The sequence below is a fragment of the Zonotrichia leucophrys genome, chromosome 5 (assembly GCF_028769735.1).
Source record: "Zonotrichia leucophrys gambelii isolate GWCS_2022_RI chromosome 5, RI_Zleu_2.0, whole genome shotgun sequence".
In the NCBI taxonomy this organism is placed as follows: Eukaryota; Metazoa; Chordata; class Aves; order Passeriformes; family Passerellidae; genus Zonotrichia; species Zonotrichia leucophrys.
This window is the reverse complement of record NC_088175.1, coordinates 15,610,780-16,651,188: the sequence shown is the minus strand read 5'-3', so window position 1 is coordinate 16,651,188 and position 1,040,409 is coordinate 15,610,780. Positions and strand designations below refer to the sequence as shown.

General features: G+C 40.3%; 1 protein-coding gene and 3 long non-coding RNA genes across 12 annotated transcripts; 2 read left to right on the top strand and 2 right to left on the bottom strand.

Annotated features, from left to right (window-relative positions):
- Positions 1-41,510: 41,510 nt before the first annotated feature.
- Positions 41,511-45,386, bottom strand: LOC135448321 (uncharacterized). Its single transcript, XR_010440422.1, has 3 exons — positions 45,308-45,386; positions 43,584-43,753; positions 41,511-43,053 (listed from the first exon to the last, which is right to left on the bottom strand). It is a non-coding gene; the product is annotated as an uncharacterized LOC135448321 (long non-coding RNA).
- Positions 45,387-68,237: 22,851 nt separating this feature from the next.
- On the top strand, positions 68,238-1,033,111 carry NRXN3 (neurexin 3). Of its 9 annotated transcripts, XM_064715475.1 has the most exons (22): positions 68,238-68,468; positions 119,757-120,999; positions 152,358-152,375; positions 162,513-162,542; positions 164,853-164,864; positions 326,640-326,941; positions 333,485-333,646; positions 365,937-366,375; positions 371,356-371,739; positions 407,015-407,218; positions 414,784-414,810; positions 490,232-490,351; positions 496,576-496,957; positions 498,337-498,527; positions 499,010-499,183; positions 515,107-515,226; positions 789,935-790,116; positions 897,327-897,498; positions 919,224-919,313; positions 925,544-925,851; positions 995,009-995,084; positions 1,029,520-1,033,111. In XM_064715475.1, exons 2-22 carry the CDS (start codon positions 120,291-120,293, stop codon positions 1,030,443-1,030,445), a joined length of 5,028 nt encoding a protein of 1,675 aa, XP_064571545.1. In that variant the 5' UTR covers positions 68,238-68,468; positions 119,757-120,290; the 3' UTR covers positions 1,030,446-1,033,111. The 9 variants fall into 9 exon arrangements, with proteins under 9 accessions (XP_064571545.1, XP_064571541.1, XP_064571540.1 ...); XM_064715471.1 differs by lacking the exons at positions 68,238-68,468; positions 119,757-120,999; positions 152,358-152,375; positions 162,513-162,542 and adding exons at positions 506,598-506,624; positions 924,202-924,258 and having other exon boundaries at positions 164,848-164,864; XM_064715470.1 differs by lacking the exons at positions 68,238-68,468; positions 119,757-120,999; positions 152,358-152,375; positions 162,513-162,542; positions 164,853-164,864 and adding exons at positions 172,451-172,515; positions 506,598-506,624; positions 924,202-924,258.
- LOC135449035 (uncharacterized) lies at positions 720,621-726,084 on the top strand. Its single transcript, XR_010440622.1, has 2 exons — positions 720,621-720,687; positions 725,331-726,084. It is a non-coding gene; the product is annotated as an uncharacterized LOC135449035 (long non-coding RNA).
- A 1,422-nt stretch (positions 1,033,112-1,034,533) lies between the features above and the next one.
- Positions 1,034,534-1,036,838, bottom strand: LOC135449158 (uncharacterized). Its single transcript, XR_010440666.1, has 3 exons — positions 1,036,729-1,036,838; positions 1,035,977-1,036,010; positions 1,034,534-1,035,322 (listed from the first exon to the last, which is right to left on the bottom strand). It is a non-coding gene; the product is annotated as an uncharacterized LOC135449158 (long non-coding RNA).
- Positions 1,036,839-1,040,409: the final 3,571 nt, after the last annotated feature.

Here is a 1,040,409-nt window from a genome sequence, read left to right as displayed (position 1 = left end):
CTTTATGTGAGATGTAATTGAGATACTGGGATACAGCTCTGCTGCTTATAAGAATTCCTTTAGCTAGGAAAGGTGGATGGAGGTGGCTGCTTACATCATCTCAGCTTTTCTCAAACTATCTTGGTGAAAGGGGATGTGAAGGACAGGATGGGAATGTTCATGTACTGTCAGAAAGCTTGCTAAGCTGAGGGTTACACCAAACTGTCTGAGAGCAAGCCACAAGAAGGCCATTCACTCTCCCAGTTTCCATACAATTTTCCAACTTGCACAGGTGTGAGACCCCACCTTGAAGTGAGTTTATTTGCTTGGGAAGGGGAGCAGGGGACAGAGTGCAGGTAAGTGTGTGTGTGTGTGCATGTGTGTGTGAGTCCCTGGCAAATCAATCATCTTGGTGGCTGTGCAGGAAAGGGAAGGAAAGTAATCCAGAAAAGGTACCTGGCTGCTGGTGGGCTTGGGCATGTGGGTTAGGGGCTGCAGATGTGCAGACAGTGGCTGTGGACATGCACAAGCATGTAGGCAGAACTGGCCGGCTCAGGACTGCCAAGAAGTGGTGTGTGATTGGCAGGGTTCTGGACAAGGTATTGCTGAATGTGGGTTTTAGGTCTCTTTGGGTAGTCAGTCACCTGATCCTGGCATTAGCTCTCTGAGCCCTTCCTGCTTTGGGGGCGGCAGCAAGGAGTGATGTGCTCTCTGATCTTTGCTAAGATCAAAAGAGAAACCCAGTGTGACCAAATGTCCTTGCAAAGCTCGTCTCCAACCCCTGCAATGACAGGTCAGAGATCCCCTTGACTTCTGGGTGATATCATGGCATCAGGGAATGGAGTGGTGGTAACTGCAGGATGAGACTCCTGAGTTGACAAAGAGTCACTGGGGCCCTGGAATACTGATGCTGCAGCCTGTACATGACTAATCTTGGTTCATGTGAGCAGTCTGGCTGAATCTGTGCCTTGCTCAGGTACTTACAGCTGGTAGGCTGGCCAGCATGGGTGGACCTGACTTTTTCTTATCACAAGTAGAGCTCCTTTCAGAAAGCTGGCCTGGTGTGCCTTGTTGAAGTCCCAGAAACCCTCTAGTAATGGTCACCAATTTCACAGCCTCACCTTGTAGCTGCCTCTGCAAATGCCTTTGCCTGTTCGTGGCTGGATATACTGACCAGAGCACTGTTTGGGTTTTGCATCTGTCGGTAAAGCTCGTCCCACATTTAGGCCCTCATTTCTAGAGGATCCCATGTTGTGGAGAGGCTCCCTGTAGCTGTCATTTACATTGGCTGTCAAGATCACAGCTGCCCTCAGCCATGCATGTTCTTTCACTCTTCAAAATCCCACCACATGACTGCTAGTTCTGCTACCTGAGGAGAGTCCTGACTCTAAAAGTAGTAGGGAACCAGCAGCCCCTCAGACTGTTTCTGGCATTGTGCAGCAGGCAGAGAACAGGGTATATTTGGCAGGGCTTTGTCTGTTGTAATTAGTCTCTGCTGGGAAGCTCTGTGTTGCAATGTTAGCAGAGGGACTCCTCCATCAGTTGTGCTCAGCTCTCACTCTTCCCACAGTCAATCAATGAAGGTTTGTCTTAAGAAAGAACAAGCAAACACATGGTGTTTGACCCTGTAACATTCCTGCCTTGTCTTTTTGCTGAAAGCTCTCAGAGGTGAATGTGTTAACAGGATTTTGAAAAGACAGTTTCTCATCCCAATTTGCAGTTGCCAAACATGAGTAACCTGGACCAGGTCTGTACACGTGGCCTCTCGTTCCCACTGCATTTAATGGTGTTTTCACCACCAGCAAACACAGATTCTGCTGCTTTGCTTACAGGCAGCACATGGGCTGCTGTCTGCCCAGCTTCAGCTATGAGTGAACTGAAGTTTGGTGCAGACCCTAAATGTTAGCCTTGCAGCTCACCCACTCTTCCTCAGGACTAACATGGGGGTTAGAGCTGTGGCCAGAGGTGCAAAACTGATGGGCATCTTTCAGCTCCTGCAATATGAAGTATTTTGTTGTAGCCTTATGGCATCACCAATCCTGATGCTGTCAGTGCTCTCAGATGTGTTGGGAAACCAGTAGATATTTAATCTGGCATTTAGATGTGCCATCATTACATCTGCTGGAGGTGGAAAATGGGGCAGTCAGGGAAAATGAAGTTGCTGTGCAAAACTTCCAAGAATCTCGGGTATGAAGCGAACGTGCTTTTGCACATCCAGCTGAAGGAAAGCAAGAGAGAGCATTAGTCCAGGCTGGGCAGCGTAGCCTTTGCCTAGCCCATCTAGTGAATGCTAATGATGTCAGGTGGGTGGCATTTAGATTTGCAGATCAAGGCTGCATGGTGCTGTCTGCCATCTTGCAGAGGTGTACAAACCTCATGCAGTTGCAGTGTAGAAGCTTCAGAATTATTCACATGCTGCTTCCCACAGCATATGTCTTATGAACTGTGACTTGAGTGCAGCTTGGCCAGTGTCAAAGTCATTCCCAATGACTCCCTCTTCCAGAGCATCACTTGGCAGGGCTCTTCCCCCACCTCCACTGTGCATCCCTGCATCCCCCTCTACTATTCCATCTGCCCCTGTACCCTGCATCCAGAGGGGTGTGGGCAGCCTGCTGGGTCCTGGAGCATGCAAGAAGCTGTCACACACAGTGGGCTGGGCCACAATGCCCAGCATTCAGATGGGAGCAGAGAGAGGGATGAAAAAAGGAAAGGAGAGGGAAGGGAAAGGGAAGGACTGGCTGTCAATCAGCCCCGCTGAGGTGCCTGCAGGATGTGGGTCATCCTTCTTCCTACGCCATCTGCTCAGGTGCTGGCCAGGACTGTAAAAGACCTGGACAGTAAGAGACTGTAATTTAATTAATTAATTATCTGCCTGAGAAAAATTACCATTTTCAAAAATCATACAGGTGATGGTGACATACCTCACATGTTACTCTATGAGGTACCACTAGAACTAGGAAAACCTACTAGTGGACTAGCAGCCCTGCAGGAAGGGGTTACAGGGGACCCCATGTGAACATGAACTGACAGTGGAAATCATGTCCAGGGCTAATTGTTCTCCTCTTCTGCTTGGTGCTACTGAGTCCACACCTGAAACTATGTCCTCTTTGTTCTCTCGGTTGAAGACAGATGTTGGAGAACTGTATTTGGTCTGCTGGAGGGCACATGACATGGTCAGGACCTATTCCTATAGCCTATAAGGGAGATGGACTTGTTCAGTCCTGGAAGGAAGAAGTAAAGGGATGAACTGATAATGGCTGGAGGCTCTGAAAGAGCCAATCTTCTGGCAGTACCAATGAGTAAACAAGGGCTGATGGCCACAAGTCAGAGTTTGCAAAGTTACCAATGAACTTCACCAGGAGGGTGGTGCAAAGCCAGGACATCTCACCCAGAAAGGGTCTCCATCCTGGCTGGCCAGCAGAGTGGCTCAGCTGGTCTGCTGGCTGGAGTCTCCCTCAGGGCAGAAGAGGAGTGAGATGCCCAGTGGGCCCTCCCAGCCAGCCTGTTGGTGAAGCCATGGCATGGAGCTGGCTCACATGGCCATTGAGTCAGTGCTGTGGGATGAGGTTGGATCTGAGTTTCAGCTTTTTCAGCTCTCCTTCTGTGTCACTGTCTGTGCTCAGACATGAGATAACATCCCTGACCAAGTCTTGTCTTTGCTTTGAAGTCCAGGCTTACCAACTGGTTTTGTTTGGTTCGGCTGTGGAGCTGTGGGTGAGCGAATGCCAGCCTACATTACTTGCCTTGCAGTTTTTATCAGCCAGCTGCCTCTTGTGTCCTTCTTTCTTGGGCAAAACCTGCATGTCCAGTGCCTTCTGGAAGGCAGTGGGTGCCTTCACAGGACCCTGTTGTGGCTAATGCAGACTTTAAATAGAATTTAAACCCGGAGGGAGTAAATTATATGCACATCCAGCAGAAGGCTTCCTGAGTGGGAAGGATGCTCAGTGTTCTCTGTATGATGGTAATCAGGTCCCATCAAGACAGTTTGAAGTTTCCCTGACAGGTATTTGAAGCTACACCTGTTGGGGTAGTGATCAGTGCCTCTGTTCCCTGCAGGGAACATGGCTGTGTGTCCATCCACAGCAGTGCCTGAGGGAGCCCTGGGCAGGACATTGACCATACTCTTATCCACACACCTTCTGCTGACCCTGTGCAGCTCATGGTGACCTTGTCAAATGCTACCAACCTTTTTGGGCTGACTTGTGTGACCCAGAGAGCATAATTCTGTGCCATTCTCCATGTCACTCCAGATCAGCCACGATGTCAGAACTCGGGATGCTCTGTGCACAGCTTCCCGTTTGAGCTGCTTACTGTAACCAGGTACTCATGACTTCTGGTGGTCTGGTAAAGACTGTTCACCTAGACTGCATGAACAGTCGAGTAGGGAGGAGGCATGGCATTTTACTATTCTATTGTTTTGTTTTACTTTCTTTTTATTTCCATTTGATTCAGAGTCTTATATGCTGAGGCTACTTTTCCATACTCTGATACATATGAGTATAAAAAACACTCATAAGGTCTCTTCCTGTAACTGAAGCTCTGCTAAGAAGGTCACAGGACTTGGGCCTGACCTAGCAGGACAAGTCTTCATGTAAAATGCACATTAGCTGGTGATGGTTTGCAGGCTTGCAGCTTCAGGCTCAGCACTGATGTACACAAGCAAGCATCTCCCCAGGGTGGCTGTACCATGAGCCCTTTCTCTCCTTTCAACCCTCAGCCTAGCAGTACATCTAGCTTCAATGAAGCAAAGATGGAAGAGGTTACTAAATGGTAGCTAATAAATAAAGTGACATGCATGAAGCCTGGTAATATCATATTGCTCTTAATGAAAATGTGGCAAAAACAAAAGTCATGGGGGGGCATTGTTATTGCTGTCTTGTACTTCACCAAGGCCATCATGCTGATAAGGCTAAAAGGAAAACTTGGCAATATGAGATGCATACATCACAGGGCAGTGAGTCCCATGGCAGCCTGCACTGCACCCAGTATGTGCTGGGACTGCAGTAGCTTCTCTGTGTCATCAGTTTAACTGGAGCAGGGCAAGCCTGTAACTGTAGTATCTGTGAGGAAAAGGTCAGTAGGCAAATAGCTGTTCTGCAACAGCTGGTTTGGAGACCTAAGCAATGAGGTGATGCGAACTGAGAACTTTACTTTGGGGTATCAATGAGCCTAAAGCACATTGGTGTGGACTGGGGAGAGCAGCAGAGGAAGACAAAGGGAGGAACACAGACAGATGTGGTGCAGGAGTCAGCTAAGTGTGGTACCGCTGATAACTTTGCACAACAGGCTGAACAGTTTTAGGGGAGAAGAGTCTTACCCTGGAAAAACCATACTTGGCTGTTCAATTATGTTCCCAGGGAATGAGAGTTCCTGAAGCTAGTGAATGTGATGGAGAGCTGCTCAGGCTGTGTCAGGTTGCCTTTGCAGCCCTTGCTGGCTGAGGGCTGTTTCCTGCAGTTTGCTCTTCAGTCTTCATCCTGCCCAGGTTATGTGGTTGATGGAACTCCTTCATTTTTGAGACTGCTCCATAGTCTTACTCAAGGGAGCTGTGTCCAAGGTCTTCTTCCCATGGTTTCCTTTGGTTGCTGCGTTTGCTGTCTCTGCCAGGCAGTGGCTGCACAAAAAACGGATCCTGTAGGGGTGTCTCCATGGGAGGGGTACAGGGTTGCAAAGCTGCTTGGGTGCTCCTGTGACATGGGCATTGGCAGCACCCAAATTTTGCTATGGGAGCAGGTGCTCCTATGGCCCCTACCCTGGAGCCTTCTGCAAAATCTGGGCTGGGGAGTCCTACCCTGATGACATGGATGGCTCTGGGTGCACTGCATAATCTCTCTCCACAGCCTGTCTTCTGCTGGGAGTGGGGAAGGATTATTTGCCATACTGTGCTGTGGGGGAAAAAAAATCACAACTACACGAGTAGCACAGAGCTGCCTGGTACCACTGCAGTTGCCTTCTTCACTGGCTCAGGGGCCTGCAGATGTCAGAGTATGGCTGCTGAAATGAAATGCTCTTAAACCTGGGACATAAATCATGTGCACAGTGCTGTGTGAAGGCTGCCCCTGGCATTTAGCTTGGCCTTGTTGCATCAGTACCATAGCAGGGATGGTCTTTTGCACAGAGATCCTGCTGGGCTGGGTCATGATCTGTGTCTGTGCAAATGCATCTATGGCAGTGGTGGCTCAGCAGAGCCAGACACAGCTCTCTGCCTTTTTCCCTTTCTTGTTGCTTTCCCTCTGGGCTGAGCTCCCATGCTGCCTTGCCTTAGCTGCAGCCAGCACAGTCTCTGGCCACTGGGGGAGGTTTCAGGAGAAGATGGAGCACCCCCTGGGAGAGAGGTGCTTTGTATTGCAGTGGCACACCTTGGCAGAGCACAAGAAAGATGTAAAAAAAAAGCCTTGGGAATAGCCCAAAGCAAACTGCTGTCAGGCAGTGGCACAGTGGTGTCATGTGACACCAGGGTGACTCCCAGCTTACACCAGGATGATTCGCAGGCCCCTCCAGGACATTGCCAGGGCATGAGTGTTGGCAGGGAGCACAATATGACCAAGTTGCCTTCTGACCTCTCAATTGAGGCATGGGGATGGGGTAGCAAAGGTAGGGGAATAGGGAGAGAGGCTGACCAAACTGCCCTCCTCTGGAAATCAGCAACACTTTTGTCTCCTTCAGGGCTGCTGGTCATGAAAACTAACAATGTAACAAATGCCAAGTGTTGGGGCTATCTCTGGACAGCTCAGGCCATATTGTTTACTCACACTCCCCACCCCTCACATATCCCTATATCCACTGTTATTGTCTTGCTGCTTTTCTCACAAGCTCCCATCAGGCCAGCAGTGTCACAGCTGCAGCAGACACAGGGACCCATTGCCATCCACACAGCCTTGGGCCCCTCACAGGTACCTGCCAGGATGGGACACACCGTGACCCACTGGAGCCAGCCTCACGGAGGTAGGGCCCCATCAGCTGCCATCAGCCAGTCCAGGGCATGCCCCTCTTCCCCATAAAGCAGGGTTTTGGTGCTGGCTGCCACTGGGGACACCCAGCTGCTCTCTCTCAGGTAGTGACAAAGGCAATTACCTCACCGCTGAGCTCCCCGGCTGGCTGCCGAGACACTTACCTGAAATTAGCCATGGCCAGTGCGTCGCAGAGGTGAATGCGGTTGTGATTATGAATGCACTTCTTGTTTGTCTTTTCAGTGCCGAAATCCTGTCAGCGAGGAGAAGCGATAATAACATGCTATTAAGTTCTTTCTGGATAATGTAATTCAGGAGTCAGGAGGCAGTTTGGTCATTTATGCCTTTGAAAAGCTCAGAATAATTTTCAGTGTCATTATCTTCCATTTTAAAGAGACCGTTTCAAACATCAATACCAAGAGCTCTTCTCCTCACTGCCTCCCCCTGCTTATGTGGTTTTCTTACACTTTTTGTTCCTGTTTTCTCTGAGCTTTTAGGGATCTGGGCTTTGTTTCCAGTCATTCGTTCCCCCTAAACAGACCACACCCAACCCTCTCTTTCACCCTTTCTCTTTTTATCATAGGTTTTGGAACTCGCTGCTATTTTATTCAGCATCTTTTAAGTTGTGGCTGGTGACACATCCCTTTGTGAGGTGGGGGAGCACTGCTTGGGCCTCAGGTGCAGTGAGAGGAGGGCGATGTGATGTGGATTCAGGTCTGCAGGACTGTGAGTGTTTGAAGCAGTGTCCCCCCAGGGCTAATGAGAGGTGGGCAGAGCTGCCATGAGAGTCTGGCTGCCCTTGGGAACGGTGACTGTCTGGAGGCACTGTGCATGCTGCAAGTTTTGGTTGCCTTGGGATGCCCAGGAGCAAGTCCTACTGCCCAGGCCACGGCACAGGCTCGGGGCTGGGGAGCCCATGCATCCTCTCCACTCTGCTACCAACCACTCCCTCACCGTCTTTCCAGGCACAGCCATAGCCAATGACTTATATACAGAGCTTGAGCCTCATATTTTTTGCTCATGCTTTTGTCAAATGTGTGCTTCAGAGTAAGCAGTTAATGGATACTTTTGCCCTGAAATAGCCCCCAGGATAGGGAGTTGAGAGGCTCCTTAGCAGATGCAACTTCAACACCAGCTTACGCTGCAGGCATGAAAACAGACAGATGTCTCTGAGTGAATGCAGCAAAAATTATTATCCAGAACTGGGGCAGGAAAACAATCTAGCTCCTCTCCAGCATGCACAGAGCATGGCTGAAGAAGAGAATTTTATTCATTAAGTTAACTGGCAATGATCCCTGAAATGTCAGCCTTGGCCTGAAGTTTGTCTCTAAGCTTGGAAAGCATCCTAGCCCTTCTGTTTTTAAAAGAGGATGGTATACGGCTCCTTCCATTTTTTATGTGCTGTCTCTGCCAAAGTTTTGGTGCAAATAGGGGGGATAATGCCCTTCCATTTGCTGCCTACTTCCTTCAGAGGGGAAATGGGATCTCCCAAGCAGAGTAGAGAAAATCCACAGGGAGCATGCAAGAGTCACATCCATCATTAAGCCTGCTTCGTATTGTTCAGCAACTTCTGAAGGCACTGTTGGGCACTCCTGTGCCAGCAGAGTCAGCGGTGGAGTCAGGCTGTGACCTGGCATGAGCTTCTTTGCAGAGAGGGTGTGGGAAGACTTGCATAGAGAGCAGACTCATTGGCCTCGCTCTGCCTAGAGGATGTGGGAGCATTAGCAGCACAGCGTGGCTTCATTAGGAAGCTGGCCCAGCGTTGTTAGCATAGAGGATACAGTCTCCTTGGGACAGATGTAAAGAGGGATGAGAATGCTCTTTCTTTTGTGAGAGGTGGAGGGGCCTTTCAAACACTTTGGCAGTCCCAGCCATGAATGCACAGTTCAGGGCTGGCCGATGATGCCAGGAAGAGAACCCTCATGATAGACTGGGTGCAATGGATGCATCTGCTCCCAGATGCTGTGCCTAGTGTCTGCAGAGAGGCCACAGAAACAGAGATCTGCTGCTGATCCAACCATTATGGGCTGTGCTTGCTTCCATTGCCTGCTGACTCCCTGCTCCATGTCTAGCTGCAAGTGCCCTTCTGAGTGCAGAGGCAAATTAAATGTGGTTTTTTCTATGGCCTGCAGTAGTTGTGGGATTTCTTCTACGAAGGTTTGCTGGTACTTGGTATTTTAGCTTGCACTGCAGTCTCTCGCAGTGGGGGTTCTCAGAGAGTCCTCTCTCCCCTCTCCACCTACCTATTTTCATTACATTTAAAAGACTTATAATTATCTCTGGGATCTATATGCCTCTCTTGGTTGAAACTGGAGAAAGGTTTGAATAGATGCTTGTCAGTAGGAAACTTGTAAAGGTTCAGGCAGCCCAGTCCCTCCTCTCAGGGCAGCTTGATGGGATAAGCTGTCTGCCCCTAAAAAAATTACTAATAAGGGAAACACAAAGGAAAAAAGAGAGAAAAAATGGTGAAAAGTAGAGGAAAATGGATGTCTTAAATGGCTTGTTATATCAGCTAGATGCCCATTCACTCTGCCAGCAGCCTGGACAGCTTAGCCCCACTCCCATCAAAATAACACTATTCAGGTTCCATAAGTCATCTGAAAACTACCTGGCTCCTAGCAAGGAGAATTTGTAATGGAGATCACTGCAGTGTGAGAGCAGGTAAGTTTTCTCCTGACAGCTAATTCATTCCTGTGCTCCTCTTCCAGCCATCTTCTGGGATTTGAGGCTGTGGAGCTGGTAGTATGAGCGTGCATATGTGTGCTGACTTCTGTGTGTGCACATGCTGGCTGGAACACTGAACTCCAGCCTGTGCTGGTTTGCTCCCGGTGCGCCGCCTTCTCCACGCTCCGCCGGCTGTGCGGTCAGAGACCTCCCAGCACCAGTGCCAAAGGACTGCAACAGACCCCTGGGTGGCAGCGGGCCATTTGCTTGATGGATTATCCACTCCAAGCATGAGACAGTAATCTTCAGAGGAGCAGGCACAGAGAAAGGGGCAGAGTTAATCACTTTGAGCATGGACAACAGTTGGAGAAGGAGAGGGTGAGCAATTCTAAGAGAAAACAGTGTGGTTTGGAGGGGAAGAAGAAGCAAAAGGGAAATTAAAAGCATGCAGCAAAAAGTCAAGGGCTCTTGCTTGGTCAGGAGAGACAGAAGATGACTGGGTTTATTACAGCAGGGTGGGACTTAGCCTCCACCAGCACCCTCATTTTGTCATTGATTTCTCACATGTTCAGTGGAAAACAGCTGCCCACCGATCTCTCCATAGTGGGACACTGCATCCTCTGCCCATAAATACACAAACTGCACAGTTACAAATGGGAGAGGTTGGGGAGCAGAGTGGTGTTTAATCTCTGACCTCATTGCCTGTATTGGGATAGCAATAAGAAGTGCTCAGGCAGGTATATTATGCCTTATAGATTCAAACAACAGATTCTGCTTGAGACTATATTAAGAAGTGGGGAATTTAGATTACAAAGGCAGCTCTATGTTACTGCAACATTCACATGGAGGTGTTTTTGAACTCCATACTACATTACTCCAGGGAAGCCATTCTGGGGCTCACACCAAACCAGTTGTATGCTGTGCTGAGGGTTTTTCACTTTTCTGATCTACAGTGAGGATATTAGCCACTATTTCCAAATCTTAATGGGTTATCTCTAGGCTTCTAGCAGCCTACACGGCATCGCTCATTTCACAGAAGGGCTTTGATATACAGGGATTGAAAGCATTGCAAGTCCTGAGTATTAATGCTTAGTTAAAAATTGAATAACCAATGTCAAGAGACAGGATACGTTTATATTGTCATGGCATGTGCCAATGGATGATCCCACTACATGCAGTCTTTCAATTTGTTTTTCTTTTGTTTGGCCACAGAAGGATGTGATATGGCACAGAGATTTTGCAAGGTTTGGGACACAGTCAAGACACCTAAAGTGAGAGCCTTGTAAGCACCACTGTTTTGTTGTGGGTTTTTATCGATGTCAGTTCAAACAAAAATCTAGACCAATCCTGGACTGAAGTCCCTGAGAATACTTACAGGCTGTTCACCACCTCTGCTCCAGGGCTACAGGAATAAAGCAAATGTGTACACTATTCCCAGACACAAATCTTCTAGTTCTCTTTTGCTGGAAGGATAAACCACATGCTCTAAATCTGGCATTACACAGACTAAAGGACAATGGATGGAAAAAAGTAATTAAAAATATTAGCAGTATTTACAATTGAAAACCACAATTTGTAATATGAGACTGGAATCTTAATGGCCAGATTAGACCAATGCTCCATTTAGTCCAGTCTGCAACCTCTAGTAGTTCTTTCTGGCTGGTGCAGAGGGCGGTGGAAAAGCCACAAAAATGGGCAACACTTAGAACTTGCCAAGTAGAGCAGTTTCTTCCTACTTTATACTTCTATTTATAACAGGGCTAAACTTATAACAAGAAAGTTTGTATCTCTTAGATACATTTATGAATATATATGTAGGTATTTACATATATTGCAGCTGTGCCTGAGTACCTTGAAACTGTTATAAGCAATGCAGGGCATAGTAACAAACCAACTGACTGTGTCTTTCTGGGCCCAGCCATTCCTTGTGATAAAACAGTGGCAAAGACTGAGTCACTTGGTGACAGTGGTCACCAAGTTGTCCTGTCCAAGCCTTCCTAGTCATATGAATCACTTGGCTCTACCACCAGATAATCTTAGGCACTTAAGTTGTGTGGGCTGGAGTTGAATCACCAAGACCATATGAGGCATCTCAGTTCCCAAGATCAGTTCAGTTGCTCCAGTCCACTGCATGATAATTCCAGAGCCAAGCCTGCCTTCCTTCCTCCCTTCCTACCTCCTTCTCAAAATCTACCTCTGTGTATAATAAGAGGCTAACTTAAACTGATTTCCATGCCAAGTGCATCAGTTGTTTTAGAAAGTAATTTGGGCTTGGAGAGCCTCTTCTGTCCCCTCCCACTAACTGGCCTGATGTTTGGGATGTTGGGGAGCCAGAGAAAAGATCCTGCTGGTCCCTGTGGAAGAAGGAATCAGTTGATGGGAAGAACTTCTGTCTGTCATGGCTTTTGGAGAGAAAGTCAAAAGTGCAGGCTGCAAGGGTGTTGTCTGAAGAATCTGAAGGGGGAGGAGTTGAGGGCCTTGAATTGGAGTGAATGGACAAAGGAGATGAAGGTGGAGGACTCTTCAACTATAAAATCCCAGACTTTGTATATGGGGTTGTGGAGGGGTAGAATGTAAGAAAATAAAGATAGTGCAGAAGGTAGTCTCACACCTGAGGAGTTGCAGCTGCACTAATCACCAAAGATTAGGAAGAGGCCTGCCCTTGATAGGCCACAGCTGTGTCCAATAAGAAGATGAGTGCTACAAAAGAGTGGGTTAGTTGGGTGAGGAGAGAGGTGGACTTTGTTGGCTGTGCTGTGAACAGGAAGGAGTTAGTGCTGTGAAGAGATGCCCATGAGAAATCACCAAGAAGGTGTGGAACTTTTGCAATAAGAAGACATCATGGGGTGGAGAGAGGCTGATCTCTATTGGTCATCATGTGGGCCTGCAGTGCTGGGGAAATGTGGAGGCTGTGGAGAAACAACATCTTGTGGGGCCATCTGTAGTTCTAAGCTGAAAGAAGAAAAGAAAACTCTCAATGTGATTCAGGGAACAGCCTTGCAGATGCACCACAGCCCACCTTGGAGGGACCCTCCTTGGGATAGTGGAACATTTGTTGTCGTGGCCTCTCTGGCTCCTCCTGAAGCTGCCAGCAAGGAGGATACCTGGGGAAAGTGTGATAGCTCCTGAGCTGTGTTTCAGCCTTGGGAATCCCCAGCACTGTGGTTACCATGCTGTATTGAGTGCATGTTTTTTGTAAATACCTATTTTGCAGTTTTTCTCTGCAAATGGAATTACTCAACAGTACTCATTGCTTCAGCTGAGCAAGTTTTTAATAGATACAATACAAGGGAAAAAGAGCATCTTGGTGCCAAGCACTTGTTAAAGGGTCTTAAAACCCCCAGCCACAGCACATTCTCTGGTGCAACATGACTCAGTGTCTTTGGCTGACGTCTTTGGTGACATCGTTGATGACTAAAGGTTTTTCCCAAGCAGCAGAAAGTTTAACCCTGATTTATAACAAGGGCTGATATATCAATACCAGCAGTATTTTTCTTTTGCTGTTGTCAGGGTGTGGCACAGAAGGAGAAGAGTGAGTATACCTCTTCCTGCTGGGCTGAGGGTAAGAGATACGTGCTGTGTACTAGAAGCTGTCCTGCAGTTCTGACTGGGCCAAAAGAGAAGGCCAGCCATATTCAACTCAAAATAATCAGGAGATCACTAAAGATTCTAATCAGGCAGAAATATTTTTCCATCAACTCATTACAAATGATAATGAGTTTGCATTATCCAGAGGTTGCAGCTCTGGATTTTGGTTGTGTCTTCTCTTGCTGACGTTAATGAGTGCATCTATTGAAGGCTTTGGTAACTTATTTGGTGTTACATGTGGGCAGTGTGAGGAAGGAAGGGAAGAACCCAGAGCAGGGAGGGTCCCAAGGAGCAGGGTTGTTTTGTCTGGTGACCTGGAGAAAGGCGAATATTTTTCTGCTTCTTTGTCTGGGGAAAAAAACCAAGGCAAGGGTGGCTAGTGGAAGTGCTGCTCCTGGGGATGGTGGTGGCTTTTGAATATGATAGTGTATCTCTTCTTGAATTTCTTTGTGAGCCCGACAATGAGTACACCAGGAGACTTTCATCCTGTCTTGTATGTGCATTTTGGCCTGGGATGGTGTCATCACAGCTGAGGACAAATGAGAAAGTGTGAGAAAAGCAAAGCAGTGCAGAGACTTTTGGATAGAGCTGTGTTCTGTGGTGGTCTCTGCCAGCCTATATTCCTTGTCACCCCATGTCACCGACGAGAATTTTGATTGAGTGCATCAATGCATTGCTTACACAGACAAAAACCATTGTTGCCTGTTGGCTCAGTAGCACCTCTGTTTTCCTCCCTTGTTGTCTACAGAATTTGGCCATGTGAGGAGAAGTTTGCAGTAGAAACATCTCTAGGAGACTCAAAACATAAACCATGTTTTACTAAGCAGTAAAACTGAGACTTTTGCTGAGACTAGTACTAGGTCTTATTGACTGACCAAAGGTACCAAGTCTACCCTGAGAGGCTCCTCTTAAATATGAAGGTCTGTGGCAGGCTGTATTTGGTTTGAAGGTAACCCATACTCTTGTTAATCCCCCTTGTGTCAGCTACTCAATAACCTACCTCACAGATTCCTCTGTGTCTGTGGAGCCATTTATCTGCTGAGACAAATATCCTCCTCTCCTACCATCAGTGGCAAAGGTCATCAAAGTGGAAGCAAAGAGCTTCTGTGAAGTGATAGGAATCTGTGGCAAAATAGGTATTGGATATATAGTTCTGTAAATTCACAGATGTCAAGGTGCTAAATAACAATGTTTGGCTTTGCAGACCCTACAAAGCAATATTGACTTTTAAATCCTTTTGTCTCATCCGCAAGGACTTTCTGGAAACTTGAGGAATGAACAATGTCAGAGGAGCAATATCCAAGATGGAAGGAATATAAGCAAGGCTCTGAGGCTGCTATCCAAGAAGAGTTTGTAAATAGCTAGAAATTTAAGAGGGTAAGCTAGAAATGCATCCTTGAGCTCTGTGTCTGGCTCTCCCTTCTTGCAGAGTCAGGGAATGAACCTGAGAAGCATCTGTTGGATTCTGTTAACATGTTGTGGTGCATCTCTTTGGGCTCTGTTACCCTCCCAATAGCTTTTGTTGAAGGGTGGATAGCTATGTCTAGTTGACAGGTGTGACTGAAGGTCCATTCTTTCCCTGTTACACAATTTAATGTCTTCATGTCACGAAGACAAAAGCCGCAATAGGAGTTTAAATGACACTATTCCTCCTCTAGGTGCTGGCTAGCAGCAAAAGCTCTCAAGGAAAAACATGCTTGGAGTCTGTATGGGGTCATTAAATCAGATTTACTTTAATTTGGACAGAAGAACATAAAGTACAAAAATTAAAACACACAAATAATTAGCGTCTGAAGTTGCAGGAAGCAATTCATTCAGTAATTCCACTGTGAGCTTGCTGGGCTTAAGGTTCTGGGGTGTGTTCTTAGGTTTTTGCTTCTGGCACTCAGCTGCTATCTCTATGCTACATTGCTTCACACCTGGATTGACCTGCCTTTATAGTGCGTCCTTGACATCCAGTCAAGGTGGTTTTGAAGCAGAAACAGTCCTATTGAAATGTTGTTGAGAAATCTGAGGCTCTTTTTCTAGTGCTATTAATAGTGGGTTTGTATCCTCCTCTAATGTGGCTGTGCTTTCATGCTCCCATCTGAGCCCCTCCAAGGATTCCTGGATGTGTCTGCCAGAGATCCTTGTTCCTAGTACTAGGTGTACATGTTGGAGCAAATGCAGGGAAGGGCCACTCACAGGGCTGCTATCCAGTCTGAATGTGGTGAAGTACCTGAAGACTAAGGACCAAACCAGACTTTGTGGTGGCAGTGCTGCTGCTTGCCCTCTTTCTCTGGCTAGAGATCCTGTGAATGGTGCCATATCTCCACAAGAATGCAAGGAAGCAGCAAGCTTGGTGTGATGACTATGAAGGCCTCATGCTCATGATGGGATTTAGTCAGGAGACTTTTAGATTCTTGTGTGAATTCCTCTCTGTGTGATCCAGACGGTATCCAAGGAGTGTCACAGCCAAACCATGATGAAGTGGCTACAGAGTACAGCAACTGGCAATTAATTGGGAGTCTGTATTGCAGTTATTTAATATCTTCATTTATTACATAGATGAAGGAATCAAGTGCACCCTTAGCAAATCTGCAGGTGACAGCAAGCTGAGTGGTGTGGTTGACACACCTGAAGGATGAGTTGCCATCCAGAGGGATCTGGATAAACTCAAGAAGTGGGGCCATGGGAACTTCATGAGGTTTAACAAGGTCAAGTACAAGGTGCTGTACTTGGGTTGGCGCAACCTCTGGTATCAACACATGCTGGGGTTGAACAGAATGGGAACAGCTCTGCTGGGAAGGACTTGGGGGTACTGGTGGATGAGAGGTTGGATATGACCCAGGTTCTTGAGCCCAGAGAGACAGTTTGTATCCTGGGCTGCATCCAAAGCAGCGTGGCCAGCAGGGTCAGAAAGGGGATTCTGTCCCTCTGCTCTGGGTGAGAGCCCACCTGCAGTGCTGTGTACAGCTCTGGGGTCCCCAACACAGAGGCTCTAACATGGACCTGTTGGAGTACATCCAGTGAAGGGCCAAGTTCTTTACAGGGATGAAGCACCTTCCTTATGAGGAAAGGCTGAGAGAACTGAATTGATTCAGCCTGGAGTAGAAAAGGCATCAGGGTGACCCAATTGCAGCCTTCCAGTACTTAAAGTGAACCTACAAAACAGATGGGGAAGGACTTTTGACAAGATGCTGTAGTGATAGTGTAGGAGTGACGGTGGGTAGGATGGTGGGGACGAACAGAGATGAGAGATCTCTGAAGCCAGGCTGTGGAACTTGTGGTTTACTGCAAAGGGCCTGGGTGCAGGGGCCCTGCTTGGAGCTGCCAGACACAGCTCAGAGCAGGCCCCAAAGAGGAGCCTGAAAGAGAGAGAGAGAGCGAGGAATAAGAGGATGAAGTTCCTGTTACAATACAATAAATCTTCTTCTGTGTTGAATATTCTAATTTTCACTAGCCAATCTAGTACAAGATACAAATCCTATAGCGTTTACATACAGCCTATAAGAATCATTACCATACTGTGCTACATTTTAAACCCTAAAAACTACTCTTTGAACCCCTTCTGCCAAGCTTGTAGAGTCTGCTCTGACCCTTGGACCTGTCTGCAAGCAGAGGGTCTTGTTTCATCAAAAGGGGATTACCTTCAGCCGGCCATACTATTGTTTTCCAGTTGTTCAGTAACTTAGGTTTGGTGTGTCAAAGCTTGCTTTCATTTCAGTCTTGCTTATAGTTTCCGTATTCTCAAAATCTTTTGCTAGGCAATCATATTTATAAGGCTTTCCTGTTTCATATTCCCCAACAGATAGGGCAGGTGGGGAATGGCTTCAAACTGAAAGAGAAGTAGATTTAGATACTAGGAAAGAGAGTAGATTTAGATACTAGGAAAAATGCATTACTATAAGGGTGGTGAGACACTGGAATAGGTTGCCAAAATAAGTAGTGGATGCCCCATCCCTGGAAGTGTTCAAGGCCAGGTTGCATGAGGCTCTGAGTGACCTCGTCTAGTGGAAGGGGCCCCTGTCCATGGTAGGAGAGTTGGAACTAGGTGATCTTCAGGGTCCTTTGCAGCCCAAACCATTCTGTGATTCTATGAATTCCAGCAGGCAGGCTGTGGAAAGGAGCACGATGAGTAATTATGTACTGTGTTGCAACACAGCTAGACAGGGAAGTTTAAATGCCTCTTTCCAGCTATTGCCTGATTGCTGCTGTGTTAACAGGAGCAAGGATCCTCTCTCTTTTGGCATTCAGACTCTGCATGTTCAGTACATTTGTAGCAGGGACTTCAGCTTTCAGCTAATTTTGCTGCTACTTTTGCAATCTTCTACCTTTGCTGTCATCTTGATCCCTCTTTTCTAAATCACTGCCATGCCTGCTATCCATCCATCTATCACAGACCCTTGCCGCCTGCTTCAGAATTTTAACACCCATTGGGGTGTTAAAAAGCAAACACATTTCTTGGCATGTGCAGTTTTTGTAGTAACAGATGCAACAAGTGAAAGCCTTAGAAAAGGCATATTGGCTAAGTTTTATTAATGCATCTATTAATTCGTTGGCTTTACAGACCTACATTGAAGCAAAGGGCCTAAATCAAATGCTTCAAATGCATAAAGATCTTCAGGCTCAGAACTTTGAAACAGCTACTACTGCAGGGTTTTTTAGGTTGTTGTTGTTTTGGGGCTTTTTTTCTGTATGCTTTAGGATGCTAACCAAAAGGGACTTGAGCAAAAAAGTAGGGCTTCATTCTGGACTATAACCTTCTCCCACCAATGTACTTGGTGTTTCTTTTACATCTGTATCAGGTGGGAAAAGTGGGGGGGGGGGAATGGATCAAGTTGGTAAGATAACCTGGCTCTTGGTTTCTCCATCAAGATCTTCTGTTTCCTGAGGTATTACTGTCACCTCTTCCAGCATAAGTCACTGACTGAGGGTAGTGCATGTCCACCAAATAATCTGTGAGTGGCTGCCCATCTCAGTGTCCTCACCCATCAGCTGAGCCACCTGCCCACCCTTTACTTCAGATGTAGATTCTGTGGAGGGGACAAGCAACCTAGAATTGACCTGCTTATTGGGTTCTAGGGCCCAGATCTGGAAAGAAAGACCAGATAAATATTACAAAAAGTGAAAGAACAGCCACTGAACAGTTAGCATAGAGCCTGGAGCTTGGCACTGGGCTGGGATGGTGGAGGCAGGGAAGAATTGGTACAGTTTTGAACATTGTAAATCCATCTTAACACAAGTCTAAGAAAGTGAAGTTGGATTGGGTTTTTTTCCTTGTGAACTAATGGAGAATGCTAAGCCTTAGAGAGTGCCAAGATCATATAGTGTGGAAGTAAACACCTATTTTTGTTACAAAAAGTTTGAACTGTTCATCCTAGCCTTCTAGTCTCCTGGCAACAGTGAAGAACAGACCATGCTGGGACCTCTATTTTAATCAACCTAATTGTAGGTCCTCTCCCTCCTCCCCCAGCAATCAGCCTCCTGGGAGATAGAAAGCCCTTTTGTACACATCACCTAAAGGACTTGGAGACCCTTTAGTTTGTCATGCTGCAGTTACATGTTTTGCAGTGCAGTATTCATTTCATATTTCTTGCCTGGAAACAAGGCATTAACTCTGGGGGGTTTGCATTTTCCTGTCTGTTACATTAAAATTAATTTTTTGCTTTCACTTCACCAAAAAATATTCTAGTTGGATATTAACTGCAAATAGAAATACTATATAGTTCCAACATGTTTCCCTGACTACCTCTTTTCTTGCCCATGATGTTTAGAAGGCCTTTCTACGTCCTGCTTCTGTCCAGAGAAGTTCTCTCTATGCAGACATGCAAAAGAAGAAATATTTTGTGTATAAAGCATACAGTGAAACATTTACTCTGGTAATAAGAAATATCAGTTATTTTCAGTCTTCTTAAATACTTCTAGTACGTTATCAAGGCTTATCCTAACCTTCTCAACCTCCTGGACTTCTGCGGCCCCTGGGTTGCATTTCCAGCATGGTCAATGAGAGAAAGAAGCCTTGGTACTGAAGTGTCATCACACAGTGGGAAATTCTGGCATCTGGGATGATACTGTGAACAAACTCAGAAGTGTGTGGCTACACAGCACAATTGGTGTAATGGCTGGTGTGAAAGTGTTTCAGCGCAGTGTAATTAAATTGCTGCACTTAGTGCAAAGGAACTAGGCTGTCCCTTTGCCTCTCATTATTTTGGCAGTAAAAGGCAAACCCAGTAGTTTTGTATTTTTCTCCTCAAAACTGTATCCACAGTACTGGGTGACAAAACCCATCTGCTCTCCTTTGCTGCCTGGCAGCAATATAACACTGGTCCCAGTGTCAGCTGGCAGGGCACATCATAACTTCCTTTTCTTGCTTTCGCTTCTTCTTCAGAGCACCTGCAAACAATTAGGGAGCCATTTCTGCCCATTTTTTTCCTGGTTACACTTTTCCCCCTCTGTGTTCAAAGGATTGACCTCAAATCTATCCTCATCAGACAGATGACCTGAAGTGCATGCTTCTAGCCACAGCTTTTCCAGGGTCACTGCTGGAAAGCCTCCCAGGCATGAAAAGAGGTTTCTGTTTCCACAGCTGCAGATCCTGCAGTGCCCCTTGTACACATAAAACCTGCCCAAGAAGTGGGTAGGACCCACATCAGGCAGAGTGGTTGTTGGGGGTTCATGGTGCCTGTGTCCATGTGGGCATCCTGCTGTGCAGGGAACACTGGGTGCCCAGGAAGCTCTCCTGCCTTTTTGCAAATGAACTCTCAAGCACTGGGCAGTATCTTGAGGCAATTTGGCAGGCACTGGGGGAGGCTGATGCAATTCTTTCTTTATTCCCCACTCTGTTCTAGTGCTGTAACCCAGCAAAGGCCTATCTATCAGTACTGGGAGCAGCATGCAGTCCTTACATGGTTGCTAAATAAAACTCCGTGTTCTGCTCAATGGTGCCTCAATTTCTGTTGTATTGTTGTTGCAGGAATCATACTTTCTTTTTTCATTTGTATCCTTGCTCTCCCTACCACTTTTTCTTTTGAAAAAATCCACGGAGTGATTAGATTTGCAAATGAATGGGCAGGGAAGTGACAACAGAAGTGAGCTGGAGCTGAGGAGCACAGGTATAACTACTGTAATTAACTCAAGCAGCAGGGGCACAGCCTGTGTTGGGAGCATCGCTGGGAGTTGCCGTGGGCGAGAGATGGGAGAGGAAGAATGGGCAGAGATTGTCTGCCCCAGGGGGCCCCCTTCCCCTCTGAGTGCATTGATAAAAGTGTAGTTGTGCCCTATCCCTGTGGCGTGTCCACTTAGGCTGCAGGGACCCACATCTCACTGGATGAGGTGCACATGGGCTCCTTCTGTCTTGTACCAAAATTACTCAATGTCCCGCTTGGGCAGCCACTTAAGAATATGCCCTTGTTTCCTCTAAGTCTCCAGGAGGTGGGGACACCCAGTGTGCCAGAGTAGTAGCCTCCTGCCAGACAGACAGAGCAGCAGGGAAGAAAAACCCCTCAGCCACAGCTGAGCCTTTTCAGGAGGAGCTGGGACAACTGGGGCCAGCTGACAGCTTGTCTCAGAAGCTCTTCAGCAGGAAAATATATTACTGACTGACTTTGCTAGATGCTGGTCTGTGACTTTATGGTTGATCTAAGAAATGGCCTCAAAGATCTTCATTGCTGGCAGACTGAATAGGAAGCATGACCTTCTCAATTTGGAGAGAATCACTGTGGGACCATGAGGAGACATATGTATGGCATGGGAGACAGTGTTTCATGCAGTCCTGATCATAATACCAGGAAAGTTTTATGATCACTAAAGAAGGAAGCAGAATGCCTTTGTCTGCCCTCATTCCACTAGTTACAGTCCTGTGGTCACTTTCCTCCTCTTGGTAGTAAACACTTCCATAACCTGTGTCATGTTCCTCCAGGAGCACTGCAGGCCATGATGCTCCCAGCACAGGCTCCCTGCCCATTTCCATGAGCACTCTGCCCCACAGCAGAACATTGTGACACGTCTGCCTGCACCACAGATCCTGCAACAGCTCTAGCTCTTGGCAGAAGGACTTCTCTTTTTGTAAAGAGATGGGGGGCTGACTTCAAATACAGGTGTTACAAACACTAGTTGCTGTTGGTCCTATTCTTGGAGTCTGAGACTGACAGTGATTTTAGGGTTTTATAATCTTTCTAGATGTGACTGTAATTTGTTGGGTGGGTGCAGTAGATTTAGGGTGTGAGAAGTTCACACAGGAAGACATAAACAAAACAACCTCCCAAAACTCTGTATTTTTGGAATATGCACAGACCAGTGAGCCTGGGATGTAAACAGTTTTCCTAGCTGGGGCTATGGAGTAAGGGAGAGGCAACCATGGAGGTCTGAGGCTCTGTAGTCACCCCTAGAACATTTACAGAGGCTTGTTGAAAGAGGACTATAGTTTTGTTGCTGAAAGATTAATGTTTCAGGCTCGGCCCCTCATAGCATTGAGAGCACATAAATATGTGTCTGGCATATTTAGAAAAGAGATTTGCTGAAGCTGGATATGGAATGGTGGGTGTGTTTTGCTGCACTGTAAAAACTTCAAAACTCTCCCTTTTCATTGTGGAAAATATCTGATGTGAGAGTTGGGGAATGCAGAGTTCTGTGAACAGCTTCAGTTTAAACTTGCTACTACTGATCAAAAAAGCTATAGGAAATAGGATTGGAAGGGGCTTTGAGAGATCATCTCCTCTGTCTCCTTGCCCACGGCATATCCAGCTGCACCTCCTTTGCCTTTGTCAATATTTTGACTGAGCTCTGAGCAATTTATTCCAGTGCTTCCCTATTCTTAACAGATTAACCCAAATCTTCCATGCTGAAGTTGAATTTATTGCCTCTTATTCACCGTGGGCATGGAAAACTGATTACCTTTTTCCTTGTAGCAGCTGTTCAGATGTTTGAAAACTGTTATGGTGTGCTTCCCCAGTTATCATTTCTTTATCTGGACATTCTCAGTCTGTTCTGTCTACTCTTGTTGGCCACGCATGCTAAACATTTGTCCATTCCCCTTCTCTCCCAGGCTCTCTCCAACTGGCCTCTGTCTCAGAGTGGAACACGTAACACTGATTCCTTCAGGGAAAAATCTACATCACAGGTCTGTCAGACTGACATTAGAATCCCAATATGATACTTGTTTGTCCTGTGGTGGTGAGACTTGTTTTTTATTGCTTTTCAGACTGTGATGTGCAGTAACTTCCAGACTCCTTTTTGTAGAATTGCCACCTGGACAGCTGTTCTTTTTTCTGTATAAATAAAGTCGATTATTTCTGCTTAAGTCCAATTACATGTATATGTCCTGGTTGAATTTTATCTTGTGTTCTCAGATCATTTGTCCAATTTGATGTGATTATCTGGTATTCTATTTCTGTCCTCTGGTGTATTCAGTCCCACTCAGCTTGATGTCATTAGAAGATTTAATAAGTATATACTCTTTTTTCCATTATCCAAGTCATTAATGGAAACACTGACTAGTGCTGGACCCTCCAATGAATACCTGTAAGATCCACTCAATACACCTTTCATTTGGCAATTTATTAATGATAACTATTTTAAAGAAATGTTTTTCTAACTGAATGTTATTATCCCTCAGTACATTTTCCTAGACAATCTTCTCTTGAATGTCTTGAGTCGCATGTCAAAATGTTGAGACATTGCACTTGCTGCCTCCCAAGCCCTGTTACTCTGTTGGAAGGGGAGACTAGATCTCTGTGACTAGAGATCCTCATTGTTTCTTATGCTGCTCTTTAGGGATAATTTAGGTTCAAGGTGCTTCTGTTCAAAGGATACAGTTCAGCACTTTAAACTAATGGCTGTCAGCAGCTTCATGTGTACTCATAAAATCCACTTCATACTTGGAGGTGGTTACCTACTACTAGTGGTATTTATACTGAAGTGAAGGCTGAGTCCCAGAAAACTGATGATTGGTCACATAAAGAAGGTTGAAACTAAGAACTGACCCAAGGAAACTTGCTCCTAGATCCTGGTCCAAGAACGTAACTGAAGTAAGCCAGGTTACAATGGGCAGCACAACCCTGCAGCAGCATCAGTAGCTTTCCTCAGAGATGCAGGCACCAAGCAGGGCTGGCTATGACAACCGAGCCCCCTCAGGCTGTGGATGCTCCCAGCTTGGGTCTTCAGCTGGGCTGGGCACTGGGCTGCCTAACAGGCACCATGCTGGGGCAGTGCTTAAAAGAAACAGAGCAAGCATAGTCCCACGTTCCCTAAAGAAATAACTTGTGTCCTAATCCAGGAGTGAGGATGGATTGTGTGTCCCAGTTGCTCAGAGGTGTCCTGGGATGAGAGTTTGGGCAGGCACCTTGCTCCAGGCATGTCCCTTTTCCTTGTGCACATCCTGCTGCTGTCTTTGGTGGCTTGTGGTCCCATTCACTGTGCCTTGTTTAAGGGGAATGAAGGCACTTTCTCCCAGCCTCAGGTGAGGAGTGGCACTGGTATCCTGCCTGCTGGCTCTCTGGGCTGAGCTGGGTGCACTGCCAAGCGCCTCAGCTACGCACTATCTGGACTCTGTTCCTCGACATGTTCTGCAAACGGGCATTTAAATGCTCTGTGTTCAGCAGACAACTGTCAGGGAATATCAAATTCCAATTGTCTGCCTCTCTTGTTGCTTGGATAATTGGATGGTAAAAAGAAGAATACTGATTCCCCCACCACAGCAATGGGTAATACCATCTCAGTATTTTTAGTAAGCAAATGTGCCAAAATTTAGAAGCTACTAAATATAGAAAGTCTCTGTCATTTTTCTCCTCTTTTTTTTGGGTCTTTTCTTGAAATCTCCCATGTACTTTGGAAAGAAATGAAGCAATCAACAGCAATACACATTTTTTCCCAGAGTGGGGAAAATTTTTTGTTCTGACCCATTAATTCCCAGCTGTATTTCAACATCACACTGAGTGATGTTAGCATTACTGAAGGGACTCTTTCTAAAGTTCTAAAATTAAAGTTTTTAGTTTCTCAGCTCTGCCAAGGAAATACTCACCTGCCACTGCACTGTGCTGTGAATGGGTGAGAACTGGATGAAAAACTCAGGAGAAAGGGAAGAAAACCAGTAAAAATCACAGCAACCAACTTGCTGAATGCTCTCTTAGTCATTCTGGGGTTTGCCTTCTTTCTGCCTGTTCCTTGTCCATATTCATTTTTAAAGCCCTGATGCTGAAGTCAAGTCTACATGTATATGTGTAAGATCAAGGGGCACAGACTGGAGCTTTTCAGGGCATTAACCCCTAATTATCTGCTTGAAAAAAAATCATATTACACTTCTAGAAATAATTTTAAAAATAAGGGCTGATCCAAATCTGTAATAAAATGGTATGACTCATCAAAATGTCATCAAATTACATTAAAAATTGCTTCTTGAAGTGACTTTAGGCCAAATAAATATATTTAGGCCATATAAATATACATAGTATATGTAGATCTATACTAGATCTACATATACTATGTAGATGCTACTGGAGCATGTAAGAGTGTCAGCAGAATTGGGATGCATGTTTGCTGGTACAGTAGGCCAAGTGACCAGAGTGGATCTAGTTTGCTTGTGGCTTATGCTGTTAGAAACTGAGAGTGAAGTAGAAAACAGGTGTTCTGCTATAAAAGGGAGAGCATCTGACCCTGCATCCCAAAGACCTGCTTCCACATGACTTCTGTTTTTTTTCTTAGATGTTTCTGATGTTGACATGTTGCTTAATTTAGCCATAGCCCTTAAGGCAAGGCTGGGGAATGGTATTTGAAAAGCATAAAGGTTGCTCTTTTTGGAGCTACCTGCTTGTAGAAAAGGAATATCTAGAGGTGCTTAAACAGAACATGATTTCCCAGCTTGCTAGAGAAGTTGGAGCTGGATTCAGCCTTGCTTCCCTTTTGTCCTGAAAATCTCTTCCCAGATGGGCATAGGCCTAGCAGCAGAAATCACAATATTACACTGGGAAAAGTGGAAAGCAGCAGAGCCTTCTGTCCCTCTCTGGTGTGCAGCAGCCTGGCCACACACAGCCTCTTGGGCCATACTTCTGCCACAGTTTCTTGGTGCAATCCAAGTCAGTGCAAGGCCCTGCTGCCTGGGAAGATCTACACAGCACTCTGTACAGATCCTCTGTAGGATGTAGCAATCCTCTAGCAGTGTGTGTGGGGACTCAGACTTGCAGGGCAGGGAGAGTTTCTTCAAAGATGATTGCTGAGCACTTGGGTTTACACTTGTTCTTAGCAGGATCAGCTCACTGCCATCTCTGATGTACACCTCAGAGAAGGGGACATCTCCAGGGCATGAGCTCAAAATTAGAAGGTGAGCAAGTATGAGCACGCATGGGGCATGGGGATCCAGCTTACTCAAATTCTTGTGGTTTTGTACAATTGCTGGCTGAAAAGATATTTTTCAGAGTTAGAGTTTGAACTTCGTGACGCATTCAGCAAAGCACTCTTCTGTATGAGTTCTCTGCTGGTATTGAATTCACATTTCACATCTCTTAATAGAAATTTGGTTTCTCTTCTGTTGTTGGTTTGCCTGTTTTCATGAGTCTTCTCAGATAGAGATGTACCCATGTCATAGATTTATTTAGCTGAAATTTGTCCACAAATTGAAAAGCTCTGGGGAGGTGGGGGAGGCAGGAGGAATGGCATGCTGCTGCAGGTACACACAGTGTCTATGTGTGAACCAGCCTCCCTACAAGCAGCCTGGTGCATTTAGCAGCAAGTCCCAAGCAGGCTCTTCCTCACTCTTGCTGTTAGTACCCAGGGGGTTCTTACAGCCTGCCTGCTTGGAAAGCCTTGGGGACAGAATCTTCTTCCTTTCATGCAACTCTTGCAGGAACTCCTGTCTTGACATACTTCCACAACCTCCACATACCCCTTTCCCTAGCCAGAGTTCTCTGCCCTTCCCCTCATTGCTTTCATCTCTCTCTTCAAAAAACCCTTGTTCTTCTTTCCCTCTCTGCCTCTCTTGCCACTCTTCCACCCCTCTTACAAAAAGCTGCCTTGGGGAACAGCAGAGAGAGTTAAATCTGCAAGGTCTCATGGCTGGGGAAGCTTTGGTGGCCTCATGCATGGTAAAGTGCCTTTTTGGCATGCAGAGCTGTGAGAAACCATCGTCTCCCTATTTGCTCCTCGGGCTCTGTGCCAGTGGGCGAGCATTTGCAAAGCAAAATTACAGAGCTCTCTGGGTAATGATGTGCCCGTTCGTTCTGTACAGCAGGTGGCTGGAGGCTGAATCCACGCCACTCCCTCCCAGCTCAGTTCCCATGCACACTGGGAAGAGATGGCAATTCCTCCCTTACAGCTGCTCCCAGGGAAGAGGCCAGGGGAGTCACCCTCCCAGCAGAAGGATGCCATGGGGGAAAATCTCTTTCTGCAAGGAGCCACAGTGGGCTCTGACCAGAAAGGCTGGATTCAAATGCCAGGCTTGTGCATGGGCAGAGAGGAGATGGCATCTTTACTCTGATCATACAACGTGGCAGTGCAAGGGACCAGCACCATCTCCCAACCTGCCAATTCTCCTCAGGGCATCAGGGTCAGATGCATCAGGCATGTCCCTTCTAAAACCTCTGTTCCTCTGTCTGAAAAACTCTGATCCTGTGAGTCATAGACTGGCTTCAGGGACCCACCAAACTGCTGTCATGGGGAGGAGTTGGGAGGCTATTTCAACCTTCCTGCAAAGCTCTGGGATAGCCCACGGTGCTCACTTCTGATCCCAACTGCTCACCCTCTTGCATTAAGCCAGGATGGATAAGGCCTTGAGCAACCTGGACTAGTGGGAGGCATCCCTGCCCATGGCAGGGGGAAGTTGGGACTAGATGATAATTAAGGTCCATTTCATCCCCTTAACATTCTATGGTTTATCTGTATTTCTCCTCTGCCATATGCTTACTCAAAGAAAGCTAAGCAGGTCTGTACAGAGTCCACAAGGCTACCAGCGAACATGCTAATCCTGAGTGTGATACATCCATGTGATTTTCCCCTTGTCCCTTCCCTTCATACTGCTGCAGAAGGCTTCCTGTACCAGCGCCATCCTGCTTTCTCCTCCTGTCCTGCAAAATCCTTCTTGGAGCAATCAGCCTGTAGGATTCCCTTTCACTGTGTTGGGAAGTACAGTCTTTTTACATCAAAAGGAAGGAAGGAGTGTCAGGCCACAGACAAAGATGAGCAGAAGATTCATAGGCATGTCATATCCACTTTCTTTTGGTTGATGGGGAATAAAATCAGAGAATTCGGAGGTTGAAGCTATTTATCTTTTACATGTTAAGAAGGAGGGGTGATAAGAACTCAACCTGTATCTCTGTGCCCATTTTATCCTCTGTAACTCTTAGCACTCTCTCCTTCCAGAAGGAAGCCTGTTAGGAGTCTCTTATCTGCATTTATCTTGCAAAATAAATATTTAATAAACAAAGACAAATACTGTTAAAGGGCATTCTGAGACATTAACTTAGTCCCCTAAGCAGTAGAACAAACAAAGCAACTTCATTAGCAGTAATATTGCATAATGCCCCAGTGTCTTGCTTTGGGTGGAAAAGCTGGGCTTGTTCAGGTAAGCCAGGATCTCTGGGGACGAGGATGGACTAAATTACATGCACAAGGATGGAGGCTCTTCCACAACACAAAAGTGAATCCCTCCTTCTTGGGGAGTTCAGCTTAGTCCAGTAGTAAAGCCTGTGTGGTCACAGAAATGACATACAAAGCTGGGAGAGTCACAGATTCCTATTCCTGTTGCAACTCCTAAAGGCAGTCAGAGCATCCAGAGGAAAAGATGTGAATGCTGCTGTCCCGGTGTGGTTGCCTCTGGGGCCCCATGTTATTTCTTACACTTTCTGGCTTCTGTGTGAAAACAAAACCCAGTGAGCAATAACTTCACAACAGCAGACAGAGGAAGACAGGGTGAAATGGAGGATAACAGAAATGTGGATTGTAGTGAAAGGGGAAGTGAAGGGAAAAAAAGACCATATGGAGGGGATGAGTCCAGGGGATAGAAATCTGAATTATGGCCTCTTCCCAGCCCTCCAGATCTTAGTTCTTTTCAATGCAATGTGGGTCCTGAAAAAAATTATCTATGATAGAGCACATCTTTATATATAAAGATTGATACATGAAGTACTTGAAAATTTGTTATAATCTGATAAAATGTTACATGTATTGCAATATTTTTCCTGTCTCTTGTATATTCTCCCTTGTGATCTTAAAGCACATTGCAAGCTTTCCATTCATTAAGTTTCCCAGCGTCTTTGTAGGGCAGGCTTATCTCTGGACTACAGATAGCAAAATTTAAACTAAAAGTTCAAAATGCTAAGCTGAGAAAATGACCCACCATCCCAGGCCCCAGCAATGCTGGTTAATTTGAAGCCTGTCCATCAACACAGTCACCCATACAGCTGGGTGTGCTGCACAGGAGGGACAGTGACTTGTGCAGAGCCCATGGAACAGCTGAGCAAGAGGAGGTTCTGCTACCTTGTATTTTTGCTGGCACCTCTTGGGAAAGCTTCATCCACTGGCATGCGGCTGACTCCAGCACAGATGCAGCCATGTGAGCAGTCCCCAGAGGGAGTTGTTAAGTGCTTAGGACACAGCCACTCTGGGCTTTGAAGTCTGTGGCTGTGCTCAGGGCAGGTCCCTCATCACCAGGGCTGCCCAAACGAGCTCTGGCTCCTCCAGCCTTTCTCCAGTCCATTTCTTCCTGTCATCTCTGCATCACTCAGTCCAGAAATAAATGCTGCTGCCAGGGATTGGGCGCCTACATGTGCTGCCTTGTTGGTGGCAGCCTTGGCCAGTGCTCATTTTGCTCTTAGCACTATCACCCTGTGGAGAAAATATTGCAGCACTGGTGTAGAGAGGTCTGTCTCCCTCGACACGTGGTGTACCTCCAGCAGATGAAAATTTGGTACTTTCATCACAAGAAAAGGCAAAGCTGGGGATGGGCAATTCAGTCTCTTTAGACCTTTCCCCTGTCTGTGTTTCTTTTTCAAGAGTGGTGGTTTCTCTGCCTGTCTTTGCTGCTGGACAGCCCTGTCACAGCCTGTTAAATCAGCGGCATCTCTCAGCACTACCCTGGTGCTCCCTCCTGCCAGCAACCTGTGTGTGCCTAAGCTGGGAAAGGACTCAGGGTACTCATGCCTGTCCTGGGTATGAGTACCCTCCTGACTAGCTTGGCAAGACTGGGCCAGCAGTGGTGGTTTGGTGGTGACCCCTGTGGACATTGAGTGGTTGCTTTGTGGTCCTGTTCCTGGGACACTTCATCTCAGAGACTGCCACCTACAAGAAGGTGCCCTCTTGCCTGACCTATTCCCTTCATTGCTAAGCTATTAGTAGAGAGCAGCAAAGTGGGGCTTGCTGCAATGTTGCTCCAAGACACAAGAGCTTCCTCCTCCCAGGCAGCTCCTACTGCTGACTCAGGACTTGGGTCATTTCTGTGCCCAAAGAGAGAAGGCAGGATTGGGTTTTGATCTTGGATGCAGCTGCACTAAGCCAGAAACACTGGTCTGGTAAACCAGAGCTGGCAGAGGCCCTTAGGGCTATCAAAGCAATGCAATTTTACCAATATCAAATCCTCCTGAAAATGAAACATGTTCCCACCCCTGGGAGGATCCACTGTGGAGCCAAGTAAGTCTGGCTTGGAAATGTGTACTCAGTTTCGATCTTAGTCCTCTCCTCTGACTGCTCTGCAGTACACACTCCTGAAAGTGATTCTTCTCAATCCCTTGCACTTGTGCTACTGACTAAGGAGCAGGAGATGCTGCCAGAGTTCACACTGAGTGCCACAGGGATCTAAAATAAATACTGCCATATAATAGATTTTTATCCACTGCCTTGCTGTAATCCCCATCTGAATCCCTTCCAAATTGCAGTCAGGCATCTGTTTGTACAAGTCAAACATTGATTCAGCTGCTCTCAAAAGGGATTCAGGAGGTACAGACTGGAGGGAGTGCTAGCCAGGGTGCTGGAACAATGGGATTTATTTGTTACGAGCTGAAGGGTTAAACTCTTCCCACAGCACCTAGCACCAGAATATTTCTCCTTTCCACACAGGAGGAGGAGGTACTCACATAGGAGGAGGTATGCACAGAAAGGATTATTGCTGAAGAAGTGAGCCTGGCACCTTGAGCAGCACTTCTGCCCAGCTTGGAAGGGCTTCAGAGGGCAGGATCACAGTTGCCCATGGCTGGCTTGTAGGGCCTACAGGCTGGGAGACCTTGCAGTGTTAGATAGTCATCTGCTCCTCTGGGGTTGGAGCAAACTGCAGTTTTCTCAGCATCCCAGATGGTGTGCATGTTGAGCTTTGCTTCCTGCGCTGTATCTGAAGTTTCAAATAGTCCCCGTTGAAACTCTTGGCAAGGATTGCTTTTCCAAGAGGTGGTTGGTATCAGAAGCATGGCCTGGTGTCCAGCACATGGGGTTTCTTTAGCTCATCTCAGCACCTGTGTGATGGGAAGGACCCCAGAAAAAGTTCTGGTATCGTGGCCAGTGGCTACCAGCACCACCCTGCTCACACTTTCTGGCTTTCCTAATGTATGCAATGTTTTTTAGGGATAGATCTTTCAAGTCCTCACTGTTCTATTTTTGCTTAATTTCATGCCCGCTCTATGGGCTTCAGCATTGTGCTTTTCTCTTTGTCCATCACTTCCCTGGTATCAGTGGGGTTAAAGCACTAAAGGGCTGTCACAGACATGGAAAACCTTGGTCCTTGGTATTCCGAGAGTTTCAGGCTCATACAGGGGAACCGGTGCTCTGGTTCAGGCCAGCTTCTCATACCAGCCTTCCAGCTTCCAGAACATCACATTAATGCCTACCAGTCAGGATCAGGACTGTTTTGCTCTACCAGTGGTTACTTCTGCAGTGTTCAGCTCTTGCAGACTTCTATCCCTATGCCATGCTAGACAGCATGGGAGGAAATCCAGCAGAGCCAGTTGCAGATTGAGTAAGCATAGTTCACCTCCAGAGATGGGGAGAGGCTGGAAGGAAGTGTTACGGTGGATTAGAAGTCATTGCAGTAGAGACCAGTTATTTGCCTGTGCTTTGTACAGTGCTGAGCCCAGAACTAAGTCTTCAGTGAGTACTTTTACAAATCCTCTGTCCTTTCTGCTTGATCTTACAAGGGTTCTGCTGATGCTGGATTAGCCATGCAGCATCTCCAGCAGGTTAAGAGCTTGCTGGAGGCAAGCTCTCCATAGTTCTCAAGGTTCATGCATGATTTGTGAGCCCAAAGGTCTTGGGAACCAAACTGAACCATGCTGAACCATGCTGTCTTAGGCACTAGTTCTAGGTACTTCAGCTTCCATTCAGCAGCCATTGCTGCTGCCTGCAGCAGGGCAAAAACAGAAATAAGCAGGAGGAAAGGATGCAAAGTCCACGAGTGACTGCTGAGTGTTGTTTTAGAGGTGGGGGCTAGGTAACTGGCAATGATGGTCTGCTGGAGCAGGGGAAAATTTCCCCTGGCAGTTGATCACCAGAAGATGAACCAGAAAAGTTCAGTCTAACCAAAACGGATCTGAGCAAAATCTCGAGTTTAGCCTAAGAAGAGTATTAAACTATCAGTGAAATGGCTTAAGAGTTTCCGTGTGGGGTATTTAGGTTCATTTCCACAGTTGCAGCAACCAAGCAGGATTATGGTGTGAGCCAGAGTGGCTGCAGCTTAAGGGCTTGGGCAACCATGTGTAAGGGAACAAGGGGATTGCTGGCAGCCTTTGTCTCTTACTTGACTTGGAACTTTGCAGATCAAGTCAAAATTCATTGAGGGAGAGGAAACAATTTAATCACCTGATTCACAGAGAATCCTCCTGCAACCACACTGGCCACAGACTGAGGTCATCTCAGGCTGGGGAGGGAGAAGAATGGGGCTGCCCACTCTCCAGGAGAGTGAGAGCAAGAGGCTTAAGGCTCCTCAGTGCGAGAGAAAGTAACGGAGTGCCCTGCAGCTCACAGCCCTGCTTGAAAATGATGGAGGCTGACAGATCTGGGATTAATCTAAAGGTTTCAGCTCTCTGAGCACTGAGTGGAAATTCGCCTGGAAACCACAGCACAGGAGCTCAACATGATGAAAGCACTAACTGGAAGGGGGAGGCAGAGGCAAGTGTGGGTCAGATAGCTCGCCCCACCTGATTATGCACAAAAGCTAAAGCCCTCGTCTCTTGCTCTCTCTGCCATGTGTCTGGGCAGAGAGGGAAGGTATTTAGTGCTAATAAGAGCATTAAGAAATAGGCCAGTTTTATTCTGTACGTTAGGCAGGCTCTGCTGCGGGTGCAACTTTGCATTGCTAATTAGATTCAAAGGCAAAGCTATACTCTCAGAGCTCAGCACTCCTGATTGTACCTGCTCCTGCTCTCGGAGGAGCCAGGTCGGGCAGCCTGCACAAATACTGCAAGCTGTGCTTTTCCCTATGCAGGTATTTGGGGGTGCTATGCTGCTAGTGTGGGATGCAAAGACAGAATGGGAGGCTGACTAAGAGCTGGAGCCAAGGTGTGCTCTGCTGGTGCAAACTTGGACTTCTCTTGCTCATCTTGTCTAGCAGCGTATGTGCAAGGCTATATCTTGCTCTGTCTATAGCTTTCCTCTGAGACTAGGACACTGACCTAGTCCTGCATATGGAAGGCCAGGATTTATCTGATTTCACATCCATTAGAACTGCTGCTTTAGCCCATAAAATTATGGGGACACACCAACTTTTTTCCTACTACAGTGCAGTTTGCAAAGAAGGATGCATATGTCCCCCTTGCCCTCAGAGACCAATAACCTTCAATTGAAGCTGATGGAACTCTTTTCTCAGTGCAAGGAAATCACAAATTCTGTACATTCTGTACTACGTGAGTCTCCAAGTATTAGCATAGCTGTCACACTTAGCCATGTCTGCACGTTCATGCCTTCATATCCAATTCCAATACAACACTGCCATCACCCCTGTTGCTCACATCAAAGGATTGAATGCATCACAGTGCACAGTTTTAACTCCTTTCAGTTTAGCTTGCTCTATAAATACATAACCCACAGTGAGTAGGCATGTGTAATATATCCCTGTGTATGGTTCTGCTTAGTGCTGTGGATGGGGCTGCTGATCTGATTATTTTGAAGTTACTGGGCTACATCTGCTGTAGGTATAAATTGGTACAGCACAGTGGTGTTGTCAGTTTATGCTAGATGAAGATCTGGCCTATAATGTTAATCTATAATAGAAACTTGCTTGTGCTCCTGAAAAGAGGAGATATTTTCAGCGTATAACCAAGTTGGCATTCTTATCCAAGCTTCTACATGGTATAATTTTAATTCCAGAATTATAAGTGTTATTAAATTATTAAATAATGCACCAGTGGAAGGTTAGTTTAAGGTTGTGCTTTTTATCTATTTCAAATGATATTGTTGAACTGAAATCAGCATGGTGATATGTCCCAGCACAAAAACTGGATATTGACCAGAGATGAATGAACACAGGCACAGTTTCAGACCAACCAGCCAAATCTGAACATGTCCTCTTCTAAGAAAGAAGTTTAGGAGAAATAATATTCAGCTCCATGATCCTCATACCCAGTCATTATCACAGACATTATGATGGTCTCTCCCTGCTTATATTTTAGAAAAGCTCTAAGCCTGAATTGCAATACAGTCGTTGCTAATTCAGAGTAAGTGTGTTACTCTGCAGCTGGTATCTGTTTGCCCATCTGATGTATGAATAGCAATAGATTTGGATTTTTTCTCTAAACATGGTGTGATAGTGAGTATGAGATCATTGCCAATTCTCCATGAGGAATTATGCTTGGTTTGGCTAGAAGAGTGATGCAGATTGGCCACCCTATTAATGGGTGAAGCACACAGACCTCTCCAAGCTGGGGAGTTGTTTTTCCATGCACATCTTCCTCTGTATTTAGTCTCAGAAACTAAAACAACTTATAGCAAGTAGAGGAAATAAGTGCTCCAGTTCTGAGTCCTGTACTAGATGAATTTCCAATAAATGTATGCTAATGCTCATGCTGGGTTTCCTTTATTACCTTCTTTTTGTTCTTTTCTATTAGATCTACCCTCCTATAGCACCTTACCTCTTCTTCTGAGAGACTGCCAATATTTGGAGATTATTGACTTTTTGTTCTACTATTATATGATTATTATATATAATAATAGAATTATAGAATATCCTGAGTTGGAAGAAGCCCACAGGGATCATCCAACTCCTGGCCTTGTACAGGCCAGACCCAAGAGAAACACAAGTACCAAGAGTGTTGTCCAAACACTCCTTGCACTCTGGCAGCCTTGGTGCTGTCACGACTTCATGTCAGTCCCTTGGGTCCTGTCAGTGGTCAGCAGAGAGAAGAGATCAGTCCTTGCATCTCTGCTTTCCTTCACGAGGAAGCTGTAACTGCAATGAGGTCTCCTCTTGGTCTCCTCTTCCCCAGGCTAAGCAGACCAAGTGACCTCAATCACTCCTCAGAAGGCTTCCCCTCCAGACTCTTCACCATCTTCTTAGGCCTCCTTCGGATACTCTCTAATGTCCTTCTTATATCTGGTGCCCAAAACTGCACACAGGACTCGAGGTGAGGCCACATCAGTGCAGAGCAGAGCAGTTTCTTAATGGTAATATGAATTGCTATCATAAACATACATACACCAAACACAGCTTTACAGCTACTCCAAGCTCTTTTTAACTTTTCTGAAGTCTGTTCTAGGCTGTTAATCTCATTTTAGGACTGAGGTGTGGGGAGAAGCCCTTTTCCCCACCAAGCTGACAGCAAGTCTGCTGCTTTGAGATCTTAGGGGACAAATCACCAGGTAAGCTCTACACACTGTTGGTAACATCAGAGAAGTAACTCTGTGAAACAGCACTGTGGTTTGTGTTTATTCTCCAGCTGCATTAAGGCACTTTGTTTACAAGTGATGACAAAGTTGTTCTCTGCTGCAAGCTGAGCCTGAAGGCAGGAGGCCAGTGTGTGATGGAAAAGATGGAGTTTCTGAGAATGAGGCATTCCCTTTGCTTTCTCATAGCACAGTTTTGAGGAGGAAATTCTTTGGCTTGGTGTGTAAGTACCAGAGACAGAATCAGTGATGCTAGGAAGAATTCAGGGGTGGAAGATAGGTAAATGGGCTTGGATGAATCAATAACAAACTTGAATCTTTGATCAAAACATGAAGTGACATGCCTGCCTCCTTCCCCTCCCTGCTGCTGTCTGTTCCTGACTTAGATAAAGCTCGGGCAAGTTGGGGAGTTAACAAATCTTTTTTAGTAAGTGACTTTGCATCTCTACACAATCTCCACATATGGGGATATATTGTGCAAGTCCCTAGGATGATGTAACATGACAAGTGAGGAGACAAAAGATATATGAACCTCGTGCAAAAGACCATGTGCAATTTCTGTGTTTGTGGAGCAAGCTGTACTGCAGACAGGCTCTCCAGGAGGGGAATGTTAGAGCTCAGCTTTGTCTGGGTTCTGTTTTCTTCTGTGCTTGTTGAACATTAGGTTGGAAAAAAGCTAAGCTGCTGATACTTGAGTTTTGGTGCTCTCCCTCACCCCACTGCTGCTGTTTCAATTCTGGCCTTCCTTGCTTAGCTTCTTCTGTGCATCTCACCATGGGTGGTTGGAGCACACTGCTGCTTCCCTGCTCTCTGCCAAGCCTGATGCTCTATGGCATGACTTCTGGTGCTGCCACTTCCAGGTGGATATGGAGATAACCAGCAATGTGTTGGCTCTTTCTCAGCCAGTCCCTGCCAGGGAGACAAAAGCAGCACTTAGAACAAACATTATCTTTTGCAGTACACGAAGCTGCGATAAGTTGGGATGGTACTCGTGAGAAAAACAGCAATGTGTGTTGAAAGCAAAAAGGACTGTCACCTCAGACCCTGGCCAGCTGAGTGTCTGCTTGCTGGCATGAGATCACTGCTGAATTTTGAAGACATGTTTTTCCACACAGATTTGAGAGCTGCTAATGCCATGACTTTGCATCATCAGTGTGGCAGAAATGAATCTGTGACATTGCAAGGAAATGAAAACAGAGAAGAAAGCAGTGGAGCCTAGCCCAGTATCCCCAACTTTTGAAAGCAGGCTTCAGTTCCTGTAAGGACCTGCTTCCAATTCAAACTCCCATAAGCTTACATCTTTCTCTGAGGCAAAGTTTGGAAAATGTTCCACTGAGGCACTTTAATACAGAGGTGCTGCTTACAAAGTGGATTGCTCCAACAGGTAATACGTTGGCATGATTTTGGTCACTCTGTATGCTACAGTCTCTGCACATTCTACAGCATAGAAGCCTTTGGTTTTGTGTTAAAGTGTTGGTTTATGGCCCATTTTATATCACTGTATCCTGCCCCAAGCCGGGGTTGCAGCCTTGCAGTGGTGTAAGTATAGCTGGTCATGCCTTGGGACAGGGGGATGGATTATATAACCCTTGAAGTCTCCCTTCCAGACCTATTTTCTGTGATTGCAATGCACATGAACCTTGGAGAAAAAACTGCAGTGCCATGGCACTTTTCCCACCAACTCTTCATTTGATGACTCCTTTCTAGACACAAATCCTTCACCATTCTTTCCCCTGATCTGCAGCTCTCTAATCCTCCATAAGTGACTCTGTAAATACAAAACCATTTCCATGGGAATAACTGATGCCTTTTCCCCTAGCATCAGTTTAGCTGTGTCCCCTGCCCCATGGTGAGGCACCCTGCAGCCAGAAGAAGATGCTCCAGAAGCAGTGTCAGCTTTTTTTCTGCCACTGAGTTGTTTGTTCCAGCCCCTCTTCCCCAGTTGCTGCCAACAAGGTAGCAATTATGCTCCCATCGATCCCTCCTCTCCAGGAATCACCCTGTGCACACTGGCACACTGTCACAATCAATAGCCCAGCCCTTATGCAGAGACAGCAAGGGGGCCAAAGAGGCAATTTGCTCACTGGACAGGTTATGATGAAATAATATTGTGTCAGGAGGTGAAGTGGCAGAGTGGCTGGCACTAAATATTTCCCTCTGTATTGCCGCAGGGAAAGCTAGGGCTTGACGAGATTTAAAGTCAGGCTCAATACCTGCTGCTTAGACCTTGCTGGAGATAAAGTGTAACTGAAAGAATGTGGTGAAACGATTGTTTAGGAGACAAAATTGATGTGGACCCTTAAACCTATCACTTCAAAATCGTTCTTGCTAGGACTGAGAGGAGGAGATTAAATACCTTTCATTTTTGACCTCTAGCTGATAGGTATTAAACACATACAGGGTTCATTGTGGATAAAACTCATGGCTTCCAACAGCCAAGCTCAATCAATTAGCTCATTGGTAAAAGACAAATATTGCTGGCAAAAAAAAGGAATTTCATGCCTTGACAGTCACTGCTGTCATCCCATCTTGGAGGCATATTACAAATTAGGCAATCAAAGGTATCACTTTCAGCCAATTTTTAACAGGCAAAGTAGAAATATTTCTCTGAAATATTTTTATTTTGTTTTCAGTAGCCTCTTGATGTTGTAACTGAAATGAAATAAGAGCTTTATGCCTGTTACTCCCTGGTTCAAAGCTCATGCCTGACACATGGTAGTCATCTCTCCTGAGTGAAGTATACTACAGTCTTCAGCTTTGCTGGGCATAAGCAGAGGACACTGTGGGTGCTGCTTAGCTCAGGGGCCTTGGTGACCACATTACCCATGGACATGCACTGCTCTTCTCTCAACATACACCAAATACTTAGAAATACATACAATTACTTACAAACACAAGGCTGATTTCTGTCATGGAATCTGTGTTAATTTGCACAGGATCACTGTGGAGCACAGTTAATCTGGGAGCTGCAGAGTCAGCAGCAGTCATCCAGGGGCCCTGGGAGAAGCCTGCATTTAGACTGGCCACAGCCTGCTTTTCAACACACAGGGGTCCATCTCTGTAGTGCTGTGCCTGACAGTACTGCCCCAGGGAAACCATGGAGCTGGAGCAGCAGGAGACCTCAAGGGTTAAAACTCTGTTAAAACATTCGTTAGTGTATGCATGGAAGCCAGTGATAACAAAGTATTCAGTCAAATGTGGGTTCATAGGAAAAGAAAGCTTAGTGTTTAGACCTGGGAAACTGCCTGAAGACTGCTGCTGCTCCCAGCTATGCCTCGCACATGCTTTGCCACCCCAGATGCATCATTTAGGCCAGATTTTTCAGAAGTGCCCAGTTATTTGGAGTGCTTCATTAGTGTTAACCCAAGTGTGGAGCACCTGCAGATGCCCCTCCATCAGCAGGACCTAGCATGCCTCTGCACATCTGTTCATCTAGTCAGCCAGCATTTTGGCATCTTGCAGTTGTAAGAGAGGCTTTCTGCTTTTAGCATCTCTCAGTTTTCACCTCTGTGAAATGGAGGCAATGCTGCAGGAGATGAACTGCTTATGGGAAGCCCACATGGCAGCATGTAAATTTTGGGTAACTTGGCACTCCTAAGAAAACCTGGGTCTTAAGTGCCATCACAGGCTGCTCACCCCAGCTAAGCCCTTGGAGTTTCCTGCAGCCATCCCATGGTTTCTGTGGGGCAGTGCTCTCAGGCACTGCACACTACAGAGATGGACCCCAGTGCTGCCACTGATAAGGCCCCTGTGTGTTGAAAAGCAGGCTGTGGCCAGTCCAAATGCAGGCTGCTCCCAGGGCCCCTGGATGACTGCTGCTGACTCTGCAGCTCCCAGATTAACTGTGCTCCACAGTGATCCTGTGCAAACGCAATACAGGGCCCTTTGTGAATAAAAGGGGGCAGCAATGCTTGAGCCAGGCCTGGCAAAGTAAGGACCAATTCCCTGGCAAGCAGAGAGCATCTGGCTTCCCCCAGCCCTGCAGAAGCAAAGGGCAAGGCATGACCCACCCTCTCTGTGCTGTACAGCTCCCATATCTGCCAGATGAATGGTGCTGGTTTGTCACCACAGAAAGGAAAACCTAGCCATGTGCAAGCCCAGCATCTGCTTGGCGGGGGCTGCCCTGCTTGGCCCTTGCCAGCAGGAGGCTCAGGGCTCAGCCCTGTTTGCTGCACCGCCTGCCACACTCCCTGGGCTTTGCAATGGTGCTGGCTGCAGTGCAGGAGGGGTCAGGGGTGCATGTGCCTCCCGCCAGCAGGCTCAGAACTGCTGCATCACAGCCTAAAGTGAAGATTTAGTGGCTGTGTAGGGATGTGAGCAGGGACTGGCAAGCTGAGGCCAGTGGGCTCTGCCAGGGCACGTCACCTGCCTGTCCCCAGGGGTTAGGAGAAGCTGGGCAGAGAGGGCTGGTACCTGACAGGTGTTTGGCTGCATTTCCAAGGGTTTACCATGAGAATTTAGATGATGCCTGCCTCTTTCTGTGCGGTTTTCTACCTGGAAATGCATTTAACAAGACATTTGAAGATTTCTTTATTTTTTGTCCATTGCAGTGCAAATGGATCTGACTCAAATCCTTAAATGCCAACACTTTTTTGGTACTGATTTATCTCTGCATATGACAGTAATGCCCCCCACTTTCCAAGATACCGTGGTTAAGTTAAGCCATGGCATAGCCCTGCCTGAAGGCAAGGGGCAAAAGGAATGCGTTCCTGTGCAAGGCAGGAAAGCTCTGCCCCAAGGATGGGGCAGCATCAGCCCCCAGGACACAGGGGCATTGTGGGGCGCAGGTCTCCCCTTGTTGAGCTGACGAGTCCACGCCTCTTATCTGTATTTGTGTAGTGATGAGGGCTTTCCACTAGAGAGAGACATGAGTACACACAGAAAACCTGTTTGCTATTTGTATCACACAGTTCACCTGGCCAACATGGTCCAAAAAGGAATGGCTGGAGCTGATCATGAAATGAGGTTTTCTGCCTTCTGAAATTTTTACTTATCTTTTTTGACTGACACTTGTATTTTAGATGGGATTTGGCAAAGAAAATCCTGATAGTTTTTTTTTTTTTTTTGGTCTTGATTTAAAACAACCCATTTTTATCCTTTGGAGTTTACAGAAGAGGCCAGAATATATTGAAATATTGGACAGTCTTACAATAAAAAAATAAAGAAACTTGCCAAAAATAGTTTTTTTTTAGCAATACATTTTTTTGAGAAAATGTTCAGCTGGTTGCTGTTTATCTGACATGAAACTGGATATTACCCAGAAAAATTTGGTAACTCCAATGTACCTTTTTTTCTCTATAGACAAAACCAAATTCAGTGACCTCTGAAATATGCCCATCTTGTGGAAGGACCGTGATGATATTGAACACAAGACACTTAAGAGCAGAAGTAAAGCATAACTTTCTTAGCTGAAAATCCTAGGGAAATAGAAACGTGGCCAATGACAGTGGTGTTAATACTTCTTTATGTGTCACGCAGTAACGCATGTAGGCAGCCAGGCCTGTGCTTTGCACACCAGGGGAAGCTGCTCCTCCCAGCTGTTTCTCACTAAAGACCCACAGAGCCAGCAGAACCCATCCCTCTGAGTGTGGCTTTGGACCAGCACCCATCTGAAGGAAAGAGCACTGTTGAGTGAGGTGTCTTTATCATTAATATATGTTACAGTGTTGGTTTTCCTCTGGGGCCACCTGCAGCTCTGAGTGCAGAGGGTGCCTGGCACCTAAAGCTGCTTTGCCTGGGATTTGTGCTGAGCATACAACTCCGGGTGGCAATGCTGTGAGTCACACAATTTCTTCTATTTTTGGATCCTGTGTTTGAATGCTTTCCCCTGTGGTATATGGGTGGTTGGAGGAAACACACACATGCAGGCTTCACATACTGCAAATAGAAAGTCTGCATTTAAAGGCCTCCTATTGCTTACTTGCAGATCCTGCCAAACTTCAGCCTGCTAGTCTTGATAAACACATTCTCCTGGGGTGTTGCTCACTGGGAACAGATGGTCCCATGGGGAACAGATGGCCTCAGAGCTGGGAACTTCCAGGAGCTTCTGTGGGAGATGGGATCCCATCCTTTATCTCAAAGGCCCATCCTAAAGGCACAGTGACAGCATTCTCCTCTAGCATGTTTCTCATCCCATGAGAAATCTCCTTTCATTACCATCAGGTGAGAGTGAGTCCTTGAAGAAGGGGATTCCAATGCACAGGCAGTGTCCAACTTTCTGAAGGAATAGAAGAAATCTGAGGAGGGAAATAGGTAAAACATATAGACTCAAAGACTATGAAGTAATGGCCTTACTTTTTGGTGCCTCCCAAATGGCTCTTTGCCTGCAGAGGAGTGTCTTGCACTGCCGAGGGTAAGATCATCACATACCTCCATCATGACTGGAGTCTGGGGTGTAAATCCATTGCTTTAGGTCTCTTGTGAGCTAACGTGGATTTGAACAAGTCACTGTTCAATATTCACTCTTGAATTACAGTCCCAGTTTTGCTCTATCTTATAATCTTGGGAAGCAGAGGTGCTGGATTTAACTGATCCCTTCACCATCAACAGCCATTCCTGGAAATGAATCACTGCCTCAGATTGTTTCCCTGATGTTTTTGAAAGAACACCTGATATCTTAAAGAGATCTCTTTTCCTTTTGTGTTTATCTAACCCGGAGCTGTTATGACTGCAGTAGCTCCTGGATTCATGACACCAGGGGCAGAAAGCCTGTCTGAATCCGGCCCAAGGCACCCCTCTCCTAGTTGTCTGTAGCATTTCTTGAGGGATGTGGCCTAGACCCAAGAAAATTGTTAAGCTCCCAGTTCATTCTCAATTTTCCCTTTTAAAACTGGCTCTCAGCTACTGCAGTTTTCTCACAACTTGCAACCCTTTGTTGCAAAAAAACACCAAGGGTTTTTTTTGCTCCAGTTTGAAGGCCAGTCTTTCTGGGGGAAATAATCCCACACATAGGGGAATAACTAAAGAGATACTGTAGTTGGGAAATTCTACCTCAAGATCATGTTTTGTTGTATATCACTTCCTCCCTCTGTAACACCACTCTGGCCTCCTAACAAACATCTCTTTCCACTTGTTTATGGACTTCCATTCTATTTCAGAAATTTGGTCAATGTAGAAGCCTTTAGACAGAAAACGTAGACTAAAAGCTGTTCTAACCCAATGTTTCTTGCCTCTTCTTTGAAAGCCCAGTGCACATTAAATGAAACTTATATGCTCCTTGAAGCTGCCTGTGTTATTATTGAAACTGATGCACATTCACTCCAACCAATCTATTTTTGTTTGAACCACTTACTCTGTATGAAACCAAGCATAATAACTACAGTCAATATAGATATATTTGTTTTTATTTAAACTCCTAAGCGTGCTAAAAGCAAAAAATGCTTTTCTCCCTGAAAACCAATATATATGTATAATAGGCAGAAAACCTATGTATCAGTCAAAGCAGGAGCTGCCGGTGGCGCAGGGGCCGCTCCTGACATCGCTGGCACTGCCACCAGCGGCGGCGGGGACCAGGGCTAGGAGGACTCTGTGGGGGACAGCAGCTTCACCTGGGAGCCTGGCAGCTTTCCCTTCCCGGAAGGGGAAGAGCGGCTGTCCCGGCGCTGCGGGCTGGGGCGCGGGCGGGCGCGGCCGCTGTGGGAGGCCCGCGCAGGACCAGGGCCTGGCCGCGGGGCCGGAGGGCCCTGGGAGCCTGCGGCACCTCCGCCGCGGCATTTCTGGAAAGGGGAGCCTGTGGCACCTCCGCCGCGGCATTTCTGGAAAGGGGAGCCTGTGGCACCTCCGCCGCGGCATTTCTGGAAAGGGGAGCCTGTGGCACCTCCGCCGCGGCATTTCTGGAAAGGGGAGCCTGTGGCACCTCCGCCGCGGCATTTCTGGAAAGGCCGGCAAGTGCCATGCTCAGGGACCAAGGATGCCAGAGCAGCAGGGGAGACCGAGGAGAGTCCGAGGCCGCGTTGGAGCAGAGCAGCAGCTGAGCCGGGTCTGGCGGGCTGGGTTTGGCTGGGCTGGCAGCTGCAGTTGGAGGAGACAAAGGCACTGACCCCGTTTTCCTGCATTGTTCTTGCACTCAGGGGCAGTCAGAGGAATGGCGCATAACGTGAGGAGGGCACTGGGGGAAAAAAGTAGGGAATAGAATCTTTGCAGAGGCAAGGACTGCTTTCCCTGTGTGCCCATGTATTTGTCTCAGTACCAGAATCGATAGTCAGAACCTTGCTCATTGACAGTAAATTAAATTGGTTGAAACGCCCCCAAATCAGTAATCAGATTTTGCCCATGACCTCAAAATACCTCCATGACAGAAGTGAACGCTTTTTTTGGATGGAATTTTACCCCCAAAAGTTAACATGTAAGTTAACAGATATCTTCCTTCTGTGCTCTCGGGATCCACTCATCTGCTTTCGTTCATCAGGCAACTTGTCACTTTTCATCACAACATCAATATGCAGGAGAAGGAGAACTTCAGGAATTATCAAAATGGCTTATCAAGGTTGGAGGTGCAGTTCAAGGTGATTTATATCTGTCCTGGTTGTCTTCGAAATGCAAGGTCATACTACCTTTTCTGACCATACACATCATCAACTACTACTTGTGCAAAGTACAAGTAACTGCTTTCTTCCCATCCTTCCTCTGCAGCCTTACCTTATGTCAAAGCTAGGAAATGCTAGGATCTGAATAATCATGGCTGAGTCTTCCGTGTTTTGCAGCTCCTCCTAGAGCTCCCAGACCATCACCTGTGTTTTCCTATGCTCACATCCATCTTTTCTGTTAGAGGAGTTCCCTCTTCTTGTGACAGCTTTAAGACAACTCTTCTACAAAGATTCAAAAGCTTCAGTTTAGTTATTCTGTTCCCATGCTCCTAGGCAGTCAGTGCTCATTACCAGAACCCCATTAAACACACTGAGTTGCGAATGGCTTGTTTCCAATCACATGGAGTTATATCCAGCATGCCACTAGACCTGCTCTGAACTCCACAAAAGGAAGATCTCACACCACAGGGGGAACGTAGAGCATGAGTTGGTATGCAGAGCTGATTGATCCAGGAGCATCTATTTGGGCAAGCTTCAGACCCCAGTACCTCCCAGTTAATCCATTTAGCACTGTGTTTGCATGTTTGCTGAGGCATTCAACGGGGCTTTATAGAGAAAAGGATTTCTCCATAATGAGTGGAAACAAACAAGATCAAAAGGCAGAGATAAGCAAACAGACAGGATTTCAAACCTAACCTGCATTTAACAGAGTGGCTGTCAATATTAATAACATAAAAGCAGCAGTGAAGTGTGGCTGACACACACCAGGTAGAGAATGCTTTGAGACATCTGAAAATCCCATCAGAAATTGCAAAGGCAAATGTAATTAGCATGTCAGAAATTGTCTTAATTCCTTGGGTTTATATTGTCTTGAGAAGCTGGCAAGGATCCTCTGCACATACTTTGTGCAGACACAGCTTTGTCCTTTTCCAGTCCTTTTACCCCTTTTTGGCAGTCTATAAATGGAGGTAATGGGGTGATGCTAACACAGGAGATTCCTGCCTGTGGCATAAGGCACTTTCTCAGTGTATTCAGGATTCAAGACTTGTTGAAATTGCAGACTCTCCTTGTCAATTCTGCATGCTGGAAGAATTCAATTTTGCTCTGACTAAACATGCAGGTCAGAGGACAGAGGCATTATCAGAATGGTGTGGAGGCCTGTGCCTGGGCTTGCTGATGCGGGCTGGGAGAGCAGAATTGTGTGGGGGACAGAGCAGAGAGGCCACTGTGAGATACTGAAATGGGCAATGACTCAAACATTTTTTAAGTCACAGAAGAACTTTGCCTATTGTACCAAACTGTGCAAAGAAGCAACTGCTGATCTATGACCACTGAAACCCATGCCCCCAAATATGCCTTCTGATGGGAATTTGGATCATGAGTTAAGTCACCTGATGGGACAAGTAAACAAGGCTGGGGGAAGAGGATACATCCACAAGGAAATCCAAGCTCAGCAGCTGTTCTGTAAATCAGCTCTGGCTAGATTTGGCACAGGGAGGCCATGTATTTGCTGAGGGTTTGCATGCTCCCCCTCAGCTGAGGGAGAAGAAGAGAGTTTTTGGGTGTGTGATGGTGTAACTTCTATTCAGGATAAGACAGAGGAGCTGAACACCCACCATCAGAAGCTACAAACAGATAAGAAAGAGACCCTGTGGAGAATCCTCCCTTGCACACATGGGCTCAGTTGTAAAACTTCCTGTCCTGCCCCTGGAAAGGTCACACTCAGACAGGGCACTTGTGAGAGGCAGCTGTCATGGTTTGAAAGGTGTCATAAATCACCAAGGACCCCCAAGGTGTTGTATTCCATATTGCTATTATATTTCTAGAGCCCCATACCTTCTGGGTGGTTGTCTCACAAACAGCTCATCACAGCAGCATCATTCCTACTTCTTCATCAGAGCCCCTCCAAGGCTCTCCCTGACTGGCCAACCCACCCCCTTTTATCCCAGTTATCTTCATTAGCCACAGCTGCTACCCAATTAAGAACATCACAGCTGCAGCCCATTTAGAACAACTAGGATTGGGGCAAGGCCACTTATGCAATACATATATTTTACTAGGACTCCTACTGTACCAAAGTGCCCCCAGACTCATTTCTGAGGCATTACACCAGAGGACTGCATATTATCCAAAGTGTTGCAACAGATCCAGAGCTGGTTGCAAAAGACAGTGTAAAAGTTCCCCCTGCAGGGTAAGTGCTGGGGCATTCCCACATATACCTGGACTAGATTAACTCATAGAACTCTGTGTTTTGTGGCACCCATACCACTGGGAAGACTGAACAAGAGGACCAACAGGATGCCACTGGGCCCACAGAGTGGTGATACTTTTTACTTACTCTATCTCTCCCTCTTTCTCCACTTTTCCCCCTTTTCTATTTCTTTCTATCTGTCTACCTCACATTTATTGTTAAATAAAATCCTTAATATTGACTTTGGCAGGTGGTCTTGTTTGCTTTAATTTGGGCAGAGGGATCTCTGTAATAATTTCAAAAAATGGATCTTAAAAGCAAGCAATGCCTTTAGTCAAAACCAAGGGTGGCTGAATTGACTGTGGGCGTGCACTGCCTTTATAGGACCAGACCTAAATGTAGATACAGTACAATAAGGAATAAAAAACCAACAGGTAGAGGGACAGATTGGAGAAATCAGGTGTAAAGGAAATGCAGGAGCTGAAAGTGCAGTTTAATGTATCTACAAGTGCACATTTAGCAGGCAGTGGCTGATGACAACAGGGATTTGGGGGCACCACAGTAAATTTCCAAAGCCATTTGCTCAGCAGATTAGTGCATAACCCAGAAATTAATAGCCAAAAAGCGTGGTTTATGTTGAAGCTGGCAAACAGGTACAAAATCACAGTAAATAAATGCAGAATGAGTGCACTCTCATGTCTGAATAAACATAGCTGGTGGAATTGTGGCAGGGCTACAGTGCACTCAGCTACATTTTTTTGATGGGACTTTGGCAATGGAGGGGGAGCCTCTGCTGGAATATTTGGCAGGATTTGAAGCTGTGGTGGTGGGAGTACCTGTGAGCTCAGGGTGCAGAGCATGCTGCTTTTAGTGTCAGTCAGGCCACTGGCCCTATACAAGGTGGGTCAGGACCACAAGTGTCAGCTGTAAAGAGACATGATTTGATTTAATGAACCCATCCAGGCAACCAAAAGGCTAATATGATTCCTAAAATACAAACACTACAGGAAAATCTATTAACTGTGGCTAAAATAAAAGCCTAGCTGGAAGTGAATCACAGCCCCAGCTGTCACAGAGCAGTGGTTCCTGGCTGCTAAGTCATGAGCACAGGACACAGAACACAAGTGAATGGGCATTGCTAATCCCAAGACTCCTGACTAGTTCTGAAGAATATTTGCTATTTCTAGTTGGGTTTATGTGTCAGTGTTGGCACTGCTGACAGCATTTCTTTCCAGAGCTGGTAAAGAAAAGGTGTGACAGCACTGCAACACCAAGCCAGGTGGAGAAGCAAGGTGAGTGAACAATGCCGTTTGGAGAAGGGAGAAGACAGCTGTGACAATAGCTGAAGTAGAATGAAAGGGCTGAGGCTGTCATACAAACAGATGCAAAGCATTGCTTGATTTCTAAATGAATCCCAGCTGTAGAAAAACTGTTCCTGAGCCAACAGGTTGCTGCTGTAGCCTGGATCCACAGTCAAGGAGGGCTGGTGAGAGCAGTGGGCAAATCCAGGTTTTCCGTGGAATACCTGTGTGGAGATCAAGACAAGCTCTGGGTGAGTAAGGCCAGAAAGAATGAGGATGGAATCAAAAAAAGAAAATGGGATGAGAGCAAGAGACTACAGACCATCTTTCCAGGTGATGTCTTGGTTTGAATTATCCGTGACCACACTGGCATTGAAATATCAAGTGAATTGCTGCTCTTGCTTCCCTGGGGGCATAGTCAGAGCTGAAATAACTCAGCAGCCCCGGGCTGGTGGATTTGTTTTTATTTCAAAACATAATAATATTATTTCTCTCCTCCTACTGCCCTTTTTTCTCAAGTGTTTAGAATTGGTATTTCTGCTATAACTAGGTCAGGGAACCTAAGTAGGTCAGGGTGACTCTCTAAATGTGGCAGATCTAGAAGCAAAGCTGGAGAGGGAAGACCTGACTGTGTGTATAAACAAAAGGTGGCAAGCTGGGCCTGGTGGGAGGGATGATCCCTCAGGAAAGTGGTGAGAGCTGAGAAATGCCAGTGTGGGAACTGAGACAGGAAAGTGAGCTGTGGGGCAGGGAACAGAGTCCGAGGGAACAAGAAGGTTTGGGAATGGAGTACAGGCTGATGGGAGAAGTAGGGAAGAGAATGGGATTGCAGGTGTAGATGTGAAGAGAGCAGAGAAAGGGTGAAAGGGTTAGAGAGGGGCTAAGGCTGAGGAAGGAAAGAGCAAGAGATGTGTAGGTGGGAGCAGATTAGAAGGACTGGGAATGGGATTACATGGAGGACAGAAAGTGGCAAAATGTGGGGAAAAGGCTTAGATGGTGAAGTGTATCTGAGAGGGAAAGAGTGTGAAGGGCACAACAGGGGTGATGGTTTTAACTAGAGAGTGGAAAACGAGAGATCAGGGAGAGAAGGATGTGGTATTCATGTAGTGTGAAGCTGCCAATCCCAGCAAAGGTGTGGTGAAGCTGTCATTGTGTCCTTTGCCTCCTCTCTGGGAAGGGTGAGCACCCTGACAGCAAAATTACAGAAGAGAAGGGGCCTGTGACTGTGCTTGTGCTTCTCAGTTGCACCTCATTTTGCAGGGGCATTGCAGACTTTGATGTCAAAGCTCTGACTCCCATCCAAGGTTTGGTGTTCTTCCGCTGCAGTCATCAAAATTTGCTTCCCTCAAAAGCAAAGATGATGAACTTGCAGCAATGGGAAGAGATGTTTCAATCAAAGGGAGAAACCCCCAGGGTTTGAAAGTTAATAATTTTAATGTGTCTAATTTTGTGTCTTAGTCACCCAATGCCTTGCACGTTTGGGGTTGCCGGGTTGAAAAAGATGCACGTGACCCTGTGGGACCCCTCAAACTATTGTTCCATGAAAATGTGACTTCATTTCCCCCTCTGCAGCATCTCCCTTCTTCTTTTATCACATTTTAAGTATATTCACGGGTGTAAAATCTGTGCCTCCATGCAGGCTGCTGTGGGAGGGCATTGTGGGTCTGCTTCACCCCCTTGGGAACTCTCCTTTCTGAGCTGAGTAGGACACTGCACTGCTCACTGCCTGGAGGGCTCTCAGCAGCTCCATCTGCATTCAGCCCTGCCCCCACAGCCCCTCTCCTGCTGATGGTGGTGCTGCCCCATCCCACAGCTCCTCTCCTGCTGATGGTGGTGCTGTGCCATCCCACAGCTCCTCTCCTGCTGGTGGTGGTGCTGCCCCGTTCCCGTGTGGGTGGTGCTGCTCCGAGGAGAGGGTGGCAGCCTGGAGGGAGAGCTGTCCTGCTTCATTGTCAGCCCTGGCTGTGAGATCCACTGGGGTAATGTTGGCAGTGGGGCAGCCAGAGCTCTCATCTGAGGCTTGTGTGCAGAGATCTGCTGTACCTTAGCCCTTGTCAATGGTCCTTAGTCCCACAGTTGCCCTGTTAATACTGAAAGTGATTTTAATTTTCATCTTCCATGAAAGTTAGTGGTCCTGACCTAGCTGCTGCTCAAATGTTACAGGGTTTAGCTTTTTCTGTTTGTTTTGGATAGCTATTACATGGTGCCCTACTGAAATTTGCTTCTTAGGGCTAAGAGCAGTGGATTTGGAAGAGAAAGAAGGACATAAAAGAAATATTTGTTAAGGAGGGGGTGAGTCTCCTAGTGATATCAGCCTGGCAACCCTTCCCTTTTTCATTAGCAGAGATTTGGCTGTGAAGGGGGTGTGCAGCTTTGGTTCTAGCAGCCAAATCCATGATCAGCTTTGGGCCATTGGCAGTTCTGGAGTATTAGATCTATAAAGTTATCTCTGCTAGGCACTGTAAACTGATGTAATCAGTTTACATCAGTGGGCGGTGGTTAGACAGACCTGATAGGGATACAGTGTTGTCCTGCTGAGATATTAATAAAAAATGTTCAAGATTATTCTTATGTACCAGCATATACATCCTCCAAGAACAGGGCAAGAAAGGCTTTAGGACATTGACTCTAATTTTTTTCTTTATTGTTTGGGTTGTTTTTAAAACCAAAATTGCTATGTGAATGCAGGAGCAAGACAGGGCAGCAGCATTGTCTCTTCACTGGCAATAGAGCAGATTTGTCTATGGATACTCTGCAATATTGCCATAGCAGTAGAGGGCAAAGTTGGGTTCTTATACAGAACAGTTGAATGTCTCAACTGGGAATGTTCTTTAGGATGAATTCAGCCTTTGGATAATCCTTACTTGTTGTAATTCCAAAAGTGCAATTTGGTGACACACTATAGTGACCAGCTTAAGAGTAATGTTTTTCCTTAAGCAAAAACTTAAAAAAAAGTTGAGAAACATAAAAACATATTAGGTTGTTTTTTCTCCCCAGTTATTTCAGAGGTCTTTTTTCATGGTGAAATTTTTCCTCAGTACTTTAATTTACTACAAAAAATTGAGTACAGTTATTAACTCCCTTTGGGCTATAATTTATAGCCATTTCATCTTTTTCTCTACTCCAAGTACTACTTCTGACCATGAATACTTATATTACTTTAAAAAAATGCAAAACAAATATGAACTTATTTTGATGGTGAAATGTGCCTTGAAAGAAAATATTATAGTTAGAATACTTCCAAATATTTTGTTTGATAAAACACCATGGAATTAAGTGGAAACTTGACTGCAATATGGAAAGCTGAGCTAAGTGAAGCAGGGAATTTATGTCATAAATTTCTAATTGAATTTTTTGAATACAAACACAAATTTTACGAAATCAGTAGCAACTTTTCAGAACTGTGATGAAAGCATCTGATTTCTTACTATTACCTCTATTATTATAAGTATTATTATGGTTGTCAGAGGTAAGCTTTACCCATCTGCTTTCTTCTGGGCACACATTAAGAACAAAGACCACTCTGGGACTTCACAGAGAGTTCAGAGAGCACCAAAGCAGTGCAGCAACATGCATTAGACATGAGGAGGAATCATCACAGAGCTGGGATTAGTGATGAGCAGAGCCACTACAATCCATTGTGGTACTGATACCTCTTAAAATGAAGCACCAAGAGTTGAAGAATTACAGAATACTGTTATGGTTTGCCTGGTTGTTATGAAATCAAAGATTTCTGGGGCAGGTATCCAGCTGCTTCAGGTCTCTGCCTGAATGACTTTTCTCCTCTCTCAGCTCTCCACCACTTTTATGTGCTCCTCTCTTAGTACCTTCAGAAGTGCCTCCCTGCCCTGCCACCCAGTGTCACTTCCGTAACAGCTCAGCTCTGTGCTGCTTCCCAGCCATCTTCCTCATACCTTGCTGGCTTCTTAAGGAGGCTTTATGGCCTACAGGACCCCTACATTTCCCCTGCAGAGACAATTTTGTGTCCTAGCTTCAAAATACAGCAGATGGGGGACCCATGTACTAGTTAAGATCATAGAATGGTTTGGGTCAGACAGGGCCTTGAAGATCATCACATTCCAACCCCTGCCATGGGCAGAGATACCTTCCAATAAATCAGGTTGCTCAAAGTCCTGTCCAATCTGGCCTTGAACACTTCCAAACATGGGGCATCCACAACTTCTCTGGGCAACCAGTTCCAGTGCTTCATTTCCTTTTGAAAGCCTGAGAGCTAAAAGCTTTTTAGGGAGAGATATGAAGGAAACCTGTTATACATACTGGGGAAGTCTGATCATATATATCTGCTGGAAGCATCTGCAAAGGAAAGAAGAGAAGGAAAAGAGTGTGTTTAGTAGAAGTTTGGGGAGGGATAGAATGTAAGAAAACAAGGATACTGCAGAAGGTAGTCTCACACCTGAGGAGTTGCAGCTGTACTAATCACCAAAGATTAGGAACAGGCCTGCCCTTAATAGGCCACAGCTGTGTTCAATAAGACGAAGAGTGCTACAAAAGAGTGGGTTAGCTGGGTGAGGAGAGAGTTGCAGTTTGTTGGCCGTGCTGTGAAGAGAGATGGAGTTTGTTGGTTGTGCTGTGAGGAGCTGCCCATGAGAAGTCACCAAGAAGGTATGGGAGCTTTGCAATAAGAAGACAACAGAAGTTTGTGTAGCAAGTAAGATGTGAAGGCGCAAATAAATAGTCCTTAAACTATTGACACTACCTGTAGCCACTACCAAAGCCTTTAATCTATTAACAAGTTTTATGTTAAATTACAAAGATAAGTCCATGGTTGCATTTAATGATTTTTACACGTTAAATATGGTGTTGATGTCAGCTTTTGCCCTGGACTAGTAGCATGCCCAAGAGAAGGCTATGGGGTATATTTGCCTTACACAAGATGTTGAAAAGGCCTTTAATGACTTTTCAGGTAGATTCTGTGTTGCTTTCCTCTTTGCTTGATCTTTAATACTTACCTAATTCTTTGAAATGTATCAAATTCTTCCTACAGATAAACAACATATAAGATGAGTTAGTAGCAATGACACACACATTCCTACAGAGGGTCTTATGGTATGCTGGACACCTGATCTTCACTGTGCCACTAGGGCAGAAAGATTTTGTGTTCTGGGCCTTGACCTGCAGCTCTGGAGATCTGCATTTAATTTTCAGTTCTGCCACATACTTCCCAAGTGACCTTGTGCGAGTCATTTATTCTCTCAGCATTTAATTATCACCCTTTTGCAGATGAGAAGTTGACACTTCTCTGCCTTCCAGAGAGTAATGTGAGGATAAATTCATCAACCTTCATGTTCTGCTGTGAACAATGGGAGTTCACTGAGGCAAAGCAAAGTCCAATGAGGAGATGAGACAGCATAGGGAAGCCAAAGCAAGGATGAAGCCCATTTTAACTAGCTAGAAAGCTGTCCTGTATGAAGACAATGCATGATGTCTTGCAGGGATTTACATCAATCCTCTGAGTGTGCAGGGCTCTGACCTCAGTATCCTAGCCTTCACTGCAGTGACAAACTGGAGGGTGGGGGGAACAGGAGGTTCCTAGGTCTCTTTTAGTAAGTAGTCATCAGATGGCTCATTCGCTTATGTCACTTTGGTGTGATGCTCCTGCCTTTCCATTTCTGTAGCTAGCCTGAGTCAAGCATGGAAAATGGCCATTTACTGAGATTACAGAATGTGGGCTGTGTCACAAATAGGAGGAAAAGGTGCAAAGTATAAAAATGCTCTCTTGGAGAGAAAATGTTCCATGTCAGTCTGTGTTGTCATTGTGATTTATTGTTCTAGAACAGTTGAACATTTCTGTTCTCACTGCCAAAGGACTTCAACTGCATGGGGCATTTCCAGCGTTCCCTAAGGAGATGGCTTTCATTTTTACAGGTGACAGCTGTGGGTCTGGATCACATAAACATATATCTTGACCTTGGAGTGAAGCTATTAAAAAAGTAATGCAATTCAGAGGAGAATTGCTGTTGAGGTGTTGGAGTCAGCTGCCTACATGTCCCTGACTGTGGTTAGTCACTGAGCGCACACCATAGACACAAAATGGTCCAGACAGTGCCTCCCTTGTTTGGTTACAGCTGGAGACTTCCAAGCAGAGGACTAGCTGCCCCTTCCTTTGGTAGCTCTTCCTGCAACTAATTCTAACCTTTTGACTGGTATTTTGCAGCTGTTGCTCTGCCAATGTTCAGAAGGCTGGATTTCAAGTGCCTTTCTCATCTTGCTCCTTCAAGAGCAGGTGAGCATTGAGCATCCTTCTGTGCAGCCAGAGCATCAGCTCAACCTTGCAGTCATTTGGGATGCCAAGTTACATGGCAGTTGGCCTCTTTTCAGGTATGGATGAAGGCAATTGCTTGCCCCCAGTATAGCTAAATACTATCAGATGGCTCTGGTCTAATTTTTGGTTTATTCTCCACAGCTTTTATTAAAACTAAATGGAGCTTCAGGTTTTTAGCACTTTGGAATGTCATGTTACAAGACAGACCTCTTCTCTGTTAATGGAGGTTACTTACTGTGTAGATGGAAAACATTTATAACAAGTAGCCTTCATTATTTTATTAGTTTTTTCAGATACTGAAAATCTACCTTTCCCACTTGCTGCTTGATATTAGATTTAAAAAAAAAAAAACCCAAAAACCACAAAACCTTGGTAATTAATTTAACTTCAGAATGAAGTTCTCTTGTTTTGCAGCTTCCAGGGAATACAGGTAGTCTGTTTGGATGTGTGCATTTTGGGATCTTTTGGAAGCCTTCTGCCTGTGGATCTCTTGGTTTTATAAGATGATGCTGTATCTTGGCTAGCAGAGTCCAAGATGCCAAGTTAAGAGAATAGAGACTTGGGGAACCAGATTTTTGAATATTCAAGTGGCTAATGGTAATCCCTTTCAGTTTGAATAAGGTGCTTGGATATCTTTAGGATGTAAGATCTAGTTGGGGAAGCAATTTCATGTGGGTGGGTTTTTTGTTTGCTTGTTTGGGGGTTTTTTGTTTGTTTGGTTGGTTTTTTGTGTGTTTTTTTCTTGTTTCCTTTCTGTCCCAATGGCATTAAAAAAATCTCCTTTACAGCATTTCTAATGTTAGGAGGAATTCCAGGAAAATCAAGCAGCCTGTGAGAAGTAGATGCTGCCTTTGCTGCTTTTGGCTTTATCCTGGCTTCTCTGGAGTAATGTTGTAGGGGTATAAAACATGTTTCCTGTTAGGAAAAAATGTGCTGTAAAGAAGGAAGCCTAAGTAAATATACAATAAAGAGATGTATAAAAGTGTCTTCGAGAGACAATTCATGGCTTTGTTAGTATCACAAGGAGATTTTTTTGGGGGTTTTTAAAGGCCCTTGCTGTAGTACAGGGAATGACTCTAATGCCAAACTCTAAACCCCATGCTGAAAACAAACAGCCAGCATGTTCTCAGCCTTTTCAGCATCTGTTAAATAAGGCAGTATAAAGAGCTGTGCTGTGGATATTAGAGGCTTGGCACACTCCTAGTATAGCTGTCACTGGGAAAAGGTATTTATAAAATGTGCTATGGAGCAGATATGGTATTGCTGCTAATAGTGAAGCAGCCCCAGCAAAATGCCTTTGGAAGTCACATGAGGTATGATAATGCAACAAGACTTTTCATCAAAAAATTGCAGGGTGGGGAATGAGCAAAACCTTCCTCTTCCTGCAGTGTGTCAGGTCATATGGGTGTCTACAGATGATCCTTAGGCACACGTAACAGAACTTGGCAACAGGAAGTGAAGGGAAGTCACATGCTTAGCAGAAACTTCAAGGGCACACTCAGGAGACAGAATGTAATTACTCAATTTGGATTTTAGCCATGACAGTGAGTTAACCCTCAGAGCAAGTATGGGTTTATTTATCTCTCTTCCCCATCCTGAGAGCTCCTAAGATTAGAGGTAGGCACTTAGGACCCTTTATTTAATTTTTTGGATAAGCTTTTTCTATGACTTGCTTTCTTGTAATACCTGAGCCTTAAAAGCATTAATTAATTTAGTCTAATCTGTGACTCTGAGAAGTATTTTCCTAGCTGCCTTTTCACAGCTAGAAATGGTCCCAGAGAAATATAAGGTTGGGGCAGTTTGGTTTGTTCCTTGCATTGGGGATTGCAGTTTTATTTGCTGTCCTTTTTCACAAGGGAAGGGCATAAATATCCAGGTTAGAAAACAATGGGTAATTTAATGAGCCTCAAAAGACCTAGTGGAAAACAGGACATTTCCCCTCACTGCTGTCTTTACTCATGATGAGTGCAGAATGAGGGGCCAATTGCTGTATATTTCATGAAGAAAATATCAAGTTTGTTCCTGCATATTGTATGTTAGGCAGCTGGCCTGTCCCCTCTTCCTCCTGGCTGCCAGTAGAATTCCCTGATCAGGTAAGGTTTCCTGTTATGTGAGCCCTACCAGCCGAGTGCACATGAAAAACTTGTGCTTCCTTTCATTAAAGTGTTGCTTTTGATCAAAGAGATGAAATGTGCTGGTTTGGGCTGGGGTAAATGATCTGCACAGCAGCTGGTATGAAGCTGTGTTTTGGATTTGTGCTGAACACAGGGTTGATAATAGAGAGATGTTGATGATAGATAAATGTTTTTGTTATTGCTGAGCAGCATTTACACTGAGCCAAAGCCTTTTCTGCTTTCTGTCCTGCAAAGCTGGTGAGGAAGTTGGGGATGCAGGGGATTCTTGGGGGAGACTCAGCCAGGACAGGTGACCCAAACTGACCAAAAGGATATTCCAGACCATGTGGCATCATGCTCAGTATAGAGAGTGGGGGAAGCAGGAGGAGGGAAGGGATGTTTGGAGTGATGGAGTTTGTCTTCCCAAGTCACTGTTACATGTGATGCGGCCCTGCTGTCCTGGAGATGCTGAACACCTGCCTGCCATGGGAAGCAGTGAATCGATTCCTTGTTTTGCTTTGCTTACATATGTGGCTTTTGTTTAACCCACTTAAACTGTCTTTATCTCAACACAAAAGTTTTCCAGCTTTTACCATTCTGATTCTCTGCCCAGTCCTGCTGGTGGGGAAGTAAGTGGCTGTGTGGTGGCTGGTTGCTGGCTGGGGCTGAACCATTACAGATGTGTTTTCCCCCAGTTTTTTAGAGTATTCAGAACAGCTGCACAGTTGCTCTGAGGCTTGCTGCTGGCCAAGGCCCCTGTCAGCATAAAAATAACTAGATAGGTGGTGACCCAGAATAAAAAGATAAAGGCAGGTAAGCTGCAGAGAGGTTACCCTCCAAGTAATATTTATCTTGTAATCCATAATCTGTAGCTATTCCTCTTGCCTTTCCCTATCATAGGAATAGACGGTGTGCTTTAAGTCAGGTCATGCTTCAGGGTGCAGAAATCTGAGTTCAGAGTGCTCCACAGACGACTTCTGCACACTGAGAGGTTTAGACACATTGCATGCACAGACATCTCCATGACTAAAACACAAGGAAAGGCACTCATGCTGTGAGATCACAGATCCCTTGTGACCTGAGCTGCCTCTCTTCAGGAAACCATCAGGCTGGTAAGCAAGGGCAGCGAGATCTAGACTGGAAGCTCGGGTTTGTGTTGAAATAGTCCAAGGACAAGCTGCAATGATTGGCACTGCAGCCGGGCAGCCCAGCCAGATCCTCACGTCTGGCTAGCTCCGTTCGCGGCGAGGGCACAGGGGAGAGCCCGCCCGGGCGGGTGTGACCAAGGGGAGGGCCCAGGTGAGGGCCCTGCCACCCAGGCGAGAGCCGAGGTGAGGGCCCGTGCGGCCCAGGCTAGAGCCCGCCCGGGGCAGCACCCGCGGGTTTCAGCACCCTGGAGAGCGGCACCGGCCGCGGGCCCCGCGGCGCGATCGCCCTCCGGCCGCCGCGGGATAACGAGCGGGTTATTTCGAGGCGCTTGCTGCTTTTATAAAGTCTTTGTATGCCAAGCACTTCCCAAACACTTACTCGTCTGGAGAGAATTGTAAAAAAAAAAAAAAAAAAAGAAAATCGAAGTTTTTTCACAAGAGCACTCAGCAAAATGGCAGGTTTAGCAGTCAGTACTTGGGCAGCACTTTTCATGCAAGGGTTTCCACGCACTTTGTGAATATTAATGAAGTCAGCTGCACAATCAATCATTATAATATAGGTAGGCTTTATTATCCTTGTCTAGCTGGGCAAACTGAGGCAGGCAAGGATAATGTGGTTTGTCTCAGACAATATTGAACCCAGGAAATAAAAATGATGACCTTTATGCTCCCACTAATACAAAACCATGCGGCATCTATAGCCCTTCTGTTTTGGTTTTAAGAGATGTGTTTCCTTCTTCAAACTACAATTCTTCACTTAACTGACCTAGATTGCCAAGCTCATGGCAGATGACTTTCCAGCTAGCCTAATTATAGCAATTCTCACCTATTGCTCTTCTGTTTAAGAATTGCTGCTGTTTTCAAAAAGAAAGAGTCACTAGCCTTATTTCAAATGCACACCAGTCCATGTGTGGTGCTGGGTTTGCTGTTCCTGAAAATGTTATTTGGAAGCAAAAACTTGCCCCTTTGATGCTTAGAAATAGATAAATATGTGTGCTATTTTGCACTCAATTGTCAGGCATGTACCATGGTGTTTTGTTGTTTCCCTGGACAGGTGGAGACAGAGCAGTTAGGCACTGACGGCTTCTGTCTGGTGAGCTGGCTCTTGATTGACTGATTAGCTTCTTTGTATGGCAGGCACTTCTCTCAGCTCTGTCATTAAAGATGCATCATAACCCCTTGCAAAAGGGTTTCTTTTTTTCCTAACACAGAGGGAGAAGAAAAGAGTAATTCTGAATGTTTTACAGTAGGAAAACTTTTGTTAATATTGAAAATCTTTAAAGATGGGATTTACCCAGATTTCTGTCTTCGAGATTTTGAACCACCTCCCCCCCTGTCCCCCAACCTAAAAAAATTGCTGTTAGGGCAATAACTCATCTATCTCCTCAAGATTTTTCATGTACAGTCTTTCATTACTTTTGTTTATAGTAGGTCTCTTTAGTGTTAAATAGCTAACCTTTGTAAAAGATATGGGAGGTGGTTGGAGAGCAGCTTTTCATTTTAAAATTGCATGAGGGATGAAGAAGGAGATTGGCTTATAGACATGGCTGCAGGTGTCTGGACTGTCAAGTTCCATCTCTCAGTCATTTCAGCTTGACACCAAACCATGGTTTCTTCCAGAGGTAGGAGACAGGACCTGGGAGATGACCTCAATTCTCTGTCAGTGCTGGTATCTGATGTAGCTTCTTTCTTTTTTGCTGTTGATAATGCTGTGAAAGTCCTTTATCTAATATGCTTTCTGCCTGGAGAAGTGATACTGGTACATGTAAGTGTGAACTTAAATTGATATGCCTGTATAAATTCATTGTTTCTTTATAAGATAACTTTTCACAAGTCAGGTTGCATCATTTTGGAGAGAGCTTAAACCAAGGAAAACAAGAAAAGGCGCCTCCTATTCTGAAGCCAGCATTTACACAGAGGATTGTAACACTTCCTTGTTTAAAAGACTTCTGAAGTTACACTTATATGCCCAATAAAACTCTATCTTGCACAAAGCATAGAATAATTTACTTCTGATGCAGCAGCACTTTTTGCATGATTCTTGCAGATATTGTGATGAAATCAGAGATGACATGACCCTTTCTGCAGTGATGATCAGTAATACCACAAGCAGGTTGAGCTATAGTTCTCAGATTGTGCCTGGCAAAAAGGGACAAGATAATCAATGTCTTCTGTCTGCAGGCCAGTGTCTCAAAGTCAGCTGTGGTTTGTAGCTGCATGGGGTAGGATGGAGTCATCTCTTATGCATTTGCCTGTGCATGGGGTGATCATAAGCCCACTGCATATCATCACTGTGGCTCCTTGCATCTAGTGGAGCACAGTGTTTTCCAGGCACTGCAGTTCATGTTTGACTGACACTTGCCTGTGTCTGGGTTATGACAGTCCCATTGACTTAACCCCTGGAGCCTCTTGCTGAGACAGCATTGGGCTAAGCAAAACTTTGTTAATTAGAGCCTGTTGGAAACCTTGTTTATTAGCATAGTAATATGAAATGTCACAACTGCAGACCCAGTGGGTCTTCTATTTCTTCCTTCAGCTGAAGGATTAGTTCCTATAGGAGGATTCTGTCTTCTGTGTGCTCTAGGCGAATGCTGGGAGGTACTGCCTCATCTTTTAACCAGGTACACCAATTCCTTTATTGCAGTTCAAATGCTGATCCTGGATTTGATGGGTAGAAAGCTTCAGTGCCTCCAGCTCTGAGTGCAGGTACCAAACAACATTTAGCCCAGCAGGAATCTGATTGATTGTCAGAGAAATGTAATGGTCATTTCATTGGAAGCCTGCATAAGGATTCATTCATCTTTCTGTGCGATGTGAATCAGGTCTATGAAGGCGTTGACACATCAGCATATGGATCTTTGTTGGCTTCTACACGTGGTCTAAATCTAGGAGATTTGAAGTTGTGTTTTTGGATCATAGAACAAGTCCTGTCCCTTTAGAGGTCTACAGAGTTCTCCATTCAGAGCTAGACATAGCACATGTCCAGCCTGGGATGAAGTGTTATGTTTGGTTTAGTAGAAGTGTGGAAAACTGAGTAAAACAGTAATTCACTGGAGCGAAAAATGGCTCCCTTTTAATTGTAAGTCTTGTTGACTGGCTTCTAAGAATGTTTTATTAAGTCATCTTCAGTCAGGAGGGTATTGATGACAATGGACAGTTATCGGGCTGTATTTGTGGTGGTGTGAGAGGTACACTGTGGGAGGGCTGTGAAGGCCACTCTATTTTTGGGATATAAAATTGCAGTGCAAGGAGGAATGGATGGCACCTCGCTGTGAAATAATATAATTCAAACCTGTTGCTGTACAGTAGTGCCCTTTGAACGGGCAGTGACATGGCAGCCTTGTCTAAAGGCAGCTGCCCAACCTTTCCTCGTCCATGTTCAGTGCAGAGTTTTAGCTCTGTTAGAAATTGTTTGCATGCAGCAGATCTCATTCTCTCTCAGTTGCATTGGTGCAGTGCTTGTCAACCTGGAGAGGAAAGAAAAACCTGTTAGCAGGAGCTTTTTGTTGTTTACTGTGTATTTACATATTGCCTTCAGTCTTTTTTCCCCCTAAAATTTGAATATTTGATGTCAGTTCATTTATTTTTATGACAAATTTCTTTTTTTACTTCAGAAGCAGAAAGCAATGTAGATTTCAGAATCATGAGGGCATCTGTTCTCTTATTAGTGCTTTCCCCCGCATTCACTTCCAGCCCATACACAGAGATGCGTGACTCTGTTTTTTGTTTTTGTTTTTTTTTTCTTTTTCTTTCTTTTATTTTTTTTAAAGCTACCTGGGTCATTCATTATAATGTGCCTATCTGGGTGTTATGTCAAAGACAGATCATCTATGAGGTCTTAACCACTGCTAAATGATAAATAAAGACCTTTGCATGCAGTTGATTCCCAAGGGTCAGAGCCTCTCTTCCGTGGGGTGTACCCTCAGACAAGATTGTTGCTTTTTTCTTAACGTGCAAAATACCATCATGCAGATTAATCATGAATCAGTTACTTTGGAGGTGTAATATAGCAACCAATGCTTCTTTTTTCTCTTGTGAGATGCCATCTGCCCCTCCCCATGTGGGTTTCTTTCCCCTTAGTAAGGAGATGATGTTGTGCTGCCTTTCAATGCCTTCATATTGGGTCATGTCTCAGAGACTTCAAAAGGATCTATGAGTACTTCCAGAACTGACTAAGTCTCTTCTTCTGACGGTCATGGATCATGTCTATTCTAGATTCTTTTACACTTACTACTACAAGTTCAGGTCCAATTTGGTTGCTAGAATGAAGGAGTTTAATTCCCTGGGATGTGTAGTCAGTGGTCACAGCTAGTTTTGCTAGGAGCCTTACAAAGATTGGAAGGAAAGGAAGAGTGAAAAACCTGCATCAGGAAAAGGAAGCATAAGAGTTGGGCCATCAAACCATAACAGACTATCATGAGTTTAATTTGAGCAGGAAATATATAGATGTAATGGCCCTCAGTTTATGTCAGTGGTGAAATTTATGAGGCTCTCAAAAGGCATCAGAAGGGGGAGGCAGTGAGTGTTGTATGGCATAGGAGAGCTTAACTGAGGTGACAGTGGCACCAGTAAATAGATCATGGGGAATAATCTTGTTCTGATTGTGAGTGCAATGGAAGAACTATCACCTTAGATGATCTTTCTCACCTCTAAGTCTCATGTGGGTACAACACTTTGAAGTGCTGAGAATATCCATCAATATCCATTGAAGTCTGTGATAACTAAAGGTATAGATCATTCTGCAGTGAATGGTATTTCTTCTCTAGGTTTGAAGCATCCCTCTCTGTTTTCTGCTTCAAACACAGCTCACTTTTCTGCATGTTTCAGCACTCAACATATTTTGCTTGCTTTACTCTCTGCCTCACAGCTGCTGCATTAAATCTACCCATGGACACTTAAAAGATGCTATGGAAATGTATTGCTTGCCTTCAGCGATAGCGGTGGTTGGCCAGCACATTGCTCCCCTAGCCCATCAGCCCCAGCACTGTGGTGCTTGTGTTTGCTGGACTGTTCCTTCTGAGTGCAAGGAGGTGAACACATGTTCAGTATTAATCTTCATTTCAATGAAGTTGTTTTAGTTCATGCTTTATTGCAGCACTTTGTAATAATGCATCTGTAATGGCAGCCCTTGGGGCAGCAGTCGCATGTGGCAGGCTGAGTGCCTGAACTGCTCCTGAGAATGACTCCAATCATACAGAATGAGGCACTCCCTGGTGCACCATCTGAATTTATAATACCAATTTATATAGTGCCCTAAAGCAAGGTTTGTATTTGCTCTGGGACACAGGGGCCAGGCTATAGAAGGGGAACTGCTCTCAAATATTTTTTTGCTGTCCCTTTTTTTGAATATATGCATTTGTCTAGCTTTTCAACTTTCCTGTCTTAAAGCCTAGATTGAGCCCAGGAAATGCAAGAATATGCCTTAATACAGAGTGATGAGTGCCGAACCTGTAACTGGGCAACACATGCCTGCTGTCAGCCTCACAGCATCGGTCGAACCTTTCACCAGGTGTGGAGGGGAGACATGCAGGAGGGCAGAGCCCTGGCTGCTGGTTCATTATAGAGTTCCTTTGTGCCTGGGAGCCAGTGTTGGCTTAACCTCCCTTGAGAAAAAAAGTTATGAGATCCAAGGTGGTGAGTGTTGGATTTTCCTAGATAGGTACTCAGTAGGATTTTCAGAAAGTGCTTAAGTAGCACGGATACCTAATGCCTATTAATTTAGAAGAAGAGGCATATAGTGCTTTAAAAGTCAAAAGCAATGCTTTAGGCTTGCCCTGGAGATATGCCATGCCTGTCACCAAACAGAAGCTAAAAGGCTTTTGTCAAAAATAGTGTTTGCTAAGTGAGAAGAAGGTATGTTTTGCTCTTTTTGGCTCCTTGAAGAATTTGTTGAAGCTACAAAATTCCCAGTCCCCACTCTTATAGCAGTAGGAAGAGAATTTCCCCCCTTTGCCCCAGTTTTATTGGAGTCCTATTTGGGGTGTCTCATCTCACCTCAAATCTTCACATTATAGATTCATGCCAAAAGAGGACATTTATTGGCATCTGATTGTGAATGAGAAGTGCTTTCCCCTACAGTTAGAACGATGTTTGAATGCATTCTGTTTGTCTGCCATGTCAGCAGAGAAAATAACAGCTGTTCGATTTTTGTCATGTTTATCCAAAATAGTGCATAAGGTTTTAAAATGAGATAACTGAACCATTGGAAAGGCACTAGTTGCAGCAGTTGTTCCTTATCCTGAGAGCTTCCCAGCCGATTAGTTACTCATAACTTGATGCTTGCAAACACCTTTCAGGGGCTCATGGGATAAAAGAAATTTTGCAGGGCAATCCACACTTAACTCAGTCATGAGATGGATGCTGCAGTCAGTCTGAGGGGTCTGCTTTTTGAGAGAAAGAGTGGGTAGTCTGCTTGTCATGCCCCAATGCTGTTATTCTGCACTGATGTCTGTATTCCACATGCTCTTGTTGGCCAGGAAGGGTTTCTGTTTTGTGTGAATAAGTGGCCAGCTACAGGTAAGTGTTTGACATGAGACTGTTAGGGGTTGGTTCTAAAGACTGCAGTGCCAGATACAAATTCCCAAACTGTGTGTTTCCAACATTGTCTGGAGTGTGCCTATCTAGTACCAATGATCTAGAGCAATCAAGGTGCATGCTTCAGGGTGACTGAATGGGTCAAAGGCAAAAGGGAAATACTATTTAATCTTCCTTGAGGAGCTGCTGACTTTCTTCAAGGAGTAGCTCCTGTGAATGCATTAGATTAGCATTTTGTTAAAGAGAGGCTTATCTTTCGCTCATGTTAAATCCAGCTTTTCTGATTGCATGTCTCTCTAGCTCTTCCTCTTTTAGTTCTCATCAATTCCTATTCTTACCCAACCCTGTTGATGGACACGCATGTATGACATGATATTTTTTGCCAGAGAAGCACACTGTGATGTCATTGGCTAATTTTCATGGCTCCATCTGACGATTCAGAAAGGAGGAGTGGAGGCAGAGTTCAAGTGGAAAGTGTAGTAAGCAATAAAGTTCTACTGAGTCTTTCTGCAGGCCAGGGGCTGGATAACATTATAGAAACTGGAGTGACCCCATGGAGTTATAAGATACAAGAAGCAAGAAAGGATTGAGTTCAAAACTGGTGGAAATACTTTTTGGAAGGCTGTGCTTTAACTCTGAACTGTGGCTGTGGTTTTGGCCATTTTACTGGATGCCCATAGGAAGGGATTCTCATTCTTTTGGCCTGCACTGAGTCAGGGTCACAGCTGGCTTGTTGGCAATGGGAGACGGCAATGGATGTCCTGTCTTAGGATGAGATGTAGGTACATGTCTAATATCTGGTAGGGGATGTCACAAAGCCAATGTGACAACCATGGAATTTTATATTGCTGGCTTGAAGAATGTACAGCTTTTCTTTTATTCTCCCTTGTGGAACTGAGCATGCACCCACATCTGTCTCATCTGTTGTTGCTAATGCTTATGTGTAAATACAGACATACAATGCATCCTCTTACAATGATCATCTTAAAGATGGTGGAAAAGTGTATGAAACTTGGAGAAGGGCTTGCATAATTTCTTTCCCGAAATCAGTTGATGCAATGAAATATACTTTTTTCCCCTATATGATTTGGCTGGAATTTGCTCGTGCAGCATTTGCACACACACCACTTATTTAATCTCTCTCAGGCACTGTTCCCACAAGGAATCCTTTCACCTGAATGGGTTCATCCTTGCATTCTTAGCTACACACATCAAAGTTTTTTTTGTTCATTCATACACTTCCACACACTCAAAGTTGTGTCCTGTATAGTTTCTGTCCCCTATACATTCAAACAAAATGGTGCTCAGAAAATTGCTTCCTATATATAGTGTGTACAGTTTCTATTAAATAAATGGAACAGAACATGCTTTGAGGAGGAAAAAGCCTGTGCATCAAGAATAAATGGCAGTGTCCTGCAAGTGGTCTGACTAACTTTGGAGGTTGAACCTCCAGCTGGAGTTAAAAATGGTGTTTGCAGAAGAGCTTAGAACTAATCCTCTGAAATGATGGCAAAGGGAGTTCTGACCAAGCACTGTCATGATTACTTTCCCCCATCTCTGTTATTTCTTATTATTGTAATGAGTTTTGCTCTCTCAAGTAGAATAAGGTCACCAGTGAGATAAGATCAGCTTTGTTTGGCACAACCTAAGAAGATCTGATCACAATTTGGACTGCAGCTTGTAAATTCACCTTGGGTCTTAACTTCTGGGCAAAAAGACACTAAAAATGCTAACATGGCCAAAAGGAAAAAAAAAAAGCCAGAGATAAATTGCATTCTTGCCATGTTGCACAGATTTCCCTGCCACTGTTTCAATGGCAAATTCCCCTTGAGCCTCATTTCCATTAAACTGTGCCATACAAACATTTAATTTCAAAGATTTGGTGAATGCCATTTAGAGAATCTAAGGAGGAATACCAGGAGATTATAGTCTATGTGTCAATATTGCAGTGCAGCCCCTTTTCCTATTCCCTGCTGTCACATTTAGGGCGTTTGTTTAGAATGAATCTTCTAGATGTTGTGCAACATTTGGACATCCTGGCATGATGGATGATGCCTCTAACTTCTGTCTCCAGGGCCTTTTCTAGGAGGATCCAGTCTGATCCCTCTCTCTCATCACCCCTGCTCAGCAGGAAAGGGAGGAACCAGGAACTGCTGATAGTGGCACAAGCATTTTCTGTGGCATCAGGGGGATGGGTTCCCCCTGTGAGCCAGCTCTCTGCTCGGGCAAGACCTAAGCAAAAGCTGTGTGTGATGCCTGCTACAGCTGTGCCCGAGTTAGCAAGCCCGGGTCTCAGAGCACAATAAGTTCCTTGAAGATGAGCAGTCCCACGTAGCAATGTATTGGAATTGCACTGACTGAATTGCCCCAGTTTATGGCAGCATTTTGTCTTTTAGTTATAAAAAGCCCATTGACTTGGTAAAAACTTTTGGAAATTTATTCTAAAGGGAACAAACAAAAGAAGATGAATGGCATTTCTATGAACGTGTGTTCTTGCCTTTGCCTCTTCTCTCTGGTGGGGTTGGGAGGGAATTGTCAGGTGCCTAGGTCTATAAATCTATGTCACTGCTAATTTTTAAGGCCCTTTGGAAAGGAAGTTGGCTATTTTCTTAATGAAGACACTGAAAAAGTCTTATGTATCTAATTATCTTCTAGATGGGGACAAAACACTTTATCTAGAGCATGTTATATGTTCTGAAAAGTCTCACCACAATGCCAGTGACATATACTGGAGAGATAAGTAGTATTTGAGGGTTCTAGTACAAACCTCACTGTAAGGATCATGTTTTTTTTTCATCTCCATACAATTTATTTGCAAGCTGCATGGCTAGAATGAGACATGAGAAAGAAAGAAAGAATTAGGGGAGTTAAAGAGAAAAACCCACTCTCTTGTTGATCAGTTATAGCATTGCTTGCTGGACAAAGAACTTCTCATTTTGCACTGCTTTCCTCTTGTCTCTGTTTTTCTCCACACCCCAGCAAAGATGTACCTTGCAACCTTAAGAAAACTTCCCGTCTAATATTTTCTCACTATACTGTGCCTATTTATAAAATGATGTCTGCTATTTTGGTGCCTAACTGTAACAATTTTTCAGAAGTATAGGTCTCTGTGTCCGAGTTAGGCACTGTAAGATTTTTTTCCAAAGTAGTTGTTATCCTCCTTGGTCCCATGTTGGACTCTGAACAGAAGTTTCTCAGATAGATGAAGTTTTCTATCCCTTTTTCTAATTTTAGGCATTTCATATATAGGTGTCCTAGGCTTTTCTTTTTCCAGTTGAAAGGACAGGATGAAAACTAGCTTATTTTCCCCAAATCATTTTGGACTCACTTTACTCTTAGTGATGAAGCTGGTTAAAGGTTGCTAGTTTGTTTTTTCTCACAAAGGACATTCTGTTTTCTGTCTGCTAAATCAAAGTGGTTAAATTTGGAATTGGAAGTGGAGATGGTGCTGTTGTCACTGATTTTTACATGGAAGACGCTCTGTTGATAGGCAGCCAGATCAAAATATGATGCAAGCATGTGTGTGCATGGTCTTAGAAGACCTTGGACAGGGCAGGGGTAGAGGTGGTGCAGTTTCAGAAGATTGTCTCAACAAATCCTTACTTTGATAAACTGCGAGCTACAAAATGCTAGATTGCCAGAACTACCAGCAAGTGAAGAAATGTATGAGAAGCCAGATTTTATTGTCAGATGCACTTTTTAACTAGTTAACTACTGAAGTAAATGAAGTAATACCTGATTTTCTTCACAGTAATTGAGACCAGGATCTAATCCCATGCCCTAAGGAGGGATTGATAGTTCTTACTGCAATGCTGTCTGTAGAAAACAGGTTAAAAACAATCAACAATAACCTGTCTCTGCACAAACATATAAAGGGATAAAATCTTGCTCTTTAGATGCTGATTTTTGGTTAGGAAGATGCCTCTTTGCTGGACCATTTTCACCTTGCTGAAATAAGTCTCTATCATCTTCTCTGTGCATGTATATGAATTTGTTAGGGTGTGTGAAGGACTGTATTTTCCAGAGAAACTTCCCAAGAGGCTCCTAATACTACTTGTAACTATTATTTAGTGTTTCTGTGTGGCTATTATCCACCTCTGACGCAGCTGCCTTTCAATAGCAGGAAGGTGATCAATACACGCTGTATAAAATAAAAATTATTTATTTATTGAGTACTGCAGGTAGGCTGCCTGCTATGCAAAACAGAAAAAGACAAAAAACTTTGGATATGTGATCAGAGGGGGAAGGAAAGACAAATAGCCTTGCAGTCTGTCCCTAAGGCAAATGCATTTCTAAGTGTTTGGTGTTGCAGTATGAACATCATACACAAATTTTACAAGACCATATAGTCTGGAGAGAGGGGCCAGAAAGTTTGATTCCTCACTTTTGGGTTTGTGTGCACATCGTGCATAATGTTCCTGTCTGCTAGTCTTCTTTGAGGTGGACTTTTAGCATGATAACATATTAAAAATCTTTACTTACGTGCTCCCCACAGTACATTTACTGTTGTAAGTACTAATAGTGATAAAATGATAAATAACAATATCTAGGATGTACACTCTAAATGATTGAAATACTGGCCCCAACATAATCGATGATGTCTATCAGTGGCTGTTGTCTCTACTTTTAGAAGTGAGAAAATGAGTGGATAAAAAGTTTGAGATATTTGTACACGGAAACTTTAGTGGCTGATTTAACTGAAATGGGCAGTGTATAAATTGACTAGAAATAGACGGTAGGTTTGGGTCAAACTCTGAGCTAGAAGGGAAAATTCTTTGTGAACTTTAAGGGTTTTTGGGGTACTCATGAAAGTGATCGTCTGAGGAAGACGCTTCCTCTGCTCTGACGGCTGGTCCCCGGTAGCAAACTGAAGGAAAGAACAAGCCGCGTCTGCCCGGCTTCGCCTTGCTGGGACCAGAGGGGCAGAAATCCGCCCTCGCTGCGCCGGCCCGGCGAAGGAGCGCTCGGGGAGCAGGAGGCTGACGGGCCGAGAAGCCGCCGAGGCTCTCTGCTGGGAGGAGGCGGCGGAAGCGTGGGAGGCGAAGCCCGGCGGTGCGCTGCTGCCCGTGCCCGGGGCCGTGCCCGCTGCCGGGGCCGGGCGGGCCGTGCCGGGGGCCGGGGCGCGGACCCGCGGTCTCTTTAAAAGCCGGGGCCGGTGGGGCGGGCGCGGCGGCAGCAGGGGGCGGCGGCGGCGGCGTGCGCGGGGCTCGGGCTGCTCCGGCACCGCGGCGCGCTCAGCCCTGCGCAGCTCCGCCCGCGGCCGCCCGCGGCTCTCCCGGCACGGCACGACTCGGCACGGCCAGCCCAGCCCAGCGTCCCCGGGACCCCCGCAGCCCCCGCGGCTGGGGCCACGCTGGAGCCCCCAGCCCCGCAGCGCAGGCGAGCCGCGAGTTGGCGCGGCGGCCGGCGCCCGCCCGGCTGCGGAGGTGAGAGGGGCGGCGGGCGGGGGGCGGCTCGGCTCGGCACGGCGCGGATCGGAGGGAGCTGCCCGCCCGGCGAGTGCTGGGCGCCGCCGCTCCGGAGCTCCGCGGGTGGGCTTCTCCTCACCCTTACCACGACAAGTGTTTCGGATCGCTTTATCCCTCTCCCGTTCTTCGCTGCCCCGGCGGGGCTGGGCGCTGCCCGCCCGCGCGGAGTGGGCGCGCTCCGACCCTCGGGACGCTCCGGCTCCTTCGGTCGGACTTTTCGGGAGATCGCAGTTCCCGCGGCGGGGCATTTTGCAATGGAAAATTGGTGTGGGGGGGCTTTCGAAAAAGAAGACACTACGCTGAGTTACAGCAGGGAGACCCTTAGAGTGAGCCGGCTGTTTGACTAAAGCTCAAGGATTTTTTTTTTTTTTTAATACTAACGAGAAAAGAAGAGAGGCTGAAAAGGAAAGTTTTTTTCTTTAATATTTTTTTGTCTCTTCCAAGTCTTCGGATCTATTACGGTAGCGCCTTTCTTCCCCGCCTTCCATTTGTTTGTATTAATGATTTAGTAGCCGTCTTGCCTGAAAACTTCCACCGTGAGTGACTGCCGTGGGTTTTCAGGCAGTCAGTGACCTTAAAGGTTGGTTCAGTGCTTTTTTTCGTGTAAAATATATGTGAAATAACGGCTTTATATTTTTTTTCTTACCGGGATTTTTTCTGTAAGAAAAAAATTATACCTGCTTTATAATTTAAAAGAAAACACCATTGAGTCAGGGAGTGATGTAATTCTCCTACCTAAGGGCACCGACTCTGGTGCTTTGCAGGTGACTTGTCTTTTGCTTACTCTTTAATTTATTTTAATGGTAATTTTTTGTGGCTACGAAATAACGTATTTAACAATGCAGTTTTAAGAAGGTATTTTGTTCAAATTGAACACTTCAAATTTTTTTTCTTCCTGATTTTTACCCCTCCTCCCTCGAAAGAAAACAATAAAAAAGATTAGGCATGAGATCAGCGGCAGAAAAACCAAAGGATTGGGGAGGCAGAACCAGGGCTAAAAACATTGAATCGTTTATAAAAAGCACACTTTCAGCTTTTTGCTTTTCCAAGCTCTCCTTCCACCTTTCTGTGGTCAAACTGTTCAACACTTCGTTGCAAATAGTTTTAAGAAATTATTTTGGTTTTTTTTAAATATTATTTGTCCCTCCTGTATTTTTGCTACCCGTAATTGTTCTGAGATAAGCACACAGCTCTCCTAAAAAGGTGAATATTGAAATGACCGCTCACCAATACCTCCTTATTGAAAATTTTGAGGGGCTATTTTTTGAGGGGGCGAACTCTTAACTAGACCAGTGCAAAGTCTAAGAGAAACGTTGAGTAGGTGGGGGAAAATTTGATCACAAAAGGTTTTGTTTGCCGTGATGATACGGTCAGTTATTAATTGTAGCGTTAACCAGAAAGGTGTTACGTCTGTCACTGGTTTCATTTGAAATGGTCATCAGTGTTACGTTTAGCAAGTTTATATAAGGGTTAGTAGTATTTTGGGGGGAGGAGGTTGCAGAGATTATCGCTCGTGGGTTTGCGACTGAACGCACCTTATCAGCTGAATGAACTGGATTACTGTATAGACATAATTTTCATTTCTCTATCAGTTTCTTTTCAGTATTCGGCACTTTCTTAAACCTTTATCTCTCGCTAGCAAAGTGTCTGGTTTTCGGGAGTAGGGAGGTGCAGCTGGGGACACTGGAAGTTTGGGGATAATGTGAGCAACAGGACTGTATTTATTTATTTAAAAAAAAAAAAACCAAACCCCAAAGTTAGGAGGTGAGGATTCTCTTTCTGGAGCATTCGGGCACCTTCTGGTGGGGTATGTCTCTAGGCTTTTAATTATTTATTTCGCTTTTGTCCTTTCAAAAATGAAGTAGAGCGAAACCAAAATGAAACAAAGTAAAATTAGAGTAAGTGTTGAAAAATAAATAAATAAAGCAAGGGAACGGCTGGAAGCCCAGTGCTTGATTTCATCAACCTGGTGGCGATGGCTTCTCGATAGAAGCGATATCTGCCGATATCACCCCTGTTCATGGCTGTAGCCTGGCCTCATTTTACGCTGCGTTTCCACTGAACATGTTGACGTGCTGCTGCTTATATAAGGGCAAGAACAAATTCAAGCAGATTAGTGCTTGGGATTTTGAGATCGGCTACCCAGATCGCGCTGTGGGTTTTTTCCTTTCCTTGGGGGAGCTGATGGGGAAGGCTGGAGAACGACGGGAGGGGATGAAATCGGAATGTGTGGTTGGGAGAAGATGGGGGTGATGCGGGGAGCAGCTTATTCGCATAATGTCTGCGCTGCGTCCCTTTTTCCTTTTCTTTTTATAAAACCCATTATCTCTAAAAACACATTATTCTTCAGCCGGGTCTAAAAAAAAATAGTGGGAGGGGTTATCATAGCGAGGGGGTTTGGTATGGGAGTCATTAGACCCACTGCTGCAAAACCAAGATACAGAAATCCATCTGCACCAACATTTCGGAGGGAGGGAGGGCGTACAGAGGGGGGAAGGGATGGATTGTCTATCTTGGATTAGCGAAGTGGAGCTTTGTATTCTTCATTTTCCTCCCCATTTTCTGCCATTTTCCCCCATCCCCCCCATCCGCACACCCGCTTTTCCTCCTCCCAGCCCCCACTCCCCCGAAGGTTTCTCATCCCTTGACGAGAAAATTCTGTGTTACATCCTGATGGCTCTGCGGCTTTTTTTTAGTGCATCACAACAGTGGCACGATGACCTTTACTTCATGCCACACGGATTTGGGCTCCCGACAGGAATGTGGCCGCAGCTTGGGCACACGCGTACACCCATGGTCATGCACCTTGGGTAGTCGGTGATTTAATTTCAATTTTTGCGTGTGCATCTTTGTGTGTCTGTGCGGTTGGTAAACACTGGCAGAGGGTGAGGAACGCAGTAATTGCCAAAGGCACGTCCATCCATTTCGCCAGCCCCTCTTGCTGTTCTCTTTTCCTGGACATTGTGTCACACATCATGAGATTTTGTGCCGGGGAGGGGTGTGCCCTGTGTGGATGGCAGGGGCCTGGGGGTTGGAGGGAGTGTATGTGTACTGGGGAGGGAGAAATTGTGTGGGGGAAAATGGACCTGACGATGCTAATAACATTATTTTGGTCAAATGAACGTCTGGTGATAATGATGCAGTGTAACCATCCGTGAAATACATGCTTGCGACACACTGGAATAAAGGTTACTCCAGGGAGCTCCGTCACAGCCAGGCATGCTCCAGGGAGTGTGCTGTCCCCTTGATAGGGGAAACAAAATTCATAAGCATCCCAGGTCCCCTCCCTTTCCAATGCCTCCTTGCATGTCCGAGCTGGAGGGCATTGCGATCGAGAGAGGGGGTGGGCTGCACGGAACCAGGGCTGAACAAAGCATTCCCGCCTCATCCTCCCATGCCATCCTCTCTTGCCCTCTTTGAGCTTATCCGTACTGTTGATCCAGACAATACAGGAATATCGCCATTTCCATGCAGTCCCTGCTGGAGCCTGGAGGGTGGTGAATTGAGAGGCGGAGAAAAGCTCCTTGTGTTTCTGTTGTAGGATGTGCAGGAGAGCCATGGCTTTTCAGGTCTGAGTGGAGCAGGGAAAAGGCTGGGGAAGCATAGGGAGATAAGAGTCTCTCTCTCCATCCACTGTTCCCCTCCTTTGTTCCCCCAGCTAGAACACGACAAGCCTCAGTGGGTGGCTGTGGTGACTGGCATGTGGGGATGAGGCAGCTGAGGCACTGAGAGGGAAGCTTTTCCTGCATTTCAGGATGTTCAGGACCCTCTCCAAGGCTCACAGAACTGCTCAGCACCCTCCTTTTCTGGGTGTGAAGGACTGACTTCCGTCTTTGGCCATGGGCTGCTCCCACCCAGGGCGAGGGAAGCTGCGGCAGGAAGGTGCTTCTGTGGTTCTGCCAGCTGCTACTCCTCATTTTCTCTGTGTGGCTGTGCCTGCTGCAAGGTCTCCATTTCTGGATCTTTCCATTTCGTGAAACAATAGCAAAAGTTGAATAAATAGATCTGTCCAGAGCTACTGGTGTTTGCCTTTTGCTTTTCTCCTTTCTCTGACCTTGAGGTGCAGTCATAATCTACAGGCAGGAACGTGGAGGCAGGGGTGTGTCCAATGCCTCACATGGTTACTCTAGGTGATGCCTGGAGAGATTCCTCTGCTCCCCTGGTTTGTGCTCACCAGAGCCAATCTTGTTTCAGCTGCCCAGCTTCACCAGTAGTTACATTCTGAGCTCTCACTGCTGTCCCTCTTACCTCAATTACTTTGGAAGTGGTTGTGCTGCAGCTCCTGTGCTTGTAGGAATCTTACCATCATACAGTAGCCTCAGCTGGAGTCCAACTCCTGGCTCTGCACAAAACACACCAAGAATCACACCATGTGCCTGAGGGTATTGTCCAAATGCTTCTGGAACTCTGTCAGGCGTGGTGCTGTGACCACTTCCCTGGGGAGGAGCCTCTTCCATTGCCCAACCACCCTCTGGGGGAAGAACATTCTCCTAACATCCAAACTAAACCTCCCCTGATTCAGCTTCAGGCCATTTCATTGAGTCCTGTCACTGGTCACCGGAGAGAAGAGATCAGTGCCTGCCCTTCCACTTCCCCTCGTGAGGAGGTTGCAGACTCTGATGAGGTATTCCCTGTCTCCTGCAGACTGAATAGTCCAAGTGACCCCAGCTGTTTCTCATAAGGCTTGTCCTCTAGGCCCTTCACCATCTTTGTAGCCCTCCTTTCAATGCTCTCTCACACCTTTTTATCCTTGTTACACTGGGCTGTTACATGGCTGCTCTCTAAGACAATCTGAGCAACAGGCAGAATGTGTTGCAGGGCCTGTGTTCCTGCTCCCATCCTGTGCAGACTGCCTCCCTGATGCCCTGAAGGGCAAAGGTGGGCCCAAGGGTTTATGGTTCCTCCCTTTCCCCAGTGATTCGAACCCAAGGAAGAACATTGACATAGTGCTGGAATTTACCCTGATCCTGAATGTTTTGCATCCTTGAAGCAAGAGGAGAACTCAGCTCCTGCCAAGCATTCAGAGAGTGAGAGATGGTGCCAGGGGTAATTTTTTTTTTTTTTTTTTTTTGTATGTGTTAGGATTGGATTGAAGCCCTCAACCTAGAGGACACCTTTGGGCTGTACAAAATGTTTGGGCTCTGTCTGGGTTATTCCTGGGAAGGTAGAGTTTAGTTCCCTTTTTCTTGTATCAGCAGTGGTATTTTGGTGGATTTACTGAACTTCTTTTTCTGCAGCCTCCTCCAGGGCTCTTAAGAGTATTTTTCTTGACAAGCAGAGTGTATTTCTCCCCCTCCACCCCAGTCTGTTTTCTTTTGCCCTCTCCTTTAGCCCTGTGCTGTGGGCACGTGCAAGTGGATGTCAGGATACTGGCTGAGCTGTGATAGGCTGTGTCAATGGTAAGGACACACAGTGATCTGTCCAAGAACAAACTGAAAGAGTCAGAAGCTTTATGATGACCAAAAGCCAGCATAAGACATGACCTCTGATGCAGGTGACAAGGGGCTTAATTTAAAAACAAAATGCATCCAGCTTTATCTGCCCCTGTCCCCCACCAGCATGAAGAGAAGACAGGCTTTATTTTTGGACAATTGTCCAAGCTGAAGCAAGAAATTACCCAAAATTTGGTTAAGCTTTGGCAGTTTGTATCCGCTCTCATCTCTCCCTCATCCCCCTTTTCTATGTAATAGCAGTCTGTCAGTCTAGCAGAGCTGGTTTGGTCATACAGCAAGTGGTGGGGGAAATACTTCTAATTTTGAAACCAAGAGAGAAGAGTATCATCTTGAAACCAGTACACTACATAATCTTGGTTCAGGTTGTTTGCTTTTTCTTTTCTTTTCTTTTGTTTCTCCTCACTTGGGCATAGATGATGGCAATTCATGTGTAAAGGACTCTGAGAATCAGAAGTGGTGTTTTGATTTCTCACTGCCGTCCAAACAGTCAGATGAAGACACTTTCATAGATGGCATGGGAGAAATTTGTTCTTCCTTTCAACTTGTTGTGGGCAATGGGTGGCACTTCTAGTGCTCTGTTTATACCCTTTTGTGAATTTTTTTTTCAATGGAAAAACCATGAAAAACCATTTGGTTGGGCTAACTTGAGTATGGTTTTACTGAAGTCTAGTAGGGATAAAATGCAGTGTTTCTGTAGTGATGTTCTTGAAAAGTTCAGCATTAAGACTCCTACTGGAAATACACTAGTGATGTTGGAAGATCCTGTGTTCTCCCTTAAGGGAAGGTGGGAACACAATTTCTCTCGTTACCATTCACAGAAAACAGTGTTCTCTGAGCACCGTGGACAGCTCTTGTGAACTGTGCACTGCACAGCCAGCTTGTCAAAGTGCTCTGTCTGGGCTAAAGCCTTCAGCCTCTTTAGACTCTGGGCTGCTGAGTATCACTATGTGGCTTTTCAGCGGGTGGTGGAGGTTTGCTTCCAGCTGTCAGAAGTTCAGCTCTGTCTGAAATATGGTCTCTTGCAACAGGGTGGATTAGCCCTTCATCTGCTTTGCTTCCCCTTGTCTTAGAGCTCTCTTCTTGTTTCTCACGGCCATGTGCCTGAGTTCTCTCCTAGGCACACTCCCCTGCTTGTTTTTGTCTGCTGGCAGAAGGACCGAGCTGGGGTGGTGGGAAGGGTATATCAGGGATTTTGGGGCTGTCATTGTATCTGTAGTCTCTCACTGGCGTGCTGTCCTTTCCAAATTCCTTTTCTCTGCCCTTGATGGTGAGGGATGGCTTATTTCAAACACAATCTGCTTGTGTCATTCCTAGTCCTGCCGCTTGTCATCCATCACATCATGGGAACTAATTAACACTAGTAGCTTTGGATCCTGGAATGACAGTGCTGGGATGGTAGACTCCTTCAAAGATCCTGATGTCTCCCTTCATAGCTAGGGCAGCTCAGCCCAGGAGTTCATGGACTCTGCTGTCCTTTGCCAGCTGCACCAGCCCTGTAGTGTGGCTGCCTGTGTGTGTAGCAGGGAGGGTGCTCAAGCCCTGGGCCTGCCTTATAATGCCCTTGACAGTGCTGCAGCATCCCCTGCATCCAAGTACCTCCCAGCAGCAGGATGAGAGCCAAGGAATGGGATAGAATAATAATTGATGAGGATAGGGGGAGGTATGATGTAAACTTTTTGAAGCTGCCGGTACCATCTCCGCTGCCTTTGGCTACATCCAGCTGTGCGTAGTTCCAGGATCTGCTTGTGGGTTTGACCCTCTGAGAATCCCCTGCTCATGGCACAGCACATCGTCCTGTTTCTGCTGTGCCTGCTGTGTTGATGGGATGGTCATCAGGGGAATCAGTGTGCTGCCCTGGGGATGGCAGGATTAAAGATGAGGCCTCAGTCACACTGTGAGGCTGCACAGAGAGCACTTGCTCCCCTTCTCCCTCTACTCTGCCTTTTCTGCTGTTGTGGACCCCTTCTAAGAAAGGAAAGAGTCCTGTGGGGATGGAAGGAAAGGTAACTAAGCAAGAAGATGATGTTTGCTGGCAGCTGAAGGAGGATGAGGAGAGGAATAACTTTCCAGTGGGGTAATTGTCTAATGGGACTGGCTGCATCTGCAGAGCAGGGTAGTGCTGGCTTTGTTTCAGTCTGCTCTTGCATCCCGGTTTTTTTTTCCAATAATGTGTTAATTAAACATTGATTTCAGGGGGAAAAGGAATCTGCTTGAATTGCAGAAACTAAATGGAGTGTGGAGGAATGGGATCTGGTGAGGGATGTGTGGAAGGACCTTCTGTCCTGTCTTCATGACTAGTCATGGAGGGAAGCAATGCAAAGGTTGTAGAAAAATCTGTTCACCTTAAGCTTAGAGTTCTTCATTCATCTTAAGTGTGAATCTTCTTCCTTCTGTAACTGCACAATTTTCAACTGATATGAATTAAGGAATTACCAGGTAGACAACAGTATTTCTTACAAAATATTTCACTTTTATTAAAAAGCAAAATGGAAGAGAGATTCTTTTCAAGGTGTTAGAGAGGCTTTCTGTCCAGTTGATATTCTTCTAATTTTCTACTCTTATAGTTGCTGTTGTACATACAAGTGAATCAAGTTGTGGTGCAAGTTAAGCCACAAGTTGTAATGCTCTTGTTACTCACAAATACCATTTACTACATGTGGATGTCAGTCAGTGAACGTATAAGGTTGTAGATTGTGATGTGCACTTTTTGATACTTTCTTTTCTGGTCCTTGGACCATTAGAAGGTGGGAAAAGATTATGATTTGTCCTTTCCTTGCTTGGTTGAACTCTCTTCTGTTCATTAGTCTGGAAGAACCAATGGAAGTCTGTGCTGTCCTCCTTTTGTACTCCCATATGTTGGCAATGTATAGAGAAGATAAGAGTCCTTGCTTTAGTCTAAGATCTTATCTGGAATAAAATTCTCTGCTGATGTGAGCAATATATTCTTAACAGCATTAAACAGTTTGATTTGAGTTTTTTTGGCCACTGTGCTTTCCGTCTTCACTAGTTGTGGGAAGTGATGGAAAGGAGGGAATAACCTGTCTGACCTTTCTGAGCGTTGCATAAGTCGGAATTAAAGTGATTTCACAAAGATCTCAATCAGTTCATGCAGTAAGTGAAACAGCAGCATTGTCCTGAGAAGGAACCTGTCCTAACTGTTAAATTCCTTTCTGCACCATCTGCAGTACCAAAGTACAGAAGGATCTGCTATAGCATCAGGAGACATTTGAAAAATAATAGATTAGGCCACAGAGCACTGTTTTCTAGGAAGATTTTTGACCTGCTGATGGCTGGTGAAAACCACAGAATGGTTAAATCTGGAAGGGACTCTCAAGGTCATCTGATCCAACCCCTTGCTCAAGCAGGGCCACCCAGCAATTATGACCATGTCTAGATGGCTTTTTAGTATCTTTAAGGAGGGAGACTCTACAACTTCCCTGGGCAACCTGTGCCAGGGCTCAGTTACTCTCCCAGTAAAAAAGGGTTTCCTGATGTTCAGGCAGGACCTTCTGTGTTTTAGTCTGTGCTCGTTGCCTCTGGCCCTGTCACTGGGCAGCACTGAAAAAAGCCTGGCTGTGTTACCTTTACAGCCTGCCTTCAGGTAATTACGTACATTGATCAGACACTGCCCACCCCACAGACTCTTTAGAGTATTTTCTCCTCCAGTCTTAGCTTTCCTAGCTTTTCCTAGTATGAGAGACACTCATCATCTTCTTCATGGCCCTGTTATGTCTGCCTCCCTCTTGTACTGGGGAGTCCACAGCTGCACACAGAGTACTCCACGTTTGGCCTCACCAGTGCTGAGCAGGGGGAAGGATCCCCTTCCTCACCTGCTGAAAACATTCTTAATGCAGCCCACAATATCATTAGCTGCCTTTTGTGCAAGGGCATGTTGGCTGATATTCAATGTGGTGTCCACCAGGAGCTCAGGTCCTTTTCTGTAAGGATTTTCAATCAGGTGTTCCTCAGCATGTTCTGATCCATGACCCATGAACTTCATTACAGTGGTATGGAGTGTCAGCAGAGCAGGCAGGATGGTCCTTAAGTACTAACTTAAGAAGCAGAAGTCTGGAATTCTTTCCCAGAGTGTGTTTAACCAGTTTTTCATAACAGTCATCACTTTTGCCATTCACCGAAAATTCAAAATTATAATTTGTAAAACACTGAGTTCCTTGAAAGGAAAGCTTCATATATCTGATAACAGAATAGAATAGAATAGAATAGAATAGAATAGAATAGAATAGAATAGAATAGAATAGAATAGAATAGTTCCAGTTCAAACTAGTCCAGCACTTCAGGACAGTAAACATTGAGGGCATTGTGCAAGTGTTGCTGAGAGTCACAGGGCATTGACCACCCGTGTAGGAAGCCTGGTCCAGTGTTTGGTCACTCTCTCTCTGTAAAGAAGTGTTGCCTAATATCTGGTCTGAACCTCACCTGCAGCATTTTTAAGTCATTCTCTCATGTCCTGTCACTGAATACCAGGGAAAAGAGCTCAGCACCTCCCTGCAGTTCCCCTCCTCAGGAAGCTGTAGATAGCAGTGGGCTTGCCTCTCAATCCTCTTTTTTTCCTAACTAAATAAACCCAGAGTGCTTAGCCCCTCCTCAAAGGACGTGTCCTAGCATTTCAGCAGCTTTGTTATCCTCCTCTGGACACATTCATTTAACATCCTTTTTAATTCTTGGGTGAGAGAAATTCTGGTAATTTATTGTTCTCTTATGATGGCTGGTTACATGCTACATTTTTTTGTAGACCACAAAGAAAACAAATTTTAAATTATTGATTATTTTTGAATGGGGACAAAGAGAGTGCAGAAGTCCTGTGAGGAGACTAAGGCCAACCTTCCCGAGGGACTCAGAATGCCTGTTAATTCATTGATATCCCGGTAATAAAATCTGCCAGTTTGTCTGGTCAGCTCAAGCAGCATTGGTAAAGAGGGTATGATATAATATAATTTCAGGTATATGCATTAAAAATACCTGCTGTATATCTGGGAATCAAATGCTAAGAACTTTATGGAGAAAATACAAAGAAACATTGATCCTTGATGTAATTTCATATAGGTCATTAATCAAATACATTTTAAGGGTGTATCTAATACCAGTGGACCAGAAGTCATAATTTTGTTGAGCCGGGTCTTAAAGATGTAGTTCAAATAATTAAATAATTAGTTTTTAAAAAGTGCCCCTTCTCTTCCTTGTTGGATGATATGGGCTAATGAGTTGCTAGCAGGTCTGTTTGGTACTAGCTTGGGTCATAGAGTGGTGTGGTGCCTAGGATGTTGCTGTACTTTTTTGACAGCAGATTGTAATTTCATTGAGTAAATGTATTTTATGAGGCTAGAGGGAGCTGCTGTTAATTTCTGAAGACCACTGTGTGTCAATGCATTGAGTTTGCATGGCCAGGTCTTCGTAGCTGGGGGTCACGAGGTGGCTTCTATGAGAAGCTGCCAGAAACTTCATGTCCAGCAGAAGCAATGCTAGCTGGCTCCCAGATGGATGTTCTGCTGGCTAAGGCCAAGCCAAAGAATCACAGTAACACCTTTGTGATATTGTACTTGAGCAGCAAAGAAAATTTTGCACAGTTGTGGCCAGAGAAAAATGGAAGGAGAATATGTGACAGTAGCAACTCTGCAGACACCCAGGTCAGCGAAGAAGGCAGCGCAGGAGGACTCTGGGTGCCAGAGCTGAGATCCCCCTGCAGCCCATGGTGAAGACCATGGCGAGGCAGGATGTGCTCCTGCAGCCTTTGGAAATCCATTGGGGAGCAGAGATCCACCTGCAGCCCATGGAGGGAGCTCCTCAGTGGAGCAGGGGGATGCCTGAAAGAAGGTTGTGATGCCTTGGAAAACCTGTGCTGGGACAGGCTCCTGGCAGGGACCTGCAGATCCACGGAGAGAGGAGCTCACACTGGAGCAGGTTTGCTGACAGGACTTGTGATCCCATGGGTGCCCACACTGGAGCAGCCTGTTCTTGAAGGGCTGAACCCCATGGAGAGGGATCTGTTTTGGAGCAGTTAGTGCAGAACTGTAACCCATGAGAAGAACTCATGCTGGAGGAATTAATGGAAGACTGTTTTCTATGGAAAGGACCCCAGACTAGAGCAGGAAAAGAACTCTTCTCTTTGAGGAGGGAGTAGCAGCAGAATCAACATGTGATGAACTGCTCATAATCTCCATTCCCGATTTCCCTGCACTGCTGATGGGGAGAAGGTAAAGAATTGAGAATAAGTTAAGGTCAGGAAAGAGGGATGGATATGGGGAAGGTGTTTTTAGGTTTTGCTTCTCATTGTCCTGCTTTGATTTTGATTGGTAATAAGTTAAATTAATTACCCAAATTCAAGTCTGTTTTGCCTGTGACAGTAATTGATGAGTGATCTCTTAACTCATGAGCCTTTCTTTATATTTTGTCTCCCTGTCCAGTTGCAGAGGGGAGTGGTAGAACGGCTTTGGTGAGTACCTGTCATCCAGCCAGGGTCAACCTGCCAGAATCAGGTAGAATGCAGAGTGAAAAAGGAGCAGTGAATTGCTGAGCTTCTGATAAGACAGTAACTCTTTTTAAGAAGTTTGAACACAGCAGTTCTTCCTTTCATGCTCTCTTTGTTGTCAATGTGTAACATGAGGTTGGAAGTTGATCTGCTTTCTTGGCACAACATAGGTAATTTACCAATTAAACTAGAAAGTGGTCTAAATTTGATAAGAAGCAATTTATTAAAGACAAATGAAAAGTACTGTACTTGGAAAGATCTACTCAAATGCCTGTATGTAAAATGGGGGATAACAAGCCAGGCAACAGAACTGCAGAAAAGGATCTGGGAGGCACTACTGTGAGTCAGAGACTGAATATGAGTCAACAGTGTGGTGATGTTGCAAAAAAGCAAATCCCATTTCAGGGTATATTTAACAGGAGAGTCACGTGTAGCACACAGGCTGTAGTTTCTCTACGCTAGCAGCCACTGCTGAAGCCATAGCAGAGCATTGCATCCAGGAGAGCAGGAAAACCAGAAACAGTGGAAGGAGATGAGGAGAGAGCAGCCAGAGTGGCCAACGCTGTCTGCAAGGAGAGGATTGGCTGGGTTGGTTTAGACTAGAGAGAAGATTGACGAGGGAAAAGCCATCCAATATTTAAAAGCTTGTTTTAAGAAGACAGTGATTAATTGTTCTCTGTGTCCACTGGGGATAGGACAAGAAGTAATCAGCTTAATTTGTAGCAAGGAAGATGTGGAGGTAAGTGCTAGGAAAAGCTTTATGAGTATTTGGAAAGTTAAGCAGGAAAACAGTGTCCTGAGGGAGGCTGTAGTGCCCTCATCACAGGAAGTTTTAAGAGCAGATGAGACAGGAGACACATAATTTTAACTGGGTTGTTTTATTATAGTTTTGACAGGTTTAGAAGGGAATGGGCTGCCTGAACTCCTGATGTCTGGTCCCAAGAGCTCTTGCAGTGCCTGAGAGGCAGGCTTGTCCCCTCGCTGGCAGTTGTGGTGGGAGCGTGGGGAAGCAGAGCCAGGGTGAATCACTCCCTCTGCAGATTGCCCTACAGCACCCTCCATGCCCCTGGCATAATCCAGTTTTACACTGCACATCCCAAAAAGACCTGAGGGAGCCTGTGTGTTCAGTAGTGTTACATTAGCATCCAGCACTGTAAGCCTTTCTATTTCTGCAGATAAACAAGCAGAGGACTGGCCCAACTGCCTGCATCTTCATAACTAGGAATTGGAAGTTATTGGAGACTTTTATCCTGGTTATTGTTTAATTTACAGTGGGAAGATTTGGTGAAATTATTTGGAGATGGAAAAAAAGGCTTACACTTCTGCTTTCACCTATCAAAACCCACTGCAGATTTGTATGGTGTGTTACAGTTACAAGATAATTTTTCTGTGCTCTTCCATCAAAAGAAATAGACAAGGGCAAAGGATTTTCCTCACTGCAACATATTTCTTCCAGTGTTCTCAAGCAGAGTTGTGTGGATGAGGCATTGCAGGAGGTGTCTTTGCAGACAGTGGATTTGAGAAGAGAGAGCCTAATGCTTGATTCAGTAGACATATACTTTGGTACTTTGGTACTTGTGAGAGGGGCTCATGGCACTTTAAGAGAGGAGGATGTTTCTTGGTGAATGGGGCTTTTCTTCCCCAAGAGTTCAGCAGAACCTTTCAGCTACTAGCAAGCAGTCCAAGACATACTATGTGGCATATTGCTTTTATCTTTTTCTGAATCTTAGATTTACACTAACAGCCTGTCTGGATCCAGTTGGGCCTAGGAGTGAATTTGAGCGTCTCCAGTGCAGCGGGCCATTTTCCCTAGTGAGCCTCAAGGAAGGAAGATTTTCCTTTTAGTTTCAAAGAACACCTGGGAATATATGCTTGTTAAAGTTGTACAGTGTTGTGCTTGGCCACAGTCTGTGTGCACGGTTTATAATGTAACTGTTTTCCACCATCTTACATAAACTTATAACTGCAGGCTTTTGCCATTCTTCAGAGGAGTAGAGGATGAAGATACTATGCTCTTCTTCTTGGCACTAGAAATGAGTCAGGGTTGACACACAAAAGTAGGAGGCAACAGTTTGTGTGTAGGAAGCTTGTTCTGTCCAAAGAAAATCTATGGGTTATGTGCAGGGTGTTAGTCCTGCTACACTGCAAGGCTGGTATCTTCTGCTGAAACTGAGTTCACACACACTCACCTTTTGGAGCATATGGAGAGCTCAGCAGATCAGCCCTCGAGGGATGACTGGTGAAATGGTTGAAGGTAGGTTGGGATGTAATTATTTGTTTATGAGGCCCCATATTGCACCAAGTTATAATTGTTTATGAACACTGCTGTGAAGTCAGGAGGGAAACATTCCAACCCAAGGAGATACTAAGATATAACCTAATTATTGTTGTTATTTTTATTCCTGCCTATTGTGGTAGCACCTACACAATGCTTGTTCAAACACAAGGCAAAAAATGTTCCCTGCCCCAAAGAGCTAGTAAGATAAGGATGAGACAGGAGACAACAGATGGACACAGACAACTGGGGGAGTACAGAAAACCCAAAGATTGGTCAGCAGGATGGGTGGTATGATAGCATGTTGACAGCTTAGCTGTTGTCAAGCTTTCTGTAGGCATGTGGCAAAGAATTATAACAATAATTCAAACTGCGTCCTTTGCTTTGGTGGTGTTGTGTGTGCATCTTCCATCTGTTTAAATAAAACAGCTTAATTCTCACTCAATGTAGCTTTTTCTGTCCCAAAACTTCCCATCTTTCATCTGGTAAAGATAGACACACTGGTCCAACAATGAAGTGTCCATTGCAGTTTTCTAAGGAAACAGTAGTTTATTATTGTGGAAAGAGAATGAAACTAAACATGGGATTTTGCTGCCCTGCATTTTGAAGGACACGGGAAAAAGACTGATGGATCTCAGCAGGATGAATATTCAAAGTAAGTGGCATAATGCAGGAGGTTTGTTGGCTGAAGTGATGTCTTACCAAAGTGTTGCAACATCTATCTAATGCCATCCACAGGTAACCTAAATGTTTTCTTTTTGCCACTGGTTTCTTGTTCCATTCAGCTTTGGGCCCACAGATTTCTTAGTCATGCTTTTGCTAGCAGGGTGCATTAAGAAGCCGTTCTTGATGCCTTTCACATTTTATGAATTTTCATGCCATTTCAAGCTTTTCTAATTTTCATTCTGACATGCTGAGGCAGAGTTTCTGTATTCTTCCTGAGAAGCACACCCCCACTTTCACCTTTCATTCTCATCCTTTTGTGTTTGAGTGCTGTCAGGAGTTTCCCATTCAGCTGCCTGCTTCCTTCCACACCCACTTGGTTTCCCACAAATTGAATTGAACCGTTCTTGCGCTTTGAGGAGTTTGTTCTTTAAGATCTTTAATGTCTCCTGGGTCCCTTTGCTAGATTATCCCATGTAAGAGCTCAGTGAATGATTTCTTAAAGCTCTCCAGTGATTATTCTGTCACTGTAATTGTGCTGGAAAAAGGGTTCTGTTTGTAAACTGATTCGTTATGTCATTTCAGATTTGGTTGTTCTTCTCTGTAATTTTTGTTTCCCTATAATATGGTAAACAGTTTATACCTCTTCTCTCTATTTCCATTGAAGTCTTTCCTGTCTTGCTTCTGGTGGTTTGACCCTGGCTGGATGCCAGGTATCCACCAAAGCTGCTCTGCCACTCCCCTGCTCAGCTGGACAGGAAGAGAAAATATAACAAATGGTCCATGAGTTGAGACAAGGGCAGGGAGAGATCACTCACCAAATACTGTCATGGGCAAGAGACTTGACTTGAGGAAGGCAGTTGAAAATATTACCAATCAAAATCAGAGTAGAATAATGAGAAATAAAAAAATCCTAAAAGCACCTTCCTGCAGCCCTCTTTCCTTCACAGCCTTAGCTTCATTCCTGATTCTCTACCTCCTCCTGCTATCAGCAGTGCAGGAAGATGGGGAATGGGGGTTACAGGCAGTTCATCCCGTGCTGTTTCTGTTGCTGTCCTCAGGAAGAGGAGTCCTTCCCTTGCTCTAGTGTGGGCTCCCTTCCACAGGCCACAGTTCTTCACGAACTTTTCCAATGTAAGTCCTCTCCTCAGGCCACAGTTCTTCACAAGCTGCTCCAACATAGACCCCTTTCCAGAGGATGTGGCCTTCAGGAAGAGACTGCTTCAGTGTGGGTCCCCACAAGGTCACAGTCATGCCAGCAGCCTGTTTCCCAAGGGGTCACAACCTTCTTTAGGTATTCACCTGCTCCAGTGTGGGTCCCCTCCATGGGACCTCTGCACCCCCGTGAATTTCTATGGACTGCAGGGGCAAATCCTGCCTCACCATGGTCTTCACTGTGGGCTGTGGGGGGATCTCAGCTCTGGTGCTTAGAGCACCTCCTGCCCTTCCTTCCCCACTGACCTTGGTGCTCTGCACAGTTCTTCCTGTCATGTAGTCCCACTCCTCTCTTCCCTGACCGCAGTTAATTCTGTGCAGAAACATTTTCTTCTTCATAAATTGGTTATCACAGAGGTGTCACTGCCTTCACTTATGGGCTCAGCCTTGGCCAGCAGACGGTTTGTCTTGGAGCTGACTGATATTGGTTCTCCTGAACATGGGAGAAGCTTCTGGAAGTTCTCAGCGGATCCACCCCTGCAGTCCCCCAGTTACCAGAACCTTGTTATGTGAACACAGCTTTATAGCCTCTTTTCACTGGACTCTGTCTAGATATTTTCATGTGTTTTATTTTATGGTTGTTCTGTGTTTTTTTTCTCCCCTGACACCTCCCTTCTTTATACTGTCAGAGGTAATCAAATGGAAAGGGCAGGAGGCACAAACTTTCTTTTTCATCCTGCCATTGAGTTATTTCATGACAAAAGCAAATTGCTATCTCTTTTTCTTATCTCTGAAAAAGGTCTCAAATTCAATAGATGGGTTTTAAATTATTTTTGTTGAAGATCATAGACAACAGACCAAATTATTTAATCACATTTGGTGCACTCTTCATCTTAGAATTGGTTTGAGATAGTATTCCAAACTTTTCTCAGTTAATGGTTGTCAGACATATCAGCAGATGCTGCCAACCCACAGCATTCTGTGTTGTGCACCATGTACCTTTGTCCTCTGACTTGTAATAGCATTGCAGGTAAAAACCCACCTGGGATACTGTGGACTAACGATAGATTAATTGCCAAGACCCTAATGATCACATGCCTAGCAACAGAATTAATCAAGTTACATATTCCATGTAATAGTGTTGCCATCTCTTTATGGAGATTCTTTGCATTGCTTAAAAGAATAAAGACATAGATTCCTTATTTCAATTCTTTCCTGCTCAGCCCTCTCATGACTAAAAGAATGGGCATCCATCAATACTGCAGTCCCCCAGATTCTATGGAGAAAAACCCACCTTAAAATTCTAATTGTACAGAGAGGAGTCTAGTTGTAGTGACAATTATTCTATTGAATTATATTACTGTATTATCCAGTCATACACAAGAATATTGTTGTGTGATGCTGCCTAAATGCAGAACGAAGGGTTTTCATCCTAAGTGATTTGTGTCTCTAAAGCATGCCCCTCTGCGGCCTCTAATAAAGATAACTTTCTATAATTGATTGAGCCTCAAGTACTGCACCCAGACAGAATGTCCCTGAAGGCTAACCTGCAGCAATAAGTGAGTCAGATGAGTATTTGTTAGACTACTTAGCAGCACACTGTATTATACCAAATTCCTGTGGGCCTTCCCAGTTTGGGTAGGTGTTGCACGGGCCAGAGAGCTTCGTTTAGCAAAGGTTCTAGAACAAAAATTACTTGTACCTCCAGACAACTCTCTTTTGGAATGAGTAGGGTTGGAGAGGATTTTGCTCAGTGCTGTGGAAGCTATGACAATGAGTTTAAAGGTGCTATCTGGGCATGCATGCAATATCAAAAATACTGGTTGAATCCCTTAGTTCATCTTGTCTGTATATTGTGCTTTCCCTTGTACTCTGTTTCCAGCACTAGATGGTAACAGTGAATAGTGGCAGTAAATGCTGTGCACCTGCATATCTGTTTGTAAGATCTGGCCTTAGAGTAGCCTTGCAGAGAGAGGAGTGAAGATGGGCGAGGCAGCCTTTGCTTTACATCTCTGCTGAAGTTTACTGCACACTACTTATTCTAATGCCATTGGTGTTGTGTCTAATCTGAAACGTGAGCAGACATAAGGCTTAGTAAATTGATGACCTCACTGTCTTGCCATCTTTGTCTCTGGATAACTAGATGTCTAAGAGGCTCAGGCAGTGATAAAGCTGGAAAACTCAAGCTCACCTAAATAAAGCTTGCCTTTTGTGTGGCTTAGTATGCTTAATTTCTTCCCTACAGTCCTGGCTTCAAATCCTGGTGATACCATTAATGAAAAAGGCATGTGAAGGTCTTCAGTTACTCCCTGCTTGTTGTATATCTCTGTGACAGAAGTAGCCAAGCAAATCTGGGGTATGGCGAGTGTAGAAGAATCAAGAAGATTGTGAGGAAGTGTTGTGCTAGAACAGGCTTGCAGGCTGTTTGGCACACAGCTTTCCTCTGCTTTTCCAAAAGTCAAGCAGGCACGTGCTCAGCCCTTGCAAAGTTTGCACATGTGCATGCTCTGATTGCACACCCTCCCTGAACTCTCTGCCAAGATAGCACTTGATGGCTCCTACTTGGATAATATCTGCTGGCTTCTGCCTGCACCCAGCACAGCTGAAGCCCTTTGTGGTGCAGGTGCTCATGCTGGCTGTGGTGGTGTTTTCATAAGGCTCAAACTTTTATTCTTCACCTCGTTCCTTTGAACTCTGCCCACTCCTCTGTGAATACTAACACCAGCCTATAAATTATCCAGCAGAGCTCTGGCACTTGAGCAGTCTGTGTTTTCAGTGGCGTGCATGCATAATCGATCTGGGAGACTGCCTCTGCTTTTACTCAGGCATTTGCAGAGACCTTAGACTTTCAGGGTTTTCAATCACTGCTGCCTGTATGTTTATTCACTTCTCTGACTGCCTTTTCCTCTGTCACCTGCACACATACCCTTGTGCATCTGCCTGGGTGTATGTAGTGTGTCATGTCACAGTGTAACCTGTCAGAGGTTTGGGGGTGATGTTATGTGCAACCTTCCTGTAAGGTGTGAAAGCAACAGGTCACTGCAAACAACTTTCATGTGGAGTATTGTGCATCAAGATTTGAAAGGCTCTGTCCTGACTCACTACTTGGGGGTTGAGGGTGTGTGTGTTTTGGTCCCATGATGTGCCTTATGGAGCAGCCTAGTGAGCAGATGCTACTGTCCTTTTTTCTTTCATGTTTCCAGGTGAAACTCTTAGCATCATAGGTGCTGACCCTCTGACTCATTGCTCTTAGCTACTCTAAGTAGCTGGAAAGTTGCCTTTCTTTGAGTCAGTTTCCTGCTGACTGTAGAGTTTGAACTCTAAAGAGTTAAATGGTTGCTCTAGTATTTGGCTGATGGGGCAGACTTCTCTTGCCTTGGAGCTTCTCTGTGTCTTTGCTTAGCTCTGTCCACAGCCAAAGTAGCTCAGTTCAATCTTTTTTCTCTTAAGTTTCTTTTTTTCTCTTATGATAAGTTGCCCAGAATGGTCAGCACAAACCTTTGTCTAAACTGCAAGTGGAGTCAGCCTTGGTTATCAAGGTTTCATTTATCTCTTCCAATCAGTTCATATAAACCACCTTCTAAACACACATCATCGTGTGCCCCTGTGAAAAGGTTTGGCTATTGCATCCTATAAGAGTGGTCAGTTCCCAGTAAAAGATTTTAGAGAAGGAGGGGACAGGGTATAGGTTTGATGTCCTTGTGATTGGGAACTGACAGTGCTAGGACTCCAAGGAACAAATGAGGAAAATAAGTAAAAAAGGAATCTAATAAATGATTTAACTGTACTGTAGATGTGGTTGGCACTGACAGGATAGATGACAGCCTGGTAGCAAAAGAATCCAAAGGAAGTAGCTGGAGAACAGGTAGGAAAAAGGAAGTTTTAAAAGCAAGAAATAAAAACAAGGAAAAAAGTACGAAGCTTTTGGTGAGGCAAAAGTATATAGGGAAGTAGAAGAGGCTGGGAGGGAGAAGGACTAGAGAAAAAGTTTTTGAATGAAGAGAGCAGAAGGCAGCTTTCTGATTTATGAAGTGTAGCTCTAACAGAGCTTCATGTGTGTGCTGACCCTGCTGAGATCTGCACAAGAACCTGTCCAACTTCACACAGAGAGGAAGAGGGGAGAGCCAGGAGGCAACACTGGAAGGGATGTCTGGAAGGAACAAGGTTGAAGAGGAGACAGTCTCTGGGAAGGGAAAGAATATCAGACAGTGGGTTGGACATAGGGGAAGTGTGGGGAAATGCAGAAGGGAAAAATTAAGTGATAAGACTCCTTTTGAGGAGGAACAAAATCCCCAAAGAAATGCAATGCTTTTAATATTTTTATTCTTTGATGTGAAAACAACCCCCAAAACATTCAATATGCCTTCCTCCTAGGTGTGTGACTGGGGAGGTGGGTTGGAGAATGAATCATAGATGTCTCATCATTCTAGGGTAGAGTGTGTGAAAAAGACTGTAACCAGTATTGACACTGTCTGTTGAACACTGAATATGCTTTTGTGCCTGATGGGAAATGTGTGTTTATTTGAGGCAGAGCATTTTCAGAGTGTGAGTGTTGTTTAAGGACTGTGCAGCAGCTTCATTTGACTTAGGTGACAAGAAAAAGTGTTTTCTTTGGGTTCACTTGCTAATATTTGAGTTTCTGCAGTTACATTTCCACATGTATTTTTCCTTCCCTAATTCTATGGATGTAATCCAAAGGAGATCTGACTGCTTGCAAGAGAAACAGTCAAACTGGCTTGATGCAAACTACTGTCACACGCATGGAGTAAGCACTTAGGTGAAAGGCATTTTCCCTTCTAATCCTTCAGTTGGATTAATCTTAGGTGTTGCCTGCAACAATGGCAAATAAAAAAGTACTCAAATAGAATAATGATTTTTTAAAAATTGGTAGTATCCTTTAATGGAATATAATTTGCCAATGCCAGTTTATTTTTTGATCCAAGACAAATAGCAAGCAAGCTTTGTAATTTTTTGTTAATTTCAAGTGTGCTTAAAATCAGTGTAAGATCTGTTAAAAAATAAGTGCAAGTTTCTGAATTTTAAAGCTTTCTAGGAAAGAAGATGCCAGTCTTTAATTGCCTTGATCCTACTTACTTTTTAAAAAATTATATATAATTGTGTGTGTATATATATATATATATATGCATGCATATGCAGACATCTGTGCTCAAGGTGAAAAGGTTTGAAGAATTGTATCATTTTGGACCACTTAAATTCTTGAATAGGCTAATAATTCATATTCATAATGAGAAGAAACACATGGCTCAGTTATGTAGATCATTGAAGGAAATGAAAAACACAGAAAAAGCATTGAGAAGAAATGAGGAGGGTGCAGGTTTGTATAAGATAAGGAGATAATGTTCCCTTCACCTTTTCTTTAAATCCTACAGACCAAGTTCCTAGGGAGGAGTCAATGTGCACCTTGTGAGGGGAAGGACAAAGCATGGATACATTAATTGATAGAAGAAATGATACTGTAGGGACAGCATGGCTGCTGCATCTCCTCTTGGTTCATTTCCTTCTCCAGGGGAAACAGGGGACTTGGCAAGAAGATTTATGCAGACTCTTGCCACATTTTTCTTGATGACACTGCTTTTCAAAATCTGTAACTACATTTTCTTTGATTAAAACTAGGAATTAAAATCCCACCTTCTATTGAATGACCAGCCTGAGCCTGGGATTTGACTCTGGGTATCCTCATCTCTCCTTGGCTTCTCTGGATGGAGAACTAGAGTCTTGTGTTTGCCTTGAAGAGCTCAGCTTTCTCTGCTTGGTGCGACAGTGGAAGGTCTCTTGGGGAGCTGATGTTGGCTGGTCCCGCCTGCTGTCTGTAACAAGGTGTTGGAGGATTTCTTTTTGGGAGTTGGTATGGGAGTGAGGCCCAGCAGCTCTGCTGAGGATTGAAAGGGAAGCGCAAATGTGTATGATGCAATTTCTTAGTCTGTACAAGAATTCTGTAAATTTGAAATATGAGGTGTCCCTGTGATTCTTCCTTTTCCTGATGAGGAAGGAGAGGAGGTTCAGAATGCAAGGAAACACTGTATGTGCAGACTGAAACTTGGAAGAGACCAGTGAGTCTGTATGTCCAAAGAAATGAGGCCTACAGGGCCACGAAATGTGTTGTCAAAGCAAGACTAGAAGAAGATTTGAGAGCCTACTGCCTTCTTCAGATGGGTGAGCTTTGTCACATTGGGTGGGTTTTTTCTGTGCAAAGTAGTTGATGAGCTCCCCAGCCTCTCCCTAACTACTGAGATCTGTTTGTTGATAATAATTAGCACTCTGCTGTCCTATTTGTCTCTGATTTAGTGCACATGATTCTGTTTCTTCCATAAGGCATTTCGTTCTGCATGGACTAAAACCAATGTGAAGTGATAAGGGCAGTAGGTGTCTCTTCTGAGGACAGCAGACATTCCCTGTATTCATGTTGGGGAGGGCTCATGCTGAGTTATTGGTTCACACATCAAGGCTTAAAGAATGAACAACTGATCACCCCAGAAGACAAGGAACAGGGCATGTGTTCTTGCCATCAGTGCAGCTGCTTTTGCATTGATAATGGTTAGATGAGGGTGGACTTCAGCTAAGCATGCCTCCTGTTTCTTTGAGATAGATGGGAGACACTTCAAGTTAGTGTGAGCTCTCTCTTCAGCTGTTGAAATATACCGTGGTGAATTATATACATGCAAGATGTACGAAGTGAACTAGATACTTCTTGTCATATTGTTGTCTGGTTTCCATGTTTCTCTCTTTTGCCAAAGGCTTTCTTTTGCTGGGGGCTGTGCTGCTTGTAGCTTCTTCTCCTCATCTGAGGCTCAAATGTCACTTGGTTCCTTAGCACTGCACCAAGACAAAGACATACTGCTTTACTGGGGACTGTGGTATGACACTTACTGGGAATAATGGTGCTAGACTGTGTGAGAGGAGAATATATGATCCTCCCTCCAGTTCTTGTGAGATATATCAGCTAAAGGAGTATATGGAGAAACCAGCAGAACCTTCACAGTAAAAGCCACACTAGAGCAAACCACTGTGAAAGCAGAAAGAAGCTTATTCCATACTATCTGTTGGGGTTTTTCACATCCCCGTGTCATCCTTTCAGTCTTCCAGCCCTTCAAGGTTTCACCTGGTGCCACCTGGTCTTTCTGCTGTGGGCACAGTGTACACATAAGTATACAGGGTCACCCCAGGAGACCTGCATTAAGACTGAACCCAAGTCCAAGGCATAGCACATTTGATGAACTGTGCTTTTCCCTAAGGGTCTTTTTTCCTCACATAACAAAATAGCTGTCACAGATGGGTGTGACTGATGATATCCACTCAGGAGGAGCAAATGCTGTGAAGACAAACAGTTTGGCATGGATGGAAGTGTTTTGGGATGAAGCCAAACAGTGAAATAGAAATGCTTCAGGTTGTGTCTGCTATCAATTAAGGTCCTGGGAGCTGTGGATCAGCACAGCTTCCTTTGAATTGTCCTTGATTTTCATTACGATGTTGTAGCTGATTTATTAATTTTGTTATGACCATTATGGGTGCCACCTTGCTCTGTCTGCCTTCACTGGGTATCCCTGATTTCTCAGCCTTTATAGTTGAATTGAGCACTGCCTTCTTTCTCAGACTGACCTGGCAGTGCTTACATACAATGAGTAGAGATGGGTGGAGCAGTGATGGGGAAATTGGGCAGCATGAGCCACTCCTGAGTAGAGGGAAGAGTGTGTTTCCTTGGGCTAAGCTTCTGTTTTGCCTTTTTCCTTACTGCTCACTGCTTTCTCGACGGTTCTCTATGGTGTCATCTCCTTTAATCCTTGTGCAGCAAAGGTTAATGTTAATCCTGTGTATGAGGGAAGGAGTCCCTGCTGGTACAGGAAAAGAATTATTTAATAAAAAAGTAATCATTGATCAGTGGCTCCAATCTGTCAAAGGTCACTTATTGATCCACCTTTCACTGTGAGTCAGGCCCTCTGTTTTAATGACCTAATTCCCAGGTAAGTCTCTCTGTTATTTGGCAGAAGTGATGCTAAGAAGCCCTTCTTCTCACAGAATGTCACTTCTGGCATGTCTTGCCAGGGGGTTGGAAAAGACCTGAAGTGATCTCTGGGGTCCATGCTTTAACATACTCCCAGTCCTGCTAATTTCATACATTTTCTATCTCAAGAAAACCCAAAGTTGCGAGGGTCATGGAGGTTAGATGTTCTCTTGCTGCTGGGGAAATCTTTTCAGGCCAGAACTGAAGTACAGTAACAGGGGCAATGCAAAGGCAGGTAAGATATTTGTGAAGCTGTAATTATTTCTTTTGCTCTAATTTAGTTTGGAAGAAGTAAAGGCAAATATAAAATAAAACTTCAAATACCGAATTTTGTTACAAATTTCTGGCAGGCATTTCTTTTTCTTCTGGCCCTCTAATATGAGCTGTGGGAGGGCACACAATGATTTGTAAAGATGTCACATTTCTGAGTGGTTACAGAGAAATTGGAAGAGCGGCATGTCGTCCAGTCACTGTGAAGGATAGCATTCACCAGCACTTCTAGTGTGACTTACCAGTAAAAACCTCTTGAGATGTAAAAATCCTATGGGCTCAACTAGGTCTGATGCTTGTAGGAAGATAAGTTTTATGTAATTCTTTGCAAATCCCATGCAGATGCAGGTTACAAAAAGCTGCTGCACCTGGATGGGAGCATTCCCACTTGCCATGTCTCTCACTAGGTACCCTATTCCCATACAGAACAGAAATACATAATCCTTTCTTTTTTGCATAGAGTCTTTTTATAGGCATACTAAAAGTAGCATTAAAAATATAGGACTTAATATATCCTTTGCTGCAAGGGCTGCTACATGTAATATTCATATTGTTCTAGAGTGCATGAAAACAGGTGAGCTGTGTAGCTCAGAAAGGCTGCTGCCTGCTGTGCATGTCTGAATGGAAAGAGCAAGAGGAACCCAGGCCAGAAGGGCTGTGGCATAAATTGACAGCCTTGGAAACTGAGATGACATTTCATGACATGATGTTGTAAAGTTAATAGAGTTAACCAGGTTTTATGTCTTTATCTACAATCTCAGTTTCTGAAATGGGATGCAGAGGCTTGATCTGAACCAGAACAGGAACATGCTGGACTGGAGAAGGAAAGTGTGAGTTTCTGTGGCAGTTTGCATCTGCAGTGGTGTAGACATCATTGAGGCTTTGTCATGTGCTCCAATCTGAAAAAAACACAGAGGAGTTCTGTGTCTTTCAGAAATGCCCAGGTTAAACTTCAGGAAAAAAAGAGCAGCTCAAAATTCAATCTTCAGGACTTGTTGGTGTCTTTGATTACAAAATATCCTATCTTAGGTATTAAATAAAAGATCTGGGATAAAGAGTACTTTCCAGCTTTACTGAAGCCAATAAAATTGCTTCTGACTTCAGTAGGCTGAAAATTGCACTTCTGAATTATTTCCCCTAATTCTTTGGATAACATTAGTCACCATCTTCTCCCAGCAAAATGTAGGCTCTCTACACTAGAACTGTGTGCCTCTGAGAACCACAGTAGCTGAGGAGCCTCTATCTTTGTCTGCACCTGTGACTTCTGGCCTTTCTTGCAGTCTTGATGAAGTAATGAACATCTTTACTTTGTTTCTTTGCACCATCTTGGCTGCTTTGCTCTCAGAGTCTGATATTTAGCTCCCAAAGCATTTCTTCTTGAATGTCACATATCTCATGGGAGTTTCCCAGGACATGTTATGTATTGGTACCCTCTGGAGACACAGGCAAGGCCAGTTTGTAAAGCAGGATTTCACCATATGCTGGAAATGGAGGTCACTCATTTTCTACTTGTTTTCTCTTGTGGGAGCAGGTATGTTTGGCACCTCTCTGATATTCCACAGGAACCAAGTTCTCAAAGACTTGGTAGTGTGTGTGTCTATCTGGAGTGTCTTCAAACAGATGTGTAGAGTTAAAGAAAGGCTATAAAATTTCCCTGTGGATTTCTCTGCAAGCTGCTGGAGCGATTAATGAATAGCAGCAGGGTGCTATGTGGGTGTTTGCTCCAAGGCTGTCTCTGATTATACAGGACAGGGACTTGCACTTTTTCACACAGAAAAAAACTGAAACAGTAGTATTTTTCTTGGGGAATTTTTTTTCCCCAATAGAATGAACATGCTGACTTATGGAAGAGGAGTGCTGTTCCTCACTGGTGCGTGGGTATCAGATGAAGCCTGTACTACTGAACTACTCAGTGCTGTGGTTCACTGAAGACTACATGGGTAAAGAAAGATTTTGGAGGAGGAGGTTTTGCTCTGGCCTCTCTCAGGGTGCATTATTTTCAATGGTTATTGATGGTCTTGTAACTCTCAAGTGACAGTGCAGAGTGGAGTCATGAAGTGAGTTGCAAAAGGCTATCAATAACTTGGAAATAATGTACCAAAAGCTGGTCCTCTTAAAGTCAGTTAAAAGCAAACCCTGGTTTTAGTCTTTGTGTTGATAGAGTTTGAGATTGGATTAGGTGTTCACTTGAGGTCCTGGCATGAGCAGGGTGGCTGCCTATGCTATGGAAAACAGCTGCTCTGGAAGAGGGCAGAGGGCAGGCCTGGGAATGGAAAAGGAGCTTGGTTCTTTTTATTAAGACAGTTGAGGGGAGGAGGAAGGAGGAAGTGAATTCCAAGGCTTGCAGCACAGAGAGCACAGAAATATGGACATGAAGTAGTTTGTGGGGCATGTAATATGAGGGAGCATTTAGTCTGCTCCATTTTTACTGCTGGTAAAACCCAGCTCTGGGTTTCAGCATCTCCTCTAGTGGTGGAGGACAGTGTTTATCCTCACTGCATCTGATTCAGGCCAAGAGGTAATTCCTGTGCGGTTGCCTCAGAAGTACCACCAGCTATCAGCACAGTAGGAGATAGTGCTGCAATAATAGTTAGGCAGGCCAGGGAAAGAGGAAAAAACTGCAACCTTTTTTTTCTTTTTTTTTTACTTGACAGAAGTGGTAGATAGTGTATAGCTATATAATATAGCCATTGGCAAAGCAGGTGAAGAATAGGATTCACTCTTTTATCTTTTGAGAAGTTTTGATCATGGAATTTCTGTGTTACCTCTGGAGAACTTAATGACACACAGCTCAGCATGGCTAAACTGGATAGAGTTAACTATGTCCAGTTTATTTTGAAAGATGACTGTTGCCTTTAAATTAAGTAGAACAACCCATCAATGACATACATTTTAAATTTTTATTTTTTAGAGCTTTTATATGCATTAAAAAAAGCTCTCAAACCAATTGCAGTGCATCTTTAAAATGTCCTGGCCTGTATCATGACCCTTGATCATGAAGTGTCAAGCTTAATGGCTTTATCCATCTGTAAAACAGAAGCTGTGTTGGTTTAGCCCCTTTCCTGAGGAGTTAAATTTTGCAACACACAGTCAATTGCTTTAAATTAATCCAGTTGGTAGATAATCACCATCCTTGTGGACACTATTAGTTTATGATGAATATAAGGTAACCTCGTTTGACTTAAGCCTTTCTTGTTATGAGCTGAATTTAATTGCATTGTTTTCTATTGACCAAGGACACAGACCCATGAGCCCCTCAGCTCATGGGTGCTGCCTCCATATGCCACAGTGCCTTAACTGTGTCCATGCCCCTGATATGTTACCTGCACCTCACAGTCCTCCATCCAGCACTCTCTGTTCCAGTGTTTTTCCTAGCTTATACAAAGAGATTTTTGCATCAGAGACTTAGTACAAACAGGCTGTGATTGACCTTTTAAACCAAACAAGCTTGCATGTTTCCAATATGAAGAGACAGCAGACAAGCCTTTGGCTTGAGGCAGAAAATGGAGAAGAAAGGGAGGGATAATATCAGAAGAGTAGGAATAAAGAACACAGCCTTGCTATGTGGAGCAGAGGAAAAAACACAGTTTCTGCTTGCTTTGTCAGTATGTCTGACATGTTGCAAGACACTTTGTAGTGGGAGTTTCTGCTCTGTGGAGGAAGGAGAAGGAATGTGCCTGTGTATATTTATAGACCATAAATATTTGTTTTGTGCAGGTTTAAGATACTCTCATCTGAACATCCTCCTAGTTCTTCTCAGACTGACTTGGCATCTGTTCAGTCACACAGAGGACTTGTGTGCATGTAAATTCTGCCTCTAAGAGTCAGCACTCTCTTGCACTCTCTTTGGTTACCTCTAGGCAAGAAAGGTTTGAATTTCATCTGGGAGTTCAAAAAGGAAGATACTCTGAATTAATATCACATATGTGTTCTGGCCACTGCCCATTCTGATTATTTTGCTCACTTTGCCCACATTAGAGACTGCACTTCTCTGGGGGCATTTTCTAGAGGAAGCTCAACTACCTCTCAACTCACTCAACTTGAAGAAGCTCAACTCGCTCTTTTCTTGTATTTTAGGGGATTCAATGTATTTTGTCCCTGGAGTGGGTGGGGCTGATCCGTTGAAGGGAGTTCTGGGCAGAGCACTCCCTTACCAACATGAAGAGGGCAGTTGGTAGGGCAGACCATAGCTGCAGGAGGTGAAATGTGGGTGATTAATGCAGGGATTGTGCCTTGCCTGTTCCTGTGAAGAGCTTCTAAAAGTCACACCTATGATTATGCATGGTTATTCTTTGAAAGTTGTCAATAAGACTGCAAATATATAGTCTGTTAATGCTTTCTTAGCATAAGTGCTTCTTCCCCCTTAATGCTATGTTAAACTATGTTTACTATATTTACTTTGCACTTTTGACTTCTAGTTTTGTATTTTTCATCTAGGGACTGACATGTCTTCAGGTCATGTCAAATGATGACAAATGCAGAAACTGGTGCTGTGAAGGTGTCTCTGGGCTCTTACCTAATACAGATCAGATATTTTGGAGTTTACAGTTTACCACTGCACGAGTCCTAGGTCAGGATTCTGTTTCTTGGTGTCTTTGTTTCCACTGACATAGGATGAGATTTGGATTTAGGATGAGAGCAATGTGGATAAACACAGTGATATTTAGTTGTTGCTGAGCAGTGCTCACTCTAGGTCAGGAACTTCGCAGCTTCTTATACTGCCCCAGTAGTGACTAGGCCAGCGGTACACAAGGTGCTGTGAGGGTAAGAAGCTGGGACAGCTGACCCAAACTGGTCAAACAAATATTCCATACCAGATGGTGTCATGCTGGACAATAAAACCGTGTGGAGTTGGCTGGCAGGGTGTTGGTCTGCTGCCTAGGGACTGTCTGGGCATCAGCCAGTGCCTGATGAACAATTGCATATGCATCACTTGTTTTTATATTCTTTTGTCATCATTATTATTTTTGCCTTCCTTCCTATTCTGTCCTAATAAACTGTCTTTATCACAACCCAGGAGTTTTACCTTTTTTTGTGATTGTCTCCCCCATCTCACTGTGGGGTACTGAGCAAAAGGGTGTGTGGTATTTAGCTGCCTGCTGTTTTAAACCACAACAGTCCTTTTTGGTGCCCTATGTGTGATACTGAGGGTTGAAATAAAGACAGAGCTGACCAGAGCATGTGTCATGGTTTGAGCCTGCACAGAGCAGTGCCCCCATGAAACCACGACCCTGTCAAACACGACAGCATGTTAAAACAAACTCATTATATTAGTTTAATAGTCACTGATTCATGGATACTGAGGTGGGGGGGGGGGGGGGGGGCTACAGCAGTGAAAGCAGAGCAACTGACAGGACAGAACAAACCCCTTTGGGTTGCTGGGTTGTGGCAGGATGTTGCTCCCTAGGGAGAGAACCTGGTTGTGAAAGTATGTCACGGAGATGCCCATGGCCCCAGAGTCAGACCAGTGAAGAATATCAGAACAATGGGCACATGGATAAGGCTGCTAAGACTGAAATAGCTTAGATAGACCTGGACTGCCAACACAAGGGTGAATTATTTCCAGCTTGGTGGGTCTGTGACACCCCACCAGGTCACCAAGGAAGAGATGCAGCTTGTGATTGAGGGGACACTATATGGACACTATAGCACAGGTTATTCATGAAGGTGAAATGTGTGCTATGATCAAGCAGGCCAAGTTGTTAAAGCCTCTGTGGTGTGGTGAATGATGTTCAAAATATAAATATGGGGAGGCAACTGATTATATCACACTCTCACAAACCCATCACGGTAAGCTCTGTGTCCTTACAATTGTGCAAATGGCCACCAGTTGGCTGGAAACACAACCTGTGCCACATGCCACCACCCAAAAGAGCTTTGTGCCTTGAAATGCAAGTCTTATGGTGACATGACACATTAGAAAGAATTGAGTCAGACAATGGGACTCATTTTCAAAGCAGCCTCATGGAGCCATGGGCCAAAGTGTGTGCTGTTGATTGGGTAGTCACATTTCCTATCATGCAGCAGCCTATGGGGAAATCAAATGATACAATGGACTGTTAAAGGCTACACTGAAAGTAATGGGTGGTGGGATCTTCAAACATTGCAGTATACATTTAGCAAAAGCCGTGTGGCTAGTTAACACAAGAGCATCTGCCCCTCCCATAGTGGGGAGGAGTGAGTGAACAGCTGTGGGGTGCTTAGCTGTCTGCTGGGTAAAACTGCAACACCTGCCCGGGAGAAGACTTGAGATCTGAGTCAGCTGTCAGGTTCTAAGCGCTGAGTAAATGTGAGTAGAATTTCAGGTTTTCTCTTGATGTTCTATCATTTTTACCTTGCCTTGTGATCCATGAATTTTGAGGCCAGAAGTGGCCATTATGATGATCTCCTCCACTTGCCTGTGTAATGGAAACTGTGTGAGCTACAGCATATGCTCATATATTGAAACTGTTTTGGAGACTTGAAACATTTTTGGGAACAGTACACTGGGGACAGTTTCTCTCCCTTACCATCTTTCAGCCTTGTCTTAAATACTTTCTGATATTTACTGGCTCTTTAGAACTCAGACTGTGCATTTTTTTGTGCTTGTGTTACAATGTTTACCTTCATCAGGGTAGGAACATAGACTGCAGAGGACATCCTGAGCCCTGTGGCATGCAGCTGTGTGTCCTCTACAGAAAATAATCCCCAGTATTTTTTTTATGTTTGCCAGTTTTCTGGGTGGATGACCATTTCAGAACTTCAGTCTGCTGGTTGTTAGAAGTGGTATTTTAATTCCCAGTGTATGTGTACTTACAGCCAGTTTGGCACCTTTCTTCTGGTGTCAGTATTGTTCTTCAGATTAAATAAATCTCCTTTTTTTCCTGTCTTTAAAGTATTTATAGTCAGTAGTCATTTCTCTTTGCCTTCCTCTTGTTAGGCTAAAAGTGCTATGTTGTCTTAGTCTTTTCTTGTGAAATAGGCTCAGGGTTTCCTGGTTCATCCTCAGAGGCTTTCTGAAGACTTGGTTTCCTCCATCATGAGCAGAGGTGGTCAGAATAGTATAGAGCAGATCTAACCAGTGTGATGTGCTTAGGACCTCTGCTCTAAGACAGCTCATCACCAGCTTTGTGTGCAGATCCACCTGTTTGGACGGACAGCACATTTTAAATGTCTGCGCAAACTGTGTTAGCTCATGTGATGTTTGTGAAGAAAAAGGATCTCTCTTTTCATGGCATGGATGATGGATATTGGTCCTTGTGGCAATCTGGACTCAACTTCTGCTCCAGAGGCATTGGAGATTGGAATTTCCTCATGCCTATAGCTGGTGATAAAGATGTAAACTGGCCAAGTCAGATTTAATTCAGGAGCCAGCATTCTGAATGTAATTCTGAAGCCAGCATATCTGCTGCTTCCTATTAGTGCATCTATGTTAAGCATCTACTTAATTTAATTTCATGGCCAAATTGATTTATGAGGTCAAATAACCAGATAGACAATACAAATAGTGCAAAATAGGTCCTCCTTTAGTGTAGTTGAGGGTAACACTTTTCTTGATAGTATGTGTATCTGAACACATCTGTTTTCTGAGAACATGGTATAGTTATGTGTAATACTTCACATATGAACCTAAGTATGCCTTAAGTAAGGATAGAAATGAGATGGCTACCTATACGTGCACTTGTAGTGTGAGATTACATATACATATCAAACTGTTTCAATATTTTGTTGATGATTAGGAATGAATATTGTGAGAATGAATATTACGGAAATTCTCATAATCTAAGGGGAAAATTGGTAACCTGCTACACCACTTATACACACACAAGTCTATGGGGCTGGATTGATCTGCCCAAGGGTACTAAAGGAGCTGGCTGAAGTGCTTATCAGGCTGCTTTCCATCATTTTGTAAGCAGTCTTGGCTAACTGGGGAAGTTCCAGTTGACTGGAGGTTGGCAAACGTGATGCCCATTTACAAGGAGGGCCAGAAGGAGGATCCAGGGAAATTATAGTCCTCTCAGCCTGACCTTGGTGCCAGGGAAGATTATGGAGCAGATAATTTTGGGTGTTATCATGTGGCATGTGCAGGACAACCAGGGGATCAGGCCAGCCAGCAGGGATTTAGGAAAGGCAGAGTCCTGCTTTATCAACCTGATCTGTGACAAAGTGGCCCGCTTCATGGATGAGGGGAAGGCTGTGGGTTTTGGCTGTCTGGACTTCAGTAAAGTCTTTGACAGTGTTTCCTAGAGCAGATTTTCTCCAGCAGTCTCCCGGAGAAGCTGGCTGCTCATGGCTTGTATGGATGTACTCTTCCTTGAGTAAAAACACTGGACAGCCAGGCCTACAGCATGTTGGTGAATGGTGGTGGATACAGCTTGTGCATCCAGGTCACTGGTGAGGCTTCCCAGGCCTCAGTCCTGGCCCCAGTCCTGCTTACTGTCTTTATTGATGATCTGGATGAGGGGATCGAGTGGACCCTCAGTAAGTTTGCAGACGATAACAAGCTGGGCAGGAATGTTAATTTCATGCAGGAAGGGTCTGCAGTGGGATCTGGACAGGCTGGATTGATGGGCTGAGGCCAATGGCATGAGGTTCAACAAGGCCAAGTGTCAGGTCACTTGGGTTCACAATAACCCCACATAGAGCTACAGGCTGGGAGAAGAGTGATTTGAAAGCTACTTGGCAGAAAAGGACCTGGGGGTGCTGGTAGAACATGAGCCAGGGTGTGCCCAGGTGGTCACAAAGGCAGATGGCATCCTGGCCTGGATCAGCAACAGGATACAAGACTGGGGCAGTGGATAGCAAGACTAGAGCAGTGATCATCTGCCCTGTACTTGGCTCTAATGAGGCCACACCTTAAGTGCTATGTCCAGTTTTGGGCACCTTGCAACAGGAAAGATGTTGGAGTGCTAGAGCATGTCCAGAGAAGGGCAGCAGGGCTAGTGAAGGGTCTGGAACACTGGTTTAGGAGGGGCAGCTGAGGGAGCTGGAGCCTGGAGAAGGAGAGGCTCAGGGGAGACCCATCACTCTTTACAACTACCTGGAAGGAGGCTGTAGCAAGGGAGGGGTCAGCCTCTTCTCTCCAGTAACAAGGGAGAGGATGAGAGGAAATGGCCTCAAGTTGTGCCAGGGGAAGTTTAGATTGGATATTAGAAAGAAAGTCTTTACAGAAAGGGTTGTCAAGCGTTGGAACAGGTTGTTCAGGGAAGGTGGTTGAGTCACCATCCCTGGAGGTATTTATAAGAGATGTAGATGTGGCACTTAGGGACATGCTTTAGTGGTGGACTTAGCAGTGCTGAGTCAGTGCTTCAACTCGGTGATCTTGGAGGCCTTTTTCAACCTAAATGATTCTGTGGTTCTTTATTCTATAGCCCTATTATTTTTTGCATGCCACCTCATAGTGTGATAATATAACAGTTTAAGTACCCAAAGTTTGGAAATTGAGAATTTCTCTTTCCATAGCACTAATAAACTCTCTTTTCCATGTGATGTGTTCAAGCCACAATTAAGATAAAATCCACAGGAAAACACAAAATTCTATGTCTGTTCTTGGGGCTACATCATGGTTATGATGGGAACTGGATGATCATAATCTTTGAATTTTGCATGATTAAATATTCAGTAAATACATTTGCACTGTATATTGCACAACTGTAAAAGAAAGGGTCTGCAAGAAAAAAAAAAAAATTTATAGCATGCTGTCGTTGCATTTCTTAATATTGTGATGGTTTTCTTGTTCGAGTTTGAATCTTTGATGAATGAAGAGGTGCCAGGGCAACCATGATGTGAGGCTTACCCCTCAGCAAATCTTGCATTTTGTCTTTTATCCTAAGAAGAAGAGGGCCTTTTACACTAGAGGGTTTTCCATTTGAGCAGGTAAAAGTATATAACATGAACGGGTGGTTAGGAGCTGAAATAGATTAATTTGGACTAGAAATCAAGTGCCCATTTTTAACAACTATGATAATTAGGCCCTGAAAAAAATGTTCTAGGAGTTGTTATGAACTCTCCATTAATAGAAATCTTTAGGCCAGGAGTGGATTTTTTTTGCCCTGCTTCAAACAGAAATTAATTCAGAGAAGTTCTCAAACTAGATGACCTCCAGGGATGGTTCTTGTCTATGTAATTTGTGAATCCTCCTTAAGTCATATTTCAACCTCAGTTATACAAAAAGGGTATTTTTTGTGGTTGACAGACACAGGAAAGTGTTTGCTCCGCATGGTCCCTGTATGACACTGGAATCACAAAAATTGTCTCTCTTGCATTCTAGGCATAAAATAGATGTATATTTATCCTTATATGGGCTTAGAGAATTGAGACACTTGTGTGCAGGGAAGCTTGGGATCTATCAGGCTGTTTCCATCTGAGTTACACTGGCTGTTTTTCCTTAAATATTTGGGAGTAGGATTTGGACACACTTGTCTCCAGTGTTGAATAGAAGTGTATCATTGACCAGAATGGGGTAGGGTGGAGGTAGATTGGGTCACTGCATCTTTTGACTGTCCATGTTACTGGCATGTGTCTGTGGAGCACAGTGAGAGGATGAACCTGGATGACACAACTGCTCTTCACTTCTTCCTTTAGCTGCAAAAGCTTCTGTTCCGCAGTGTTGGGCTGACTGCAAACAGAAATGCAAGGGAAAAAAAAGAGTCCTTCTGTTTCTGAGTGTGTTTTACTAGGTGACTTAAGATCTTTAACTGCCACTTCTCATAAGTCCTTTGTATCTGGGGGTATAATGGAAGCCAAATATTGAAGTGGTGCTAATGCTGAAGATGAGAGGGCAGTAAATAGGCATGAAAGCTATAGAAAATTCTTCTGACAAGTTCATCTCTTCCCTGTCTCTGGGAAGGTGGCATAGACACTGAAAGTCATCATTAAAATATGTGCACAAAGAATTCATGGTAATTGATCCTTTGACATGGGCACTGGCAAACTTCCACCAGAACATGGCAGGGCAGGGCTAGTTTATATTTCTGCCCCATCACCAACATGTGGTTCTCTCTCATTCCCTTTCCTGCCTGCTGGATGAGTAAAGGAAGTTCTTAGTCCCTTCTGGCTTGGGAGTTGCCCTCCCAGCTGCACACTGCACAGCATGCTCAGCCTGCCACCATGCACCATCAGCTTTTCAGGAGCTAATTGGATAAACTCTACTCTAGAGCCCATTGAACTTGCCTGTAACAGCGCTTAATTAAAGTGCACAAAGTTTGAAGAGATAGCAAGTTAAGGCTTAATGCAATAACGAAATGGCACTATTCCACCATCTGCTTCCTTCAAGACGTTAATTGCTTCCACATATTTGTTTGTTTTAATTAGGAAAGAACCTTGATTAAAATGGAATGAGAAGGGGTAAGAGTGGAGGAAAGAAAGGCTGGAAGGAGAGGAAGATGGAGTGCAGGAGAGTGAGAAAGGAATGAAAGATGAAGGTTTGACCATGCTGCTGAGTGCTGATCAGCAGCTGTGAAATAGCTGCCTGATATTTTGGCACTTGTGGACACAGCTTGGACAAGCAACATGGTGTTGTGCCACTGAGAAACTCAGTCATAAAAGATGAAAGGAATAAGTGAAAAAAGCAAAAGCATCTTCCGTGGAGCAATCTGTGTTACAACTACATCTTACCCACTTTTGCAGAATCTTCCCTGGTTGTTCACTGCAGTGCTTTGTTTTTTCAGTCTCAAGTACTAACCCACATGGAAAGAAAAGTAAACAGACTTCTCCCATGGTGTGTGCTTTCCTCTTCCTTGAAGTACTATCCTTCTGCATTAAGCTCATCTTGGAAAGTCTTCAGTTTCTTATGAGCAGTTCCAGAGAAAAGCACTTTCTAATGATTGATAACCATGTCTGCTTGAAGATGTCAGAATTTTCTGAATTGATGACTGATAAAAGAAAACTTAACAAATAATTTAAAAGCTCATTTCCCCATATTCCTATGTAGGGGCATTGGCTGAAATTTCAGAGATAGGAGGTTAGAAACTTTTAATTTGATTAATCTGACTTACCATTGTCTATTCTTATTCTATTTCTTTGTGTCTGTTTTTTCTCCTTCACTTTCCCCCTTTTTACCCTCTTGAGAGTGAAGTCTGATTTCCCAAGCAAGTATCACTGTAATTAAAATCAAACACAGCTTTTAAAAAAGGGAATCAACTAATTTATTTTCTGAGCCATTGGTATTTTGGCCAGATTTTGATAATGGAAAATCACGAACCCAGGAGCATGAAATGGGGTTATTGTAGTCACTGAAATAATAAAATGTTTAATAACCTGATGAGTAAAAATGGTTGTTTTACAGGAGACTATAGGCCTTGTATTATTCTATTCTATTCTTTACATTCCTTCCCCATCCTGCTCTCTGACAGAGGCTGCAGCTTTGACATACCCAAATCTACTGTCATTTTTTTATATCCCACTTTGGATTTTTTTCTGAAAATCTCTTTCGCTAGTGGAATGTAGTTCCATTCCCCTTCGGCAAGTTTAAGAAAGCTCATGGTCAAAGAAAAATCTTTTATTCACCTAATCTCTTACCCAAAAATAGAAAAAAAACTCTTCAACCCCAAACCCTCACATGATTACCTTGAACAGATTGGTGAATGTTTTGATAACTGTGGAAAATGTGTACTCAAAGAGTTATTATCCAGTAAGTATGGATAAATATTTTGGGAGGTTTAGTACAAGGATGGGAGCATGGCTTTTCACCTGTGGATCTCTGGTCCACAATCAGGTGCTTTAATTTTGTCCTTACAATCCAGTGTGATTGTTCCCTTGGGGCAGGATAGGAGACTCACTGGATCAATTCTAATCGCATTGCTTAGTGTTATGCACTAAGCAAAACACTCCTCCAAGATGTAAGCTATAAAAGAACCAGAAGAGAATCCAGGTTAGTAGGGACTTCAGAGTAAACTGAGTGGTATGCTGGGTTACTTTGGTGTTTTGTTTTCTTTTTTTACCATCTCCTATTTTTAAATTAACTTGCTTTCTTTTTGCACTATAAACCCCACCAATATCCCAGTTCAGTATGATACAGCTTCTTGGCTTCATGCAGTTCTGGTGATCCCACCTAGAAACATGGAAAACATTCCCCAGACTCCAAGTGGTATCCATGTGAAGAGATGGAAGGGCTCCCTTTCCTCAGCTCATGAGAAGAGGGCTAGGGCAGGGAGTGCTGTAAAAGCCACAGTCCTCTGGAGAAGCGGTCTGGATGTGGCCTCCAGTTTGGGTTATAGCCAAGGCTGAAGTGGAGAGGAGATGGATGGCTTGGCTAAAACTGTGTGAATGTGTCTTTAGGTGTTGAGAAGTGGGATGTAAAATGACTGAACAGGAAGCAGACTTCCAGTCCACAGTGGGCAGTAGGAGATGGCGCTGGAGGAAGATTCTGGGGAGGAGGAAAGGAAGGAGCACACACTAGAACCTCTTAATGCAAATTTACATTACAGTTGCAGTAAGACAGGCTGATTTCAATGTCCAGGGTCTTGTGTTTTGATTGTGAAACTACTGAATGAGGATGTGCAGTGGGTGGGGTGGCTGGACTTAGGAAAAAGACCAGCTGTCTTCTACAGCAGAATTTTCTCAGCCTACTGTTGCAAAGTCTGTTGGGGATTAATGTCTCAGGAGGAAAAAGGGAATTTCCTGTGGGATTCTTAGCTATGATGAGTGTGAAGATTAAGGGAAGTTTGTTCTTGAAGTCTGTGAAATCAACTGAATCAGTGGGGTGTCTTTTTATTTTTTTCCCCAGCAGTGCTGCTTAAATAATTTTTTCTGACTTGATTGTTATTACCTACCTAAATACCAAATATTCTGCTGAACACTACCATTCCCTCCCTCCTCTGCTCAATCATGCGTTCCTGCCTCCATGGTTTTGTTACCTCAGACTTTATTTTCATCTTCATGAAACAGCCTGCAGTCCTGTGGCTTAAAATCAACTAGTTGTGTAGTGAATGGCAGGTGTAGATAGTACAGTTGCAATCTTAATCTCTCCCACTAGTCAGAGAAAGCTATTGGGAATAGATATTTTAGGAGATATACTCTGAATGTCTCTAATTCTGTTGCCCTGGACGAGCAGTGTTTGCTATAGCGAAGCTGTAAAGGATTCTCTTGGGAGGCATCTGACAGAAAGCCAAGAGTGAGCTGTAGTCCAAGACAACAGACTGGCTCAGTGCTGCAGAGTAACTGTACACCTTTATTGACATGTATTTTTTAACAGGTGACTACTTCTACCCTGTATTTGTGAGGTAGTAATCAGAAGACCCATGGACTCATGGGTTTTCCATATCCTCTTCCCTTTTCATTTAATTCTGTAGGAAATCCTACATTAGGGATTCTGCAAAAGCAGCTTACAGTGATGTATGTCTTCCCTTTCCTGTAAACTATAGAGACACTTTTACTTTTTGCTGTAGCGGAGATTGCACATGTTTGAAAACCAACTACTTTGAAAGCAGCTTTTCATTTTTTTAAACGATGTTCATAATTAAGTGAATCTAAAACGCCATATTTTTTCAAAACAGACTTTGTAGATACCTCCCTTCATTTAGATCTTAATTAAATGCATAGATGGACTTTCTTCTGTTAGATTAATGTCTTTTTAACTTGCTTAATTTTTGACTTTTAAAAGCCCCAGAAAAGTGGAGGAAGCAAGTTGAAATAGCTGTACTTAGCAGATCTTTAGCACTGAGCAATGCTGCATACAAGCAGCCTGTCTGGATTTATGTCTTTCTCTTCCTCTGAGCCTTTCAGATAGTTTAAGATGACCAGGCCAAAAATGGAGTTAAACGTACCCATTTTTTCCCCACATGATTGACTGCCTGTTTCTGGAGCCCCAGAGATGAGTTCTCCCTTAGGGAGTTTTGGGGGGAGGAAAAGAGGGGCTGCAGTTCTCCTGACTGAGCAGTACATGGACTGTGGGCCATGACTGCCATTTAAAACACAGAGCAGCCATTGTACAGATTCATTAGGTTGGTATTTAAATGGGGAGGTGAGTGCCCCAGTTGGCTATGCTGTATCACGGGAGGGAGGTTCTGTATGGCTGGGCAAGGAGCCCCAGGGAGGTGCAGACCATGTCAGCTCTCTGTGACTGAGCTGCTCTGCTCTGCCAAAGCTGTCTGCTGCAGGGGAGTGAGGGGGCAGCTGCAGGTAGGTCAGGAGTTGAGGCAGATGAAGGCTTCCCCACTCCCCCATCACTGCCCTGCCTTTCTCTCTGCCTGCCGAGTAAACCTGTGCCTCTTTGGCACTGATACATCAGGAATAATGGAAGAAAATATGCTGTGTTTTATAGATACATCTTCCCTTGCTTAATTCAAGAGCAGTCTCTTAATGCCATAAAAGAAGATAGATTGCTCTTCTGTTAGCTTGCCTTTTGAGTGTTTTGAGCGCTTCACAATGACTAATTAAACTTTACAATGTGGCTGCTGTAGTCCTAGCTATATCTCCAGAAAGAGCACTTTCCCTAAGGCCAAACAAGTCATGAGCCTCTTTATTTTGACTCTTGCATGTACTCTGACTGCAAGAACATGAAGTTCATTGCATCAATCTTACTAGCGAGCAGCAAAATATTGGCAGCTAAAAACTAGGTGCTATAGATAAAATGAGTTAAAGTCATGTGTGATGAAGTTACATGGGGAGAGGTTTGGCCTAGAATCTGGCAACTGGCAGGTTGCAGGAACCATCTGTTGCCGATGGTATCAAGTAATCATTTTCATTAGTTACTTCTAAATCTCAGTAACTCAACGTAATTTGGAAGCAGAAATTCTGCCAGGTTATTACAAGCACATCAGGTATCTTCCATGTAAGTGTTGATTAGAAAAGCTTTTCCCCGTTTCTCCCAGACTTATTTTTGTACTCTTGACAGGTGTGGGGTGGGAGACTGGAGTGCTCAGTCTACCCAGGAATGAGTGCTCTCACTAGTGAGGTTTTTTTTCTACCCACATGTTTTAGCTACATCCTAGGCAGAGTGTCTCCTTAGGTATAGAGAGGAGTTGTACTGTTTTGTCTTTCCTTGCTTCCCTTACCAGTGGACCACAGAAAAATCACTGTGAGGGTTTGTGGTGTTTAATTTAGAAAGTGGGGCTAATCTTGCAGCATTTCCCTCACTGGCTTCCAGTTTGCCATCAGCTACCAAAACCTGTATGTGGAAAAAGGAGGTGAAAATTGGGACCAAAAAGGAGCAAGACCTATCACTGCCTCATCACTTATCTCTGGAGTTATGCACAAGTTCCCCAACATGTGAGCTGAGTGCAGGGCTTGGTATGAAAGGGAAAAAGTGGGTGCTGTTAGCAAGAACTGCTCATAATGTTTTTGTCAAAATAATGGCTTTTCAGACTGTGAAAACAATGTTAGCAGAAAGGATGTATTATTCAGAATGTTCAGATTTTTTTTTTTGTTGAGAGGGAAGGTAATACATTTAAAATTGATTTGAAATGAAAAGTTATGCAGTTGCTAGGAATGAAGCTATTTATATAGCAGTCTCAGTTTTCCCACTTCTATACTCCTTCCCTATTCTATACTTCTTTCCCAGAAGAAATAAAAATAAACTGCAAATAATGACTGGAAGTTACTATATCCAAAGCCAGGTAAATTAGAATGTTTCATTTTTAAATTAAAAATAGAAAACTCAATTAAATCCCCTCAATATAACAAATGTTATTTTCATTTTCACTAGTGGCTTTCATAACAAACAATTATCCTTTGTCAGCTGTATTGCTAACCATAGAGAGATTCATATTAAGTATGGCAAAGCAGAAAATACGTCCCATGCAGCTATGGAATACCATATAGTGATATTCCCAGAGCCACTCTTGCATCTGTAACCTTAGAAATTCTGGTCTGGGGAGTTGCAGGAATTCAGGTATTTTCCTTGCTCTCTCTTTTCTTCTTTGTAGTTTTTTTTCCTTTCCTATTTTTAAAGTATGTGAGTTTGAATCCTGGCTTGAGCAGGTTGAGTTGGGATTTTGAATTCGCAGACCAGTCACTCAGAATGTCAATTGTCTTCCAGGGCACTGCACTGTGAGTCCCAAGGCTGGAAGCTCTTTAAAATACCATCTGACTTTTAAAGGAACATTTGCAAGAATATATATATATTTTTTTCCCTCCTTTTTAAGCCTCTCTAAATCTACCAAGTGTGATTGATTTATCAATATGTAGCCAGTAATGATTAGATAAAGAGGTGTGTCTCTTCCAGTGGTGTTAAAATGCTCCATTGGAAAATTTGAACTAATTTCTAAAGGCATTAATTTCCATAGTGCTGCTAGTTAGCTTTTTCCCTGAGCTCACTTGAGGTATTAAGCTGGCTGACAGACTTTGCTTCCTGGGTCTGTGGCCCTGCACATTCCTGCATTTGGGGCTTTAAAATAGAGAGAAGATAGAAGAGTGCTGTGCAGTGCCCCTAGCCTGTTTCTCAGGTGTTTGAAGGGTTATCCTCTGTTACACTATTTCCTAGTGGTTTTATTCAAGTTAATTTTAAAATAAAATGCAGTTTTGCTCTTCCACCCTTCTGCAGTCATGCCCAAGTACTTTTGAAAGCCCAGGACTGTCCAGCCTCTGGACTTCTTGTTTTAGCTAGTGTCTGCCTCTCTGTTGCTCTGTATGATGATTCCTCTTGTGCTTTGCCACATGGATGCATCCCCAGCCTTTTTGACATCTTCTGTGTTGCTTACTCCAGGAAATGTAATTTCATTATTAGGTGGTTCCACTGAAATAGGCAGATGAATCCTTTACACTTGAATTTTGCAAAAATCCTTTTGTTTTGCACATATTAATGTTTGGTTCTACATTTCAGAGCAGGAAGTTTCTGAGGAAAAGACAACTAGAGAGAAAATTTGTAGGGCAAAACAGTTTGAAGCATAGAAAGGCAGGAAGATGTAAATGAATTAAAAAACAAAAATGAGAACTCTGTTCTGTGTGTGACTTGTCCCACTGTCTGGGCCCATAGGACTCCTAAGATTACCTGTTCAACAGCCTTCCTTTCAAAAGACATTGTGCTGGAAGCATTGTGTTTCTGCTTTGAGGGTCCCTAGGGCTCCAGAGCCTAGGTAGCCTTCACAAGGCTGTTTCAGTCCTTGGCTGTGAGGCCACTGCTGTGGCAGAGTGGCAGGTTTGTTGTTCCAGCCCGGCCTGCAGGCAGTCTGGGTTAGGTGGAGGATTGCTTGGTGCACTCTGATAGATCACCATGCAGTGCTGCAGGCACAGGCCAGGCTGAAATGACTCCATGCAAGCAGAGTGTGTTTAGTGTATTTCTTACCTGTGCCATAATTGCTGGTCAGTTTAGAAACTGACACCTATCATGAAAAATTACAAGTAATTTCCCTGATGATCTGGAAAGTTTTCAATATCCTTAGCTATTTGAAGTGTTATCCTTTTCCAGCCAAGACAGTGACACTTAAAGATTTTTGCAACAAGTCTGTGTTGGCAAAGATTTCCACTTCCATTTCCCCAGCATGCTAGAACTGAGAAACCTCTCTATGCATAGCTTCTCATCATGCTCACCCAATTACTCTGAGGTAGAAGTGGGGAGAGGGATGGGGTGGAATGAATTTTGGCAGGAATTTGTGTATTAGAGGATGAAAACAACAGTTAGCTGGAACAATGCATTGATTTCCCATGGCAGAGGATTCCCAGCCTGCTGTTGTATGTACACCCACGAAAAGCAACATGTTTTCGGGGCTAATGGTATGAGAGGAGTGTGGTTCAGAAAGCAGACATCCCTCACAGTGGCTGAGACTTGTAGAGCACTTAGCAGGGTGGCAGTGGCAGCTGCCTGTGTGGGTCAGCATCAGGCACTGGGAGCTGGGTGCTTACAGACCAGCCACACTTCAGTTCCTGTGTTTAACTGGGCTCCCTGAAAGGCCTTTGGTCCACAAATGGAACCTTGGCTGCTTAAAGGGCTTAGGAACTGAGGGCATTGCCTGCACTCAGGACAGCTTCTCACATCTGTGTGCTGTGTTTAGGTGTTTGTGTTTGCTTTGTGGGAAGCTGAGTAGAAATTTTTGCATGAGATTCCTAAGTTGCAATAAAACTTCAGAGAACTGAGTTCACTTATTAGAGAGTGCTAACATGTTACATAATGGAAAAAAAATCCACTGTAGATTTCAAGATGTCCATGGGTCCTTTATTTCCTTTTTAAGTGGATGTGCTTATTTTCCTGTGGACCAGCAGACTAAGAGAATGATCTAAATTAATTCCTGGCCATACTAATGACAGGGAAATCTGGCCACGTTCAGTGTCCCCTCTATACATGCTATGTTTTTAGTACAGTAACAAATTGGATTGCACCTGCCTTCTGTCTTTATAATATACTGTCACAACATTTAAAAACATGCAGATTGCTCTGACTTACTGGAAATAGGTCCAGGAGTATAAAATATGTTGAGAATGTGTGAATTGACTGTGATCTGTAAGTGAAACAAAAAGTGAGTTAAAATTTTGTTCTTACTATAGTCATTCTGATAGTCCTTTTAAGCTTTTATTTTTCCATTTTTTAAAAGAAAGTGTTATACATCAGCTGGAATATAAAGGCATTTTAGTGCTAGCTCAAGTACATAAAATCACAATTATTAATGTGTACATGTGTAGTGCCTCATAACTCTGCTCTTGACTATGTTGTGCTAGATTCTGTCAGACAGAACAGAAAATGCTCTTGCTCCTGAAGAACTTAAAATGCATATGCAAGGAAGATGCAGATGGGATGACAGACAGCTAGGAAAAGCAATGTATTAGTAGGGTTACTTAGTATGCTGGCCATTTGTTTTATTTTGTTGTTGATTTTGTGCTTTGTATCTTTTTCTAAAATCAGGTAACTGAGAAAGCAGTGGATCAGTGACTTTTTTCCTCTTGTTCAAAGTCAGGAGTCCCCCCTACACTCCAGTTGTGTGTCCCCTTTGAGGAGTGTCTAATGCTGGCCTGTGTCTGTAGTATCAATACACTTTGGGGGGAAAGTAAGCCCATTCTACGCTGTTAATCTTAGGAAAATCTTGGAAGCAGCCTTATTTTCAGGAATTAGTGACGTGCTCAAACTTTGGTTTTTGGTAATGATAAGCACATTTTCAAGAGATTTAATTTTTATTAAATGAAAATGGAAATACTATGTATGCATGCATTAAAACAAAATGGAAATACTTTATACTTCTGGAAGAAGTATTGCTTTATCAATAATGCCAGCACTGTGGTACTACCAAATTCCCCACTAACATTCCCTGCTGAGATGTGTATAGCTACTGACTGCATTTGGTGTATTAGGGTCTGGTAGAATAAACAATGCTACAGATCTGTCCGAGCTTTTTGATGGCAGGAAGGAGAGGACGCGGGGGATGGAGACAGACCATCTACAGGAGGAGTAAAATAAATGATAATGATTCAGAGCTCTCCAACTGTTGAGCTTCAAAGTCTGCAGAAAAGCAGGTATTCTTTGTTCTCTTTTCACGATGGTGGAATTGAGGCAAGGCCAGTGTTCCCAGTGCAGCTGCCATGGGAATTACAATAAAGGCTGTTGAGTTTTGCAGAAATCGCTCTCCTGGTTAGTACCAGCTCAGAGATGGGGGAGTCTGGTTTCTCTTTCGTGGCAGAACAGAGCAATAACTGCTCAGCTGCTGCCAACGCTTCCTTTTAGCTACTCCTTGTTAGTGGAGAGTTTGTGGTAATGGGGGTAATTAACACACTGGGAGTCATTTCTGTGTCCTGGAAGGGAACAGAAAGCCATCAGAGCAGCCCCAGACATGATTGCTCTGCAGGGTTATTTTCCCTCTCTCTTTCTTTCTTTTCCATTGTGCTTGGGTTTTGATTTTTCTTCTTTGTGTTAAGAAAGCTGGAGAGCTGAAATGGTCTGTAAATTGCATTCATGCTGAGCCCGGCCTAGGTAGGCTAGTTAAAGGTCACTCTCATGGACTAGATGGCCTCCTCTGTGGGGTGGTGAGAGTGTTTAAGAAGGGAGTCACAATGTCCCTTGTGGCTTTTTTAACCCTTCTTTTTCCAGGATAGATTTGTAGAGCTCTGGTTCTGAGTTGAGTTTGTTTAAATAGGCCCAGGAGGTAAAAATGTGAAGGGTGGTTATGATAAAACAGTAACTCTTTCAGCAGTCAGATGACTTTCCTGCCCGAGAAGTCAGAAGTGGGGCTGTGCTGCCATGGTCTTATGCTGTTTATTGAACTGAGCATTTTGTTGGTTTGCTCATATCCCTTCTGAGGCTGCTGGTGGCATTTCAGTGGTATGACTTGCTAGTGCAGGTGAGTTCAGCTCTCCCATGCATAGGTGCCTGGTTTGGGTGTTACACAGTGTTTCTGGAGCTGAGCTCCAAGGTTAGCCTTATCATAAGCAGTCATTCTTGCCTTCCCCGGGGAAGAACTCAGAATGGGGAGAAGGGCAGTGGGCTTAAACTGATTGCAAATCACATGCCCAGGTACCAGGAAACCAACCAACCACCTACCTACAGGTTACAATTGATGGTGAATGCATGTGCATGGGCATATACTAATCCACTACAGGGAAGCAAGACAAACTAATTTAGCTTTATAGTCTATTTTTTTTCTAACTTTAAGAGGACACTCTTAAATTATAACTCTGTACCTCTGTTCTCTTGCTTTCTGCTTGATACAGTTTGTTTGCAGCTGTCTCCTAGGGAGCTCAGTGCTGAGTTTAGATAAGAATTAAGTAACTCAATATCAGTTTTCAAGAATGGAAAAGTTAAGCTTGCAAGATATATCAGTAGTGTGAAGTACCAAAGAACATGGTACCAAAGAACGATTTCTGCTTGGGCTTGGAGTAGGGCAAAGGCATGTGTGGTTTCACAGTGATGTAAGAGACTGGCATCAATTCTATTTCCCTGAAAACCATGCAGAAGAGGTCAACAGGTGCTCCATGTCACCCTCAGTCCCTAATTTTAAGATACTGGTCTTCATATGCCCATATCTCTAGATCCAGGATAAAACCTGAGATATCACTGCTTCTCTCATTAGAGCCAGCCAGCCTGTAATGTAAACGCTGCATCCCATGAAGTTCTGCCAAGTTCAGCACAACCTAGGTGTGTTCAACTCTTTGCAAAGCAAAGCTCCCATTTTGGACCTCACTTCCAGCCTCTTCACTGGGCAGAGCCCATCTTGCCTTACCTGTGACCCCTCTGAGCTGTATACTGCCACTGAAATCTCCCTTGGTAAAACAATAATAGAATTGAAATATAATAGAAGCTCTCTGTCTCTGTCTTCATCCTACTTCTTTCAGCTCAGCTTCCCTGACACCACTCCAGTGTCCTCTCCATCCCAGCAAGGCTATGAGGCAGTGTCCAGATTTATTACTGAGATGCAAATGCTACTAGAGGAATTAAAAACTAAATTAGCCCCTGCAGTTTTCTCTAGTCTCATGAATTTCAAACCCTCCATGTCCCCTCTCAGTTCTCTGTAAACATCCCTGCATGCATCCTTGCTGAGGACCTTGTGTGATGGGAAGATTTCTGTGCTCCACTGTAGCAACTCACAGTTTTCACATCTGCATTTTTTATTGGAAGAGTTATATTTTTTTTTTTTTTTATTTTATGCTTTGACCCTTTGTCTTTTGCCACAATTAAGCTGGGGATAGATCAGGCAGAAAGATTTCAAAGCATTAGCCAAAAGGAGCCTGTTGTTTCAAAGTGGATGAGTGAATAAATACTATGAATTCCTCATTTCTCTCTGCTAGCAAGCTGGACTTTTAATATCAATTATTGAGGGTAAATTTTACTGTATCCTTTTGAGCAGCATATGTCATAGAGCTGTAATGATTTAATTGCTGTACTTTTTGCCAATTGAGGGAAGACACGTGGATGCAGAGCCAAATTAGGATCCTACTTACTCCTTCCTAAAACTGCTGCTTCATTAGGGCTTGAGGAATAAAGAAAACAATTAGATTTTGCTTGTTTTAGAGTGAAGGAAAGGACAAAAGTGAGTTCACGTGGGGTATTAAATACATGGATCTTAGGTGACCAATGTATATTTTTCCTTCTGCACAAACTGTGGCATAGTGAATAGTTCTGGTTGTGGAAGAGGATCTAAGACTGGTGGACTGTAAACTTTTCCCAACAGTGTGTCAGTAGGATTTTGTCCAGCATCCTGAAGTGGAATAACAGGACTTACACAGGCTTGCACTGGGCTGCTGAGGCAGGGGTTTGCAAGAGAAGCCAGCCTGTCTTTGAATTAATCTAACTCTGTTCTTTTTTCTGCTGAAAATTACACTTTCAAATACAAGTAAGTCCATCCCCAAGCAATAAGCAGCCAGAGAGGAAGGTAGTGGAGGAGGGAGGACAGGGAGTGACAAACCCATCTCCTGCAACCTTTCTGTGCAGTTGGGTAAATAAGCTGCAGAGCAACAGCTTCTCACCCCCTTTCCTAAGCAGGTGCATTTCAAGACATTTGCAAAGATATTAACCCAGCATAGAGAGTGTGCCAGTCAGTAATTATGGAAATTAGTTGGCAATTAGATAATGTCACTCACTCTCCGCATACAGCTGATAAGTGGTTGAGAGCCACTTCAAAGCAAGGGCTAGACCCCCTCCGTGGGCTGCTGAGCAGATGGCTCTGACCTGGCATTAATGGGCTGCTGTCAGGCTTGGGCAAGTGTGCAGTGGTTTGGCAGCGCTCGCCTTGGGGCTGCCTCCCTTCCCTGGCCAGGGAACTTGTGCAGCTCTGTCAGCCCTGTGAGTGGGACGTTTCAGTGGTGCCAGTGGGTGTTTCCTGCAGTGGGTTTGGCATGTGAGAGATGCTGAGCTGTCTGCTCACTGTGAAGGTTCCTCAGATCTCAGGTGGGCCAGGGAGGCGGTACAAGCTGTTGGAAGTGCAGTGGAGATAACTTGCTTGCTGCTGTCCATCATGAAGACCCTTTTTGTGCAGGATGTGGTCATGTTGTGACAATGGGATTTCTCAGAGATAAAATATGTAAGACAATACTCTGTGATTCTGTAGCTTTTGTCCCAAACTGTAATGTATTGCTATGGTAGCAGTGTGCTGTATGAGGCTGGTAGGGTAGTATTTATGCTAAAAATAAAATGGTAAGAGCAGAAAATTATTCATTGTCAGCATGTCTTGGAGAATCAGAATTGGTGTGTCAGGATTTACTCTCTCAAGGTTGGGATTGAGATCCTGCCTCCTGCTATAAAGGGTACAGGGTCTTCGGAGCTCTTCATGAAGACCCTGCTGCTGTGGTAGGATTTGCTCTCACAGACTTAACTGTGTGAGACGTGAATCTGGAGTAATGGGAAGCACCGTGAGTCAGGACTGACGTGCGCTGACAGAGCTCTGGGGGAGTCACAGATGGCCCTCGCCTGCTAGTGGCTGGGTGTGGGCAGCCTTCCCAAAATCTGAGCTGTAGTGTCTAAATGGCAATGAAGCACCCAGCAATGACACCTATATTTCATGGCTTTTGCATTGTCTTCCTCTTCTGAAACAGAGCTGGCACTGTCTTCTTTCAAAACAGCTAGAAGGGGATTACCTCGGCTTCTCTCAATCAAAACAGAAAGAAGAATTGCCATGGCTTCCCTCAGTCAAGACTGCTGTTCTTGTTTAACCATTTCTGTCTAATTTCCCTTGTTGGCTATGCCTTTTGTCCTGCCCTAATGAACTTGTATCATTACAGAAATTTGCACCACAGAGGTAGCCTACTCCTATTATTGTACCTTTGAAATATCCCAAGGATTGAAGTGATCCACAGAGGCTGGGATTTGTCTCTGTAAAACAGGGTTTCAGCATCCTGGGATTGGGAGAGATTGATACGCTTTTCAGACAGGAATTTGAACTGTGTGTGGACATAGGCATCTCATCTGTGGTTATCTATAGTGTTCACACCTGCTGCTGTGACTTACAGCATCTTTCACTGCTTATCGAAGTGTTGGTCTTCTAAAATGGGGAGAGAAGAGTATAAGACTGAGGCTGCTTTTGTTGCAGATGGCGCAACCTACTCTGCCCAGGACAATTTAAAGGTGGGGTGTGAGCCCTGCTGCATTGGGGTCTCTGTGGATGGTTGCTGCCATGCTGGGCTTGTCACCCTTCTCAGCTCAGGCTGAGCACAGAGCCGTCTGATGGAGTAGTGAATTTTGCCATGGTGGTAGTAAATGGTCCAGGAAGCTGTGAGCTGCTGGAAGCAGATCACTGGCTAATTTACACACATTATGATGTTCCTATTTCCATCTCATCAGCAATTCCAGGCTTGGGTCATCACTTTCTCTCTTACCTTTCTCTCACTCTATTCTTCTCTATAAATCATGGGCTATTTTAGTGGATCCACTAGGGAGCACAGAGAAGAAAGGTAAATGGACAAGAACCACATAATTTTTTTCCCAATCCATTTTTCAGAACCCCCCAGAACCCCCATGAACTTAACTTAGCCAACACAACCCCATGAACAATTACAGTCCCAGTTATGATTATTGGGAAGACAAACAAATTGAGGAATTTGATTCTGTGTTTAATTCTTCATTTTACACCTCTCCTAACACCTCCTTTTCCCACCTTCCATTTTTCTCAGCCAAGCTGTTAACAATTAAATGGAATTATCTTCTCTCTGGTTTTGACTTGATTTTATTTGTGTTTATAGCAGTTTAGCTAACATGCAGCTGCAGGAAACAAGCCTGGTTTCCACTGGGCACTGAAAGCTCACATTTCTCTCCAACTTGCGTGTTTTCTTTTAATTGATCCCTTTTGTTTTCTAAGTGACTTGTGTTTTATGCTGGCTAAATTTGTCAGACTGACAGCTCTGGAGACTTATGGCTTCTGCAGGTCCCTGGGGCAGGTGAGGATGTGCCTGTGTAAACTCTCCTCTCTGTTTCTTAGTGATTCTCCTCCAGCTCAACCTCTGTCCCTACCAAACAGAAGCTTTCCAGCACTGCCCACTTGTGCAGTGCCTGTGTGCCTTCTCCTTTACAGCAAGATGGATGATGGGGTTGCAGTGCATCTGCTGTGAGCAACTCTCATGGTCCACAGCACTAAACACTTTTCCCAAGCAAATACTGCCCCACAATATTTGTGTTCCAGATTGTGGAAGCTGTGTTTATGCTAACTTCTGTGAGGCTGAAGGCTTTGATTCTCATCACTTCCCTTCCTGCTTTGTATCAATGCTAATGTTAGCCATTCCCAGAGCTGTTCTTGTGTCCAACCCATCTTTGTGAACAAACACCTGTGTTAATAGAAAACTTACTTTCTTCTTGGGTAGAATTTTCAAAGAATGTGCCTTGCTTTGTACTGCCTTTACTTGTCACTTAAAACATCCTCCTACACCAGGCATACAGTCACCCACATGCAAGTATGCAGAAGTGACTTAATTCCTGGTGTGAACAGATGTAACTCATTCAAGGCAGTTGGAATTCTTTGTTCTTAATTAGGGGTGAATTTGGCCTTTTTGCCAAACCACTAGACCAGGGTAAGTGGTTGACTGCTTAGACAGTTCTTATCATCTAAGCTACAAGTTTGCTATCATCTAAGCTGCAGGTTGCCATAAATAATTTGCATAACACATGTTTCCAGGTTGCAGAGGTCCGTGGTAGAGTCTCTGAAGAATGCAAGACATGTAAAGTAAAAGCAGCTATTGTGTGACAGGCCGACAGCAGGGTTGTATTCTCTAATCCTTTCTTGGTGTGCTAGGAAGCATAACGTAAGCGATGGAATAGGAAGTTTGGTTAGTGGTGGAAAGCTCCGCCACCATTTCCCAGTAAAGTCAATGAGATTGCATCCATCAAAGGAGTTAAATAATTTGGTGTATTTTTATATTGCTCGTTGTTATGTGTGCAGATGACTTGATGAGTTCTCTATTTTGGCCTCTTATTTTTGAGGACGTAGATGTCCTTGCAAGGTCTTTTGAGATCTGTACAGCCAATTGCAAGCATGGAGAAGTGTCCAGAGTACCAATAAATGTAAATAACTTATTGGACAAGATGCTAATAAGCTTCATAGTAAAGATATTGTGAGTAATAAGATTAACTTTTCCCTTTCTTTTTTTTGTCTTGACCCCACAGGTCCTGCAAGCTCCGTGAGTGCCAAGCAGTGAATTATGGGCTGGGTATCCACCAGTGCATCATGAAGATTGACTTTATTTTTGCCCTCTTGAAGTTCATGTGCTTTATGAATTCACTCTCTCTTCTATCTCACTGCCATCTCCGTCAATATTGTCACCACTTCTAGAAAACAAGAATTTGAGGCTTGGGGTTTGGCTCTCCCTTTCCTTCCTCCTGGAACACCAGTGACACCTTTGTGCTCTACCAAAAAAAGTCACTGTAAGTTATTTTGCCCTTCAGAGAAGTATACCATCTGGAGAAGTTGCTTCATGTACCCTGTACTTCTGAGATAGAAGCCTCTGGTTCCTAAGGATAATTGAGATCTTTCCTTGGGAGGAAACACTTCCTCTTGGCCACTTTCAACTTATTCTCCTGTTCTCTGTCACTCCCTCTGCTCCTCTTCCTTTTGGATTTAACATTTGGTGTTGACTGCTGAGGTTCTCCCAGTAGTGTGGCTTCTTTTTTTCTCCTAGGGAAGAGCAGATTTTTGAAACAATGGGCTTCACTCTGCATTCTATCTACTTCACCTTGAAGGTGAGTTTGCTGCTGGGCTCCTTGCTGGGTCTCTGTTTGGGTCTGGAGTTCATGGGCATCCCCAACCAGTGGGCCCGCTACCTCCGCTGGGATGCCAGCACTAGGAGCGAACTCAGCTTCCAGTTCAAGACCAATGTCTCTGCTGGGCTGCTTCTCTATTTTGATGATGGTGGTGTCTGTGACTTCCTCTGCGTGTCCCTGGTTGATGGGCGCGTCCAGCTGCAGTTCAGTGTGGACTGTGCGGAGACGACAGTGGTCACAGACAAGCAGGTGAACGACAGCAGCTGGCACTTCCTGATGGTCAGCCGCAACCACCTGCGGACCGTGCTGGTGCTGGACGGCGAGGCCAAGCCTGGGGAGGTGCGTCCGCAGCGCCAGCACATGAACATCGTCAGTGACCTCTTCATTGGGGGAGTCCCACTGGACATCCGTCCTGCTGCCTTGACTCTTGATGGTGTTCTCAGTGAGCCTCCATTTCAAGGATATATCCTGGATCTTAAATATGGCAATTCTGAGCCGCAGCTCCTGGGCAGTCAAGGGGTCAGACTGGAAATGGAAGGACTTTGCTCAGAAAACCCCTGTGAAAATGGTGGCACTTGCTTCCTTCTGGATGGCGAGCCACACTGTGACTGCTCAGCCACTGGATATGCTGGCAAGCTGTGTTCTGAAGGTAAGAGAGTACTTCCCTGCTTCTCATTGACCTTTACACAATCCAGAGTTAATTTGTTGTTTAGCAGAGCTATGACAGAGTTTTTATTCCTGCTGATTGTTGTCAAAGGAATGCAAGTTCTACCATTCTTTTTCCAAATACAAGTAAATAGGAGTAGATAAAGAGTATGAGCAACTGCAAGAAAGTATCTTTCTGAAAGGATGCTGCACTTGTAGTATGGAGAGATTTTCATCAGCAACTTATTAATAAGGGTAGAGAACATAAATTGGTAAATAAAACTAAGAAGTATCTTAGGTTGGTGTTGGTAAAATAAATGGCTGGCTTTTTTCAGTAGTCCCTGAGAACTGAGTGAAGTGTCAGCAAATAGGAGCCATATATATAAATAAAAATCACTAACATAACTAATTGAAAGGACATTGTATACTTTTTTGATGTTAGCTGTTGCTAGCCTGTGGAAGCCCCATGCTTCCCTTCAATTGCTTGCACACTAATCACTGAATGGCACCTTGATTTTTTTAGCATCCTTGATTAAATTGCTTAAATTTCTTTTAAAATTGATTTTAGTATGGCAAAGGGAAGAGGGATTTGAATGTTTCCTCATTGTTTGGTACTCTCTTTTTGAATTTGAGTTTGAGAGTTTTAAGTCATGCCAACTACATGATGAAGTGTATTTCAGATTTTTCCTTTGGTGTTTAGCAATGTGATGGTAATTGATTTTGTATGTGCAGGAGACTTAAGTCAACTGAAAATCCCTGTGTGAATTTGAGAATCTCATCATAACATTATTTATGCCATTTGGCTTTAAACACCACAGTTTGAGCTTGAACCAAAGATGAAACCTGGACAAGAAGGGTCCAATCTCAAGGAAAAAAGCCCCAACCTGAAATTTTGTCAAAATGGAAATATTTACAATAATATATTTTCACGACTACTATTTGTTCACTTCTTTTGGCAATGAAACTAGATTAACCAGAGTTTAGCCTGTGCAATGTAAAATGTGGTGAAAACAGTCCTTATACAGTTGCTATCTAATTAAAAAGCCCCACAGCTTCACATCACAATCTGCATTTATATGGAGAAGCAAACATGTTTTTATAGGAAGGGAAGGTTTGGAAAATAAACATAGCATCCATATGTGCATTAATTTTAGAGTGATTTTAATAATAACGGAAAATTTGGCTTTATATCCAAATAATACAGTAGCAGTACATTAGCCTTAGACAGGATGTGTGAGTCTGTGAAATGCTGAACCCAGAACTCTTCCTGGCTATTTGGTCCGACCTGATTAGTCCAAACCATTAATGAGCCAGAGCTATTGAGCCATGAGTTACGTGGGGCTGGGCAGAATTCTGTGTTCAACACTGTGACCGGGCAGTTCAGGAGCTGGGCCAGCTTTGATCCTCATACACTTAGGGAGCAAACACACCTCAGGTCTGAATGCTGTGGTGACAGAAAATTACAAGTGCCACACAGGCATGAGGACCCTGAAACATAAAGATGCCAGGCTCTGTCTGCTGCTGGGCTAATGGATCCAGACTCCTTGGGGAGCTGCTCAAGACATCAACAGTGTATGGTTTTCAGTGAACCTCTTGAGGAAGTACCGTAAATGAGCAGGAATTCCATGTACCTGTGGGGCAGTTGTAAGATCTCTAACCAGGGCTTGGGGGGTGGACTTTCTGCATTTCCTGGGTGGGTGGAACAATCTGAAATACATCTTCTAATGAATCCAGGGATATTTTTGTTGTAGACACCAAGGATAAAGCAATGCTATTGTTACTGTTTGAAGCCGTGAGTCACCATTGGTGTTTGTTTTCTGTAGTGATTCATCAGTTTCCAGCCCAACCTGCTGTTAAGGGTGAGCAAAGAAGTTTGTCACAATGTGCCTTCTTAAACAAACACCTTTAACTCACTGTTAGCTGGGGTCTTTTCACTCTCAGAGAAGATGCTGTGTGGAGAACTTTTCCAGTGGATCAAATGTAGAGATTTCCACAGTCATTACCTTGTTTGGTTCTTCTTGTTTTCTCATGTATTACTAAATGGTGTATATTTTGTTTATGTTAGAATTTTATAATCAGCCTTGTTTTCAGCTTCCTTTGTGCTGCAGCAGTGGTGAGTTCTGTGTGTTAAATACTGCCATTGAAAAATATGTTACAGTGTCTGTGCAGATGAGTGGGAAAACCAAAAGAAAAGGCTGTTTAGTAAGTGGAAACAAGCAGACAAAGAAAAGTGGCAAGAAAAAAAACAGGAAGCAAATTAAGTATAGCTACCTTTTTGTCTGACTTTGAAAAGCACAAGATGTTGTCTTTCAATTCTGCAAGTGTGGCAGAATCTCCACTGATAAACAGTAGGATGTGGCAGGAATGGCAGAACTGGTTACAGGCTCTTCCTGCTTGCGGCTTGATTGGCCATTAAACAACTTGTATTTTCTTTGTTTGCTTTTTTTCCCCCAAGAGACTGAAATGTTTATTGTCAGAATTGTTCCCTTTTGTTCTTGTACGTTTATCATGCCTCTGAATATATGCAGAAGTAACATGGTTGTTTTATTCCCAGTCTCACTTTTGAAAAAGATTGGTCTCTCAGCTGGATACAACAACTCCCTTTTTGGGGAGGGAGCCTTCACTCCATTACAATATTTACTAATCTGTAGTCTATGTGCATATTTTCATTTCATCATCAGAGCTGGCTCTTTTACTGGGAACTGATGGATCCGATCAATAACGAGTTCTGTTTGAACAGCTAAATGTAATGTGTACCTTTTTAATAATGAGTTCTCTTGACAGTGTCCAGGCCATTACTTGGCTATTGACTGATTCCTATGTCTGCAGATGGTAAACCCATAGCAAACTCATTTATTTTGTGGCCAGAGATAGAAGAAGTAAACCGAGAGTGGAAGCTGCTGTTCTGTACTATGATGGAATGAAGCTCCATTTACAGTATTATAGGCTATTGTAACTCCAAGTGCAGTTCCAGTTATGATGGATGTCAACAGACAACAACCATTCCATACTGAGATGAAACTGTGAATCCTGTCCAGAATGTGTCCCCAGTGTGCAAAACAAATGTAGGCACTTCATGTGCACCCAGAGTTGGTAGGATTGTGTACATCAAGGCAGTCACATGCCCAGATGGTAGCTGAGCAGGTACAGTTTCTGTGTCTGAGTTTAGACAGTGGGAGTGGAAATATGTGCACTTTGGGAAGTTTGACTGTTTTGAATAAAATGTGAGACAATTTTAATTGCAGTCGGAGTAAACCGGTTCACTGAATCTGACAGCTCTGTAGGGTACAAAGGATAGCTGATTTGAGTAGCTATTAGTTTGTATGTTTCTGGGCAATGGTGATATTAGACATGAAAGCTGAACTCAGAGACATCTTCGCCTCTTATAAACCTCATCAGTCTCTGTGGAATCAGGATGCTGCCAAGAGAATGAGGTTCCTGTAGAATTTGATAATCACAGATACATTCAAATATCTGGAGAAAAACCCCAAGAAAACCCTTCCCCATGCATATTTTGCAAGCTGAGGTGCTGTAGAAGCCAGATGGGGTTATTCATATCTGCTCATTCAGGACCACGCTGTCAGTTTGCAAGGAATTTTCTCTTTCTCTGACACTGATGTGTAGAGAGTGAGCTCACAAATGTGGACAGTGTGAATGCAACACTGTTTGTACAAGTGTATTTTGGGCTAAACCCTCACCCTTCTTCCAAGACTCCTTCTGGACTTTGTGAGGAAAGGTGAACAGAAGATGTGCTTAGAAATGCATTAACTCTGCTTGTAGTTGCAGAAACCAAGACGTTGATCACCAACTTCACAAAGCACCATGCTGAAGCCTTTGTGTTGCCTGCAGGGGCTGTTTCTAAACGAAGGCTGAATACGGGCTTGATTGCAGCTCTTCCCTTGATTACAGAGCAAGATTTCCTGGGGATGCTGCCTGCTGAATGACAGAGGAGCCCATTGCTCTGTAATTATCACACTTGTAACTGCATCGGGAACAGATTTTTCTATAGCCCCTCAGATTCGTTTAAAGTGACAAGTTACTGCAGGATTTATTCTCCTCCTGCCCCTTCAGAGCAGCCCAGCCTTGGCTGTATCTGAAGGCACTGCCCAGCCTCACTTGCAGTCCCTGTATCTCCCAGTCTTCGTAAGACCAAAGAATAGTTTGGCACTTTGCCACGAGCCTGATGCTTGCACTTAATTTGCATATACATTTACATACATCTTGCAATCAGAAACAAATGAACATGACCATAATATTTGCTTCTACTTGCATGTTCCTTGATAGATGAATATAAATTGGTTGTTGAATTCACCAGCAATAAACAGTTGCAGACCCTCCATTTGGTCTTGTGCTCTGCTGTTCTGGAGGACAGCAGGCAGTTCTGGCTCATGCTTTGGATGGGCTCAGATTTTCACTCACCAGTGCAAAACTCTAGAATGATCGCCCCCAAGGTCTGTGGAGTAAATATTGCAAGGGGCAAATCTGCTGGTTTATGTCACTTCTTATGTCGCAGCACTGGTCACTGGGCAGAAAGCTGGTAAGAACTTTGCCCATAGTTCATTTTGCAGCACTTCCGGTTTCCCCCATCTCTTTTGCTTGCTCATTCTTCCTGGTTTACGTTTGTTTTGTTGTATTTAAAATCATAATATTTTTTCCAGTCTGGTTGCAATTTTTTTTATGCAATGCCAGATGAGCACCAGAGAAAGATGATGTGTTCAGGTATTAATGTTTATAAAGCATTTTGAAACTTCAAGGTGGAGTTTAGGCACCATTTGTTATTCTTAATGATAAATATTAAAACTGAGCAGGAGCCACAGGATTTGAATTTAGATCCTACATACTCTTTCACAGAAGATGCCAAGGACCCCTCTCACTAAGTGTGGACTAAGCAAACCCTTCCCAGAGCTAGCTGGATTTGTTTTGTAGCCTCCTCTGCTTTAAAAGCAGGGGAGCTGCAGGACGACTGTGGGACCCTGTATATGGTGAGTGCCACTGATTCAAATAGTCTGGCTGCAATACGGGCTGCAGAATATGCTGACAGCTATGTTCTTGTAGTTTCCCTCTCTTGTATTATAGATCACTATGGGGCTACAATCCTTTTCTGCTGGATTGCAGGTCAGCTACAGACCTTGGGTAAAAGAGATGTTAAACCCCTCAGTTAGGCCAAGCTTGGACATTTCCTCTGATGAAGTGAAGCAGGTGGTGGTTGGGTACAAAGGAGATTGCTGCTTGGTGTAAGGTGGAACTGATGAAGAGTGACAATAATTTGTGGGCACAGGGAAGAGTGAACTCAGGGGGAAAAAGTCTCAGGATGAAAATGTTCTTTTATAAAATGTTATAGAAGTTTAAACCATGGCTCATATACACTGTTTATAGTAGCTGCTCCATATTGGTTTTACCTGCCTGATAGAATAAAAGAAGAGTTCTTAGTTCTTGCCAAGGCAATGTGATGACCAAGCTTCTGGAGGACTAAATCTAGATGGAATTTGGATACCAGCATTCTCTGTAAACCCACAGACCAACCTGCTGGCTCCTGCTCTGTCCCAAAGTGTGCTCAGCCTGGATCTAAACTGGAATTTTTGGGCATTACTAAATAAACATTGAAATTAAAGTAACTGGTAATGATTATGTGAAGGTGAGCGAAGTCAGAAATTTCTCTTTCCAATGTAGGGGTTTCCAACTTGATTTCTGAAGAAGGTTTATTTTCCTTTGGTTTTGCCATAAAAAAATAAAAGTGGGGGGAAGAATTGATTTATTATTACTGGGCAGGCTTCTGCTGAGCTAGGCAGCTTGTCATGGAGGTCAATCACCAGTAAATGCAGCCCCAAGCAAGACAGCACGTGCTGTACCTTTTGCTTTCATCCTTATTCTGGTACGAAGGTGTGCAGGGCATTTGCCACAAGGTAATTTTTGTTATGTTTTGGTGAAAAGTGGAGGGCAATAATCCTCCCAGATACTTTGAGGATGCTGGAAATGGTGCCACAAAGCTCCAGGGAGAGGATCGGAGGAGGAGCACATCTGTCCAGTGAACTCTGTCACTACTCAAAGAAGATGAGCCTCTGCACATCAACATCAGCACTGAGTGCTCCCTGGTGCAGGAGAAGGTGGTAATCCCTGTGATGAAATGGTAGAATGCCCACCTGTCCTTGGCTACCTTCTAATTTCACTTCTGATTTTAATTGTTTCTTTGCTGACCAACTTTGAACTTGATGGACAGAAAAGCTTTTTTCTCTCCCTATGGAAAGCAAGGGAGCTGCCATGTTATTGCTGTCCAGAAACAGCAGTGTGACTTCTGGTGTATGTGTGTGTCTCTTGCTCAATCCTTCATTGCAGACAGGTTCACTGCCGTTGTAAACCCACCCTGCAGAGCAAAGCAGATGCCCTTTCTCCATCTGTAAACAGGTCCAGGAGCTGACAACTGGGTGCAAAACAGCCCAAGGGCTGAGAGAAGTAGATGTGGGGGGGTAGGAAGGACTCTGGATGTCAGAATCTACTTGAAGCAGGACTCATTTGTATTTGAATGTGTTTGCTGTGAAATGGGGCTGAGACCTGAGTACGCTGGATTCACATTCTGTGCTACTGACACCTTTGCCAGTTATGCTGTGTCAGCTCTCCAGGCCCTGCCTGCATGTACGCTTGTTCACCTCATTATTCTGAAAAGAGACCAAGGTATAACGCATAAAGGAAGTGGAGCAGGGCAGCAGAACTTGAATGGTCTGGTCATAAGAGTGTTGGCACCTAAGAGGCTGATTTCCATTTCTGCTACAGTCTTTTTGCGTCCCTGGAGTGATTTGCTGGCAGACTGAAGGACTCAAGACTGAATCAATTGACCTTTCTTTGCAGAGGATATGTACCTGGTTACCCCCTGTGTCTCAGTTTCTATATCTGAAATATGTAGCCAGTGGGGCTTCCTATACTCCAGGTGTTAAGAATCCCATATGCTTCTGTATGACAGTGATAGAGACATATAAATATCTTAGCATGACAAGTAAATGATGATAATGCACGAACACCCAGTAGAATGACCTGGTTTGATAATCAGTTTTTTAGCTAGGACCTGCAGTTAGAAATTAAGGTGGGTTTTTTTGTTAAGTGGCCATCTTTGAGGAGTGCTCCTCATCTTTCTTTTCAACAGAAATCTCCCAGTTTCCTGCTGCTCTGTGCAGTGTCACACTGTGAGTAGGCAGACCTTTCCCAGGCCAGGTTGCAGTTGTGCTGGTAAAGACAGAACCTGAGCAGCAGTGCAGCCTCTTCCCTGTTGGTGACATGGAGCAGATGCTGCACTGCAGGGTGCTGATACAAGCAATATGAGAAAGAGAGGTGGTTTTTGGTTTTTTTTTTGGGTGTATCTGACCCATGTGCTCCACTGACCTGCCCCAAATGTCCTCTGCTGTGAACCTCAGATGCTGATCAGATGCTTTTCCTTGTGCTGTGGCCCTCCTCTGCCTACCTGTCTGCATTGGCTCTCTCCCTGCTGGTTTCAACCTGCCCCTTTCACCCTCCATTCTCAAGACTCGCCTCCACCTTGTGCTCAGGGGAAGCAAGGAGAGCACAAAAGGCCACCCAAGCAGAATGGCATCGCTTGCCCTTCCTCTGTTCCTCTATGCATAAAAAGCAGGATAGCAAAGAAAGCCCACTGGATTATTTCCGAGTGTTTAATTAGCGCAAAACTGGCCAGTGTTTTGTGGTTCTAAGGCACTGAAAGGGTGTGTAAAAACTTTGCTTTTCCTGTTAGCTCTCATCAAAGCTCTGACTGCTTATTAGATAAAGCAGGTATATTTGTCTGCAGTTTGCAATGTAGGGCAAGGAGGAAAGGTATGCTTGACTCAGAGGATTTTGTTCTGAGGTGTGATCTTCCTCCTCTTACTCATGGAATTTGACCAGTTAAGTAACCTGATTGAATATAATGGATTGAATTTGGCTCTGAGTATTTGGCAAGAGATCTTTATCACAAAAGGAAGAAGCAATTCCTTGGTAGATATAGGAATTTGAGCTGTAGGTTAAAACCAGGCTTCAATCTCTAATAGTGCTGGCAGGCTCCATAGTTTGCTTGGCTGTTGTATTTATTCAGAAGCCTTTCTTGGGCTCTGTAGTCTCTTGGGTGGATTTTCATTTCTTTGCAGTTTGTTGCCTTAGTACTTGAGAAAAATGACACTGCCTGAGATTTCCGAACCTCTTGTGTGTCTTCACAGGCTTGTGTTTGATTTTCTGGTTATTCCTGCTGCATCCATCTTGCAAGTCTGGCTTTCAGGGTTGGAGAGCCTCTCAGTACCTTTCTCCTCAAGGTAATGCAGGAGAAATCCTTGGAACTAAAGGCACATTTCTCCAGTCAGGCTGGTCAGGAACAAGAGTTGAGGAATGGCTAGCTATGAAGAGAGTGGCTAGTGTTGTGATCTGCAAATTTCATAGTTCAGTTGTGTTTGCAGCTGAACTCCTTAAGAGTATTTCTGTATATGGTTAAAATTTCTTATATTTCTCAAAGACTTTTTTTAAATGGGGAAGAAGTGTGTGGAGTCATTCCTTAATAAATTACTGATTAAAAAAATAAAAGGAAAAAGAAAAAGATGACGTTTGTGAAGAGGAAAGGTGACTAAATTTCTTGTCTAGGACTACCTAAAAGAAAAAACTGGTAAAGTAACCAGAATTTCTGTATTTTCACTTCTGTCTTTAGCCTTTTACTCTGTGTCTTCTCTGTAACTTGGTGTGGTAGGAGGCAGGGGGCTGTGCAAAAGTAACTACCCTGCATGAAGCCTACCAGACCTCTGGTGTAATGGGAACTCTGTGTAGGTCCTTGTAATTCACATAGCTTTGACTTCAAGGAAGATAACAGGAGATCAGTGAACCTGAAAGATTATGGATGGATATTATTGCCATTGTGAAGCAGTAGCATTGCTATATCCCTCAGCATAACCAGAGCTAGAGGTAGGTTTATATTAGTGTCAAAGGTGGGGCAAAACTCATACAGCCATATCTAGCTGAAAATTTGGCAGATTAGGTACTGGTAGCTGTGTGATCCCAGAGCTTGAAATATGATGATATTGTTATAAGTTTATTGTGTAGAAGACCTTTTGAGTAAATATTGGATGCTGCAGAAAATGGCAAAATCCTCTTTCTTCAGAGTTCCTCTAGTGGGCACTGTATTGTTGGAGATCTGACTTCTTTTCTTCATTGAAAAAAAAGTAGGGCTGAAGTGATCAATTTGTAATTTCGCTTGCTGGCTGCCTCCTCCTAAATTTTCTTTCCCTTCATTACTTAAGCTGAAATGCTCAATTGTGTCTCAGCTGCATCAATGAACACATCTACAACAAATTCCAAAGTCTGTTGGTTTTGAACAGACATGAGGTTTATATACCTATACACATTATCTTTGCTTTGCATCTGACACAGAAATATATCTTTAAGGCAGCCTGGTGTTTGCCTGCCCTATGTTGTGGCATGTTTGAATGAAAGACATGTGAAGTTGCATTTTGACCAGCTAAGACACATCAGAATCAGACAGACTGGAAATGTTTTCCTTGTGAAAAATGGTTGTTTCATTCAGATCAAAATATTTAGAAAAAGAAAAAAAACCCAACTGATTTGGATGACAATCTGCAGAAAAAAGCAATGTGTTTTTAATTTGCAGAATTTCTGAATCCTGATTTTTTAAAAGAAATACTCTATGTCTATTACACATAACAATATAGTTTATTTTAAAATTTACCAACATGATTAGCCCAAATATGGATCTACTACTGATGAACTGTAGTATATCACAAAAGTGCTGAAGTGTTTTAAGGAAGGGGCATTTACTCCCACAGTGACGAAATGGAACTAATGGAAACCCATGGATTCAACCCCACCATGCTCCTGTGGGAACTGTTAGATTCAGAAGAGCAGGCAAGAGGAGACCTAGGGATAGGTTAAACTTAATCAGAGAGGAGAACAGATTTCCAGCTTGCAGACAGCAAGTGGAGCCTGGAGCACAAATACAGCAATGACCAGATTGGTGCCCTTTGAAGCCTCCCAGGAGAGAAGAGTGGTGTGAAGCACTGTTATCCTTTCACTTTGTTGGAAGTGACAGCTCCATAGGTACTGCTGTCTGTCAAGAGCTCCACTAAAAGAAAGGCTCGAGGAATAATTATGAGTGGAAAGGACTCTAGTGGGCTCTTTCCCATTTGACTTCTAATATGTATCACTGAACAGTGACAGTGAAGGCAGCAAGGCTGAGTTTATTAATGAAGCACCACAGCTGCTGATGTGAGAGCCTGAGATTGTCAGCAGATTGTTTTTTAGCTTTTTAGCATGTTGGTTGAACCTAAGTAGTTTGCAATGCAGCCAAACCTAAGGACTGGGCAGCAGGCATTCCCAAAGAAGAGCTTAACAAATATCTCTTTGTGCAAGAAATGCTCTCTGAAATGCAGCTAGCCCAAGCTGAAATTTGGGCTGGATAAACAAGACTCTGCCTATGAAAATCACCTGGGATCTGCACCAGAATGGCATGACAGTCATTCTTGAGCTCTGGGATGTTTTCCCTGTCATTGCTGCTGCCAGTGTGGTGACTCCCATTTTGCCTGAGGCAAAAGATAGCTAAACTGAAGCACTAAGTAACAGATCCTCTGTCCCGGGAGAACAATTGGGTGTGATTTCAGAACTCATTTGTCAGTGGTGTTTAATTATAGCCTTGCTACCACTTACAGTGGAGGTCACTGCTATATTGTAGGTCTGTTTAGTGCTCCCTCTGGTTTTAAAAATCTATGAATCTATATCATGCTATTTTGGGGCATTTGTAGCAGTCTCCACTAGTTTTCTTCCAGAGCTGAAATTGCTTAAGTTTCCTCCTAGTTAATTGACAAAATGCTGTTGTTGGAAAGCTGACTAAAACAATTTAAGCCACTTTTCAGGTCTGGGAGTGAAACAAAATGTAGGTTATATCTTATTTAGTGTCTCTCCTTACAGTTGCCCAGCTGTTTTTTCCTTCTGCACAGCTCTGCTGCAATGTGGGCATGTGAATTATTTGAACTTGCAGATACTGTGTCACCAATGAGCTGTTCTGTAGTGAAAATATAAAATGTAAGGATCATTATGTAAAATGTTTTCTTGCACATCTGGTCCCATAAATAATACCCAAAATTAACTTCATATACCAACTACTCTTTATTCAAGCAAAGTTTTCATTCATCTGATGGAAGATGTCCTTAACTAAGAACTAAACACAAATCTACTTAGATTTGTTGATCTTGTCAAGTTACTTTTAAGTCCATATTGAAAAATGATTCAGGCATCTTGAAGCCTTGTGACTGATCTTGAATTCAAAATAGTAGTTTTGATCATTTTACCTTCATATTGTATTTATTTCTGCCCTTTTTCACCTCTAAAGATTTGGCCCAAAGATCACATTCTTCCATGAGATTCTATCCTTGCCTGCGTTTGCCTTTAATAATTTTAATGATCTGATACTGAATGGAAACCAAGACTAATCAAATGTTCTTCTTTTAAAAGAGAAGTGGAGAAGGAAAATTAATTGCAAAAATCCTGCTTAAATGTGATCTTAAAGTTGTGAATTTCAGAATTAAATGGTAGTACCTGCTGCAATCAAAATGCCACATGGCATCCATTCAAATGTGCTTCAGGCATCCTGCACTTGAATTGTGTGCAAGGCAGGAAAATAAAAGAGCTAAAACGCTGTCAGGTTAATAATAAATTGTGCATACATGTGGCACATTTCATCAGAGTATTCCTAAGCATCTCACAACTACTGATAAATCAGTCATCCTTCACATCACTCTGCTGCACTGTGGAATGCATGCTATCTCCATTTTACTGATGGCAAAACTGAGAGGCAAGCAGAATGAGAATTATTGAAGGGTATCAAGTCAGAAGCTGCCTGAGGTGAAATTGGAATCCAGAATGCTAAATCCTAAGTATTAAACGATGTAGTAGTTTATCTAGTTTTATCCAAGTGTGCTAGAAAACCCACAAAATACTGTGGTATACATTGAATATGAAGCTAAAACCAGAGCATTGGATTTTAGGGATTCTTGTAAAATTTCAGTTGAAATTCAAAGAATTTCAACTCTTTTTATTCTTTTTGGTGGATTGGATTGTCCATAACCCAGGGGTTCTGCCTTTGGGGCTGTTGTCTCATAACTTTGCCCGCTGAAACCATCTTGAACCAGCTTGTTCTGTACCTCGTGCCAGTAGGCAGCACTGCTTGGGCTATGCTTTATGGATTCCCCTGTTTAGTGCTTTTTTCAAATTAGTAATAAGGAAAAATAGACTTGTAGCAATAAAAATTTTAGCTGGTTTTGCCTGTCTGTGGTTTATGTGTGCTCTGATACAACTTTTCAAGACAGGATCCAGTTCCTCTAAATGTTTCCAGTAGAGAAAGGGTTTATGATTTCACTTAAAATACCAAAATGTAAGACTAATTTCAAATATTTGAATACGTGACTGAACATACCCTTGGACAGAAGGTGATAGGAGACAGTATGGCTTTACATTTCCCCTCCCTTCTGAATTTATTCAAACCTGCGAAGGTTAGGCTCTCCTGTAACCTTCTGTTTCTGTCCGGCCTTCATTGTCCATAGAAACAGTAAGTTTCACTGGCAAGTTTGTTCCAGAGTGGAGTGGTTCCAATGAACCACTGAAGGCAGGACTCTGTTGTGCTGAACTTCCAGCTGAGTAGAACTGATTCTGTAGAAGGTTGTTCATATGTGATGAAGAAAGAAGAGTTTTCAATTTGACTTTTTTGTTTTGTTGGTTATTTTCATAGACTCATTTAGGTTGGAAAAGACATCTATGATCATCAAGTCCAACCACTAACATGCCAGTAAGTGCTACATCTACTTCAAGTGATGGTGACTCAACCACTTTCCTCAGCAGCCTGTTTCAGTGCTTGGCACTGAAAACTCTTTCTGTAAAGAAATTTTTTCCTAATATCCAACCTGAATGTCCCCTGGCACAGCTTGAGACTCTGTCCTCTCATCCTATCAATTGTTACTTGAGAGAAGAGGCCAGTTCTCCCCTTGGCCAAATCTACTTTCAGGTAGTAGTAGAGAGGGATAAGGTCTCACCTGAGCTTCCTCTTCTACAAGCTTTTTCTCTCCCACAGCTCCCTCAGCTGCTTCTCCAAAGACTTGCTCTGCAGACCTTCAGCAGCTCTTTTCTCTGGACATGCTCCAGCACCTCAATGTCTTTGTTGTAGTGAGTGTGGACTTGAGTCGTGGCCTCAACAGTGCCCAGTACAGGCGGACAACCACTGCCCTGCTCCTGCTGGCCACACTATTGCTGATAGAGGCTGGGGTGCTGCTGAACTTGTTGGCCACCTGAGCACATGCAGGCTCATGTTCAGCTGCTGTTGACCAGCACCCCCAGGTCCTTTTCCTCTGGGCTGCTTTCCAGTCACTCTTCCTCCAGCCTGCAGTGAGGAATGGAGTTGTTGAGATGCAGATGCAGGACCTGAGACTTGGCCTTTTTGAACCTCATACCATTGGCCTCAGCCCATCAATCCACCCCATCCAGATTCCCCTGCAGATCCTTCCTGCCCTCCAGCAGGTCAACAACCCGACCAAACTTGGTGTCTTCTGCAAAGTAAGGCTGCACTTGATCGCCTCATCCAGATCATTGATAAAAATATTTAACACAACTGGTCCAAATACAGAGCTTGGTGAACACCACTTGTCACTGGCCACCAGCTGGATGTAACTCCATTCACTCCCACTCTTGGAGCTTGGCCATCCAGGTTTTTACCTAGCAAAGGGTACACCTGTCCAAGACAGGAGCAGAGAGAAAGTCCCATGGAAAAAGGGATTCCTGAAAAGACCTTTCCTTTTATTAGCTTTACTCACTTTGAGCAGCTTAAATTTTTTTAAGAGTTCTTTTTCCTGTGTTTGTTGCCCAAAAATCTCTTCTTTAGACACTAAAAATGGTTCCAGTATGCCCCATTTCTAATGTTACCCTTGAAAACAAAGTTGCCTTGCAAAGAACAGTTACCCGAGTGAGCAGCAAGTTCAGTGTGGAATGTAGATGGTGGCAGATGGGGCATGATGACATTGTGCTTATGTTGGAAACAATAACATAATGAGAAAACATGACTAGATGCTCTTTAGCCCAAAAGTGCTCTCTTATTTTCTATGTCATTGTGATTAACTGCATTTAACCATGCTGTCCTCCAGCAGTACTCTATTTTACTGCATAGCATGCAGGAGTATGAGTAGGACTCTTCTCTTCAGGGTAACTAACAATTCTGACTGGCATTTATTGTGGAAGCTGTTTAAATTAAATTGTTTGAAGCTCTAAGCATGTATGAATTATTTTAGTGCAATGCACAACAAATTAATTGTTGGTGCTGTGAAGAACCACATCAGTGGAATTCCTTTATGTCTGTAATAAAACTCATCATCAGAACTAGGCCAGAAGGAAACAGATCTAAACAAATGGGCAATCCCAAGATCAGGAGTGACATTTGTTGGTAGCGCTGTCAAACTGGATCCCAAGATATGCACACAGAAGCGAGTGGCCAGTCCAGACTCAGATGTATTTGTACAGCTATTATCTCCATGATGGATGCTTGGAAAATGATGTGCAGACCTGTGACTATGCGGATCTTTTCCATAAATCTTTCTGGCAGTCTTTTCTAAGCCAAATCACACCTAAACATCAACACTCCAGCTGTTCCTTTCTCAGAGCAGAAATATGAGCTGATTTTTTGTATGAGCAGCTTATGGTTCTGTTGCTTTTCACAGCTTTTCCTCCATTCTAATTGACCCTGGCTCTTTTTGCCTTATCACTCTAGTGGGAGAGGGAAAGAAGGAGTATGTGCTCTGACTTTGGCATTGATCATTGTTGTTCTTGCCCCCAACCCTGAAGTGGTAGATGGAGGAGGCTGCTTCCAGGGCGGGAGGTGCAGTCAGAGAGATGACGGATGATGTGAGGAGAAAGCAGAACTGTCAAGATGATCATGGCTAACAGGGGAAGAGCCTCCTGGCTGCGACTGGCCAGGCTGGCTTTTGCATACTGGCACTGGGAGGCAAAGCTGTCTTTCTGAGGCAAAGCTGGGGGCTGGGATTTGCAACTGGAGAAAAAGAGAGCGAGTCAGCAAGGGAAAACCCAGTCCTGCTGTGTGGTTGTAGCAGGAAAGCTGTCCAAGCATGGAAAACTGATCAGCTCTCAAGACACTCAGTTGGAAGGGAAAGCTGCACTTCCATGTTTACATTCTAGTATTTGTCTTCAGATGGGTCAAATGTCCACATCTTTGACACTCTCTTCCATGAACATAATTTAAATCTCCCTCCTTTTGACATCTGATTCCCGTGTTGTAATTTGCCATCTGATGCTAGAGAACTAGAGACACACTCTTCATACCTTCCTAGCTCTTGACAAATGTGTCAAATTTGCCTTTGCCAAAGAAAAGAATGCAGTGATGCGTGAATCTTCTTTTTTTTTTTTTCCTCTCATTCCTCTGCTCTTGGCTTTGAGGAGTGAAGTCTTCTAGGTCTTTAGATGTCATATGGATCCTATTTGGCCTACACATTCCTCATAAATGAAATTAGAGGAGATGCAGGAACTTTGGGTCTCCCTTTCTTTTAATAGGATGATGGAAAGATGGTGTGATCTTCTTTCATTTCCCTCCAGGCCTTAGGACAGAGAACTAGATAATGGAACGTTGCTAATGCACTCAAACGAAACTAATTTCTGAGAAAATACTTATCTCTCTTATCTCCAAGGCCATCTGTCTGAACTGACTCCTCCTGACTCCTCTGGATTCAAAGACCTGCCAGTTTTAAGAGTTGTGTATTTTCCAGGGTTAATCATTACAGGGGATGAACACAAAAGGTTTCTCTTTTGTGTGGAATTTCAGAAAAGAGCAGATGCCTGACTTGTCATTTTCCACAAAACTGTAAATTGCAAGATACAAGGTAAAAGCTCCATCTGCTGGAGCAGTTTTTGAAGGTCCTGTTGGAGACAAGCTCTGGGCTCCTGCTCCCAAATGAGGTGGCTTCATTCAGTGCCTAGTGTAGCACACAGGAAAGCAAAGACTCATGTGGAAACTATAGCAGGCAGAAAACAGCCAGGGCTGATGTCACTCATGGGCTGACACAGCAGCACCAAGGCTGTCTTGGTCATCATTGGTAGTGGAGCCAAGTCCTGTATTTTCTAAGATGATTGCAAAGGTCCTGCCTCAGACCTTGAGAGAAATAGCCAGTAGTTGGCCAGTATCCAGCCAACCAGTGATACTCTGTGTGCCATGAGGCTGGGCACTGCTGAGGGATCTGAAGTCAGTAAGAAGGTGGTCATTGCATTTGAGACAATGGAAAATGTCTTTCCATACTGGTATGGAGAAAGACTGTGAAGAGTAAAATCTAGTGAGAAAGCACTGCTAATGCTCACATGAGACTTCATAGCTGTAATTCAGAACTGGACTGAATGTTCTGAAATATCAAAAGGCCCAACTTGTCCTTTCTAGGGTTTTGCATTTTATCATTGAATTGCAGTGAATGCAATTCTCAGGTCAATAGATTAAACTTTCTTCCCAACCTGAAGTTCAGTCAGATATTGGTGGATGAGAGTTGTCTTCTTCCCTGATAATACAGCCCACACACATTATTCACCTGCAAATTTTCAGTGGTGATTAGGAGTACTTTCAGAGTTTAGTGAATAAATCTTTGGAAACAGACTCACCCTCCTTTGTAAATTCAGTATGGCTCTAGCTACTCGACCAGTTTAATCTTTTACATCTTTCCCCCCCTTCCTTTTCAGGGTGTCACTCCTAAGAAAGCTTGCCCCAATAGAAGTGGGTGTTGCTTTTTTTGTGAGTCATTCAAGAGACTATGTAGGAGTGAAGAAGTGGCTTTTGCTCATGCTCCATTATGCCAAATAATAAGGGAGGTTGTTTCCCTCTTGTGGGTCTGAACGAACCCAGCAGACATATACATACTGTCTTCTGTCTGAGGTACAGACTCGTGAAGGGGGTCTTTGACCTCACCAAGCTTAAGTCTGTGGGATATACCTTGGAGTGATCCTGTTGACCTCAGTGTTCCTCATATAAGGCCTACTAGTTTTTTTTTTTCCTTACTCTTCATGTTACTTTAAGGGGTTCAGCATTTGGAGTAAGAGAGTGATCCACTTCCCTGGTAGACAGAAGCTACAACAGCTTCTCTTTCACTCATAACAAGCTATCAAGTTCATGGACATTATGGGTGATTGGCAATATCCCCTCTTGGATAGCTACTTTTTCTCTAGGGTTTAAGTTGTATTACGCTGTTGAGAAGGAATTGGTGCTTCTCAAATGATGGTGTGCAGAACTGGTGCTATTTGTTAGAGTTCACCTCTGGCCTTCTAGAACTTGACCACGGTCAATATATTCAATATATTCTAGGCACCATAAAACAATGGGATCAGATGTTTTTACCTCAAAGTCTTATGGCTAATCCTGGAGAAAAAGAATATTCCTTATTGTCCTCACTGCAGTGACAATGGCCATGACTACTCCATGGGCAATAGGAACAGGGCAATATCACTGTAAGGCACAGATAGACATTTGAGCTGTCTGCAGTGGTGAGTGGTGTGCTCTGGGAAGGAGATGAAGCTACAATAACATCCTGGATTAGAAAGTACTCAGGGCTGATCTACACAGCCTGCCACAGTTCTGTTGTGGCATGGCTGATAAGCAAGATGTCGTTAAAATGCTACATGACATGAGTAGCCAGGAAGATGCACTCAATTGTTCTCTCACTGGAAAGTCATCAGTATCTGGATCAAATATTAATCCTGTTGCTCTATACCTCCAAGCTGGCAAGCTTCCTCACCAGACTTTTGATCCCAGCAGCTGGTGGCTGCTGAAAAAAGTCCTTATAAATCTCCTTCTGTACATTTTCCTAATACAAATATTCCATGACCGACTTGTTACAAGGGAAGATATCAAGTGCTTCATCTGCTTCTCTATGTACTGCATGTGCCAGGTTTCTATTGCCCTATTTTTGCAACTGTGGAGTTTTTTATTACATCCCTATGTGTGCTGCCTAATATCCAGGGTTAGGTGGTACAAGGCAATGATTTACCTGCTCATCTTTTACCAAATGAAAGTGTTTGGATTGTCACACTGGTCTAGATGTCTCAATGCCCCCCACTCCCCCTTCTTTCCTTCTTCCATTTTATATGAATGTGTACCAGATTTTATCAGCTCTCTTTAAATGTATGTCCTGTTTTGCATATCCAGGCTCACTTCACCAGGTGTTGCAAGGTCTTCCATGTTTGAATACAGTAAAAACCTGACTAGTTAAAGTCCTGAGCAATCTGGTCTACTTTGACCTAAGGGGATTGGGCAGTCAGAACTGATGGTCATCAGTGTCCCTTCAAGCCTCAACTACTTTGTAATTCTATGAACTCAAAAGACCATACTAGTACCTGTTTCTACATCATGTTATGAGGTGACAATACAGATTGATCAAAATTTTAAATATTGTTTTTTCTTTGAAAACCCAGCTATGTCACATGCCATTTCAGGAATACTGTCCTACAATCACTCCTTGATGGACATAAAATATTTTCTTCTACCATCCTGGAAGGCTACTGCTTTCCAGCAATTTCTAGTGGGATCCATATTCCTGAAGAGGAGAGAAGAGATATTACCCTTTTTGTAATTAGAAGGCATAGAAAAGAAGCTACTATCCCTCTTCCAAATCCCTCAGCAACTGTGCTTATGACTATCACTGAAATCCAAAGATGAATTGCATCTCTTTTCTCTAATTGCTATTGTTTTATTTCAGGGCAGTGTTTTCCTAGTGAAGGAAGTTTTTATTAGCTCTTTAAGTGTGGGACTGATTACTCACCTGGCAGTGAATGAGGCTTTTTAAGATATAATCAGAGCAAGCTGAATGGCTTTTCCTGGTTCATGCTGCAGTTACAAACCCTGAATTGCTCAGGGAATAAAAAGGGGCTGTGGCTCTCTTTGAACTCATCAGACATGGAAGTACAGACACTCAGGAATAGTCTCATGTATGCTGCAGATTGTAAGACCTTCCTTTTCCATGATTTTAGTGCATGAGCACATAGAGCTGCATTCTGGCTGGTGAGTAATAACAGTTCCTGGAGGAGAGGTACTGGCTTTTACTCATGTAACAAGCATCTGGTGAAAATTTTCTGCAAAGGGATGGCATTTAGAAATAAGAGACTAAAATCCATTCTTTTTGTGCTTGAGACCCACCTGAGGTAACAGTGCTAGTGTCTGTCACTGTGTTTGGCACCCTTCTTGGTGGGAAGGGGGGTTGTTCTCTCACAGTTGAGACAGTGCTCAACACATTTGTGTACTGTTGGAAGCCAGTTATTGATAGTGGATTGTCTGGATTCAGAAATCAGCCAGCAGATGAATTGAGGGGTCTATTCATCTGTTTCTACTTAGGTTATGGAAAGACTGCTAGTTGGGAATAACTTTGAATCTTTATTGACTTACAGTGGATTGAAGTGGTGGCTTGGAAGCTTCATACTGTTCAGCAGTGTCTTTTATATAAAAAATCTGAGATAATGAGCATGGAAGCTATTTATTGCATGCACTCTTTTTCACAGATTTAAAAAGAGTAGAAATTTTTAACCATTATTTTTTTCAGTACACCTGATATACAAAAAAACCCTGATTTTTTTCAGTACACCTGACCCAGTACAAAAAGATGTACACCTTTTTCTTACACCCTCTGTTTTCTGTTTTTCTGCATATGAGCTTATATCTATTACGTTAACACATTAATCAAATGAAAAAAACAAACAATTTTTTTCCTGTGTTTGAATGCTGTTAATTTTAGGGGCCTGGGCCTAGTCCATTCAATGAAGAGAGACATCTGCTGAATTCAGTGGGTATGAGGTCCTGTGATTATGCACTTGGGCCTGCATCTGCATAGATTCTGCATTAGGCTGCAGGTCTACATTTAGACAATCACACAAGAAAATTTAGCATTTTGAAAGATGCAGAATGCAGCTGTTTCCTGTCATTATGTTTCACATTTACTGAAGTCAGCAGTTATTCTTTTCCAAGCAGTGCCTTTCAACAATAAACAAGGCAAATGCCTCCAATAGAACCTCCTGATGACTTCTGTTTAATTTAAATATATATATTGTAGCAGCAAATACAGCAATAACATGGAATATAAAAGCCATTAACACATACTCTAAAAATTATATGTAAGTGTAGAAAAGAGAGGAAAAGAAGATGCATTTCTTCTGATTACTCATTGCTGTATTTAGGATGATTTTTGTACGTTGGAGGAGCATGCACTATATATTTTATAGTGTAATAAATGGAGTTCTCACTTTTCAGGCACACTGGAACGCCATCCTAATTGGAATTGGAGTGAGCAAATCAATAATTGATACTTACACCAAAACCAGAGGCATTCTTAGTGCATTATAGACCACAAGTAAATTTCAAGACAATGGTTTTAAACAATTCAGGGAGATGAGTGTTTAAAACAGGAGACTTTGAGTGGTTCCTTGGTGAAGAGGCCTGCTGAAGCACAAATCTTAGCACCTGATGGCACCAAGTGACTGACCAGAACTGTGCCTGCCTTTTTTGACGAGTCCCTCCCTTAGTGCTTGGAAGCAGCTGTGTGTGAGATAGTGTTCAGGGATTTTGCTGGATCTAAATAAAAAGGCTTAAAACCAAATGGTGTAATAAAACAGACATGGTAATAAAATATAATAAAAAGAAGAATATGGGTAGTAAGTATTTTTTTTGTCACTTCAGAGGCTTGGAGTCCTGCTTTCATGCTCCATCAAATGGACCTTGGATATCATCCACCTTGAATGGATTTTCCTCCTCCTTCCCATGCTGTAGTACCTTTTATTTTGTGTAGCAAATGGAATCATTTACCTTTTCCTGATGGGTTAGGGTTTTGTTTCCGTTGTAACATCCCATGGCACAGGGAACTCCAGCAAGCTTTTGCAGTGACTGCTGCTGCTGTTGTGTGGGCTTCTGAAGCCCCAAGTACAAGGATCAACACAACAGACATGGTCTGCTCGAGTTCACTAACTCCTTGAATATGATATTTTCTGCAAGGCACCCAATACAGAACTGAATTCCAAATTAATGCTGTCTAAATCCTGTAACAAACCTAGATTTTATTTTTTATTAGCTATAATCAGTATTGAGAAATAAAGTAGGAGTTTTATCCCGCTGCTTGCTCTGTTTTTCAAGAACAGATGTATATCCTCAGGAATGCTGGTGAGGTGTGTAACATTAAATCATCTGGATTTGGTGGTGAAATGCTAATAATTATACTTAGACCTTCCAACAAAGAGGTACCATGACACTGACAATATAATAACTGGGCTACTGGACAAAGCCTGCTGGAGGTCCCTTTTAAGGCAGAAAAAGTCACCTCTTGATTTTTCTGGGAAGTCTTGCAGATGGATGTAATATGGCATTTGGGCCTTGGGATGCCGTGATGCAGCACAAAGAGCGTTGGCACATGGCACTAGTACGTGTAACCAGGTAAATGAAGATTCCTTGCCCTCCAAGCCTGCACGAGCTGCTGCTCCTCCTTCAGAGTTCAGGCTGTCCTCTGAGGGCAGTGATACAGGATGTCCTCCCTGCCATGGCCTGAGCCCCCAGCCTGCTGTGAGCAGGGAAGGGCCCAGGCATCCCAGGGCTCAGCCAGTGGCACAGTGCCTGTCTCTCTTCCTGCCTCGTGTAGGATTGAGAACTGGGGATAGGGAGTTTTACCCAAAAGGTTTTGCCTTTTGTTCTACAGCTTCTAATGCTTTCTAGAGTAGGCTGGACAGGAATAAGCAATGTTGACAGTGAGAGTCAGGTGAGTTTGAAGAAGGGATCCCTTTCTTCTCTCTCCACCCTTGCTTGACTGGGCTAGTCACAGCATTCTGTGCCTCCAGCTCCACCTTTTCAGATTGCTCTGAGAGGAATATTAACACCCTCTAATAACTCTGTCAGACATATCAAGGGATTTGTTTTACTAATTCCAAGACTGGGTACAGAAAATGGATTATAACTTGGATCATTCCATAGGCTTAACAAACCTTTCTCTGTTTACTTATGGTTTTTCCCCCCCAAATCTCCTTGGGTTAACTCCTTTTTCTGTTCATTGTGTTACTATTTATTGAATATTCTCATTGATGTATATGTCATAGGAAATATGGCCAAAGTTCATTTCCATCCGTCATTTTTTAGATTATAAAAGAACAGAGGCAGCACAATTTACAATGGATTTGGCAGTAGTAAATGCCTTTTGTAGCTGTCATGGTGATGTTCTGAGAACAGGACAAATATGAAAATCCTTAGCATGTGTGCAGGCTCTTCCTCAATGGGAGGAGACCTCCCCTCCTGTGGGATATGGTGGGCAATGCCTCAGTTTCCAGTCTCTGTGTCAGCCTTGCAGGTGATGTGGACAAGGGTCAAACACCATGGGCCTGGTTGCAGTGTTTTGAGCAGATTGCAGACTGCCAGCAGTGAAACTAGTTTTAGCTTCTTGGGTCATATGGCTAGTTCAATTTTTCATGTAAGTTCACAAGACTACTTAAAAAATACTCCTGTATCCCTAAGATCTCCTGTGTGTCACCTCCAGCTTACAAGAATAAGTATTACTATGACATGATGTGGCCCCTGAAATGTCACATTAATTGATTTAATTCTTGTTAAAGTCAAGGGAAAATTTGGCTTGTAATGGGAAGATAGTTTCAATTGTAATTAAAACATGAGGAAGCAACTGCCCATGGGGATGTTGCAAATAGTTTTTGAAAGGCTTTTCAAAGAGCGTGAGACTTTTCACCATGAATGGAAATCTGAATGAGGATAGGAGTTTCCAGCCATAAGTATGTTCTGGATACAGAGATGGAAGAGTGGAGCAGATACAGAGATGCCTAGGTAATGATATAGAAGTGTGACATAGAAGTATGCCTGTATGGTAGGTTCTGGTTTCATCCAAGCTGGGAAGTAAAGAGAAATCATCTTCCTCTCTTTACCTAAGAAAATTGAAAAACATCTTTCTATGTGACCATGCCACTGTTGTTAATATAAGAATGCCTAACAAATATTGTGGCTAAAGGATGGAAAGTCATTTAGTCCCTTTTTTTTTCCCCTGCAAGTGGCCACTTAGGTAGAAAATCTTTGTGATTTCCAACGTGTAGCACAATGAACCATATGGTGATTTTTGAAGTTTGCATGGAACATTGAAGGACAAATGGTGTGCTCATGGAGGAGGCAGTGTGGAGTGTGTGCCTAACCTGGGCACATGCCATCAGAAATGTCCTTGTTGTTCTGTAACATACTTTGTTCTCTGCACACAGGGGCTATAGCTTGTTCTTGGCCCAAGCATTTCAAGTGATTTTAAGGCAGATAAATGCTCTTTATAGGACTGCAGGCATGATACTGCTAAGAGAAAGAAGAAGGAGCCTGGATCTGCACCAGCCTCTGGTGAGGTACAAGGACTCCTGGAGCAGTAGGGTGATCTTAGTCTGATTTGTCTAAACACAGCCTGCATTTCTTACTCATAAACTGTCAGTCTGTGCTTCTGATGAGAAAAATAACTTTCTTCTCATTGGAGTTTTGGTCATATTGGTACTTAGGAGAGGGAAGGACTTTTGATGGGTTTAGACCTGTGCTAAAATATACTAGTTATGCAAATGGCCTGGTACAACTAACTTCAGGATAAACATCAAAACTGGTGTTGGTGTAGGTAACATTGGTGCCTTTTCACGACAAGTGAAGTACAGTTGCCATCTGCAGAGGATGTTGATAGGCCAACACTTTTCAATTTAGAAAAGAAGTGGCTAAAGCAGGAGGTGAAGGTCGATATTTATAATCAGGAATGCTGTGGTGATGCTGAATACAAAGTGCTTATTCATGTATTTTATAAAGCAACAGTTTGGAGATGCCCAGTTGCAGGTTTTAAATAAAGAAAGAAAACCAGTTTCACATGTTTCAGAACAGACCTGACAAGTTCAAGGAGGGAGAAGTCCATCAAGGAATGATCAGCATTTTGATCATGATGCAACCTCCACCAGTCTCATTGCTGGAAGCTGTTGATAATGGTACTGTGATTTTTCTTGGTCCCTTTGACTCTTTGCTGAGTACCTGAGCATTGATGCTGTCAGAGGCTTGACTTTGGTGTCTGGCCTGCTCCATTAGTGAAGCTGCTGGCTTAGGATGCCTGGCAGTTTTTACTGATGGGATCGTCTGGGTAGAGTGTCTTTTGAATTAGAATAATAAAATCATAGAAAATGGAATTGAAAAAGGTCACAAGGGCCAACTACTCTTTCCAAGACAAGATCAGGTGAATCTGAAAAATTAATGAGAAATACTTGTCTAATCTTCAATGCTTGGCAATTTCTTAATAGTCTTCAATGCTTTTGGCAAGCTCTCAGTGGCCAAAATAGTCCAGACCCTCACTACCCTGTTCCTACCAAATTTCTCTGACATTAAGCCAAACCTTCTCTTTCATCATCATAAGTTTCTTCTCATTCCCTCTGTGGTGAATATGAAGACCACTTTTTTCTGCTTGCATCTGCCCTTCAGAATTTATATAGTTATGTATCTTTGTGTTCCTCACAAAACTGAGAACATAACTGGTGGATGTAGATGCATGAGGGTGTTGTGCAAAGTAGCAGGGAGCAAATCCTCTATTTTGTCCAGTGCCCAAACACCTAGGATGAAACATAGAGAAGTTTCCTCTTGGAGTGCTCAGGCACTAGGCAGCTTAAGTAAAAATCAACAGATTGTTTGGAGGGCACTGAGTAATTAAATTCCAGTTGGATTTTTGCTAGTAGTGGTCTACTATTGACTTTCCCCCAGCAATGTAGCCTGAGCCCTGAGGAATGTATGTGAGCATAGTTGTTAGGATGTGTGGGAGAGGATGGTACTGTCACTGAAAACTGTGAAATCAGCAAGCAACTTTTTCTAAGAATAGTAATGATACAGAGTTAATTAGAGGGATTATTAGGAATTTGTTTTACTGGAACTGAGTAACTCTGTGCATTGGTTTCTGAAAGCAGCAAGCATACTTAATCAGTCCATACCATGTTGGAATGAAAGCCCTTTTCTATATGGCCACATAACAGTAGCAAAGCCATAGTGGTTTGCAAATACCTTCCCAGGTGGCTTGAGCACACACTCTGCCTGAGTATTTTGGTTCCCTGAGGGAAAAAGCTTGGCCCCCTAAGGTAAAGGCTCCACTCAAATTTCCTGTGCTTTAGAAGGTGATGTACTTGGACACAGGTCAGCTGAGCTCACATTTGACCCCAAGCAGATGGGATGCTGCCCACAACATTAGCGTGTACAGTATGGAGAAAAGGATTGGCAGCCTCAAATCACTGTAATTCACATAAGATCTGAAACCAGATAACTTTTGAAATCAAATCTCTTCACCTCATTTAAATTATGAGTGCTTTAAAATCACACAGCACTTTTAGTAGAATCAGCGAAGTTTCATTCTGCCTCTTTAAGTAATTCTTGTTGTTCTAATTCTGACATGCTAAACTGCTGTATGGTGTTCCTATAAGCTGTTAAACATCTGTCTCTTTCACTTCAGAGCTGGCTGCTTTTCAGTACTGGATGAATGAGTCCTATATTCACAGCTAATAAGTGCTTTGGGATCCCAAGTATTAGCTGTGCAAAGGCACAGTACCACAAATGTATGCAATTCTATGCAATGTATCAAGTGAATACTATTCCCAAGAGGCTGGCAGCCTAAGAGATCCCACAGGACAAAGAACACAGAGAAATGTAATTGATTGTAATGAACTTGTTTGTGTATGTGTCACCACTTATCTCTACTGAATAAAATCAGAAGTGTTCAACACTCCATTAACACAAATTACAGGGTCCTATTCTTCTGGAGTGAGACAATAAGGCCTACACCTGCTAGTACTGTGAAGTTCTTTATGATCCCAGTGTGTTGCTCAGTGACAGACATCACAGGCTGGAGTGGTCTTGGATTTGTTTCAGTATCCTAAACATTTAGCAACTTAAATATTTAGGGAATTAATCCCATGAAAGGACACCAGGGATGCATCCTACTACCAGTGTAAAACAAAAGATGTTAAGCAAATATGAAGGATGAAAATCATGACACTCTTAAAGTAATTTTCAAGTCCTTTATGGATTCAATGGAGCCAAGATTTTAGCTTTTGTTAACCATAAATACAACAGTCTTCAAAGTGTCTGTGTCCAGTGTGAGCACTGTACCCAGGGATGTGCTAATACTTGAAGCTATCTCATTACTGAGCCCATCTTTACCCAAGCAGATTGTTGTTATAAGGTGTTTATACAATGGAGATGCTTTGTTTTGGAGTTGCTGTAACCCTCCCTGATGGTTTTGAACCACTGTGTTCTGAAGAGAAAGAAGAAGATTTTGTAGGAGGTCTGAAGTAGGACCATGTGTTTATCTGTGCCTTAACAGACCAAGTTAGGATAGAATGAGACCAAATGAGACTTGCCAAATCAGCATGTGAAATTAACTCTTTGTTTGATGAAGTATCAAATCAGTGAGGAATTTGCTTTTGCCAGTTTGAGGTGTTTCCAGCTGAATCAAAATGCAGCTTTTCATATTGTTAAAATGTTCCATCAGAGCTCACTTAGGAGGTAATCACCCAGTTCTGAGTCACTGGGTGACATCTTTTACTACCACACTTCAGGAGTTCAGGCTGGCTCATCACACATCTTTTGAATCATTTCACTGACTGCCATAGATGCATCACTCTATGGTCTGAATGGTTTATGTTTATGTATATATGTATAGATACACTCCCACACACATATATATATATACACACACACGTATATATATATGTGTGTGTGTATATGTATGTATATATATAAAATATGTCAAATTAAGTGCCTGAGTTCTCAACCAGTCATGCTTCTGTCAGATTCTACCCATACCCATTTCTGTATTTGCAGAATGATAAGAGCCAAATCTAACTTTAGAAAAGCTATTTCAGGTGTCAATATCTGAATAATCTTCAGAATATGGTAATTTTTGTGTCTAAAAGCTGGATTTCCTCTCATTTGGGAGTGGGTTTCCCATGACAAAAAATACCTCTTAAGTTTTATGGCTTTTGCCTTCTTCCTCTCTCCAGTTTCTGCCTGCTCCCCAGTCCTCTCTGTACACTGCTGTTCAGAGTGAGAGTAATAGGAGAATGCTGAAGAGCAATGCTGGAGAACTTTAGTGCCATTCACTTCTAGGTGCTTATTTCCACTTAACCTAGGATGCCTCTGCCTGCCAGGTTGTTTATGACTGGTGAATTCAGTCAGTAGCTCACAGTTCAGCTGCCAGAAGACAGGTGTCCACAGCGCATCAAAGCAGGGGCCAAGATTGAATGGATTTCAGAGATGGAAGTGAAAGTAGGTCTCTTCACTCGTCAGGGTGATGAGTATTGGTAGGGCTTGTGCCTTCAAAAAGTTTGTATTGTCCTTGTCTTCCAGCTGGAGAGAGAAGTGTGCAGTCATGATGCCTTCCCTTTTTTGCTAAACTTTGTGTTAAAAATGTTAGAGTGAAAAATACCTCAGATGTTTCCTGTTCAGGCATGGAAATGATCTGAGCTATAATAACATTTGCTTTGTTCCCCCTGCTCCCCTTCATCCTCCACCCCACCCAGATAGATGGCTGGGGCTGCACCAGACAAAGGCAGCAGCCCTGCTGATCCCTCTTTCAACACAGCTATTATCACCAAAGAACAAAAGCAAACACTGCTGGCTTGTGGCTCAGCCCTTTACAAAGGAGCAATAAATGGACTCCTGTGTATAGGATAAAGCAAGATCTGCCTTGTCTTACGTGGAGAGGCAGACCTTTCTGTGTTTGCACTGCTCTGAGCTGAAGGAAGTGGAGAAACCTCCATCTACAGTCCCATGGTCACTGAATTTTTTGGTTGGCCATGAGTTCTGCATGCCCCCTCTTTCATTGGAATGCTCTGCCTCCTCAGTGCCTGTGGCAGGGAGGAGATCTAATGGTGCAGGAAGGTAGTGCTAATGGAAGAGGGAGAGAGTGGGGACATGTTTTAAACAGTCCTATTGTAAAAAAAACAGAAAAACATCAAGAGAATTTGAAAGAATATCTCAGATGACAGGGTCTGAACGGGAGTCATCTCAGGTCTCCAAATCTGGTCACACTAGCTATATGCCATCTGTCATTTACCTTTCTTGAGGCATTAGATGTCTCCTAATTGTAGAGCCACCAGCCATAAGGTATGGTGGGTCCCTTTTGTCAATATATGCAACCACAGTTTTAATTGTGAAAACCAAAGTGGAATAACACTCCACACTGCAAAGTGGGGTGGTGTTTCCTATGGGGACTTTATTGAATATTTAAAAACTTTTTTTTCACCCAGGTGAAAAAAATTGATTGGGCACTGGAACAGGCTCCCCAGGGAAGTGGTCACAACACCAAGCCTGACAGAGCTCAAGGAGCATTTGGACAAAGCTCTCAGGCACATGGTGTGATTCTTGGGCATGGTGCTGCGCAGGGACAGAAATTGGACCTGATGATCCCTGTGGGTCACTTCTAACCCAGTGTATTTTGTGCTTTGTGAGTCTGTGACTTGCATGGCAGTTTCACTTGTATGCCACAGTGGTATTTATTGTAGGGTCTTTTGTGACAACTGACTGGCTCTGTGTAATTTTTTTTGTCTTTGCAAAGAAAGCAGTGCTTTCTCTTGTTGTTTAAAACTAAAAAGCAAGTAGTTTCACCATTTGGAAATCAGCATTTGCCAGCAGATACCACATGGGGGGGTGTCTGCAATACAAGAAATTCCTTCTGCATTTAGTATGGGAAGTAAGACTGATGACCTGGGCTGCCATGTAGGTAAGTACTGTGGAAGTGTCACAGAGATGCAAACAGTGACTTCAGTGGTGCAACTAGTGTATAGAGAAATCTTTTTGGGTGGAAACTTTACAAAAAAAGGTACAGCAAAAAACCCTAAGAGTTAAATCAGTCAGGATGGGGCATGCCTGCTCTTAGGGACATTGGCACTGAAAAAAAGACAGGTAAAAAGAAATCCCCTTGCTGTTACTTGCCATTGAGTAACTAAATTTTAGAGATGCTTATGTTAGCTTTTAGCACTTCATCATTTCCCTGGTTAACACCTTCATGACCTGTTTAATTCTCAGACAGTTAAGTAAATATTATTTCAAGCAGTGTATCAGTTACAGCCCACTGCCTCTTCTCTTACTTGCTTAGTGTGTTTATCCCTTGCTAACCCGTGGCCAGCTCTTTCCTTTGCCCCTTCTATCTGCTGACAGTTTTTATTTCCCAACCACCCCCCAGATTTCCTGCTGGAGCACAGACACCCTGGTGAGGCTGCCTGCTGTTCCAGGCCCCCAAGGGTACCCTGGACTGCAGCAGTGCCTGCTCCATGGTCAGGTGGGCAGGGAGGCTCAGGGATGGGTCAAGGACTTTTTACCTGCTTAGGATACCATTCAAAGTGGATGCTGGATTATCAGAAACATTTGCAGTATCTTATGGTAATCACTTCTACCTCTGATCATCTCTAACTGCCACTGGTATTTCCCCAAGCAGCACATCAACTTAAGACTGCTCCTGGACTTGTAAATTCTTTGTCATCATGTTCACATCCTGGAGTGGTGTTTAAGAGTCTCCTCCTTCCTTCTGCCCCTGCTATCACCTTCTTTTGCTTTCCGTCCTCAGTGCATGCATTGCTACCTGACACTTGCTTTCTTTTCCTACCTAAAAGTAATTACTTTCAGGTGAACTTTCAGTGCTTAGTGTCCTTCTAGGCCTGCCTAGACACTGGTTCTTAGGTGTAATTATGGGCTAAAAGAGGAAAGGCAGCAAATAATCCACATCAGATCTGCCATATATGTTTAGTAAAAGCTATGGAATTTAAATAAATTGATGCAACAGTCCCTCCCCTCTTTGTGCATTGTTTTATTTGGGTTGTTACCTCCTTAGAAAAGGACAGCTTGATATATGTATGATGCTATACAGAGACTTTTCCTCAAATGGTTTTGGAGTCATTAAAAAGTGATAAGCAGGAAGCAGCATGCAAGGGAATCACTCACCACTGAATGGCAAAGTGTCTCAGGAGAACAAGTGGCACCAGTTTCACAGGAACACAGTGGGTTTGGACAGGAAGGTGGAATACTGATGGAAATTGGAGGGCACACTGGGAGAAGGAGAATGTAGCCTTAGACCTTGGTGTGAAGCCAGTGCACTCAGTATGTCATGCTCCTGGATTTGTGGCAGAAGTAGTCTGGGATCTGCAGTCCAAATCATTACTGTATTTCTTGGAAGCCTTACTGCAAAGGTGATAACTCCACCAGCCCAACTCCTGGACAAGGATACAAGTTCCAGGGGAGAATGTCATCCATGGACTTCTATGGACCTGGCCTCTCTGTTTCTTTTCCACAGCAAGTTTTTTTTTTTTTTTTATTTTTTTTGAGGGCTTTCTTGTAAGGAAGATATCAATCTAATCCTATGAGATTTCATGGGATCCTCCCTCTTGGTATTATTATAAGTGTAGCTTATTCAGAGGAAGACTAAACTTGGGATGCTAAAAAAGTTATGAGAAGCATTTGGTTAAAGTACTTTCTTTGGGATTGGTGGGCTCTGCCCAAAACAGACAGTACATTCAAATATATACCTTCCCTGTTATCAATGCTATGAATTACAGAGTCTTGCTCCTCCCTTTTTAAATGACTTATTTTGAAATTTATGTGATTGATTCTGAAAAGTGGTCTTATACCACAGAGAGAAAAGGTACCAAATTACACTTTTCCTGAATTTAGCATCTTGAGAAAGACAATATGTACAGAGCTCTGGCACACTTCCTTCTCCCCCACCTCTACTACTGTCTGCAATGAAGGATGTTTTTTGGAAGATGGTAGGCAGAAAGAATGAAAAGGAATGGGCTCTCTTCTAAACTTTGGGACTATGTTGTATGTCTTACACCTGGTCATAAATTCACATGGCCCCTTATAAAAGGGGAGCAGGTTATTTCTGTTTTTCTGGAAACTTGCTTGAATTTATGTGCTATAGAAGCCTTCTGCAGGCAGGTTGGTTTTTGTTTCTCTCTTTTGCTTTTGTGTGTGTGAAAAACATAGAATATTTTAATTAATATTCTTGCAGGAACTGATGTGGCTTGGTTCTATCTGATTCCAGGAACTCTCTCTCCGGACAGATATGGTGCTGGATTCACTTTTACATGCACAGTGGAGAGGGAGCCAGTGCCTCCTCCCTTGCATGGCAGCGTGCTTGGATGCAGATGGGTGGCCTTCAAACAAACCTAATTACTTCTGGTTTTGCATGAAATTGATTTCCATGCAAGGATGCTGAGTTGCTGTGTGCATCTCTAATGGCTTTTTTTCTCTTCTCTTTCTTTCTCTTTCTTTTCTCCCTTCTGCTTGCCATGAACACACCTCGACAGATGTCAATCATATTCCAGGTAAGTGTTACTTTTGCTGAGCTGAAAGGCTGCTCCTCAAGGAGTGGTGGTAAGTTCCCAAGGCAGGTCTCATCCTGCTCCCTGCTGGACATCACAAGGTCTGGACTGCACAGGCTTTGCTGAAAGAAGGCCTTCATCATAGCAAAGGTCACAAACTTCCCTCTCCAGAGACTACATTGTGTTGGTCAGTTAAAGGGATGCTTTCTTAATGAAATTACATTGAGAATTGTTGCTTGTATTACTAGTTGAACCTGGCATTGAAAACTGCATTATATACCATTTATTTCTGCTACATCTCTGTGTAGTCTGGCATAAAATCTAGTTTAGTAATTTTCTTTCTCCTACTGCAGTCTACTCCATTTGCTACTCCCACTGATAACATGTTGAATTTCAGTTCTACTAACAAAAGGGGTTTTTGTTGTTGTTTTATTTTACATTTTTATAAACCAGTGAGTATATTTCTGGCTGAATCTGAATGTGTGATCTTATTTAGATATCAAAATTTCATTCCCACTAAAGCACAAATGATTTAAAAGGAAAAATGATTGAGTGTTTCACATGCTTGTTTATATGCGCAGTTCTCCCACAACAGCATATGTTACCACAGAGAACTCCAAACCTCCCTCCTCAGATTGCTGCTCATTGTTGAGAGGATCAGGGTCCTTCAACTTCAGCTACAAGTGTTAGATGGAGTAGGCTACTTTACTCTAGTCCACATTTTGTTGCCAATGAAACTTTAGAAATGAATTTTTTCTTCACACTTGGGCAGTTCCACCTGCTTTATCATTATGTTAAATGGAAATGAGAGCCCAAGAAAGCACCTATCATTGCCCTCACTGGAATGGGATAGTGGGCAAGTCAAAGCTCTTTTACTTCTCAGCTTCCTGTATAACTTTTGCTAAACCTAACCTGGAACGAGTTATCTGGATCTGGAATGTGTTCTCTGTTCAATTTGCTTATTTTCTACACTTGGATAATCAGATCTTGTGCATCATTTCAGAGAGATGCAGGGAGGGCCTGTCACTTGGGTATTTTCCTGGCATATTTAGCCTTTTGGCTTCTCTTATCAGCCACCTTTTTGCTCTGCTGAGACTTTCTGCATTCTGTGTGCATCTCACCCAACAGCAGGGGGAACAGAAGTGGCCGAATGGCAAATGTCACCTGGCACCCTTTGGAAAGAAAGGCTCTGTTAACTTTGATGTACAATCTTTTCAGTTATCTATGAGGCTGAAACTGTACCAGCTCTGCCCCAGTCTGAGGTGTCCAGGAACTCCTGTTTCCTCTTGTCTTGGCAGGATCTTACAGGACACACACCAAAGGTTTTGAGTTACAGTTCTCTCCACAGCATCCTGAAGATGTTGATGTGTGTGGCAGAGGAGGATGAGTGAGTTGGGAAAGCATGGCCTTGCTATGCTCTACCAGTAGGACACATGATATTATGCCAGTAATGAGCATATAATAATAATATATATCAATTAATATCAGGGACATCTCCCGGTGTACAGGAGCTGAGAGCATCACTGGTAGGAGCCCAAGCAGAGGTGGCACATTCAGTACAGGACTGTCCTGCTGTTAGTGTGGGCACCATGGAGCAGTAAATCCTTCTGCTCTATGACTGTCCTCTTCTGCCCTATTGCCCTGTAGTCTCATGATTTATATGCTTGGATGTGCATTTTTTGTTCTTGCCATTGCTCATACACATGTTGTTGTTTTCAGAACTGGTATGTGCTTTCTCATGTGGCATTTTAGTCACATGTGGATTTCTAGTGACATATGAAAGCTTTTTCATGTGTTCTGTCAATCATCTGTATATTTCCACTCTGACAGTTACCCATACCTCATTACAAGGCTCTGTCACTGTTCACTCCTGGGCAGTCTCATATCTCTGCTCCTCTCACCCTCGGGGGGGCACAGCACTGCTGTGGGATTGTGCAGTGACATGGACCTCCAGGGGGGTTTGGCTCTGCACTTCTCCTCTGCCAAGCTATGCAGACACTTTCTACCTATTTGGCCATCCAGCTATCTATATTGCAAGGACAGAGCCTCAGGCCCCTATCTAAATGGTTACTTTAACCATCTACTGTTTGAAAGACAAATTAGGGATTTTATGTGCTTGTGGTAACTACCCACAGGCAGCAGAAGGGCTGTAAAGAGCCCATTGATTAAATAAGTATTCATTATTGTTGAATAGACTGGTTCGAACTAATTCCCCACTAAGAGGAGGTAGCTGTGAATAGGCTGGGGCTGGCAGCAGTGGGCACCACAGGGTTCTGCTGGGTGCAGTTGCTCCAAGGTGCAAAGAGGTTGTTTATTTTTAAAGTAAACAGAAATGTGTACCATAAGCCTTTCCTGGCTGTGAAGTCTCTGCTTGTGCAGAAGGACACTCCAGCAACAGGGGCTCATTGCCATATTCTTCTCAAGAGCCAACTTGATCCCATCTGGCTTATTTCACATATAAAAGAAGTTTGTCAGATGTCAGCCCACCTTTCCTGCAAGTGTAATAAAACACCACCACCACGTTTTGAACAGTGCCACAGAGCTGGGATTGTTGCTGTCTGCACTCGGCTGGGTCACTGACTCAGTGTCATGTAGAGGAGAAATACCTTCTTTCACTACTTCAGTTTTCCCTTTGGGGTTATAGCTACAGCCTCACCTCTCGTTCACAACCTGGTATGAACTGCTGGGGCTGAATATTATGGGGTTTAAGAGCCTTAGTACAGAGGTTAAGTGCCTGGCTGGGAAGGGGCATGCAGCACAGACCAGAATGAATGCCTCTGTCACTTCTGCATAGTATCTGCTTCTTTCTTTGCACCTTCTATTCTTTACCAGTGGTATAGATTCTGCAAGATAAGTAGTTGGAAAAAGGCCAGTAGATCAAAGAGAAAGTTATACGCTTCTGTCTCTCCCTCGCTCTCTTTTTTTTTTTTTTTTTTTTTTTTTTTTTTTTTTAGTGGAAGAATATATCCAGGAGACAGAACTAAATATGGTTCCTTGATATTATGGGGGCTGTTACTGATACCTAGGTAGGGTGGTGTCAGAGTTTAAACAGTGCTTTTCCTATTCATATCATGCTTATTCCTATTGCAGGAGAGATTTTAAAGAGGAGGAGGCTAAGAGATTAAGTTCTGGACATTTAGCTGTTATGATTTTACTGCTGACTAGTATTTGCATATAATTGAATGGACAAAACCAAGTAGACATTGCCTGGGTAGTTCCCAGAGGAAAAATTAGTCCTGTTTACCTGAACAAATCCTTCATAAAGACACAGATATCATTGAAAGCATAAGCATATTTGCATATTTTTGATCCAGGTCTTTAATCTTCCAAATGCCTTCTTTACATGCTTCTTTCCCTTCTTCATCTCAGGTCTGCTGTTATTGTTGGTCTCCCTTATTCCATGTCATAGGGTCATGTAAGCAGTACCTGTATGCTGGCTTCTGCTTCCTTAAAGAAGAACTCTGGTTTTGGGCCATGAAAATGATGGGTTTCAGCCCATCTGAAGTTTCCTGTTTGCAGAAGGTACTAGGTCAGAGTCAGAATCCATCTGTGCCATACTGTTAGTGCCACTCATTGGGAGTTTGAGGCCAGTATATATCAGCTTAGGTTCTTCATAGGTGTCACCAATTATTTTGATTCTTGCATGCTCTTTGCACAGGTACTGTCCCCTAATGTGATTTTCTTACACTGGAATGTGAATGTTTTTGGTTGCATGCAAACCCATTTGCAAAAATATGGCAGTAGTAATCACTGGGGTGAGAGCAAGAATTCCTCTATCCTGGAAGTGTCTTTTTATGAAAGTAGATGCTTTGGAGGAATTTTAAGAAACTGTGATAGCATATTTCTTGTCTCAATACATTGGTGTTTCCTGGTAATTACTATTTTAAGGACTTTCTGACCTATGTTGCATCCAGATTGTGTTCTAAAGTTGCTGATGGGCATATTTTTTCTGGATATATCCAGTCTTTGTTTTTCTTAATCCACTTGTATTTTTTAACTCCACTGTATCCTGTGATAACAAGTCTCATTGTTTAATTATTGAAATGTGGAAAGTACTTTATTTCAGTTGTTTCTACACCTGTTACTTGAGAATTTCATTCAGTGACTTCTTTTTTTTTTTGTTTCCCACAAATAAAGAAAAATCTATTTCCTGTTCACCTGCTTTGTCTCAATTGGGGTTTTATCTCAATCATATGTATTGTCAGAGATATCTTCGCTAAGCTGAAGAATTGTATTCCACGTCTAACAGGTATTTTCCCAACTTTTGCACCTACTTGATCAGATGCTCTGATTTGCAGTGATGCACATTTTGTGGATTGGATAAAATTCATTCACTCTCAGGTCTTGCACATGCACTCTCACATTCTCTTGTGCATGTGGCCATCTTTGCGAACACTCTCATGTTTGTTTTCATACACCACCATGTTTTTAGCCCTTCCTATGCAAACACTTACAGGAGAATACTGTTTTTGCTGGGAGTGAGAGAGGATAGTATGTTTTTTTCACTATTGCTTCCATAGACTTGGAGTAAACAATTTTCTCTTTGGTTTCTGTCTCATGTTCTTATTCCTTTGATCACTCAAAGTAGATGCCATTCACCCTGACTCACTGCCCCTGATAGTGACAAAACCTATCCTGGAATTACATAGCAGAGGGAGCAAAGGGGATGGGAAAGAGGAGCTAGCACAGCTGTTGTGTGTAATTGGATTGGAAGTGGGCCTGCGGCTACAATAACAAACTGCACTCCCGGCTGGGCTCGCTGCTGGGGCCTGAGAGCAGCCCCTTGGCTGTTGTGTGTGTATTGCTTGAGCCAAACAGAGCTGACCTCCCCAGCCTGTGCTGCTGCTGTGCTGGCTTAAAAGGAAAATGTCCCATGTACAGCAGCAGCCCAGAAATCATGTTACCCTCTTGGCAGAGCTGACCTGTCTAGCAGGTAAAAGGTCTGAACTAGGCTGCTGAATGATTTTGCTTCTTTATCCATTCTTCACATCCCTTGAGATAAGAGTATTGCTGCTTCCTCTGAGTCCCATCGTTTGGCTCTGCTGGAATGTCCTCTTTTTTGATACCTGGGGATTCTTATGGAATTTTCCTTGGAGTTTTAGTTTTTGAGAACCTCAAGATACCTATTTTATGAAGGCCATGTAGAAGACAAAGATCTTGTCAACTCTGTTCCCTAATAGAAAAGGGAACTAACAATAGAGCTGGGGTATGAGGTTCAGAGTAGAGAAAAGCCTATTTCTTAAGGAGCTGCTAATTTTAGGATATTCAGAAAGGAGAGGAAAACAACAGACTCCAGTACTCATCTGGGTGCTCTTCTCTATAGTGGATGTCATTTTGTTTCTGGAGGAGTCCCTGGTTTGTATGATTTCTTTCTTCATCTTTGGCATAAAGGATTTTGTGCATGTCCTGGACTAGAGGATTTGATGTCCTATCTCAGACATACATTGCAGCTGGCCCTGCTGTTGTCTGAATGGGTCATGCAGCCTGACACCCTGAAAAAAAATCCTCTCTGGGCAAACTTGCCCCAGGGGCGATCTGGGTTGCTGCTGCCTGGCAGTCTCTTTTCCCACTCATTAAGAGCTTTTGGGCTAATAATTTGGTAGCATCATTAAAAGGGAAATACTGAGGCTGCCTGCCATAACAGAGCAATTCAGCAGTGCGTGCACACCCACGCACACGTGCACACCCCCAGATCATGGGCCCAGTAGCACAGGACAAGCTATAATTAACTAGATGAACAAGTCTATCTTCCTTTGTTGCTGCAATCACTTGTCACTCTCAGCTGTGTTTTGTGCTATCCTCACTTTCTTATGTTTTGTAGCTTTATTTTCCATTTTAAGTGCTAAGTAGTAATGGGGTGGGACGGAGCAGGATTCAAACTGTTCCTAAGGTTTCCCATATTTTCTCCTCCGCACTGAAAATTGCCCCTAGAAAACCCTTAAAGATGAGGACTGCTGTTTAACTGCATTGCTCTTTCATATCCCCTAGCAAAGTTGCCCCTAGAAAACCCTTAAAGATGAGGACTGCTGTTTAACTGCATTGCTCTTTCATATCATTGTACTCTGAAGCTACTTTTAAAAATGTCCTTCTGGCTTCCTAAGTATCCAGTGTTAGCCCTTGGTACTTTGTACAATTAGAGCCACTTAATTTTACTATTTTGATATAGAAAGCAGATGGTTTACAATTTTTTTTAAAGTAGTTTGTAATGTTTGAAATCAAGGGAGCTTAATTTTAAACTTTAAGAAAATAATACTGATTGGGTAGTAGGTTAAAGAAATGTTAAAAAACCTCCCAGACCGAAATAGGAAAAGTCAGTTGTGGCAGGCATAAATCATGGCCAGAGAGCAGAGTTTGGGTCTGTCTGCCCTCAGCAATGGACATATTATTTTAATAACAAACTGATGTTCTGAAGAAACAGACTGCTTTCTCTTCACATTACTGCTGAATGTTCAAAGAAGCTGGGCCTCGAGAGGCTGAGTACAAGCAGATGTTTATCTAAAAAACCTGTCAAGAGTTTTCTTCTGAAGCCATGCGCTTGTCCTTACTGCCACTCATGTTTGAAGTTCAGGAATAGAAAGTCACCATATTCTTGACTTGGACATAAAATTTCTTTACAGGCAGATAAGCCATTTATTCTGAGGTTTTCCTAAACCTTTTCCAGACTACTTACTACACATCAATTTTGTTGGGCAGCAGTTCTGTCCAGCCAGTAAATTATTATAAAGACGACTAAATTGGTTTAGAAAAAACATGAAACCCCTTGGCTACTAGAGCTCATGCAGATTTTTATCAGCCTTTTCCAAGTTCTGCTCTGGCTGGCTTTCCTTATAGCTGAGGCTATAATCAAAGTTTCTTGTTGAAAAAATCCAAGATTCAAAGGAAAACATGTTTCACCTGGGTTTAGGTGGAAAATCAGATTTTCTTATAGGATTGTTTTGAAATGGGATGCCTATTGGCACAAACATTCTGAAGGTAGAATATGTGAATAATCGGGCCCTAATGAGTTCATTTGTATCCTGAGCCTGCTGAAAAATTGGCTTGTCTTTTATGACTGCTGCCCAAATAGCATGGTGATAGGTGTCCCCATTGATCTGGAAAAAGCTGGTCTAGTTTGCAGGTCTGAACAATTTGTGCAGCTCTTGCATTGGTTTGTTGGATGCCACATTAGTTTCTTACAGTCCAATAGCAAGTGTTACTGCTTTCCACCTCGAGGTGGCTTTGACTTTTATGATTTGAAAATTGTTTTAGTATCCTGTCGTGTCTTGAAACTGATGTAAAGGTGAGACAATATGTCAGTTCACATTTTCCACGTCGATTTTACTCTGACTGATTTGAGGCCTTTGTTACACATGTTGCAAATGTCACAGATTTTATATCTCAGTGGTTGAAGGTTTTGGTTGTTAATGACATTTACTTGGAGATAAATACACTCATTTTCACTCTTTCTTAAAATGCAAAGTAGGAATATTTTCAGATCAGAAAAGCTAATATTTTATTTCATTATTTTATCTAGTAATGAATCTGGAATTCTGTTGGTATTCTTTGTGAAAATAAGGGTCTCTGTCTATGGACAATGTATGATACAATACTGGTTTTTTGTTCTGTCTCCAAGTCCACCCTCCTTTTTCTTCCTATTTTAGAAAAGGAAAAAAAAATAGCCATTTAGGGGGGGAGGGCATTATTTTTCATTAATCTCCCTGCTTTCATGGTCGAGTTGGGACTAGAAGATACAAGAGGTATCTTCTAGCAAGAGGTACATACAGTACCGGTTCCACGGCTGCTGTGGTATTTCACATCTATGAAGAAGCAGAAAATGCCAGAATATTTCTTAGGGATACTTTCTTCTACAGGTATTTGAACCAAGGCCAAATTAGGGACCACAACACTGTGTTTCTTTGGGGGTGTGCTCACTCCTCAGCTCAGGCAGAGGGCTTGTGGGGATGCATCTGGCTGATGTGCCTGACAGACAGGGTACGTGGCATTGGCCTTCTGGGGATAAGGACACAAAGGGGTGTTGACTTTCCTGACCTTTTGAGATTTTTAAGGCTCCTCTGTGGCTGGTGGAGAGAAAATGGATCTTTTTCTGGAGTGATTTATGGTGTTTAATGTAGACTCTTGCTTTGAACTTTCTCTGGGGGTTTCTCTTTGTGTCCAAGTGGACAAACTCCCTGCCATCCCCAGTAGCTGCACCTGTTGTTGCTGGGCCTCTTAGGTGTGACCTTCCTTTCCCACAGTGTACAAGGCCTCAGGATCCCCATTTCCACCTTGGATCTGATGTCCCCTCCCTGTTCAGCCAGCTTCTGCTGCATGTCATACTGACACCTTCTAGCCCTTTCACTTTTTTTGGCATTGGTACAGGGATTCTGTGCATTAAGGGTCCCTAACAATTATACTTTTGTCTTCCTGCCTTTTATGGTGACTTTCAAGTGTCCCTTTGATCAGACCTAAGATTTGCCTGTCAAGAATGATGGGGTCAGTAGCCATAAATAGAGACAAAAATTCAACCCACTCTCCTAGCAGAGCAAATGATTCACTGAATTATATCTTGTAAATTAAACCAGAAGTGTCCTACAGTATCAAATCTGCTAGGTTTATTTATAGCTAAAAGACCAAAAAGAATCTAAACCTATGTTATGTTTCTGATTATTTTTCTAAATCCACAATAATCTTCAAGAACATTAAGGTATTTGCATTCCTTAGACTGTACAATTATTAATCCCCTTATCTGGCTTGAAGTTCTCTGTGGGTGAACATACTCTTAGGATGATCTGGATTTTAGATTTCTTCAGCCAACGCAAAGGAAAACCATAAAAGAGAAAGGAATAAACAAATTCAAACTCAGCATGCTGCTTGTTGAAAATTCTCATTCTAATAAATTCATTTGACCTCTCAGCCTCCGTGAAATTAAAAAGTGACAGCCCTGTTTGATTAAGAAACTGACTTAAAATATGGGTGTGGGGTGCGTATGCGCATTGAAGGCCCTGCCATATTAAGTGCTATGAGAGGTAGGAGATGTGAGAAGGAATCAAGCTAAGGGAACTTGGTCAGGGAACCAAGTATGAAAGGGGTCCCTCATGGCTTGAGTGTGTAGGACTTGATTTTTGTTATGTTACTTCTGTGATGTCTTGTGTCACAAAATTGATTAATGGGTCACTTCATGCTTAAATGTCTTGGGCTTGGATATATACACAGAAATACCTAAACAATATTTGTATGAATACAGTACAGTAAACCTATTTGAAAATTGACCTAGACATAGAATTAGATTGGAACAAACAAGGTTTGTGCCAGAAAGAATTATCAGAGAGTGGAGCAGCCCAAGTAAACACTAAAGCCTCATCTGCAGAGCTGACAATGACTGTCTCTACTTAGAGGAACTGTGCTGCCTTCTGGCTTTACCTTCAGAAATGAAACAGAAGAGTAGCTTTGGCTATAGAGCCATAAAGTAGCACACTGTCTGAGGAAACTGAAGTTCTTCCCAGAAAGGGTGTGGAGGTGTATTTAAATAGGTTACAGGTGTTTTTTTTTTTAATCCTTGCTATGTCTGGTGTACTGGTGTCTAATTAGTAAGTGTGAGCAGTGTTGATAGGCTCCTAAAAATACATTATGAAGCCACATGTTCAATAATGATAGCTTTGTGTGTTTGTATGCATTTAGACCAGAGGATTCATCTGAAGCAGGTGTGGTGTGATCATGGCATCCCTTTTACTGACCACTGCAATCTTGAATTTAAAGTCTTTAGCTGAGGAGAAGTTATTTCTGTATATCTCTCCAGAGGAACGGCAGCTCACTGCAGACTGTCATTGCAGACCTTGGCTTCCATAGCCCATTTAGCTATAGTGGTGTGCAGTGCCTCTGGAGCCACCCCCAGGGATGTGCTGAACCTCAGACACAATTCTGTAGTGAGCAGCAGGTTTTTTCTACCAGTGGCAGATGCTTTCCTGCTCAGTGTGGGAAGCAGTGCCTGCTAATGTTTGTGCCCTGTGTGCTACAACCATACTTGGTCTAGTTCAAGTATGCGAGCTCCAATCCTGACAGGTATTGGACTGTGACCAGTGTGCATGGATATTACTGCTTCTTTTTCAGTTTTGTTCTTTTTCTCTTACTTCCTCTCTCTGTCTCTCTCTCTCTCTCTCTCAGGCCTCTCACACCTGATGATGGGTGAACAAGGTAAGTCCTTCCACTTTTTCTTTGTTTCTATCACTGATCATGAAGAAGCTTTGTCCCTGCTGCATTTCTGGGCTGGGCTTTGCATAACAAAAGCAACTAAACTTATACAGTGCCAGTCAAGCCATTTGCATTTTTGCCTCTGTGTCCCATGAGCTAAGGCTTCTTGTCAATCTGGGACTCAGTGGCCCAGGAGGGAGCATGAAATGGTTCCATGGAAGGTAAAAATTTATGCATCCCTCTTCCATGCAGCCCACCAACTACTTTATCTTGCCATTTCTTTCTTCTTGTGCCAGCTGTAATAACTCCCACTTCTGCTTACTAAATGTAGACCTCAACGTTGGTCTTTATTTTAAGAGTAAAATTATTACAAAAAGTATATTAATAACCCTTGTGGCATGATCCTAACTCATTATAAATCCTGAGGAAATTTGCATATAATGGCCTGCAAGTCCTGTGTCTGCAATTTAGATTACTCAAATACATACAGAACAAAATGGTTGAGAAGAACAACAGGGCTAACCCCATATTGAGCTACAAATGGGATCTAGGCCCAGATCAAAGATCACATTTTAATATTTCAGCCTGCACAGAGGTACAGATCTATAGTCTGTGACAGGATGTAATAATTAGTCCCATTTTGCACTGTGAAGATGTGGAGTAAGAAGCTGGTGAGAGCAGGCAAAGCAAGGAGAATTGTGATTCTGTTTGTCTCTGACAGTGCCAGTGTCTTACTGACACGGGTGCACAGGAGTGAGCAGCACTCCCGATGCCTTCTGCTCTTGTGAATGCAGAAGTGAAACAACTTAAGACTTAATGCAAGGTGTGTGCAAGTGGTAGTGGTATACTAAGGATAACCAGACCAAATGTTTGGCCTAGGGGAAGAAAATGTAAGTTTTGACTCTAAAGCCCGATGAGGCTTTCTTAGACTAGATGTATGCAAAATCTTTTTTGCCATTAAGTAAGCATTTATCTGAGGATAGACAGTCCAAGGAATAAGATAGTGCATAGTGCCATTGTAGGCTAAAGATTCATTATGTATCTCAGTGAAATGTAGAAAGACTTGAGACATAATCAGCTTTTATTTTATTTTTCAAGACAGATATCTGCTCTGAGGTCATGAAAGGTTAGGTAACAACCAGAAGTGAAGTAGAGGCTTACTAAACAGTTTCTGTACTGCATAACATCCTTGTATAGTAGGAATAGTAGGAAAATCGGGCTCTTTATAGATGTGTGTCAAGACCATGGTGTTTGGCATGTGGAGCATTTCACTAAACTCTGGAAAGCATTGAGCTCCTTCTGTGTCCCCACTTACTGTTCAGCTGGGCTCATGGCTCAGAGGTTGTGCTTACTGAAGGATCATCCAGCAGACAGGTCCCTTCAGCATGACCTAGTTGAGTTTCAGGATTCAGTTGAGTATGGCAAGCTGTTTTGGCAGAGGAAGGCATGTTGGAAAGTGATCAGAACAGCTGATGGCCACTTTCATTCTGAAAACCACTGAACATTTCTTTGTAGTAGTCTGTGATTTAGCACTGGATTGTGTAAACAGTTGCACTTGGACATTTAAATTACAAGTTGCAACCCAGCTGGCTCATGAAGACTTATATGACCTATTCAGGCCAGTCATCAGCACTTTCTATACTCCCTTATCTGGCAAAAATGTAAAAAGTATTGGCTTCTGGCAACTTCAGCCACCCTTGTTTATCTATAACACATCAGGGAACAGTGGCTTCTCTTTTCTTGCCAGCAAACTCACAGATATTGCCTTTTGATAAATATTTACTGTCTATAAAAATATTATGGATATAAAAATATGTAAATGTATATGTGTGAGTAAATATGCAATGTCAACATTATGTACAAATACATTAGCTCTGCTAGGTGAGATGTGTTTAGCAAATATATTACCATGAGATTTATTTTTTTCCTGTCCTAGTCTGTTGTTGCCTTTGCTGTTTTGAATTTGACGTGGATTGAGGCATATCACTGGCGTGGTATTGCATGAGCAGTTTGCATTTCTCAGTAGAAAATCAAATTAAAGCTTAACCAGGCAGCTGCTGATTGTACTGTCAGTGGTTTAAGCTTTGCGCTTTAGTTGTGGTGTGTCTCTTGTTTTTCCCTTGACATTGTGTTTTGTTGGGTTTGGCTGCTAGATAAATTTGCTTGTTTCCTTGTTTTTCTAAGTATGGCTGGTGATGTATTTTTCTGGGTTTTTTATGTTTCCTCCTTTTCTTCTCTTCTCTTTTGCCTCCTCCGTGGTGGACACCTCTCTTGTTCCTCCTCTTAACTGGATGCACACCTTCCTGTCTGTAGGTAGAAGTAAAGGTAGAGATCACATTCTTTCTAACACTTCTTTGCTTGTAAAATGTTTCTTGATGGGCAAAGTGTATTTTTATGAATGCGTTTCATATTGGAACTTAATATTTTAATTTTAAAAGTCTCTTAACAATCTTTTGTATTGAATTATGGAGGAAATATTTATTAAGATTAATGTTTTGAGGCCTGCTAAGAGATGTTATTTTCTCCCTATTCACACTAAATGTGGGCTCTATAGTGTCGGGCCATGTGTAGTTGGTGATGCTGGGGTGCAAAAGGTTCAGCCAAGGACAGAGCCACAGGCCAGTGGGCTCATCCTGCTGACACTTGCTCTAGGGTGGTGCTGCTGCTGGTAGTTTTTCTACTGGTGTTAGTGGCAGCAGAACCTGGGCATGTCCAGTACCACCCAACAATGGAGGTTTTGTGAGCTGTTGTTTCTTCCCCTGGCTCTGCTTCCCATCATTCCTGTTAGTGCAAAGGTGTTTTTCAAAGAGAAATTGAGTTGCAGAAAAGCTGCAGAGGAAGCAGAAATAATCAGCACTGCTAAGCAGAGAGGTGCATTTTCTTTGCAGCCCAGTAAAGCACAGGGCATGCTAGTCTGCTCTGGGGCTCCAACTTGCTCTTCAGCAGCTCACACCTCAGCTTAGGCATGTTGTGGGCAGTCATCCATCCCTTATCAAAACTGCCAAAAAGGCAAAATGCTGCAAACTTGCTATGGGCCTTTAGTTGGACTGGAAGGAAAAGTAAAGATTGATTGTTAAGTTAGAAACATGGCTTGAGAAAAATCTTGGTTTTGATCCTATTTTCCAATGAGAAAGATTAAAAGGTTTTGTTATGCTGAGGCTTACTCTGTTCCAATGAATATACTACTGAAAAATCTGATATATTTATTACCATGATTTGAACATGTTGGATGATGTTGCTTGTGTCCATGCCAGTAAGACACTGGGGAATGAAATGACTAGTTGTGCAGCTATGAATTTGGGAGGGATATGAGCTCAGAGGATTTGTTCATAATAACTTTCCTTGGAGGCACATGCACTCTCTGCTCAATAGTTACTACTTCTGAATTCTAGGGAGCACAAAGGCATATTAAACACCTTAATTTGTATGATTCCTTTTTCTGATGCCCAGCTTTCTTCTAACAATATTGTATTGTTGAATTCCCTGTGATGGACTACATTATGTAATCAATATTATTTGTTCTATTTTGAGGTTGGAAAAAATATTCCAATAATTAATTTCATAGTTTTTCTATTCTCTCCAAACTTGGGTGATGGAGCGTAATACCTAAGCTGTACTCAGAGCTATCTTCTCAGTAAGAGGTGAACATCAGAACATATTAATCACATATGTAGATTGTGAAAAAAGTATGAGAACCTGAAGCTCTAAGCAGACCATATAAAATGTCAGTGCCTCAACAAAGCTGCCAATAATTCAGTTAGCTGATATATGGCTTAGTGTGGTTTAAGGGTCAGTGTAGATCAGGGCAAATCTTGTGTGATGTTAGTTCATGTTCTTTTCTTGGGTGGTATTTATGCTTCAGGCCAGCCTGTGTAGGACTAAGCTGAAAGTCTTCTCCAAGGCAAATCTTCTAACTGAGCTGGTAGGCATGAAGATTATAACTTATAGTCCACAGTTAATTAATATGTACTGAAACTTAATTTATTGTGTCATTGAGTGACAATATCATTTCACTTCCCAGCTATCTGTAGTTTTTAGCTCTAGTTATAGCAAGTGACTTTGTCAGAGAACCATCAGTCTGTGTGAAAAATGGCATTCCTTTCAGAGGGCTCAGACTGTAATTTTGAACCCACACATGGCCTTCAGCTCACAGAGAAAGTGGCACCAGATGCCTTTAGTGCTTGCATGGAAGGTTCATATTTTTTTGGCATTCTTGTAGTTTTTAGTAAAAACTGGCAACAACTCTGTCTCATGTCATGTATATAGCCAAAGGATATGATGTATTTGATTTAATTTTGGATATGATGTATTTGATTTCATAAAACTTCTTTACAGCATATAGCGATCTGTGACCTTGCATTCATCATTTAAAGCAAGTGCTTGATTAGTTGTTTCCACTGTAGTAAATAGGCTTTTTCTACATCTATCCTTTTAAAAAAGTTCAGGAAATTTAATTTTTTTTTTAAATAAGTTCCTGGAAAATTGAAGAAGATGAAGTGTAGGTGTTCTGGGGTAATGGCTGGAGTAGTTGAGATACAGACAAGCACCTGGATATTACCTGCATTTTAACCTGAGCTGAGGTTTCAGGTTAAATGCATTGAGTTCTTATTTGAGGTATGGAACTGGTCATGGAGGTGAGGTAAATATGTGATGAGCAAGGACTTTTGTTTAGTTTGGCAAGAATTTCTGAATATGACTGCTCTTCTGGAGAGGCACTGGCAATTAAGGAACAATTATATTAAGTTTACTTCCCTAATGCTTCCCCACAAGTAAATGATATCAAAGGAAATGACAAATATCCAACTTTAATTTGCTACTGGAGTTAATGTGTTATCACCTTCTTACATATAATTTGTTCTCTTGAACATCTTTGTTAAGGAAATGGTGATTTGCCGTTTTGTTACCTTCCACCATGTAGGTTATATTTTACCATCACTCTTGGTTTGGATCTGACTTCTACTGAGGCTCATATCGCCTTTGAAAAATGTCTGTATTCTTGGTGGGAATCTGCTATTTTTAGTGAATTAAGTCCTTGGTCTTCTTGAAGGCAATAGCGAGTGGGCCAATAACCCAAAGAACTGAAGATTCCCTCTCTGACACAGGGAATGACCAGGGAGGTGGTTTCTGGGTGTGCATGGGACACCCTGTAGCAGCTGTGCAGTCTGCAGACTGCTGGCTCTTCTCCAAGGCATGTGGCTCCTTCCTTCCTTCCTTCCTTCCTTCCTTCCTTCCTTCCTTCCTTCCTTCCTTCCTTCCTTCCTTCCTTCCTTCCTCTTCCTTCCTTCCTTCCTTCCTTCCTTCCTTCCTTCCTTCCTTCCTTCCTCCTCCTTCCCCCCCTCCCTTCCTTCCGCCCCTTCCCTCCCTTCCCCCCTTCCGCCCCTTCCGCCCCCCTTCCGCCACTTCCTTTCTTGTGCTCAGTGTGAACTACACAGCTGCCTTCTCAGTTCCAGTATGAAGTAGGTTTCTTCTTAATTGTCAGAGAGAAGTGAAACAGTGGGATCTTTTAAAATGCATGTTGTGTGGACCAAAGGCTACTGCCAATTCTGCCATTTAATAATCAGCATTGCAAAATCAGATTATCTGCTGTGGTCCTACCTGCTCTTAACTGAAGTAGGTCTTTCAAGTCTTGGAAGGTTTAGCATTGCTCTCAAAGAATGAGGTTCTTATTTCATTGAGATGTTCAATAATACTGACCTGAAGGTAATGGCACAGGAAAAATAAAATAGCACTTGTGGGCTCGAATAGAAGGAAATGACTGGACCTTACTGATCAGGAAAATATTTTCAAGTTCTTTTTCACCAGTAATACCATTAAGATTTGTATTGGCTTGCTTCAGAAATAGCGTAGCCAGCAGGACCAGGGCAGTGGTCATCCCCTGTACTTGGGGAGGCTGCACCTTGGGTGCTGTGTCCAGTTCTGGGCTCCTCATTACAAGCAAGACATTGAGGTGTTGAGGTGCAGAGAAGGGCAGCAGAGCTGGAGAAGGCTTCAGGGCACAAATCTGATGAGGAGCAGCTGAGGGAGCTGGGGGTATTTAGTCTGGGGAAAAAAGGCTCGGGGAGACCTCCTTGCCCCCTACAACTACCTGAAAGGCCAGCCCAGCAAGGTTGAGGTCAGCCTCTTCGTCCCAGTAAGAAGAGATGGAATGAAGGGAAATGACCTCAGTTTGCACCAGGGATGGATTTAGATGGGATATTAGTAAAAATTTCTTTATGGAAAGAGTTGTCAAACATGGGAATGGGCTGCCCAGTGCAGTGGTTGACTTGCCAGTCCTGGAGCTGTTTAAAAGATGTGTAGATGGGGTATTCATGGACACAGTTTAGTGATGGACTTGGCAGTGCTGGGAGTTGGACTTGATGACCTTAAATGTCTTTTCCAGTCTAAATGGTTCTATGGTTGTATGTGAAAAAGTCCAGCTGAATGGCCAAGAGTTTATGCAAATGTTGAAGTGAAACACCAGTAACAAATTAAATCGTTTGTGCTCTCTAAATGTCTAATTATACAAGGGGAAAAACAACACTACATTTGTCTTGCCAGCCTTGGCAGTGGTTTTTAGGCTCTGCTTTGCCCTATAAAGTATCTTGATATTTGGATTTTAAATGTGAATATTGCATGGTTTTGGTTTCTACAATTAAAAGTATTAATGAAAGGACTCTAAAATATGTGTGGTAGTGGGTTTGTTTTCCTTTGGTGAGAAAAAAAATTTACATTTTTATAAGGATGGTGACTTTCAGTTCTAACTTTACTCTTAATGACTACTTAAAAAAATCAAGCATTTTATTTTATGATTAGCAAATAACAAATATGCAAAGCCTCTTCAATAGAATCAAAGCCCCTTGAATGAAGATGTTATTCTTCTGGAATAAATTTTTTTTGTAAGTGAATTTTTGCTGCTGGTTTCATATTTTGTTTAGGGAAGAAAGAAATATTTTAATGTAATTTGTTGAAGTCTCTAATTAGAGGTGATTGATAGTTGATGATTTCAAATGGAAAGTATTTGGTGGCATTTCTGCAAAGCATTCATCCTATTTCTTTATATTCCAGTGGTCATGACATTTTCTAAATTTTGGGGAATGAAGTCACTTAAATGTTCAATATCAGCTAATGCAAAGGAATAGATGTCTTATTCTTCTTTTTATACCTCTTTGTGTAATACATTTATGAACACAAACATAATAGGACTGGTAAATTACTTTTTGTGCTTATGAGCATGTGAGTTTACAAATATTGTGTATGCATAAGATATTAAATAATGCTTTAAGTATTTTGTAGTTTATAGGTAATTAATTTTTTTATATGTTTTCTTTCTGCCTTGTTTTAAAAAGGTCTTTCTGATGTGTGAATAAGCAGCTGATTCTTTGCTGGCTTTCATTTTTATTAAGAATAATGATTCCTGTGAGAGTTAAAGGCATTGTGGTTGTGTTGTGTGTAAACAGGAGCTAAAATATTGAATATTGTCGTCTTAGGCTGTATTGTAGTCTCCTGTTTTCAACGAAGCTCAGGTTTCTCTCTACCCAGAGAGAGTATTTAATTGATATAATTGAAAGTCTTTTACCCCCCCCCACCCCCCGTTTTTTCATTTGAGGCATTTGGTGGCATGTAGAGATGCAGAGGCAGCAAAACAGGCCGTGTGCTTTGTAAAAGGCAGGCTAATAGCACTTTTGATGGATTTCTGATTTTTAAAGTGCTGTATGTTTCATTAAAATTTACATGTAAAGTAAGGGCAAGTGCAGTGACATGAAAGCTAATGCAAGTTGTGCATCTTGACATAATAACAATCACAAGAAACTGGAGATCCCAGATGGCAGCTTGGCCTTTGCCATCCATTTAATAAGCTACTAACTGCTAATTATTGCACTGTTATGGGCAAGTTAATTTACTGTTGACTCTTAAAGAGACATTGTGCATTTTCCTGACATTTAGGTTTTTCAGTTTAGATTTGAAAGTGTTTCTCCTCTGCAGATTGAAGCCCTTCCAATGGATGGTAACAAAGAGACAAAGAAACAGAACAGGAAATGGAACATAATAATCTGTGGGGGTTTTTTGATAATAGCAGAATACAGGGTTGTGGTGGTTTGGGCCTTTCTAGGGCATGGGTTTTTAGCTGAAAATAACACTGGCTTGTATATTAAATATAAGATTTAAGTTTTGCATTTAACAGCAGATGCAGAGTTAGTATTGTTAAAAATAAATAGAGCATCTTTCCCTTAAATAATTGAAGCTTGAGATTGATTCTGAAAATAAGAGAAACTAGAAACAGAAAATCAAAATTCCAGGTTTATTTCTTTTGCCAGAGAGGATTTGAAGGCAAAATTTCAACCTACAAATCTGAAAGCTAAAATGTCCACTGCATTTTTTGAAAAATTCTTCACTTTAATGTTACTTACCTGGTTGTCATATTACAGGGAAGGAATGTTACCTATAAAACCTAAAAATTTTTAGAGTGGTCTTTTTTTTTTTTTTTTTCCAGTTGAAATGGACATTCAGTAATGAGACCAGTCAGGGAGAAGTTTTGATCTAAGAACCTATTTAAGAATGAAGGAACAGCTGCTGTTTAAATGGACTCTAATTCTCACAGTTAATGCTGTTTTGTGAGTGCATGATTGTCTCTGATAACGTTTGGGAGGAGTGTGGTGGGTAATAGCTTATTTCCTGGGCTTTATGGTAATGCAGCAAAATGATGATAATGCCAGCAGGAACTAAAATAGACCCTGTCACACACATCAGACAGTTGCAAAAATAGGAAACCCCGTGAAAGAGGGGAGTTTCCTGCTTTAAGGCTCCTTGTGGCCTTCTGTGGACTAGAGAGATAACGTTATGGTATTGAACAGTTTAGAAAATATGTGCTGTGTAAGCTGGATCTTGTACATTAAAAATAAGAGCTTACAAACAGCAGCCTTATTTGTTGTGCTTTACCAGCTGGTAAATATTTTGACTAGAGATCAGGGAATAACATGCCATGCAAATGGTTGTAAAACTGTATTACTGTGAAGAAGGTCATGTGTGTCAGTTACTAATTCATGCCTAATGGTGTGTGATTTTGCCCACATCAGTATTGTGGGTTTTGAGTCTGATTTTGGCAAAGCATATCTTCCTGTGAAATGCAGAACTCTTCATTTATTTGGCTGTACTCATGCTTTCATGGAGCTAGAGCTCCTTCTTATGCTGGCTTTCATTTCCTCATTTGTTTCAAGAGCCTTGATAGTTTGGAGTGCATGTATAGAAATCAGTGCTGATAGGCTATGAAATAAGGGAGGATAATAGAAAATACCACTGCAGAGAGCAAGGAATCAGGTGTGAACCCAGCCATCACAGGTTGTGGCATATACATTTTTTTTGAAAGCATTTTTGTTTTGAAATTTTGGTTCCTGATAACCTACCCTGCAAGTTGCTGTGCTGAGTCTACTGCATTCCCTAAACAGCTGGAGAACCCTATAGAAATTAATGGTGTTTTGCACTTGGGAATGTGTTGTGTACCTGGAGGGATAAAGTCCCCAGAGCCTGTTATAGAAGATTTTCTGTGAGATACTGGTCTCATACTAGATGAGCTTATTATACTGAGAGGTTTGATGCAATGATATTAAGAGCCACATTCTTCACTGTTTTGGAAGCACTTTATTGTGGTATACCTGATACTGAGGCAGAGGAAATGCACTAATGTAAAAGAAATAGTGCAGGGAGGAATCTGACTCTAAAACTGTTCCAACACTATCCTGAGGGACTCTGGATAATTCTCATTAAATTATGGCCTTACTTCTCTTGTTAAACACTGCAAAGCATTTAATAGAAATGGTTCTTTACCAGCATTGCTTTGTGGGGAAAGGCTTTAAACAGAACTGGTACTTTTAGGATTTGTGTACACAGTTGTCACCATTAAAAAGTCAGTAGCATTTGCCAAGCAGTACCACACAGTGGTGCCTGAGAAATCACCTCCTCTCCTACAGTAGAGCAAGAAGATGGTATGTAATATTTGTAGGTAAGTGTTTACAATTTGATTTTGTCAATTGCATGCATTTTAATCAAGCTTTTCTCTCATATCAATCAGTTTGATTGGGGAACTGCTAATGGGTCAGATTATTTCTAAAACAACACATGATTCCTTTTAATTTACCAAATTCTTTTTATTGAAGACTTAAAAAAAATCAGTATTTGCTCTAAAATACCATATCTTTGTGATTTTTCATTGTTAGTAGTAGTAAGAAAAATGTATAATATGTTAAAATAGTTGTATTTTAAAGGGATCTGGGGTCTTATTATGTATAGTGAATTGTATTAAGCCAGCATTATGAAGCATACACCTTTATTCCCTTAATTACTGGTATATTAATAATGACCAGGTTGATGATGAATGTTCTGATCACCAGCTGGGATCAGATAATTACATTTGATTATGTAAAGAGTTAGTTGCTATAAGCCTTGAAATATTAAAACTTGGCTAGAATAAATATCACTGAAGAACCTTTGTCTTTTACATGTGTATTCAGCTGCCTGCTCTCTGAGCAATTCTCGGTTCACTCGCTAATGTTGGGAAGCAAACTGTGAACAGTTATTTTCCAACCCTCTGAATGTTGATAAAAGGATCTTGCATGGCTGCTGTCTTGTCCTGTGAGGGGAGAGCACATTGCTGCATCGCAGCACGGGGATTACAGGCTCTCGTTTAGCTCTGCATTAAAGATGTTGCAAGCTTTTGTAAAACCCAGGGCAGCCCTAGCATCGCTGTGCATTTGCATTTCCCAGCTCTCACAAAGGGCACACACCTTTCAGGCACCGGTGCCTTGCAGGACTGGCCAACTCCATCATCCAAATAACACATTTATCTGACCATTTTCATATTTATTTTGGCTAGTCTTACTCTGCAGACAGTCTCAGAGAAGTCTGTAGGCATGTGTGCAAGCTGCATTCTACATGTGTTTTTTATCTTTCGGTTTTCCAAACTATTTTTTCCCTTGAATTTTTTCACTTCGTAAATATCCATTGATTTTTCACCCCGTTGTTAAACTGCTGAAAAAAACCATAACTTTGTTACTTGTCTCATGAAATAGTGTTACAAAGAAAGCTTTATGTCACTGATCATTGGCAGTTTGAACAGAATATCATTTTTGCCACACTGTGACAGACCATTTGTGCCAGATTGTGGAAAAAATCTTTACCTAAAGTTGGAAAAATCAGAATGTTCAGATTGTAAGTTTCTCTTTAGAAATTACTTGCTATACTTAAAGTACTCTATTCCAGTCTGGGCATTTAAATTTATCAGTAAATTTTATATTAAGATATTATTCTAGAGACATTATTACACTAGAGACAAGATATTGTACTATACACACTAGTAATTTTTCTTTGCCACATTCTTGTACTTTATTTGTTCTGTCTGTTGACTCTGTCTTTAAAACAGATATATTTTAAGAGAAATCTGTGGACACAATTTCCTGCTATGCTGCACTGTACATCCATAATGGTATGAAAGTATTATGTGGTGGATGCACTTATTGTATTATCAGGCAGAATGAGAGAATGAGAGTTCTATGAGAGTTCCCTTTGATTTCCCAAATGCTGTTTTTTTGGTGTTGGGGAAGAGAAGAGTGGAGAGAGAATCTCTGATTTTCTTTCTTTTTGTCTTCTAAGGTACTTTTATTTAAACCAGTGCAGTTTTCTTACTAATTTTCTCCTTCAGGTGTTTGCTATCAATCTGCTGGGTTAAACTTTGTGCTATTCCATCAGGCAAGTTTTGTAAATGTTGATCAGTGCATGAAATCAGTTCTTAAATGGTTGCAAAATTGCCTTCCTTCAGACTGTTTTGATCACAAGGGCTTTCAAGTGTCAAAGTCATTTGGAGAACTAGATAGATAAAATGCATGAGCACTAAGCTTTTTCCAGGATAGAATAAATAAATGTATTTTCTACTGTGTGCTCTGCCTTTGGTAGTGATTTGTTAAAAGGGAAAAAAAAGAAAGGCAATGATATTAAATATTTACAAGAGTGATTTAGTTGTGTAATCTTGTGCTATGCATCCCTGTTTAATAGTGAAATCAGCTACTGCTGAAGTAAATGCCATTAAACTGGTAGTGCTGTGAAGGTCACTGCATATACAATGTCAAAGCAATTTATAGAGAATAATGATTTTTGTCAGCTTTCCAATGTACCAACGTCCCTTCTTTTTGTCTTCCAAAAATAACTGAAAATAAATTTATTTCAGAAATCATTTTGTCTTTGACTCTCCTCCCATCTGACTGATTTTGGAGCTTGAAACCTCTTTACAAGTTTTCACATTGATGAGCTCAGTGGATAAACACTGATTCCCTTCTTTCTGGCCTTGAGCTTTTTACAGCTCTATTTGCTGGGATTTCCAGTTGGCCATTTCTCAGCAGTTCATCTGAAGAGATACTGAATTATGGCCTCCACTCTAATGAGTGATTGCTTTTCTTCCCTTGTGCTATTTCCAGCCATATCTATCTGTGAATCTCATGAAAACGCTTTTTTTGTGTGTGTGCTGATTGTTTGTCATCAGCAGAGCACATGTAGCATGTTGACAGTTCGCCTCCTGAAGTGGTGTCTTATAAATACTCGGAGTACATTCCTGCTCAGCATCATGCTTACTGAAGAGGCCTCAGAAGTGAGAGCTGTGTTCCTGGCTCTGCAGCTGACTTTCCCTGTGAATTTTTGGGGTCTTTGTGCCTCTGCAGCAATGGAGTGAGGACAGAAGCCATTCACCACTGCACAAGGAGCTGCTGCATTGACACCTAGAGCGTGTCCTGAAAACAATACACAGCCAGTACAGAGCATTATCATTCAGCTTCACATCCGTCCAGCAAGAAGGTTAATTATTTGTTTTCCTTGTTTTACAGTTGAATGAGCAGAACCACACAGAGATGGAGAGAGCTGGAGAAGAACAGGCAATAAATGCCAGAGTTCTCTTGTCCTTTCCTGTTTCTCTAAGCACCAGTGCAATCTATTTTATAAACCACCACATAACTTGCCTCCTATACCAAGGACTCTCCCAATTAGATTCCACTTGCTAAAGCAATACTCTAAAAAGATTAAAACTGTATTTACCTGTTGATAAACATGTACATGACCACAGACATAGCAGTCATATTTTACAAAGGGAAATGACACATATTCTCTGTAAAAAATTCTACAGAAGGAAATAACCTATCCTAATGCAAAGGTGCCCTGAGTGTGCTGTGTAAGGATTTTGTTGGGAAAGTAAATGTGAGCACACAGAGACAATGAGGCTTTCTCTTCGAAGGCATGAAATTTAAGGGCAAGTGGAAAAGAATTAAGACACTTAAATTGTTCAAGGAGTGGAAATGTTTTTTCAGTGAAAGGAAGTGCATCAGCAATGGAAAGAGGGAAGGAAAGCAGGAGGAAGAGTAGTAGAAACATGCATACTCTTATCTGGGAGTCCCAGCTAAAGTGGTGGAAGAGGAATCTGGTGTGACTATTGGTCTTCTGGACAGAATAGGATGGAAAGATATTTTTTGCTGAGTATTAGGCAACCAGATATTAAAATTGGTAGCCTATTTTGGTATTTGATTTTTGTGATGTTTCATTCCACAATGCAGTAGGAGAAGACTAAAGCTTCTATTTACTGAGATAGCTTTTTATGGCCTTCTCCTCCAGGCCCATTAGCAGACCTTTCATCTGTTGTGAAAGAGGCTAGTTCAGCAGGGTGTCTGGAATGGATATGTGTGTGCATGGTTAAATCAGGCCTTGTGATTTCCTTTAGACTCTTTTATCTGGTTCTTTGTCTCTTTTTATGCAAGTCTATGATTAGCATTGAGTTCTTCCCAGAATGCTGGCAATTATCTCACAGGTGAAAGGATTAAGAAAAAGCAGTGGGAATTACATTGGGATTAAATAAGACTGCCTTTGGAGTGTTTGTGGATATGGTTTCTTTTTTTTTTTCTTCTTTTTTTTTTTCTTTTTTTTTTTTTTTTCTAAAAGCAGAAAGAAAGAAGAGAAGCCAGCTCAGCCTTCAGGTCTCTCTAGGGAGGAAAATAATACCTTTGAATATGGAAAAGTAGCATCTCAGCTTGGGAGGAGGTCATGCTGAAAAAGGAAAGGTAGTGTTAAGGCACAAGATTTACAGTCTTCAGTTCAGTTCTTGGTTGCTCTGATTTTGCTTCAGGCTGTTCTGATTGCCCACAGTGAACCTTAGCTTGTCCATGTGTGAAATGGAAGTGGTGATAAGTTTCTTGTCTAATGTTGCATGAAACTAAATTAATTACTCTGTAAGTGTACTAGGTTTTTGGGTAGTAAGTACAAAAGAAAAGGATTCTCTGTATTCTTATGCCCCACGGTGTGGTCACAAATGGTTTCAGATGTTTTGAGTAATTTCTGTCCTTCTATTACTTCTCCCTCTGTGTAATGGGCAGACACAATGCTGGTAGAAAATGGGGGCCCAGCCCCCTTTTGGGGTGAAAAGAGAAACTGCCCCATGGGATTGGCATGCCCAGACTGTGGGGGCAACACAGTTTTGCAAGGCTGGGTGATGCTGCACTTTACCTGCAAACTGGCCTGGAGTTTGGCTTGTGTTTCCAGGGCCTGGCAAGTCACCCCTGATGGGAGCCTGGACTTTGGGCAGGAGCCCTAGGCTAAGAGTTGAGTTCATCTTTAGCTTTGCTGTTCACATCTTCTGATTCTGGCACTGCACGGGTTTACAGTGAAGCGCTGCCTGTAGATCCTGAGAGAAACTCTGCTGTGGTGTTGAGGAAGCAAATAGCGCTGGAAAACAGAAGATCTTCAACCAGATCAGGTTGCTCAGAGCCTCATTCAAACTGACCTTGAATGTTTCCGGGGTGGAGCATCCAACACCTTTCTGGGCAGCCTGTTCCAGTGTTTCATCACCCTCATTGTGAAAAATTTCTTCCTCATATCTAAATCAAATCTACCCTACTTTAATTTAAAACCATTACTCCCTGTCCTGTCAATACAGGCCCTACTAAATTGTCTGTCCCTGAGACTAATTAGCTGCAGCTTGTACTGTTTGAAGGAACATAGTTTCCAGGAAAGAAATGGATGTTCTCTTTGCAACAGAAGTATGTTCTCTATTTCTACGCAGGCTAGTTGAAGCCAGAGACAGGCAAGTTAATATTGGTTGGGCTGCCTTCCCACCTTGGGGCTGTATCTTACCTCTGAACCTGCTGCTTGCTCTCCTCTGCAGTCTGCAGATTTTGGAAGTCACTGCTGGCTGCTCCCCAAGCAGCAGCCATGACTGACAGACACCTAACATATCATCTTAGTGTGAGATCTTCTGCACAGACGAGACCCAGGCAGAGACTTTTTTTGTCCTACCCTTGCTACTGCTCTCACTCTGTGTTTTAGCACTGTGTGTGCTGCCCCCATTCACTCAAATCTTTCAACTCTCTTCTTAGGGACCACAGTCACAACAATGGCTGTGATTGTATGGTCTTTCCCCTTCTATGGTACATGTACCAAAAAAGAGCCAGTTAATATTTGTTGTCATGGCTTTTGTGACAAGGATCAGACATATCCTGACTTTACTCTTATTGTGGTTCTGAGTTGGAGCAGTTCTGCCCTACTGTAAGTTGACAGTCAGGCATCACTAAGATGGGGTATAAGTGGAAATGAGGATATGGTGCCCTGTTGAGTCCACACAAAGAATTTGGGTGGAGTTATTGCATGGGCATTGCTGAATGTTTTTTTGAGAGCTCTGATATTTTTTTATTAAACCTTCACATAATTCATTTAATGCTTCTCTTTCTCTCTTATAATGCATTTGTTGCCTTTGATTGGAGTTTCTTTGGCTCATGGGTCACCTTGGGGACAGGAACAGTGAGTTCCCAGAGCTTTGACCATGTAGAATATGAATTTTCAGAAGTTATGAATAAAACTTTTCCATGATAAATCCAGTATTCTCCTTCAGCAGTTCCATGATGATGATTGCCTAAGCTTCTGTTCTCTTTTTATCTGGTGGTCATTATTTCTCTTGTATATTTTATTCTGATTTTATTCTCAGTGTGTCAGTTTGCTTTACCTTGTTTGTATTGATGGATAGCTATGATTAAAAAAATCTATTTTGTTCCAAGTACATTTTTATCAGAATAACTGTCAGTATCTTTCCATCTATTCCAAACACATTTTAAAGTGTCTCCTTATGTTACCCTGCCTGTGTGACTAGACTTGGAGCTGTAGTACAGCTGTTTTATTTTGTCCTACAACATTACCACTCAAGCCCCAATTGTGCCTTGCTTTGACTTGCCATGCAGTGCTGGGTCCTGCTGGTGCCCTGGTCTAGGCCACTGATGCCATCCTGCTGCTCAGGCTCAACATTAGGTTAGTGCACACCACTCTGGACCTTCAGCAAGTAGAGGGACAGTTAGCAGCACTCTGGACTTCAGCAAGTTATGGGGTAGCAGAGCTAGAAACAAGATACACTGGCAGAGCTGTGAGCAGGAGGTACTGTGTAGTCACTCAGAGCACTTAGTATTTTCCATTTAACAGAAGACAGTGAAGGACAGAGACTACCTGATTTTCCACAGAGATAGGGTGAACTACTAAGTCTGGGAACAGAGCCCAGAGACTCAGATTCCTGTTGGCACAGAGCTGTTGAACACTCTAGGTACAGCAAGTCACATCAAAGCCCCATTTAGAAGTTGGCCTAAGCAATGATATTGTTCTTAGGCAATGTAGAATTTGCTACTGTTGCATTTCCCTAGTCTTTCATAGGCATATAATAATGAAAAAGTCCCTACTGCATTTGAGACGCTGGCTTGCCAGGAAATGGGGAGATTAACTTCATTGTACATAAAGATTTCACTTGGTTAAGAGAGTGCTTTGAAGAAAGGAAGGAAACACTGAAACAAGAAGATTGATTCATGAGTCTCTTATTACAAGATTATCTGTCTTTTTATTGAGCAGTATATTTATTACATGGCCGGTCTCCAGTTACAGGCCAGTGACTCCCTAGGTTCAGGTGTTTACCTGGTGGTGGCTGGGATGCCACATGAACGGCTGTAAACAGAGCCAGTTATTCAATCCACTCCTAAAGAGGTTTGATTGTAGATCCCAGTTTTCCCAGGGTGTGATATCCAAGCCAAAGCAGGCAGGAGGCTGTTCTGCTATCTGGCAGAGCTCTCTGCTGGTGCCCCTGCTGGAAATGTTTAGAAATGTTCATATGAATTTGGGGATGGAGCAGGGAGTGTCAGAGTCTCGAATCCATTCCTAGGACCTCTTGCTGTCATGTGTTGGCATGGTGGGCTGCTTAGAGCAGGAAAGTGAAAATTCCTCTTGTTCTATCACAAGGCATTGGGGATTCGTATTTCCCCCTTTCTAACTCTTTCCCTGCCACCTTTCAGGCATTACTTCAAAGAAAAAATTTAAGTACACCTTTCCTATAATGATTTCTATTGTGTGAGGCTGTGAAGTCTATGAGATACCTTTGTGCTGTATGGGATGATAATAAAGTACATAAAAATTAGCCAAGCCCACAGACAGTGGGATCATCAGTCTTTTGTTCTGTGAGGCTGTTAAACCTTTCTGGATTTTTCTAGAAGTTGTGGTACATGGTGTGTATGCCTTAATTGTACTACAATAGCATAATGATCATAATACAACCTCTAGTTGTTGTCTGCTTGTGTTGTTCTGGTCTTTATATTACACTCTTAGGAGAATCAAAAACTATGGCAGCTTTTCAACAGTTAGATTCTGTGCATGGCTTAATTTGAGTTGTTCCCCAAACAAAGAATTATCAAATAAATTAACTTTCAAACTGTTTCTTAAAAGCATTATCAGCCTTTAATAAAATAATGGAAACAATATTAAAAATAATGACTTTGTAACTATAAGGAATAACAGAACCATGAGCAATTATCAGTAGCATTTAATAAACAAAACTCATAAAGGACATTTGATTGCTTTTGGACTCAGTTACAAAATTAGTGGATGAACAGAAGATAATGATTGTTTAAACTCAAATGTGTTATTTGACAAAATTCCCTACTTTAAAAAAACCTCACAATTAAAATTTGGCTTTAACATGAGTTTTCTAAAATAAATTAGTAATTCAAAATGCAACAGCATTTTCATGAACTGAGAATGCCAGAAAATTTGGAAGTTACTGTCATTTCTGTCCAGGGCTTTCCTTAGTGATCACAAAGAGGGGAAGAAATGACATATTAATGAAATGTGTAGATTTGAGTAGAATGGGAAGAATTGCAATCATCAGTGTGGACAGGCAACATTTATGCTGTTTTCTAAGTGCCATGACATCCTTCATGAAGCAGTAGGTGGATAATTAATCTGTAAAGAGACCTGATAAACTGCACCTAGGCAAAACTTTTAAGGACCTTAAATACTGTAAGGTGGACATATGTCAAGCAAATTTTAAGTATGTTAAAGGGTTGATGATTAAGATTGTGCATGACTTGATTAAGAGGGAGCAGACAAAGGCCTTGTATGTATGCTAGGTCTTCATGCTGAGAAAGTGGCAAGATATGAAAGCTATCTCCAAACACATATGGAGCATAAATACACAGGAGAAGTAGGAATTATCCTGGGGTTATCTCAGAGAAATTATGTAGAAAGGTTACTGTTCAATTGGTTAAAGGTCTTCTAGGTCCAGTAGCAAGAGAGAACATCTTAGCAATGAGCACTACAGCAACAGCTTATAGAGTATTTTAGCAAGTGAAAAGGTGCAAGCCACTGACTTCTGACAATTTTATTGAAAGTAAGCCATTCTGGGGAGTCTTTCTCTTCCACACCTAGTGAACATGAGATGGCAACTTAGAGGACGATAACTTAAATTTTTTTCCTTTCTCCAAACCTCAGCTGTATCACAATATAGGTATATAGATTTCCATAATTTTCCAGAGGTTCTTCATCTGCTCCATGTTGAGATCCTGTGTGTGTGTTGCTCTAGGTGACATGTGTATCTCTAAGGGAGCAATAAGCTGTTGTTGTATCAGCTAGCAATTAAAAAATAGTCCACAAAATGCAAACAAAATACTTTCATAAAGGAAACTGGATGGTTTGCCATAACTACATTAGTGCTAATGCACTACCAGGTCTCTTTTTTCTTTTTCTGTGTGTTGATTTTGTTCTTCAGTCACTCCATCTCTTCTAGCTTAATTACCCTCCCCAGACTAGAGGCTGCTGCTGCCTTTTGGCTTCATTACCAGCTTTCATTTTCATTAAGAACTTCGTGCTAATGGACTGTTATAAAACAGAGTCATCACTGGCAGGTGTTGCCAAACGACTCTCAGCATGATGGCATTTCTGTGCAGTGGAGCAAACAGTCTGGACATTGGATTCATGGAGCATCCAAGGGCTTGCAATGGCAGGCGAAGAGAGATAAGTTCGGTGGATCAGTACAAAGAAGCTCTTAAATATTTACAATGATAAAAAGGAACAATGATGGAAAAAGAGCATTATGACCAAGTGACCTTGTTCTGAGACCCCCAAAAGTGCCAGCAGCTCTTCTGGTTGCCAATATCAAAGAACTGCTTTCTGAAGAGCTCTCTAGTAGTTGCAAAAAACTAATCCTTATACTCTTTTGGTTTAGAAAGGAATGAATATCTGAAAGCCTCCTCACTGATGAAGTGAAATCATATATCAGAATAAACTTTGTGGATCATGTCATCCAGTGTTACTAATGGGAATGCATATTTCTGCTGTAGTGATACTGGTCATGGCTGCCTTTGCGTGTCTTCTGACCTGTTCAGTGGTTATTACCAACACTCCTCAGGAAAAAGGACTTCCTGTATTGTCCTTCAAGAAGCCGATTGTTCCAAGTAACTAGAGACATGCCCCAGAATAAATATTATCAGATTTTGTCTCTTAAGAGGGGAATAAGAGTGATTTACCACTGATGAACTGTAATAAAAAAATAATAATTCTGTGTTGATCTGAAGTCTGTTAACTTTTGTTATTGTTTCCAGAAGACCATAAAAGCTGCCTAAGTAGGTACCGCAGCAAGTACTGAGCAGGGGGACATGACGGGTCCACTTGCAAATAAGCAAATGGTATGTATTGCATATTCTTTCCAGGCCACTTTTGGATTTGATTATGCTTCCCATTTGTTCTTTTCATTCTTACCAAATGCAAGCTTCACATCAGCCAAGTGGTATATGTATGCTTAAACACAGAGTGACAGCATGGCATCACTTGCCTAGAACAGTGATTTTCTTCTATCAGTTATTTTTTGTCTGTTCTCAAGACACTGTTCCCCTGCAATAGGGTCTTTTTTTGCAGATGGATTTATCTCACAGTGTAATCAAAGAACTCTTGATCTGACTGGCTGCAGGGTATGCATTTTGGCCAAGTGTAGGAAGGTGTGTTTTTCTCTAGTTCTTGACCTTTTGGCCATCATTGGGCTACTTCTGATAGAGAACGGCTTTTCACAGGCTAGTGCAGTTAGTCTGCAGCTGTTCCTAGAAGAGAGCAGTGTTTATAGTGACATGTGATACCCAGCCAAATGCAGTTGCTCTTCCTTAAGCAGAATTTTTAATGATTGGATGGCAGACAGGATTTTTCTTATTGCTTACAATGCCACTGTCTCCTTAAAATTCATTCTCTCCTTCAATGGATGGGTTCAGACAAGACACAAGGAAAATGTGTTCCACTGGGAGACCTGGATCATAAGGCTGAGGAAGAAGACTTCTGGAGTGTGCAGGGGGCCCAATAATGTTTTAGTAGAGAGGGGTTTTGCAGCACAATGTGGCCATGGGAGTATACTGACAGGAGTAACCAAAGAACCAGATCTTGGACGCTGTGGAAGGAGAGACCTTTTTCCCAGGGATGTTGCTGGGAGTGGGCATGGTGTACTGCAGCCCAGAAGATTATGAGACTGCATGTTCAAAGTGGGAGGCAGGAGGGAGAAAAGGCCACCAAAAAAGGTAGGGTGGATAACTTGAAATTTTTACTTTCCCTAGTCTGTCCTGTGTCCTTGCTTTTCATTTTGTCCACCCCAAAAATATATTTGGCTTAATTTTGAGTAAAGTATTTGTGATGCTTCACCCACATATACAAGCATGGACTGATGTACCTTTAAGCTCTGATCACATCAGGATCCTATAACTTTAAGGAAACTTTTGTAGTGACTACAGGGTGTACATGCTGGCTCTCAAGCACCATTGCTGCAGGTGAGAATATTTGACTTCAGGCTCTGCTGGTCTTTTATGACTCTTGTCTTTGCAGCAGTGAATAATGCCAGGAAATTCCTGGACACTCAAGTTCCCTTGTGGAGGTACAACTACTGGACTTCCCTTTGGCATTTAATCCTGTCTGAGAGAGGGTTTATTAGTAATAATAAAACAAGACACCATTAATGCTGTGTTGTCATGTTTTAGGCTTAAGGGGTTGCAGCTAAAGTTTCATTTTGCATCTTTTATATGAGCAAATCTCATGGGAAATTTTAGTGTTTTAGAGTAAGGGGAAATTGCTCCTGGTTTGAAAGGATAATGTAAATAGGTATAAATCTTTCTCTTCTTTCCTCTGGTAATTCTGTCTAGGTCACACTGTAGAGCTTTTCCAGTACATGCTTAGCTGTGACCTTGTGTTTCTTCTGTGATTTTTCTTGTACTTACATAGATGTTGTGTATATCTGGAGGATTCCACTTGTAAGTGATCAAAGTTAAACCTGTGCAGAAACTGGAGCTCAAATCGCTTCAAAGTGGATTAGGCTAAATAATGAGAATACATCACTGGAGAATAATCTTATAGTGAATAGCAGGCAGTTTGGGGCAGAACATAAGTTGTTGTAACCTGATAAGACATGGGGAAAGGTGTTAAAGAGCATTCTAATAGTGAATATAATTTATTAATACTGTTGCGTTTATGTTCTGTCTTTTTTCCATTTTTTTTTTCTTCTGTCAGGCTCTGTAGTGCTAGGAAGAATGTTGTGCTAGGAAGTTTCTCAGTACAGATCAGTCTGTTCTCCTGATCCTGGCTCTTCTATTATGTTTCTGTTGGAGTAGTAGAAAAGTGAGAGGCTGCTACTCCTTACTCTCCCAATGGCACTTCCAATCTGTGAGTCAGATTTGTCAGTATTGGCTGTGTTCCCACAATTACTGTGTGGGCTAGGGAATGATTAGTGTCTTGTCTTCCAAGGGGAAGAGGAGGAAGAGGGTCCCGTAGGGAATTAGTAGCAGAGGAGGGTATAAATCTGAGATATTCTTGAGATATTTTTGGGCATTAATACCATACATACTCTAAACATGAAATTTAAGTATTCATCAAGAATGGGGTAGAGTTTTGTCTGATAAATTTTAAAGAGCCCTATGGTAGGCAGAGCCATTATCTTCCTCCAGAAGGTGATTTACTTGTTATTGCTGAGCTGTGACTCAGGCCTTTCCTTCTGAAGGGATAAATCATTCCTCACAGAGTAAATGTCACACGGAGATGTATCGGTGACTCCAGAAAAAGCTGCCCTTTAACAGCTTCCTGGTAACATTTCCCTTGCAGTGCTTGGGTAAATGCAATGACAAAATAAAGGGAGCATCTATCCCCTTCTTCTGTCCCTCTTCATCACAGTCTGTCAGTCCCACCTTGGGGCTGTTGCATCTTAAAGGGAATGACTCAGACCATTGGCACAGCAGATAATGCCAAGCCAAAAGGAGACTGGGCATGGATAAATCTCAGGTCTTGGGACAGGAGCTGACTGGGGCCTCCCTGTGTAATCCCAGAGGCCACACTCTGTGGTGGGGTGTATCAAGACAACTGTCTTGGAGTCAGGGAACTAAGGATAATCAATATCAAAGAAGAGTCTTCTTGATAAATGAATGGTGTAGGAAGCAGGTAGTTCAGAGAAGGTTGGAAGGTCAGAAAGTGGAAGGCCACAAGTACTGATGAATCTTATATTTAGGTTTATGATTGTGAGACAACAGAGACATTATGTCTTCAAAAACGATGGAATTATTTATTAATAACCAAAAGAGGTGTTGACAGCAGGTCAAGGGAGGTTATTCTTTCCCTCTATTTGGTCCTGATGTGACCCCACCTGGAGAACCGCATCCAGTTCTGGGGTCCCGCACACAGAAGGGACATGGACATGTTGAAGAAAGTCCAGAGGAAGCCACTGAGATGTTTAGAGGGATGAAGCACCTTTCCTTTGAAGAAATTCTGAGAGAATTGGAATGGTTGAGCGTGGAGAGGAGAAGGCTTTGGGGTGACCTAATTGCAGCTTTCTAATACCTGACGGGAGCCTACGAGAAAGATGGAGAGGGATGTTTTACAAGGGCATGTAGTGATAGGACAAGGAAGAATGGTTTCAAACTGAGAGTAGGTTTAGGTCGGATATTAGGAAAAAAATTCTTTACTGTTAGGGTGGTGAGGCACTGGAACAGTGGTTGCCCAGAGAAATGGTGGATGCCCCATCTCTGGAAATGTTCAAAGGTTGGATGGGTTTTGGAGCAACCTGGTCTATTGGAAGGTGTCCTTGTCCATGGCAGAGAGGTTGAACTAAATGGTCTTTAAGGTCCTGCCCAGCCTAAGCCATTCTATAATTCTTGGATGTACCATCCTCATCACTGTAGTAATTCTTGATTTTTTAATGGCAGCAGATTTATATGGAAGGATCTGTTTAGCTGGGGAGTTGAAAATTGTGTCTTTACATTTTCTCATGTAGGTCATCACTATGAATAGTTACCTTAGCTGGCAATGACTGATTACTCTTTTCTTCTGACAGCAAAATTAGGTGGTGGATTTCAGTCCTGCTGTGAAAAGGAAGGGATGGGTGGTCTCATTAGAGGTCCTTGCCTCTGGTTACTTCAAAGGAGCTCAGGCACTGCATGGCTGACTGTTTCTCCTTAATTTCTTTAGATCTCCGAGAAAGCAAGTGTAGGAGTATTAAATACAGGCAAGTTCCAGCTAAAGGATGCAACTTCAGTTATTTTCTCTGAAATCTGCAAAAATAAGCAACTGAAGGCTTAATATTAAGAATGAGCATCTGTAGGTGAGTTGTGCAAATATGTTGACAGGTACTCTGGTGACAGACATTGCTGCAGAATGACTTCATCTGTACAGAGGCTTTGACTTATCTTTCAAGGAGCAGACCAAAACTGGATCACATGAAGCTGTAGAGTAATGTAAATAAGCTAAGGCCAAATATGGTGAGCATATTAATACGCTTAGTGAGATTGATCATCAGTAGGATTTTGCAAGAAGAAGGGAGAATGGAGAATTCAGAGCTGTGAGAAAATGCTGCTGAATTACTGTCCAAAGAAAAGAGACTTTCTTGATTTACTGATAAGAGGAACAAGGCTTCCTATGGGTGTGAGTACTGCCACACAACTCTTGAGTTAAAAGTGTTTTAATAGAATTAAAAGTAGTCATATGAGTATATTGTCAGACTACACTTCATTTTCCAAAAACTGAAGAAATTTCTAATTGTGATATTAAACACCTTTCTTAACAGCAAATGGAGTGTACAGCCAAAATGCTGCAGGCATAGCAGCTGGAACAACAACTTGGATACAGAAATGTTTTTAATTGGAGCATGCCCCAAAGTGCCCCTTTTAAACACTGCAAGACCAACCCTACAAGAAATGGAAGAATGGACCTTGACACCATCCCTTCAAAATATTCTTTCCTTGAATCTGAATGCTGTCTTCTAGCTTTGTGCAGGTCTATTGATTTCAGCTGGTAACTTCTAGAATTGAATATTACACCCTGTATTTTCAGAATTTCTCAGAGTTTTGATACTAGAGACTCAGCAGTGAAAGAGAACAGTGAGCAATTTTTCTCAGGAACTTTGAATAATAGCTCTTTAAGGTCATGTTATTGCTGCAGTATTTCCACGGTTCAAAATTTCTCTCATCTTTAAAATGCTTCATGATGTCCCAGCTGAATTAGTAGGCCTATTAGAGGCCTATATCTGTTTCCTCTGCTGAGATAGCTTAGTTTTTCCCTTTCTCTTTTTCCAGAGCTGGAACTACTGTCATAAGTGTTTCCCTGATCATCACCAGTGGTTGGAACAGCCCTAAGTGTTTCAACTTCCTATTTCCTTACTCTTCGGCTGTTTTATTTTATTGCTCAAAACTTTGAAGAAAAGTAGATGTGGTGTAAAAGAGAGAACAGAAAGTTTTGTTGCATTTGTACAATGTTAGACACAGTCTCCTCTTCTTGCTCTCATTGGTAAGAATCCAGAAAAAAACCAGAACCATTTTATAAGTAAGCTAGATACTAAACTTAGTTTGTAAAGAGGAATGTGAATCAGGAGTTAAGGATCTGTGAAAGCACCTCATCCATTTCCCTGCTGGTGCTTTGTATGGCATGAAGTTAAAATAGCAGTGTCCTTATGATACATTTTCTGCTGGTGTATGCCCCATGTGAAGAAAAAATACTTCAGTGTGTGTGCATATGCGTGGGCAGCTGGCTCATTTGTTCCTCAGGTATTCATTGGAGATTGCTGTCATTGTTCCTCATTTTATTAGCTTTTGCCAAGTACTTCCACTTTTACTAAGGACTGCAGGGTTTATGGCAGTGATATTTTTCACAGTGTCAGAGATAAAATATCAGGCTAATCACAGAGTCTCTGGTAATATAAGTTGCAAAGGAGAAGCAGTCTTGTTTCGAAGAAGTCCTGCTCGGGAGTGTTAAGTTTCCTGTTGGATAAGCAGCCTGGAGAATTTGGTACACTTGATGTTCTCCAGGAAGAAAAATAATTTGTCTTGAATGATGGGGCAGATAGGGGACAGGTCTAATATCAGTTATTATTTTTCTTCCTAAACAATAACTCAGGTTCTCTCATATTTAGGGTTTTAACTTAAAAGGAGCTAAGCAACCTGAACTCCACTGGTGTCAGAAAGAGTTTGAGGTGTTTGGTCTCCTGTTGAATGAAACCACTGCAAACAAATGCTTTCCAAACAGACTTCTTCCCATGCAAGGGGGAGGTAGGGAAAGGAAACAAAGACTAAACTGTTCTCCCTACTCCACTTCCTTTCCCTTTTTGTTATTTCTAATCTTTTTTCCCCCACAATGAAAAAAATCTCCTCCCTTTGGCCTCATGTGGAGCATGATCTCCCAAAGGGAAGTGAAGAAGGTAAAGGGATGGTAATATATTTGTTTTTTTGGGGGAAAAAACACTGATTCTACCCTAAAGTAAGGCATGTCCCCAGTGTTAGAGGTAGGCTGCTGGACAAAATCTGTTTGGAGGAACAGAGGTCTAGGTTGATTTCTGCTAGGACATCTGAGTGTCGCATCCGACCCTGTCTCAGTTATTCCAAGGTCTTACAACTTGATTATTCTGAAGACTTGCGTAGGATAACATACATATCTTTGGGATAGCATATAAATACATAGCATACAATATCTAGCATGTGCTTTGTACACATGCACATTCTGGGACACTTGGAGAAGCTGCTGTCAGTCACTGTTAGGATGAAATTAGTCTAGAACCTCAAGTCTGATACTCCAGGAAAAATAGTGTTTGAATGCACAAAAAATAAAGGGAAGAGTGTCTTTTGGCAGCATAGAAGTGATTGCAACCTAATGGGCTGGTCACCTTTCTTTAGAAACAATGATGACTTTGACAGGGAGAAGAAGAGACAATGCATTGCAGAAGGCAGTCTGAAGAGCAGTCTGTCTCATTTTGGCAGGAGCACAGGCTCTGAGTTTTTAGAATGTTAGAACAATAATGAAATTAGGTCACAGATTCTACTAATTCAGCCCTGATCAGCTTCCCCATTTCTAGTAACAATTAAATGCTTATCTCTTCCTTTCTTATACATTAAATTAATCAGCCATGAGCTAAAAAGTAATACAGTGCTTTGGCTTAAGACCCACCACATTTTCCTTGTAGCTTGCACCTCTGCTGGCTCAGTACATGTGCAGAGCACCAAGAATATCGGTACCAAAAGCCAGTGTAGTGTTTCTGAACAAATGTAATATTATAGTACTAAATTGAGCCATTTCAGTGAGTGGTCACTAGAGGAGGGGGGGATGTTTTGGTATAATATTCAGCTAGGGAAATTATAATGATGTGTTAAGCCTGGTGCTATCCATCTGCTCAGTGAGAGACAATCCTTGAGATAAAACATGTAAACCCACAGAGCAAACAGGCGTTAGAGGAGGAGAAAGACAGGTCATTAAGAGATACAGAAAATGAAGGGACTTGTCTGTCCCAGTGTATATCCCAACCACTTCTTAACCTTGTCTCAGAATCACTGAAAAAATATCTGCTGAAGTCATATAGATGTGAGGGTAAATGTGTTTCAGGACTAAGCTTTTCTAGTGCATGGCTGTATATTCTGGCATAGGCAAGCATATTGGCACACAATTTGCTAATCTAAGTCATCCAGATGTGAGAATTTTCTTCAGGATGGTTAATAGATCTTGACACTTGATGCTCAGGAGTTTAATTTGACTTTTGTTAGTGTAGCACCACACCTGAGGTAAGGTGACCACACTGCTTCTTGGCAGAACTAGCTCACATCTAACCAGCTTGCGACTTGGGGTTGCCTCTTGATGACCAGGTAAATGTGTCCTCAGTTTCTGTTAGTTTTGTTCCCCTTTGTGAGGCTGAACTCACCATTTGAGAGTACTTGGGTGTAGATGTTAGATCAAGACTTGCAAGAGTAATAGTACCAGATCTTTCACTTTCTGTATAGCTTTGGGCATGCCTTACAACCCACCCTCTTGATTTTTTGCATTTTTTGGTCTGTGAAGTTCACCTGATACATGCACTCTGGGATGCTTTGAGGATTGATTTGCTTGCAAAACTCACTATGCAGTGCTATGAAGATCTGTATGTAAAGAAGAACAGTTAGAAAATTGTTTTCTTGGTGAAGCACCTTGGTCCTTCAAAACACCAACATGTTTTGAGGCATCTTGATAGTTTTAAATTACAGTATTTGTTATTTTTTGTCATTCTTTTCCTAAAGAAAGGCCTTCACTAGAAATTCAGGGTGTGAAGTATTGCAATTAAGATGTATCAAAATATTGTTATGACATCCAGGCCTGGAAGCTGCAGGTCAGATCACAGACCTTCTGCCAGAGATAAGTGTGGGGCTCAAAAGTAAAGCCAAAAAGGCCATGTTGAAAAAGGCCCACTATTTTATTTACTGTGTCTTTACACAGCACAGAGATTTCTGCTGCATATCTGAGTCAAGCTTGAATTTTCCTTGCCCCAGGACACAGCCTCTCCTTGCTATTAGTGTAGTCTATCTCATTTAAAATGCTTTTGGGAAGTCTTCAGACTGCATACACTCCTATGCATCTAAGGAAAAAAAACTACTATAACTTTGAATGCTATAAAATTAATGACAAAGATGAAAACATGTACTACTAGTAAGTCTTGAAGTGTACTACTCAGGAGTGTGGGCAAGGGAAGATTACCCAGTTTTATCTGCCTTTGTAATATTTTCCTTTCAAATTTTTGTGCCTTATAACTGCTGTGAAGATGTAGTTTTGCTTAGTGCTTTTTCCTGAATGGAAAGGACATTACTACGCCCTTTGACAGTATGTTGCTATTTGTACTCCCAGGCCAAGGAAGCAGTTACTTCCACCTGTGAAATATGGAGTTAGGCTGATGGAACTGCTGTTTGAATGAGAGGAAACTTGGCCTTTGAGTTTTCCAGGGGAGAAAAGGTGGGGAAAAAAGCTTCTTTTCCATGTGTAACATATATAGGTCTGTTGGAAGTACTTGCTGAAGTGTTGATTTGTAAGCAATGCACTGAGTTGGATTTGAGGATAAAAGAAATTTGAAATGCTAAATGCAGGATAGAGTCAACTGTGGCTGGAGGGTGTCAGCTGAGGTTGGGCACAAACCCACACATGTTAGAGGTACCCTGGCTGCCATCACTGGGCAAGAACAAGGACTCTGCTGGTAGGCAGGGGTGATGGATGGCCCCAGGGAGTACATGTAACAGAAGTAGTTATGTGATATAGGGTGCACACTGCAAGCAATTACAATTTGAATAAGTTATCAATGGAAGGAGCTAGGGGACTGGAAAGCAGCTTTATTAACCCCCTGAAGCTATGTTCACAGCGTTTTAAAAAGTTTATGTATTGCTGTGAATTGCAATCATGGTGACAAATGCCAGTGCCCAGAGAGTTTGTGATCACAGCCTCTTTAGCAGGCAGGGCTTTACCAGAACAATTCAGAGCAACAATCCAAATATATTCAAAATAAAATGAATAAGGAAGATGAAGTGTAAAACCCTGGACAAGGACAAACCTTGCAATAAATCCTGCCTCAGGTTTTCTTACTGTGTTCTTTGGCTTTGCTGTCTCATGAAACAAACATTCCTGGTGCTATCTATCCCTTTCTGGGATATGATGTGGTCATACAATTCTAAGCTGAATGAACAGGGGAAAAAAGCTGGGGGAAAAGATTACTGACAAAATACTGGTCCAAATCAGGGCTACATATTCAGGAGAAGCAACAGGGAAACATCAACCATAAGTAAAACAGTAATGATGGCTTTGCACCACCTTTGTGCTTCCAGGTTTTAAAACACCTCATGGTGGAGGGGTGGCAAGACTGCCTTGTGTATTTTGATCTAGCAGCTCAGAGCTGCCCAATTTGGGGGGTCTGTTGATTATGGTTTGACCTAGGAGCCATGCCCTCTCTTTTCATCTGCACCTCCTTTGGTGTATCACTTGCTGCAGCTTGTGAAAAGGCATCAGAGTGACACATGCATTATTGATATTTCCCAGGGTTCTCTATTGTAAGAAGTCCATAGCAAGGCCAAAGTAGAGCTTATCAAAACATTCAGCAAAATATATTTTTAACGTATTTCTTTAATGAAATATAGTTTCTCTCAAGGGAAGGTGAGCAAACCAGAAAAAAAATTCTAATTTTGGATGTCTAAATTCAAATGCTTAGTTTTATTTTTCTAGTAGCAGCCTCAAAAAGCCACTTGGTACATTTTGGTGATGAAAAAATTTCTCTGAAGTTTTGACCTTTCTCAAAATCTCAAACAATAAAATAAAGGCAGAAAAATCACTGTCTTTATAACGAGATCATATTCTAAAATAGCAGAATCTGCCCTGATGATTTAGTAGGATCATAGAATAGCCCAGGCTGGAAGGGATCTTGAAAGATCATCTGATCTTTGTCAGGCTTTTTCCTTTCCCAGTTTTACTCAAAACTAATGTCCACTGCCACAGCTAAATGTACCATGACTGGTGGTTGACTATTTCAAAGGAGGCCCTTTTTACTTTTAATCTTTAAAAATCCAGTGATATTTTTTCTGGAAGTCTTGGAGTTCTCACCCCAGAGTCTTAATTCCAAACTCAGGTGATTCACTTCCAGTTCTGCATTTCCCTTGCTGTTTGAATTGATTACAGTGTAGTCTGTATGCCCGTTTTATATAATCTGTAGGGTGCATTTAAGCAGCCTCTATACTGTAAAAATGGTGTCTGCGTATCTGGGATGGGAACAATGTTTTAATAGTTTTAAAGTAACATGCTTGGAGACTCCTGGCATGGAAGTTGATAGGTAAACACAGTTCTGTGTAATTATTGCCTAGTAGCAAAACCTTATCAAACTTATCTAAGTTTAGGCTTATATAATCTCAAGATTTGTTTATCTCTGTTTCCTCACTTTCCTGAATCTCTTTTTCTCTCTTTGGCGCCTTGAATAGTTATGCTTGCAAAGAGTGTGGGTGAGAACCTTAAATGATACATTTTTTGAGTTGTAAAATAGTATATTTACGTTTATTTGGAATCTGGTTTCTTTTTCTTGCTGTCTAAGGGGAAGAGGTAAAGAAATAACTCCTTCATCTTCCTTCTTTTCCTTTCCCAAGCAGCTCCCAGGAGTCACTGCACAAAGTGTGCCTGGGGGAGACACCGGCCTGTTTGCATACCAACACAGGAAGATTTTTCTCTGTCATAATTTCTATCTTGCTGTGGACAGACTAGATCTGAATTTATCCTTCTGTAAAAGAGATATGTCAATAGCTACCTTATGGGGATTTTTATATTTGTTACCATGTATTGTTTCTACAACACTGTGGCTGTTTAACCTGCTTTTCTTACAATTAGAAAATACAATCAGTGACTTGAAACATTCAGATCTGCTGATATGACTTACAGATAAGATACCGTATTTGTTTTCAATGACATTAAGCAGTGTGTATGAATGTAAAGCTTCATTTTTCCCATTCATGAACACATTGGTGTGGATTTCTGCTGCTGAGGCGGTGCCTGTAGTGCTCTGCCGGCTCCCTCGGCGCTCGGAGGCCGCGGCTGCCGGCCCGGGGGGACGGCGCTGCCGTGAGACACATTTGCAGGGCGGCATTGCGTGCCAGGCTCGGTCTGTGCCACTGGCTGAGCAAACACTGAGCAGCACTTCTTGCCTGAAAATGGCTTCGGAGGCCTCTGAGACTCCGGAGCCCAGGGCAGAGCAGGCAAGCCGCCCGTGTGGCGGCGACACCTCCCGAGAGAGCCGCCTCACGTCCCGCAGCAGGAGGGGAGGAGGCGCCGCAGTTCGGCTCTGGGGGCGGTCAGCGGGCAGAGGACAAAGCTGCGGCCCATGCATTAACTGAGAACAAGTTCATTTAGATTAAAAAAAATGTTAATGAGCACTGAGAGCCTATGAGGGACCGCCTGCCTGGAATGAGCATTTACCATATGGTGCCTTTGGAAGCTAATACTGATTCTTATTATTTTAAACAATTACAAACATTGCAGGTGTTTTGTAATAATATCTGTTGTCTAATTAGAACACTCTCAAAACTGGCTTGTTCTGCCTGCTAACAAATATTGATTTGAGCAGCTGAGTTTGTCTTGTATGAGTGATGTGATCGTGCTAGCTGCCATTTTGTGTCTCTTTTGCTGAGTAATGAATCCAGGAAGAAGAGACTGGAACTGAGGAGATGTCCTGATTCACCTCGAGGTGTAATTAGCCTTGCTAGGGGGACCTACAGCTTGCACCAGAATTTTCCATTGCATTGACATACTTAGGAAGTTTTTCTGGTGGTGGTCTTTTGGACATTGAAAAAAAAAAAAAGAAAAAAAATAGTGAAATTCTTTGCAGAAACGCTAAGCAGAAATATTTGTATAGGAATGGGCTACTTGAGTTTGTACATTTCTGTTGTTGCTGACACAGAGTTATTATTTCTGTCACTGCTAATGCACAGTCATTCCTTGGAAAGTACTGGATAAACTTCATGATCAGATAGCCCTGGTGAAGGCCACTGACAGGGCAATGAAAGTGCCTTTCTTCCCTTTTGTAGTTGATGCTGATACCAAAATTGTCCAGATAGAAACTTTCTAACACGGTTTTGAGTATTAGAAGGCAGGCATTCTTTATTACAGTGTGCTGGTCACTCAGAGGATCCTTCTTCTAGTCTAGTGGCTCAAGCATTGGGTAAACAGAGTGTTTATCACGCACACTGATTATATATTCATTAGCTATCCCCCATACTTGATGTATTTGTATAACTTTATTTTACATAGTTGCACCTTTTATTGGAAGTCCTTATGTGGCTCTTCGGGGGTCTGTCTTCTGTGTCTGGTGTCCTTAGGTGGCTCTTGCTTGACCTGTGCTTTGGAGTAAGCACAATATTTTTGTTTTGAATAATTTCTGCTTTGTGGGCCTTGCAGAGCTGAGCTGGCATCCTGCTTGCATTCGCATTTTGCATGACTTCTATTTGCCCAGGTTACATCCTTTATCTGCTTCTCCAAGGCTGTGCTCTTCTGTTCTACTGTCCTTATCAGAGTAAAATGCTGTTCTGTTCTACTGTCCTTATCAATACTGCTTCTGACAACGTGAATTTAAAGGATCAACATAGACTAGAAGAAAGGCTTAAAAGACTAGTTGATAAACTGGACTTTTTTTAAAAATGAAATTTAAGTGTGTAAATGTGAGACAGGTGTTGGAATAACCTGAAGAGACTCCTTTATCTATTTTCATTTAGTAAATTTGCTGTATGTTAATGTGGCAGTTTCCTTCCATAAATAAGATCATGCTTATATTTAAAAAAGGGAAAGAATACAGGTACTGTGAGCCCTTTGACTTCTTGACCTCTTTAGTCCATAAGGAGTTAGAAATGCAGATTTCCTACATCTTAAAAAGATTTCTGATAAAGGTGAATGTAGCTGACCATTAGTGTTTGTGGGCTTCTGAAACTTCATCATGAAAATTCTAACCTTGAATGTCAAACATAAATAGGTAATGCATCTAAAGATAAGAGGGTAGGGACATCATTTGGTTGTGACCTTTCTTTTTCTACAGATTTATGTATTTCAATGATTATTATAGTATGAGAAAGCAGTGTAGACTGTTGTTGCTTTTTGAGGTCTTGGAGTGTAATAGACATATATTCTCCCCACACCTTACTTTGAGAGGCTCATTTTCACAGCTTGGTAGAACATATACAAAACAATGATTGATGTTCATATTTTCAGAGCTGCCAAGTGTTGTTCATATGCCTGCTTTGATACATGCATTTTTGATGGGTCGTTCATGGTTTCCTCTGTGTCAGAGAAGATACCAAGACAAAAAAATGAGGCACTGTTCCATAAATTACCAGGTTGCCTAGGGTTTGGGGCATTGTCCAGACTTGTCTATACTGCTTTTCTTATCAAATTTTGATAACCATTTCTGAGTCCCTAATAACCATCATTATATTTATGGTGTGGGGAAAAACTAGGTGCAACGCTGCTGACTTGCAGACAACAGAAAGGAATTTTGTTCTCTGATAAAAACAGATCAGGAATTCATTTACTTTACCAGTTTCCATTTTGAAGAAGGAAAGCTCTGTGTATTGAGACAACCTTCAGGGACGATTGCCTGTGTACTGGGACATGTAATATCTCATGGTGATAGACAGAAGGGTGCACTGAGACCCAAGTCAGTCAGGGCTGACTTGCCAACAGTAGTAGAAAAGTTGGTGTCCTGGCAGCAGTTGCTGGTGTTTCATGTGTTTTGTGCAGTTCAACAGTAACTGGAGTAGTTACAGAGAAAGAGGAGTGGTAATCTCAAGGATATATGTTTAAATTAAGTTGTGGCACCTGATAAGGGAGAAAAGTAAATCATGTTTTCCTTCTTGGTTAGGGTAAATGCTTATTTTTATTTAAGTTTTAGTGGTTTCATTAATGAAACGGGGTTAGGCAATTGATTGGAGGGAGTTTGAAGAATGAGGAAGATTTTTTTCTCAGTCCTAGAGAGCAGAACAACATGCCTTAAGCTCCAAGAAATTTGAAACAGTGTTTGAAAGTGAACTTACCTCTCTGAACAAGCAGCCTCATTCCCCAGGTGCCTGATGTTGGGACACCTAAGAGAGCAGAGGCTGCAGGGCATTGCTATTGGTGCCATTCAACTCCATGTCGTCGTTTCAATCCAGATTGGGTGAATAGGAAATAAAGGCTGGTTCTCACTGATGAATGCTTGCTGACATCCTTTAAGATAGTCATCAGTGTTTCAGTTCTTAGTTTTGAGCTGCAGATTCATTAGTTTTTTTCAGACTGCTGGGGCCAAGATGAGCCTGCAAAAATACTGAACTGTTCATGTTTTCCTGAAATTACATCATGTTTGCTCCTACTATTTAAAGACTTCTGGGAGAATGGAATGAGTTTGAAATAGCATTTGTAGCTACTATACCACTTAATTTACTGCCTTGGCTAAATCAGACAGTATTTTTAAATTTTATGTTTATAGTTACATTGAGCTTGTTAGCAAAATAATTATTTCATTCATGTAATGCGAATTCCTTAATACTTCTTATAGAGCTGTACAAAACTTAATAGCTGTATCTGCTGTAGAAGTTTTGTGTTCTGTGTCTTTTCCCTCTTATTGCAGCAAGGACGACAAATTCTGTTTTTCTGAGAAATAAACAACCTAATCAGAACTTAGTTTGAAGTTTGCTTCAGACTTGTCCCAAGGTTGGGAAAGTAAAAATGCTTTTCTTCTATTATTCTGAGTCTTTGTGTGCATGGATCCTAGCCCAAAAGGCTTTTCATGTGGTATTTTTGTACTGAATTGATATAGTGAGTTCAGGGAATTCTCCTTCTATTTTATTCAGGACTATTCGCAGGAAATTCCCAACCTGATTTTTGCACAGTGTGGAGGATTTCAGCTGAACAAGTGGAAAAAAATTACCTTTTTCTCACTTATTTTGTTGCTTCAAAAGTGTTAGTCTTGTTTCAGAACAGGGAAATTTAAAACTGTCACTTGATTATTTCCCACATTGTTTTAATGACTGTCATTAAAGCATTGTAGTTGAGAGGTCCAAATATGACTCTATCATGAAGCCCTAAAAGATACCTACTTCTCAAGTTTGGCAGTGGCATGCTACTTAATATATATGTGAAATTATGTAGGTGAAAATGTTGGACAGTGTTTTATGCCCTGAACTGACTCTGAGAATGTATAGATAGAACCAGAGACTGCTCTTCTTTTTGCTTGGGTGTAAGGGTGATGCTAATTTTTCCTTGGTTTGGGACATGGAGGAAAGGAGAGTGAAAATCGAAGTGCAGGTGTATTTAAAAGTTGAAATATGAAAAAGCCAGATTTTTTTTTGTTTATTTTATTTTAGTGGTTTCCATTGAAAAAAATTGATTTTATATATATAAATTCTTAGGTTTTACTCTTGACCCAGACGGTCAAGAGCACTTTTTGAGCTGCTATTTGGGCTTAGATGCAGAACCAGGCAAGGCACTTTGAGCTGGTGGCTTCAAAGAGGCAAAAGCATTTCCAGATATGTGGTCTGATAGGAGTCACTGTGAGGTGAACCTGACAGTGACTCTTGTGAAGGGAGAGTTTCAGACCATAAATGTAGAGTACAACATTTCTGTATTCCTATGTAACGAACAAGGAGGAGCTTTTGCTGTGGATAATGATTTTTTTGTAAAAACTGTAAGAAATGTGAGAAGCATGAGAAAAATGATTGCCCATGAGCCACCACTTTCATTGCTGCAAGACAAAAGCCAACTGTGAAAGGGATCAGCACTGTAAAATGAAGCTTTTCTCACAGTAGCACTATTGGAACATTACATAAGAATACTTAGGAGTATTCTCTTGCCCAATACAAGATGTAAATGTGGAAGAGCACCCAGTGGAAAGATGTGGACACATTCTGGTCCTGTGTTTGTGGGTGCATGATATAAATATCTGTCTATCTCTCTCTCTCTATATATATATATGTATGTATCTCTATCTATCTATCTATCTATCTATCTATCTATCTATCTATCTATCTATCTATCTATCTTTCTATCTATCTTTCTATCTTTCTATCTTTCTATCTTTCTATCTTTCTATCCTATCTCTATCCCCTTTGCTTTGGCTTCTGAGACACAATCCTCTTCATATCCTTGTCATCTTCCTCCATTTTCCCTTCTCTTCCTTTGTTGCTTAACTAAAGTCTATAAGAAAGTGTCTGTAAAAATAAGCTCCCAGTTGAAAAAACTTATCAATTAATGCCTTTCATATCTCTCCCCTAAATCCCAAATTAGGGGAGCCTTGTCTGTCTTGGTTCAGATTAGGTTTCAGTTCTGGACATGTGATAAACCCCTATCATGATGTCTGTTATGGTGTGAGACTTTGCTATGGAAGAACAGGTTTAAATTTTTTTCAAAGAAGAGAGGGATGAATGACCATATTTTGGTTGAGAGGCAGCAAATGGGCTTTGATGGAGTGGGGCTGCTGCAGGCAGGGCTTGCCAGGGGTGCCAGGGCCATGTGAGGGCTTCCTGCATTGGCACTGCCCTGACAGTGTGGCTGCATTTCAGTCTGCTTTGGAGCCACAGACTTTTACAGAACACTCAGCTCAAAGTGGGGAATTAGTGTCATGGGGGCTGTTTTCTTTATGGGAAAAGACTTGGTTGGATGGAGAAGCCAATAAAGATGTTAATATATTTTCTCAGTGCATAACCCACATATTTCAGCTCCCTGGATGGGGTCTTTATTTCTGAAGTGAATAGCTGAGGAACACTTCCAGGAGGTTGAGAAAGTGCAAGGTTTTCTGGAAGGTGAGATATTTGATTTTTAAAATCTAATATTAACTTTTTAGGGCATGACTGTGGCTGGGTGAATAAAAAGGCATTAGTTTTGCAGACAGGAGGATTTTCCCCTGCCTGAGCTGTGGAGTCTATTGATACAGCACTCAGCTGTAATGCTGTCAAGGGACATTTACCACTGTAACTTGTCTACTGTTACTTTGACGTTGATATTCAACCTTTTGTTTTAATGTTGTTAATATTAGTATTTTTATGTGGACTAGGCACTGGTGACCTGTCTGTGATGAACATAACTGGAGATTTAAGCCTTTCTGTCTAGAGTTCATCAGAGGTGTAGCCTCCATTCCCTGCCAACCTCTGCTGTTCCCCACTGTGAGGAGCAGAGGCTCCACTGCTGTTGCTAAGAGTTGCAGGCTGATTCTGCATCTGAATTCTACAGATATTTCTGTAGAATATTCCCTGCTTATTATTGGAGAAAATGAAGTGTCACCCTGTAAAACTACCTTGTAGTTTTCCCCTGCCTTCCCTATGTACTCACCATATTTATTGCAAGTGATTTCTAAAATTTCTGGACCTGTTAGTTTGTACTGAAGTCATTACAATGGCTATACCCTGGTATACTCAGCTGAGGAGGCTGGAGATTTTCTCATGAAATGGAAAATGACTGCTTATTACATAGCATGGTTTCTGTGCCCACAGTTAAAGCGGTAGAAGGTATCTTTGCTAAGGATTGAGAGTCAACAATAGAAATATGTTTGGTTAAGAATGCCAAGTGACCTAGATCTTATTGGGTTGTCCCACCCTCCCAAAAAAAAAAAGGTGTATTAGCTCAGTCATGTGCTACCTGGACTGACTCCTGCCGCTGGGCAGGGCTTAAGACCCCTGGTGATGGGGCTGTGCTGTCTGGAGCAGGAACACACCACTGAATGTGGCTACCAGAGCTGTGAAAAGAGATTTTCTTCCTTTTTGGCTGATTTGTAGTGTGGGAGGGCAACTGTAGCTGGGACTTGTAGGTGGTTAGGTTGAGGGTATATAAATCTCTTAGCTAAGATTACACAGAATTCAAGAAGTTCTCCCAGATTTAAGTTGAGTTTTGGACAGTAGGGTCCTGTTAAGGTTGGGCACTGGTACTGCGGTTCTCTTTTGTTTTTCAGGCTTCCTCAGGCTGGAGACTGCAGGTGTGTTGGAGCTCTGAGTACACTAATAACCCCTAATAGTCCTGATGAGCCCACACCTGTGGCCCAGGAATTCTATTTAAACTCAGCATTGGAGCATCAATCTTTTTTTTCTGAGCTGTGATGGAGAAGGGTTGCTGGTTTTTGATTAGCTGCAGCAATGCCAATGCCTAGCCATAGAATAGTGTCATCTGGATTTTGGCTTGTGGCCTTTGACTACCTGGCTTGATTTTTGGCCCAGCTTCATCACCATGGTTATGCCTGGCAATTGCAAGACCTCATCTTTGCTCTTAATGTATGGATTTCTTTCCCAGTTTGGCTTTGGAACTGCCTCGTCATAATGATACTGCTTTAAGATCTGGACTCTTGGTTGGATGTGGCTGCTGTTTCCAGGTTTGTCTTCCTTGTGTACCTTGGGACAGACCCTGGCCAGTAAGGCTCTGGTCTTGCTGGTCACATTATTCCCCTCAGTTCCCACTGCTGAGGAAAGGCAGTCCTGTAGTGTCCCCTGATACTGAATGAGAACCAGCAGGAATCCCTGATTTACTGTTAAATTAATTATCTTTAGGTTTCTTGGGATAAGGTGGGAGTTATGATTCAGAGAAGGTGGGATTTAGAGTTGAGACCTATAAGGCTTTCCTGAGCAATGGGAATGTGATGAATCTGCAGGGTTTGAAGCTGCAAATAGCATTACAGACTTGTGTAATGCCCAGGCTGGAGTGAAGAAGTGCTGTGGAGGACCTGTCTGCTCCCTTCCCCAAAGGGCTGTACAGGGTGTTTGGAGACTTTGGTCTGAAGGGTTTCAGGGTAGAATCAGTTGCCTGCATTTATTGTCTGGGTATTCTTATATTTAGGAGACCCCAGGACAAATCTTAAGGAAAAGACCAGGAGTGTAGAAGTCCAGCCAGGCTATCTGCCACACTATCTTTTAATTATTTAAATTCCAGACTGGATTTAAGCTTGAGGCCAGGAAGTATTGTTAGAGTACCTAGGTCAATTATGTTCAATTATGTTCTGTTGTGTGTAAGTAACTAAGGTGAGGTGTCTTGGCTCCTGAACTCTTTTCCTGCTGTAGTTACCTACTAAGTAACAAAACTAGGGAATTGAAGTATAGCTGGTATTTGATCAGAAGTTTCTTTTCTCAGACTTTCGTGAATTCCTTCTCTCTAGATGGAAAACTAATGGTTTGGTAGATCTGTCACTGTTGTTTTTATACTGCACATTTGTCTAGTGAGGTGGAGATTATTGTGGATAGCTGGAAGTTACTGTTCCCAATACATATATATATGTAAGAAAAGAATAAAGTACTAATAGAGGAACTGGTAATATTGCTGCTGTATTGCAATGGAGACTTCCTGTCTAAGAATCTGACTATAATAAACTGATTTATTTTATGGTACTGGATGGGGGCTATACTTGAATTGGTAACTATGTGATAAAAAGCATAAGAATAATGTAACTGGCTACTGAGTTGGATAGTCCAAAGACTGAATTTCCTAGCTGAATCTACTTGAGCATCCATCTTATTTTTTGACCCTCTCTGGAGTAGAAGAGATCTATCTGAGCTGCACAAGGGTAGAAGGACAAGCAAGCTGAATTTGGCTCATCCACAGCAGCTTCAGCATTTTTCTTCCTGTCATCAGTATGCTTGGCCCTCCTGCTGTTAGCAGTACTTGATCTGTACATATACAGTCTCCCAGGGAAACTATTGTGAAGATCTTATTTACTCTTATAGAGACTGAAAGCACATCAAATGTATCACTGGCCTTTGCTCATTTAGTGGGAGGCAGCAGTCACTCTGTCCATTTCTTATTGATGGGTGAGAGGGCTTGCTTGCAGAACAGAAACATGTAATCACAGATTTGTCCCCAGATCTACAAAGACAAGCGTAGATAGAACTTCTGTAATGAATGAAATTAATATGATGTACATCTCCTAATTCTTGTTGATTTTCATTTTTTATTTCATACTATTATCTCTTTGTTTACTAGCACAGTAACTCTACAACCTGTGTGAGTCTCTGCTGTTAGATATAATTATGGATGTTTAGTGTGTTAAAAAAGTGTATAAATTGCCATTGTTTAACTATAGACAGTTTGTATACATAAATTCTCAGAGCACAGTTCAGTTACTACATTAATATTTGGTATCTATATGTCTTTATTAATTTTTTCCATCCAGTGTATTATGTGGTCTTTTTAGAACTGACATGAGTCACAGTCTTGGAATAGCAGCAGCAAGATTTGTCCCAGTAAAAACTTTCATTGTTTCCTGAGCAGGATTTGTAGTAATTGAGGATTCAAAATGCAGTAGTCATGGGTAGTGTTTGAATGGGAAGCAGACAAGGAGTTACTTTTTAATGTTTTTCAGAAGTGTTGCTTCTCTGAATGGCCAATGTGAACAGACTATGTATTGCCTGAATACAAAATTCAGCAGTGAAATTCCTTTTTCAGAGAGGGACAAAATCATTTGGTTACTTTTTAATGTGCAGAATAAGATAACAAAAATAGTTAATGGAGAAGGAGTCTACATTGTGTTTCCTCTTGGAAGATCACTCAAGATAAATACTATTCATTTGACAATCCAGTTTTGAAAGAATTGCAGTGCAAGAGAATGTGAGAAAGAATGTGCAGGAATCTGAAAATGAGATAGTCGTCAGTTCCTGCAGAACTGGCTGAATAGGAGTGATAAGAGAAAGGAAGGGACTACCTACCTATATTGAATTGCCTGTGTGAAAAACTAAAGAAAGCAAGCTAGCTGTCCTTGATAGAATCAAGACTGACAGCTTGCAGAGACAGAATGATGTTCGTTGCTTAATGTTTGTAGCCTAAAAAAATTCAATATATTTCTGAAATTTGTCTGCATTAAATTTGGTTATACTTTTTTGGGGGGTTGTTTTGTTATTTCTGAATGAAATTGAATTAATCAGTGAAAATCTTTAAAGTGGTGACAGCTAGAGAAGATTTGCAGGTGTGACTATAGAGCTGGATGGACATGCCTGAGCATCTGCTCTCTTCCAGCCACTTGCAATTCAGTCATAGCTGAAGTTCAGAGGGTTTGGGATTTTTAACTTGATTTTTAGGTGTGGTGTTCTTGGGCTGGGAAAATGGGCATAGAAGTCTCTTGAGAATTATGTTTGAAAGTTTCGTGGGCAAATTCTCTGGAAAGTGCCTTGTAAGACCTGATTCCAAAGGAGAGTCCCCAGATTGCTACATTTCCATCTCCATACTGAATTAAATTTAATTTCCTAGTCATAAGGTCTTGGTACCATTCTCAGGCTCTGAATGTAGCTTGAGATTGCCAACAATGATGGTAGAGTGAGTCTCTGATGTAAGCAAGTAGGAGAAATCAGGAAGAGAGACTTAGTGAAGTAGCTAGGGATAGATTTAGAAGTGAAGAAAAGGAGAACATGGATGGACAGGAAAAGAAATGAAGTGATCAGGTGAGAGAATGAAAAAGATTCAAGAACAGGAATATAGAGAAATGTACACTATTATTTTGCAGTGAAGACAAGTTAGAATTTAATAGGGCCAGAAGTAGAACAGAAGCAGGAGTAGTTGTAAATTTACTAAATGGAAAGCCGAATGATATTATAATTGTGTATAGTTCTAGTTTGTTTCACTTTAATTAGAAGAATGACTTGAGATAAGGCTTGTCAGAATTATTCTGTATTAGTAGATCCTCTTGGCCCTGGATTATGCTTTAGTATATAAATAGGAGAGAAAGACTCTTTGTTCTTCTGCTCCTTTAAGGAAAAGCAATTTGATGAGTTCAACAGGGACTGTGTGTCACTAGCCTTTCTGGAGGTGGGAATCCAAAGTATGGGAAGATTAAAGACAGCTGTCAAAAATAACTACTGGCTTGCATCTTTACTGTGATGTGACTAGTGGAGGTGGTTTTGTTTGGTTTGTTTTTCTTTTTTGTGCAGTAACCAAGAAATCATGCTTCCCCTCTCACTTGCTGGATTACATGCATAATTTAATAAATACCTCTAAGGTTCAGGACTAATGTGGTTTAAATCAGAAGTATAAGTTAAGCCATTTTGAGAATAGTAAAAAATTTAGATATTGCACTTAGCTACTTGCCTGTTGTCCCAGCCAGCTATGGTAGAGTTTGGAGCTGAACAGAGAAATCCCAGCTCCTTTTCCTCTGCTTTGACTTCTCTATGCATTTTGATCTGCTTGCATTATTGCAATAGAGAAAGTCTTGGGAGGAGCATATACTGGGGGGCACTGATTTACTTTGTATGTCTGCAACCCTTCTTTAATTGTCCTTGGGCATGGAAAGTTTGTACAGTTCTTTTTGATAAAGCATGCAAACAACCCTTTCTGCCTCCCCTGTCTTGGCCTTTTTGAGATCAAAAAGAAAAATTAGTTGAGTGGGAGAGAATACAGTCATATTCTGGTCAAAAATAATAGAACTGGAAGCTAAAAAAATATTTATTTTCTGGTAACTTTGAGTATTCAGTTGCTTTAACAACACATTGAGATATGGCATATTTAACTTCACATGCTTTTAAAGAACTTTGATCCATGACCAGAAAATTTCATCAGGATTAATAACAAATAAAACTGAAAATACACAGTTATTATGTTCCTAGCAGCCCACAGCTTATGTAAAACCTAGGAAATTGAGGGTATTTGTTCTGTGCCCAGATGGAGATGACTCTGTGCCAGAGGAAAACCATCTCTTTTGTGGAAGCCCCCATCTCTTTGTTTTGGCTAACTGGGGAAAAATGTGACTGCCTAAATCTGAGTGACTTCTGGATTTCATCCCACTGTGAAATTCTGCTGATTTGAGAGCAGGACCTCCAGCCCTGCTGCCAGCTGGACCCGGCTGAAAGCTTCATATGCTGGCTGCTGTGTTGGAAGGGCAGTTACCACTGTGGAGAGGTAGGACATATTACAAGAACACAAATCAAGACATGGTGTCTCATACCTTTAACACAGAATTTGTGCTCTTGTACTAGTAAAACTGCCTTGCTAATAATCTTATGTGAATTGTTTTAACCTGGCCTGCCTTGATTTCATCAGTTGAAAATTTAGCTGATGTTTTTTTTAGATCTTTGGAGATGCTAACCTTACAAAAGCTACCCAAAGAAAACCAAGAGAATGATGCCTGCCTATATCTGCAAGTTGGTTGAAGGGGATGCTTTCAAAAGAATGGGACTGCTTGTCTCATATGAGCAGTGGTTGAACCTAAAATTATTCATTTTAGGTCAGCACTGTTGGCCTTCCCCCTGTTGACCACTGTAGCAGAAAGAGCTGCTGTGAAGAAGCACATCCCACAATCTGAACTTGCCTTCCTGACTCCTCACTGTCAAAACGTGCTATTGTCAGCTGCTAAAGCATAGTTGGTTTCCTTGCATTTTCTTTGATGGATTTGCTTAGTTCAGAAGTTTGTGACACATGGAAAATATTTGGACAGAATAAAAGAGTGGATTTATATAAAAATAAATAGCACAGAACAACATCTGTATGTGTGATCTCCTTTTTTTTTAATATTTAAAAGAAATTAATTTTTTCTCAAAACTTCTGTGACATGTTAAATCACCTTTTTAGTGCAGTGATATTTAGAATTCTCTATCCTCAGAAGCAGTGTGTTTATTTTCAAGTTTTCTTGAGGTCTTAAATTTTGTTCTGAAGCTTATAGGTAAGTATTACTAATCTGAATTTTTATTTAATTTTCTTTAGAAAGAAATACATTTAAATTTGCATAGTTTAAACCATAATGCAATGAAATATTATGAAGAATGAGGCAAGATTTGATTAAGACAATTTTGTTTATTGTTAAAGTGAATATAATTCAGTGCCCATTTGCAACATTACCTTGGCTTGCCTTTGGGCTGGGCTCTTATTACACACAGAAAAAAGTCTTTAGTTATTGTACTTCTTCCTGTATTTGGATAATCTAACAGGGAAGATTAGCAAAAAAAAAAAAAAGAAAAAAAAGAGTAGATTCTGTACATTCTGTGCCATTATTCTCAGTGTTACGGATTTCTTATGCTTGTTGGTTCACTGGTCTGGCACTTCTATTATGCAACATTTTATATAAATATTTTACAAGCTGAGACTGTTTGAATTTTTGTTTGTCTTGGCCTGAAGACCATCTTAGGTTATGTAAACAGTGCAGTGAAATGTTTTAAGTTAAGAATACTTGGCCGTGATGTTATGTTGGCCAGTATATTATCTATGTAGTTTTCCAAATGCTATGTGAATGCTGGTGTTTTGGTGGTGGTGTGTTTGTTTGTTTGGTTTTTTGCTTTTAAAAATTTTTTTTTGGATAAGCATTAGGGTTAGGGTTAAACACTTTCAGTTGCAAGAATTGTTACCAATCCTGTTTTAAATTTGGGCAGTCCTTTCACAATCAGACAGTGCTTTTAGAAGATAAATTGTCTACTATTTTTTTTCCTTCACAAATTAATGCTATCTCCAGTTGAATTGATAAGGTTTGGGGTGGGTGGGGAAAGGAACGGCTACACTCACATAGTAAGTACATGTATCCTGCAGTTATTTTACCTGTTTCAGTGAGTCAGATGTATTCCTGACACAAAGAAACTGTTAATGGTGAGAACGCCAATGTCAAGGATTGCTAAAGTTGTGCTGCCCTGCTGCCTCTGGCTCTTCTAGCCAGTGCCCACCTGGCCGGCCTCTCGCTTCTAGCACCTGCACGAGCTACAACAGAAGATCAGAAACGTTTTTTCTTTAACATCTGGGCATTTTAGATTAAATACTTTTTGGTACTGCAAGTACATGTGAGCGTGTCATGTGTGGATGAGAGATCAGTTCTGCACATCACCAGACTGAGAAAGATATTCCATAAGGAGCAGAAAGCAGGAATTAGAAATAAACCTGATACCCACAGGAAGAATCTGGGGGTGGGATGTATGATATTTGGATGGGGGGGTGTGGCTGTGCTTCTCTTGTCTTTGCCTTTTTGATGGAAATCACACACCTTTTTTCTTTTGGAATTGGTTAGGATGCAAATCCCGTTTTTACTGAAGATGAACTAGTAAAGTTGCTGCTTTGCATGCTTGTCAATGAAAGAAATGAACAGAAACTGAAAAGAAGCCAGTGTAGGCAGCTGGGTCTTGGTAATATGCTATTAAAGGTAGTGCCATGCAATTTCCTATTCCCTTGTTTCACATTTTGTTGCTGCCACCTTTGCCACAAAGTCCATGACTAATACAAATTGGTCCTTCCTTTTGTGATACATCCTCTACATTAGTGCCATTCCTGCCTCTGGTGAGATGCCAAGGCCTGACTTGCCAGGCCGTGGAGTGTGCTGGGACCAGCTTTTCCATAACCATTATGAGTTCAGCCTGCCTTCTTGGGCACAGCAAGAAAGATGGTCAAATCCTATGTTTGGGTAAATCGCTTAATAGCTCTCCATTCCGTCTGTAATTCATTTTAGGGTTACATGCATTTTATTTTAAAATCCTCCCGCTATTTCTTTCTTTAACTAGCAAAACAGCTGCAGAGCTTTCATATAATCTGGTCATTGTGTGATCACAAGCCAAGCAAGATCTCTGTTTTATCTAGAACTGTTTTTCTGCATGATGAAATCTTCCCTTGTGCTATCAAAATCTCTCCTGATATCAGCTCTCTTTTAAATTTATTTTCCTGCTTTTTTTGGTGTGCAGACCAGTAATTGCATCTTCAGATCCAGAGATATTTTAAAGATTTAGAATTTAAGGAAGTACAGGATTTGGGTCATATGTATGTTGCTTATATACTTCTCATTATTTGAGAAGAACAGAACAACTGATGGATCAATAATTTGGAAAAGCTTTGGAAGAATTTTTTTTTTCTCTTTCCCTATGCTAAGATTACTAGAAACAGAAGAGAAGTGAAAAAAAAGAGAGGGGGAGAGGGGAGGGCAATATTCAGGCAAAGCATTCCATTCTGATACTCAAATATAATACAGTGGCAGTGGATTCATGGGGTTATGACCACTGTCTCTGTCTTCCTCCAGTTTGCTTTCCAACCATCGTACATTTGCCTTTTTTAAACGAGTCATTTTTTATCAGAAATTGAGATTTTCTTAATCTTGAAGAAAAATATGATTATCCTACTTTTTCCTGCCTAGATCAAAGGAGAGGAGAAAAGACGATGTAGAGACCGTGTTTCATATAAAATATTTTAAAGAGGAAAGTGTTGTGGTTGCAGTACAAGAGATCTGTGAACCAGATGTAAGACCCTTCACTCAAACTGACTTCAGTCCACCTCCCATCTGAGGGAACTCAACAACTCTGAAGCATTGGCAGTGGAGATATGCAAAATTTATATTCCAGCCTGACTCTTGTTTAAGCACGTGTCTGGCTGTGAGGAATTAGAATGTGGTTTATAATCTCTTAAAGTCACAGAGTCCAATTTGAAGCAAGGCCCAGAGCAGCTCTGTGGTCACAAAATGGTCATGTAATGATTTTTGTCTTCTAAGAAGTGGATTATGTTTATACATGTGCACATAGGTGCTGAATGGGCTCCTGGATTTATTTGGTTTATTGTACACACTCTGTGCTGAGTTTTTGCACAGTATCAGACCCCAGGCTGCCATCTGGGTGAGACCATGAGATTTGAGCATGACCAGCAGCACTGACATAGCAACATTGCTCAGAGGAAAGTTATTGCCATCCAGGGCATTGTTGGGCTGGGAGGAGGGAGTGTATCATCTGTCCATCATGTGAATTAGGTGACTTGAGACTTTTGGATTGACTCTTCCTATAGTTGTATGTTCCATCAAGAACCTGATTGAGAAGCTTGTTCATGACTGGTTAATTGCCTGCTGATTTGGCCACCTCTTTGGGTGCTGCTGAATCCTCTCACTGGTATTCCCTCTTCCAAAGCATTTGTCTTAGCCTGTCAGAGCTCTGAGATCAGTCTAATGTCCACTATATAAAAGAAATGAGGAACTGCCTCATTTCATGAGGAACAAAATAACTTTGTTTCAGTTACTTTGGTTTCCCTCCAAGTAACTTAATCTTCTCATCTCAAGCTTCCTTACAGGTGAGAAGATCCTCCTCCTAATATTTCTTTTAAGCAATTGTCTTATATCTAAGGTCATGTCAGCTGATAAGTAAGACCAGTTTTACTAAATAGTGCCTCTGCTTAGTGGAGACTGCAGGGATGCACTTGGGGTATGCTGTAACAAAGGAAATGCTCACTGAATTTTTTAGTCTGCAGGATGAGACTGGTGCCTTGTTCTAGCCTTGGATGGATTTGATGGATGCTGGAGGTCTGGGGGAATGCAATTGTGTGCCAGTGTACCAAACCAGCAAATCCTATTAATTGTTCTCTTTTACTTTGGTTCTTTCCTTACTCATAGCCAGGCTTTCCGCTTCTTCTAGGAATATTTGCTTTGCATGAATGAAATCAAGGTCATAGTAGGAAAAAGTAAGCACATGTCTGATTTTTCTTGGTTTTATGGTGTGACTCATTGACTTAATTTGACCACAGTGTATTGCTCAAGATGGTTCTCTATGCAAAAAGATTCCTCCCTTCCCTGTGCTGCTTGGGGGAAGACAGATGCTTCTTACTGCTGTGGATGCAAACAGGAGACAGATAGTAAGGCTGAGCTTCCCATTCACACAGTTATAACTTCTCTGCTTGTGGGCTTCCTGATCCTGTGTCTGGCCTTCAGCAGTGGAATTTCCACTCTATTCTGTAAAATGACTTCCCATTGCACTAGGTCTTTCTGTAGCAAAGGTATGCTTATTTTGAAAGTTGGTGGGGTTTTTTTTTGGTTTATTTGTTGTTTGGTTGTTTTTTTTTTTTCCCCTCTGCTAGCAGGAATACTAGTTATAAGTGACACAAAAGCCTACCAATTTTTGTAGCCTTGTTTTTTGGAAGAGCTGGATGCAACATGTTTGTTTTGGTTTTAAGGAGACTCTTTTTAGAATGGAAGTGTGACGGTTTGGTTGTGATTGTGGGCCTTGAAACACATAAATCTTTGATTATCTTTGATTATCTTTGTAAAAAAACAAAGTTAAAAAATGACAGTTATGGTGTTGAAAAAATCTGTATGTTTGGCATGTAACTGAAATATATACATATAGCTTTAAAATATCCTCTGTAATATTAAGAAAATAATCTGCAGACTTGCATTTTCATTTAAGGACCAAATGACATATGTTTTAAGCCTCCATGAGGGTTTTTTGGTGCATGTCAGACATGATGACATGCAAGCAAGATGTTTTAAATTGAGATCTTTAAGAAGACTTTGGCTTTCAGGTGTGCTCTCTGAGGAAATTTTACTAGTAGCCTTCTTCTGACTCTCAGGATATTTCAAAAAAATTCACATTATAATACTGTGGCTGGTTGGTTTCCTTTTGGAGCTCTACACAGGCTAAATTTACAACTTTTCTGTGATTAAAGATTAGTATTGCTCAGTGTTTGTATTTCAGCTTTTTTCCTTTAAAAATATATTCAGAGGCATAATGTTCTCTGTTTTGGCAGAGATCCTTTTTAAAATAACTTCTAAAGTTTGCTCTCTTATTTTTTCTCCTTACCTCTTGTGGGCACTTAAACCTGGAGATGTTTTCCAGCTGTCAGGTCTGGATGTGACCACAGGGTGCTTGCTGACTCTGCACTGGGCTGAGGCCAGGATGAGCAGCCTTCTCCATGTGTTTGCTTTCTGCCAAGCAAAAACTCATAGGAATACAGTGCTCCAGGGAGGGACTAAGGCTGTTTATGTGTACGTATTAATGCAGAGTTCTCAAACATCATGCGTTTTCATCTATGCGCTTGTGTAAAGATGCGTGTATGTATCTATAAATACAGGTCTATAGATGTAGAGGGAGAGAATATAGGAAAATAAAGATAATGTAGAAAGTAATCTTACCCCTAAGGAGTTGCAGCTGGGCCAATTATCAAAGATTAGGAACAGGCCTGGCTTTAACAGGCCACAGCTGTACCAATAGAAGAAGAGTGCTATAAAAGAGTGGGGTGGCTGGTTGAGAAGGGAACTGGAATTGGTTTCCTACTTTGTGAAGAAGAAAAAGTGCTCTGAGGAGCTGTCCATGAGAAAACACCAAGAAGGTATGAAACTTTTAGGACACAACAGTATGGAACCCTTGCAGTAAGATGACAACATACAGACTCATAGAATTGTTTAGATTGTAAAAGACCTTCAAGATCATTTAGTTCAGCTGTTAGCCTTTTTCAATATAGATACACACAAAAGCTAATGTTTTTCTTTGTTTTCCTTCTCAAATCAATTATAGCTTTTTAGCAACACAGGATTGTCCACAAGGAGGGAAGCTTAAAGCAACAGAAAATAGAAAGGGTAAGGAGAAGGAAAAGGATAGAGGAAAAAGTAAAATGCTTGGAGAAATGTATATATAATTTTTTCTCTTTGACTTGAAAAGAAATGGGAGCCAAGTTCATACCAGTACTTTTGTGGCTTGGAATTACATGGATATTGCCCTTCCAACATATTTTCATTTATTGCTTCATTTCAGTACTTTTCATAAAATGCAACCCCCTTCATGAAAGGACCCCCTTTTCATAAAAATGCAACTTACCTCATATCTAGGTTAGCATATTTAGTCATGTGAACAGTGTCAGTAGGTGTAGGAAATCAGAGAGAAGACTGGAGCAAGAAATGTTGTGGAGAACAAGTTGTTGAAAGTGTGAGTTAGTGGGAGAATGGAGATTAATCTCTCCTGAAGATAGATGTCCTCTTAATTCCATACCCAGCTCTGGAGGTTGATGGCATCCTGGATTTAGAGGCTCTATAAGGTTGTCTCCTTTCTTTTCCCTAAGACTCGACTGATCAAGATATTTTGGGATATTTTAGGCTTTTATGTAAATCAAGTAAAATCTATTCTATGATTTTTATTCATATTGAATTAGCTCACTGACTTCTCATGAAGGCAAATGATTTTTGTGCTGTGTATTTCCTCATTGGCTCCTCTTTATCTCTCTCAGCAAGAGGCAGTGCTGAAGATCCCCACAGTAATTCAATGCTTCCCTTTCTCTCCATTCCTCTCATGTTGTATTGGTAGCTACCTCAATGCAAGAGAAAGCAGACAGGTAGCTGCAAATGGTCGATGCAGGCAGCATAAGTCAATAAGACAGTCAGGGAGTGAGATTGAGGAAGGCAGCTCTAGATTTCTTTGTCTATTTCTTGTGAATTTTTCAGAATTGTGCGATTCACTCTTGTCAGATACTATTTTGAGCCAAGCAGAGATTAACACATTCTCATAGTGAATGAGAAAAGCTGTCTACATTCTTGTTTTTTTCCTTGGTTTTTAGCAGATCCTTTAGTGATATGGTATGAATGGGAGATGGCAGAAATGGGAGAGATGATCTTTGCTCTTCCTACATTGAGGTGCTCCACTGCAAGACTGTGAAACACGGAAAGCCAAACAGGCATCCTAAGCATGGGGAGAACATTTGGGTGAATCTGAAAATTAGGTAATGGTAGCAGAAATGCCTGGATGAAGAAGCATTAATCTGACCATCAGTTAGAATTGTCATGTTTATACTGATTGAATAGAATGTATATTGAAAAGGAGTCGATAAAAGTTTGTTTGATGCCTTTGAAAGCAAGCCTAGAGAAAAGCACGGGTTGGCAACTTACAAGAGCCTATCTTGTCCTAGCCCTGACATGAGCTGGAGTAACTTTATGAACCTTTTCTGGCCTTAATTCCCAGCCGTCTAGTAATATTGCCTGTTTTAACTTGCTAAAGGTTACCTGAGAACTTGTTTTCCTGAAAGTGTTTGATTTGGATCAGATTTGTTTCTGTTGTGCAGAAGCTTTGTTGATCTGTCTGGTCTAATTTCCTGTGTGTGGGAGCAATTGTTTTTGTTAACTTGCTTTACAGAAAGCGAGGAGGAGATGAAGAGAAATCAAGGTTTCATTTTTGCTTTGTCAGTGTTGAAATCTTAGAAATGAGAAGTCAGCCTTTTATGTCATATTTACACAGGAGCAATAAAATAAGCTGGAGCTGGGGAAGGTCTGTTCAGCCATCCTCAGGGCAGGAGGCCCAAAAGCTTTTTCTTGGAATACAGGGCCTGTAGGGGCAGGCAGTGCCAAAGAGCAGTAGGGTAACACAGTTGTGTGGGAGAATTGGCTCATTGCTTTGCTCCTGCCCAATTGGATTACCTGCTTACTCATCCGTTCTCCTGAGCAGATGTCAGAGCAAGGAGGTGAGAGGAATTCATTAATACTGCAGGAGGTCAGTAAGCTTGCACAGTAGAAGCTGAAAGGAGTAAGAGATCCTCTGTGTGAGTATGTACAGGCACGTGCCAGTCTCTGCCCTCCCCTGGGCCCAGTGGAATTTGCTTTAAGAAGCAATTACAGCAAGCCTGCTCCATCCATGGATAGTACCGGCGTTATTCCTCCTCTGCTCTGGGATCGTGTGGCTGACAGCTTGCATTGCCCCAAGAGCTTGACAAGAGCACAGGGAGCCAGAGGCAGTGCGTATCCTGTAGGCACCTCAAAGGCGCTTATTTTGGAGTTGCAAGACAAGCAGTTGCTTGTAGAGAACACAAGTGTTAATCCTCCCAGTGGGAAGGGAGGAAGCTGTATTCCTGTAGGAACTGAAATCCACTACAGCTAATGCAAAGAGGCACCTGCTATAAGGAGGAACACTCTTCCTCTGCTGCTCTGTGTCAGAGCAGCAAGGATGTGAAAGCTCTGTACAGCTAGGCAAAATCTGATTTTTACAGAGAGTTGGTGTGGAGGTTTGGAAGGGAGTGTTCACCTCTGTGGCTGCCTGAACTGGTTCATTTTAACCACTCACAAGATGAATTGGGTTATCGTTTGTCTGAGACCAAATGTGTTGCCTTTTCCTTTTTGTATGTGTCCTAGTGGCATGGTCTCTGGGAAGAAGACAGCATTGTTAGTTCACTCTTCTTAGACCTTTGTGTGGTACTGCCAGTTTCTTATTTACAATGGCAACAGAATGAAAAATTTGTTTTGACTGTTTTCCAATGGATTTCAGCCCAGAAGTTTACAAGTGAGCCATCTCTTTCTGGAGGAAGAGCTATGAATAGAGTGTATGTATTGCACTCCTACAGGAATTGGTTTCCCTTTGCCAGATCACCAGAGGATATGGAACTGTTAGATACTGTGGGCAAAAAAAGTCTGTTGGGAGACCTTTAAGAGATTCTAAATAGTTCAAAAAGCTGTTTCAATAGAATTGCTGAAGGCTTGGAAGAATGTAATGAGTTGCAATAATAGGAAACGGAGCATAGCACTATACATTTAAATACTAAAAAGCCCTTTGCAAGCTGTGGGACCCTTTACATTACTAAGGAGTCAGGAGCTTATCTGAGACAGCAAAGAAATAACTGGCAAAGCCAATGCGATTGGGCTGGAGGGGCTGGTACAGAGAATATCAGATAAGTGGTCAAATAAGTCTTCTCCAATTATTTGCATGGGTCTGGGAGTTAGCTGAAGTGCTCCACTGAATTACTCAGAGCATTTTGATTTTACAGTGTTGATTCCAGTGCTCAGGTATGGGGATACAAACACGTGCTGCTGAGGCTGTCAGTTGACTCAGTGTATGTGTGTTTGTCAAGAGGCAAGGGTCAGATAGAGCAACAAACAGGGAACTAAGTAGCTGTTGAGTTGAATGCAATATATGCCACACTCATGCCCATTACCCCTCGAAAAAGCCAGCCCAACTGGGTTCAAAACAGATTTAGCTGAGGTGGAAGACTACAGCAATGCCACAGTCTGTTTCCTGTCCCAGTTTGATATCTCCACAAGATGTCTCCATGTACAAGTCCCATCCTTTTCAGAGATTATTTAGAGTTCTCTATTGTATTCTAGTGCAGGCAGTAGTAGGATACTACTTTCATGGTAGCCAGTGAGAGAAATTTGCTATATGTTGAGAAATGAGGTGTTTAGACCCCTTCTGAGGCATCAGTAGCTCAACAAGGCAAAACATTCTTCAGGAGCTGTCAAGAGGGTAATTTAGCCCCTCTTTTTCTCCCCTTCCCCAGTAACATTCATTTACCACGTGTCAAATCCAAATAGCACTCCAATTCTTTTAAATCACTGCTAATAGATATTTTAGGTGGTAATGTTGTATTTTATTGAGGAAGGGCCTCTTCACAGTACTTGTTAATGTATGTTCTCGGTTTTGGTGTTGTTGCTAAACCTGGGATAGCTGTATAGATGTGACCATCCTGTTGGTCCATGCTGGCCTTGTGTTTCCCAGCATGAGGAGTGCAATGCCTGAGAAGTAACCTGAGGACTGGAGCCTTTCGTTACACTGCCTAGGGGACCAGATGGAGTAGCTGATGAGAAGTTTAAATGGTGAAGCGTGGGCAGCTTGGCTAGGCATTGGCTGAGGGTGGGTATGTGAATTTGGCCAGGTATTTGAAGGGCACTGGCACCAACTAACCTGTCATAGCTTATAGACAAAGCTCCTTGTCAGGAAGCCTATTGTGAATTCGGGAGAGCAGATGTGCTGTTGTCTGTGTTCCCTGTAGGAACACAAGAGCAGAAAGAGACACTGCTGCTTTCTGTGAGGTAAAGTTTTGCACAATTTAAAAGCAGGGTTAATTTTGTGGCTGTCTTCTATACACAAGATGCTCAGCAGTTTTCGTGTCTCTGGCAAAGTTTTATGGACAGAGAGGACTTTTTTGAAGGAAAGGGATGCTATATTAAGTGAGATAGGAGAGGATGAATTAGACCAGTACAGAGAAAATGGGTGGTGGTGAGGAAGAAACCCAGCCCAAAGCAGCTACTCTTCCATGCAGTAATGCTTGTGTTGCAGTATGGTTGGTCAAATTGCCCATATTTCTAAGGGCTCATCTTGGGCTTCAAGTGTCATTGCCTTGTACTTGGTGTAGCTTCCTTTCCTAGAGTTCGGTGCTTGCAAACCAGAGGCTTGCAGAAGGAGTGGCACAGCTGAGACTGTGCTCAGCCCTGGTGCAGCTGAGTGAAATGTGCAGCCCATCCTGCAGTGGGTGGTGGGTCATTGCTCCACGTGGCAGCTGGATCTCACAGACAAGCTTTTCTTAGGTCTGACTGCCTGCACGACAGTCTGTACTAGAGAACAAGCATCTTGTCCAAAATAAATGTGACTCCTTTAATCGCTGTAAGCTGTGCCCAGCACCTGCCTCTTGCTTCTTGAAGGACTCTCCTGGGGTTCTGTGCAGCCCCTGTGCAGGGCTGCATGCTGACAGTTGCACCCAAAATAAGAGGGCATTGCCTGTGAAGGAGCCCTTTCAGGTCATCTGAGTTTAAGAACTAGGAGGGAAGTAAGCCCAGAAAAACTAGCGTATTTTGAAGTTCTCAGGAAGGGATTGGAAGAAGGTTGCCATTGTACAGAGTCAAGGAGGGTGAAAAATTCCTTCCACTGCTGTATTTGAATTCCTTTAAGCTTCAGACTTCTTTCTTGTATTGAAATAAGGTGGATGTGATAATGCTACTTCCTTTTGTGTTTATTGGTTCACAATTTATCAGTGCATCATAGCTATTAGATGAACCCCCACTCACCAGTGGAGACCTGAGAATTCTCTGCAGCCCCCTGAGATGTTAAACGAAGTAGGAAGTTACTTCTAGAGCTGAACTAAGGGAGTGCAGTCTCGGGACTCCACAGTTGAACAGCTGTTACGAAGACCAACTATTGAACTGAATGATAAAATAGTAAAGTCTGATCCTTGGAGAACTTGTGTGCCTGGGAGTTTAGCCCCAGGAGCAATTTAATCTTTTACTGCTACATCAAGGAAGGATATTGGAGACTGGCACAAGGGAAAAATCAGCGCTAGGGAAGAAATCAATTTATTATTGAATAAATGAAGATACTGCAGTACTCGTTGCAAGATACCATGATTGTTCTTGAGCATTTTTCATTGTGAAGGATCCCCAAAGTACTTTCAGAATTGTGCAGACAGGAGGATTTATTTAGCTTGCAACTGATGTTTGTCATTTAACAGCACGCTAATTCAACTTGCATCGTTAAGTACAGGAATGAAGAAAAATTTCCCATCTGATTGTAACTTCAAAGGAGACACTTACTGATGTTGGAAAGTAGCCAAGATAAGTGACTTTGTTGCTCATGAGATCTTTAAAAAGCATGTTGGGAAAACATTCACTTTGTCTGTTTCAGGTATGTCCTCTCCAGGGATGCTGCAGCCTCTAGTAATTATAATCACCATAGTTTACCATCAGAGAACTGATACCATGTTGCCCTGTTTACTGCAGCAGGACATTTCCATGCAAAAGTATTAGATTATTACAGATTCAGAGACAAATGCTTCTAGAAACTTGCAGTTCTTTTCATGTCAATCAGAGCTCTGGTGGTTATCCATCCCGGAATAACATAAACATCTGCAGGTCTGTTGGTCTAGCCAATATTTCCAACACTGTTTTGAGAGGAAATTGGGTGAAGCAAGATATTTTCCTATTTTAAGTGTTACCTTGTATTCCATTTAAGTGTAATGTGAATGAGAGAGATAATGTGTCAAAAAGGAAACCTGGAATACCAAAAATATGTGGCATTTGTGACACACAAATCTGGCAAGTATGGTAGTTGGTAGACAGATCTGATGAGGGTGATCTTTGGGGGCAGAGTTTCCCACTGATCAGTTGTTTATGAGGATAGATCTGTTAGTGATTTGGCACCACTTTGGTGCTGCTGAAATTTACAGCTGAAGCTTGAGGGGAGAATGATTCGTCTATGGTCCCAAGGAGGGTCCCTATTTGAAACCACTCTGTTGTCTCTGACTGCTCTTAGGGGTAGCTTCCACTAGACCATGTTACCAAAAACCCCATACAAAGAGTCCTTGAACCCTTCCAGGAGTGTGGCATCCATCACTTCCCTGAGCAACCTCTTCCTGTGCTTCACTACATTCTAAGTAAAGAACTTCTTCATAACATCTAACCTAAATTCCTTAATCTCTCCTCTTCTAGCTTAAAACTGTAGCTGGTTGTCCTGTCACTCTATGCTAGTGTAAAAACCTGCTCTCTCTTTTTATAAGCCCCTTTTATGTACTGGAAGGCTCCCTGGAGACTCCTCTAACATGAAGGTGCTCTAGCCCTTGGATCATCTTTGTGCCCCTCCTGGAATTCCTCTAAGACTCCACATCCTTCTGATGCTGGGGCTCCAGAGGTGGATGCAGAACTCCAGGTAGAGCAGAGGGACAGGCTTGGCTGGCCATGCTGCTCTTGATGCAGCCCAGGATGTGGTTGTGCAGGGGGGATAGAAAACAGCCCAGCAGAAAAGGACCTGGGGGTGCTGGTGGACAGCTGCTGAGCACCAGCCAGCATGTGCCCAGGTGGCCAAAAAGGCCAATGTCACCTCGGCCTGTGAGGAAATAGTGTGGCCAGCAGGACAAGGGCACTGATTGTCCCCCTCTGCTCTGCACCTCATGGACACCATACTGGACACTGAAATGTGTCCAGTTCTGGATCTCTCAATTCAGGAAGGACATTGAGGTGCTGGACTGAGTCCACTGAAAGACAACAGAGCTGATAAAGAGTCTACAGGGTAGGATTTTTAAAATAGGCAGTGGCTCTTCTGTGGGTTCTTCTAATCTGTTGGTTATGAGAAATACTATGTATGAGCAAAAAAATAACCTTGGTGATTGTTTTTTTTTTCTTTTTTATGTGTTTACTTGAAGCACTGAGACACATCATGATTTAGATAGGCTCGAAGGATAGAGGTCTTCTGTATTCTTGGTTATCTGCTCTGTGGCCATCTAAGCTGACCATGTTCTAAGACAACTTTTTACTAAAAAACCTTCATCTTACTTTCAACCCCAAATTGGGGAATGAATCCTAAGGAATTTATAAATTAAGTTAGAAAAGTTCTTTGATTATTGCTTTGATTTGTTTCTGAAGGAAATTAATTTGTGGAAGCATTTGTTGAAGGTAGGGAACATTACCAGTCATTTGTCACTTAAAGAAATAGGTTGGTTAGTCTCTCTGCTGTTGAAACTTTTCCACAGGTGAGAAAAAACTTATTTTGCTCCTTGAAAACAGCTATTTCAGCTATAAAGACACATTGTACTTTATTTTCAAGATGATATTTATTCTGCAGAATGAATAAATGTAGGTAAGATAAAAAGTGAGAATGGGATGACATGGAAAATAAACCTGACAATGTTGTGAAAGGAATAATATCTTAGCCTTGAGATCAAGATGTGGTGGCAGGAAGAGTTATGATTTAAAAACCCTTTGCTTGGGTGTGATTAAAATGTTGCCAATAATTAACATTTTGCCCCATTTTCCTTTGTACTTCGATTTAGAGAGAACTTGGTTCATGCATCTTTCGGTTGCTTGTTCTCACTTCTGGTAAAAGTTTCAGATATGTGAGTAGTAAAGTCTCCCATCTCCTCTTCTCTGCCCTTGTCTCATGGGTTTTTCTGTGGGAAAGTGAATGTACTATATGACTTTTGAAAAAGAGTGGGATTCACTGTTACCAAAGGTAACCTGAGCTCAAGATAACCTGACATAAGCGTGCTCTAGTGGCTACACACAATGGTGGCATATATTTTGTAAATATCTGTAGATATGTGGATTCTGTTTTTGAGTTGTGCCTCATTTTTGCATTAAAAAAGCATCCAAAAATGTTTTTACTCTTTCTATACATAAACTCATGTTGGATGATTACTCAAAAGCAATTTTTCCCCAGAGAGTTTCATTAGTATGAAAAATAAAGACTTCTCTACACTAGCTATTATTTCATGTCTTCAGAGCATTTAGAGGGATTCTGCATGCATTTCTGAGCAAAATTATGCGGAGAAGAACTTGAAAGAAGATTTTTTTATTTACCAGAATTTTTCACTTTAATAAAGTTTTCCAAGAGAAGAGAGAAATCCTGTTACTGTTACTTTTTAAAGCAAGCCTTGACAAGGCATTAGTAGAGCAAATATTGGTGAGAATGGAGTCCTCTGCTTGAAAACTAGAGCTGAGTAAGGATTTCCATGGTTGTTTCTGCACCTTTTGATCTAAATGCTTATTTGAGTCTCCCTTTCTCCTGTCCAAATGTTATCTGGCAAACTTATAGGATCCAGAACTATTCATGTTAAGTGAAGTGACCCTTGCTTATCCTCACCACACTGGCAGGCATAAGCATCACAGAAAATGGTTTCTAGCCTGCATCCTAAAGAAGTGGAAATGTGAAAAGCAGGTGTCTGGCACCATGACTGTCACAGCCAATACTTAAGGATATGCCCAGCCAGAAATTAGGCAAACAGCTTAGGCAGAAATGCTGCTTATGTACTGCTGTCACTATAGTTCACTGGGAGTCTGGACCTTGTTTAGCTGTTGGTTTGGGTACAGAAGGTCATGCTACATAGCCAGGTGTCTTACTACAACAGAGGCAGCAGGGTTTGGTGCAGCTTCCTAGATGGGTCTTCGCTGCACTGGTAGTGTAGGGTGCAGAGATTTTCTTTCCCCTGAGCCCAGGGATTTTTGTCCTTCCATATGAATCGGTGCTATCCAAACTGAGGGCCAGTGTTTAGGTAGTGAGAGGCTGCTGTCCACATAGTCCAGGTGGTAGCAGTAGTAGCAGTAAAGTGAAAGAAGGTGGTAGCAGTAGTAGCAGTAAAGGGAAAGAAAAGCAGTGACTTTGGGTTTTTATTTTGAGTAGTTTTGAGAAAAGGAGTTTTTTTAAAAAAATTGATCCAATAGATGTGACTTGGAGTCCCAAGGCTGGCAGGGTTTGTTCACATCTCTCTAGCTAACTTGCAGTGTATCTTGAGACAAGCTTTTCCTACATCTTTCTGTTTCTATATCACTTTCACTAGAACAGAGATAACGGTTGTATAAGATGCTTAGGCCATTCAGTTTTGCAGTCACGTCACTGATTTTCCCCCCAGTGCAACTGCTAAAAGCATTAGGCTTACATTAGAATCAGACTCAAGTAATGCTCTGATGATTCAGGCCATTAAGGTTTTAACCTTTCTGTAAAAAACTAAATATGGTGATTATCTGGCACTTGGATCTGGACACTGAATAAAATGTGAATGTAACATCCTGGCAGTGCTGCTGTTTCCTTCAGAGAAGGGAGATGCAAGGATGGTGCTTGTGATTTGATTTGTAGCCTTGAATTATACGCCTTTGTGAACCCACATTACAGAAACTTCTTAAAAATAGTAATCTGTTCATTGCTACTCTTGCTTGGTTTTGGCTTATGTTATTGCAAGCTTATGTAGCTTGGTGTACCAAATTGATTGTTTGGATTTTCTGAATGCTGTAAATGTCATGGCTTTATCACTGTCTAGGACACAGGCTGTGTCCATGATGATGCATTAGAATCTTAATTACAGGTCTGTATGCTTTACCTTTAGAAAAGCTGTGCTCAGTGTGCTGAGAAGCATGTTTCCAAGTGAAGATTGTCTGTGTCTTTGTTTGTGAGGGCAACAAATGGAATAGCACTTCCCCGTGTGCCCAGTGATGTAGTGGTTCAGTCTATGCCCATAAATTATGTTTCAAATTAATTTATCTTAAAACGCTTTCTCTGAATAATGTTTTTGAGGATTTTTAGTCATAAGATTAAAAGGGGCATCCTTCAGATGCAGGAGGATGTTATCTCATTTGTGCACAGGCTGCAGGAGGTGGTGTGGCTCCGGAGATAAAGCTGTCAGCTATTCCCCAAGGCCCATATTGTTTGGACTCCCTTGTTGCAGCGTGCTGGGGGTTTAGAACCTGGCAGTGATGCACCGGGGGCTGGAGGATGGCAGTGCCCCGTGGGCAGCAGGAGCAAGGGCAAGGGAATGGGGCAGGAAGGGATCAGGAACCTGGACAAGGAGAGCCAGGAAGAGCTGCTGCTGTCTGAGGGGCCTGGCACTCTTTCGCAGTGCTGCTCCAGAAAGGGCTCACGGCTTGTTTGTGACATAGTGCAGGGTCCCGCTGTTACACTGCTGGTGGTTTTGGTAAATCACACGAAATGCTGGGTGGGCGTGTGTCAATTAATGAATTAAAGCCTTTTGTGCTCGGGAGAGTGTAAATGCATGTGTAGGGTGTGTCGCTGTTTGGTTTGCTACCATTTCCACCTGCGGGAGGCTCAGAGTGTAAGGAGAGGGTTTCCTGTGAAACACCTATTGCTTTGTAATCTGACTAATGGCTCCTGGGAAGAGAAGTCCTCTAGTGGGGGCTCTCGGAAAAGCTGGGCTACGTGCATCAAGTCCTGAGCGTCTTAGAGAGCTAAAAAAAGAAAACAAAAAAAAAAATGTAGTAGCGCTTCCTCTGATGTGTGGGTGGCAGAGGCACGTACTTTTGGATACGATCCTGAATTCTCCTCCCTGCTGTTTCTGTGAAGTCTTAACTCACTGTTATGTGGCACTGGAACAGCAAGCAAGCCTCATGGTGCAATTGCTGTTGCTATTTTTTTTTAAATTTTATCTTTCTTATAAAAAGCTACAATATTTTCTGCCTAGAAACCCCTTTTGCATTTACTTCATTGCGTTAAATTCTTTTGTTTTCTACACTGCAGCAGGAATAACCAGTGCACAGGCATTGCTGCTCGCGGGTGCTTTGCATGGGGGTCAGCACTGAGAAGTGAAAAAGGTTTCTGGTGCTTTGCAGTCAGCTTGATCCTGTAAAGCAGCTTTCCTGGACCAGTTGTCTAGAAAGGGCAGGGAATGTTTTCCACCTTTGTGCAAATAGGCTTCTGACTGATAATTTTTCCATCTTTCTCTGGAGCAGGGCAGATTAGATTCAGTTAGAGATAGCCTGCAGGCTGCAGCAAGCCTCTCAGCACTCCCATTGTTACTGCATTATCCCAGATGCCTGATTTCATGTCCCCTTCACGATGTCAGGATTAAAGCAACGGCCAGATTCAGGGAGAGAAAATGCAATTTTTTCTGGTCAGATTGTCAGGCTTTGGTTCATTTTTTTTATCACGTTCCAGTGTGGAAACAGGCATGGTTTGTTTCAGGAGATTATAGGAGACTTCTCTTTTATATGGTCTGTGTGAGAGAGGTGGGGCACCTGGGGGGTGGGGGGATCCTGAATCTCCACTGGTCTTCCATATTACAGTGACAAGCTTTAGTTTTTTGGAAGTGGTTTGCTGTGAGGTTTTGAAGGTGTTCTGTGGCCTGAGTAGCTTGGGCATGAGTGGAATTTGCTGTGAAGCTTTGGCCATACACTTACTGAAATGTGTGGTTGGGTGTTTTGCAGAACCTACTCAATGACCCAGGTGTTTCCAAACCTATGCTCCAGTATTCCTAAAACAAGGAGGATTGTTCATATTTTTCTTAAGGTTACCTTGTTTTAGAGTTACTAGTTCCAGGTTTGTCTCTTCTAATTTTTCAGTGTTTTAAATGAAGGAAAATATTCATTCAAAATCATCCCTGATGGAATGAATAATGAGAATTTAACCTTTTTATTTTGCTGTGTTCACAAGGTTGTGGTATCTGAGCTAGTTTGAGATAATTCAAAGCCTAGGTTTGCCTTCTACTTTCCATCCTTCTGACTTGCTCTGAAATTGTTTCTGAATTTGTATTTGACCATTGTGTGAAATGGATGCTGGGGCTGGCATGCATGTGTACACTTGTATGTATATGGATGGGCTTGGGGGAGAGGGTGACACACAGTAACAGCTTGTGGTGACAGGATTTGTGGAGTCTGACTGTGCTACCCTTGTGTTCCTGTGTTGTTGACCTCTGATAATGATGCAGCCCCCAGCCCTCTCTGCATGAAGACATGCATTTTGTTTTCAATTGCCACCCTTCTGAAGTTTTTCTGAGTATTTGTACTGTCTGTCAGGAATGATTTTTCTACAATATTTGCTATGCTGTCAATGGCATAAAATATTCAAAGCCTAGTGTCTGTTGCTTCTGAGGGACAAGACACTAGTGGGACAGGCTCTCTGTAGGAGGGGAGAGCTGCAGATACACTGATCAAGGCAGTACTGGTCACTGCAGGCTTGGGAAATTGTCTTGTAGACACTTGGGCAGACATTGATGTTGAATGGAGGTGACAGTGGGGCATAATTATGTGGACTGTAATCAGTGGTGAATTTTGGGATGATCCTTTGCCTCACAGACTGTATATTTAATGGCTGAGGGCCTTGCTCAGGAGGCTTACAGCTTTGTTGAGCCTTGGAGATGGCCCTTCTCCTTGGACCTGGAGAGACAGGACTCAGGCCTATGGAAACTTGTCACTGCCATGGTATCTGGCTGGCATCATTAGTTACAGGAAATCCAGAGTGTGATGTGAGAGCTGGGAAATGTGAGGTGGGCCTGGCAGAGTTGAGTACTTAAGCCCACCAACCTCCACCTGAGAGTATGTGCCTGTGTGCACATTGCTCTTTCTGCTGCAGCTTTATGTAACGCATTTGCAGGACCTCATTTTCCAGTAGATTGAAAGCAAAGCCACTGTTGATTTTCTCCAAAAAGATCTATTTGAAAGTGCAATTGCCTGGAATTACATGGTGGCAGTGAGAGGCCAGACCTTGCTGTAAATAACTTTCTTCTCAGCCAAACACATCAAGCTCTGCTGTCTACTGCTTTTTCTCTTTAGATGATTTCAGTTGAAAGGAGGGGTGGGTTTTTTTTTTCTTTCTTTGTTTTTTGTTTTTTTTTTTTAATGCTTTGTTTTTTTCTTGTCAGGAACTGATTCTCATTTTTCTATCTCTCTTGCCGAATGATGTGATTATGGTGGACAGGGCAGCTCCCCATTCACAGTAAAATTCCTGTGTCTTTTTATAGCACAAGGCTATATTAGGACTGATGTACCTTTGCCAGGGAACGTGGCTTTGCTGCTGCCCTCTGATGTGCTGGTGCTTTGTCTGTCACAACCGTACCAGAGGGCAAGAGCCGCACATTGGCTTTGGTTGTGATTATCACCTACAAGCCAGTGAATGAAGGCATTGTAGCAATGTGTGCTTGTGTTATTAACTGTGAGCATAACACTGTTCACACCACTGTCCACCATCAGTTTTTCAGTTTAATCTGAGCTGTGAAGTGGCTGCTCTATCTGTGGAACATGGCCCTAACAAATCTTTATACTGAAACTGATATTCCCTACCAAAGAACCAGCAGCAGTAGTTGATGTGTCTTTGTCTTTGAAGGCATTAGTCTCCAAGAGTGGATCTTCAGCCTGCCTCAGAGGGCAGCTCTGTGTTCTCCCTGTTGTGTTGGCTGAAGGGGAGTAGAGCTGTTTCTACTGTACAGTAAAGCATGGTCAATTTTGGCTTTTCAAAATATTACTTTTATGGGAAATGTAATATCTTGTAACAGAGAACTTAATCTCTAACCTGCACTAGAAATCAGTATGGCAAAGAAAGAGGGTGGAAGGAGTGTGAAAGAAGTGGCACAGGTAGGACCAAGTATTGATTTAGAGGGTAAGTGAAGCATGATTCAGTGGCTGTGTGTGGCAGTGGGGAGGCTCTGCCTGTAGGGATGGGACAGAAATAGTTGTGAGAGCAGTCCAGAGAGAGGAGAGTGGGAAGTTATTTGCAAGGGAGTATCATGATGTTGGTAAACTGAAGATTTTAAGTATCTAATTGTCTTGTTTCTCCCTTTAGCAATGGAGCATAGCCTGCATACCCTTTCTAGTTCAATATTCTTTTTCCATCATATCTCCTTATTTTCACTGCTTGCTTTTTTGGCTTGCTTTTTTTAAAGCTAGCTAATTCTTAGTACTTACTAATTCCTTATTCCTGCGATTTCCTTATCTTTCTCAGTATTTTTCTTTCTTACCCCCTAAGTTGTGGTATCCAGAGTTAAAGTGTTTGAGATAATGCTTGCCACAGATCAGTAGTGAGAAGGGATTTTGTGCACCTTGGTCACTTATGTATGCATCATACGTTGGCTTTTACTTTCTACTTTATTTCACTGCAGGTTCTTCTTCACTTTGCCCCCTCCTAGACCTTGTGTTACGTTCCAGTGTCTGTTTTTCAACAGAAAGCAAGCAACTAGACTGTGAACCTGGTATACAGTCTCTCTGAAGCTCAGTGTTTGTGTTCCTTGCTCACACAAAAATGCTGCTGGTGCTGGGAAGGTGGCATTGCTATCATCCTGTGCAGACATGGTGGCTTACCTGAGTGTAGAAGCAGAGGTTCAAGCAAATTGCCATTTCTGTTCTGTACAAAAAAGTGTCAGGGCACAGAGCCAACTAGACCTGGCTTCATCAGGAAGGTGAGTCACTGAGTTTCCAAAAATAGCAGGTTAGAGAGAGAGGAGACGCAGATGCTGGTGAGGTGGGAGGAGGCAGTGGTGCTTCCAGGATGTGAATAGTTCAGAACGCGTGTCGGCCTCTGCTGTGCTTGCACTTTGCTTTCCCCATGAATCACCTTGATCTCCACCTGCTGCTTACTGCCTTGGGAGCCCCAGAGGATGAGGGTTCATGCAGAGGAATAAATAGTGGAAAACTGATTTCCTGTCCTGGGTGGTGCCCCAGCCTCCTGAGCTTTGGTCCCTTGGGAATCCTTTGCCAGTAGTGGTGGGAAGTCTGGCAGTGACACCATCTGGCATCAGACAAAGCAAGGGTTGGCTTTGTCAATTGGTTTGTTGTTTTTTTTATATACATGCAGTTTAATAAAATTTCCAAATAAACTGCAACAGACAAAGCTTCCCCCTTGAGCTCTTGCCCAGTAAAAGATGGAACCAGTTTTTCCTCTATGCCTGTGCATTTGATTTGAGGGACAGGTATGCAGATGGTTTTGCAGCTCCCTGTTAAAGCAAGCTGAGGATGTTCTGGTCTGTTCTGCAGCTAAACGTCTCTTGTAAACAGCCAAGCACATGTGTTTAAGAATACCTTCTTTAGTTTCTTTCCTGTTACAATCCTTGTTTCTCTATGGCTTTTGTTGGGAGTGGCGTTATTACCAGCAACCTCCATCCCTTTTGCAGGGATGTGGCAATTTTGCTGCTCTTGTGAACCTGAAAGGCCAAGTGTGCTGGAGTAATCAGATTTCCCAATTCCTCTCAGTGCTCAAGAAGACTGATGCCAAGTCTCCTGACAGGGCACTTTTGACACAGGACTACAGAGAAGATCTGGCTATGTGGAGGGCCTGTGGCACTGGGCTGCAAGGGAGGAATGTGCTTTGCAGTAGCACGTCACTCAGTAGTGTGGTCCTTGCTTACAGGGCAGTGTTGTGGCCTTGCCTCTCCGTGCTGACCCCATGAGCTGCCTTGCAGGTCTGTTGACCTAATCCAGACTGAATATTCTTACTTGTATGAGGATTGAGTCAAGTGAAGTAGAATCTAGTTCAGACAATTTTGTTGTGGTGGATCCAAGTTTTTCCCTTGTTCCATCACTGAAAATTGTTTCAGAAAAGCTGCTTAACTAAAGTTTTGAATGCCTGCTTTGATGATTAGGATTAATGTCTTTCCCCTTCTATTAACCCGCTCTGATAGAACATGGTCCTATTCTTTCTGTTCCTTCCTGTACACTTCCATTAAATACCTTAATGATGCATTATTGAAAAACAACTAAGAGTAGATGTCAAAATGGAGCTCCTAGTTAGCACTCTAGAAAATACCAGCCATTGGATGTTTAAACTGTACCTTCCCTTATGTGCAAACTGTGTAAGTTTTGCCATTTTTGTAGCTCACCTGCCTCCAGCTAAGCCAAGAGCAAAGGAATAGACTACACCACATGGATTCTGGGAAGTTGATTTTTTTTTAAATCTCTTCTTCTTTATAATCTTCTGTGCTACTAATAACATGGGCTGATTTTTGGTTTTAATATCTGATTTCTATCTTGACTGCATTCCCTTAACCTTTCCTCAGAGATTGTATTTTCTAAACCTTTGATGGATTTTGCTGCCCTCCTGCTGATGTTTTTCATTTATTGGAGGAGAATAAAATAATAATTATAATAATAAAACCCACTGTTTTGCTGGAGGCAATTCACTGGTTGAGGTTTTCATGTGAATGCAGCCCTTTTAATCCTAGGAAACAGGATTCTCCTCCTAATCTCTAATCCCTGAGTACTTTAGCTATTAATCTTGAGAAGCGTTTTCCCCTCCCCATCTGAGATTAACCTGAGAGTGGTTACCCATGGTTACTGGCCTCTTTTTTCCTTTTGCTTTCCCATGTGGCTTGGAGACTAAGGGAGGTGAGTGACAAATTCTGGCCCTTTCATCCATCTGCATTCACTTGCTGCGCCTTTGGACACCCTCTTTCATCTCGTAGGTTTTCTGGATCCTTGTTCAGCAGTAAAAATATAGACACATCCTTGCTTGGCAGCTTCCAACCAATCATAGACAAGGGCATCTGAATCTGGTTTTCTTTCAGTGGAAGAGGGAGATACCTTCTTTAGGCTTCATGAAAGAAAAAATTAAAATAATCTAATTGTGTGAGATGAAGGAAGCCTCGAGGTGTTTGTCTCCTTTCAGTCCTTTTTTTAGACAATAGTTTTCTTCCCCTACCTTATCAACTGTATCCTAGAATGCATCCAAAGAAGTGTGTCCAGCAGGCTGAGGGAGATGATTCTCCCCCTCTACTCTCCTCTTGAAGAGCCCTCCTGGGGTTCTGCATCCACCTCTGGGGCCCCCAGCATGGAAAGGATGTGGCCCTACTGGAATGAGTCCAGAGGAGGGCCACAAAAATGATCAGAAAACTGGAGTACCTCTTCTAAGAAAAAGCTGAGAGAGCTGGGATTGTTCAGCTTGTAAAACAGAAGGGTCCAGAGTGACCCTATAGCACTTTCCAGTACTGAAGGGGACCTACAAATAAACTGGAGAGAACTTCTTACAAGGACATGTAGCAATAGGGCAAATGGAAATGGCTTTGAACTGAAAGGATAAATGTAGATTAGATATTAGGAAGGAATTCTTTAAGGGTGGTGAGGCACTGGAACAGGTTGCCCAGAGGAATTGAGAGTGCCCCAACCCTGAAAGTGTTCAATACCTGTCTAGTTGGAGCTCTGAGCAACCTGATCTACTGGAAGGTCCCCTATCCCTGGCATGAGGGTTACAGCTTGATGATCTTTAAGGTCCTTTCACACCTACACCGTTCTATGATTCTGTGATTTCTTTTAGGGAGTTGTAAAGTGAATTTTGGTTTCTGCTAACATTTTTTTTCTTTCTGAATGTGTCACATTGTTAATTTTTTTCCTGCATGTTACTTGCAGTGTTTGAGTGTGCTTTGCTGTTTTGCTTTTAGGGCTGTGCACATAGAGCTAGCCTGTCAGCCTGGGATTCCTGCTGCAGCTTGGGACTCCTGGGATGCATGTTTCTATTCTCCTGCATAGGCTGGAGTCCTGGACACTGCTCCCAGATTTGTATACTTGGAGGTGTTGGATGGGCTGCCCATTGCTCATTTACAGGTGTTCATGTGCTGAGCTGCATGTTATGGGTTGTATTCCTATTGTGGTGGATCCAGGAGTATTTGGTCTACTATATCTCCTCCTCTATTCATACATTCTGTCCCCACCTGACTGTTCCTTACACTGTATTTTGGGGAGAGCAATTTCTGAATATATTCTAACACTCAAATCTGCTCCTAGGGCCAAACTTGCTGGCTCTGCAAGACAGCAGTTTTGTGAGCAGACATCCAGTGTGTCTTCCCAAGAGCCTCCTAGGTGTCAGCATGGGTGCAGACAGCCTTCACAAAGGCCATGGGCAGTTGTCAAGACAGCAGTCCTGTGCTGGAGTGAGGGAGTGCTTGATTATGACTGCTGGTGGAGCTGCTGAAACAGCATGCCAAGCCCTAGGGGAGAAGGATGCAAGCCATTAACTGAGGACACTGTTCTGTAGTTCACCATTGGTAAATATCGGCTGATATTTCAGCTTGCAATTTTTTTTTTAACTGAGATTTTTCAAATTATTTCTGGTTTTACTTTCTTTACCCATTAATTCACTGTGTAACAAAAGTCTTAGGTTCCTGAGTTCTTGTTTGCCCTTCTGATTAGTATAGCTGCTAAACACAGAATTTAGTACAAATGCTTCTGAAAGGTTTATGGGGAATTTCTGTTGCCATATGCTGCTAGGAGAGAAAAGGAAGGTTCCTGTTTTTTGCTAGCTGTACAGGAAAGCAAAGGGAAGAGTGAATGCAGGAGAATGGGGTAACTTCTGAGGAAGAATCCTAGCTTTGGCATCATGGATAGCTGGGCGTTTTTGGGGAAAATCCAAGAGATCAGAAGAGATGAGTGTATTTCTTCACTACAGGGATGGAGTCAAGTTTTAAACTCATTGTGATTCTGGTTTTAGTGATTTTGCTTAGAATCACTGAGTGATATAACTGTGCATTTTCCCCAAGTTCTTGTGTCCCTTCTTATCTTCTTGTTCCAGGTAAACATAACAAATTAACTGCATATTTTAAAGTAAGAATTCAAGCTTTTCCTCTATGGCACACATAGATCCAAAGTGTTTTATAAGGTATTTATGCAGGATTCTCTTCATACCTGAAAGAACACGTCACCACCAAGTGGAAAGAACACACTGTGCTCTACAGCAGTATGGAGGGGAAAGAAGCTTTTGTTCATTGTAAATGCTTGAGGACCTTTGTGCTTAAGCAGAAGTGCAGAATCCATTTTGTGTTACATCATGATGGTCTCTAGCAAGGTTTGGAGGTGATTGGTGGCAACTTCTCAGGAGATGTGCTCTTTCCTGAGTCATCCCAGTTTTGTCCTGCTGATACAAACACTATCTTTAGAGGCCTCCTGTTTGACTCACTGTTTTGTCCCCTGAATAATTTTACTCTGTTAAAAGGTAATGACAAAATATGGCCCTTCTAATATTAAGGATGATTGTAATTTGTTTTTGATGACTGGGAATGATGATGGAATCAATGCTTGTATAAGCAAGCAGGTTTGTCTCGTGGTCATCTTTTGAGGATAGACAGATTGTCATGTCAAACTTTCCCTAATTTCATTGCTGCTTCTTTTCTCTCTGGTGGTCTGGAACAGGAAACTCCTCTGTTTAGCTTGCTCCTCACTAAGACTCTGTGTGTGCATCTCCTGGTGTGATAAGAACACAGAACCCCAGCAATCCCCTGTGACTGTCACAGGGATAGTGGAATATGGGAAGCCCTCTGTATGGGAATATGGGAAGCCCTGTATGGGCTGCTTTTTACTTCCCTCTGTGGGAAGTCAGGTGGTTTCTTTTACTGCCTGTTTGAGAGAAGCTGTGCAGCCCAGTGCTGTCCAGCACAGCAAGGCACTGTGACAGAGTATGGAGGTGTCATCTGTGCTGGGGCAGGTATGTGAGGTTAGAGCTGTAACTTGCGTTTGTCAGCAGGCAGAAGAGGAACAATGTATGCTGCCCAAAGATGTAGAATTACTTTGAGTCAAAATGGAGTGGTTTCCTATTTCCTTTATTTTTGAATTGACTATACTTTCTAGTTCTAAGACCTATTCCTGAAAAAAATGAACTGTGGACTGTGGTGGGACTTCTGCTCTTTCCTGCCACTGACATGGAGTTTCTGTCCAGCTGTGACTCTTGAAAGGTCCTTTGATCACGAAGAAGTACTAGCAATAATAGTACAGGCATATGGCTTAAGAAAAATGCTGTTTCTTGTCAGCACTTTTGGCATCAGACACCCAGATTTCTTCCTCTGTCTCTCCCTATTTTTTGCATTGGCTTTTCCCTCTACTGCTGTTCCAAATAATGTAAGGGTGTTTTTGGTAAATGTGTGTGACAATAAATTTGAAGATGTTAGGTATGGAATATCCCATACACATAATTTTTATGTGTTTGGGTGTATATATATATATATTTGAATGCATATACATGTATATGTATAGCAGCACACCTGAAATCTGTCTGCATCATGCATGGATGTGTTGGTGGGGGAAAGTCTTAGGCCTGGGAGAGAAGCAGGAGAGCTTCAATATCAGAAAGGGTCCAAGGCTAGCTTGGCTGCCCCTGCTTCCAGTTGGGAGCTAAGGTAGGTGTCAATGACAGGTACTCGTGGGGCTTCCTCAGCATTACCTTCGCTCAGAGGTCACACATTACAAACTCTTGCTCTTCCAGATTTCGGGTGGCAATCATCCATATGAACGCCAATTCTGAAAGTTTTATTCTTGTTTTCCCTCCTGTCTCAGTTGGCTTTGGCAGGCAGGTACAGGTAGTTTACCTTTATGACAGTGTTGGGACCAAACAGAATGTAGCAAGGGCTGTGTGTGACACTCCAGCGAGCTGTCAGTGTTTAGCAGTGATTAACTTTTTTTAAAGACCCTTTATCTGCTGGTGATTTTAATTTTTTCCCTTTTATTGCTTTGCTTCTTATTGATTTAAAGAGGAAAAAAAGAGCTAAAGCCTTGTTTGATAATAGAATATTGATGAGAAAGCTGGGGAAAGAGAGTGAGATGGTGGAAGTCTTTGTTCCTGTTTGACAAAAGATGGAGAATACAGGAGAAGAAATGTAAATGTGTATAGGGAGGGAGTAGAGGGGACAGAAGAAAGAGTTATTTAAAATCACATCTAGGAAATCATTCTTCCTGTCTACGTGGCCACAGAGAGATCAATTTTCAATTTTGGTTTCCTTGCCTTTTGTGATTTGAGACAATTGCATGCTGATGGAGAATGGGGGCTCTGGCTGCAAGTGTTTGTTTAAAACAAATTGTTGGTAGGTGTTTTTTTCAGATGAACTGCTTTCTGGATCAATTTAGCATGCTGCAAGGTGAAAGAGGAGAGAACCACAAGGCCCTGCTGTCTCTAGAGAGCATTTACACCAGTGCAGCTGTGACTACATGCATGCTTTTACTTTTTGGTTTAGTGAGGTGCAAGGAGCAAATTGAGCAGGCCCTTGTTTCATAGATCCATGAATTGTCACAGGATGTGTTGAGTATGAAAGAGCAAATGTACCAGAGGCAATTGAATGGCTTGATTTTAAGCAGAGTCTGTAATTTGTACATCTGAAGGGTCTTGGATTAACAGTACACCACATCTTGTCTCTGTAGTTTAGTGTATGGCAATACAGAATCAGCTGCTATTGATAATCAAACCTGTAGACCAAAGACCCCACTGTGTAAATCAGTATAATTCATTTCATTGAGCACATACAGGTGAAGATTTGGCTCTAACATGTAAATCGTTGCTTGACACAAATGCTGATCCTGATCAATTTCTAGAGAAAGTTTTCTGTTTAAAAACCACAACTAGTTCTGTTGAAATTGAGAATGAGGGATAACTGTGTTTCTTGACAAATGAAATTTTTTTGTTAATAATTTTTTATCTGACAAAAATCTAAAACCCCATGGAAAAACCTTGTAAAAATTGTAGTTTTCTCATCACAATGTGGAGAAGTAGCTTAATAGGAGGCTGAGTTTACAACACAAAATTGTATAGTCTAATAATGTATTCTTTTCAGCACTTTTAATGAAAGCTCTTATTGTAACTGAAATTGAGTGGAGCTGTTTTAGAATAAAATAACTGAACATTTTTAGGTCAATATTCTAATTTTTTCATGTGTAGTCTGGGCAAGCAGTTCCTCCTAGTAGTCAGGAAAACTGCCAGCACAAGTCACTTCTGAGCTATTTGACTGTCTTTTGCATGCAGAGTTGTAATAATTTTTCAGGGGCAGCCTTGAAAAGTTTGGGTCTAATTTCAGATACAAAAGTCAGAGTTGACTCTACATTGCTATTGGTTTATGTAATCCTGTTTTTCAAGACAAATTTAGGCAAGAAGCAGAAAAACCACCTCCTGATAATGTTTCTATAAATCAGTCCCTTCAGCTTATTCATCTTTCATATTGCTCATTTCTGAACCCTCGCTTTTGACGTCACATTATCTAATTGGCACATACTTAATGATTGCATTGTGTGAGTGTGGAGAGCTGTCTCTGTCCTGAAGGACTGCTATATTTATGGCCACAGAGTAGGGCTAAGTCTGGCCAGTGTGAGATTCTGTGGGGCTGGGGTGCTGGGAGACAGCACAGCGGCTCTGTGCCCCTGGCAGGGCCTGGGAAAGCCAGACTGCCACTCCTGGGGCAGAATTCAGGGCACACGAGCAGACTAAGTGAGGTACTGCCACAACTGCTGCCAGCCCTTGCCAGCAGTTGTGTGCTCCCCAGCATCTGCTCCAGCGTGTCTGGCAGCTATGACAGAAGCAGGCTGGTTTTGCAGGGCTTGTGCCTGTCTCTTCATTCTTTCCCTTCTCTTCCCTTGGGCAGGAACTGCTCAGCAACTTTTTCTCTGTAGTGGAAGACTTAGATTGGTTCCTGTTACTGCTGTCCATAGGTCTCAGAGATTGGTCAGTCTTTTTGTGCCTATTATCAGAAACATGCCATCTGTACCCAAAACATTACTGAGAGTAAAGCTGTATGCAGAAAAGACCATCTTTTTGTTCCACTCTGTTTGGTGCCTAGCCTGACAGGATATGGGCCTCAAAATGTGATAAATGACATGTATCCCTCATCCTTTTGTTTTTAATGTCCAGGAGAGTTTGGTGAATTCTTGATGAAAATGTATTTAGCATCTGCCATGGGCTAGGTACAGGTTCTTCAAATCCAATTATTTGCATCTCTGTCAACACATGTCAGTCTTTATTTATAACTCCTCTTGATGCTTTGAGTTCAGTGGTATGTGTGTTTCTGCCAGTGTGATACGACCCTGAGCATTTCCTTTCTGTCCTGGTGTGAGGGGCTCACAGAGCTCTGCTGTTGCTTGTCAGTGCTATGCAATAGTGAAAAGAGAAGGAAATACAGTTATTTGTCAGTTATACCATTGTTAATGTCTGTTACAGGTAAAAGACAGTGGAGAAACAGATTTAGGGATGTGATAATAGATAGCATAGTAAGTAACTTCTAAAGGTGCTAGGAGTAAAATCTTGGCTCCATTCACCTCAATGACAAAAAAAATTTCTGAATTCATTAGTTTTGGGATTTTACCCAACCATTATGAAAGGGCATAGGCAAAGTACATGAGACTTACATTTTCAAGTTCACTTTTTTTGGCAAGTCAGTGATAAGGGTGAAGGGAATTTACTGTTTCAAAATGACAGAGGTAGGATCTGTAGTTCTGTTAAGGCCACCTTTCTACAATATGTAATGACCTGGCCAAAAATGTTCAAATACCTGCAGCTGTTTTGACTGCTTTGGTGTCTTAACCTTCTCCTGTCTCTGAATTGCTTTTGGCTGTGTGCCTTCTCCCCAGCTGATGAGGGTGTTCTTGTCTGATTAGGAGGAAAGGTGTTCGACATGGTTGAATTACTCCTTTTTTGAGACTGTCCTTTGTCCATGATAATTTGCAAGTTCTGACTGCCCCTGTTTGTTTCTCTCCCCTTTTCTTACATTTTCATATCTTTCTTGTGTTGATTTTTCTTAGAATAAAGTGATTTCAGTGCTGAGCTTGAGATCAGAATTTTGCCAGGAGAACTGCACAACTAGTTGAAACTGGTACTGGCCATGAACTTGGCCAGTATATGGTTTGCTGTTGGGAACTTACCAGGTATTTTTCCTGAGTAGCAATGCATTTTTGGTCAGCAGCTGCATAGGGAACGTCTAAGAAGAGATTATGATGGTGATTCAGGAGACTGGTTTGAGTTACTTTATAAATTTTCAAGCAATTTGGGACAGTTTTGGGAGTTAATAATTCTCAACTTGTTCTGCTATCTGTGAGAAATCTCTGAGGTCTTGATTACAGCTCACACCTTGTGAGCTCCAGAACATTGTTTTGAAATTGACAGAGTAATGAGATGTGGAAGTTTCACTGATGTGTAGAGACAGCACAGACAGTAAAGATGCAGCTGAAACTGAGCTCATATATCCCACCACTGGCTCTGCTATTGGTTTGGAGCAGTGAATGGGTCACTTTGGGCATGGTTTCCAGTAGCAGTCACTGATTCTGTTTGGGTGTGTTTCTGGCCTTCAGCTTAAGACATACTTAACGTGTTCCCTGCCCACCTGTGCCTCCCCTGTCCCCAGTGTATTGAGCACCAGGAGTTGTAATTAAAGCCAAGACAGAACACAATGAATTGGCATCAGAAATTGCCAGAGAGAGAGTAGGAATATATCTGACAGCAGTAGGTGTGCTACATGGAGGAGCTGTGTAAGCTGTTTGCAAGGGAGGATAATTTTAAGAGTAAATCTATGAGTAGAGGTAATCACATTGCCAGTGAGTTTTTCCATTATTCCAGTTGATTAATGTCCATAATGAGGATGAAATAATGAAGGGAAAACAAGCCACTATATGGAAAATGCATCAGTCTGGTATGCACTGTCCTCTGTATTTCTGCAGCATCCTGCTTTATATTTTAGTTACATGTTGTTTGGAACAACATGTCTTTTTATTCATTGTTTGTGCAATGCCTGACTTACAGCTGTGTGTATTGGTCATGTCCTAATAGGAAAGGTGGCTGAGTGTGCCCCTCCACCAGGGACACTGCCAGGTGTGTATTGGCAGCACAGTGTGCTCAGTTCTTTTCTCTATAATGGGATAAATGCTCTGGGATGGGGGAGACCTGAGCTGACAGGGCCCATTCTTATCATACTGTTTCTTTAGGGATATGAGGTATTTAAGTGAGACATTTAGCACGTGGTTGGTCTGCCATTCCCATGTTTCATTCTCACTGTCAGCATGTACTGGCTGAGAGCTTGACTGTTCCTCCAAATTTATTTTTTTCTCCTAGCTGAGCTTACTCATTTTCTTGGCCCTATTTTAAGGAAGTAGTGGCTTGCAGGGAATATCGGTCCCTCATTCAGAGGCTTTCACAATACCAGTGACAGCACCAAGTTGGCAGGCAGAGGGGAGGATTCTGTGCTATGACCTTCAGAATGGCTGACTGCAGTGGGTGTGACACATTTCTCCCCTTGCAGTGTCCACTTGCCTCCCTTCCATGATGTTCCCTAATCTACTGAGGCTTGAGAGCTGAGGCTGCTTCTTGCTGTGGGAGTCTCAGGAGAGCAGCACTGAGGTGGAACTGCTGAGCCTGAGCTGGGAGGAAAATGAAGACAGGGAATGGAGTCACAGCGTGCAAAGCAGGCGCCACTGCTGCTGTTCACTTGCTGGAAAGTAAATAAAGGAGAAAAACAAGGGTAATTGCTTTATGAGAGAAGATAAGAGGGAAAGGACAAATGGAAAAAAACATAGTATGGGCAGAAAAGCTGGAATTGAGACAGGGTAGGAAGGCAGAGAAAAGGTGTAGAAAATAGGAATGAAAGGGACCATCATCTCTTTTTTGGCAGACAAGGACCAAAGAAATTTTCAAGAGCTTTTGCAGTAGCTGTCAGACGTGCTGTTGTCCCATTTATCTGGTAGCCATTTTCCTCTCCTGTATTGCAAAGCTGCCCTTTTGATCCTGCATACCTGGGATAAATCCACACTAACATCTGCTTAAGAAGTCTTACCAACATAATCTGCTGTGCCAGTATAATATGTTCTGTAGAAAACTTAACAACTGCGAGAAGATCTAGTTATGAGAGTCCATGGCTGATGCTCTGATTTGACTAAGTGGGAAAAGCGTGGCAGTTTTGTGTCCTCATGGTTCAGCTTTTTCTTGATGGGTATTTTCTGGAGGGGTCAGGGAATTCCGTCTTAAGCCAGTTCCTGCCTTTAGTTCTTGTATTATAACCATTTGCTCTACAGACAAGAAGTACATTTTCCTTAGTACTGAACTGTGGAGCTAAGAAATGGTCAGCCAAAAGGATTTTCATCTTGTGTATATTGTAGCAGAAAAAGGGCAGATCAATGCACATGGGTCAGCTATTTTGTGGGATGGCCCCAAAAAGAGGGACATGAATTTTCTCAGCTATCATGTGCTAGACAACTAGGTTTGTATTTCTATGTGTGAGGCTCAGCTGGAGATGTTTAACCTTTATGCTCCTTTTTTGGATGAATAGCTACTTATGTTCTGATTCTCACTTCTCTATTGCTGAATTTGTGAGAAGGACTGTCATATCTTAAACCATTGGCTGATTAATTCTTTCTTTATAAATATGAAGAATAAGTTCACATGTACAATGCCTTTCCTACAGGTTAAATCCCAAAGACAGTGTTGTGTCAATTCAAAGTGTTGGACATAGTGCAGCAAATTTCAGAAATTTGAAGGAAATTGATATTTTTGGTAGATTAGTCATTAATGAGGACTTCAGTACTTGTGAACTTTATTCCCAGTTTCTCTACAGACTTGCTGTCAGATCTCAGACTAGAAGTAGTCAATGACTTTGGCTATTAAGTTTGGGCTTGATCTTTGTTTCCTACATGGCTTTAATGCTTCTTTTTAATACATTGAGAATGCTGTGAAAATTGAGTTCCAGCTGTCTTATATTGGACAGCTCTAAAAGAAAGCAGCTAAAGTAAGGAATACATGAGAAAAATTGATTGAAGGTGCTCTGTGCTTGGTTTTCTCATCTGTTTGGTGAAAGGAATGACTCTTCAGCTGAATTAATTGTTTTTCAGATGTTTTAAGAAGAGTAGGTAGATTGGCAGAGGGATAGCTGCTGTTAGAACTGGGCACATTGTTTAGTGTGAGAAGACATTTGGATGTGGCTTGTGGAGGGCAGAATAGGCTTTACTCTTGCCAGATAGCAGTGACTCTTCAAAATATCATCAAAGAGTGAAAAAGGCATAGATTGGCTGTTATATAAAAGTCAAGAAAGTGAAAAATAGTGTGTCTAAAGAAAATTCAAGCATACCATTATCTTCCCCTGAGAGAAAGGGACCTAGTGACTGGTAGGTGGCGGGGACTAGATTTGGTTCTTGGTTTCTCAGTTGATACAGTGAATCTGTAACTCAAGACTCTTCTTCATGTGCATATCTCTTTTCTCACTCATTTGGCATGGCAGAAAGAAGTACATGTCGGTAAGTCTGTGTTTCTTTGCTCTGTGATAATAGCAAATTAAAGTATTTATTATTTCTTCAGTTAGGTGTCTCATCCTGACTGACAAGCAAGGCATCATTGTGTCTGCTGAGGACATTTTGGGCCCCTCTTTTCTACCTGTGTGATATAGTGAAATTTGGGTTAACAGTTTTCAAAGTTTGTATTATTTTTGTCTTTTGTTTCTTGTCAAAATTTTAAGATATACACATTGCACTTGGGCTGTTTTGTGAAGATTTAGTTTGATTAGGTAATGGTGACTTCAGCTCTGAGGTAGTTGTGTCTAGATTTCAGTTGCTGACTTGTGATATCTTCTGTCAGCATCACATGGTTACTTCTCTCACCCACCTCAATACTGAGACATGCTGGAGAACTAAAAACACAGTTACCAAATTTCATAAAAGAATACTAACGTAGCAAAGAGATCATAAATAATACTGCCATAGAATAATAACAGAGTAGCAGCTTGCGGAAGGCATGAGAACAAGTGAGTTAAAAGTGGATTTCAGAAAAAAAAAAATTAGTTTTCTTCCTAATAAAGAATTTTAAAGTGGGATCAATTACCTGGTGCTTCTTTTTTTTTAATTTTTTTTTTTTTAATTTACTGGCCTTGCTGGTATGGGTTAAACTGTCAGTGAGTAAGGGGGGAGCAGGAGGGTAGAGGCCGTGCTTCTCTGAGTTACTTGCTAAGCCTCTTAAAACATTTATTCCTTTCCTCATGATCATTAATAGATTCACTATTTTGACAACGAGATGGGTGCCCAGACTTTTCTCTAGCCAGTTATTCCTTTTTCATCTGTAATAAAGTGTTTTAATAAAAATCATTTTCTGGTGTAAGGGGAAGCCTGTGAGAAGCAACAGACCTAAGCTTGGGCAGGGGATGCAAAGTGAAGAGTGGAGGGTGAGAGAGGCATTGTGACTTAGTAGATGCACCAATTAGATTTTCTTTGCTAAGAGGAAAGGCAACCTCTGGTAGCTGCCCTGTATTTCTATGAGAATGGACTTGCTTTTCATGACTTGCTTGTCAGATAAAATGAATGTGTATGTGTATGTGGGGAGAGGCTGAAATTAATTACTGTCAGTAAATGAAGCATATGGAAGCTTGTCTTGATGTTACAGTGGCTGTGAATTAGTGCAGAAAACACAGTGGAGAAGCAAACAGTGGAACACTGTATTTGGATCAGAGCTTGCTGTGTGCTGGCTTGTTAATGTTCCCCCACACCCAAACCTACTTTCTTGGGTATATTGAAGGTCTCTAATTACACTTGTGTTTCTTTTGTACTCCTCCTGGGATTCATAAGAGAGGGCATCACAGTCCAGATCATCATTGCTGTTTGCAGTGACAGTTTCCCAGCTGGGTGAGAGATGTCCCAACATAAATGGTTTGATAGAGAATTTGAAGTACATGCTCAGTTTCACAGCTCTGCAGAAAATAAAAATTCCCAGCAATGTTGTTGGCATTTTTATTGTAACATACACTTACTGAAACCTTCTGTGTCTCAAAAAGGGAGCAGGAGATAAATAAGGAAAAATAAAAGCTTAGCTTCCTCCTGTTGGAGTCAATGTCTGAGCTGCTGCTCGTTTCAGGGAAGTAGAAGAGATGCTAATGGAGTAAAGATTATTAATTTCCGAGAGCTGCTTGGCAGCTATGGACCACCTGAAATCCTTGTCTACTTTAATGTAAGTCGTGCAGTCTTAGCAAAACTGCAGGCTTGAATGTTGCACCTGGAGCGACTGTTTGTCCCAGTTAGGAAAATGCTTAACTTATGTAAGCCTGCAGAGATCTTGAGTAAACATTATGCATTGGCAGGTCTTAGTAAAATTTCCTTAACAGATGCATTTTGTCCCCAAAGAGCAGAATTAATGTCTCTGTTATACTGTGGTTATTGCCATTAAGTGTTGCTGGCTTATATCAATTCCTTGTGGAATCTGGTAGGTAAACATACTTCCTTGGGGAAGCATGTCCCAGTTAAGTGGATTACAGAGCAAGTTATATCCAGTCTAATGCAGCAGTGAACCTGAAGCGGCTTCTGCTGATGCATTTATAGGGTTTCAGCCTCATGTCTTCTGAACTGAAAAGTCATGAGCTACACTGATCTAGTGGGGATTGTTTCACTCAAAGGTGTCAGCAGTTGTAAAACAGGTACAGAAGTAAACTTGGATATATGGATTGTTAAAACAATCCAACAAAATTTTGATTTATCTCTTGTATTTTGGATAACTTAAGGTCAGGCACTGTTCTGATCATAAATTTTGACATTTCAGAAGTGAGGGCTTAGCTGTTACTGAGTCTTGAAAAATGCATCTGCCAGAAGTCAAGGGTGATACCAATTTCTATGTACAACTTTTGATAAAGTATTGGAAGAAGGATGTCTTCCCATAATTGCTTTCAGCCTGGGTATAAAACTGAGCTCTTTGACTTAAATATCACATTTTTAATAGTGATTGTTAGATTTTCTGTCTTGGTAATTTCTGCACCTTTATCACCTCCCTTAGTGCTTCTCTGCCTATGTTCTCCACTCCATGCAGAACCCTTCTCTCCCGTGCTCTGAACTCTTGTATATTGTAACTGATCAGCTGCCATTTCTCAAAGTAGGTGAAGGTTGCATTCTATGATATGGAAGATTTACATTGATTTCAAAATGCCTCAGAATACACAGGAGTGGATGGAGTTGTAGATTTAATCCTTTTTCCTCGCTGTCAGTGTTAGATGCAGGATGCACTATTCACAGCTGCTGCTCAGCACTGTGTGCCTGGGCTCGAAGAGCTCAACAGTCCTCAGCAAGTGCTCGCAGGATGATCCTGCAATCAAACCTCACCATCTTCCTTCTTGTACAAACAGATTTGTGGGTGGAAGGGAAGGAGGGGCAAGTTCCTTAAAACACTCTTTGTCTCATGGCTTTATGTTGATTTTTGCTTCTGATCATGAGGAGGAAATTATGCATGGACCTCTGAAACACACAAGCTTCTGCCATGGGAAAATGTAAGGGAGGCGTGGGTGTTGTGTGAGAAGATGTGGAGGAGAGAAGCTGATCTTCCTCAAACTTCGAAACTGGACACGTTTATTGTATTGGAATCCTAGGTGGGGGTAATTAGGGTTGTAAAGCGTGAGGAAGTAGGAGGCTGGTGGTGCAGGTTTACAGATCTTACATGAATAGGATGCTGCCATGGTTTAGAATGATATTATCCAGCTTAGTACACCCACTGAAAAGACCACAAACCCCCTGAATGGGAGACAGAAAAGGCAGAGATCATGGGTTGAGATAAAAACAACTTAATGAAAACAGCAATGAGATAAGAAAATGAACAGTACCAGCAACAATATTAATAACTAAAGTATACAAAAAAAGAGCAGTTCACACACAAAAAAAAAATGCTCATCGAGCCAGAGACAATGAACAAGAGTGGACAGGTTCCCCACTGGAAAAATCACTTCCTTCCTCCCCAAAGCCAGATAGTTCCTCACCTCTGTCCCTGGTAGTTGGTGTGAGGTGGTATAGAGTGAATTCCTAGACATGCACACCCAGCTCCAGGTTCTGTCTTCCCACACCTACAGCAAAAATAGCTCTCCTGGACAGGACCAGGACAGATGCCTCTTGTAAACCAGTATTAGGAACCTAAGTATTAAAGAAATATTAGATTAAGGGCCCTTTTGTAAACAAACCACTCAGACCTCGTTTATTGCAGTATAATTTGTGCCATCCATGACAGGAAGACCTGGCTCCAGCAGGTGTTTTTTCATGTCACTGCTGCCTCTGCACACCAGGGGTCTGGATGAGATTTGAAGCCGCTCTGGATGTGTGGAATGGGGGCATTGGTGATTCATCTCCTGTGGTGCGGTATTCTCCACCTCAGAGAGAGTGGTATTTTTTTGGTCATTTAAGCATGTTACCTTTGAGGAGAAAGTTTCTTCTACATGACAGTGTTTTAAACTGTGAGCTCTGAGGGAGGTTTTGTATATATCCTCAAGTATAGAGAGAGTATTGTAGGTGACAATAAAAATCACTAACCAGGATCAGGTGCTTACTTATCACTTGGTTACCAACTCTGATGCAGCTAGAGGAAGAGCTTCTTCCCTACTCTGACCCAAACTTCTACATCTCTGCACTGGGCACAATAGTGCTAGTTGGCCTACCACAGGAGGTGGAAGAATCTATACTAGATTTTGAACCAAATAAGTGTGAAATACTGTGACTTGTCTGGAAATACTCCATTTGATTCAAGACACACAACGTCGAGCTGCATATCTTTAGATGATGACTGCTCAGAAACTAAATGGAGTGTGATACACTGCTGTGAGATGATAAATGCCATGAATTCCTGGGTAGGTGAGGATAGGTATATGAAAGGGGGATAAACTTGCTGATAAAAGTTATGTCTGGAAGTCTTGATGGGGGAGGTTATTGGATGAGTATGAGTGAATATATTTATCTTTAGCTGAAGCTAAAGGAGCTCTCCCACTTAAAGGAAGACAAACCACAACATATTCTAGAATAAACTGGTGAATAACAGGTTCCTGATGTACTTGAAAGTAGTATGGGAAGGGACTGCTCCTGCTCTAGTGGCATTCCTTACTGTCCCAGATGCTGCTTCAAGCTCCTCATATAATTCCTTCCTCAAAGTCCTATCCTTTTGGGGACAGCAGTGGTTATGCAGCATTGGTTTTGGCTCATCCCATAGCATGAGTCCACTCTTTTACTGTCCTCATGTGAATTTATAAACGTCTTCATAAAGCATCTTTCCTAGAGTCTTTATACCTTTCCTACATTCTTTCTGCATTAGTAACATTTAGTCTGGTAATCATGTCCATGTTGCATCAAGAGAGCAGAAGTTTATTACAATGTTTTCTGGTCTTTGATGGTCTGTTTTATTTATGGGTTCTGTGTATTTCCTCTGCCTTAACAAATCCAATAAATTGAACTATATGCTTAATTGACTTAAAACTTAATATTCCAAATAAACCTTAAAGACAGAAATCGAAAGGTTACATAGATGGTAGCGAAAACTCGAGCAGTTCTACACAGAATGTACTCGTTGAGATGATGCATTTTGGGGGAAAAAAGAACAAAAAACTTTTGTAGAGTAAGGCCTGCAATGGGAAGTTCAGGATGAACAATGTCTGCAGCTTGATCTGAATATGCTTTGAGCATCCCAAGTGCTTGAGTCTCAAGCTTAGCTCAGTGTAAATCCAAAAATCCTTTTTCTCTGCAAAGAGCTTGAGCCAGACTTCCCCTGGAGGAGGGATATTCTGGATGCAATGCTTTAATACTTTCTTTTTTAGTAGGAGACCTGAGGTACTGACATAAGGAAAGGGGTGTTAATGATACTTTTCTTAATCTCCTGAAAGCATTGCTTAAGGTTTCCTTTCACTCTTGGAGCGACATGCATTCCCCTCTTTTCTTATCCACTTCAGCAGTTTTTGAGGAGCAAATTGCTCAGGTACTATATCTCTTTTGAAATGTTTGCAAACAAACCCCAAATCATATGAGCATCTTGTAGTTTCATGATTTGTTGTTCTTTTTCAGCTGATTGTTGTCTGAATTCAGAAGAGTTTTCTGGGCACTTGGCCTGACTCAGTTTTGCATCCAAATTGGGTGAAATTCTTAGCTGCTTTGTTCTGGTTTGAAACTTGGCTGGTGCAACAGAGTTTTGCTGTGAGTGCTGGAGCCCATGTTGTGTTTTGACTGTAAGGAATTAGTCTGATTAAGCTGATTCTTTATTCATGCAAACACACAGAATTGCCACAGCTCCTACCAATCAATTACTAGTTTGTGTGTCTGCCCATTACCACTCTGTTAGTGTGTGAGTGGTACAGGCTTTGTTATCCCATCCCTTGAGTGTCACTGCCTACAGCAGTGCCCTGCTCTGCAGCTTCTGCCACTGCTTTATCCAGATAAAATTGACAGTGCAAGCTCTTTGACAAGGCAAAGTGGAGCTTCTTTCTTCTTCTCTACTTTCTTTTCTTGCCTGCTCTCCCTCTAGTGTGTGCAGGTACATAAAACAGCACATCCTTCTGTCATGCTATTAATGCTGTAGTAGCCACTGGTTTGACCCAGCAAACTCTTCATTTTGGAGGCTGTGGCACCCTTCTCAGATGTTTTGTGGACAGCAGTGCCAAGCTCTCAGGGTGTGTTTGAAAACGAATAGAGCTTTGAAATATAGCAGCCAAAGCTTTCTGTGTTCCAAGCAACATTTCACCTCCCTTCCTCCCCACTGCAAACAAATTGTATTGACAGACAAAAGCAGGATTATGGTGAGGAGATTTGCAAGACAACAGGATTATGGAAGCTAAAACAAGCAAACATTGTGATTATGTTAGGGGATGGGCAGGATGGAGTTGCAGGAGGAAAGGGACAACACAGAAGCAGTAACTCAGGCTGTAATGCTGGTCTGCCACAGTGGTGGTGAGGCAGCAGGGAAGAGGATTTAAGGTAATTTACGACAAAAGCAAGCAAAGTAATTTCTCCCTGTAAACTCCAGTGGATGGAAACCTAGTACATTTGCATTACACTTGTCAGTTTTTGCTTTTCAGGAGTGTGGAGACAAAGAAATAGAGCGAAGGGAGAAGGGGAGGTTGGCCTAAACCTGTGAGTCCTGAAAAACCCCTGCTCACTCAGGCAGGATAGGCACCAGCTGTCAGCTGATCTGAGTAGAGATCAGCTGTGACCTAATTATTGGCCTCTTAAACCTGCATTATTCCTTTCATTTTCCAGCTCATTGACGTTGTATAGAGAGAGGGTGAAAGAAAGTAGAAAAAAGAGTTATTGATAATCTACTTCCTATGTGTCTGCCACTCAACCAGGGTCATGGCTGGATGGCCTCCATCAAGGAGAATGAGGATGGGCTTTTAACCCTTCTGCTCCCCTGTGGGATGAAGACAGCTTTGTGCATTTGGGAGAATAGAAGCTTGAAACAATTTAAAATCAAACATTGGTGTGCTCTGGGTCAGAAAGACTTGGTAGTTCTTGTTTGCACTGAGAAGCAGTGAAGTGAGCAGCTGGTAACCTATGAGATGAAAGAATGAACAGAAAATTCTCACCAGCCTGTTAGCACAGGGGCAGGCAGAGGCACTTCTAACAGGTTTATAACCCCGCCAGTTTGGAAGGCAGGATGCATGCACGTTTTGCAGTAATCACTAGACAAAGCAGAGGCATGAATTGGCTTTTCTAAGGTTGACACGGGTGTATGAGAATGCTTTGCCTGGGTAGCAGGAAAGTACCAACCCTCTCAGAGTGATCTTGGATGCAAATAACATACCAACTCACAATCCTTCAGTGTGTCTGGTCGCTGCTAAGAATAGCAGTCCTGCTTTACCCATCCAGAACATGTTACCCATTGTTACTACCTGCCTTGAGAGTAGTTAAAGCAACCAGTTGGAAAATTTGGAGAAGCCTGGATATTGGTGGCGAAGATGGTATCAGGCTGGGTGTGTGGCACAGCATGGTGGCAGTGGAAAAACAGCAAAGCTCTGCTTTCTGGCAGTGGAGATTTGGCCTGGGAAAGGCAGACATCATGGCTCTGGCAGGCCAGTGCAGAAGGTGAGAGAGATTGTAAGAGAAGAACAGACTGTGTGAAATGATCAATTTTTCTGTACAAACCTACTTTCCAGCTGCCAAATCTGTTTCTCTCCCTCCAATAACTGATAATCCCCACCAATCAAGTTATCTTCTTGATGATTCAGGCATCTCTCTCCTGTTTGCTGATTTGTCACCAACCCAGTCCTTCAAGCTTTTAAACCCTTCTGCAGTGCCTTCTAGTTAACAGGTTTTCTAAGTCTGAACTTGCCAAGATCCATGGACAAATGGTTGTTTGATGCTTTATTCCACAGTATAGGTGCCCTGTGCTTTCTGCTATTTCTGCCATTGAAACCTTCTGCCAAAGAAGGGAAGATAGAGCGATTAGAACTCCCCTATTGTATTATAGGCTCTAATCAAACCAAATTGTTGAGACTGGCTGTAAATTGCTGGGATAATTGACCTTCAGTCATTTGAAATACACTTCTGGGAGTGAAATACGTTTTACTTTCTCTTCCTGCCCTCCCCCCGCCCTGTTTGAAGCCTCTTGCAGCCTTTCCAAAGCGTCTTCTGACAAATTTTAATCAATAACCTAGTCAGTGGTAAGCCTGAGCCTATCACATCTATTACCTTGATGACAGGGGTACTGGAAGCCCTTATTCCTCTGCTTTTGACATCAAAGCAAGCATCATGGAAAGAAAGAAAAAAAACAAACCAGAGGGATTAGAGTTCAAGTTAAATGGGCATGGTTTTAAAGACTGAGCACTTTGAAGCCTGATCAAATCTATTAGTTATTTATTATTGAATGAGTACAGATTGCTTCTTTGGGGCTGTATGAGGAACACAGCATCTATAGCCACTGCCTCTGGAGCCTCAGCTTTTAGGCCAGAGTTACACACTGGATGTCAGGAGTGTGCTCAACATGCAAATGTCACAAACTAACCACCTGGGAGGGAGCCTGTGGCATCAACACTTACTTTTTCTGTCAATATATACGCATCATTATTTACTGTGTCCTTTTTCGTGGTGTTTCTGTTGCAACTGTTGCCTATTGCTCTTGCCTTAATGAAATTGTAAATTTCTTTCATACCTTGGATCTCTGAACAAAAATTATTTTAAAAAGCCCCAAAATAACAAAAGGCCCTTTTATCAGGGATGTAGTGGGATGTATGGTCTCATTGCTTAGCGAGTAAATAAAAAATTACAGCAGTTAGTTCCTGAGCTTTTTATTGTTAACTGGAATTTTTTGTTTGTAACAACAAAGTCATTGGTGGTGTTGGTTATCTTTCTCAGGGTGTTTTCAAACTAAATGACATTAAACAGTTGTGGGACCTTGGCTAAATGAGTTCCCAGTCTTGTGCCTCACTTTCATGGATAAAGGTTTATAAAACTGGATTAAGATCATGGTGGTTAAGTGCTGTGAGATTTTCAGAGTATGCACCTTGACCTCTGCATCCTTTTTGGCTTTGAAATATACTGAAGGATAATCTAGAAAGATCCTAACTGCAGATCTACTGAAAAAAATTTTTCCCATTCCTATTTTGTGACTTGCACTTTTTTTGGATTTATGTGAATTATGTCTTCATATGAAGCAAGGAAAGCTATGGATAATGACGCCGCTAAAAAGCATTCTGGGGTTCCTAAATTAAAGATGCAGTTTAAGTACCAAAACAGTAATGTTATTGTAACACCTGCTGGAGAAACAGGCAGCCCTGAGCAAGTTCATGTCTTGCTGGGTTGGCCAGTGTTTTGCAGCATGGTGAACAGTGTTGCACACTTGGGAATACTTGCATGGCTCTCATGGAGCCAGCCAGCCAGACTGGTCATGTGTGACATGGACCCCTCAAGTTAGGACACTGGCTTGTGACTACAGAACGAAATGAGATTTGGCCATGATCCTCAACCTGCAGCATAAGCTTAGAGAGATTGCCGGCAGTACCCTATGGAAAGGAGAAGGCTTGGAAGTGGGATGTAGCAGCTACAGCTTGTAAGGCTGCAGTGCACAGACCTGGTCCTAAAGCAGTGCAGTGCCCTAAAGGGCGAACAGCATAACGAGGTCTCTGGAGCCTGTTGCATAGGAGGGGCTATTTATCAATGCCAGCTGCAAGCAGCACCAACCTCTAATACAATGGAATGCTGCTGCAGGCTAGTCTATACATTTATAAGCATGTTAATAAATCATCATAAAAATAAATCCTGTTTATTGCCATTATAAATTTACATGGAGCAGTTGTTATCTGTACATCCCTTTCTGGCCATTTCCTTGTCCTCTCATCACCACTGACAGGGATCAGACACCACAGATCAGTATGGGAGAATGGGGGTGCACAACAGGTAAGGGCTCTAGAGATTAAGACAAGAGGCCGAACTGATGCCCTGGTTTGTCAGTTCACCCATGGGATCAACATGGAATAGTTGGTTACCAGTATCTTGTAATCAGGGACCCTGCCCATCCCGGACTTTTGCAAAAGCCAGAGGGAATGGACCAGGACATCACCACCCTGTTTCTGTTTTAGGGAGTGCTGGGACAGAGGCCTGTAACAAGACCATTGTGCCCTGTGGAGAACATGGGGCAAGCAAAACGGTATGGCATTTCTGCTTCTGATCTCTTGCAAAGAGTCTGCCAGCCAAGCTGCAGGGTTGCCATAGGAGAAGATTAAAACATGCTTCTAGATGATCCTGCAGGATGACGTTTCCCTGGTTGAGTTGCTCAGCCCCATGGCTGTGCTTTTGGGTCATTTTCCACAGCCCTGCACGCAGTCCCACCAGGACTGACAGGTCTGCCATGTGCTGTGATAGCTCCCTCAGTGCCCTGAGTTGCTCTGGTTGGTGCAGCAGTCTTAATGTGCTGGCTAGGTGTGTGGTATTGTTGCAAGGACTGGTCACTTCTGAAGTGCTTGGTAAGCTTTGAAGAGGGTACTGGGTTGCTTTCTGAATTGCTGGTTTCTTTCTAAAACTTCCGGATTCTCCTAAAATTTCAGGCCTTGAGAGGTCAGAGGTGTGAGTTGTTAGAGGTCTGAGTTGTGACTGGCTGCTTGGAAAAAAAGGTAAGAGAACTTGTTGTGTGAAATTTCCTGGTAGTTTTTTAGCTGATTCTAAGCCTGGTAACTTTGGCTAATGGATTTTTGTTAGGTTTTGAGGCTGTGACCGGCATAACAAAGGTTTTTCACTGGCTTTAGCAGCACTTTGTCATTTGTTTCCTCATACTGTTGTTATTTTATGAGAGAAGCTGCCTGGGAGTTACAAGTCTCCCAAAGAATCCAGCTGTGATTTATGAAATGGCCATCAACAGTTATTATGCCAGCCACTGCATACGTTCATTCTAATAAATTTCCTGCATCTTCTATAGCAGCTTGTTTTACTCCCATTTATTGATACTGTGGTTTTAACAAAAGCAGCACATCAATTACAATAATTGTATTCAGCATGGCTGGAGCTATGGTCTGAGGACAGGTGTGGATCCAGGATGGGGTATTAAAGGCTACTGAAAGGACCTAGGGACAAGAGAGCAGATGTGGAGTTGATACCCACATCTGATTTGATTCCCTTGGTGCTATATAACACTGTTGTTTTAATATCTTTCTAGGAAAGAGGTGAGGTCATTGCAGATGTGGCCCAAAGGATCTTTCCTGCTGGGCTATGCCAGCTCTAAATGATTTTCAAATATGATATAGAAGTCAGTGTTTTGCACTATTTTTAATTGCCTCTTTTCTTGTTTTAGCTTTAAAAGGTTTTCAGTGATTGAAGCAGTAAATATGGATTTAATGGGTGGACTGTTCACTAGATGACTGCATCCAAAGGGTTGCAGTCAAGATATAGATATCCAAATACAGATCAGTAAGAAGTGGTGTCCCTTTGGGGTCTGTATTGGGACTGGTACTGTTCAATATTCTTACTGTGTGACAGTCTCTCCATGGCTGACACAGGTAAGACTGATGTAGTTCCTATTTCCTCAGCCCTGAGTTCTTTCTTATTCAGTCCTTCAGCTGTAAGAGCTAAGTACTTTTCCCAGATCCCTGTGCTGCTTACCTGGCACTTAGCTCTATCTAGTTAGATCACACTTAATTTTTGCATAGCTCAGCCTTGGTGTAGAATTGCAGGGTCCCTGTAGTAGATCTGTATGTGGAAGTGAGCATGGAGTAATAGAAGGCTGTAAACAGGATTTTGATTCACTGGTGGAGGTGTGAGAGGGTGAGAACTAGAGAAGCAGAAGATGCTATGGGAGGTTAAAAACATTATGCTTACATGTAGTCATGCTTAAGTATATGTACATACATCCAAAGTTGTTTTTGATATTAAGATTATGAATACCTTTGGCTTGGGTTAGCCCTGCTCTACAGTGAATCCAAGTATTCTGTTTTCCAGTGATACTGTTATTCCTCCAGGTAAATGAATTAATAGGGCTCTCCATAATATTCCTTTGTGGATTAGATGCCCAACACTACAACCACAGCCCTGCTGCTTTTATTCTTCATTCTTGGATTTATTCCCGGTTTTGTCTATGAAATGATCATTTAGTACATGAGCAATATGCTTATTTCCCCTTATGGTTATTGCATTTTCTGTTCATAAATCAGGAATTAATTTGTCTTCTTTGGGTCCCTTGGTGCCTTTTTGCTTAATAGCCAAGTGTGTTTGTTCTGTGTAATATAATGAAAAATAAGAGTAGTAGATCGTGAAAAGTGATATCCCCAACAACCTCTCATCCTTCCCAGAACCTGGGGGACCCTCTTTTCTCTTTTTTTTTTCCCATCCTGGGGACCCAGTTGCATCTGTCATTAGCTGATAAGAGACTCCTGTGCTCTTGGGTAGTTCAGAGATAGGCCGGGGCTGGAGGGGAGGAGGGCTTAGTTGTCTGTCACCTGGGAGCGATCTGCAGCCCTGGCACTAAATTGTTCTGTGACCTTCACCTCCTTGCATAGCAGAATAATTGAAATCAGATAGAAAATAACTGATCCAGTAAGTCTGTTTCACTGCCAGTCCAGTTCCAAACTGCTGCACTGTAATGCATATGCATATTACTTTGCTGAGTTTGAGATGTCTTAAATGCTTTTCTTTATGTGGGGCTTAGTGCAAGTGTGTCTTGGGAAGATTATGGCAAGTGTGTACTGCATGAGCAGTGTAAAGGGCACAGTTCTTTCATCCCCAGTACTGTTTGTTTTGGAGGCTACCAGCTGGAGATGCTCCTGCTGCATGAAGCACACTCTCTTTTCTCTGTTGAGCAAAGTGACTCTCCATGCAGCATTTGTGTCCCTGGTTCATCCAGGGCACAGAAAGCTAGACTCTAAGCTCACTTTTGTGGGTCTTGCTCCTTTATCCTCACTGCTGTTACTTTAGAGAGAAGAATTCAGCCCCAGCCCTGTAAATCCTGGATACTCTCCAGCAAGGTAGGGCAGAGAAGAAGAAAAAAATCACGAATTCTAAAGCTTTCTGTTTGAGGCTTCTCTTCTCGGTGGGGAACACTTCTCTTCAGGAATGAAGGAAAGTGCATATCTACACAAGGAGGGAAGGCACCCAGAACCAGGATGCTCAGGAATGGTGATGGTAAGTGTGGTTTGGGGTGCAAATGCTTGAATTGCTGACAGATAAATCTCCCATGCACTGCTTCAGAGCTGTGGAAAAATCATTGCTGTTGTCCTCACTCCTGCAGGGGTTTTCCCTCCTCGTGAAAATATTCAGCCCATTGGAGAACTATTATTTTTGCAAGAGGGTAAAAGATGGGGAGAGACCTTCTGACTTTTTCCTGCTGGGTTCTTGTGCTGATACATAAGCCCTGGCAGATGAGAGGCCAGCAGGAATCCTTTTTGTGTGTGAGGCTGGATTTGCCAGAGAACATTTAATGCTGGGCATGCAAGGCTGGTTTCTTTGTTTTCAGGGCATGTTTGATATTTGTTTCCTGCTGTGTCATCTTCAGCCCCTTTCAGAGGGCTTTGAATTTGCCAGTTTGTAGAATGCCCGGTGGGCTACAGGAACTAAATGGTTAACCCCAGTCTGGGTTATCCTTGCTAGCCAGAGAGGAAGGAAAAGCAGTAGCCTAAAACATTAGGAAACAGAAATTTCCATTTAAGTAGGCTTCACCCTGTGTCACCTTTCCCCTGAAACAGACGGCTGTTGCAGTATTGTCTGTGCAATGCTGGGACTGGGGAGGGTGGAGGGAGAAGGCTGCAGAGGAACAGAGCTGTGCTTTCCCCTCTTGCCTGGAGGGCATTATTGTCTAATAGGCAGTTTAGTCAGATGTTTACTAGATGAGAGTCAGGGGAACTTGAGATCTCTAGGGACAATTCATGCAAAGCTGGAGACTACAAAAATGCCCCTGAGCGAGTGAGTTTCTAGCAATAACACTGTCACTTTTACTGGGAAATTAAAAATTAAAAGGGAAATAAATCATGCTTCTTAAATATACCCTGCTATTTGTCCCTCTTGGCTTTATAGGCAGTTTAAAGAAAAACACTAAAAGACAAAGGCTACACAAAGAGCCTTTCAACAATATTTGTTTAAGATATGTGTTTTATTAGCTGTGGACACCTGTCCTTTGTTCCAGCTTCATTCAGTTGTTGATCTCTTTTCTGTAGTAGTTCAAAATATTGTTTTGCCTTAGCATCCAGAGTTAAGGCAATATATCCAACACTTAATCTTTTTATATCTGTGTATACGTGTAAACATAATTGTTTCTTTAATACAAACTCAAAGAAGCTCACAGAATGAGATACCTCCATGACTTTGGATGTACTCTTCACCTGAAACTCAGAACATGGCTTTCGAGGTAATATTTATAGCTAGCATTAGGTAGCCCTGGTAATATGTGAATTCAGCTTTCTGAAATGTGAGTCTGATTAAGTCAGTCTTTGCATTAGGTTTTGCACATGTAGGACACAAATTGCATGATCTGTCTCGAAGCAATGAAGGTTGGAGCAGTTTTCAAAATAGTTATTGAACATACATCTATTATGTACAGAGAGGCCTCACTATGTTTAGGCAGACAAGAAAACTGGAAAGTGATTTGGCTTAAAAACATGGTAGTATTTGTTCAGGAAATGGTAATGGGTTTGTAAGAAAATATCTTGTACAGAGAGGAGATGAAAAAGCGCAAATGAAAAGATCATACTGATCCTGTGAGTTGTTCATAGAAATGCCCTGTTGTAATACAGCCCTCAAATTTCCCTGCTGCAGCTGATGTTTGAGTGAAGTCTCTTTTGCTGGTGGGGTGTGCTGGGTGGGAGCTTGGCTTGGGCTGCCTTGGCCAGTGTGTTACTGGCCCTTGGGGAGTGGGCATGGGGTGCTGCACAGGGATCAGGCTGCTGGAGAGAGCACTGGCTGTGTGGGCTGAGGTGTGCAGGCTGGGCTGGGGAGCATGGGTAGGAAAGCTCCAGGGCTGTCAGGGTCTCTGAACTGTGTGAGGATGCAGCTCTGGGGTGGCAGGTGACAGCTTCATTTCTAGGATACCTGCCCTGTGAAGGAAGGGTGCTTATGTCCTGCATGGGGTTGGGTGATGGGCTCTGTACTTCACTCAAGATGCATTTGCAGAACTGCATGCAGAAAGCTTCCTGACTGCTTGTTATCTGCAATCACCTTACTTAGTTTTAGGAGCTGCTTGCTTTCCTGGGTGACATAGAAGCTCCCCCATATATCCTGTGTTATGTTTCCAGGCCTCAGACTGAGCCACTTTTCCAGCTTACAGCTACTTCATTGTCAATTAACAGCTTGATGCTGCAGGAGCATGACAATGAGGATAATTCCAATTGTGACAGTGACCAAACATGTCAGCTTGGAGAGGGTCAGGAGGACACAGAACAGTTCCTCTCTCTCCAGCCCATGTCATACAGCAGTGCACGAAGTGCTGTTGTCTCTCAGCTTCTCTTAGGATAACACAATTATCCTATCCTTACAGCCTTACTTAGGGAACTTTAATTTACTGGCAGGGAAAGTGCTGATGCTACAGGCTGGTTTTCTTTTGTGTTAGGAGGAAAATACCTTATTTAATAAGAAGTTACTTTTGTTATAAATAAACCTGTCACACTCGAATGAGCAGTGCTATCACTAAATCCCTGCTCTAGTTGCCTTCTGGAGTCAAAGTGTTGATCACAAGTACAGGGTGGCAGGATTCAGGGGTATTAGTGGTAAAAATTTTTTCCAGAATTTTATGTGGCTATGCCCTGAAAGATCTTTCTGTCAAACCTTAAAAGAAGGTGGCCAAACTGGTGTAGTGGTCACTTGTGACTGTGAGAGCTATACCTGCTGTCTTTGCTTCACTCTGATTGTATAATAATCCTGTTAGGTTAGAAAAACCTCTGAGATCAGGTCCAGTGTATGACCAAACACCACCTTGTCCACTAGACCATGGTGCTGAGTGCCATGTCCAGTCTGTCCTTAATGTTGTGTCTTATTTCCATAATGTTACGTCAGCAGTAATAAGCTAGAGTATTCAAACTCTGAGTGCCACTGCTGGGAAGGAGGTTATGTCATTATTCCCATGTTGAAAAGGAGATGTTAAAGTCAACGTGACAAGTTCAGGCAAGCATTTAGGGGTAGCTGTCAGACATGGGACACAATGCAGACCACCTTCTTCCTAGATATTTAGGATCCTTTGTTTTTGTGCTTTTGTGATAATAACTTAGAAATTATCTATGGCAACAGGTGGTGCAATTGTTAATTTTCAGTCTTGATGCAGGGAGTAATGATAAATAGGCTGTCACTGTTCTGTAACTGGGAGGAGCTCTGTGTCTGTGTAGAATAGGCTTTGTTGTGACTGTGTGTTCTTCCTGGTGCCTGACTATACCTAACCCTGTGCCTAAAACAATTTTTTTTCTGCCTTAGAACAAATTATGACCATAAACAGGGTCATAATTTATAGAGGTCACCATTGCATAGGGCAGATAGACTGAGAGAGTTCACACCTTTGAAGGAGCTGGGTGGAATTGGCCCTGCCTGGCTGTGAGGGAGACAGGAAAGAAGTAAGCCTCATATCTACAGAGAAGCATCATCTGAGTGCTACCACGTGTTGGAACTTCCAAAGAGGTCCAAAGAAGCTGGGCACCGTATAGAAAGCATCCATATAGAAATTTGGGCCAAGATCTGCAAGTTCAATGGTACATTTCCCTAGGTGAAAAAGATGTGTTTTTTCTGGTCTGCACTTTGTGTACAGATTTCTGTACCTTAGCTTTGGCTAGCTCTGAGTTGTGTGTAATATGCTATTTTTAATTATTGAGATCAGTCATGGTGTGACTTGGCTTGTCAAATACTTATGGAGGAAATTATTTGATTTTTAAAAAAATCTAGGAAGATAGTTCTGCGTGGTTTTTGTTTACTTGAAAGGAAAACTAAACAAAAGGAATGAAAGAGTAGAAAATATCTTATCTTGTTTATAAGCAAATAAACATAATAGCAGAACACTGTGAATAGGAAAACAGTTTCTCTCCATCTGTCATCTCCATCATCTGAGGACAATAGATGACTTCAGAGAAAAAAAAAAGGTATCTTGTGCCAGTAAGCATGATTAGTACCGTGGGTAAATGTTTAAAATACAAGGCTGAAGCTACAGAAAAGGTTCTCATCTTGTTCCATTGCAGATATGTATGACCTAGGGGAGACCCACTGTCACATCATGTACCTCAACTTCCCAGTCTCTAAGGAAGGATGTTTGCTAGAGTGTAAGAGAAGCTTCTGAGACTTACATATGTTTTTAAATTATTTTGAAATCATGGGATGGAAAAGGTATAGAAGCAGAGATTTTTACTTGTAAAAGAGGAGAAAATATTATAAAAGAAATACAAGGAGGTAATTTCTCAAACTTACTGTGGAAGGATGCTATCATAGTACAAATTGAGATAGTACTGTCACAGCGTTTAGAAATGTGTGATGAGTATATGTGTGGCAGCTTTGGTCATAGAAAGTTAATTTCAGGTCCTAACAAGCGTGAGGCAATTCCATTACAAATACAATTGAATGCTGGTAAATTTTATCTCTTTGTCTGCAAGAAATGGTCTGTATCAAACAGGCTAGTTCAGGGAGGATGATGAAGCTCTGACCTTTTGGGCCTTATCATATATGCAGACTAAAGTTCTGTGGAATGGAAAAGTTTCTTTACTAATGAATAACAAAAAAGGTTTGTTTGTATTTCTGTTGTGACCAATACAAACCATCTCTTGTCTGTTTTAATCAGAACAGTAAAAATCTTACTTGGAACATCTGAAAATTTTGTGTAGGGCAAGCTTTCACTAAACAGGGCCAGGCTGCAGAAGCATTTTGTCTGGAGTGAACACATGTACTATCCGAGTGCTTTGTTCTGTGTTCAGCGCTGCACGGTCAGGATATTTAATTCATTTGCTTGCTTATTTTAGTGCAATCGTACTGTGGTTTACTTTTCCTTTCCTATGTTAGTATTGCCCTCTGCTGGAGGAAATCAAAACTGCCCACCTGTGCTTCAGGCCTGAGGCTGTCGGCAGAAATCATCATCGGCCTTCCCTCCTCTCTGGGGCCTTGGGCTGACAGCAGGGAGGAGCCATCCCTACCGCCGACATCAGGAGCGCTGCTCAGGGTATCCACATCTGAGCTCCTGAATGGCAGCGTGACAACCTAAACATTTCCTGGGTGTTGGTAGCTCAGGCTATATGTGAGGAGCTGTACTCCTGCATTCTCCTGTGTGGTGAGCAGAGAAACTTGGAGCTGATTAGTGCAAGGTTTGGCAAGTGAGGCTGCTGGGGCTGACTCAGAGGCCCAGGATGAAAGAGCTCCTCTGTGGCCAAGTCTGAGATCTGCTGGGAGCAGGGCAAACTGATGAGGCCGCTGTTATCTTCCACAGCAGCCTTGCTTTTGGGACCTTGTCAGGTACTTTGGAGTGAGATGTTGCAGTCTCTAGGGAGAACTAGCATTGGGCATATGTAGCTTACACCTGAATTGCTTGGATGATCACTTCTAAGTCACCCCTAGCCTAATGTAAAATCTGACACTCCTGACTCCCCCTCAGGAGTGCTAGCCCCCATGCCTAGCACTGGATTGAGGCATTTTTGCTTACAGGCCAAACTCAAATGTTCCAGTCTGCAGTGGAGGCAACAAAATTATTCTGGCCTGAGGGGCTTCAGGCATCAAGAAAAGAAAGAAAGGAGATAATAAGGGAGGATCAGCTCCACAGAGTTCAACATAGAAAGATGAACCAAAATTAACAACTGGCTGGTAGAAGTCTGTATTCCCAAATTCTAGCACACATATTTTTGTAGACATGCATGTTTGGTGTTTTCCCTTAGAAGTTTGCTTTGTAGATGTTCACTGGACCTCATGCCTTAATAAGCTTTGTCACAGCCCACAGCTGTAAGGGATGAGGAACATGGGAGGAGTCCAGAGGAAAATCCAGAGGCTCCATGTATTTGGTGAAAACACACTGAGGTACACTGCTCTGCAAGGTGAAATCTCATCATGGTCCCTCAGCACTTGCTGTGTCCAGGTTTTCTTTCTTTGATGTTTCAGTTTTAGCAGTCTTGGTGCTCATAGTGATGTCTCCTCCAGGCTGTCTGGTTTGGGAACAGAGGGTGACATGGAAAGGCTTTGTATCATTGCATGTGGTGTCTGTGCAAGGAACCTGCACAGAGTTTATCGAGTGCCTCTGTGGGCAGCAGCCATGATATCTATATTTAGTAAACTGCTGCCTGCTCACTGCTGGCCAAATGCTGGTATCTGGGAGCTTTTTCAGATCTATTGCTAGGAAATGTGCTTTGTTATACAAAAGTGCAGAAGGCTTACCTGTGTTAGTTTAGAATACAGTGCTTATTTTGTCAAATCATTAAGTTTTTAGAACAACAAGACAATATACCTAATTATTTTCATTTAAAAATAGTTTTCTGTCATTTTGGTGCTTGGTAGCCTGAAGATTTGGCTACTGTGTATTACCAGTGCCCCCTCTCGGATAAGACCAGGTTTGTTCTCAGCTGCCTGGCCCCTCCAATGCTTCCCCTGAAGCACAACCATGCCAAGCCATGGCTTGTGAGAAAGCTCAGCTCCTGCTTTCTCTGACTGTTGCCAGGTGACCCTACCACACAATGAAAAAATCACAGGAAAGAGTCCAGATTGTTTTGATCAAGAGAGAATTTTCATAAATGCAAGTGCTTGGGATTTTTTTGTCCTGTACAGAGGGGGCAGGTCAAGTGTTTGCTGTATTTATTCTGCTTTTGCTGCTCACAAACTAGATAATAAAAAAGCTGAATAATGCTTCATGTGATACAAAAACCTAGAAGTATCATACTTCTTAACTCTCTAATGAATAAGAAACTTTCCTGTGATAGAAAATACTCTGTAAAATGTGCTGTGAGCCTGCTCCCTGTACAGGCACAGAAACCCAAGCGCAAGGAGAGGAATTGGCTTAGCCAGAATATTCCAGCAAATTTGCAGGAACTGTCTTGAGTGCCTGCTTTACTGTTCTGTGCCCTTTAGATTGAGTTCTACTGCTTCAGTTCAGTACAAACTACTAAGCAGAGTGGTAACAGATTGTGGGATCTGGTTGGGATTTTGTCAAAGGTTTGAGTTTGTAAGACACCGTTCTCATACACAATTACCATGTAATTTGCAGCCTATTACAGATCTGTCTTTGCCTGTGCCAAAGGAGTACTTGTCCCTATGTGTTTATTATGTCCTTCTCTGTTTTCTGTTGCCTCTGCGTAGGAAGTACTTATTTATTAGGGTTGGGTTGCTTTTCATCAGGAATAGCTCCTGTCCTGCCATGACAGCTGTTGAGCTGAAGTATTCTTTTCCCTTGATAGGTGCCCAGATTGGATCATTTGCTGTTTGTTGTGTTTGGACAAATTTTATTTCTTGCATGTCTTACTGTTCAGTAAATTGCAGCCACAGATTTCTGTCTTTAACGGGGCAATAAAGAATCCTTCACTCTCCGCAAGCCTATCTCCCATTATGGTCTCCTGTGGAAAATCTTTGGAGTTTATATGTGCATCATGCCTCAGAGGGAGCTATCAAACAAGACTTGGGGCTTTCTGGGAAGGGATTTATTAACCTGACTGATGTGAGTGAAGGCCGCAGGATACTGAGAGACTTAACCACTGCGGGGGGAGAGACTCTGAGATAAGAACTGCTTATGGAAGGACAGTTTAGCAACAGGGTGATAAAGCTGCAACCATTTCACTCCCCTGTGAGTAATGGAACAGCAAAAAATTTTTGTAGGAAAGTTCAGTTATTATTATGGACTAGGCTTCAGGATAGATTCTGGGGGTTTTGCTTCAGGAGAATGGTTTATGGTTCACTAAGTTATTTAGAGCTGTTCATCAAAGTGTTCCCCTTGAGCTGTAAATAAGCCCTCCATCTGACAACTGCAAAGTGATAGTACTGGGGACAGATCAGGATGTCCTGGGGAATCCCTAGCATGCTTGCCAGCCTTAGATGAGATCTGTGTATATAGATCCACATGCATAACTTTCTCCTAATAATGTGGGCTCTTTTCAATGTGCATTTTGTAATATCTGATCCACCAGCAGATGGGAGTCTTGTCAGCACAGCTCCTTCCACAGTGGTTAAAAGCAGATGAGTTCAGATGGGTCTCATGGATCCTTACTTCCCCTTCATCATGGCAGGTCACTGGAGACAGTGTTCTTAGTGTTTGCCAATTACTGTCTTGTTCTCTCTTCTAAGTTTATTAAGTTCGGGAGTCCCTCTGTTAAACACATTGTTCTTTATTATTTTATTTTTCATTTTTTAAACATTTTTTATTTTCTGTTCTCTTTTATTTTTTTTTTAATTTACTTCCCACTGCATCCAGAAAGAGACAAGCTTCCTGGAGGATATAAACCAGATTATCAGCAGAGATGTAGATAAGATACTGCACTACTTCATCTCTGAGGTGCTGGCCTTCACAGGTCAAATATTAGTTCCTTAAATGCAAGTTCATACTTGCCATGGTGTATGCATCACTAAGTAGTTCAGCAGTTGGTGGATGTTTCAGGTGTCTAAACTGCTCTGCTAGCAGGGATATTTAAGTTGAAGCATGAGGAGTGTATAGGCCAGCTTAATTATCAAAGGCTCAAAGAGTGGGTCAGGTTTGTGTACATTGGCAAAGCGGTTTCCAGAGTTCTAAGTTCAAAATTAAATGGCCTTTTGCTTTCAGATCTCATTTAATTTCCTCTAATTGGTCCCTCATCAGCTGCCCTAGCAGGACATATCTTCTCAAATTCTGTGTACATCGACTATTGTAGTTTTTTGTTGAGGGCATCATGGCGTTCCTGCATTGTAAAACTCTGCTGTCTACCTTTGACTTTAACACAATCTCATTCTTAATGAAAGACCATCTAATTTATATTTTTGCACTGGAAGGAATAACTTCTTGGGTAGGTAGCTATAATATATCCCTGTATAACAGCTGAATTTACTTGCAGTGCATCCAGCAAGTTTTTGCACTCTATCAGATTGTGATTGATTTGCTATCCTTGTTTCTCCTTATTTCCCCTTTTTCATCAGAATGAGAGACTGAAACAAGGCTGCAGAATGGACAACTGTCCATTCAGATGTTGTAAGAGTTAGACAGGAGAAATCTTCTCTGTTGTCAGCCTGTCATTTGTGATAGTAACACTGCTGTTTTGTACAGTCCTTGGAGTGCTGTATGGATGTGTGTGACAGTGTTACGGCTAGTGAGGAAACTTGGGTCATCTTGGGGAGGCGACACGTGTACAGCAGGGGTTGGGTCTTCTCCTTTCTCAGCATGTTGGAAGAGAAGTATGTGTCTGGCTGAGGGCTCTGTTTGTGACGGGCAGGATTTCCCTTGGCCTCAGCCAGGTGTCCAGTCTGTCATGGCAAATTCTCTGAAGGCTGGTGTGAGGGATTGGAGGGGCAAGCTCGCCAGGGTTTGCAGGCATGCAGCCACACAGCCCTGTTGCTGGGACTGAAAAGAAAACCCACCAAGCTGGTGGGGCTGGTTAGTGAAAACCGGGATGCCTGATTTTTCTTTGTTCTGTGGAGGAAGGCCAAACACCAGGAGCTGTCATGAAGAGGAGAGCAAGCAGAGGTCATGTGCAAAGCTGAGGTGAGGCGTGTATATTTTCAGTCATTGTGGTAAACAGTTGAATTCCTTCTGATAAGGGATAGGCATGGGCCAAGTCTGCTGATTGCAGAAACATCCTGATGGGTGTTTTACCACTTTTCTCATTTGGCACCAAAGTTGGAGAACTTTGGTGAAGAAAGGGAGGTGGTGATTTATGACTTCTACTGAACATGGAATTAAAGATCTATTTATATTTGCTTACAAACACAAAACACACACAATAACCAGGCTTTGGGAGAGGAGGTTGATAAGACAGTGATCTGGAGCCTATGCCGTGAGGAAAACTCTGTGTGACCTGAACTGCAAGATCAGTCTGGAAAGCTTCAGGAGAGGTCATGAGGAGTTCAGAGACAATACCCAGAGCTAAGTATAGTGTGTCAAAATGCAATTGATCTCTAGAAGATGGAACCCTCCCATTCCAGAGCCTATGGCTTAGTATGTAGGAGGTTTGCCACCTGTGACATTAGCTAGAGGTGCTTTACCATGGGTGTGCGTATTTATGTTCATGGAGTCAATGTGGGTTGACTTGATGATTCATTTCAATAATGAGGGCTTCTAGACTGGCTGGGGTTTTTGTAGGCCCTGTAAAACTGTTGGTGACATGATTTACTTAAAGTGGAATTGGGTGAATTGTTATATAGTGCCTCAAATTATTTGATTAAATCAGATGTTTTTACAGCACAATGAATTACATACAAACTCTAAGTGGATTCATAAATTGTTTGGAAAAGATTGTTTATTTCAGCCTATAGCATATGCACAGTTCTTTACTTAAACTCTTGCTTTCCATAGTGTGGCTGGTCCTGTGAATAGCATGATATTTCCTGCTGTGCTTTTGGATGCCTGTGGCTTTATATTGACAACTTAAGCAAATGTCAAACATGTATACTTTGTGGATACATTTCATAGCTTCCTTCTGCTGGTCCTCAGTACATAGTGATCTTTTCGCAACACTTAGATCTGTAAACACTCTTAGAAGATAATTGGAAAAATCCTGTGGATAGATGCTTTCAGTACAGCCCAAACTGGGTGGATACAAGGTTGGGAGTAAAGAGCAGTATTGTGTAACTTGATGAAGGTTATTCAGTGGATGCTAGTGGGCTCTTCAGCCATAACTAAATTACTTGAAAGAGATCTGAAGGTAGTGTAACACACAGGTGATGCTGTCATGTAAACAGCAGGTTTTTGGACAGTAGAATGTTTGGAAAGCAGTTATATTCTTGGCCTCATCCATTTAGGGCCTGCATTCTCCCTGGTATCTGGCATTGCTGCTTGCCACCCACCTAAGATCAACTTTTATCAGGACCTGAGGTTTTTGCTATGTCCTTGGCCAGCTTCATAGTCTGCTGCTCCTAGCCTAAGAGGATCCTGCCACATTCTAGAAACTTCTACTTGACTTCACGCAAATCTGTCACATGATGTTAATAACCTCTCAGGAACATAAAATGATTGAGAGGGAGATTGGGAAGCAGAAGAGGAGGGAGAGAGCAAATAAGGACGTGGGGCATTGTTAGTGGTAGGGGAAGTTGAGATACTTGTTCCTGATTATGTTTAAAGAGGAATCATGAGTCTGATGATCTTTGTATTCTCAAGGCTTCTAATCCGCTTGCCCTAATCCTCTTACAGCATCTGCTCTATTGGACTTTTATCTGATCTCTCTGTCTCAAACAATCTGTTGAAGCTCCCCATGTTGAGTCACTTGTGCCCCTTCCCCAGAGAGACATTTTGGTATCTTCTTCCTCAATTGGGGTCAATGGATTCTGTTTATTCTGGGGTCCTTGAGGCTAGTCTGGAGTAATTTAAGCCATAATTTGGGTACATCTTTCAGTCGTCTGGATTTGGTGTAGCTGGCAACTGTGACACCCCTAGTTCTCTGCTGTACAGCAATATTTACAATGGCGGTAAACCAAATTTTTGAGATTTGAAATTGCAAAGAATGAGCTGTAAGTTATATTCATTTGGGATTTTTTTTAATGGTGACTAAAACAAAAAGAAAATCTGGAGAAGATTGGTTTTTGGCTTCTCTGTTTATTAAACCACATGATATAACTAGAGTGATCAAACTACCCTATTTCCTAAATTCAAGTTCTCTTCCACAGAGTGTTCATGTATGACTAGTAAAACACAATATCATCATGTCAAAAACTGAATTTCTGTGTTTTGAGCTGGAGAGCTTTTGAGAAGAAATTCCAACAACATCTGTAGTGAATCCTTCCAAAGAAAACAGGGACATGTCATAACTTGTAGAAATTGTTTTCTTAGTGCAGAGTAAAGAGTTACTAGCAGAATGATGAAGATTTTTGGCTGCAATTATATCTTATGAAGTATTGAAAGCTTGGTCTCAGTTATTGGTTAAGCTCCAGACAGGCAGGAACAGCTGAGATGAATATGTGCAACTTGAATAGAAAGAGAGCTGTCTTTTTGATCTTTGAGCATTGAGAACATGTCCCATATCCTTTTGTGGGAGAAGCTAATGCCATGGAACAAACAAAATGGAATCTGTTTTGCCTCCCATAATGCTCTTTTCCCTGGGCTCTTGCAAGACCAACCAGTATTTCTGTGAAGTAGGAAGGGAAGCATTTTAGGTGTATTTGGTGATCCTAAAAGAAAGTGGACTGCCCCATCTGGGAATTCTCGTTTATCTCTTTAAAGTGGCATGAGGACAAAAACAATGATCAGTTCTGCTAATGACACTAGCTTTTTTGATTTCCAGTGCACAAAACTAAGTAGGCAACAGCAAAAGGATAATTGGGGTAGTAAAATTTTCCAGGACCTTGATTTGTTGTTGTTGTGGTCGTGGTGGTTTGATTTTATTTTTTTTTTTCCTGAGCCTGGCATGCACTGAGGCAGAATCTTTGTAGTTGATCAAAGCATAAAAAAACCACTCAGATATTGCTATTTTTGAGGACAAAAGGCTCACACGCCCAAAAACCACACAAACTGTGGGACACAGATTCTGCTGGCTCTCAATAGTTTCTCCTTCTGGTCCCGCTGCCTCCCTACCAGGGTGCCAATCCACTGACTTAATGAAGGCTAACGGAATAATTAATCACACGCACCCGCAGCACAGCAGTTCATGAGACCTGAGTAAATGTGACAGCTGCTCTGAGGGAGAAAGGAGGAAAAAGCCCACAATGATGACAAGGAGGAAAACAAGATCTTTGGCAAAAAGAAGCAGTCAGTGCAAAGAGGTGGGCTGGGAGGCTTTATGAGCAAGGCAGAAAGCAGTCTCGCTCAGCTGTCCTGTTTTAAAGTGTCTCCAGATATTTGCTTTTCTCTTTCTACCTTTGGCCTCTACTTTCTTCAAATTATGCTTGAGTACTTTTCCTCACTTCACTTTCTCTTGGACCCATTCCTTTTTTTCTTTTTTTGTTTTTTAATTAATCAGTGATTGTGATGTTTGGTATTTTTCAAGTAGTTCATGGCATTCTGGGCCTTTTAGGTCTTATGGACAGAGCAGGAAGACTTTGCTAACCAGTGCCTAATTATACTTTGTGGGGAGTGGAGTGTAGCTAGTTTAGTTTGGAGCTGGTAAAAAGGCTAACTTCTGCTTCCTGATACATGGATGGTGGAAATGCTGAACTTTGTTTTTGTCTCTGAATCTTTTTCTCACAATACTCTTATTACTTTTGCTTGAAATCCTTCTGTTGTCTTTTGTATCCTTTGTGCATCTCGGCCTCTCTTTGAGGACAGTGATAATGGAAAATTTCTTCTTGGTACAGCACAGAGGCCTGTGGTGTGATCTAAGTAGCCCTTTGAGATCTGATGTGGAGGATTATTTGCTAGAGCCATGGAAATAGTGGCAAGCTTTAGAGTTGGAACTAGAACAGGAAGAGCTAATTGGTACTGTAAAAAATTTGCAAGGCTTTCTTGTTTCTCCTCTTCTCTCTACAAGGCAGTTTTGTATCTTCCTGAATTAAAACCACAGGAGTTGTGTTACTTGTGGCACATCAATATCCATGGCAAGTAGGTGATCCAGATACTTTTGCACTCAAGAAGCACTTAAGTATCTTAGGTCAGAAACAGGGAGGCACGAAGATGCCAGAAGAGTTTGTCTCTGATGGCCAGAATAGGGGTTGAAAGGTATTGCCTGTATTTCTGTTTTTGCTTGTGTCTATATGATTTTGAGCATATAGCTTAATTTAATCTCAGCTTGGGATAAGGAGGGAGACTCTCTATTGCAGGTTAGCCTTACACATAGGGTTGTTCTGGGAATTCCATGTAATGCTGTATCAAGGAACAACTTTTGTTCTCTCTGCTCTAGGGTGAGAGCCAGTGAGACACTGGAAGGTGCATTGTGATCTGGAGAATTTGGGCACTGACACAAGTTGTACATGTTCTTGCTTTTTATCAAGGGATATCTAGAATCTTGGGTGTGTGCACCCCTGTCTTTGGAATTACGTCCTGGAATTCTTCTGAGTGCAGGGGGATAGAATATAGGAAAATACAGATAGTGTAGAAAGTAATCTTACCCCTAAGGATTTGCAGCTGGGCCAATTATCAAAGATTAGGAACAGGCCTGGTTTTAACAGGCCACAGCTGTAACCAGTGAGAAGAAGAGTGCTATAAAAGAGTGGGGTGGCTGGTTGAGAAGGGAACTGGAGTCAGCTGGCTGCTTTGTGAAGAAGAGAGAGTCAGTGCTCTGAGGAGAGATGTCCATGAGGAAACACCAAGAAGGTATGAAACTTTTGCAATAAGGAGACAACAGCATGGAACCCCTGCAATAAGATGACAACATGTGAGGTCATATAAAATTACTTGGGAGCTTTGGGATAAACATCAGCAAATAAGACTTTGAACTATATCCACAAAAGAAAATTACGTGACTGTGTGCCATCTAACTGCTTCTCAGGTGCTCAAACCCTCAGCAGATCTTCCAAGTCCTTTTATTTTTATTTTTCCCCACTACTGACTTATTTTGGAGGTCATTAGGCTGCTGTTTTCTATTTTCTGAAGTGCCTAAAACTCCGTGCAGGGTTTTTTCTCTTGACAGTGCTGCTCAGCACCAGTGTGTAGCTTGTGTCTGTTGGGATCCATAATCTTGGCACTAATTGTTCTCAGGAGTACAGTCCCAGCCTGCTCATGAAAATGATGGGAGCCACCCTTTTTGTCTGGCTGCAGCACATAGCCTGCCTATGGGAGCCACTGTTTATGTTGCATTTCTCAGGCTGCTGCAGCCAGCAGATAATTTTGCAGTAGAAGGTATAACTCTTGTTGCCTGTTTCTGAAGACTCTCTTTTGTGCTTGAAGTAATTAAATAGTCATGATGTTACAGAGCAAAGTAGGAGCAAACAAGCATAAAAGCATAAACATGGATATGCAGTTTAGTGTTTAGGATACTCACTGGGCAGGAACATAGTTTTCTCCTAACAGAGAGGAATCTGTTAATGTCTGAATGCAGCAGATTGACTCTTTCACACTCAACTCTGTGTATCCATGAAGGAGTTACTGCCTAACTCTGAGTTGCAGTTTCCAGTACATGGCAGAGAGGTGAAGAGTAAGGGTTTGACACACAGAGTTGTCCAGATCTGTCACTTGCACTTGGTGAGAACACTGATTGTTTGGCAGAATGGTTGAAAGAGAGACTGCTTACACTTAGTGAATGTAACTGTACATCTGATTTGTCAGCGTTTGCTCAGTGATCCTGTTTCAGGAATTCTCAGGGAGTGTAAGAACTTGAGGGTCTTTATATGGAAAGATATGTGCTGCTCTTAAATATTTACTGCATGATACCTGTTCTGAGAAGGAGGATTCAATTATTTTTTTTCTTTTTTTTTTTTTGCAAGGTGTTACTATTTCTGTTTGTTTCAGTTGTGTCAGTAATTTGCTAAAATTTTTGCAGTGATAATTGAATTAGAGGGTTAAGGTGAAGGAAGTAGTTTGCTGATCTCCTCAGCACATCTGCAGCCCTCTTAATTAAATTAGAGCTGCACTGTACAAATATTTAACTAATTTTAATTTCCTTTGGAGTTCCTTTGGTTCTCAAATAGTTTGCAGCACCTGATTATTCTTTTTATTCTTCTATGTATTTGAGGTAGAGGGGAAGTGAAAAAAAACCCCAACCAAATCTTGTCTCTGAAATGTAATCAAATGGAAGACTCGTGAATTTTGCCTTTGTGCCTATGCTCTTCCTAAATTAATTTCTCTCAGGTCCTCTGTTATGGTATGAAAGGAGGTCTGGCTCTGTGGTTCCAAGGATGCTTTTTCCCATTCTGCTGTTTTTGAATCCTGATGCTGGTGAGAACCAGCTTGGTGGAGGATGAATAATGTGCTGCTTAGAGAAGCAGGAGTAGCTTTGTGGATGGCACACAGAAGTATAATGATACAGGCCAGAGGAGTGGGGCACAGGAACAAGCAAGGACATGCTAATGAGGAGATGTGGGCAAAAATAAATACAGGCCACATACCAGAGAAATTATTGAGAGCTCCTGTATGACAAATCATCAGTTGTAGAGGGATTTCTGACTAAAGCAGTGCTGTGGGTGGTCAGTGAAATAGATGAGGCTGTTTCTGTCCTGATGCCTTTTATTTTTTTTTTTTTGCTGATCACTTGTTCAACCGTTGTCTCAGTTTCCCCAGGTATGACATGGTGAAAGCAGCTCATGGTGCCTGCTCTTGGAACTGGAGGGTTTGGGTTCAGGGGAGTGTAGACACAGAAGACAACTGTTCTTTGTGTAGTGCCCTCGATGATGTGTTGTTTCCTTGAGGCTCTGCCATACCTGGCTGGGTTGAGGTGGTTCCTGAAGCATTGTATTAGTGGGCTTCCCAGCCCAAGACCTGCCAAACAGCCTGCAGGTCCCTTTGTCCTCTGTCCCTGTGTGTTACCAGGCTCTCCAGTTCACTCAGCAGGCCCCTATCACTTTGCTCTGGGGTTAGCACTGATCACCTGTCAAAGGCCATGGGCTCCAGCATCCTGATCTGCAGGGACAGCATAGAAACAAGGTGATGGGCAGGAGAGTTGTCATGATTTGGGGATCATCCAGCATAACTGGGGAACTATTCTGGGCTTCTCCTTCCTTAATGCACCAGGTTCACTGTGGTGCATCATTGTGATTTCTGTGTAAAGGGAAACTTGCTTGGCTATTATTTCTTTTTTAGCATAGCAATGTTTTCAGCTATGAAGGCAAAACAAAGCTAGAGGTTTTGGGGTAAATTTGCCACAGAAAATGCAAGTTTTAGGATATTGGAAAGCCTGGAGATAGTCCAATGGCAGCCATCCTCGCTGATGACCAGGGAGCACTTTAGTGCCTAGAGGACAGTGGCTGTGGAGGGGATGCAGCCTGCCAGGCTTGTCTGGAGAGCTGTTGTTGCTGCTGCTAAGGATCCATTGGAGGGATGTGGATATGGCATTTCATTGTCAGAAATAAGCACTATATTATGTCACATACTATTTCTGTTTTTTTCCAGTCCTAATGATGATCCAACCCATCCTTGGGATATTGCGATCCTCCTTTGTATTAACAGAAACTCCTTCCTGAATGCCAATAAATTACTTTAGCGCATTCCTGTCCTGTGCCTAGTCAGATTAATATGAGTCTTAAGTGAGATGTGGTCTAAAATTGAATACTGTGCAATGTTCTTGCAGATTCCTTCCAACTCAAGAGCTCTCCTGCAAAGCCAGTCTGTTGTCATCACTGTTTTAACAAGGTTCTTACTTAGCATTGGTTCCTCTGCAAATTTCTGTCCTTTTTGATTTAACTAGGAATGACTATGATTATGAGAGAATAGATGTATTTGAATATCTTTTTAACAGCTATGCTCATTGCTTTTTCAGGGTTTGGCATTGCCTTTTAGTTCATTTCAGGACAAACATGGAGTGGCTGAATCTCAGAAGGGTCTTTAGGAATGCACATGGGAATTGTATATGCCTGTAACTGTGCCTCTGCCTGTTTGGGGAGGAAAAAGAGAAGGGAAAGTGGCAGATTTAGTGTTTGAGGGCATGTCTACATCACTGCTTGTGTAAATTAGTGAGCTGGAGTTTGTCATACTATGTATAAGTGAAATTATGTGCAAATGTGAGAGTAAACCTGTCAATATAGGATTTGGTGGTTTTCTGATAAGTTCATGTGAATGTGCAGCTGTTTGTGGAAAAATGCCAGCACATGTAGACATATGCTTATGATGGGAGACTTAGAGGTATGTTATTTCATGCATTTGTGAATCATCCATCAGTTTAAATTTCTACACAGACAAGAAAGAACTTCATTTGGTTTCTTTTTATCTTAATTTTTGTGACCAGCTGGTACAGCCGTGAAAACAGTGGTTGGCCAGGCTGAGTATTTATACAGCTTAATGAGAATGGCTCCAACAAGACCACCCACCTTAAAATTCTCTCCAGCTCTCTGCTTCCTATCTCCATTAAATAGCAAAGATCTTTCCGGCTTTGAGGCTAAGGGAATGAGGAAGTGCTGCCTGCCTAGTTACAGAAGCATTGCATTTCCTTCAACGTGACAAATGGTACAGTATCCCACACTGAGCTGATTGGAGCAGAAGATGCTCCCAATCTCTTCCTGCAATAGCCTTGTCTGTTTTCAGCCACAGGCTCTTACAGACCTCGTGTTGTAATGTTCCTGTCAGTTTACTCTGAAAGTCAGAGTCAGTGTTTGCCATTTCACTTGCCCAGGTCAGGACAAAGAGTTGCAGCGCTCCCATTTGGGCTTCCTGCTTCAGCTGAGGAATTGCATCAGGCTTTGCTCAAAGAGGAGAGTAGGTGATGGTAACTGTCCATCATAAGATGAACATGGGTTGCCATAATGACTCAGAACATGTTTCTGTTCTCCAACAGCATCCAAAAGTGCATGTCTGTGAGAGAGAATAGAAGCCAGGCACACTGCATTACATGGTCTGTGATGATTTCTGCCCAACATGGTCTGTGATGATTTCTGCCCAACACTGTCTCCAGCCTCCAGCTGAGCGTGGGAGGGAAAAGGTCCCATATTGGCCTCCTTTTTCAACACAGTTGAATCTGGGGGATGCAATGTCAGGAGAGCCTATCTTATTTTGTGCTTGCTATCCTAAAAGCCACTGGCAATTTGCTGAGGAAAAGGAAGAACATCTTTTCATACAGCCTTTGGTGGTGTTTGCTGTCTGAGAGATTCTTCACAAGGGGCAAACATGGGAAACAAGCATGAACACTATCTGTGTGCCATTAAAGTCTTAGTTCCTCCAGCATGTGATAGAGCTGTGCCAGGAGCAGTAGACACCCATGAACAGAGGCTGTTTTGTAGAAGTCAGATGTGAAAGCTGAAGCACTGGTGTCAGGAGTGAACCTGGATCTCCATGGGGCAGCTTGAGGACTTCCTTCAATCTGTATTTTACGTGTGAGAGTGAACTCTGTTTGCAGAGCTGATTAGTGTAGAGGGGTGTGCTCATGGCAGTGATCAAAGCTTGGAGACAGATGATTTTAGGTGGTGAACAAGGGAGGGTTCATCTCTGAATGCTGGTATTTGGGCTGGGTACTCTGGGGCAAGAGTATTTAGGAAGGTTGAGCTAAAGAAGGGCTGTTTGTTTCTCTGCCTTGTGAACTCAGTCACTCTTGGCTGTCTGTCTTACAGCTTTCAAAATACAGAGACTGCTTAAACTGATTTACAGCTGTACATCAAGTGATATCATGAGGCCTATGAGAAGTCTGAGCCTGTTTTCATTACCTGCTATATGGTTTGGTTCTTGCAAAAGCTGCTGGGACTTGGTGTAACTAATACATTGATGGGCTTGACAACAGAGTCTCTTTTGGCGGTCTTGTGCATGTGTGAATTAGGGAAGCAGCTTGAGGAATTTCTTGTAACAAACTGAATGGCACCGTAACGAACCAAACAGAAGGCAGTACAGGATAAATCAGTTTTAGCAGGCCTTTTACTCTAGCAGGGAAGAGCTACCCATTGTGAATGGAGGAAGACTGTAGGTCATATCAGTGACAGCTGAATGCTGTCCTACTGCTGAGGGGATAAATTGATGTGAATAACAGAGGATTCAAAACTATTATAGGATTTTCTTTTTTTGAAATGCGGTCTGCTGCATTTTTACTCTCCCTTGCTTTATGAGAAAGTGAGGAAGTGCCTAGAAGAATGTCAGACACAGGTTAGCAGTAGACAAATAGAGGATGAAATTATATCTTCTGGATGTTTCTCTGTCTACTAAGAATACAGAGCAATCTTACACATGCAAAATTTTATAGCAGCAATAATCATTTACTTTGATACTTACTGTTATGTTAATTTTATTGCATCAGATTTCCCAAGATTTAATGCTGGATGCTGTTTCAAAATGGGATTCTTCTCTGGAAATTATACATTAGATTAACTTGAAATAAAGTTGAGAATCTTCCTTAGTATGAATGTCAAAACCTTTATTTCTTGAAAACATTGCTTAGGCTGTATGGTCATCTGTCTTATCTATTTCGGAATCTGAAATTTTCATTTCATATGGATAACCAATCAAAAATAAGTCATTTTGGTCCTCAACCGATTTCTCTGAAAAGACAGACAACTGTTACTGCAAACCCAGACAGCTGACACATGGGTTTCTGGTGGGCTCAAAGAGTCTTTGGTAGGCATCTTGCCTTAGTTGTTTCATTAATCATGTTTCCAAACATGGTTTTGAAAAAGTGTTTCTGAATGCATCAGATAACAGCATTTACCAAAACTTCGTCTTTCAAAATATGTACTTTTTCATTGTTTTTTTTTTTTGTGTTAGATAATTTATTGTTTTGGTTTTTTTTAAGAGGAAAGGTATGAATAACTGCTTTTGTTGCAAGTAAACCATAGCAGCTCTTATGCAGCACCTGTTTTTCAGGTGAATGAACAAATGCTGTGAACTGATCAGTGTCAGATCTTAAATTATTAATCTAACAGTTAGAGAAAGCATAAGGCAACTCTCAAGATAGAGTCAATACACTGTGAAGATTTTGAGGCTGTTGCAGTGCAGCCAGTAACGTGGGATGCTGTTAAGATGAGTAACAAGCAGCGTTCAGGATGTAAACAAACAGGCCTGCCTTATGCACATGATGTTGTCTAAATCAACATTAGCTTTCCTAAACTAGGCAGACATTCACAGTCCTTCCTGCTTTTCTTTTTGCAGCAGTGGGGATTGTTTAATTGAAGCAAATTAAAGCAAAATTATTTCTAAAATGTACCAGGAAGGTGGTGAGCTGGAAGAAAAGGGGAATTTGGAGCATGTTGGTGTGGCGAGGAAGCAGTGGTGCAGATAATGGAGAAGCACATCAAAGTCTCCCCTTGGCTTATCCTCTGTGTGTTGCTTGGTGGGCTTATCAGCAGGCATTTTCTTAAATGGGTTTCTTTAGATCCCAGGTAAACCAAAAACTGGAGGTTACATCCTTAATTATTGGATCACTGGTGCTAGTGCTATTTTGTCCTTACTCCTGAAATTCATGACTTTCGGTATTGAGTCAATAGCAGAGGCTAACAGCCTGTCCTTTAGGTTTTGTTTAGGTGAGCAAAAGACTGCTCTGATTTGAAAATCACTGTTACCTTTCCAAATTTGGTCTGGTAGTCTGAAGAAGTCTTTCCTTCCCTTCTCTTTGGGCCTTTCTGCCACAAGCATTTTGTGGAAATATGCACAAAGAGAAACAGAAGAGTTTTTTCCTTTCTTATTCCACAGGTAAGAGAATGTCTGCTTCAGCCCTGGCTGCTCTGCGGGGGACTTTTGGAATGAGTGGGGTTTTGAAGAAGCTACAACTGTTCATACTGCCCTAATTAAACAGTGCTTGCTCTGAACTCATTACACTTTTCTGCCCTATTTGCAAAAAAGTTCTTACAGCTGCTCTGTGGAAAGCTCTCTCTAGCTTCAGTTTATACTGGAAACCTTTTTAATTTCCAGTGCTGATGTTTTGGTGACCCAGCAAGGCTGGGAGGAACAGGCACTGGGATAGGGAGTGCTGTTCATGCATTCTTTTTGATCAGTAGTTTCCGTGGTTCGGTTTGAGGGCAGGCACACAGTGACTATGTGGGGTGATGGGCATGGATGTAGGTTGGAGCAGTGAGGAGTCAGAGAAATAATGTTTTATAAAATTTTTAATCTACAATTGCAAAGGGCCTATGAGATCATTCCAGCCTCTGGCCTTCTATATACATCATGAGCTATAGATTTTTACAGACTTACCCTTGCACGGAGTCAAACCATCCCTGTGCATTTAACACATTTGTACCCATTTTATTTGCAAATGAGACTTGTTTGTCTTAAAATAATTAGAGGTTGTTTACCTGGTGAGATACTCTTTACTAGTTCTTGATTTAAAAGGGAAGCCTTACTTTTTGAGTTAAGAGTTTTATGTACAAGGTGTTGTAGCCACCAAAATGTGTTTAGGTGGGAGTGGTTCCTGTGCAACTGGTACGTGGCAATGGATGTTACCAGCACCAAGTGGGGAAGGATGGGCAAAGAGAGGCTCTCAAGCCCAGTCTGCCTAGGTTTTCTTTCTGCAAAAGCATTACAGCCATGGCCCAGCACAGTAGGAGGGGGAGGGTGCCTGTGGGGGCTCACCACTGCAGATGCTTTGTAACATTCAGCTCATTGTTCTGTCTGAATAGAGCAAATAAGGCAGTCAGGCTAATTTGAAAAGATGCTCGATTAGGCATGGAGTGTTTAATATTCTCCCTTGGTCCTTAGCTGCTGTAGAACCTCCATTTTGCCTTCCCAGAGCTCCAAATGGAGCCTGCTGCTTTCCCTTTGCAGAAATCCTGAGCTAAGGCTGATATTTGGTTCCAGAGAGGCTGAAACAGTTATGTTACACAAGCAAGTTCTCTGGTGAACCCTCCTGCAAAGTGCTCGTGTCCCCAGGACAGCCTGAGCTGCAGCAGGATGTGTCTGTGGGCAGAGGGCAGCCAGGGAGCCCACAAGAACTGTCAGCATCTGGCATCAAGCAAGCTGGAGGCAATGGTTTGTCAATGAATGTGTCAATTAATTGTGGTGGGGCCTTGGTGTATTACCCATTCCAGTTAAGTGGCCTTGCTGAATAAACAAGGATTATCACTCAGGGTTTTCAGCAGCCTCTGCAGTTTTGCAGCTGCTGAATAGTTTGCTTAATTCAGTGCAGGCTGGTATTGGGAATTCAAAATGCCAGGCTGGTCATCTCCTCTGGTGTCCAGACATGCCTGCTCCCAGCTGCAGTGGCTGTCAGTCCTCCTGTGCTGTCTGTCCCAGCACAGCTGCAGCCCCTGGTACAGCTCCTGTCACTTCAGTGCTGTGTGCTCCTCTGTGAACAGCAACAGCCATTGCTGTGCAGGAGGGCTCTGCAGCGTTTAATGTTTGCTTTGAGATCTGTAGGAGTACCTAGAAGCCTCCCTCTATCTAGTCATAAATACTGCCAGAGATAAGTGTTCTAGTGAATATGTAAGTCTGGTTTTGTAAGACCTAGAAAGCTTGCTGTTCTGCACAGCAAGCATCCTTCTTCAGCTGTTCTTTTTACTTCTTTTATAAAATCTTGCTAAACTACACCATATTTCACATTTAAGTACATCATGCTGAGCAGAGTAGAGGTAGAGGAAGAAAAACTGAATTTTGAAGTAGCTTTATTTTTCCTGGTAATTGATAAATAAAATTTCTGACATGCTTGAGATTTCACCTTTTTGATGTGACAATTGTTACCACCAGTGAAGTAAATAGTTCCCAGTAAGGGGAATAATGTGTTATTGCATATGGCCTATTGGCCAAGTACATAGTGGAAGATGTTTTTACTATCCCTTTTTATTGATAGCTCAGAGCTTTGATCAGTTCTGGAAATTTCCTTGTAGTCTGTTCTATCCAGAACATTTTACTGTGCTGTTGCATTTCTTGCGGCATTGCTGTTTTTCCCTGTTGAAAGAACTCAATTATTTTTCCAAATTCTGCTCATTTGTTGTGTTTCTTTCTTTTTTTAATTGAACACAAATATATGTTCTACATCACCCATGATGGTCCCTGTGAATAGGACACATGAAAAGCTCTAAGGTGAATATAGATAGTATCTTCCATTAGGTATTTGGTGTATTGAAAAATGGAGCTGTCTGAAATGGATATTGCTGCAGATGCACCCACAAACAGGCCTGCACACCAAGGAGGACTTCTGGTCTTTATTTTAAATAGTGATATATGCCAACATTGGCAGCTCCATTTATTTCTCTTTTGTAAGTAAAGCCTATCTAATCATTTTGTGCAAATTTAATAATTATGTGTAATGACTGAATTAGGACTATAATTTAAGGAAAAGACTCAATTCTTCACAATGTTTGTCTTATCATTTAATTGAAAAGTAACTTTTTTCCTCCCTCTTACATAGACTAAATGAGTCCTATGTACTATCTCAGTCTCTTTGAAGTTGAGTGTCCTGTAGACATTCCAATTGTTAATATTTATAAGGGATGTGGGAGTGAGTTAGATGAGGTTAGGAGGTGCTGCTCTTTTGTAAGGAGGCAGTCATGATGATAGCTGCATTTTCAGAGTGTAGGAGCATCTGGAGCTTTGCTTGTTGTTGACATTGGAAAATTGTATGGACTTCTGAGTTTGGGCACTCAGTCTTTAAAAATATTGGTACTGTGTCTGTTCCTCTGTTATGTTTCTTTAAAATATCCTCTCTGTAAAAGGTTTATACAATTATTGTATTTGCATAACTCTCAGGTAGTCTGACTTGATTAGAACTACAAAGCATTTTTTTTTTTTGTATACTACCTACTGAAAGGGCTGGGCTTTTACTCATCGTTTGTACTACGTTATTATGAAAAAGTATCATGAAATGTTATTTATAGAGGAGAAACCTGAAAAATCCTTTCTACCTTCCTGCTGAGGTGTTCTTTGGGTGCTGGGGACACAGACCCAGCTGGAGCCACCTCATGAGGGAACCTGTGTTCAGTCCTGGACAGAGTTGTAACTACTTGAATGGGTCTGGATATTCTTTCTTTTAAGCAGAAAAAAGTGCTTGTGTCTGAAAGCTGCTGTCCTTTCAGAGGGAGATTTTTCTTCATTTTATGCATTCATTCTTGTGTTGTACTTTTGGATATCCTGCTGTCTTCATTCCATGCTCTGCATTCCTCTACCCCAGATTCTGACAACTCTTCCTCCTTTGTAGCCTGGAGTCCTCCTTTGAACATCACCCCATCATTTTTCTCCCTTTGCTGCCATGGTGTTTTGTCTCCACTGTTAACTTCTGCACACTGCTCTCATCCTATAAAATCAGACCTTCCATCTGGCTTATTATTCCAGGCAGGGAAGTCAGCAAAACCTGAAACAAAACAACAAAATGCAGCACTGCCTTCCCAGAGGGAAGTGATGACATGCATGTTCACAATGCTGCACAAGCTTTTTGGCCTTTCAGAAGAGGCTCCAAAGGAACATATCATTTTTTTAGCAGTTTTGGCTCTTGTTGTATGATATTACTCAGGGGCAGGCTCTAACATTCACCTCAGGGTTTCTCTGAAGTTTCTAACACTGGCTAGAGACTTTGTCCCCTGATGGCCAGTGTGCTCATTACTGGAAGCCATTTGGTCCAGTTTGTCCAGCTGCACTGCTCATAGTTCACCTCAGTTTGACAGTGCTCATTAGACCCTTACAGATCTGAGAAAGATTTATTGGGAGGAAATAGGATTAGAAACCCTGTAATGGCCCACAGTAGAGTTATTAGTTGTCTTCTAACTTCAGCTGTTTGGAGCACTGTAAAGACTTTGGTGACTTAGGGAGAAGCTGTCTGACAATACATCAATCACTGTGTTTTCTCCAGCAGTAAGACTAAGGACTGCTCCCATGAGCCTCTGTTTTATAGAAAAAAACTGAGTCACAGAATCACAGCTGATCATTTTTCATATTTTTTAGTATTATTTAGGCAGGAAAAGCAACAGAGAGGTTAAATGGCTTGTCTGTCATCATATGTGTCTTTAGACAAGCCAGGAATAAAAACCACATTTCCTAGTACCCAGTCCTGGGCTTTAGAGGAAGGCCATGGTTGTACAACTGCTTGTCAGACATCCTTTGGGACACTAGCATGCTCTATTGAGCACATTGCATGACTCTCTTCTTTTCAACAGTCTCTGAAGTTTTTAACTGATCTCAACTGTTCACTAATTTCAGCAAGCTTTGGCTCAGACACTGCTGAGATTAGAATGCTGGCGAAAAAGGTGATTGTGTGGTGGGAACGATGTAGAGGCAGAGGGTAGGAGGAGGAAGACCCTGTTTGGCCACAGACTTTGCAAAGAAGTGTGGGAGAATGATACATAATGAACAACCAAAAGTTCTCTTGTAAATCATCTTCCTGTAGATAGGAGGATAATGGGTAGAAGGCTGCTGAGTATTGAGGAAGCAAATCTTGCTAAGCTTAGCAGTCATAGTCATGAGCTGGTGTTTAGCAGCTGCTTGTGGGTGATGTAGGGAAGCATCTTGGACAGTTTGTGTCCTTGTGTTGTTTTACCAGCTGCTGCCCCTACCTCCTGCTGAAAGGTTGGTTGTACCTGAGTTTATTTTAGGACCAAGCCAAATTGGGTGTCACAGACAGCACAGTGACTATGTATTGCAGAGCGTAGATGAAAGCAAGGGCTGGGCATGTGTTTCATCGCCTTTTCTGTTCTTGAACAAATACTCCCCATCTCCAATAAGGAGCTAAGACATTCCCTAGTCTTAGTGTGGTAATATGCTAATAGGCACAGCTCAGTATGCAAAAGCAAACCCACAGGCTTAACCCAGGGCAAAAAAAGATATCCAGCAATAAAAAAACCCACTCTGGAGTGGAAGAAGAGCCTGGATAGCAATAGGAATTCTGAAGTTGCTGGTTAAGGCCTGGCATCCAGGGCTGGGTCTGTTCTGCTTCACCGGCCACAGTGGCCACAATACAGTGTATTTGTTCTGACTGGCAGCACCATGTAATTGCATTTGTGCTCAGTGACTATCAGTGTTTCCAATGTGTTTTTCTGAAAGGTCATCTCATGCCAGAAGAGACTTAATGCCATGTCCATCTCAGATCTGTTGATTCTGTCTTGATGCTTAGCCTTTCGGTTGGAGAGACTAGAAAACCAATCCTACCACTTCATCCCTTAAATAACAATGTGGTTCAACCTCATAGTGGTGCTAACTTGTGAATACTAGTTATATTTAAGCTTCTGGCTGTGAGAGACGAACATTCCGTATATTTTAATGGGGAGGCTAATTCACACAGAAATGTGCTTGCTTTGAATCTTATACCATGTAATTAAAAAAATTAAGAACCACTGAATCACCCAGTCAAAAAAAAAACCCCAACAAAAAATCACTAATCCAGTCAATTGTTTCTTAGTGTTACCTTGGGACTTCCCCTGGCTCTTTTCTGTCCGACGTTGTGGGACTTCCACGCTCGTGTCATGCCTGGTAGTCCCCTAGTTTCCCTCCTTCCTCTGTTGTACTGTTTCTATTAGTCGTATCCCAGAGCAATTCACTGAATACACTAAAAGTTAATTTGCTGGGGAGTGCTTTGTGTAGACCTAAAATGGCTCTGCACAGCTGGGAGAATATCCAATATTCCGTAAAGGCAGTGAAAAAGCTGATATTAGTCAGACACACTGAAAGAAGTCTCTTTAAAAATGATTAGGAGAGTGGAGTAGAGAGATGTGGGAACAGGGACAATTCCTGGGTAATGGAAGTTAATCTAATCCCCTGTTGGTTTAGGCTGTCTTCGTATAGAGGGATGGTCACTTCTTCAATGAAGTGCAAGTTGGGAGGCAAGAGGAAGCTGCAGGAAGTACCCTGGAGAGAGCATTTTAATTGTCCAGGCTGTTTCTGAAGCCATAGCAGTTGAAAACGGAGTCACTGGGGAGGATTTCAGTTAGTAAGAGGGGGAAAAAAAGGACATAACTGTGATTAATTCTCTCTTTTGCCCTTCCTTTTCCCTTCCTTTTCTTCCATCATCCATTAGCACTTCCAAAGGAAAAAAAAAAAAGAAGAACTGCTGGAAGCTACTGAGAAATAAACTGGACAGGTTTACGCTGCACAGTGCATGTTTGCCCCTCTCAAACCTTCCCCTAATTCCCTACACAGTTAGCAGAGAGATGGAGTTCAACAAGACCAAGTGCAGGGTCCTGCATGTGGGTTGGGAGCTCAGGCACAAATACAGGCTGGGCAAAATATGGATTGAGAGCAGCCCTGAGGAAAAAAATTCTGGGGTGTTGGTTGACAGGAATCTCAACATGACCCAGCCAAGTGTACTTGCACCCCAGAAAGCCAGTTGTATCCTGGATTGCGTTAAAAGAAGCCTGACCAGCAGGACAAGGGACGTGATTCTGCCCTTCTACTTCCCTCTGGGGAGACCCCACCTGGAGAACTGCATCCAGCTCTGAGGTCCCCAGCAAAGGAGGGACATAGACCTGTTGGAGAGATTCCAGAGGAGAACCACCAATATGATTAGAGGGATCGAGCACCTCTCCTGTGAGAAAACTCAGAGAGAGTTGGGATTGTACACCTGGAAAGTAAATGGTTCTAGGAACAGCGTTTTGTGGCCTGAAGGGAGCCTACTAGAGAGCTGGAGAGGGACTTTTTACAAAGGCGTGTAGGGATGGGTCAAGGGGGAATGGCTGTGCACTGAAAGATGGTGGGTTTAGTATCAGAAGAAATTCTTTACTATGGGGATGGTGAGGCACTGGAGCAGGTTGTCCAGAGAAGCTAGATAGCCCATCCCTGGTGGTGTTCAAGGCCAAGTTGGATGGGGCTCTGAGCAATTTGGTCTAGTGCAAGGTGTCCCTGCCCATGGCAGGGGGTTGGAACTAGATGATCTTTAAGGTCCCTTCTGGCCCAGACCATTCAATAATTAAAATTAGGAGATATTAATCTCACTAACCCACTGAAGTGTCAGCCTGATACAGCTGCTGAGATCATCCCAATGTGAAATGATCTTACAAGATGCCAAGTCAAGTAGGGGCTGCAAAAAGTAAATTTTATTTCAAACTGGTACCTAAAACATGTTTTTTTTTCTCCATGATTCTCTGGAAGGACCTGTTTGTGGACACATTCAAAACCATTCATAAAATAACAGACATTTTAGTGAACTGGCAAGAGGCAATTTTTGAATTAAAAAAAAAATTGTTCCTTGTTCCTGTTGTATGCCTACTCTGGAGTCAGTTTAGGATTCTGTCAACCTACTAAGGTATCTGAACCCCAGCCTCATCCCTTCCTTCTTTTCCAGTTGTAAAACTACACTTGGGTCTCAGATTTCTAACACGCGTCCTAGTACTTCTGCTTCTTTAGGTGAGCTCACCCGGACAAACGACTTCAGAAGTATTTTCTTGCTGACTTGACTGATAGCACTGCACTCATTTTGTTTCTGTCCTGTGTCCAATTTCCTGTGTAATCAATGTAATTCCTGCATTTGGCTCTTGACCTGAATGTCTCTGGAGAGAGATTTTCCATTCTTGCAGTGTGGTCCATGTGGTGCCAGTTGATGGTGGCAGAAGTTGCTTCTGAAGGAGCGCTGGTGTTGGCATGGTACCTAAGAGGCATCTCAAACATCCCAGTGTTATACTGTGACACATGGAGAACCCCTGCCTTCAGCCTCCTTTCCTGGTTTTCATGTGCTGGCAACGCATCCAAATGCTTCAAACCACAGAGCACAGACTGATTATTTTGGTTTTTTTTTGTTATATTTCTGTTTCAGGAGTACTTAAGTTTGTAGTGTGAAGAAGGGCAGAAGAGCAGGGATTCTGGTTGGGCTGGGCTTCATTCAGATAAGGTGGCCACCTGCTTTGAATAGTAACTTCTAATGGAATCTTATAACCCATGTCACTGAAGTGTAAGAAAACAAAATGTTGGGCAGTTGTTTACTGGTACAAGTCCTTAAATGACCGGGTAGGTGTTTATGAAAAGAATGGCACATGTTGGATATCTGACATTGCAATCTGGTCTGCATGTAGATGTTTTGCATATCTTCTTGGGATATAGCTAAAGCATTCTCAAGAAAAACCTCCCTTGATTTGGGACCCTATTGAATATGAGGCAGGGCTGCTTTATAGGTGATAGTTCTCATCTAAGCAATCTTTCTATCATGCTTATTTAAAACACTGATAAGGGTTGATGAGCCTTCTGAGCATTTATCTTCTGTGTTCTGTTGTGTATCAAGCTTTCCTCCTGGAAGCACTAATCAAGGGTCCAGAGTTTACTAATTCAGTGTATTGGGTTTTAGTGATAAAATTGCTCCAGGAGTTGACAAAGGGAGTTAATGGAAGAGAAATACAGTGTGTGCTACAATATGGAAAAGAATGACACCCTACACAGCAAGTCTGATTTTAAGACAGAGGGAGAATAGAACTATTGTTTGCCTATCAGGAGTGACTAGAATAGCTCCAGGAAAACAGGGCTGCTGAGTCTCCTTGGCTGCACCGTGGGCCTTTCCACATGGTGTATTGTTCAACGAAGAGGAACCTCCTCCTTTGGCCCATCCTATTTCAGGGAAGCAAGGAGATACCACCTGGTACTATATGAAAACAAGTGTTGATTGATAACTTGAAATGAAAAATCTAATTTTTAAATTTAAAAATATCTTCTCTCAGGCTAGGATTTCTCATTTTGCTCAAGATGAGTGATCAGTCTATTGGCATGAACAGTCTAATGGCTCAGAAACTTCACAGCATGTTGCCTAACATCTATTTCAAACCCATCTTTTTAACCAGGGCTGTTCCTTCAACAAGACTGGGATGTTTCACTGAGCACTACAATGTGCTTGGTTCTGATATGCATCCCAATCTTTGCCTTGCTATCCTGGCATAGGAAAAAAATTCATAGTTGAAAAAGCTAATTGGTGCTCTTTTAATGAACTGTAACTTTCTAATTAAGTCCTTGCTTGAAGTGTTATGGATGCAAACTGTGTATTTATGGAATCTGCTGGATTTATATCCCTTGCTGCTTGTCCACAACGCCAGATCAGATGACTCAAAGGCACCAGTGCTCCTTCTGACTAAGGCAGCAAAGGATTGAGCAGTCAAACATATCTTAATATCCCTTGTGTGCCAAGGATTTTTTTGTAAGCTCTGTATTCTGGCATTATCCCTGGATTCCATTCCAGTTGAGGAGGAGTTTACTGGCTCTTCTACTCAGAAGCCAGTAGGCACAGGGTGCACATGCTGCCATGCAGGGCTAGGCAGGAGGAGAGCCTGGTTTCCAGCATCTTGTGTGCTGGAATTCAAAATGTTCATGTGTCAAGGAAGAAACAAGATTTTGCACGGAAGGAACGGGAAGAGGGAAGACATGCTGCTTCATGCAGGGCTGCGTGATTTGCAGGAGGAAATAACTACATGAAATTGTAGCAACCTTTATATTTTTGTGGGGGTGGTATTACTGGTGACATCAGGGAAGGGGTTAATTGCTTGCTGTGTCTGTCAGTTGGGGAGGGGCAGGGGGTGAGTAGGAGAAAACTTCAGTTCTGTGAAAGTGGCTTTCTGCTTTGAGGCAGCAACAGTGATATTTTATGTCTTGTTTGGTGTCTCCCGCTTTTAAATGTCAGTCTCTGCAGCCAGTCTTATCTCCTGTAGCACATTTCAATTAGGTATTCCAAATCGTGCTCTGTTCTTCCAGGACAAATATGCCAGAGGTGATATTTACTGTTGCAGCAGCATTTTAAATACTTCCTGCCTTTTTTTTTTTAACCACATGAATTGCAGTTGCATCCTTATAATAAGAATTGCATTAATAATAATAATTTAATAGTAACAGCAGAGAAAAAAATTCTGTGGCCACCACTGGCAACTAAGTGATTTTACTGAAGAGGTTTTCTTTTCCTGTGTTTTAGTTCAGCTTTATAAACTATGAATGATGTAGTCACCATGCATTGGTGGAGTTTGCAGTCCTGAGTCAGGTAAGGAATACAGCTCTTCAGGCAGATTGCCAGTGGCATCCCCTTGGAGACTGCCCTTAGGGGAGGGAGTGGAAAAGAGCTGGTAGGTAGGTCTTTAAGGAAGTCTTCCTTAGAGTGCAGGAGGTAGCAATTTCCAGGAGCACAAAATCAGACAAGAAAGGCAATAGACTCCCATGGCTGAGTAGGGAACTGCTGGTCAAACAAAAGGGAGGGAAGCAAATGTACAGACAGTGGAGACAAGGACAGGTAACCTGGGAAGAGATGAAGTTCAGTTGTGTAGGGAGGAGGTAAGGAAGGCCAAGATGAAGCTTGAACTAAACCTGGCAGGGGACTCAAAGAATAACAAGAAAAGCTTCTGTGTGTAAGTTAGCCAGAATCATGGTAGATAACATGTTTGAATGATTGCATCCAGAAGGTGGTGGTCAGTCATTCAGAGTCCTGGTGGACATCAGCGGTGAGTGGTGTGATTGCCACACCCTGAAGGACAGGATGTCAGTCAGAGGGACCTGGAAAAACTTGAGAAATGGGCCTAATACAGATCCCATGGGAATCTCATGAGTTTTAAAAAGACCAGTGCAAGGTGCTGTACCTGGGTCAGGGCAACCCCTGGTATCAGCAGAGGCTGGGGATGAACAGATGGAGAGCAGCCCTGGTGAGAAGGACTTGGGAGTGCTGCTGGATGAGAGGCTGGACATGAGCCAGCAATGTGCAGTCCCAGCCCAAAAAGCCAACTGTGTCCTGAGCTGCATCCAAAGCAGTGTGGGCAGCAGGGCCAGGGAGGGGATTCTGCCCCTCCCTTCTGGTGAAACTCTACCTGGAGAACTGCATCCAGCTCTGGGGTCCCCAGCACAGGAGGGACATGAACCTGTTGGAGAGAGTCCAGAGGAGGGCCACCAAGTTGATCAGAGGGATGAAGCAGCTCTCCTATAGGGAAACGCTGAAAGAGTGGGGATTTTATGCCCTGAAGAAAAGGAAGCTTCTGTGATGACCTTATTGTCGCCTTTGAGTTCCTAAAAGGAGTCTACAAGGAGGATGGGGAAGGACTTTTTGCAAGGGCATGTGGTGACAGAACAAAGGGGAGTGGCTTCAAAATGAAAGAAGGTAGATTGAGGTTGGATATTAGAAAGAAAGGATGAGGGTGGTGAGACTGAAATAGGTTGCCCAGAGAAGTTGTGGATACCCCATCCCTGGAAGCGTTCAAGCAAGGGGCTCTGAGCAACCTGATCTAGTGAAAGGTGTCCCTGTCCATATCAGAGGATTGGAACTAGATGATATTTAAGATCCCTTCCAACCTGAGCCATTTTATGCTTCTGTGGCTCTCTGATGTCTTCACTGAAGCACTCCATTACACTGCCATGAAAAAGACAATGTAAATGTCAATTTATGTTTCCAGTTCTGTGCAGAGGGTACTCTGTAATGGAGTTAAGCAGAAATGGGGATACTGAATTTTTGAGTACCTAGGAGCCAGGGTGTGAAGATGCACGAAGGTGGTGGTGAATTTGGGCATTTAATTACCAAGAAAAGATATGCATAACCAAGATGCTCTCCCAGGTATTGTCATACTAGTTTTTTTCTTTTCTATTGTCTGGCTGGCATTGTCAGTTGCTTCCACAGATTATCTATTGTAAATACTGCAGACAATGAGGTGCGAAGCAAGATTGTCGTTCCATTAAATTTGTTTGAAATTTCAGAAATGTTCCTATTTAGCATTGTCGCAAAGGAGAAGTTAGAGACAAGCAGACATGCTTACCTGAAGTAGTGAGAGACAGACATAAACTCTATTCCTTAGAAAAGCAAATTGATTGTAATCCATCTCATATAGAGCATTGATATCTTGCCTAGTTTAGGGAACAGATTTGGCCTCAGTCGTCACTGTACTGAATAAGCAATCTGAGTTTTTGACTTCAGATTTTTGGTGAGATTTGGTGTTGCATTTAACAGGATCTGAAGTTTAATTAGTTTATGGCAGCCTTGTAATTGCTAGATCCTCTACAGAGGAGGGAGGTAGAGATTTATGGTGAAACCTACAACAAGTAACTTTTGGCAAGAGTCTATATGAAACACTATCTTAATTTTTCTCTCTGGTTAAGAAGCTATTAAATACTTCATTTTGCCAGGGCAAATCTGTGAGAGTTCCATCCTAAAATGCAGCTACAGAGCATTAATAGCATTGTACTTGTAGTACTTGCCAAGAAGATTTTTCTAATGCAAGAACTTGGCCTACTATATGCATCCTGAGTACCCATGCTGTGCATCTGCTAAATTCAAGTTCTTGTTTCAAGTTCTCAGAGCTTCCTCACAGAAAATGGTAGAATCCACCAAGCTGTGGTGTTATAACTAGACAAACTGAGAAATGACTGATAGTAGCTTCTCATAGTGAGGGATGGGTCAAACATAGTCCTGAAGAGCTGATAATTCTTTTGCCTTCCTGAGCTGCTGTTTGGGCTCATTGAGGAAACTGGGGAACTCTTGATTTTGCAACATGCTAAGCTGAGCTGTTCACAATGGGTGAAGAGAAACTGATGTATGGTAATATCAGCTCAGTCTGTTTGAGCTGAGAGTTTGGCAACTCTCAGACTGTCTATTTAGGTCCAAATTAGGCAAGATGGAGAAGGAGAAAACAGGGCAGAGCTATGTGGTCTGTCGTGATACTTACTCTCTAAACACAGCAGATGCATGTTTGTGCCACTAACATTGTCTTTTCACCATCCCGATCAAATCATGTGGAGAACATATTCAATGTTGTATTAAATGCATATTTTTAAGTGGGTGTCATTAGTATAGGTTTCCCAAAGACTATTTTATAATTTTCTAAGATATATTAAACAGCTATTTAAATGCATTCCTGCATTGGTGACTCAGGTGGTTGTTTCAAAAAAATCACCTAATGGGTACGGTTGGAATGGACAGCAGTGAGGTCATCTGGTCCTACCTCTCTGCTCAAGCTTGGTCATCCTAGAGCATTGGACACATTGCACAGGATTGTGTCCAGAGAGTTCTTGAGTATCTCCAGTGACAGAGATTCCACACCCTCTCTGGGCAACCTGTTCTAGTGCCTAGTCACTCACACAGTAAAGAAATTGTTCCTCATGTTTGGGTGGAATTTACAGTGCATCAGTTTCTGCCTGTTGCCTCTTGTTCTAGTGCTTGGCACCACTAAGAAAAGCCTGGATCCTTCCTCTTGGCACCCTCTCTTCAGATACTTGTGTGCAATGACAAGGTCCCCTCTCAGTTGTCTCTTCTCGAGGCCAAAGAGGTCCAATTCCCCCAGCCTTTCCTTGTGAGAGGGATGCTCTAATTCCTTAATCATTTTTGTTGCCCCCCACTGGACTTGCTCCCGGAGTTCTAAGTCTCTCTTGTACTGAGGAGCCCAGAACTGGGCGCAACACTGCAGCTGTGGCCTCACCAGGGCTGAGTAGAGATGAACGATCACCTCTCGTGGCTTGCTGGTGATGCTCTGGATTATTAACAGGTTCAGCTTCTCTAGACTTTGCCTCCTACCCTCTTCAGGTTAAATAGAATTTATTTCTTGGTCACATCCACTGAAGCCTTGAAAAAATAGTTTTTCTTCATACTTGCAAAAGAGAGAGATTTGAAAACAACTGCATGAGCAAGGACTGTGTGATCTAAATGCTGGTACTGGTGATATGAGATTAATCTTTATGCTTTAGGTTTTTTCCATTATAAAATGTAAGTTAATATCCCCATTTCTTTCATAAAATGCCATGAGGCCTTTGGATGCAGAATAGTGCTGACAGTTTTGTTTCCATGGACATATCTATTTCTCACAAGTAGCATAGAAACTTTTGCAAAAGGCACGTGAACTAGCTGTGCAGAGCATTTTAGCTATTGCTCTCTCTTAATTTGGGTCTGCTTCATAGGCTAGCAGCCCCTGCATTTTCCAGCTAGTTGTAGGCTGGGTTTTCAAACAAGCTGCGGTGATAAAACCTGCTTTTTTCAGTCTCTTTGTTCACTTGTCAGTCCTAGTTTGTATAACACTGAGTTTGGAGGGAAGAAAAAGGTAATTGCACTTCATATCTGCCATTTCTCCTGACACAGAGCTGTAGTTGCTAAATTCCACTGAAGGTGGATTGCTTTATTGCATAGTGTTTCAAATTTATGTATAAATTTCTTTCCTGGTTTCCAGATGGAAACCTTTGCATTCATAGAAGGTACTATTTGTAGTCTTTCTCTCATCATACTGAAGACACTGGTTGTGCCCAATCTATGATGCTGAGTAGATTCCTGGCACAGTAAATACTTGGGCAGATTTCCAATGGAATGCCAACATGCTGTGCAGTGTGAATGCTGAACTCTCTAACCTTAACCTGGGCCTTTTGCAGCATTGCAAGAGCAAATGTCACAGCATTAATTAGCAAACCCAAATCCCAGCCACTAGCTGTGAAGAAAAATAAAGCTGTCTCTGTCAGGCTTTGGTAGACATAACGGTTCAGATGCTGCCACGGGCCTCTGGGATTTTTATAATGAAACTACTTTCCCTTTCCAGGCTTCAAAAATAATTCTTCCAGTCTCTAAGTGAGATGATTAATCAGAGTTTGTGATTATGTGCTAAAAAAGTTTGAGATTGGATAAGATGTGCAATATGTTTGTGCTGAAATTTGTTAAGTCCCATACAGCTTTTTGTAAAAGCAGAAATGGAATGTCCAGTGCCCTGCACTAACCTGAATTTTTAATAAAGCTTTTCTTTAAAGTTGCCATTGTCTCAAGAGAACGTGGATTTTTTTCTCCTCATGTCCCCCAGTGATGAACTGACCCACAGGACATTTCATAGCATTTCTGTAATCGTGGGCAATGTTTCAGCTAAGGGAGCATAGCAGAAAGAGTGGAACTAAGTTATAAAGTACAAAATAGAAGCATAAGGGAGATGCTCTGTGTTAAAACAAGAATTTCCAGTGGTTAGCTTGGTTTTGGACAAATCTTCAAGGGTTGGGTCCATTACTCAATAGTTAAAATGTCTTCACTTAGATTACTATGCAGGAAATAGTGTTATCTAGCTCTTCCTGGGGGATTTTATTATTTTTCTTGCCAATTTTCCCAGATTTGTTCATCCTGAAACAAAAATTAGGACACTTAGTTCTTGTCCACAGAACCTGAAAGATCTGAAGCCATACTTCTCTTCGGTGAAGCTCAAGTCCCTTAATTCCTGTTGCATATCTCTACAAACATGGAAATAACATTATAGTGAGGAAGCAGGTAACTTATTTTGTATTCAGTGGAAAACCATGCACTTAGGACTACCTACCTCAGTGGATTGGGCTCTATATTGAGATTCTCTATGATGGCCAAAATAGCAGTGTATGGTATTTCTAAAGGGTGCAAAAGTTACTGACTGCCTTCAGGGATGTATGTGGTTATGCTCCTAAAAGAGGCTGGTACCCTGACCAGCAGCATGGAAGATCCATGCCCTTGCCTGTAGCTTCAAAGGAAAAGTTACAGTGTCCACTGTAATTCATTGCATGATTGTTTGAGAGAGATGCAAGGACTGTCTGTGCAGAGGGGAGTGGAAGGATCATGGCTGTGAAGGGCAGGGGAGTACAAGTACCAGGGAGTTACAAACAAGTGCCAAGCAGAGCTATTAGCATTACCTGTTATAGTTTTTTTTCTTTTTTTGCCTCTGTTCCTTGTCTTTGTTGAATTTATTCCTAGGGTCTTGAGAAGTAGTGCTCCTAGAACTTTCTGGAGGACAGTGCTCATTGTTTTCACCAAGTTAACTTTTCCCCCTGTTCAAGTGCAAACCCACAAATGAACCAAAGAGTGGGACAGAACCCAGAGATGGTGCTGAATCATCCATCAGCTTCTTTCAGCATGTCAAAAGCTCACACCTAAGTTCAATATGAGACAAAGCAGTAAAAAGATTCATGGTTGACCCATGATTTATGTTTTGGTTGAAAAAGCTACAAAACCAGATTGTCATGGAAAGTGTGAAATAATCTCTTAAAAATACATATATTTTGACTAATAATGTAGTTTCTGCACTGTAGAGTGGCATGATAATGCCCCTAGAGCAGCAGGTATTTGGTGGCTTCCGATCTTGGTGCTCTCTCTAGACTGGCAGCTAGACTTCATCCATCTCTCTGCTGACTCTGACTGCTGACTCCAAGTTTCACTGCCAGGGGGACACAGTGTGATGTATCATGAAATACACACTTCAGAAATCCATTGTTAAGACTGAATTTTAAGGGTCTGACTTCCAGTGATTTTCTCTGGTAACAATTGGTGATGTAAATATGTCGGTATAATAATTCTTACCAAAAAGTAATTTTCTAAAACTTAAAAATTCTATTTTCTGACAGGCTGTGTGTGCACCGTTAAGTATTCTAAATCCACATAACTTCAGCTACCCTTATGTATTCTCAAACTCTTTTCTACTATCTCTGCAAGATAATTGACCACTGAATGAATGTAAAACTCTGGAAATTAATTTTCAGGAATGCATAGGGATATTGATATGGAGAGATGTGGTATATAGAACTTGCTGAGTGTGGTCCATAGTGCTTTCTGATGCTACTTTATTGGGGCATAGATTACTGGTGGGCCAAGCACCAGTAATCAAGATTTCATCCAGGAATACAGGAGTGGATGATTTCAGCGAGTTATAAAGAGGATACAGAAGACCTAAGAAAACAAGCCAAAACCCCCAAACTACCATCACCACCAAAATTAAAAAAAAATCCCCAATGACAACAAAACCCAAACCAACCCCAAGCCCCACCCCCCCCATAAACCCCCATGAAACAAACAGAAAAACCCAACAACCCTAAACTCCCAACCCAACTTGAACTCCCAATCCCCTCTCCCCCAAAAGTCCCTAAGCAAAATTAAAATCCACTCACCTTTGGCTATATAGGCCACTGTTGAATTAGTGGATTTGCTCTTTCTCCATGATGATCTCTGCTGGGTAATAGATCAAGCTTATTTTCCTATACAAGCGTAAATGTTTTTCAAGGGAGGTGGAGCAATTAGCTGCTGATCTAGGAAAAGAAATGGTGTATCATCCTCTCTGTTCATCAGGTCCTGCCTGAATTTATGGGAGCAGCCCTGCCTGATCAATGTTAGCAGATAACAGAATCTCGAGGTTCTGGCCTGTAATTTTTATGAGATTATGATTATTTTTTTTTTAAGGGATGAGCTTGTCGATTGGGGAATTACTAGGTAACTTTTGTTCAAATTTTCCTTTAAGTAAGTATTGATGTTATAGGAAAAGCTGTAAGGATAAAGGCAGGGCTCTTGCAGAAAAAGGGAGGGGGATCTGTTGTGGGGCATGGTTGAGCTGAGCTCAAGTGCAGAAAAGGTAATTGATAGTTCAGACCCTCCCAGTGCAGCAAAAAAAGCCAAATATATTAACTTCTGTGCTGCTTGTTGTTATCTGTCTCTGTTCTCGCTTTGCATAGTAATTAACTAGGAGAGCCTTCTCTGTGAGCCTGGAAGTAACAGGGAGCCAAAACAGGTGCACTGCTGTGACCTGGCATTCTCATTTGTCATATGGAGGAATACAGAATAAATGCCAGTAGCGAAGGTAACATTCATGACGGAAAAATGTTGGTTTTCAATTTGGTATCAATGTGACACTTCCCAGACTGCTGTCAAAATTAGTATATTAGCAATGCTGCTACAATTGACATGTAAAAGGGCATTTGAAGATGGTTGTTCTTGCTCCACTCAGCTTTGACAGACAACTCCATTGACAGTTGTTTTTTCTAACTTAGTAGTTCTGCACATGTTTTAGAGGGTTAATGTGTATTTTCTAGAAATGTGTAAACATAATTTAATAAGTACATGCTGTGACTGCAACAGTTTCTGTTATTGCCTAAGTGCCTGGCTTTATTTTATGTGCTGCTGGGCCTCTGGGCTTCAGTATTACTCTGTGGTAGTGAATGCCACAGGTTATTATGCATTGTGTAAAAACATCCCAGTTTTCTTGTTCCTGCAATGTGAAGGTGTGACAGATGCTATAGGATGCTTCATTGTTTGTGCTTCTGCCTTACCCTTTATTTTGGTTAAATCAAGGATTTTCTGTGTGCAAGTTCTCTCTTCTGTCTCATTATTTTATTCCCCACTCCTACCCCTCCCTGCCACCCTGTGCTCCTAAGAATCCTCTGTTTCTGCTGATGCCTTCTTAAATTGAATGACCATATGCAGTCATACTCTGAAGAAAACTGTTCTGTGAGTTAATGGGATTATGGTAGGGATGTGTGCATGTGCGTATACTGCAGTGGCTGTACATAGAACCTTTGTCGTGCATGAAAGATTTTTAACACTTCTTCAGGGTGAAAGCCTTCATGTACTCTTGTACTGACAACGTGAATGGACTAGATTGATATTAATTTATTCAACCTGATGCATAAAAGATGAAGTATCACAAAGATCTAGATGTTTTATTATCAGAAGACCTGACTATTCAGAAAGATTCTTGTTTGTGAGAGGAAAAAGGAAAAGAAATTGCTGAGTCTCAGGTGGCATATATTAGAAATCTGTCAGACTTTGCTCACAGGCCTTGTGTTAGAGGAAATGGCACTGCCATGGAGATTATGACTGCAGAGCATGGGCAAAACTGTGTGTAAAAGCCTTAACCTGGCCTTACTAAGTGAGATGGACCAGAAATACCACAGATGGGTGACACAAGGAAAGGGGGCTCTTTTGCTTCCCCTTTTTTTGTCTGAAGCACTTGCTCTCTCCTGCATGGTCACTGACATGCTGCTTCCACAATGGAAAGGCAGCCAAACAGCTCAGTGAAGACAAAGAGACAAAGCACCTGCTGCACTGAGGGGATGTTGAATGCCTGCAGCAGAAACGGGCGCGTTCCACGTGTGCACACGCACACTGAGGTGCTCTTTCACCTTGCAGCCAAGCTGTACAGATTTGGGGTATAAAGCAATCCTGAACTGTGTATTCCTTCCTACAAAATGTCCATGGTATGGCTATCCTGCCTTTAGAGCCGAGCTCAGCGTGCATGTTAAAACGTGTTTATTTTTGTGCTGTGCTGGGCTTTGACTCCCTACAGTCTGGTGCTCTGGGTTGTGCACATGTAGGGGATTAACAGGCAACATGATTGATTTGTACACAGGAACTATAGGAGTACATACACCCCCACAAACACAATGACTCAATGTATAATTTAATGCAGCTTCAAAATTTGATAACCCTTTTAAATAATAAGTGTGTTTTATCTACTAAATCACATTACACTCTCCCAGCAGATGCGGTATGAGACCAGCATACATAAGCTGTTGCAGGCTTGATATATATTGTATGTAATCATATTAATTATTTATAACTTGCCTCTACCTACAGATGTGTGTGCAATGAATTTCCATTGCAGTGAAAGATACTTAATACAGGAAACATGATATTATTATTTAATCCTTCCTGTGAAGGACCAAGCTGTGTGTAGGGACAGTCATTAAGGCCCATTCTGGGACACAAAGATTTGCCTTTTTCTGGCTAATTTCTGCTTTAACTTTCGGACAAATAGCTATTTTGGTATCCTTTTGCTTCACGTGTGAATACTTTCACTGACCTTCAATAGCCCATAGATAGTGTAAATTGTATGAAACTAGATGAATAAATATTTTAAAGTGCATGCAATATTCCAGTTGGAAGGTGCTGTTGAAAGACAGGCACCTTCAGATTAAAAATGACTTCGCCTTCAGCCCTATAATCTGTCATGTGAGACTAGTTAGTTTATTCCTTTTCACCTCCTCTAAAGGTGGTGGCTTTTTTAAATAAAAATTTTAGTGCTCTAAGTGTTCTTTTATGTCTAGATGAATATTTGAAACTATGGATTTTTCTCTGGCAATCAAAATGTCAGGAGAAGTTAACTTGCATATATAGTGGAAAGGATGGGAAAGCACAAGTGATTAATACCTGCATTTCTCTGGTAAGATTTACTGGCCTTTATTTAAGGAGGAGGGCAGGGTGCAATTTAGGTGGTAAAATCAGCAGCATCCTATGGTGCACTGGGTAAAGATGATACCAGCAGGAGGTTTTTGATCAGTGGCACAGTCAGCCATTAGACAATTTCTTCTTTTTGTTAGAGAAATGTGGTTCTAATGGGTTTTGGATGACTGTTTAAATCTGACATGCAGTTTTAATTGCATTAGCATGCCACATGCATCAGGTACAGGCTTCTGGGAAACTGCAAACTTAGGCGGTAGAGATTTCTGAGTTCTAAACAAATATATAGGCTGGGTTAAAAGTTCTGATGAAAAATTTTAGTGGTTGTAATTAAAAGAATCTCAGAGAGAATAACACATTTGGAAATGGGCAGTACAGACGGAGGTTTGCTGCCTGTGGCAGCTGGAAAGGAGAAACCCAATGATAGCCCTTTTTGGAGGGAAAAGATTCAGAAAATGACTTTCTATCTGAGATGAAGATGGTTTGGATAGGCACTGTTTACCATCCTTTCAGCTCCCCTTCTCTCATTGTTTCTGGAGTATTTCCTTCTTGATAATGTTATCACTCAGCTTTTCAAAATAAATGCCCCAATTAAAACTCACCAGCAGTTATGTGTGCTGAAATGCAGGTAACTGCCTGTCAGTCACTCTCTAATGGCAGGCAAAAATTGCACATAGATGTTTTTTGCAGCATTTAACTTGTTATCAGCTACTTAATACAACTTGCTGCAAATGTCTAGAGAGAATAACATAATTTAGGTAAGGCAAGAATGTATCTTCTACCCTTCAACAGAAAAATTATCCACAATCTGCACATCACTTCTGCCACTTTGTCTCATGCAGAAAAACCCACTATAACAGCTTCTTCTTTCTCGTTTCAGTTCTTCAATAATATCAATAGTTGGTGCTATAAAACTGCGAAGTCCTAGCTGATGCTTGTGTTTCGTTGTAGTTCCTGATGGAGTAGAGCTGCAAATATCACATGTCCACTATTCCACTATCCTTGTGCTGCTGATTATTAGGGAGGTCTGTTTTTTTTTGTTTTTTTTTGTAAGCAGGGTCACGGAATTGTCCTTTTCAAGCCGGTGGGTGTTATTTCCAAACATTTCCCAAATGCTCAGAGTGTGTAGTATTGGTGAAATACACACAAATTTAAATGATGAGCTCTTTAGCAGCTGTAATTTTCTTAATATACACTTTTCTCAGAATACTCAGAAAATACCAGGAATCAACTTTTACAAGGGAGGATGACAACTGATTATCCCAGAAGGAGACTCTTCAACCAAATGAGTCCAGAAAAATAAGATCCACAAATGTTGAGATTTGGACTTACTTGAGATTATTGTTTCTATAGTATGCATCATGTTAAGATCTGACTGTGCTTTGCAATCCAAATACCTGGTTATAAATTTTTGTGGATTTCATAAATATTTTCTTTCTTCTTGCCACTTGTGTTTTTCTAGGTTCTCTTAGACATCAACTTCTTAAGTGTGTATTAGTATTTAGGTAGCTATATATAATAGAGGTGCATGTGTCATACTGGTCACTGATCTGTGTGAAGCTCTGATACCTGCATTCATGGCTTTTGGGCAGCAATTCAATATTTTTATACCAATTGCTTGACATTCTTTGCCTTGTTACACTTGCTTTGTTATCCCTTTGACCTCTGGGCAAATGTTTCCAAGGTATTTGTTGATGGAAATCTCTTATTTTCCATCAATTAAGGGAAGAGAAGAAGATACTTCTGAAGCAGATGTACTCAAACCCACATATTTGTTAATTTGACTGTGTTTTTCATGGCACTTTTCCAACTCTGCTTTTTGGATGACAGTCATTCTTTGTGCCAGCACTGCTGAACTCTGATATTAGGGCACTTTCTCTGTTATGACATGGAGCAGCAGTTGGCACAGCTTCATTTCAAGACACATGTTCTTTCCAGGAATACTCTGGCTGCCGACATGTGTGTTGCTAAACACTTGGCACACAGGGAATGTTATAATGTACCAGATTTACTCACAGAGGCAGCAAGGCAGCCATATGTCACAACACAGTGTGGGTTATGAGTAAAATCTTCATAGTTGATTAATAATCCTGTGTGAAACTACTTGGAAATCTTGTTCTCTCCTCCAGCATGGGCTGCTAATCAGAACAGCTTCTAGTGACCCAGAAGCAGGCTGAGATAACCATGAGAGCCCCCGGATGCTGCACTGAGTTTGCAGCTCAGTGCCATACGATGGCTTTGTTTAAAAACAGCTTTTCTGATAGATGGAGGTCAGAGCAATTCTGTCAGCTGAGCTTTCCTCTGGCCGTTTTGGAGCTTGTTTCAACTAAAAGTTGTTCTTTGCAGAGTTCAGAGTTCAGTCTTGGGGTCCCAGCTGGTTCCCAACACAGCTGTGACTCTTAAAACTCCTGCATCTTGCAACTCATTGGTATTGCTTGCATTTTCTGACCACCTTTAAAACCAGCAGGAGAACCAGTCCTAGATGTCTGCAGTGCTTTAAACAGTACGTGTGCACTGCAAATGTGTGGAGTCATCATTGCTCAGGGATTGCTGTGTGCTGAATACTTTATGAAGTTTTATAACAGTGTCTTTATTTTTTAAAAGAGTACAATAGAAATATTCACTGTAACTTTGGCAGAAAATCCTTTGGGTAAAATAACATCTGTAAGAAATGCAGGCCCTCTAAGACTCCTGCAGTGATAATACTTGGCTGTTTCTGAAACAGGGTTGCTTAGGATGGATTCTCATGTACTAGGCTGGATGTTTGAATTTTCCAAGGGCAAATGAGTGGGGTTTGTTTCTTGCAATCTTAGCTTTGTATCCACATATAGTGAATTAGGAGGCCTTGGCCTGTCTGAAACCCTGTTGTTTGTGTTCCTGTTTGAAATTGTTCCCCTGAAATGCTTCTCCTAAGACAGGAGGGTCAACTTATTCCTGATTATTGTAATAGAGCTGTGAAAACAAGAAAACCTATTTATCTGGACATTATGCTATTCAGTGTGTAAATGTTGCTCTGCTCTTTATTTCGTGAAATTTTGAAGCCAGAAGATACTCGTGTCAGGCTCTTGCCTGCCCTTTATTAAATGGTGCTGTTTTTATTTGCATTGCCACAAATGCCAACTGCTATCCATATCTGATTTTCTGGACTCCCCCATGTTTGCCATGCACATCTCTGGATGGTGAGACAGACTTGCAGTTGCCAGAGTGCATCTGTAATAAAGGTACTTCTGACTACTTTTCTCTGTAAGAAATAAAATGCTAGACCTTCTCCCTTTGTGTTGCATAATTTCTTAGGGTTATTCTCATTTTTAGATGTTAGAACAGCTGAAGGAAAAGGGGCCCTTTGCTGGGCACAATCATACAGCAGGGGAAAAGTGGTCGGAGCACAGGCAGGCAGCGGCTGGTATGTTGCAAATACGTTTAAAAACTGCTTCACTGCTTTCATCAGGAAAGGATCTAGTTTGTGTAAAGGAAGATGTCAACAGGTTTGGGGTTTTTTTTTTTGTCACCCAAATGTAGGCAGAAAATGTAGTCCTTGCCTCCTACTAATCTGTAAGGTAGCACTGTTCTGCATAATTAGTGACTTTGAGGAAGCAGACTCACGTACAGTGTACTTTCTGCAGGGCTGCCATTTTCCTTTCCCTTCAGCTGCACAAGAGAAATCAGCTTGAGGGAGCATTGTCCAATTGCCTGAGCTCGCCCAGGGCCCAAGTCTCTGGCAGTGTGGGACTGTGACACGCAGCTAAGCAATTTTCATTCTATCCAAGAGAGGGCACATTAACAAGGTAATTATAGCACATTACTTCAGCAGGGACACATCAATTTTAATCCTTGAAGCATCCTAGTGAAGTAGATAAGTGAGTACTATTAGGCCTATTTTACAAAAGGAGAGACTAAATTAACAGCTGAAATAATTTTTCCATGGCAAAAGCTGCAGTCTCCCTGAAGGGCAGGGACCTGGGGAGAGGGGTCAGGTTCACAGACCCCATCAGGTAACCATTCCCTCTTGACCTTGGAGATCTCTCCATTAATTTGAAGCTCCACCACTCCATCTGGAGCAGAGGGAATGGAGAAACTGAATGCTTTCATTAAATTTTCCTCCATCCTTTTGCTGCTGGCAAATTAATTGTAATGTTATTGAAATATGTTAATTTGAAATTATTGGTTAATCTCTTTTAGCAAATAAACCTTGGTTTGTAAGAGGTCATCAGAAATACACTGGATTTATGCTGTTGTTAGGGAACTGTGTATGTTTTTAACTAAAAACAACTGAAAAATCAAAAATGCTTCTCTTCTCATTGTTGAATATTTAATTAATAAATGAAAGAGCCTCTACAATGCAGAGCTGTGATTTACCCAAAGGTGAAAGGCAGACATTGTAAGAGACCAGTTTTCATTGCTGTTGATTAGATGTTCAGTTTAAGTTGGTCTTCATTCATGTTTAAACATTTGCCCCCAAAATACTTATTTCATTAACTGTCAGCAGAATATTTCTGAGGATAAATCTCATATAGGGAGATGCTTGCTGTGTATTTCTTGCCCTTTAGTTTTCCATATCATCAGGGCCAAGTGTGAACACATATTTATCTTATGTTACAAGTCACACAGCCTTGTATCACTAACCAATTGTCTGATAGACAAGCTGGAGACTGTTATTTCTCAGCCAGCTGATAGCATAATCTTGAAAAACTATGCTTGTTACTGGGTTTCATATTTTCTTATTTATGGTTGTGTAGCAGTATTTGCCATTGTTATCCCTGTGTTTGGTTCACTTAGGAACTAAACTTACTGTAGCTGCAAGGTATCACTAGGGGATGTACCTTTCCCTGGGCCAGACTGAACACATGCTTCTGCCACAGTCCTAGACTTAGCACCCCATTTGACATTTAAATAGCAGGTTCTCTATGAAATTGGAACTTATATGAAACAAGCTGGGGAAGTGTCAGATCAGTTCTAAATGACTCAAGCCCTTACCAAAACTTTTGTCTTTGGTGCTTGGGCGTTGGTTGTTACTAAAACGGGGAGTGCAGACTGACTGTGGGGGTGGGATTCCTTCCCACCCCTTCAGCACACAAAGGGGACTATTTGAGGAGTCATGATCTTTTACTGTCCTGGTCCTGACAACACCTTTTCTGGAGCTGCAGAGACATTTCAGCCCCCAGAAGGGCCCTTCAGACCCTTGTTCTCTTGCACTGGGTGACTTGCAAGGCTGTGGGTGTGTTTGCTGCAGCTACAGGAGCAGAGTGAAGGGTCAGCCATGGGGCAGTGCCCTGAGCAGGAGCCTTGGCCCTTTGCACCACACATGCTTAGCTCTGCATGGTGGTATAGGACATCGTCTGTGAAGCCCTACATACCCTCCACCCCAAATTTTTGTCTATGAGGTCAGTAGGGGCTCATCATGCTGGATGTCAGAAGCCCTTTACTATTAGGCAGTTGTGTCTTTCTTTTTATTTTTTTTTGAGGAACTCTATATTTCTTTGTTGTTTTCTTGAATAGTTGTTTAAAGGACTCAAATTTGTTTTTGGGTGTAATTAGGTCAGAAGAGGCTCATTTACTCAGACTAAAGACTGGAATGGGAGAGGGTTACTGAAAACTCTTGATTGTTCTGGCTGTGTGTGACACTTGCTCTTCTTTCTGGAATTAAGACCTCAACAAGTATGTGTGTGCTTTCTAAAGAGTTTTTGTTTAATACTAGGCAAAACTAAGTGCCAATATTATTGCTTTGTAATGCTATGGGCAATTTATCTCAGAAGACTTTTAAATGGCTCAATATCAGAGTCTTAATTTTTAGAAAAAGAGGATCAGGTGATTTAACCATGTCTGTACATCAGCTTCATGTGAGATTTAAGATGAGATGACAGACATCTTGTGAAAACTCAGATGTCTGAAATTTGGATTCATGACTCAAGCCTTTAGAGCTCGGCTCTAAGTGTTGGGTTGTCTGTCTTCAGCAGTTGCGTATCAGATTGAAAGTGTCTTCCCAGTTTCTCTTTGAGCATTTAATTTGGATATACCTACTTTTTGTTCCAATACATTTGAACCTCTGAGGATGCCAAGGATAATGCTTTTACAATTTGCAAGTATATTTGCTTTATGTACTGTAAATAAATAATGTGTTTTTTTAATCTATTTTAATCCATGCCTATTTTTTCTCTTTCATGATAAGCATATAGAAGTCTCATCTTGTTGGAATTTGCAAGTACTGAAATAATGAATGCTGAGAATATTTTATTTTCCAGGTCTTTGGTTTCAGTGCAGCCCCTGCTGTGCTATTAATATAGCACTTTAGCCAACTATAAAAATCAAAACAAATGCATATGAAACCATGTAAGATTCTGTTCCTCTGCTCTCTCTCATGGAAATTAAAATACCTGCAGCAAAACAGAATCACACCTGAGAGTCTAAGTTTGAATTAAACCCCAGAGCCTTTGGCTGCTCTAATATCCTGGTTATGTAAAATGCAGTTTAAATGGAGGGAAGTGCTTTTCCTTGTGTTGTGGTGACAGTTCTAGACCTGATCTGAACCTGAAACTGCCAACAGTTTTGGGAGGGGATGAAGTTACGTGACAAGTCAGCTTGAAAACAAATGTTCTTTTAAGATTTAGAGGAGTTAAAGGACAAAAGGAGAGGTGTAAGATGGTTTGGCTATCCCTGGGCTCTAATGAATGTAACTAGTGCATATTAGAAGGGTATTTTAAAGCTGCTAGCTGGAATAGCTGCATCATTTCATGTTTGTTGGGACAGCAGGTCTGGATTTGCTGTGGATGGTACCAGTTGGCATCTAAAGATCCTTTGCTGTGTCAGATCACCATGGGGGCTGACAGCTGGCGACTGCAAGCCCTTGGACTGACTGGACTGGGTCCTTGTGAGCCAGAGCGTGTCCCACTGGCTCTGGAGAGACACTGTGCAGGTGGGGGAGAGAGCAGGGAGGGAGGGGGTGATCCCCAGCCCAGTGTCTTGATGTGCTCAGGACCCTGACTTGTCCTTGTTAGACATTCTTTTATTACCAAGACAGACTCCTGCATGTTTTTGGAAGTTGGAAATATCCAAGATAGGCCACTGTACCCAAAAGGAGTTGCTTTTGTGAGGGCCACTATCTTTATAGTGATTGAATTGGATTCTGCAGAGAGGAGCTTCCTCTATCCATAAGCCCTCGCAGACAGGTACTTTTGGCAAGTCCCCATTGCAAGCCTGTCCTCTCCTGCCATAACAGAAGATATGCTTTGTGCCCCAGTCTCTGCGCTCCCTGGATTATGCTCTGACTGGTTTTGCACCACAGGGGCTCAGAGTTGCTTGATGGGTTCTTCAGATCCCAGAGGCAGGTTAGGATGTGATGCTTCATGATAAGGCACTAAATGCTTTGTCTTCTATGTTTGTACTAAACATGGTGGAAATTGCAAACTTGTATCGAAATGATGGGTTCTTTTCACAGTGTGCTTTTCTGGAAAGTATTGCAGTACTTCCCTCTGCTTAGTTACATCTTGCCCTTGCCTTTATATTGTCTTCTAGTGGGGTTCCAAATTTTGTCTTTGTTTTACGCTGCCGCTCACAAGTGTGTTTAAGGTCCCACCCAACGAAACTAGTGTTAGGATGTCACAAGTATAAGATTCCTAGAAATTGAAATGGCCCTTTTTTTCTTGTAGAATACATTCAATTGTACATATTTCCCAAAGGCAGATGAAAGAAAAAGTATTTTGTAGCAATTGGGAAGGGGAGGGGGATGGAGAATTGACTTATCTTGTCTCTTTATCACTTTGCCTGTTAAATGTAATTATTCTTGCTCTTATGGGGCTTCTAAACAGTCACAATTAGGAATTATGCTAATAAAGTCTGTTGTGACATGGAAATACACTTCATTGCTTATACTCCTCATGACAATGTTTTCGTGTTCTGCAAAACACAGTATCCCCTCCTGGGGCAATGTGGAGTGGAAAGGAGAGACTTCAGTGCCAAAAGATTGCATCTGGAGGACTCAACCTTCTTTCCCAGCTGTGCAGTTGAATGACTTGACCTACAAACAGGCAAGGCATAAGGAGCGCTCAGCATCAGGGATGCTGAGGTTTGAAATCTGTTCTTGAATAGTCAAAACTGAGGCCATGTTTTTATAGAAAGCTGTCTGTGATGCTGGGCTCTGACCTTCTCACATTTCTGCCCCTTGGACCTGTATTTTTCTGAATTGAGCTGTTCCAAGCTTCTGTTGGAGTACTGAAATACTCAAAGTTGGATCCTGTTTTGATACACAAAAAAGCAGACCTGCTGTTAGCAGAATGGTGTGCACCATTCCTTCACCAGTAGTAGGAATCAGCTTTAGGAATACCATCACCAGGAGCACTATCCCCTTAATGCCAGAACTAAAGGGGCACCTTTGGGGCAGTCTTTGTGCCACTGAGGGTTTGATCCTCAGGTATGTTGCTTTGTGCTACATGAATGCAAATAATTAGAGCCAAACATGACATACCTATTTTTCAGTGACCGAATTGAGAGAGTAGGCTGTAGGAAGAAAACTGATGGCTATTGTTCTTTGGAAAGAAAGAGTGGGGAAAATAAAGATGCAAAGACATCAAAAGATAGATACATCTTTCTTTCTTTCCTTGAAATTTAAGTGCTAGTTTTGTCTACCTGAAAGCTTTCCACAAAGAATCCCTGAGTTAGAAATCAATATTTTTGATTAGAAACTGTTACTGAAGAAATATAATCTGTCTGTAGTATCTAGCAGTTGGGTTTCCTTTACATCTTTGTTGTCATTTTTTTGTTTCTCAGTTAAGTGGAGTTGTGGGGTGTGGGGAATGTGGTCAGAGGAATAAATTTTAAATTCCCTTGCTCTTCTGAATGTATTGCTTAACTCAAATGGGACAGTTTAGGCAGGTTCTGGAACCAGTTTATCTGTGCTATATAAACTAATTTCAATCGCAGTTGGCACAATTCTAGAAACTCCTTGAAATGACCACAGAATTGTTTATGAGAACTCTGCAGGATAATTTCCCCCTTGCTTTCCCATTTGTCTCAAAAACTGCTCTGTTATTGCTCTTGTCATACTCTTTGCTGACCAGAGATTACATTAAAACAAAATCTCATAGTATTAGAGCATATTTCTTTCTTCTCTTTAGCTTCCCTGACTCATTGAACTCAAAACCAGTGTCATTGACCTAACAGATTAAACAGTTCATTAGCATTCATATTTTCAATCGTGTATATCAGATGTTTGTTTCCACTACTGTAAGCAAGATTCTCTTGGACTACAAAGATGACTTTGATCAGACACTCTGAACGGAGGCATCTCCCAGAGAAAAATGATCCTGCAAATCCAATGTCAGTCTGGTACTCTGTGGTGCTTAAGATAGCTCCATATTAAAAAGCAAAAGGTTATGAAAGTGGATAAAAGCTAAAGAAAGGAATAGCATGTAAGCAATTCAGGCAGAACTTTTTTCATCAATGTGAGACAGTTGAAAATTTTAAAGAAATCAGTGGTCAGCAAGATAAGAAAAGGTTCATGAGCAGTTCTGTGCAACTGTTGTAGAGAAAGGGAGCAGATATCAGTTGGGAGAAAGATCAACAGCATTGTGCCATTTAAATGTTGCTTGAGGAGTTTCTTTAGAATCTGCTTTTAAAAGTTTTGTCAAGTTCCAGAAGGCCAAAGGGGGAAAACATCAGAGTAGGGGGTAGTGATGAGAAAATGACAAGATATGGGTACATTGGAACTATGAGATGAGGACCTACCTATTAATATGCAGTGATGCACTTGGATCCTTTGTTTTTACTGTCTCTTAGCATGGAGCAGGGAGAGCTGGGGAGAGCTATTTCACTTGAGAAATAGTGACTTTTAAATGGCTTCTATAAAGCAAATAATTGAACAAAGGAAGAAGACTGTTCCACAGACAGACACTGAAATTGTCTGTACTAGCAGGTTGCTGGAAGACAGTGCAGTGGATCATTGGAAGGTACTGCAGTTTTTACAATTATTAAAACAGTAGTTTCCTACTTGAGTGAGTGTTGAGACGTTTGTTAGGTGATGCTGGACAGCATGAACAAATAAATGAGGAGATTGAAAGTAACGCATTGGGAAAGCGGGGGGTATGGAAAAGAGGGTGCTCTAAGCTAAAAGGAAGCAGCAAATTACAATTTTAAACGTTAAGACTACTCAGTGTTGCTGTGTTTCTTGGTGTTACTTATGTATCAGTATATCTTCAGTTTTACCTGCGCTGAGATTAAACAGCGAGAGATCGGTCACTCCACTGCAAACCAGAGTTGGGCCTGGGCACCTTTGTGTCTTCTGCTTGCAACTTCCTAGCAAAGACATTTGACTTGGTTGCTTTTCAGACTGGGGATTTGGGGCAAAGGGACAGGATGGGAGGAGGTATAAGGTTTGGACTTTGAGAAACATAATCTGAGGATGGACTGGGAAGCTGCAAATCAGAATTCAAAGCAAATGTAGATATCACTTAAAGACCAAACAGCAGCTTGCTGTTAAAACATTCAGCTGTGAAAAGCTGAATGCTCTCAGTGTCTGACAACATATCTGCATCATGAATTCACCTTTCAGGAGTAAATGTCCTCTGGGCATTTTTAGCCTTAATAATAAGCATTGCACATCAAACAATTCCTTTCAGTGTTGTGACAGTTTATGTAGAGGTGAGGCTTTCTGCAAGTTCAGAGTGTAGCAGCAGAATATTCCCATTTACTGCTAGGGAATTTTGAGACCCCAAAAGTGCTCTTGGTATGTATCTTAAGGCTGTGATTTACTTCTCAGGCATCCTATTATCCTTGTCAGCTTGAGTGGGATTATTAGTCCTCTTTTTGTATTTATCTGTTTAGCAGGATGAATCTCAGCAGATCTATGGCTCAAGTATTCAGTGGCTTACAGAGGAAATGTGACTCCATCTTTCTGTGTGTCCATTCAAGCTGCATGATAAGCAGAATTGTACAAGTCAGCCCTCTGACAGAGAGTTAGGATGGACAGGGCTAGGACATGTCAACAAGACCCTTATCCTTGCAGTTTTGGACTGCACAAAGTACTGTCTGGCTGTGGCAAAGCTGGATTGCCTAGTTGTCTCTACTAATCAGCTAAACATGTGTGGAAATGTTTCCTGGCACTGAGACTGACCATTGCAGGATGGTCTGTCTGTGCTCATAAACATGCAGAACAAGATGGTTGTATGACAAATGGGCATTGGGAATAGTCATGGGCATATCCTAACCCCTAAGTTGTGCTCAGAATAATTTGTAAGACTGCTAGTAAAATGAGAAAATTATATTGGAGAGAGTTCTAATAGTTTAGAATTGCAAACTGCCATGTTCCAAACTCCAGGAGTACACCCTGGCTCCATTTCATTTGTTGGTGTTGGTATATAGTCTATTAGTTTGACTTTCACCATGTCAGTCTCTCCAATGTTCCTAAAACCTTTTACAAGCAATTCAGAAAAACAAGGCCCTCAAGCAGAGATAAATAGCTTATAGTGATGTAAGTAAACTGAAAGTGCTCTTGGAACTGACTGCTTAGTTTGAGTGCTGTGGGTGGTCAACACTTGAAGCAGAAGTTTCTCATACTGGGAATTGAGATGCCACTGGAGAACAGATGGGCTCTCCCAGCCACTGCAGGTATGCTGACTGTGGGTCTAAAGCCAGCAGTGTTAGAGATGAAATCTATGCTAGATGCAGGGTTTGAAGTTGCCACCATCGAGTAAATGGTGCATGGAGACCACTAAATGGGCCTTGCTGGGTTCAGGGTGTCCCCAGCAGGCTGCATGGGTCTGGATAGCACAGTCCCCTCCGGGATGGACTGTCCAAGTCCCCAAGCAGTTCTCAGCCGCAGGCAACCTTAGCAAGCTTAAGTGAGATCAGCTCTTCAGTGACCACCAGCTCATTGTGATTTCAGCTCTTAGCTTGCTAGGTGCATAGGCAGGCAGACATAGGGAGAGAGAGGAGGAGGCTATTTGTAGTTCTGCAGTGGTGTCTTTATTGAATCTTCTGAGATGCCCAGCTCTTCTACCAGAACCGGGCTAAAACAGCCCTTTATATAGGGTACAGGAGGATCAGAAATGGTCCAATGGCAAGGGTTAAGAGAAAGTGACCTATAGGGTTACAGAGACATAAGCAGGGGTCCAAAGGCGGAATAGGGGCTTCTGGCCTATTCACCATGACTTGGCATTTCCTATCTTTAGGCCTCTAATCGCCACAGGGCCCTTGCAGGCCTGTGGCCTGCTACAGACCACAGTGCATCTCTCCTCTAAAGAAGCTTTGTGTTAAGAAGTTAAGAAAAGGAAATGAAATCTCTTTGATTTGATTCCAGTTTTCTGTGTAGATGTCTCCCATCCACTTCCCTGTAGGGAATATCCTTATATTTGAAGCAGGAAAACGGTGAGTGAAGTTATCTAGATTTCAGCACCCACTGCTGTGGCAGCAGCTTCCTGCATAAATCTTATTGGGAAAGAGGGGTGCATCCCCTCTTTATGTTCTTGATTCATATTTTAGCAATATTAATGCTCATCAATTTGCTACATGGTCTTTAAGAGGCTTAATTAATCATTACTTCTAATAGTCTTAGAGATGTTGCTGCAGAGATACCAGACAGAAGGGGAGGATTGCTGCCATTATGAGGCAGAGGGTGCAGGGAAAGAAAGGCAGAGGGATGAAGGAGCAATTGCTAGAATCCGTGAAAGTCACAGCAATGTCTGTATGCTCGGCTGTGGGCCCCTCTGCATATTAAGAGGGTTTTTGAAATGGCTGTCTCAGTGGTGCCTGGGTACAGGAGACCTGCCCTCCCCTTGCTTGTGTCCCTTCACTGTTTGTCTTGGTCCTTTGCTCCCACTGCTCTGCAGCGCTCCTGCCTCCCCCTCGTGCGCATGCACCCCTCTGCTCGCAGCCAGGTTCATCAAAAAAAACCAAGTGTGTCTCCATGGTAACAGAGACAGCTGAAAAATGGCAGCTAAATGCAGCTGCCCCTCATTTAATATCGACTCTGGCACTGACAGAACAGATAATGGGCAATAACACACCATTATGCTGCGGGGAAATGAAATGCTTCAGCAGACGCCTGTCATGCTGCAGGGATTTATTTGTTACTGTACCAGCAGAGATTTCTCTCCCCTTCTGTCTATCACTTTCTCTCATTCCCTTTTCTTTTTCTCCTTCTTTCCCTCGTCTGCCTGTTTTCTCCACTAATCCCTTTTGCTTTCCTCTATTTCTTTGTATTCCTTCTTTCTTATTGTTCTCCTTTCCCCACCTCTTTCCTCTCTTGCTTTCTCTATCACGTTCTCTAGTTTTATTGTTCTTGGTGTTGAAAATTGCTGTGTCTGAAGCCGAAGGGTTTTGTGAAGCTCCAAGCTTTCTGCACCTTTCAGACTTCCCATGTTCTTCCTAGTTCTTCTCCCTTTTGTCTGTGCACATGTCAGCATGACTCTACTAAGGATGAAGTTTTCTGGATGAGCCTTCTACCAACACATTTATGTGGACTGTGTTTTAATTTGGCAAATAAAGCACAATGTAATGGAAATTTTTGATGGAAATATAGAGCAAAGCTCTAGTAGAAGGGATGTACTGTTTCTTGTGGTGCCACAGCTGGTGACCACAGCATGCCCAGAGGTTGGGTAGTTTGAATCTAGGTTGTAAAGCATGTTTGTTTCTAAATGATTCCTAATGTTGTGACTCTTCCACATCTTAATTATTCACAGTTAGTTTCACTTAGTAACTGCTCTGGGTTTAGTTTCCCTAAATATCCTGCTTGTGTAAATCTGAGATGAGAACAAGGGGCACTGATGATGGCAAGTGATCCTGTCTCAGGATTTTAAGACCCTTCCCTCTGTAGATAACACTTTGAAGTAAACAATTATCTTTCAGGTACCTACCTTTAAGCTGGAAGAAATTGAGACCTGAGAAACTCCTTGCTTGGATTCAAAGGCTGCTCTGACCTCAGTAGAAGAGCCCTCTGTGGATGCAGTTCATGCAGGCGAAGGCATGCTCTTCTCAGTACAGACTATCTCCTCCACCTTTTCTTGCAAAGAGCCATGAAATCCTCATAGACATAGAGTCGTGTGGGTGTAGCTGCATCCATGGCAGTGACCTTCACAGATTGGCAGGGTTTAGACATGCATTTGATGGGTAGAGCAGAGGAACTATCATCTTCTCCCACAAAATCTACACCATGATGTGGCAGAGCTCTGGCAGCTGCACAGTCCCTAGTTACTGTAGCTAACACTGTAGCTGTGTCCAGAATCACTTCACATCAATCCCAGTCTCATGTCACTGTCCTGGAAAACATGTCTGATGCAGAACCTGTTTGACTTGACTTGCTTGTACCTATGACTTCATTAACCTAGTTATGTAAAGAGCTCATTTGAATATATATATAAATGTATAATACATATATATTTTATATATATACATGCACATATCCATATACTTTATAAATTCTTAGTGTATCTGGGCCCTTATGAAAAGAAAACATATGAATAAAGTTGTATTTTCTGCCAGTGTAAAGACATCTTCACTCAATGATTTTGTCACACAATGATTTTGTCATTGTTGAAATGATTTCAGCGGATATATTGGGTGGATTTTTTGTACACCCAAACAGCGTGTGCCATTAAATCATAAGGTAGGACTAGGCTAAAATTCTCTAAGTGATGTATTATACACATGGTGCCATATGGACCTAGAATAGGATCATTATTCTTTTCCCTAAGTGTGATGGAGTGAGCAAATCTAGCTAAGCAGATTTTTAGAAAGCAAATTTTGGAAGGACTCATTGCAATACAGCTTTAGAGACAGCTTTACCAGTCTTATGGACCCCTTGTTATTCTATCACAGCTTTGTTGTTCTAACCCAGTCTTTGATAAAATACATTGATCATGACTGGCAAACCATCTACATTTTTGGTACTTGGATAATTTTTGATTTAAAATTCCAGGGTTGTGGAGTAAGTGCCCATTGCTTGAATCCTAGCAGTTTCCTAGAAATATTTATACCACTGGATAAAATCTGTACCATGACTCCTAAGTTTTCCAAGTTCATCAGCCCCCACTGTGATTTGTGACAAATCAGGGCAGAGGGAATCTTTAATACAATAGCAGGTAAGATAATAAATGCTAGGGGAAAATAGATAATGAGAAAGAAGGAAAGATCCTTTTGGCTTATATCCTGATACACCCTCATATCTCAGCAGAGGAGCTTATTTAAGCAGAGTATTTCTAAAACATCAGCATACATCCTAAGTACCTGATTTTATTTACTTCTTCACTGCAAATGTAGAGCATGCTCCTCAGGAGTCCTCTTAGGACTCACAGATTAAATAGGCAACTTTGAGAGAGACTGCATAGCATTCATCCTCACTGATACTTTGGTTATGCTCCAGTAGACTTTGGGAGCAGCCCTTAGGCAGCTATAGGTTTCCCAGTTTTTCACTATTTTTTCCAGTGTTTTTAAAATTAATGCCTGCTATAAGATATTGAAACACTAGGAAGGTGATTTCTGCTTTAGGTTTCAAAGAAAGCAAATTGGAGTCCAAAAATCCTTAGTTATATAATTCTACCACTTCTCTGAACCAGAAGATTTTTATGTATAAAGGCTATTCAGAGCTCTCTCTGCACAGTTGAAATGACTGTGAACTGACCCCCATTTCAATTGCATGCCCTGCCAGCTTCTTGAGCCATGGTGCTTATTAATGAAATAAGCAAACATGGAAGTGTCTTAAGGGTTGTTTTTTTCCTGTTGTTTTTTCCTTTTTTTTCCCCCACTCTCCCAACAAATCTGCAATCATTAAGTGCCATCATGAGAGAGGAATCGTCTTGTTAAAAAGAAAAGCTCTGATTTTTAAAAATTTTTCATTTATGAAGAATCCCATCAGGAGCAGGCTGTGATTAATACACATAATTGAAACAAATTGCAGCTAACTGCAGAAAAGTGTCTCCCAGCTGCTGACAGAAGGAAATTGCTGACAGCCTTTTCCCATTCAATGAAGAAAAGAGAGAGAAGGAGAAGGGAATCCTGCCCAGCCCATATGGGCGCTGTGTGCGCATGCACGTTTGAAAGCACCAGGGCTTGTATGTCGTGGTGTGTGAATGTGCATGTGCAGACAGCCACACGTGCAGCTGCAAACCCTGCTTTGCATGTGTTGGTAAGGACTGTACGTGTGTGCATGTGGGATCCCTCATGGCTGCCTGCCCTGCTGAGCCCCCAAGTGCAGTGTGACAGCAATGTCAGGGTAGGGAGAGCTGCTCTGGAGGGGAACAGAGGGGAGGCTCCCGCTGTGTGCGTGCTGGCATGCGTGAAGTCCTGTGTGCACATGTGGAACAACAGAGACTCTCTTCTACAGGGAGCCCTTCCTCTGGCTTGATATTTAGGAGGATAAAGCAAGCTCAGTTTTGGCTTTTAAAATGTCTTCCATCACTAAAGGTTCTTCTGTCCCTTTCTCCTCCCCCCCCCTTTTTTTTTTTCATGCTCTCTATCTGTCATTAGCCAGCCTAAACAAAAACCACTTAGACTGTGGAGATGAGTCTGAAGCTGAGAGAGCCATCTTTGATTGAAATGCCATACAGATGGCTAATGGGTGTGTATAAGAGCTTTGCCTGGCTCAAAAAGTTGCTCTGGAGAGGAATTTAGTATCAATAGTTCATTCAGTTGCTGGCTTCTGCTGAGACAATAAGTGTCTGGGTTATGCCGATTGTTTTGTGATACGTATTTATCACGTATGTGCCATGTATAGCTTGGCCATCCGGTGATGCGCTCCCACACAGCCATGTGACTGCTTCGAAGTAACGCACCTGGTGCACTGGGTGGGCCACAGAAACACTAGTCAGCAGAAGGCAAAGCTGGAGACCTCTAGGACACTGTTAGTAAGGTCTGACAAACTGACTGGCAAAATCTGCTGTGAGGTGGATGCTCTAATACTAGCTGGATGTATTTTCTTGTGGTCATCTGTTGATTTTATAATCTGAGCTTTTATTCATCACTGTGTTAAGGGCATTTTAACTTTTTTAGAAGCAAGCAGGAACATCAAGTAGGAGTTTTTTCCAATGTATCTGCGTTTAAAGCTGATTGCTGCGGTGTGATGCCAGTTGGTAAAAAAAAAAACAACCTTCTCATTGTAATTTTTCCCCTGAAATAAAGCCGTGAAATCTGTTTGTCATCACGTGCATATTATAAGTGTTGTTAAAATAACTTGAACTGGTCCCAATCTGTTATTCCCTCTCCCTCTGTGCTAGTGTTCAGTGTAAACACATCAATATGAAGCAGTTAACAAACAAACATTCCTTTATCAGAGGTGTATGTCGATCCCAGTGGAAGCCTAACACCTCAGGCAGGCAGATGCAGCAGTGGGAAAATAACTGATAAACTCTGATGTTACAGGTTATAGATTGTGTTTATGAGGTAGTGGTTCATAGTAGATGCAACCAGGGAGGTGAAGGAGGGCTGGAGCCATTGACATTTGGAGTTCAACCCAGGAAATGGTGCATTAGTCTCTAGCAATATTCAGGGAATTTTGGAAGAGTCCAAGAAGGGTTCAGTGAAAAACCTACATGCAGAAAGAATTTAAAATAATAGCAGGTGGGTGGTGCTGGTAGAGAGATTGCTGGCTTAGATTATTACTGTAATAACAAATTACTCCAAAGCAATCTAGACTGTATTTGCCTATTAAAAAGAAACACATGTACTCTTTTAATTCTAAGGGAAAGCCAGTTAGTGCATTCACACTGAGGCATGAGCTGCCTTGTGTTTACTGAAGGGTAAGGTGATGCATGCGGGCAGATGCCATGAAGGAATTGATGTGATGTATTCCACATGCTTGCTCAGTGCACAGACAGGAGTGCCCCGCCCTCCCAGCCAGGGTTGCTCCTTGATGTGCAGAAGCCAAGTTTCCCATTGCTGCAATGTCCTTCTGCCCCTTTAAAACTCCCCTTGCAGCTAAGAAAGGTCATGTCCCAACTGTGTTTCAGTCCTCAGTGGTTATGGAATGTTGATGCAGAGCTGTACATACAGGGTATGTTCTACTCTGGGAAGAGTAATCGCTACAGCCAGTAGACAGAGCTCTCTTTTATAGAGGTGAAAAAGCAGGCACAGGTGGGGTCTGGAGGTTTGTAAGCCTGCAAGGCTGTAACCACCTGAAGGATCAGCAGGGCTGACCACAGCTTGTTCTGACTGGTACTTGCATGACTATCAGAAATTGTAGCTGGTGGGAAATTACAGTTTCTGTCAAGGATCATTTCTGTCTTTTGGAGCTGAACAGCTTCAGTTCTGCCAGATGAAACAATTTTAGCACATATATATATATAAACCACCCACAACTAAAGGAACTTTGTGGAGTTGCAGCAGTTCTTGTAAGAGCTTGAAAATGAGTTCTTAATTTACCCCCACTGAGAAACAGAATTTTGGGGCCAACAATCTTGTTTTACTAGATGCTATGAAATATTGAGGTTGTCGGATCTCAAGATTTCAGTCCTGAGATGCTGAGCCTCCGAGACCAGCTTGGGGGTCTCGGGACTCCTGGAATGTTGCCAGAAGTGTCTGGTGGCAGGACTTTAACCCTGCACAGGAGACGACAAGGATGAGGGCTTCACCGGGTGAATGGTGAAGGGATTAGTTAATTAGAGAGTGAGACACAAGGTTTAGGATTTATGTACAGGGGGGTTTAGAGGAGTAAGATGGAGGAATTGGGGTGTGTCCTGTCCTTCTTCTTCTTCCTCCTCTCCTCCATCTTCTTTGGCCACGGTGGCACCTTTCTATTGGTTATTACTAAGAGTACACCGAGTTATAAGAATAGATGGTATTGGGGAAAAATGATAAATATTGTATACGTCACAAAGGGTATAAAGATAGGTGCCTGCCCGGGAGGGAGAGACAGTGTGCCCATGGCTGACTGCTGAGCAGATCTCTGCTGGCTGAAAGAACATCTTTTAGATAAACAATTAATAAACATAAAACCAGAAAGAAGAACTGAAGCCTCTTCTCGTCCTTCGATACGCGGGCTGCCCCAAGGCCACCTCCGGGCCTTTCCAGGCCCCTCAAACAGCCGAGATAAACCGGACAGAGGTCAGCACTAACATTTGTCTGCTGCTGTCTCTGCAGCTTGAGAACTTTTTTAAACTAGCATTCATTGTGAAGGCCATTCAATAAGACATTCACAGGTGAGGAGGGCGCAACTGTGCCTTATGGTTTTTACCTCATGGTATGGTCAAGCCAAGTAGATCACAGAAGTTCAGAATCTGCTCATCTATAGGACAAAGAAACAACGAAGTGGTGCTCCAAGAAAGTGTAAAGGCAACAGCAGGAACAATTGTGATGCTCTGTGGGCTGCAGATGGTAACGCTTAATGCTGCAAATTGTCAGATAATTGTAAAAAAGCTTTCAGTCCTGCTATATACTAAATGCAATGAGTTCTCTTCCTCCTTTGTCTTCCCAGACTAGTTAAGTTATGCATTTCTCTTTTGTTCAGTCCCTTTGTGGGATTGATGTATAGCGGCAAGCAAGAAAAAATTGCGTAAAATCAGGAAAAAAGTATTTACTGAAGTTTATTTACTTCTTTGTGTCTAGTTATCTGTGTGTAATGATAAAACTGCATGTATATCTATATCTAGATAGATCAACTATATGAATTAATTTAATGTTATATAATTTAATCCCTCTTATTTTTTTAGTTCTGCAGAGCCAACAGAGTTGTGAGAAAATGTTATACCTTGTTCTGACATATGCTTTAACAGAAAAGCTCTTAAAATTACAATGTGAAGGCCAAATTTTGCCAACAGTCCTTTTTCAGCAGCCCCATAATAGATCATGGCGTTATGAAGGTATGTGTAGAACTTGTTTTGACAAAATTCTGTTTCTAGAGGCAGCATGAAAAAAGATTTCAGCTTTTCTGTGATTCTACAGAGTAGTGGTAGATATAGAAGTTACAGGGGAAAAAAACTCCAACACTTATTTTTTGTTGGAATGAACATGTTTGACCAGAGAGCTGTCAAGAGACAAGTAATCTGGAGGCTCTTGAGGTTACCAACTGGCAGAGTCCTCTTTCAGAATTGTCTTGTATTTTAAGCACAGTGATGTTTTTCACGTGGCAAGGGCTTCAATGATCCTTCATGCTGGCCACATGCATGGGATGCACAAGGGTTTGCTGGTTTGCTCTATGGGTCGTGACCAAAACTGCCATCCTAACTTCCCAAAATCTCTGACCAGCTTTCAGTTCCAAAATGACAGGACTGTGGTGTCAGTGGGTTAATGGAGTTGTTAATGTGTGGGGAAAAGGGGGACAGCACTTCAGTGAAACAGGAGTTGAAAAATATTAATAAAATATACAAATACCCTTGGTGTTTAGATTAGAATGAGAATCTTTGCTATTAAAAAGAAACCAAGTCCCAAACCCCAAAACCACAGATGTCAAGACCTCCAGGCCGAACTCATCTCCAGGAAAATAATGGCAGCACCTCTCTGAACTGAAGGAGAAACACAGGTTTTTCAACAGTAGTTGTAGCACAAGGGCAGTGTCACATCTCCTGCAGAGAGATTTGAAAAGTAATTTTTATAGCAGTTGGGCTTTGCTTGTAAGAGTAAGAATTACATCAGTTCTGACCTTCTAGCAACAGGCTTAGGAAAAATAACACGAACACGGATACCAGCATGATCGCTGTCTTACATCCAGCAGTATACCCTCACTGATTGCCATGAAATTGCTCCTTATTTTTATCAAGGCCAGTGAGTTCAGAGTTTGGCTTATAGTACTGAAGAGAAACACTGGTTCGACTGTTTTTTTAAAAAATTGTTTTTAGTTGATATACAGTCTTGATAATGTGTACAAGGCTTTAATAAGATTGTGCTACCCAGTAGTTTGAACTAATGAAAGCAGCTGGGCTCATTTTTGGTGCTGTCACATCAAGATATGAAATTCATTTCATTGATGATATGAAGTTACTAATTTTAGATGAGCTGATAGAATAGCTGTTATCTATTATTCCAAATAGCATAGATAATTTCAGAAATTTATGAAAACAGATGAGCAGATAAGTATTTAAAGATAATTACAGTATATACTAAGCATCAATTTTTATTGCATTGAAATAAATAGATATAATATCTATATATGAAAAGACCACATGGAAATAGCTAAGAAAGGATTACAATCTTGACATAATTTTTTCACTTGAATTCAAAAAGCCTCTACTATGATGAAATATTTATTCTTGAAATATTTTTCGATTTGTTGAGCTTTGAAGAGATCTTATGTACTTCCAGTGATTAACTGGAGTACTTATGCCTGAATACCTTTTCTGTTCATCAGCATCACTACCAGCCAGTCATGCTAAACTGACACACATTTTGCACTGCTGTTGAGCTTCCCCCACTCTCTGACCTTAAATTACTTCTGTACCTTTTAAACCACTACTGTGTCAGTCTTGTCTGGGTTGCATGCCAAATTTTCAAAAGATGCTTAGTTTTCCACAGGTGTCTAGGTGAATTAGATGCTGAATCCAGATGACTTCTGTGGAGCTTCTGGCAAACTTTTTTTCTGTGAGTTTTCCTCAGTGTCATCTAGCTCCTATTTTAAATATGTAAGGAGTTGTTAAAATGAAAGAACATGTTTCTTTTGGAGGTTATGCTTTTGCATTAAACAATAGTAAAAAACCAAAATGTGATAATGGTGGGCTGTGCTCCTTTTTCATATACAGGGAGACTACTACACAAAAGATTTTTGCAAATCAGGATGTGAAATCTGTGTGCCGAGGATCTACTCCTGAAATCTGAGATACATGAGTCTTGATCTTCAAGCATGTTGGTGTCATGTACCTACTGCAGAAAATTCTGATAGTGAAGAGAGATTTCAGAAAATGCAATGTTTATGCTTTGCCCAAGTCTCATGCTGAGTTGGCAGCAGAGCTGAGAACATGCAGGTTTTTCTGACCCTTTCTTGAGCAACAAATCCCTTGAGCAACTGGCTTAGACAGTCCACTTTAGGTGTTTGTGCCATCCAAAAGATGCAACCTCCTGCTTACCTGGAACTGGAGTTGCACTCATCATGGGATGAACCTCCTTGTCATTATTGAAGGGACTATTTGAAAATGTTTTTATTTCTGGTGTTTCTGATTGAGGCAATATTCAGTTTAGGTTTGTTAGTAAATATGTTATTGTGTGTTTTCTTAGGAACTACTCCCATAACAGCATAAGTACAGGAGGTCAGGCTGATGCTTATCTTCACCTCCTCTACTCTGTATGCTTTTGTTTTATAGTAAGGAACTTTCCTCTTTCTATCGGTTTTGGATGTATTTATTTGGACATGTATTTATTTGTGCATGGGCTTAATGTCATGTACATCACAGAAATGTTCCGTGTTCTCTAGGCTTTTGCTTCTTGTTTTACATGACCCTTGCTTTTACACATAACTTTGCTACAGCCAAGTTGTAAAGATGGTAATAAAGTGTGTGCGTGGCAAAATAAGGTGAAATGAAACCCTTATAGATGCCTTTTGTCATTTTTATGTGCATCACTCTCTTCCCTCTGATGTAGGGCTGTCTATAGTGATCTAGAGTCTTCCCTCAGCTTTGTGTTTTCAGCATTGTGTTAATTGTTTGTAGTGTATGGGTTTTTCAGCTGCGTGCAGTGAGAAAGGTCAGCTGTCAGAAACGGGCCTGTCCACAACTGATAAGACATTCGAGAGATTGGATTTGACTCATTAAGCACCTTCCCTGTAGACATGGAGTCTGCTCTGCCGCAGAAAAAAAAACTAAATCAGGAATGAAAAAAGCCCAGGATGAAGTTGGAGCATGCGCCAGAAGCCCTGGCACACCCTCCCTCTCAGCCCATGCACAGAGCCGGTTCCGTACGCTCCCACCATGCTTGCATCCTCGGGCACCGTGGGACATCTGTGTTTGTGCCCTGAGATTGGGTGTATTCACTGCAGTACTCAGGCCTGGCCAGGACACACACTCTGTGTACATCATGTGTGTGTGCCCTGCAGTTACATGGCGAAAATGCATTTCATTCCTGCCCTCAGACGTGTACTGCAAGTTGTATAAGGATTTTAATTATCCCACATTTTGCATGTATGCAAGTGCATCCACTTCTACCTGATTCTCTTTTTTGCTCTTGTAAATCTCTTGACAGTAAGGTCGCTTCCGTTCATGCTGTAACAAAGGGCATACCTCCTCTTCAGATCTGTTGTGTTTGTTCAGCTGTACTTTGTCTGCCTTTCCACAGAAATATGCTGTGTAGGCAACTGTCCTTCCTATGGTACGTATGTGTCCGTCGCCCTGGTAAACACATGTGGAACTTGCTGCTGTGTACAATAGCAGAAGCCTAGCGTGTTTCTCATTGCATACAAATGCACACGTTTTTACCCCTAAATAATTACTGGCCAAAGCTGCTCTGCCAGCTTGTAAGTCTCTCGCCTGTGGCTTTGTTTGAGTAGAATTGTTCTGCCTCAAATTGGGTTTGGATACTGCTACTTCCAAAAATGGTCGTAATGATGTCTCACAACGAGCCTAAATGAGGGGCAGCAGTAGTGTTTGGCAGTGTGTTTGGCTATCCTGGCAGCACTGGGGTTCCACATGTGCCCACTCTCCAGCAGCACAGCAGCCGTGGGAAGCTGACATTACCGCAGTCTCCGTGGTACCACTGGTGCTGCTCTGCCCCGCTCTCCTCTCTCTTCCACTGCACTTCTGCTTTTCACCTTCCTTTGCATTTCCCCTTTCCCATGGGCACGGCTTTCAGTACTGCTCAGTGGTACTGAAAAGGATAATTTTGTGGATCATTATTGTGTTATTACAGTGATTAGCGGTAACTATTTTTCTACTCCCACTTCCCGCTGGAAGGATGCCCAAGGGGCTCCCTGCTCAGCAGCAAGCGCGACGCTTGCTGGAAGGCTGCTGCCAGCACAGACCCACGGGCATGCAGCAGCACAGGCTCACCTCTGGCACTGCTGCCTCTCTCCCTTCTGCCCTTTTCTTTGTGAGCTTCCAGCAGTGCTCTAAAGTAGTGCTGTTCAACAGAAGCAGGAATTTTGCCTCCTGTCGGGCTCCTTACCTGTGCTTTTGCTCTGAATGCCCTTTCAACTTCCTCTCGGTGTTGGTCTAAATAATTCTGTTTATTCCTGCATCAGTCTTAGAAGACTCTCTCTGACAGCATTAATGTTTTTTCTCCCGAGCAGGACTAATCATACCACACATGTAGGGAAGACTGTGATAGTTACCTAATGTTCTTCTCTCCAATGATATGACTTTTTGCTAAGGTCAGAAAATTGTGGAGAGACCTTGTCTTCAGTGTGGAAAGGAACAAAAATGCCAAGTGCACACTGTTTTAATAGCTGAATGTTAGTGCTCTTGAATCTGCAGCCAGTAATAAACAGGTCTAAATGCTTAGACTCAAGATTAATAATAAGTGTTTGACTTCTGATTTTTAATAGGCTTGAAGAGTAAAGGTAGTGTGAAATTGGGAATTGCAGATGGGGGATACAGATTGCTGCTGAAGAACAGTAAATCTCTCTTAGTGAGTGAATATAATGTTGCTTGTTGGCCTGCAAGTTGCTTCAGTTTTTCAGTTTGTTGTTTTATTTTCGTTTTTTGGTCTGTGTAAATTAACAGCAGTTTTGGTCAAGAATACATAGATGAAAAGCTGGTGAATTTAGAGCTCAGCTGAATGCTTCCACACTCTTACCTGTACTGTCATGTGTGCTCTGCACAGAAGCGTAGATGGGCTAGGTAGCAACCTAGCAGTAGAGACACCTCTGTGAGAGCAGGGCTGGTGAATATTAGACCTGGAACTTTATGGTCATGGTACTGTGAACATTCAGCATGTGAGGAAACATTTCTACAGGGTGATGTGTTCAGTGACTGGCGTCCTTATGCTTTAGAGTGATGCAGCAGGAAAAAAAGAAAGCTATAAAAATTGCAGAGTGAAATCAAAACATAAGAAAAAGTAAATACAGCAGCAGTGGGAATTGCCCTCACCCATGCTTAGCATTGAGGAATCCAGAGGAGGTCTTATGCTCAGCAAATCATCATCGTATCTCTTGACAAAATTTGTAGCAATACTTTGCTTTTTCTCTACCTTCTGGAACTAGGAGTGAGAGTAGCAAAATTGTTCAGAGAAATGAAAAGAGAAAGTATACATTGTTCAACCAAAAGAAATTGTTAATTTATATGACTATAAAAAATTCTTTCAGGCAAATTATTTTAAAAATTGATTTATTCAGCATAGTTCATTTCAAAATAAACGTGTTTCATGCTTTCATTTTAAAATGGAGCTGTATGTTTTTTTTAAGAACTATATTTTTCAGGGTGTGTAAACCAAAATTTTTAAGCTTCATTTTGGGTTAAGGAAGACATTGTCACAGAATTATTTTTTAGTCCCTATGGTCAGCTGATCAGAACATAAAGAACAAATACAGCTGTAAGTACATAGAGCCATGGGCAGACCAATACTTGGAGTTTATAATTTCTTTGACAGAGAATGCAACATCACACACTGATACTAGTACAGTTGGTATTTAGCAAACACTGGAAAATATGTGGAGAAGAGGGTTCTCAGGACACTTTGCACACTGCACAGACTCTGGCTTGGTAGAGGGTGTCTGCCCACAGATGTGGAACATTTGTTGGTTTTCAGAGTTTTATTAAACTCATACAGTGTTCTTTTCCCATAGGTCTGAAGGACTTAACCTATGTTTTCGTTATCTTTATAGTACAGATGGAGACAGCCAAGGTTAATTAAGTGCCTCAGGTTGCACAGTGAATCAGTGACAGAGTTGAGGATAAAAGCTGTGGTTCTGACTTCTACGCCTTGCCTTTGTCATTTAGATCAATTTTAATGAACAATTTAAAGAAATGGTGTTATCAGACATATGCTATAATCTTTTGTAGACATGTCATTTATTCATTTTCATTATTGTAGTATTAATACTGTTGTCATCAAAACATTTTAGCAAAAAAGGTTTTTATGGCTGTGTTTTTCAGCTATTTTGTGTGCATTATTGGAGGAGTTCAGACACTTCTGTTTTCTTGCTTTTCTATTAAAAAAAGACAATATGTGGCTTAGAGAGTGAGTAGGGAACCTGTGGATCATATAATTGGCAAAACTAGGTTAAAAAATCTGCCTGTGCTCAATATGTGGACTAACTAGGAGATTTTGTGTGGTATAACTGATTTATGTTTTTTTCCTCTCAGAAGAGATTTTATCAGATGACTGTAATATACTGTTGAGTGAAAAGGAGATTCCCAGCACTGACAAGCAAAATAGCTTTTCATTTGGGTGAATATTTATTTATTTAGGTAATAAGATCCCTAACTGTATATTTAATAGGTGCTTCATAAATATAGGGCAGTTGTACTTCTAACAGGCTACTAGTTCTGCCATGTTTATGTGACAGTGATATATGGAAACTCCTTTATACATTTAGTATGTGTCAACTATTTTGAGGAGCAGGAGCCTAGGGAAAATTTCTCCTTTCTTTGGGCTAAAGATTCAGGCACTGTTATGCCTCTTCCTCCCCTTTGCATTCAGTCTTTGCTGTGTAGTGGTCCAAATTCATCAGGTGAAATAAATCACTCTGCAGGGCTGGTTCTGGACCTCTTAGGGATGGTTTGCGGTTCCACGGGTCAGAGCCTCGTCTGTGTTGGAGCCAGCCCAAAGAGCATCATCCAAGGACACAGGTAGACAAAAGCAGAGGTGGAACATGCAGTTCCAGAGCTCTCATGCAGTATCTTCAGATAAAGCAGTTCTTCCTCTTGTTTTCATTAAGAGCTTAGCTGCACAGGGAAATAATAGATTAGCCAGGTTTGACAAAAACCCCTGAACGTTCATTGTATTGCCAAGTCTCCTTGATCTCTTCTGGGCTTAAACTTGATGACCTTTTAACAAGCATTCTGCTTTAGACTTGAAGGGTAATGGGTAAAGTAGCAGATAAGAGAGTAGAGGGCATGATTCAGGCTAGGCACTTGATGTTCTCTGGTGGAACATTAATTCTTCCTTTGCTCTTACTGGTGAGGTGAGAGAGCTTTTTGCATAAGATTAGAGCTCTTACTCTACGTGTAAAATTTGAATTTGGCATTGAAAGAGGATGGGCTGTTGAGTGCATCTCACCTTTGCTTTGGGCCAAAGCCTTTGCTGTGGAATCTTTGCATGTCTTAACAGGATGGGAATTGTTGTTTTGCATTGATTCTTCTCCACACTGTTTCTGATGAGGTAATGCTGATTCCTCCCCACTTCCAAGTTACAAGTTATGTATATGGAGTAAATGAGCATGAGGAGCCTGTGAAAACAATAAATGACACCTATTTCTGAAAAATGTACCATTTCCCAGAATGGTTTAAACTTAGTAAGCATTTAAAAGACTATTCTTTTTACTATAGGACTCCAGCTCAGCACTTAATTTTATCTGTTGTAACATCATTCTGTGATTTTACAGACAATTTTTTTTCCAACAACAAAAATTCTCTTTCTTCTGAAAAATGATTCCTATAATTTCCTTGAGTTTAGAAGTCATATTCTTTTTCCAAGATCTAATCAATGCAATCAGTTCAATCATCTCATTATGACATAAATATGACTTATATGTTCTTACTTGACAGTTTGTAATATAAATGCAGTTTGTAATATAAATGCAATTTGGAATATAAATGCAGGCTATGATATGGCTCTCACAGCTTCCACATATCAGTATCGCTGTTGGTGGTGCTTGTAAGATGCTTCGTGCACTGAAGAATGTATTGTACACTATTTTTAATGTATTTAAATAAATAATGTCTGTAAATGAGAGAGCCTGACGAGTGGCATTACTGATCTGTTCAAGTGATATGAAGAATGGTTGGTTAGAAAAAACCAATTACTTGTATGTATTATTTTTCCTGTTCAAAGGCTGGAAAGGAGGAATGCAGCAGAAGGATAAATAAAGGCTGCAGTAATCTGCTTTTAGCTGCTACTGGATTCTGTCACCATGTCTTTAAAATAACAGCTTAATTTTTTACTAAACTACTAAGCATGGAGGTTTGTTTTAATGACATCGATCTGGGCAAGGTGCTTTAACCACTTCTGAGGCCTTTCCTTAGTTTTAACATTCAGTCATGTAATGTTGACTGTAAACCAAACCCCAGTGAGACAGGGACTGCCTCACAGGACATCTGTAATGCAGTGAAGAGGGGTGAGCAGCTGACCCTTGGTTTTAGGAGAGCTACTTGAGGTTTGCTTCAGGAGACCTCATGAAAGTCACTGCCCATTTTATATGTTTCTAAATATTTAATTGTGTCTGGGGACAAAATTGCTGTTACATGAGATGCTGCTTTTCTTGAGTGTTAAACTTCACATCCCTGAGTGAAATGAGTGCTTCTAGAGTTTGCTGCTTTCAGCTTTGCAGTCATGAAGTATTTATTTTCAAGCATCATTCCAAATTTTGGAGGCTGCTTTCTTCACACCATAACTAGGATGATATCCTGAAAGGACTAGAGAAAAACAGGAGGTTGATTTCCCTCCACAAATATATGAGAACCTCTGGAATGAGCCCAGGATGGAAAGATAGGAGCTCCTAAACTCAAATTCTTTCTCAAACATTGATTTTCTTGGTGGTTCTAAGTAAACCCATTAAAATGTCTGTGCATTGGTTTCCTCATCTATAAATCAAAATGCCAAGTTTTTCACCTCTTAGTGAGACTGGGAGTTCTGGATATTCTTCATAGAAGGAGCTTTGACAGGAACAGTAACAACATTGCACATAAAAACTGAAGCTAAAATTGCCATCTGGCTTTCCTGAAGAGGCAATATAAGTATTCATTGTATGGGAAGATCCTGGGCTCTGTACCTCCCCAGGGACCTGAGACTCAGCAAGTGCTGGGGTTTCTTCAGGGATGGAAGAGCCAGGAGCTTGGCTTAGGTATTTGTGTGATGTGCCTTTGTTTCTGTTCTGCACTCAGCCTCTGGTATGTGCTGATGGCTGGTTTGGGCTTTAAACAGATAGAAGTCTGAGACTTAGAAAACTGGCTTTGCAGTGTGGTGGTGATGATAACTGCGAAATGTGCTGGCTGTGTCTGCTAGGGATTGGTCAGGAAAGGGTAACATTCGCCCATTAAGGTGATCCATGACTCCATTAATTCAAGGAAAATATCTGTGCTAGTTGGAAAATTCTGAGTTTTGCTTCTATTCAGGTGATTTTTTTGCATCTTGAATATGTGAAAGTTTAAGTCCAAGTGTGGAATTTTGTACAAATCTTGGATTTTTGAAAATCCCAGAATTTTATGTGAATGAATTAGCAAGTAAATAATGGATTTAAATAAATATTAACAAGAGGAATGGAAGATTTGATTCCTTAAATGTGCTGACAGATTCTGATTTTTGTGTATCTATTTAGTATTAACTGAGTTAAAAATTAAATCGTGCGAATCATACAAAAATCAATAGGTTTCGAACATATCCCACATGTTTTAAGTAAATGTTAATTTATGCAGTTGCATTGCCACCCTTGAATAACTAGATAATCAATTAAATGAAATATCAGTGCCTATATACAGAGTTTCACATAACAGAAAAATGAGGGTTTGATCTATTGCTTCATGTAACATGAACCAAGGATCCCTGATAACTTTGAGTTGGATCCTAAGGTTAGTTTGTGTGCTGCTCTGCAGAAGCTGCTTGGTACACTACCACTATTTAAGGAATACAGAAGATATAAATATCGCAGTGCAATCTGTGGAACCTTCAAAACTGTGCAGCACAAGGGTCGTGAGCTAACCAGTAACAAGTGGTTCACTGCTCTGTGGTCTTCCAAGTGTCACCAGACCATGTCTGAAAGCAGAAATACTGGGAGACCTGTGGCCTACTCGGGGCTTTTTATCCTCATTCATTGTGGAAAGAACCTGTATCCCTTTCCCCCCTCCATGCTCTCTGGAAATTTTCAGGTGCTTTTTGACCACAGCTATGGTGTATGTTAGAGCATGCTAACATTTGGGACAGTAGGAGAGGCCATGCTTGGTAAGAAGCCTTTCATGTGGCCTGACTGAAGCTGCTGTAGCTCGGGGGATGCATGGCCAGGCTCTTTAGCGCACGTACCAGGCTCTGACTGCTGAAACCTTTCATGAGACTCCAAAACACATGGCCACTGGTAAACTGTTGAGGAGTCAGCAATTTGGAAAATACAGTCTTACAGAGTGTGTTACCTTGGGAGCTGTCCTTATGAGATGTATCATGGACAGGAATGAATTTTGATTTCACAGTGAACCCCAGATATTTTATTAAGTGGTGATGTGCAAATTTGAATGTCTGTCCAGAGCAGCCACAGGAGGAAGAAAAACCCCATAATAACACAGAAATTGCCGACATTCTTCTAAGAACAGGAAGGATACAAAGGTGGATAAAGTACAGAATCCCATCTATGACAAGGGCTAGCTGCACATGACTGGAGGAGACAGGCAGATGATATAGCTGAATGCACCCTATATTAAAACCAGTGGTACAAGTAGGAGTAATATCCCTTTGAACTTACTCAGCTCTGTGTTGATTAGTCTTTAGTGGTTGCCTTAAATTACTGTTAAGATTTCTAATCTCCTCTTTGGCTTCCTCTTTGTATTGAGTGGATCAGTGAGATTTCATCTAATTGGTTGAGGAAGTGTAAATGAGCCCTATTACTATGTCTTGTACTGAGTGAACAATCAGCCCGAGTGTCCTCCTTCACAAATGTGTGTTCAGTGCTTTGCACATCTTCAGCTGCAGGGAAAAGGCTCACTCACAATGATTGTGTTTGACTCCTGCCCTCAGACACTGGCTATTTGTTGGGAATTACCTGCAGGTACATGGAGCATGTGTCTAACTTGCTTGAAACACCTTCTCTTCTGATGGATCAGGAGTGACCAGGCAGGGGAATTGTCAGTGTTGGGAGAGGGTTGTTAAGTGCTTGGCTCTGACTTCCAGAACTGCAGTCAGTAGCAGCCCTCTGTGCTTAGGCTGGTTTAACACTGATACAAGCATAAACACTTATTGGTGGTAGTTAAATGTATTCAGAATATGCTCAAAAAGCTAAATAATTTGGAAGGGACCTCCAGAGGCTGTGTAATCCAACCATTAGCTCAGGGAAGGTCCAGTTAGTTCAGACAGCTCAGGACTCTGCCTAATCAAGTTTTTAGTACTTCTAAGGGTGGAGATTTCAGTCTCTCTGGGCCGTTCCTACTATTTGACCATCCTCAAGATGAAACATTTTTTCTGTTTAGAAGGAGAATTTTTTGTATTCAACTGCATCTGTTGCCTCTCATCCTTCTACACAACTCTGAGAAGAATTTGAACCTGTTTTGTTTGTGTTCTTCCATTAAGTCATTAAAGAGATCAGTAAGGTTTCCCTTGAGTTGTCTCTCCTTGAGAAAGAATGAACCCAGTTCCCTCAGCCTCTCCACACACATAAACTACCCCAGTACCTTGAGTATAGTAGCTCTTTGCTGGACTGACTCCAGTATTTTGAAGTAATTCTCATATAAGGGATATGGTAACTTATGAGATCCAGCACTCCTGATGGAGTGCTGGACAGGGCACTCCTGGTGTGATCTCATAAGTTTCCATTAGGGAAAGAATCACTTCCCTTGGCCTGCTGACTGGATTCTTGCTAATGCAGCCAAGGATGCAGCTGGCCTGTGCTGGAAGGGCAGGAGCTGCTGACGTGTGCTCAGCTTGTCTGCTGGGACCACAAGTCTTCTTCTGAAAAGCTGCTTTTGAGCCAGTTGGCTCCCAATGAGTGCTGCTGTATGAAGCAATTTGGGTGGCTGTTTGCTTGCAGGAGTATCTGGACACATGGCTTGCTTACTGAAGTGCAAACACACATTGCTTTTGCAAGAGTCTTTGCTTAAATCAGACCTTTCACTTGAAAATGTTATATGTACAAGTTGCAATACTATACTGTTTTTTCACCATTATTTTATGCTGTGAGAACACAGATTTTACCATGTAGTTAGTCTCCAAGAATGGCTATGGTAATGAGTATTTTCCCTTCAGTCTTGTACTAATAAATTCTGGCTAATCCTTATTAAGACTACTAAATGGTACAAAATGGAGCAGAAAAGTACTAATAATACCAATGAAAATAGCACCAACATTTGCCTTATGCAGTGATTTGTAAGCAATGATAGCTTGACTGCTTGTGCTATCTACTGCTCAGCCTTGCTTTCACAGCTGGGAGTCAGAAAGGTGCTGCAATATGGAGTGGGGGGTGGGATCTATACAGCCTCCATTGCAAGTACCATTTCCTTCCAGCTGGCACTAACCAGCCCTCCTCCAAGCCTTCCTATCACTCTTCTGGATTTCTTCCACGGGATAAAATCAGGGTATGCAGCTGGCTCAAGTCACATAAGCACAATACTGCAGCAGAACTGGCTTTGAGTGACTGAGAACGCAGGTACTGGGAAGCAGACCTCTAGCTCACACAAAGGATGTTCATGGTATTCAAACACTGCTTCCAGTTGCTGAGAAATAAGTGCAGTGGCTTTCGTTACTGAACATATTTCTTTTCTTTGTGAAGAAATATTAAATGTCATGTGGTGAGAATAATTCCCCCACGTTTATTTTTGCTGTTTGAAAAAGATGTGCTAATCTAGTACAGATTTCCTGGAAAAGGTGATAATACAGGCAAAGTTCTCAGATGTGTTTATTAGCGACATTACTTATATCTATGGACCAAATGTTTTATGTGGACTTCCCTCATGCTCTCAGAGAAGGAATCTGTAGGACCCCTCATGTGGGTCTCTTGTTTGCTTGGTCTTTCATTCAGTTGAAAGAAAGGGGCAGCTCTGTTAGGATTACCTTCTGGTGTCTTTCTTAAATTTCCTGTCAGGTTAATTAAAGTTCAGATGGCAGTAGTGCTGAATCTGAATACTGATCTTTATGAAATGCTGGGTTTTTTTAATTGACACATATGTGGTGGTTGTATTGTGAATAATAGAGCTTTCCATCCTTCTCCTAAAAAGGATGTGAAATGTCTTATAACAATCCTTAAATGTGCTTTTCCTAGACACCACTGCATACTGTTGAATGGTCCCTATGGAGACAGTGCTGCAGTAAAACTGAAAACACAGCACTGAAATTCATCGCTACTGACGACCCTGCAGTTAATTCTCTTGGTAGCCATATTACAAAAAGAGCTCCACAGTTATTAGCATACCTTGATATTTAGCTCTAGAGCTGACACTGCCATGGGATGCCTAAACTTCGTGATGACCTTAAATCTCTTCTTGGCTGAGTGCTGAACAGACCTTTTGTTTCCCTTCTTTGCAGCGCGAGATGAGAACATGGCCACTTTCCGTGGCTCCGAGTACCTCTGCTATGACCTGTCGCAAAACCCCATCCAGAGCAGCAGCGATGAGATCACGCTCTCCTTCAAGACCTGGCAGCGCAACGGGCTCATCCTGCACACGGGCAAGTCAGCCGACTACGTCAACCTGGCCCTGAAGGACGGTGCCGTGTCCTTGGTCATCAACCTGGGGTCTGGGGCCTTTGAGGCCATTGTGGAGCCGGTCAATGGCAAGTTCAATGACAACGCGTGGCACGACGTTAAGGTGACACGCAACCTGCGGCAGGTAATGGTGAAGGGGAGAAAGCGCTGGGGAGAGTTTTGTTTTGTTGGGATAGGCAGATGGGAGAGGGTAATGGAGAAATGGGGAAGCTCAGTGCTATTGCTACAGTTTCTCCACCTATTCTGGATCTTGGTGCCTAAAGGACAGTGAAAAAAACATTAGTTGATGGGAATTTATCCCTCCGGCAATATCTTCGTTTCCATTTTATTAATTTTCTATTTTTTTCCCAGTTTGATTTAATAATAAAAACTTGTGACATAACTTTACTTTCATCTCCCTTTTCCTTTTTTCTGTTCTCCCTTTTAAATTTTATTATTTCCTTAATTATTATTCAATCTTATCAGTAATATTCTTGTTGCATTTAATTACTGTGGGAATAGAGTCTATTGCCAACAGCCAACGCTCTACACCTCTCTCCTTTTTCTCTCAGTTTTGTTAATTGGTTTAACCATTGCCATGATGTCACAGTTCTAATTCTGAAAGTCTTTTGTTTTTCTTTTCCTTTTCTTTTGTGTGTGCATATGAGTGTGCAGGTGTGCAGGCTGGTGGGTATGTGTGTAACTATTTTAAATTTATAGCTTTGGAATTAATTGGCTGGAGTCTCTCTGGGTCTTCTTGATTCTCTCGTCTTCTTTTCTTCTTTTTGATTTTTTCCCCTTCTTTCTATAATGAGATTCTACTTTATTTCTTGTCTCTGCCTTGAGACTCTTCTGTTTGCTGTGAGGACTGGAAAAGCTGAAGGATCAAAAAACCCCATGCAAACTCAGATCAATCCAGCACCCTACAATTCCACTTTGGAAAAGTTTTTCTGATTTTACCACTGTAATTTTGCACATCTACATGCTGCTTTTCCTAGCAGACAACTATATCAGGTGACGTATTTGATAGTAGGCTAGTCTTAAAATCCTGAAGCCTTTCTCATGAAATATAAATTCATACATAAATAGATAAGATAAAATTAAGTAACTTTGCTCTGAAAGCTGGTAAATATATCAAGTCACTAAGGGCTATCTGCTGCATAATAAATGAGGTTTACATGGTGAATAGGAGCTATTTGATGTCTTGCTGATTGGTAGAGGAGCAGAAGTAGCTTGTAAACTAAGATTTAAAATTAAATTAAAAATCAGTTTGTGAATACAATGTAACCTGTTTATTTTCTCATTAATGCCAATAGTAGCACAAATAAATAGCTTTATATAAGTTTCTACAATGTAATTTGTTGGTAGGATTTTACACTAGCTAAGAGCAAGGTTTCTGTGAGTATAGGATAATCAGTGCCAGGAATCAGAATAAGTCTCTACTAGTAGAGATCAGTGGATAATTTTTCTGTTATCAGGAGTTCATGTCTTTTCAACATTTGGGCTTGAGGCTGAAGATTTTTATTTGTATTTCCCATGTAAATCCCTGTATTTCTACATGCTTAGGATAGCTGGGTCTGAAAAAAATAATCCGTCATCAAACTTTGATGAGACTACAGAATTCTTGCCTATGAAGAAATCAATCTGTTTTCAATAGTTTATATACAGATGAAAATTTCACTTTTTATGCAGTGGATGGGTCTTAATGATCCTACTTTGTTTAACCTTTCCCATCAGTACAGCAGAGGGAGATACACTAACTGGTCTAGGTTTGTCAGTCTTGAAAGGTCAGAATATATGGCTTTATTTGACGTGATTTTTAAAATTCATTTTTAGGTAGTTTCAGAACAGCTGGTCCTTGAATATTTCAGTAGAGTTTATTGGCCATTTTAGTTAATTGTATTTTTATTTTTCATTTGAAATAAATTTCAGCGGGCAAATGTGCCAGAAGCAAAATTAATCCTTGCTTCATGCCAGGATTGGTTTGGATCTTGAAGATGCAGAAGGTGAAGGGTCACAAACAAAACTGTGGATGGGAAGCTGTCACATTCTTTTTCTTAATATTTTAGCTAGTGATTTTTTAATTGGTCTACAGAAGTGGACCAAGAAAATGGAAATCTGTCTATGGCTTTTCATATTGGATGAGTCCAGGGCAGTGTTTTGGTGATTATTAGAAAGTAGGTAGTCCCTTGCCAATTAGGCAGTACTGTAAAATCTTAAGCCTCCTGATCTATTCACTGTGAATGTTTCTAAGTGATCCTGAATTCTTAAAGGGTCCAACTTGACTGGGCAAGAGAGAAGATGTTTTAATAAGATGGATGGGCTCTTTGCAAAGAAAGGCCTGTCTTCAAATCAAGTTACATTTAAGTAGCAGAAGTGATTTGGGGTCCATTTCTATAGTTAAATATGACAGAATACAGTTCAACCAATAAATATCAATAAGGATGGAGTTTTTTTTAGTCATCTTTTCCCTGGATACTTGCATTTTAACTTTTGATCTGTCTCAAAATCAAGACATTGACCCAGAACCTAAAGCTGCCCAGATATGGGAACTGATGAGGCCTTGAGGCAGAGTAGTCATGATAGTCCTAAAAGTTGTCATTCAATATAATTTTGTATCACTTAAATAATATTGTATGAAAAAGATTTTCGGTTCTATGTGTTTCCTGACATAAATTCACCTGTAATGTTGCAGTATAATATAGTTTACTAGAACGTCTTGTTTCCAGCTGTGCTCATGTTTCCTGAAAAAAACCCATTCCAAAACCAAACATAAAACCCCAATAAAATATATTGCCTCTGAATGTTGAAGCTTTATAAGAAAATCAGTAGCCTCCTTGTAATTGCTTGAAAATATTGCACTGGAGGTAGATATATTTCTCTTTAACATGAACTTTAAAAGCAATAATTTAGACATTCCAAGAATATTATCTAAATCTAAGCAATTCCAGCTAAATGGACTATCAGCAGCTTCAGGATGCCATTTAATCTTTTCCTCTGTTTTTTTGGGGGCTAAGAGAAAGGGGAGAGGAGGATTTGCATAATTTTTTGGCTGTTTCTAGAATTAGAGTAGAACTTTAAATAGTTGGACTTTTGCCTACTGGTTTTTGGAATTGTTAAATATTTTGTAGCTAAGCTGGGAGAGTACTAAGGGCTGCTTTTTTTTAGATCAAATGACTATCACAGCAGTTAATCTCCTTAGAGACAAACCAAGTGAATCCACAGATTCCCTTGAGTAGTGATTGTTAATGTCAAAGCAAATCTCCTTGTTTATTTATCTTATTATTTCAGTTAAAACTAAGCCCTCTTTCTGCCTTGTGAGAAACCTTTACTTAGCAATAGGATCACGGCTGAATTTTGCCCTAGCTTTCAGAGTGTGTTTGGGGCAGTGTGGTCTTGTGGGAGGACAAGCAGAGGAAACTGAAGGTCAGACTTGCTGTGTCTGTCTTCAGGTCTGCTGCTGACACTCCATCTCGTTTCTAGCCTGCTCTTCTCCCTGTCCCATACTTCAACTTCCTTGTTTTTAAAAATAATTTGCTAACACAACAATTTGCTCTATGACTTCCTTGGTGAAGAATTCAGGAGTTTGTGCTCATTATTTCCAAGTACAGACTATTATTATGATTTCATTCCCATTGGCAAATAACCTTGGGACCTCATGCTCAGTGCCACAAAGTCTTCAAAAACCTATTTCCTTAGTCAGTGCACAACTCTGAAGCCTGCAAGCAGACGGTTTTTACATGAGACAGTGTAGATCTTGCTTGTGTAATTTAGAATAATTCTTGCCAACTTCAATCACAGGGACTTGGAGTCTGCATAGGCTGCCCTTCCCTATAAACACTAAAGCTAGTCACAGTGCAAAATCTACTATGAAGATCTTTAGCTCCTTAACTGCTAAAACACAAAGCAAAGGGCAGGTTCTAACAGTTGACATCTGCATGCTTGGGACAGGGTAAAAAAGTTCTGCTGAACCAAACTGGCAGGTAAATTCTCCTAACTCCTGTGTAATAGAGATGCAGTGAAACAGGAGGGATGCTAAGTCCTGTCAATATTCAGTCTTCAGCCTGCACACAAGGGACACAATTCTTTCTACACAATTTCTTGACACGTTTCTTCCTACAGTAGGAGAGGTTCAATTCCTGTGTCTTGGATGACAGAAGTGAGCTACAGGCAAACAGCCAAGCACAGGCACTGTTATGTGCTTCTCCTGAAAGTCACAAACTCAGCTGCTGTAAAGAAACCTGCAGACTGGGAAACTTGGAAGGAAGACACAGAGTCTTGGACTCATCTTCAGCTGTATCCTCCAGCCAAAGGAAATACTGGCCTTGTGATATTCTGCAGCACTTGAGGGTAGTGAAGCTTGGAAGAGGAGCTGGTGTGGTGGTGGGTGGAAGAAGGGAATCATGGCTGGGTTTGTGCTGAAGGGGCAAACTGTGTATTCTGTGTGTATATCTCTGAGCATAAGGTTCTTGTTTGAGGGAAGCACCTTGATGAGCATTTGAAGAGTAAGTATTGCACTATTTTAACTTTGCTTCAGGTCTGGATAATGTGTATGAGGGTTGAAGTTAATGACTAATACCAGGGTGGGAAGAGTAGGCGGCCCTCTGTTTCTTTACAGTCTAAAAGGCATGGTTCCCCATAGAGTCCTGGTCATATTGTCCTCTTCCTCACTTTGTGTGTCTCAGGTGCCCCACGCCTTTTTTTGAAAAACTAACACTAGATCATTCATGCAATGTGTCATTTTTACTAACCAACTAATGTACTAACACCCTAACGACTCATCTTTGCTTTTAGTTATTTTAATTAACAATCGTTCTGTTCACGATTTTTTAATTTCCTTTCTTCCCCCTTTTCCGCAAAGCACTCAGGCATTGGACACGCTATGGTAAACAAACTACATTGTCTGGTAGATATCATTCTTATTGTCTCTTTTTTTGGGTTTGCCGTGTGTTACCTGCCTTTTCCTCCCCCTACCTGCTCTTTTCCCCCCTCCTTTATACTTACCACTTCCTTTAATTTTATTCTAATTTCATTGAAAACACATTGTTTTCCCTCTTCTTTTTTTTTTTTTTTCATTTCTTCTTTTTGAATAGAAAAATGAGTATCAAAAGCAACTAACACAACTCTTCTGGAAATAGGGTTTGGACATTTCTTTCATTGTTTTCTTCACCTCTGTCTTCAGTTCTTTTTCTTTTTGGTGATAAATTGTTGGGTTTTTTTGTCCCTTGTTTTTGACTTCAGATTTCTTTCTTTTGCTTTTGTTTTCATTTGGCTTTTTTTCTTGGCTTTTAGTTTAGTATGGTTTTTTACTCTGAAGGTTTCTAGATCAGAACCATTGCAGGGCCTCTAGTCCATGGTGGTGAAGGCTCTCTTTTTCTCTCACCCTTTTGTTGTGACAATGGCTATTATGGGCAAACTGGCCAGAGTTGTCCTCTTTCTCATGATTTTCCCCCACTTCCCTCCCTCTGCTTTTTCTCCTCCTTCTCCCTCTTGCTCTCTCTCTCACTTTCTCTCTCTCTCTGACCTCTACCTGCGTGGCCAACAGGAGCTCAGCCGGTTGTTTGTTTCAGTACACACTCTGCATGGCATGTCCACGTCTGGTGACTCGCCCGTCTCCTCCTGGCCTCGATCTATTTTCCTCCATCTTCCCTTGCAACCACTAACAACATCAAGCAAAACACATCAAATTCACTTCCTCCTCTCCCACCCTTTCCTTCTGTCACCCTTCACCCTCCATGTGTTTGTGGTTAGAGATTTTGGGGACATTTCTGTTTAGTTTTGAGTTTTTTTGTTATTATAGAATTCGTTTGGTATTTTTATTTTTGATTGCATGTGAGTGTGAAATGGTCATTTCTCCCTTTTTCTTCTCCTTCTCTCTCTCTATTTTGCTTTTTTCCTGTCGTCTTTCTGGACCTCAGATATATTGGCATGACAGGTCAAAGTGCAGTGTGTGCACGCCTTGTAGCTCTTTCTTTCTTGCTTTCTTTCTCATGTCCACTTCTATGACATTTGTTGGTGTGCAATTGATTTATTTTGATTTATTTTATTTTGATTTATTTTCTTCTTATATTTTGGTTATGGGTTAATTTAAAAGTAGTTTTCTTAGTTTTTTTTCTTTCTGTTTTTTTTGTTTGTTTGTGGTGGGTGGTGGGTGTGTGTCTCTCCAGGTACATGGCATGCACATCCATAATGTATTGAAAGTGAGTTCCCTCTTCCCCTATCCCTGAATGCATGACTGTCAGTGTGCTGTGAGCAAAAGAAACTTAAAAAATAAAAAATACCAACCTCGTCTTCATTAGTGTTTTTTTTTTACTAACAACCATAACTAACTGTAATCATTAAAATAAATTCTAATTAATCATAAAATCAGCTAATATGAGAAATGTCTTTCAAGGACAGTTATATTTTCTGGCCTGAATAGATGGAAAGCATCTGGATGGATAGGCTGCTGGGTAAGCCTGAGAGTGCTGATGCACCAGAAAGGGAAGAAGCAGATGCTGAAGCATTTCTCTGTGGGAAAATCAGACCAGAAAATAGAGCTCAACTGAACTAAAAAAAAAAAAGCATACCAAATCTCAACAAAATCCTTACTAAAACTGGCATAAAATTATAGGGGAGGTAAGTTGTTCAGTTCTGGATTGTAAGGTCATTGCTGGGATTTTCTTTGTCCATTGTGTCCCTCAAACAGGTGACAATCTCTGTGGATGGCATCCTTACCACCACGGGCTACACACAGGAGGACTACACCATGCTGGGCTCAGATGACTTCTTTTACGTGGGAGGGAGCCCCAGTACTGCTGATTTACCTGGGTCTCCAGTAAGCAATAACTTCATGGGCTGCCTCAAAGAGGTAACTATTTGAAATTAATTCTTGTCTCTGTGCTTTTGATTTGCTAAAGTCATCACTCTTTTCTGCCTTACACAATTAATTCTTTCCCTGATGCCTAATTTTATACTGATAACTGCAACAGCTCTGTAAAGATAAACTTGTCATTTAGTTGGTCAGAAGGCTGGAAATCTCATGAACTTAAGGGAAAAAAATCATACTTCTAGTGCTTGGATAATAGAAAAAATACCCATGGTAGTAGAAGAGGTTTCTTCTCTAAGCTGTTTGAACTTCAGAAGAAAGCATTACTATCTTCTAGGCACCATTTATGATGGCAATAGCCATCATAAAAAGACAAATGGCCTTTGATTGCTAAGTGGCATTTTGAGATGAAAAAAATCATAATCAGAAGCATATTTAGAATACTTTTTAAGGTCCTGGATTTCACCTGGGAGTATAGTTAGATCTGAATTTTCCGGGAAGATACAGCAATAGAATAAAACAGCAAAATGAAAGTAGAAGGTAGCATAAAAAGTGTAAATTTTGCAAGGAGAATGCAGCATGAGGGTGTGTCAGGGAGGTGTGCCAATCACATGGCATGTGGACGTGAAGTGTACCGTGTGTTATATCATCATTATTGAGAGATGCCTCTCCCTGAATTAAAGTGCAAACAAAACCATATGCTGAAGTCAATAGTATGGATTTTATTGAACAATGAAATGTGAGGTAGAGAGATGAAAAGCAGTAGAAAAGAGAGAAAAAGAGAGACAGACTAAACAGAAGATAGTCACCACCCATGTCATAGTGGTGTCCCATTGGTCCTTCTTCACCTAGGCTTCTCAGTGGTGGGGGGCCTGAGGTCCCTCAAAACTTTTCACTGTTTATATATGTTTTCAAACAAAGGAGTTAATGCTCATTGGTTGCACACATCTTTCATTCTGTTGGTTAAATAATTCCCTTGCTTCCAATGGTAATTAGTCCCATGCCCAGTCTTTCTGTTTTTGCAGTTGGTGGATTTCTTGAGTTGGTGGGTTGTGAGTCAGCAGTCAGAATCTCCCCCTGGTGGAATTACCTTTTACCCAGTCCAAGCTGATTCAGCATAGTTGCTTCCCTTATGGCCCATAATTTCTACATTCTTTATGTCCATTATGAGTTATACATTCTGCTCTCACAGCTTTGTTTACATCCCCCTAGGCTTGAGATAACAATTGGAAAATAGAATCACCTCTATCTTATCTCAAGTTCCTGGTCATGGTGGCTTAATTTACAGTCCAAGGTCCCGGTATCCATGGAGGCATATTTGGGGAAGGGATTGGGAGGTGGGGGTGGGGTCCCTCAGTGGTCATAGATGCCATTTGTCCCATAACTTGGGATCTTTGGGATCTTTGTTTGACCAGTGATATACAAAATTTTCCACAGTGGGAAGTTTTGTCGGGATGCATTACCCAGGATGTGCTGACCAGATCTCACCTCTGCCTGGAGTTAGCACTATCCTGTCACTCCATTCTGTGCTCATCTCATGGCAAAGTCATTCTGTGGCCTTAACAGTATTTGAGACAGACAGCTGTGATCTTTAGGTCCTTAAACTAGGTTGCTAAGTTGCTGCACTTGAGTGGCTGCATTGGTCAGAAAGAGCTAGCTGGTTCTGAAAACTGTTGTCATGCTTTGGCTGGCTGTACTTTCCACATAGCATTGAGAAAATTCAAACATGGGTAATAGAGATTGGACTGCCCGGATAGCAGCAGGAACCAAAAAAGTGATCCTTGATAAAAAAAACCTTAAACAAAACAAAAGATAAGTTCTGTCCAAATCCCAAACTTGGTACAGTTTAGTTTTGATTTTGGCTTGCAGTCACCTTTTGTCTTCTTTCTTCTCTCTTCTAATGCAATTTGTGATTATCACTGTGATTAATGGGGATACGGATATTGTTGTCTCCACAAAGTGTTATAAAAGGCTTACATAGGAGTCATGGAAGCAGCAGTGCTGAGCTAGATGTCGTTCTGTGGCTGTAATTGCCTTGACAAGTCATCATCCTACTGATGCTCAACTCATGGTGTCAGGGTTTGTATGTTATGTGTTATCTTCCTCTTCTCTGGTAAGGAAGAGTTGTTAGGGTCTGAAGCTGCTCTCCTGCCTGACCTCTGGATGAAAGGGGTACACACATGCTAGAGAAGAGTTTGTGAGCATCTTATATAGGAAATGAAACTTTGCTGATTGAATACAAACTGCCATACAGAGATCAGATCCTTCTGGTTACATTTATAGAGCCTTGGGTCTGATTTTCCTGGGCGCTGAGCATCCCACTTTGATTGAAATCAGGAGGAGATACAGCCTCTTAGTGTCTCTTTAAATCAGGATCTAAATTTTATTAATGGATGCTCTGAACATAACACTTAGCAGAGGCCATTTTTATGTGTGCTTTAAGTCAAGCCAATGGAGCAAAAAAGCAGTGACAAGAAAATCTTCAGCAGCTTTATTATTTATATAATCATTTGTATTCTGTTAGCTTGCACAATGTGCTAAGAGCTGCCAACATAGTCATCCCAGGCTCATAATGTTCTGTGAGAAGGAAAACCCAGGGAACCGCTTAAGCATGAGGAAGAAAACAGATAATCAAAATGTGCTTTGTAATCTTCACTTGACTAGGCAATGATAGGAGATGTGTATGAACAGATGTCTTGACTTGATGGTTGCTTTAGAGCTATGGTCTGCTAAAAACCAACCCACTTATAGTAGTGGTCCAGTAATGCTTTCAATGAGCTTTGATCCTGGAGGAGCAGAACTGGGTTAGTGCAGTGCTTGTGTGCTTATGATGTGTCTGGTCCCAGAACTGGCTGCAGGGAACTTTACTTGGCTTTCTGTGTAGCTTGTCTGTAGGGGGATAGAATATATGAAAATAAAGATAGTGTAGAAAGTAATCTTACTCTTCAGGAGTTGCAGCTGGGCCACTTATCAAAGATTAGGAACAGGCCTGGCTTTAACAGGCCACAGCTGTAGCCAATGAGAAGAAGAATGCTATAAAAGAGTGGGGTGGCTGGTTGAGAAGGGAACTGAAATCAGTTGGCCACTTGGTGAAGAAGAGAGAGTCAGTGCTCTGATGAGCTGCCTATGAGAAACACTAAGAAGGTATGAAACTTTTGTGATAGGAGACCAGGGTATGGAACCCCTGCAATAGCATTTGTCAGCATATTTCATAAATCTCTCCCCCTAGCTTATGGTTCAAACTTACATTTCTTTTCTCCATAGCCAAAAAGGATGCTCAGTCTCTCAATACCCAGTACTGGAGGAGCTTGGATTTTTAACGAAAATTTCCTAAGCTAAGCAAATTAGTTGAAGTGGTAGGTTAGACTATTACAAAATATTGTTCCTTTGAGTTTATGCTTTCTAGTAGAGCAAAGCTCTTCTTTCATAGTTAACTCCTAACTAAGTAATTGCTGATACTAGAGACACAACACACCCCTGAGTGGATTGCTGTTTTTAGTGGTGGAGAATGTCCTGCCAAGCCCTGTGCTGTTCTCTTGAAGGTGTTACAGCAGAATGGTCTCTGCATTCATTCAAGACTGGCTCTAGGCATGTGTTACTTTCCTAGGAAGGTAAATGGATTTTTGCAAAATTTGAGGTGAAACTTTCAGCCTTTCCTCTGTAAGTTCTTCTATTTCCTCTAGACTGCATCAGTCTGAGAGTACACTGATGGGGCTAAGAAGGCTCCTTGAGTGGCTTGTTGCCTTCCCACTTCCTCTGAGAGGACATGCATGTGCTGAAGTGGCAGGGGGCAGAGTGCCTGGTGACCTTCTCTGCCCCTTTGTAGCAGGAAGGGATTTCCCCACTCAGCCCAGACTGGTGCCAGGAGGAGGGGCAGCTCTGGCAGGGTAGGTACTTCATGTAAGCAGAGTGTAAGCCTTGGCTAGAGGGAAATGTAGTGTCTAAGAATGTGTTCCTGGCAAGGAACTAAGAGTCTCGGGGCTCCTCTGCCGTACTATCTATATAATATTTCATAAAAGTAATCTAAATACCTAATTATCTAGCTAATGTTTTCTTTAGGTCAGACAATTTCTGACCTAATGGTACCTCCTTTTACCATAGAATAGATCCCCTCATGTCTCTTCTTTCCTTTGGGGCTATAGGTTTTGACTGAACAGATTCCACTAAGTTGGTAGCAGCAATATACCTAAATCATAAATACAAGTATTTAATGTGTAGTTCAGGTTGGGATTTTTCCTCTATTTTTATCAGAGTGAAAGAGTTCCCTATGTGTGGTGAACCATGTTTGTTTTGCACTTCTCCATAGCCATCCTGGCAGTGTTGCAGTTACCTGACACTGTAATGAGGCAAGGAGACTGGAAAATAGTCATACAGGGTATGCAAATAGGGTAGTGCACATACATGAAGTACAGACATTGCATGGAATGTAAGTTTTTTTTGCATTGAATATAGTTGCATAGAATCTAAGGTTTTTTGGACCTTCATTCTTAAGATGAATCGTTCTAGAGAAAATCTTGGAAGCTGGCATATTTCCCATCATGGATGAAACAGATAGAGATGGGATAGGAGAAGATACAGGAACACATCTTGAGACAATTGAGCAGAAATAATTTTAATGGGTGTCAAGGAAGGAAGGTGTAACAGTGCTTTAACAGATAGTGATTTTTAAAAAGGGAGAAGCACTGACTGAAGGTGGAAAGGGAAGAGACTACAATAATGGGTTGAATGGAACTTCCATGGCCAGAAAGGGTTAGGACAAGAAAGGTAACAAGAAACAGCTGTGTTTTGTGTGTAATCAGGGCCTTTAGGGAGGAATTTTTAGTAATCAAGGATGGAGATGGAAAGTGGCAGGGTAGGAATTTAGCTGTGTGGGCAAAGGGGGGAAATTGGTATTTCAATATCCAGTTGCTAGGGAAGGCAGAGAATCAGAATATTTCCTGGGGTTAGGGAGCCAGACACTGAGATTTGATTTACTTGGAGCAGGACTTAAATGGTACAGATGGAGATGCTTTAGAGGAGCCTAAGGTGGTCCCTATAGAATGGATATTGATGAGAGAATTTATGAAATCTTCACATTTTTCTATCAATGCTTTATTAAAATCTCAATTCTGAAAAATGTTGATTGGTAGTAACAGCTTGATGGAAGCACTGAGGCTTGCATATGGGTGGAATATGGCAGAAATTATTACAGGGGTCAGGCACCATCTGTCTGTGATGGGAGAAAGCTGTGAAAGCTTAGATGATTTCTGTCTGCAATTTAACTTCTAGGAGCCAGATTTCAAAATGGTCCATGAGTGTGCCCAGTTGCTGTATGTAAATCTCAGATACTATCTGCAAGCCACATCTTTTTCAGGACTATTTGATGTGTAGTGATGATGTGGTTTCTGTTTGGGGATGAATTTTTCTGACTGCAGTGTCACACTTGGGAGAAGGCTGCAGGTGCAGAGGGAAGGCAGCCTAAAACTGGAGGCAGAGGAAAACAGGCAGACAGACAAAGTTGTAGTTGTAAAAGCCCCTCCCTAAGCCTAAAGGCCTTTGGGTGCTCAAGATTCCCTTCCACAAGAGACTTGAAAGAATCCCAGGAATGCCTAAGAGGAGAATCAGGAATCAACAGTGTAGGGATTGCACTGAGGTACAGTGGAGGAAGTTACTACATGAATGGTACTAATTGCCCACATAAGTTAATCCAATACTGCTACTCCAAACTGTGTTTGGGCCTGCCTACTTCTATCTGTATTATTTAATAAATTTAACATTTGAAAAAGAAAGGGAGAGGCAAATGGCACTATGTAGGAGCAGACAAAGCACAACCAAAGGTTGAATATTATTCTACTCCTCAAAATATTACTTCTTCTTGTCTTGGTCTCTCACTAATACTCTCTGCCAGAGCCTTCAAAATAGACTGGATGATGATTATGACCCTGATTCCTAAGATTCCAGATCTAGAGGTCTGTAAAGTTGTTGGTTGCCTCTGAAACTTCCAGTTGCATTGCTGCTGCTGTGGGGGATCAGTATCCTGTTGCAGCTGTACAGTGTGTGTCTTGGGAGTCAGGAATGTCAGTCATTTTCTCTGTGCATCTGCAGAGCATCCAACACAAAGCCTTCATCAGGTTTTCAAGTACCACTGTTGTAGCAACACAAAACACTGGAGATGCAGGCCAGCATTTTGAGTGGCTGCTGATGACATTCTTAAGCTAATAAGAAAAAATCCCCAATTATTTCTGGAAAGATTTAATTTGGAGGTGGGAATGGAGGCATTTGAAAACTGCGAGCAATGCAATAGGAGGCAAGATGCTGAGAGAATTCTGAGTGGACCAATAGATGGGGAGGGAAATACGGTAGTGTCTTTTCATTGGGTAAGGCTTATAAGCTTAGGTCCTGGCCTGGTTTGCATTTGATATTTCTCTATTAGCTGCAGCTTTGCTTTAGCTAAGGGGTTATTCAAATCCTCTGTTCCTTATGCAGCTTAGCTCTTGCCTACTCCACCAAAGTGAAGTCTCTGATAGTGTTTTTGACTTGCTTCATGCATGACACTGAAAGAACTTGGTTACCTTAGCTCATGTGCATCTGTAACAACAACTTTGCTGGCATAATGATATTAAATGAGTGTTTGTTGCAAAATAACATTAGCTAAGCCCAGTTATTGATCAATCTCTTTCATCAAATGTTTCTAGATACATAGAAAAGTGGAAGAGTAATGTACTCATGACTGTAGAAAGTTTAGTCATTATCTCATGGATCCATGAAAAGTATTCCATTTAAGGAGGAAAACAATTTTAAATGGCTTAATGAAATTCATCTTTAGTGAATGGAGTAGGAAAACGAAGTGCTAGAATAATTTTTCAATCAGTAAAACATGGGAAGTCCAAAGACAGGAATTGAGTTTTTAGCTTTGGGACAAAAGATGGAGGAGATGTTATTTTATAAACCATGTACTGAAAAAAGCTCTAGGCTTCTAAAATTCTTTCTTTAATGCAATTCATGTAGCAAAGCTGTAGAGTCCTACAGCCATAATGAATCTAGAAGTAAAAACTTTGTTTGTTGGTTTTATAGTTATATTTGCAAATTAAAGTAATATAGGTTCTTATTAAGGTCACATTTATTACATTGTAGTATTTTGTTCTCTGGAGCTCCTATCAGTCAGCAAACAGCATCTTGTAGGCATTCTAGGTCAGCCTGAGTGCACATTTTTTTGAGGATTAATTTCAAGGATAATTCACATGTCAACAGTTCAGTGGCATAGAAACTGCCACTCCTAAACTTACTGCACTGTTAGAAATTTTACGCAAGTAATTAATAGCCAAAGTCTGAATAATATGATATGTATGTAGGTTGAGCAGACCTTCTAAAGCAAGCATTGATGATCAAACATAGAAACTGGATCTTTCTATGCATGAGGTGTAAGAGGTTTCTTTTTGCAGGGCTGTTTGAACTATGTACTTGCAAGCTAAAGAGAATCTATGGAACTAAAGCAACTGTCTAACTGAGTTCACCTGTCTTCAGCTGCCACTGGAACAGGTGCCTAGGGAGGAAACTAGCAGCAGAGGTTGGTGTTGCCACTGGGCAGTGTAGTGGTGTCACACCAGTAGGGGAGCACTCCACTGAATCCTGACTGAGCAGTCTGCATGTGACTCTCGCTCTTGGTGTTGTGGCTGTCTGTGCTTGCTTTGCAGTAGGATCATCAGGATCAGGCTTTCTTTGCTGCATAATGAACCTAACTCCTGCTGAGCTTCTGTGGCTGCAAGGGGTGTGCCATGTGCTGTGGTTCGGAAAATGAGCGTGTTTACAGGTGTAGAACTATATTTATATCAACAAATTCAGAAAATGTAATGGGGATTGGAGCAATATAGGCTGTGTTTGGTGCATATAATAAAGTTAGTTGGTAACTATTCAATATTAAAACAAAAATACTTACAAAAAATTGTGGTCTAATCTCTACCCATTGAAGGATGAGCAAACTAAGGATATATTGATGGACAAACATAGCTGAGTCCAAAGTCATCAGGAGAGCAGTGATGATACTCTAGTGATTACTCTGATAAGGATTTCTGGCTGTCTTTCTCATATGCTGTTAGCCAAACATGGTCCCATCCTCATGGATGCTGTGACCTTAACTTAGCTGTCCAAAGTCTGATGTGCTCATCTTGGACTGAAAGTAAATAAGCCTCTTTTGCTTTACCTGGCTTTGTCATTCACTGAGATCAGTAAACTCTTGGTTTGGATGAATACTGAAAATAAATAGGAGATATGTTTTTATTTCTTGCTTGTTATGTTGCACTCAAGAGATGACTAAGGATCCATCCTTATCCTGTCAGACAGAAATACAAATAGGAGTAGTTTTGGAGAGTCAGGACAGACATATGCCAATAAAGATAAAATTACATGAGAGAAGTTGAAAGACTCTTCTATTTTATATACACATGTGTATCAAACAGGCATTTTCAGCTACTTGACAAGTGTCCCCTCTTTGGGAGTAGCAAACTCACCCTGAAAGTTGGAGTATTGCTATGAAATTTGTATTGTGGGCAGTGGGGAATGACTGAGCTGCTGTTATCCACTGCAAAAATCCAGGCTGCTCAGCTGTGCCAGCAAGGGAGGCAGGAAAAGATGATGAAGTTTGAATGTTGAGTGAGTGGGCTGAACAACTCCGCCCAGGTCTGCCACTCCTCTGTAGCAGTGAGCCAGCTGTCAAGTGTGAGGAGCACAGGAGTGGGCAGGCAGCTAATGGGCAGCATTTGTTATTTGAACTGCATGGAAAAGGCAGCAGGCTTGGTATAATACAAGCAGGTTTTGTATACTCTCTGATATGCTCTCTCTTCTAGTTCTTTGTCATTGCTGCTCTCTGGCTTTGGTCTACTGTTGCACTGAATATTTGTGCTTTAGTATTGTTTTAGCTCCATCCTTTTTGCAAGCTGCACAGGCAGGATTCATTTAGTTGGAATTAACAGTGTATGTATCTAGATTCCTAAGCAAATCAATGGGATTAATATAGATATGTAGAAGGACACAATTTTAGCTCTGAATTGCTACTTAACAGGGTTTAATGCTCTTTAAGCTATGGTTCCATAAGTGGAAGTGTTAGAAATGGTAACATCAGAGCTCAAAGGTGAATTAGGGTCAGCTCCTGACCTCTGCTTCTTGTAGCCATCTAAACATAGATGTAGTAAATGGGAGTTATTTGAGTAAGTGTTAAGGGAATATCAGGAGGATTGTGACATTGCATATGGTGGCCACTGGTGACTTCACATTGCCACAATGTGGGGAATATTCAAGTGCTCCTATTTTCTAAGCATAAATCTTAGCAGTTCAACACTTAATTTATCAGGGTGAGCACCAGTTATCTGTGAGCTGCATGGGGCTGGTGACACACAACTGAATAGTAGCAACTGCATCCAGGAAAGCAGCAATGTGTAGTGTGCAAGTCACTAACCTCCTCTGTCCCAAATGGAAGAGACTTAGAGCTGGCATCCCATTTTCAGCACCCTGAGAGGTAATTGTGAGTGATGCCTGCAAAGCATTCTTACTGTATCAGCATTAGCAAGCAGAGAGAACACAGAGGTTTGGGAACGGTGGCAGAGATGAAAAATGGCATTTGGAAATGGGGCTTGAGAATGGCATAATCATTCCTGTTAAATCTGTGCCTTTCTTTCTGATTATTAGCCATTTTAAGTGAAATGGGTTTTGCATCTAGAACAAGTCTCTGAACAGATGATTAATGGTTTTATCTGTAATAACTTTACATTTTATAGAACCCTGCTAGGAGTCCGCATCTGGTGTGCCAAGCTATTTAAAGCTGTGTTAATTCTGTTAATTGCTCTACGTTTATTTGGATTGCTGGCACCTGCGGGCTTTAGGATAATGGGGGTGGGGGTGTGTGTACATTCTCTCTCTCTCTTTCTGGCTGAGAAAAATTGAGAGGACTATTTCCTCAGCTAGGAACAGGACCTTGGCAGAACATCCTGGCTGGATTGGTTGTCCTTGAGATTTCCCTTTTTCACTCCAGCTGAATGCAGGGAGATGCCAGCCAGAGGCAAGATGCTCCCCTGATTGGGGCAGGAGGTGGGCGGAGAATCTGCTTTTGCATGCACTCACCAATGTGAGTCAGCAGCAGCAACAGGGAATGGTTTTGCAGAAGGCTGGTCAAGTCCATACCATTCTGATTCTGCTTCTCAGCTGCCTTCCAGTGTTCCTTTTCCAGTTTGTTTTTGTCTGTGAAGTGTTGCAGTGGGTTTCAAGCCCTGAACAGATGTGAAGATAAGTATGCTGATGCTTTCTGAACTTCCATCAGAGAAAGGATCTGACTGTGGAATGCAAGACATTTGAGGTGACTAAAACGTTGCTATGAAACACTAGGAGGGCAGAACAGTTTTCATGTTTGCAGCTGGACTGGACAAACCACTGCAACAATCTGAAACAGGCTCTGATGACAAAATTTTTCCCCATCTCTGACAAGATTACTGTATGAGCAGCAAAATGGGGAAGCAAAGTGCTTCACTAATGTTAACTGCTGACTTAAAAGTTCAGCAGAGCCTGAGAGGTTTGGTACTTGGAGGTTTTAGGTACTATGAGCTCAATATCTGAGTGGATAGAGGAGGTTATTCTGGTTATGTAGAGGCCGGTTCTCTCACACCTCTGACACGGGTTTCTAGCATGTGTTTCAGCTTCAGTGATGCTAGGACAACCTCCCAGCAAATAGACAATTAACTAAGATCAGTTCACACTCTATTACTTGTTTTATGGCTGTCTTCAAAACAACAGTTTTTCTTGAGAAGACCAGTGAGATGCTAAAGTGAAATCAGTTCTCCTCGTGCTGCCCATATAACCATGTGTGTATTTCTGCAGCTGCCCTATATAATCCCTTATGGTGACTAAATGGAATGTTGGTTGTAGCCTCCCAAAGGAGGGGGACTGCCATACCACCCTTCTCAAAGATGTAAAGGATTGTAAGGAAAACCACATATAGAAAGTAAAAGTTTTCTCAAGACTTCGATAAGCTAGGATCCTTCTGATGACTTACAACTTGTATGGGACAAGGCCTTTGTGTTTGTTAGCTCTCTCAAGTAGTTGATATTACTGGGGATACCCACTTTATTTATTTTGTCCAGATAGTGTCTAAACAGTCAATTGCAGTACTGAAACTGGTTACAAAGCGAAGCTCTAAGAAAGTAGGATTCATATTTAGAGTTCATATTTAAGAATGGATTCCTCCTCTGCAGCTTCAGTGTTCAGCTAACAAGATAAGCTGTCAGCTGAACACTTTCCTCTATTTCCCTGATTTATATTTCAGGGCTGATTTGTCTTAAAGTAGCCTCATCTAAGATAATGAGAACACTGAATGCCTCCATTCTCTTTTGGTTTGTTGTGCTTGCTTCTCCCTCCTTGTCTGAGCCTAGTTCCTGCTCATAACTGACACTAGTATGCCACATAGATATGCAGTGCTGTCACTTCCTCTTGCTTCTCAGTTTTTTACTTACTGTGTATTTCTCATATGTTCTCTAATTAGCATATGCTTAGCTTTTCTGGCTTCAGGCTAGTTTTCATGTTTACAACCTCTGTGACACATTTTGTTAGAACTTCACAAATCACATATCATAGGAGAAATTAATTATGCATGTAACTTATTAGGTTAATAACTTTCATCTTATTGTGAGCTTCACTTAAAGTTATGCATTAATAATTCAAGGGACAGCTTTGACATCAAGTGTGTTTTCTAAAGCACTCTATCCCTTCTTATGAGTTTTGTGTCTGTGTGAAAACCACAGATGGTTTTTAAAAACTTGATTCCAGCTGTTTCCACATTTCTCCTGGAGGCTGGATTTGCCTGTGCATCCAGCAGAGGAAGGCAATTAAATGTTGGTCTCGTCTTAGGTTTTGCAACTGGAGTTTAAGGGAAAAACTTGGTATGTATGAGGGCACCTTTTGGTAAGAATCATTGAATGGTTTGAATTGGAAGAGACCTTTAAAGGTCATCTAATCTAACCCCCCTGCAATGAACAGACTTCTTTTACTAGCTCAGGCTGTTCCGAGCCCCATGCAGCCTGACTTTGAATATTTACAGGGATCATCCCACGTCTCTTGAAGGCCTGTGCCAGTGCCTCACCACCCTCATAATCAAATATTTCTTTTTTATATCTAATCTAAATTTACCCTCTTCTAGTGTAAGACCATAAGCCTTTGCCCTATTGCAACAGGCTCTGCAAAAAAATTTGTCTTTTAAAAGCTCTCCTTATGTACTGAAAGGCTGCAATGAAGTTTCTGCAGAGCCTTCTCTTCTTCAGGCTGAACAGTTTGAACTCTCTCAGGCTGTCCTGATAGGAAAGGTGCTTTTGCCCTCTGCTCATCTTTGTGGCTCTCCTCTGCATCTACTCCAGGGCTTTCAGCTGGCCTTGTTAAACATCATGAGGTTCCCAGGAGCCCACTTCTTGAGCCTGTGCAGGTCCCTCTGGATGGCATCCCATTCTTCAAGGTGTGTCAGCTGCACCACTCAGCTTGGTGTCATCTCCAAACTTGCGGGAGGTGCACTGTCTATGTCATTGATGAAGGTACTGAACAGTCCCAGTCCCACTATTCACTGATCTCCATTTGGGCATTGAGGCATTGACCACAGCCCTTTGGGTGCAACCATAAAACCAATTCCTCATCTATCAAATCTGTATTTCTCTAATTTAGAGAAGGGCTTGATGTGAAAAGCCATGTCAAAGGCCTAGATCTGAAAGCTGCCTCCTCAAACAGCCATCTAACCCATCAGCTCTGTGACAATACTCCCCTTAAAACCATTCCACAGACTCCAGTTCTTTGGAAGTGCAGCAGACAATCTGTGACGGTGGTGCCAAGGACTTAAGAATACTGGCATTGTATTTGAGCTGTTGCAGCATCTTCCTTGGTTTTATTGAGGCCACAATAGTTGTATGGTCAGGAGAGTTTTGGCAAATGTAGTTAGCTTTCACAAGTCTTCTAGTGATGTGTCCTGCCAAAAGGCTCTTCAGGAACTGAAAAAGCAATGGCAGATAAAGATCTGGGCACAGAGGAAGAACTGGTTGGAAGGTAAAAACCAGAATGGAATAAACAGAATGCACTAAATAGTTCCCGTGGGAGGGCCAAAGTGGAAAGTCATCTGGGATCCATGCCAAGGTCTGAAGATTCATTAGTGGTATTTAGTGGAAAGAAATGTGGATGGAGACAGCATACATTTTACTGAGAATGAAAATTTTTGCGTGAGGATTATGTGCAGAACTGCAGAGCATGAGCTACTAATACTGAATGTCTGGACAAATAAATAGCAGATTAAATTATATGTGTGTAAACACAAATTGAGGTGTTTATATTGGGAGGGAGAGAAAAGAATCAATATTATGCATATGCAATGATGGACTTTGAGTTGTTTCTGATGTTTTATTAAATAATTATTTTAAAACATTTGCTCAGTGATCAATATTGGGCAAATAAGCACATCTAATATTATGCATTTCTAGGAAGGGAATAAGAACAAAACAGAAAATATAATGATGTCACTAAATATACCCACACTGGACAGTGTTATCCTGTTGCTTTAATTTCAGAAAGGGGAGAAGGGCAACAAAGATCATTAAAGGTCATTAGAAAGACTTCTATACAAGAGCTGTCAGTACAGCCTGGGGCTCTTTGTAACTGAACTGATGGAAAAAGGATATGGGAGTGGGGAATCATAGTGTATTTTCTGTTTCTTTTTGAATACAGGGATTAAGTGTAAATTCAAAAGACAGAGGTAGGGCAAACTTCAGAACAATCAAAAAGAAATATGATGGCAATTAAAGTAATGGAAATCTTTGCATTGGGATGTTACAGTGCCTGGAGAAATCACAGAAGAAAAAATATTGATGGTGTATGAGATACAAAGACACAAGTTTGTCTCTGCAGACCCTCACAGGCCCCAGATGAGTGGAATCTGAAATGGTTTTATGGGTGGGTATTGCCACACAGATGCTCTGCTTGACTTGCTTGAGTATTTGAGGAGGTGGTTTTCAGATACAGGATACTGATCCAATTTAATTTGGAGAATTTTGTGTTCAAGTATTTCCTGGTACAGCTACGCCATTCCTAGGCTCCCTGCAGTATTTCAAAGTTGATATTCCATTTGCTTTGCCTTCTATTAACTACCACAACCTATCAGAGGCCATAGTACACATGATCTCCCTTCACTGCAAGTATTGCACAGCAAGGTTATGTTGCTGAAGGCCTGTGCACAGCTGAGGGGGAAGGCAGCAGAGAATCAGTTTGTGTGAAATTTGGCACACAGGTTTGTGCAGCAATGTGTAGGTGTGGAAGTGTCATGTGTTGGAAGAGCTGGAGGAACAGGCGCACAAGGGTTAAGAAAGGTTGGAGTGCCCCATGTTGGCAGGAGGTGTAATGATGTCCCTTTGAATGAAAACTGGTTTTCATATGTGTAGTCAGCCTACATTTGTGGAGGTTGCTTTAAATGAAAAGCAAAACAAGGAGGGCTAGATGAATCCCAGATGTTTGCAGGGAAGTGGCCTGCAAAACAATTCATTGGAAATGAGGATATTAAAGGCAGTTTTACAGCTCTGCTTGTTGAGCTGCATTGTAAAAAGATTTGTCTGTCATTAAAGATGATTTTTCTATGTATGGATTTGGGAATTCTGTAAAGGTTTGGAGGGAGATTTCCAATAGGAAAATTTCCCCAGATCACTACAGGCTGTGGTAGCTGCAGACAGCTCTCAAGGCTTAACTTGGATTTGGGGATTTTTCCATCCATGACTAATGGTCAGACAGTGATCATTTGTATTTTTTTCCCTGTGGCTGTAACTGTGGAAGTAACTGTTAAGAAGGTTTATTACTGCCCAACTGGACTCCTTTTCTGAGCACTGAATTCATCTGGAGTTGTCTTTTACAGAAGACTTAAAACCCAAGGAGCGTTTTCTGCTTCCTCAGGAAGGTGGAGACTGGTGGCGTGTAAAAAAGGGATAATAAGTGTTTACCCTACTGGGAAAAACTCCAGAGAATAATAGGTAGTAGAAATCTGTCAGGTCACCTTGTCCATCTTCTCCTGCCAGGAGTGCCATTATTCCCTTCAGTGTATTAACTTGGAAACATTTCTACAAAGAGTTATTCTCCGTGGGACTGTGACTGTCATTTTCTGGGTTCTGTTTACTGCTGCTAAAGATGTCTTAAGGACAAGTAAACCCTTCTCTTTGCACCTTGATTTCTTTGCTTTTTGGATACTGGGGACTTAACAGCAAACATATATGAAAATAAAAAGTGACTACATTGAAAAGAATTATTTGGAGAATTACATGTAGTAGCACGATTTAAAGACTTTTTCAACTAAGAAATCATATGAAAACCTGGCCAAAGTTATTTAATGGATAAGTGGCAGGATCAGGAATAAAAACCAGGAGGCATAACACCTGATGTGTTGCTTAATTCAGCAGAATAAAAATGCCTGCTACTTAAACTGTGTCCATGCTTGTATTTTCTCTTCCTAATTGAGTGATTTGTGGCATGTAAACATTTCAAAATGTCAGAGAATTTTGAGGCCCCAAATCCCCTCCATACCCAGGTAGCTCAGCCTTCATCCCCACTTATGTGTGGATTCAGAGTGGTCATAAACAACAAACGTAAAGCCTCACTTTCTTATGTGTCCCCCACATTAAATGTAATAGTTTGGACCTCTTTAAGTTGTTGTGCTGGTTAACCACCTCCTACTACAAAAGCAATTGGGTCTTTAATCCGTTTGGAATTTGTCTGACAATGGCCCCTAAATGTGGATTCTTTTGATGCAGTTTTCTACTGAAACAAAGATGGTTCAGAAATCTGTTGTCTTTCCTTTATCTGCTGTAATCAAGTCTTTATTCATCTTTCGAAAAACTAAACCAATGGAGCTCCTTGTGTTTTACTCTAAGGCATTTATTCTAGTTTTCAAATTATGTTCAAGCTGCTTGATACAGTCTTTGCAATTCTTTAGAGTCCTTTAACAAAATGTAGACATTGGAATTATATCTAAAGTTGCAGTGCATATGGTATCAATGCTGCATATTGCTTATTCTGTTCCTTTGTCCTGGGACTGTATGGCCCTTTTGCCCATAGTGTTTTACTGGAAGCTTGCATTTTCTCCTCTGATGTTTTCTGAATTGTTTTCAAAAGTGCAGCTTCCCCTTCGTGGTTCTGTAGTTCATGGTCTGTCTTTCATGTTTGTAAGGTTCTATATTTGAGTATTCAAATGTTTTAAAAGCTGCTTGGAATGAAAGGGCCTGGGTTTTCATGCTCTGTGAATAACTCTGTGTGACTGACATGTCAGTAAGGTTGTTCAGTGGTCTGCCAAACCTGGTGTTAGCTTCAAGCATCAGCTTCAGTGCTTTCTATATTTACTTCTAGGTAATTGACAAAATATTTAATACTATTGCACCAAACATAGATTCTTATGGTGCATTAGAAATGCCTCTTATCAGTTATGCTGCCCCACTGACAAATACTTTGTGAGACTTGTTAGCTGAGGAATGATGATACATCTGTCTGTCTATCTATCTATCATTACATCCTGTTTTGTTCTTGTATGCTGTTTATTTGAGCAGAGCTGTCTTCTGGTGTTCAGTTAAATACTTTAAAAAATGTTTCATCTCTTCTTTCACCATTGTCATTAGAATTATATCCAGTTTATTTGACAGAAGCTCCTTTCACACAGGAAGGTCTAATGACAGTAAGTATTGCATTCCTCTCCTTTAATGTTTTTATTAAGCACTTCAGATAGAAGCTGTTGCGCTCTTTCCTCCAGGGTTGATGTTTCCTCCAGGCTAAACCCTTCTACAGTTATACATCTTGTCCTGTTTGGCTTTTTAAAACATTCACAGAACATTATTGTTCTTTTATTCTTCTGTTATCTTTCTGTTATTCCAAGATTAAAAATAAAACCCACTGGATAATAAATCTCCTCATTCAGCTCTTTTAAGAAATTGAAACAAGTGACCCAAGTCTGTGAAATTAAAAATAAAGCATATTTATTCCTGGTAGCTGATCAACATCCTCTTTTATTCTCATGGATTGCAAAATACTTTGTCATCTTGTGATATAAACACGTAGGTTCTTAATGTATTTATATCTGACGGAGGAAAAATATTGCATGCTTAATAAATTATATAAGCTGAACCTTTTAAATAAACAATTGCCATCTTGGTTTTATGATATACTTTTGTATCAAGATACAGCATTTTAACCATTAGTGCATCCTATAGTGATTTAAAGACTTAATTTTTTTGTTGGATCACTAGGACATGTTGCACATTACTTCCAACCTGAATAGTTGTGATTTGGCTGTATCATTATGCTTTTATCTCCTAAACTAAAGCAGATCTCTTCTGTCAGATAGAGATCCCTGTAGCATGTAGATTTGGATCAGCTTATAAGCTACCTTTGGGTAAAATAGATGGAATTCAATGGATAGCTCACCCAGTACAGTATAAGATTAAGGTTTTTTTGTGTTCTTTGATAGTTTTAAACATTTTTTAAAGCATAGGCAAGATAACAGGCCACAGTATTACAAAATGGTTTCATTAGTACTGTATATTTAATCAGTCTTTTGTTTGTACTTTCTTGATAGTTTCCTACTTTGACACTAAAGAATCCCAATTAGTCCTCTTCAGAACTGCTTTACAAAGGCATTTCATGTTCAATTGGTTATGCACCAAGGCATGCATGCTCTTTTCATAGTCACTATTTGGAAGGCTTAGATATGGTTCCATTGTGTGAGAGTTGCTTAGAGTCTTTGATCCTAAATCTATAATCTAGCAATGACCTGAACTGAAATAATGTGTCTGAGTATATATTATTATATGCCTGTCAAAGTGATAAGTAATCTGAGTTTTAGATATGTCGTTGTTCTTTTCCAAAAGCCAGCTTAGGTGGCATGACTATTTTGAAGTACCTGGAGGTTGCTCTGTGGTTGTAGCTCAGTTGAGGTAGGACAGAGTGTTTCTGGGCAGTGTCACTTTCCTCAGGGTGCTGCCCCAGTCTGTCTCTCTCTGGCACCTGGAAAGCCTTATTATTAACACTTTTTCCATAAAGTTAGAGGAAACCTCAAAGGAAAATATACCTGTTTGTGTGTTTCCTCTTCTTGGCCTTTTTTTTTTTTTTTTTTTTTTTGGTGTGAGAGATCAATTGAAATAGGCCTGCAGTCCTAAATTTTTGGTAATTGATAGATGAGGATGATTCTTATATTTCTCCATGTCAGTAGAAACTGTCACTTGCAGTTTGCTACCTGCCACTTGCTACCTCCTCACTTCCCTGTCTATACCAGTGTCTTCAACATGTAATAATCAATAGCAATTGTAGTAATAGTAGCAATAATGTAATAGTAATGTTCATTTTGTGTCATAGATTATATGTTCAGTTTGGCAAAATGAAACTTGGTTTTAGAAGGCAGTGACTGTGCATCTTATACCTCTTACAGGAACATGCAAGCCAAGTTTGTAGGATGTGATTAACATGAGGGGGTTTATTTTCTTGCTTCAAACTAATTTTAGGGTTTGAATTTCAGGGTTTAGTACGTCTGCATAAACAAGGAAGAAAATGGCAAGAGGGTGATGATCTGCCTTTAAGAGGCATGTTAGCTATGTAGGACAAAACAAATTTGTAGCGCAGTGCAGAAACAACAGTTAAGAACTTTTTTCTGGCTTCTGAACTTCTATGGCTTTGTGAGAGACTAGTAGAATCTGGAACAGATTTCTGCAAGCCATCTTTCCTTTTAGAAGCTTTTGGGAAATAATTATTAGCCTTAGTAATACCTGTTGACAGACCTGAATGCAAATGATGGGTTTGCAGTGAGAGGTATCAGGCTTGTGGATGCCAGAACAGTGTGACGTTCTTGTGCTTTGAAGGGCAAAGAAACTGTGTTATAAAACCATAGAGACCTTATTGACAGAGTGACTGAGGAGTTAGAGAAACAACTTGCCTCTTTTGTTTACATTGCTCCCAAAGCAAAATGGAGAAGTATGGGGTAGCTGAAAAATGCAACCCTTTCCAAGTGTATTGCTGTAGGGAAAGAAAGAGGAAAAAGAGAGTATAGTAAAGTATAAAAACCAGCAGCACTTTCAGTGTGCCACAACCATCACCACCAATTCTCTCCTTTTGAGAGCCTTATATGTGAAGGACCTGAGCCAAGCAGAACAATGACTGCCTGGGAATGGCAGGGACGCTGATGCTGGGAAGCATTATGGGCTGAACATATGTTCTCTAACATTGTACTTTTCAGCATTTTCCTCTTAATATTCTGCACATGGGGCTTTTTTATGTGGTTGTTACAGGTTTTTTTTTTGTTTTGGGTGTGTGGTTTTTTTTTGTTTTGTTTTTTTTTTTTTTCCTTAATTGTGTATTTGGAATAATACAATAGCCAGGGCTGACATTGAGTTATTTGGAATTGGAACAGAACTGTAGGCAATAATGTGCCAAATCCAGTACAGCTTACATTAGAAATACTTCACTTAAAAGCCCCTGTTGTCATTTTCTTTGCCTCCTCCCTTTTCTGTGCTTCTTTCAGGTTTGACCATGCCAGTGTGAAAGAAAAAGAAATGTATGAAGGAGCATGGTTAGGTCCTGCAAAGTCTCATTGAGCACACAGTCCAATGTCATGTACAGCAAAGTTAGTTGCATCTTCTGAACTGATATCTTATTTCTGGATATACTGGAGGGTGTAGAAAGGCTGAATTTTCAGTTGAAAGGATTCTAGTGTAATCTCACCTCCACCAGTCTTTTCTCTAATGGTAACTCCATCCTTGTGTGGTGTTTTTCATGCTTTAACCCCCGCCAGCAGCCAAGAACCATGCAGCCACCAGCAGTGGTCAGGGAGAGAATCAGAAGGGCAAAACTAAGAACACTTGTAGGTTGAGATAAAGACAATTTAATAGGAAAAGCAAAAGCCACACATGTAAGCAAAGCAAAACAAGGAATCGATTCACTGCTTCCCATGGCAGACAGGTGTTCACCATCTCCAGGCCAGCAGGGCCCCATCACCTGTAACAGTGACTTGGGAAGACAAACTCCATCACCCCAAACATCCCTCCCCTCCTCCTGCTTCCCCCACTTTCTATACTGAACATGATGCCACGTGGTCTGGAATATCCCTTTGATCGGTTGGTGTCATCTGTCCCCGCTGAGTCTCCCCCCAGCTTCCTCACCAGTGTGGCAGTACGGAAAGCAGAAAAGGCCTTGGCTCTGTGCAAGCCCTGCCCAGCAATAACAAAAACATCTCTAAACTACCATTGCTGTGTTCAGCAAAAATGCAAAACACAGTTCCATACCAACCACTGTGAAGAAAAGTAACTCTATCTCAGCCCCAACGAGCACAGTTGTTCAATAATAAGAGATGCTCTTGCTTTGTGAGCTACATTCAGGGGAAGAGGATAGCAGTTACCAGGACGCCAAGCAGTTTGTTGGTCATACAGCTGCATAAGAGTAGACTGTGAGGATCTGCATGCAGATGATGTGCATTCTTATAATGCCTCTTTTACTGTCCTGGATAAACATGGGCTGGCCATCAGTTAGTGGGTGGGAGCAATAGTATGGTGCATCATTTGTCTGCCTCGGGTTTCTATTACTTTCTCCTTTTTGTCTCTATTATTATTATTTTTATTATTATTATTATGCTCTTATCTCAGCCTACAGGTTTTTACCTTTTATTTACAATTCTCTTCCCCATCCCATGTGGTACTTTATTGCTGGCTAGGGTTAAATCACAACAGCATAGCCTAAAAATCACAAGTGAAGAGATGAGTACACATGTATGCACAAACAGTAGAGTGCATGCAGGTACTGCTTAAAAATGCATACAAACCCATATATAAGCCTGTAGTGCAGATCTATACATAAATACATATGCTTTCTTGTGCATCTCTGTACAGTATATGAATATGTAAATATATCTAAGTACACCTAGGCAAAAAATATAGCATGTAGGGTGATTACATGTCCAAACATTCAACCTGTCCTGCACTGAGGAATAAATATGTCCTTGCTTCCAGGAATCTCTTTTCAAGCTTTGTGACTATGTCAGCCATTTTCTCTTATTTCCTTTTTTCCCCCCTTCAGCTGCCAGTAAAACACACAGACAAGTTTTCTTGATATATTAGCAAAAGAATGGCTGACTGATTTCTATGTATTTTGCTATTTTTGACAGCGCTTGCTCAGTGGAGAATAAAACTGCTATAGAGGAGAAACAGTGGGTTCTTTGAGTACTAGGCAGACAGACCAATCATTTCTGTATTCTGGTCAACGTGGTCTGGGTAATAATAAGAGCAGAGCCTTCTTCTAAACCCCTTCCTCCAAATGAGTCATCTCCAGAAATGGAAGTTCACCATGCTCTGAAACTGCTGCTGTCACAGTAGTACCTCAGTGCTCTGTAAAGGTTGGAAAGGTTATTGGGACTTAAACCTCTAAAGTGCATGGGAAGTCCACTTAAACGGAAAGGTTTAGGCAAATTCTTGCCAATGTGGCTAAAGCAGATTTTGTTTTCTGCCTGTTAGTGTTTGAGCAATGTTGCTCAATGTTGCTCTGTTGCTCTGCTTAAGATCTGGTATAGATAATTCTTAAGCAGTAAGACAGTATTGAACTAAACAGAAAATCTAAGTCAATTAGTCTTGTATCAAGGAAGCTTTCTTAGATGTGAGATCAGTCTTCCTTGAGCTCCACAAAGAGGAGACGGGAACCCCATGCTTGGGTGCATTAACATGGCACTGTAGGAAAACTAAGCCGAGGGAAAGGTTTATTATTGTTCAGTATTTCTATTATAGAATTCAAACACTGAAAGAGATTAGTAGTGTTACCAAAATATTTTCTCCAGCTTAGGCACAAGGTAGTAGCTAGGAAGAAGGAATATTCTTTCATGCCATCTATGGACTTGTATGAATTCAGTTCCCTCTTTCACTTTGTCAAAATCAGGGATAGAGGCCCTTAATGAAGGAATGGAAAATAGTACAATATTAAATAAACTAATGCAAAGACACTAATATTCACTGAGTAACTTAAACTGCTTTGTAGGGATTTCTCATAGAAAGTCTTTCTACAATGGCGTGATCTTTTTGTTTCCAGCTCCCTTTGTGCTGGGAACCAGCTAATCAGGTGTCTTTTATGCCTGGTGTTTAGTGCTGACTCCATTTCTGATCTCCCCTTTCTGAAGGGCTCTCTCTTGCTGATTGCAGCAGCCCACCTACTTTGGGAAGGAAGCGTAATCTGGTGCTGAATTGGGTGCTGAGGTTCTCATCTGTCTCCCATTTCTACTTCTCATTTCAGTGCTTCCACTGGAAAATGTCACCTGTGTTTGCTTTTGTTTCTGCTTCCATGTGCTTTCCCTCAAGTTCTCTCACTGTGGCAGCAGCTCTCACTGTGCTGAATGCTCCCCTATCCCCCCCAGGAGCTGCTGGACTTGCACTCCATGGGCAGAGCTTCCAGGTCAAAGCAAGGGATGAAGGTGAAGTTTTGTCAATAGCCTTGGTGAACCCTGGTTGTGCCACTGGGCTCTTTGCATGTATTAATACTCTTCCCCAGGAAACCCGTAAAGGTGGTGGGCACGGGAGAGTTTTTAAAGTAAGGGTTTCTCTGAAGGCCAGATAAAACCAGATGAACAGCTGTGAGGGAACTGTCCTACTCAAGCCTCTCTTTATTGGTGTATTGTTCTCACTGTTGTGCTGTGTGCTAAAGCTGTGGCTGGTGCAGCTGGGTGGCTTCTGGATGAACAGATGAGCTAGACCTTTTGGCATTGTGGTAACTAGGGCTCAGTCCCAAACAGAAGACAGTATTGTATTTAAAAAAAAAAAATTCCCCCTGTTCCTTTTATTAGTGTTGGAAGCTTAGAGATGAAGGTCATAGATGAGAGAGTTTTAGATGTGCATGAGAGAAAGATATAGAAGAGCTTCTGGTTCTTTTTCTCACACCAGGTTGGGGGTTATAAGATGACAGTATTTTTCTCTTGATGATGCTTCTTTCAGTTGGGGAATTAACTACATTCCCTGCCCTCTACAGCAAATATTCAAGCAAATAGTGAGCTCATGATGTCGCTGTTTTCACACAACATAAGGCCCAGTGCAGATAAACCTTTGGAGAACCCTACCCGTGGAGGATTTGAACTTTGTTCCATGCTATAGAATTTCAAGAGAGATGAGAGGAGAGATCCTGGAGAGATGTCAGTGTTTACAAGTTTTTGCACAGAGCAAAAAGAGGGGTATTAAAAATGAAGTTTAAAATCCCATAGTATTTTGGGCTAGGCATATTGAGACAGTATCATCCTGCAATGGGAGTTCTTCAGCAGGCCCAGAGTGTCTTTGGTCCCTCACAGGAGGAGAGCCTAGCTGGAGGGATGCCTCCTTCTTTGGCTGACACTGCAGGTGGTGGGAGATGTCAGTGCCCCTGAGACCTTTGTGCTAAGGCTGAGGGAGGGACACATGCTGGGATGCAGCACTCTCAGCTTTAAGCTACAAACAGTGACACCATCCTGCTGCAGTGGCACCACTTTCAGGCTTAGTCTGTACAGTACTAAATCCACTAAATGCTTCCTCTGTGGCTGTAAGCTCATTGTTACTCGAACTGTGCTCACTTTCGAGCATGTGCTCTCCCATATGTAATGGTAAATATTTTCAGTTTGTTTTTTGCTGGGCAAGTGACAAAAGCATAGAAGACGCTGCTGTGGTTGGCACAATTTGCTGAGCAGTTGCTTTGCTTTCATTGGAAACCTCAGCAGAGAGACTCCTGGCATATGGAGACTGGACTTGGTTCTTGCACCTTCCAGAGGTATTCTAGTGAAGCAGGCTCGAGGCATATTGGCTAGGGAAGGTAGGTTGTGGGGAAAAACTCCTTATCTGTGAGTGAGGAATATCTATTCAGTATTCTCACAGAAGACTTTACACATTAGTGTTCTCATTAAAATATATTTTACCACTGAAGTGAAAAGCTGAGTGAAATTAAGAGTTTCTGTTCCAAAGGAGTTTCCTCCAGCTGACATTTGTTTTCACTGTTGCTGGTAAGATGAATTTTTTAAAAATGTAAATCCATGAAATCTTCAGAACTGGGTGCATGTGTAACATTCTGGTATTTTCTGAATCAAGTTATTTCATGTTGATTGAGCTGACCCCAAATAATCCGGAGCCAGTTTAACACAAACTATATTTTCCAGTGCAGTTCATGTGACCCATAGGGCCCTTGTGTCCATTCTCCCAGAAGGACCAGAATATTGGTTAGGCTGCTTTCTGGCAAAACCAGTCATGTATCTCTGCTGATATCAGGTGGGACACTAACACTGTGTCTGTCAAAGTATTTTCTTAGGGAGTGGAGTCCAGAGGTAAAAATGGGGACCACTACTGAAAGGAAATGCAATGCCTGAAAAATACTGGTTTATCTTTTGGTTAAGTTCATGCAAAAACTTTTCTGTAAAGTTCAATAAAACAAAACTTGCCATTTTTTGTTTGTTATAGATTGGAGTGAAGCATTCCATTACTAATTCTCTGTAAGGGAAATGGAATTCTCTGTTAAAAAGTTATCCTGATGGAAGCATTCACCCAGCCATACTAAACAGATTTATTTCCTTGTGATGGGTCTTTTGTACTTGCACAATCTTAGGTGGATTGAAAATACAAAGAAATCACTAAATGGAGTGTTATTTGCTAAGTCATTGTCTGATAGACTTTTCAGTGTAATAAGGCTCAAGCCTTAAATGATCAATGGGGCCATCCTAAAATAATTCCTCTCAGCCTTTGATATGAAATTCTTAAGACACTTGACAGTAATCATTTCCTCACTTAATCATCACTGAACCAAGCTTGACAGATTTAGCTTGTGCTTGCTAGACAAATCTGAGATTTCAGGATACGTTTGGGAGGAGCAAAATATTTTGTAACTGGCTAATGTCTGTATAAGCTGACTACAGGACTGAATGTAATTTAAGTCAACTCCTGCATACTGGTAAAGAAGCTACTGTGATAATAATTTTTTTTTATTTTAAATGTTTTTTTATTTAAAATTGTAATTTTTTAATTTAACTCTCAAGCCTTCATTTGCTAGAGAGGTGAATTGTAAATTTAGGGTCTTCAAATTTGTGATGTGTCAATATTCTGTTATTAAGGTTTATTAATATAAGGTTTATTTTTCCTTCCTGTGCTTGAACACTATGGGAAAGTGTTTGGATACATAATAGACAGTAATTTGCTTTTTCACATGTTCCTCTACTCTCCTGTTCCCCCCCAACACAGAATCATAGAAAATACAACTAGAATGGACCATTAGAGGTTATCTAATCCTTTGCACTTCCACTGTCCCGAAAAAAAAAACAATGACATCTATGTGAGTTTTGACAGCAATATTTTGCCTGAAATTCAAGGTCTCCAGTAAGTGTTGCTCTTCAGACAACCTCTTCCAGTGCTTCACTGTTCTTAAATTAAAAAAGCCTTTCTCTATCACTTTTCTTACTGTAATTTTTTGCCAATTATTTCTTGTCCTTTTCAGCATGGGTACAAAGAAGACATTGTTCCTTTCTGCTTTGTAGTAGACCTTTTCTATTTGAAAACTTTATAGTGTCTACTTTCAAAATTCTATTTTCCAGACCCCTGATTATTTCAATTGCTGTAGTCAGGACTCTTTCCAATAGTTGCACTCCTTTCTTGAAGTGCAATTCTCCAAAGTGAACATGAGCTCCAGTAGAGTTCAGCACTATCTTTTTCTTTTTCTCCCTACATTCCAGCATGCATCTTTCAACCCATCCAATGAATGATTTTCTATGTGTAGCTAACTGTTTATTTCCTCTATTTTGTTTTACTTCTGCACTAGGCTCAGTATAAAACAGAATTTCTTCACTGTTGTATATGGATCCATATTTTTAAACTACAGACATATCTTCTCTATGTCCTTACATATAGAAATACATCTATGGTACAAATTACTTTTTAGGGATAGAATGAGGCATATCTGTGTCTGTGGCACAAGTGAGGAACATCACAGCTGGCTGTCTTGGCTTCCCTTGTCCTGCAGGTTTTTTCTCCTCTGTTACTAGGCCAAATGGAGGTTGACTAGAACCTAAATAGAGGAAAGTTCAGTTTGTGCCTCTCAATCCACAGTGAAGTGCTCTAAAGACTTTGCTATGACTTAAAGGTGAACTATGTTACTGTCAAATACCAGACAGTTAATTGTTTTTACCTTTGTATTAACAATAATCAGCTAGATTTTTAGAAACAGAATGAGAATTCTAAATCTAATTTCTTAGGGTATTTTTTAGCTTTAGCAGTAAAGACAAACACTGAGTGAACACATATTCTTTGTTAAAAATAATTCAGATGAAATCTAGACTTGCATTGCTCTAGTCAACATTGCACAAGTTGTATTTGAGTCTTGACTGTTTAGTTTTAGTTACTTTTCATCCATATTCAATTAATTGCTTTACACAATAGGTAAATTTATCTCTTTCAGTGTGTGGGTAAAGGTGATAGTGTTTATTACCTGAATACAATTGTCATCCTAGTGGAACATCAAGTATGTGTATACTAGGTATCCACAGTTCACACAGTGCTGTTTAAGTGTAGGAGCTTTAGTTACCCATTGCTGAAGACTTGGTCACTTGATACACAGTCTGTCCCAGACACAGAGTGCTGCTAATCCAGTGTAGTTTTTTCTACTTGCTTGTCAGGGAGGGCTAGGAAAACACAGGTTTAATAAACCAATGGATAAACTGTACATTTTTTTTTTCCCTGTAGGACCTTGCTTGGTTATTTGTAGATGCCTTTAAAGAAGTTTTAGGCACTAGCCTGAATATCTAGCAGTTATCCTTTGTGAGAATTGATATGGGCAGTTGGTGAAGGGGTGCAGCCTGGGACAGAAAAAAGCAATATCCAGGGTGCAATAGGTGAACAATTTGGCTGGCCTTCAGAGGTGCTCTTCCTAGCTAGCTAAACATATGCAGTGTTCAGGTTATTACTCTTTTTTGTGATAGTTCATGATGGTAGTCATCTAATTTGCCAGGCTATTGAAAGCCATTCCCCTTTGGAGCATGCTTGTGTCCAGCCTGTACTGAAAATCATGTTTCCCGCTTAATAACACCCACTTGGAGAGGAATTTTTATATTGGCTACTGGCCAAACTTAGCACATAATTTTCCCTCCTTTTTTGTTGCTCCCTCTCTATCTGCAGCTTCACTTGATTGCAGAGAGATGCTTTTCATCATTGTGAAAAGCCATCTGATTAGAGCTGTCATTAACCCATGAGTGAAACTTATAAGAAGTTTAGCTGGAGAAATTCCTTGAATGCTTCAGAATTGCAGAGTTGCCATTTTAAAGAAACCTCAAAACTAGATTGCAAATTTGTTTTAGCTCTTGTTAAAACAAGCTCTTCTTTCTCAGCAGATTTATAGGAAACGTGATTTAATGTATATATTTTTTCCCTCAGAATGTTTTAGATGTCATGAAATCCTACTGCTGATTATTAGGACAGTGTGTATCTGCCCCTTCCTGACCATCCATTTATATTAGTCTAATTCATTAGACAGAGGCATTGAATGGTCAACATTCCTTGGTTAAAGTGTATTTAGAAACAGTCCCCATGGAAAAGGAAAAAAACATTGTTTTCATTATTCTTATTTCATTTTTGCAATATAAAGGGATTTTAAAGTTGGAGGAATGAAGGTTACTTTTTAAACGTTCTGTGCATAGCTTTTGCTAATAATTTTCTTCCCCTTTTTCTTTTCCACCTTTATTCCTGAAATAAAGGTGGCTATGTCTGTATCAGGAGTAATGTCTTGACTCCCTTGGACCTTCTCTGATATACATATCAGACCTGGGATGAATTCAAGCTTATGTTAGCTTTAACAGGCAAGACTGGCATTGTTCAGAAGGCACCTGACGTAAATGGAAAGTCTCTGGGCACTGCTTTCATTGCTCTGCTTACTTCTGATTTGCTTTTGAAGCCATGTGTGGCCCTAGTAGGCTGTCCTCGAGAGGAGCAGCATTCTGAGACAGTCATGACCTCATTTGAATTTAGAGCAGTGGGTTTCAATAGGTATTTTGGCATATACTGAGGAGCCTTCAAGTTACTTCAGAGGTTGCTCGTAAAATGAGACTACAAGATAGGAAGTGCTATGCAGATGGCAGATTCTACTGCTAGCAGAAATCTTGTTCATTGAAACATGCAGATGTATCTTCTCTGTCTTGCAGCAGGTGACTCTAAGAAACTATTTCTTGAAACTTATATATTTGAGTTGTAGAATCAGGCTTTTTTGTCCAAGGCTTTTTGCTTGCCTTCCTTTTTAGTGGTATGTTTTAAGGTAGGATCCCAAACATGTAGAAATATAAAAAAAGCTTCACTGAACACACTGATGACAGGTCAGACCAGAACTGATGATAGCATCTCCTCCTTTACCAGGCAGATTTAGCAGTTGGGAAGAAGTGCATCATCTGTCCTGCAAACTGCACTGAAGCCTCTGTTGGTTTCATTAAAACACAAAGATTCATAGGTTATGAGGCCAGAAAGAGCCATTATGATAATCTAGGCTGATTTGCTGTATAATTAATTCCTGTCTCACTATGTCTTTTAGAGAAAACAAGATAGTATTTTAATTTAAAATTTGCCAGCAGCAGAGGACACACTATAACCTGTAGTAAATTATTTCAGTAGCAAATTACTCTCATGTAAAAATGAGTCATAATATTTTAAAATGTGAATTTCTCTAACTTCAATGTCTAGCCCCCAGATTTCATTGTCCCTTTGTCACATGCATTGAAGACCCCTCTCTTGCCAAATTCCATTTTCTGCACAGGTACTTGTAGATTGCAATCAAATCACATTTTAACCTCTGCCTATTAAACAGACTGAATTTGAATGTTCTCCACTATGGGACATGCATACCAGTCATTTAATTTTATTCCCTCCTTAATCTTGAACCTTTGGTTTGACAATTGAACTGTTATTATCAGAAGCTGCTGTAGCATTTCTCCATTCCTGCCAAGGATTCACATTGATTTTACACCCAACCATTATTTCTATTCTTTTATTGTTATGAGAGTTCTGGTGCATTTGATTATACATCATGATGTTGATGTCCAAATATGTCTGTCAATAATGTTTCAAGTCACCTATGGAAACACTTGCACTTCTTCCATAAAGGTGCTTTTATTAGATTTCTCAAGCTAGGTATTTTGTTCTGGGTTTTTTTTAAAAGAAAATAATTTAGAGCCTCTTTTGACTAACAGAGATTCAGATTGGGGTGGATATGTTTATTTGTAAAGACTGAATTCAGAGCTCTTGTGTCTATTCAGCAGCCTTCCTCATCTCCTCCCCAGGTCTTCCTTTTTACTTGCTTTCTTAGTCTCTTTATCCTTGGCCACAGATTCTTCATTGTTAGTCACTTTTTTGATTACAACTAACTTTATGTAATTTTTTTCTGGTTCTTTTGAAAGCATTCTGTTACAAGGATTCTCCAGCTGTGGTACTTGTATGATTAATGAAACACAAAGCAGTCAGCATCACACCTCAGATAAACTCAGAGGCAAACCTTCTGCATTTCCCCGGAAAAGATGAGACCTATTACTCAAGTATCAAATACATCAAAGAGGGACTATATACACATACAGTAACTTGCACGTGGCTCAGCTATGTGTGGGAGCTGCTTGTGTGCATATGACATTCCCCCTACCAGCAACCCACAGAGATTGCTGAAAACAGCTCAGAGTCATGGCTAGATACAACCCAGCACCACCCATCAATCAGTGTCTGCTCCTCTCATGTATGGGAAGACTGGGTCAAGATGCAGTTTAGAGGAGTGTTGGTTTGACCAGTTGTTAGTGGTATCTTATAAGGGCAATTCTCCTTCCTTAGAATCATTAAAGCCACAGCTCGTTCAGGCCTGGCATTCTCTTGCCCACCAAAGCAGCTCCATGCTGTGGGGGAACCAAAATGCAACGGTGCACCAGAATTGTAAGCCCTCATGGGCCTGGAGAATGGTCAATCCATGCACCCTGGATGGTGTCTTCAATAGTGGAGGGTGCAGGTGGTGTTTAGGTAGAGCACAGGACTATGGTTACTGTCAGTGGTGCATTCCCTGACGTTCCTGCACCACCCATTGTTGTTGGTTTACAATTGCTAGAAGATGCACTCCTTCCTTTTTCCTTCAGTATCAGTTTGTGGACTTGCTGTCCATTGTTACTTCTGGTTCTTTTTGTGTCTTCTGTTGTACCCTACTTCCATGACCTCCCCTGGCAGCAAGTACCAGAAGTTCACTACCCTCTGTGTAAATAAATACTTCTAAAAATCCATTTTATGCTGATTTCATACAAGTTTCAGCAAGTGCCTCTAACTCTGTTATTACTGGGTTTGGCAAAGAGCAGTTCCACATTAACCTTCTCCATCTTCTGTAAACTTCAATCATATTTTTCTCAGTCCTCTCCAAATATGAGCTTGGCCTTTTCAACCTATCCTCATAAAGCATCCTGTTCCATCCTTTTAGTTGGTCTATTTATTTCCTCTTTCTCCTTGAGAAGCAGAGACAGGACTTCATGCAGTGCTCGGAACTAAAGTCTGACTGAGCTGCACCTCATTGTCTGGGAAGAGAGGAGGCTCTAATGCACCCCCTTGCTGTGTCAGTGGAAGGAGGTGTATGGTCTCTCTAATGAGAGCATTTGACATGATTAATCTGTAGAATAAAACTACTACAGTCCCATAAATTGAAAATGAATTTTATCCCTGTTGCAGATATTAATAGCCTTGATGTTTCTGATGCCTGTGTGAGGGCAGAGCACATTATTAGGAATTGGACCCAGTTACTGTGGGTCAATACTGTCCTCTGCTGGGAAGATCTAGAGCTTTGTGCCATTTCTCCAAATGGGATTTAACAGCTGGCTTCGCCTTTCACTCAGTGTTTTGCTTTTGCAACAGGAAAATCTGACTGCACTTGGGAAATTCTCCTTTAATGCTTAGAGAATGCTGGAATTTTTGCCAGCTATGAATGTATCGAATCATGATTTAATTTATTTTTTTTAATCTAGAAGTGACCTAATTTATAAGCTTATCCCTCATTCTTTCTCTCATTTGCCTTTTAATATTTACTGCATACGCATTTCTCTGACTTTCCTGTCCTAATAGTAGAAGAAGTAACAATGAATATCTCCTTTCCCTTCTATTTCGGTAACAAACTGCTGACAACTCATCCTGGTAAGATTTTGAAAGCAGAAATCAAATATGTATATATAAATGCTATATGTGACAGACACAAAGTATTTTAGAATAATAACTCTTTAGAAGAAATTAGTCTTCAGTAGTATCACTGAACAAGAATTCAATAAAAATTGTGCTAGTAGCAGAAGCAGTTTTACTTGCTGTACATGCCAGCTCTGCATTTAGCAAGTGTGGAAGGTGATTGAGAGGAAGTACAGTTTACAAGTGTTTCAATTTTGTGCCTTCTCCAGCTCCTGCCTATGTGAGGATGACATGGGCCAGAGAAGAGTTTGCTTTCCAGGAATTCATTCTGAACCTGAGAGAAAGAGGAGAGTAGGAGGTCTGGACTCCTGAGTAAGCGAGGCATGCTCAGGAGTGCTTGTCTGTTTTGAGACTCTTCTCTTGGCTAATTTCAATCCATGTAGCAGGAATAGACCCCAGAGTTCTGGTCCTTAACTCAGAGAATGTGAAAGTCCAGGCGCTGAAAACGTACAGGTTTTTATGTGTTAGCACAAAAAATTGTTGGTTTCTTGGAAGTAAGGGCAAGTTGTAGAGATATTACCATGGCAAGCTTGTGTCAGTAGTGATCTAAAATTTCTTGCTCAGAGAAATTTTAAGTCTTTGTTATCTTTTTTTTTTCAGGACCCACAGGGCAGTCACTAACAGTTCACAGCAACTTGCTGAAATTCTTTTGCATCTCTCTCCTGGTAGTTAAGAAGGCTATAGGAATAATAGAGAAATGACAGTGGTACTGAGTTCCCTGCTGTAGCTAGTAGAGATGGACATGGAAGTTATACTTTGTTACGTATTTTGTATGGGATTTATGCAAATATAACAGCATGATACCAAACACACACTGCATTTTATGTACAGAAGCTTTTACAGCCAAGCGGGCCTGTAGTAGAGTTAATTGTTCTCACTGCCCTTCAGTTAAATATTGTCTTCTGACTGCTTATCTGATCTAAAGTCGTTGCAAAGTACCCGTTGCTATCATTTCTATACACTCTTCTGGTTCAACTTGCTCCCTCTGTCAGGATGTCAGATTCTTGCACTCTCTCCTTTCCTCTCCCCACTGCCTTTTGGGAAAAGTTTATCTCCCATGGCTGAAAGTAATTGGGGTGTTTGTATTGTATGCAGGATTGATGTATGATACTTTTCCTTGTGTCTGGCAGGTTGTTTATAAGAATAATGACATTCGTCTGGAGCTGTCTCGCTTGGCACGGATTGGTGATACTAAGATGAAGATCTATGGAGAAGTGAAATTCATATGTGAAAATGTGGCTACACTGGACCCCATCAGCTTCGAGACACCTGAGGCCTATATTAGTCTGCCTAAATGGAATACCAAGAGGATGGGCTCCATCTCATTTGATTTCCGAACCACTGAACCCAATGGACTGATCCTTTTCACCCATGGCAAGCCTCAGGAGAGGAAAGATACAAGAAGCCAAAAAAATACAAAGGTAGACTTTTTTGCAGTTGAGCTTCTAGATGGAAACCTCTACTTGCTGCTGGACATGGGCTCTGGGACCATTAAAGTCAAGGCCACCCAGAAGAAAGCCAATGATGGAGAATGGTATCATGTGGATATTCAACGAGATGGAAGATCGGGTAGAGTTATAACTTTTTCTTAAATAGATTCATATTTCAGATTCAGACCTTGGGCTATGTATTAATTCTCAGAACATTCAAAACCTGTTAAATATGAGTCACCTCCTTAAGAGAGCATAGTGTTATTCCAGTGGTATTTATCCAGCAAGGCAAAGATGTGAATGGTTTTTGTTAAATGTTTTCATTAAATGTGTAGGGAGAATTTTGAATAGCACATCACAGAGGTTATCAATTAATATTTTATTTACAATCCTCAGATATTCTGGACATATATTCGCAATTGCATGCGTAGTTAGGGTGATGATTTCTTTGTGGGCCATGGTAAGGTTTAAGGTCCTTCAGTACCATTGTTCTCAGTTTGAGAACTTCTTCCTGATCTACCTTGGGATTCAGCATTTGAGATCTTGTTAAGAGAAAAATAAGAGTAATGGGCACAATCAGTAACAAAATTATGGCAACAGATGAACATTTTCATCCTGTTCTGTTTCCCTTAGTATCCTGTAGTTTTAAGCTAGGTTTCATTACTCTTTTGAATGACAGATTCTAATCTTAAAATCTGAGGCAGCATTCAGTGGATGTTTCTTTCTTTCTTCACAGCTTCTCATTTTCAAATATGGGGTTTAGTATTCTAAAAATACATTTACCATGCAATTGCCAAGAGATATTTTTATTGTTTCCAGTGCTGAATATCAAGCTAACATTTTCATGATCTACTCTGAAATTGTGGAGGAAAAAAAAGCTCAGTTACTGTAGCTTCATCTAGAGAATAACAATTGTACTTCAATTTTTTCTGAGCAGTTGGTATCTCAAAGCCTTCACTTCAAAAGGAATTTTGCTTACATTTGCCAGTGGATTTGGGATTTGTCTGGTGATCTCCAGATGATAGTTTTAGGTCCCTAATTTTATGTTTCCAGTTGCTGAACACCATCAGTATAGGGAATGCAGTGCTAGAATTTGCTTCCCTTGAGTTTTTAGAAGAGCTGACTTTGAGATACCATGCAAGGCCTAGCTGTTTGAACAGGTTTTTGCCTGAAGCTATTTTTTCCTTTGATGATGTGAGTAGTTTCTTTGTATTTGGCATGGTGCTCTGCTTGGACTTAATATGTGTGGTTCTATGCTGCTATCTCCTAAAGACATCGATAGGAGCATTTTACAAAGGAAGCCATAAATAAATAAATGGAGCTTTGATTTCTTTAGAATTGCTAAAATTTAATTAACTTCCAGGGGTAAACTCAATTAGCTGTGTTTCATACTGACTTCAGTTTTGCTTGCTCCCTTGGGAACTGTGTCATCCCTGAAGAAGCAGCTGCAGAGGGAGAAGAGACAGAAATGACAGAGGCTCTGTGCAAAGAATGTTTGCAAAGCCCTACCAAGAAGGACACATGTTAATTTGGACACATTCATGGGAGGGTGTGGCAGACACATTGCTACTTGATGGATGACACTGTAGGGTTGACTTGTTTTCCCTTGGCAGGGAGGTTTATGATATTCTGGACACTGATTAGAGGTAACAGATTTTGAAACAGTTCTCTCAACAAGAAAAAATGTGTTTGTATGATGTCTTGTTCTTTTTTTTCCTTTTGTTTTTTCTTTTTATTTTGTTGTGTTCTCTGTTCACAATGAGTACTTAATTAATGATCCCAATGACCAACGTCTTGTGTCCTGAGAAATGCCAGGGTACTGGCATTATTTTCTTCACATTTCTTCACATACTTTCAGTCACTATTATCCAAGGACACTTTGGATAAGTGTGAGAAAGGAGTTCAAGAGCTCTTCTTGTTAAGTCCTTGGATTTTCTTCCACATGTGGACCGGATAATGGTTACACCCTGAAGATTTTCTCCTCTCTGTATAGATGATTACAATTTGGAAACTGAAAAATTAATTTATTTAAGCGGGGCTAAAAACACCCTTTTGAGTTTAATGAGTGAGTAACTTGAAACTTCTGATTCTCATTACTAAAGCAGCAAGGCCTATGTTAGGGGTCATCTCTCTCTGTTTTATTCCCATTTCTATAACAGTCCAAAACTTCAGGTTCTGCTGATCTAAAATAGCTTAAAAATCCAAATTTTCACTATTACAGTGCACTAAAGCAGGGAAGCTTGGCAGTCATGCTCAGATAACCTCTGGCATCTCTAGTCCCCTTAGGCCTTGTGTATACTTTGGTCTGTGTTGTCTGCCAGAGCAGCAAAACCTGGTTTTATCTTTGTACTCTGACAGAAGCTGGCAGCATGGACATGGACACCTAACCTTTCTGTCCTTTCTTAAAGTTCCTGTAACCTTTCTGTCCTTTCAGAAAGCCCCCAGCAGGTTCACAAAACGTGTCACAGTTTCTAGCTGGGGAACAGTGAGCATTTTATGCAGGATGATGTTTGTAGGTAGTCATCAGCTACAAGACATACATGACTTGCCACCTGAGTCGGCACTAAAAATCTTACTAGATGGTTTGGTTTACAGTTGTGTCAGTGCACTGTTTGGTGTGCCTGTTCTGCCCTCAGGGAGTGTTTTGATCTGTTCTTCAGTCCAGCACCAAGAGGAGACGGCACTGAAGAGGAGATGCTTAGATGCTTCTGATTTCTCAAGATGGACTTGGATCTACTCCAAGCAGAGTTAAAAACAGGGGATTCTAGAGGGGGGGAAAAAAAAGATGTCAGCTTATGGAAGTCTTCCTTTCTAGGATCAATACAGGATTTCTCCATCTCAGCAGCTTGATCTTAAACACACTGTTCATCCAAACTACTGCCATCTCCTTGCAGGAGTTATTGCAGGGTACAAAACACTCAGAAATTTAGATTGCTGTCTAGCCTATTTCTTGTTCACCATCTTTCTCCAGGTTTTGCATGCCATATTATCCATTATTTCTTGTCCTTTGGGGGTTTCTTTATCTTTGTGGGATTTTTGTTCGTTCTCTCCACAGTAGCATCTGTCTAGAGCTCAGCCCTCTGGTGTTTTGGCTCTAAGCTTTAGAGTGATATGTACTCTACAGGCTGCTTTTGACAAATAGCAGTGGAGATTATGGAAAGAGAGTTGTGTTCCCATGGCTCCATGTCTCTTGTGTGACAGTATGTGTATTGTCACATTTTCTCTTTCCTTATTTTATAAAAGAGAAAATGCCTGTGGTGCTCCAGCTTGTTGATACAAAATGATTCATCAAATAACTGTGGTTCTCTTTGAGCCTTTAATTTGTAATGCCTCTGTTGCTTCTGACACTCTGCTGCCTCCAATATTATTCCTCAATTATTGTGGAAAATCACACAGATGGAATATCTTGTGTCTGTGTCACATATGCACTTCTCTAAGAAGATACCTCTTACAACTGAAGAAAAGGTGTATGTACATAACTGTACTTTCTTACAGAGACAATAGAGTTAACTCTATTAACTCTCCTTCCTTATTGTAGGGGTGTCTGATAAAAATCCAATGATGTGGAATTAATCTTAAAGCTTGGATAGTGTCTCTGAAGACAGACTGTCTTAATGACAAGGCAATTCAATGTGATGATTTATAGCTAGGGAGAGCGAATTGCTGATTTTTAGATGAGTGTCTGGTGGGCAGATATCCCTATCACAGAAACTGCTGAATGCTCTTCAGAAGAGTACACTGTTCTGGAATGTGAGAGATGTGCATTATGTTCCCTGTTTTTCTTTGGATGCACTGTCCGACCTTAAACAAGTCACTTTGCTTTTCTGTACCTGTTTTAAATATTCTGATTATATTTCTGTATTATATGTTCTGATTATTTTATGTGCTGGGGCAATTTCTTGAAATATATGAGAATGCCCTCAATGCAGTATGCCCACATTTGATTTGGAACATATGGAAATTATCACAGTTTTAATAATAACTGTTGTTCACATATAAGTTTGTCTCTCTCAATTTTCCTGTATAAAATGGAAACTAGAAAACTTTCTTTGTAAAGCGATACAATATTTTATTTTGTGACAAACTTCTGGAGATTTCTATTTCAGTTTAGACTTTCTTCAGGATCGTGTACAGTTGAGCTTTGAATGCCTTCTGTCTGGTAAACCTCTCTGAGGTTCTCTTTCTGTGTTTGACCATTTTCTGTGGAGTTGGAGATTCCCTTATGTTGTGACTTAGGAAAGGTACTCTCCCATTCAGTGGTCCTGTTGAGACTCTGCAAATCACATTGCTCTCTTGCTTACCCTGGCCATGCCGCTCCCAGCTACTGCAAAGAATTCCCTCTGTTCTGGCTGGAACCAGGACACCCTACTGGAGCTTGTGTCTCTTGCCACTACGAGTTCACAGTGCTAATTCTTGTTCAAGCTTCTGTTTGTCTGCCATATCTCCCAGTCCTTTTCTGCAGAGTTGCTCCTTAGCCAGCTGGTCATTAGCCTCTACTTATGTGTGAGACTTTTGTGATTCAGGTCTTGTAGGACTTTGTATTTATTGGTTTTGATTTACAGCAAACATTGTTATCAGTCCTGTGCTCCACCTTGCAATGGTTTCTCTAAATGGTAACCCAGTGCTTCCTCCAATGCATCAGCCATTCTCTCCATGTCATTTACAAACGTGTCTATGTTGGTCCAGGTTTGGAGGGATTGGTGAAGTGTTTTCTGAAAGAGCTGTATAGTGGGGTATTTTGCATATCTTTTTTCTCTCCAGTCTTTATGCCATCGAACTCCTGTGTGTTCTCAATAAGTTTTTGCTTTGCTGGATGAATACCATTGAATAATGCTCAAATTTTAAATGCTCTTATTTATCTGTTGAATTATTATGCTTCTGACTTTCTAATGCAATTTGGATATAGACACGTGAACAGTTGCTGCACAGAAGTACTTAGGACCTGTGGATCAGGAGGAGAGGGAGCTGTGAGAAAGACACTGTTAAAATGCCATTTGGGTAGGAAAGAATCTTCACTCTCCTGTGCTGAACTTTAAACCTCACTCAGTTATTGGGAAAAAATGAACTGAACTGAGTCTGTAGTTGAAAGTGTTGATGTCTCCTTATCTTCCTCTTTTAGGTACCATATCAGTGAACAGCCGACGCACACCATTCACCGCTAGCGGGGAGAGTGAGATCCTGGATCTGGAAGGTGACATGTACCTGGGTGGGCTGCCAGAGAACCGGGCAGGACTCATCCTTCCCACAGAGCTCTGGACAGCAATGCTGAACTATGGCTACGTGGGCTGTATCCGAGACTTGTTCATTGACGGCCGAAGCAAGAACATCCGGCAGCTGGCAGAGGCGCAGAATGCCGCCGGGGTCAAGTCCTCCTGCTCCCGCCTCAGCACCAAGCAGTGTGACAGCTACCCCTGCAAGAACAATGCAGTCTGCAAGGATGGCTGGAACCGCTTCATTTGTGACTGCACTGGCACTGGCTACTGGGGTAGAACATGCGAGCGAGGTAAGTTGTGTGTTCTGACTTCAGGTACACAAAGCTGACAACAAGAACAAAATCCAGTGTTTCCATAACACTATTCCCTGCCCTTGTTGGTCTTCCTAATGGTAAGTTCCAGTCCCCACAGTCAAAAAACTTTCTTCTCTGATTTGTTTCCTTCCAGTCTTTTCCACCCTCATTTCATGAACTTACTTGGCCACTTCCCTCCCTAAGCCTTCTGAAGATCCTGTCTTCAGGTTCCAGAGTTTCTTTAGCTAAGTATGGTTTGTCTCCTGAGGTGGAAAATGCAACTGCATATGAGAAGTCTCAAACAAATTACTGGAAACTGTACCAAGTGTGAAATCTAGTTATGTAGCTCTTTCCTGCATGAGATGAATCCCAGTTCTATCTGGGCTTCCTGTTTTTTTGTCTAGTAGAATTTCCTTGATGGCTGTTTATGAGTAAAGTCAGCTAATGGGATAGTGTTACAAGCAGTGTGTCTCCAAGTCCATCTCTGTTAAGGCAAATCTGGAAGAGATTCATGGGAGAGTCTCTGCATCTTGTTGATACTCTTACAGATTGTGATTTAAAGACGATTTGGAGATATGAAGCCCAGGTGATGCTCGTGTAGGCAGGCACATTTTCTATGTGTTATAGATCACATGCAAAGGATTTACCAATGGAAGATACTTGAACTATGTATTTCTCAAGTACATAGGTGGTTCCATTAACTGTTGTTATCTTTTTAATGTTGCTGGCACCATCAGAAAGAAGTAGATGAGTGGTTTTACAGAAAAAGATGGGGCTCAGATCAGTTCCAAAGCACTCCCAACTCCCAAGAAGGTGTTTTCTTACATATTATTTTTATATTTCTGTTAATATTTGGCCATTAGCATTGCATTCAGGCTAAACTGCATTCACAGTACACCCAAGAAATAACAGTAAACCATTAACAGTCTTAGGACTTTCAGTCCCTTCTTTATATCACCTCACTTGGCACCATGGTGACAGCATGTGTCTTAGAACTCAAAATTCAGATATTTTTGAACTTGCGCTATAAATATTTGAGCAACACCTTTCCCATTTAGTGCATTTTTAAACATTAATCATAGTAGCATGCCAGTTATGAGGAAAAACATGAAATTTAGCTACATTGCATAAAATATTAGGCATAATTGAGGTTTGGAATTTATTCACTCTACAGAGGATTTTCTTCACTGCAGAAATTTTTTGTCAATGACCAAAATCCTTCCTATATGGTGTGGTGGTTTGACCAAAAAATGTCATGGTTTGAGCCTGGCACAGAGCCAGTGCCCCCATGAAAATGCCCTCACCCTGGTGTCTGCTGTGAGATGTGACCAGGAATAAGCAAAACAGGCTCCAGCTTAAACATAAAGAACACTTTATTACCTAAACTACAGGAAAATAGGGAAAAACTATAAGGAAAAGGAAAAAAAAATGGAAAACCTTACAAAAAAACCACTTTCCTCCTCCCCACTACCTGAATTTCCCAATCCGATACATTCTCCCAAATCACCAACTGCCCAGCCTGGCACCACACTTTAGTATACTCAAACTTCAGTTCATGAAGAGGAGAGGAGTCCTTCTTGTTCCATAGGCTTCCCCTGGAAACACGCTGAAACCTCTGTGCTTCCAATGTCACTTGGCACCGCCCGGAAAGTCCTTTTGCCGCTTGTGACATCTTCCTTCCATGCCCAGTGCTCTCACCACCGTGCATGGACCAGAGCTGCTTTTAGGGTTGTCTTTCAAGGATGCCTTGTCTCACTCCAAAAAGGCACAGTCTCTGCTTTGGGACATCTGTCCCCCCCATATTTTTCCAACCCCCTGGGGCCGAGGGGTCCCCACGATGAACCCTCCTGGTTCTGAGGCACTGCCTCCCCCTAAGTGCAGTCTCTGTGTCACAGGAACAAACTGAGTCCATGGCCACAAGAAAAGTCCAGCCAAAAGGCCACTCCAAGCATCTCTCTCTTCACTCAGCCAGTCTTCTCTACGTCCTTCGGGCCAGGTCCTTGTTTCATCTTATCTCTTATCTCCCTTAGTCAGCTCCGAGGAGGATCAGCATTCTTGCAAGGCCCCAGTCATGAAAGAAAGGGGTTAAAAATTTCAGTCTCTGCCTGTCTCAGAACGACGATACTCCCACACGCGCTGCTGCTGCGGCCGGCCGGGCTGCACCCTTCTCCCCCTTTCTCCTCCTGGGCCGGCTGCTATCACATTCGGTGTCGCCGGCTCTCCTCTCTCCCTCCTTGGGGGGGCGATGGCTGCCCGAGGGCTGACTCCCTGGGCTCTTCCACCCTTCCATCCTCGAGGGCCTTCTCACCCCCCATCTCTGTCCAGGCCCCAGGCCTACCGCATGGCAGCCCCTCCCCCGCCCAGCAGCAGCGGCTGGACAGGGGAGGGTGATCTGACCTCTTCGCCTCGACGTCCCAAGAGAGCCTCCCAGGGCCAGAGCTCTGCTTTTTAACCCCTGTGTATTCTCGGAGGTGTGTCCAAACCCCACTGGCTACACCAGGTGTCAGTATCAAACTCCGAACATCCATTGGTTTGACCACAGCATCCCAGAATTCCCACTTCTTCCTGGTCAAACCACCACATATGGATAGGATTTTTAGGTTTTGAAGTACAAGATCCGTGATTTTTTATAAAACTGCTCACCACCAGTAATTCATTGCATGCTGCCCTAAGCAGCAATAGTAGTTAATTGCCAGTGGGCCTTAAAACAGCTGAAGCATCAACACTGCCATCCATGCTGGGAAAATGTAAGATTGGATGAAAATGTAAGATTCATGGGCATCAGCTATGCCAATGTCAGCTCAGCCGTTCTCTCTTTTGAATACATAGGATTTGAAAATTCTGGGAAACTTCAGATAGAAGTTTCCTCGGCCCTAGCCTTGGAATTGTTTTTGCCAGTTGTTGTGTGATTAGGTTTTATACAAACATGATAAAAGGAAGCATTACCATAAATGTATCGTTCCCCCAAAAATTGCATGTGTTTGCCCTTGGTCTCTATTTAGTATTAGGAGTGACCAGCTCTGTGATTCAGGGCTTTGTGCAGTCTGTCTCATGTCCATCTCCTAGGCCTGGCTCTCAGAAGAGAATCCAAAGCTAACAGTGACATAAAGAACAGGGTTCATGTCATGAACCTTTATATAGCGATGTTGTTAGCTTTTACTATTTTTATTGTCAGTGAAAATAAATCAGTAGGTTAAAGGCATGTAAGCATTTTAATTTGGGAGAAATGAATATCAAGTCAGGCCTGAGATCTGTAACTTGACTGTGCTCTGGTGTGCATCAGTCTGAATTAGGGAGATACATTTATGAATTAATGTCTAGCACAGGAACTTGAGGTCATAATAAATATATTTCAGAATCTGAGTGTATTTAAGGTGAACAAAATTGTGATGAAACAGTTCAGGACAGTAAAAAAGATGTATGCAAATATTCTAATCCTGAGAAACTAATTTTGTCTGTAACTACAAACAATAGATGCACTGGACTAAACCACTGCTTTAGTCCAGTGCCAGGCAAAACATGGCACTATAATCCCTGATGCTCCTTGGCAATGTAAGAAGGAGCTCACAGGGAATAAATATTTGAGACTGGGTAAGTGAAAAAATTTGTACAAGTTGAAGTACATTTGAGTCCAGAATATTTATGTGGTGTTACGTAGGAGCTTCATACTGCTCTGATATAAATGCTTAACATCGACAGCTGCCTTAGTGCCCACTGATTTTGCCTCCGTAAACAAAAAGCATTGCAGGCTACCAATGATGCTTTTCATTCTCCTGGTCTGACATCCAAGGATTACTTGAAGTCCTGATTACATCTGGTCTGTGATTCTAACACTGTTGGAAGGAGAAAGGTTGAGATGGAGCCTGGGAAGGGAATCAAAGTGAAGGATGCTGCCATGCCACAGTGCCACTGCTGTGTAATGACTGATGAGCTGCCACAGGACTGGGGGGCAGCTCGGCTGGTGCACAAGGGTAGGAATGAAGAAGGAGGAGCAGGCTAGATCTTCTAATATGGGACAGCTGCTGTGATTAATTTGCCATCCCAAACTGAGGGATGGCAAACTTTTCCAGTTTGCCTTCCCTCACTGTTTTCTTACACTTCTGTCCTGCTAAAAGAGAAATGTAACTCCTGCAGCCCAAGATGTATGATCAAGGGTTAAGGGGCAGGAGATTCTAGAATAAAGAATCTCCTGTGCGTGGTGACTATCAGGAAAATCAGTCTTTATCACAAAGCACATACTTAACATTAGTGAAAGTACTAAAAATAGGAAGGACATATGTACAACTCTTGGAAGAGAAGCAGATAATTAATTTGTTGTTGATGGTAAAGTCTACCTCCCACTTTCCAGGTATAGGATTTTTACATTTATAATGCTGTATTTCTCATAAATTTTGTACTTTGTGATATGAAGGACATTATACATTTAAAAGGGACTAAAAAGGACATTAATTGTGTCAGCTAGAAAAGAAGTCAGAGTTCCTTTTATTCATGGTGAAACAATACAAATACATAGTATTCAATATGTCACTTCTATATAAAGCCTGTGGGGGTTTTCCTGTCAATGAAATAATACCTCTGTGTATTCAGCCAGTTACACTGGATGCAACATAGACTTTGGTTACAGGGCTCTGCTCAAGGCAGTGCTTTTGTGCAGATAAACATTGCTCTAACTGGAGTTTGACAGGGAAGAGAACAGAAAACTGCTGCCGAGGCCTCAAATTCATTCTTACAATTCCAGTATCTAGTCATTATTTTGGTATTGGCAGTGATGTAAGCAGTCAAAGGTGCTAGTGGTCTGAAAGTGCCATAGTTTCTTATAGTAATGTGGTTTCTCCTTGGGTTATTGAAATTTCATGGAAGAGATGGGGCAAGACATGGAAAAGACCAGATTGTGCTTTCATGGGCCCTAAGGGCTCAGTGCCAGGCTGTGAGGCTGAGCAAAGGCAGCAGCAAATGCTGGCAGTTATCTTGATATGCTCCCCATTTCACTTTCCACCAGAGACTGTGATGACCAGGTAACACACTGCTATTTTCTTAAATCCTTGCTTCTCATCCTCTGTCACCTTTCCATAAAGGTTCTCTACTTAGCAGTCTAACTCAGTGTGACTGTGTTGCAAATGTAGTAAAGAAAGGCAAGGAAAAGAGAAGAAGCTGATAGACAGGACACAATTCCCCTTGCAAGTGATGCTCTGACTGCGTTGCAATGTGGTAATGATCTCACCTCCCCTGCTCCCTGAGCTCTCTTGCACTGCTGTTAAATATGGTGAAGAGAAAGATTTAATCATGCCAGAAAGACTCCTAAACTTAATTTAGTTTTGGATAGCTCTTAAATGAATCACAGGCACAGTGAAGTGGATTTATGATGAAAGTTATAATTGCAAGTGCATGCTGAGACTTTTTACTGAGTTTGGTAGTTTTGGGTTGTGGTGTGCTGGGCATTAGGGAAAAAAACCCCAAACCTTTGTGCTTACTGGAATAAATTCCAATATTGCCAGATGGAACGTGCCTGGGCTCATCTGGCTCTTGCTGCTTGCCCAAGGGTGGCAGCTGAGGTGATTTCACCTCAGAGACACCTTTGGCTAGCTGGATGTTGCAGCTGGATGCTTGGGACGAGTCCAGGCAAGTAGGAGCTCAGGTTTACCTCTGGTGGAAAGGCTTTAGGTGATGGTGAAGGAAAAAGGAGATGGGTCCTGCTGGAGAGTTTTGATCCAGAGTTTTATTCCTAGCACACAGACCTCTGAATGCAGCAACAGCTCCAACAGAATCAAGGACTGCATGGTTGCTGGGTCTTTTAAGCCTGGGGGAAGGGGGAGAGAAGGGATAGGCATGCCACCAACCAGGTAGGAAGGCGGAAGTCTCAGGGGACAAGTGACACCTGGATAGCCCAATGTCCCCAGGGCTGAGAAGCATCTTTTGAACTTTGCTGATCAGATGATGCCCTTGCTAGAGAGTTAAGATTGATGGACATCCCTTGGCAAAGGGGAGGGGAAGGGACAGGTTGTTGGCACATCTGAGGGAGGAGCTGGGATAGCTGAAACAGGGTAATAGATCACACTGCAACAGGTGCTTGTACTGTTGGTAGTACTGAAACATTCTTGCATCCTAGAGTTTTAAAAAGAGTAGAGTACCAGTGAACAGTGTCTGCAGTGCAGCCTCTCTCTTCTGGAGTACCTGATTTCAACAGATCTGCTGTTCTGCTGGTCAGTTTGAAAAAAAAAGGGTCTAAAATATCTGAAATCCCATGGGAATGCTTCCCAAATGCTTTCTAACCATCAGATGCTGGGCTAACTTTGAGGTAATTGACAAAAAGATTCCTCCAATGTGATGGATGCCATGCTTCCTTCTGTTACATGTGAGCTGCCTGTCCAAACTGAGCCTAAGAAGAGTTAGGGTGAGTTGCAGGTCGTGTCAGCAAGGGCTGGAGGACTGTTGCAGGCATGCAGGAGGGTGGGAAGTGTGGATTTGTGCAGCAGTTGTGAAGGGTCTTTGGTGGGTCCTTTTAAGTACTTCATGTCTTTACCCTTTGCCTTGTAATTTGTTAGTGTTTGAATTCAGTTGCATCAGGTCATTACAGCTCCCTGTTAATTGCACTTAAGATGTTAGAGGTAGGAGCTGGTATCTGGCTCATGAAGGATGATGTACTACTTAGCTGGGATTTCAAAGTACCCTGGACTTCTCTGAAAAGGACCTCAAAGCCCTGGCATTAACTAAGCAGGAGGAGGGGAATGTGAGTTCTGTTCAAATTAGCTGTTTTCTATAGCTACAATGAAAATGCTTTGGGCTCGAAAGGATGCATGAGGTCTGTTTGATGGGTCTTGAAAATTCTCTGCACCCTTTCCTTCTACTGAAACATTGTGAGAGTGGCTGCAGAAGACAAGAGCCCAGGAAGGACACTGAGCAAAAACAACTGAAAATCAGATAATTTTAGGCCAATACGAATCGAATGTTGTTGATCAGTCACTTTTTAACATTTTCTCCTACTTAAATGATTTGACTGCAGTTTGCTTGGATTTTTTTAAAATAATTATATAATACTGGAAAAGGCAGGCTGGTTTGAGACTTTGATCATTTAAGAGTGAAATAAAGGACATTGAGGTTTAGATTTTAAACCTGAGAAAGTATTTGCTCAGATTTGGACCCAACCTGAGTCCTTTCCAGGGAAAGGGGGGAAAAAAAGGCTTGTTCCAGCCATCTCCTTTGCTGAGCTGCATTCGATGTTTATTGCAGAAAGACAGAAATATTCCATTCTGGTTCTTCTCCCAGGGGCTGGAACCAGTGCTTGTTTCTCTTGGCTCACAGATGGACAGCTAACATCCTGAGCAAAGCAGCCTTGTCCTGTGTTTTGTGGTAAACTCTCTGTGAGCAGCAGCACATCTGCTGTTAACAACGGTGGTGTTGAGCATAGGGCTGCACATTTCATTATCTGCCAAGTACCTTTGCAGCAGTGTTTACTAAGAACAGTTTAATGACAATACACTTCTTCCCATTATGTATGCAATGAAGGGAGATGTTGTAAAATTACTGGTAATAAGAAATACTACAGAACCATTTACTATGCAGGAAAAGTGCTGTGGACTTTGCTGTCTCAAGCACAGGTAGCAGGTTAGATTTCTTTTTAATTTTAGTGAAGATGTTTGATGATAATCACATCTTAAAAGGTTTGTTTAAAGCAACTCATAAGTGTTGATGCTTTTTGGACTGTCCAGACCTTCTGAGTATGCAGTGAAATGCTAGATAACTGCTGAGAATAGATTTTCCTATAGGACTGATGGTTCCCAGGAGAGATGGACACATTAGGAGAAAAGTCTTTGCTGCAATGTTTTTAATTATTTTAATTCTTGTTTGATCTTGAGCAGTCAAAGACTTAAGAAAATAAAAACATCAGAATAATTCTTTTGATTTCATTATATAAAGTAGGATGTTAGAAAATAGGTCTGTTCTAGACCTCATCTGTTCACTGACTTACTAGTACCAGAAAGGTCCCTATTGTAGTTTCCCAAATTGTTGCCAAACTGCAGAAAAAAATTCCATCTAAACTTAGCAAAAAAATTCCATACAATCCCTTCAACACCCATCTCAATTTGTTTCTCACTAATTTTATGGTAAAATTTCCATTAAACATGATCTGAAGAATGTTGGCTTTCCTAAGAGCATTTTATGTGAGAAGTTTATTTTCTCACTTGCCATCAATCCATTTGTAACACTTTGTGGCTGATTCCTTTGTGGCTGGCCCAGACAGTTACTACTGTGGAAGATGCTGTTTACAGTCCTGCTCAAGAAACACCTGGCTTTATGTGATTAGCTCCCTTGTATCTCTGCTTAGAAACTGACTGACCAGAAGGCAACTGTTTGTTGCATAAGTGCTGGATTATTCTGCTTATTAGGCTTTTATGTATCCTCCATCTTGTAATTCTTTTCTTATCTTCTATGGGATACTTCTGTGCTAACATTCAAGCAATTCCCAAGATGCTCATTAGATCTTGTGCTGACTCCAATAAGGATGGTGGGCCAAGGTGGGCTTGTAAGGGAGGAGAAACAATGTAAAGGAGTAATTTAAAAGTCTGTCACTTTTGTGGATTTACATTATGATCCTTACCACTCATTATAATTTTTTGTCCATAGATACATACATTCAGTCAAAAGCCACTCTGAACGTATGTGCTTTCCAGGACCAGTAAATGCATTTGTTGCACTCTAATGCCTTTGTGGTATCCATGGTACAGAAGAGTGTGCAGTTAATTCTGCAGTCAGGGTGATTACATCTGCTTGTGAAAAGACCATTTCATGGGTTTTATGCAGTTGAACTTTAGCTTCGAAGAGTCTCATTGATGTGACAATCTCCAACAGCATCTGTTGAGCAGCTGGAAAATCTGAGACCGTATAAAAACCGACTGATTGTCTCTCCTGTATCGTATAATGTTACGGGTATGATTTTTTAATCCATATGTTCCTCCTGTTTCTTCATCCTGATTCCATCATCGTATGCTTTTGATATTTAAGGCCACTATTGACTTCCGTGCTGCATGTGAATTTGTTACACTCCAGGTGCTCTTCATCTCATCTGAATATGTTAGTTGTTGGCACAGAAGAAGATAATTTCTGCTGTTTTCTTCTAAACTTCTCTACTTCTGGCTCTTTATTGCTGAGTGTAACTTTCATAAGGTCCTTCCAGTTCAAGAAATATGCTTACCCAAAGCTGTATGATTTTGTGTACTGTCAACTCTTGTAAAGAACACTAGAACAACAACAACAAAAAGAGATGTTGATGGGTAGGTAAGAACATTTGATTAATGCTTACAGAACATGATACTTTTATTAGTATAAGCCTCTTCTACAGGGCCAGTATTATAGTGATGTTTTTGTTTCTCTCGTGGTTTATAAATGACAGTTCAGAACAATGGTTTCTCCTTAATGTAAGCCACAAAATAAGTCAAGGCACAAAATGTTGTTCAGATAACTCAGATTGAAAGACAACTTGTCACAGCAGGTCAGTTTTGCCTGAATATCACAGTGTCATGGCTTAACCCCAGCCAGCAACCGAGCCCCAGGCAGCCACTCACTCCACCACCAGCAGGATCAGGGAGATAATCAGACTCATGGGTTGAGATAAAAGCAATTTAATAGGAAAAGCAAAAGCCGCGCATACAGGCAAAGTGGAACAAGGAATGTGTTTACCACTTGCCATGTCAGGCAGGTGTTCAGCCATCTCCAGGAGAGCAGGGCCCCATCACCTGTAACAGTGACTTGAGAAGGTAAGCGCCATCACTCCAAATCTGTCTTCCTCCCACTTTCTGTTCTGAGCATGATGATGCATGGTCTGGAATGTCCCTTTGGCCAGTTGGGGCCACCTGTCCTGGCTGTGTCTCCTCCCGGCTTCTTGTGCACGCTCGGCCCCCTCACTGGTGTGGCAGGACAGAGAGCAGAAAAGGTCTTGGCTCTGTGTAAGCCCTGCTCAGCAATAACAAAAACATCTATGTGTGGTAAAGACTGTTTTCAGTACCATTCCAAAGCATAGTTCCACACTACTCACTGTGAAGAAAATTAGCTCTACCCCAGCAAAAACTAGAACATAGGGGTAGGCAGGTTTACTAAAAACTTAGATCATATGAAGAGGTAATTTATCATGAAGGAAGGAAAATACATTTTTACCTTTTCATTATATCTTTTCTGCGTTACTCCCTGCAAGACACGTGAATGGTGTGTTATGATTCTCCCCCACAAAGGCAAGAATAACACAGGTTCTTATTAATAGACCCTCTTGGGTGGATTACAGTGAAAGGACACTGAATGGTCAGTGCTTGAAAATATGCATGTAGCAGTTTTGGTTATTATTATCTGTAGTAATATACCAGCATGAAAGCATAAAAATATTACTTAAGAAAATGAATAGGGAAAAGAAAGCAAGAGAAAGAAAGGATTAGAGTAAAAAGATACATTATCACCATCTGTAAATTCTTTTTTTTTTTTGAAATAATGATCTTGATCCATCTTGATCTGTTAGGATATTGGGGAAGACACCAACAAAACACAAAGTCCAATGGGTTAAAGTAAAGGACACCCTGATTTCATGAGAATACTCAGGTACCTCCTCTGGGAGGAGGAGGTTACAATCCTCTGGTGGAAGGCCACAGAAATGAGTCTGGGGATGCTTTGAGGGTTTTTGATGGTTTATGTTCCCTTCTGAGCTGTCTCTGACATCAATAGGTCTAAGTGTCTATGTGACCCTCCCCTGGAGGAGGGGTTGGGATGTGTGAGGGAGAGCAATTTGGCATGATGAAAGACACCATCCTGTCTCCACAAGGTCTGCCTCTGGTCAGCCTCAAAGCCTAGTTTGCAGCTGCCAGGCAGAGACAGTTCACCCTCTCCATCTTATGCAGATTAGGCATTACACAGCCAAAAGCTCCCCTCCTTCCTCTAGGGGTGCCAGCCTGCCTCAGCAAAGCACCGTGGCACCTCCCCAAATGGGCAAATGTTTTGAGTTAGTAATCATTATTAGTCAAGTCTCACAGTATGTCGCTTGCATGATCCAGAATGAACTGAGTATGAATATGCACCACATCTGTTGTGATTTGTCCAGAGGCTAACTGTTGACACTGGATTCAAGAATTGCTTCAGACTACCTCTGTCTTTGAGTCTCTTACAGCTTAGTGGCTGAACTCAGTCCCTGTGGCTTTATGCCCCACTTCCTTTCCATACCCTCCAATCAGACCAGTTTGTGTTTCTGCTGAGACTACCAATTGTCCATACAATTAAAGGGAATATCTTGATGGGAGAGGCCAGGATGAAGTAGATTCATTTGTCATGAAAAATTATTTCCAATATTTAAAATTACTATATAGACCTTGGAGATGTTATCTGTGAAATTAGCTTTCTCTATCTCCCTGCTTTGCCTAGTCAAAGCCATCATGCTTAAAGGCAGGCACTGGCACAGTGCATTTTCTGTCTCATTTCTTTTCCTCTATTCATCTCAGGGGGAGAGCAAAGACTTGGCATTCATGATGCTCCCTTAATTGACTCTTTCTGCATGTGGAGATAGGCAGTCATCCCTTGGACACTTTGATTGATTGGATGAGGCTATTATGTGATATGGAAAGGATATGCAGCAGCACAGCCATCACCACAAGCATAGAAAGATCTTATTTGGTGGTGTATATTGGCTGCCCCCAGTCTGCTTGGTTTGTCTGTCTTGTCTCAAATGCAGCTATCTCACAGAGCAGCCCACAGGGTGGTCCTCGTGAATCCACTGCCTTTAGGTACCAGACTCCAAGGCATGGCCCTCCAGAGGGAAACCCTTCTCACTCTCACTGCTAAGGCATCTGAGAATGTGTAAAGGAAAGATAATAGTAATCATTTTTATTTCTTCCTAGAATCCTTTTTTTTTTTCCTGGGTAATCGAGAACAAGAGGTTAAAATTGGAAGATAAGGTGCAGAAAAGGGAAACTGCATCCTGCTGAATCAAATCCTAATACGAGTTTCAGAGCGACTTTCTGCTCAGTGATGATTATAGGCAGTGAGTTGGTAATAGATAAAAGATAAAACTTAGGAGATATCCATCACATTGAGGCAAAACTCCTCCCACTAAAAGGATGCAGTAGCAGAGAGGGTGTACAAGAAAATCAGCTCCATAATAAGTGCTGTTGGTCTCATGATGCTTCCATTTTTTTATATTGTACAGTTTTTGACTTCTGAAGTTCTGCCTGTTAGGGTGAGGTCCTCTTGTGGTCAGCCTGGGCCCTTTGGGTTACCTACCACACTAATCTTGTGTTCTTGTGAGCAACAGAATTTTTCCATTTCTGAACAAGGAGCAATTGTAATTCTTCATGTTGTGGTACTGCTGAAGGGAGTGAAAGGACAGGGAAGGTTGAAGGAGATTACTGTTGGAAGTTGTATCAAAGCACCAGAGTTTAGGATGCAAACAGAGTCATGCGGAATTAGTTCAGTCTGACTGCCCCAATACCCACAGGCCCTATTTCAAACTGCTGAGAAAGAAAAAAATATGGTATTTTAAACAGTGATTTTTTTTTTTTTATCCACTACCTTTCATTAAATCAGTAAAATGGAAAATAACAATGCGGCCCCTCAGTTGAAAAGCATGTTACATTGACAGCTCTTGGAGCCCTGGGCTTGTACTTAGAATGAGAAATATATAGAGTACCTCTCCTTTATATACCTTAGTCATCTCTTGGAGAAGTATTTGCATTAGAGATTAGGAAATAGGTCAGTCTTTCTGACTTGTCTGGTCTTTGGTAGAGCTACAATGTAGAAAGGTGAAAGGAGGAACTCTTCTTCTCTAGCTCTGATTTCCTTTCCTTTGTGTGTGAAACTGCTGAAGAGAGAGACCCATGAGGCAGCTTAGTGCACCCAGCCTGGGGAGCAGAGCAAGGCTGGAACCAAGCAGAACAAAATGGAGATTGTGCTGTGTGTATCATCTGCCACGTCAGGACAAGATCTCCCCCTGAGCAAGTGACTGGCAAAAAGCATGAGTTTGCTAAAGAATGGGAAGGAAGCAAGAATGCAGAAGTAGTCTCAAATATTTTATAGTTCTGTAATTTTTTTTTAATCTCTCTGTTGAGAATCTTTGTGACAAAAAAGGAAAAAAATAGATCAAAGGAAAGGTTTTTGGCATACTAAGGAATTTCAAAATATCTAGAACCTCTGCACGAATCTTATTGTACTGATTCTGGTTCCTAGAAGTGGAAGCCTAATAGTTCAGTACCCAGTCACACAAATGTTCAGGTTTCCACCATTTTATTACCATTTTTTCAGTGAAGATTTTTTCTGTTGCAGTCTGATTTTTTGATGCAAGCCCCACAAATCACTGCTACCCCATTTCTGCTGGTTAGCTCTCATGCCCAATTTGTGCAAATTTCCTTTTTTCTACATTTGCATTTGATTGTTCTGTCCTCCTGGAGGACTGACTAATGATGAATTTTAACCTTTCTTTCCCTGCCAAGTATTACTGGAGTATGATTTAGCACTGCATCCAAAGTACTTGCCTCAAAGTTGTAGTTTTAATAATTCCATCTTTTCTTCACGTTTTAAACATGGGATTGGTCATCTGAGGGTATGAATAAAGTAAGGCACAGGTAACAGTTGGCGGTTCACTTTTCACTGGTCCCAGTGTGATGCTGGAAGCACCATTATGGTATGAAGGAGCTGCCTTTAGCCTCCTTGGTGAAGGAGGTGGAGATGGTCCAGAATTCATCAGGGTGGAGATTGACTCCTGTTTCAGGCTGTTGCCTGCCTTTTACTGAGGTGACATCATGGTTCTGTATCTTGTTCAAATTCTTGTATGCCATTCCCCTAAGCCTGCCAGATTCCTTCTGCCAGATTCCAGTTTGATCAAATTTCACATTCCTGTTTGGTGCAGAAGAACTAAGAATATCCTAAAAGATTTCTTGAGATGTAGGAAAAGGGGACAAGAAAAGAAATGAAATAGAGCTTTTTTGAACAAAAGGATGGTATTTTGGGGGGGGAGGAGAGGTGGGAGTCATTTTACAGCCTGCAAGTTTTTTGGGTAAAGTAATTATGGAAAATAAGAAGGATTAAAGTAATTAGAAACAGAAATGATTTATCATGACATTTTTAAATGCCTCACTGTTTTCACTTTATCTTTTAATTTTTGTATTTAAGTCAAAGCACTTGGGCTGCTTGAAAAAATAATCAAAACATAAAGGGAGACTACAAATGGCCATGTCGAAGAGTAATGAATCCAGCAGACAGAAGGACTTGTGTCCAAATAAAAAAAGCAGAAAAGTGCAGGCTGGAATTGGTATTGACTGTGCAATGTGCACAGTGCTAATGGACCTGCAGAAGAAACAGGAACATTGCAGCCATAAAGTGAAAACCTGGCCCACTGTGAATACAGATGAGATTGGGAAAAACAGTGCTTTTATGGGGCTGCTTTTGCACACATGGCCTCTTGAGCTCACCTGTTTATAAAGTCAGAGTGACAGGATGTAGATTAGCAATCAGTATCCTCATTTAGCCATTTCTCCCTGACTGATTTACACTGCTGTGATTTCTTTTTTCTTTTGTCTTTTCCTTTTGGCTGGTGACAATTTGCTGAGCCCATCAATTCTTTTACACTGTTGTTTTTTCTAGAAGCTGTAAAAATCAAAACGCAGATCACTTACCTTTCTTTGTGTCTCTATGTGTGTGTTGCCTACAGTTCCTACCCTAGTCTGTGCCACCAGCCAAGGCTCAGTCAATAAATCTTCAAGGAGAAGCAGCTTTGAAACAGCTGCCATGTCCCTTTTGCTGTGAATTGGTTTTCCTAGACACCTTCCACTCAGATTATGGAGAGATGCTTGATCTGTGTGCTCCATTAAAGTGTTGGTCAATAAAATCCTATTTAACTGGGTGGCACCCATAACTTTCTTTTCCCATGTCAATCCCTTGGAAGGCAGTGTCCTGTTAGGCACTGAAGAGATTGTGCATGTCAGGAACTGTTGTTCAGCATCTCTTTGGGTGCCTGCAGGTAACTGTGCTTTTTTCTGCTTCAGCATTGCTTCTGGATTACCCACTTGAGCAGTTTCCTGGTGAAGGCTGCCTAGGGGAGCTTCAGGACAGGAAGGAAGAACACTCAGAAACAGCCAGGAGTGGGGGTCCTGGCATTAGGCTGTTTGTGTTTGGAAATGAGATGTTTCCTGTTCTGGCAGTGAACTGTAATCCATTTGAAACATGGGTTGGCAGTGAACTTTAGGCTGTTCTCTGCCATAGTGTTGTGGGACCTGCCAAATCTCACAGTATTACCTCTCTCTCTGTAGAAGCCAGGGACAGAGGCTTGGGTGAATTTTCGTACCTCTGCATACAGATAATTCATGGAGGACCCTTCAAACTTAAAATAAGCGGACAAGGTCATAGCTGGGAGAAAGCCAGGAAGTTGTGGGCATCCCTACCTGTCTTTGGTCTATTAGAATATGCTAAATAAGTCCACATTAAACTGTTAATAAGGATGCAGATTGATAATCCTATACAAAAAAGTTGCATTTTTTCCCATATGCAGAGTATTTGAGATTGACATCATCATAATTTTATATTTTGGGAAACTGTGATATAGAACTATTAAGGCACCTACAGTAAGATTCAAGATTACAAATGTAATTAGCCACAGACCCTGACTCTGAGAAAATTTCATTTACTGGGGTTTAAGTGTCTGAATCTAAGATATTGCCTAATTTAGTCATTAGACTCTTAGGGCACTAAGCTACTCTTTCCACCTTGAAAAAGCTATCTGATATCTCTAAAATAATACTTGCTGATCTCTGCAGACATGATAATATAGTCCTGGGATATTTGGTTTGCAGTTTCTAGAGATAAATATTTATTGTTATAGGATAGAGATAATTGATATCAGAGTCAGAATTCCTCCATCTCTTCCTCCCCTTTTTCCCACTCAGAAGAGCACTCATGAATCAATTTGGCCTTTCAGCGTGCAGTAATGAAAAGCTGATTACCATACAGCTCCCCATGGGTCAGCCTCTCTCTTGCCCAGCTTTGCTTGCTCAACTATCACTCCCTGTGTGTCTGATCAGAATCCAGGGGTGTCCAACTGACTAAAACATGAAAGAAGTTAGTAGATGTGCTAATAATGCAAATTGAAGTTGCATAAGCCTTAACTTAAGGAACAAGTAAAGATTAAAAAACTGTTATCTGACAGTGGGAGCTAAAAACCAGTGATTTCCCATGGACCAGGGTAAAAGCACAAGAAATGCTGTTACTGAGAAATCTTTGCAAAGCTGCCCTGCAGATGCTGTTCAGAAGCTGTGTTGTGGGCACAGAGCATCCTGTGCTATGTTGTGTGTAGTCCTGTTTGCTTTGCAGGACCATCTGCTGCCTGCTGCAGTGGCAGTACCTGCAGATGAATAGGAAGTTGTGTCACGTCAGTTCAGCATCTCTGCCAGGCTGGAGAGTGTGAGTCTCATCAGGGCTTCTCACAAAACAGGCCTTGACATATATAGGACTTCACTGATCTGGTGCTTCACAAAAGTATACAATGTAGACATGCCTTGGAATTCTATTTCTGGATTATATAAATATAGGCAAGTTCATTTTTCTGTGCCTTATGTTCCCCAGCTGCAAAAAAACCTCCCCAAAAAGCCAGATACTTAGGACTTTTCAAAATCATAAAAAGGTTGCAATGTGGAAAAATTCATGAATCACTAAGAACTTCGGATTCTAGGATGAAAAAAGCTGAAGACCAGCAAAATCTATAATTTTTTCTAATATTAACCTTCTGTTTCATAGTTTTTCTTAATCTTAATGGACATCCTGCCGTGAGAACAGGTAGAAACCTAACCTAATGAATGAGACTTATTTTTGTGCTTACTAATTTTCCCATTATAACTACTTGACACAGAGTATTTTATTCTTCATCAGTGCAGAAATGGGGGCCACTCTTGGTGTTGTGTGTTAATAATTTGAGTTCATCTCCCCAGAAGAACAACATTGCCTAGACCAGCAATGTGTATTAAAAATCTGTAAAGGTCAGCTATTTTCTATTGACAGCTATTTTCTATTGAAGTAGCAGAAACTTTGTCTTCTCTACTTTTCTACACCTGCAGTGCTATTGCAATCCTTGTGTGGTTGTTGAGACACAGTGATGTATTTTTTTGAGATACACAAGCAACCTTTTATAGATAAAATGTAGTAGTACTTGAGCCACTCATGAGGAAAAAACTTTCTTGTTCCTTTGGCATTGAAAAGGTAAAATTATTCATTGCCCTTTATAAGGCACTAAACAAATGATGAAATTTTGTATAGTGTGTCAGTGATTGGCTGGATGTATTTAACTCGATGGTGGTATGAGATTTACAGAGCACACAAGAAAGGAGCCTTAAATAGTTTTACCCATTGACCTTTGCCAAGATAATAAAGCCTAAATATCAACTCCTCAGCACTTAAATTGTGTACTAATGAAGTGCCATTGGGTACTCAGCTACACTTGTGCTAGTTAGAACTATTCCTAGTCACACAAGTAGAAACGTATGTTGAAGAAATAAAAGTATAAAAGGTGTAAAGAAAGCACTGTTATGCAGCATAGAGTAAAATCCAACAATGTGAAGGAAATTGGCAAAATAAGTTGAAATATAATCAGGAGGCTGAAGGCAGGAATTGTGGAGAAAGTTTAGAAGAGTTCAGTACATATTGATTGGTAAATGATAACCTGAGGAGAGAATGGCGAATCAGCTCTGGAGGGAGGACTGCCTTCACAAGGAAGGAATTTGTTTAAGGAAGTTCACAGGACAGGAATATTGGGTTAAATTAAGAAAGGAAAATGGTGAATATCATAGTATCAAAACGATGAGCTGGGGTTTTTTGGTTTGTTTCATTTTTTTTCCTTCATTTTGCTGTAGCAGGAATCGTACAAAAGGGTGGAAATCCCATCTGTTAGGCACTGGAAACTAGGATGGCTAAAATGGCAGAGCAAGGCCAGGCTGCTCTCCACTTCTATGCAATATGCTCAGTATGAGGGCAGGAAGGGGAGGAGCTCCATGATCTAGCCAGCTCTTCTGCCTGAATCAATCTGGGAAATGTATGCCCAGAATCAAAACCTGGAAATGTCTTCCAACTTCAAAAGACCCGTTTTCCTCACTAAACTCTGTTAATGACTGGATGTGTTTTCCTAATTAGTGAAAACAAATGAATTTATACAGTATGAATGACAAATGAATTTATACAGTATGCAAGACACTGATTACTGAAGTATGTTTTGTTTGATTCTTAATGTAATTGCTTGTTATGTACAACTCGTACTGAACCAGGAAGGGTACAACAGTTAATGGTGTAAAGACAACATTTTGATATTTCAGCTTCTTTGCTAGGTCTCAAAGAATTGTGGAACAAACTCTATGTTTGGGCAAACCAGAAACAATTTCTGTGGTGCGTGTTACAGTATCAGATGAGAACAGACTGTTGCTCAGAGGGTTTTGTCAAATGCACTGTAGGGAAAAGCTGCTGCCAAAAAACCTTCAGATCCCAAGTTCAAATCTCAGTTAGATGAGGTCTTCACAAACTCATGTGAGAAAGAGAAGCATGGAATGTTGTTTCCAGTTTGCTGGTGGGGAGAGCCTACTGTAAGGTTCATTCTTTCCAGCCAGTGCATAAGCAGAAGCGTGTTAGTATGCTGCTAAGTGTTCATCTTGGTTGCAGATGAAAGAAAGAGGCTTTTCTGACTGACAGGCTCTCTTCCAAAATATTATTCATCTGCATAAACCCCGAAACACCAACAAAAACATAGTCCACTATTTATTTCACTTGCATTTAGTCCTGCTCTGTCGCAGACTTTGTTTGATCTTTGGCAAATCAATTAGGTTTTGATGAATAAAAGCAGTAAATCCTGACAAACTCCAGTGTTGCCCCCTGTAGTGCTTAGGGGCCCATCAGCTCTTAGAGTAAAATCCAAATCTGTAAGTGAGGTGCTCAGGTGTGAAGCAGCCATTAAGTCAGGATGTGCTCAGGGCAGCCAGGGGGTGGGGGAACAGGGACAGGCTTCAGACAGCCAGTGGTGCATGCCAGGAGGATGTGCCAGTCCCCTCTGCTGGGTGCAGCCTTGCTCTTGCTGCATCCTTGAGATTGATGCCCACAGAAATATGAAATTTGCATTCTAAAAACCCGCTTCAAGATTGAGATGCCACATAGCTGTGTGTGGTCATACAGCCTCCAGTGTGTTGTGAGGCCTTGGGTGCTCTGCCTACTTGCATTGCTTTTACTTCCCCCTCTTCCCACTCAACAGAGGCTTCTCTGATGCCAGACTCTATATTGCTTGCAATTCTATGCCTTCATCTCTCCACATGTCAGATTGCTTACAGGATGTCCACTGCCCTGTCTCTTGGTTTGCAGGTGACTGTTTGCTGAGATTCCTGTGTTCTTTGTGTTAGCAACTTTGTATGTTGTGCAGGAAGTTTTAGTGCAATGTTTGAAAGCTGTGGAAGCTTGGGAGCTTCTCACACTGGCAATCTATCACTGAGGGGTTTTTTTTAATTACATTGGTGGTGTTCTGTTGAGCTGTGTCAGGAGTGGGTGAGAAAAGCACTGTGATTTCCTCTTCCAGATGCAGATGAAATTAGGGAAGTATGACAGTCCCACAGCAATCCCGCTGGTTTTGGTGCCTTTGTTGGAGCACAGCTGTGCCCAGCAGCTGGTCTGGAATCAGAGAACCAGGAAATTTGCACAGTTAGCAGATATAAATAGAGAATCTGTAACTATGAGAGATGCTTAACTCTGCAGTAAATAAATTCTAGTCCAAAAAAACAGGCCAATTGAAATCTTAAAAAACTGTCTTGTGCCTCAATTCTTCCCCTTTTGAGTCTCTCTCTATCTGCAGAAATTGAAAGAAAAACAGGTGCTGTATCTATAGAGTCTTACCATCTATGTTTCAAGTGATGTCAAGATCAGTCCCTTTTCCGTTACAGATTTAGATTATTTTTAGGCTTGTGGATTATTTTCCAGTTTCCAGAGGAATTATTGACCTCTTCATTATTTTGGCTTGTTTGATATTCTGAGAATTTTTTGGGGTTTGTCTGATGACAAGTACAGGTGGCTCTTGGATCACCCAGAAAAGGGAGGGCAGCAGCCCAGCTGTGGTGGACAGTGAGTTGTGTCCCTGCACAGTCCTGACTTTGCAGGGTGACAGTGGATGAGCTGTCTTCTATTTCTGTCTCAGTTTCTGCTGTGAAAGTAGGCCAGTTCAAAAGACATTTCTGAGTGCATCTTAATGCTTTGAAATCATGTGGAGGATTTCAAATAACAGGATTTGAGGACAGGAAAACCATCCTATGAGGAGACCTACTCTTTTTCCTCTTTGATCAGAGTATGTCAGCTGCTTATTTTTAAAAACAGCTATTTGTGGTTGTATTGTGGTATAGAGCTGTGTCTTATACTTTCCAGGTGTACATTAGGAAAAGCTTCTTTTGAAATAGCCCTTGCTGATCCAGAACTTGTGCAGATGGGAGTGGAAACCTGGGACCTTGTCCAGCAAGTGACAGTGAGAGCTGGTGGCAGTGACACTACACAGAAAACTGACTGGGATTTGCTGTGTGTCTCTGCTTTCTCTTCTACCCCAGGGAGGAGCCACACTGCTGTCCCTTGAAAAAAACACATAGCAAGCACTTCTCAGCACTAGTGGCACAGGTGAGGAGACAATTACAGCCTCCTTCACCATCTAATGGCCTCAAGCAGCCCTGACATCTGCCCCTCACTGTGCCCCCAGAGTGTCTGAGCAAGTGCACCAGTCCCTGGGACCCATGGCCTCTGCATCCCCATCGCCTGCTCTGCTTACCTAGCAACTGGTGGCTCACTTGATTTGCTAAGTTCCTGCTAGCAACCCTTTTGGGGAAAAGCTTGACACTGTGTTTGTCTTCAAACAGACTTGAAATACATACTGAAGTGTATTAACTCCTTAATAGTCACAGCTTTTCCACCTCTGGGCTTCCCCTGTACCCTTGCAGCCCTTCAGGAGCCCTCAGGAGAAAGCAGAGCATGATGTTCACTGCAGATGTTGTACTGAACATTCAGGATCATGATTAAGCCCAAGTGTAAGAGCCTGTGATTCACTTTATATTGAAAATAGAAATGTTTCTCTTTCTGCTAAAGAGGCCACATGTCTGCTTTTGTGGGTGAAGAGCTTAACATCCCTTTTCTCCAGTGATATGGGGAATGATGGCTCATGTATTAAGCTCTGTGGTTCTAAACTCTTGAATGACTTGGAGAGAGTTTTATGAAGGAACCATTTTTTCTCTGTGTATCCTAGGAACTTGTCTTTCATCACGAGTCTGACAGTTTCACTGGCCCTCACTTGCACATTAAAAGGGGGAGCAAATTGAGGTGTCTTTGGTGATAGTATGGAATTAGATGTCAGTAACCTGTCAGAAGTGGATTCCAAATGTGTCTGTGCCTGACATACAGTACCTTCAATACAAGGGTTCATTAGGTTCTGTTCTTCCCTTGGTGACATCTTTTTAATATATTTGGCTTACTTTGTAGTGATTGCTTAAGTGAGAATCTAAAACATGTTGTTGAAGAGAGGTAAATGACATTCCTTCCTACTTTCAGATCACATAAGGAAAATCAAAAAGTGACTTGTTGAATAGGTCTCAGGAGTCCTAATTTGTGTCCTTCTGCTTTAGATATTAGGCCAGGTTGGATGGGGCTCTGAGCAAGCTGATCTAGTGGAAGGTGCCCCTCCCCATGGTAAGAGGTTGGAACTAGATGATCTTTAAGGTCCCTTCCAAACCAAACCATTCTATGATTCTACAATTATTAGTGGATCAGTGGAAGCATAATAAAGAGGTACTATTAATTATAGTTTAAGCAAAGTGGAAAGGCAAATTCTGACTTGTCTGAACTAGCTTCCTTTGGTTTAGGTGCACAGCAAGGCCAAAAACTCTGCCCATACCTGAGTCACAAGGAAAGTGATTTGGAGCCTGTACCACCAAATCATGAAGTAAATGATGGATGACTGACAGTGATTTGGTTCTGGAATAGCTGAAATATCCAGTAAATCTATATCACTAGAGTAATTTAGATGGTTTAACTCAGCATTTCTGCATGTGTTCAATGTTGGTGGGTTTTTCATCAGAAATTAAGATGACCTTATCAGTCCTCAAAAGATCCAAGCCTGAACTTTGGCATTATTATATTTTTTGTTGTGCAGTCTCTTATGTGTGGCACAAAACTGGAAATCAAATCTGGCATTTTGAGTCAGTAATCACATCCCTGATGAAAATGTGTTTTGTCACTTAAAACATACACTTTTGCTTCACCAGCAGCTAGTGCTGGAGGAAGCAGCATATAATTAAATGTTGCTGAAAGAGGTGATTGTCAATCCGAATCCAAGAACTGCAGGTCAAAGCAGGATTTATTTCCTTGTGTGCTGTCTACTCTGCCTACTTCAAAGTTACAGTTTCACCATTAGATGGCAGTTTTAACACCCTAGTTCACAGAATCATGGAATATCCTGAGCTGTAAGGGACCCTCAAGGATCATCAAGTTTAACACCTAGCCCTGCTAAGGATACCCCCAAAAACCATCCTATGTGTCTGAGAGTATTGTCCAAATGTCTCTTGAGTTCTGGTTGCTCAGTGCTTGACTTTGTTTGGAAGAATGAGGGCTTTGCCTGTCCTCCTCTGGTTATGTATTTTTCTGCTGTATTCCTCCCTTTGTGGAATTTGGTCTGGCCAGCACAGGAGGATGTTTATGCAGTGTAAAGAAGTGATGTGCTGTGTAAGGCCAAGTGCTGTGGCTGTAACTGTGTGTTCCCCAGGGGAAAGGGTGCAATGTGGCTCAATACAACCCTTGTTGCTTTGATATTCTGCAGAATCTTGTTCTGACTTGATAAAATTGCTGTTACAAATGAGTCAGCCCTCAACTGTCGTTGAAGATTATGGCATTGTGTATTTGGAAGCACTGTGCATGTTCTGATAGTGTTGTTCTAATGCTGGATGGAAATTGAAAGAAAAACAGGTTTAAAAAATATAATTAAATTTTATTTCAGTTTACAGGAAGTAATTTTCTGATGTGCTTTGTTTATTTCCTGGTGCAGGTCGCTTGCTGTTTTTCATGTTCTTTGTACTGGCAGTAACAGGAGAAAGAAAAATATGAAAGATATGAAAAAAAGAAATACCATATTCTGATGCCATGAGCAGTAGGAGGGGAAAATCTGACAGGTGAAGTACATGCAGATAGTTGGGTTTAGATTATTTTTTGCAATGTACTCAGTTTGAAACCAAAGGTGTCCCCATAGGCAGCTGTTACAATCAGGCTCAAACAGATCCTGTTTTACAAAATATTTTTTGTCAAAATAATTTCTGAAATTGTACAGGATCCCTAAGAATGTAGAAACTTCCAGACTCTGAGTTCTTCTGTTTCCTTATATTGGCTTTAATTCAACTTTACATCCCTTGTGGGAAGGCTTCTGGACGTTGTCCCAAATATTTTTCAAATCAGAGACCATCTGGGACACCAAGGCTTTATAGCAGTTTCACAGGAGGTTCCACTATCATGCTTCAGCCACAGGTAGCAGCTCTTGGGTCCCCCATTCCACTCTGTCCTTGTGGAACTTGGAGTGCTTCTTATCTTCTGGGCTGGACTGTGCGACTCCTCTCTAAATGTGGGCAGATGTGTGGAGCACATCTGTGTGGCTGTTCCTAACTCCTCCTGCTTGCCAGGGCAGCAGCCAGACTCTTCTCCCTGCAGCTGAAGGCTGCATTTGCAGAGTTGGAGCCCAGATTTCTCAACCCCTTCCAGTGGGTGCAGACTGCAGACAGCCCAAGAGAAGGAGCTAGCAACAAGTGGAAAAAACTGAAAGAATGCCTTCAGATGTAACTACTTTTTTTCCTTTCCCCCCAATTTTGATTAGTAATGATTAATGGCTTTTATCTCTATAGAGAAATACCATTTGAGAGTAGGACATGTCAGACTCTCTCCCCCACTACTTTTTTGTCCTTGTATAATGAGAGAAGAGAAAATTTTCATCCTTGAAATAAACACAATTTGCTGGTATAGCCAGTTCTGGTCAGGCTTTCTGAGAGCCTGGAAAACCTCATGATGGATTTGCCACAGCTTTTATGCAAAGTTAATCTGATAGCCACGCTCCCATCTACTTATACCATGCTTTGTTAAATTGTGTTGGACTCTGTTCTAATAATTTCACTTCCTCTGATACACTTTGGAGATTTGGCCAAATAATACATGGGAAAACATTCTCCATTCCTCCAAAGATGTATCTGAACTGGCCATTGCCGAAATTTACCTTGTCTTCCATCTTTGTTCTGATTATTTTCCTTCTTTTTGTTACCTAGGTAACTCTTACTAGGTATCTGTTTCATATTCATATCAACAAGAGCTAATTGCTGTAAAAGTATTGTGCATCTAATAGCCTTTATGGGTAATTTTCAGCAAATAGGGAGTGATTAACTGCCCTGACCTTACATGTGATCCCAGTTATCTAAATGGGATGAGTTTTGCAATTTAGTCTCCAATTCCATCTCTTCTGCACTTAGGGGCCTGGGAGACATTTAAGGTGAAAGCAAACTATTTTTCCACTGTACAGAGTGTTAAGACTGTGGCTGTTATGTTTTTATCAAACACCTAAGTTTTTATTAGGATTCAGAATCCAGTCTTAGAGATTGCACTTTCTGTCTGCCACCCAGATTAGCAAATATGTCATATTTGTGATGAGTAGCTTTATTTCTCCCTTTGTCCCAGACATCCTCAGAGCACAGGCAGCCCTGCAGGTCATTCTAAACAGTGATTTTTGGATGTGGAAAACCTGGTCTTAGTTTAAAATGACAAAATTAATATTTTTCTCTGTGTAAGGAATTTCTGAACTCTGGTCTTTAGGAAAAAATGGTTGATCTTTGAATTTATTACCCCACCCATGTGACAGATATCAACTGTACCATCCTTTATGCTTTTCTGAACAGTACCAGGACTAACATTGATGTGGGTGGGGTGCTATTGCTCTGTGAGTATTTCAGGTTCTCAGTCTCATAAACAGATTGTTCAAAAACCTGGAGAACCTGGGAAGACCACAGTGAAGTGAAGCTTTTTATTACTGCCCACTCATGGCAGAGTTCCTTCCCAGGAAGTTCATTCTGCAGGTGTGCTGCCTAGCATTGAGTGAAGGTGTATGGAAAGTGATGTCAATCAGGAGGTGCAGTCACTGATAAACAGATATTGAATTTTACTTTTGAGGCAGTTTACAGGTCTGAGGGGACCCTCTTCCCTAATAGGCTATGTTTAATCTACTGCTGGCAATCCAGAGAGTAAATGTCCCTATGGACTCTATTAGAGTGGACAGAAGTGCTTTAGATAGGATAAATAGCCAGTTGTTCACCATTAGACCTCTCCTGACTTGGAGTTTTTCATTATGTCTAGTATAAAGAGAACAATAAATTCTTACATCTTATCTGTAATGGATGCAAGTGTCTTGATATGGGGTGACAATGTGACAGCTTTCCAATTTCAGTTAGGAGCAGGAGAGATCCAGGCATTTCAGTAGAAGTGATAGCAACCACAGAAGGCGATCTGAAAATCTGCTGCGCATAAATGACATTTTCAGTCTAAGATACCTGGTGATTTCAAGATTTGGTTGATCTTGTTTTGAATAGGAATAGTCTCTGGCCTCAGCAGGAAATCCATGATAGAAGCAGCTGAAGAAAATCCAGTTCTGCTTCACTGTGACCTCATGCTGGTGCTTTCGGAGTATGACACTCTTCCCTGCATTCTGACTGCCACCCTGAATTTCTAAGAGAATAAAATGGGCTGCACAATGGTGAATGCGAAAGTTTTAGGATCACAGCTGCTGTCATAATTTATACATCTACAGTTCTTTTGACTGGAGAATCCTATCAGTTGCCAATGCTGACTAAATCTTCTCAGCTTCAACATGAAGCAGGATTTATTATCATTTACAATTCCCATCAAGATGACTGGAGGCTCTTGGAGCTCAGAGAAGAAGAAAAAGTTTAATGGAACGCTCTTCTCCATCAATCCAAATCTTTGAGTTTTGAACTAAGGGCTTGTACTGGCTACTGGTATTTGGAAATGCATTAATTAAATGCCAGTTTAGGCAGTTGGACCAGTACACAGTCCGGCACTGTAGATCCTGCAATACAGCACCTAGCATTTGAGATAGGCTTGTGGCAGTTTAATAATTGTGTGATAATTATAACCAGTGTTAAGGACTATGAATTTTTAATTGGGTCCTTACCAAAAGATACTGGTTTTGTAAGACAGAAACTGCACTTGGTCATGTTTGGAGTCAGAGAAGGACAGCTCATGGACATTTCTGTAGTTGTCCAAACACTGAAATTCTGTGTAATTTGGGTCATCATTAGTACATAAACATCTTACATATCCATGCCAATTTTTTTTTCTTCCTTTTTTATCTGAAATTAATTTTATTCTATAAACAGTCATCTACGAGTACTGGAGTTGTAAAGTGGAATTTGATCTGGGATACAATAGTTTTCAAAAGGCAGTGTGTGTTACTTGAAAGTAGAACTAAATTTCTTTTATCTGCTAGTGAAATTTACAGGCATGAACATGTACATCTAGCTTGAGCCTTCATGATCCTGGCAATATCAACTGCCATTCCATGCCAGCAACTAGTTTCTGCTTCTCTTTGCCTTTTTGTCCTGGTTCCAATAATTGAACAGTGGTTGCAATTAGCTGGGTGAACAGATCTGGCTGCTGCATCTCTGCTGATGACTTCATTAGGAATGGACAGGGTCTGTGGGATGCCTGGAAATCTGTCACCATTTCAGCACTGTCTGAGCATTGATCTCAGATGGAGACCACTCTCAGATTAGTGGTTTTGAGATGTTTTTAAGGGAGACAGCAGACCTGTGATAGGAGAAGAAAAGGCTCTGAAGGAACCTTCCTCCAGATCCTAGAATTATAAACTCAGCTTAGTTTATCTTGTATTTTAAGCTTGGAAGTTGTAGGCTGGAACCCCAAATTACACATTATTCTGTGTTTTTCCACAGCATGTATTACTGTTGTTACCCTCCGAATTGCTACCTGCTCTGTTGTGTTGCGCTTCCCTTCAAAGATGACCTGTTTTCCATCCTTTGCAAGTGTGACATTCTTGTTTCCCCAAAGCTGCCTGCCTTGTATGAATTTAATAAATAGTTACTGAGTTCCTTTGCTTACTTATTTTCAGCACATCAGTGTCTCACTTCTGGCCCTTCCTAAATCACTGATTGGTTTGAAGAATTTTTGCTTTTTCAAAACCACTATGATATGGACAATTTTGAACTATTGTTATTAGACCAATGTTTTCCATTTGCTCCCTGTTCTGTTAAAGTACTTCTAGGAATTTACAAATTTCAGGGATTTGGGGCTGTCAGATGAGGAAAAGAAAATTAAATTGAGGGTTGTCTAATGCTGTGAACCTTCCTTAAACCAACAGCCAGAGGCAATACTAGTTAGTTTTTCTTTGCCATATTTGAAAAACAGAACTGAGAAGAGGTTGTTTATGGATTTTAAAAAGGTTATGAATGTAGTTTACATTACAGCCATGCTTTTCAAAAATGGTAGACGGATGACCACAGAATAAAAAAATCATCAAGGTTGAAAGAGACCTTCAAGATCATCTGTCCAACTGTCAACCCAGCAGCACCATAATCACCCCTAAGCCACATTCCCAGGTGCCACATCCAGATGCCCCTTGAACACTTCCAGAGATGGTGACTCTGGAACCCTTTTCCATCTCAAATCAGTGGCAGTTTGCAGGTGTAAGGTGATGTTTGTGAAAAGGTGCAATATCCAGTGAAATCAGGGCATTCTGGCACTTGACACTGAATATCCATGGTTGAAAGAGATCTCTGGAAGTTGTCCCCCCCACCTTCTTCAAGGGAGACCAACTTGAAGATTGGGGTTTCTGCAGGTGTTCTGCTGAGTGTGTGGCAACCTTCGTTGTATAATTTTTTTTCTTATCATTTTCTTGATTTTCCCTTGCTGCAGATTGTGTCTGCTACCTCTTTTTTTCACTTTATGCTGAGGTAAACCAAACATTTTTGCTGTAATCTCCCTTTATCATTGCACATTATTTAGCAGGTAGTGATCAAAGGCTTCATGTAGCTTGCATGAAGAGGACTCAAAGATGTTTGAACTAAACAGAAGTGGTGTCACTTTCTAAAGTGCTACTATTTAATGCAAACTCTCATTTTAGTATCGTGTTTCCCCATTACGCTCCTTTACATTGAGGAGCAATTTTTCTTGTACCCTCAGCCTTCTTGCCAGAGATTTCTTCCCAAATAGTTGTACACAGCTCTGTAAATGTTAGAGTGACATTTGGAGTAGATTTGAAAAGCACATGTGTTCCTTCTTGGTTCTCCTGAGTCTCTGCCAAGCTTCAGCATGGCAATATAACCTCACTCCTCCCCTCCCAGGGCTAGCAATAACATTTACAAGCTACAGTTTCCTCTGTCTGCAAATATTTCCACTGTGGTACTCAGTGCTCTTACAGCTCCTCCCTAGGCCAGTTCTTCGTGATTGCAGCCCAGAGAAAGGAGAAGCAAAGTTTATTTGCCTTTTATTATGGAGTTCAGGAATTTACTTTTTTGGTAACTCCCCACCTGCCAGCACCCCTTAATTAACTCATACTCTTTTTGTGTGTGTGACACACACAGGAGTGTAGGAAGGGCATAGCAAGCCTGGTGCTGATAGAATCTGGTACATATCGCTTTGTAGGGAAGACACAGGTTAATCTGGGAAGTTGGAGAGTTGATTAAATACAGAAGTTAAGCAAATCTAGAATCTGGATGACAAATGTTAGAGAGGTTTACTAATGGAGAGAGATTTGGGAGCCATGTCCCTAATATGTCTTCCCTAGGTCAGTTTAAAATTTGGAAAGTCTTCATTTGAAGATTTTGTTGTAGACAGGCAAAAATATTGTGGGATTTTACCTTACATTGGTAGAAGCCTCAGAGTTTTACTCGTTCCTTGGGATTTAGTCTACTTTAAGGTGAAAATTCTCAGGACGGTTTTACAGGATTTTGGAAAAATATTAAAGCAGAAGAGCGTGGTGTTAATTTTGGACTCAAAAAAGAAAATTGATGCTGTTCTAAAAAGGAAAATCAGAATTACTTTTGTTCATAACCAAAGTAATTTCAAAGTCTAAACTCTATGAATTAAGATTTTTTTTTTGTTTTTGTCTGAAGGACATTATAGTACATGCACTGTGTGCTTAGGGCTCTTTATTTGCCTTCTTTACCTAGTTTTTTTATGTTTTCAATTTTGTGGATACTTAGTCAATAATATTATCTGCAGGCTTTGGTTATGTGTTTGGGAAGACTTCAGAGGGGTAGAAGGTACTGGAACAGGGGGAGACAGTGGTATAGAAATAAAATTGGTGAATAGACTATTTATTTTCTTCTGACTTTCTAAATAAATAAATAGATGTGGTTTGCACTTCAGGTTTCTTCAGTAATTTTCAGGCCCAGAAATTAAATGTTTTAATTAATGTTATGAAATAAACTTTGCAAGGTTTTGAAAAAAATGTTTGGTGAAGAATATTTATCTGGATGTCATCTGGCCTATGTAAACATCTACTAGCAATTTTTGTCTATAGCAGGGGCCTTATAAGTGACAATTATTACTACTGCTCCACCAGTATTCTTGCATCCCTGAGAATGTGATGAATGCCTTGGAGCTTGCTCTATTATGTTTCCCATTTACTGTTCATTTGGAACTATTTTGTGCACAGCGCAGTGATAAGGATGTTTTATGTAATTACTCTAAGTGCTTGTTTGGTCTTAACTGACATATGCTATTCAAATTGGAAGACTTGAATTTAAGAAAATAGTATATACAGTAGAAAGAAGCCAGAGATGAGAAGCAGGAGTGGCAGGTTTTAGAAAATAAAAGCTAGGAGAAGCTGAGTAGAAATGAGTTTACTTAGTCTAAAATAGAGTGAGGGAGCTGGAATAATGTTATACTGAGTTTCAGGATACAAAGATCCTTTTGTAAAGCGGCCATGTACCCCCTTGGGAGTGGAGAAGGAAGGTGTCATCTTAATTTGAAGCAAAGAAGAACTTGGATTGATGTTGAAAAAATACTTTGGTCTTTCAGAGAGATTAAGTACCAGCAAAACCAGTCTGATTTCTTTACTTTTCTGTAGCTGTACGTGTCCAAGATTTTTACTGTTTTATTTTCATGAGTTTCCTTTGGATGACAACTCATAGTAATACTACTGACATCTTGTCAGTTTGAAATCTCTAAAGCAGAATAGTTTTGTCCTTACTGGCACAGTAAACCCTATCATTGTCTAAATATTAGTGATATTTATTGTTTGCATGGTATTTTGCTAGACTAACAAATAGCATTCTTATTTCTAACGCAATGCTTCAGTTTAGGAAGGTTTTTAATGATGGTTTTGTGTTTTCTGTTATTTTCCCTCTCAGTGCTAGTGAATTACCTTTACATCCCTTCAAACTGGTTTCCTGTTTGGTGGGCTAAGTTCAAAGTAAAGTCTGATGACAGTGAGATGGGAAACATCCAGAGAAAATTCAATTTACTGCAGAAGGTGTCATAGCACATTTAGAAGACATGGACTTTTCTTAAGGGTCAATGAGAAGCAGTCCCAGAGCACAGTACCACCAGGCAGCCCCAGCCCTGACGGGCCACTGGGGCTCCCCCCTGCTCCTGGTCCAGCACCCCATGGCAGTCCCCATGCCCCCTCCCGCCCAGTGATGCTGTGACAGAACAGTCCCCAGGCCCCACTGAGTGCTGGCCCTGGGTGTGCCAAGCCTGGCCCTGGTTCAGCCCTGGCACTCTGGCCCTGCCTGGCAATCACCCTGAACCCTGGCCAGCAGATTGACTTCCTGGCCTGAGCATGGACCTGCCTCATCACCATCAGGTTCCCTGGCTCTCGGCTGGAGCTGGCTCTCATCTGTCCCTCTCACCTTCCTGTGTGTGTGGGACAGCCCCGGGCAGCAAGGCCCTGGCACAGGGAACTCCACGGCTTCTGACACCCATCCTGCTGGATGATATGTAAGGTCCTAACTTCTTGTGAGCACTTAAAGTTCCCATCTTATCTTTTCCACCAAAACAGGAGCATTTTCTCCTGGGTTGTCATGAGATTCAGTCTGAGTGATTACATTCAGGCTTCCCAAATCACTTGTCAGGCTTCTTTTGTTAAAACTCATCTGTATGGAATCCACTCAGGAAAGAAGATTTATTGCTCTTTTAAAAAAAATATTGTTTTTGTTTTGTTTTAATGTATAATTTTGGTTTTAAGAAAATCTATTTTTTATTTGGTGCCTTGTGTCTGCTAGTGGATATGTGAGGGCAGGAGGTGAGCTGTGCAATCAATGCCTGCAGGAAAGTGTTTGGTTTGTGAATACAAAGCTTAGGCACTTTAGGGCTATTTGAATTCACAAGAATGTGGAAATCTTTGGTCTAAGCATTTTGGTCTTGTAAATGCAGCTGGGGAAAATGTCCTGTGCCCTGAAGTCCTGTCACTGGGGACTTCAACTTTCATGAAGTGTGGATATTTTTAATTATTTTTGCACTGTCACCTTTCTGAAAATTTCAGTAAAAAACTACACTGTATTGTAGTCTGGGAGGCATAGGAAGAACAAAACACTACAGAAAAACTAAAAGGGAGGAGAAAGAAAAGAGGTGAGGAATGGAGATTAATACAGGAGAGTGGTTTGAAAGCAGGAGAAAAAGCATGAAGAGGGCTTGAATAATTTTCTGTCTGTATGCTAAGAATATGCCTGTTCCATCTCCCTAGGAGGTTTATGCAGAGCCTTGTGTGGAAGCAGCAATAAATTGCTCCTTTGGATGCTAAGTGTAAAATTAAAACTGGCAGGGTCTGAGAGCACAAGACTGGGAAGCTAATTGCTCCTAATAACATACTGATTTTCACAGATTTCTGGCATTGTGTCAGAGCAGTTTTGAACCTGCACCTGGTTTCTTCCTTTTCCCATCTCCAAGCTAATGGCAATGGAGCTTCTGGCACTGGGATCACAAATAAATGCCACTCAATGTTTTTGTCTCTACAAATCTGTGGGGGTCTCAAACATGATTTCACATATTGCTCCTATGCATCCAATATAATAGCTGCCCTAAAAGTAGAAGGGTGGCAGAAATGTGCATGTATATAAAACTTGGATAACTGTGCTGCTGCCTGTATTTATGGTGCTGAACAAAGCATTACAGTCCCATTGCTGCAGGTGGCTGAGGACACTTGAATGGATGCCTGTATTCAGGCAGAAGTTGCCAGCACAGGTGTCTGGGAGGCTCAGGTCATGCACTTGTTGCCAGGTTACATCCAACCCTGAGCAGATTTGCTGTATGTGCTGCTCAACTGTAACATGCTTTTCTCAAGCTTTGAGGACTGACTGTCAGGAAAAGGAAATAGGTTTTACTTGTAAGACTGCTACTAGGCAATACCCTTCTCTGAAGGGGTGTTTTCATAGCTGGAGGGAATATTCTGCTTGCAAGATGTGCTGAAAAGCTCTCAGATACTGCAGACTGTGAAGGTTTGCAAAGTGAGAATGAAATGTCTTTTTTGGAATACATCAAGTTCATAGGGCACACACAAGAACAGAACATTGTCTCCTGGGGTTGTGTAAAGCCTGTTTCAACTGTTTAAAGATATTTAATTTTATCTGTTTAATTGTTAAGAGGTTTCATCACATTGTGTTTGTAGCAGACTGGCTGGAGAAGGGACAGTAATACCTGATTTAGGCTGCTGTGGGATGTCAGCTGAAACACTGTTGAGAGTTTTATGTCATCTTCAGCAAGATGAATTTTATGCAAACAATTTTAAGTATTCTTCAGGTCCTCCTTACATAAGTATAATACTAAGGGTTGGGATTTCTAGTCTAAGAACAGTAACTGTCTGGCAGTGGGATCAGTAAAGCTGAAAGATGCAAGTTCTTACTGAAGTGAAGAGACTGATTATTACCATGCTTTTGGTTTGTTCTAGTCACTGCAGAAAACTCATATTTTCAAAGCACCCAATGCATGGCACTGTGGAGATGGAAGCAAGAGAGCTGGGACACTTGTGTCAGCTACTCCCACTCGCAGTCTCCATATCTTCCAACCCCCTTCTCCCAGCTATTCATGTGCCAGGGCCAGCAACTGTTTCATGCAAGGCACATCTGAGCTGAAGGCGTCAAAAGAGCCATTTCATGCCTGACTGCATTTTCTAATACAATCTGAAGAGAGAGAGAGGAAAGAGAGCAGGAAAGGTTTGTGTGTACATAGGCATTGCCTTTGAGTGTATGTATAATATACAGTACGTTTAGTTCCAGCTTGCAGCTGTGGGTGGCAAGTGAGTGCTGCAAACGTGAGGGGGAAGAGAATTGCACTTTGAAAAGAAGAAAGTATTCTTCCACCTTGGAAAAGAAGTTTTCTTTCCTTCTCTGTTTCTTGGCCAAGTGAAGATGTGGGACCCCAGGGGAGCACTGGCAGCTGGTACCAGAGATGTGTGTAGTGTAATGGCTGAGTGGGTGATGTGTGTAGAAAGCTTTCTCTGTACAGATCATGACAATGTGTGATGAATGCAGCTAAGAAAACTGATGAGTAGGGATGTTGCTCATCTTAGTGGTGCACCCAAACATCCACCCAAACATATTAAGAAAAGTTTTCTTAATATGTTTGTATGTTCTGTGACTGCAGATGTGCTGCATACCAGCTTATTAATATGGTGGTTTGCTGCACCAGCACAACTTAGTGATTCCCACTAAATGTTTTTGAACCATATACAGGTCTTCTCTGTCACTTTATCAGCTTAATAGTTATATATTTATTTATCACCTCATTTATATATTTATTGCATTGCATTAACAGTTCTGTTACTGGCCATTTTGGAACTTGCCATGGGTATTTTATGGCATGGACATTTGGCTGTTCCTCAGTTTCCCACCCATTTACCCTACTGCAGCATCTGACATTTAGACATTGAGAGGATGTAAGGTTTGGCTCTGCCAAGATTGCTGTTTCCTGGTGGAAGTTCTGCTCTCATTGGCTGGGAAAAATGGGACTAAGGAAAACATGAGGAGAACATCTGCATTCCAAATACATGTTTTCCAGTTGGTTAAATTAGATGGGCTGGGTGGTGGTGCCTGGAGAGAATCCCAGTCAATCATTTGAGAAAGCTCCAGCTGAACTGAACTGGATGAGGTACTGGTATGAGAGCTTTAGAGCAATCCATCCATGTTTCTAGGAAGCTGAACCAGTCTATTTTTTTTCTTTTAAACTCTGGGATTTTGATATGTAGTTTTATGGTAGAAGCCCTATATGGAGCAATGTCTACAGCTCTGCCTTTCATAGGGGTTGGCTGTGGGGAATAGAAATGCTCTGATTCATGTATTAATGTATTTATGTAGATTAGTAAAGTTTGCAGATAAAATGCTTTTGAGCATATTCCGTGAAGAAACAATGATTGCTATGCTGTAGTGCTTGCAGCAGTTCTAACACAAGGCTTTAATTCTACCCCTTAGAGGAGAATATCACTTTCTGCAGGCAAGATCCTGAACAAATAGAAAATGCTAAATTTAACTCTTTTCCTCAGCTGAAATTCCAATTTTCTTTGACATCTTCAGAGATGATAGAAAAATATAACTTCTTTCTTCACTCCTTTCCCCTCCTACTGGCTTTCATTGTGCCTCTATCTTCTAACTTTTCCTGCATTTGAATGGCACTTGCAATGGAGTTTAGTTTGTTCCTTTCTTCATTTGCATTGGTTGTGTCAGCAGAGCTCTACCAACACTGGTTGTTATTAAGTAGTGGAAAAATATAAAATCAAAAAATGGAACAAATCTGATTTAGAAAAGACCTATTAGGAAATTCACTTTATACAGTTGTTTGTCTTTAAACTGATATAAATGAAATGAAGTTCCTCTCTAGATAAGAACAAGAGTACCAGAAATTAGAACTCTAGTTGCTCTAGTCATTACTGCTAGTCCTGGGAAGGCTGGACTTCAGTGCACTGAAGGAGATGTGAAAAACAAAGGCTTTGCTAGCTTATAATCACAAAGGGGCTCTGTCCTAACATGCTTGGCCTTGGGAATTATGTGTCCATAGGTACTGCTGTCAGCAGTTGCAGTGAACACCACATCTTTCTTTGCTGTTCATATTTGCCTGGCAGGGTTTCTGGGTGCAGTTAAATGTTGCATTTTTCCCCAGTTACATACCTTTCTGGGGCAAGTGCTATGGATTCTGTAAACACAGTGCTCTGTGGTAGATGTGAGGGCTCTTCAGAGGTGTAACTTCTCATTTTTTGCAATTGTTTGCTGATTCCTTGCAGAGGCCTCTATATTGAGCTATGATGGCAGCATGTACATGAAGATCATCATGCCAATGGTCATGCACACAGAAGCTGAGGATGTGTCCTTCCGTTTCATGTCCCAGCGTGCCTACGGGCTGTTGATGGCGACCACGTCCCGGGACTCTGCTGACACTCTGCGCCTCGAGCTGGATGGAGGCCGGGTCAAACTCATGGTCAATTTAGGTATCGTATGAACACCTCCCACTGCCCTCCTCACTATTAATTTGGGCTTGTGATTAGTGTTTTCTAAAAAATGATTTCATTATTTTCTGTTGGTTTGATTGGATTGGATTGATTTCTAAAATAACTGCTGAAACTTTTATAATTATAGTCTCTTGCGGAGAGAAATTCTCCTCTGCATTGCTGCATGAAGATTTGCTGTCAGTTCTTTGTTAATGGACAGTGTTGTTTTTTTTAAGTCTTTAAGTTTTTAAGTTTCCTTTCTTGGTCTGGGACTGGTGAGCTCTGTGTGAAACATGCTACTTGGTCCATCTTTTGATCAGTTACATCTCTCATTCACCCAGCATCACTCAAAACAGTCAGAGACAAGCATGGAAAGGAATAAAAATTGGTATGTTGGCAGGCAGAAGTCCTGTGAGCCCCCTGCCCTTTGCATAATTTGTCAGCATTTGATATAGCTTGCTATATTTTATACATCTGATAAAAAAGGCTGGTCTTTTTGCTGTGTCTTTATAAAAAAGAAATTAACAGCAATAAAAGTGCATCCCCCTCATCCCAAAGGGCTGTGTTCTGTCTCCTTAGAGTTACACTTTCCTAGAAAATAATTTAAAAAGACCATTAGAAACAAGTCCAACAATAACAACAATACAAAAACAATTGGGAGTGAATGTGCTATTGGATTAGCCTAAATTAGTTTTCTTGCCAGTCTTTATGTATGCTAGAGAATGACAGATTTTTAAAGAATGTAGATAGATGAGTTGAAGCTTTGTTTCACTTTCCAGTGATGTAGCTTGTTGCTTCATGTGAATTTAAGAATATAAACAAAAAGAGATCTGACTCAAAGAGGCAAAACTAACATAATAGTGCATAATCTTATCCCTCTTAATGTGTAGGTTATTTCATATGAAGGTTTGTGTATGGTCTGTGAAAACTTCTGTCAACTTTTAAAGTTCTAAGGCCCACTAGAACAAGTTTCACATTATTTTAGCTAACAGTATCACCATATTCAGAGCCCTGCTGTGGCTACCAGGAGCAAACCATGTAGCAGCTTTATTTGTAAAACGTTTTGTCCTCTGGAATTAGCTTTCTTTTTAAATTTGCATCTAATAGTTGGGGTTTTTTTGGCTTTGAAATTGTAACGCAGTCCCTATTATTTACTTTTTGAATAAGAAAATGAAGAAGATGCATCAAACAAGTTCATATTTCTTAAATGAAAAGTGTCCATCTAAAAGTCTATAGAATCTCTTGCCTTCTAGTAAATAAAACCTAAAAACCAACCAAAAAAAACCCCCCATGTATTTGCATATTTGCTCTACTTAGCTTGACTGAAGAAGCATAAAGAACTATTGAGTCTGTAGCTGCATAAGAGCACTTGCTGTGCTATCCAGACTGGCCTATAGGACAGATGGAATAGATGAACCTCAGCTGTGTCAGTAACTCCTCAATTAAAGAGAAACAGCACTCTGATGGTAGCCATCTCTGCCTATATTAACTCTAAGTGAAGGAAAATTTCATACATTTGCAGCGTTTCTCTGGAGAGCAGCTCAGAAAATCTGTTGCTGAGCCTCCTTACATGTGCAATGAGAATCTTCTACAAAACCCCAGAGCATTTGTCTATCTATATGTGTTTGCATTTTCTTCTTATCTACTTAGTTGCTAATAATCAAGAAAAATAAGATTCTATTTCCCCTGTTTAATTTCTTGAGAATTATGGCTATTTTTTTTTCTCAGAAAATAAAATTAATCACTGAAAGATTGGTAGTGGCATGCTTCTGTTGGAGAAGTGATGGGGCAACTGAGTATCTGCCTAACTCTACAATATGCTCCTGTAGCCCAGTTCTTTTACTTTTCAAGCCCTAGTTCCTCTACTTGTCGAAAGGAGAATTCTTTGCACCCTGAAGATGTGAGTATGCTTGGTGCTGACTAGCTATGTCCTAGTATTTTAGTAAGGACTGCTTTTATCAGCTTTGATATTCCCACATGAAAAGTACTACAGCATGAAAATTGCCAGACTTCATAAAAAACTGTCACTTTTTCTTCTGAGAAAGATACCACTTGTTTGATTCTGTTAGATCTTCCTAAAAACGAATGAGAATTAGGGGAATTTGCTCATTTTGGGTGTTTGCAGCCTCCTAGACTTAGACCCTGAATAGTGGATATGAGGAGGAGATATTTATATCACCCTGAAGATACTTATTTTTTAAAGTTTACTTTTTCCTTTCTAGTTTTCATTGTATCGTGCTGGCATTTTCCCTGAGGACCTGTCAACATTTTAAGTCTGATTGGCATTGGTCACTTTTGGCACTCACTGGGATTTGTTATGCCATCACTTAGCCTAGAGGTGGACTGTTCAACTCTGTCTGGCTCCTAAAATATGTGGCTAAAGATTTGACAGATGGTCTACACATGTTGGGAAAAGATGTGTTGTTGACAGCCTAATGCAGGGACAACATCTTTAAACAAACCCCTGTGTAAACTAAAGGCTGATTCTGTGTAGTAGCAGGGACTGAAGCAATGTATATGCCACATTTTGTCAGCTTTTCAGCTGTAAAGTTTTGTGAGGTTGAATCTTCCCTGAAGTGACTATAGGCTGGGTCAATGGAAACCTGTCAGCACTCTCCTGTGTCTAACTCAACAGAGGGGTAGTTTAGAGTTTTGGAACCCAGACTGACCTTCACCTCTCCTTTATTCAGATTTATAAAACTGTCAGAAAATGTCCTTGAAACAGGACTTTCCTTCTGCCAAAACAGCAGTTACCTTGCTGTTGAAGAACAGAATTTGAGGAAGAATCACCTTACCAGAGCCATTCATTTCCAGTTGTTTACTCTAAGTCACAATAACTCTATACGGAGACTACTCATAGCCCAAATGTCACAAACAAGAACTAAATCTTTACCTGACTTTGCCAAAATCTCCTTACCAGTGAGAAACAGTCATCAGCACTACCTCTGAAGATCTGAGTGTGCTTGGTGCTGACTAGCTGTATATCAATATCCCCTGAGCATCTAACCCATGATAGATATGTGTGAAAAAGGACTGTTTTGAGGGGTGCATTATTTAATTGTGCTTTTCTTATGCCATTTAATACTACTACTAAGAGCTTTCTCTTTCTTCTCTTTTGTGATCTGTTCCATTTGATTACTTATTACCATTTGTGTCTTTATTAAGGTCTTCCCTACTTTTTTTTTTTTCTTTTTCTTTTCCCTTTTTTGTTTTTTTTTGTTGACTCTTCTGTGTGTTTCAGTTGTAAAGCTTTCCCATACCCATCAGCCATGGTAAATCAAAAGATGGTATTCGACCCTTCAAAGGCCTGAAGCCTGCGGCCCGCACGGCAAACAGCCCTGAGAACAGAGCATACGGAGCAGCCTGCAGGGGCTGGCATATCCCTCTCACCCCTCCAACCAGGGTCCAAACCAGCCAGGAGAGAGAGATGCAGTGGGCATGGGCAGCTGGGGGCTTGCTCTGGAACGTGGGAGGGAAAGGAAGAGCAGCAATGAATGATTCTTTAAGGAAAGGGACAAGGAAGTTGCTTCAGACCTTTCCAGTGGGGGTGCCTGAGACATTGCAAATTTTCATGTTGACTGCTGTCAACATGAGTTGACTCAGTAATTTGAGTTTTTTGTTGTGTGAAGAATAGAAATCCAAATGTGATACATATCTCTGTTGAGAAGGATTTTGAAGAAATGGGTCTGGAGTGGAAGGAGAGAGAGAGATATTAGGCAAATCATAACTTGGAACATGCCTGGGAATTATTTTTGATGCTGAGATGATGTGCAGAAAGGGAAAGAAATGGCTGGTCTGATAGGGAGAGCCACATTCACATTTTTCCTCCCATTTACAAGTGGCAGGGTTATAATGTTATACTGACTTTTATTAAAGACTGTTTTAGGGTTTTTTTTCTTCCTGGCCTGGCATATCTTCAGGTCACTGGTGACAAGGATAAGTATTTCCTTCCTCCTCTCATTTAAGGAGGTATAATCTTCTCTCTCACCTATCTTTTACTAAGATAAATCCTGAAGGTGCCAGAGCCACATTTGCCTATCCAAAAGGGAAAGTTTATTTTGTCATTTCTACATAAAAATACTGCAAATAGGAGATAGGCAAGGAGCCTTAATATAATGTAGGGTAAGTGTGCACAGGACTTTATCTGGTTTTCCTATGGGAAATAAACTCAGTGTGAGCTTAGAAAAAGTTGTGCCCTGATTATCTTTTTTGTCCTATTCTTGCCCTAAAGTACTCTTCCACAACCACATATGGCTGGCTGCTCATCCAAAGGAAAAACCATTTTGTCCTCACACAGTAAAGGTAACTTTGTTTTTTTATTCAAGGATTCAACAGCCTGAAGCCTTAGCAGCATCAAGTAAATATTACTATTTTCAGACAAAATGATACAAATGATAAGATTTCAGATCCCTGTTTGCTGCTAAAGATACCTCCATTCAAACAATGGATCCTTTGTGTTAGCTAACTGCAGCCGAGTTATTTAACCTTTTTAAAGGAGAATGTCTCTGGCCCATTTTTCAGGTGATGTGCTCTGGAAAACCTTTCATCTGAGCACTAAGAAACTTCTGGTGTACATTAGTGAATTAATGAAATTAATTCAGGAGGTCTTCCCAGCTAATCCTGCTCCCCATGCAGTAACAGACTCTATTTTCACTTGCCTACTACCCATCACATTCCTCATCCTATTGCTGAACTGGCAGGTAACTGGATTTACAGCTATTCAGGCATACTCATTTCCAAAACTTATCTCAGAAGTAAATACTGATTACAGGGCTGAGTGCCCCAGGTGATGATTGCCAGAAGTCTTATTGCCCTGGTTCTGTGCAGGAGGAATCCCAAGGAGTTTTAAAAATTATTCCCGAATTAGCCAGATGCTGCTGTTCAGAGCACAAACACCAAACTACTCCTGCCTCCTCACTTCCAGGACAAACCTCTGCTTTGGATTTGTACTCTTTTACTAGTTTAGAGGAACATTAGGGTTTTCTTCCTTATCAAAAACTCATTTAAGAGAGAGAGAACAACTTCATGTGTTAATAGTTGGAAAATTTTTGGACTGCTTTGGGCAAGGCTCAAAATTAAGGCAACAAGAAACCCCTATGCACGTTCTTGGATGGTGGTGCTGGGGTAACAGTGCAAACAGATACCTTCTCTTAGCTGCCCTGCAGGATCCACAGCAAACCAGTGAGATGAAACGTGCATGGGGAGCTGCTTCCTTTGGAGTGCACCTGGGTGTTTCTGTCTGGCTCCCAATTGCATGGCATTGCAGACTTTGTGCTCACAGTCTGGAGACGTAGTATTGCCATGTCAGAGCACTTCTCAGGGCAGTCCTGGACTCTCATCCTTTGAAATAGGAATCTTGCAGCCAAGATAAGGTCTACACTGGTTTTCAGTTTGAAACATCTATCCCTTTATCTTGAATAGTGTTTCAGCCTGAGGGCAAGCCCTAGGACAAATAGTTTTTTGGTATCACTAAAAAAAACCAAAAAAAATTCTGCAGACATCAATAGCTCAAGAGTGATTTTAGTCTCTTTGATGAATGTTGCTGAGGACCAGCCATGTATGTTTCCCTTTCCAGCACACTTGCTCTTTAGTCTGTAAGATATTCCCATGTTCCAGCTATAGCAACTACCTTGACCTCACTTGCCTGTGGTGAGACTTGGGTCTCTCTTGCTGTCACTCTCTATCAGGTCAGAGAGGGAAGTTCCCCTGCATGTACTTCAGAGCTCCCTTTACCCCACCCAACTCCTGTAAGGGGTATGGCCACCACTGTATGGTGATCGTAGCAGTTGCTCCAGGGCTGTTTGCTCCCACTTTTCTGTTGCGGTTGACGACACATGACAAACCTAATCGCACAAAACCAAACCCAGATTTTCTCAGGAGAAGTTCTGCTTGAAAACAGACTCTCTCTGGCTATGTTACTCGTGATTGGTATGTCCCTGCTCATTACAACTCTTTATTTATTATTTATAGACTTTTGTTCTTTCCCCTCCTTCATTTTTTAAGAACTGGATTTAGCTACTGAAATAATTTTCCTACATCTGTCTGAGCAAACATAAAATTGGTCCAGTTAAGAAGCAAACTGCATTATATCTCTCAGCCATTCTATATAATCTCCCTTGCTGGGCCATATCTCTGTAATAAATACAACCATTCCTGGTGATCAAAGCTCTAGTTGTGCAGACAACATGTCCACTGCATTGTGTTATTACTCACAGCCTTGATTTCCTGCAAGAAAGCCAGCATAGCCCAAGACATGTAATAGCACTGATATGAAAGCTCTTGCCCATGTTAGACATCACAGCAGTGGATGTTCACAAGGCTGTAAATAGGCATTTATAAATGAAAGATCCTCTTATGGATCATATCCTGAGATATGCTGAGCATTAGTGTGTTAAAAGAGAGAAGCAATGCTCAGAAGCCCTCTAGCTCAGGCTCTCCAACCTCAACTTGCTTTCTTTGTGGTGACTCCTCTGTTACCATTTATCAGATTCCACAAGCATAACTCTATTTTTCTCTCCTTGTACCTCTCTTTGTCCCTCCCTTGCCTGTGGCCTCTGAATGAAGCAGGGCAGCAAAGGTTCCCAGATCTGCCATTTCAGTGCTCGTTTCATCTTCTCCCTGAACGTTACGAAACCCCACTCAGCCTTGGCGTTCAGGCAGCAAGATGAGCCTGGGCTCTGAGGAGCTGGCAGGGCTGGGGACCTTTGAAAGGCTTCCCCATTCTCCCTGCCAAGCCCGACAAAAAGTATTCCCAACCTCCAGAAGTAGCTGAAATCTGGGCTGGGCGTTCGTGCGGTTAGCTGTTTGCAAGTGGCCATTTTATGATAGGACACAACTGGGCAGTATGTTAACCCTTTCCTCACCTGAGCAGACAGCGTCAAATGTGTCTGTGCACATATTGAAAAGTGTTTTGGGCTGGCTTTGGGGGAATTAGAAGAGGGTCTGTCTTTGGTAGAGCTGGAAAGGGTTAAATATTGCAACAAAAAATCTCATCGGCTGATTTTATAGGTATTCTCTGTTGACAGATGGTGTATTTATGCAATAACAATACAAATTAATTTAAAAGAAACCAAGTGTAAAGGTTCACTTTGAGCTTCAAGCTTCTTAGAGAAATTGCTAAAGGTTTCCAAAAAGCAAAATGACACTTGAGTATGACTTGTGTCTTGAGGGAGACTTTAATGCCTTAATTATAACTTTTTAAATTGTAATTCATATCAAGTCATGGTCTGGAGTGGAAGATTCTCTTAGATTTGTAGGTTTCTATAAAAAGAAAAGAACTTCCTGTAGCAACATGTGGCTATGTATGTATATTGGTATATTTCTCTATACATATATGTATATATATATGTGTATATATATATATATTTATGTAACAGATATTTACATTGAATATACTGTACATATACACCCACTCCTGAACTTGTACAGACTGTGTATAAGTATAAAATGGCCACATCTCTTTGCGTGTGTCTGTCCCCGGAAGGGTGGACTGATTGTTTTTGGATGTCTGCAGCTGTTACCTTGAAGGATGCAATTTCATCTTTCATTTATTTTTCCCCATCTAGACTGTATCAGGATAAACTGTAACGCCAGTAAGTTTTCCCTCAAGTTTCATTTTGTTCTCTTTCTATATATATTAAAATAACTTTATTTTCTTTGCTGTTTTATAAGCTGTTTTTCTTTTATTTTTTTCTTTTTTTTCTTTTCTTTAAAAGAATCTTTTGAAATTGAAGGGCTTGGGTGGGATATGAAGCTGGAGAGGGAGGAGGGAAGACTTTAAGGTGATTGTATGTGGAAAATTTTATATTAGGTTTCTCCAAGGAGGAGATGAGTTGTTATTTCATAGCTTTGCAGAAGAGCGCCTCAGGAACCTGATGAGCTGATATTATATTTCACTGGTAACCTATTGTCTTTATGAAAACTTTAAGGAACAACGTAAGAATAACAACAGGTACTGTATGCACTTCTCCACTACAAAAAGGCAGGCATATTTAAAAACAAAGAAAACAAGCTTCAAACTCTTGCTTTATTACAGACTGGTGACAACTTAACAGGATATTTATTCAAAGTTATTTTATTTGTGTATAGAGTAAAGAAAACTTAGATTTTACATTTAGAGTATATTACATATACTTTATATATATATGTATATGGCATTTGCAATTCTTAGGTTTCTGTAAGAAATTCCATCTGAACCTGTGAGTCATCTAAAATTCCTTTCAATATATAGAAGTAGGGATGAAGGATTATAAAATTTCTGTGAGAAATAATAGTGAAAGATCATATCCATTTCTAGACTGACTGAGCAAACCAAATCTTTTCTGTTCTACTTTGAAGAGCTGATCAAACTTGATGTAGGCCTCAAAGTAAAAAGCACTCCCCAAACACTGGAGCTGCTTAGCTCTCAAGTGTGCTTTGAGCTTATCTTGTTACCAGGGCCTGAATGTCCTCTGTGTTAGATTTTATGTAGAAGTATTTATGAAGGGCAAATGCCAGCTGACTGAGACCCTACTTTGCATGAAAGTGTGAACAATTTGTTTTTTGGACTTGGGAAGTGGTCCCTGGGAGCCTGTAGCTGGGGAGAAGCCCTGATATGCCATAGAAGCTTGTTCATGATAATTTACTTTATTTCAACTATTAAATTGTTATCTCAGCCCATGTGTTTTACCATTTTCTGATTTTTCTCCTCATCCCACTGATGGGAGGAAGGGTGTAAACAAGCAGCTGTACGGTGCGTAGTTATCGTATGGGATTAAACTGCTACAAGTGGGATTAGTCAGTGTATGACTCAAATCTTGAAAGGTCTTGTTGAATTCCTTTTGCTCTTCGAAATTTTCACGCTAAATTTCAAGATAGAATGTGCAATAGGAAGAAGTGTCTTGAATATGGTAGCTGAGATTGCCAGATTTTACACAGCAGTGGTGAGGGCATTTACATAAAAATAGGATCTTTTACTTCATAAGAGTTCATATGCTCTTGCTGCTTAGCCATCTGTAACTCCATCAAAACACTTGCCCATAGTTCTTCTTTATGTTTGTTATTTGAGGATCCATTTCCTCTGGTACTGGACAGCAATCTAATGTCAACATCAACTTTTGATGACAGCTGCCTGTTAAAGTTTAGCTTTGGAAGACTATCTTCGGGTAGGAAGTCAGCTTTGGTAGCAAGTAGCAATCGTCTGGGTTTTATGCAAATAAATAGCTAGCACTAACTGGAAGAAATATTAAAAAAAAAAAAGGAAAAAAAGAGAGGAAAAAGAGAATCATATAATGAAAGCAGTGGAAAGACTGTTAGAATTCCATGTTTTTGTTAGTTTCCCCATAAGCATCAAAACATCTTGAATCATTTTGCTGCCATGCATTTTTAATAGTTGAGCCTGTTGCATTTTTAAATACAGTCTTCCCCTGAAGGTTTAGATTTATTTCTTTATTTAAAACACATTGGATCTTCCTAATTTATTTTTTATGATGCTTTGCTGAAAACAAATGTCTCTACTCTTAGTCCCTCCAATACATTGGTTTTTTTGTTGCCTGTTGCAATAACCCAGGTCATCTGTCCTGTTTCCTACAAGGGAACCTGCTGGGGATTGGTGAAAACTGTACCCTTGAATGAATAAAATATGGTTAGGCAGAAGCAGACCAAATATCACTGTAAGCATTCCTGCAGGCACACTGACATTTACTTGTGCAGAGGGAGTTATCCACATACAGATATGTCTGCTGGGCTCTCTTGAAATGGACAGAATTGTTTTAAAGTAGCTTAACAAATGGGCTTCCCAACAGTTGAAGAGTTTCAGGTCAAGCAGTCGCCACTGGTAACTGAATAGAAGGGACCCAGTGAATGGTTTTAAAGGTAAACAGAGCTGTACTTTTTGAGTTTTGTGGAACATGTAGCTTAAGAGCCCGCTATTTCAAACACTGAAGCTCATACTGTTTGAGAGGAGTCTTGCATATTGTCCCAGGTAAGCATTTATACTTACTCTTAATTTTCATTAAAAAGATTGAGGGCTTTTTCTCTTATGTATCTTTGGACTATTTTATATCTGGTGGAAAATATTGTTTTCCATAGTTTCATCTTACCTTCTCTCTCTGTTTCATAATTGTTGTATTTCAGCTTTTTACTGTCTCTGTGCTTATTTTAATACTCATCTCACCCTTTCCTTTCACTCTTGAAGATACCTAAACTGAGCTTTTCTGTTTCTGCACATTTAGAAGACCCAACAATGCTTTTGCTCACACATATGGAGCTGTGTAGTAACTCTCTTTTCCTTTGAGTGAGAAATCAGCACAACCAAAAGTAGAATGAGGATCTCCAAACAAACTCTGTGAATAAACTGCATTGAATGATTCCTCAACATAATGCAGACATAATGGATAGCACAATTTTGTTGGTTGGATTCATGGGGAGAATAGGTATATTAATATAAATCTCTTGGATTTTTGGCTACATGTATTTTATTTATTTAAAATAGGATTTACTAGGAAAATGGTCCCTCTCCTGTAAACTGTTTATTGAAATGCGTTGTTCACTTTGAAGAAAGTTGAAGTTGTGATTATTTTATAGTTTGCATCATGTCTGGTGCTCTGATTTTCCTTCATTTTTTCAAAGGTATCTATTCCTTAATTTCCTTATTCTATATCCAGTGGCCCCACTTCATATCAGATTAGATGTGGAGAGTTTTCAGCATTCTACTCAGTATTAAGTGTGGAGGGCATAGCTGTGTGTGCTATAGATTTGTTAGATTTTGGAGATGTTCTCACTCTGTATTCTTTTTTGGATACTACTCTTGGTCTAGTTCTCTCTCCTCACAAGCCTTTTATGTGGTGTGTCATTATTCAGTCACATACTTTGATGCTAATACTGTGAGAGATCTGCCAAAAGTAGCTCCTTGGGACAGTGAACACTTCTGTCTTATTGCTTGTTATTTCATAATAAGGCGTTTTCTTCTCACTAAAGTTTGCCAGACAAGCCATCATCTATTTTCATGTCACTTTTGATGCCTCCAAAAGTTCCATATCTTCTTCTCTTACCTGCTGCTAAAAGCATAAATAAAGGGGAAAAAAAATCAGTCTAATCACTACTGCACAGTTGATTCTGTGTCTCTGTGAGACTCACATTTAACATGTTGTTTGAAATGCAATAATTTTTGACAATAATGACAACTAGAATATGTTTGGTTCTCCTGTTTCAGTTGCCATGCTTACTGTGTTTAGTGCCTTATTCAGTGCAGTGTTAATGATTCATTTTATTAAGTGCCACTGTAACAGCATAAAATTTGAATCTATGATGTGTAACTTTCTGGGAGAGATTTAAAGTTCTCTGTTTTCTCTATCATCGTAAGTAAATAGGAAGCTGTGCTAACTCTAATCAAAATATTGTAAAACCAAGTGCACTTACCCGATTCCTAGTTATATTGCTGTCATTTTAATAAAATCTTAATAGTACTCTAACAAGAAAACATTCTTTTGAAAGTGAAGCAATATGATTAAACATCCACATCATATTTGTGACTGTAGTGTCTCCTAGCTCCATTTAAACATAATCAGGAAGAAATGAATACTTATGCAGCCTGAAAAGTGTCAAGTTGATAGTATGTCATATTGTAGTGGTGAAAGCAAAGCTGGTGTCTGTCTGTAGCATCTGCACAGCTCAGCTGAGAATGATTCCACTTTTGAGCAGTCTCACACTTGGGATGCTGGTCTGGCTTTGTGCTGCTGCTGCAGGAGAAAAGGGAGCAAGCCTGTCTTTAGAAGGCTTCTTCTCTCAGGGGATCAAAAGCAATCCTCCCAGATGTTTTGTCAGGCAGCAAGTTAAAAATTCTGTTAGAGGAGAACCTGCTAGATCCGACAACCCAAGAGAGGTGAGGCTACTGCCACTGTTTGCTCCAGGTTCTGCTTGTGGCCAGCTGAAGATGTGTTCTTGGCAGGCCCATTGCTAGAGCTCACACGCTTGCTTGCAGACCCGCATCCTTTCCACTCTCTGGCACCATGAACATCTGGGCCTGTTGAGCCCATGGTCTGACTCCAGTTGCAGCACTCATAGCCTCATACACCCTCATGCACAGAGAATAAAAGGCTCTCACCCAGGAAAGACATAGATAGGAATTTATTAAGAAGACAGGATAGGCTGTTTTGATCAGATAAAAATACTCATCAGCAACTGTTTACATGCCCAGCCCTTTTTATACCCTTACCCCTGTATTTATTTTCCCACTATTGCTCCTCGCAAAATCACCTGAATTTCTCTCTTTTTGTACTTTTGGTTTCTCCCCTAAAGATCCCATAGTAAGTCTGTCTGACCCCAAACTGCTTTTCCCACCATTGCGTATGTCCCACCCTTTGCAGCAATCCCCTTAATCCAAAAGGTGATATCAAGAGTTGATCCAGCTGTCATGTAGTGATGAGTGTCATGCTTGGGCACTGGAAGCAGTGGCTCTGCTGGAACAGCCCTGGGACAGACCTGGAAAGGTTTTCATTGCTCAGGAGTCCATGATTTGTGCTCCCACCTGCTGCTGTGCCCCATACTCCTCTGGGCTTGAGCGTATGGGGCTCTGGTGGGCTGATGGCCCTGGATACAACCCGGACAGATATTATTTGTGCTCCCCGTCCTGTTGCGGTCTCTCTGAGCTCCTTTATGGATGTGGAGATGAGCTTTATTTCATAATGCAACAAATTCCTCTTCCCTGTGGCAACTACTAAAAAGTGACCTCTTTTGTCTCACTTTATTGATTCAAGCCCATTCCAAGTCTCCGGTGGCAAAAATACCCTCTTGACTTAATTTGTAGTTTAGGAATGGTATTCTTCAATTTAGTACTCCCACTGAAAAGAAAATCATGAGCTGCACCCCTTACCCTCCCCTTCAGTGGGAGACAAAAGGCAGGGATAAGTTAAGAACCATTTATTGGAATCATCCATGAGATAAGAAAATGAACAGCAACAATACCAATAATGACAAATGTACAAAGAAAGGATGATTTACATGCAAAATGCCCACCAAGCCTGGGACAGTGAAAACAATGGCAGGCAGACCCTCCACCCACCACACTTTCCCATGACCAGGAAGGAATTCTCTTTTTTTCCCAAAAGACAGAGAAAGAGGGTCCCTTTCCCTGTCCTGGCAATGACATGAAATGGTATTGAATGGTATTAGGACCCTGGCCATGCCCACACAGCTCCAGGCTCCCCATCCTCATGGCTGCTGCAAAAAATTAACCCTGTCCTTAAACTAAAGCAGGACACGTTTTCTAACTCAGAGGTTGTTTGGTACCCCTACAAAGTGCAGCAGTGCTTCTGAGCTTGTTTTACAAGGATAGCAGAGGAATCCATGCAATTATCAGTTGCAGTGGAGAGGATAAATCCCTTTTTAGGCTGGGTTCCACATGGACATCTTCCATCTGGGTGAGAGGAAACATAAAGAACATATGAGAAACTGGTCCACTTCAAGGATGTCTAGACAATATGTCTTTTGTAGATTACATTGTGTAATTAGTTGCCAGAATATCCACTTTTTTTTTTTTTTTTTTTAATTCCAAGAACATTGGCACAAAAACTCATGCCCTCTGGATCTAGGAGAAAGTGAGTATTTTATATATTATTAATTTTGTTTGAGAACAGCTCAGAGAGAGCATCTGTAATGAGGCTTTAAATAGTTATAAAGAAAAAGACAAAAATCGATCAGCACAAGCATTGCTTGCTATGGTGGATGCTACCTGTTCTGTAAATTTAAGGCCAAATCAGTGAGCTTTAAGGATCAGTGGATGTTGGATAAGGAGTGACTGCTCAAGAGGTAATAGTGATTGCCATTATTGGGGGCAGAACATTGGGTTTAATGAGCACAGGCTTTTCACAGTGTCCTTAATCCTCCTCATGCAGACAGTACCATGGAGATTAAGGTTTTGCTGTGGCACAATTGATTTGAGCAATCCTAAACTGCAGTTTGCTATGTCACAAGGTCCCTCTATCCCAGAATATTTCTGCAGGGGCCACGGATGTAGGCTACAAACACAAGTCTGTGTTTGCTAGAATTCAGCTAGGCCCAGCTGTTTGTTAAGAGCAGTCAGCCTTCATCTTCCAGCTAATACTGTCCTTTTGAAAGTCTCACTTCTGGGTCTTCAGTTCCAGTATGCAGAGAGAGATAGGTCATCAGTATGGAGGGATGGCAATGATGAAAGCAGAGCTTGGCAGAATGTGTTCTGCATTGTTCTTACCTAAATTGCTCTGATGAGACCAAACAAGAAAGAAAACTAACCTTGGAAACTCAGCAGTTATCTGTAAGGAATCAATGACCCACTTTTGGAAAATAGCTCTTCTGGTTTACTGGCTGTCATTCCTACCCCAGCAGCTTTTCCTGATTCCTTTTGATTTTGAAAAGGTTGTGTTTGTTGTACATTTATATATATATAATTTTCAATTCCTTTAGCCTCTCACCCCTTCTGTGGGATTATAGCTAAAAAAAAGAACACCTTTAAAGGTCAAAGCAAATTATATTAATCATCCTGTCAGTCACTAAAATAGATACCCATTACTTAATGTTAGAAATGCTAATTAAGTATTGGGATCCTGGATGCTATAACAAAGATAATGAAATATGAAAAGTTTGAGGTGGGTTTTTTTAAAATATATTTATTTTTATTTTATTTTTAGAGGAAAAAGATACTGTTGGTGAAGCTTGAAGTAACTGAAGAAGAAAGCTTGTTATGCTAGGTTTTGTGTAAAGGTACATTGAATAACTAATTGTGGACAGCAACATTTTTCTCTTATTCACCAGCTGTTATATTATCAGCTTCCTTTCTCATGTCTGGGGAAAACAGTCTTATTTCCTTTCTTCCTTTTCTATTGCAATATTTGCAGGATCTCAGCCAGGATGCCTGAGGGAAAAAAAAAAAAAAGGCTTTGATAGAAAAATGTGTAAGCACTTCAATTTGTTATTTTGGCCACTTTCCTTGTATAAATTGATTTGTTTTCTTTTCAGATCAGCTGTCATCACTTGTACTTTCCTCAGTGTTTTGGTTTAACCCCTGTAGGTGGTTAAGAAGCACACAGTTGCTCTCTCACTCTCTGCCTGCCTGTGTATTATCCACACTGTTTTGCTTTCAAATCCAAAACATGGCACCATGAGTGTTGCTCTGAAGAAAATTAACTCCCTCTCAGCCAGAGCCAGTACACTCAGAAGGAGAACATACCCTTGAAAGCTTGTGAATATTTTTATATAGAACTTAAAAAGGCAATGCTTTTGCTGCCATACAGTGAGTTAGATGGCTAAAGGTAGACTGAAACAATGTCATTTATGGTGTCCAGCCATCAAGTATTTGGTAATTTCTTTTTCCATTTCACTTACTTTCTTTTTCTACACAAGGCACTACATTTGAGCTAATTTGGTGTGCAAGAGGTAGCACTAGGGAGCTGTGTAGGAGTATGAAAGATATTATTTCCAGGATTAAGATGTCAGGCTATTGATTATCTTAAAATCAAATAGTGACTGCATTAGGACTTCAGTATTAGCTACTCTTTCCATGAATGGTGAGAAGGTTGATAATAGAGAACAATTGCCTTTCCACAGCTGAGAGGTTTTTTCCAGGTTTAACAATCCTCACCCATCCCACCTCTTTCAGCAGTGACTGCTACTGTCCTGCCACTGTGAGCCATCACATTGCCTGTATTTTCCACTGCCAGGCTGGTTTGTCTGGCAAAGGGCACTGCTCCTAGAAAATTTCTCTCTGGGAGCAGAGAACTGCAGTTGTGCACAGGAGTAAGAAGTTCACTTAAAAAATATCCATTGGTGCTTCTATGCTTAAATATTGTTTGCTAAGAAGTGAGCTGGGGAAGGTGAGCTGCAGATTTGTGGTCTCTGGAAGAAGCAGCTTAGAAATGTTCACTGTTAGTGCAGGGACAAAATGAATAATGGAGAACAAGAACCCTTTTCCTCCCAGAGAGGGCCTTGCTTGGTCAAGCTGGTGCACACTGGGCTATGATGCATATGGCAAGCTTGCATTGCTGCTGCATCTCTGGAAATGTGCTCTTAGCAAAACTTTCAGCAGTAATATTTTTTAATGTCTTGTCATCTGTTCCTTTAAAAAAAGAAAAAAAGGTGATTCTTGAGATTTCAGGGCCAAGAAGACAGTAGTTGCCTTCTTCCTTCTTTTGCGCAAAGGGGGTACAATATTTGGAAGCCTTGATAGCAGAAGAAAGCTGACCAAGATGCCACAGATGTGTCTGTCTGATCAGTGGTGAAGATTCATTCTGTCACCATAAATCATTTTCTACCTAGTGGAAAATGCAATATGCTGAGCATTTTCATTCTGAATGTGAAAAATTAGAAAGCCTGAGAGAAGTTCTCAAGTAATTTTCCCAGTAAAATTTCCTTTCCATTTGTGTCACTTCGGTTGACTGCTGTATTAAACAGTCATGTGAGCTCACTTCATTATGGAAAAATAATTTCTTCCTTTTGGTGGATTTCCCAGTGTCCAGGCCTGACTATGAACTGGAAATCAAATCACCAGGTAGAGTTTTAATCATCTAAGGATAGTTTTTTTTTTTTTTTTTGCTCATGAAATTTTAGTACAGAATCACCAGAAATCTTAAAACAAAATAGAGAAGTTATTATGCTAATTACATGTTAATGAAAGAGTGGGTTCAGATAAGGATTTAATTGTTTATTAATGAACTGCTAGCATGATGACATAATTCGGATTAATGTGTTTTCTCTTCCCCTTTTTCTTGTAGCAGAATCTTATTTGAAGTTATTCAGCCCACTGTTTTGAACTGGTAGGGAAAAGAAGAAATGTAACTGGTGTTGCTTTTGACTTACAAGAGCATCTTTCAGGTTTCAAGCTGTTGCTACTTTACCAGGCTGTTAAACAAAGCACTTAAACAACTTAAAGTTGCAGTATTCCATCTAGCATGGTTCTCCTCCTGAATTTTTGGAGTTCAGTTCTTAGCTTCAAGAGAAGGGACAGAATTTGCCAAATTGTTCTGCTGCAAGCAAAACCACAAGCCTTTTTTTACCTGAGTTGGGGAAAGATGTCATAAGTTTGATATTTCATGGTCCCAGACCTAAATCTATTTTCATTTATTCAAATGGGAGTTCCAGATACTGAACAGATTCCCTACATTGCAGTTAACATGTGTAGATTTTATAATGGAACAGGTTCTAATTTGAAAAAAGTGGATTTGCACATTCAGTGCAAGAGAAAAAACTGCTTGGTGCAAATGTTGCTGGAATTTCATAAATCCTTTTTAAATACAGAAATTATATAAAAATGTTTAAATGCAAAGAGGCCCCTGGTAAGAGCTATAAATATGTGAGAGGTTTTTTCCTTGCAGGCTAGTAAGGAGTGCTTGCTTAGTGGGGTAGTGAATGAAGCCAGGAGTTTATAAGGGCTCTTCCAGATTAAATACTCATTGCTGCTGATATGTAGCCAGTTCTGCTGTGAAAGATTGCATCAGAGATCATGGAGCAACTCTGAACTTTAATGCAAGATGGTAGAAGTATATTTGTAGAGGGCCACAGAGATTTTTAGAGTTTAGTACTCAGCTGCCCAAACCATACACTAGTACTTACCTTTATACTGTGACTTTTATTGCATATACCTCAAACACATTGTTACTGTAGTCTGCTCTGCCATCAAATTGCAGTATCTCATGAAAATACAGATCATAGTCCTAGAATTGCCAAAATATTGATGCCAAAAATGTGGATAATATATTTTTTTTTTTTGTGATGGACAGAAACTAGCCTCATTTAGTTCTGTGCTTTCTTATATTAGAAAGGATGAAAGATGGTTACTTGCAATTTATTATATTATAATATTTTCCTGCTTAGGCTAATTTTAGATTAAAGGAAACTTGCTTCCTAAATTATCATTGCCACTGAAAGCAGCACCACTAAAATCGACCATTTCTTGTTGTAATAAAGGTTTATACTATTTCACTCACTACTCACATGTTGACTTAATTCAAGCATAATAAAATGCAACAGAGAAGGTGGAGCAGCATAAAAACATTTAAAAATGCAGAGCCTTTTTTTCTCTTTCTGTCTCTCTCTCTTTTTTCTGTAGCACAACAGTATTTTTCAGGGAATGCTGTATCCAGCAGGGCTGTATGGAAGGAATCATGTCTGTATGTGCTTATGCTGGCAATGTCAGTACCCAGTTCAAGCAAACTTTCCTGACTCTTGTGTATTCCATGTGTGTCTTAGAGAGGGGGCTGAGCACCATCTCGTGGTGCAGCTGAAGATTTTGTAGTCTCCTCTCAGTTCATGTGCTGAGAAACTTAAATACATCTCCAAAGTGATGGGATCATTTTGTGTTTGCCATGTTATTGTTTTCTACCTGTGAAAGGGTTGAAGGTATGTTCACAGTGCTTTGTAGAAAGCAGCAGAGATGAAGATTCTGTTCACGGCAGAGCTGTGTGAGACTTGAATGCAAACAGGTGCTTGACAGTAGCACTGGGCTTCCAAATCTTTTGTGCTCTATAGGAAGCAAGTAATGGACAAAGCATGGACTGTACCATAGCCCAGCACTGATCAGCACAGCAAACAACTGCGTGCTCTGCTTCCTTGGAGTTACTTCTTTTTGCCTCAGATGAAAAAAAACTGATGCCCTGCAGCTGAAACTTTGTGCCTTAAACACTATAAACCCAAAAATGGAGACTGAAGGGGCTGCCAGGCCACAGCAGAAACTACTGTTCTGTGTCTCTGACAGCTGCACCAAATCAGGTTATCCTGACTTCAGTATTCTTTCCTAGAGATCACATTCACATACTGTGGATACTGTACTGCATTTAAAACATTTGTTTCTGCCATTTGCATCTGATTCCAAAAGTAGGGTTCAGGAAAGCTGATGATATCTAACATCAGGCTTGATGTAATAAGTATGCATGGATAAGTATGTACAGAACATCCTTAATAACATATATCAGTGGGGCTACCTGTAGAAATGTTTAACACCTCCTGAAATTGGAAATTTTGTAGAATACTTATGGAGCTGAAGTGTTTTATAATAATTCATACAGAAATGTGGATAATCCTTCATACTAGGAACAGCCAAGTGTGGATGTGGGGCAGCTAGGCTAAGAAGGTACAGAAAATATTTATTAAACTCAGTCATATTGTCATAGCTGATATTCAGCCATTCCTAACTAGGCATGAATTCAGAAAGGAGTTTCCTTGATTAGGCTGTAGAAACCCAGGGCAGCTTCCATACATGGAAGACATGATGTTACTTTAAAGCCAAATCCTCAGCTGAAGCAGCCAGAACCTCTCTGAGAATTCTGAGTAGGAGCAATTAAAGTTGAAGTCCATTTTAAGCTAATATTGGAACTGCATCTGATGTTCATTTCATAAAAAACCCCCTCTGACTTTAAATTTCCACAAGATCTTGTGCTTTTCTTTACTATAAATTCAGTCTGATGCTTTTTGAGTTGAGCCAAGATAAACTTGAAAAATATGTGTGTTTCACCATTGCACAAAGAGTGACTCTTGCATGGGAGCTATTGAAAAACAGGATAAAGAACTTGGGCTCTGAAATTTGTTTAGGGAGACAAAGGGCTGGAGAATGTTTCCTTTCAAATTGCAAAGTGTCAATGTGGAAGGTGCAGTGTGGGAAAATGTTACTGTGAATGAGAGCCAGCCACCTCCCTCACTATGGGTAATAGAAAAGTGAAAAGTAAAAGATACTTTCCTGTTTCAGGTAAATTTTGTTGCATCATAAAAAAATATTTCTTCCTTATTTTGAGAGAGGTACTTTTCTTTGCCCTTCCAAGCAAAGCCTTTTTGTCCAATTCACTCAAATGGAGTTAAAATACAAATCTATTCCTCTTCCTTGCATCACTTTTTATAGTTTTCAAATTTCAATTATTTCTGTACTGTAAGAGGAAAAGAGCCAGCTTTCTGTCATTCTGATTGCTGAAACTATGGTTTTCAGTAGTCTATTAGGAGGTTATTAAGATGTTTTTCTACTTTAGCTCTATTTTGCAGAGGTATTGAATGTAGTCAACTGCTGTTAAATTTCACAGGATTTCAGCAATTGTGAAGAATCAGACCTTAAGGCCTTAAGAGATCTACTCCTAAATACTATGGGGAAATTTTCAGAACTGAAATGATGACACATGAGAGGTTCTGTATATTTTTCCTGTTGTGAAAGAAATTAAGAAAATCTGAGTTCTTGAACAGATAGATATGTGTTCATGTTAGGAGAGCTGCCTAATTCAAACACCATGATCTGAATGATTTAGATCTGAGAAGGCTGAGGATCTCAGTCACTCAGCTTTGAATGCAAAGCTGTGTGTTTTAATGTATTTACCTCTGGGGACCTGTTTTATGTTGAGACTCCATGGGTAAACATGAACACGTTTTCATGTAAGATTTCTGCGTTTGGTTTTTCTTAGCTTAATCTGAAAATGGGCAAAAGCATTGCTTTATTTTGGCATCTTTTTTGATCACACTACTGAAAGAATATTTGATTCTGTTTCATAGTAATTTAAGATTTGAGCCTAAAATTCTGAAGAGTTCTTCAGCATTTTTTTTATTTTTAGAGTATTATACTGATGCTGATGATTTAATACTTATGAGGCTGCAATAATGGCGGAATTACTGTCACCATGGAATTAGTGAAGGACAAACTGTGCAGAAGCAGTAGCAGTGATATTATGGGCTTTCAAACCTGCCCTAATATGGTACCATTCTTCAAGCACCTCTGACAGTGATGGACAGCTTTGTTGCAGCCATTCAACCCTGGTGCGACACTACAAGTTTTAGTAGAGAGGAAAATATGAGCAAAAAGAAAGATTATGCATTCTTACTCGCTCTTGTTTCCTTACTGCACCAATAGTATATGGAGGGATCCAACTTTTGCGAGAAGGAGATGTGATTGAATTTCTTGCCAGTGCACTTTTTGGAAAGCTGCAGGCTGCATGCTGGTTTAAAGAAAAGTGCTTAGCTGCTAACTACAAGTATACCTCAAACTGATCAGTTAGGGATAAAATGCTACCCATGAAATGTGAACACTTAATTGCATCACTACTGGAATAAACCTCACATTCAGTCTCATGTGACAATAGTTTCAGACCTTTTGCTTCTAAATAGCAGTCAGTCTTCTGAAACTGTAGTAGATCCAGTGTAAATCCTGTTCACATTTTGCAAGGGCAGAGGAAAATCTAGGAAGAAATCTCCCAAGAGCATTGAAACCACATTTTAAAATCAGCACTTTGTGAAGAAAATTATCTGAAGTACTAACAAAACCACTGGTGTACAATTTCTCTGCAAACACAGAGGTGAAACAATCTCAAACTCTAATTTCTGAGCATCAGAGACTGTAGGGAAGTTTGAGTCAGTTCTTACTGAGTGTAGAAAATCTTGCAGTGGAAGATCAGGTGGTTAGTGTTGTACATTGCTCTGCTTACTGTTAGTTTATCAGAATACTATTAGTCAACAGGCCATAATGGTTCATTTTGCTGTGGAACTGTTAATCTAGAGAGACAGATGTTTCTAAATCACTTCAATCACCAGTCCACTGCCCCAGTTCTCTTCCTGTTTGGTTGGTCCAAACTTCAAACTTACTTTCTTTGAGTACTGAGAATTCTGTCTATAGCTTCTGGGATTTCCATAGTAGCTAGAGACAGGGCCTAGCATCCCTATTCCTACCTCACTTCCACAGCCTTCTGCAGAGGCCAGCTCTTGTATGTTCACAGGCAAGAGAGACCAGAATACTTATATTTGAAAAAGATGAGGCAGTTTTGGTAGGTGAATTAATTTACATTCATAACCTTATTGCTACCTAATATCAGAGAATACCAGTATGTTGACATAGTAGACAGGTAGCCTGTCCTTTGATAAAAACATCCTTTTGGTGCCTTCACATCACAGGATAGTACTACTTCTGGTTTGATATTAAGTGCTTCAGGTCTGTAGGAAGAAAAACCTAGTTTTGATTCTTGCTGATAGGAATAATACCTATTTATGGATAGCCATAGATTTTTACAGGATGTCTTAGAGACAGAATCTCTTCTGAAGATTTTATTGTCCAAATGTGTTCAAGGATAAAAGGCATAGAGGGAGTGTATGGGCATTCATATTTAGACTAATGATTAAATTAAGCAGTATTTAGTTTGTTGACACTGATCTCTCTTTAGTCAGTGAAGAGGACTAAGATCTTCCAGAGAATGGGTTGAAGCTGGAAGCTAACTCAGCCTCCTCCAGTGGGCAATTTGGAGCCACCTGCACGTCCTGGTAATTGTCAGGAGCATTGCCTGATAGAGGCTTCTTAAATCAACATCACCTCAGAGTCCCCAGATAGTAATAGTAATAATAATCATCATCATCATTGTCTCTACATAACTCTGCAGTATCAAGACTCTGGGCAAATAATTTATTTATCAGAATTTAATCTTTTCAGTGGTGTGCAGATAATAATAGTGACCTTCTTGCCAGAAGGCTTCAAGAACTGAAGTTATGAATGTCTGTAAAGGCTTTAATATCATAAGTACAAAGGTATTGTGCAAACATATTTAGTGCCTATGAGAAAGAATTGAGAATTTCTGTTTATTACCCATGACATTACAGTAATAAGTGGGAGTAAGAGGAAATGTTTTTCAAAATGTTAAAGGCCAGATTGTCCGGCTGGTTCATTTTGGTGGAATCACAGCAAGCAAATTTTTTTCTTTTATGTGTGGTAATTAGTTTCCTGAAAAAAATCAAATCCATGGCATATGTTTAATTTTAGATGTAGTTATTTAGATAGATATACCATCAATTCCATGAAAAATGCCACACCAATGGAAGTAAAAAAGCCAGATTAAACTGCAATAAAGAAAACTAACTTAAATTAGCAGGAAGATATGGAAATATTTACAAAAATAAGTGTGTGCAATGTTCTATCCATACATGATCAAATCTTACAGTGAAATTTTAAAGTGTTATTAGCAGTTGTTTCTCTTCTGTGCTTTGATTTTTCTGAATTTGTTGAGAAAAGCACATTGAAGGAGATAACTGTGTTTCCTACACCAGTGCCTTCATCTCCAGAAACAGTGTGAAATGATGAATCTGATCCTTAAACAACAATGAAACAAATGCTCAGTCTCCTGCATCAACAATAACTGGACTGCTGTAAATGTGGTTAGTATGTAAGGGTTTATAGGCTTGGTATTTATGCACTGTACTTCAGATTCAGTTGTAATTTCCATAAAAAAGACAGAATAATTAGGCCAGAATGATGTGGTTGACATTAAGAAATTATACTGGCTTGCACATAATTGCATATCTCTCTCTGCATAGCTGCAGTATCTGCAGACTGGGTACAGGTTACCTGCTTTATGACACTCTCCATATATGATGTTTTGCTTCTTTCATTACTATATACCAGAACTAGATAGCTACCTTAGAGACATGGCCTTAGTTGCTGTGGGAAGAAATGCTAAAGATAAAATTTGCTTGTGTGCTGAAAAATTATTAATTCTTTAGATAAAGGCAGAGATGATGCTGCCTCTGTCCCATGGCAGTATGATCTACTTACCCTGTTAATGTTATGATGGTTTTATGTCAGTGTGGTTTCCCTTTGGCTCGTGCACTGGGAAATGTCATTGCAGGTGTGACTGAAGCTGTGCCTGTAGACTTGGCTTTCTCTTTGCAGTCATGGAAATGTCTAGAGATGTGGCTCCTGTGATTTACCTTGGTAAGTGGCAGGAGGTCAGGAAACACTGCTGGCATTAAACTTCACAGCTTTGATGAAATTGTTGTTTTGGAATCTGAGATGAAACTGAAGTGGATTGTTTCTGAAATTTTTTTCTAATTATGCAATTATGTCATAGACATCTTCATGTAGTACAGGAGTGTTCATGTGATTATCAGCTCTATACATATGATCAGAATTTTTCTGTTTTTATCTGTGTTTCCTGGCATTTAATTTCATATAAACTTACGGAGAGAGAGATGTATGTACATACAAGGCCTAGTGACACACATGATTGGAATATGATTCAGTTTCCTACTGACATAAGAAGGCAGTATTCCTTTTGAATTTGAGTCAGAGCAGAAAGACAAGTATTATCAGGAAAAGAATTTTAATGTGCATCCCATATAAAAGAATGAAATAAGTTCTTGGATGATGTTTGAAAAAATGTGGAATGTTTGCTAGGTAAACAAGGCATGGAGGAAATGCAGAGGAAGAACAGTTTTTATTGGAAGAGACTAAATTATATGTGAGGGGATAGAAAGAAATTGAAAAGAGACTAGTTTTAAATAACAAGAGAGGGTGAAAGATCCAAAAATAATGAAAGACATGGTAGTTTTGACAAGGTCGATTTTAGATGTCTAAAAGTAGAGTGCAGTCATTTTTTCACTGTGGGAAAGCATGAGAAATATATGAGAAGGGAGGGTCATCTGTTCATGAGAAGAGAATATTAATTTTATTTTTTTTAAGTGAACAACTATTCTCAAGTCAGAGCAGAGAGGTAATGAGGGCTTGCACTTCTGAGCTGGGTGTATAATATGTAACATGTGGCAAATTGGCTTCCAAATTCTTTCAGCTTGGTCTTAACCTGTTTGTTTTGGAGCCCTCATATACCTTGAAAATAATTGTTCTCTGCCCTTCTATAAATAACACCAAACAATGCCAGAGCTCTGACAGCTGCTGCTTTGATCTGAACATACAAAGCAATGTCCAAGCCTTGGAATATAAAAGAGGAAATCATGCTCAAAACTACAGTGTGTGTGTGCATGTAATCTTTTGTTATAGATTGGAGCCATTTTTCTTTGCCTCCTGACTTCTGGGAGAGCCTCTGTCTTTAGAATTTCTCAGCTGCAATTGCTGAACACTCTTGCACAGTGTATGTTTACTGAGTGCATCTATCAATTGGCCTATGGGCCTTAATGGTTCTGCATGGTTTTGTGTCTTTACAGAATCTATTTATCTTGCCAGTCAGTCATTTTTTCTCTCACTCTGTCCAATCTTTTTATGTTTTTATTGATTTGTTCATGCCAAGGGTATAGAAGAAAGAAACCCTTTTAACTGCTTTGTAAATAGCTAGAACAAGCCAGCTGAGCTTGCATGTCCTATCTTTTCAAGGCAGATCTAAGATTGTGTTTCTACTTTCACCAAAACCACTGTCAAAAATGTGAGTGCTAAGACAGAGATTTTCAACAGGAGCAAGTATTTTTTTTGCTGAGATAAAAATAAGCACCAGGTTTAAAAATCTATGCCTAGCATTGCTTGCTAAATTTTTCTTTCTCCATGGCACTCTGCATCTTCCATGACTTTACCTGCTTTTTCATGAGGGAAAGATATAAATGAGAGTGTCAGTGAAGTTTAATTTCTACAGCTGTGTGGCAGCTTGAGACAAAAGTTGGGGTGCTGATGCAGGCAACTAAATGCTGGTACAGGATGTACATGAAGTCACATGAAAAGACAAGGGCTTTGGATTTCCAGTAAAAATAAGAGGAAATGTGACTCCACCAGCTGAATTATCCAGGATCCTTGCTGTCCTCCATGCTCTGTCATCAGCAGCACAATGACTGCTGGTGTCCAGTGCCCTTTCCCCAAGCCTTTGCTTTCAGTCATTTCAAAGGAGATTTTGCTCTTCAGTACTAACAAGAAATGATTTGGTTTGCTTAACAGAAGAGACTTAGGAGTCCATTTAATTTTTCTGTTTTTTCCAATGTTATTCTTTCACTGGCCATAGGGCTGTCACACTCCTGCAGAGGGAGCCAGCACTCACACCCAAGCTCAGGCTGCCAGCTGAGCCCTGTGTGTTCAGAAATTCCACTCTCTCTATGCTCTACACTTCCACTTTTCAAGCAGGTTTACTCTGGACCAGTAAGACCATCAAAACTGTGCCTGCTGGAGTGTGGTTCTGTCCACTATTTTTTGTTACTGGAGTGTTCTGGAGGATTTTAATTGTGGGAATTACAGACTTTATGAACAGAATTGTCTGCTCCATCTTTATGACCTTCTAAAGACAAATCTGACGTGTGAGACAGAAGACTGTCCTTGATGTTTTTTCAGATAGGCTCAGATTTTTTAAATTGATATATAACTTTTGACATATGGATTTAAAAAGTCAAGAAGAAAGAATGTGGAAGTATCCTGTCATGCAAAAGCTCTTCTCTCCAGCCTCCCCACAAAGAGAATTAGTTCCCTCAAAAATACTACATCTATACTACATTTGATCCTACTCTCAAATTCCTGATTTTTGAGTCATGAGAGATTAATCCTATGAATTTGAATAATTTTGATCCAAAAGGGGTCCAGTTGGGAAAGTACAATTTTGCTGCTAATTGATTTTGTGTTGATATTTCTTCCAAGCCAAGAATTCTCAAGGGTTTTTTGGACAGAAAGTTTCAGAGCAGGTAGTGCTAAATTGAACCAATTGTCTACCTTCTGCAGAGCAAAAGCCCACAAGCATCTCCTTCCCACTTGACAGATCTAGCATTTCTTTCTTCCCTCATTATAATAGTTCATCTGGTGACAATTCTTGGCACTCTGTTGCTTGCTAAACACTGAACTGTGATATCTGCTAGCATCTTCCCCTTTATAGTAACATGGAAAAAATAATCTACAGGCTGAACTACTGCTGCTAAGAAATACTTATTCTCAGAAGGAATCAGGCTGTTTGTTTTATACTGACACTGAATATTTAAATTACAGCCATCTAATCTATCATTTGCAGCGCCTAGAGGATGTTGAATAAATTAAAAATAAAATACAAAAATATTCCACCTAGAGAGGGGATCTGACAGGGAATCAGCATTTTCCAAAATGTGGGGTTGGTTTTCCAGCTCCCATCTTTGTCAGGAGATTTTCTGTGTTCAATACTCCTAAAGCTATATATGTCAAAAACTAAATACCAGTTTTGATAATCTAAGCTTGTCTGAAGAAGCACTGAGGACAGTCTGCTGTGTCACACTGCAGACTTGACCGTGTCACTGCTTTAGAGGGTCATACAAATTGAGTAGACAATTTTGCTTGTAAGCCTGTACTTCAGTATTTCAGTGTTAGTCACAAACTGAGAAGGACTGGGAAGGATGTGAATCACTGCTAGTGGGATTCTATGACAAGTATTGCTACAAAGAGGCCTTGAAGGTTTGGTAATTGAATTGTTAACTGTCACCCTGATGGGAATATGTGACTAATAGCAAACCTCAAATTCAGATGTTATGCTCATATATTAATTTAAATGCTTAGTTGAAGACTTATTATTAGTTTGATTTGAAAATCATGGAAACAGCAATCAGTGTGGTACAAGCTCCTCACTGGAGAAAGTAAGGTGCCCTATATGAAGTGCTGGGACAATGATCACAGAAGTCATAGAATCCACATTAGTACACACAGTTCATGAACAACAAATTTAAGTACTCCACAGAGTCACACATCTTCTGCAAAACACATTGAATTGTCTATGATAATCTGTTTTCAAGAGTTCAGATTTACCAGTACATCTTTAGGTATTATCATTTGCCTTACATCATGCATTTTGAGGCCTGAAGATGCCATTATGATCTATCCTGACCTCCCATATGACTCAGAACTGATTTCTGATCTACGAAACATCTGGGTTGAAATATTTTTTATCTGGATGCATCTCCATTCAGTACATTTGTCTTAAAATTTGTATCTTCACTAAGGATTTACAAATCCGTTTAAATCATAAGGGGCATTTGCCAATTATACGTGAAATATACGTAGTAAAGCCATGAATTTAGTCAAATTTATTAAAATCCTTTGTATGCACCTTTTTTCAGAACCAATATTCACTGAACCTCATTGCCAGTGCTCAAAGTTAGGCTCATCCTATTTGGCATTATTTGGATCCTCTGGTAGTATTACTGGAATGGCAGTGCCCTGAATTGTAACACTTTGGTGGTTTGATACATCAGTCATTTGACATCAGACAGTGCCTTTTGATAGACCATCTCAGTGCCTTTTTTTTTTTTTAACTGGAGTTTGCAAAAAGCTGTGCAGTCTTCAGCTCGGACCAGCCTGTCCCATACTATGTGCATCCTCAGCAGATAGAGGCTGATGGGAGCTGCAGTCCTTCCTGAGGTTCTTCATAAAACTTTGGGCCTGCTGCAGGAATATGGGAGTTGGTTTCCACCTAAGATATTGTCAAGGTATGAGGAAAGTAACTTGAATCTAGTTGGAATCCCCCGAGAGAGCTGGAAACCAGTGCTGGTTTAGCTCTTCTGAGTGAATGTCAGGGGATATAGGGGATATGTCTTGACATCAGGGTGGGACAGATGGAACCTGGTACCATTTTTGCATGGCTAGACCATGCAGAGAATACTCTCACTCAATAGTGATAGGGACAGAAGCTATGTAGGCATTTCCTTTCCCAAAGGTGTGACCCAAGCAGCTGGGAAAGTGAGATTGAAGTCCTGTGATTGCCCAGTAAAGGCCTTCCCCTCATGACATGGCACCCTTCTTCTGTCCCCAGCCATCCAGGGCTGGCTTTTCTTTGGAGGTGACTGGCTATGTGTCTTGTGGGAGCTTCTACCAGTCTCTGCATTGTGATATTCTGTCTTCTCCCCCTTACCTTTGACAGCAGTAATACCTCCCCACTGTCTAGCACGAGCCATTGCCTCTGCTTTTACAGACTGAGGCCTTTTCTTCCAGGTCTGTTGGCTCATTGTATCTCTGCTATTAAAAGCCCAAGAAAATACTACATTTGAAAAGTCTTCTCTCCTGATAAGTAACAGATGGAGTGGGGCAGCAGGTGCAGTCACTGAAGTGCTGGAGCTCAGCTGCTGTGGGGCCATTTGAGGCACTTGGGGAGGTGCTGGGGGCTGCAGCGGGGCAGAGCTGTGCTGGGGCGGCTGCCCTGGGTCTGCCTCCTCCTGGCCTCTGCTCTCTTCACCAGGAGCGAGAGATGTGGGCAGGCTCTGTAGAGCTGCAGGTCGTGGGGCTGGAGGAGGGTCTGTGGGCTTGGCTTTGCTGGGAATGTGTGGGGTTTTTCTCCTGTGTGCAGTTCTTTCCCCCTTCTTTTTTTTTCTGTGCAGAATTTAAACTGTAGTAAAAGTAAGTATGTGAGGAGGGTGTGCTGATGATTTCTGGTTTGGAGAGAATAAATCACCTGCCTTAGTTAAAATTTTCCCTTTTTTGCCTTCTAGACTGGAAATTTTGCTGTCCATTGTGTGTTTACAGAAAGGTTGGGACAGGCCTAAAGCACATGCTGGGGACAGAAGGGGTTTCCAAGAGGAGTGACAAAACAGGGAGTGCAAGTGGGGCTTTAAAGCCTTCTTGTATTCAGAGCTTTAGCCTATGCTAATCTTTCCTGCCATGCAACTTTTAAGAAACATTTAATAACCTAGGATGCTAGATGGGTGAAACCTGGTGTTTGCTTTTATTGTCTAAGGCTACTTACTTTCATTAAGCTCCAGTGCTGCACTTCTGAGACTTTTTTGTGGCTGCTTATCCTGAATATAACTGAATTTACTCTTCCAGCCCTCTCAATTGAACTTATAAAAAGTCCTAGCCAGTATAAGGCTCTCCAGGTCTCTCCTACTTTCCTGGCTGAATGTTTCATTGCTATCTGCTCTCTCATTTATATAACTTTCACTTAGCAGAGAGGATTTTCTCCACATTGATGTGGGAGGGCTGCACAGCTGGTCTTGTGCTCAGAGCTCTGCATTCCTTATGCCTCAGGGTGCAGACTGGCACCACTGGAACTGTCCCAGCACAAATGAAACTTTCTGATTTACTTGAGTGAGGCACACAGATGAAACAATATTTTTCTTTGTATTACCTGAAATGGTATATTTCAGAGGGCTGTTTTAGAAGAGGCAGCCCTACCTCAGAACATGAAGTCTAAACTGCCTCTTCCTCCTTCCTTTTCATTTATTACTCATTTCATTAGGACAGACAGTAGCCTGAGAGACTCCTGTGCCAAGTTATCAGTAGAAGTATTTTTTTTAACCAGCCCTGCTGACTCACAGTGTTTCTGGAGAAATGCATTTTTCCTTTCTCTGCTGTTCCCATCTAAGTAGCATGTGTATATGGGGATGAAGAGTCTAGGGAAATGGTTCTTGAAAGTGGGAAAGGTGGTTGAACACAAAGGAGATGAATGCAGGAAAACAAGGAGGGAAAAGGAATGAGAAGGTGACCAAGAAGCAGGTAAAGCTATATTTAACATAGGGAGGGAAGAAAACTAACAGAATAAAATTTGTAAGCTGTGAACATTGTAAAATATTGCTAAATAGAAAAGGTCAATATTACTGGATCTGTTCAGCTTTCTAAAAGGGAGAGAAAATGAAACACTGATTTCATCCATCTCTGGGGGGAAGTGCCCCCCTTTTCAGTGTGTAAACAGCATTTGTGGCTGTGAACCCACCTTCATAAATTGCAAAGGCAGCAGGAATCCTTATGACTGTGGCCTGAACTCTGGTATGTCATAGGCCATCACACTTCAGAATTGCTTTCTCTTTGCTTTAAAGCTTATCCTGAAGGAAATAAGATAACCTGGTTTCAGAAAGATCTCCTTGAGTTTAAAAACATGTCTTAAATGGGAACCCCAGTGTGAATCTGTTTGCTGCCAAAGGTAACTGTACTTACCCTCACCTTTTCCTGATGGTAAGCTGCTGTTCTTGCCCATTACTGCAAATAATGGGCTCCATAATTAGATTCTGTTTTGGGAGTTCTTCCTGTAGAGCTTTACTGAGCCCTTACCATCAGGGAGAAAGGGTTCTTTCTTTTCTGCAGGTACTGTGACTAGAGCAGCCTAATGGAATACATGATAGTTTGGATCTGGAAGTCAAAACTAAAGTACTTTCTGTAGCTCTCCTGAGTATTTAGTGGGAATATCTTGCAGTTTCTGAATTGTTGTATTGAGACTGGTGATCTAGTTGTTAACTGGACCTGTATCCCAGCTATTTTTGAGGTTTTTTTGATAATGTTATTAAGGTTTTAATCCATAGGCATGAGGTAGTTGAAGCTTGATAGCATTTGAGGAAAATCTTCCTGCAGAGGAATATATTGTATGTGCATTGGTAGCTAGCTGTTAAGCATTTGGGCCATCAGTTTCCCTGGATCACTTTCTGACTTGGAAGCTGAAGAATTTCTCTCTGGACAAAACGAGATAACAGGCAGTGTTGGATTTGTCAGTATTGAGTTCTGAACCAAATATATCTGGGCTATGTATGATCCTTTCTTATTATATTGAAGGAATATATTTGTCAAAATGATTTGCATCTTCCTTTACTTTATGTGGCTGGGACATGTAAGGGTCATGGAGTACCATGTTATTTGAGACTGATTGTGCATAGTGAAATATATGAAAGTCCTCGTGGCTTTCTGTGTGGTGCTTAAATGTGGTGTGATAGAGTTACAGAGCATGGTCCTTTTTGGGTTGAGGGGAAGGAAATAGAAATTGAGAGATTGAGTGCAAGCAATTGAAAAAGAAAACTATAGGAATTAATGTGGATTTGTTTAAAACAAAAAAAAAAGGCACCACAAAATCAAACAATCACAATAAAAAAATAGTTCACCATAAACTTGGCTGTGGTGAATAAGTTTAAATTCTGAAAGATTTATTTAATTAAAAAACATTCCCTTACGGAGTGTGAGTGATGAATATCTGAAATGGCCACTGGTAGTGCAAAGAAAGGAGTAGTCATCAGCAAATTCCTTACTCTGTATTTGGAAAAGTGCCAGTTGTTATCTCAGAATAGTCTGGTGGCAGTGATCATAGAGTATCCTGCATGTGTAATGTGTACTGTATTCATGGGTCTTAAGCCTCTGAGACCTGAATATTTATTCCAAAAATATTTTTAAAGGTGAAACAATTGATGTGTAAAATATCTGTTCTGATTTCTAGTGATGCCTAGACAATGGAAAATAAAGGGCAGTGTCAGTTAATAACTGTGGCAGTGACACCCTTGAGGAAGGGGAGAGATGGCACTGTGGATGATGTGTGCCGTACATGCACCCCTTTATTTCATCAAGAGCATGGAAGAGGTAATGGGTGTAATGTTATGAGCAGATAAAGGACACAGCTGTTAAAATTACCATGAAGAGACAAATACTGATGTGGGAAAATCAATCAGCCTAGATTTTTTTTTAATAGCTGGTGAGGTGGGCTCATTTAGGTAATTGATTTCTTAATACAGCCTGTGGCAAATTCCTGCTTCTAGTAACAAAGACTTTGGAAGCAGTAGCTCTGAAAAGGGAGCTGGGAAACTTTTTAGCCAGTTAAGTATGTGCTCCCTCTAATTCTTAGCTGGGAAAACTGGGCTGTACAAGTAGAGGAATATTCATGCATTGGAATTGCCTTGGATGTGACATTGGCGACCATTAACAAAGTAAGGATTTAAGGTTTTGTCCTTTGCATCAAAAGTAGCATTTCATAGTAAACTTGGAAGTTTTGAGAAGGAGGCTATAAAAATGATGTGATAGCTTACTTCCTAAGGATGTGTATTTTAGAGTGTCATAACTTGAGTAGAGAGACGAGGAAACTCACTCTAGAGTTTATAGAAGTGAAGGTCAAGAGGGGAATTGAAGACAGCCTACAGATACTTGTTCAGGGAAGAGATCTCTGATTGTAGACTGCTCCTTAATCTTTTTGGAGCAGAAAATGTGTAATGAGGATTGATGACTAAAGTGAAAGCTAGGCAAATTGAGACTTAAAATAAGGAACCCATCTCTAAGTGTGGGTAATTAATCACTGGAACAATTTTTTAAGTTGGATGGAAGATTTTCCATCACCTGACATCTCTAAATCAGGGCTCAATATCTCTCTAAAAGATAAGCTCTAGTTCAAACTGAAGTTATGGTCTGAGTGTTGAAATTACTGGCTATAATGCTGTGGCCTGCACTGTGCAGGAGGTCAGTGCATATGATCATAGTACTTATTCTGCCCAGAAAAATGTATTAATCCATTCCTGGCTCTCCTGCAACTGACCTTGTTCAAAGTTGGTGATTTTGTGTGTAAATGAATGAGTGGTATCTACCTCCCTGAAGTTACAAGACCTTAATTAATAATAGAAGCTGTGAAGGCTGCAGAAATACCGTCAGGAAACATATGGAACTAGAAATTGTGGTCTCTTTGCTGGTATGGCTGTATATATAGCTTCCCTGAAGTGAGAGAAAATTGTGTGAGAACTTTTCTTCTGGTCTGCCCCTGCCCAAAAATGCCAGGAGCTTCTGTAGCAAAGACTATTTGAAGGGAAGGTGGGAACATGGCATCACTTGGTGGTACACCTGCTGCTTGCTGCTCTCTCTGAACTAGATACTTGCCAGCTCTAATTGCAATTTAGCGGCATTAATGATAGATGTGAGTGCTGTTATGGCTTTGCTAAAAAGAAGCTTGCATTTAGATATGAAAGGGCAGGTCAGCCTAAGTCTGTGTTCAGTCACTTTTGACTTTCTTATCACTTCAGTGGTGTAGCTATAATGGTAAGCACCTGGAAATCAGAAATTTTCTGTCAGGGTTCAGGGTTTGCTGACAGAAAGAAAGGTTGTAATTCTTTTTGATGATGGTATTAAACTATAATTTGTGATCTTTGAGTAATAGTGAATGAATAAGTGAATCCTGGGCTCTGAGTGGTGTGCCCTTCTGATGTTTAAACACCACTCATGTCTCGCAAGAAGCGAATCTTCTTGTCAGGAAGTGCTTTAAGTGTCACCCTGTAATATTCAAGATAATTCTGATGAGGCAGAGAGGTCTCTAAAGACTCAGTCACAGAACTCATGCTTCTGTAATTGCTGCTGGTTCTTTCTCTGAAATTTCACTCACATTTTATCAGGTGTAGAAAATGACCGTTAGTTTTAGGTAGTACCTTTCTGTATTGTGCAGGTCCAGAATGTCCATGGGAGATGGTTTCCATGATGCTGGAAAAAAAGAGCATAGTATTTTGACTTTTAGCAGGTGTATAATATATACAATCATTATATTTCTCTGTACATTATACATAGCAGAAACAAGCCTTTCACCAAGTTGAGAAATAGTTCAGTTTATATCTGCAAATCAAAACCTAGTCCCACCTGTGCCAAAAAATACATTACCTGCACAGGAAAGACAGTTTTGTGTGTAGAAGAGAGAAACCTATATCTGTTTGCTGCTGTAAGTCCTGACTTCCATTTTGGAGCCTCTGTGGTCCATCCTCTCCAGGGCATGGCCCTTTGTAGAACTGGCACTTATTTCAGTATTGAAGGCACTGATGTCCAACACTTACTGACCAGTACTGCTGCCACCCGTGCGTTTTGCTGTGGGCTACTGTGAGGTCTAAGGCCTAAATGAGGTCAAAAGGGTACAGTACAGAACTAAATTAATTTCAATTTTCTTTAATTGAGATTGCTTAAAATAAGAGAGTTCTTGCTGAAGGTGCAGGACTGACAGAACTGTGTGTTTGTATTGTGCTTACTCTTAGGGCAGTTTGGATGTGTGCAGGAGGGACAGAAGTTTTCCATACTGCTGGGCTGCTTTCTTTCTTGAACTGCAGGAGTGTTTGTAGAGGAGTGAGACTCTCATGATACTTTCATGTCTTGCCCCCCTTCTGAGACGATGGAGAAAGAATCCATCATAACCATGGGGCTACTACCAAACTGAGTGGGCAGATGCAAAAGTTAAAATAGTTTTTCCTCAGGACATTTGGCTAAAGGTGAAGCACATTGGATTTTATTTTTAGAGCAGAACTTGCCTAAAATAAAGGTTGGAATGATGGATTTTTTTGACATGTTTTATTGCTTTGACTATTAGGCCTAACTTATCCTTTCTCTACAATGTTGTCAACACTCTACTAGCTTTATTTTATGCTTAACGTTTTTGAAATTTCCAATTTTTTTTTTGTCAGAGCATTTGGACAAAGCTTTCTTTTGCTGGAATTTATCTAAACCAGATGGGACTTTTCTCCTGTCAGCACCCCGATAATTAGTAACTGAACAATTCTTTGTGGTGACATCTTGTAGTTTTGCAGGTAGCACACTTTCTTCCTTCATTTGAGGTACCCCTCTTCCAAGAGGCAATCTAGGTCAGCTGTTAATAAGTGCAAGTGGTCCTCAATCTTCTCAGTGTTCTCTGGGGTATGGCACTACCTCTTCAAGCCTCTGCCTGATTAGCCATTTATTTTCCTATTGATACCAGAAACTTCTCACAAAAATTGGATGATACCTTTCTGGTATAGACTGAGGATGCAGCTACAGTGTTCTGGTGTGACAGACAGTGCAAAACTGAACAGACATTAGATGAGAGCTTTTATGTAAAAATGTACTTCTCCAGCAGGTGACTAATGTCTGAATGACCATATGAATGAAAATGAAGCTAATAGATGTCCTAGGCTGAAGGAATAAACAGCTGCTCCAGGTCTGATATAGAGGAAGCAATCATTTTCAACTGGAGCAAAATAATTAATAACCAAAACCAATCAGGTGAACAACTGAGGAGTAGGATGAGCTTATAAGAAGTCCATTTTCTCCCCAATCTTATTGTATTGTTTGCAATAAATTTGGTACTTAAAGCCAGTTTTTCTTTATATGAAAATTGAAGTCTTGATATTCTGCTGCACCTTCCCACCAAATACGTAGTTTAGCCAGCTTGGTTTATTGAGTGTCTTACACGTGTTGAGTTTGCATTTCTGGGGAATAAAAGCTATTAGAGGGTAAAAACTCTCAACTTTCCTTTTATAAACAGCTGTTCATTACAGTCACATTTCTAGGTTTTTGTAATGTTCACTTTCAGTGCTTTTTCATTGCTATCCTGTAATGCCTTTACTGGGTGATCTAGCTGGTACTGTAAGTGCTTGAAGTCTATTTCCTTTTGAACTCAACTAGTACTAGTGAGAATGAGCACTTTTTAAGGTATTGACTTCAGCAGGTGTGACTGGGGGACTGTCTCAATTTGAACATTTAAGTGAAGCCAGGTAATTGGCCTTTTCATCTACACTTTAGTTGTTTTCAATTTTTGTCCTTCCCACCAGTCTCCTCCAAAACTGCTTACATTATCATGTGGTGCAACTTCTTTTGGCACTTGGAACTTCTTTGTCATAATGATTTGTGCTAGGTAATTCTCATTGTTGTTTTGCAGTGTTCCTATTCAGCCTTTGATCTTTATATTTCTAATACTTACCACTATTTGGCACTTCAGAGTGTGCAAAGCACTCCACTGCTGGGCAGTGCTAACACAATTAAACAGATACTGTCTTTGCTTGCCACCACCCACTGCCTGTCTGCTGCAGAACATGTGACAGCTTTTACTCTTTTACTCTAGTGTGACATGCAGGTCCTCTTATCTGCCCTTCCTTTTTTTACGAATTAAATTAATCTCAGTTGGAACTTTTCTTGACCTTTAGTCTCAGGATTAATTTCTGTTCTTTTGTCTCATTCTTCATTCTAATCCAACTGAATGTATCTTCCTATAGCTGAAAGTCACTGGCTTTGGTTTCAGCTTTCACCAATAGATAGTTTCTTATACTTGGTAATTTTGTATTTTTTCCCCTTTGTTCCTGCTTTTTCCCTTTACTTCAAAGTGTGTCCCCGTGCAGAGCTGTTCATTTAGCTCAGCAGACTGATGTGCGTGATCTTTTGAATGGCTTCCATAGACTGGGCACAGCTTTCTCATTATATCATGTATTCTTCTGAGCATTCATGTGGCTGGCAGTTCTCATTGTTAGTAAACAATCCACAAGTATTACTTGTTGTTTCCTAAACCTATTTCCTAGATGCTTAAACACTGTCCTTGTTTCTGTGGAAAAATGGAGTTTTGGATAGCTCTTTCCTCTTTCTGAAAAGCAGAGTCATTTTGGGAGAACTCAGAATTACACTCTGAGAGGAATACACATTGATGGTTGGGGAAAAAGGTCAGGAAACAAAGCAGCTGAGTTCAGTTTAGCTCAGGCAGTATTTTATTATTTACATGCACCTTAACACTTTTCAGTTTCCCATGTCATAAAATGAAGACGGTTACCTTTTTTTAGTGTTTTTTGAATTTTTCTAAGAGAAGGCTTTATAAAGTTAGAAATTTTTATTGATGTTTTGAGTGTTAGTAAATAACTGAGAGTGGAAATTAACTGAAACTAATCTTTGCTTCTAAGCATATTTATAATTTTAAAGCTGAGATGAATGCTACTGATGTGAGATTTCATGGTGACAGGGAGGAGATAGTTCTCTTCAAAGCACTTTGATTTTTCTTTTATGCAGTCTTCCCTGAAGTGTTTCAGTAACACGTGATGGATGCACTCTGTTACAAATACTGCTGTATGTCTCTGTGGGTGGATTACTTTTACAGCAATAAATATTTTCACTGAAAAGACAAATGGTGGAAAGGATCATCCTGTCCTGTATCCATGAGGAGACACTCCCCTGCTGGACACTGGATTTTTGGTTGTTTGTGTGAAGGTGTATAAACACCAACATGGGTTCTTAACAGCATAGAGAGGTATCCTGCACTGATCTTGCTGAAGAAGAGATGAAGCGCTTCTGTAGGCTTAGGGATTCACTCAGGTTGTGTTTGTAGTGCAGAAAGCAAGGAGTACTGCTTTGTTAGTCAATGTCTGGTCTGAAGCTGGTCTTAACATAGGAACTTTTAGAGAGTTACTTACTCAGGAAAACTTTGTGACAACGAAGTGAAAAAAGGCAGGGGATTTGAGATTATTGTTTTTATGATATTTTGGATGGTTTATGAGAAACAAAAGCCAAGATGCACTCCATTCTTGTTTTTATGTGTATTCAGCCATAACTAGTAGTAGAAGAACAGGCTGTCTGTGTCTGCTGTAGTTTTACTTACAGCCTTACTACTTTTTCTGATTGCCTGTTTCATTCATATCACAAAATTCTAAGAAAAGTTTAAAATTATGAACATCTAAGTATATATAGCCTAGAAATTTTGACTTAGGATTTCCTGAACTTACACACAAGAGACCCTGTAGATGCTGTTGATTGTGTTTTTATGGTTTTGTCTGTGGCCCATCAAACCTCTAATAACAGAAGACAGCAGCATGCTTATGCAGGGTAGATTCACTTTCTGTATTGGGTTTTTTAAAATTATACTGCTTTTATATTAGACAGCAGTCAGCATTGGCAGTTTGCTTTTCCACAGCAGTATACTGTAATTTTAGGGACCCTGTATAGTGCTGCTTCATGTGTCTTTGCCCATTTCTTATGTCAGTGTAAGATTGTAATGCTCAACATATGGAACATCTTCTGGTGGTTGAAGATGCTGCTCATAAATTATTTGTCTCACTACCCAAAACATTTTTGAAAGCTTTAAAAAAAAAACACAAAGTGTTTTCTGGTGGGGTTTTTTGGGGTGGTTTTTTTTTTTGGGAAAAATTTAGGAGTTAGTTTTACTATGTTGTCCTTACATTTTTACATAGTTCTAATTTACAAATTTGCTATTAACAGAGCATGTATGTATGAGCCACAGCTTCTCCGTTTTATATTACTCTGCTTGTAAACTGCTAGGAACAAACAATTTGATTTAAAAATGATAGAAATTGATCTTTGAGTTAGAATGTCACAGTTCTAAGACTTCCATGCTAAGCCTTGAGAATTGCCAAGGATGTGGATTTCAGTGACACAATAAGGTGAGGACACTGCTGAACATCAGGAAGACCCCTTGAAACAAAATTATGAAAAGCTTGACAAAGCATTAGAAAATTAATCCATATTTTTCTTATTTTTCCTGGCTGTAGAACATTGGATTTTTTGAGGAAATGATATGCCTCTGCCTAATATTCTTAAACAGCAGGTTCAATGCATATGCAAACTGCATCTGCTTTAAAATAAACAGAGCTTCTACTACAAATATGCACTTGATAACCAAGACTGTAATGCATGGAGATCAGGTTATTTCACTAGTATGAATTGCTCTCATGAGAAGTTAAATCAGAAGCAGGTGGAAATGCTGGTTTGACTTTTGATATTGTCCTGATCTTAGCTGGGATAGAGTCAGTTTTCTTCCTAGTACCTGGAGCAGAGCTGTGTTTTAGATGTGGTATGAGAACGGTGTCAGTAATGCATTGATAGTTTTAGTTGTTGCTGTGCAGGGTTTAGTTGTTACTGTTGTTTCTGTTAAGGACTTCTCAGTTTCCTGGTCTCTGCCAGCGAGGCAATGCACAAGAAGCCAGGACATGTTCAGAACAGCTGACCTGAGCTGCCCAAAGGAATATTCCATTATATGGATCATCACACTCAGTATTTAAACTGGGGAGACTTGGCTGTGAGGGACCAGATGCTGCTGGGGGTGCCTGGCTGGGCATCAGTCAGTGGGTGGTGAGCGGTGGGTTAGGATTGTGAGCCCGAATGTCATTGGGGTTTTGGTCCTCTCTATCTTTTCCCTCTTATCATAGTATTTTACTTTGCTCAATTATTAGGCTGCTCTTACCTCCATCCACACACTTTACCTTTTTCTGACTCTCTGCTCCTCCCACAAAGTGAGGACAGGAGTCAGCAAGCAGCTTGTGGCACTTGATTGTTGGCTGGGATTTAACTGCAACAGGAGTTACCTGCTCCAGTGCTGGATAGATAAATTGGATTTTGACTATATTAGAAAAGGTCTGAAGTATATCTTAGGCTGAATAGTAAGTAGGAAAATGAGCTATCCTTAGACTGTAGAGTTAAAAGTACTTTAAAATTGTCTGGGATATAGGTCATGAGGTCATCTTGGAAGACAAGCATTTTTTAATCTGCGGAAATCCAGATTGTTACGATCCTTCTGCAGAAGAAAATGTGCTTTTCTGACTATTTTTGGAGGAAGACATGCTTTATTTAAAGCTCCATTATTTTGTCAGTTCTAATTAGCTTATCTTGCAATTGATCCAGAAACACTATAGCAGCTAAATTAAGGTACAGTTTAAGTTAAGTGTTAAATCATGTAAATTCTGTATGTCCCCCAGTCGCTATCCTTGATTTGTTACACTCCACTCCTTACAGTTTTTCATGATTTTCTTGGTGTTATTTCAATAGCCATATGCAGGTAACAAGAGACCAGAACCTGCAAAGGTTTTTAGAGGCATGTGGCCTTGTTCCCTTCTTTCTAAACACCAGGTACTGTGCTTGTGGAGCAAAAATCAGTGCCCAACTGGTGTAGCTTCAACATCACTTGGGCTTCCTCTGTCTGTGCTTAACAGAAGGGCTGCTTTACAAATGAACAGAGAACACACTATTTGATTATCTGTTGACATGCCATCTGATATATGAAAGTTATCTCATCTTGTGTGCTGTCCCCATAAATTGCTAACACAGAGAACAAGAATTAAGCATTAATTACTGAAAGCTAGTAAGATGCATCTCAGGTTGGGCTATGCAGAGAAATAAAATACCCAGTTGTTTTAATCTTTAAAAAGTACTTATGAGACACCTCCCATCTGTCAACAGTTGTGGTTCTGGATACAGCCACAGCATCCTTCTGCCTTGTCTGGAGTACTGGTAAAAGCTGTGCCAAAGTAAAATGTCCTGGGGGTGGTAGGGTTGGGGGTTTTTTTGGAGTTTTTTTATTACACTCTGGGCCAGTAGGCTTTTTCCCACTGCCATTTGTTTATTTTATTTTGAATCCAAAAATATTTTCAAATGGAGAGTCAAAAAGAAATCTCTTGAGAAATGGTTGTTAGAAAGTTTCTATGTATGGGAGAATAGATAGCTTTGGAACCTTCTTTCTTTGTGTATGGAGGATGCTGTCTCCTCTCTACATTTTTCCATGCTTATTATAGGATATCCTATTGATATCAATTCTCCACCTGGGCTCATCATTTAACCTGTTGAGTTTCATTATCCAGAGTGATGCATTTATTATATGCATATATATAAATATATGGGAGATGGGTGGCTTTTCCCCGTGATGTTCTTCATTGGATGCTTTAACTGTATTTATAAGATACTTTTTTTTTCCACATGGTGTCACAGTTTCCCCACAGATCTGCATGTGACTAGAGACACATTAGACTGCAGAGCTACTTTCCTCTTCCCAACCTGTAGCACCAGTTCAAAGTCCATGTATGTGGCAGATACTTGGGATTCAAGTATTTGTTAGTAAAATTTGTTGTCATTTAGGTTTTTTGGAGTCTTTCTAACAACAGTCTCCTCTGAGAGGAAATCTTCAGTATGTTGTTATTCATTGCTTCCCTTATGGTTTTGCTGATGCTAATGCATACTCAAGGAAGGAGAGTTTTCTGTGATTCACATTCGCTGATGTGTTTTTCCCTTGCTCTGATCCGTCAAAGATCTGCAGGTGAAAGATTTGGTTCTTTTGAAAGAAAGAAGAAAAATACAACTATGCATATTTTCCCTAGTGGTTTCTTTTTGTCTTCATCTTTAATCACATAAACATTCATTACCTGTTTGTGTGTCATCTCCGCTCTGATCTGAACCCATTTAACCAAAAGGAACTGGCAAAGTTTTAATTTTTTCAGTGTCTGCCTGGGGTTTAAATTATGCATTTTGAAGTCTAAAACTTTGAAGTAGTTGTGTTCTTTATACCTACAAGTTAAAAGGATCCAGCAGGGAATGTTGTATTCTTGTTTTAGGATTTCAAAAGCTCTGTTTACTTTTAACATGCTTGGGTTTACAGCACAACACTATGTAGTGGAGAAATGCATACAAGTAATTACGTCAATTACCATCAGCTCTTTGCAATTCTTCTGTGATGCTATGTGATTTAAATGTCATTATGTGTCTGGAAAAGGATGGGAAATTGTTGTTGTTAGCTTCTGTTTGCTGCTAACAGCTGTTTTCATGACTGGTTTTGCTCATAAACAGGTGTTTAGAACATTCCTTTGACTAAGTGATACAGCTTGCGCTGCTGTGAATTAAATTGTCCTGCTTGTCTATGTAGCTTGGATTTCTTTTGTTTTCACTTTGTTAAAGAAAAGAAAAATATAAAAGCAGAAAGGCTCCCAACATCTGAGGTTTTGGTAAGTCATGCTTGAAGACACTGGAAGTTTATGATGAGAAAGAATACGTCCTTGAAGAAAGAGATGTTTTGCTATGGGTATCTGTGGGCTTGGCCTCACAATTAAATGTCACTTTATGCTGGTTCCTGTTTATTCCTGTTAAAGGATCTTTCTGGTACTTTCTCTGCTTTGGTTAGAAGTCCTGTTCCTGGTGCATTTTTATGCCTGAAGCATATCTATGGTAGGTGATGCAGGATTGGACACATGCACCTAAAGTAAGTATGTGTTCAGTAATATTCCATGGTGAAAACTTTGTATAAAATGCTTTTGAAAAGTATCATCAGATGGTGCTTCTGAAAACGGTAAGGTGAATTCCTCCCCTGCCCCCCATTCTCATTCCTAACATCTAAAAGCAAAGAAGATGCATTTTTTGGAATTTGTGGACTTGACAATACGTAGAGGCGAATGAAAGCCTCAGAAGATCTTGGTGAGTCCTGGCTTTAAGCCATTTTCTGTATGTATTTTGTTCAAAAAATTATTGATCTCCATTCCTTGATAGTTAATCAGGGACTAGAAGAGCAGAGTTTTCAACTGAATTGGTCAGCGTAATTTCATATATGATCCAGAATGCTTAACTTCTGTTACCAAAAAACCCCAGCCAGGATCTGCTCAGCCATCTAAAACATGCAAACGCCATCTTCAGCACTCAGGTTGATGCCTGAATGGTGGGGACCATCTCCTGCTTCAGTTTCATGTGTTGTGCCATTTATTTCTGACACAGCTATTGTCGACATGTTTCTGATGCATTGAAAATAATTGGTATTTCATGAGAGAGAGAGACAGTATTGTCTCAACTAATAGATTAAGGATTAACAGATAGAGGTTTAAAGGGAAGCTGGAGAAGGGTTTGGAAAGAACCTGGGCCATATTTTTGTCTCAATTCACTGCCTAATCCATATGACCATTTTAAAAAATTGTAATTTGAGCAAAAATAGCAGTTCACCATTACCTCATGATCACGCAGTGAAAGCCTCTGCCGTTCTCTGAAGACTTACCAGAAACCCAATTAGAATATTTACCTCTAAGGTAGGCAACCCAGCTTCCCCCGCTACACCAGCCTTGGAGTTTCACAGGCTTCTCTTCAGAAATGTTTATTTTATGTGGAATAACTTTTACCTCTGAGTCAAAGTGTGTGTGAAAAACCTGCAGAAATGGAAGGGAGGCTTTGGTTGAAGGAATATTTTTGCCATGACATGGAGTGTGGTGGAGACACACAGAAGTTGTACAGAACCAAGTCACATTCCCTGTCAATGTAGCTAAGTTATAGGGTTATACAGACATTGCTTATTATTTTTTGAAGTGGTTTTGTGTCTGCTTGGTTGGTGATACATTGACGATCTGTACACTGCATAGCTTTGGGGGATGTACATCTATCTGGAACATTCATCTTCTCATATATGACTGCATTGGTATTGTCTATGATTTTACTAGGCATACCATATCCTTTTCATTAGACAGTGTTTGGGTGTTTAAACAATTATTTTCTTCCAGATATAAGAGGAGACTCCCCTGTGCACTCTTTTGTTGCCTCTTGTTTGGTTTAAATTTCATTTGGGAGAAAAAAAGAAATTCCTTGTTCTTATTTATTATTATATTTTAATGTTTTATCTTTTTAATTGCTAGTAACAAAACCAGAAATCTCTGGAGCTGTTCATTAATTTGACATGAGAATAACAGCAAAACAATACAGCTAAATTAATATTTGTACAAGCCAGTTAAACTTAGCAGTGGCAGTGTAGTACATGGAGATTTCAGTCTCTGGTACATCAGTAAATAACCTACTGGAGTTATCTGGATTTTAGCCTGTGCACACATGTTCTGTAAGATGAGGAAGTAGGCTCAAATTTATGTCTTACCTTTGATAGTTTGGATGTTGTTAAAGCCATGTCCTTGTTCTTGCCCTAGGATCCCAGAGACTTGGAAATTGCTCCTCCTGAGATGTGTAAAAGACTTGCAAACTTTGTTTCTAATAGCTCAGCTCTTTTTTGTGAGAAGAATGATAGTATAAAGTCCATCCTTGACTCCTCAGGATGGGTAATATGTACCCATTTAGGCAGAGTTCTGTTTACCAGTCCCATTGTCACCAGAGTAGCTTTTGATGGCACCCATGCATGAGGTGATCCCTGAACTCAAGGTGAACTCTTTTGTAAGTAATTGTCAACAAAATACTGTTCTTGGAAAACTGGATGAAGAATCTGTGTGGCAGGCAGGAGAATTTATTGCATCTTAATGCTTTTTAGAAGTGAGCTCTCCTATGGAGTAGAGAACTCATATCTTCAGATTAGACTTCAAAAAAGAGATGGGGAAGTTGAAAGTGCAAAGACTGAAATGCAATAAGTTTGTGCTTGTTTTCAGACTGGTGCTGATAAAAATGAAACTTTAATTTGCATTTTGACTGGCTAAAGGAATTAACATCAAAACAATCAAAAGAAATCAACCCTTCCTAAATAAATATAGGAAATTCTCTAGAATTTCTATAAAACCTGTGGTTTTATAAGTCTTTTTCACCTTATTTCAAGTATGTAGGTATATTGAAATTCACTGTGACTCCTTCCAAGCCAGGTTTTCAGAATGGAAACCTGCATATTTTTACCCATTTAAGTATTTACAGCTCTTCCTACTGTAGGTGTATCTTGTCTGACTGGGTAGTCTGGGAGCATGGCAGAGATGGTTAAAAATTTGTATTTCTTGTAAGTTACAGGGCTACTGGTGATGCTGCTGCTGACTGCTTCCCATTCAGCTGTGGAGGCATGGGTTGTTTCATCCTACCAGTGCTAAAATCCATTGTGCTGTCATCAAGTTAAATTTCATCAGGGGGATCTGGAGTTCTGGCCTAGATGAAAAGTGTTATCTTTCAGCTGTGGCCAGACCTCTTGGGCACCAGTGGATCTCATCTGCTGGAAGCCTGTTCTTGGGGTAATTCTTTCCCAGACTGAAGTATGGATAGGAGGACCCCATTCATCTCTCCTTGGGTTCCCCCTCTCAAAAGCAATAATCAACATCAGTGGTGTCCTTGGATCATCCCCCACCATGAGATGCTTTCCCAAAGCCCAGTTCTCACTGGTTCAGCAGCAATATTTCTCACCAGTGCTTTACTGTGAGAAGAGCTGCTGGCTGGGGGAGCAGAGGAGGAGTGCAGGCTGCCTCCAGCCTCTCCAAACCATTGGGTTGGGATGGCTGAATAGGGATGGGATTCAACTGACTCTGGGGTCATGTACAGTGACACTTTAAATCTCCTTTGGTAGTAGCCTGGCCTGTAGTTGGCACTCCAGGGAAGGAAATCTTTCCTGGTCATATTTGCCAGTGCTGTGTGCGTGTCTGGGCTAATGCTAGTGTGTTTTAGGTGGTGCAGATGTATGAGCTTAGGCAGCAGTATGTTGTGCTAAGTAAAACTTTATGAGCCTGGCAAGACTAGGGCAGACAGGAGATAAATAAATAGGGCTATAGCTGCTGGTGAGAAGAGCATGTGCTTGTCGAGCATTCTTCAGAAATCTAAGTAGTAATAGCACCTCAAAATTTTAATGATGTTTTTAGTACGATTTGATAGGTTGTATGGTGATATACATCTGACTGTCCTCTGATTCAATAGCAAACTGTGTAGCTTGAGAAGGCAAACATGGCTCTGTTCAACTGGCATTTGTCGAGGATGGGAATGTTAAGTGGTACCCCTTATTTCCAAATTTTCAGTTTTTTCATTTTCAGCTACCCTTATATGTGACAGTCTTTACTTGCTATGCCATGCTCTAGTATTGCTTTATGCTTCACTTAGGAGTTAAATGCAGTTTAGTAGTATGTGAAACAATTTGTGTACTTAACCAGTGGAGTATAAATATTTTGGAATTCATTTAATGTCTAGTGATATCTGTTCACGGTTAATATAGTTGTTAATTTTGATGGAAATAAAGCTTTTACCTAGATTTGTGGCTTTTGTTTCAAGTAATTGAGTTTGTAGTGAGCTTCTCATCTAAATGGACACTTTTCTGGAAGAGGAATGACATGCTGTGGGATGAGCTGGTCAGGAAGTCCTCCCTGCACTCTGCTGCTGAAGAATCTGATGTCTGGGAGGGCAAGCTGTCACAGGCAACCCTGAATGCAGGCTGGGAACTGAGAACTTAGTCAGAAATTATCTTGTGATTTACAGCAGGAATATGTCTCTTCATGTGCCTCTGACATAGAATGAGACAGGTTATGGAAGAAAGGAAACTGAACAATAGACTGAAAAGCAGTAATGTTAAAATATTACTTAAATTTCAAATGCCCTATTTCCTGCATATGTTGATGCTGCATAGTTGCCAACAGGAATTTAAGGGGTTTTTACTGCCTCACTTCAATGTTTATTTTTCTTTTCCCCTCCATTTCAAAGCACTCTAGGGTCTTCTGTTAATTTTCTCCTTTTTGAGTGGAAATAAAGCCCAAGAAAGGCTCTTTATTCTCTGCCCTTTATTTCCCTGGAGGATAAGGAAATAGAAGGAAAAAAATATTAGTTGGGGCTGGAGTAATCAAAATTGTTCTTTGGGAAAGCTTTACAGGTTTCAGCTTAAACATGAGAGGAGAAAAGACAGGAAAAAAAATCTTCTTCAAGACTCTATCTAGTTAATTGTATGCAGCATTTCAGACTTTGATTCCAAAACTTGCAGGGTTTGAGAGATGCAAGGCATTTAAAACATAATATTACTTCTTAAATCTTTAGCGCTAGTTTCTTTGCTCTAGTTAGCTGCACACTGACTTTGTTCAAGTTAATTGCATCCAGCTGCTTGGAATACTTATTGAGCAAAGGATTCTCTAATTTTAGAGCTATATGAACTTTGCTTCTACAAATACGTGGTTCTCAGTTCCTGAAAAATTCAAGATTGCCCTTCTAGGTAAAAAAAGAACTTTTGTGTGTGGAACTGTGTGAAGATAAGATGCGAGAAATAATTTTTCAAATTTTAAAGTTCTATTTTTTAGCAGAAACAAAGGAAGGACCAAAATACTTAAAATAATAAATGAGAGAGGAAATGTAGTTTTATGAAACTAATAGGACCCTAAGAAAATCCTGTTAGAAATGGAGGGATAGAAAATGCAAAATTACTACAAGAAAATACTTTTCCAACAATTGATAAACTGTTGTAATCATTCAGATTGATGCTTTCCAAACCTCAATAAGTTCTCAGTTTTCTGTATAGATGGTTAGATTCTATCTTGCTGTTTGTCATAGAGGTTTGAGGGGAGCTTTATGGCCCAATTTCATAGTCAACCTCTAACAACACAAAATTTGTGAAGAAATGTGGTGCAGAGAACAGTGTCCCACTCTTGTTCTTCTTTATATCTGTGCCATTGCCTCTGGCAACAGACACGGTTGAAAATAGAGAAAAGTGGATTAAGTGGATTAGAGCTTGTTTGTTTTTTAGCTGCAAGTTCCCTGTAAGATATAGACTCTCACTGTACTTAAGATTCGATTGTAGTTTGTTACTCACTGTGTGTATGTTTCCCAGTGAGGCATTTCCTTCTGTTTGGTGGTAGAAGGTTTCCTCTTTTTCATCTTTAGTATTCTATGCTTCTAAATATATATACCTATTTAAGTACAATTTAAGTGCAATAGGAAAATTCTTTCTGAGACTGTAATTTTTTTCTCCTTTTTTTTTTTTTTCTCTTTTCACAAGCAAGTGATAAATGGTTGGTAACCAGGCTGTACTCCTAGGAGAAATCAAAAATATATCAGCTAGATATGGTGTGAGTGGCAGACAATGACAGAGCTACTCAGTCATGAATGGTGATAAGATGCCTGGATTGCTCTTCTGTTACTTCAAGAGAAAAAGAACCTAAATCATGGAACTAGAACTGAAAGGCAGCAGATTTAACAGTAATTGATAAAATAAAATACTTTTGACATGTTTTGTAACTAGGCAGTGAAACTCATTACTGCAAGATAGCATCAAGGAAAAGAGCTTAACTGCAGTTATTTAATAGAAAATTCATCTGGATAAAAGTACATCTAGGATTAGGTTATAATTTTCTTTTCATAGATTGGAATATACATAGGGGACATATGAGACTTGCACTCATTTGGTTTTTATTTCAGTCTTTCCATCCTAGGGTCTTGGGAGATACTTCTCACATCCAGAGATTCCCCTCTTGATGATCAGACTCCTCTGTGATTGCTTACTGCTATTTTCCTTTGTACCTGCACTGGGATTCTGTTGTGGCTGTTTGTAGGCACAGGGAACTGTGAGCAGACAAACCAGATCAAGAGAGGGGTCCACTATTGAAGGTTTTTTCAGTGTTGTTCACCTTTCTTCCCTTAACTGCTTAAAGCCAGCTCTGTCTGAAATTTTTTGTCAGAAAATCTTTCAGCTTTTGAGAAGAGTCGCCCGTGTTTCAAGCACTATTGATTACATTTTTTGCAGTTTGGAGAATGTTTTGCTATGAAAGCAATGCATGGGGAATAAAGACATTGCTGCCTTCTTGCACTGTGTGTCTTTTCCACTTTAGGTCACTAGAGAAGACATGTGCAAACTGCAAGTGAGGCCACGTAACCATTGGCAAAGCTGCCATGAACCAAAGAATGCTGTTTGCAAACCTTTCTGACAGCACCAACTTGTTAAGCAAAGTCATCTTATTTTAGAGCTCTCTCTGCTTCTCGTGCTTCTGTTTCTTTGCAGTCCACAATAGCAGAAAGACCCTTGCTCAGTTCTGTGTTTTTCTCCAGCACCCACTAATAAAGAACATACTGAAAGGGGATGAAGCTCTGGTTCTCAAAAGTGTTACTACACTGCATCCTGGTCTTTTAAGAGTAGATAATTTTTTTTTCTGGAGCCATTTATCATTGTTAATATTATGAAAAATTCTTTTTGATTTAGGCAAAGGACTGTAAACCTGCATCTTTTTGCAAGACAAGCAAAGCTATAAAATCAGGCAGATCATTAGGTTTTAATCCTCAAAGGTTATTGATATTTGGCTGGCAGTGAAATTGAAGAGAGTTTGTAAATTTGTTTGAATTGGCCTACTGATGTTTAATTTTTGTAGGACATGAAAATTTGGTAGTTTTTCCTCAAGCTTGGAATATATTAAGTAAATACTGCAACTAAAGAATTGATTCAAAGCAATTTCAAATGTTATGTTCAGCCTTGAGCTTTCTAGATTTCAGTTTACTCATCTACTAAGATTTTTAATTTGGATTTACCTCAGTGAAAAGGTTATCCCCAGAAACAAACAGTTAAGGCTTGAGTTCCTTTATATGGGGATCAGTAACTGTGGGGATTTTATGCATAAACTAGAATGTGCAGAGAACATCTTACCTTGTGCCTCCTCTATTTCTCCGTATCCAGTCAATCTGCTGAGATTTATGGTTAAGAATTCACGGGACCATTTAGAAAAATGAAACAAGAAAGCAAACCAACTAAATAGGTTGCCTGAATATAAATTTGGTTGATTTACAACGTTTCTGCAACTCCCGCTTATGATCCTGTGCCGTGCGTAGCTTTGGTGGGTGGTGAGCTCCATCTAGTGACACAGCGCCCGGGCTTAGCGCTGCTGCCGGGAGCGCTGAGCACGATGGAGGCACCGCCTGTCTGTCTGTCTGTCTGTCCCGCTGGGCATCGGCTGTTTGCCACTCCCTGCGGCTCTAAAACACACGTAAAGGGCGCTGCCAGGGCATTCACAGGAGAAAAGCGTAGGAAAAAGTGAAATAATTCTCTGAAGGCTATGTATACATATATATGTGTGTGTGTGCATATATATATGAATGTGTATATATATGTACAAATATTTAGATAGATATATAATATATTTAGATATTATGTGTGCCTTAAAAAAATACTTTTCTTAAGAGATAAAAATAATCTATGTTGAGTTTTAATTTAGCTTCATATTTATGTCTATATATCATCTATACAAAAATTAGTACTGATCATTACTTGCAAGTTCAGAATCACTTGGAGCTTTTCCCTCTAGTTTGCTGTACTGTTGTTTAGCTGTTGTAATGATCTTCAACAGAAACTGAAATTCACCTTTCATAGTAGCCGTTCAGGGGTTTTACTGTTGCAAGGCTGCAAGCACCACACTGTGTAAATATCAGAGAGGTCTAATGCTTTCATGTGCACACTCTCTTGGGCAGCTCTACTGTGAGTTCTGTACATTATTCATAATTAATAGAGCATATCTTTTAGCTCATTAACTGAAACCTGTACTCGCAGAGCAGAAATATGAGGTCTGTGCTGGCTGCTGCTCCCACAGAGGGGAAGCTTATTATGTGAGAATAATGTGGGCTGACTTCACTGTGCCTCTTAGCAGGAATACAGAATGCCAGGTTAGTTTACAAAGATGTTCCTGCACGTTGGTTATGTTAGGAACTAAGCTAGCAGAAGAGTCCTGCTCCTTTCCCAGGTAAGGAGCTGGGGCTCCACAATGCTGAGCCTTCAGACAGAGGAAAGCTGTGGAGCCCCAGCTGTGGCAGGATGCCTTTCTGTACCTCACCCCCTGGGGAAGCACACAGGCTGCTTAGAAAATGCCTTGCAGATTAGTTGGAGAAGCTGTGTGGCTGTGTGCAAGGTGATCTCCTTGTAGCAGTTGCTGTGGGAATAGTAGGGGTAGCAAAGCTCAGTCACTTCTGAGTGGCAAAGACCCTCCCAGCCCCTGTGGATATACATTCCCTGAGGTTCCCAAGCTAGATTTAAACTAGCTCAACTCAGGGTAGCTTGGATATTGCTGACACACTGTCATGGTTTGAGACATTGACAGGAAGTAGTTTTTTTGGGGGGGATAAAAAACATGGGATAAAAGACATGGTAGTGGGCAGCAGGGACTTAGTGTTGGCTCCAGAATGGTCCTGAGATGCAAGGCAGGCGCTATGCAGGGTTTTGGTCTCTGGCAAACAGCCTACTGCTCAGTATTACCAGCACCTGTGGCAATGGTCATGACCCTGATGTGATGATTAGAACACGAACTGTAGTCTCAACATAGCCTCAAAAGTGAGAGAGGAAAACTTTTGATAAGGAAAACTGAACTTTCTGTTGTAAGAAATGTACAGCCCATCATGCAGTGTAACAGTCACTCCCTAGGCATTCTGCATGGAACTGACATCAGAGATCAGACAGTAGAGGTGTATACAGTTAAATAATTCTTTAGAATGTATCAATCAAACACAATTTTTCCTCCTTCTCTTTTATTTCACTTTCATTACAATAGTGTGTAGAAGAGAGTTTATTTATAACCCATACACCATCTGCTATAAGAGAAGAATCCAGCTATCCTGTTCAAGTTGACAATTTTAATGTTGTCCTTTAATGCAATTTCTACAATATTCCTTGGAGGTAAAAACAGAGGTGTTCTCTTGCAGAAGGGCAGCAGAAAGTCCTTTTAAATTCTGTGTTTACTAACTCACTTTAACAGAGAACATGTACAAACACCCACCCAAATCTGTACAATTCTTCTTTGTCTGTTAAAAGAGGAAGAAGGCTTCCCTAAACTGTCTTAACATCTTGCCACATTTTTTGCATAAACCAAATATTTTAACTGTTTTCCCTCACACATACTTATGTTTGACTGTGGAGTATATTTTATGTTATCACTTTTTTTTGCTAAGCTTTAGATTTCAACTTTCTTCATTTCATCATCTTGTCTTATTGCCTCTTTTTTCTGCTTTTGAATTTGTCAGATTCGTCTATTTATAGGTACTAGCAACCATTCATAATACATGCTGCTACTTTTCTTTTTTGGTATGTTTCTGACTGAGCCAGTAGCTTGTGAAAGGGAATATTTCTTGTGCAATTCTGCTGAAATCATAGACTTTTAACGTGCTTATTGATGTCATATCGGGCCAATGGAAGTTGTGCATCCAAGTCTCTTGCAGCTTCGTGGGGAGGTGTGGAGAGCTTCTGTTATGCAGCACATTTGCTTGAGAGCAAAAGGAGGGGTTACAAGTCCTTGAGCAGTAACAGGGCTGTGCCCTCACCGGGATTGTGGAGGCGTGGTGGGATGGTTTACAGGATGAAGGGCTATAATCAAGAGAGACAGCATTTCAAGGAGGACAGGCTGGGAAGGTGAGGAGAGCGAGAATTGCCCTTGCTGTGAGAGCAGCTGTATGCATGGGGTGCTTCTTTGAGACCAGCCAGGACTCAGGCAGGAGTTTGGGGGTGAAGATGTGGGTGGTGTTGGAGTAGGTGTCTGTGATTGAAAATAGAGCTTAGACTGCCTTCAAACAGCTGGAAGAAGAATTTCATTCACAGGCCCTGGTTCTTGGGCAATATGTAACCACTGTATTTTTTTAAGAGGACAACTGTATGGCTCAAAGAGATTTCTTGAGTATGTTCATGACAATTTCCTGATACAGATGATCAGGGAGGCAGCGAGGAAGTGTCCTCGCTGGACTTGGTACTTGCAAACAAGGCAGAAGTGGCCACAGTTTGAAGGTTGAAGGCAGACTTGGCTGCACTGACCATGAACTGGTGCAGTTCAGGATCCTAAGTGGAGGGAGTAGAAGAAAAAGCAGGACACATCCCTAAACTTGAGTAAAGCGCACTTCACCCACTTCATGATTTACCTAGAAGAATCCCATGGGATACAGCCCTGAAAAGAGGGCTGTAGGAGAGCTGATGGAGATGCTAAGCTGTCCTTCCAAGCTTAAGCAAGATCTGTCCCAACAAGTAGGAAATGGAGCAAAACCAAGCAGGAGGCTTGCACAGGTTAGCAGACACCTCCTAAGTGATCTCAGGATTTGAGGAAGTAGCAGGGGAAGGAAGAAGAGCTCAAGAGAGTCAGGACTTAAGGGGGACTAAAGAAGCAAAGCTTTTCTCAGCAGTGCCCAGAAATTTAAAAAGTAGAAAATTTCCATGAGAACATCAGATGAAAAACATTTTTTTTTTCCTCGCTGAGAGGTTGTTTAAAGAATGGAAGCAGAGAGCTTGTGGAGTCTTCACGTTTAGAGATATCTAAAACCTGACTGGACATCCTCCTGAGCAACCTGGTGAGGGTCACATTGATTGAGGCACAGCTATTGGACTAGATGAGTTCAAGAGGTCCCTCCTGACCGAAATGTTTTTGTGAAAAGGTGTTCCACAGAAATGGGTACAGAGGAACAAACTAATGCTCCTCCCCAGTGCTGTCACTCCTTGTCTGTACATCTGAGGGGTTATGGTTGGTAGGGGTCAAACTTGTGCTGGAACTACTGCACATTTTTTGTGGTGCTACTTCCCTGGAATTTTTATTTAATCTTGCTGTTAGTAGTCCTGGTTTTGTCCTTTCACAACTTTTTAAATTAGTGCTTTCTCTTTGAAATTATATTGAGTTTTAAGAAGCTATTTCGTTTGATCTTATCTAAATTTACTCTTGTGTAGTTTTAAGGCTATTAGCTTTTTTGTTATGTTAATGTACTTAATCAGTCTCTAATTAAGGTTTGTTTATTTCAAAGTTCCTTACTAAGCCACTTTTGGAATTTGGAAAAGAAAAGCTGTGGAATATATCCTTTAGAAATTAAAGGTGTGCCAGCCTTCCAGGGCCACCTTCTTCCTCCCACAGTGCACCTTCTGACAAATGGAATGAGGCCTGAGAAAGAGACAGAAACACTTTTTCTTATGTGAAGATATTTCCCTTTTGCAGCTTCCTAAGATCAGAGCTTGGATGCATATAGACTGTGGTGAGAAAACCAAAAGAAATGCTGAGAGCAATAAGCCACTAATACATCTAAATTCTTAAAAAATACACAAAATTGGCTGGGCATTGTGTATTTGCTGCTTTTTATAGGTATGGTGAAAATGGTTGAGCAGTGGCAGAGGAAGGAAATGGGAGTTTAGGTATGAAAAGTGGAGGTAATGATTTCATTATCTGTGCATTTTTGTTTTGTAGATATTTTTTAATGCAGTGTTTAGTTTTCCTCATACTTGAAAGAACGGTCTGAAAGGCATTTTAGTAATGCAGACTGATCTCAATTTAATATTGATGTGGCTTGGACTATTCTGGTTTTTTGTTTGTTTGTTTTTATTTTAAGGTTCCAGTGCCTCACTAACTTAATTTTGCTTTCTAAATGTATGAATAGATAAGTGCTTTGAGGGTAAAGCAGAGGCAACAAGTCTTGGCATAATGGTAAACTGGAGTTATTGACAGAAATCTGAGATTGTCCACATTGTACAGAGTCTGAATAGTCTGAAGAAAACCGTGTATGCAGGTTATAAAAAGCAGACAAAAGGACTGGATGGCAAGGACTGTCCTAGCCTCCTGCAAGTTTCATTTTTATGCGAGGATGAATAGACATCTTATACAATCAATGTTTGCTTTGGAAGGCTGAAGAGGAAAAGAAGTAATTGCCTGTATATAGAGGTTTCATGACTGCTTAAAGAAGACTTCAATTATGAAGCCTAATGGGAACAGGTTCAAACTGACTGTTGAATGCAATAATTGAGGTACTGGTTAGAGAAATGCCTAATAAAGGGTTGGGGCTACTTTTTTTTCCCTCTTTTTATGTTCACCACTTTTCAGGAATATGTACCCTTTTTGTGATGGCAAGTGGAAAGAAAATGCTTAGGTTGGATTAAACAAAGGAAAATGAGTGTAGTTTTTGGATAAACAACTTGAACTTTGGAAAGGAGGCCTGTGCAGACTTTTCAAATGCTGAGCTAGCTAAAGACAGATTTTTATGGTAGATGCATTAAGTGATATTGGTTCATAGGAAAGACATTTTGTTATCTATATGAAAATGTAAGCAGCTTGCAGATTTGTAGGGGAAAAGTGAAAATTGTATTTGTGCTGGTACACATTGTGCTGTGATGAGTTTTTTACTTGCACTGGATAGCTTGGATCAGGTGAAGCATTTGTTTATTTCTCTTTCTCTTCACCTATCAAAATTTTACTTTTTTCATTATTTTGAGTACTTTTGGTTAGTTGTTTATTTATTTATTTCAGTGTTTTACTTAATTTGATGAATAGTGTGAAGGTGATGGCTTGTTCAAAGTAATGAAACCTGCTGCTGGTGTTTTATCCACTGGCCTCCTCCAATGGGATCCTAAAATGCTGATGAATATAATTTTGTTGTCTCTAAGCAGTGCTGTTGCTCCCATTGTTGGTGATATTCCACTACTTGATTGAATTTGCCTGTTCTCTGTAGACTGCTTAGGGGATTGGAAGGAGTAACTGTATTTGAGTAGTTTGGGGATTTAGAAAGCTGTCATGAATACTTAGAACAGAGCTTTTATAAAATACTCCCGAAGAAAATTGAAGAGTGAGAGCAGGAGGTTACGAAATACTGATGAAGAGCTACTGTCTGACGTGATGAAATGCATCTTGGTAGCATTGGAGTAAAGGAGAGAGCAGTTGCACAGATGGTCAATTAGGAAACAATTTCCACTGGTAACTACTGAAATCAGTTGATATTGATGGTAATAAAGCTTGAGTCTCACAACAGTGCTTGTTTTTTGTGTGTCTGCCATATTGTTATATTAGGCTGGTCATATTTTGATTTTCTGTATTCTTCTAAAGTGCACTTTATATGGCTGGTTGTTGGGAAGCAGATTGTGCAACCACTCAGTGTAATTTCAGTGCTGAAGTTGGGGAGGGAAAAGGCAAGATGAAGTCTCTGCCAGCTTTCTGCAGGACGTTTCATAGCTGACAAATGAGTATGTACATAATTCATTCTAGTGAAAATGTTGTACCCAGGTTAAGTGAGCATGAAATGCATGTGTGGAAATAACACTCATGTTTCTCCATGCATGTGAGCCTCATACATGGCACCTTGTTCAGTGAGTTTATTTTTCTAGAAGTTCTCTATTGGCAAGTGAAACAACAAAATAGTTAATACATCAAATGTTGATGTCTTCTAGGTCCTTTTCTTATGTTCCCGAGGTGTCAGCAGCTTCTAGAAGCTATTAGCAAACTTTCTGAAATCTTAAGGAGATGGTGTAAAATGATGTAGAGCTCTCAGAAGTTGCTAAAAACTGATATTACTTACAAAGTGATCTTTAAAATAAATGCCTATGAATCTCTCAGCAGGGAAGTATTCTGTTTGAGTAGCAAAAATGCTGGTGTGAACAATCTGATTGATCTATGGTGAGATAATGTATTTTGGAAACTACTGTGAATGTTTAAGCAGCTTCAAAACTTGCTTCTAGATTTTATGATGTCTAATCTGCTGAAGTTTTATTTTATCAGTGTTTGCAGCAGGTACTAGCCCACAGAAAATCTCAACACAGGTATAAGCTTCCACCCCCAGAAAACTGAAGTACAGTTGAATGCCTGTTGAAATTGCAGTAAGAATACAAAAAGTAGATGTGTATATGTGTGTACAAGCACACACTGCTTGCTGCACTTTTATGTAGAATTTACTGTCTGAAGGGAGCAAGAAGCTTCCAACAGAGTTGAGAATCTAGGTATGGTGTTAAGTTATGCACAGAGTCTCGGATAAAATGTTGCCTGTGGGCTGTTCAGGCAAAGTGCTTTTTGTGATTTACACATCAGAAGTGCTATTTGTAGGTCTATTAAGGATGTCACAGAGGAAATCAGCTGTAAATGACAAGAAAGATGTAGTCTGCAGTGTGACTGACTGTTCTGTTGTGATGTGACCCATCTGAGTGGTTGCTTTATTTACCAAAATATCTTTGCACCTTATCCTCATCTAGTTACCTTCAGATATATGATGACAATATCTTGTAAAAGGTAGATTTTTTTTTTTGTTTTGGTCATCTATAGGTCATTATTCCCAAGTAACTGGCATTCTTTCACCTGATAAGGAGTTACTTGATGTTTAGTGATAATGGTGGTAATATTATGCAAAATAGATTGTATTCCTGTTTTGAAGATTGTGGTCTACTTGCATACAGACAAACATTGAACTTAAGTTTGATCTGAAAGTAGTTAAGGGTCATCCATCAATAGTTCTTATATAGATTGAGAAACAGAATGTCTTTACATTTAAGTAAGGCCACTGTGCAATGCTAGAGAAGTAATAGCATAAAATATTTCCTTGCAATGCATGGAAGCTAGTCTGGGACAGTTCCCTTTTCTGTCAGTCATAAGCTAATTAAAAATGCTTCTAAAAATTCTCATGTTGGACTGCTGTTGATAATAACCACTGATACTATTCCCCCTGCTTGTTCATTGTGTTTTTTCTTTCTCTTTTTACTTTCTGGTTATTCTCTCTGCAAGCAAAGCTTGTAAGCTGTGTTGCTTTTGTGTGTGATGCCTGGCTTCTCCTGCTCACAGACCCTACTGCAGGAAACCAGTCAGTGAAGCCTGCAATCCCACCTCAGAATCTAGCATAGGTGGGCTGGGGAAAAGCACAGGGCACTGAAATGGGACATGGGAGTTCAACTGAGTTCTACTTTGTAGAGGTGGTGTTAACTCAGAGGGGAGATGGTCAAGTGTAGCTGAAAATTGTATTTATAAATAGGAAGAAAGATAGTCAGATGACTCAAGAAGTCTAGTATTTAGTGATAACACAAGTTATCGTTCCCATCAAAAAAGAATGATGTGAGGTTTCAAAAGTGTGTTAACATGTTCTCTATCGAGAAGTAGGAAGATTTTCCTTATTAAAGTAAAAATTTATACCAGAAACTTGTGTGAAAGCCAATTTTCATTAAGAAAGAGGTTACAAAGCCTTTTAGTTACGAATAGGTAGTCACCAATTTGACATTTTTGTAGCAGTTCAGTTAGACTGTCAAGATATTAGGACACTTCTTCTGCTTTATACTCTGAGTAAGGAAAATTGTTAGCTGTCAATGGAAAGAGGTTGCTTTTCCTTTTTTCTGTCATTATATGTTACGCTGGCAGACAGGAGTTAAGTGGAGAAGTGATTCTGTGTTGATCTTTTTAAAGCAGAATCGTAGAGTGGTAGATATTTGTGGTAATTGGCTACAACTTCTCCCTCTAATTGCGTAGCTTTCTAAACAAAAGGGGGAACCAATGGCAAAAATTCTGACTGGTTTGGTTTGGTTTGAATGTAATTTATACTAATTTATTGATAGGAATTGCATGTTGCTGTTTTCTGCTATAGCTCAGTTTGCTCAAATCAACATTTAAACATATTCTAAATGAAATATTCAACTTCAGGCGCATTGCTTATTTGAGCTGACATTTGAAAATTTTCCCTTGGGAAAAACTGTGTTTCCAGTATTTCCACCCATCATATCAAACATCAGTGTGAGCTGTCAAAGTAGAAGTAGCACTACAGCAGGGTAATTTTTCTTTGAAAAGAAAAATCATGTAATGTTATTGTTTGACACTATCTGATGTCATGGATACTGTGGGTGGGTATCATGATGCCTTGGAAAATCCTGGATTATGTGGGACAATGATTGGCACTCAGTAGCTGAGCTGAAGGCAGGCGCTCAGACACTCTAGGCTGGACACTCCACACCCATGTGTGTGAGCATACTCCAATACAAGTTTCTTACTGAAGAAACCTGTTTGATAAAGGAAGCCTACAACTTGTCTTGGTTTAGACTTCCAAATGCTGCCACAAAAAAGAAAAGAAAAAGTTCATTTTACAGTGTAATCAGAAATTGTGATGTGGATTTGTGGTGATAGGACTTACCTAGTTGTGCCTTAGTGAGATGGTGCAAGGAATTAGCATCTCTGGTCCACATTATGTAGCTGTGGAAGGATGATATAGGCTGTGGGCTTTGCTTTTCTTTCATTATTTACAGAACAGCCCAAAGACAATAACTGTTGAACATGCAGTCAATATGCAGTCTTTTTATTAAAAAAAAAAAAAAAGCTACTGCTTCTGTTTTGAAATTTAAATAAAATCAATTAATAATCTTATCTCCTTTCAATCATGGTATACAAGTTGATGCTAACTCCTTTGGGGTCCTTAAGCAGCTCAATAGTAATTTTGATAATACTACATTCTATCATTGCTACTATTTGTAGTATTGCTGCAACTCTATGAACAGCAGAAAGTTAATCAAAGAGACAGTAATGTTAATTAACTTGGTATATTCCATATACTATATTTGTGAATAGTCTCTCCAGTATTGCAGTTTCAGTGATGAACTGGGGAGTTGCCTTAGAACTCAGCTAATTTACAGGTAAGCAAAGAGGTTTTATTGCTTATTCACACAGGGAAGCTCCATGTACAAGTAGCCCACATTCTTCAAAGATTTGTTTGTATTCTGCCATTCTGCCTTCCCAATCTAAACCAGTCTTGGCATGTCCCTGCTGTTTTCTTTCTCCTTGAAGAGTTTATATGCACTGAATGAATGTTGGAATAGACTGTTCAAAGAATGGCCATCCAGGGGTTGGTGAGATTGTGTGCAAATGCACACAGATATTCCTTTAATCTTTCTATTAAATTGTCAATGTGTTATTACCAAACAAACATTAGGATTGATAGGAATAAAGACTTTATTCCTTTGGGAAGGAAGTTTATAACACTTAAAGGGCTTCCCTTCCCTTACATTTTATCCCGAAATAGCTTGGGCTTTTAGCAAAAATTGCTTTCTTTTACAAAAAACAAAAACCAAAAAAATTTGCTTATGATTTTGAAACTTACTTGTCACTTCTCTGATATGACAGGCTATGAGGATTTATACAATCATCTAAGGGTCTTCTGATGTTTTATGAGGGTAACCTGCAAAAGGAATTTCTGGCTTTGCTGCTACAAGAAATTTAAGAAAAAAAACCCCGAAAGAAAACCAAAGGAAAAAACACATTTCAAGTATAGGATAGTCTAACTTCCTCCACCTTATATGGTACATTATATGGTATATAATATAGTTATTTATGTAGCAACTTCTTCTATTTTGAAAACAAAAACTATAAGTGATCCATGTTATCCTCCTTTTTGGAGGCTTTTCTCCTGGGACTCTCATTTCTTCATGTGTAGGAAAGCAGTGGGACTTTATCACAGTTTACTTCTGTTCGTAATTGCTTTCCAATTCGTGAATTCATTCTCATTCTCTCAGGAAGTTGACAGATACATTTCTGTTGTGCTTATTTTCTCAAAACAGTTACAACTTACAGTCATGACTTGAGGCTGTTACATTTCTTATACTTAAGTGTTATAGTTACATTTTATTCACTGACTGTGTTTCAAAGGCCTTTAGAAAGAGCTCTTCAGTGTCCCGTAATGCCTCAATTATATTTTCATCTGTTTTTCAGCTTGCAGGCAATCCTTGGAATTGATCAAACCAGGCCCAAACTAGCAGTTATGAACCGTCTCTTTCTGACAGTCTCTACTGTTACTCTCACACTTCTTTGCTTGCTTCTCTGTTTCTAAGGCTATGAGGGGTTTTCAGAACCTCTCAATTTCCTCACATTTTATTCAGAAGGCCTAAAAATATTTCCATCCATTGTGTGGAATAAGTGTTGTAGAAGCAGAGACTAACATGTCAAACTCCCTATTTCCTATGAGTGGTGCTGGTAAATGTGTTGGGATGGGAGGTTGTGTTGTGATTGTTGTTTGTTGGTTTTATTTTGTTTTTTATTATACCACCAATTTAGCTTAAACCAGCCACTTTTCCTCCAAAAAGTATACAATGGTACCAGGTAGTGTTATTAGGTACCATGGAGGGCAGTCTTACATCTGATGATGAAGCTTGGGCTGCATTCAATACCCTTGTGAGCTGGATACTTGCTCAGTGTGCAGTTGAATGTGTTACTTTTTATCAGAGATGTCTCATGAGAATTCCAGGGATAGGGAAGCTGACAGGTAAATGAGATTTGCAGGACAAAGTGCTGAAGAGCCCTCAAAGAGTGAACGTGAGAGTTGCATGGAGACTTGTGTAAAGCCCAGAGATTTGTATTGCTCAGGCTCTTCAATCCTATTGACTTTTGAGGCAGTGCATGTAATGAAGCACCTGCTGTGAAGGAGTCCTGGGTCCAAAGATGTGAACATGAAGCAGCTTCCTTTGCACAATGCTTTTTTCATTTTTTTCTTCATCACTAGGGTCTCTCTTTGAGGTGTCTCTTTCTGACAGTAATTTTTTTTTGGGAAGTGAGGCAGTTGCCTTCAAGTCCTGAAAGGAATGCTGTCATGTGAGTGTCAAAACCCCTCACTTTCAGCTTCCATTATAGTGTGGTTGTCCTTTTGGATTTGGAGCTCCATGGAAAAATGTTCTGTTGCAGTGCGGAGGAGTGATGACTCCTTTTTCTACTTTTCTTGGGCATTTTAGCATCTCTAGTACAATACTGTAGTCCATTCTGGATGCAGTTCTGTGCCATGTAGATGATAAGCTGCAAGACCTAGAAGAGCTGATGTTGAACAGGTATTTGGAAAGATCGATATTAAATAGAAGACCAGATGAGCTTTGCACAAAATCCTAAATAGTCCCTACTTAGCATCTCAAAATGTAAAATACAAAGAAACTTGTCACTCAGTCAGCTTCATGACATTCCCAAGGTGTCTGCCTGACTTGAAAGCTTTGGATGCTGAAGAGTGTTTGGAATTAAAATCAGCTTATTCGTTAAATTTCAAACACCATTTTATTGTGACTCCTCTTCAATAATATGGTAGCAGTCCAACACTTAATTTCAATGTTTATATTGTTGGTTTTATGTTAATTTTGTAGCTGTCCCACAGAGTAACCTCTTATTTAGTCTCCTAAAGTGCAATCCAGTTTTTGTTGTTATTATTCTACCTCCATATATAATAATTCAGTACTCTAAAGGAAGCCTCTCATTCGCTTCTTAGTGAAGTAAATTAAGCAATCATACTATCTGTTCTTCATAAGTTATCTGTGCCATGGTGAGTCCACTTACATTCTGAAGTTCATTCAATATGGTTTCCATGTGACAAATATAAAATATAGCAATAGTGGACTGTTTAATAGTGGGAAAAAAATCATTGCTATTTTTTCCCTGATTATTTTTATTGCATAGATCTTTGTGGCCCAAGAAAGCATCTACATTTCTGTTAGAGAAGCCATAGGAATCTGCAATGAACATCACTACCAGGACAGATGAGTTCTGGGCAAGGTATTTCCTGCATGGTTCTCGGTGGCATTGTACCACAGTGACTGTGGTTGCTGTGTCATTTCATCATGTTTATGAGAGATATATGGAGGCCAATTAAGCCTGAATGCAACTTCACTGAAATTGGAGCTTGATTCCAACTCCAATACAGTTTTTTTGCTTAGCCTGCTGTGAAGAGGCCAACTGTGTTTCAGGAGAGTTCAGTAAAATGACTTATGTTCTACAAAGGCTGAAGATGGATTCATGACTGGGTAGTTTGTGGAAAAAGAGCAGGAGTTATAGGTGATTTAAATGTATTTTTCATCTAACACTTTTGTGAAAGTTACCATCTGAGCAGAAACTGTAGTTGCTTTACTTCTGTTGAGTTTCCTCAAGTGTGTATCTAGGAAAACAAGTCGGTCTGTCTACAATTTTCATATAAATATCCATGTACCTAAAACCATGCAAGTATTGTTAAATGCAGCAATTAATACAGGATTACAACTACATGTTAGTCTTCTCTGTACAACCTTCTCTTTCATTCCTCATTTCAGTAAAATATGCATGCTTGTGATAATGCAGATTGTGAATATTTAGCTGTTCTTTGGCTGCTCCTGTTCATGTGAGAAGGTTACAGTGACTTGGCTGTACTTAGATGTGTTATGTGAGCGCGAGGGCGGTATTTCCATCTGAGAGCTGATTGAACATTGAGCTGTGCTTTGTAGACCTGCCTTGAAATGCCCAGGATGCTGTTTGCCATACTCCTTTGTTGTTTGGTGCTCTGAAATATTTTCTGTAGAAGAAAAGCTGGAAGTTACTTGCAAATGCTATTTTCAGCATAAAGGCCTGCAGTTTATTTTTCTTTCTCAGCTTTGTGCTTTAAAAAAGCAATTCTCTACATCTTTGTGTTTGTCTTTTTTTTTTTCCCTCTTCAAAGATCATGTTTGGACCATGTATCTAGCAAACAATTATTTTTAGCAGTCTTTCAGTTGCTTTATTCCCTAGGGTCTTTTCAAATTATGTAGTCTTTTTTCCTGTCACCTATTCTGTACCTCTTTTGTACCTCAAAGCCTATCTTTATTGTTTCTTACAGTGATTTTTCCTGCTGGGCATGTTCTCCTTTGTTCTAGTTTAATATTTCATTCTACACCACTTTCTGTTTCAACATATCATCTCATCTTTTATCTGTCCATATGCTAACTTATTGTGTCTCTCCTGATTTGCAGCTTCTCATTAGTCTTACAGATTATTGTTTTAAAAAAACATTTTAGTGTGCAGGCCTTGGGTGGCTGGGAGTTCTGTGCTAGCCAGGACAAGTAGTTCCTCTATGTGCATGGTGTTGTACCTGGCTTAGGGCAAACCCCAGTATCAACAGAGTTTGAGGATGAACAGATCAAGATCAGCCCTACCAAGGACTTGGAGGTGCTGGTGAGTGAGAGGCTGGACATGGTCCAGCAATGTGTGCTCACAGCCCAGAAAGCCAAACTGGGCTGCATCCAAAGCAGTGTGGCCAGCAGGGCCACTCTGTTCTGCTCTCTAGAGACCCTAGTCTTATTAGAGTTCTGTGTCCAACTCTTAGAGAGCCATGCACTTGTTGGGAGCAAGTCCACAGGAGGGTCATGGAGGTGGTTACAGGGCTGGAACACCTCTCTTGTGAGAAAAGGTTGAGAGAATTGGGTCTGTTCACTCTAAAGAAGAGAAGGCTTAGGGGGGATCTAATTGTGGCCTTCCAGTGCCTGAAGGAGCCTGGGGATGGGAAGGGACTTTTTACAAGGGCACATACTGATAGGACAAGGGAGAATGGCTTTAAGCTGAAACACAATAGATATATATTGGATATTAGGAAGAAATTCTTTACTGTGAGTGTGGTAAAACAGTGGAATAGGTTGACCAGGAAAGCTGTGGTCAAGGAGGTATTCAAGGCCAGGCTGGGTGGAGCTCTGAGCAACCTGGTCTTGTGGAAGGTGTCCCTGCCCATGCCAGGGAGGTTGGAACTAGATGATTTTTATGGCCCCTTCCAACCAAACCATTCTATGATTCTGGGAGACAAGAGAAGAGAATTTTGAATGATTTAACTCTAAAAGGATATCCTGAGCCATTCTGCTGGGGTGCTATGTGAAGTGGGTTTAATTAGGTCAGTCTGCAGAGCCTTACCCAAGAAAGTTTTGAATATCAGTAAAAAACTCACCAACTTGTGATTTTCACCCTTATGTCATCAAAAGACTATTCAAAACCTTAGAGACAGATACCAAAGTTCTCTCTCTTGACAACATTACTGTCAGCTGCTATGGTGTGAGATCAAGTGCTACACGCACTCAGCTTTGTGAGAAGTGGCAGAGCCTGGCAAGCAGAATCCTCCACAGCATTTGGATGAGTACCTGTGGAATTGGAGATAAGCAACTGAGAGAACATGCCTTGCAGCTCCAGTAAAATTATACAGTTTTGCTGTCTCATAAGGAACTCATCACATTTATACAACAGTTATGTAAGAGTACCTTGCTATTACTATTAGAGAAAAATCTAATCAAAGTAGAACATAATGGTAATACAAGAGATAAAATTTAGAGGACTGGATGTAAACATCACATAAAAATGATGAAAGGATGCTGGGAGCTGTCAAGGAGTGTACCTTGAAACAGTGTTGACAGTCACAGTTCTAGAATCAACTGAAAATTTTGTGCTTTGGCTGTTCTGTGAGAAAGTCTTTGGTAATAGCACACAATACTGCTCTTATGTTTGTTGGGATTAAACATAGCAGTGGCAAGCCTTGCTCTTCTAAAGTTATGCAACATTGTTAGGACAAAAAGTGTGATATACCAAAAGTGAAAAGGTATTAAATGAAAGTGAAGACATCAGAAGAAAAATGTCTGAAACAAACAAAACCAAAAAAACCCCAAAAGCAGAACAAAAAAATAATCAAAGGGTCTTTGGTTATCTTTCTCAGTGAAGGGAAGTGTTTCAGGCATTTGTAGATCTGCAAATCAGGAGGCTTATTGACATGGTTATTCAAACCATAAATGAGTTAAAAATACTGCATTTCCTACTATTTGTGCTATATTTCTTGTAAATGTTGAAAGTGAATTGTTGTGAATTTTGGTCAAAGTAGACAGTTTCACTAATTTTCTCTTTGCAAGTCTTCATCTGTGTGTAGTCAGTCATGGAATGACAACTTGACTTGTCCAAATTGCAAGCATTTTTCTTTATCAGTGATTTTATGCAATCTCTAAGTACACTGCTAAGTGTTTTTAGTTAATGTGAACTGTGAACAATAATGCCTGATCATATGTGTCAGTCTTACCAGACTTATTTGCTATGATTGAATGAATTTCCCAATTGTTATGCAAGCATCACAGTTACATAGTTTAGCATACAAGTCTTGACAGAACTCTCCAGGTTTTACAAAAGTTTTCAGTTTGTTGGTGTGTTAGGTAGAAGCAGCTTTCATTCCTGTGCCCTGACACAAGCAGATGCTAAGCAAAGGAGATCTGCTTGAATTTTAGCAAGCTGGGGAGGATGCTTGAAGAAGAGCCACCTTCTTAATAGATAGATTTGGCTGTTACAAACTTTATATTCGGCTTGTAACTTCTCAGTTCCTCCTGGCTTCCCATGTAGTGCATATAAATAACCTATGTTTAGTCAAAATGTTGAAGGCTTTCTATTTGCTCTGGGTCATTTCAGCTGTAACTCGTACCAGTGGCTCCTTCAGGTTGCAGAATTGTCTCTGAACTTTGTAGTGGTACCTATCTCCCTTTACTTTCCAAGTGCTATCCTCAAACTTCTGCAGCTGTTAGATCCTGGCTTTTTAAGACTGCATCTCTTCCCTTAGGACATTGTGGCAGCTGATGACAGTGAAGGTGTCTGAGATTCTACTTCTGGGCTTGAATGCAAGGGATCTGTGGACACAGGATCTTCTGGCAACTGGGGTTTCATTTTTTCTCCTTGTCATATCACTAATTTCTGAGTTCTTTTGACAAGCAGATTCATCTTTGATAACTTATTCTGCAAGCAGACTTTCTCTGGGTGAAGAAGAGAGGCATTGGGTGGGGTAGCAGAAGGCTTTTCATTTTTCAGATAATTTTCTAGTTGATTGAGAAGTTCTAATACAAGTTTATATTGTACTACTTCTCTTTCCTTATGAAACTTTGAACTGCTTATGAATACAAGATGTTTGGGCTGTGTTTGCTGCTGACCAGACACTACTTTTAATTTCTGTCAGGGAGAACTTCCATTTTCTATAGAGGCTAATGTAAGGCTGGGTGGCTGACGACAGCTCTAGTAAGTAGCTGAAGAAGGTTTAATAAGAAGCACAGCAACCGAAGGAAGATCAGATGTCTTGAGTACTATTTGGTACCAGCTCACTTGTGTTGCTTGTAGAGTAGGCTGTTCTAGAAATTACTTTCATAAAAACTTTCTTGTGTTTCCTACCTAATTCGAGTGAAGTCCTGACAAGATTGGTACTCCTGGATCACAAAGATATATCGATGGGGTTAATTTAGTTCCAGCAATACATAAGCTGAGGACAAACTGGCTCTTGCAAATATACATGGCCTCCCCAGAGCTGCATGTGTGCACGAAATTTATGTTTACACTGTTGCAAGTAGTTGCTTTCCTAGGCAGGCTTTCTTAGCATGGTAAAACTTGTTATTCCTCAGGAATCTTGCAGGGAAAGAGTCAGATATACAGAAAGTGACACAGAGTCAATGAGAGAAATAATTTTGAACCAGATTTTTCCTTGTTTTCCACAACGACTGGCAGGGATTAGAGGAGAAATCAAGAAAGAGATAATTCAGATCAGCTGGAAACTCCCAACATGTTTATGAGTTATTTCTTTGCCATGATAGTTACAATGTTGCCTAAACATACCTTGAGGTTACCAGCCATTATCTGTGGAGAAAAATAACACTGATGGCACTAGAGAAATAAGCTACTTGTGCTTAGACTGATAAACAGCCATTTGCTTTTGATAAACACCCATTACAGAGAGGCATAATATTTTGCAAGATGTATCTAAATATTGCTGTAATGTAGGAAAAAACTGTTAATCTGTTATATCCAGAGAAGTATGAGTGTGAGGACTTCAGACTCTTCTGTTCCTCAGGTCTGTAAAGCTTCTGTAAAAAAAAGAGAAATTCCTCTCATTTAGTCTATGGCTATTTAAGTGTAAAGCTCTTTGAGGTCATTTCTTCTTATATCTGTTATATATCTGTTGTGACAGGACAGTGTAAGGTGTCAGCTGGAAATAACTCTGGGTGTTTGTTCAGTTTTGCAAGTTTGAATACGTTTTGAATGTTCCCAAGGGCTCTTGCAGTCTATTTGTAAAGTTGAGGTTTTTTCCTCTAAGCCTTTAGAAATACATCTTTTCCCTGTTATTATTTGATGCATTTAATTCTTTTGACAGGATAGGTGAGTGGAGAAAGTGGAAAGAAAATGGTAAAATCATTTGAAATTACAAGGTAATTGAATGATTCTGATAGTTGTTGACATGGAATATAATTGATGGTGATTAATTTCTTAGAATTGGTATACTTAGGTGGTAGCTAGAAAGCAGTTTAAGCTGTTTAAGTGGCTAATATTAAGCTGATTCCTCTTGTATATAGGACTGGCTCAGTGTCATTCCACATGAAAGTGTTAGTAAAATCAGAGATTCTTATCCATATATTTTCAAGGTATTGCTTTGTCCTTGTTACTGTCGGCATTCTTTCCAAGAAATTCTGGACCTGTTTTTCCACTGTAAGACTACCTATGGTTAAGTTTCAAAGATATCAAAGTTGTTCTAAATGCAAATATTGTTCCCAAATTTTTTCTAATACTTTAAAGGTTTATAATGAAATTAAAGCCTCTATGAGCCTTGCTGATCTGTAGTCATTTGTTGAGGTGCTTTACTGTTTCAGTCTGGTCTCTGTCATTTCTGAATGAGAGAGGCTGCAAGGCCGGACTTTTCTGGCCTGTTGTGGTTCTGTGTGTTGCCCATATGGACAGAAGACATGCAAACACCAGAGAAGGAGGGGATGGAAGAGAAATTTTCAGCATCAGCACATTGGAAAAATAAAATTTTTTGATTTGTATCTCCCCACCATGCCTTCCTACACACATACACATGCTTCCTTTGCTTCAGAGTGGTGGCTAGCAGAAACCTTTGTATGGATGAAATCCAGACTGCCAGCCTCATGATACACTACAAAGGCCAGTGACAAAAGGTGGTACCAGTCCTATTCCAAGAATTAGTTTAGCTGTAGACCTTGCTCTCCTGAAACTGGATGTTAACTGAATATATGATGCATGCAAAGCAGGGGTTCTGGCCTAAAGCCAGAGAAGTGTTTATGTAATATTAGTGGCAATTTTGCAACCAGACAGAAAGAATTATCTTTCCTTTAATGCATGTAAATTCTGGGCATAACAAAATAAATGCCTCCTATGCTAGCTGTGGTTATTTGCATAAATCATGTTATGTTAATGAAGGGGTTCACACTGTCAGGAAGGAAATTGAAAACTGCCACAAACAAAACCTTGGTAAGGAGATTCAGGCATTTTTCTGCACAGTCTTGCAGTCTGACATTAAAACTCATTCCCAGTGTTTGTTCGGGGTGAGAGGGCTGCAGGAGAAATGTGTCTGCATGCTTTTTTTTTTTTTTTTTTTTTTAGTTTTCCAGAGGAAAGCTGTCAGATCAGGTGCATGGGCAATACAGTCCATTTCCCCCTCTCTGGGAGCACATGGAGAAGTGGAGGTGTCCAGGCTTTCTCCTGCTGAGAGGCCCTGGGGATTGCTCTGTTCATGCCTAATGACTGAGACTGAGGAGGGCTTGAACTGAGTCACTGCTGTGATGAGAGGCACCCAGAGAGAATGGGGCTGCCTTGGAATGGTTGCCTGTTCAGGGCAGATTTGATTTCCTCCTCTGTGCTGCTTTGCTGTGGTGTCAGTGACTGGGGCTGTAGGAGCCATCTCTGCCGTGAACACAGATGAGGAGCGTGGGAAGCATTTTTGACAAATCTCTCTCTATGAACATAAAAAGAATCAAAATCATTTTGATAAGGGCAAACTTCCAACTGATAATTATATGCAAAATCTGCCTGTTTCCTTAGGGATCATTCTGTAAGGGATCATACTGTAAGCATCTCTACTGTCTTAAGAGTGCAGTCTAAAAGAATAACTTGGATGTAAAAGGCAGCTGCCATTAGTGTGTTCAGAGCATTGCTGCTCATGGTAAAGCAGAAGTGCTGGTCAGCTTGAGTTCACAGACCTGAGTTTATAGATACAGACTTGGGGTCAGTTGTTTTCATGTCTGATGCTAATAGTTTTTTCTGTGTTGGTCAGTGCTTTATATTAATAAATATATGCAAAGAGGGACATTAGTTTATAGGCCTTGCCTGAGGTTATTAATTTTATATGCAGTTTTTTCTGAATAGAGGTTTTTCTCACAAATATTTTGTTTTTTCCAGGAGTAGTATTGCTGCCAGTACAACTAGATTAAGTGTTTTCATTTGAACAGTTTATTAGCTGAAATATGCAGATTTATGTTGACTGCACCTATTTTTCAATTTAGTTTGAACTTGGCAAGCATTTATGAAAAAATAAATGGGAAACATTAAAATATTATGACATTTATTATAAAAATATTTTGACTTTTCATTTTGCACAATGCCTCAATGTTTAACTTATTCAAAAATTATTTATATTCTCAGTCAGTGAAACCAAAAACATCTGGTTGCCAGTGAAATAAAATGTTTTCATAGAAAAACTTAGGTTGGAAAGTGGTCTCTGGAGGTCTGTGGTCTAACTCCCTGCATAAAACAAGGGCAGCTTTAAAAAATATGTTTGTCACTTTGGGACCTCCTTCTGTGACTGCAGCCTTTCAAATGTGATTGAAGGTGTTCTTTCATGGCTGGCTCCCTCAGTACATTTGGATGCAGCCTTTCTTGTCCCATGAATTTATTTATATATGTCAGAAACTTTGGAGGCCTGACCTTACCATTGAATGCCAGAGCAAAGAAGGCATAGTGTGAGTACTTCAGCCCTATTTAAATTTTAAAAAATCTCCATGCAGAACATTATTTGGGTTGCTTTCACAGGGCAATTTTTGGTCCAAAAACCGAGGATGTTTTCTGATTTGCATGAAATTATTTTCTCTTTCTTCTGCTAATGTTGCCAATTTGTTCAGTGAATCAAAACTGCCTCCTGTTATTTTATTTCCTGGATGTCAAATGTGATCTGTGCTGTGGCAGCATTTCCATGGTCCAGTTCTTGTTCTGCAAACATGTGTTTGTACATAGGATTAATATTCACCTTAATGGCGTAATCTGACATACGTGCTATTTCTGTTCTAGCAGTGAGCATTCTTCAGCAGATAATCAGATGTGGCTTGCAGAAGAGAAAGGTGACAGAAAAGGTGCATTTTTCCATTGCATTTATTTAAATGTTGAAGGGATATTTCTTTGTGCTGGTGAGAGAGCAGACATTCTTTGCATTATTTTTGATTATGTGGCTATTGCTTATATTTGACTATAAATATAAAAGAGTAATTTTGCTGATACAGATGGTTGTCCTAGATTGGTGTTCTGGTAGAAATAGTCTTTTAATTGTTCTTTTCATGAAACCATGTGTGTCTATTTGACACCTCATTAAAGGCAGCATTGGTATAAAACTAGAAGCTGTTTTGCTGTGTGATACTAGTGATGTTGAATTAGAAGTTCCTTAATACCAACTCATCTCAGTAGTACTTGACACATTTTTTTCCACTCTGTACCTGTGTGAAATTGCGACAGTGACGTTAAGGGATATTGAAGGTGACCCAGTTGCCTGCAGGGTTGTACATGTGGCCTGGTTTCTAGGTAAAACTTCAGCTGCCAATTTGCTATTAAGCATGCTTTGCATTAAGCCAATGTTTAGCAACTTTTAAAACTGGACTTGAGAGTGAATGAGAGATGACACATCTATAAACACATCCCTTCCTATAAAATTGCTCTAACATTTGTTGAGATTTTGAACTTATATATCAGTTCATCTGATTTTCCAGACTGATGTGCTTTATAGCTTCCTTTCAGCACCTCTGAAAATCAAGCTGCCATTGAATTTGTGCACATGCATTTGTTGAAACTGAACTGCTGTCAGTTGGAGATACTGTTAATTAGTCTTTGCAATTAAAAAGGGTCAGAACTAATTTACATCTCTTTCTTAAATAAAAAAGAGTAAATCAAAGAGGAAGTGAAGGGAACCCTGAGGCCTCTTCCTAGCAGGAGTGCAGCCCAGAGGTGGGGTTGTTGAACTATTGAGTGACAAACCCAGGCTGGTGACTGGGGATAATTGCTTGTCACTCAAGAAATTCAGGTTTCCAACAAGCCATCCAGTTCTTTGGATGGAAATGCTTCACTTGATAAAAGCTCACAAACCAATAAGAGGGAGTAGTTTACAACCAGTAGTCTAAAGCATCAAGTAGAAATACAGGCTAAACAAATTTAAAAAAAAGCAGAACAAACAAACCAAAAGAAAAAAAAAAAACAATGCCAAACTTGACCTGTGGTCCTAGTGTTACCCAGTGCATTGTTTTAGAAGACCTTAGTGACATCAGGCTAATGTGACACTTGCAGATAAAAATATTTTTATGAAAACCTGACTTCTGAAGAACCAGTACTTTAAAGATTTAGAAACAGGAGTCTTCTGAGGTCTAATTCTCATTCTCCAGGCTTGACTATTGCTTTGAATATTCCATCAAACTCTTGCTTCACTACATCATTAATGTTCTTGAGGGTGTGATGAGCTAAATGATGGCATTTGTTTCTCCTGACTGATTCTGCAGTGATTCTTAATATATCATCCTGAAATGCCTTATCCTTTTGTATTTTAAAACAAAGCAAAAAACCCAACACCTCCACCCAACCAAAACCCTTCTTGAGAGGAGTACTTATTCCCCTTGAAATTGTGGGAACTGTAGAGAGCTTAAAACTCATGTGCTGTACAGTTGTGCCAGTCATTTGTATCATAGCCTGTATTAGAAGTCTTGTGCTGTCCTGGGAACCAAGTTTCCTCAACTGATTGACCCATGGGACTTGATGGTCTCTTCTGCTTATTGTGGTGTTTATCTTGCACTGACTGTAGAATGTGAAGATCCACATTTTAAATAGAATCTGTAAATGTTCTGCTGCTGTGATACTATTAAAATTATGTTTGCTGGTGGTCTGGACTGTATAAATGCTGGTAGTTATGCAGCATTTGTTCAGCATAGAATCTAAATGCTTTCTAAACAAGCACAGATTCATTCTCAAAGTGCTCCTGTGAACAATAGAAATTAGAAAAATATTGGTTTGATGAGCATTGCAGCACACCAGCTGTTCATGAGCTAGAAATACAGACATTGTGAGAAGTAATATATTGGGAGAGAGGTGTGTAAAATCTACCCATCCTTGTAAAAATTGCTACCTCCTTTTTTAACAGGCAGCTGGAGAAGGAGAAAAAGTTGTGTTTAGGTTTTGTGGGTTTGAGGGTTTTTTTGAGTCTTTGAAAAGTCAGCACACAAATTAACCTTTTCTGAAAGGAAAAGGATGTCTTTTCAAACTTGCAATGGAAAACCAACCATGCTTATCACTAAGCTTTCCATGAGACATGGAAAGAGTTAGATGTTATAGAGAGATGTTTCTGACCAGCTTATGCCATTAATCAAATTCTGCAGTTTTTACAACTTAGCCAGAGGTCAGCAGATATACTATTACTTGGTAGTCAAGAAACCTTATTGCTTAAATTGTCTTTGAAAGAGCTTGAACTAATATGTAATCCCAACACACCTAGAAATTTCTTTTAAAAAATTTCCTGCTATTTCAAATGTGATGCACAAAGACTGATAAACCTTGATTGTAACCAAGAGGGCTGATGAAGATGCACAGGCATCAGCTGAGCTCAGGGTCCATAAAGTCACCACTTTCCTTCCTTGTGTTCAGCTTGTGGTTTGTACACCGATGTTGCTGGCAGAGCTCCAGCCTTTTTGAAGTGATCATTTACTTTTCCCTGTCTTGGGCACCAAAAGAAGATCCCCAAATGCTGGTGGTACCTTTCCGGGAGTAAGTATGCTTTCTGTGGAAGAGATCTGCTTTGTTTCTCTTTTCTCTTTCTCCTGGTATGTTGCTGCTTAAGGATGACTCCTTACAATTAATTAGCTGGTGTACTCCTATCTAATTTTAACAGTATTAGGATTACATGTAGATGTTATATGAAGCATAGAGGATTTTTGTGAAGCTATACATATGAAATGGAGTGAGTCAAGAGGTATGGCATCCCCTTGAGAAGAGGGATGGCATCAGTTTGGATCTGACACTGTTTGCTATTGGGAGCACTGAGGACACGCAGATATGGATATGTTTAAAGTTATGTGCTTAACTTTATAATTCCTTCTTCTTCTCCCAGGGCATTTTTTTCCTTTACATGCTCCTTAGCTGACATGAAAGCTGTGACTTTTTAAATCTGAATTTCAAAGGAGTTCTCGATATTTGCCTCAGATGTCATCTTTATCTGTAAATCCTCTACTATCCTTCAGTCTGCACATCTGATCCCTCAGCTTTCCAGAAGCCTGTGATCCTTCCTTGATAGCTCCTTAAGCTAAATAAGGAGGCTCTTGCCTGTAGGTCTACATACCACTTGTCTTTCTCATCTGGGTTTCTCGGTTTAGGTAGAAAGGAAGCAATCAGTGCAATCAGGAGAGTGGAGATTGGTGGTGTCTGTAAGGCACCTGAGGAAGATTTTCATCAGTGGATACTGATCTTGTTGCTATCACTGAGGTGGGTTTCTGCTATCAGGGTCCCAGTTCTTTTGGGAGAATGCATTATGACTACTGCTAAAGGTTTTTGGAGATAGAAGGGTAATGTGTCATTAAACAAATTATTTACAGCTAGACAAGAGGGTCCAAGCTTTTGCTGGCAACACAGCTCTTTGCACATTCTGCCTCCTAAAAATTTGAGATTGCATTGGTGTTGTAGTGACCTGGAGAAATAAAAAATTCTACAAATACTGAGAAGAAAATCAGAAGCTTAGAGGATGGCAGCTCTTAAATTGCAGTTCAAGAAGAGAAAGGATAAGGGGGCATTTTGAGAGAGTCTTCTATGTCTCTACCCTTTGTATAGGTAGATTCAGTAGGACTTCCCCATGAAATGTTTTTATTGGATTGCACTTGTTTTCTGCTATGTAACCTGGAAATGTGGTTTATCTAAATAGGTAAAAAACATACCAATGCTGCTGTTATTAAATATCAGGACAAATTTCAGTCACAATAGTGTTGTCTGTGTTGCTATATGGTCACTGTCTTGTGCTAACCATTCCTATTTAAGAAATGAGAAAATACTCAAAGACTCTTCAAAAAAGTAACAGCAGCTGAGGTCTCTATTCTGTTCCCTGTGAAAGCCGCTCTTTGAGGTGGGTAAGCTTTTAAATGCCTTTAGCTTTAAACACTCCAGTCTGCACTCCTGATCCCTCAGCTTTCCAGAAGCATTTGATCCTTCCTCAATAACTCCTTAAGTGAAATAAAAAGACTTTTCCATATTAGGTCCAGGTTCCACTTACCATCCTTCTCTCAGTAGTTTCTCACTTCAGGCAGAGAGGACCAATGTGCATTACTAGTTATGGACATATTGCTTGCCTGTAATATCTGAAGACAAAGGGTCTCCACTCGCAAATTTTGGTTGCTGTTTGTACTTATTAATAGTATGATTTTTGTGCACTTTGATGTTCCTCCAATCAATACACTTGGGGGTCCGTATAGGCTTATACGTACTGGTTAATATGCACGTTAAAAAACTCCAAAGATCCTAAAAAAGTGACACCCTTCAGAATGGAGGTAGTAAAAAGAGAGCTAAAGCTAAAGGGCATATACAGTGTTTTGTACCCCCTGCAGGAGACTGGAATCCTGCTGGCTCTGTGATCTGTTAGTCATAGTTTGTATGATGCTGTTATGCTCTTAGAGGGAGGCTGAAGCTGGTTCATGTCATACTCCTAGGAGCAATGAAGGTGTAACTCTCTGTGCCTTTGTAACACCTCAGGCACCCTGGTGCCACAGGCAGAGGTACTTTAATTGAGAGAAGCGTTTAGGTTCTTTGAACATGTGATGATGTTATTCTTTGCCCTCCATATCTGGGTAAAGAAGTGTTGGTACAAGGACTGGCTTCTGTTCTAATGCTATGCTGTTGGTGAGGACTGTGCAGCGTGTTCTAAAGATCATTAAAAAAGAAAAAAAACCCCAACCTTTATTGCAATATTTGGGACTGGAGCTTCAAGGAGCTTTTTGTTTCTCTGACTCAGCTTTGTTTCTCTGTTCAACTGCTACATGTGCCTTTGGGAAGAGGAGACCTTTTCTTTGGTATTATTTTCTGTGTTCTGAAAGAGGGGGACAAAGATGCTGTCCTGTTGTTAAGAAGTGTTCTCAGATCCTTTTCTGAAAGACACGTGCAATTACCATAAGGTGCTGTATTGCCATGTACTGTGTGATTTATCCATCTTTCTGATCTCCTTGCTTTGCAGATTTAGATGAGAAGTTCCTACTGTACTTTTAAAAGGCACAAAACGTCCCCTCTACATTAGGAATGATATAATTCCAAAATTCAAATAATCCTTTCAAATTAAGTGATAGAGGCAAGTAGAGCATGGGAACACTCACTAAATGGGATGATAGGAGCTTTTCCAGCCCTTTCCTTCCTGTTACTTAGTAACATAGCAAAAGCAAAGACCTTTGAGAAGGGGTGTGAGGGAAAGGGGTCAATTCTTGATTTAAATACTCGTATATTTGATTAATATTTTTTTTCTCTCCAAGTGGTTTGAATCTCATCCAGGCACTTAACAGTCAAATTATTTCATTGCTGCTACATGTGTCTCTGTCTAATGCATGTGGCTCACTCCAGTTGTCTCAGCTTCATCACCAGTGTCTTTTTCTCACTATCATCATGATTAATTTACTTGCTTTGTAGCATTTATGGAGAGATTTGGAACTAAACAAGCAGAGAAACTTTAGTGGTCTTACTGTTGGTAACGTATTCTATCTATGCTTCAAGTAAGGTACATGAATAGGATTAGTGTGAAGCTGTTTGGGTTTGGTATTTCTGTTATTTTATCTATATAGGAAGAAAGAGAAGAATTAAATCTCCAGCTTTTTCACTCCTCCATCTTGCTTTGATTTTACTGCATCACTAATAAAAAAAATGCTAATAAAATGTTAAGCTTCCTTTAAATAGAATGTCTTCTCCTCTTTATTACTATTGTGGTGTGCTAAAGTCTATGAATAATTGTTGCTGTAATGGTTACTTTGAAACTCTCTCTTATGGTAAAACTTCATGTAATTTCTGCATATACTCATTTCTTGGGTGGCAAATTGCACCCATTCAACAAATATACCTGAAAGCAATGGGTAGTTGCTATTTTGGAGGTGAAACTGGATTGAAGTTCTAGAGTTATTTTATTAATTGCTGGAGTGGAGTAGTCTTCAAAGCAAAATATATCAGCGGGTGAAACTCTGGAAAGCAGCATAGAGTACTGTAACTCCTTTGTACTCACGTAGCACAGTCTGAGCAGCGGCTTCAGCGAATGTGGCTTCCCTCTAGTGGTGCTCCCTGCTCCCGTGCTGCTCCTGGGATTGCCTGGCTGTCCCACTTACACCAGGAGTAGTCTTGAGCTTTGCTCTGTGAAAATTTAATGTGTACAAATAATTCCTTAGACAAGTTGTAGATGAGTGACAATATAGCAGCTTTTGTACTCCTTGGTATAGCAACACTGAAGCTTTTGTGGCCCTGATCTGTTAGGGACAGCAGTTTAAGGCGTTAGGCAAATGTGAAGTGGTTCATATGACAGCCTTATCTGAAAACAAACATAGAGTCAGTGTGACTGAAATCACTTTGAAGTTAATTTAATTAAACTCTTGTAGTTCTTAATTTTAAAAGCATGATTACTTGAGGTTATTTTACATACTTACGTGTCCTTTTTTGACCTCCTCCCTGATTGTGAATATAAAATAAAATCCCTTTCATTAAAAGTGGAAAAAACTCACTCAATAAAAATGGGAAACCATCTAGTACCATTAAAAATTAAGATTATCTTGAATAGATAATGATGCTTGATTTTTTTTTTTTACAGTGGATTTTTTTTTTCATTTAGCTTCAAGTTGAAATATTTTGGATGTTTTCTAAGTCAGAATAAAACTATTTTTGGATGAAATGAAATACCCTTTCATTAAAATTTCTATTTAAACCCTTTTGAGGGGATCAGGTTTCTATTAAGATGAACATTTTTCTGTTAAGAAATTATTTTGCTTTTGATACACAATGTAGTGTCTAAGGCATTAAAATTCAGCAGCAGTTAAATTGAAGTAAACAAGGAGCAGAACCTACTAACTTTGATGGAAAAACCTCCATATAAATACAGTACAGTTGTGCCATGTGTGACCTGTACGATATATGCAATCAAAATATTTCCCTGTTCTTAATCACAAGTTACAGTCATGTCACCTGAAAGACATGCAACTTAATTTCTGCACTAAGCTTTGTTTCAGAGTCTTATGAAAAAGCTGCAGCTGTGTTGAATGCTGCCTGAATCTCTGCTGAACCTTATTACAGCTATTGGCCAGGGTGTCTGCAGTGCAAATCACAGTTATTCAGTATGGTGATATTTGTATTTATAGCAAAAGCAAGGAACTATGTTGTGCTTTGTTAGGTTTGGTTTTGGTTGGCTTTTTTTTTTTCTTTTTAATAAGGGGTTTAAAAATTAAAATAGATTGTATACAAAATAATTAAACCTGGCTTAATTTTTTCATGTTTATTTGGAGATGGGGGTATGTTTGAGAGATTTAGTAGGGTGATCTTGCTAGTTTTCAGTTAGTTGCTGAGCTAATTCCCTGCACTTGATTAATCTGGGTGTTTCAGGGAATTGTCATTTGCACTTGTGAGGCTAATTGACTCTGTGGGTGTTTAAAGGACTTTGTGTATATGCTTTTTACTGCTGAATGGATGTCAATAATTAAATTTTGCTTCTGGGTAGGCTGATGTAAATCATCTCAACTTTATTGACTTTTCACAGTAAAGCCACTGTGTAAAGCTGTAAACATAAAAGTTTTTAGCATGCCTCACAGGAAGGTTGTTTCTTAAGTGCATGCTATGTTTGTTTAAACTTGTGGGGTAGTACATGGACATGATCCTGCTCCTTGAGGAAATGGAAAGACTGCTGCAGGTAAGGTCCCCAGTGGAGATACTGAGTATCTATAGGGGGAGTGCAACTGCTTATTCCTTGTTGGCAGCCAACATTTTCTTGAAAAGAGGAATTCTAAAGCCTGTATATGAGCAAAACAAGTGTGTGTGTATGAAAATATAGGTTGATTTGACAGGGTTATCTAAATAAATGTCTGCAAGGTACAGTCTGGGGTTGCCACTTGTTTTTTAGCAATTAACAATGCTCCTGGTGTTGAACAGCAAATCCGGGTCAAAGAAAAGACCGTCCTAAAACACTTTGTCCATACTAGTGCTGCCTGAAAGAAACAACAAAATTTATGCTTCTGGTTTATATTTAACTAAGACTGAGAATTACTGAAGATTTTCAGAGCAGCTCCCAGCTCTGCTTTTGAGCCATTCTTGTGTTTTGATATTTGACCTGTGCTTTGTAAGAACTTACTGCACATCAGGAAGCCACAAAGGTGTGTGAAAAATTGCCAGCATCTTTTTCCTTGCATCTATTTCTTCCTTTTTTGAGGTCTTGTGATTCATTGTCGTGTTTCACAAATCGCTGTGTGCCCATTTTATACAGCAAACCACAACTTCTCGGGTCATTATTTAAAGGGGGAAGTAAAAACAACCAATGCTCCTCCTCCATCACAAAAGGAAAAAAAAGGGGGATGGGGGCCAGAGAAACTTCCCCTTCCCAGCCCCTCCTTTCCTTGGAATGCTAATGGCATTCTGACAGGATGTTGTCCTGTATAAAAGAGACACAAAGATTCATCTTTCCACTGAAAAAATCTGAAATGGTAGCTAAGGATTTTAGTGAAAAATTAAAAGCAGAGAAAACCTTATCATTACCCAGGGTCTTCTTTGAAAAGCATTAGTATCACTGTAGAATTATTTATCATTGTAATTGTGCGGAGGGAAGCACCTTGTCCATTCTCACCAATATGGCAATGTCCCTTCTGTACAGCTCTTGAGGTGCTCGGCAGAACTTCAGTGTTCCACTTCTGTAGTGTTGGATAGGATATGCAGTGATAAAGATAGCCTGGTTTCATGCGAGACCATTTAATCTTATAAATGGATCAGATGATGACAGCCTGCACCAAAGTAAAAGCACACTTCGATCCACCTGTGAGAAACTGCAGAGGGGATTAAACCTCTTTCTCCTTTATCTCACAGAGGAAATTTCTGTGTGCTGTTAGCCACTGAGGGTGAATAAGCAGTGCATTTTCGGCGGTATTGTCAGAACTGCATTCCTCTGACCAGTTGTTTGTTCTGAACCAAATGACTTCTTGGGGAGCACATGGAAAGCAACTCAGCATTTTTAGAAGGCACGATCTGCTTTTTTGATTCTTTATACTTTGGCATGCGTATTCTTGGAACTTTTATATAGGTTATTTGAGCCAAGCTATTAATTAGCAGCAGCGCACCTTTGATACAGAGATCATGTTTGGGACACTTTGGGCAGATTGGATGGAGTTCTTCCATGTTTGAAAGCATATACTATTTTTTTTTTCATGAACAGTATGCCTAAAAGTCGGAGGATTCATGGGAGAATGAGGAGGAGTCACTGTGGCTGAATCAAGTTAAATTTGCTCAAGAAGCCAGAACTGCAGCTGAACTCATGTCCAGAATTTGTGGATGCTGAGAGACAGATATTTTTGCTTCTGATTAGGTAGTATTTGTCACTGCAAAGCATAAAAGGGATATATGCTAGCCTGCCTCATTTGAGTTGGAAAATGAAACGTGGTGATCAATTCCATATGATACACAGACCCTCAGACAGGATTAGGAAAGGGATGGAATAACCAAGATGATCAGAGACACCAACACGAGTGAGGGTCTGCCAGCTTAACTGTTATATTATTGCAGTAGTACAAACTTTCTTGTTCTGTTTACTGTTGTGTTGTCCTTTACTCTTTTCATGCATAAAAAGAAATAGATTGTTGAAATTACCTAATGCCTAGTGACCCAAAGTATTATAACTAGAAAATGTTTCCAGATGAACCATTCATTGCTGCAAGAGTTTCTTCTTTGCCTTTTCTTGTCTTTTGTCATAAAAGAATGTTATACAAAGGGAACATAAAAATCTCTAGATTTCTTTCTCTGTCCATTTGATCTTTTGTTTTGCTTCCTCCTATGTCTGTTGTCTTTTTTGAAGGATGATGTAGGTGCAGATAGCTTGAAAGGAGGAAAAAACATAAAACTGCAAAACATAGGACTACAGAAATGCCTGGCAGGAGATTGTTCTTAGGGACAGTGTTGTGGTGCAGGAACACGTGGCCCATTTCCTTTCTATTCTCCCCAGCATAAGAAACTGTTGGATTAGGAATCTTCAAGGCCTTGTTTAAATGTCTCTATTGTAATGGCACATGTAGTAATCATGCTCAATGAAATCAATTTTGGTATCCAGTTGTGAAAGTCCTTGCATACACAGTTCTTGGACCTACTTATAATTCAATGGGAGCTTATGCAAAGAGCGCAATTTATTTGCACACTCTCAGTGGAGAAATGGGGACACAATTTTGCTGTTTTTCAGGTCAGCCCTCCGCTGCATAAATGTCTTGAAAACATTTGAAAATAAACCAGTTTGAATAGAGTAAAATAAATTTTTTTAGTGTTTTCTTTTAAGATCAGATATGTTTGGTTGGAAAAACTTATCTGAATGCTCTTAAGCATGCTCAAGTATCGAATTTTTGTTTGGGTAGCCCTACTAAAAGAAGCCAATGCCCATTTTTGCAAAAGGGAGGGTGGTAAGTGACGAAAAGTATTAACACTTTTTTTGGTTTCTACTGATCAAATATATAATTGGCTGAGGAAGACATGGACTTAAATAATAAAGTAATTCATACCTGCAGTGCTTAATTTCAAATTTTTAGGCTAACCTATTAACCAAGTACTTCTAAGTTGACAACCTTATTCATTTGGAAGATGTGGGAGTGCTGCAACTTTCTATTCATTTATTTGTGAATTGGTTAAGCTACATTTTCTAAGAATACATTTGTATAACTTCTGTTGGTGTTGCAGAAGTTTTGAAAGTGTTACAGTGGCCATCAAGACAAGCCAAACCCTAGACTGTTTTAGCTGATCCCTGTTTTGTCAGGCTAGGGTTGAAAAATGGGGACTAGAAGAACAGCAACTGAGTTACTCAACCATGCCAAACACAGAGCATTGCATTGTCAATGGGCAGACTCCTGCACACCTGACTGTTTCTCTTGGCTGAGCCCTCCAGAGCTCTAATGGATATGTGGGAAAAATTGGGTTTTTAGAAAGCATTTGCCACCCCTCCCCCCTTTCCCCTGCTTCCAGATGGCATTATATAAACACACAGTTCCAGGTGACCTCCTTCATCTTCCTACCTGGGAAGTGCCTGTATAGAACTACAGTAACTGATGCTGTATATTTTGATGTAGACAATAATTTTGCTGTCTATCCAGAGAGACCTATAATTTTGTGAATTCTGCTTTGGGATAAAATGTACTTACTGATGTATATGTAGCATAACTTTCTTGGATTCTTGTTTTGCTTGTCTAGCTGGATTTACACGTGTGGTATGTGACTTTGGTACATGGATGAGGGACAGCAGAAGTTATGGGTTTCTCCTGCTAAGTAAATATTCTCTGTAACTTCAATATGTGACTCCCCATCCTTTTAATACAAGAATGACATCTATCTTTCAAGTCACTGGAAAACATTTTTTTCATCTTAGTTTTTGATAAAATTGGCTGGCAATGGTCTTTATTTGAAAAAGGTATTAATCTTCTTTTTTATTAGCATGAACTGCATGATTTTTTCAAAAAGAGTAATGGAATATTTATTTTGCTTTGGTCTTCTTCTGGAGAATTCCTGTACTACAGATAGAATCCTAGCTGAATGAGACACCATTTTCTTTACCCATGTTCCTTCTTTGGTGAGAAGAATTTACAGTAATGCTGCTCATTAGGCACTGTGCATCCTGGGGCTGTGGACTGTCTGACACGAGTTTTACCAGTGCTGTATGATGAGCTGTAGCAGTGCCTCATTTTCCCTACCCCACCTCTGTTAATGTGTTCAATGTCTCTCATTGGGGTTTTTTCCTTGGGTCTTCCTTTTCCCAGTTTGGGCAGTGGGTCCAGACCAGTGTGCAACAAGTTTGGCTATGCTAATTCTACATTTTCTGGTATACCTGGATCAAAACCCCCCACTTTAATACTGTACTGAAATGAGGATAGATGCTTTTAATTTAGCACGCACCATTATTCAATTTCACTTACCATTTGACATGAGTGAGATGTTCCGGTCCTGTAATCTGAACAATTAATTTTTTAACTAATTGCCTGTCAACTGTGATGGGTGAGCAAAACCAGACAAATATGGGTAGCACTAGTGCTGTTTCCCCAGGAGCATTGTTTGCAAGGGCAACTATGGTATAACCTTTTGGAGAAGACATGGCTCCTCTTTCTCTTTTGGCTGTAATCCAAGGGGTGAAGTAAGCACCTCAAATCTAGGCTGCTTTGCCAAAGAACCTTAAAGCAATCAACAAGGTTGGTGAATGGTTTTCTTTGAGATTCTAATTTTAAAAAAAAATATTTATAAAGGTGGGGTACGAAGTTCTTTGACGTTTTTTTATTGCTTTCTTGGGGGGTTTGTGGAGTTTTTGTTTTTGGGTTTTATTTGAAACTGAAACCAACCTGGTGTTTGATACTGAAGTGTTGAAAGACCAGTGTGTTTAACTTTGAAAAGAATCCCAAGTACCTTGGGGATGTTGTAAATCTAGATTCTTAGGAGAGCAAAATGCAACTGTAATGGATCCCCTTTGAGACATTTCAGTCATCAATTTGTTTTCCTATAACTGTAGTGTGCTGTGCAGTGTGATGTTTGGAAATTAGTACCACAGCACAAGAGAGATTTCTACCTGGTTTTAATGTGTGTGACTTTAGGGCTCTGTGGAGGGAGGCACCTGACTGAGTGGAAGGGTTGTGATTCCCTGAGCTGGGAAGGTGTAGGTGTGAGGGTTGATTGGAGGCTGTCATATACCTGTACACTCTACTGGTCTGTATCACACCAAGTTGATTTTCATGACTTTTCCCATTGAGAAAGTACTAAAGCAATTGTGGGTCTGGCTTTAACTGCTGCACCTATCACCCTTCCCAGGCAAGGGACCTGAAACTCTTTATGCTGGGCAGAAGCTCAACGACAATGAGTGGCACACTGTCCGGGTGGTGCGGCGAGGAAAGAGCCTCAAGCTGATCGTGGATGATGATGTTGCTGAGGGTAAGTGTGATGCATCAGTGTTTTTTGATCACTGTGTCTCTGTTCCTAGTCTTTGCCATTATGCTCCTTCTCCCTGTTCTTCTGGGTATGTCTCCCCCCCACCCCTTCCTGTTAGCACTTGTGTATTATTATTGTTACGGTGTTGAAAATGAGTGTTCAGGTCTGAGAGACTCAGCCAGCACCAGAAACTTCTGTGACAACTGTAATGACCTGAGATATGGGTTTAGGAGACAGATAAGCTTGTACTTATCTCAGACTGTAGAGGGTTCAGCAGAACTTTCTCTTGGTCCAGGCAGACTGAACACACTCCATTCCTGAGTTGCACGTGTGGTGGTTTCCAATGCTCTGGAATCAAGGCCAAGGCTCTCTGGACCATTCCTCTGCACAAACTTTTCCTTGATGATAAACCTGCATGAAGTATGAGTGTTACAGAGCACAGATTTTCTCTGCTGCTCATTTTTGGTTATTCTTCCATTTTTAAATTTTTTTTTTTTTTTTTTTTGTAGTTTGGGCATTATAGGTTATTTTCTTTATGTTTTTTTAGTTTCCCGAGTTCTTGTGTGCATGGTTCAGAGCCATCCAGAAGAAAAAGCAAGCAAAGAAATTTATTCTCAGCTTTGGTTTAGAGTTTAGGGAGGATCCTGACTCGGCAAAGTGTGTCAGTCCTTTTTTTTTTAAATTATTTTATTTTTAAAATAATTTTCTGAATTTTCAGACAGCTTTTTGAGCTCCTACTTCTTGTTGCAGAAAAATGTAGTTGAAGGGAGGAAAGAAAAGATCAGTCAGGAAAGTTGGTTTGTCCCAAGTTAAGATTTGCATTGAAATGATCAAAGTGCTTCAGATTGATCCTTTTGTAATTGCAGAATTTTAAGAGATTATACTTTTCAAGTCCATTTCCCCATGACTGCAAGAGCCAGAATCCTATTTTTCTATTCTTTTGAAGATGTTAAATTCTCATATTTGTATATAACTTTAGGAACTGGGCTTTTGAGAAAAACATCAGTAGTCTGGAGGCTGATGATAATAAAACAACAACAACAAAAACTAAAACAAAAAAACCCCAAACCAAAACAAAACCAGGAACCCTGGATGCAAAACTGATGCAGGCATAATTGTTAGTTTACACCCATGCTGGTTTGCCAAAAAGCTGAAATCCTCTTTTCTGAGTAGCTTCTACTCAGAATGCAACTAGGAGTAATGGCTGCCACACAGTGCCAGAACACTGTAACCTATCTCTGAAAAAAAGTATTTTCCTTCTGTAGGAATGTGAATTATTTTAAATATTGTGGTCATTTAGATAATTTGGAAAGCCAGGAGTCAGAATCTTAAATATGCTCAAAGAAGTTGGCTTACAGGAAAATGGTTTGAAATAAGTTTTCTCTCTGAAGTAAATATGTACTGTCCCATATAGACTGTGATTTTGCAAGAGAGAACAAGAAACATGCAAGAAAAATCATTCCCTCTCCTCATTGAAATTCAGCCTTGGTAGTGGCTTGGTCAAAATCAGCTCACAGGAAAAATGAATTTTGTTTAGGAGGGAACTTAAAAGAAACACTTCATCCCGATTATTTCTAAATTTGAGAACAATTGTTCTGGATGTACTTTTTTAGGAAGCACCACGGGGTGGCACTCTCTGCATTACCGAACCGATCCCCCAAAGCCATCTGTTCTTGAAGTCTTTTTCACGAAGCAGTTTATAAATAATAATGATACAATCCTGTACTAAAATAGGATACGCATATGTACATGTATATGAATTACATAATTAAAGATGCATTGCAGCTAAAAATATCTGTTAAAAGAATGCCATAATGGCAAAGTCAGAAGTCGGAAAAGCCAGAGTTAAGATTTTTTGTGCAATCTGCATCCCACTTCCTTGGGCAGAGATAACAGTCTTCAGTGGTGTGGTCACATAGATTTTTCCACAGGATTCTTGCTGTCTTAGGCATAGATCAGAAATCTAAATTAGGCCTCCAGTAAAAATAAACAGCCTATCTGATTTCTGTTTTCTTATTGCTTGTTTGGAACAATGCACGCCAGCTGAATTTTGCTCTAAATTTAGATTTTCAAAAAATTTTTAGTTTTTTTATTTTGTGTGTGTGTGTTGTAGGCTACTCATCAACATGTTTATACAGAACTAAAAAGTTTAACTGGATTTATTCTCATGTCTATGTTACGTGAAGAGAGTGGGCATCCTTTTTCCCATTTTACAGGTTTGGGAACAACCAGATTATAGTTGGATGTATTTGGTACAAATTTGCTGTGTTCTTCTAGTCATTTTCATCAGAAAGATTCAGCATGTCTGTAAATTACATCCTGTAAATTAGTTGAACCCTGCCCCTTGGAGAATTAGATATAGAACAATTAATGACCACCTATGAAACATTTGTAATGAAGTGTCTGACTTGGTTTCCTGTAGAACATCCAAGGCAGAGACAGAATCCAATTCTGGGCAGCATTTTACTGTTTTATGCAAAGGTTCACAAAACCTTTGTCCCACATTCCTCCTGACCTCAGAACAGATGTCAGAACATCAGTGGTAAATGAGACACAAATACAGCAGACATATTCCTCTCTGTGGCATCTTCCTAGCACCCAAATACCACAGTGGAGGCTGGAATTTTTTCTGTCTGCTACCACTTGAAATAGAGAGCTTCTGATTGCTGTAGTAGCTACAGTACTCTATAGAGCACAGTGGGGAACTAGAGGTGAACTCTGCAGGTGGGGCTGATAGCTAATGAGATCAGAAAATACTGGATTGCACTCCATGATTTCCTGGGAAATTACATCTCTGTCCTGATTCTGATCTTGTATTGCCATGTCCTTTGCAGCTTTTCACTGAACTACTCCTGACTTTCTACAGTACTGCCTCTAGCACTTTTTTTTTTTTTTTTATTAAGCCAGCCCCAGTTTTCTTATTTTTCACCTTTTCTGAGATTCTGGGCTCACCTTCTCCAAACTTGCTCACTCCATTTTTAACGCCCCCAATATTTGGGCTCCCTATCCCAGTGTGCTCTGGATTCCCCAGTTCTTGGCTTTTTTCTTCTACTCAGGCCACAATTGCCTCCTATTTTTTTAAGTGTAAAAGAAAAAGGCAGGAGTTTTCTTGCCTTTGAGAACTGACATATCTTAATTTTATTGTTCTAATTTTTTGAAGTAAAAAAAACCAGGCTGTTTTTTAAAGTGACTTTTATAATTTTAAGAAAATACAATTCTGGTTTGGAAAAAATCATAAATTTTATAACACTGAAATTGAAACTCTGAGGATCACAGTAGCGGAAGTGAGAAAGCTGTCTAAACAAATTTCCCCATGTACTGTTTCAGTTTCTGGAAACTTCAATTTTTCAAACTAAAATAATATTATTTCTGGTAAAGAACTGTTTCAGGATTTAAAAACATTTGCATTGGTTCTGACACTTGAATTTTTAAATAGTCAGAAATTTGTGACTGCCTTCAGCTGCTTCTAAGTTTGATCAGCTGTGTCTGCTTGGACTGAAGTTTTCCATGGTCTTTGTATAATTGTATAGATATTTAGATCCACTGGTAAAATTTGGAATAAGTAAAAAAGGTGAATTGGTTTATATAATATTTTTTCTTCATATTTGAAGTAGATAGCTGAAAAAAAATTCTAATAACAATTGTGCTTGCTTGCTGTCTTTGAATAAAACGTGTTTTCACATTTGGACAAAGTATAAACTGAAAACCTGCAGTTTGTACGTGACCGCATGAGGGGAGTTAGAAATATTTCAGAGTTTCCAGAATGTCTAAGCAAGATAATGACCATCATTTCATGTAAACTGACTCTATACACTACAAGCCAGGATGTATCATCCATGTGTCTTTAAAAGCGTGTTCAGGTTTTGTTCCATCCCCAACAGAGAAAAAAAAGCCAAAGTCACAACTCGTAGGAAAAGTCTTGAAAGGCCTAATGGTTTTTTGTTTGTCAGTTTTTTTTGTTTTTTGTCTTTTAATGCCTGGAAGTTGTTATGGTGAGAGATGTTAGGAGAGTTCAGAAGATAGCACAGAATATGAGAAAGCTTTTAAGCCCCAGTTGATATAACCTAGGGGAATTGGAGGAATTTGTTCTGGGTTCAGCTGTGGTGATTGGTATGATTCCTAGGTATACCCCAATGACTGACAAATATCTCTTGCAGTGACTGGTTGAGAGTTTTGTAGATATGCTTGCTGACCAGCAGATGCAGTGAAGTCAGATACTGTTGCAAAATTTTGTCTGTCTATAGCATACTGGAAATATTTATTCTTGTCTTTATCCAGTTGTCAAATTTCACAAAGCTAGTATGAGTTTAAATATCTTTGTTCCCTCTGGATTTTAAACCTGGTGAATTTTACCAGCATGTTAAAATCTTATGAGAGGGACCAATGGGTAGTGTGGCTGTATTCTTTGGAAAACCTGCTAAAAGAGAGGACTGTGCACTGATTATAATCATGGACAAAACACACTTCACTTGGAGAGAATTAATTTAATTTACTGCCAATTAAAAATAGAGTTGAATGGTGAGAAACAAAGACAAAAAGTAGAACAGTGTCTGCCACTCTCTTTTACTGGATTTGCTCCTCCCTGCTCTCCCACCTGCCCCCACTAGGCAGAGAAGGGGACTGGGGAATGGTGGCTGTGCTCAGCCTGTAACAGATCCTCTCTGATGCTCCTTCCTCCTCACACTTCTGTCCTGCTCCAGTGTGGGTCCTGGCCATGGAACGCAGTCCTTCATGAAGTGCTCCAGTATGAGGGTGTCTCCATGTGCTTTCAGGAAAACCTTCTCCAGTGTAGGCTTTCCAGGGGCTGCAGTTCCTTCAGGAAATATCCACCTGCTCTAGCACAAGAGTCCTCCATGAGTTGCAGTGTAAATGTCTGCAACACTGTAATCTTCTTTGTGGATGGTGGATGATTTCTACTCTGGCACCTGGAATGCCTCCTCCCTCTTTTCAATTCTTGATGTTCATAGGGGTTTGAGTTGGTTTGGCTTTTTTTTTTTTCCCCCCCCTTTGTTTCTTGTGAGTAGCATTATGTCCTTTCTCACACATTTTCTCCCAGGTACCACCATCTTATCCAAGGGGCTCGGCTGTGCCCTGTGGTGGATGGGTTGGAGCCATTTGGAACTGGCCATTTCAGGCACGGGATGGTCCCAACCTTTCCTCACTAAGGCTGCCCTGCAGCTACCCCCCAGCCAACACCATGCTCCATAAACCCAATGAGAACTGCAGAAAATTTTGTGAGAAAAAATAATGGCCTACATGTAGCAGAATTTGAATGGTAGTTGTACAGTGAACGATAGGAAAACAACCAAATTCTTAGTATTTCATTCATTCCTTTTTACTATGTGGATCAAGGCTCATGTCAAAAAACACTGTGCACATGTGACCAAATAGTGAGAACTACCTTAATGAAGAACTATGGAGAGCTAAAATAAGATTGGCTGAAAGGGTTTTCATGCTGATGTTGCCCAACTTTTCTTTATAGCATACTGTTGTATTTCATCCGTCTGTATGGGTTCTGTGTCAGCACTGGTGCCTAGCACACTTAGTGAAACATTTAAATATGCTGTATGAGGAGTCTGACAGTAGTATTTGGCATACTTGGATGTTTTGAGAGGTTAAAATCTTGTCATGATGTGGTAAATAGCCCAAGTGGTAGGTTGATGATTTAAATAGATGGAGGGCTTTTTACCTGTTGCATTTTGTGTGTTTCCCTCCTGCCATGATCTTAAAAGAGAAATAACATTAGGCCAAGGAGAGAACAAAGGAATAAATATCAGCAATTTTATGACTGTTCTCACTTCTCTCATTGCTCCTATTTATATTAATCTATGTTTAACAAGTGTTTTCAGGAGATGCACTTGGAAAAATTGTTTCAGAAGTGTTCGAGTTGTTTGGCAGATGGTCTGCTGCATCAAATAGATCACCGTCAGCTTTAAGGGAGATGCCTGGTCCTCTTCACAGACAATAAAGTCTGTGAAGCACAGGGAAAAGGACAGAGCTTGCTGCCCATGGCCCTTTAGAGGCCTGTCTTTTCTGCCAGGTTTTGGCAACTGCTAGACTCACACATCTCCACCAAGCCTTCACCAAGATTCTGTACATCGTTTCTTATGCAAGCTACTGAACAGTGATTGGATAGGATTTAGTTCTGCTAAATCAGTCTGGAAACTGGAGTTTCTATATAACTTATTACTGATCCCCAGTATTTCTCCTTGCTTCTGTCCTTCAAGGCACAATGGTTGGTGATCACACCCGCTTGGAGTTCCACAACATTGAGACAGGGATCATGACAGAGAAGCGCTACATCTCCGTCATCCCCTCCAGCTTCATCGGGCACCTGCAGAGCCTCATGTTCAATGGGATGCTCTACATTGACCTGTGCAAGAACGGCGACATTGACTACTGCGAGCTGAAGGCACGCTTTGGCCTCCGCAACATTATAGCTGACCCTGTCACGTTCAAGACTAAGAGCAGCTACTTGAGCTTGGCCACCTTGCAGGCTTATACATCCATGCACCTCTTCTTTCAGTTCAAGACCACCTCAGCTGATGGTTTCATCCTCTTTAACAGTGGTGATGGCAATGACTTTATCGCAGTTGAACTAGTCAAGGGGTAAGTGGCTTTCTGTTTTCTACCAGCTTATTTATAGATAAATTACTTATAGGTGTAAGCATTTAAAGCTTACATGAAGAGAAGTTCATCTGATACTCATGTTTTGTCTGTTTGCTGAGCTGTAAGACGAAGTGTTTAAACAAAAACACTGAAGCTTAAGACTCCTGATTTTATCACTGACTTCCTCCTATGGCTGTGGGAGGGACATTTTTACAGTGCGCAACATTAGTATTTTAAGTCATTGGGACATAGTTAGACAAATATTTTGTCCTTTCAACCTTGCAGATTAGCACAGAAGAGGAGATGTGTGAGGGCTCTGTATGTCTCTTCTTCCCCACTCCCTCTCCCTTTTCTTTTTCCATTCTAATACCTGTTTTTCTGCCATCTCCAGTGAAGGAAAAAGAAAAAGCACATGGGCTGCTGAATTTGTACTTCTGCTGGTGATGCTTGATAAAAAGCGAACTCAGCTTGCTTTTGAGCTGCTGTATTCTTTTCAGAAGACCTATAGCTCATTAAAAAAAAAAAATCCTTGTTAGCTGAACAAATTTTGATCTCTGATGATTTAGTCACGGTAGACATGTTTTCCACAGTTTACCAGTCCTGTTTATTTCAGTTCAGTCTGTTTTTGGTTTTGGCTTTACACGTACTTCTTTAAGTGGGACATTGAGTAATAAAAAAAGCAACAGTCACGATCTCCTGGTGCTCTGTTGAGAGCAGAATTTTGTTGTCTTTTTTTTTTTTTTTTCTTTTCTTAGTAGAATACTTCTCTTCCATCCTCAGGTGGATTTCTCTGTTCGAACTATATAAATAATTCAGGGTAACACTCCCATGACTTCAGTCTTTGTTAGTATCTCTATTTTTGCCAAAAGCTTTACTAATTGTTTTTCAGCTGTTTGAATAAGTCTAGGATCTCATGAGAATTTTAGTACAATTTTTCAAGTGAGTTTCCTAATTAACTTCTTATGGGAGTTATTCAAAACTCAGAATTAACCTAGGGAATATATGCCCCAAATAGGCATATCTAGTGTTACTCCCCAGTACATTTATCAATATTACCAATTAAAAAAAAAATTATATGCACAGACAGTGTTTTTGTGGATCTGAGAGAAATTTGTGAAAAAGAGGAATGTTTTGTGATTAGAATCTGATTATTTGAAATGTTGTCATCTCAAAATACTAATCTTTACACTTTGGTGGAAAGGAAACAACTATATTCTTTCAAAGCAGTGGCTAATATTTTGGATTATTAGAACTTTCTAACCCTGAGATATTTCCCTTCATGACTTGTTAAAGTTAATTTACCAGCTCTGGCTAGAATACGGCTCAGTAATGCTGGAGTTCTTCCAGAATATTAACCAGTTTTTGCTTTATTTGTGCAGGTATATACACTATGTGTTTGACCTTGGAAATGGACCTAATGTTATCAAAGGCAACAGTGATCGTCCTCTGAATGACAACCAGTGGCACAATGTCGTCATTACCAGAGATAACAGTAACACACACAGCTTGAAAGTGGACACTAAGGTGGTCACTCAGGTTATCAACGGTGCCAAAAATCTGGATCTTAAAGGTAAATTCTATAAGATTGACAAATTCCCGCTTTTGTTCTTGCAAGGCTGTGAACAGGAGAAAGCTTGGAGTAACCATGCATTATAGGAGAGTAATCTGGACTTTGCACATTTTGGCTTTCAAATTCATTTATCTTTTTGGTTTAACAACTTTATGTAGCCAAATAGTTTGTCATATTTTGCTTTTTCAGAAATTGTCATTTTTTACTTTTCCCTAGTTAGGTAGCAATGAGAACTAAGACTATTTAGGGGATTTTGTGATGGGTTCTTTGGTTTTGTTTTTTAGTTGGTTGTTCAGTTTTTGGGTTTGTTTTGGTATTTTGTATTAAGGGAATCAGAAATGACTTCTTGCACAATATGTTGCTCTCTTTTTAACTTTTTTCTGAATGTGTGATCACTGCTTTATTTGCATTTGGTGGCAAGAAAAGTCACTCTAGAAGGTGTGTAACCTCCTCCTCCTTGTGGTTACCCCTCTCTGCTCCAGGTGATCTCTACATTGCTGGCCTGGCTCAAGGCATGTATAGCAACCTCCCAAAGCTTGTGGCCTCTCGTGATGGATTTCAGGGCTGCCTGGCATCTGTAGACCTGAATGGGCGTCTGCCTGACCTTATCAACGATGCTCTGCACCGCAGTGGGCAGATTGAGCGTGGCTGTGAAGGTATGACTGATTTCAGAGAGGTTCCCTTCTCCAGCACTCACTTCACATTTCTTTGTTGCACTCTGTGCACTACTTGTTTACTTTACTGTCCATTTCATTTGTTTGTTTCCATGGCAATATTCTTTATTACACTTTTGTCTACCAAATGCAGCTTATGGATTGCCAGTTTTTGTGAGTGGCTTAGCAGCTCTTTGCCTCTGTGCTCTTTCCCCTGTGAGTTGGTACCTTTACTAGTGGGAAGGGATGGTACTAAGGGATGAACTACTACTTACTAGTGGTTTTTTCAGAGTGGTTTATTAGCATTGCAGTAGCCTTTAAATACTTTGGAAGATGTTCTGAGCATTCAGTTAATTTCTGCTTCAGAGCAGCCTTTCTTGGGATTCACAGAAGTAAGTATTTGGAAGAATAGGTAGAGACAGGGGAAATGGAAGGTAGAAGGAGCTGAATGATAAAGATTGGACTGAAAGAGGAGTTAATTTTTGATGAGGTGTACCTCTAGGGAAAGCACTGGAAGCATTGCCTCTTCTGCCTGGGAAATATTTCTCTTCAGTTGTCTGTCTTTTCCAGCCAGTTTAGAACTCAGTGGGATGAGTTACTTTTTGCAGCATTATAAACTGTAGTGATTTCTTGAAGCCTCTTTAAATAATTTGCTGTTCCTGTAAGCTCCCATTAGTTAAAAGAATATTGACATCAGCATCACTGACTCAGTACAATGCATATGCCTTCAATTCCCAAAGCACTTGGGATACTTACCACCCAGAAAATTTTGCTGTCTGGGTTAAATGACAATCACCATTATGTCTAGAATCACTCAGTACCACCAGTCTGCTGTGTTGGCTACCAGTCACTACAGGAAGATAGCTTTGTCTGTGAAGCTTGTATGTTCGTTTGCTAAAACAAGATGTATGTCCCAAACTGATCCTTCAACAATTTCACAACATGAAAAGACTCCTTGATCATCTTTCCCTACTGTGTCAAGATTACAAGATACATCATGACGAAGCCCTCCTGCTTGTCAAGACTGTTCTGTCTTAAGATTGAATGTATCATCCGAGAGAGAACTTTGACTACCAAATTGACCATCCAGTCAGGTCTGATCCCTTGTTTGTGTCTCAGTATTCTGGCTGGCTGGGAGCTCCTGTGCCCCAGCCCTCCTTCTATGCTCCCACAATGGTATGCTGGTTTGTAAGAATTTTGTGTCTTCTCACAGGAGCTCACTCCATGTCAACTCCCATCTCATAGCATTGGTGGGCAGTTGTAGGCTGTGGAGGGATAGAATGTAAGAAAATAAAGATAGTGCAGAAGGTAGTATCACACCTGAGGAGTTGCAGCTGCACTAATCACCGCAGATTAGGAACAGGCCTGCCCTTAGTAGGCCACAGCTGTGTCCAATAAGAAGCAGAGTGCTACAAAAGAGTGGGTTAGCTGGGTGAGGAGAGAGATGGGGGTTGTTGGCTGTGCTGTGAAGATGAAGGAGTCAGTGCTGTGAGGAGCTGTCCATGAGCAATCACTGAGAAGGTATGGAGCTTTTGCAATAAGATGACAACAGTAGGCTGTTTTTAGTCTGTCTTTCTCTCTTTTTCTTAATAGTGTCTGTTAACCACTTTGTTCCTTGTGGAAATGAGCACAGTGTGGAGAACTTGTGTCTTTGCCTGTTTGGGGCAGAGCCAGCAAAAGAAGTACCCCTTTTCTGTATTGTTGTTTAAAAGGTTCAAGGAAAAAATGCATCTGAGGTTTATGAAAAAGTCTGTTCTATTTGTATAGATGCACTGAAAGCTCTTTAGTATTAGTGGTTTTTTTGATAATTCTTTTTTTAAATTTTTTTAAAATTATTGCAACCCACTGGCTCTTTAGCTGGCATGTGAACTCTACTAGCCCTCCTCATCCAGAGAACCACCCAGTCAGACCATCCTGTTGTTCTGTGTGTGGCTCAGGGGCACAGCCATGAGGCTTGCCCTGAAGAGTGTCCCATTAGAGCTGTGGTGTTTCCTTCTCCTGTACCCAGTGCAGTTCTTTGATGTGGTGTTGTATTGCTGAGGTTGTGTAACATCAGTGCTGCTCTCAAACCACTTTGTGTGCCAGCGTGGTACCAGTACAACTGCTGCCTGAATGTGGAGGTTGCTTTGGTTTCCTGAAAGCAAGTTCCCCTTCTCTTCTAAAGTCCTTCAAACAGGACTCAGAATTGGAAAGAGGCCTAAAAATTTGGGGGATAAGGTCAGTGACGGTCATCATTCTGCCTTTGCAAGAGCTTGATCTTGGAAAGCTGTGCCCTTGCTACCTTCCCAAATGGTCTGTGTTCAGTACCAAGGAAACTGCTGAAGAGGAAAGTGTTCTTTTTTGCCAGCATATTCAGGATTAGTAAAAACTTGAGAATTTGGTTACTGTAAAGCTGTTACGTTTGTTGTTGGTTATTTTTTTCCTTAATTTTTGAATTATAACAATCCTCAAAGCCTCATCTTAGATCTGTCTTGCTGCCTGCTGGGGCCTATTCTTACAGTTGCCAGTGAAAGTCACAGTTATCTCCCATTCTCTAAGGAAAGAAAAACTCTAAGGTTGTTCAGTCCTTTTTTATGTCTCGCTAGTTTGTTTCCATCTTACGTAACTTTGGGTGCAGTCTTAATGTTTTTAAGGGCAGAAGTCCCAAGTAGTCCTCGCTGCCTCATGATGTTTAAATACATTTTTAATGCAGGCTTTTTCTTGGAGTAGTCATGCTGTGTGTTGATTTGCTGGACATCTCTGTATCATGAGGGGCAGAGGGACCACATATGTGATGGGAACATGCATGCTTAAAGAAATGTTTTTCCATTCCCACAATGAATCTTGTCTTCCAAAGGTCATGTGAAAAGTATTTCTGATAATGCTTGTCTTTTGTTGACACGTTGCTTTCAGATGCAGAGATTACCATGTGGCAGCTGTTTTCTTAGAAACTGTCAGTTTCATCTCAGGACAAAATCAAAGAATATTTAGAAGAAGAAGACCTTGAGAGCAGTAGAATGACATGTAGGTCAGCAGAGAGCACTATCCTGGCTAAGATGCTCCAGTACTGCTGCAAAGGGGTGACATTGTTGCATCCTGTTTGTGTTTTTTATCTCTGTTCATGCATTTCAGTACCCTGTTTCGTACCACAAATTAAGGTGCACAAGTTTTGATAGGAAAATAGTATTCCTTATTGTCTTGTCTTGCCTCCTTTTATTCAATTTGAGCAAGCCATTGAACTTCCTTGACCACGTTGTTCCTCTTGTGTGCTTAAGTAATGATTCAGCCTCCCTGTGCCCCAAAGCACACACTTACCACAGAATTATCTGTGTTCCAGTGATGAGTAAGGCTTCTACTTGAACAGGAAGTGCTTTCAATAATTTGTATTTATAGGACATATTTTTCTTTGGAACCTACCAAAACATTCTTAGTAATATATATATGTCACTCTTGAGATGCAGGCATCCTTGAGACTGAAATTGGCTGATGTTTAGCAGTGTATAGTAGTGCTAAAAAAAGTCACTTCAAGACTTGAAGCAATAATTATTTTACCTCCGATATTCTACTGGTTCTATCGCTATAATTTCTTTAAATTATATATGGTGGGATTTGTTTAGGCTAGCACAACTAAATAACCTCTTCATAGTTTTTGTTAGGTGGCATATCAGCTCCCTTTTGCACCATGCAGCTTTCCTGTGTGCTGTAGAAGCTTATGGTTTCAGCTTTTGAAGTGTTCAATCGCCTGTGTGTTTGACAAGATACCTACCACACTGACATGTTTTGTGTTTGAGTGTATCCTGTAGTACCATTGCTTTTGGCAAAGGATTTTGAGGGGGATTATCTGGAAGAAGAGAACCCAAGAGTGTGAAATGTCAAATGATTTTATGAAGTTAAAGGTTCATATCACACACACCTTTTTTTCTTTTGCAATTGCTGCATTCCTCATTTTTCAGGACTGACAGGCAGCTCTTCATGGATCTTGACAGTCTGGTCAGATCTGTAGTGGCAGCTTGTGTTTCCCTGGAAGGGATGTTGCAAAGCCAGAAACCACCTTGCTGCCTGGGCTATGCTCAGGTGTGCTACACACAGCTCTGAGGAGAAAAAATCTTGGCGAGAATGACGTGACACCAATATATTTGTTCATTTTTCAGTTTCTTGATCTCTTGTGCTCACTGCAGCTTTCACCATTATCTCTGACCTAACAAAAGGGCCCTTTCTTTTACCACCACCTCAAAAAGGGCATTGGTGAGAGGGCCTGAGAAAAGCTACCAAAAGTGGGAAAGAGGTAAAGACTTAAATGGTCCTTGTGTCAGTGTTGTATCAGGGTATTAAACACACTGAAGAGACAAAATGACTTTTCAGAAAGGTCTTCAAATGGAATGGCCTCTTCTAGTGGAAGCTTGAAGGCAAGTCTGCCACCTACTTTCGGCCTTGCTTTCCCCACCCATGAAATTAATCTTCCAGGTGTTCTTGTATTTGTGATTCGAGTATGAAATTCATCTATGTCTTGCAAACCACTTTTAAAATGTGGATGGAGGCTCTTGGACGTGAGCAAAACATTAGAAACTGAAGAAAAGTCTTGTATCAGGACACAGTCTCCAGTCTGTAGCTCAACAGCCTATGAAGGGTGGTTGGAAACTTTTTACTCCTGAGTTTGAGCAGTACAGACTATTCTACATCAAACATACACAGTTTGAGAGAGAAGATGTCTGCACTATGGTACATATGAAAAGTTGGTAGATGGAAGAAGTTGTATCAGGTGACCTAATCTCCCTTCTTTAAACAATTTAAACTTCACCTCAGCTTTCTCTCACTTTGTGACTTTTAAAATGAGGTCTTATTGCTGAACTCCTCATTCCTGGTCTTATTACTAGCTAAATGGATCCATTTATTCCATCCATGAAAATCTAGACTGAGTGATTCAGTGTTTTTTTTTTTCCTCACTGGTCCTTCAATAAGTTAATCAGATGTCCAATCTTTTGTGCAGTTTGAAGAGGATGTCCTCAATATTGATGAGTACTTTCTGCCTTTGAGGCATTTTTTCATCTCTTTATTAATTTGCCACATGTTCTCACATGTTTTCCTTTCTTTTAATTGGACATCGTTATATTGCTTCCCATGGGCACTAGAGCTATCTGAAATTCAGCTGCATGTTCTACCCCATTGTGTGCCCAGCCAAAAAACCCTAAGAGTAGTATCTAAAGAACATTTTATTTCTTCTGTAAGGAAGTTTTCTATGTGCTTTAGTGATGTTGCTTCTACCTCACCTGTTCCACTAACAGCTTCTCACAAAGGCGACTGATTATTATTAAACTGGCTGACACTAGTCCAGATGTTTTGGGACTTTTTTTTTTGGTCCTAATTTAATCTTCTTTCCATATCCCACAGTAAAATCATAATCTTTTGCTACTTTCCATTAAATAGTATAGTTAACCTTTGGAATTCACTGGTGCATGAAAAGCATGAATGACACATACAGGCTGGATAATCAGAAACACATTTTGCATACTAAGCAGTATGTGGAAAACAGAAAATCTAATCTCATGCTTAAAATCTCACAGCAGGGTAATGTCAAAAAGGATTTCACCCTTCATCTGCTCAGCAGAGAAAATTCAAATCTGGTCATACTTCACTTTCTCTCTGGAATCAAAGGTTGTCCATTGAAGAGTGGCGCATTAATTTGCTCCATGATGGTTTGACATCTTTCCTTTTCCTTGCTTTTGTATTCTATTCTCATAATGCTGCTGGATTTATGGAACAAATATGAGCTTCTTCTCTCAGCTACAAAGAAAATGAGGTGCAGGGAAGTAGGAAAAGTACTTGTTTGTTATAGAGAAATTACTTTGTTAGAATAAGTGTTGAAAATTATACACGGACAAGTGCATCCTTTTCTTTCTATGCCTTCCTCCTTTCTTTTGAAATTTGTTTAAGGAAAATGGGATTTTATAGCTTTATGTAGTAAAGCAGCTTCAAAAGTGGAGAGAAAATTCTAACTATCTCAAAAGGGAGGATAATTGCTATCTTGAGTCATTCAGAGGCTGTGAAACAGCAAAGATTTAAAATGTTAAAATTCTTAGGAAGCACAGGAAATGGCATCTGCATGTGTCAGTTCTAATTTATTGGGTTGTAAATGTAAAAGAAGACAGTGGGGAAAGGAGAACTACCAATCTTTCTTCAGTATCAGCTGTGATATTAGACCTTTTTAAGAACAGGTTAAGATGGTAAGTATGCACTTGTTAAATAACCATCTTTTTAGCAATGAAGTTGATGATTTGGTGTTTTGTTGTTCCTATTGTGCTGTGTAATAGAAATATTTAACCTTCAGAGGCAGGGGATTCATGAGCTGCTGCCTGTGCTCTCATCTTTGTCCTCTATTTTTTCCATTCTGAAAGAGAATACTTAGAATCAAGGTATAATACACCAAAAATCTATGTGGCTTCCTTGTAACTGACTCCATTAAAAGAAAAAACTGCAAACCAACCACACAAAATAAACAAAAATGAAACAAAAAGCCCAAACAACAACAACAACAAAAATGAAAGAAACCCTGTGCCTACATGGAAGAGCATCAGTGCAAGTATTGCTTTGCTTTTGATGCTCTTCAGTCTTCAGAAAGTGTATTTGGATCTTTAGACAGTCAGACTTAGTAGACCTATGATTTTTTTTTTCCATGTGGACTATGATTTGACCACAGATAACAAGATCATTCTAACCTAGATGAAATAATGAACTGGTACTCTTTGTTTTTTGATTGCTCCAATGACTCATTAAGACTATATGGGTCTAAAGCCTGAGCTGTCTGCTTGCCTGTTGATGTAAGTTTTTTTTAAGAACGTGTTGAAATCTATGAGCAGGTGACAGCTTGTGAGGGGGCAAGGTGCTACTGTCGCTTATATCCAGTGTTGAGTTCACTTCTTTGCATGAACAGAAATTTTTGTCTTATAGAATTATCAGTCCTCTATGGTTTTCTGGCAATAAATCCACTTTGGACAAAAAGCCAAATAAACTAAATGCATGCTTGATGGAGGTACTGAAAGTCAAATAGATTTTTTTTTTTGCTTAAATGGATTCTATGTATTTCTCAAACAAGACAAAATCTGTCTAAAATTATTGTTAATGCTGGGAGATGGGTTGAAGAATGTGATGTTTTTTCTTGTCTTTGTATTATCTATAAACTTTGTGGTTTTGTGTTTACATGAATGAAATGCATTTCTTCTCTATTTGGTTTTGTTATCTGTTGGTTGTATTAATGTAGTCACTGTCCCTCTGTTGCTTATGTTGTCATTTCTGTGTTTTGATTATGCATATTGGCTGTGATAGTTATACCAGTTGCTTTTATTTATTTATTCAAAGTGATGTTGCCCTGCTATATCTGCTTTTATACTAACCTGTTGTTTATTGTCTTTGCTTTTTTTTTTTTTTTTTTTTGCTAACAAAGTTGAGTTGACCAAAGCTGACCTGCAAGGTAGTGAAGGTTGTTCTTCTCCATTACTTGTTTCAATGAAAGATGCTTTTGTGTAACATTTAGTGCCTTTTACTGGGTGCAGTCACACCTCTAAGACAGGAACAGAATGGCAAACCCCAGCATATGTGGAGGAGGATTCTGAGTTGAAGAAGAACATGGCAAACAATGGAGCTGCTTCTGTTGACCTGGGGGATTTGACTGTATCAATCTCTGAATAGCCATGAAAGCACCAGCTGATTTCCTGGAAAGCCTAATGATCACGCGAATACCTGCTGTGCATCAAGACGTAGAAAGCCCTCAGAGCTTTAAAAAACAGAAAGTTAAATTAGTTTCTTTAGTAGTGATCTTAAGGAGGGAGATCAGGAGGTAAAAACTGTGGTGTTTTGATTTTTTGTTTTTATGTAGATTTTGAAAAAAAGCCCCAAAAACATAGAAATAACTTTCTGGAATTTCAATTTTGAAATAAAAAAAAAAAACCCAAAACCAAAAATCTCTAAACTACAAGCTCCTTCAATATTTAAAATGGTTTTTTACAAGCCATAGTCAGGGTAGGAAAGGTTCCATTTTTGAGGGTCAGCACAGTATCACAACCAGAGAGGAGCACATGGGAGCAGCTTTTAACACTGAGGAGGACGAGAAGTTCCCTTGTCCCTGTCTCAGCCGTCAGTGCTGCCAACATTGTGCTGGTTCTGTGCCACAAAGCTCCTTCCTCAGTGGCTGTTGCCGCACCTGATGTCACAGCCCTCCCCCTAAAGAGATTTTCTGGCACGTCTTCAGGCCCTGGTGGTAGAGTGCCTGTCCAAGAAGCTGGGGCTGAGTCATCCCCCCTGCAGGTGTGTCCTTTTCCAGGAGCTGTGCCACCAGGCCAAGGGGTTATTTGAGAAAGGCACTTGGTTCAGTAGCATTTGTGAGAATAAGAAGGAAACCAGTTATTCTCAGAGCCCCTGTAAACTTTTTTCCTGGGACTTAAGTAAGGACATGTGCCTATTAGAGATTAATAGGTCTTTGATACTAGTATAAACAGATGTTTTCCATGGTGTTGAAAGTGAATCCTTTAAATATGATAATGAAAATGTACTTCCCAATTCATCTGTAAAGACTGCAATATAGAGTACAAATTAATGTATTCTGGAATGCCACGAAATTCAAAAAATTGGTACTCCTTTTTAATGGGAAAGGAGATAATGGTTTCAGGTATAAAGGGAAGTCAGAGGAATTGAACAATGTGTCTCTGTTAGCAGTCCTGAAGCCACAGATAGCCTCTGTTATGGGATCATCTTAGTCACCTTGAAATTTTATGTCTAAGCCACTTAATGTCTAAGGTTCTGTTGTGAGGCAAAACATAGAATATTCCTGTTTCACTCTCTGAGATAGAGACTTCCTGAGATTTTACATATCTCTGGAATTAAGATTTTGTAGCTTTAATCACATGATCCGTAAACTCCTTTTCTATTCACTGTGTTTACTGTGAAGACGTGGTGATATTGCTGACGTCATCTAATGTAATACCTGCCATTTTCAAATTAAAATATTCTTGTTCTGTATTCCAGGTATAGGCAGGTATATCTTTCCTTCAGGATATCGTCTCTGTTTTTTAAGTAGAGTTTGGTGTTCTGTGGCTCAGTAGAAAAGGATAAAAATAAATTTGGACGAATAAGGATGTTTTAACAGTTTATTGCTGTAGCAGTTGCTGACAGGAGCATATTAAGAGATACCCTCTTACCCAGCAGGTAATGATACTGACAGTCTGAGATAATTTTAGCAAGTGAATCCATATGAGACATTGAATCTGAAATATTTGACAGCCTTGAGGTAGACAGAAGTTAATGCAATGTATTTTGCCTTATGCGTGTGGAGCCTCTGACTGCAGCTATGTTTTGTTGGCATCTCTGACCCGTTCCCAACTGTAACATTTGAAGTGCTCTGTCTTACAGAGGTGAGTGATATAGAGAGGTGCTGCCCCTAGGGGATTTCTAAAGTTTATGTTAATAAGAGGTAAAAGATGTGATTGGAAAAAATAGGAAATATATGTGGACTGAGACTGATGTGATAAGAAAAAAAACATTCTGGAAGTACACTGGAGTATAAATAACTTTAGGATTAATATGTTGTCTGCTATCCACTGAAATTGTAGCAATGATTTTAGGACTTACATTAGACATCAGCAAGTATTGTGTCTCTCTTGCCACAGCCACTGTTGTTCTCTGTAGTCAGCTATGTGTCCATCAGAATTCATGCTCAGGAATTCCTGAGCTTAATTATTGATGTTATTGAAGTGGATGCATCATGCACAGGAAGTCCTGGAAGAAAGAGATCTATTGTTTTGATTTTTCCTGAGTTCTCAGAACCAAAGGCATAATACACCTGTGAAGATTTTTCCATCTCAATTTCATGCTCAATTTTTTTACAGAGGTTTTAACCCTGTTGGAGTATTTGCCCTTCAGATAGAGACATTGAAGCCTAAGGGGAAGCATTTGACTTGAGTGCATAAAGTGGATTATTGGCTTTCCAGGAAACCAACCTTTGCTAAATAGGTTTGGCTATTTCAGTATAGGCCATGATGCCTTGTGCTTAAGGGCTGGAACTTGATGACCCTCATGGGTCCCTTCCAAAGCAGACTATTCTGTGACTCTTTTATATTGCTGTGATTTGCAGTGAGGAAGGATGTTTTCCCAATGTACTCTGGTTTTTTTTCTTGTTCATGTACCGCCCTTTCAATTTTCCTTTATGCTTTTAGTTTCTGTGTCTGAATGTCCAAATGCTGTTTCCTTCCTCTGCTTTGTTTGTATCTCCCTGTCCCTCGTTGCATTCTGTGTGCAGACATACTCCCTTTTATGCAGTTGATTTCTTGTTCTCTGGTTGGGATTTTTATTCTTTAAGCCTTTTTTGGTTCTTTCCTCACCAGCATGTGTATAAGGACATTGCTTATGACCTTTTAGGTTACCTAGAAATGGCAAGTGGAAGAGTGGCAAGGGAGAGGGTGACAGGTATATGCCTGGTATATGCCAGCTTTCTCTGAGGGGAAGGAAATTCCAGCACTTTGCAGATCCATTTCTGTGATTTGCCATTGCTTCTAGATTCTCTTCTTCTGTAACCTTGAGATAGATGTGCTTTCTGTGGGAGAAAGCACATTTGTGCATGTTTTTTTTGTTTTAACTAGTCCCAGTTCCTGAAGTTTTCAGACCAGCCACTTATTTGGAACAAAAGGACTCGGCAGCATGACTTATATCAGGTGGATGAAGCATTCAGGCTCTGTTGAGGCACTGAAAAAAATGGCTACAGTTCACAGAGGACAGAAGAATGCTGGCTTTTGAGTTATTTCTGACAATAAGTAACTTTAAATATGGAACCTGACAGATGCCTAACCTTATTTAGGTGATGAAAGGGATGATGAGTTCTTAACAAAGTATGAAACTGAGAGCTTGAAGAGCTGGCCTTGCAATCGTTGAAAATCTGTTTGGTTTTTGGTTCTGGTTTGCTATATTAGTCCGTGATATTCCTGCTTTCTGCTATCTGTGACTCAAAATACAAAATCTAGCTTTGTGAATCATGCACTGAGCCCTCACTGTAATTTAGTTTCTTGGATTAGTGCAAAGTAAATGCTGACATACCACCAATAGGTATTTGGCAGTAACAGTATACATGGTATGGTCTGTCCCAGAAACTGATGGTTCCATGAGATTCACCCTTAATTTGCTTACTTTTTAAAGAGGAAAAATCTTGTTTTCCAAATTATGCTAACACTGGAAAACTATTGGGCATAACTTTGTTTCCTCCTTAACCTGCAAGGAGGAGTGAGTCCTGGAACAGGTTTATTTTCTACCTGGTACATATGGTTTCCAAGACCTGATGCCTTTCTGAGCTGAACTGCTACTGCAGAGTGAATTAAAAAAGGCTGATGCTCTCTGGTTATGAAAGAGGAATGCTGACAGAAGTAGAGTGTAGATTTATGAAAGGTGTAAATTGATTGTAATGTCTGACTTTACAGTAGAGATATTTCAGTGCTGCATGACATTTGTAATTTAGGAACTACAGGACTAAAAAAGCACCTTATTCTGCAAAGGCTTTAAAGATGCCTTGTGTGTGTTACTTTCCTATTGCTTTGTACCATTTCTCAAGATAAAGGAGAAGAGATGAGAGCATTTAGGGAGGTGAAGAATGAAAATAGAACCATACTGTTATTGAACTTCCCCTGTTGCTCATCTTCATCTTATTGAGACAATAAGGTTAACACAAATGGTTGATTCCCTTCCAAAAGAGTGAATTTTTGATGTGTGGAGGAAGGTATTATGTGCAATGGTTTATTATTAATATTTATCTTAATATTTATTGCAAGTTATGATCAAAGCATGAAGCAGTTGTGTTATAATCCTGCAGCTGCTGTATAAACTGATTCCACTTGTAACTTGAAAGAACAGTAAACACAATGCTGTCTTTTATTTCTCAAGTTCCTTTTCCTGTTAAGAGCTTTCAAAAGATACAGAAGGAATGACTTTTTTTGCCAGTGAAACGTAGAAGTTTTAGCAACATGCAGCAGTAGAATTTTTTTAATTTCAGGGCAAAGAGAAACATACCATACAACTGATTTTAGGAAAGAGGGCAGAAAAACCAATTTGTCTAAGCAGAATACACATAAAAAATCAGGCTATTATACTCTTCAAGGGTGATTTTCTTCAAATACTTATTAGAAAAATTAGCAAACAATACATCTGGATAGGTGTAGAAAAGTGTAGTACTGGTCTCCCTCGCAGGGAGGGAAACCCAACAAATGTCAGATCCTGCAAGTCCTTGGATACTGAGCTGTTCCAGTAAAAATTGGAGATCCGGATATAAAGATACAAAGGATATTGTTGAAGAATCCTGGTTTGTTATTTCATGTTCCAAAGGAGAGGCCTCTCTTGGTAGGCTTAGCCTGGACAGGAAGAGACACAGCAAGCCATGCTTCTGCTAGTGGCATTGCTTTTCTGGGGACTTCTCCACTTCTACTTGATATCTACTGCCCACTTACTCCTCTTTCCACTGTGCGTGTGGCACGAAGAAGGCAATGCACCAAGCTCAGTTACAGACAGACAGTAAAATCAGAGCTATCTCAGATTATTATGTGAAGACTAAGTCTGAAACTTTGCTTTTAAATACTTTGTCTGCTCTTAGTGTTGCCAGAGGAATGAGATTAAAAATAGACCTGGGTCCTGATGGCACTGGTAATTTAGAAACAATTCTACTGCTTTATATGAAAGTTGTTTGTCATCTTCTTTCCTTGTTCGTTAGCACTAAAGGGCATGTGCGTGGTAGCACAATCTTCATGTTTTATAATCCTTCCTGTGCTTCTGTCACTTTGCTCCCTAATCCAAAATCCTAATTCCCTGTGACATCCCTATTAGTTGCTCTGAAGAAGATTCTGTTGCCACAGAGGATTATGACATCAGGCCATGACTGTTAGCAGCAGGAGTAGATGAACTCTGTGAGACAACGAGCCTTTTATGATTCAAATGGCCCATAGTACTAAGAAGTGAGGCCAAGTACCCAGCATCTGTGCTGTGCTGTCACGACTGACTCTAAAGATGGCAGATCAGGCTTCAAGCTTCCTTGTGGTATTGTCAGGCTTTCAAAATTCCTCATCATTGTAGTTTTTTTCCCTTTTTCCTTCCCCCCCCCACCCTGGCTGCTGAAAGTGCTGCTCCCATCTTCACAGTTGATTTCTGCTAAATACAATTCAGATACCATAATGCAGGCCATGAATTCAAGTACTTTGCTCTCTGGGCTCAATCATATGAAGACTTCAAGCCAAGGTACTGGGCCTCATGCAGTCTTATTCCTTGACTAGAGTCTTTTCTCTTGCAGCATCTAGACAAAGGATATGTCCATTGTCAAGTTTAGTTAGCGAGTAAAGTGTTCTCAGAAAATGTAGGAAAACTGGAGAATTGTTTTTGAAAATGGTGTTCTGCTCTGCTTCTCTGTAATGGTCTTTATAGTTGAGGCTGTAGCAAGTTTGCATAGAGTCACAGCTGCCTTCTGGTTTAATTTTTAAAATATAGGCATAGATAGCTTTCTTGTTAATACCTCTAGCAGTATTGGCGTTCATGATTGAAGTTAGAGGTTAGATAGTGGGGTGGTAATGTGCAGGAGAGGTAATCTGTTCCTCATTCCTTTTCCTCAGATAATTTAGACATTTTAGGGAAAATGACAACTAACATTCTATTTCAGATTGTTAAATGTTATCCCTTCTTTTTCTTGGCCAGAGTAAGGCTGCAGCAAGTATCAGACCACAAACTGATGCACAGGTATATATATTTATATCCATGATTTTTACAAGAGTAAAGGCAGGAGGAAGGCCTGTACATACATGTGCCTGCCCGCCCACACTGGAAAGTCTGTCAGCTCTGTTCTAATCTAGAAGTGATCTGTTAATTTCACACTGTGCCACTGAGACCACTGGGATTCATATGGCTGCAAATGAGAGTCAGGTGGGTGGGAAGAAGAGGTGGAGGGGAGGAGAAGAGTGTTGAAAAATGCTGCTCAACTTTATTTCAGCATGGCAACAAGGGGTTTTCGTGCTGTGGCTGCTGCTGTCACTTCTTTTCAATAGGTGAACCTTCCTTTAGGGATTTTGTTGTCATCCTCTATTAACTGCACTTATGCTTCTACCTAGAGGTTTTGGGGTTTGTTTGTTTGGTTTCTTATAGCAGTGTAATAAATTCTGGAAGAAGCTCAGGTTTTTGTTAACATTCAGTCAAACTCTGCTTACTTAGTCACATGTTCATAGCAGTGTAATGAATTCTGGAAGAAGCTCTGGTTTTTGTTAACATTCAGTCAAACTCTGCTTCCTTAGTCACATGTTCATTCTCATTACAGGAGAGATGTAAAGAAATGCAGATAGCTGAAAAACTACTGAAATTCATCCATTCTGTTCTTTCAGTGAGGAAAGGTGGTCTGGTGGGGAGAGCCGAAACTCTGCACCAAAGCTTTAAGGGTCCATTCCTGGCTTGGTCTTTGAATTGTTTGGAACATTGTGACCTGACATGGGACATCCAGTTAGATGTGGGTTCTATGAGGACTTGTAAATACAGAAGCGCCCTGGTCTGTAATCTCAGTATCAAAGATGCTGAATAATGGTGGGATTTAGTGAAATCACTATGGATGGTATCTGATGGAGGTTGAAGGGTTTCATTTTATGTTAAAATATTTTAAAATGCTGTTTCTGCTTTTCTGTTCTATCTAATCTATAAAATAGAGATTGTGGTGTTGATGTGATGAAGAAATGAGGAAAGGACTGAGTCTTGTGGAGTTGCTGTTGCTAGCAAAGACTGAAGAAAGATGCTGGAATGGGTTAAACAGTTATTTCTTTGTTCTTATGGTATTCTCCTAGACCAAAAGTGGCTAATGAACTTATCTCAGGCAGCCTAGCCAATTGGTACTTTATTATCTGCTTTATTTCTTTCATTTCTTCTTTTCCAACACATACAGGATATAGCATAGTAGGTATGTCAAACGTATATGTACATTTTATTTAAAAACCTGCACAACAGGAGTGACATATCTTTGTCTAGAATGCTGAATATAAAATACTTACCCAGGAGGTAACTTGTAAACTCATATTCTTGTGATCTGTGACTTGGAGCTTCATGCCTGCTCTCAGATGATTCAGAATCCAGCTACCTCCTTGTGGATTACAGCAGCTGTAATTCAGAGTCTCTCTGATCTGAAGATTACTTTTTCCCTATTTCTTGGAGTTTGTCTTTGCAAGGCTTACCTGAGTAGGATAGCAACTGTTAGCTGCAAATCACATAACAATGAAAGGCTGTTCTGATAGTGGTGGCTGCTTCCTTCTCTGCTTCCACCAAAAGCATGGAAAGCAGTCAAAAAAGAGAAGTGTTGTGGATAAATGTCATGCACTTCTGAGGACTTTATTAGCATGTTTCCAGAGGAACCAATATAATAGGTAGAGTGTTTGGGTTTTGTTTGGCTGACTTTTATTAACCTATAAAGGCAAGTTGTAGCCAGCTGAGGCTTCAAAACTTCAGTTTGAATCTACATTGTCAGTGTTCTTTGGGTATGATGAGGCATTTTTCAGGGACCTATTAATTAGCTTTCATTTCTGTAAGGGGATCAAACTTCTAGGGAAGCACAACAACCTGACCATGCTTGTTGGCCTGGCATCACCCCTGTTTCACTGTAAAATTGTTTGAGCAAGTTGGGAACGTATGAGTTGGGCCTGCCTAAGAGGGAATATGTTGCTGTTCCCTCTTCCTTGCTCTCTCTGTGTTACAGTTTGATGTTTTGTTGTGAGGTGAACACTGTCTTTGTGCTCTTTTTACCTGAGTTTCTTGCACGTCCAGCAATGGAGCAATGTTTGGTTAAGTGCTTTCTCTCTTCTGCATGAGGATCCTGATGGTCATGATAGTGATGAATTGAAGATATTGTGGGCCTGACCCAGTGATTCTTTCAGCTTTATTTCACTCTTTTCTTGTCATCCTTTCTCCAGGGCCGAGCACTACCTGCCAGGAAGATTCCTGTGCGAATCAGGGCATCTGTAATCAGCAATGGGAAGGCTTCACCTGTGACTGCTCCATGACTTCATATTCTGGGAGCCAGTGCAATGATCGTAAGTAGACTTTTCAGTGCATTGGTGACCTGTGAGTTCTGATACATGAGAGTACAGAAAACACATGATTCATTGTTCTTTCAATTGCAATACAACTTTCTCTGTGTCAAATCCAAATTTTTTTTCTTGGAAATTTCTTTAAACCTACAGCAGGTTATATTTTTTTTCACCTTAAAATGAAAATATGCAATTTAGCATGTATGGGTTTTGTTTGGCTGGTTTTCGTGTGTTTTTTTTTTCTCTGCTTCTTTTTGAATGCTAACTTTACCAGTCCAATGGTGATAATTGATGTTGATGGAATTCCTGGTTTAGAGAAACCAGGAATGACTTTGCAGATATTGTATGTAATATTTTCATAGGTAAAAATGTCTAGGTTTTGTGTACTGAATTATGCTTTGAGATTTTCATTCAAACTTTGGTGAAAAAGGCATGGAATGCATGTAAAATGAGTAGTGTTCTAGATAGTAGTGTTCTAGTCTTCTACTGAAATAATAGCTATATGCTGAAATGCTGAGTAATGTTTCTGAGAATGTTTACTTAAAACCAGCAATCAGTTAAATACACAGCAGAACCATTGTGCTTCTTGGTATTGATTTGCTTAATCTCAAAACATTGAATGTTCTTGGCCAAGTACTACTAGAATCTCTGGTAAAATAATTCAACAAACCCCTTAAGTCTGCCTTTAGGGGACAGCTAATCAGCTTTTTGACATTCCCTCTGCTCATCATGGTTTGGCCTTTGCTCCTGCCTGGAGGGAGCAGATCACTTCAACTTTACTGTCTGCCTGCTTTTTTTGTTTGAGGTGACTGCCCCCTTCTCCCTGGCTTGCTCCAAGGCAGAGAACAAAGGAATACATCATGAGTGCTGTAGTAAGTGTAAGAGTAGGCTTCAATAATTTGGTTCACTGACTGTGTAAATTTTAAACACAGAAAAAACTGCTTTTCATTAAGGTATTTGTGGTAGACTTAATTAGTGATATCAACAAGGTCCATGGCAATATTGGTGCCACAGCACTGTCATATCTGCAACCTTGCCTTAAAAGTTTGAGACATGATTGAATTGATGGCACATGTGACAGGTTGTGTAGCACATGGTGACAATCAGTCTCTGCTGAAGGCCAAAATGCCTGCTTTTCTGAGTCATTCATAGTATGTAGTGTTGTCTGTGTTGGTCTCCCATTTCTTCCAGCATATTTCTCTCAAACAGATATTGGGAAGGCCTACCAGCATTCATGCTTTGACAGGGGCTGTATAAACAAGATGCTACTGACACAGACTGTAATGCTATGTGTGGTTTTGGACTGCTTTTGAATTCAGAATGTTTCCTTTCGGTCCAGAAGAAACATTTCATGTTGGAGTCACAAGATCTGGTGCCAATTTTCTGCATCTTTATTTTGGTTTGCTTTTATCAATTGGACACCCACTTTGCCACTTTCAAGTTACTTGTTCAGTCAATCAGTTTAGACTTGCTAAGGGTGGCACACAAATGTGTGAAAGAAACACTGCTTTGAATTCTGTTGGGTTGCATTTAAATACATATCCAGGAAATCTCTTAGGTTATTGATACTGTGGGGTTTGTTTCTAATGTGTTTGGCTTCACAACTCCAGAACATTGCTGTTCCCTTGTTAAGCTGCTGCTAATGGCTCAGAGCACGCCCAGAAGCATCAGCAAGAATCAGGTTCCTGTGTCTGTAATTGGGGATTTCTTGCTGATTTTTAGAGCTGGCAGCTGGAAATAATGCTGAGAAGGGAGCTTGAAATGAGTGGGGGAGCTGTGGACAGTGTAGGAGCCAGCCTTCAGTTATCAGGCCTGGCTGGTAATTTACAAATGCAGGTAGAAGGATGTGGGCTTCAAAGTGATCTGGAAAGGTAAGTCGTGTGGAGTCCTTCTGGAACATGACAAGACTTCATCCTGGACCTTCAAAAAGTGCGTATGACTTTTTTTGTGGGTTTTATTTGTTTGTTTGATTTTGTCTTTGCCATGTATCATGATACTGGAAATAGACTTCTACTCCTGACTTCCTGGTACAGTAAGGATACGTTGTGGGTGCGAAGTTGAGAAGGCGAAAGTCCTGGTCAGTCCTACCTTTTAGATGTGGTTGCTAATCCAAGTACAGGCACCTATCAATTGAAGCAAGTACTTAGTGCAAGTAATGGCAGGGGGAGATAGCTTCTGTGTAACCTGAGGCCTTTTATTTAGAAATGCATCAGGCTCTTTGGTGAAACTTTTTTTTTTGGCCACAGCAGTCCATTCTATTAATTTAGTAGATGGCTGAATTTCTACCTTATGAGCAATTGGTCAAAATGGTCTCCCACAGGTGTAAAATATGGAGTATTGAAGTAAATGGAACAGGTAGAGTTTTACCCAATGAAAATGATAGCAAAAGGCTGACTTACTTTACATATTTTGTGGTTTTATTTAGGTTAATCAAGTCAATTGTCCACACTGGAAATTTTCATTTTTGTGTGTTTGATGAACAATATATCTGTGCCTCTGAGACTGATAAATGGGAAGTATGGTGTTCTCTTCAATTATTGTTAATTGCCTAGATTATCCCTAATTAACTATTGGTAGATGTGATTTATGTTTGCTTTTTTTATTATTTGCTAGAGCAAACTTTGCAAAGATATTCAGTCTTAGCAATGCTGAGTAAAGCTTGGTGCACCAATATGTTTTTCCGTTTAAAGTTTTGTCCCAGGACTAGGCCATTAAACCTCCTAATTCAGATGCAAATGGCTTGGAACTGCTGTTTCTGAAGGATGAAGAGGAAGCACCTGTAATTCCCCTTCACCCTTCAGAGGTGACAGAGATGCATTTTGTAAACCTATAGACATGTTTAGCCATTCACCAGTATTGCTTAACAAGACTAGAATTTAAATTCCTAATGGAAATGATGATATAGCCTTTTAGCTGTTTGTCTGTAGCTCTGTTTTAGATGTTCTTGAATTTGTAGTAATCAAGATGCTTCAGAATAAGGAATTAATGGGAGCTATGGGGGCATAAATTCAATTTTAATATGCTTCATTCTGACTAGTACAACTGTACTGATGTTTAAAAAAACCAAACTCAGGAATAACCCACAGACACCCCCCTCTCCTCAAGTTATTTGAGATGGTCCATTGTACAAAAGTGAATTTAAAGGTTTGCCCTTCACACTGGCCAGTACTAGCACCTGCAATGAAAGGTAGAAATAGAAGCAATAATGCTATTCAGGATATACTGGTTCTATTTTCCATGTCATTTAAAATATATCTTCAAATTTTTGAAGTTGTTCCATAGTCTTCCATCTTTATAGATGTTTTAATCATTTCAGCATCACATTCAGTGTGGGCTTTCAACCTATTTTAAGAATCTACATGCTACTCTAAGATGTAGGAAGTTAGTGTACTGCAGTTAATATTAGAAATATAATGCCTGCTTGGCATGCCAAGCTTTTGCTTAGACTGTTCAAATGCACAACTTCAAGCATGTAAGGTAGCAGAAGTAAAGTTAACCCACGATGTTAGTGAAATGTCTTGTATCTGGGTCAACTCCATCCTGCTAATGTTAACCATATGTGATGAAAACATGGTAGCTGGGCATTCCAGCCTACCTGAGAAGTGACCTGTATTTAAACTATTTCTATGAACAGCTTTATAGATTCTTTGATTAATTCACATTCTTGTGTATCTGATGAAACAATAACCTTTTCTGCACAAGAGAGAATGCCAATGCTACCTCTTATGCAATCTAGCAAATGCAAATGGTATATCCCTGTCAAACTAGATAATAGAAAATGCTGCTTTTTACTCAGTGCTTCATGCACATGAGTAACACTGAGGGTCAAGCTTTCCAAGAACAAATGCCAGGGTGACACAAGTATGTATTAGTGGAGGTGTTTGCCTGTGAAAAATCAATGATTTGCAGCAATGACTTGTGCAAGCAGAGTATAAATCACCCTTTCAAACAGGTTTTATGTTGTTGTTGAAACAGTTAAATCCATCTGCTGACTAGTGATTGTCTTTTTAAAGGGGTTACTTATTCATTTCTTTATAAACTTTGGGTTGTAATATTCTGGTTTAAAACACCTGGTTTAAAAATAACTTTTCCTTTTGATCGGTAAAGAGAAAAAGCAGCCCAAGCTTTTTGCCCTCTTGTGTTGGTATCTTCAAATGCCTCCAGTCTCCATGCTTTTCAAGGATCCTGCTTCTAAAGTAACCTTCCAATGAGGTTGCTTGGCTGAGTGATGTTTGTTTTTATCTGGGAGAGAAGTAGTATACAAGGCTGTTGGGTTTTTTTTTGGCGCAAGTTGTATTTTTTCCACAATCCCTTTGCAAATAACCTATATGCTTTTACTGTTTTTATGTGAATCACATTTGGAGGAGGGAAGGATTAGAGGGAAAGAGAGTTATGGTGACTTTGTTCCATTGTTCATTAATTTAGTGCCATCACAAGAAGAGCTTTTGATAACTTCAGTTATGTAATCAGAGTGAGGCTTACTAGCCAAAATAGTTTTTTTACTTGACATAAAAGGAGGGATATCAAAATTAGCAAGAAATGTCTAAGACCAATACTTTAGAGTACAGCACTGAGTATTTTTGAATGATTAAGAAAGATTGAAGCTGGTCTTAGCCCCACATGTGTGAGATACCAAGGTTGTCAGACCAGGCCCATTCCTCTTCATTAACGCCCTTCTTTTTTGAACCCTACAAAGTAATTGAATGAGTATGAAAGTGTATTGATGCTTCTGGAGCATAGTCTGTAAACTAGGTTGGAGTGGCAGAACTGTTTTCCCTCACACCTGCTTAAATAGCATAGCAGAATAGTCATTAGAAGAGACTACTAGCAGAGCAAATGGATTAGAAGAGACTACTAGCAGAGCAAATGGTTAACTAAGTAACCCTTCCTTTATGGTGATGGCTTTATTCTGATGTGCTCATGAGCCATTTGCACCCCAAACTTACTTTGAGAGTCACTGAGCAGTTACAGCTCGTGCTCTACATTGCAGGATTCAGAGCCCCTGTTGGGAGATGAGTCCTATTCCCTCTGTCCCAGTATTTTGTGTTTTTCACTATCTGAGCCAGTTCTTGTCCAGAATTCATGACCTCCTTTAATGTCAATGCCAAAAACTCAGCTTGATTTACTTACAGAAACACTCTTATTGTTCATGTTTAATTATCACCCATTTGTTTCTAATGTGCCCAGCTTACTCACTTACTGAGTCAGAGAGCAAGAGGTTGCTAGTGTGTAAAAAATAAATCTGCATAGACTTCATTAGTCTATGCATGGCTAAACCAGTCAGCTGTTTAAATATCAGCATGCTTGGGGGTTTGCCTTTGATACTACAGAGACATCCATCCTACATGAAGCAAGAGTCACCTCTGATTTATCTTGAGTGAATCATACTCCATTACAACAGGTCAGACACTGCCTACCTCTTAGTTCTCTCCTCATGTTTTGTTCTTGCTTACTTAGTGGTCTTTCCTTTATTATGGCTAGTGTTTTCTGGCTGATGGCTCATTTTCAGTTTCTAACTTAAGCCTTTGGTGTCTTCTGACAGTGAATGACCATATCCTCTGAGAACAGGGATAAAAAAGAAGGGAAATGCAACTCTGTATTTTAGCACATGATGTAAATTGTACCAGTGATTTGATTAGTGAACCCTGCTCTCATCCTTCTTAGCACTGTTTAATTTGCCCTGCAGGTCCAAGAAAGGTAACATCTTTAGGGCAAGGAACTGGTGCTACTTTTTATTAAAGCACCATGCACTTTTCTGATGCTTAGTAATAGCCCACTACATAATAGCCTTGGCTCTTCAGTGATCTAAGAATGCTCATTCTTTTCAGTGTACTGAAAGGCATTTTCCCTCCCCTGAGTAACAGCTGTTAAACATCAGATCAGACTGCAGATCAAGAACTTGTTTGCCCCATGTTCCCTTCGGGAGTCATCTGGAACGGGCAGTGCTGTCAACATTAGAGGGAGAAATTTGTCTGCCCCTGTTTTGGGGGAGAAAGAAGGAATTTGAGTGACGGGTGTTTTTTGGAATTGCTTCTTCTGCACCTTTCAGCTTCTCAAGGTGCCCTGACATAAAAGTGTTTCCTTTTTTTAATAGTGAAAGCTAGCCAGCTTTATCCTTTTGTGATCCCCAAAATGCAGCTAGGTCTCTAGTGAGTAATTTAATTACGATTGCTTCAACAGCTTGGCAGAAGGAGCATTTAGAATGAGAGCTGTAATCAGTCATTGATATCTGTGCACACCTGGCTGCTGTCAGCACATAAGCTATGGTCCAGCCGTGCTACAGACTTCAATAGCATGGAAGGAGAGAGACTTTTTGCAGGTGGGAGTGATTACAGCCTCTGTTATCAGCCTTTGAACAGTTCAAGCAGTTAATTCCCTTCCTGGTGTTGTTCAGCAGCTATGCCATTTTCATAAGCATGTCACAGAAGACTCTTGCCCTAATTTTGTTCCTTGTGATTTCTACTCCCTTTGACAGTATTTTTCTTTAACTTGATGCTCTTTGGTAGTCATGACAATAATTTTCACTTTTCATCTTAAAAGTAGCTGAGCAAGTGGTGCTGTGTCCGATGTATTTTGCCCCATGAGAAATTTAGCCTCAGAAGCTGTTCCTTCAGTAATGGCACACCCAGGGTGTAATCACTGATAAGACACTGATATAAGCTGGCAGCAGAAACAGAAATGTTGTACAGCAGAATAGGAGTCTCTGTTCTGTCACCCCAAGCTCCATTTGTTGATGATGATCCGTAAGCACATCTTTTGATGAATGTAAGATAATAAATTGTGTTCCAAATTGTCAACTGCAACAATGATTTGATTAATTTTTAATTTAGCGTTTTCTTTGTCATATCCTGCACATGTTCATATTTGTTTTGAGAAGCAGTAAATGGAAAAACTCAGAAAAATACAAAAAGTCTTCAACCATCAATTTTACTCTTTAAAGATTCTTTTTTTCTTATCATAGCTTCTTCACAGAAGATAGGACAGAATTGAATTTGGAAGATGATGAAAAATATATGTAGAGTTGGATTTTATAGGGAAGAATCACCCTGTGCTTGAGGACTTTTATATTGAATGGATTTTTTTTCCCACACACAATGCTATCAAACTTCTGTCCTCAATTGTATTGTTCAAATGCTTTTGATAATCTCACACCTACTATGGTTTCATCAGCATGAGATATTTTGAGTGCCATATGGTATGCAGATAGTACCTGTTCTTGCACAGAGAAGGAAAAAAATAAACTTGAAAAATCTGTTTGGTCTTTCAGCTGTTGCAATTGATCTGCAGCAGGATACCCAGTCACTAGTCCAGGTGAACACCCAGCTGTCTTTGATCATTCCCTCCAACCTCCTATGAATCTGTTGTAAGTTGTACTGTGGATTATGAAAATATGATTTCTATGTTGGGCTTACTGTCCTGGATGGAAGCTCTGACTTGCAGTAATCCTTAATCTGTTTTGTTTTGTCCCACCTGGGCTTTGTGTGCTCTCCCATCTTTGCAGCACTCAGCTGAGTTATATATGTGTGCTTTTAAGCCATTGATGTGAATCTGATGAGTGAGAAGTGGGGTGTAATGGTGTTAATGGGGTGGGGTAAGGTTCACTTGGTGCTTTCCAGACAGCATAGAGCTCTTTGCCATAGCACACACACTATATTGCCTCCTTATTCCTCTAGGGTTCTCAAGGTGATTATTGCTTTTTTCCCAGGCTGTCTACATAGAGAACACTTTACCAAGAGGAGCCTACATTATTGGGTGAGAACAAATAGATGAGGATTGAAGTAAATGTTTTCTATTTTACAGCCTAGACTTTGTTTGCAGTAACATTTATAAATATAAATAATTATTTTAATTCAATGAGGTAACTTCTGATTTATGCCGATAGTTGCAGATCAGAATGTTATGGGATTCTCAGTCCCCATATCAAATGTGCCTAATTGTTTTGTTTTTGAGATTCATATATAGTGTTTTTACATACCTTAGACTAAAAGCTACCTTTAAGATTACAGTCATTAGGTGGGCAAATCTATGTCATAAAATATTTACAGTGTGGGTAGTTGAGAGAATGCCAGCATGCAGACAGAGGTAGTACTGGAATTTTTAAACTTTTTTTCTTGTTTCTGATTTTTGGGCCTGCAAGTCTGGGGCTACCTAAGGGAGTAAGCTGGGGTCAGTAGGGATCAAGAGACATATCTTTTATGTTTATTTGTTGTTTTGCAATGGAAATTGTTAACAGAAAAACAAAGGCAGGAGGAGTCAGAGGTCTTGAAGGAGATTCTTTGTTCACTATCCGAGCTGCCTAATGTACTAATTATTTCCTGTCATTGTCAGAAGGCTGCTATTGATCTCCAGTGGAGTTTAGCTGCAATAGGGACATAGCTTTATTATGTTGCAATCTTGTTACCCAGGAGCTGGTATATAATCTCAGCTGTAGAACATTGGGGATTAGATGAAAAACCTTAATTACAGTTATCTTAATAATGATCCCTGAGGGGCAGATTGAAATTGGCTGCTTTGGGTACCTGTGAAACAAGCTTTGCACAGGGGAGCACATTTTGGTGGATTTAATTTATCTTTGTGGAGGTGTTTCATTGTGTGCTGACATCTGAGGCCTTGGCAAATGCTGGGAGAGGAGTCTGGGACTTCAGTTGCCTTTTGCTGTCCTTAGAGATTTTGGGACACAAAATAACTTCTCTGATTGTGGGAGGAATTAGGCTTTTTGGTAAGAAACCTTTTTAGTAGGAAACCCCAAGAATAATCGTATAACTTGAATTCTGTTGGAATGTAAGTGTTAACTGAAACCCCAGTTAGCTAACAGCTGTCTGCAGATTAAAAAGCTTTCCAATCTGTGAATGTTAGTTCATTTCAAAGTCTTGGTGCATACAGAGCTGGTGAAAATTTTTCATGGGCGGTAGTTTAATTGATGAAAACTGCACGCTTAGGGCAAGAAAAACTTTGCATATTTCAGTGAAAGTCTTGGAATAGCTTTGAACAGAAAATATGAAGGAATAAAAAAGCAAAATGTGGTTGGTTTCATTATTTTCAAAACAAAACTCAGGATTTATTGACTGCATCATAAGGATGAATTCATTGTGAAAGTTAGCAGAAAATGCCTAAAATCCTGAGAAAGAAGACAACTAATCTTGGTTTAAAAGCATTGACCCGAGTTAGTTCATCCTCCTCTGCCTAGGTTTATTATTTAATAAACTACTGGCTGTGACTTCCTGAGGCTCCTCATGACCTCTGCGTTGGAGATAAGCAGCATGGGCTTGTGGTGGGTTCCCTAGTCTAGGATGTGCCTTTCTCTATATTGCCAGCAGTGCTTGAGAGCATGGTCTTGAGCAGGATGGGGAAAGAGACGTGAAATTGACTCCATCCCTACGAAAGCAGAGTTTGATCTTTGTAGCTTTTCGTCAGGTGTCTCTAGCCCTCATGTGAGAGTAGTTGTGCTCATGCCTATTAAGTAACTGTCTCAGAAAACATAACTGACCTTTAGACCAGAATGTCTTGACTAGACTCTGCCTTTAATAATATAACTACCAAATAAAAGCATATTTTTCTCCCTGAGAGACTCCAACATTTATTTTGAAGGAAGTGTGGTTGGGGCTCTATTCTTCCTCTTGTCTCTGGTCTGAAACCTATTTGCAGTGCTTGACCACAGCAAAACTGGTGTCAGGTTTGCTGGCTTCCCATAACCATCTGTCATATTTATTGTCTTTCTTTTTTTTTCTTTTTCAGATTGTACTAAATGACCTTCTGTCTGTTACATTTCTGCCCTCTGATCTCAGGCAAATGATGAAGATAGATAGCATCATCACAGGCCATCCATCATACAATTTATAGGTCCCACAGAAGCATCTGTGTCTTTAACAGTTCATCCGTCACAGATAGTTTCATGGCTCAACACCACAAAATGCTGAAGAGAGGGCTAATATTGGTTATTTCTTTTTCATACTCAAGACTTCAGCCATCAGGTGTCTTTCACTTGGATATGCAGACTGTCACAAAAAGTGTGTGTGCTCCAGGGTTTGTGTTATGGATCCAAGCCAACTGCATGTTACAGAAGGCAGCACTATTGCTGATATCAGCAGGCTCATTTTCCTGTTTTGCTGTTGTAACACTGGATTGGTTGTGTTACCAGTGCAGAATGACCTGAGCAGACCTGGCTCTGTGCAAATGAGCCCAAGTTCTCAGAAGCAGTGACTGTGAATCTGATTGCCAGCAAGTAGTTGTAGGCACTCCTGCTGTTTGAGTGACTGTACATGTGTGTGAGAGGCAGAGATACCAGTATCTGTCTGGAGTTCAATGGGCATAGCATTTTACGGAAACATGTAAAGTTACCCAATAGGGCATGATTTTGATGTCTTGTAACTGTAGTGTCAGCTCTGCAGAATATGCATTTGATACATGGGTTACCATGCACAGATAACTGAAATACCTGAGTGAACTATTGCTGAGTTGTGCACATTTGTGTAGTACATTGAGCTAGGCAGGGCATCCTGTTAATCCTACATGCCACATGATGCTGAGGCATATAGTGCTGCAGCATGGAGATTATCCTGGGAATTTATCTTGTTATAGTTTCTTGAATGCTAGAAACTGAGATCAGTCAGACTTATCTATGCTTCATATTGTTTAACACAAATCATAGCAGTTAAGTGTTTGTACTGTCAGAAAAAAAAACCAAACAAACAACCCCAAAACCTAAACCACCAGCCTATTCTCTTTCTTTTGTCTCCGTTTTTTGCACTTGTTACCAGTGGCGTTTGTCCTATTTGGAAGAGGTTAGAGGCTTAAATCCCTTACCCCTTCATGCTGAAATAGAGATGCTTCTGATGGACACTTGAAACATAAATTTGAGTTTTGTCTTAAGGGAGGCATCCTTGTGGAGATCTCCACTTGGCTGTGGAATTGCTACTGGTGGCTCATATGCATGGAATATAGATAGTTCAAGTCATTTAAACTTAAAGTAGGTACACCAGAGAACATGCTTAGCCCAAATATCACATTTGAGAGACCTGTACTAAAATAACTATGGGAGCTATATGAAATGAATAGACAATATACATAGTGCTTTCTGGTTTTAAACCACTTTCATCCTGGAGGCCAGGATGAACTAAGAATAAATTTTGAATTATTTGCTGAAGTGGAGTTGGGTATAACACAATAATTGAGACAGAGCTGAAAATAAGAGCAACTACATCCCTTCTGCACAGAGACCCCTGTATTTGCCTAGCTCCTTTAGAAGTGAGGACACAAGTGTTGCACAAGTGAATTTCTGCCTGTCATAAGGTAAAAACTAATCAGGTCTTCATGATTTCAAAGTAATGCCTGAAAGCCTTATTTATTGCCACTAAGATGTGAACCTGTTGGGTGACTTCAGCTGTTCCTTCTCAGACACTCTGCTAGCATACCTCCATATTTGGGACCAAATACTGGAAAGGGTGGAATAGCTGCTTCTCTGAGTTGCCTTCTTTTTCTAAATGGAAAAGGGCTTTTTCTTTTCCAGTACTAAATAGAGAGAATAGGTTGTTATTCCTGGCAAATTTAGCATTTGTAGACTTGTTTTCTTTGCCCACCTTAAGTACATGAGATTCAGACTTGTAAGAAAAGGGTGCTCACAGCTGTGCTAGGCCTGCTGGCAAATAAAATTCAGTACAGATGGTTGTCTGCCCACACTCTATTTATGAAGAGGCCTGCAGTGTTTATGTTAACGGTGATGAGTTTGAGAGATAAAAATAGGGAGTTGTTTGTTGTTCATTTGTTCTTTATAGATCTGCAGTGAACTTTTTTTATAAAGCACAAATTCGATAGAGAGATTTGTTAACCTTCTAGAAGAGCAGCCTGTCAAAAAGCCAAGCTGCAGATGGCTCAAGTACTGGAATCATTCCTTGGTTTTTATACTTGTTTCATTTACTCCACGAGATGGTGCTGTGTACCCACAGACCCCAGGAATCCTTTGCTTGAGTTTTCCCAGGTTGTTGGTGGATATTTGGATTATGAAAACTTGAAATGAAGTTAGAAATAATCTCTATCTTCCAGCTGTCTTTTTCTCCTCTGCAAATTAATCTCAAAAAGAGGTTTTCCAAAATCACCTAAGGCTTTGTACAGTCCTCTACAGATTATGTCTTCCTTGATATTTATTGAGTCCTGCAGCTTTGCCATGACTTGAGGGATTAGGAAACCTTCTGGAGGCTGCTTCCAGATGCCATAGTTTCAGGGCAGACATACTAAAAAGAAAACCCTCAGTGTGTGGCCGTTACTTGTGAATAGCTTGCTGAGTCAGGAAGATGTCTGCATGTTGCAGGGGTCTGCCTAGTTCCACATTTATTTATTTATTTATTAAAGTCTTGTGTAAAATGTTCCAGGGCTTCAGCCCTGGAAACTTGAATTATGTGGTCTTGTCACTTGAAATAACTAGCAGTTCTGCTGTTCTCATTCTCCTACCATATGCGTTCCTATTTATGGTTTTGGGAGTTTTGTTTTTTATTTCTCCTGTTTTCAGTTAGATTTGGAGTGAAAGGCCCCTCCATCCGTTGTGTCCCTGGAGTCTGCCATTTTAGCTTCCTGATTATCACTTATATCTTTGTGTCTTGTAGATGTGTGTCCAGTGTCTTCACAGCTCTGCCTCTCATTCCTTCATGCTTCTGTAAAGTACAGTCTGACCTCACTTATCCTCCCACTTTTGTTCTAGCAGTTTTCAAAAGCTTGAACCTGCACTTTCCTGCTTTTATGCTGACTGAGAGCCAATTCCTGATTTATAATATCTAGTCTCAAATCCCCATAAGTGCTGTGGAGGTGATTAGTAGAGAAGAGGCACAAAATCTTTACATGCCTAAATGAGGCTGAGACCCTCCCCACTTTTTAACTCTTTATGACTAGTCCTGATTAATGTGGGGTGACTGCAGTTTTGGGGCAAGTCAGAAACAGTGTTCCATTTCAAATAGCTAAATGCATTTCAGCAGGACTCCTAATGCACATCTTACAATTTTCACAGTTGTTACTTTTCACTTATCTTGGGAACCTTAGGACCTAATTGATGACATCATTGTGTGAGGATTGTTTCTTACTCCCTTACCTCAGGACATGTTTTGGATATAAGCAGCAGTTTTTGCCATCAGCCGTTAATCCCCAAGAGCTGTGGCATGGAAATTCCATGTCATGCATGTTCTCCAGGGCAAGAAAATCTTCTTATCTGGATACCTCTAGCAAGTTTTTTAAGATGCTAGTAAATGTTCCAATGCTCAAAGCTCATCTCTGATTTCTCATTCAAATTTTAATTCCCAGATAGAGCTTCAGAAGTGCTTCTGTGTATCATCAGATATACAGCAGAAGGATTTTTAACTTGAGAAGTTGTGTTTCTCATCACTTCTCAATCAGTGTCCTGTCTCTGCTACCATGAAAATTTACCAAACAACAAAAGCTAGGCTTCACTGATAGGTTTTTGTCTTTGAGTCCTCCCCAGGACTCTGGGGTTATCTTACCTTGATGTAGTAGTCATGGCACCAAAGTTTAGGGGATTGAGAAATATGATCAAGATGCTATGAATAACAGTGTGAAGGTGTTTTCTCCATATAATGTGTTACTTGTTTTGCCTTCCTCAAAAGCATGCATGTTAGCAAATAATTCTTCTTGCTGTTCCAGTTAAGTGATCTGTGTTTACTGCATATAGATTATACTGAGCTTTGGGGTCTAGACTGGATCACAATGCACCAGTCACTTGAGAGCATTTTGGATAAGAATGCAACGGCATGGGTTAGGTAGACTAGATCAAAGCAGGACCTGTTCTGTGTGGGAAATAGCCGATGCTACTCTCATTAGTTTGATGAGTACAGCTTTTGCCCTGACTCGCCTTGTCATTGCTGTTATAATGCAGATTTCTGACTTCTGTGTTGGTGTCTTCTCTCTGACTTGGGATTTGCTGTTTGAGTGGGAGAAATGGCTCTCCAACTTTGCCATGTGTTTTTTTCTGAAGGCAGCCCAGGACTTGTGCAGAGCAGCAGCTGTGAATTGACAGAGCTTGCAGTAAAACAGCAGGAGAACACATCGGAGCAGAAGGGGTTGAACTCTCCAGAGACAGAATTTTTAAACTAGGAAGCATGGAGCAAATTTTCCCTTGCTCCTTGTTTGCTTGTGGTTTTTTTGTTAATTTCTTTGTTTTGTTTTTTAATGACTCCAAGTTTCCTTTGCCATTTGTTGCTCCTGTCTTATATATCTTTTCAATCTGGGAACTGCTAGCTACAGAAGGTAGTGAGACAGTTTGATGTCAAAGAGAGCTTCCTCTTCAAAAGGCAGTTGGAAGATGTCAGGGAAGATGAGCTAGTTTGGGATCAGTTATGTATCTTCCTCTGGTTTGGATATGGCTCTGTCTCTGAGAAAATAACAGCTGTTCTGCTGTGATGACCACTACATAACTTACTTTGTGGGATGTTTTGGAGAACTGGAAGATCTTGAAAAGTTCTCATGGAAAAGCTTCAACATCAGAACAGTTCTCTTTCTTTTGACTCTAATTAAGGCTTGTGGTCAGAGAAGCGAGGTCAAAAGCTGAATAAGATTTTTATATTCCCAAGGTAGGTGAAAACTGTTGAATAAATGCTGAAAGCTGTAATTTTTTAATTGGGAATCCAACAGGAAATTTTGATTGAACCACTGTTCATGATCTCTAGCGTTTACCAATTAGAGCTTTTGACTGGATGTTTTGGTAGTGGTAGTTCTCTCAGAAAACAAAAGTTGAGATCAGATGTTCTCAGAAACCTGTAAAACTTGTGAACCTGATAATGGAAGTATCTCTTCCTAATTTTCCTAATTGTAATAGGAAAGTCCTTGGTAGCAGTTATCCTATTATTTCCCTTACTCAACAGTACAATACAAACTAGCAAGCAGAATGACCAGCTGCAGCAATATGCAAAGACACTTATGGATAACTCTGAATCCATCTGAGAGTTACATTCTATTTCACACACCAAGGAAAAGGAAAAATCTTCTGAAGGTGAATGACTGTCTCCCTGAAGAAGCAGGGCACAGCAAGGCCCACACTCCTTCTGTGCCTGGGACCTTCTGGCTTGGGCAGTAAATCTGTCTTCTCCTTTTTGGTCTGTGAAACCATCTATGGCAGAGACTGCTGGAACTGTCTGAGGGCACCCAGGCTCTGTCTCTTCATGTGATGCTAGTGCTGGTCTTTGTTTAACTGCAGCCATTCCATGTGGAAGATGTAGAGCTTTTTCCCTGCAGTTTGTATGGAGCAAATTTTTTCTTTGTTAGTGCCCATGGGGTGTTGTGGACATCTTCACCTGGACTGGTACAATCCATGAGTGAGTGTCTTTGCTGTATCTATTCATATGTTCATTGGACTACACTGGTTTCGATCATAAATAGGTATGATAGTAGGTCCTTTTGAGTCTCTGCACATTGCCTGACAAGTATGACTGTGTAGACACAGCTTGAGAACCTGCAAATATTTATTTCAACTTAGCTGGGCATAAAATGCAAGTTTATCACTTGTTCTTAAAACAAGCATGTTTAATGTTGGCTAGTTCATCTCAAGACACACATTAATAATCCTTAAGAAAAAAGAAGAAAAAATAAAGTTTATTCTAGTAAAACAAGGGGTTAAGTATTTAGAAAATAATTTGAAAGCAATTTTGGGACAGGAGCTTTTGAAAAGCTAATTTCTAAGCTTTTTTCAAAATCCTTTCAAAAAGCAATTTCATAGTCCTAAATTAGGTTTCTTATTCTCCTGTGCCTAATGTTAGTCTTACATACACTGCAGATTTGCAAAGTGATCACTGAGATCAAATTTTAAACTCTGCCTGCCACTTCAGCTGTCTGCATGGGTTTCCTTTTGTATTTTTTCTCAATTTGTCCCTTAGCTGTCAGAGTTGGTGGCAGTTCAAGTAGGCAGCTGTGGAGGATCACCATCTGAATGTTTTCTTCGCTGTTCATTTTCCAAGCAGAAGATTCTTTTGCTACTATTGTCTGCCTTTCTGCTTCAGAAGAAATTAACATAAAATGTTTCACTTGAACATTTATCGATGAAGATTAGTGAGAAGCAGAAATTGTTTAAGTAAGGTTAAGTTTAGACTGCATGGAAACGTCCTCCTACTTTGCAAACTAAGTGGAGCACTCACTGATGACAGGTTGCTCTAGAGCTATAAAGAGCCTAAATTTGATCATGACTAAACTCAGCTAAAAAAATTGTTTACTATCTTCTGCCGTGCACGTTACCAGGTTCAGGGGATCCTATTTCAGCTTTGACATCATGCGACCTATTCTTAAATGCATAAATTGGGTTTGTAAGATATGTCAAATGATGAAAGGGAGAATATTTGTGTGATCTGGGCAAGAACTCTAAAGGACCTTAATTGCTGAAGAGGTCCAGAAAGGAAGGTGACCTGGAGCCATGGATGGATGGATGGATAGATAGATAGACAGACAGGAAAGAGGCAATATCTTTGTCTCACAACTGAAGTATTTCTCATTTTTCTGGGAGTATCTCTGGATAAGGAGAAAGGATTTTCACTGTTTACATACAGGAAATTTAATGGTCATGGGCAGTGGTAATGAAGGAAAACAATTCTAGGAAAAACCTTCCAAGTTAAAAAAAAAAACAACCAGCCAAAACAAAAGAAAAAACCAAACCAAGAACAGAACTAAACAAAAACCTGTTTTTTGTAGTAATTACACATTGTTGTGTAGTCAATCAGAATGCAAAAGTTTTAGTAATGTCTCCTCTCCTCCTACCAACCATCCCTTTGCCTCACTTCACAAAAGAAATTATTCTTTCTCTGAGTAAGGACTTAGTAATGGAATGAATTGGTGTCATGAAGGTTAGTTCTAGATATCTACAGCAGCAGGTGTAGCTATGCAGGGTTAGGCCTTGTTGATGCAACAAACCCTTTGGCTCTATGTTCACGTGCATTCTGACTTCACTGCAGATAAATTATTTTTGTTGATCAACATTGAAAAGCAATGGATAGTCTGAATGTAGAGAAAGAGATATCACTACTCCATTGCCTAGGCTGTTCCTGAGGCTTTGGAATTATAAAATAATGCTGAAGGTTTGTTTCGTTCTGCGTAGGTTGGGACTGTTCCTCTCTTGTTTCCTTCAGCTGCTTATTCACATTTCATTGAGACAAGGTTTTTGATTTCTTGGAAAGGCAACATCATATACAGAGTGATGCACTTCCTTCTCAGGGAAGGAAGATGTAGGCCTCTCTTCTAAAACAGAAATCTCAGCTGTTGTCTGGGAGTGTTTCCCTTTCCTACTTCCGACATGGGCATCTCTGTCCCTGAGCAACCTTGGAGAGTCACTGTTGGTCTTGATTTTGCAGTCTTCTTCTTCCCATCAGGAGAGCACCTTACTGCTGATCAAGTGCCAGGCATTTGCTGTACTATTTGGTTAATGTGATGGATGCCTCTTTCTCTGCCTCCTCGCTGTTTGGAGCTAAAACGTGGGATTGTAAGATAGGAGGTGATTAACCTTTCCTAATGGGACTGTGCTGCAAGCAGGATCTCACCCACCGCATCTTCATTAGCCTCCACCAAAGCCTGCATTACCTTAGATTAGGTAATTGGTCATTTATAACACAGGAGAAGGAGGGGAGGAAGAGCTTATGAAAAAGTGTCAACTAGATTAAGGGCATTAAAATTTAATTCCTGTTATCCAAGAATTCTGGAAGGCAGCATTTAATCAGGCGTGCAGTTGACAACCTCCCATCATCAGAGGATTCAGTCACAGTGAACGTGGTCCTAGTCTGTGGAAGGAGATGTACAGTGGTAATGGTTATGGCCTCTGCACGGAACAGTTTCTAGGGTTATTTGTATAAATTTTGGAGCCCTTGTAATTTGCCCAAGGGGACAGAGCTTGCAGCTGAAAACCGCATACTGTCTTACATCAGTCAGCTGAAGATTTTCTGAAGAAGCAGTGAAGTTTGTGTTCTCCAAAACTACCTCATGTGTTTCCTCACTTTATCAGGACCAATTGGCAGATAACTTATCCATGGCCTATTTCTGGCCTCTTTTCTCAGTATGCCAGAGAATATCTCCTCAGGGTCTAGGGCTTTCCAAGCACCTTTGCCTGAAATGTTTAGAATATCTTCAACTGCCCTGATAATACGGACTGTAGAAATGGCTGTCAAGAGGCAGTTGCTGGACAGTCTTTGTGGCAAATTCCTATTTTTTGAGAGGTTTTTTTTGGGTTTTATTTGATCCTAAAATCATGATACATGTTGTATGTGGTATAAACACGATGTAGCCATAACTAAGGAATGAAGCAAACAGGTTAAACCCTATAATTCTGCAGGACTTCTCAGGAAGTTTCTTTCCTCCCATGATTTATCACTCTTGGCACATGCATGTGTTGAAAAGATCAAATATTTACCATTGTGTATGGGTCAAAAGACTTGACTGTGTCCTGCTCATAGAAAGCAGAAACACAATGCTCCATCCTTGTATTTTATGGAAAACCTTAATAAAAATAAATAAATTTTAAAAAATTGGTCTTTTGATAAAGATATTGTATGGTCAGACAACAAAACTACATCTTTCAATGACTGATGGTCACCAGGAGGGCTGTCTGGCATGGAGCAGCGTGTTGAGAAATTTTTCTGTACCCATTAGCCCCTGGAATTTTTAAAGAGTTTTGTTTTACAAGCTTTAAAGGAAATGGCTTGTTCTGTCTGTGCTTGCCCTCTGTCTGTGGCTTTCATAATAAGGTAATGTAAAAGTTCAGCTCAGGCTTTCTTCATAAGTTTGGCTGCTCCTGAAGTCCTTCCCTTAGAAGCTATCTTGTTTTACCCTTCAGCAGGGTCCAGCCAGAATGGTTCTTCATGTAGCTGTTCTGGGAGGTCAAGGTATTTCAGAACTGTGCTTCTGATATGCTGGTGCTGCTGTGAGTGGATTTTAGTGTGAAATGCAGAGAAGCAGGAGGCTGCAAGGAACCTCAGGAGTCCTTACCTCCAGTACTGTGCTTTGGTAGGGAACCATATTTCATAATACCTTTCAGAAATGCATGAAGCTTTATCCCTCATTTAGTGTAGCTTTTTGCCCCTGTTCCCTGTAAAGGCTTTTAAAAAGCTTCATTGCTCTGCTGATTAGAAACCTTTGTCTAATTTTCAGTCTAAATTTATTCTTTGGCAGTTTATAACCATCTGTTCTTGTACCAGTATTGTCCTTAGTTAAATAGTCATTTTCACTCCTCAGCTATTTCTACCCCTGGGTGTTTGTGCACAGTAAATGTATCTCCTCTCAACATTTATTTAGATGGTCTGAACAAGCCAAGATTTTTTAATATACTTTTTCCCAGACAGGCTTGTCTGTCCCCTGATAGCCTTCCTCTGCATCTGTTTTAGTTATTTTTCCTTGACCAGTATTGTACATGCATTAGCATTTATTTGTGTTCAGAAAGCCCAGACCTGGATTTTTGAACGTTCTGGTCTTTTTTTAACTGGGTATTATGTGGATGTGTGACTCTTATCTGAATTATGCTACTGGTTTTCCTTGCAAGCTTTACCTCCTTTGACGCTTGGTAAATAGGAATAAATAATGGTGGCAATGTCTGTGTGCAGTGCTGGCACAAGACTAAAGGAAGACTTGTTTGTAAGTGTTGGGGTACGTCCTCTCCTCTCAGCACTGTTTCAGGCAGCTGAAGAAAACTTCTATAGACCAGGTGTCCTTTTCAGAGGTGCTTTGTGGTGCCTGGCTGGTCTGGCAGAGTTGTTCCTTAGTAAGCAAACCTTGGTGAGCCTTGGCACATTCATTTACACTGTAGACTCACTCTTACCTTACACAGACACCTGCCCCATAGGGATATTTGAACTAGTCAAACTCCCCAGATGGGAAATGAAGAACAACAGAATCCTTCAGGGCCTGAATCATCTCTTTCTAAAATGGAGATCTGTTAAGTTTTTTACTGTCTGTTGCTCATGAACATTTTTGTAAATAGGATTGTGCATTCAGTTAGTTGATTAAACCCACATTTGTAGCTCATATTAGCAAAATGGAGCTGATAGCAGTTGTATGTGGTAAGGATGAGCTTAAAGGACTGTCAGGCCATTCAGGGGTTTTCAAACTGCATAACGATAGGTGGGTAAAAGCAGAAGATAAATGATATTCTGGCTGAATGATTGCCTGTGGGAAGATCTTGTTTCTGTCAGCTACTAAGAGATTATTCTGAGTCTCTCTAATGGAAGCTGAGGGCATGTCTTAAGGAAAAAGGGCAAAAAGAAGTAGAAGGAAGAATAAAAACCTACAACAGCTCAAAGGGTTGGAGGACTCCAAGGTGGACATAGTGCCAGAGTATGTGCTCTTTTGGCGTCCTGGTGAAATCCAGGGTTTAATTTTATTTTCTATAAAACAAGTAGCTACTTCCCTTTTCTTTAAAATCTATTTTCCTGTACTTCTCTAAAATGGACCAAGTGATTATCACTTTTCTTGGCAAGTTTGCTAGCAAGCCAAGGCAGAACAGATTCAGCAGATTAGGGGCGCTTGTCTCTTTTCTGAAAGAGCGTACAGAGGAGAAACCTGACATATGGAGGGTGCCTCAGAAGTTTGCTCTAATGCTGAATTTATTGCATGGAAACAGGTTTGCAACATGAGCCAGTTCTTCTCAGCAGCACAGAAAGATTTTGGGTTTTTTGTAAGTTACTGAGGAGAGACAGGTAAAGGAAACAAGCTAGGAGATAAGCTAATGTGCCCTATACCATTTCACAGAAACAGAATAAGGTCACTTATGAGCCACTTCATTTAAAAGATGGGAAGTCTCTTAAAGGACCCTCATGTGTTGAACAGATAATGTGGATGCTAATGAAAAGGAAGAGTGGTTAGGAAGTACCTGTTAGCCAATCTACTGCTTCTTGGTATAAATGAGTAATATTTGGGGGTGATGTGTAAAAGTAAGCAACATGTGGCATGACTGTAAATGGTTCCCAAGTCTTTAAAATCCTGAACAAATAAAGAAAGCAAGAAACATTGGGCTGTTGAAGGAGAAGAGGGCCTAAATGAGCAGGCATGCTGCTTGATTTCTTTGATTATTTATTTCTCTCTAGTCTGCCCAACTGAGACTCACATCAAGTGATAAGATAATTATTTCTGGAGTGTAGAAATCTTCCTGCCTAGGAGGAAAAAAATCTTCAGAATAACCTAGTCCATAGAACAGGAGAAAGAATGTGAATGCTATAGAGTATGAGAGATCTGAAGGCCTTTATGGTGTTGTCTAATGCCAAAAATGGCAGTATGACCTCAATCTAAAGAACAGGATGCCATTTCTTATATATAATGCTTTTGAGATATTGGGAAGCTGTTTGCAGAATTACACTGTATAGATGTATAACCCTTTATAAAGTAATTCTAACATTTTTACACTTCATGTTCGGTTTTTATAGACTGTGATAAATAAGTACGAGTGTACAAGTATACAAGAAAAAGGGAAAGACCTAACAATAAGTCTTAGTGAATGTCAATAATCATGTTTTATTAATATATAAGCGTTCCCACATCCTTGCTGTAATCCCAAAGCAGCAAAATGATCTTTTTGCCTGCAATGTACTACCTTTATCAAGTTCCTTTTTCCTTACTGCTTGGCTGTTAATAACTATGTGGCTTTCCCCTTACTGTTACATGAGATCTAGGATTCAAAATGGATGAGTCTTGTTTTTCAGCCCAATTTGAATTAAAAGCAGTGGCAGACAAATGCCACTGGTGAACAAAAAAAGTCAGAGTGATTTATTTTCAATGCTATTGTCATAGCATCTCTTGGTACAAAGAATGATGCTTTTCAGCTGCAGTTATAGCACTGGCTTTTCCCCTTTAGCAGTCTTTTTTGTGTTATTTTGTTGTTCTTGGAGGATTTAAATCTTACTATTGGAGCCATGTGACATTTTTTGCCTTCCTGTGCAAGGGGAGCTGGTAATCAGCAGTTGCGTTCTGCTCCGGCACACCAGGCTATTGCTCTCTCTGCTGTCTTTCTCACTGTGCAGTTTTCCACTAAAGGAATGACATTCCCAAGTCACTTTGCCCTGCTGAAGTTTGGGGTCACTGCATGCACTCTGGGGCCTGACTCTTCCTCCCTCTGGAGCTCTCATTATCATTTACAAGGCATGGACACTAGAATTTAGTAAAAAAGGAGCAGATGTATTCGTTTTCAGAGGCATAAAGTACAAGAAGTAAAGTGTTGTAAAGTCTCCATGAATCTTTCAGTGACATGGGATCCCTGGCACCTGTGCTCCTGTAGCACCTTTCATTTCAAAGTCCTTTTTCTATTAGCTGCATACCAAGATAATGCTCCACACCTTTGAGATAGACTTTGATGGATTTTCAACAGCATATAATGCTGTCACTCACAGCATTTAAAAAAAAAATGGATGAAGGAAAATTCCACACCATGCTAAAAGGGGAAGAGTCCAAGGGGGCCAAATGTATTTGGTCATGCTATAATTGCATATGCCCTCCTTTTTTTGCCAGAGTTCTGAAGGGTTAAGGAGACATTTGCTGTTGTATAACCAAGACATGTTTTAAAGCTTTTCCACCCAGAAGTCCGGTGAGCTGGTGTGAGCAGCATGTGACAGAAATGTACACAAACATCAGAAGATGGATACAGTAATGGGGTGATGCATCTCCAGTGCTTGCTGATCAGTGAACAATTCACCATGTTACCAGGACCACTTGTGTTCATGTAAAGCATCCTGGAGGGAACGGAGTTTGCCTGGAATATATGCTTCCTCTCTAACTGAGCAACAGAATAGTTTCTTGACTCTATGTTTCAGCACCTCTCTTCAGAGGTTGTCTGATTTTTGGTAAAATCTTCATAAAATTAGTTTGCATTAAAAATCTTAGGGAACAAGAGACTTTATTAAAACTGGTGAAACAATAAAAGCAAATCAATATATTAGCTAACAGAGATTTAACTGTTTCTCATAAGCTAAAAAAGTTTTTCAATATTTGCATAAGGTAAATACTTTCTTGAGTTCCATGAAATTATTCTCCTAGCTTTTCTGACCAGCTTCAATCTCTATGTAGATAAAAGTCCACTTTTTAGGATTTTGAAGTCTCATGTGTTTCTAGTTTTAAGTCCAGAAATGTCTCCTTTGACAAGGGACCTCTGCTCTTCTTTTCTACATACTTTTTTCAAGTTAATAATGAAAAATAAGACTTTTATCCCTAATAGACACAGGGTACAGTCATATACTTGCAATACTCATCACCCAGGTATTTAACTACCACCTCACAGATCATGTTCTGATTTGGATACACTTGATTTGAGCCTGTTTTCTTGTTAAATCTGCTACTGAAACCCTCTGTAGCTCCTTCTAGTAGTTTGGAGTTTTTTGGGTTTGGTTGTTTGTTTTTTTTAATGCCTTTTTTGTAACAAAATATAAATATTGGTAATTTCCAGAGTTCTTCCCCTCAAGACTCAAGCTTCTTTCTGTAATCTGTTATGACACCTTAACCTATGCTGGTGGCAGAGGACTACACAAGCAAGTAGTAAAAGAATCTCTACTGCAGAGATGTTAAAATATCCTGCACAATTTTAACTCTCTTGAGCTGTTGAGCTGCTGTAGGATCATGTGGTCTTGAGAGGTTGATTGACTTGTAAGAGGCCAGGGAAGTAGTTCTGTAAGGTGGCAGTCAATCTGGGATGGGCAGGTGGGTGCTGATGGGGCAACAGAACTGTGCTGCGGGGCTGGGATTGAAAGATTAAGGGATGTACAGGGGAGCAAAATGTAAAGCATGACTTTGGGGGGAAGAGGAAAGGATTTCTGAATCTAAGTGACAGCACTGGAGTGCAAAACACTTGGTTATGCTTTATAAAATTAAAACAAGGGGTGGATAAGAACATATGAACTGGCAGCAGATTGTGGTTTATGGTAATGACAGTCCCAGAGGAATGTCTTTCTCTTGGTGACATTGAACTAAATTGCATTACTCAAGATGTGTACTAAGGATGGGTAATGAGATGTATGCACTGGAAAGAAGAGGCTGCTGCTTTTATGATGGTGTGAAATGGCTGGGATGAGAGTCTGAGTGTGCCTGCACGTGCACATCTGGGAGTGGGTGCAGAGGAGGAGGGCAGATGCCAGGGCAGGGTGGGCTGAATGATTTCTGTTTGAAAGCTCTGTAGTTGAACTTGTTACAAGAAAGGGTCTTAGGTCGTAACCATTGACCTAAACTTTGCTCCAAACTGAAATTAGGCCTTAAATGCCTAAAACTTTACCTTTAGCTGAACTGAGATGCTTATTAAAATTTTTTATGCTGATGTTTTGTGCTTTGAACTAAATTTGTATGTATGTGGAAAACCTCTGGAAAACTGTTTTTGTGAGGTTGTTGATGAGGAAATCATTGGTAAAGTTCTTAGTCTGTGTGTCCAGGCTGGAACTGATTGGCTGTGTCTTAAACCTAAAGCATCCCCCTATCATAACTGCTCCAAAGTCTTGTGTGTCTGAAAGAAAGGAAATGCTGGTGAGTGGAGAGCACCCATATCTCTCCTTTCCCCAGTATGCCAGGGTAAGAAAACATGTACCAGATCTTTCAGAATTGATCCATTGTTTATCTAATTCTCTCACCCTATTGCTGTAACTTTTAATACACTGTTGAACAAAATGTCATAATTTTGCTTTTGTTGGGAAAGTGTTTGAATATTTTCTTTATAGTAGCTTATAAGGTTTTTTGGATGATTTGTGACTTAGAAATCACAAAAAAGTGGATAACAGGATACTCATAATATCAAATCTGTGTTTACATGTAATCAGACTGGTTCTTAGCTGACCAGCATAAATCCTCTGCTAGGGAAAAGGCCAGGGCTCTGACTTCACTGGTGTAAACTCTCTCTACTCTGCATTTCTCTCTGTAGACAGAAGTTGTAGCTATGTAGCCATTTGCGTCCAGGGACTGACCTGCCATGACAAAGCTCCTTAGACCTGGCTCTTTGAGTGCAGAGTGGTGCTGTAGAACTGGTATCCATACCACTGAAAAGGGAGAGGGAAGCAGTGAAGACCCAGGAGCTTTGCAGATGTGGTATCTGCTAATCAAATAAACACGTGCAGTGGTGAGGCCTCCAGTTACAGCAGGGAGGAAAGGAGTTAGTATGTACCTACAGTTCTGGATCTTGGCATTTCAAGTGCTTTGTGCAAAGATGTCTCTACTGGGCTGGGCCATCTGGCTACCTCTGTACCCTGTCAGTGAAGGACTCTTGCATTAGTGAGTAAATGCTTCAATTACTATCCTTTTAGCTGTGTGACAGGGAAATGGACACCTGTGATATTCTCAAAGGAGTTCAAAAAGACCTTGTAAGAAACCCTAGGATGCTGTTATGAAAAAAGAGAGTATCTTTCACTGCTCATCTGAGTTTTTAAAATGGCTCAGTTTTCTTTATCTTTATCCTGAAGCGCAGGTAGCTGCCCACTCTTTTGGGTCTTGGTGTTGGGTATTTTTGGTTGGGTCTTTTCATTACTATTACTACTACTTTAAGGGTAGTGTCTTAAAACAAAGATTGGTCAGTGGAATAACTGTGCTGGATTCTTATGTGCCAAATTGTTAGTTTGGATTTCTAAACATTTGAGAAGCATCTGAATACATGGAAGAGATTTGCTGATACTTAGGCGTATCACTACCTGTCAGGGATGCAGCCTTTTGCCATTCCTTCCCATTGCAATGCCTTCTTTTCCCAAAATCAATGAGGAGCTTTTTCCTTGAAGAACATGTCATCTTAGAGCTGACTTGTTCCTGAGAGCAGAGAGAGTCTTTGCCAATGCTGACTGGAGTAAATTCACTTAGGCTGATGGCTGATGAAGGGATGCAGGATTTATAACTTATTTGAGTGCCCATATATCGCCCTCTGTGTCACTTGCTTATGATGGCCCTGCCAGAAGATAAAGAAGTGCAGGAGGCTCCATGTAGGCCATAGTGACAGGCCAGGGACAAATGTCTCTGTTGGATAAATTGATTTGAATGGTTCTGGTGAAGTATCAGGCTGGGCTGAAAATATTATTGCATTTAGTGATCCAGCTATCTTTGTATCCTGGTGGAATTCCAAATGCGGGGAAAGTTAATTAAAGTAACATGTGTATGTATTTCATCTAGAATAGCAGACATGGATTTTTTTAGACATCTCTGTATGCTAATCTTTTACCCATATCTTATCAATCTAAATACACTCTTGTACTGTTTCTAATGTAGTGGAATTGCCATGAGGCTGATAAATATCAGATGTAATTTATAGGGTGTTTATTCAGGTAATGGTGTACAGAATACTTTTTACAGCCCCTAGAGTCTCAACAGGCAGACACCTAGAGGCATAAAAATGCATTATGAAAAGACAGGAAACCGACAAATTGTTTTATTTTCTGCAGGTAAAATTTAATGGACATAAAACTTAATATGGTGCTAAGAATCTGTGGTGGGTTTTTTGTTTCTTGTTTTTTTTATTTCTACAATGGATGCAGAGCTTGAGGAAAAGTGGCTGTCATGAGGATTGTTTAATTACATTTTTCTGAAGCAGAATACCTTGTTTTCTTTTAAGTGTTGCCATTGTGTCCCCTGTGAGTCTGAGCCAGCATTTCCCCCCAGCTGTGAGACGTCTGGCAGAGAGGGGCTGTGAATGGAGGCTGTGCAGAAGGGCAGCCTGCTGGCTCTGCAAGCTGTGCCTACAGAGCGGCTGGCACCCAGCTGATCCCAAAGGCTCTCACTCCTTTTAAATGCTCTGTGCTGCCCATCAGATCTTTTGATCACTTTAGGGCTTTAAAGAAAGTAAGCTGTTCTGTGCTAGCTCATGTCACTACCTTCTATGTTGAGAGAACATTTCTTAATAGCAGAGAGTTGTGGGCTACAGCTGTCCCTGAGCTCCAGGTGGGTGTCAAGTCAGCTCCTGTGCAAGGCACCAGCACTAAAGCTGTGTATGGTTCTTCTCCAACTGCAATTTGAGGAGCTTTCTTCTATGTATGTATAGATTCCTAATGCTGCTGGAAGGTTGCTAACTGTTCTAACTCGTAATTGTGGTTAGGGAAGCTGAGGTGGGGAACAGAAGGTGACACTTTGCCAAGTCCCCTTGCCACGTATTGGCCCAGAATGCCAAGACTGGCCCATCTCTCTTTTCACCAAGGTACAGATCACACATTGTTTTTTCTAGTCAAATTTCTTGGTTGCGGCATCCAATGTTTTAAGCAAGGGTGTAGTTTTAGAAAGCACTGATAGCTGACAAATAATTTTCAACTTTTGAGACAAATCTGTTGCCTCAACCTTTTCTTTCACATAGCTTTCCTATCTACTTCTTCCTGTAAATGAGTGACAGGATGGGGATCACTGTTCTTTTCTGATTTAATTGATTCCTCAACAGCCTTGAATTGCTGGGATCTCCTGCAGTGTAAATGTTGAGATGGCTTGTAGGACACTGCTAGGAAAGCCTAGAGCATGCAGATTTGAGAAGAATCCAGCAAGAACTTGCTAGAGCTCAGACTGAAAATCATTTGGTCTCCCTTCTAATCTGTCATTTCCCATCAGTACAATTATAGAGGAGATTATCCCTAAAGGAACTGAAAATGCAGAGGGCTTTGACCAGTGAGCCGTGGATAATCAGGGGAAATATTAGTGGAGGGCTCAGTCTCCTGCAGCCAGCAGTGGTGACAGGTGGCATGGCTCTGTGGCACAGTGTTGTGGCATGCAGACAAAATGTCAGTCAATTATGTTTTATTGCTTCAAATTCTTTCAGAGCAGAAACATAACAAAATTAAGCCACAGCATTTGCTATATGTGAGCAGTAAATATACAAGAAATGCATCACAAATTGCCAAAATTGCTGGTCCAGCATATACTATACTGACACAGAGTATTCTGAACTAAGACTTGGCTGTGAGACTCCATTCTACAGTCCAGCTCTGTCACTGTCCCAAGTACATGAGTCAGATCAGATATACTCTCTTTTCTTTTGAAGATATTCAAAATGCATATTCATTTCAGCCCTCTGAACTGTAACTTGAAGACTTCTGCTTGATGAAATTTTCCCATTTCTTTCCTAGTATGAAGGATCCACAGACAGGGCAGTAACTGACCAGATGATCCTGCAACTAGTGGTTTTCCTTCTTTATTCAAAATTAGTTAGTGGGAAGATTCATTAACTGACTATAAACTGATTTAATTAAATACAAATATGAGAGTTTTTTAATAAGCCTCTGGATTGGACAGACCTTGTAATGTAATATCAGGGTTTTGTTGTGTGTGAATACTGTAATTAAGTATTGTTTTCAACCCTAGAAGTTGCTGCACTTTATCAGTTGCAACTAACAGCACAAATTTTCCTCACAGGGACACTTGATTGCTGATGTTTCCAACTTTAATATCCTTTGAAAAATGTAGAAATAATGTAAAGCATGTATTCAGAATAAGGATATTATGGTGGCAAGTGTTCACTTCAAGCAAAAACTATTCATGTTGGTTGAGAAAGTAGTACTTCTGCTGCAGATCTTGGAATAAATAATGTAGGGCCTTTTTATTAACTCTGTAAATAATGGCTCATGTCAGAGTCTAGATTTCCTCAGTGTTTCTTTGAAAAAATCTTTGTTAGTTTTTTTAGGAATGGTGGCCAGAGACAACAGACATTGGTGTCTGATAACTAATAAACATATGAAGTGGATCTGACCTGTGCTGTTTCTTCCCCTACCAAGGTGTGGTGAGTTCTAACTTGTCAGCTAATCAGTTTTTTATTTCTTCATCACAGTACTGGTGGTTCTTTGAACAGCTTGGGTTGGAATGGACCTTGTACATCACCTAGTTCCAACCCCCATATCTTCCATATGAAGAACTGTTTTTTCAGGAAGATGAAACAAAATTCCTATGTTTTGCCATATGGCAGTGGTGTTTCCGACGGGTCAGTGTTGGAGCTGATATTGCATAATGCATTCACGAATAAATGAGGTGACAGGATGGAATAATCCCTCTCTTTAAGTTTGTAGGTAACACTAGATAGTGGAATCAATTGATATGCCAAATGTCAGGGCTGCAATTCAAAGGCACTGCTGTGACCTGGAGAAATGGGTTGTTAAAAGTATTAGCCACCCTAAGCACTGTGTGGTTAGGGATGAATTTGGAATCTTGTTTCCAAGTGAGAATTGGGAAGCAATAGAGAAGCTAAAACATCCATTGCATTCATTTCAGGTCCAGAAGAATTTCGTAAGAGTATAGGTTCGATTGTATTCTCCACTGGTTGTCCTTATTCCTGTTGCCTGCCTAGCAACACAGAAAATGTGAGGCTACCAGTTTATAGCATAAGTAATTCTGAATCCTAGATATGGTACTCCTCTTTTTGCTTCTATACAGATTACTTTATGAGGCTTCAAGGAGTAAAATCTGAAATAGTCAAACCAAGCAAACCATATGAGGATTTTGTTTTCCCACCAAAGGCAGCACAGATGATGAAATACTTGATGATGTCTATGGGTAACATGGAAGTTGTTGGGTTTGCCAAAAGCCAGTTTTTATTTTTTAGGCGGTAGAAGGCAGCTGCTTTCTTCAACCTCCATTTAAGACTAAGAGGTAATGACAATGGGGTAGAATAAAAGTCAGGTTGTATTTAGGAGTCATGCAATGTGTCCTCTGAATGAGGCTGCCTCAAATTTGAAGACAAGTTGCACCCACTTGAACTTTATAAAACTTTAAATCTCTTTATGTGCAGAGAAAGGATATCACTGGTAGTTTTATGGAGCAGTGTCTTGTCCACGCCTTTATTTTCTGTTTATAACAGAGAAGAATTTTCATTAGACACACTAGGGTTATGTTGTCTCTGTTTTTGTCACTTTATTTAGATACTAGTTTCATTTTGTCCTGGCACACAGAGACCTAGCATATGACTAATGTGTATGTAGATTAACCTGGAAACTTGGAAGTTTGATTTTGCCTGAATTTTACTTCCCTCTCCCTGTGCTTTTTTTCAAGTCTTGCTTGGATGCGTTTCAGAGTTGAAATGCCATCTTCTCCATGCTTCTTAGAGCTGGGAGGAAGCTGGAAGTCTGTGGGTCTGCTTTTGAGATGGTGCAGTTTAGGGAGTAATCAGACATGAAGAATCATTGCTTCAGTGGCCAGCATCTTTACTTTGTTGTTCTCAGTTCTTTGTTACAGAGCTGGCCAAAAGTACTGTGTTAAAGTTACACAGTTTTGAGTGAAATAGATGTGTAGTATGGTCTCAATTTGTTTGGGTTAGAGAGTACTTGTTCCTTTAAAAATGATAAATTCTGTCAGGGATTGTCACAAATTATAACTATATATTCCTCATCTGTCACAGAATATGAATGAACCGTGGACTTCAAATACAGCTACTCTGGCTTGCTTCATATCACTGAGCAGTCATTTTTTTTGTAAAAGCAATGATTGAAGTCTTGTCAACTGCCATGATTAAAAAAACCCAAAAAACAAACAAACCAAAAAGGACCCATATTCTGATTTTGATTTGATGTGGAAAAAATAAAAAATAAAAAAATTCCAGCATTTAGGTCAAAGCAAGGCAGCATGATCTATTCAGAGCCTGAGACACAATTTGGTATTGCTCATTATTAGCACCCCATTGACTCTTTCCATGACCTAAGAATACCACTTTGCTTCCTCTCTTTATTTTTCTTTCTGTTATCCATCACATAAAATTTAATCTCTTTTCTTTCCTCAGCACTTTGTTGGGAGCCATTGGATGAAAAAGGACAATAAAAGTTCTGCATGCGCTTGTTGGAGAGATTCTTTTCTCCTTATAGTTTGGATTTTGGTGTCCCATCTATGTCCCTGGAACCTTTCCAGCTCCCTTAAATATTGGATCAGTCATCTGATATTTGATTTTCATTCATGTAATATGGGGATAATGCTTTTATAAAACTCTCTGTCAAGTGCTTTGTATAGGAAAGGAATATGATAGCCCCTGACAGCTCATAGGGTTATGTGGTGCTAAATAAGTGTTCCCCATCTTAAAAATGGGCTTTGCTAATCATGCGTTGGAAATCCATTCTAAAGAAAAGCAACATGATGGAACATAAACAGCTTTTCTGAGCTGTTTGTTTTATGGAACTTCTGGCAGAGAAATGCTGTCAACAGCAAGAACTTACTGTAGCCTCCTCATGTCTTTTGGATCTGAAGACTTCTCTATTTCTCTTATGGATTATTGTTTTTGTTCAGTAGCCTGAACTGCACGCTTGGAGGCATTTCTGCAGAAAGTATTAACTTGTCGGGCTGTTGGGCCAGGCTTTCTGCTCCCAGCTGCCCTCATCAGAAAGTTGTGTCCTACCCTAAGCAGCTGCTTTGGAGACAGCTGGCACAAACCAGCCACCCTTCAATTTGTGCTTGCTAGCAGCTGTCTGGCACATTGATGTTTCTCAGATCATCCCTCTTTTTAATGAGGCAGCTCTGTGTGTCTTTACTGTTGCTTCTGGGTGTGCTTCAGGTCCCAGCAAAATCTGTGAATTCTTTGGTCATCACACTGAATTTTTTGGTGGCAACAAGATGGCTTGATACGCTTCTCCTGTGTTAGAACAGATGTGGTGTTGTGGTGTGGGAGAGGGAGGACCCTGATAGACAGAAGTGCTAGATTAATGCTAACCAGCTCTGTCCAGTCCTTGCTGCTAGACACTGCTGCTGTCTATGCTAATAATAGCTCTCATTTGTCCAGCACATATACTGGGAGAGGGCCTGAAGCAATTGATGAGCTGCAGTCAGGAAATGACTCCACCTCTGGGTTGAAATGAGACAAGTATGTGATGATGCACAACAAAGCTGCATGAATTTTGGAAAAGGTTGGATAATCACTGAAAGCTGCTAGGTGAATGACAGGTTTATTGTCACATGAAGGAGTGGACGGCCATCGGATTCTCTTTAGATGTCTCTCTCTGAAGAGGACATCTGAGCTAAAGTGAAAGGCCAAGAACAGTCTCGTAAAGTCTGGATTATGGTGATTTGGCATTTACAGTTATTTCCTTCCCAGGAGCTTCATCAATGTTTGTTCATCAGATCCTGGTTCTTGGGAGGAGCCCAAAGCTACTGTTGAGCGAAAGCTCATGTAATCAGAACATTTAACAAGGATGTAACAGCTGGGCACATGCTCAATTGTGAGGCTGGTGAGTTTTAGAAATTAATCTCCTGGAGCTTTTTGTACGCAGATCCTTAGGATTGTGAGTGTGAGGAAGTTTGTTCAGTTTGTTAAACATGTGTGGAAGAGTTCATGAAGTTTATTTAATCTCTTTCAGTGATGAAATGCATTAATAGAATTAATGCTAGGTGACTATATGAACTGAAGGTGGTGAACACCAAAACCCTCTGAGCAACTAACTGTTTATCTGTGGATTAAAATAATATTAATAAAGCTTATCAGGAGCTATCTCTCCTAAGTGGAGGTTCACATATGAGTAATCATCTGTATCTTACTCAAAATCAACCATGCATGCCACTCTGATTAAAAAGTCTCTATTCAGAAGAGAGGGATAACAGAAGGATGTGAGGATACTGTACATTAGGAAACATTCAGTATTTCATCACTTTGGTTTGGTTTTTTTGTTGTTTGTGGACTGGAGTCATGGTATGTATGTGCTGCTGAAGGTGGCTCTACAATGCCGTCCTCTTTTTCAGGGTCTGGAGCTGAAAGATAGAAAACAGACTTCTTTCTGTTCAAGTGCACAACTTGTGTAGAACCTTCTCTGTTGCTACTTCTCATTTCCAAATTTCTTTGTGGGTAGAACTCTCTCCTTTCTGTAACTGCTCTGCATCTCAGAGGGTCTCTTTTACTGCTTCCTAATGTGGCTTTGGAACACTTCTGTTGCCTTAGGGAGAGGATGGTTTTCTCCCTGAAGTCTTTCAGTCTTTCCTCAGCCCTTGACCTTATTATCTGGGCTCCTTTTGTTCCTCGGCTCTCAGAGCACAGAAGAGGAGGATGGAATAACTGCAGCTGTACCATTGGTGCTGTTGACCAGGGGATTTAGGAAAGAGAAATTTCTGACAAACTAACACTCATGAGGAAGAGAAACATATGCTTCCACTCATGCAAGACAGTGCAGAATGAATACCCTGAGGCAACTACAGCTCTTCTCTGTTTCAGGTGTAGATAGGCTGTTTGGAATCAGATTTGCTCAGGTGTTAGTGACCTCCTGTCTCTACAGACTCCACCAGGACTGTAATTACTATACTGCTGAAAAGTCATTAAGTTTCTTTCACCTAAGCAATAAAAAGCAGTGTGAGACAGAGGACAAGATGCTTTGGGAAAAGAAAAAAAACCAAAAAACCGAAGCAATCAAATAACAAAACAATTTTGTTGTGAAGGTGTTTAATTACATCTGTTGGGGAAGAAAGTAGGAACAGGGTGTTTGCTGCATGCCTCAGGAGTGAGTAGGTGAGAGTGAGTATCTGGCTTGGCGAGTCGCAAGTCACTTCTGGCTGTGCCAGAGAGAAAATGTGTTGCCATGCCTGAGTTGCTCAATGTCCGTGCTTTCAACTTTCTGTTCAACTGAATCCCTATGTTTGTGCATCTACTTTATACTAATGATTATGATGTCCTCAAAATTTTTCTAAAGGCCCTGAAATAGGATTCTAAAGATTAGAGATTGCTTAAGCCTTTTCCTCTCAAAGTGAAGAGAAAAATGGTGTACTGAACTGAGGATCATTACTCAGGGCTCTCAGCCTCAAAATGGAAAGTATTCTGAACCTGTAAGTTCAGATTCCAGCAAGACTAGTTTTTTTGCTCTTAATTCTCTTGCCATAAATGCAGAAATACTGGTTTTCCTTAGGGAAATATACCTCTGATCAGTACAACTATTAAGGCATTATAAAATGCATGTAAGAGAAGCCCTAAGTACATTAACTTGCTGTTTCAAGATGTTTATTTCAATCTTCATATTTAGAAGAGATTTTAAAAGTGAGAACAAAATGCTGCCACAGCATTTGGTGGTGGTAGTGTGGAAGTTGTATTACAGCAGTAGACAAAAGGTCTTTGAAGGGCAAACCTCCTGAGATGCTTTAAGGGGAGAGAAAGCCCTCAAGCACTTCCAGGATGGATGGCTATGTACATGCTTTTCTCCGTGTAACTATCCACAGAGAGAGGAGAATTACAGAATGGCTGATTCAAATATGACTGGTTTGAGACTCCAAAAGGGCATTCAGAATTAGCTCTGGTACCAAAGCTGTTTTGCAAATGTTTGTAGTGCATGTTAGGGTTCTCTGCAGGCAGCAGACAGGCCAAATGTTGCAAATGTCGATTCATCCCCAGGTTAGGGTTGTTTGTAGGCTTTTCATTTCAGTTCTGTACATGGTACACCCAGTGCTGATGTGAGCAGTAAGATGAATGGCTATTTATTTCACTTTACCAGAGCTAATCCATCATGGTGCATATAGCAATTGGATTTCTGCACTCCAAAAAGCTTTTACTTCCAGATATTAGATAAATAAATAGATGTAATGGCCTCTCCTTCTAAATCTTTATTTTACTCCTTCTTGTTCTTTTTCTTCTCCTTGCCTACTATGTTATAAATACGTTTATTTTGGTAAATATCCATAATTTGGAAGTAGCTTTATTTAGCACTTAGCCCTCCACAGACTTAAAGTGATTGATATCAGCATTGTTTTGGAATGCCAGAAAATTAAGTCAAGATTTCTTTTTTAATTCCTTGATTAATTGCAAGCAAATGTTTTCATTCCTAAGGACCAGCAAAGACATTGCTTCAGGATGAATTTGCTGGGTCCTAATACTATCTTCCTGTTGGAATTGATTATTCTCTTTCTTTTATTGAGGTTTCAGCAAAATAGATGAAATGACGATTAATACTTCATCATCTGAGGTTCTCTCTGTAGTTATTAATAACATCTTTATGCACCCCTTTATCCCCTTTAGTTACTTTATAAAATTCTACTAATATTTCCAGAAATGTTTGGGTTTTGTTTATATTGAACATAAAAGCTTTATCTGAGATATTTATTTGATCACCTTTAGTTTGTTTCTTTTCATTCCAGAGATGTTCCATTCCATCTGTCTACTGTGTATGCTACTGTACAAGATCAACCAATTTTCTACTCTTTCCTATGTTATTGGTTAGTTAGGTGGGTTTGTATTTAACAGTAAATTCTAAAGCCTAACACTTGAGTTTCACTTTCAATGCTAAGGAAAAGCTCCTGAGGGTTACTTTTTGCAAATTAAAGGAACATGTAGGGAGCAAACAATAAAAACCGCATCATTTTGCTTTGGTTCATTTTGTTATCTCCTTGTATAATCCATTAAGAAGATTGGAGGTGTGTTAAGGCATTGGGGCCCAAACTCCTTTGGTTTAGAAGAGCTGTGAAAGGGAGCACTATTACATTTAAAGAGTCTGTTTTTAGTGGTTACTGAAGCCTCAGATTTTACTGTGAGCCTTTGGGACTACTGCAATTAAGCTGTTCTTTCCAAAAAGAAAAAAGAAGGCATCCATTTCCTGTGTGTTCTCTTGGACTTTCCTAGGAGTTGCTCTCACCCAAACAGTCTGTAGATTCAGACAGCTTACACTTAAAGTGGTAAGTCACAGTAAGAAGTATAAGCATCACAAGATGAGGTGGCTTACCACAGTCCAAGAATGGTGGGGGAAGAGAAGAAAAGCTCAGCTGACATACAGGAAGGGAGGAAAAGGGAAAAAAAATAACACCACACACCAGGAACTAAATGCTTTCCTGCTTTGCAGAGAACCTGCCTATAGCTTAAGATTGTTTGGGCTTTTCGCAGCATTGCTGCCTTCCTTCCTTTCCATTTAATTATTCATTCACTTGCTACTAGCAGGCAAATTTTGTTTTCCTTTAGGTGTAATTAGAGCAATCAGAGGACTTGTAATATAGTAATAAAAATGCACTTTTGTTCTTTCTTTCACCTCTCTCCTTCCTTTGTCTCTCCTCCTCTCTTTTTTGCTGATGTCTGTCTGCTGACCACTGTCTGTTCACCAATCCTTCTATCCTAAATTTTTTCCTATTTTTTTAAGTTCTCTCTTTTTTTCTCTCTGTGTGTTAGTGCAGTTGCCAGTTTAAGAACCCAGATCAACTTCTGGACTTCAAGTTTTATGAATTCTTGCAGAGAAAATGGCCTTGCTGTAATAGCAACTGTGCTAATTCTGAAATGAGCAGAATTAAATTGCGCCCTCGAGGGCAATCATTTGTATACAATGTGTAGCAGAGGAAGAGGTGACAGCACAGGTGAACTTTTATGTGCCTTTGCATGTTTTGGTACATGGTGAGAAAAGATTTCCTTCATGCTTATAGTTATGCAGCAGACTTGCTGCATCACGTTGTTTCTTAAATTATTATATGCCTAGTGTTTAAACTTACATTTTTTTTCCTGCAAGTATGTATATACGTACATACATTTACACATTTCTGGGGCAGCTGAAGCTCCCTTAGTTCAATTATTTTCTTGCATGTGTCAGAGCCATTCAGAGATTTTGCACAATTTATTCAGTACATCACAGTATCTCTTTTGGGGTCTGAAATGACCTGTGCACTGGAGTGTGAAAAGTGACTCATCAAGGAATAAGATTCTCTGTAACCAGCAATGACAAGAAGTAGTCCATAAGCACTTAAGATAATTTTGGCTAAACACTCTCTGCATCTTCTTAAGGCTGCTGCTGATGGGCTTCTCTTTACTGTTTCTCAATGCCATTCATATTATTTGTGTGATGCTATTGAACTTGCAAAGAGAAGGTATTCATCAATACCCTTAAGTGGTCAAGGTGAGAGTTTGTATGGGTAAGGGTCTCTGAGAGAATTTGAACCATAAGAGGGCATAAATTTGGTACTTGTTTTTCACATGGAAAAACCTTGTTGACAAGGTGGGGGGAAGAGTTGACCTCTGCAGTCTCAGCCTTTCACATTGCTTTCTCCTTTCCTCAGCTGGTTGAAATGATCAGTGCCAGTGTCAGCACAGAGTGGCAGTAGCAGTCTTTGCCTGTAGCCTGTGCAACTCTAACAGTAGAGAAAGGTCTGCAGTACAGGCAGTGTGAGCTCCAGATGCCTCAACCAGGTTCACAGTCGGGGAAAACAAGGAGGTGCCAAATGTGGCAGCTCTGACTTGTACAGGCAGAGCTGTTGAAAGGACCAGCAGTAAGGAACCAGCTTCAATGGATTTTTCTTCAATAGCAGTGTGAGTCAATTCTCCATGTATGAAATCCTCTTCCGATCAAAAATGGCATTTAAAAAAAATGTTTTCTTCTGATATTTTGTTGTTTTCCTTGGTACCTGTATACTGCACACTCTACAGAATGTCAGAGTTTCTGCTGCTCTTCTCTATTTGTGCAGACACCATTATATCATCCTGGAGGGGAGAGGCATTATTACTCCCGATTTTTCACATATGAGAAACGACAGGGCTTGTCATGTCCAGAGAGCAGAAGCGGGCAAGGGTCTGCTGGTGAACATTAGCTCATTTCTTTTCTTGACAGCCTACCAGTGCTGCCAGGAGCTAGCAAAGGTAAATGGATATGACAGTAATACCTCTTTCTAGAGGCATAGCTAGATCATGCAGTCAAAGATCCCCTCTGTGCAGGGTTGGGCAGGGTCAGCTCTTTGGTTAGAGAGCTCTGAAGAATACTGAGTATGCTTTGTGGAGAGGAATCTGCTTTTTGGTAGTGGCTGTGATCCTGTCTACATTATGTGTTATTTTTGAGGTGGAGAGTAAAGTGAAGGTGAGTCTCCTCAGATTTGAAGGGAAGGGTGCCTGCTGTCAAGGGTGCCATGGGCATAGGCTTCATTGAATCTTGTGCCTCTGTGGGTAATCATAGAATCATTAAGGCTGGAAAAGACCTCTAGGATCAGTGAGTCCAACCTTTGATCAAACATTACCATGTCAACTAAATCATAATGCTAAGTGACACATCTGGAACACTTCCAAGGATGATGTCTCCACTATCTGTCTGGGCAGCCCATTCTGATGGCTGAACACCCTTTCTGTGAAGAAATTCCTTCAGATTTCCAACCTAAACTTGGTGCAACTTGAGGCCATTTCCTGGTATCCTTTTGCTAGCTGCTTGGGAGGAGAGGCCAACCCCCATCCATAAATGCTTTTCCTCAGAATGGAGCTATATATTGTTCTTGGTGTTTTTTTAGGCCAGTAGCATTAGCATCAGTACCCTGGCTAAGCAGCAAAGTCTCTGTTTAACACTCCCCTTACAGCTGCTTTGCAGTCTTTCACTTCCAGTCCCAGCTATGATTTAGCCTGCATTGTCACATTCCTTTTTGGGAATGGCCTTCTATGACCAGGGTTAGAGTGTTGGTGGATATGGGAAGAACCACTAATGTAATCTGCATGGACTCGTGCAAAGCACTTGACACTGTTCTGAGTGACACCCTTGCTTCTAAACTGGAGAGACAGAGATTTGATAGGTGGAACACTTGATGGATAAGGAATTGCCTGAAAGGTAGCACTCAAAGTGTTGTGCTCAATGGCTCCAAATGCAAGTGGAGACCAGTGATAAGTGATGCTCCACAGGGGTCATTATTGGGACCGGGCCTTTTTAGCATCTTCTTTGTGGGTGTCATGGACAATGGGATTGACTGCCCCTTCAGCAAGTTTTTCCACAACACCAAGTTAAGCGGTGCAGTTGACATGTAGGTGGAGAAGGATACCATCCATAGGGACTTTACAGTGTGGAGAGGTGGGCCTGTGCAAACCTTGTGTTATCCAGCAAGACCAAGTCCAAGGCCTGTGTGCCTGGGTTGGGGCAATCTCAAACAGAAATACAGGCTGGGTGAAAAATAGACTGAGAACAGCCCTGAGGAAAAGAATTTTGGTATGTTGGTGGGTAAAAAACTCAACATGACTCAGCAATGCACACTCAAAGCCCAGAAAGCCAACTGTATTCTGGGCTGCATCAAAAGAAGTGTGGCCAGCAGGCCATCTTTTAAAAGGTGCTGCTCTAAAAGCCAATGATGTTTAGCTGTGACAGCAGCTGAGCATGTTTCTCAGATTTGTCTTGTGCTGCAGCAGGAACTAAAAGTCTGGACAGGCCCACGTGATGGTGTCGACTGACAAGGCTTTACTGAGCCATAGCAAGCACCTCCTATCCATCATCCAGCCCACAGCAGCATTAATGTGGAATTTCTGATTTCATTCTCTTTAGTAAGATTTCTTTTGGTATGTGGCTGACTTTTGATTAAAAAAAATGGCTGTTTTACATAGGCAACCTGATAAGGAGGGGTCTGATTTTCTTTCTGTTTTAGAGAATTCCTTGTCATGATCTGAGGAATGGCACAAAGTCAGTGCTGGGAAAGGTGAGTGCTCCACATACTCTTTGAGAAGCACTTTCCTCTTTAATCAGTGCTGTGGCAAGCTGAAAACACTTAGCTTTTAGTAATGGTTCTGGTTTCTTTTCTTGTTGATCTCTTTCACTCTGGACTGAATCAGAGCTGCTTGCCTGTAAATCATAGGGCCTCAGGAATTCATGGGTTGATTTTTTTTTTTTTTTTGTTTGCTTTGGGAAGGGCATAAAGTGAGTTATATTATTCTTGTAGGTTTTGAGTCCTGGGTAACCCAGATGGTGCAATAAAGAAAGAGAGTAGGAGGAAAACCCTCCATCAAATGATATTGACTGTTGTCACCTTTTTTAAACTTAAGTATTGCTTTATGTTTTACTGGGGAGGTGGGCAGTTTTGGTAAACCACTATCTGACCAAATGACAGTCCAAGTGATGTATATTTAATTAGATCTGTACTCTATGAAATACATAGCTGCTTAGGTGGATTAAGGCTTGGTAGCCCATAAATTGGTAATTTGGTTGTCAGCTTCCACAGTGCCCTGGACAGTAACAAAACACATGAATTCCTGTGGATTCCTGTATAAAAAATTAATGTTTGGATTGGATTGTGGAGGGTTTAGTTCTTTTATCCTTTTTTCTATTTCTATTTCTTCAATAAAAAAAAGAAGGTGGAATTAAATTAAAAATTTAGGAATACTTTTAATATTGCAGTGTCATCTAACTGCACCCCTCAAAGTTACCAGCCCTCACCTTTCCACTCATGTGCATTAAAGAAGTATCTTCAGGAATGTGATATTGCCAAGAATTAAAAAAGTGATACCCACTCGAGCAAACTTTTAAAGAGTTATATGTATAGAACATTAACTAATTTAATTAGTATTGCATTTTCCTTCGAGTTTTCTTACTGCTATTAGTCAAATAGTCCCTGGGAATACAGGGTAGTGTTTTTGCTGCATCCTTAGGATTTAGCTGCAAGCAAGGTGTGGCAGGTAGTCAAGGGCCCATTTGGGCTCACTCAAGTAGGAAACTGATACTTTGACTAGAGTCAAATTTGCAAGGGTTACTGGTATGTTACAGCTTTGAGGTGAGGGGAGGATGGCATAGGCTCAGAGCTTGCTGCTCTGCAATGTGTCCAAAACTGAGGCAAGGTGCTCACAGACTCTGAGGATGAGGGGCAAGGAGCATCCACTAGGTCCTGCTCAGTAAATTCATGCTGAAACCTCAGGGCAGAGTTTTCTCTCTCCAGGTGCTGTGCTATTTCTGGGTCTGTCCTCGTAATGTCCACAGAACAAACACTGACTGTATTTCATGCTATATTATTGTTTACTGTAGCTGATCTTAATTTATATTATTATATAACATAGCAATGAGGCAACCCAGTCACTGCAGATCAAAGGAATTAGTGCAGCTGTCATGTGAATAAGCTCACATTGTGCTCACAACACCACCCCAGGCTTGCTGGAATCATGCAGACTCAACTCTGTATCCCTCTCATCACTGTGGATACAGTCAAGGATATGTAAATGTGTGTGTGTATGTATGGATCCTGTAGGTATTTCCACATGCTTAGGCAATGCTGCCTTGCAGCATGGGTTATTATCTGGGTTTGACAGCAGCCTTTGAGTGCAGGCATCAGTTTCCCATCCCCACGTTCCCTGAGGCTGTCAGCAGTCATTGGGACGACTGGCAGTGTGTCAGCTAAGCTCTCCTCTCCTGGAGGAATATTACAGTAGCAAAGCTGATGAGAACTGTGACATCTTTGAGGGAGGACACTGCATGAGGTCTGCATTGTATGCATCATCCCCTACTTGACGAGTTTTTCACAGCAGGGACTTTTTTATTGTTTCTATTCTTGTCAATATCTGTCAAGGTACCCAACATAGTTTTCTCTTTCCAATTATTTTTTTCTTTTTGTTTTGCTGTCTTTCCCTTCACAGCTTAGTCCCCGGGTGCCATCCATTGGGTTCTCATCTTTGTTGATGTGTGGAGAGTCCAAGAGCTGGAGCAATGCTGTAGATAGCAGTCTGCTTCCCATCAGCTCTGATCTAGGACACAGCATAAGCCAAGGGTACCAGGGACTGGTGGTGTAATTCTTTACCAAGCATGAAATTTAAAGTCTCATCTCCAGGGAATGGATGAAATTCTTGGAGATTTCTTGGTCAGAGCAATCTTTTACCCTTTCAAACTATGGGTTATATAATAAGATTCTTCTTTCCTGAGTTTCTATTTTAAAATTTGAATATAGAATCCTTTCCTTGCTCTCTCTTTCATAATTGAATGTGCAGTTAAATACTCCAATTTCATCTCAGTAATAGCATTTCAGGGAGAGGAGAGAGAAATGTTCCTAAACGCGCATTTTTAAAATTGTTTGGTGTTGAAGAATCACAGTAAATTTTTTTACTACTTTATTTTTAAAAAGCACATATCTTCATATGCACTTGTATGCTAGGAGGAGATGGTATGTGGATGGAGGTCATGGCCTGATAGACAATGATCTTTGCTGGGCTCAGGTACCAGGAGACCTACTTGGACCTGATATGTAATTGTCTGAGACATTTGGTGTAATTTATATGGTTGTCCCTTTTCAGAGAAAGGCTTGGCACTCAATTCCTCTTAAAAAAGAGGTGAAGCATCTCTCTGAGATGCTTCTGAAAGTGCCCCCAGTGGTCAATGTTTGTTAGGTGGTAGCCACGAATTCCAGTAGGCCACAGAAGAATAGCACCTGCATGGGGGATTAAGGGTCTGAGGAATGAGCAAAAGCAGGACACAGGGCAGCACTGGCAGCTGTCTGCCCCTGCTGTGAAAACCAGCTTGAGGAGCTGTGAACTGAGTTTGTTTGCACCGATGGATGTTGTGCTCTGCAGCTTGTGAGCTGTATTGAATCCCTCACCATGCTGCCTTGCTATTGCTGCCGGCATAGCTTGTTGTGTTTATGAATGTGACAGTCACACATCAGAGGCACAACTTGCCCACTGATCTGTGAGACCTCCTGCCTTGTTCATTGGGAACCCAGCTGAGAGCAGCAGAGAACACGCACGTTACTAGGAGGGCTTGATTAGAGGATTTATGTCCGTAATGTTCCTTGGGACATGCCAGCCTTTGAGGCTTGGTTGTCCATTCATGAAGTTCATTTAAACCTTGAGGGGGGAAGGTTATTTTCCTAGTCTCAAGAGAAAAGTATTGTAAACTATTTTCCACTTCTAATCAATCTATTTATTATGAACCATGACATTTCACCATGATTTAAAGTGGATAAAGAGGAAAAGGCATGAAGAAGGCTTCAAATGCAGAGCATAGTAGTTTTAGAAGAGAGGCGGAGAATCCCAGTCTTTGCCGTGATTACTGTGCCGGCATACAGAATTGAGTATAAATTAGGGTTGTGTTGGCATAATTATTTCGATAAGTATCACACCCAAATGAGCATGGTTAAATAAAAATGATGAGCTGTCTTACCCCCTTTGTGGTGGGAATGAAGATGATGTTCTGTGGGGGTTTTTGGGTTGTTTTTCCCCCTAAGAACATTCATATGCTTTTCTGCCCTCCATGTTGTTCCAGGACATGGTGTTTTTATTTCTGTTGAATTGTAGCAACCAATGATTGTTTCGTGTTGTGGTTTTCCTTGCATGAGGAACCCTTTATCTTCCAGCTCAGGATCTCTTTGTTTCTTGTGCTGTGTGAGGTTATAGAACAGGGGATTCAGCTGTCTACTGCAGTTGTTTCCGCTGGAATTCGTATTTGTTTCAGTAATACATGGCAGATTATTATCTGGGTGAGGACAGAGCTGGTAGCTGCATTACGCTGACTTGTAGCATTGCTGTGGCCTTTCTGAAAATAATTCCTTGGAGCAGCAGTTGCAAACTGTGCTTTCTTTATTTTCAGCTTTAGACTGAAAAACCCCTAATCAAAAGACAAGGTGACATTTTCAGGTCTTCTGCAATGTAGTTAACTTCCCCCTTAGCCCCTGTCTCTGGTTGTTGCCCTTTTCACAGCAGTGTAGGATCATTTCCTGTGCCCAAGCATTCTTGGAGGACAACAAATCTCCTCAGTGCTAGATTCCTATAATAAGAAACAGCCCTGCACTTCTCCTTTTTTGCTCTGAATCTCATTTGCTACACTTGCTGGGATGTGTTTTGTCCTTTAATTTTTCTTGCTGTAGCACTTAAGCATAATTTGCTGTCAAACACATGCTCTGTGATTGAAGTCCAACCGGATTTACTTGCACATGTGTCTAGGTCAATAGCTTTTGTTTCAATTAGATTTACAAAGAGCTGGTTGGTGCTCTGCCATGTTACTCAAAAGGGAGGTTGTGGGGAGGGCCTTGGCCCTGCCAGACACTTTATTAATTAATTAATTGAGTTAAAAAAATAAAACAAGAAAGGAAAGTAAAAAAAAAATGGAGAAAAGAAAAAGGAATTGGGGAATCTGATAGTATTTGCTTATGGGTAAACAGGACTGTAGCAGCTTTTGCTAAGGATTAATCAATAACCAGGGCTCAATCTGATGGCTGCAGTGAGATGCAGTGCTTTAAGATGTAAAAATTCGTAGAACCAGGCATCTTTGGATGCAGATGGGGGTGTGGCCATAGTTCGCTAAATGAGTGAAAACCATTTGTAGCAGGGCTGAGCCAAAATCACAGTAGGCTGAGAAGAATTAGCTGTTATCCAGTATTATTTATTTGTCTATACTTTCTCCTGAAAATACAGGGGCAGGGTTTTGATATGAGGAATTTGAATTTATGCACTGAGGTAAGAAGCTTGATTCATTTGTTTTCTTACCCCTGGAGTCACAATGAGATATTTGGCTTCCCATTGATGCTAAAGGCATTTGTGTGCTCAATAACTTTTCATGTACCCATAATGATCTTTCTAGATAAATAAAACTAAATCATTAGTTTTGTACCAAAATGCTTGAATATCGTTTTCTGGTATTTCGTAGAATCTGTTGGAAAACTGAGCTCAATACTGTGGTATTGTCCTCAACCCATGCTTTCTTTGTAATGTTATCTTTCCAGCATTCATGGTCTTTGGATGGTCTGAGTGCAAGGCTCCTTGGCATCAAGCTGGGTTTTGTATTTTCCCCATATTTAAGCTGTTAAAGGAAAATTTCAGTAGAGTCAATTATTAGTAATTTTAAAAATTTCTTTGGTTGTTTCACATGCCTGTTGTCTGAGAACCATCAAAACCTTGCAGTGTCTGTGTGGGGGTCAAAGGAGGGATCGCAGTGAAGCTGGGCTGGCAAGAGTTCCAGCAGTGAGGCAGGCCAAATTCCAGCTGGAGACTGCGTCATTGGAGTTGACCCATGGGACAGGAGAGGCTTTTTTGTTTTTTAAAGCTGCTTCTGTGGTGATCTCTACAGTTATCCTGAACTCTCTTTAAAAATTTGATTAGTTTCAACCAGCTATGTTAATATTTTCTCTATAGGTGTTGTGTCTTGAACTTTGGTGCCTCTAATCTCTTTGAGCTGCACCTTGTACTGCTTGGATACCCCAGAGTCATTGGAAACACTGTGGAACAAGTTCCTCTTCATCAAAAGATATAAATATTTGGAAGAGTAATAACAATGAGCAATTTTCTAGTTATAATAAATCTTGGCATGTTCCTTCAAACAAAACAAATACAAAAAATATCAGAGGAAAGACTGAATGGTTTGAAATGCCTGATATCAAAAGTAATTCCTTACACTTTCCATTTTTAAGAAGCTGCTTTAACGTTCTTAAGTTAACTTTGCATTTTAATGGTGTCTCAATTATGATCAACTTGACATCTTTTTCAGTGATTTTGTGAAGCAGCTGGGCATACAAATATCTTCTTTCTACAGATGAACAGTGAGGTATAAGTGTTGGCTATTACTCTTTAGAAAATTTATTTCTGTTTTTGTAATTAAAAAGAATAAAATTCATATGTGAAAACAAGCATAGATGACACAAACCTGGTCCCAAGCTAGCTATTTGGGTGGTGCTTATATTCTTCTCAAAAAAGATTAGATTTAGAACCTTTGGAAAGCAAAGGACATAGTGGGTCCTCCATTATGTTTATCATGATTGCACCAGTAGTGGCAGCCATGTTCCTAAAACAGAAATGTGGTGGCTGGTGACATAAGAGGCAGTGTGATAGGGATGGCTGCATTATATTTTTGAGTGTCTGTTTGGAAGATTTGATCTGGCATCACAGAACAAAAGTGAAGCTCTGCACTGTCCTTTGTATTGGTGTTGCATTTCAGAACACACTTTTAAAACATTGCAAGGTGTCAGGTGTCAGTGAACTACGTGAGCTCCCCACTGCCTCGGAGGGAGCTGCTCCCGCCTTCCAAATCTGAACTGAGGCAGTTGATTTAGAGCAGTAAATTGCACAGCCTCGCATCCTGCTAGGATCTCACTGCCCTTAAATCTGCTCTAACCACTGAGGAGAGAGCTGGTTAACTCTTCAAAATCTGTTGTGCAGACAGAATTTGTCTACAAACCAGCAGATTAGAGGGAAATGAAGCAGCCTGATCTGGTGGGCAGACTGGCAAGTGGCAATGAGATAACTCCTGGGTCCTGTGCTGCTTCAGTTGCTGTCTCTTGACCTGACACTGAGTGAGAGGGATAACTGGCCTGTTCAACCTCAGGGTGCAAAGCTGAACAAAAGCAGTAGAGAAACAGCTGCTTCTAAGTAGAGGACTCCAGGCTGAGTGTGGAACTGATTTAGTATATTGCTGAGGGGCTCTTAACTCCAGCTGGCTTCACAAGTCTTTGGTAGTTTGTGTAAATTCACAGATTGAGGACAAATGCACTCTGCTCTGGGGATGCTTTGTTTGAAGGGGGCTGCTTAACCTCAGCAACTTCTCCAGAGGCAGTGGAGAAAGAGGTCTTTTTAAAGGGTCCTTTTTGATGGTATCTTGTGGCAATGTTGTACTGTAACACGAGGCAGTGTGTTTATTTCCATCCTCTGCCAGCCCCTGATGCCAATGCCACCTGTTTTGCTTCCCACTGCACAGCTGTGCCTTTGTGCACAATTTCTGAAATGCATTTTTATGACATCTGTGTTTTAGCTCCCTTGGGATCCATCACTTGCACTCCTTTCTCACTGGGCACTCTCTCCCCTCGCAGCATCAGTGCTATAAATACAGCTCGCTTAAATCACCACTCACTCAAAGAACAGAAAGAATCAGTGAGTAAAATTTTGCCTTGGTGGAAATGAAATACTTGCTATCATGATCTCATCCAGTAGCACTAAGTGGAGATTTCTTTCCTTTGCAGTTGAGTCAAAGGGACATAAAAATGAGAGCAAGGTATGCACAAATGTTCTGCAAGTACTAGACCTGTACTCAAACATTTGTTTTGTTCTTGGATGGTGATTTTAATTCCTTCTGGTCGATGGCTCAGGGAATGATTCTATGGGCAATGTGCTGTAGTCACCATTATGAAATCCAGCAATAGCCAATGGAGACAGTTTACCTGTTCATGGATATGAAACTTTTTCCCCCAAGAAGAGCTATGAGGATTGCTGCTCCTGTAGAATTCATCTGTACTCAGGATATACACAAATGCAGCGTAAAGCAGTGTTGTATGGGTGTTTTCTAGAGGTGTATAAATACCTTATATATGTGTGGTTGCCTTTACTCTGGGCATTGCAGCACATGCTGTGATATCTGTAAAAATCCTCCAGTTCAGGCCACAATAAGTGGATGAGCACTGTGGTATCCTAGCAGGTAATTATTGGAAAAGTCTGGCTGCTTGAAGATGATCAGCATGTCTATTTACAAGAATGTAGTTTGCAAAAACTTGTAGGATTTATTCAGATTTTTTAAATCAGAAGACCAAAATTTAATTATAGTAACAAATAGAAACTAGAGTATTGCAGCCATGAGGGCATGTTCTTTCCCCAGCTGGTTTGAGAGTGCAAGGAGCAACAAGGAGGAAAAGGGTAACCTGACTTAAAAGCAGAGATTGTTTCTGCAAGCATGTTGGCTGAATTTCACAGTCACTGTGCTGGCCTTGAGATTAGAGAAGTTCTGAGGGCTGCCTTTGGGACAAGGTGGTGTCCTAAAATTCCCTCTCGCTGCAACCCCCCTAGGTGTTCACTGAGTTTAATGTAGAAGGCATGCAGCAACAATCAGGCTTGCATTTTAACTGCTGGGAGAGAATATTGTTGCAGTGTGATTTTTTGGCCACTGACTTCCAAAATGGTATGATTTTCCCTCTTATTGTCATGTAGACTTGTTTTGTAATCACATCTTTGAAGAACCAGTCTCCCTGCTACATTACCTGTTTCCTCATTATGAACAGACCAAAAGGTGAAGCAAAATGTATTTGAGACATGGCAAAAATGAGAGAGATTTCTGACAAAGAGCCCTAATTATTAACTGATTACTTGAAATTCTTAAAATACAGGTCATGGCCAGTTTTTGTTCAAGTGAACTGATATTTCTAACTAGTTTACAACAATTTAAAGATATAGGTGGCTCTTATGTAGGTGGCTATCTCTACAAGGCTGTTCTTCCCCTCCTGACACAGTCCCTTAATTATCCCTGGAAGTGGCCTAAGTTAACAAGGAGAGAGCCAGAGGCATTTGCTCTGAGTGCAGTGCTCAGCAGCTCCCCTGTACCCTTTCTGCTGTGACTTGCTTTCATTGGCAGGTACCAGCAGGGTTTTCAGCTGGGCAGATAACCCACAATTTCTAATTTTCTCATTATCATGAATACTGCTGGCTCACTTTAGGGGTAGAGGTTTCCTTCAAGGCAGGTGCTGTTGAACTCTAGAGAAAGAAAAGAATGTGTGAGTGTCATGAATGCAAGTATGGGACCTTTGGAGAATGCAGTTTTTCTGTTTTTATGTTTTATAAAGCTTGGCTTCTAATGAGCTTCTAAAATAGAGGAAGCATGGCAAATTCCTGAATGTCTTCTGAAGTGTGAGACGTTAAAGAAAAATCACATCTTTATGAATGTGTTCTTAAATTTTGCTCAGCAAAATCCTGTTCCAAAGTACCTGGATGCTCTCGTGCATGATCTGTGAAGTCATTGGGCAATTGTGAACTGCAGCTAAAGAACCTGTGTGAATATTGCTGGTGAATGGAAAACAGTATTTCTCACAGTTGTCTTACATTTTGACTCAGGCTGAAAGACTTGATATAGACTGTAGAAGTAGGCAAGCTTCCTCTGATTTAAAGAAAACAATATATTTTAGTGATCTGACACAATGTGATTTTCTTATGAAGATCGATCTTTGCTGTAGAACTCTGTCATTAATTCTCAAATATGAGTCTTGTATTCAAATTTAGAATATAAAATCCATGGATGCAATGTGAAGTGTAGAAATTGTATCCCCTGAAGCAATTTAGAGAAGGAATGTAAGCTTTTAATTTAAGAAACAAAGTCATCCTTTCTCAGATGAGAACAATGGATTGGCAGCGCTTTTTCTTACCATCACTGCAGAGCAGCTTGGGCATAGTGCTAGTTCATCCCAGTGCCTGTTTGCTGCTTGCACAGGGAAGGGAGAAAGAACAGTTGCATGGTCTGGGCAGAGTTGAATGATTATGACATTAAGTGGAGATTTGAGTGATTCAGTTGATTTTTCTTTTTGACTAGGGGTATTCTTTGTGGAGTGACAATTTTCTTTATCTCTGATGTAGTTCAGTTTGAAAAATAGAGTTGATGTTTTTGTGCTTCAGAGAAATGTTCTGAGATAACTCAGTGTATTATACATCTGGGATAGTCTGAGCACCTATGGCATCTGTGTAAGGCTCTGGTGAGAATATAGATCAAACTCTGTTGCTCATATCCTTCAGAACCTGAATAAAGAACTAGCACCTTGTCACCAGTTTTTATCCATTTGTGTTCTTATCCCTCATAGAGTTCAACTAGACTGATTTGTGGTTTTTCTTTTTGCACTTGAGAGTTTTGTTTTGGCAAGTATCTCTGTTCTAACAATTGCTTTTTGTCTTTTGGCCAAGATAAAAATAACTCAAGCAAATCAAAATTTATTTCCTTGCTATAACAAACCCAAGCCACAGGTGAGCTGTGGCTCAAGACCTACTATCTTTCAACCTACCATGGCAGGGCTTAATTCTATTCTTCCCCTGGTTAAACCGATATCCCTTTCTGTGACAGAGCTGAGAATTTAGAGACTCAGCAAAAGCCAAAGTGTTGTACACGAGCACTGGACTGATTGGAGAGTTTTATGTCTCCCACAAGTGAGGGCTGAGCAGTCTGGTTGTCTTAGGCCATTCCTGATGTCAGTCACTTTTTCTTAAATGCATGAGCAAAACCTAGTCCACTGTCACAGTACACAGCTACAACTCCATTTTAAAAAATACCATTTCTCTCCTCCACAAAAAGAGTAGTGTGGTTTTCTTGTTTGATTTTTGGTGGTGGCAGTTTTGTTTTTTTGAGGGGGATTTTTTTGTTGTGTTTTATTTTTTGGGTTTTTTTGGGGGTTTGTTTTGGTGTTTTGGTGTTTTGGTTTTGTTTGCTTTTTGTCATTTTGTTGTTTTGTTTTGGATTTTTTTGAAGTTTTTTTTTTATATCTTGGTAGTTCTAGGTCATCTGATCATCACCATATTAATTCATTTTCCTCTTACATACAATTTTTTCTCCCTTTGTAACTGAGGTCAAATGCTTGTCTGTAGGTGACACCAATAATTTCATACAGTTTGTCCCATTGCTCTGTTCTGGCTTAACTCCCTTGCAACATTTTTCTGTCTGACCAGTGACAAATGGGGCCTGGAGTGAGATGGAAATGAACTCAGGAGTGAGTTTATGGGACTGCAGGGGACCATCTGTTAATGTAAATGTTTAAGGTAAAATGCATTAAGGCCTGCACGCTGACGAGACATTTCATTTGCATTCTGCCTCTGGGATTATTTCTGGCTCATGCCTAAGGGCAGCAGAGTTCCAGGGAAGACAAGCATGCTTTCTCCTTTTCATCTTTTGCTACTGCAAGTTTTACGTTACAATTGAGATGCCAGACCTGAAATATGAATGTGCTGCTTAGATTCAAAATGTGGGTTTGGTTTTAAAAAGGAATGTGGCCTATGCTTCACCTCAAGAAGGTATAGATTCTAGAATACCCTTTATAGAAAAAAAGAATTCAAATATAATTATTTTTAGAAGCAGGAGAGACTTTTGTATTCTTTACTATTCAAACATTAAATATAAGAGCAAGAAAGATCAGAGCATGAAAAGAAAGTGCAATGGGTTGATACCACTCATCTCTTGCCGCATGCATATCTTAAATTAAAATAATAGGGGAATCTAACCTACATTTTTCTAACATGTTCTGATAGTCTCATGAGTAACCATGGGGAAGATGGCTTAAAAGAGGTCTGAAGGTGTGTGTCTCTGCATGCTCCTCTGGGGACATTCCATAATTCTAATCCTGACACTGTTCATTTAGGTCTGTGAAGAAATTTTAGGTATTCCCAAACCTAAAGTGGGGCATAACTCTACAGTGTTTTAAGGAAGGTAGTTTAAAATGTGACTCCTCTGAATTAGAAACTGGGAATGCTTTTTAGTGTCTTTTTAATTTTCTGCGTGACTCTAAGCTGCCTTTAGAACAAAATATTGTTGGTATGAATGGGAGTTATATTACAGGGCATTCCTTTGTTGGTGTACCTTTAGGAACTTGAAGAACAGGAGAGTTTGAGATTGGAGTTTGACACAATAATCTCAACTCTAGTGACTTTACTAATCTTAAATTTATGGGATAAAATACAGACAAGATCATAGTTATCAAGTATCTGCTGATTACATAAATTGCCAATCTAGATCTGATAACTCTGGACTGTAGCAATTGTTTTTATTGCTATTGTTAAACAGATGAGTTGTTCATGCAGTATTATGGGTAAAGCCCAGATGGAAACTGAACACCACTCAGCTGCTTACTTGCTCCCTGACCCCGCCACTGGGACAGAGAGAAATCGAAAAGTGAGAAATTATGGGTTGAGGCAAAGACAATTAAATGGGGCACAAAAGAAATATAATAATACTATAATAACTAAAGCATTTGACTACTCAAAGCAAGTGATGCACAATGCTTACCACTCCCCAGCCAGTGCCCAGCAAGCTCCTGAGCTGAGGGCCCTGACCAGCTTTCCCCTGGTTTATATGAGGAGCATGACACCATTTGTTATGGAATATCATTTCAGAGTCAGTTATTCTGGTTGTGTCTCTTCTTAACTATTTCTGCCTCTCCAGCCTTCTCCCTGGCAGGGCATGAGAAGCTGAAAAGTCCTTGACGTAGCGTAAATACTAAAACCATCAGTGTATTATTAACATTATTCTTATGCTAAATCCAAAAGGGAGGGCTATAGTAGACACTAGGAAGAAAATTAATTCTATCCCAGCCAAAAGCAAGACTTACAGTAAGAAATGTTAAAGTTCTGTCTAGAGCCACATAGATTGCACACAGCTTAAAGGCATTAAAGAGGATTGTGTCCAGTTCATCTAAACATAGCATAGATTGGACATTACTCTCTTCTTGTATTATCTTGCATAAGCCAGTCTGAATATGCCCAGATAGCTTGGATGTGGCTTGCCCGTATACCAAGTAGAGGGTAATTCTTTTCTGTCTTTCATTTACAGGAGAAGAGAGCAACAATTCCCACCTAATTCTTTTTCCTGCCTTGGCAGCAGGAGTGTCACAAGGGTGACATTGGCAATGAAGGTTGATGAAGAACTTTGTGCTCATGTCTTCTTACTTTAGCATGCTTATTCTCTACTAATTCCTTGCGTGGGTACCCTGCACTGAACAAGCCTTTGTGTGGGTTAGAAATGGATTAAGCTAAATTGCCAAAAGAACTCTAGGTATAGAATAAGGGAATTACAGACAGAATGCTGTTAAGCCACATTCTTATTTGTTCCAAAGTAATTTTCCTGTATTGGCAAGCACTAAGGAAAAGCTTCTTGTCCTCTTGTGGTAAGAAGAGAGAAAATCCAGTTTCGATTGAGCATGCCCTTCTTTTCTCCTTTTCTTCTAACTCCAGTTTGCCCTCTGTGCCAAGCTAAAGAATTGCATGTTCACCTCTCACTCTCCAGCTGAAGAAGATTGATGTGCAATTAAGATCTCTAAGGAGATGTATTAAACGCTGCAAAGATTCCAGATTCTGTCATGAATCTTCTTTTTATGTTGTTTTTCCTCTCCTTCTTATCCTGTGTATTAGTATCTCATCTCCAGGACTGTGGTGACCCTGGCTCATACTCCAGTAAAAGGCAGGGACTGAAGGTATTACAAAACTGCTCACTGAAATCTGCCTCCGGTCACAAAGATCTTTGAAACTGGTTTGGTGTCATGCCTTTTTACCTCCATCCTGTCTCCTGTCTCATGCTGTGTTAGGTGAGAATTTGATGAGTCAAAGTTGCTGCAATGTGGCTGGCTTTGAATGTTCTCTCAAGACTCGAAAATTTTTCTTTTAATACTGAAAGAACTCCTAAAGTTTTAGAAATTCTCTTCTATCGTGGCTTCTTCCCTAAAACTGCTAGAAGCAGTGGAGATTTTTGTAACTTTTGCCTCATGAAAATAGGGTAATTGTGTGAAAATCTGGAGAGATCAGTCGTTGTGAGATAGCCACATTTGTTTTCTGGATCCAGATATTCGGTGTGGTTATCTTACTTTACACTGATTGGCTTTGCTAATATTTTAGTAGCACTTCTATCCCAAAGTGAAGGTATTTCCTTTCTTCTCTTGTATCTCGGTGTTTGGTTTTCTTTAGTGTTTTTCCTCTTTTTACATGTCTTCAAGTAGTTGTGTGTTTTGGTTTTGTGGGATTTTTTTGTTTTGTTGTTTTTTCTTTCTCTCTTCAAGCATCCTTCTATGTAGTTTAATTTAAACTTCCTTGTGGATTTTGGAAAAGGGAATATTGAGCATACCACTGTGCATTGGGATTTCAGACATCTTTTCACAGAAGATATTTCTTCTCATGCATAGGGGTTATTACTACTAATCTGAAATATTAAATCCATTTCCCTCTTTCTTGCCATATGCATGATAGTGTTCTGTTGATGGACCATTTCTCAGAGTTGCTGTGCTTACACTGGTATATAGGTACTGAGTCTATAATATTACTGCCTTACTCTGTTCATACCAAATTCTAAGATTGCTGCTTGTGTTTGAGTTTGCAAATATTATGTCTCTGTCCTGTATTAGGGATTTGATTTTGATTTAGTTGAGTGAAATGGAAATCTTCCTGGTCACGTCTGTGAATTTGGAAATCAGGCCTTGTGTGATGGCAGACTAAGAAAGAAGTAAGGGATGTTTTCATGTCTTATTCCTTATTGCCTTGTCATTTGGGATAGAGAAATACTCTAATAGGTGCAGTTTTTCAGAGAGCAGATCAAAGCCAGAAAATATTGTTAGGTTGAATGTTCTTTGTTTATAGAGAGAACTCATGATAGCAAAGATTGTTGAATTTTATCTCTACTTTCATAAAAATCTGTGATAAAATTCCTTCGACAGAAGGCAGAAGTCAAGTCTTGATTACTTGCAGTCCAAAATACCTGTGTAGTAAGTTTAGATAGAGCATTAGTTTCAGTGTTGTGAGCAAATTGGACTACAAGTGATTATTAAGTTTTCCCTGCAGTTTCAATTGCATTGAATATTCTTCAGTTCCTTGCCAAGGTAATTGTAAAAATATTGTTGTGCTCTGTTAACTTCCAGCGCTGCTTTTTTCTTCCCTGCTGGTGAATTGACCTGCCTGTACAATTCCTGCAGTAGTGTCCTCTATAGTAGGAGCCCCTACAGCTCTAGGATTTTACTGTGATTGGCATTTTGCATGCAACCACTTCAAAAGTGAAATCAGCTGAGGGAATTCAGCTCATAGGATAGCTAAGAAAAAGTCTGAGGACTGCAGGAACTTGGCAATTATGATCTTCAGAGCAGAATCTCCATCCTGTAAGGGTGCTGAGCAATTGTAAGCCCTATGAGATGTGAGGGAGGTCAACACCTATAGTCCATAATGTAAGATTATGCAAGACTTTGAAAGACATTTGCGTTTTTTTGGAAGTGGTTGCCGCAGAAATATTTTTTTTCAGTGCTGAAATCCCAGCAGGGCCAAATACTTTTTTTTTTAGTTTGTTTTTTTTATTTGTTTTTTTTTCATTTGTTTTTCTTTTTGAAGCCAGTGGCAGACAACAAACAACAGTGTGTTGTGATGGTAAATGTGTCCACTTTGCTCCTTGTATGAGCACAGCTGCTGTTTAAAGCCAACAAAATGGATGAGTTGAACACAAGAACTGAAGGCAGGGAATAGAGTTAACTTGGTTTTGGTGTTCTCTTTTCCTGAGTATTTTTCTGTTTCAGAAAGGAGGAAGAGGGTATTCTATTTTTTGCTATGCTTGTGTAAAGGAAGAAGTGATGTACTAAGGAATGTAGAGTCCAGCAAATACCTAACTATACTAATATAAACAATATTGATGCCCTCATGTGACTATTGTCCCTAAAGTTAAACCTCATGAATGAGATTCCTTCCAAGAGCTGGAAGCATTAATAATTATATTTTTACATTCATAATTTATATAAAAAGCCATCTTACATTATTTTTTGTCTTGTTAAAATATCTTTTGTAGCCTGGATGTTTTATTTTATATGATTTCTTTTTCTTCAGAAAAGTAGTATGAATTAAGCTATAACTGCCCCAATGGAACAAAGTTAATAGCCATTTAAATTAAACTACAGCCTCCAGTGGATTACCACCTCACTCTCTTTGCTCTAAAATAGAGCCATTTTATCCCCTAGGTTACATAGTCTCCTTGTCGGTCATGGGAATTTAAATTTGATGCATTATCCACAGGAGGGCTCCCTTATTGTTCCCTGAAGGTAACAGAAACATATTGGGAGTTTCAAGGGGAAGTTTCGTTTCAAAATGCAAATGCAAGCAATACGGAGTTCAAAGAAAGTCTTTTTTCTACCTCACACCAAAATCTGACTTCATAAGAAATTTTATGCAGACCAGCCTTAATGTACTTTCTGTTTTGCCTCTGAAACAAATATAAAGGTTGAGAATGGTTTTCCTGCATTATATCTGCACATTTCAAAATGACTTCTAAAGTGGTTTTGTTTTCCCCAAAATGTTAGCACAAAATCTGTGGAGAACTACAAAAGCAGCTCACATTAGGGTGAATGAAAAGAAGATAAATACAAACAGCATGCTGCAAAGATGTTTACAGAATATGATGAATCCTCAGATGTTTCTCCAATTGTTTTGTATTTATCTTATCTTTTTTAATGAAGGATGTTGGGAAAGGAATTGGACTAGGACATCTGGTAAGGAATACCCTAGAATAATTCCTAAAATAAATCTTTTGTGAATCAGCAACCATGTCAGTTTCCCTTTTTGTGCTGCCCTGGCCTAGTGCCCTTAGAATGAAGGAGACATAATTTCTTTCATTTTTTACAGACCATAAACAGTCTGCTGAAGTGCCTGTGATGGGAAGCTTTTTATGATGCGTTTGGGGAGAGAGATGTGAACATTTTTTGTATCAGAAGCTGCAGCTTGCCAGTGTGTTTCGGTTGTTGCATAAAATCGTATCTGGTGACAGAGCAGTGAAAGAACTTAAGTCAAGGACTTCTGAGTTACTCTGTTTTCTTTTTCCATGTGTAAATTTTGGAACTAGAAATTAGTATTGACTAACATGGTAATTTCTTTCCTTGATGAGTGTGCATCTTGGGTTGATGTCCATCAGTTGTTCTGTTTTTCTAGCTAGTTCCAAGTTGCCTACTCCAAGGAAATGTGTCCCTTTCAGGCTGACATTTGCAGCATAAGCAATATTATTCAGCATAATATCTCACCTACTCTGCATGTGAACATCTTGTGAAGAAATTGTCAAGTGCCTGGTGAACTCTGAACTTACCTGATGTCTTTTAGCCTGTTCCATTGGAGAATAAAATCTCAGGAGATAATTCTCAGAAGATAACTCATAAGAAGAGTATTGCAAACCCAAGTAGAAGAGGATTAGATTCCACCTATTTGTCTGAGAAATAACTAGTTATTATCTGATAACATTAAATGACACTATGAAGAGATGCCAAGCTATCAGGGTGTAATTGGAAATTGCTTGCAGTTATCTCCAGCATAGATGGTTTTGTTATATTTCCTTCAGTGTTAGATGGACTTTTCTTGTAAGGCTGTGTGGAGAAGAATTTGGGAGAATATTTAGAAGTAAGAACTATGAAATTGGGTGTGTGGCTACTGTGATGGAGGCTGAGAGATGCATGAGATAGTAGTCAAAATGGTCAGAATTCCTTGACTACAAGGCTAGTTCTGATATCGGGTCAGCCTGCTGTAGGTGTGAAAGTAAAGGCTAATGTTTGTAATACTTCACAGGGTCAAATACTTGATTTGTGTTATGGATGTTTGAGACATTTAAGTTCTGACCATATATTACAAAATGATAAAAAGATATGGACATGAGAGGACTCTATACATTATTCTACATTATTATTTTATTACATTATTATTATTACATTATTATTATTAGTATTCTACATTATTATTTTCAAGCTAGATACCAAGATCCTAAAAATAGTATTGAAGTTTAAAAGTGGTTCAAAACAAATAATACATTTGCATATTTACTCTTTCTTGGCCTACACAAATTGAGAAGCTTTGGTTAAATCATGCTCTTCAGGAACTTCTTTAGCAAATACTTCTTGGTCAATCTGGCCTCTTTTTCACCTTTTCTCCATTTCATTGAGCCCATCCAAATTTGCATTATCTGGGAAACATGCTATTTGAAATATGCATCTTTTCAATACTGGAATATTCCTCTAATAAATACCATTTGCTAGAACATCTGCAAATGCAAAAGGCTGCAAAAATAACCAAATCACACGGTACGCCTATGAAAACTACAGGAATTAGATGATACAGTGGTAAAAACATAATTCTTATCTACAGCTCTTGTTGGGACTGTTTTTGAAGCTGTAATGATGATGAGTGATGACCTTGAAATCTCTTTTCATCCCATTGCTGGAGAAGAGCTAAAGTAGGTTAACATTTCTGTCTATAGTATTATATTTTAATGTGAATTAAACACCTTTTTTTTAATGCCTATGCTGTATTTTCTTCTAGAAACTCTGTTAGGCAAACACCCTTGTAGTTCCTGACAAGACGTGCAGTAAGTGCTTCAACACAGAAGTATTATTTTGACCTTCCAGAGATGTGCTCATACACTGTTGCCACACGTGCATGTTTTCTTTTATGCCAGCGGCAGTCAGATTGTTGAGTATATTAGTGAGAGATTTCTGTTGAAATCTACTGTGTCAGCAAGGCTCTAACATAGTCCAGACCATCTCTGCAGTGATGCAAAGTTTCAGAATTTGAGGAAATAAGTCAATGCATTGTGCTTCTTTCTATTTCTGTTTCTCTTCAAACTTGGTCCTGTGTCCTTACCATTCATTCTTCCCAGAACTTCTGTGGATCCACAAGCTAGATTTTCGTGGGTAAACACTGAGGTCTCACAAGGTGATTTTAAGGACTGTTTCATTCGAGTTGTGTCTGCTGTGGCTGTGAAATTCAAAGGAACAGTAGTAAGATCATCCTGTTGAGGACAGTTCCTCGTGGCACCATTTTGAAGGTCAGTTGGGGACTTGCATTGCAGTTCATGTTGAAGCAGTACAGACAGCCCTTGGCTTGCAGTTGTTCTAAATGCAAAATAAGTCTTTTCATAAGGGCACATCTCTAAAATGTCCCCACATTATGTACCCATGCCAATTTCACACAATTTAGGAATTAAGAAAAGTGCTTTCCCAGAGGCAGATGATAATTTGCATGTCACCATATCCTTAGAGGACCTGTTACACTCCCAAGTGTGCTCAGTGTCAGTTGTTTTTGTGCTGTCACTTCTTGCAGATGAGTGACACTTGCATTCATCTCAGCCACTTTTTAATTATCTTGCTGTTTGTCTTTGCTTTGTGTGAAACTTTTGCACTTCCCAGTTGCCCTCAAACATGTTGGCTTCCATTATTTATCCCTCTACCCGTGGCTTGGGTGAGTCTGCAGCTTGCTGATCTGCAGCTAACATGGATTTTTGCTTCAGGTTAAGTGCACTGGAGTATGAAAGACAGAGGCCATGGAAGGGCAGTTCTGGCTTCCTGCAGGCCCTGTGGAGACTTTCAGCTTCCCTGGAGGTGCTTATAAAACCAAAACTCTCTTTTGAGTCCAGTTTGGTGTTTTAGTGTTTCAGTGGTGTATCAGTATAGCTCCTCAAGAGTTTATCTATCTTTTTATATATCCTTTTATTCGTAATCCTAATGCACTTCCAGCATATTGCAGCAAGAATTGTCAAAGTGACAGAAATGCCTTAAATGTAAAAGACTTGGGGGGTTAAATGAAAATTCCTTGGATTACTCTGTTTCTCTTGTGAGGTTTGTTTTGTTTCAAGCTTGAGTACCTACTTTTACTGCAGCTACAGGATTTATCTGTGCTGTTTTATGCTGTGATCATCTCACAAATGGTAGCAAATTCAGTACAAGGGTGTGCTCCCTGCCCTTGGCTGCTGTTGCTGTGGGTAAGCTGATTTCTCTGCAGTGCGGGTTTATATCAAAGGGTACCTCAGTACTTTTCTGTTATCGAGACACCCACCTTTTCCCTCTGCTCTTTATAGTTGGTTTTTCTGTGGTTTTTCGCTTCTCCTGTACGTGCAGAGGACTGACAATCCCAAAAGGCTAAAGATGTGTAGGAGATGGAGATAAGTAAAAAACCTTTTGCTGAATACCAGGGCATTGAAAGAGCATCAGAATTCCAGAGCTCTTTGCTGATGTTCACTTTCCTTTGTTGTATGATAACCACTTAGAAGATGTATTTTTATCCTACCCATGCAATGACACCTTAGTTAACATGGCTTCCTGAAATTTCTGTCCTGTAAACACTTGCTTGAGGCACTGAGGGTTTTTTTTAACAAGTCACAAATATTTATATGTATGAATAAAGAGGGTACTTGAGTGACATAGCATTCATTCCAGCCACGATGTTAGTAGACGTGTCCCATGGACACCTGGGGATGACCTTTTTAGATGCCAGTCTTTGCAGCCAGGGATTAATGCATTCCAATAGGCAGAAAAAAAGTGAGCAGGACATGGTGTGAGAGCTGGACAGGGGAAATTAGGAAATGATGATGTTATTTGGTGACATCTGATGGAGAATGATGTCTGGTTGTATTTCAGGAATTGCAATTTCTTGCTGTCACCTGAGAACACCATCAGAAATTGTACAGGCATAAGAGGACACTCCTCCTCCTCCTAAGGATTTAAGTAGGGCTCTTTTAGGGAATAGATTACCAATCCCCAAGCAGGGATTTAGCTCCAGGAGGTTCAGAGAAAGGAAGATACTTGCATCTCTGGACAGCAAATGTATACTAGAGCCTCAAAATTCATTAGCCAGAAATATTTCTGAGCTCTCTGCCTCATGCCCACTATCTTATGGATAGCCATTATCTTATGGCTGAGCTTTTTCAGGGAGACTTGAGGAGAGTTTAGTATCTAAAATTTGCCTCTGAATTCACATGTATATATGTGTATTAGCAGTATTAAACATTCCAAACACTCTAAGAATATAGTTGTTCATGGAGCTATGGTTAAGCCTGTTTCTGAGAGATGATTTGGATGCTGTCTGCTGGTGCTATGATACACTTTCCTTACCTGAGCTTGCCATGTTGTTGTTATGCCCTGACAGGATGTGGGAGCACCCCTTCTCCCTTGCTTGGCAGGATGACTCTCCCAAGAGCCCTGTGCATGGAATAAGACTCTGAAGGACAGTCATGTCCCTCACATGTTAGACTTCCTTGCCTTGTACGTGCTTTTTGTTTCTTGCTTCCGAAATGCTAAACTAAAGTCTGATGAGAACCAAATATTTGAAAAAAAATAAGCCTGTAAGGCAGGTATTGGATAATATGCAGAAATCCTGCATTAGAAACCCAAATCCCTTGGGTTTGGGTGAGATATTTGGGGAGTAAGGGTAGGTGTATTTATTTTGTATTTTTCTTTTCCTTTTTTTTTTTTTTTATATCCAGTAAGATAATTTTGCCTGATTGCCTGATGATGGAGTTTGCTCACTCTGTTTTTTTGATCCTGTAGTGCAGCTGCTGCTCTATTTTCTACATGGCTGGGCTTTACTGCAGACATGTTGAACCATAGCTGACTTTGATTTTTCTTTACCATGGTTTTTCTTTGTGGTTTTTTTTTTTTTTTTTTTTTTTTTTTTTTTTTTTTTTTTAAGGGAAGAGACTGCCATAAGCCAGAATTGTGGCAATGTAGCTCAAATATATAATTACCAGGGCAGGAAGGTGCCTTGGGCATCCCAGCCTTCCTGCATTTGGCATCACTTGATTAGCTTAGCCTTGCTTCTTTGAATATTTCTCACGAGAAACTCAAGTTTTTTCTTTTGTCATCAGTTTGTATGATCTCTATTGTTTGTTTACTTATTTGAGCTTTTGGCAATCATTTATATTTTGTTTCATTTTGGATTTTTCTTTAAGTGGAGGAAAATGAGCAAAATGAAGAACTCATTTAAGAAAAATATATTTGTCAACTTCAATGTGCATGTGACAAGGTGGGGGCCCCTGATCTCTCCTTAATATCTAGGAGTACTTCATGGGGTGTCATGTAAGTTTTAAGAATCATATAATTGTCACAGACATCTTTGGTGAAAAATCCTTTCTTTAGGATTTTTCTCCCTTCTGAGAAGCTGTGGCCTCAGCAACAAATGTAAACAATGGTTATCTGCTGCTGTGGAATGTAACAGGTGGATCCTTGATTGGTCTTGGGTGAATGTTTGGATTTACTGACCACTCACGGCAGAACTGTTCTCGCTTTCTGCCGGGACACAGAACTTTGTTATTCGTTCCTTTTCTATTCTTAGCTTAGCTAGCCTTCCGAGAACTTTCTCTCTATTCTTTTTAGTATAGTCATAATGTAATATATATATCATAAAATAATAAATCAAGCCTTCTGAACATGAGGTCAGCATTCTCGTCTATCTCCATCTTGCAACCCCTGAAAATCCCTGTAACATATCATGATCCTTAATTGATCCCTATGGTGTAATCTTGGGCAAAGCATCCCAAAAATTAGCAGGAATCCTATATGTCCATCGTCCTTAGCACTTTTGTGTAGCATGGCACTGCAGGTCTGTGCAAAGTCCAGTGAGCCCATAATGGGTTAGAAGGAAGGACAAGAGGGACCACAGTTTACACTTGCTGAAATAGGGAACATGGACTTGAATAATGGTAATTAAATAGCTATTCCAGGACAACACTCTGAGTTGGATGATCTTTTCCCACAGAGTGAGTGTGTCACCTTAAAATTTAACCAGTGAGATCTAGATGCTTTATCACACTATATTGTGTTAGGTAAGTTACTTTAATTAACTGTTTGCACACTCTTCATTGCAAAGGCAGGGTAACAGCTTAAATCTCTTTTATTGTATCCTGTTCAATTGCAGAAAGGTAATAGTACACCTAAGAATATTCTGCTGTAACCATGTCACATAGATCGTTGTTGTTGTATACTCTTGTCAAATAAAGACATAAAGTTGGAAAGGCTGAAAGCATTTATTGATTTCTCAGTTGAGGCATAAAAGAAGTAGACAACCTTTCTAGACTTAGGGACTTGGATCTGAGGAAGAAGAGGAAGAAAAAAGAGATATCTGTGACACAGATGACACAAGGACAGTGGTTATGTTTCTGACATAACTCGATAGGCCTGACTGTTGAAAGTGCTGTCTCTTGCCATGAAAGGAGAGGTATAAATGAGGGGAGAACTAGGTGCTGCCTGAAGTATTTGCTGGCAATGTTTTAATAGAGTGTGTCTCATAGATATGTATCCTTTTAAATATCTTGCAAGCAGATGGATGAGGCTGTAGACAGCCTATAAGCAGTGCCTTTGAGGGATGATAGGACTATGTCTGTTTGTTTCAAGGGGATGCAGCTCCAAAGCCTAACAGTATGAACTTTAAATATAGGCATAATTCACTCTTTCACAGCTGATTATTTTGGTGGGAACATGTGATGAGTTTGAAATAGAAGAGTGGGAGACTTTCACTGATTTAGAGTTGAAAGTCATCCATTCTGTTGCAGATTTAATCTGGTGTTGCTGTTGGTCTTTAAAAAGGCCTTTTAGAGTAGATGCAAAGCTTTCTCTGGAAGCAAGCTTTTGGGGCTTCTCCTGGCTCTGCAGCGTGGGTTGCCTGCATCAAATAGCCATTGACATGCTGTTGCAGCACTTTGGTAACATCTAATCCTAAATAAAATGTCTTAAGTATGATTATTTATAACTGTTTTACTCCAGTTATTTTATTTGGTAGATTTGTAATGGCAGTGATCCTTAATATTAACATGCTTTCTATTCTGTTCAGTCCTAGAGAGTGAAGGGTAGTGTGGAGTTTTCAGGTCACATGGTAGCAATGTGGAGAGTTGTGTTTGCTGTTGTCTGGTTTTTAAAACATAACATTTGAATGTGTGGAAGAGTTGTATTATGTATAGAGCTAGATCTGATTTAATCTGTCATTTTATGTAGGGCAATTTCAGAGTAGTAACCCTCAGCCATTGTCAGCACTGTGCTCTTATTGTAGTAATAGATCCCAGGTTATTTATTGCTGCCACCTTCCTATTAAAAACTGTGCTTCTTTTCACTACAACAGTTGGTCCAAATTTGGGGATAGTAGTTTATTCCATTTATGAAGAGGAAATGATTTTCATGGCATCAGAAAACTTTGATCTATTTTTGGTATTTTAAAGAGCTATATAAAATCCGTCATTCTCAAACAAAATAGGATATGAAGCATAGATGCTCCTGTCTACTCAGAGCATCAGTTCTCTCTGTATGTATCCTTCCTCAAATGTCACATCGTTCAGCCAGACCTAAACTTCTGTCACTCTCTCTGCTTGGAGAGTGTCTGCTCTCACATGACTTTTGCAGGAGTTGCATAGCTATAGTGTGTTGTGTTTTGCTGTTTGCTGGATTTTTTTTTAATTCTAATTGCTCAAGACCTCAAACAGCATGATATCCTTTTGTGTGAAGTGGAAGCTTGTTTTCAGCTCTCTCTTGTGTGTACCTTTCAAATACCTGGGTGACAATTAAATCTACCATTTCTACTGTGATTCAACCTCTGCTTATTATTTTTGTTTTAGGCAGACCTTTGTTGTTCTGTCTTCAACAGTAAACCTTCAGTCTTTGGTCTCCTCTGCCATCAGTTGTACTGGTTAAATTTAAGATACTGCTTCTTACCAGCCTTGTTAAGCCAGACTACCCACTTTAGTTTAAACTTATTAATTATCATTTCAGTTTTTGGAAAGCAACTAAAAGCATTTAAAAAGCAAACAAAAAGCCAGTTATTAACTTAAAATAAGCCAGCCTTTAGTAGAAATAAGAACTTGTGCATATTAGTTTCTCCTAGTTTAGTTTTAGACAGGCTTGTTCACAGGCATAATTGTAATGTTTTTAAGGAGTGGTAAAGACAAGTTAGAGAAGACATGGGATATAGGGGATGGGTCAGAGGGATGGATGGCATAAATTCAAAAAATAGAAGATCAGCAGGTTGGTTTTTTATGTGACTTTATACAAGCATGATTGCACACAGGTTTTTTGTAACTTCTTGTTAACTATTTCACATCACTTTCAGTTTAGAAATGTGAGATGAAAGGAAGTTATTGTTTCTTCTTGGGAGGCAGTAACAAGATGCTAATTGAAGCATTGGATTGTTCTTAGTTTCTTGATCTTCACCCAAAATAGAAGTCCCACTGTCCTCAAAAAGCTAAGAGTTGATGATTTTATTAGGGAGGAGGAAGGGGACCAGGCAGGAGCAGTTAAAGTATAAGGTTTTTTATTTCAGAAAACATAAATCTCTGTGCTTCAAGAGGACGGGCTTTGTGTGTGCATGGGAGAGAGAGTGCAAACACCAATGCATCACGGAGGACAGGTCATTCCACTGAACGCAGCTCAGCTCCTGAGTCTTTGGAGATTAGAGGCAGCAATAATTTCTGTCTGCTGTAATTTATGTTAATGTGGCAGCCCAGGGTTGTATATTTCTGCTGAGATGGCCATTTTTGTGAGGCTTCGTTCTGACCACAGTAGAAACCACAGGGGTTTCAGGTACTGGTGTTTGTCTTTTGCTGATTTAGCCAAGCAGTGAAACAAGCAATTTCATTTTTATTATTTAATGATAGAATTTAGTGTCTGTTTCTTCTGAGTTCTGTGGACTGAAATGGTAAAAAGAACAGGAAGGAAGCAGTAAGTTCTGCCTCTCACCTTTGGGTAAATTAGCCCAGTGTTAATGTAGGATCTGGCACTCTTTCCAGTTCCAATGGGTGAAAACAAACATTGCTCCAGGAGCTTTCCAGTAATCCCTCAACCCTAGGGGTCTTGTGAGTTCACTGAGTTCCTGCTCCAAATTCCAATTTTCCCAACGTCCTGTGTACTGCTGCAGTCTATCCCATCAGCAGGGAGAAAAGTAGTACTGGTCAAGGTCAAAGGATACACTGTGGAAACACGGAACTAAGTGTCAAACATTGGACAAGTGGAGCAAGATTAGGGAAAGAAATTACAACTGCTTTGGAAATTAAAGGAAGTGCTTTTGGAGGTATTACTGAAAGAGTTAGTTAATCTTGCTTAGTGGCATCTGGGAGAGAGAAGGGGAAATTCAACTCTGCTAGTATTTGATGATCATAAACACTATAGGAAGAGACAAGATATTAGATGACTACAAGTGGAGAATAGAAAAATTTAAGGGTAAATATTATGGAAAACTTCCTGTCGTGGAGCTATGTCCTTGCCCTGTCAAACTCTAGAATCATTTCCCAGGGGAATTGAAGAGCAACTCCATGGCTTGACAGGTTTTGAATTAGACTTGGAAAAATGTTAGTCCATGCAGCATGTAGAATAATCTTTCTCTTGGCAGCAAGATAGCATATGAAAGGAGGAAATGATGATCTTGCAGAGGAAATTATGGGCTAGTGATTTATATACAGAAGTGGGCATCAGGACATCTGATTATTTTCTCTATTTTATCACTGATTTACTTTATAATACTGGGGCAAGTAATTTAATCCTTCTGTGGAACCATGTTCCCATCTGTAAAAGGAATATTTCATCGTCTGAAGAATTTACTCCCTGGACAATGTTCTCATAACTGCATGGTACTCTGGAGTCTTATGATTATTTTTAAAAATGCCCACAGTGTGGAGGAAGCTGGAAGCTTCTTGCCCCAGGTGAGTAACTGCTTAACCTCACGACCAAAACAGTTGGTTAAAGCATCCAGTCTTTCGTTTCCTTTGCCCTGACAAATTAAAGTCCAAATAGGATGGTTGATGGGAATCTCCTAGTCTGCCCTCAGTTCTGCTGCATTGCTTTTGTCTTTTGTTCTCACTGTGAACTGATACTAGTTTGGGAGACTAAAAAGAGAGGAGAAATCATTAGGCTGTGTTAATTTACACCCAGCAACGCCACAACCTTTGCAGTGTGTGGCTCAAACCCAGAATAGAGCTTGACATGAAGGCACTGTTCTACTGCCTGTTCATTACAGCAGATTGGTGTCATTCCTGTTTTCCTCTAACAAGCTTGTTTTCCCAAATTACTGGCTCACTCTCCTACAAGCAGCCACTAGCAATCATGCCAATTTCATCACCACTTTTCCCCTTCAGGATCTTTCCTCATCCCTTGGTACTGCAGTTGTGCCCAGCCTGAGCTGTCTGCCATGGAAGGAGAGAGGACACTTCCCTCCACCTTGATGAAAAGCTCCTAACACACATTAAAAATGAGATGTGATCTGAGATGTCAAAAGTCTGGCTTCCCAAGCTAGGAACAGGAAGTAATGTCTCACTGGAATCTCCACAGCATTTTCCTGACATACTCACTGACTAGCCTGGTGCCAGATTTGAGACACTCAGGAAGGGTTTTTCAGTGCAGGAGGAAGGTACAGCAAGACTGTGATAGATCCAGTGGCCCCCTCAGGCAAGCAGTCAGCTAACAAACCTTTAGGGAGCTTGCTGGGCTTGTTGGAGAATAGCTGGGGCTACTGTTTGTTCAGCTAAATATTCCAAAGAACAGCTAACTTTAAGTTCACAGTATTCAAATTTGGATTTACTGTGTCTTGTTCGCATTGTTTATTTATTTTAAACTATTTGGTGGGCTGCTGAGGGGCTACATTAATGCAAGGGCTGGCCTCCTTACTATGGACCTTTGTTTTCTCTGTTTCTTGATCTTCACCCAAAATAGAAGTCTCATTGTCCTCAAAAAGCTAAGAGTGGATAATTTTATTAGGGATGAAGAAGAGGAAAAGGCAGGAGCAGTTAAAGTATTGGGTTTTTAAAAATATTGGATATTTACATTTACACTAATGTGACTTCTCTGGAATCACTGTCATTATTGTTTATTCATGACAGTTTTGTTGATAAGGCAAACAAACAGACCCAGGCTATCTATAATCCTGGAAATGGAATAAAACTGATTGTTAAATCCAGGGACTTTCAGCACTGTTAAAAACTTCTTATGTTTGGAGGAATACAGATCCTTGTAAAAAGCTTTGGCTAGAGTTAACATGACAATTTGATTGCACAATGCTACCAATGCTGCTTTAACCTGGAATGTAACAGCAGAAGAATCAGAAAAAAGCCAGTGATTAGGAGCCAGGGAAAATAATCCAGCTTCACTATATGATTCCCCCTTGTGGAATATGCCTTCTACACTGTTGAGTCTGCTCTGTGTCCAGAAAATAGCATTAGTATTATGCATTGATAATTGAAACAGCTGTCATCTGCTCTCAGAATTAGTTTCCCAACTAGTCTGTGAGAAAAATCTGTGGCTTTTTTGGAAAAAAAATACAGAAGAAAAACAATAATTGATGCAAGTGGAGGAAAACAACTCAGGAATCCCAGTGCTTTTAAAGTATGAATTTAGCCACCAAGATTTCTTTGCAAAATCAGCTTTGTAGCACTTGTTTCTCCAAGTCCTTCCAGAGAAAACACAAATGGTGCATATGTCCAAGCTGTCTCCTCAGCTCCACCTGCTCTACCACAGCCTGCTGGAGTGTGATCCTCCCACTCCATATTATCTGACTCATGCCACAGAATGGTTTGTTAAGAAGGAAAAGAGAAAGCCAACTTGCAGTAGGCTTTGTTCCTTTGACATAAAAATTTCCTCTGCCTTTGCTTGTTGAGTTGACAATTCCCATGTAAATATTTTTTCATAAGAAGTGCACAAGATGGCACAAAGGTCCAAGTAGGAGAGAGCTGAATTTGAGTCTTAAATGAGGGCATTCTCTGTCCCTGTTTTAAGATGTAGAATTGAGAATGAATGTTGATCTCAGATATTTCTGTCTATTACTGGGATTTGAAACTGCATTATCAAAGATACCAAGCAAAGAAATTCTGAAAGAGAACAATTTGCCATCCTGACTCATTTCTTTCCTTCCTTACCTCTAGCCTATGGTCTTCCTATGACTGCTCAACAGGGCCTCACTGGACCTTATTAGTGTTTAAGTAATGGGTGTCTTGCTGACACCTGATACAAAATTCATGCCTTTTTTCTATCATTCATAATATGGATTTTCTAAAGTACAAAAATTACTTTAAGATTTTGTGGAAAGGTCTGTGTCAAAGCAGCCATGGTGGGGAATAAGTCTTCCAATTCTGACCTAGTAAGGGCTTTAGCAAACAAGGTGAGGAGTGGGCTTAAACATAAGGAAAGAAGCTCTCTATGGAGAGGCTGTGTACGTGTTCTGTCCCTGGCAGGCCTCCTTGACATGTCTGTTGTAGGTTTTGTCCAAGGCAAAGCTCAGTAAGCAGTTCAGGGATTCTCTGTCATAGTTATCTTCCCATAGTGATGATGCCTTTCTTCTTTTGACAAGTCAGAAAGGTGAAAGATTTGCTGTTATCAAGGAAAGCATAAAGAATCTCCATCCTTTATTGGATGTGGGTGGAAACATTTCCACAAAGGATGTGGAAAAGACTGAGATACTGAATGCCTGCTTTGCTTCAGTCTTTTATGGCTGGACCAGCTATCCTCAGGGCTCTCAGCCCCATGAGCTGGAAGACAGAAATGAAAAGCAGAATGCAGTCCCCATGATTCAAGGGAAAACAGTTAGAAACCTGCTGCTCCATTTTAATGCACGCAAGTCTATGGGGCCATATGGAATCCACCCAGGATTACAGAGGGATCCTTTCAGAGAAGAGCTTGAAAAGCCACTCTTAATAATTTATGAGCAGTTCTGGTTGAGCAGGAAAGTCTCAGAAGACGGGAGGTTAGCCAGTGTGATATCCACCTACAAGAAGGGCTGGAAGGAGAATCCAGGAAATTACTGGCCTGTCAGCCTGACCTTGGTGCCAGGGAAGGTTATGGAGCAGTTCATCTGGAGTGCCATCATGTGGCACACAGAGGACAACCAGGGGATGAGGCCCAGCCAGCACAAGTTTATGAAAGACAGGTCCTGCTTGAGCAGCCTGATCTCCATCTATGACAGGGTGACCCACCTAATGGAGGAGGAAAGGTTGTTGTTGTTGTCTGTGTGGGCCTTAGTAAAACCTTTGACTCTGCCTCCCACATTCTCCTGGAGAAACTGACTGCTCATGGCTTTGGCAGGCACATTCTTTGCTGGGTAAAAAATTGGCTGGATGGCCAAGCCATAAGAGTGGTGGTGGATGGAGTAAAACCCGGCTGATGGCCAGTCACAAGAGGTATTTCACAGGGGTCAGTATTGGAGTCAGTTGTGTGCAATATCTCTGTCAATGGTAGGCATGAGGGGATCGAGTGCGCCCTCAGTCAGTTTGCAGACAACATCAAGTTGGCCTGGAATATTGATCTGCTTAAGAGCAGGGAGGCTCTGCAGAGGGATCTGGACAGGCTGGACAAATGGGCCAAGGCCAGTGGTGTGAGGTTCAACCAGGCTAAGTGCCAGGTCCTGTACTGGGTCTCAACCACCCCAGGCAGTGCTGCAGACTGGGGGCAGAGTGGCTGGAAAGCTTCCTGGCAGAAAAGGATCTGAGACTGTATAGAGGGCCTGAGGGTTCTGGTTGACAACCGTCTGAACATGAGCCAGTGTGTGCCCAGGTGTCCAAGAAGGCCACTGCCATCCTGGCCTGTATTAGCAATAGTGTGGCCAGCAGGGCCGGGGGAAGTGATTGCCCATGGAGAGCAATCTTGAGCAGTCTTAATGTTTCACTTACTTAAAACTTTACAAAGAACAAGAGAATGTTTTTTAGAAAATAATTCTTCCAAGCTGAAGGAGCTGGTGACTAGCCATTATGTGACAGTTTACCTAATTTCATCACTAAGTACATTGTCCCTTACACACCTGCCTAGTCATGACTCAAGCAGTAAATGCTTTTACTGTCTGTAATTTGGAGATGATGTAAAGATAAGTAAGATACAGCAAAGTGCAGTTATCCTCATTATAAGAACAAGATCTAACAGATCTTTGCAGATTTGTAAAGATGCGTAATGTGCTTAAATTCCATTTAAAAACCTTTTCTTTAAAGATTTTTTGCATATAACACACAAGAAGTCTGTGGTATGGTAACAAGCTGAAGCTAGGTACTAGAATGCATGATTTGCCAAAGGGTTTCATTAAGAACAGGAGTTCAGCCAGATGCACAGATGACATTTGTTTTGATAATCGCTATAACTTTGGATATTCCTATTAACAGGGGCAGGGAAGTTGGAAAGGGTATTAAACCTCATGGTTTAGATCAAGATTGGAGATTAGGATATTACCTTTTATGTTAGCATCTGATTGCCTCCTTGCTGCCTACAGCAGAATCTCCCTGCATTTTCATGTCAATGGTTGACTCTTGGCAACTATTGCTTCATGAAACTGGCTGTGAGCACACCAGCCTCTATGTTTGTATCTTTTTTGAGGCTCAGGTTTAAGCAGATTCTTAATTGCTTACTCACTAGGTTATCCTTTCCTTCTTCCTGCTCTTTTGCCTCCTGCAGATGTTGGTTGAAAATTTTCTGTTACTGTTACAAAGTTTTTGTGCTATTCTCTTACCTCCAAGTGGTTATATTGCTCCATGTAGTTAGTGGTATATATACAGGTGAAACAGCACATGACAGCCAATATCTTAAAATTATTTGCTCCTCATTTTCCTTTTCCTTTTCTTAATTTCCATTCCTCATTGCATTCCTGTAATGTCAGTTTCAGTTAGTGATCTCCTTCTCCATAAAACAAAACCTTATTAAAATGTAACTACTCAGATATTTGTGTTTAATGTAAATGAAGATTAGTTTCCATGTTTAAAAGTTAAGTCACTGATTAAGTAACCTGTAGACTTTTTGGCAATCGTGGTAATAAGAGTATTTATGAAGATATGGTCTGTATTTAGGGAGAATTAATCAGTTTAGAAGTACAATCTATATGGCTGAAGGAAATAACTGTCTTTTTCAGAAAAATAAAAAGGGTGCTAGTGAGGAAGAGATGTCACTATCATCAATTAAAAAATGAAGGACACATTTAAGACTGAAATGAAAATAAATCAGACCTAAAAGCATTGCTGCTGCTTGCACTGTATCTGTTCCATAGATAACACAGGACATCATCTCCAGGGTTGTCAATCAGAGATGGTTTCATGAGTGCCAACCTCAGTAAAAAATAATTAAATTGACAGAAGTTACCATGCTGGATTATCTCAGTGTCTAGAAGCCTCTCACCTCTGCAGAGCAAGGTTACTTAAGTCTGTATTTCTATGAGAAAAGGAATGCGCTGGTCCCTTTCTGCCTAGTTCCTATTTGTTTACTTACTAAAACCAGAGTGACAATTCAGCGTGTTAATTTTGCTTGAGGAAAACGAATGCAACTTTTCCATAGTAGTTGCAAATGTACTGCTGTGTTGATTATGTGGGTATGCTGTTCTACATGGGGCTAAGGACCAAGGATCAATAGCAACACAGTTTAAGACAGATCAGAACTCTGCTGATGGAATAGGTTCTGTGTAAATGTTAGCAGTCTCAGCAGTACAAACATTTATATGTCACTCATTAACATAATAAAAAGAGGCAGAATATATGTCAGAAAGCATGTCTGAAGCCAGGAGAGATGTTATTTAAACCTTCTGCATGACCACCAGAAGTTTACACTGCCTCTCTGTATTTTCCAATAAGTTAGATGGTGTAACCAATTGCCTCTTCAAGAGATTAGGAAGGAAAATGCATTTGTAGGCTGAATTTTTAAGTGTTGAAGGTAGTACAGTTTTGCAGAACAGGTGTAGCTGTAATGATTTTATACATTAGTAGAAAAATGAAGAGCAAAGTCAAAGGCAGCTTTTGTAACTGTATGTAGAACAGAAATGCAAAGGTTGTTTTTATAATTTGCTGATTGAAATAGAAAGGAGTGTTGGAAAAAGTCAAGCACGCTTTTTTTCTCTATAATTAAAATATACTTCAGTATACATCTTTATGTGACTAGGACAAGTGCTTAGTTACTATTTTTACTGACTTAAAAATTTAGACATTTTAAATTGAGAGTTTCACTTTTGTATGAAAATGTAAAGGCTTTCTTTTGAAACACTATGTAGCCTTTTTTAGATTGTACAAGACATTATTGTTTTGCCTGGAACAGTTTAATGTTATTTTCATTTGTAGTAGTTTCAGTTAGATTGCATATGCATTTTTGAGGGTGAATGAAACATACAATGAAGTGTTGCACGCTTGTATTAAAGACTATTATATGAATGGATAATCTGGCTCTTTGTAGGAGAATGGAAAATTTAAAGGTATCCAACCTCTTTTCATCCTCCATGTGTCCAGAAAACTCTTGTTATGATTGATGTGACCTCAGTCTTCTGAGAAAAGGAATCTAATCAGGTTATTTCATTTAAAATGGATGCAAACCAAGAAGAGTTAAAAGCATCAGCAAAACAATGATGTGAAAGCTACAGACAGAAAAGGATCATTGTTAGGGAGAAGCTACAGCTGCTCTGTAAAACTTGGTGCTGCTTTCCTAGTTAGACATTATTGGGATGGATGATAGAATAGAAAAGGAAGACTTTGTTTTAACATCCCGGATAAAACTAATTGGGAAGCAAAATCTTTCCACCTCTCCTGCTCCCTGGGCATTTGCTAATGGAAAAACCTTGTATGAAGGCATTTTCTTGGTGCTTATGTCAAAAGCCAGAGTATTTTAAGGTACCTGAGGGAACTGAAATTACTTAATTTGAATTCTATCAATACTCTACAAGGAGAGAGCTGCTGAGAAAGGGAGACTTGGAGTCTTACTATGAAATTACCTTGCTGGATATTGCTCTGAGAATGAGATTGAAGAAAAGTCCCAGCCAAGTTGTGAGTTGGTGGGTCTCAGTCTGGTTGAAAAAAAAGGCATGACCCTAATCATGTTCAGGAGCACAGCTTACTCTGTTTTAGGAGTCTTGGCAGCTGGAATACTTAAGCAGTGAAGAAAATTATGCTGACTTGATGTGAATTAATCAGAGTAACTTTTAAAGATTTAACATACACCCCCATCAGTACAAAAAAAGTCCCTGCCTACTGGCCATGGTGCTCATCTCCTACCCACACACATGTGGAGAGACACTGGAGCTGATTACAATCTGTAAGAGTATTATTTTTAACTGTTGTAATAGTCCACTCCTGAATAATCATTAAGTGTACCTTAAAAAAAACCCCAAACCCAAGCCAACAAAAAACCAAAAACTCAACCAAAACTAAAATATATGCAGATGACTAAAATACAGTTCCTTTCTTCCTACGCAGAACTATTATGCTCAAGCATTCCCAGTGAAAGCATCTGCAGCAAATCATAAGCAGGATTTTAACCATTTAGTTGTCTGATGTTCAGTTTTCACTGATCATTGTTTTGCGGTTTGGGGAATGTTCTACCATGGTAAATTTTTGAAAAGCTAATTACCTTGCTTTGAAATAATTGAAAATTCCTTCTCTGGGTGGCCCAGAGATATGTCTATGACATTAATCCTGTCTGCCTTTAGAATTTTCCATCAGCCTATCACCTTTATAACTGAGCACCTCTTGGGTTAATGAGTTGGCATTCCTCTTGCTCTTGGCCAGACAAATCAAAGGAGGCTGTTAAATTGTGTAGAAGAGAGATTGAGATGTGCCCTAGAATGGGGTCTGTGGCATAAGCTGGGATCAAGAGACTGGTTGAAGATGCTGCCATGGCTCTGTATTTCCTCTGGCATGTATTGTCCAGCTCCACCTAGCTGGTGGATTGTTTTTATGTCTAGAATTGTTTATCTTGCATGTTTTTGAGAGAAGCTTTGGATGTTCATTTTGGCTCTGATGGTGAAAGTTTTTTAACACAATTGGGTTTTAACAAAAGGTCCTATTTTGTGTTGTTCGGAAATAGTTACAATATTAGAGATGTTGGGGTGGTTTTTTTTGAATCATGTAATTTTTTCATGTTGGATAGTACACGTTTTATCTGAAACAAATTTCTAAAAGAAAATGTACATTCCTGTGGAAGAGGCTCAGTCTTTCCTTCCCAGTCCAGATGTGCCACTGCACTGTGCCAAAGGCTGATGCAGGCTGATCTGGGTTAGCTGCTCAGTGCCAGTGCTTGGGAAATAGTATCTTACCATCAGCTGAAGCAAAGAAACCATGAGGGAGTTGCTCTCCATGAAATCCTTTCTGTGAGGTATCTCTGCAGGTGCTTAGTTCATTTTTGCTCTTGTTATCCCCCCTGTAGTTTCTGTTTCAAACTGGGATAGCTCAAAAAATGACCATCCTCTCTTGTTCTGCTAGACTGACCCCACACACAGGCTCATTAAGCCCCAGCTTGCTTATTGTTTGCACTCTCCAAGCAAATGTAAGTCAAGGGAGAGATCTGTGCTTGGCTCTGGCTCAGAATGTTGAGCAAACAGCTGACTGGTTTCTAACTAACTCATTTAGAAGAAGAGAAGCAAACTCTTTTTTTAATGTTAGCTTGCTCTAGTAGCAATTTTTCCAGGGCGTTTTTCTCTGTTGGATGGAAATACAGAGCAAGGATGCGTCCAGTTAGAAGCTTTGGTGTCTATATTTTCAGGCATTAAATAGAGGTACTGGAATGAAAGAGAAATCCCTAATTAGCCCCTCAGAGAGACAACCCCAGATTTCCCATGCCACAATATGGCAAATGAAGGCCTGTGTGTGGCAAATCCTACCAAGCAAATCTGTCAGGAAAGGAGAAATGAAGTACTGCTCTTGATAATGGTGGAGAAACAAAGTATGTGGTGACATACTGTGATGCTGAAAATTCCTATTCTCAGGTCCCTTCCTTCATATCTTTTTCCCCACATGCACATGCAAACAAACCCTTTTTAAGATGGAGAAGAAAGCAAAATTAGTTGCCTCTCCGGAGGCCAGGGAAGGTAAAGATAAAGCCGTAGTTATGGTTTTCCAGCCAGTACATACTCTCTTCCCCGGATCAGTGTGGAAAATATCAGCTTGATGTTTCTGGAAATACTTGGTTTCTTAGGATCTGTATGAAATCTCTACAGTTTTGTGAAATCTAAGGTTTGCATATGCTGCAAAACCAAGGAAAGATGATAATTTTATCTTTGGTTTAGTTTAGAAGCACAACTTCAATGCAGTCCCAAGGTGTTGAGGAAGTAGATGGTGCTTGCAAACTTCTGTCAGTTGTAACTAAATATTCCAGAATCTCCAAACCAAACAAATCAAACAGTTATTTATCGATCTTCTCACCATTGCAGCTTTGCTTTATTTTTAGCCTTCTCCCAGGGATAAGCAGTTGAGTCACACTGGGGGCTATCAGTTACAGATTAGGAAAAAGCATAGGATGCTCAAACTGGTCATCTGTCTCACCTTCTGTGGGGGTGTTAGCATGAGTTATGTGTTAGCCTGCTGAGGAAGGATGACTGGGAAAGGAGAATTGCTCTCAATGGCAGACATTGAAAAGTATATTCTTTCTGCGATGCAAAATGAGTCCAAAGTACCCAGACAGCAGCAGACAGAGACAGGCTGAGGGAGCATCTCACCTTTGGGTTGTTGAAGAGGGAGGAGTTCAGATGTGAAAAGTGGCAAAATGAACAAAAGATCCCAGAGCAGGAGTTTCTTGAAGATTTCATGGTGCATCAGATTTTGGTGGTATATTCAGATGGCTGTAAAAGATTAGCAAAAGATATATGTCTGAAACTGTGGCCTTTGCTCAGCAAAGTCACCTTGTCTCTGCATTCAGCAGGAATGGTTTGAGGTGTGTGTAAGAGATGTTCTACTGTCCTGTGCATGTGTTTTACTGCTGGAGGATCCTCCCTCTATAATCACATCTTCTTTAAAAACCCAAGACTCTCTCATGCAGCGTCCTTTTTCCTACGGCTGCAAGTCTTTTACTTTTGCTACAATCACTCTCCTCAGAAATAGAAAACCTATTTTATGCTACTCTTGGCACCAGTGAGGCCCCTACAGCTTTGTTTTCAATTGCTTTTTCCATTCTTCTGTGTTTTAATTATGTGTCCTTAGTGATGATATTTTATCCCCTGAGAAATGAAACTGTTACTTTATATTTGTGATCCAGTTTTGAGATTCTGTGAAAAACATTGGAAAGAATAAATAAGAATTCTGTGGCATCTCTTCACTTTCTGGAAGATTTCTAGTCTAAATTTCTTCTGTCTATATTTTCATGCTTTTAATTTGATTTTTTATCATTTTTAATTGGTCTTCCATCTTTCCTATACATCTCATATTTGCAAATTTTATTTCTTTTCTTAGTCAGCATTGGCCCAGCATTTTAATACTCAAATTTGAAACTGTCTTTCTAAATCAGTCTGAGATAGTCACAGATTTTCTTCATGTCTATTCCTGCTTAGCATTGTCAAAAGGAGCTTTGTAGTATTTGGTAGGCAGTCTGAATGAAAACAAAGAAGGAAATGTCAGAGCCAAACCCACTAGCTAAGTAATAATGAATAATCAGTTCTTTACATATTTACCCAAGCTTTCTTTTGTGTTACAAAACAAAAGAAACCAGGTTGGAATTCTACAGGGAAGTCAGATTTTTGTGTAAGATTTAAAATATGTGCTCCTTTCTGGATTATACCTGCATTAATTTTCATTCAATATCTTTTCTCTTTCTATGTGCAACATATAACTATATATTTATTTAAAATTTATACATAGTATGTTTTATATAGCATTTTTGTCCTGTTCTTAAATTTTGATTGTAAGTCACTGTTCATTCCCAGTCTGAGGCATGGTGTCTGAAGCATGGGATATTTTTAAATGATACCTGTATTGTAAATTCCTTTCAACGTAGAATGAACTATTGAGTAGTGTCAGTAGAATTCTAAATTTAGAGTACATGAACCATGCACTAGTTCTGGTTGCCTTAAAATCTGAAATAACACTTTCCTGGAATGCTATTACTGGGAGTATATTTTTTCTTTTTTGGAAGGCCCTTGCAAAGCTTTATGAACAGTTTTTTTCTCTGTCATAATGGCACAAAATATTATGACTGGTTAGTGGCAAAATACAGCAAAGCAAAGAATATTGTCTGCAGTGGAATTTTATGTAACCTAGAATACATTTACCCAGGGAGTAAATATAGTCAGACCCCTGAAATTCTTGCACTAAGATTACGTATATCAGATTTAATATTTTGTGCTGTTTGTAATAATTTTTGAGTGCTGCACTCAGGACTTCTCTAGCTGTCTCTGTGATGTGTCCTCAAGAAGTTCTCTACTGGTAGGATGCATCACAGGCCTCTTCAATTCCCATTTCATTCCACTTCTGTTTCCAAGGCGTGATTGTGAGTGGTCATGCATGTAAGGGGGCTCGGTTCCCATGTTCACTGTGTTGGTTTTCCTGTCTGAGCATTCATGTTTCTCTCTCAGTGCTCATTCCCTGTAAAACCACAGTAAGATGCAAGATGGAAACCCCTGGTACTTTAAATCCCAAGCCAAGTCTGAATGAGAAAGGCAAATATCACTCCCACACTTTCAATGCAACTGCTGCATTGATTTATAGATTAATTTTTTTTTTTTTTAAGTCTTATTACCTTTGACTCCTTTTCAAACCCCAGCAGTTTTGTCTTTGCTGACCAGAAAGGGATATATAGTTACAGAAAAGCTTCTCACTTTGTGGTGCTCTCTGTCAAGACATGTTATAAACCTGTCCTGGCTCTATACGTCTGTATTGAATCTAGTTTAAACAAAGAAAGAAAGCATAAGAGTGCAGGTTATTTTGGGATTAGAAATATAAAGTTTTCTCTGTGACAGTGATCCTTGTAGTTGAACACATGGTTACTAAAAGAGTCTGGCTTTACAGCTGGAGCAATGTAAAAATAGTTTCAATTAAAAAGATGTGAAAATATATAAAAAGTATCACAAACATTTGGGTTTTATAATAAACGTCTGAAATTCGCAAAGGCCAGGATGGTACAGCTGGCTACAAAGTCTTTGTTGCTAGTCAGTTGATGCAAACTTCATGAATCACTTGGCTTTTCTAGGTATGAATAATCACATATCCAGCTCGTACCAATAAAACCTGCATACCATACCCCACAATGTTTTGTTGTCTTTCTGTAATTGAATTATAAACTTCAAATAAAATATTCTGCAAATTTCTCCATCTGGACCTTGTTACCAGAGTAGTGGTAAATGATTCACTGTCTACAAGAGTTTCATAACACTGAAGAGGAGATGCCGTCCACCCTCTTTTTACAGACAAAGAGCAGAGCCATAGGGGTTTAGTGACTTTCTCAATGTCACCTCCTAAGTCAGAGAGACATCTCCTGTATGCTAGGCAGGCAGCCTAATGACTGAGACATCGCTCAACCCAGTGAAGTTTGTGACCTAGATGAATGTTTGGTGCATCTGGCAACACTTGAGCCGTGTTTCTGCTGGGAACAGCAGCAATGTTTGGCTGTCTTGCAGGTATTTTGCCTCTGTGCACATCTGGAAAGCTAGCAGGTATGCAGGCATGGCCCCTGTGGCTTTCTGGAACAGGAAACAACCAACAATTAGGGTTTTACGGAGTTGTGTATTGTAATATCCTTGCAGAGCTGAGCTGGGTTACCAGTAATGACTGCAGTGAATTTGCAGAGAGCTTTCCGTAATGGAAATCTGCCACAAGCTGTCCTGCCAGTAGGTGGAAAAGGCACTTATGTATTCTTTTGGAGAAAGAAAATTGTGGTAAAGGTCAGAAGAATTAAGACTTTTTCAGTCTGCCTCAGTCTGCCAGTTCCTCTGGTTCTTTAGTCTGATGCATGTTTTATAATGTAAGGGATATTAAGGGATATAATTAGAAAGCTGAGAAACCCAACAAGCTGAGAAAGCCCATCTCCAATTTTTAGCTTGAGTCCTTCAAATTGGGATTAAGTAGTGAGTGAAAGTTTTTAATACTGCCTTCTTCCTCCAGAAAAATGTAAGCTACAGATCACAGTGTGTTTTCAATAACCTAAATGATGTTAATCTAAAGTGAAACTCACTTTGTTATTGAACACAGTTCTCTATCATTAAATACTGAAATGGCAGCACTGGCTTTATTCTGTGGTGTGTTCTAAGCTTTTCTTGAGTGCTGGTGGATTTACTATTATTTTCTTGTAAGCAGAGTCCTTAAGATGTGCAGGTTTTAATTGATTATGTATCTGTATTAAGTACAGTGCGACTGTTAGCTAATGCAGGATTGGAATATAATGTTAACAGTGCATATTTGCAGGTGATTCCCAAAGAAGCTGAGTATTTGAAATCTAAGAAAATAATTTGTTTTCATGTACATAATGAGCCTCTGGAACTCACTGCTGTATGGTGTTGTGGAATCTTAAGTACATTGGAAATCTTTAGTGTACTAGAAGTGTTATATGAAACAATATATGTAACTAATGAGCAATCTCTCACTGATAAAAATTATTTGGAAAACCTGTAAGAAATACAAAATGCAATACTTAGGGAATATAAAGAAACTATCAAGTAAGAGATTAATAAATATTTAGGCCAGATACTCAGTAATAATCTACCAAAAGCATTCTTACACTAAAGGAAATGTTTCAAAAAACTCTGAAGTGCATTCTTGCTAATACTGCTAAGTGTCCATGCTGCTCTTCTCCTCAAGAACTGAACATTTACAGTGGCACAGGCCATAAGGCAGAATTGAATGCTGGATATTAGCAAACCATATTCCATGCAAAGCTTTACCAAAATTTCAAACCACTTCTTTTCAGTATTCACTGGCTTTGGTCTGCTAACAGTAGCCTGTGCATTTGCTAGCATTGATATGAGACAAAAAAGGGTCCTTCTCTATTATTATTTTTTTTATTAATGATGCAATTAATCAATAATGGAGCACATGACATGTATCTCTTGTAACTGTGGCTGTCTGGCTCTGTGAAGAGAGAGTTGGCCCTTTGAGGGTGCAATAAAAAAGGCAGTGGCAGAATAATAGGGTTGTGGGGAAGAGCACAGCTCCACAGGGACCAAGGAGGCTGCAAGCCACCATCTCTCTGAGAACAGCAGAGATGCTTGCAGCAGCACACATAGGACAATAAGAGCTAATCAAGGCGAAAAATGAGCTTCATAAACTCAAGGTTTAAAGTTGATGGTGTGGTCCTTAGGGATCAAGCAGATACCTTGGTTAAAATGGAAAGCTGTTTAAGTTGATTTTTCTAAAAATATAGAGATGAAATGTGTATGGCAGAGAAATCTGAGCCTTTTTTTTCCCTGATGTTTTCCTGTGGTGCCATTGCTTCTGCCACTTCTGCCATTGAGTCATTTCTTGCAGAAACGTTTCTATGCAACTTTCACTGATGTTCTCCTGTGTGGACGTCTGCAAAACTGAGCTTAGAGTTTCTAAGACAAATAATTGCTGTGACAAACCTGGATCTGGCATTGCTGTGTGAATGGTGGCATTCTGGGAAGTTGTGCCATGCAGAGATACCAAGATTCAGAGGCAGCTGTTTCTTCCTACACTGTGAGACACGGAGAGCAACTCCTCTCTCAGTGACAAGAGCCATACACTAAAATTTGTAACTAAGCATGCTTTCCTTCCTTTGGCTACTACTAGGTCTGAGCTCCAGCTCACAGGGAGAAGGTGCCTGGCCAACTGTCACTCACCCAATTCTTGATCTGGCACAGCCAGCAAAAGGTGTCACTTTCCTGACTTAACTCAGTCTTCCAGCTAGAAGCTTTGTTCATAATTCTGTTAATGTCTTCCACTGGCTGTTGTGACTTCCGTTGGATTTCCTTGTGTGTAGTTCATTCACATTCATTTCCTGTTGAGATAGCAATCTGCAGCCACTTCTTTATTAGTGCTCATCTTGCTTGCTTCATGTTTCTTCTGAACTGACAGATTTTTTACATTTCATGCTCAGATCATATTGCTTGTCATCCAAGGCACCATAAAATTCTTTTCTTCCTTCCATTTCTGCTTCATGTGATTCCTGTTTAGCTCTTATCAGACTTCAGGATCATAATTTTTTTTTTGGTTTTCCACTCTTCCATTGTTATCTATTTAAGAAATGCCATGCCTTGCCCTTTTTTTAGTGTGTTAAGCACCATATTCAATTCGTTCAAGTATTTCCTTGCAGTTTTTCCTGTAACCTCTTTTTTCCTAAGTCGTTGCAGAAAAGAAAATTGTAGCAACACAAGTGAAAAGGGAAGTTTCTGGTCAAAAAGTAGTTTAAGAGACTGTTTTTCATTGATTATACCTTTGGAATTTATTTGTAGCTCATGTGTCATTGGGCTATGTAGCAAATGAAAAGGAATTTTTGCTACAAAAAGCTCAGAGGTGCCACCTTTGCACTGGAGCATTTTTGGCTCACATGAGCTAAGGAGAGGCTTGCAGGGCCTTTTGCTGACAAACATGCATTTGGAATTGCCCTGCATTTGGTCAGGTTGATGAGTAAACAGAGTGGTCTAGATGCCAATATAACTGGTTCAGTGCTTGAACAAATAGGCTTAGCCTCTGAGCTGCTTTTGAGCCTCTGGGAAGAAGTTAGAGCTGAGTAAGCAAGTCCCTCTGTGCATTGGATTCAAGAAGCATATACACATATGCTGCAGTAGAGACAGTCCTATTAAACATGAGGGGCTTATGTGGGTAGCTCACAAAGGGTTGTGGCCTCACAAGAGGAGGCTGGTGGGGCAGAGGGAGTGACACTTCCTCCTGTTAGGAGTCACATGTGGTTGCTCTGTATATGGCTAAGCTAAACTGTGCTCGTGGTTGTGGGTGACAAGGTAGATGTATTTTTCTTCGGGACATCATGTTGAAACAATATATTTAAAAGCATTGGCCACTTTGGATTAATTTCCTATGTTAATTTCCTCTTGCTGTATCTTTGGAAGAAGGTATTTTACTTTATTTCCAGCTATAAACTCTTAGATAATGTGGTTTGTGTGCCATTGAATGATGATTGTAACTGTCCCAGAAGTGGTCATGGCTTATTGTTAGTGAAGCAATTTGTAATCAGATTCTCACTTGTTGAAGACAATAACAGCTCTAATATAAGTGGAATACCACATTTGAGGACAATTGAGAATCTGACCCTTTGTAAGAATATATTAAAAATGTAAATGTGGTAGACAAATAGGGAATTTTTTTTATAAAATAAGTTACACAAGTGTGATTGCTTTCGCTGCAGTTTTAGTAATATGTTGCCACATATGATGACTTACCTCACATTCAGGATGATTTTGTGTGGTTCTAGTATTCCCATTCATCAAGTACTTGCCAGCTGTGTGGGACAGTATAGTTAGTTGGGTACAAGTGCAGGCAGTTTGTAGAAAATGTGGTCTTTGCTGTCGAATCACTGAAGCTACAGGATGCAGCAAATATTTTAAAATGCTGCTGAAGAATGGAGAAGAGAGGTACATGAAGACCCTGATTCATACTAAGAGTTTTGTTAGAGTATATTTCACAGGATTAATATCATGATTTTGCGTTCAGAGGAGGCAGAGTTGTTGTATCAAAGCATTAAAATAAAATCTTCTCTTTACTGGCTATTCACTGATGAAATTTTCCTTAGTGTGTTTTTTTCCTTTAAATATTAACTATGCTGTTATTTTGCTTTTACCACATGTAGCACAGGGGGAAGCTATTTGCTTGCTGAGGCACCAGCATAGCACACAGTTGTGTGTATTTCTTTTTAATTTCCCTAAGCTGAAGCATCTGACATCAATTTCAAATGATGTGACTGAATTCTACTTGGTAACATTTAAATAAACAGTTATACTCTATTCACATGTTTAATAAATGTGATTGACATTGACAAGTATGGAGCCTATTCTACTTGCATGATGCAGATTTAAATACAGAAACAGCCACACACAAGCAATTGAATTCATTCACCACCTCCCATGGTCAGGCAGGTGTTCAGTCCTTCCTTAGAGAAGCAGAGTTCCATCACATGTTGTGGTGGCTTGGGAAGACAAGCACCATCATTCTGAATATCCTCTCTGCTTTCTTCTCCCCCCACCTTTATATGCTGAGCATGGTGCCCTCTGGTCTGGAATATTTCTGTGGTCAGTTGGGGTAAGCTGCCCTGGCTGTGTGCCTTCCCAGGTTCCTGTGTACCTCCAGCCTGATGGGGCAGAGTGAGGAGCTGAAAAGGTCTTGGCTGTGTTTTAGCTATCGCTAAAACATCCCTGTATTATCAACACTGTGTTCAGAATAAATCCAAAACATAGCCCCATACCAGCTACTATGAAGAAAATTAACACTATCCCAGCCAAAGCCAGCTCTCTTTTTCATTTGATTTGTGCAACCTTATATCAATTTCATCCTTTCTTCTGCTGGAGATTCAGGGTAGATAAAGGCAATATGGACTAGGTCAGCTGCCACTGTTTTTCACTGGGTGCTTTGACAGTCACTGTAATTTACTGCCATAAATACTCCCAGAAAATAGGTGAGGAAGGTCAGTGGCTGCCTTTGTGATCCTGCTCTGATTTGGGCAGTGCACTTTTCAGCTGCAACTGAAAATTTAGGACAATTAGTATTGTACGTTTTTGAGAATGTCTTGTATGTGTGATGAGTTATAGCAGGTCTTCCTGGGTAATAGAAGTTTACAGTCAGGAATACAGATGCCTAAACTTAGGCTCTTAAATCTGTTTTCAAGCACCTAAAGATGTGGCCTGGTTTTCAAAATTTGAGCATTTTACAGCTCTTGGCAATTTCAGCACTTCTGAGAATGAGGACAATTCTGTAGATGCTTAAATATGGATTTTGGAATGCCTAACTTTGGACATCTATTTTTGAAAATGTTGGCCTACATTTGTGGAGAAAATCTTAATCTTTAAAAGATTTCTCTAAGGCTCTCCTTGTGCAGGTGCATGTGCAGATAGATGTGTGCATGGGTCAGTACTCAGCAGCAGGAGGGAGTTCTCTTTGCTGGTCCTAGCTGGGCAGGGCAGGCTCTGAACTTAGTCCTCCCCAGCAGTCCCTTCCCAACTTAATTGACAGCTGCCATTCTGGGGCTGTCATCATTGGATGTGGCATCCTTTGTGCTTCTGGCTTTTGTTGTCAGTAATGCTAAAACCAGTAAATGCCTGTTATGCTTGCAGATAAGTAATGAGAGAATTAGGGCCAGGAAATGGGAATGTCATTTGTAGTAAGTGTTCATTAGCTTTTGCTTAACTAACATTGCTGTTGTTAAGAATCTTGCTTGCAAAATCCATTGAACACCCAAATAATTTGCTAGCTGTTTATTTACTGTACTGCCAGGAGGAATTCATTGTACTCAAAACATGTAAAAAGGCCCTGTCTTGAGGCAGCATCCATTCAAATGAAGGGTCTGTCAGAAAGAAAATGGTATGGAGTTGTGTCTTTTAAATCAACATTCCCTCACTAAAACCTTACATAAAGAATCTCATGACTTCTGAAGAGAAGATTTATATAACTAGGAATTGCATCCTCTGAGGAACCTTTTGAGAGAAACAATAAGGGGCCCTTGTCTTTCAGATTTGTGTCTGTTAAAAGCTAAGTGGAAATTTTGAGACTGTGTGTTTGGGTTCTGATACTACTGGAGCTGTTCTAAGTGTCCGTACTCTCTGTGGGTCAAATTGTTAACACTTTTCCAAGATTAAAATATATTAATAACTTTCTTTTTAAATTCCTGTCCTCCTGGAAACAATCATTCTACAATTTGCATTTAAAAGAAATAGATAGGGAAGTTTCTACAATATCAGTCTCTTCCTGAAAACTACTGTGAAACTTCTGTGATTTTTCCAACTCAAAGGGACTGTTTGTAACCCCAGAAAATATGCACAATTTTTAACAAGGCAGTATTTTAAAAGCTAAAGCATTCCCTGATAACCTAGCTCTGCAGTACCTAAGTGCCTGCAGTGCCTTGGGAACAATCTCATTCTTCATTCTGTCCCCTTCCAGCTTTTCTTAGAAGTCAGGGGTTTTACCAGATGTGACTGTTCTTCTTTTTTATATGCATGTATATTAATAATAAGATAATATCTATAAATGTCTCATTAATAAAAAAAAGATAACATTTACATATATGCCTGTGTAGGTAGCAAAATGACCTGTAAGAGTTTCCCTAGTGCTTCTATCCCTAACTAAAGCAACATGCACTCCAGCTTATCTCCATTGCTGTTATTCCTTATGCTCTGAACTCTTTCTCCCTTATTGCTGCTGGCCCTTTGTTGCCTTGTTGCTGCAAACCTTTTATTTGAAGAGCAGCAGGAGGAGGGAGAGGAGTGCCTGACTGTACTCATGTGCAGCACTGGTGTTTGGATGGAACTTGGAGTTTGACTGCATCATCCTTTTCACCTTTCTTGAGGGAGTATCTTCGGTTTCTTCTGTTCGCCTGAGGTTCTGGCATGGCATCCTCTTAAATCAAGCTTGAAGGGAAATTGATTGAAAAGAAAACACCATTATGAGAAAACAATTTATTCCTTTCTCCTTGACAGAAGGCAGAGTTTTGTCTATACTGTGGAATAAATATTACCTGCCTGTTTGCTTTAAGAAGTGGAAGCTACTTATTTCCCTATGATGGCTTTGATCATTATTTGGAATGGGATTTTTCTTCTACTCTGTGCAGTCATTTGATGTCAAGAGCACATAGTAAGGATCAGATACCCCCTACCCTGCTGAATCCCTACCTTTTTTTTTCTCTTGTGTGTACACTCACACAAATGTACCTCCATTAATATACATCACTACACAAAGGAAGACAGTTTTTTGCTGTTTGATTCCTCTTTATTTGCCCTTAACTGATCCACCAGTCTCTGCTGCAGTAGTGTCTAAGGAAACGTAGACTTGTCTTGGTATGCTTTAGTGCTCACTACTTGGTTTGACTGCTGGAGTGTCCCTATTTGGGCAGACAGGGCCCAGTACTGTTTGTGTTTCTCAACCATGATTACTTCTAAGTCTCTGGGTTGTATTTTAATTTTTACAGGGTTAAGACCTTGTTCTGAGGCTGTTGATTACTGTAGAAAAATTGCTCTGTTCAAGGCCAGTTATAGGGAAATGCTGCCATTAAGAACCTATAGCATTCTTTCCATCTTGCTCCCAGTCAGAAAGCAGCCATGTCAGATTTTTATTTTATCTCTGATTGTCTGAGCACTCATACAAGGCTTTGGAAGTTAGATACTACCACAAGTAGTGCTTGACAAAGGGATTAAGTGCTGACTTCACAGCTCTACAATTTTTCACATAAAAGTCTATTGTGATCAGGTCAAGAACCCTAGAAAGGAGAAAAAAAGGGAGAAAAAAATGACAGTTTTGAACCAATCAAGCTCCTGGTTTACCTGGATGCTGTCTCTAGGGGTGGGAAAAGGGCTCTGGGGAGACGGAGAGTAGATGCAGGGCATGAGGAGTGTGACAAGGAGAGACTGCTCTCTTCAAGGAGAAGCTTTGAGGGTGGCAGCAAGACTTGTCTGTCAGGGATAGGAGGATAAAGTTGAGTGCTAGGCTGAAAAGCCAGGCATCCTTTATCAAGATGCCCTCTCAATCTGCAGGCTTCACATGAGATTCAGCTGCCTGGCAACTTGGAAATACTTGTCAGGTAGGAAGGAAATGCTGACAACATCGTCTTTGTTTTGTGGAAAGGTTTTGGATGAACTCAGAGCCCCTGTAGACCTCACACTGCTGAATGCCCATATATTAATAGTTCTGCAAGTCCAGTGAATTTTCCTAGCAATATTTTCCTCTATGTCTTTGTCTGAGTAGTGACTGTGCAGGCTGTGTATCCTGGACTGTTTCTGCTGGGTGTCTCTGCTGTCATTCTCCGAACTGTTTGCAGAGTATCACTGGTAATTTCTATGTAAATTTGTTCAGGCTAGCAATTGAGCACCTTTCTGTTGACAAATGAAGGAACATCTTAATGGCAGAGAGGCTGCTTAAGTCTCTTTGGCGGGAACTGAAGTGGCATCTTGAAGGTCATGAGAAGATCCAGTTACTGTAATGTGGCTAAGGGGAGCTCTCTCTGGAATGTTGTGCTTGACTTGATGCTGCTGCTTCTCAATGAGGTTTCCACTCTGATAGGCTTGCAAGATGGTCACTAGGGTGAACCTTTCAGACTGCCTTGGTGCTTTAAAATGATGATGGGCTTCAACTGGAGGGGGGAAAAGCACAGGTAGAAACTTATGGAGTTAAAACTTTTTGCTTTCAGGACATAATTCAGGGGGAAGTACTGGGAGGGTTCATTGTAAACAGAAGTTTCCAGTGGAGGGCAAGTGATTTCACCTGTAACCTTGAGCCCTGAATCTCCTTTGAGCAGACAGACTGAATGAAGTGCCTCAAGTATGAAACTTGAGGAAAGCTACAGACATATGTGTACTTGTGACGGTACTCTTCTGCAAAATCTCTGTAGGTTTTGAACATCAACCATATCCTTGTCTCATATTTATTTTAGGGAGAAAATTTTTATTTGCTCCTTGTGAACTGGATTTGGTTTTGTCTTCCTGTGCTCTTGGATGTACCAACTTGAGCTATCTTTGGAACAATTGCAAAAAACCATCTGTGGCTGAAGTTAAAAAGCTCTCTACAGTAGATTGAGGGCTGAGTGAGCTAGAGATCCAGTAAAGAAGCAGAACATTCTTTTAGATGTGTTGGAATATGGATGTTTATAAGTTAGGTCTGGATTTTTCATTTTTCTTTTTTGTCCCAATGTAGATGGCTTTCTTGCACTTGTGCTGTCCTGTGAGGGCAGCTACTGGGTATTGAGGCACTACCACAGATAGAGATAGCTATAATAAATTGCCCAGAAAACTATTTTGTATTTTTCTTCTCCCAATGCCATAATCCTGAATTAGCAGATGACAGATAAACTTACCTTTACTTTTTGTTTATCAGGTCTGTTTTTGATCACTCTCAAAATCCTCTAAGTATCAGGTCCCAATGTCCCAGTGCAGTCTGCGTTGTATGAATGTATCTGACAGCATGACTGTGAGGAACTTCCAGTCAAATACAAGAAAATAGTAATAGGAGTACAGCAAACAGGAAAAAAGGAGAGCAAGAAAAACTGGAATTAGTACAGATACAAAAATAAACAACATGAACAAATGGAAAGTTTCAAATTAGTTGAACTTATTTATTACATGCTTGATAAAACAAGATAATGAATCTGAATCTTGCACATACCCCCAAACAGGCATACAAATGAAACAGGAGCGTTTTATAACCACCAAATTAAACTTAAAAGAAACATTTACTGCTGAAAAAATTAGAAAAACTTTCAGCTTCTTCCCATCTAGAAAACTTCTTTTACCCCAACATATAAGCAAAACAACTGATAGGAGAGAGAGAGAGTCAGTGTCTCTGCCCAGTATTCTCACTTAACAAGCTGCCAAAATTCAGTCACAGCCTCAGCTTTGCAGTCAGTGACACTGATGTGGCATTGTGCTTCTGGGATATGCTTAAGTCATTAGCTTAACAAAAGAAAATAAAAAAAATCAAATGTCTGTGTTTTAATTCAGTGTAAAGCAAATAGCTCATAGGTTATTTAACCACTTAAGTCATTAGTGCAAAGACATTCTGAAATTGATAAGGTAACAAAGAGAAAAATAATCATGTGAACTATCAGTACATGTCTTTAACTCATGTTCATTCATCTCAGAGTCCATAAAAGTGGAAACATCCTACTCAACAGAGCAAATATTTCCTTGAAGATATATTATCTGGGTAGGAGAAAATCAGAACTTAGCCTCACTTTGAATAATAATAATAATTGCTATTATTGTCCTTTATTACATCCAAATTGTTTTCAGTGGTTTCGTTTCATCTGGTTTGGGTTTTTTTCTTCTGATGCATGCAGTCCTGAGATTAGAGATGCTGAGATTCCAAAAAACAAAAGGAAAATTCTTACTGCATCTTGCATAGAGCTAGAACAGGGAATTCATGTTCCGTATGAGTAAAATCAATTTGCTTTTCAGAATATTGAGACTGCAGAAGGAGGCACATAGAATAATTATAATAAAAATAATATTTTTAGATAGTCCAGTTATAGACAGTTTTAATTGCAAATGAAGGACACAAGTAAAGCACAATAGAAAGGGTAAATGGGGGAAAATACAAATGGAAATATTTTGGCCATTAGGGAAATGAAGCTGTGAGGCAAAAAGAGACAGAGACCAAATGGTGGTGCACAGTCCCAGTGTCCAGCACCATGCACTGATTTTCTTCAGCCAGGACAGGTCAAGGAAGCAGGTGCTTGTTAGTGGTGGCTTGCTGAGTGTGGTAACACTTCTGACAGCTTTGCCTGTACTAGAAGGAGAGGAATTGAATCCTGGGGTGTCTTGCACTCCCCGGACTGCAGGTTTCTCCCTCTGGATGCTTTGTGGTGGCTGAGCAGCCTGGCTTCGGCTGCAGCTCCAAAGCCTGTGAGGGATGGTTTTCGTAGACACCTACCCTTTAGCCAGGGATTACTGCTGCTATTGTCACTCCAATGACCACATAAAATGGGAAAGGACAAGAGTGGTGTGCTCAAGCTCCTATGCTGACAGCATTCCCAATGTACTTTATTTTGGCTGTAAAATTTCAGTTTTGGCAGTTGAGCTGAGAAATCTTGGGCTGGTTTTAGCAGGGAGAGGGGAGGATTGGAAGTGACTTTTGCTGCAGCCATGTTGCACAAGGAGTTCACTTGAGGAGAAAATAAACAGGTAATTTATTTTTCAGCTTTTAAAATCTTTTATCCTTTTGCAGCCACCCTTTATCCATTTCTGCCCTCCTGTCTCAACAATTTCTTCTTGTTAAGTCTCCTCTCCCTTTTCTTCCACTTTATTTCTTCCATTCTTTTTTTACCTTATTTTTTTTTTCCTCTTCAATATAGTGCTATTTCTTTCTCCCACTTCCTTCCTCCAGTCCCCTTCCTCTTCCACTAAATACAGTAAGTGGTATTTTGAACATTTTTCAGCACTGGCTGGACTGTAAAGATTGAGGATTCACTGGCAGTAGGTAATCATGTACTAAATTGCACGTTAGGCTGCATGTCACTATTGTGTCGATAAAACTTGGGTCTGGCACAGGTTGATTAGTAAGAAACAGTCCTTTCTCTAAAAAACCAAAATGATTCACTCTAACAGAGCATTTCTCAAGCAGGATCAGTCAAAAATGTGAAACTCGGGTTGTTCCAAAGTATCTCCCAGCATCCTCAGTCTCACTGGCTGTGCATGGTGCTCTCGCTCTCTATCAGGACCTACCTGGCTGTTTCCTGAAACATTCTGGAAGAAAATTAGGCTTTGGCTTTAGCCTCACTATAAGGTTGTGTGGAAAGTGACTGTGATATAGATAGCAAATGGACCCAGAGATAAGTGGAAATACTGCAAAAATGTCAAGGAATAGGCAGAAGGCGATGGCTGATTTTTCCAAGCGCTTTTCCAGACTCTGCTGTTGATATGTTGTGCTTCAGTTCTCCCACCTGTGAAGTTTCTGGTTTTTTTTTCTTGTCAGGCTTTTCAAGCACTAATGAATCTCTAGTTTCTTCAAAAAGATGAAATCTGAAAAGGAGTTTAGTTTGTATCTTCACCAAGTTGTCAAGTAGATGGCCTACACTTCTTGTCACTCACTTCCCAGTGAGGTGATGTGTCTCTCTGAGGTTTGGGAGTACCCTCAAGCTGGAATAAGCACAATGGGAGGGTGGTGGGGGACTATGACAAGGACAGCAGAACTTTCAAAGCACTGTGGCAGAGCTCCTATAAAGGGAGCTGGTTTTTCACTGTCATTGTTTGTGTCCAGTGTAATTACCAGTTTACTTTTAATAGATGTTAGAAAGGCTTTTAGCCTGTGGAAATATCTGACACTCCCCACACCCCTCTCCTCAGCAATGTTGCAAATCCTTCCCCTCCCTCTCTAATCCTTTTACGCATACAGAGGCACAGATGTCGACACTGAAGGCTGTAACTGTTTTTTTTTTCTTTCCTTTAAGCTGTCTCAAGATTTATTAATTTCTCAGAGAAGGGATATATGTCCCTTATTAGCATGCTGGATTGTAAAGACTAAGTGCTCTGTAACATAGACTAAATGAGATCTGAAGAGGTTGGCACACAGCCTCATCTCTTGCTCTCTGTCTGTCTTCCACCCTAATTTGCTTTATATATAAAATAAAAATGTCAACTGACTCAGAGACAAGCTGTGATGGGCATTTCTGGTGTCTATAAAAGCTGCCTCGATTATTCACCAGGGCGCGCTGCGTGCAGCAGCAGCAGTGATGCCATGTCATTCCTGGGTAAGCACCCAGCACATTCCCTGTGAAGTGAGCATCCAGTCCAAGTCCCCGTCAGCCCTGAAGCATACAGTCAGCCCTTAACTGTAAAAAAATACTTCTGGAAATAAAGAGGGGGCAAGCACTGTATTGGCGAACAAGAGGGAGGATTTGGAAGAGCCAAGGGGGTTAGGGTAGCTAGGCTAAAAAAAACTTAGGAAGCTTGTTGCCTTTCATTTTCTTGATTTTTGGCTGATTTCTTCTGACAGTTACAGCATTGGGTATTTTGTCTTTTTTACTGACAGTTCAAAATTAAAATGAAAAGAGGGCTCAGAAGGAACAGATGTTGTTGCTATAGATGGCTAGAGTGGTACTTACTATATCTCATTTTTGACTTCTGTCAATTCAAACAGCTTCTTGTATGTTCCTCACCTTAAAAAAAATTAAGTCACCCATTGCAAAGTCATGGCACAGCCACACCCTGTCAAACTCAGTGTTGCAAAAGCTCTCCATCAATCAGCCACCCAAATGTCACTGTGCAACCGTCACGTGCCACATCTCAACCATGGCAAAAGAATGCTGTAATCCAGTCACTAAATTATAGAGTATAGCATCTCTCCTTCTTCTGGCACAGAAATAGCATAACCATCTTTTTGCTATTGAGATTGATGCCAATAAATTTTCGGTCGTCTCCCTTTGTGGCTGTTATTATGCTTCACACAGTAATCAGAGAACTTTGCAGTGATTAGTTATCAGGTAGTGGAAAAATGTGGGTGGGTTTTTAGCATCACAACTTTGGGTGGAAGATGACATTACTCACATATGTATACAGCACTCAAAATGGGAAAAGGAAGTGGTGATGATTGTCAGTAGAGAAGGTGCACAATCTGCTTAAAAATTACTGCATTTCCTCCGATATGTCTCTTCTTTCCATTTAAAAGCAGCATTGAATTCTTCAGCATAGTGTCACTGCCCAAGAGTTAAAAAAAAAAACTCTCACTCAAGGAAATCAAATTGCTGCTTAATACAAAAGGTAACTTGAAAATAATTTTAGTAATAAAGTGCTGAATATGATTACAGCTGTATGTGGGGTCAGATTGTTCCTTTCCTGAGGGTGTTTGTAAAAACGTTTCTCTGCTTTGTAGGTTTTATCGACTTTAACGTGAACATGTAGCCATGAAGTCATCTATCTCTGAAAGCTATTTATGAAAAATGATTTAGCATTTGCTGCTTATCACTCCCCCATTTGAAAACTTTTTTTCCTGTAGCCAGGAACTGGAAACAGTCGTGTGCTGCCACTCGCACACTGTGAATAGCAGATAATTGAAGTGAGCAGCTCACAAGTGTTGTGGAGGCGGAAATGTGCTCAAATGAACTATTTATTTGGTGGATGTTTCTGAATAACAAATCCATTCACAGAAATATGGTTCAGTCCATGAGGAATAAAGAAGGGCCAATATTGTATGGATTTTATTTCCAGTGAATTAAAAAGTAACCATAATCATTATTACTCAGTAATTTATACACAGTATTGATGATAAAAGGCTTTGTGAAAGTGAGTTAGGAATTCTGCCTTCTGCAGAGACTGTGCAGTCTTTGTTGGTCATAAGCATGAGTTGGTCATGAGTCAGAGCAGTGTGCATCACAAATTCGTAGTAGTAAGGAACCCTCTGGCTCCATCTGGGTGTCTATGACAAGAAAAGTCTCGAGCTATGAAGTGGTACTGCAGGTTTTTAACCATTCACCCATCCCTCAGAAAGACTGGAAAGGCTGAGGTTTGAAATTTGGTTATAGTAAATGTACAAATGTGCACAAGCCTTTGGCAGTGTTTTCTTTCTGCTTTTACATTGAAAATGGGAACAGATCCAAAGCTCCTTGAATCTGAATTTGTTTGCAAGGACTCAGAAGATTGGAGGGTCATCCTTATCAGAGATAAACTAGTGTCACTCAAAGAACTTGTCACCAAAATATGGTCCAGTGCTTCATAATTTCAGCAGCTCCATATATATGTAAATGGCAATGTTCATAGTCTAAAAGGAGCAGAAGTTAAGAGGTAGTTGCAAAAATTCTGTACTTTGTGAGGGTTTAATGAAGAGCTATTTCCTATCTTGTAAAGCTTTTTAATCTGTTTTATTGAAATTGGAAATTTAATCTGTTATTTGTCCCAAACATGACATTTGTTCTACATGGTTAAATTATATTCTTTGTTGCAACTTTTGAAAGGTGTGCTCAAGTGACAATTAAAGCCTAACTTTTCATGTGACTTCACAAAAGTTCCAATCGTACTTTGGATGTCTTTGTAACTGCAGCAGTGGTAACATTGTGAGCTGAGAGCTGGAAGGGGCTGAGGTGGTGTAATTTTTCAAAAGAAAAGCCTCTATTCCAGAAACTGACATTACTTTGATTATGGAGAAAACCCAACTAATCTCTTCATTGAGAAGACTTATGAGGTTAATGTAAAGCCTCACCAGTTTTCTCAGTGTATTTTTAATTTAGAAGCTTAATCATGTTTCCATCGCTAACAAATTTGCTGAATCAAAAGGTATAACAGTGATCAGATCATGTCACTGAATGAATTATGCTCATGAATAACTCTAGTAAGAATAACCATATATTTTGGGAGATAAGTGCTAGTGGATAAAATCATAAAGAGTGTCTGTTTTCAAATTCTCTTTGGTACTGTGATTTGTGTCCAGTCTCTGTGATCTGAGAATGGGTATTTTCTGTCACCATCTAGGGTTTTACTCATGTTGCAGCCTAATTCTTCTTTCCATTGTCCTATACAAATTCTAGTTAATTTAATGGGAGTGATAGAAGAATAATGGAGTAGGGGGATATTTCCAACCTCCAGGGGGGAACAAACAAAGAAGAAAAAAAAGAAGAAATTGCTTCATGGAGCAGAGCTTGGCATTAATGCTTAAACAGATGGCAGTGATGATAGGACTGCAGGCAGCAGCAAGTCAAGGTAGAGCGGACAGAGAATATTTGTTTTGTACATGTGCATGATAAGTGGGAGCATTCACTTCGCTTGTTCTTTTTATAATGTGAGTCATGACAAAACTGCTTTAGCTTTCAGGAATTTTAAAGAGAATGAGGGGAGGAAAAGACTTGGTATCTGCAATTTTATGCTTTTAACTGGAGAAAGAGTGGTAAGCTAATACTCAAGTGTTTCACGTGTGCAGGCACTAAAATACCCAGAGAGGAGTTAAGTACTCCTTGGAGAAAGCTCACAGCCACCTCATTCTCTTCTCATCACGACAACCTCACTTCCCACGGCTTAAAAAAAAAAAAAAAAAGAAAAGAAAACTAAAAAAGCCCACCCTGGGTTGCCAGTAAGGTGGGAGATGTGTGGATCATTTTTCAGTTCTGCTCTTCTCAGTAGCTCCTTCTACTTGCCTTCTCTTCAGCTGGCCCTCAGATGTTTAAGTCATTATCTATTAATTTTCTCTGTGTAGTGTCGCCTCAGATATAATTTCTTTCAGGTCAAAGGAAATCTGGGGTGAGTTCCCAACAGTTACTATCCTATCAAAAAAGAGTCCCTACAATACAGCATAATGGCACTGGACATAGGTCTGGTCCTATTCTTCAGAAAGCCAATGGCTGTCTCTACCTGAGCTGTAGGAGAATTTCTGCTCTGTCTTCACAGTCTAAGCTCATGAGCAGTGCTGTCTGCTCGAGCACCTCTGCTTCTGTCCTCTGGGAGCAGCTACACCCACTCTCCCACAAAAAAATAAATTACAAGTTTATCATTACAGAAAACCCCAAACCAAAACAACAGAAAGCAAAACAACTAATCAACCAAAAAAAAAACTCCAGAAATAAGAAATGTATTTGCTGTTTTGCTGAGAATATTAGGTTACAGAACTAAGAGATGGAAAAGCCTTGCTATATTCCATTTAATCAGTTTGCTTAAGCACAACACAGAATTATTCCCCAGCAGTGTAACTTGCAGGGTTTTTCTGTTATATATAAAGGTAGTATTTATTACATATTTATTACTGCAGAGCCACTGGGATTTTCATGTTACTGTTGCAGCTAATGAAGTGGCACAGTTCTACCCTGAGGTCTGACCTAGGCAGCTTCTTGGGCTCTTGTCTGTTTTCTTGCTAGCAAATCATCACTGGCTAACTTTGTTCTCCTGAAGGGATTGCTGCTGGATTCAGAGGCACTTAAGGGAAGAGTTATAAGGATGAGAGAAGACAAAGGATGAAGAACAGGAAAATAGTTTTTATGCTGGAAAATATAGCTGAAAAGGGAGTTTGGGAGAAATATTGGCAACCAATTATTCAGTTCATTGGTAACCAATTAGTAACTGTTGTGAGTATATCAAATTCCTCTAACTCATGGGGTGCTTGTTAGCTTGCAGGATTGAATGCAGGGTACTGAGATTCATAAGTCTTCATTATCAGCAATTTCTAGACACATTTGACTGTGAGTCATGGCAAGCAGGGCACTTCTGGTCTTATCTTAGGTTCTGCTTCTGTGCCTGTGTGCTGAAAGAGATTCTCCCTGCCATGCACAATGACAGTGTTTCAATGACACAGCTTCAGAATATCTCAGATTAAAACAGAAAAGCTGGGTCACGTGGCACCAATAAACTTATTCTGCTTTCTCAGATTTTTTTCAAAGGATTTTAGTGTGTACTTAGAGACTTGGATCTTGGACTGTCTGGTTTTGCACCTCTGATTATATGCTGGGTCAGGTGCTTTCAACCCCAACTGACATGACAGTAGCCTTAACTGTTCTGTCATATTCTTTGGCTAATTTTAGAGAGGTGAGAATGTGGTTTTGTGCCTGATATGTATCAAATTAGTACTGTTAGAATATGTGGATGTCTGGTATTAATGATTGTGCAATCATGCCCTTTTGTCAGAGAATATTCAGAGACAGCCAGCAGGGTGTGGTATTGGAGAAGTCACAAGAGTCTCCCATCTAGGAGAATGGATTAAGGATTATTGCAGATGCTCAGTGTGGTTGTGATTTTATGTCTTGTTTTGGCCTGTGTCTCTCCAATTCATTTTAGAGACTTTATCCTCTGTTCCAAGTCACTATCATGAGTGTGCTCTCAGACTTCTGAGTAGGCTATGTCCAGCTCCTGCAGAACTTCAGAGCCTGCCTTGTGGTCTCAGAATGCTCTTATGCAGTATCCAGTATTGGAGAAAAAATGGAAAGTGTACAGGATACCTCTGAGGAAAGCAGAGATAGAGAACTTCCTTTTTTACTGTAAGGAAGCCTAAGGTATGATTACTAAGTGAGCAGTTTGACTGAGCTCCATGCAACTCTATATAAGTTGCAGATACCTTTTTACACCACAGTAATCAGTTATTAACTTATTAAATTGGGTTGGTGTTAATTTTTGAGAGGCTATTCAGAAAATTGTAGGTGTGGACCTGGACTCAGCAGATAGAAACTCATTTGGTTTTTTTTTAAATCTAAAAATGCCTTTTACACCTCCAGAGTCTCAGGAGGTGCTGGAACATTTCCTGTACTAGTGGTTCCTGTTGGACTCAGTTCAGAGTGGAGGTAGGTTGTCTTATCATGGAGTATATAATAAGGAAAGAAAGAGGTCTCATTGTTTTGTCCCCCCTCATATTATCCTTGAGGCACAGTGATATGCTGACCTCTGATGATGCAAAGGGATGAATCTACCCCATCCTTTAGAAGGAAATTAGTCTGGAAATTTGTGAGTCAAATCTCCTAAATTATTTTCTTCTTTGTTAATATGAATTTTTTGCTTTACATTATAGCTGTAAAGAAGGGTTTGAAAGCATATGCTAGGCATCAGAAGGCAGCTATTTCTGAGTTGAAACGTGACAATTTTTTAGATCCATGGGTTCTTTTGCTCTGTCCACCGAAGTTCCCATTTTGTTCTCTCTCTCTCTGGTCTTTTAAGCTTTGTGAGTTTGCTCCCACTATTAACCTTTTTTCTTAGCAGCATTTTCCTGTCTCTCTGCTGCCTCACGTCTAACTGATCTTCTGCTCACTCTTTTTGGAACTCATCTTTTTCCCTTGAATTGCACTTGTCAATTGCTACAGTATCTGAGCCAGGTCTCTTTGCAAGAATAGAGGGAACAGCTTTTCAAGTGTGAGAAACTCAGAAAACTGAGAATGATTTTTCCTGAGCTCACTTCCCTCCACTCTTAAACTGCCAGAGGTTTCATCCATAGTTACACAGAGCAGAGAGAGATGATTGGAGAACAAACTTTGAAGGCTGAGGGAAACCAGGGCAGAGAAGAGACTTCCTCCTTTCTGTACCAGGAAGCTTTCCCCTAGGGTGGGAATGGTACCTCTGCACAGCAGAGTAGACCAAGAGGGAAAAAATCTCCAGGGAACTGCTGGATTTCCTCTCTCTCTTTTTTTTTCATCCTGCAATGCACAAAGCTTTGCTACAGGCAGGATCTTTGTCGTGTTTTCTTGCTTTCTGAAGGTAAAAAAGGAGTAGTTTGAGTTCTGAGTTTCATTCCAAATGTAACAGAAGAGCTTTTTGAAGTCAAGTTTACCTACAGTTCTCAAGAGTTTTTCTTCCCTTCCATACTGTGCCCTCAGTCAGTGTGCATGAAGCCTCTGGCACCCTAGAGGGAGGAAATGTATCCTGGAAAGGTAATTCTTAGACTTGAATGAGTATAAAGCTGTTCCCTGAAATCCTGAATAGAGAGTTGGCTATGGTCCCAGCTGGAGATGAGAGCATAGTAAATTCAGTCTGTGAAAAGCCCACTTACACAAGGGACTAGCTTAGGTCACTTACAGCCTTTTCTTCTTTTTGCTGCTGTGATGCAGTGGAAACAGGAGCAAGTCATCAGAGGAGCAGTGCCCTGGGATGAACTTGGATCTAGAATTGACCTCATCTCCTTCCTTTCTTTTCCTTCTCTCTTCTTCCTATTTCCTTCTATTATTTAATTTTATAAGCAAACTTCCCCCAGTGTGCACTGTGCAAATATTGTCACTGAATTACTGTCTGTTTGCTCAGCTCATTAGAGAAAGCCATGATAAGCTTTTTAATTACAAAATTACCTTCGCCAAATCAATTTCTTTCATTTAATGAACTGAAGAAAACTGCAGATGGGAGGGGTAACATTCTGTTTTTCCCCGAAGCATAAATTAACTACTTCCAACCCCCAATTTCCTACATAAAATCAAGGTAGTCAAGAAATAGATTTTCTAAGTCATTTTAAAAAGTGTGACTTGAAGAGTATCTTGAGCCTCTTTGTGCTTATCTCTTTTGCATTTTATTCTATGTACTTATCTTCACCTTAGAGCACCAATCACAGAATTGAAAGCAAAACCATTCACATGGCTTGTATACCGTGCTCCTTGGTGAAATGGTGCATCTCTAGAAGGACAGCACCAGTAGAAGGAAGGTACTTCAACAATTGCAGAGGGAACTGGCTGGATGGAAAGAGATTGTTAGTGGATTTACAGGCAGCTCATGTCAAAAGAATTGTGGTTCAGAAAGGAAGGAAGACAGACAAATTGATTGAATTGGTCAGTGGCCTGATGAATGTGTTTGCAGACCACAGTTTTGCTGTAAGACCTTGAATTGAATAAAATGTCGAAAATGGGATAACCTGAATGATCCCAGGACATCTATAGGTAGACTGGGGCAGAAATCGGTGTATTTAGCATTGCATTTCTCAGTTGTGGACTCTATTTCAGTGCAAATAAATATAATTATCACTTTTGTCAATGGAGTGACAAAATGAGGGGATTGTCTGCATTTTCACAACTGATTTTACAATCTGCTAGCTCAGGTAAATTGATCAGAGAAGAAGGTTTGTGCTAAGTCTTGGTTAGGACTGTAACCTAGAGCAAGTTAGGCATGGAATAACTCCCATTTTGTTTATTGACTTTTGAAGGTAGACCTCTCTAGTAAAGTAGTGGGATAGACAGGTGTGTACAGTAATGTGTTAAACTGCTTGAGATATGTTTACCAAAGTTTATCTGTCAGAATTGTCTGTTTACTTGATTCTTAGAACTGGGACTGGCAGTAAGGGAAAGATTCTCTGCATATTTGTGTAAAATTCCCTAGTATTCTTGTTTTGGTGTATTGTCAGAGTGAGTAGTGTTATCCTTGGGTTCTACTTTGAGCTTAAAAATAATTAGATATTCCTGCTAATGTGGTTGAAAGTGAAGTAATTCACAAAGCTAACACTTAATTTGTCACTTGTACACATCAATATTAATATTGTACAGAACTCTGTGGGGTCAATCCACACTTCTCATAGCTTGCTCATTCTTACCTTATTTTTCTGTGGGTCATTTCAGTTCTACCACTGGGGCAGATTTTCTTAAGATTTCTGCTGTGACCTAATTATTTCATTTTGACTCAGTTCACCCAGTGTAGAGGGTTAAGAAATAGCACCATGCCATTGAAAGGAACCAAACTACAAACAATATTTTTGAAGCCTTAAAATAAATCATTTGGGGCTCAGATGAAAACTACAGCAATGAAGACTACACCCAAAACTTTTTCAACCAAATCAACTCTCCAGTTTCTTGCCACTTGGGTGGTTGCTTAGATAAGAGAGCACGACAGCAGTCACAGACCTAACAGACAGTAGGAAAAGCTAAGTGTTCAAAGCTTCTAGAAGGTTTCCCCTGACATATAGAAGAACTCCTTTCAGCAGGCCACTGAAATCTTTCATAAGGAACTGGCTGTGTTTGTTACTGTGCATCATTTCTGTTCCCTACGGCTGAGAAAGCTTCAGCAAGAATATCAGAAAAGATAAGCCTGATTCTCTCCTGATCAGTATTGCATTAGACTTGTTCTTAAATATAATGAACCAAGTTTTGGAGCATTTTTCTGATGCTTTCATAATATAAAGTTAGTATTTATTTTCTGTATTTATAATGAAATTCATTTTTCATAGTGCTAATTTCTGGCTGGCAGAAAAATGACCATAGGAGTGCTGCTATAGAAGAGTTGGGCATGGCTATGACTGTTCTCAACTTCTTACTTCTAATTACAAGGATAACTCTTTGAAACTATAAATAGGATAACAGCAATCAAAGCAGTTTATTGGAGTCTGAAGGGCAGCAGTTAGCCATTGCTACCTTCCACCCTCAAACTGCAAGCACAGCTTTTCTGCTGCTCTCAGTACAATCAGAATGTGTTTGCTAAGTGAATCCATGTGCTGCAGATGAACAGGTGTCCTTTATGTCAGATTACAAAACATCCTAGATCTGCAAGGCCCCTGGTCTCCTGGGGAGTAATAATGAAAGAAAATCCAATCTTCTGTATTTAAGCAGTAATAAGAATCCTCAGTGAAGCAGAACCCTTTTCTGTGCCTCTCTCCTGCTGCCTGCTGTTTCGCATAATGATTGTACCTACTGAGAGAATGCACCCAGGACTCCTTAGTGCAGTAGTCTGGCTACTTTGTGGTGAAGGCAGGGAAGATCCTTGATTTCAGCCCTTGCTTTTCTATGCTCCCCAGTAGCTGACCGATCAGAGAGGTGAACAAGGAATTTGAGGGGTTTTGTCCTCTGAAACTCAACTGAATGCACTTTGGTTTAAAGTGCTGTAGAGTTTTTAATAGCAAATAGTAGCTGTGAGAAGCATGTGAAGGTCAATGAACAGCCATTACTATGTGATATTACTTATAACAAACAGGATCCAAACCTGTGTTTGGTGTTTCACAGATACCCTGAGGCAGACAAATTAATGAGAAACAACTGAACCCATGCTTCTAGATCAACCTAAAAAGTTTTTTCTCCAGTTAGTACAGGACTTACTGAAAAGATACTTCCAGAGTAACTGACCCTTTCTGATTCTGAGTATCTTTTTTTTCAAGAACCATATCTTCTGGAAAGAAGATCCCTGGCTTGGTGAGATTTTCTAGGAACCATTTCACTTAAGAGATGGTTAAAGGCATAATACCAATAAGGTGAATAGCTTGTCAGAGACTGCTGAACTTCAGCAGCAACCTCTCATGATAATTTCTAGTCAAGATAGGGATGAACTGCTAGGAGCTGGAGAAGCCACTTCCCAGCACTTAAAAAGAGAAAAATTACAAGTAACCTGGTAATTTCATTGTGAAAAATCCCCCACAGATTTTGAGTTGTTTATCTTTTCAATGGACCCAGTTAATGCATGATGTAAGAGGTTGTTTTGCCACTGAGTTCCCATGAGTTGCTCCCCAGAAGAGAGCAGTGAGAGGGCATGCACTCACCCTCCTCTCTCACATTGCCACTTGCCTGCCTGTGCCTGCTTGTGTAACCCTGCAGTTTTTCCTCCTATTATGCTGTCTGCTGATCCGTGCCTGATGGTGGTGTCAGGCCTCCAACACCACCAGCTCTCTGATTGCTGCACTCTCTGCACTTTAACATGACAATTAAAAGTGATTTACAAATCATCTTTTCAGTTCCAAATAGAGAGCAGCAAGCGGCTGTGATGCTCACTGCAGTGTCAGAGGCATCCATCCATCTTGGCAGCTGCTGCCTTTGCATTCTCTGTTTCTGTATCCCTGGGGTTTCACCTAGGATACCTGTTCTGCAAGGGCTGCTTCATTAGGGCACTCTGTAGGGCTGGAGGGATGAGTAGACCACAGTCAGCCTTCTGGAGATAGGGCCCTTTTTTCCAGAAAAGAGGCACTTGGTAGGTTTATGGGGCTGTTATATGGATATACCTGTATGATAGGAGTAGGGTATGCAGGAGGGAAAGTGCTGGCATGGGGACTGATGATTAAATGCCAATCAGAGATGACTAAACAGAATTTACTGTTTGTTATTGTCAGTGTTCCTCAGAGAGATAGTTGGACTTGTGATTGATCCATAAGCATTTTGGAAGTTATTCATGCGATCTCATTCTGAGTAACTAAGCTGTGAGGCACTGCATAGGCTCTGAAGAGATATGAGATGTCAGAGAGTTTTGGAGCACCAATGTCAGGCACTCATCCTGAATCATATTCTGAAGAGGGCTGCAAGGTCCTGCGAACAGTATGAATCCCTGCTCCTCTCATCTTTATTATGCTGAGTAGCTTTGTCTGCCTAGGACAGATCTGTGGATCTGTGTAGGGGTTAGGACAGGTGTGGCTGATGATGTCGTTCCCAGACTTGATGATCTGACACTTTTATCAAATAGTTTTATTTTCTTTTGTTTTATTATGGTCAATTATGTTTCCAGTCTGTGACAGGAACTCCTCAAAAAGTCCCGTCCATGTTCACAGTGAATTCAGTCTCTACCTTTGCAGCAACTGAGTCGCATTAATATACAAGAATGCTCTGCAGGATAAGGTTTGCTCTGACTGGAAGGATTAATGACAGAAGATTTTTTTTCAATTGTTAAGAATTATCACTGAAGAAGAAGCAGCTGCTATGATATTTTGTCCACCAGCAGTGGTCAAATCAATCCATGGAAGTGAACACAAAGTACAAATGATACTTCCCTTCCTGTTTTTCTCCTGTTGCATATATCAGCTCAAGTTGTGTCAAAAGTTTATGTAATTTCTTGATTTGTTTCAATAGGAAAGAGCCCATCCCTAATTTAGTATTCTATTTACAGTAAACTCTTCTCCCTCACAATTCAGTGTCAGGCACTAACCAGCATCATCTTCCTCTGTATGCTGCTCTGACCACTGTCATGCTTCTTTATTTGCTGCTGGCTGGGTTGGGATTGACTCAATGCTCTGGGAGTGTGAGCAGCCAGGTGTCCTGAAGGGATAGATAGCACTGAGCAGTGAGTGAGGGGGAGCCACCCACTCAGTGGTGCTGATGTAAGTGTGTAATGCTGAAGAATTGTCCACTCAGTCTGATAACAGCAAGGGGCACCGTCATGCTGTTTCTCAGAGGTGGGTACATGACAACCCAAAGTTAATTGCTGCTACCAATTCACCAGAATCTGTTCTGTGTTTCCTCAGCTGATTGTGGTGCCTTCTGCTGTCAGTGACAGATTAGCACTTACAGAAAGATTTTGCTGCTTTGAATACTGAAATGGAGGTCATAATTGTTCTTAGTTCTACCCGGATGGATTATCAGTGATCATTACTCCAAGGCCTGTTCACATAGTGCTTGTTCAGATTTGTGAGCTGCAGGAAATTTAGTTCAGCTACATACTGCTCCCTGCTGCTCTGGAAAAAAATTGGAAGATTGGAAATTCACATTTAAAAAAGAAATAAAGGAGAATACCATAAACATGTGAACAAGATTTGCATAGAACACTGGCAGGAAGCAGATATTATGTTCTTATGTTGTAGTGCCCATACACTGGCCTACTCAGAAAATACTTATTTAGCACAGTGGAAGCAGTGGAAAAAGACTGTATTAAAACAGTAAACATAGATAAGTTTCAGGTTTTTCAGATGTACGTATAGGTATAGGGTCAAATTTGCAGTCAGGTGGAGTAAAAGAATCTGGTGATCTCAGACTCCTCTGCTATGGATTCCAGCCCCAGAGGGGCTTTTACAAGTCTAGAACAACAGGAGGTTCAGCAGAGGTTCCTTGGTGGAGCTGATTGAGTTACCTTGTGGAATAATTGCTACAGGTAACAAAAGGACAGGAATGAGTTCTGAAAAGGGTGACAATGTTATTGCAGTGCCTAGGCCTGAACTATCTGGGGAGCTGAACATCAGGACAGGAGTGTTTGAGAATATGGAATGATCACTTGGGCACAGTTTGTGCAGTTCAACTTGATGCTTTTAGTCATTCTGTGCTATAAACTCTGGAAATATTTTATGTATTTAAGGAAAAATGATGGATAAAATAAACTGTGATTTTGATGTAAATGACAAAAAATAACATGCACATTATATTTCCTTTTTCTTACTCCATCACCACCACTAAGTCAGGATGGAGTATTTTTTTCATGACAAAAAGTATCACGTCCAATATAGTCACAGTCTGATGTGTGACATACCTTGACATGACACAGAGAGACATTGTGGGTCAGGACCTGGAGCACAATTGTTAAGCTAACTTAAAAAATAAGTAAATAAAAAAGTGAGGCAAGTACTAGATGTTGGACTTAAAATGCAGTTTTCCTTACAACTTTTTAACTCTGGACATCTCCAAAGTTTTTGTTATTCAGACATCTATGAGTCGCTGTTTTTAGAACACTTGACAAAGATAAAAGATGTTGCTACTGCCTTAGGGAGCAGGCAAATAGGAATATAACATACCCAAATGTAGGATGTAATGCACCCAAAACTGACCCACTTGTAGAATTAGGGACATAAGTTGGGTGAGTTGCAGCTTGGTTTTCAATCCCCTTATAGTACTTTTTAAGGGATGGGGAACCTCAGATTTGCAGCAAAAGGAAATGGAAATTAAGTGGTGGCTTTTAGTGTGGTGACTGAACAAAGGTGATTTTTATGGTAATGATTTTGCTAGCTAGAGGTCATATTAGGTGAAGTTAAGGTGAAGTAAGGTGTCTTTATGAAGTGTAGTTCTTCAAAAACACTGAGTTTTCTATATGGCAGCATTCATCCTTGATTATCTTCTGCAGGTAGGATAGCCTCTACAATAGCTCTGTATTTGTAAACACAAGGCATGGCTCCATTTCAGTTCTGTTTCAGTGAAGGCAAACAGATCCTGAGCAAGAGTTAAACTGCATTTCAGTGTGTGCTGCTCAAATCAGAGGAGGTAATTAATTCAGAAAACGACATTCTCATTTTTCTGCTCCTCCCATTCCAGCAACATAAAAACAAGATCAGTCTATAGAGCTGAGGCGTTTGCAGCATTCACAAGTGAAAAGTTGTCAGACACTGAAACACAGGTAAATGCTTCTGAAATTACCCTTAATTACAGTGTTGTGTGTGTCTGTATCATACACATTCCCTCCCTGCCACCCAACCTTCTTCCTACCTCCCTCAGCTCAGCTGTGCTTGCCAGCTCCTGAGGACCAAGGTATGTGCACTGCAGGCAACAGAATCTTTGTCATCTGCTTAGGCTAGAGCAGGATTTGCAGAGACTCTGTGATGAGCCTGTTCATCATGGACTATGTTTACCATGAAGGCAGTGAGAGAGCTAGATTGTGCCTCAGGGCATGTCTGTGTCCAGCACAGCAGCCATCATACAGAATCTTCTTGTATAGCTGTCATGGCTGAATCTTGTTTTTCCACCAACACGATGGCACAAGCTTGCGGTCTTGGTACTCCATAACACTCACTTCAATTCCAGCAAACCTCTTGCAGTTGGAGGGGGAAGAGAAAAAAAAGCACTTCCCTCTAGCAAAGGACTTTGAGGAAAGATTTCTGCTAGCCAGCCTGATGGTCTGAGAAACAGGCCAAGTTAAGAGTTTAGTGGTGTGACAGCAGAGTTTCACCTACATAGCTGGCATCATTACCTGGTTGTATCTCATCTCAAGAATGGCCTTTTCTTCTCTTGGGAATTATTTACTTTGGGGAAGAACTATCCTGATCAGACCCCACAGTAGGAGCAGGTAGTGTTTAAAAGTGTGTACAGTAGAGATGCCAAGTTAGCAGGGCAGTGTGTTATTTCAGGATGCTTTAAACACAAGCCTTACACAAATACTATACTGTGAATATCAGCCTTGGCTTTGGATCTTGGGTTCCAGTCCCAGGCATCTCTGAAAACATGTCTCCTTTTTGTGGGGAGATCATGGCAGCCTTGGATTTACTTCTGCATATTGGGAGTCACAAGATGGTGGGAAGAACCAGAGCTCAGGACAGGGAAAGGCTCTCTTCAGGTGTGACATACTCTGTTGAGGCATAAATATGACATATTTTGCATGCCTGACACATGAAGCAAAGATAATGTAACAATTTCTCTAATTTATTTCCCCTAGTTTAATTAGTTCTTTCCAAATGACCCTTTTCCTTTCTGGTCCTCTGGATTCCTCCTGAACCCCACAGCCCATGGATAGCACTTCTGAATATGGATGAGCTGATAAGAGAATCTAATGTGTGAATCACACTTAAAACAGACCCACCCACTCACTCCCTGACATCCGCTTTTTCAGAACTGTGAAGTGAGAGCAATTTTAAAATTAGAAAGCATGTCATCAGGAACTTTTATCAGCCCTCAGAGAAAATAAATAACCTCTCAAGATGTGAGAATGGATTTAACTAATGCAATTGTTTATTTATTTTTTGCAGTTCTAAAAAAATGCTTTCATATTTCTTTTATATTGATGCTCCTCTTCAAAAAATGAGCAGTAATTGTAATGACTGTCAGAAAATACTTCCACATCTCCTGAGATCCTAGCATGCAGTTTTCAAGGGTTTACTTTTGCATGTGGTATACATGCAATTTATTTCATTGGGAAGAACAAAGGGAAGAAATGCTTTTTTTCTGGTATGTGTTTTTCTTGAACATGTACAGTTTAAAAGTAAGCAGTGTTGTGTAATTTTTAGTGTAGGTGCATTTTTAAGAAACGGAAGAAATCAACCCAACTAGGAACTTAAATTGCCAAAATTTAACAGAATAAATAAGCATACAGGAAAAGAACCTAACATCTTATTTTTATGTTTGTTTTTTCTTTTACGTCTGGTCTGTGGTTTCTTTACTTTTTCATATATTTTAAGACTGAGATATATGCTAAAAACACAGGACAGGAGGGTGGTCTACAAATGAAATTAGTTGTCTTTGTGTAGCCTCACAGCCTTGTGTTCTGATGTCACAAGGCTTCAAATAGCATTAGTTAGGGCTTTAAGCAAAGATCTCCAAAACACCCCAAAGAAGCTGTTTTTTGCAGGAAACCCTAGGGATGGCTCAGTAGATGGTCTTCTGTCCCTTGAAGGGATTCTGATTCCACTGATCTTTAGGGATAGTGCATAGGCCTATTTCATGAGTGCTGGTGTTTGTAAAGATCTTCTGTCAGTTTTCACAATTGCAGATATGTTAAATCCAGGGTTCTGGTCTAGTTCCAATTTGAGGAGCTATTTTCCGCTTAGTTTCTGCAGCAGATTTGTATTGGCTGCGATCTCCTCCTCCATTTGCTGTGTTACATTTTCATGTTTGCTGAGCTTTTTTAAACAGCCACCACATTCTCCTTCTGTGTGTATTAAAAACTACTTCTGGAGTGGAACATGGCAGCAAAATATTATACTTCACTTAAAAGGAGATGTGATAATGCTATAACAAATCAAAACCACAAAAAGAAATTTAAGGTAGACAGAAACTAATTACTTAGTTGAAATTTTGCCAGGATAGTGGGATTAAAAGGCTTATATAGAAAGACTAGAAAGCACTTATGAATGAAGTGAAAGATGCCTTAGACACAAGAAATGGCAAACACCTGTGCCATCTAGTCCTTCCCTTGGCATTTGCTACAAGTTTGTTCTTTATGTCACAGTCACTAGTGATACATCCAGTTTAATTATAAATGACTATAGCAACACAAATTCCATCATCACTCTATAGAGTGTTCCAGGGACTTTGGCCAAATAGAAATGCATCCTGACATTTCTCCTGTGTGTTCCTTTGTCTTTTTCTTCCTAATTGCACAACCTGCAATTGCTTCCTTCCCCTTCTTCTATCTCTCCCCTTTTGCATGATGTACCCTTGAAATGCTCATAGACATTTACGGAAGCACACTGTTTTCTGTGAGATTGCCTTTCCCACCATCAGGCAGGTTTTGTCAAACAGCCCCTGTGATCACTGGTAGCCCTGTCTACGAGCAGTTTGAACTGTAACATTGACTTAAAATCACTGTCTCCATTGGATGCCAGAGTCACCCAGAGCTGGAAGGACAGGAGAAGGGTTCTGAGGCACAAGGAGGCCAGACATATTCACCCACTGGCCCAAGTTCCTTTTCAAGCAGATTTTGTTCATGCCAGCTTAGATTGCCTGTTAGATCTCATTGGAAGAGGTAGGCTGGTTAACAGAAAAATGTTTTCAAGATTTGTTGGCATATCAAGTTTTCTGGAGCTTTACTGTTAACTGTGAATATTAGTGGCAAAATATGGTCCCTGAGCTATAAGGAAATTAACTTTCCATCGTGTGGCTGCTCCATGACTTACCTTAAGTAGTACAAATAAGAAATGAACAGCTGTGAATGTAGTGACTAGGGACTGGATCTCACTCAAACTCAGGAAGTGGGAGTGGTTTACAGGAAGGGCTTTAGTATTTCAGTCAGACTGCTGTTCCCTTTGCTGTCCATTCTCTCAGGCTGTAACATCCCTCTGTCCTGAGTATGCACATCACTCCTATTCCCAGTGCTCATAAGCAATGTTCATTTTGAGGTATGGAAGGTGGCCATATTTGCAGATTTTTTTTTCACATTTTCTTCTAATACTTGAAAATAAGGATAGAGGGAGTTTTGAATTCTTCGGCATGTCTTGATAAAAGTACCAGAAGCGACATATATGTTTTTCTCAGAGCTAAGGATGTTTTCCAGTATGGCAGGCATTTCTCTTGCATTGAGCTAGGAGGCCTCTGTATCTGCAAGCCTTGCTAGCTGCAAGATCCCATGATTCATGACTTAGGTATTCTAGGTTTATGTAAAATACATTCAACAGATATTATTAATATTGCTTTGGGAGGAGAAGAGTGGCTGTGTTACTTCTTTCTTCCTTCTAATTGTAGCACAAATTAGACATCATTAATAACTTGTCTTTAGAAAATGGATAAAAGGTTGCTTTTACCAAAAAGAACACAGTAAACAAAAATGGTTTTGATTGCTTCTCCTGACATATTGTCTCAAACAGAACTTAAAAGTCAGAATAGATCAGATAATTTGACAAAGAGCCAAAACTAAACAGATTGCTGATTTGTCTTCTAGGGGTTTATATTCATTTTCAGAGTGTATGTGATTGAGTGGGACTAGTCAGGAGCAGAGGTAGAAAGTAAGATGAAACAAAAGTCCATAAAGGGAAAAGAAAATGAAAGCTTCCTACATGAGTGTCTGGAAAGTAGTTCTTCAGATACTGGGAAACAATAAGGCATCCCTGGGAAGCCTGGGGGAGTGTTACTAAAACTAGAACTTTATAGTGTCTTCAAGTTTTATTTTAGAACAATGCTATCAGACCTAACTCAAGCCCCAGGGAAATTTCTGACATTGCATTTGTTACAGGTATGTCCTTTATTATTGTTTAATTTTGCTTTTCAACCCTAGCATTAACATTTAGAACATTATAATCTAAAAGGCTTTGTGTTTGTGTTCTACAGCTGGGGCTGTCAATCAATCTGTTGTTATCAGGCTTGTTCCATAAAAGTTAGTCGACTGGGGCCCAATTATCCTATCTGTTATGCAGTGTGAATTTGACAAATAAAGGTGCAAGTTACAGTTGATCATTCTGGAGGGAGTGCGAGTTTTAGGAAGATGGTATCATGTTGTTTCAGAAGAGTCAGGGAGTTTGAAGGCATATAAAAGGTTCAGGGCTATGTGATATGAGACTGTGATTGCCTTTAGTTAAGGTGTGGTGAGACCCATATGCTTCATCATCTTTATCTCAGATTTGAAATCAAATGGGAAGAGCTAAAGCTGCTTCAGGTACCTATTCCTTGATCTGTTTTGTGGGACTTGCCTTGATTGGTAATAAGGGAATGCAAAGCATATTGCTACAGTACTAATGCAGGTTTCTTCCTGGACTGGGCAAATGAATATGATGCACTTCTCCTTCGTGCAAGAGGCGATTGATATTGTAACTAAAATAATGCTGTGTAATTATAATATAATTATTTATTTTGGAAAACTGAACTTTCAACATCAACTGCATTGTGTAGTTATGTATGGGAGCAGGGAACTTGGTATAAATGGACTCATTCAGAAACACATTTTCACTTCTATATTGGATGCTTGAATGCATGATGTGCTTTTATAAATTAATATTACCACATGTGATATCTCAGAGAAGCACACATTTGAAAACAGACCAATCTAAAGCAAAGGTACATGCCCAGATTCAGTAGACAGAACACTGATATTTAAGAAATGGTAGACCACAAAATAGGGTGATTCACATGTGCTGATGCTTGTCCAAGCCAGTGAAGAATTTCTTCTCTGTCTCTGATGTGTCTAATTTATTACAGATTACTATCTCAAAAGGATTAAAATGGGAAGACATTCTTACATTCAGTATTAATATACTAAGCTTATCTCTGTTATGTTGTACCACCAGCTTCCCTTGCCCTGTGCTATGAAACCCAAAAGTTTTTCATGTATACCTGCATAACGTCTTATGAGTTTCTCATAGGAATATGTAAATCTACAAAGAAAATAAAAAAATATCAAGAAGGCTGTTTGAGAACATGGAGCACTTCCTTTCTGTTCCATTCAGAAGACATTTTTCTTAGCTGTCTTCAGCCTCACTAACACCTCCTGATAACACCCAGAGGTGTGTAGGGGTGTGAGAGGCAACTTATCTCCCCATGATTGGGTGAGTCTGTGGCTTTTCCTGGCATCTCATTAAAGAATTTTTGCGATCCCTGTTTTCATATTTAGAGGAATTCAGTCCCCTTACTATTGCCTCACTTTTTCAGGTGAGTACAGAGTTTGGTGATACTTATCTCTAGAGAATTGTGAGGGAGTAAAATGCCTTAATTCTGAGGACAGTGAGTTCATGCCATCTCATAACTATATTACCCACCTGAAATCTCTATAGTATTGCTGTTGGCCAGTCCTCTGGAGAAGAATGGCTGGTGCTGCATGGCCAGGTTTCTAGTGGTACCAGTCTTGTAGGCTCTATCTTGCTTGTATATGCAGGTAGCTCACACTGAAGTAAACATGCCTGCATTGTTGATCTTTAGGACCCCACACTTAGAAGAAATGGAGTCAAGCTTTTTCCTTCACTTTCCCCCTTTTTTATCTGCACTGTTCTTTTCATTTCTTTCCCTTCATTTTTCTCTTTATACTCTTCTGTGTATCCTTTCTTATTTTCCATTTTTGTTCACTGATAGTGGGACCCAGTTGCACTGCACAGCATGCAAATATTAGGTAAAAGGACACAGTGTCCAAAGAAGAACATGAGGTGACCAAAGTATTAGTGTTAATACTATGCAGACTTTTTATTTCTCTATTTATCCTCCTGCACCTGTCTCCACTCTGACAGCACAGTTCTCTTTCTGCTATGTGTTTGAGGACTAAGCTCCCCTACAAGATCTGTTTGTTCCCTGGGCTGTTTTGTTTTGTTCTTATACTCAGCTAGTCAAAAACCCTAATGATCCATATACAAAAATCAGCTTCCTTCTTTGGACTGCAAGTGCTGGCTCTTTCCAGAGAACTTGGCGTTACCAGAATTGCTGTTGATTACATACAAAAAGCATTATGTTGGTTGATGTGGTGTTTGGATAATAGTTTAATGATGTTGGCGTAAACAATTAGTTAATATATTATTAGACGGACTTAGCAGGTGCTTATGTATGCAGGTGGGATTTTTCCAGCTATTTGCTTTATGGAAAAAAAAAAAAAAGCTGCACGCTTCATTGTTAACAGTATTTTGGAGTTAGGTCTCCCTTCTTCTCTCCTACTCTGTTTTTCTCACTTCCCTGTTTCTTTTTGCTGCTTTCTTTCTCCTTTGCAAGCATTCCCCCCCCCCCTTTTTTTTTCTTTCCCTCAGACAGAAAATGATGTTTGCTGCTTATGGGGTATTGATTGTGTATTATCAGGCAGGCTCACACATGGACAATTACACGTAGTGCCAAGGTAGCCGTGACAATGAGGGCGGTTGCCATGGCAGTGAAAGGCGCCCATTGCGCTGCCGAGCGCCTGCTCCATAGCGATAATCGCGCTGCTCGTTTCATTTTAATTGAAATTTGAAATCATATTCTCTGCGAAGAAGCAAATGGACCTTTTCTCCTTTTCCCTTAATTTTTTACCAACCACCAAAAAAAAAAAAAAAAATTGCAAATATGAAAGATTTGCACATTTCTTACAGCAAAATATTAACTTCCTGACAGTCAGCACTGAAAGACTGGAATGAATACAGAGCTTTATAAAGGTAGTTTTTCAATCTTACTCATTCTGTTCCTAATTAATTCCCAAATTTCATTTTTTAGTAGCATCATCTTCCATTTGTTCTGCTGTGTTCTTTTTTTTGGTCCTAGCTGATCCAGATAGTCAGCTAGTTCTTACAAAATTCACTGTTTCCTGTAAACTACAAACTCAGATTTGTTTTAGCAGTGAATAATAGAACTCTCCCAGTATTACTTAGGTAATTTTTATCAAGCTTATTGTGTAGTGTAAACAAAGTTTTCCACGGTGTAAATTGACACACCTCCATCAATGGAAATAGAAGTACAGTAACTCTTGTTTTCACAGAAGTGAAAAATTAGTGAAGCGGTACAAGGTGGTGAATTTCTTGGGGAAAACAAAAAAAATTTGAGAGTCTAAGAGCAGTGAGAGAAAGGTATACAGAAAAGTATATTCTGACAGCAGGAGGTGCAGAGGGAAAAGTTTTCTCAGTTGCAGTATTAAAATTGGGAGAAAGACAATGACAAAACTGAGAAAGAGAAAATTGGTCACTCTTTTCTTGATGCTGTTGGGATGAGGTTAACCTCCTTGGAAGCTGAGAGCTAAAGATGTCTGTTTGCTTGCCTCCAGTTTTGGTTCTGCACAGGGTAACTGGTTTTCCCATAGTCTTTCAAGATGGCCAAAACTTTAAGTTTGTATATTGAATTTGTCACTGTTACCACTTTTTCTTTCCTGTTTGGGACGATAGATTTGGGGAATCTCCCATGTGTGCCAATCTAGCCATCTAGTATTGCTAAAAGTTAGACATGTTACACCTAAAAATTGAACTTCTTTTGGTTCTTTTTGGAATCTTTTGGATTTCAAAGCTAGCAATGGGCACAACAAATGGAGGATTTTACAGTTACTGGCTAATGTCTTTCAGATGTAAGCAAATGTGAGCAAAACACATTCTGTCATTTCTTGTTATATCTTTGGTTAATTCCTTTTCTGCCATCTATCTGGTTTTTGGATGAATGGGAAACAGAATTTTTGAATTTGAATCCTAAATTTCAGAAGATAGAGAAACTTTTTAAGGCTTATCTTTCATCAAAAGTCTTCTGAGCTACACTCCAAAATGTATGGAGTTTGGAATGAAAAAGTCTAAGTGCCCACTTAGTTCTGTGTAATAGTTCTGAATGTGTTAATGTTGGGAAGGAGCCTGTCTCTGGCTACTTTCTTTGCAGCAAAGCATTTGGCCTTCTAACTCTTAATGGTCAGTCTTTGCCACCGCTGAAATTGAAGCTGAGGCTCTGAATCTGCAGTGTAGCCAAGCATTTTAATGCAAATCTGGCTAATGTATGGTCAAGCTAAGAGTGTCCCATCTCTTGCTTACCTCTGTTATTGCTAACCTTGTGTATTCCATGAGAAGAGCAGCAAGCTAGGGCTCAGTATGTGCTTTGTGATGTGGCTTTAGCATGTGAAATGGCATTGGGAGCATTTGCCATGTGCTTTCTTTAAACACTGTTAAAGTAAGCAGATTTTACTCAGAATTTTCTACCAATTCATTTTTGCGCTTTTGTTGTGTGTTTGGTTTTTGTTTATTTATTTTGTTTTTTCTAATTTGATGTTATTTATAAAGGCTGCTTTTCTTACTTAAATGGTATAGTTTTCAAGTAGCTGACACTTTTTAATTTCTGATCTGGGCCAAATAAAAACACACTGCCACCAAATAATACAATTTACTTGTTCATGTTAAACTCACATTGCTGGTGTTAAGCTATTAAGAAAAATATTAATGGGTTAACCTTGCAGTGAATGGAAATAGTTATCCTGGACCAGATACTCTGTTCTTTTCTAACTCTATGCCAGAATGGTCTTTATATCTTTTCCCTTAGCCAGATGAAAGCCTGTACAATCAGGAAAACCATTATAAGATGTGAATTTAGTGCACTGATCATTCAAAAGAAGAACAACTGTCTTTTTGCTGCAGACCTAGCTGACAGCGTGCACTGATGGGTGATGCCCAGGTTGCCTGGCAGCTTTCCAGAAGAAAGCCATTGCCCTGCAGCCTGCAAGGGCCTGCAGGCAGTGTCAGGATGGTGCTGGCTCAGGGGAATGACCCTGCTCTGGTTCCTCTCACCACGGCCCTGTGTCTCCCCTGCACAGATCTCCTCCTTCCCCACGAGCTGCTGAGCTCAGGCTGGTGGGTGTTTGAGGTCCGGTGCACTTTCAGCTGGAAGCGTTGTGCTGTGAGCCTGCCTGCTGCTGCCTGCTTTGGAAACATCTGTCTGAAAGTAAATCTAAGGCCCTAGAGGTGTTTTGAAGCCATTACTGGTGGCAGGGCTAAGATTAAAGTAATTAAAAAACCCAACTGAAGCAAGTGGTTAGAGAGACGGATAAAGTGTGAGGTTATATTAAAGTAGGGACAGTGAAGGAATTAGAGGTTCATTTGTGCCAGGAGTTTTAACAACCTGCACTCTACAGATACTTTGTTGCCCAACATTCCCTACCCTCCCCCCCACAACTTCCCTGAATCCTCCCAGACCAGCAGAGTTCTTAATTAAGTGTCAAAGAATTGATTAGCTGGAGCTCTTGCAAGGCAATTCCATTGATGAAACCATTTTGTCAGGCCGACTGATATAATTAGACCAAACAAGATGTGAAATCTTCAGTGTTTTGGGCTACAGACCAGCAATTATTTAATTTGTAATAAAAAGGAGCTGGGGAGGGAGATGGAACAGCAGCAGAAGTTAAAAAAAAAATTGAGAAAAAAGTTTACAAAATGTTTTCCTTTCCCTCTGTTCATACGGTTCTTTCCTCTCACGGGAGCTTGAGCATTTGCAGAAAGCTGCTTAGTGTCTGTGCAGAGGAAGCCTTGGTGAGCTGTCAGCACTTGTCCATTCCTCTGGAGACGTAATATCGCCTTCCTTGCAACTCATCAAGCTGCCAGGCCTGATTTATACAGAGCTAAACATACCAGTGCTGTTGGGATGATCGTCGTTACTGAGATTGCACTGTTCATTTTCCAAGCTGCTGCTAGTGTGTCTGAAGGAGTTAGGACAGAATCATATTTTTAACAATAATTAGCACTTATGTGGCAGTTTTCTGTGGATCTTTGTGTTTTAGGGAAGAAAGCCAATACATGCCCATTATATAGATGGAGAAATTGAACTTCAGAGTATTAGTCTGATGGACAGTTTGCTGCAGAGGAGAGACACAGCGGGGGAATAAGACCATGTCTCCTAACTGCTAACCCAGGCCCCAGGTACAAGACCATGTTTGCTATTTGTTAGAACAGCAACAGGATTTTCTCTTCCTTCCCACCCTTTGGTGAGATAGTGGCTGAGCAACCATTAGTAAAGCATAGTAATGGACTGCTGCCCTGTATTCTAAGGTTTTCCACACTTTTCCACTGTACTGACTCTTTGAATACCTCTTTTTGCCACAGTATGACAGGCTTTCATCCACTAAAATGAGTGAGGGATGTTACACAAGTAAGAAATAAAGTTCCCTTCCAAATTCTGGAGAGCAGCAGACTACAAACTCTCCCAAGGACTTTTACTTTACAAAGGTGACCACACAGAAAATCCACAAGAATTCTGAGAGAGACCAGAAATCCTCTGTCTCTTATTTGATCCAATTTGTGTTAGCTGCTTTCTTGAGCTATTCTAGATGGATTTTAAGAGTGTTCTTCTCAGTGATGTTTTTTTCATGTGTTTGTTTAGGTGTTTTATTTTATTGCAAGAATGGGAGATAAACTCCCCTTTAATAGAAGGAAAATACTCCCACATGTTACAGGTTGGCAATAGAAACAGGGAAAAGGAAGAGAAAATAAAAGAAAATCTGGTTATCAAGTGAAAATCACATTCCAAAGATGTTTCACACCTTGCAGTGCAAGCTTTTCTCCCTGAGCTGTGATTACTGGAGGATAGCACTAGCCCTACTCTGTCCCCAGCACACCTTCCTCATGCTGTTGTGGAAGGAACAAACATGCCCTTCCTTCCTCCTCTTCCTCTTACCATCTCTGTCTTGTATTCTTCTTTATTTGAGGGAGAGGTAGACATCTGTGCAGGGGAAACAAATGAGGCTGGCAGAATCAACGAGTGAACAGAAGAATCAGCTGAGTTACAGATGATACTAAGTTAGAACAAGTCCCCATGTGATTTCTGAATGTGATGTACCACTCTCCTAGAGGCAAGGGTCTGCCACCTTCCCATCCCCCATATCCCACAGGGAAGGAAATATTATGTTGTCTAAATAGCACCTGAAGCAAAGGTAGAAGGTGAAGGATGTATTTATATGGAAGGCAGCCACAATAAGGCTGGAAAAAATTATTGAGCTAAGGGAAGGTGATGGGTAGGCCAAGCTGCAGGGAGAGCAATGCATTGTCATCTGCCCTTCTGATTTGTTCCATAGAGCAATGTCTGTGCAGATTATTAGAGACAGAGAGCAGAGCCCCTGTGGAAATGCAGAGCTGGTCTCTATCACAGTGAAATCTAAATTCTGGCAGTCACTAGTGCTAAAGAATTTCCTTGGAGACCCCAGGTGTGGAAACACATGATAAGCTGCTAGCATGCAGTCATAAGAGCAAAAGTCTAAAAAGCGTGAGGATGCCGTTTGTCATCCTTTAGAGGAGAGTGCTTTTCACTGAGCTGTGACCACAAGCATAGTAATCCGGAGATACATTTTTGTGGGATATATATGGGTTGTGGCTATGCAATTTATCAGGATGCAAGACCCACCCTGTCAAGGCTGTAATTAGTTTCTGGAAATTGTTGAGTAGAGATTATATGCCTGTGTGTGAGTGCCTATACAACTGTTAATGTATGCACATGCACACATAGAGGGTATAACCAACAGTCACTGAGCAGTTCTGAGGGAGCATGTTTGTTTCTATGGATCCCTTTTAGTGTTTATACACTGGGACAATCCATCTACCCACAGGTGCTTGTCTTACATAGTTACACCATCAGCCTATCACATGAAGCCCCAGAGCATCCTGTGTAGCTGCTTATTCACCTGGTACCATCACCATATGATGTCCAGCAAAAATACTTCCATACTGGGTGATACAGCATTAGGAAAAAAGTGGAGAGGATTTTAGGGCACAAGCCCTAAAAAAGACACGTTCAGTCCTTCATAGTACAGTCCCCAAAGATGAAAAATCAGAACCTTTTCTTCCTTGTGTTTATTAGCACTCCAAACTACTCCTTAAACATGAGCAGTAACATGAAAGCTGGTCTTCTCCTTGTTCTCTTTCTCATTCTCTGCTTTGTGCCTTTCCTGTCACTACTACTTATCTGCTGGAATGGTGAAATTTGTCTGTTAATTAAAGAGCTAAGGGCAGTGATGAGCATGACTGTATGCAGCCACTGCCTCAGTGTTCACTCTGTTTCTTTGGTTTCATAGCCCATGCACACATCGTGCAGCATGTCAAGAGATGTTTGTTGCTTTCTGTTTAGGCAAGTGAAGTGTATGGATCAAATGTTCAAAGCCATTACAAATACGTTAAATCAGAGACACTACTGATGTAAGGGCATTAATGAGGGACAACCCATGGTGTTTGGCAGTATTGATTCTAGTGTTAGGTGGCTGTTGAAAACATTAAGCATCTGATCCATACTTTTACCAGCCTAAGCAGAGTGGGAATAAACATCTGAGCGCACATTAAATGACAAGACTTTGATGTTACTTTCGTGGGTATTGAATGTAGGGGATTCATTTCTTTTTCAGCCTGTGTTCCCTGGAGTTTGTCAACCCAGTGCAGAGAGCACTGAGAGTTCATGCCTGCTCAGCATGGAAGAGACATAGGGCAGCATGGTGTGGAGACATCATCCTGTTTAAGCCCCAGGATGAAGAATAAGTTCACCATATAATTTCTGCAGAATTTCTTTATCTTCTCCTGTCAGTTAGATACTATGATCTCTGTAATCATAGTTTATTTTTGAACTGGAAAGTCTTTCTTGTACCTTATCTAGTATTTCTCTTTCATTTTTGGGCAATTGAAACAACACAGTGGTTTTGGTTTCTTAGGCAATTTTCACTTCCCACTTTGAATTGTGACTGTATTATCAGGTGCAAAGATGGAAGTATCCTGGGGAAGAACTCTAAGTGTTTTCTGACATTTGAAACATTTGGTTTGAGCATTGGGGAAAAAGGTAGGAAGGTTTTCCCTTGTCTGATAAACTGTGCATTTGTATACATTCCTCTAACAGCTTGAATCAGAATCTCTCAGCTGTGTCATAACTCCTGTCCATTGATGGAGATTCCCTATTAGTTCAAGCACAAAGATAAAGATGTGTCATACAGTGTGTTGAATTTGCACATAATAAAATGTACAGTTTCTGCCTCAGCAGTCTTGTGATCTAAATCTCATTCCTGCTGTTGCTCTGGAGCTGTGAGATGGACACAGGGTACAGGAGAGCATCAACCTGCTGGTGGCACATCTGTTGTATTTTTCTGCCTCAGCTCCTTTGTCCAGACCTGGTTTAGAATGCTTGGTCAGAAACTATGACTGTGTAGCCCAGACAGCAGTGGGATTCCTGTGGGTGTAATATGTTCAAGCTGTGAGTTGGTGTGTCAATCATAATGACTGACAGCTTCAGATGATTGAGAGAAAGTGTTGTCAGGCTTCATTGTCAGGCTGGGAAGAAGGATAGTGGCTATAACTTGGAGGCTTACCTGGGAAGAACAAATTATGGATACCTGCAAGGAGGGGTGAAGGGGAAAGCTACTCAGGCATTTGCAGGTACATTTATTTTTCTTTGCTTGAGAGCAGATTTGGGTGCTTTCAGAATGGATTTAATGGCGGGGGGCAGCTCTGTGGAGCTTAACTGAGGCACCAGCTGCAGTGAAGGATGCTGAGAGCCAGTGAACATGAAAAACTGATGCAAAATACAACAGTCTTTCAAGCTGGCCTTCATTAGTGGGATCAATGAATAAAGTGTGTCAGGGAAAAGACAGGCCCTAGTAGTAGTACATATTTTCTGCACCTTGAGCTGCAACTTAGAACCTGGTGAAATTAAACTATTTTTTAAAAGGCACAAATCAGTACGGTTTTTCTTCTCTGAGATTTGAACCACCTGCTTAGTGAGAAACCCTGCTAAAACAGGTATTTCATGTTTGCGTGAAGACATTTAAAAGATTCTGAATAAAGTTTGCCTTTACTTAGAAAGTGACTCATTTTTCCTGAGAAAGCATGCATGCTTTGAGGGTGACAGTGTTTATGTTTTGAAGAGATGGGACCATTTTTAACATGATAATCAGGGCAGGGGGAAGCAGGGAGATAAAAGTGATGCCATTTTTAGAAGTTTAGGTTTTGCACATTTTCCATACTTCCTGTAGATGAATAAAGTGACCTTGAGCAGTGACTGGCCTTTCTGTGCTGCACTGCTGAGTGTGGTGCAGGGTGCATTGGCCCAGCTCCACAAGTCGTGTCTCTGTAATGTGTGGAACAGATCCTTGCAGAGATGTGCTCATCTCCTCCTAGCAGTGTTGTGTTATCTATGGACAGCTGTTGGTCTCTGTCTCTTAGCAGACGCAGTGCTTTCCAGATGTGCTGCTTCTGACTCTATTGCAACTTGGAAACAGCTGGTTCATGGCTTTCTGAAAGATGTTCCTCCATCCACCACTTTATTTTCAGGTCATAGTGTAGTGTGACATCAGTTATGTCCTTCTCAGTTCTGTCCTTCACGTTTTGGGAGGATACATACATTGAAGGTTGTGAAATATTCTGCTAACAGGGTGATGAAAGTCTCCATGCAAAAGGTTGTGGTTATCCACAAAAGCACTTTGGTGGCAGAAGTGCAGCTTAAAAGATACTGAAAACACTGCTTGGGCAGCATGGCTGCCTGAGACATTGTATCTGTATTTCCTAGTGAAATTTGACCAGGGGGTCTTCTACTCTGCTCTCATGTGTGCCCGAAAGTGCTGCCAACTTTGCTGTGCTGGATGTATGCAGAATTCACTTTTTGGATGTCCTCATGCCTAATTCAGGTGGAGATGACAGGGTATGAGGAGATTGAGAGAGGCCACGTTGATAGGTATGCTTTTTAGACCCCCTACAGTTATTAAGACCTCTGAATACTTGTCTTTATGCTAAGGAAATCTTCCTTCCTTCAGGGATTGTGTAAAAAAATTGTTCACAATACAGGACCTTAGTGTCAGAGTCTTTATTCTGGGTACTGCAGAGGCTCATGGTTAGTGTGTACTGGGAAAGTGACCTGTATTTTAACTGTAATTGTCAGTGGCTCTAATCCCCGCTCAGCCACTGCTGAAAGCAATTTTACTATTAACGAGTGTGGGACAAGTGGTTTTCAGTAGCTGCCACAGTGATTGAAACCTGTTGGAATATGATTTCAGGCCTATTTGCTCAAATAATAATAGGCACAATTTTTAATCCTTTGTGACTGCAGAGTTAGAACTGCAGGATGTAGAAATTAAGATGCATTTAAAGTATTTTTCACTTTGATGAAAGTCAGCAAAACTTTCAGAGAAAAGAGATGCATCATATTTCATGTCTTACAAGTTTTTATAGGATTGAATGTGAAGTCCAAAAGTCTGTTCTTTATTTCAGGTGTTATATGAGCTGTAAGTGTAGACTTTAGGTCAGAGGTTGAGTTTTCCAGGTTGGAAATCAGGGAAGGAAAACCCAGCAATTTTTTCTTGGATACTAAGTGTACATGATCTGGAGATCCTTAATTACACTCTAAATTATTTTAAGTAACATGTAAGGAGAGATCAGGTATTGGCCTCTTTAGCAATAAAGGTAGATTTTCCAAATGAAGTCTTTATCTACTTTTAGGGATAGATATCAGAAAAAATTGTAAATTTCATGTGATTTGCACTTTGGAAGTATTTCAATCCTCTGCAACCACTCCAGTTTTACACAACAAAATTTTCTCACAGTCTGTAGATGCAATGTGCATATTAGTTACTACGTGTGCAACATTTTGCTTACTGTAAGGCCAAAGCTACTGCCAGACTATGAGATTTGCCAAGCAAAAAGCTCTGGGGCCCAGAGCAGCAATGTGGAGTGGGGAGGGGCTGGATGCTTGTGCAGGTCTGTGTTTTCAGCCTGCAGGACTTCAGGACCCAGACACTAGTGCCTGCCTCATTGAACTGATGGTTCTCAGGGAACTTGTGTTTGCTCTGTGTGTATGCAGCAATAAGATTCACTGTCCTCTGGCTTTCACTGTCACTGACAAGCCTGGTAATTAATCAAGACTGTACTGTTGGTGCCTCTTCCGTATTTTCATTTCCCCCTTTCTGAAGTGAGTAATGAAGAATGATGTCTTTACTTCTTCACCTCCACATCTCCTCACCTGCTGAACACTTGAACTAGTCCCATTGACAAGCAGCCTCCACCAGGGAAAAAGTGCCACAGATGAAAAATGTGGCTTTGGAGTTTGGCAAGCCTGAGGTTGGCTTTGTGACACTTCTCCATTTGCCACCATCAATCTTTCTCTGTCAAAGTCCTTTTTGTCTTGTCATTGTTGCTGCTTGTTTCACATTATGTATCAAGTCCTGCCTTTGCCAGCTGTAGACTGTATTTTCTCAGCACTCTTCTAACCAGTGGGGCAGAATGCTGTACTGATGGGTAATAGTGCAGGTCTAAAGAAACTATTAAGAAGGAATACAAGCAAATCTCTCTGAATTTGAGATGCTTCTCCAGTCCCTGCTTTCAATCTCCTTTCTCTGCACAGCAAATTTAAAAGAATCTTGAAGGTTAAAATAAAATAAAAATCTAAGTCTGGATGTAGAAACCAAGAGGTGTTTCTTTTTTCTTTCACACAAAAATGTGAGATTTTAAAATGTAGGAAATTGTCACTATAATAATATCTGCTAATAATTCATAGTTTCTACCCACATATCATAGTTCAGATAATTTCAAGTCATCTGACAATTCATGCTCATAATCCCTCTGAGGTAGATACTGACGTCATCATCCTTATGTTTGAAAGGAAGTGGAACTGAGGCACTGAAATGGGAAGAAATTTTGGGTTTCACAAAGGTTCTGTGGCTACAGAATGGGAAATGAGGCCTGCCAAAACTACAGAGATATTTTGTAGGCAACAGTTAATTGAAGTATACTGAAGTACACTGTGTAATTGATTCCTAGTGCTATCATGATGTAGGAATGGGTTTCGGTTCAAGAAGCAGAGCTAATCTGTTCATGAAGATCCTTGGGTTTAGGTTCACTTATTAAAGCATCTGTGGTGTTGGCGCCTTTTTGAAGAAAACATCGTGATTTGATGTACATCAAGTCCTTTGTTGACAGAGTTCATAGCAAGGCAGGCAGGAGGGCCAGCCCTGTCCTGGTGTACATCAGGTACAGCATCACCAGCCAGGCAAGGGAGAGGATTGTCCTGCTCTACTCTGGGGCAGCCTCACCTCCAGGGCTGGGGGCAGATTTGGGTGCCATGATATAAAAAAGACATTAAGCAATTGGAAGTATCCAAAGGAGGGCCACAGAGATGGTGAAGGACATTTAGGGGAAGCCATAGGAGGAGTGGCTGAGGTCACTGTTCAGCCTGGAGAAGAGCCTGAGTGGAGACCTCATTGCAGTTACAGCTTCCTCATGACAGGAAGAGGAGGGGCAGACACCGACCTCTCCTCTGGAATAACCCATGGCAGGACCTGAGAGAATGACCTGAAGCTGTGTTAGTGGAGGTTTACGTTGAATATTAGGAGGAGTTTTTTGCCCAGAGGGTGGCTGGGCACTGGATCAGGCTCCCCAGGGAAGTGGTCACAGCCTGAAACCTGACAGAGTTCCAGAAGCATTTGGACAATGCTCTCAGGCACATGTTGTGATTCTTGGGGATGGTGCTGTGCAGGGCTGGGAGTCTGACTCAGTGATCCTTGTGGGCTCCTCCCAACTTACCACATTCTGTGATTCTGTGACAATTTGCTAGACTAAAATGAATTTAAATGTTCTATAGTAACCTGAATTATTCACAGCTGTCTAATTAAGAGAATAACTTCATAAAATCGGAGAACTGTTGGTTTCACAATGATGCTATGTAATTCAGTACATTAGGAGGTTCCAAACAAGGTGCTGCATATGTTAAAAAAAAAAAAATATGTCTAATTCTCTATACACCTAAAAGTCCTAAAGAGGGGGTCCAGTTCCTGTCTCATGTTTCCCCAGGGGTACCATTTTCCCAAGTCTTGGTTTTAATGATGAGTTCACAAGGTAAGACTTGGCACAGATTAATGAATACAATGAATTGTGGTCACAGCCTTTGGCTGTTGCTGTCAAAGAATTGGACTCTTCTCTTTCAGTTAAAACTCCAGTGAAAATGAAGTGTCACAAAATGTGCCTATTTCTGATCTATAATGACATAAGAAAGGAAAAAAAGAAGCCTCAAAACAACAAGTAACAAAGGGTAAGAAAGCATTGTTGTAGGTAACTCATTCTAAAAACTTGAATCTCTTCTGATTACAAGCATAATCTACATATTCAAATTCATTTGAATTTATTGAGTGCTTATTTCTCATAATTTATTTTGCTTTATTTTCCAGCACTCAGCTAATTCTTCTTGTTATGTTGTTTTATTTTGGGTAGAAAAAGCCTTTTAACTCTCAATGTTTTCATCCATTGACCATATTTACACTTGCACACAAAGCATCAAGAATTCTATAGACATATTTGTATTACATGATTAGAGCACTCAGTGATTCCACCACTGGAAGTGGATATGTACTCTGGTAAATCCACACATGAAGCAAGGATTATGATATTGCTTCTGCTACATTTGGCATGCTCAAATTTTTATGAGAGTTTTTTATTAAGCTGAAAAGACAGGAGCAGTGATAAGTCTTCATACAGATTAGAAGTGCTCCACCTTCTTTCTTTGTAAATCTGACTCCTGAACACTCACTGATCTTTATATGTGACTGCCTGTTCTTTACCATTTATGAATCTCATGAACTGTGTTTCCCATATATTTAGAATATATTTGACAATATGTAAACTAGACATATAACATTAAGAAAATGGCTTTTTTCCTCTGTTCTAGTTCTTCAAACATATGGCCTCACACAGTAAATACACCCTACCATGTGCCAGAACATACAGTGTATGTGTGTGTGTATATATATACACAGACACATTGAGGGACAATCTGTCATTTTCTTCTTTCACTAAAAGCATTCTTTGCCTTGTACATCTCCTAAGAGAGCCAAACAGTTGCATGTGAATTTAAATGAACAGACTAAATGTGTACAGTTTGACTAATTTGTGACTAATTAGGGATGAGATGATTATTTGAAATCAAAGATTGAGAAGTGTTGCTTACAGGGAACCATAGCAAAGAAGATACAGCAAGGGAGAAGCGACATCTGAAAAATGGAATTCTCACCTGAATATGCCAGAGGTAAAACCTCATGGCAGTGAGATCCACCTTGTTTCAGTGGTGGTATTTTTACTTGCTTACTTGGATAAAACTGCTGGATATTTCTTGTTCACTGGTACACAGTGCTGTAACTCCTGTGTGTTGCAGGGTTTCCCTGTTATCACGGCCACAGTACAGAGTAATGTGCTTGCCGGTTGTAAGATGAGGTTGTAGAGATCATGTTTGCTGTTGTGGAAGCCAAATTGCATTGTAACTTTCTTCATGTCACCAGCAGTACAGACAAGTGACCTGGATGGCATCAATGGCTGTTCAGGAGGCAGCTTTGCCCAGGTGTGTGCAGCTTTGCCCAGGGTGCTAGCCTCAGACCACATAATTTGAGACCTCTTCACAGTTGTTGGGAGACAGCTTCTGAACATATTCACTGAGAGGTGCTGACAGTGCCTGGGAAGCGCCTCCTGACAGTATTTGCTGTAGGCATGAACGGCAGTCAGGACCCAGCAATTTTTGTAAGGACCATTTTCTGATGAATTATAAAGCATGAGTTGTTATGGACTCAGGTGGATAAAACCAGACTGCAAATAAAAAATGGTCTGTCTTTCCTTGGTTGTGTGAGTTGATGAGCAAGGCTGTGCAGGTTATACAGGTAGAGAATGCACTGTAGGGAGGATCAGCAATGTTGCTTCCTTCATTAGAAGTTGAAATGAGGGAGGAGAACAGATGTTTGCAGCCAGACAGATCTACTCATCTCATTCTGTGTGTACCACAATGAGAATGATACACAGTTTCTGAATGGTAGAATTGTACAGAATCCTACATATTCAGTCTCTACAAAACTGGAATGTATGAATAAGGCAGCCTGGAGTGTCTGTGTGAGCTGACATGTCATTCCAGGAAAGGGTTTCACCTTCTGAGTAGTATCTCCTGAAACTCCTCTTAGGGATATTTAGTCTTTCTTTTGTCATAATTTTCCCCATGAATTCCCTCTGTTTGCTGATTTGCAATGTTTAGAGAAGGAGCTATTATTATTTTTCTGCTATGGCTCATGAGTTTCCGTGGCCTACAGCGGTAAGTTGCAGATCACTAATATGCCCCTAGCTCTTTCGTTTTCTCTATATTTTCAGCAAAAGAATTTGGAGATGTACTTTTTACTGCAGTCTTGTTTTTACACTCTCCATGGCTGTTTTCCAGCTTGACAGCCTCGTGTGAATGTGAGTCATTGTGCTCCAGAAGATGCTACACATTGTTCTCAATCTAATTTTATCTTTGGTCCTTATATAATGAAGTGACTGGTACCTTCTAGGTGGACCACTGCCAACAGTGTTTGCTCCAAAACTCTTCACACTGCAGTGTGAACTTCATTGTTGAGAAATGGATTCCTCTGTGGCATGCATCAAACTGGACTTAGAACTTAGAGCTTTAAAGCTCACTACTGTGGCCAGTGGAGCTCTCTGCTTCTCTCAATTTTTGACAACTTTTTCTCTATTCATATCACAGCTGCCTTATGCTAGTCAATGGCTAAAACATGTGGCATAGATGTGGTTGCTTTCCCAAAGAGATGCCTATTCTAAAACCAAGTTGAGAGATGGCAAGCAGAGATGATCAACAGAGAGGGACAACAAAGATTAGGGTGATAGTTCCAACCAAGGTAAACTGCTGTGACCACACAGCAACCTTGCTTAAACTGAGACTGCAATGAACACTCCATCTGTAATTGAACAAGTATGTCAAAAAATCCTGACATTAAATAAAGAAATGCAAGAAAAGAGGAAAGTCATCTTTCACTTCAAGTGCTTGGAAGCTCTAATGATGAAGGCAGTATCTGAGTTGAACAGAAGGTGATCGATGTGTTTGACATAAACAGCTTTGAGCATGCAGTCAGTGGGGCCAGAGCAGTCCTAGGTGTTTGCTAAGCCCACACCTGTTCAGTACAACTGCTGGTGGTTTTTCATGAGAGGATACAGAAGTCTAATGTGATTTTCTAGGTATCTAGATGAAGCTTTATCTATTCATGGGAAGCAGCTCTGAAATTTTCTTTAACATCCTTCGGTATTGGTCATCTGAATACTAAACATGGAATGCAAGTTCTGCAATGTTACATCTTCAATTGGTTCTTATGCCACAGTACAAGTTAGTAGTATTGTTTTTATTTCTCATGTAACATAATTACATATTGTTATATACTACATTATTCTATGCTATTATTTATTGCATATATGTTATTGCGTAATGTAGTATTATTATTACATATTCCTATAAAATGTAAACATTGAAAGATGATAGGAAAAACCATTTCGTAGTCACTGAAGATGTCTGGTAGGAACTGGTTTCCTTCAGCAGGAGATGCCAGTGCTGCATTGTAGGGTACAGATTTTTCTTGGTCTAATTTGTAGAATAGAAACACTCGAAGATAAAAATATGCGTGCCTTGTAAATAAGAGGGAAGGGAGGTAATTAAATTTGGATGTACTAACTGCTCTAAATATGCTTCTGTTTGGATTTACAAGGATTCTTTCTATCACGTGAGATACAGTAAAAAAAAATTGTGAGATGGTATCAGGAGATGCCTGTGGGGCACAATGTTATTTCAGGAACACTTGCAATTTGGGCTCTTTTACTAGGTGCTCTTAAAGCTTACTGCCAAGACTCTCTCTTTTTCATGGAGATTATTAATCTGTGTCAATGTTGTATAGGAGAAAAGTGATTAATAAATGAATATCCTTAGAAATATCTTATGAACATTTCCAGCATCATAGCCCAATCCTACACTCCTTATTTTTAAGGACTTCTGATGTGTTTATTTGGGTTATATGAATTAGTAGTAATTATAACACCCTGGTCATGTACAGCACTTCTTGTATGAAGAATTTGAAGTAATTTTGTCCCTTTTATAAACTATGAAAGAGGTGTACAGAAGACGTATAAATGGCTGGCTGAAGATGAACTTGCAAATATATGGCCAGTTCAGGAATAAAAATCAGAAGTCTATCTTTCTGGCCCCTTGGTCATAGTGGCCATTGTGTACAACATGTTTAGCACTGGTATATCGCTTTTTCTTGTCTATTTTCTTTGGAGTTCCATCGCTATTATTTTAATCTCTGTAAGGTTTATAGCAAATCTGAAAGAGAAGTAAGACTTGGCATTATTTCTGTATTATTTGAGCATAGTGCCTCTCACCTCAGCATCTTCACCTCTCCCAACCTCTATTGATGCCTCTGTTGATGCCTCTATTGATATAAAACTGTTTTGAAATTTGACTTCTGCTTACTATGAGGTGAATATAATTCTCCCATCAGTCTTGGTGGGGGAAGTTGAAGCTGTTAGTGAGAAAAGTAATCAAACTTCCTCCCAATAAGGTGCACAATGACATTTTGAGGTTTAGCTTGAATCTCCAAAAATCAGCCTTTCTTATGTTTTGCTTCTTGAGAGTGACCTTACTGATTGCCTAGAGGACAAACTGTACTGCATGACTTTTGCTTTTCCTTTGTTAGCTTGCTTTTTGTCAGATGCATATGGAGGTCATTTAGCTCCTTTTTTCTCTTTAGAAGACAGACACTTCTGCCAATAGTGAGGTGCTGGACATAAAATTCATCAAGTTAGGGGCTTGTGCCATCAGTAATTACTGATTTTCCCAGGTGTCATAAGCAGAGAGCATAGATGAGGCTGGAGAGGACCAAACTGAAAGAACAGCATGTGGAAGTTTTACCTATTTTTGTTTGGAGATAGAGCTGTCTTCTACCCTGGAGAATCCTCATCTGGAGATGGTGCCTTTTTCTGCCCTGTCTTGCAGATGGGATCTCTTGGTTGTGCTGGCATGGCAGTGCGGGAGCTGCCCTGGGCATAGTCTGGTGTCAGGAAGGAAGCTCTTGTGTTGGCTCCCTGGTTCTGGGTTTGTGGAGCTGGAAGGCTGCAAGTGTCCTTCCTTTGCCCTTTTGCAGAGACAATGCCTCTCACTGTGGAGAGTTGCTCCCACTCATCTCTCTCATTAGCACTGTTCTCTTTAAATTTTTGCAATGTGGTTTCCCTGTTCAGTTTGTATCCTAAAAGTGGCTCCTGCTACCATCCCTATCTTTAGTTACCTATGAAAACTTGGCATGGTTTAAATTACTTTTACACTGGTACACAGAATTCTAGATTGTTGAAGAGAAAAGAAGGTTCTTCAGAGGCCATAGGAGGAAGCTATTCAGGGATTTGGCTATAGGACAGTTCAGTGGACTTTATAATTAGGGGGACTTATTGCTATTATTTTTACAATAAGATCATATTGGTTTTTTTCCTGTAAAATAAGTCAGTTCTCAAATGCAAATGAGCTAACACAATCAAAAAAACTCCTTCTTTGAACAGTTTCTAATGCAAGTTTAAAATTATTCTTTTTACCCCTTTTCCCTTTTTATTTCTCATTCCACATTATGTGTCACTTGCTATAATATTCTCAGAAGGAAAACACAGAAGGAACTCAGTGCAACCAGCTCTATATTTATCTACCTGCATAATAATAAAATTCAGAGGTGTTTGTCTAGTCCTATATTTAATAATGAGATGTTCCAAAATGTTTTTGCTTTTTCTGCCTTCCAAATATCTCAAAGTCCTTGATCATCGCCAGTAAGAGACAAACTTAAGTCCAAGGAGAGATTTTGTGAGATGTCCACAGCTGACATCCAGTAGAAAATAGAGCTGAGAACAGGATCTATGTCTTGAGCCCTCAGGCCACTCTGCCATCCTCAGTGCAACAGCTGTCAGGTATGTGTTCCCTCTTCTCCCCATCCCTGCTGTTCCAAGGTCACGAATCGGGGAATTAAGCTTCAGGAGCGAGCAGCTCTGCTCATGAGGCCCCTTGAGCTGAAGACTTGTTCTGCAATCAGTGCCGCCTCAGCAAGCAAGCTCAGACAGTGAAACAAAGAGAAGCCCTTGCAAATTGCAGCCGTTATCTCTGTAGACTTTCTTTCCAACCCTGTGAGCACCACACAGCCATAGGATACTGAGAAACTCAGGCAGAAATAGATTCACCCATCCTGGGTTTCTGCAGGGTTGCTCAGGATTATCCATCTTGAAAGGCCAACCTGCAGCACCCAGGCAGCACAAGATTGTCTTAGGCCCACTGAGTGCAATGCAAACACTACAGTGTGGTGGCACTTTGCCCTGAAATAGGAAATTAAAGGTAGCAGACCATGGAAGTATCTTCAAAGCAGTGATGTCTACTAGGAAAATCTATTGATAAACTCACTTTTTATTGTAAGTTGATGGATTCATTAGTAAGGTATGGAAAATATCTACTGGCATGCCTTTAGATTTTGACTAATAGATATACGTGGACTGCATCTAAGTTATATAAAAAGTAACTAAGTAAAGCAAGATTATTGTAATTTGTTTTAAAGCTGCTGTATAGAGATCTACAAGAAAGGCCCAAAATTTTTTGAGCGCATACAAACTGAAAGGTTGAAACTGTAATTAGCTCAGCAGTCTCCTGAAGAATGTATCTTTGCCTCCTCCTAGTTGTAAAAGTCCAAGGTAAACAAAGTATCTGCTGATCTGACTGAGAATTGTTTGTGTGATCACGGAGCCGTAGTAACCATCTGTCATAGATGCACAAGCATGCTGTGCCTCAAACCTTTTTTACAATCTTTTGGGGATTTTAATTCTTAGTACTCAGCCATTCGCCTTGAATACTGTTCAGGGGGGAGCTGTGAAGTTCCCCTGTTCAGTTTAGCAAGGCTCAAGACATGTAAGACTCCACCAGAGACTCCTTTTCAGTTCTGCTTAACATCAAAGAGTAGAAAGACCAGCCTTGTCAAAGAAGATAGCTTGCTAGCAATTTCAAAGGCAGCATTGGAAATTTTCTAGCTAAGAAATAAAAATGAAAGCATGCACATGCCTATTGTGTTGTGGTTAGTTGTCTTCATTTTTCCAAACATGGAACATTACAATGGTTTATTGCAGGGGGAGCCCTAGTCCTGAACTTGTTTCTCCACTGCAATATGCAGCTCAGGTGCTATTTCACAGTCAGAGTTCTCTGTTTTTTGTTAAAAGTTAATAGCTACATGACAGTTTCCAGTTAATTTTATTTCTGCAGAGCAGTAGACTTTAATCAATCAAGTCTAATTTACTATGGGATAATTACTAATATGTAACTTGACTATACTGTTTCAGGGAGAGAAAAAGTCTTTGGTCACAGGAGGTTGCTGTTCAGAATTAATTGGTAAACTGAGCCAAACAGACCAAAAATGACATGTTGGAGGTTGAGTGCTATGACTAATGTGATAATTTGAATTTTTCAAGCTTCTTGGTTTAGAAGCTTCACTGTGATTTTCAGTCTTTTGGGTCTCCACCATGGTGTAGGATTGGTTACTAAAGCAAAGGTATTTCCTACACTTCTGGGCTTGCATGAGAGATCCCAACAGTTGCTTTCCTTGTGATATCTCATCATTTATTCTGTAGTTTCAGAATACTGGGGAAGTGAAATAAATCACAAACCCACTGTTGGAAAAGCACTATATACTATAATTGTTGGTTTTATTATTATTTCATAGCTTTCCAGGTGTTCTAAAATCTGGTAAATATTTTGCAGCATTTGAAGCTTTTCCAAATTGATCCTCCTATCTGAGATTGCAGAATGGCATTGGGAGGAATATAACAATGCATATTACAGTGCAGCAGCATGGAAATGAATTGCAGTAGCAGACAGGGAATTGGTTACATCTTGCTTGGAAAATTTGGCAGTTGTCACATTTAGACACAAGAACAGATGAGCCATTGATTTGATTGAGCAGAAAAGTTCTTGTTTCATTGTTCCCCTGAAAAAACTTCATTCAGATTATGGAATGTGATAAGGCTCTTAACTAAAGAGAACTGGTTTTCCTTTCTTTTTTTTTTTTCCATCTGAAGACAGGGTCTCATTGTGTTTGTATCTTAGTCTTTTGGTAAGCACCATTTAACATGGGGATGTAAAAGTCTGACTTCTCCATACATCTCTTGATACAATTGAAGTAGCACCTCTTGCAGCATCCTTTCAAAAGGAAAATTGAAAGAAGCATAAAAAATAAATTCATTACATTGTGGTTGTACTTCATCAGAGGGATTCTAGTCTTTCTGGAGCATGGAAGACTTTCTCAGGCTTCTTTAACTAAGTGTCACATTGCCAATCATTGCAGCTGTGTGTTGAGCAGCTTGCTGTTTTCATGGCATTATAGGGTAGGAGAAGTCCACCACTGGTCAGGAATGGGTAAGAGTAGGAAAAAACTGCAAAACTTTTGTCAATTACCTCCTTTGTATAGAATGTATTTTAGATTGTGTGTGATGGATCTGGATTAGTTAAAATGCTGGGGTTAGACCTAGCTCTGCGTAAAAGATACATCACTTAGCATCAGCACAGGGTTCATCGGGGTGTCAGAAAGCCATGCCCATTCTAATGATACAGTTTCCATAGCAGCTAATGCACCTCAGAAAAGGAGGAGACAGGAATCAAACTCATGACTAACATGGCTGTCCCAAGCTCGTGATGATATAAACTCTGGCACCCACATTGTCACGTATCTTTCACTGTGTGGTATATCTAGAAAAGTTACTGAGTAGAGCACCAAGGTAATTAAACTCTCCTTTTTCCTAAGAGACTGTTCTGATTAGTCACAGCTAACAGCCTTATCATCATTGAATTCCTGAGGAAGAGCTGGTTTTACCAAACTAAGTCCCTGAACTCAGAGTCAATACTGGCTTAAAACATACAAAGGCTGTATGTTATCAATGACTTGATTTTCAGTCATGGAATTTAATGTAATAACCAGTCTCTATATTTACTTATTGCATTACTTACCTTGTCTGTATGCTAAATTTTGTAGCAAACATGCTGGTGGAGCATAGTGTGGAGTCTGTACCCATTTTCCCCTGGAAGTATGCAGCAACACAAGGGAACATCTGATGCAGTATGTTGTCATTGCTGATCCTTGTGGCACACAAGCTTCCCATTTCACACTAGAGAGGACTTCCTGTAACCTTTCATTTTAGCTCATACTACTTGAATTTTATGTATATCTATCTCAATCCCCAGTTCTCATCTATTTGATTGAGAGTTGGTTCAGTAAAAGATCTGATACACATTAAAATTTCCATTTCCATTCTGAGCCTCTGAGGCTCAGTGTTGAAGTTGGTATCACTCTCCTCCTTTTCTAAAATGGACATCTAAAAGACAGCCTTGGAAATACCCCTATTGACTTGGAGGGAAATCTGACTGACTCTCTCATATGTAAAGGCCTAAGTGATGATGGGTGAGTCCTGGCCAGCATGATTGTGATGCTGAGGCACCCATTTGAATTTTATATCAGACAGTTTGAATTTTGGCCAGTGTACAATGGTTACCCAATGGGCTGGTGATTTGTTTGTTCTTGGCAAGTCTCACTAGAAGCCACATATTACACTTAGTAAAAGATGGGTAAGAATTACAGATACTCATGGAGCTTTTTCTTGTATGAGTGCTGACAAATCATGCTTGTTTCTCTTCAGGTATTCATATATTATTCCATATACAAGGGCTGACACTAGTCCCATTAATTGTTTAGAAAAAAGGAGGTTCCAGTGCCTCCTCACTGACATTTTTCTCTAGTCCTGTGGGGTTTTCTTTTCTATGTAGCAGTCTACAGATTTTTTTTTAAGTGCTTTATAAAGCATACTTTCTGGGAGAGGATACTGGCTTGACAAGTAGAAAATCTGTTTACAAGTTCAATTCATCATGTCTATTGTTTGATGCTGGCTTCCTCATTTCACATTCCATTTGCTTTAATTCTGGGGTTTTTTTGAATGGAAAAACTACTTCTTCCCCTTCCTGGTGAAAGATGCTTTCTTTGCATTATCATCACACTGTTTGGCCAGTCTGAGGAGGCAAGAGAGTCTTTTATATTCCTATACCATCTGTTTTGCTGACGTGTTACAGATGAGGTTTTGGAAGAGAGGGCAGTGTCTAAGATTTTAACTTCAAGTCTTTGATTTTGTTTACATTTTTCTCCTTTCAGCAACTCATGGATACCCATTTCTCAGTTCTAGCTTCATCCATCCTGAAACAACCCAATTACACCAGTTGAACAGATACTAGAAATAAAACAGAGTGCAGAATTTCCCCAGGGTTTAAAAGCAAGTGGGAGGGCCATTTCTCACCTACCAGTGCCAGAATCAAAGTTAGAAGTGAATCAAAGTACTCCTGAGACACAGCAGAGGTACAAAGGAGTCAGTAGTGAACACTGACATGAGCCACTCAAGCCTGGAGGCCCAAATTTATACTCCCTTGTCTTCCTAGGAGATTACACGGCCACAGTGACCAGGACAACTCTTTTCAATAAGATGAAAGATGGAAAAGGTCTAAAAGTTAATTCCTTCTAGTTAATTCTTTCTGCAGCACTGGTTGTTTTACTGCAGGATAATCCCAGGAGCTGTATGTCTCTTGTTTCACCTCAGGCAGGGAGGTTTCTGGCATATGAGTTCTTTTTGTGTTAGAGCAGTATTCCCTCTCTAAACAAATACTGCAGTTTTTTATTTGATCTTTTAGTATGTTCCCTTAGGCTAGACAGTGACCAATCACAGTATTTTTCCTGTGCCCAGGACAGACTATCCAGTTCCTCCTTTTTCTGCTACTTAAAGAAAAGTAGATGTTATTGTAGAATCATAAATTCCCTGAAGTGCTTAGCACTTTCATGCTAAGGGACTCTGCTTTGATTTTATTAAAACAAAGCTGTATTCAACTGATGAAGAGCCTCAGGAAGCCTTTTAACTTACTTTGGAGGTGAAATTGTCCCACAGAATGAAAAGTAGTACCTTGCTTCTTTCTGTATTTGTCTGAGCTGATACTTCTCTGAATAATGTGATTCACTATTTACGTGGTATATTAGAAATAGTCACTAACTGGTGCCTGTGCTTAAGTCAGAAGAAGGGAGATTAACATGCTTTGCATCTTGAAATAATCTTTCTCCACCTCCAGATTGTGCCAGTTCTCTTATTTAGTTGAAAACAGGGAGCTTCAGTGAAAGTTGTCAGGTTTTGTTAGATCCTGTAACAGCAGAACAGGCTGCTGCAGGCCTGCCCCTCACCACACACACACACACACACACACAAGGCTTCCTGAGGAGGGGCTTGTCTGCTCCACAAGCAAAGGAGCTGAATGAGCTCACTGGCAGCTGAACATGCCATCTCTCTGGGGCAATGTGCTTGTGCTACCAAATTTGCTGATATACACTACAGGCTCTCTCTGTACCAAATTTCCCTAAAGATTGGAATGAGACTGTGTTGCAAAAGCAAACTTCAAAGCGTCCCTGGTGAGCACAGAAGTTATGGTAGTAAAGGAAGAAGGCCAAGGATGATGCAAGAGGGAAGGGAGCCAAGAAGAGAGTGAGGCAAGAGAGAAAATACATAAAGAACTGTATTTGTAAGTAGGTGAGAAATTCTGATGAGGGTTCAGTCTGACTTTATGGTCAAGCACATTTCCCAGGGCTTGACAAATCAGTACCTCAGTGGGCAGCAGCAGGTCTGCACTTGCTTATAATTTGCAGCAATCTGCCTTGTCCTTCCATCCTCTTGTTTTCTCCTCTCCCTTTCATTTTCCCTGCTGGTCTTTAGCATGTTCTCCAGCACTAATGCTGCAACACGGTCTCTAATATGACTGAAGAGCTACTACGACCAAACTCACTGAGAAATTATTTTTAATGAGCAAAAGTGTTGCACTGAAGCAGTGAGTTCCTTCTCCAACAGAAAAAAAAGATCCTTACAGTGGAAATCCTGCACTAAAAAACTCTTCAGCTGAATTGCTTGTTAGAGGATAAAGCAGTTAGGTGAATAAAAGCCTGATTACATACCTGCAGGTAGAATGTAATATGAATCAGAAGAAGTAAAGTGATAATTTGGCTGCTGCCTCTGACTGAGGGCTGTGCCTGAGCAGTTTTATCCAATACCTGCTTCTGAAAAAAGGAGAAGTATTACAAGAGGCAGATTATTCAAACGAGGATTTTGATCTGCATTTGACTGCCTGCTCATTTGTCTTGGGCTAGGACCCCAACCTGGGAAGTAGGCATTTCAAGCTGTTGGCTTCATGAGTTGGTCACTTTGGACAGGGCACGTGACATCTCCAGCTGCTCTGAAATTCTGTGATGTTAATGTGACAGAATGACATGGCATCTCTACACAGGCTGGCAGCATGATGGCACTGCATTAGATAGATGTGGTAGGGAAGTGCTTTCACCCTTATTGTGAACATCATGTTCCCTATGGTCAGATGGAGCTAATGCTCAAAAATCTCACCATACTGCTGAGCTCCCAAAGCTTTTCCCTGGCTCCAGCTTTGAGAGGCTGCTGGCTCCCCTGAGCTGCCTGCTCTAATCACAGTCCCCAGGCGGCATTTATTTAGCTTGGAGTAAGCATTTGGTGTTAACCTCACACAGACTTAAGTGCTGCTTACGTACCACTTCCATTTATTTTTTCCTTTTTCTCATTACAGTTTTGCCCCATTTCCCCTGAGCTCCTGTGCTGCTTTCTTTTTTTTTTTTTCTTTTCTGTCCAAGTCTTTACTTCCAATTCAGCAGCCATATAGAGAAAAGCAGGCACAAATGTGAAAAGCTCACATATCCAATGAGCCATCATTTTATTAGGTACATGCCCACTGGATCATTGTAGATCATTCCAGATCAATGCTACCTAGAAAAAATCAAATCCTGGACTCTATTTCCAAACAGGGAAGTGTTGTCTCTCCATTTGGCAGTACAGGGGTATCCCTTCACTTAAATGCATCCAAAAAGCCCAGTGCCAGTTGAGACTACCTCCCCTGTGCTTGTGACCAATCTGCTTCCCACTGTTATCCTGGGTAATTCCCATCACTAACCTGCTACAGCTCCCAAAATGGGAATGGTACTGCCACCTCTTTTAAATGACCGCTGTATGCAGCATAGACTGTCAGCAAAACTTCTCTGTCCCAATTAGTTCATGAATGGCTCTGTTTCTAATCCAGCTGGATTTCTCTCCTCTTCTTGTTGAATATATTTGGACATTGCATTTACAGTGTAGGTTCTGTTTGGCTGCAGGGATAATGTCATCTCTCTGCTAAAGACAAAGTAGTAATTTTCCCCAATGCCTGGCACACACACAGCAGTCATCTTTTATGTTTTCCCCAATGGTAATTGCTACCTTCTCTCTCTTCTGTTTTTTTTTTCTTTTTTTTCCAGACAAACAGTATTAGGGGATGAGCTTTGAGCAAGCCTCTAAACGAAAAATGTCATTGCTTTCACCTGTACTTTTGCAGAAAACCTCAGAAGTTTTAGCTGTTGTGGATCTACTTGTCACAGATCTCCCTGCTGTGTTAGTTATCAGATACTGTGACTCTGCATGCCTACTTTTTTAACATTGTAACTAAAGATAGCATAGCATTCACTTTATTAAGATAATTTAATGTAAATCTATGACAACAATACTTTTTCTTTAAGATTTTCTGTCTGATGGTCTTAAATCACATTTTTGCACATTAATGAATTGACTGTAATAGCTCCCACTGGAGAAATATAAGACAAGGGATTTCACGAAGGTTATACAGGGATTATAACCTGTATATCATACAGGGTGTCAGACCAGCTAAATCCTGTCTGTTGACTTTGAGTTAAAATTTTTAGGGAGTTCACTTGTGTTGCAACAAAAGATACTCAGTATATTAAGAACCTAACATCACAATTAAAAATCTACATCTTAGTAAACAAAGAGCACAGAATAGGACAGGAAGAGTAATTTTTTTTCATAGAATTTTTTTAATGAGTCTGACTGTCATTTCATCTGATTGGAAGAATTTACAGTTTACCTTTACAGTTTTTGTGTCTGATGTGCTGCTCCAATGTATAAAACAGAGATGCACAATAAGTGTTATACCATCAAAGCATGCAAGTGTCAGCAAGGGCAAATATGCATCCTTCTTTACCTTTTTCTTCTGAAAAAAAACCCAAACAACCAAATTATTTTCCAGTTATGTACTCAGTTTGCTTCCTGAGTCCTTCAAATTTCATAATTTCATTTCCAAAATTTGCACTTTTATGGCAATTAAAATGCTCTTGTTTGTTTGTTTGGGGTTTTGGTTGGTTGGTTGGTGTTTTGTTTTGTTTTTTTTAAGGGTGAAAAAAACCAGCTTCTTTTGTAGCTAGCCAGAAAATAATGTGCAAATGTAGCTCATCATGGTGTTATCACAAGTAAGTGCTGTGGTTTGATTGGGTAATGTTTTATAGTTTCTCCTTTGTTCTAGTTTGAGTTTTAGTTAAATAGAGATAATGGAGCCAAACCTCTTCTTTCTGAACTATGAGTGTAAATCTAGGGCAAATAAGTTTTAAAAAAATTAAAGAACCTCTAGCACACAAGAGTAATTACCCCCAGTATTGCTGTGGAATTGTTGTAAGCAGCAGTGGAAGTCTTTATTTTCGAGTAAACAATATTTTCTGGATTTGTTGCATGTTTATAGATTTATAACCTTATAAATAACCTTATAACTTTTATGGATTTATAACCCTATAGTTGAATAATTTGCCCCATTTCATGTTACATTTCCATCTGCTGGGACACTTTAGTACAGAAGCATCCCAGCACACTAATACTTTTGTATTTTCTAGTAGGGGACTGATTCAAGTCCATGTATTCCCTCTCCACAGAAACTAGTCTGTGGAGATATGCCTGGAGGCTGTTAGTTAGACTGAGTACCCAAAATCTTGGCCTGGCACCCATTCCAGAGGGAGGGGGCAGGAGCAGAGCAGCTGTGGTTGGACTCTTGGAACATCTGGATTTGTCTGGCACACTTACATAACCTCAGCCTTGCATCCTCTAACGGCAGACATCTTCAAGAGCTGAAGTAATGACAATAATTTTCCCTAGGGGCTTAAGCAGGTCACGATTTTTTTCCAGCAGTGAGCAGTAGGCAGTGTAAAGCAACAAATGTTGTCCCAGCATATTCTGATGAGAACTGCTTCTGAGAAGAGAGGTTCCAGTGCAGCAGCCAGGTGCTCTGGGGAACTGGGAGGGAACCAGGAAAAATACTTGGAAGGGCAAAAACTGTTATATCTTGGCACTTGGGAAGAGGGGCTTAAGACAAGGAGAGCTGCTCAGCCCAGCAGCATTCCCCCCAGCTTTGCTTTCTGTCTGAAAGCTTTGAGAAGTTTATGGAAGAGCAGATCTGAGTTAGATCTGAGCAGTGTCTAACAGGGAATTAGGCAAGGATGCTAGCAGAAAAAGGAACAGGAGATGGGCTTTCATAACTGAAACAGATAAGGAAATATATAGACAACAAAAGAGAGGCAGAAAGGAAGCTCTGAGAATAGGCTTGGGAACCAGGGCCTCAAATTTGATTTTTTACATCTTGTTCTATGGATAAGTCACATCACTCATCTGCCTGATTTTTGTATCTGTGTAATGGGAGACATATTACAGAGCTGTTTACAGGGAGGCCTGAAAATTAATGGATGCTGATAAAATGCCTGGAAGATGAAAAATTCGAAGTATTACTACAGCAAACAGTAACCCCTTTGACTCATTTATGATCTTATTATCACCAAATGCCTCTTTGGCTTCTGTCATTTTAACTAAGCCTCCTTCTGATCCTATTAAACACCAGGGTTCCACCAGCTCATGTCAGTTGTCACAGCTCCATTGACTTCAATTATTTCTCTTGCACAACGTATTTCATCCAAAGCACTTCAAGTGTTTGAGAGATACTGGCCAATTAAGCACCACAACCTCTATGGGAGGTGCAGACTCATACCACTTTTAGAGAAACTTAGAAGAGAAAGATTAATCAACTTACCCAAGGTCAGGAAGAAAGCATAGCAGAGATAAGAAAATTCATCAAGAGTTGCATTCCTAATTCTGGACATCACCTTGGTCAAGTTTTGCCCTCTGTGTGTCAGGGTGGATCTGAAACCACTTTTCCAAGCTCTGCCTTTTTCTTGTTTTTACTGGTATAAGATAGAGCAGGGACTTGATTCCTTTTCACGCTGTCACACCCTTTCATCTTTTATCATTCTCATTTTATTTGAGGTGTCGTAGAAGAGAATTATGGAGACTGTACATATAAAGGCTGATTCCTCAGCTGGTATAAATTAGAAGGATTTCCCAAAGGCAATGGGAATACAGACCTGAGGATCTGGTCCCCAGGGCTTTTTTCTGACAGAGTATGGCTATAAGATACCTAGGGATTTTCAGCCTCCAGTCATTTATGCACAGGCTTTCTGAAGCTGCAGGAAGCTGAACTGCCTAGTGGTGATTGCTTTTTCAGTCTGTTGCAAGCCAGGACTTTATCAGCATATGTGCAAATGATTCTTAGTAAGCTGGTTGGTGCCCTTATGCCTTAAAATCCAAAATGGCTGCATCAAATGGTGATACTCAGAATAGACTCAAGTGGAAATACTTCAAATATTTCACAGTAACTGCTGTTTCTAAGATGGGAATTATTTTTTTTCCCCTGTGTAGCAAGTGTTTGTGCAACTTCAGCATTTTGTTCTGTAAATTTAGATCCTCTTTAAGGGAAACTAGTGACTGCTGTGATAGTGGAGTTTAATTTATAAATAGCCAGCAGACGAACATGAGGAGAGGCAATGAATAACTCACAGATGGAAGAGTTTGAGATCAGTTGTGACATAATGGCAGAGCAGCAGTGCAGAGCTGAGGAGCAGTGCTCAGCTGGGTCAGCACTCAAAGAGAATCCACAAGTGTAGTTCTTAATTATACACATGAAATTTTAAGTCCAAAATCAACACGTTTTTTTGTTTGTTTTTTTTTTTAAAGAACCCCAGAACAACCAAAACTAGCAGGCCTCACTCTTTAGAATTTGCAGTTTTGATGCAGTGCTCATAGCACCCAGCCACGAAATAATGTTATTAGGTTTTTTGTTTGGAAAAGCTGCAACCAAGTTGAAGAGGAAAGCCTATCAGAGCTATGAGAAACTGTATTTATAAGCTTAAGATCTTAATTTCCTGAAGCAGTCTTAAATAGTGTACTGTCTTTAGACACTGACTTAAGCCTAGTTTATACCAATATTCTAGCTATTTCTTATTTAGGTAAGGAATAACTGAATGTGCTCTGTTTTCATACTTGGGAGGAAAACCAGTTTTATTTCTGTAAATCCCACGAATATACTTATATTGAAGCAAATAAAATAGATGTGCTAGTACACACATTTAAGTAATGCTGGTCAGTTTTGTGAGAAACCAAGTCTAAGAATTCACAGGAGCCCTGGGGGAAGGGCTGAGGTGTGTGGAGAGGGAGGTGAGGGGAGGATAGGACAGCTCAGAAACTTGGATTGTTTACCTGTGTACTTCCCTTCATTCATGTCTACTTCAGCTCCTTCACATGTGTGTATTTAAGTACTAAGAACTAATACTTTTATAAAACCCAAGTGCCTAGAACCAAGAACATTATTTTTTCTTCATGGTAATGCTAAGGCTTAACATTACCTTGGGCTAGACTTTCCTGACCTTTTCACCAAATATATCTCAATATGAAAACAGTCAGGACTCCTACACCTATGAAAAGAGATAAAGCTGTGAAAAGCAGAAGGCTCCAACCTTCAACTCCAGCCTGGCAAAAACTGCCTTTTTACTTCTCCTGTGTAGAAAACATGCTCCCTAGCAAAAGGAAAGGGAAATGCACACCTTTTAGGTCACTAGCTACATCTGAGCTATGCGTTTGGTCTTCAAGACAACATATATTAGGCATATGCTCCCTCTTGGAAATTTCTATCACTTATTCTCTCCCATTCTATCTTAGCACAGATTTCTTAATATTTTCATAGGGAACAGAGGTCTTTGATTGGTAGGACAAGGCAAACTGGTGTTGTGACAGAAACCTGAGAGAAATCTGGAAGCTGTCCTACATGCTGATAAATCCAAACACTCTCTTGGAAGATGTTGCCTGACTGTTTGGAGATGCTGACTCCTCAAGAAGGTAATGGTGTTCCATGGAATAAGAAAAGTCCCTGTCCTCCAGAAAGTGGGCACAGGGGGCTTCAGATGTTCCCCATTTACCCCCACTGAATGTGCAAAAGTGCTAGCATCCCTCTTAAGGGGTATGGAGCTAAAAGCAAATACACATTATAAAGTGCCAGAATACTTTATTGTTAGATGTAAAACCTGTTTCTGTTGACGAGTGAAAGTAGTCTTTACTGTTCTCAGTTAACAGGACCCTAGGGACTTCCTGTTCATTGGAAGAATAAAAGAGCAGGAGAAAACATTTATGTACAAGTTAATACTTTTTGCTAGAGCTTGCACAATTTAGAACAGCCCTGGTACAGAACACTAAAAGACCATTTACTTTTACATGGCATTTTAGCAGTTTAAAAGCTCTCCTTTTGCAACAGTATCTCAAAGACAGAGCCACTTGGTCAATCTGAGTCCACAGGAATCATTAAATGGATATGTGCTGTGTGAGTAGACTGGGTCCTATATCACAAGCCTGACGGAGCCTGGAACACAAAAACAAGACTTATGTTTTGGACTAAATAGAGCCAGAGCAATATGACTTCCTCTGCCTCCCCTTTTATAGTCAATGCCTCAGCAGTTAAGTCCCATATTTGCTCCTGGAAATTCCCATATGGGACCTCACAATCTTCCCATCCTTGGGACTATGAGAGTCAAAATCTTTCTATTATTGCAATTATGGACTCATGCAGAGGCTACTCCCTAAAGGGGGATGCAGGATTGCTTCCAGAAAATACCAGTTCTCCCCTTCTACCTTTTGGGAAAGGGAAAGGCACCAAGGCTTGCTGTGGGCTGCTGCCAATTGAAGGAGGCTGCTGTCTTTAAGGAAGGAGGCTGCTGTCTTCAAGTTAATGGCATCCACTACCTCTTTTTAAGAAACAGAAGGATGCACCCCCAACAGTATTTCTGTATGATCATAGGGCACACAGTTCAGGATTTTTTTCCTGGCAAGGTTCTGCTAGAAAGGCTACAGCTGAGGGAGGAGCCTTTTCCCTCTCCTAGAAGAGTTATTTTCATCCATGGTACTACTGCTACAGTGCTGTTACAGGTATATATATCTATGCTTCAGGATGTCTCTAGGTCCTTGCACAGAGAGCTTACAGTGATTGCTGCTGTGATGGCCTCTCCAAAATCATGGTCTCTTGCATGACCCTCTGCCCAGCAGGGGATCCCTGGTCATGGGTTGTTCCCTGGTAGATAGGAGTATCTTGTCCATCTTGCTCCTGTTTCAAATGCTGTTATCAACATGTCATACCTTGACTCTGTGTCAAAGCTTTTGAAAAAACACACTGTATGTACAAGCAAGAGGATGTGAGGACATGGCAGGTGTTCATTATTTCACATGAACTGGTGGGTATATGGCAGAGGCACTCTCTTAAAGAGTCACTCTCAGAGGAAATCCCTGGATCTCTCTGTTCAGGTAATATTTCTTTGGTCAGGGAGAAGCAAAGCTGTTGGAACTGTGTGGTTCTGTGTCACTTCTGACATTTCTGTAATATACAAATATAGTTTTCACTATCACTTTTTCCAGCACTAAAGATATGTTAAAATATGTAAAAGCCATCACATTGTTATCCTTTTTGATGACAGCATTAAGCAGTGTATTAAACCATTCTCTTTGGTGTACAACTCACACCTCTTAGCCTGAAAGTGCCTTTCTTATTAAAATGTCTCAAATCCACATATTGTGAAATAATATCCACTGAAACTCCCCCTCTTTATTTATGTGTTTAAAAGAAGTTGGTAAGGGATTTGGGGAGACAGACGAATTTACTGTCTGGTAATAATGTAACATCATAAAAGGTTCAGTACTTATTATTAGAGTTATTTTCTAAGAGTTTTTTAGGCATTTCATGAAATTGGGTTTGAAACGAGCACTGTTTCAGATGGACTAAAAACTATCTGATTGTCCCCAGGAGAACATTGAGTTGGACAGTGGATGTTTCAGAAAAGATTGGTCTGTGAGATTTCCTTTTGCTTCCAATTAAATCAGACAAGATTGACAGAACTAATAATTTTGATTATCTCATTTTTAATGACTTGGAACAGTTTTAAAACTGATTGCAGAAGGTGCCAATTGCTCTTTTTCTGAAACTCAGCTTCCTGTTAAGGGTTCTCAGTTCAACAAACAAATATTGAGGTATCTAACACCAAACAACAGTAACAAATCAGCCTGGCTGAACAGCTGCAGTGTTAATGTGGAAAGGGGTTAAATACTAGTCATCAGTTCCGTTGTCAAACTGGGAAGAACTGCAAGCCCCAGAGGAAAAAAAAAAGGACAATATGACAAATGATCTGTGTTGGTGGATTTGCTAGAAGAGTTACTTGCAAAGTTTATATAAACAAGCTTAGATCTTGTGCCAGTGTGGGGCACAGGTAACTAATTAGCTGTACTGGGGAAAAACGCTGTCTTTCTTGGTATAATCGTGTCTGTAGCTGAGAGTTTTTCTGCAGAAAACCTACCTTTTCTACCTTTCAGAAGTAGGCAGGAGGTGATAATTCATCCAAATTCAACCAGAGCCATACAGGGTTAACTTCTTGTTTGGGCGCTTCCATGCACAGGCTCCAGCAGTGCCTAAAGAGCTGCCTGCTCAGGGCATCATGGGTTTTATTCCCTGAGTAGTTTTGCCCCAAGTCATCTGGCCTTTATCAGGCATGTGTACAGTACAGCAAGTAGCTCAATACTTTTTTTTTCCCATTCTGTTTTCTTCTTTAAAAATAACTTCTTTTTAATTAATTTAAAAGTTTAACAATATACGATTTTGTCCTCTAAAGGTCTGAACTTCTAGGATGTAGGTGACAGTCTCCCTATCCTGTTACCTTCTTTATTCTTTTTTCTTTTGCTTGCTGTTCTTCTTTTGCGCGAGGGTGTACGCGGCCCTATGTCCGGCTAGCTGAAGGGGTGAGAATGGCCGACGCCCCTACGCATAGGAAGCCAGCCCCCTTCGGCGTCTTTGGCCTCAGGCTGGGCTGGATGTTGAGCTCGGAGTGGCGCTAGAGGAGACGAATGAGGAGGCGACCACTTGCTGGGGGTGAAACGTCGGTTTATTTGATGGTCTGGAGGCACCAACGGGGGCAGGCACCAGCCAGCAAAATGGCCCCGATCAAGGGGAGAGACCGGGTTTTAAAGGAAAGGGGAGGAGAAGGGAGGGAAGCCCAGCTAACCAATAGGAAAACCTAAAGGGAGGTGCTGAACATAATGGACATACATAAGTAACCATTAAATACAAAGTAAAGGAGGGGCCCTGGGACCTCAGCCAACCACAACCCCCAGAGAGAAGAATGTTCTCGAAAGCTGGGAGGAGTGGAGGGTGATTGACTGGGCCCAGGGAGGAGAAAACATTTACTTATAGGGAAGAATAGGGGAGGAGGAATTATATAACACAAATGACTGAAGGCAGGGGTTTCTATGGAAACCAACTGCCGGGGGAGCAGTGGCGGGAAAACTGGGGAGGGAGGAACCATTTACATAGAATGGGGGGGATACAATACATTAAATGGGGGAGCTAACTGATAAACTTAAAAACACACTACAACATTCTTTGGCACTGAAAATGTAATCCAAGTCACTGGTGCCCCAGTGGACCTCTACTTGTTGATTAAAGTTGGATAAACTAGACAAATTCTGGTGGGAATGGAAGGCATTTATGATGAGTACCTGGCATTTTTCTTTGCCCTTTTTTATGTACCTGTCACCATATTTTCCCACATCAATCTCATAAAACATTCTTTTGCTCGTGCTTGAAATATTGATATTATCCTACAGCAAAGATAAAAGCACATCACAGAGCAATATGGCTTGGTGATAGAATTATCTGCAATACACAGAAATCTCTACTGATGTTTAGGGCTGGCGTGGTATTAAACACATTACTTTTGCTGACAGACATTTTCATTTCCTTGCATTATGCAGGTAGGGGAATTTGAAGGAAATCTAGTTTTCAGTTCTAGATTTGTTCAATAAAAAATGTAAAACAGAAATGCCGATGGATATGGTAGCATCTCTTTAAATCAAAAGGAACTCACTGAAACTTTAAATAAGTTTTAGAGAAGGCTGTATGTTTTTATGTACATATATATATATTTATATATCTGTATTTTCAAATCTATCTATCTCTATATAAATATTTATATAAGCTGTTTCCCGTTTAACAAATCTGAAAGGACTGGGGGCAATCAAAGTCAAGGAGTTAAAAATTATTGTAAATAGACTTTGTGATCCTTTGGTTATGGTCTTTGTGCTACAGTGTTTGGTAACATCTTTACTCATTATTTCCCCTATATGCCTTTCACCCATGCTGTGCACAGAAGAAAAAGGAGCTTCTGGCACTTGAGATCTGTTCTCACATTGATGCCCTTGTACATAGGATGCCACTTTGATTTTTCTGAAGCTGACTGTGTAGCGAATGAAGAAAAATATTCCTACAAGGGAGGGATACCTCTTTAGCAAAGCATTGATTAGGCGACATCTCATTTTTCTATCCCTCTTTCTACTCCGGAGTCACAGTATGATGCTGGGGAAGTTGCTAAGTTAATTTTTTCTTCTGAATTATGCATTTCTTGTGTTCCGGTCTCTTACTTGAGATCTAGAGATTGGATGGAAACAGTATTGAGCCCTTAAAAGCAGGAATTAAGTCAGCACCAGCTATGCTTTGAATGTGAAAGGTTCTATTAGGTTCTAAGCTCACTGTGTGTGCAGAATTTGCAATCTGAGACTGAACATTCAATACCAGTGGACATTTGGATTCAATTTCCCTATTCCTGAGCTCAGCATTTGTAAAATGAGCTTATCACCTGAGAAAGGTGTTATCCAAAGTAATTAGTTTTTGCAAAACAGTCCAGTGCTTTGCTGAGTGGCACCACAGAAAAGCCCATGTGGAAATAAATTACTCTTCAGAGCAGGATTAGTAATGTGCAGAAGGGCCACAAATGGAGCAATGAAGAAAAAACATAGGATCATTAATGACACCTTCAACAGGCACCATTCTTCTTGTGCAAGGAATGAAGGAAAGGTCATGTCAAAAAACAGTAGCATGTGATCATGTCATTAGAGGCTGTGTAGAAACACACAGAGACACCCCAGCCCCCACCAGTGATGTGGTTTGTCCCTCACTTCCTCAGCTTGGCTCTCCTTTGATTGGAGTAATCAATGCTTCCTTTCTATATACACTCTGGCAGTAAATTCCTTAGGAATAGTTTGATACCATACATTTTACAAATATAAAACATTCGTATGTAGTAAACAATTTCTTTGTATAGCCCTGGATTTTGGAATAGGATTTTTGTATATTTTCAGGATTGTGCATTTGATGTAGAACAAAGCCAAGTGCTCTGCTTGCTGTGCTGAATAGGCCCAGAGCTGCTCAGAGTGTGCTGGTATTTTTGTACACCACTTGCAGTGGGGAGATCAGGTCTTCTGCAGCAGCTTTAGAGCAGGAGAATGGAGTCTCCTATTCTGCTACATAGCTGGGTATTCTGCATGAGTCTGACTAAATTATTAACTGGCAGACCCTATTTTCCTGTAAATGATGAGGGATTTACAAAACTTTTGAAAACTTGGCTGAATATAAGAAAATAATTGTTTATGCCAGTGTTTGTAACTGTGATGAAATTTGTCAATAGGCAGAGTTAATAAGCATACAGAAAATGAGATGTCAGTGGTATTGCATAATCTTGTCTGGCCACTTTCCCAGGACAAGTAGAGTTTTACCTAAATGTCTGGCAAAATTGACAAAAAAAAAAAAAAGTGCCAATCCCATATCTTTCTTAGCAGTAAACCTTCTCATTGCTAGCACGCTGCAAATTGTATTTAGTATGTGACTTACTGTAAATATGTAGCCCTTGCTTTGAGGCCATCAGGGAGGTGAATTCTGTGTGGGCTGCTGGGATCACACTGGCCAGGGGTTCTTGTAGCTGCTTTTGCAAGGGAACTGCTCAGGTTAAGCTACTTGTAAGTTTTTTGTAATTTAGTCATACCAGTTGGATATGACCTCAGCTTTTCTCTCAGGTCTAAGCACTGACAGAGGAGTGCCCCAACATTTCCTGCTCTTCAGAAGGTCAGGCATATTTGATCTGGTTAATTCTGAGAAGATGAGAAAATAGTATTTTTTTCACAGCTCCTTTTAGAGCAGAAGTGCCACAAGGCCTGTCGTCACCATTTCCAGCTAGACTGCAACCTCCTGCCTTTTGAGATTTGTGGGAGAAACAGTTATTTTTCTCAAGAAGCGCTGAACCAGTGTAAAAGCTTTTAATCCTATCCAAAAGGAACAAGCTAGTTTATCTCCTGCTATCCCCTTCAGTGTGCCAGCCATTAAACTAGACATGAATATCTACATAAAAACGAACCCTGCAAGCAAAGGCTGACCCTGGGCAGTGGGGTTACTTTACCTTTTACATTACTTGATTTGGTGGTGTTCAGGTCGGTGCTCTTGAGTGTGTGTCTCTGCGTGGCCATTTACAGCATGTGCCAGGCTTCAGGCAGCAGTGTAGGGCATCATGCATGGCTGTAAGCTGTACAAAGCCTCTTGGCACATACATCATTTTCAAGGCAGCAGGAATGGTCATTCTTTTTGCCAGGCTTTACTGTGGGAGCTTGGATGAGCCTTCCCCCTCAGAGCTCCTGTTATCCTGCTGCACAGGGAATATTCAGCACTCAATGCAGCCATTCTGCAGCTGCCTGGCACAGTACCAAGCTTGCAAGAGGGCACAAGAGAAAGCATAACCCTGTTTAAAACTACTCAAACTCATCAGGAGACTCTGGTATTGCAGAAGAGGAGAGGTAACACTACTTCATAGTTCATCCTTATGCAAATAAGGTGCCAGCCAGCAATAATAAAGAGGAACTTTGCTGAAATTGAGAAATGCTGTAAGCAGCAAGGTAAAGAAATGGGATTATGCATGTGCTCCTCTTGCTCTCAGTCCCAGTGCAGCCCATGAAACAGGGAGACAAGGAAGGAAGACAGAAAAGGGAAAGAGGCAAGTGGTCACAGGAGGAAGGAGACCAATGAAATAAGTCAGATTTCTGTGAAGATGATCAGTTTTAGGCAAGCTGAGACAAGGCAAGGAAGAGCAATGTTGCCTACCCAAATTTACCTAGATGAGGAGGCTGGTTACTAGCACTGGGGCCACAAAACAACTGCACTTTAGATTTTCATTTTCTCAATCCAAAGGCAAATAAATGCATATTTAAATGATCACAGCAATTAACCACTGCTCCATTGTAGTAATGCTCTGTCACATCTGCCTAGCAAACACCTGTGTATGCCTCTGCAGAGCAGAGATTTTGAAATGTTCACTGATCAAGAGGTTCTGTTGTTTTTTAAATGTGAGATGCTTTTTATTGCTAGTGCATAATTTAATTTGAGGCCACTGGTGGCTGATGTGTATCTTAGAATCTGAGCTCCTGCAGGCATACAGTGTCATTGAATCTACTCATTTAATTTTTATGAAACACAATTTTTTATTTACTACAGATGAAAGCATGAAAACAGCCCCCCACTTCCCAGTTTCCCTCTCCCTTTACCCACATACAAAAAGAAAAGGCAAATAAAAGGAACAGTACAATATTTAAAAAAAAAAAAGTTTAAAATCCCTCTTGTTGCACCTGAGGGGCCAGCTCTCAGATTCAGATTTCAGAGGATGGTAATTTTACTAGTCTGAGCTTCTAGATTTTGCCTGGAATGGAAAGGCCCACATTCCTTCTTGGGAAAAGAGCAGACTGTGGCAGATGGTGAAATAGTAAAATTAATTTTGTGAGACTTCATTTTTTCAGTGTAGAAGGTGTCTCTTGATTTGGGTGTTGTAAGGAGGCTGAGAATGGGGTAGGTTGCAGTGGAGTCCCATGCATGAATAGCTTGCAGAGGGCTCCTTTGCAGGTATCCAAGGTGACCCTTCTGTGATGTCAGGTGTCCTAAATTTGGTGTCTGACTCTGCTCTTGTATGTTAAGTTATAGCATTCCTGTAGGTTATATGTGTTTTCTGTGTTCTTGTGATGTATTTGTAATCTTGTAATTGGAGCATAATTTTTCTTTTTAAATGCCATTGCATTTTGGCACCACACATCTCAGTTGACAGTGGTGCAGGATACTGTAATGTATTAACAGAGTTCTGCTCCTACTGCTGCAAAGTAGCATCATTTTGAACAGGATGTGATCGGTTCTTTGAGCCTTATATTTGGCTGCAGAACCAAAGGGGATGCTTCTCCTGACATTGTTCTGGTAAGACCAGAAATGCAGTCTGAGCTTTTTATTGGAGAACATCAAGAAATGAGCCAGACTGAGGAGGTAGGAGAGACCTTTGGGATGATAAAGTGACCACAGTTGGTTGTACTAAAAGGGAAGTAGCTGATTCATTAAGGCCACTAAACACAGTTCTCTGCAGTTCTTCCTAATGCTCAGTGTGTGCACTAGCCAGTGCTGTCTGCCCTCATCTGCTGTCACAAAGCTCCCATAACAACTGGCCATTGACCACCCATCCTTCTCAGTGTGCTGCATCTACCAGTCATATCCAGATGTGCACCACTGTGGAAGCTTGAGCTGTTCCCACTCATCCCTTTCAAATGAGATTGTCCTGTCTGCCCTGTCTCTGCCAGGAGTAGTGTTTTGCTTCAGCTCTGCCCTTTCCATGGTGGTGCTGCAGTCACTGGGGTCAGAGTTCTTGGAGGTTAGTCACTGCTCACGTTCATGCTAACAGAAAAGAACCAAACCAACAAATATGCTCCAAATGCATTAAAAAATATATAAAAATGAGGGAGCATGTATGTTCTGTCACAGAAAGTCCTTTCAGGTTTGCTCATGCTCCTGTCAGAAGAGTTTTTAACTTTGTATTTATATATGTGTTTACCCTTCTTTCTGGCTTCCATGTGCAAAGGTGTGCCCTTGCACTATTGGTATATGCCGCTCCCAAAAAACACTGAAAGCTCTCTGGGTCCCTACAGGTACAGCTGGCTGACACTTGGAATGGTGAAAGGCAGTGGTCTGAGAGAGTGTGCCTTTTTTAATTGAAAAGAAAAAGAAAAAAGAGCAATCTATTTTAGATGCAGGAGAGAAAAACATTTAGAAAGCTTTTCACAAGGCTCTTCTGTGACATTTAGGCTCATTTATACTAGTTAAAAAAGAATTTGGCACCTTCCCACCTCACTTATCAGGCTTGGAATAGAAAAAGCAACTAAAAAGACAAGATTACTTGATATGTTGCTTTGTTTTGTTCACATGAAGTGTTGTGCCTGTTGATGTTGGCTGGGTTCTATTAGAGCTCACAAAGGGCCTTGACAGAGGAGTCATATTCAGTCAGGTTCAGGGCTTGCTTTCTAATGAGGAAGGATAATTATCGTGCCAATCTCTGATCGCTTTTTACAAGGCACATTTAATCTGAGGGAAGATAGGAGCATCTTTTGTCTCATATGGACTTGAGAGCAGGGCTAGCAGGTGTAACAGAGTAATTACCCTGAAGGATTTGTTCATTATTTCCCAGAAAGAGGAGAAAGTCTTTATGTCAGTGTCTCTCCTGCCTTCCCTGCTCTTGAGTTCAACTCGGACAGTTTGATCATGGTGGCCCCACTTCTCCAAGCACTTTTACTCAAAAACACTCTTGACAAGCATTTATTATTGCATTTGACAGCCAAGTAGTCTCCCTGCCCTTGCCCCTTTCTCTTAGAAAATTTGCAGTGTGTTTTGATGGGAAGCTGATAATGTGCACTGTACTCTGAGGGCCCTGCTCCCTTGGCTACAGAGATGTGTGGCCATGGTTGTATGCTTGCATGCACTTATGTACATTATAAATAATCTCCATAGGTGTGCATGCTACCTCTCTGGGTTCATGTCATAAGTGTCTTTTCTTTGAAAACACTCAGGTGCCCATTCCAGGGGAGTACATAATGAGTATATACTCAGTGAGATGTTTACTTTTATATGACTCAGTGCACTCATGTTTACAAATTTATTTATGGCTTCTGATTATATGGGAACACTAAGGCTACAGGGCCAACTGTAACTTCTGTCTTGAGAATTCTTCTGTGTCTTTTTCTTAGCTGTAACACAAATTTATGGAATTCCTGGTTTTGCATGCTTCTTTGTAACATGGATTATCTCCCTGATCGTGTTTACCAGTTGGTCCCACAGTCAACACCAGAGGGCTTGACTCTAGTTTGGGAATAAATGGGTCTGGATAGCACTGTATAAATTGATTTTGCCTCAGGGAAAAAGTAAAACAGAACTAGATTGTGAAATACCGCGATTTTAGGGAATTGAACCTTCCTTTTAGGACAAGGTTTTTGGATTCTCAAGCAACCTGGTCAGATACACAAGCTTGGAAACAGCTCTAGCAAGTGTTTAAAGTGTAATTTCAGTAAGATTTAATTTATTTTGTCTTTCACTTTGCAGTCAGTTCTTTCATAACATCTCAGTGGTTTTTGTTTCCAGCATGACATAGGTTTCTGCAGGGGGGGATCACTTTGAATGTGAAGACAACTGGTGGGACAGTTGTGCTTTGGATGCTGGGGAAGTGGGTTTTGCATGGAAAAGTTGGCAGGATTCACTTTCTGGCTTTAGCTATGAGCATTGCCAACCCATTGCAGCAAATGGAGAGTACAAATCTCACAAACTTGCCATTTTATACCTGCAGCTTATCATTACATTCGTTTATAGATGGTTCAAGATATTGTTCTTGTATATTAGGTCAAGACCAGAATATGTCAATTCCATTGGAATCTGAAGACAGGAACTGAAAAGGCAGTTTTTCTTGGATTGTAGCTAAGTCCAGCAATGTGGAAGAGAAAAACTCTGACCTCTTTTGATTCATTCACACCGTCCCCTGCAGCATAAATTTCTCTAAACACAGGATGAAACACTAAAATTGCACTATTGGCTCTAAGGGGAAAAAGCTGTGAGTAAATCTGAATGATCCAAATCCCAATGTCCAGCTGCTGAAACAACTGTTAAAACAGGTGTGTCTAATTTTAGCTTTTGAAACAGCTGGCTAAGGTGTTGGCTGTGTTTCAGTATCTTTTGCTTAAGGAGAAGGCAGGTGGCATTCTCTGAACAAGCTGCTATTGAATTAGAGAGACCTGTTAATATTAGTGAGTCAACTTAATTCCCTCAACCTGCTAACAAGAGCAGTTTGGAAGGGGCTGGAGAAGAATGACAGGGTACCTTGAATAAACCGAAAGGGCAAGGGTTTGTGGTGTGTTTGTTCTAGCAACAGCAATTTAATCAGTTTAGGAGCATCTGTGCTGCCCATCACTTTGCTGGCTGTTTGAATCCCTTTTGCCTGGGTGACCTGAGGCATGTATGTGCTAGCTGTATTTTTTGAACGAAAGCATACTCCACTGAAGTAAAGATTACACATGAACATGAATAGATTGGCATGTGTGAGAGAGAGAACGTTAAAAAAGCCAACAACAACCCTGCTCGGAGTAATTTGGGATTTTTGTTGCAAAATCAAGCATTCAAAATTGAGGCGAGCTGGAAATCCATGTATCATTTCCCCCCTTCTGCATTTCTTTCAGTATTTTAATCATATCAAGATCAGGATCATATTCTTGTAGACTCCCTATTTGTTTGTGAGCCAGAAAGAATCATTAAGTGAAACATATTTGTATAGATAAAAAATTCTCTAGTTTGCGAAGCCTCTGTTTTAGCTGCTATAAAAATTTTCTGAATAATAAAGAGGAAAGTGGAGTTTTGTAATTAAAGAATCCAATGCTCCACTTGTTTCCCTGGCTCAGCAGCAGCATTCTAGAATGATGCATTCTTCCTAAACAGTTATGAGTATGTTGCAGACGTGAGGGCAGAAATAATGGATTGTTACCAGTTTTACATTGATGGTTTCTTTATGTCCCTGGGAACAACAGCTGGGAAAGCTGGTCACCATATGAAGTGGACTGTGAATCCCTCTCGGAAAAAAAAAAAATACAAAACCTTGCTGGAAAGAAGTAGGGGGAAGAGAGAAGATATTTTAAGAATGAGGCGTTTTGTCATGTTCTTTGGCAGCATCTGATTGTGCCAAGGAAGGTATAGCTCCTCCAGATGTCAGCTATTTAGAGACACACACCAGAAGTTCTGTGGACAACAAATGATTGAATCCCACCAGGATGCTTTTCTTGGCAAGACAAGAAATGGGAGTGAGTGGGTGAGCCTGTGTGTGTTACTGTGCAGGGTGGGATGGGCCATTACAAATATGGGAGATAAGGAGAAAAATGAAGATGGATGGTGGTAAAAATACCTGCTAAATGCCAGCTGTCCCATTTGGATAGAGTGGGATTTTTGCCTGGTTGTCTCAGTGCTTTGTCTAGTGTGATTTTAACCCTATTTTACCATGATTTATGTAACCTAAGCTATGATAAGCTCTGTATAAACATCTGGATATGTATTATTTTCAGCCTGTAACTAGTGGCCTGAGAAAATTCAATAATGAGAGTGATCTGCTGCAATACAGCTTGCTGGGAAAAAAAAAAAACAAAAAAACCCAAAAAACTAAAAACAAACAACAAACAAAACACAAATTATTAGATCATCCTTTGTTGAAAACAGAAGTTTTTTACAGCTTTATTCCTTAGATGAAAATTTTGTTAAAAGTATTTCACAGCTCAGCATTCTTTCTGGGGATGGGTCAAAGGGTTTCAAAGAACCCACAAATAATTAGACAGCTTGGGGCTTCCCTCAGAGGCCACCCATTTCCCTGACAGAAGTTGGAAATGTGCTGTTCTACTGGTGTTGAAATTTACACTTGTGTACTATTTTCTTCTCTCCTCTAACTTCATTAGATAATTGATTTCTCTTTCCAGTGCAAGCTTTGTTCATTGTTTGGCTCTGATACAGAAGCAATGTTTGCAGTGTGGAAGAGCAGCATCCTACCTTTTGGGGTCTAGCTGGTCTAGGTCCTGCTGCCAGTGCCAGATGAAATCTCCCATTTCTAGAGGAGAATAATGCATGATCAAAGGGGAATAGAATTACTCAATTTTGAAGGATTCCTTCTGGACCATTCTGTACAAGTGTGGAAATGCAGTATTATTTCTGTCTGGTCTTATGGGGAAACCATGCTTCCACAATCACTCTGTTTGACCATCACCCTTTGGTTGCCTGGCTGGCAGCCACCGCATTTGACAGGAGCATTAAAGCCCCAGAGATACTGAATTCCTCCAAAACTTGTTCCCCATCCCTGCTGAGGTGTAAGGGCTGGCCCACTAGCTGGCAGGCTTGCAACTCTGAACCTGCATCCACACTGACTACCTCTTCCTCAGCCAAAGCAAGACATGAGAAGGAAAAGAAATGAAAGGTGTTACAGTGGGGTAAGGAAATAGGACAAAAACCAGAGCACATCAGAGGAGAGAGTGTGAGAGAATGCAGGGGGAACCAAAGGTCATGTGGTGACATTGTGGTGAGCAGGGGAGGGCACACACAACACAACAAAGGGGAATCATAAAGCCTCATTTCCTAATCAGCTTTTTCTGCAGTTCTGCTGCTTGTAGAACAAACATTTTTTAGGTAGCCAGGAATATCAGATGCCCTTGTTTTATCTGTCTGCTGCAACATTTCTGGTGATAACACCTAGTGTAGGGGCTGGTAGTGGGTAAGTAGTGTCTCAGTGCAAGAAAATGTGTTATACAGAGCACCTGTATATCTGCTTGTTCTGTTGATCACATGCTGCTTTCTGTCTCTTTGGGGTTTTTTTGGTAGCTTGGGCTGTCACAAAATAGCTACCTTCAGATTTCTGTGCAGGAGAAGATCAGAATGCAGAGATAAAGACAGCAACAAAATGATTCACAGTTAGTCATCCTGCAGACCACTCACATTTCTTTCACCCTCATATACCCACCATACTTCTGCCAGTACCCCGGACGAGTCAGTGGCAGACTGTGTGTTGCCATCCTGAGTGCTCACTTTAGGTGACTAATAAAATGGCAAGGGGGGGTGAAATGTGGCATCTAATTAAAACTGTGCAGACCTAATTATAACTTAAGGGGTTACTTAAGAGATATATTGGTCCAGGGTGCAGATGGCTTTTGTATGACCAATTCAAACTTCATATGGAAGACGTAAAGAAGTGTGGTTCTTCAAGTGAGTTCCCTCTACAGGTTATGCCAGGCACTCTGCTATTTTCCATTTTTTTTTCTTTTTTGTTTCTTCTGTAGCTGTCCTGGGCTGATGGGCTGGGGAGGAGATAAAGAGGCTACAGGGGAGAGAGCAGAGCAGAAATGTGTGTGCTCTTGTGCATGCACATGTGCTTGTATGCATCTAAGTGTAACCCCTGCATTGCTGGTTTTATTTTTTTCCTTGGCCCTTTACAATGAGTAGCTGGATTTTTTGTTAGCTCTGCCCAATAGATAATACATCTATGTTGGTAGCAGTTCATGCCTAATCTGTTGTATACAGCCTATCATTGAGGGAGTTTGCTACTCCTTCCCTTTGTTTCCATGTCCCAATTTGCATGGCCGCCTGGTCCTTAAGGTCCTTGTACTCCTGGTAACTGTACTTGCTCTGGTAGTGTTTGCAGCTCCAGTGGGATTTTGTTGTGTGATGTGCCTTCCCTCCCATTTTGCTCAAAGACTACAGCACTGGGTAAAGGGAAGTGTTCAGTTTGAGGAGCTTGGCTTTTTGCATCCATGTGAATACTATGAAGACTCTGAATTACATGTGAGTTGGAGGACATGACAAGTCAAGGAAACTGCTGGGGCCTCAGGAGACCTGCAGTTCTGGGGAAGCTTGTGTAGGTGGAGTTTGAGACCCTGGGGAGTGACAGGAGAGGGAGGTGCTTCACAAAGAGAGAGATGTTTTTAAAGCAGTTCGTGCTCCTTATTCTCACTATTATGCTTTTGTTGAGCCTCTCTGCTGGAGACCAAGTATCCCAGTAAGGTCCCTGATCAGTTGCTGCAAATGGACCCAGAGTGTATTCTGCTTCCATCTCTTTGATTTGTTTGTGTGGGTGCATTCCATGCCTTGAAGCCAGGGCCTGTCCTTGGAAGTATTTCATATATCAGCAGGGAACAGGTAGCTGATGCTGTATGACTACTCATTTCAGCATAATACTGCAGTGACCAAAGCTGCACTTTCTGCTTTTAAAAATCTCAGTGCGAAAGGCCTAGGAGCCTGTGGACCAGGGCTTAGTGGTATTTTCCATTAAAAAATATATAATTCCGTTACAAAATATATAACTGGGAGTACATTGCAGGGTGCCAATATGAGCTCTCCTTCTGTGCAAGAGGGGCAAACACCTTATAGAGAATGTAAAAAGGAGTATTATCAATAAGATACATGAAATAATTATTCTTGTGTATGCAGTGCTTATAAGACTTTATCTGAAGGACTGCATCCAGTCTAGGACATTGCACTTCAAGAAAAATGTGGATACTTTGAAAAAGTCTCTAGGAAACCAGCAGTAATGAGTGGAGTCTAAATCCCATACATTTCTAAGGAACAATAGAGCAAATGTCCTAGTCTAGGGAGGACTTCAAATAGTATCTGTAAAGAGGAAGGAAATAACACCTCAGTAATGCAACTGAAAATGTGTGTGTACTGTATATTGGGGAATTACAGATTGCTAGGAAGGGAACATAAGAACACTAGTAAATCAGGCCAGTTTTGAACTTTAAACCAAAACTTTACTGAACTCATTGAGTAGCAGCACACTTTATGCCAGTGGTTAGTTCTCAAATATTATCATTAATTATTGCTTTATATATAAAACTACAGAACTGTTGTTCTTTAACATTTATGTCCTAAATTAACTGTGACTATACAGTGCCACAGAGCTGATTCTTTACACTTAGCACTGACAGCTACAGTTCTTGATTGCTTTAGCTGCAGAAGAAGTGAGAAGTAGAGAAGGATGAGAGAAGTTGGAAGTGATGCTGGCTTGTCATCTTCCATATCCAATTACCCTTTACGTGCTTGATTCTTTAATGCTATTTTGATCTCCCAAAAATGGGATCTTCAACTGCCAACAGTGCTTCTTCTCCTGTTCTTTTTCCCCCAGACATGCTTCTTGTGTGTTAGCAGGATGCCTGTCTGTTTGCATCCCTTATGCTTATCTTGTCCTTTGTAGCAACTTTTTGTTGCCTGGAGGCCTCCTATGAGCAAATAACTGTGTCTTGTTTGCCTGTTTGGTGGTCATGTTGCTCACATACTTAGTGAAATGCTTATATTTACCATAAGACTGTTGCAATATATTATCTACTGCTGTTAGTTACAACATTTTAGTATGTTCATACCTGGGCAGAGGGAAAGCTAAGATTAATTATATCCTGAATAATGCGTTTCTAGTTCATACATGTCACACATGACTTCTTTGATTATGGCAAATTTTGAGAAGGAGGGAAAAAATATATTCATAAAGTTGCTGGTGTATATTGCTTCCAGAGAATGGATTCTTCATCATTGCACTTGGGACATCAGCAAGAGTCTTGTAGGCAAAGTTTATACTGCATTGGTGGAGAGAGGGACAATATAACCTCTTCAGGTCTGTCTGCTCTGTTATGAGCCTAGTTACCTGGAGGGGAAAAGTTCATTTCCACAGTGGCTGAGAGCAATTGGACTGTATACTTGTTCTACCCTGTGCAGGTTGTGTAGCACAGGCACCACCTGTAATAACAGCTGTCCCCTTTGGGCATGGGGAAGGCCATCTAACAGCTTCTTGTTTGTTACAACCTAGCTGGTAAGTAATTTGACACAGACCATGCAGAATGGGCTCCTTCAGGGTTAAAAGCAGAAGAGTTGTTCCCCACAGCATCTTCTTTTGTCCTTCAAATTTTTAGCTTTGGCTGCTCTGACCTTCTTTTTCTTTTCATCTCCTTCACTCTGACAAGGTATACATCTTAGGAAATTACACCTACCAGCAGCTCCCACGCAAGGAGGCTTGGCTGCTGGAATCAGTTTGCTCTTTGTCAGGTGGTGAGACACTCGGAGCATTGAAAGGTTTTCCCCCTATATCTTTCTTTGCTTTTAATTCTTTTTTTTTTTTTTTTTGGTGGCTGGATGACCACAGCAAACAGCAGTCACCTGGAAGTTATTGCTGTGAGCTGAACAGGTGATTGCAGGCAAAAGCCAGGCAAAAATGATAGATGGAAGAGAGAAGGGAAGCAGAGGGGAGCCTGTGCACAGTGCATATTAGAGAACTCACTTTTCATTAGCACAGAAGTCAGTTTAAAGGAGCAACAGTATTTCCAGCTTTTCCTTTCTGTGTCAGACAAGATTTCTTTGAGTGCAAAAGGAAAAAATAAGTCTTCTTTCTGCTTTCATCGGTAAAATTAAAGTAGTTCCCTATTTATCTCAGCAGGTATTTTAGCTCCATCTATTCTCTATGTCTTTCTACTTCAGTATTTCAGCTGATATTTAAATTTTAGAACTCAGAACTCTTAAAAATAATTTCCCAGCTAAGTGTTTCACACTAAGAATTTGTGACATAGATGTTAGTTCTGCAGTATTAATATTTGCCCTGGTGTCTAAGGCACGGCTTGCAGACCTTCCAGATCTAGATCTGCAGAAAAGATACAGACAAAATTACAGTGGGCAACATCTGTGATGTGCTGGTGCATCTAACCTCCTGCTGCTGTGAGAGTCACTGAAGGCAGGGGATCACAGCAGTGTGTTATCCCAGGCAGGGCTCACACTAGGCTGGAAACAGGCTGTTCCCCTTCACCTGAGACTTGCCAACACAGATTCCAAACGTAAGAAGGTACACCTATTGTTTTGTTTCCATAGACAGAGCATCCACGTGGATCTATAGTATCAGTTGCTATGGGTTAGGCTAGAGATGAATTTTGCTCAACATAAAATCAGGGTAAATCACAGATGTGTAAGAGGGGGCTGTTATGAATGATGGAAACCAGTTCTACAGGTCACTGCCATTTTATACTGATACACTTAGTGAAACTTCTAGGTAGTAGAAGTGTGAATACTGTGAAAGAAAGATCAGAAAATTAAACTGTTGGGCTCTTTTTCTTCATTGGTGGTTTAGTAATTATCTAAGGTCAAGCACTGGGCAACTCTGATTTTTTCAAACTCGGCTAGTCTTTTAGTTTCTAGAATCTTTCTGAGCCTGAACAAACCTTTGATAAAAAAGTCACATTGCTGAAAGGGATACAAGAAGTCCAAGCAGGTTCTGTTTCTCTGCCTGACAAGCTTTGAGCAGCTGCCATTGAGCCCAGCTTTTACTGAGAGTAAGAGATAGATGCAGTTCCAACCTTCCTGGAGGAAAAAGCTCTGCAGCCACAGAAGAACAGCTGTCTCTTGTGAGATGAGAGTCTGCCTGTCAGCACATGGCTGAAGAGCAGACTAGAGCCTGCTTAGCCCACTTTGATAAAGTACCCCAGAGGGTGGGACTGAAGTGTTGGTGAGACAGAAGGGGAGAGGGTTCGTACCTGAATAACAGAACCTCCTTATGATGATTGAAATAAACTAAACTTGAGCGTCCTTTATTTAACACAAATCCCATTCATAATTGCTGATCTGCTGGAGATCGGAGGTGTGAGAAGGATTTTGTCCTCATTTTTGAGGCAGCTTTGGGAGAGAGGATGCTTGCTGGTGCTTTGTGCAGGTGGTCAGGGGTATCTCTGCAGCACTTTCTGTGAAGGAGAATTCCAAGGGATGAGGGAGTGAAGAGCTCCCATGCTCAGGGCTTGGAAAGATTGGGACAGACACTCCTGTGTCAAGGCACTATTGCCAGTGCCTTCCATTCTCATAGGTTTGCAGACTAGCAGACTTTGGCCAAGAAAAGGTACTGTTTGCTCATAAAGCTGTTCTGACATATGTTGGCTCATGCCTTTCCAGCAAGTCTATAATCTCTCCAGGGAAGGGACTCTCAGCTTGTGTTAGTTTGCATAGTGCTGAGTACAGTGGATCAGCCTTTGCACATTATCCAGCAAACAGGCAATTTTAACATGTTATTGTCAGTTTGCATTAGCAAATCCTGACATTGCCTCTTTCCCAATTATAGTTGATTAATGCTTATCAAAAAGAGACATGTTGCTGTACTTGTGTGCCCATGCACTTGTTCTTGCTTATTTCCACCAACATAGGACTCTGGGTGTGTCAGAAAGTCTGAACTTTATGAGATTTTTGGCCCTTAAATTGGATGTTTGATAGAACTGAATTTGTGTCTCAGTGGTTACCATCCCTTTTGGCTAACTTACTGCTAGCCCAGACTACCTGGTTGTAATCAACTTGCATTTTTCTTTCACAAATGAACACCAAGGGTCAGATTTCCCTTCACTGATGTCAATCTACTGGCTGTGTTGAGTTTATTCACCCTGACATAAATGAGAACAAAACTAGGCTCTAAAGCTTCTATATCAGTTGCTTTTGGCAATCTGTGGTCCATTGGAGCTGAGCAGAAAAGAGAATACCTGACCTTTGTTACTGGTAACATGTAAGACATATGCTTCAACTTTTGTGGGTAACTGGACTTAGTGGTTTTTAAAGGAAAGCACAGAAGCCCTGAGAAAAGGTTCCTCCTTTTTCTTTTCTTTTTTTTTTTTTTGCCAGATACGGACTAAAGCTGAGAACTACAGAGACTGCAGCAAGTTGGTTGTATGCAAGAAAAGTACTGCACACAAGGAAAGTACTGCATAACAGCAGCTGTGTGCGTACTTCTCAGCCCGGTCCTGGAGCAACCCTCCCCTTTCGCTCTGGATGAGCAAACACTGATAATTTTTTGGTGCTGCTGGGTCCTGCCTCTTGAGGCTGCCTGCAGAGAGACAGTGATGACAAGGACAGTGGGGCACCAGGGACTAGTCTCAGAGCAGTTAATTCTGCCAGCAGTGCTGAGGAATTTACCAGGATTTTTGGTCATTGCTGTTGTCAGCAGAATTTGAAATAGCTTGCTAAAGACAAAGGTGTCTATATGCCAGTTCTAAGCTCTCTGCAGCATGCAATTCCCTCTGGTTTATTTTAGTTTAGTTTATTTAAAACTGTATTTTAACATCATATGTATGACATATTTTCACCCTCCTTGTTTTTGTAAAAGTACATTAAAAAAAAAATAATGGAACTGTTTTGAACTTTGAGAGAAGCAGTTCAGTCTGGCAAAAGCTTCTGGGTGACAGGCTGTTCTAGCTGACCTTATTCTCTTAACCTTATTATATACCAAAGCACTGACTAACACTGTACCTTGTTAGCCTCTACTGGTGGAGGCAAAGCTGTCCTCTCTCTGGCAGGCACCCTGCCCTGATAAATGCTAATCAACTTTCCCCATTGGATCCAGTTTAAAATATCTGTGATTTTACAGCAGCACTGATTTCTCAGTTCTGAGTGCAACAAAGTACTTAACAGCTAAGATTTAGTAAGAAACATAGAGAAAGTTGTACTTGATCCTTTAAATAAGGCAGAGTACAAACCCTTACTGGGCTTGAAGATGACTGGGTCTCTTTCTGGGATTCTAAAACTCAGAAACAATTGTTTTATTATTTCTCATTTCTGCAGATTATAGTGACCCTCTGCTCTTTTAGTAAAAGAAACAGCTGTGTAGGAAATAAGACTTTTCTCATATTTGTAGGGCACAACATATCATGGAAACCATTATCCTTTAAAGGATTCCATCTTGGTTCTGAAGGGACAAGAGCATTTAGAAAGACTATGTTTACCCAGATCAAATAAACTAATATGAATACAACAAAGCCAGCCTCTTCTGAAGTAAATCTAATGGGAATAATGTTGAAACCTCACTTCTGACTATAAACTTCCCCTTGCCACCCAAAAGGAAGACTGCAATTGAAATCTGCCCTTTTCCTGCAGTGGTGCTGCTAAATAAATGAGTCACCTGTGAACTACAGGGCAGTAAATACATCCAGTGACATCTCATAAAGCAAGGCAGAGTGAAGTTCCAGTACTTTATGGTGTCACCAGAATCCTGTGATGTATTTATAGCTAGCTTCACAGGTTTTGCCTTTTTTCATTATTTATTTTTATGGTGTACTCCTAGAGTTTGGTTTTCTTGGCCCTTCTCATTTTTGCCTAAGGCAGTTTAACCACTGGTTTCCAGCAAAGGAAGGTTGGTAGGCAGAATGTAGAGCAAATCCCCATCAGAGGGCCAACACACAGCCACTCTATTTCTCCTGTTCATGGACTGTCCAGGCATTTTCTGTCTCTGGCCAGGGCAGTCTGAAGTGATGCTCACCTTTGTATGTCCTACCAGCACCTAGGCTGGTACCTCTGTATGTGGGGAAGGATTGGTGGCAGACTGAATGAGGAAAAGGAGCAGTGATTTGTTTTTGAGCTTGGTAATTTATTGGCCATTGTGGGCTCTGTCTCCCACAGCAACCCAAGAGGTAGGTGGGCAGCATGAACAGGGGATTGTGTGAGGAGAAGAGGATGTGGCCTGTTGGACTGTTAAAGGGGAATTAAAAGCCGAAGGATGCTACCACAGTTTAGTCAGAGAAACAACCTCTTCTGTTTTCTTCTCTTTCAGTAATAGGGCAAATAGCTGCAGGACAGGGGCAAGGAGTGTATCCATGCAGTTCCCCTGCTCTTATCTCTATAACTGCACTTTCTAAAACATTTATATTTCCCACACAAAGTGATGAATTTTCCACCCCTGCCTCCTGGAAAGCAGCACTGAGTCCTCAGTGTTTAAACCTGTAGCACCTGTAGCCCCTTTGACTCATCCTGTAATATGTGACACGTTCTGTCCTTTTTGTAATGCTGTAGCCAGAGAAAACAGAAAGTAAGATGATGGGAGGCAGATCTTTGTTGCATTGCTTATAATTATCTGGTCTGAAACTCATTCAGATTTCTTTTATTTTACAAATCAGCTACTCAGTGATGTGTATTTAATACCTGTCCTTCTCCTCTTCCCCTGAATCGGGCTCCCTACAGCTTAACTACACAATAAATTTTTTGGAGTACTTTGTCTGTGGACTGCAGGAAAATTAGGACTTCTGTGATGAGGGATTCAAGGGTGCTGACTCATGGGTCAGCAGCCCTTCAAGGTGTGATGACAGGTTACATTCCCCCCTTCCCCCAAGTACATATTTATGTATGTGGTATCCCACCACATGTATGGCAGCAACCTCAGTTTCCTCAACAAAACTCAAGGCCAGGAAAAGTTGTTTTGCACAGATAAAACTGCTCTGTGCCCTCTGTATGGCACTGCAAACTTGCCATCCAGGAGGCACCTGCACTGCAGGGTACTCAGTCCTGTCACCACATGGGTGTCCCATTGTCAGGAATGCTGATATTCACGCTTTAAGGCCAGCAAATTGCCACCAAATCAGTCAAACAGTTTATAATAACAGCATGTAGTGCTTGGGAGGGAGAATCTCAGTGTCTGTTCAGTTCCCATGTCTATCAGTCACTCACTGGCTCAACATGACTGAGCCTCTGTTTCCTTATCTACAGAATGGCAAAGCAATACCTAAAGCTGTTGAATGGCTTCATTAATAAAAGATTTTAAAGCACTCTGAGATTCTTAGGTGGCAGATGGGAGATAAATGTGAAGATAATATTCTTACTTTTCACAATCACTGATTAAACCCAGCAAAAGAGCAAAGCATTTCTGATGTTTAGCCCCTGATTTAGATCACTTATACTCTAAGTTACTAGAAAATAAATTACAAGCATATCAGGCTCAACTAATAGTATTAGGTGTGCAACTCAGGCTGATCATTACAAGTTACTGACATGTACCAAACTGAGATCAATGACGGAAAACAGAGCACCTCAGTGTTAGGGAATCGTCGAGTCAAACAGCAGCTTTCAGAGGCGCATGCGTGCACACCTACAAACACGGCTCTAGAGGGGAAAACAAAAAACTTACAGTCATAAACAATTTATTCGTTTGTATGAATAAATGAAAGGGAAGGAGGCAGTGCAGTGCAAGGTGAGTCCTGGGGCTGGCTGGCTCCTTTTCTAAAGCTCTTTATTGACTCCCTGAGTGATCGTGTGTAAGTCACTTCACTCCTCGTGCTTGCCTTTCCCACTGTGACTGGGGATTTTTGCAATGCAAATTGATAGGCAGTAAATTACTAGATAAAGCTACTGCATTTGTTTATTAATTTATGGGCTGCAAACTCCGGCTGCATTCCTCACTCTCCGAGGATTAAGTGCAGATACTCCTGCTTGGACTACACCTATTGTTGCAGGAGCCATAAAAAAAAAAAAATCGTTAAGAGCCGCAGGGAGTTTTAAAGAGCGCGATCGTTCCTGGTTCTTCGTTTGCTCCTGAGCAGGTGCGGCCGCAGGACGAGCCCTGGGACAGGCGGCGCGGCGGGACGGTAGCGCTTCAGCGCATCCATTCCCGCGCCGCGGCCGAGGGCTCCCCGCACCGGCTGCCCCCCGGGGCCCAGCGAGACGGCGGCACGGGAGGAGGTCCCGGCCCCGCACGGACGGGGTGGGCGCGTTTGCCCGGGGCCGCTCGGGGCTGCGGTGGGTACCGGGCTCCGGTAGGTGCCGGGCTCCGTTCCCGTGCGGCGGCTCCGGAGCCGGGTGTTCCCGGGGGCCGGGGGCGCGCGGGACCGCACGAGCGCATGAATGGCGGGGGCGGTGCCGCGCCCCGGCCCCGCCTCTCCCCGGAGCCAGCCAGTCCCTCTGCGCAGCGCTGCCGCCGCTCCCATTGGCTCGCCGGCGCCGGGACATTTGCATGCAGCTCGCTCATTGGCGGAGCCGCTTCCCCGGCCGCCCCGGCTGCGCTTCACCTGCGCCGCCGAGTTGGCCGCACTTGGCGCCGGCCGCCCGCCCGCAGCCACCCCCGGCTCCGCTCGCTCCGCGTCCGCACCGCGCCGCCCGCCCCGCCGCTCCAGCCCGCTCCAACCTGCCCGGGAGGACCTGGCGATGCGCTCTACGGCCTCGCAGGGTTAATCGCCTTGTGCCCTCGGTCGCCTGGATTCGGTGGAAGGAGGATGATAATCTAGATTGCTATGTGTGTGTGTGTGTGCGCGCGTGTGCGTGTCCTAGCAGTTCTGCATTGCAACACTTGCTAGTGGAGAAGCAAGAGAAACCCCCCGGCACTGGGATTAAAAAAAAAAAAATCAAAAATTTACCTGGGGTCCCTGGCTTATTTCTTCTTTTTCGTTTTTAATAGTCCCTCTCAGCAAAGTGAGAGACAGGAATCGCATGCAGGGAAAAGTCCTCAAGGACCCCGTGATCCTGGAGGAACCTGAACAGGACCCTCGTGCGGACATGTGCGGCTTTCCTGCGCACTCCTGGAGGCTCGGTACGGCCGCGGGGTTCCTGCCACAGTAGATCCAGCCCTGGGAAACGGCGCGTCTTATTCGTCTCTGTGTGGTTACTAACCTTCCCCCTCCCTCCCCTTCCCCGCTAGCACTCGCTCTCTCGCACACACAGTCTCTTTTCTTCTTGAGCACACACGCACACCCCTAGAGCCTCGGAAGCGACTCTCCTTTCTGCTAGCATGGGTCCCCTGGCATCATGAACGTTATTCTCTCTCCCTGGCTGGAATTCAGACTGCCCGTCTGTAGGTGTCTTGTGCCTTGACCATGCACCTGAGAATAGACCCCAGCATTTGCCCGGGACGACGCCCCGCCTGGACCCTGTGGATGTGCTCCCTCTTTTGGGGATGTATCGTCAGCTCTGTGTGGAGTTCCTCTAACGTGGCTTCTTCTGCCTCCTCTTCCTCGTCTGTTTCTCAGGCTCAGTATGAGCATCACTTCCACGGCAGCAAGCACCACTCTGTGCCTATCTCTATCTACCGCTCCCCTGTCTCCCTCCGAGGAGGACACGGTGGGTTCCCACTCTTGTTTCTTTCTAACCTTTTTGCAGAGCAGTTGGAGCAGCAGAGGGGGAGCAGGGACGATGGCTGTGTCTCCGGGGGAGGGGGGTCCTCCCTGCCCCTCATATTTCTGCCCCCTCCCCATTAACCCCCACTCCTCCCCTGCCCCCGAGCCGAGCCTAGGGCTGAGGACGCACCCTTCCAGAGGCGCCTTCCCGGGCCGCTGTGCTCCAGCAGGACGGAGGGTGGGGGCCGGGACGGGCTCGAGTCGCTCCGTGGCAGCGCCGAACAGCTCGGGACGGTGGAAGGGCATCCGCTGCTGTCCCGCTGGGATCCTGCCACGGGGAAGCACTAACTCCCTGGCTTGTAGTGGCTGGCATGGTCATTGCAGCAGCGCAGCTTCCCCGCCGGCCACGCTGGTTTCCCGGTTGGCCGGCTGCGCGAGGGCCAGCCGGAGCTTGGGGAATTGCCGCCGCTCCTCCCCTGCCTCCGCGCTCGCAGCGTTCCTGGGTGAGGAGAGGAAGGGGCGTACAAAGGAAAAGGCGAGGTCTCGTTCCTGCTCCTGGCTTCCTGCTTGGTATCTGGTACTGTCTTCCTGGGAAACCCTGGGGCAGGAAATAATAGGGAGTAGGTTTTCAGTCTGGCAGCAAGGGAGAAGGGGAAGAGAGTGTCTAAAGAGAGAGTGAGAGGGCCAGCATCGTGCCCCTGAAATGCTGAGCAATGCTCAGCATCTGGACCTACACAGTCTCTTAACCAGCTCTCTCAAGTCTTCCTACCCTGACAGGAGTTGGCCTAGGCCTGTCAGGCATGGGGGCTTTTCCTCATCTCCACCTTCTCCTGTCTGCTGTCCTTGTCCTTAGCTCCTGTTTTCAGTCAAATCAGCTGGGAGAGGCCGGCAGGCCAAGGCCTGGGCCTTTCCCTCCAGGGCTGCAGGTCAGGGTCAGGTCTGGCCTTCCATCGTAGGAGTATTCACCTAGAGATTCACATTGGTGCAGGGCAAGAAGAGGAAGAACCAGTATGAGAAATGAAACATAGGCACGCTTTGAAGGAGAGGGAAGGGAAGGAAGGACGAGCCCTGGCACAGCTGGTGCCGCATGACATGGCTGCAGCAGAGACTATGGGGACGTGCTGGCAGGGCTGCATCAGGATTACCAGGATATTGAAACCTGGAGCACTGGAGCACAGATAAGTGCTCAGACGACCAGCAGAGCAGTCTGAAGGGTTCAAATGGCACAGCGATGAATGGAGCTCCAGTGAGATCTCTAGGTACGTTGGCAGAGCTGTGGAAGAGGCTCGGTATTGCAGGTCTGAGCCAAGGAGCGCTGGAGGGGGAAAGGGCTCAGGAGCACAGCCAGGAGGCAGATGCTGCAGGTCACAGCTGAGCACTAGCGGAGCAGGTCTGTGCTAGCAGGAGGTGCCCTGGCAGAGCTGCTGGAGGGCATTGGGAGAGGGTGACAGGGAGCTCTGCAAGGTAGGTCGTGATGCTGTGGCAGTGCGGGAGGGGGAGCCCAGGGCACTGCAGAACAGCACCGTGCTGCAGAGGCCAGGGCTCAGGACTGAAGTGGCACTGGGTGCAGTAGGTTGAGTGGGAGGTGTTCAGCCATTTCTGCAGACACAAGTGGCACTGTCCTTTCAGCCTATCAAACTCCCACTTCTGCTCCAAAGTTCAAATCCATCCTAAAATGCAAGAGAAACATTCAGGCCCCACATGGGAAGGGACTCAATGCTATGCCAGACATTGAGACCATCTGTTAAGCACCACCCATGTGAAACTCAGTTATGGGTTATTAATCACTAGCAGCAGGAGCCCTGTTATTTGTAGCAATGCTTGAGGACCATGTGAGAGAGTCCCTGTTGTGCTAAAGCAAGACATATGAGGGATCAGCCAGTCACTGCCCCAAAAGGTTTTCAACCCCTCAGCTTTTGTAGCTTAGTTCTGTGATGAAAGGGGATAGCAAAGTCTGGCTTGTAGGTCACTTGTGAAGAAAGGAGAGAAGGATGTCACAAAATGTGATAGTGTTTGGCTGTGCTGTTAAAGTCAGGCAGTAGTCTGTGTGAGAATCTACAGTGTGTTTCCTGGTCAAGAAATGATAGCTCTTTTCTCCTTGATGGCTTTTCCATCTGCCCTGAAAGTCAAGCAAAGCCTCATTTAAGAGTCAGGATCAAAAGCAGTTATCAACTTCAGTGAGAAACAGGCATTTTTTTGATGTCCCCCATTGCAGAAAGGAATCAAGGGAAATAGAGAATTCAGGGAGCTCGGGTTAATGCATAAGTCAATGTTAGTGGTTTGGTTTTTTGTGGGATTTTTTTTTTTCTTTCCTCATCATGCCTTGTAGCAAAGCTATCATAAAAACCTCCTTTGGCCATGAATAAGAGGGTGAATGAGGTGGGCAGATTGAGAGAGGAAGAAGAGACCACAAAGACAGCTGGTCTTGGAAACATGCATGGTTTATTTTTGTGTGTTCTTTCACTGTTGCACAACAGAGACCCTTGGAACTTGGATCTGTAACAGCGTTGAGGAGTCAGATTCCAAAGAGACTGTGCACTCCCTGTGTTTCCTGGGATTTTGATAATTTGTTTTTTCCCTAGAGAAATAAATTAATTTTGATTGCTGCCGTGCTTAGTGACTACATTAATACTGGTTTTGGAAGGAATCATATCAGGATCATTACCACCCTGCTGTGTTGTCTTCCAGCCCCACGGTGCTGACCACTGGGACTCAGTCTTGTATTTAAACATATTTTCCTTTTTTCCTCCTACATCCCAGTGGATTTCAATCTGTTTGAAGAAGCAAATTAATATCTAGCACAGAGGAAAAATAAATGTCTCATGAGCAGTGAGCACTTGTTTGGAGCCTGTGTCTTAGTGCTCCTTTAAAATCAGTGGAGACCTTCTTGTGGCTTACCTTGAGCAGGACCGGACCCAGATCTGGCAGTCACTGCTGTGCTGGTGTTACAAGAGTTAATTCTGAAATCACCCAGCTGGTGCTTTATGGTAGTTGGGCTGCAACCTGCAAGTGCAAAACTTGGCACAGCACATCTTCTCAAGGAGAAAGTCTTTCTAACAGATTTACCTCCTTCTCAGCTGAGGAGTGAGCCTGGCCAGGCAGGGGACTTCAGCAAGTTAGAACAGATCTTTTTTCCACGTGAGGACCTTCCTCGACTAGCAGAATGTTTATCCCTGAATAATAGGAAGGGAAACCCTTGATTCCTTTTTGTTTCACTAGGGGCTTGTGAAACAGAGGGAGGAACAAAGTTGGGGCAGTGTTTATTCAAAGTTCACATGTGCTGAATCCTCCTGTCTCCCCTGGGCTGTTTAGCGCCGTGCTGGGTCACCGGAGCCTGCAGCAGTGACTTCAGAGCCCTTCTTTCCAATCCTCGTGGCCTCAGCTGACGAATAATGTGTGCCTCTGGTTGACAGATAAAATGAAGGGATTTTGTGTGTGTTTGGTCTTAGTGATGAATTAATTAATTTACTTTCTCTTTTCCTTCTCGGGGTGTTTGTTCTCTGGCTGTCCTTAATGGCTGTGGAGCAGAGGTGCTCGGAGATGATGTGTGATGCCTTGGTTGCCCCTGGCTGCAGGGACTGCTCTGCAGCTGTGGGAGCAATGCTGGGCACAGGATAGTTTCTCTTCATTTTCACTTTGTGGAGCCTAGGCTAGCCTGGGCTGTTACACTAGTCTTAGGAAAAAGTGTAAGTCTGTTGTGAGGACTTGGTAGTGAGCAATCACCAGATCTTGTGGGTATAACTCTCAGGCCTGAATCAATTCTTAGACATTCTGTTAATTATATGAAACATTTCCTTCTCTTATGTCTTTTTTAAAATTAGCAAATGAGAGTGAATGCTTGGACATATCAAGAGTGTTTCCATAAGATAGGCAGGGATTCTGCAAAGCAGTGTCAAAGATTGCCACACATAGCTCTAGCAGTGCACCCTTTTTTAGAATACATATGTCCTTGCTGCCCATCCAGTGTGACCTGTAACTCATCTCAAGATTGTATGTTCTTGCAATCCTGCCTTTTCCTTATGAGAGGAAACAGATTCCCCATCCTTGGCACTGCCTATTCCCCAATACAAAGCAGGACCTTTCCCATTCCTCCTTCACCAGGAGATTATTTTGAGCCAAGATTGGTAGTTTTAACAAAATGGAAAAAATTGCTCTGTGCAAAGCAGTCAGCGATCCAGCAAAATTAACTTCACTCAGAGCTGAAATTAGGGTTGCAATTAAGTTCTGCAAAGGTGAAATGCTACTAGTCTGTCTACTTTCTGTGGCTTGCCTTTATTCTCCTATCAACAATGAAGCCTAATTTTTTGGCAAAGACTAGTGCTGGTGTATGCCTGAATGTTTACATTCCCTTCCAAGGAGATGTTAACAATGATTAATTATTTTTAAAGAAAGTCTTCTTAAATTATCTCAAGCTGGCTATCCAGAAATCAAAGCATCCAAACTGACTCACTTGGAGTTTTAAGTGATCATAGCTGGGCTTTTCCCTCCCTGTGCTGACTCTGTAGCTCTTTTGAGAGAGCACAGTTTTCAGTAGTTGAATACAGAAAAAATCTGGTGTGTACAAAGGCTGTTTCCTCAAAATGAGCTTGCTATTTGAGTTATCCTTTGCATGCTTTTCTGTGAAACAATTTCTGATCAGATGCTTTGACTTTTGATTCTGTTCACTGTATTAACTGTTCTCAATTTGGGATAGTTTGCATTGATCTCCAAAACTAATGTTAAAGTCTGTTCACCTGGTACTTGTTTTTAGGAGATCCCAATGATCTTATGGTTGTTGGACCCTGTTAGTCTTATTTAATAAATGTCTCTGTGCTCTTTGAAATGTTGCTCAGACGTATTCTGCTGAAGGTAGAGTTTCTTAAGACATGTAGAAAAGCTTCCTCTAAAAGCAATGTTGTGCTTGCCCAGGTTCTCATAGCACATTTTGCAAAAGGGACAATGCTAGTCCTAGTCAGAATTAGATCAGGGCTTTCTTCCTCCTTGTATTTCCTTTGCAATTTAGACTGGAGAGAGGTTTCTTTTCTTCATTGTTTCCGCTTTTGGATAATACAGCCCTGACTTTTCAAGGAACTGCCACATTTTTCTGTAGAGGTGACTACATTTCAAAGACAGACGAAAGATCCTGCTGTATGCTTTGTATAGTTATTGATGTTGTAAAGAATTTATGGTTATGTGACATCAGCTATGTAGTCACAATACTGCAGAATGACAACGTTACCTTTTGTAATGTTTCTACATTTAAAAATATATGAGTTTTTTTCCTTATAATACTGGCTAGTTTTTCTTGTTTTCTTTTTCTTTCTCTTCTTTTGCCATGGCATGAAAATATGTGCTTGAACAGTATTATGACAGCCACTGGATTATTATATACTGTGCTGTTGGGAGCTCCAAATTCCTTACACATCTCACTAGAAGGAGGAAAATGCACCTGGGTCATGTAATGTGGCAATACTGACAAGAACATAATAGTCTCCAGCTAGTGATGGGGAAGTCCCATGGTTTCCCATACAGGAGGTAACCAAATAAAGAGCTGGAGCTTCCTGGTGCAAGGAGTAGTTTTGAAGTTTTGTCTGGGAAGTGCAAAGGATGACCATTCTTCTGGTTTTTTTTTTCTTTTCTATGTATGTGCTGTGCCTTAACAAGATCAGCTCTCTGTGTAGTTGCCCAGGATGACAGTCCTGTGCTGATTGGCTGCCTTATTTGGGGGTTGGTTGGTTGGTTGGTTGGTTTTCTTTGTTTTTGCCCTTGCTGTCCTGGTGATCTTTGATAACTATGGAAGGTCATTTGTATGAGAAAAAAAAAACTAAAGAAAAAAGTTTTCATGTCTTATGTGTAACCTCTGTACACCAAGACACACCAGACGACGTGCAGTTGACCGATGGGTCTGATTTGTTGTATGACCTTGACAAGACATTACTTTACTTTCTGACTTGTTTTCCTCATCTGTGAAATTAAGACAAAACCATTTTTTCACCTAGGTGAGGCGAGCAGTTCTGGTGCATCTGTGTGCTTTGAGATCCCTGGCCGGGATCCACAGAAATGAATGAAACCCCAGTAGTCCTCTTGGGCTTTAGATGTCAGAGAACCTTAAAAGAGCAGCCTGCTTGTATCCCTTCTTGAAGGACAAGCAAGAAACCTTCAGATTCTGAACAGAGATCCTAGTAGTGTTATCCCCTATGGCTTTATAACCTGGACAGGCTCTAGTGCTAAATCCCAGCACTGGTGTTTCTGAAGGAGCAGGAGAGCATTTTAGCAGAGTGCTGGCTATGCCAAACACCAGGGAGCTGCTGGAGCAAGGGACCTGTGATTCACTATGGCTTTCTCACCACTTTTGTATATTACTGCTCTTGTATTCTGTGTGTGTGTGTTGTTTTTGCACATTAAAACAACTTCTTATATCCCTGAGTGACTTTTCCCCAAACTATGAATTTAAAGTACTTCCGAAACTGTCTTTTAGAATTTGAATATAATTATATGCTTTGGGTGTAAATTGTGGTTTTTGCTACATAAGAAACTAATGGAAATGATCTGCCTGTTCCTGTAGTTTACAGATTATACGCTTTATATCTGGGGATGTATATTTAGGCTGCTTTTCTGTATGGTGTATTAAGATGAAAATGAAGTTAGTGTGAGCTATAGTGGTTGCAAAGCATGAATAGTGAGGCTGATAAAGGACATTACTAAATTGATCTAGTGCTAAAGTTTACTTTATTATCTTTTAGTTTTGCATCTTTCATCTTCTTGCATTCTTGATGCTGGAGGGCAGAAGAGGGGGAAGTATTTTACAGTCTACAGAGGGTCTTGTGTCTGCAGATGATCAAGGAACAGGGTGAATGAATCAGAAAGACATAAAAATATTGCAAAAAATAGATCCTTCACTTATTCTGTGAATACCACGTGGTAAAGAGTGAGGGAAGACTTTGTTTTCCAGAGGGCTCAGGAAGAAAGTACCATCAGTTTAGTCAGCAGGCTCCATTTAATAACTTCAGAGGGAATCAGTTTCTGTGCTATCCTTGGAACTTGATTTTGAATTTAGAATAAATTCAGCATATTAATCAGGTCAAATTACTGGAAGATTATTAATATACATTAACCAGATCAAATTATTGGAAGATTATTACTCTAAATTAAGAAGATCAAATTATTGGAAGAGGCGGGGAGGTGAAGTTTGGATTTTTTTCAAAAAGTTCAGTCTTTAAAGTTGTGCTGCATAAGAACTGACTTTCTGGACATGGTTGGTGAGCTCTTTGTTTCCTTGCTCGTCTGCTGCACTGCCCAGGGATGGTTTTCATGGCTTCCTGTCATGGCTGGATCTTGCAGTTACAGAAGCCTGCTGCTCCCTCTCCAGCTGGTTTGCTTAATAACTCCAGCCAGTGGAGACTTTACAGGGGTAACATCCGGAAATGTTTCTGTCCAGCTGGTTCTGTGTGTTTGCTGTCTCAGGTACCAATGTTTCAGTGCACAGAAGTCCTCCTCTTCTGATAAGGACTTCAACCATGAGCATGCAGACAAAGCAGCAGAGTATGGAAATTCCCTGAGTAGCATTGGGAAGTCAAATACAGGATGGTTAAGGGAGAGAACACATAAAAGATACAATAGACCTGAAATTGTTGAAGAAATTCAAGTGTTTCTGAATAAGAGAATTTAAAAAAAAATAGAAAAAAGAAAAGGAATAAAAAAGGACCTGATGAATTTTATTTGGGTGTTACATTGACTGGACTACACATAGAAAATGTGTTCTCCCAATGTCTCTACTTGGCTTCTACTCCGGAAAGATTTGCACTGTCTGATTTAACACATAGGAATTCCTGTGTTTATTGCAATAAAACCTTCAGTTTTTGTAATTTCCTGAGATAGGAAGATCATGTGGGACAGTTCCACTCCAAGGACTCTTGGGGATTGCAGTCATATAGGCATGTTTGCTTACTTACAAGCACTGTTGATCTTTTAGTATCTGGTGAAATGAAAGTGGAAACAGTGGGTTGAAACCTGACATTTTTCTCTTTCCTTTATTTTTTCTTGATTTACTTTTCTAATGGTAACTTATCTCAGCTTTTCTCATATTCTACTTGTGCTACTGATCATGGTGATGTTCTGTGCTTTCACAGGAGAGTTTGTCATTCACTGATGTTCACTGAGTACAGTGTTTAGGGATGATGGTGGCCTGGATAGGGCCTAGAGTGATCCTCAGTTTACGTGGCCTACATCTAGTCATGTGCTTGTGTAACCTCTCTGTAGCATGACCTCTGCTCCCCCAATGTCATCTTTTCTTTGTAGCTTAGTAGTGAATGCCAAAGCTATTCTAAGTTTCCCTGATCTTGCTCCCCTGTCTACAGTCCAGCATATTTCTGTCAGTGTAAGTTTGGAAGATACTGATGGCTTTGAATGCCTTTTCACTTTTTATTATCTCACCATGGAGCCTGCTCTCTTTCCTGTGCCCTCATGCATTCAGAGGCAGTTCATTAGAGGCAAGGAAAAGACAAAGAAATTAATTTTCCTTGAGAAATGTATTCAGCACCTTATAGAGGCTTGAAGAAGAGAAACAGAGCAGAGAATTCTTACTATCTTATTTTCAAACTTTTTTTTTCATCGAGAATCTGGAGACAAAAATTGTCTGTGCCCTACAAATATCCATTTGCCTTGTAACTTATTTTTCTGACACCAGGACTATGAACATGTCAGGATTGCAGTAGGCTGGAACAGAATAAGGTGATGTGGGTGCCCGTCCTTCAGAATTGAGGTGCATTTGCTTCATATCAAAAGAATATATCTTGTAACCAAATATCAACGTGGCAAATTCTGCTCAGATGGCAGGGTGGCAAATTCTGCCAGTGGTGTGTATCAAAGCTTATTTCAAATCAGGTAATTGTTATTTCAGGCAGGTTAATTTCTACTTAACAAGCCATATACTTGGCTACTTTTCCTGGCTCAGTCATTAGGAAATATACACTGGCAAAATGAGCAGCCTCCCCTACTGGTCTAATTAATACTTGATAACTGTTTGAAAAATGATTGAAACCTGAGCCCTTTGTGCATTCCTTGGTGTGAAATTTGTTCATTGATGTCATTGAAGCCGTATTCCAGCTGTTAATGAGCAGTGCTGAAGAGGTTTTTCCTCAGCAACAGCATGGAGCAGAACTGAAGATAAGAACCTCCAAACATGTTCCCTAGCTCTGCTCCTGGTTTACCTTGATATACTGGATGGTGAATCATACATTGCCAGGTGATTCTGTTTCTCTGTGCTGCAGTGCAAAACTAAAATGATTTTTTAAAATCTTGTTAGATCCTGATGTAACACATATGAAAGGAGAAGAACTGTGTTGTTACTTTTCCCCCCCAATGTTCTGGAAAGCTATCTTCAACCTTCAGCCAGCATATCTGGTCCTTGGAGTTTAAGGAACATCACAGTGGCATGGCTCTGGTACTCTCCTTAGAAGAAGTCCTGAGAAGCATAGGTGCCTTTTCTGCAGCCAGTTCTGCAAAGAAATACTGATTCTCATCCTAAGAATACATTGTCAGAAGCATGGGAAATGCCAGGGCTATGTGGTTAGATGCAGTGTTTTGTTTCAGTCCTTTCTTTGTGAGAGCAGCTCCTGCTGCTGGTGATGGTTTCACTTACTGCTTCAAGGAGCATTGTGGAAATGCATTTCTCTTTGCTGGTTTTAGAAATCTGAGGGGATTTTTTAGACCAGTGACCCAAAAGCTGACTGTATACCCCAACCTCTACTTTCATTGTCCTTGGTGGCTGTCTTCTGCTTCTGTCACAAGATAGATTTTGTCTGCAACTGTTCAATCAATTCATTTTATCAAAAATCATGAACAAAATTATTGAGGTTATTTCAGCAATCAAGGGACAGAGGAGGGGAAGGAGAAAAGAGGAGGAAAATGGAAATTAAGTTGAAGTGTAAATTCGTTCCCATTCTTTCTTTCTCTTTAATCAGAAGTAAAGGAGAGAAGCATTAGAAGAGCCATTAAAGACCCAAGTTATACTCAAGAAAAGAGACAGGCAATTTGAAGCTAGAGGAAAAAATACACCAAATAAACAGGACAGGAACGAGCAGTATCAGAGCTCAGCAAAGGCGTTGCCCTGTTGGCTCTTCGTCTGAGCTGGAGTTTCAGGTGCTCTGAAGAAGGCTGTGGGATATGCATCTTGTCCAGCAGAGCCCTGAGCTGCTGGTGCTCAATGTACAGTGCCCTTTTAGCCACACACTTTTTTGACCCTAAATCTAAACTTTGGAGTATTCTATATGTTTCAGAAGTCCAGTTACTGTGATGATTGAATCACCCATTCAGCTTTCTTTTTTTTTTTCTTTTGTTTTTCTCCCATCATGTGTTTTTGAAGTTGTCTTATCAATATCTAGAACAAGACGTTAATAAATTTAACTTAATATCTGTCAGTCTAAAGACTTAAGGCACGTTTTTTTTGTGGAGGGAGAAAGGGTGGGTTCTGCTGCTGCTTGGCAAGAGGAGAGCTGTGCAGTGCTTTATTTGAGTTGCTAAGAAGGTCACTAGGACAGGCCCAGGTGAAGGCAGGGCTGTATGGCAGTCAGCAGTGGTGCCTCTGGGTGTGTGCTTGCCCTGTCTGTGCTCCTCTGTTACATGAGGCTCTAAGAGGAGCAGTTTGTTCAAATGCAGTGTTTGAATAGTGGGCATTTTTGCCAGGACACCCCTCCATGTGTACACTGGGATACATGCAGGATTTCTTCTTGGGGAAACTTGCTTCTCTTCAGAAGCAGTGTCTGGTTTTTAGATTTCTGCCAAGGTTTGGGGTGATGCTTAGTTCATGTCCATAAGGGAGCTGAGTTCAGGATCAGGAAAGGGCTAGGGGCTGTGTGTGGAGAGTATTTCCCTCTAAATACCATGTAGAGACAAAACAGTCATGTCTGCAGGAGCTCTTTCTTTTATCCCATTTCACTGCCTGAGCAACCATTCTACATCAACCTTTTTCTATAACCTATTTGGATTCCTGGTTTCAAGGGCACCTACTAGAGAGCATGATTCAATCCCTGGCGTTTGTGTAGTTGAATTTGACCATGTTTACAGAGGTCCTAGTAAGTCAAGAAGCTTAAAATATGGCAACAAAGTCCCTGATGTATTGTAATATTGCGATGTCATCATTTTATACTGCAGTGCTAATGATTTCTAATTATTTGTAAAATAAATAGTTTATAAATAAGGATTAAAAATAATTTATTATTCTTATCTACATGGTCCTCAAACAAAAAAAAATTGCAATGGATGAGTCTTGTAAAAGAGATTTCTGTTATCTTTGCTGTTTTACTTCACCCTTGCTTTGCATGTCTTTGCATAGATCACAGGAAAACAGTGCAATCATTCCAAAAGAATTTGTGGGCAAGTTTTAGGATCCTGCCATGCAAACCTAGACTCTATAAATTCATGGACAAGAGTGTACTATTAGAAAATCATTTGGAATCTTATAGTCTGTAGTTTTGTAGGCTACAGTCTTACAGTAGCAAAGATTCAAGAACTGAAAAGGATTTTTGGTTCAATTTACGGTTGAGTCATGGACTCTGTCAGAAATCTCTGAGGACAAGGCTTGGAAAATGTGTGAGTGAATGTAGAAATTCACTGATAAAGAAATTCCGCTTTAGAGTTGAGGTAAGCAAGGGACTAAACTGTCCCAGAACGCTGAGCTGCAGATAAACTCACAGTACAATCAATGATATGTCAGCACCAGTTTTGGGTAGATGTTGATACACAATTTGAAGAGACATATCCAACCTGAAGGAAGAAATTAATCACAGAAGATCATAAGAATTTCTGTATACACTGGTCCATCTGCTCTGGTATTCTGTCTCTCAACTGTGGCCAGTGCCAGATGCTACAGATGGACGCAAATAACCTCTTTGATATGTTTAATTGTATATCCCAAGGGAGGGTTGTATTTTTTTTCCTTGACCTCACAAATGGTGATCACCTTATGCTGTAAAGAACTGAGAAGGGGACTCACTGTAGTTTTGTCATGGTTATAATATTTCATATGCTGTTCTGTATTAGTCTTTTTCTTTTGCTAACTTTTTCCTTAGCTATTTTTAAATTGCCATCTCAAAGCATTTTATGCAGCTTCTTAGACCCTCACAGCACTGACAGAGGGCAAGCAACCAATTTTTGTATTTTTTATTCTAAGATGAGAAAATGGGACATGGAGAGGCAAAGCAGTTTGCTGAGTCAGAAACTGTTGCCACATTTAAACAGCCCGAGTTCTGCTGAAATCCCAGGGTTTACTGCTTTCTGTCACTTCAGTCCAGGTTATCAGGTGCCTGATTGGAGACACCTTAAAGGCTTTGGAGGTTAATAGAATTTAGGTTATCTGAATGTGGTTGTGCACTAAGTCAAAGCTGACAGTACAACCTGGCATTGGTGGCATCTGATCCAGTGCACTTTTCACATTGCTCTTGCATGGTGGCATGGTTGTGTTCCTGTCTAGGATTTCTTTGCTCAAACACATACACAGGGAAGGGAGGCTCCTGTATCATTAGTTTGACATTACCAGGAAGCATTGACCATCATAATTAATCCCTCCATGTAATTTTAGTCTAATATGTCTAAAATGCTTACTTTTTTTCCTGAAAAAAATTATGGTTTGTGGGTAGATAGATGGTACAGTACTTGTCCATGTCTTCCTGAAATATTTGGCTTGCTACACAAGGATTACAGTATTGCACCCTTTTTTCTTCCTAATAGCAACCTGCATCATGGATTTCTGAGGACTAGAAGTATGATGTGTGTTTGAGAGATGCAGCTACACATTGTATTGCAGAAAAACTGGTTTTGTTTGCATTTTGTCTTGTAACAATAACCTCAGCCATGTTAAATGCTGCCAGGAATAATGTTTTCTCTTCTGCCTCCAAACTGTGACATTAAGCCTGCTGTGTCCAGTGTCAAACAGCAGCTGTCATGGACTCACAGTATTTTAGTTACAGTCCGTGGTGCATAGAAATAAGTCCTTTATACTCAGTGTTTTCATCTAAACTAGTATAAATCTCCCAGAGAGCAGCTTCCACATGAGTATCCCACAGGGAGCAAGGCAGAGGAGTCTGAGCAAGGAGTCTGGAAACATCAGCTTGTGGGTATGAGACATGGTTTAGCCCTGCCTTCTGCTGTCGCTCTAGACAAAATCAGAGCTTGACACTTGCATATTCTGAACTCCCAGGTGGTAATGGGGAGTTGAAATATTTTCTAGTCTTGGGAGGCATAACCAGCCTGATCTTACTTTCACCATTAGAAACCAGAAGACATTTGGCATCAAGAGGAGTCTGTTGTGCTGGCCCTGGGCTCTCAGCTGGCTGCAGGTCACAGCAGCTCCCTTGCTGTCCCAGCCTGTACCTGCCTAGCTAAAGAAGTAGCTCTGACCTGAGTACCCCAGTTTCAGCCTCAGCTGTACATTGTGCCAACTTCAAATGAAAATCTTTATTGATCTCTTGTATTTGTCTAGCACTTGGCAGGCTCAGCCACAGAAAAGGGATTCCAGAAAGGGGAGCTTATGACCTGGGCAGAAAGGATTTCCATTTGTTGTTGTAACATATGATGTGAATAGAGTAGGGTACAGAGAATAAAGAGCTGTCCCATCTATTTTACTCAAGTTTTTAAATTTTTTTTTTCCATATGGACAAAACCCCAAAAAGCTAAAAATGGTGAGCTGGCTATTCCAAGGAATCCAGAGATCAGTCCAAGTAACTTCTTTAAACAGCTACTGCTTGAGAGAGATTGGTCACATTTTTTTGTGAAACATCCAAGAACCTGATGCAAAATAATGGTAATACAACCCCTTTTCTGTGCACACACACACATATCCATCTGCTTATGGCCTAGCACCATATGCAGGAATTTAAACAGAAAATCATTAAACTTCTGCAAGAAAACTAATATCATTAAAAGATGTTTTCCCAAAACTCTTTCCTTCCTTGCAATGCCTGTACTCTCAGACTACTTCTGCAACAATCTTACCAAATTCATCCCCAGAAACAAAATTCATTTACTGAAACCAAGCACAGACTGCCTGGCTTCTGTACTTGCCATAGTAAAACATCACTCACAGTAAACAGTCCAGAGCCCTGGGTTTAACACATGTATGGTCCAACCTATTAATCAGTGTGGCAAAGTCATCCTGTGCTTGCAGAGGTCCTCATGGAACCAAAGCTGGGGAAAACAGAAACCTGCCATATACCATGGCAAACTCACCCAGACACTCAGTAAATAGAAACATCCAGTTAACAGGGGGAGAACGTTTTTCACAAATAACCACTCTAACCTATTAGCCCTGATCCTCAAGGGAGTTCTTCAAAACTGTTTCAAAGAAAGATCTTAAAAACTAAAATTTGTTACTTCTAAAAGGGCTGGGGATAGCAATAATAATTTATTGTATGTTGTAATTCTTATATCCTGCTGCCTGTGAACTCTTCATGTTCTATAGGCAATAATTAGTTCTCCCTCTGTTCAATTAGTTCTCCCTCTGAGGGAGAGAGCCTATTGCCATTTCTAGTACCACTCCCCATGGATCTACAGGTAACAGTACTCTTGCCTCAAATTGGCTAATTTATTAGATTACAGTATTAAATTTAGAGCTATTGGTATAAACCTAAATGTTGTTTTGAAAGCTGTTGCTATATTTTTAGATCTGAATAGGGTTTATGTTCCTTTTGTTTTGATTTTTTTCCCTTCTATACTGGCTGGTCTACTAAAGGCAAATCTTGCTCATTTATAACTATTAGTCATCATGGGTATAGAAACATCACATTTTAAAATTTTTTGAAGTATTTATTTATTAAGCTTTCCGAACAAAAAATGTGTTTTCAATGGAACTTGAAACCTTATTGTTAAATGCCTAAACTTGTTTAAAACTGAATACAGAACAATCCCTAAAAATAGTTTACTTCTGATGAATTACCCTTCAGTGGAAAATTCTCAACCGATGCTAGTCATAAAATGATTGTACACAAACGCAAACAAAAACTCATATCTATGCCATTAGAACCATTCTGAAAGTCTAGGTTACATGAGTATTAATCCATTTAGAAGGCTCCCAAAACAGTTGCTGTTATTTCCATTGTACTTGTTACATTGTGGCTTGAACAGCAGGGGGAATGAGTAAAATTTCTGGACTTTAGCTGTAGGTGACTAGGGCTGTATAAGTGATTATTCTAAACCTTGCTTCTTGGCACAGTTTTAGGCTTAAAGCAGAATGCTTGTTGCATTGTGGTTCTTTAGCTGGGATTTTAATTGAAGAGGAATTCTTAAATTGATATTGAAATTGCTGCCAGTGAAATTCTGAGGAAAAGCATTCCAAGACATGGAGCAATGTCATGCATCTGTTATAAGGTCATGGTATTATTTTAACTGCAACTGTGTAATAACCCAGTGCTGTAGGTTTTTCCAAACCCAGCTGTAGTTGTGGGCTTGTTAAAATGTCATTGATTCTCTTACAAAAAGATTTCACAGTGAACTTCTGTACTATTTCTGCACCAAGAAATTTTGATCTGTAACCTGCTGGTGGAGCAAGCCTGAACTGTGCCTCAATCCCACCATCACAGCTAGGTACCCAGATTTTTTGGGGTGTTTAAAGCTAAATAAATTTGAAGCCCAAACAAGTCACTGTTTAGACAATCCGTTGTTTAGGATAAACAATCTGGTACATTAATGCAATGCATTACAATAGCTTGTTCAGACACCTATAATGCAGTCATATTTGCATAAATGAATACTCCTTGCGTGTCTCTACTCATTATCGATTTGCCTGCCTAAACTAGATGTTTTCAAATTTGTTTCTCAGTGGCAGTTATCAAACAGAATATATAATTTTGATGAGCTCACAGGTGTGTGGGACAACATTCAGTCTTCATTTTGCAAGATTTCTATGGCTTTCTTACCAAACTGTTTCTGGCTAACATCAGTGATACATAGTGTTTGTGAATCCAGAGGAGAGCAGGGTCCAAGAACCTTTTTCTGCATCTTCCATGTTCTGATTTTATAACCTCAGCCAATACTGCAGTTTCCTCTTATGTGTCAGAATTGTGATAGTGACACAGCTTTGCAAGAAATTATTAGATGGATAGTAGCTTTTAATCACATTAAAATTGGGTGCTATTGTAAGGACACACATAGAAAACTTCATATGTGTTTGCAACTACATACTACATTTAGAGTCCTTGATTTTGACCTTAATTTACCTGCCCTAAAGTACTGTATACCAGAAGCCTAAAGCTTTGCAGTGTGTGGTTATCAGACTAGGTATTTGGTGGTATTTTTAAAGGGCATATTCATTAACACCATGATCTTATCCAGTTCCTCACTTAATCTATATTGAGCTGTCTAGATGTTATTCATATTCCCCTACCACCAGCAAGTCAAGGTCTTGGGGAAACAGACTTGATGCATTCTGTTTATCCATGATAGTTCATCATCTGAGATAAGCCAGGGTTGTCTGCAAACTGCAATCTCATCAGGCAGGCTCAGATAACATCTCACTTGACTTTTTTTGCTTATTTCATTAGCACAACTGTCCTGGAGATTTGGGATGCTCAGCTTTACCATGCTGGTGAGAGCAAATGATTAACTGGGGATTGAGACTTAGCCATCATTGGCTCCATTTAACATGACAACCCTTTTAGCTGTTACACTGAATTCTGTTAGGCTGTGCTCCCAGAGAGTATTTAAACAAGAGGGAGATCTTTGTGCCATTACTTTTTTTAAAAAGATCATAATTTATGTCTCAGGAAAGGATTTTCTTTTCTCCCTTCCCATTTTTGTTGTTGATTTCACATGCAGCTATTCACTAGCACTGGCATTTTAGAGGCAAAAAGGCAAGTAGGATCCCTAATTCCTATTAATTGATCTTTCTTCTAACAGCCTGAATAGCTCTGGAGACCCAACCACTGGCATGCACATGTATGCGTGTGGTCAGGACCACGTAGCATTCTGTGTGTCTTATTGCAAAGCATGTCCCAGTAAAACAGTTTATTCAGTGTCCTTAACCTATATAGTTCATACTTCTTACATGAAACTGTGGGCAAGTGAGCAGCTAGCCCCCTAGAAACTCTGCTTGGCACATTTGTAGTTAGGATGGTAGACTGTGGAAAATTCAGTCCGTGTTTTATTGAAAGTAATAAATGCCACCCTCATTTCAGTGCTTGTATTTGTTACATTTCAGTGTGGAGAAGAGAAGAGAGAGAGTGTAGCAAAGAGTGAGTTAACTGTGTGACTTACTAAAGAGCTGGGCTGAATAATGTTTCTCAACTTACCCTTTCAATATAGAGATTTTGATGCTTTTTCTGTTCACAGGGTTTAAAATAGATTTGGGTTTTATATTCTTAGGGGGTTTACTACAGTTATAACAATTTTGGTAACAGTTCCAATAACATTTTTGATAATAGAATTAGCATTTAAAATATTGTAAAAATGAAGAATGTTGAAAAGTGAAATGCTGTAGTTTTTAAAACACCACTTTTCAATTTAAGAAGTCTTTAGTTTTAAAACATTAAAGCAACTGTGTGATCTAAGAAAATCAGCACCAGAACACTGCCAAAGGAAGCAGGGACTGGAGATGAGGAGGGATAGGATAGTCCTTCATATCTAATGGTGATGAACTTCCCTTGCACAGGAAAATTGCTTGTCCTAGAGAAGCATATCCCTGGATGACAGTCAGTAGCATTTACAGGTGTGACAGGAACAAGAAGGCATTGAGTTGATTGAGTTGAATCACCTTGTGCTTATTCCTGATACGTAATATGGAAGTATTTTAGTCCTTTGCCCAGCATGCCTGGTATTAATTTTCCCAATCCAGCAGAAATCCCCAAAGGCTGTTGACCACCGTCAGCTTGTTTTTTAAGAAATAACCACGTCTATGCCAGAGGTTTTCATAGAAGACTAAAAGTGGATTATTTTTTTTGCCGCATAACACAGAGAATTCTCAAAGGTTCTCCAGTCTGCCTGTGCTGGAGAGATGTATGAGGGAAGTCCTGAGTCTAATGGACCTAATTTGGAAAGCTTCACTCTGCTGTGGGAGGGCAATGCATAGGTCCTGCCTCTGGTGTATAGTTTGTGCTGGGATCCAAAAAGGACACTGCTGCTGCTGTTATTCATTCCCTATTCCAGACTGCAAATCCCAGCCTTTCAGAGCATGTAAATCATTTTTTTAACTGGCTCTTTCAGTTAAGAGAGAGAAAGAGAGCTATACAAAATATAAGGTACCTTCACTCATATATGCAGCACTGTCTGTTTCTGGGCTATGTTTAAATACTGTAAGACTTTTCTCATCATCAAATAGCCTCTCAGCTGTGGTTTCCTCTAAATCCAATTTTTGGACATTTCTGTTTGAGCAATCCTCTGGATTGAAATAATTTATGAAGGGAATTTCTGATGTTTCCCCAGGTTAAATAATGTGTTCATGAACATTGAGTCCAATGTGCACAAAAGGAAACAAGAATGCATACTGCATACTGCCAAATTATGCTTTAAGTTCAGATACAGCAGGAGAGTACTTGGTTCTAATCCTAGGTCTTTTCTGCTGTCTTTAACTGCAATCTCCCAGGTTTGCATTGATAACAGTAATAGCAGAATGTGGACCAATTACCTTATGAATTTAAAAAAAGCAGATAGATAATTGACTTTTGGAAGCCTGCCTAGGCTATTATTTTTATTTCTTCTGCTTGCACAGGGAACTTTGTGCCCCACACAGAAGTGTGGCAGCAGAGCAAGGTGTATTCTGGGGCAGAAGGTGGGTGGATGGGTGGAGGAGGTTGATCAGCAGGGGCAGATGGGTCCCACAGTGCCTCTCTGACTCAGCCAGGCTTATTTTAGCAAGTGTGTGTGTGCTCATTAGGGAACTTATACATTAATTAGGCTGAAAAGGTGAACAGACGAGGTGAAAGCCCTTTTCCATTTTCCTTCATGTTGACTCTGGTGTTAATATTTAAGGTACACAGGATAACTTCTCAGTAGGTATCAATATATTGACTCATTCTACTCAGTGACTATAGCAGAGCTATGCCAGCTTATACCCAGTGGGGATCTGACCCCCCCTCTCTGCTTTTTATCTGCTTCAGGTGTCTTAAAAAAAGAGAAAGAGAGAAAGTAACAGATTGCATATGATGTAATTTCTTCCCTGGTTTATCCGGTGTGTCAGTCTTTCCTTGTCAGAATCCAGAAGGGAAGCTGTGACTTGGAAAAATAATGCATTCAGTATATTGTGCTACACCAAAACTCCAAGCGGTTTGTCCCTTGACCCAAATGCTAATATGAAATCTTGTTTTATAACTCGAAAGAGGGCAGGATCAAAGGACACTTATCATGTTCCTTGCAGACCCCATATTGCACTTATAGAAGAACTCACAAAGGAGCAGGAGATCTGGAGTTGTTATCCATCAATATTAATTATACAAAACCTGTCAACATCTATTTTTAACTGAGTGGTGTTTCCTTATCCCTCTGGTGGAGGTCCAGGAAGTTGGTTCAGCATGGTTTTGAGGAGATTGTGCCTCACAGTGGCCATTGACAAGGTAGCACGAAGGGTCTTTCACTGACTAAGAAATGTGCTGTTTCAAGACTTATGCCCAGAAATGAAGATGAGACCTAGGATGTACAGATGCACATATTCCCAAAATGTAGAAGAGCAGATTGTAGTTAATTGTGTTGTTGTGGTGTTAGTGTGTAAATGAAGCAAGGTTTGTAAACCACTGATACAACTGGTGTGTAACAGGCTAGTTTTTTGACATGAAAAATATTTTGTTTCTGATATATTGCCTGTTTATTCCAGCTGCACCATTGTTCTACTAAACTACACCAATTTCTTCTTACAGCAAGGTTTGCTGTCCTTTCACCACAGGATATGACTCTGGCTACTGCCACAGACACATACTGCACTATGTGGACCTAGATTTCATCTGCAATGGCACTTCAGCATTTTAGCACTGAGATCACTCCTCTAGGGGCAGGTTTTTACTTGTGGAGATATTTTTGGTATAAGACATGCAACTGGGAGTCCTCATCATGCATTGTCACTGATGTTGTGTAGTGCTAATCCTCATTTCTGGCTACATCCCAATTATGTTTTTTTACTCTGACTCCTTACATTCTTCCTGCAGGCTTACTTGGATATTGACTTTTTCCTCATGTCTTGACCTGCAGTGTTTGATCATGCCTTTGTGAGCTGCTCATCAGCTTTCATGGTCCACATCAGAGGCAGTCACACCTCAGGGCAAGGCAGGGAGAGCAGAATTAGACCACCAGTGAATGCTTTTGCTGCTTCTACTCACTAATATGGTTTGGACTCAGGGCTGGTAGCAAAGCAAGGTGGTGTAACTGAATAAGCAAAGGCTTTCTAAAGATAGTGCCCTATTCACCCTGCCATTCAAGGAACAGAGCAAGATTGCTCTGAGGTTGGGAATTAGTGAGTGAATTCTCTTTTAGTCCTCCAGGTAGCCGATAAAACTGGCACACATGACAGAAAGCTTTTAGGGAGGTGTCAAGTGTGGGAATGCAGTCTGCTGGATAATACTCTGTACTTGGGCTTTGGGATTAGAAGATACCACTGCCAAATTTTTAATGCAGTAGCTAAAACTCACAGGTTTAAAAGATTAATACCATTTATTTGCTTTATTTGCTTCCGCCCCCAAACCTGCACCCCAAGAAAGCAAAATTTTTCTAATCAGCATGTAGCTCCTGCTGTGCTAGCTGGCTTTATTTTTTTTTTTTTTACACATTACTTTTTTCTATATTAAAAAAGCCTGAGAAGGAAAAAAAATGGGTGACAATAGCTGAAGCTCAGTTAAGAGAGATTGGGACATGTTTTCATAAAAGATTTAACTCTTTATTTCAAGTGCCTCTCAATTATTTTCTGCTAGCACACCGAGGGTAGCAGTGATTTTTTCTGCAGCAAAGCCAATGTGATGTTTTCTTTGGGGCTGTAGAGTACAACATGATATGAGAAACCAAGAATTCTTGTAAGGTTGCAGGGCTTGGAGCAGCAGAAGAGGGAAGGAAGGGGCTGCTCCTCTCCTGCCCTGAGGCAGTTCAGAGCCATGGAGCAGAGAGCACAGGCTATCAGGGAACTCCTGTCTATATAGTCATCCCTGGAATCTGCTTAAATTCTTCTGAAGACCAGTTTAACCCTGTATGATCAGTATTTTCTACATGTTTTAAGTACGATAAAAAGGGGTATTTCATAGAATTTAATATATGCCTAATTGGGGCTGGCAGGTGTCTAATTTATTTTCCCTACCAGATGAAAAATGTTTCTCCTGTGTGGTATTTGAAAAAGTCATGTATATAACTGCTAAGGGATTTTCATTTGTTTGCTGCACATTCAGCTGGCAATCCTTTAGTGTGGTGTCAGGGCGTGAAGATTTGTGAAATTCAAGCCAAGCAGTGGAGTTTATTTGGTACTTCAAAATCACATGCAGTTATTTAAATTTTTTCCTAAATACTGGAGGTGAGTCACTCACATTTTCTGATGTGATGAGTGGCAGGTTAAAATTCTAATTCCTATCTCCAGTTACCGAGCAGAAATATGGGAGCATACAAAGAGTTACAATAGTATAGCTGTGAGCAAGTGCAAATGAGATAAATTATTACTTGCAATTTCACAGCTGTTTACATGTCTAGAGCCAGCTAAAAGTATCCTACCAAAATGGGACAATATCGTTAATTCCATTTCATTGAAAATTGAGTTTCATAAGGAAACTAAATATCATGAGATTACTGAGGCCTCGAGAAAAGAAGTATCTCATCAGGTGCACAAAACAATTCTGTTTCAGAACAAATAAAATCCAGGAGCTACAGTGTATCCCAAGTTTACTAAACAAAGCCATATATAGGTGGTCGCAGTGGTAACATTCTCCTGTTACAGTTCTTACTCTTTTTTGATTTATTCCTTTAATCTCAAATTGAGTAACCTACCAGAGCACTTGGGGAATGGTAACCAACTTTAATATCCTGATGATACATTTCCTAGACAACTACATTGATCAGTACTCTGGAAGTACCTTAGCTAGGCATTTATTGTATTGTATCTCATTTCTGTGACACCAAGAGCTTAGCTGACATGATCTAGCCAACAGCAGAAAAGTTGGTGCCATATTCCTGCAATGATTAAGCTCCATGTACAGAGAAGTTGAGAGGTACCATTCTATGGCCTCTAGAGTGTGAGTGTAAAGCCAGAAATGTGGGGGACATGTGGACAGTATGTTGCTCTTTGATTCACAAGGGCCAAGTGCTTGTAAACTCTTTGAATAGATGGTACATTTTCCCCACTGAGGAAAGTCCTGTGCCATGGCAATACATTGATGTGGACATCACACTCCTTAGTTTTCAGTGATTTTAGATGTCTTTTCCTAGAGATGCTGTACCAGAGCATTAACTGAATTCTTTTCTAAGTAGCTTTCTCTGGGATGTTTGGCATCAGCTGCCTTTTTTCATCCAGTCTAGTCTTGCTTTCTCAAATTCTTCCCCAGCTCCACCCCTTGTTTTGCTACTGCAGCTTCTGCATTCCTGCAGATGGCTGTGCCCCACAGTTAGGGCTTTATCTAGACATTCATATTTAGCTGTGTGTAGGAACTGCAAGTTGCTTTTTATTTATTTACTTTGAAAGATTCCCTTAGCTCCCATCTGTTTAAAATGCTACCTCTACTTGTTCTCCCCGATGAAAGCTTGAAAAAAAAAGTAGGGGAGAATAAGCTTCTCTCCCTAACAAGCAGCTTATATTTAGCTGAGAAACAAATTTGCACAGATCTTTGGGCTACCTGTGGAGATGGACAGATTAGGCTCCTGGAGTTCAGAGCTCCTGCTTCTCACAGTCATCAACTCTGGATCAGGCCCCTGGAGCAGCTCCTTCCCCCACTGTAACAACCACCCCAGTCCATTGGAAACATTTCTTTGGAGACAGGGAGGGTTGGAGGGAGAATGAGTGAAAGTCCTGTTCCCTCCTTTCTGCCTTTTCTCATTGCTTTCACATAGAAACTAAAATGAAGCCCCTGGAGCACCTTGAAGGATTAAATGCTGATCAAAGGCAGGTTTAACCATATCCCCAGGACAAGCTGCTTAGACACCAAGCAGCACAAGCTGTGGGTTAGCACAGCAACCAGAAGAGCAGAATAAATTAACAATTATCATTTCAACATGAACGGAGCAGAGTTTTGGAAAAGGAGGCACTAGGAGAGTTCAGGGGAGCAGAGTATGGGGGATATGGGTAGAAATGAAGTCCACGTTTATCTCATACATATAGCCAGAAGACATGCTCTGCTTCTGATCTTGGCTGATTTCTGGCATCTGCTGCCAGACACTGCCTTTTCCCTCCTCGGGTTTGGACTTTCCAGCATAATAGCATTAGTAGCATTAGATAGGAGTTTGTGTTATTAGTTACAACCTAAGGGAGAAGGGAGTCTGTGGGGGATAAATTAACAGACCCCTCAGCTATCCTGATTGGCACTCAGCCCTTAAGTTCCTGCCCACTCTGTTCCAGCCCAGCTTTTTATAGGCTTGCAATATGCAGAGTATCTTATTCATCTGTTTATTTCGCAGTGATTTCCCCTAGCAAATTCTGCACTTACAGTTTCTGGCTTGGACATAATCAGAGCACAAAATTCTGCTTTGGGTTTTCTTAGCATTGGCACAGTCTGGGGAGAAAATATGCACTGACTGTTGTAGGTGATAAGTTCAGGAGATGCTGAAAAGGATTGTCTACCTTTGAGGTAGTGAAGGCTACTTCACTGTTAGTGAAAGGACTGTGAAGAATCAGGAAGCCAATGATCAGCTTTGAGTTCTCAGAGTCTTCAATAATGTGACACTAAAGGTCCAGCCAGTAACACAAGGCAGAGATGTTAAAAGAAGTATCATTTTGTGCTGTGAACAAGACCTACAGCTTTATACAATCCATTGCCACAGGGCAGCAGAACCCAGCTCACACATTCACTCAAAATAGTAACAGGTTGCTATTATAAGACACTGGATTGTGTGCAGCCATCTTAAAGCAGGAGGAGGGATGCAATAACTCCCACCTCTCTCTCAAAGCTCAGTGGCAAACCTTTTGGGGGCTTGAAAATGATGGCAGGCTAGTGCTGTTGTAAGAGGAGAACAGGCATGGGCAGAGAGAAGTCATATATTGGGTCTCTACAAGGTCCTTCCTAGTCTAGTGTAGAACTAAAGTGGAGAGGGTCTGAAATGCTGTTTACAGTCATAGTTCACTCCCTGCTCTTACAGGGGAACCTGCATCAGAGGCATATTCAGGCTCTAACAGAGGGATATTCAAATCACATAGCTCAAGTCATTATCTGACGCCTGTAGAGGTCAGGCAGGAGTCTCTCCCTGTGGTGCCTCGCTTTGCTGGATGAGCCAAGTGTGCTGCAAGCTCTTTTTACTCCCTTAGAGGAGTTTAAAGGTAGAAAGCAAAATCTTGATACAAAATCCATCTAATTCTATATGAAAACCCAATATTCTTCTGAAAATTAATCAGTCTCAGAAGAGAACGTCTCTTGCACACTAGTCTGGAACAGGCAAAGATCTCTAGCTGTTTGTTCAGCTATCAAAGTGAGCATCATGAGCAGCAGAAGCCTTTCATGAAGGTATATCTTTTTTTGTACTAAATAATGAAAGGAATTCCTTATGAGTGAATAAACCTGCCAAAAGGATTCCACTTGCTCACTAAAACTGCTGTGAGGCTGCAGTGCTGCCTAGGTTAGATGCCATCATTTGCTACAACATTAGCAAACCTTTACGAAGAGTGCAGAAATACAATTGCCTTGTTATCTCACTTAAAGAACAGGCACACACTTCTTTGTTGTGACCCCTGGCATACTTTTATTTGAATGAAAAATTCAGCTTAGGAACCTTCAAGTTTCAATGTGATTGGAGTGAAGAGTGAGTTACTGGTCCGTCAAATGCTTGGAAAACAAAAGAGCTGAGCTCAGGGACTAAAAGGTCAGTCAGTTTTAGTTCCTGATGCTTTTTCTACCTCTGAATTATTTGATGCATACCCAGAGCTTTTACTCTGTGCAGCCATGGACAGTCATCCAAACCTTGGATTTTGGGAGGAAAGAAAGAGGCTGAGCTGTGCATGCCTTGAGGAAACGTAGTGAAATTATAGCCTTGTAGAACTGGCATTAGTAATGTGTACAAGTATATGTAAAGTATACAGCTGTTAAGATGTATTAGGATGACTAGTAGAGGGAAAGAGAGAGGTCAGAAGAGCTTGTGAGAGGAGGGCGAACGTTTGTCTGGTAGTGTTGGATGTACTCTGGGGGTTTTATGGCTTTAAGATGGGTTTTTTCCTTGTGGGAAGCAGTCAGCCTTCTCTGAACACATCTTCTGTAAGCTAAGCATGTGGCCTGTAGATGGTTTTAGCCTGTATGAGTTTTGTTCTTATGCTAAGATGTGCCTCAAGAATTTTGCTGTTTATTCTCAACACTCATGCACTAATTAGGAAAGCACAATTATCTCTGTTTACAAGCAGGAAAGCAAGAATGTCAGGCTGTAGCTAAATTTACTTTGCATGTATACTGTATTGCACCATGAATTATTGGGCTCCCAGTCATTGGAATCTTTTACCAGGACAAGATCATGTGGCACCTCCACACCCTCTCATTTTTCCAGGTTTTCCATTCATGAAAACTAGGGTGTTATGTGGGAGGGTTGATATATATGGAGTTCTTGCCCTAGTTTGGATTTGGGACAGACTTAGGGTACAGACATGGACTGGGCAGTGTGGAAGCTCCCCAAGGCCTTGTGCATGCACTTCCCTCTTGGGCTGGGGCAGGGGGACAGACTCTCCTGACTGCCCAGTGTGAGTGGTGCAGGAGAAGCAGCAGCTGTGGGTGACTGACAGCACACAAGGAAGTGCTGTGTTTGGGAAAGACAGGAGAGCACCCCAGAGCTGCTGCTGTCAGGACACACTAACACCAAGGACACAGGAAAAGGCAGGGAGGAGAGGAAAGAAGCAAGAATAAAAGTTCCTAATCAGTTGAGAGAAACAAGATGGGTTTTCATGCAGTGCTGAGGGCTTTGTGGAGGTACAGAGACGTTTAGGAGACAATCCTCATTAAAAATGCAAAGTGGCTGTCATTTTAGTACTTCTCTCCTTGCTTAGCTGGGGTGTTTTTCTTCCTTTGCTGGTGTGGCTCTGGGGCCTGGGGGATCAGGATTCTCATCAGGGAGAATTACATACACCTATGCATGTGCTCATGTCAAATAGCACCAAGTGATGTCAGACTTCGCCTTGTTGATCCCTTTTCTAGTGCTTACATGGGACTCTTGAGCTGGAGGAAAGAAATGAAAGGCTTGCACTGGCAGAGCCATCCAGCCACTGGGAGTGTGTACACCAGGAAGCCTCAGGATGTTTATAGACAGAAGTGGTTTAGCTGTGTGTTGGATTTCCAGCAGGAAATGGACCTTGAAGGGCTTTCTGTGTTTGTCTTTACACCCAGAGCAACTATGTGATCTGAAAGGACCCTGAGTATCCTTACAGCATTTCAGAAACATGTCAATACTTGATCCTTTTTTTTTTTTTATCCCATGTGATATTTAATTCACTACTTTGTACCACATGTAGTTACTACCTGGCACCTCAGGAGGGCTGCAATCAGATGCACTGTGTGCATACCCTGATGGAAATGCTTTGGATTGAAAGTTCTTAACTACAGAGACTGTATTGCATCCTTCAGAGCTTTCTAATGTGTTTTAAGACATGATGCTTTGTAACACCAAGATAATTTCTTGGCCACTTTTACTGGGTTTGAGGAAAATCTCATAAAATGCCCTTGAGGTTTTCATGCAGCAGGTGTGCTCCTGCTGGGCTTTGCAACATGTCGCTGGAAAAGAAATTACATTAGAGTAAGTGGGTTTATTTCAGCATTTGTTTTTTAAATTAATTTGAGTGTTTATTTGGGTTTACTGGGAATTGGAATTTCCCATCCAGAGCTCTGATATGAAAGACTCTGGGAAATACTGATGCAGCATCTCCAGATCAGTGGGACTATGATGGAATGAGACAATGTACTGGCTGGTTTCAATCTTTCTTAAGCCTGAGGGTGAACTTGAGAACAATTCATATTTGTTTTCCTCCTCTGATGCTCTACTTCCTTTGTAGCCTGTGGTATTCAGGCTGATTCATATAAACCATAATCAGGCCAAAAATCCATAAAAGTCAAAGGAATTTGTTTGATTTCAACACTGCAGGACTTAGTACCAGAAAGAACAATTACAATTACTTTCATTATTTATGTGATATTGTTAATTTGCTCTTGTCAGTGAGCTTTCATGTCAGTGCCAGAGTTCTGTGTCCACAGCCCAAATGAAAGACTAAGGTATTATGGTAAGACCAAGTACAATGCACACTAACTTTCATTGGACTAGAGGAAGAAGGTGCACTTTCAGGCTGGGTTTATGACATCCAGGTGTTAGACAAGGTTGATCCTGTGGTCTTGGCACAGAGAATTCTAAACATTTGTGCCTGTCCTGTGCAATGAGCATCCAGGTACCCCAAACCCTACCTTAGGAAAAGGCTGCAACTCAACAGTGCTTTGACTCCTGGTCCTTGTGTTGCTTTTTTTCCCAGTTATTCTTCCTGCATATTTATTAATTCTCTTGGTAGTTATGCTTCTTTTCCATATACAACTAGTAGATGTAAATAAGGCAACATGTACCCCAGAATGAGCAACAGTGTTTGCCACCAAGGAATGTTAATGCACAGCCTATTCAGATGTGTAAAGTATCTCTGACATTCATTTACCTGTTTTACCTTTTTAAAGCAGGTGAAAACCTTACACAGCATGTTCTTCAGTCTTCTGGCAGGCATAGAGTGAATTCAAACCTAGCATAAAGAGATGCCACTTATCAGGCTTCGGCATGTTTAAAGTGGTGCACAGTGCCTGCCAGGCAAGCCATTCTCACTCTTGCAGCTGGAAAGAGTCTGCATGTGAGTGGGAAAGGGTGTGCCAGGATGGGAACAGCTATCCCTGATTGGCAGAGAGCTGTGTGCCCTCAGCTGCAATGGGAACTGCACAGGGCAGATCAAAGGGGTCCTCTCTCATCTTGCTTATTTCCTTCACAAATGCTATCCATCTGCACCAATATTTGCACATTCTGCCAAAGTGACAGCATCATTACCAGTCGCTCAATATTTGAGCTGCTGGAATATTTTTTGTACTATTTAATGCTCAGGTGAGATAATGTGTTTGGGTGGACAGTGAGGTGCTCTGGGCTTCTGGGTCCTCATGCACATGGGGAATGCTGTTCCTCTGCTTTCCAAAGAGGTACCTGGATTGCTGAGAAAGCTCCTTGACACCTAATCCTGTTACCTTCAGGTGAGTAATTTGTCTCTCTCAAGCCTGAATGGCAAGAAAATCCAAGGAGCCTTGATAATTATAACATTAAAAAAGTTCACTCCAGAAATCAGAGAGTCGCTGGAGAAGCATATAGGAGCTGAAGGGAAATGGTAGAAATGACCCTGGGAGAAAACGGGAATGCTGCATTTCTGAAGCCAAGACAGCACTAGAGAGCTGAGATTATCCTCACAGAACATAATCTTTTTAGGCTTTGTTCACGGCAGCACTGGGCTGTTTAAACAGAGGAGGGAGGGGTTCCAAACCCACATGTCTCTTATTTAAATGCAGGCTAATTTTGCACCCTGTGCTCCTCACCCTCCCACTTAGGATTCTGTCACTTGGCACAGAACAAATGGCTATAAATCCAGAAACACACTTTTTTCCACTCTCTGGTCTTGCTGTTGTGCTTACTGCAGTACTTCCTATAGGCCTCTGACTCTTGGAGGATGGAAAAAAGCTAAACAAGCTCCCTTGGAGCTCTGAATTTCTCAGCAGCCCCTGCCTTGTTTTATGGGTGCAGCACATCTCTGTGACAGCTCAAAGAGAGCAGGGGAAGACCAAATGCCCTTTTCTTTATCCACCATCAAGGGTTCAGAGGAAATGTTTTTCCCTTTGCCAGTTTCCCCAGGCATGCTGTTATGTGGCATGCACTGCTGTATGGCAGGTGGGATTAGGCTATAGAATCTTCTGCTTCCCATTAGAAAAGGATATTTTCTTAAGCAGAAAAAAAGCCTCTGCTTTCCCTTATCAGAACCAGCTGACTTTGTTACCAAAAAAACAAAGGTTGAAGGGACAGTCAATTTAAATTTTTGTCCATGAAAAAACAAATTCCTATAATGGAAATACATGTTATTCAGTCCTGTTTTTTCTCCTGGCATGGTGGTCATGTGTATTTCTCACCATTAACACCCCCTTGCCACATACCCTTAATTCACACCCTGAAGCAGCAATGCCAGTCTCAGAGCTTTTTGTTTCAGATGTAGAGAGGCACCCAGCCCCACAGATGGGTGATCTGATATGTGGAAGAGGGTCACTCCTGCTTCACTCATGTATGCCAGCTTCCTTCTGCTGACCTAGTCTCCCACCATGACCCTTTCTTTCTGCCTGATCTGACAGATTTGGCTTATTTGCTATTCTTCACAATGCCACTGCCACCTGTTTTGCAAGATCCTCTGAATGAAAAAGAATGTACAGTTGTGCCGTAAACAGCTGTTTGGAGAGAAAAAACATATGTATAGGAAAATGGTGTCTTGTGAATCCTCTTCACAAAGCACCTGGCACTGAATGGCTCAAACAGAGGGTAGTTCAAACATTCAGAGATGAAATGTCACTGATAGACGGAATTGTATTGCAAATTTAGGGCAGCTGAACAAGATTTTAAAGTGTCTGTTTTGAAATGTATCAGTTTTAAAACTAAGTATGTAAGCCATCCTTAAAAAGGACCTCAGCTTTTACTCAGAAAATGAGTTCTCAGGGTTATATGGTGGCCTTTAACTCTGATTATGTTAAAGGACAGTATTGAGTAGGAACAGATGTATTTAGTCTTGGTGTGATTGCAAATTAAATACATTTCCTATTCATACAGCTGCTATTATATTAGAGGAGAGATAGTTCTTAAATATAATAATTGGTAAAACAATTGAAAAATTGGTCAGTGAGAGATAAGTAGTATTTACCTGAAAAGGAAGAGGCAGGGGAGACCTTGTTTTTCCCTACAACTACTTGAAAGAAGGGGTTGTAGTGAGGTGGGTGTCAGTATCCCAGGTAAACAAGTGATAGGACAAGAGGAAATGGCCTTGAGTTGTGATGGGGGGAAAGTTTAGATTGAATATTGGGAGAAGTTTCCTCATAGAAAGGGTCAAGCATTGCACAGGGAAGTGGTAGAGTCACCATCCCTGAAGATATTGAAAAATGTGTAGATGTGGTATTCAGGGACATGGTTTAGTGATGGACTTGGCAGTGTTAAGTGACATTCGGCCTGGACGGTCTTAAAGGTCTTTTCCAACCTAAATAATTCTTTAATTCTGTAGAATGGAGGGGTGGCAATAAAAATCTACAGCTACCTACAATAGTAAATAGCAATTTATTAAGAGAGCTTTTAATTTTTTAAAAGTGAAAGCATGATATGCCTTAAACTAGACAAGTGTAGACATGTAATAGTCTGCACATTTCAGTTTTCTGCAGTGTGGGAAAGCCATCACTGCTGGCAACTTTCCATCAAGAATCTCTTCTCCTACCCCCACTGGAAGAATTTGAAAAAAAGGAATTCTGTATTTTGCACCCTGCTATTGGACTTAGGTAAGAGTTAAAACAAGAAAGTTAGTGTGAGTTGTGCTAGAGTTCAGGGTAGCTTTCTTAATGGCCATGAAAAAATAAGTCATACATATCTATATTTTGCATTTTCTGCAGAATCTTCACTGTTGAAGCCTTACACTGGAGGCAAGAAGCAAGAGCTTCTCCTCCTTCTGTGGTATTTTTCTTTGCATTATGTGAACCCCTCAGTCCCCTCCTACTGTGTCTAGAGCTGCAGCGTGGTGACTTACAGCAGCCTTTCCATTCTAAGAGGAAGTAAGGTAACATCTTTCTCAAATCATTTAAGCATACAGAATTTATCTTGCAAAAGCTTGAATGCTAGACTTTTCTTTCTCCTGCTGACTTGTCAGAGGCAAATCACATAATCTGTATGTGGGGAGGAAAGAAAAGTCAAACACATTCTTGTAAAAGACTGTCACCTTGGCATTGTCTTGAATCCCTGTTCCTTATCCATAAAGTATGGGAACTTCTTCCTTTTCAGTAAAGAAGGACACATGTTTTTTTAACAGGTGATTCCCTAGAGCTGTAAATTACATCTTCTCCTCCTCCCCCTCTTTACCAACCCACCCGTCACGCTCAATCTCCTGCTCCATTTTGCTAATGCCACCAAGTGCTGGTCATAAACCATTGCCCTAATTACTCAGAACATGGGGCTGAATGGTTAGTTAGCAATGCTATTGCAATTATGGCAACTTTTCAGGTCTAATAGCACTTTGTGTTTCACTGCTTTTTATATTTCACTGGTTAAGATGATGAATTAGAGGTAGTAGTGCACCACCTGCTCATGTTTTCCCTCACAATAGTCGTGTACCCACCGTGGTGCTGTCCAGATATGTGATGGTGGCTAACTGGGAGCAGCTGCAGGTTATTGACCTGTGCTCCTCTGTGCACAAAGGACTCTTGGTCTGGAATTTCCCATATTCTTTCAAACGTGCTTGGTCTGTTTCACAACCATTAATACAATATATACTGTTGTTCTCTGTGTTAAAGGAGTTTCTACAACAGTCTTGGGGTAAAAGCAACAAGTACAAGTTCTTGGTGAAGAGGAATATTAAATTTCATGCAACTGTTCCTTCTTAAAATGAGGTATAAAAGGAAAGGGAGAAGCTGCAGCTTTGAACTTTTAATGTATCATATTATCTTTGAACTAACTGGTGCATGAAATGTTCTTAAAGTTCTTTAAAAATATGATAGAAAATTATGATGTGTAGACTTTTTTTAAGAGATGTATATTAGTGGGATGAATATTGATAGAAAGGACAGAGTTTAGTCTGGGTATGATCTTTAAATTCTTGGGTATTGCCTTGTAATTAAGAGCTTTAATTGTCTGGTCTCCTGCTCTCTGAAGAACTCCCCCTTACATTGCCCTTTTATCAGTTTTAGAAGATAATATTTAAGCAGTGCTGCATGAATACCCTCATAATTGGTAATAAAAAAACTGTACATTTTCTCATCGCATCTTTGATTCCAGTTCAAGGGAAACTAGCCCCTTAGCTGGAGCCTTTAGAGGAATTTTAATATGGCTATATTAGTTTGGATATATAGTGTGTCGGTATACTTGGGGAAAGTGCTGAATTGTTGAATTCAATTGATTGACCATGGCTACAATGATAAAGTGACAGCCTGTCTGCCAGCTTCTCTTGTTATTTTCACCATATGTATACAGGGGAGAGCTCATGTATGTGGCAGGAAGGGGATCTCTGTTATGCAGTCATTCCTTGTATTTGCTGTTGAGATATTCCCCAAAGACTCATTGCTTTTAAGGTGCTTCTAGGATAACAGCATGTGTTGGTTTACCTGAGTTGATACTGTCTCTGAAAAATCAGATCCAAGTCCACGAAATTTATGTCAGAAGGGTCCTGAACCAACAGCAGATATAATTCACTTTTGTTTGCTCCTGCCCTGGACCAACAAAAGGCCTGCAGCCCAGCAGTGAAATGCTATTTGGCCTCTTCTTGTACCCTTTGTGCCAGTTTCGAGTCTAAACTCGGGTGAATTAATTTCCTGTGTTTCTGTCTCTGTCCCAGCAGCTTTCTGAAATATGAATAACAGCTGAAGAGACAGGAACTTGACATAATATACAAAATGAAGATATGTCCGGGAAAGAAACACACTAAGGATATGGATGGACTTTTCTGGTGAAGCCTTTATGAGGCCAAAGAGATTTTCAGTGTTACTGATGAGACATTTTGTGGGGAGAACAGTGGAGTGAAAAGTGCAAGGAGTGTCTTGGCCATGTTATATCAGCTCAAGGAAATTAATTAATTACACTTAAGGGTACTGAAATTGCACTTTGCTCCTTTACAAATAGGTTGCCTTAATACAATTTAAAATAAATACATATATAAATAAAAAAAACCATTATCACATTTACATTCTCCTCCTAAGATAACCAGCAGAAAGCAGTTGTACAGCAGTTGACACATTGGATGCCAAAAGGTTCTTTTCTGCCTTTGCTGCTGATACTGATGACCAGATCTGAGGATACTTGGGCATCTCACGCACTGTTGCATAACAGCCTATGTGAGTTGTGTGAGCTGATTTATTTTCAGCCTCCTAGCACATGACTGCTTTAGACCACCCTCTCTTGTCCCAAATTTCTCTTGCTCCCTCCCACAATCCTTCTCAGCCTGCTGCTTTGTGGCTAGCGCCAGTCTGCATATCCTTTAAGAAAACACCCTTGAGGAATATCGTGCCATTATGAATGTGTCCCAGACTTTTTCCAAGACATGCTCAAAATAATTTTTCCCCTTTTACTTTTACAGCATTGCCCCATTTCCTTGATTTAAGATGACTCGACTTACATTTCCTTAAGTTTTAATCATCTTCTTTGGAGAGCATGGCATATACCTTGCTTGAACTTGGCCAGTTATATCTGAATTTGGTCTGTCACATACTGAAAGCAGCCCAACCTCACATTTGGCTGGCTTAGCAAAAAGAGGCAGTATGTAGAGGAAGTTAAATGTCCTTAGGGTATCATTTGGTTTTTTGTTGGGCTCCCAAAGATAGACAGAGACAGTTCAAGTAGGGAAGCTGGGTACATAGTACACTAATAATTTCCTGAAAGCAGTGAGAAACACATTTAGCCCTTTAGCCTGTTCTCATTTGCAATGTGCGTTACTGTTTGATAATGACTGGAGGGACAAATGGCATGGGAGCGACAGCGTGGTATTGTGCTGTGCTGGATCTGTAAAGCAGGCTGCTCTTAGAGGGGAATGACTGTCCTATTTTGTATTTAGTAAGGGACCATATGTGTGCTCTGCATATTAGATGTCTTTCTTACAGAGCTTATGTCATAAATAGTATTGAGACAATTAAAGCAGTACTAAGACTCACACATGTTTAGAGTGAACTGGACATAATGCTCTACTCCTGCACCAGTATCATGTGTCAGCTTAATCTCTCTAAAATTCAAAATCCCTGGGCCTTAAGAATGTCTGTTTGCTGATCTCCCTCTGCAGCAGCCCTTTCTTGCTGACAGTGTAGCATCTTCTTGTAGGATTTTCCCTGCTATCATGCTTTTTTGGTTATTTTGAAGTAGATAAGTGTTTACTGCCTACATTGTCCTCTCTTCCTCCCTATCTTTCATTTCTGTTTTGTTCTTATCTCTCTAGGTCCTGAGAAAATAACAAACAGTCACCTCAGCTCATTCCTTCTGATACCATTACTATTATACATCCCCCCTAAAAGCAGGTTCTCAGTTCTGAAAAGCAGTCTCTCCAGACTCTAATGTGAGTTTGAAATCCAGAGCTGGATTTGACTTGAGCCCAACTCTCTCTTTGACTGTAATATGTGTTTGCATTCTCTCTGCTGTGCCTAGCTCAACCTTCTGACTACAACCTTACAGAGATGAGGAATGGTTCCCAGAGCCATTCAGCTGTGCTAAGCCCTGTGTAAGAAGAATGTATAGGGGATCCTTACCTGCATCCCCTCTGTTTTAATGAAAGAATAGTGTTTCAAGCTAGGCATGTTTGTGCTTCAGTGCACACAGAAGCTGAAGGGAGAGAGGATGAAGGAAACACTGTGCAGTCTCTTGGCTGCAGCTCTGTGGCTACCTGATCCTCTTGACATGGCCTGAGAAAGGAGGGAAATCTTCTTGTCCCTTTTACCAGCAGCACAGGAGCAACATGTGTTGTACTAGACTAGTGCATTCTTTTGGAACTGCCAAGAGAAACCAGAAATCCTGACTGAGTCATGCCTCTTGACTCCTTATTCTCATTACTCTTCTTCAAGCTTCATCCTTGTAGCCTGTGAGGGGCAACATTATACCATACAGTGTATAGCTGTAAAAATTACATGGGACCTTTGAGGGAGAATTATATTTCCTTTTTAGCTTTTTTATCTTCCCTTTTTTTTAAATCCCCCAATAGATTAATAATATATCTAAAAATAATGTGACCTTATGTAATTATTAGATGATAAAGCATCATTGGCTTAATATCAAATTGAAAAGGGAGAAAAGCAGCCCCAGACTATGCAGGGAAGGTCCAGGTGAGAGGGAATGGTGTCCTACTCCTGCAGGAAGCTAAAGTCAATGAGATTGCTGCTGGGCCACTCCAGAGTGCAGCTCTCTGGGACAGCAGTTAGCAGTTTGCTGTGGACTGGAGCTGGAATGGGCTAAGGTTACCTTCACAGCTATAATTCCATTACTGCTGCTTTTTCACAGAAAGTGACTTTTTTCATTTGTTCAGCAAATGAGGCAGAGGAAGAATGGAGAGATATGTGGCACGGAAGTGATTTCATAAACCTCAGGCTGAATTCATGTTGCTTATGAGCTGGGAATAAGAAGATTGGGTTTGGTTCTTTTCTTGCTATGGCTGTGATCTGAAAGCAGTGCTACAGGAGCTAGTGAATTTGCATCACATTTTAACTGGCATAAATGCAAGAGAGTTTGGGCCAATTTTTCAAATGATTGCTTAGTTTCAAGGGGTTTTTCTAAAGAACCATTCCTGGTTAATTCTGCTTCTGTACAGGCTTCTGATGTGATTATATGAAATTCATTAAAGGAACCAGGCAGCCTTACCTCCTGCTCTGCCTACCCACAAACCAAGATCTTGCCATGTAAAATTTAAGGTGAAGGAAAAGATCTTTTTCTTTCAAAGGATTTTACAAAAAGTAATCCTCTAAGAGCTGAACATTTTAATACCTCATATCTCAAAATTATTTTTCTTTAGAAAGGTGGAGATCAAATTCACTCCAGGCTTTCTTTCAAGAAAGTTAGTGAGTCCTAAAATGTAGTGAGAACCATATATAGAAATCTTGGTAGACCCTTATAAAAGAACTAGGAGGCTTTCAAAGTGCTTTTCAACTGTTGTAGGGACTATTGAAGCTGTGGCATGATAGAGAATGAAGTTTGAAGGTGAGGAATAGAACATGCCTCTCCATTAATTTCACACATGCAGCAGTGTTAGCACCTATTTAGGTATTTATCTGCAAACTGAGGAAAATTAAAAACTAGGAGACCCAATAAGACTTATTTACTTCAATACCATTATTATTATTATTATTAGTAGTAGTAGTAGTAGTAGTAGTATTATTATTATACCTGATCTAAGCTGAATGCTTTTGACCATAACTGTCTTCAATGGAAGCTACAATTCTTGTGTGATGAAAATCAGATTTTAAAGTAATTATTTACTTAAGTTTTAAGTACTTAAAATTAAGTACTGTACCTTTACATCTGGAAAACTAATATGATGGCACCTGTGTTTAGAGGTAGAAAGCAGTAGGATTCATCTAACTTTGTTCTTCTTACTTCATTAGAAGTTTTCCCTGTTTAATCACTTAAGGGTTCAGACTTCAGGCCTGCACACACACACACACACACACACACAAAATACCAGTATGTGTGTGTTCAGTTTCATTGCACCATAGAGCTCTGGTGTGCCTTTAATGTGGTGGGATTGCAATGTGCTGTAAATTAATTTGATAAGAAATAGAGACTCCTCATCCAGGTGTGGTGTATATATATGCATATATACCCCACATATTGGAACATATGCATTGCCACACTTCTGTAGCAATATCTTGCTTCCTAGGCTGTTAACTGGCTGCAACACTCTCTTGGATTTAAAATCTTACTTAGGTTAGATTCAAACAAAATTTGTTGCCATTTGACAGTTACTCTATGGCTTTCAGATATGTTAGATGTTGTTGATAAAAGCCTTATATTCACTGCATTTATGTGACAAATGGATGCCAGATACAGCCTGAAGCTAATTTTTAAGCACTTAAGGGCAATTTACAATACTTGCTACATTAGATGCAAACGCTGGTTTCTGCAAAGTCAAAAATTGTTTCAAGGATAGCAAGTGGATTGAATTAATATTGCTGAAATTATATTGGATTGCTTCAAAGGCTATTTATGTACAGAACACTTGGAAAATCTCTTATTCTAAAAAAAAAAAAAAGAAAACAACCTACCTAAGCAAAGACAAATCAATATGGAAAATACTTCTGCAAAATAGAGCATAGCTAAAAGGAGACTCGGGGAGGACCTAAATTAAAAGGGATTCTGTGAAAACATGATCTCTAACAGTTCAGTGCCATTTTGTTACAAGGGCTTTTGTTAAGGACTGCCCTGTGTTTACATGAAAAAAAATTTTGATATCAATACCTAACATTTAGGTTGTGCTTTCTGCTTTTCAGACTGCTGTGTGATGTCTGAATCATTATTGTTGCCTTGTATGTAGGTAAATTGAGGCACAAGAAATAGAGGAATTTATTGAGGGTTATGAAGCATGTCATTGGTGGAACTGAAAATAGCAAGTTCCTAAGTTACTGTTCAACAGGTTACTCCATGTCTACATATACATCACTCTGCCCATCTTGATCTCACAAAGCAGGCCTTTCATTCCCTCTGGGGGAAAAAAAGGTTTAAATGCTGCCAAATTTGCAAACTGCTTTTTAAATCTTGGCTTTTTTTTTTTTTTTTTTTTTTTTGACTGAGATTTTAGCTTATTTGTAACCAGGCCCTGTACATTTTTAGTACGTGCATTTTTTGTTTAGTTTTCCTAACTGAAGCCAATTCAGTACTTAAATTCACTTACGTAGTTTGCTGCTGGTGTCCTGGATTTGACCCGAAATACAAAGATAGACAGTATGTAGAATTTGTTTCCTGTCTTAAAGAAACAATTGGGATAAAAAACCCACATCTGTCTGCTGAAGGAAAGCTCATCAAGTGGTGTGAACTCACTTCTGCAGAGCTTCACAGTCTTATCTTGACTGAAAACCTGGCTCAAAATCAAACTATTTCTACAGTAGAAGAAATAACCTAAGACATCCAGAGGGGAAAAAACCCCATGTAAGCTAATACAAAATACCTGTCATGGTCTTTTTAGTAAAAATTGAACTGAGTCATGATCCACACAGGAGCTGGTTAAAGCTGGTAGTGAAGAGATTATTAGGTGTGATGTGTTGCTGTGAGATCTTCAGAAATTGTATGGAGTGCGGTGTGAATGGCATCACTGTACCCTCCCTCCTTCCAGCAGCACTCGAGTCATCTTCTTGTTGAATTTCAAGAGCCACTCGAGAGAAGAGAGGCCAAGGCCGGTGTCAGATCTGGCTGACAAACCACTCTGCTTTTACAGGATCTTTTGCATTGTAGCAGGATTGCAAAAAGCATGAAAGGGATTCAGGGAAGAAAATGCTCTTGTATTTGGTTTACTCAGAACATCAGAGGGATGAATGGAGTGGGTAAAACAGTCCAGGGAGAACATTCTGCTTCTCTTAACTGACTATTTCTGAAAAAGAACTGGGTTTAGAAACTGTTTTGGAAAACAACTGGTGTATTTCTACTATTCAATTGCTTTGCATTTTTGCATCAATATAAATTAGTCCCAAACTGAAAAAGTCTGAACTCTAGTAGGAACATTTTTTATAGCTTACTGCAAAGAGAAGATAGATCCAATTAAAACTAACTCTTGAACATAGTCAGATTCCAAGGTATTTGTGCCTAGACATAGATCTGAACTTTTTCTGATGAAGATTGTCTTTGCTTGGAATTAAAAGGGATCAGAAGTGTTGTGCATGAACATACTCCTCTGAGATTTAAAGTGCAGTTTTGTGAAACAAAGGGCTTTGAAAAAACATGAAAAGGTGATGGAAATGTCAAGTTATATCCCAGGATATATCAGGAGACCTGTCATACATCCAGCAGAAGGAAGGAAGCATTATTGCTGTTCTGTATCAAACTGGTGTGGATTCTTTTAGAAAGTGTGTCTGCTTTTAGTCACTTCAGTTCAAGAAAGATAAATTTCTTCTGGAACAGATAAAGAGTTTCTAGGTTGTTGAGGAATGAATTGTTCTTCCCAGAAGATGATTGTAAACCAGCCTTTGATTTATTCAGCTTTGCAGAGCAAATGCTAGGAGTGGAGGTGATTATTCCCTGTAACTGCATCAGCCAGTTAAGCACAAAGGAGAGCAATGTTTTTTAAGTTCAGAAAGGCAAATTTTACCAAAAAAGGTAACAGTATAAATTTTTGATGGATAAATGGAATTTGGAGATGACAGAAAAATTCTTAACCGTTACCATGATGAGGTTTTTGGGCAGTTTCTAAAGAGAGGCAGGCAGGTGAAGAGAGTCAGAAAACTGTTTTTAAGATAAAGCTTGAGAACATTTTTTCAAGCAGAGCTGAAGTAGACAGAGTGGACAGATGGAAGAACACTGCCTGACTATGAAGTTATTCAGACATGAGTAAGATCAAGTCCAAAATTTGCAGAGTTGTGATAGCCTGGCACTGTGACCCAGATAATGGGACCTGTTGAGTGGCAGGACATGTTAGCCTGGGCTCCATAGCTCCATGGTAATGTAGCTGCAGATTTGAGCTGATTCATTTGAAGATGGCTTTGAGCACAGAGAGGGGTAAGACATCATTATGTCCTTTGTATAGGCATGCTCTGAGTTTGGCAGAATAAATACAATTCAGGCAAAAAGTCCTGTGTTGCTTTTGTAATACAAAGAGGGAAAACTATGGTGTGATGCTAAAGGTTACTTGCAATGAACATGTAACCTTTCCCAGGACTCCCAGGATGTTCCAACCCACGAGGAGAGGATTTCTCTTAATCTTCAGTCAGAAAAATTGTGACCAGGTGGCCTAACTAGTGGATGAGGGAAAGGCCATGTGTAGGGGGATAGAACATAAGTAAATGAAGGCAGTATAGAAAGTAATCTTACCCCCCTAAAGAGTTGCAGCTGGTTTAATTATTAAAGGTTAGGAGCAGGCCTGATGTTAACAGGCCACAGCTGTAGCCAATAAGAAGAGTGTTATAAAAGAGTGGGTTGGTTGGTTGAGGGGAACTGGAGTTACTTGGCTGCTGTGGGGATAAGGAAGAGTCAGTCCCTAGAGGAGAAGCCTACAAGAAACATCAAGGAGGTATGAAATTCTAGCAATATGGAACCCTTGCAATGTAATGACAATAGAACTCTTGCACTATAATGACAACAACCATGGATGTAGTCTACCTAGACTTCAGTAAAGCCTTTGACACTGTGCCCCACAGCATTCTCCTGGGGAGGCTGGCAGCCATGGCTTGGACAGGAGCACTTTTCCCTGGGTTAAAAACTGTCTGGACGGCCAGGTCCAGAGAGTGGTAAATGAAGCCACATCCAGCTTGCAGCCAGTCTCTAGGGGTGTTGCCCAGGGCTCAGTACTGGAGGCAGTCATGTCTGACTTGTTTAAGGTCTTTCCCAACCTTAATGACTCCATGATTTTATCATTTTATGAATGGTAGCAAGGAGCACTGTCTATCAAGACAGCATGTTGTAAATCTGTGTTTTGGATTTCAAAGAGATGTAACTGCACAGTCTCATTCTAAACTCCCCTTTTCAGCATACATCTGAAGTTTCACACACTTTTTGTCTTTCCAATGTTCAGAATAGTAATGAAGGACTTCACAGCTTACAGTCAGAGACACTCTAGGGTGTAAAAGAGCCCAGGCAGGTGACTGGTAGTGCAGGATTTGGGTTTCATACCCAGGCCCAAAATAGCCTGAATCTTTTCCTGTCTTCCTGACCATCAGCACATACTGTTTATTTTGGGAGTGATGCAGAGGGGCAGGCATCCTCCCTGAAGATTAAATGAGTTGTTGGTTAATTGAAGGAGTTTTTTTATTGTTTAACTAGAGCTTTTCAATGTGCTTTGAAAGCCTTACAGATAATGGGAAAAGCTCTGTAGACTCCAGAGTATTAGTGAGGCCTTGGTGATCTGTTCTTCTTCTTTGCTGTTTCCACATCACACCAGGAATTTTTTCTGGAAATGCCTTTGTTGACATGCTGACAGCTTCTCTGTCCTCTAACCTGCAGGAGACTGAAAACTACTGCTGTGGGGGCAGTCTTCCACTTAGGCAGGCTAAGATCCATATGCAAGTGTGGAATTGCAGTCAAGGAAAATGCTATTTGAGCTGCATAATTAGAGGATAAACTGTTATTTGTCAACCAATAGAGAATAGAGAAACCTATCTTTATCTAGCATTTTATCATTAGCTGAAGCAGAGGGAGGATTTTTAAGTTCCATTTCAATAAAGAGAAGATAATATAGAGCTGAAATTCTTAAATTAGCTGCTTTATTGTAGTTAGTACTTTGGTTAATCTTTTTAATTTATCTCTTAGTACATGGCAATTACCCAGCATATGGAAATAAACCAAGGTTATAGTTTTAGTGAGATATGTTTGCAGTGTGCAGGCTGGAATGAAACCATACAGACTGTTATCAGTTGGTGCAACAGTGGTAACAGATCTGGGTAGATTTCAGATGGTGACCTCGTGACCCCTCTTTTCAGTTCAATGATAGCAAGAGAAGATCTCCTAGGAAGCCTTGGCTTGCAATGATTAGTTCTGTTCTTTCTTTAATTGAGAGGGACCAATTGATAGGATAAAAAATTATGGACTTATTGCAATCATTTAATGTAGCAAATCATCACTTATTATCATCTAAATTATCACAGATTGGTACGAAGGTAGAAGAAGCCTTTCTGGGTTATCTCTAGTACAGTACACAAGTAATTTGTTTGGCTTAATAGATGTAATTTTCAATCTGACAACCTGAAGTATGTACAGGCCTTAGGTTTCCACATGGAGATAATTATCATCCTTTCAATTCATTATTTGCCCACAGATATGTGTTCAGCAGGTTCTGCTGATAGTTACAGCACAAGAAAGGATGACTGGAATTTGCAGAAGAAAGAAGGTGGATGCCAGTCCACTTCCATAGTGATCGAGAGTTATGTGCTTTGTGAGATTTTGGCTGACTATTTTCATTTAGAGGAATTTCATTTGGCTGTATACAAGGAGCCCTCTTTGAAGAGCACACTGATGGTTTTCTGACATCTTTGACATCTTCAGCTGAAATACTGAAGGAAACTCAGTCTGCTTTCTGGAAAATGCCTCTCCCAGTGTAACCCATTTGCAGGAATCAATAGGAATCTCTCCTTTATAACTCAAGTTGTATCTACTCTGTGGACTTTAGGGGTGACAGTCTAGCACTGTGTACCAGTACTGATGTCTCTGCAATTTGATCAAGTTGTACTGGAAATCACACTAGTTGTGACATCTCCACATCACCCACACATTCTAAAAACAAATCGTTTTCTCCAAAGTACTGAATTTTTTTCAATTCTTGCTAAATTTCTGCTTCTTAATGCTGAAAACATTTCAAACCAAATTATTCTTTTATGTATGAAGTAAGAACACCTGTGCAACTACCCTTGTGTTTCTCCGCTCATTTTTCTTCTGTGAGAGGAATCAAAATGGAAAATGTATTTTTATCTGGATCACTTTGGGAAGGGGAAGAAGGGAGGTCATGGAATTACTTCAGCCAACCATTCTGGATTAGAGCAATTCAGGGTGATTTGAAGAAGGAAGATTTACTCTGAAAATGGCAATAGTATCTAAGAGATCTTTTTTCTTCACTAAACACAATGCACAAGCCTGTGCCTTACTTTAAGCCTGTCCTTAGAGATCTTGAATTATTGCTTGTTTAGACTCACTGACCTTGCCCTGGGACTACTGGGATGTGCTGGGACTACTTTTTTGTTCCACAGGTTTTCAAGTCATAGGTTCATTGCTTTAGAGCTCCTGAATTCACCTGAGCAGAGAAGGTAGAGTGGAAGATACTGTGTGAAAAATATAAATCTGATTTGTTGTTCCCCGTGCTTTTCTTTTTTAATCTTTTTCAGGGAGTTATTGACTCTTGGGAGAAATCATTATTATCATCAGCATTTTAAAGGATAAATATAGCCTTAATTCAAACTGACAGCTTTAAGTATTCTCTCTGATAGCCAGATTCATCATTGTTGGCATGGTTAAATGCAAAGCATGTGTGGTTTCAGATTGCCACAGTGACTCGTTAAAACACACAAACTGTAATCTCAAGGTCAAAAATAAAGCAGAACTTCAGTGCTTTTTCTAGCAGACATTTACTCTGTAATAAAAGTTAATACATTTGATACTACTTTCCTTTACCTGAAAAAGCTCCAGTAATCTCTAATAAGTTTCAGTGTTCCAGATGTACCTTTCAAGCTGCAGGCACATGCAGCCACTTCTAGGGTAAACTATTGCAGCTATTGAAAATTTCCACCAAGAATGAAGATACAGTGAAAAAATGCAGTATTCTGTTGAACCTAGGAAAAAAAATATTTTCTAATCTGGGGCTGACAAAGAAGGAAAAACCCTTATCTATTTTTAAAGTACGGTGCAGCTCTGCAGATCTGTAGTTCCATACTTTCATCAAATTCCTGACTAGTTCCCATGTGAAACCTGCATACACAACTTTTGGATCATCCCAAATATCAGAGAGAAAATTAGGTGCAGCACAAAATAACTACCTGAAACTGTCCCCAGGTGTATTATCTGCCACACCACTCCATCATTTTTAAAAGACACCTTAGGAAAGGAAAATGGAGGTGACCTGTTGTTAGTATAAAATTATGTTTACAGGAAGAAAATACCAGGCAGTAATGGATCTTTTATCTGCAGAGGACTATATAATGAAAAACAGTAACTTGGAGCTAAATCTAAATGTATTCAAAAGGAAAAACAGGTACAATTTTAATAGAGAGGGTGACTGATCGTTTACACAAAAATATCAAAAGGAGCAAAGAGATCCCTGTCTTTTTCTTCTTGCCAGGAGATTTTTAGGGAGATGGCTTTAGGGTCCTGAAGCACTTTTACCTCATTGATTTCTGGGAATGTATTGGTTTAATGCAGAAATGGTTATGTACTTACTGTTAAGTTTTTGTGGTAAAAGTGATTGGATTGTTTTCCTGCAGTCAGTCCATGCCATTTACTCATTTCTCGTTTACAGGTGAGGGTACTGTAGCAGATGAGATACTCCCTCATAGCTTTGTGCTGGGTTTGTCCCTCACTATGTGTTCATGGATCAAAAATTAAACTTTGGTTTCAAGTATGAAATATCAAAGCCAAGAAGGCATCTAATGATATTCCTTAATAGATGATGCTTTGTAATAAATTTGCAATGAGGATGGAGATAAGAGGAGTCGTTTCTTAGCTGGCAAAATGTTGTTGATGGTGGTTTTTCCAATTGTATCTTCTGCTCTGTTGCACACCTAGTTCTTTGACACAGTGTGGTCTCAGCTGCTGGGATCAGTTTAATTTACTGTAAGCAGAGATGAGCTATACCCATCATGGTGACAAAAGATGTACCTGAACCTTTTGATGAGGCTGCAGATCTTTAACACATCCTGGACTTGGGTATTTTTCCGTCTCACAGTTCAATGAACATCTGCTTCAAAAGGCAGGGAGAGAGTGAATAGCTGTTTACAAAGATTCAAGCAAAGCTGTTTCCCTCAGGCCAACATACATTTAAAAATCCATTTTAATGCCTGCACTTACTCTATCTATTTCTGACAGAAACATTCAGTCTGTCCTAGTCAGTCTTATGGGCTGCTAATTCTTCTATGGAAATAGGAAATGAAGAAGATTACATATGGTTTTCTTACATTTATTGCTTCCAATCATATCTAGGGCTATGCTTAATTGTGTATCTTTCTTCCGTCGCAGAGAACTTGCAGAATTGGATGCCCCCTAGAACTGACTCCTGCTGATTTCTTGGGTGAGAACCAGCCAGTATCCACGTGAAAGACTGCCACACTAACTCTGCTAGGGTAGACCTCACTTCCAGCTAACAATCTTTAGGCAGAGATGTGTAGTGTGGGTTGTGTTTGGTGAGGAGATACTGCTGTGTGACCACATCCAGTTAAAGGAACACAACCAACACCTCTCTTGCATCAGTAGCAACATTTTTTTTCTGATGAGCAGCTGTTTTTGATTGGCAATGATTTAACTCAGCTATAGAACCTCCTAAGCAACCTATTTGTGTGCATTGGATATATCAGAGAATGGAGCCATGCTGTAGCATGACAACAGTGCATGTGTTTGGTGAAGAAAAATAGTGAGCAGATGGGCACCAATCATTTCCTACCAGCACTTGGGTTGCCATCCTGGCATCCTTTCCTGTTAACAGACTGAAGCTGAATAACTTGGGGCATGATGAGAATCAGGAGTAAACTTATTCTTTGGACGTCCTTATTCTCTGCCCCTTCCTTGGTTGTTTACCCTGTCTTCTCAACTGATGTGGAGCCTGATGGAACCCAAGTTGTGTGTATTTATGATTAATAAGTTTCCTGATTATCTTTCAATCTTCTAGTGTATTCATGATGTTGAGACATCAGTGCTGATGAACTGTTTTTCAAAGTGATATGTTGTGCAAATTATTTCTTTTTTATAAAAACAATAAAGATTCAGACTAAGGAGATTTTTTTTGTGTCTATTGAGTTCTCTTAAGGTGTAAGCTTCTCACAGAAATTGGAGGGAATTGGTAGATTTTCTTGAAACCTACTGGGTAAAAGAATCACCTTCTGACCAAGGCAGTACATTTCTTCAATCAGAACAGTTTCATGCCTGCCTTTCCGTAGAGGAATCTTGGTAATGGTGTGGAAGATTAGTTTAGTCACAGGAATGTTTTACACAGGTGTTTCAAAGGCTCTTCTCTACCACTTTCTAGAAGGAACTAATTCAAACCAGATAGATAATTACTTATTTTCTTGATCCCTTAGTTGGAGAGATAAAGGGCCTTGAGACTGTGAAGAAATTGTAGAAGTGATGGATTTGTGCTGGTCTGTTTTGAGTTGTGAAAGGTTGAGCATTGCTGGCTGGAGCCAGGCCCCGTGCAGGGCACTGTACAGCTCTGCCAGGGCTGTTCGCTCGTCCGTGCTGCCCCAACCTGGCTTTTCTTGGCAGTTTTTCCAGTGTGCTTCATTTCTCACATGCAGTGCTCACTGCTCTCCTTGGCTCTCTTGCAGTCCAAGCCTGGCATCTCTATCCTGAACTGAAGTTTGTACATTAGCTATTTCAGTATGGATAACTACAGCTTTCACTGTTCCAGTTCACAACCCCAGCTCTTGCGCGCACTTCTGTTGTGGCCTTCAGCATCTTTCCAATCCTGTTTCTAAGCCTTTTTCTGTTGAAAATCAAATGTGACTTAGGTTCTCCTTTCATCATTCCTCACAATGTGTTTTTGCCCTGGTGAGCATAGTTGCAAAAATTTGCTTCAAGCTAATCATCTGAGCACTGAATGATTGGGAAAAGCCCCCAAGCTGCACTGTGGCACTTCAGAAATAATTTTCTCAAGATCATTTAGTGGGTAAAGCTATTTACAATTTCACTTCACTCAGAAATAATTGCAGGAGGGAAAGAACCATAGATGGAGGAGAGAAATCCATTATATTTATGTGAACGCATCATTATTTATTTGCTTGTGCATGGAACCACTTTTTTAATATGCTACAGGAGATTGTGAGTTCTTTGTTCTCCTTGCATTTAATAAAACCCTTTGCAATTCTCTGCAGTTCCTGCAGCTGAATAGTTTGAAGGGTATTATAAACATACTTCATCTCCACCTGGAAAAATCAGCTGGCCATGCTGGTAAGGCACTCGTAGAGGCAAGGAGCTGCACTAACTGTGGAACAGAGAAAAAGGGTGCTGGGATGTCTGAGCTGTGTGCCTCGGCTGCCAGCCTGAGACGTTATCAATGTGGTCATTATGCAGAGCTAGGTCCTGATCACACAAGCCCCTGCCAGACTCCACTGCACTCAGCAGCTTCTCATAGCTGCATATTGGATGAGTGAATGACACTAATGAAAAACCACACAAATAAATTTGGAATTTTTTTTTAAGTCTACTGCTTGTTAACTATCAGTATATCTTTGAAAGTAACTCCATTATTCCTGTTTTGTACTAAGAACTGTGGTGTTTTGGCCCAAAGCTGGATTCTTAACTTGGGCTTTTGGGCAAGGTAATGAAACTGAAAGGCTTTGGTTTGCCTTACATACCTGAATTCTTCACATGAAGTGGTTGGGATGAAGGGTGGTGGCTACTTTATGAAATGAACATGCAAATTTTTGTGGAATAGCTATCTATGCCTTTATTAACATGCAACTTGTTTGTTTATACTAAAGCATAAAAGAATAAATGATTTTCATGGGTGCACTGGCATCTGGCCAGCATCAACCCATCACAGCTGCTCACTATTTATCTTGGTGTCCTCAAGCAATACTGGATATAAGAGTTCCATAGCAGCAGAGTTCAGAAAGTGTAATTATTGTGAGGGCACTTAGAAGATCACGTAAGTCATATCCTTGAGGAGATTTATCTTGGGATGGACATACCTTGTACTAGATAGTCTTTTTCCCACATAAGCAAAATTGCTTATGTTAAAAATTTAATTAGCTTGTTTGAATTGTGCATATGAAGTTATGTTCAGATCTGGAGCTCAGTTTGAGTTATTCAGGTCTAAAGGTTTAACTTTTAATCCAGCTGAGTTGATAACTCCTGAACTGTGCCATTTAGGTTTTAGTCATATTATGTCTCATGCTGTTATATGCATTATTTATTACAGGGATTCCAAAACATTTTAAAGATACATTATCTGTTTGGGACATCTCTTCACTGATTCTCAACCCACAACATCCTGATGACAGCAATATCAATGGCTTGCAGGGAAAAGTGAGATTAGGAATTTGTACATTTGTATCTTTCTTTTTAATGCAATTCTGTCATTGGAAAAGAGGAGACAGAGGGAGAGCTTTATGATGAAACTGCTCTTCCCAGACAGCCAAGAAATGTCTTATCTACCCTTTGTGCTCTACAGACCACAACTAGGGTATTTCTGCTTTGTGCCACAAATCTATTTTCTTTTTAGCTTTTTTATGAAGATGACTTTGCTTTTATATTCATAATATGCTGTCAGCATTATAGCCAGGGCCTTGCATGAAAAATGCATTCTCTTGTACAATGACACACTGTAGTCCTTTTCTCTTAACTCTTAAAACTACAATGAGTGTAGCTGTCTCCAGAAAGGCAGAACAAAGTCAGAATTCCGATGTGGTCCAGCACTGACATCATGGGATTGTTGCTGTATTTTTAAATATGCTTTGCAAAACTCTGAGTGTTTCAGGTTTTGCATTACACCAAGGAGTATACCACATGACGCTTGCTTGAAAGTCCACAGTAGTGTAATGATAGAATGGAAGGGTATGTTTGTTTGCTACATGAACTGAAGGGAAATATTTGTTTATTAGCTCTAATACACGGATGGATGTTCATGTTCATATCCAGTCATGGTCAGAAGATAAAATTAAAATATAGTAAGAAAAAAAAAGTATAAAACCAGTGCAAAAATAAAGTTACCCTTTTCTGAAATACATTCCCATGTCCACAAAAAATCTTCCAAGGTCAAAGATTTTATTTATATCTCTGTATTTAAGTCGTCAGTGGAATTTTCTGCTGTGAATTGTTCTAATGATGTTTTCAGTCCATTTATACTTGTGATCACAACTTTAATTATGAATCATATAAAAAAAAAGTATTTCCTCTTATTTTTCAAAAAATCTTGGGCTTGCTAATCTGATTTCTCTTCTTTATTGTGAAATAATAAGTGATTTTTCCCTATTTATTGTCTCTGTCTCTTTCATGGTCTTGTAAATCTTCCTAATCCCGTCTACCAAGTTGAATAATCTTAGTTTAATTTCTATTTGCACATAAACCTTCCCCATTTTGCCATTTTCTTACCTTCTTCCGCTCTGTTGCATCCTTCTGAGGTAGATACGATTTCTGCTAGGATTGTTTTCTCTGCAGAGAGCACTGGCATGTGTGTTTGAAATATATTCAGTTTCATTTACTGCTTACCAGAAGACAGCAGCCAATTTCAAGCACTGGTGGTTGCCTTCTGTTGCTCAAAGGTGCCCCTGGAGTGCTCCTCTGGCCACACCTGGCAGGCACTGATGAGACCCCAGCTCACGCGTGGATGTGCACAAACCACAGCCCATCCTGGCAGATACCTCTGCAGCTTTAAAAAAGCTTTTCTGCGTCACCTTGCCCTTAGTCAGAACCTTTGGAATTCAGAGGAGTTAGCCTTTGCCATAGCAGAGGTTGAACTGGAGCTTGGTAGGTTCTCTCCCCTGTCAGCCCATGACTGCAGGCTATTCCCTAGGTGAAAGGAAAAACAAGGAGTTTCCTAGAGCTTCACCAGCTGTTTTCTCTATTTCACTTCTTCTAAGGTGTCCTGGTTCGGGGCAAATTTTGGAGTGAACTTTTGATGGTCCAAAAGTTCAAAAGCCTTCGAGATTTTCAATAATTGCTGTTTTTTTGGAAATATCCATGTTTTCTTTTTTACTAATGCATGTAGCATTATGGAAGTTATTTTTACAGAAGAAATGAATGGCCTGAGATTTGAATCTTCTCTCCTTCCTTGTGTGTGCTGAGCCCTTCTCTCCTTCCTAATGAGATGACAATACTTGGGCTTTCATGTGAAAATATGCTCTCAACCATAAGTCATCCTAGAAAAATAGAAAGATACAGGGAAATGAAATGGCATTTCTCTGAGTCCCCATAGAAAATAATAAATCTCTGCTACATATTTGAGACTGGAGGAGATTGAGGAGACTGAAAAGAAAAAGAAAACAAATGTAAGGATGCCATAAAATTCTCGTGTGCATTTAATAAAGTGCCTTGACTTGCTAACTAAAGTTAAATATGTACACTGGTTTTAGAAATAGCCCTTTAATAATAACATTAGTCTCCATGGTAGAATGGGGTGAAGCAATTCCTTTAATATTTTGATCTATTTCGCAAAGTCAAAATGCTAAGTGCCTGTATTATTTACTGAGTATTTGGCCATATGTGACACTGGATCAGCTATTCTGTTCCATGCACTTTTTTATTCTAAACTATATTGGAGTATATAGAAATTAAGTATCTTGGCAGTCTTCCTGTGGATGGAAGTCACCTTCAGGAAAACCAGAAGAGTTGTTATTCTTGCAGAGCATAAAAGGGCTGACTATCAAGAGAGCAGTGTACACACCTATTTCATCAGATAAAGAAAGTTTCTTCACCTGTATAGGAGTCACATAGACTATCTAATCTCCTAATTACAGTCTGTAAGATTTTGTAAATATCTCTATTTCAGGTGTGAGGAGAGATGAGCATGTATGTGTTTCTGTGCAAGAACATCTGGCTGACTGACTGCAGAGCAGAAAATGCTCATGTCTCTTTAGAGCTTTCACATGTTTGTCTATTGAATTTTATCTACTCTCATTTATAACAAATAGTAAATGGCTTACAGAGAGTTCATATGTGAAAAACAAGCATCATGAGAAAATGCTGCTGTTACTCACAACACATAAGGGGAGAATATTTTATTGTGATTATGAGCCACAGCTATTAAAACCTATCATCCAGTGAACTTCAGTAGAGTCTGTGGTATTTGCTTGGCTGTTTATGACAAAATTAATTAAACACTAATTATTTATAACTGAAATAACAGCACAAAGTGTGATTCTACAACTAATGAAAGTAGCAAAGTATCTCTCAAGGGTCAGGTAAAAAAGGGTACTTGTATGGCATATGCCAGCCATCCATCATTCTCAAGTTTTAAATCATAACTCATGAAAGATTCCAGCAGCTAGTCTCTAGTGTGTGCTAAACACACCATGCTGTGATGACTATCTCCTGGTTTTCATAACCAGACGAGGATGAAGTATTTAAAAGATGGGACAAAGAACTGGAATAAGATTACGGGGTCTGCCATTTCTCCCAGGCAGTATTGAAGACGATAATAGGGCAATGGGATTTTGAGTTGTGAAAAGATTGGATTATAAAACAGAAAGTCTTCATGCCAAATGAATGCTCATTTAGCCAATAATAATTTATACACTTTTCCCACCACTAACATTATCATGTATATTTGAAGGCATGAGAATGAGTAGGAAATTGTAGCAAGAAGCAGTACAGTCTTTGAGGCACCCTTTCTGTGTTCAGTCCCTTGATGTTTGGGAGTATAGAAGAAAGAAATTATTCACTTCATAGGGAGTAATACTTGAAGAAATCCTCCCCATGACATCAGTCAGTCTGTGTGTGTTGCTCTGCTTTCGTTAACATGCCCAGTGATGTGGTATTTAGGATGAAGTATATTCCTGCTTAGAATGGGAATAAATTAAATTTACTAGAATTAAACTGGTAAGGAATTTGAACCTACTTAACAGATTCTAATTTACAATGCAACATCTGAATTTTGTTTTACATCTGCCCCTTCTGACAGCCTTGTAGTAAAGAAACTTAGCAGATTTCCTTGAAATTTGTCAGCCAGTGTTATGCAGTAGGTGAAAGCGCAGTTCATGGAAATAATGGGACTTTCCCCAGGGAACAAACAGTTCCCTGATAGCTGATAACAAAGACATCCTGCTTTCTAGGACTATTTAGATTCAACATCAAAGAAAAAGAATCAAGGTACTAATAAGGAACTATAAAAATTTCATAAAAATATAAGACAAGAAATAAGGTAATTCTTATGACTGTTAACTACAAAGCATAGGATTCACTAGCAAATCAAAGTTGTCATTTACAGAAAAATATAGTGATATTTCTGACATGGATCCCAATTTGATAACTCTTGACTGGTATAACTCAAAAAATGGTATTTCAGATAATGAACCTGAAATATAAAACTGAAAGGCTGCATGAATATTTGTGTGTAAATTAGAAATGAGAAAGACTTAATAAGCCAGATAAGTGTAGTAGGAGTACATGTGGTATGAATGATTAAGTAATAGGTTATTTCAATAGGGAATAGTGCTGTGACTTGTTTCTTGTAAATTCAGAATTGCAGTCCTTCCCTAGGGTTTTTAAGACCATTGGTAGAACCCTGCATCTAAGGATGTAGCTCTTCAGAAGACTTAATGAGGAATTTCTGAAGCTCGGAGTGAATTGTGTTGAATTTTGTTACTTTCAATAGGATTTTTGTCTATTCCAGTTAAAAATGACCAATGGACTCTTTTCTTCTAAGAGACAATTTCACAGCCAGATAGAGCTCACTGTCAGGAAGATTTTTCACTAATGGTTCTTACCTTTCCTTTTATTGCTTTCCTACAATTTTTCATAAACAAATAAAACTCTGTAATTAACTGTGTTTCCTTCAGTGTGGAAATGCTGCCCAGAGATTAGATCTCTTGCTGTCAACAGCAGGTTTTGATTCTTTTAGGAGGAAACAACAAGGCACTTCTCATTAGATATAATTTTCAGAAATCTTGGTAACCAAAATTTGCACAAATCTGTCTATTCCCGGGATGAGATTGGGCCAGGGTGCTTGTACTTAAATTTGTAGCTCAGCATCTTAGCAGGCATAGGTCAGTAGGGAGAAATCATTCCCTTAATGCTGATTCCCAGTACATAATTAATATCTCACTATCAGGAGGCAAAGGTGTTTTGATTTCAGCATATGTTTGTGCTGCTCTTGTGATTGCTCTGAGGGGGCTGCAACAAGAATGATCTTTTCAATCTAACATGATTTTAAACTGTTTGTTGCCCATATTCTGATAAGAAAGGTATCCTGGCACGGGTTTATCTATGTTGACAGGGAAGTCTGTGGCTGTAAGGAAATGTTGAGACCATACTTCAACATTTATTTTCTTAACATCTATTCTTTAGCAGATGGAAAAGTATAATGGATACTTGAGGTGCTGTGTTGTAATGAATTGTCAGAATGGGGGATTATAATGAGAATCATATATTTGTTTTATATATCATCTTGTAGTAAACATGTGTTATATTTTTTCCTTCCTGCCTTTTCTTAACTTCTTTTATTGTGGACTGGCTTTGACATGTTTTCTTTTTTCCTCTGCATTTTTCACTCTTCTCACACCATCTTACACATTTTCTCTTTTCTTCTCATATAGGCCTTTTCCCCCCTCCTTTTTCCCCTCTTCTCTTTTGATATCTTTTTCTCCATAATAATAATAATTGTGGACCACTCAGGCAAAAATATTCTCCATACTTTAAACAGTTTAAAAAGTTAAATTTGAGAACATACATCGCAGAGTGAAATTGTGTGTGGGTTTTCTAGAAATGGGAAAAATGTAGGTGAGAAAGTGTGGAGTTGCATCTTGCCTGACAGATTTATGTCTGTATGTGGTATCACTGTGCCCTAAAAATGATATTAAGTCTGCTAAAGCCTGCACTATATTATTATCAGTGTAGCCACAGAGTAAATTCTGGAACTGTAGATTTCAGATTCAGAACTGGTGTAATTGCAGTATATTGAAATATGTGATCCCCTTCCATATGGTATAGAAGAAGAGTAATTTATCATATTTTCTGGTGAAATGTGGGGATTTGAGGAGGTGATTAGTACTTCCCTGAGAACACACTAAAAGTAAATGCAAATAGCTGTGCAGTTTATATTCTAAGTGGTAGATTTTGTATGAAGAGCCTGAAAATTTATTCATCTAATTCTACTTAATTGGTTTATTGCTGTCCTGTGCATAGTACATACATCCGGATTTGTCTATTATACCCATCATGACTATATATGGGCACCTTATATGGACACATCTTGTGGTTATGTTCTGTAAACTTGCGGAGGAAAAGTTGCTCTGGATAGACTTTTGATTTTCCCTTATGTTTTCAGTGGAACAGCCTTCTGATGAGTCCAGGGTGAAAATAAAATTCATGTAATGTTCTCGCTGCAGTCACTGTCAATAGGCATCACAAGAAAATAGGGCAATAATGAAATGAAATAACATGTACAGTAAAAAGATAAAGTGCAATAATTAGTTGTAACCTACAGATGTGATTCTCATTTATTCCAAGGCCTTTTCACAAAGGGATGGTGGTATAGAAGATGTATAGAGGTAACACAGAATAAGGATTCTTTACACTGAATGAGTAATGCAGCCTTAGTATAAATAAGAATCAGGTACTATATATACCCAAAGTGATTTCTGGTGAGAAATGCAGAGGTCTGCAGCCTGATAAATGAACCAGTAAAGACACAACCAATATTGGATACCCTGTAATGTGCCTGTCCACACCTAGGCACCAAAACATCTTTGTTGCTAGAAATAAAACACCTGCATGCTGCTAGTTCGTCACTGCTTAGGAAAAAAAAAAAAAAAACGTTTGAAAGAATCTTAATAGTACGTTACCTTCTGTAAATAAAAGTGATATCAAATTTCTGCCTTTTCTTTCTCTAGTGTCCCCACTTGGCTCCTTACATTTGCTGTAGTCTCTGTGGGGTTGTGTTGAGCACTCTCCTCTCATCTGACTTCAGTCTTTCCTTCTCTTCAGTGACCATTTCCTCCTTTCATGTGCCATTTGTGTAAATGTGGGTGTGGAATCAGCGTATATTTGTGTTGTTTATTCCGGTCTTTCCCCCCCTGCTCCTTCTTGATACTGACTACTTTTGGAGGTGATGGCTCCTGCCAGTGACCCTGTCCTGAAGTAGTAGCTTGCAGCCTTTTTCATATTGTCTGAGGTTTCTGGAAAGCCCAGTGAGACACTGAGTAAGCCCCACTCTCTCTGATAACAGTGCACCTGCTGAAGTCCTCTGGTGCAGGGCTGCTTCCAATTTCCTTCTCATACAGATTTTTCTTCTGTGTAACTCCCATGGAAGCAGTGGAGATAATCTTTGAAGGCACTGGTTTAAGCACAAGTAAGCTCCTACCCAATGACTGCTTTTTTTTTTTTTTATTTTCATATGATGCTTAGCATTCTTGTGGGTTTGGGATGCCCAATATTTTTTTATATGTTTAGCAGCAGGACAACTGAATAGAGCAGCTTTAGTCCTGCAGTCACAACTGTGATATTAGAGCCAAAGTGCTCAGTGATGTTCAGATTAGCAGCTACATTTGGGTTTCCTCAAGGTAGCTAAGGACCATAGGAAAGTCTGTTTGCTCTCTTGGCATATGTCTTTTAGCTGGAACTTGGGTGAAGGTAAGTGACATATAATCTTTAGAATATTTTATTCATATCCAACTATGCAAAATTAGGTTGTGTTCTGAGACAATAAATGAACAAGGGACTATACTTGACTCTTAAAACATTTTTCCAACTGATTTTAGAGATTTTTCTGCAGAATTAGTGTCTGTGTTTCCTTTGGTCTGCTTGTGATGGGGTATTTTGCTTCTGTGTTGTTTAGAATGATCTGCCTTCCAAACCTAAAGAGGAAAATTCTATTGGATTTTTTCATTATCAGGCAGGCTTGCTTACAGAAATGAGGAGAGTGTACCTAGGGGAGTGGGAAAGGTCACAATGAGATGAGAATCTCCCCTCCTTTTTCAGCTTCAGATGTTCAAGATGTAATTGAAGTGTTCTTAAAATTGTAGAAATTCATAGCTTCCAAACTAGCAAACCAGTTTTCTCTTCATAAAAACCTCGGGTTATGTTATTTTGTCATATTCAACTTTCATTAGGATTTTCTGAAGTTATTGCATGCAAAATGTAGCTACTTTGGTTATGCATTATATGACTTTAAAACTCAAGTCTGGCCACGGATACGAAACTGGAAAAGCAAATGGAGCCCTCTCTCTCTCTGATTTCTGCACAGTGGATGTGTGTCTGCCTTATTTTCACTTCTGTGTGATTTGAGCTACTTGCCTTTGCTGGAGCTGGGAATGTACCCTTAGCATGTACTACTGATCAACTCTGTATTTCCTGGCCACTCCAAAGCACCGTTTAGATTAAGATCTCTCTCCAATATGCCTCCTGAAACACCCAGTGTAATTAATTGGGATCTAAGGACTTACTAAGAGGATAAATCGCGGACAGTCTAAACATTGTTGAGACTTCAGCTTAGAGTTGGGACTGAGAAAACAGCCCTAGTAGACTAAAGTCATCAGAATTCCCTTTTTACTAAGTTGCTGGCACTATGTTTGATAGAACATAGCCCAGTTGAGATATTGGCTAATTGCTGATTAGAGGGGTGAGAACTCTCAGAAATCTTTCCACAGCTAATTTGCCAGGTGACCTGTCTTACAAGTACCTACCAGACCCAATCCAGACCTTTTTTGCCTTAAGAGATCACAGGAGCTGAGAATAAGAAGCTTTAAGAAATCATTTCATCTACCTGTATCAAGGCAAGACAAATTATACATATGTCTTTCTGGTTGGATGAGGATCCAGTCTGTTTGTAGAGGCTTTCAGTGACAGATACTCAACAGTCTCCCCAGGCAGTTTGAGCCAGGGCTTCAATATTTTAAGCATGGAAAACATTTTAATATATCTGACTTGGATCTCCTTAGCTGCAGCTGAAGTTTATTTCTTGCCTTATCCACCCTGGATGAGGAGAATGGGTTATTTCCTTCTTTGCAGCAGCCTCAGGTACTTGAAGACTATTATCACATCTCCCCACTGTTTGTTCCTGATAAGGTGACAGAGCAAAAAAAAATTATTGGAAAAAAGGAGGGTTCAAAAATCAGAAGCAGAGATGAACAGCTCTCAGACTTCATAAAGTTAGAAATTGTGTTTAGATTATTTGACGTTCCAGGCCTATTTAGTTTCCCACTTTAATAGCTTTTTTAATACCAAAGAGAAATCTGGCCTCACATTTGCTTTGTAGACATCAAATTTAATGCATGGGATTTTTCCTTTCTGGTACCCACACCACCCAAATTAATTTTGATAAATAATTTCAGTAATCTGTCCTGCCACATAAGGACAGATAATAAAAATATGTATGGAGGGTGAAGGAGAAAAAATACTAAGCATGTCTTTTTCATTTTTCTGTTTTTGTGCAGAAAATTACCCAACAGTAATGTTTGGTGTAGTTAGGGAACAGCATGTCTATGCTGCATGGATTAGACTGATTCCATGAGGCTTTTATCAGTAACTTCAACTTTGTCATTGACACTATTGTAAGCTAAATCAGTGAGGAATATATGAGAGAGAGAGAGAGAGCTAGAAGCAATCCAGCTAATGGAAAGTGTACTGAGTAAAATGTTCTGCTTTTGAAGTATGCTGACATCTCAGCTTTTTTTTCTGCCTTTAATCCAAAGTTGTTTATCTGCTGAGGTAAATGGGAGCTCAGAGACAGGTTTTGCCTTTATCTTAACCTCCTCTCACCCAGCCAACTAAGCAGAGATTTCTAAAATGCTTGCTGTGCTATTCCCCCCACCCTTATCTAATCTTTTTCTCTTTTCCCTCCATGCGTAGGTGTGTTTTCTTCCCTTTTCCTTCCTTGCATGTTTTGCATATGTGTTTTGCTACTTGTCTTAGCTTAGTCCAACCTAAAAAGGTGTTAATTAGCTTGGAAGCATCTGGCTATGCAGTAGTTTGTATGTCTGTTGTTTGCCTACTGGTCAGGACAAATAAAATATTCCATCTTACTTGCTACTAGAATTATTAACAAAGTGCAACTTATACAAGGAGCCTGCTGCTATTGTCATCAAAAGAAAAGCATAAAAGATGTTGGGAAGCATAGGTAGTTTTTTGATACCATCTTAGATTTTTGAACAGTTCAAAATTCTCTTTGGACTTTCATAACAGGACAGAGAAATCCACTAAAAATACCTTAGCTTAATGTGCATCATGGTTGATCTGTCTTCATCTTCTTCATCTAAGTTTACTATATTGGCTTAGATATATCCTTTGGGATCATTTAATCATAAGTTCACATTTCTCAGTTTAAGCTCCAGAATTGTTTCTATCCTACTTTATTGCTGAATAAATTGCATGGTTGGAAGTGAGTCTCCACTGGATGGGACTTCAGATGCTACCTCCATGAAAAATAACATGGGGATGTGAGGAAGAGGAATGCTTGTCAACCCTGCCTGAAGAGGTCTGGGACATTATTTTTGCTTTTGACTTAATTTTGTTCCTGAGGAAATAAAATATGCATGCTCAAGCAGGTGGGAGGAAGCTTAGGAAAGGCCTTACAGGGAGAGCCTCCTTCCCATGCTCTTCAATTAATACGTTTGCTTTTAGTTTTTGATATTAAAGACATGTTGGATGTTGGTGAAAATCAGCTTCCCTCTAGTGTATGGGGAAAGAAAATACCAGTAATGGTACCAACTCTAGGAAAAGTATATATGTATATAAAATAGGTAACCAATACTCATCTGCTGCAGGATTGAAGGCAGAAGCAGCCTGTGAATTGTTTGCTATTTATAGATAACATTTTAGAGTCAGACTGTTGCCATGAAGTTATATTTCTGATCTTTTAGTTGTACACAGAGAATTTCAATTTTTCCTTTAGTTTCACTTGATTGGGGGAAAAAGGTCTGAAGGAGCTCAGTCTGTTATCTGTGTGCGCTCAGAGTATAACACTGTATCCTTCAAACTACCTGGGGAGAGGGGATACAGCGGTTGGGCTCCCTATGTTCTTTCCCATTTAATTACTCAGGTTTGGGTTTCTGTTCTGCCTGCATTAATTGTGTTTCTAATCAAACAGATGTGTTCTAACCTATCAATGGGAGGTGCAAGGAGTTTAGACTGTCAGCTCTTGTGGAATCAAGATTTCTCAGCAATTGGTGGTCTTTCACCTATAAGCAGGACATTCTTAGGTGGAAGCATGGGAGGATGTTTTCATTAGATGCTGCTGAATAAATACATGATGCATAATTAACCAGTGGGAAATGTAGAAGGAGGGTAAATAAAAATTATTATATTTTTCATTGGAATTTTGTTTTGAGAAATATCTCCTGGGCATATATCTAGCTGATGGTTATGTATTTTAAATACCAACAAAAGTTTTGAAACCTGACAAACAAGGACATACTTCTAGTTATCAAAAAGCACTTAAAACATATAGAATTCAATATCTCCTCAAATCATGGCAAGACCTGTCAAGTCCTTGACAGTCCCAAACTGTCAAGTCAAATGTCAAGTCCTCAGTGCTGTTCTCTGCTCACTTTGAAAGAGTCTCACTGGCACACTGTGATGATCTTTTGCTATGAGTGTAGCTGTGTGACTGCCTGCAAGAAAATGAGTGATAGATCCCAGTAAAACCCACCAGCCAATGTCAAATGCACCATACATAACTTTTAATACACTTTATTTGCATAAACTCTCTGGCTCTACCCAAAAAATGCCTTGAAGTTGTTCATTACTTGTGAGATAAAGATCTCAGCTGCAGCCCATCAAGGGTTAAGAAGGCTTCATCATTTCCTCCAGCTGGGAATTGTGGTCAATTACATCTGTGTGCCGTAGGAGAGGGCAGCCTTAAAGGATGGGAAAATGGTGAGCCTGTTTATCAGGGAGAAGATATGGATTGTAAAGATGGAAAATTGAAGATTATGAAGATTGAGATATTGATGAGTGGTAAGAATGCTTAGTTATTTAAGGCAGGAAATTCAATAAGAGGAGGGACTGGGGATTTGTCTTTTAGAAGAAGGGAAATTATGGTGGTGACAAGTAGCGTAGCAGCTTGTGAGCTCTGGAAGATGAGAGGCTGGGCTGCCCAGTTGTCTCATCTTTGGCCTATAATAGTGAACCTAGACCTTATATAAAGATGGTCCTATCAAAAAGGCCTATGAATGATAAAAGGACTGTTAAGCTAAACCTGGCCAGCCATACCATTAGGAAGGCAAGAATAATAAAATGGTTGTTGTAGGGTAGCTTGATACTCTGAGCTGTTACAAGCAGAGCACTGTAGGTGCATGAAGCTGTGGAGAAGCAGCACGGTGAGCACTGCAAGCTGTGAGGCCTGACCTCCAAAGCTGGTTCTAGAGTTAATGCTGGTTGCTGGTACTGGCTAGTGTCTAGACTAATGCAAAATTTTTCCTATTTTTCCAAGTATCCAGTAGGGAAGGTATTACATTCTTGCTTCTAGGAGTAGAAAGCCTATAATGTATTTCCAGTCTTTCATATCACGCCCCAAGATACCATTTGCTTTACTGATCTGTGGTAACTTGATTAAATGGCTGTGTTTTGAATGCCAGGACAAGGTCCAGGGTTCTTGGTATGCTGTGAGATGTTAGAATAGTCTGTTGTTTTCCTTCCTTGATGTGTTTGTGTAGAAGGGAGAGACACTTGGGGTTAAAGAAGTCCCTTGACTCTGTGCTGTCAAAATTAGAAGTCAAATAATAGGTTAAATGGAGTAGAGGCCATTCAGAAGAGGCTAAGATGCATCAGGCTTGTTAAAATCCAGGTTGCATGTTTCTTCTTCTGTAGACTAAAATAGCTTCAGACTGCTTGAAATACAGATATCTGTATGTCACAAAATAGCTCTTCTGGGGAAAAGAGGGGAACAACTTGTCCTTTCCTCCTGATCCTTACCCTTCATAAAGAAGATGAGTTAATCTTGCTAAAATAGTTGGCTGTGCTGTGTATTAACAGGAATTTCAGTTTGCCTGTGGACCATAGTCTGCTTTTGGTGTCTGTAGTTTGGCTCTAAAAGCCAGCCTATCCCAGGGGTAGGATAACTCCCAAGCTTAAATGCTGGAGTTCAGGAGAGTGCTACATCTCGTGGGGCCAGCCTGAAGTTCCTGGGTCCTCGTAAGACTGGTTCTAATCCTGGTTACCTGTAGTAATTGAGTCTTTCTCATCTGTGCAAACTGAAGATATCACAGTATTTATAGAATTCTGGTTATATTCAAGTGTTTACAGCAGCTATCAGAGTATTTTCAGCCAGGCCACTTATGAGAATAACCTCTGAACAAAATATGGTAGTGGAGAAAGTGATAACCTGAAAGAAAAAATGAAAGTATTCACTAAACATGGTAGCAAGAGATGCTGAGAGGCTATTTAGTGCTGCACATTACTTCTTTATCACTTGATTATTTTACTGTTTCACTTCTATTTACATACCTCATTGATTCTTTTGCATCTGGGTTTTGCACAATTCTTTCAATAACATACGGTTCAGTGGCTGTAATTACAGGATTGTTAAAGTTCACATTGCACGATTCATCTTGTTATCTCCAGTAATGGAAGGTTGAAATAAATGCACATAATTATGTGTTGGGTTCTAAGTTATTTTTGTAATGCTGTCACTAGGACACATACTTGAAAAACTTTCAGTATTGGGGTCTCTCTGGCAAAATAAAACCCATAGCTGCAGCTGAACCCATCTGCTTTGGTGCTCTGGTGGCTTTGTCTCCCTACCATAAAAAGCTGTGAGCTTCACACTATTTAAAAAAGGAACAGATATTGTACAGTGTTGAAATACACATTTGGTGAATTCTAAGCAAAGGTTTTTGAACTTGAAATATGCAGGTGTAGTTTATCTTCAATTGACAGCTCTGTAGAAATGTTTCAGAAATGAAACCATTGGGCTTTTCTTGGTAGGGGGATAGAACATAAGTAAATAAATGTAGTATAGAAAGTAATCTTACCCCTAAAGAGTTGCAGCTGAGCCAATTATTAAGGATTAGGAGCAGGCCTGATGTTAACAGGCCACAGCTGTAGCCAATCAGCAGAGTGTTATAAAAGAGTGGGTTGGTGGGGACTGCAGTCAGTGGCTGCTGTGGGGACAATGAGGAGTCGGTGCCCAGAGGAGCTGCCTGCAAGAAACATCAAGGAGGTATGGAACTCTAGCAATATGGAACCCTTGCATTGTAATGACAATAGAACTCTTGCAATATAATGACAACATTTTTTACCTTTAAAAAAAACAGAAGGTGCTGTGTCCTGAGGTCACAAATTGGCAATGAAGAAAATGAGAACTCTTAGGGAAAATATGACAAAATTTTTAGAGAATTTAGATTAAGATCCCATACTTTACTGGGTATTTTACACAGTGCTGTATTAGTACTCACTGCCAAGCATCAGGTCAAGAGCATGTTTCTGTGCTGATGGAGTCAATAGTTGTTGTGTTCTAAGGGAGGGAGTAGGGTAGAAATCAAGTTCCCTTTAAAGTTGCTTCATGAAATTGCTTTGGATTTTTTTTTTTAGCTTTATTTTGTGGAAAAGGTATTGAAAGCCTGCTCTGGCTCACAGTATCAGTCTCTTAACCCCTTGAGAAGATGGAAAAAAAGCTTTCTTAGGTTGGATTCAAACTTGTGGTGAAATATCCCAGATTATGTAATCTGTGGTCAGTGTAGAAGGAGCAATCTGTCCAGAGTTGAGATTCCTATTTCTAGCTGGTGTATGTATCTATAAATTTTAATTGGAGACTATGGATGAGTTTTGTGTCACTTGTCTTCTAAGATCAGCTATTGGGTACAGCTCAACTAAAATATATAATCCTTTCCTGGTGTACCTACAGTTTATCTAACCTCTAATGTAGAGATAGAACTTCCAGCTGATAGGTTAACTACAAAATATAGACTCTTCCTATGGTAATAATGTGAAAATCCCACAGAAACTATGGGTTCCTATTTGCTTCTTGGCATTCCAAAAGGACCACATTTGAAATGAGCGCTGAACAGGAAAAGGTATCCTAGCCTTGTTATAAGGTTACTGATGATGTGGTTGAGTATCACATTTGTGCGAGAGGGAACTTAAAACATCTTTCAAGAAGCAGTGTGCTCTGACTGCAAGAATGAAGCACTTCCACCTTTTTTTAAAACTGCTTGGTATTCAGATTTGTATCCACTTGTAAACACTTAGGCATTACTAAATGGGCAGAGATTAATAGTGTTCAGAGAAGAACTAAGGACATTCATAGATAATTTGTAACCAGAAAAAGTCCCACATAAAGACAATGAGAAAATAAACAGTATCCCTTTATGAATGATAGCAGTAATGCATTCTGAAAGCTGCAGGAATCTGTCTGAAGGCAGACCACAGACTAATGTGGTCAAACATCTCCTGAACACAAGTAAATATTGTCTAGATTGGTAAACTGGCAACTCTAGGAAGAGCTTGAGAGTTTTCACTATGAACCTTTCTACTGAAAAATAATTCAAGTGAATTGTTGACCTTTTATCTGTGTGCTCATAAAGGACAATGAGTAGTGGTTTAGTGATAGTCTAATCCTGAAAACAAGGACTGAATAGAAGTTACTCCTTGCCTAGACTGTGGAAAGATGGTGGAAGTTTATTGGTAGTGAGAGATGTTTCCTAGCCCCAGAGAAATGTGGAGTAGTGGGATGTTAGGGTGACAGCACTTGATTCAGCACTGAATGTGTAATTAGTCTCTGCTGCAAATTCACTCCTTTTGAAAGCATTCTCATTGCTTGCTCAAGTCTCTCGTTCCAGTTTCTCCACTCTGACTCTTTGGTGCTGCTGTCTTTACAAGCAGCCTTACAAGCTGCTGCAGAAGGATATGGAAAAAAAAGGAGCTCTCCTTGGCTGGAGATCCACAGCTGTGGTTCTCCCCCCTCACAAATAAGATTTTATTACTGTGAATTGATTTATAATGTGGTAGGGATGGGCTCATATTTGAGACAAGTTTTGTCAGCTTGAATACTGAATCTAGAGGTGATCTAAATTGATACTTCTTGGTTATTGATATTTCTTGAAACTTCCAGGGACCATTAAGTGAAAGTGCAAAATGTCCACTGCATTCCACAGGCTTGCATGTAGCTTGGCCTAGGACTGAGTTTGACCATCTTGCTCTGAAGTTAATTTCTGCTGTGTAATGATCTGACTTCCCCTGCTGACAATATTTTCATTTGAAGATAGGAAAAAAGCACATAAAAAACCTGCCTCAGCAAAATACACCTGGTGACATGCAATATCCAATTGCTTTTCTTCTGGTGCAAGGCTGCAGTCCTTGTTTAGTGATTGAAGAAGCTGCTGAGGCAGTTTCCCACCTCTTGTGGCTGGGGCTCTCCGAGTCCTGTGGGCTGTTGTGTTGGGCAGTAAAGGATGGCCCAGAAATTCTGTAATCCTGTTTTTCTGACTTTATATCTCTGTCTGCAGTGGATTCTGGTTCAACAGCCAGAAGCCTGGTTCTGGTATTTCTCTCCTTGAACAGCAATAAAAGTAATGCACAGGGCTGCATACAATTTTTCTTCCCTGCCATTGATTCCTTCTTCCTCCTCAGAGGCAATAACAGTTTCATGCAAGGGCTCAAAGCCACCCAGAACTTTAGGATGATGAACTATGAAGACAGGCTTTCATATGTTATCTCAATGGCAGACTTCTCTCTGCCTTGTGGCATGCTCCCCTGAATTTCTTTTTCTTTTTATTTTGAAGAGGAATGACTCACAAGAGTAAGAAGAAAATGTGTAAGGCAAACATATTTCATGTTTGTCCCTGAGTCTTTTTTATTTATTTTCCTTCCTTGCAAAAGATGTCAAAGGGGAGAGTACTTTGGGAAGAGTACTTTACTTTTAGGTTTTGGTTGCTAGACTTAAGTGCCACATTTTGCAAGGCTATTCTCCCTCCCAACTCAGCAAACCCCACAGGTGAAAAACTAATTTTGGTTATTTTGTATCCTTTGGTGTTGCATTAGTGTTTCCAGAGTCCTAAGAATACTCTGGAGGAATGCCACAAAGTGAGAATTGGGTTTAAATGGATCCACCTTGCCTACTCAGCTTTCCCATTGGCATCACCACTGTGCTGATTCTGTGAAGCTCCCCAGGTTTCTTTACAGCCTTTGAAGAGTATCCATCCAGGTTATGAAACGAGGTGATGAAATTTGACATACCTTAGAATGGCTTCCTGGGTTTTTCAAAAGGAGAGAGATGGGCAGTGGATGCCTGCAAGAAGGCAATGCACACCTGTGTGCCTGCTGACAAAGCAGCACTGGACTTGTTCAGAGCCTTTCTTGGATACTCCCACAGCTTGAGTGCTGTCAGAGCTGGTCACTGGCTGACTTGGTCCATCAGTTTCAGGTGTAATGGCACAGCTGAGATGCCTCACTGTGACTGAGGAAGGAGAGCTGGTAAAGCTGACGGGAAGCTGTGTGTCATTGAGGAAACAAACTCTTACACAGGCTGAGAGTGAACAAATGCAATTAACTGTCGCTCTCTTTTGCATTTGGTGTGCAGATTTTAGTTCTCTCATCCTCTGAATGTATCACTTAGTAGCAGGTATCCTCCTGAGACTTTAGAGTCTGTGTTTGCTCCTGTTATTGTGACAACTCCTGTAACAGAGCACAGGTGCATGTAATACCACTGGTCTGTGTGCTGGATGACTTTTGCTCACATCTTAAAGACTTCTCCTCAATGCTCCAGCAAAACTTAGAGTATTTTAAAATGCTTAGCTATTAAGTTATGCTTCTGTGGTTTGCAGTATCATATTAAAAGATGTCACAGATGTTTGCTTTGGCATTAATTGTTTTCTTTTCCAAATCAATGGAGTTTACTAATGATGTGCTGATGAAATTCATTTGGAAACTTTATCATGGGGTAGATAATTTTTAGATTATGTCTGTGAGCTTTCTGTGACATTTTCTTTCCCCTGTAACCCCTCTGCTGTTACAAGTTGCTGGATGTGCCTCACCTTGAGGCAACCCTCTCTACATGCATGGCTTCATGTACTTGGCTCTGCTGAAAATCTCAGGTGTTGACACAGAGCATCCCTTACAGTTCTGCTGTGCTTTTGCTCAGTGGATCTAGAATTTAAAGTGGTTTTTGACAGTTCCAACATGGACTCCTTAGAGAAACTATAGGAGTTTGCTTCAGCTGTGGCCTCAAGCACCCTAACTGCTGATGTGTCCAGCTTTTCCACGTGGCCCAGTCCTACAGAGGTCCATGGTGCTCCCATCTCATAAGTGCCACTGCTTGCATCTTCCTGAGAATGAAATGCACTAATGAAAATCACTGCATTGTCCTCTGAGAGCTATCCCACTTTTATTAAATTGCATCCCAGTTCTGTGGCATACACTTATGTGTTTGTGGGCTCATTTGAATTTGAATCTTTGTGTTTCATTTTAATCTATAAACCAAATTAAGCACAGGAATTCAAAGCCAAAGATCCCTTCAGAGTTGCTCCTTCCCATTTCTTTATCAAGTTGGAGACCTTGCACCATGTTGTAAAATGAATTACATACAAAATTTTTATTTAAGACCATCTGTTTTCCTGCTTAGATTTCATGATTGCATGATTCTCACTGCTGTGACTATATAAGGGTTATAGACATTGCCAAGGATGTGTTGGATTAATTAGGGCATTGGAGCTCATTTCCAAAGGTACCAGTGTGAGGCTTTTGCTTAATATCAAATGCTATTCTGGCATCTGTCTGATGCTGAAGGTGAAGAAAGAAAAAAGTGTGCCTAACTTCTTAAAAACAGGAGAGGTGGGAGGCAAGACACAACAAACTCAGAGTGGCCAGTTCAGCCTTGCTCCTAATCAATATATTGCCAGCATGTAGTCTTTAATGTCTTTCATCACATATAACTCACAGAACAAAATCCTTCAAAAGAAATACGTTTTTGGCATTCTAACTGCAATTTCCTTTGCTTAATTTCATCCTTTTCTTCTACTTAAGAGTTATTTAAGATACTTTTTGTTTTTGCACACTTCAGATTTTTGCAAGCAGTTACATTCCCCAGTGTGTTGAGCCAAGCTTTCTCCTTTCCAAGCTTTGTTGCTGCTGCTTTTTTTTGTTCCATGCCCCAGTCTAGTGCAAGCTCTCCCCCTTTTTGTCCCCCTTGCCTCTGTGCTCATATGACTAACAGAGCATAATGGTCCTTGTCCTCTTTGTGCACAGTGCTCTTCTACTCAGAGACAAACTACTCTAAGAACCAAATATTTCTGTGGGTGAAAGAGCTACCTTTTCTCATGCTAAGTAGAAGGTATAAACCTGTGTTCCATTGTCTGGAAGTGCTATCACACTTCTGCCAATGTGATTGAACAATTTACACAAGGTAGGTCTGTACTCTAACTGCTTGTTGAAAGACAGCTTGTCCTGTTTACATTTGAAGAAATGCCACACTTCTTTTTATTTTCTGCTTTGAAAAGTACCTCAAAAATGTACCCAGCATATCATTCCACATAACCCTGTCTGGATGTGTTGCAATTACACTAGGCCAGTGTTTGAGAAGAAGGAGGAAAGCAAAGGCAGTTTGCTGCAGCCTCCATGATGCAGCACAAGCTCAGCTGTCCATTGGGAAGCACTGGGCCAGACTATTGCTGTGCCTGACCTGATGCCCATTGGTCTAGGAAAATAATGCAGAATGCTAAAGGTGTTCTCTCCTCCAGGATAATAAAGATTTCTTTAATTTGTGGTGCTTCCATGCACAAATGAGTTCCTGGGTCAGGAGTGCATAAACAGCTTATGCAGGCTCTTCACATCTGTGTGTATTTGGTGTGGAGTGGGACCATTGCTCCTCTGCCTGGTCTTGGCACGTGACATCACACAGATGGGTGCAAGATTATCACAGATTGTGCACCTGAAGTATTCTCTGGGTGCAAGGCACAGACAAATCAATCACTGGCAGTACAGTGTCCATCTAAGATTCAGTGCATCCTTGTCTCAGTAAGCCTGCAAGCTCAGCAGGGAGCTTAAATGAAGATTTCAAATGGCTGGAGCCTGTCCTTGCTGGATACTGAGCCACTAAATGTAACTATGCCCAATTTGATGCAATCAGTGCTCTTAAGCTCAAGAGGGCTAGAGTGTGGAAGTGGAGTGTACAGGGATAAGTATGGATGGCTACTGCTGATGGACAGAATAAGAAAGAAAAGAGGTTTTTAAAAAACTGAAAATGCTAGGGAAGCTGGGTTGTAAGGTACCCTAAGGATGTGTGCAGGACTAGAAAACTGGGTCCAAGATGCTAAGATGAGCTGTGTGAATCTTGGTATTCAAGTGGCATCTGTGGAAAGAGAGGGTTAAATAGACATGTAAGGAAATGCCTGATAATATTGCAGAAAGAGCAAGACATGGCATTTTAATTTTAGGGGATGGAAGGGGCATTCAGTTCCTCTTTTCTTTTGTACTATTTCTTGGCAGGGGTAGAAGGGATTATTTCTGACTAGAAGGGATGTCCTGTCAGGTGTGGATGGATGTGGAAGACATCAAGGGTGCTCTCTGTCTTCTGAGACATATAAGGCGTTTTAGGGTGAAAACTGAACAGAAAAGGTATGTCACACTTCAAGCAATGGGTGTGTGCCCCACACAAGAAAAGACTGGCCTGAGTCAGATTTTTCTTGCATAGATCTCACTTCTTATTTCTTAATTAGTTAATATTTGTCTTGAGTATTATCATGGATACTAAAATAGCAAAAACCCAACATAGATACACATTCAGCTACATAAGCCAAGTAGTTTGTGACATTCACTGACCTTTGTCACCAAACAAAACCTGCAGTAGTCATGGTGACATGGATGTGATCTAATGTAGTTTTAAAGTTGGGTGATATTTATCTCAGAGACAGCTGTAGCCCATCAGCTGAAAAATGGTTTATTGAGTCAGGATGTGTGCAGGGACATTGAAATCAATTGTTATTTACCTGGTAATGAATAACTGTGATGAACCAGTGGAATCTGTCATGGAAAGGTTTATAGCAGGCTTTAATTTATTTTTTTCTTTTAAATCCTGGTCTGCCAGAGACTTTAACATTTTGTTTTGAAGTACTGTGATTGTGACCTTGGGTGCCTTGGCATGTCTGTGCTTTGAAGTGTCTGTTTTGAATTTCAACATATGGTCCCAGCAGCACATCCCCATCATGTGGCCCAGTGGCACCAAGTGCAGTTGCATATGGAGAAATTGCTTCTCCTCGCTCTTGTGTGAACCAGGAGACCAAGATCCTCCCATAAAAATGCAGTGGAACAGAGCTTGCTAGCTCATTACCCAATTTTTATACAGTCTGGAGAGCATAAGCTTTGTTATCAAACAAAATAGACTTCCAGCTAACTGGTATCTTACCTGTATCCCTCGATAATCCTAAATACAGCATGTGAAAAATAACGAAATGTTGTTTGTGCACCTCAGACTGGGTCATGCTGTGGTAGGAAAGCTGAGATAATCTTAATTTCCTTCCAGACAGTATCTATGAGTTGCTGCTATTACTAGAAATGTGTGCTTTCTCAGGGGTATTACTCAACTCTTGGAACAAGTTTAGCTGAAGTAGTTTCCCAGGTTAATGTCACAATTTAGATAAGTGCAATATTTCCTTCTGGTTTATTTTCCCCCTGAATTTCCTGTTTGTTTTGATGAGGATAATCTTGTTTTCAAAACACACAGTATTTCAGTATCCGATACATTTCTATGTAGGAAAAATCCGACTCCTTGCTTAAAACTAATGTATTCAAGTTGTTGATAACAGATATTGAACATATAAAAAAAGAGTCAGGAAACTGTTGTTTATCCATAACATATGGGTAATTCTTGCTCAAGAGGCCATCAACTTCCCTCATTCTTATTCCACACATGCACAGCTCCCTTCAAATGTTCATGGAGAGGTGTCTAGTCTCGGGGCATTGACTTCTCACTTATTGAAAGGTTCAGCAAAACTGCAAAGAAGATTTCTGTGTAGCCAAACTTCTCTGAAAATCTGGCCTGAAATTTGCGTGGTTGAGTCCACAAGGAAAGTTTTAAAGGTTCTTTCTTTGGCCCTCCAACTTTTAAAAAGTGTAGTGTTTCACAATATAGCTCGTGATTGTTTATTTGTTTTGGGGTTTTGTTTGGAACTGAGATAGTCATTAGTATGTCATCCTTTTGCAGGTTATACTGGAGAGCTTGTACTGAGAGCACTCTCCAAGATAAGAAGTAAATGTAAATACTACTCAACAGCTGTTCACTGCTCAGGGAGACTTCTCAGCTGGAGTGCTGTCAGAGGAGTATTAGAGCAATTTTCACATAATCACAGTCTTGACTGTTTGCAGTTTGTATGTATTAGAGAGCTGGAATTGTGTGGTACTGATAGCAAGGAGTCAGTTTGCCACTGATGGGTTGTCCTGAACAAAGATTTGATCAAACTGTGTTTTCAGGAGTTTGAAACCTATGAAAGGTTCTGAGCAAGTTGTGACTTATAACTTTTGGCTATGGCTTTTTTATTTTATTTTGGTGTGAAATTGGTTTTATTTCGGTTTTCTTTTTTTTTTTAATTTGCCTTGAACAGTGGGAGAAATGCATGTCTATGGTGCACTGTAAACTTTATTTCCGATATTCTAAAGTCCTTGTACAACCTCTATTACACAATTAAAGAGAGTTTTTCTTAACCAATCACTGATACAGCTACAGAGGAGCAGGATTTTTTTTGTGGGTTTTTTTTTTTGTGAGGTATATAGAAATAGTCTATTCAACTAAAATGTTTTAATAAGAACATGATATTTCTGTGCCATCTTTGAATTCAAAAAATGAGCTAGGCTCTGCACTTGTGCTGGTGAAGGCATCAGGATGTTGTGTGACAGCATAAGCCAGCCTTAAGGGAAGGCTGCTCTGCTGCTCTTGTGTTCTAACCTTAACTAGATGCTGCCATTGGAATTCAGGTGAAGACTTGTTATCCATGTGACCTTAACCAACCAAAAGTGAATAGAACTCCTCCAAATAAGCAAATTTTCTGGTCTTAGATGGATCAAAACTCAGCTGGTCCATCTGCCTTGTGGTCAAACAGTGTGAGGTCTGGAGAGCTGCACAGTGGAAGGGAGAGTGAGAACACAACAGCCAAAATTCAAGTTAGCTGATGCTTCTGGAAAACATCAACCTCATGTCTTATTCTTGTTTTTCTTACAAAATGAGAGAATTCATTAGTGAAAAAGAACAGCAGCTTACTTTAAAAAAGAGGCCTTGAAACAATTTATGGTGAGTTGTAAAAAACACTGTTCCAGTTTCTGAGAACTGTTTCCAGTTTATCAACTGATGATCTTGACTTGTGTGACTGTCTTGGGCTCATCAAGCTTGGGGGCTGACATGATTTAGTCATTTGCCCTCATGGACAAAGCCATTGTCAGTGCAGTGTAATGTCACTATGGAAACATGTCATTGATTTATCCGGTGTTTGGGGGTATCATTTGGGACATCAATTTCAAATTTATTCTCAAAGCAGAATTTGCAAAATAGATGTGTGTGTGTATTTATATGTGGCAAAACCCTGCTTCTTGGTGCAGGAATAATAAACTTTTTGAGGGAAATGAACTAAAAGCTTTGCTTTCATGGCCCTTGTGAGCTTAGCTTTCTGGAATTTCTCTAGTCCTGCTAAAAGCAGGATAACCCTTCTACAGTGTGGGTGGGAAGTCCTTATTAGAACAGCAGAGATGCTAATGAACTCCCTGAAAACATGTCTGTAGCTGTGTGCTCAGATGAATGCATGGGTATAGTCCAGAGAAATTACTAAATGTTTAATGCTCAAGTGTGTCAGTGGCTTGAGATGTGTAATCTTGAGACTCATCTGAACCATTTCTATTCACTTTAATAAGCTGAAGGGCATTTTATCAAGCTTTGGCTCAGAAGGGGGATGGGGCTATTAGTAGGAGTTAACCAGAAGGTCAAAGGAGATACTGGTACTGACAACCATCAGGGGTGGAACATACAGTAGATGGAGGGCAGATCTGACATGGAATGCCTCTTCCTCGTATTTAAAAACAATAATTAATGATTACATAAGTATTACAGCAGCGTCAATTCAAATAAAACCTCTCAACAGTTTGATCTGTTGTATGAATTGGAACAAATGTGGTATTTGGGTCAAGGGAGTCCAGAGTCTAGCTCTAAAATAAGAAACAGATTGAGGAAAAAAGAACAATTTAATCTAGGCTTTAACTCAACACTTTACCCAGTTCAGAGAAAACCTCCATGAAGGTGCTGAAATTCCTATGATAATTTGACAAACATGTTACACTTTCCAATCTGTATAAAGTGTGGGATCTGAGGCACTTAATACGATCTTGTAGGGGGTATGGAATATGTACTGGTTAAGTATTGCTTTATTTAGCCACTGAAGTTCTCATGTGCAAGATGGAAGATGATTCTGACTCAGGAGAACAAGAAATTGTCCTTAATGTAAGCAAAACAAAAAAAAAATCCAGAAATTGTAGTCCTGAAAAATATCCTTACTTCTGTGTAAGTTTTTCTTAATGAAAATTAATTCTGTGATTTCTAATATTTGCTTACCTCTTTCATGTATAATCTTTTGTTAGTCTTAAAATCTGACTTCTCAGTTTGCGTAAAAACCAAATTCTAAAAGGTGGAATTACAATCCATATTGCTCAAGGTGATTAAAAGAATCCCACTTATTAAATAAAATATATCTGGATTGTCTTATTTACATTAATCATGAGATCTATTGAATATAAACTGATGACAGCATGAATGGGGGGGGGGAATAAAAACCAAAACACTCTTAAGTGAGGCTTCCCGAGGGAAAGTTTGTTCTTTCTTCATCCAAATTCTTTTGCTGCACTTCCTGCTTCTCTGTGAAGGTTTATGTTAAGGGCTAGGTCTAGAGCTGAAAGGGCAGCAGGTGTTTCAAAGCCCAGAAATTTGGACTGTAGTGGAACTGTAAAGATTGTAGAGATGCTACTGAATTATGAAAATTTCCAGCATTTTCTGTAGCTGCTAATACTGTGGCTACAGCTAAGATATGAGATATTTCACTTTATCAGCAATCTGATACCATAGTGTGTGCTCTCAAATTACTGGACTCACACCTGTGGGTTCTGTTTGCTGTCTTGGAGAGCTTCCTTTGTCATTTTTCTGAAGAGTAAAGGAAGGGGATGAGCCCATCTCTCCATGCAGAAGTCACTTTGCATTTTAACTGTACCATGGCTATGATGAAGTACTGTCGTGCCCAAGGCTGTCATACCTTACTGGAGTCCAGCTGGAGACTTGCCACATTGCAGATGTGAGTTAGGTCTGTGGAAATGATAAGCTTATGGAAGAATCTTCTGTAAGGAGGTTCCTCCTTCATCCAACCTACCTGGAGCACCTGACCTGGGCTTTCAGGTTGGTGCCAAGGCCAAAATTCAGAGGAACTTGATGTATAAGATCCTGTCTGTTCATAAATTGTAAACCTGTGAGCTTTGAGTTTTATTGGATGCCTAAGGTTAGGTGGTGTATATATCCCTAAAGTGTTTCTTCTTGTTAACAGTTACATACCCTTTGTTTATAGAAAACTGCATCTATAAAAACAGAAATAAGGTTGGAGAATCAATAGGTCATGCAGAGGGAAATCTGAGAAATGCGATTTCCCCACTGCCTGCATGTTTGGAGGCTCCTAATTGCTGTCTTTATACAATGACTTAGAAAAGTTGCCATCTCAGGTGCAGCCCTTCTGCCTCTCCTTTAGCTCTAGAGAACAGTCAATCCTAGTTGTTTTTTTTTCTTCCTTGAAACAGCATGGAGGAATTGATACTTGCTCCAAACTTATAAATGTTTCACAACTCAAAATGAGACTGAAGAAAAAGTAAACAAGGAGACCCATAGGAGAGAAAAAAAAATCCTGCTTTTCTTTTCAAAGACTGAAATTTAATTAAGTATTAGTGGAATGTGGTGTATGACCTGGGGGAGCAGGAGCAGTTGATGGATGACCTTGTAATGGTTTCTGGATCATCTCAGCTGTCTTTAGAAAGCATTGTAGTATATGAGGAAATGTTATAGAGAGGAAAAAAGGAACAGAAGGCAAGATAAAATAGGAGAAAAGAAGAATATGAGAGAGATAACATGACAAAAGCTGAAAATTAAGAAGCAGTAAGGGTATGTGCTTATAATCTGAAATGTGTTCATGGAGACTGAATGTGGGAGCAGGGGATACAGAGAAAAAGGGAAATAAAAACCAAAACCCTGGAGTGAGAGGGCAGGTTATTTAATTTGTTTGTGACTTGTTTGGGAATTAAAGCAGCCAAGTCTGTGTTATTTTTCTCGGCACCCCCATCCCAGAGGGATAAAGAAGAACTGGTTGCCCAGTTCCTAGGCACAGCCAGCATGGCAAGGCTGGGCAAACCAAATCTGCTGGAGGCAGAGAGGGGGCTGAGTGGAGCTCCAGATTTAGGAGCCCATGAACATCCAACATCCAGACTGGAAACAGTCTCCCCAGGGGGCAGTAGGATAATCCTGCAAATGGGAGGATGGCAGCAAGTTGTCATGGAAACAGAGGGCCTGAAAGATTGACTCTGAGCAGCAACAGGCCAGTGAGGCAGCCTAAGTAGGATTTATAGCACATTATACTGTGAAAAACAGGAGAAAATTACTGTAAAGGCAGAAATTATGGCACAACAGAACATATCAGCTCTGAGATCCATCTTGCTAATTAAAACAGCATATTCAGTGGTGGAGTGCGTGATAAGCCTGTTAGCCTAAATGGGAAGATGTTATCAATACTTCATTATAAAGTTTATTGTCTTTAAAGTAACTCTGGAGGAGGGGCAGGGAAGTGTGAAACCTAACTAACCAATGCCACTCTGTGTCTGCTCCAAGTACTTAATAAATATCCATTCACTGCTAAATCTTAAATCTCTGGAATGTCTTTGCCTCTTGAAATTTTCCACCTATGGGTCACTTTGTGTGTATTTGAGGAGGTTAAAAAAGGCACCTAAGGAGAGGGAGCTGAAAGTGAATGTAGAAGGGCTGTGCTAAGCAAGTTTTAGTATCTTACTGAAGTCACTGACTGTGTCACCTGCATTTAAAAAAAAAGAAGAGAGAGCAAGTGTTTCTGAAATAGGTCCTAATTTTCCATGGTTCTAGTACCTCTTAGCTGAGGATCTCAGATCCTATAATATGCCTGGTGAGAATTGTGAGAACTGATTCAAGGTCATATAGCAATCCATACTGGGGCTGTGAACTAGTTACAATGTTTTTTCTGACAATGAAGTAATGTCTGTCTAGCCATTAGAAGAATTTTCTTCTTTCTTAGCATTATTGCATCTCTCATGTCCTTTATTCAGCTTTATCCCTGCAGTAATGAAATGACCACTTTTTGAGCTTTGTCTGCACTAGTCCTAATTGACCTGACAATTCCTGCATAATAGCACACATACAGAAGGTTTGAGTGAACACTGTTTAAAAAAATTAGCAGCTGGTGCAGTCTAATCCATGTAGTACATCATAATACGCTGAGCAGGAGATAAAAAGCCCTAGGACACTTCTATTCAATGAAGTAATTAATATTCTTGTTTGAATATCAGCATACTATTTAAGGCAAAAAATGAAAAAGAAGGAAAAAACCCTGAAGCTCAATTATTGACACATGGACTGGTGTGCTGCAAGTGCTTTATTACAGAGTCCAAGGCAGTGTGTCTTATGATGCTGGCTTTTAAGGTTTTAGCACATTACAGTATTGCATCAATGTTTAAAAATAACCTAAAACCCTCTACTTCATCAGCTTTGAATCCTTAACTGCAGTGAGTCTCTCATTTCTTGCTTCTCACTGTTTTCTTTACATCTTTGTGCACAATGTTTCCCTTAGCAGAAGGCTGTGAAAGGATTGGCGTAGGCAAACTGAACACCTTTAATGATGGAAGTGACAAAATAGTGATGGTGGCTCATGGCAAAGAAATTTAACAGGCTGTTCACTCCCAGTGTGTTGCAGCCAAGGCCTTCCTGCCTACTCCCCTTCTGGAAGGAGAGGCTTTGCAGGTAGAGGATCATTGCTGCGCAGATAGAAGGAATCAGTGGGAAGATGAGGGCTGGTTTTTCTTTCCTTCTTTGACCCTCATGCTGCTCTCACTCCCTCTCCACAGCTAGACAGGGAAAAAAGCTACAACCAAGGGTTTCTAGGTTGAGATATGGACAGAGAGAGACCACTCACCAACTGTTTTGGTGGCCAAACCAGACTCAGCTCCTATGAAGCTACTGGCATCTTCTCACAGAAGTCACCCCTGCAGCCAAAACATTGCCCAGGCACACACAGTATCATTTCATACTTGAGATCTGTTCCTCTTGCCAGCTGCAGAAACAGAACTGCATTCCCTAATGAAGTTTGAAGTGCTGATGATTGTTTGAACAATTTCAGCTTGTGACTGCTGGGAATTATGGCACATAGACTCTTGTAACCATGTGGATTTTTCTACCTGTGGTTTCTGTCAGTAAAGCAAAACTAAGCTTTCTGTCCCTGTCTGCTTCTCTAATGGCAGGTTTTTCTTAAGTGAAAACTGAGCTGTAGTTTAAAAATACTGTGTGCACCCAGCCTGAAATACCAGGGGAGGTGATCACTAGGGCAGATCTTGTGCACTAAGAGGCTACTTGGTTCCATTACCTTTCAGTGAGATGAAACAGTTTGTGCAGAGAACGGTACAGATGCTGCTCTGGCATCTGTGTTGGGAATACCATCTTCTCAGACACCACTTGAGGGGTGGGAAAGAGAAGAAACACTGTGTTAGCAAGGTTCAAGTGGGCTAAAGGACAGCTGCAGAGGAATGTGGGAAAGGAAGTGTCACCAGCTGAACTCAAGTACTTTAATGCTAGTTGAAGCACAAGATGTCTGATGGGTCAATGCTTCTCTAGCATATTTTTAAAATGACACAATCATCAAAGAGGAAGACAGTCCAAATGAAACCATCTTCTATTCTACTCTTCAGTACTTGAGAGGTACATAGAACAGTAAGTGGGAAGTACTGAAGTCTATACAGAATAATAATCTCAATTTTTTAATATATTTAATTTATTAATGATAAAAAGGCAGGGAAGAGAGGAGATGCAGAGGTTGTTTAATCCTTTTCTGATTGCTTGTGATCTCAGAGCAGTTGGTCACTGAGGTTAGTGCATGGTAGGTTACATTTATGTCGTGGTTTTTGTGTGTTGTTTGAAAATAGTAGAGTAATGAATGATTAATGAATTAGTATTTGATACTGTCTACATTACTGTTGGGCATTGTTGAGATCTTGGCAGTGATGTCAAGTTAAACATTTCCACTGCTATTGCTGTTGCGTGGATGGTGTTGACTGTATTGTGCGAGTTCGTGAGAGGAGCCAGTTCAGTGATCCAGAAAAATAATTCAAGAAAACAGTTTTCGGTTTGGTTCAATCCAAGTAACTGTGTCAGCACAATGGAGAAAAGGACAGGGGGCAGAAATGTAAACCCTCACCTCATCTCACAAAGAGTGTGGAAAGTGGATATAATGCTGATACGCTCAGCTGTTGTACTCAGCATTAATGCAAAATGCTCTGTTGTGACTTCAATATTAATTTCAGCCTCTGTAGCAAACAGTCTTTTTGTTGTGCCTGGTTGAATTTGTCATTGGAATATTTTGCAAGGTCACTGTGTATGAAATAATTTGCTATCTATGTATTGATTAATCTACAAGCAGGTTGATAAGGGATGGATGAAGCAAGCAGCTGGAATAACTGAATTCTAATTTTCTTAATCTTTTTTCCTCAAGTCTGACTTTCTGAGCAGGTTTTTTTATTGGCTATAGTCACTGTTGGTGCTCAAAAGTCTGATCCATTGCTTTTAGTGAGCGCTTTAGGGAGAGAGACCTTGGGATTTGTCCTAAAGAAGATCCAGCTGGCAAGACAATTAAATGAATGACCTCCAGCCCATGCTGTCTGCTTCACAGTCAGGCAGCAGCTCAAGGAAGCATATTCAGCATGAGCAGAGATTGTGAAAGATATCACAGCCTCTTAGTGAGTCATCAAAGCCACTGCAGTGACTTTGCCCACCTGATACCTGGTGGGTTTTGTGGAGTGTTTGGCTTTTTTTATTTTGGTTGATTTTTTTTTTCCAGGGGGCATTAAAACATGCCAAAGTCCTGTGGCTGAGTGCTTTGGCCATGACTTTTCTTCCTATTTTAGGTAGAACTTTTACAACTGTATTTCTAGAGATCTTTCTGGTTCTTTTAGGATTTTGGTGAAGTCAGATCAAAGTGTGTTCCTTTGGGAAGGACAGGCAGGAGCTGTTGAAAAGAACATTTTCTTGGTCTATTACAGTAATATATGTGTCTTTGTGTGTTCTAAAATTTTTCATTTGCTTCTGTCATATATGAAATAATAAACTATAGATCTTGTTGCTTCCTCTCAACTCTGCTCTTCACCCTTCATTTCCACCAGCCTCAATTCTTCATATTTTTCTTTTTCTTTGTGTATTTTTGTTACAGTCTATCACTCTTTCTACACCATGTTTCCTTCTTAGAATATGCCTTTTCCAAATCTGATGTATTTGACTGGCTCTGATAATAATTGCTGCAGCCAGCACAGATCTGCTCTCAGTAGTACCATTTGGACAAGTGCATTTGCTTACCTTTGATGCTTGTCTTGTGAGAAAACATGGAATTGTGATATCCTGGGGCTGTACCATACTACTAGGAAGAACTGTACTTCGTCATCTGTTTGCTGTACTTTTACTTCCCACTCATGAAAATTGCAATAGAGTAGTTGAAAGAGAAGAAAGTGATTCATCATGAAGTGTGGTGCCATTTTTATTTTGCCATCAATATCTTGCATGTGTGCTTTTGAAAGGAAAGATAGAAAAGGGAATTGGATTCTCAGATTTTGATTTCTGTGCTGAAAACTTGAACACTTTCTGATTATCATCCTTACTGTCTTGGTTGCTTTTTTTTTGAGCAGAAGCATCATTAACTGTATCCATTAAATGCTGGTGATGTGAATGCCAATGGGGAAGGGGAGCAGCTGCTAACAACATGGTTAAATTATAGCATTTTTACTGTCTTTTATACCATGTGATAAACAGTGAAAATCTATTCTTTTCTTTAGCAAAGTGCATGGGATGGTAAGAAGAAAGCCCTGTGGAAGCCATGGGGATGGTATTTTCTGACAAAATGTGGGAAATTCTGTCTAGTAAAATAGCCACTGTTAGATCCTAATTTAGCATGAACTGTTTATCAGGATGTTAACTCTGTGTATTTGGTTTGTATGGAGCATAGGCAAAGTGACAGCAGGTACTTAAAAGGGAGCCCTTGTATGTTCCTTTTGCTGTCCCCAAAGCAAATAATACAGTTTCTGTTTAGTGAACTCATTTGACTCCCCCTAAACGATGCTAATATTTCCAGTGCAGCCAGATCAGAGCTGTAGGCTTTAATACAGCAGTGTTCTATGAGGGGGGGATAGAAATGCTTTCCCTATGAGAATTGATGATGTAATTGTTACTTATGTGTGTTGTGGTGTAACCTCAGTCAGCAAAGGAGTACAATGCAGCCACTGCCTCAGTCCCTGCCATCCTGAGCAGATGGGGAGGAGAATTGTGGAAAAAAAGTAAGGCCCATGGGTTGACATAAGAACAGTTTAAGTATTGAAATTAAGTTAAACATAATAGGAATCATGATAATAATGATGAAAAGGAAGATAGCAAAAGTTGAAAGGGGACAAAAACTCAAGACAAGTAATGCACGATACCATTGCTCACCATTCACTGGCTGATCCCTCCAATTTATAATCTGAGTGTGATATTCTCTGATCTGGGACATCCCTTTGGTCAGTTCTGGTCAGCTGCTCCCTCCTGGCTTTTGTGCACTTGCTACTGGCAGAAACTGGCAAAGCCAAAAGTCCTGGACCTAGGGTAAGCACTGCTGAGCAACGACTAAAAGCATCATTGTGTCATCAACATTATTCTCATAGCAAATCCAAAACACAGCACTGTTCTGGCTGCTAGGAAAATAATTAGTTCTGTCTCAGTTGAAACCAGTACATTTAGGTATATTATTCCACTGTCACATTTGAAACCAGCCCATGGAAGTCCCAGTGGAGCAGAAATCCACCTGCAGTCCATGGAGGAACACGTAGTGGAACCAGGTGTGTGTGTGCCTGAAAGACTGGGACCCTGTGGGAAGCCTGTGCTGGATAAGGTTCCTGGCAGGACATGTTTTCCCATGAAGAGGAGCCCATACTGGAGCAGATTTGCTGGCAGGACTTCTGACCTTATAAAGGAGCCACACTGAACCAGACTGTACCCCATGTTACACTGACTTGTGAACACCTGTAGCCCATGGAAAGAGACTGTGCAGGAAGTTTGTGGAGGTTTGTCTTCCATGGGAGGGACCCCACACAGAACCAGGGGAAGAATTTGAGGAAATAGTGGCAGAGACAGCATGTGACAAACTAACCCACTCCACTGCTTGTGAGGAGAAGGTAGAGAAAAATGGGGTGCAGTTGAGCCTGGAAAGAATTTTGTGGGAGGAGGGAGGTATTTTTAAGATTTAATTTTATTTATCAATATTTATCAATAACTGTGATTTAATTGGTAATAAATTAATTTCTGCAACTTAAGTCTGTTTGTTTTGCCCATGACAGTAATGTCAAGTGATCTCTCCCTGTTCTTATCTTGACTCACAAGCCTTTCCTTATATTTTCTGTTCCTGTCTAGCTGAGGAGGGGAGTGACACAGTGGCTTTGGTGGGTTCCTGCTGTCCTGCCAGGGCCAACTCATCACACCCACATATGTGTCTGCAGTCGTGAGGGTTTTTTTGCTGATAATTTGGTGAAATTGCTGATAAGCTTGAAGGATGACTCAAGAAGCTGAATGCCTCAAGGAAGTGGATTGTGTGATTCATGAGGATTAGTCTCATCTTTGACATCATTTTTTGTGATGAGAGGGAAGATGAGTTTTACTTAATTTGTTTCTGAAGTATAGGTTTCATTCAGTTGTTCATGTTGGGCACAGTATGGGTGTGAAGATGCTGATACAGGAACATAGTCTATATTATCCACATTAGTTCAAGGATCAAATTGTGGTGTTTTAGCAATGCAGGATGAGAGATAAAAAGTAAAATAACTACATGAGCTCTCGAGTGAATGGTCAGTCAGTGTCTTTAGTGCTGAGGTGTATAAAGGATGCCCTTTCCTGCCAACAGGTTTCCTCATTTAGGCCAGGTGTGATAAAAATGAGGTACCTATTGCCTGACTTCATCTGAGTAAACCTGTAACCTCTGAAGTTGGAGGTGTGATGAACTGCTGCCTTTGGAAGATGTAAGCTTGTTAGTTTCTTTCCACATGACTAGACAATTCATTTCTGCAGGTAAACTGAATTCAGCAGTGAGAGCCCTCTGCCGTAGGGCAGAGATGCTTTGTGTAACCCTCTGTTAGGATCTGTTTCCTTTTCATTCCCTTAAGTCCCACCAGTGATGCCTCTTCACAGTTCTTTTGCTGAATTTCTGTGTTTGCTTTGTTTGCCTCCAAAGAGGCAACTCATAGCAAAAAGCAGATTTCATTCATAAATTGAGGGATAAGAGCAGGACTGGACAGAACCAAGCAAATCTACCTCTTATGCAGTGATACAAATGGTGTTTAGCAGAAGCACAATTACTTTCAAAATTAATATAGCTAATGTTACTGAATGCCCCTGAAAGCTGAAATTATTCTGCCAACTGGGCAGAGTAGCACCCACTTCCCAAAAATGCTAGTGCTGATGTCTGGAGTACTTTATGTTCCTTATAAACTTCATTGGAAATGTCATCTTGTAAATCTGGCACTAGTTTGCCGAAGTGAAAGGAAAGAAAAATTGTTACACGCTGTGGAGGCTTCTACCTAGAAGACCTAAATTAATTGCCTTGCTGTAGCCCATGAACTAGATTCCCTTACCATCTGTCAAGGTGATTTGGGAATCAACCTAAATGGGAATATACCCCACCAGGCTTATTGCTTGGATTCTGTTTTATTGCTTCAGTAAGTGCTGTGTTGCTGAGGATTCCTCTGGATGAGATGTCAATGAATAGAAAATTAATTTGTTGGTGCTCTAGTGAAGAAATACAGTAAAGAAAAACCAGAGGCATCCAGCAAGCACCAGAACCACCTCATCTGCAAATTGTAGGTATTCAGCAGAATGTCATCTGTGCATCAAGAATGTGCATCTAATCTACACATGTATTAGAACACTACTTATTTGCCAGTATGGGGTCATGTACATACTTGCTAAATACCCCAGAAGGTCCAATCCTTCTGATCCAAATGAATCCACATGAAATGAGTGACTGTGAAAATAGACTTTGAAAGTTAGTGGGGACAGCCTAAAATTATAGCTAAGCCGTGAATTTGATACCTGGCTATCTGTGGGAATGCTTGTCGTCTGTTATTAAGATGGACTACACATCCGAAGTTCCTTTGTTATCTCTGATGTTTGTCATCTCATCACATCAGACAATGTATGAGGTCCTAAGCTCTGAAAGAATGAAATGTATGGAATGTGCCTTGTTGGTGTATAATGTCTGACAGAAACATGTGTGGTAGCTTCCTTTTCGTATGTTATGTAACTCTGTAGTCTTGTAGGGAAGTATTCTGAAGGAAAGATGTGTACTTCTTTTTTTGATGCAATAGCTGAACCAACCATTGTGGAGTTACATAAGCCCTCCAAAAACTTCATATTGACCACACAAAATTAAGCCTTAATCTTCTATTCAGAGATAAGACTTTCCAGTAGTTCTCAAGCAGCCTAATCCACTGACCTGAGTGAGACCTGATCTCTCAGCTATCACAGAGTACATTTTGAGTTCTCACCTCAATCCTTCACTGACATATGAGAGAAGATAGGAGGAAGTCTCCAAATTCCTGTACTCATTCTGTATTTATCCCTTCTCCTTACTTCACAGGGAGTCTGCTGAGAAAGAAGGAAAAACAATATAAGGATCTAATCTTATGTTACAGTAAAGGCATAAGTGTAATGCTGGCCATATGTGGTTATGTAACTGCGGATAGATAGTGCATCTCATTGTTAAATATTAGTTTCAGAGGTGTTGTGTCTGCAAGATTACTAATGTACTAAGAAGAGCCAAGATATGATTTGCCATCCACTTCCTTGCATTTTATATTTCCTGATCACCCAGTTATTTGTCTTCTGCTGACTATTGTGATAATAACTGCACTTGATAAACGCAGCACTGCTATTGTATTTGCTGGCAATCAGTAATCAATGGGCTTGAAGTATGGCATTACTAAAGATATCATCTCTGCTTTAAAGAGCTGTTTAAAAATACAAAAAAAAAAAAGACAGCCAATGAACAACTAAAACCAAGCAAATCCCTGCGCACAGGCATGCCCCCTTAAAACAGGCAGTCAAGAAGATTCTGGGCACGTAAGTAGGAAGAGGTAAAATGTTTACTGGAGTGGATAAGAACATAATGCTGGCCTTTGCATGGCAGTTTTGGCAGGACTAAGGAATGCAGAAGCTGCTGTTCTGAATTCTATGTTACTTTGCATTGCGAGACTGTAGGAAGGAAAGCAAGACACTGTGGACAGAGCTGGTCCCTGAGTTGTGCCTGTTCTGTGGATGAGTGAAAGTTTTCCTTGAGTGTTAAGCTAATAGCACTGGTCTAAAGAAAAAAGAGGAAGGCTTAAGACTTCATCTGTCTCTCACCTGCTTTATGGAAATAGTGTCTTATAGCATAATATATGTTTCATCAGCATTTAGGTAGTTGTGCAACATGGGTTCACTGTTGTCCCCAAGTTTTCTCCCAATGGGAAGACTTCCTTACTAAAGAAGGGAGCAGCTCCTTTTAGTGTCTGCTCTGAAGGAACGCACTAAGGTCTTGGCGTTTGCACTCTGATGTTAGAGAGCAAGAGGAAAAGACTGAGAAAGCACCCAGTCACTAAGATGTTTATATTCAGCCTATATTTTCTGAGCAGCTGTCGATGGAGTCTGTGTGAGACTATTATTGTTTGCAGAAGCTTTATTGATCTTGGCTTTGAAGCCCAGAAATCTGTTTACGGAAGCCTATAAAAATGAACGGCTACTTCTTTTGCTGAAGGTTAACACACTGTGTTTGTTTAATTGAATTGAAATGGCTTTGTGTTGTCTAAATGTCAGTGTTAATGAATTTTCGACTGATTCTAGATACTTCTAGTTGAATAAAAATATATAGATAGAAAGCAATGTGTTAAAAGGAGGTGCTATCCACTTCATTAAAACGAGATAAACATAGATCTGAGAGAAACACTATTGCCTTTTACACAGTTGGCTGCATCAGAAGATCCTTTAAAGTTTCCAAGTCTATTTTGTTTTCCAAGTCAGTTTGTAGTATTTGTATCTGTGTTTCTTTGAAAATAGTGTAAAGAAAGGAAGAAATGCAGAAAGTCAGAAATGGCACCTTTGGAATATCCAGCTTTTCTAGAATATTACTTGATGGAAGAAAGATCTTACAAAAGTGAAATGGGAATAAGTATTTATTTATAGCTTCCTGATTGCAGTGAGAGAGATGGAAATTTGTGAAGCTGCTTGTCTGTAATGAATACTTGCCCTAAATGCTGTGGACATAATTCCTCTCCTGTTTGTTTTTTTTGTTTTATTTTAATTTATTCTGCATCTAATTCATCAAAACTTCTAATTTGATCCAATTTACCTAATTTCCAGGTAAACGACAGTGTGTTGCAGACTGTAGTGTAAGTGTAAAGCACAAAGAGTTAATCTAGAAGAAAAGTTTGCCAAAACATATACATATGTAGGTTGTGATATTTATTTTGAACATTTTCTCTTATTATTGTGTTGATAGGCTTTACTAAAAAGATTTTTACGTTTCTGTCAATTTGATTAATCATGGGAGTATGTTTGAAAACTGCTGTGGTTCAGGATGCTGATGCTGTGCACTTGAACCAGGTTAGAGGCAGTCCTTTCCCCCAGATCCTTCACCACATGTTTAACTATAGATAATATGTTTTGTCTATCTATAAATGGATCAAGATGATACTGAATAAACAGTGTATGAACATGGAGGAGGAGGTTGCTTGTGTCATGATTATGCCCTCAGTTATGTCTCCTGTGCTTTACCTTCTGTCAAGCTATTCTCTGTTAACGATTTCCCCCTTCAGTGTCCTCTCCTCTGGTTACTAAACAGTTACATCTGACAGACACCCGTGACTGCAACATCTGCTTATCTTCAGTTAATGCCTGTTTTCAGGCTTTGTGTCCTCACTTCATTTTGTGCATGTAGAGAGACTACAGGATTGGAAACTAAAAGGGAATAAGCAGAAAATGGTTGGAGGGGCAGAGCAGAGGTATATTTTGATCCTTCTGAAGAACTAGGATATTTAGCACCCAGCCAACAAGTGTACTATCTTTCAATCCAACATGAGTGCTCATTCTACCTATTAATGTATTTTTAGAATTAGAATGGCTCCCCCACCATTTGAGAGTTCAAAGAGAACAATGGTGTTCCCCATAGAATATTAAGTTCCACAGATCATTGCTCTCTGTGAGGGCTTTAAGATCTCACAACTCTCTTGAGAAAGTTTGTTTGGGAAACATGTTCATCATCTATGAAAGTTGTTCTCCAGGGAATGGTTGATAATATACAATTAAACGGGATCTGAACACAGAGGATGTCCTGAGCAGCTGTAACCCTCTGGCTAAAATCTTTTGGTGGATGCAACTTAAAGGTGAAGGGAATACTAGCGAATAATAGATAATAAACCCAAAAAGATTCCTCAAGCCCTTCTGTATACCAGTGTGGTCCTACCTAGAGTTTTTCAAATCTTTGTCCCATTACAGCTTAACTCCATCATGAAAAATAAAAATACAAAACGAAATAAATTTAATTAGAGGCTTCTTTGAAATCCATTCCAAACATTAAAGGTCCTGTTTCAAAGCCTTTCATCTCAATAGGTTTAGGATCAAACAAAGACTGTAGGTTCGATCGTTTCGTGACTTGCGTATCTGGAACTTGAAGGGATGGGAAATGCAGTGAATTTCTATTTGCATGCTCAAAACGCAGTACATACAAAAAAGGTGAAAATGTGATAGACGTTTACCCTTTTGATTTGCTTTAAGGAAGTCTCAGCTGAGAAGCAGTGTCTCATCTTGAGTCATTGAAGTTCTCTGGAAGATCTTAACTTGACTTCATTAAAAGCAGGAATGGCACCTGCTGGGGTGAGGAGGGAACAACATTGTAGGAAGGATCCCAGATGGCTTAGAGCTGTATTTATTTTGTAATTTGAGTGCTTGCTTTTTCTGTTTTTAGTAAATATGTCAATAAGTACAATGTTGCATTGTTTCCAGGAACTTTTTTTTTTTAACTCCTGGGTGACACTGAAATTACATTTCTAGTAAAGAGTATAAGTGAATGATCTTTAGGGACACTTATTTTTAAAGTTTCAAAGAATCACATGGTCACATAACACTTCCAGAAAAAGGAGTGACTCTTGGTGCGTCTTTTTCTGCACCTCGGATATTTTCTGAGCTAAATTGGTGTCAGTTTAATGTGTTCAAATGGTTGAATATACTGTATTCTACTGTTACTGGTGAGAAGATTCCTGCGCACAGTGGTTTTACTGTATTTGTGAACTATTTTTAGGTCATTTAGAATAAATGTGAGAATCTGAGTTTTTCTGCAGATGGAAATGATTCCCTATTATGTTTTCCACTAAACTGACAATGTATGTTCAAGTGACCTGTTAGATTTTAGAGATTTCACAAATAGATGCTTGAGCAACAGAAGATTGTACTTCCCATGTGAAAAGTACAGGGTTATGTTCCCTTCGACTGTCAGAGGTCTCTCTGAACTGTCTTTGGTCTCCTGTTCTGTAGTCCTTATTTGCATCTTTGGGAAGAAGATGGGATTTAGGTAACCTCTCTGGGCTGACAATGGGACAGCAGCAGAACTGTCTCTGATGTATTTGCAAGGCTTCCAGTAAGGCAAGAAACAGTGATTGAGCCTCTTCTATGCCATGCAGATAACTTGAGTTGTAGTGCAGATGCTTGAATTCTGTCTCTTGTAGACATTGCACAAATTAATTTTTTTAATTTGTAAACAATTTTTGTTGTTCTGTTGTGAAAACCTCTGCAAATGAGTTGAAAAGGAAACCTTTGAGTTAAAATAAATTCAGCAATAGCTAATTAGATATTCTAGATCATTCTGCTGCAGGGCTCTGTGGTATCATTTCCAGTTCAATGCATTTTTGTATGCACCCTTTCTTGAGCAGTAGGCATTTTTGACTGTAACTTTTTGTAAATAATTAGTAGAAGCAGCAAGCTATATAATCTTATGGAGATAATGCACTTGCAGGATGTGGATCCTGGTGGTAAGATATAGTGCCTCAGTGGCAAACCACCTCAGGGATCCCAGTCTGAGCAGCAGGGAGCAGAGGTTAAGGGTTTGCATGGCAGTTATTTTAGTCCCTCTGAATCTTTAAGGTCAAATTTTTTCGTTCTGTTGGGTTTCTGTCCTCTGATTTATATTGAATGCTTAAGAAAATGATATTTTTACTTAGTTTTAAACTAAGGAAGACCTCATGAACATCAAACTAATATATCAGCTTTGCTTGCATTTGTGCCACTGGTAGGTCAGGAGAATTTTTTTTCTCACAGTCATATGTAACTACTTTTAAGAGAGATTAAAGAGCAGCAGATGTCCTGATGCATATGTTTGAAGTGATAAGACTTATGAAGGAATGATTGTGATTTTTCAATTTTTCATTTTTAGTCCTTGTCACTCTTAGCTATTTATTACTAGGTACTCTTCTGTGCAACTCATTCCATGAAAATGTGTTGGTCACTTCTATTATTGGAACTCCTTTCTCATCAGAAGCTGTAACTCTGATATCAGCATAGGTCCCTATCAAAATGGATGAGATATCGTAAGGAACAGAGTGTTTTCTAGCTTTCATTCTTTTCAGTGTTGAATTACTGTCAAAAATAATTATCAGGAAATATAAATGCATCAGAGTTTCTAAACAGAAGCATAGTAATGTGGTTCTGCAGTCCAATGTCAGATTTTCTTTATGGATTCCCAGGTCACCTTTGGGAATTCCCCCTATTGGAATCCCTGAACTTTTTCTCTACTGTCTCACTAACCTTATGGAGCTTGGTATATCACAGGCAGACAGAGATGCTGCACTACTGCACTTCTTGATTTAGTCTACCAGGAATTGCAAGCTCTTCCAGAAGTGTGGGCCACTGAGGTGCTTTTCCCTGGCTGCCAAATACAAATTGTATTTATTCTTTCTAACTACTATGAAATCATAGTAAGAAAAATGGATTTAAATTAGATCGTGTTGTTATGGATCCCTATTGAAAATTATCATCACATTTTATAAAGCCAGCATCATGCAAATGTTTCTTAATAATGAAAAAGGGGAAGGTGACCTCACAATCTTTCTTGGAATTCACTTCAACAGAATATGTCTGAGCAACATCTCTGAGCTGATGTGCTGTGTGTGAGATTTGATTCCCTGGGGTGTATTGGGTGTCTCAAGTAAATGCAAGCACAGAGCAAAAAGAAATCAAAAGCACTTTTTCTCTGTTGTGAGCTAGTTGTGTGGTAGTATGTCTCAAAAATCTTGTTTATAAGAATGTATCACATTCTCTTTAATTGTTTTCTGTGTAATAAGGAATGATAAAAAAACCATTTCTCAAAACTTATAAGGTCAGGTTCTGTTTCTTAACATGTTTTTATTACAGATTGCTGGGAGTCATTCACTTCCCTTAATAGTTTAATTTTATTTCTTTGCATGACAGCACAGAAAAGAAATGTATTTTTTCCTTTTCCCTTTAATTTCAAATGAGACTAGAAAATGCTCCTGTCTCTGGGGATATTAGTACATGTGATTTCCCCACCTTTTACTGATATATGGCTTATCCAGTCAGCCTGTAATAATACTTTACACTTGTCACATGCTTACTGATACGCAAAACCATGTGCCTTCTGGACTACTAACTGCTTGAAAATTAAAAAAAAAAAAAAAAAAAAATAGAAGTTGCAGCTTGTTTCCATTTGTATGATGAAGTGCCCAGAAAGATTTTCTTATTCTAAGGGAAGTTGACAAGTTTTTTTACTTCTTCCATATAGAAAAATAGGAAAAGAGAACAATGTTCCTTATTCTGATCTTTGTGTCCAGCCCTCAGTTCTGCACTCTGTAGCACAAAAGGAAAACTGCTTCCCTGCACATAATAAGGATGCTGAACAAGCACTGCTCTGTGACATTACATTAGCCCTTAAAGGCTTAGTGCTGTGTCTGTGCAGAACAGAGGCAGAAGCTGGTGCATCTGGGATCCATTTGGCAGTTCCCATTATCACTCATGACTCTGATTGCACATCTTCTTGGCAGCCTCACCTGGGAGGGCCAGGAGTAAAAAACAATTCAAAGGTGAACTTAGTTCTCAGCCCTAGAAATTCATGACTCAGTAGCAGCAGTGTTGGAGGCTGTGTAGTTAAAACCTGTGTGGCTTCTCCCAGTGATAAATCTGCCAAGCAGATGTCCTTATCCAGAGTCATGTCAACTGAGAAAATTTCAGCAGTTTTAAATGTGCTAGCAAAGAAAGACCTTTAACATCTCAGCAATGTGCCCTTGTGTGCTCCAAATCATTTAGAAACTCTCAGATGATGAGTTTGTTGTATCCACAAGCACAGGTATTTTGAGTGTTTTTTTATTACATTGACAAACTGTTAAAAAGCAAAGGAGACACTTACATAGAAATATATGGATAAAAGCTCTTCAGACACCCTTCTAGACTGATGTCAAGTGAATCATGTGGTACCATTGAGAAAAAACAGCATTAAGAAATATTGAAGTAACAGAATCAAGTAACATCCACCCATCAGAGGAACAAGTTGTAATAATCTTTGGTAGTATGGGTCACATTTCTTGATGACTTTGATCTTTTCTGTCTTCTCTGAATAAGACAGCCTGGTTCACTTAATGTGGTTAAAGTTCCCGAGATGGTGCATCAAAGGTGTGAAGGCGCCTTTTGTCTCTGGTTCCAGAATGAGCAGCTGTCTTTCTATGGTATTTGTCATGCTATCTTATTGGTGTAAAGAAAAGGGATGAGGATTTGGAATTAAAGCAAAAGCATTATGTGATTGGGCTCCTAAGCAAAAATCAACAGATTATCGGGAAGTTTATTGTGGGTAAACAGTCAATTGTAATGCAGTGCAGTGTTTATTAATATTGTTTATTTACTTGATCTTTGTTTTCATCCTGAGTAATCAAGCTTTCTTCCATCAACTTTTCTCTAAGCACCCTGTATAGATAGAAGGGGAGAGTGAGACTATGAAACTCATCCAGTGTCCCAGAACAAAACAGCAGCAAGCCCAGGAAAATATTCCAGGCATCAAATTCCTTATACATCACAGCTCTTAGGGAGGCAGCCATCCCAGCTAGCCCCTTCCCAGTGTGCGAGAGTGTGTGTCTGTATGTTGAAGAGCTACGAGATAATGTTGCAGGAGGAATTGATTAGGAGTAATTTGCCAGGGGAAGGGAGCTGTATTGTGAGCTGTCAGCAAGTAATGAAGCAAGGATGCCAATTGACAGGTGGACCAAAGCATTTTCAGTGGGAGGGAGGAGGAAATCGGTTCCAAGATGCAATTGCTCTAATTGAGGCTGTGAAGAGATAAATGGGGGAGCGTTTGCAACAGCTGGAGACTGCTCTGAAGGAAAACTTTGAGAGTTTGTTATCTTCTCAGGAGGTCTTTTAGTCACCATGGTGATGCCTCTGGCAGCCATCAGCAGGGAGAGAGAAAAAGCAGTGAAACTGAAACTGAAGTCAAACAAAAGTCCCCCAGTAAAAGGTCCCAGACATATGGCAGGAAAATAAAGAAATAAATATTGCTGGTGATGTTCTTTGAACTGCCACTTGAAAAGAACTTTAAGGGCACATCTGAGCAGTGCTGATTACAGGCTCTGTGTAAAAATTTCGATCTTTATACAGCAGTGTAGATTGGTCACCAGAAACAGTAGTGCTTTACCTGAGGTTTTGGGACCCATATACGCTTCTGGAAGACAGCTTTCTTGTGTGTCCACTAGAATCACATCTAGAAAATTTGATTGGGTGCTTAGGTACTGTAGCTTTGAAGTGAGGATGGTTGTTGGAAGGCCTGCTTCAGAAATAGGAGGGGGAAAATAAAAGCATGGCAAGAGCTCATCTTCATGAGTGCTATTGCAGTGTTCAGTCAAAGGTTGGACTTGATCATCTTGTAAGTCTTTTCCAACCTTAATGTATCATTAATTAATTTCTTGTTGCCCTTGATATTCAGCTGACTCTTTTTTTCCTTGTTTTCTTCCCCTTCCATTTTCATTGCATTACTCGTAGTGGTTCCTTTCTGCTGCCACGTAGGAAGTTTGTCTCCTTTTTCACTACAGGAATCTTTGAAACATGCTCCTTAGAGAAGCTATGTGTAGAGTACATAACCTTTTTGTCATTTCCTCAGTCAGTCCTTTTAGATGTGGATAATTCAGACTGGAGCAGAAAGGGATGATGTTAGCCAATACTTCTGTCTGTTTTCCCTTGCAAATTGCAAATAGATTGATAGAGTGAGTTTAAATTAATTCAGAAAAATACATACATTTAAGCTGTCATTATTGACATGCATGCTGCTGTTGACTATCTCATTTTATACTGGTGGCAGGCAAAATACCACCATTATATCAAAATACCTTTGGGCCAGTGCTGAACACACAAATCACTAAATTCTATTCCTGTATTGGAGATACAGGATGCTTCTGTGTGGCAGGATCTCCTGTAATGTCAAACTGGATGCAAATGAATTTACTAAGGAATAGCAAAGGAAAAATGGGAGCTGCAGTAATAGGGTTGTGTGCCTGGAAGCAAGAATAATTTTATTTCAGAATGCTGGATCGGTTGTCTTTTCAAACAGAAATACTTTTCTTCAACTTGTGTTGCAGCAGTCTCTAGAGAGTCTAATCAATGGCTGACCTTCAGTGGTATACATGTGTTACTAGGAAGTTCCAAATATTTTTCTGACTAAATGCTACATGCCTTACCCATCATTTCATAATTCACTTCTCATGGGTCCTGTTGAAGATTTATGTCATAGAAGATGATCTGGAGGGGAAAACATTGCAATTATTTTTTTTTCTGCATACAGAGGGTAGCCTGGAAGGAGAAATAAACATGAGCACAATAATCTATGATGCTAATGTTGCTAAAGAAGTAAAACCAAGCTTTGCAGTTTAATTGAAGGAAACAACTTCTTTAACCTTTCCCCTTCTAATAAAAAGAGTGTTAGCAATATGTTTGTAGTAAGAAGGCATGCTGAAATGCAATATCTTGATTTATGTTGTGCTTAGTGATGGAAATCTCTACATCCAAAAGTGAGAGCTGAGGAATAATGGACATTTAAGTTTTCCTGCAAACTTGTTAAGCAAGATGCTGGCATGTTGTTAAAAAGTGCAGGAGTGGGGGTGGCTCTTGTGTTTTGTTAGTTGGGTTAGCATGTGCAGTTACTGCTGTCACGAGAGTCTCACATGAGATTTTTAGAACTTATAAATATACTTTTTTTATACTGGTATTTTCTTAGTATGTTTATTTTGATTTTTTTTCCTACAAAATTTTTCCTAAGTGGTGTGAGGAAAAAGCCCACGAAACCCATTTTTCTACCCACAAAACAGCTTGGTTTTGTAATGTTACATATAGAAAACAAATGCAATTTATCTGCAAATATGGAGGAAAATAGTAACTATCCCACAGTTAATAGTTATTTCTTCTTGAGATACCATCTCCTTTTACCAGTGGCTGACAGGTTTGCTACTTACCTGGTTCTTGCTGACTGAACACAGAAATGTATGTAGGCCATAGGTCTTACGATGACTGAGGTCAGTGTGGTTGTAGTTGCTCAGTGTCTGGATTGGTTGGTCTTTCATGAATGGACAAGGAACAATGGTATTTCGGCATCCACTAGCACATGGTCTCTCTTTTTTTCTCTGTAAGGCATTATTTGTACCCTCTCCTTGGTGTAGTTCAGCTGTAGATACACCAGGGCACATGGATTTGCACAGGACAGCCATAAGCTCCCTTATCACATATAGCCTTACTTGACATAACTCAGAGGAGATTATTTTGCTTTTTTTTACATTGTTTGGTTACCAGTCTTTTTCCACTTGATGATTTAGCTGCTATATAAGCCCAAACAAGTCTTCAGTTTCCTTTTGCTCTACCATGACAATAACTGGTTGCTGATAGACTATGCGTAATGCCAGAATAACTGGACAGAAATGTCTATAATTCTGCTCAACTGTGTGTGGTTTAAGTCTATTCTTGGAAGTGTTAAATGAGGATTGCCTTGAAAAAGAAAGATCCATCCCACCTACTCATGGAATACGTTGTCACAGAAAAATGAGTGGTGGAGGAAGATGCGATACATTCTGTAAGAAGTGGAAAATTTCACTGGTGGTGACTTCAGTATTCCAATGATTAGATTTCCCTATTATTTCCCCAATACAATATGTTACAGAAGGTGTTATATTTGAATAAAAATTGTTATGCGAACGGATTCTGCCTTCAAGTACTACAATGAGCATGATTTCTTTTATAACTAAATGTACTTGAATTAAATCACTGACCTGAGATGAATTACTCAGATTTACGCTTGTTGCAAAGTCAGAATGACTTTCTCTTTTGCTTATGCTTGTGACCTTACTGTTCTGTTGTGGCAATTATTGTTAGCTTATCAATTCAGCATTTTATGACTTATGGGAGAATCAAATGGAGAGAATAAAAGCCAGAGGCTGTTGTTTAAATATAAATAACTTTGAGGATTAGCAAAAATGACATGGAAACTGATTGGATGTAAAAAAAAAAAAAAATATATATATATATATACACAGATATGTAAAATACTTCAAAGTACTGTATGGAAGCCAGCTTTCAAAATAACCTGTGAACCTATGAGCAAAGGAAAATGAGCCCATGGAACAGCCTGCACCTCTGAGACCATTGAAAACAAATTGGCTTTTCCTGGAACTTGCTTTATGTTCTTTGAACACATTTCAATTTATCAGTACTGAAGGGAAGATGCAAGTGTCAGAATGACATGTTGGAAGGACTTCCCTGAAGAAACTGCAGCTCTCATAGGTTTTATGAGTATCTTATAGCAGCATTCACTGATGGAAAGGCTGGAAGAATTCTTTAGTAATCTTATTCTTTAGAGCAAAGGAGCAGAATTAGGAGTTGGATTTGGAGCAGAGTACCTAAATCAGAAGATCTGACCTATAGGTCTAAGTATACAATATGAGGGAGCCCATTCAAGCTTGCTAAAATGAAGAAAATATCAGATAAATGAACTGTGAGTCTAGACCCATTCCACAAGAAGGAAATCACTTTCCTGGATTTGCAGGAAAATTGGACATTATGGTATATGTAGCCCTGGTCATAGTTGGTGTGTTCATGGAACAGACAATCACATAATTCAGGAGCAGATCCTGTTCTTTGATGAACTAAGTGGGACAGGAGCTTGTCTTTAAGTTTTCAGGCCCTTAAATAGATGAAGGAATGCTTGCAGTTCATGAGACTGAGTTTTCACAAGGAGAGATCTATTTTTAACAGAAATCTTGAGGGCAGCATATCTGATGAGAGGGAATTCTATCCAGGATAGACGAAATATTAAGATCCAAGAGTCTACATCACACTGTTGCACTTTGATCTTGAATAAATACAGTGAGAAACTGTGAGATACATAGAAAATAGATGGGAAAAACAAAACTAAACAAAACAGTCAAAATGTTATTAGTGACAGGGGGGTGGGGGGAAGGTAAATGCCACATTTACTAGAAAATTACAGTGTAGTCAGCATAACATCAGTTCCTGGGAAGATTACTGGGCAAATTTTCCTAGAAACTACCTACAAGCACACAGAGGATCAAAACTTAATTTGGAATAGCCTACATATATTTGCCACAGGCTACTTATGCTTGGCCGAACTCATTGCCCTGAGTGACTGGCTCTCTGGATAACGGGGGCAGGAGGTGTTGTTTACTTTCTGTTCTACACAGGCTTTGATACAGTCTGCTGCAGCATTCTGATGTACCAACCTTTGAGATATGACTTGGGTGGGTGGGAAGTTGACTTGCTTGTTGAAAGATCTGTGCTCAATGGCCCAAGTTCATCAGGCAGCTTATGACTAGTGATACCCCTCAGGGGTTGATGCTGATGCCAATATTTTTGAATGTATTGCTGGTGACCTGGAGATGAAACTGAGTGTGGTTCTAGCAAGCTTGCAAATTACCAAACTGGGACAGCCAGTGATAAGCTGCAATTTGGAGACACCTCAGCAGGTTGGAGAAAGGGGTTCATTATGATTAATCTTATGAAATTTGACAAAAGAGACTGCCAAGTCATCTAGGATGGAGAATTCCCGTGCAAGAGGTGCAACAGGGCATGTGCCAACTGAATGGAAGAAAGCAGCTGTGTGGAAAAGGTGTTGGACCATTTGACTTAGCGTCAGCAATGTGTCCTTCTTTGGAGAGCCAATTACTCAGTGATGTACCAAGAATGCAGTCAGGGAGCTGGCTCAGGAAATGCTTTCCTGCCCTGTAATCAGTTGTTAGACTGCATCTGGAATACTGCATTCAGGTTTGGATTTCACTTGACAGAAGGCTGTAAAGGTGGTAAAAGTGCTGGGAAATATGAGAGAACATGGTTTGTTGAACCCTAAGGGGAGAGAGGGAGGAAAAACTGTGGTTGTCTTTAATTACCAGACTAGGAGTTTATAGATAAGACTTGGAGATCCACAGAAATACCATGAGAAGTAACAGGCACAGGATGGAATACAGAAAATTGTTACTTTCAAAGTAGGACAGTAAAATACTGGAATTGGTTGCCAATGAAGGAGTGTTTGAATCTCCTTTCTTTGATACATTCAAAAGTGAACTGAAGTAGTTCCTGGTAAGCTTCTCTCATTGACTTTGCTTTGAGTTGGAGGAGAGGGAAAACGAAATGATGTCTACGTGTTCCTTCCAATTATCCAATGATTCTTTGTTTCTAAGCATTTGAGGAGAGAACGTTCACATGTTCCCTGTTTTCAATGGGAATATAGACCTGGTGGAACAGTGCTGCCAGTTCAACTTCATGCAAGGTGCTGCTTTGGAAATTACTTTTTATCCATATTTTACTGTTTTTATATTGCATTCAGAAGGAGGCTTACAAAAGATCAAACATAAATGATCAAAACTTTGAATAACTAGGGTTTATATAAATTTTGTCTTTCTGTCTCACTTGCCAAAAAAATCAGGAGGTAAGTGATTGTGTGACTTGCATGTCTCACTAGCTGTCACCTGTGGATCTCTGTGGGATGCTAGTGCTGCAGTTGCAGGAAGAATGAGTGACCCTTAACGGAGGGCTTAAGAGGCATTCCAGGCCTGGAGATGAAAGGATGATGAACAAATCCTCTGCATTATTGAAGCGTGTGAAAGGCATGAAAGAGCTAGAGGTAAATCAATAGTTTGTATTTACAGCTTGGGAGAAAAAGAAAAGATAGACTGGGATTTATTTTTCCAGGTTATTTGAGAAAGATTTTTTTTTCCCCTTTAGGGAGCACAGAAATCAACTTTATATAGAATTTTATGTTGTTGGCACCCTGAAAGGTGTACCTGAAAGAACCTCTTCCGTGTATTGTCTCCCAAATAAATGATGCAGTAATTAAATGCTTTCCTGGGAATTAATCTGGCAATTCACAATAAAGTGGTAGAGACAGAAATAAAAATACTGAAGTTTAGTGCTTAGAGGTGTTTAATACATGCTTGATAAATATTTTCTTCAGTCGTATTTCAATTTTAATAAAATATCTCAGTGGGAGAAGAGATTAAGAGGACATAGCATACCCACTTTTTGTTATCTCTTCAGCCTTATTAATTTTTCTTCTCTTTCAAGAATTTCTTAACAATACCCATTAGATACTATAGGGTTCACTCATTGCTCTAGAAGTCCTTTTTACATGTCTAGATGGGTATTTGGTAGCATGTGTCACTGGTCTACCTTAACATTGTGTGGTGATGGGGTGCAATATCCTCTAAAGTAATGGTTGATTAATTTCAAAGGCAAGCAAGTTAAATTTCTCCTATTAGTTTGTGAAGGTCCCCTTTAAGAGCAAAGCATTTCAAGGCTTTTAAAATCAAATATTTAGAGAGGTGCAGAAGTATGGTATTAAAGCATCATTTAAAATGGGTAAAAAAAGATAATATCCTTCTCTGTAATGATATTTTGGATAATATTTGTAATATTCATAGAAACATACTGCTTCTCTGCCTGAAGTCACCTAAAGCTTTCAAAATGAAGTGTAGGGAAATCACTGCTGTCATTAGATTGATGTGATCAGCACATCAATTTTTGATGTGATTGAGGCCTTTCATTATCCTCTCTTGTGTGACACATGCTATTGCTTTGTGCAGCTGAAGGCCACAGACTCAGGACCTCTTAGGTGATGATGTGCTTTAGTCAAGATTGCAACTGCTGAATTTCTCAGAATACAAGAGTGATGAAAAAACTTTGAGAGTGTCTGAATATCAAGTCACAAGACTTCTGGGTAGCCTCTGCCAGAGGTGAGAAGTGTTGCTTTAACTAAACTGCAGTGCACTGCTGATGTGCTTATCACAGCGGGGGGAATATCTTGGTCTCTAAGTCCTGTTGAGATTGGTACTCTGTGTCTCTATCACCCTGCTCTTCTGGATAAAGTCCAGGTGCTCCTTTGCCACTGAGTCTCATGGCAGGAGCTGTTGCTATGTGTAACTGTAAGATAGAGTTCACTCTAGGCTGGTGTGAAAGCTGTGAAGCTGAGGTGCTTTCTAGTGAAACGATAAGAAGACACTATGGTGGATGGCTTTTGAGGCTAAACTTCACCTTTTGCCATGAAGGAAGGGTAGCCTGGCATGGGAGATGACATGTCTCCCTTGAGTGATATCACATTTGTAATGTAATACAATGGAATAGCAGAGGATGCTGGGAAAGAACTGATACCAAAAACAAAGCAAACTGGCTGAGAGGAATGAAGTCCCAGGTCAAGGTGAGCAAGTTATTCAGAGCCACTCTGCTTTTTCTCTCCCCTGCTGACTTTCTTCAGATACAGTTGTTCTTGAATGATCACAATCAGTATATCAAAATAAACACTTGATAGAGTAAGGTAAAAGGAGTTGCTGGCAAGACTGTAAATCCTCTCATGGAACAAATGATAACTCAGCTCAAGAGCCCTTTTGTCCTGGGAGTGTGGGAAGGATATAAATTCTCTCAAAGTATCTGTCAGTCGGAATTGCTCTGCATTCATCATGCCAGCCCTCTGCATCATTCATGAATGTCATAAGACACTAAAGAATTGGCACTTCATGGTGAGAATGATTAAACAACCATTACACTTGTCTTTTGCTCTGGCATGGTACTTTTAACAGATTGCCTGTATGAAGTTCACTTGTGTCCATCTCTCCTAGAGGTGGATGTCCTTTCATGGTGGCAAGAAGAGGTAATAGCAAGGAAAGCTGCATATCATTTACAGAATAGTTTGTATGCTCTATTAATAGCTCTGGATACTTTTTTTTTTTTTACATTCCCACTATGTGACCTTGGGGAAAGTTAGAGAGCCTTGGGAATGGTGAGCTTCCGCAAATGCATTTGTTTGCATCATTGACCTTCTAGTACTTGTGAGGGACAATGTCATAATTGAGGTGAGGTCAAAGAGCTCAGAACTCTTGAGTTTCTTTCCTTGATGGACCAAAATGGGCCCCATTTAGTCACTGAAGACTAGCATGAGAGTTGGTTTTTAGAAAGAAATGAAGTACCAAGGACCTGAGATCTACACTGCAGGCTTTTTTCTTTTCAAGTGTTACTTTGGACTAGCTCCAGTCTGGAACTGTAGACAAATATCTTCTTAAAAGCTGGATTGCAGATTTTAAGGAGTCAAACTTGTGTTCTCTGAGACTGCTCTGATGAGAACTAAAACATATCTAGTGGTGATAGATAAAAAAGTTTGTTTCAAAAGCATACTGTTAAAATGCTAGTAGCCAGCAAAAAGTTAGATACCTGAAAACTTACTTCTTTTTCCAAATTCTGCTGCTTATTTTAGCATATTAGATTTGGTAAAACTCTTCCTTCTCAGGCTCTAATGAATACCAGTAGCTGATACTTCTAGCACAATGTTTTTTAACTGCCAGGACTGAAAATTTGGGGTTGGTCTCTTGCAGTGATGACTGTGAAGACAGTAAATTTGAACTCTATTTTCTGTTTTGATATCTATGATTAAAGAAATGAGAGCAGGTGTGTAGGGAAGAGTGAAGGATTGCCTACAGTTAAAATAAGTGAAACCTTGTAGACACAGACTGGTCATGCAAGGTGTTATGCTACTTAACCTGAAGTGACTCAAGCTGAGAGAACAACAGTTGTCTTTGAAATTTTATTTTGGCTTTCCTTTGGTTTTGGTGTGGGTTTTTTGTTTGGTTTTTGGGTCTTGGGGATTTTTTTTTTTTTTTTGTTAGTTGATTTTCATTGTTTTGGGGGTTTTTTTGTATTTTTGTTTTGTTTTTGACTTTTTGTGAGGGTTAATTTGTTTTAATGGAATAAATAAAACATAGCTAAGCATAAACACTAGAAAGAGATTCTCTAGAGGGGTGTTGACTGGATTGAGATCAGTAATGGTATTTTGGCCGTCATCCATCCTGAGGGGTATCTAGGCCATTTTGTAACCATTCAGATTCTGTAAAACTGTACAGAACTAACATTCCTGTTCTTCCTCCAAGCCCTGAGAGAGCTATGAATCCTGCTGTGCTTCTCCCTGCTAACAGCAGTCTCTGTGTTCAGCTCCTCTGGCATGCTGCCTTCTGGCCTTCTCCAAGGACGTCCTCTCAGTGTGCTCTTTTATCAGGAAATACCAAGAAATAAGAAATTGAATCCTGATCCCCTTTGGCAGCAGAGTGCAACTAAGAAATGGTTCCATCTACCTTTGCTGAATTTAGCCATACTTGCAGGTAATGAAGTAATGGAATCTCTTGGTAGGTGGTGGATAACTTGACCCTAGTAAACATATCCTGCTGTTCTAGAAGGGGTCACGATTTTCCAGGCACTTTTAGTCAGCAAATTACATAAATCAGTTGTGTTTGTAGTTTCTTTTGTCTCTTCTTCTAGTGCGTAGTGGTTTTAAGCCTTTTGTTTTCAATTTTGTTATCAGTACTGTGGGGAGTTTGAGGTGGTGTATTTTGCAAAATATTTTTCATACTCTGTAATGTGTAGGAAAAAAAGAAAGGAAAAATAAACCTGGAGAAATTGTCCTTGTGGACTTTTTCTAGAGTGATAACTGTCATCTAGCTGGATAAAGCTGTGGGAGTGGAGTTTGATGGCATAACTGGTCTCTTTACTGAAGGAAATTACTTAAGGTTGAGGGTGATGGTGTGATGTCTGCAAGGCAAAGTTGACACTGAAAGGATAGATATAGGGACAGATGACTGTCCCTGTACTGTTATAGGGACAGATTATTTACAGAACAAGATCTAGGGAGAATGTCATCTATTTATCAAGGGCAAGTATGAAAAAGATGATTCTTCACAGAAAAAGGTGATCCTTTTTCACTCAGACTGAAAGTGTCACCAGGAAGTCGTTAGTCCAAACCCCTGCTTGGAGCAAGGGCAGCTGTGAGGTCAGATCAGGTTGCTTGGGGTTTATGTAGTCATATCTTGAAAATCTCCACGCACACAGACTCTAAAATCTCCTTGGGTGACCTGTTTGCATGTCTGTCCTTGTGAAGAGAAAGCCCTCTCCTTGCTGCAGAGCCAGATTCTCTTACTTTGAAGCATGGTAGTTGCATCCTGTTCTTTAGCTGTGCACCGCTGTGAAGAGCCTACCTTTGGCCTTTCCCCAACCTCCTTGCAGGTGCTGTGAGACTGCCCTTAGGGCCTCTTGAAGCTGTGTCATCTCCCAGCTGATAAAGGCCCAATCTGCTGGCATTTCCTCAGAAGGCTGGCACTTTATCCACCCAACTGCCTTTGTGGCACTTCACTCCAGTTTGTCAATCCAAAATCAGATGCATTATTCTAGATGCAGTTTAACAACCACTGAGTAAAGAGGAATAATCACTTCATCTACGAACATCCTCAGGTCCTGCTAATAGAGTGCAAGATGCTGTAGGCTGCCTGTGCTGACAGGGCCTACAGCTGGCTAATGTTTAACTAGCTACATCAATGGCAGATTTGTGTGAGTCATTGGGAAGGGTTTGTAAGACATTGTGGTGAATGCAAAACTTTTAAATGCATTTCAAGAGAGACTGGATAAGTACTTGAAAAATAGATCTCTTTGGGGTTACTGTATAAACAAACCACATGAGGCTGAGTTAATTGATGAAAAGACTCATGGTCTGAGTGCATACTTAAAGGAAATAGACTTGTTCTACTCTTAGTTTTCCTTGGGTATACACTTAGGATCAATGCTGAAGACATGACAGTAATCCTTGTCTGACCAATTGTGTTGTTAAAATGGAAATTAGGTATTTCTGAAATATTTTCGAGTGTTGCAATCTTTTATGTTTAAGCTGGTGTGCCTGTGGTCATCTTGTGTCTGTTTTAGTCAGGAGCTAATCCCTAAATTTCTTGTGAGATGATAAACATCCCCAACATGCCCCATGGCAAATTCATATTTGGAAAAAACCTCAATCTTACTGGTATTCTAGATTTAGAGAATTCCTATTTCAAGAATTAATTATCTTGGACCTTGTAGTAGTTCGAGGAACACTCCCCTGCTCTCCTTCTTTTCCTCTTCCAATCTTTTTAATGCAGTGTAACTAATAAGAAGTAACATACTGTCTGATCCAATTGTTGGCTGATGCACACACGCTGGGAGGAAAGTGACTCGTATTAATTTGCTGTCATTAAAAAAGACAAACACAGAAAGCAGGCGTGATCTGAATTGCTGCTTCTGTTATATGTTAGTCTTGCAGCTTTTATAGCTCCTCCTCCTTTTTATATAGAAGCAGCTCCTTCATATTTTCAAGTGAGGAAGGAATTTCATTTTCATGTCAAACAATGCCTGCTTTTTGAGATGAATATGGTGTTCAGTTTTAGTCTCAGAGGGTTTGTCAAGGGAAGAGTGAGGATCCTGAAAGGAAGAAGAGCTAGTTCATGAGAACTCTAAATAGAGAAGTTTGCTTTTTTTATTCAAGCAGGTGTTTGTATCAATAGATCTTTTAAACTCAGGGTGTGGAAAGCACAGCAACTGAGTCACAGAGATGTATAAATGCCAGAGAGGATCTTTAGGTGGAGTAAGACTTTTTGTCCTGATTGATGATACTCAGTTTTGATGAGACTTCCATTTTTTGATGTGTTTGATTGAGTGACAGTAGCTCACAAGTTGTCCCTGGGATGTCCAGGTATTGCAAATGATTCATATGTAAGAATATTGTTGTATGTGCGTGAAGGTAGAAGATGGGTTGATGTCTAGCTTGGTTTTGGTTCTGGAGATATAATTAATTCTTTTGTCTAATTACTTTTTTTTAATTGGATGTGATGTATAGGAAGATGAGGAGTAAAAGAGGGATTAGGATAACAATGTAATTGAAGTTTAGGATTGAGGACAACAAAATGACAGTTTATAATGGGAGAAGGAAGAATAGCTGTTGTCAAAACTGATGCCTTGGTAAATATGAAAGAGCAGAAGGAATGGGACAATTCTCTCTTGGTCTTTTTTTATTCTCAATTCTTAATTTGTTTAATAGTAGTAGCTGGAAATGCTGTCCAATATAACTGTGAGGCAAAGAAGCTGTATTATGCTGAATGCAGTGCCTTTAGCAAACAGGATCCACAGGAGTAACTTTGCAGAAGTTGGCAATTGAAAATCCCTGTTAGGTTATCTCTAGTCAACATAGATGTTTCAGCACACCTAGAACTGACCCAATCCAAGTGATTTCAAGTAATGAAGAGTCAGCTAAATCATCCATGCTCTTTGGGAGTATATTGCAAAGCCAGGTGAAAACTTTACCTATTTTCATCATTATTGCTGTTAATTCATATAAACACTGTTTCCTTTCTTTGACTGTTCTCAAAATATTTGTGTGTCATTCTTTAACTCTTTTTACTAATAATAAATTAATTTAGTGGAAATTTGGAGTTGTGCAGTATGTGCATAATGTATTTGATGTGGCCAAAATGACTTAAGTATTAAAAATAACTGTCAGAAGCTTCATTTTTTACTCAGCCAATGTATATCCTTTTGGCAGTGTTCAGGTTTCACTGATGCTTTATTGTTTGAATTGTGACATCCTAAACTCTCAGGAAGTAATAAATGAACAGATGTCGTTTGAAAGTTGTGGTTCTCTTTTCTGGTTCGTGCAGCATATGTTGTTTGCTTCCCCTTAGAGCTGGTGGTAAAAGCATGGATTGGTTTTGGTCAAGGGTAGCAAGCATAAATAAATAAGATGCTGAACTATCTGGCCAAGTAAAGACCTGAGGAGCTACCCTACCATTGTTCCTCTGACTGGAAACAGAGTGATCAAATATGAAGTCTTCCTTTAGCTGCAAACATATGGCTGAGAACCTTAATTTTGGGGACAGTGCTCAAATCAGTCTGATCAGATTTCTGGCAAAACTTCCAATCTATGTTGTTAGAATTTTCTGTTACAACAGAAATTGGTCTTAGCAGCTCTTCCTTTTTGCTTTGTTCATCTCCACTTATGAGGGTGGAATAACTCTCTATATACCATGGTTTTGGAACTGCTTTTTTATTACATTACCCAATTATGATGCTTCCAGTGGCAGCAAATTTTGTCTCCTTACTTAGTTTTTGCAGATTTATGCCTGGTCTCACTTGCTTTCATGCCAGTATTATAACCTGCGTTCCTTTTCTGATGATGGAAATAGTAAATGAACTGCCTAGTCCAGGTACAGTGAGATAAGGGTCGCCATTACTTTGTCTTTATGTAAGTTTGGAAAAAGTTCTACCTTTTCTTATTGAGATTTTGTGGGATTTTTTGAATGTCTGTATAAACTATCAGGTCTCCATTATTTAGTTATGCTTTCAGAAGCCTGATGTTTCAAGGGCTGCTAATTACAGGTGTTACCAAGGTTTTCTTCCTGATGTGAAATGGCTCTTGATTTGCTCATGTAACCTGTGGTCAAGCACAATGTGTTACTGATTTCATCCTTTGACAACATTTCTTCTTGAAAATTACCTAAAATTCTGTTTCCTGCCAAGGCAGAAGAGCAAAATGCCATCATCATGCCATCATCAATTTTCCTGTAGTTGAACTGATAGCTTCTTGTTAAATAGCAGAAGTCTATGATTATTAATGAACTTCTTAGGACCTTTACGCCAGTATATGAAATACCCTAGGAGACTCAGCTGAACTACTGGACTAAGCAGAATATAATATTAAAAAAATTTCCACTCCCTTTACAAAAATGTTAAGAAGTAAAATAATACCTATACTTGTTATGATTTAGACATTATATTCCCCAATTTAGTGTGTGATACTCTATACCACTTATATCATGCTCAAATCTTTCACCTTCCAGCTATGTGCATATATAAACACAAGCACAGGTGCCATTACCATAGTCAGCGCCTGTCCCTTCAAGATGTCTGTTGAGTTAATTTATTCCATGTGGATTCTATCCATCCTAGATGTCTTCCAGGACAGGAGGGCTCATGTGCTGTTGGCTGGTGTCCAGCTACATCAGGAGCTCACAACTGGTGTAATTGAAGCAGTCCATCCTCATTCTCTGTGGTACTTGTGGCACACAGTGGAACATCATTTTAGCCACCAGTATTATAAAATTTAGCATTACAGCTCTTGCCCAAAAATCAAGTTCTCTTGGGGTACACATTGTGTTTCCCTGTTCCTCTGCATTATCCACCGACTGTGTCCAAGTTCGTGAGCAAAAAACAATCCCACAGACAGATTTACCTTTGCTTGATGCGGGACTAATCCAAACTGTCCTCCCTAACACCTTTCTGATGAGCACCACAGAGACTTCATCCCCTTCTGGTATGTGGAAGTTATGATCATGCATGGCCACCTCAACTGGTAGAGCTTCAGGTGTTAACTGAACAGGTGGCCTTCACTAAATGTAGATCCAAATATTTGAAGGTCCCACCACCCACTGATTTCAATGTGATTTTTAACAGTCCATTGTACTGTTCTGTTTTCCCAGAGGCTGGTGCAGGGTGGGAAGCATGATGCACCCACTCTGTGCTCTCTGGCCCAGGTGTCTACAAAGTTATTTTTGAAATGAATTCCATTATCAGACCCACTCCTTTCTAGGGTGCTGTGCTGCTGCAGGACTTGCTTTTCAAGAGCCATGGTGGTCATCTAGGCAGTAGTGTGAGGCACAGGATATATCTCCAGCGCTTATCTCTGGAGGTGCCACACCATTCTCTTTGCAAATATTCTGTCACTTTATTAGGGTCCTATAGTTGAAAAAGTTCTGGCATGAGCTTCCAGATCCCTGAAGCAGAAAAGGCGTTCAAAAAGTAGCCCATGCCCTCCAACATTCCATACCACTCATGATTATCCACCTTTGGGGCAGATTTCTGAAAGGTACTCAATTAAGTATTGCAGCTTTTGAATTGGCCTGGGTTCTTCATAATTTGCATTTTAAAGGTACTTTTTGAGTGTAAAAATATAAGCTGTAGCATTTACACTATGTTAAACTTGTATTCACCTCCCAGTGCAGAGTTGCTGCGGTTAACCCTTCAGTGTATAAACACTGTAATACCTTCCAAATGTTACATTTTCTTGGCCACGGGGAAATGAGTGTGTGTGCTGTGCTGTAGCTGAGAAAATGAGGCTTTTGATGGCTTAGTAGCTGCAAACAGAGAATTTGCAATCAATTATTTCATGTGGGGAAATTCACAGGAGTGCAGGCCATAGCAGTTATAATTTGTGCAGATGCAATAGACTTGTTTTCTACTACTCTACTTTTACTTTACTATTTTACTTTTTTACTTTGCTGCAGTTGTACTATGCTGATTGAAAAAACTCATGCTTAAAATAGGTTTTTGAAGTCTTTGGGCAATTATGAATTGAAATGGCAAGTGATGGTGCCAGCTTAAACTAAACACTTGTTAAAGCACCTCACTGGTAGGCTTTATTTGCTGTGGTTTATAATCTTAGTTATGAATTTTCTGTTATAAGTTTTCCATGAGGAGTCTTTGCCTCAAACTGTTTTGTTTAGACTGAAGATGAATAATCTAACAGCTCTATTCATGAATATAACTAACAAATGCATAGTTAGCTAGATATGCAGACTGCATTGTCATATGTGTTGTAACATACCCATCTTTGATCTCTAAACACCAATGATATAAGCTACAAGTTATGTAATTTCTAGGAGAAGTCAACTGCCAGTCTGCTGCACTAAATTTTGTGAGTTTATAGGCTTTATATATGCTAAACATGTAATGGTGTCCTAGTAGCTTAAATCTGTAGGGAGTGTTTCCTCACTATGTACTTCTCTAGTTCTCTAAGCTCCCGGTGCTGACCAAATTCTGCGTGCAACATGTAGAGTACCTGAAAATATTATACTTAGCTTTGTTTTTATGTGTTGGTACAGTAGTCTGGTGTAGGGCACTATGAGAAGTGAGATTGCTCACAAAAGTGACTGGGGAAATAATTTTGTATGCTTGTGTCCTTGATTTTATTCTTTTATTCTTTTTTTTTTACATGGTTTGGGTTGAATTTAGTGTTATAAAGTTGAAGCAGTGAAACATAAGAGCAATTCATTGTAAAACAGAGAAATTAATCAGTCCTTCAGACTTTTCTATTGCTAGGGCACAGTTGGTGTTGCATTTATTAAAAGAATTACATAATTAAACCTTTAACAGTGAGGAAAAACTAAATATAAAGTGGCTGCTCATTAAGAGTGTGCTCTCTTGTCAGTCTTGAATAGAAAGTATCTTGGAAGAAAATTATTAATTCTTGTCTTATAAAGAGGACTGTAACAGAGTTTAGGTACAAGAAGATATCAAGGTGAAGAGATGTGCATTTCACCAGATTTTTAAATTTTTTTTTTAGTCAGAATGCTTTAGTTAATTATTCTACGATTCTCTGCAACACCACAAAGAAAGGATAATTATTGATTTAAGGTCAGGAGGGACTGCTGGAGGTAAACTGGTCTAGCCAGCTTACACCAGCTTAAAGCAAGTCCAGTCCAATAGAGTTGTCCAGGTCTTGTCAAGTTCTGGTTAAGCTGAAATCTCCTTTCCTGAAGTCCAGGGTTATAATTTGCTTTCTTTTTGTCTTTTTAAATTGTCTTGAACTTTCAAACCCTATAAACTCATGGTTGCTGCAGTCAAATAAAAGTAGTTAAGTGTGTTTGTGTTGCATGGTTGGGTCTTTTTTGTTATATTTTCTCTTTATGTGATTGCAGTGTGGTACTAACTCTTGGCATACTTTCACTTTTACTTGATGAACCTCATGTTTTCAGACTGGAATGATTATTTTGTTCATAATTTGGGGAAGAAAATATACTGGCACAATGTTAATATGCATCTCTTTCTAAAAATGTCAATGGATATCCTATTTGTCTTCAAAAAGTTGGTGAAAGGAAGGGCATTGATATATCCAACAAATTTTTACATTTACCTGCACACAGATAAAGCAAGTGGCCCATCTCTCATTATGCAGATATTTTCTGACTTGGAAAATAAGGAAAAACTACTGGCCATCAGACTTCTGCTTACAGGTCTGTTTAGGCTAGTGCTGCTCTGGTTGTTGCATCTGAATTATCTTTATTTCCAGAACTCAGTGCCTTGCCAGGATATATGACTGCAAAATCCATCACAGTAAGCCCCTGACACATTTGAAGTAAAATTGGACAGCCTGTGGACCAGGTGAACTCCAGAACTGAGTTGACATTCCCAGCTGAACCAGAGTACTACATTGCTTCATGAAGCATTATGTAGAACCATCTCAGAGAAAACTGGAATAAGACCCAACAGAGGCAGATTTATACTGTGTTATTTCTTAGTGTTTCTGATTCTTACCTTAGGAACCTTGGTACCATAGTACCAAAGTACTAAATATTGCCAGGTTAGGCTTAGAGGCAAAATCTATGCTCTGTGAGGAGAAAATAAGATCTGTTAAAGTAGTTAAATCCCGTGAAAGGCCTGTGAGGATGTAATTGGTTCTAATTGGCTCTCATTGGGGGACTGATATGGTCTACCTGCAGCCGAATGACTCTTAGAGAGGCAAAAAAGTAATCTGTCTTCATAAAGAGTAAATAACTCACCTCCAAGTTTGTCTTGGCTGCTGAAAGGCCTGATGCCAGTACAAAGGAAAGGAGGCGAACTTGAAATTCAAGTGAGAGTCATTTTGGGAAGTGGGTTTTAATTCACTACCTGGTCATCTCCACCTGTTTAGCCATAAGGTTGCAGATAGACCTGGGGATGTGTTCAAACAAACAGACAAAACCTCTTTCCACACATCCTATAATAGTCATACACCCTCTGTCTGGAGTTTAAAGCTAAATGAGGAGACTGAATCTGTAAAATTATTCTTTCTCAAACTGAAATAGTTTATGTTCACAGTTCCAGAATGCCAGAATATTCTTTCTTGGTAGTTCAGAATTATGACTGAAATTTCCTATGTGACCCTGATTTTGGACACATTTGTCTGAATTTACTGAGGGCATGTTCTATTGGATGTGCATAGGCCTGGAAGGGAAGAAGGAAACATGATTCATTATCACTCTGTCATTGAGTCAGCTGCTCACAAATAATTTCATGTTTAGGTGGCTGAGTTTTTGATGTCTGTTTTTGTAATATGTTCTGAGATGTCTAGAGGAAGCCTCTTTAGCAAGAGAGAAGTGTATCAATTATTTCTATTAATATGTAGCATTTATTTGGAATTCAGGTCATAGAGAGCTTTAGTGAAGCTGCAGCTTTGTAGGCAAGTGTAGAAATTACCATGCTGTGATCCTACCTGTTTCTGTATCTATCTGCTTTTTCTCTGTACAGGGTTGTGTGATCCGTGTTGTAACCCTCAGTTGTAGTTTCACTCAGATTAGAAAATGTACCCAGTAATTGCCTGTACTTTCTACATATGTTTTGTCATTGTTGCAGTAACAGAAGCTGGTTATTTTTGCTTACTATTCTGTAACCATTGTAATAGTGCTCAGAAAAATGAGGTGCAGTGAGTGGCTGAAACATGGAGGAGTGTTGTTCCTGGCCTGCCTGTAGATTTGGACAGGAAAGGAATTTTAGATATATATATTTTTAAGAAGCTTGGGGGCCAGTTTTATAACTGCTGAGTTATAAAATCTTGCTTCTGACTCAGACTGTTGAGTTCAAGTCAGAATGTGAACTCCAAAGTCTTCAGCTTCTCAACTTCCTCGTCTGCAATAATAATTCCTCACTTGCATTTCTGCCTTCCTCAGCTTAGATGGCCCTCATGAATGTGGGAGGACAGTGTTCAGCATGGGAGAAGTTTGGTGTTGTCCTTAAAAACAAGGGCAAGGAACAAATTCCCAGGCTCAGCTGTGACAAGACAAATGGTGCTGGAAATAGATGGACTAGATATCAAAAAATCTCATGAAGTGTTGAGAAAAGTATAGTCTCCTACTATGTGTGAATAGACTTTAGCTGAAGGCAAGTCCAACCTAAAGGAGAAATGAGAAATATTTCATTTGAATTGTCTTATAAGATTGAATCCCATGATTTTGAAACAGGAGTGGCTTGTGGTTTTTTCCCCGTGTACAGCTGTGTCCTGTCCAGCCTTGTCTGGGGTATTAGCACTAAGGAAATCATTCTTTCTTGATAAGCCATCTTGGTTATTTTTGATAAACTCTTCACTTAGCTTTGTCTTGAATGCTGTATGGCCTTATTGAGGAACTAATAATGTACTTCATCAGGCCTGGCCTGATGACACATTGGTTTCACCCCTGTAACTAATTTTCATAGCATGTGCTTGCTAAAGTTGTTCTTCTCGGAAGTCGTAGGATTACCACCAGACTTGGCAAATAAGTAACTAATTAACTAATACACTTTTCTTTGGTTTTGTATCTTGTAGCTGGTGCCACATATATCTTTGGGAAGAGTGGAGGTCTCATCCTGTACACCTGGCCAGCTAATGACAGACCAAGCACGAGGACAGACCGTCTTGCTGTGGGCTTCAGCACAACAGTGAAGGATGGCATCCTCGTCCGGATTGACAGTGCCCCTGGGCTCGGTGATTTCCTGCAGCTGCACATAGTGAGTACAGACAGGCCCATGCCTCTCCCACACCTGGGTTTCTCTTAACTGGATATGTGTGTGAAGAAAGCTGTTACTCTAAAATACCGTGTGTCATATTCTGTACTTTCTATGTCTTCAATTCTCATCAGAGTAAACTGCCTGTAGTAGTTCTTTAGGGTTTTCTCTGTGCTGAATGGGATGCACAGAAAATTAAATCTTGATGCCAAAAGTATTTGGGGAGGAAGGAGACAAACAAAACTCAAAAGCCTTATATGATTCAATAGTGGGATTTGTTCAAAAAGTGAAGAAACATTTTGCATCAGCGGTAATCTACTGATTCATATTCACAGTTCTGAACACAGATGAATTTCTGGTGAAGTATTACTATTCTTGGAAGGCAAAGAGTAAAAGGGAATGATAGGTTGTTGGTTTTTTCCTCACGAAAAAAGTTAAGTGAGAACTGAACAGATCCTCAAGCTGATGCTTGCTTTAGCAGGGTAGCTCAAAAGAATAAGATTTTTATGTTAGCGCAGCGTGGCTTTGCAAGAAAAGAAAAGAGTTTTGTGAGAGCTTGAGCAAAGTGGGTTTTAGGATATTGAATTACTTGAGAAAATGAGAATACTAGGACTGGAAACACTCAGGGTTTGTTACTTTATGTGATTCTTTGGGAGGAGAAGAGGCTGTTTGCTTTGTTTTCATCTGGCAAATAGCCGAGAGGTTTACCAGAGGTAGAGGCTGGTCATGTTACTTGATGTTCAGATTATTTGCAATGTATTACACGTTAATTCGTAGTGGAGGGGCAGTTGGGCCCTTTGCAAATTTTGAATGAACTGGGGATATGTTGACATTTCATGGAACCTTGAAGATATAAGTAAACAGGAAGGAATGCCAGGGGCCAAAACAGACCTAATGTGAATGACGAAGGGCCTCAGTCTGCTGCTGGAGTTTGCCATATTCAGAATCATGTTGAAGCACTGGATATATTGCAGGGTGGTTCTGAAACAACCAGAAACAATGTTCTGGTGCTCACTGCCAGCATTTTCAGTGGTTTTTGTTTTGAATCCTGTTGCAAAATTCAGGTTCATTGTAATGGGGTAGATATGGCTCAAGACATTAGACTGTCACCCATTCTGGTTTTTCTCTTTTGTGATATATGCAAATATTTTGTTTTGTGCTGGAATGAAAATGAGATGAAATCCTGGCATTTTTTTCATATAAAGCCAGGTTTCCTTCCTTTCTTAAAAACAAAATATAAAGAACCCCAGAAGACTGTGAAAGTGAGCAGTGCTGAGCCTAATTGCTTGGAACTCTGTGGCTCAAATGAAGCAAATGTGACTTGATGTGTCTGAGCAAGGCAATGTATATTCTTCAGGTGTTACATTATAACATGTAAAGTTCTATCAATTAACTGGAAAACAGTGTTCTTGCATGTGAGGAGAGGTTCAGAGATATGAATTTGTTAAGGTTGTAGAAAAAAATCTAAGATGGGATCATGTTGCTCTTGAATGCCTAATGGGATGTTATGGGGAAGATGAAAGTCAGGCTCTTCTTTGTAGTAGTCAGTGGAAGGAGAAAGAGAAATGGTCACAAGTACCAGCAAAAGAAATTTAAGTTCTGCACTAAGATAAATACTTGCACAGTGACTCTTTTCAGCATTAATGATGAAGACACATATTTTTTTCTGTATATCTTGGTCTCAAACCTTTCCCTACCTTGAATTGAAAATTTTAATGATTTTTTTTTAATTATAAAAAATATTTTTACTAGACTGAAACAAATAAATTAAACCTGAGGCATAAGCATTCATTAAAAAAAAAATATAACAAAAGAAAATAATTGCTTTCTCTTTCCAATCAGTTTTGGAAAATAACATAATGAAAAATTTTCAGCTTCTTTTAAATATTGTTTTTTCAAATTACTCTGTATGTCATGCTGTTAGTTTCAGATTATTCCAGATATTTAAATAAAAACTACTAATTGTGATTGATATTATTGCTAAAAGTTCTGTTGAATGCTTTCTGTGCAGTTTGGCCAATTTTATCCTTGAAGCTGTTCACTAGCAGTAAATATAGAACTAGTTCAGCTTTAATTTCTCTTGTTCCTTTGTGGTTAGGATGGATTAGGAGGATTTGCCAGTCATTCATGAGGAGCAAAGGCATGCTGCTGTGCTCTTCTGGGTATGGCATTACTGATCATCATATATATAAGTGGCCCTACCTAACTGTTCAAATAAAGAATGTGGTCTGAGACTCATGCTGTGACATGCAATAGAAAGTTGAAGTGGAACTTTTAAAGTGTTATTGACTTCTTGAATGTCTGTAAGACTTTGTTATCTCTGGTTTATGGCTCAAAGAAATAAAAGTGAGCTTACATCAGAATTATTTTGGAAAAAAAAGGAAATCTGAAGTTAAAGGTGCAACTTGAAATGACTGTTAAAATGCAAGACCATTTAGGATCTCTTAGCAAATTGCATGCAAACTTTTCATGAGAGCAAGATCTTTAGTAAACGTCTAAAAACTACGACATGCTTGTGCTGTGATAATCAAAGCCTTTGTCCATCTTCTTTTCTTCAAAACCTCCCATTAGGCCATTTTCAATTGTCAAGAGAAAAAAGGCAGCATGGGTAAAATTTTAATAGAAATGTGGGATAAATAGATCTTAAAAGCAGAGCTATGAAAACAGATTAAAGTGACAGTAAAATAAACTTTTAAAACCCAACTACTTAGACCATAAAGCAAATTACAAGGGAAGGAGAAGAGACTAATGTAATTTATTTTATATATATTTAGCATCTTGACTTTTTCAGGTGCAATTATATTTGATGATAATAGTAATAATAAAAGTGACAGGGATTTGCCTGGTTTGATAAAAAATCCTGGGAACACTTCTGTTATGGGAGCCACTTAAGATATTCTATTCACACATTCTTTTGGACGCTATTTACTGGATGCTGACCTCTTCAGACTTCCCTGGGTGTTCTATTGGTGACAACAGATGGCAAAAGCCACTTGATGATCATTGTTTTCTAATGTGCATCACTAAACTAAAATCTAATCCAAAAGTAATAGTAATGGCTATGGTCTATCAAGATCTGATTAAATTTTAAAGATTGTAAAACTTGCTCATACTCTTCTAAGGAAACCTTTTAGTAATTAGCCTGGTTTTTTAATATCATGTTTGTTCTGGAGTGTCCATTGATCTCTTCTATTTGTAGATTTGAAGTTGAAGATATTTTATTTTGAAGTTGTATATTTATCTGTTTAATTTACAGCTGTTCTGTTAGAATTCATTTTTTAATTATGAGTCTTTCAGATATTGTGGAAATTTATTGACTAAGATGTCTTTTTTATATGACAAAAAATTACAGCCTCTGAGAAACTGTTTTCTCTCCTGACTTACAGTGAAGTGTGAGGTGGCAGCCCTGCAGAAATGGATGGCATACCATCCAGATCAATGCTGCATATGAAGCATGAGGTGTTTGTGTGAACAGACTGTAGCACATGGAATGAGAGTGTTGCTAGAGCATTAGATCCCTCCTTATGATATTTTTTTGTTTTTCTAACAGTTCATTAAAAGCACAAGTCCAAAGCTATACCAGGAAATTGTCTTCCACAATGGATACTTAAAAGACTGCGTTGTCTTGAGTTGTGGGTTCAATGCATCTGTGTCTTTATTCACTTTGCACCACTACACTTACATTTGGTGCTTCATCACATGCAAAACATAGAGATAAAATGGGGAGAGAAACAGCTGCAAATGGTGATGGGTGTCATTCTTGTAGTAATTGTGGAGACAGAAATCATTCATGTGTACTGCTGGTTGAGTCTGCTTTCTTTCATGTTGTAATGTGTGGTAAATCAAGCCTTTGGATCTTCAGAATGGTGTTGTGAGGTTCTTCCAGGTTCTGAATTGCCCACAAGTAGACCCAGGCTAGGGGAGGATCCATCATTTAGAACTAGACTACCACTGAAGGCTACAGAATCTGCTGTAGCCCATTCTGATTTTTAATAGTGTACTGTATTTAAACGGTTTAATAGTATATTGTATTTAAAGCAGTAAGTGTAGCAAAAAGTAAGTTTTCCCTGAGTTAGAGATGACATTGCGAAATGAAAATAAGTATAAATGGATGAAAATGAATTTGTACTTTCAGTCTTTTATTTTCTTTTCAGTTATACTGTGATTGGCCCAAGTCTGTGAATTTTACAATTGTAGAACCGTTCTGGCTCCTCTTTATGAAGTCTGCCTTCCAAACTGCAGTGGCATGTCATCTGAGCAGACATAGAAGAAGCAGATGATTTAGAATCAGGAGAGGGATAGATGCAGGGTTGTCCTTATCATAACCAGAGAGTATATGATGAACTGAGTAACTTAAGGTCTACTCTAAGATAAAAAATTGAGGCAAAATACAATGGGAGTTTGTGTCTTACTTTTCTGAAACCAAAAGCTCTTTGATGCAAGATATTTCAGCCTTTCCCAGCCTGAATACAGACTGAGCATTAGCAGGCTTACATTTTTGTATCCAAGAAAGTAGAGCAGAATTTCCTTAAGACTAACCTGCATTATTTTTGCTGGCAGTACATCAGCAGAGACTATGGACCATGAAAAAATGAGTGATCTGCTTCAATATCCTATCTTGTGTTTTTGCTTTATTTTTAGCCACCTTTACTGATGTTACAGTTAGTTTTTTCTTAGGGTGATTCACCATGTTAGACCAGCTTTTTTATTGTTATATAGACCCCTAATTTTGTTCAAGTTTAATTTTTGTGAACGCAAATAATTTTATCTGCCATATCTTGACTGTGTTTACATTGATGTCTATTTAGAGCAGTGTTTTTACTTTCTAGGATTTCAAGCAGTGTGTAAAGTCTTTGAGTCTGATATAGTTCTTGGAGAATACCAGAAGTGGTTAAGTAGTTATCATTTCCAAAGTGTTTAATGCCCATCATGCCTCATTTCCTTCATGAAACAGCAAAGAACTGTGTACATTTCTCTTAATTTAATTTGTACGAATTACGAGCCCTTACAGATTGGTATGGAACACATGTTCAATCATAGATGTTTTATAGTGAAGCAATCAGTGAAAAAGGTGAAATGCAACAAAGGCTGCTTTGTTGAGGCAAGAAATTATTTATAAAATTTTTAAGTGCAGGAGACAGCATCTTGTTTAGCACATTTAGCTGAGGAAGTGAACAGCTAGTGAATGAGAGTGACTAGACTGCTTGCTGGTAAGGGGAGAGAATTAGGATGAGCTTTCAAGCAAAAGACTATATTGTCTTAATGCTTAGAATGTCTGAAAGAGCAAACTGTCTGCAGACGTTTTTTACCATGCCAAATCTAGCAACCATCCTGAGGGAGTGCTCTGCAGGTGTCCTGTGATTATTAACATATAAAAACTGTCTGTATGTGGCTTTCTGCTAGGAGTAAATTCTCTGGCAGAGACTTCTGAATATACCATCTTTAACAGGTACCACCTGGGAATTAATGTATGCTTGAAGATTTGAAACCTTGACTGCTGACCTCCTAGGCAAGATGGAAAATGAGCCAAATGAGGGACTGGAAGAGCTGTTTTGATTTAACGTTTGTGTATGAGGATTTCCTCGAATCCCTCCTTCACATAATCATATATATCTTTTATAAACAATTGTTACTGTGATTTGTCAATTCTTGAAGTTCAGACTAACTAGTTAATGGATACCTTTAACTTGGGTTGCATTTCATTGAAGGTAATTGGGATTGTTAAGGAAATGCTCCTTTAAGCTGTGACATATGCGTCCATATACTGCAGTACCTTGAGAAGTGTCCTGCCTCCCCTTGCTACAGAGGAGGAGGTTTTTGCTTAGCTGTGTAGGCCAGAGAGACTGCTGGCACTGCAACAACTGGGGTGGCAGTACTGTTCCCTAGCAGCAAGGAATAACTTGGGAGACTACAACGAACATTGAGCTATTGGATGACAAGTAGGTTATGAGTATCTTACAGAGCACATCACAAGTGTTTACATCCTTTCTGTAATTGTGTTATTAAGTCACATCTTCTTCTTTCCTTAGGATGATAGTCATCTTCAGTCGAGGCTGTCATCTTAATGGCACTCCATTTCTTCATGTTGCTTACAAGAATTGGAGATGGTAAAATTATCCTAAAAGCTAATTTGTAAGTTAGAAGACAAACCATAATGAATTCACAAGTCAGTGACTATGCTGTCAGTGCACTGGAATTTAGAAGGAAGCACAGCTGGAACAGTTAACCCAAACTGACCTTATGACATTCCATACCATAAGATAATTTGCCTGACCAAAAAAAAAAAATGCAGGGAAAAGAAGGCTAAGAGGGGATGCTGATGGTTTATGACCTATGTCTTTCCAAGGGAGTTATGCATGTAGAGGCCCTGCTTACCAGGAAGTGGCTCAATATCTGCCTGTGAATGGGAAGCAGTATGGTTTTGCTTCACTTAGTAAACTGTCTTTATATCCATCCACAAGTTCTCTCACTTTTGCTTTTCCAATTTTCTTTGCATCCTTGGTCAGGAGGAGTAAGTGAATGAGCAGATTGGGGGTCCTCAGTTTTTAGGCAGGGTCAAGCTGTCCTACTTAATCTTGACCTGGATAAAGGCCTCTGCTCTTGACCATTTACTTTGAAAATAGGGAATGTATTATAGGCTACCATATGCAGATCATCTGCACAAAGAATTGGCCTATAATGTAGCTGCTTGCCCATTATATCAGGTTTATAGAATTAAAAATTCCCATAGCAAATATATATTATTTCAGCATTGTTATAAACTGAGAGAGGCTATATCTGAATGAGTTTCAAATCTGAGATATGCATGTCACGGGTTGTTTTGCCAGCTGGTGTAAAACTGCCAAAGAGCCTGACTTTTTTTTTTTATGGAAGCATTCTATTTAAATACACAATGATCTTGTCCCAAAATGCTCTCAGTCTTTTCCTGTCCTTTCCTAAACTCTTTTGGTCTCTGAAGTCCCATGTGTTTGTGCATGCTGCATTTATTGTTCCCTAGAGCACAGAAGAATTAGTAAAGGGAAACTAATTTGAAGAGAGGAAACGGACTTTCAGTTTTCAAGCCAGCTTCAAAACGTGTTATTGGTACTTCTTTTTTATTTTTAGAAGATGATTAGCAACCCATTTTTTATGTATTTTAGCTAGTTCATATTATGCACAGGAATTGTCCATTTATTGTCTCCCAACTCTTGAGCGTGAGTCTCTGGTAGGAGGCTGTGAGTTGTGACTAAACCTATGAACACGGGGGAGGTTTTCACCCTGGTGTGCCCATTGGTGGCTGGCACCCTTTGCCGCTGTGCCTCACCCAGCTCTCTCAGTGCCCCACCAGCCCTCTGAGTGCCCACCCAGCTCTCTCTTTTGTGCTCCATTGCCTGCCCTGTGTGCCCCAGGTATTTGAAGGAGCGTGCGGCGCTGAATGCAGCGGTGCAGGAAATGGCACTCTGGTGTCCTGTGGCTAAAGACAATGGATTTTACATCCCTAGCTCCACTCAGGCAGCGTGGAAGCTCAGTGCTTTGATACAGGGATTCATTGACTCCTCACTCAGTAATGTTTGTGCATAGATCCTAGTGTTTTTACAGTTGTCATCAAACATTCTGAAGCTGGTTGGAGACATGGAAGAAAGAGTTGGTAGGGCAATGTTGGCATGAATAGTAAAATTGCTGATTAGATCATAAATTAGCCTGATTAGAGTCACCAATCTGAAAATAATTTGGGGAGTTTGACTCTCAAATCTGTTGAATTCAGTGGAATAACAGAGGGTGAAAATTTAGAATTAGAGGACATGGGGGACGCTCAGTGGGAAGTTACATTTTGGTAACTTTCTGAAACCTATCTTAAAGATAAGGGCAACTAAATACTCTAACTTAAAAGACAGAGCTTTGCTGAGTCACAGAAGCATCTACTAAGTGGACAGCATTTTTTCAGAATACACATATGCCTGTTTTAGTGTTATACATCTGGCAAAGTCAGACACTAGTATTTCAGTATTAGTGCAGAAATAAAAAAAAATGGTTCCTAATTCAAAGCAAATGGAATAGCTCACAAGAAAGATTCATCCCTAAATATGCAGCCTCTGTTTAAAATACATTCTGGAGCTTGAAACTTCGTTATTTTGTCCAGGTTTGTCTTAGGATTCATTGTGGTTCTGTGAATTGCTATTAGATGTTAAACAATCAAATCTCTGAGTGCCTCACAGTATCTATCCAAACATCCTGTATGGCAATAAATATTATGCTAATGCTTGTTCTTGTACACTGTACAAACAAACACTGTGGTTTGCTTGATATTAATTTTACTCTCCCTTTTGACTGTAGTGTTTAGGTAGAATATGTCATCCAGGGCTATGTAATATATCATAATTTCAATAAAACCTGAGATGAATTGCCTTTCCTTTTTTGCAGTACTTTCTCTTAGGATTTCAGAACTAGTAATTGTCACACAAATTTTGTCACACAGTCTTGTCAGACAGTGAATAAACAAAGAAATATTAGATTAGGGGTAATTTTTTTGATGCTGAGAAAATTTCCATTCTGCTTCTTAGTATTGTTTTAATACTAAATGCAAAGGAATTGAAGTAATGTGAATTTTTTTTCTGGCTGAGCCAAAGAAATAAGATCATCTCCAGTGAAGTTCTTGGCTTGAAATAACCAAGACTCAAATAAGATAAGTGTGAGGTTTTCAGTATTCATTCCAAAAGTGACTAAAATCTTTCATTTTTGTAGATTGTAACAATTGCTAATACAGATTTTTGCCTTTTATAAGCAGCTTTAAATGTACGAGCTTGTTCAGACCAACCCATCTTCTGTATGCTTGGGTAAATTGCACTAATAGGTTCTACAATAAATCTGTTTGCAATTAAAGCCTTTATCACCTTCTCTATGGTTGCATCAAAAAAGTAAAATAAAATTCTTGATCTCCATGTTAATGGATAGCAGCAGGGTACAATAATAATTCACCACACATTTAGACATACTGAGTACTACTCAAAAGCAATTAAGCAAGGGCAATTGTCAGTATAATTTACCCCAGCTTGGTATCTCACGTAACCTTCTCATCAAAGGTTAACAACTGTTTTATACTACATCAGCTACAGCAAAATGAATTGTTTCTCTATTAATCCTCTAGGAAGAACATCCTAAACAGGACATATTACTGAATCTTATGAGGAAAAAAATGTGAACTTGATCTAATCCAAGCAATATTACACATTGTTTGCTGTAGGATTTGAATTTTATAGGGTTTCAAAAGTCAATGCAGGGAAAAAATAACTTGATCATTGGTATGTAGCTGACTGAGTTGAAAATCATCTGTTGTAAAGAACATGAAAGACTAGTCCTGCACAGTTTTATAAAGGAAATTAAGGGCAATTTTGCCTTTTCCTATTCTATCAGGACACTGTAGAGTCAATTCTGAGAAGAAAATGCACTGGAATTTGGCTAAAACTCTAGCATTCAAATTCTTATGAGTTTCTCTCACCATAATTTTCAAGAAACATGTGTTACTTGAAAACAGTTCCTATTCAGAAACATTGTTTTAATAGTTATAATAATGCTTAAAACATACTTGTGCATGTAATTTTAGAACAGCTGTATAAACACACTACATCACCATATCTCTTGAAAAGGTAGTTTAAACATACTTCTGAAATTACAAAATTGAGGCTTTGGAGGTTAAATGATGTAACAGGTCTGTTGCCTCAGAACTGTAGCTGGCTGGCTCTGAATGTTCATCTGTTCCTAAATCAGAATTCTTCAAATTTCTCCCTTCTCCCACCTGAGAGGTTCAGTCCCAGCAGCTGGGGGGAGGTAGTGCCCTGGGAAAGCTGCTGTTGCCCACACGCCTGAGAACTGATTTTACAGCACCAGGTGTAAAATGCTGTGTGGTGCATTTGTGATGGCTTGTTTTTCCTCTCCAAGTGTGCGTGCAGCCTGAGCTTGCTTGGCTAGTGTGTGGTTGGGATCAAGGCAGAAGTGGTGTTATTTGTGCTAATAAGCCTCTCCCATTAGTTAACCTTTCAGTACATAAAGCATGATTGAACTGAAGGATTCCTGCTGGCTTGAAAGGCTTTTATGTTAAATACATGATACAGGCATTTTCTTCTTCCACCTCCTTATGTAAAAGTGGAATGGAAAGACTGTAAAGACTTCAGCAGTCTGAAAGCAAGTTGAAGTAAAGCTTATGTAGTGTGAATATTCTCTTAAATATCTTGGCATACCTTTTATTCTGCTACATTTAAATTCTTGGTGCTTTGTTTAAACAATTTCTAGCCTACAGAAAAAGATTGCCTTGTATAATGGATATCATTTGGGACAGTGCAAAGCATCAGCTGAGCATATTTTTACCCATACCTGATAATCAAGTATATGACTAGCTTTGACTGTCCAAATTTACTTTCAGTGCACGCAGGCCTTGTTTTAGCTTATTCTTTATTCTTGTCAATTACTGATGTTAAGAGTACAATTTCTGGAAGGTGGGTAATAGCATTCATTAAGTATGAAAAATGAAAAGTATCTTATACTGACTCAGGGTTCCTTTTCTATCTTATGTCTCATTTGTTGTATTTTTTTTAGAAAATCTCATCTGAAATCCAGTAACATGTATAGGATTTCAGATTTTGGATAATTTAACCCTTTTTAGTATGATACTGCTCAGCCTTAAAGAGATGGTGGGATTAATAAGTTCTGTAGGGAACTATGTTCACACTTGTAATATGCTCTCTAAACTAGCAATAGAAATAGATCCACTATCTTTGCAGGTCTTTGGGTGCATTGCTAAACAAATCTTACAAATATTCTTGCTATCAGTAGATTGTCCTTTCATAGATGTATGTTGAGTCCTAAGTATATTCTGAGAGACTATGCCCTCAGTGAACAGTGATATTTTGCTTAATACAGACTTTCAGGAGCAGCCACAGGATTTGCATTGTATCATGGACTGTGCAACATTAATGTGCCAGAAGATATTTAAACTATTGGACCAGGAGATTGCCAAGGAGTGAAGTAGGGTGTGATTTTCTGTGTGGTGCTTTACTAATGTACAGAAGCCTGTGTATATGTTTATACTGCAGCATCCATCATTCCAGAGACCACTGCTGAGACTTGCTTTTTTTACCCTTACAGTTTTGGGAAGGTTTGACAAGAGGAAATTAGTCCATTGTTCTGTTACGTTGAAAGGATTTTCCTACGATGTGTTAAAATCTAACTGTACTAATTCTGTCCAGTTGTGAGACTAGGGAATTTTCTTTTTGTATTAATTATTTGAAGAACTTGTAAGTCTTTTCATATACAGATCTTCTCTGATATTTTTAATGCAAAAGATTTACTTCTTACTGTGGCGCACCTTATTCGTCTTCTCTTGTCTGTTTCTGTGAAGGGAAGGAGGTTGTGTTTTCTCATTTATATTTCTTTAAAGCTTAACTTTTGTGGAGCCAAATTGACACAACACAATTGTTGCTGTTAACTACCTTTAATTTTTTTCAAAGGAGAATAATTAATTTTGACTGGAATCTGTAGATAAAAAGGCATATAGTTCCAACTATTGTACTTTTTACGTGTTTTGCTTGAAACAGACTTAAAAATCTTCATTAATTTTTATTCTGATCAAAATTTTTTCTGTCTTCCCTTTCTGATGGAAAAAACCTGTTTGGTTTTGTGGCTTTACATATAGATGAGGTTTCTGGGGTTGCTGGGTATGCATTTTGATTTAGGAACACACAACAGGGAGAGGGCTATCTGGGTTATCAAGTCCAGTCCTCTACCCTCATAGCTGTACCATTGCATCCTCTTTTCTGGCTGCATCAGATCTACCTCATCCCTTCTGGTTTTCTGGTTTCACTATTTCTATTGAAATGCTGTTCTAAAATCAGTGTTTTTCCTAAGATTTTAACTTATTTTAATGTCTCTATGTATTCATAGAGTATTGTATGAATACTGAATGAGTACATGTATATATTCATTCCCTTCAGCTCCTCTCTGTTTGTTGGTGTTTACCTGTCAGTGGCATTCACAGAAGTTTGCATTGCCTGTGCTTTGTGTCAGCAGCTCCCCACCAAACCCCCCTGGCTCTTCTGGGCTATCTCTGTATGATAATGGGGCACAATGAACATATTTAATCCCAGGACTAAAGCAAATTCAAACAAACCAGTCCACAAGCTGCAGCTCCAGGCAGGTTTCACTGCTTTTGCACCTGAATGTCCAGCTGTGTTTGGCAGGATTTATTCATGCAGCTGCAGCACCAAATACACATCACTACTTTCTTGTAGACCCCAGCTGGGTCCTTGCAAGCCATCCAGGGTGTCTTTGGTTCTGGGCTTGGTTGGCTGGGTAGGCACAGCTGGGTGCATCTGTTCCGAAATTCTTTTACAGCGGTGGTAGGATCATTTTAAAGGATGTGTTCTCAACCAAAACCTTTCAGTTCCCTCACTGAACTGTGGCATTCGTCATAACATCATTGCTTATTACAGGTAATTATTTTCCTGGAACTCATTTTTCCAGCTTTCAGTGACAGCTGGTATTAAATGATAATGCTGGGTTAGAAGACAGAGGGGCTGTGCTCTGGTTTCCTGTTGTCAGTCTAGGAAAAAAAGTATTTTGACACATTAGATGGCATGTTGACTCAGTTTATAAAACCTTTATCAGAGAGATGATCATGTGATATGTAGTCAGCAGCCTTGCAATGATTCCCAAGATGGCTATTAATGGGCTTGTGAACTTGTGAATAGAGAGTGGTAAATCTGGCCTTTGAGATAATTGAAAAGACATCACTTGTAATGTGAGCAGTGGCACTGAAGGATGATTGCTGCTCTTTGGGGACAGAGGTAATACGTTGTTGCATGCAATTTTAAAGCAAGGCACCCAGTATTGATTTACTTTGGCCTTGTCTTAAGATCCCTTGATCAAATTGCACAATGTATTTCCTGCTTTCTGTACTCCTATCCCCCTCCTCTCAGAAGAGCTCTTTGTTAGCAAGCTTATTTATTTCCTTAATGAAAAACTTAGATTACAAAACTGGGTGTGAAAAGAGGCTAGGAAAATAAGAGATTTGTAAAGGCATAGGGAGGGAGTATTTTGTCTTTAAAAATGCAAAAACAGGCAAAACTAGTGATGTGAGCTGCTTTGCCCACCTCATTTGGGTATTGCATAGTGCTTTCAGTATTGTTCTGTGCATAACACCTGCCCTTACGCTGGCATCATCACACATGGGATGATAATCCAGTAGATTTCTCAATATTGCTACTATGAGATGTACACGGTGCCTGATTCTTGTTTCTTTCTTCTTTGAATTTCATCTTCAATGAAAATGGGAAATTGTAATTTTAAACAGCTTTTAAATCTATCAAGGTTGGGGAAAACCTTTTTTTTTTTTTTTTTTTGCCATAGAGGAATTGTGAGTATAAAATCCCTTCATGAGCATTCGTAGGATTCACAGAATCATCAGTTATCCTGAGCTGGAGTGGATGCACAAGGATCATCGTTTTCTACTCCTGGCCCTGCACAGGACAACCCTAAGAATAATGCCATGTGCCTGAGAGCATTATGCAGTGTAGTATTTGGTTCATGATCCATCTTCCCCAGTGCTTGCTGAAAGAAATTCCTGATTTGGAGGTACCCATGAATGTGGTGCTTGACAGTCACTGGATAGTTTCTGGTTCTTTGTACATGAAAGAAGAAAATTAGCTAGCTTATTACAGAAGCTTTTTTGTTTTCCCATTTGCACTTCTGTGTCAAAAGCCACCCTTTTCCTGGGAGGATGGGATTCACTGCCTCTTTCCCAGAACTGCTGATGCAGTAAGTGGTTTTGGGGTTTGTGGGTCACTCATATCACCTGGGCAAGGCAAAATCCAGAGAATACATTTGAGCTAGTTAAAGAGCTCAAAGCTGTAGCTGCTGAATATTGTTCAGTACTTTTTAAGAAGTCATTAAAAATTAATCTTGATGTGTGTTTTTTTTTTTTTTTACTCGAGTACAATTAGAACCATTCTTTTGTGCTTCTTGCCTATTGCAGTAGGTGATAAGTTCCTGAAACCAGGCAAATATGGGGCAGACTGAGTTCGTCTGCAGGGCTGTGCTCCCTGGTGAGATTGTTGCATTGTGTCTTTTCTCAGGTGTGAACGTTAGTGACATTCACTCTGTTCACTTGAAGTGTATTTTTGACAAGTGGAAGAGTACAAGGGAGAAAGTTGCTCTTGTCACTTAAAATGAAAACAAAAAAACCCCAACTTCCTCCTTAATTTGGGATTTTGGTTTGTCTTGCCTGCACCAAAGAGCCTGTGGTCCGCATCACTACCAAACTGCACTACCTCACGTGTATCAATTAGGTACAGAGATGACAGGGACACCTAAAATTTATAGCATAACTGGGCAGATATCTTCAAAAGTAAATTAATCTGCTTCAAATTTGGTGTATCCACAGATGTGAATGTGCCTTGTTTAAATACTATTGGGAGGAACAAGAGAGGGTATTTTACACCCATCTGAATTATTACATCACATATGTAAAACCATATATTGGGTGTTAATGTGGGCAGGGTGGAACCTGCAGGGTGGCTTCTGTGGGTTGAGACCAAGGTATGTCCCATGCCAGATTGATTTGGCTTCAGAATGGACCCATTGCAGGACACAGCTGAGCCCATCAGCCAAGCCAGTGTCACCTGTGGAAGCACATTCAGGAAAGGGACGTAAACATCACAGGTAGCACCTAGGTGAGAGGAGGAGGAAGGTGCTCCATGACACAGCAGATTATCTGCTTTAGCCTGTGGAAGACCCCATGATGGAACAGGTAGATATTCCAAAAAAACAAAAAAAAAATCCTTTGTGGAGAGTCCACTCTGGAGTAGAGCAAAAGTGTAAGAAAGAAGTAGCAGGAGAGAGAACTGCTGTGTACTGACAGGAACCCACCCCATCCATGTTTATTGCTTCACTGAGGGGACTGTGTGTAGCCTGAGGTAATAAGAAAGGCAGGAATCTGCAGTGAAGGAGTCAAGTAGAGCCTGGGAAAGGGCATGGAGAGGTGTTTTCCTTCTGTTTTAATTTGGTCTTTTTGTTTCTTGCTAACCCAACCAGTAAATAAATAGATGAACATTAACTAGTAGTAAATTAATTTCCCTCTGCTGCATCTGTTTTGTCCCCAGCAGTAACTGGAAAGTGATTTCCCTGTGTTTATCTTAAACCATGAGCCTTCTTGTTCCTTCAGCAGAAGGGAGGACAAACTGGGAAGGAGAGTGGGCAAGCAGCTGGGTGAGAGTTTGGCTGGAGCAGGTCTAAGCCACTGCCGCTACAAAGCATTAGGGGGGCAGTTTTGAGCAAATGGGAGACTAAAATTCCTTCCATTCTTTTGTTGGTAAGCCTGAATCTGCTCCATATGGAATGGCTCCATTTGACCCTAAAGAGTGCTTTGAATCTAAAAACTCAAGATAGGTGAAGGTGTCTGCCTTAAGACAGTAAATTTAGGCTTCAGGGTGCCATCACTGCATCTCATGCTGTCCAGGTCTGTGCTGCTTCTTATGATTTGTGCCTCCTGCCTCCCTTCCCATGTCAGAGCTGTTAGCAGAGTATGGATGGTGGGCTTCGAAATGTGTTATAAGTACTGACTCATAGATTATAAAAAATTTGGAAGAAGCCATGGAATTTAACTGTACTCATTTAGAAGTTGAAAAGGAAATAGAACCCTCACAGGATCTGGAATTAATTTTCAAAGTATAAAAGGACTACTGCTTGAAGGTAAGAGGGTGCTTTATTGTGCTAATATAAACAACTCAGTTGTCTTAGTTTTTTGAAAGTGCTTTGATTATTTTTGATAGAAATAGACTATTCTTTTGATAATTTTCACTGAGATCAGTATTAGATCTGAAGGTTTGTAATGATGGTGTCTTACGAAAAACCCTGGTAGTTTTGTTGAATTTCCCTGTTACTTATGTCCTCTCTGTTTGATTGATAGAAGTATCTAAACTTGTAAAGGCCAACATGAAGAAGCAGATCCTTTTAGCCTGTGTGTGTGCCAAATTATTGTCAGTTTCTGCCCCCGCATTTGAAGTGCTGGGGGATTCCTTCAGGCTTTGGAAGGGTTGCCAAAATGAGGAAAAGCATGATTCAGTACCGATGAAGGGAGTGTAGTCTTCAAAATATGGGCGTGAGGCAACAGTGATGGTCCATTTAGAAAGATGAAATGGACATTTTTCAAAGATCCACTAAGACCTTGCAAGTTAATGTCTAAAATGGTCCAGGGCTTCCTGCAAATTTATGTGAGGAAGAGGGACAGAGGTCAACAGGAAAGTATTTGCAAGCAATAAGTTATTCCAAGTGGAAGGTAAGATAAAAAGAGATCTAAGATTAGTACAATGGTGGGGTATCTTCTTTAAAATTTCTGTAGCCTTTTCCCTTGGAAAATGTTCTGTCTGCACTGAACAATCAAGCAGTGGAATTACTTGAGCGTGAGTTTTCTCCTGAGGATAAAAGCTGAACTTTAAGACATTAAGTATTACTAAAGTTTATTCTCCAGATCTCTAGTGCAAAAAGGAATAGAAAATTTTCTGAAGCAGAAGGCATAGTAATGCACATTCAGTAAAGTTTGGTTTTTTTAGGTTGTTTAAGTTATTTTTAATGACCTTACAGGGGAGGAATATGATGTCATTTTGGCAGTTCATGATAATTTTGTACACTGATTTATTGTGAAGTGGCAGTATGTGGTATTACATAAGAAACTTATCATCATGCAAGTTAGAAGTTAAAATTGATCTATGATGATGCAAACCATAACACAAGAAAAGCATATTTAAGTTTTGAAAAATAGCAATGGAAAAATACCCTGCATCTAGCAGTAATGAAGAATCCTAGAGGAGGAAAGACCAAGGTAATCATAATTTGCTCTGAAGATGGATTCCCTGTTGCATTTCCCAAGTCTTTTTCCCTTACTCTAGTTAACCAGTGATGATGATTTTAGCACTTTGTATAAGTGATGATTTCACAACTGAGTAGGCTTTCATCTTTAGCGTGGCAATAAAATCTTAATATAAATTGTTGAAAAGGCATGTTTCTATTAACATTTCTTAATTAAACATTTTTCTTTAATGATAGATTTATTTTGCAAGGGAAATAAATTTCATGTATGTGAGGACAATTAATAGAAACTCTGCTCTCATTTTCTGAAAATAATTTTCCCACCTAATATTCTGATATCTTTCAACATTGTCTATGAGTATTCAGAATTATCTGTCTGTTGCAAACTCCTGGTACGTTCTTTATAACATAGGATGCATATTTTTTTTGACTGATATATTTACTTTAAAACAGCTGTTGCTGTGATTTTTCTTTCTGGAAATGCAAACCTACATCAAAATCTTCAGTGTCTCATGGTTCAGTGCTTCATTACCAGCAACACTCAGTGACTCAGATGCAAGGCCAGGGTCCACTGCAGTGCAGTGGTCAGGAAGGTTCTGGAGGTGTGAAGTAGTTTTGTCTCCTGTCTTTCATCACTTTGAATTTTTCCTTAGAAGTGTTTTGTCTGAAAATGTGTTTCATGTTTTGCTCCTTTACTTGTGGGATCTAATTGTATAACCAGAGTGATACAGTTGCTAAGAGATGTCATCAGCCCTAAAAACCTACTACTGCCTTATAAATACTTCTGGATATGGGGAAAGAGAATATTGGACCAACTGATTAATAATTGATAGCCTTCATTAATGGCTTCAGCTTTTCTAATTAGCCTTCTGTTTCATCTGAAGCATGTCTACATTTTCAGGTCAAGCACTCAGGGTGGGCTACACTGAACTGTCAAAATGAAATATGAAGTGATGGGCTGGGAACCCCAGAACAGTTACACATGGTACTGGGAGACTGAGACAAGTTCTGTTTAAAATTCACTGTTATACTCCAACTTTATTACATACACTTCTATTATAGCTGCTTTTTGGATCAGTTCACTTGTAATGTTACAGCAGGTGGGTAAATGATAGAAAGGAGAATATTTATTCATCTTGGAATCCTTTGTGGAAGAGCCTTGTATGTGCCATCAGAGATGCTGGAATGCTGACATTGTGTGCAAACCTTTCTGTGAGTCCAGCCCCGTGCAGAGTATGCACAGAGCTGCATTCTGCCTCACTGTTACCTTTTGTTCTTCTGCTGAGGATTCTCAAAACATCCATGACTAGTTTCTGTGTAATTTTCAAACTGCAAGCTTTTAGATAGTGATTCTTGTTCCTGCCCAGGCACACACAGAGTAGAGGTAAAGTAGTACAAGGTCTGCTGTCAACTTGGGTTGTTGCTTCCTAGGAGCCATTGAAAATGAGGACAAAAAAACTAGTAATTGCTGTGCTATCTTTTCTTTACTCTTACTGGAATATTTTTGTATTTAAAAGCAATCCTTGTTGTTATATTTTATAATACAGTTATAAATAAGTGTATGAGTTTTTTTAAAGATAAAATTTCATGAAATGGATTCACGAAAACATACTTTGACAACTGTCAGCATTGTAGCAATAATAAGGAAATAGAAGAAAACAATGTATCAATAAAGGGGACATATAAGGACACATGCATGGTGAAATAGTATCAAGAAACTGAAACAAATTCACCCCAGGAAAATGATGTGAATTCACAGTAATTATCACTCTCAAATTCAATCTAAGCTGAATGTGACCAAAGCAGACTGACCCAAGTACAGTTTAATGGGAAATAGTTGATGCTTCAATAGCCTAAATGAAGAGCTGATTCAGGCACCATTCAGAAGGAAAGGCTGGTTGGAACTATTGACATTTCTGCTTCTCTCTGCAATTATACAAAACATTATTGCCACCTCTTGGAAAATTATTAAAATAATTGCCTTCCCTTTGTTCTCCTCCTTTGACAGCAATCACTGGGTTCCTGCTTCCTTCTGTGTCTTGATGTGTTATGCTTTGAATCTCCTTTTGCCAGAGAAAAAGCTGGTCTCAGCATAATTGGGCCATTTCCCTGTCACAGTAGTTTCCTTTTGAATCTTGTGACTCTGCACGGGTTGTAGTGAGGTCAATCATATTCAGTCAAATGGCTGAGCAGATAAAAAGTGTGCAAGAACAAAGTACCTGCTGTCCATTCAGGTTGGAGTGAAAATGTGAAAGGACGGTTTGGGTAAAGGGGTGCCTTTGCTAGTTTTGGCAAAACTTTACTACTTAGGACTCACACTTACCTGAATATGTCCTGTAAAGAGAAAATTAAGGAACCTTGTGACTTACAAGTTAGCAATCATTATCAATAATATCAGGCATGATAATTCCTGATGGTCATTTCAAAATTGAGCATCTCTCTATAATCATTTGGTGTCACAGGCAAGTACCTGTGTATATTCATGCAACATCATGGCATGGTACCACCAAACCAATGCAAGATGACCTTGCAATATCATGCAAGTTGTTGCAACATCATAATGTAAAACCATCTCAGACTGATGCAGGGCCATGACCCAGCATAGTGATTATTGATTCAACATTAGGGTTTGGGCTCATACCTGCTGTGCTGTTGCCATCATTATTTACTCAGGTCCATGAGGCAAGGTCATTCTTTGAGACTACAGAACACTGTTGAGATCCACCCTCTTTGTATATTGATGCAATGCTACTATCTTGTTATAGGCTAGTTTATCTCCTTCTGGGGATTATCAAATGTTTGGAGCAAAGTTTCCTCTTGCTTGTAAATTATTATTAATACATTGTAGACTGATTGTCTTGTATTTTGATTGGATACAGTTAATTTTCTTTTGCTAGAACCTGGTTCAGTGCTGTGTTTTGGGTTCAGTGTAACAACAGCATTGATAATTCACTGATGTTTTAGTTGCTGTGCAGTGCTTACCTTAAGTCAAGGACTTTTCAATGTCTTATGCTCTACCAGAGGGGAGGTGCACAAAAAGCAAGAAGGGAGCATGGCCAGGACAGCTGACCAGAAATGCCTGAAGGGACGTTCCATAGCACAGAACATCACACACAATATTTAAACTGGGGGAACAATCCCTGCTGGGGTCAGGCTGGGCATCAATCTCTGGGTGGTGAGCAATGGTTTTGTGCATCTCTAGTCATTTTGGGGGGTTTATTCCTCTCTCTTTTTGTTATCTCCCTTTTTTTTTTCCCCAGTTACATTTTTTTTTTTACTTTTTGCCTTATTTCAGTTCTGAAACTGTTCTTATTTGAACCCACAGATTTTGCTGTTTTCCAGTTCTCTTCCCTATCTCACTGAGGTGAGGGGCTAAAAGTGAGTGAGCATCTACATAGTACTTGTTTGCTTGCTGGGGTTAAACCACAACAGTAGTGCTTTTGTATTACTATGTACAGATGTTAAAAGGTTATAAGCTCATCAGTGCCCAAGTGAGTCAAGCCTTCAGCTGTTGACAGTATATCTCCAACTTTGCTGTCACCACCAAAGCACATAGATATTTTGGAAGGTCATTATTAAGGAATAGAAGTCTGAAAGTCAAGAGTTTCCATGGGTTTGAGACAAATTTAGTCATTTACTCCTTAGTAAATTGTACAGTGATAAACTGTTTTGAGAATTTTTTGCTAGTACCAGGTGGTATTTCCTATTTTCACACAGGGTTCCTGTTGTTTTAAGAGAAAGTTGAATGCTCAGTATTTCTGCAAATCATAACCTGGGGCCTATAGCTGGCAAGTTAAGTAGTAAACCAAAAAATAGTCAAACAGAATAGTAAAAGAATTCTGTTTACCTATTTTAAGTATCTGACCATGCAAGTACTCTTCTCTTGTGTGTGTAGTACTTCCTTGGCTTTGACTAACACAAGCAAATGACTCAAAAAAACTGAGATTCTGCCATGGAACATCTCCAGGTCACAACAGGGCTAGAATATTAATTGTAACTGCGCTTCCTTTTGCTACTTGAACACAACATAGTAACTGGGGACAATTTAATATTGTTTTTGTTGTAGATATAATGTCCTTAAGATCAAAGCAGGATTTGTATGTTGACAATAACTTTCATTGGACCACCTAGAAGATGAATGTCTGGAAGCTTTTGGGGAAATGAGATTTTCTTCCAAAAGCTGTAGTAAAGTAACATTTTTCTCCCTTTGGGACATGAAGAAAGGGCTTATATTTCCCTAAACCCTAATTTTTCTAGCTGGACTCTGTATTACTATGCTAAAAGATGTCACCTACTCAATAAAGCCTTCCAAGGTTGTTAATGTTGTGAGCAATCACTTAAAGTGAATTGAGAGAAATTATTGGATCAGTTGCTCACAAATGTTTGTTTAAAGTATGAAAATGTGGTCTGGGAAGTGTTGGGGGCTGTTCCTGACTCCAAAGAGGGAATAGTATTAAGAGGCAAATATTCTTTTGAGGCTAAAACTTCATGAAACAAACAACTTAAGGCAGACAGATAGTTCTGGTGACTTCAGTGTAAACATTTTCATTTTTGCAATGGTGATAGCTTGAAAGAAGTTATTTTAATGGGAAATGTCAAGCACCTGTATTAGGGAGAGGCCTGCTCTGTAATGGTTTTAATGTAGTAGAAGTATCTGTTATTCAACTTACCCCTCACTCAGGCTTTGAGTAGTTCTCATTAATGTAGTCCTCATTCAGAGGTTGCTTGGTAATATGCTTCTGCAAGATCATATTATCTAAAACAATATGCCAAACACTGGATTAGGCTATCAAAAAAATCAGGCAGCTTGAACAGCATGATGACAAAAATGCAGGGGGTATTTCTTTATGTTGCTAATTAGTACTGGTACAAAAGGGGCAGGGAAGTGGCAATGAGTAGTTGAAGGAGCCTCTCACAGCTGTGTGCTCACACATGGTCTGAAGCTGGTTGAATACTTTGGAAACAAATACTGCTCAGTTAGTTATTCCTTGAGGTTGCGTAATTATTCTTCTCACTAACAATCATTTCAATATCTGGAAATTGGTTTAATTTTTTTTTCTCCTCTTACAATTTTAATTTACTCACTTCATTTGTTGGCTCTTGCTTTATGCAAGTTTGTGCCCCTTGATCTCCAGGGGAGTACAGAGAAAAATATCTGCATATCCCAGTTCACATTGTTAATAAATGAATAAAGCTATTTGGAAGTGTACCAGAAATCCCTGTTAGAAGTACATAAATAGAATTAGTGAATAGGCCACAAGTAAGCACCTCAGCCAAGAAACAATGACTAACTTTGATTGGAGTTCGCTGGGGTGGCATAATTGTCTGTAAAACCATATGTATCACATTACCGCATGTGTTTAATGGTCCTATTGTAGATGCCCTTAGCACAATTTGGACCACTTTGCACTGAATGCTACAATCCAACCTATGGTTGATGTTTTAATCATTCAATATTGAGTTTGCCCTCCAAACATTGTGTTTTAACTTGTCTGTGTTGGTTTGGTTGCATGCATACATACAACATAGAAGATTCCAAGATTGATGGCTTATGTAGGAGGACGCAAAATGGTTTAGGCAAAGAATCCCTCAACTGTGTTTGAGAAAACCATCCTATAATGTCAGTAGGCAAAATTGGGTAATGTGAAGGCTTTTTCCTGACCTTTTTTCCCCCTGTGGGGAAAGCACTATGGACATTGTAATACTGCATACAAGTGTGAAGTCTAACTATAGCTGTAACCAGACCATTTCATGTTGTATGTGTTGCTTCCATTCAGTACTTCAACTTTTCATTCAAAGCATCATCTGTTTGAGCCTAATGGCAAACAATTTGTGGGGAAAATATAATTTCAATTCTCCCTAAAGGGATGAATGATAAAGACACTTAGAGTTATTCATTTACTTGAGTTATTTTATGGATAGGAAGGTGAAGTTTCTTACTGGGATCTTATGTGAGCTCCAGTGTGTTTCCATTTTGTCTTATGCTGTGAGGGCAACTGAACTCTACATTCAAAATTCAAGAAGCAATTTCTATTTGTAACTCTGATGGATTTTGGTGGTGCAGATACTATCTGCAAGGAACCAAAAGGAAATCATTCTTCCACCTAAATATGTTTTGAAAAGGTTTAAACATAGGCATCCCCAAGTACATCATTGACCTGAGATCAAGAGACTTAGTTACTTTAATAAGGAAGAACATATAAACCCCATCTGAGCTGTTATGTAAATGCTTTTGAGGAGTGAGTGTGTGCATGTGCAGGGTGTTTGGGGAAGGTAGGGGATGATGCCTGGGCCTGCAGATAGGGTGAAAATTATATTTTCAGTGGAAAAAAAAATGCTTTTATGTAAACTGCTCCAGATTCCTGCCTTCAATTCTAACTTGTAGCTTCAAAATCCTGCAGGTGGACTTTCTGATTGTGAGCTTTTTTAGAAGACTTCATGCAAGATAGCCCATTGGGTATTAGTGGTGAGAGAAGAATGAGGCAGTGAGGGGAAGTTTTCCCATGTAAGAGTAACTGAAACTAAAGTGAAAGAAGATCATCTGTATTTTGAAGAGAGAGCAAATGAAGGAAGAAAAGAAAGAAATAAAGCATGAACAAACCCTCCATGGTACCATTATGCATTTCTGTGTAGATCTGAAAGGAGAAAGTTATAGTAATTGGTATAGATTTTAATGAGCAATACCTCCAATGCATGGAGAATTATGACCAAAGTACTGGCAGATCCTAAACACCACACCTTGAGTTATTTTTTTTTTTCCTACTGTTATTAGCATCTTACCACCTTTATTTCCTGATTGGTTTTTTGCTGTAAAAATCTTCTGGTAACAAAAAATTGGATGGGAGGTAGCATCTGAATTTACATAGTTTACAGGCAGATTTGAGCATGTAAAAGGTTATAACAATACAGTGAAATGGACTTGCCATCTTTCATCTGAAGTTTACAGCAAAGTTTTCTTGGAACTATCTCCCTCCCAGCACCCTCTCAAAAAATATTAGACCCAAAATATTCCCCTTATACTCCTGCAATAGTAAATCCATCCTATTTCCAGAACCAGCCCTCATGATGCTATATGACGGAATCACATTTTCTTCCTTTCTGCATTCAATCTTGAAGATATCTGTTTCTTTGGTGCTTTCAGACTGTGTTGCTTTTGCCCAGGACATATCGACAGGAGCTTTGTGACAGATTTTCAAAAAAACATGACCCATCATTTCATGCCCTTTGTGGCATCTCCACCTGCCTTAGTGATCATCTAGTTCTCCAATAAACAGTGTGACTGCCAGTTATAGAATAAACATTTAGGAGTTATTTTTAAGGCAGCTACTGCTGGCAGTCATGCTATGATCTCAAAGTGTGCAAATAGATTTAAGCCTAGAAGGGCTTTCCAGCCATCATTAAAGTCTGCATGCTGTGCAGGAGCTGCTTCCAACTGATGAGCAGGGCTTTAAGTCTGTTGTGCTGCAGCGATGCCGTTAGTCATATCCCTTGGCTGACAATTCTGTAATGATGCATATCCTTCTAAAGAACATGGGATACCCATAATGAAGGGAAATTCCATGTGTTCATTACATTGTTCTGTAGGCACATTGTGGTGGTTTTGCTGATTTCTGCCTTGATGGCAGTTTGAATTACATCCCTGGTATTTTTTGTCTACAATGAATGTCTCATCTCTTTTGATAGTCTTTCTTCAGCCTCTCTTCTTTCAGTGGTATGCCTCAATAGTTATATGGGCTAAAACTCTTCCCTTTTATTTATTACTTGATAAGGGTATTTCTTTTTCTTTTTTATACCAGAAAGGAGTTGTTCCCTCTGACCTCAAAAATGAGTAGTTTTTCTTCAAATATGCAGTTGGCAACACATATTTATCGTTTGTTAAAAGATAATGCTTTCATCTAGAGCAGTTCTTCTTTCTTTGCAAGCAATCATATATAATTTTTGGGTTTTTGTCAGGAGGCCCTGTAGCACTGGAATAGGCTGTTAGGTATGTCTGCATTGTTTGGGTTCTTTGAGGTAATGAATATCTAGCTGACCCTAAGAGCACCCTTGCAGGTATTTCCAGTAACACAGGAGTGCTTCTATTAAAGAAAACAGGCAAAATAAGGTAAAGAGGTGGGTGATTTACCTTTAGATTTTACAGTACATCACTGGCAAGGCAGAGTGCAGTAGTTCTGGCTTGTACAGGTGCATTCTCAAGTGAAGTATCTCTCAATACGAAATTAAAAGGGATGGTGTTCATCTTTGGAGGCAGTGTCTTATCCTGTAAAAGATGGAGTGAATACAATGTAGGCAAAAATGTCCACCTGGAAACTACAGTTTCACAGTGCTTATCACTAGAAGAGATGCTCCTACTGGATAAATCAATAATGCTCACAAAATTTGACTGGTTCAAAAGAAAAATAAGCTATTATTATCATACCTATTTTACAGATGCAGCAAGTGAATCTCATGCAAGTCTAAAGCAAGGCCACAGAGGAAGCTGTTGCTAGACCCAGATATGGAATCCAGGAGCCTTGTGGTATCTAACAGTAGCACCCTCAGCACTGGACTGCAGGGCTTTATCTGAACCCACCCTGCTGCATGCCTGAAAAAGGCTACCACTAAAAGGTTCCCAAGAAAATCACTGGCCAGAAAACAAAGCTAGTCTCCTTTTCCCTGCTAGCTTGGAGAGTGTTTGAGAGCCTGTACTAAACCTTTGGGATTTGGATTGTTGCATGCTTAGGAAAGCATTGTCTTTTCTTATATACTGAGATTATGTAGTAGGATAGATGAGTGGTGAGGAGTAATTAAATGTAGGTAACAGCAAGAGACACTTTTCCTGCACATTTCTGGTTTTACACTCTTGACTGAGTCCCCAGCTTTTTAGAGCAAAGATATTCAGTTTTAAGTAATCCAAACAATCTGAAGATGGTTGGTTTATATATATAAATATATATGCAGTATGTATAAATATATATTTATTCATATATACTTGTATGTATGTATTAAATATATATAAATAAAAATTTGGATGCTTACTTCTCAATGTGTTTGATATCTAAGAAGAAATAGGGGAAATTTCTTCAAGAAGATTCAAAACATCCAAATGTAGAAGTAGATACTACTTCTTTTTGCTTGTCCTAGAGTTCACCTATAAATGAAATTGGGAAAAAGCCCTGTGAGAAGAGGTGCTGTGGAAGTTATGGTGAGCTGTTAGCCCTTGAGAGCACTCTCAAGGGAGACATTGTGCTAGCAGCTCCACAAGAGCAGCTCACTGCCTGTGGAGGATGCAGTTCTGCTCTTTGGCATGATGGTTGGCCACACTTGCAAAAGAGAAAGAGGGTGAAGGAAATCTTAACTTGCAGAAAAGTGAGGGTTCTCAGGTTTTGTGTGTTGAACAGGGGCATCTGTGCTGAATGTATCTCTTCACTTGTGAGGACACTGAAGCTGCTCAGCCTGGCTGGGTGTAGGCTTTGTGGAAGAGGATTTAGTAGTTTGAAGTTATCCCTTATCACAGGTGGTGCAAAATTCTATTTAGCTCAGAAACAGCTGTGTAGAGCCTTTCTATTTGATGTTTCTAGTAGTTTCTTGCTTACCTTCCTGTGCTTATCACCTGCTTCTTTGCTCAGAAGAAAACACTGGAGATATGGTTTGAAAGAAAATGATAAAAAGATACTGAGCTACAGAACTTTAAACTGTCAGGTATTTCTCAGTAACTGAATTTATGTGTAAAAAAACCCCATGTTTTATTCTATCAAGAGTGTTACACTAGTAACCTAGGGAAAGACAACAGATATACCTTCATAGGCTGATGAAGGGAATAAGACAGGAATAACAATGAGGCAGCTGTGGGTGGTGATCTCCACGTTTCAAGAGTTTTTAAGAATTTCAACTGAAAATTGCAGGGAAGTACTGGGGTACTTCATGTATATTTAATTGGGAGCTCCTGCCAAGTATGAAGAACAGGACTGGCAAAAAGTTGCCTATGTGTGAATTTGAGTGGAGACTGAAACAATAGACCTTTGGAAGATCAGAAATGATCTCTTAATAAGAGAAAAACTAGACAGGCTAGGCTGTGAAAATAAAGACAACCATGTATGTGAGGCAGAGAGGAAATCTGTGAAGCAATGCAGAGCTAGGATCACTGTGATGTGTGACCATGTCACAGTGACAAATTAGAAAAATAATCTTTGTGGCAGAATTATAGATGGCTATGAAGTGCTAGCAGAAATGAGTGTTGTATCTTCAGCTCTCTGAAGACTGTAAAAGTTAGTGGCTTGTTAAAGTTTTGTAATAAGAAGTATTAAATTCAGATGAATTTCATCAACTGATAACTTATTTTTATTCTGCATTTTTGTTTACAGAGGTATACAAAATCTTGAAAGAAAACAGATTATTAAGGTCAAGCAAGATCAAGGTCATCTTCTGACTTTGTTAAAAAGCACAGGAAAACACAGTTTGGACTTTGTGAATTTGTTTACTTACATATCCCAATCAAGCAGATGTTTGTGAAAACCCTGCAGTTCTCAAATGTCATGAGACTGCCTGTGTTTTTTAATTTAGTTATACGTCATGGGTGCCTACAATGACATAACAGTGTTTGGTTAGAGTTAAGACTGGCCTCTGAAAGTGCTGGCCTTCACTGGGGAAAAGGAATCTTAGCCAGACCTTAGTGGTATTGTGCATGAATCACACAGGTATAAATAACTCTAATGCTTTGTGGTGTTTGTATCATTATATATGCATTAAACATTGTACAGTTAGCATTATACAGAATATATGCATTGTCCATAATGATGCACACTGTGCTTACCAACATATTGCTTCACAGGTCAAGGTACCGGAGTCCAGGTAAATGTCATCAACAGTAGAAGCAAACTCAAACACTATGGTAACCACCTGGATTTTTCAGTGGGCTTTTAAGGCTGGATGTAGAATTCTCTTTGTTCTATTTTCCTTTAGGCACTAAAGCAAAGGCCAGTCTCAAATTATAATTATTTGATAAACTTGTGTGCAGCTGTGGGATCAGAGCACTTACTGGCTTTCTGTATTGATTAAAAAATACCAGCACCTCCTCTATTTGTCTTAAAGACTATTGCTTGACATTCTTCCTATTTCTTCCTAGTTGTGATCTTCAAAAGATCACAAAATAATTGATCACGCCAAAAAGTTAATGACAAGAAGTTTTCTAGTTCCCTTTGTTGGTGCTCCACTGCAATGTCAATTATTTGGAAACTAAAGACAGTATAAAGGGCCACTTAACTTACCCAGATAAATCTGGTTGCTTTAACCAGTATCAAAACATGTGTTGGTACAGCTTGTGTGAAAGCCTCTGCTTTTACCCCTGAGACTGAGGAGGCTTTTCTCAAATACATTGTAGCTGATGATTTGTTTCCCTTGCCCAGGTACTATTTCACTTCAAACACCAATTATAATGTTTTGTTAAATACTTTGTCATACCTAGAGATTAAAAGGTACGATATAACCCCAAATTTTTCTGCATTAATCAGCACAGTACCAAATACAGTCCCTTGAGGTACTACTTTCTCCTTTTCATTGTCAGTAAAATCAACATCAGATCATTAGTAGGAGTCACAGAGTTTTATGCTCTGCTAGCACACAATGCATTGGTCAAAGGTAGAAGCCCAGATAATTTATAATTTAAAAAGAATAATATGCCAAAAGCTACTGAAATCACCTTGTTCTCACAAATGCTATCAGTGCGTAAGAAGTCTGGCAGAGAAGACGAAACACCTTGTGGACAGATGAACATCTAGATACCCCTGATGTCTAGCTAGTGAAACCCAGTGCTTCAGCAGCCCTTGACAACTGCCTATTTTCTCTGGGACTCTTTTGAGCTAATTTGTTCTGCAGAGCAATGAAAAACCTTCAAAGCAAGGTTCAGGACTCATTTCCATACCTGACATGCAAATGGCCTTTGAAATTTGCATTAAACCAGTACACGTATTTGTATGTGTATTTATTCAGAAATATGTGTATAGTAGGAGTTTCTGCATGTGCATAGGAAGAAAGAATGAGAATGGTCTGTATTTGTAAGTGTAAATTCAAGTTTAATTATGGGTGAGGAAAAAAAGCCTTGAGGGTAAGGCTGGGTCTCTGGTTTCATGAACTGACTCTTTGTTCAGGTCTCACCCATCTACCTAAGGCAGATCTAAAGGGGAAGTTGAGCTGGTTGAGGGCTGTAGAGGTAGAGAGGTTGTTAACTCCAGACTTAAATGCAATGGTCTCAAGAAAGATGGAATTTTTTAATTACCATGAGGAAGAGAGGCTTCTGTTATTTGTTTAGGGGAGTAAATCAGAGTGAGTGGGGCATTATCTGGTATCTATTCCTGCATCTCCCATGTGTTCAAAGCTCATTGTGAGAATCTGAAATGGTGATGCTTTGTTGTCAGTGAACAAGGAGTTAACCTCAACTCAGCTTTTCTCTGTCTTTCTGCAAGTGATAGAGAAAGAAGAATAAATTGGTTTAATGGCTGTGAGTAGCGGTTTTGAGACAGGTTGAATCTCATGCTTATTGCAGGAATTGCAAGATGGGGGAAATCTCATGTTTTGTTTTATGCCTGCCTGCATTAGCTTATTCTACTTTCCTGTTTAAGTGTCTTTCCTTGAGGAAAATATATTGCTGAGAGTAGCTTCATTTATTTCTGATGAGTCATGCCATTGATGTGCATCTTGGTAATTAGTGCATGTATATTGCTTCTGTGTGCTTACAGATCTGGGTACTTAATTATTTGTGTTCTGCATCACCCAAAACCTGGCAAGAATAACTCTGAATGTTTCGGGCAGAGAATAAATCTTCTTAATGTTCCTTTCTTCCTGTTACCATAACTTCTTCATATGGCAGGAAATTCTGTAGCCTCATCTCCAGGACCTGTGGTGAGGTTGGAACCCACATTGTAATTTCTCAGGGAACACAGTTGCAAAGTTACAAGAACCTACCCTGGTTCTAAAGGCACTCCAGGTCTCATGGTTTCCCAAAGCTGAAGTATTTTCTTGATTGAATCCTGTAGTTTCAGTTGTATAATCAAAATGTCCCTAGGCCTATTTTGATGTCTGAAGAGCTTTTACATGTCATTAACAGTCTTAATTTCTTCTGTCTGTCCATTTTTGTGTTGAATGGCTGAGCACCTTTCAGACCACTTTGAGCAGTTATGATTTATCTCTAATATGTGTACCAGTTTTGTTTACACAGCAGGGTGAAGGCAGCCTGAGTATCTCTGGACTGTGACTGTCTTTTCTTGTAGTGTACCCAGGTATCTGTTGGGAACTAAAAGTCAGCTAATTTGACTGCCTCTTTTGTCCACAGATTAGTTGATACTCCTTATGGAAGTTCTAATAGGCATGTAACCTACTGTTTATAAAATCCTCTATTGGTAGAATAGAATCAGTTTTCTGGAAATTAAATTAACCATCACAGTCATCCTGCTTTTGAGTGACTTGGCTTGGCTGCTATTTTGTGCAGTGTGAAAAGCTCTTAATGAGATGAGCTGAACATGGTCTTCAATTCTATAGATAAGCATGCCCTGGCATTGGGTTGCTACCTGTTCAGAAATCTGATCAAATGTTAATATTGCTGAAAAAATTCAAAGGAACCAGATTTTTTCCATTACTCTGAGGGAATATTTGGATGACCTTAAACACCTTTCAAAGATGCTTTGCAAGAAAAATATATCTGTTATGTAAATCTGACAGTTTTGCTCATTGTTGCTTACTCAGTTTTGTGAGCTTTAAATATCTAAAGTGTCTTACCTATTGCACATAGTTATTTAGAGGCATAGTCCTGGAGTTTTGCTTAGTGTGAACCTCTAGTGATTCCAGTGAAATTGGAGGGTTTAGGCTGGATTTACACCACTAAACAGTCTGTCTGTGCTTTCTTCTACCATCAGAGTTCAGTGAGGCTCAAGGGAAGTGTGCTGGTTGCTCCTGCTACCAGTAGCTTTACATCTTCCTCGTTTGCTCTCCACTATTACAGAGCTATAGGAGAAATGCAAGCTGCAGGCAACTGAAGGAAGCTGTGTCCAGGTAGTGTTTAGGAGATGGTTATCATAACAGCATTGTGCTGTCCTGGTGGCAGATCCTGTGGTATGCCACCAGTGCTGTGGGGCAGGGTGGCCTATGCCTTTAAGGCCTTTAAGTCACAGTTTGTAGTTCACTTGCCTTATCCTTTTAGTGGGGATTGTACCAGGGTGCTGTGGGGAACAAAAATGTTTACAGCTATCTCCAGGAATAAGGTTTTCATAATACTTTCCCCAGAAAACCTTTCTATGAAAGGGTTGGGTGGCACAATGAATGCCTTCAGGAGATTTTCAGTTGCAAAATTTGCTTCAAAGATAGAATAATTTCAAGAAGATGAGATGGATAATCAGTGACATAAACACTCAGTGAGATAAAACAAATATATTTGTTCAGGAAAGCTTTTTACTAGGCTGCCTAGGTAAACAGCAAATTGATCTTGAGAGAAACTTGTAAAAACTGTTTTGGTTACTGCAGATAGTGGTTAAAGGGCAGAGAAGAACTAGTGGTAAGGTACAGAAAACAGGCTCACTTGGTAGTAATGTCTGATACCAGCTTACGTATGCCCCCTGTGATATGCTCCCTGAATGCTATGATCATGACAGACTCTGATTTTAACTGAAAAATAGCTTAGAGTTTGAAAGGCAGATTGAAAATGATAGATTATTTAAATAAGATAGTACTCTGAGTGTGAATGACACCCAGCAAATGACAGAGCCTTAAACTGCTCTTTGTTCATTTCTTCTTCCAAGCTTCCCTCACACCTCTTGAAAATTGCTTTTGGGCAGGTAGCTAAGGAGCAATTCCTCATTCTCTAACACACCCCCACAGGCAATGGCACTTCCCCTCCTCTGCCCCATGCTACTGGTGCCAAGTTTTACAGCCTTTTCTGCAGTGCCTGCCATTGTATGAAGCAGTGAGAAATGGGCTGTTGGTGTTTCATCTAAGCCGTGGGAAAGAGAAGGAAATGGCAAAACAACAAACTAAGCCAAAACAAAGAAAAAAAAATAAATTGCTTGTGAAAATGTAGGAAGAATGAGGGTCAGGAGTTATTTCCATTCGTTTTCAGATTCAGCAGTTTCCAGTGTAAGTAACTCTTTATTGGATATTATCCTTCCAGCAAGAAGAAAGGAGTTTGTTGAAATAGCAATGATTAAAAGGCATGTTTGTTTCCAAAGAATCTTAGAAAGGTTTGGGTTGGAAGTCACCTCAAGGATCATCTGGTTACACCCCCCCTGCTGGGGACACCTTCCACTAAACCAAGTTGCTCAAAGCTCATCCAAACTGTCCTTGAACACTGCCTGGGATTGCACATCCACAGCTTTGCTTGGAGACCTGCTCTAGTGCTTCACCACCTTCACAGTAAAGAATTTCTTCCTTGTATCTAATCTAAACCTACCCCTTTTCAGTTTAAAGCCCTTTCCCCTATCCTGTCAATATACACCCTTGTAAAAAAATCACTCTCCAGCTTTCTTGGAGGCCCCCTTTAGATACTGAAGGTATCAGCTTTCTTTCTTGTTTGTCAATAATGAAGCCCAAAATGGTGTTTTATTGTTGGTCATGCTTTTTTTAGAGCAGGAGTTGAAATGGTGGTCAATGGAGACAATGTAATTTCTGTTCTGAACAACTTGAGAGTGCAACAAAAATTGGACTGATAAAAAGTAATGATTTAAACTGGTGGGGTTGTTTATAAACATGACAGAATTACCAGCATCATCTCCAAGCTATAGGACAGAGTGAAGGTGACTATTGTCTCAGGATTTGGAGTCTGGAGCACCAGCAGTTCCACTGCTGATGGTAAAATCACAAGCTGTGTCCTCAGCAGAGCGAGCAAGGCTTTTCCAGGTTGGAAAGTAGGTAGCAGGTTAGTGCAGGATAGAAAGCTTGGGTGGTGTGAGCTATCTTGTCTTACTCTTCCCATTTGCCCCCACCATCCTCCCCAACAGGCACAAGCACACTCACTTGCAGTTTGGCTGCTGCATCCACATCCACTCAATAGATAAATACTTGGTTCCTCTGCACTGCTTATTCTTTCTCTCTACAAAGCTGTTACATCTGCAAAACTACAAAATAGATCCTAAAAGATCCCCTGCTGTGTGTGCCCCAGTCCTACTGTTATCAAGTGTATTGATATGCATAGTTCTCTAGACACTGTATTTTCAGATAGGAAAAAGCAGATCATTGTGGTATGGTCTTCAATTTGCTAGCATGTTTTTGTTGCAACAGACCATACTTGAGACCATGCATGGTGAAATCTGACCATGGACTGAGGGCCTTGTTATTGAGCAGCACAGTTATTGAGTTTTTCTAACATGCTTGTGATCTTTTATTTAAGGAGTCAGTTTTGTGCAGTTAACAGCTATAACTAATACTGAAAGAAAAAGGCCACACTACAAAAATGCATAGTAGTTGTATGACTTTGTCAAATGTCAATGAGCTTGTTGTTCCAGTTGTAGTACCATGAAAATGCAGAGAATTCCAAGCCAGAAGTCAGACAAGATAAGTCATCTTACTGCTGTAATTTCACTTCTGCACTTTTGTATTGATTTGTGAATTTTCATCTCCCTCATTGGTCTTCTGTGATTTATCTAACACAATTTGCAAACTTACATGGTTTAAGCACTGTAATACTGGATTTGTGCTGCAGGAGACAGAAGACTGACAGCCCAGCTCAGGGGCAGTGCAAGAGCAAAGCAGTGCAGCTGTGCTCTGTGTCACAGCCCCAGTCCCTGGCTCCTGCATGAGTGTGTGCCAGACACAGTGCTCTGCTGGTGCTCTCTGCTCATGTCCTTGAGCTGGATGCGCTCATCACCTCTCTACGCTACTTTGGAAAGCTCTCCCCCTGCTCACGAGAATCTGCTGTGTAATATTTGACGTGTTTCTTTTATATCTGTGATCACAACTTCTTATGTCCCTACTCATATTTTCCTTCAAAAGAGTAATGAGAGGATGGAGAGGATAGGAATGAGCTAATATTTCATGTGAAATCCTCTTTGTGATGCAAGTCACAGCCTATGAAGGACCTCAGTGTGTGTCAGCAACTCAGTGAGCACTGAAATGAGTTCCTGGATCTCTGCTGATGGCACAACTGCAGGCATGATTTAGCTGCACAGAGTTACTAGTTATATTCAAAGTGAGTGGATGTAACAATCTCATACCACTTTAAAATATTTTCGTTCTATGTGATCAGAAATGTGTGCAGTAATGGTACAGAGCCAAGGAATATTTTACTGTTGCTAAATGTGCTGCACTTACTATATGTATATGGAAAGTCACCAGAGCACTTTTCACTAACACTAAGTAGATATAAATAAAAGGAAAGCTGTTAAATTTAAAACTGGCAAAGTAAATGTCATGAATATGCTCGTGTTGAGTGCAAGTAAATAACAGATGTGTTGTCAAATTTATTGGCCTATATTTGTAGCAGCAGAAATGAAATTAAACATGCACCACCATGGTAATGTAGACAGTATTGATATTGCTAGAGGGATTTAATCTGTGGTGTTATGTAGGAGAAACATTCTTTCTACAAGAAAAAATTATTTATATTCACTATCTCAAATCTATCAGTCCTGTCCTTGCTGAGTCCTGTGCTTTTTCTCTTTTATCCATTGCTACTCCTCCCAAGTGCTTTTGAGGTAGTTTCCTTATCCCACAGGAGTGGGAGCCCAGTGTTGGGAATCTGCATATCTGTGTGCATCCTGTGGTTGCTGGCTCTGGCTGGCTACTTGGATGCCTTCTCCTTTACACCCCATTGGTGGAGAAGGCTGTTGCCCCTGGGAGTCAGTCATGTTCATCTCTGACTGGCAGCCTGTGCTCTTGCCAGACACCAGCAGTTTGAGTCCACCTTTTCATGCTAATAACTGGGCAAACATTTTCCCAGAGGCAACAGCTGTGTCTGCCTTGCTAACAAGGGGCAAAAGCTGATGCTGTCCTCTACAGAATAGGCATGTATGCTTTAACATTGTCCCGAGGTGATAGCAGTAAGCCTGAAGGGAAGTGCTTCCCTTCCCTGCTGCAAAAATCTGCTTTATTTTCATGTCTCCATGCCTGAAACCAGGATAAGTTGTCAAAAGCTAATCCTACACCTTAGAGAGTTGAAAAGTTTAAAAGAAGTGGAGGGAGAAAACAATCATGAAAGTAAAACAAAGCAAAGAAATCATGTAAACAAATTAATTAATTGTCTGGAAGTGAAGTGCATGTTTGTAATTTTGCCCTTGTCAAAGGGAAATTGAAGTTCATTATGCTCGCTGACTGATTTAAAAGCTCTTTCCTGCACAGCATCACCTAGAGAGAGAAAAGAGAGGGAAGCCTATTTGGATCTCATGCATTGGCTGCATCTTCAATTAAAACAGGAATTCATTACTGGAAATCTCCAGAGAGAAGTCTGTTACTGCACTCTTCAGTATGGGAGAGAGGCTGTGTTTTTTTTTTTTGCTGATTCACTCTTGTTTTAGTATGAAGCCTTAGTTTTATACTTAAAGCATTGTATTTTGGCTCATGCTAGTAATAATCTTGAAACACTGATAAAGTTAAAAGATGTGAGACTGCATTTGGAGGCAGGTTCTGTTGGTTTTTTCCTGATGTTAACTGTGCTATTTATGTGGACAGAAATAGCCTAACACATGGAGGGAAGGAATTTAGAAAATTCTGTTTACCTTATGTTATGAATTCTAGTGCTGAGTTAATCTGACCATAGAATAGCAATTACATATGCATTTAACTGGAAATATTTATGAATTCAAAATATTACAGTGTATTCATTATCATCTCTAGTTGCCAAATGCAAATTACCTCTAATGCATCTGACCATTGGTGTCTGGCTGATGCCTGGCTAAGTTCCATTTAAGACTATAAAAATGTGTAGGGAGGAGTAGGATTCCCTTTCTCTAAACTAGATAGAACAAAACTGTTCTAAGGAAAAGCAAATGCTTTGGGGAAACCTTTTGATTTTAAATTTTATTTCAAAGACTTTCCAGGTTGTCTGGGCTGGAATGCTTAACAAGTCTGCTGCAGAGAAGTGAGCTCAGGGTGTCAGCTTGTTTCATTCAGCGTGTTTTATCTCTTATTCTTTCTGTTTTCCTCCTTGTAATAAGAAGCCCACTGGGGTTTTATTTTTCTATGAAGCACCCACAGATGGTTGCCTTGTCCCTTTCTTTTGTTCATTGCAAATGCAAAGACATAGCCAAACAAGAAGAGCACAGCCCCCTTCCTGGAATTAGCAGATATTAAAGCAAATGCTTTTTTCCAAAAGAAAGATGTTTGGCAGTTAGCCAACCCTTTCAGCAGGTGCAGTATGCCTGAGGCTGTGCTACATGTACATCTCTGAAATATTGTAGCCCACTGTTTTGGACATCAAAGTGCTTCAGGGAAGGAAGAGCATGGCTGTGTATACACAGATGTATTAGTCCTCTGTGCTCAGTAATATACACTGATTAATGAGCACTGGATATGGGTCAAGAATTTTCTAATTGGAAATGTTAATTTCCTAAAAGAAAATAAATTATCCAGGTGAGTATTTAGTTGAAAAAAAGTGAGTACATTTCAGATGGAAACCTCTGTAGCCTCCTGGAGGGCACCCGTTTAGCAGCCTGCATGCCATCTCTTTCCCCTTCTTTTCTGGTACTTTAAAGAAACTGCCTGGAGGTGTTCCAGAGGTATGGGATAATGATATGTTCTGTATGGCTTGCCTGGTTCAAAACCTTGGGACATCAAGAGCTGCAGACTCCAAAGTTGCCAATTTCTTTGTGGCTTAGGTTTTTGGAGCCATGAAGTACAAAAGGATCACATACAGACATGCTCAGAAAATGCTTGTATGTTTTATTACCAACTAGGAAAAATGGGAGGTGTATTTCATTTAGCAAGCAAAAAGTACTTTCTGTACTAGGAGAGTGTTTGTGTTTCTAAAGTGATTTTTTTTTAATTTCTTCTAATTCATTCTTTCTAAAAATGCTTCTGTAGGTGATGGTGAGGTTGTGGGGTTTTTGTCTTCCTTTACCTCTAACCTTGATTTTTCCCCCCACAAAGATCCAGTTAACTTTTGTTATGATTTCAGGGCTACACCTGGTGCATTTGTTTCAAGTGAACACTGGCTGTTGAAATGCAGAATCATGAGGTGATTTCTGTGATCTGAACCAGTTAGTCCCTCAGAGGAGCTCCAGAGAGGAGGAGTGCAGTAACCAGGGCACCACAGCAGAGCTCTTGGCTCTGAACATCTTCCTTTCACACACCTGTTTTGTCCCCCAGCCACTTCTGACTCTTGGCCATTTCTATGGCAGAAGGCACAGAGGGCTGGGATGGAGAATGGAATTTAGGTCATACAGACAGAGAGCATAGGTGAGTCTATGCTAAAAAGACAAGTTTGTGAAAGGGGTGCCATGAATGAGATTTTGAAATTATTTTCCTCTCATCTGGGCAGTGAACTCTAGATTTATGGTGACAGGAAACTAATCAGGTTTTTCAGTGCTTGTGGGAAGATGGGATTGATTAAAAGAGAGAGAATAGACAAAATTTTTTTCAATGCAGCTTTTTACCTGACCCTTATATTTGTGTTTTCCTCCAGCATCTATTAGTTTTGTTTTTATTTTTACTGGTATGTTCTTGGATCTGGACTATCCTTTGCAATATTTGCACAGATCATTTGTGCCCTGACCTGTGTTCTATTCTATGTACAGCAGCATAAATATTTAATGACAATAACAACAGAGAGCTTCCTTATTCCTTGATTTTTGGGAAATATAAAGCTAGTGTTTTTATTATTTCAGCAGATGTGTCTTTCCAAGAGGACTGCAAACAACAAATATCAGTCATCTTGTCCATGTTATATAACCTGATTTCTTCCTTAACTTCTTCCTCCTTAACTGCATCCACCAGAAGAAGAAAAAAAAAAAAAAGACCAAACCCAAAAGCAGGGGGGGAGGGGGAGAGAAAGAAAAGCCAGTTGCCTAGTTTCTTCTAGTTATCATTAATGTGGCAGACATTCACATCCATTCTTGCTCTGTCAGAACAGATTTGCTTATTTCCTGCTGTCACCAGCATTTTCAGCTTCTTAATGTTATCATACTTGTCTCTCCCCCCCACCAATTACCCTGTCTGTATGTTACAGAAACTTCATTATTAACTGATCAATGCTGGTTCTAATGTTTGTAATTTCTCCAAGGTTTTTTGTTCCATTACCTCCTACCCTATGGTAACGTTCTGTAGGAAAACATCTTGAAGTGTGCTTCCTCCTCAGAGAATATGATCCAATGTGTTTCATTCTCTCACTGCCTTGTCCCATTTTGATCCAGATACTGGGACTTTGGGTCATAACAGACACCTACATGCTTCTGCTTTTAAAATTTCTAAATAAATAGTGGCAAAAGTTAAACAATATTGAGTTACAGGGATTTGATCACAACAAAATGGCTGAAATAGGGAAGGTCTATAAAAGACAGCAAACATTAAAAGCAGCTCAAGGAAATGAGTGTTGAGGGGACTGTTGTATGAGATATGAAGCAAGGAGTTTTTATACTAGGAAAGAAGAATTTTAGAAGATATGAGATCAATAGAAGAAATAAGAGATAATTAGAGAAAGCACAACTGAGTTTGCAAGCTGATGCAAGCATGCAATGAAACTCAAGCATCATTTGAAATGGATAAAAGCATAAACCTGCATAAACCTTGGCTTGTGTAGGTAGGGAGTGTAGTAGAGCGTGTGCAACTTTGGGTTTCTACACTTTGTAAGATATTCAGGACAGTTCTTAGACACTTGGAAAAACTTATTCCATGCCAGTTTTTTATGTTTCAGTGAAGGTGCCCTAACTTTATTTTTATTGGAAAATTTGTGATGAGGCAGCACTGACTCATCTGAGCCACATGGATAATTTTATTCATTTTTATCAATAGCACTTTAATGTGATGGAACTCTAATAATAAAACAAAGAGCTCATTGTCTGCCTTGAAAAGAGACCATGAGATACTCCCTGTCTTGGCAACCTTATGATGTAGCCATAAGATAAGAAATGGGGAGTGAAGCAATGCTTGGTGTGCTCCAATCACATCAGGATGCACACGGACACCGAGGTGGAAACAGCCACCATGAGAGTCAATAGGCAGTAGGTCTCAAAGGTAATAGCTCTTTGTTACTTCTACTCTTGAGTGACTCTTTTGGGAGCTGTATTTCCTCCTTTGTAGGATATCTGTTTGGCCATCAGTGCCCTGAGTGTTCCCAGCCTCCTCGAAACATTTCAATGTACTTTAGAAGCAAAGCAAGTAAAGCCCAGGATCTGTAGGAAGCATCCTGAGGAAGTTGGTTAGCTTGATCCAAGTATGTGTTCTAGACTGGTCTCCAATTAAAGCTGGAGGCCTGACTAGTTCGTTGGTTTTTTCATAGGGTTTCTTAGCTTTTTGTGTTGGTATTTTCACTCTTGAATTCTGGAGACAGGAATGATTTATTCTCACTCAACTTAGTTCCCTCTGTAATTCTTACCTTTTCTGGTTTTCTGCAGATTTTCTCCTAGTTTTCTCAGCTGTTTAGTCCCAGTAACTATTTTGTGTCAGAGACAGGCATGGGTCTTTGATACACAAAACTGTTAAAGGGGGTGGAGGAAAAGCCTTGCGCCAGCAGTTGCAGGGGAAGAGGGTTACATCATGACAAAGAACAAGCTTTTCTTGGAAAAAGTTGGAAAACTGCTGGGAAAAATCTTTAATTGTAGTAAATAGTGTTTAAGTCTTGTAAATTCCTTTTGCTTTAACAGACAGTGCTTAGTCCTATATTCACCCATATCATTGATTAATGTGTGCAAGTGGTTATCTTAGCTTTGAGTCTAAAAACTGTTGGCCTGAGCAAAGCTGATAAGAAGGTATATCTTGGTCATATCACGTGGCTGGGATGCATTCAAGAAGAAGAAACTGCTTATTTAGAGACTTTGACCATACAAGGATAATTTGAGGAATGGGATGTTCCCAAAAACAACCACAAGAGACTACTCTACTGTAACTACTCTAATGTAAATGAGTTCTGAGAAGTGATTTAAATATGTAAAAGAATTTGCAGGAATGTTTAGCATATATGTATGAGTTTGGGGAAATGCAATGAATATTTACTAGTTACATAGATATAAAGCTAGTATGTTAGATAACTGCAGTGTGTGATAGGAGCAGATATCCCCTGCACTCTTGTCACTGAAAGTAAAGTAATTTAATACTACAAAGGATGTTAGGGAGTTTTATTCCTAATTTTCTGCAACAAAAGCACTTCACTAGTATTTTTAAAATTAGTTCAAGACTGGGAAATTGTACATGCCAGGATAATTGTGGATAATTCTTTAAAAAAAGCAGGAACATTGTTACATTAGCAAGTTGGATGGCAGAATGGGAGAATAACTGTAAAATACAAGAGTTGTTTCTGAGGATGCAATGTCCACATTTCCTTTTTCTGGGCTAGTTCTCATATGGGGGTGAGGAGCAAATGGTTGTGCATCACAGTAGTTTGGTGATGGTGCTGTAGTTTGTCTTTTAGCTTACTCTAAAGTAGGGACCACTGGGTGATTTAGTTCAAGATTCGCTCCTTGCAGCACTTTACTTGCTTGGCTGAACTTAAACTTTAATTTCAAGATATGCAATAACTTTTTGATGTGTTTTTCTTCTCTTTTTAATGCCCTAACCACTAGCCAACATGTATTCCTGCAGTCAGTACTCACAGTTAGATTATACTGTAGAACTATTATGGATGACAATTTTGCTTTGCAGGAGGGACTTGAGGCTTTTGTTCTTTAACCTGTGCTTTTATTCTGATTGTACTTCGTGGCTTGGTCACCATACCCTACCTTGTGTGAATGAAAGCACACTTCAGTATGACACTGTAAAATTGTTTGCCATTGTAAGATTAGCACGACAGAAACTTTATGCAATAGAGAGTTTTCTGATCACTAGTTTAAAATCAAATGGTAAATGAAAGTACAGCTATAGCAGATTCACTTTTGTACATGATCATTATATGGCATGCATTTTGGAGGGACTTACCTCATACTCAGCTTTAATGCTCTGAAGAATCAATGCAACTTTATAGTGTTTATGGCAAAAGTCTTGACGATGACATCCAAGGGAGAGCTAGTGAGTTGTGAAAGAGAATGCAAGGTATTTGGAGGCTGTTGGTGAGTCACAATAGCCTTAAGTGTCCATAAATCCCTGGATGTTGCCCAATTCTCCTAGACCGTTGTTTTTTAAGATGCCTGAAGTTAGACTACTTAGTTATTACTGCAAGGATACATTACTGCAAGACTAATCAACAAATGTAGCTCAAGGTGCCCCCACAGCAAAAGGGCTAGGGGTTTAGGATGTCAGTAGATACTCTGAGGCTGTGTATCAATCCATACTGTGATAAATCTTGCAGTGACCCAGCTGTGTTTGTACACACTTGAAGTGGAACCTGTTTTGGGGTTTGAGGTGCACAGGGTCAGTGGGTTTGGTGGTTCTCTGACTTCAGCTTCATCTGCCTTTCTCTCATACTTTGATCAAAGGACAAATACTTTGCACATGGCAGTCTGAATATATGGAGTGAGTGCAGACGGGCAGGGGAAGGTGAAGGGAGAAAAACTAAACAACCTGGAAGGGGTGATGATCCAAGGTGAATTTTTCTGCTTTAGAATGAAACATTGTATTGTCTGTGGGGCCTGAGAGGTGATACAGGGGACCACAGGAGAGCTCCAAGTTGCTCATAATTAAGAAAATAAATCCCTGTTGCCAATTCAGGCTCTGCAGATGTGACCAAGAATGACAGATAGATTTTTCTTTTCCATTAGATTTATTTTCTGATATCCAAGTTTATCACTCAAGCCAGAACTATTTGTCAAGTCTCCTGTCGATAATCCAAACCTAAGTCATCAAGTTACACTTTTATGATTCTCTCCTAAAAAACTCCACAGGAATATTCACACACTGCTTTTGCCTCAGGTTTAGCAAAAGTGAAGGAGCATAGCTGAGGTCCATTGAGTGGTCTCCAAGAAGCACTGGAGCTGATATATGCCATGAGGCCCAGTCTTCAAAGGCATTGCTAAGCCTAGTGTGTGGTGACCCTAGTATTTCCCTCTCACTGGTATCTGTTTAATGGCCATCTGTTTAAAAAAGCCATGCCAAATTAGCAAGTAAGTCCAGTTGCTACTAGACAAGGTTTTGTTGAAAAAAAAAAAGGGATGAAGTAGTTGCCTCCATGGACAATCTTGTTACTATAAAAATGGCCTTGGCCAGGCTCTGTTTTTAGCCTCAGAGCAGATGCACATGCCCCTAGCGGAGCACAGGCAATGGGAAAGGTGTTCTCACAAGAAGCAGTGATGGGTTCTGGAGACTCTCTCATAACAGAAGTGCTGGAATCATATGTGGATGTTAATGAGCAGCCAGAAACTTCATATTTGGTGGTTGATACCAGAACTCCCATGGCTAAGACCCCTGCTTATCTCTGTCATCCTAGATTAATCCTGACCTAGGCTTTTGTCTTTCCACTAACAGCATAACAGTCTGCACTTCTCATGGCTGCTTCCTGAAATTTACAGATCTCAAGCAATGCTGGGATTTCCTATTAGTAACTGAGCATCCATTTTTTTGTATATAGGCAAAATTCTAGTTCAAAGAAGTTGTGAGATGAGGTGCAAACATGTCAACATGGACAGCACTGTCTGCAGGTCACTTTGCTTTTTCCTGGTCGTCTTCCTCTTTTCCTCATCCAGATTTTGCCAGTGACTGAAGCTGCTCTGGATCTCAGAGCCCACATGTATCACATAAATACTGCCTGCAGTGTGAATGAGCCTTTCTGAACCTGAGCTCATCATTTGTCATTAGCAGCAGGTGTCACTTGTTTTCCCATTTCTACTGTCACTGACAGACAAGAAATATCTATGTGCCTTCCTGCCACCCCCAGTCCTATAGTAAGTATTGAAGTGTCAGTCATGCTGCAGACCACCTGCCTGCTGCTGCTGAAGCCTGAGTCAAACCCCCTAAGGGTGCAGGAGGCTTGTAAGAGCTGTTTGATGCAGAGCACCATGTGGTGAAACAGCTTTGCAAGCCGTGAAAAACAGTTCCATTGGGCTACACTGCAGTCTCAGGACATCTCGTTTGCTGCCTCTGGCATGGTTCTGATAAGAGGGAGGAGAGACATCAGATTTCTCAAACATTCTGTGTCAGAGATGAAGGGGTAAAAAGGAGCCAAGACATTAGATAGTTGAAGGATTAAGGAGTATCTATATAAATAAAAATGAGGTGATGGGAAAGTAAAAGGAATCACTCTGGTGAAACTAATGCAAATGGTTTGATATGGGAGAATTTTTCTTTCAACCAATGTGCAAGAGGACAGCCATTAAAAATTTCTTTCAGTAAGCACTATTTTATATTAATGGGACTGGTGGAAGTACAACATTAGTGAGATGATTAATATGGGTTGAGCTTTTTGGCACTCCAGGATTATTTTAACATCTTGAAGAGTGATGGAAGAATGTGGAATCCTGCCATAGCTGTGGAGATTTTCTCTCCCAGCATTCCACAGGGAAATGGGTTTAGTCTTGGCTGCAGGAAAAGGGAAGTATTGAGGTACAAGCTACATTCTGTGATGGTGCAGGCTTTCTGGGTGGGGCATGAAATAGGGAGGAGAAATGGAATGCCGGTCTTAATATGACCTCAAGGTACACCTCTGTATGACTGAGTTTGTAAACACAGCAAGTCACTGGTGGCATTCTGCTGCATTCCTGTAGTCAGTGGAGTTATAATGGTGTACACAGGTTGCTGGAGCAAACTTGGGTTTGGTCCTCATGTCTTTGGACCCTTGCATTTCTGTTGTGCCAGCTTGCATACTACCTCTCATGCCCTCCTTGCAGCCTTCCTCATCTGCCTTGGACGTTGATTTATTTCACCACCACCACCCCTTGTGACTTCCCACCTCAACCAAGTCTCCTGGTGCAGTTGTTTGGCTTCAGAAAATTTACTTGTTTTTTCTTTATTTATTTACTGGAAGTCCTTTGAGTTGTCCAGGCTGGTAATTGCCCACGTCATCTCTGTATCGATTGCTTTTAGAGCTGCGGAGCTCTTATTACTGCAGCTCACTGGGGAGAGAAAAAGAAAAGTGAAGGATCCAGGTCAGCATGGTCTCAGCAATAGATGAGTCTCATCAAATCTCTTTTCTCCCAGCTGCTGAATAACAGCTTTACTAGTTTTAAATAAAACAAGAAAAGGAATGTGCAATGTGGAGAGGAGTATTAGGAGGAAAAGAGATGAAATCTGGTATGTAAAGGGAAAATGAAGGTAGAATGTGGGGTCTGAGCTACCTGTAGCAGTGAGAAAAGTAAAGGATACCTGGCTGTGGAGTATGACAAAGTAACACTAGGAATCGCTCTCCTACTGACAAAAACCTCTTCTTCAGCAGAGCTTCCACCATAAGGAAAAGAAAACAGAAATGGAATAAATAATTGTCCTGGTTACATCCTCTGCAGGATGTGATGCACTTGTTACAAGCTGCCTGCTTCTGAGACATAATAAAATAGTCTGAGAGGGTGACTGTTGCAATCTCTGATCATAAGACCTAAACCAGTTCTTCTTAAGTAGATATATATGCTGCTCTGAAATGTTGGTGAATACAGAGGCTCATGTGTACACGTACAAAAATAAAATCATTTGTAGATGTCTGTTGTGCAGTGTTGTCTATATTATTGAAATAAAAAGGTCACTTGTGTCATTGACCTTAGTAATGTTTAGCACAGTGAGAGCTAGGACAGATTTTCCTATGTGGGGATGGGTTTGCATAGTGTGGGAAAGCTGACAGAGCTGCCAGAGAGGAAAGATCACAGTCCCAGCCTGGCTGCATGGCAGCCAGGAGCTGCCTGCTCTCCCTGGCTGATTTATTACTGCAGCCCATCTTCCTGTAACAGTGACAGCTGAGAGGGCTCTGGAGTACTGAGCCTCTTCTAAGAGTTCTCATATAAGAATCTGTAAGAGATTGATAGTCTTGAAATCTCACCTGAGTGTATTTCCTCAGGAAGTTGTCAGCATAATCTAATTTGTATTTGATCTGTCTAATCCTTTACATGCTCCTTTTTCTCCTCTGTGGACATAAACTTGGGGTACCTGGCTCTCACAAACCTTTCTGCAGACTTCTATCTCCAGCTCTGTCCTAACTTGGGAAGTACTGATTTCTGTTAGGAAAGAGCAGGACGTTTCTCAAGCTTGGCTTGAAAGTTTAGTCCATTCCTGAGTTCATCCAGTTTGGCAATCACCTTTTCTCAAACCATTCAGGTCTACAGAGGCATTGCAATGGCCCAAGCATTTGTGGTTGATGCACAGGTTGAGCACCACCAGACTTACTCTTGAGAGTAAGGGACACACTGACCTGTGGACATGCCGGGGTATTTCCTTGAAAGACAGCTGACACTGGAAACTTAGGGATCTCAGAATGTTTGTCAATTCAGCTCTATTTCTTGATGGTTGTCTGGGGGTTTTGTGTGGAAGAGAAAGTCTATTTTGGTGGGTGCTTCCTTCTGTTGGAATAGGGATAGCTTGTTCAATGTATATGTTTAACTCTTTTTGTGAGAATGAGGTTACTTTTTGAACTAAAATAGGTGTATTCCTTATTCTTCTCAAAGCAGAGAGGCAGAAGACTATTCTTGGTATTACATCAGTTGTCAGTATTATGCTCTTCTACCTCCAAGAACATAAAAAGTGCCTCATTCTTATCACACAGGACTTTTGTTCAGCTGCCATGTGCGTGGTAAAATAATCATTTAATAATCCTTTTCTCCTCCCCCTTCTTCTCTCTCTCAAACTGGAAGTCATGCAATAGTCGTTTAGATTTAGGCAGCTCAAGTCAATTCCACAAAGTGCACTACTGTAATGCTTCTCTCTTTTCTATCAGTGGAAGAAAATGGCTTCAAATCGTGACCGGTGTGCAGTAGCCGTCCTCCAAAATAGCTATGTCATGCTGACTTCATAACTTGGAGAATAAAAACCCTGTAAACTCAGATGGCATTGTGCAGCAGCCAGATAGAACCCAATTACTCAAGTAGTGTGTTCATTTCTTCTTGAACTGTCCAATAGAGAGAGTGTGGGACTGTCAATGTTGCACTGTTGTGCTACCAGGGCAGATGTCCAGTAAACACTGCTGGAGTTGTTGAAAGCAGTATGGGATTATCTACACATCTAGTTTGTTTCTTGAGTTCTGTGTATCTAGCTGTACTCCTGAAATTAGATTTTCTTCTACAGTTGTGCAAGGGGTCTGTATGCACGTTGCATGCATGCACACAGCCCATCACTATCTTCCAGCTAATGTCAGGGGAATGAAGAGAAACTGAGGGGATAAGTATTGGCTTTTAGCTTTTTAAAAATTATCCTCATTTATTCTTCCTCAGACTTTGATCCTCAAAAGCATACAAATAGAAGCAGGCAGTCAGATTCTGCCAGGATCAGAAAGCCATGCTGGTTATTTTTCCATTTGCAGTTGATATAAAGGCCTCATGTTTAAATGACACTTCTTTTCATAGACTGTAGTGCAAAGGAGATCCATCTGTTCTATAGAGGTGTAGCTTCAATGAGACATATGAAACGAGAACTGTTGTTCCATTCAGAAAAGGCAGCCTGTTTGGCTCCACGGTGCACAAAGGAGATGTCAAATGAAAAGTTGAATTATAAGCCTTACATAATAGGGACTATTATTCTCAAGTTTTGGATGTAATTTAGTAGCAAATGCTGTAACGGGTGTTCTTTCGACAGTGTTCTGCAAGGATATTCTTGGACTCCACAAAAGTCATGGGATTAGGAGCTACCCACTGTTTGCTAGGTTTCTTTATGATGAAAGCAAAGGTTTTACAAATTAAAGTTTGGTGTTAAAGGCACATAACATACAGCATGGGAAGTGTCATATTGTGGTGTTCATGTATTGGCCTGAATAGATTTTGAGATACAGTTCTCCAGCCAAAGCTGGTTCCTACAGAATTCCCTTCCTCTGTTGTAGACTGCAACTGGGAGTGAAGCTGGCCCTGTGCTCCTTGTGAGGTAACACACGCACACATGAGCAGCTGGGCTGGAAGTGCTTTGCTACATGAAACACTGAGCTCTGAGTGCTCCCGTGTTCCATTGTACTATTTCATTTGCATACCTGCCACAGATAATTTGCAGGGATTTAAGCATTAGGAACTCCAGAAAGCCAGCTGTTTAGCAGGCACTTCTGCTGTATTTTGGTTTGAGCACAGTATCCAGCCTGAACTAAAACTGAACTGAGACCTTTTAGGTGGGAAAAAATCAACAGCTTATAAGGGGAGAGGGATGTAAGCTGGATGCCTCTGCAACTACAGATTTTTGTTTGTTAGTTTGTTTGGGTTTTTAAAATTAACTTAGAATGGCAGCATGTGGCATAAACAGGTGACAGGTTTCAAATAAGTGAAGTATCATGGGAGATATACAGTTTATATATATTTGTGCTTTCTCCAGTGCCTTTGCAACCAGGAAGCAAAACATTTTCAGAATCCTGTTTTTAGAATGTTCAAGCTGTCCCCCAGTCTTGCTGGTCCTGCTGTGCAACACTTGTGTATGTCCCCAGATTCTTTCATCTTTCCTTGCAGTTTGAAATTTATTTAGTAGGAGAATTTGCTACATGAAGCAGACATTTGTGTGTTTGATAGAAGATTTTGTTCCAGGAAGGTAATGTATTAAGGCTTAAAATGGTAATTTTTGCTAAACTAAACCAGAAACTTGGAAGCTCATCTCCCAGATTTGTTGTATACAGCAAAGACTGAGGAAAACAAGTCACTACATGAAAGACCTAAAATCTGAAGCCAGTTTTCAGTCTCATCAGAAAGTTCAGATTGCTCATACTGTATCTGAGGGTGTTATTTAAACATAAGCATCATATGTAATGTACAAGTGGAGTGATATTAATGTGTTGGCTTGTAATGGCATTTAGCATGGGTGGGAGTGAGAGAGTGAGTTTGTTTCCCACAGGAAGATTTTGAGCTGCCACCATATAAAAGACATCTGGGTACACAGGGCCTGCTATGTAATGGCATGATAATGATTATTCTGACAAACTATACTGTCAGACAGCTGTTACTTTGGCTTTTCTAGGAAGATTATACCTTTCCAGGACAGCCAACAATTTCTCATAGCAAATAAATGGTGCAGCATAGTATCTATTTCTCATTTTTCCAGAAAATCTTCCCAGTTAGTCCCCTGTCTGTATATGATACCTCTATTAGCTCACAGGAACAAATCCTGGTGTTAGCACTGAGGCTGGTCCTGTCCTTTTTTGGTGGGAGCTCCTTGCCTGAGTGCTCAGCAAGGCTGCAGGAAGGCACTGCAGGAAGCACAAGTACAGTGTTGTCACTGTGATCTAGCTGGTGGTCTAAATGATTTCTCTTTCTGACATAGCTTAATTTCCTTCCTTTACAATATAGGCCTTGTGGCTGCAAAAGACCTGTGGGTCACTGATCCCAAGCTATTGCTACTGCAGGGAGCTGTGTCTTTTAATTCCTTCCAGTAATAATACTGGTTTGTCTCTCAACTCATTGAATTTTTTCCCTCTGCTGTGTTTTGAAAAGTTGTTATGGAACCCAAATCCTATAACGAGGAGGCACAGTTTCTAATTGGCATCCTATGGTGTGCTGTTAGCCCATGTACTGCCATTTCTTTTGGGGCCAGTGTTATCCTCTGGCTTAACTTTTCTTCCTCTCTCCCACCTCTCTTCATTATAGGGAAATTTATGGATAGGAAAAGCACAGCTATTTAGCCTTCCTTTTTCTAGCTAAATATTTAGGTGGAACATAAGACCTTCTGTTGTGCAGTAGTTTCTGATTTTCACAACACCCACTCTTTCTCTAAGCATGGGTAGAAATTGCTATGTCTTTAAAACCAAAAGATTTGTTCTGTAGGGGAATTTAGATTACCATACTTGAGGTGCAGACTAGTATTAAATAACACTTTGGAAAAATGTTCACAACTCTCCAACAACAATCTCTCTGTGTAGCAGTGCCATGAAAATATTGGGAGGGCTGCATTTGATGGTATCGCTTTTTTGCCCCTTTTTTTTTATTATTTGTTTGGTTGGTTTAGTTTCGTTTAATTTCTCTTTTGCAATTTTAACATTTAAAGTATCCATAATTGACAGTAATGGCACAGATGGAGGCTGAATTACATCTCAAAGGTTGCTATTGTCTAGCTGCTGAGAGGCTTCTGTAAAATTGGGTTAACAGGACACCATCACATGACCTGCTTGTATTTTGACAGCTGTTTCCTTCCAAAGCAAAGAGGTAAAATTGGGGTTTTTTCCTTCTCTTATAATGAAAGTTTAACATTTGCACCACAGTTTTTGGAAAGCGTTTCAGGGAGACAATAGAGCCATCATAGGACCTGTGTCACTGGCTGTGCCTGTGATTTTTTTTCAGCCAGACTTAGTGCTTTCAAAGCATTGGGAGGGAGGAAAGAATTGCATCATGAAATAAAGCATGTGACATATTTCACTTTGGATTTACATTTGCGTGTGTCTCAAGCTGAACAGGTGCTTATCCTTTGCAGTGACTGCATCCTCAGCCCAAGAGTTAGACTTAGCTTTTTGCTGTTACCCTGTTTTAAATAGAACTGGAAGATTTTCATTAAAATAGAATGAATTCAGATTTACACAGAGATCACTGGTGTCTTTGAGCTAATTCTCCTGCTTCCTAAACCAATATAAATAAAGATTTTACGTAACTGTAAGCACAGTGAAGAAAAAACACAATTTCAACTGTACTATGTTCAGGTCTGAGGCAAAAGTGTCATAGTTCAATGATGTACCATTTCAAAATGAATAGAAGTCTCAAAAGTTATAGCTAGTAACAATTGTAGCTCCCATTCTCACCCAAGAAAAAAACAAAGACAACAAAAAATAGAAGTTCAAAATCCAAAATGTGTCATAAGCAACCATACTTAATTTTTTATCTTGGTGTATGTTAATTCTGCAATTCTGCTTTGCCTTGCAGTCACTGAGTGTTTTTTGATGAAATTCCATATGTCCATATGGTCAAGAGTATTTTTTAAAGGTACAGACCTGGATTTCTAACCTTATTAAGAGGCTTCTCATGCTTTGGTATTTAAATAAGGTGATGAATTGTCAGAGTGCAGGTGTCTGGCTGCTGTGAAAATTGATGAGTTTGAGATGGCAAAAAATGAAGAATGTTAAATATGGACAAAGATAGTCAGGTGCCCCTAATATGTTGATAATAAAAGGTTTATGCTGCCAAATATTATGGCTTATCATCACACCAATCAGTGAAGTTACTTAAGTCCAGACTTGAGTTCTCTACATGAGTTGAGTGTAGAACCAGGGCTGAAATTCATATAGCAGCAGTCTTGTATTCCTCACTGTTCCCCACTGTAAATGGCTACAGAAAATACTACATCACGGTGAAACGTCTCTCAGAACTGTAAAAATTTCTCACTCATGAAAAGCTCATCTTGCAATGGAAAGTTAACAGGCTGACATAAATATACAGTTACAGCAAATCATAGATCTATTCCTTCAGCTTCTTCTTAATAATGGGCACTGGCTTTGGGAGGGAAGAGTGAGAACTAGGTTATAGGCAAATGGCAGAGCAAAAACTGAAACAGAATAGTAAATTCTTCCCTCTATTCCTTTCTAATTATTACTTGTCTCTAACACTGCCTTTTTTTCTTCTCAAAGCAGGGACCAGGAATTGAAGTTAAGTACAGTCATCTTGAACATGAGCAGAAAGCCTAAATCCAGGATCACCTTGAATTCTGGTTGACAAATTCAAAGCATTTGGGTGACAGGCACTTTTCTTCCTTGCCTTTAGCCATTGATCCTGGATATAACAAATATGATAGAATTTCTCCTTGCCTTGTGTTTTTCTCCACTTGGTCTGTCTAAAATTCTTTGAAGTTACTCCTTTGAAGAGTTTCTGCACAGTTCCTCTCAGCTGTACCAGGTTTTTCTAAGTTGCTCCTTCCCATGTTGAAGCTGCTGAGTAAGGCATCTTAGATCCCCTGTGTCACAGCGTGTGTAGGGGAAGTAGAAATGCTTTTTCTGTGATGGAATCCTGTCTGTTGCACCATGGGCTCAAAATGGCACACTGACTTACTTCCTGCTGCTTTTTGCCAATCACTTTTTGAAGTAGATCATAAAAAGGTTCCAGTGTTTTCATCTGTTGCTGTTGCTTTTAGGCTAAGTCTGGGGGTTAAAGTCAAGCTAATTATGTTGCCCTGGAGGTCTCCTCTAGGCACCTCCTGACTTGTAATCCTTTGTCACTTCCTAACTAGGCTGAATGCTCTCTTCCATTTAGGCAGTCCACTTTGGTATTCCTGTTGAGCACCACTGTGCCATCACTGTATGGCATTCAGGTCCCCAAGACCTCAGTGGGATTTCATTGCAGCAAAAAGCAATCTGTAGCTGATCAGTGGTGTCTGTCCCTGTTGTTTATTTACAGGTGAAGTAGGTCAGATTGTATCAAGGATTGCTTCCACTCAGAAAAGCAGAAGTCCAAGGCTTGCTGCCTTGAGATTTTGAAGTCCGTAACACAGGTCAGGGACTGTCATCTGGTCACAGTCAGGTAATCATCTACTTATCCCAGGGGTACCTAAACACTGTGACAGGGGGCAGCTCCCAGCTACTACAGAGTTTCCAGAGAAATCTTTGCTTTTCCACTGCTCTGAGTGCTGCAGCCAAGCCCAGAGTTTCAAGGGGTCTTACACTGACAAACACATTACTGATACTCTTCTAACAGCATTATTCATACAGTCCTGTCATCCTGATGGATTCAGAAAGAATGTTAAGATTTTGTATCAGCTTGAGTCACTTTCACCTAAATTTGGTCATTGCTGAAACCAGATGTGGTGGCAGATGAGCAATGCACAGAGACGCTACACTTCACTATGGGGCAATGAATTGAAGGTAGTGAGAGGGGATGTTCCTGCACCAATGAAATGTCAGCACTAGGCTGGAAAAGGGGAGATAATGGGTGCTGGTCTTTTCAGGACTTTGTGTGCTTCTCTCCGTCATCCAGAAAGTTGTTACCACCTTGATCTTTTTTGCCCTCAAAGCACCTCTGAGTCTCATCCCTAGCAGACATATCCAGCTGCATAAAATTTGAATAAATTCCTTTGGAAAAAATTCCAGCTTGTTGAGTATTCAAAGTCAAGACTAACTTCCCATTTGCAGTCACCAACAAATGTTTTCAGTCAATGACCTGTTCACAGTCCAAGTAGGAAGATGCGATTCAGACACAATAGAGTGCCTGGTGGGAAATGGATCAGTCAGCAAAGCTGCCTTTTTTCATTATTTTCTTTGTTCAACCGTCTTACCTTTCTTCACACAAAGAAGGAGAAGGAAGAAACCTACACAGCAGGAAACAGTGCAAAACCAGGTTTTTTTTCTTTTCTGGCCAGTTTTAAGGAAAAGAGCAAAGGCATGAAGAATTGCTTCACTTTAGGAATGCTGGAAAAAGATTCATCCCACTTTGATATTACTTTATCCTGATTGGTCTGGGCCAAAGGGGGAAAAGGAAAGGTGTGCTTAATTTAAAAACTCACTTTCCTCAAGGTTTATGTAGAGTTCTTCAAGCAAGTTTATTTAAAAGCTTATAAGCAGTAGTTACATGGGAAAGATGTTACTTGTATAGCTGCTCTAGACATATGATCAGATTTTTCACAAATGGGAAAATACACAAAGAAAGATAGGCAGCCATAAAGAGATGAGCATATGCTGCAGGGTAATCTATGTGGACTTACTGACATAAAGAGAGACAATGTGTAGATATGAAAACAGCTACCTGACAAAGGCTGTGAAGATTCTTGGGAGATGAATAGTCTTTTCCCATTTAGGCAGCACATTTATATCCTACTCTGTGACATTATTGTGACCATGGCTGGTCTGACTATAGTAGACACATCTCAGAATCTTCTGAGATCCCCTGATGGCATGAGAAATGAATTCTTCTTTTATTTGGAGTTGTTTCTTTCCACAGTGAATATTTTCCAAAATTTTCGTGAGGCAGACACTCCAGGCCCCCAACACAACTAAATGAAAATATTTTCATAGGTGTAGCCTTACATATGTCTTTTTCTGATCAGGATATAGGTCATAACAAATTTTTTTCTGGTATGTCCTCAACCAGACAGCAATCGAGAAGAACAATATATAGTCAGTCAAAGAGTTGAAATATTTGCTGTTGAAGCATTTCATGTATTAGCTGATCTACAAAGAAAGAGCTTCTTTTGACTTCTGGCAGAGCTGCTGGGTTGGTTTGTATGCTGTGTCATTTAGGTAATGGGTCAGCTCTGAGAATTTCTAGGTTCCAAGCATTTTTTTGAACTAATGATTTGAAAAAGTTTTGTAATCATTCATGAACTAAATCATATATCTATGTGCTTGGTATATCAGCAGTTTGTCCATTTTATGCAGAAGATAGCTGATTTTCAAAGGTACTGACCATTTCTCTATTTTCTCATTCATCAAAAGTTTTTATATTTGTTTATCACACAAATTAACTTTCTGCTTCTAGATAACAAATCTCTGTTCTCTTTGCATATCCCTCAAGTACAACTTAGAAACAAGATTATTTAACCTGAAAATAACCTGTATTTTATCTAATCCACCCTTACATGTGCTTAGCATTGTGAGAAATGGACACATCTGTATATATTCAACAACAATCCACAGCTTCACTGGCATGACCTATTCAGGAAGCAGAACCTGTAGTGGTCTCTATGCTGTGCATCTGTGAGAGCGCAGATGGCATGAGAGGAATATAAAAGGTCCAACTTTTTGTCCTTTAATGTGGGTTTTATGCCTGTGAATTACAGTGAGACATTTCTTGTACTTGGAATGTAGGGAGTCTGGGGGGAAGAGTAACCTCAGGGTGTGCAATGGACTTCCCAGCTTGGCAGCAGCAGTTAGTGCCGGAAGGTGGGCATTGAATATTGAACATAAACTCTCATAGAGTTTTCAAACTTCAGGGAGTTGGAAAGTCTTGGTCTAGGAATCAAGGAGAAGTGCATTGTACCATAAAAAAGTTATTTTGATGTTCAAACAGAATAGCAGTGGAACTTAAGACTAAGGTGAATTTTATGTCCAGGGCTAGAGACTGGGCAGGGATGCAACAGCAAGACTGGTGCAAGGCTAAGGTATCAGAAAGGTTTGAAACAGCAGAACAGTTTGATAGAATTAAATTATCAAGTACTGACGGGCAAGTCAGCATTCATGTGCATTATCAGGGCCTTATAGCAGGCTCAGAAAGGAGCATTGCAATGCAGCAATATTGTAAGGTGAGGTAAGCTTGCAATGCAAGAAATAGCAATGAGTATTAAGTGGATAGAAGCTGTATGGGCAATGTTGGAGGGGAAGACTGACATAAAAACCAAAAGATGATGTGAATAAGTTGCAGCATCTGTCTATAGTATTGCCATCTTGCTTATATGCCCTGTGACTCTCTAGCTAGCTATAAGGCAGTGCATAAGAGGAGAAACTTCCTGCTGCTGAGTTTCAGCAAACTGGGGAGTACAAAAGCCTAAGTGTCTGGTTTCTTGTGTTTGTGCTATAGATTTGGGATTTTTGCCACTTCCATTTGTACTGCTAATTATTTGAATATTACAAAATAAAGCAGGACAAAGCATTAGGAAATGCACTAAATAATCAAAATGTTCTGAATTTCTGTCATCTATTTCACTTGAGGGCTTTCAAGTGCATCCTCAGAAAATTACTTCATAAACATCATGTCTTTACTGACAGAATTGTATTCTGTCTTAGCAATAGATCAGCTCAGATACTAGCAGAAGTGAGACAACCTTGCACTGGGAGAAAGTTATAATAAATGAATGATGGTGAAGTAAATGCCTGTGATTTTATTTTGTATACTTTGTTCACAAGAATATACAAGTAAAAATTCAAGAAAAACTTGCTGCTGTCACTAGTTGCCTCTTTTCCCAATGGTGGAGATTTGGGTTGGTTTTGGTTTTTTGGTTTTGTGAGTTCTTTTGTGGTTTTTGGTTTGGTTTGGGAGTTTTGGGGGGAACTTGCAGGGGGTGGGAGGGTTGGAGGCTTTTTGGGTTGATTCTTTTACCTGGTTTTTGTTACTGGACTTAACTTCCTGTATAAGATGTAAACATTGTTGTCTCTGCAATCCCAAGTTCTTTTCCTGCCAGTAACATCATGAAATACTGATGAGGTAGTACTGGTCTACATCTGTTTAATAAAGGAATCAATAGGAGTTGTGTGGTTTTTAGGCCATTAAAAAATGACATTTTGTCAAGCTATATCTTAGTATTACATATTAAATCTCATTGTAGAGAATGAAAGAAAGCGCAGATGTTATGTATTATGACAGAGTCTAGAAATAGGCTAATCCTTCTTCAACAAAAAGAATGACCTCAGAAGAAGTAGGTAAACAAAGTCTTCAGAGTTAAGTTGGCTTTTTAATGATAAAAATTGATTTTAGACTTCTTTATTATTTCTAATATATAAGGATGAAATAAAGGCCTTCCTGTTCATATGAGAAATGTAGAACATGCATTAACCTCTTGTATGATTAGCAGGCTTCCCTGTATAAAAATAACAGTGGAAAGATGTGTGTTTTCTATTAGAAACTGCAAATTTCTGTGCTCTTTTCTCTGTGTGTCACACAAACTTCTCATCACATTGTATTGGATGAATCTGGGTCAGACAATACTCTGCCATAGAGTCTGTGCCACCCCAGCCAAGTTTGATGACATTGCATTTCATTGATTTGTCTATCTGGCACACTATTTAGGGAAAAGAGAGTGTGCTTTTGTTGTGTTCACTGCAAGGATCTGCCACAGTGGGCCAACCCTTCTTGTTCATTTAGGCACTGGTTCTCAAAAATTAGTCTGATTCTGAGTACCATGGGTCAAAAATGTTGGTTGGTTGTTTTGATTATTTACCACAATAGTGAAGGAACTCTTTTTATCTATTTTCACTCTGGAGAAGTATGGATATCAATTACCTGTGATTTGTAAGCATCCTCTCAGTTTTACTTTTGCTAAGACAGTCCACAATTAGAATAGCAAGTCTTTTTAGGATTTTATTTGTCTTTTTATTTTAAACTGTCCATAAGGAATTTTAAAAGACAAATGGTCAAAACCCTTGATGTAAATACCTGCATTCCCTAGCAGCAGTTGTTTTAATCAACTGAAGCAGTGCTTCTCCTGTACAGAAGTAAAGCAGCAGCCTTTGGTCAGATCACTATAACTTCTTCCAAAAACTGAAGTATTAGTCTGGCCATATTACACAAAATTCCAGCTTCTGTATGCAGTATCTGTTTCTTTTAATTATATGGGATAACTTAAACTGGTGTTGTTTTTCTGAACTTAACAATTGCTTTGTTCTATCCAAGGAACAGCTGTCCTGTAAGACTCACTGAGTTGTCCTGTAAGACTCCTTTGAGTTGTCTCTCAATATGAAATCAAAGCCATGTTCTCAAGTCAAAATAAACACAGTACCAAAATATAAAACTTGACTGAGTCAACCCATGGTTGACTAGACATCCAAGTGAAGAGACCCTCTTCACCTACTCATAAAATCTCATTTATTTTGTGGAAAGTATTTTTGAGCAACATACAGCCTCTAAATTAAACACTGCACTTTGAGAAAGCATCTTTCTGCTTGTGTTTAGTGACATTTTTTGTCTTTCTCGTCTGTGAAATCTGCCAAGTAAAACCATGGGGGGGAAAGAAGCCATCACAAATCTTATTCAAACTATTCTACTCAAGACCATCTGCATCTGTGTACCCTGTGCTTTTTCTCGTTGAGGGTAGTATATGAACTTGTTAGGTGTAGGTGCCAGAATTATGTAAAAATAAGCAAAATTTAATAAACCAAAAACTTAAAGTTCCTAATCAGTAATGTCTTCTGTAAATTATAAATTCTAATAAGCCAAATTAAGGAATAAAATTAGTTAAATATATATATACACCCTTCAGTTTGCCTATAAAATTTGATTTCACATTTCAGCCAATCACCCCTAACATTTTCTTGTAAATCACTTCAACAGCATTTATTTCCTTTATCAGTTGATGATGCTATTAACAATCCAGAGGACTGATCTGGGGTCAGAATATCAGCATTTTCCTTAGCTGATATACAAGCTCTGTATCCAGAGCTTGTACAATGTACAAGAAAAATAAAGTCTGGCCCATTCTGTTGCAGTCGTGTTGTTTCTGAATTAATGATTTCAACACCAGTTTTGTCAGTAAGTTCTGTAGAGATATTGTAAAAAAACCCCAGCACTGTAATGTTTAGCAGACCTCTCTGTCTTATCAACTCTGGGAGTTGCTTCCCACAAATGTGTAGCACGCCAACTGTACTCTGTCAAGCATGGATAGTTCTAGTGCATAAAATAAAAGAAACTTCTGTTATTTAGTGATAATTCCTGAGAGAAGAGCAGCATAACTCAGGAGAACAGTGCAGTGCAGAACAAGATGCTCATTAGAATAATACAATTTGGAGTTCTGCTTTCTTTCACTTCTGTGCCTACAGACAGTGCCTGAAAACTGATGCTGCACCTCATTTCTGGTTGTCCACAGGTGGTTTTGAGTTGGCCATAAGAGCTTTGTAGTAGGCCAAAATACAGCATCAAACAGCTCCTTTTAAAACTTCAGACACTTGATTCCCCCAGTGGATGAAGACTAAGACTTGCAGATCTCCAGAAAATATTTATTTTTGTTTTTCTGTTGTCCTGTCGATTTGAACCTGCCAGAGCTCAGTAACTGCCTCTTGTTAGGACATAAGTGAAAAGAGAGGGGTATAAGAACACTTGAGATTCTGCAGTCCTTAGGCATAGAAAAATCTAAGTACAACAGTCTGGGTGTTGATGTTTTTATTTTACATGCCTTGCTTATAAAACCAAGCCCCGAAAAAGAACAAGAGTGGATTTTTCTAAAACTGTATTTGAAGAGGGAGGGTAGTACTCAAGTATTTAAGACATTTTTGAGAGTAGGCTGAATGTCTTCCTTATCAGAGCTAACACCATAGCTGAAGAAACTATATAAACCAAAATGAACTAACACAAAATGTTAGAGTGCAAACCACAGGAAGATGGCTTGTGTGTTGAAAAGTAAGTGGGAACAATCTGAAATATATTTTAGCAAAAACTCCTTTTTAAATGGTACTTTCTCTCACTAAAGATGTTATTGAACAAAAAACCCAAAACTAAACAGAAAAGAAAAGAAAACGCAAGCCAAATGCAATTCAATTTGAAATTAGTTAAATATATTTACTCAGGGTTAACAAGTTATTAAGCATCAAATTGCTGACTCTTAATGAGTCCCTGATTATGAAAATGAGCTGCCAACAACTGTACAGTAAAATAACAACAATGGTATGGCAGAAGGCTTTAATAAAGATCAAGTAAATGCTATTGAATATTTGATGTGTGGATGCCAAACTGGTTTTAAAAAGTACTTCCATTTATTTAGTTCAGTAGGTTCATTTGCTGTATGGCTTTCTATGACTGGTTTTGCTTTCAGTAAAAGTATTTAATCTGATTTTGGCTTTTAGAAGATGTTGAGGGGACAGGTCATGTATATATACTAATTGTTGGGCTAATTGCCTTGTTAAGTAAAACTTACACAGTTTACCAGTACCCAGTCTGATAAATTTACCGAGTAGGAGGAAGGAGTAGCAAAAACAATTGTGTGGTTAAGTACACAAAGATGTGTATATCTTGTAAGTTCTAAATGGTTAAATAATTATCTAATAAAGGACTATTGGTGTAAAACACACTCACCAAAACAGAATTTAATGGCTTGCGCTACTGCTGGCTGCCCTATCAACTTCCTCCTATGGATGTATTCTACAAGTACTTTTACCTTTTTAATTATTCTTTTGTAGACCAACAGTCTCTGTAAATTCCAGGAAGGCTGATGGGCCTTTATAAGATGTCTGTTTCCCTCATAACAACAGTTCCATGTTGCAGATAGGTTGGATTTGCTTGGCTTTCTGATGCTTGATGGCAGAAGGACAAGGCTGTGTCTCAGCGGGTGACACTCATGCAGGGGTCAGACATCTGGGCAGGCTGTTCTCATACCTGCACTGCTGCTGCTGTGAAGGTGCACACCGGTGACCTGACCCTTCCTCAGCTCCCTCTTGCTCACCCCTCTGCCAGCTCTGTCTTTCAACCTGTTTTGCACTCTGTGGGCAGAGGGATAAAAGACAAGTGGCCTGAGGTTAGGCACTACAAGAGAGCTGAAAGAGAGCTGTGCTCAACACTGAAGCATTAACAAAAGTCCAGCTTCTTTAGTATTTTTCTTAGAAGTACAGTCTGTGATAAAGTTGCCCTCTCCCGTTCTTGTGCAAAAGCTGATTTTCTAAATCCTGACTATGAGTACTTTGGCTCTTACTCTATGTCCAGCAGAGACCTTGTTGCCTAATGAACAAAAGGATAAAGGTTGTACTCTGCCCAGAAAACACTGGTAAGAGCAGAAAAAAGAATGCTCAGCTGTCAAGCTGGTGGATTTTTTTCCTCCTTTAGAAGCAGCCTATAAGTTTCTGACTGTGGTTTCAATGGAGGATGGAGAGAATTGCTGTTTGATCTAGCTATCTTTTTTGACACGGAACTATTGTTTTGGGAATTTTACTTGATGCAAGGAAAAAGTCAAATTTTCCATTTTGCAATCTCTCTTGTTTCACTTCCTTCTTAAGAAGGCTCTCTTGGCTCCGATGGATTGTCAGCTGCTAATATAACACTTCTTTGTATAGAAAGAATTACTGGTCTAATGTAAAATGAGTTTCCTGGCACATCATCAGTATAAAAATCTTAAAGGAGGAAAAGCAAAAATGTGGCCTCATTTTTTTGGTTGTCTTCTTAGTATATTGATTGTTTTGCAGCATTAGCATCCTCCACAGAGGGGAAGGTCAATACCATTATAACTCCCACTGCTCTCACCCACTCTTTGAAATTGAATTCCAGTGTATTATTGAAATAAGAAGAGCATGTGCACGCAATTATTTTTTTCACTTTTCAAGTTACATTGAACAATGGACACCTGGCATATCAACCATCAAACAGAAAATTAACTGTACTAATAGCAGTGCAGATTCAATGCTGATTTAATTCTGACTTCTGAAGTTAATCATCTCCAGCACGATTGATGGTTATTTAATGAGAAGGATTCATGGGTTCTAGAAACCACAATACAAACTAACAAATCAAATCTGATGCCATCACCTCCTCACTGAATCACTATTTCGGCACCGCAGAACAGCTGGACAGCTTCGTTGCTCAATACAGCCAGGAAGTGGGGGATTGCAGCAGCAATCAAAATCTTCAAGCTGAAAGGCATGTGAATAGGCAGTTCTGAACTAAACTTGCACACAAATAATTAATGAAGTAATAGTCAAAGTAATAGCAGAAACCAAACTATATGAACCTTTCTCAGAAATAGTTACGAACTGGTATTTTTTCCATGTTCATATATCATTATCAAATGCCAGTGGGTTTTTTAGAGACAATATTAATGGAAAAGTTTGAAGAGATGTTGGTATTTTGGTTTCAGTTTGTTTTTTTTCATTTGTGGGTTTGCTTGGTTGTTTTTTTTCCTATGGATTTGTTCTTTTGTTTTGATGTTATAGTCTCACTTAGTATTTTAACTGGATTTAGTGCTAATGACAACTGTGAAAAGGATAATAATGATTTTTTTTTTTAACTTGATTAGCAATTATGTCACAAGTATGATCTATAGTAAAGTCCCTGTATCCCTGCACTCACTGTACCTGATGGAGTGGCTTCTTGGGCATCTGTGAGGCAGTCAGTGTCAGTGGGTTGAGCTTTTTTACAGTGAAATTGTCAAAAGCCGGGGAAAGCAATTATTGTTTCCTGCACTGCTTTTGTAAGATGGACCTGTCTGTCACCTGAACTAAATTCCATGTGCTGATGTCATGCAGTCCCCTCAACATTCTGATAAGTGTGACTTTCGGCCTCTTTTTACATAGATCAGATTAGAACTGGTAAACCAGAGACTAGAAGTTTCAATACTTTTACTTCTACTCATCTAATATTTTGTTTATTTCAGCAATTTAGCTCCAGTGCTGATTTGTTTGGTTAAGTTTGGTTTTTTGAGTTTTTTTGGGGGGGACCATCTTGTATGAATAAACCTGCTTCACTCCAGAGAAGATAGTACATGGTTTAACCTTCATTGTTCTGTATTCTCTAGTTAAGTAAACAGAAGATGTCAGTGGCATTTTCACTCAAGTAGCAAAATATGTGTTACATTATGATGTTATTTTTCAGTAGCTGGAGGATGTTCATTAGAAAAGACCATCAGAGTAGTGATAAATGACTTACATTACTTTCTGTGCATACAAGCTATTCCTATGGGAAATTTCATCTTCATTCCTTCCTATTCAAAGGAACAAAGAAAGTGCTCAATTTGTTTGTGGTTAAAATTCTACTGAAGTGTAAGTTATTTTGCTGCTACTGCAGAATGCTGAGATGCTGGTGGGAAACACTGATGTAGGTGCCATAGTTGTGTATCTGTTGTCTTGTGTATCAGTAAATGCTGTTTGATCCTGTCCTGCCTCTGTTCTTTTTTGAAAACTTTTCTCATCCTGATACAGATAACTGGAATTTATTTGTACATTCTTTCACTTCTAGTACGGTCAGTGTTCTCTCAATACATTGGTTACCTGCAACCTTTTGTACTACTGATTCCTGACTTAGAGTTGTGATGAAATCTTGGAAACAGCACGTAAAAAAAATTATTTGCATCTAATCTTGAGAGATGCAGGTTTGGTCTGAGGAAATAAGATACCTGAGAAATTGACCAGCAAGGTTAAAAACTCAATTTTCATCTTTTGCCAAAGCTGATAGAGATAAAAAGATAACAGCTTTGTGAATAAATGCACTTTGATTTTTCTGGCTCTGAGGCATATCAAGGGTGCAGGGGCGTAGTTCTAGGTTAAATGACACCACCACTTGAAAGACTTGTTTTCAGTCATCAATAATCTCAGTAATATCTTCTTTTTTGTAAAGTATTCTGGAGAACTGGTAGGTGAATTTAATTATGTGGTGCACAGTAAGAATTAGACAGGAAGGAAGGGAAGAGAGGAAGACGTCCAGTTGTAAGGGAGTGAGGGAGTGGTAACAGCTCAAGTAAAAGCTCTCATACACCAGTGCCCTGTGAAGGTCTAGAGTAGGGTTAGAGGGTTGAAATGAAAAAAAAAAAAAAGCCAAATCAGGCAGTAAAGACAGATGCACCTAATGTTGCTGTGGACAAGGATTATATATGTAGGTAAAATATTTTCCTTTACAAGTAGAAAGAAGCTCTTCTGACTACCATATTATCCCTTACAAAACCTGAATTAGATCACTCTCTTCCAAGTTGGTCTTTATTTCATTTGTTAAGGCTACAGAAGTTGTATGTCTGGGTGACCAACACAATAACCTTGCCTTGTGCAAGCATCTTCTGTCTTCATGGTGCATCAGTTGATCTGTCTAGAACGGGCCACTAAGGATGTATTTACCCTCCCTGAGAGATATCCTTGTGTGGCAGTGATTATTTAATAGATAAGTCTTTCTTGATTGCTTAAGTATGTGAGGTGTTTTGCAGCCTGGCTGCTGCAGCACATCACCCAGACTGTGTGTCAGTCCTCACAGACAGACACAGAGCTTAAGCTCCCATCACACTCCCAGCTTGTTCTTCCATGTCACACATGATGTTTCAGCATCTCAGCTAAAAGCTGTTCTGTCATTGCTCTTCCAAAGGCTGTCACCACAATACCACTCAGCAGGGGCACCATTCAGATCCAACTGAAGTCAGTAGGAAATATCCAGCCAGCTTCCTGAATGCCCTGCATGACTCCATCAAGCTGAGGACAGGAAAATATAGAACAGACATCACTGACGTGTCTGTGCTCAAGCAGCGTTTGGAATTCAGCGTCCTGGGTGCCTGCATGGGAGCCGCTGAGGCTCGAGGATGCTTCAGGGAGCAGCTGGCTTGTCTGCTTGTTTTGACACTGCTCTGAGAGCAGCAATCCCCTCCTGAGCAGCAGTGCCCACCGTGGCCCTGCAGTGTCAGGGCTGGTCTCGGTGTGTTTGCGTCCTCAGCCGCGCGCCACAGTCGCCTCGTTCTGTGCAGGTGGGCTGTGATGGGGGCAGGGAACCATGTGTGCGCTGTCCCATTGCTGCCAGGCATGAAAGAGAAGGAAAGGATGCCAGCTATTACATCAAACCTTGGAACAAGAGGTGTGCAGGGGAAACATGCTCTGGAGTTCTTGCTGCCAGATCATGCCAACTGATGGAAGAATTGCCTAATTCAGTAAATAAAAATGTTCTGAACTATAACATGCAACTTTCTAATAGTTGGATTCTTTAGAAGTGGTTAAGAAATACTTGTTTGAAGCTTGGAAAATCTTCAAAACCCACTCAAGAGAGAAATTAGCAAATATCTTTTTGTTACCCGAAGAAAAATAGTCTTGCTGAAATATGCAGAGATATATTCTCTCCCTTATCACCACCTAGTTGAAACCAAGGTGAAGGAATGAAAACAGAAGGAAAATAGGGAGAAAAGAGAGCAATGAATGAACACTAAATGAAGGGGGACGAGGAGAAGTGGTTTGAAAATTATCCAAGACATTTCTAAGCAGTGAATCCTACATCTGCAAGCATTAGGCAAATCTCTGTCCTAGTCATTCTGCAATTTACTTCTAGTACAAAAAGTGATTAGTGGCAGGTTTATGCTACCAGAATGCAATGGGGACTAAACAGGTGCCTTAAAAAAGTTTTTGGCATTGATCTGTCCTCTACATCAGCTTAGAAATAAGACATGTATTCATCAAGAGCTGGAGTTTTCACTTAAAAGTCTCATCTTTAATGTTTATTTCAGCAACCTAGTGTAGTACATTAGTTCTGCTCCTTTTTATCTTGAAGAATCCACTGAGATTAAATGGGGTGAGGTCCAAGGAGTGTGGACAAACATTCCTGAACTAATGCATCTTTGCCACTGTTTTGCAGCGTGTTCTTCTGGGTATCCATTGCAGCTATCTGTTCTCTGGCTTTAGGTTCCCATTTGTAAATGTGAGCAGCTCTTAAAGGATGTGATGTGAGGTGTAAATTGGGAGTTTAAGATATAAACCTGTGAAAAAGCAATGAGCTGGGCAAGTGCTATGACTTGGTCTTTTAGAATAATGGACTGCCTGTATCTGCTCATTTCTAACTTCTGACATTCTGTTGTGACCCGTGAGTGCAGGGCAAGTCCCTCACTACAGCAACCTTCCTGTCAATGGCAGCAGTCAATTAAGAATATGGATCTGTACTGAGGCTGTAGTTCTTTTTGATGTTTATGAACTTGCTCTCCATGAAGCAGTCATGTTGAAGGCTAATTAAATGTGGGTGTATATATTTGATCCCTCCCATTTTTTCTTGTCAGTCTGTCTACTAAAAATCATAGGTTATGCCAGCTTGTCAAGTAGGAGGCCAAAAGGCAGAAAGAGACATCAGCAGATTATGCATGAGTCTGTGGCAGTCAGGGAGAAGGGAAAGGTTAAGCAGGAGATGTTATAATGCTTCAATGCTACTTGGTTGAATTACTGCAGTGAAACCTTTCTAAGAAGAGGTGACACAGAATTGTAACTATTTGATGTATAAGTGAAGTGGGCTGGTAATTAAACACAAGATTTGGTATTATAAGATCTGTTTATACTTTTTAACATATTGCCTGGAAAGGTCTTTTTGTCTTCTTTTACTGTGTTGAAGTTTCCTTTCTGCAAAATAGACCTGCTACCTCCTTCAAAGTCCACCTAAGAGGCTGATATCATGAGTGTTCACAGAGTGCTTTCAGATGTTTAACAAAAGATGATCTGTAAATACAAGGCATTGCTACACTTCTTCTACACTTCTACATGAAACTTTTGTCAGTAAACCTTATTTAATCACTAAACCACAAAAATGTACATAGACATCCCTGAAAGAACTTATTCCTGAAACAAAAGCATTGAAATCAACAAGCGCATTCTTTTATTCTTAGAACGTAAGAACAGGAAAGCTCTGAGAATTTGAGAGTCGCCAGTTAGGTGAAGGCCAATAATTTTAAACTTTTGTGGGCATTACAAAGCCCACCTAAAGAAGTATTAAACAGAAACAGAAAATCAAGAGTAAATGATGTTTGAGAAAGTCATTGTGAGGTTTCAGTGAGCTCCGTTCTTATTACTATGATCCTTTCAAGTCCAGGTAATACCAATTCCATAGCATCATAACAGTCCCAACTCTGAGACTTTTTAAGTCAGTATCAACTTATCTACTGTGGGAATGATACAAAGCCCCAGTTAAGGATGAAAAATCTGTGGTATTTAATGTGTTTGTGATTCCCCGTTCACTTTACTAGCTTTCATTATATTGTTAGTGACACTGAACTCCTTCAGGGTCTGGCTGTGTGCAGTGCATGCAGGAGACCCAAATGGGCTGAGGCCAGCAACAGAATGTATGCAGTATGTTTAGAAAATTGTCACCACAAATGTTACTGTTTTTTGGATTAGCTTTCCTAGTTAGTTATTTATGTTGGTCTGAGATGACCATAGGAAAAGGTAGCTTCACTTAGAATCTAGAGATCAGTTAGAAACTGGCATTCCCAAGGGAGGGATAACTGTTTATTCTCTTCTTGCACCTTCCTCAGAGCAGAGTGGCCTTCAAGTAATGAAATAGGAACTGTGACTGTAATTATTGAAATAAATCAATATAGCTGTCCCACCAGAGCTGAATTTTCTGACTAATGCTGCTGTGCACCTTTCCTGGGAGCAAGATAAATGTCTTTATAGTAACATGCATCCAACACTGACCAACAACAGAAATACTACAAGAAGTTAATTTAATTGTTGTTTGAAAAAGAAATCTTCCAGGAGAAGCCCTAATGTTTTGGGGTGGTTTTTTCTGGAGGCAAAAGGTATAAACAGATCTTTAAAACACTTCACATGTGTGTGTGCCCTCCCATGCTTTGTTATCCCTTGGCTATGTGTATGGTATTTACAAAATTAGCTAGCTGACCTACAGCCAGTTTTAATTGCATTCTTATGTGCTTTGCAAATTGAGGCACATAGTCTGATAGGACTGTTTGGTTTATGTCTCTAAATGAATCCTGTTTGAAACTTTCAAACTTTCAGCTTTCAAAGTTGCTTATATTAATTTCAGGTCAAAGAAATGCATTGAAACTGTTTGTAGTAAATATTTTGCTCCAACACAAGCCACAGTAAGTAAGTCTGTATACAAGACCTGGCTGCAGAAGGACTGATACTCATTTATGAGTGCAAACAGAAAGACCAAGTAATGCAGAGATGTTTAGAAAGTTTTAAAGGACATGGTGGTCTTAGGTAGTCTTTCACAGATGTGTTTCTCTGTCTGAGTATCTTGCCTTCACTAGGGACTTCAATCCTTCCTTTCATCATATCCAAAACATCTTGGACAAATCTGAAGTTAATTGCTTATTCTGCTGTTTTCTAGTTTCTCTAGAAATTGCTCTTAGATTTTTTTGTCTTTCTCTTGCAAAAGAAATTCCTAATTTAATTCCTAATAATTCCTCCTAATTTAGAGGAGGTTTTATTCTACTTGTCTTTTGCTTACCTTTATTTTAGAATACTTAAGTGGACGTTCCACTGCTTCAACTACATATGCTGTTTCAAAACCTTTCTTTCACTATTAAGAATCTTTGTGATTTACACGGTGAATACTTTGAATCTATGATTGCATCTAGGCATTGCTGCCTGAAAGGCTTTATGTTCCTTGTGAATATTATTATCAACTTGGGTTGTTCACTTGTTCCTGTTGGCACTTGTATTATTCAGTTGTTGTGTATTTATTGATGCAGAGTCTAGGTCAAGGCTTTTTGTTTGGTGTGACTTAATTAAGGTGTTGTATAAAGGGTGTATAATTTGGAACTAGAGGCTGCAAATATCTTAACCATGCTTGCTTTTTTTTTTCTTTTTAAATAGCCCTCACAACTCAATTTCATAACACATTCTCATGCATTTTTTAATGTCCAAAATCCCTGAGAACTACTAGAATATGTTTTTCACTCTCAAAATATGTTGATATTAGAGCAATTAATTATATTGTCTGTGAATATGCCTATGGTATTTTACCAAAACTGGAACTTTTTTTGGTAAGAAATAAAAGACAGATAAACCTAGTCAAACTGGTGAAACACTGTTTTGTTTCATCAAATAATCCCACAACACTTTCACCTCCAATCACTTTTTGTTTCTTTTCTGCCTTCTTACAGGAATTGCACACAAAATTAGTTATCAGTCTTACCACATATTGTAGTGCTGGTGATGGTCAATATTGAATTATGAAATGTTAACACAATTTTCAACAGTCTATTGCTTCCCTTATCTCCAGTAGAATGTTATATTAAATAGCAACAGTTGATCATGTTGCACTGATGTTGCATAGAATTTCTATGATACATTGATGAGATTTCATTATTGAAGTCTCTAGCATTGCATCCTGTGGCTCTGCCTGCATCTGTGTGTTGCATCTGAATCATTTTGTCCAGTTTCATACCATTAATGATTGTCCAGTTCTTAAATCTATCTAGAGCCCTCTGCAAGGCTTCTCGTCCCTCAAGAGAGTCGATAGCACATTCCAGTTTGTTACTGACAGCAGACTTGTTAATACTGCATTGAACTCCTGCATCCAGATTGCTGATAAGCATATTGAACAGATCTGTCCCTGAAAGTGAACCCTGAGGAGCAGCTCTGGTGACCAGCTGCCAGGCAGATGCAGCCCCATCCACCACAGCCCTCTGAGCTCTGCATTCAGCCAGTTCCTAACCCAGTGCACTGTGCACAGCTCATCCCACAGCTGGGCAGCTTGTCTGCAATGGTGCTGTGAGGGATGGTATCAGAAATCTTACACTAAATCCCAGGAAAAATGTGTCTATGCCTCCCCCTCATCCTTGAAGCAGGCGATGTTGCCTTTCAGGAGATTAAGAAGCAGGTTGAACATCTCTGAGAGTCGTTCTCAGAACTGTGCTGGTGACAGCTGGTAGTGTCTTCATGCTGTGGATATTTCAGTACTGGGACCAGAACAGATGCTAATCAAGGTACTTTGATGAGGCTGTCAGCCATGTAATTATTGTGTCACTATTTGTGGTTTTCTTTTGTGTACCAATTGCTGGCATCTTTCCATCAATTGTTCTTAGGGAGACATCCTAAGAGATTCTCATTTTTCCTCTTTTGCTCTGCTCTTACAGGCCTTGCAAAAATATTAAATCTAAAACATTCTATATTGTTATCAAAGAATATGGATTGTTGCACGAGTTTCTCCTTTTTTGCCTTTTGTTAATTGTAATAAAATGCACTATGTTTTTGTTTGTGCTGATGTCTGCTGGGAGGAATACAGCAGCCATCATCCTGTGCTCTTTTAAAGGAAAAATAGGAGGTGCAAATGGAACCACTGGATCTTCCTTTAAAAAATGCTTTCAGACTGCATCATTTTGAAAAGTGATAAATGACAAAATGAACAGTCATAGGGACTTAATTTTACCATAATACAAAATTAGATGGCTTCAAGGTGAGTTACAGCTGTACAGAGGCCAAGAAAGACAGCAATTAAATATTTAATAGGTTAAGTCTAGTGCAATCAGTCAGAAGAATCAAGGACAAAAGAAAATCCATGGCAGTGACTGATGGCACATGATTTCTTATGCATTGGAGTAATATCTTAAGTTCTGTGGATGTTTTTTGAAAAACAGAAAAATGTCTGAAAAAGACAATTGGAAAAATACTATTCTATTCTGCTCAATTTTAATTACTTAATTCTTTCAGAAATTCATTAAGAAATACATCAGACTTTTTGGGTTTTTTCCTTCCAAATTAGCTGCAGAGAAAACAGAAGGGTGGAAAGAGAGAGAGATGTAAAGGAAAGGAAATGTAAGCTACAGGCATTGTACTGCTGCCTCATCTGACCTACTTGCCCACATGTTGTCATCAAAACTTGATTGTCAAGATAAAAGATATTACTTTTGGTATCCCAGTACATCTATGCCTGGAAGTAATATCATCATCTCTCTGAATTCAGTTAAAGGAATTTTCTTCACTTCTTGCCTGAATTACTGCATATTTTGTTACACTCTATTGAAAAACTGTTATATTCTACCCATGACAAAAAAAAAAAAAAAAAAAAAAGAGAGAGAAAGAAAACTAGAAAGGAAGGTTTGCATTAACTGAGCATTTCATTTTAATAGTAGTCCATGGGGAAGCTGAGGAGTATTTCCAAAGGAGGTATGGGAACAAAGAAGCCCAATTAGGCATAGCCACAAAGAAAGGAAGCAACATTTTCTTCTGATTGTTACAATCATATAAGTGATGAGAATGTAGGAAGAAGTGTTCAGTGACAGTACAAGGAAAGATTTGAAGAGGGGAATTTAGGATCTCAATTTGAGACCTGCTAGCATTAAATTAGACAGTCCAGAAACCTTTTGCCCAGTGTTCTGCAAGTAGGCCGGATTGTGTACAAGCTGGCCAGAAGGCTCGACTGAGACTGAGGTGAAGTGTATGTTGGCAAGTTCAAGTAGAAACATAGGTTTGAATCAGTATAAATATTGTAAAAAACTGAGGCAGAATCTGATACAAGAAAACACTGGACTGAATGCATTACATTTCCACCAATACACAGTTTTTCTCTCTTCTTTAATATTCCTGCCAACAGCACCATTTATGCCTTAATGGAATGTTCTTTTCATACAGCATACACAACAATTGATCTTTCTGCTCTCTAATTTATTAATTATAAATATTTATTAATTATTTATTATTTAGTTTTAAAAAATGCTTGTTTAGAGCAGCTGATGAGGTGCTGAGTTATTATAGTGCCATTAATGAACAAATCATGAAACAGAAATTTTAATGTGCTGCATACAGAACAGGGAAATTTAACTATTAGAGTCGCTTCAAATAACTATTAGGTACTTACAAGAGAAGAATTTACATATTCAACTGATAAGCTTTTGTAGTGTTCACAAAGGTGTATGATAAAGAAAAGTTAGGGGAGTTCAGTGGCAAGATAACCATGTGTCCAGTAGATGCTGGTCAATGTCATGTCAGTCTAATACCTACCAGTGTCAGATTTACCTACAACTGTCATGGTGCTTGAAATATGTTGTTTCCTGTTCCAAGACTGAGGGTGTCCTCCCCCAGAAAGCTCTGTCTACAAAAAACCTGAAAATACTGTAATTTGCACTTGGCTTTTCTGAAGAATGCAAATGCTGAAGGAAAATTGCTCAGAGTAGATGAAGTAGATTTAAGCATAAGGAATGAATTGAGGGTGCAAGCACAGTATCATGCTTTTATTTTCATTAAATTTCATCGGTTGTTGGATCTCTTAAAAGGTGGAATAGAGCTGAAAGATGGAATTGAGCAAGCTAGTGTTGTTAGATGTGTATGTGTGAATACCCCATACCTACCAATACCAAAGGGAGGACACTTGTAAAAGGGAGAAAACTGGGCCTTGTGTAACTATGTGTCCTTTTTGCATCTTGTATAACCATATGTTGTTGTTAATTAAACCATGTTTTGAGAAATGAGATATGTCACAGGATTGTCTTTGTGCTGCCTTTCTAGAAGGATTAGAAGATAGTAAAGAGTTGCTTCCACACCTTTCTGAAGGGAATGATGATACTTTAGTGGGAAGGGAGAGGCTGACCATTCAATTACTATGCTTGGCTATTATTTTCAATTTACATTACCATGAATACAACAGTTCTTAGATTTTCTTTGTTGCTCTTAGCAACCTCAAACAGAATAATACTATGGTAAATTCCCAATATTTCCTCTGAATTCACTGTGTTCCTATTTCCTGTTGTCTGCTTTGGGTTTAATCAACTTTTTGCCACACAGAAAACTTAAGTTAATAATATGCCCAGTTTTGGATCTTGTTTCATACCTCCAGATATATGAAGTATGTGCTGTATGCAGAATTTGCTCTGGTTTAGCTGAGATTGGTGTCTAACCGAGAGTATTTAAAGAATATTCAAAATGGGGAAAACCCCCACTCATCTTCCTTGTATTGATAGTGGTGCATTCAGCTAAAACTTGTGAAAATCATTCCTGAAAACAGTCCTTAATTGTGCTACCTTCCATTCTCTTAGGATACTCAGTCCTTCATCTCTTTCAGTACTTTTAGACAAATAAGATGAAGGTCTTTGAGGGCATGCTGAATCAGGGTGCCTCTCTTGTGGTGAGGGGATCATTTGAGTGTAAATAGCTGCTGTGGTTCTTTACAACAAGGATTAGCTTGAGGTAGGAGTGCAGCAGCTTCCCACCTCTGGTAATAAGTATTACTACATGTGTAGGATGGATGACAAATGGAACTTTGATTGATAGACTCAGTGATGAAATTCTGCAGTTTACAAGGAAGTATTTTCACCTATGTCATCATTTCTCAGCTGTCTCACAAGGATCTATCAAAGAGGCAACTGTACACTTTCAAAGTATGATTTCAGCTGCTCAGAAAGCAGCTTCTTTTATTTCCCCCTTCAGCAGCTGCAATGCTGATATGCAGAGATAAAGCCACTGTGTCATATAAGCATAGGACACTCATAGAAATGCTCTTGAGAAGCATCTCCTCACAAGCAGCACAGCTTTAGCCACATTTCCCAGCTGAGGTGTGTATGTGTGATTCCAAGTGCATAAAGCACCTATGATAGACTATTCCCTCTGCCCTGCTAGTCTGCACTGTCTTTTAAACCTGTTTCCTCTTCTGCTCTATCACAGGCTGATTTTTGCCAGCCTCTTTACCAGCTCAACTATTTTTTGCAGGCTGTCTGCAAAGTACTGGGTTTTGGTATTCTTATATGCAATTTCCATTTAGTCTATGAACCACTCCTTATCCCACAGCATGCTATGGATAATGTGCCACTGAAATTGCTGGCTTACCTACACTACAGTAGGGATCTCCAAACAGTTTTGATTAAAAACCTCCTTATCATTAACAAGTTTTTGAGCTTGCACCCCCTACATATGTGTGTTTAGCTAATCATAACTCTGCTTGTCCTACTGCATATATGTACTATTGTACTAATATTTTGTGCTTATTACATAATTTACACAGAAATAGATATTAAAAATGGGTGAGATTAGGATGACAAACAATATTTTGAAATAATTATTTAATTTTATTTATTCTTAGAACAGTAAATGTTTTAGCAGTCATCCTTAAAATGTCACCTGTCTTTGAAGGGACAGATTGTGTTTATTTTTTTCAATATATTTGCTAGGTAGCATACTGCTGACAGCCATTTGTCATCTCAAAAAAGGTCAGCAAATTTGGAACATTTGTTTTTTTGTTAAAGAAAAGTATGTAACTCATCCTTAAGCTGGATAGCTCAGTGAAAGCACTTTGCTACAAGATAACCAGGCAACTTCTCTGTGGTACAAAAGATTTTCACAGTCAATACCCACCCATCTCTACAAAGTTTTGTACAGAATCTGCTGATTTCAAGTCTTGTTGACTAAGGAATACATTTAAGTTTGTTGCCATGTTGTTTTCCATGTGTTATTCCAGTAGTTTTTACTATGGCAGGAGGAAAAAGCATTTCAACATGTGGCTCTTTTTGTTCTGCTTTTAAATAAGAAACCTCCTACTGCTAAACAGCCTTTAAGTCCTGTGAAGTGCTGGATATTGCATGAGTAAGATGTTTGCATTCATAGTCTGGATGCTCAGTTTTTAAATGCCCTCCTAATTGTGGAGACTTCATACCATATCAAAGTGTACTGTATGTTTAGGGCAAGGTTATCATTAAGACCATGGATGAAAATGCATATTTCAAATCATCTTCTTGATAATTACAAATGTTTGATGTTTGGCCTAGTTCTTGTCAGATGAGATTGTCACCATTTTTACCTCATAAATGAGGTATGATGAGGAGCTTAAGCTAGGAGTAGAAGTAGTGTCAACTCTGCCACTTTTTGTTGTTCACTTGTGCTCACGTTCTCAGTCTTCTCAGGCTGTGGTTTCTTTGTAGGAATGTATTTAAGACAGTTGTCCATTTTGCAAGGTTTCATTAAAACCAGTTAATATAATCCATAATCAACTTAACCAGGTGCCTGTAAACTGCAATATTACAATATATGCTGAAAATGATTGAACAAGTAAGGGTATCACTTGAACCCTTTGCACTGTGGAGCAGCCACTCTTCTCCCAGGACATCTCACAGGCCACATGTGACATGGGACCCTCTGACATGCTGGCAGTCATATTTCTATATGCTCTAGAGGCTGTCTAAGAACCATTGCCTGAACAACAGATGACAAATAACATAACTATGAAATAAATGCCAATTGATGCTGCAAAGCTTTCAACTTACATCTATCATTCCAATGCTTATTGATTAATGGTGCGTTTTCCCAGCCCATATTTGTCATGTCAATTAATGAAGTATTCTCTTAGTATGAGGAACAAATTGATCTTTTAGAGGAGCATTTGCTGTCCTTGTGTGTGAAGGTAAAGCTATTCATAAAGTTTGTGTCTCATTCCAGCAAGGTTTTGGGCCTCTTGGACCAGCTTGATGTTCTGCAAAAGGGAAGGGAGCATGATATTGGAAAAGCAGGGCTCTTTCTGGATTTAAATAAAAAGGCCAGGTGACAAATGGCTTAATGGATTTCAGTAAGAGAGTAATATAGATAGTGAGCAATTTTCACACTCTTTCAGAGTCTGGGAACCTTGTTTTTGTGCAGCACTGGGTGCAGCTCAGATGCATTTTCCCACAGCACTTTGCTCAGATCCTGTCTGCAGAGAGTTTCCTGCACCCTCCTGTTCTGCGGCACTTTTATTTTGAGTAGCAAACAGAATCATGTAGCTACTCCTGACAAGTTGTGAGGTTGTCTCTGTCACATCACCCCCAGCCCACAGCAGGGGCTGGCTCAGGGCACTCCCACAGGCTCCCATGCAGCGGCTGCTGCTGCTTTGCCATGAGCTTCTCCACCCCCAAGTACAAGGTCCAACAGAGCCAGTGGTCTGGTTGAGATCACTACCCCCCAAACACAACATCCTATGAACTCTACCAGTACACCAGATAGGAGAAAAAAATATCTCTGAGCAGAGAATATGGCTCATATCTGGGGTGTCAGTATTTCCCCCTGAAGTTTGACAAAAATGAATAACACTGTCATAGGTGATGTGAGCAGTAACAGGTTTTTTATAGTACAAGATTAAAAAAAAGACCAGGCAGCACTTTAGAATGTTGGAAGACCAAGAGGGTGGGCAAACTAACTACAAGACTGAAGATCATGAAGATTTGACATTATCAAAAGTGGTTTTCTGTTATGTTCTCAAAGTGTGACTACTGCATGACATTTAAAATTCATCCAGTTAAATAGAATAAAATTTATGTGAGGTACTCCTGTGCATGGGTCTCCAGGACATTTCAAAAGATAAACTTGCTTTTTAAGAGATCGCTAAAAAGTTGAGACACATTCCATAGTTTCAGATAATTATATTAAAAAACATGCAAGGGTTCATAGTTTTCCAGAAGGTGAGAGGCAAAATGGGAATTTTGTATCTTTTCCAGGTATCACTGGGCAAGAGTTCACTGACTAATTATGGAAGTCAGTGTTGCAGCACTGTCTCATAGCATAACTCCTCAGACTATATGGAAAGAAACTCTGAGTAGCTGAGAGGGAAGAAAGTTAAAATTATTTTTCTCAAATTTTTTCCATCTTGTGAACGAAGCAATTTTGTAAAATACTGTGTTTTGGTGGAAAAATAGTCTTATTTATAAAGGATGAGGGGCAGGAGTTTATAAGGTTTTCATAGCTTCCAGTAAAGTAAATTGACAATAATTTCAGCCAAAATCCAGTTATTTCTTTGACTAATTTTGGTTTTAGCAAAAACTCTGGAAGGCATTTATTCTTTAATAATCTGTACATAGATATTAGGGGCTCATTTATAAGCACAATTTGACCTATTTAAAGCTGTGGAAATCTTGGAGGAAGAGCTGAGATTGGAATATAAAGCCAATGTTTTTCAGCCTTTGGGTGATCATAGATCATATGCATGGTCTAAAGACTGGGCAATGGCACTGTAAATAAATATATATATATATCTGTTGCACACCCCCACAGTATGTATATATATATGTGTCTGTGTGTGTATGTATGTACATATTTCTAAGTAATTTTTAAGTGTGAAGCAAAGTATTTTGAAAGTTTATGGACCAGTGTTCTAATGAGAAAGACAGCTAATTTTGATATTTGCTGCCCATGAAACTTGTAGGCGGAAAAAGTCATGATTATCACTATAATCATCAAAAGTTACAAAGGATACATTGCAAAGCTTTGCATGGCCTTACAGCTAAAGATTATAAATGGGCAATATTCAGTTCTTAAAGGGTGTGGTAATGAAGATGGTGTGCCCTTATTTTTATGAAATATTGACTACAGAGTTCAGACTTACTGATAAGTTCAGTATCGTGCTATTATGTCTCTTGTGTATACATTTTTTTGGTGTTCTAAAAGTGAGAAATTCATAAACCTACAAGTCATTACATTTTGACAGCAAAAGAAGGAGAAAAGTGTGAAGCCAGGTTTCCACTGAATTCTGCAACATTAAAATATCATTAAGATTAAAAGTTGGAAGAGTTTATCCTTCTGCTTTTAATGTCTTTGTACATGGCAGTATGGCCAGGCTCATTTTGAGATCTAGGAAGAAGGGCTTCATTTGTTAAATCCTAATTCCACTTCAATTTAAGGATCTTCTAAGCCTTATGAGCTCAAGTCTGAATAAGGAAGTGTTTTTAGTGATTTAGATTGGGAAGACAACTGTTCTATTTCTTAAATAGTTTTCTGTTGTTTCTGCAATCCTCTCCCCAAATGTAAAAATTAGCAGGACAGCATTCCAGAAGCAAACACAGAATCATTATCTCTTGGCAGTTTTGTGAGGATGTCAAGGTTTCAATTAATTTGTTACACAGGGACTTTGTTCTTTGAGTTTTCAGTCATCCTTTTTTATTTCATAACATTGTGGAGAATATTCAGAGAATAGCTAACATTCTTTCCAGCAGTAGTCCTCAAACAAGTGTTAGTTCAGTCTCTGAGATTTTCTCGAGATCTTAGCTATTGGATTATGTAAGGAACAGATCCCCAGGGAGGAACAGAGAAGAGTCCTGCATCTTGAAAGTTTAATGGACAGGTTAAATGTTTCACAGGATACTCTAACATGGCTTTAAAGGAGGAAATAATTGCATTATGCAGAGAATTGTCAGTTCTTTGTTGTATTTGTCTTGAGGGATAATAGTTTTCTGTTGAGCAGCTTGATTGCCTCAGAAGCACTACCAAAGCTGGTTACTTCCCCTCCATGTTGATAGACATTGGGAGACAACAAGGGGATGTGGAAGGACAGAGCAAAGTTCCCTTGTTTCTTGCTGCTGAGTGCTGTGAACAAGCATATAAAATGCAATTTCATACTCAGGTGTGGGTGCCATGGTTTATTTAAATGGGCTTTCAATTTATTTGAAATCAATGGTAGCCCTGTGAAATTGCTGTATTAGTGGCCCTAAAGGATGTGACATAATAGATACTTTGCAATTTAGGGTAGAGGAAGTATCTCCATTCCCAGCCAAAGATTTTAGCATTTAATGGCAAATCTTAAATCTGTTGCAAAACTTTCTGTAGCAGGTAGTGGTAGTCCTCTGTGCATGCTACAAGAGGTTATGTTGCTTCCATCATTGTCTTATATGTGGTCAGAAATGCTTGTGAGAAAACAACCTCCTATGTGCTCTAAAGGTCAAAAAGGGTATAGAAGACCAAAACTGACACAGATGAAGGCACAAATATTTTTTTCATTGTGTTATGTGAACTGCCTGTACCCAAGAGTACTTTAGAGAATCAGAGACATGAAGATGAAGCAAAGCCTCCAACTTGAGCAGATTTTTTTCATGTGTGTACCTTCTTGTAACTCTGGAATAAATGACTGGGTTAAAAGATTGCCCTTTCAGAAACAAATGAGTGAGCTCTAGAAAGGCAATGGAATTGTAGTGGGAAAAGGCTGGTGGAAAGAAGGATTCAAATTACAGTCCAATATAAATAGAACCTAAGGATTTAGAGAACAATTCAGGAGGATAGCAGCCCCATGAACCTATAGTCTGGGATAAATCAGATCATGATAAAACTTATGACAAATCTAGTAAGTGAGATTATAGACCTGAATTGGACTGGAGTCCATCTGGTTTCACTCTGGAAAATTAGGCCTCCTCTACTTCAGCTAAAAAGGTATATTTTGCTATAAATTTAGGAATTGCCAATGTATGGCTGCAATTCCATGCATCACTACTCTTGATGTGGTTTTTGGATTCTTCCTTTTTCCGTCTAAATCCTGCTCTCCCTGGGGGTCAGACTGAGGGCACCTTTTTCTGAGTATTCTGGGGAGAAGTGAAAGCTTTTTCTCTGGTCTTTTAAGATCTAAGTATAAAAAACTATTTGTACCTTAACGAAACAAGACTAACCAATTTATAGTGCTTCTGGGGAAATAGAGGGCTTGCCAACAGCAAAATTATCTAAGAAGGAATTGGTGAAAACTCTCACCTTTTGGAGACAGAAATAGGCAGAAGACAATGGTTCCTCGACCATGTTGGCTTCAACCTGCTATCTGAAATAATAAAATGGCTCCAGTGGCAGTATATATGCAGTGTCTGTATTTACTAGGCAAGATCCAAGTGTTAAAATCCAGAAGCTGTTAAGCAGAGCTGAAAACCTGTATCCTGAAAGAGTTTCTATTGGTAAACCAATTGTTTGGAGCTACTAATAGAGCAGCCCCTCTGCCTGCTGAAAATTTTGAAGAGCTTTGCATAAAGCTCCTACTGAGCTCAAATCTAGATCTAGGCAGTGGATAAATTTGGCTTAGACCATGACAGTATGCTAGCTTTGCCTTCAGACTTCATGTGTGTCTTTTTTTCATGTTGTGAGCAGCTGCAGTGTGCCCCCTGCAAAGGGAGTACCTAACTCAGACTAGCACAGCAAGGCCAGAGCCAGTCCTTGACTTGAAAAAGTAATTATTAAGTTACCAGGTACTTACACACTCATTAGAAACAATAACAGAGTATCCCTGAGTTAGAGTTTCCAAACCAGCAAGGAACAGTAAGCACTAGGGATAAATATTGAATAGAGGAGTTTTTTTCCCTGTTACTTTAAAAATCTGTGTTTTTTTTGTTTTTTTTTTTTTTGTTTTGTTTTTTTTTTGTTTTTTTTTTTTTTAATCCTATGCAGAATTTCTACTGACAGGAAAAAAGAATGTGTTTTGAGAGGCTTTGTGGTTATTGTCTATCCAGTGTTAGTTAAAGTCCTCAGAGGACCAAACATGAAATTGATTCTGGGAAGGCTTGCTGATGTCTTTACAGTAAACTTCCCTCTGAAAGAGAAAGAAAGATGTGGTTCCAACCCAAGTGCAAGCATGATGCTTTTCACCTGTGGGACTGGAGTTTTCAGAGCACCTGTAATATCAGTGGTTAGGCAAGATGAAGTCTGAGGATATGACTACTCAGGACTGTTAAATGTACCAAAGAATATTTTGTAAGAGGAAGCACTGTGAAAGCTAAGGCCAAATCTCTCCTCATTAATTTACATTCTTTTCCTCTAAACCTCTCCTTTGAGGTTTCATTTAGCTATCAGCTGCCTAATTTCAGATCCTGATGCTGGGGTCGCTTCGTTTCTGAGCTACATTGCTGGGAGCAGACATAAAGGATGAAAGATGCTTGGGAGAAGCACAATATTGCTATCACATGACAAATAAATACTGAAGAATGAAGGTCAAAGGCTTATCCTTGTATCCAACCAATTATTGCCTTCTCAGATCAGTATTTTGTGCAACCTGTGAAGAGTAGATGTGTTCTTGACTGGCAGACATTTAGCTGAAGAGAGAATTGTGGTGTCTCGAGCATCCTGCCCTGTGCATAAGACAAATACATGATAATAACTGTGATTATTTATGAACTTACATGCATGTGAGCCAGACCAACTGCTTTGCTTATTTAGCAAAGCTCTAGAATCTCACCTTGAAATTTCTTATCTGTAGAGATGCTGAGCTGCTGGGTGCTTTCATTTGCAGCCTTGAATTGCAGTCCCAGAAAGGACTGCAGAAATCCACACTCCATGAAATTTATTAATACTTCAGATTGTACCTGTCAGAAATTGTCCCTGGATTGCCTAGAGGCCCCTGGGATCAGTTGACTGTGTCCCACTTTACCTCTAAATTTTTGTAGGAAGAAGGGAATATTAAACCAATGCACTACAAAGCAATATTCTGACACAGTTTTTCTGTCTTTCTTTAAACGTGTAAATCCCTAATTCATGAGACTGCATAATTATATATTTGCTTATGAATAATACACTGTGTGGGTTTCTGTTCCCAGTTCCCCACCTCCTTTTTTATTCTTGTTTGGATGCATACTGTAATTGAGCTGCCTCCCAGAGGGGCATCACAACACCCTACAACCAACTGTGAGAAATCCTCATGTCTTGCACACACCCTATTTCTCTCCCACACCCCGGCTCAGAGAATTTAAGGAGCCCTCATTAATTAACACTGAACCTTGCAGGGTATGCATGAATCACAGCAGCTGTGGTTAGGGACTGAAATTTAATTAGAAGCCCATATTAGGAAGGTGATTTTTTGAAGTTTCAAACTGCAAGAGGTAGAAAGTTAGCTGTAAGTGTGTTGCTGTTTATGAATGGGGGAGTGTTTACTTAAGTGTGTGATGGTGCCAGTTTTCAAAGACAAAAAGATAAAGCTAGCAAAAGTTCTTGCCTTTTCAAAGTCACTTCAAGGAAGGTTTTGCCAAAATGATTCATGAGGTTTACTATTGCTGCTTAGAAATTGATGCTGACTGCATCAAAATCTAATGAGAATGCAGTACATGGAAAACTAGGATTTAAAAAAATAAACACAGGAAAGTATTTCAGTAATAATACTATACAATGTTAGTATCTTTCTGTTCCAGTGTTTTGTTTAAGACAAGATGAGCAACTTCCACACTGTCTGTTTATGGGGAGTAGACGTGTCACACAATACATTAAAAGACTTGCTGGCTAGGAGAAAACAAGGCTATGACATATTCAGTGAAAACACCCATGTCTTTACCACCTTTCTCATATTCAGTGCTGTCATTTCATTGGGATCTTTATAACTCCAGCATATTTGGTTTATATATCTTCTTTCAGGCATTATTGGCATAATAATTTATTTTTTAAAACCTAAATACTTCTAGATAGTTACAGAACAAAATAGTAGAGGCAAATATAGGTATTGAAAATAATTGCTTGAAAACATACTAGGGCCACTTGAGGTCAATAAGCATTGCTATGTGGTAGCAAAGGATGGCAGATGGAGGTGTATTTTGAGATAATGCATCTTCCTTAAAAGCAGTGGACCAAAAGACCTACTAAATTTTCACACTCCTTTAGGTGTCGTCAGAGAATGATAACAATGAGAAAGAGCCATGGAAGTGTAATGTCCTCTATATAGCTTACTTATCAGCTGTCTGTAATCTTGCATTTTAAGCCCAGTGGTGTTTTCTGGGTTCTGTTTATAGTCAGGAGAGGGATAGGTGCTCCCAGTGAGCAGATCGTGCCATTGGGATAAATGGGTAGACTCTCATTCTGAAAGTGCTCCTGCTCACTACTGTGTGAGAGTATTCCAGTTAACTATGAATACATGTCTGAATTGTAGTGACAAATGCTGGGAGAGAAACCCCATCTTTGTGTGCAGGGAAGGTGCTGAAGAACCTGTCCTGCTGCAGAGAGCTGGTTGTTCAAAGCCAAGTCCTACTGACGTGCTCTGTTCTTGTGTATGTCTGTTCCACAGTGCACTGGAGTGTAGGTGCAGCTCTAGGCAGGGCAGGCCTGCCTGTCATCTCAGTAGCTTTCAAAAACTAAAAGGAGTTTATATTGCTTTGTGCCTCTGTATGCAATTCCTAAAGCAAAAGCAAGAACATTGCTGGGAAGTCAAGAACATTGGGAAAAGTGTACTGGCCTTCCATATGGGTCAGATTTTGTTACAATTCAGTTGTACATTGCTTGAGTAAACATTTCCTGGTTTAAAGTGATGTTTGCCATTGCTGTGTGCTACTAAGGATATGTAACATTCCTCTCATTTCAGAAGAGATGCAATTCATCTGTACAGATAGATCAATGAGTCATGCTTGCATACAGTGAGCATGGTATTTACAATTCATGGTGTGAGGTTCTGGAACTCACTGTCTCACATACAGGATTAACTCCCACTCACAGTGCTGACTTTTACGTTTTCTGGAACCGTTCAAGGAGATGGATGATTTAACATCAATATTAACAGTTTCTATAAAAGCGAGTTGCGTTTTTATTTGACAGCAACCTCCAAAATTTGAAAATTTGGTATCAGTTAGTCATCTCCATATTTTCAGTATGTTCTCATTTCTCACAGTTGCTCTTCTTGGGAAGATGAAGGGAGAAGTTTAATTATTTCAAAACTTTAAAAATATATACTTGGTTAAAGCTGTGGAGAATTTAATCTTTGCTAAAATCAATTGCTACAATGAAAGTGCAGATAGATCTTGTTGGATGGAACCATCAGCTCTGCTTTGCCAAAGTCAAATCACGGGGCTTGTTGCTTGAAATAAAACAGTTTTACAAAGGAACAGGCATGTTCTCAGGAAGTATGACCATTAAAATTTGACTTGTCTATCCTTTGATATGTAGTGATCCTGATTCTGTGAATAGAGCTGATATGGTGAGCTGTCTACACAAGTGAACAAGCTCTCTGGAGACTGGTGGAGCAAGCATTACTGTCAACCATATTAGCACTGTTTTCACCTATATTTTTCCCATCATACTGGGGTTTTTTGCATGAACCTGATTGTGAAATGCTTTCTTTGACTTTTCTGTGGCAAGTCTTGAATAATCAAGACAAACACACGCACACACAAAACCAAAACAAACTCAACAAGTACATGTGAGTTTCTTAATAATTTCCATTACAAATCCTGGATTATGTATTTGGTTTTGACTGTAATCTTTTTAATTCAACTAGCTGTGGTGAGTGTGAAGGGAGCTAAAGACCATTTTAAAGGAAGTAGGCTAAAATATTTTCTTACTGTCAGAGCTGACACAAAAATGGGGCCTCAAAATTTTGTTGAGTGGAACCATTATTGAAGAGGATCCATTTAAGACAGATGGTAGAACTGACGTTCCAACTGTGCTTATGGTCTTTAAATATCTCTGTGTGCTTTTCACAGCTGAAAGTGTGCTAGCCTTGCTTCCTTGGCCCAGTTCAAACGGGGCTGTAATCACTTGGCACCTAAAATTTAAACCTGTACTTTCCCATTATGGCATTTCTCCCAAGCTAATAGTTTTTTGAGTGGAGTGACTTCCCATTGGCAGATTAGTTCCTGGGCCCAAATTGCTTAAACATGTTTTATTGCAAATTTCATTTGTGCCTTCGTTTAGTAGCTAACCATTGTGCTGTGTCCTGGTTTCAAAGTGTGTCAGAATGTTTTGTGATGACCTTAGAGCTGTGACTGTATAGAAAAGGAATTTTTATTAAGCAGTGATAATAATAGTGACTGTACTGTAATATATCTTTTGCTAAAACTTCAGTGTGTTGTTCTATAACTGTTTTCTTCAAAGAACTTATGTAGAGAACAAAAATACGGGAAACTTCCTGTCATCTCTGTTGATTGGTGATTTAATCCATTTATTTTCTGTTGTTGCCCTCCTTCTGAGACTTGGTCACTGTCTCTTGTTGCCTTGTCTCCTCTATCAGTATATTTTCTCTGTCTGATCTGCTAAACAAGTCGCATTTGAAGACAAACCAAGCACTATCTGTCCTGTATCCCATTGTGTTGCTGATTTGTATCCTTTACACTGTGAATGCTGTCCTGTCACTGAGTGTGACAAGGCCACGTTCTTGAAGGTTTTTTTTTGCTCTGTCACAGGATAAATTATTACCCCTGGCAGTGTCAGTATTATTACTGTTGACTTTGTTTATTACCTTGGTTTGGGAGAGCTGCAGAAAGACAGTCAAAAGCTTTGAAGAAATGTGGTATTACCTAGGCCTCACAGTTTTAATCCTGAGCATCCTTTCTTTTCTGTTTTATCTCCATTTATTTGGTATGTGAGATATTATTATACGACTACAGAGAATGAGACAGGAAAGTTGTTTTTTATTAAACACAGTGCTTTCCTGTGTTCACACATCATTGTCTGTAAAGTGCATCCAGGAACAGAGGGGGTTTTTAAGATGAGATTTAGGCTCCTTTATGTATTAGACGCTAGATGAGAGAGAGAGAAAAAAGAACCTGTTGTAAAAAAAAAAAAAAAAAAAAGGTGCCGTTGGTGTCTGTCCTCTTTTGTTTCCTGCTTTGTGTCCCTGCTGAAAACCATTTCCAGTGAGGTGTTCTATATTCCTCCATCTGTGTGGGTGGGGATACTGGATGTCTGTTTCTATCCCCGTGCTAACAGCTTTTTACTTCTTCACCCAAGTGGCTATTCAGACCAGTGTGTGCATTTGGCCAATACTGCCATCCTCCTTTAGTCCATTTCTGTTTTGTAGCATTTCAAAAAGGCCAGTTGTACAGCACTGGCAAACACAATGGAAGTCTGGCTCTCCATTTTAGGACATGCCTGCATGCTTTGCCAGAAAAGCAAACAAATCCCACAGGCTTTTTAACTACACAGACACAGTTATTCAGAAAACACTGAATGGCACAGGCAATAAGAGAAAAGATCCCTAAAAAAAACCAAAAAAAGATGAGGGGATCATTTCTGTTGAGTAAGGCTGCACACGTCCTGGACCCTTACATGTTCTCAGGCTGATATAATGGGACATGGCAGGTGTCAACCCACAAGATTCACCAGAGAATTTGGGGTACGCTTGCTTTGCAAGTGTCCTTCCAACTATTGATTGTGACACTAAATGTACTTTCTTCAGACTTCCAGACTTCAGGTGATACAGTGCAACCCGGGATAGGTTACACATATCTGAAAGGATTGGCTCAATTCCTGGGTAGTGATTTTATTACAGTATTTTTTTCTAAGAGCTTTGTATTTTGAAAGTACAAGACTCATAACCCCTCAAAGCCTGTTGCACTAGTGTCTTTTCTTCTTAGACACCTCTAGATTCCTGTAACAGACAAGGACCTTCCCCCAAACTGACCATGTTTTTCTTTTATTCAATACTTGGACTTCTGCTCTTTTAGTATTTAAGGAGACAGCTGAATTACATGTTGGCCCATAAATTTCTTCTTCAGACAGAGGTACTGTAATAGCACCAAAAATTGACCAATGTATCTTTGGGACAGTGATGTTAGAGAAAGGGGATGGGAAGCTGTTTTCCCAGCATGAGAACTTCTAGGATAAGATAGAGGTAATAGTTGCTCTTACACAATATCAAGTCCTGTGGTTTGCAAAGTGAGTGGGATTTAAAAGAGCCAGTACTTTGCTGCTCAGTGAATCGACTAGGAGAAGTGAACAGCAGGTAACCATGCTGCTAGCAGAGAAAGTGAGAACGCTCTTTGGATTACTCATGCCATTGTGGGATGAAGAGTAAAGAAACAGCTGGTAAGCTGTCAGGTTGATCTTACAGAAATGTGAAATGTCTTCTCCTGGTACCTTAATACTGAGTTATTTGGATGAAGGTATGGAGGCAGAGGAAGAGAAGATAAGGTGGTTGCACCTGCTACTAGACTTTTTTTTTCTCTTTTCAATGTAGATATATGTAAAAATGTCAATTTCCATCTTACCCACTCTATTAAAGTCATCCACAGCCATACTCTCTTCCAGTCCTAGTTTTTTGTATAATAATTTGACCAGGTTGACCAGGATGTTTTTAATTTAAACTGAAAATGGTTAGATGGGTACATTCTGCAGACAAGTATGTAGATCAGTAGAGGACAAACAAACACAACCATTTAAACAGGTCTTGGTTATGTATGGAGAACAGATATAGAGACTGAGATTAGAGATACTTATGTGGCTTATTTAGCCTCTCCTCTTGAATGCATTAATAAGAACCTGAAGATGTCTACTGCTGTGAAGAAAGGGTGTTTATTATTTGAGTTATTCTTTCCTTCTTTCCTTTTTATTTATTCTTTCTGATCTCAGAATTTTAAATCTTCTCACAGTGTGCAGGACTGAGAAGCATATGTGTTGCTCAGTGACTTCCTGTTAGTAATATTCTTCCTTTTTGCACACTGAGATCATCTTGCTTGTGACACATTGACCTCATTTTTATCCCAGCAGGGACAGATAGAAATGTAATGATCCTGCTCTGGTAAGGAATAAATTTTTAAACTCATGAGACTTGCACAAGTACAACTGCTTGGAACAAGGGCACGGTAAGGAAAAAGCAGGAACCCCTTTGCATTTCTCTCATCTACCTTAGTTCTTAGCAGCCCCATGTCTACTTAAACTAGATCACTTCCCAAAGTGAGTTTGCTGCCCTGTCTATTTGGTTTGGTTTTTAGTCTAATTATGTCAGTAGGGAACTCTCAGGGTTTGGAGAGGAGTAATTTTTTTGTAGCTTACATTCCTTAAATACTTTTTATGTTTCTCACACTTTACATATTTAACCCATGGATATGCTGCCAAATCTTCAGAAGTTTTCTTTCCTCCTACGTGTTCCACCCCTTTGTCAGATCATATTCTCTGCTTTGCTAGTTGTTACCAAACACGTGATGCAACGTGAGTTCTGCCTCCGTTGTCTGTGTCTCCCACCAAGTCAAGCAGGCTGTTCTTTTGCCTTGCCTGGAATAGGGTCCTCTAAGAAATAAACACACTTGGCTTGTGCTTTCAGCATCTTCCATCACTGATGTAAGGCTGTGCATGGCTTTGATTTGTTTGACGTGAATCATTCATCCATCAGAGATGGGTCACAATCTGGAAAATTCAAGACTTCAGTCTGAGCAATGACTCCTTTGTAATCAAAGGAAAAATAAAAGGAGGTTGAGTATGTGCCTCACCTATGTACATCTTGACAGTGCTATCACGGGCAGAACTGGATTGCATTGCGAAGCCAGAGGTGTGAATATTATTTTTTAGACCAGTGGTTCATCTAATCACCATCCACCTGGACATGTTGTAGAATCCAGGGCTAATGATGCTCCTGTGGCCTCCTCATGTACTGACATATATGTGGAAGTATTTTTCAAAATCTGTCTCTTTAAGGGACATTACTTTATTTTTGGTCCCAGATTAATTTATGCTCTGTTGTTGTTTGGTTTCTGACAAATTTTAATATCAAAACTTGCCTGTATCAGAAATACAGAAGAACTGAGCAGAGGTTTCAGAAAAAAAAAAAAAAAAAGCTATTCACATTAAATTCCAAGTATTTGAAGTTTTCTGCCTGAGTGGTTTTACTGTGTCCCTCATTTAGGATCTTCATCCCATGTTGTATCTCATGTTTAGACTTTGACAGGTTGACATGCACACACAGGGGCCTTTTTTCTTGGTGCTTCCAGTTAATTTGGAACTTGGCAGTACACATGCAGTTATTAGTTATTTTCAGCATGCATTTCTTAGCATCTGACAACAGTAAATTTAATTTGCCATTACATAGAACATTTTCATAGATCTTCTTCTAAGAAACAACTTAAATAATTTTGTGCCAGCTGCAGATTTGTTTCTTTGTTTTTTACATCCTTTTCCACAGCACTGATAACTAGGTGAGGTGGGGCTGCTTAAGAAAAGCCTCTGCATTGTTTTCTTTATCATACTGAAAAAACCCCACAATTTTGATCCTAATTTCTTTTTGTTGTATTTTATCATTTTAAATACTTTACAGCACTTTTTCTCCTATTATGATGTTTATAGGGTTTTTTGGTAAAGTGCTCTTTTAAAAGGTCTTTTGAAATTCTATCTGTTTTCTTTTGTCTGCTGTTTTATTACATCTTTGTAGATCCAAAGAGTCCTAATACATTTTATTGCTTATAGAACAAATAATGCACTTATATTGTCATATTTTAATAGTTTGTGACATTTATTTCTGTACAGTGCCTACCAATGAAGTAGATTTTTCTGGTGCTTCATTGTCACAAGCATCATAAATATTAAAAAACAAACAGATAACAACAAAAAACCCCAACAGCAACCAAATTAAAACAACCAAACAAAAAAGCAACCAAAAAAGCCCAAATCAAAGAAAACTACCAAAACCCAAAGATGTCTGTCTTGCTTTCCAGTACTGTAGTGGCTGTACTCTATAGGACGTGTATGAATAGTTGTATAATTTTGCTAGGAAATCAACTATACTTGTAACTGTTAAGTAAATGTTTGAAAGATCACCACAATTTGTATTGTATTCTGAGAATAATGTATGTTAACTATTTATGTATCTTTCAGTAGATATAGCAGCTCTTCACAACTATTTAAAAAGTAAACTGACAACAGTCATTAAATGGTAGCATGGCATTAGAGTTGTGGTATGAAAAGGGAAAATCCAGACCTTTTCCACCTTTTTTGCTTCCATGCAGTACCTTTGTGTGAAGTTCAGACTGCAGATAAAGTTTCTCTTCAAGTTACCATTTTCAGAAGCAGATCTTGGTGGAAATCCTTGTGATTAGGTTATGGCTCTAGACATTTTAAATCATCTGGAGAGTCATTAAGACCTAAGTTGATTGCATTCAAAGAGCAGGGAGTGTGCATGCCCCTCATCAGCACTGACAGTGGGAGACTTGAGTGGCTTCTCAAAAAATGAATTAGGGCTCTTCTGACAGTGCTCTGAAGCCCTCAAGTCTAAACCAAATCCTTCTTCCCACTTGTGATGTAGAAATCCTTGCAATTTTCAAAGATACAAGGTCTCTGGTTTTTTTGATGGGGATACAGGAGTGGAGTAAGTGGCAAGTGAATTAAGGGACGATGCAGTACCAAATGTTAACTGAATACTGAGGGGAAAATGAGTGAGACCTTGAAGTTGTAGATCATGATGTAGAATGACTTATTCTCAGAATTTCACTCAGCATTTGAGTAATGCTGAATTATAAGCAGTGGTCCCACTACTGATTATTAGGAGAGGTGTGTGGATATACCTGTTCCATCAATAGAGGGGAAAAGTAAATCAACAAAATATTCTGAATTCTTTCATCAAATTTCATGGAAATGGGAAATAAAACATCAAGTGAAAAGCATTGTTTCTTTATGGCCACTGAAGCTGTTTGACCCTTAGAAGTTTATTTGGCTAGGAGACTAACTGAACCATAGAATTTATCTGGGTTTTAAAACCCATAGTGGACATAAAGCAGGAAGAAATTTTAGAGAGAATTTCTTGTCAGACCACAGCTACCACACAAAAACCTTTAAAGTATCAAGGAAGCTGGAAGTGAAGATGCAAAAATTGAGACATGTGTGTCCAAAACACTTTTGCTTAACTTTAGAGATGAGAAGAGGCAGAAGTTCCAGGACTCTGGTTAAAAGATCTGACTTGGCAGATCAGATTGGGCAAGAGTTGTATATTTTTTTCTAGTATTATTTTTCCATCCTTTCCAGCCCTAAAGGCCTTGTTTGTAAGGCCTACTATGTTTATCACTGGTAGCAACAGTAAATGGATAAAGACAGGCAGGATAATGACTGATCTCTGAAATGGCTCATTTTGTTAACTAAATTACAGGTTGTGCTGTGGACAGAGACAGTTGGCAGGCAGTGTTGCCCAAGCACCAACCCTCACAGAAAGTGAAATACGTACTTGCCTTTCATTAGTGCACACGGTATCATTATCACCATTGCCATCGTGACAAATGTGATGATTACATGTGTCCCCTGAGAGCAGCTGCAGACAGGAGGGGTGGGCTGTGCACTGAAACAAGCCACCCTGCTATCAGCAACTGTTCAGTGTGCAGACAAATCTGTAAATATCTCAGGAAAAGGTCAGACAATTGTTGGGAGAGGTTTGCATTTGTCGAGACTTCTTCAATTCTGGGATCTCTGTACCCATTTAATAAAAATGATGTTCTCATTTGAAAAAAAGAAAGAGGGGGAAAATTGCCATTGTGATTGCAAGTTACACAGCAAGTCCCTTCTAACATAAGGGATAGGATTAAGATCTTCTGACATGAAGCTCTCCTATTGATTCATTAAACCATGACTTTCCTCACAAAAACAAATGACTTGTTGTTTTCCAGTCACTGGACTAAATGCTCCGCCAGCTGTCCTTCTTTACCTGGTGAGCAGTGATGTGCTACTGGTGTTTTCAGAATGGATCCAATGAGAATCTTCCCTTACTCTGTAATAAATCCTGTGAGCAAGAAAAATGTGATAATTTTAAAAAGAAAGCATGATGAAAGCTGTTTACTTGTCTTAAGGCTTAACACTTTTCTTTTGTATTGTAATTATGAAGGGTAAAGGACCTTTTTTCATCATATATTAGATGAGTGGGCCTAATTTTGCATAAACAAATTAAACATTTATTGCTTGTGGAAACAGGACCCAAATCCATGACAAAAACTTTTAAAAGCTCCTATATTCGGAATGATAATTTTGAACACCGAAGAATTATTGATGTGTTCCAGATGGGAATGTCTTGGCCAGTAAATTTTACCAAGCAAAACCAACAGAAGGAGAAGAAGCAGTTCCTGGTTTGGGCTCTTAGAAAAGTTTTTTGTCTAAGCACTATCAGTTCATTTTATATTCTGGAGTACAAGAGTCTTTATTCTTGGTTTCTTGAAAAGAAAATTGCATCCTTAAAAATTATATCCTTAGAAATTTTTGTTATCTCTCTGAATGTTAACTCCTAATGAAATGTTCTCAAAAATATTTTATAGAAAATATGTGCCTAGATTTTGAACTAGTGTGTGTCTTAAAAAAGAAAAGAAATGGATAAATAGTTGTATTAATTATCAGTTAATCACAAAAGATGAATCAAAGTGCTTGACTTCTCAGTTTCATGCATTATTTTGTATATCTCATACTTTCACTTTTTTTAGCTCTCCTAGTTTGAAGTACTTTGAGTTTTTTGAGACTTTCCTATTATAAAAGTCTCTGTATAGCACAAGTAATTTTAATTTCTAATTCAAATCTAAGTAATCCTCTTGAAACTGGAGGATTATGTTACATGATAACAGCATTGTATCATGTTGCAATCTGGTTGAACTTCAGTTACCCAAGTAGGTCATTTGCTGCCTAAGTTTTTGCTGGCACACATAAATGTTCCCTTTATCATGCTGGAAGGACACCCAGGGTTAACACTCCAGCAGCCAACAGAAGAGGAGCTTGCAGAACTGCCCTTGTGCTGCTGGGGAAAGGGGTTCCCCTGTATCTATGCAGAACTTTAAGGGTGATGTGAGGCCAGCAGCCAGCGCGCTGAGTGCTGGCTGCTCCACGGAGCTGCGTGTGGATCTGGGGGTGCTGAGCCATCCTGAGCTCAGGGCTCCTGCACACACTGCCTGCCTGGCCCTGACACTGCTGCCTCTGCCCTGCGAGCATCCTCACAGCTCAGGCTAGCTGAAAGGGCCCTTCTGTCAGGCTGCTCTGCTAATCTGTTTCTATGTCTTGCTTTCCATATAACAGTAAAATTAACAAAGTGAAAGTCATTACCCATCTTCAGAGCTCAGCTATTACCTTAATTAAAAAGAAAATATTTAATGTAACATTGTTAAGGTCAGTGTGCTCAAATGTAACCAGCTGTAACTTTCAAATACTATCTAAAACGTCTTTAATTCAGCATTTAAGAAAGTTGCTGATTTAAGAATCCAGGAAACTCAGCTCTGATCACAAGCCCTGTACCTTTAGTGACATGAGTCATTGCATCTGTTCTCTTTTTCAGCTATCTCAGACATGCAGTAGAGACACTGATCTGTGCTAGCAGTAGTATTTTGGTACATAGTGTTGATGCTTTTGTGGGTCTGCTTCCTGCTTAATTTCTCCCATTTTTTCCTTCTCATAGTTTTATGAGTTCCTCTTCAGGAAGGAGCAATTCATATCCTTGTTCCAACCCTGGTATACAAGACAAAAAGCACTATAACTTGTAAGTGACGTACACAAATGGAACTACAGAGTGTTTTCAAAATTGCTTGTCACAGCAAGAAAAGTACACATAAACCCCTAGTCAAAAGAGGGAAATGTTCTGAGACGTTAGTGGTCAGGACCTGCTATTGTGGCTTACATTGTTTCTGGAAAGCGACTGATCTGGATATAGTGGGGCTGTTTGAGTTGGACAGAAAATAGTTCATCTTTTTGACAATGAAGCGTGGAAATCTTTGATTTGTGTTCAGCTAGCAAATGTGGCAGGGTTAAGTGCGGGTTCCATTTTTCTGTCAGTGCAATGATAGAAAAGTGGCTTTTGCAAATAAACCACAGGCAAATCTCAGAAAATAATGCAGAATGCCCAATCCCCCACTGCTAACAGGGTTAAGAAGACTCAGAGGATCAATTTAAAGAAACAGTTTTCAAGCCAAATGTATTTCTAGATAAGCAACACTGAAGTCTAAGGAATGCTGCCAGGATTAAACAATGCCCTTAATTTCTAGTTAGCAGTTGATCTCAATCCACACAGGTAATAAAAGTAGATGCCAAATCTTCTGTAACTGTTTGGTAGTCTACAGCAAATGAGCTGGAGTCTCAGCCCAACTGATAGTGTTGGAAAAATTGCAAATCCTAAAAAAAGTCAGGTTTTACTATGCACCCAGAATAATTTAGAACTCCTTTCTGTCTATCTTTCCTGAAAACCTGAAAAGAGAAAGTTTTGTAGGGTTTGAATCTCACTCCTTTTCTTGGAGTCCTCTCAGATGGTGCCATTGATTAGTGAGGATGGCACATAGGGAGTTTTCATTGCTGTTTGTTGCATGTAGTTGGATGTTATAAAAAGAAAAGAGACTAAGTATTATATCTTGCATGTCTATAAAGTTATCCCCCGGGAAAATGGGGAGACACTCAGCACAGCTCCTTCTCTATGGCTTTGATCAAAATTGAGACATAGCTGCTGGGTTTTCCTCATTTCCCTCACCTTTTTCTTTTCTATTATTTTCTTTCTTAAAGGCAGCTCTTGCTATTAACCTTTCTCACAAAAACAATAAAGCCTCTTTCATGCTTCCTTCCCATTTCAGATCATCCTGTTGGAGAAGTGTTTGCTAGAAAAGATGGCAAGGCTTTCATGTTCTTTTTTCTTCTTGAAACCACCTACATGGTTTCACGAATAAAGAAGGAAATGTAGCCCTGAAGGCTGAGGGAGGTGGCTGTCTCCAGTGCCACCTTGAAGGTTATAAGGTTGTTAACCCCTGACTGTGATACTCAGCCCTAATTACTTTAGGGTTGTATCTTTGTTTAATATGCAACATTAAAAGCAAAATCACCCCCAAACAATCTGAGATGTAGTCACCTGAAAGAAGAAAGTGAATCATGATAAAAATGAATTGATAATTACATTTTAAAAAGCACCAGACCAATATAAGTTTCAAAAAACTTTGTGTGAGGAAATTATATTAAACAAACTTTCCCTTGCCACCACGTAGCGCATGCTTCAATGTCAAGAAGAGTCCTTAATAAAAGGACTGCAGTATTATCTCCCTTGATAGTAATTCTTCTTATTGTTCCCTTGAGATAATGCTTCCCAAAGTTTGGCAGGAAGCTTCAGCAAGGCCAGCCTCTTTAGCAAGAGCAACGACCACACAGAATAAATGTAGTACACAAAATCAGAAGATTATGATGTGCCTTTTTGAAGGTAATAGTGGGCCTCACAAGCTACCAGTTTGAAGTGGTTATGCTCTGCATGTAATTTCAATTTGAGAAACCCACATACTTCTTGTCTAGGAAAGATAAAAATAAATTACAAATGTTATAAAGCAAGATTTTAACTGGACACATTTTTAGAGTTTGAATGCCTCCCACTGAAGATAATATTGCTGTTTGTATTAGAAAATTGTGTCTTCAGATAAAATAAATATCTGAAGTTTAGGCTTATAAATGGTAAGAAGACTTCTTGTTTATCTCATTTTGTCATCTTTTCTGTTTCTTTTTTTTTTGTTCAAAGGAAAAGGGAGGATGAAAATACAGACCAAATGTAAGAATGAGTAATACATCTAGAAATTATAATTCTAACAAAATTTTGGTAATTAAATAAAACCATTGTAATTATTTTGTTATGGAAAATGTGAGAAGTTTAAAAGCCATCATAGGGTGGAATTTTTAAAATTTTTGATGCTTTTTTTTTAATAAACCTGAGATATTGGACGAGTTGCTGCTCTCCCTGATGTATTCTGACCATTCATTGATGATCTCTTTTCCCACACTGGGACAGTTCTGCTACTGTTTGAGGCTCATTAAGGAGAAGCTGTACAAACTCTTCTGAAAGTTTCAGAACCCTGATGCAGGAATCTGCTGAACATTAAGGCTGCTATTTGTACCCATCTATTTAGGGAGACTGTAATTAGGTTAACTTGTATTCTGGTGTGAAAAAAGACCATCGTGATTTTATGATACAGAACTTCAATCTGTTTGTTTTATCCATCCTTTTAAGTGTTAGTGTAGGCTATCTTTGCATGCAGGCTGGTGTTGCATGAATTCCCGGGAGCTTCTTTCACTTATGTCGTGTACTTAATTCTTCTTTGCTACAAGAGCATGAATGGTGTTTGGTGGATCAGCATAAATTTCATATTACTTATTCCAAAACAACTATATCCATTTTCTGAAGGACAGTCTTTGATTATTAATATTGTAATGAAGTAGAAAGCAATTTGAGGATAGTGATGTTTATTCAGAGGAGCAGTGGGACTCCAAGGAGATGAACAGGATCATCTCTTTTGCAAAAGCAGGACCATATCTTTTTCTGCAAAAAGCAGATACATGCTATTTTGTTGTATTTTCTCATCTTCTAAGTGTAATATGACTAAATATAGAACACATGGTAGCTACAAACACAGAGAATCCATGCCAGCATTCCTTTATTTGTTGTTCTTGAAGTGTCCACACATGCATACACATACTGTCTGCTTTGTTTTGTTGGTACTTTCTTTATAGCCTGGCAAGACTGTGTCACTAGCGTTGTCCACCAATTTGCAAAATAATCTTTTGAATCTTGACAGTCTATATGGACCTTGGGAGCTTTTTTTTTTCTCTTGTGAAAGCCCATGTTCTTATAATAAATGGCTCTGTTTAAAATACTGTATAATTTCTGATTAGTATGTAATTACATACTATGAGGGTAGTGAGGGACTGGAACAGGTTGCCTAATGAAATTGTGGCTGCCCCATCCCTGGAAGTGTTTGAGGCCAGGTTCACCAACTGACCACTGCTGCCTGGCTGCATCTGCCAAAATTAGTGTTGACACTAGCCCATCTCCAGCTAAGGCTTCTTGGCTCCCTCTCTGCAGGCAGAGCTAAAAGGCCAGCTCTAGGAATGCAGGTCGGAGCCTGTAGAACTGAGTAAGAGGTGTAGAGGTGCAGAAATGAGGAAGGTGATCAACACTTTAGTCTGTCAGACTGGCTTGCTAGCCACCATGCTGCTTTGGGTTTAATTCCTTTTATCAGGGGTCTGCTGTATCTGCCTTCCAAGCCCAAACTCCTGTGCCATATGCTGCCAGTGCTGTCCTCCATCTGCCTGAAGACACAGACAACAACCATAGCAGTTGGCCACAGACATCCATCGCCCTTATTGCTCCTTCAGTTTGTATTTGACAAGATCAGCCTGTTGCAAGTTGTCTCTCCCAATCAACTCGTCAGATGGCTAAATTGTCTAGGAAGGAGAAAATATGCAGAGTTGGGGCTGTGGTCATATCATTGCAAAAAGATAAGGCCCATCTTACTCTTATTCCCCTAAACAAAGTGGCAGGTCTTTAAATTTGATTTTTAAAGGCTATGTTATTTTGTGCTGAATGTACAGTATCAAACTGAATCCTTTTTCAGATCTGGGTCCTCTGTAGGGCTTTCTCCTGAGTAGAAATGTCAGAGTTTGACCTAATAATTTCAGCAGCCTGCTGACAAAATAATGAATGAACAGAGAAACTCTGTTCTTGCACTAGGGTAATATTTACTGAGTGTTGCTAAATCACAAAGTGCTGGACGAAAGCAAGAAAACTTTTTCTTCCAGTATGTAAGCATAAACTGTATAGTCTAAATCACAACAGTCTTGTATCTCTAGATTCCTTTGGCTGCTCCATTTTATTCATAAAAATTATTCTTTGATCAAGGAATGGACGTGTTAGGGCTGTTTTTGTACTGGTATTACCTCCCATACCTCGAGATTCCTTTAACCTCAGTGTTCCTAATGGTAGCTAAACTGATTTCTCAATAAAGGGTGTCTCTAAAGGGAGTCTTTGTCCCTTCATGCGGGCCTGATGAAACATATCTTCTTCCCATGGAAGCTAATGTGAATAAGTGAGTGGCCACAGGGACAAGGGAGGCTGACTAATGGAATGCATCCTTATGCTAAGTTCTTTTGTGTTTCTCTCCTACAGATTTCAAAGTGTTGTAGAACCTAGAGGACACTCATCCTCCAAGCACTGTTGGTGTTACACAAGGATTAGGATCTCAGCACAGTCCTAAAACAGGAGTTTCCTTTGCTATATTGGCTGTCCTTTTACATCTCATAACATTTTTCCTAGAAAATACAGAGAAGCTATCAGGAAGAAGTATGGAAGCTGAAATTGTGACATTAGCCTTTTCCTTACTCACTACTCTTTTGCACACCTACTGTGCAAAAAAAAAAATCAGTACTGGAAGTACTTCAGCTTTTTTGGTGACATCCATTCCAAATTATCAAGTTTCAATTTGACATCAGCAGTTCTGTGTTAACTAACATAGTACAAACTTGGCAAGGGGCTCAGCTGGTACCCCTTTGCCAAAAAATAAGCAAATTCGGCAACACAAAATAAATATGCAAATAGCAAAGTTGTATTTTTTTTCCCAGCTGTCTAGTTTGATTTAATAAAATTCTCATCATTGTAGGAAAAGTCAGTCTTGATGTGACGACCTTTTTCCAACAAGTTTCAGATGCAGCCTTTTGACCTATGTAGTAGTTATTGAATCCTATGTGTATGTAAAACATGGGTGTTTGAAGTATTCCTTGGTAGCAAAGTTATGGTAATGTAAATTGCTAGGTAGTGTTTTAAGAATGAAAGTACATTTCAGTTATTTGTTCTTTTCCTGTAACTTCTTGTTCCTGCAAAATTTTGTTGAGTCATTTATCTTGTCTCTGCTTTCCAGCATGCTCCAAATGCTACTGATGGCTTCCTTTGCGCACTGTGTCTTCAAACCACTGTTCTCCTCTTTTCTTTTTCCATCTCTGTCTAATATTCCACTGTTTCTTATCTATCACTGTTCTGACATACCATCTGTAGAGTATTAAATCATTTTGAGTAATTAGAGTATTTTCATTAGAAATATAAGTTTCTTATACTGGAATGTTCATGTATTTTTAATGTACTACTTCCATTAAAAATCTTAGGAAACCTCTTTGATTCAGGATTAGGAAGGCCTTCCAGCCACATCTCAAAAGCCACATTATATGACAGAAATCTACCATTTTAAGAAAACAAGCTTTGAAAAACTAGAAATAAGTTGTTATTGAATCTAGGTACTGTTTGTGTTTGCAAAACCTCATATTTCCTTATTTTTCTTGTTGGATTGGAGAGACCTAATGAACCTTAGTTCAAACTTCGTGCTTGTCTTGTAAAGAAGACTACTTTGGTTACAGTAGGCTGTTGATATTACACAGTTTATGGAATCTTTTCATAGATTACAAAAGGAACATAGAATGTAGGCCCTGGATGCATTAAATTCTATTAGAATTATGTTCTATTAAAATTCTGTAAAGAAAACATTAAAAAAGGAAAATGCAGTAGTATATAGTGCTTAGTCGTATAATACATGTAAATACCTATTTTTGGACCACTCTGAAACTCTAGGATATTATTTATGATTAAGAGAAGAGAGTTTGCAAAAAAATATACTCTAGGCAAAACCAAGTTTAAATAGATTAAATCTGTCCAAAGCCTCTTAACCCCTTGCACTTCTACAGCTATTGCACTTGGGTTAATTTGATGGTGGCAAGTTGGTATTTGTGATCACCTTTCCTGTCAGAACACAGTGTTCTTTTTTAATGCCATCTTTTTGACAAATGCTCACTTTTCTCTTGGTTATGGGTTGAGACAGACAGCTCTGGTTGCTGTTACTGAATAATATATTCTGTGCCTTCAGCTTACTGACATCTCACAATTGTACCCATGCTTTTGATAAGAAGGTGTAGTAGTTAAGGTACATAGTTTATTCCACGTGGCCTGTAAGTATCAGATCTTTAACTTCATATTTTGTGTATGTATTGGGTTTGCATGGCAGGGTTTTGATGTCTTCTGTAAGAAGCTGTCAGGAGCTTCCCCCATGTCTGACAGAGCCAGTGCCAGCAAACTCCATGACTAGGACCTGCTGGGGGCCAAGGCCATCCATGACAGTGGTATAACTTCTGTGAAAACATAGTTAAAAAGGGGGAAAAAGTTGCTGAGCAGGAACAATGGCAGTGGGATAGAGCCCATGGTGAAGCCCATGGTGCTGCAGGCAGCAGGGAGAGGGTAGAGAGTTCAAGAGTAAAGTTAGGGCCTGAAAGAAGAGAGAACCAAAGAGAAGGTGTTTTAAAGATTAATTTCTCATTACCCTACTCTGATTTGGTAGGTAATAAATTAAACTAATTTCCCTAAGCTGAGACTGTTTTGATGGTGACAGCAACTCATGAGTGATCTCTCCCTGCCCTTAACTCATGAGCCTTTCATTTTATTTCTTCTTGTCCTGCTGAACTGTAGGAGTGATAGAGAGGCTTTGGTGAGTGTCTGGTGTCCAGCAAGGTTCAGACCACTGGCCGAGTGTGACGGCCACTTTAGCTTCTGCCAGCACAAATTGTTGGCAATGTTACGCAGTGGATTGAAGCTCCCGGGGAGATGTTATGAGATGGATGGGCGTATTTTCTCCTGGAAAATCTCTGCTTTGGAGCAAGCTCCTTGTTCTTGTGCCCTACTAAAATGTGACTTCCTACTGCAGTCATTCTTTATTGAGTGGATGTGACATTTTAGCAGATGGTCATGTTTTTGTCTGAAAAGTGAGTTGTAGAGCAGCTCTTAGGTAAAGGCCTACTTTCAATCAGTGAACTTCTATAATTCTGGAAGAGTGCAACAGCTTAAGCATATTTCAAGTTTAAAAGGCAGCACACAATATGCATTGGTTGTCTTCTCTGGGAAAATTGAAGCTTGTGTCAACATTCAAAATGGTTCCTGTTTCTGACCTAGTGCAGAATCATATCTACAAGGTATAATTTCTCAAAACTTTTCAGGATATACTGTTTATATTTTCAGAAGGCACTGTCAGAATTTTTAATCCTAATTATAGTTGGAGTTCACACCATCAGATAGGGCATATTTTTATGATGTGTATTTTAGTCTGTGAGAACAAATTAGTCATCTGAATAATGTATTTGCTAGTGAACCAATAGACAGGTATCACCTCTTTAATCTGTTTTGCATTCTGTTTCCCCAGGATATTCCCCTTTTCAGCATGCTGCTAATTTCTGCAGTATGATATCTCTAAATGACTGGGGTTTAGCAGCCTCGTAGCTGGAGTTTCACCAGCTGTGTAATAACAATTGTTTTTTGGAAATTGTGTGGCCTAAACACACCTGCATGTGTTTCTTGAAACATTTTACTGCCTGTTAATTGGCTGGCAGTGTGCTGGTGCTGTCCCAGGTAACAGGAATAAAGATTTAATTGAGCACTGCATCCTAGGCACAGAAGGAAGCCTCCCTTTTAAGACTGCTGAATACCACTGATTACTGGGCTTGGCAGGTGTCAGATACAAGAGCAACTAGATATGCCACAGCACTCCCCAGATTTTGAGGAAATGGGTTTAGGGAAAGCTTATGACAAGCCTCATCATGGTAATTATGATAATGTAAAGCAGGATACCCTGCTTGATATTAATTAACTGTACTGCAACAACATCTGGAGGCCCCACTGGATACCACAGCTTCACATACACATATACTGTTTGATAAGCCTTTTGATAATGTGGCTTCACATTATAAAAAGGCAAACTGGAGAGAGAGAAATTAAAGTGGCTTTTTCAAGGTACAGCAGACCAGCAGTAAAAGCAAAAACCTTTTCTTTCAACCCTGTACTCAATCTAACTAATCTTGATTACCTCTGTGAGTGAGTTCAAATTTAAAGGTCTCAGTCTGTACTAATGGTATCACCTTACATGAAATATGTAAGCTTTGTGTGTAAAATTAATTCCTAAGTGTAATTCTGCTGATATTATGTATTAATGTTACCTAAACTGCTTCAGTGATGCATAAAGCTCTTATTTGATGCAGGCTGAAATAAACAAGCAGCTTCTACATTTCATATCTTTTCTTGAAAAGAAATATCTTGTGAAAATATCTTGTGTGTGTTGTTGTACATAATGAGCCACTCCTGAGCCTGGTAGAACTGTCACAGAATTGAGCTTCTTGGGGTTTTTTTTGTTTTGGTGTTTTTTTTTTTTTTTTTGTTGTTGTTGTCTTCAGGGTAGTTTTGTTTATAAAATAAACTTTTATTAGACAAAAGGCAAAGTTGAAAGACAGATGCAGGGAGACGAGGAGAATAGGTAAAATTAAACCAAGAGAATGGCAATTTCATATCCCACTGGTAAATCTATTTCTGTAATACTGCAAAGGTGTTTGATAAAAAAAAGTTCAAGACCAGGAGCCAGGAGTAAGATGTACTTAAGTAGCAGTGTATTGCTGTGCTACAATTTCTTGTCGTAAGGGCCATTGAAAAAGTACTATATTATCATCTGTGTCCCACATAAACTTTCAACTGGCAAAAAATGAAGGAGAGTTTGGAAAATTTGTTAAAGCCTTAGCAAGGAAACTGGTATAAATTTTACTTTAGCCAAATAATGTAATGTGTCTTCAACCAAAGAGTAGAGATCATCTTTCAATACAAGGAACATTCCCAGAGAGCACTCCTGAATTTAACTGTTCATAATGGTGAATAAGCCTCAAATGTGAGCCCCCATGGTAAGATTGTGTAGTTTCTGTAAACTGAAGTTTAAAATTTCTGCTGTCTCCACTTGAAAGAAAGGTACAAGTAAACTGAAGGAGTTTCAGGGCCATGGGGAAGTTTAAATTAAAGATTGGAAAACCTGGTTTTAAGCAAGAAACTCAGAGAGCTGAGTGGTTTTCTCTTATGCCCTGTAAAACTGAGAAGAGAGTTTGCAGTCAAGGAAAGATGAAACTGGAATCTTAAGTCTTTTGCTCTTTTTTTTTTGCTCTGAGGATGGACTAAAGGCATTGTGCATGGTTGTGACCGATGTTTATCTAACTTACCTTTCCTAAACCTTCAATGGAAAAGATTAGATTTTCATTAATATTTCCCAATTTAATTTTTTCTTCACTTCTTAAAATGAGCAAGAATCAGTGACAACATTCAAGAAAATTTTGGCTTGATCACAGACTTAAATGTCATTTGTGGCAGTATGATGCTAGGTGGCATTTCAGTACTATAGGCAGTAACAGTTAAAAAGTAATGATCTGCTTTCAGGAGGAGCTGAGCAGGTTATATTCATATTGCTGTATTCAATGGCTCTTGATTCTTCCCATGAATTTGGTACTTTTTTTTTTGCTTAAACGTAATTGTCAAATGTTTTTGTTAGGTATTTGTAGTTCTTTGAGTTAAAAAGAGCTATTGCTGAATCATTGCTTCGTGACTATATACACAGTTTCAAGTGTACCACTTTTTGGAGCCTTTTATATCTCCTCTTTTCCTTTTTGTGAGGGTCTATAAAGATCTGTGTACTGGGTTCAAGAATTTAAGTCAACGGTCCACCTTTAACTTATAATAGAGGTTTTCCTTTTGTACACTGTTCTTTTTCATTATATTTCTTGAATTTCACTTTCTTTTTTGACCGTGTTCAACACTATGCCAATCTCATCAAAGTAGCAACTGTAATGAATCTAAGCCTTCTTTCCTCAGCTGAAAATCATAAATGTTGCTTTAAAATATATTCTATAGTTTAAAAAAGAATCAATTTAGACAAGATAAATGACCTCCTATAAAATTTTAGAGGAGAGTAGATTATAACAATTGTCCTTTTTAGCCTTATAAATTATGTATTGCTGAGAAATGCTTCTTTTAAAAACCATGCCCCAAAGGGTAATAATTTCTATATATATTTATCCTCTCTCTGTGTGTGATTCTTTCTGATAAATAGGTTTTAACTGGCATTGAGTAGATCTGGTTGAGCACCTTAAAGAAACAATAACAGTATATAACAAAAAATTACCTACTGCTCCTTATAACAGCCCTTAAAAATCAAACAAAATTACCTAACCTGTGTGTTTCCTTTCGCCTTAACATTTTTCCTTGTTTCAAGATAACTGTAAAGTGTTGGCACCCTGATCAAAAAACTTCCAGGTCAGGTGAGCTTCAATATGTGTCATTTCTCTCAGAGCATTTGCTGGTTTTGTTGATTATCATATTTGCCAGGGCGGCAATACTGATTCTTGAGTGTTCTTCCCCTGCTGTCGCTGTTGGATAAAGGCAGACTTCATTCAGTAAGCTCTCCCTTTACCCAGGCCCGGAGTTTTTTACATATTGAGTCCTGATTTCAGACTTACCTCTCAGTGATATTAAAAACAGCCAGAATATGGCCAGCCAGAGGAGAGTAGAACTAACTGCCTTATGTTTACACTCTGTGCTGAATACAGGTTCTAATACTTGCCCTTCTAAAACCCATTGGCACTCGTGTCCCAGCAAGATCTGTCCAGCCATGCGTTCAGTTCTAGCTGCAGCCCAGAAAGGCCTCTAAGGACAGTGCTGGGTTTTACTGCCTTTCTAATCAGCAAGAACTTTCTGAGTTTCTGTTTACAGTGAAAGTTCACATCCAGTGATTTGTAGTTGTAGTAAAAAATGGGTGTCCTCTGTGGAATATGCATCTATACCTTCGGTTCTCCTGGATAACTCGCAACATTTAACACAGTTCTGCAAAGCCCCCTAAACCACAGAGAGGGAGCAATCCTTCAGAGGGACTAACATTCAGAATCAAAAATGGCAGGGCAAAAATAAAAAAACAACAAGGCTAACAAAACCCCGAAGGAAATCAAGCAAAGAAAGTCTAAAAAAAAAGAAGTGAAAACAAAGAGGAAGAAATAAAAGTTCAATCTCTTTTAAAAACATAGACTGCAAGGGTAGGAGCCTAAGCAGAAGACAGCCATTCCAGGAAGAGCAGTTCTCAGGGTTATAACAAAACAAAGCAATTTTACTGAGTTTAGAGGGTGGTTGAAGTGTATCTGTGTGGCATTTTGGGAGAGAGGGGAAGTTTACTAACCATTCCTACAGTGTGAAATGGCTTGTTGTATTACTAAAAGAGGTTGTATCATTTCAAATGAGAGAGCAGCAAAATCAGCAGTGATCTGCAAGACGGAGTAACCAGGAGTATTGTCTGCCAGGTTTGGGCTGATGTCTAGCCATGCTGGAACCAGCCAGGGTGGGAGGAGGAGGCAGTACGTGCAGTAGTTGCTATTTAAATATTATGCAATAAAATGTCTGTGAGAAAACACAGCCTGAGATTGTAGTCAGATTTCAGGTATGTTTTATAAATGCTTCCTTTAATTTTACATTTTGCTTCAGAAAAATAAGCAAAACAACAGAAGAAGATGCTGGGATAAACTCTGCTTCCATTTCCATCAGTAGGAATTGAGTTTCTTCAACAGAATTGCTATTGATTCACATTGATGCAACTGAGAGTAGGATCTGTCCTAATGCCTGGAGCTCTCTCTCTTGGTTTTTGAAAAAAAATGCTTTCTGAACACGGGGAACAAATATGTACTTTTAATACGGACAATTTAAATTTTAGATTTAGAAAAAGAAAACCTAAGAGTAAAGAGCACAGTGTGTATGTGGTTGTTCATGTGTGTGTACCCTCTAACACTCTTGAACTGCTCATCTTACAAAATCACTGCCAATCGCATTTTACTTTCTTCCTACCTGGTCTGCTACATAAAGAAAGATGCCTTCAAAATGTAAAGGCATGGCATGGAGAAAGCAAAGGCCTGACAATTTTCTCACAGGACAGGCTCTGCTTCTCTTTGAATGAAAGGAAACAAAAGTTAAAACATACCTGCTAAAATGTCAGACCTCAGACTTGTTTTGAAGGAACAGGTTGTGAAGAGGTTGAATGTAGAAGCAGAGGAAAGCTTAGGACTTGTTCCTCTCAGATCATAGCTGCTCTCAGGGCTGAAATGTTTGGATTGGCAGTATATAATCAGTGTTTAAATGAAATATATCTGGATTTTCAGGGCTTGTAGAGCTTGAAAATATAGGTGTCTATAACTCCTCGTTCACAGATAAAGAATCTGGTTTACAGTAAGGTAAAAGAAAAGGGTGCACAAAGTGAACCAATGCTTCAGGGCAGGCAATAAATTGCTGATCTCCTGATCCAGGCTGTAGATGAGCTCTTGGTCATTTAATAATGTTGCAAATGTTTGGAAATTGTGCCTATAACAAACTGTGACCAGGAGTCTGTGTAGAGTAGAAAGGTCAAGGAGAAGCCTTGTACAATTTTTTTTTCAGGACTTTGTGCTTTTTTTGTTCTTTTAACTTATCTACAACCATTTCATTATGTGATCATAATTATATTTCTAAATTCTTAGAGACATAATGGCAGAAGTTTATCTCCAGAAGTACTGTAAGGAATGAAGTGGTAATGTGGCTTTTGAGGGCAGCGATTTTATGGGATAAATCAGCACAAGACAAATTCTTGAAAAAACTTTAAAAATCCTTTTTGGCAAATAGCCCTAAAGAAAGAAGAGAAAAAAGTAAGATAGATTGAATGCTGACTTCACTTCATTATTTATAAGTAAAATGGTTCTCAGTTTTCTAAGACATAGTGCCAGCACTTGATGTCACTTGGAGTTTTCAAAGACATTAATTAATGGTTGCCTTTTCACAGAAACTTTTTGGGGCACCCAGTGAGTACCAATATAGAGAGGAAAAAGGTTGCACTCTCTGTTAAAATTCTCTTGAACCCTTTTGGAGCACATAACTTGTTTGCTCTGTGTGGCTCTGTACTCACCTTTTCCCTTGCTGCATAGTTATGATTTTTTTTCCTATAGCAAAAAAATAAATGTTATAGGTAGTGACTCAAATATAAACCTTTCTTTGTCACATATTTACTGGTCTAGTTAATACCTTTGTTTGGTTATGTGGAAAGAAAATCCACCAGCTGAATGTGTGGGGAAAGGAATGAAAGGTTATGTCCATCATGAAGTGTTAAACTGTAATGGTCGAACTTGTCTTTCAGATTTAGAACGAAGGTAGGTTTTGGTAAAAGCTGTTTTTAATGAAGTATTGTAGTGCAAGAAGCTGGGATTTGAAGAGATGTTGAAAATGAATTGAGTATTTGCCCCTTGTGTCCATGGTCACTGTTCTGTGCTGTAGCATTTTCTCTGTGTTTTGCTTTACTTTATTTTTTTTCTTCTGCCAGGAGTGCATAAACTAATTGTTAATTTTTTCATAGTGTCTGGTTCACTGGAGATTTAAAAAATCATAAGTAAACTGTATTTTGGGGTCTGTGTGTGCAGTTTGGCTTCAGTAGCCCTACCTTTGACATATTGTGCTGTGTTTTATTCTGGTAATTGGAACAAAACCATTTTCATGACAAGTTCCTACTCAGTCCAAATAAGAGTCTCAGAAGTTGTGATTCTGCAAAAGTCGAGTTAAAGAGTCACAGGGAACTCTGCCCAAGAATGATCTGAAGAGAGCTGGAATAGATTGTTCACAAGAACCATGATTTTTTTTTAGACAATTTTTTTTCTCTTCTTAATTGCCACAGAGTGTTACACTGCTTTAGAAGGGCTGTCTTCTCTGGCTCTGGGAGGAGATGCTTCTTGGGATGGGGAACACACCAGTTTGCTCATTTCCCCCCTCTCTCCATCAGACTAAAGGCCACTGGCATTTTGCAGTCCTCTGCTTCCAGAATCTTATCTCTTTCCCAGTTTGCCCTCTTATCACTAGCTCTTTCAATAGGTCTTTTCCTTCAAGCCCTGGGAAAGGAAATGGTGAAAGGTGCTATCTCCTTTTCCTCTGAGAAGTCAGAAATATTTTGTCATTCTGCAGAGATTAATTGAACTTCCCACCATCATTTTCCCCACCTGCAAGTTTTTACCTTTGCCTCATTAAGCCTGTAGGCTTGAAGGTATGCAGCTTTCACTCTGCTGAATGCCTTTTAATCCCTTCCTCCTCTGTGGTGGTGGTTCTAATCTGTTCCATTAGAAGAGGTGCAGGTCTTCATCTTACCTACTCATGCTATACCTTCACCAAGGTGGACTCTTCTTAGAGCAGCCAGAATTTGTCAAAGAAGCTTGGTGTGTTGATGGCAATTGAAAAGCAATATGAGAAGTCATCCAGGAGGCTGATTGTAAGTTTATATCTTGCAAAACCACAATATCAGTAGCCAGGTTACCTGGTTGCTATGTATTATTTGAGTCTGAGGAAAAATTAATCACATGTTCTTCGGTAATTGCTATGCAGGTAAAGATAATTATGTGGTTGCCAGCAAAAGATTCACTAAAACAGTGTTGGGAGATCACTTACTTCATATGTCAAAGAAGTGGTAAAGCTGTGCCAGCAATGTTTTTATCTGAAGTAAATCTTTGTTAACTGAAACTTATTTTTTGGGATAGTGTAAGAGAAGAAACATTGGCTGTTTCCAAATGGCATCTGATTTCATGCATCTGCTGGGAGCAGCAATCCACTTACCTCACAGTCCAGTGAAAAGAGAAGGATGATATTGCTATCTTGAAGAAAAGTCCTTTCAAAGAATAACAGTATGAATGCACATAAAACTTCCTACCCAGCATACATTCAGCACAATCTAAAATTTACTGTTTTAATGAGAGAAAAACTAAAATGCTTACTGTTTTCAGTGCTAAACTTCAAGTAGTTGAACCACCAGAGTTCATGACCTCTTCAGCTACATGATTGTTTTCTTTCCTTTCCTAAAACAATGTTTTAGTCTGACACCAGGAATTTGGTGTTAGGAAGAAAATGTCAAAAAAAAAGAAGAGTAGTGAAGATACAAGGAATTTGTGATGAGTACTTTGGTATGAGTAAGCTTTGAAATGTAAGGTTAAGGAATCAGAAAGAACCCTCTGAGAAATTGAAACATGGTGAAACTTTCAGAAAAAGATTTTTTAATATCAGGAGACAGGAATAAATCCAGGAGAGGAATCCAAGGTGGCCATCAAGTACAAGAGCAGAAGTTTCTTTCTTATTGCTGAGATTTGCTAATGTGAATGAGGTAAAGTTAGGGTAACAGCCCAGAAGAATGGGATCCTCTGCCCTCTAAGCAGATATGTAAGGGAACAGAATTGTCCTGTCACCCTTTATTATACCTCAGTTTTTTTTCAAGGAAAATATATTTGCATAGAAGATGGCCATCTACTCTCTGTTGTTTCAATTTTATACTATGGATAGTTAGCAAATTTATTGACTTCCTATATGATACATTTTAGTTCTGCCTGTCTGTACCAGTTTTGGATATGTGCAGTGCACTTAATATGCCTTCGTAATTGTTGACACTAGCATATTGTGCCTCTCCTTACTGAGTGTTTGAACATGCATTGCTCTTAACTGTACAGTGATGAGAATTTCTGTTGCTGTTTAAATCACTAATATTAAATGCATATATCTAATCAGAGTATACTCTGGGAGTGTATTTTGCAGCCTAAAGTCATTAAATGTGGTCATTACTTGGAATCACCTGAGGGGACCTGCAGAAGGAAGTGTTGTGACTATTATAACAAATTTTGCCAGCTCTTCCCTTTCAGTCAGTGACTGGTGCAAAATTTTGGGAAAACACTGCTTTATTGGTAAGACACCGTTTGCTGTGTAATGGAGAAAAATAAGATGGGCAGCTCCTGTCTCTTAGGAGCTTCCCTCCAGATTTCGAAGTCAGCTAATGACACTTCTGCTCCCTTCGAGTTCCATTCATCTTCTAACTGCATTCTTCCTGCTGGATCCCACAATTATTTTTTGGGGGAGTGAGGACTGTTTGTTTCCCAAGAAGAATAACAGAACAAAGCAGGTGTTGAGATAACAGCCTGTCAGTGGCTGCATTTTATATAACAAGTGACTAGTAATAATCAGTAGAGATGTTGCTCAAATAACTCTTTATCCACATCTCCTGATTTTTGCTGCCTGGTTTCTCACCTGTCTTCTGTGATGTTTTATGGGAACAAATGACTCACTGTCTTCAGGTGAATGCTGTAAAGAACAGTGTGAAAGAAAGTGTTTGCAATGAAGCAGAACCAATGAAATGTGTCCTGAGAAGCTCAAAATGACAATTCTGTGTATTCTCCAGTGCCATCTACCGGCAGAACTACCCACTAGAGACTTAGAGGCCAAGAACATTCTCCTAAGTGGCAGCAATTTTAAAAACACTTGTTTCTTTTCTTCTTTCAGGAGCAAGGCAAGATTGGTGTAGTCTTCAATATTGGCACAGTGGACATCTCTATTAAAGAGGAAAGCACACCTGTAAATGATGGCAAATACCACGTAGTACGCTTTACCAGGAATGGTGGCAATGCAACACTTCAGGTTGACAGCTGGCCAGTGAATGAACACTATCCCACAGGTACGTATATTTTGCTTTTTGTTCTCTTTTAGTTTATCTGTACCTATAACCTAATGTTTAATAACAACTGGTCACTCTATAAATCTTTGTTGCTTCATCTCGACAATAAATTCACGAGCCTGGTGATGCATAGTGTGTCTCTTGGAAAACAAACTAATGGTCCTTTACACTGGAAGAATAAGCATGCCAACTGTGTGGTTATGATGTCCATAGACCATGCTATTTCAGAGGTCTCTAAGTGAATCCTGGTTCTACACAGACTTACAAAGCTATTCAATGACAAACTTGGTTTTGCTACTTGTGATATTTTCTAAAGTTTTGAACAGACTTTATGAAAAGGAGTGGTGAAGCGAAAAGACTCTAGCCCCCCTCCAGATACTGTCTATATAAATATAGAGTAGAAATGTAAGGAAATGGAAGATAAGCAAGTATTTGAGCAGACCTTATGCTTGCCTCATAATTTTTTATCATCTGAATTTCACTTTCTTTCTTAGGTTTGCAGACACAAAGGTTAAAACAGCATCTAACCAAAACTGACAACTCCTAGTTGACTTTCTGTCAAAATGCAGCGGAAAAATTCAATATCTTTGGAAATTATCACCCTAAATCCACCAGAAATAGTGAATAACTAGCTCTTGATACGCTGTCACATATTTTATCCCACCACTGGCAAATCACAATGTCATGATACTTTGTCACAATGCTAAAAGGTCAAACTTACTCCAAGTGAAAAACAGATTGCTTTGTGTGCTGCTGACAGTGTATTAAATAGCTGAGATCTGATGATGTGCATGGTTATAAAAGGAAGAATGAACACAAGGAAAGAACTCCAATGTTAACCACCTTCCTCTTATTCATATGTTACCTAAGGTGAAGCCATGATCTTCTTGGTTTGCAATTTTGAGTCTAAGAAACATTCTGTTCTTTATTTCTAGGTTGTACAGTAGTAGCTCAAGACAGAATGAAGATTCTTGGTAGTGGTGTAGGAATTGTTCAAAAGAAACTTAAACTCAAATTATAGGAAATATCCTAACTTGAGGTTACATGCTAATTTATGTGACATTATACTAATAAATTACTGCAAAGGCATGATTTCATCTCTTCTACTCCCTCAGAAGGCACACAGGAAGGTTTTTGAATGTGAGTCATCTGTGCTATATTGCTCTCTACTACTATATGTCCCTTTGTCAGTGTTTTGTGAGGTGTATGCAAAAGGATACATTTCAATTAACCTTATTTCTAGGAAAAAATTATTTTTGAAGAATGCCAGGACAGATGTGCTGTGTTAGGTTCTAGCTCCGCTATCCATTGGTTTGAGAGGAAAGGTCCAACTGAGGATCTCTGTTCTGCTCCTTTCATCAATTATTTTGTAAAATACCTGCAATCCAGTTGGCAGCCAATTACAGTCACTACAAACCCTATGAATAAATTTTCTTCTTATATTGCTTGCTGTAGTAAGTCTCTGGTGTAAAGAAACGAAATATTCAGCTCAATGCTTTAGAGATTTTTTTTTAAAGGGAAAATAAATCACACCCAGAGATTACCTCAGTACCCTGGGCTTCTGTCTTGGCTAAAGATATTTCTATGTTTTCATTAGAAGATGTATGGTTTTATGGAATCAGCATTAATCTTATATTCTGGACTAGTATTGAGTGTATGCAGTTGTACCCTAAGAAGAAAGGACATCTTTATCTTCCAGACACCTTTTCCTTTCTGTGCACATATTTCAATTTTTGTCTGTTTGTAGATGATGAATTTTTCAGCCTGTCCCTGTGAAAATAAGGCTTATGTGACCATACTTGGTGTGTGCAGGTTAATCCTTTACTTGTTTCCTACTTCTTTCTAACCAATATTTTAGTCAAATGAAAAAAAAGAAAAAGACAAAAATCAAAAAAAACAGAAGATAATACATTACTGTGGGAAAAACCCAAGCAAACCAACAAACAAACAAAAAAAACCCAAGGGAGGAGGGCAATGTTCCAGCCTTCCCAAAGGAAAGGACTGTGGCTTGATGTCAATTCATGTTAAATACCAGAATATCCATATAATAGAGTGGCATTATGAATGCCTAAGATTCAGAAAAGATTCAATGAACCAATTATTACAGGAAGCCAATACTTATTAGTCCCATTTTCTGTGCAGACAATGGTTTAAAAAAAAGTCTCAACAGGAGCTTTTAAAATTAATTACTTGCTGTCTTTCACAAACCAAACTTGCGCTGTTGTTTTTGATCAGACTGCATGACCAAACCTGTGTTCAGCAGAGATTCAGTTCTGTAAAGGCTTTGTGGTTGCATGGACCCAGGCTAATCCAGTGTGTTTCAACTGGAACCTGCTGAAAATTTAAATTCATATCAAACTTGAGTAATAGTAGCTGAGTAATCCCCTATGTTTCACATAGCATCATGTCAATTCTAGAAACACAGTTATTGGTAGTGTTTAAAAAATGTTGTATGTGTAGACCATGCTTGCTTGAGCACACTGTGTTGTCTGTAAAATGAACAATTTCATGTGTACTTGTTTTTCCACACAGTGCTATACCCTAATTTTTACAAATATTATAAACTATCTAATGTTTCTTCTTTGTCATCACACATGGCGCAGTCTTCAGTCAGGGCTGCGTTTTGAATGGCATTTCCATGCTCCTCTCTGAGTTTTATTACTTTTGGAAGGATAATACATTAGACTCATAATTACTTGCTCAATGAAAAGTACAAATAAAAGTTGGATATTCATTAAATGAGCAAAGTGAGAGAATATTGGCTTTCCTTAAAATACAGTCTTTAGTTAAATTGAAATTAACTGAAACTAGCCCAATGGGTCCCAAAGGCTCCAAAGCTGTATTTTTACAACTTCAAATAAAAGACAAGGAAAATAGAATGACAGCAAACTTACAACTCAGTCAATGACATTTTGGGTTTTATAGAATCCAATTGCATTCCAGTCACCTGCAACATGAGCTTTGCACTTTCTTGTATGGAAAAGGGCTAGAAAAAAATGGTAAAGGAGAGAATTAACATGGAGCTAAAGTTGGTTTTGTGACTGAAATAATCCAAATTACTAGGAATGGTCTCTCATCTTTACTTTCTCAAGGTACCAGAGTTTTTGTTACTGGACAGAAAGACAGAACAGTGGCCCAGTATGGGTATGTGAGACAAACTTCTGAGAACTGGGAGATGTCAAAGTAGCATTAGCACAGAGGCTGCTGTCTGCAATTCAGCCGTTGTGGTTCAGCCAAAACCATTGAGCTGTTTGTGATTTATTTGCCTTAGTTTTGCTCTTTCTCCTCTCTCTCAAGAACACAATAAGGAGATGGGCTTCTTCCATAGGCTGTACTGATAGCCAATTTCTTCATGCTTGATTCGTTAAGTTGGTTATCACAATATGATAGAATTTCTCTTGGTCAGGGTATAAAACTTTTGCTGTAGTCTGAAGTACAGTTTTCTATGACTTCCTCCCTTCTGTTGTCCCTCATGCTTTCATCCTTTTAAGTATCTCCCAGAAAACTGGTTGTGCTTGGTCATTGTTATTTTCCTGCTTTTATGTTCCTGGAAAAAGCCTTCTCTATAGCCAAATAAATTGGTTAATGATGAAATATGAGTAATTTTGGACCCATACTTCAGGAAGAGAAAGTATCTGACATGTTTTTGTTTTTATTAAAATGAAACCCATCAAATTTGAGACAGCTTACAGAAATTTTCAGAACAGTTAGAAATCAATCTTCAATTTTTACTCAGACCTGGGATACCTCAGTCCTTAAGTTTTCATTATTTCTTAAACAGGATATGGCTTTTTTACTCAGTTCACTGTCTTTTCCTTGCAAAGAAGTACTTTGTGTGATGCCAGATTTGTAGTGTATGTCAAAACAAACCTGGTATTCCTGTTTGTTCATCCAGGCACCAACTACATATTCTGCAGTAGGAAAAAATAATCAAGGTGAAGACAAGCTGTTAAGTAAGAGTATCCACAATAAAAAAAAATCTTACTTAATCTTATTTAAGTAATGTTTTAAAGGAGAGGATTAAAGGAAAGAAGGCAACAGGTATGAAGGAGCTGTCATTTAAAGAAATGCATGATCCAGCAAAACAAATGTAGCCTGGATTTTTTAATGCATTTTAGAAACAAGAATTAAGACAGTATTAAACAACTGGATTATTACCAGAGTTTATTATTTCATCCATACAGTACATATTTTATATTTTTCACCTTTATCATTCTTGAGTTATCTCTCACTCTTCTTGCAGTAGTCTTTGCCCTTTCAAATTACATTATTCTGCAGGTTTTTTGCTATGGATAAAAGAAAAAAAATAGTTCATCCTCTATGCCCCTACTTTATTTGGTCTCTGAAGTATATTTCTGAGAGGAAATTGCATTTCTGGAAAAGCTGGACTGTTAGCTCTTGGCAGCAGAACTGACTGCTCTGGCTAGATAAGTGCATACCTATAAAACAAAAAACTGATTCTGAGACCATGATATCTGTGTTGGGATTTTCTTTCAGAGTAGCTCCAGTTCCAAGGATTGAATGTTCCTGAACTGTTGGGCATACCTTCTTTTTTCAATTTCATTTGAAAGCAATCCAATTTGAACTGCATCTTTGTTAGTCTATGTGAGACCAAGTCTTTGTGTAAAACAATAAGCTTTCCAGAAGCAGGTCCAAGTGATAGTGGTTTAGATTCTCCTACCTGTCTTGCCTTGCTGAAATGTATTTCTTCATTTGCTAGGTGGAAAGATTTGAGGAAGCTTGATTTGTGCCCCTCATTTTATGTAAGATAGGGAAGAAAACTTGGCTGAGTTCTTACTTGCTTTTTTCAATAATTTTTCTAGGTAACTGAAGGAATAGTGAAGGATACTAGCAGCAGGACTCCTCTATTATCTCACAAGGGTCTTGGTGTCTGGGGAGGTCCCTGCTGACTGAAACGTAGCCACTGCTATTCCAGGCTATTAGAAGGGTGTGAGAAAAGATACAGGGAGCTACAGACATGTTAGTCCAAACTCAGCTCCAGGAAAAATTATGAAGATTATGCTGTATGCTATTGAAAGGCATTTGAAGAATAATGCAGTCATAAAGCACAATCAACATGGGTTCACAAGGGGAACGTTCCGTGTAACTAATTTATGTCTTTCTGTTGTAAGATCATCTGCCTTATGGATGAAGGGAAGGCAGTGGATGTAATTTTTCCTGGATTTTAGTAATGCTTTTGATACCATCCCTCACAGCACCATTGCAGACAAGTTGCCCAGCTGTGGGATGAGCTGTGCACAGTGCACTGGGTTAGGAACTGGCTGAATGCAGAGCTCAGAGGGCTGTGGTGGATGGGGCTGCATCTGCCTGGCAGCTGGTCACCAGAGCTGCTCCTCAGGGTTCAGTTCCAGGGACAGATCTGTTCAGTATATTCCTTCTTCTGTGGTAAGGTCACCTATCTTGTGGATGAAGGGAAGGTAGTGGATGTAGGAAGTTTGCTAGTGAGACTAAACTGGCTGGTGCTGTTGACCCCCTCAGGGGGCAAAAAACCTTGCAGGGGATTCTAGCTGGATGGGAGCATTGGACAATGATTAATGGGATAAAATTAAGCAAGAACAAATTCTGGATTCTGCACCTGGAGCAGAGTAACACCAGCCATTACTATGAATTAGGAGAAGAGTGGCTGGAGGTCAGCCCTGAAGAAAGGGTTCTGGAGTGCTGGTGGGCAGCAGCTCAGTGTAAGTCATATGTGGACCCTGACAGTGAAAACAGCAAACCATGTCCTGGGGAGCATAAAAGCCAGCACAGACCGCCAGTCAAAAGGAGTGGTTGTTCTGTTCTATTCAGTGTTTGTGTGGTCTCACTCTTGGTAATGTCCCATAATTTGAGAAGGATGTGAACATCCATGAAAATGTCCAGAGGACAGCAGCAAATATGGTGACAGGACTGGAAGGCATGTCCTATGGAGAGGGACTAAGGACTTGGGGGTTGTTGAGTTTGGAGCAGAGCAGGCTGGGGTGACATTTCTCTTTGCAGCTTTCCGAGGGTGGAAGCAGAGATGTGTGCTGAGCTATTTTTCCATGGTACTTAGTGATGGGGCATGTAGGAGTGTTTCAAAGCTATGCTAGAGGAGGCTCACAATAGATCTTAGGAGGCATTACTTTACTCACAGACTGGTCAAACAGAACCATTTTTCTAGAGAGATTGTCACCAGGCCTCATGCCCATAAGTCTTTAAGAGGCATTTGGACACTGCCCTTAAGAACATGCTTTGACTTTTGGCCAGCCCTGATTGATCTAGATAATTGTAGCTACTTTCCAAATATTCTAGTCTAGTCTAAACTACTTGCTCACAAAGAGACAGAGAATGTCGGGTAGAGGTTAAAGTTCTGCATTTAAGTGAAAAGTGATGCAACAGAGGCTACAGAAGGAATCTCAAGTCTGTCAGTTTTTCTTAATTTTTTTTCACTTTGTGACCTCTCACCTTTGAGAAAATTTCATGATTATGAGACATGTTTTGGACACCTGAAATTATATGCTGCATCTCTGTAACACAGAAAAAATAGATGTATTTTTCATTCCATCTGTTTTAACTCTAGAGAATTAATTATGGTGGTGGAAAGAACTTGAAGTATTTTTGTTTGTTTTGATAAGATTGAAAGCTTGGTTCTAGCTTATTCTTCCTTTAGCAAAAGTATTCTATGATTAAAAGTATCAGAATAATTGGAATCTGGCATTTTTTAAATTGCTGTTACCCATTTGATAGTTTTGCAAAGTGCTGGGTATTTCTCAGTGAGATGATGTTAACCCTTTCATGCTTTGATTGTAGCAAATTAGAATACTGGTGGCAGCTTAATAAGATTCAAAATATCTCAAACTTTATTTTTTTCATAAATGCCCACCCAAACCTATTGTAGGTACTTTAAAAATGGAGTAATATAGTAGGAGAACTTAAGCCAGCATCACAGTTTTTATAGGAATTGTGAGGTGGGAAAAATAAAGCATGAGGCTGGTTTGGCGAGAGCAGACTGAATACTGACTGCTAGTGTGAAATGGTAAGGGCGTTTTATAAAAAAGGAACCTGAAGCTGGTTTAAGTAGTAAGTGTTGCATGGCACTGCACAATTCATGATGGGTACTATTGTAAATTTCTGTGAAAAACAAAAAAAGCTGATTTCATTTCCAGAGATGTGGATATCCACAGATCCAGCTATCTTCAAATGCAGTGTTGGTTCTCAATATCTCTCAAAATGCTTCTACCCATCTCTACAAATAAAATTCCATGAGTTTTTCACAACCGTGAATATTGAACTAGAATTCGTAGACTGCTTTAAAACAGGTCATTTATTGTCCTGCTCAAGCCATTTATTACCTTTCCCTTGTTATTTTCAGTCTCCTTCCACAACTAGCATGATTTTTTTGTTCAATGAGATCCATTTCCCACTTTATCCCTCTACCGAAAAGATTCTGAGGACTCTTCTCTCTCTTCTCTCTCCTCTCTCTCTTCTGTCTCTTCTCTCTCCTCTCTCTTCTCCATTCTTTTAGGCTTTATTTAGTTTTTATCAACAACATTTTCTTTCTCTCCCTCTGTGATTTCCCAGCCATGAGATAAATAGCCTTGTATCTTACAAGCTAAATACAATTACTGCTATCAAAACTGGAGTCTTTCTCTCCCTGTAAATGTCTCTTGGAAGCTGATAAGCTGTTCAAAGCAAACTGCAGGCTTCTGCCTAATCCTGAGATTAAACATAACCACCCAGAAGACAGCAAGAGATAATTGAGGAGGGGGGGCTGGGGAAGGCAGGCAGGAGAGGAAGAGAGGAGGAGAAAATGAGATCCTCTCCTGAGATATTAAGAGGACATACAGAAGGCTCAAGGTTATTTGTAAAGGAATTACACAAAACACACAAGAGCTTGTTATGATGAGGAATTTCCTCAGATAATGCAGTGATTGTTGTAGTTGTTAAAGACAAAATTTAGCAAGGATTTGTTTGATGTAAAGCACACAGGGCAGCTCCCACTCATGATTGCTGATTTTTATATATTATCCCCATCTTGTCCTGGAAACAGAAGGTCTCACAAGATTGTATCCAGATTCTTTGTGCATGCTAGAGTTCATCTCACTGACTTTATTACTGAACATGGGGAGACAGTACATTTCCCAAGATGGAAGCAGGGGACTGAGCTGACTTCTCTGTACTCTGTTTTGGTACCTGCTGACCAACCTAGAAGATAAGAGTGCCTTAACTGTGGTGATAGTGTGTGATATCTGTATTAGTCTTCACTTATATAGGCATAATTACTGAAGATTACTAGTTTTTATGAGTCAGCCCAATACAGTTGAAAAAATCAGCCTCATTTCAGGATATAGAAGTTCTTCATGGTAGGTTTTTTTTTTTTTAATCAGTGGCATTATATTTTTCTACTTCTGTAATTTTTTTTGCGTCTTCTGTTTCAGAGAACTTGTCTGTTTTTAACTGTTATCAAGGGGATATTACCTCTTCCAACTTTGCTTTATTTAATTTATAATGCATTAGACAAGAAAAGGGAAGTAAGTTTAGAAGGTCTAATAGTAGCATCACTGGGGAAATCAATAAAAGGCTACATATCTTTTCTTCAGCTGACGTGCACTGATGTTGTAAATAATATACAATGTTGTGATTATTAGTACTTGTGAGCTCAGTGATGCAAAGTCTAATGCTGATTGTGAAATTAACAAGGAAAACTCAAAAGCAGAACTCACTGAGATGTTTGAGTCATTGCAACAAGTTGTTTCTAAGTTTGTACTTATCCCTGCACAGTACCTCTACATGGCTCATATTGCACCACTTCAGTGATTTCCTTAGAGGAAATTTCTAGTTCTATGTGCTGTTCAGAGCCTAGGTCCTCTTCCCCCAAATTCATTCTGTCTTGCAGAATGACTTTGACATGTCATTTCCTCTTTTTTCCACCTTTTAACTCCTCACAAAAACTTTGGCTTCTACCTTCTTGTGACCCTGTAGCAATCTTTTCCTTCCCTCAGACTTGAGGCTGTTATGATCTCCTTTTCACTTCTGAAACCTTGCTTCTGAAACCAAGGTAATAGCAAGAAGTTTGGCTGAACCTAGTTGTCTTCATGAAAATGGATTTTGTACTGGATGACTTAGAATCATTAGTGTTGCTTGATCTGCATGCTGAAGGGATTTTTTTCTTGGTGCTACCAGATCCCACTGTGGTCTTAATATTTTCCTATCCAAATGTCCTTCTGAGCGGGCAATGAAGGAAGGAACAAAAGAACTGATTTTTTGATTAGCCCTGTAGGCTGAATACGATCACCAGGGTTCTTGTCACATACTTTATTTTGGATTTTGACTTTTCATATTGAACTCATTTTGTGGGACTTAAATGAGCTCTTAGATGCTTCCTATCAGCATGAATTGGAGACAGCATATAAAGTGCCTTTGACAGATTTACTGCATTTCATAATGAGCCTAAAACATATAAAAAGACAGGGTTAATAAAACAGAATTGGAGGAGCACATTTTGAAGGCAGTACTGCAACATATGTTGAAAGATCTGCCAAGAGGGATGATTAAAGCATGACAAGTTGATGAAATCAAGAGTTGATTGTAGCTTGTCACTGCAGGGCCATAGCATCTATAATTTATTTTTAGAGTTGGAAAACTGATAAATATGGCTGCCTGATATGAACACTCAAGTTTTGTTCCCCTGTATCCAATGACATATAAAACATATAAGACTTGTTGATGAAGTCATCAACAAACGAACATACTTTGAAATTTGTGCAAAAAACCTCATGTTAATGCATGTGTTTCCATACTGGATGATGGGACAGGATCTGACATGATATAAAAATTACATAAATGTTGCCACTACACTTAGTTTATCTGCTGTGTACTTTTTATTTTGCTTTTCCACGGAAAAAAATGAAGGTGTGGTTTATTTCTAATTTGCTCCATCCTCAAAGAGTTTCATGAAAGTGTTGTAAGGACTTTCTATCTTCCAAATTCTAGTTTGGAGGACAGAAGAAAGAAAACACAGAAAACAAACAGGTGGTTATATTGCAGCTTCCAGTATCCATTGCTCCTGTTTTGTTTCTTAAAGCTGATCTGAGCTGTTGCAACACACCGCATTCAGTCTGAGGGAGATGTAGTTTTAAGTTGCTCAGGTACCTCAAGCCCATGTGAGTGGCAGTCTATCAAGCCCTGGAATTTGTCAGCTTGGCATGAAGAAAGAGGGAAATGCATGAGTCTTTATGAAGACGTGTAAGGTAATGAAGCAGAGCAAGTAGCACAGTATGGTTGAACAGCAGTAAGGTTGAAAGGAGGAGTTTGCCTAAGGCAGGAAGTAAACACAGAAAAGTATCTTCATGCAAGTTGCCATGACTATCTAATTCCCACCCAGGATCCCACTGATAGGCCTTGAGGGAGAGGGGAAGAGGAGTAAGAGGTATTCTTCTGTAGCCGTCTTTATTACTGCTACATAGCAATCACATAAAAGGTTCTTCTAATATGCAAATATATGTTACAGGCAATACTAGTTTTAATTTAGTCAAAATATTTATCTTGTTTATAGCCTAGATAAAGAAAACATTAACAGAAAGTACTGACAGTTTGAGTAAAAGTTTTTTGGTGCTGTCCAAAAAAACAGAGGTATGTATTATTTGTGTTGTATATTCTGCTGTTAGCTGAATTAGTGTAGCAACACTCTTACATCTTCCTGCATCAGACTAGATGTCCAATATGTCAAATCTGCAGATGAATACCAAATACTTTAGGAGAAAATTTGCTTTAATGGTCAAGATGACACTTTTTTCCAATGGTCCTGGATTTGGGATTCTCTTCTGTCTTCCCAGAGCCTGATTGTTCCTCTAATCAAACTTATTGAGTCTGAGACCTGTCAAGTGTCTGATGCTCCAGAGAAATACAGTAACACACCATGGCAACAACAAAAATATGCCCCAAAAGATGTCCTTCTAAAAAAAATTGCCCTACTTCTGCATTTAGTTTGTGATCTGAAATATGAAGTCAAATAAGCTGTATGTGTTTGTATCATATCTACAGCAATTACATTTTTATTTCTCAGTTGGAAAGCAAATGTCTCCTTGTTTTCCCCTCATTGATTTATTCAGGAAGACATGATTATGTGGAAATAGTCCCACTTCTTCTGCTGCATTTTGACCCCACTGCTCAGCCAAATTTAAACCATAACAAACCAAAACCTAGGTATTTTAGTGGCATCACTAATTTTTCCTCTATTTTTCTGATTCCTTTTCCATTGATGGTATTGATTCTCAAATCTCAGTTCTTTCCTCTCAGCTTAGTTCTATTGACTAGAGTTCTTTGTAAGATAAATTCTTGGAGCACAGAGTGAATGCCTAGGAAAAGTTGTATTAACCTTTGACAATGGTAGCACAGCATAAGCTAAAACTCAGGAAGAGATGAGCTTTATGATTTCCCAGTCCTGTATTTGCTCTGTGTCAAAATGATCACTTAAAATATTCCAAGATAGAGTATCCATAGGGCATTGATGCATCTTTCTGCCTAATTGTTCTCACCTGGTATCTGATTTAAGAACCCTGGAATATCCCTAAGTATTGGTATTGCATTCATATACTTACCACAGGCCTTCGAGTTCCAGTGCCTGATATACTATGGTGCAAAACAGATACAATCCATGTGGTTTTCCCTGTATTTCTTTTACATCCAGCCATTTTCCATGAATAGTAATTACATACTAAGATATACAGGTATATCCTGTTAGCTTGTTCTTCCCAACAATTCTATGCCAAAGTATACAGCTGTTCACACAGGCATGTGAATCCTGACTGAATGCTCAAATATTTTGAGCTGTTCTCATCTGTTTGTGTTCATTGCTCCATGATTGTATGAGGTCCAGGTACCAAGCATAAGCCTTATCAACAGTGATTTCTGGTAAATTTCTCCTTTGATGGCATAAGATTGATTAGAACCATAGAAGGACTTGGGTTAGAAAGGACCTTTAGGGTCATCTAGTTCCAAATTCCCTGCCATGATGGGAACACCTTCCACTAGAACACATTGCTCAGAGCCCCCTCCAACCAATTGCTATTGCTTCAGCCATTTGATAGTACATGAAATGTAGCTGTATAAAGTAGTGCACAGAAGGATGGAGAAATATTTCTCAGATGGAGACTCAGGCTTAATAGAATCCTGCTGCACAGTGCAATGCAGTGAGTTCCCAGACATGAATATATTTACATTTCTCTCCTGGGTTAGTTCTATTCCAGTTCTTCTGATCAAACAGAGTTTTTATGTTTTATTTCTTTTCTATCTCCCTCCCTCTTCCTAACTCTCCTTCTGTCCCTGTCGCTCTCTCATAAACACACATGTGTGCACAGTAAGAATGAGCAAACAAACATCTGTCCTGAGGGATCACAGGCTTGAACAACTTTGTGCTTTTCTGATCACATTGCCTGCAGAAAAAACAGTGCCAGCTGTAATCCCAGGTTGACATGCTGACATGCAGTGACAGAAGGGGTTTATGCATCCACATCAGCCTTTTCCCTGCTTGCTAAAGGCATTGGAAAGCATGAAGTCATTAAAATCCTATGCTACAATCTGAAGTGGAGCAACTGTGTGAAAGGATGGTCAGAAATGAAAGGGGCCAGTCATGGAACTAGGAGTCAGAAGTTCATTAATCCCAGCCTTGTGTTTAGAGATGCCTTTCTCTGTGATCTTGGGTAATGCTTTTACCACTCTGCTGCTTGGTTTTGCCCATCAGTAAACTGAGGATAAAGCTCCAATTTACCTTATCTTTAGTGACTTAAATAGAAAATATTCTACAATTCACTGAACATGGAAGTCTTTCTGGGTCAATGAATTTGCATCTTTGCTACTTACTGAGTACCTGGTGCTCTTGGTCATGGCGCAGCTTTGTGAATAGCATCTGTCTTTGAGAAGATTCACTGGGTTGCTACAGAATCCTAGAATTCTCGTTTCCTTTTTCTAAATTGATGCAAACAGAAGAACTGATTTCATGATTTGTAGCAATTAGAAATGGGAAAGGCCTGTTTTGTCTCATTTATTCCATTCTGTAATAAACTGATATCCCCCAATGCTTTTTCAAGGAAAATTTTAAATAATTCAAGAATTTCCCTGAGGATACTGTAGCACTGTCTAATATGCAATCTTGATAGGAAGTCCTTCTTAATAAATTTCTTCTTTTATCAGTTTCTTACATGTTTTTAATTATTTCCTGGCACTCATTCTGGAGAACTTGCCACTTCCATAGAGTTTTTGCCATTTGGTTATTTGTAACTGGTTAGCTTTCCAGTCCTGATCAGTGACATTTGACCAAGGGCCTTAAAGGCATTACTCTCATTATTGTTACTGACTGAGCAGCTTCCCTACAGTAGCACTGTATTTATGGGAAAGGACTGCACATGCTCTCTCTATTTGTACATTTAACTCCCCATATTATCTCCCTAATAATATGTGCACAGGGAAATGAGATCCAGAAACATCTGAAGGTTTCTAATGGAGTCAATCCTGCTGCCATCACCAAGGCAGAGACTTCAGCTCTGCTGGAACTGAGCTGCTCTTATTTGCAGGGTTGTGGTAGTGAGCCATTGACCCTTCAAGAAGCAGGTGTAAAGCCACAAGTTTTCTTACCTCAGATCATGCACCCTCCAAAGGCAACTGAGCTGTTTTCAGTCTCACATTGCTCCTGGAAGCAAAATAGCTACACTCATGTAGCTCCAATGCTTCACCTCAAATATGTAAATTATATTAGTGTTTCTATGTCCTGACTTTGCCTAATGCACAAAACAGATAAACAACCTCTAGATAAATGAGAGTCAATAGAATTTAAAGTGTCAATAGAAATAAAATGCTTTTGGTATTTGATTATTGCTGCTTGTTCCCACTGGGCAACATAAATCACATCCTGACCTTTCACAAGGGAATCAAAGAAGTGGGATGTAGGGATAATAGCAGTGTATTTTATTCCAGTCTCTGATTTCTTCCTGCAAAATGATTTTTTTTTCCTTGCTTAAAATGGAAAGATCAATATGTAGTTTCGGTTTTTCTTTAATAGACACTTCAGCCTTGGCTGCCTGACACGGGGCTTAATTTGGGTCTGGTCAGTGAAAAAACACAGTAATTTACACATTCCTTACAAAACATTTCAAACATCTAGTAATGTAGGCACCCAAATTGTTTCAGATTTTTACAGAGGTTGAACTGGTAACTGCTTTCTCTGCATTGTACACTAGTTCAGTTTTCCAACATAGCTCAAATGAGAACTAAAGCAGACTGCTTTTGTTTCATGCCCATGGCCTCAAATTCTACTGGGCTGAAGTGATTCAGCATAATGTGCACATATAAAATAGGACTTGAGTCACATTTTTGACAATATTTCTTTTCTTCTGGATGCCTGAAAAGGTTTGATTAACCTTCTTCCACCTTTGCTAGTCTGAGTTTTCTTTCATTTTGCTCCTATTGTGCTTCTGTGTTAGATTATCAAAGGTAAGGCACCTATTTTCTCAGCCATCCAAAACAGAATTGAAAGACTAATCTAAGAGAGGTTGAAATGTTACTGATCTTGTCCTGGGGCAGAACATTGAATTAGATGACTTCTTCAAGTCTTTCTTTGTCTTATTAGTGTCACTGTGGTCCACGTTAGCTATACCTCCTGCACAGACATTGAAACTCCTGTCTCTTAGTTTGCTTCTGAATTTCCCAATGATTTTGGCCTGAATGGTGCTTTACTTTTAATTAGAACCTCAAGTTTTTTAGGTCAAAATAGATTAGAAAAAATAGGGAGTGGTGGCGTTGTAAAGATTTTGGTCAAGGAACTAGAGACTTAGAAACATCTCCAGCTGCCTGAATAATTTTTACTGTTGGAGTCTTGCTTGCTAATTTTTTCTCATATTTTTAGTACCTACATTACCAAGACCTTGTTGTTCTGTTATCATGAGGGCAGTGAGCTGAGGAGGGTTGCAGTGTGAAGGTCAGCTTTTAACTCCAGTCCATAGTGAGATGAACAGAATAAAAGGTGTTGCTCCCAGCAAACATTGTGATCAGAGGGAATTTAAGATAAAGTCAAGGGTATCCAGGACTAAGGGGAAAATGAGGACAAGAAATAAAATGAGAATTCAGTAGCAAAAGATGCAACTTTATTGAACAGTGAAGGCAGGGGAAGAATATAATATCCAAGAACTGAAGCAAAGCTAAACAATGTTAAGACTTGTCTATTTTTCAATTCACTAAAATGAAATGAAATCCCAAATTGTAATTAATTTTCTATAGCTCTCCTTTTATACAAGGCAAAACTGAAGGTTTACAAGAATTTTTAGAGGGACAGCTTGTGATAGTTAGAAAGATTCCAGATCATCTGCCTTGTAATTATTTTGTTTAGCATGGCCATCCTGTCTCGTTTTTTTGTATAAGCCACATCTGTGGTTTCAGGTTTGGACATTTTTCAAGTGTTTTCTAAAGCCACTGTAAGTAGAGATTTTTTGCATGTTTGGATTTTAGTGCAACAATTCTCTATGTTATATAACATAAACCACAATATGGTCTTACAGTAAAACAACAAAATAAACATCTATACATAAACAGACCTGATGCTAAAACTTGATTGTAAGTGTTGTTATTCCTTTTTGATGTATGGAGGAAGGTCTAGTCTTAAAAATAGATTCCAATCCTTTACTAATAGACTTGTGTCACTTATCTAATTGCATACAAGCTATGGACAAATAGTGGTTGTACTTCGTAGTATTTAAAACAAAATATGTACTTAAGGAAATGTGAAAATTGAGCAATTCAATAACTTGTAGGTTTTCAAGTGCAGCTGCCTGAAAATAGAAGTGGTAAAAGAGGTTCAGTCTGTGCCAATCACAAGCACACTTGGGAAACTTTTGTTCCCTTTATCAGAGGGGAAATGGCAACTTCTCCATGACGCATGGAAGTCTCCTTTTCCAGGGCACAGAGCATCAGCCCTAGGAGAGTTTTGGAGTTGAATTGAACTGGATTAATTTGTGTTAGTAGAGCATTTACCCATCAAATATACACTTTTCATGCTGTAGCAGACTGCTTCTCTCCCACGATGATGTCAATTAAGTGTGTGTAAATCTTAGTGATATTATGGGCATCCATAAAAAGTCGAAGAGAGCTGGCATTACAGGCTGCTGGGTGAACTGAGCTATCAAACACTAGGTGTTAACAAGCCCTTTTCCTACTGATATTCCATCTACAATATGGGGAAAATGGTGGAAACATTTTAAAGCTTCAACACTGATCTCAAGATGTTTCTTTAAATCCTTAGTATCACTGTAGCATCTTTCACTTAATAACTGCTCATTAGATAAAATGTCTCATTCTTTTTAGAGACTTAGAAGCAATGAAGAAAATTCTGCTCCATAGAACAGCCTGTGACAGTAATTTAGATCAGATGAGTGTTTTCTTGTGGTATTCTTTTCAGCATCTTCACAGATTTGACAACACATCAGGATGGATTAATGTTCCACCTAAAAGCAAGTACTTTCTTTCTGCCTGGTGCAATTTGCTGGAACCTTTCTGGTTTTCTCTTTCACACCTAAGAGGCAGTAAATCATTATGATTGGTCTAGGCCAAGAAGCCAGATTTTTCAGAGTTTCAATTGTTCTTCTACTTTCTTTGGCTTAAGATTCCATTTTGGTTTAGAAATAAGCTTAATGCAATAAAGCTTGCTTGTTTTCTTAAAGGAACCATCAGCACAAAAGAATAACATCTTCCAGCACTGAAGCCTTTTGGAAGAAAATTCTGCTTTGCCCATGAGCAGATTTAAACTGTGTCCCTTGGACTCTTGCACCACATAAAAAGTATTTCCTGTGGGAACTGCCAGGAGTGATTGGCACAAGCAAATTATTTTGGGGTTCTCCCCCCTCATTTTAGTTTGTCTAAATTGAAGATTATCAAAAGCTGAAGTTCAAAGTGAATCTGATCTATTTATCAATATAGTCTGTAGAGCAGGGATACCAAGGGCTTCAGAAAAAAAGACACAATGCCAGCAACCAATCATATTTGACCAGTAGGCCCTTATTTTTATGACTAGATTCCACATTTCCTTTGGAAAAAGAGGGACAATCCAAGAAAACCCAAAAAAACATAGAGCACTTCTACCATGTTCCTTTCCAAAGTACTTAGTCCTTAGCAATGGTATTTGAAATATTTAGAATATTCAGGTTAACCAAGATTCAAGAATCTAGAAGATTTCAAGATGTTACTCTTAAAATCCTTGAGGTCATAAAAGTCTGATTGCTTATCAGTTTGTTAAAAAAAGTCCTAAATGGGACAAAAGACTTCTTTTAATCCTAGTCTTCACAGTTGGCTTTAGAATTTTTGCATGAAAAAAGGAATAAAAATAGGCAAAATAATGTGTTTGTGAGGCACAGTTCTTTAGAAGAAGCTAAGTTTGTTAGGCAGATCTAAGGCATATTGGTATACAGGAATTTATTATGTGGTTGAAGGAAAAAAGAGGAAACTTATTTAAAATGAGCCTTTCCTATTGGTACTTGAATCATTTAAGCAGCTAGAATCTACGGGAGGAAAATATTTAGTAAATCACAAGTGGCAAAACCAATCAACACAATTTTACTATAAAAAAGCTATATCCTGCGACCTTTGAGACCCACATTGATTCTGAACGCAGAAGAATTATGTGATTATGAGTATTTTCTGAAAATTTAAACCACTCTATCCTGTGTATTCTATTCTGAAAAACAGCCTGGAATCAAATCTGGACTCAAAAAGAAAAAAAAGACAGAATCTATATTAGCTACGTGAAAAGGTTGTTTGAATGTTTGTATCATTCAACTATAGATAGAAATTGCATTGAGGTCACAAAAGGATTGTTAAAATTTATATGTATGAAGATGGATGAGAAACACCTTTAATCTCATCATGCCTCAGCTGTTAGAGGTTCAATAAGCTTTCTGCATGCCGAACTTATGTTACTTCATGTTGCAAACCATGATATTTCCTGTTTGAGCTCTCATATCAAATGTTGTGTTTATTTTTTAAAGCACAACTCCAAGTCAGTATTAATTTAATAATTGTGTGGTTCTATTGGTTATATTTAATGGCTATTCTAAGTACTTAACAATGAAAAGGTTGTTCTTTAGCTCACTGTTGTAATTGGGTATATGAGTAAACACATTCTCATGCACATGTTTTTAAAAATCATTCTTACTTATGTCTGAAATAAAATTTAAAAACAAACCAAAATATAATAGATCAGATAATAATGTTGCAATATAAACCTACTTGAATTTTCTAATGCCCTTCAATTTTTCATTACTTTTAAAGGTATGATTTTTATATGTATTTTAATCTCGCTGAATATATCTGCATAATAATAACATAATAAAATTAAATTAAACCTGATTTAAAAAAAAAAAAAAGTTTTTAAAGATGTGGTGGGGAATAGTTGTCCTTTCTGGCTTTCTTGAAGGTCTAGAGCTATAAGAAACCCATTTTTCATCATCATGTCTTTTTTGATTGTCCCACTTCCTTTTTTTACCTCAGTCTTGTTGGCCTGTTCTTGACAGACTCTATTTCTGAGGAGTTTCAATTCACCACATTTTTTTCTTTTCTACAGTCAGCCTTTCACATAGAGGAAGAAGCAGTCCATGCCAGCCCCTGGCTGACTCTAGTGTTCCTCTGAACTGTCTTCATTCTGAAAAAGATCTTATTTCCAGCAGTAAAAGGTTACTTATGTGCATGCTGATATGGATGAAGACAGTGGAGCTTCTTGCTGCTTGCAAATAGTGCTAGAAAATTTCTTTGGGGCTATAGAAAACGTGCCTGCCCATCAACGTTTTATTACCAATGCACTTATGTAACCAGTCCTAGCTCAAAAATGTACTCTATAAAGTGGGGAATAACCCCCATTTCTATCAAAACTGTGTCTGTCACTATCACATGCAAAATAGGAGCAGTCGCAACCTCTTTGTAAGTCTTCAAGTTTGAGTTGAGGGAGAAATTAAGGTCTTTAAGTGCCATTGAAATGTCTTCTGAGAATTTTCATGACCTAGTACTCTTTCCCTGTACACAAAAAAAGGAAAAAAAAATAGGCACACTGCAACTAAACAAAAAAAAAATCCTAAAGGAGATGCAGAATGTTTTATGATTGCATTTATGAGATTGATCTGCTTTGGTGGGCATGGATGAGTGTGTTGAGAAAAGACCTAAGCTGAATGTCTTGCTAACTGATCTTAAAAAAAATTGGTTTCATAGTGAGCTTGACTTAATTTTTTTTTTCTGTTCTCCACAAACCAATGGGTCTGCTTCCCTGTCCTGTAAGCTGCCCCTAGGCTTAAATGAATGGCAGAATTTCCAGGAAAAGAAACTGTGATTTCAGTTTCTTATTAATAAACATCAAATATCATTGTTTTGTTAATGTTACTGTCTCTTTAGCTTTAGGTAGAGTTTTTTTCTTTTTTTTTGGTTTTTGTTTGTTTGTTTGTTTTTGTTTTTGTTGTTTATATTAACTCAGCTCTTCTTTATCAGTTTTTTCTGGGTTCCTGGATTGAACATGGTTCATATTTTCTGTTTAGGAATATGTATTCATAGAAATATAGAATTGACTTTTGGTGGTGCTGATATCAATTATGAGAGCTGGGAATGTACTTAAATGTAACTTCATTTCTGTGAGTGACTCCAAGTCACCACAGTACATTATTAAATATGACTTGGCAGGTGACTCAGAGAGTATTTTCAATTTTATCTTTTCCTTTTAGTTTACCTGAGTATCCAAGTGTATATGGCAGGCATCTGAGGTGCAACAGAGAAAGTGGAGCAATAATGTGTGTCAGATGGTGCTTAATTAGATATCTCTGCGATGGGGAATAGGAGTTTCCCACAATTAATATATGATATGGAAAGTAAAAAGTCATCTGACTTTTCAGAAAGGTAGTAAGCAACTGGGCCAGTAAAGTTGTTCTTAAATGCTTTTGCTTCTTTTTTACCATGTACCCCAAATGAGCAGCAAGGCTCCTAAATGTCCCTCGCTATAGTTGGAGATACTAACCCAAATGCAAATTTCTGCTTTCCTTACAGCTCAGCTTACAGTAATATAGATGATGATTTTTACAAATATTCCTTAAGATTAGGTCATATGAATCCTTGTGGGACTATATCTGGCGTGTTGCTCTCGTGCTTCTCACGTGCAGCAGAAGGTCAGCAGTCCCAAGGTGCTGCTGGAGAGCCCAGCTGTGGTCAGCAGGTCCCGCACACTCACTGGCAGCATTTCTGAGCAACAGCTATGCAGTGAGGGTGATCAAACACATGAGATTCACTGCATATTCCCTGCAGTGTGACTGTGTCTGCTCTTGACTGGCTGGACTTCCATGATTTAGCTTTTAATTACGCTTTTTTTCATTGATATCTCTTTATATTGAAAAAAGATTACAGCATCTGTTTCAGAAAGTCAAATAAATGTGAAGCCCCATTAGGATATTTATATGTGTGACTCTAAAGGCAATACTGCAAATTGTGCAGAGCAGTTACTGACTTTGACCACCGTTTATTCAAAACACATACTGGAGCACAACTGATTTACTGAACTTCTGCTTATGGTCGCGTTACTTCACTAAGTTGTGGGCTTAATCCTTTTTCTACAATTTTATAATGTTGCATGTAAAAAAAGGATACCTCTTATGCCTGTCTGAAGAGTTTTTGTAAAACTCTTTTTTGAGGCAAAAATTAGAATTAATCAGAAAATGACTCTAGCTGAAGAAGATAAAAAAGCAGAATGATGGCACTTGTTCACTGTCTTTCCTAGCACCATCAAACTGAGCTGCTCCTTTCTACTAGAGGTTCTATCTGACCTGTGCAATTTTCCAGTAGCTAGGGAATTTGGACAGAGGCTTTGTGTGAATCCTGTGCCTCTCTGTGCTATGCAAGTGATAGGAGCTTTCCACCAGAGCACACTTTAATGGATGAGTCTGTTATCCATCAACATGGAACAGTGGAACTGTAATTTCCGGAATTTACATTTTGGCCAATTATTTCTGCTTTTATTTAAATTAGTTTTTAAGCATTTGTTTTATTCTGGCAACAGGCCCAAGTCTTTGGTAACTGAACAGAGGAGTTTTCACGTATCCTTAATTAACAGTTCTTCTCTTTTCAAATTTTACTTCTCTTTTTTTCTGTTTATCTTTCCTTTCTTAGGTGTTTGGATTTTTTTTTTAAAACTAATTCTATTAGATACTTTGGCTTCGATTTCTTATATTTTCTTCCTTTCCTTTTTCTCCTGTTTACTGGGTTTCTAGTCCTAACGCGTCTTTTACTAGTGCAAGAAGGTTTTTCAAATTTCTACTGTGTGTTTACGTGACTGACATATTGTGCCATGTCCATATGCAGTCAGATCCAGAGTCTGATCAGAATGTTTTAACTCATGGCACTGAGTTCACGCAAGGTCTCACATTGCAGACAAATTGCACATGCCTTCTAACCAATTTGGATAAACAAATACTCTGAGGAGAATCTGAGAATCTTTTTTTTTTATTGTAGGCTTTAATTTCTTTGACCTTCCAGAACCTCAGGCAATTGGATGTATAACTATTCTCCACTCTACTAAAGATAAATCTCTCTCTTTTCAAATATATATATATATGTACACACGTGTGCACTTATTTATCTATAGCTAAATAAGTTCATAAAAAAACCCAAAAAATCTAGGATGTTTTAACTATTTCATTGACTTTACAGATTGTTTTTAAGCTGTTTTTTAAACTTTAAAGGCAACACTGATAGTGAACGGTTCCAAATGGTAAAACAGAAAATCCCCTTCAAATATAACCGGCCTGTAGAGGAGTGGCTGCAGGAAAAAGGTAACAGTCATTAAAACTTTCATTTTAAACCCATTTGGTTCTAAACTCTCATTTTTAAAGCCTGCAAATAAATGTTTCTTAAATGATAATCGCCTGCTGCATAAATGAGTGTTTTAATTTTCATTATAATTTGTGTCAGCTTCCACCTGCCATATGTTGATAAATCATGCTATAATACATTGCTATTAAAATGCAGTTAAAGGGACGAAATTCTAAACTTGCTGTAATAGCAATGACAAACAAGCAAAAATTCAGGAGATGATTTCTGAAAAAAAAAAGCCAAATGAAGAAGAGTGAAGAGCAACAACATGTATTATGGCAATTTAACCACTGCATGATTTTCCTATTTTAATTTGGGCTTGAGCTACATTTATATCTTTTTTATTGAAGTTTTCTTAAAAGATTTTCAAATCTACTTGTAAACCACTTCCTTTAAGTTGATTTTTCTCATGAGTCTGATTAGCCACTATGGCTGTTTATTTCCTAATTGTATTAATATAATTAAATGATTTTAAAAAAATGTTGTAAAGAAAACATTTTTTAACATTTTCATTTAAATTACAGGTAGGGAGACAGAGAAAATTATTGTTCTGTTGCTTTTATGCTATGTCTGGAGTACAGGTTGAAGAGTCAAATGATATTTGTCTAAAATACGTCTCAAATTCTTAGTCTAAGGCAGTGCCACTTAATTTTGTGGGTTTGCCTGGAGTAATTGGCCTCAGTTCAACAAAAAAACTTGTTAACATGAATAAGTCCAGATGGCTTGAGTGAAAGTTCTGCATACAGTCCATGACCTTTTGAAATGGGACTTGTGTCAGAACAGTAATTTTTTTTTTCTTGCAAGGAATTTGGAGACGTAAAAATAAAATATCTTGGATGTAGAACTCATTTTAAAGCCTGTTGAAGCTAACAGAATAACTTGCTGATTTCAGTAGGGCATGAACTAGGCTCTTGGTAATACAGTGGAGTTAAAGTGAGGAAGATTTTCTCCCTCTATTAGTAAATATGGTATTCAAAACCAAAAACCCTGTAACTGACTCCTTGCCTTGAAATCTAGACAAAGCAGAACACAATCTTCTCTTGCTTCCATTTATGAAAGTACAGCTAATAAAAGAGGGTGACCTTTGAACTCAGGTTTTGCATTTTCTGTGCTGATTTAGACTATGGTTGTTAATACATTTTCCAGGAAGGAAAACCAATCCCTTGTCGGACTGGAAAAATATAATTTATGTTCTGTTTCAAATTTCTAACCTCAGCTGAATTAACAAATTGATTTATCCAGTATGAATTAAGGTCAGGAAGGATATGGCTAAATCCAGTCAAAATATTTTCATATGAAGGGCCTGATCCTGCAAAGTGTTGTGTGCACTCAGTTCCTATTAACTCCTATTAACGAGAGCTGGCAGTGTTGCTCACTTTTCAGGTTTGGTCTACAAAGGTGTAATGTTTAAAACTAAAGCTAAGGTATTAATAAAAAAAAGGCAAAAATATTTGTGTAACCAAAACAGAATTGGTTTTTTATCACCAGTATGTCATACACAGTTAATTCAGCTAAATTGTGAATAAATTTGAAGATAACAATAAACAGAAAATGCTATTGAGTCTCAGTGGGTTGCCCTATTAATTTACAAGATCAAACTAAAATAGATAAATAAAGTTTAACACTAAAAAGAGAATAATTTTGGTAAGTCTGAATTGCTAAAGTCCCTTTAACACTAAAGACAATGATTGCCTCAATTTTGTTAAAACAGATGCATGTCTAATTCCTTGATGCAATTCATGTGCTTGAGAAACCCATCTTTTTTTTTTTTTTCTTTTGGTTTGGTTGTGGGTTTGTTGGTTTTTTGTTTTTTTCATTTTTGGTTTTCCACAAAATCTTTTACTTTATGTCACAGCTTCTGCAAGTTTGAGCTTAAGAGCATGCCAAGACACTTTCATTTGTAATCCATCCTGAAGTTTTGAACTGAAGTCTACCTTTTGTGGATATTGATGCTTTGTTAAAAGACAATCACACATGCACTAGAGTCTAAAAGAGACAGTATTTGAGTCTTCAGGCACTCTCAAAGCACTGGATGTGATCAGGCTAGAAGGATAGGGCTATGTTTTTACTAAAGTGTAGGGAAATTCAGTCTTTCCATTATGTATCAGGGAATGAAATTGTGCAGGGTAGCATCTGAGACAATGTAACTTGGTTGTTTCATTCCAAAATAGACATTTTCAGCAATACAGGTACCACTCAAATTAAAAAAATATAAGAATGAGTAATTTATATAGCTGTTCACCAGCCTGCTCATCCATCTGGTCATCCATCTAACAATTAATGTAACATGGAAACCTTCTGTCAGAGGACTTTACAAAGATGGTGAGTGAAAGGGTAGCTTCAAAATGGAGCAAGACAAACTGATGGATGGAGGAATAGATTCATCAGAGAGTCAGCATATATAGAATAGCTGTCTTGCCCATGTCAGTTCCTGGCTTGGGCGAGGTAAGATGAAACACTTTTTGACTGACATTTTTCAATGCTGTAGATTTGGTCTTCCTTTGGTACTGCTTTGTTATTCATGATAATGAAATAGTTCATTCTTGGAAAACAAATATAACACATTATCTTTCTGAAGTGGCATCTCTATTGGCTTTGAAGGGCTTTTAAATTCTATTAATTAGTTTAAAATAATTTTAAGAGCCCAGGTTTACGGTCTGGAATTGCATGAGTAATAAGCAAAATATTAAATGCTATTAATTTAATTGATATTATGTATATGAATATAAAAAGAAGCGTTAGTCTTAAATTGTTCAACTTCAGAGTCATAAATCCAGCAGATTTCCTTAGCAGAATACTTGGTGTCTGCTAAAGCACAGATGCTACCTATTCTGCAATTGGATGAGCTAATAAAGACCCAGAAGCATCTCATCAAAAGGATTGATCCCAGAAGTACTTAATTATTCAAATCTCTCTTACCTGTAAAGTCTCCTTGATGTAAGTGGCTGTACTTTTGAAGCAAGTACTATTAGTATGAATTAGGATTTGCAAAATCAGGCCCAAAATCTCTTCTAGTGCTACGACAAAGTTGCACTTCGGATTTCTTTGTGGTATTTTTAATTAGAATTCCATTTTCCAAATGAAGAAGACAATGAGAGAGCAAAGAAACAAGAGCCTGAACTATTCAGAATGTTTACAAAACACCTCATTATTTTTCTTTAGTATGACACTAATATAGCAGTAGGAGGAGTTCTCTGTGGAAAAAAAAAGGACTGCAGAATTGAATTACAAACCTAGTAGAATTTACTAATATAAATAGTTCATCAATAAAATTCAGTGGCCAGATAAATTTTACTTGGGGGAAGTAAAAGGCTTCATCTAAATTCCATTCAAAGAATGGTCAGAACAGACACATGGTGGCAGAATTCATATTCTCTCCAAAGATTTTTCTCATTCCATGTTCATTTCCCTGGTGTCTTTACCATGCACATGCACACCATCTTAGAGCAAAGAATGAGGAATTTCAAGTAGTAGGTGACTGCAACAAGTGATTGTTCTTTTAGCAAACACATTTTTAGTGTGGTTTCCAGCATTAACCGTATGGTGCAATGCATGAATCCTGATCTGGAAAACCATTTAACAGTGAAGACTCCAAAATACAAAATCAAATTTCTTTTTTTTTTTATTTTTGCTGGAAAAAGGTCACCTCCTTGGTGTACACTTTCTTTCAACATTAGAAGATGGAGATGAAGGCCCAGAATTGGAGACATGGTCTCTTTTTTATAAGCTTAATATACTTAGTCTTCCTTCTTGCAAATAATGCAAGAAATATGACAGACATGTAAAGCTATGCTGTGAGCTTAGGTTAGAATAGTTGATATCCTGAGCTGAGTCATAATCCTCCAGTAAAAGTGAGAGAACTCCGCTCCTATTCTTGTTTGGGGAGCTCTCCTACCTGGAGAAGCCAAAAATTTTCCTTTATCACCTTCCACCTTCTTCCCTTTGGCAAAAGATGAAAAAAGATACTAAATTAATTCAAGGGAAGAAAGAAATGGAAAAGCAAATGGAAAACTGAACTGACCATTATCTTCCATCTGTTTTTAGGGATAACATCTCAAGATTAGTGAAATAAGTCCCTTTACTCCTAATTCCCTTCTTTACTCATCTTTATCTCTATCATGTGTGAGATGGGAAGAAGGGAACAGTTGCAAGTGACATGTCTGAGTTTTTGGGGGCAGGGACAATATGGACAGGACTATAGTGCTGGAGGGAGGGAACATATTTAGAGAAATTATGTAGTAAAGTTCTTACTACATATCCCTTATAAAATCCAAAGCACAACATGGCAGAAAAGAAAAGCAAGGTCTGAGGAGATGGTATGGGACAGGAGTTTGACCTTCTACAGTGTACAGTGCCATTTCCTCTAATTCAGACAGGAGCTGGGCTGAGAGAGATTGATATCTTAACAGATGTTGTTACTGGGCCCTATTTTTGTCATAGACAAGAGTAAAGGCTCTGTTTACATTCTGAGGATGTGTGGCTTCAGTGCATGTTTATTGATGTTTAACAGACACATGTTGCCTCTGGCAAGTTTAAAACCTCCTGAGATGCAGAACATGGCATCAGGTGTTTCAACACTTTCCAGGGGAAGGATATCCCCCATTTTTATTTCTCATTTCTCATCAATGCACTTACTCCACCCTGTCCAACTCCTGATTTTCCATTTACAAATCTGAGAGTGAGGAGCACAGGGGATGTGCAGCCCACCTCCACATGTCTGTGTGTTACACCTCTCCATATACTGTTGCTTAGTTAGCTAGGGCCCTCTTTGGGGACAGGAACTACTTTCAGATACATTTCTTCTCTTGTCCCCATTCTCTTCCCCATGGTCCATCCTGTTACCATAAGATGATGCTACACCGCATCACCACTTGGCTTCGAGACCTGCCACGACGACCAAAATTGGTGAGCTCCCCCATGTATTTTGATCTACTCTAACCACTGGCTGTGAAGGAATGAGCAGTGGATCATAGGTTCTGCTTTCCTACCTCGTTGCATTCTGTACTGGCTCATCAGCCTGGACTAGGCAGAAAGTGGCAAATGAAACCTGGGTAGTGGGATTGGGATCGGAAAACATATTTCAAACTTCATAAAAATGGAAAAGTGCAAGATATTTAAATGATGATTGACTTGAAGCTACATTGATAACCCTGCTGAGCAATGTCCAGTCTGGCTGTCTGCTAATTCAGCAGATTTCAGGTGGCATGCCCCTAATCTTTTGAGGAATAGTGAAATTATAGGCACTGCCTTTGCACTTCACGAAGCAATTTATTTCTTAACATGGTAAACCTGGTGCAGCCTGGGACACAAACAGTATTTATAGAGCAGTCCAGGCTGAATGTGATGTAAGTGTCCTGCAGAACTAGGTGAATTGGCAATTGTTACTAGATTTATTTTTAATAATTGGGTTTTTATTACATATGGTATTGGACCTCTTGTAACACTCAAGATGTGATCGCAACTAAACCACATAACCCTGCCTACATTTGAATTTCACTGTCTGTAGAGAGGAGTAAGCCATTCTTGGGCTTAACCATCTGAAGCACTGTTATCCTCACTATTTCAGAGACATCAGAAATGTTTGTGTGTGTTCTTTCTTGGGTTTAGATTTTCAAGCCTTCATAACACAAAGTTTGCAGGTGAAAGATTATGACTGATCCTATCATAACACTCCTGCTTAATTCTTATATTGTTTCCTTTTTACCTGATGTTTTACTGTTTTTGAGCCAACCCTTGAAACCTTGGCATTGTTAAAAGTGGCTTTATGAGTTAATCTACTGCTTTAACCAAAAAGTCCAAAAAGAGGTTTATTTATGGGCTAAAGCTTGACAGGTACTGCACTTTGAATTGATAGTACAAAAATAGCCACATGTTGAAGTCCTATTTGTAGTTTAAAATCCATCCGATCCTAAAAGAACAGGTTCAGATTTCTCAAGATCCTCCAGAGTTTTTATGTGTGAGTGGATGCTGAGGTATAAGGTTCAGTTTTTGGTATTCATACTTCCAGGCTAATCATCCTTATTAATGACTTTTAGGCACCACACTTCCATACTGTTTCTCTACAGTCATCATATACACTCCCAAGAATGAATCTACTTCTCCTTTGTCCATCACTTCGGGCCAGGGCTCAATGTAGTATGCAAACTGGAGGAAATGTCTGTCAATAATGTTATTCACCCCCCTTCACTAGGACGACAGTTAACGATCTTCAACACCCAGGCGCAAATAGCCATAGGAGGGAAGGACAGAGGGCGTCTCTTCCAAGGCCAGCTCTCCGGGCTCTATTACAATGGCCTGAAAGTGCTCAACATGGCGGCAGAGAACAACCCCAACATTAAAATCAATGGAAGCGTCCGTCTCGTTGGGGAAGTCCCTTCCATCTTGGGAACAACACCCACAACATCGGTGCCACCGGAAATGTCGACGACAGTCATGGAAACCACAACCACGATGGCGACCACTACCACCCGGAAAAATCGCTCCCCGCCCAGCATCCAGGTGAGTCTCTTAGTCCTCTCCATTTCCTTCAGATCTTAATTCGTCTTGCTACTCATTTTTAAGTTCATAGGAGCTATCTTCTCTGAAAAATTCTCCATGAACTCTTTGTTTTAAAAATGTTGTCCTCCTGTATTGGACACAGGACAAACAGCTGGCTGAATTGTTGTGGCACATACTAAGAGTGGGAATGGATTTTGCTCCTGATCTCATGCAATCCAAGTTGTGTGAGATTGTTACAATGTGAACAAGGTTTTAACTATGTTTCAAAAGTTCCATATGTGGGGAAATGTATTCTGAACAGAATTACACGGTTTAATGGGAGGTGGGTGTATGGTTATTTATTATTATGACAGGATGAACTGCTGCAATAGTGAAGTTCATAATGAGGAGAAAAGCAATGGAGCATTACTTCCATTTGAAGTCATTTTTTATTTCCCTTTTATAGCCTTCCTGCAGAGAATTTTGAAGGAATGCTATCAAGATCAGTTTCTTGCAAAATGTAGATGTTCCAACATAGAGTAGTTCCCATCTATTTGGTAAAAATCATTCCTAACTAAAAAATTAATTTCAGATTATCTGACTTAATTGTGCCAAAGTAGTTATTTCAACTCTTAAAATGCAGTGGTTTTGGAACCACTTTTGTGACAGTCTGAACATGGTACTGATTAGAAATAAATGCCTTCAATTGGCTGTCCTTGTCTGTGCAAAGAATCATGTGACTAACCATTCTGAGCCGTGGATTATTTATTTCAGCAGTATGCTATCATGTTATTGTGTTACCAACTAGAATGAAATGTGTTTTGAAATCATTAGAGAGATGGAGCTGCCAGAGTCTCTAGCTAAGGGTCTCTAAAATGAGTAAGGGACTGGAGCATTTCTTGTATGAGGAAAGGCTGAGAGCTGGGACTGCTCATCCTGGAAAAGAGAAGCCTCATGGTGAGGGATCTTAACTGTGTGTACAAATACCTGAAGGAAGAGTGTAAAGATGACAGTGGTGCCCAGTGACAGGACCAGAGACAATGGGCACAAACTGAAACACAGGTCTTTCCCTCTAATCATTGGGAAACATTTGTAACGTGAGGGTGAGTGAGCATGGGTGCAGGTTGCCCCAAAAGATTGTGGAGAGTCCATGCTGTTAAAATTCAAAAGCCATCTGCACATAGTCCTGGACAGCTGACTCTGCATGATCCTACTTGACCAGAGGTTTGGACTAGGTGACCTCCAGAGGTCCCTTCCAACCACAGCAATTCTGTGAGGTATGTCTGGCTCCAGTGGAATTTACAGCTATTAGAGTAATTAATTCCAAGCTGAGGTTTAACAGTGCCTGCTTTGGTACTCTGTAAATCCAGGTGGCAACATGACTGGGATTAATTGAATTATTTGCCTTACACACCCAGTAGGCGATTTTATAAAATTATAGTTAAATGAGGGGAAATTACCCTATGTTTGGTCACTGTCTGTCATAAACTTTGTGAGAATTTCCTTCTCTGCAGTGACTAGTTCTAATTTTAGAAAAAATATTTGTACAGTTACATCTCCAGAGTGATAAAGTCTGTGGTTCTTATCCTGCCCTCTATAATTTTTAAAGGCAGCACAACTGTGTTTAGCTATACCAGTGGACAGAAAATGGCACTGGACCTTTATGGGCTGGGTCAAGCTGGAAATGATGCTGACTTGCCTGAAAAGGAACTCTTTCTGAAAGCTTCCTGCCTAACCTACGTGGCAGTTCACTCAGCCTACAGAGACCACTGTGTGCTGAAAGAGCATCAAGAAGATTTAATTAAGTGTCAAAGTGCTTCTAAAAACATGGTTAGAGCAGCGATTTCCTGGATACACATGCACCACAACAAATGGCCTCATCTCAGCTGATATTAAAGCAATAACTCTTTGACACTTCATGCTACCCGCTGAAAGAAAAATAAAGGTCAATATGTACCTCCATTACAACTCTCTGCATTTCAATATTGGGCCATTTTATCGCTGTTGCAGCAGAGATAGCTTGACTTTCTTCCTTATTTTTGGTGGAATTTGATTCTGTCTGCTTAAGTTGCAGTATCTGTGTGGTGAAAGTGAGAAGAAATTGTCTTTTCTTCTTTGGGCAGTGTCTCCAGCCATGGTTTTTCAGATGCCTAATGGTTATTTTATCTTGCTTGTGTTCAACATCACCATCATCAAGCCTGCTTACAATTTTAGATCTAAGTGGTGGAAAAATCTGATAGAGCAAGTTTACTCTTTGAGAAACATAAAATATAGATACCTAGGGCTATGAGAGATACAAATACAGTTAGTTATACCTTGTTCCAGATTTTTTTTTTCTGCTCAGATATGAACAGTTATTCTTTGCTTTCAAGGCTGTTTAAAGTTTAGCCTCTTCTGATTCCGATCAGCACGATTCAGGCACTTTTTGTTCACTTCTTAGATTTGATCATAGGAATCTTTCTGCTCCCTGATACCATACAAAAGGCAATAGCAGGTTATTTTTCCAATCCCATTGAAACTTTTTTGTCATCATGATGCATGCCAAAAAGTAGTCAAAAAGTTAGGCCGATGATGGTCTAAGACAACTGTTTATCAAGTCAATCAATGTTGTCACATTTTTTTTGTTTTATTATCCATGTTTCTGTATCCATGTGTAGTATCTTGTTTTATGCTAAGATTGCAGACTCCTAGGGTTCAAAATGTATTTTTTATTCTGCACATGCACGTTACTTGGCGCAGAACAGTTCTGTCCAATTGTAAAAGTACCTGGCATGATACAAATTAAAGTGAAGCATCTAACGTGAAATAGCACAAATCATGATAAAGAATTATAGGAGTTAGGAGTATCTGTGCTACTTTTATTACTCATTTTCATATGTAAGTAACCTAAACTATTCCATTTTGAAATGCATATAAACCTTGTGCAGAATATCAAGGCAGTAATCACAAAGTGTTACAAAATCCAGGGGAATTTCAGAAGAACTTAGATTTACACATCACTCATTAAGAAACTACAGAAGAACATGATAAGTGCAAAGATATCTTCTGTTTGTAACACACACCAAGCTACCTTCTGCAGTTAGGTAGTCTGAGTACTGACAGAAGTATTTTAGAGCACAGTTAGAATAAAACAGCTGGGAAAATTAAGAGGTTTAGAAATACACAGTACATGTTCAAGCCTATGATATGCATTAACTTTTGAAGATCTCAGACATAGTATATAGTTTTGGACAAATAACCAAGATAAAGAGAATTGAGAGAAAAATATTACTGGAAATACCCAGTGGCACTGAAATTAGCATTTAAAATGTCTATAAATTTACACTAAATTTCTGCAAGGCAGTAAAACTCAAGGCAAAGGAGGACAACTAGGATTTGAGTGAGAAACAGATGAGATATATGGCTGTATGTTATACTGCTGGGAATGTTCCTGTGATTCAGAGAAGGAAGTAGCAAGAGCTGACTCTTTTTTCTAACTGAAAATAAGGGAGAGAAAGAAGTTTTGACTTATGTTTGTTCCAGTGAGTTGCAAATGGTGCTTGTGTTCCACTGCCACAAGAGGAAGCACTGATTTGACTTTCTCACACGTGGTTTTGTCCTGAATTCAAGTACAGTCTGTTCAGAAGTGGTATGTGCTGTACTAATTTCTTGCTGCCTCTCGGGGCCCTGACACATCAGACTCTCCTGTGATGATAATATCCTCTCAGAGACTTCTGCTTTGCCACACTAGCCACAAAGGCCTGAAAGACAAACTGCTAGCTTTTCTGTGTCATACAGTAAGACGTCATGCAGACTGCTTCTGCATGAGAGTCACTCTGCAGTCTTGCAAGGCTGTCATGCTTCTCACAGGGTTACTTCATTAGTTAGAGGTTCTGGAATCCCTATTTGTCCCTATATGCTGATTTAAAGAACAACTTCAGTTATTAATGAAGTACTTCAGGGATTTTTTTGATTTGGGATGCCTCTGTGAAAACAGGTTAGAGTGACACTCATTCCCTTGTCTTCCTTCCATGGCAGCTGCTTGAGTGGTCAGAATTCTCTTTTATGAGTCGCTGTTCAAAGCTCTTTAGGAGACTCTCCATTTGCTTTTATGTGGCTCATTCTGTCTTTGTTTCCGGCTGGGTCATTCAGTTTTCAAACAATTTGTGTGGAGTTAATTACTAAAGCTAGTCTAGAGATCATTCATTGTGATACACATCTTCCATTCAGTTCATCAAATCCAAGTGGAGAACCAAGTAATCTCCTGGAGGCCCTAGGGCAGTTCCCTAATAAGTCTGGTCTGTGGCATGGATGGCTGAGGACCCAAGATCAAAACATTTTTTTGTGAAAAAGAGATCAGAACCCTTTTGGGAGGAGATATGAACTTAGGCTCTCTATGAGGAGCCAGAAACTGTGTACTCTGTAACATAGCCAGGGCATGACTCAACTTCTTGAGATGCGGAAAATGACACTTGCCTAACTGTTCAAACTGTTATAACTTGTAGGTGACAAGAATAAGTTACTTGTGGATGTTTTCAGCTATGATCTTAGAGCGATAGAATGACAGTTCATGATTTATTATATGCAGACTGTTCTCTCTAGAGCGTAGAAGAGGAGATCTTCCCATTATCTATATGGAGAATCCAGCCCATTGTCATGGCTTGGAATAAGGTTCTCAACCTTTATTTTTAACCATTAGGCTTTTCAGCCTTCTAACTGTGTTCTCTGTTGAGTGTCCAATAATCTTGATTAATGTCTTTCGATAACGTGCAGCTCCAGGCTAAATCCTTCCTTACAGTGTATATCACAAAGGAAAATAGCACAGAAGATTTGTCAGTCTAATTAGACTTTCACTGTCAGTAAGACAAATAAAATTGTCTCACCCTTGGTCTTGCCTAGGTACTTTCTTTTGCACTCATAGATAATAATTTGGTGGGGAAAGAAATTGGCCTTTAATTTGGTTTTTGCTTCTTATAAGTCACTAGTGACATTTTCATCCCAAGACTGCAAAGCTCTAATGAAAAAAGAGCTTTTGATGAGTCTGTGCTTTAAAGACTGACTTCACTGGCTCATTGGCGCAGCTGAGAATTACGGAGTCTGGCTCTTATCCCTTTCTATCCGCTTCTTCCTCCATTATTTTTTTTCAAGAGACCAAAGCTCCAAATGCTTCAGAGTGGAATCCCTTCTCCTATACTACACTCTTGCATTTCTGCAGTGACATTCACAAAATGGCATTTACTTATTCACAGTCAGATCTCTTCTGTAAATGGTAGCATGCTTTGAGCAGAGAAAGAAAGCAGAGTTTGGAAGCAAGAATCCAAATGTTGAAAATTTTCATGCTGACTATTGTTCATGTAGGTTACAGTTACTAATTCAATAATACCAAATGACTTCTAAATACTTTACAAATATGTAATTGAGAAATAAATTTAGTGCACACTGAAATATAGAATCTTTGGTGTGTAATGTAGTAGCTACCTAACCAGAAACATGTATATGATATGTATGGGAAAGGCACAAAAATATTCTCCAAGTGAGTATTAGATGTGCAAATGGTATGCTGTGTTTAAATTATATTTATTGACGCTGTTTTCAGGATACTCAGATTACCTGTAATATTCATATAACTTAAAATAGACTCTTACATTTTCATGGTTTCATCCACAACTGCAGAAGACAGTTGTGCTGCACTTCTAAAAGTACCATAGGGATCCAGTCTTCTAGAAGTGCCATAAGTGAGCCACAAGTACAGTGCCCATTCAAAAGAAGAATGGGATTTTGCTGTAATATTATTTTTCCAGCCTATGCTCGCCCATGCTGACAGGTACTGATGATGAAAGTAAACTCAGCCTTGTAATTCTGCTAAGCACAATTACAGTGATAAAGAACATTGTGCTTGTAAAACAGCTCATGCATATATGGGTCTGTGCTGTCATTTGTTGACAATACCAGCAGTGATATTGGAACATCAAACTTTGTAGCCATTTTTGGCTCCAAATGGAGATGTCTATCTCATGACTCCAGGGAAGGGGTTTGACTGAATGTGTATGGCAAACTTGAGAGTCACAAGTTGGCATATAGCATGATTTCTCAAAATATACCTTACACTAATTCTCTGGATAGCCTGTTTTTATATAGCAGCATTAGCAAGTAGTCATTTCAGCTACTCCTCTGTGTGTTTTGTTAGGATCCACACTGCCTTTTTATTTCTTCAGTCTAGTAGTTTACAGAAGGTCTGAGTTGGCTGATTCATTTCTAAAAGGGTTGAGATTACATTCCCTTAACTTACAGGTCTGAGCAATCATTTGGGTCTTGCAGCAAAACCTCAGCTGATGTTTTTGACACATGTACCCAGTTCTGTTCTCCTGTCAATTTTGGAAATGAAGATTTGGCCCAGCATCAAAAAGCAAGGGGAGGATAAAAGGGGTCGGGTCTAGCACTTTTCTAGAATTTCAGAATCTTTTTAGATTTTTCTCTCATACTTTATTTTGCCTTGATCAGGACCTGTTGAAATTTTTACTTGCCTTTAGGTGAACAAGAACAGACCTTTTTCTTGAATAAAAGAATAGGAAGCTGAAATAACAGCTGTAGTAAGCTGATACCTGCCTTCTTCAGGCAGTCAGGCATACATTTCTCAGAAAGTAAAATTAATAACATCAGTATGCACTTTTTTCAGAGCACAGTATCCCTTTGTGCATTTAGACATGTCATTTACCCTGTCAAAATGGATTCTTGAAAGTCACGTGTGTCATTTACCCTGTCAAAATGGATTCTTGAAAGTCACGTGAAAGATTATTTTCAAAATCTGATTAATACAGTACTCAGGAACTGAAGCTATTCTAGTTGACCATACATTTGATCCCAAGCCAAGTGAAAGAATAGGACAAGTATGTTGTTCTAGAATAGTTGTGCAGCGACAAGATATGATGAAGAGATCCAATATTGCAAAAGCAACTACTTGGAAACAAATGGAGTAGAATCAATGGTTATGGCTAAAATATAATTGGAGGATTGGCTCATGTTTTGTTATAGCATATCTGTTCCTCTTGCTATTTATATACTTCAGAGAAATGCCTAGAAGCTGCAGACATTGCCAGAATGCTTCCTGAATGTATAGTTCCATTTTCTTTGTTTGGTTTGGGCTTTGGGATTTTTTGTTTGTTTGTTTGTTAGGTTTTTTTAAAGGACTAGCAGAGAGGTGGGAATGTACCTCTTACCTTTCCTAGATCATTCATTTCAGTGAATGCACAGAAATTGGAAACACATCCGTGTTGTTGTGACAGACCTGCTTTCTGAAACCATCTAATTAATGCCTTGGATTTTCTGCAGAATGATGATGTTGTTAGCTAACAGAAACAGAAGGATTTCTGCTAGTTTCTTTTCATCTGTGGGATGAGTTGTCACTGATTTGCAAGATATGTCTGACACGGTACAGCTCATAAAAGTAGTGATTAACAAGACAGGCTATGCAACCACCAATTCTTTATCTGCTCCCTTAGATGGCATATGAGTAGGTGGGATGTTGTTCATTTTGATTGAAAAATTACTTCTGTTATATCCCGAAAGATAAGAATGTGTTTCCACAAAATTCCCCAGGAAAAATAAAGCCATAGGGGTGAAAACTAGATTTCAGTTCTCCTGGTATTGCATAGGATATAAACACTTGCCTTTTTCCTTACAGTGGATTTTTCGAGGAAAAGTTATTATTTGGTGTTTGGTATTTGTATTTGCATACAAAATATGTTGGCCTTTCACCCTAAAATGACCAATGAAAGGGATCTTCTTTCCTACTAATTACTTTTAGAGTTTTTGACTGGTGCTGTATTGCCCATTTTACTGAGTCTCAGATTAGGTGTTCTAAGGAAATTGATTTCTGAGTAAGGACAATTCCTTGGGAATACCCGTAGTTTTATAGGAGGCATGAATAAGAGAGTAGGAAATGTTGAAAATGCTCCAATGGCTAAATTTATCAAAGTGGGTACAGAAAGGATGAATGATGAGGGACAGATGACAACTAAAGTCCAAAGGATGAGATACCTCTCTCTCAGAGAGAAATGGGAAAGAACCAGCATGATTTAAAGAGGGCGAGTGACCTGGCCAGAACCGGTAGACTGATGGTTCTAGGAACTCCATTTTGGAGAAGTAAAGGTTTTTTGGGAAAGACAAACTCATTCTATATGGCCTAGTAACCACTCTTCTACTTTTAGTCTTTGTTTGGCTCCACACTCCATGTTCCCTAAGGAGAAAGTCTTTTATTTCTGCCAAGCTGGCTGGGACTCAGTTCAGTAGAAATGCTGGAAGGGAGATCTGAGGATCCATGGATCCTCCATGGCAGTTCAAAGTCAGAATAGAGCTGGGATCACTCACTTGTACTAAGATAATTTAAAATGCACCTTTTCCTCTCACGTGCTGCTGTTCTTTTCTCATAACTGTTTCAAAGCAAGAAAACTCAGTGTAAAAAGAGTCAGGTCAGGTAAGGACAAAAAAATACTATTTGTTGTGTTCTTCTAACATCCAAGCTATTGCCTCGGTGTCCAAGCCATACACAGAGATTTGCAGAAATAGCTTGAATTTAACTTGGTCATAATATCTCTCTTTTCCTGAAAGATGACCTCCAATGAAAGTATAAGGACATGAATGATTTTAATCTGTGGTAACAATGGAGAACCAGTCCCGACTGCCTCCAACAGCATAAATATATAAAATGACAGATTATCCTGCGGCCTCCCTCCCTCCTGCCTGAACACACACATACATTCTCAGTAGCACACAGCAAAATTCAAATTGGACTTTATCTTTTATCTCTTGTCCCAGTGATTAATGCTGCTCTTGCTGGGAGACTAATCAAACGAGGGGAAATATGGAGAAAGAAGAATGTATTTCTTAGACTATTGTGATCAGTGTTATTATTATTCCTTTAATATATTATCCTTCTGTTAGAAGAACTTAATGCAGGAAACAAGAGGTAAGAGCAAATTTGATGGTGAGGAGATTAATGGGGCAGACCACAGCAAGTGGAACACAAGCATCTTGCAGAGGGAGGTGAGCTGCCAAGCTGCTTTGGGGTTGCAGTACTTCAGCTAGAAAGCCTAAAGGCTGTAGCAGGCTGAATGCAGGTCCTGAGCCTTGAGCTACTGTTTCCTAATCCTTACTCTATTCATTCAGCATCTGTCAAGAAACCTACTCTGTAGATGGTTATTTTCTTTCGCCTGTAGTAAAATAAGTGTTCTTGGTCCATCTCGCAGCCAAGTTCAGAGGCACTGTTCCGATAGTATGGATAATACCTTGTAAATTCCATCAGGTGGTGTATTCCCTTTCCCTTCTCCCTGGTTCTTGGCCTAGGTCTTTCATAGTGGTATTTAGACCCTGAAGTTCCACTTTAATTCTAGACATGTGTAAAGTGGAGAGCAGAAAATTTACTCTGTGCTGTGGTAAAAACAGAAATTGATATTTTGAATGCATATGACTTAGATTTAAGTAGTAGGCCTGTCTTATAAGTCAGTAGGATTGGATTTCAGTTGTCTTATTTCCTCAGGATCTTAAGAAAAGACTTAAAGATATGATAATTAAGAGGTCAGACCTTATTTTGTTTTCACTTTGAGCAGAAGAATATAGAAAGGAATATCTGAATTAAAGGAACAGACTTGTCTGGGATCTTATCAATGTATACAAAACATCTTAAGGATGGATGTCAAGAGGATGGGGCCAGACTCTTCTCGGTGGTGCCAGTGACAGGGGAAGGGGCAATAGGCACAACTGAAACACAGGAAGTTCCCTCTGAACAGGAGGAACTTCTTTACTGTGCAGGTGGCAGAGACTGGAATAGGCTTCGCAGAGAGGTTGTGAGATTTCTTTTTCTAGAGACACTGAAAAATGCATTAACGTGATCCTGTGCACCTCCTCAATGTTAACCTGCTTTAGAAGGGAGATTGGATGAGATGGCTTTCAGAGGTCCCTTCCAAGCCCAGTCATTCTGTGATCTATGCTTTAGAAACATTTTTTTTTTTGTAGGGTCAGTATTCCTGGAGACTATTTGATTACTCTTTGCTGTAGATGTATTAGCATAATGCCCTCAGAGTAGGCTCAACACTTGCAAATATGTTTGGGGCCCAAATCTTATACATCATTGTCTTAGCTCCCAATTGATTACATTTAGGCAGCAGTTAATCTCCTTCTCTGCTAGAGCAATGCCATTTGTATTAAAACTTATATGAGCACTTGGGTCTCTAGTGCCCAGATTTGTAGATTTGTTTCATTGTTATAAACATAGCCTCATTAGAGATATGCATAGAAAAGCAAGCTAAAACTGATTCTGTACTCCTCATACATGCCACTCTTCCCCTCATGTTTGTTCCATATATGTTTACATATACTGTTTAAGTTGTATATCATTGTCTCAACTGCCTAATACATTGCCATTTACTCTGTCACCTGTCAGACTTGCATAATTAATTGTTCTTAATGATGTGAGCAATGGCTGTTCAGGTGACTACTGCTGTGACCTGCTTGTCTTGTCTTGAGATTTAGCAATTATTGAGAATGAAATTTAGAAAAGTAGATGTGGTAGGCAGGTCAGAATATACAGCCTGTTTCTCTGGAGTCCCTGAAGGCATCCAGCTTTAGAAGCACTAGGGGAGGATGTGTGCAGTAGAGCTTATGGGCTTCCTCCAGAGCTAGGATGGCAGCTGGAACAGCTCTGTAACAGAGCTGTGTGTGCTTGCTGGGAATCAGCAGGATTTCCAGCTGCTAGACATAAATAAGAATGCCAAGGTGGAAAGGAAAGATGGATGGGAGGAAGAAGGAGGGTTGTATGTTGTGTATATGCCTCAGAAAGAACCACTGCAGTAGGAGCCTCTCACATAGAGGACTTCTTCCACCCCCACATCTGACTCATTCTGAGGTATTGTTGCTAGCCTGAAGATGAATAATTCCTTGGTGCTCAGATGGCTGATTACACGTTGTCCTGTTTATGGACTCAAGCACAGCAGAGAAATTTTTGCTTGCTTGGCTGTAACATTTGTTGCCCTGGCAAGAAGCAAGGACCACTTACAATCTGCTGTGAAAAGGCTTAGTGTCTCTCTGGATGCCTCTCAGCTAGTGTCCAATGCTTGCAAGTTGTTTATTTTGTCCTTTCTTAACTGAAGCCATGGAAATGGTGTTCACATCTGCTCCATGTGATTCCTGGAGGAAAAAAAGGAGGGAAGTTGGCATGAACTGGACAGGAAGGTGAGAGCCTGGCAATGGATTGTTAAGGTCCAGGATCTGCTATGTTCACTTTGGCCTTAGGAATTGCCAAATCAGGAGTGAGTAACTACACTTGCAGTCTGTGACTTGTTCTTTTATGATGGTTTGTTACACCGTTCAAGATAGGTCTCTGTTTCAGATTCTGAGCCTGAGTTGCTCTCTCCACAGGGCCAGGTTTCCTTTGGCATGGCTTGGGAAGATCAGCTGCTGCTGCAACTGTTGGCAGGCACTTGTGCTCTCCTGCTTTCTATTGAGGTGGTGGATGTGAGGCATCAAAGGCAGCCACAGTTCAATGGCATCAGGGCTTCTACTGTGAGGGAAGAAATAGCGTGAAAAGATGGCAGTGTTGTCACCTTTCCCAAGAGAGTTGAAGACTGAGCAAGGCAGAGAGTATAAATAACATTTTAGAATACTGAGGATTGTTCTAGAAGCAAGGAGAGAGAATAGCACAGGCTGGGTGTCCCTCTACTTCTGTCAGGTTTGATCACTTGGAACTTACTATTTCTCTTCTATTCAAACCTGATTTAATGGCAGCTGTAGCTGCAGATCAGAAGGTGTAGGGGGATGCAGTATGGGTAAATGAAGGTGGTACGGAATGTAATCTTACCCCCTAAAGAGTTGCAGCTGAGCCAATTATTAAGGATTAGGAGCAGGCCTGATGTTAACAGAACACACCTGTAGCCAATCAGCAGCGTGTTATAAAAGAGTGGGTTGGTGGGGACTGCAGTCAGCTGGCTGCTGCAGGGACAAGGAAGAGTCAGTTCTTAGAGGAGCTGCCTACAAGAAGCATTAAGGAGGTATGAAACTCTAGCAATATGGAACCCTGGCAATGTAATGACAATAGAACTCTTGCACTATAATGATAACAAGAAGGATTTGGGGATTTCAATTTTTTGAGACTTTTTCCCTGCTGTTAGCTGTTCTTCCCTTGTTTTTTTGTCCTTCTAAAGCTGAGAGGCAACTTGGTAGCAATGAAAGGTGACAGTGGTTAGGCAGTGTTGTACCCCACTTCTCCCAATAGGACATTACAGAGAAAACAAGAGGAATGATTACAATTATCCATGGGTAGAGCTAAGCTCCATCTGGCAAGTTGCATTTGCAGTACCTGTCACGTACGCTGCCTTGGCATCTAAGAGTTTTGCAGGTCTAGTGCCATCCGCCTGCAATGGTCCATTAATTCAGACTAAGGATGTGGGGAGAAATAATGACTATTAATTCAAAATGCCTATGTACTTGACCTAGAATTCAAAAGTCCACTTGTTTATTTAATCTCTTTGAGACAGAAATTCTCATCTTTTATTAGTATATTTTATCACAGATACATTTTACTGTAGAGCTATATGGAGTCTAGATGAGGACTAAATCATAACTTCATCATGTTTCAAGTCAGGGCATTATTTTCTGAAGTCGTGTGCAGATTCATTCATAGAAGGCAAAGATTTTAGAAAAAATCACTCCAGACCCCTGCCGTTTCCCTTCCCTTTTGATATCCAGGCAGACCATTTAAAAGATGGAAAAAAAACCAAGAAAGTACTTTCTGAAATAGAGGAAGGCTGGTTTTTATTTTGCAGAAGTAAAACTGAATTATTAACTTGAGTTTGGTTTTTTTCTTATCATTCATCATTTAATTTTATACTTTTACTTGCACAGAAGTGTGGGTCTGGAAAATAACATTTTCTGACTTGAGTTGTGCAGATGAAAACTATGATAAAAGCCATAATATGAATTATGGCCTCAAAGTTGTCACAGATGTCAGTGGACACGAGTGGCCATACTCTCTGTTACTAGAAAAAAATTTTCTTTATTGGAAATCTTCATGTAAGAAAAGCTGGTGGACAGTTCTAAAGCTTATAGAATAATGGAAGGGAGGATGTGTTTGTGAACATTGATTTGCCTTCTGAAAATGCAAAGCAATATTTTAACAGAGAATTCACATCACTGAAGAGTGGAATCATAAGCACTTCTAACTGGAAACTGTACATATGTCCTGGGGGAGATATGGAGAAGTGTGGACTGTCCTGTAAGTCTGGTATGGTGTCTGTAGTGGGACTGCATTTTTTATGATCACTGCTTGCAGTCATTGTTCATTTAACAGGATCGTGTTGTTGCAGGTGCCATTTTCACTCTATTTAAATGTATTTGGCATGATTTTCCTTTGCACAGAGCAGTGAAATTTGGGCTGTAGCCTACATGGCAGCATTGGAAAGCCAATTTTAACTTGATTGACCTTGTTTGGCATCAGATGGTATGCAGAAGTTCAGCCATTCCTGGTTCTGGAAAAAAAATTTGCCTTCCTACTTTTGTGTAATTTGGGAAAACTGGTAATTCAGTTTATGCCTTGGACATAGTACCAGGTAGAGGGAATTAACTTAAGCAATCCCTCCAGCCTAATTTTACTGTGTAGGGCTGTGATTTTATTTTTTTTTCTGTAGCAAGGGAAGCAGGTGGATTTCAAACCTGCTTGCCCAAAGGCTTCAGTCTCTGGGATGGACCTTGTGGCACCTGCTGTACCATTGTGTGTGCATGCTAACAGTAATGAAAACAGCTGTTAACAAGATTTCTTTATGAAGCACCTTACAAATTGTATCTAAGGATTGTTTGTTTTCATCACAGATACGTGGTTAATTGTAGGTTAGCAGCTAATTATTGATTAATAATGCATAGCTAAGCCAGCAGTAGTCTAGAATGGCAATGAAGGATGTTTTCAACATGGCCATGAAGGAAGAAGCAAAAACAAACCAAAGCGGGATGTAAATAATCTGTCCAAGCTAATCAAGCCGTGATTACATCAAGACACCCTAAAACTGATATTTAAGAAAAGGTTTCTGAATAGTCAGATGATCTCAATATGACCATTCCCTCAACAATGGCCCCTTCTAACATGCAAAATTACATCCACTGATTAATGAGAATCTTCCACATCTGCATTTCATGGTTTACTTTGTATATCATTTTCACATACATGTGCAAGCTCTTTTCATCCATAGAGACAGTAGTGGTTTTGATTTTTTTTTGTTATTATTTTTCTATCAAACAACAGGCATGTCTGCACAACAGAGAAGCACTGTCCAAACTAAATCCAAATTAACTCAGTTTAGGCAGTGTTAATTGTTCACCACATTAACTTGTCACATTGCTTATTGAAAAGCAGGAAGTATTATCTATTGTGTCAGATTAATTGGTTCACACATGACCTGACTTGATTGATGGGATGTTATACTGCAACTGTCTTCAGAGGTAGCTGGGGTTCATGGGTAGCAAATGAACAGACAATACAAGTGGCCAACTTCAGTGGCAGAGCCAGAGAGACAAAAAAGACTCAGTGTTTGAGGCTTAAGAATTCCTTACTGAATTTTGCCATTTATTGGGTCATCAGTCCCATGTCTCTGATCATTCCTCTGAGCTGCCTCCTGGCAGAGCTGGCAGATCAGGGCATATGCTTGTGCTTGAGCTGCTGCAGGTCACACAGCCTGTGCTGCAGTGCCAGCCCCTTCAGATGATCAGGTTAGGCTGCATGCTGGTTCCTGAGCTGGAGCTGGGGAGGAGTGGACACATGGGTCTTCTTCACTGCCCTTGCTGCAGGGACAGTGACCTCTGCTGGGGACTTTAATGTCTTCAGCCACTGCCGCAGCAGTAAAGCAGGATGGCAGTCAGAAGCTTTTGTTCTAAATGAGGCTATTTCTTAACATGGCAGAGCTTTTCAGTGCCCTTGCAAAGTGTTATTGAAGTTTCTCCGCATGGTATTACATTCTGTAGTGCCCAATGAAGACACAGATCCAAACCTTTAAAGGAATACAGTACTTGCTTCAGACAAATATTCTTTTTCCCCTAGGTGTATTCACTTAATAACTTATTTCTTGGACTTCATTTTGTGACAGTTCTACCAATTTGAAGTCCTTCTTGAACCAGTGAAAGATTTTCATTAGTTGTCAAGGGTTTTCATTAAACCTACCTTTGGCTTTGACCTCTTGTACTGGTATCTCACATCCTATGCCTATGTTGGCATCCCATGAGAATGGTTTATTCATTACTCTTTTTGTTCCAAGCTAACATCTAATGGTTTCTGAGGAATTTATTTATCTCTAAAATAGAAGAGCCAAGTGAAACTAGTTACTTGTCCAGGAAGGCAAGTTTTTATTAAAATACACCTAGAGTGGCAAGCACACCTGCGTGGTCCTCTCACCAAGGCTGAGATGCTTGCTGTGTTGTTTAAGGCTTCTGTAAAAATGATGAGCTTACATGCACTTTCCAGGCTTTACTGTGTTATCTGTTTCTGCAGACCTGGAAAACAAATCAAACCATTCATATCAAACTCTGGAGTTTTTCTTCTAAAATAAAAAAGGCTTTCTGAGATGTGGAGAGTTTCTGAATGACCTCTGCTGGGCTTTCTGAAGCTGCTCTGCTGTGGAGTGTTTATGTGCACTCAGTGGCAGCTGTCTCCCCCACAAAGAATTCACAGTAAATTCATTGGACTGCCAGGGCTCAAACTTAATGTTTTCTGTCTCAGCTTGCATGTTCTGCTTTTGGTATTTTTTTTTCTCTCCACTGTTTTGCTATTGCATCTCACCACACTGTCTTTCTCCTTCCTCATGCAGTCATCTTTTCATAGTTCCTTGCTTCTTCTTCAGTGCTTCCACCTTGTGTTTATTTTAATGCCAGCTGAATGCAAATCTGATACATTTATATAAAGTCCCTCAGATGGAGTTGTTTTTATGAGCCTCACAAATGCTAGAGGCTCTGTAACATCTCTGCCCCCTTTGAACAGGGTGCACCCTTCCATTTGCAGCAAATTTGTGAAGTACAAAGAGAAGGAAGCTCTTTCCTGGGACAATGGTAGGCACCTGCCTTGCAGGGCTTAGTTTTAATTTGATCAATGGGTTTAACAGGCAGTAGCTGAGCCCATGAAACAGCCAGGAGGTTTCTGAGGACATTGTTACCTTCCCAGTGCACCTGCTCATGAATTTTGTATTTGTGCTATATTTCTTTTGGATTCTGTCCCTAAATGTTGATTCCCAGAGCACGAGGAGTGCTTAAACTGCTGCCTTAAACTACTGTTGTGGCTAAGACTCCTGCAAGCACTGTTTATGAAAATACTTAATCCTCCCAGGATGTTTATTACTCAATTAGCCATAGTAATACAGCAGTACATTTCACAAAATATAAAATACTGGCATTTATTTGTTTAGAATCAGTTGCTTTTTTATTTGCCTAGCCTTGGTTTTGTATTACAAAACTACAGAAATGGAACCCTCTGGTCAATAATACCTATTGTTTGCTTTTTTTGTAATCCAGTCCATGAGAACTGGCAGCCTAAAATTCAGTGTATATGGGAGAAGCAGGTTAAGGCAGCCTTCATTAATCTCTGTGCTTCTGTCTAGAATTCTCTCACTCACCTGGTAACAGGTAACTTCAAGGCTGAGTCACGTGACTTCATATCAGTGCAGTCGCAGCAGTGACTATAGAGTGGTGAAAACCTCTAGCTATCTATAGCTAGCTATAAATTGAAATAACCTGACTCTCTTCTTTCAAATCAGAATTAAACAAAACATAACTTGTCCAATAAGTACAAGAGAAATAATAAGAATGAATGTTGGAGCAAGCTTCTAAGCTAGTTACTTTAGACTAGCCTGCTACGTTTTCTTTTTATGCTTTCTCCTTTGACAAGCAATGACAAACTTAAGGTACAGCTTGTAAATGTCCTCTGCCACCTCACAATGATCTAAGAATTACATGGTAAGAGTTACTCAGTGCAGCCCAAAGCTGCTTCTTTTCTGTTGGTAAAGCAGGACTTTATTTCCTTCTTGAAGTAAAGTCAGACCATAATTTCTGTGATTACTGCAGAAATATTTAACTATTATAATCTGGGATCATGAGAATTCTTATTCCCTTCACTGCCTGACACTTGCTAGTGAGGGCTTCTTTTCTGTTGAGGGGAATGGCTCTTTATGCAGGCAGGCTGTGGTCTGACAGTTGCAGCTTGGGTGGGAAACCCCATATTTATTCTGAATTCATGATACTCACTGGGTGTGTTTGGGTTTTTTGAGTTTCACTTTTTTTATGGTTTGGTTTTTTTCTTTTCAAGAGGACAGAGACTTTTCTGGAGGACAGTTGTTTTTGAATTGGCATGAAGAGATGCAGAAATTGCCTTCAACTCTCAAAACTTCCTTTTGTTATCACCAGTCTTCTTAGTGGTTCTGGACCACATAGTATTTTCTGTAGTTCACTGAGCAATTTTTTTTCAGTGTAGAAATTTTTGTTTGACATTTTACTGATTTAATTGTTACCAGTAAATAAATAACTTGTGCTGTCTCCTTCTCTAGCAGAGTCTAGCAGATAGGACACCAGAGTCAACTGTTTAGGCACAAACTGTATAGTTACATGATTCCATTGCAGGAAAACCTTACGTGAGTTGCTGGGTCAAGTCCCCCAGCTGTTACAGACACCATTTTCTCTGTTCTCTTCAAGAACGTTTTGTTTCCAGAATTTGCCTGACACTTAACCATAAAATTACCCCCAGCATTTAAGCCCCTACGTGCCCAGATTCATTCTTTATGTGATGTGGCATTAGTATTTCCTTTTTCTTCTTTTATAAAGCGTTTTTGGATGTATAGCTGAAAAATACTAATTAATTGCTTGTATTAGTTCTGCCATTGTATATCTGAAGAAACCCTGCAGTAAGCTGACACATCTTCCTGGAGACCAATGCAGAATGCTGGCAATAACAACAAATGCCTTTATTTGGGATGATTTTATTTTTTTTTTTTATTTAATGCACCAATAACCCACAGGCAGAGTCAGGAATAATGATCTGCTTTTCAGACCCTGTAAAAATTAATATTGCCCTTGACAGGACTCTGCTTACTTGCAAATTGAAAATACACTTGTCCTGTCTCACAAGCATGGTCTTGTGGTAAAATGGGTGCTGTCTGCCTTCAGCCTGGAGCTGCAGAGATAAATGAAAAAGCACATACAGCTCAGCACTTGTCACTGCTGGGATTGAAGGTAACCACAGCAGATGATGAGCTGTGCACGCACCGTGTTCCTATTCTGAGTTGTGCAAAAATAGCTTCCATTTTCTTTTCTGAGTACTGTCCCTTGTCCTGCCCAGCACTGTTCTTCCAGAGCCTTACACAAGCCTGCACAAACGTCCCAGCATTTCTGGGACAAGCCTCCACTTCTGAATACAGAGAAGCAGGGGACATCATAGGTCTTTGAGAGCAATTGGGTGCATCTCCAACAAATCGGTAATGCCTGACACAGTTATTCTGGTGCAGGGAACTCATATGGCTCTTGTGTCCATGTGGCTGGAGATGCTTAAAGAGCATTGATCAGAAATGTCAGTGACCACTCTCAGACTTGAGATTTTTTTGTTCTCACTAGGAAACCATCTGTGTTTCTCTATTCTGCAGCATCACATTCACTACTTTGAATCATCACATTTGTTTACCTTTAATTAAAATGAGGGTTTTAAGAAGAAGAAAGCCTGGCCAGAGCTTTAGGTCAGAGATAAGAATGATGGGTCAAGATTCTGATCTCTTAACGCTGTCAAACAAAATGTGGTATCAGTCTCCTTAGGTCCATTTTTACACATAGGCAGGCTATGTGGCAAACCTTAAACTTTTTCTTTTTAATACATTGCTAGAGCTGTATTGTAAACAAATATATCACATAATTATAACAGTGGTACTACAGTAAGCCTGTGTCCAGCTGATCTTTTGTCTTTTTGTTCCTGGTACGCCCTTGTACAATTAAGTTGTTTCTCTGAGCTATGTAAAACTATAATTGCAGATGCCAGTACTGTGCCAGCATGACATTATGTGGTATCTGATGGTTACCAACAGCTCCCAAATGCTGTAACTCTTTGAACTGTCAAAACTGAATATAAATGTTGGACTGGTGTTTGAGTGGGTGTTGAAAAATGAAGTGAGGTGTATAACTGAATATCAGCTTGAATTAAAATATCTCATTTGAACTTTTAATGGGAATGGGGAGAATTTTCAGTCAATGTCATTTCTTCAGCATTTCATTCTTGTAAGACAATGACTTTCTGACACTTTATAGTGAGTTCCAGTTGCCTCTTATCAGCCTTGGCCTGCTCTTATGTCTGGTATCTGCACCATACAGGAAAATGATTATTGCTCTTCTTAAATTAATTCTTGCAGCATTTTTAATGCATGGATAATTGTTTGTATCTTAGCTTCTGCAAAAACTTCCCTCTATGGGGCCTTCATTTTAGTTAGAGGCTGAAATAAAATTCTCCTTTAAAGTTGCAGACCTAAAACTTCCAATTAGTTTTGTCATCCCATGAAAGCACTGCTCTCAAGACAGTTTTACCTCTTGGTTTTCTAATTTTTGCTGTATATGTAAGAAACTCTGAGGCTGGAATGTTCTTTCCCCTCTCTATCAAGATGCCTGTCTCAGAAACAGACTATTCCCAGGTAGAAGAACCTTAAAGGTGATTCAGTCTTTGAGCATCACAGCAGCTTCTAATACTTTCTTGGCTATTATTAGATGACAAATTTCTGCATTGCTGGCATCTGTAAGCACTAGTGATACTGTGCTCACTGAGATGGAAGGAATATTTTAAAAGAAAGAGATGGTTAACTTTGCTACTATATAGGTTTTTTAATTTAACCTCTTGAAGGCTTCAACTGTTTTTGTAAAACATTTTTAATAAGTCATGTAAATAAGAAGGAGACCATATTTAATGCCTCTAGATTTTCAGAACACATCCAGTGTAAATTGCTAGGGGTTCAGAGTCAATATGATTTGTAAGCTTTCTGTGGCTTATGTGAAATGAGTGCTCAGGTATTATATTATGCCATAATTTACAGTTGCTTTAGTACACTTGGCTTTGTACTTGAGCTGCTGAAGCCTTTGGTAAACCTACCACTAGTTCAGGTTTCAGCAATGGTGGAGCTTGTTTTCGGGAACAAGTAGTAGTACTGACCTATAGTTTCATAGAATTGGTCCTTCATTTGTCCAGTGTTGAAGAGAAGATTGGTATCTGCCATTTCCCCCTTCATTTCATGTAAGGGACTTCAGTTCACATCTCTGTTTTAGAGTAATTTTTTCACAGGCTGAACTTGTAACACTTTCTGTAGGAAGCATTTCTGAAGTCAGGATACTCTGAGCATCTTCAGGTACCATTTTTTCTTCATTGGGTGCTTGCCTCAGGGAGAGACTCAGCAACCCAGCTGCAGAGGCTGAAGACTGGCTGGCAAAAGTATTACTAGGAATTTCAGGGTTATATTCTCAAGACAGAAAAATTCAGCCCACATACCAAAGCAGCTAATAAAAGAACATAAGAGCTGGTCTTTCATAACATCTGCTATGTCAGCTAGGATGCCATTTTCCACTAGGCTTGACATCTGAGCCACTGCTACAGAAGATTTAATAGTCTTAACTGGAGTGAATTGGAAAACTTCGCTATCCTGAACTTTCCTTATTAACTAGATGAGCCATTCTTTTCGAGAAAAGTTACAAGCCTGGAAATTCAAGTGGAAATGCAGCTGACAGTAGATCATCTGGGAAGCTGCTGGTTATCTAGTTACTGGCCTTTTTTTCTGCTGTTGGTGCTGTGAGTATCCCAGAGCACATCTGAAATACCCTGGCAAGGAGTGACTCTCCAGAGAGCACTCCTTCTGCATGGATAGGCACGTTCCTCAGTGAAGCAGCTCTGCACAACCCCTTGCTGCTATCGCCTTCCTGTGGAGGATGTTTGCCACCAGACCAACCCAAGGGCAAAGAGGATCCAGTAGCAATGAAGTGAAGGTTGAAAAAACTTATTTGATGGTCCTGTGCCACTGCTTGTTGCCTGGCATTTTCAGCCAATGGATAATGACTGCACAGAGCTAGCTGTGCTGCACTAGGATTTCAAGAAATGCTTACATTAGCCTAGGAATGACATAATTATATGGAAGCACTGCCACAGCAACTCGTTTGTTTCAGGTCAAGGCACTGCAAATGCCCCTAGGTAAACAGATCCAATAAAAACACTGGCTGCCTTGACCTTTGAAGCTAATAAATTGTGTTGCAATCAGTTATGCTCCTTTTCTTTCACACACTTTCATCTTCCTCTTTCTCTCTCCCTTTAGTTTATGCACTTCAATGCAAATTCTCTTCATTTATTACTGAGGATAAAAAAGCTTTCCATAAAAATTGTAATTTTCTTTTTTAAAAAGATGCATATATTATTAAAGAGTTTTTTATGGTCTTTGATTTAATGGTTAATGAATTTAATATTACTGAAATGCACTACACTTTGGATACTGATCCCATATGTTTAGACAAATAGTATGAACATCACAGGCAGGAGCAGGGTGATCTAGTTTGTTTTATTTATTGAAGAATATCTTGAGTGATCAGTCCTTAAAATTCTATCACAATGGCACAGATCTATTAATTTATTGTTTGCAATACACTGAGTTTTTTATAAAAATGCTATCTATTGCTTGCAAGTATATTCCACTAGCAATCCCATTTCTGAACATTAATATATTCTGTTATTGAGGGCATAATTTGTGTCATTTTCTGACAGATCCCAATATCGAAGGGGTAGAGCAATAACCTGAGAAACTTCCTAACATGATGAGAAAAGTTAAAGCCTTTAAATCTGAGATCACTCGCTGAAATCTCGTGCTTAGGGATAAACTCTAGTGCTTGATCACTGAAACACCCTCGCTGCTCTTTCTTGTATGTTTAAGTCTGTTCCCCTTAAATGGCATCTTTTTCCTGAGGCCAGAGGTGTATGACTTTGGGGGAAACAAGCACTCTTAATGATGAATATTATTCCTACAGAATGGGATTATGACCTTCTGATAGATACTTGCAATGGGAAATCTTTGGCCTTCAGCACTGCTGAAATTCACTGTTGCCAGATTTTTTTAGTCTCTTAAGTCTCAAAAGGATTGGGTTTTTTTAAAGAACTTTTGCTGTTTTAGGATGCTGCTTTTGAAAGCAGCGTTGAAGAAAGTGTGTTGTTAACTCTGTAACATCTACAGGTTGTTCAGGTACTTCTCCTGTGCAGCTATCAGTGTGGTCATACACAGGAGAGGGAAGATAACGATTTTCTGTCAAATGGCCATCCTTCTGGTTTTTGTAACATTGCCAGGCAGAAGCCTATGGAGTATGGCTTCTGCTGCAGTGCAGAATGATTAATCACTGGCTAGAAAGGAAGAGCCGCTTACCCCCCTATTCCTTGTAGAAATAGCAGAGCTTTGATGTTTACCTTTATGCCTGCACAACAGGCACTCCCAAACTCTCTGACACAGGGGGATACTCAGCAATGTTGCAGGAGTGGAAAGCTGTGCTAAATTTGCATATGCATTCACATATTTTAGCCATAATGTATTCCTGAAGCAGTGTTGTTTTGTGCTCTGCTCTTCTGTGAGAAAGAACCAGCTATGAAATCAACACCAGCTATGCTAGGCTTCTGTAAAGGCAAGTTGCAGTGTGCTTCTGTGTCTGCAGAGAATCATGACTCTACACAGGGCCTCTGCTCATCTCAGCTTCTCAACCTCTTTGCTCCCTCATTCTTGTGAATGATGCAGAGTTGCAACAGGAAAAAGTATTTCCTGTCTCTCACTTCTTCTAATAGCCAGTGGTCATTTTATCACCTTGAAATTTCTTTTCCCTTTCTGCTTCTCTCTAGCCTACCTCTTACCCAAGATCGCTGTTTCTGTGAGAGAAGAATGCAGGAAAAAACTTATGATCTTCCTCTCTGCCAAAGGAAAATATGTTTTCCAGGTGAATAAATTAGGCTGATGAAGTGAGAGGAAGCAATTGCTGCAGCTATACAGTCACTGCCTTTAAAATACTGCTGTAAGATGCTCGGATATTGCAATAGTGTGGTACAAGAGCTTTCTCACATGGAACAAATTCACTGCCCCCTTCCTGTGTGTAAGACAGTGACCATCAGCAGAGTGATGATGTAGGTTCATGTGGTTGCTGGTGGAGATGAATACAGGGTGCTCATTCTGTGTGAGGTTATCTGATCTGCTGCAGTGCAGGACTGAACAGGAGATGAGAGAAACTACTGCTCTCCAGGCACGTGAAGGGGCAGGGTATTGTAACTAGGAGGACTGACTGATGCTCTGATCTGTTTTGGCAAAGGCTGTACTGCCTATAGATTTTTCTGAACTGCTTAGTAGAAAATTGGATCAGGTGACTTAAGAAGGTGACAGAAGTGTCAGTTATCAATTGGAGTCTTTCAAAAAGGCGAACAATTTTCTTGTTCTTTTCTATACAGTGACTTCTACATTGTGCCCTGTCACAGCTTCCATTTTTTGTGTTTGACAGCTTAGCCTTTTCCTTTAAATAGAAAAATCTAAGAGCAGAGGACTTGTGTTCTCCTATCATGCATGTCCCCAGTTGCCTCTAAGTATTGAAGTCTGCTTTGGACTGAGGCCAGAATAGATGCCTTCAGGCTGGACAGCTTTGAAGCACATGGAAACTAGATAAGTCATGTATGAAAATCAAAGTGTATCAGTTCTGTAGTCAACAAAGAAAAAAGCAACCAAAATTAGGAATGCAAGCTCTCCAGAAAATTCAAGGTCAGAGTTGGCTTTCTAAATAAGGCACACAGTAATCAAAAGATTTATAGCCAACATAGACAATTTCTATTCTTTTCCCCTAAAGACTCCTTAAGAAGTGTTCATTATTCCCTGAAAGATATTGTTTAAAACACTTAGTTGTGTCATGCATATTTTGAAATTGAATCTGTTCAGAATATACTTTTACAGAGTAAAGGGAAACTGGAATCATATGCTTCTATTTGTCTTCACAGCTAAGAAAACTGTTTTACACATGCACATATGGAAATATAAAATACATCTAATATGGATCCATATATAGCCATGCATACTCATATATACATAGATGTAGGTTATCATAGCACATAACTGGAATTCAGATCAACCTGAACCTGTTTTCAGTTCACCTGTTGCCCTGCTTTGTAATGTTGAATTCAACACTTGGACTCCAACTTTCTGGTTATAAAGTGTGAAGATGGATCTGACTAGGATAATGGTCTATTAAGTTAATGGTCATAAAATACCTAAAGATTGAAGGAAGATTAAGTGTACAGAGGAAAGCAGGGTAGTGTGATGTTAAGTAGGAGATGTAGGACCTGGTACTGCCCAGGAACTTCAGAGGGGAATGCCTTGTAGAACAACCTTAGACTGAAATGGTTTGTTTCACTGTGGTATGTTGTAAAATGCCTTCAGTAGGAGTGTACTAGGAGCAGTGATTTTTCTGCTCAAGAAGGCAGGCAAAAAGCAGAGAAATAGGCTGAAAGGATACGTGGTGACCATCTGCTGAGATTTTTCTGGGTATTTGTTGGGAACTATTTCAGCTGTTCTGACAGCCTGCCTGAAAGGATCAAAACAACCTGTGGTATGCAGGCTTTGGCCACAGTAGCAGAGAACAGTGATCCTGTGCCCTTAAGTTATCTGAAGCTGTGTTCTAGGAAGCAAGCTTTTTCTCAGTTTCCTTGATGATGAACCCCTTTTAACCAAGGCTTCTACCATGATTCATTTGTGATATGCTTTTGAGGTAGGTTATGTACTCTTCCCTCAGACAAGGAAGGCAAGTGCAGAAAGCTCAAGTTTTGCCGAAGGCTGTGCAGTGAATCAGTGCCATGCCACAGGATGAATCCAGAGTACATGACTCAATTCACTTACTGGGACTAGATGGTGCTCTCTCTGATGGATGCAGTCATTTCAGTTGCTGCTCATGGCTTAAAACAGGGAGCTAAGAGGTGTTTTTACTAGCATAGTACTAGCTTGATTCCTCAGTGTCATGGCCTATTCCCAATTGCCCAAGGCCATTTCTGATACCTTCAGCATTTTTCTTGCAGCTGTTTTCTGTGTTTTTTTCTTTTAAGTAAGTATTGTAGATAATGAGGGTGAAAAGAAGCTCACAAAACCACCTGCTCAGTCTAGACAGATGTTTTATCTGAATGCTCCATTTCTTCAAATTAAGCTCATGTCCATCTTTCAAGTCACCTTCTTTGCAGCACACTTTAACATATTTTAGTACTGCTGACATGGTCAGGCCCAGGCTTCTAGGCAAAAAGAGCAGGTTATTTAATCTTTTTTCTGGTCTCTGTTTTCTAGAGCTCTGACTGTTCTTGTTGCTGTGTCCTCTATATTCTCCAGCTGTTTGCCCTGTAACTTCACAGGCTCTGCAGCACCCAAATACAATGTTTAAGGGAAAGATTTACCAACACTGAGTACATTGTACAGGAAGCTATAGTAGACCCCTTGTTTGTATTTCTGCAATAAGCTATAACTTTACTTATACACCTTGGTTTACTATTCCCTATCTTAATATCAGCATGAGTTTTTTCACTGCTGTGTATCCTGCTAGGTCCTTCTCTTCACAACTTCTGCCAGACTGATCACTCCTCATTATACAGTCAGAAAACTAAACACAGTTTCTACTGTAGAAACTGTGTTTAGTTTTATTGCATTGCACCTCCTGTATTTTAAATTTCAATATCAATTTGAGGTAAATTCAGTTTTGTGGTGAATTCCAAATTTGATTAAGATGAAGATTTTATCAGCCTGTTTTTTATTCTATCCTCCAGGTCCTAAATAAATTAAATATTAATACCAGAAGCAGGGCAAACAAACTTAATATAACCTCCCATTTTCATTCAGAACCACTGCTAATTATTCTATGTTTTTTTCAGATGGTTTTGTACCACTGTGTAGGAGTGTTTTCCTGTGGCATGTGAAACTCTGTTGAAGGGTTTTCAAAGTATAAAGTTCTGGTCCTACCCTCATTAACAACCCATGGAGAAAGCTGGCTGCTTTGGCATAGTTCGGTTTTGAAAAATCCAGTTCTTCTGTTATTCACCTCCCTGTTGTTCTCCAGGCACTTTCAGTTTGAATATTCTTCCCCTCTTTTCTACCACTTAAATACTGAAGCTGGTAATGTCATAGGAAAGTTACAGGATGGTTCATGATCCTGGACTTCTCTCTCTAGTTCCTCTCAAGTCACTGGTTTTGAGACATAAATTGTTTTGGAATTCCTTAATTAACTGTCTGCAGTAGCGGGCTAATGATTTTTACAGATGGAATATCAGAATCAGACTGTTCAATAAAGTATCCCCATGTTGGTTTGACAATGAAGGAGTAAAGGGAAAAATTACACTTCCTAGAAAGCACTAGAGAGTTGCAGAATAACTTCTTGGAAGCTGTTCTATGATAGAGAGAACATGCCTCAAACCTGCTTTTTTTCAGGAAAACAGATCAGAATAATATAAAGGAATGGGTTGTTAGATTAACAAAAAGGGATTTCAGATAGAATAGAGAACCAAATCTTTAACAGCTAAAAAATATTCATGAAAATAACTGCTGTAGAACAGAAGCAGAGCACACATTATTTCAATACATATTTATTTAGCTCAGTGATTGTGACTTTAGGAAAAATGGTTGGATTGGTAATTAAATGAATTTACTGTATGAACCAGCACCTAAGTGAATATAATATGAAAGTGAGAATCTGGTAGTGAATGTGCTTCTCCAATCTGCCAGTATTAATTCTGTGCCATCCATACAGTGGGGATAGTGAAACAAATAAATGGGACTTATTTAGTCTTTCAGAAATTCTTTGTAAGAACTGATAAGGAAGAGAAGCTGTCAGATAGGAAAAGGTAAATGTCTGTCAAGATTTGAAACTGGCAAAGGAGAGGAGACCAAAAAGAGAAACAAGTGCTTGATTTTCAGGTTAATGGAAAAATGGCCAAAGGTTAATGGAAGTGTGCCTCAAACTTCTGTTTGAGGACCACTGTATTTAATCAGTGATGTGGAAAAGGGAATTGGCAATGAAGTTGCAAGATGTGCAGATAATAAGAAATTATTTATGGAAGTCTGTGTTTAAGAAGACGGTGAGGAATGTCAGAGGCACCTGATACAGAAGGTTGTATTGGCAGCGGAACATCATACACAGTCCTTTGTTGACAACTACAAAGTAATGCTCATTGCAAGGAATAATTTGAATTGTTCATACACATTACTAGGTTCTAAATTAACTGTAACCATTCAGGGAGAAAAAACAAAAACCTAAGGGACATTGCCAGAAGCTCTGTAAAAACATCTGCTCGTTGCACAGCAGAAGTCAAAAAGCAAATATTACACTGTGATACAGGAATAATGGGGTAGAAAATTCCACTGATCACAGCATTATATAAAACAGTGGTACATCCTTACCAAGGATGTAGCATTTATTTCTGCTCACAGAATCATGAAGTAGTATAACTAAAGGAAGTTCAAAAAACAGCTGCTAATGTTGACAAGGGACACAAGAGTAAATTACAGCAGGAAATACTTAGGAGGCTGTGGCTGTCACAAAAAAGGCAGGCAGGCATGGAAAAAATTCCTGAATGATTTGGAGAGGAAATACTGAACATTCTTATTTGTCCTTTCCAAAATGGCAAGAACAGGAAGATTTCAGAGGAATTGAAAGGTGATATTTTTGAGATGATAGAAGAAAATGTTCTTTATTCAAAAGATAATTAACATATAAAACTAATTACCAAAAAGAGCCTAAACCAAAGAATTTATCAGTGCTCAATAGAGGATTAAACAAATGTATACTAATGAGAAACTCCTCAGTAATATTTTGTAGGACTCGAAAAGGAGATAGCAACTTGTTTTAAGGCACTAACAGAAACACACCATGAAACTGTAGAGAAAAGCAACTGTGGTTCATGGTACCTCATGAAATTGTGGGTTTAGTCTTCTGGAGGCAGCTGCTGGCATCTGCTCTGAGGAATGTGTGATACTGGTCTGGATGGATCACTCATCTCATCTGCTTGGTAATTACTATCTCCCTAAGGATGATATTAAATTTGGTGAAAAAAATTTATAAAGCATATTGCAACTTCAGATTAAATAGTTCCTTTTGGCTTGCCTTTTCAGATGGAAGTATCTGCTGCTTAAAATGTGAACTCATAAAGTCAGGGCAGATTTCTTATCACTGGAAGGATGTTAATGTAGCCCATGTTATAGCTGTAACTGGTTATATCTAGTAGTATACCCGATTATAATTACCATTTTAGTGAAATACAACCAAGGACAGAATCCATCCCTTTATCCCTTTAAATACAAGAATTTATTGTATAATAGAATACCAGATTCCTGTGTATAATTCATCACCTTGTGTTTCAAGAAACCATTTTAAGAAGGTTTTTGAGCCTGGAAACACTCATCAACATGTGCATATAGTTTAAAAAAAAAGTCCACTAATCTTGTACATAGCAGCAAGATCAACTGTATAATGTATGCCAAAGATAAGGAGGGGCTGGTAAAGTCAAAGTTTTGTCTGTCATGAAATCCCTAATGTGATCAAGCAGTGAAATACACAGTGAATAAATAACTAAATCCAGACTTCATTTTCATTGTTTACAAGCACCAAAGAAAATACCACAATCTTATTAAAAGATCACTTAGTAGAAAGACTTCATTTTTGCCTTCAAAGTGTGACCCAAAACCAGTTCCATTGAATAATCTAACACACATAGGTATAAAAAAAAATCAAGCCAGCTTGCCCTTTAAAACCCAGCAGTACAAAGTCTCCCAGTGTTAAGCACACTGAACATAACTAGCTTCACAATTTCATTTTCTTAAGGAGAAATAATGCAGTTATCATTAAACTCCCTGGGAAACTATCTTTAATAATATTCTTTGGTTATCAGAGCTATCATTTTTCCTTCAGGCAGAGCTGAGGAAATATGAAGTTAAAACCATCATTGAGTGTGATAATGAAGTCAGTCCATTTCAGTGCAAGACCACAGCAATTCTTTATCGCTCCAAACGGGTTGTGGGGCTGAAAGCTGTTTTTCTAGTTGGCAGAGTTGCTGAGTTCACAGATAACTATCATTTTCAGAACATATTTTGCTGCATGTGGAAGAGCGAGAATATAAAAAGTACTCCAAAAACCTTCAAAACCTAAAAGATGGGTTTACAAAAGAATTCTCACAAAAGAAAACAGAATTGTACTGCCTTTCTAAGCTTCTGCCTACCTACGATTTTCATTCAAACAGGGAGCTGACTATTTATATTTGAATTCACATGGCTGTCTTTAAATCGACTTTGCGCCTTACACACACACATTGCACATTCTGCTCACATTTACCCTTGCACACATAAGTGTCTAAATTCTTCATTCACTGGCACAGGAAGAGCTTATCCTTACACACTTTCAAAATACAAAGTTTTTCACAGAATCATATAATCAATTAGGTGGCAAAAGATCTCTGAGGTCATCAAGTCCAACCTGAGACTGAACACCATCTTGTTAGAACATGGCGCTAAGTACCAGGTCCAGTTTTTCCTTAAACATCTCCAGGGATGGTGACTCTACCATCTCCCTGGGCAGCCCATTCCAATATTTAATCACCCTTTCTTTGAAGAATTTCTTCCTAATGTCCAGCCTTAACCTCTCGTGGCACAGCTTGACACTATGTCCTCTTGTCCTGTCCCAGCTGCCCGGGAGAAGAGGCCGATTCCCACCTGGCTACAAACTCCTTTCAGGCAGTTGTAGAGAGTGATAAAGTCTCTCCTGACCTCTCCCCTGAGGTGTCCCACTGTGCCTCAGGCTAAAGAACCCGAGCTCCTTCAGCCATATCTCCTAAGACTTGTACTCCAGACTCTTCAGCTTTCCTGCCCTTCCCTGGACCCACTCGAGCACCTCAATGTCCTGCCTCCTTCCTTAGTCACATGCATTCATGCAGATATGCAAAATTATATTAGATACATAGTATATAAATACAAATTCTAATCTCTCACAAAAATAATAAATATAAGCATCAGAGGCAGGTAAAGTAGATGTAGTTAGTTTAAAAGTCATAAGCAAGGGTAAAGCTTCATTAGGTTCATTAATAGAATTGTGGAGTATCCTGAGTTGGAAGGGTCCCATGAGGGTCATAGAGTCCAGCTCCTGTCCCTGCACAGAATTTCCCTAAGAGTCACACCATGTGGCTGAGAGTGTTGTCCAAGTGCGTCTTGAGCGGGAGACCTTGGGAGACTGTCAGGCTTGGTGCTGTGACCACTTCCCTGGGGAGCCTGTTCCAGTGCCCAGTCACCCTCTGGGTGAAAAACCTTTTCCTTGTATCTAACCTAAACTTCCCCTGAGTCAGCTTCAGGCCATTTCCTCAAGTTTCTGTCACTGGTCACTAAAGAGAGAGATCAGTGCCAGTCCCTTGCGAGGAAGCTGTAACTGCAATGAGGTCTCCCCTCAGTCTCCTCCAGGCTGAACAGGCCAAAGTACCTCAGCCACTTCTCATACAGCTTCCCCTCCAGACCCCTCACCACCTCTGTAGCCCTCCTTTGGATGTTCTGTAATAATTTGGTGTCTTTTTAATCTTGTGAGGCTGCCCCAGTGCAGAGCAGAGCAGGACAATCCCCTCCCTTGCCTGTCTGATGATACTGTGCCTGATGCCCCCAGGGCAGGGCTGGTCCTCCTGGCTGCCAGGGCCCTCCTGGCTGGCTCACATTCAAGTTGCCATCAACCAGGACCCCTGGTCCACTTCTGCAGTGCTGCTCTCCAGCCTCTCATGCTCCAGTCTGTCCATACATCCAGGGCTTCCCTGTCCCAGGGCAAATGCAGAATCTGTATTTTTCACTTGTTAAACTTCATATGGTTGGTGATTGTCCAGCCCTCTTAATTTGTCAAGGTTTCTCTGCAGGGCCTCTCTTCATTGACTTGCAGTCAGTTACAATTGCAGGGCTTCATCATATCAAACATCTACAACCTAAAATGCTTCAAAATCCATTTCCACTTTCTAATAATTCCTCTGTACATTCCTGGGCTTATATTTTAATTTATAGTGTGTACACACCCTGGTGCAAAGAGGCAGCTGCTTCTGGTGTTATGAAATGAAATTTGTATCCATGTTGCCTCCTGTTATACCTTTTGAAAGAAAAAGCTTTCTTCTCCTGGGACAGAGGATAAGCATAGAGTAGCTGTCGAGGTCAGAAGTTATGTTATCCTGATTTGAAGTGTTGTTCAGATGTACCTCTAAGGGCAATGGTCTTGGCAGTTCTGGGGAAAATAGATAAAGGTCATTTGGGACATCTTATGTATTGAAAACTCTGAAACAATTTTATATGAAGAAATTGAAACAGTGCCTCTATAACACTATCAGAGGAATGGGGCTTTTAACTTTCTGAAGTGTCTGTTAGAGAGCCCACACAGAACTGCTTGAATCTTGATGCATGGAGTACATTTGCTAAGGCACAAGCTAAAGGGAACTAGGGATGTTCCAGAGAAGGTGCAGTATGAGCCATATGAGTCACATCAAAAAAAGCAATGAAACAATTAGGTAGCCATAGTAATAGTTCTATCTCCTCCTTCTGAATTTAGTGCAGCAATAGTTGAATTAGAGCCTCTAGCTAGGGCTATGTACACAGGAAATGGAGCTGCTTCATCAAGTCAGCAGATGATGCTGTAGATGATGACAAGAACACAAGACTCTTCTTTGCCCATTTGTGCCAAGATCCCATACTGCTATGTAAATAGCAAATGACCCTGTAAGTTGCTTGTATGCAGAGCTTGTAAAGCACAAAAAAGTGTTTTAAAATAACTTTGAACAGAATTGCCTCTTCTGTGATATTGTTGCATGCCACTTCAGATGCCTAACTAGCAAAAAAAAGGAGGCAAAAATTAGAACACAAGCTGAGCTGATAAGAAATTACACAAATTATAAATGTGCATTGTTTGCTAAATGATACTTGAAGCAAGAGAACTGTGATAGACATTACATATTTAAACGGTATAAATGCTTTAGAGCAATGCGTTGAGGGCATATAGGTGTATTGAGGCAACTAGGTGTATTGGGCTGAAGCTAAGAATAAATAAATTTAGACTGAAAGTAGAAGCAATTTCATAAAAGCAAGATTTCATAAACTCTGGAATAGTCTCCCTAAGAAAGAACTGAAAATATCCTTGCTTAGCAAATTTAAATCATGTTGAAATACATACTTTTCAGTTCTGTTGCCTGTGATCTAGTTTATATATAACAGTGTCTTGAGGGGGCTTAGTCCCAAAACCACTTAGAGTATTAATTTCTAAAGAAAGCAATCAGCTAAGAAATTGAACCAAATGGAAATTTTTAACAGTGATATTTTCATAAAGCTGTTGCAGACAGGGAAGTGGTGGTCTGTGCCAGTGGAACACTACAGCAGTGCTAGCAGCTAGCCAGTTACTTATGCCAGTGGCAATAGCTGTCCCCAGTGCGACCAAACCAACAGTAACAGCTGCTTCTATTTCTGTCATGATTCACGTGGCCACAAGGAAAGCAGTTTGGTTTTATTTCAGCTGTGTCCTAATCATAGTCCTGCCTTTGTGTCTCATCCATAGCTGTGGTTCTAAACCCCCCACAGATTTTCCATACCAAACAGAAACTGACATTTCAAGTGTGCCAGGGCTTGTGAAATGTTAATTAAAGCTTCATGTTGCAGATGTGATGCAGAGATTATCTTTCATTCTCCTTCTCTGCAAACAATTTCTAGTTGGCATTTTTGCTGGTATCTGCACTATACCACTTTCATCCTGAACTTTTGTCAAGGAGCCTGTCCTAGCTGGGACTGACTCCAAGATGTATTGTGGCTTTCCTGTCTTTTGCTTGGGTGACTTTGTTTTCTGTTAATGGCTGGTGTGATTCAGAGCTGCAGCACTACCAGGTGCTGCATGCTCACGTCAACAGAGCACAAAGCAGACGGTTTTCCTTCACATTCTACTCCAAACCCAGCCTGCTACATTACAAAACACTACCTCTGAGCTGTTGACTGCTATTAAAGCCAAGTCTAATAAATGGTACATCAGTTAACTCTACCTTTTGGGGCTCTGGCTTCTTCCCTCAGTAAAATATTTTTAAATACCTGCACACAATGCTGTAGTCCTGTACTGAGATGGGCAAGGTAGCTTCGAACAAATGTGCACAGATATTGGGAGCAGTTTAACCATAGCAGCCCATGCAGACAATTTTACCTGGTTGAGAAACAGGGAAAATCCGCCAATGTGGTATGCAGCACCACACGGCTTTATTGCTTCTAGTATCAGAATTTACTTGTTTAGATTGCAAGTATTTTTCCACAGGACTGCATTATGCAATTTCAGTGCATAGTAGGTAGCACTGTACATAGAACACTGCACACTCTAATGGTACAATAGCTCCTACTTGCAATGAGTAAATCTGTGATCTGTTTTTCATTAGTGAGAGAAATGAAAAAACAGCTTTGTCTTTCACATCCACATTGGTTTAAAATCTTCCATTTGGGTTTATTAAAAGAAATATTTCTCTCTATATTTGCTTTTACCAAATAGAAGATGTTAGTCTTTACGAATAGGTACCTTTGTTATTTAAATACACATACTGTTCTAATGCACAATTTATTTTGCATGTACACTTATTATTTCAACTTTCACAGTAATTGAATTCTCCTTATATACACAATTTTGTAAAACTGATATGGAATTATGTTAGTTTTGATGTAGTAAAATATGGGTATTCAAATTATCTAGAATCTTTCTGCGACTGGATAGCATTAATTTTTTTTTTTTTTAATTTTACAAGAAATTTTGCTTCTGTTGTCATTTGAACAAAAATGTGTTTGCCTTGTGATTACCTTCTAGTCATGCTTGGCATACTTTGATGTAAGTATGATTAACTCCATATACTTAATTGGCCAATGTGTCTGTGAAATGATCTTGTGTTTTCCCCTCTGTTCAAGCTGTAATATGTAAATAGTTGCACTCAGAATAGCATGATTTTAAGCTGGAATACTGGAACCTTTCTTCCTGGGTAGTGAAGTACAATGTGAAAGCTTTCTTGTCAGAACAGTTTGATTTTTATTTTTGGTGGGGAAGTAATACATTCAAATTTCAGAATGGGAAGAGTTTTCAGAAGTGAATGGGATTCTCTCACCCTATATGGGCTTTAATGCAGCCCCTACAGAAATAATTTTGAATCAAAGTTGTCTCTGTTCTTTACAGTTCTGTGATTAAGAGGTTCTTCAGGTAAATCGAAACACGGCATCTCATCTGTTCCAAGATTCTGTGAGCCAGGGGAAAAACCCTATAATATGTATTTGTAGCTATATCTCTTAATCTGCAAAAGTCATGGAGAAATATTTATCAAAAAAAAAGTAGGTATGTGAATGTTAATCTACCCATCCATTGTGATACAGTTTGAAGATAATGTTCCCCAAAATATTTTTGCTTTTGTAGGTTGCTTTTGTGTAACTTTTTGCAATCCTTCAGCATAAGCAGAACACTAAATGTCTTAGATCCCTCACAGGCTACATATTTGTCTTTCTAGTCTGTTCATGCTTCATTTCCCTCATTTCTCATTTGCATCTGTCTTTTGCAGAGTGCAAAAGCTGGGTAGTAATGTGCAGTAATAGTTTAGAACAGGAGAGGCTGGTGATTCAGATTCAAGTGAAAATCCACTTAATTCCTAAAGCTGCATTTTTTAATCCTGACTTTCATGAAGACTGGGGATGGGGGGGGGAGGGGGGAGATTGGAAAGCAACAAAAGAAGGAATGGCATATCCAGTTCAGATTTCTGCAGGTACTGATCCAATAAAAAAGTTAGGCCTTCTTCTCTGGAGATTTTAAAAGACTCTTTGTTGTCCAAGAAAGTGAAATATTTACTGCAATCATTGAGTACCTCCTGTGGTGTGATAGTTCCTCTGTTGCCTTATGGGATGAATTTTATCTACTTGATTTTACCTTCAGGTAGGAACTTTTTGAATTGGCAACTCTCTACACAGGTGGTCAGAGCTTGGTCCACTTTCACTGCAGAAACAGGACAGGTCACATAGGATGCTGAAGATGCAAATATAATTGTTCAAGTTAGTTTGCATGATGAAAGAAATTAGTGGCCCTGGTTAAGATATAGGAATTGGTTACATCAGTGCAAAATGCACTAATCAAAGCCATCAGTGAAGGTAATTAGGTGAAATGGCTTTTATTTTGAATAAAAACTCTCTGGAAATTGTGGGTACTGCATTAGGAGAAGCCTGTTGGCAGTATGTTGAAGCTAAAGGAAAGTAATGCCATAGAGCTTTTATATGCAACTGCAGAAGCACATTTATTTCCACTGAAGGTAGAATTAGCCCAACAAATATTATTCCTGAATGTAATTATGCATTAGCAAGGAAGTGGTCTAGCCATCACTATGCTGAGAAGAGCATCTTCCCTGAGTCCTACACACCAGGTACAAACAGCAGAGTGTATTATAAAGAGTGCAAATTAACAAGATTAGATTTTTGATTTATTTGGGAGATGAACGTTTCATTTTTTCAGCACTTAGTTTATGGAGTTAGGAGAGCAATTAATTGATTTTGAATTAATTTGATAACAGAAAGATGCCATTTTCAGTATAGTACCAAAGGTAGGAAAGAGAGGAGGAGTGTAGAAGTGTAATGTCAAACTTCAAAAGAGTTGTTGTAAGACAGAAAGTGAAACTTAATGTTTGTCATTAAATATTTCACCACATTCTCGAATGCTTGCAGCCATGTAATTTTGCCATTCCTGTTTTCATTTTCCTGGCCTGAGATCTGAAAGATGCAGTACGCAGCACACCTGTCTGAGTAATGACCCATAAAACTTGTTTATGTTACATTAAAATATTATGTGAATAAAGCTTAGCTGCAGAGTGAATGAAGGACTTAATTACATGAAGTTGTCTTTCACCCTTATTGAGAGGACAAATCACTGCTTCATTGCCATGGCCTTGTCCATAAAGCTAAGTTGCATGTTTGTACATTTCTGTGCACAGGAGGGTACTGGGGAAAGAAGCTCAAAGCCAGAGGCTGATAATGTCTGTAGCAGTACCATCACAAAGAGAAGGGCTGCTGTAAAAACTGGCCTTACTTTACATCTTATTGTGTTTGGTTACAAGCCAGCCAGAAAGCAATGCAGCTTTTTGTTTTGATAATTTGTTTTGATGTAATTTGAGCTATTACTACTGCAACTTTATTTTTGTTTTTTGTAAATCATGTCTAGGGATCACCAGTTGCTGGGTTTGGGGCCAGAGATGAGTTTCTTGCTTACTTTTAGGGATAGAAAGAATAAAGTTACTTGTGTCTTTCATAGCATTTTAGTACAATCTAAGAAAGGGGTGGGGTTTTGTGCTATATTGTTTCCTTGAAACAGCTGAAATAATTTGTGAACAGTTAGTGGGAGGCAAGGAGGAGAAAGATCAGAGAAAGAGATTAGGCTAGGGAGAGACAGTGAAAGATAGGTAGGTCAGTGAAACTGAAAAAGTGTTGCCAACTTTGGTGGATGGTCAGCTGTTTTGCTTTGACTGTGGTAGGGCCCTTGTCATTTCAACCAGAGCTCTTATAAGCACTGCTTCATTCATAAGGAAAAAAAATCTCCTTTTTCTAAATCTCGGAGCAAAAGTTCTATTCAAGTGTAAGTTCAGTTTCATTTACAAATTTTGCAGCTTCTGATATTTGAACCTGACCAACTTACCTCAAGTCAGTAATGTGGTCCTTGCTTCTAGCAACAGTTCAGACAAATTTTCACAATTGAGATCATCCATCACTGAAAATAATTTTATTTTCTTTTTCAGGCCCAGGTCTTAAATGAGGCTGTTTATAAAGGAATTAGGGCTATGCAATAGTCTTGCAGTGGTTCCTGTTAAATTGTAGTATATCAAATGGCAAACTGCTGAAAAAAGGATAGAAAAGATCTTCCAAGTTTCTCATTTCAGAATAGATTCGTATTAGTTAGCATGGAGACAGCATGATCTAATGTCATCATGAAGGCATAAACAATAATTGGTAAATGTTTTTATTGCTATTACCTGAAGCTTTTACTGATAATATTTGAATGTTTAAAAAAAAAAAAAAAAACAAAAAAACATCAGCAAATGCATTTTAGCAGTATGCAAATGTAAAAAAAAGAAAAAGGCTGTTACTTAGTTCAAAGTGTTAGTACACAAATTTACAGAACAAGATATCCTCCACTCAGAATTTGCAACAGCAGACAAACCACCTTTGATTTCTCACCTGATCTTTCCTAATGTGTGTCTCTGCATCCAGATCTATACATTCTGATACTTCTTTGCCCCCCAAATCTGTGATGCTGGTGAAGTAGACAGGCAGGCAGATGGGTAAGACTGTGCAATGGAGTCAGTGTATGACAAAAAAATTCAGCTTTATTGCATTAGGAGGTATGACAGTACTTGCATAACTCAAGCATTAGAACATTCTGCTCATTTTTAGGAGGTCAGCATTGAGATAAGAAGGAAGGCAACAGAGCATGGTGGCATGTGCAGTTGATGCCAGACATAGAAAACTGAAGAGAAATATTATACAAAGATCCTGAAGAGAAATATTATACAAAGATCACTGAACTTTGTCAGAACTGTAGGAAGAGATGAAATGGAAGGAAGTTACCAATTAGCAGTGAGGAGGATGAGTAGTGGGGTTTTGGGCCTTCAGATTAGTCAAATCATGGGTTTCAAATGGGTGGTGTGACCCATGTTTAATAAAGAGTGCTACAATTATGGATGGAGATATTCTTGGCAGAGCTCTGTGTTTGTGGCCATCCCTTTCTGCTGAGCACTATCAATTTGTCACATTTTATGAGCAGTAAAAACCTCACCCTGATTAGTGAAAGAAAAATAATAATAATAGGTTGATAATTCTTTTCTTTCTGACAAGTATCCTCTGTGAAAACATGTTGTCAGAGATAGCTCTCTGACTCCTGCCTGCACCACCCCAATGCTCACTTCTAATCCTTCTGGCCATTTTTTTCCACTAAGACACTGTATTTATTTCTGTCTCTGACAACTGTTTGAAAAGTTGTATGCCTTCTGCACAGTGCTGTATTATGGACGATGTATTAGGAGTCATATATCCAGAATGCCTTCTTTGCGGGTACCTAATAACTGTGTTTCTGCTCCATAAAGAAAAGAGTCTATGACAGGTTTATTCATCTTTTTATTTCCTTGTTGTGCTCTGCTCCCTGCTGAAAACAAAAGGTTCCTTTCTACTTCAGCCTCCTTTTCTCTTGTCGGGTTTGTAAATGCTGGATGAATTTCATTTGCAAGGATTGCTTTCCTGCCCCACAGACTGCCAGTCACCAAAAAGAGATTACACAGGCTGCTGTTTTCAAGGATCAAGCAGAAGTTTTGGACTAGAGGGAAGAGAAAGCATAATACGAGTGATAGTCACCTTTTCTTTCAATGCCAGGAAGGAAGAAACATTTAAAACATAAATTGGTTCATGCCTCTGGCTTTGGAGACTTTAATTTGATCTAATTTGAAATAGGTAGAAGCATCTTCTTGAGCTCAGTTCAGCTTTCTGCCTACTTCTTGCAGAGAGGACAGTTTGTTGTTGGTGTTGAGAAGGTTTCCCATGATTTATATCCCAAAGAATTAAGTGCTTCATGCATGTTCCAGGTACATGATGGGAATTAAACCCAAAACATCTGCATCATGGACAGGACAAGTAAAGGTGGTAATTCAAAGTCTGCTGTTGGATGAGTTGACAAGACCAAGAAGGGAAGGGCTGTCCTATTTAGTTGCATAAAAAGCCCTAGTCCTAGAATGCATTAGTCCCTCCCATACTGGCCAACATGTAAGGTGGAAGGACAAAGTTTAAACCATGCTTAGAGATCTTCAATAAGTTCATCAAAGTGTGTACAGCTACATATGATTACAGTACACCTTAAATGACCATATAGAGACCATTTTCCCAGAGAGTGTACACTCATGTACGCCAAAAAGTCACGGAAAAGTTCCCAATCATGTCATTCTGTCGACTGTAACTATTTCTCAGACCCACACACCTACTCATGTGTCTGTGTAATCCACCCTCCCACACCACGTTCCTCACCTACACACATCAGTGCTCTCAGGTACAGCAAACTCCTTCCCACAAGGAGCAATCTTGTTCAGCAGGCACCAAGAAGTGCATGTGTGAGCCCACGCTCACACTTGGCATGTGTAGCAGGTACAGCTTCCCCTGCACTCACACCAGCACAGGCAGGTCACAGCAGCATAGCCCTTAAAAAGCTTTCTGTGCCTTGCACAGGAAGGCAGAAGGATCACCTCCAGAAAATCTCAACTTCTTTGTCTGTTACAGGGAGTGCAGGGAAGTTACAGACTCCTTGTAAAGGAGCCTTTCTACAAGAGGCAATAGGAATTCACTAATTGATCTAGCAGAAAGCACTTGAATATGATTTACGATTTTTATGCAACTTTTATTTTGAATCAGTGCATTTCTCTTTCACACCATTTCCTTTCAACTCTGATGTAGATAGGAAAGTCTTATGTAAATTGCAGGCAGAGGGTCATGATAGCTTTAATGGATATAGCTCTTAATGAGAGTATTTATTCTGCTGAGCTGCCATGTACTAGCTCCCCATACGTGTTTCAAAAGCTGGCAGCAGCAGTCCTCTTCTGTTACTGTAGAAGTACACCTCAAATAGCTGTTAGTGTTGTTTCTGCTAGCTCAGCCTGAGGGATTTTTCTTCCCTCTAGTTCACTTGAGTGAACCACTGTTACATAAAGGCAGATTATTCCAGGTTTACTGTTGAACTTGGCATGAGCTTTCCCATTCCAGGCAGTAAGAACATGGTGTGGTCACATTTGGGCTGTTGGTTTTTACCTGCTGCTATGCCTTTGTGCTGGTTTTGGCTGATGTGCTTGTGTAGGCATTGATCAGGTTGCTTTGTAATGCTGACATATAACTCCCAACAGGATATCCCTGACTTTTTATCTTCAGCCCATTCAGCACAGTGGGAGTGAAGACAATCAGTATATTATAGCAATAAATTTTGAGATCAGTTTTATTTCCACTGTTTGCTGGCTGCCCACAGGTACCCACCCAAAGATTTCACTGTGAGGCTCTACAGAGCAAATCTTAACTATGGCTTGGAACTCGAGGAGTAAACAGGAGAGCTTGAGTGTTATGGAGTTGAGCACTGCAGATCTACAAGTATAGTGGAAATAAGAAAAGCATTTTATCTAAAGAATAATAAGCTTTAGTGATGTTATTTTGTTTTACTACTGCAAGGCATGAGGCCAATGATTATTATAGTACACTGAATTTCTTGTAATGCCTTTCATCCTAGCAACTCAGAAGGCTTTAAAATTCAGTCTTCTTACCCATCTTGGTGAAAATAAAATTATATCTAGAGCTAACTGAGGTTATGGACATCTGAGTGGATGTGAGCTAAAAAAATTCAAAACATGAGTCCTGGGAGAATTGGGTCAGTTCATTCCTTTTATGAATTTCCCATATGATCTTAGGGAAGATAGCCTTTTGGTGCCTTTAGTGCCTTCTGAAAGTGAGGTTAATAGTTTTTATATCAGTTATGAGGATAAAACATAAAATTTGGTCAGGTACTATAATAGTGATGGCCCTATAAAGTAAAGTCTAATATGAGAACCAGCAGCAGAAACTAGAAGTCTGGAGTTCTGTCTCTGACTGAAATAACAAATTTTGTTTGATCTATAGCTTTGTATTTTGCAGACTTTAATAACAGAAGACACTGTGTAAGGTCTGCAATAACACAGCTTTTTATCCTTGCTAAAGTGTGATGGGAAACCCTGCTTGGGTTTCTGGTTTCTCAGCTGATGTTGCATGTGCAGTTTTTATTGCCCACATAGAAATCCTCTCAGCTTCTCAGCCCAAAACTACAGCTCACTACCTTCAGAACTGTCAATCACCAAACTCTGGGACTGGTTGTTTTTTCCATCCCCACTGTTATGATTAATCTTGAAATGGTGACTCCTTTTTCTTGCCTGTGACAAAGACAATAGCCTGTTGAATATATTTGCATGTACTTGGTGTAAACGAGAGAAATAATACACTATCTGTAAGTTTATTGAAATCAACACTGGAATTACTTTTGCTTCTTAGGAAAGCAAGGTTCTGGCCAGAAGAAAAGGCACACACAAATTGTGCAGAATCATAAAAAAGCCTTTTAGCTCCAGGGTTCACAAGTTCAGTCTCCTTAAAGATCTATGCAGATGTTCTTCTGCCCTGCAACTAGAATTCCCCAAGTGCATACCACAGTGTTTAGGTCTTTAAGCAACCATTTTGAGTACCCTTTTTCTCATCCCTCCTTTTCAAGATAATGGCAAGTTATCGAAGCCATTGAAGGGTTTGCAAAGAAGAAAGAACTAGAAACCTGATACTAATTATCTGATGTGAATTTATTGGAGGGGCATATAGTTTTAACTCTTTGGCCACCTGCTTTTACTCCCTAGCCGAGGTACTTCCCTTATTCAAGGTATTGCTGCTAGGCTATGTGTGTTTGCACAGGAAAGTAAAACTGATAGGAAAGTGAAATTCTCCTCCTTTAGCTGCAGCAAGCCCATACAGTCAGAGCTTAACTTCCATGTTGCCTTTTGTTTCTCAATCACGTCATGAAAATTGATTTTAGCACTTTTGAAATCAACAACATTAAAGCAGAGATTACATGATCTCGTGTTTTTGGGATATCTCATGCTAGTCTCTTTTGAGACTATCTTTCATAATATAATGGCACATGTAGGAGGACCTTTTACTCTGACCTTTGAAGAATCACTCGTAATAGCTGTGGTATTTGCACAATCACTGTTCTTCTGCATTTAAGACTCATTGAGCAGTAATACTTAAAGGATATTAGTCATCTTCTAGTGATTATGTAGAGCATCTATGTATTAGAAGGAGCTTCATGTTTCAAACATCATCTTTCTGGTTTTCATCTGGTTTTTTGTGTTTTAAATGACAAGATTTTTATAGTGAATGCTGAACCTCTTCCTGGTAACTCTTGGATACACCTTAGGCAAATGGTGAATAACCTAATCAATAATCCTAATAACCATCTTACAAGCCATTGCATGCTCCAAGCATGATGGGTGCCACCAAGAAGAATTTTTGTCTCATTTCAGAAAAATTCTGTTTGGCACCAACACTCACAATTTTCACTTGATTCAGCACATCCTTCAGTACAACTGCAGATCAGTCCTCAAGGTTTGCAGGAATGCACTCTGCACTCCAGAAGCTTTAAATCATTGCACCTTGCTCTGTGCACCTCAGCTTCTCTGTCTTTGGGAATATTAACTTCTTATTGCATTCAGATGGAATCCAGTAGAAACAACTAAAACTACTGGATTCTTATCAGGTTGCTCTGTTGTAAGCTGGAGCTGCCATCTGGCTGCTGTCGTTTTGCTCTCATACCATGAAAGTTTTGAGGATCAGGCAATATAAAGAAAACAGTCAGGAACAGGACTAGATACTAAATTTCAGCTGTGCAGTTGGAAAAGTTCAGTGAATTGCTTGTTTCTGGTGGGTTTTTTCCCCCCCCCGCCAGTGGTTATTAAAGTTCTCAACTAATGGCTGCAAGCCCCAGGAGGCTTCCAGGTGGAAATCATTCAAGCTTTTCCCTAACAGACCCGATGTGGGGGGAGAGCCAGCATGTGTGCAAGCTCAAATTCCCAGGGCTCTGCAATTTGGCTTAACCTTCACAGGAATGCAGGAGTGTGTGGCAGCAGCACAGCCATGTGTTTCAGCAGGGCGTTCAGCTCTGGTGCACTCTTCTCTGCACTCTGATTAATTGCAGCTGGGTACAAATGAGTTTTCTCAAAAAGCTATTTATCGCCCTCAAATTAACCACATAGGCATTAAACCACAAACAAACAGGCAAAATAAGAGCAATAACATAAACATCCAGCTTGGACACCCACCTTCATCTTGGTCCTGTGTCAGTGGTGTATGATGAGTGGTCATGGGCTTTTCTGATGGCTGGCAAGCTGCTGTTCTCTCTCTGGCAGCAATTAATTCAAACCCCAGCACGGTGCTGAAAGCACAGGCTGTGAGAGGCAATGACAGACACACAGCAGTGGCACCTGTACTTTTGGAGTCTAGGATAAACGGTGCTTTTCTGTAGTGGCAGGAGACATTACAGGCAGCACTGCACAGCCAGGTGTGGACAGTTCTGCACATTCCCTGAGCTCTCTGCGGTAGAAGTGCCATCTGCGTGCTTTAACACAGGACAATGCCCACAAATGAAGTCCAGCTGTGAGGAAAGGCTTTCCAGAGACACAATTGTGAGGTAATATGTATAATCACCTTTGGGACCAGAACTGGCTCAAAGCACAGCCTTGGCTGCATCCTGTGTGCTGCCAAGTGCTGTTCAGACTGAGGGCTTCACTGTTGTCCTGTCCATTTGTGCACTCATACGAGGTTCACACCTGTGAAATGCAGAATAGTGAGCACAGTCCAGGAAGACTCTTATTAACAAGGAGCTCCACCAAGAGCCTTTTCAAAGTAGGTCTGGTCATATCAGTTTACTTAGGGCCTTATCCTTTGGCTCTTGAACACCTTCTGTGGATGGAAGTAATTTCTCATACTCAAGTGTAGTCTTTATGTAGACTCTAAAATATCTGTTTCATTTCACATGAAAATTCATTCCAAAAATGCAACTTCAAGTTCTAATGTGTCCTAAGACATACATTAGGCTGAAAAGTTCTATCATATTTATTTTAAATTTATCTTTTAAAAACAAGTAATGCTAAGAACATGTATTACTGACCTTAAAGGGCTTAGAAAACAATCACTCATGAGACTAATGTTCACGGCAGATTATTTTTCTGCATTATAAAGGCAGTGAAGCTGAGGCAGAGAAGAGCCTTGTGTTCTGCTCCTTGTATGACAGAAAATGCAATTGAAGAGACAAGCATAAAGAAACAAGCCCATTTGATTCCAAGTTCTACTAGGCCTATAGTATTCTTTCAAAAAAGCAAGCAAACAAACAAAACCTTAGGACATGCTGAGTGTGCACACAAACACCACACACAGAGTAAATTGTGTTTTTCTCTGAAGTTTGAAACTTAAAAAGGTATTCAGAGTCCTAACTTTTTCCATTCCTTTTTTTCTAGAGAATGTACACTAGAGAAGTTTGATAGTTTCCTATGATTATTAAAGTTGTTCATTCTGTACAAAAGACTGAGAATTAACAATACACTGCAATTACGTGTGCCCTCAAATGGGAACAGTCTTATTACTTGTTTCAAGTAAAATAATTACTTAGAGGAGTGACACATTGATTACTAATTCTTCAAGAAGTTATTATGCCTTACTATTTGAAAAACAAAGACTTGAAGACAGAAATACAATTCTTGCTAGAAGTTGCTCAATTTAATACATGATTTTGACTCAAGTAATTGCTTTGTTAAAGCTAAAATGTGCTGGAAAAGCTTGAGTTTACTTTGTTAGTGCTACATAATAAAACAACTAGTATTAATAATTATTATAAAACTAATAGCCTGCTGAGAATTAACTCCTGATTTTTATTTGCTACCAAAAATATAGCATTTAAAACTGTTGATCTGTTTGAACCACTCTATAAACTGGTCAAATCCAGAGGGACAGGAATGCAAATACAGCAGCTTTTTGTAGTTATCATTTTTTATTCTTAAATGTTGGTAGATGGATGGAGACTCCAATGATTTGGATGTTATGTGCACAATAACATAAGTGGGAGCTACAGTTGCCTCCTTGCAAACTTCGCTGCTCTCCAAGGCTTGTGTCTCAGCTGGATTCATTCACAACACTATTCCCCTTGTGAGTTTGGAACATGAAGACCTGAATGGGAAACTGATTTGGCCCTAAAGGGAGATGAGAGGGATTAGGTCTGCTCCACCAGTATGGTGCAGAAGCCAGGCAGAAAGCAGCTGGCTTTACAATAAGGGTTCATGATTCCCAGTTTTGTATTTATTCCATTAAATTAGGTTGTGCTCCATGATACATCAGTACCAGGAAGCAGAATACCTACAAGGATGACCTGTGGGCTGGTGATAAAATTATTAAAACTGACAGAGAGATACTAATACCAAGGCCACTACCAGTTCATCCTCGTGTTTAGTTAGTAGGAGATTATTCCTGTTTGTGAAAGTCATATTCCTTTAATTAGAGAATGTCTGTGGTTTTAAAAAAAAGCAAACAAAAACAATCAAACACAATTTGAGTGCATTCAGCAAAGATAACTTTCTTGCTTTCTGTAACATAGTTCTGAGCTTGTGACAGTCATTGCTATTACTTGCTTTCATCATCCACATAAATATGTATTCTACCGAATTATTCCTACCTGGAGCAAACCACAGGTTTTGGGGTTTTGCATGGTGGGTTGGGTTTTTTTAAGGCAATCAGTGAGTTTTTCCCTGAGAAGCAATTTAGAGGGCTATTTCAGATTCCTGGGGAGGATTTCAGCCTGATGACAGTAAAGCAGATACCTTCATGGGAGAGCTCTGACATGCTCACATAAGGACTCTTGATTTCCAGACTTTCAGACTCCTAATTCAGGTCCCAATTCAGGAGCAGCTAGCACCTAAAATAATACAGTTCTGTTTGTTTTGCTGGAAGACACAGAGATATCACTTCTCCTGGGTAAGAGCTGCTTTTGAAAATTTATTCAGTGATTAGAAAGCTAGCAGGGTGCCACAGTAGCAAGCAAGCATCTGTCTTCTGGTATCTGGTCTTTAATGTTTACCAAGCTTGAGGGAAAGATGTAATACTTCCATAAAGGATCATCTAGCATGTTTATACACATGGAAATATTAAATTCTGATTTTGAAGTTGATTACCAACGTATATATATGAACTCTGAAGGTGTTATTTTATTGCTTTTTATCAGGTATAAGCTAAGTGTTACCAAGTGTCCTTTTCTACTCATATCTGCTTTTCAGTAGTTGTTCTGAGAGGCCATTAATTGTAAGCAGAGAAACTAGGGAAGCCTTATGAAAGTAGTGCATATATTATTACTGAAGACAAGAGAGGGAAGTCACCTTTCAAGGGGGGGAACTAGAAGCAAATTGATCTGTGAGTGAAAAATCTTTCTGGAAATCAGACTCTTAATATTTTTTCCTGATATGAAGAAATACGGTTATTTAATCAATCAACTCAATTTTTGCCTGAAAAAAGATTAAGGTACTGCTCTCCCACACCACCAGTAACACTGAAGTAATGATCCTTCCCAAAAAGCTTCATTTTTTGCTCTGTTCCACCACCCTGTTGCCCAAAGGCCACCAGTGACAAAGCAAAGTGAGACAGAGATGCCTTAGCATACAAGCAGATTACTGGAGTGCCACTAGGGATATCTTCTACTGCATTAGCATGGTTTTCACACACGTCCTGCCATGTTAATTGAAAGATCTTTAATTTGCATGTGGGAATTATCTCATTGACTCTCTTTCATGAACCCTCTTTATAATTATGCAAATGGTCCAGCACAAGGGAGAAACAAGTCATTTTATTAACTTCAAAAGCAGTGTATTTAAAATAAAGAAGATGACAATGACAAAACTTGCTAATGATTTACCAAGCACTAATAATGCCAGGAAATGTATGTTTAGCCTCTTTAGCAACTGAAGACATCTATTTTATTGCAGATATTACCTAGCTACTTTGCAGATACAAAGGCATAGAATGGCTATCTATTACACAACCCAATACTGATGTTTGTCTCATGGCTGATCAAGGTTTTTTCTTAGCATCTCCCCAAGGACAGTCAACATGGCTTGCAGTCAAGAGAAAACACTTCATATTCCAAAATAAGCCAATCACTTCGTCCAGAGCTGGCTCTTCTCCAGCTTGTTTCTGTGAATTATAGTTTGGCTTGAGTAGCTGCTTCAGCAGATATCTGAGAGTTTAGCTGGAAATCATGGTCAGTATGTCATCTTCTAAGACCTCATACCTTTTCCTTTTCCTTTTCCTTTTCCTTTTCCTTTTCCTTTTCCTTTTCCTTTTCCTTTTCCTTTTCCTTTTCCTTTTCCTTTTCCTTTTCCTTTTCCTTTTCCTTTTCCTTTTCCTTTTCCTTTTCCTTGGAAACAACCACATATGAGTTTGGGGTTTGAGGGTTTGTTCAAAAAAAACAAAAAAGGAAATTTCTTTGTCACATGGTATTTTGAGTACTCTTACCAAAGAGTGCTTTGAAGTATTAGTTTCAACATTTTCAGCCTCACGTAGGGGCTATGGAGAAAGTGTCTTTCATCTATGATAATGCACATCTTATGCTTGCCATTCTGCAAGAGCAGAGTGCAGTAATCAGAGAATCCGAGAATTATTGATGTTGAAAAAGACCTCTCAGATCATCGAGTCCAGCCATTAACTTTGCACCTAGGTGTTCACGTTATAACAGTGTGGAGCCATGCTCACAAATCATGTGGTAATATTCTATATAAGGTTGGCCAAGCTAATTTGCATGTCATACACTGATTTCAGGGGTTAAAACTCAGGAGGGGATGAGCTGCATTCCTATGTGTGGGCTTTGATTCTTATGGAGTTTCAGTCATGGTTTCAGTATTCCATACATCCAAAAACCCCAATGTCTCATTAGATCATTTCTATGAGAGAAGTTTACAGAATGAGAAATGACATATGTCTATACTTTGCTTTTGGTATATCCTATAGTATATTAAGTTTTTATTTACTTTGCCTTTTACTGTAGGGGATACATGAGTCTGTAGTTAAACTTCCATAGTTTAATTTCTTTATATTGATAAAGTATCCAACTATCTAGGTTCCCTCACCTCCCTTCTTCATTACAGTGTGAATTCCTTTCCCTCCAGCCCAGATTAACTTGGTCATGACACTCAGACTCTGGGATAAGATGCATTTATGCTCGCTTTAGAGAACTAACCCAGCTGCATAATGCTGCAAAAAAATTTATGTGTAATGTGGTAGGAGGAAAATGCCTGGCCTGATGATGCAGAACTCATTTTAACCTCTCCCCAGCAACGAGCTCTCAGCAGTGCCCATTCACCTCATTATAGGAACTCCAGATTGCAGCATGAGGTGTCATACCCTATGTGATGAACTCATAATTTTTCACTTCTTTCTCTTTGTGAATTCCCAAAGACAATCTTCATTAAAAAAAAAATCCTATCTTTCCTTGCTCATTCTTTCCCTTCCCTCCTTTTAATTTTTACTGTCATTTTATTCTAATTTTTCTAATCTCCTTTCCTTGTTAGGCAAATAGGAAAAAAAATCTGCTGAGAAATGTATTTTCCCTTCAGGGTGATGCAGACTTCAAAAGAAAAATCAGTCATTTCAAGAGGAGAAAAAAAATTTAATCATCAAGAGCAATAATTACTTTCTAAATATTAGCATGGCAGATAAGGAGAGCAGAATTGAAATGGAATGTGGGGCTTTCTCACTTATTCATTATATTTGATTTCTTAGTTTGGAATTTCTAAGGACTTACTCTGTAATACATCTCCATAATATAGATATTATAACTGATAACATATCAAGACAGTTACCAGTTTCAGTTTTGTGTTTCTTCAGAGATAAAAGATGACAATTTGAAAAGTAACTGCTCTTTTTTCTCAGCTTGATCTCTTTACTTCCTCCTGTGCTCAAGCAAGGCACACGTTTTTGTTTCCAGCCATATTGTAGATGGTCTGAATTAAATTTGTTCAATAGTATGTTGGGCTGATCCTTAAACATCATTGCATTTAAGCCACTAGAAATCCCTCCCTTAAAAACTGGTGCCAGATCTTTTCGTGGTCTCGTAGCTGACTTTCTATCTGACAGAACATTATTATCTGTATTCCTTTACTTGTGAAAGTAAAGAACTTGTAAACATCTTCACACAAACATGCCACTATTTTGTACAGCAGAATTATTCTTTAAAATATTTTATTTTAAAAAATCAAGTTTGCTCAGTGTTGTTTCAGAGTATATCTGCTCATGTTCCAGAATGACTGGAAGGATTTGGCACTGGTACACAGAAGGTTTTGATTGACAAATTTTGAATTGGGAGTCAGTCTCAGTAGAAGAAATATTTCACAATTTAGCTTCTGTAGCTTGCATACTGAAAGAATAAAAGAGAGATGCTTGCTCTCTGAAAGTGTGTTGTGTTTACAAAGAGGAGACTGGGAAACTATTTCTTTAAACAAAAGGGTTGCATGGCCCAAAATGGCTGCTACCCAACTGTGAATAAGATACAGCTGGAAATTAGAAATGGGTTCCTATCCAAAATGGGAGTCATCTAGAGGAAGAGGTCCAGAAGAGTAAGTTTATTCATGGCATTATTTGATGTAGAACAGAAGTAGCTTAGTACTGGCCCCTGCCCGTTCAGAGGTTTCTTCTTGTTTTCCTGTGATTTGTGTACCTGATGAGTCTGCACCTACTGTCATTTTGGTACTGTACTAATGACAGTATCATAGAGGTATGAGACCACATCTCTGCTGAGCTCCAGGGTGATCAGTTGTCAGCTCTTAGGTGGCACAGCTGAGCAGAAAGCTTTTGCACAAAGGTGCAGAGCTCCCCATGGCAGACAGTAGTAGGCAACCTACTGAAAAACATACCAGGCCTTGTGATCACAGGCTAATCACATCCTGTGAGGTCAAGTTACCCCACTGATCAGGTAAAGAGTCAACCATTCCACTTAAAGTGAAACTTCTCTTTCTGAACCAGAGAAGTAATCAACTGTAAGAAATAGGGGAGGCTTTCCCTACATGCAGCCCTCCACTATGTACTGGCTGCTGGTTGGGTTGAACTGATAGGCAATCCTATTTTTACTAAATAAGGAAGTACTTTGCAGTACAGGTTTAGATGAGTTTATAGCTCAGCTTCTGAAGGCTAGAAAGAGCAGAAGAAAATCCTCAACTCTTCAAATATATCCCTTGAGGCAAAATTCTGAATACTGACATTGGCTGTTACAGAAATGCATTTAAAATTATCAGTTGGATTTGCTAGTGCAGCTGGATGTCTTGTTCATTGGTATTTGGAGGTAAAGCTTTGGAGGAGAATTTTGGAGCAATTGGGAATTAAACCTGTGTTGATCTTCATATCTCCTTTCCTGCTGGGTGGGTGAGAGAGTAAGGTGCTTGAAGTTTTATCTTTTGGAAAGTAGGTATGATGTTAGAGATAGTTCACAGTAAAAACTGGTTATTTGGGGCTTTTTCTCATTACAGTATAGAAAAAATTATCTCAATCATTAGGTAAAGATTAAGCAATGTGCTTTCAGTTAAAAATACAGTTAGGTGTTATATAAAGTGCAAAAGCCCCTAAAAAGGGGAAAACAATGGGATATCTTGGTAACTCTAGTTAACATGAAAAGTAAACTCAGTGCCCTGGTTCTGTGACCCTCAGCTACAGAGTTTGTGGTTAAAAATAGAGAGGGAGAGGTGATAGGCAAGGTACTGGGCACAGAGCAGCCCATTAAATTACGTCCACTCAGACGCGGAGATGAGACATAAAAGGTAATATGAAATTAAGTACTTTGTTGTTATAGGTCAGGTTTCAACAGATGCTGCTGACTCATAAATTTAACCTGATCACTTTATTCCTTAAAGAAATCACAACAATTAGTCGTTTCTGGCCTTAAAATCTGGGCCTTTTTTGAGAATTTTTCTTGTATTGAGGAGCCCTCTACTCACTTCAGCCTGATGAGGTTCACTGCAGGTCAGAAAAGGATGAAGGGGAGGACAGTGCAGGACTAAGGTACTGCTTCTCCTGAAGCAGTGTGCAGCCAGCAAATCCCCAGTGCTGCAATGCTGCTGTGCACAGGCAAGACAAAAGCTCATGTTGCCATCTCTCCGGATCTGGAATGGGGCTCTGGATACCCAGGGGGATAAACTACCCCACTCTGTAGGTAGTGTATCATTTCTTGTTTTCCTGTGTGAGATCCAGCGGTGCAAACTTTGGTTTGAATTAGATGAGTGTAGTGTTCTGTACAGTGATTAAGGATATACAAGCTACACTCACAAACAAGGAGAAAGATGTTGCTCTCTCTGCAGGCTAAAATACTAAAACAGGCATTATTTTGTACTCAGTCTACCAGTGACATTTTAATTTATGAGCTAAGAATGCAATGATTGCTGGCTGCAAAAATTGATTTGGTGTTCATCTGATTCAACCCATGTCAAGAGTTTGAAAGTAATTATGATAGTAGAGCTGATAGGCAGGCAATTACATTTTTGTTCTCTCTTTTCTTTCTTTTTTTTTTTCCTGAAGTTGTTCTTGTCAGAAGGCCCTACATGCATAAGTATAATCTTTGCTAATGTTATTTTGTAGACTATTAAAGTATAATCTCAGTTAATGTTACACATGCACTAACTGCATTCCTAAATAAAATCTTTTTTAGCCTCTTTGGAAATCTCCCAGGCCAACCAGATTAAGGAATCCATGTTTAGCCAAACAGTCTTTTTCTGCCCATACTTCCTCTGCATTTTCATTAATCTTGGCTATAAGTGTTATTTCCTAAGGCTGTCTTCTGCCGTGCTCTCTGTTCTGTCATGCGAGGAGGGGAGAGGCTCTCTCCCCACAGCAGGCTGCAGTCGGGGCACTGCTGTGGGAAGGAGATGTTGCAGGTTCTTGTTCCTACGCTCCTGATGCAGTGAGAAATTTCCCTGCTTTTTAGCTTCAGAAGCATGGATGTCAAGCCTGGATTCTTTTGTGGGGGCTGCACCCTCCAAGGTGTCGTCCAGTGAGTGCGTTGCTGTCGTGCACACACTGAATGGTATGTCTGAAATTGAGGTGCAAGGAAAAAAAACATTATTATCCAAAAACCGATTCTTTGATAACATTCTGGTTTTGAGTTTGTTTTTAAAAGGCATCTGGGGTTGTTCAAGCACAGAACAAAAGCTAATCTTTTCAAATCATAACTCACCATAAAACTGAGCTGTTATTTCCTTGTCAGCTGTACTAAATATATTGCTTCTTCACCTAAGCAGCAGTACTTGCAGCAAGGTCTCTTTTATCCTGTTCATACTGTAGTATCTAAATAACAGAATCTTGATCTGATTTGAGGCTGTGGATAATATCATCATTGTTAAAATTCAGGTAATAGCTGTTGTGTCTTCTCATATAAGTTTTATGCCTTCTGATAAGATGTAATTTAAAGAAATCTTTCCCCTGCAAATTTAAAATCCTGTGTTTGAGTTACGATCAGTATCTCTGTTGGTATTAAAGAGCCACTCAGTTTTCCTCAGAGTCTGAAAGAAGAAGGGGTAGCAGAGAAAAAGAGGAGTAATGTTGAAAGTAGAAGACCAAAGCTGCTGAGCTTCAGTAATACTGCAGGGGAGGGAGAGGCACAGTAGGAGCAGAAAGACTTTGACAGCTTTGGGCTGAAGGTGGAAACAGTGTGTGGGAAATGGAGACTAAAGTCTAGAAAACAAATCATAGCACAGGGAGAGATGTAACTGAAGTCTGTGAAAGGTATCTGTCTCCCTTCCAAACTTGTCAAATACCATTTATTTCATTCATTCGCTCCTGATATATTTTTCTCTTTTTGCTGAAGTGGATGAGAAATTATATTTACTTAAATCAATGGCTAGGTATGGAATTGTATAGGAGTTGTGTTTTCATTTATGTCTTTTATATTCACATCCTATACAGGATTTAAAGAAACTATTCCTGGAGAAAATTCTAGATTATACACTTTCAGGTCAATGATTTCTCTTACTTGTGCCAAGATTTGCCTTGTTGATTGGCCTGGCAAGAGTCAATAGCTTCTCCTCCCCGTTTCTGAAGACTGCATTTCACATATAGCCAGATTCTGTGGTTGCTTGGTTCTGTTATAGGATATATTAGTCTGCATTCTTTGACCTTACTAACTTTAAACCAGAGCAGTTTCCTTAAAAGTATTTCATTACTGATCCTCAGTGGACAATAGAGTCCACACCAGGGTGAGAAGTCATGCTCATCTAAAATTCTACAGGTGTTTTGAAGATTAAGGTTATTTTGGGCAAACATATGCCATAGTTTTTCCATTTTTAACTGTCTTTTGGGCTACAAAGTACAGCTGTGTGTGATTTTCTCTAAAGCTCAGGTCTATTATCATCCTCTAATTTTATTCAGACAGCATTTTGACATTATATTTAAGCCTAATTCACTTTACAACATGCATGATAATAAAGACCATTTACCATCAAAAAGAGATAAGGAAACAAGTTGGAGGAGATTCTACAGTGTGTCCTCACTTGTGGAATGTACAATACATTCCACATTTCTGTTTGTGATACTGAGTCTTCTGTCTGTTACTGCTCTGTGTGGCTTGCTCCAGGTCCATTTTAAATGATTATGCATTGCAATGCTCTCCTGCCTCCTGACTCAGTGAACCTGTCAGGCATCCCTGGAGCTTACTCAGGTGCCTTCTGTGACCTCAGAAAGGTGTCAGCTTGTTGGACTAGGAATGGCTGAGAAATGCAGCATCCTCTTAAAAGCTTTATTAGTTCTTTTTAGATCACACTCCATATACAGTTCAACAGATGGCATTCTGAAGCATTTGAGGAGTCAATAAGTCACTTTAGATATAGGGCCTTTAATTCAAAAATTTCATAAACTGAGGCCAGGACAGAAAAAAATGCATTATTTGGCACTGATTTATATATCTTACCACATAGAACATTGAAAATTAGTTTGTATTAGTTGTACCAGATTTGGTAACTTTTAGACATGAATTTGCATTCAAGATGGCAAACCAAAATTTAGAAATTGTTAGAGGTGGGAAAAAAATCTAAACTATTATTGTGTCACTGTGTAAAGCTGTGTTTTGCCTTTCCTTCTGCATTGCACTCACTTGGCCATCACCTCTCAAAAACTGATCTATGATGAATAAAAAAGCTGCAGGGTATGCAATGGTTTCCACATGAGAACAGGTTAAATAGGCTGACATTCTTCATGATGAAAGATTGGTAACCAAGTGGTGATAACAGAGGTCTTTAAAATCAAAATGTATCTGAGAAATTGTGACTAGGCAATGACTGCTCACAGTTTCTCTTGAAACAAAGGTCGAGGAGTGAAATAAGGCAGAAGCAGGCAGAGATCAAACTAGAGGAAATGCTTTTGTACAAAATGTGGAACTGACTGCCATATGATATTATAGAAAAAAAATATAAATAGATTTAAAAAGCTAATATGTCAGCATGTGGTCGAAAAGCCCATTAAGAACCATGAAATACAAAATCTATACAGCACAGAGTTGCAGGTGTAACCACTTCCTAACTGATGCTTGCCACTCCAACTAGCATATGTGAGAGAAAAGCACTTCTGCAGGTTTCTCTTGTGTTTATCCTTTATCTGCCAGCAATCATAAATGTCTAATGCCAGCGGCAGGAGTCAGGACTTCAGTGGAGTTTGAACTAGCATGACTGCACTTCTGCTCTCCTTTTACATGTTCTTGTAACAGTCACTATAAGTATATATTTGCATTTGAAGCACTTACATCTGTGACTTAGTGTGGACAGATACCAGACATATCTTCAGGCATTTTAAAGAATCTGAAAGAAGCAAAAATTAAATATGAGACGCATAACTAGATAAATCAAGAAGGAGGCAGTAAACCTCCAGCTCCTTATAAAATTCACAATGCAGGAATTCCCTTCTAAGTGGGAAGGCCTTTGTCTGTAAATTGCATCAATATTTCATTAATTAAATTCATTTTTCTTTCTGTCTCCCTTTTGTTTTGTGTAATTAGGATATAGTCATTTACAGCCAAACCTCTGTTCAGCTGCTATGAAATATTCATTTCCAGTTGCAGCTTGATAATGAAACAGTATCCTGCAGCCCATTCAAACTGTTGCAAGGCAAGGCAAATTACCAAAGGGAAGGGAATAAATTCATTTAAAAAAAAAAAAACAATGAACTTAAATATGCTCAGTACAAAATGGTTTCAGGCAAAGGAAAAGGCTGCCAGCTAAAATGCAATTTATGTAATACATTGGCAAGGAGGTGGGAAGCCAGTGAATAGAACTTAATGAGTTGACAGCTGTCAAGCGCTCCATGGTGTCAGATTGTAGCATTCGTTTCGATCAATTGCACATTCTGGGTAAGTGGGAGACTTAGGTAAAAGGGATGTCCTGGGACCAGACAGGTAATTTGTTCCACTACCTATGAGGTGCTAAGATTCAAAGCTGCCTGGTAGAGAGGTTACAGAGCTTTACTCTGCACCTGTTGGAAAAGCTGTGTTAGAGCTTGTGAAAGCAAGTTTTGTGGTCTGATGAGTACTGGTGGTGCACCATGGCAGGGTTCTTTTTCTGAGGGTCATTTGCCTTTGGTGTTAAGCTCTGTTGCCATTTACTTCTATAGATGTGCACTGCAGGCTTTTCCCACTGATTAGAAGAATTTGCAAGAAATTCCTGTCTGCAGGAACTTCCATTTGTAGGAACTGTGCAGTCACCTCCAATATTTTATTTCATTACAGAACATTAAAGAGAGCAGAATGTTTCTTATGTCCCACCTACCTCAGCCCTGCATAACAGTTTTTTACAGTCCATATGGGAGTTCCATTTTTACACTGTGAGTCTTTCTGCTCACAAATTATAAAGAACTGGATGCACTCAAGCTAGGCTGCCCAGGGAAGAGGTTGACTCACCATTCCTGGAGGAATTGAAAAGATGTGGCATGTATGGACACGGTTTAGTGATGGAATTGGCAGTGTTAGATTAATGGTTGGACTCAGTGACTTGAATGTTTTCCAACCCAAACAATTTCAGAATTCTATAATCTTTCTTCAGATGCTTTACACAGCTCTGTCCTCAAGGTACTGTCAGAGCAATTTATAAACATTTGCTTCCAAGAGATACATGTGTATCTTCACTATCTTAAATTAAAAATTAAACCATGGTGTGCTGACATATTACCAGCCCTCTAAAGGGTCATTGCAAATCAGTGGCAGAGGCATCCTGGCACTCAGCTCTTCTGTGTAATTTCACAGTTGTGTAAAATGGGCAGGCAGACTTGGTGAAAATAATGAACTCCTCTCACCTGAGATTTCTGAATAAAAAGAAATCTCACTGACTGCAGTCTTTTACTTGCAAATTGCTGTCTGAAGTCTGCTAATAACGGTGAGACATTTAGTAACAGCTGCTAGTAATTGGACTCAATTGTAGGATTTCTTAGAAACGCTTTTTCCATCCTCAAGCATTTCAGAGGAATACAGTGTCATCCTCTGGAGTTCTGACAACTTCACTGCATGTCCCACGGTGCAGAAATGCACGTGCTTTGATTTTACTTGCTGTTGCCAGTCAAAATCCTGATATGGACATAACTATGCCAATTATTGTCAGCTGAGTTTGAAACACTCATAGGAGGTGTAACTCTGCTGGCAGAAGGCCTTCTTCAGTCAGCATTGCTGGACCTAAAAGGAAGAGCTCTGCCAGCTTGGGTATGCCCTCCTGTCTGTAATGCCAGTAATCTCTTTAGTGTGAGTCGAGCCTACATCTGAAAATGCAGAGGTACCACCTTTTAAATTCAGTGGCTATTATGTCTTGTTTCTGGTACAAGTGAAGCTACAATAATGACACCATTGAAAAGGGAATTTTAAGGGGAGCTGAATTTGTTTCCTCCCAGGAGAGACCAGAACCATACCATCATCTCAAAGCTGTTGCTTTAGGTGTTACAGCAATGGAAGATGGAGTTTTTTCTTAGAACAAGAGTTCTGATTCTTTCTGCTTTTTTAATTCTTATGAAAAAGCAGAAACTGATGTATCAAGAAACCTAAGCATGCACTTTTGTCTGTCTATTTAGGGTCTAGAATATCTTGAATATGGGGTCTCTTGCTACATTTTGGCTCCATCCTGGTCAAGCTGTCCTTTTCTATGTCTTGCTAAGACTAAGGTTAAATCCTCCATGGGCTAAAACTTGGCTGTCCATAGTCTGGAAGACCTGGGTGTTTATTTGTATTACTAAACCCTTTTAATGGGCATTACATTAAAATGGCATAATTTCTTTTGTGATTTCCACTGTTGTCAACACTATCATCAGAATATATGAGAGGAAAAATTTCTCAGAGTTCTACTTTCAACTGGTAAGTGTCTCATTCAAATTCTTTATGCAGAAGCTTCTTCATTTCATAGTGGGCATGAATTTCATGCTATCTTTCAGTACTTGCCAAGAGGTTATTGATGTCAAAAATGCAAAATTGCCACAAAACTGAGTTGAGAAGCAAGTTTACTGACAATAAAAGAATTCTTATGGATTTAGAGCTTCAAATCCTCTCTCCTTCTGATGATGTTCCTTTGGATACTTGTTTCCTACTATCTCCCAAATTACACCATGGAAATCTGAAAGACACAAGGAAGAACCTTGTAGTACTTGATGCCTTTATAGAGAATTGCAGAGAAAAAGAAAGCCTCTTCACTGTGTGTGGAGCGGGTTTGTTGTTTTCCCTTTAAGCAGGTAGAAGTATAGATGATGTCAGCCAGTTCTTGATGGTGTTTAAAGCCTGAATTCCTTTGTCTAGCTCTCTGTTCCTAAGTGCCTTCCAGCTGAGCATCTCTGGGGCCATTAAAGCTAACTTTGTTCCTTTGTCCATTTTACACAAACACAAAAGATTGATTTGTCTTTACCACAGTTAATCAAACTCACTAGAAAACTAAATAAATAAGCAAGGAAAATGGCCTTCTTATCCTTCGCAGGGCAAATGTTCTGATTAGGCAGGGGCTGCTGAGAAACCCAGCGGTGATAAGTGTTTGTCAGGCTTACTAAGCATGGGAGTCTGCCTTACCCAACAGCAAAATTTTCTTGCATAACAACCATTTGCAGCTTGGACCACTTCATGTGCCATTTAAGTGAAGTTCACTTCAGATTTAATGCTCAGGAGCCATTTGTCATGTTCCACACCTCATGAGGCTGAAGTTTACCTGGTTTCATCAGTATCTGATGGACCAAGTATGTTTTTTAAGCTGATGGGTATATGTTTGATGGGAGTAGATCTCTTTCTTTAATAAAGTTATGATTAGACCAATTTCTGGCTCTAACTTTCCTAAGTTTTCCCCCATGATCCCTGGTGGTAGTGGTAATGATTTCATTTCTCTGTTTACTCTTTTGTTACATGTTTTTTGCTAACATGTGGTGTGAAGTCAGTTTTCTGCACCTCCAGTAAAGGTGTTCGTTTACTCATATTTCAAATGGGAAAAAAATGGCAGTGATAGAAAAGTATGATTTTTAAACATTAGCTCTTTAGCAGTTGTATTTCTGGGTAAAATATGAAATATTATCTAGAACTTTTTAACTTAATTTTTATTAGATTTGACTGTGATAATGTCAGTATGTTAATAAGTTAATGGTAATATATACCTTTTGTTGAGTAAAGAGATGTCTCTGTACTAGTGCTGATAATCATTTACATCCTATATTAAGAGAGGAAGGATGGGCTTGTGATTAAGAGGCTGTCAATGTTCCTGGGAAATAGGAGTTCTACCACAGCCACTTTTGTGTTTATAAACTAATTATTGTTTATAAATTAAAACCATTCATAGCCTTTTTTAGCATGTATGTTGCATATGGGCTTACATATAGGTATTTAGGGGCTATTTTCCTTTGTTAAATGTTGTACTCTCTAACACTATTCAGGGAGCATTTCTAGGTGCTGGTTGGTACCTAATGGGCCAGCATTTATTCTGCATTTATTTCTTCTACTTTATGTTTATTCTGCATTTAAATGTGTGGGAACTGCCTTCCCCTTGTGAGCTAATGTGTGAATCCTGTGAGTAACAGTATTTAAATGCCATTTTCTAAGTGTGGGTTAATGTTTGGAGAGCAGGAGGAATATTTGTCTGGCAAGAATAGTCTAGCGCATTAATGTGAATATTCAAAGATAGTTGTTTATCTTACTGCACTCAGAGGTACTTATAATAATTGCAGAAGTTGTTTTAAGGCACATTTATTCAGAGTCTTTACGTTTATTGTTACTTTATGAATAACATTCCCTGTCACATTAGATTTTAAGTGCCACAGTTTGGACCCGTACTAGGGTATTTTCTCCTTTATGAATTTTACAGCTGTGTCTGCCAACTGTTTGTGGTCAATGTAATAATGAGTAAGAGAAATTAAGAGAGACACAGGGGAGGAGATAAAGAACTCCCCAGTTAAAAAGAAAAAATATGATGTGCAGTTACTGTGCAGGGGGCTGGGGCTGGCTTGCCCACCCCTTCCCGCTGGACGCCAGCAGGATGGCTGGGGCTGGTGCTGCTCGGTGCGGCCGGGACACAGCGCCTGCCCCTCTGCCAGCCCCCGCTGGCTGCTGTACCCCAGGGACCAGGCTGCACTGCCAGCAGGGCTCAGCGTGTGAACAGGCTCCTCTGTTCTCCAGAGAACGATGTCTGCTGGGAGAAGGTCTCCCGTATCTTTAATTTCTCGTTAAACCTCATTTGCAAGAGATTATGAGATCCCAGCAGCAGGTGCTGCAGGAAAAGGAGTGCTGCTTTAATAGAAGAAGAACTTGTATAGTTTTATTAAGTGCTCACATAAGTAGAAATGCCAGTTAAATTGCACATGTCACTACCTCTTTTCTATACAGTAACTGTACTTTACAGATTTGTTTCTTGTGAATCGTTTGTTAGGGGGGAGGGCAACGCTGTGTGCAGATTTTGAGGCTTAAGAGATTGTCATTAAAGCTACTGTGCTGCGCTTAGTTATTTATTTCTTGCTCAGAGTGATCCAATCAATAACAGAACAAAATCAAATACAACTCCCTCCCCTCTGAGGAAAAAAGACAAGCTAAATAAAGATGTCCAGGAGAAAATGCCAGCAAACGACATATTGATTTCCAGCAAAGGAGCAAAGTGTAAATGAAAAATATTCTTCTGACACAGTTATTAAGTGCCAGCTAGCACGCAAAGAAAAACCCATTTACTCTTACTAGAGGCTGAGTCTTCAAAGGGCAGCTGATTCATCTCCCATCATTTGAGTCTCTAACTTTCTGAAACATAGGCTTCCCTTTACTAAAGGTAAAGGAGTTTTCTGTACTTAGGCTTTGCTTGAGAATGTAAAATGTTTACTAAAGTTATGATTGTATGCCAAGCAAGCAGAGAAACTGTTTTCTCTCCATTTTATGGCAATATAAACAGAAGCACGAGTAAAGGGGACAATTTTGCTGACGTCAGATAGCAAATTTATGACAATATCAGGAAAATAAAATCAAGTAACATGTGGGCTCTGATTCAATGTCCTTGGCAATTTGTCCTGGGGCAATTTAAAAAGTAACTGTGTCCCAGTGATCTGCCCTGCCCTTTTGCTGGTGAAGTATGTAACATTTTATTTTTCAGCAAGTGTAGTTCGTAGCCCGCCATAATAATAAAATTATTTCTGTGGCCATTTAACATAATATATTAGTATGTGTACCTGAGGGACTAGAGCACACACCAGCAGTATGCTAAATTCTGTCAATAGTCTGGCTTTTTCCTACATACCTATAAGAATCTTTATTCAGCATTTGCTTCCTGTGTCCTGCTTTAAGCAGATGCTGAAAAGAGCAGGAAGTTGAAGTTTATGCTGCTCTATGTGTTCAGATGATTGTTGGTTCTTCTCAGTGGGATAATGGCACAGGGGAGAACACACTATATCTATTTTCAGATCATTTCCTAAAAGAAATGCCTTTCACTTAAAGTCTTTTGGACAAGAATTGGGAAACACCATTGTGTAGATTAATGTAATATTCAGAAAGTCACATTTATGAGCAGTGTTTGAATTTCACCAAATTGTTCTTCCAGCAGCTCTCACTGACCTTAGAGTGGGAGTTGTTGTGGGGTCAGCTGTAGAGGTTTGATTTTTAGCATTAAGCTTTTTAGTTACTTAAGTTCATGATGGGAATACCTTCTGTACCTTCCTTAGGGAGTTTTCACCTGCACCATCTGCATAACTGTGGTTATATAACACAGGACTGATGGTTTCTGTTTCAAGTAACAGTTTCTTTCAATAAGAAATAAAATATAATAGCACAGGCTCCTTCATCAAATTATGAAAAGTATAATCAGTCTTAATATTTATCCTGTGTGGTTCTTCCAAGAGTCTCTGTCTTCAGTGTATAGATACACAACTTTCATCTTAAAGGTACTTGTTTGGAAGAAGGAAAATTCGTATGGAAAGGAGAAATTGGTTGATAAGAGGGGAGAAACAGCTTTGGTGTGAGAGAAGACACTATCTTTTGTATTAAAACCAATAAATGGTTTTTACAGCCCAGTTTAAAGCTCTTGCAAATCTTGAAGGTTACATTGAATAGTCTGGAAAAGGCTTGCCAGTTCATGCTTTCCTAGTTCAAGTCAAAGAGTCTGTTCTGTTCAGAAAAGAAAGAAATAGAAAAGCAAGTGGCTCTGTGGGCCTATGTAATCAATAAACAGCCAATCTAGATTCATGGAAATGAAATTTTATTTATTTATTTAGCTCCTAAATAATATGTAATTTCTTCAGGCCAAGAAATAAATTGAAAGGATTTAGGAGGATTTGCTTATCAGCAGAACACCATGAAGAATTACATTCCTTATGCTTTTGGGAAGGTACATTGAAGTTGGGTTAAGCTGCTGTGGTTCAATACTTCTCTTTCCCCTGTCAGGGTGCCTTGAACAACAGATGAATTAATCCTCCCCGCTTTCCTTTCTACCCTCTTTGCCCTCCCTTCTCTTTCTCTCTCTGCTCACACTGCCTCACAACATCATCACCCTTCCCACTGCCAACAGACAGAGACAAAAGGCAGAAACATGATTTTTCCCTGTTGACTTTCCGCAGCTCAGGCACAGAACAAAGTCTCTGAAATTTGGCATCAAACTTGGTCCAGAAGAGTCAGACTTTACAGTCTTAATGAACTATTGATTTTAGTGAGACAGGCTTTTGGCTTTCAAAGGAATAATTCAAGCTTTCAAAGCTCTTTTTAATCATGACTGCTCATGAATCTAGATTGGCATACAGTTGGGAAGATTATTTTTTGCTTTCTCTTACTTAACTGCCTAGTTCCTTAATCTGTTGTCTGCCATAGTAGTGGACAAATGGCTGATTTTGTTGAGGGGTTGCTCTCTCATGATCCCAACCTAATGCTATAATTTGACAGCAAATCAGGTTTAATATCCAGACAGGAACAGGCAGCCAGGAGATGCACTTCTGCTGGGCTGCTGTTGAAGGGTGCATGCCAGCTGGATACCCACCAGCCTCTTGGTAGGTAACACACCAGCCCCAGTCACAGGACCCCAGGGAATGGCCTCAAGTTGTGTCAGGGGAGGTTGAGAGTGGCTATCAGGAAGAAGTTCTTTACCCAGAGGGTGGCTGGGCACTGGAAAAGGCTCCCCAGGGAAAGTGGTCACAGCCAGAAGCCTGACAGAGTTCAAGAAACATTTGGACAAAGGGCACAGGGTGTTATCCTTGGGCACATGATGTTATCCTTGGGGCTGTCCTGTGCAGGACCAGGAGGTGGACTTTGATGATCCTGGGGGGTCCCTTCCAACTCAGAATATTCTGTGATTCTGGCTTTGAGCACAGCAAACTGAAAGGCCGTGCTGGATAGCTTTGCTGCCTGCTTTGCCATGACAGAGAAATGTGTAATGTGTTTGTCTTACAGTGACAGAGAAGATGCAAATATGGATTTAGAGTGATTAGATTGGACTGAAGATAGATGGAGCAAGCCCTTGCCTATTAGAGCATATACACTAATGGTATTCATTACCATTAGGATGGCTTAGGTAACTGCTTGACCTCAGTGCTAATGGTTTCTGGTATTTCTTGGAGACTTCTCCATAGTTGGTAAAGATCACTACTGAGATTTTTCTTAGTCACAATGACACCTTTTTTGCTCTTAATTTTATCCTTTTTTGAAGCACTCTAAATAGTTAATCATTCTTCCTGATGTCCTTTGTGACACCTGTAAAAATTTATCATAGCTTAAGTCCTTTTTAAATCAAGTTCTGATGTTTAGTTTTCACTAAACCTGTCTCATTCATACATCTGTCAAGTTCTTTTCTCTTTTCAGTGGCTCTTCTCTGAATTGACTAAAATTACTCCTAATCTTTTGGCATTGAATTGTCCAAAACTAAATGTAGTGAGCCATTCTCTCTTGCTGCAAATTGTTGCAGTCTGGTTGAAATCAATGCCAATTTAAACAAACAGAGGATTTGGTCCTCTTGGTTTTTATTTACCTCAAATTAGCTATATGAGGAAAAATTATTAGTTTAATGTTCTCTGATGCATTGCCTCTGCAGAGGCAGACAGAACCTCAGCATTAGTATGTGGGGGTGCAAAGGGCTTGCACATATTTGTGACTGTGTCTGTCCCATGATAAGAAAATGCATGTTGTTCTATCTGGTAATGAGATTTATACGCTTTAGCAAAAGACAGGAAACCCAAGACTCCCCTAAAAAGTTTATACAGTCCCAGATTGCAGCTGCTTTTGTAATGCTTCATTATGATTTTTGCAACATTTCTAATTTTTTCCCATTTGTATGCAGATTATTGCTATCTGTATGTAGTAGTTTGAGTTTGTCCAGACTGAGTCTCTCAGGTCTGCTATACTGTAGTGACCTCCAGGGTATTTTGCAAATAAAGATTAATTAAAAAGTGAGAAACAAATGTAACGTGTAGAAAGGACAGATGAAGGATTCTCATTTAATTGAATAGTGTGAACAGAATATGAAAAGTTCTTTAAAAAACCCAGTTAGTAAAGTACAAAAGGTGGAGGTATTCAAACTAGAAATGGCTCCTAATGAGACAGACACTTCATCTGCTATCTTCTTTTGGCATGACAGCAAATGCCTTGAGCCTATTCTTTGCCAAGAAACTTCTTGATTTGTAGAAGACTGGACAGCATCACTAACTTCTTGCTATTCTAAAGGGAGCATTTATACTCTATGCTGTTAGGCATAGAGGAAAATATGTAGTCCATAGACCATAATAAATTTGAGATCTATAGAAAATACAGCAGTATAGAAGCAATGGAGGAGGTCAAGTGCTTGTATTTAGGAAAAAGTTTGTTGACTTTCATCTCTGTATATTTTAGGTGTGAAAGGCAAATGCAGTGCCCACGTTAATACAACTGTATTTCTCCACTCTTGGGAAAATATCTGTGCCTAGCATTTTGTGATGGTCATATTTCAAGTACTGTATATTGTGGTTCCTCGGTGGCAAATAGATTTACACTTCTCTCACAAAGCCTTAAGTGTTGCCTTTCAAATAATGGTGTTGAATTGGAAGTAACATGTATAGTGAGCAGAAGAATTTCAAGAAAACGGCAAGTAGGAAAATTGAATCCTACTTTATCAATTCAAGCAACTGCCAAATGTGTAATTCTGCAGGAATTTGTCTAAGGGTTGAATTTATGGGTCCTTGTCTTTTCTCTCCCTCTAGAAGGGAGAACTCCATCATTCCTGGGTGTGTTTTTTATAATTTCATAAAGCTGTTCTGTGACAGAGCTTATTTTATCCAGGATTCTTAATATTTCTTAAATAGTGGTGTACCCAAACAGCAAGGTGTCAAAAAGCTTTGCAATTGGTAAAGGAAGATTCAGCACCTGCCATTTTGTGTAGAACAAAGGAGCAAGGGTTAGGGATCTGATACATAAATTAGGGCTTTGGGCAATTTAAACATGGGACAGGAATGGAGTCGTCTTGAGCAAGTCTTGCCACAACATTCCAAATTTCCTTGCACTACATATCCCACACCAGTACATACAGTGTAATGAACAAAGATTATAGAACTATCACCATGTCAAGATTGAAGAGGCCCTTAGAGTGAATAATTAGGAGGAGGTGATTACAGAACTAATAATTCATGGAAAGGAATGGGGAGCCAATTCAGTGAAATAGAAAGAATTTGAAGGTAAGTATGCCCATAAATCCTCTGGGGTGGACTCAGAGTTTAGCACTTTCTCCTACCCTGGTTTTATTCCAAAGCAATTTCATTAAACACTAGAGAGAGGGAGAGAAAAAATAATAATATAAATCCCATAAAAAATCTTTCAGAGGAAGGAATAAAAAGGGTTCCTGCCAGAGAGAAATTTTATTGAAAGTTATTATAATACCTATCTTTAGTTTTATGGCCTTTAATACAGGCCAAGTAATTTCAAAGCTGGGATTCTTTAGAAATGAAATACATATTTTAAAATAGTATAGTGTGACTTATTATTTTTAATATAGAATTTAGCTAATATAGGGAAGAGAAAAATATTTTCTCTCTCATGTTCTTTCCAATGAAAACACAAACATCATTTCCATCACAGCATATGGAGAAGTTTCATTACTATCCTTTTGCTGTACATAAGAATGTTTAGCATTTACTATCCTTAGATCACTGGGCAGACACTAAAGCATTAATCCACTTACTTTCCCTGGGGCCAGTGGGTGAGTATAATGAGAACCATTTCAAAACTGGGGAAAAGTGACCAGAAATGGGGTAGTGCTTTTGCTTACTGCCTCACAGTGAGCTGTTTATGATGTGAAGAAATTATCTTAGTGGATTGATTTCCAGGGTCTCTGCTCAGTAGCCTCTCCTGTGTCGTGGAACCAGCAAGTTTAATAAACATCCATTGAAAATTCCCAGCTCCAGGAGGGTCTTGAAAGGTAAAAATTCCCGTTACAAGAAGTAATGGCCTTCTGGATGTTTTGTTGACCCGGTTCCTGTGGTCAGGAATTTGCTGTTCTTTCTCATAAATAGTTTTATTCCTTTGAGATGATTCAGATGTTGGTATCTGAGTGGAAGGTGTATGGAAAACCAATATGTGGTGGGACTAGAAAATCAGTTAGTGATGAATTGTGATGGAAAGTACTGAGATTAAAAATACAAGATAGGAAATGGCAAGACAGATTAGTGTACTTATCTTTTCTGTGGTTTCTAGAGATCTTGTTAATGACCTTGACTTAAATCTAACACCACTTCTGGAGGTTTTTTCTTTTTCTAACCCTCATTTTTACACGAAATCAACAGGATGGGATAAAGAGCAATCACCAAGCAAAAAAAAATTAATATCAGGTGAAATAGTATGTAATAGAGATGGAGAGGAAAGATGGAGATTAATTGATAAAATCATGTGTGGAACCAGTCATGAAAAAGTGCAAATGGAGGTTGAAGTTGCCAGGGTTGATGAGTACTGCACATCACATATTTGCATTTTGTCTGAGTCTGGCTTACTGTGCCCTTCTCTGTTCAGAACCAACACAAGCTGCAAGAGGATTTTATGGCAGGAAATCTAGTACCCATATCAGAGTGCAACATAAATGTGTTGCATGTACTGCCTTAAGCTGCTTATGAGATGGGAAATTGAACAGGAAAAGAAACAAGGGCCAGGCTTCATGACTTTCCAGGTTGTGGTACAGGGACTTCCCAAACTAGACATAGGGTAATTAATAGGTCTGGTAATTAATAGGATGTTTTGACCCTCAGTTTGGCTGATCACTTCCAAAATGCTCTAAACTTTTATTATCTACCAGTGTCCTGTTGCAAGGAGGTGTCCAGTTAAAAAAAAAAAACCAAACCTTCCTGGTTTCATATGATGCCCCCAATAAGTAAGAGGAAAAAAATAGTTATAAAGGAACTCCTTATTCTTTACAAATACTAAATCACATTGTCAGTTCAATTGGATTTGATGCCATGTTAATGTTGCATGAAGCCTTTGATCTGAGCAAGTAAGTGGGTAATCAAATAGGTATAGCAGCTGATAAGTGACAACAACACATTGTCATCATTTTTGTGTTTATTTCCTACTGGAGCAAATAATCACTGTTTTTCTATGAGAAGTGTGAATTTTCAGATGTTCAACTGACCAAAATCCACATGATCTAAATTTAACCTGGAAAGCAAAACCAATTGCCAGGGATTTAGCACTGTCTGAGCAAGGTCTTCTAGTAGTGATGGGTAGTTTATTCTTTATTCACAGTACTATCCTTAATTTATTCTTTATTCACAGTGCCATCCTTACCCTTAGACAACTACAGTATGAATCTCCAGTTTCTATAACTACATTTCCCCAGCTTAAAAATTTCTAGCAGTATAGCCTTGTTTACTAAATTGTACTAAATTACTTTACATTGCTGCAATTAAAAACTATTATCTTTTTACCCAGGACAGCTGCATTTGACTGTTGGAGGATGTGATTACTGTATTAGTTATAAAGTTTCTGGGGATAAATAATACTTCCTAAAACATATGTGACAGGACTAGGAGAATTGAAAAAAGTAAATTTCCATTTTGTGCATTCCTCCTTTCTTGTCCCCTTACTGAGCAGACAAAATTTTAAAGCCAGCTTGTCTTAAGAGAAGTCAGCAGGATTTCAACAGAATTCTTCAACTTTCTATGACTGAAGGAAGATCTTAAAAAAATGACCTTGACATGTGAGGCAGGAACATATTACCTTCAGTTCCTTTTAATCTTGACTCCCAATGGAAGCAAGATTGTAGAAGGATTTAATGAAAGTATTTAAGCATGAAACTACTGCAAGATAGCATGCCACAAAACATTGTCAAATGTCCATGCTGGGTATGACTGAGTAACGCATAAAATACTTCATGACTGGCTTTTTCACAGATACTCTATTTTTATAATATTTACTCGCAACTGACCTCTCCTATTTTTCTTTCTTGGCTCAATCTAAGCCACTGAAATCAAGACTGAAGGATCATTAGGTTCAATCTGATCTTTCTGACTGACTTCTTGGTTCTCTTTTTTCCCCCTTAGCTCAAATACAAACAGAGACAGGGAGGGTAAGGAGCTTCTAGGGATCAGAGGTATTTCCTAGTGCTGGGAGCACAGGAGGCTAAAGAAAGGGCAGAGTCCTCAGAACTCTTTTGTAAAGGGAAGAAGGAACATGTTGGAGGCAGCCATAGCAGATATAAAAATGTAAAGGAGACCTTATTTAAAGATGGAGAATCTTTAGGGATAAGGGATAAGGATTTGATTGTCTTGTTGAGATGTGAGATTCCCAGCAATGTTCACCTAGAGTACTGAAGTGCAGCTGTCCTGCTCCCGAGTTCAGCACTGCTTCCTGCCTGGTGAGGAGCATTTCAGTTGTTTTGTTTCAGGAGTCTTCCCGCTGATCCTACTGCTTGGCAGAATAGGCAGCTCTCTGCAAGGAAGAGCTTTTAAGGGAGACAGTTTCACCAGAAGCCGTGGTTGAGCCAGTGCTGCTGAGCTGGGGTAATTTTGTATTGTGCGCAGGAACATTACAACCTGCGTCCAGAGGCTGCCACAGGCTCTCCCTAATGGTCTGCATTACTAATTCAACTAATTGCAGCAATTACAGGCAGGAGATGCTGCTGGGAAGAGACACCAGTACACGTCTCTCTAACATGCTGCAGTACATGCTGCTCATTAATTAGAGCAGTACACACACAGAAAGAAAAAATATAAAAAATGAAAACTAAAAAAAAAAGAAAAAAGAACAAGAAGAAAATATCACCAGCTGGAAATACAAAGGAATGTGATAAAACCTGTAACATTTGTGAATAGTTACACTTTGGTTTAACCCTTTCAGAATCAGACTTTACATCTGGTCAGCCTAGTTGCATCCACATCCCTGTTCACTTGCTAAGCAAGGAGGTGAGGTTGCATGTTGGGCATACCTGACATATGCAGCAGTTCCTCATCATGCAAGAAGTGAGCTGCACAGATATTTACTGTGTGGATCAACACCATATTTCCAGCCCAAGAGGTGCATTAACAGAGCAGGAATTATGTCTGCCCCAGAGTGGTGCATCGGGCACAGCAAAGAGTGCTGCTAGCTGAGCAATGTGTATTGTCTGGGTCCATACTGTATATTTCCTTTGCAGAAAGCATGTTGAATCTGAGCATGCCTCACATGGTAGGTCTCTCGGGAAGTGCCTTCTGGCTGGCCCTACATGATACTGGTGTTTGTGGAGGAGCCCAGCCTCCTCCCAGCAGACACATCTACAGCGGCTGCTCAGGGCAGTTTGCCAGCCAAGCAGGCTTTGTAGCCCACTGTACCTTGTTCAACAGCACCAGAGTGATCCCCTTGCTGCCCTAAACAGCCCAGCAGGTGCACAGCACCTGTGCACACCTGAAATATTCAGCAGCACAGGATAGGCACTGTTTCTCCAACAGGAGACTCCAACTCAATGGAGGACACATTTACATAGGCATATATGGAGTGCTTGGTACAACTTGAATATTTTAAAAGTTAAATTTGTGAAACCTTGGATATTTAGCTGCCTCTGTAATAGCTTCTTGACTTGCAAATATCTTACTTTTGTTTTCTTTTGTTCCTTTGCTTCACATGCCAGACAACAGATGACATCGTTTCATCAGCTGAATGTTCCAGTGATGATGAAGATTTCATTGACTGTGAACCCAGTACAGGTAAGTCAGGTCAGTCGTGTTTTGCTTGCTTTCTGATTTCATTTGCAAAAAACAATGCATACATATATTTTATATGTGTGTGAATGTATACATATATAATTATATATGTATATATGTGTGTGTATATGTGTATATATACGCATTCATGTATATATACACTGTATATAAAATAAGAAACTATACAGCCAAGCATCAGATCCCATGGACTTGGCAACAGCAAAACACCAATATGTAGTCACTATTTGCTTTATATAAAGTTGTTCGCATGGAGAGGCAAACTTTCTAAAAGTGATTCCAGCTAATAGTCACATATTTCTAGATGTTACTTTACTAACAATGTGAGAAGAAAAAATCAATATGGAGTGTGACAAATAATGAAGATTTATGAAGTGGAGAGGGTGAACCTTTGAAAACAGAAGAGAAAAGTGAAATAAAACTAAGTTATTAGCGATGTTTAATCTTTCTTAATTACTCTGAAGATGTATGTTAAGGGATACATTTGTCCATGGGATTTTGAGTACAGTTAACATGGTAATGTGTTTATACTAATTTTGTTTCCTGTGACCCCAAAGAAATTGGGGAGCACCAAAACATAGTTTTAACATAACAAAATTAGTAGTAATTCTTGCCTTGTTATCTGCAGTGATGCTTCAAAATGTATCCATTAAAGAGTCAGAAGGACTGGCCATGTGGAACTGACTCAACTTCTCCCTTTCAGATACATTTTGATAAATTGATGGCTTTTCTTTCTGGTGAGATATTTTATGTGGTATCCAGCAGGCAACTGCAGTCTACTTTATTTCTTACAGGCTTTTTCAAGTCTTCTTTTTTGAGGCTTGCCATGAGTTAAGCATTTCTATAATAGAGAACAGACATCATCGAATTTCTGTGTACATTTAAAAGAAAAAGAGGAATTTTGGTTAGAATTTTTGTCTTTCAAAGTGAAACATATAAATAGCTTGAGGGGGTCCTTTCATTTGGCTTTGTTTTGTTTGTTTTTGCTTTGTTTTATTTGGGATGATGGGGGGTTTTTTCTTACAAAAATTACCAAGAAAGTATTATAAATGTTCTGTTTCTAATTTCCTGAAGCCATTTGAGTAATACAATAATAACATAAAAATTCACCCAAGGCTAGTGCTTTCACATTTCTTTTCAATTTGTCACGGTGTACCTGCATTTTTAGTTGAACTTGGTCTTGTTGTAACCTGAGATTGGCATTGGATTGTAGCTGGGAACTTCCACCCATACTCTTGACTTCCCTCTGATGACAGTGAAGACAGTGACACAGACTGTTGCTAACAGGTAGTTCAGCCTACTTGCCATCTCTTTCTTCACAGATCTCTATGAATTTTTCTACTCCCCATCTGGAGGAAAATCAGTCAAAATATAACTAGATTGTGAAGTAAAAAAGCAAACAATGGGGGTACTGAGAGTTTAAATAAAAATAGTAATAAAATGCCAGCACAGTGATTGTAAGGAAAGTGAGGCATGAGAGTAATAGGACCATGGACGCAAGGGCAAAGTTATTGCAACTGACATGCAAATAAATGAAGTCACTTCATTAAAGCTTCACTAGCATATGAAGACTTTTTTTTTTGAATTTGTATTCTTATTGTAATGTATTTCAATTAAAGGAAAAAAGGATGTCTTTATCAGACTCCTCCCCTTGTAAATTTTTGTTTAAAAAAATCACAGCAACTTCAGCAGCTACAATATTTTCATCTTGTGCTGCCAGTGGAAAAACCAAAGTTTGAGTAGAAATTTGGAAAAACAGCATGTTTAGCATGAAATTTCATAGTGCTGTACAGCAACATTTCCAGACTAAAAATACCTCCTTCCTGACACAGTTAAAAATCTAATGCTACAAGCAGGTACAAACTGGATTTGTAAAAATTACTTGCTTTTGAAAATCCTGCTAAGCATTACAGTTGGCAGAAAGAAGTGCCTACAGACGTTTGAATATCTGCTGTGCAAAATAATATGATTCTCTGAAAAGCTGCTGAAGGTTCTCTCCTAAACTACCAGGCATTCTTGTAAATTTCCCCAGTATCTTTCATTGCACCCTACTCCTCCTGCATGGGAGGGTAGACCACATAAGCCACTGAAATCTGATTCTTTTCTAGGGAATTACTGTGACATTGAGAATAAAAGTTAGCTTGATTATATGTAAAAATAAGTCTCCCAGATGGTCTTTGCTGATGAAATCTGCACTTCCAGATTTTGAGTTCTTCTGCTTTCAGAGGTGCTGGTGTACAGAATTGCCAGAAGGAGGAGGAATATGCAGGTCCTTTTTGCATAAACTTAACTCATTGCATCATAATAAGAAGGAAAAGTAGCAGGGTTATGGGGCTTCTCATTTTCTTTGTCTATCTTATTGTCTGCATTCTCATTGCATAGTGTCTGCCACACAGGCAGTATCAAAGCACTCATTCAGCCCATTCTGCTCTGGAGCACTAAAGCAATCTGAGCCAGCTTATCAAAATCCAGTAGTGCTGGCTTGGCTGAGCAGATGTGTTTGCCTTTACACTTCACCAGCCAAGTCAGAATTCTGGCCACATGCCAAGATCTGGTATTTAAATATGTACATTGTGGAGAGAAAAGATCCAGATTATCTTGCTTGTGTTTTCTAGCATGTGGCTTCAGGTTTTTTTTTTAACTTATTGTTGTTTTTTTTTTTAATTGGGCTCATTTGAAATTGCTTCATCCTTTTCTGTTGACAGGTCACTGCCTTCTGCCTTGCCTGATCCCTTTTACAGCAGACTGAAAATTAAATGACCTAACCCAGCACAGTCTTCTTTTTGTTGCTCTGATAATGTGTAGCTTTTAAAGCTCTTGAGTTTCTGCCAAATTTGGCCTTCCATCACCCTCAGTGCCATGGTCTAGTAATGTAAAGGTTACTGAACTCACTGCTGCAGCTGTGAGATATGATACACATCGCTATGAACCTGCTGTGCAATAGCCAAGACAAGAGCAGCAGAAAATATTTCCCTGCAGATCAGAAGTTTTCAGATTTCATATGGGTCAGAATCAAATCTCAGTATCTAGAGATATTACTTTGGTCTTGGTCCTTGGAATCAGAGGCAGTACTCTATGTAGAGTCCTTTTGAAGCCTTTGTTTTTGGTGTACTCAGAGGCTGAAAATCATGTCCTCTTTGAGACTAAATACCATGTGAGGACCATTTGGCAGGGTCTTACTGCCACTTAACTCTGATTGACAGTTGAATCTAAGACCTGAATCTCATGTGCATACAATCTGTGTCTGAACACTGCGTCTCTTTCAAAAAAAAAAGTGTGAAGGTGATTCCCTAACTCTGCTCTCTTCAGGATTCTCCAGGCTGGCTTGAAACACTATAGCAGGCTGGCTTAGACTTTGTGGCCCCCTTCCAAAAGTAATTTCTTGTTTTTGAATTTTGGTATAAAAACTTCATTTAAAAAACAGGATCTATCACTGGACTTGTTCTGACTGAGGTAGCTTGCAGACATCACCTGTAGACATGAATGTATACATAAGGAATTATTCTAAGTGACAGCAATGACAGCTGTGGATCCAAAACCCCCCTGTATTTAATGTAATGCAAAAGAAACCAGTTCAGTGACAGAAATTGCCCCCTATTCATCTTATTGCAGACAAGCCTAGATACCCTTAGATCTCTAGGTCTGCAGAAGATTTAATCTAAATGATACAGGGGGCAAAAAACCTGTTTATCTGCCCTGAAGAAACATTTGCTTAACAGTCAAGAGAAGATCCTCTTTTATCTCTATGGAAATGCTGCTTGTCCCAGTACACAGCCAAAAATCTTCTTTTTTCTGTGCCAAAACAGATGCTTTTCTCTGGTATGAGTACAGGACTGTCTTCTGGCCTGCTCCAAGGAGATCTGAGGCTCAAATATTCAAGTTCCTCAAAACTCAAGCCAAGGTTCTGAGTCTGTGCTTCTGAGCACAGCTCTGTGGTGGTTTTTTGGTCACTCATCTGCTTTCAGAGAATGTAAGATTTGTAAGGAAAACATCTTTTCAGACAAGGAGTGACTAGGAAGCACTGTGAAGAAAGAGCATTTATCTCTTTTCAGTGAAATGAGGAGCACCCTTACAATCTGATCTTACTGAGACTTGAAAGCCTTGATGATGATAATTATGCTTTCCTGACAGCTGTTGCTGTCTCCTCACACCATTGCCCTCGTTCCTGTTAAGGATGTCCATTAGAGGAGCTCTGGCACCAGGCAGGTTGGATGCTGGTGGCCAGGCAGCTGGTTGGGATCATAGCCCAAGCTGCTCCTTGGACTGCTCACAACAGTGCGGTTCAAACACTCCCCAATTAGCCTGAAGTGCACAATACAGCCTCTTGAAATGCTCTGTAGGGCTTAATCCTTGTTCCCAGGCTCGACACATCCTGTGTTTCTTCCCTGGTGCAGTTGCCAGTTTTCCCTTCCTATCAGCCCATCAATTTCCAATGTGATTTTCTTTCCCCAGGGAAATTTACTCTGTGTTTCCCAAAAGGCTTCATATATGTAAAGGCTGTCATTGTTTAATCAGACTGGTAAGCCTTTCTGATGGGGAACTGGACACAGCAGTAGATATGCCAGAATCTACAGTTCTTTGCATTGGAAGTTTTGTACACTCACACACAGGATGCACATATCCAACAGATATGCCCTCTGTATCTATAATTTACTGGCCTGTAGCCATCCACCTGCAGCCTGCCTGGGTCAGAGATTGATTTGTGGAAAACAAGCATAATCTGTCTTCCAAAACAGCTGGCACAGTACAAAAACCAATATGTAGGAAGTGAAGAGTCCACTGAAGAAACCAAAAGAAGTGTTGATTTGGCTGTTGTCCTCCATAACTGCATCAACCTTCCTGAAGCACCCAGGGAATTTTCACTGTTCTCCTAACTGGAACACTCCCCACAATCCAGTGCTCAGTTACCAACATTCTTTCCTTCTGACAAGCAGAAATGCTTCCCCATTTCTCATGTTGTGAGTGAGAAATGGCCTTTAAAGTTGTGTGCATGCCTCTGAGTACTCATAGAAATAGACTTCCAATCTCATAAGCTGAATCCCATATGGACCCAAAGGACAGGGGCTCATCCACAGCACTTCCCCGGGTCTAATAGCATCACTTGTTTGGTGGAATTTCCTAGCTACAATCTTACAGCCAAAACAAAATCAAATGAGTTTTACAATCGTGCAGATGACTTACAGGAAGTTTTGTTTTCTTTTTAGTTTTGTGTTTCTTTTTTTTTTTTTTTTTTTTTTACATTAGGAATACTGAGATTGATTTTCAGCATATTGGTCTTTCTATCTATGTAAGGTCCAAAGGCCCCACCCATGAGGATATTTTATCTATATATGCACTATATCTATACAGTGTGCATATATATCTACTTGCTAAGCAATAAATGACCAATATCAGCAGTAGTCCCTATCATCCAATCACATGTTTACACAGAAATTCATGCCTTCATCTAACCCTGGCATTCGCTGATGTGGACAGATGCATGATATTGTTATTTCTTGGTGAACAAAGCACGTTAATTTCTTTTTTTGTTTGATTTTTTCCTTCTTCCTTTTATTTACGTCTTTGATTTTAATTGATAATTTCATCTACCAATTAGCCTTGGGGTAGGGTGGGGCAGGGAGAACAAAAAAATTATACAGGTATATCAATCAATATATACACATCTGCTCCGTGTATATATAGATAGATATATACATTGTATATATTTGAAGAACATTTTCTGTCGTTTCACCTCATCTTGTGCCGCATGAATTTTTGGTGATTGATATTTTAGTTTCTTTTATATTTCTTTCCTTTTCGTTTTTTTTGGCTCGTAATCGTGCCATACTGCTAATTTTTAATTTTTAAAATCATCGCTGTACTTCTCAATTTATATTTTTGGAGTTTTCCAACAAAATAATGGTTTCATCATCTCAAGAATGAGATATAGATCTGCAAACCAATAAAGGCAACAAAATCTTTTCTTGCCATCCTCAAGAAATTCACATTTTTTGATATCCCAAGAAAGTTGTGTTTAAAAGAATGAAGAGTCTTACCTCTCCTTTATTTTTATTTTCCTACTTTTTTAAACTTCTGCAAAGTCTCTATCCTGCTTTTCCCCTTTTCCTTTTTTTTCAATTGAGTTCAGAGAAAAAAACACCCAGAAGGAAAAAAACCCTCCCCTTTACCCTGCATATTCCCAGGAAAAACTCTTCCAATGTAAAGAGCCCTAGAAACTGCAGATGGCATAAAAAGAATTTTATTGCAATGCAGAGTGTCTGTTGTATCTTTTATTTCTGGGTCAGTGCAAGATCATTTTTCTGGCATGCTGTAGTTTAGCTGATGTAACTAACCATGGCCTTCATTAACTGGTGCATGGGCTGTGATGACACCATCGTATGTTCCATCAGAGCTATGCATTCAGGCTAACCGAGCAAGTCTGTAGTGTATGATTTGGGGGAGATATTGTTTTGATTTTATTTTTTATTTATATCATAATTTATTCTTTTTGGAAGAGTTATGCCAGTACCCTTGGCTGCTTCTTGCAGCCTCGGAGTTATAGATCTACTTTTTTAATGGGGTTTCTTTGCTTTTTTTTTATTTCTCAGTAGTGATTTTGCGTCTTGTTTGTGTCCATCTGTCTTGTCACTGTGTCTTGGAGTCCATTGGTCCAGTGTTGTTATGTGATTCTGTTCTCTGTTTGTAAGCTGGTGTTTAGCTCCTCGGCGCTCTGTCATCCCTCATCCCCTGCCCTTCCCCTCTTCCCTTCCTCACCTACCCGAGGGAGGTCCACAAAGAGGCACCAAGCTTTGAATGATGTTCTGAGTGTCTCCCCAAGGCTTCAGGATGGATGTTTCAAGATGTCTGCAGAGCTTCATAAGACCAAGTTTGCAGCTGTTCTGTTCTCAATAGCTTTCAAACTCTGTTATCATTTCACTCCTAGAAGTGGTTTGCTGGCATAATGCTAAAGTGATTTCTTATACAGCTTCTTAAGGGATTTGTGCCTACATGCTGATGTGTTAGAGTAAGAATTCCTGCTCTCTGTGCTTTAGGCACCAGACAATGGGATGTACCAAGGACTTTTTATAAAAGGCAGTCTTGGAAAAGGAATATCACTGTACACGTGCAGATGAAAGGATACCTTTGTGAGTGTGTTTTTAAAATCCACAGTTCATAATTTGTTTGTAGTTAGCAGACAAAAGTCTAGGATGTATCTAGGATTTGTAAGAGTAGTGTGTCTTCACTCTGTGGGACCAGTCTTCTGTCTGTCAGTGTGTGATCTCTGCCTCTTACTGATGCTGGTGAAAACTGGCTTGCTGATGTTTACTTGTATAACTTGAACACAATTCTGGAATCGCATCTGGGGTGTCTTCTGCCATATGCATCATAAATGTGCAATAATGCGTAAAGCAGAGGAAAACAAGCTGAGTTTTCAAAGCATCTGCCTAGACTGATGCTTTGAAACAGAAATACTGTTTAGAAAAAAAATATAGTTTGGCTTGTCCAGTGGTTCATTTCCCGGTGCCTTAATTCAGTTCTTTGTGAATGTACTAGCCACATTAATGGCACAGGAAACTTCAGTGCATTAGGATACATCAGCTGGCATCAGTGGATCAGCTCAGTTAGAGGAGGAAAAGGCAGACAGTTTTTGTGCAGATAATGTTCACATCATCACAAAAAGCATACTTACACATATTTTTAGCCTAGCTAAAATTCCAGCTTTTTTGTAGGAATTAGTTTGTTCTGAAGAGAAGACATTTAAATCTGTGAACTTTTCTCACAGGACCATGATGGAATATCTTTTTAGGCTAAGAGCTACCGGAAGAGGGAAGTGATGGGATATGTTGAGGTTTCCAACATGGAATTATTTAGTTAGTTCATTTAACTTACCCAAGGTATGTTTTCTGTACTTACAGAGAGATAAAAATATCACTTTTCTTTCACCAGTGGGAACCAATGATTTATGTTCAGTTTAGTTTTCTTAATTCTTACGTAATCTGAGAAAAATTATTGAGTGTAATTATTACAACAGAAAATGAATCAATATTTAAAGCTGGCTTGTTTAGATTTTAGATCTCACATGTTTTTCATAACCAGCAATTCCTACTGAATCTAAAACTTTTTCTTGGCATTTCCTTAAGTAAAGCAACTGCTTATAAAATTATTTTGTAATCAACAAGCTTGTAGTTTTGTGTAATACTGCCCTCTGGCAGAGAGACCAGGACAGTCATGTTACGATGCAAACAGCAAAAGAAACCAATTTTGTAGAACAAGTGGCAGGTTATTGGAGCAGAACGATTGGAGTTTTTGCCCCCTGCATAATGAAGTTCAGGGTAACCTTCAGACTGGAGTAATGTGATGATCAAGTGTCCAGGCATCAGGACAGCAACCTCCAGGCCTTGGAGGATAAAGCTTGTGTCCTACTGAATGGTGACTTCTGTTTGCCTTATGTAGCCTCTGCTATGCCTGTGACCAGCCTTCTGCTGGGGCAAGGGGCTCACTCAAGCTCAGGCGATGCTGTGAGAGATCCCACTGTACTCTGTTTTATCCCAGTAAGGTTATAGATGGATATCTGGTACTAGAAATAGTTAGTTCTTATTTTTGTTTTCTGTCTTAGGGCAGGCTGCTGGCTTCAGCTTTTGTGGCATTTGTCACTGAGCAAGGGGAAGAGCTGAGAATTCAGTTGTTTAAGCCAAGAATGACAAGCCTGAGATATGGTGTGGCATTCCCAGTTCTACTGTTGATTTCTTCTGTGGCTGTGTGTGTATATTGTTCATTTGCCTACCTGTAAGGCAGAGTAAATGAAATACTTCTAGCTGAATGAGGTAAAGATGAGTGGAAAGGAGATTTAATTACTCTTGTAATGGACTTTGATATTCAGGTGCAAATTGCTGTTCAACACCCCAAAATGGTTCTGTACTGCTGCCTACCAGAAATGTGCAAATAAACTGTGTTATGGATAAGGTTTTAGTACTATATGCTATCTTCACTTGCTGTGAAAAGTAATATTATCACATATTTTTATAAATTTGGTACAATTCCTAGTCTGCTAATGCAGAGATATTAAAGTGAGGGATACAAAAGTCAAGTATTTTAATCTCAGGGATCATTGGTGTGACATTATTTTCATTAAATATCATTTTTGCCTCTAGAATGAACACATGCATTTGAATGAACCATGCTCAGGCTACATAAATTTATGTCATGTGTGGACAGCAATAGAGAGATCTTAAATATCAGCACTTCCATTGCTTTGACTTGCATGCTCATAGAATTTTGCTTTGAAAACGAAAGAGTTTCTCCAGCCTGACTTAGCTGGTGTAAGTTTCCCTGGTTTTTGCATTTAAGATCAGGAAAGATGAGAATCAGCCCCACAGTCTGGCTACCTTGCCCTTGCTGCCTTCCAGTCTTTTTTTAAAGCGTGTTCTCTACACTTAAAGCCATGTGCACTGTCACATTCTGGCAATCCCTCTAGTGCTGTGCCTATGTTATCAAGCTGACACATGTCTAAAATACTAAGATATGATATTTTCAACCTGCTGTGACTTGCTTTTTGTCCCTGTTAGCTTTGATTTTCAGCTTCATAAAATATATGGTAAAGAAAATAAAAATAGCCAATGACACATTCAGTGGAAGAGAAGAGCTAGCACATGACTCAGAAACAGATTTTGCATCAAAAGCAAATGCTTGTTGATTACAACCTTAAATGTCTATAGCAACTGATTAGTTACCTTTAAACAAGAAGTACCTGATTTCTGAAAGATAATAATGTCTGTTAGAGAGAAATCATGTTGAGTGTTTACAGATACTAGGGACAGGGATAGGCTTTTGCTTCTAAAGGTTTTTCTTATAAATTCCTTTTGGGCATCATGCCTAGACCTAAGGATGCCTTATGTACTAGGAGTTCAAAGTTACTGATGTTCACATGAACTATAACACCTAGAATAATGCCTCAGTAGAGCAGGAAAACCTGTTCTATTTTCCACCCAAGCAGATCATGAGAAACCAAAGTTTATATTTACATCAAAGGGGTTATTACTTTGTCGTCATTCTGCCTCTGTGTTTCGGTTCCAATTTTTTATTTACAAGTTGTAGAAATCAGTGTTTTCTCCCAAGTGTAAGAAGGGTGGATCCCAGTTCCTAGGGGACATCAAGTGTAGTATTTCTTTAATACTACTCAGCTTAAATGCTCTGTGAGGCACAGAAGACAAAGCCCATACCAGCTTGGAAATTAGATATAGAAGTAAAAAACAAAACAAAAATAAATTAGACTGGCTTGATTTGAAATCTTAGATGTCTACTAATTTGAGAACCCATTTGATCTTTGCACTAACAAATACATTATTAAACCTTGCAAAAGACCCACCACCAAGGACCTTCTTTTTCTTCTTCTGCGGAGTCTCATAAAAACTAAAGTTCTTTGGTCCCAGGGGGTGGTGTTATAAGGATCATCAGCTCCTCTTTTTACATTCAAGAGCAACTACAACTATTTTACAAACAAAGTTGCAAAATCTCAACATTAGCTTGGTTTAGAGCAGTAAGAAAATGCCCCAAATTTTATCTCCACTGGTTTCACTCCACCTCAGTGTCAGAACAATAAATGTCAGAGTTATTCAAAAAGGGGGAAAGATTGCTCTGTCTTTGAGGGACAGCAGAAATGCAAAGCAATTTTAGCAATTTTGAGCTTTTTTTTTTAATAGATGTCCATAATTCAGGATTTTTCCCTTATACTGAAACCAGTATGACTGATTTTAGATACTAGTTTTAGGAACTACTGATTTCGCTGCTGAAATCTTGGGGAGTTCATAAATTTTGTATTTCCCTGATGAAAAGAGCAAAAGTAGTCCTGTAAATAGTTCTGGTTGTTTTCTAACATATCAAAATAAAGCTTTATTCTCTTCTTCTGACCTCTCTCCATTCAGTAACAAGTCCACTGTGGAGTGCCTGCAGATCTGTATTTCCTCTAGAATCCATGGTTCTCCTGTATGTTAATTTTTTCAGTGCTAAGACAGGGATGATAAATATACTGCAAAACGTGCGCACACACTCGCGCTCTCTCTGTACATGTGTGTATATTTATACATTTGTTAATGCCATGTTTATGCTCTGGCTAAAAGAAGCATTTTGGGAAAATAAAATAGTAGAATAAACTTATTTAGGAGCTTTATAAGCAAATGTGGAACAAACAGATTGAATCTTGCCTTATCCTCTTTCTCACGCGCCTGTTATGTTATGTTAGTTCAGGTCTTTGGCTTCTGTATACCTCAGAAAGCTGCTAGTACATCCCATCATTTTGGGGGAGGTGTTTTGTGAGTGAGGGCATGTGTGACTCAGGTTTGAGATCCGGGAACAGTCAGAACCAGAGGATCCCTGTCACGCATCTGAACTCACAGCAGGGAGGTGTCTTTGGTGAGGTTCTGAATCATTTACCTCTGCCAGGCTTCTGGGGACTCTCAGAGACCTGTGGAGAGGATTAAAAAGGTTTGACAGCTGGAGAGAAAGTCAGTGAAGTGGGAATATATATGTATCTGAAATAAAATAAAGTGCTCTTTTGTTCAGTAAACTGGCCATACTGCCTGATCTGCCCTTATTCCCATGGGTGATGGGTGGCATTCCCAGGAACACTGTGGATCATATACAGTCCACTGGTGGAAGGCTCCTCCTTGGCACTGGGGCTGTTCCAACACAGATCAGAGGTTTTGCCACCATGCACCCAAAAATCTCCTCTGCCCCTTCGGTGTGGGGGTGCAAACCTGGCCTCAGCAAAGCACCTGCTGCTTTTGCAAATGGCCAGTTGAGTCTTTACCCTTTAACATTTCAGTCTCTCACACCCTTTACTTCACATGCATAAGCATGCCAAGTAAGCCCCAAAGGAATTCAGAGACTGAAAATTAGTTAAATATATTCATGCCTTATTTTTATTTTGTAGTAAAAAATGAAAATTTGGTGCTGTCAAAATACTGTAGGGACTCCATCTAGTCTCTTGTGAGCTGTCTGTGTCATATCCAAAACAAGAAATGGGTCCTTGACCCCTAAAATGGTGGGTTTGGTTTTTATTTGGTTTTTTTTTTTTTCATTTTGAAATTGATGCTTTACAAAAAAGTGAAGATTGAATTCTAACAAAATCTCTAATTATGAAAGAAAGTAAACTTAAGTTTTGAAGTATTTTGTGGGAACTGCTTTTGTCCCCCCACTTCATTTGTCTCCTTTTTCAATTTCTGAAAATGTGACTACTAAACTTCACCTGTAAATAACTTTGGAGCTTCTTGTAGTTTTTCAAGTTGTTTTCTCCCCCATTAGGTTCCCCAGAACATTAAGCCATACTTTCCTGCATAGGAAACATCTGTCACTAGCTCTGTAGGAATTATGTTAGAAGACTAAGCTCTTTGATTACATTTATCAAAGGAGTTGAGCCAGTATATTTCAGAATTTTCAGTTGTTTTGTTCACAGCTATTCATTGTGTTTTGAATAGCAATGGTGAAGTCCACCCCTGAAGCTGAGTGATCTTTTCCACATATGCTGTTTTCCAAACCCATCACTTTTCCCTTGGAAAGAAAAAGCAAACAAAAATGATTTTGAGAGACAGGAAAAAAGTCTCTTTCACTGAGATATTTTTAGAAACAGATGGCAAAACAAACTGCAGATGTTGTGCCTGCAGCACCTCTATTCTAATAACTGGGATTGTTGAAAGATGAAAGCAGCCATTTGTGTGTCTAACTCTCTCTGTTAGTAATTCTTCCTCCATGCAAGAAGAGCGGGGAATCCTGGTACAGCAGTTTTCCCCCTATCTTGCCTCCTCTGGAAAGGAGTTACATAGTTCTCTGCTGAAGAATGTGTTCTGTTAGTGCTGTCTACGGCAAACACAAAGATGTGATAGCATAGGAAAAATGAATCCCAATCATCTCTATGTCATTTACCATTGAACCAGTAGATTTTTTTATTCTCCTGGTGACTTTTTTTCTTTTGCCTCTCAGATGACCTTTCCTTCCTGATGACAAGCTGCAAGTTTTCTGTTGTCCTGTCTCGTAGGTGGCAAGTGTCCAAACACAAGCTGCCAATTCAGATAGTTTAGGAAACTCTTAAGACCTGCCAAGCTTGGCATGCCTCATGTAAGAACACTACATTCACATGAAATGTTTAAATATCCTGAGGAACTGGAACAGTTTTGTTTCTTTTTCACAACCAAATTTGCTTACATTTCATTAAAGCTAATTAATTAGGAGTCTAAACAGCAAGTCAGGTCAAAGCCATTTGGACTACTGTAGTAGCAGACATTTTGTGAAGGCGCAGATTTTTGATGATCTTCAGAATAACAAATACTATTGATACCTATGGATTTTGCCTTAAAATCCCTATACAAGCAATATTGTTTATTGTATTTTATTGGCATTTAATCTCAGAAGCCAGCTGCATATTCAAGATGTTTATTTTAAATGAATTTTAATAGTTATATCCTTGAGATATATCCTTGACTGCAAATGTGAGTGTCCAATAGCCACAACATTTTATAGCTATATTGCCATGATTTTTCTAGCAGCTAAGAGGAGTTTTGTGGATATTAGAGCAGTTGAACATTTGCTTCTAGGATCTAAATTTTAGATTTATACACTGACAAGAGACAGTCAATCCTTTTGGAGACCGAGCCCTTAAGGTTTAGCTGAATGACAGAACTTGAAATAAGACCTTGGAGTCTTACTTCTATCAGTTTCCAACCTTAGTTAATCTTTCCTCTACTTTTAAACAAAAGTTGTATTTTGATCCTTCAGAGTTCTCAAATCTTCAGACAGATACACACACCAGGAGGACATTTTTCTGGGGATCCAGCCATGTTAGAGCAATGACAGCTTTTACTCTGTGTGTCATATTACATCAATTTTCTAATTTAAGGGAGATTTCAGCAAGTACAAACCAAGATGATGAAGCTATCTACAGTGAAAGCAAAGATTTTAGACATCAGTTTAGAGCAATGATTGTTGTTCCTTGTTGAGCAGCAGTTTGTTATCGGTTTTCTCTTTTGCATTGTCTTGTGCTGTTCTATTCTGGTAATGAAATGCACAGAACTGTACACATAATTTCAGGGGTAGTGCTGACAAAGCTGAGCAGAGAGGCACTGTTATCTCTCTGCTCCATTACAGTGACGCCTCTGCTTATGCAGCGCCAGGGTTCTGAATGTAGCTGGGGAGCTTAATAAGCATAGGGAACTGCTGCGGAGGAAGGAGATTCTTTGCAAGAAAGGATTAAGGGATGGAAAATGCAGTTTCCTTTTATAAAACCCAATAAATTTCAGCTTTATGTCTCTGACTGGAGCACTGAGAAAGGTGCTGGAAATAGAAAGTAAAGAAAAAGAGAAAAAAATATATAGGGCTTACATATAGTAAATATATATGAAAACCTGTAAGTATTGTTCAGTTATGTAATATTATTACAGATTTCAGATAGTTCTAGCAAATATCTTAAATGTGAAAACAGAGTGCTGGTAATATCCTGTCCTCAGGAGATAGATTGCTTGTCATATTTTAGGTTTCTCTGATTCCACTGTAAGAAATGATGCACATGCTGTACCTCTCATTTACTGCTAATGTAAGTTAGCAATAATGCATATAAGCATTATCAGTATCAAACTGCTGCAGGTGAGTAGAAAATCATGCTCTTAAGTTTCAGAAGTAGGATTGTTTGCCAGAACTGAACATTAGATCAGAAAGAGTGGATTAGGTAATTCATAGCATATACAGAAACAAAACCCAAACTGTATGTACGAGGAATTCCTGGGAGACTACATTTGGTAATAGGCTTAAATTACCAAAAGCATAACTTTTCTGCCGCATTCCTCACTTGTTTTATAACTCTCTTCCAAAGCATTTGTCCCTAGCATTTGTGAACAGGATATTGCTTTTTCTTTTAGGAAAGGAAAGAGTCAGCACTTGAATGTCTAAAGCACTTTGGAATTTGGATGCAAATTAAATACTTTCTTAGTAAAAAAAGAAAAAAAAAAGTGTAGATTCCTGTATATATGCATATGCCTGCATATTTGCTAATTACATTAACCACATGGCTGGAAAAATTGGCAGCCTGATGAGACGTTGAGTGACTTGGGATTAATGAAAGTAGAAAGTATTTAGCAGTTTATAGTATTAGGGCTTTTGTACAGTTATATGTGGAAAAAATCACTATATAGAGTTAGCTAGACCTTAAATCACAGACTGGAAAAAAAGTCCAGATGATTTAACAGAGAGGAGAGACTTTAGCTGGAGCATTTCAAAGCTCAGCTGTCAAATACAACAGCTTGTTTTCATAAGGTGCGTATCATCTACATTTTTTTCTGTATTTCATTACAATGCTTTACTTTATTCTACACTGTTTGAATACATAAGGAATGCCTGTTGCTTTTCTGAGATCAGGCAACTTCTGACTTTCTCTCACTTTTTTGAGCCCAGCTGTTGCATCTGTATTCTGCACATTAAAATTCTGGAAAGGAGCAGGGATAAACCTTCCTTTTTGTTCTTTTCTGTCTTTAAAGTAAGCCATTGCTACTTCCATTTTTATTTCTGCACTTGATAGTGTTATGGATCTTCTTGATCTTATCTAACAGAACACCCAGCCTTATATGCCAGCTAAGGTGTTTGACCAGAAATGCACTGTTACTACTTCAGTGGCATTATTTATCTCAGATTTGAAACGTGTTCTGCAGGTATTTGAAAGAAGCTTTTCAGACCTTTAGGAAGAGTGATGAATGCTATTGTCTGCTTTCTATAAATACAATAATCAGACACATTTAATGGATACTTGCTGAGGTATCTCACTAACAAGCTTTAGTTGAGCAAAACATGGAGCAATGCAGGGAGACAATTATTTGTAGGGCATGCAACAGTTGCAGAGGTGGAAGAGGATAAACTATTGCTGAGTTTAAAAGAAGAATTGCATTAATAAAGGAGAGGAAATGTTTCTAAATAAAATTGGTTTTTTCATTATGAAAAGCCATATTTGTTTAATCAAAAGGAATAATTTCACCCATGGCTATACCTGAACGCCATAGATGAGCAAACAGAAAGTGTTTTCTCCTCTTCACTGATCTGTGTGTTTGGTTTCAGAGACCAGTCTGCTGACTTTTATATCCTGATAGTCCCTGTAAATTCCATGCAGTGCTGGGGTTAGGGAATGGGTTCCAATCTGTCCCTCACTTGCAGAGTCATTTATCCATGTTCAATTTTAAAATTCAGTCAGTCATATTTCTGTAAGATCATGGAAGGCAATAGGGCAGATATAAGATTGCCAAGGGCATACCTTAACCTACAGTCTTTCCTGTTGAGTGGTAGTGATAGGAGACCTGAACTCATCTCAGATCCCTAACTTGGATTGGCAGCAAGTTGGAATGAAGAATATCTTTAGAGTTGGAAGTAGATATTTATCGGGTTGGGAAATCATCCAATGAGACATAATAATCAGGAAACACCTGCTTATTATGGTGGAGTTTTGAAGTGGAATGTATTTTTTTAAGAGAAAGGTGAAGATGAAGAAAGAGCAGAAGTGAAATGTTTTTCCAGTTAACTCCATGTTATGCCTCCCTACCTATGACAACAGCTGTCATCTTTTCTCAAAGCTTATTGCTCCTGTGCTGAATTCTGCTCTTTGTAGTTGTATGTTTGAGTTGCCACATGCTTCCCTTTCTCAGTAATTTTCAATGGAGGTTACCACTACTAAATCACCAGACAATGAAATAAGGAATAATAAGGAATTGTGATGGAGCTATAAGACAGCAATAGCAACTTAGAATTTGGCTTCTGGCATGCTTCCGTTTTGATGAATAATTCAATGGCTTGGAAGGTTGGGAAAAGAAGCCACTTTGCATTAAACACTTAAATTTACCATGAAAGACTAGCAAGAATTGTTTAGGCAGTGGAAATAAGCAGGCAAATCTGCTAGTTCTTCTTCAGTAAAATGTTGGTTCATGTGTCTGTTCTCATTTAATGTCCTTTGCATAAGGCAAACAACAGGCTCAAGTGTCTATAATGAGCCTTTTGAAGTTGAAACATTTCTTCTAACTTCAAAACAGTGCTGTTCATAAATACCCTAATAAGGCAGTAAATCACAGGGAAATAAGTTAAAATTTGAACACCTTTTTGTTTCATTCACAAAGTTAAATACTGCAAGTTTGCCAATAGCAGAATTGCTCAAATAACATGTTTGTTCTATTAGCATAATGTTTCCAGCTCTATCTCTTTTTTGATTGTGCTTAAGACCATCAATTAGACTAAGAATATGAATAGAAATAATGAATTCATCAGAAAAATAATTCTGCATGAGAAAATTTTGTGGCTCATACAGATAAAGGAAATTAGAATCTATGAGAAAGTAATAGACTTTCCTATTAAAATCTAACCATACAATGTCTTACTTCATAGCCGCAGAAAGCCTGATATGATAAGAATTTTTTAGCCTCTTTTAATTAACTTTCCATCCTATTAGACTTGATCTGCAGTTAACTTTCATTTCGCAGGTATTCATGATTTTTATGCTCCTGAGAATTACTAAACCATGAAGCTCAGACATGATGGTTAATATCTATGCAGTCATTTCTCAGTTGATTGTCTAACAATGACCCTGAAATTTAAATGTAAATACTCCAGGTAATACAGTAAGGAATAATATGGAAAACATATTCAAATATATGACTATACATCCCTTTAAATAGTGAATCCACAGCAATCTGACTTGCCCTGGTCTATGAATATTAACTGTTGGTTTAAAAAAAAAAAAAATACACACCATACTCCCGGATACTCCACATCCCCCTTCTCCATCCATTTTGAAAGGTAGTGCTTAAACTTCTCTAACAAAGAAAACAAGCTTCTGGGAGGGTGGGATATACATTACCATTGTGTGAAGATTAGGGAGAAAGAATGCCAAGGCCTCCCAGCTTACAAATGAGGTAAGTGGAATTAATCAATAGCAAAAAGCAGTCATCCTGAATTTTTGTTTAAAAATCTGTATGGACCTGAAGAATTCTGGTGTCAGTCTTTATTTGTGAACATGTTGGCTTTACTTGTGATTCTAAAATAGATACAATTATCATAGTATAGATTCGTAGAATTGTTTGGGTGAGAAGGGACCTCAAATATCTAGTTCCAACCTCTTCACCATGGGCAGGCACACCTTCCACTAAACCAGGTTGCTCCAACTTGGCCTTGAACATTTCCAGGGATGGGGCTTCTTTGAGAAACCTGTTCCAGTGCCTTACCACAATCAAAATAATTAATTTTTTCCTAATATCTGATTTAAATATACCTTGTTTTATTTTGAAGCTGTTGTCCTATCCACTACATACCTTTGTAAAAGCTCCCTCTCCAGCTTTCTTGTAGGCCCCCTTTAGGTACTGGGAAAAGGTGCTGTAAGGTGTCCCTGGAGCCTTCTCTTCTCCAGGCTGAACAGCCCCAACTCTCTCAGCCTGTCTTCACAGGAAATGAGCTCCAGCCCTCAGCTCCATGACCATCCTCTGGACTTGCTCTTACACATCCTTCTTTATGTTGGGGGCCCCAGATGCTAATATCATCAATACTAAAATAAGTTCACTTTTGGAATGAGATCTATTTCTCTTCTAATCCAATCTTTTATGAAAACAGAGCAAATACCCTTCCCAGCCACTTTCTTGCTGTAATGCAACCTCTGATAAACAGCTTAAAGCATTGGCTTCTGAATCACAGTAGAATTTATTCCAGTCATTCATGATGTTGAAAAAGAGGATTCAAACTTGCCTGCAGCAGCCTTCCATTGCTGTAATCCTGAACTTTCAAAAGAAAATTTGCAAAAACAGCACCCTCTCTTTATGCTTCTGCACTTGATGTCTAGTATTAAACTTCCCTGCAAAAACAAACAAACAAGTCCTGCCAAAGATCCATTCCCAAATGCCTGAGTCACAGCACCATCCCCTCTTGTCTTTTCTAAATGATAGACAGAACTAGCTCACATGTTGAAAGCTTCTATACAAAGGATTCCCCCTGCAGTGCTTCAGAGCTAGATAGCTCATATGTTAGTTAGCTCTATTGTGTGACTGATGCAGTTACAAGTGCAGCCTAGTAGGAGAACTGACGTCAAAGTATGGATTAACAGGCATTTGTCATTCCATCTCTAAGCACCTCTGCTTGAGATCTCAAGGGGATTGTAGTGCTTTTAAACATTATTAAAATCAAGAGGAAAGAGCATCTCCCATTGTCTGAAGTGGTGTGAGAGAACAACACCTAGCATACAGCCCAAAAGCTTGGCGCTCCCATTTTTCCTTTCTGGAAGAAGAATTGGGGTTGTATTTATTTATGTTTACAGATTATCAGGGATTTTACCTAGGGTTTTCTATCACTTCCCAGGGGTAATTTTTTAGAACCTGTCAGCAGTCTACTTGGTAGTGAACTCCTCCTCAGTAACAGTCTCTTATGTAGCATTTTTCCTTTACAGGTTACTGGGGATTAAAGCCTTAGTGTATGCAACATCAGCTCATTTTACTAAAGGAGAACTTGTCCTTGCCTTTTAGGATGGCTGTGGGGCAGTCCTTGTATCCATTCTAAAGATTTTTTTTCCTTATTTTTGTCTGGAGACTGAAGTCCCATAGTCCTAAGACAATTCTGAACTTCTAAAGGCTTCTTGTAACATGAGGAAAATGGCGTTATCAGCAGGGCTGTACTGCTTCCATCATTTGGAAGATGAGCTTATTAATCCCTGATTTACTGCAGTTTTTTAACATGTGCTTGAATAGGTCATTTCAATTCTTAACTCTTACACCCCAATTACTCTAGGATGGAACTTAAAATTGCTCAAACTTAGTAGAATAAAGCATGCCCTATAAGAATCCCTATCATGCCCTGTGATTACTAAAATAAATGAATTTAGGTGTGAAGACACAGGTAAATTAATCTTGTTCAAAGCCTACTGGAATTAGGCTCTTCCCAACCATCACACTGTAAATTCTCTTCACTCTACATTTTACAAAGTAAAAAATGTACAAAGAAGTGATGTTCACAATGCTGAAAAGACATGGTTAATTATTTTTCTCGGTAATTGCACTATTTAGCTTGATATAATTACTAAGGAAATTGTGTATTTTTATTAGTTGGAATTCATCACCATGTTTGTAGTCCAGTTTACATGTTAACCCCCTTGCTCTTTTCTAGAGCTTGTCCAACACTTTCCTTGGTACTGCGTGTACACTGTTAAAGGTTGTACTGATTTCCATGTATCTTTGAGAATAAGGTGTAGCTGCATCAGTGGAGACTTCTAAAGTGAAATACTTTGGATCTTTAATGTCTTCCACAGGCATACGTAATGCCTAGGATGTTCCTGGATTATTTAGCCATCTAAGAAGTGGACACTTTTCTTTGTGTGGTTTTACTTTACTTTATTTTGTTTACAACTCCAAGATAAAAAGCACAATATCTATATCTGGACACAAGCTGCAAATGCAGGTTCCTCCCAGCACTGATTTGTCTGTAACAGGAGTATGAAATACTAAAAGAAGAGGGGTTATTGAGGGCAGAACTAGAGTCACTACTTTTCCTGCAGAAAATAAGCTTAAGTTCATTGCAAGAGAAACCTTTAACCAGTGATTCTGCTGTGCTTTGGGTTCTTCTCTCACAAAGCAAGGAAGGAAGTTCCATCCACTGAGTTACTTGCAGTTTGATTAGCTGCAGACTTTGAAAATGTAATGTGCTTATGCTGTTTTAGGGATTAATTCGATTCCTTTGTAGGAACTTTCAACAGAAATGGCAAATGTAACCTAGTTTGCAAGTGATTAAAAATATTACACTGAAAAAGCGTTCTGCCTACTTTCGAAGTACACAACCTCCTTTCAGGTAGTTGTAGAGAGCAATAAGCTCCCACCTTAGCCTCCTTTTCTCCAGGTTTAACAATCTCAGCTGCCTCAGCCACTCCCTGTAGGACTTTCCAGACCCTTCAGCAGCTTTGTTGCCATTCTCAGGACATGTCCCAGCACCTCAGTGACTTTCTTGCAGTGAAGGGCCCAAAATCTAGCACAGCACTTAAGGTGTGGCCTCACCAGCACAGGGAGACAACCACTGCCCTGCTCCTGCTGGCCACACTGTTTCTGACCCAGCCCAGGATGCCACAGGCCCTCTTGCCCACCTGGGCGCACACTAGCTCATGTTCAGCAGCTGTTGACCAGCAGCCCTCAGGTCCTTTTCTGCTGGGCAGCTTTCCAGCCACCTTCTGTCCTTTAGCACTGCCTGGGGTTGTTGTGACCCAAGTGCAGAACCCAGCTCTTGGCCTTGTTGAACCTTGTACAGTTTTGTCTCAGCCCATTGATCCAACCTGTCCAACATGATGTGATTTCTGAGGATGCTACTACTGAGAAGATACGCAGAGGTCATGAAGTATTTACTAGCATTTGGACAACCTGATGACCTGTATTTTTACCTGTCCGCTCCATAGCTGTATACTGAGGAAAGGAGGAGACACTAATATAGCCTTGCTGCTCTATATTTGTGGATCACCAGAAAATTATTTACATTTTAGTATTGCATAAATATGCAGAACTTTTGCTATGTATGTGTAGACCAAAGACAGTAAACTATTCCTGCTCCCACTCAAATTATTGGATGTCACTCTGCTGCTGAGTTTGTCAGTATGAGAATCTGGGTTTTGGTTGCAAAATCCCTTCAGAAACACTTCTTTCCATTTAACTGACTTCTAGGATTAAATAAGTTTGGCTTTACATTAAAAAAAAAAAAAAGCCATAGCTGGGCTGACTACAAATATCAATCTTCAGTCTTTCAAAAAACATCATAGCAGATCTTGCTCCCTGGAGAAAGAGACAGTTTAGAGATGCATGGGTAGAATGCTTTCAGGCCAGTGATACTGGCTGGGCTGCTTAGCACTGGAAGCATCAAATACTCTTTGATTTGAAGGACTGTGAAAAGATAATAAGCTTATGGCAAACACCTGAAAAATTCTTAACTGCTGTGGCAGTTTAGCCCTACGATTTCCTTAGCTCTCAGAGCTATAAATGTGCTTTCATTTCTGATGATAGTTTTTTTGCTCATTGCTATAAAGAGGCCCCACTAATTAACACAAACCCAAATAGAACAGCATGTGGGACTTTGCCAGTCATTTTCATATAGATATTCTTACTATGGATTGCTTTTTTATTTCTAAGCTTCAGATGTGCCCATGGGCTTAGAATGAGAGAGCTTTTTACAAGTACAAGCAGCTGGTGCAAGAGAAGTGATATAACTAATTTATATTCTTATGCTTTTCCTATCTCTGTGTTTTGTAGTGGACCAGCTAATTCAATACACTTGGCTTGCAGATTAAATTAGTGCAGATAACTGATCACAGGGAATCACAGGAACAGATTTTTATTCTGAGTTGGGTGTAGGAAGAGGTTTTGCATTGAAACTTAGTATTTAATCCTATTTATCTATAAGCTATTTGTTACTTGTGGTATGCTAAGCATTCATTTGACTGGATGGTTGAAAAACACTATGAAAGGTTAAAAGCATGCAAGAATGAACAGGTTGTTTTGGGAGCTAGTACAAGCAGGAAGAACCAGAGTTGTGTTGCAGTGGATAGAACTCAAATAATTTGGGATTCAGTGTCTTAGGGAAGAGAGAAACTATCAGCTTTAATGGAGAGCAGGCACATGAAGTTGTGTAAGGGGAGGTTTTGGCTGGATATTAGAAGAAGGTTCTTCACCCAGAGGGTGGTTGGGCACGGGACAGGCTCCCCAGGGAAGTGGTCACAGCACTAAGCCTGATAGAGTTCAGGTGTTTATGCAATACTCCCAGGTGCAGGGTGGGACTCATCTTGGGGATGGATGTGCTGTACAGGGCCACGAGTTGGACTTGGATAATCTTAGTGGGTCCCTTTCAGCTGTGCCTATTCTGTGATTCTTTGATTCTGTGACTGGAGTGGTAAAAGACATGGAAGTTCCAGAGGTTAGCATGAATCTGGGTACTGCAGTGCAGCCCTAGATCCTAATTTACCATCCATTTTTCATATTGCTTTTTAACACAAACACACACATGCACACACACAGAGAAATGTGCATTACCTTACTTTTCTTATTTCCCTTTAAAATGCAACTTGAAAACAAAAAGTAGTATAATAAAACTTTATCATTGAAGCCACTGAACAAGGGGCTTTTTGTATAATTGTTTCCCTGTCGATATATGGATTTTTTCATTTGAAAACACTGGCTATCAGCTCAATCCTTCAAGCAAGAAACTTGTAAGCTTTGATAATACAGATGTTTATACTCCCAGTCCTTTGATCTACTTTAAGTTTTTGAAAATTCAAAAAAAAAAGCTGCGCTAGTTATGCTTTTTACTCATTGTTTGTCTGAGGAATAATTTGCTAAGTGTTCGGTAATAAAATAGCATCTTGTAATTTTATGTGGAAGCATTTAGGATCCAATTTTCAAATTAGGACATCTAATTTTTATTATTAACTGTCAGAATTTTTTTAAATACTGAAGAAAGTTTTGCCAGCCTCAACAGAAATTGTTGGACCCAAACTTTCTGAAGGCCTCTACTTCTATTCAAGCACCTCTGTGTTGACCAAATAAAAAATTGCTTAGCACCCTTCCAATCCTCTTCTAAGGCTAACATCAAGATTTCCTTTACAAAATCTTGTCATCTCTTGAAGTGCCTCTGGCTCCAGTTTTGGTTCTCTCTTTTGATCTTGCAGGCAGTAAAAGGCTTTTGCAGACCCTCACGCAATGAGTTAGAAGTTTATCGTCAAATAGGGCAGAAGTATTTTCTGGAGAGGCCTGACATGGACTGCACAGTTGGCAACCAGACTCATGCATTACAGTCTGTTTTGCATCAAAGAGAAGGCACTCAATTCTAATGTGCTGAAGGGGGATATTTCACTGCTCTGAAAATCCAGCTGCAAGTCATGACAAATACTGATTAAAATTCAAAGCTTAAATGCCTCTTTGTGAAACTCCCTAAGTACAATTAAACCAGAGGCTCGGAATCCTGGTGGGGAGTGATGTCCAGGGACACTAGCCTTGTAACCTTGCCAAACAAAAATCTCCACTGAGGTCTGAAAAGGCCTCACTTCTGTAAATTTTTTCATATTCCTAACCAATTTTTTTCTGATCCATAAATGAATCCCCAAATTTTCCTATGTAGACCATGTTTTGCTTCCTGTAACCTGCATGTTTTGTCCCTGGGATTACCCTGACCAGGTTTCCTCTTCTGTGGTGTGACCTCTTCCCTTCCTAACATGTTTGCCAAAGGGATGTAGGAGACAGGTCCACTGTAGCCTCCCAGCATAGGCATGGTACATTCCAGCTACAGCTGCGTTGTGCTGTTAGTCAGTGCAACCTCATCACTTCTGAAGTAGAGCTCTTATATAACTCCTCTCAGAATTGGACACTTTTCAGTAATACATCTAAAACCAACCCAGGCTATTTAATTTTTTGGGGTTTATACTTATTTAATATTCCCCAGAACTAACACTGATCTGTCAATGGCTTTAGAGGGGCTAGTGCTCCTCACATTTATAAGTACCAGAACATCTCACCTGTTTGTTATCATACCTGCACAGAGATACCCCTGGCCACATCCACAGGGAGGAAATCCTCATTATTCCCAGAAATTCAATCTCAAGATCCCTCCCACTTCAACTGATTGGTGGTAGCACGACGTTATGATGGCTCATGGAATGATCTTACTGACATTCCCGATGGAAAGCTAAGGTGTCTGCAGTGCTTACAGCCAGATTTTCCCACCTGCTGGAGAGAGTTCTCTTAGGCAGGGTGCAGAGCTTTATATGTAATTTTATTGTCTTTTAAAACACCAGACAAAACAGTTTGTTTGCCTGGGGTCCTGAGTTCCTTCTTGGAAGGACTCTGATATCTAAGGGATGATCTCTACACAAGACATCATATGTGTCATAAAGGAATTCAGAGAAAGCTGAGGACCCCTCTAGGACATATAGTATCTGGAATACTATTTCAGGAAAGAACCAATTAGTAATAGCTCCTTGAACTTTTAATACTTTTGTAGCATAGGAGAAAGTAGTCTCTGTCTTAATGCTAGCAGTGGCAGCATTTTCTGCCACTAGGCAGAAAAATATGCCACAGATTTCAGGTGTGCCTTGGAGTCAGAACAAGGGATGGAGTTTGGTGTTTTGGATGGATTCAAATAGGTCATAGTCAGGGTGAAAAGTCTATCCTAGCATAGCTTATAATTTCTCCTCACCCTTTGGCCCTTCTGACCTCCCCCAGAAATGCAGAGATCCTGCTGGAATGTGCTTTGCCCTTTCTGGAGAGGCATGGATGGTACACCCCTTGTCCGCACCTTCCCTTCTGCCTGCCCGCCCCCAAACCCTTGCTTGCTCTTCTGTTTTTCTACTTTCCCTAAATGCAACTTACTTTAAGCATGCATTATTATTAACATCCTACAGTAAAATTAAGCTATTATATAACCCATTTGTCGATCTCAGCCAATTTCTTCTATCTTTTTCTATGTCTATTTATGACGTACATCCAGACTGCACGTCCTTTTTTTTTTTTCCTCTCCATGTTTATTTTAAAAATAAGTGATAAAAAAAAAGATGTATTAAAAAAAAAAGCAACACTCAAGGGTGGTGGGGTTTTTGGCCGACAATTGAAAACATATTTGAATGGGAGGGGGATGGAAGGAAAGAGAATCCTATTATTTTTTTAAAAAATTTCAAATTATGAAAGTGTCCCTAGACTGCTTTGTCTGTTCCTTTCAATGTGTGCATCTGGTTTGTCCATCTTTGAAAGTGTGTGGAATAATATTTTCTTTAAAAATAAAATTTCAAAGTCCAGCAATTGTTCATATCTCCCTTCTTCCTGGGAACAAAGAGAACTCTCTATTTCATCATTTGCTTTTTTTTTTAGTATATCTCTTCATAGTTCTATTTTGATGTATTTATTTTCAATGGTTGAATTTCTATCTTAGATTTGGTTTGTTTCAATCTAATAATGAAAAAAAAAAAACAAAACAAAAGAGTTATGAATTGTTTTCTGCAATTTTTTCCCTCTATTTCTGTCTTTAAATAAGGAACTACTTCACTGGCAGAATCCTACAGCTGTATTTTTGAGATTCTCCAGGGAATCTGAATATGAAAGCAGTCTAATTTGACAGTGGGGAAGGGGTGTGCAAACATGATCTTTACATTTGAAACAGTACATTTGATGTACACAAGAAACAATTGCCTCAAATTACTGAGAATACACTGTCAATTTGATGGAGTTCAGAAAAGATGATTCTTAGAACAAGAAGGCTGTGGGTAGCTACAGATGAAGTTGTTCTAATTCCAATGCATAAAACTAGTTTCCTTGTTTTTTTTGTTTTACTCTCTGGTTATTATTATTATTACTATTATTATTAGTTTGTGTACTTTTACTGCTATTTTTAGTAGGGAAAAGTCTTAACTGTTTTTATAATTTGAGAACATTTAATGAAAATGTAAATATTAATACTATAATTATTAATTTTTTGTAACTTGCATGTTGAAGAAGTTGCAGCTTAGGGTTTGTGAGATTGTCAATGTTAGAGTTCTGTTCTTTCTTTTTGTTGATGGGCATGAATATGCTCATTTGTTTTTGTATATTGCCCATCCCTTCCTTACAGCCAGAAGCTCTAATGCTGCTAGATCACTCCGTACCGCCCTTACATGGACATGGCAACTGACTTACACATTCACTCCCATCATCTTCATCTCCTGTGTAGTACACTCATAGATTTATACACTCCCACTCCATCCACCCTAAGCATTTTTTCTTCCCATAAGTTTCCCTTCACCACCCCTTTCTTTAGCATTGTTAAAATTTTATGTGCAGTCATCCATTCCTTAAAACACACACACACAAAAATTATAGAAAAAAAGAAAATGTTTAAAAAAATATATATCAAATTGACCAAAAAGGCAAAAAAGCAACAAATTTTGCTTTTCAAAAAACATTATATGTAGATATGCAAACAAGCAAAAGTAAATTCAATAAATTGTACAGGATTTTTCAACTGCAATATGCTAACAACTTTACATAAGATAAAAAAATACAACCAAAAACAGCAGAAAAAAAAAGTTCAAATTTGTTAAGGTGCAAGATTTTTTTCTTTTCATGTTATGTGGTGTGGATGTATGTGTTGTTGCCTCCCTGTATCGCCCTTTGTTGTAAAACAAATATATTTAAAAAGAAATAATAAACATTTTGCTAAAAAAGTTTTTAAGAAACAACAGCAAAAAAAAGCAAGTTACAAGAATGTGGCAATGCTACTTGTCCAAGAGCATTCTTACACAACTTTCTTTTGTAAATTTTTCCTTTCATGCCAAAAAACATGCGGGCAATTTGTTGATGTAAGTTGACTGTTATGAAATCAATGTGGTATGCTTTCTAAATATTTTTATGTATTTTTGGTTACCTTTTTTTAAAGGAAATAATGGTTTTGGTTTTCATAATTTTTTTCAGTTCACATAGGTTTTGATCTTTCTTTTGCTGATAAAGTGAATTACTTGTTCTGTTTTTCCTTTTCTGACCTTGTTGCTGTGGCGTTTTTATTTTCTAGTGTATGGTTTTGCTTTATGAAAAAACATATAAGTTTATTTATTTTTTAATCACTTTGTATTTGCCTTTATGTTATGTGCTCTTTGTATATTGTCGATTGCCATATTGCATTGTGCATAGGAGGGGGTGAAGGAGTCTGAGGCAATTTGGTTCTGTTCTTTCTCAGTCCCCCTCTAGAAGCTTTCTTTCCCTTTCCCCACACGAATCACCAGTAACATTACTTCTTTTCATGTTACTTAAATTGTATTTAACCTGGTGGTGTAGCCTTCATGTCAAAATTTATGGGGCTTCTTTAGCATTTTGGTAGTTCTCTGGGTTTTCCTATTGCAGCTCTACACCATTCCTGCTTTATTCCCATGAAACTATTTTATTTCTATTGAATTTTTTCACTGCTGATTATGTGCCTGATGTCCAGTCCAAATGATACTCTCAAGTGTACTCTTGCCAGGTTAGTGCACCCACCATATTACTATTAGTATCAGACTTGATAGCATCGTCCAGATCCTGAACCTCTAAAATTTCCTTACTTCAAAAGAAGTTTGCATTAGTTTCTTCAAAAAGCAGTGACTAAAATAAGAGAAAGCTGTACTTCTTATATACTTATAAGTATATATGTTTTCACCATTTCTGCATAGTAATGCTGTGCTCAGCAGGTATATTAGGTCCAACCATCAAGTCCCTGGGACAACTGATACTGAAAACACAACAAATAATTATACTGAATAGGAAGCAGTCACCAGGTAATCATAAAAGTTTAAAATAATGGTGGGAGATAGAGGAGGACGTGCCTCAGTTGGTTCAGAGAAGCTCAGTGTCTGGGCACCAAAATTCTTGGTTTTGCTCTAGAATTTTGCTTCTAGACATGATGTCAGGACCTCTCTGGAAGGTTCTGTTTCACTAAAACTCCACAAAGGTGAGCAATAATTTACATCATTAACAGAAAACCCAACATTCACTTGGGATTCATGACCTCTCAAACTCTGTACCTTCATGTTGCTCATGAACCATCTGTTGGAAAACACTGCTGTTACTGATGACTTTTAATATAGTTGGAGGGAGGGGCTTAGGAAATGCTTTTCAACAAACTTCACCAGAAATCCAGTTTTATCAAATGACTTTGAGGACTGTATAGTGTCTGAAATCAAAAGGAGATATCTGAGATAAAGAGTGCAGTTTGCCATTGTAGAAATCTTGTTTTTTCTCTCTACTACTCTCTGTCAATTGCAATTAATTCTGACTGCAAGAGTAGAAAATATTGAGAATGTTCATATACTGGGTTTTGTGTTAGCATCATCATTCCTTTCAATCAGAGACTATATTCTGAATAATTTCCTCTTTTTATCCTCAGAGGACTCAAAGCAGAATTAACTAAATACCATTAGACTGAAATTTATGAACTCAGTCTTTTAATAAGAAATTATCGTGTTGATACAGGGCAGGGGAAAGGTAAGGAATTAGTTCTCTGGCAAGTATTCCCTATTAAAAATGGAGTCAGACTTCAGAGGAACATCAAAAGAATAGAATGAAATTTGCAAACTTTGGATGCAGAATTTCAAGTACCTGCAGGAATGGATGAATTGTGCAGCCTTTATGGATGACAATTTAAAGCTCCTCAGTTGCAGCTGGAAAAGAGAGACTATAAGGTGTGTTCCTTATCATCAGCAGCAGTGGATGAATCTTTCAGGCTTCCTTTTTGTGTGCCTTTTGTCCTTTATCAGTTTGATGCCTGAAACTCCACTGAAGTAGTTGTAGCTCTAAAGATGAAAACCACCAGCTGCCAGAGTTTTTCATGTTGTTTTATTTATCAAATTTTTTGGTGCCCTCTGCATTCCTGGCTTGCCCACACCATCCTCACAGTTCATAAGGCTTCTATTAAATATTAAACACTCCGTCTTTTCCAGTGGCAGAGGACTCTGACTAGAGCTCAGCTCCAGAGGTATGAATTATATATCTATAAATACACTCATAAAGCAAAAAGCAGGGCAGCTCCAAGGCTTAAGCAGACCTTTTATACCCCCAGTGCTCTTGGTAGTTTAAAGAAAAGAACAACTCCATGAAAGCAGTATATGTGTTACATTAAAAGGCTAATTTTTAATTAATATATGCACACTCTCTGGAATGAGAAGGCCAAGCAAACCACTGGGCTCTTTGGTATGAGATTTCCCAACTCACAGACTTCAGTTCTCTCAGAGCTCCTTCCAGTTTGGTATTAAGTTTTTTGGGGTTGGGTTGGTTTTTTTTTGTCTACACTGTGGATGAGTTTTGCATCTATGTCACTGCCGAGGAAATGATTTTATCTGTTCCTCTTTTGTTTAGTTCTGTGGCATTGTGTTTTCAAGAGGAGCTTTTTAAAACACATATTTCTATTCAAGAAACATCTATTCCCTGCTTAGGGGAGAAAGCACAAAGTAGGTGAAAAATAAATCTGGAAAATCCTTGTGAAATCTTTAGATTGCTAAAGTAACCCTGAATTCAAAGCACACACTTTTAACAGGTGCTTAACAGCCAACAGGAAAAAAAAAAAGGGAGAAAGAAATCTCTAACTACCAGGAAACAGCCTATATCATTCCCAAGCAGAATCTAAGTCTTACATGAATATTTGTTTGAACGCCATGGCCCAAACAGGGTTGCAGCCTTGCTTTTTTCTTTCATAGAATAGAGCAATTTGGAAATTGAACCTCCAAGTTTTATTCAAGGCTGCAAAGCATTAATTTTGCAGTTGAAAAATGGGTAGACACCGTGAGGAGAAAAGAAAATTTGACATACATAAGACCTCTCTCAAACATATTTCTCTTCAAAATTGTCATTGTTTTTCAAGGGCTCCTCTAGCTCTTTCTAGAGGCCTAAATCTGTAAAACATTTGCCTTCTACAGCAAACCATTCAGGATCCAAATCCTGCATAAGATATTCTTGACAACCAAGTTTTAGTTTTTAAAATCTTTCAGTGTTCACTTTTAATCTGATGTGGGGCCTGGGCAAGAGGCATCATTACTCCACCATCAAAGGACCACTGGCTCCAGGCAGCTTCCTGCACCCTCAGCCATTCTTCTGTGAAAGATGATTCCCCCTACACACACACTCAATCTGCTGGCCATCAGACTCCCTCTCATGTCTCTCACCTGCAGAAATGTAGTACCACTTACAGAGGTGCTTGCAGGTATGATATGAAAGTCTGCAATTGCTCCACAGATATTGGTGATCATATTTCTCACACTTTCCTGGGAACTTTTCAGGATTTACATTCCCTGTTATCCTTAAATAACACAGTTCTCTTAGACTGAGTGGCATTTTTATCATGTCATTTTTAAGGATGTTTTTATTCCCCTATAAATCTCATACCCCAGGAAGTATTCATTGTGCTTGCATCCTGTTAAACTTACAGCTTCAAGTTTGCTGTGAGGTTTGCATAGATGCCTAACAATGCAATAAAAGAGAAGCCAGATTTGATACCTAAAGTGCTTTTTCTGATTTACTGTCACACAGCCTTTTTTGGCCTCATTTTCTTCTATTATGGACAATTAAAAAAATTAAAAATCAAAACATAATTACAACCTTTTCATCTATCTGATCCACCACGAAGGTAAATGTAACAAATTAACTCCTTGATGGAGAAGTGACTCCTAAGGAAGAACCTTAAACAGTCTCTATTTCTTGAGTATGCAAGAAACCATAGTGTGAATCATTGGACAATTTGGAATAAAAACTAGTGATGAGATTAAATAATTGAATCAAAGTTAATCCACTACTCCTAGTATGAAAGTTATTTCTCTCCTCACTTACATTGAGAGATGAAAGCTTTGTAAAACTTAGTCCTGACTCTGTCTTATTGCCTTCCATCCACCAGACTTGCTGGCATTGAAAATCTCTGTTATTTTCTCCATCACTTATGTAAAACCTGAGTTATCATAGCAAGTCTATCAACTTTACTTCATATTTCAAGACAGCTGCGTTCATTTTTATAATTCCAGTAGTTTTGATCATTATCTCAAGTCCTCAATACCAACAAAAACTACATAACTATGACCTGCTTTTAAATGCAAAGGTTATTGGGGGAAAAGGATAAATACACATTAAATATAAAAAATGTCTGATTCCTTCCAGGAAATTAATCATTAGGAGGACCAAAATAATTTCTTTTTGGATGAAAGCTACCCAAAATATTGCTCCAATGGGTGGCAGATCAACTATACACTGATGCTGTAGGCCAGTATAATAGCTTTTAAGAACAAAGGCACTTCAAGGCTCCAGATGAGCAATTAAAAGCTGACAAACTTTTTTTTTCCAGTTGAGTGTCACAGATGATGAATGCAAATCACAGATGAGTATTGCAATTGAACAGTAAAACACTGATCTTAAAAACTGTTTAAAGAAACACTATCTATCCCTGACTTTCTGGAACTTAAATTCCAGACTCATGCCATTTGTTGCAATCCTCACTTAAATTCTGTTATTTTTATACATTTTTTTGCCAGGCTCACAGATGATCTTTCCCCCAAGGCATACTCTGAGTTCATCCTGAGACCACCTGTTTGCATAGATTATAGATGCTCTACTCAAGCCATGGATAGGCCTTCTGGACATATATAAATCATATTATATGCTCTAGTTTCTGCATTGCTCAGAAGACAGCTCAGATGCATGAGCACAAAATGCAGTGCAGCCATTTGGCAGACTCCACTGTAGGCTTTTTTACATAATTTTTTTGAAAGCATGTAGTTTAGAGACATTGATACTTATTTTTTCAGTCTCTCTGCAGTAACAAAAGAGATATATGAACATACTGAGGAAGCTCAGAAAACTAAACAACATGTTCAAATTGTCCCTTTGTATCTTAACTTAAAACTAGCTTTGCATGAAAGCGTGCAAAGCACCACATTTCTTATTTTGGTGTAATTTCAACCCTGGTACCTCTGAGAGAATTCCGACTGTTTCAATTGATTAAACTGTGTCACCACTTAGTTTCCCATTAAGGAAAAGAATAAGCCATATTGCTATTTCAGCTATCCAGATTTAATCAAACTGTTAAGTACCTTTTTCAGTATATTTCTGTCTCCCATGTGTAATTTGTTCAAATTATTTGCTCTCCAAATACATTTAGAAGGTATTTTGATTTTAGACAATATTCCTTATAGACATTCCATAGACATTACTGGCAGAATTCAATGGGAAACAAGTGCATATAATATATAGGGTAGATTTTGAGAGAGTAGAATTTTTGACCTTGATGAATTCAGCATTGTAGCAATGCCAAACTGTTCATTAGCAGTTATTAATACATAACTAAAACCCAGAATTATTTATTTAGAAACTACAATTCCTTTTGAACATTCCCCTTAAGCAATGGTGAGTATAAATCAAAATTTCATGTGCATTAGGAATACTTACTGAGTTGTACTCCTTTGAACAGATCTAGGTGATTCTCATTATGTTAGCTGAACAATTCAATTTATATTTTAAGCTGCTTACTTACATGGCTAGGCAAAGAAAAATTACCCAAATTAAAATCTATACACAAACTTTCAAAATCAATATAATTCACTCTAAAAGAAAAAAATTGTTGATGACCTGTATGTCAACAGAAGACTATATAAACAGAGGTAGAGGAATTAGATAAATTAATAAGATTCCACATTTTTTTGTCCACAATATAAAACACTGGAGTTTTAACTACCATATACTCAAAAATAGAGGTGCAGTCACATTATGATACAGAGACAACAGAAGGCTATTACCCTAAAAGTAGCAATATGGCTGCTCAGAATCCAAATCACAGAACTGATACACTGATTTTCTTGTTTAATTTGCAGCTTATATTGTTGTAAGGTACAAATGTTACATCTCTAGCTTTATTGTTCTGCTTGAAGAGGAGACCATAAGTCCACCTTGTTTTTAGACCTCTGTAGGCAGGTAACCATCCTGTTAGAAATCAGTAGAACTGATTGCAACTGTGTGCCTGTCAAGAATAAGCAACAGTAGGTGTGAAGACAATATCTGCAGTGCAGTCCTGGGCTCAAGTGCTGATTTGGTTCATCAAAGTCCTTATTCACTTTTTTTGTCAATCACTATAAAATCTATCTTAATTTTAATCAAATTATAGTGAATGAATATCAAGAAGAATGGAAGATGAAGATAGCATGGCACTAGTAGCCTCAAAAGATGCAAGGAAAGGGACATTCCTAGTGTCAAACAGAATGCTAAAGAAAGATTAAAAAGAAATGAACATATTGAGTAGAGCTCTGTACCTTCATGGACCCAGTAAGTACTTGGTTCTTATTACATCCTTCACGCTCATGAACCTTCCCACAATTTAAAAGCCAGACAATGATCAGGAAGAAATGGATGAATGGAAAACACCTTAGGGAAAGAACTTATATACTGCTACAGAGGGTGAGCATATCAGAATGGCAGAGAAGAAATACCACTGTTATTTTAAATGAAAATAATCAGAAGAGGAAAAAATGGCAAGATGAATGGTAGAAAATAAAGCTAGGAGAACACTGGCCTATGGCAGTCTAAAGTAATTAATTTAAATAGTCTTCTAACCAAATGCTTGAAAAAAATCACTACCAAAAATTGATGACCACAGAGTCACTTGAGAGTATCTCCAAAAATAAAAAAATTTTCATCTGTAAAAATTCAGGGTATTTCACTGTACATATCTAGCATAGGTAGGAAATGGAGCATTCACTTTACCAATGCCCGAGCAGGGTGGGAGGGAACAATGAAAGGCAGCCCCAAAAAAGTATGTAGGTAGTGTAGCTAGAGAGAGAGAAAGCTGATCCCTGACACCTTTTCATAATGCCCAGATCCTCTCTCACCCTTAAGTGAACTGAAAATGGTGCATTGTGTCATTAAAATGTACTAATCTTTTTTTTTTCTCTTTTCCATCCCAGGAGGTGAATTAGTTATCCCTCTACTTGTAGAAGACCCTTTAGATATCCCTCCTATTGCTACTCGTGCACCTTTCATTACACTTCCCCCTACCTTTCGCCCCCTCCTCACCATTATTGAGACCACCAAAGATTCCCTGTCCATGACCTCTGAGGCGGGGTTACCTTGCTTGTCGGACCAAGGCAGCGATGGTTGTGATGATGATGGCTTGGTGATATCTGGGTATGGCTCAGGGGAAACCTTTGACTCTAACCTACCCCCTACTGATGATGAAGATTTTTACACCACCTTCTCCTTGGTAACAGATAAGAGTCTTTCCACTTCAATCTTCGAAGGTGGCTACAAAGCACACGCACCCAAGTGGGAATCCAAGGACTTTAGACCTAACAAAGTCTCCGAAACTGGTAGGACTACTACCACGTCTTTGTCCCCTGAGCTGATCCGCTCCACAGCTTCGTCCTCGACTGTGATGATTCCCAAATTGCCAGCTGGCAAAATGAATAACCGTGAGCTCAAACCCCAGCCTGACATAGTCTTGCTTCCGTTGCCCACTGCCTATGAGCTAGACAGCACAAAGCTGAAGAGCCCGCTAATCACTTCCCCCATGTTCCGTAATGTGCCCACAGCAAACCCCACGGAGCCGGGAATCAGACGGGTTCCGGGGGCCTCAGAGGTGGTCCGTGAGTCGAGCAGCACAACGGGGATGGTCGTCGGCATTGTGGCTGCTGCCGCCCTCTGCATCCTCATCCTCCTGTACGCCATGTACAAGTACAGGAACAGGGACGAGGGGTCCTATCAGGTGGACGAGACGCGGAACTACATCAGCAACTCAGCCCAGAGCAACGGCACGCTCGTGAAGGAGAAGCAGCAGAGCTCAAAGAGCGGCCACAAGAAGCAGAAAAACAAGGACAAAGAGTATTATGTGTAAAAAAGAATAATTATTTATATATAAATATAGAAATACTTAATGAGATTTAACTGAGATATCAGAACCATTGCAGCGAACGAGATGATTGGGAGATATCGTTTGTGGGAAAAAGTATTGGGAAAAAATTTCAGCAGTGACTGTTAATGTCTAAGTCCTCACTTGGAGTCAGCAAACTTTGCCCTAATGTATTATAAAGCACACTTAGCGTTCTGGAGATGGCGCGCACAGCTCTGCTCTGTTAGTGAACTTGGACATCTCCAAATCTCCTCCTCCGCTGAACTTTCTGCAAAGGTAGAAGACTTCATGGCTTACTTGTTTCATATCTCCAAGTGAGTCTTTAACAATGTTCGTGATCCCTGACTGTATCAATAATTTTTCAGTTTACTTATTTAAAAAAAAAAAAAAAAAAGAAGGAAAAAGAAAAAATATAAACATTATTAAACAACAAAGATATATTGAACAAACTGATCTGGCCGTGTCCAGCATACACATAACTTTTCGAGATTGGAGGAGGGGAATAAATGAGTTTGGAGATTGTTGGTTTTTTGGTTTGATTTTGTTTTGTTTCTTGGGTTGCTTTTTGTTTGGTTTCTTTGGTTACTTTGGGTGAGGGAGGGAAGAGTGGAGTGGAATGATGTGGGGGGTGACCCAGGACACGAGAAGAAATCTCGGAAAAAAAATCCATAATAAATAAAGAGAGACTATTGCCGTATATGAATTCAAAAGCTACCCATGGTGTTTACTCTGCATATCTGGTTGTATTGTCTCTAGAATCCATCATCTTGTAGTAAGTTGTTTGCTAACAATGCAGTGACAGTGTCTGATGAGTGGTGCTGAGGAAAATTGTCATGGAAAGGTGGTTCTCTTGGATCTGGCTCCAGTATTTGCAATTGAACGGAAGAGCAGATGGGTTATGGTCTGTTCTGATCAGCCATTGGCTTTATTTGAGTATAGCACTCAGTATGCATTTGACAACCAAAGTATGGTTAATGGGATTCGGAGATTCAAAAACCAATGCTTAAAAATTATTAACTGTTCTGAACTGAATATACTGTGCAAAAGTAAAGGAGCCTTCCTCTGGGATGTGGTTCTGTGACATTGCAATGCATGCAAAAAATAATAATAAATCAGTTTAATAAAGTGATCAGAAAGACACCACTGAGTTCAACTTGTGACAAGACCAATGAACATCAGAAAATCTAAACACTTGTAAAAGAATGCAAATTACACCGTTTTTTTGACATATAATTGTTTTTCATATGTAATATTTTAATTTTGTAGCTTGACATTTCAGATGATCTCTGTCTTTCCATTTGCCCTATTCTCCCTTTTCCTTCTCTTTTATATAAAAGAAAATAAATAAAGCTGCTGTGACACACAAAAAATAATAAAGAAAAATTAATTTAATAATTTAATATATATATATATATACACACAGATATATTTATCATGGTATGTTTGATGGGACGGCTGGAACAGAAGTTCTGTTATGGTCTTAATGCGGAATAAGAATGTTCTTGAAGAACAGAGTAAAAAGAAACAGACAACAAAAGCAAACCTTAAAATGTGAAGGGAGCGTGTGTTTTAGCTTTGTCACAGTTACCTGTGTCAAAAAAAAAAAAACCTGAAATTTTGTTTACATATTTTACTACTATTTTTTTGCTAGTATAATTTCTATATGGATACCCTAATGGTGTATATACTGTTTTATGGTTAAATTGGGAATGTCTTATGTTTTATTTAACTTATTTAATTTGGTTGTTTGCTTTCTACATTTTCCCAGTTATTGTGAAAAGAATTATCTTACTGTACAGAACAATAGTGAGGTGGTTTGACGGCCATGCCTATCATGTGCAAAAAAGTAGATGAGGGAGAGAGAGACAGAGTGGGAAACAACAGAAACCAAGACAGGTTGAGAGCCCTGGGATATCAGAAATGAAAACTTTTGCTGTATGCGGATGAAAACTAATCAGCTGTTTAGGTTTAGAAATCTACTCTTGCTGGTGTTTATAAGTCGCATGAATATTTGACTTTGAAGAAGTTTCATCAGATACACACACGCACATGGGAACTTAAATGCAGAAAAACAGTCTTCTCAAACACATAGAGAAGGCACTTTCATGTTAACAAATATTTTCAGTGCGTGTATGTGTGCGTGTGTGTGGTGCGTGTGTGCGTGTGAGGTTGAGCTTTTTCTTTTTTATTTTTTATACAAAAAAGAAAAAAAGACAGGTTTTAAAAAGGTATGAAAGCACGATTTTAGATGACTTAACTGGCCGAAACTATATAAAAGTTGATTATATCTTGATGTCTGTAAAAGATTGCTGTTCTTGGAGTCTTGGAGTCTTGTGAAATGATTTCCTGCTTTCTTTCTTCCTTTCCTTTTTGCTTTCCTTTTTTAAGTTAAAGGAAAAATATTTACACTTTCCTTTTTTGTGTAAGTTTCTATTGGACAGTTTTTGGGAACATGTGCATTTCTGTATGTGGGCTACTACCATATCCCTGTTGCTTTATGGACAACCTGGAGAATTTTTATTTGAGTTATCGTGATGTTATTGCTTTTTTTCCATTTCTTTTTCTTCTTCTTTTTGATTATTTTTCTTTTCTTAGTTGCAGTTTGTTTAAAGATATGCTTAGCAATAAAATGTTCTTCCCAAAGCCCTGAATCCTGCTGCGTTTTTATTTCCAAAAGACTTCAGGGAAATTCCAGACCTTTAAAGGTGGAAATATTCTGTGATGCAAGTATCCCCCATCCCACAGGAGTGTTTATCCACCAAATCACAGAATCATGTTCATGTTTGCATTCTTCTTTTAGTCCAATGAACCTTTTTTCTTTCCTTTGCAGAGATACAAATTACACTTGAGTCTGGAGTCTATCTCATAGCACTTCCACCACCTGAGTTGCATCATTCTCTGTAGTACGGGTTTCAGTTACCTCACATAAAAGCATACCTAGGACATTGACTTAGCATGCCCTTTCTTATGTGCTCCCTTTGAAGTGTGTAGCTCTTTCAGTGATGTTTGTGGGATTCTTGATTCATCTTTGGTCAGGAGTCAGTGGTAGATTCTTTGAGTGTTCACCTCTTTCCAGTTAACCCCAATTACAGTACTGAATGTTCCTTGTCCTACTGGGCGTTATAGTCTGATTCTGGCCATCATGCAAAATTGCCAATACCCTATCATTCAGCAAGTTGTACAGAACTTCAGTTCACAGTAGTAGTATGGGGTTTTGACAGATTCAAGCTTCCTAAGCTATCTGCAAGGTCTTAAACTGTTTACAGGCATCTGGAGTTCAGCCAAACGAGTATTTCACAGCCCTTTCATTTTCAGCCTGGGATGACTTCACCTTTTTTTCCCCTAGGTGGAATCCATAGGTCTTTTGAGCAGTGTTTCCACAAGTTTCATTTACAATCAAATTCGACTTGGGATAAAATGGTTGTTCAGGTATTGTCTCTGATTTTCTACCTTGTTTTTGCTCACATTTGCATAGGCGAGAATATGTATGTGTACATACATGTGAGGTCCTTCAACTGTTTTCAGTTCTTTTGTGAATCATTATTCTGATAGATTCCCACATGCATCAAATCCAAAGGTTCTGGTCTAATCTTCACTCATTTCCCTCCCAAAATCATTAAATTTCTGAGTGATGACTGGTACCTAGTATTTCCAGTACTGGAGCAATCAGCTGGGATGTGGGAGATATAGATCTGAACCTAAATATCTCTTCTAATATTGCCAAAAATTTCGTTATCACCAAGCAGTTGGTGTTCTGAAAAAATATTTCTCTTCCTCAGTACTTCTCTCAAAACCTGTTATACTTCATATCATTATGAAATACTGTGTGAAGCAAGAAATTTCAACCTGACTTACCCTAACCCTCTGGCTGTAGTCATGCTTTTTCTCATTTTTTCTGTCATCTAATGACCACTTTATTACTTAGGCTAAATGAAAATGTCAGAAAAGAGATTTCATTGCTGCCTAAAAGGCTTGGAATTATTGTATGTCTTTGGCTCATCACAGAACCATAGAATTGTTGAGATAGAAAAGGACCCCTGGAGATCATGTAGTCCAAGCTCTACCACCCCAAGCAGAGTCAATGGCAGTAACTTGCCCTGGACTATGTCTATTTTTGTTAATATCTCCACATGTAAATGCCACAATCTCTCTAGGCAACCTGCTCTGTACAAGCACATTCAGTGTAAACATTTTTTGTTGTGCTTCAATAAAATTTAATTCATTTCTTCCCATTTCCTTTTACCCTTTTTCTGGGTACCAGGGAAAATATCCTGGTTCTCTTTTCTTTGCAGCCTCCCTTCAGGTGTTCATACATATTAGTAAGAGTCCCTATAAGCCTTTGCTTCTTCAGGTTGAGCTGTCCCAGCTCCCTCAGCCTCTCCATATACAACATGTGCTCCAATCACTTACTCATCTTCATGTCTTTTTGTCAGACTCACTCCAGTATCTAGAGCAGACACAATTGCCTTATCCCCATATCTGAGCTAGGTACACGGCTCTTTTCAACAACCAGGGCTGGGCAGCTGCTGCTCTTCCTGCCATTTTGTACTGGCTGACAACACCCCACTTACTGTAACACTTTTTGAAGATCCCTATCTTAGGTGCCTAATCCTGTATTTCCAAAACCATTCAGCGTATCTCTGTTTATTGCACAGTTGCAGAGGTTCTTCACTGAGACAAGTCATGAAGATCTGAGCACAAATGGGCTTGACCTTTCCCAGCCCTGGTGTTGCAGAAAAGGACAAGTGAGGAGCAATGTAAATGCTGGTTCCTTTTCCAGACCTTTCTGTCTTGTGCTTCTTGTCTGGGAGGGAGGGCAGATATGCTGGTCTCCTCTGCAGTTGCCATGCCAGGCTGTTTTTCTTCCACAAGAAGTGAGAACATTCTGATCAGACAGTTTGGTAATAATGATTAAAAGACAAACATCCTTCCTTGTCAATTCCATAGTGAAAGTAACTTCAATCATAAGGTAATGATTACTCCCAAAAAAGGCAAAGACACATGAATTGTAACTAATGAATATGACTCGACACTTAGGGGGAAAGTTAAGTATGTTACTTCTATGGAGATGCAGTTTTAGTGCTATCAGTCTGAAGGACATTTGCAAGATCACAAGGTTCTGTCAAGGGCCCTTTGAGAACATAAAGTCATGTGCGGCTGTTGTCATTTTAACATACACCCTCCCTAGCTGCCAAGGTTGGCACTGGCTCCCTAGAAGATGTTTCTTATATGGTGGAACAAGTCCATGCTTTTCCCTTCCCACAAGCAAGCGATAACAAAGAAATGGAACAGCAACAAGGCTTGCCTTCCAGCTGTCAACCTCACCAGACCTTCCTGGGTTGGTAGAGATACCAGCATGAGAAGAAAGACTATTGCCTGCTGTTTGGCTCTCTGGATGGGACCCAGGCTGAGCTCTGAGAGCACATTTGCCTAGCTGGTATAGAAGTATTGCAGGCAGGGGTGTCATGATAAATGAAGGAGGTTGGGGTGCATGCAAGGTCTTGGCTGATACTTACTCTATTGGTTAAAGTTTTCCCACAGTAGCAACATCTGTTAAGAAAACAAAAAAAATTTAGAATCTCTTATTCAATTTGGTAAAATGCTGTATAGTAAGCTATCGCACTCTGTTTTCTCTTCAGACAATACACATTGCACAGTGCTCTATCTCCTCTCTGTCCCCAAACAGTTCCCAATAACCCCATTTTTCTGGCATGCCTGTTCATGTTGTCCTTCACACATCAGCAAATGCAGTGCCATTCAAGGAAATTTTTCAGTTAATGTTGGTCTGCAGGGATTTGATGTTTGTAATTTGGGCACATGGAATGCATGAGAGAGGGAAAAGAGCACACTCAAGAGATTATGTTAGACTGCATATAGCTAAAGAAAGGCTTAATTTTTAAAGGTATTAAGCTGGCTAATTCTTATTAAAAACAGGGGAAATCAACTACATAAACACCTTTAAAAATTGAGGCTATTTCAGTGTAGCAGTCAGATAAAGTTAATTAGCTAGTGTTAATTGCTTGGGCTTTTGCAGTACCTAATGGTGTAGGCAAGTGGTGGACAAGGTTCTGCTTTTTCTCATGAGGTTTACATAACTCACCTGCCCTGAGAGTGGGAGTAAAGATGAGAGATGGTTTAGATATGTTGTAAATTGCCTGGAGACAAATCCATTTCAGCATGCTAGGGTGAAGCTGCATGAGCATGCTATTTCCTTAAATCAGTTGAGGCAGACCAAAAACAAGAAAAAAACTTTGGCTTATTTACATACCTTGTAAAAACCCAACTGAAGACCAAACCTGTACTTCTGCCACCTAGCACAACCTAAAGCCACTCAGCAAGAGTTTTCATCTACCGCTCCATGCATCTCTTTTGTCTGCCTGTTTACAGAATACAACAAAAGGACAATGTCCACATGGGTCAGAAACATCCTGAACAAGCAGCTGGAAAAACTTAAGGCATGCTTTTCTTCAATGGCTCGTAAGCTGGGCACTATGCCTAACAGCTTTGGCTGATGCACATGGAAAATTAAACTCACTGGGAAAGAATTATATACATACATTTAATAATGCTGCCAAAGCCTTTGTAACACTCTGAAAGAATTCACTCAGCCTTTGGATTTCAAGAATACTTACATAAAGTGTTAAAACACAGAACAACAAAACAGGACTGATTCACACCACAGAAACAGAAGTGGAAATGAGAAAAGTGAATGCTCTGTAAACCATTTGTAATTGTATCTGCATAACCTCCTGGGTGCACATGGTTCTCACAGTTTTCAGTCTTATAGCCTGGCCCAGTAATTTAAAGTTGCTACTACTATCATGTGATGGTAATAGCAAGTCTTTAGTTATGTGGAGAAAGAGATAAATGCAAGGATCACTCACAAGGTGATGAGGTTCCTCTTCTGAGGAACAGTTTCCAAGAGCTATTTTTAAGAACAGATGAAGACGAAGAAACAGAGCCTGCATGCAATGCACAGCAGTGCACCTAGTAAAGCAGCAGGTGAAAAACAGGATTTTGATTTCCAAAACCAAGAATACTGAGCTGAGCTGTGCCAGGGCTAAAAAGTCTTTGTGTAACTTGAATCAAGCCCTTTTGTCCCCGTGCATCATGCCCTGGAGTTTACTTGTACTATGCAGGACACTTCCAGTAGGTCTATTTGAATTCTGTAAGTATTTGATCTCGACCACTTCTTCTACATCACATGATTATGCATTTCTGCCGGTTCTCTGAGTCACAAACATTAATTTACATCCATGGTTCCCTAGTGAGATGATACTAGTATCTCCCCTGTGCAAGGATGGAAATTAAGACAAAGAGACTTGCCTGTGGTTACATAGAAAATCCATGGTTGTAAAAAGATTAGCCCTCAAAGCTTCCAGACTCTCCCACTTTACTCACGCCTCCAAAGTACACTGTGGTGCTGCCAGAGGTATAACACATGTATTCCTCCCATTAACACTAGCTTCTCCAAATCAAGAGCTGGCTTGATTTGATTTGGCTAAGAAAACTTAGAACAAATGGCATAAATGCAGGAGCTTCTAAAAAGAGAATAAAACACTTTCAACTAAGAACAAACCATTTAAAAATGGAAACTATTAGGTTGCTAACTGTTTATTTTAAATGTCCTGGATTTATACATACTGGTAAATACACAGGCACATGAATGCATTTTAACATCCAAAGCAGCTTCTAATCTGTTAATCAAGCCCTTTTCTCCCATGTGCATTGTGAACTAGAGCTTACTTGTACTGTGCAAGTACTATACTCTGGCAGTTCTAATCTGCCAGAGTCTAGCTTTGCCATCTGTGAACTCCTGCAGAAAATCACTGCCTGCATCTGTAATATTTTGCTATAAACAACTTTTTATACCAATTACAATAACACCAATGACAACACAATTTTATTACATGTAATTATAGGAAGTAATACTAAATGCCGTATCACAGCCCTCCTGGGTCAGTGAGAGTTGAAGTTGATTGTTATCGCTCGCAGTCTGCGCTGAAATACACAGTGTTTCCAAGATTTTAGATAACAAAGATATTGTTATCTGGATAAATTGAGTCATAACTCTTACAAGCATTTAGAATCTACTGAAACTTCCTTAGAAGCGAATGGCAAAGCTTCCTGACAATAAACAGAGAGTGCTCCCTTTCCATAAATCTCTGAATCTCTGCAAGTTTTGCTGAAAAAACTGTTTGGATGTTTCCTTTTTTTCCTTACCTCATGGTGTTCATTGATTTTTTTTTTTTTTATATTAGCCACATTATGATCATAAAGAATAACAATTATGCCATGCACTATAAAGGCTTACTTTGCAACAAGGAAAGTTTCTGAAGCACTGTTTCTGCTCTCTTAAAGCCTTTTTAACACAAGGATTGAGAGTACAGAAGCTCTCAAACACCTCAAAGGTTTCTCTCTTCTCCTTCTCCTGATGTTTCTGGGCCCTCAAAAACAAGTGGCCATAATATCAACATTTTAAGTTGATAAATGGCCATTTTATGGCCATTTTAAGTGGCCATAATATCAACATTTCTTCTACAGAAAGAGACCTACAAATAAATTTACAATTCTTATTTTACCTACAAATAACTTTATTTTTTTTTTCATAGCTGATTGCACTTCATAGTATTGCTTTCTCATTGAATTATTTGCTTAGCAAAATGGAAGAAAATAAGCTGCATATACAGTGCATCTGGGTAAATGTAAGCAAAATCCATCAACAGGAGTGTTGCATTTAACATAAGCATGGGCTCTTACACTTAAGCTACACCTGCAGGGTGAATACATCAGACAACACTATTTAGCACTAAGATATATTGCACCTTGAGCACTTACTACTGAAGTTAAGAAATGCTTTGTCACTGATCAAAAAAACACATAAAAGGAAAGTTTCCCTACATAAAAAATTTATATATACTTCCCTCCTCAAATTATCAATCACGAGTACAACCTAATGTATCCCATATACTAAGGATCATTTCTTGCAGTGGCACCTGTGCAGCTTTGTTGAAGCTAAAATTCTTATACATTCTCGTCCAACAATAAGAAGTAGAACTACAAATTCTTGTTCATAAAAGCAATATAAAGCTATCATTAAATGTCAAATATGGATGCAAAATGGGGGGTTTTGTCCCAATTAGAGCAGTTCCCAGCTAGGTTAATGTTTTTGCTGGTATTTGCATGACTGGGGGAACTCAAAGTCCTTTTCCAGACTTTGAAGACTTCACAACATAAATACATGTGTATTATTTTAATGCCATTACATGGCAACATTTGTGCTGAAGAGTCTTAACCCGAGCTTGTTATTTGTGGGGGGAGGAAAAATTGGTTTCAGCTTCCCTAGCAAACAACCTTGACCTGAGTCAAAGCCTGGTACCTAATGGCTATTCACCCATCTAAGCTAGAAAGATTTTTGCAAACTAATTGATCAACGAAAAAAACTTATAGAAAAATTCCACCTTTATCCTGAGGATTTCTGAGCTGTAAGTAATAGTCCCTTTTCATGTCTGCCCCACAGCTTAGGCCAGCAGAGCACTTGTACTGGAGCAGTAGCACCAGGCACTCCACACCTGCACTGCTGACAAGGTCTGTATGTTCACAAAATACCAGACAGACCCCAAGTATCTTCAGATTCCAGGACACCAAAACTGAAGGAGCAAGTGCTGGCTTGAAGATTATAAAAAAATTATGGTAACCTAACCTGCAGTGGTACTACCTATTTCTGGAGGTACTATGTGCTCTTGCTCCTACCCTTTCATAAGTACCATTCAGTCTTTAGTAATGACAACAAATTAAACAAGTTTTAGCATTTCACTGCCTAGGCACTCACTGTCTCTGCATTTCTGAGCTGTAGCCCTTTGTCTGCAATGCAGACAACAATGAAGACAATGCAGCAGCCAGGAGACAGCCACAAAAACATTGAGCTCAGAGGCTTGTTAAGAGCAGA

Bases quoted from the DNA above. Each gene is read 5' to 3' on its own strand.
- NRXN3 (XM_064715475.1), top strand. From the start codon at position 120,291: ATGGGCTTCACTCTGCATTCTATCTACTTCACCTTGAAGGTGAGTTTG. The intron at 919,314-925,543 runs GTAACAGTCATT...CCCCTTCACTAG, and splicing joins GGAGTGGCTGCAGGAAAAAG to GACGACAGTTAACGATCTTC. The intron at 925,852-995,008 runs GTGAGTCTCTTA...TTCACATGCCAG, and splicing joins GCTCCCCGCCCAGCATCCAG to ACAACAGATGACATCGTTTC.